The sequence below is a fragment of the Myotis daubentonii genome, chromosome 2 (genome assembly GCF_963259705.1).
Source record: "Myotis daubentonii chromosome 2, mMyoDau2.1, whole genome shotgun sequence".
Classification (NCBI taxonomy): domain Eukaryota; kingdom Metazoa; phylum Chordata; class Mammalia; order Chiroptera; family Vespertilionidae; genus Myotis; species Myotis daubentonii.
The window spans coordinates 188,316,250-189,469,682 of record NC_081841.1 but is presented as its reverse complement, the minus strand read 5'-3'; the positions used below and the strand labels follow the sequence as shown (position 1 = coordinate 189,469,682).

The following is a 1,153,433-nucleotide window of genomic DNA, read 5'->3' as shown; positions in this document are numbered from 1 at the left end:
CAGATAGAAACGGTCCACATTTATATCACAAAATACCAACAAATCAGTTTCAGTTGTGTAGCCAGTCTGAGTTTTGACTTCTCTCTGGAAGTCTCAGAGATGGTGAATACCATCTAGAAGCTATTAATCCATTCACACAGTCCCCCAAAAGTTAAAGAGGAAGGAAAGAATCATTCAATGTCACTCAAGAGGATTTCGGCGAAACAACAAAATTGACAGATTAAACACATTGGAAAACCAAGGCCAGAAGTACCCTCTGACGCTTCAGGGGTACCAAGGAAGGAGAAGTTAGGCCACAACCAGCCCTTCTCACAATCCACCATTAGTGACCAGTCCCAGCTCACTGGTCTACCATCCATTTAACATTTCTTTTTTCCTCCTATCACACCAAGGCCATGCTTTCCAGGTAGCTAGAACTTTTAGCCTTAATTTTTAGGTGATTAGCACTAGTTAAACAATTTTAAACAACAAAGATACATATTTAAGTAAACACATTATCTAGAACCTAGGTTAAACTTAGGCATATCCTGGGTCTCCCAAATACTGAGTTGGCAAGGTAACTGGAGCCCTTTAAGATCAGTATGAAACCACAGTTTCTACCTGAAGGACTTTGACATAACCTTTAATTGTCCTTAGTTTAAGGAAGGCAGTGTTTTCTAGATTTCATTTCTCAATACTTAACCAACAGATTTAATTCTGTCTTCTAGATTTTTCATGAGGCAAATTACTTTTTACTTTCAAGTGGCTCTGGAGAACCACATTCGAGCCTTGCAAGACAGGTTTTTGGCCTCCCTGGTCTTTTCAGATGTAAATTGACCACATTCTTTAAGATTTTGCTGCAGGCAGGAGGCGACTATCTCCTCCCTCCATTAAGAAAAGCTTTCTTAATTAACAAAGGACCAGTTTTTTTTTTTTTTTTTGGAAAAACTGTTCTTTATTATGGATTAGTCTTGGGATTTATCCTGCACTTTTGAAAGGAGACGCTAGCTTAAAACCCTATCCAAAATCGGACGGTGCGCACATTAGTTTTAAGCCAGCTTTTCTCCCCACACGTGCACAGAAATCCCAGACGCATTTACTTGGGGAGGGGGTGACCTGTTTCCACAGACCCTCACTCAGGCGGCCGTGGACTACCACACAAAGGAGGGGGGAGGGCAGTCCCCCTCCCTCCACACTCAGACATTCAAACAATCCATTCAATTCCTAACAACTTCCCAACCCCTGAGGGAGCTCTAAAGTCTCCCCCAGTCTCCTTGAAATGATCAATCACAATACCCAAAGGTGCAGTCTGAGTCCATCCCATAACATCCATCCAGTACAAACACAGAACACTAAACAGGGCCCGAAAATACAGGCTTCCAATTCCATGGAAGCCAAACCCGAAAGCTAGACAATGGCCTTATACCAAACTAGCTAGCAGGAGCGACCTGCTTTCCGCGAGGGGCATATCCATCCCTCTGAGGGGCATATCCATCCCTCCTGGGGTGAGGGGCATATCCATCCCTCCTGGGGAGCGGAACGTCTTCCAACTCTCCCCCGCCTGTGGTCGTTCACGGCGCGTCCGCCTAGACCCCTCAGGCTCAAACAGAACAGAACACACAAGGACACACACCTACCGCGGTCAGTCAGACTCTTCGGACTGGGGGTCCCTCAGTGGTCCTGGGAATCCCGGGAGAGCCCCCAAAATGTTGTGCCCAGATTTCAAAGTTCCCAAGACCCCCAGGGAGCCAGTCAGTCCGATGCAAAAGCAAAGAGTCATCTATTTCAAACCCGGGTTTGGCTCCCCTGCCACACTCACCGATGCAACGGTAAGCTCCAGTGGCCAAGAGAGAGAGAGGCCTGATGGGACAGGGGGTTTTAAAGGGGGGTGGAGTGAGGGCAGGAGAGGGGACTGTGGGCCCCACTGATTGGCCAGGCGCGAGTTGGGTCATCTCTATGGCGCGCACATCCCTTGATTGTCATTGGTTAGTTTAAAGAAATCCTGGGCGTGGCCAGCAGGGGCCTGGGCTTCCGGGAAGAAGGCACTCTCCTGAGCACATGGCGGCCGCCCCAAAAATGGAGGACCCAGGGCAAGATGGAGGGTGCAGTCCTAGCCCCCCCCAGGGCGAGCTGAGCCCGGGCTCCAGGGGCCAGTCCGGTTGCTGGGGGTCCAGTAGATCGACCAGTTCCAGTCCAGGCAGGAAGTCCACGTCCTCCTTCTCGTTCCCGGGGGCGTCAGCGATCGCCTCCTCCTCCATCTCCTCGGGCGAGGGCACGCGCCCCGCCCCGCCGCCGCTGCTGCCGCGTGGGTCCGGTCCGGGGGCGGCGGGCGGGTGGCAGCCTGAGCCGGGCTCCCGCCGTGGGCTGGGGAGTCTGTGCCCGAGGCCGCCAGCAGCGTGGTCAGGCCCCGAGACGACTGGCCCTTTCACAAACCAGCTAGCAGGGGTGGGCAAACTTTTTGACTCGAGGGCCACAATGGGTTCTTAAACTGGACTCAGAAGAAGGAGCTGCGGCCGTGTTTCCCGACGTTGCCACGTTAACACTGCTGCTGGTGAAGGAGCGAAGGAGCGGAGGGGAGAGCAAGAGAACTCTCCGCTCTTTCGGCTCCGCGGGCCGGATAGAACAGCCGAAGGGGCCGGATCCGGCCCGCGGGCCGTAGTTTGCCCATTTCTGAAGGGTGATTGTAAATTGTTTAAAACACATTGTATTAAAATCGTTACATTCCCATATTTAAGAACTTGAGCAAACCAGGCATTTGAAACATTAATTATTAAATAATTTTTAAAAATAAAAAGATAAAAACAAAACACTTTAAATATTAGCATGTTCCTACTACTAGATAAGATATTTCTGGCTTTCTGTTCACTAGAATTTAAACACAGATTTTTAAAGTGTATGTAAAACATTCACACATCAAAGTCTAGCTACTGCAACATAATCAGTTCCTTTTACAGAGACTGATAAGGCTTTTGCTAGATGGGCTGTACTTGCTGTCTTCGGTGAAATATATTTTAGTTTAACACTTGGTAGAAGCTGCAGACAAAACGGGGATTTTATCATAATCTGTCTGGCTATAGCTATTAGTTTTTGTAACCTTGGATCCAGAATTTAGCGTCTATTTTTTCACCTTACCAAAAAAAAAAAAAAAAAAAAGACATGATAAGAAGTAAAAAGAAATGTAAATTTGATGTATTATATAAAAGACAATTATCCTTTTATTTTTATAATGTATTCAAATTCTGCATAGAGAGGAAACTAATTTTAGATAAATTCTTAAAGAAAAGGCCCAGGCATAGCTTTTTAAATGAGTAAAAATCCTGCAAAATACAACTTCCCTCTTTAATCAAGAATCGATTAGATTTTCTTGTGATAATACCAAATGATCCCCTTTGTCAACAGCTGTATACTCTTCTTTTTATATGGTTTTACTCTTTTGTTCTGCTTCCAGTTTTCTCTGAATTAAAAGAAAAAAAATTCTTTAGAGACACAGTGGTCATTTCCGGCTATATTATTTATTCGGGCTAAACACGGGCAATTTCTCCTCATAGGGGAAAGGGGCTTATTCTCATAAAGACAGCACTAGCAGGGCCTGGACAGCCAGCAGTGTTTTCTTCTTGTGTGCGCCAAGGTGCGTCAAGTTCCTGGGGGGAAAGATGCAGAGGTAAAGCCTGCGGGGAAATCTGGAGTTGAAAAGCAAATAAGATGATGCACTTTGCCAAGGATTTGAGGGGGGGGGGGGGGGGCGTGGTGCAGCAGAGGAAGGGGTCACAGGCAGGCAGAGCTGTTCTGCTCTAGACCCAGCCAGGACTGAAGGTGCAGCTGCAGGGGGAGCAGGCGTCTCTCTTTTAACTTGATGTCTTGGCTTTATTTAAAATTTGATAGCAAGGCTCTGTTTTCTCTGCCGCTTTTTTGCATTAGCACTGTGAAGAAGCATATAAACGGAGCCACTGCAAAAGGAAGTCGGAGCTGCCGTCCCAGAGGAATTGTCTTAATAGGTCTCACTCCCCAAACCTGGGAATGTTTGAACTGGGCGAAATAACCTTTGGACGTGTCCAGACTGGCTTTGTATTCCAAAGTGTTGGCAAAGCTAAGAGGAAAACAGACCTTGTGAGGAGACTGAAAATTAAAGGCATTCTTTAGAATTAGCAGCACCATGTATAGCTAGAGAACGACATAGCTTATTGGCACCCATAGAAATTCCTTTCTTCTATTCATGTAATTAATTCCCCTTTCCTTTCTCATAAAAACCCCTTGCCTTCACCCCCTAATCGAACACTATTTGTGTTTCTGCCTGAATCCATGCATCCTGAAGAGCTACTTGTTTGGATCTCAAATAAATTCTTGTTGCCTCCCACTTGGGCCTTTTATTTATTTAGTTTTAAATGTATTTTTATTGATTTCGGAGAGGAAGGGAGAGGGAGAGAGAGAGAGAGAAATGATAAGAGAGAGAGTCATTGATTAGCTGCCTTCCACATGCCTCACACTGGGGATTGAGCCTGCAACCCAGGTGTATACCCTGACTGGGAAATGAGCCATGACCTCTTGGTTCATAGGTTGATGCTCACCTGCTGAACCAAGCTGGACAGGTTGGCCTTTTATTTGTAAGTAAATAGCATTTTCACTGTGGTTCAAATTTGACTTGCCTAAATTTGCTTCCTTTATGTGTCCAAGATAAGTTATTAAAATAGTACATTGTTTTGAGATGTATGAGTCTTTTTTAAAATATATTTTTATTGATTTCAGAGAGGAAGATAGAGGGAGAGAAAGATAGAAACATCAATGATGAGAGAGAATTATTGATCGGCTGCCTCCTGCATGTCCCCTACTGGGGATCAAGACAGCAATCCCAGCATGTGCCCTTGACTAGAATTGAGCCTGGGACCCTTCAGTTCACAGGCCGACACTCTATCCACTGAGCAAACCAGCTAGGGCAGTGGTCGGCAAACTCATTAGTCAACAGAGCCAAATATCAACAGTACAACGATTGAAATTTCTTTTGAGAGCCAAACTTTTTAAACTTAAACTATATAGGTGGGTACATTGTTATTAACTTAATTAGGGTACTCCTAAGGCTTAGGAAGAGCCACACTCAAGGGGCCAAAGAGCCGCATGTGGCTCGCAAGCCTCAGTTTCCCGACCACGGAGCTAGGACAAGAGTACATTGTTTTAGAACTTATTGTAATTTTCTCTTTTCCATTTGAAACAGGGAGCCAGGACTTGTACTCCTATCTAATAAAGAGGGAATATGCAAATTGACCATCACACTGTCACAAAGATGGCTGCGCCCACAGCGGAGACAGGGTTTCCATAACACAACATGGCTGTGCCCACAGCAGTAGGCCAGTTTCCAGAACGAGCCTTAACTAGCAATTAGCAGGGACCTGAGGCTGCGTGGCACTGGGCTGGGGTTGGGGACCTAAGGCTGCACCCCCCCCCCACAGTGCCAGGACGGGGGACCTCAGGCCGTGCCCCCTGCCCCAGCGCCAGGCCAGGGGACCTGAGGCCGTGCCCCCCCCCCTGACCCGACAGGGCTTGACAGGGGACCTCAAGGTGTGCCCCCTGCCCCGGTGCTGGGCTGGGGGACCTCAGGCGGCTCCTTCCACCCTAGGCCGGGGAACCTCAGGCCGCGCTTCCCACCCTGTGGGGCTTCAGGGGCCCTGAGGCTGCACCCCCCACCCTGCAGGGCTTGACAGGAGACTGGAGGCTGTGCCCTCCACCCGGCAGGGCTTGCAAGGATGGGGCAGACCGGGTCTCAATCTCGCTCAATGGAGGTGGGGCCAGCTGGCTCTGGGTTCGTGCGGGGGTGGGCAGGGACTTGACTCTGGGTCCCACAGCACGACCCAGACTCTGACAGGAGGAAGATTTTCATATACATTTTACTAATTTTATTTCATCTCTGACACTTCTATTATAGAAAAAGGGAAAATAGCAATATTAAAATATTTCTTCTAATTAAATCCCTTTTAATGTGCACGAATTTCATGCACTGGGCCACTAGTTCTTTTATAAATCCCTCTTCTGAAGTTTTGGCTGAGATGAAAGGGAAGGCAGTCTGTTTCTCCCCAACCACTGTAAAAGCCTAAAACCATTGGAGGGTTTCGGTTCTAGAGGGTCCCGGGTAGGAGGAAAGCCTTGAGTGACAGACAATGGATGGAGGGAGTCCCCATACACCTGGAAGGGAAGTGAGATCTATGGGGCCTGAGAGCAGGATTTCCTGGCCAGGGGCCCTGCTGCCTCCTCGCCTCCTTGCCTCCTTGTTTGGCATATGATAGCCCTTGCAGGTGGCAAAACTCAGATGGAATTGCATCTGTGTACCTAGGAAGGTGGTAGTGCAGGTCCTCAGCAGCCTAGCATGCCCACTCTACTCACAAGGGCCAGGAAAATGTGAGGGTTGGCATGATTTAGGCAGAATGATTAGTAGACAGCCTTCCCATTACCTTGGTGCTCAGTAAGACACTGGAAATACACACCGCTTCAGACCAGAAAATACTAGTAAATAAAGCTTAATTTTCTATTTTCTGTTTAGTGTCCAGTTTTTTATATATATTATACCACGCTGACCTGATTTTGTAGATTGAGATTCATGTCATAAAAAGGTTTAACTTTTGTTGATTTTAATATTCTACTTATACATATTATTTTACTCCTAGCTTTTGCTGCCTTTTTAAGCCAGACTTTTTTTTCCCCAGGATGAGTTTCTTGAATAGACTTTAATATTCAGTGTTTCTGTCACTGTCTCAGATAACAGAAAGCAGGAGGGACAAGGACCACCAGTGATTTTCATCATTGATCTTGATTAATTTCAAATCACACCAAAAAACCAAATAAAGGAAATTAATTTATTTTAAACTGTTAAGATGACAACTGCAATCAAATTACAAAATGGCATCTACTCTTTTTAAGGGGTAACCACTCTTAACAATGGTGTGTATTTTAAATTTATTTCTTTGCATGGGAGCAAGTATATACTTATGAGCTCACACCATGTTTTTTTTAACCTTCATTGGTGATATTTCATGCCAGTCTACCAGACAATTCTTTTCTTTATTAGATGCTCATTATTTATGATTGTGTAAAATGGTTGTTCTTTATAGTTTATACCCTATTGGTAGGCATTTAGTTATTTCTTTTCCTTGTGTTTTACTTAAAAAAAACCCACTCTTGTTATGTACTAAATTTCCATTTTTAATATTTTTATGTACTTCATTGTCATAGTAACAGAACCTACTTAATTTTTTACTAGAGGCCCAGTGCACAAAATCCGTGCATGGGGGAGGGGGATCCCTCAGCCAGGCCTGCACCTTCTCACAATCCGGGACCCCTCGAGGATGTCCAACTACCGGTTTAGGCCCAATCCCTGGATGACCGACAGTTGGACATCCCTCTCACAATCCAGGACTGCTGGCTCCTTAACCACTCTCCTGCCTGCCTGATCACCCCTAACCACTCTGCCTGCCTGCCTGATCACCCCTAACCACTCTGCCTGCCTGCCTGATCACCCCTAACCACTCTTCTGCCTGCCTGATCACCCCTAACCACTCTCCTGCCTTCCTGATCACCCCTAACCACTCTGCCTGCCTGCCTCATCAACCCAACCACTCGCCTGCCTGCCTCATCACCCCTAATCACTCGACTGCCTGCCTGATCACCCCTAATCACTCGCCTGCCTGCCTCATCAACCCAACCACTCGCCTGCCTGCCTCATCACCCCTAATCACTCGCCTGCCTGCCTCATCACCCCTAACCACTAATCTGTCTGCCTGATCACCCCTAACTGCTCACCTGCCTGCCTGATCTCCCCTAACCACCTCTGCCTCGGCCCCCACCACCGCAGCTTCATCAGGAAGGACATCCGGAATGACGTCCAGAAGGTCTTTCGGCTCTCTGGTCTAATTAGCATATTATGCATTTATTATTATAGATAACAGTGTTTGGAAGTATAATTCACATACATAAAATGTACCCTTTTAGAGTATAAAATCCTGTGGTTTTTAGTATATTCAGAGTTGTGCAAAAAATCACCCAATCTTAGTTCAAAACACCCTCCTAGTTCCCCAAGCTGCCCCCACCACTGGCACAGGGGACAGATTGGAGCACACGGAAACAAAGGTTTACAGCTGTCCTTGCTGCCAGGTTTCTGCCTGTCTGCCTCTTGTGGATATTGTTCACTTTGGTGTCCTACCCCACACAGAATGTGCCACTTGGCCCTATTTTCTGTACATTTGTTTTTAAGGGTTTACAATGCTTCTAACTCTATTGCTAATCATGAGAAGAACTTAATTAGTTTCTCATCAGGTCTTTGAATCACAGGTAAGATGTTGCAATTAATAGATCATCCTACCTTTTCTCGGATGTTACCTGTTTCTTAAAGAGAAGTCAAAAATCTTGATTGAGTAGGTTTTTCCCAACCCTCCAGCACCTACCTCATCATTAGAATTAGTTCCACCCATATTTTATCATTGAGTGGAGAGTCAATCTCAAGTCTCAATGGTGATAAACAGATTTTTATTTTTGTATAAGTATTTACTGGTACATTGGTAGTGGTTACAGACCAAATAAGATTAGAAATGATGAGGTGGCTGTGTGGATGGTGATGATGTTTGTAATATTAATTTTATACTTATTCTGCACCAAGCTCTGTCCTAAATGCTAACATACCTAGAATCTCCTGTGGAATCCGGAGATTTCAATTCCCTCACACATTCATGCATTTAACTTCCTTTTTTAAAAATTTTTATTTATTTCAGAGAGGAAGGGAGATGGAGAGAGTGACAGAAACATCAATGATGACTGAGAATCATTGATCGGCTGCCTCCTGCACACACCCTACTGGGGATTGAACCTGCTACCCGGGCATGTGCCCGTGACCAGAATTGAACCTGGGATCCTTCGGTCCACAGACTGACATTCTATCCACTGAGCCAAACCAGGTAGGGCCATGCATTTAATTTCTTATGCCCGTGATGCCTCGGTTTTATTTTGAGGTACAGAATTTTTCTTACCCTGAAACATTGTTGAATTGGGATCTGGGTATTTTATGCCATTTGGGAATTAAAATAGAAACATGACACTATATTGAGTGATAAATTGTGTCAAGCATTATTCTCTATATTCAAATTAAAGATTTCATTTAATTCATATAACTTATTTGAGAAACCAATATTTTCATTTAATCCAAATAATACCAAAAACATATGGAGTTGCCTTGTTTAGTGCAGGAGACGCAAAAAGAATTTTTCTTTCCTTCAAACCATTTAAATTCCATGTGTGCTTTGAGTGGGAGCTAGATGAGGTCACATATCCTTTAACCATTTTAAGTACAATAATATGACTCTGCAAGACACAGAGCAGAGGGTAAAGGAGTTTTCTCTCTCTTTGGTGGCCAAGGGGCTCCCTAAGAGACATGTCTGTCTCAGGTGTTGAAGTTTGGTTATTCCACTTCAAAATAAGCAAACTGATTCAGAGGAGATTTAAAAAATTGTAAAAGCCACAGAGATATGAAGGGATGATCTTCTACTTATTTTACATTTATTCAGAAGACTTTTTGTTGTTGCTAATCCTCACCCAAGAACATTGTCCCATTGATTTTTAGAGAGATTAGGAGGGAGAGAGAGAGAGAGAGAGAGAAACATCGATGTGAAAAAGACACACCAATTGGTTGCCTCCCACATTTGCCCCAACCAGGCTATGAGTGGAACCTGCAACCCAGGTATTGCCCTTGACTGGGAATCAAACCCATGACCCTTCAGTGTGTGGACCAATGCTCTAACCATTGAGAACGCTGGCCAGCAACCAGAGTCACTTTTTATTTTTGCAATTTGGATAACAATTTCAACACTTTTCACTATTTTAATGACTCTAATTCATTTTAGAATACCAAGCCTTCAAAACTACACCCAGATATTTTGAGTCATTTTGACTACTTTTTCTTTTCACTTGCATGCAAGTGAAAACATGTAGCTCCACTAACAACAATCTTTTCTAATTTTTCAGTTCAGTGACTATTCTAATTATACAAAACTTAGCACCATCTATTTAGTACCCTTCATTGGGTTGGATATAACAGGGGATATGTGTGTGTGTGTGTGTGTGTGTGTGTGTGTGTGTGTGTGTGTGTGTGTTATAGTTTGTACATTTAATAAGTAAGTTCTTATACTACATAGGACACTGTGGAGTCTTGTCAACCAGGCATAGTTTAATGACATATGTATGCCACTCTTCTCAAAATGTATTCATTTTTGCACATAACACTCACCAATCATTTTAAGTCGTTAAGAAATTACTTTTACACAAGTATGAAATATAGTAAATTGTTTTACAATAAGATAAACCCTATAAAGAATTATTTATTATGTTTTAAAAAATATGTTACATTTATATTCATTTTTGATGATTGATTACAATACCTGACATATTAGGTTTATTATGTTTGGCTTTAAATTATATTAAAAACACATATAAAGAATTTCATTAATTTAAATGAAAGCATTATCCTATACAAACTAATTTAAATTGAATTGCTTTTCCTAAAAGCCAAAGTATTCAATTGTAAAATACCTATTTAATGCATGATATAATTCATTCCTAATATCCAAGTTAGAAAAAGAAGAAGAAAGAAACAACTGTGATCTCATATCTTTTCCTGGTATGTGGAAAATATGGTAATGGATTAATATAATGGGGAAATTTTGACTTAATTTGTGTTACTCACTTGCATTGTTCTGATTACCCAATAAAAACTTTACCATAGCTATCTGCTCATCAGAGTTGTTTCTGCTTAAAAAAAAAAAAAGTTTTATGAGGAGAAATCAAACTGCACTTCTTTGTGGTCACCAGACAGGGAGCTTCCTTAGGGAAGTGCTCACCTGGTATGATCACCCATTTTCAGATCTGGTGCTCACTTTTGCAGGATTAGAATTTTGACTGTTAGTGCGCCCAGAGGTTATCCTGTTCTGCTGTATAGGTGAGGGACTCGATCAGACCCTGTCCTGTTGACAGAACTCATTCTCACCAACAACAGCCTTGTGGAACTGAACTGTGTGATCTGGACCATTTGGCATCTCTCAAATCACTGACTTCCATGTTCTAAGAAATCCTGTAACAAATAAGAAGCATTACAGACCATTTATATAATAAAAGCCTAAGTACTGTTACAGCGAAACAACCAGAATGACCAGTCGCTGTGATGCGCACTGACCACCAGGGGGCAGACACTTAATGCAGGAGCTGCCCCATGGCGGTCAATGCACTCCCACAGGGGGAGCGCTACTCAGCCAGAAGCCGGGGTCACGGCTAGCAAGCGTAGCGGTGGTGGCAGGAGCCTCTCCCACCTCCACTGCAGGAGGGCAGTAAGGAGTGAGGGCTCCTGGACTACAAGAGCCCCAGATTGCAAGAGGGATATCCAGTAGTTGGACATCCCCCAAGGGGCCCCAGACTGCAAGAGGGTGCAGGCTGGGCTGAGGGTCCTCCCCTCCACCACCACCACCACCCCCCAGTGCATGAATTTTGTGCACTGGGCCTCTAGTGTAATTTATAAAGTTCCACAAGTCAAGAGTATTAGGTTTCCAGAAGGTGAAACTAAGATTTCAATCCAGATGCTGGTTACCAACTGACACAAACAAAGGTGGCCCGTCTCCAGGGGATATAGAAGGGATCAAGAACCATTGTAAGCATATCACCTATGGCTGAGGTGGAGGGGCTGAAGGGCTTGCTGCAATCCAGTCAGATCCCTGGCAGCTTGGGCCTCACTGATGATAGAGAAGAGGAGATGGAAGGAGACGCAAACACAAATGTGACCTGAGCAATGTGGCCTGAGTATCCACAGGATGGATAACATGTCTACTTGGGACAAGTCCTGCTTTTTGAACACGGAATAATAGTTTTGTTTGTGTCAGAAAAGTGGAGTTCATAAGCATTGTTGAAATGCTTCAAACTGCTGCTGGTCATTTTGTAATACAATTTTTGAAATCTAATTACCTGTTTTCTACAAATAGTAAAAATAAGGGACAGTCACTGTGCTGTGGGGGGGAGGGGGAAAGGAATAATCAGCTCCTTATTCATTTATATGACTTAAGAGTTTAGAATATAAGCTATGTTCTGTATATATATAATATGTTGTCCACTCTTTTTATCAGAATTTTTATGTGAAGCGCAAAATGTTATTTATTTTTCATAAACTTTCATATAATTTTTACAGTAAACAAGAAGCATCCAAAATAGCATAATAAATACTGGGTCACATTTGGGGACATCAATACATTTTAAATTGAGGCTGTCAGTGAAAGCAAGAAGAGGATTCAGGCATTCATAGAACAAATATTTGTTGAGCTTTGTTTTGTCTCAGCTCCTAGAAATACAGAGGTAAATGATGATAGCCTCTGTTAACACAGGACCTACAGTAGGGAGAGAGATAGGAAAAAAAGAACATTTATTTTAAAGCAAAGCATTTGCCTAAGCAGAGGTCTACAGAAATTACTGTACAGCTGCAAATATGAAACGTTTAGGTCAGCTTGTGGCCATGTAGAAAGACTTCAGAGAAAGAGCATGATCTAAGCAGAGATTGGAGGGATAAAAAGTAACTTTTCAAACTGACAAGTTGCAGAGGACCCCAAGCCAAAGGGTGCTTCATCTACGAAGACAAGGAGAGAGAGAATCTGGAAGATTTGGGGATCTATAAGTGGTTCACTGCAGCTGAATGAGCAGAACAATGACAGGATGTGGCAAGAAGTCAAACTGAGCTAGAAGGCAAGAGGCTAGTTCATTAAGGGATTTGAAAATTCTGGAACATATTTTAGAATATTATAAGAAAAGAGGAGGCGCTATTCATTACTTTTACTTTTAATTTTGAGATAATTGTAGGTTCACATTCAGTTTTAAAGACTAACACAGCGGGACTTAATGTATCCTTTACCCTGTTTCTCCCAATGTCACACCTTGCCGATCTGCTTTTATGTTAGGAAAATTGCTCTGTTGCCCATGTAGAGATGAGGAACACAGGATGAGTCAAGGAACCAATTGGGAAGCTCATCCATGACCCAGGAGAGAGAAAATGGGGGCACAGAAGGGGATACCAGTGCAGGTGAAAAGGGGAGAATGGAATTGCAAGGCATCAAGTCACAAGGTTGGGTAATTGACTGGATGCTAAGACTGCAGAAAGAAAGGGGTATAGAAGACTTCCAGCTTCCTATCCCAGAAAGTGTGTGAACAATTTACCAAAATAGAGTATAGAGAAACCGGAGCACATCAGTATCAAATGCCAGTGGGTGGAGCCAAATGATTGATAATTATGATTAAATACATCAGATGAAAGTCAGCAGTGTCCTTAGAAAGAGCATTTGGGGGAGAATGAGTGCCCCAGCTCCCAGACAAGCTTCTGGGGAGAAGACGCTGTTGTATTTATTCACTTTGGCAAGTTCCTTCACTCATTTACCCTTCACTCCACTGCAATCTGGCTTCCTGTTAAGTCATGAATATAGCGTTTAAAAGTTATTAAATAATAATAGATTTATTGACCAGGAATGTGAGAATTCTTTCCTAAGAATCATGTCATCTTTCTGAATGGTTCCCAAAAGAGATACAAATAAAGAAAAATGGAAAATCGAAGTCTTTAACATTAATTCATGATTCTCGGGTCTAGCATACATGAAGCTGATGATATAATTTACTTCTAAGGCCTAAACGGAGCCAATCTGTTCTGTTAAGCCAAATGTCAATTTTGTGACCAGCCCACCACGAAGGTACCAAGGAGTGGAGCACCCCCTGGGGTGGCCCGAAAATCTGCTTTGCTCACAAGCTCTCGGGAGTCAGGGCTGCTGGGATCACACTTTGGGTAACAAGGATCTCAACTCTACATTAGTGGTTCTCAGACTTGGCTGTTCCTTAAACTAGACAAGTGGAAACCATCTTGATTTGCTGGTCCATTGCCAGAGGCTCTGGTTTTAATTGGTTTGGTCTGGTGTGCAGCCTTTGCACTGGGGTGGCCAAAGTTTGGTTTCCTGCTTGTAAACCAGGAACCCCGCCCTTCTCATGATGCTATTGAACCAAGGGCAGGCCCTGGGGCTTGATGACAAGTGCGCCAGTTAAAGATCTGTACCAGACACCAGACATTATAGGAACCTTCCTGCATTGTGCCTAGTGATAGTATATCAAAGCACAGGGGTTCTTCTGGGAAGCTCCTGATTGCTGGACGGGGGAGGGAGGTCTCATCTGAGAGCCAAGCAAACAGCCGGATCAGATCTCTAGAAGAGAGGACCTTTTGCTTCCTAATCATGAACACTGTGATATTTGCTGGGATTGGGAGCTTCAAATCCACACGGGAATAGAAGAGCAAAGGGCTTCCTCACCCTTGACCTGCCTCGGGGTCTTTGAACCTGTGATGGCACTGTCTTCCAGACTGATCCGGACACAGCCATTGACCAGCTTGTAGCATCATAATATCCTACAGGCATAAACTCTGAGCTCTGGTGTTGCTTCATGAGCCACAACAAAATGAATCTTCATGTGTACACGGCCTGGACAGCACTGATGCAGATGCCAGAATATAACAGGTGTCCTCAGAGAAACATGGAATCATAGATGTGTGTTTGTGGTGCTATGGTTGTGGGCCAAGGAGCCTCAGTAGGAGACACCTAACAACTTGAAACATTTATTTTTGTAAATTACAGTAGTTCATATTTGTTGGACTATTCCTGGTTGACAGTGTTCTAAGAATTGTGCATATGTCATCCAAGGTAGCCACACGAGTACACTGTGACAGGTGCTATTTCCTTTTTGTACTAGTATATGTGAATACAAGGCACAAAGAAGTTCCATAGCTTCCCAAGGGCACACGAGTGCCTGCACCAACTCCAGAGGGTGCAATTTTGAGCACCGGGACCTCATGCCTTAAAAGGATAGTTCTGCCTCTCCCTGCAAAAGTCTAACCATCTCTAGAGAATTAAATACATAATCAATTGCTATTAATTGGTTTTCAATGCTGCATAACTGGAAACTGATTGCAACCCTTAATTTCACGTGCTAGTCACTATACCTGGGCTTGGGAGGCAAGCATCAGAGCCGTCTTGGGCTTGTTTTTCCGTAACAGCTGCAGCTCCATATGTTAAGCGAATTTTGGTCGATTGCTCTCATGTGAACACTGAGTGCTAAAAACAGTGTAATTGGAAGCTAGAGTTAATTACTAAGACTTGAAAATTTTTAGAAAGAAATGATGGGGTAGAGGGGAAGTGTGCTTTAAAAAAAGCATTGTTTTATTTTAGTTGGCCTTAACTTACAGAATTCCTGATCAGCACCAGTAAATCATTCCTGGGTGATAATCTAGCTTTGCTTTATAAATAGAATTGTTATAAATGTTTTTCAAGAGCTATAATACTCTGGATTATTATATCCTCACATTTAAGTCATAGGAAGTTAGTGAAATATTCAGATGCTCACAGGCAATCTAATATTATATGTTTATCATGATAAAATTATACATTGCATGAAACCTCAATATTATGTATTCTACCTTCTTTCTTCCAGTCAGGCTAATGATGGTAGAATTGAAAAATGAGCCGCCATTTATTTTATAGATGAAAAAGTCAAGACTAAGAGGCACGGTTGGCTCAAGGTCACACCATATGTCAGTGGCAGAGAGAGAATTAGAATAAGGATGATGCAGAGGTTTGAACACTAGTCCCCACTTGATAAATTAGCAATGAATTGGCTGCCCTGGGGACTGTTTGGTGCAGGACCCTGATCCGAGCCCTCATTGAGGCTAGTGCAGTGATTGATTGGTAATGCCTGCATGTGCTAGGGGTGGAGGAGGGATGACTGGCCAGGTTCCCTAGCCCTACAGTGAGAGAGGCTTGTGGCTTTTTAACATGGCCCAAAGATATTTCACACGTCCATCACACCTCCATGTGCCAAACATAATCAAAATGTAAATTTTGTTTGTTTACACTGATTATAGTACAAAGTCACCTAGAATATTTCCCTGAGTAGGCCTGTGAGTCATGTAGAGCTGGTATAACTGGCTGAGAGCTAAGGGGGCAGAAGCATTGTTAAGCAGAGTGCCAAGAGAGATCCCAGGTTTGTCCTGTTCTCTGGGACATTTCTGAATTTGGCCTGTGGGCATACATGCGAGAGCAATGTGAGGACAGTAAATAGTTATTTTGAGCAGTGGAAACCCAATGGTTTCCAAACTTGCGATTGTGGACCAAACTTTTCCCCCAACTGCTGCAGAAGCACAAGCCCACCCAAGGAAAGGAAGTCAACTCATGCAGGTTAACCCACTAGTAGTCGTTGAGCATCAGCAAAATTCCGGACATATATTTTTGAAAGAGAGTTCTTTGATTCACTGGCATGTGTTCCCTCGCCTGCCTGCCTTGAGTGTGCCCCTTTGATGGGGCAGGGGAGGAATTGGTGGGAAGGTCTTAGCTGCCGTCAACAGGAAATGAGTTGTGGGCCCTTCAGTCCTCCTAGCCAGTAGCAAAATGTGAAACTGTCCTCATTGCTTACCCTTGGCTGCCAAGATTTCTGAAAAACATTGTTTTCTGTCTTTAAGTTGCAGCTCTTGGCTGCTCCTTACGGTTCTCCACTCAATCATAGGGTCATAATTTGCAGTTTTTCAGATTTATGATGGTGGCTATCAATTGTTCCATGATGCACTAGTAGCCCTTTAATGATCTTTATGTCTGTATTTATGCCAGGATAATGTGTGTGTGTGTGTGTGTGTGTGTGTGTGTGTCCAAGACTTCTTTGGCAACCCATGAGGTTGATGGACTCCTTCCCAGAGCAATGTTTTTAAGCACATAAAATGAAATATGACTACAAAGGAAACTATGTTGAAATATAGTTATCAAAAATATTAAAGCCAACTTTGTTAAATAGCAATAGTTTTATATGTGTGTATGTAGTCATATGCGTGCTTCAAATAACACTCCTACAGCCAAATCTAATAAACCCCCATAACTTCAAAATAGTGAAGAGCATAAATTACATTTTGAGGCATTTATAAAAACTGCTACAAGAAGCTGATTTTTATTGCTGACAGAGTAACAAACAGTAACTGCTAGTACTACTCTGGTGATTTCCTACATCCCTAGTTGAAGGAAACTAATTAAGAGGTTCGTAGAAGCCCACTCCCACTAGCAACCAGTGGAGGCAAGGACCTCTCGCCACAGATAGCACTCGGGCATGTGCTTTGTTTTTGTGTTGGTAATCTACAGCCATTGAGGATAATTGCCTGGGGTCACTGGCAAGTCAGTGTGTCTATTACAGTGGTGAAAGTCACCTTTACCAAGGAAGGAGAAAGATGAGTTATGTTTTTAGTAACAAAACCTAGTGTGGACTGTCAACATAATATTTACATTTCTGCTAACAATGATTTCCAAAGAAAGAAGTGACCGTCCTTAGCTGGAGTTTTAATATAATAAATGTTTTATTTTAATGCCCATTTCCCCATACCATTTAATACACAACTGTTAAAAAGAACTGATTAATTTTGTTTATTGTTGAATATCTTTAAGTTGCACTGCAGTGGAGAAGGATTTCTGAAGTTATGAAAACATTTCTCACTACTACTGAATTACGTGAGGTTTATGTGGGAATGAAAATATTAAAATACACTGAGTGGCCAGATTATTATGACCACCTGACGTTTGTAGGCAAATTAGCTATAATTTCATGCTGAAGTTGCTAGAGGGCCAGACCATTATAAATAGAGAAGCAGGTTGTTTGTACCACGACAATAGAAGTGATTTTTTTTGGAAGATATGGGTAAACAACGCGATTTAACAGCCTTTGAACGTGGGACCACATGCCTTTTTTCCAATGCTCGACTTCCAATCCTTGTGTTCCTGTGCAAATTGGAGACGTTTTATCTTGGTAACTGCAGATAGCAAAGGTGTTCGAACAGGCCTTCAGCTTCCATATCCCAAAGGATGCAGTGTATGGCTAATTTGCCTACAAACATCAGGTGGTCCTAATAATCTGGCCACTCAGTGTGTATAATTTCATGGCATTGTTCACAATATTTTACTTGCTAATAAAAATTATGAAACAAATCATACTATTGGCATTTCAGTCATGCCCTTGAATGTTAAGTAGCTCTAGTATGAATGAAAGATTTTCCGTTACTATCTCAAGTGAATAATTCTACTTTCCACTTAAAATCTAACAAAAATCAGTCTAAGTTTACCTAACACACAATGGAAAAGGAAGGAGATAGGTTTGTGGTCACTAGTCTCTTGTAAGAAGATGAACAAAGTAAAACAGAAAAACAGCACAGCATGATTATTAAAGACTTCCTGCTGAGGAACTTTGAAGAATGTAAATGAGTTCAAAGCAACCAAAAGAATAGATTCATTTCCTAACTGAATTGCATAAAATTGCAGCACTGAATATGAAGATGTGTAGTTCTAAAATAAAATGACTTGAGTATTTCCATACAATTCCACAAATAGCTGCTCTAAAACAGTCCGAGTTCAGCATAAAATAGAAATATCCAGCAACCAGAAAAATAAACTTGTCTGTTGCTGAAAAGTAAATATCTTAGAGCAAAATTAAATCACAGAAGTAACTAAAATTTGACACTTATGGCAACACGTGATTTTTATGTAATTCATGTTTCTGAAGAGATATTGGAACAGAAAATTAAATGGCATTGGGATATTTCAATGTATCATCTATAATAATAAAAGCATAATATGTTAATTAGACAGGATGTCCTTCCAGATGACCTTCCAGACCAAGCCAAAGTGCTGGCGGGGGGCGGCGGGGGGGGGGGGGGGGGGTTGGCCAACGCAGAGGCAGCCGCAGGGGCCGAGCCCCTTGTATGAATTTTGTGCATCGGGCCTCTAGTTTAATATAAATGTCAATGCATTTTATATTAATGCATTAAGCTAATTTTAACATAATTTTTTTTGAAACATGATATTTTTCTTTAACAAACCTTGTTTCCAATTTGAAGTCACAAGCTCTGTGCAAACGTAGGTTACAACTCAGTGCTACCATTACCTAACTCAGTCCCAGCTTGCTCCCTACCCCTCAAGGACAACTAGCAATGTCTGGGGATATTGTTGATGGTCATAACTAGTGAGGGAGGGAAGGTGCCACTGGCACCTAATAAGGCAGAGACCAAGGATACTGCTAAACATCCTAGAATGCAAAGGACATCCTCACTACAAGGAATTATTCGATCCAAAATGTAAATGCTTCCGCAGTGGAGAAAACTTGATATAACTTCCTTACACATCTCAGTGGAACTAGGTAAGATCTTTCAAATTCTTAAAATATAAACTAGTTCACAGGATGTCATTTTCACCTCCACTGAGAGGAAAAAAATGATAGTGTCAGTCTATTTGTGATTCTGAAGTCACAAGTGTTTTCATTTAAAAGTGCTGGCCCTGGGAATGTAGGTGATGTTTCTGACCTTTGATTGGCAGGGTCTGTACCGAGAGTCTACTCCACAGTGTGGGTAGATTTGCAGAGCACTGCACATAAATTTCCTTCACTTCTGTTCTCCTTAGTTTCTACGCCTTATAATTTGATTTTTAAATTGTTACTCTTAGGTGTATATTGTGAATCTACAAGAATTAATGGGGCAAGTACTTTGCCCTGTAAAAGCACAGGTCCCCCACCTATAAAATGTGGAAAATAATACACATTCCAGAAAGTGTTGCAGGGATTAAATGAGATCGTGGGCGTGAAAGTACCCTGCAATAGGTGCTCAATAAACATTTGAAAGTCCTCACTTAGGGTACAGTTCAATTCAATAAGGCTGAGTCAGGGTCATCAGCATTTGTGTTTACCATATCTATATCACCCTTTTGTAGATGCAATTTATAAATCTACTAGTACGTAATATTTTTGTCCTGTCTTACTGACTTCATATCTACCCCTACTAGTTTATGCAATTGTGCTGCATATATTTGGCTTTCCATTGTCAATTCTTCTAGTGGCACTCTGTTCAGACACATTATTTATATATTTCACTCTATTATATTATCATGCCATGAGCGTTTTAAAAAATAATCTATATTGCTTGAAAGGCCTAATTCTGTGGCTTTCATTTCAGTTTTTTAAAAGGAAAAGAAAATGTTTGTGGTGGTGGTGATTAACAACTGATACGCAGATGACATTGTTTAAAAGTTTACCCCTGAACAGCTGTGGTTTCTGTAATCTACAACCCAGCTGTCTCAGATGGTATTTTTAGCATCACACTCTCTAAATACACAGGCAGGAGTGAAAATATTGTTAAAGGTGATATCACTAGGGAAATTCTAGGAAGAGAATTGGGTGTCTTCTATTTCTTCTCATTGTTTTAAATTATTGTTTCCTGCAAATAAGTAAGCCCTAATAAAATTGACAAGTGTACCTTTAAGGTAGGATCAATAAGTAACCACCAAGCTACACTTTCAAAAATTGAAATCATGAAATCATGAATGTCTCCAGTAGTCTCTTCTGTACGAGAATACTATAACATTAACCTAAAATTAGGACTGTGATTATTTCTGATAAAAGAAAAATATGATTATAAATTTATCCTTTAAAAGAACATATTTATTGAATGCTTACTAGTGTCTAACTTTCTTATGAATTATACAAAAAAAGATCAGTTCTCTAAAGAAAACAAAAAAACTTTTACTATCTAGTTGGTAATCTAGTAGCAATAAATAAAGCAATTAAGAGAAAAATAAAATGCTCAATTGTGGTGAAAATAAAGAAAATAGGAATTTGAGAGGGGGGAAAGGCAACTGAGGGATGGATTTACCAGGGAAAAATCTGAAATGCTGCTCTGAACATTCCAGGTTGGCTATGCCTCTGCTCCAATCCCTGCCCCTGTGCCTGGCCAGTGTGACTCAGTTGGTTGGGCATAATCACATGCACTGAAAGGTTGCCATTTATTGAGGGCTCCATCCCCAGCTGGGGGCATGCAGGAGGCAACCGATCAAAGTTTAGCTCTCACATCAATGTTTCTCTCTCTCTCTCCCCCTCCTTCCTCTCTCCCTAAAAATTCTTTTTTAAAAATCTTACAGATTCTCAAGTTGATATCATTCAGCTTCATAGGCTTAAATATTACCTTCTTGTTGATGAGTCCCAAATTTATATCTATAGTTCAGACTTTCCCAAACTCCATAAACCACATGTTAGTCTGTCTACTGGTCCCTCTATTTGGAAGCATACTAGCCTAAAATCTTATGTCCAAAAGCAATTTTCTCTATTCACATCAATGTGATCTCTTCCCATTCGTCTTCCCAATCTCAGACAACGGCAATTACATCCTACAAGCCTTCATTCTTGTTGCCACCTCCCCTCACACCCTACATTCCTTCTAGCAGTGCCTCGGGTTGTCTTTTTTCTGCTCTCCTCGTGGCCAGCTCCTGGACAAGGTCACCATTAACCTTGGTTTAACTATTGCTCTAGCTGTCTGACTTCCTTCAGCTTCTCTACGGTATATTCGCCACACAATCGTCAGTGTAAACCTGTTAAAACTGTAAGTCACATCGATGCACAACTCTGGAGATGAGAACAAACTAAAACCCTTTCCATCCTCTAGAGGGCCCTACAGTAACGGGCTCCTCATTGCCCTTGTGACCTCATCTCCTGGTTCTACTCCTCTCATTCTCTTCCCTCCAGGTGCCCAGTTCCCCAAACACTCCAGGCACCTCCCACTTGCTGCTCCCTTCCCACTCTCCCTCCTATTAGCCACATGATCAGCTTTCTCACTTCATTCAGTGTTTTAAATTTTTTTTTTAAATTTTCAATTACAGTTGGCATTCCATATTATTTTGTGTTAATTTCAGGTGTACAGCATAATGGTTAGACAATCATACAGGGTGAAGCAAAGGAGATTTATGATTGTGAGTATGCAAAACAGAGTTGATTCTTGTATTGTTTTTTAAATTATTATATTATTTCCATAAGAACAACTGTAAACCTACTTTGCCCCACCTTATATACTTTACAAAGTGCTCCCCCCAATATTTCCAGGACCCACTTGGCACCACACACAGCTATTACAATACCATTGACTATATTCCCTGTGCTGTACTTTACATCCCCAAGACTATTTTGTAACCACCAATCTGTATTTGTCAATACCTTCCCCTTTTACCCAGACCCCAAACCCCCTCCCCTCTGGCAACCATCAGCCTATTCTCTGTATCTGTGTGTCTGTTTCTGTTTGTTTGTTGGTTTATATTGTTCTTTAGATTCCATTCCGTTTTAATTGAAACGTCACTCTGAGAGGCTTTCTGTGTCCATAGTACCTAAAATGTCAATACTCATGTCTACCTCGAACTGCAACATTTCATCTGTCCACTCCCTCTTTTATACTTTTTCTTAAGCACGTGCTACTGTTATATAGACTGTGCTTTATTTATTCAACTTGCTTATTCTATCTCCCCCACTGGAATGTAGGCTCCCTGAGATTTTTGTCTTGTTCCTTACTACATCTCCCCAAACTAAAACAGGGCTGACACCTAATGAGCTGCCCATTCAAATTTGTTTCACAATCCCATAGGTGGCTTTAAGGATAAGTCTTCAAATAGTATGGTCTAGATAGCAAGGCATAGATAGGAGTGTGTGCCAGGGTTCTTGTTCTAGCATTTGGAAGGGTTCAGCAATCTGGAGAAGGGCTGTGTGTAACTTAAGTAAGAGTCTAGAGATGAAGCATAATTGTGAAAGGCATTTGGGGATCAGAGGAGCCTAGCTAAAGAAACTAAGATCTCCTCATCTCAGGACCCCATGCTTTTTATTAACACAAATTATCCTGAGGAGAGGCAGAGATATACACTTCAAAGGGTCAGGGTTTCCTATACAGAGTCCATTGTCAGAATGGAAGAATTAGCCTAGGGCTGTTCAGGTGTTTGGCTGGTAGGAGGCAATGACATGTAGATTAAGATGCCCTGAGCTGTCTGCAGCAAACAATCAACCCTTTTCAGGTTTGGGGAAATGCCTTTAGCCATTCCCAACAGGTGACAACATATGTGACTCAGCCCTTGCTGAGTCCCCAAGTTCCATCAACCTTTTGATGAAACTCTTGCAATTATGACAGGCTGGAATTGGCTTCCGGCAAGTGTGGCCTTACACATACAACACCAAAACAACAAACCAAAGGAATACATTCAGTTAAATAAATGAACAAAGAAACAAAGTTGACTCATATTTGAATTCACTCATGTGATCAGTTAACTCAATAGCTTATGGATACATAGATAGTGTGTCCTTTTTCATGTCTGAGTTATGATCTACTATGTTTCAAAAACATCTGGAGCGTCCATGAGTTTGACTATTTTAGATATCTCTTGTAAGTGGAGAATAGAGGGGAAATGAGGAGTTGCTGTTCAATGGACATAAAGTTTCAGTTATGCAAGATGAGTTACATTCTAGAAATCTGCTTTAGACAACATTAGGCTTATAGTTAATACTGTATTAAACATAAAATTTTGTTGGTAGTAGATCTCATGTTATCTCTTCTTAACACAATAAAAACCAAAACATTATTTGGAACAAAGAATTGCATAGGTTTGCCTCCTGTGGCTTTAGAATCTCCTTCTTATCGATGAGAGTTCCAAAAAAGTATTTGGTTGGTCAGAGAAGCAAAAACGCCATCTTCCCTCAGATGGAGACTGGACATATGAATGTACAGTGAGCGTTCTTACGACTAAGATAGCATCTCTATAAAATAAAAAGGAATTGCTCACTGCCGAAAGCCCTAAGAGGTAACCATTTCTCAAATGTGTGAGGGAGGTATTTGGTGACCTTCCTCTGAGTATCTTACTTCCTATTGCTCTGGAGATGTGTTAAATACTCACAATGGGCAATTGATCGCTGGAACTAGGGGTCATCAGGCCTTCCTTTGATAAACATTCCCTTCTACATGATCCTTCCTCTGTCTCATCTTTAGCAGAAGAAAAAAATCTTAAAAAAAAAAAAAGATTTTAGAGAGGAAGGGTGAGGGAGGGAAAGAAAGATTGATATGAGAGATTGCCTCCCATATGTGGCCCAACCTAGGATCGAACCCACAACCTGGATATGTGCCCTGACCAGGAATTGAACCTGAGACCCTTCATTGCATGGGGCTATCCTCCAACCAAGCCACACCAATTAGGGCGAAGAACAAAATCGAATATCAACGTGTGGGGGAATCAAATAGAACCACAGGAATCACTCCCTAATTGTTGGTCCATCATAAGGGAGCGCTAGATTAAAATTTAATGAATTCCTAGCAAGCTTATTCTTTGGAGATGGAATCTAGCATGCCCAAAGAGTGATTGTGTACTACTTGAAAACAGGTTCTATGTCTTTATCATTTTGAATACTGTGAGTGGAACATATACCTTGCATGTACTCAACAATAATAGTTGATGGAATCAGACAGAAGTTTTTAGAATAGACTATTGCATCCCAACTTTCTATTTAATATGTTAAATAAAAGCTGATGTGCCCTCAAGCTAAACCCACTGGAACAAAGCAAGTAAGCAGACCTCACCAGTGTATCTGTCAGCCTTACTTACAATTCTTCATCCAAGAGCTATATTGTTAGGTAACCTGTCAATATTATATTGATGAAGAGAGACACTAAATTCATCTTCCTGTCTTTCTTTCTGTTCAGGCTTCAACTCAGTGATTCTTCAATTACCTAGACCCAATGACAGGACATTTTTTACCACCTTATTTCCTGTACATCAAAGTTCAAAATATGCCAGTTCCTTCCAGCAATTTGTCTTTTTTGACATTAGGTAGTTTTGAACATTTATGTTCATCACTTTTGACATAAGTGCCCTCCTCACTCAGCTGAGAGACCCTCAGAGTCACCAACGGAAGGTTAAATGCATCCGTGGCTTTCAATATAATGGCTCTCCGAGGATTGTCTGAGAAAGAGGTACCCTCAACAACGATTTTGACTTTTATTTTCAATCTAACAAATTGCGAAGGAGCGATGACGTCCTTTCTCCTATGGCAGTCATAGAACTCCATATTCTTTGAAACATAGCAGGATAAAACTTGGGCTCTTTAAAAGGAGAACTCTATCACCAAAGGACCAGAGGAAGTGTGGTAGGAGGGCAATGCATGTTGGTCACATTCAGGAGAAATGGAACCTGAGCGCTGCATTCTCTGGATCTTGGCTTGCACCCAACTTTTGGCCTCAGTATTAAAGGTTGCCCTTCATTTTCACTTCAGCCACCTCTTCTCTGCCTCAGATAATCTCTAGTGACTACTAGGTTTATATCAAGCCAAATGGATTAGAAATTATGATTACCATTATGACCTCAAGAGACTAAAATGACAGTATTAAACACTGGTGATATCCAAAGCTTTCTACCAACATGGTTTGTTTAGTGGATTCTTTCTCATTATTTCTTCACATTTTATTGCTAGTTTTTGTATGATGTTATTTCAAAACTGTTTGTCATAACCTCTGCATAACCTTTTGTGCTTGCCCTGTGCTTGCCCTTTCAAACACTTCTTCCCTTCTTTACAGTGTCTAACTCTTTAAATGAATACACACCAAATCTTACCTATTCTCAGCACTTTTTAAATAAACCAACACCAATTCTCTGAGATTTGAGAATGTTGGATGATCTTACAACTTACTGTTTTTTCCTCTCTGTTTAACATAGTACTGAAAGTCCACTATTGTGTATTTCTTGGGGCGGGGGGTGGGAGTTAAATGCCATCCTACCGCAATCATTTTTTAAAATGTAAAGTGCACACTTTTAGGGATCTAAGACCACTGCAGATCTGGGGTTGGCGGGGGGTGGGGGGGTGCGGGGGAGGGTTGTAGAGTATGATAGAAAAAAACTGCAATACCATAAATATGGCATAAAACATGAAGACGTTTATTTTCACTATTGCTTTCATCTTAGTTTATGCTCTGTGTGTTTTACAAAGACCTTTTGCATATAGTGGATATTATTCTCTAGATATGTATACTAGTATATCTATTCTTATTTAATGTTTGGAACAACCCATTCATAGATGAATAACTGAGGTTTAGAAAATTTAGTGACTCCTCCTAGATGTATAAATAATCATCTAATGACTATCAGATTCTAAACCTGGTCAGTAAGGGTATAAGAAAAAATGCTGAAAAACAGTTTCATCTTCATCAGTTTTAGTGCTTACATTGAAGTAATTGGATATTTATCCAATTCAGGTACGAAAGCAATTTGCTTTAAAGACAAAGGACATTACCAAAATGTCTGACTTTTCCAAATTGCAAGTAGTTTGTTGCTTTGGCCTAATTGGGAGGAAATATAACATAGGAAGAGCATGTTCTTTAGAGCCATATACACTTGAGGTAGAATACAAATTTTTCACTTCCTAGCTATATGGCTACAGAAAAGTTACTTAATCTTGCTGATTAAAATAAGGTTTAATAAAATGATCTGAGAATGAAGAATAAAGTGAGAATAAGTAATCCTATTAGAATACCTGGCACAAAGTATTTACTGAATAAACTGATATAATTAATAATAATAATAATAATAATAATAATAATAATAATAATAGAAAGTTTAAGAAGAGAGAATGGGAAGATCTAGAAGCTAGATCTTCCAAGCTTATAGTTATGGTATAGTTTGAATACCATAAATATAGCATAAAACATGAAGACGTTTATTTTCAGTATTGCTTTCATCTTAGTTTATGCTCTGTGTGTTTTACAAAGACCTTTTGCATTATGAAGTTTGAACACACTTGAACTTTAAATCTAATCTAGCCTTTGTTTTGAAAAGGATTTACACCTCAGCCTCCTCCTCAGACAGCTGTGGGTCTGTCGTGTCCCAGTTTGGTTCCACCTGCTGTGTCACACAACCCACAGCTGAACACAAGTTGCAGAGAGAAACACAAGCCCGCCAGCTGGGGCCCAGACTTGACCTAATGCAGTATTTTGATTATATGTGCTCTCTTATGCTTGGGAATACTCTACGTTGGGTTCTGAACCACAAGATCTTCCGTTTCCCTTAAGTGAGTACTTTAGTGGGAGCTTGAAGGTTATAAACCAGTTATAATAAAGAGGATGGGAGGAGATATATATATATATATTTGAAATGGATCTGGCAGGGGGAGGCAAAATGATAAAGGAGCCAAATTTGACTCAGGGGTTTGCCTCCTCGGTTATCAGAGCTCTTCACCAGATTCTTAAAACCCTTTGTCTCTGCACTTCTTGTCTTCCCAAACCCTCTTGTCCTAGACCTCCCACATTTTAATGTTCTCTCCTTCACATTCTGCCAACTTTTCCCTAAAGTGTGCATGTGATTGTTTTTCCTCTGCTTCATAGACAAAAAGTGGTTCCCTGTTTTTCCTGCAAGACTGACTGTCACATCTCGCTTGCCAGCTTTACCCCCTTGTCATTCCCTTTGGCCGCGCACACACATGCACACTCACACACACGCCACTGGTGGGACTCTTCGTTCCTGTGGTCTTAAATGTTCTCTTTCATATGGCTGAACAGTTGTCCCAGCACCATTTGTTAAATACGCCAACCTTTTCCCCCTGAGCTAACAAACCACTAATATTTTATCGCCTGTAAACTGGGCTGTATTGCTGGATTATGTCAGTTAAAATGATTTGGTTTACTATTTGTTTAAACTAATCTATTTATCTATCCCTATGCCAACACCATATTGAGTCGATGCCACTGGCTTTATGGTATTTGCTGACATCTGCTAAGTAGGTTTTAAAATGAGTTTTCTTGGCTAGTCCCAGAGATTTGCATTTTCACATGAATTTTAAGACCATTTTATCCAATTCCAAATTGGATGAATTCTATTTGACTTTTAATTCTAAATTTCCTAAAATGTACATATTAATATTTAGAGAATTGACTTGTGGTATAAATAATACTCTTTATTATGACTGGCTTTTTAAAAATGTCAGATGCATTTTAATTTCTTTATTAAAAGCCTTATTAATTATTTTACAAAAAACACAGAACAAGTCAAAGTAGCCATTTTGGACATCCCAAAGCTATTTTGTCTTTTTATAGCTTTTTTTTTTCTGGGAGCAAGAAAAGAAAGATAAAGGGTAAAGGGAAATATTGGTGGGAAACCTCTGGGTAATTGAGGTACTGGCAGTCATAGTAGGAACAATTTGAGTGACAAAATAAAGAAGTAACGGATTATACCCAAAGTATAAAGTAACCATCCATGAGTCCATACGGTATAAATAATAAGTGAATAAATTAATAAGTATGGGAAAAACAAATCCCCGGTGCAGAAGAATTTCAAGTAATTTACAAATGATTTCATGTAATCTACATGCTCTACCCTCAAAGAGTGAAGCATAACTTTCCAGTCCTTTGATGGGGGGTAAGTATAGTGATCTCCTTCCTTGAATGTTTACAGTGGAGAAATGTGACAAACTCTACCTTAGCCAAGTGAGTAAGGCCAGCATCACCAGTCACAAATTGTGTACACTCAATGTAATGTGGCAAATGGTACTTTTTGATCTTCCTCCCAGAAACCCATAACCCCGCTCTTATCATGAAAAGTACATCTGACAAATCCCAATAGAGAAGCTTCCGAGTTTCCACTGAGGTAATTTTCAGGATTTGTTGCCCGATATGCCCAGGATTTTTGGTTTGGGGGATTTTTTAGGTCCAAGATAGATGAGGTAAGAGGTATATTTTGAAACAACTCATCCAGAGCAAAACATATAACTGCTCATTTGTCTTAAAAGGCTGGCTTCATATGAGGTTGTATCCTAAAAAATGTTCTATTATTGTTGGTGTGTACAAATGTATGAATATTGATGGCCCAGGAGTAATTTAACAATTTAAAAAATAATGGAAGGGGAGGCCATTTTTACTGGAATTTCCTCATGTAATCAATGGCTTATTTTAGAGAAAGACATGAAAATAAAGTGCTCTCCATCTAACTGAATATAAAGAACGCTTGGATTGACAAAACGAAGAGGCACATTTTCATGGTGCTTCGGCCTCATCACTCTCCTTCCCTCCACAGACAAGCTTACTGAATGAAGTAAAATGCACTCAGCGTCCCGTGCCCTTGTCTTCCCTGCATTTCTTCATCTGCTGCAATCAGCCTGATGTTCTTTCAGCATTGAAACTGCTCTCCGCAAAGCCAACAAAGACCCAACTGCTGAAACTTGTTGGAAAATGTTTGTTCTCATCTTAGTCAATCTTGTTAAGGCAGGGTAGCACCTGTGTCCGAAACACAAGAGGTAGTCGGGGCTCAAAGCAGGATGAACATGACAACTTGAATGTGCGGTCGGGTTACTGAGCTCACTGCAAAACCAGTTACCAAGCCACGCAGGGGATATAAACCATGCCCAAGGACTCGGGTGGACACAGTGCCCTCTGGCCTCCTCAGGGCCTGCAGGGAGCTCCAGGGTCAATGCAGTCTGCACGGACCAGAAAAGCACAGAGCTGCAGACGTAAGGCTTTTTTCCATGATAGGCTGGAGGAAGGAATACGATGACTGCACCCCAAGGCTCTTCTCGCTGTGCAGGTGACATGTCTCTCTTAGTCATTTCCGTCCAGCCAGTGGGCCTGCGGGACCTGACCATGGACAATCATTGACATGCACTCTGCCTCCTAAGTGTCTTCTTTGTCTGTCCACCCTTTCCCTTCCTCTCCACAATTGCCCAAGTTCAGGCCCTCCCAACCAATTTTCTTGTTTCCTCTCTCACCCTGACAAACCAAGGTCTGCAGCAGTGCCAACACAATCTTACAAGTAAAACTAACAACATTACCCATTAAAAATAAATTAATTTACTTAATCCCACTGCCTCCAAGATAAACGTTAAACTTCTTAACATGCCATATGAGTACATAATCTATATAAATATCTTACTCTTTCCTGAGCAGATTAACAACAACAAAAAACCCTGTTACTTAATGCCCCCTCTGTTCACCCCAACAGTTAGTCTATTTTAGAAAGTCTCACCACTCTGTACTGTAAATCTCTTTGCCTGTCCATACTAATAAAAGCCTAGGTGGCCCTCACACATGACATCATCACAAGATGGCCGCCACAAGATGGCTGGGTGCACAGCAGAGCCAGGTCCTGGCGGCCGCTCCACACAGTGAGGCCTGGGGGTCCCACAGCTCCACGCGGTGTGGAGGTGGCCAGTCCTGAAGTCTCTGCCACCTCGCACGGAGGAGGGGGGTCCCGGCGGAGGAGGCAGGTTGCGACAGGGGAGGGCAGTTGTGGGCAATCAGGCTGGCAGGAGATTGGTTAGGGGGTGATTAGGCTGGCAGGCAGAAGCGGTTGGGAGCCAGCAGTCCTGGATTGTGCAAGGGTTGTCCAACTGCCGGTTTAGGCCCGATCCATCGGACCTAAACTGGCAGTCAGACATCACCCAAGGGGTCCCAGATTGGAGAGGGTGCAGGCCGGGCTGAGTGACACTCTCCCCCCGTGCATCAATTTCGTGCACCAGGCCTCTACTAGAAATATAAAAATACTAATATTTAGATGTTTAAGTGAGTGTTAGAAGGTGTGTAAATTTAATCTACAAACTATTCAATGAATTGTTAGTTGACTTAATCTGAGATCTCTTGAAAACCATTAGAATCCTAGATATATTGATAAGAATAACCTCAACAATAATAGTTATTAAATAACAACTGTCTAATGCTATGTTGCTCACTGGATTAAGATAGAGAACATAAGACTTCCCACCATCAGATGATCGCAAGAGTCCCTCCTACATATAAATAACTAATTTCAAATCAAAGTAATGAAATAGGTATAATAATAAAAATATCGAATATATATGATAGGCCATGATGAAAGATATTTTACATATTTTATTTCATTTAATCATCATGATTATTTAAGGTCGATATGTTATCAGCCCCATTTTACAGAAGTGGTGTGGGCTTAGGGGTCCTAGGTAAATTTCCCAAGCTATCCTGCTAGGAAATGAAAGATCTGGGATTCAGGCTAAAATTTGGTTGATTACAAAGCCTGCCCTTTGAGAAGAATATGCAGCATACTTTTGGGCATACTTTGTAAATACTGCTAACAGGACACATGTGAGGAAGGAGCACCCATGTACGAAGCTTATTTTCACTGTGAGTAATAAGACGAGGCTGGGTTTTCAGTTCCCATCGCAGGGATATTCCTGCCCACGTCCATGTTCCCCCTGGAATTACAGGGGCTGAATGTCTGAAGACTATTGGCTTGCCAGCAGACATAGATTCCATCACTGAGGGACACTCACTGGAGAGCTGGAGCCGGGCAGCCTGCGGAGCCCGGGGGGTTCCAGCAGCAGCCAATGGACACTGCAGCTTCCACGGACATCCCTGCAAACCCCAGAGCTGGCCCTGCAGGGAGCTGAGATTGCCCGTCATGGGTTTTTCAATTCCTGCCTTTCTTGTCTTCCTGGAGCCAGTGGGCCCTTTCTGTTTCCTCTGCCAGGCATTCTAGCGTTTCATAACGCCAATCCCCTGTACTAAGTCCTTCCAACTTGAAACACTAGTGTGACTTCTGTTTTCCTGACAAAACCCTCCTGATGCTCAGGCCCTGTGTTGGTTTTCTGGGCTGGTGTAGCAGAGCAGCGCAGACTGGGGGCCTTGAAGAGCAGGCATTGATTGTTCCACAGGCCAGGGGGCTGGACGTCGGAGACTGAGGTGTCCGTGGAGAGTGTGGGTTCCCCCTGAGGGCTGTGAGGGAGACTCTGCCCAGAAGGAACAGAAGGGGCAAGTGCAGCAGGACATGGAGGAGAATGGACAGAGAGAAGGGCTAACAGAAGCACAGAACCCGTAAACGCTGAGGTTGGGCCCTGGCCAGTTGGCTAGGGCATCATCCTACTATGCCAAGGTTGTGGGTTCTATCCCTGGTCAGGGAGCAAATGAGAATCAACCAATGAATGTATAAATAAGTGGAACAACAAGTCTCTCTCTCTCTCTCTCTCTCTCTCTCTCTCTCTCTCTCTCTTTCTCTCTCTCTCATCAATAAAATAAAATTTAAAAAGCACAAGGTCGGACTAAATGGAATTTAAATGATTGATTTCTCATTAAAAAATAAATTGTATGAGCATTTCCGTTTACAGTTTATGCAGTTCCTGGGAAGAAAAGCTTTCTATTATTAGCCCCCAAAGTAGTCCAGGAGCAGGCATTATCATTGCACCCCCTCTAGTGGTTATCATTACAGGAAACGAAGCAGCCTTTTGTGTTAAAAATTAAGGACCAGGATTGGATTGAAGCCACATTTTCCCATACCTTTAACTGTTCCCTGTTATAAATTAAGCCTTCTGTCTCTGAATATTTTCATCAAATTTTCAGATCTTTATCAATACTCTCAATTTCTTCTTTTATATTTTTCTAATTAATTTATCTCTATGTTTAATAAGTTAAAGGAGAAAAAGAAAATGATACCCCATCTAAAGAACACAACACAGTATTAACTACCCAGAGATAATTACTATGAAGACTTCACAATTCTCAGTGTGTGGGCATCTGAGGTTTTCTACATTTTTGTTATTGCAGAGAGCAAAGCAGGAATGAAGGAATGTAAATGTTAAAAAGGTAAGTTAGGAAGAAGTAAAGTAGAAATCCCTCCCCCAAGTCCTTAGTAGCACTTAGACATTTTAAGAAATCATCTTAAGAAGCACTATACTCAAAAAACAAACACCCTTGAAAGAATATTCATTTTCATTTTCTGTTGCTCATCTTACTTTCAATCCCATCACACAGTAAGCAAGATTGCTCTGGCTAAATGGCTTTAAGCCTAATCATAAGCTATTTCTTAACACAGTACTCTGTGTAGCTCCTACCAATTAATTGGAGTGATCTTCAAGGGTTCTTTTTCATCAGAGAGATTGTCTTTAGGCATAAATCAATCATTTGCTTGGAGTAAGTTTGAAAGAAAAAAAAAAAGCAGGATTAAGGAAGAGTTATCAAGCTGCAGGATACTCCCAGTATTCTGCTGCTTGTTTAGAAAGTATAAGCCTTTACCAGCACCTAAACAAGCAGTAAACCAGTTAATACAGAGACTAGCAGTAGTAAAATGTTACCCCAAATCTAACTTCCAAAAATAGAAAATTATATCAAAGACATCCTCCACTGAGATGAGGGAAGGGGCTCCATGAAAGGAAAGTGATGATTTATTTAAGCTAATGATGAGCTATAATGACTGAAAATTATTTCTCCTTGTTTTTGCTTTTTTCTGGGACTTTGTGTAGTAAAGACTTAGTCTACTTTAGGAGAGACGAAATAGAGACTTCTGCAAGCTAAGTTCTCCCACTCTCGTTCTACCAGTCAACTCCCATCATTATCTGAAAACTCCAAAGTAGATGATATATGAGCAGAAGAGGGAAGAATAACCCAAGTGCTCATATCCTAAGCTTCTTCATTAAAACAAGCACACAGTTATATTACTTTACCTATTAGCCTTTTTCTATGACATTTGAATCCAAGAACAGAGATAGAAGAAACAATTGTCATTATTAAATTTGTATGATCATATTAGAAAATAAATAACATTTTAAAATTGAAGCTACAATCTCTCACAATCTCTCGCAAAGATTATTTATCCCTAAGGAATAAAAACAACGTCACCTTTACCTCAAATATTTCTTATCTGAATTGTGACTTATCCGGAGTCGGTGAATTATTAGCTTATTGATAAGAAGTGCTACTGAACTGTTGTGTTGACAGTGGGGATTGTGTATGCAGGAAACAAAAGGGACTACTTCAATTCTTTGTGAGCATTTCAGTTCTATTTACTTGAGATGTAAAAAATGTGTTATTTCTCTCAATAAGACTTTACATAATGCATAATGAAAGAGCCCCCATCTTTTTACAAACTGGCACAATATAGAGAAAGAAATTGATATAGGGCAGGAAAGTCAAAATTGCACAGCATTCCATATTTTCTTAAGTTAGGGTTTATGAGAGCTTCATTCCTTTAATAATTCATTTCCTCAATCAAGAAACAAAAGTATATACCTTTTATGAGCAAAACACTGTGCTAAAGCAATGGAGGTAGAATGGTGAGTAGGATAAAGACAGCCTTTGCCCTGATCAGCATCAACAGAGACACACATTGGATGTAGATAATTATCAGACCCACCATGAGTAGGAACTGAACTACATGTTTTATAAACTCATTTCTAATTCTCACATCAACTCTGTACAGATTACTGCCCCTGTTTTACAGATCAAGAGACAGGCTTAGGGAGTCTATTTAGATGTGCTCAAGAATGCATACCTAAAGTTGACACAGTTGGGATTCCAACCAGTTCCATTGGACTCCAGGCCTCCTAACCCTGTCACAATGCCAGCCTGCTTTTCCAGGTAGTGCGATAAGATACATAAAATATGTAAAAATAAGGTTCTGAGTCATTTCAGAAGAAGGCTTAAGCAACTCCAAATGGAGAGAAAGATGCAAAAACTTCATGGCAAAGAATGTGAATTTCTAGATAAATAGACATTCTTATATTCAAATTTTTAATTAAACAGAGAAAAATAGCAGTGATTCCATCCCGACTGCCATTTTAGATACATATGTGAACTGCTCCACAATTATTAGTTCGTAGCTTGTAAATTCAAAGAAGAGAGTGTGGGTGAAGATTTACAGAAGGTTTAGAAGGTTTTTCTCGGAGTAAAATGTGTGTCGTCCCAGAAATATTAAAGATGCCCTGGGTTGTCTTACTGTTTTTATCTGGTGCATTATTTTAATTTAAAAGAAAATTTATAATTTGGAGCTTCAAGATAAATATAAGTAACACAATCACTAAAATTATGATATATCTTAAATATTAGTAACACAGTCATTAAAGTCTAGTCTCTTATGGTATACTAGAGGCTCGGTGCATGAATTCATGCACAGGTGGGGTCCGGCCTGCCGGCCCCCATTGGGGCCAGCTGGCCAGGGGGAGGGGCCATGGTAGGTTGGCTGGCTGGCCCCACCACCAATCAGGGGAGGTCCTATTGGGAGTGGGGCCAGCCAGGGGGAAGGGCTGCCCTTGATTGGGGTGGAGGGATGATTGGGGGCTGAGCCTGTGGGTGGGGGCCATGGGAGGTTGGCAGGCTGGCCTGCCCCCAATCAAGGTGGAGGGCATGGATGGGGGGCCAGGCTGGCCAGGGGAGGGGCTGTAGGAAGTTGGCTGATCAGGCCGGTTAGCCTGCCATAGTGTGCATCATAGCGACAGTTCTTTCCGGTTGTTCTGGTTGTTCTGGTCACTTGGCTTTTATATATAGAGATTTTTAATACAATTCACAATACAGATATTCCTAGTGATGCATGGCTAGTCCAGTTCAAACAAAAGTAAGAGAAATTCAATAAGGCTGCCTCTAGTTCAAGGTCTATTAAACTTAATTCATTATTAAACTCAAAAGCTAATTAGAAATAAAAAGGAAGAGAGACATAGATGCATTCTCTACCATGAATTGAATTCGTTTGGTTCAGGAAACAAATGTGAAGGTTATGACCATTGCAGCCTGAATGGAGCTTCATATCAGGAACTTCAATAGGACCTGCAAGTATTCAATTTAAAGAAAATGTTTTGTCAAAGGGAAGACAATGAGGCTGTGAACAGCCGAGTGCCTCCCAGACTCCTGTGCGGCTCACAGGCAGGGGAGTGAGGGAGCTTGATCTGTGGTGGGGTTGTCAGGGCTGGTGGAGGAAGGACCAACGTGCCCTCCCACAATTTCTACACTCTGAATAGTGCTGTGAATGGTCATTAAATCATTTATTAAAACCACTCTTATTGCCTTTATTAAACTCCTAGTAGCCCTGCGCACAAATCCGTGTGCAAGTAGCTCGCTGCCGCTTGCCTCAGCTGGCCACCCTGCCCACAGCCCCTGGTAGCTCACTGCCCCACCCTCCTGTCGCTCTCTTCCACTTGTAGATGGGTCGTGACGTAATGGCGCCCCAGCTAATTTGCATATTCCTCTGTTATTATGTTAGATTTGAAAATAGAAACACTCAGTCCTTTAACAAAGGGGGTCATTGGGACTCTAAATCTTTACATTGGTTTGATGGGAGAAGATGATTGGAAAAGCAATGGAATCCATAGCCTCCCTCACCTGTGTTGCACGAGGAAGGGTGGAGAGTGACAGTGAAGGGGAAAGAGAAAAGAACCCCTGCCAGCAACAGAAATCAGGTAGTGCCTGGGGCAGGCTGCTGTTAGGCAGCAAAACATATGTGAACACAGGCTGAGGAAAGGACCAAGGAGAATGAGACCCTTTAGCCATGAATGGGGCACACTCTTTGTGTAGTCAGTAAAGTCATCTTTTACCCTACAATGAAAATAAAGCCTCTCAGGCACACTGTTCCTTTCCTCTCTCTTCTTGCCCACCGCATCCTCCATCTTTAGATTATTCTAGCCTGCCATCCGATGAAGGCTATCTAAAGCCATCTCCTTGCATTCATACTGGATCCCACACCTCCCAGGGTCTCCAGTTTCCACCATCACTTGCCTCTTCTTCAAACCAGCCTTTCTCCTACCCAGGGTTTTGGCCTGTGTGCCTGCCCCAGGTTCCCCCTCCAGCTACTGTCCTCCTTCCCTGTCATCACCAAATTGCTTGAAAAACTGTATTTTGTCATTAAACTGCTTACATAATATGTCTTATGGGGATGTAAAAAACATCAAACCTGTAGAGAATTTTTATGAATTTAAGCCAAATTGACAAACAAATGCCACAGCACAAGAGCTCAAATGCTCCCCAGAATAAGTTTGGCAGTTTCTTTTATGTGTTTCAAGTTAAGGAGAGATGTAAGGAAGTACTCGGAGGTGGGGGAAGCCAAATCGGGGGTTGGATTACAGGATGGTTAACAAGATTATGTGTTCTCTTGAGGGAATTTTCACATCTGAGGGGTCTAAAAAGAAACATTTCCAAGGTGTGTTAACCTAGATGCATGGAAACAATAGACAGGGCTTGCCAAAGTTTCCAGGTTTGTAAACCATTTCGTTTAACTCATCAGGCATCAACTTCCATCCATTGGAACAGAGTAGAAATTATGATATTGCAAAAACTTCCTTTAGAAGTTGAATATGGTTTGAAGAAACATTAAAAGGGCCTGATTGGTCTTTTCACATTCTTCTAGTTCCTGGTTTTATCATTTTTAGTATTCCTCTATCCATGTAATTGCATTTCATAGTAGTGTAAAAAAAAAAAAAAAAAAATAGCGCAACCATTCACTTTAGTTGTTCTCGTGCTTCCCTCTAGTGGTTATAGACATGCACAACACCTCGGCAAGGCAAAGGTGGGACATTGATCGCTACATTGTTCAAGCTGAACATTCTGCGTGTTTGCTTCCACATTACTATAGCATGTGCAGTTAAGTAATATAATAGAAAAACATATGGATCGGAAATGCATTAATTGGGAACTTGGAAAAACACAACCAGTTTAGATGATCATGTATCTCTGATTTGATGTGATGAGAAGGGCACTCCGTTTCTTTGGTGTTCTTCCCCAAAGCATAATAACGCCATTCTAGCCATGAGAAAATTATCAGGCAAACCCAGAATGGGGGCATTTTACAAAACCCCTGCTCAGTACTCCTCAGAAATGCCCGGGCCATGGAAACAAGAAACTGTCATAGAAAAGAGGAGGAGGCGTGACAACTAAATGCAATGAAGTAGCCTGAACTGGATCCGAGAAAACAAAAAGTAGTGGGAAATCCTACAAAATCCTAATACGGTGTAGAGTTCAGTTAATAGTACTGTCCCAGTTTTCTTTGTGGGGTTGTGACAATGTAATGTAAGTAACTAACGTAGGATGTTAACAACAGGTGAAGCTGGGTGAGGGGTACACAGAACTCTGATCTTTGTAACCTATTGTAAATCTAAGTCTATTCTAAAATAAAAAGAGCCCTTGAAATATTTTCTCAAAAACAGAGGGCGTTTTTTTCTTCTTTTTCATCTTCCTCTAAGCCTCTTCCCTTCCTTCTTGGGAATATAATTTCAAGTTTCTAAGGTTTTAAATTAAATTCTGTAACTTTCCGCACAAATCTTCAAAATTTATTTTTTTGAAAACATTCAATTTTGCATTTTAAATGGGTAATTCGTACCTTAATAAGGCTGTTAAACAGGAAAAAGAAGAAAATCTGTAAGCTCTATCCATTGATTCTAATTGTATCCTCCAGCATTTTATAGCTCTTTAAATATTGAAAATATTCCCCCCTCCCTTCCTCTCTCCCTTCTTGCCTTCTTCTTCCTCTTCCTCTCTACTGTTAAAATTTATTTGGGGAGGGGGGGGTGTTCTTTCTTTTTTGATTTATTCCTCTTGTATAGAAACTTCTAGTTTCTTTACACTTCATTATTTGACAGTTTCCTTATTTTTCACTCTCAAGTCATGTATTGGGAAACTCAGAGTCTCTCGCCACAGGCGGGTGAACAACCTTTCTTTTCTCCTTCAAATTATAAGAGAAAATTTATTTGGAAAGTTACAGAGTAACTTACTTAGTAGAAGTGAACCAGCTGGGCTGGGTGGGCTCAGGAAATGAGTTACAGAGGCAGAAGGGCCCTTGGAGCTTAGGAAAGAGAAAGGCAAAGGTACCCTGCCTGGGAGGCCATAGAGGGGGCAGGGAAAGGCACCTTAGTGCTCCCAAGAGGGAGAGCCTGCTGCAACCAATCCTTCTTGAGACAGATGTGGACTCCTCATTCCCCGAGTTAACACTCAGGCAACAGCTAGCACTCCGATGACTTATGAGTTTCACAAATGAAAATGAGTTTCCCCAACTCATTCAAATGGCTGGACATAACCTCCTAGTGATGTATCCACTCTGCTAATGTGGGTTAAAAGGAATGTACGCTAAGTGCTAAATTTCCTCTCTTGACACGTGTGAAGACAGATCCCTCAATGCACAGACCACATCCTCACTCCCTACGGACCCAGATTTCAACCCTAAAGCAGCCTATCTTCTCTGGAGGGCTTCCCTCCCAGGCTGGATGGCAGCCTTTCAAGGTGATGGAGGCGATTTCTCAGCAGGCAGGATGCTGTTTAGAAATGTCTAGTTCATTTAAACTGCGGTTTTGGACTCTAATCTGGCAGCCCTGTCAACTCTGAGGTTTACACTTAAGAAAAGAAATTAATCCATTTGTCTTAACATCCAAGGGAGCCAAACTGCCATGTATTATGCAACAGACTTATCTGAAATGCAAGTGAAAATGTGGCTGTGGTTTTGTTCCCAAGTGACTCTACCCACACAGTCCTGTCCATACTGAGTGTGGCTGCCATTCCACTAGGTGATCAGGGACCCCAGCTCTGTGCTCTCTCCCTGTTGAAACTCCTCAGGAGGATCCATTGTTTCTCAGCACTTAGAGGCTGAGCAGAACCCTTCTCTCCTTTAACCCTCCTTGCTCCCAGCTGAGCCCTGCAGGCTGGTCTCATATGGAAACCCCTTGGACCATGAAAGAGTCTTCCCTGTGGACATTTTTTCTCATCAAACTCCGTCTTATGTGGTTCTCTTGCCACTGCCATCTGATCTCCTGAATCTGGTTCCCTCTCACTACTATCTGGTTAAACTTAGCATGACCTTCTGTTCCCATACTGAAGTTTTTGCCCCACCTGTCTCCTACGTCTTGGAAATACTTAGCTTCCAGGGCGGGGTGTAATAAGAGATGTTTGTTTTCTTTTTCATTTGCATTGCTGAGTGGAGGGAAGGACCTGAAGAAGGGCCAGAAATGTTCCTAAACCCAAGGGACCCCTTCCTTCCTTCCTTCCTTCTCCTTCTCCTTCTCCTTCTCCTTCTCCTTCTCCTTCTCCTTCTCCTTCTCCTTCTCCTTCTCCTTCTCCTTCTCCTTCTCCTTCTCCTTCTCCTTCTCCTTCTCCTTCTCCTTCTCCTTCTCCTTCTCCTTCTCCTTCTCCTTCTCCTTCTCCTTCTTCTTCTTCTTCTTCTTCTTCTTCTTCTTCTTCTTCTTCTTCTTCTTCTTCTCTCAATCATTCTCTCTCTCTCTCTCTCTCTCTCTCTCTCTCTCTCTCTCTCTCTCTCCCTCTCCCTCTCTCTCTCTCCCTCTCTCTCTCTCTCTCTCCCTCTCTCTCTCTCTCTCCTGATCTATTCAAGATATCTTAAAACTAAACAACCAAACCAGGTATTCCTGACAATTTACCTTAGCTTAGCTTCCATTTCCTTTGCAAAAATAAAACCAAAGAGTGCATGTCTCTTTCCTTCTTTTGATTTCCAATTCAAATCCCCATTCTTATGTATGTGTCTGAGGATGTGCGTACGCGTGCCTTTTAAGCAAGAGCATTTAGCACTTAGAATGTGCCAGACATTATATCAGTTCATTTATTTCTCATAGCAACTCCATGAGTTTACCAGTACTGTTACCTTCATCCCCCAAATTATAAAACTAGTAAACAACTGAACTGGGATTTGAATTCCAGGGGTGTGGCCCTAGAGATGTGCTCTTAACTACCATTCTCCATGTCTTCTCTCAAATATCTTCAAGCAGGGACACCTCATAATTTGTGCAGCCCAGTGCAAAATAAAAATGCAGGGCCCCTTGTTGGAAAAATATTATGAACTTTTCAATGGCAATAGCGGAGGATTAAAGTAAAAATAGGGCCTTCCAGAGAGTGTGTGGCGCCCTGTGCTGTTGCTTAGATGGCATATCCAAGAGGTCAGTTTTGTCTCCAAATACTCCTTTCTAATAGTGTGTGTGTGTGTGTGTGTGTGTGTGTGTGTGTGTGTGTGGCTATAATGGCTATCAAGGAGAGGGGTGATGGGCAATTATTCACATGCAAGACCACGTTGTATCAAAGATACTGTCCTAATTTTGATTCTAGGTCTGTAAAATGCTAACATGTGGGGAATAAAAGTAAAGGGTATAAGAGATGTCCTTGTACTCCTTCTTCTCTATATTTTTATAAGCTTTAAGTTATTTCAATATGAAAACTCAGAAATTCAAAAACATGTAAAGCAGAGTGAATCGGTCACTTCAATTGGTAAAGAATTCCCTCCTTTCTTTCGTACCGATTTTTTCCTGTTATTTGTCCATTCGTCACCATCATCTAATTTTGAATGATGCCAGTAAACAAGTTGAATCTCTTTTTTGGCCTCTGATATCCAGAGAGTGGGGTCAGGGCCTCGATGTGGGGTCAGGAGGTTGCTGACAGTGAGCTTGCACTCAGTGGCCACATCATGGTCATCACAGAACCTTTTCCAGATGGAATTTTGCCACTTCATAGTCAGCTCCAGGGGCGAATATTTGGCCTGCTATTGGTTTTTACTAATCTTTAAAAACACACACAATAGGATTAGTTTTATAAAAACATTCTCATAAAATATATCTACCATTATCAATACAAGCCTAAAGGTAATGTTGCTACCTACCATAACTAGCTAGCTAATATTAAAAATAGGAAAGGAGCAAAGGGGAGGCCAGACATTATAAGCATGGTCATCAGGGCAGCTTCACCAGGAAGCTGCAACTTCACGCTCCCCAGGGAACCATCAGTCCATTCGCTGCCAATCACTGAGGAAGGGATCTAACAAAGGGGGTGATGGGCACATGCCTAGAGAAGTGGAGTGAGATAGGGAAGGTATTTGCCTGTCAGTCTAACCTGGGAAAAAGATAATTAGCCACAGGGATGGAGCCACTGCAAGCATGTGAAATCCTGAAGGATTTCTTGGATAAGCTCCCACTTAAAATCCCCCAAACAACAAATTCTCTCTCTTTCCACTTGCACTCCAGTTTCTCTTTGCTCCGTGACCTGCACTTGTTGTGTGCCTCCATAGCCATGTAACCCCAGAAGCCATATGGCCCATGGCCATGCAGACTGCAGCTGGGAACATATGAAACAAAAACTCTGGGCAATGGCTTTGATCCTAGCTCTGCTGAAGACAAGATGGGTCTTTTTCCATGGCAGCATGGAGGGAGATGGGACCTTGGAAACTAAGGGGCTTAATTCTACAGAAAGAAAACTTTCCACAGCACCTCATTCTCCCATGGGGGCCTCAGGAAATATTTATTCCCATGACGCCCCAAGAAGCCCACTTCTACCAGCAATAGGTGGGGACACAGAGAGCACTCATCAAAAACAATGATATAACCAATGTTTTCCTCTAAATGGTCTAAAATGGATTTCATTATTTTATTCATTTATTTGTGAAAAAATGCTACTTTTGTGTAGCTGGAAATGTTAAACAAAGAAATTAATCAACTTGCACTGCTGCATACCAGATATATCATTGTTTCTGTATTGTTGACCTCATTTGTTTAGTCCTTGAAAATGACAAAGTAATCAGCCACTGGGTGATCCAAATTGACAGTTCAGTGTCATAACACCATCTCAAACATTTCTTCATCACACAGAGCTACTCACCCAATCTCAGCACATTGGTTCCTATCTTTGTGATTGGTTTTAAATACAGTGCACAGTTGCAGTAGGACCTACAAAAACATACAAGATAAAACTAAAACAAAACAAATGCCCAAAATTGTAGAGAAAAAAGTATCGTATATTCTAAATATATCATTCAAAGTATTGGTAAGGGCCATAAGATTGTGAAATAAATCTAAATAAGCAACAAATCTTTCCTTGTACTGTATTATTAAATATTTCTATAATTTTATTTTATTATCTTTATTTTTAAAGTGATCTTAAATACAATGTCATTAAATTATTTTTTAAATAACAAAAGGCTTAGTAATTTGGATAATGCCAATGGTGAAGATGAGAACATCAAAGACAACCTCAAACCAAGCTTAAAAGAAAATTGCCCTCTCTTCTGATGGTCTGGACATGGTTTCGCAGGGATAGCCCATGTTTGGAGGTGCTGCCTGCCCCATGCCAGCCCTTCATTCCTGTGCGTGGCCAAAAAGAGGAACACGGAGAAGCTACTCCGACGTGAGCAAGGCTAGAGATCTTAGATTCCCTTTCTAATCATAATTAATTTGTAAAACTTAATCAAATTTATTTTATATACTAGAGGCCTGGTGCACAAAATTCGTGCACTGGGGGGGGGGTGTCTAAATTGGCAGTTGGACATCCCTCTCACAATCCAGGACTGCTGGCTCCCAACTGCTCACCTGCCTGCCTGCCTGCCTGATTACCCCCTAACCACTTCCCTGCCAGCCTGATCGATGCCTAACTGCTCCCCTGCTGGCCCGATTGCCCCCAACTGCCCCCCCCCTGCCGGCCTGGTAACCTCCAACTGCCCTCCCCTGCTGGCCTGGTCCCCCCCCAACTGCCCTCCCTCTCCTGCAGGCCCGGTCACCCCCAACTGCCCTCCCCTGCAGGCCTGGTCCCCCCCAACTGCCCTCCCTCCACTGCAGGTCTGGTCACTCCCAACTGTTCTCCCCTGCTGGCCATCTAGTGGTGGCCATCTTGTGACCACATGGGTGTGGCCATCTTTGACCACATAGGGACAGCCATCTTGTGTGAAGGTGTGACAGTCAATTTGCATATTACCTCTTTATTATATAGAATATTTTTTATTGTTGATGGTATTACAGATGTCCCTCGTTTTCACCACTTTATCCCCCTCCACCCAGCCTCTATCCCCATTCCCCAGGCCTTCACCACCCTATTGCCCGTATCCATGGGCTATGCATATGGGTATATAACTTCTTTGGTTTATGTCTTCTCACCCCCCACCCCCACATTGAGGTATGTCAGTTTGTTCCATGCCATGCTTCAGGTTTTATTTTGTTGGTCAATTCATTTTGCTCATTAGATTCCACAAATAAGTGAGATCATGTGATATTTGTCTTTCTCTGATTGGCTTATTTCACTTAGCATAATAGTCTCCAGGTCCATCCATGATGTCCCAAAGAGTAAGAGATCCTTCTTTTTCACAGGTACATAGTATTCCATTGTGTAAATGTACCAAAGCTTTTTTATCCATTCATCTAATGATGGGCACTTGGGCTATTTCCAAATCTTAGTTATTGTAAATAAATAAATAAATAAATTTAAAAAGGGAGAGAGATCCCACCTACCCAATTAATGAGAGTCTGTTAATAAAAACAGATCCTGTGGTGAAACTCTCCTTCTAGTAACAGTTCAAGAAGTGAGAAGTGTTTCATCATTAAAACAGCGCATACTTATTGTAGAACACTCAGAGAAGGCAGAGAAAGGAAATTAAAACTATTCTATCATTCTAAGATAACCCCCTGCACTCAAAGACAATCACCATTGCTTTCGTGTTTGCTTTTCTTTTGTCCTTTATTTTTATGCTGATATTTTTTGTTTTATCAAAAATGGGATCATACTCTACATGCTGTTATAACCTACTTTTCCACTTGACTCTCTTGATCATCTTCCAGGACTTGGAATAGAGTTCTAGGACATAATTTTAATGGCTGCATAGCATTCCATTATGTAGGCATACCTTAATCTACACAGCCAGACACTTATTGAAGTTGTTTCTTTTTTGTTAGGGTGTGAGGGGCTACTCTTAAAATCATGCTGTGACAAATATCCTCAAAGAGGGGGGAAAAAGGAGGTAAATCAAATTTATACAAACTTACAAGATTAATTTTACAAAGTGAATGTGCATGCAGTTAATCTTGAGTAAGCAATATTTTATAACTCCCAGGTTCTTAGCATAGGGCCAGACAGATAACAGGCACTATTTCATAATTCATAATTCAAATTACAAAAGAATTTATGAAATGTTATCAATAAATTGCTGCATCCATAACAAACCACACTGGGAGGACCGTCTCGTACACGATGACTGCGAGTGGAGCTGATTTCTCCAGAGGCCACATGATTTCCCTCTGGGCTCTGTGCTAACTGGCTCAGTTCCCACACAAGTGAACAATTTAATACCCTCAAGTAGTTATTCATCACACTCCTGATTTCAGATTTGGACACGAGTGTCTGGACTGGATCCATACACTTAAACCTTAGAAATGTTCTGTTGTAGGTAATCCTAGTATAACATCTTTTTTTTTCCTAAAATAAGTTGGGGGAAGGGTAGAGCAGTGGGAACTCGGGCAGCTGCTGCTGCGGTGGGAGCCCCATACACACCTGATCTTAATTCTATTTCCTGATATCTAAATAAACTTTCATTTTACCAAAGTCTAATATTTCTCACATTTCATATACAAGGAAGATAGGGTTCACATTTTAACAATGGTTTAAACCGAAAGTAATATAAGATTTAAGAATATTTTATGTGGCTGAATTCTACACCTGCTGACAAAATATGCTAGGTCATTTATAAAGAATAATGGTGCAAGCTGCAGATTTTAATAGCTTAATGTGCAAGCTTATTATAGTGCAGGATTATCTTTTCGAACTTATTCTCCAAGAAATATGTAATTTATATCCTTTCTTTATATAATACTAATGGGTACAAATCCTTTTTTAAATTTAAATATATTTTATTGATTTTTTACAGAGAGGAAGGGAGAGGGATAGTTAGAAACATCGATGAGAGAGAAACACACCTTCTACTGGGGATGTGCCCGCAACCAAGGTACATGCCCTTGACCGGAATCGAACCTGGGACCCTTCAGTCCACAGGCCAACACTCTATACACTGAGCCAAACCAGCTAGGGCTACAAATCCTTTTTGAAACATATAAAATACTAGAGGCCCGGTGCACAAAAATTTGTGCACTCAGGGGGGAGGGGGAGGGTCCCCCAGTCCGGCCTGTGCCCTCTCACAGTCTGGGACCCCTCGGGAGATAACGACCTGCTGGCTTAGGCCTGCTTCCGGGTGGCAGAGGGCAGGCCTAATCCCTAGGTGCAGCCCCTGGTCGGGCTCAGAGCAGGGCGGATTGGGGAGTTGGGGCGCCACCCCCTGTCATGCACAGAGCAGGGTGGATCGGGAGGTTGCGATGCCACCCTCAGTCACGCTCAGGGTAGGGCTGATTGGGGGGTTGGGGCACTGCCCCCTGTCACACTCAAGGCAGGGTCGATGGAGAGGTTGCAGCGCCACCCCCTGTCACGCACAGAGCAGGGCCAATGGGGAGGTTATGGCTCTACCCCGTCACACACAGAGCAGGGCCCGTGGGAAGGGGGGGGGGGGTTGGGGCGCCGCCCTGTATCACCCACAGAGCCGCAGGGCGATCAGGGGGTTGGGGAGATCCCCCCTATAAGGCACAGAGCAGGGCCGATCAGGGGGTTGGGGCGCCTTCCCCTGTCAGGAACAGAGCAGGGCTGATAGGGAGGTTGTGGCCCCGCCCCCTGTCACACACAGAGCCACAGGGAGATCAGGGGGTTTGGGCGCTGCCCCCTGTCACGCTGATCCCGGTGCTGGGAGGCATATTACCCGTTTACTATATAGAATAGAGGCCTGGTGCATGGGTGAGGCTGGCTGGTTTGCCGTGAAGGGTGTCCTGGATCAGGGTGGGGGTCCCCACTGGGGTGCCTGGCCAGTCTGGGTGAGGGGCTGAGGGCTATTTTCAGGCTCGCTGGTGACTGAAGCTCCCAACTGCTCCTTTTTTTCTTTTTTCTTTTTTATTCTGGGCCAGCTTTAGCTCTGGCTCCAGCTCTGAGGCCTCAGCTGCTGAAAGCAGGTATCTGGTTTGTTTCGGTTCTACAATCGAAACTCTGTATCAACTCCAGCTCTGAGATCCCAGCTCCCTGAAAGCTGGTTTCTGGGGTTTTTTTTAGCTTCTATTTGTTACAGTGTTTCTTAAACTGCAGGCTGAGAGGCCAGCAAGGCAGGCGGGGAACGTTGCAGTCCTCGGTCACTGAAGCAAGCAAGCCTCATGTTCAGTGTAAGCTGCCTGGCTGCCGGCCGCCATCTTGGCTGACAGTTAATTTGCATATCGCCCGATTAGCCAATGGGAAGGGTAGCGGTCGTACGCCAATTACCATGTTTCTCTTTTATTAGATAAGGATTCTTGATTTCAAATACCTTATTGTCATGCCCTAACACATGTGACTTTCTAATGTTTTACAAGTATGTACCTAATTTTTAAAGTGGCATTTAGTAGTTAAATGGAAAGAAACTAAAAGAGGAGTGGTGTTAGACAAACTCAATAAAAAATGAGGCGAAAGGCTCGGAGAGTTTTTATTTGGCAATCCAAGTTAGCAGCAACACTAGGAAAATTCCTAACCACCTCCTGGTATCGAAACTCCTACCCTACCTACCCCTTCCTTTTAATGATTATATTGTAAAACAAAATAATTGCAAAATAGATTTTGTTTTAACCAAAAAGTCAAAATTATATTTAAACAAAGGTTAAGTTTATATACAAAAATACAAATCATTCCTTTTGTTTTGAAAATTGTACCTTTACAATTGTTTTCATACAGACTGGGGGAAATTTAGTGCTGACCAGGGTCTATTCTTCCAGCTACTGATTAAACTAATGAAAGAAACTGTTTAATGAAGTGAAAGCTCTTTAAATTGATGACATTTAAAAAACAACAGCAAGCAAAACAAAGGGGAAATAGATGTAATAAATGTCAGTATTATAGCATTCTCAAATGTGGTTCTTAATAAAATGAAAATTAGGTGGTATCTTCTGGCATATGGTAACTTTATAAACAGCATATAGCATATAGCATACTTCAGGATGCCAAGAAATTGAATCAAACCTCACCTTCAGTAAAACTAATAACATGACTGTTTTTGAAGGTTGGGACATGTGAACAGTAGTTTAAAACAGAAAAGGAAATAAAATTTATATTACATTATTACAAATGTATTCATTAATTTCTAGTGAAGGTTTTGTTTTTATATAAGAACAATTATAGTATTTTTTTCAATTAATGGTTATATGCATGAATTAAAATTACCCTACATTAAGTTTCTGAATATTAGCTACAAACAACACACATATGTGCAGACACATGAGTTATTCTCCTTCTATGAAACCTGTTGGGGAGTGTTCCATTGGGTAATGTATAACATCAGAGAGAAAAATTGCAAACTTGAAATAAACCAAAAAGGACTTAAATAGTACTATATCTTCAATTGTTTAATATGATGTTTAAATTTAGGCTTTAATTACTTTTATATGTAGGAAATGCAAAGTTTCTATATATTTTTTCTTTTTACTTTCTCCAACGTTAACTGAAAAGGAGAGGGGTGTATTTTACATAAACAGAGAGGATGAATTCTGAGACTTTCCCCTAATGTCTTACTGTCCTATGGAAATGGGCACTTGTTTCATAGTGAAAAATGGAATACCGTTTTTGAACAAATCATTACGGCCCTTTCGAACCCTGAGCTTCCTCTAAGACAAGAAGCTATGACTAAATTGTTTGACATGGCATTATGGTGAAAAAGTCTAATTCTATCTTTCCTTAAATGAGCTCTACTTCTTGTAATTCACATGACACCCTTTGGCTGTGGTTGTCTGTTAAATTTCCTGTCCGGTCTAGTTTCAGCAAACCAAAACAAATAGCTCACAGAAAAGGCTATGGCAACTACTTTTTTTTCCCCTTTTGGTATTTCCAGTTAAGTGCTTTCTCCTTAGAGATACATTTAAAGGGAGGAAATTAGCCACAAACAAGGTGTAAATAGGTCACAGAAGTTTCAATGCACCAAAAAAAGTGCCATCTCCATCCTGTGAAATTTTAGCATCTCCACGTGGTATCGCAAGTAGAAGTTCATCTCCTTCTTCCAGCTTTGCAATGCCTGGAAAAGAATGGTTTACAAAAACTTTAAGTGGTTGTCCAATGGGGAAGAAAATAAAAAGGAATGTCAAATAAAACAATTTTGTTTTGGAAAAAGGTTAATGTAGGCATTTACACTGCAAATTACAACAGTGGACTTCTAAACCAGTTACTATTCTACTAGCCTAAAGAAAATTAAATGAACAGAAGGAGTTCCAGCAGATGTAAATGTATTTACCACTAACTGCTTATAAAATGAAGAATCTAAACAGGAACCAAATGTTAAAGTTTAAGAAGAAAAAATGTTAAGTGCATCATAGCACATCCATTGATGGAATATTATATAGTTAAAAATGGTTTTGCTTCATTTTATTGACATGATAAACTTTTTATAATAATTTAAAACAAAAATACACAACTATATTTACTTCTAAATGTACATATAAGATGTATAAATCATTAAAAGTATAAAAAATGCTATTCATTAACAAAGAACATCTATTACATAGTTTTTCTCTAGACTAGAGGCAAGATTATGGGATAAGGAGTAATTTGGATTACTTTTTATTAGTCATTATCATAGAGATTAAAGATAATATAATATTTTGGCAAAGGCTATAGATCACAAAGCATTAAGTAATATTAACTCTTAAATAAAATGGGAATTAACCCCTACCAAAACCTGTTTTGTTTTTTATTTTTCTGTAGGAAATTGTCAAAAGTTTTCTAAAGTAGAGAGAATAATATAAACTCCATGTACTCAGTATTTAGTTTCAATGATTGTTAACCCATTCTAAATCTTGTTTCATCTATAATTTGAAGCAAATTCTAGACATCATATCATTTGAATGTTTCTGTGTGCATCTACACAACTTATCCACAAAAACTGACTACTTTTAAGGTAGATTCTATTTAAAATTCCGACACTAAGTTATTGGCTATTTCAATTCTTTGAGCTTATAGCAATCTAAACTTTTCTACAATAAACACATTTAATTTGTAAATGGAATAATGAATAAGATTCTTAGTGTACAAAAGAGGTTCTTTGGAATTATGTTGGGTCCCTCAAAAGGACCAGTTTTAACTTTTTTTTCAGGTTACTATGGAAGCATTTTGGACATTTACATAGTTTTGTATAGTTTTTAATGGTTTTGAACACATGTGCCCTAGAACAGATACAAACCTGAATTTTCCTATAGAATGGTTTTATTTAATACTAAGCTTATTAGCATGGAGAAAAATCTTCAGGGTCAATATTTATTCTTAAAAAGTAAGGCACCCAGGAAATCTGTCAAGAAAGTAAATATGAGAGCAGCAGCTTATTAGAAAATCTGAACGTTTGCTGTAAAGCTATAACTACTAATGGGTATAAATAAATAGCAGGTTGGCATAGCCTCGTTTAATAAAATTTTGCAACACCAAAATACTAGTCACTGCTGGGTGCAGGGAAGCTTTTTTTTAAATGAAAATTAGGGGTTTCCAATGTAACAAATTTCCTCATTGCCCTGTTAAAGCAGTTTATGGCTGCAGACCCAGAATGACATCATCCCTATCATCACATGCTATTTCCCTTTCTTTCTGATTCATTGTGCATTTGTTAATAAAGGCCTTTGAAATATGCCATTTCAAGTTGAGCAGCCAGTCTCCAACCCTGTTTTTCCTACTGCCATGCATGGCGACTGCAACTGAAGACATTCCTTGGGGTTCCAAATGGATTTGTCAAACTCACCATAGAGGAATGAATGAGTTAAGATAAATATTATTTTTTTCTAATACCAGCCTTGATTCATTTGGAATTACCTGCCCCCCAAACAAAATAAAGGCCATGTTGTCAATACAGCCCAAACAGACCTGAAATAAATAAAGCCTACCCTTTTTCTTTTCTCTCCGTATCTTTACTGCCCCTGAGTTGAAATACAGGCTCACTGCCACAATTTCACATCCCCAAGTCACCTGTCTGGGATCCATTGCACCACATGTCACCTGTATGAAAGTGTGAGAAGCCACTGGGCAACTTGACCTGATGCTCACATCAGCCAAGGGGAACGCCTTCCATAGCAAGTAAAGAAGAGTTTCTGGTAGCTCACACTCTGGAATCAACCTGTCTGGTTTAAACCAAGTTCTGGAACTTGGTCATTGTGCAACCTAAGACAACGTGGTTCTTAGATTCCACCTTTCTGAAACAGGAGGGTTAAGTGAACAACCATAAAGCGCAGACTAGGGTGGCTGGCATATGGTAATCATTCTCTTATTCTTCTACTAGAGGCCTAGTACATGAAATTCATGCAAGAGTAGGCCTTCCTTCCCCCGGCTGCCAGTACCGGCTTTCCTCTGGCACCCAGGACCCAGGCTTTCCTCACAGCCCTGGCTTCATCCAGAAGATTCTCCAGTCTAATTATCATATTATGCTTTTATTAATATAGATTATTATCACTGTTGTTATTACAGTGTGAAGATACAGCTTAGAATGGTTCTCAGTGTTGATTGCTATGAAGTTACTGCCCTTTTTATATGTATATTAAATTTATTATGTGCATAAAAATGATAAAACTATTAGTAATGATTTTATCTGCTTCAATTAAAACAGACCAGCTTATCACTCAAGATAATCAAAACCACACAGTATATCGAGGAATGTCTTTTTGTCTATTTACAGAGAACTATTATTTACCAGCTGAATAACAGGAATTATTGGGTAGTGTTTCAGGCATGTTTTGAATACATCTGAACAAAGTCACCAGACTCAATTCATCCCCAAAGACATGGACTTTTTTCCTCTGTATTAGGTGTCCCATGGCAAACGTGCTATCGGTGTATAAAACCTGAGAAACAAACCAAAGAGCTTTGTCAGAGGTGAGCACAAAATAGGAAGCATTATATAGCAACAGCAGAATGAGGGTGGAACCTACCTGACCATATATAAAAAAGTAACCGGTTTCTTTAACTAATATTTTATTTTCTCTTTCTTCTAGGGCTCTTCCTCTTTTAAAGCTGAGAAGCCAGGGAACAAATGTGTAATCTCCTACAATGAAGAGAACAATTTATAAGACAGGAAATTGAGAAAATCAGTTTTTCACCTCTGCCTAATTACTAAACTAAGTCTGAGACATAGAGGAGATTTTATCTTGAAGAAGGTGGAGGAAGAGAAGGAGGAAGAGGAGGAGGAGGAGGAGGAGGAGGAGGAGGAGGAGGAGGAGGAGGAGGAGGAAGAGCAAGAAGAAGAAGAAGAAAAAGAAAAAGAAGAAGAAGAAGAAGGAGGAGGAGGAGGAGGAGGAGGAGGAGGAGGAGGGGAGGGGGAGGGGGAGGAAGGTGAGGGGGGAGGGGAGGGGGAGGAGGAAGAGGAAGAGGAAGAGGAAGAAGAAGACAAATCACAGTACTCCACTGGTTTCTCCACTGTTATTTACATATTAACCCAGACAACTACCAGACATAGGAACTTGAGACCAAACCCTTCATTTGAAATGTCTGGTTTTTCTCTCATTCTTCTGAATTCCAGCAATTCACCTAATAAAGGCTGGATGGGAAAGGCTGAGGCAAAGGGTGTACAAAGTGTCTCCGAATAACACACTAAGAGATTTCTCAGTTTTCCTTCTGTTCCCAGAGCAGACTCAGTGAGTTTGTGAGAATTTAGCAAAGGTTATCAGGAGAAAGCAAACTCCTCTTTTCACTGAAACAACGTTAGATCCACTGTGTAAATGGATTGGTTCCTTTCAAGGTGAAGAATGCAGATGGTCTGGCCACCATGATGAGGAGGAAGTTAAGTCCGTAGATGTCCATGTAGCAATCATGGATCCAGGATGTTTGTTGTTCAACTTTGAGTTGAGTTTAGCAAAAGGTCCGCGACTTAACAGCAGTTCTAAGAACTGAGACACCAGATGTGCACAGGCCCCACCTACTCAGTGGCCTCCCTACTCCATTTTAAGTGACTCTGAGCAATGCTTATTGCATTTTATTTTTCCCATTACCACTTACTGGAAATATTCCTATTAAAGAGAGTACGTGTTTATTTGTTTTTATGTATTGTCTGTGTTTCCCCCCACTGCACACACATGCATATACATCCACATTCACACTCACATACACACATGGATTCTACTCCATAAGGCCAAGGCTATGGTTCTTCTATGGTCATAGCTGTAAACCCAAATGCTAAGAATAAAGCCTAGCACATAGTATGCACTCAGTAATATATGCTGTTGAATAAATATCAAATCCTTAAAGAAAACAAACTAAACAGTAAATTACAAGCTAGAATATACACTTAAGCATAAACATTATAACATGTTTCTACATCTTACAACTTAGATTTTTAGCATGCTAGTTAGACTAAGTGCTGTGATTTAAAGTAAATTTCATCACTGCCTTTATGAAATAATTATGTTGGCATAAAATAAACAAGAGACTTCCACCATCAACATGAGTATGAAAATACACCTCTCCTTCTTTACCTCCTATAAATAATATGAAATAAACAGATCTCTGTTCTACAAAATAACTGCAAATGAGATCACACTGAGAGCTGAGTGTAGAAGTAAAGAGAAAAAGAATAAAAAATGGTGAGAAGGGCTGGGAGTGCAAACCTCACAAAGAACCAACAAAAATCAGCTCCCTAAGGTGAACAACCTCTAACTTACATACAGAAATCTCTTACAGACAGACAATCCAGGAAATTACACTGTCAGCTAAAACACTTGGGAAATTAGAAGGGGGGGCAAAGCTCCTTTAAATGAAGGGGGAAAAAGTTTCTGAAGGGGAAAAAGGTTTTGCATAAAACAAAATAAGATGGAAATAATAAAGGTTAAGAAAAATGCACAACAATAAAATATAGAAAAGAGGTAGGAATTACCAGCATATACTTAAGTGGAACCTTGGAGTTTTGACAAAACAAACAACAAAAAGTCAAGCAAGCTAGAGCTACTACAGACTGAAAGGGAACACCATGTGCCAGGAAAAATTAGTTCCAAATAGTTTTATTAGTTTACTAAAGGCCCAGTGCATGAAATGCATGCACTCGGGGGGTGCCATCAGTCAGACATCCTTAGTGCTGTTCTCTCCAGACATGAGCCCGGCTCAGGGCTTCTGGCAGAGTGGTGCTCCCCCTGTGGGAATGCACTGACCGCCAGGAGGCAGCACCTGCATTGAGTATCTGTCCCCTGGTGGTCAGTGCACGTCATAGCAACCAGTCATTCTGCCGTACAATTGATTTGCATATTACCCTTTTATTATATTGGATTAGTTGCTGCTGTACCAAATTATCACAAATACACTGACAACAACACACATTTATTATCTCACAATTCTAAACATCAGAAGTCTCACTGGGCAAAATCAGGGTGTTGGCAAGTCTATGGGGTTTTTTTCAGGAATTTGGAAAACACATCCTTGCCTTTCCAGCTCTGCAATCTGCCTGTGTTCCTTGGCTCATGGCCTCTTCCATTTTCCCAGGCAGCAAGTACCTCATTCTGAAACCTGCTTTCATTACCATGTTACTTTCTCTGGACTCTGACCCTGCTAATCCCTCTTTTAAAAGGATCTTTGTATTTACACTGGGCCTACGCCAATAAACTAGACTAATCTCTCCTAATTCCTTTTCTTAATCACACTTGCAAAGTTCCCTCTGACCTATAAAGTAATATACTCACAAGTTTTGGGGATTAGGATGTGGATATTTACTCTATCTACCACAATAGGAAATTCTGAGATACATATTAAAATAAGTATTACATTTTTAAGGTAAGTAAATAATTCTTTTAATAACCAAATAAGAAAGTCAAACCACTTATGAGAACAAAAATTTTTCTTACTATAGTTTTCTTCAAAGTACAAAAGACAGTGTAGAAATTTCTACAAGATACTCAAGTAAAGAAAGGGTAAACTGAGAATGTTATATCTAGCCATCTCTCCTAAAAGTGTAAAAACTAAAAAGAAACAGCTTTATCAATGCAAACACTTAATGACCATTGTTCCCATGAGCTCATTTAAAGTAAACTAGAAGAGAATTAAATTCATCAAAGAAGACATGAATGAGGCCACAGCAAAAGCACTTGCAATAAGTATGACTATATTAATTTGTAAAACAAAGACAAAAACACATAAAGAGAACTGTTTGACAAAAAAAGAATAAAATAGTTTAATGTCATGACAATATAGAAATTAAATAATTAACAAATTTAGAGAAGTAGAAGAGGAAAAATATTGGCAGTAAAATTATCAATTGTCTCATTTGTACCAGCTGGGGTTTAAAGAATGTAAATTAAAGTTGACAGATCAAGTAATAAAAATATAAAATTTTAATAGTAAATAGATAAAAATTAAGAAATATAATATTGCTATCCAAAAAAGTATGGTGAACAAGAGGATAGAGAAATAAAGAGGAATCATATTAATTTGATCATAGATGATCAACAAATATTGTCTAAAAATATAATTATAGATGTCAGAATGATGTCATGGAAAATGGCAGAGTAGAAAGCTCAGAAAATAAGTCTCTTCACTGAAGCAGCAAGTAAGCTGGCAAAAACTCATAAAAATCAACATTTTTGGATGTATGAAACATGTAGGTAAAATCTGTATATATGCAAAAAACTTGAGAGTACCAAGGGCCTTCATGAAGAGGCGGGGGGGGGGAAAGCCATTAAGTTTCAGTAAGAAAGTATTATAGTATTTTTTGCTTAGTCATTTACCATCTTCCATCTTGGCAGTAGACATGGAAATAGTGGCCTGAGTCCCTGGTGGCACCTTGCTGGTGCCAGGAAGTGAAATACTTACTTTGTTCTCAAACATTAAGGATATGCATTTTGACCCATCTTGAGGCTCCCTTCAGATGGATGCAGCTCCTCAGGCTGTTGTCAATCAAAAGCTTTGAAGACATATACTACCTGTAGCTACCTGGAGCCAGAGACAGCAGATCGGACAGTCAGCAGACTGACAAAAAGCCTGAGAAGAAACAGGCAAAGGAGGAAGATACTTAAAGGAATAAGGGCTTTCACACCCTATCCCATACGCCGAAGAATATGCAATGCAACACGCATGCCCAGAGCCAGATCCATGCTCAGAAAAGACCTGAAAAAAATCCTAAGCCACCTCTAGTTGATCTTCAGTCTCTACACAAGTGGAAGGGGAAGTCTAAGGCAGAGTTGCTGGCAGCCGGACTAAATGCTAAAGGAGTGCCCCAGCTCAGAGCCAATCTGCTAAGAAAAGGGGACTGTTTTTTATTATTGCTGTTGTTCCTGGCATTTAAGTGAATCTCTGTTAGGATTAGGATTAGAGATTTAAAAAATAAATCTCTGACATATTTCCTTGGGTAAGGAAAACAAAAGAAAAAAAATACACAAATGGGACCACATCACATTAAAATGTTTTTGCACAGCAAGGAAAACCACCAACAAAACGAAAAGACAGCCTACTGAATGGGAGAAGATATTCACTAATGATACATAAGATAAGGGATTAATATCCACAATTTATAAAGAACTCAGACAACTTAACACCAGAAAAACAAACAACCCAATTAAAAATTGGGCAGAAGACATGAACAGACCTTTTCCAAAGAATACACACAGATGGCCAATAGATAAATGGAAAGTTGCTCAAAATCATTAATCATCAGAGAAATTCACATCAAAACCAAAATGAGATGCCACCTCATACTGTCATCAATAAGTCAATAAATCAACGAACAACAGTGTTCATGAGAATGTGGAGAAAGGGAACCCTAGTGCACTATTGATGGGAATGCAGATTGGTGCAACTACTATGGAGATTCTCTAAAAAATTAAAAATGGAACTGCCTTATGATCTAGCAATTCCACTTCTGGGAATATATCTGAAGAAACCCAAAACACTAATTCAAAAGAATATATGCATCCCCATGTTCACTGCAGCATTATTTACAATAGCCAAGATATGGAAGCAACCCTGCTGCCCATCGATAGATGAGCGGATAAAAATGTGGATACATATTCACAATGGAATACTACTTGGCAGTAAAGAAGAATGACATTTTGCAAGACCTAGAAGGTATTGTGCTAAGTGAAATAAGTCAGACAGAGAAAGAAAAATACCATATGATTTCACTTATATGTGGAATCTAATGAACAAAATAAACAAACAAAATAAAAACAGACTCACAGGTACAGAGAACAGACAGATGGCTGAAAGAGGGGAAGTGGGTTGCAGAGCTGGGTGAAAACAGCAAAGGGATTAAGAGGTAGAAATTGATAGTTACAGAATAGTCACAGAGATGTAAATTACATAGGAAATATAGTCAATAAAAGAGTGCTAACTATGCTTAGTATCAAGTGGGTTCTTGAAATATTCAGGGAGCACTCTATAAAGCAAATGATTGTCTAACCACTATGCTGTACATCTAAAATTAATACAGAATAATATTGAATGTAAACTGTAATTGAAAAGTTAAAAAAAATTGTAAAAATTTTATGATTTTAAGTAAACAAAATCAAATAAATGTCATGTTTTTTAACTTAGATACTTCTATATAAATATTTAAAAGAAATATATTGTTTCACTTTTTTTAAATGTTCATATCAGCCCTGGCCAGTATTTACCAGTTGTTAGAGCATTGGCCCATGCACTGAAGGGTTGCAGATTCGATTTCTGGTCAAGGGCATGTACCTCAGTTGCAGGTTCGACCCCTGGCCCTGGTTGGTAATGTCTCTCTCACATTGATGTTTCTCTCTCTCTCTTTCCCTCCCTCCCTCTCCATCCCTCCCACTCTCTCTCTAAAAAAAAAAAAAAAAAAAAAAAAAAAAAGACAAAAAATCCTCAGGTGAGGATTAACAAAAAACACAAACAAAAAAGTGTACATATTACACTAACCTTTTTAAATGTGCTTTTCAATCAACATTAAAATATTAAACTATATGTTGATATATGCCCTAATTAGTCTTTGCTAATAAATAATATTCTATGAAAAAAAATCAGGCTGACCACAGAGCTAACAAAAAAAAACAAAACTTTAGTGACCACACAGAATAAGAAATACAATCTTTGCAAAAATATTTTTGAAAAATCAGTAAACCAATGGACAACTGCAGCCCACAACAATCAACAGCAAACCTGTGGGATGGGAAAACATAATTTCCAAACTTACTACATTATAATATTTAAATTGTTCAATCTTCAGAGAAAAATACAAAACAAATAAACAAACAGAAAATTATGGATCATTCACAGGAAAAAAAAAAAAAAGAAATTGTCAAAAACTATTCCCAAGGAAGCCCAGACATTGAACTTAACAGAAAAAAAAGACTTTACACCTTTTAAATATGCTAAAAGAGCTAAAGGAAATCATGGAAAGGGAACTGAAGAAAACCAGGAGAATTTTGTTTGAATAAATAGACACTTATCAGTAAAAAGATAAAAATTAATTTTGAAAAGGGAACCAAACAGAACTTGTGGAGCTGAAAAGTAAAACAGTTGAGGGGAAAAGTTACTGGAGAGCTTACACAGCAGATAGAGCACACAAAATACAGAATCATCCCTAGCTGGTTTGGCTCAGTGGATAGAGCATCAGCCTGCAGACTGAAGGGTCCTGCATTCAATTCTGATCAAGAGCACATGCCTGGGTTGTGGGCTGGATCCCAGTAGGGGGCGTGCAGGAGGCAGTCTATCAATGATTCTCTCTCATCATTGATGTTTCAATCTCTCCCTCTCCCTTCCTCTCTGAAATCAATAAAAATATATTTAAAAATAAAGACAGAATCAGCAAAAGGGAAGACAGAACAATTGATATTATCCAGTCTGAAGAGCAGAAAGAAAAAGGAAGTAAAGAGAACATAAGAGACCTGTAGGACACCATCAATCACACTAATATATGAATTCAGAGAGTTCCAGAAGGAGAAGAGAAAGGCACACAAAGAATATTTGAAGAAATAATTGCCAAACTGTTTACAACTCTGAAGAAGAATAAATCTATACATCCAAGAAACTCAATGACTTCCAAGATGGATAAACTCAAAAAGATCCATACCAAGACATATTAAAATGAATCAGTTCAAAGACAAAGACAGGATAGTATCTTGAAAGCAGCAAGAGAGAAGCAACTCCTCAAGTACAAGGGATGCCTAATAATAACAGCTGACTTCCCACTTGAAACTATGTAGGCAAAAGGCAGTAGAATCACATATTTAAAGCTCTGAATGAGGGATTATGTCAGCAAGACATGGCAACGTAGAAAGCCTTATAAATTACCCCTCCTCAGAAATAAGGATTTAACAATATTATTGGAACCAAAATACCTTGAAGAGAAATTCAGAATCCAGCTAAGAAGTAGCAGTATCCTAAAGAGCACAAAGTGTACTCACATCAGTCCCTCCCCTAAGTAGGTTTAGCTCAGCACCAAGAAGACTGCTTCAGCCCATGATTCCCCCCTGTGGAGGGGTGGAGAGCCTGCCTTCTGTGGAGGGAGTTTGTCTCATACCAAACACAGATAAAGCAAAAGAGCTCGGTCCCTGATACTGTTAGAAATAAAGAAAAGGGGAGAACATCCTCTCATAGCCAACATTTTTTACATGATTGAAGAAAAGCAGAGAACTGTTGCTTTCCCTTCAGCAGGGAAGAACGGAAGCAAAGGGGGTCTTGTCCCTAGCCTTAGTGTGGCTAATACCAAGCCCTACTAACCAAGAAAATCCCAGTTTCCCAGTCAAAATCAGTCCAGAAAGACTGGAAGAAGTAGCTGCTTCTTCAAATGTAAAGATAACAAAGCAAATCTACAAGGAATATGAAGAATCCAAAAAGCACAACACAATCAAAGAAAGGAAACAAATTTCTGGTAAACAACCTGAAATAAATGGCTGAAATGAGTTGTAAATCACTTTCATTCTAGTGTAAAAGTTAAAAGACAAAGGTATTAAAAAGAACTATGACTACAGTAATTTAAAAGTTACACATTATAAAAAGATGTAAACTATCACATCAATAACATAATGTGTAGGGGAGCGGGAAGTGAAAGTTTAGAGTGGCTGAATGGGTTAAAAAAATCCAACCATGTGCTGCCTACAAGAGACTCACATTAACTTTAAGGACACAAAGAGTCTTCAATGGAAGGGTTAGAAAACAATATTCTATGTAAATAGTAAACAAAAGAGAGAAGTGGCTATTCTTATATCAGACCAAATGGATAGTCAAAAACTGTCACAAGAGACAAAGAAAGTCATTATATGATAATCATCAAGAGGATATAACAAATATATATATCGCACATTGGAGACTCTAAATGTGTAAAGAAAATATTAAGAGCTCTTAAAGAGAAAGTAGACAATAATATAGTAAGAGCACAATTCAATACCCCATTTTAGAAATAGATCATCCAAAAGAAAATTAGTACAGAAATAGAATATTTGAACAACACTACAGACTAAGTAAACGTAACAGATATACAGAATATTCTATTCTACAGTACCAAAATATACAGTTTTCTCAAAGTACACAGGAAAATTCTCCAGGATAGATGAAATGTTAGGGTGCAAACGAAGTCCCAAAAGTTTGAAAAGACTGAAATCATATTAGGTATCTTTTCCAACCACAACAGCATGAAACTAGAAATCAGTAACAGAAGGAAAACTGGAACATTCACAAATACGTGGACGTTAAACAACACGTTCCTGAACAATCAGTGGGTCAAAAACCAAATCAAAAGGTAAATGAATCCCTGGCCAGGTGGCTCAGTCGGTTGGAGCATCATCCATTACACCAAAAGGTAAATGAAGAAATATCTTGTGACAAATAAAAATGGAAATAACATATCAAAATTTATGGGGCACAGTAGAGCAATATTACTGAGACGTACATGCATGCTTACATTTACATACTGTCCAATGCTTGGTGGCGTCACAAAGCCAACCCATGGGTCCAAAGGGCAAAGCACCCAGATGTGCACCCTGGATCAGTGGAGAGCAGCCACCACACCAAGAAAATCATAACACTGAGCCATCCATGCTACAATGGAGTCGCAGCTGTATTTTTCTGTGTAGTTTATAGCATTTATTTTTTTTGGCCAAATGTGCAAAACAAATCTTTTCCAAGTCACATTTCTAAAGATTTTATCTTTGGACCTTAAGGTCTTTTGCTGGCTTAATTTTAATTCTTAGGAAACAGTTTGCTGCCTATTAAAAGTTGAAAACATATGCCTTTGGAAAATGCGAGTCATAAATAATAATATAATTTTAAATAGTTTAATATCTGTGTTATGTTTAAAATAACTAAAATCACATAGAAAAATACACATGCAAGATAGCACTCCTGGGAATCATTACAAAGGGCAGTCCAAATTTGTCATCTGGACTTGTTTCCCCATTCCTGGCTCCAGCTTAATTTCCTGACACTTTTGAACTCCCTTTTATGGGTCACAACCCAAACATTCCCTTGCCCCTTGCTGCTTTATGTTTCTCAATAGCATTTAATTTTATGAATAGCATTTACATCTTATTCATTTCTCCCCCCCCATATAATAAAAGGGTAATATGCAAATTGACCCTAATGGCAGAATGACCTGGAACGACTAGTCGCCATGATGCACACTGACCACCAGCAGTCAAATGCTTAATGCAGGAGCTGCCCCCTGATGGTCAGTGCGTTCCTATAGGGGGTGCTCTGCTAAGCTACAAGCCTCTCCCACCTCCTAGGCAATGCTAAGGATATCCAACTGCAGCTCAGGCCCACTCCCCAGTGGGGCACCAGGCCTAAGCTGTCAGTCAGACATCCCCCAAGGGGTCCTGGGCTGCCAGAGGGATGTCTGACTGTCAGCTTAGGCCTGATCCTGGACTGTGAGAAGGTGCAGGCCAGGCTGAGGGACCCCCTGGGGTGCACAAATTTTCATTCACCGGACCTAATTTTTTAAATAATAAAAAATTGAATTTGCTTTAATATTGATTTTGTGTTATCATATGCTATTTAAAATTTCTAAGTATTAGTGTCTCTAAGATAATTCTGTTTTAAAATATTTATATATCTATTCCCTAATTATTTTGAATAAATTTGTTTATTATTTTACACCTGACTATAAGAAGTTTGAAGTAGAGAGTTGATTTGACCTGAAATTTGAATACAGTCTTTGGACTTGAAACTTACAACTAATTGGACTATACTGAATTCTAAATGGAAAAATTACTGAGACTATTTTATTACCTTTTCGTATAGTAGGCATGTCACTGTCTGCAATCAGTTGCAAGCAGTCTTGAATGACTGAAAAGCAAAAATGTATCATTTTAGTTACTTGAATAGAAATAGTAAGGGAACTAAGATGACTTAGAACATAAAGCTACAAACTCATTCTCCAGTAACACCAAATCTATTATACTTTCTACATAGCTTGTATATTGTTCCTAAAATTACTTTATGAAATTTGTCCACAGTTTTTTGTTTTGTTTTTAAAATATATTTCATTGATTTTTTACAGAGAAGAAGGGAGAGAGATAGAGAGTTAGAAACATCGATCAGCTGCCTCCTGCACATCTCCTACTGGGGATGTGCCCGCAACCCAGGTACATGCCCTTGACCGGAATCGAACCTGGGACCCTTCAGTACGCAGCCTGACGCTCTATCCACTGAGCCAAACCGGTTTTGGCAATGTCCACAGTTTTTTACTATAACTTGTACTTGAAATATAATTTGTCCTTTAAAATTTATGTTTTAGAAAAACTCTACATGTTGTTGAAATACAGTAAGCATATCATCTTTGCTAACATTTATTGAGAAGACACAAATCTCCTAAAAATTATGTGCTGAAAGCTAAGTCTTGTAGAGTGTAAACAACTTGCTCAGGACCTGAGGCGGAAAGCACATCTGTTTCACGATGGAGCCAAAGTCAGTCTTTTGTTAAAATATTTGGACCAAAAAGAGAAGAGCTAGAACATCTTTTAAAAATAAAATGAAAGCATTTCCCTAAGACTGCTTAATCAGTAAAGTTCCTGGGAAGCTTCAATGCATATCACATATTACATGTACAGTAGAATATTGCAGGGAATATTCAAGGGAATAAAAAACTATTCTGTTAAATAAAGACAAAAGCTGTCAGGTAAAAGCAAAATAAGTAGACTGTAGAAAAAGAAATCAAAATAATAAATATATTTGAAATATATAAGCTTAAGTGTGCCTATTTTAAATTAAGAAACTATTAGTTTATATTTTTATTATCTAGCAAGTATTTTACTCAGCATTGAATAGTTTAAAACATGCTTCTCAATGTATAGATTTCAAGAGCTTGACACAAGATTTTCTGCTCCACTTGATTAACTGAAATTTTTATAATATTTAAAGCCTAGAATAACAGATGTAATAATTATATATGATATTCTGAGGCTGTGCAAATGCATTGGCCTAAAAAGAATTCCATTAAAGGGACTTATCACATAAAAAAAATCTGTTAAGAAATTTCCCTTGGCATTTAAAGGTGGAATATAATGTTAAAAACTGCAATTCCTTTATAACCAGGAAACTTTTCTAACACATTTTTATGTTAATCTTATCGATTCGATAGGAATAGCATGTTTGGCCTACTTTGTGATTCTTTCATACATTTGTAAAACAAGGGTAGTCAGGTCTGTGCCTTAAGAAAAATGTGACTCAGCGCAGTTACTAAGGCAGATCCTCTGCCACAAAAATATGTAAAAGCATTGTAACAAGCAGAACAGTTGTAAGGAGGCTTTGAACTTAAGTAACAAAACATCCAAAGCAGCTAAAGTCTGAAAGTCATACCATATCAAAGGCCACACTATATAGCCACATTAAACCTCTTTTAGATGTGTTTCTATTTTTCTAACAAATACTTCTTAAGAAATTACTACTCACAAGGCACCCTGATTACTTTTGTGAGGGAGACAAGGGTCAGGCAGAGCACCTAAAGCTCTACTCTTTCCTCCACAGAGAGAAAAGAAGAGGATGTTGACAGAAGTCGAATTTCCATCTTTTCTTTTGTTGTTTTGTGTACATGCATATTATAAAGATTAAATGAGATAATACACATGAAACATTTAGTATATAAAAATTGCAAAATCACTCTTGGCTAGTAGTAGTAGTAGTAGTAATAGTAGGAGGAGTAGTGTTAGCATTTTTGTTCCTGATACAACATTGGGCCCAACAAACTGGGAACATAATGAAGGACACTATGAGAGCATGAAGACCAAGTGAAGCTGATAAAAAAAAGGACCAAAGAAATACTATAATATATTACTTCCTATTTCAATGAACCCTTTCCCTGTAAGAGAGTTTTACGCAATGAATGATGCCTCCACACTACCAAATTGATATGAAATTTTTAATTTTAACTGAATGTTAATCTCCGAAGCCTAATGAAAACTTGGCTACAACCTACATTTTGAAATACAAGGATCAATTCCATCACGTAGTAGCAGAAATTTACTTTTTAGAAGAAAAGATGCTATGGAGAGAAAAGTTTACTTCAAGAAATACCCTTCAGAAAAGAAAATGGGATCTAAGGATCACAATAAACTGATGAATAAAACAGAACCAGAGGCATGGAAACATGGAACAGACTGAGGAATCTCAGAAGGAAGGGGAGGGGGGTTGGGAAGAGATCAACCAAAGGATTTATATGCAAGTATGCGTTGCCCATGAGCACAGACAACAGGGTGTGGAAGGCCTAAGGTGGGAACCTGGTGGTGGGGGACAATGGAAATTGAAAGGGGGAGACATTCTAATACTTTCAACAATAAAGATAAAAAATAAAAATTAATGTGCAAAAAAAAAAAAAACACAAAAGAAAATGGGATATAAAAGTGACAGTTCAATAGTAGTGTTTGAACCATGCTAGTACTCACTAAAGCTAGTGCTATTCATTATTTTTTATTATTATTATCCCAGAGGAAGTCACTGGGCTTTTCAAGGAGTTTTGTTGAAAAATAAGATTTCCACCCTAGCCAGTTTGGCTCAGTGGAAACAGTGTCGGCCTGCGGACTGAAGGGTCCTAGGTTCGATTCCTAGTCAATGGCACATGCTCCTGTTGTGGGCTTGATCCCCAGTAGGAGGCGTGCAGGAGGCAGCCAATCAATGATTCTCTCTCATCATGGATGTTTCTATCTCTCTCTCCCTCTTCCTTCCTCTGTGAAATCAATAAAAGTATATTTTTTAAAAAAGAAAAGAAAAATAAGATTTCCTCATTAGATGTTGCTCAGGTCCCATCAACCTCATCAGTGTTACCCATCTCTTCGCATTTCAACTCTTCCTTCTTAGGAAATTTGATATCTGTTACCCACTTATCTCCAGGTCAGACTTTTAGGACTCTCTATTTCAACATAGATTTGATCTTAACTATAGATTATTGCTTACAAAATGTGGGCAAAAAAATGAGCATAGTATTTTCTGATATCTCCCAATAGCATAGATATCCAACTACAAAAGTTTTTATTGTAAAACACAATATCAATAACAATTATAATACGTAATTGATTGTGCTTGGCTTTCATAAGTCTTTCATACATCATCTTCTCTAATATAATTGAAGGGAATTATATAAGAATTTGAGAATAGTTTATCATTTTATCTAAGCACGATAATAGCATACATTAAAACTTTTTGTGTCTGATAGGGAAACATATTTCTGAATATATATTTATTATATACATATAATAATGTGGGAAACATAGATAATTATTCTTGTTAAGTACATTTTGACAACATAAGAAAATTTACTTTTGGAAATATTAAACTTTGTGTAAAATATTTCATTTTACACAAAGTTTAATGTTTCTAAAGTAAATATTTCTAAAACAAATTAATACATTGATGACAAAAATAGATTATAAGAGAGAATCCCTAAAATAAGAACTTTCATAACAAAATAATTTGCTGGTCAACATTTGATATGATAAAATCTAACCAATTTCACAAATGAAATAGCATTTAAATATTTTCTATTCAAAAACATTTTGAGTTTGACAGCTACCTTCTTTAGTGTAATATTCAAATAGCATTTAATCAGGGAAAGGGACTTGAAAGTTAATGGGATTGTTAATATTTGTTGTGTTACTTTCTAATTCTTCATCGTTCTTCTCACTCATTGGGCTAGAAAATTTTAATTAGAAGAAATCCCTTAAAGAGCTAAACATGGACCTAATGCTAGACATAGATTTGTGAATAAATTGAAGACAGAATTGCTTTAGGATAAAAATTTCTACTGCAATGGAAACACAACAATTTAGATGGAAAACTGGATTATAAAGTTTTATTTGATCTATGATAAACAGTTTGCTTGGGTGGCTACTTATGAAATCAGTAAGAGTTGAGAGAGTTTTAAAAGAATTTCTAGAGAACTAGATTGAGAAATACATACTTGACCTACTATAAAACAGGAAAAATAATTAGGAATTGTTCATCATGAGAGGAACCAGCCTGATACATGTTGATCATATATGTGTCTATGTATAGAATGAATTGCCATAAAGGGAGACAACAGCATGCCAAGTTTCAGCTGTTGACTGGTAATAAATATATGGGGATCATTTGGTCTAAAATGCAATTGTACAAATGAAGTAGCCAAGATATATTGTGAAAAAAATTAAAAGTTTGTGACTAATGACCATATGTGTTTGAAGGAGAATTAAAAACTATAAAGAAATAAAACTGTTTTTAAAAAAAAAAAAAAAAAAAAGCAAAAACAAACAAAAATATACAAACTTTCAATTCTGGGGAATTCAGAGAGATGGTAGTACTATAATGGCCCTGGGGAAGTAAAAAGGGGAGCTGCTTTTTTGAGGGCTGGAAAGGAGTTGATAAAATAAAACAGAAATAACTACAGCTGATAGGAGTAAAGAAAAATATTTAAATTAAAGATTTTCTATGTGTGTATGTGTAGACAGTTTTAAGCATTAATTAGGCATTGTCATGTACTACTCATAATATAATTATATTCTATGCTTAAGGTAATGTAGGATATGTAAAATGGTAGCTCTTTACATAGCCTCATAGACACTAAGAGTAAAAAAACCCAAAAACAAATATTTTCATCTAATGTTTTCTTTGTTTTACAATTGATCAAATATTTTAATTTGAAATTATTAATTTTATAGTTGAGTCATCATTGCCACAGGTACGTTTTTTCTTTTGACATAACTTCTTTGCATTATTTTAAAATATTTCCCAATTAATGATGTATACTAAGAACTCATTGGATATCAGTAACTTGCCAGTGAAAAACAATATGCAAACTTCTGGATATTTCCGTCTGGATACCATAGTGATTAATCAACTTCGACATGTCCCAAATCTATTTCTTTATCTTCCTCATACACTCAACTCTTACTCCTCTTTTTTTCTCTTAATGGATATATAATTGTCCTCTGAGTTGCCCAAGGTAGAAACTTTATACACGTACCTAATTCCTTCCTCCTCAATCTTGAAATTCAATAAGCACATTTTAATGGTTTGAATTTTTAACTTTTGTTCAATTTAGATTCTATATCTCATTCAATAATTTTACTGAGCACTACATTTACGTCATGTGTTGTGCCAGGGATAGAAACAAAAAAAAAAAAAGGAAAAACAATTCCTACCCCATAAAACAATCTAGTGGGAAGAACAGGCATGAATCAATATGATAAAAACAGAACTAAAGTTGCAATTGTGTGGGTGAGAGAGAATACTAAGACATTTGACCCAATCAGGAAGGCTTCTCTGAATGATGGCACTTTAATTAAAATCAGAATTAAGGGGATAGGATCTTTCCAGATAAAATTAATAATCATGAGTATTGAGAAAGGCTGATTGGTGTTAGAAGGACACAGCAAGTATGTGTAAAGGAGAGAGAGAGAGAGAAAGAGAGAGAGAGAGAGAGAGAGAGAGAGAGAGAGAGAGAGAGAGAGAGAGAATGATGAAAATGGGAAGACCAAGATCAGGTTACCCCATGTTCACATTTTTACTGTTATGGTTCTTACAAATTACATTTGCTTACTAAGTTGTGCCTCTTGTGTTTTGTTTTCTACAAATCCTAATCCACCATTTGTATTTCCTCTAAAATTATCTTTCTAAACCTAAATTTTATTTTGTTCTTCCAATATTTATAATTTTTTCAGTGGCCGCTCTTAAACATAAAAACAAAGTCTGCTTTCACAGCCTCATGAATTATACTCACCTACCCAGATGTACTTAAACACACAGTTTCAGAAAAGGAGGTCATCTTAATGCACCCATGACTGTGTATCTGCCATTCCTCTGCATAAATAGCCCTCAGCTTTTCATCTGGTGAAAGCCCCTTCACCCTTCAAGGCCCAGATCAAATATCAACTCTGTCCCTGATCCCACCACACCGTGAACATACATTTCACTATACATACTAATGGTTTCTTTAACTGTCTCTCTCGCCAGACCATGAGTCACTTGATATTAAGGAACATCATTTACAAATTTGTAATGCCTGGTTTAGAGCAGACTGAAACAGAAATCTGTGAAACAATTTATAAAAGAAAATAGTCATCATAACCTTTCCAAATAATTCCTTAAAAACCCATCCTTACTTCATAATACATTAAATAAATTAGTGCTTTAGGGAAAATAGGTTCTATAAAAAAAACTATCTCCATAATATCTGGACCCTCTAACAATAAATCTTTGGACCCATGTTATATTGAAAACATTTTCCATAACGAATACTTCTCAACAATAAAGTATTTAATCTTCATCTACAGAACTGTAGCATGCGATTATATTTTTAAAGTAAATGGTTGTATACTTTTTGCCTGATTTCTTACTGATTATTTCCCTGACACACTCTATAGCAGCAGTTAGAAGAGAAAAAGGATGAGTTGATGTGTAACTTCAAAACTAATGTCAGAAGCTATGACGAGGCAGTTATTTTCAATTTCCCCTATCTCCAACAGTCCAGCCATAGGAGGGAGGGAGGAGGAGAGAAAAGCCTGAACTTGTAAAAGCACTTCAATCAATCAGCACTTGCAAAAATCTTAAAAATTTAGAAGAGTTAGGGATAATGTCAAGATGTTGGCATGTGTTATGCCTCTTCCACCTACTAACATAAGGCCTCTTTTATACTTTTTCTGTTTCCTGTTTTATTATTGTTCTCATATTCTAGGACACAGTCTTCTCTTGCCCAAATCTACTGAGTCTTCCAAACCCAGCTCAACGCTTCTCCACCAAGAAGTAGGTAATCTTTTAGTCTATAATCATCATTACTAACATTCTATGATTCTATAACTATATGTCTCTCTCACTGTTAATAATATAGCAAAAGTCTGGGTGTCAAAGGACTCAGTAATTTTTCTCAAATTTGGTATCTTATTTGAACAGTAAGCATATAAACCTTGCATAATTGTAAAAACTTAGAATTTATAGTCAATTGATAATGAATTGACTTCTTAAACCAATGAGCTGTTTAATCATGAGACTGACATAATTTTGAAATGTTTTCTTATCTATATAATGAAGACAATATCTATTTCATAGTGTAAGAAACCATTGCAGTCATAATTTACATGTGCTTTATAAAAGCTAAAGAGCTTATCATTTATTATCTTAAATTTTACATTAATTTTGTTTAATTCCACTAAATATTTAGTCTGTTAAGAGGAGGAATTGGGCCTCAATTATATCATCTAAAATAAAGGCAGTAATGACGAACTAACAGGGTTATTGGGAGGGTAAAAGATATCACAGGCCAACAGGGCATAACCCAGAGCTTACACATGGGACAAACCAATAACTTAGTTTCTCTCGTCTCTTTTCTGTATATTCCAGAGTGTCTACCTAAGAGCTTGGCATAGTGGCTGTTCACTCTAATATCAGGAAAATATGTTTCTTCTCTAACTCTTCAGAAATGGGTATATCCTTTCAAAGAAAATCCCACCACAACAAAGGGACAGCTAACAATGTAGTTTTTTAAAGTAGGACTTGACCTATAAAAATCATACTTAAACAGTAAAACTAACACTATCCATTCCTACAGAATTAATAATGAGAACACACCCCTCAGTATTAGGAAATTTATGTGTAAAATACCTTCCCATATCTGAACTTTTTAAAATTGAAAGCATAAAGAATTACTGAGCTTTCAAGAGAAAATAGAAAGACTTACCCTGGCCTCCCCATTTGAAATGGAAACATATCCTCTTTCCCTTTCCTTGCCCTTAACCCTGCCCTAAATTTTTTACTTTTATTAAAAAGAAATTTTTATTGATTTCCGAGAGGAAGGGAGAAGGAGAGAGGGATATAAACATCAATGATAAGAGAGAATCATCGATCAGCTGCCTCCTGCACACCCCACGCTGGGGATCGAGCTTGCAACCCGGGCATGCGCCTTGACCAGGGATCAAACCAGGGCCTCCAGGTTCATAAGTCAATGCTTAACCACTGAGCCACACCAGCCTGGCTAATATTTTCACTTTTTCAATGTATTTGGCATTTTCTAGTGTTATAATTTACTCATTAATTATGTTTATTGATTATTTTCTGTGTTTATCTGCTTTGTTTACCAATCAATACCCAACAACTAGAATAATTCTTGGAAACTAGCAGCCTTGCAGGATATGTGGAAGAGATGCAATATCACTCTTGGCTCCATTGATTTGTTTCCTGGCTCTTCTGTTTCCCAAAACTTTAAACTTGACAAGAGCAAGGTTCAAAGATTTGATTGTCAGATCACTATTTTCATTTCAAATACTTTTTTGAAAATTGAACAGAAGCCTGCTCTTGCAACACTGATAAAAGAGTCTGTCATTACTGAAGCAGGGGGTAAAAAATAACACTCATGGAAGAATCTGGCCAAAGATTACCATGACAGCAGCCAGCTGTTTCTGTTCTAGGAAAGAATACGCCCTTACTGGGCAAGAGGTTCCATTTAGCCTAATTTTGATACAAACTGGATCTTTGAGTTCTACATTTTATGCTTTCAACATGTAAGTTACAGCTGAGCCAGAAATGTCGATGAAACAGATTGGACCTTATAGACCCCTCAGGCTTCCTATCTTTCCTTGAAAAGGAAATGGGACTATGAATTTCAAAAAAGAAGACTCAAAAATAGTATTGGTATTTTTTATTTTAACAATTGAAGATGTTTACCCCAGATTGACAGCTAAATTACAATAATAAATGTTAATTTATATCCAAAACTCTGTTTGAAAATGATAATACAATGTGGTCTCTTGGATGATTCCCGGGACATAAAAAGGATATTAGTGGGAAAACTGGTGAAATTCAAATAAAGTCTGGAGTTTCATTATTAATTAAGTTCCAATGTTGGTTTCTTAGTTGTGACCAAAGTGCTATGGTAATGTAAGATGTTCACATTAGGGGACACTGGAGGAGGGATCTATGTCAACATCCTGTACTATCTTTGCAACTTTTCTACAATTCTAAAATAAGTACAAACTAAAAAAGTTTACTTAAAAATGAAGAAGCCCTGGCTGGTGTGGCTCACTCAGTTGGTTGGAGCGTCATCCTGTATTCTGAAAGGCTGTGGGCTCAATTCCATACCTAGTTTGCGGGTTTGATCCCCAATCTGGGCAGGTACAGAAGGCAACCAATTGATGTTCTCTCTTGCATTGATATTTCTCTCTCTCTTTCTTAAAATCAATAAGCATATCCTCAGGTGAGGATTAAAAAATAAATAAAGAAAGAATAAAAATGAAGAAAAATAACAAAGCAAAATAACAAAGCAGTTTGGTCAAAATCTTACAATAAATATTTAGATGATGAAATATGGGCACTCATGTTTTTATATTTCTTTGATTTGTTCATGTTTTCACAACTATTCATTGTTACAGTTTAGACAAGTACAATAAACATTATAAAAATGTTTGTCTTTCTATAATTTAAAACATACGATTTCTAATAACCATTAAATACCCTATCAAAAGGAGAAAATACAAAGGCCACCTGGTTTTATTTAAAATTAATAAATAATGGGTTCAGTAGAAGCCCATTTAAAGAACTCATTTTCTTGCTAAAGATGCTTATCTTTAGGTTTTTAAAAATTAATAGATTTCTATAAATTTAAATTTATAATCAGTAAGTATAATTAATGATGAAGTGAGGTGAGGGTTCAAAATATGGGTCATCATGATTCCATTTGTGAAGAAATTTTAATGAGTAATATTTTTAAAGGCAATCACTTTAAAAATTAAAATTAGGAATATCTCCAAATACACTTTATGGGGTTTAAAAGTGAATTTTTGGTTAATCTGAGCCATTTGGCAATTCTTTGATCCTGGATTTCCCCACATTTCTGCTGTTATACTATAATCAGAAATTATCTTATGAAACACATGAAACTTAGTAAGACTTTTATTTGAAATACAACATAATTAAGAAAAACAAACTGAAGCCAAAGTAGCAAATTTTAAAATTTAGTAAAAGCAGCACTTACCCCTGGGAGGACTGGAAGTAGTAGCAAGTGGGAGTGAGGGATGATGGTGGTCCCTTCATCTACTGCTGTCAGTTTATAAATACTCATCAAGCTATATTTTTGAAATATGAACCCTTTATCATCTATAATACTAAAAGTATAATATGCTAATTAGACCAGACATCTTTCTGGATGGCTTTCCGGACAACCTTCCCGACGAAGCCGGGGCTGTGAAGGAAGCCCCGGTCCCCGGTGCCTGCCTGCAGCTGGAGGTAAGCCCGGGTCCCGGGTGCCAGAGGGAAGCCAGTGGTGGCAGCCGGGAGAAGGAAGGCCTACTCTTGCACGATTTTCATGCATCAGGCCTCTAGTGTGTAAATAATACCTCAGTAAAAAGGAAAAGAAATTAAATAAAACCATTAATCCATAAAATTTTAGTTAAAGAGGTTGCTGAATATAGGAGCTTCTCCATAAGTTTTCAGTTCAAATGGTGTCTACTTGCTGCACCAAGAAGGTCTGAGGCAAGAGGTTCCCAACTTTCCCATGACTCTAGTCTTGTGGTCAGGCTTATTCTTTGGTTAATTAGTGGCTTTAAATGGAAAGTTTAAAATTTAATAACTTGGTCTCTAAGTGAAACATGGAAAAATCCCACCAGCAAAATAATTCCAAGCCAATCTTTCTCGCTTCAAATTGAGGCCCAAATCCATCAACAAATATTAAAAGAATACCTACAGATACAAGTGCCATGATAAGTATACAGGAGAAGAAAAAGGAGCCAGACTGCATACCTTCCTACTCTTTAGTTGTACAGACAGACATATACAAATGAATAGATGACAGTTTTCCTAGATGATATGTAATTTGTAGCAAGTACTGAGGCAGTACTAGGCTTGCTGGTGCTGGGGAGGTTGGGCTTTCTAGACCAACACACTAAAATTTACTTGTAAGTGGTATATACACACAATAACATTGCGGTGGCTGATGAGATTTATGTTGGATTTATAAAAAAATAAGAATAAGTAACATTCTGGTGTATTAGTTGGCAATATTTAGCTATGAACTTTTTTGACATAGTTAAAAAATAATGGCACATTGTCACTGAGAAGTATATGTAGAAAGCAGAGTTCTAGATAAAAAATAAAAATAATATTATAATTCTGTTAACTATAAATCCATAAATATGTTGCTGTGGTTTACAAACAAGCATGAGATCAAATGCTATATCATTTATTTTAAATGATGTACATTTTTAACAGTTTAACAAGCTATTTGAAAATGCTAAGATTCCAGAACAGCAACAAAACTTTTTTAAATTAACTTGGAAAGAATAGTGAAACCTACACTTAAAAACACATGTCTTATTGGGAAATTAAATTCAGTATTTAATAGAGATATTAAACATTACTGAATATATAAATTAAACAGTGTAAAAATGCATTTGTCTCCTCAGTTTTAAATTCCAAGAAAATGTTAATGATCCCGAAGTGTATATAGAAAAGTAATAAATAAAAACAAAAGTGAACACTTTGAAAGTAAAAGGGACAACCAAAGGTTTTTGAGCCTTCCTGAAAATATATCAGAACTGGAATGGAAACAAAAAAAAATGAGGAAAGCTGCATAGGTTCAATCTGCATAGAATTTTCTCAATCTGCAGAACATTCTACTGAATAACAACAACAAACTCAGAGTTTCAGACAGCATTCTTGGTTATATTCATTCATTTTAGAGCTGTACTAAACAAAAGGACAGTGCCTAGAACAACAGTCCAGCTGATTTCATTGACAAGTAATAGCATATAGTACCTGTCACTAAGCCTCTTATCTTCAAACCTTCCATCTGAGATTATTAATGTTATGAGTATACAGAGAGAGATATAAAGATATATAGAGATATATACTATGTACTATATATAGATGCATGATATATCTATATACATATATACTATATACTACACATATATACTATATACAGAGGTGGGTGAAGTAGGTTTACAGTTGTGAGAACGTGAAACATAGTTTATTATTATTGTATTATTTTCCATACAACAACTGTAAACCTACCTTTGCCCACTCCCATGTACTATATTAAAGGTCTATAAAAATTGGAGACAAAACATGATGACAACAATGATCACATCTGGACTGTGAAAACTGGGTAATTTTTATTCACTTGGTTAGAATTTTCTGCTATTCTCAAAGCTTTGTAAAAAATTGCAAATTATTTGAGGACATTTTTTCATCAGTATATAATTTTTTGTGCCATAAAAACACATATACTATGTAAGAACATGTACATGGAAGGAGTTTTAAAATATTAATAGAGAATATTTTGGGGAGTAAAACTCAAGAGGTTATTGATTTCTTATTCTATTCTTCTTAAGTCTGCTGAGCCTATGTCCTCTTTGCAATGGTAAAGTTAAGGTTTATTTTTAAAACTAATATGTAGAACCAAGGGAATACTAGCACATAAGGTTAAAGATGACTGAGGCATCCTGATCCTACTAGATAGTGAAGCTCATTACATTATACATTTACTTAAAATGTTTTATTTAATACAGATAAACAGATTAGCAAATCAATGAAAATGAGTCTCCAAATGCATTCAACTACATATGAGGAATTTAATACAATAAAGTAAGCTTTCCATCACAAACAAGTTAAAAATATCATCTAATAAATTTGGTTGAGATATTTAGCAGCAGTTTGGAAGGAAAACATAGTAAGAAGGGAAAGTCAAAGCTAGTATGACATATTCTACCAAAGTAAATTCCAAAATTATTAATGAGTTGAATATCAAACTAAAACACTAAGTTATAAAAAAAAGTCAAAACAGCAGAGAATAGAGTAGACTAAGAGGTTGTTAATGAATGTTTTTAGCTTTGATGTATGAGAGAAAATCAAAAGGAAACGTTTATCACATTAAAATATACAAATGCAATATCTCTGTATAAGATTTAAAAAGCAGCACAATATTGTGAAAATATTTACATCAAAATTTTGATACACAATATGTCTAATATAGAGTTTATTCAAAGTTATAAAACATAGAAGAGACAAATGAGATAAGTTATAAATAACATTAGCAAAAGATAAAATTAGAAATTATCAAAATATGTGTAAAAATTTTAATTCTTATTTGTAAGCAAACAACAAATTAAATTTGAGATACTGTTTTACAGGTACTAAACAAGCCAAAATAAGTTTTAAAAAATAAGATGCTGTAAAACTGTGGAGAACTTGTACACTACATTTTAATTGCATTTATAACTCATTTTGAAAACAATATGGCAAAAGGTAGCAAGGGTGATAAAAATGAATATCATCAGACATCCCATCTACAGAATTTATGTTGATCATATAATTCCACATACACAAAAGAGATTAGCACAAAAATTTTGGTGTATTCCATTATAGTAAAAAAAGGGGGGGGAGGAAATGATTATGTTAAATCACTGCATAATGAATAAGTTAACATAGATGTGTGAGAATTACTCAGCAATTGGGAAAATGCTTAATATATAATGATAAGTGAATAAAAAATACCATGTTATGAATGCTGTATTTTTTTCAATTATGTAGAAAATACAAATGATAAAATGCAAAATACGAAAATAATTGATGTGTTAAAGTATAGTATAAATACATTTCCTAGTTTAAAAATATTTAAACCCAATTGTTTCTGATAATTAGCACAAATATATGATAACCAGATAAAAATATGGTTTTATGAAATAAAAATATTTTTTATAAATAAGGCATTTAGTGAAAAACAAATGTACAGTCAAAGCATCGATTGTGGTGTGTGTGTGTGTGTGTGTGTGTGTGAAGAACACCTAGTCTCTATGTCTTTCACACATTTCTCTTCAGAAGTACAAATATGTATAAATAATGACACGTGTTGTTTATCACAGCCACTGTGAAGATGAAAGGAAACAGTAGGTGTGACAATACTTATCCTAGGACCTCCCTGCCTGGCACATTCATTCTAGGTGCTCAAAAAATGTTCCTCAATACGAAGTCAAATAATGCCAAGGGTTTACTAAATTTTGTTATTAGTAAACGCGATGCAAATGTTCTTCATCTTTATGAAGGAACTAAAACTGAGCATTTTAGGAGGCCCCACCAAATCTTAGGTTTCAGGAGTCTTTAAACTTCCATAGAACAAGTGGAACATGAAGAAAGATAGAAACCACAGATATGTACGCATTGCAGAGAAGCTTTAAAATCAGTGTGTCTGTGTGTATAAAATAAACTCTGTTAAGCAGGAAACAAAATAAGCACACACACCTGCTTCGTTTGATTTCACAGCGTGCCCTCGGGAAATGCTTGTCTGACGCTGAAACTCCATGACCCAGGTGGACAAGCGCCAATTCTACGCTAACATGAAGTGCTTTTTTTTCTCTGGAGAGATGGGCAATGCTTCTGACACAGGAGTGAACTATTTGATGAGAAATATGTGCCCCCTGTTCCTCCTCAAATACTTCTATGCACACAGGCTGCTCATTGGAGGACAGAGCCTGCTGTGCAGCCTCTTGAACCTGCCGGTGCTCGGGCTTGCTGGAAAGCCACACCTGGTGGAGACGGTAAAGTTCGCAGTCTCCAGGCTATGTCCACCTCTCGCTCCCCCAAACCAGTGCTACCCTCCACGCCTGTGGGGGCTGGGATCTCTGATCCCTCAAGGCTTCCGTGCCGCAGACATACCTGATTCTTCTGGACCCTGAATGGCACGCTTCCTCCTGATGCTCCGACTGAAGTTGCTTTCTTGTGCCGCTGGTGGTGCCAAGATCCCCTAAGAGCAGAAAACACCCAGGTTATGGCAAAGATGTCTGAGGAAGGAGAGGCAGCACCGTGGGAGAACTGTGCCTCGGCCTCACCCAGCTCGGCTGCTTCGAACTTACTTTCAGTGCTGAGGTGGCAGCTGGAGCTTCCCGCACAGCTGCCCTGGGGGCTGCTGCTCCCGCCCGGGGAGGGCCTGGCAGCCGCTCAGCTTGGTGCTCCAGCAGTTCCTCCCGGAGGCTCTTCAGCTCCGCTTGCAGGGCAGCCACTCTGCAGAAGGACACCACCGTGAGGCAGCAGGACACCAGGGCCAGCAGCAAGGTCAAGGCCAGCAGCGAGCCATCTCTGGAGAGCCGGGCAGAGGGGCTTTCCTTCTGGGGGAGGATGGAGACATACTCCTTCAGTTTCATTTCTTCTCTTCTCTTCAGACCAGGAGAGAGGCGTGCCGGCTTCCCTTCTGTGGAGTCATTCATTTCACTCCTTGGACTTTGAAGGTTTGGGTCTTCAGAATAAGTGACCACGGGGAATGGGTCATTTCCTGTTATCTGTGTTTGTTGATGTCCTACATTGACTACAGCGGCCAGCTTGGCGCTTGCCCTCAGGAGAATTCTCCTGAAATTTCTTCTCCCCACAGGGCTGCATCTCTGCCCCTACGTGCAATAGGTCTTCCTGGCATCCGCACTTCCAGCCGATTGCTCAATCCGTCTTCCTCATTTCACTTTCAGTTTTTGTAAGAATTGTAATGACATCTCCAAACATTCAGACACAAACGAGTCCCTTAAATCTATTGATTCTATGGAACTTAGGGTTTGAGAGAACTTGTAAGCGACATGAGTGTTTAAGGAGCTCCCCCTTTGGCATGATGAGAGAACTGGGTCTGCTGGGGCCATGTGGCTTTGCAGGGGAGGGAGAAAAGAAGACGCAAGTTCCTGCTGGTGTAAGAAAAATAATTAATGGGAAGGTCAGATAAGCGAAGTGCCCTAGCATTGAACTGTACTCAGCTGGAGAGTGATTTATTAACAGCCCTCGAGTAGAAAATAAAATGAAGTATCCTCAAGGGGAGCAAAGGAGTCCGCTGGGGAGCAATCTTTCTATTATTATCTTAGCAAAGTAATAAGAAGGATGTGACTGAAATGTGTACGCCTGTTTAGATTTGAGGAGGGTTCTTTACAGGAGGGGGAATACATTATAAAGGGAAGCCTGCGTCATCTTTTACCTCTGGGACTCACTGCTAGGAAGTCAGTTACCCACAGGACAGCTTGCCCTGAGGAGGTGCCCACCTCTGCTGTTCCCACATCTGGAGCTTCTAGTACCCCTGTCTTGAAGGAGAATTGACCTTACTTCCAGCTCCCAATGCCTCAGTCCCACCATTCGTTGCTCTTTCCCTGTAGCACCGTATGCTCTAGTCCACACTAGGCTGCCTCTGCCCCAGTCTAACAGGTTTACCAAGTGACCTATTCAAACCAGGGTCACTTTAGCTTCAAATCTCTACTGTTAGGCTTGGTGTTGTGGCAAGGACACCCATCCTGAGGTGTGTCTACCTGGACATTCTCTGGTTTCTGGTCGCTTTGTCTCCAGCACCTACATATCCTGTAAGGAGCTCACACTTCAATAACTGAGTTACCAAGCACTTGCCAAGGCCTGGTGAGGCACAACTGGGTGCTAAGACTGCGAAGCATTAGCTCTATCTCACCACACATGTCTACGTCATCTTCAAAAAGACAGTTACAAAAATAATTTCAGTGAAGGTAAGTAAGGGCTCCAGAGTCAGGGTTCAAAAGTGTAACCTCTCTGTTAAGTGGGATGATAACTGTCCCTGGAATTGGTAGTGAGGTTCACCAAAATGTAGAACAAACTACATTTCATATGCTTCCATTTTTCATCCATTTTTACTCATTGCCATTGTCGTGACATGAGATGCTTCTTTCATTCACCCATTCCATGAAATACGTTACATTACGAAGTCCCACAAGAGAGCACTTGTAAACGTCTGCAAGAGTTTCCCAAGCAAACAGCTGCTGAAGAGTAGGCACGTCTTCACCTTTACCGAGTGTCACCGAGCTACCCTCCCATGTTTCCTCATTGTCTCGATAAGTGCGATTTCAGCTGACTTACTCATTTTTACCTGGTGGGATTATCATTGTTCCCTTCGTGTCCACAAGTCCCAAGATCTTTTTCAATGACTTTACAAAAATAATAAATTATTCTAATCATTACCTTGGTCCTCCAAATGTGCTGTTCTCTAATCTCTCAAGTGGAAGTCTTCTATGAGAGACTGCAAACTCTTTTGGTCAGACATCACACAATACAAGTCTTTAGTCACAGCTCTTGTTTCCATGTCAATCAGACAGTGTTTCAATTTTTAAAAAGCATTAGTTTGGGAATTATATTAAAGCCTTCTGACTGAAAGTAACTGAAACTCACTCAAATTATATGTGTGTGTTAATATTACCCGAAAACGTAGAAATAAAAGAATTCAAGGCAGTGCTAGAAATCAGTTGCTCTCTCTCTCTCTTCTTTCACTCAGAGCACCTGCTCATAGCCACTGCGTCTTTCTGGGAGTCAACCTCCTTCCACTGATGACTGGCCATTGGTCTCCATAATTCTGTTGTAAACGTTCTGAAGAGAAAGGGAATAATTAATTGCTTTAGAGAATTCCCTCTGCCTTTGTTGCTCTGTTGGGCAGAGAACATCATTGCCGACCCTCTCAAGAGGGAGCCACTGACCACCCACATGCAGGCCATTTTACAACATGTAGCCCACCTTCGGTCAAGCAGTGGGCAGCTCTGAACACAGCGGGAGCTAGTGTTTCCTCCCCAAAAGGCAGCACGGAGGCCTCCCCTGACCAGACATGGGGCAAGCAGACTGTGCCGTTTGCATGTCCTCCATGATGATCACACAATTTCTCTGAAGACAGGTAGAAAACTAAGAGGCATTCATCTGCTTTTGAATTTCTTATTAGAAGAACAAGAGGGAGTTATTATTCCATAAATTAAAGATCTGTTTCCTGTGGAGGAAATGGTTTGATGGTAATTCAACTGAAATTCTGTTAAACAAATAGCATGTTTATTTACTGAATAATACACCAAACCACAAGTTTATTCATGGGAGGAAAAGCTGCCATACCTGAGCCACAGACTTCTCTGTCAGTATTTTGCTATTTTTTATCCACTTCTTTTTCTCAACTGGAATGTACAGCATTCTCCTGTAACATAGCTATCCCAAATTTAATTAACAAATTGAGATACCATGTTGGTTGTCCCATTCACCCAGGAGTGGGCAGTAAGGAATGTGCGAGGGTACATTTGAAAAGAATTTAAGTTATCCAAGGCACTAAACCTCAGCAAAAAATAAACATCCACTCTTTGAATGCTTGCTTCTTATACTGACAACTTCACCAATATTTAAGAAGTTTAACTTCTGGCTTAATAATACTAGGAAGAACTAGCGGTTTGGGGAAATCCCTTGTAAACCCCTTTCTTTGAGGAAAAGGTTGCCTTTCATAAGAGTTGTATCACTCAAGCACAGAGACAGTTTTTCTAGATAAGCAGAAGAACCTAAAAACAGATCTGGGTAAAAATGGCTTCTAAAGTACTCAGAATATAAAAAATAGTTTCATTTCAGAAAAAAAAAATCATGTTGTTGTCTTCTAGAAATAGATATGCAATCAATGGTTATTATAGTTACAATGAAACTTGATTTTGAAGGCTAAATGCTAACCATTTGTAAACTTAACTGCAAAATAAGCATATGCTTTTAAAATTATACAACTCTGGTCATTTCCTGTACAAAAAATAATGTCAGTGGCAAGGCTGATTTCTTTCTTAATAGACATATTAAAAAGAGAAGTGTGAATGCATTTGCTGGAGCTTAATTTTTGTCATTGTTGGAAAAAAGGCACTTTAGTAAGAACTTCATTTCCATTCATAAATATGTTCTCAATTTGTTGTACAGCTGCTTTCAAATTTAATGCTCTTGAATGTTAGTCTTTATTTAAGTTTATTTTAAATAAATTTCCGTGTAATCAATGCTATTTTCAATTAGTGTGCAATTTATTGTGTCATTCTTTACATTTATAATAATTATATAAGAATATTTTCATTAACATTAAGGTGAATATGTGCCAGTCAATGCGATCATCTACCTATTTTATATACATGAATGAACAGCCTATAGAATACACATTGACACACAAGGACACTCATCCTATATAATAAATAGGTAATATGCAAATTGACTGTCACACCTTCACAAGATGGCTGCCTACAACCAGGCCGGAAGGGGGGGTTAGTGAGGGATGACCAAACGACTGAACAAGCAAGCTGTGTGGGGCGACCAGGCCAGCAGGGGGGGGGGGGGGGCTGTGAGGGTTGACCAGGCCAGCAGGGGGGCATTTGGGGGCGACCAGGCCAGCGAGGGGGGGCAGTTTGGGGTGGCCAGGCTGGCAAGGGGGGGTGGTTGGGGGTCACCAGGCCAGCGGGGGGGAGGCAGTAAGAGGCAACCAGGCCAGCGGTTGGGGGGGGGGGCAGTGAAGGGCAACTAGGCCGGGGGGCACAGTTGGGGGCAACCAGGTCAGCAGAGGGGCAGATAGGGTGACCAGGCTGGCAGGAGGGACAGTTAGAGGCAACTAGGCAGGCAGGCAGGTGAGTGCTTAGGAGCCAGCAGTCCAGAATTGTGAGAGGGATGTCTGACTGCCAGTTTAGGCCCGATCCCATACTTCAATCCTATTCATCGCAGGGATCGGGCCTAAACTGGCAGTGGGACATCTCCCGAGGGGTCCCAGATTGGAGAGGGTGCAGGTTGGACTGAGGGGACCTGACCCTCCCACCCCCTGTGCACGAATTTCGTGCACCTGGCCTCTAGCGCTAGTATAAAACCTGGTTAGATTCGACCACCTCAAAGATGTTGGGAGAAATGATAAAGTAATCCTACCCATGCAGGAAATATTACTTGTGAAATTCTCTTTACCTTTAGAAATTAATAAAGCAGAGTTTAGTTTTGAAACATATTTTTTGGCATTTCCTCTTTTTACTTGAATTTATTGGGGTGACATTGGTTAATAAAATTATGCAAATTTCAGATATGCAATTCTATAATACATCATCTGTATATTATATCATGTGTTTTTAATGATTTATTTGAAATTTCGTTTATTGAATGTAAGTAGTTAGGAGTTAGGAGTTAGGAGTGCAGACTCTGAAGTCAGACATGTCTGTACACCCAATTTTTTGTCACCATCTTAACAGATTATTTCCTGCTCAAGATCTAGAAACTGATTTTGTTTCAATATCCATCTTTGTGTGATGCTGACCAATTGCATACTTCAATCCTATTCATTGCAATGCAGACCTAGTGGCTCCATCCAGTGGCTACTTATAGCTAAGAGTAAACAAATGAGAGGTTTTTAACAATCAGGTATTGTTATTTTTCCTTTTTGAAAAGGGTGGCTGGATTTATTCTGGGTTCACATAGAAAATGCAGGTCCATTAGATACATCAATGTTAAAAGGAGGCTCATGAAAAAGAGTGCATCATTTTTTAAGAGAAACGCAAGAAAAAGACACTCTTCTTGTTCTGTCACATATCTGCATATAACAACCTAGAACAGTGCTGGCTGCCAAACCTACTGCTGTGAAGTCCTGGCTGCCAGTCTGAGGGCAAGAGAGCAAGATCAGAGAAGAAATCTGGGTCTTTAATAGCACCACTGTGCTGTTGTTGACTTAATCATGTTCTCTTATTTGGGGCCAACTTCTTTGTTTTTTTTAATCCTCACCTGAGGATCTGTTTTATTGATTTTAGAGAGAGAGAAACATCAATGTGAGAGAGAAACATCAATTGGTTGCCTCCCATAGGCATCATGACTGGAGGTGGAACCCACAACCTAGGTATATGCCCTGGCCAGGAATCAAACCAGCAACCTTGTGGTGTATGGACAACACTCCAAGCAACCAAGCCACCCAGTCAGGGCCGGGGACTTCTTATACTAAGTAATACTTTTTCCTTATTCTTTAAGCCAAGTTGGTTAATGCACCCAAAGACATCCTAATTCTGCTAGATTGAGAATATTTATATTCCTACAACTAAAGAACTTTGCACACAACAGTTTTGAATGTTCTTTTAGCATTTTTCCAAATGTCCTTTTAAAAACTACAATGTAAAAAGAAAAGGTCAGCATGCATTGCTAGAAAAACTAATTCATTTAAGAAAAGTCTTATTCTCAGTTCTATAGAGTTATTTTTTGATAACTTCAGTTATTTAGTAGTGTTAGGAAACTTAAGAAAACATCTCTAAAAGTGCTATTATGTGGAGATGTAGTTAATGGACCTGCCTTTTCTATGTGGACCCAGATAAATTCAGTCCCTTCTTTCAAAAAGGAAATATGAAATCAGAATTAGGAGTCTCCTTGTAAGGAGTAAATCAAAGAAAAGACAAACCAAGGGAGGACTAGGGTATTTTGAGAAAAATGCAACTTAAGTGAATCTTTCTTCTCCTTCCTACCAACTTTTTAAGCTATCTATCTTTCCTGAGCTAAACTGCAGGGAGCCGAGAGCCTAGAGACTAGCTAGGCTAGATGTTAGTGAGACCTTGGTTCTAATTGGCCCTACACAGAGAAAAATGATGTGAGGCTTTTCCCCCAAAAGTAAGAATTTACAGTATTGTATATGAGACTGGAGTCTGAGTGGATCTTGGAATGAATGGGTAAGCAGAAATATATGAACTCCAGGGGTAGTTATCATGAGCTCCATATGAATTTGCCAAGTTTCCTTGACCTCTGAGAGCCCACAAAGGAACTAGATGGGTAGAGTTCCTCCTTCTGTCCTTCAGACTGGGACAATATAAGGCGAGAAGAGGGAAAGAAAGTCTCCTTTAATGCCTCATCAGTAAACTGCAAGTTTCCCTGCAGGTACAAGCCCTCTGCTGGGGGTTTGTGACTTTGCAATGTGACTGTAGCTCTGCCTATCATAGGACTCCTCTATTTCCTGGTCCACTCTATCTGAGTTGACTTTGAGAGTTGCTTTGACCAGTAAGATATGGCAGATGTGACCCAGTTTCAGCTTTCACTCTCTTGGACTGCGTCCCTGAGACTACCATATAAGAAAGTCTGCCTAGCCTACTTGGGGATGAGAAGACACATGGAGAAGCACCAGAATGTCCCAGCCAAGAGCCAGCATCGTCTGCCAGACATGTGAGCGAGGCCCTCTTGAACCTCCCAGCCCAGCCTGGCTGCCAGAGGCATGTACCACATGAGTGAACTGAGGTGGAACTTATAAAAGAACCACTCAGAAAATCCACAGAATCACAAAAATAATAAAATCATCACAGTTATAAGACACAAAATTAGGGTGGTTTATTACATAGCAACAGATAATTGAAATATCCCACTCACTGATTATAATTTAATAAAAATAGAAATATTTACAAAAGTTGATCAAAGAGTAGATTACTTGATAATGTAAAGATACACAGGTAGCCGAAACCAGTTTGGCTCAGTGGATAGAGCGTCGGCCTGCGGACTGAGAGGTCCCAGGTTCGATTCCGGTCAAGGGCATGTACCTGGGTTGCGGGCATATCCCCAGTAGGAGATGTGCAGGAGGCAGCTGATCGATGATTCTCTCTCATCGATGTTTCTAACTCTCTATCTCTCTCCCTTCCTCTCTGTAAAAAATCAATAAAATATATTTAAAAAAAAAAAAAGATACACAGGTAAAGTTTAAATCAAGGAGGTATGCAAAACTGAAGTTAGAAATAACTACAAAGTGATCAGAATGAAAACAATTTATACTAAAACAGCAAAAGTAATACTCATTCATAAAATTATAGTATTGAAAACAAAGCTATAGTCAAAATACAATGATATTCAAAAGAATCAAATGCTCATGTGAAGAAATTAGAAAAAGAATAAAATAAGCCAAAATAGTACAGAAAATGAAAAAAAGGAAAACTGATGAAGATAAGCATTGATGATTAATTGTTAGTTAGGATGTGAGCACAGGACACATTTTCAAAAATGTAAAATAATAAAGTTGTTTTTAAAAACAATCTGACAATACCTAATAACACTGAAAACATACATACTTCAAATCACCAATCTTACTGCTAAGAATCTATCCATGCTGGAGAAAACAGTAAAAAAGAACATAAAATCTCACTTAAGATTAAATTCCAGTCCAGCTAGCATGGCTCAGTGGTTGAGCATTGACCTATGAACCAGCAGATCATGGTTTGATTCCCAATCAGGGCACATGCTTGGGTTGTGGGCTCAATCCCCAATGTGGGGAGTGTAGGAGGCAGCCAATCAATTATTCTCTCTCATCATTGCTATTTTTATCTCTCCCTCTCTCTTTCTCTCAGAAGTCAATTAAATATATTTTTTAAAAGATTAAATTTTATGTTTAGTCCTCTCTTTAGAACCAGTGAATACTTTATTGTTTTCTGTGCTACTCAAATATAAATCTACTTTCTTGTTTGCAAATTGTTTTATTACCAAGTCTTGTTGCTCAACAGAAATATAATTTTATACAAAAATTTATAAAAGCTGTATTAGATAATTGTGGGAAGTCATAAAACATGTCTCACAGATTAGTAAGAATTCATCAATTATACTTATTGTTAATTACTCCTGAATTTATTTAATTTAAAATGAACTTGCTGACTTTTGTCTATTCCTCTGTTAAACATAAGCCTGTTTGTTCTGCTACTAGTGTTAAAAGAGAGAGAGAGTGATACCCAGAATTTTAAGCAAAGGCATAATCTGTTATCTCACAGCTACAGCTGTTTACATATTTGAAAGTGAATAATGGATTTCAAATGGTTTCAAAAATAAAACACAATCCAGCCCCATGGTGGTGTTTCCACACTCAGCAAAAACAGTCATGATGCAGTGCCCAAAATTCATGTGAAATTTTCATTATTGTTTATCAGTTAACAATTAAGCTAAGATAACATGTCAAATCAAATAGCAGAGGTATAAGATGGCAGCAGAATAGGTAGATAGATCTATTCTGAACTGAACTGGAAATAAAAATTGGGGAACAGTGACCCTGAATTACCAAATGAATATTATCTGAAGAGGAGACTTTTAACCAAGAACTGGCAAAGGAGGCCGCCTCAAGACTGGTTAGAAAGAGCTGAGACTTGAGGGGGGCTAGCCTCAAGGGAGGCAAGCCAAAGAGGCAGGTCTAAGCTTCATGCCTCTTGGGAAACCTCCTGCAACTGAGATATCCCTACATAACCTTAGCATGCCATTTTTCTTGAGAGGTAAAGTGATCCTATACCTGCAAGCTACTGGAAATTATTCAACAACAAAAAAAGAATACATATATGATAGATCTAAGCAATTGACAGAAAGGTGAAGCAAATATGGAGAAAAACAGAAGCAAATTCTGAATCTAAATAACCAAAAATGAATGGTTATCCATTTTATTATTATTTCAACATCTGTGTATGTATAAAAAATTTTGTTAACTCTCCCAAAAGGAATAAAAGATTAATCCCTGTTTTTTCTATTTACAAGTTCTGAGGAAAGTAACTGTTGGAGGTGGCACATCAGTGTTTTATCAATGTACTTGACAACCCTTTTTCTAAAAAGTAAAATGATAACACTAAGTTGGTGTAAAAGAGCAACTTTTTTATTCGGCCATGATTTGTTCTTATATTAATGCATCTGTGTATGAGTTTTTGGTGTGAGAATAACATAGTATATAGAAGCAAAATAAATAACAAAAATAGCATACAGGCAAGAAGGGGAAAACATAAATATAACATAAAAGTTCTTAAATTTTATGTAAGAGGTATAATAATATTTGAAAATAAACTGAAAGTTAAAAAGAATGTTGAGAGAAGTTAAAGAAAGCCTCAAGATATTTTTAAGATATTAATTCAACCCAGATTGATAGTCCATTAATTTCTAGGCTTTTCCAAGAAAGTAGCATTCTGGTTTTGGTACTTGCAGGGAAATCCAACGAATTAGGATAGTCAAAAAAATCTTGAAAAAAAAATGTTGCAAAAATATATAAATAAATGTTACAGATTTACATTAAATGGTTGCAAAACTTTCTGCAAAGCTTCAATAAGTAAGAGGGTGGTATTGAAATGAAGATAGAGAAATCAATGAAACAGAATAATAAGGGCATTGTAAATAGCCTCTCCCTCTATGCTGATACAGTAACAGCAGAGGCAATCCTATCTAATAATAGAGAAACATGGTAATTAACCATAACTTTGCTACCTTTCCCATTGGCTAATCAGCGAGATATGCAAATTAACTACCAAGATGGCAGCCAGCAGCCACGCAGCTGAAGCGAACATGAGGCTTGATTACTCCAGTGACGGTGGAAGCCAAGGTTCACCACCTGTCGCAGCCCAGCTCTGAGCTCCGGATGCAACAATGTTGCAATTATAGAAGCTAAACAAACTCCAGAAACCTGCTTTCAGCCGGCATCAGGCTGAGCTTAGAGCGCCAGTGATGGTAACAGAGTTTCAATTATAGAATCTAAACAAACCCAGATATCTGCTTTCAGCCAGCCACGGCCTCAGAGCTGGAGCTGGCTCTCAGCTCCAGTGACAGCCAGAGAAGGTAAATAAATCCCAGAAGAAGAAAAAAAAGAAGAAGAAAAGAGGCTGGAGGCTTCAGTCACCCGCCAGCCTGAAAACGGCCATCAGCCCGTCATCCAGGCTGGCCAGGCACCCCAGTGGGGGCCCCATTCTGATCCGGGACACCCTTCAGAGCAAGCCAGCCGGCCCCCTCCCATGCACTAGGCCTCTATCCTATATAGTAAAAGGGTAATATGCAAACTGACCCTAACAACAGAAAGACTGTGAATGACTGGTCACTATGACACACAATGACCACCAGGGGCAGACGCTCAATGTAGGAGCTGCCCTCTGGTGGTCAGTGTGCTCTCACTGGGGGAAGCTCTGTTCAGCCACAAACCAGGCTGATGGCTGCCAGTACAGCGGTGGTGGTGGGAGCCTCTCCTGCCTCCTCAGCAGCCCTAAGGATGTCCAACTGCAGCTTAGTCCTGCTCCCCGCCGGCAAGTGGACAACCCCTGAGGGCTGCCAGGCTGCCAGAGGAATGTCTGATTGCCATCTTAGGCCCAATCCCCCAGGGAGCAGGCCTAAGCCAGCAGGTGGTCATCCCCTGAGAGGTCCCAGACTGCAAAAGGGCACAGGCCGGGCTGAGGGACCCCCTACCCTCGAGTGCACAAATTTTTGTGCACCGGGCCTCTAGGCCTATCTATAATAGAGAAACATGGTAGTTAACCGTAACTTCGCTACCCTTCCCATTGGCTAATCAGCAAGATATGCAAATTAACTGCCAACAAAGATGGCAGCTGGCAGCCACGCAGCTGAAGCAAACAGGAGGCTTGCTTGCTCTAGTGATGGAGGAAGCCAAGGTTCCCCACAGCTGTGCTCAGCTCAGAGCTCCAAGCTCCGCATGCAACAATGTTGCAATTATAGAAGCTAAACAATCCCCAGGTACCTGCTTTCAGCCAGTGGGGCCTCAGAGCTTAGACTGACCAGTGATGGCAACAGAGTTTCAATTCTAGAAGCTAAACAAATCCAGATACCTGCTTTCAGCCAACAACGGCCTCAGAGCTGGAGCAGGCTCTCAGCTCAGTGACAGCTATAGAAGGTAAATAAATCCCAGAATAAAAATAAAAAAAAAAAAAAGAGGCTGGGAGCTTCGGTTTCAGGCTTGGCCTGCCTGAAAACAGCCCTCAGCCCCTCATCCAGGCTGGCCAGGCACCCCAGTGGGGACCCCCACACTGAAGGGGGTGTGACCAGCTGGAAACAGCCACCAGCCAGTCATCCAGGCTGGCCAGGCACCCAAGTGGGACCCCCACCCTGATCCGGATCACCCTTGAGGGCAAACCAGCAGGCCTCCACCCATGCACCAGGCCTCTATCCTATATAGTAAAAGGGTAATATGCAAACTGACCCTAACAGCAGAAGGACTGGGAATAACTTGCCACTATGACACACACTGACCACCAGGGGGCAGACGCTCAATGCAGGAGCTGCCCTCTGGTGGTCAGTGTGCTCTCAAAGCGGAGAGCTCTGCTCAGCCACAAGCCAGGCTGATGGCTGCCAGTACAGCAGTGGTGGTGGGAGCCTCTCCCACCTCCTCAGCAGCACTAAGGATGTCTGACTGCAGCTTAGGTCTGCTTCACATTGGCAAATGGACATCCCCCGAGGGCTGCCGGGCTGCCAGAGTGATATCTGATTGCCATCTTAGGCCCAATCCCCTGGGGAGCAGGCCTAAGCCAGCAAGTGGTCACCCCCGAGGGGTCCCAGACTATGAGAGGGCACAGGCCAGGCTGAGGGACCCCCCTACCCCTGAGTGCACAAATTTTTGTGCACTGGGCCTATAGTCCTATCTAATAATAGACAAACATGGTAATTAACCATACCTCCGCTACGCTTCCCATTGGCTAATCAGCAGTATATGCTAATTAACTGCCAACCAAGATGGCGGCCGGCAGCCACGCAGCTGAAGCGAACATGAGGGTTGGTTGCCCCGGCAATGGAAGAAGCCAAGGTTTCCCACCTGCAGCAGCCCAGCTCTGAGCTCCAGATGCAACAATGTTGCAATTATAGAAGCTAAACAAACCCCAGGTACCTGCCTTCAGCCAGCCGGCCTCAGAGCTGGAGCCACAACAAAGTTTCAATTACAGAAGGTAAATAAATCCCAGAATTAAAAAAAAGGAAAAAAAGGAGAGACTGGGAGCTTCAGTTGCAGGCTTGGCCTGCCTGAAAACAGCCATCAGCCCCTCATCCAGGCCGGCCAGGCACCCAAGTGGGACCCCCACCCTGATCTATGACACCATTCAGGGTAAACCAGCCGGCCCCCACCCGTGCACCAGGCCTCTATCCTATAGAGTAAAAGGGTAATATGCAAGTTGACCCTAACAGCAGAAAGACTGGGAATGACTGGTCACTATGACACACACTGACCACCAGGGGGCAGATGCTCAATACAGGAGCTTTCCTCTGGTGGTCAGTGAGCTCCCACATGGAGGAGCTCTGCTCAGCCACAAACCAGGCTGATGGCTGCCAGTACAGTGGTGGTGGTGGGAGCCTCTCCTGCCTCCTCAGCAGCGCTAAGGATGTCTGACTGCAGCTTAGGTCTGCTCCCTGCTGGCAAGTGGACATCCCCCGAAGGCTGCTGGGCTTCCAGAGGAATGTCTGATTGCCATCTTAGGCCCAATCCCCTGGGGAGCAGGCCTCAGCCAGCAGATGGTCATCCCCTGAGGGGTCCCAGACTGTGAGAGGGGCACAGGCTAGGCTAAGGGATTCCCCCCCCCCCCCGCCCCAGTGCACAAATTTTTGTGCACCGAGCCTCTAGTCCTATATAATAAAGAGGTAATGTGCAAATTAACCCTCACAAGATAGTTGCCTACAACCAGGCCGGCAGGGGGGTTAGTGAGGAACGACTAAACAACTGAACAAGCAGGCTGCGTGGGGCGACCAGGCTGGCGGGGGGGCTTAGTGAGGGATGACCAAACAACTGAACATCAGGCTGCATGGGGCAACCAGGCCAGCGGGGGGGCCATGAGGGGCGACCAGGCCAGCGGTGTGGAGGGGGGGGTAGTTGGGGGTGACCAGACTGGTAGGCAGGGGGCAGTAAGAAGCAACCAGGCTGGCGGGGGGGGGGGGGGGGGAGTTAGGGGCGACCAGGCAGGCAGGCAAGTGAATGATTAGGAGCCAGCAGTCCAGGATTGTGAGAGGGATGTCCGACTGCCAGTTTAGGCCCAATCCCTGGGGGTCCCGGATTAAAGAGGGTGTAGGCTGGGCTGAGGGGACACCTCCCCTCCCATGCACCAATTTCATGCACTGGACCTCTAGTACTATAATAAACTGTCTTGGTCTGCTCTTGGCCAATGGGTGGTAATAATTCCCAAATCTACAAATTGCAAAGTAACAGAAATTCTAAATGTGAATACCATCATCTCTTTTTCTTACTCTTTTATCTTTATCATAAATATGTTAGTTTCTGCCACCTCTAAGTGTCCAGCAAAGGAAAAAAAGAAAATGTAAGAATTAACTTTGTCACCATTTTTATTGTCAACCTAGAGGAATTGACATTAAGTAAAAAAAAGGTGTGGTAATACAATGCTTATGAGGATCGTTGATGATGAGCTAAATTCATGAATAAATCGTACATAACAGAGAAGCAATAAATTAAAGTGTATATTGAGAACATGATTATAGGCTAAGATGGTTAATAAAAGTGTTTCAGAAAATGATGCCTTATACTAACTCCATTTTAAACATTTTTAAGAACTGATAGACTTTTTCCAAAGTAGCTACTCCATTTCACATTCCCACCAGCAATGTGTTCAACATTTCTCCACATCCTCACTGATGCTTATTGTTGCCCATATTTTTTAAAAATATTTTTATTGATTTCAGATAGGGAGAGGGAGAAATAGATAGAAATATCAATGATGAGAAAGAATCATTGATTGGCTGCCTCCTGCATGCCCTACACTGGGGATCAAGCCAGCAAACAGGGGCATGTGCCCTGACCATGAATCGAACTGTGACCTCCTGATTTATAGGTCAACGCTCAACCACTGAGCTACACCGGCTGGGCCATGTGTTTTATTATATGCACCCTAGTGGTGTGAATATCTCAATGTAGTTTTGATTTGCATTTCCCTTATTACTAATGGCATTGAGATCTTTTCTATGTGCTTATTGGTCACTTGTATATCTTCTCTGAAGAATGTCTCTTCAAATTCTTGCCCATTTTTTTTTTAACCCTCACCTGAGGATATTTTTCTATTGATTTTTAGAGAGATTGGGAGAGAGAGGGAAAGACAGAGAGAAATATTGATGTGAAACACACCGATTGGTTGCCTTCTGCATGCGCCTAGATCAGGGCCCAGGCCAGGGAGGAGCCTGCAACCAAGGTACATGCCCTTGACTGAATTGAACCCATTACCCTTCGGTCCTCAGGCCTATGTTCTATCCACTGAGCCAAACTGGCTAGGCTTTGCCAATTTTTAAATTGGGTTGTCTTTATATTGTTGAATTGTGTTCTTTTTCTATTCTAGAAATAAGATCCTTATTAGATAAGTGATTTGCAAGTATTTTTTACCATACTGTAGGTTGCCTTTTTATTTTCTTGATAGTGTTCTTTGAGGCACAATTAAAAATACACTTTGGCAAGCACAATTTATTTTTTCTTTTGTCGTTTGTGTTTTTGGTATCACAACTAAGAAATCATTACCTATTCCAAGGTCATAAAGCTATGTTTTGCAGCTATGCCTTCATCTAGGCCTTTGCTCCATTTTGTACTAATTTTTATATTGTGATATAGGAATCCAAATTCATTCATGTGCATGTGGATATTCAGTTGACACATGCCACTTGTTGAAAAGACCATCCTTTCAATAATGAATTGTCTTGTCAACAATCAATTGACTGTAAATAGATAGGTAATATCTGTAACTTCCAAACTAAGCGTAAGCTGAGCAAAGACACAAAAGTGAAAATACTCTTAAAAGAGTCAAGCAAAGAGCACAGAGATCAGATGAGATCATTAGCTTAGCAATAATTAGTTGAACTGGTATAGGGTAAGACAAGAAGAACCAGAATGTCAGAAGGGCACATTAATGGAAGGCCAAAGAACCCCTTGCTGTGGGACATATACTATGGATGATAGTGATTATGTCCCAACTTTTTTTTTTTTAATCCTCACCTGAGTATATTTTTTCCATTGCTTTTTAGAGTGGAACGGAGAGAGAGGGGGAGAGAAACATTGATGTGAGGGGGACACATCAATTGGTTGTCTCCCACATGCACTACTACCAAGCTGGGAAACCAGGTAAGTGTCCTTTACTGGGAATCAAACCCATGACCCTTTCCTGTGTGGGCTGATGCTCTACCACTGAGCAACACAGGCCAGAACTCAATTTCTATTTCTTCATTATATTTTTTTCCATGTGTACCTGTAAGTCCCTTTAAATATATATATATGTCAATATACATATATATATAATCATTATCCTTGTTATTTTTAAACCAATGAGATGTCACAGGCACTTAAGTTAATGTGACTTGTTGGCATTTTCATGACCTTTATTCCCAGGACATACACTTTGAGGTATGTGGAGAGCAGCTATAGCATTTGGACAGGTTCAAGCCTCAGACTGACTTGTAGCAAAGCCACACACAAGTCCCAGCTTATAATAGCCAAATTATAGCCAAAGGCTATGGTTGTAAGCTTGACCTTATAGTCTAGCCATGCAGTCCTAGGTAGCTAAGGAATGTGGGCTGCAGGGGGTATTGCAAGTGCTGCCAAAACAAGGCTTGATAGAGTTCAGAGAATGGCAACAACAGGAAAGAAGCAGATTTGAAATTCACAAGAACATTGTAAACATCTTGCCCTTGTTTTGCTTTGTGTGATCTGACTATAAAATAAAGCTTGGGCTTACAGGCTGTGTCACTGTTTCCTCATCCAGGCACAGTGATCCTACCTGGCCCCACCTGTATTCTCGTGTTTTCTTTAATCCATCACCACCCCTCCTCAGGTTCACCCCTGGCCCTGCTGGACACGGTTCAGAGGTATGAGTTCAAGGCTCCTCTATTGAGATATGCTAAGGTTTAGATCCCCCAATTGGCATATGTCCTGAATAATTATTGCCCTCCCCCCCTTTAATACTGAACAGTAATTTCATCACATGGGTAACTTCTGATCTTTCCACTTTAATCATTGGTTTTGTGTGTGTGTTTAATTACCCTTCCAAGTTTGTTGTTATTCTAGGTCTCCAACTTCAAGAAATACAAAATATTACAGTAATTGCCTTTGTGCACCTTTTTCCTTCTGAAAGAAGGAAATGTTTGAATGAGGGCTTTAATTGGTGGGCCTGTTCTATACAGAAAATATATTTAGCACTATGAGGTGCTTAGCACCATGTCAGGTGCTGTGGGAGAAGAGAACCTTGACAGTCTGCCAGATCTTGGTTTACTGAAGTAGTAAGACACACAAAAGGGAAATAAGACAGTGTGTAATAAGGAATTGAATAGAATATAGTCAAAGATCAAAGAACAAAATGTAGTGAAGGCAATAGGTATTCAGAAAGGGGAGAAACTTGCTGGAGCTACCATGAATTTGGGTCATGGCTCAGGAGTCTAGTGAGGTGAGAGGCTATTCGATTTAGAGGTTAAAGCACCGGGCATGAGTAAACACATACTAGTAGAAGAGGAATGAGTTTGATACATAAAAGAGAAAAAGTAGATACCTTTTATAACAAGTTTAATTTGTGAAGGACCCTATCGACCAAGAAGTCTGATTTTGATCTAATGAGAAATGCAGTTACTAAATGCCCTTCAGTAGGAAAAGGTGTGAAGTTTTTCTGGCAAATTAGAACAGGACAAAGATCAAGGAGTGGGATCAGTGAAGTTAGAAACCAGTTCAGCCTATTCAGTTATCAAGAATGACAAAAAGAAGTCAGAACAATAGTTGGCACATTACAAGCACTCAATAAAAATGTTAGCTATTATAAAATAATTTCAGGGACTGGCATGATAGTAGTACAAAGGTTGGGAAAATAAATCATACTGGAAAAAGAAATAGCAAAATCAGTTCCAAAAGTATGTTTCATTTTATGAGGAAGATGACTCCCAGATGTTTTGAGACTTGGTTATCTATAAAAGGCTAAGGAAAGAGTAGGAGAAGTCCTATTAACTTATAGATTTTCCTACAGGAACATATATTTACTCTGAAAAGAATTAGTTGATTGTGTAATATTCCTAATATTTTTATTCATAGTCCACTTGTTAGGAATGTTCCTGAAGAACTAGTCTACTTTTAATTCAATTTCAACATCTTAAATCTATTACCATATGAATAAGAACTGTCAAACTGTTTGACACAATGAGGCAATGTACACTGAGTGGCCAGATTATTATGACCACCTCTAATTTGCCTAAAAAATGTGCGCACTGGGGGAAGGGGATGTCCCTCAGACCAGCCTGCACCCTCTCCAATCTGGGACCCCTTGGGGGATGTCCGACTGCCGGTTTAGGCCTGATCCTAAATTCCTACATTTTCCTACATGTGGACATTCCTCTCACAATCCGGGACTGCTGGCTCCCAACTGCTCACCTGCATGCCTGCCTGATCACCCCCTAAGCCTCCCCTGCCAGCCTGATCGATGCCTAACTGCTCCCCTGCTGGCCCAATTGCTCCCAACTGCCCTCCCCTGCTGCCCTGGTCGCCCCCAACTGCACTCCCCTGCCGCTCTGGTTGCCCCCAACTGCCCTCCCCTGCCAGCCCGATTGCCCCCAACTATCCTCCCTTGCCAGCCTGGTTGCCCCCAACTGCCCTCCCTTGCCTACAAACGTCAGGTGATCATAATAATCTGGCCACTCAGTGTATATAGAACCAGAGACAGATTCAAATTATGGCTCCATTCCAGGTAATCTTGAGCCTGTTACTGAACCACTTGAAGCCTTCTATAGTAATAAAAGGATAATACGCTAATTAGACCAACATCCTTCTGGACATCCTTCCTGATGAAGCTAGGGCTGGAGGGAAGCAGCCCGGGTCTGGGGTGCCAGAGGGAAGCCAGTGCCAGCAGCCGGGGGAAAGAAGGCCTACTCTTGCACAAATCTTCATGCAGTGGGCCTCTAGTTTTATTATAAAACTAGGGGCCCGGTGCACAAAATTCGTGCACTGGGTGTGTGTGTGGGGAGGGGAGTGTCCCTCAGCCCAGCCTGCCCCCTCTCACATACTGGGAGCCCTCAGGCGTTGACCCCCATCACCCTCCAATCGCAGGATCGGCCCCTTGCCCAGGTCTGACGCCTCCGCCAGAGGTGTCAGGCTTGGACAGGGGACCCCCATGTCCCCCTGATCACTGGCTCTGGCCCCCGCCCAGGCCTGAGGCCTCTGGCCCAGGAATCATGCCTGGGCAGGGGACCCACATCTCCCTCTGATCGCTTGCTCCACCCCCCGCCCAAGCCTGACGCCTCTGACCCAGGCTTCAGGCCTGGGCAAGGGGACCATCATATCCCCCCAATCCCCGGCTCCGCCCCCCACCCAGGCCTGATGCCTCGGCCAGAGGAGTTGACCCTCATCACCCTCCAATCACCAATCACCGGATCGGCCCCTTGACCAGGCCTGAGGCCTCTGGCAGAGGTGTCAGGCCTGGGCAGGGTACCCCCAGCTCCCTGCGGTTGCAGGCTCCGCCCCTGCCCAGGCCTAACGCCTCTGGCCTAGGCGTCCGGCCCGGGCAGCGGGGACCCACAGCTGCAGCAGCCCCGCAATCGTGGGCTCTGCTTTAGGCCCAGGCAAGGGACCCCTAGCTCCCGGGACTGCCAGCTTCGACCATGCCCAGCTCCCATCGCTGGCTTCACCCCTACTTCCTGCTATCACTGGCCAGGGCGGCAAAGGCGCCTGATTCTCCGATCATGGCTGGGGGGCAGGGCAAAGGCGGCCCCAGGGCCGCCTTTGCCCTGCCCCCCAGCTCTTAGCTCCCCCCTGGGTTTCCGATCACTGTCAGTGGCAGGGGGCTTCTTCCTGCTTTCCCTTTCGCCTCCCTGCATTGTGCCTACATATGCAAATTAACCGCCATCTTGTTGGCAGTTAACTGCCAATCTTAGTTGGCAGTTAACTGCCAATCTTAGTTGGCAGTTAATTTGCATATAGCCCTGATTAGCCAATGAAAAGGGTATCGTCGTAAGCCAATTACCATTTTTCTCTTTTATTAGAGAGGATGGGACTGAAAATTACTCACAAGGTTTGTTGTGAGGGCTCACTGACACTACATTCTACACTTGGGACTTACACTTGCAGGTATTAAAAAAAAAAAAAGTATTTTCCCTCCCTTCCCTTAATAAGATAGGAGTTATATTCTCTAACCAGATCCAATTGTTTGTGAACTTTAAGATGTAAGATTGTAAAGCAACAATTGGAGTGAAATAGGAATGTGAAATTATCTTCTGAAAATAAGAAATAGTTCTACAAACTGCTTCATCTTGGGATTTAGGTTGGTGATCTTTCAGGGAAGTACATGAGAGATCCTACTTCCCACCAGATTTACCCATGGAAAGAGGGTCTCCAGGAAATGAATTCTTCACCTCTATTTGCAGGTGGGCTACTTAAAGTTTGTCATACACTTCCTAACATGCCACTATTCACGTACCAGTTTCTTGTTAGGAGAGGAAGCTACAGACTCTATATAGAGAACAGGCTGACAGCTGAAGGGGTGCGGGTGCAGGGGTGGGGAGGGGGTTGCTGGCCTGGGTGAAAAAGGTTAAGGGATTAAGAAGAAAAAAAAAGAAGACTGATACACACACCCACACACAAAGAAAGCAAGGTACAAACCCCTAAACGTTGAAAGAATATCAGGCCTTCTGCAAATCTTCCCAAGCCTTTAACTCAATACTAATGGGGGTGAGGGTGGGATGAAGACCTAAGAATTTCATGAAAAGACATTTGATGAAATCCGAAGGCCACATAACGAAGAACATTTATTCCCTACTAGATTAAGCAAATGTTTTGGGCCTATTCATTCACCAGCAACTCATATGTAGAAAATAATGAATATTAGCTTAAATTAAATGGATGCGAGAGGATAATATGAGAAAAGAGAACATAAACTTCTATTTTCTATCCACACCATCATTAGAATAAAAATTCATTAATTTCAGTATACATTCTGAATTTTATTTAACCATTAAGAAAACTTTAATGCCCTACCATATAACTTAGGTTAATAGAAAATATTTTTAAAAACCGAATACAAACTATTTTAAGACATTAATCAAACTTTTAATGTATAAATTTATTGCATGTCAGTACAGAAAAATAGAAAGTATATTTTAAAAGAAATTTATTGTAAAAAACAAATGTAAATGTTGGCTTGCCATGATTAGCACATAACATTCAAATTTGAGCTAAAAATTTTATTACTTCTTCAAATAAAATATGGCAACAAAAATGATTTACATTATGAAATTGGATTAAATTATTTTATCTTGAGCAGGTTGAAAGCAACTTGAATTTTAAGTATATGCTGTACTGACAAAATATTATAAACTAACTTAATACACACTCCTCCGTTTCATATGAATATATGGTACTTTTTGTTAAAAAAGTGTCTCTTACCGTCTTACTTTTAAACTACATTTTTAAGATACAAAATATAAATGGAAGTATTTTTGTGCCATTTGGTAAAAACATGTTGACTACTATTTGGATGAATGCATTTCTTTTCCAACACAAGTGAATATATTATTTTTAATTAGCTAAGATGACATATATATGGTAATATAAATACACAGGAATACTTTTTCTATCCTATTATTTAAAAAATAAATGTCTGTGCTCTGTCATTTTCAACTTTACCTGAGTGATATGAAAATACATAAATTTAAGTGGATAATCAAAAGCATCTAATTTAAAAAAAATTTTTTTAAATCCATAATTGTTGTCAAACATAATAGGAGAAACAGAGAGGGAGAGGTTAGTGAAGGATTTCAGTATATCTCAACCATGACCTAATTTAAAAAGTGTCTTCTGTGATATCTTTTTAAAAAGTTTATCTATTTACTCCTAACCTCAAGAAAACAAGGAACTAAATAAAAACTACACTTCTACACTTAAACTGAGCTTGCAAAATAACATGTAAAATTGAATATGGCCTTCACTCTTTAATTCCATCAACAAATCTATTCCCACCTCAAACCAAATCTTTCAAACTTAAGAGATGAATATGAAAGCATGAGGTGGTATGAATTCTCATTCAGAAATATTACAACATAATTAATTCAGTGACACATTACCAAAGCTGGAACTTTGGTAATTATCATGTGTCTAGACTAGAGCTTATCATAAAAAGTAAATTTAAGCTGTCCTATTCAGCTACAAAATTCAGAATTGTAGCTCAGCCATGGTGGCTCAGTGGTTGAGCATCAATCCCGGTCAAGGCACATGCCCGGGGTTGCGGGCTCACTCCCATGTGGGGTGTGCAGGAGGCAGCCGATCAATGATTCCCGCTCATCATTGCTGTTTCTCTCTCTCTCCCTCTACCTTCCTCTCTGAAAATCAATAAAAATATATTTTTTAAAAAATCGAAATTGTAATGAAAATATCTACCTTACAATCAGAGTGCTTGCAAAAATATAGGGTAGTGGCAGCATTAGGTGCTCCAGTCACTTGGTTAGAAATGTCTGGTATTTAACTGTTTTGCATTGTTATGTCTCCTTTTCACCAATCTCACCAGTTATTTCCTAGACCTACATTTAACACACAACCTTTCACTTAGTTGCTCTTTCTATTAGTATTCTTTTATCTTCTACAAATTATTTTTCCATATTTTGCAATATCCCTTTTAGGATCCCTTTTGCCATTTCTCCCCAATAATCCCTTTTAAAACAATGGATTTTGATCTAAATAAATTATATCTTGCCATGTTTAAATATTTCCAAATTTACCATAGCTTAATAACTTAAAATTCATTCAGAAACTCCCAGAGCTGCTCTTGGATAAGTGAGCCAGAAATTAATACACAAGACGGACACACTCTATTCCCACTAAACCTATGAATCCAAAATGAAGTGACTCATTCAGAATTCACATTTTATTAACACCAAATGCTTTGGCCAAAAATTAGACACGTTTTGAAGAACTGATTTTGTTTTCTATTTCTCCCTATCTAAAGAAATATTCTCAAAAACAGAAATTAGGTACTACAACCCTAGAAACAGCCTCTTCCCTTTGCTGCAGGAAGAAAGGCTCCTTAACCCAAAGAGAATGAGGGTAGGGATGGGATACATGTACTTTACAACTTTTGAAGTCCTGACTTGAAAAAGAAAAAAAAAAAAAGACTGTTTATAAACATGGAGTATTTTAAAAAGCATAAAACAAAACACTGATGAAGAAAAAGCTTTTAGGCTTCATCAGCATAATATTTACAACTAAATTTGATAAATTCCTTCATAGTGTAGTAGATTAAATGATTACATGAAAACGTACGAAGGTACTTTATAAACTTCAAAGAATGATGAGTCTAAGGTTTTCCATGTAAGCTCATGTCTAAGTACACTAGATCTTGTTGTATTAAATTTTTTCCCTTTAGTACATTACTATTTAAGACAGTCATTCTACATAGCAATGATTGACAAGATGAAAAGTATCCTTTAATTGTCGTGAAATTATACATACAAAATACACTTTCCATGATATGCATTACCAAATTTGTTTTTAAAAGCATGACTTTTTTTACAATAATTTATAGAAAAACATCATATTTGCTGTAATTTAATGTTTTCTAAATATTGACATAAAGTGAATGAGACGAATGTTATTTGGCAAAAGTATTTCTAGCCCTATCTCCATAGAAAGAGTTTTTAAATTAAGGTCAAAACTACTGACCCATTATTTCTGTTCTAGCTGCTTGCACAAAGCCAATAAATATAGCCTAAATATTCAAAATATTACATTTAAAGCTGACATAATGCACAGAGCTCAAATACATCTAATTTTTGAAGATTGCTTGACACAACTTAGTACACTTATGTCTCAAAGCTTATATATATGTGTATATATATATATATATATTTAAGGTAAATCCTGCAATTTTAAGGAGCTTTTTTAAAAATTTTTTTCATACATTTCTATATGACTAAATACTACTTCCCACTGATAGCCATTTAATAGTTAAATGGGGTAATATGTTCTGTGATAAAAAGCTGTAGCATTCCTTCATCCCCACATTCCTACATGTAGAAAATAATACTTCCTAAAATTGTCTTTTGTTGCAGTTCTATTTTATAACTAAAATATTAAACCAAAGAACATAGCTTTTTTGTTTTTGTTGTGTTTATTTTCAGAAAGTCCAATAAATGACACCTTGGCTTTAGTGGGTTAGATATACCTAGATACTGGGACTTAAAAATCAAGAGGGAACTTCTGTAAAACAGTATGTACAATTATGTAATAAGAGTTCCTACTTTAATTCTTAAACAAGTTATCTTCATTATGACTGCCATTGGTGGTTTACCTGTAGACTTATGAAATTGATAAAAAGTAAAATTCTCTTTGCCACCAAAACTACAAATGTAAAAAAGTTCAAAGATGCACATTGAAGCTGCAGTGAAATTCTAAATTTCTATTTTTGCATGCCATGATCCAGACTGTACCTAACAAAACACAGTACATTTTTGTTGGAAAGTGGGGTCCCATTTATTTGTAAGAAAAAGCTGAATCTCAGCATACGCCAGAGCAAAATTCAATAGCAACCTGCACACAGGCCTCAATTTCACTTCTTGCCAAAACCAAAATAGTTTACATAAAAATAGATATAACCCAGGTTACCATATACATTGGTATATGACCAGTGCTATTTACATTAAAAACATTGCATTGCATAATTCAAGAAATAAAATATCATCATGCATTTTAAGGTGAAAAATACAGTTATAGAACTAAGCTTGTATACCATGATTGTCCCAATATTTACTAAAGGAATAATATCCGAAGGTTTCTCGTCTGTATCTCCCCTTCCACACCCAGACATTAACCTTAAGTATCAGATGGAGTGTACCACTTTAGCAACAAGAAACTTTTGAATATATTCTACTGGCATATTAAACTAAAGATACAGACACATAAACACATTGAAAGGTTTGATGAAAATGTATGAAATAATCCCAACAATTATAGTTTTTCCAATGTAAAAAACTATTTGGATCATCTTTAAAGAGCACTAAAGTCCTTTCAACATTTAATGTCACTCTTCAGACAAGTACAGATAGAACACACTTCTAGAAAGGAACATTCTTTATCATTCTGCACAAACTAAAATACAGTGCAATAAAAAAACATTATATAATTGTCACATTAGATGAAGTTTTTGCCATTTCTTCAGGAGAATGACTCTTTATTACTTCTTTGATGAACTGTTCAAGGCTAGTGAAGTAACCTTGGCACTGCCATGTGTCATTATGAGTTCCATCAGGAAAAATGGCTAATCTCTTAGTCCGAGATGGGGAGAGTTCATAAAGCTGCTTCATCATTACTGGTGGAATTAATTGGTCAGAGAGTCCAGAGATGAAAAGAGAAGGCATTCTGCACTGAGAAATTTTTCTGTAGGACAAAAATTTATTTTTGTAGCACCATAAAGGAAGGTAACGCATTGGAAAGAATGAAAATAAAGTCCTGGCCATATGTGGTATGCTTAAAAATGTGTTCTCCACCATAATGGCTGAAATCCTATGTGAATTTTCAGAAGCCAAATGAATAGCCACTGCTCCTCCCAAGGAACGACCAAAAAGAAAAATTTTTGTTTTGTCAAGGTCAGGTCTAGTCATCACATAGTCTAGCACAGCTTCAGAATCTAAGTAGAGTCCTTCTTCACTTGCTTCTCCATCACTTTTCCCATATCCTCGATAATCAACAAGCAAAAGATTAACTTTGAGGTTAACCAACATAAGCAATGCATTTGGTAACCTGTGACCTATGTTGCCTGCATTCCCATGAAAATAAATTATGGTTGGAGAATAGGGTGAATTGTCTCCAGTATATCTTACCAAAATAAGATTCAGACGCACTCCATCTTTGGTTCTGATAAAAATGTTTTCATGTGGAATACCAGTGGGCATGGGAACATAAAGGCGTGAGGAAGATGGCTGTTCTGGAAAATAGAGCAATACATCCTGGAATTTATATAGAATACCTGCTATTGATATGAATATTAACAAAAGTAAGATAATGCCTCCATACAGATGAAAAGTCACTATTAAAGGTAAGAGAGAAATACGGCAGAGCGCCCAAGACCAGGAGGCCAAGGTTATTAGCCATCTTTCAACGAAGTTCCACAGCATCCAGGACTTTTCCATTGTAGCTCTCTGCAAGTGTCCTAAAGAGAAAAACAGAGACATTATCAGTAATCCAACACATCTCTTATTTTAAAGTTAGATCCACGATACATATAAGTCTTGACACTAGATGAATCCTTGGAAGCCTCCATCAGTTCATCCACAAAAATGGTTGCTCTAATTTCCTGTCCCTCCTGTTAACAGTCTCCTTTCTCCCTCCAGTGCTATCACAGGCATCAAACTATATTCATTTTGTGAAATGTGCGTACTAGTATTTACTGGCAGGTACTTTCACTCATGTATTCTCCTTGATTTGATAGAAAATAAGTTGATGCCATGTTCCCAATTTTTTATATGAAGGAACAGGGAGGCACAGGAATAAGTATATGTGAATTGGCTGTATTTTCGTTTTATTTCCAGATAAACAGCCAGAAGTGGAATTGCTGGATCGTATTATCTTTTTATTTTTAATTTTCTGAGGAACCTCCATACTGTTTTCATGGTGGCTGTACCAATTTACATCCCACCAACAGTGAACAATGGTTGCCTTTCTCCACATCCTTACTAATATTTGTTATTTCTTGTCTTTTTTATACTAGCATTTTAACAGGTATGAGGTGATATCTCACTGTTTTGATTTGCATTTTCCTGATGAGTAATGTTTTCATTTCTCATTTGTATATCTTCTTTGGAAAAATGTTTATTCAGACATTCTGCCCTTTTATTTTTTAGCTACCGATTTATATGAGTTCTTTATATATTTTGGATTTTAAACCCTTATCAGATATATGATTTGCAAATATTCTCTCCCCTTCAAAGGTTGTCTTTTCATTTTGTTAATGGTTTCCTTTGTTGTTCAGAAGCTTTTAAATTTGATATAGTTCCATTTGTTTATTTTTGCTTTTGTTGCCTTTGCTTTTAGTGTCAGAGCCAAAAAATCATTACCAAAACTTATATTAAGGAGCTTACCAGTTTTCTTTCTAGGAGTTTGGTGATTTCAGGTCTTACATTGAAGTCTTTACTCCAATTTGAGTTAATTTTTGTGAATGGTAAGATAGTGATCCAGTTTTTCCAGCACCATTTATTGATATTATCCTTTCCCATTATATCCCTGGATTCTTTGTTGTAAATTAATTGACCATATATGTGTGGGTTTATTTCTGGGCTCTATTCTGCTCCACTGATTTATGTGCCAATGCAATACTGTTTTGATTACTACAGTTTTGTAATACAGTTTGAAATCAGGGAGCGTGATGCCTCCCACTTTGTTTTCCTTTCTAAAGATTGCTTTGGCTACTTGGGGTCTTTTGTGGTTCCATAGAAACTTTAGGATATTTTATTCTATTTCTGTGAAAAATGCCATTGGAATTTTGATACAGATTGTATTAAATCTGTAGTTTGCTTTGGGTAGTATAAACATGTTAAGAATATTAATTCTTACAATCTATGAGAATGGAATAGCTTTTCACTTAATTGTATCTTCTTCAATTTCTTTCATTAATGTCTTACAGTTTTCAGTGTACTGGTATTTCACCTCCTTGGTTAAACTGATTCCTAGATATCTTACTCTTTTTGATGGAATTGAAAATAGGATTGTTTTCTTTATTTCTTTATTTCTCTTTCTGATAGTTTATTTAGTGCATAGAAACACAACATATTTTGGAATTCTACAGCATTACTGAGATAGTTAGAGGGCAAACCTGATTAAAGAGGTAGTTAACAGACTCTAACCTATCAAGACCAATCTGACATAATATTGTCAATATTCTTTTTACATTGTAGGAAAAAATATAATTAAACAAACCAGAACAAGAAAAATAAAATATTTTCCTCTCTACCTGGAGGTTTTCACAGCTAAACTTAAAAAATAATTTATTTAAATTAACCATTAGTTTCTAATATTGTATTTTCAGGAAAAATAAGTAATACTTTGTCTTTCCCATATGATTAAAAAGAAATTTCAGATTACTAATATAACAAAATATGTAAAATCTTTTATATAGTCCTTATTGCAATTTCATACCAGTGAGTCAATACCGATTGCTATTCTGTATTGATAAAGCCATAAATACTAGGGGGATAAGTTAAAAGAAACAGAAATTCTCTTTGTGAGCCAGAGAAAAATTAAAAAATGACTTATTAGAGACAAATTTTTTAAAAATATTGCTGAAAAATACAACTGATAAAAATACAGAAAAAAGCTATCAAAAGTCAACTTTTTAATCAAATAAAAAATGTATGCATGCTGTCTTAAAATAGCAAGAGGTAAGGCACATTACACATTTTCTTATATATTTACCAAGTTTAAAAGACATTAAATTCTTTTACTACATAACTATCAGAAAGAAGCCACTCTTACATTTGGTACATAATTGTTAATGACTAATTTTTAAAACTATACTGTAGCCATAAGCTAATAAATGTGGCATTTTAATTCATCATGTTAGGTTTAAACACTACAGAAATATAAAATAAAGTTAGAATGGCTATAAAGATGAGTTAGATGATTTAATAGATTCAATTTTTCACTGTTATTTCAGCATATTTACTATTTTGTTAAACAGATTTTAAATTTGAATTCTTGTTCAAATGACTGCACATAAACCCATAGTATTTTTCTGAAGTTTCTCTGAAATCAATACTGCCACCCAGTTGCAGAAAGTTTTATTACAATGAGCACTATACTAGAGAAAAGCAGGTATGTCAGGTAAACAAAAACCCAAACCTAAAAACTATAGAACCAGTACCTGACCACTAGGTGTCAGAACTAGTTAAAAATCAGACTGAAAGAGTAAGCCAATTACAGGAAATACTAAATCATTGTTCCTGGTCAACAAAAAAAGGCCTTTCACAATCTATGACTGTTATTTTACCAATAGCTTAAAGTAGACAGGGCTACTCTCTATATCCATTTGTTGTTGTGGATAATTCTCAGTAACATATCTGATCACTTAACATTGGGCAAGTATGAAAACACACTGGCATTACCTGTATACATCAAAATAAAAGAATTATATGTAATAATTAGGATTAACAAGGTTTGGGATATAAAATATAAATATACTAGAGCACTGTAATATTTCAAAAATAAATTATTTAATATATTTCTTTAGTGAAAAATTTTACTTTTTTTTTCATAATCAGGCCAATCATTTGTGAGAAGTATCAGAGAGATGGTTAACTCAAACATAGTAGGGGAAAAAGGCACAAAAATTCCATCAGTCTTAAAGGCTATGCCGGGGTGGGCAACCTTTTTGTGAATGCGTGCCAAAACCAGCAAAATCTCTGACTCAAAAATTCCTCTGCGTGCCAACGCTAATTTTTTGAGAACATGTTACGCCTACTTGATATCTCTTAAGGTGTATGTATGTATGTGAAGAACCTTGAAGAAATAAAATTCATTCGAGCGACAAAAACACAGTATATGATGATGAAAAATACATTTATTTTTTAATGTATGCATGTACACTGATAGTCCAAATGAAAACTTTATGACTCCGTTTGATATTATCAGTGGGACTTTTGCTGCTGCACTACTGATGACCTTCAGATATGCACGAGCTACTACTTTCATCCGTCAGGCTACTCCTATTAGGAGACTGAACAAAATTCATCACTGAGAACAAAGATTCACAAGCGTATGTGGATGAAAACATGGAGAGTAACGCTGTTGAAAAGGTTTTTAAACAGAAAAAATTTTCTGGAATGGCATTCCAAGTCCTCAATAGTTCGTTTTCGACACTTCTCTCTGGTACTCCTGTCTCTAATCGCTTTTTTTCAATGTTTTCCAAGTCAACTCTAAGGTCAATAAATTTCTGCTTCCAAAATTGAGCTACTCTGAAATTCAATCAACTGCATTTCAATGTCAGCCATGTCTATCCATGAAAACATTTGTAAGTTTAGTTCCTCCAGTTTCATGCTGTCTGGAAACCTCATGAATTTTGCTGAATCTTCCAGTTCTCTGAATTTCGCAAATCTTGAGAAGAACTGCTCAATAGTTGACTCAATGATGTTTAAAAATAGCTTTTGAAGGCTCTGACAGTCTGTTCTGTCATCTTTTAGGAGGTCTTTGATGTACCTCTTGAGGTTTGGGAAATATCTAAATCTCTCACCATCCACATCCCTCTTAAAGACTTCCAGTTTCTTTTCAAAAGCCTTTATGTAACCAAACATAACATCAAGTGTCTTGCCAGTTCCTTGTAATTTAACATTTAAGTCATTCAAATGTTCACAAAAATTGTAAATGGAAGATTATAAGAGAGGGTTTTGCGTGCCAGCACAAGTTACTGGCGTGCCATGTTTGGCACACATGCCAGGGGTTGCCCACCCCTGGTCTATGCTATCATATACCTATCTGCAGAATAATCTTGGGTTTATCACTTATTTCCAGTCTGAATTCTTTTTTCAATAGAATGAGAACTTAAAAATGCCTACATTATCAAATGAAATTTTAAAAAGCATTTATAAATGCTATAGATCTATTAACTTTATTTGCTTTTATGACCTAGTATTTTTGGCATTCTTAACTGTGTTCTGCTCAAGTTAACATAAAATCAGAATTTACCACACAACTATGAGAAAAAAAAATCTGAAAATTTGAAAAGGACATGATAAAGCATTTCTATAACCCAGATAATCCCCCAGGAGTGAATTGACTCAATTTTCAAATCAAACAAAGTGTATAGCATGACTTAAAAAACCTATTGCAACACTAGACAAAATACAAAACTTCTAATATCTAGACAAGGCATATTTTTAAATTCAAACCACACACACACACACACACACACACACACAATCTATATAGTTAAAATGTTCAATTATTCAAACTGAAAAATAATTGTTTTAAGTAGCTTCTTTAGTTTCTAATTTCAACATACAATATTGAATTTAAATAGACCAGGAACTATGTTTCTCTTTTTCACTACTGTATTCCCTACTAGGTAGTATAACACTTTACATATACTCAAGAGTAAAAATTTTTTAAAAAAACAATCCAATAATATATCTGAATTATCAAACTTCTGCTCAATCCAGATTTCTTTCCACTTCTAAGAAAACATAACTGTATTCTGAGCACCGGGCACATGTTTAAGAGTGGATATCAGAAAAACTGCATATTTGAGTCCATTATTGGTTAGGTAAAATATTCAACTTGCAGTTTTCCACAAAGCATTCCTGAAACATCACTTTTTAACTAAATGACTTTGTGATAAACAAACATAACCTTACAATGGATTTTTAAACGATGAGAGTCAGAATAAAAGCCAATTCATTTTGAGGAACATCTAGTGGAAGTCTATTTTAAGGGCAGGTTAGTAAAAACTGCTCTGGATTGTCTACTTGTCTTTTCTAATATGTTTATGGCACACTAATGGTCTAGAAAGAGACCTCCACTCACTGACTGCCTTATTTTTACATAATCCAATTGCCAATAATTTCTGCTCCCTGGTCTTTATCATAAGGGAACTAGAACAAGCAAAATTAATACAGGAAGAATTTTTTATTTACTAAATTTGCTGAAACTATCCCAGATGTTATGATAGTTGATGTAAATGAACAGTGTCTCTGATACAGTCCACTGTAAGTTCTACAGCAAGCTTTATGCACATTTTCCATTTATTTTGCTAATAAATTGAGTAAAGAGTTAACAAAAACCTTTTCTCTCCATAAAAGAAATTACCTCTGGCTAACCTTCTAGCATGGTTTCCCTGGAAACCTCATAAAGGCAGGATATCAGTTATGTTTCTAAGCAACATTTTGTGTGCTAAACCTGACCACTATTGGTAAGCTAAACCTAGATTGAGCAGACAGGGAGCAGGGCTACACATGCCATGTGAGAAGTAAAAAGAGTGGGCTTTTCTGAATGGTACATAATCTGCAACTGGCCTGTCCCTCGGCTGAATCCTGGACACTATGCCCATGTGCTGTTACAAAAGATATTGTCTGTGGAGCACAAAACAAGTCAGGAGGCACCCACCCACGTGTCATCTTTCCACTAGCCTATTCTGTCACTCAGGAACAATATACCTGATGCTGATATCCTGGGTTTTCTATCTCATTTCTTTCAACAAAGCAGAGAGGCTTGTGCCAGGGATGGTCCATTGGGTCTTGTGAGTGTGAATGCCCAGCTGAACACAAGACCACTGCTGCTGGTCATGAAGCAAACGCAAGGTGATTAGTTACCCTCTAAAGCAGTGGTTCTCAAACTTCCTAATGCCGCGACCCTTAAATACAGTTCCTCATGTGTGGTGACCCCCAACCATAAAATCATTTTCGTTGCTACTTCATAACTGTAATTTTGCTATTGTTATGAATCGTAATGTAAATATCTGATATGCAGGATGTATTTTGTTACAAATTGAACATAATTAAAGCATAGTGACTAATCACAAAAACAATATGTAATTATATATGTGTTTTCCGATGGTCTTAGGTGACCCCTGTGAAAGGGTCGTTCCACCCCCAAAGGGGTCGCGACCCACATGTTGAGAACCGCTGCTCTAAAGTATGTCCTTTGGGGCAAAATATTTATAATATGTGTTGCCAGGAGAGATGGATTATTTGCCAGGTTCTTTTCCATGCTGAAATGCATTTGCTGATATCATCTTAGCATCATAAACAATCAAGAGGAATGCTGAGTTTCATATATTCAAAGTTCAATCAAGCTTAATACTACTTAGAAGGGTGACTTACGGGGAAAAAGGATTAGATCTGTGGAGAAGAGAATCTTAGTCAACCAATAAACTCTCATCTCTCATGCTTCAACATTACTAGAAGCCTGGTGGGGTCTGGCCGCCAACCCCGATCGGGGGCGGGGCCAGCCAGGGGGAGGGGTTGGGGTCGGTGGGCTGGCCCTGCCCCCTGATTGAACTCCCGGTTGAATTCCTGGTTAAGGGGACAATTTGCATATTAGCCTTTTATTATATAGGACTAGAGGCCAAGTGCATGAAATTCCTGCACTGGTGGTAGTGGGGGGGGGGGGTCCTTCAGCCCAGACTGTACCCTCTTACAGTCTGGGAGCTATCAGTCGGACATCCTTAGCGCTGCCATGGAGGTGGGAGAGGCTCCCACCACCGCTGCTGCGCTAGCCAGCCATGAGCACGGCTTCTGGCTGAGTGGTGCTCCCCCTGTGAAAGCACACTGACCACCAGGGGACAGCTCCTGCATTCAGTATCTGCCCCCTAGTGGTCAGTGCATGTCATAGCAACCGGTTGTTCTTCTGTTTGGTTGATTTGCATATTAGCCTTTTATTATATAGATTATGTGTTTAACCTTATGTCTACATCTCAAATAAATGTCTTATTACCATTTCTCACTTCTGCCTTTTGCCATGTTACCACACCAGCTGTCACATGTCAAATGTCTCTAATACCTGTCTGTAAATTTAACCATCCCTGGTAACTCAACTACTTATTATCATGAGAATCTGATGTAGTAGCTCTTACAATGATCCTATATAATAAAGAGGTAATATGCAAATTGACCGTCACGCCTTCACAAGATGGCTGCCTACAACCAGGCCGGCAGGGGGGTTAATGAGAGACGACCAAACGACTAAACTGCAGGTTGCGTGGGGCAACCAGGCCAGCAGGGGGCCTGTGAGGGGCAACCAGGCCGGCAGAGGGCAGTTGGGGGCGACCAGGCCAGCAGGGGGGGCTGTTGGGGGCGACCAGGCTGGTGGGGGGGGCAGATAGGGGCAACCAGGAGGGCAGGGGGGGCAGTTAGGGGCGACCAGGCCAGTGGGGGGGGGGGTGCAGAGTTGGGAGTGACCAGACCATCAAGGTGGGCAGTTGGGGGCGATTAGGCTGGTGGGCGGGGGGGAGTGAGGGGTGACTAGGCCAGCGGAGGAGGGCAGTTGGAGGCAACCAGGCTGGCAGAGGGGGGGTGGCAGTTAGGGGCAACCAGACAGGCAGGCAGGTGAGCAATCAGGAGCCAGCAGTCCAGGATTTTGAGAGGGACGTCCAACTGCCAGTTTAGGCCCGATCCTGGCACGAATTTCGTGCACCGGGCCTCTAGTCACTCATAAAAAGCAAACCTCACTTGCTAATAATTCTAATGTATTTTTCTCAATTCACACTGTAACACCATATCCCTAAGTGGCACCAAACATTAATTCTTTCTCAGCTTCCAGTATATTCAAATTCCTGTGTTTTCCCCCTCTGACCTACTCCAATTTAAGCATTTTCCAAGGTCCTATCTACTTACCTTCTTTCTCCTCAGTGATTTCATTCTTTATCATGGCTCCAACTATCATACTTGTGTATGAAGTATTTCCATTGTCTATGTCTACTCCATCTACATCAATTTATCTGTTCCTTGAGTACCTGATGCTTCATCAACATCTCAAAATTATCCAAAACTACACACTTCTTCCTCACCGAACATTTTGCATGCTATATGTTTTTTAGAAAAAAAGCATGTGTAAACAAATACATATATTTTTTGAGGATTTATTGTAATTTATTGAGAGCCTCTCTCCACCCTGGCACTTTATCCACTTACAGATCTTGTGTGCTAGTCTCAGAAAGATAGCTGGGGGTAGAGGCAAAGAGTACTGCTTGATGAGACCCAGAAGGTGGCTGCAATTGTCTTCCTCATACTACATGAACATAGCCTATAGATTCAGCTCCTCATAGAGTGCCTTTACTTGGGCCACCTTCTCAGCCTTTCTACCCATAATTATCCTGCAGGATCTGGCACTGTTCCAGAGAGGCCCATTGCAGACATTGAACCACCAGCCAGCTGCATTTGTTGTCCTGGGTGTCAGTGCCAATCTTGCCCATCACATTGGAGTCCCCAAAGAAGTCAAAGTAATCATCCTAAATCTCAAAGAGTTCTCCTATCTCCAGCAGGATCTTCCTGGCATTGGCGTGTTCCTTCTCCCCATCAATGCCCACCATACACGTGGCAGCAGCTACAGGAAGAGAGAAGTACAAAGCTATCTTATACTTGACAATAGATTTGTACCTCTTTCCAGTGAATTTGCCAAGATCCATGCTGCCCTGGGAGGCTATGATGAGGTCCAGGGTCTGTTCAACCTCAGTCTGATAGGAACTCTGCAGGAAGAGTTCCATCAGGTTCAGGTAATAGGGATGCTCCCAACAATAGAGCTTCAGCAGTCAGGAGATAAATGCTTCCAGAAGTATAGCATCATTGATGGCATCCAAACCTACACCTGGCTTCTGATACCAGCAGATCTGCCCCCATCAGGTGAGGGATGATTCCCTGTCATCTGACACCAGGAAGAAAGCTTAGAGCAGTTCCACACACCAGCCCACAGTCATGGCCAGTTGGAGACTATCAGCATCCTGCTTTGTTAGTTCCACCAGGTCCTGAAATGTTATCAGCACCGTCATTCCCCGTTAGTACTTCCCTCCAATGACACTGTACTCCAGGACCTCCTTGAGCAGGGCAATAGCATCTTCTGTATCTGGATGCCCCATGTCATCCTCAGTCAGTACCTTGACAATCTGGGAGAAGTGCTCGATGAAATTCTGCTTTTTTTGGACATAAACATCCAACTTTTGGTCTCTATTCATTCTGAGGGAGGAGTAAAATACTCTGTTCCTGAATGCCAGTTTTTCAACGAATATATTTTTTAAAAACATATGTTTGATTCTGAGTGTCAATATATATGATAATCTAAAATTATGTTACAGTATCAAAAATAGGCATATTATTTAACATGCACAGATCTTATATTTGAAGTTTTAAAAGTCAACCTTAAAAATGATGTTGGTGCTTTTTATTTAGATGAAGTAGTTAGAGATGTCATATTGATATTAGTAAATAATTCTCAAGAAATAATCTATTAAAAGCATGATTAATTTTTATAATATATAGACAGGTAGATATATTTCCTTTTAAAAGAATGGTCTTAAAGTATAAGCGACATATCGATGTATTATATAAGCACTTTCATCATATGAATGCAACTTACAGATCTAGTAATGATCTTCTTAAGAATTTTATGGTCCTCATTAACTTACTTAGTTCACATTTAGTGCTCCATGTGCTTCCTGACTTTAAATATTAGCCCATTGTGACTATATAACAGCCAATTTAAGACTAAAAATACAAACAATTTAAAGCTGTAAAGCTCTCAGAACCACCATGTTGACTAGTGTTAGCTGAGCAATAAGTCAACGGAGAGATAGGCACATTCAACTTATCTTAATCATCTCATATATATACTTGGAGGATTGCAAATGGTTTCATTTCTAAGAAAAAATATTTAAATAACTATTCTATAGACTGATGATCTATATATATAAAAGCCTAAGCTACTGGAACAACTGGAACAACCAGTTGTTGTGACACGCATTGACCACTCAATGCAGAAGCTGCCCCCTGGTGGTCAGTGCACTCCCACAGCCAACTTCCCCCCGGCCAGCAAACCTCCCACAGTCCTTCCCCCTGGCCAGGCCCTGGGCTGGGATGGGGAATCGAGGGGTAGGTGGTGGTGGACGTGGCCCTTATCCCACGGGGCCAAGGGCCGGTTCCCTCCTTGGGTCCGGCGGCCAACCTCCCACGGTCACTACCCTGTCCCTTCCAGTGGCTGGCAGGCTCCAATTGGCCTGCCATGTGGCAGGTAGCGAGAGACAGAGGAGGGAAGAAGGCGGCCAACCTCCTGTGGCCCCTCCCCCTGGCCAGCAAACCTCCCGCGGTCCCTCCCCCTGGCCAGTAGGTCCTGTCCTTCCCCCGGCCGGCAGGCCACAGTGGAGGCACGGTGGCGAGGGGAAGAGTGGGGAGGCAGGGAACCATGGGGTGGTCAGGTGCTGATGGTGGCATTGGCATCTGGTGTCTGTTCCTTCTGCACCTGGCCTGGCGACCGTCACCTCCTCTCCCAACCCTGCCCTGATCACCGGCCAGGCCTAGGGACCCCACCCATGCATGAATTTCATGCACCAGGCCTCTAGTTTAAAAATAAAAGAGATCAATACCAAAGTTATGCCCAATACAAGGACAGGTCCCCGAGGAATTCTCAAACCCAGTTCTCACAATACAAGGACAGGTCCCCAAGGAATTCTCAAACCCAGCCTGGACCACTGAAGTGATCCCAAGGTTGGCTTTCAAGCCTCATGAGATTCCACTTCACTTTTCCATACTATTTAAAAATTAAAGACAATGCTATAAATATGTGTGTTTACCTGCTATGTGAATCATAGTGCCTAGGTACTATAAACTATTTCAAAATTATAAAAAACAGTTCTTGTTCTTAAGTAGCTCATGATCTACTCAGGAAACCAGACATAGACATATAGAACTGTACGTGTCTAACAAGCTTATTTAATTACAGATGACACAAAGAAAATCAAAGAAAGGGCCACAGTTGTCCTTAAATATAGGAAAATAAAAATAAAATCTTAAGCATGTGTCCTTTACAATATAGGTTTAGTAATATTTAAATTCCATCATGCTTGATTACTTATAGGAACCCAGTAAAAATGTATGGAAACTTTTTAAGGATTTCATTTACTTTCTATCAAACAGCTGTCTATGACACTCATTTTTATTCATTTAAACACAATTTTTCACAAGAACTGGACGTGTTCAAGCATAATCTAAATAAATACTTGGCATGGACAGTGTAGAGAAAATCAGAGCAGTTGAACTGAATTAATGAACTTTATAAACCTGAGATCTTTCTATGCCAGTGATTCTCAAAGGGTGGTTCCAAGGCTCTGGGGTCACCAAGGCCCTTTCAAGGGATCTTGGAAATCAATTATTATAATTACAAAGATGCTTTTCCATTGTCTGACATTTGCATTAAGGTGAAAAATCAGTGGGAGATAAAACTGCTGGTGCCTTAGCAAGAATGGTATTGGCACCAAAATGTAGAAGCCACTCCTTGTATTCTTTATCACAATGAATTCCAGGAAATGGGATGGCAAAATCAGTTTTATTTAAGAATATCATTGAAGAAGCAGTTAAAATTATTAATTATATTTCACCAAAATGAGTACATAACTTTTAAACACTTTGTGTGACAAATGTTTGACATAAAGCACTAGGTGCTGTGTAATGAAATATGAGTTGTGAGTTGAGTTAGCTGCATTTTTTAGGTGGCAGCATTCTGACTTAAAAAGACAAATAACAAGTGGTTACTCAAACTCAAGTGTTAGGTAGACATTTTCTGGAAAATGAATGAAGTTGGCAATAGCTTCCTATGACTTAAACACTTTTGTGATTAAAGCATCATATTAACAAACTAGGGGCCCAGTGCACGAATCTGAAAGGAACTGTGGGCTGCAAAGCTGCGGTGGACACAGGGATGGGTCTTGGCCCATCCTCCATGCCCATGCCCGGCCCCTCCCACAGTGGCCCCTGGTCCCCTCTGCTGGCAGCCCCACTCCCACCGCTGCCACTCCCAAACGCTAATGACACCAGCCCCACTCGCACCCACAGACAGCGCAGAGCAATTGGGGCCAGCACCACCAGCGGGTGAGAGCGGGGCTGGCACTGTCAGCGCATGCGAGCCGTGGCTGCTGCCCCGATCGCCCCTCAGGAACAGAGGGAAGTGGAGAAGCCCTCAGGGGAGATCAGGGCTGGCAGCCACCGCTTGCACCCGCTGACAGCGCTGAGTGATCAGGGCCGGCGCAGAACGCTGGCAGCTGTGCGTGCGAGCAGGGCCAGTGCCATCAGTGGGTGCGAGCAGCAGCTACGGTGCCAGCAGTGGGTGAGAGTGGGGCTATCGTCGGCAGCGGGTGCGAGAGGCAGCTCCGGTGCCAGCAGTGGATGAGAGTGGGGCCAGCGCCAGCAGTGGGTGCGAGCGGGGCTGGCACCGTCAGCGTGTGCAAGTGGTGGCTGCTGCCCCAATCACCTCTCAGGAGCAGGTGGAGGTGGAGAAACCCTGAGGGGTGATCAGGGCCGGCAGCAGCTGCTCGCAACTGCTGATGGCGCCAAGCGATTGGGGCTGACACTGGGTGCCGCCAGTGGGTGCAAGCAGTGGCTCCAGCGCTGGCAGCGGATGCGAGTGGGGCTGGTGCCGGCAGCAGGTGCGAGTGCCCTGCGGGGCCATGGCATGCGGGAGCAAAGAATTTTCAATAACCACCAGAGGCTCGCCCTAATGATAGCAACTAGCGCCCTGCCTTGGACTGGCACCCCGCTCACCAGCTCCACTATCCCACTGCGGCCAATGCCCGCCATGTTCCGTGCTATGCCGCCTGTTGCCAACACCTGCCATGTTTCGCATGAGCCCCCGAATGGTCAGTGCACATCATAGCGACTGGCTGTCCAGTTGTTTGGTTGTTTCACCGTTCAGTCTATTAGCATATAAGGGTTTTATATATATAGATGAGATTTTGAAAACCTATTAAACATGTCAACATTTGCAAGATCTGCTCAATATGGCAAATTATTATTTTCCAAAGGACTGATGAATGGTGTCACAAAATCAGGCATGGATTAAAAATACAAACAAAAAATCCCATTTACCACTGGACCAAAAAAATTAAGATACCTAGGAATAAACTTAACTAAGGAGGTAAAAGACCTGTACTCAGAAAACTACAGGACACTGAAAAAAGAGATAGAGGAAGACATAAACAGGTAGAAGAACATACTGCTGTTCATGGATTGATAGAATCAACATCATTAAAATGTCCAAATCTCCCAAAGCAATCTATAGATTCAATGCACTCCCCATTAAAATACCAAGAGCATATTTCACAAACCTAGAAAAAACTCTCCAAAAATTCAACTGGAATAAAAAGACTCTGAAAAAAAAAAACCAAGATGGCAGCATAGGTAAACACCGGAGTTTGCTGTCTCGAACAACCACTTCAAAAATACAACTACAAGACGAACGGACATCATCCAGAACCACAGGAAGGCTGGCTGAGTGGAAATTCTACAACTAGAAGGAAAGAGAAAAGCATACCAAGACTCAGAGGAGGCGCAGTGCAGAAGTAAAATACTAAGGTACAAAGGCGCACACAGAGCGGGCTGGTGGCTGAGGGCGAGGCTGTCGTTTTCAATCGGGAGGGAGTCTCAGGCTCTGAGCTCCAGTTCCGGGCAAGTCTCTGGGGACCCAGACTCATACAGGAGAAGCAGGACTGTCTAGCATCGGTCGGAACCCAAGGGCAGCTTTCTTTCAGAGGGGCTTGCAGCGACTGCTGAGACACTGAGAAGCTGGGCCTCTGAGAGCAGCCAAACTGCTAGCCCCGCCCTGTTGATCCCATGGGACCCGCCCTGCCCAAGTCCTGCAGGAAGGCTTTTGCTGGATAGCCTCAGGCAGAGGCTAGATTAGCACCTCCCTAGAGATCCAGGAGCCAGTGTACCAAGAGGTCAGAGTGGGACCATCCAGTTTGCAGTTCCATGGAACCATAAAGGACACACTCAGGGGGCAGACTCAGTGAGCACCAAAGCCCCCTTGAAGCAAGTCTTGCCCCGGGGGGTGTCTCCAGCACAGAAGTTCTCCCACTGCAGATACAGCTGATTCTCACAGCCAATTGGCCTGGAGGTCAATTCCTCCTAGTGATACCTACAACAATCAAGGCTTAACTACAACAAGACTGTGCACAAAGACCACAAGGGGGTGCACCAAGAGTGTCCTCCTCAGGTAATTGGGGAGGCTGAACCACTGGGCCCTAGAGGACACTTAGCACAGAAAACCACTTTATCAACACAGGGAAGCATAAAAAATGCAGAGACAAAGAAAAAGGACACAAATGACAGAAATGGAGGAAAGCAAACTACTGGATTTAAGGTTTTTCAAGAATTTTCTAGAAACTGCTGATAAACTTAATGAGACCTACGAGAAATCTAATGAGACCCTCAAGGTTGTGATAAAGGACCAACTAGAAATTAAGCATACACTGACTGAAATAAAGAATATTATACAGACTCCCAAGAGCAGACTAGATGATCGCAAGAATCAAGTCAAAGATTTGAAATACGAAGAAGCAAAAAACACACAACCAGAAAAGCAAAATGAAAAAAAGAATCCGAAAATATGAAGACAGCGTAAGGAGCCTCTGGGACAGCTTCAAGCGTACCAACATCTAAATTATAGGGGTGCCAGAGGAAGAGAGAGAACAAGATATTGAAAACCTATTTGAAGAAATAATGACAGAAAACTTCCCCCACCTGGTGAAAGAAATAGACTTTCAAGTCCAGGAAGTGCAGAGAACCCCAAACAAAAGGAATCCAAAGACGACCACACCAAGACACATCATAATTAAAATGCCAAGAGCAAAAGACAAAGAGAGAATCTTAAAAGCAGCAAGAGAAACAAAGTCAGTTACCTACAAGGGAGTACCCATACGACTGTCAGCTGATTTCTCAACAGAAACTTTGCAGGCCAGAAGGGAGTGGCAAGAAATATTCAAAGTGATGAATACCAAGAACCTACAACCAAGACTACTTTATCCAGCAAAGCTATCATTCAGAATTGAAGGTCAGATAAAGAGCTTCACAGATAAGGAAAAGCTAAAGGAGTTCATCACCACCAAACCAGTATTAGATAAAATGCTGAAAGGTATCCTTTAAGAAGAGTAAGAAGAAGAAAAAGGTAAAGATACAAATTATGAACAACAAATACACATCTATCAACAAGTGAATCTGAAAACCAAGTGAATAATCTGATGAACAGAATGAACTGGTGATTATAATAGAATCAGGGACATAGAAAGGGAGTGGACTTACTATTCTTGCAGGGGGAAGGGGTGTGGGGGATGCGGGAAGAGACTGGACAAAAATCGTGCACCTATGGATGAGGACAGTGGGTGGGGAGTGAGGGCGGAGGGTGGGGTGGAAACTGGGTGGAGGGGAGTTATTATACAGACTCCCAAGAGCAGACTAGATGATTGCAATAATCAAGTCAAAGATTTGAAATACGAAGAAGCAAAAAACACCCAACCAGAAAAGCAAAATGAAAAAAGAATCCAAAAATACAAAGATAGTGTAAGGAGCCTCTGGGACTGCTTGAAGCGTACCAACATCCAAAGTATAGGGGTGCCAGAAGTTTCCTCAAAAAGCTAAAAATGGAACTCCCATTTGACCCAGTGATCCCACTTCTAGGAATATATCCCAAGAAACTAGAAACACCAATCAGAAAGAATATATGCACCCCTATGTTCATAGCAGCACAATTTACAATAGCTAAGATTTGGAAACAGCCTACGTGCCCATCAGCAGATGAAGTGGATTAGAAAACTGGGTACGTCTACACAATGGAATACTACGCTGCTGTAAAAAGGAAGGAACTCCTAACATTTACAACAGCATGGATGGAACTGGAGAGCATTATGCTAAGCAAAACAACTCAGTCAGAAAAAGATAAATATCAAATGATCTCACTCATTTGTGGAATATAATGAACAATAAACTGATGAACAAAAACAGATCCAGAGACAGAGAAGCATTGATCAGACCGTCAAACCTCAGAGGGAAGGCAGGGGAGGGTGGGGAGAAGGGGGAGAGATCAATCAAAAGACATGTATGCATGCATATAAACCTAACCAATGGACACAGACGTTAGGGGGGGTAATGACATGAGTGGGGGGGAGGGGGTAGAGGGGAGGGAAAGAATGAAGAGATAAGGGCATATATGTAATACCTTAATCAATAAAGAAAAAAACAAAAACCAAAAAACAAACAATAGATTTTATTGTAACAGAGACAAAAAGTTCTTTGATATGCGTTTCAGATTCCACAATGTAAATGACCTTTAAGAAACTACCACCTGTTAAGTATTGTAGTACCAGAGAATATCCACAATAGTGTCCTGGTGCATGGATTCTTGCACATTGAAAGGCAATTAACTGGAAGACATATTTTAATATTGCTATTTGCCATTTCTATATAACAGAAGTGTCCGAGATTAAAGAAAATTAGTAAAATGCATATGAATATGATATATAAATTGATTAACAATAACATGATATAACAACAAAAACATGATATAAAAACAACACAGCTTCAGAATGTCAACAAAAACCACCAAATTCACGATCGACAATGACAGATCAAAACAGAGGTGTGTGATTGGCACTAGGGAGAGCTTTATATGTATCACGCATGCAGGAGTCAATATTTATTTATTTTTAAACTGCCAGTGCACGTCATATGTACCAGCTGGTCAGTCAGAAGGTCAGACAGATGTACAGTCGGTCACTTAGCCTTTTATATATCTAGATTATCTTAAAAGACTATAAAAATACTCCTTTCACAACTATAAATTTGTGTGGGCCTGATTTTTTTCCATATATTTCATCTAAAACAACCTACTGTGTGAGAATGAAACATGAAAATCTGCCTATCTTCTATTAAGCAGACATTAAAGATATTTACAAAAATGTAAAACGATGCCAAAACCAGTTTGGTTCAGTGGATAGAGCGTCGGCTTGCGGACTGAAAGGTCCCAGGTTCGATTCCGGTCAAGGGCATGTACCTGGGTTGCGGGCACATCCCCAGTGGGAGATGTGCAGGAGGCAGCTGATCGATGTGTCTCTCTCATCAATGTTTCTAACTCTCTATCTCTCTCCCTTCCTCTCTGTAAAAAATCAATAAAAAATATATTTAAAAAAAAAATGTAAAACGATGCCACATTCCTTGCTATTTTTTCTAAAGACAATTGTTTTGCCCCCAAAAATGCTACTATGTTAATATGTAATATATTTTTTTACTGTTATTTTGAAACTAGAGGCCCAGTGCACAACATTCATGCACTTGGGGGGCGGGGGGTGTCCCTCAGCCCAGCCTGCGCCCTCTCACAGTCTGGGAGCCCTCAGAGGATGTCTGACTTCTGGCTGAGTGGCACTCCCCTGTAGGAGCACACTGACCACCAGGGAGCAACTCCTGCATTGAGTGTCTGCCCCCTGGCGGTCACTGCGTGTCATTGCAACTGGTCATTCTGCTCTTCAGTCAATTTGTATATTAGGCTTTTATAATTTTGAAATGACAAAGTTTAATTTTATAACCTACCAGTTTTAATTTCTAATACAATAAATATATCTATATTTAGTCCACACATATAAAAACTCTTTGGAATCCTCAATTTTTTTTAAAATGTAAAGAGGATTAGAAAGTGTAAAGGGGTTCTGAGAACAAAGTTTGATAACTACTTTTCTATACTGCCTACCTATATACCCTTATTGCTTTTTTTCCCCTAGAGACTATCTCCTTCAAATTTAGAATGATGTACTACGTTAAAACTTTTGTTCATTTAATATATATTCAGGTTACTAAAGCTTGCAAGATACTAGAAGATAAATATCTTTAGTAAAAACACCTAACATTCTTCAGCTTTCCAAAGATCATAAACATAAGACAGATGAGAAATTTTAGAGAGTACCTTTCAGCCTGGTTTAGGCCCTGAGTGAGGCTTTTATCCAGTTGAGTGCTACATCCTACATTCTCAGATCACTACATAAGTCCACAGTTAAATGTGGTGCCCCATTTTGATCTAAATTTCTACATTTGTAAAAGGAAAAGGTGTTATCTGAATAACCCCTAAGATCTCACAAATTCTATTTTACAGGCCATAGAAAAATAAAAGGTAAAGTTGGAGAAATATGCATTAGATTATAAATAATAGTATCTTTACAAATAGAAGGTTGGTGCCCCTGGTTATGTGATTTTTAATAGTAATTGAAAAGTTACTGAGAGACATTAAGTATGCACCCAAGATTAAAAACAGGTCTCTAGAAATCTCTGATGTGCAAAGATGTAGTGATTTTATATTTCAATTGAGGTTTGTAAAATACTTTATTCATCATACATTTTTAGTCTTCTTCCCAGACCTCCATCATCAAAATAACATATTTTTAAAGATCTCATAGTTAAAATTATAGAATATAACTTTGGCTAAACAATCTTTATGTAGAACAGCATATATAGTATGTTTTAGGAGTGTGTTACTAATGAGAGGAGAGAAAGAAAAACCAGGAAATAAGTATACAAGGAACTGTCATGCGTTGCCATGAACTCGGCAGTGTTTGTTCTGTGCTTTGTTAATAAAACTTAGGTTATTCTCTCCAATAAAAAGTAAATGATGGCAAAACAGTACACTGAAGATTAATTCCAAGTCTAGAGTAACAACCACCCTAAACTTCCTCCTTGCCAAATGATTTTATTGCTCTCCCTCTGACATTGGTAATCTATTCAGATCACTTTACCCAGCAACATTTTATACATAAAATTAAAAAGAATAACAACTTAAATATATCAAGAACTAAAACTCAAACTGCAATGGTACATTTTAATTATTACAGTCCCAATAATTAGCAAAGTAAATCAGACAAATATGTTATTCTTTCAGTTACAGATAAAATTAATTTTAATGAAGATAAAAACTGTCTCACCAAATAAAGGTAAATGCTAATTATTCTAATTACTTGTATTTGCAAAAGTTTACATTGTATTGCACAGTGTATATTGATTTACTGATTTTGCCAATAGTAAAGGGTCTTTGAAAACTACAAAAGATTTTACTTATATGGGAATTTTCTAAGAACCATTTGATTAAAGGTTAACCAATTATAAATAAAAATATCCTAAGTCATTAGTGAACTATTACTTTTAAAGCTCCTTAGAGTCCATCTTAAATTAATAATTTTAGGAATACCTTGTTTAAAGAGAAAAATTGCTCATACATTAAAAAATACCTACAAGTGACAGAACAATGCGTAGGTTCAAGTGAAAACTGTACAAAGTGGAAAGCAAATTCATGTGTCACTGCTGACATCGACATTACAGGGGAAGACTGAGTATGCCATGGTGCTCCGTAAGTACTCTGGGAGAACTCACAGCTTCTCATCACATTTCAGGTAATACAGAACTCAGATCCAGCCTTCCTGCCTGAGTACATCTCCTTTTCTGCTAAGCATGGGGCAGTTAAGAAACCATGCCAGCTGCACAGCTGAAATGGAAACACAAATAGCTGCTCTCAGTCAGTGTGCTGGAGACACCACAGAATAAATCATCTATTTCCCTAATGGTCACCCACATGCCATCAATAATGAAAAAGCGTGTATTAATAGTCCTGTGGGACAAATGAACATAACTGCCTATGAAAATGTTGGATAGTAATTGAACAGTTCAGACAGCATTTTAAACTGGGATTTAAATCTGCTTGAGCAGATATTTCAATTATACTGGGCAGCAACATAATCGTATTTTTGTGCGTTTTCCTTCACTTGAAGTATGGAAGACAGTAAATACAGTAAACTCTTGACAGAAAAAAATGATAGATTATTGTCACTTAGGAAGCCAATCCAATTTATTCAAAGATTATAAATATCCATAAGGAAGAAAATGGTAAAAAAAGAAAATCTACAAGGCTATCAATGCAAAACAGATGTTTGAATTAAGACAAAGAAATTCAGGAAGTTTCCTACTTACAAAGGGGTAATGTTCATTGTTAATGTTTTACTATAAACTGCATGGATGAAACCTGTAATTTATTTTCTTATGAAATCAATGTTACAGAAGAAGTGTCTCAGGCCAGCTCATAAATGCATGAAATCCCAGTTCATGTTCTGGAAATTCTACACCTTCATAATTCCAGTAACACCTATAAGAAGCAGTAACTGAAAATGTACTAATTTAGCAGCAGCCTATCTTATCAGGGAAAAATCTTAATTAGAATAAATTAGAAGAACTAGAACCTTCTTTAGGTGTATTCTAAAATGAGTATAGAAGGGCCTCAGGCATCCCTGAAGTGACTAAATAAGAATTAGAAAAATTTTAGAACCTCTGAGAAATAAATAAGTTCTGAATTAATGAAAAACAGAGATAGAAACACATTTTCCTGAGATAAGTGACAAGAGAGGGGAGATCACAGGAGGGCGTTGGGTTAAAGAGTCCTGTACCCAGCACCAAGCCGTATTGTTAACCCAGGACAGCTTGGTTAGTAAGTCCTCAGAAGGCGAGGGGCGTGAAATGGGCCGAGGAGGCAGGTGGTGTGCCAAGATCTGTTTGTAGAGGTTCACAGGCTGGCTGGCTTTCATCATTTCAAATTAACTATTAATGGGAGGCAGTGTAGTGCAGTGGAGAGTGTCCTGGGGCTTGGTCTGTTAATAGCTAGGTGGCTTCTGCCAACTCTGCCTCTCCAAATACGTTTTCTCGTGCGTTTAAGGGGATGAAACAGGTAAGTGCAAAACTGCTGAGATCAAATGTAAAGCACAGTCTTAGTAAATGTAGTTACTTCTGTGAGGCAAAACTTAAGGTACTGTCAGGGCAGAGTCAGTGAAAGTAAGTACAGCTACAAGTTCTCCTAGGCTTGGATTGACTGAGTACGTGCACACAGGAAGTAATTGGAGCAATGCCTTATTTTACTGCCAAAACCCAGCGCAGGTGGAAGCTGCTTCAGAAAGTCTTCCCTGGACCTCTACTCCCTGTTGCCAATCATGCCACATTCTGCACTTGGTACAAAGGAATGGGGCACGTACTGTTATAGGATAACTCATTTGCTTTCCATAGACTCTGAGTTCCTGATGAGCGTGACTTCGTCTTGTTCAACTCTCAATGTTCAGTAGGTAGCAGTGCCTGGCACATAGTCTCTTATAACGATTACTGAATTGTGCAGTCTATGCCTTAAGTAGGATAATTTATGACATAACTCTGGGACGACTAAATGTTCTAGTTTAGTGGAATAAAATGTAACCTTTTAAAGTAAAAGATAGGTGATTGACCGAAGCCTGTAGACAAATAAGTATTAATCTGTGCCCAAGAATCTAGGAGAGGATCAATGAAAATCAAACATCACCACTTAAAGCCCAGATCCTCTGGTGCATTTCCATTCAGGTAATAGTAAACATATGCAAAAGCTGTGGAATAAAGGACTTGTGCTTGGTCACGAGACCTTGGGTAATAATACTAGTAACGCGACTTGCAGAGAAGAATTGTTCACAAAGATCGACAGCAAAATTGACTTCAATTGCATTGGGGGGGGCGTGCGGGGCGGGGGGGGGGGGAGAGATCTCCTGCTGTTTCTTAAACACCCAAAACTTCCTGCCCTGAAACCCGAAGGTGTAAACCTGTTAGAGACGTGGCTGGGTCCGGGCTACTACAAGCCTCAGACCTCGAAGCTGGGGTTTTTATGTCACTTTTCATCCGTGTGCGGGGGTGGGACGGGATGATTTCCATGTATTGGTTTGCACTCGTTACTAGAAAGACACTGACACGTTTAGGCACCGTCCCAGCAGGGCACCGGGGGCCTAGGTACTGTTTCCACAAAGGGCGGTCCATCTGGGTCGCTACCCGCCGCTGCGGACTCGGCTCCTCCCGGCGCCGCCGCGGCGGGGAGCGGGCGCCGCAAGGCCTGGGCGCGCAGCCCCGCTCTCCCGAGGAGGCAGCTCAGGGCCAGGGCGCCAAAGAGGCGCCCGCCAGCCGCTCCCCCTCCCCCCGCCCCACCCCTCCAACCCGCTCCCCGCGACCTCCCTAGGATGAGCGGACCCCGCGGCTCTCGGGATCCGCACCGCACTTACTTAGACCTGCTCGCGGGCTGCGCAGTCGGCCGCGGACACGCAACCAGATGCCGCGTAGCAGCGTCCCCGCGCGCCGCTTCCGTCGCTCCACATCGTCCTCCTCCCGGCGAGGGGCCGCCGCCGTCGCCTCAGTCTAGCCTAGCTCTAGCCGGAGGTCCTGCGGCGCCCTCTCGACTCCTCCACTTCCGGCCCACACGCGGTGTCGCCAGCAAATACTCCCGGCGGCTTCCACATCACCAGCTCTCCGCCTCGCTCCCTCCGTCTCTGCCAATAGTGGGGAATGCGCATGCGTAGAAATCGAGGCCCGGGGCGTCCCTGAGACGGTGGCCGAGACGGACAAGATACGTCGGCGCCTGGCCGCAGGCATTTTCGAGTTTCCCGTGGGATTGTCTGCGCTGCAGAGGGCTGTCTCGCGACCTCCCCGCCCCAACGCGAAGACTCTGGGGTGAGAGCTCGGAACCCACCAGCTCTCGCTGCTGAAAGCACGTTTTCAGAAGAAAGGGTCTGGCTTAGAGGGCTGTTAGGAGTAGAGGAGTGAGTCCCTGTACTTCAAACCGCTTCCATAACTATTTTTCTCTCTTTGGTTTCTCCCAACCCAGCCCTCTCCTACTTCTGTCCGAGTGGACCATCGGGCAGATTGAGATTTTTGTGGGGCATGAACCTTGCGAGAATTAGGGAGCCCTTTTAAAGAAAAAGAATGCAACATTATCTTATTTTTGCAAATTACTAAAGTACATGACCAAGGGAACATTGCTAGGGCCACTCTCAGGGTCTTGGAAGTGGCCCCACAATTGTGCCCCTGAAACTAGAGCTTTATTAGCTTCACCGTCAACCCCCCTGGACACGTAATTGTACTGGATTGTTTGTTTATTTACAGATGCCTGTGCCCTGTCACTTGGCCATTCCCTATTCTGTGTACACTGTTTTATATTTACAGAATTTGTTCATCTGCTACCAGATCAAGAGCTCCAGGTCAAAAAAAAAAAAAAACTTGATGAAAGTGTGGACAAAAAGGGGCCACATGATAACCTCACTAATTTAGGGAAGGCCTGTGCAGCGGTCTTGCAAGCTCAAAGACCTAAAGTAACAACAAAGGATGGTCTGATATTAAAACTTTTTAAATGAAAAAGCAGTCTATGGTGGGTAGTCATGTCCTACACCAGTATTTTCCCTGACAAAGATCAACTTTGATCTTAAACGAGCCTATTGTGTGTGGGGTTTTGTTTTTTTTTTTGCATATATGATAACATAACTTTGGAATGTCAGGGTAACTTATAACTTCTTTTTCCCTGACCTCTCAGGGCACCAGGGCTGAGACTACAAATTCCCTCATTGTTACTGTTATCGTGTTAATTGTTGACTGCTAACTATGCTGTAACCACTTATATAAAAGAAGCATGTGTCTATCATTTTACTTTTTACCCAAACTCAGGTTTTCCCCACTTTGCTTTCTCCCACCTCCCTAATCCATCACCAATGAATTTCATGTAACCTACTTACATCTCCTCCTTCCATGGTAATTTATAAAAATAGATGAAAAACTGCCATTTTCCAGAGCGTTATCTCAATATGTTTAAATTCTGCTTCCCGGCAATTGTCCAGTTTGGCTCAAATAAACTCACAAAAATTCTTTACAGGTTTGAATGTTTCTTTCTCTTTTTTTTAATTGTCTAAAGTTTTACCTATGTCTCCTTTTTCCCAAATTGACCCCTCCCTCCCAAATGTTTCTTATGTTAAACTAGGGGCCCGGTGCACGAAATTCGTGCATTGGGTGTGTGTGGGGGGGGAGTGTCCCTCAGCCCAGCCTGCCCCCTCTCACATACTGGGAGCCCTCAGACGTTGACCCCAGCCCAGGCCTGACGCCTCTGACAGAGGCGTCAGGCCTGGGCTGGGGGCAGAACCAGTGATGGGGGGAAATGAGGGTCCCCTGCTGGGCGGGAGAGCGGGTTGGGGGTGAGTCGCCCTGCCGGCCCGCATGATCGGGTCCCAGGCGACCACAGCCGCCCTGCCAGCTCGCGTCCGGGTTTGCCGGCTGGATCGGGTCCCGGGCAACCGCTGGCACTCACGCCCCCTAACCGCTCTCGCGGGTTGGGGGCGTGAGTGCGGGCGGACACCGCAGCCGCCTCGCCAGCCCGCGTCTGGGTCTACCAGTGGGATCAGGTCTCGGGCGACTGCTGGCACTCACCCCCAACCCACTCTCTGATGGCGCTGTACCATCCTGCCTGCAATATGCAAATTAGCCGCCATCTTTTTTGGCGGTTAACTGCCATTTTAGTTGGCAGTTAATTTACATATCTTACTGATTAGCCAATGAAAAAGGTATTGGTCGTACGCCAATTACCATTTTTCTCTTTTATTAGTATAGGATTAACTTCCTTTTGTTGAGCACCAAAGTGCTAGGCACTAAGATAGACTGCTTACATAAATAAACTAATAATCACAGCAAAGGTATAAGATGCTTAATGAAAAACCCTTGATTCTCTTTGAACCAACCATAAGAAAGTCTAAAATAATAAAATGTCAGTAAAAATCAATAGCTACTGAAACCTAAGGACTGGGTTTGTTTTCATTCCTCAATCCTGTATACCTAGGGCATTTATTATGTCATAGTAGGTGCTCAATAAAGGTTTGATAATAACTTTATTTTGAATCCTTGAACAGATACTAGAAGAGTCGATAGTTGATTTCTGGGCAGCTGTTTATATGTGTATTATGAGTTATATATCATGTGTCATTATGAATTATGTATTATTTCTGTATTAAGAGACAAGAATGTTACAAGATAGGGGACCTGGCCCTTAGCAGAGCTGCTTAGGGCTGGCCAGTAGTGTGTGGGTTCTTGACTCCATGCAGGACAAATTGTACAACATGTGTACAGGTGAATTTTAGAGGGCGCTTATTAAACCTGGGAACAGTGAAACAAGGAAGGGCCTAGGACAGGGTGGGCAACCTCTTTGTGAGTACGTACCAAAACCAGCAAAATCTCTGACTCAAAAATTCTTCTGCGTGCCAACCCTAATTTTTTGAGAACATGTTACGCCTACTTGATATCTCTTAAGGTGTACATATGTGAAGAAGCTTGAAGAAATAATAAAATACATTTGAGCGACAAAAACACAGTATATGATGATGAAACATACATTTATTTTTTAATGTACACTGATAGTCCGACAGAAAACTTTATGACTCCATTTGATATTATCAGTGGGACTTTTGCTGCTGCATCACTGATGACAGAGATTTTACATCAGGTTTATATTTTGTGACCTCCAGCGATACGCACGAGCTACTACTTTCATCCCTCAGGCTACTCCTATTATGAGACTTAACAAAATTCATCACTGAGAACAAAGATTCGCAAGCGTATGTGGATGAAAACATGGAGAGTAACACTGTTGCAAAGTTTTTTAAACAGAAAAAATTTTCTGGAATGGCATTCCAATTCCTCAATAGTTCGTTTTCGACACTATTGAAATTGCTCTTCCCCTCTCTCTAGTCAATCCATGTCTATGGTCTTTAAGATAACTTATTATGTAAAATTATTTATCTATCTAAGATGCACCTACACTGAATCTATCTGAAAAATAAAAAAGTCGATATTAAGAAAAAAATTGTAAATGGAAGATTATGAGAGGGTTTCGCATGCCATCAAGTTACTGGCGTGCCATGTTTGGCACGCGTGCCAGGGGTTGCCCACCCTGGCCTAGGATAACAGAGGAAGGACTAGTGATGGTGAACCTATGACACGTGTGTCAGAGGTGACACGCAAACTCATTTTTTGATTGATTTTTCTTTCTTAAATGGCATTTAAATATATAAAATAAATATCAAAAATATAAGTCTTTGTTTTACTATGGTTGCAAATATCAAAAAAATTCTATATGTGACACGGCACCAGAGTTAAGTTAGGGTTTTTCAAAATGCTGACACGCCGAGCTCAAAAGGTTCGCCATCACTGGACTAGGTGACGAAATGAGCCTAGGCAGAGCTGTTTCGGATCACTAAGAAGTCAGAGGAAAGGGGGGGGGCCTTGGGGACAGGATGATTTGCCCAGGATGAACTGCCACTGCCCATTGCTGCCCTGATTGCAACCCTCTGGGTCCCTTAGAATTTAGGAGATGGGTGCCTGTGGGGGAAGAACAGGGGAGGGGTGCTTCTAGGAGGGAGAGCACTGCTGAGACCTTAGGTTTGAAGAGTTTTAAAGGCTTGGAGTGTAGGGGTAGTCTTAGGGGAGGATTCAACAGAATATTCATTAGTTTTATGTTGATGTGCCAAAATGAGATTTATTCCCTTCATATCCCCTTGGATATGGCATATGACACCAATTGGATTTCCGCTATTTCCCAGTGTAGAGTGATGTAAGCTATTTATCCTCTGGTTGGGGAGGCGAAGGGCAAACCATTTACTCTTAAATGTGCCTGGTTTAGGGAAGATAGGATTTACTAAGTGGCTGCATACTGCTTGTTTGACTTTCTGTCTCAGTTTCCCTATTCTGCTTGACCTGGCTTACTAGCCTGTCTCAAGAACTCACGTGGAAGTTGTGTCATCATGAAAAACCAATAGGACAGACAGCCTTAGCCAATATTGCAAACGCCAATTTTCCCACTTAAGTAACAGCAGAGGGATTGGGGTGGGTGATATCCTCTTCAACCCACGCTTTCAAAACCAACCAGCCAGATGAGTACTGGTGCCACTGCTTGCAAACAGGAACAGAACCGAGAGGCTGTCACTTTCCGCGGGGCAGGCCAAGCAGAGAAAGGGCTTCATGGTCTCAGAAGGGACCCAGTGCACAAATGCACAAAGTGTTCTTGTGTCTCCCACAGCTACGAAAACAACTCTTATGGGTCAACCTCTTGCAAAAAGCACCCGCTGCGTTGGGAGGCTATTGGAAGCTGTGTGTGTAGTCACGCTGCTACCACAGACCCGGGGTTCTCCGCAGCCTTGCAAGGCGAGTGCTATCCCCAGTACCCTTTCCCAGAGTCCCCCGCCTGCTGCCAACATTCCTATGACGTCATGGCTTTCCCCTAGCCTACCAGTGCGAGCGCGCATGCGCGCAGCATTTCTTTCCCGGCCAGGGCCTCCCCAGCTGCGGGTGGCGACTGAGCCTGCGCGGGAGCACCCGGCGAGCCGGCTGCTCAGTTGCGGCGTCAGGTTTGGCGGCGGCCCCAGAGGCTTCGCGTCAGAGAGGAGTTGTGTGGGGCGGACCCCGCAGTCCACGGAGCGAGCCAGCGGTGGAGTCCGGGCCGGCAGAGGCTGGGCCAGAGTGACCAAAGCAGGAGGGGGCCATCTTGCGTCCAGCAAAGGTTACACATTCATTATTCTTCTTTCTGGGCAAGAAGTTTTCCAGTTCAGCCGCCCCCTGGATGCGTAGGAGAAGTGCGGACCACAGGGCTGACCGCGCTGCGTTGGCAGCGGGTCCACGATCCATGGGAGGGTTTGTAGGGGCAGAGGAGTGGTGTGGACCGCCGCAGGGATCTTGCAGGCGCGTGTCGGTGGAGATGGAAGGAGAGACCGTAGGCTTGGAGGGAATTACCTTGTTTCTCCTCTTACCCTCGGATTTTCATTAACGTACTCGCTTCCGCAGGCTTCTGGCTTTTTCTTCCCACTGATTTCTTTCCGCTGGGGTGCTCCCCACGTGTCACCAAGTGCCGTGGGAACCCGTGGTCTCATAGGGAAACAGCTCCGCTTGTCCGGGATTGCAGAAGGTACCTGAATGGGACCACTTTCTCTCCAATAACATGGCATTGAGTCATCCCCCATAGCCACAAGCTTGCTAGTGTGTTTTGTTGTGACCCCTGGACAACATAGGCAGCAACTGGATGGATGAGTCATTGTGTACTAGTTACTTTATATTCATTCTCTTGAAATCTTTGCTTATTGTCGACAAGTGTTCCCCTTCTTATCTGCTTAGTATTTTTAATACTTGTATTTTAAATATTGTTGGGTCGGGGATTTACCAAATGCTAGGTACTGTGTTAAGCACCTTAAGTGAATTATCTGATGTCATCATCATCTTAATTTCTGCAGTTATTGACCCCATTTTACACTTCAGGAAACTGAATCTTAGAGAAACTAAGTAGTTGCCCCATATCACACAGCCATTAAGTGTTGGAGTCCAAGGTTGAATTCATTTATTGGACTCCAGAGCCTGAGCCCTAATCACAAAACTTGTTTTATTTTATTTTTTTCAAAAATTGAAAACTTAAGCTAAAGTAACCCCAGAATCTGGAAAATAAAATTAGAGCACATGTAAAAAGCAGTGGAAATCCTAACATTATATCAACGTACAGTTTAAATGAGTAAAAATATTTGTCTATTCATTTTATACTGATTTTGGAATTCTTGTTATCTATATAGCAGTCTTACATGTCTGTGTGTCTTCATCTATAACTAGATTTCAAGATTAGTATAAAATAATTTGAGTCTTTGCCTGGGACTTGTTGAGGGAAACTGACTTTGAGACCATAGAGAATCAACAGACCCATTGAAAACTGTATACCAATACTTGAACATTTAAAAAAGTATTTTTTACATACTTAATCTTAACATACATTATCTAAATTATAAAAATAACATTATATACCAAAATATTCTGGCTTGAGGGAGCATGTTGTGAGAGGTAGGACAGTTAACATAACCAGGTGGTGCATTCAGTTATGCAAATGAGACACCGTGAGGGGAAGCAGTTAGTATATTCAAAGATAAAAGAATGTAGTCTCATGGGTTTATCTCTTGATCTAATTACCTCAGTGGAAGTGGGATTTTCTTTGTCAGGAATAGACTGAAAAATGTGTGTGTGTTTTTCTCTAGAGGCCAATAAATGGCTGTTGTGATTCTTTCCCAGTGCAGTCATAGCTGTTGAATATATTTTTTTAATATATTTTATTGATTTTTTACAGAGAAGAAGGGAGAGGAATAGAGAGTTAGAAACATCGATGAGAGAGAAACATCGATCAGCTGCCTCCTGCACACTCCCTTCTGGGGATGTGCCCGCAACCAAGGTACATGCCCCTGACGGGAATGGAACCTGGGATCCTTCAGTCTGCCGGCCTTATGCTCTAGCCACTGGGCCAAACCGGTTAGGGCAGCTGTTAAATATTTTTAACCTGAGTGCCTCCAGCCATGTGCCTGCCTCTCTCTCTCTCTCTCTCTCTCTCTCTCTCCTGGCATTCCCTAGTATGGTTTCCCAGGAACTTAACTGTAGGTATTTGGTATTTAGTAATTCATTAAACAAACAGACCTATGTCTTGCCAATCGCTAGTGGCACAAATTGTAACATGATTTCTGATCTCTGGAGACAGACAGTTTAGTAAGTGTGGTACAGCAGTTAGCCATTCATTTCTTGTGCTGGATAACGTAGCCTTGTACTCATAGTGTATTTGATGGCTTTTGCTTGCAGGAGTGGGGGATTTTGTGGTCTCTGTACTATAGCAATTCATCCCATCCCCTGTGTGACACTGTTCTGGGCTCTCTGGGCTATCTGGAATGTGCCAGCAGGTGTCTGAAACACTAGATAAAAGCAGAAGTCTGTATTTCTGGAGCACACATTTTTACTTAAAGTCTGTTTGAAAAGTGAGTGTTACATAGTTTAAACCATAGATTCTGATACCTTATAGATTCTAATAGAACTTGCATGGATATTAAAAATGTGAAAAATCATTTCACACTTGTCATGACTGCTTTAGGAAATATTCTAGACCTTAGCACAACAAGGTACCTGTTATTTCCTTTCTAACTTTAGAAGCTACTTCAGTGAAAAGCTCTGTGTCATGACACACTGTTGTTTTTATTTTTGTTAAAGCACTTAGCATTTTATAATTAGTTCCCATTTGTCCCTTTTTCTTTACAGGGTGTATGCTCTTTTACGGCAGTGCTATACTGTATTTGCCCATAGCACACTGTGCCTTGTTCATCTGTAGTCAGTGAATTGGTGGGTGGGTGGGCCTAACTGGCAGGGAATATAAACAAAAAAAAGTGTACTAATGAAATCAAATTTATAAAACTGTAAGTAACTATGTTAAAATATAGAACTAAAAGAGACAGGTCAAATGAGGATTTCATGGGGAGGGTATTTTGAGTTAGGTTTTGAATTTCAGAGTCATTAGGCATAGCTAGCAGTGAAGGAGTGGAAATAAACAGCCATAGGCTTTGTTTGTCTGAAAGAAGATACATTTTCTTTCTTCCTTACTTGCTTTTTTCTTTCTTTCTTCTTTTTTTTTTTTTTTTTGAAAAAGAAACTTCCTACAAAGTCAAATTTTAATTCAGTGAGCTAATGATTATTTTAAAACATCTGTTTTAAGAAGTTTGTTTCTGATACTGTGTCTGACAGAGAGAGAGAGATAAGAAGTTCAGAAATATAGTGAATTGAGCCTTATTTGTTACTATCATTATTAGCAATCATCTTTTGCATTATGTGCTAAATATGGAATGGAATAATTTCAATAGAAGCTGTAATTTAGGGAGTAAGAAAATTAAAATAATTAAAGTTAGTATTGTAAATTACAGACAGTGGGATTGCTGATACTTTTGATAATAAATACTAAATAGAATTAAGATAAAATAGTTGGTTGTTATTAAATGTAGAGATTGAAAAGACATTATTTGCAGCATTTATAGCATTGATCCATTTTCACCTGGCAAACATTATGAACTAGGTGTTCTCTTTAAAGAGTTTACATTAAATATTTAGTTGAATTTTATCTTTTACCTAAAGTTACTCTCTTTCTGTTTTATTAGTTGAACCAGAGGATTCACCCATCGCTTCTATGGCTGCCTCACAAACTTCACAAACTGTTGCATCTCACGTTCCTTTTGCAGATTTATGTTCAACTTTAGAACGAATACAGAGAAGTAAAGGACGTGCAGATAAAATCAGACACTTCAGGGAATTTTTAGATTCTTGGAGAAAATTCCATGATGCCCTTCATAAGAACCAGAAAGATGTCACAGACTCTTTTTATCCTGCAATGAGACTTATTCTTCCTCAGCTAGAAAGAGAGAGAATGGCCTATGGAATCAAAGAAACAATGCTTGCTAAGCTTTATATTGAATTGCTCAATTTACCTAAAGATGGAAAAGATGCTCTTAAACTTTTAAATTACAGGACACCTACTGGAACTCGTGGAGATGCCGGAGACTTTGCCATGATTGCATACTTTGTATTGAAACCAAGATGTTTACAGAAAGGAAGCCTAACCATACAGCAAGTAAATGACATTTTGGACTCAGTTGCCACCAATAATTCTGCCAAAAGAAAGGACCTAGTAAAGAAGAGTCTTCTTCAGCTAATAACTCAGAGCTCAGCACTTGAACAAAAGTGGCTAATACGAATGATTGTGAAGGACTTAAAGCTAGGTTTTAGTCAGCAAACTGTATTTTCTCTTTTTCATAATGATGCTGCTGAGTTGCATAATGTCACCACAGATCTGGAGAAAGTCTGTAGGCAACTGCATGACCCTTCAATAGGGCTCAGTGATATCTCTATCACTTTATTCTCTCCCTTTAAACCAATGCTCGCTGCAATAGCAGATATTGGGAGAATTGAGAAGGACATGAAAAACCAGAGTTTCTATATTGAAACCAAGCTAGATGGCGAGCGTATGCAAATGCACAAAGATGGGGATGTATATGAATATTTCTCCCGAAATGGCTATAAATATACAGAACAGTTTGGTGCTTCTCCACATGAAGGTTCTCTTACACCATTCATTCATGATGCATTCAGAACAGATATACAGATTTGTATCCTTGATGGTGAGATGATGGCCTACAATCCTAATACACAAACTTTTATGCAGAAGGGGAATAAGTTTGATATTAAAAGAATGGTAGAAGATTCTGATCTGCAGACTTGTTATTGTGTTTTTGATGTATTAATGGTCAATAATAAAAAGCTAGGACATGAAACCCTGAGAAAGAGATACGAAATTCTTAATAGTATTTTAACACCAGTACCAGGCAGAATAGAAATAGTGGAAAAAACACAAGCTCATACTAATAAAGAAGTAATTGAGGCTCTGAATGAAGCAATAGATAAAAGAGAAGAGGGAATCATGATAAAACATCCTCTATCCATTTATAAGCCGGACAAAAGAGGTGAGGGATGGTTAAAAATTAAACCAGAGTATGTCAATGGCCTCATGGATGAACTGGACATCATAATTGTGGGGGGCTATTGGGGTAAAGGTTCACGGGGTGGAATGATGTCTCATTTTTTGTGTGCTGTCGCAGAGAAGCATGCTTCTGGTGAAAAACCATCTGTGTTTCATACTCTCTGTCGTATTGGCTCAGGTTACACCATGAAAGAACTGTATGATCTAGGTTTGAAACTGGCCAAGCATTGGAAGCCTTTTCATAAAAAAGCTCCACCAAGTAGCATTTTATGTGGAACAGAGAAGCCAGAAGTGTACATTGAGCCTTGTAATTCTGTCATCGTTCAGATAAAAGCATCAGAGATTGTTCCCAGCGACATGTATAAAACTGGCTGCACTTTGCGTTTTCCACGAATTGAAAAGATCAGAGAAGACAAAGAGTGGCATGAGTGCATGACTCTGGATGACTTAGAACAACTTCGAGGGAAAGCATCTGGAAAGCTTGCGTCTAAACACCTTTATGTCGGTGGTGGTGACGAACCCCAAGTAAAAAAGCGGAAAGCTCCCTCCAAAATTAAGAAAGTTATTGGAATTATTGAGCACTTAAAAGCACCTAACCTTTCTAACGTAAACAAAGTTTCCAATATATTTGAAGATGTGGAGTTTTGTGTTATGAGTGGAATAAATGGCCATCCAAAGCCTGACCTGGAGAACAGAATTGCAGAATTTGGTGGTTATATAGTACAAAACCCAGGCCCAGACACATACTGTGTTATTGCAGGGTCTGAGAACATAAGAGTGAAAAATATAATTTCTTCAAATAAACATGATGTTGTCAAGCCCGAGTGGCTGTTAGAATGTTTTAAGACCAAAAGCTGTGTGCCATGGCAGCCTCACTTTATGATTCATATGTGCCCATCAACAAAACAACATTTTGCCCGTGAATATGATTGTTATGGTGATAGTTATTTTGTTGATACAGATTTGAACCAACTGAAGGAAGTATTCTCAGGAATTAAAGATTCTAGCGAACAGACTCCTAAAGAAATGGCCTCTGTGATTGCTGATTTAGAGTATCGATATTCCTGGAACTGCTCTCCCTTGAATATGTTTCGAAATCACACCATTTATTTGGACTTGTATACTGTTATTAATGACTTGACTACCAAAATCGAGGGAACAAGATTAGCTATTACAGCCTTAGAGCTTCGATTTCATGGAGCAGAAGTAGTTTCTTGTTTAGCTAAGGGAGTGTCTCATGTAATCATTGGGGAGGATCATAGTCGTGTTGCAGATTTTAAAGCTTTTCGAAGAACTCTTAAGAGAAAGTTTAAAATTCTGCAAGAAGGTTGGGTAATTGATTCAATAGACAAATGTGAGTTACAGGATGAAAATCAATATTTGGTTTAAAGCTTGTTTTTTTATTTTCTTTATTTTTATTTTATTTTATTTTATTTTATTTTTTAAAGCTTGTTTTTTTTTAGTGAGGAAATCATCTGATTTGGCCAACCCCTAACAGGTGATAATGATAAAATATTAAACTAAATTTTATTTTTATCTCTTAATATCTATGCTTGAATAATATTATTAGATATAGGAAAACAATAATTTTCACTTTTGAAGTAGACAAGACAGTGGCCTGAGGCCAAGAAAGAAGAAATTATTTTAGCAATGTAGTAGTTGATGATTTTTATAATCAAGATGGAAAAAGCTTTAAAAAAAGATTTTTATGTAATATCCCTATAACCATCTAGAAGTTTGACTCAGATATTAATAAAATACATATAGAAAGTTTTAGAGTCAGAATTTTAACCTAAACAGGATTTTCTGAAGTCATAATAGTTTTTATCTAATAAAAGCATTATAAGGAAAAAGCAGAATTGTTATAATTGGACTTGTAAAAATAAGTCTTTTAAACTAAATACTGAATTTTGGGAAAAATATCAAATGTTGTAAACAAGTTTATTTTTTAAGGTTAAGGTCAAGCTCATGAATAAGACCTTGCTAGTGATATCATTAGCTAAATTAGGGGAAGTGGAATGACAATGTCCTAAAAACTTAATTAGATCAATATAAATGATAGTCACAGTGATTTTTTTTTAGATATAGTTCATCTCAAAATGGCATGTGTGTTGTAACTTTCACTACAGAGAAATAAATTGCCTTGACTTTTAATATTACTTACTATCCTTAGGTTAGTTAAAGTCAGTGTGCATTGTATATATTGTGTCTGGATTTCTATGCCAGATTGTGGAATATAGCTTACATATTGTGAAAAATATACTTTGACACTATTGAAATACTTAGAACTTGGTACCTGAGAAATGGTGTGTAGGTTATTTATAAATAATTAGAAATGTTACCCAAACAGTGGAACAAGTGTATGTAATTTTATTACATTTCTTAATTTAAATAAAATATTTATATACTATTGAAATGATTTCTTATGGTATATTTACTTTAAAGTAATAATAGTTATTTCAATCAGATGTTATGGTATCAATGTAAATATTGATTAATTTAAGTCAGGTTCCTATTAAAGGTCATTTGTATTTTATATTCCTTAATGAGTTTTATTTAAAAACTTGAGGCCCGGTGCACGAAATTTGTGACAGGGGGTGGGGGGGTGTTCCTCAGCCCAGCCTGCACCCTCTCCAATCTGGGACCCCTCGAGGGATGTCCGACTGCCCATTTAGGCCCTAAACAGGCAGTCGGACATCCCTCTCACAATCCAGGACTGCTGGCTCCCAACCGCTCACCTGCCTGCCTGCCTGCCTGATTGCCCCTAACTGCTTCTGCCTGCCAGCCTGATCACCCCCTAACCCAGGGATGGGCAAACTTTTTGACTCGAGGTCCACAATGGGTTCTTAAACTGGACCGGAGGGCCGGAACAAAAGCATGGATGGAGTGTTTGTGTGAACTAATATAAATTCAAAGTAAACATCATTATATAAAAGGGTACGGTCTTTTTTTTTTTTTTTAGTTTTATTCAGTTTGCCCACGGCTGCCCTAACCACTGCCCTGCCAGCCTGATCGATGCCTAACTGTTCCCCTGCCGGCCTGGCCGCCTCCAACTGCCCTCCCCTGCCGGCCCGGTTACTCCCAACTGCCCTCCCCTGCCGGCCCGGTTACTCCCAACTGCCCTCCCCTGCAGGCTCGGTTGCCCCCAAACTGCCCTCCTTCGCAGGCTGAGTATCTCCCAAATTGCCCTCCCTTGCAGGCCTGGTACCCCCCAAACTGCCCTCTCATGCAGGCCTGGTCACCCATAACTGCCCTCCCCTGCTGGCCTGATTGCCAACAACTGCTCTCCCCTGCTGGCCTGGTCACCCCCAACTGCCCTCCCCTGCCAGCCCGATCACCCCCAACAGCCCTCTCCTGCTGGCCTGTTCGCCCCCAACGGCCCTCCCCTGCTGGCTTGGTCACCCCTAACTGCCCTCCCCTACAGGCTATCTTGTGGTGGCCATCTTGTGTGTTGGAGTTATGGTTGATTTGCATACTGGTCATGACTAATCAGCATATCAGAGATAATTAGCATATCCCTCTCTTATTGTGTTGAAGTGATGGTCAATTTGCATACTGGTCATGATAATTAGCATATCTGGTCGTGACTGTGAGGGTGTTGTTACCAATTTGCATATTACCCTTTTTTTAGTATAGATTAACCTTGTATATTTTTTATAATATCTACTGAGAAAAATTACAAACTACAGATAAATGAAGTGGGGAAAAGCTATATAATTTTACCATTTACTATTTTAGGTTATTGATGGAAAGATTAGTGCAAAACATTAACATTATAGTGTAAATAAGTATAAAACAAACTAGAATGCTCTAATTGATCAGCTTTTCTCAAATCATTTTGAGTAAATACCAGTGGTTCTCAACCTGTGGGTCTCCAACCTGTGGGTTGCGACCCCTTTGAGGGTTGAACGACCCTTTCACAAGGGTTGCCTAAGACCATAGGAAAACACATATATAATTACATACTGTGTTTGTGATTAATCATTATGCTTTAATTATGTTCAATTTGTAACAATGAAAATACATCCTGCATATCAAATATTTACATTATGATTCATAACAGTAGCAAAATTATAGTTATGAAGTAGCAATGAAAATAATTTTATGGTTGGGGTCACCACAACCTGAGGAACTGTATTATAGGGTCGCGGCATTAGGAAGGTTGAGAACCACTGGTCTATACCTACACCGTTCTTAATTGCTGGACAAGATTCCATTGAATGTAACGTACTGTATCAAGCCAGCCCATTGATTGACTTTCAGGCTATTTTACCATGTTACCTCCCTCCCTTCTCTTTTCCCATTGAGCATTTGTAATAAATCTTTTACATAGTCTATGTACACTAGTCCTATTCATCAACACTAATAAAAGAGAAAAATGGTAATTGGCGTACGACGATACCCTTTTCTTTGGCTAATCAGGGCTATATGCAAATTAACTGCCAACTAAGATTGGCAGTTAACTGCCAACTAAGATTGGCAGTTAATTTGCATATGTAGGCACAATGCAGGGAGGCGAAAGGGAAAGCAGGAAGAAGCCCCCTGCCACTGACAGTGATCGGAAACCCAGGGGGGAGCTAAGAGCTGCCCCCCAGCCATGATCGGAGAATCAGGTGCCTTTTCCGCCCTGGCCAGTGATCGCAGGAAGTAGGGGTGGAGCCAGCGATGGGAGCTGGGCACGGTCGAAGCTGGCAGTCCCAGGAGCTAGGGGTCCCTTGCCTGGGCCTAAAGCGAAGCCCACGATCGCGGGGCCGCTGCAGCTGTGGGTCCCCGCTGCCCGGGCCGGACGCCTCAGCCAGAGGCGTCAGGCCTGGGCAAGGGGCCGATCCTGCGATTGGAGGGTGATGGGGGTTAACGCCTGAGGGCTCCCAGTATGTGAGAGGGGGCAGGCTGGGCTGAGGGACACTCCCCCACACACACACCCAGTGCACGAATTTCATGCACCGGGTCCCTAGTTTCTTATACATTCCTAGAAATGGAATTACTGATTCAAATTTACATATTTTCTAGTGACTTAATACATATTGCAAAATCCTGGCAAAAATGCCTTTCAAGATTTTTCTCATCTCCTAATGTTGGAGAGTTCAGTTACTTAGTGCTGGACCTATTTATTTTTATTCACTCTGTAGGCATTCTCATCCTATGTCATGGCTTTAAATGTGCTGATAACTCCTGTCACTTTTAGCCTGATTTCTTTGCTGAACTCCATGTATATCTAACACCTCCATACGAAGTCTGATGTGTGTTTATAAGCATTCTTTTAAAAGTTTATTATTAAAATATTAATAAGTATTATTACTGAACAATTGTAAATGCAGAAGATAGAATAGTATAATAAACCTGGACATGCATATTATCCTGTCTCAACAATTAGCAATGATTAACCTTTTTTTATATTTACAGAACTAGATTATTTTGAAGTAATTGTAGTCACATAATTTCATCTACAAATATTCCTATAGAAGTCTTGATTTCTCAAACAAACTTATGATCTTTTTCAGTGTTTCCCTCCTCACTAAGCTGTATTCTATTCACCCAGCTGCTTAAGCCAAAAACCGGGGTTCTTCATACTTACAGTGCATAGCAAATCTTGGATAGAGCTTCCACATACATTCAGAATACAACCTCTCACCACTCTTAGAGATAACCAACCATAGTTTCCTCCTCCATTACTCACTGGACTATTCTCATACCCTCACAGTGGGCCTTCCTCCTTGTGCTCTTACTACACTGCTATCTGTTCAACAGAACAAAATTTGTTTAAAGATGCAAATCAGATCATGTTAACATGGTCAAAACCACTAACTCCTCACCATTCATTACCTCTAAAGTCTTTAACATGATCTGTTGGACACGGTCCCACATCATCTGTTAGCTCTCTGCCTTAATTTCCTACCAGTTGCCCCGCATCCCCTGCAGTCACACTGGTTTGTTTGCTTTTCCTTTCAAGATCATTGAGATCTCTTATATTTTCCTCCATCCACATCCCCACTTTATTATAAAATTATTTCCCAGCCCTAGACAATAAGTTCTGTAAATGAAGACATTTGGTTTGTGTTGTGCACTGTTGTACTATTTATAGAATAAATCCTTTGGAGCAGACTGAAAAACCTACTTTGCTCTTATTTTCCAAGGCCATGGTTTCTTGCCACAAAGTAGGATGAGCCATTAGTATTCAAAAACTCCTTCACCCTCTTCTGCATCCCTGATGACTTAGAACTGTCCCAAAAGAATTCATTCATGTCTTCGGACTCACAGTACCTTCTTGGAAAGTCAGGTGGCTGGATTAGGTAATTCTTACTCATGTGCTTGCCTAGGATAGGAATGAACAAGACTGTTTGAATCCTTGAAATCCTCATTTTTGGGGAAATAGTTTGAGTTTAGCTTTAAAACATCTAATATGAAATTCTTTCACCACTAGAGCTATTCCATAAATAACTGCCACCATTTACTTTCAACCAATGTATATTAAGTTCTTACTCTCTTTGATAATCATTTGGGTAAAAGAATGAATAAGGCAGGCTCTGCCCTCAAAGAACTCAGAGTGTACTGAAAGATAAATATAATTAGAATACAAAAGATAAGTGTTATTCTAATTAAAGGAATAGTGGATTGCCCCAAAAGCCATGTTGTACAGAAAAAAAGAGTGCAAGCTTTAGAATCAAGTCTTCCTAGACCTCAATCCCAGTTCTAACCAAGTATCATTTTGAGCAAATCACAAACTCTAAACTTTAGTTTCTAAACTTTCAAACAGAAACAATGCCTGCGTCACTCAGAATGTTTGACAGAACGAAAGCAACCAGCACATAGAAAGCGCTCTCCAGCTTTTTTTTTTTTTTCTCTCTCCAGCTTTTATCTGCTGCTCTTACGTAGGCCTCTCCCATGGGGTTGGTAAGTGAGTGGATTCTGGAAAGATACACATGGAATTTCATCAGTCATGGTGCTATGGAGGGTTTTTCCGGGCAGGGCAAGACAGATTATAAGTAAAACCATGGAGAGTACAAAAGTGTGGGAGGATATATGTAAAGTATTTAAATTTAGGTGTGTGTGGGGGGGTGCGTTATAGGTAAATAGATCAGGATAGATTTTAAATACCACACTACAAAATATGGGTGGTGTCTGAAACTCAAAAAAAGTGTACTGAAGAATTTTAAACAAGGTATTTTAGGGCTAAGGCTAATTTCTTGATTTCCCCCTGACTTCATTCAAGCTGATATAACAAAGATATTACTGACTGGGTGGCTTAAACAATAAACATTTATTTCTCATTGTTCTAGAAGCTAGAAGCCCAAGATCAGGCTGCCAGCGAGGTGGGCTTCTGGTGTGTGTCCTCTTCCTTGTTTACAGATGGCCGCCTTCCTACTGTATCTTCCTGTGGGCGAGAGAGCTCTGGTCTCACTTGATAAGGGCACTACTCCCATCACAGGGGGAGGGGGGGGGGCTCCACGGCCTCATGAACTCACTAATCTACACTAATAAAAGAGAAAAATGGTAATTGGCGTACGACGATACCCTTTTCATTGGCTAATCAGGGCTATATGCAAATTAACTGCCAACTATGATTGTTAGATGTTTTAAAGCCAACAAGATGGCAGTTAATTTGCATATGTAGGCACAATGCAGGGAGGCAAAAGGGAAAGCAGGAAGAAGCCCCCTGCCACTGACAGTGATCGGAAACCCAGGGGGGAGCTAAGAGCTGGGGGGCAGGGCAAAGGCGGCTGCCTTTGCCCTGCCCCCCAGCCATGATCAGAGAATCAGGCGCCTTTGCCGCCCTGGCCAGTGATAGCAGGAAGTAGGGGTGGAGCCAGCGATGGGAGCTGGGCAAGGTCGAAGCTGGCAGTCCCGGGAGCTAGGGGTCCCTTGCCTGGGCCTAAAGTGGAGCCCACGATCGCGGGGCCGCTGCAGCTGCGGGTCCCCGCTGCCCGGGCCGGACGCCTCAGCCAGAGGCGTTAGGCCTTGGCAGGGGTGGAGCCTGCAACCGCGGGGAGCTGGGGGTCCCCTGCTCAGGCCTGACACCTCTGCCAGAGGCCTCAGGCCTGGTCAAGGGGCCGATCCGGTGATTGGTGATCGGAGGGTGATGAGGGTCAACTCCTCTGGCCGAGGCATCAGGCCTGGGCAGGGGGCTGAGCCGGGGATTGGGGGGATATGATGGTCCCCTTGCCCAGGCCTGAAGCCTGGGTCAGAGGCGTCAGGCTTGGGCGGGGGGTGGAGCAAGCGATCAGAGGGAGATGGGGGTCCCCTGCCCAGGCATCATTCCTGGGCCAGAGGCCTCAGGCCTGGGCGGGGGCCAGAGCCAGTGATTGGGGGGAGATGGGGGTCCCCTGTCCAAGCCTGACACCTCTGGCGGAGGCGTCAGGCCTGGGCAAGGGGCCGATCAGGTGATCAGAGGGTGATGGGGGTCTACGCCTCTGGCTGAGGTATCAGGCCTGGGCAAGGGGCAGAGCCAGCAATCGGAGGGGTCTGGGGGTCCCCTGCCCAGGCCTGATGCCTGGGCCAGAGGCATCAGGCCTGGGCTGGGGGAAGAACCAGTGATGGGGGGAAATGAGGGTCCCCTGCCCAGGCCTGACACCTCTGTCAGAGGCGTCAGGCCTGGGCAAGGGGCTGATCCTGCGATTGGAGGGTGATGGGGGTCAACGCCTGAGGGCTCCCAGTATGTGAGAGGGGGCAGGCTGGGCTGAGGGACACTCCCCCCGCCCCACACACACACCCAGTGCACGAATTTCGTGCACCGGGCCCCTAGTCTACACATAATTACTTCCCAAAGACCTGACCTCCAAATATCATCACATGAGGATTAGGGCTTCAGCGTATGAATTGCAGAGGGACACAGACACTCAGTCCATAGCCCCCCACTAGCCTTTTTAAAATGTAATCGTTCACAAATAGGAGAGTCTTGTAAATTGTAAGCACTGTTCTGGCATTTGAGCAAACAGCAATAAACAAAATGGGCAAAAATTCCTGCCTTCATTTGTTTCACATTTCAGTGGGCAGGAGCGAAAGAAGAATACTTAATAATTCCTCCTCTCTCTGGTTTCCTGGTTCTCCCTCTTAGATGCTGTCTCCCTCCACATTTAAACAAGCCGGTGTTTCTTTGCTAATTTTTTTTTTCACATACAGCGTTTTTAAAATATATTTTTATTGATTTCAGAGAGGAAGGAAGAGAGAGAAACATCAATGATGAGAGAGAATCATTGATCAGCTGCCTCCTACACACCCCACACTGAGGATGGAGCCCCCAACCAGGCCTGTGCCCTGACCAGGAATCGAACCTTGACCTCCTGGTTCATAGGTCCACGCTTAACCACTGAGCCATGCTGCCTGGGCCACATACAGCATTTTAAGAGAATTGTCTAAAATGCTAGTTTCATTTCCTGGCTTTTTAATCTTAAAATTACATATATAATTTTTTAAAAAAATAAAATAAAGTGATCTCTCTATTTCTACATCCCATAAATATTAAGAGCTTGTTGGAGATTCTGTTAAGGGAGCACAAATACTTACATAGTTTCCATCAAGAAGAAAAGATAATAATTTTCTGAAGAGATGTACTAAGAACATTGAGCGAAGAGGGTGTGGACGAAAGGGGCCACGTGCTAACTTGACAAACTCAGGGAAGGCCTGCATGGCGGTTGTGCAAACTCAAAGACCTAATAGTGGTTCTCAACCTTCTTAATGCTGCGACCCTTTAATACAGTTCCTCATGTTGTGGTGACCCCCAACCATAAAATTATTTTCGTTGCTACTTCATAACTAATTTTGCTACTGTTATGAATCGTAATGTAAATAGCTGATACGCAGGATGTATTTTCATTGTTCGCAACCCACAGGTTGAGAACCGCTGACTAAAATAACCACAGAAGATGGTCTGAAATTAAACTTTAACTACAAACAGGTCATGGTGGGTAGTCATGTCCTAGGCCAGTATTTTCCCTGACAAAGATCAACTTAGATCTTTACGGAGCCCATTTGTCTTTTTGCCTCTAAGATAACTTAAAGGTGAAATGTCTGGGTAACTTGTAACTTCCCTTTTCTCTGGACCCCTCAGGGCACAACAAATGGCACCAGAACATTCCCTCATTATTATTGTTATCAAATTAATTGTCAACTGTTAATTATGTTAAACTATCCTGTATCCATCTATGTAAAAGAAGCATATGTCCATCATTTCACTTTTTACCCTATCCCAGAGGTTTCCCCACTTTGCTTTATCCTACCTCCTTAATCTATCACCAATGAATTTCATGTAACCCAACTATGTCCCTTTCCTTTGATTGCAATGTATAAATTCATATGTAACCCGTCATTCTCCGGAGCATTATCTCAATTCATTGAGGTTCTGCTTCCTGGCATATGTTGACAGTGTGGCTCAAATAAACTCACAAAAATTCTTTACAGGTTTCAATGGTTTTTTACATTAACAAAGGGAACACCACCTAGTAAGCAAGGTTAACCAAACAAAAGCTGGTGATTCATGGTGAGATGTCATAGGAGGATTGCCTTTAAAGCAGGGGTGGGAAAGTCCAGCCTGAGAAATCATTTGGTCTGGCCCTGCCAATGCATTAATTAAATGTTTGACCAAATATAACTAATCGTTAAGTTGATAATTTTGTATGGCTCTCAAATGATGTTGTAAATATCCAAATAGCCCTTGGCAGAAAAAAGGTTTCCCACCCCTGCTTTAAACGAACAAATAATTAATAGGATATTTGACACTTTTTGGATCATAGAAAAAACATGGTAATCTTCCTAAGTCTTTTTTTTTTTTTTTAGGGTTTCATAACCTCAATACTAATATCTAAAAAATACAGCACAAAATTTGGAACTAGAACTTTCATACATTATTAGTGGTAGTGTGAAATGGTGCCACTCTGAAAAACTAGTAATTTTTAAATGAAGTTCTATACCTACCCTGTGACTCAGCAAATCTATCCTTAGAGATCTACAAAATGGAAGGGGAAAGCTATGTTTAGAAAATGATTTGTTCCACAATGTTCAAAACTTTATTCAGAATAGCCAGTAATGCATATTGTATGATTATATTTATAGGAAGTTCAGGAAAAAACGATACTAGCCTATGTAGATAGGAATCAGAACAGAGTTGACACATGGGCGGGGGCCGGGGGTGGTGAGTTGACTGGAAAGGAGCAAAGGGAGCTTCCTGGAGTGATGGAAATAAGTACTTTGGTTGATGTGTTGGTCACACAGATATATAGATATATATTTGTCAAAGCCTATTGAACTTGTGATTTGCACATTTTATCCTGTGTAAACTATATTTAGATTAATTACTTAAATATTAAAAATAATTGTTGACTACAGTTCTTCTTTTACTCTTGTTCCCTTTAAATTTTTTTAAAAATTAACTTTATTGTAGAAAATATTACAGATGTCCCCCTTTTCCCCCTCCATTGGCCCCTTCCACCCCGCACCATCCCCTCCCAGGCCTTCACCACTATTGTCTGTGTCCATGGGCTACGCATATGTGCATATAAGTTCCCAAGTTAATCACTCTCCATGCCCCCCCCCCACCCCCACCCCCGCTCCTGCCTTCCTTCTGAGGTTCGTTAGTCTGTTACATGCTTCTATGTCTCTGGATCTATTTTGCTCATGAGTTTTTGTTCATTAGATTCCAAATATGAGTGAGATCAAGTGATACTTATCTTTCTCTGACTGGCTTATTTTGCTTAGCATAATACTTTCCAGGTCTCTCCATGCTGTCTCAAATGGTAAAAGATCCTTCTTTTGTTATAGCTGCGAAGTATTCCATGATGTAAATATACCCCAGCTTTTTTATCCACTCATCAACTTGGGCAAATTTTTTTTTAAAGATCAGTGTTCTATTTTCAGCCTTCTTTTTCATGTTACCCTCTCTTGTCTGAGTGATTCATTGGCTCTTACAGCTTCAAGTATAAAAATGCCACAGTTTCTTAGTATGAAACCCATAGACTCTACAGATCCAGGGCATCCCCAAAGATTCTACCTTTATCATGTTTGTTGAATAGCAAGATCTCTGGAGCAATACTGCCTGGGTTTGAATCTCTGCTTTAGGTGGGCAAGGTTCTCCAGTCTTTCATTTGTAAAATAGAGGTACTTTCCCTAGACAGTTATTAGGAGGACTGAATGAGTTAAAATACATTAAACATTTAAAAAAGAGCCTGGCATATGTTAGGCCCTATAAAAATGTTAGCTGTTTCTATTGAATGAGGAGTGTATCCTTTACTTTTATCTCTACCATTGTGACTGTCTTTGTCACAATTCCGATTCAGATGCTAATAAGCTGGAATACTACTGTGGCTTTCTGTCTGCTCTCCCTGAGTCTTATCTTCCACACTGGTAGTGTTAGTGAGGTTCAAGGGAGCTATGTAGAACCAATGAAATCCCTCAATATCCAATGAGTACAACATGGAGAGAGGAGATTTGAGGAGCAGAAAAGAGAAAAGACATGTGCAAGGGATGATGGGTTGAGAAAGTTAAGAGAAACAAAGCAAAGATAAAGAAGTGGAAAAACTGAAGAGAGAAAAAAAGGAGCAGCATGGTAGAGTGGAAATTGTGTTGATTTTGGCAATAAAATCTGCATTCTAATCCCAAATCTGACCCTTTAAAAGGACACATAACCTCCTGCACTTTGTCTAAGTAGGAGGTTATAACCTCTGATATGTCCAAGAGCCTAGAGTCCATCTATTTGTGTGCCTTTATCCTGATGATGAGAAGTTAACCTAATATGAGGATTTGGTTGGCAGATGGGACTGGTGGGCAGCTGGTGGGAAGATACAGAGGAGACACGTGACATTTGATCCAGCAGTGGCTTTTCCATCAGTCTTTTGATTTGAACATGAGATTTCTCCATCTTATGTAAATAAAACTACCTTTCATAGAGTTGACCTTTTTTAAATCTCTAACCTCAAACTACCAGCTAAACAAATGCACAAACTACCAGCTAAACAAATGTACTTCAAGAGAAATCATCTTGCTATTCTTCCAACAATACAAACATGTCTTTCCTATCAAATTGCCTGTTCTAAGCCCCTCTTACTGAGAAATATCCATGTATAAATTCAGAAGCAGCCACTGCAATTCCACCAACTTCTGTCAAAGTCAGCACAGCATCGTGATTCAAAGCCAAACCTTAACATAGTCCTGGCACGGGGTTGTTGCTAAAATAAGAGTAGTGTTGTCTTTATAATAGTGCTAGTGTACTTTTGTTATAAGACAAATAAATTAATCCAAACTCACGAATTTCTTGAGAATCTCAGGCAGTTGAAGTTTTGTTATTCAGTTTAAAATAATGATTATAAAATTGCCAAAGCTCCTGATAGTTGTAATGAATAGCAGTACTGTTTCTTAGAGATTTAAAATTCTTAGAATTTTCTATGTGCTGAAGGGAACTGGCAGCTACTGCTGGCTAGATTTTAGGTATACTTTCAGGAAACAAAAAGTAAACCTAATTCAGCAAATAATACAGGGCTTCAAATTCTTACAAAATATATGTCATAATATTTAAGGGTAAAAATACCATTCAGTACTATGCATTCCTTAAATTTAATGCTTTATGTAACTTAAGTAAGGTACATTCTTTTTCTTATGATGCTAATAATGGTTTTTACAATTATTGGAGCAAGACTTTTTTGAGGGGAGGAATTGAGGGCATGGGTTACTGTTGCAAAAGAAAAGTATGAGTAATTGTGGTAATATTTTCCCTCCACTTCACTCTCTAAATTCCTTCCTTCCTTCCAGAAATTAGGTATTGTTCATAACTGCAAGAGGGTGCTGTGAGTCATGCAATTTAGTCGTAAGTTGAAAGGGCGAGTCGTCTCGGGGCCTGACCACGCTGCTGGCGCCCTCGGGCACCGACTCCCCAGCCCACGGCGGGAGCCTGGCGCAGGCTGCCACCCGCCCGCCGCCCCCGGACCGGACCCACGCGGCAGCAGCGGCGGCGGGGCGGGGCGCGTGCCCTCGCCCGAGGAGATGGAGGAGGAGGCGATCGCCGACGCCCCCGGGAACGAGAAGGAGGACGTGGACTTCCTGCCTGGGCTGGAACTGGTCGATCTACTGGACCCCCAGCAACCGGACTGGCCCCTGGAGCCCGGGCTCAGCTCGCCCTGGGGGGGGCTAGGACTGCGCCCTCCATCTTGCCCTGGGTCCTCCATTTTTGGGGCGGCCGCCATGTGCTCAGGAGAGTGCCTTCTTCCCGGAAGCCCAGGCCTCTGCTGGCCACGCCCAGGATTTCTTTAAACTAACCAATGACAATCAAGGGACGTGCGCGCCATAGAGATGACCCGACTCGCGCCTGGCCAATCGGCGGGGCCCACAGTCCCCTCTCCTGCCCTCACTCCACCCCCCTTTAAAACCCCCTGTCCCATCAGGCCTCTCTCTCTCGGCCACTGGAGCTTACCGTTGCATCGGTGAGTGTGGCAGGGGAGCCAAACCCGGGTTTGAAATAGATGACTCTTTGCTTTTGCATCGGACTGACTGGCTTCCTGGGGGTCTTGGGAACTTTGAAATCTGGGCACAACAAGTGACAACTGGCAATCTGTAGCATGTTTGGGTTTAGGGTAGATCATCGTTTTCAACTGATAATATGAGGACTAACTATCAAGAGTTTACAAAGATGTTTAAGTTACTAATTGTTTCACTGTATTTGGCTTTTCAAATGAATTGATAAATAAGACAGTTAATGAACCTGCAACCCAGGTACATGCCCTTGACTGGAAATCGAACCTGAGACTCTTTGGTGTGTGGGCCGATTCTCTAACCACTGAGAAATGGCTGCCAGGGCTTGAAAGCCTTTGAAAAGAGGTAAAGTGAAAATTAAGCAAGCACTTAAGCTGGACACCTCTTGCTGATGTGGAGGTTAGGGCCTTTATTCAGTTTTGAATTGTTTTTATTCTTAGTCTCATATATAAATTCATTTTTCTTATAATATATCTTTAGTTAAAAGATAAAAATATAAGGCACATTAACTAAAATAAATCATGAAGAACATATAAGTAATATTACACATACATATCAATATGATTATCACCAGACTAATAAATTGTATTCATCTGACACAAATTCCTGTATATCATATTGAGTTACAAAGTTCTAGCCATTCCCAAACAATGTTGAACAAAAGATAAACTATACTGACAATTATATACAATTTCCCTTTATTTATTGGTAATGTAGCACTATTCATAACCACAATGTATTTATTTGTAAAGTAGTGCTTATGAATAATAACTTCAGTTGTTCTCTTTTTCTAATCACTTCAAGAAAAAAAAAAGCCTAACCATTTAAAATGATAATCCACTAAATTTTTAAGTATAATCTGCAAAAACTAATAATCATGAAATGGAAGTATTTTTATATATTCCTGATGCTGAAATAGTTAATTTTAGCATGTATTTTAATATACAATAAGTTCCCAAATTGGATATGGTATGCTATTTTAAAATTCCTGCCAAATAATCATGGTTTACTTTCATTATTCATTTAAAGAAAATTAAAATGAATTTACTTATTAAAAAACAAAAATTGAATTTAGGAATATTGTTCCAGTGACTATTGCTACAGAGTAAGTTAATCCAAACCTGAGTGATATCAAACAACCATTCTCATTCTGCTCAGGTGTTTAGACTGAACACGTGTGCCTTGTCTTGATTCTACTATGTCTGGAGACTCATATGAAACAGTCTCTCTCCCCCTTGATGGCTTTGAAAAAGTGGCCATGGATCCACAACCTCGAGGAGCTGAATATCTGCAATAACGATGAGATTGGGGAAGTGATGGTTCCCCAATGTATCCTTCAGATGAGAAAGTAGCAATAGAAAACTAATACAGACTTTTGGTTCCAGGAGCGGAGTGCTGCTACACAAATACCTAAGAAGTAGCTTTGGCCCAGCCAGCAGGACTCAGTGGTTGAGCATCGGCCTATGAACCAAAGGTCATGGTTCAATTCCTGGTCAGGGCACATACCTGGGTTGTGGGCTGGATCCCCAGTGTGGGGCCTGCAGGGGGTGGATGATCAGTGATTTTCTGTCATTGAGGTTTCTATTTCTCTTTCCCTCTCCCTTCCTCTCTGAAATAAAAAAGAAAATATATACTTTAAACAGTAGCTTTGGGATGGGTAGTGTGCAGAATCTGGAAAAAATTTGACAAGCACATTGGAGAAAGCTGAAATCACCAAGCAGGCTGTTAGTGGAAGTCTCATTTCAAGGATGCAGTCAGTGAGGGGGCTCAAAAGGAAGCGAGGAACATATTCTTGGAAATTGAAGCCAGAGGTATCACTGTTAAATAGTGGCAGAAGCTTAATGAAATTGTCTCTTACAATTATGTAAAAAGAAGAATTTGTAGGTGATGAACTTGGTTGTATAGATAAAGATATTTCTAAAGAAAGTATTAATGATGCAACCTGGTTTCTTGCCACTTATAGTAAAACTAGGAGCCCAGCGTGCAAATTCGCATGGTGCCACCCACCCTCGAGTTGCCTTGGGCTGGTCCCGCCTTCTCCTGCCTCCCCACGTCCCCCTCCCCGCTTCCACCCCCTCTCCCTGCTTCCCTGCTCCGCCTCTCTGCTTCCCCACTTCCACCCCAGAGCAATGCCCAAGGCGTGTGCAGGCAGCCACCTGATGATAGGAGCTAATAAAAAGGTAATATGCTAATGGTCTGGGTGTGATGCGTTATAGCATCCCAGCTAATTTGCATATTATCTCTTTATATGTATAGATACAAAAGGAATTAAACAAAATCTGTTTTTGTCGATTAAAGAGAAAGAAACCACAACTAGATGATTTTGAAAAGTCTCAGCCTCTCCAGATAGTAAAGCTGCTGAAATTAAGAAATTGCTTCAAATGTGTGGCATCTAGAAATAGTTGAATTTATGATTGTGCAAACTTTTGCTCAGAAATACATAAACAACAGATTGTTGAACTTCACGAAGTGTCTTTTCAAGAGATTCACTCAGATTAGAGGGCCTGTAGAAAGGTTAGCTATGTTTGTCTCCGGGCCATCTTAGCAGGAGGTCAAAGAGGAGAAGGTCTTATCTTGCACAGATCTGTTGTGTGATTTTTATCTATTGGAAAGAACCCTACTAAAATCCTCAGGAGACACATAAGATTCTTGAGAAAATTATTTCAGCAGAAGCACTGCCAGCTTGGACTGAGAGTATACAATGAAAAGAGACTGAGGGAAAACCACCAAAATTCTATTGGCAGGAAGCAGTCTCAGAAGACCACTGAGCTGCAAACATATGCCTTCTTTTATGAAAAAAAAGAATGACTCAGAAGGCAGAACCATGAGTTCAGAGATTGGAGTTAAAAGCCACAGAGAATTACTTCCAAGCTTTGACAACGAATCCAGGAACTCTCAACATGTGCTTGGCTGGATTTCAGAGCTTTAATGGTCAGAAACCCCTTTCTACCTTTCACTGAAGAGGAAAGTCTGCAACTGTTGTTTTATCTCTCTTCAGCTATTGCATATTGGGTGTCAGATAATTTGTGCCTTCAGTTTTGCAGGTCCATAGATGGAAAGCTGGACTTACAGTTGATACGAGGAACCTCATCTGATGATGAGTTTTGTTCTTTGCTGATGGGACTCTATCCATTGGGAGGAGGCAAATGTATTTTGCATATGGAAGGGAGGTATATCATTGAGGATTAGAAGTTGAACTGTGGTGAAATTTAAGGTCCTCATGATCTCCACCATCCTTGTAGAACCCCCTCCATTTCAATATAGGCTGGACCTGTGATTTGCTTCTTATTAATAGACTATGACAATGATGATGGATGGCATTCCCCTGATTATATTACATTGTATAAGTCTCCATCCTATTAGCTGACTTGCCCCAGAGTGTCTTCTCCAGCTCCCTCTCCTCCCCTCCCTCTCCGCCTCCCTCCTGTACTCTTCTCTCCCTCTTTCTTCCCTTCCTCTCCCCCCATCCTTGCTAACTTTCATGCAAGTAAGTTGCCATGGACCCTATAACTGCAAGAAAATGAATTCTGTCAATAACCCTGAGAGCAGGGAAGCAGATGCTTTCCCAATTGAGCCTAGAGGTGAAAACATAGCAATTGATAACTGATAACATCTCATCATGCTCTCTTCTTTCTGAAACCTTTCAATGATTAAATAAGGTAATGCATGTCAAAGTGCTCAGCCGTGTTTAGTGCATAAAAGACTCTAAAGAAATACTTCTTCATTTGCTCTGTAAGGCCAACTGGAAAAAATACACATTGATTGTAATCCTATATAATAAAACTCTAATATGCAAATCGGCCGAACAGCAGAACAACCGGCAGAATGACTGGCGGAATGACCAGTCACTATGACACACACTGACCACCGGGGGAGAAGCTCAATGAAGGATCTGCCCCCTGGTGGTCAGTGTGCTCCCACAAGGGGAGTGCCACTCAGCCAGAAGCTGGGCTCACAGCTCCACTGCTGGCAGGTGGTAAGGAGTGAGGGGTCCCAGACTGCAAGAGCCCTGGACTGCAAGAGGGCATAGGTCGGGTTGTGGGGACTCCCCCCTCCCCCACCAGTGCACAAATTTCGTGCACCGGGCCTCTAGTACATTTATAACCTGACATAAAACTAATTTTTCATCTGATCTCTCTCTGCTTAGTTCCAGCCAAACTAACTTACTTCATCCTTTCTACTTCCACGACTCTCCTGTTTCGTCTATCTGAAATACCCTCTCTGAGCACCTACTATGATAACCCTCAGATTTAAAATCCTATCCATCTTTAAAGTCACAGTTCATGTGTCATTTTTATTATATGATCTGCCCCAATTTCCTGGTCATGATGACTCTCCTTCTCCCTGCCACCCAGGGATTTAGAAATTCTGTATTCCTTATAATTTTCTGCCTCATAATCTATTTACCTTATATTATCTTTTGGGTTAGTTCTCTGAGGATCTGAAAAATGCTATGTGAATCTTTGATGCTTCAGAGTCTTATTTTGTTGAGTGACTCATAAATATATTTGGAGTACAACTACATAGAGTTGCCGCACTCCTTTCTTTTTTGAGACTTTATCCTTTTCTTATCCATAGCATCATTGTTGTATTTTAGAGATATTATACCGACAAATGAAATTTACAGTGTCCACTGCTAAAAAAACTTTCTTCTGGAAAATATATATACACTCACATGTATAACTCAGTGGTTAAGAGCATGAAACACTAATTCAAAAGAATATATGCACCCCTATGTTCCTTGCAAAGTTGTTTATAATAACCAAGATTTGGAAGCAGCCCAAGTGTCCATTGCTAGATGAGTGGCTAAAAAAGCTGTGGTACATTTACACAATCAAATACTACTCAGCCATAAAAAGGAATGAAATCTAACCTTTGTAACGGATGAACGGATCTGGAGAACATTATGCTAAGTGAAATAAGCCAGTCAGAGAAAGACAAGTACCATATGATTACACTCTTATGTGTAATCTAATGAACAAAATAAACTAATCAATAACATAAAAGCAGACTCATAGATGGAGAATAGACTGATAGGTGTCAGAGGGGCCATGAAGCTGGGTGAAAAAGGTGAAGGGATTAAGGGAAAAAACTCATGGACACAGACAACAGTATGGGGATTCCAAGAGGGAAAAGGGGTTGAGAAGGTAGAAGAAGGTATAGAGGGTATAAATGGTGATGGAAGGAGGCTTGGCTTTGGGTGGTGAACACACAATCTAATATACAGGTGATGTATTATATAGTTGTACACCTGAAAAATATATAATTTTATTAGCCAATGTCACCACAATAAATTCAATGAAATGGAAAAAAAGAGTACATACTGTGGAACAAAAGTGCCTGTGTTTGAACCCAGACTTCTTTAGTTGGGGGAGTTTTTCTGTGCCTTAGCCTCCTCTTGTATAAAATAGGATACAACGGCACCTATTTTATAGGGTCGTTTTGAGGACTAAATGTGTGTGTGTGTGTGTGTGTGTGTGTGTGTATTAAGACAATGCTTAGAGCACTGCATTGTATTTGTTATTATTTTTGTACATAATGTGGGAAGGAAAAATAATAGCTGCCAAGGTTCTGTGATACATAATAATTATGGAAAGTGAATTGGAGTATAGAACTGCATTTGTAAGGCAAAATCTTGTAACAGGAATTATCAATCTTTTTTTGCCCTTTCTTATAGACAATGTTCACAACTGGGGATAATTTTGCCTCCCAGGAGTTTGGCAACATCCGGAAACTTTTTGATTGTCAAGATTGAGGTGGTGTGACTTCCATTGAGTGGGTAGAGGTCAGGTGTACTGTTAAATATCCTATAATGAAAAGACCTCCACAAGACCAAAATGTCAATAGTGCTTAGGTTGGGAGAACTTATTCCAGAATAATCTGAACTGTAATGGGACAAGATCTTATAGCACTTGTGAGCAACTCCTTCAGACCATGCATAATCATAGCTTTATAACAAGTTAGCTTTTCATTCATAAAATGAATGCTAATTCCTGCCTACTTCCTTTAAAAGGGTTAGTATGTGGGTTAATTAGTGTTTGCAAAGTCCTTTGAAGATGCAAAGCCCTATGTAAATGCTATTTATTATTAATTACCTCTGGAAGACCTATGCTGTGACCACATTTGCTCACTAGGACAGTCAGGCCTCAAAGACCTAAGTGATACTGAATTATTTTTGATAACTTGCAACTTTTATAATGAGAAAGATAGGCATCAGGGACCTTGGCCAATTTTAGATAGTAGGGAGATGACTGTATATAAATTGGCTCATTAAGATCGATATTATAAGTTTTTGCTTTGAGATGAGTATGCTAAGTTGAAGTAAATTTCTTCCAATTTTGCCAAACTATGCAGGGTGTAGCAAAAGCAGGTTTACAATTGTTTATGTAGAAAATAATACAATAATAAATAAATAATAATACAAGAATAAACTCTGTGTTTTGAATACTCAAAACTATAAACCTACTTTTGCCACCCCCTGTCTATAGCAAGGGGGGGGTGGTAGAATCCTTAATATAACTTTCATTGTTATGAGGAAACGAAAATAACTCATAGGAAAAAATTCTATTATTTATACTTATAAACTGTTTTTCTCTGGCCCATGAGTCCCTGTGTAATTTGGACTGTTTGATAAAATGAAGGTAATAAAATGATTTGGAAAAACCTAAAGAAACCAAGACACTCGGTAGAGTACAGTATGCTTTTTTTCTAGATATAAAGTGTATATCATGTCCCATAAATATAATTTATTCTTTGACAGTATAAATGCCCTTAAATTTCAATATGGTGCTTGATCATATACAATGTGACAACTTTCTCTTAGGGCATAGAGTCTGACCTTTGGAGTTATACGATGGTCTTACCTTTACCTCAGCATCGATCTGGGAAAAGTATTTGTTGGTGACATGCTGGAGTGAATCTGGGTTGGCTATCATTGTTGAGGCCTAAGTTCTAGCTGTGGGGTTTGACTTTGTCCAGTTCTGATGGGGCTCATATATGAACTTCAGTCTTTAACAAAGGTGATGTTTCAGTTCAATGGGGGAAACATGGGTTATTTAATAGTTTGGAGGTAACTGTATACTCATCTAGAAAACAGTCAATTTGGAGCCCAGTCTCATTGCTTAAACCAAATATATTTCAGATAAACCAGATACTTAAAAGTAAGAAAACAAAGTCACACACATAATACAAATTTAAAAGAGTGGTGTTTTAAGTATAAAAACAAAAATAGAAACCAGAAAAGAAAATATTGCTAAATTTAATTTATAAAATTTATAAAAATACTTTGCAGTAAACACCATAAATAACTCAAAGGGAGTGACACAGTAAAAAAAATATTTTTAATGAAATAGAGAAAAATGACATTTTCTTTATTATATGAAGAGCTCTTGTAAGAAAGGCTATTGACTAGATAATAAATAACAAGTACAAGTGTATATAAAAATGTTCAAAAACATAAAAAGATGTGTCAGAGAAAACAAATGGCTATTAAATTTATTAAAAAGATATTCACACCCAAGACAAAGACTAAAGTTGCATTTCTTGTTTTGCTATCAAATTTGCAAACCAAACCTTTGACGATATATGTGTTAATAAAAATTATAGAAAATAGATATATTCTCATGCTTTATTGATGCAAGTATCTATATTTATATCATATATATAGTGATTCTCTATAGGGGCAAATGGCAATATGTATTCAAATTTTAAATGCATTTGTACTCTGGCCAAGTTATTTAATTTCCAGGGAATTATCATACAGATGCTGTTACACATATACAAAAGGAGATAATCCCAAAGATACTGTGAAATTATACTATAGTGAATGAGAACAAATAGCTTAAATGTTTAGAAATGTTTAGTTAAATAAATGACAGTATGTCAGCCCATGATAGCATGAAATTATTAGGACAGAGCAATCATTTTCTTTTTTTAAATATATTTTTATTGATTTCATAGAGGAAGGGAGAGGGAGAGAGAGAGAGATAGAAACATCAATGATTAGAGAGATTCATTGATTGGCTGCCTCCTGCATGCCCCTCACTGGGGATTGAGCCCACAACCTAGGCATGTGCCCTTGACCAGAGTTGAACCCGGGACCTTTCAGTCCGCAGGCCAGTGCTCTATCCACTGAGCCACAAAGGCTAGGGAATATCATTTTCATGTTGTTGTGTGTTTTGTTTTTTGGTTTTGTTTTTTTTATATAAAGGAAGCTGCATATGCCAGGCCGATGTGGCTCAGTGGTTGAGCATCGACCTGTGAACCAGGAGGTCATGGTTAGATTCGTGGTCAGGGCACATACCCGGATTGAGGGCTCTGTCCCTGTGTAGGAGGCAGCCAATCAATGATTCTCTCTCATCATTGATGTTTCTATCGCTCTCTTCCTCTCCCTTCCTCTATGAAATCAATAAAAATATATTTTAAAAAATAAAAGTAAAGGAAGCTGCAGAACACTGTGTAGTCTTTAACCATTAGCGTTTGTTTAAAAGGAGATATGTGCTGACATGCTTAATGCAGGCTATCACATCTCTTCAACCCTGCGCAGGAGCTTCTCTTCTGGAAAAGGCAAGTGAGGGTCTAAAGGTAAACAGGGGTGGGGAAGAGATTTTTTCTCTTGTCTTTACACTCATTCGTACCTTCTAGATTTCATACTATGTTTATGTATTATCTATTGAAAACAAGGAAGAACCAACAAATAAAATACCTGTCCACACTAATAAGTATAATCACCAGAGTCCTTAGCTGTTTCCAATATTAATGCATGATGCCATTCAGGAATGTAGGACATATCATTGCCTTGCCTAGTGACTGTGCCGTGACCATCCTTCTGGTGGAAAAAATGGAACATTTTTATATTGATTTTGGCATTGAAAACAATGATATATTTAATTATTTAGTACATAGTAACAAAATATTTTAAAATAAACATGTTTTTGTTTAGTGAAAATAATTCTAACGAACAATGCCATCTTTTTCTCTTTTTTTCTTTATTGATTAAAGTGTTACATTTGTCTCCTTTTTCCCAATGAACAATGCCATCTTAAACATATTTGTTGGAGTTAAGGATGCCGTTTATTTCAAACAGCCTAGATCAAGAAGCCTTGACTATTTTCTTGCACATTTTTGTAAAGATTTCAATTTACCTGGCATTCATGTTTGGCATGAGGGACAACCTAAATTTAAACTATATTTTGTGTTTCTTTTAAAGAATAAGTGCTAATTCGAAGAATCTTGTCTAATCACAACAGACACACAGCTTTCTTTCCTTGTTATCATTGCACTGACAATGAACATACTCGGATATTGGTGCTGTAATGGTAAACATAGATATACAGACAACATCTGGTTGTCCAAAATGGATAAGTTGAAAATTAAATAGCACAGTAATTGCCAAAGGATTTAGTCTTCATTCAGCAGTGTTATCTTTCTCTGACCAAAAATAACAGTGGGATAACTTGGAGAAGACAGCGTTTCCTCATCAATAATATATCTCAAAATGGTTGTTTTCCAGAATATCCTAGTTTTCCTTTACAGTGACTTTAATTGAAGGAGTTTCCTTTTTTGTATAGGAAATCCCAATGTAAATAAAATAAGGTTAAACTTTTTTCAGTAGAGAACTTTGGTGATGTGTATTGTGTGATATTGTCCCTTAGAATAAGTTCATCCTATAAAAGCCTAATATGCTAAGTGTCCGGTCGTCCATTCAACCAGAGCGTAATATGCTATGATGTGCACTGACCACCAGGGGACAGACAGTCAACTGGTTGACCAGTCGCTATAACGTGCACTGACCACCAGGAGGTAGATGCTCCGACCGGTAGGTTAGCTTGCTGGTGGGGTCCGGCCAATTGGGACTGAGCTAGATGGGCCAGACATGCCCTGGAGTCCTCCTATAGTCCCTCCCCGGCTGGGCAACCTCCTGTGTCCCTCCCTGGCCCCGATTGTGCACCAGTGGGGTCTCTCGGCCTGGCCTGCACCCTCTTGCAATCCGGGGCCCCTTAGGGGATATCAGAGAGCCAGTTTTGGCCTGATCCCACAGGCCGGACCAAGGGACCCCACTGATGCATGAATTTGTACACTGGGCCTCTAGTTATTTTAATAAATACTCAAGAAAAGAATATAATAAGTACATCAGAAAAGAATGTAATAAATGCATCAGTATGAACAATTGGCTAATTGTTGGAAAACTAAGTAGGATAAAAAAATTTAAAAAATTAAAAAGCAACATGACATACATTTTCCATATATATTACTCAAATTCTCTAGTGAATAGATAATATAGTCAGTTATTTGCAAATTGTCTTTGGTTATTATACACACCTTAATTGTGATGTTAACGGGATATGGTTCAGCACAATTCCTTTGTGTTTATTTTTAAATAAGCTTTTTTCCCCCTCTCACTTAATATTTGAATATAAAGGAATTATCTTTACATTTGTAAAGATAAAGACAGGCTGGACATGCCCTGGAGCCCTCCCGCAATCCCTCTCCAGCTGGCCAACCTCCCATATCCCTCCCTGACCCCGATCGTGCACTGGTGGTGTCCCTTGGCCTGGCCAATGCCCTCTCACAATCCGGGACCCCTCGGGAGATGTCACAGAGCCAGTTTCAGCCCGATCCCACAGGCCAGGCCAAGGGACCCCACTGGTGCACAAATTCATGCACCGGGACTCTAGTTAGAACATAATCAGCAAAGTACTTTTTCACACAATCTGTTAACATCAGGCACTAATGCTGGCCTTGGTAGCCCCAGCTGTGAGACTCATGATTCAGTGAACAGGACAATAAATTTCAACCTTATTTGATTTTGTTAATTAGTGTAAGTGAGATCACTGTAGGAGCAGTTGCTAATTATCAGTTACCGTCAAATACCTGATGGGAGAGGTGGTGATGATATGCATAATTTTAATCATATTTATTTATTTGAACAGAGTGAGAAGTTACATTTTTCATGATCTAGTTATTGGCTACCATCACTCTTTAAAGTGGCACCCCATGTTGATGGATGACATATGTGCAAGGATGTGGATTACAATATTGTTTGCAATAGAAAAAAATTGGGAAATATCTAAATGGTTAGGTATAATAGAGTACTTCATATAATGGTTGCTAGAATCACTAAATTATTGAAGAAGATTTAATGACATGCAATGTATGAAAAATTATATATATGGTATACAATCTTTAAAAAGCATATTTTAATTTATTTTTTTAAATACATTTTTTAATTGATTTCAGAGAGGAAGGGAGAGGGAGAAAGAGAAAGAAACATCAATGATGAGGGAGAATCATCTATTGGCTGCCTACTGCAAGCTCCCTACTAGGGGTTAAGCCTGCAACCCGGGCATATGTCCTTGACTGGAATCAAGCCCGGACCCTTCAGTCCACAGGCCAACACTCTATCCACTGAGCCAAACCAGCTAGGGAAAAAAGCATATTTTAAATGCATAGAAAAAAAATATGACCTATAAATCATATATCAAAATATGAACATCAATTACCTATAAGTGAAGTAATTATGAGTGCCTTATTTTTTGTGTATCTTTCTGAGTTTTTCTGTCCTTTTGTACTGGAACTTTTGTTCCAGGAAAATGAAGTTAGTATGGACTTAAAAGTGAGACATTGAACACTGAAATTAGATATCTTACTTTTCTCTCTGAGTGGGATTCATAAGATATGTACATCCCCCGCCCCCTTGGCTAATTTAATTTTTAGATGTCTGTTCTTTTCTAATGATTCCTTCATTTATGTCACATATTTTCACTAATGGGAAATAGGAGTTGTTAGGTATAATCTAGTTCGAATTCATTGATGGTCTTGCTGACCCCAAATAGAGACTGGAGACTGGAGTACCATGGACCTGAACTCTAGTCCTTCCTGCTGTGAAGTCTAAGGTGAAAAGGATGGTTGGGCCCAGAATACTGAGTAGAAAAGTATGAGAATGAGCCTTACATACACATTGTTTTCCCCTACTTTCTTTAAATAAAGAGCTGAATTTATATTTATAATACAACATAACAGAATAAAGTAAGATAAGAAGTAAAAATCCCCAGGTGTCCTTTTTGTAAGTGACAGGAACTATAAATTATGAAGGTAACAACATATGTCAAACATTGTAACTGAATCATATGATTCTTGGTTTCTTCAGTCCTCCCTCAGAAACCTCGAGGATGAGCTTAAAGACGAGGCCCAGTTTAGCATTCCTATGTAAATGAAAAAAATCTAGCTCACAGGCTGTACTTATTAAGGACAACAAATGAAAAGCAACTCCCTGCACTAGATAAAAATAATGTCTTGGGACTGAGAAACCACAGAATATTAATTCCAGGTTGTGAAAAATAGCCCCCTATTTCTCAACAATCCCCATCACCCATTCACCATGGCCTCCTCTTCAACACTCAAATCATGCTTCAGTTCCTCAAAATCAACTTTTTTTTTTTTTTTTTTTTTTTTTTTTTTTTTTTTTTAGCCCTGTCTCAAATACAGTCAAATCCTAAGGTACAAAGGGTTAGGGCTTCAGCCTATACATTTTTGGGGGAAGAGTGGGGACACAATTTAGCCATCATAGGTACTTTCCCAATTTGGGGATAAAACCATGTATATTTAAGAATTAGCCTACATATGTGTCAGTCTTACAGCTAAACAGGCATGCATGATGCTTTCTGCAGCTGGAATGTGTGAAAACCTTGGTGGGAGCTTCCAGTCCCTGCTTTTCGTGAGCATCTGCATTTCCTGTCGGGCTCCTGCAGACTCTTGCTGACCTTCGTTGCTCAGCCCCAAATCTTTGTACTCTACTTTCTTCTTTCCTCTTTTGTGGGGCCATCCTCTCCCCACACTTTCCTATTTCGTTGCATATTTTATTCTCAACTGATACCCCACTCCTTGCCTGCATTTAACACATCCGAAGATGTTCATTTCTCCTAATCCCAGCCCTTTTCTTTTTGAGTCTTGAGATACAAATAAGTTCTCCTCCTCCCTTAAAAAAAAATTCAATATGTACTTAAACAGCTAGAAATTTTTGTCATTTTTTTATGATGATGTAAACCTTTTTCCTTTCTATTCTAGGTCTGAATGCCAATCCAAGTATTCACTGTCACCCATCATTAGAGTGGGCTCGAGGTAGTATATGGGTGGATTTTTTTATGCTCTCACTTTTTGGAAATGATAGCTATAAGAGGATGTTTTATAGGAAATATGAAAAGGTCAAAATATTTAAAATAGTTAATAATTTGTACTGAGAAATGTAGTTAAGCTTTAAAATTGTGTCATATAAACAAATTATATGGGCTTGAATGCGCTGCAAGATTTCCCTAAACATCTAAGAGATTTTCAAAGAGGGAGGATGCCTATAATTAAAATGGTAAGTCTTTAAATAAGCAGTACTTAAATTGTGCAGAAGCTCTTGAAGAACTTGCTGGAAATAAAGATGAGGCAGAGAGGGTATAAATAGGTAATTATATGTATGTACACACATATACTTTTTTGTTTAGATTCATATACTTCTGAGACATTAAGTATTAAAAAAAAGCAACTAGAAGTATATTACACATAAGATGATAGATGAAATATTTTCGAATCATGGAGTTTTAAGGAGGCTTAACAATCAGGTAAGTTCTTACTCTCAATAATAAGAAAACTGAGACCAAAAAAGAAAGTATACATTTCTCAAAACTAACATATTTACAAATCTAAATGTGTTCCATCTTATGGGTACAATAGTCAAGTAAAGCAACCAGATGCAAATAAATTTAGTTTGAATATATGACTAATTTTATTGAGAAAAAAAAGTAATATATTTCAGCTCTTTCTACCCCTCCAAACAAATACACAGACATGTCCCGATTCAATAACACTGATTTGTTCCCTGATACTAGCTAACTGTGGGAGATTCAACATGTCCACACTGACCCTCCTTCTGTCCAGAGGTAGGGTCTAGTCCTCCTTCCCTGGGACCTGAGCTGGCCTGTAATAGCTTTGACTAATAGAATATGATGGAAGTGATGCCAGGACAGCTCCATGCCTCTCTCTTTTAAGAGGGTGGCAGCTTCCGGCTGATGTTGAAGCCTGAACCATCAGGCAAGATGCCCAGTTTCCCTGCTGAAGAGGCCATCGAGAGAGGGTCAGAAACCATGGAATGGGAGAGGAGTCCAGATAAGCTCAGCTTTCTCACCACCACTCTGGAGGCACCAGACATATCAATCAAAACACCTTGGACCCTCAATATCTGACCACCTGCAGGGTGAAAACCACTGGTGACCTCAGGCAATGCCTGCCTCCATTCCTGGCCCATAAGATTGTGAGATAGAATGAAATTGTTTGAAGCCACTGAGGTTTTGGGATAGTTAGTTATGCAACAGCGGATAACCAAAATATTATATTTTGGGTTAATCTAGGAAAAGGTATAACATTAACCTCAGGAAATGACTATTTTTACAAAAAAAATATCAACATAATACTCAGCTAAGTGTATTAAGATAAGTCAGAATAAAATTAAGAAATACTCATATCCGTAAGATTCAACCAGTGGCCACCAGATACCTATTAATACGCAGGTCCAGGTTATTCTTGCCCTTAAAATGCTGGATGTAATTGTACTCTAGATCCTTGCAGCTGAAATTGTGGTCCAGCACCGTGAGCCTCACCTGGGAGCTTGTTAGAAATGCAGGATCTCGGGCCACTCCCCAAGCCTCCTGCATCAGAAGCTGCATTTTAATAAGATCCCGGGTGTTTCATATGCACTATAAACGTTGAGAAGCACTGGTCCAACTAGTTTTATTAGAAGGAGTGGGAGGTTATATAAATAAGTGTGGGAGAAACATTCTTTCTTAATTTTATTGCAGAGTGCACCTTCTTCTAGGATGTTTGGACTGTGGTTAAATCTAAAGGGAAAATTGTTCACATTCATTTTCCTCTTCCTTGTTCAATAATAATGGTGTCTAGTTTTGGATAACTTTATCTTTCCCCAATATCTGGTTGTGGTGATAGGCAGAATTTCTTCAAACCACAAATATTCAATAATAGGAAAGTATACTTTCAAATTGGAGCATGTATCATGTATGTATTTGGATTATAGCTTAATTAGATAAGTAAAATATATAAACCCTTTTTATCAGTTTCTTGAAAATAAATATTTTACAAGTTAGGCTAGTGGGAAAATAGATTCAACAGAAATATTGCAAGTAGAATAAGTTCTAGTTTCTGAAAAGGGGTGCAGCAAATTTGAAAGGCATCTAGAGAAGAGTAACTAAATTTATTAATATAATAAGATGACTTCCTCTGGCAAAACTGGTAGCCCAACTGAATGCTCCCAACTAAAGAGTTCCTCATCAGGTCCCAGGAGTCATTCTTTTGCCAGCTTTTCACTGCTGCCACCTACTGGTCAAGAGTGCATTTTCTTCTCCTGGTCTCGATGTTTTAATACTAATTTGTATGTTTGTCTCTCAGTAATTCTGCAAATACAAACTATGGCCTGTTATGTGATAGGTAATAGTGATACAACAATAAAACATTGTGCATGCCTCAAAGAGTTCATAGATTTTCTGAATAAAAAGACAAAATCAGGGCATGCCAACAAAGGGATATGGAGAGACATAGGATGAAATAGAGCACATGGGAGGATCATCTAATCCATTCTTAGAGACCAGGAAAGAATTTTCAAAAAGAAGTACAAATAAATGCTTTAAATTTGGGGTCCTGGAGTCAGAACACATGGGATGAAGTCCTACTTGTTCCTTGGGGGAAATGCTTAGCCTCTTTCTGACTCAACTTTCTCACCCATGAAATAGGAGTATTAGGAATACTCTCCGTAAAGGGCTTTTGGGAGGAGGAAGAACACAAGGGTTTAGAGATGTGCCTGGTCCATAGACAGAAAATGTTACATGTTAGCCTTGCGCAATAGTCTTCTTGGCGCAGGACACAAAATGTCAGCAGTTTAAAAGTATACCCACTAGTTTTGTAGTTTTGCCACACCATGAAGGAATGTGTGAGCACGTTTCATCTACACATTGCCTGTTATAGAACTTGTAGTTCAGAAAACAGTTTTATCATTCTTTATTCCAACTCCTAACTCACGCATTCTCTAAATTGTTTCCCATCTCTTTAGTATTTTATATTCTCTCATCACACTGCAGTTCACCAACTTCACTGAGCAGTATAGACTACAATTTATCTAATACTTGTTAGCCTATTTAATCATTTAGCTTTATTGCTTAGACCCCACCTTGTATTTTATTAGGTTACCAGCGGCCCAGTGCACGAAATTCATGCATGGGTGGGGTCCCTAGGTCTGGCTGGGCGATCAAGGCCGATCAGGGCCTTCTGGCTGCCAGTCAAGACCTTCCTGCTGACTGCTGGCTGGGGCCTGCCAGCTGGGGGGGCATTGGCCAGCCATGGGAGGTTGGCTATGGGAGCGCACTGACCACCCGGGGGCAGCTTCTGCATTGAGCGTCTGCCTCTGGTGGTCAGTGCACATCCTAGTGACCAGTCGTTCCGGTCATTCCGGCATTCTGGTCGCTTAGGCTTTTATATAGAGAGATTATACATTCCTGGATGAACTACTAGTCATAAGGAGCAAATGTTCTTTGTTTTCTTGATTTCCCCCCCAAATACTGGCAGGTAATTAGAGTATGACTAAATATTACTGTTTGCCAAATGTTGTTTCTTTTATTTGGAAACAAGTGTATTGCAACTTTGAGAGTTTCTGTTTATTCAATTTCAGATCATATGGTATTTGTCTTTCTCTGTCAGGGGGTGAGGTCAGAATTGATAGGTGAAGAATTATTAGAAGCCCTGCCTTAAGTTAATTTTCTCTGTGGAGGTCACGTGTAACATCTTTTGATACTGACACAGGCTTTGAAGTCCTAGTCAGGAAGGAACTAGAATAATTGCTTCATCTTCATATCTAGGCACCAACATATATTTTAGCGAGGAGCTTCTGCATCTTGTTTTGTGTGAGTATTTGATGTACTCAGTGGAAAAGAGGACACCAAGCAGAAATAACAGCTGCACCCCAAAGTAAAATCTCTTGAATAGAACAGAAGATAAAAGCCCAGAGCCTCACACAGTGTCCTGGTAGGCAGTAAACTCACCCCAAGGGAGGGTACAGGGAGTTGGATGGACCCTAGCATATCATTTATTTTTCAGTTATGGGGGAATGGTAGGCCCACTGGAGGTCACCCAGTCCCAGGCCACTCAAAACTCTTTATGAGAGAGGACTGCCCAAAAAGAAAAGAGGCCACATTGAGTGGCACCACCAGCAGAGCTGCAAAGCTCTCCACACCCCATGAGAACAGCGTGTGCTGTCCTGTGGGAACAGGGAGCCCCTTACTCTCCTTGTACTACTTCCCCAGCAGCCAGCCTGGTGACTGGCACTAAGATCAATAAATATTTGGGAGGCTGTCTGACTGACAGGAGGCACGGCCTCACAAAATCATAAGACCCTTGAAACCTGGAGCAAGATCACAGCCTAATAGCAGAGTCCAGCTAAAAGCTAGGACAGCAATGGCACCATTGCATATTTCAGATACACAATACGGCGTTATTAACTACAGTCACCAAGCTATACATTATATCCCCACGACTGCTTTATTTTATAGCTGGAAGTTTGTACTTTTTGACCCCCTTCATCCATTTTGCCCTTCCCACCCTTCCCCACTCCTCACTTCTAGCAACCACCACTCTGTTCTCTGTGTCTATGAGTCTGGCATTTTTGTTTGTTTGTTTTAGACTCCACATATAAGTGAGATCATATGGTATTTGTCTTTCTCTGTCAGACATTTCATTCAGCAATAATGCCCTCAGGGTTCATCCATGTTGTCACAAATGGCAATATTTTATTCTTTTTTATGGCTGAATAATATTCCTGAGTGTGTGTGTGTGTGTGTGTGTGTGTGTGTGTGTGTGTAAACCACATCTTCTTATTAAGCACTAACTTTGTATAAGGCATGGTGTGGCAGCTGGGGATTCAATGGTGATCAAGATGATGAGAATGCTTGCCTTTATTGTTCTTACAGACTTAGGGGGAACACGGAAATATAGGCAAGAAATAGTAATAAAGGATGAAAGTATTTGAATTGGGAAACCTAGGCTTGGGAAAAGGGCCCCTGGAGGAAATAGTGATTAATGGGGATGGGATATGGGGGTGGAGAAATACTGTTGAGAATTTCACTTTCACCCCAAGGGCAATGGCAAGTCAATGAAGGATTTTAAATGGGGCGTGGTAGATTCAGTTTGGTTTACTAGAATATTCTATGTGGGGAATGCATTGAAAGGAGTAAGAGTAAAGACAGGGTTATATGTTTGAAGGCTGATTGTTGTTTGTCTTTTAGGAATTAAAATGGAAATGCGCCAGGAGCTGGAAGCCTTGTTGTACGGCATCACCTGTTTTTTAAATAGTGTCTAGTTTCCCTATACAGTAACACTCAGTTTTCTCTCAATTTTATTCCAATAGTTGAACATTTTTTTTCTAACTCTTCGTAAGCCGTTTTTTAAAACTCTTTTTAAATTTGGTTTTAGAGAGGGAGGGAGAGGAAGGGACAGAGAAACATCAACGTGAGAGCAAAACATTGGTCAGTTGCCTCCTGCACACCCCCTACCAGGAATGGAGCCCAATACCCAGGCATGTGTCCTGACTGGGAATCAAACCAGAAACCTTGTGGTGCACAGGGCAACACCCAACCAACTGAGCACGCTGGCCAGGGCTCTTCATAAGCTTTGAATGAAACAATCATATCTAATATTGTTTAAGCCTCACAATGTACAAAGTCCTATGTGTTCTTATTTGATATTCACAACAGTCCTTCAAAGCACGTGATTTGCATGAACAATAAAGTTTGAAAAGCATTGTTCTAAATCTTTCAAAATCCTTATCAGTGATCAAAAAACCTGTGACCCAGCTCTATCACAATCACCTGATATGCTAGTTGAATAAAATGCAGATTCTTAAGCTCCACAAAAAGCGTACTGAGAGAGGAACTCTGGACATAGGACCTAGACGCTATAGTTTGAGAAATTCTCCAATTATTCTGATGCACAGCCACATTTTAACCCCTGATATAGGAAAAGGGAAAACGCCAATGTCTGCCTGAGTTTCTATATTATTATCTGTGTACCAATAAAATTGTCCGACTCACAGAATATGTGGAGTGAAAACGTCATATGATTAGGAACCATTTTATTTCTGAACTAGAGGCCCGGTGCACAAAATCTGTACACTCACGGGGGCCCTCAGCCTGGCCTGCGCCCGCTCGCAGTCTGGGACCCCTCAGGGGATGTCCGACTGACTGTCCAACTGCTGGCTTAGGCCCGCTCCTCCTAAGCCAGCAGTTGGACATCCTTAGCGCTGCTGCGGAGGTGGGAGGCTCCCGCCACCGCTGCTGTGCTCGCCAGCCATGAGCCTGCTTCTGGCTGAACGGTGCTCCCCCTGTGGGAGTACACTGACCACCAGGGGGCAGCTCCTGCATTGTCTGCCCCCTGGTGGACAGTGCACATCATAGCGACCAGTCATTCTGCCATTTGGTCAATTTGCATATTAGCCTTTTATTATATCGGATATTTTAAAGTATGATTTAAATACGATGTTAAGGATCTTTTGCAAGTATGTAAGGACATTCTAAAATTTTCTTCAGAAAAATGTATCACATAGATGTTTTTGTGTAATGAATATCTGTCTTTAGACTGTTTACTGGGGCTTAGAACTTGTAGTTATTTATATAAAAATCAAAAAAAGCTCTCATACCCATTTAATTTCAAAGTTTGCCTGACTTTTGGGTACTTAATCATGAAGTTTCATAATGTACAGATACTAAATTCAAATTGTGGACGCTCAGTGTTTTAAATTGTTTTACTTCTATTCAATCACCACATCTGAGGTTTTTCACATCAAGTGAAAGTAAGTGAAAATTTCACAAGAGCAAATGAAATGTGATCCTGTTTGGTCTTAGCTTCAAAAGTGAATGTTTTCATATGAAACCATTATTCTTTTGTTCTTTATATAATAGTAGAGGACCAGTACATGAAATTCATGCATGGGTAGGGTCTGTAGGCCTGGCCAGCATCAGGACCAATCTGTGGGACTGGTGGGACGATCGGGGGGCCCTGCTGGCACCCACCTTGGCTGGCCTGGTGCCACCCGGTTGCTGGGCCCGCCCCCCACTGCTGCCGCTGGTTGGGGCCTGCAGGCTGGGGACAGCTCCTGTGTTGAACATCTGGCCCCTGGTTGTCAGTGCGCGTCATAGTGACCAGTCATTTTGCCATTCAGTATATTTGCATATTAGGCTTTTATTATATAGGAGAGGAGTATAATATAGGGCAAAATGCTTTTTGATGCCCTGCACTAGGATGTTTGCACACGGGGCTGGTGATAATGTTTCCTAAGGGCCACATTTACCAGTCAGGGTTCACACAGCTACTCACCTCCCACTTACATCACAGAGAATTACATGTTCATTAGAATTGGGCCAAAACTATAATAAAAGAGGTATTTTCTTTGGTATCTGAAATGTCTGTATAGATATTCTAAGCTTTAATATCATATTGTGAGTAGGGTAGTTGTTCATATAGGAACAAAGCAATTCTATCCCAGGGAATTATTTATACAGGAATGATGTTAGGTTTTGTTGTTGTTGTTGTTGTTTTTAATATATTTTATTGATTTTCTACAGAGAGGAAGGGTGAGGGACAGAGAGCTAGAAACATCGATCAGCTGCCTCCTGCTTACCCCCTATTGGGGATGTGCCCACAACCAAGGTACGTGCCCTTGACCGGAATCGAACCTGGGACCCTTGAGTCTGCAGGCTGACGCTCTATCCACTGAGCCAAACCGGTTAGGCCTGATGTTAGGTTTTAATAGCATGTTCACTCTCATGCTCAAGCTATGTCGTGTGGATATCTGGGATGATTCGTACACAGTTTTGAGAATCTAATATTTCAACCAGGATGATTTGATACATAACTGGAAGTCAGCTGCTTATTTTGGAGAATTTCAGAAGGTTTCTGACATTCTCATCACTACCCCTTTCCACCTGCTTAGTCGTAAATCTAATTCCACTTGGAAATTTATATTCAAATTTCAGATAAAAAACAAGACCACCACTAGGTAGGATAAGCAGTGATTTTTAGGAGTCATTTGCAGCTTACCAGAAATGAGCCTCTAAAGTTGAGTTTTCCTTAATGACAAGCATGCACAGTGTGGCAGGAATGGCTAGCAGTACCACAGTTTCTATTCTCCATTCATAACTGACCTCTGTAGCTGGGAGGGAACTGCCTGCCTAGGGTTTAAATTCCCAGCCCGTCAGCATGAACTTTTGGTTCTGCAACTTATTGTCCAGTGGAGTGTAAGTACAAATCGTGTGTGGCATTGCAGAACCAAGACTTCCTCCTCCCTCCCGCTCTCATGAGGAGCCACCGATGAAAGGAGCCTGGGTCCTGAATGAACACAAGGAGGAAAGATGCCTGGGAATGCCCATCTTGCACTGTTTTCGTGTGTGTGTTTTTTGTTTGTTTGTTTTGTTTTTATTGAGAAATAAACTTCTATTGTGTGGAGCCATTATGCTTTTGGGAATATTTATTACCACAGCGCAGGCTCTCTATTAAAATGGAGAGAAAGAATTGGAGAGGTGAATGATATGACTTGGCAGGAAAGGTGAAAGTGGGGATAAGAAAGATGGATGCCCCTTAATCCACACATTTATCTGAGGCAGGTCCTCCCTTTCAGTAAATACTGTAGTGTTTTGTTTTGATATTATCTAAAAAAAAAAATCACATTTCTTGTCTAGAGACTTTGCTTGCAAAAGGGATCAATTTATTTTTAGGTAGGAAATGAGGTGACATTGTGAAGCTATCATTGCCAAGGACTGTGAGTTCCCAAGTAGGGAGGGGTGATTTCTTGATGAGATTAGGGAATGATTCAGTACAAGAGCACAAAGCTTGCTAACCCCCTGAGAAAGCATAATAACATCTCTGTAATAACCCCCAAGTTAGGGCTGATCTAGAAAACCATCAGTTGTTCTGCTTCTTGTCTTCTGTCTTGGAAAAGTGGTGCTATTAATGGTCATGTAACCAATTCAAAGAAGGTTTTGTTAACAGCTAGAAGCTTGTTATTTTTAATCAAAACTTTAAGGACAAGAGGGCCTCAGAACAATACAATGTCAAGCATGCAGGCATGAAGACGCTGGGGATCTCGCAATATTCTTTATTAATTTGTTTTATTTTATTTTTGCTTTATTGTTAAAAGTATTACAGATGTCCCCTTTGTTTCTTTGTGTGTTTTTTCACCCACATGGACCCCCTCCACCCCACACCAGCCCCTCCCAGGCCTTCACCACTATATATTGTCTTATATCCATATAAGTTCCCTGGTTAATCATTCCCCACCCTCACCTTCCCTTTGAAATTCATCAGTCTGTTCCATGCTTCTATGTCTCTGGAATTATTTTATTCATCAGTTTATTTTTTTCATTAGATTCCACATATGAGTGAGATCATGTGATGCTTATTTTTCTCTGACTGGCTTATTTTTGTTTAGCATAATACTCAAAGTCCATTAATTTGAATTTTAAAGTTCTACCACTTTTCATGGATTATACTTCATGAGGCAGGAAAGATAAATATGTGAAGTTATGGTTCTCTTTGGATGTGTAGCCATCATGGCAAAAGACAGAAGACTAGCCACTGAGATCCTTATGTGGGCTCTTTCGTCTCGGGGATGGGGAGGTAATGACTATAGTGAGGAATACCATAAGGAAACGAGAACCGTCTTCACGATCAGAAGCCTGTACTAATGAAATCATTGGAATCATAAATTATTCAGAAATTATAAACCTAAAAATTAGTTATAATATTGTAGTTTCTAAAAACATTGATGATGAGCACAAATGAGTTAGAAAAAGAAATTAAGTCATTTAGCATTTTAGCTGATGTTTTTCCTGAAAATACGTACTAAAACAGGGAAGCAGGCTCAAGGATATGGTGTCTGACAAAAGAACAAATCAATCCAATTTATTGGAAGAAATCACCCTATTTACAGACACATATCTTCTGACAAATTCAAATTAGTTGGCTAATAATATTAGACCTATTCTGCAGTGAAGTTAAAACATTAATGGATAAAAAGAGAACTTGATCCTATTCTCATAAGTTTCAGCAATGCAGCCTTGAGGTTGGCTATAATATGGGGGACTGTTGGTGCCAGACATACTTAGATCACTGGCCTGACTTTGAATAGGTTATTATACTCTCTGAGCCCCAGTTTTCTCATCGGTAATTCTGTTTTCTGTGGGTTGTTGTCAGGTTTTAAATTAAAATGTATGCAAATCTATATAAGTGGCTGATACATTGAAGGTGATCCAATTATTAAAATAAGTTTGGCCCCGTTTGCAATCATTTGTCAGCTGTTCCTCCTGAATGCTCACAATAAATGGCCACTGAGAAGAGCAGCCCCTGCTTGTCCTAGCATTCCTTGACTCTCAGTTCATGCTCCTTCATGATGAGCCAAGTCACCCAGAAATGAACATGGTCTTGAACTTGAATGGCTAAATGCAAGAAAAGCAAAATGCTTTTATATGGTAGAATTTGGGAATCAGGCTCTCACTTTGTGTCTAGAAATAGACCAAAGGGCCATAAGCACATGGGTGCATTGTGGACTCAGTAACAGGAAGTTAGGAGTAAATTGGGGCCACTTCTTGAAGGATCAGAAGGACAAACCATTAGTTGATGACTCAGAACCATTAGTTGAATACCAGAACCATGAATGGACAGACCTACTTCTGACAAATGTGTGTCTTCTGTACTTCAATCACCACTGTCATGCATGGACACAGGTGCCCCCTGCTATGCCTTGGGTGGGTGTTCTCAGGGTTCCTGATGGTGTGAAGAAAGGTCTTTCAGTGTGGGTGCCTACCATTGCAAACCTGCATCTGGAGAACAAAGAAAGTGAAATATGCACAACCATTTTACGTCATGTCATTCTTCCAGCTTCCCAAGTCCAGAGAATTGTGGATTCTCCTCCTCTTATATACTTAACTACAGGGTTCTTCTGGATATATTAAAAAGAGCTTTATTGTAAAGATTATATATGTCTGGTATTCGCTGGCACCCTGCCCCGGGGGCGAAAGGACCCCCTCCCTTTCTTGGGCCGGTGAGAAGCTGACCTGTCCACACTGACGTCTGGAAACCACCCCACCCTGGTGAAAAATTCCTGCCGGACAAACGGCTCCCGGACAATGGCTAAACCGCAGGACAGACCGCAGGTTTCACCTGACCCTGGAAAGCCCCGACTGCCACCAGTTTTGGCCAGCAACAATTGCCTCAGAAAAGTATAAAACCTTGCCCCTGCCCAGGTTGGGCGCGGCTTCTCCGGCTCCCCTCTCTGAGCCGGTGAACCCGTCCGTGTGCTCCCAATAAAGCCTGTTTAATCTGGTCTCTGTTTGGACTCACGGTTTTTCCTTGCGGCGGTGTAAAACCTAAGAATATATACTACTAGAGGCCCAGTTCACAAAATTCTTGCACAGGTGCGGTCCCTAGGCCTGGCTGGTGATCGAAGCCTGAGGTGAGTGTGAAGTGAGTGTCTGGCATGGAAGGGCAGGTCTTAGCTAATGTCTTGGCCCTGGGCAGCACCTGGGCCCCCCAGGCCCCTGCACACCCCACTCTGCCTGAGTCACAGCGCCTGAGTCCCCATGTGGAGATGCGGTGAGCATGGGCCTCTGAGCTGCTCAACGGTGCTGCAGGGAAGCCGGGCAGACAGCGTGCCCCCCCCCCCCCCCCCCGCCAGCCTCGCAGACTGGCTCCTGTGTGAACCCACAGGTAGCCCGACTGCCCCTGTGGTCCCAATGGCTGCAGCCTGGCTCACCAGGAAGAGGCAGTACTGCGGGTGCAGGGTGGGCTCCTTGCAGGTGCCCAGCGCCTGAGCGGGAGGGGGGGCGGTTCCCTGGTGCACCAGCCCTGGCATCCCGGGGGAGGGTAGCAGGGGGAGTGAGCTCGGCAGACACCCCGCATTCTCACTGCACCTCTGTTCCCATCACCCCCGCCCCCAGGTAGCCAGCAAGAGGTCACAGCCCCCCTTCCCCGCCCCCAGCCAGGGGGCCGCAGGAGGTTGGTCACCACCACCCACCCCCAGTTCCCTGTCACATCCTGGGCCTGGCCCCGATTGGGCTATCAGGGCCTGCGGGCCACTGGTAGCCATCCGTGGGGTGATCGGTCAGGGACAGGCCTCCCCGCCCACCTGCCTCAGTGCCTGGGAGCTAGGCAGCAACCCCGGCCCCTGCCACCACTGCTGGTTGCCATCTGTGGGGTGATCAGCAGGGTGATTGGCCCCCCCATGCCCCTGCTTGCACTGCCTTGGCCTGGTGCCACCCGCTCACCTGCTCCACCATCCCGCCACAGTCCTGCTCTTGTCAGGGCCCATCGGGGCCAGCAGCGCTTCCACTGCTGCCCACTGCCAGCGCTGTGTTGCCGACATCCACCATGTTCCACGCTGCCCCCTGGTGGTCAGTGCACGTCATAGTGAGCGGTGGAATTTCTGGTGGAACAATTTGCATAGTAGGCTTTTATTATATAGGATTATGGAGGCTCAGAAGTCCTATATTCTGAAGTCAGCAAGCTAGCAACCCAGGAGAGATGATGGTATAAGTTCCAATCCAAGTCCAAGTCCAAGTCCAAATCCAAAGGAAGTTGAAGACCAATGTCCAGCTTAAAAACACTCAGGCAGAGTGAAGTTCCCTATTACCCAGCCTTTTTGTTCTATTTAAACTTCAAATGGATTGAATGAGGCCCACTCACATTAAGGAGGGCAGTTTGCTTTATTCAGTCTATTGATTCAAATGTTAATCTCATACAGAAACACTCAGGGTGACCAAATAGTGGGGCATCCCGTAGTTCAGTCACATTGACACATACAATTAGCCATCATGACGGCCCAGACTTTACTACTTGGATTAGTGTTGAAGAGTATCTTATATATGATATGGTCATGGAGTTTTTTATAAACTTAAGGGTCCAAGAAAGAAATTCAGGGGTCTGGCAAGTGTGTGTGTGTGTGTGTGTGTGTGTGTGTGTGTGTGTGTGTGTGATGGATATAAAAATTTTTCTGAGAAGAGCTTTATAGCTCTCATAAGACTTACACTTGTGCCCTTGACACTAAACATATTAACGATAATGTGGTACAATACCCATAGGATTTAGGGTCATGAGTGGGGCAGAGGTGTACTCAAATGAGCAGACCTCTTCAGCAGAATAGCTAGGAAGAGAGCTGTCACATTTCCTACACTCGTTTCCTTAGCCCTAATCTGAGTTCCTTGTAGACAGAGAAGCCAGCATTTAATGATTTCCTAGCTATTAAAGGATATGTGCTAATTCAATAGTATTACTAATGTTTAGAAATGTGTCCCAGCATTTCTCTATTACTTGGTAGCTTTGACCTTCCAAGGACAGGTATTTTATTATCTTTAAATCTCATTTGCTCTAAGATTCTTTTGGGTTAAGAACATTTAAGCCATGAGCAATTATGTTTTCTAAGCGTTATTTATGAAATTCTCTCATATTATTTTCTGGGCTTCCATATGGATTTATCTCTTACTTTGGCTCAAAGTTTAGCCATAGCATATAACAAAGATATAGGTCCCATTAAAAGAACCCTAGACTCTGTGAAACAAAAATCTGCCAACTGGTGGAAACTGATAGAAGTCTTTTAAAAATATATTTTACCTTTTACTTAACATCCTGAATAGAGATGATTGATTTTTATCTCAGTGTCTCAGGTTTATTTAATCATTTTCTTCATTTTATACTGAAGTATTTCTAAATAACTAGTAAAAATTTGTTCTGTGATATCAATAATTTAAATTTATTTTAATTTCAAATAAAATCTTTTAAATGTCACATCTCACATTCTGCTTTTCATTACAATAGTCCCGGAAGTGTGTATTTCATAACCGAGAGCCTTTATGACCATTATCATAAATATGAGGATGCCCATAACTACATTGGCTTTTTTTTTTTTTTGCAGACACACAGTCTTTCAGGGCATTTTAAAATCACATTCAGTTATTCTTAGAGTCACCTACTGAGAACAACTGCTCAGATAAGTATTAGTTGAATGCATGCTTTAAGTAATCTATTTTAAGTAAATGTGAAATCATATCAAACAACATGGCAAAGTTCATCACAATCTCACCCGATAGGAACAATCCAGCAGGTGGCAGCATAGAATATCTCAAAAGCTCAGAAGAGCCTCTAAAAAAATCTAAGCACCGCCAGCAGGTTCTCTCTCTATTGAATGTGACTGGCCTGTAATTTTCGTTATTTGTAGTGTTTTTCTCTGGCTTGCAGAGGGATTGAGCAAAAAGGGGAAATATAGAGAAAAATTCATGTGAACAGGCACAACAGTTGTGCTTGCTGAGAGGGAGGTGGAGGAGCGCATGGGTGGGATACTTGGTGATGGAAGAAGACTTGACTTGGGGTGGCGAACACACAATTCAGTGTAAAGATTATGTTTTATGGAATTGTACACGTGAAATCTGTATAATTTTGTTAACCAGTACCATCCCAATAAATTCAATAAAAAGGAAAAAAATGTGACTGGGTTCCCTTCCTTCTCTTTAATTTAAAAGTAACATGTGTATGCTAACAATGGAAATAACTTTTCAGTACGGAGATAGCATATCATACCAGGTCAATAATAATAATAATAGCTAAAATTAACTGAAGGCTAAGTCTCGGCTTTTCACTCTTGTGAGCAGTCAATATGTATCATTTATTTAATACTCACAGCAATCTTTCTGGTGGTATTATTGTGCCCATTTTACCAACAACAAAACTGAAGCAAGAGCTAAATTTTCACAGCTGCTAAGTGGAGGAGGTAGGATTTTAAAGCAGGTAGTCTGGCTGCACTCCCCGGTCTTTTAACCACAATATTATGTCTCTTAATTGTTGTCAATGTAACAACTGAATAAAATTAAAAGTATTAGGGAAAAAATGATGAGTTTTCAGAAAAGAGAACTGAAAACTAAAGAAAATAGTTAAACAGTGGAGAAATTACTAGGTGATGAAGGAGTTCATTAATAATAATAAACAATAAATTAATGAATGAATAAAACTAGAAGTCACTCAAGTAGGAGAAAAACGGATTTCAAGGAGTTAAACGGTGCAAATCAGGGCAGGCTGATGTAAGGCACAGAAAGGTGGCATGCGAGGGCTGAGGAGAGAAGGGAAGTGCGCGTGGGCACACAGATTCTCAAAGGAGAACGCGGGCTGTGGAGAAGGCATGGATCGGGAGCATTATTGAGGGAATCAATCTTTATTGTGTCTCTGTGCTTCCCCAACTGCATCCAATCCCGAGATGATTTTTCAGCCTAGTTGGATCTGTGCTGTAACTAGATTACATAACCCCATGACAGGGGAGGAGGGCAGAGCTTACAGAATATTTGCTTTGTACCCATCCTTTTTTCTTGGTGTGAACATGAGGAAGAATAAGCAGATTTACAGACAGCCTTTGGTTTACTGATTTTACTAAATTTTCACTCACATATCTTCTAATGTGCTCTCTCCCCAAAACCTCACTCTGACGCTTGAGTATGGGCTCTTCTCTGAATACATCCCTCGCTTTTGTTCTGTATTATTTGGTGATCTCCTTTTCTGAAGCCTGGAGAGCCCCTCCCTCCTGGGCCCTTTTCAGTAATGATTATTGGGCTAGTGTAAATATTGACCAAAGAAGTGGCAGAATGTAAAATGTAAGAGAAATGTGAGAGGAAGGAGGTGTGTCAGAGTGGCCGGAACAAATAGCAGCCTGCATTTCAAAATCAATGTGACAGAAAGCCTTCCCTTGGCATTTTTCTACATTATTTCTCCAACTAGACCAGTGGTTCTCAACCTTTCTAATGCCGCGACCCTTTAATACAGTTCCTCATGTTGTGGTGACCCCAACCATAAAATTATTTTCGTTGCTACTTCATAACTGTAATCTTGCTACTGCTATAAATCGTAATGTAAATATCTGATATGCAGGATGTATTTTCATTGTTACAAACTGAACATAATTAAAGCATAGTGATTAATCACAAAAACAATATGTAATTATATATGTGTTTTCCGATGGTCTTAGGCGAACCCTGTGAAAGGGTCGTTCGACCCCCAAAGGTTGAGAACCGCTGAACTAGATTGTAAATTCCTCTGAGAGGAGGGCCACCTTTTATTTAACGTTGAGTCCCTCCCAACCTTATCTACTAATACTTCACACAGTACTTTACGCCCAGCAGGGACTCAGTGACTGATTGCAGAGGGTGAAGTGGTGCAAAGTCCAGATCCTGCTGCACCTGGTTGACCTTGGCTGGACCAGGTTTCTTAGCAGCCTTGGGCAACGCAGAGGCTGGCCAAACTGAAATCAAGCAGAGCTCCTTTTTCTAATTCGAGGGAGAGAATACTAAACAGCTGCACAATATGGCCATGAGGAAAACAGCCAGGTGGCACCAGTCAGTTTACAAAATGAAGACTATGCTCAGGGATACTCTGCAGGTTCCTGTTAAAGTCAGGCGGTGCACCTTTTCATTCACAGACTGTAAGGCAAATGGAAGCATCCCCATGCGTGAGAGATCTGACCAAATATGTAGAGCAGCCTCTGATCCCGGGCTGGCCCAGGAGGCTGAGGTAGGAAGACCAGCATCTTGGAGGAAGAATGCCAGAGAACCCAGCTATGAACTATACCACCGCTTATTACCATCACATTTTGCGTGAGGACCTCGACATAGAAGTTTGCAGAGGCCCTAGCGGGTTTGGCTTGGTGGGTAGAGCATCAGCTTGTGGACTGAGGAGTCCCAGGTTCGATTCCAGTCAAGGGCACATGTCTGGGTTGCAGGCTTGGTCCCCAGTGGGGGGCATGCAGGAGGCAACCGATCAATGATTCTCTCTCATCATTGATGTTTCGATCTCTATCTCCATCTCCCTTCCTCTCTGAAATTAATAAAATATATTAAAAAAAAAAGAAGTTGGCAGGGGACACAAACATTCAGTCTGAAATACTCACTAAGGATAGTACCGCCCATTGGAGAACCACTGCTTTAAATTTGTTTATGTGTCCGGGTTAGACTTGTGGGTATTTGTATTACTCTCCCTGTTAAATGGTGTCTTATTTTATCTTTTTACTCATGAGAGTTCTTGCAGGACAGGCACAGTTTCCCTAACAGCGCATAAATATCCTGACATGAATTTATATGTCCCTTACAACTGAATAAAAATGTGATTATGACTGAAAGTAAAAGCACCACACAAAATGAAGAAAATAGATGCTCACAATATCACCTAAAGATAGCCACAGTGATTATATGTGAGTTATAAAATTTACCATATAGTATATGTCTATGACAAAGTTATTTTTCTTTTTCTTTTTTTCTTTTTTTTTCAGTTGATCAGCAGCCTAGGACAAAGTTATTTTTCATTAAAATTTTTTTTTTGCTGACAACACCTGGGCCTATTGATCAATATACAAGATCATTAAGAGTAGGATAAAAAATTATCTTAATACTCTGAAGTATTTTTGTCAAAAACTTGAATATAATTGTTAACGTAAAAACATTCAAACCTGTAAAGAATTTTTGTGAGTTTATTTGAACCAAACTGTCAATAATTGAGGGGAAGCAGAATCTCAAGGGATTGGGATAATATTCCAGAGAATGGAAGTTTTTCACTTTGTTTTATACATTACAATCAAAAGAGGAGAGTATGTGGGTTACATGAAATCCATTGGTGAGAGATTAGGGAGGTGGGAGGAAGCAAAGGGAGGGGGGAATTGGATAAAAAGTAAAATGATAGACACATACTTCTTTTACTTAGGTGGGTGCAGGATAGTTAACAGTCAACAATTAACATGATAACAATAACAATGAAGGAATTTATGGCCTCTGTGCTGGCACCCAGGCCTCACTTGGTTGTGTCCTGAGGGGTCTGGAGAAAGGGAAGTTACAACTTACCCAGACATTTCATAGGTATGTTATCTTAGATGCAAAAAGACAATAGGTTCAGTTAAGGTAAAATTTGATCTTGTCAGGGAAAATACCAGCCTGGGACATGACTATTCACCATAACTGCTTTTAGTTAAAGTTTTAATTTCAGATCATCCTTTGTGGTTACTTTAGGTCTCTGAGTTTGCAAGACTGCCATGCAGGCCTGCCCTGAGTTTGTCGGGTTAGCATGTGGACTCTTTCCACGTAATCAAACTTCTATATCAAATTTCAATTTACAGAATTCACAAGGATGAGAGGAACAAGTAAAATGACAAGAATGCATTCAGCAAAATTGAGAATATGGGAAATTCTACATAAAAAATAACTACATTTTTATTATAAGTGAAAATGACCTAAAATAGAGGGGAGGTTATTATCCTATATGATGAAAGGCTAATATGCAAAATGACCGGTTGTTATGATGTGCACTGACCACCAGGGGGCAGACACTCAATGCAGAAGCTGCCCCCGGTGGTCAGTGCACGCCCACAGGGGGAGTGGCACTCAGCCAGAAGCCAGACTCACGTCTGGTGAGTGCAGAGGTGGTGGTGGGAGCCTCTCCCGCCTTCTTGGCAGCACTAAGGATGTCCGACTGCCAGCTGTCAGTTGGACATCCCCTGAGGGCTCCTGGACTGAGAAAGGGTGCAGGCCTGGCTGAGGGACCCCCTGAGTGCACAAATTTCGTACACTGGGTCTCTAGTAGATTAAATAAGACAGCAACAAAATGCAATGTTTGTTCCTCATTTGCATGCAAATTCAAGAAATTTTTTTAGACATTTGGGAAGTTTTGAATATAGGCTTGATATTAGATTACATTAAATAATGGTTATTACTTTTATAATAGCAGATTTGTGTTAAATTAAGGAAACATAACATATTTGCTACTAAGACTTATTGAATTATAGACAAAATGATACAGTAACTTTAAAATATTACAGCAAATACGTGCATTTCCAGCTATGGTGGACTAGATTCCAGCAACATACACCTCTGTCCCCCAAAATTAGAAAAGCAACAAGTAGAACAACCCTTTTCACTTGCCTCCCTAACTCCAAAAAACTGTTCAGAGACATCAGAAAGCACCACAGCAGCCAAAATTGGAGGGCTTAAGATCACTGAGAGAAGAGAAAATCATGGAGTTGGACTTGAGCCTGACATTCCATGCTGCACTTCCCCGGAGTCATTTGCTGATATTTAAAGTAATCTGAACTAAGGGCTGGGGAACCACGGAGAAATCTGAGCAGAGACCAGGGACTGTGCAGAGCTTTTTATTTTCCTCATCATGAAAGGGAAAATAAGACTTTGGGGGTGGGAGGGCCCTAGCTATCTGAATCTGTGCCGATAACCTGCATTCTGGTGCTCACTCTTGCTTGCCGATAATTAACTCCATTTTTATCTGTGATGCCTGTCCTGCCTTGCAGAACCTGTTTCCCGGAACACTCCCATTTTACAGAGGCCAGCATAAACCATGAACCATATACAACCCCCAGAGGGCGTTGGCAGTGCTGGCGCCAGACAGGCCAAGCCTCTGAGTGTAATCTCACTTCCCCCATCCCAACTCACAGGGGGCTGCAAAACCCACGAAAAGTCCAGAACCTGATCCATATTCGGGGGACAAAGAAACAGGGTATAAAGGGAAAGCTTTGTCCATATTCATCACTCAGGATTTGGAGGTTGACTCCCCTGAGTCAAGGCACTAGTGCATCTGCAATAAAGGCTACTTTTCTGAATGCCCTCTGAGCCCCTGGCTGATTAATCTCCTGCACCACCTGGCAGATTATCTGCACCATAGCACCACGAGAGTAAAATTGACATTCAGACTACAAACCATTAAGGATTTGGGAGGCCAACTCCTCAGAGACTGAGGAGTGAGCAGGGCTTTTTTTAAGTTTCATCACACTAGACAAATGAATTTGTATTTTGGGGTTGCCAAAGAAGAGGTGCCTTATATGACACCCCAGACTCTTAGTTGGGATGCCTGAAGGGCTGCATCCTAAGAAAAATGTAAACCAGAAATCAACCATGACTTTTTAAAAAGTATATATTTTATTGATTTTAGAGAAGAAGGGAGAGTGAGAGAGAGAAACAATGATGAGAGAGAATCATTGATTAGCTGCATGCCCCCCACTGGGGATCGAGCCCGCAACCTGGGCATGTGCCCTTGACCGGAATCGAACCTGGGACTCTTCAGTCCGCAGGCAGATGCTCTATCCACTGAGCCAAACCGGCTAGGCTTGACCATGACTTTTAAAGTCTGAAATCCAAAACCCACCTCAAAACCACCTCTCTTACAGGAGTAGAGAGAAAACAGAATCACACCCAGGTGGAGGACAAACATGCATATGCTGCAGAACTCAATGCCAGATCGAGTTTGGAAGATCTTTCTCTATTCCAAATGCTTGTCAAAAGCTAAGTGTTCACTCAACAATTATATATTAAACTAGTGCCCCGGTGCACAGATCCGTGCACATTGAAAGAAAATTAATTAGAAGGTTGGCCGGCAGGGCAGGACTGGGCGAGATGGGTCGGACATGCCCTGGAGCCAACCTCTCCAGCCTGCTGTACCTTGGGCACCACCATGGCTCGAAGGTTGTCTGCAGAGTGAGTGGGAGTCCCTCTGGCAGGTGGGGTCCCGCAGCATGGCCTGCGGGGGATTGGGCCAAAACAGTCTCTCCGACATCCTCCGAGGGGTCCGGATTGTGAGAGGGTGGTTCTCGGGTAACATACTCTGGAATCGGGCTCCCTCCTCTCTGGTTCTTGGTGCATCAGCTCAGTAGCTCCTGCATTGAGCGCCTGCCCCCTGCTGGTCATTGCATGTCATAGCCACCAGTCGGATGGTTGGACGGTCACTTAACCTTTTATATATAGATAGATTTCCAACATTTAATCAATGATTAGCAGGTCTGTCAAGAAGCAGATAAAAGAAAAAAAGCAGAACTACAGGTGATCCAAATAATAAAATCACAGTCTTTCAATAATTATGATTGGTAGGTTCCAGAAAATAGATGACATCATGGAGAATTTGAGTGCACTAAAAAGAATATATAGATGATGTATCATAGAATTTTAAACTTGAACCCCATATAATTTTATTAACCAATATCACCCCAATAAATTTGATTTAAAAAAGAATTCAAGGAAAATCTTCAGTTGAAAAATACAGTAACTTAATGCAATGGCTTTAATTGCAGATTACATTCAGCTGTAGGGAAGATCTGTCAGTAGAAATATCCAGATAAAAATGTTATAAAATACAGAAAAGTACAAAAATACATAAAATATGATGAAAATGTCTTTTCATATGTAATTGACATTAGAAAGAGGAGAAAGGATAACGGCATTTCTCAGAAAAACTAACATTGAGATCATTTGTTGCCGATAAACTTTATTTTAAAAATGCTAAGATAAGTTCACTAGCTAAAAGGACAATGATCACATATATAAAAATTGCTCCATACAGAAAAATATGTTAAGGAAAAAATAAAAAATAATGACTTGAGTAAATATATAAGTAAATCTAAATGAATATTGATTATACAAAATAATAGTAGTAGCATCCATGAAATTTAAAACATATGTAAAATTAAAATACAGACAATAATTATACAAATGACAAAAAGAGGAAATACATGGAGTTGAAGTGTTCTAAGGTCTGGGAATTAGTAAAAGTACTCAGTTTTACTAGATTTACTAACTCAAGTGTGTATGTTGTAATTTCGGGAATGATTACTAAGAAAGGAATTTAACACATAGTGCAATAAATGGGGATGCCCAAGGGCCTTGCCAAAGTTCAAATTATTTTAAAACACATTCTAACGTATAGCTATGGTAAAAGTTCTTTATATTTATCCAGAAGTATATTGTCTAGGGGATAATTTACCGAAAACTTAACTGACTTCTTTCTACTCAGAAAGACTTAACTATTTCAGGTAATACGAAATCTAGTTATGTGATCTTAGACTTAGTGCATGCTTCCAGCCAAAAATTTTAAGGGGTTGGGTGTAGCTTTTAACTTCTTAGCTACTCTCATTCTAAAATAGATAAAAGCAATGCTCCTTCGAAAGGCCATGGCTAATATCCGTGTCAAGTCTCTAAAGTAGCATAACATTAATTTATTTTCCATCTCAGCTTCTTTCTTATCTTTGAAAAAAAAATAAAAATAGTAAAATTGAAGTTAATTTAACTATTTTCTTGTTGAGCTTTTCTGGGATTTCTTATTTAAACTCCAAATGAATATCTTTGTTGTTTTCTTCTCAGAAACTACTTTTCAATTGCCAATTTCCCAAGCTGGCTCAATGTGCATTAACAAACAGTGATCAACTGAACCTCTGAGTAATTTAATATCAAGGTGCCAGGCAATTTGAGATGCTAGGCCACCCTACAGAAACAAAATTATTTCCTCTGAGGATTTAATCATTCTCCAACTGGAACGAAGTCTGTATAAGAAGAATTGCCCTTTTCTTGGAAAAATTTGACTTTCTTTGCTATTAATATTCTATGTACCTATATTCAATTGGAGCACAAATATTCTGTCTTGGCTGATCTGAAAACATGTTTGCTAAAAATTACAGGTGGTTTGTATAAAAAAATAAAGTGTATCCATATTTACTCAGTTTTGAGAGATTTTAGGGAGCATGAAAGTCAAGTGTGATAACTTTTACTTACTTTATGTATACTCTGCTTTTTTTTTTTTCCTTTTAGAATCTATGTTCTCTAGGCTAGGTGTGGTGGGCAGGCTAAGATGGGAAGGAGTTTACACAGTTCTTTTCCCAACATTGTGGGCTGTGTGTGCACAAGACCAATGATTATTTCCTATAAAGCTTATTGCAAATTTTAAGTGCCTATCCAAGAGTGTTTACCACTAACAATGTCATTTCAGTTACAATCTCTAAATGTATCCATAAGTGAGCATATTGCTTCAATATCACGCAGCGGGTGTGGTCACAGGCTCAAGTGTCAGAGTGACAGGTCTGAATCTGGGGTGATGCTCATGAGCTGAGTGACTCTAGACAGGTTTGCAAGCCTCTCTGTGCTTATTCCCTTAGTGCCATGATCATATTGCGATGGCTAAGAACAGTTCCTAGAAAACGTTAAGTGCCCCATGTGTTTATTATTCTTTATTTTCTATTCTTTACCCCTCTTCATATTGTTTTTATAATTATTATGTTTCCACGTCTGCTTTATTTATGTTTTAAAAATTCCAAGGAAAACTGTTGCGGTCTTAACCTATATGGAGATATCAAAGAGAAAGTTCCATTTTATGTGGAGGAAACTGCATTTTTGAAGGTTTAGAAGTAATCACCTTTGTTTTTGCCACCACTGCCCTTGCACAGGGCAGTTTGTTTTCTGGAGGAAAAGCATATTGTTTTAGTTTTCTTATCATTTTTGTTGAGCAGCGATACTAGTATTGTGTTCCAGGTTTATTTATGAGATTTTCCCTCTGACAGTTAACTTCCTTTTGGACTCTCATTGACTTGTTTAGGCTAAATAAAATAAGAGACTAAAAGTCTGTTTGGTGTGATGGGAGGATGTTTATTCTGCTCGATAGATACCAAGCATTTGTTGAGAGCACACTGAGGACCTAATACTGGGATAACCTGTAAAAATAAAAAATGGAATAAAGCCGTTTCTTGTCTTCAAGAGGCTCCTAGTCCTAGTGGGTAGAAGGTTGAAACAAGCACAAAATTACCCCATGGCAAATTCTTTGACATAAGAATGCATAAACATCTGTGGGTGAGAGAGAGAATGTTGTTCTTTGGTAAAAGAAGGTGGGCTAAGATAAGCATGAGCATAACCACATGATGAATTTGAGGATGTTGAAGCAAAAGTTGCATCAGGTAAAGGTAGGCAGGCAAGAGAGACTTTATTTAAGACTAGAGGCCCAGTGCACAGCATTTGTGCACGGTGTGTGTGTGTGTGTGTGTGTGTGTGTGTGTGTGTCCCTCAGCTCGACCTGCACCCTGTCCCAGTCCAGGGGATGTCCACCTGCCGCGGAGGTGGGAAAGGCTCCCGCCACTGTGCCTGCGCTTGCCAGCCATGAGCACAGCTTCTGGCTGAGGCTCCACCAGGGGGCAGCTCCTGCATTGAACGTCTGCCCCCTGGTGGTCAGTGTGCGTCATAGCGACCAGTCATTCTGCCATTCAGTTGATTTGCATATTAGGGTTTTATTAGATAGGATTATCACAATAGGGGAGAGAAGCTCAGCCTTTGTCTGAACTTAACTCTGCTGAAACATAGAGTGGGAGGCTATTTAAGCACTATGTGAGAGGAAGAACAGAGGCCATCTATGTTTGCTAATTGGCTTCACCCAAACAGGAGGTAGTTTTATAACTTGGAACAATTACCCACCAAAGTCAGGCTCCTATGCTTCAACAGAAACTGGGAGATGGGGGATGGGGGCTCTATCTACTTGCATGCTTACTCTTCAAAAAATGGCTCCCAAGTCTTTAAGAAAGAGGTTTGAGTTGTAAAATTTGCAAAAAGGCTTTAAAAAGACTTGCATACATCACAAAGAGGCTGAGTAAGAATTTAGACGTTTTCTCAAGTAAATGCTGTAAGGAAAGAGGGGTCAAGGCCTAGAGTAGGAACAAGCCTAATAAAGTTTAGTCAAGCTGAGGGGAACATGTAGGACCTTCAGCGCAAGATCTACACCCAGGAGCACAGGGCTGTAAGGGGTGGCCAAGTGACAGGAAGTGGAAAGGTATTCCAGGGCCAGATTAAGGCTAATCTTGGGAGTCCTGAAATGAAGTTCAGGCTTCATTCTATAATCACTGAAAGAGTTTAAGCATGGCAATGAAATGGTCAAACTCACATATTGAAAAAGTCTGAAAATTTGCATATTTTTAAAAAAATATATTTTATTGATTTTCCACAGAGAGGAAGGGAGAGGGATAGAGAGTTAGAAACATTGATGAGAGAGAAGCATCGATCAGCTGCCTCCTGCACACCCCCTACTGGGGATGTGCCTGCAACCAAGGTACATGCCCTTGACCGGAATCGAACCTGGGACCCTTTAGTCCCCAGGCCGACGCTCTACCCAGTGAGCCAAACTGGCTAGGGCGAAAATTTGCATATTTTTATAAAAGAATTGAAGGGGCTAAGACAAGTTACAGGAAGAATAAAAGAACATAAAAGGAATTATCTTGCTTAGTGCTCAAAACTCTGTGATGTGGATGTTTATCATTCCCACCTCCACATGATAAATTGGAGGCCCAAAGTGTTTAAGACACTTTCCCAAACGTTCTATACTTAGTAAATGTGGGCAGTTTCAAACCCAGTCTGTCTCTCAACAGGCCCACGAGCTTCCCACTCAGCAGTAGGGTTCCTGAACCAGTGACCATCAACCAGAATCTGTGGTGGGTTGGCTTTGTGACATATGAGATGATAAATATGTGAGTAGTGTGTTACAGTAATTCTGGGTTTATGGCACCTGTACAATTATGAAGAACTAAAAAAGTGAATCAATATCAATGTCAGATGGATTGAGATAGACATCAACTCTTTCTAAAAGCATATTCCTGGGATGTTGGCCAACATAAGCTTCTTTTGGTTTCCTAGACTGAATGAGATAATACACATAAAGCAGCTTTACAAACTGTGAAATCCTAAAAAGTTGAAGGCTATTCCTTTCACGTTAGAAGAACATAAATTGTTTATAAGTCAGTTTCCATCTTAAGAGCATTAGGGTGGATATATTCAGTGGAGTCCCATCATGAATTATTTATACAGTGAGGAATTACTTCCTGATGTGTTACTGGGAACTTTTATATTTTGGAGACTGTCTGTGAATGACTTGGAAACCCTGCTTGAAATCCAAAAATTTGCCTTGGAAAATATAAATTTAAAAATGCATCATTTGGAATGTCTTGTATTGTGAGTATGCAAAACCCAACTTGGACTGTTTTAAACAACAAAGTTAATTTGCTGGGTTTGAACTGAAAAATCTGGCATGAAGAGAGCATTTATGTAATAACTTAAAAAACGCACCCAGGACCATGCATGATTCATCGAAACTCTTCCCTCTGCCTCACTTAATGTTAATTTCATTCTCTCTCTGCTGGGATTGCACAATCCTCCACCAGACTCCCTTCTGGTCACTTTTCATGAAACAGCAAAATGGCTTCAAGAGTTCCAGACCTCAATTCTCACATGATATAGTTCAGAAGAGGAGAGAGCATCTCCCCAAACATCTTCTGTGGAAAGAAGAGGGAACTTCTCTTTCCTGGAAGACCTTAGTAAATATCTTCTCACGTCGTACTGTTTTCCTTTGGCTACTGGATTTTCCTTGAACCAACTTCTGAGACCAGGGAATGGGCTTCATTGACTAGTTTAAGGCAATCAGCCCCTCTTCCCTTACCCCTACAGCTACGGTTGGCTCAGTCCTGCCCCAAGTACATAGGCACGGTGGTTGCCAAAGGATGGGTAACTATGCTAGGAAGCTGACGATGGATGTTCCCTAAGATCTCATTGTCAACTACCTTTGTGATGGGCTTGGTGTAGTCTGTGGAAAACATCAGCCTATTGCGCCAAATAGGTCAATCTCCTTTTGTATTTCTTTTTTAATTACTTTGAAGTTTGCTGGATCTTCCCCATCTGATTTATTAAACACTCAAAATTTCTTCAAATTATTCTATAGTTTAATCCATAGCTGAGTGTTTTGTTTAGTTGAGTCTGGGATTTGTCTGAATCTGTTTTGATGGAATGTGAAATGAGGATCCAAGAAGGCTTTTTTTTTTGGGGGGGGGGGTGGATTGTTCTAAGTTCTTACATTCATTATTGAAATGCTTCTCACTTTCTGAACACATTGCTTAAGGCCTTTCTCAGGGCTCGGAAGGGGCCATAAGCAAAAGGAGACTTGAGCTTCATTAGTGTCACATCGGTCCTTCTCTGTGGACCAAATCTTACTGGAACCTTCCATTCCTAATCCCTCCTCCTCTTCACAATATATATTTTTAGATATACCAAATGATTTTCACTGTAATCACTAATTTCAGCCCTATCGAATTTATTTTAGGTTTTGGCTAAATAGGCCAGGCTTTATGGTTCTAACTGAATTTTCTTTTTTTCACTCTTTCCATACCATTGGGAAAAGTCAAATACAGTTCTGACCAGCAACTTCTCTACACTCTTCAAGATGGAATCTGTGACAGCTATTTTTAATTTCTAAACAAACTCTAGGCATTAAAAAGTAACTTTATCAGATAAAATATTATCTTCAGAATAAAAATACATTTAGGAAAATATATATGAGGTGAGATTATTCTAAACAAAAACAAAAGTACCATCATCCTTTCTTGGATAGCAATTAGTTCCTTAAAAAAATGTTATTAACTCAAAATTGTATTTTAATAGCTAGTATATTTTTCCATAATATGCTCTGTTCTGCAAAAATTGTCAGGATGATTATTTGAGCATGATTTAGTTCTTTCTGAATACATATTTAGAGGTGCGGAGGACCGCTTCCGGGGGCGGGCAGCGGAAGTGAGCGCCGTGGAGGCCGGGCGGCCGGCCGTGGTAGGAGGGGCTGTGAGGAAGGGAACTCGTGTTCCGCAAGATGGCCTGATATGAAGGAATCACGCCTCCCCAAGCTGCCCTGTCCTTCAAGTGCAGGAGCCGGTTGAAATGTCGGGAATGGAAGCCGATGCGACCATCCCGATCTGGCAAAATAAACCGCATGGGGCTGCTCGCAGCGTAGTGAGAAGAATTGGGACCAACCTGCCCCTGAAGCCATGTCCCCGGGCGTCCTTTGAGACCCTGCCCAATGTCTCTGATCTGTGTCTGAGGGATGTGCCCCCAGTCCCTACTCTGGCTGATATCGCCTGGATTGCTGCAGATGAAGAGGAGACATACGCCCGGGTCAGGAATGATACACGCCCCCTGAGGCACACTTGGAAGCCCAGCCCTCTGATTGTCATGCAGCGCAATGCCTCAGTGCCCAACCTGCGTGGGTCCGAGGAGAGGCTCCTGGCCTTGAAGAAGCCAGCCCTGCCGGCCCTGAGCCGCACCACAGAGCTGCAGGATGAGCTGAGCCACCTGTGCAGCCAGATTGCTAAGATAGTGGCAGCGGATACAGGAAGTTCAAATGTCTCTTCTCCCTTACCTTGTTTTGGATCCTCATTCCACTCTACAACTTCCTTTGTCATTAGTGACATCACTGAGGAGACCGAGGTAGAGGTCCCCGAGCTTCCATCAGTCCCCCTGCTTTGTTCTGCCAGCCCTGAATGTTGCAAACCAGAACACAAAGCTACCTGCAGCTCATCTGAAGAGGATGACTGTGTCTCTCTGTCCAAGGCCAGCAGCTTTGCTGATATGATGGGGATCCTGAAGGACTTTCACCGGATGAAACAGAGTCAAGATCTGAACCGGAGTTTACTGAAGGAGGAGGACCCTGCTGTCCTTATCTCTGAGGTCCTAAGAAGGAAGTTTGCTCTGAAGGAAGAAGATTTCAGTAGAAAAGGAAACTGACAGCACTCAGCTCTGCACACTCAGTCTCCTGCTCCTGGAATTCCTTCAGTAGCTGCCTTCCTCACCGCAGATGTTTCTGTCTCTCCATCAGAAGTTTTCTGCAACAGTCTTGCCGAAAGCTAGAGCTTGGACTGAAAGAGCTGGATTATATGTTTCCCATCTTCAAACCTTAGCAGAAGCTAAGGCCTGTTGTGAGCTGAGAGACTTGTTACAGGTAAATGTATAGATTGGAATGTTTTGGTCTAAAGGCTGAGCTAGAAGTTTCTGGTTTTTCCTTGCCCCTGTGTGAAAATAGGTCCTGAATGACTTACTTCACTGCATAAGACCCTGTAACTGGTCTTACCGGACACTTTGTGCCCAGCTGTCACTTACTCTTAGCAGCTTTCTTGAAGCAGAGAGAGCTATCAGTGTTTATGTACATGTTCACAGGGCAGGAAAAATCTTATGCTGCACCATCACAAACCAACACCAATGCCCAGCAATCACCCTCTTCCCATGTCTAACAACACCTAGATGTAGAGGTCGGACCTCTGGACCAGCTGACATTTGGGCTGCTTCTGGGAGGCCTGGGCTGTTTTTTTCTTAAATATATTTTGTAATACTGTACAACCAAATATACCCTCCAAGGCCCCACTGACTGAACTCCTGCTCTTCCATGGACTTTAGTTCAAGCCCAGTAGGAAACACAAATGGGGAGGGGAAAGAGAATACCATCTTTCTTTGAGGCCCTTGACTGCTTCTTTGCATTGGGCCAAGGTTTGTATCCACACCATGCATGACTCAGATGCCCTCAGGTCCCTTTCTCTGCAGTATGTATCCCGTGTGTGTTTGGGTTGAAGTACTACCTGACATTAAAGGATTTGGCAAGATACTGCAAAAAAAAAAAAAAATACATATTTAAAAAACTTGAAAACCTCTGATTTAATTGCCTATTGATAGCTTTGGATAGATTAACAAATTTCTGAGGTAAAAGGGGAGTTATACATCAGTCACTTATTCAAAAATTCATACACATCTCATTTGAATGGGAAATTTAGCCAGCAGAAACTACTGTGCATGCATATGGTGTATATGCATAGCACGTATACTCTCGGTATGGATATATCCCTACCATCCTATAATAAGTATGTATAAAACCCACGAAGATTTTCTTCTCAACAAGTTCTTCCTGATTTCTTTACAATACTTAAATTTCCTGTTTTATTACTTATCTTTTGGTGAATATTCATTTTTGACTCTTTCTTGGTATTTATCCACTTTTGCCTGTTTCAAGATCATATCTAGAAGCAGTGAGCCCATTGAGTCAGAAAATTCATTGTAAGTACAGTTAAGAGAAAGCTCTAGCTGAGTGGTGAGGAAAAGGGATGCAATGTACTTGGACATAACGGGGTGGTGGAGGTAAATGGGCAGACAGACCATCCCCTGGAAGGGAACAGCCAGGGGCACCAAGGTGAGAATAGAATAGCCACTGCCCTTACACTTTTTCTTCTTTTCCAGGAAGTAGACTAAAAACCAACAATATAATTGCCTTTTATTTTAACAGTTGGACTTTTAAAATGGCCTGTAGTAACAATAGCCATTTCTGTCCTGAGAAATTCTACAGGTGCAACTTCACCGAATCTTTTCAACGACACTACAAATATTATTATTAGGTCAGTGTAACAGATGAGGGAAGAGCAGCTCAGAGAACGCGAATATACATTCCAGGATTCACACAGCAGCAGAGGATGTGTTCTCATTCAGGTCATCTGACTACAAATCCTATTCTCTTTTTATTTGAGTAGTAGAGCTTTGTAAATTCTAGGAAACCAAGTGAAATTCCTTTTGAATTAGTATGATACATTGATAATAGATTAAGTAAAGGAAGAGTGGAGTTATGTCATGAAGAAACTGATCAACAAAGCGTCATTGGGAAATGTTAGATTAAATGAGCATGAATGCATCTAAAAGATTTATATAGTATACCTACTATTCTCATATTTTAGTTTTATTATTTATCTCACTGGACATATGTGAAATGCTTATGTATATATTAATGTTTTAATTAGCTTCATGTTCGTCCATATACAGGGGTGGGCAAAAGTAGGTTTACAGTAGTTCTTGTGGAAAATAATGCAATAATTCATAAGTAATAATACAAGAATAAACTCTATTTCGCATTCTCACAACTGTAAACCTACTTTTGCCCAGCCCCTTACATGCTTATTCCACGTATTTTCTACAATGTATTCTATTCTGACCTGGCTAACTTGGCTACCGTGTGCTGCTTCTCTTTAACCATATGGGGACCTAACTGTGGGGCTAGTACTGACGTTATATAAAGGAATTTGTCTGGGAAGACAGATATAGAGCACCTAGCTCGGGGCCACACACAGAGAAGTCTTTGAGAGATAATGATAATGGCTTTTGCTAAATTAGCAATTTATAGCCAGCATGCTGGGCACAACGACTTTCTCTTGATTATGGTAATATTTCACACTGACCTACCATAATATATGCAAGTGTCAAAAACTGGGCCCACCTTGATGATGTGTTATAGATATCTGAGAATGATTGTTTTCTTGAGCTAGAAATTACAAATACTAATTGTATAGTGAACTTATACATGCTACTGTCCAAGAATGCTTTGTATCATATAAAGACTATACTGAAATAAAAAAGTAAAAGGCAAAATTATTTCTGAGGTCCAACATATGACCAAATCTTTACCCAAATGCCTTATACTTTTGGCCCTGCAATTTAATAAATGCACTTGTAGAAGAGAAATCAAACAGATGAAGGGTTTTAATAAACTTAAATGCTCAATAATATATTTTTCCTTTGGACAGTATTTCCCTCAATTAGCTTATGTAAGATCTAATGTGAAGTGTTCTTTTGAGTGTGGGGTTTGACATTTGGTAGCTTTGAAGAAATATGAGTCATTGAAGAGCAAAGTGAGTGCAGATTATAGAGTGAGAGATACCAAGGGTGAAAACAATCTCGTGCCTGCTTAATAATATAATTATCACTCTATTCTTGATGAAAGTATATTCTCACCATAGCAGTTTCTCTGCAAATGAATGTTCAAGTCTATAAATTACATTTTATCCACTTACAAGAAAGCAGGTAGTATCCTGTTGTGAGAAATCAAGAAAACATGTTTTGTCATATAGGTCATCTCTTTAATGACTTCGTTCAACGTATTTTGAACATCTGTTATTTTTATGAACTCACTTATCATTTCATCCATGATTATCATTATTTTAGATATTTCTTTTTAAGAGACATAATTTTTTCCTATTTGACTATTTTTTGCCAAGTGTACTGTGTCATTCCTTAACTCAGTTTTATTCCCCTGAACTACATACAAATTTTGTTTAATGTATAGACGCTTTGTAGTTTAACTTAATTTCTCTACAGTATTATACTATTTCAGAGAAGGAATGATGTGTCCCCAAAACTTCAAAGTTGCTTTTATTTATAGCCAATAGGCATCCAACAAATAAACATCAAATAAGTGGGAAATTGAATTTCATATAGCTAACATATTAACTCATAAAGTGACATAGCATTAAAAATAGCAGGCATAATAGATAAACGTTAATGATCATACTTTTCCTGAAATATTAATAGGTCTTTAATCTTGTCATTATCAAGAGCTTTGTGCCCTTTCTAGGGTGAATTAAGCCTTGCTCTTTGTCACAGGATTTGACTAAAACTTTAATTATTGATATAATACAACCCTATTATAACATAGCTCATTATTCAAGTCAGGTCTACTAATATATATTAAGCACCCATTTTCCATTGGAGCTATGCAAGGAGTTTTGGAGACACAAATTAAATGCTAGACAAAATGTTACATTCTTTTTAAAAAAGTATATTGAGATATATAATAGCCCAAAGATTACCCTTTGAAACATATAATCACATGTTGCAAAAATCTGAAATGATAATGAGAGTGCATAACTTAATGGAGGAGACAGATAAACAAACAGGTAATTCTAATATAGTTTAGTTTATTTCTCAGTTGATCACTGAATAGGCAAAAACATGTTTTATAATGTGTTCATCATTGGTCAGAATGCTGTTCTGTTGAATTATATTATGCAACATAAACCTTAGCTGTTATTAGAAAGTGGAGAACTGCCTTTCTCATCTAGGGCTTCTAATGAATTGCTATAAGTGATCATTTTTAAATACTTAATGAATCTTCATGATTTTTTTTTTATTTCTGTTGAACTCAGCTGTAGTTAATGCCAGAATCTCTTACCATGAGTACATAATTGGATTTATTATTTTAAAAGTTGTATTTCCTCTAGGGAATGGGAGATGAGAAGAGTAGGTAGACCCTAACTAACTTTTAAATTATTGAAAATATGTGCCATGTTTTAAATGTTAGCAAATATTAGTTGAGGTAATTTACATGGTTTGGTTATTCAGCTTAAATTTGAACTGGGGCTTGTTTTACACATGCTGCTGATGTACATTGTTTCTAATTGTTTTATATGTTTTAAAAATTCTGCCCTTAAAAGAAATTCATAAAGGGCACACATATTTTGACCTCCTAACCTCCTAAGAAATTTACATTTGTATCAGTATTGAATTTTCGCCAGTGCTCCAATATAAGGAGGTTACTGTTTTGAAATAAAGAAAACGTTTTCCATGGGGGGGGAGGGGGGAAGAAGTTGATTATTGGTTAATTAACATACAAGAAGTTGATTTCGTACTCCAGAAAAGTCTGCTAGATATTGAAGCAAATCACCAGCATTGCTTCAGAATGCAAAACATCACACTGCTATTCCAGGTTTATAACACAAAGAATGGACACCAGAATACAGGACCTTGAAATAGAAATATATTTTCTAAACGAGATTCATTTTGTGGGAAAGCACCTGTCCAAGACACAGATTAAACCCCACACTGGACCAAAAGAGAGGCCAGTTCCCAAGTTTATCGCAAGGGATTATAGTGAGAAGGCTTTTAAACACTCTAATATTCCTCTCCGCCCACTCCACCCCTATTTAGGTAGAGTTACTTAGGGACTTGACATGGATTTTCAGTCAATTTAACTTGAATTTCAAAGGATATCTTGTTTCAATGAGCACAACACTAGATTGAAGGATAGTCTCAGTCAATGTTAGTTTCCCCTTATCACGTATATACATGGTTGGAGGAGAGAACACTAATTAGCTGGCAAACTAAAATGATAGTGACTTCAACGCACAAGCCAGCCTGTGCATTTGATAGTTTAGGTTTTAGGAATGGGTGTAGCAAGTTAGTGCATTACATGCCAGCCTAGAGTTGACCTTTTTTCCTTTTATAGAGGACCGCAACAATTTTTATTCTTAAAATTCACTAAACACCTATTCACACCTAAAATATTATTATCAACTATTTACATATTTCATGATTATGCAATCTTATTTTACTAACATAGTTACTAACCTTGCTTGTAGCTTTCTTAAATCTGTATTGTTTTATATCCATATCTTAGTTGTAATGTAAAGATGCTAATAGCATTCCATAAACCTTTTGATCACAGTGATGATAATATGTCAACAAAAATCTTGTTTTGCCTTATTTATTATTTTAGGTGCTCTACTTGTTTTCCTGTTCATCTTAGACCAGTTTTGGATTATTTTAAGAACTTGTCCTAGAAATTAAGAATATCTGGGGACACATGTGAATTTAGCTTCCGGTCTGTTCTATAAGAGAGTGGGACACAATTCAGTTGTATTTTAATAACACTGTGTGTTAAAAAGATAGTTGTGGGGGAGGGGAGGAGAGAAGAAAAATTGTAGCCAAATCATGAATAGCCCTTAATGAGAACCCTCCTCTGCAGGGTGTTAACATTAGGTAGATGGAATAGACAATGCAAATACAGACCTCGACCTCGTTAGAGAATAAAAGCAAGAGGAAATGATATCAGTGCCACACTGTAGGATTCAGGATGAGAAAGCTCATGAAAATGAAGCTGGAGGGACTATTGAGAAAAAAGGCACACAAGCCAGTTTCCTCAGCAGGACCAGAGTTAACAGAATAAAAAAAAATGCACTTATTTCAGCTACCTCACCAAATGTGATGATTAATTTAATGTCACATCTAATCTGGAGCATTCTTTTTTTAACATTTTTATTTCAGAGAGGAAGAGGAAAGGAGAGAGAGAGAGAGAGAGAGAGAGAGAGAGAGAGAGAGAGAGAGAGAGAGAGAGACATCAAAGATGAGAGAGAATCATTGATCGGCTGCCTCCTGCATACCCCCTATTGGGGATCCAGCCTGCAACCCAGGGATATGCCCTTGACTGAAATCAAACCTGGGACCCTTCCATCTGCAGACTGATGCTCTATCCATTGAGCCCAACCAGCTAAGGCCTGGAGCATTCTTTGACCCACCCAGAGGAAATGAGTAATCTATTCTTCTTATTCATAGGTAGATACATGTCACTATTATAGAACACTAGTTAGCAAAATGTTTTGTCTTCCTGTGAGGTCCATTAGGATAGGAATACTGTTTTGTAGTTATCTTGACTGACTTCCCAGTGGTTAGTATGATGCATAAATAAATTTAGAACTGAAGCAATATGTGAATAATAAAGGTGAGAATGTCAAGTTCTTAAACTCAAAAGGGGAAGGGGGGCCTTAAGTTCAGAGCCACAGTGAAACGTTTTATGTCATTAACTCTGGATTGTCTGCTGATTAGATGGACACATCCTGAGAGGTTCTAATTTAACCCCCTCAGCCTCCTTTTCCTGTGACTGAGAGAAGGGTAACCTAAGTTTAGGCTCAGAAATTCAGATCTTATGTTGGTGGGCAGTGAATAGAGAGATTTTGGGTTGTCCTTAGTTGTGGAGGGAATGGGTTCAGACAGGGAGAAAACGCAGGCTTTAGTTGAATCTGTTCCCTACCAGTCCATTTTCTCAGATGACCCCTTTTGGTTTCCCTGGCCTCTGTTAGGACTGTCTTCATGGTTATGATCATAGCCCAAGGCAGTATGTCATAAAATAGATGTTATTTCCATTATGAATAAAGAATAAGAAACAAAAATAAAAGAAATACAGCAAATGAAATCAAATGTTTTGTAAAACAAAGATTTTTGAGGCATGGATGGGAAAAATTTAAACTATAATTGATAAAATTTCAGTATGTAAGAGAATTTGAACAGCCCTATAGATATTTGTGTAATATAATTTTCCAACGATTTCTCAAACAAGAGCAAAAATAATTTTATAACTGTCCAAATAAACACCTTTGATTTCCTTTGCATTAACATGGATAGTGAATATTTGTATGATCATTAAAAGCTTAAATGAGATTTTGTCAAAACCAACAATGTACTCTAGTCACCATTAGAATTCCTTTATCTCACGAACTTCCAGAGCTGCGGGAAAATTACTATGTAAAGCCAGGTTGTATTTCACATAGCACATTGAAAATATTCACAAAGAAGATATAATTGCTGGGTAAATTGCTCCTTGGTGCAATAAGGTTACCCATTCTATTAAATAAGCCTCAGGAATTTGCACTCATCTGGGTTCTAAATTTAATAAACATTCAAGTATCATTGATGTGATCAGACATATGATTCCATTCATATATCATTCTAGAAAAGGCAAAACTAGTGACTGAAAGCAAAACAGTGGCCTGGATTGGCCTCAAAAGGGACTGAAGGAATTTTTGGATGAGAAGGAAAAGTTCAATATCATGATTATGGTGGTAGTTAAATGACTACATACATTTGGAAAATTCATCAGATTGTGCATTTAAAGTTGGTCATTTTCAGTCAACAGGTATATGAAAAGATGCTCAACTTTACTGACTATTAGGGAAATGAAAATCAAAACTATAATAAAACTAGAGGCCCAGTGCACGAAATTCATGCACAGGGGTGTGTGTGTGTCCCACAGCCCTCTCCAATCTTGGACCCCTCGAGGGATGTCTGACTGCCCATTTAGGGACTGGAGGGCAGTCGGACATCCCTCTCACAATCCAGGACTGCTGGCTCTCAACTGCTTGCCTGCCTACCTGCCTGCCTGATTGCCCTTAACCACTTCTGCCTGCCAGCCTGATCACCCCCTAACCACTCCCCTGCCAGCCTGATCGATGTGTAACTGCTTCCCTGCCAGCCTGATTGCCCCTAACTGCCCTCCCCTGCCAGCTTGGTCACCCCTAACTGCCCTCCCCTGCCAGCTTGGTTGCCCCTAGCTGCCCTCCCCTGCCAGCTTGGCCACCCCCAACTGCCCTCCCCTGCAGGCCTGGTCACTCCCAACTTCCCTCCCTTGCCAGCCTGGTCACCCCTTATTATCCTCCCCTGCCGGCCTGATTGCCCCTAACTGCCATCCCCTGCCAGCCTGGCCGCCCCCAACTACCCTCCCCTGCAGGCCTGGTGGCCCCAACTGCCCTCCCCTGCAGGCCTGGTCTCCCCCAACAGCACTCCTTTGCAGGCTTTGTCCCTCCCAACTGCCCTCGCCTGCTGGCCTGATTGCCCACAACTGCCCTCCCCTACTGGCCATCTTGTGGTGGCCATCTTGTGTGTTGGAGTGATGGTCAATTTGCATATTACCTTTTTATTATATAGGATGCCACCTTACACCTGTTAGCATGGCTATTATCAACAAGACAAGTAACAGCAAGTGTTGGAGAGGTTGTGGAGAAAAAGGAACCCTCATTCACTGCTGGTTGGAATGTAAACAGGTAAAGCCACTATGGAAAACAGCATGGAGGTTCCTCAAAAAATTATGAATAGAATTACCATATGACCCAGCAACCCCTCTTCTAGGTATCTACCCCCAAATTTTGAAAACATTTATTCACAAAGATATATGCACACCTATGTTCACTGCAGCATTATTTATGGTGACCAAGACATGGAAACAACCAAAGAGTCCTTTGTTAGATGATTATATAAAGAAGATTTATGATAACATGCATGGACCTTGAAATTATCATGCTAAGCGAAATATGTCAGACAGAAAAAGTTAAGAACCATATGATTTCACTTACATGTGGGATATAAAACTGAAAGCAACAAATGAACAAACAAGAAAGCAAACAAACAAAACTCATAGACACAGACAACAGTACGGTGGTTACCAGAGAGAAGGAGGTTGGGTCAAATATATGGTGATGGAAGATTATTTGACTTTGGGTGTTGGGCACACAATGCAATATACAGATAGTTATCATAGAAATGTTCACTTGAAACCTATATAATCTTACTAAGCAATGTCACCCTAATAAATTTAATAAAAATAAAGTTGGTAATTTTTATTGTGGGTATATTTTATTTCAATGAATCTAATAAAATGTATTCACCAAGTTGTATTCATTATAACCTATGATCCTTCTAAGTCATCATTGCAGTTTTCTTATATTTGAGAGTTATGTTCTGCAGAAATTTAGAAAATTCAAATGTTTCTCTATTACAGACAATCTTATGGGCTATAATTGGGCTAAAAGAAATCAGTTTATAGACTAAGTAATTGAAGATGGGAGGGTATAGGAGAAATGAAGGGAGTGGGAATTAGTATAATCCCTGACTCATTATCTGGGATGAGTTGATGGTATTAGTACATACCTCTGTGGTTACTGAACTCCAAAGCTTTGTTTATTGTATCAATTACTTTATTCGTAAGTCATGGTGCCTGTGTGTGCATGGATATACATGTGCACACACTCAAGCATTGTGATGTAGTGGGGAAGAAAATCAAAACAAGTTTGAGTTCTATCACTTACTAGCTGCATGACTTCGGACAAATCACTGAGCCTCTTCTGAAAATGGTCATCATGCAAATAATAAAATTCTAACACCCTAACCTTGTGAGAGGTTCAAATGATATTATCACTTTTCTATTAAAAGTGGTAATGAAATGAACCAAATACTGTGAGAGTTTATGGCCTTGACATAGAGGTAGCTGTTGAAGTATTTGCATGTTCATTCTTCCCCAGAGCTCATTAGAACAGGTGGGAGGTATACCCATGTGGTGACATTGATATTGTCTGTCTTATTGTTCTCATAGCTAGTGACACTGATTCAGGTTGTTTTCCTGAGCAGGATGCAAGGGTGATTTCTTTTCCAGGTCCTTGTCCAGATGGATTCAAAGAATGAAGCCATGGACAAAACGTGGTAGATGAAAAGGGTGGAAATTTATTGGAAGCAAATACAAACTCCCACATAGGGAGGGGATTCAAAGGGGGTAACCCACCAAGCTCTTTTTTTCTAAGGTTTATAAAGGCTGTAGTTCTTTGTCTCTTCATGCTCCCTTCTAATTGGTCACTCTTCTTGCAGACTATCAGCTTCAGAACCCAACTCCCACAGAGTGTCTTCCTCTTTCTACCCCCCTTATCCTGTAACATTTCTCTACCCCCTTTATCCTGTAACATTTCTCTTATCTCCTGTGAAAATTTGTTTTCCTCTTTCTCTCATACCCTGTGACTTTTCCTTATCTTCTGCGAATGGATGTCTTCCTCTCCCCTTATCCTGTGGCATCTTTTTTTTCTCTCTCTGTGAATGTATCCTTCTGGCAGCTCCAAGCCCTCACCTATGCATTCCTTTCCCATGGACCCTCTTTATTCCTAAAACGCCCTAAACCTGCCTGTTTTATACCTAAAACTCCTTTCAACACATTTTAATAACCTGTTTAATGACTTCAGGTATTGATCTCCCTAAAGTTATACCTCTATCACTCTGGTTCTCTTCAAATAAACAATTATAATTATAAAAGATTATTAAAGAATGTGCCAGTTTTAAACTCACAAGAACAGAATCACCAAAATAAAAACTCAACTTCTCAGAGGTTAATATTTCAACTTGTACAATAAATATAAGTATAAATATAAAATGTATATATTTTTATTTCTTAATATAATATCACAATACATTTTGATGTTTTGCCCTGTCCTCCTTCCCTTTTAAATGGCCCATATTTCAGGTACTAAAATTACTATTTCTCATTCTTGCCCTTCTTCAGCCTAGAATCTTTTCTCACATAAATTTCTGGTGGATAAAAGTTTATTCAACCTATAAGTTCCAACATTCATGGAACATCTTTCATTAAACTTCTTGTAGTGTGAGTAATCACAGATCCATTTGACTATTTAATGTCATATTCTTATTTATACCTCTATTTATAGTCCTTTTATTATTTACTTGAGTCTTACATTTATTTGTAAACATTGCCTAATCATTGTTAAAATTCATTATAACCTGTTTTTTTGATAGGCACTTTATGTGGCATACTCAATGAGTTCTCTATATAACCCTATGTGGTAGGTAGCAATGTTACCTTAATTTTATAAATAAGGAGTTAGATGTTAAGTATTTTGTAATGTTTCACAGAAGTAAACAGAGAAAAGAAGATTCAAAGGATCAAACTGATAGTCCCTTTAACATGTGATTTGTTTAAATGTCTGTGCCTTTAGGTTTATTTTAATCCCTCAGAGGGCAAAACATACTTCTATTTTATCACTAAACGTTTGATAAGTATTTGTTGAACGTCTAAATGAAAACATATATTTGCAAGTTCTGACAGTCAAAATTTATTATTTTTAGTAAGTGGAGAATATTTACAGCAAGTCAACAGTAGATTATTTAATTAATAAAAAAAGAAAATTTAGAGAAGTGCAATACAAAGTAAATGAAAAATGTTCAGTCTCATCATAAATTAAAAATGCAAATATCAATTTTCATTGTGAACTTACACATCAGAAGTCAGATTATGCTGTGAGATTATCCTCTCACAAATGCCTGGCTTTGTAAACCAAGGTAGCACACCTGTGGTTCAGAACACAGAAGCTGAACTCAGGTTTACCAGTGTTAATTCCCAGCTTTGCAACTTGGTAATGTAACTGGGCCTAAATGTCCTCTTCAGAAAAATGGGGTAGAGATAGTGCTTTCTACAGAGGGTAGTTGTAATAATTAAATGAGTTGATATTTATGAAGCTTTCATAACATCTACTGGCATGAGTATGTTATATAAAGGCTTGTTAAACAAGCAATTCTCATGTGTTTAGAGAAGACAAGCTGGAATCCCATGATTGTTGACTGCCAAATATGTTGTAGATACATCATATGTTTTTGTGTAACCACAAATCAGCAATCCAATTAAGCAATTAAAAAAAGCTATGCATTCTATCTGTTTTAAGGCTGCAGCCGACCTTCTGGTATCTTAAGAGTGAGTAAATAAAATTCTGTGTTATTCTTTCTGGTCTAGCCATTCCACACACTCCCTCCCCCAGTTTAAAAGAAGGCTGTTTCAAGGGAGAAGAGAATGCCTGCCTTGAGCCAGCCATAAAGAATCATTCACTGGTGTCCGCACTAAAATGGCAGATTTGAAGAGAGAGAGATAATGCTGAAACAGGGAGAAAAAACCTTGGGAAGGGACACTGCCTCAGCACCATCACACCCTCTCTTTACTCCTGGGAAAGGTGGATTGCCCACACCCTTCCCACTTTTTGTTCTAATTTCCCCCTTCTTCTTTATAAAAACCTCTGTTTGCACGGAGATCTTTTAAGGTGGGTTTTTGAGGAGTGAGAAAAGTCCGTCACCTTCTTGAGACGCCTGCTCTCGAATAAACTTTTACCAGCACCTGATTCAAGAGTTTGGTTTTCATCGTGGCAGGCAGTAGAATCCCAGATTTTCGTTTACAGATACTTTTCATCTTCATAGCTTTGAGGTATGTATTGCAAGACCTTTTTTTTTTAATAGATGATGAAACCACTGAACAAGAAGCCAATAATTCACCCAGGGCCCATGTTCAATGGATAAACTACTGTGACACATAACTTCATACACTAACACAACACTCTTTCAATTGGCTGTAAGCTTCTTGAAATTAGAAACCTAGATATTTATTTTTTACTTTTACACTACACATCGGATAGTAATTCATGAACTATAATTATTAAAAGTAATTGAAGGGACACATATGGATTGAGTATATAAAATAAACTTCCTTAAGATACTTAAAAATGTATTTGGACAAATATGATATTTCAGGATAAAGCTAATGATATAAATAAATTTGGCATAGATGCCAATTGAATGGGAAGTGCTTTTATGAGTTGAGAGATAATCCCTTGCATGTGTAGTTAATACTTAATAGGTTTCTGTAAAGATAACTTACTTCAGTATCTATTTTCTTCTTTCCATCTCTGAGATACTACAATTTGCTATATGGACTTTCCTTTGTTGTGGTTTCCCAGGATGGTTTTCATTGATTTACAACATTTTCAATGTTTCTTTCTCAGCAAAGATAAAAACAGTACTGATAATACAGCCTTAAGTTCACCACTTTTCTTTTTTTATTTTTTCAACAAATATTCAATGATGTTAGACTCTAGTAGGATATGTGTCACATGGTGTAGGACAGAATTTCCTTTTGTCTTCCAAGTGTTAGAAGATATGTTCAATACTGAGCAATCTGTTATCAACCAGCAGGGGACAACAAGGAGGCAGATTTGATTCTGGTGTGTTAAAGAGAAAACCATAGATCCCAAATGGCAACACTGTGCTAAGAGTCCATGATACCAAACTTAGATTGAATACCTGGCCAAATTACTTTTCAACCTCTCCCAGAAATATAATTTTAATCATCCTGTCTGGATTTTTCTGGTCAACACCATTGAGATTATCTGTCATGAGGGCCCTTTCCATTCCCCACATAGAAAGAAAGAAGAGGCAATCTGCATGATAAAATCCTTTGCTGTTCTTGCTGTTCCCTTCCCCACAAAAGAAGATGTCCTGGTCTGAATATAATCTTTTTTAAAAATATTTTTATGGATTTCAGAGAGAAAGGGAGGAGAGAGAGAGAAGCATCAATGATGAGAAAGAATCATTGATTGGCTGCCTCCTGCACACCCCCTACTGGGGATCGAGCCTGCAACCCAGGCATGTGCCCCTGACCGGAATGGAACCTGGGATCCTTCAGTCTGCAGTCTGATCCTTTAGCCAATAAGCCAAACCAGCCAGGGCTGAAAATAATCTTTTTGTTGTTGTTGTTGTTGTTGTTGTTGTAGTTGTTAATAGCTCCTTTGCTCCACCTTCTTTCTATAAAACCCTTCATTTTTGTACAGCCCTTCAGAGCGTCCCTTCTAGTTGCTAGATAGAATGCTGCCTGGCTCATGAGTTGCTTAATAAGCAGTTAGATCTTCAAATGTGAACAGTCAAAGTTGATAAGTTCTATTTGGACAAACAAAGAAAACAGTGACAGCACCAGTACCTTGTGGCTCCCTGCATGTTAACAAAGGAGACACATTTGTGATTTGTGCAGCAGTTCTCTGGCAGCAATCACCCTCAGACATTGAGGGTGAAGAGGAATGCATGCTCTTGTTGTTAGGGGCAGAAATAGAATATTGGGAACTAGATAACAGTAGTTATAATAAAATAAGAATATCAGTCATGCTCTATTAACCATAGATTGTTTTGTTCTGATTAAAGAATGCACGTTCTAACCTGGCTGGGAGTTGCAAGCAGGACCCGGGAACTCATCTGGAAACTCAGCCCATCCTTCCCATCTGGGAGCTGCCTATTATCATGGAAGGATTAACAGTCTTTTTGCAGAAAGGAAACAATGGAGTCCAGGATGCCCCCTGCCCTTTGCAAATCCCCAGCCCACATCGCCTGTAATCTGTAACAGTTACACCCATTCTTATTCCTTTTGCCCACTTCCCCATGCCTGTAGAACCCATTTTTAGTTTTGCATACCCATATTTATTCCCTTTACCCACTTCCCAATGTAATTTTTGTCCTTGTACCCCAAATAAGCAGCTGGCTTGTGAGGAGGGGGTGTGCAGAACAGATTTTCCTGGATGACCTGCTGCTCTTCCATACTGCCAGCATTATTGGAACAAATTCTCATATAAATGCTCAACCCTGTCTCTGCTGAATCGGCTCAAGTAGTGACAAGCAGCCCAGACCCATTGGTTTTCCGGTTTCACTCTCTTCTTTGCACAAGTATTCCAATGGCAGTACAAGCTCAAGATTTTAGAACCAAAGTGACATCAAAGGTCCTCATTCCTCTGAAGATAAACTGGAGACCCAGAGAAGTAAATGGATATTCTTGAACTCATATAGTTATAATGCCAGATATGGAGCTGAGACTCAAAACAGGGTCTTAATGATTAAAATCATGTATTTATTCTAGGTCTGAACTGGCCCTAGTAAACATTATGCTAAGCATAGAGTTTTTTTTAATGATTCTTTTTCTCTACTTATTGTCCATCTACCTGGTCTGCTGCTCCCCAACCTCCTCCTTCCCACCATCTCCTCCCTTCCCTATCCTCTTCTCCTCTTCCCGTATTGCCATTGATGGAAAAATGGCAGTATGAATTGAGAATTGAGATCCTGGCGGATGAGATAGTACCGAAAATTTAATGTGCTGTTTTAGAGGCTAAAAACTCTCTTGTATGCGATGAATGGAGCTATGATTTGAAATGACAGCGTGTGGGCTTGTTAATTTAGAGCTACAAGGGGCAGGCAGCACTGCTACCTGTGCGAATGTAGAAGGTAGAAAATGTACCTAATTTACTTGGTGATTTAGCTGAGGAGATTTCCGGCCAGGGTGTTGTTGCAAGTGTTCCGTGGTTACTCCTGCTGGCTATTATAAAATGTGAGAGGACAGGAAAACGTAAAGGAAGGACTTTCAACAAAAATAAATCGTGACTTGCTAGTTTGGAAGGCTCCCAGCTTTCCAGATGCCAAACAACGCTAAAATTAAAAATTGGTTTCTGAGCAAATATCTAATCCAGAGCACTGTCAGGAAAGCCTGGTGCAAAGATGAAAATGAGAATGTCACCGTGAAATACTTAATTAAACCTTGGGAAGATCAACCTTCCCTCAAACCAAGGGCCTCCTCAGTCAATGAGGACTGTGCTTCCCAGTCCTCCACATCAGACAGTGGACTTCAGGGAAATGTAAGGGCATTGCCCCTTAGCATTAAGCGGTTTTATTTTTTATGCAATCTGGGTGAAGTGTGGCAGGATTCAGTGACTTGGTTCCCACAAGGGTGTTAGTCAAGTTGTTAAATTGTGCAAGGTGGTGCTGGAATGGGTTTCTCCCTCTCCTAGACTCCAAGCAGAGAAGAAAGAGCCTGAAAAGAATTCTGCAAATGGTCTCCCCATATTTTTCCTGTCGTCCTCCCAGCCGACTCAGGGAAACTCTGCCACTCTGCCCCCTTTAAAAGCCAGCACCTTTCACTTCGTCTTTGTTGTTTTTGAATCTTCTCCATGCCTGGTGTGAAATGGATCTCTATTTTCCCAATGCTTATTGATGCCTGAGAAAAGAAACACAAAGTGCTCCTCATTTGTAAAGATTTCACTGGCAACCTCAAAGAAAGAGGCAGGGAAAACAAACAAATATAACAGCGCAGTTATAAAGGCTCCTAAATTTTACACATTCATAATTTCTATAGGCAGACTCCTTTCAGTGTTTGATACTCCTAAGTCCCTAAGCAGCATGTCTTAAATAATATTCTAGGATTTTAGAAAAACTTTTGTGGACAAGTTCTAAGTTAAAGTTTAAGAGGTTTATTTTTAGTAACACCTTGGAGTTTTATAGGTAAATGTTCATAGTGTATTTTGTATTTTTTTTTACTTTTTAAAAAAGTTAAAATTAGCATGCATATCTAACCTGGTTTGAATATATATCTATATCTATATCTATCTATCTATCTATCTATCTATCTATCTATCTATCTATCTATCTATCATCTATTCAATGTGGCTGGATACTACATCAATGTGTGAAAACCAGTTTTGTTCCCACTCACCAGTAACAGCTCTTTGAATATATAAGTTTAAAAGAGTAATATTCATAGTATTGAAAAAAAGGTAAGGAATCCTAAGATCTAGGACAACTAGGGGAAAATTTTAATTGTTTTTAATAAAAGAATTGATTTTGAAAGATAGATATATCACTGAGTTGATAATTTTAATCTCTTTCTTACTTATACTGAACAAAATATTTCACCAATAAGCATGTTTCATAAAGTATACATTTAGCAGATCATTTTATTTTTGTTTGGGCAACCCTACTACTGAAGAAAAGTGAAAAGGTCTTTGTATTTAGATAGACTATAAATTCTCTTCAACTTCATGAATTCTCGATTTAGTTCACTTCTACATTTAGGTAGTGCTATAATGATTCATATTTTCTCCTTTCTGGCTAAAAATAACCTTGCCTTTACATATCATAGTTTAAGGTTATCTTGAATTCTGACTATTAACCCATTCAGTATGTTCATGCATCTTTTTCCATTTTAACATGCATGCTGAGAACATAACATGACATTCTTGGTGTGCAGTTGGCAGTGCAAATATAGTGTTGATCACCTATTTTACTCTTGATAATACATTTCTATTAATTTACTCTTGTTAATAAAGATTAGAATTAAATAGCTAAAAGTAGCCATGTTTCATCGTTGACCTTGTATTCTATTTTTATCTTCCCTGACCTCACTCTGCTAGAGGATCTAGCTAAAACAGCCAATCATACATTTGAATCACCACTTTCATCTTTGAGAGGAGACTTAATCTCACTGCCTAAGGAGCCTAGCATCTTTCTTGAGTAATTTTCCCTTTTAAAGTCTCTTGTTCCTAGTCCTCTGTTTTCTACTCCCCTATATCTGTAAACACCCAGTAGCTTCAGTATCCCAGACTATAATTTCTCAGTCTAATAACTGATCTCCTTGACCCTAATTTGCATTATTATACCTTGCTGGAGATGAGGCTCCCACTAACTCATTTGGTTGTAGCTCTAATAATCTATCTATTCTCTGCTATTCTCCTTCTCCAAGTAACCTGTACTTCAGACCCTGACAAGGACCCAATTAAGACCACTGGGAGTACATGAAGCTAGGAAGGTTTTACCCGTCTGACTGATACACCTCATCCCTTCAATCTGCCTCCTTTGATGGTGATACTGTCTCAGGAAACATCTGCTGTGGTCTGGTAGGCATTACGATCTTTCTTCCCATTTTGCTTCCCTGTGGAAGAACAAAGCTTCATGGATAGTTCAGTGCCCCCGAGTGAATCACCTTACTTCTGAGCTCTCATCTTTTCTCTGCCCCTAGTTATTTTCTGTTTTGTATACACACCCATTGATATCTTAATTCATTAGAGAATAGCCTGTACAACTACATCTGCTTCTTCAAATAGGTAACGACTTTTTTTTTTCTTAGCAAGGTCTTATATCAATATAGCTTCACAATTTCATAATGAGAGCCTACCATCACTCTTGAGTCATTTTCCCTTTTAAAGTCTCCTGCTGTTGGAACACTTGCTCTTAGAAGTGTAGAGAAACTCTGAATCTTTCAATCCATTTGATTCAACCAAAATTACCATTGATACAAAAATAAATAATACAATGAGCCTTTAAAGACTCATGCCCAGTTAGGTTAGAAAGGCAATGAAAGACAATGCCTTACAACATACATTTGTAAGGGCTCCACTGGATGGTCTCAGCATAAGTGTGAGGGAGCAGAGGAAAGAACGGAACAATCTGCATAGCTTTTTATATGTGGGTAGAAATTTTCCAAATACAGAAAAGTGATGGAGCATTTCTGACAAATGGGGCAGCATACATACATGTACTGTTGCTTGGAAGAGCATATGTATTCAGAGATAAGGGAAGACATTTTTACAGCCAAAAGATGGTGTATAATAGGAAGAACAGACTCACTGAATCACAGGGAGTTGGTGAGCAGTCAAATATGAAATTGCAGAAATGATGAAATATTCTCACATGTTTGTGTCAGGCTGGTATGTGGTGGAGCCCCGAATCTTCCCCCAAACCTGATTATGATATATTCAGTTTTTCCTTCTTGTATATATGATCAGAGATGAGAAGGACTAGCATTTCAGGTGGAAAAATTGTCTAAACTCATGAACTAACTTAAGTTCAAAGACAAGTTGAAAGATTCCAAAAGGTTTTAGAAAAAAGTGATTTCCTACCACTTGTGTTTTCATTCTTTTTGTGTGTGTGTGTGTGTGGGGGGTGGTATTTGATTTGGTATATATCCATATAGCCTATACTTGCCTGAGTAATGGAATGTGTGAGTACTTAATGGTGACTGAGACTATAAAATGAAAGAGCAATGTGTCTGTAAATGAAATATAGCACAGGGCAGAAAGACAGGAAGTATTTACTTGTCACTGACTGTCTCCTTAATATATGAGTCTTATCCATCTTCAAAACAGTTAACATTCTTTGGATTAGAAAACTGTGGTACATCTACACGATGGAATACTATGCTGCTGTAAAAAGGAAGGAACTCTTACCATTTGCAACGGCATGGATGGAACTGGAGAGCATTATGCTAAGTGAAATAAGCCAGTCAATAAAGGAAAAATACCACATGATCTCACTCATTCATGGACAATAGAGACCATTATAAACTTTTGAACAATAATAGATACAGAGACAATCTGCCTCAAACAGATTGTCAAACTGCAGCGGGAAGGCCGGGGAGGGTTGGGGGGCAGGAGGTAGGGGGGTAAGAGATCAACTAAAGGACTTGTATGCATGCATATAAGCAAAACCAATGGACATAAGACACTGGGAGATAGGGGAGGCTAGGGGACTGTCTAGGGCGGGGGGATAAAATGGATACATATGTAATACCCTTTGTAATACTTTAAGCAATAAAACAACAACAACAACAACAAAATAAAAAATAAATAAAATGGGAGTAATAATAACAAAAAAAAACAGTTAACATTCTATCTTTTTCTTTTAGTCATATACTAAGCTTGCATAGCACGGAATATCCACCAAAAGCTATGCTTAGTGTTGAGTGAAATTAGTTTTCTTCCTAAGTGTATGTTTACCTTTTCAAATTTGAGTCACCCAAAGGGCCAGTCATCTTACTTCATCATGATCATCACACATTAATTTTTTGTTTTTGATTGCTACAGAGTAACAGAAAATGTGTAGAGAGTGGAAAAGGCAAGATTCAGTCATTTTTCTGTTAGTGGCTGTAGCATTGTGTCAACTCAAGAGCAATCTCTTCACTTACCTTGTGTAAAAGCTATGAGCAGTCAACATATCTTTCAGAGACTAGTAACTCAGATAAAAGTAGATAATGATATAATTTTACCTCTAGAAAAGCATTTAAAGGATACAAAAGATTGCCTTACGGTAGTGTGAGAAACAAGGTTCAGAGAAGTTACAGTGATACATCCCAAATCATGTGTAGAATTGATATCAAAGTCGAGACAAGAACACAGGCATCTTGTTAATTCAGAGTTCTTTCTGCAATAGTGAGTGCTGGTTAGTGTTAGATGGAGGGTAATGACCTGAAGAACATATGTTTTCTGTGGCATATGCCATCATAGAGTAGTCATTAATCTTGTGATTTCAAGCATTAATAATTATAGGTGCCATTTATTAGGCACTTTTCATATTCAGTTTACTTTATGCTCATATATGACCCAACCTTCCTGGAAACCTTATATTTGATAGATACTATCATCTATATTTTATGAATAAGGATAATGAGGTTTAGGAAGGTGAATACCTTTAATTCTGTCCATGCAACAATTAATCATGGAACTAACACCCTAACCCAAATTTCATCTAATGAAATTTACCATCCCCTTACAAATAAGCTATATTCCCTGAGTCAGGCTTAGTTCTGATATAAAGAGATAAGGTTAGCCTGTGTCTAATGTTCCTTCCTGCTTCAATAATCAACTACTTGACTCCAGATACAATTGCAGAATTTTGCCTTAAAAAACAAGCATCAAGTAACTCTAAATTAAAAATACTGGTATGTGTGTGTGTGTGGGGGGGGCGGAAGTGTCTAATATATGGTGATGGAAGATAACTTGACTTTGGGCGGTGGGCACACAATGCAATACACAGATCATGTATCATAGAAATGTGCACTTGAAATGATCTTCTTAACCAATGTCACTCCAATAAATTTAATTAAAAACACTGTAAGTTAAAAGGTTTACTTACTCTCCCCCATCATAAAGTATAGTAAAGTGATCTCAAAGCTTCTAGGTATAAATCTTTTTAGTTGTCACATGGAAAACAGTGACTGTTTTAACAGGGATGCCCTCACGTTGAACCCCGATCATTTGTCCATTAACATTGTTACCTATTTTTTATTGAAAGGATGATGCGCTTAAAAATTTCCTTTCAAATTGTACAAGTATCTTGCTGACAAACATTGATCTTTTCCAAAATACCAGAAATGCATAGCTTTAAAAAATAATTCATGTTCTTATTATTTTAGAGGGACTGCCAGATCTCTGCGCAGGGGAGCAGGTTAGCCAGTTAGTTCGTTTTCCCTGCCTCTGTCTCCTTCTTGTTCTTTTCTCTTTGAAAATGTTTTGCTCATTAACATCACCATTGCTCACTGAGGAAAGGTGGAAATGAAAGAAGTTATTTTCTCCTGCCTGCTTCAAAGCAGCTGAGTAGATAAATAAGCCAAGTAAAGCAAAAATCTGAGAGAATATCTGATGTTTCTACATATTTATGCTATTTCTCATCCAGATCAATTTTGGAAACCACTAGTTGAAACTTTAGATTTATCTTCTACAGGTTATATTTTCTGTAAGAAAATTGGTGTGCCAACAGATAACAGGATTATTTATAACCTTGATAAAGTATTTAGCTTCTTCCATTAGTTTCCTAGCTTCAAACTTCTCAGTTAAAAAATGCATTCTGAGTATTCAATTAAAAGGATCTTGATATTTTTGTTAGTTATTATGCTCAAAATCCATATGTATATTTAATCCTTACCAGAGGACATGCTTAGAGAGAGGGAGAGATAAAGAAAGAGAGTGAGCGAGAGAGAAACATTGATTGGTTACCTTCCATTAGTGCCTCAACCAGAGATGGAACCCACAACCCAGGTATGTGTCTTGACTGGGAACTGAACTGGCAATCTTTTGGTGCAAAGAATGCACCCTATGAAAGGAGACAGAGATGCTCTGATGAAGAGAAAAATCCATATTTCTTAAACTGATCCAAAATTTCCTACTAGCCCAGGAAACATTCTTAGAAGCTTTGAAGTTTTTCATAATGTGTTTTGACTTTACATTTAATTACACATTTAATATAAGTATATTCTAGATAATGCATTACTGCCTGTAATGGATTCCTAGCTCTTAATTTCTACCCAAATAACTATCTTTGTGTTTAACTTTACTGCAGGTAAAGACTGTATGTAAACATTTGTGGTACACTGTGAGAATGAGGGGTTTGCAATAACACAGAGGCTGGGTAAGTTGAAAACAACCTCTGCCATCATACATTACCACCTTCATATTGTGAGCAGATATATTTGTCAACAAATGATTGTCAATGAAGACTCTTTATGTTCCTGATAGTGGTGGTGATTACAGTATGTAACAGCCAAGTGCAGAATTTGGTAATGCAGCAATGAAAACTTCATTTTCATGTAGACAATAGTACAGAATTGCCTATTGAATTCTAATTAAAATCAGTATAAGAGACCGTCTATGGCTGCTTCATTAAAGTGAAAAGCCTGATAGCTCAAGTAGTCAAGTCTTAGACTTATTAATATTTTATAAAATGTATATTTTTAAAATGTATCAAAGCAAGTAGACATTTTCTATAATATAGTATATTTAAGTCAACATGGAAATAAATATTAAAACATAATTAGACATAGGGAAAATCCTTATTAAATAAATATTCTTTATTATTAAAGTAATCATTTGTAATTTGATGTCAACAAAATAATCTAGTTGAATACTTTTGATTTTTAAAAAATTTACTTTTATAGTTTTGTTTTCGCTTATTGTATACTTTCTTTTGATTTTATAGATGGATAGGACTATTAAGAGTAAGAATTTATACCAGGTTGTACAGATTTAAGTCACTATATAATCAAATTTCCAGAAAATTTTTATTCCCTATGAAAGGAGACTGTGCATTATACAAATCTGAGAATATACTGCCATATACTTTATGAATAGTAACTACCTGGTAGAAATTTTTCAATGTGTTGGAATAACAGAACTAGAAGAGACCTTAGATACCATCTGCTCTAATCTAAGACCACTACTGCAGGCAAGGGTACACTCCTTGAAGATCTGCTCCCAGACATGAGCAGTGAGAGCTGCTTGGCACTCCAGTAGCAGGCAGTGACTCTCAGGGGTCTTGTAACATTGATGCAAATTTGATGTTCACTTAATAAGTTTGCAGAGACAAGAGACAAAGAGAAATCTGTTTTATTACTCTCATCCCTCAGCTTAGAAAGCCATCTCCTTTATTAGTACAGCTGCTGCCTGATTCTACAAGCCTAACGATGCTGTTTGATGCTATTCTGTTTCCTCCATCAGAAGCTTTGGCAAAGAGTCAGGCCTGCAACAACAATGTTATAAAATCTCTGCTTTACTGCTCTTCTACACGTGTGTGCATATGCGTGTGTGTGTGTGTACATGTGTGTACAGATGCTATGGTGGTTGAGGCATAAAGGTTTATTTTTTTGAAAACGACACACTTTAAAGTCACAGATAGTAGCTCACTTTTGCCCCATTTAATGCTTTCGGCCTGAGTTGTGTATGATTTGATGTGAACATTAATTACATTGGGGGCTTTCTTTTCATTTTCATTTGTTCTGTGTGCCTTTGACATCCGCTTAACTTTAAGCCTTTTTCTGTCACCTTGTTTTGTAATAATAGCTATTTTTGTTTATAATAGAGTCTCACATTTATTGCATGTGAGATGACATTTAACCCACTGACATTTTGTATCCTAAGTGATAAAGTTAGTCTAAATCTTTAAGTTGCACTTATACTTAATAATTATTTTATGGTGTTATTTTCTCTTCTTTTGTGATTTTTAAAAATTTTCATGGTTGGATAAATTTTTTCTTTTTTTCCTGTGAAGTTGGAAGTTCCAGGATGCTTTCCAAACCTTCTCCTATTTTATGAGAACATACCAACGTTAAATAATTTTTGCATGCCCCCCCACGTTTACTTGCCATCAACCCCCAGTTCCAAGATGAAATCTTAAGAATAGTTGGAATTTTCCCCTCTTCTCCTTTCTCTAAGAGAGTCTACAATTATTTATTTCCGGAATGTTATTAAACTCACCCTTATTATACATCTCTTTTATTTTAAGGAGCTTAACAAAAAGATAATTTTTCAAATCCTCATTATCATCACTCATTAGTGTTTAACAATGTATTGCAAAATCCATTGTTATATGAATTTAAATGGATTCTTCCACTCTTTCTTCCTCTTAGTGTTCCCTGAGATAGCTGCTCTGTTTCGACAGTTATTTCTCAGAATACTTAGGATATTGGTAGATCGCAAATGCAGACAATGTATCAGGGTCTTGTCAATGAAATAGAGTCCAGGTGAGGTAGTTGAGTAGTGAAAGGCCAATCACAGGAAACTAGAGATGAGGCAGCCCACTGATTAACAATAGCAAGAAACAGCTATTTCAATTAGGGCTGGAGGGATAAGGGATGAGGCAGTATTGCCAGAATTGCGATGGGACTTGGAACCATAGAAGAGATAGTCAGTGTGAGCCAAGGATGCCTGAAGCAGAGAGGAGGAAGAAGAATTATCTTGGTTTCTCTTTTCTCCAACTTGCCAACCTCTTGTCAGGGTCTCCTATTATTAGAAGCTATTCAGAAGCCAGCTGGCGAAGGGGCCTGGGAAGCTTGGTTTGAGGACACAGGCTCTAGGGAAGGAGAGGGCATGAGCTCAGAGCCAACAAGCCAAGACCAGCTCAGGCAGAATGCCTCCTAATCTTTGAAATTCCAAGACTATCTTTATTTTTTCTGAGCAGATGGTTGCTATCTTGTCTTGCCACAGTATTCTTGGTTCCAGTCCTGGTCTCTCCAAAGTTTAGAATATTGTCCCACTGTGACCTATCTATCAGGCTTTTTCATCAATAACTGGATTCCATTTTTTCAAAATATATTTTTATTGATTTTTTACAGAGAGGAAGGGAGAGAGATAGTCAGAAACATCGATGAGAGAGAAACATCGATCAGCCGCCTCCTGCACATCTCCCACCGGGGATGTGCCCGCAACCCAGGTACATGCCCTTGCCCGGAATCGAACCTGGGACCTTTCAGTCTGCAGGCCGACGCTCTATCCACTGAGCCAAACCGGTTTCGGCGGATTCCATTTTTATCCTTTTATTTAACTTGCCCTATCACAAAGTTACACTATATTTTCTTTATTATTGAAATGAGACCTAGACCTGTCAAAAAACTGTCCCAGGCTTTGGGAATGCCTTTTAAATTACCGATCCCAGCTGTTTTTTCACCTCTGACTAATTTTCAATATTATTTGGCCTTTCCCTCCACTATCTAGGATTGTCATTACTCATGAGTTATCTCTCCAGTATCTTTCTTCCAAGTCCTTTTCACCATTTCCCTCACAAGTTTTATTACTAAGTTTTTGGCTTAGAGATTTTTTTCCCCACCTGTTTCTCAAAACAAGTAATAGTGTTTCTAGAGTAGGATTTCTATTAGGTTATGGTTTCTTTATATATTCAAACACAGTGCTCAACTCACAGCAGTTGCTTAATAAATATTAGTGGATAAAAAGAGTATATAAATTAGTTTATCATATAAATAATTTTTTGCTTAGAGATTAGAAAACATATAGACATATGTATAGAAATGTGGGTATATGTGTGGTTGACTTCAAATATAAAAATTATGCTGCACACATAAACATTTGGATTTCTAAGAGTTACTCAGAACACAAACTACATAGGGCTCTTTTTTATAAAGGAAATCAAGGAAAATATACAAATTTAGGCTTTTTGGTCTGTTCTCCAATGTCTTGCTTTTTTATTCAAAACAGGAGGTAATGATATGTATAAATTTCTTGAACATTATATTTATAGAAATATAAATTACAGCAGGACAAAACCTTTTGAGTTCCTTTTTTATTAAGCCAATTAAAATGTTACTCACTTTGTTTTCTCAACTGCAAATGGGTATTATAATGCTATTCTAAGGAACAATTTTTAAATGATATACAGGAGACTAGAATTTTAAAAGAGGATCTATATATTCTAACCATATTAATATTGAAGCCAATTTTATAAAGCACTAGCAACAGTAAATCCACTTAACAGTGAATGAAAAAAATGGAAGTGATTACCTAAATATTGCAGACACATTATTTCATTTATAAGTGCATGTGTGTATGTATGGGATTCTTAATCTTTGATCTACTAACTCGCATTTAGAAATAAAAAATATCAAAAGAAACAAACTACTGTGTGTGTTTTCCTCCTGAGTTTCCTCTTTCATTTTATTGAATGGTAGATTATGATACAGAACAGGATTGAAAGACTGATAATAAATTACATCTTACTATTGCAGACAGTTTGAGTCACCAAAGTTTCTATAAAGTAGTTTATTTATTTATTTAAAATTTATATGTAATAAAATGCACCGATCTTAAGCATTCAGGTAGTTTTGTCTTGAGTAACCATGAGTCAAGATAAGCTGTAGAACGTTTCCATCATCTTTTGATGTTCCCTTAGAGAATCCCCAAATGCTGTCCTCTAGTTACTACTGGATACTGCAGTGGCCTCCTGGGCTCTGATCTGTCCTGCATCCCTTTCTTTGGGAAACAGTCTCTCCCAACCTGAGTGCAGTAAGCGGAACTCTGACCTCATGTGGAGACATTGCCCATGCTAATGCAAAAAGATCCTCTCATCAGGAATCTGAGTTTTGTGTAAAGATCCAGAAGCAGCTAAGGCTGGGGAGAATTTTCACGCTGCTGGCAATGGCAAAAGTGATAGTTCTTACCACTGGCTTCACATTAGAATCACTGAAAGCTTTCAAAAAGACCAACACTCTTGTCTCCACCCAAGCTTCAGACCCCATGCTTTTAAATATTTCATTTAATGAATAATTTTTCCAAGAGTGAAAATAATCAGGCAACAGGTTGCTAGAATGGGAAAAGAAAGGGAAGCAATAATAGCACATTAAAAGTCACTTATGAAAACATTGAAAATGCTCTTTGCACTGTGTCAAACTGTTTAAATACTAGTCACAGACTCATTATTTACCATCTGGTGGAAACAGTTTTTAACTCAGTTCATTCTTGTATGTGCCCTGACAGGGGATCAAATCTGCAATCTTGGTGTACTGGGACAACGTTCTAAATAACTGAGCTACCTGACCAGGGCTATTCTAAGAATTTTTATTTCATTCTCACAGGAAGAAAATTTAATTTGAAGTATTTCTTTATTTTATAAAAAGTTTAGCTTACAAATACACACTTTGAATAATTATTAATTCCAATTGGTTAAATCTGAAAAACAAAAACAAAGAAACATCAATTAAGCTATCAGAAAAAAAGTGTGTATACATTTTTTGGAGTCCTTATACAATTCTTCACAAAATAAAAGTGTAATTAAAAAGCACATTTTATTGACATATTTGAAATCATGGATTACATAGACCGTTTCTCTTTAAATGTATTATATTTCTAAATATAGCCTCCATAAAATAAGCTTGTCTCTAGCAACATAATGCATCATGGAATAATGCATCACTTATACAAATGTAGGTCACTATGTTTAATTTCCAATTATGAATTTCTCTCATTTGCCACATTATCCATAATGTCAATAATCATATTCACAATAACAACAGCAACAAAGCATTGGCTTTCTGTCAGGCACTGTTCTGAGCAAGCCACTCTGAAATCTTAGTCTCTATTATGCACAAACTCCAAAAAAGAAACAGCTGTGTGTGTGTGTGTGTGTGTGTGTGTGTGTGTGTGTTGTTGTTGTTGTTTGAGTTCAATTCTATGAAAATTAGGAAATGAATTTCAGAAGCATACCTGGAGTGTCAGTGTGGGAGCAAAGTGAAATACATGGAATTCCTACATCACTGTCTCTAGATTTTTCTTCCCAGCGGGGGTGGTGAACTGAAGCCATGAAAAGTCTCCATGCGATGATGCAGCACTGATGGCCTCCCAGAAGGCCTACAACAGGCAGGTACCCAGCCCAAAAAGGATGCTGGCCCAATGCATACTTTTTACCATCCCTTGGACCTCAATCCTTGACCCTGGCCCACAGGGCTCCCCATCTTCCCAGTCAATCCTCTTCCTCCCTTGATAGTAAGAGTCTCAAACTTGTACAATCATTGCCTCTTTCTCATTTTCGTTTTATTTTCATATGTTATAAAATTGTATTAACTAGGATACATTTTCCTTAAAAGATGCAGTCTAGTTCTATTAATTCACAAATTTTATTTCCAGAGAGTATCCTAAAGATGATCTACCTCCACCCCAGCTCCCTGCACGTTCACCCAGACATTCTGCTGGGTTTGCTGCTCATTGCACTACACTGCCTCTGAACTGGACTAGATCCAGGAGCAAAGACACATTTCCAAGGTTTCATCTCACTGAGAAGATTTCAATGCGTGTTACTCTGGGAAACATTAACAATGCTTTAGGTTGCCATTAGGAATCAGAAAAATGATAAAAGCTGCCACTGTTGATTTTATTATTCTTCCAAGGAAAGCAGATATGCCATTAAGAGGATTATTGAGTGTTCTGTCACCAGGCTATGGAAGGTCATACCTGACACCCTTTCTCCAGAGTGCCAACCCTGGGCCCAGAGCTAGCATCTAGGAAGATAAAACTGGAGAATATTGCTTTCTCTAAACCAAGGGGGATATTAAATTCTGTAGGGCAGATTCAAATCATTCAGAAGAAAGGCTTTTGTATACAAACACTAAAATGTTGAAAATCAGAGGAGAAACCCGGATCTTTGAATACTGGGTAAACTTTTTCTATTAGGGGGTCTAACTAGGAAGCACTCCACTACTTCAGTTAAAAGCTGTCATATCTGTTTTACAGACAAGAGCACGTAACTATATAGGGGTTCGGTGATTTAGGATAGGACACTTGTCTCAAATGGTGCTATCCTATGTAATAAAAGAGAAACATGCAAATTGACCATACCCCCGAATGCTTCCCATTGGCTAATCAGGGTGATATGCAAATTAACTGCCAACCAAGATGGCGGCCAGCAGCCAGGCAGCTGAAGCGAACAGGAGGCTTGCTTGCTCCAGTGATGGAGGATGCCAAGGTTCCCCGCTTGCCGCTGCCGGCCTATGAGCTGCAGTCTAAGAAACAATGTTGCAATTATAGAAGCTAAACAAACCCCAGAAACCTGCTTGCAGCCAGCCGGCCTCGGAGCCTAGAGCGGCAGTGATGGCAACAGTGTTTCAATTATAGAAGCTAAACAAAGCCCAGATACCTGCTTTCAGCAGCTGAGGCCTCAAGCTGGAGCCAGCCTCAGAGCTAAAGCCGGCTCTCAGTTCCAGTGACAGCCATAGAAAGTAAATAAATCCCAGAATGAAAAAAAGAAAAAGAAAAAAAGGAGAGACTGGGAGCTTCAGTCATCCACCAGCCTGAAAACAGCCCTCAGCCCCTTATCCAGACTGGATAGGCACCCCAGTGGGGACCCCCACCCTGAAGGGGGTGCGGGCAGCCTAAAAACAGCCATCATCCCCTCATCCAGGCTGGCCAGGCACTCCAGTGGGGACCCCCACCCTGATCCGGGACACCCTTCAGGGCAAACCAGCCGGCTCCCACCCATGCACCAGGCCTCTATCCTATATAGTAACAGGGTAATATGCAAACTGACCCTAACAGCAGAACTGGGAATCACTGGTCACTATGACACACATTGACCACCAGGGGGCAGACGCTCAATGCAGGAGCTGCCCTCTGGTGTTCAGGGCTCTCTCACATGGAAGGAGCTCTGCTCAGCCACAAGCCAGGCTGATGGCTGCCAGTACAGCGGTGGTGGTGGGAGCCTCTCCTGCCTCCTCAGCAGCGCTAAGGATGTCCGACTGCAGTTTATGCCTGCTCCCTGCTGGCAAGTGGACATCCCCCGAGGGCTGCCAGGCTGCCAGAGGGATGTCTGATTGCCATCTTAGGTCTAATCCCCCGGGAAGTGGGCCTAAGCCAGCAGGTGGTCATCCCCTGAGGGGTCCCAGACTGTGAGAGGGCACAGGCCGGGCTGAGGGGCCCTCCCTGCCCCCTGAGTGCACAAATTTTTGTGCACCGGGCCTCTAGTTAACAGATAAAAATATTAAAAACAATAAACAATGGAATAGCTGTCAAAACATGTGCATGCAAGGATCTCTGGCCATTCTTGCTCAGGCCCTAAAAAGAGATAAGTAAGATCAGATTGTAAGGCTGGCATGAGAATGACAGAGATTGATAAACAGAATCAGAGCCCATATAAATTGAGAACAGGAGAAGAGATTAGGATCAGGAAGATTAAAAAAAAAAAAAAGGGCCTGCGCATTCAACGTATTTGCCCATTCTTTATGGTCACTATTCCTCTTCCAGGGTCTATGTGAAAGGCTGCGTGCTCCAGCAGTCCTCACAGAGATGAGGTTGTAGTGGCCGGTGGTGACTACAGATATCAGGGAGACCACAGGTTCTACCTTTAGCCAACACCAGGCCCTTTCAGGTTGCAAACCAAGCCTTCTTGTGTAGGACTCACTTCATGGGGATTAAATAGCTCTGACTCCTCTCCTTGTCTTGCACCAAAGCTGGGCATAACTTGAAACTGTTCACAAAAGTCCTCTATCCACCTGGTGTACTGTAATTATCAAATAGATCAGCATTTGACCCAAGAGGGCCTGATCAGAATCCTCCAAAGTCATCTGCTGGAACAATCAGGAGTGATGAGCTTTTGATTTCCCTGGGCTTGTTAGCCAGGAGAATGACGCAAACAGGAACTTCCTGCCTCAATCTTGGTTAGCTCATGAAGGCAGCCTGCCAGAGAAGGAGATTATTGTAACCTCTGGACACAGCAGAGCTCTAGGACTGCCCAGCTGCATGCCCATACATTTCCTTTATTTTGAGTGAGCTAATTTGGCTTGGGTTTATATCACCTGAAACTAAAGAAGTCCTAACATAGTAAATAAGAGCAGCTAACCACAGTAGCTCCAAACCTTGATATACACTTTTACCTCTTCAGTTTTGTGCACCTTTCTCTTCTTAAATTAGTTTGTCATAAATTTGGATCATAGATTTCTATGTACACCTATTGCCTGGTTATGATGTGAACACTAGCTCTACCTTATATTTTGTATCTAATTCTGTATATCAAGTGTTTTCGGTTTTCTTTTTTGGGTTTTAAAAAATTATTTTTCAATTACAGTTGATATTCAATATTATTTTACACTAGTTTCAGGTATGCAGCATAGTGGGTAGATAATCCTATGCTTTACAAAGTGATTCCCACGACATTGCAAGTACCCACCTAGCACCACACATAGTTATTACAATATCATCGACCATATACCCTATGTTGTACTTCATATCCCTGTGACTACCATTTTGTACTTCTTAATCCCTTCACTTTTTGCATGCAGTCCTCCAAACTCTCTCCCCTTCTGATAACCATCATCTGTTCTCTGTATCCATCGTTTGTTTCATTTTTTTGTTGTTCTTTTGATTTCATTCTTTTTTTATGGCTGAGTAATATTCCATTGTATGTAGGTACCAACACTTCTTATTCACTCATCTGCTGATGGGTACTTTAGTTGTTTCCATATCTTGCCTCGTATACAAGTAAATAATGCTGCAATGAACATAGGGGTGCATATATTTTTTTCAAACTTGTGTTTTGTATTCCTTTGGATCTATTCCCAGAAGTGGAATCACTGGGTCATAAAAAGAAATTGAATAATATTTTACAATGCTGATTAATATACTAAAAAAAGAAATCTATATGACCCCTCCCACTCTTAGAAGTGGTCATCCATTCATACCATCACTACCTAGCATCCACATGGCACTTATACTTTTTAGCTCCCTTTTTGCAAGAATGCATAAAAGTATAGTTAATAACATTAACAAGAAGGAGAAACACTTTATAAAAGCACAATGAATTGCAGGAATGTTATGTAAACAAAAAAAATAACAACTTTCCTCAGTTTCAAACCAATGGAAACTTGTTTTAAAATAAAGGAATACAGCCCTCGTTGGTTTGGCTCAGTGAATAGAGCATCAGCCTGCCGATGGAAGGGTCCCGGGTTCGATTCTGGTCAAAGGTACGTACCTTGGTTCCAGGTTCCCTGGCCCTGGTCGGGGTGCATGCAGGAGGCAACCAACTGATGTGTCTCTCTCACATCAATGTATCTCACCCTCTCCCTTCCATTCTCTCTGAAAAATCAATTGAAAAATATCCTTGGGTGAGGATTAACAAAAAAAGAAAAAAAAATCAAAATGAAGGAATACAATAAATATAAGGGCACAAAAATGAAATTTTATATTTTCAAAACATTTAAAAGTAGGGGAAAAGGCAAAATATCTTCAAAGAGATGACTGTAATAATCAAAATATAAGACAATGGGAATACAAGCTTATTTTTCACTTCAGGAGTGGTTAAGTGTTTTTTTTTTTTCATTTTAGAAACATTAAATAATAGATGATGAACAACCTTGTTAGAGATCTGATAAAGTGTAGAACAAAGCTGCCCAATGTCAAAAATAACCTCTTGAAAGAACTAGATGTCAGGAAACTGAATTAACCCACGCCAATTGATGAACCCTGGCTGATGAGCTACACGGCAGCAATTTCCTCTGGCTTATTCTGCCATAGGTTTGCAACAAATCATTTGTCAAACACGATGCCCTTTGCCATAATTAGTCCTCGTCACAAACCCTTGTTCCTCCTATCCAGGACCATTACTGGGCAGAATTCACAGCTCATTGACTTTGGGCGATATTTATGGTGAATCAGTGGCTCCTCAGGGCTTCATTAAGACTCTGTTATGATGAGAGATTTTAGAGTAAGGAAAAGATGTGTCTTTTTGTCTTTGCCTACAAGACTACAAACACAAATGGTCGCTTTGCACGGGCATGGCATTAGCTGCATCATACGAATGTGAACAATAAATAGCTTCTGCTCTGAGACATACGCTCTAAGAAGTGGGTGCTTTGAGACATATGCTCTAAGGCAGACCGACATCATGTATTGCATATATATTCTACCCATTGTTTAAAGACAACCCTGAAGAGCTTTTCAGTATTGCAAGAATTTCCATATAAATCTGGCCTTACAACTTCACTTGACTCCCATTGTAGGGGATGCTCAGTATCAACTCAGAAATTGAGTAGTCAGGAAGCACAGCTCCTCATTCATAGGGTCTTATAGTCCCTACAGTGAAAGCAACTGGGCTTCACTGCATTTCTATGAGGAGTGAAAAGCCTTTAATAATCATTTAAAGGATTTAAATGCTTTCCCAATTAAAGATTATAATCATTTAAAGGATTTAAATGTCTTCCTAATTAAAGATTATGGGACAAAAGCACATCAGGCCTGTTATTGATGCTTTGATTTATTTCAAATTGTTTTCATAGTGTAAGACATACAGTGTTAGACACAAAGAATAAATGTAAAAATATAAGGATCCAAAATATTACCTTGGAATAGTTCAGAGGGTAAATTTATATTATGCACTTTTTGCACCAATTAAATATACATATATATATATATATATATATATATATATATATATATATATATATATACACACACACACACACACACATACAGGGTGGGGCAAAAGTAGGTTTACAATTGTGAGTACATGAAACAGTTTATTCTTGTATTATTATTATTAATTATTGTATTATTTTTCATATGAACAATGTAAACCTTTCACACACATGTATATGATCCTCACATAGGCAATTACACCTGGCAATTATAAAAGTACTAGAGGCCCGGTGCATGAAATTTGTGTACTGGGGTGGGATGTCTATCAGCCCGGCCTGTGCCCTCTTGCAGTCTTGGACCCCTTGCTCCTTACTGCCCACCTGCTTGCTGCTCCTTAGCACTGCAGCGGAGGTGGGAGAGGTTCCCACCACTGCCACTGCACTCACCAGCCATTAGCCCGGCTTCTGGCTGAGCGGCGCTCCCCTTGTGGGAGCACACTGACCACCAGGGGGTAGCACCTGTGTTGAGCGTCTGCCCCCTGGTGGTCAGTGCACATCATAGCGACCGGTCATTCTGCCGGAACAGTCACTTAGGCTTTCATTATATAGATTTGTTTTTAAGTACTGGAACAGTCACTCATAAATAATACAGAAAAAAGGGTTAGGATTAAAGCAACAGACTATTATTTTATGCAGATGATCCTATTGTTCAAATTACCAAGGAGAAATATGCATCAGTGCATAATTGCAACCATATTTCCAGGCTCAATAAAATAACAACGCTAATTGGAGGTGTTAAACTATCATATCCTCTTTAGCATCTATCATTCCACATCACAAAGGAAGCCATGAGACCAGTTAGTTTATCAAGGAACTGATTTATTTTATTTATTTATTTATTTCTCTGACTTAGTATGCCAGTTTATTCATGGCATCTGGATGTCAGGTTTTTCTTTCTTTTTCATTTTTGGTACTTACCTCTTACAGGACACTCTAATAAGCATTTGCAAAAACCCAACTATTTTGAAATTAATTTTCATTAAGGAAATTAACACACCAATTAAAAAGCCCATTTCACTGAATCTTGTCTTTAAATATGCTAACCAGCCCTGTAAAAATGCTTTATGTCTTGAAAAATGCAATATATGCAATGCTAATTTGGCAATTCACTGTCCTGGGATCTTTTAGAAATTCAAGTAATGATTAATCAAAAGTAGTCCTGCCAAGCATAAATCACCACTATACATTAACAATAGTCAATCCACTTTCAAACTGCTTGTCATCAAATTTCTTCTCTGGGGTAGCTGACTTGTTTATGTTCACACTCACTCATGGAAAGAGCAATTTTATTTTGCTCTCAAACAAGTCTTTTTGAGCGGACACTACCATCTTCCTCTTGGTCTTTCCTTTCCTCTCAGTATCTGGGTTTTCTTTAACATTCTCTAGGTAGATGGTTCAGTGGTTGAGCATTGAACTATGAACCAGGAGGTTAAGGTTCGATTCCCAGTCAGGGCACATGCCTGGGTTGTGGGCTTAATCCCCAGGAGGCAGCCTGTCAATGATTCTCTCTCATCATTGTGTTTCATCTCTCTCTCCCTCTCTGAAATCAATAAAGATATATTAAAAATATAAAAAATATTTTTTAAAAATTAAATTCTCTAGCTAGCTTAAGGATTCAGTTTAGATGTTGAACATAAAGTTTGATCTATTGGAGAAAGTTATCTACAGTTTGAAGGTCTTCTGTGCAATATTGTTGAGTGGTGAGTGGATATAGGCATTAAAATTTAAACAATGTTTTGGTGACAATATATAGAAAATGACAAGAGCAAATAATTGGCCTCGTTTGGCTTTTTTTGTTTTTGTAAATAAACTATGGTAGGAGAGTTAAGTTCCGTTTTTGAAATTCTTCTGTAAGAAAATCCCTCCTTACCTGTTTACTTACGTGAATATGAAGTCATGCATAACCTGTACATGCACAAATATCTATAATTATTTCTGCATTTATCTACTTGAATTTACATATTAAATAGACATGCATTTACACTGATGTCTCTGATTCTCATCCAAAACCAGTGTTCATTCTGGCCTTTCCCTCCCTGCTTAGTTGAAACTTCCTTCTCTGACAGTAAGAAAGATGAATCTCATCATCAACATTTTTTTGTTAACCAGTAAAAATTTCATGGATCTTTGAACAATAGTTTTCAATATTAAACTGTTGTTTATCCAAACCCTGCCAATCTTTCTAAAGTGACCCATGACAGAGATACTGGCTATCACATCTTCTCTTTTTAGGGATTAATAGTGCTAGTTTCTTTGACTGTATTTTATATGGTAAAATATACACTTCTTTTTCTAAACACACTGTAATATTAATACTGTCTTGTGCTCTGAACTGGAGGAAAAACACAACTGTGCTTAAAACCTGCTTCACTTTTTTTTCCTGCTTCGCTGTTTTTTTTTTACAGAATTTTTTTCAAGTTTATTTTTTTAATTTTGTTTTATTGCTTAAAGTATTACAGAGTGTTACATATGTCTCCTTCCCCACCCCTCACTTTTTAATGCCTGCTATTACTCTAGCACTCAATGTTCTCATCTATAAAATGGATCTTGTAACAGATATCTCAGAGGAGTTCTTAGAAGGATTACATATAGGATTATGGAAAATACCTAGCACAAAGCCTAGCAGATATCTAACACATAATTGGTTCTCTTTTCTTTCTACTTACAATTATTGACATATTAATGCACAGTAAAGTGATGTCTTTCTTATTACAGATGCTGTTGTTAATTAAAACAAAGATTGCAATAACCAAAAATGTTGATAATTCAGAAATCTTTCATAGACATAGTATCTCTTCATGCTTGCATATTTCTTGCATTTTTATACAGTGAGAAACAATATTCCTATTATTACAGAGGCAAGGTCATTCAGAATTAGAGGCACCTTCTTAATTATCAGGGAAAACTTATCATTATTGGCTATAGACTTATAAAAGTTGTCAACCATTCCAATATTTATAAACTGTGTATAAATTTGTATATAATTAAAAACTTAGAGAAAATCTATATATATAAAAAGCTAAGCGACCGTCTGACCATCCAACCGGTAGCTGTGATGTGCAATGACCACCAGGGGGCAGATGCTCAACACAGGAGCTACTGAGCTGTGGTGACTTGGCAGCAACGGGTGACACACCCCAGAACCAGAGAGGAGGGAGCCCGATTCTGGGGTGCGTGACCCAAGAACCACCCTCTTGCAATCCAGGACCCCTTGGGAGATGTTGGAGAGCCAGTTTCAGTCAATCCACGCAGGCCAGGCCGAGGGACCACCCCCCTGCCGGAGGGACCCCATTCACTCCGCAGACATCCTTCAAGTCATGGCCCAGGTGCAGCTGGCCAGGGAGGGACCACAGGAGGTTGGCTCCAGGGTATGTCTGGCTCATCTCGCCCAGTCCCGCCCTGGCTACCAACTTCTAATTAATTTATTTTCAATGTGCATGACAGGACACTAGTTTATAATAATGGTACAAAGAGCCCTAGCCAGTATGGTTCAGTGAATAGCATGTCATCCCTCAGACTGAAGGGTCACAGGTTCAATTCTAGTCAAGAGCACATACCTTGGTTGCAGGCTCAATCTGCAGTGCTGGTCAGGGCACATGCAGGAGGCAACCAGTCCATGTGTCTTTCTCACATTGATGTTTTTCTTTCTGTCTCTTCCCCTCCCTTCCACTTTCTCTAAAAATCAATGGAAAAAAATATCCTCAGGTGACGATTAATAAAACAAATATATATGTGTGTGTATATATATATATATATATATATATATATACATATATATATACATATATATAAAATATATAAAAGCCTAAGCAACTGGATGACCAGACCAGAAGACCAGACAGACAACTGGCCAACTGGCCAGTAGCTATGATGTACACGAACCACCAGGGGGAAGATGCTCAATGCAGGAGCTGCCCCTTGGTGGTCAGTGCACTCCCACAGTGGGAGCACTGCTCAGCTGACAGACGGGCACCAGATGCTGGGCTGAAGGCTGGCAAGTGCAGCTGAGGCAGTGCAAGCCTCTCCTGCAGACACTCCCTCTGCGTGCATGAACAGCAGCGGTAGGGGCAGTGGGGTGGGATGAGTGGGAGCAGCATGGTGCCCGGCTTGGGCTCGGGCTCCTTCCTGGCCACCTGTTGCTTCATGCACTACTTTGTGCTGTGTGGGATCGATGTAGAGAGTGGGCTGGAGCCCAACAAGCTGGCGGGTAAGGCAGGGCTGTGGTGGTGTGGAGGTCACTGATCCCTGCAGGCCAGGCTGAGGGACCCCACCAATGCACGAATCCATGCACTGGGCCTCTAGTAAATAAATAAATAAAAATAGTACAACGACTTGCTGCATACCCTTTACTCTGAATCCCCCAATATTAACATTACAATGGTTTTATTTTTTTTCTCAGCCATTTCTGAATAAGTTACAGGCATAATACACCTTTTACTCCTAAATTCTTCATTGTATATTTCCTACTAATGGATCACCTCTCATATTCTGTTCTATTTTGTTACTTTTGGTAGAAGAAAGAATACTATGTTTGGAGGCCTATTGAAAAATTGCCTATTGGAACAACTAAAATGGCTGTGACTCTCAACTGGACAAATTACATTATATCTCATAGGTTCAGAACTAAGATGGTCATGGCTATGATGATGGTGATCATGATGGTGATGATAATGAAGAAGTAGTGTTGCAAGGCACAACAACATGGCTTATACTTGGTCACTAAGATCATGAAAATTTTAGTAGCTAATAATTGTACTAGTTAATAGTGAGTCAGTAATCTTTTTGAATAGGAGAGACTTATTATTTTTTTATTATATCAAAATAATGATAATGTTTGCTCTATATACAAATTAAAAGTCGATTGTTTCTATGGTTTGAGTCATTCAACCCGTCAATTACTATTCCTCCTGAGCCATCATATTGTTAATCTCACTTTGATTTTTCTTTCCCATTTTAGTCAAGATTTTTAAAATTTGGGCTTAACACAAATCTTATGTTACTGCTAGACGCCCAGCACGTGGAAATCACATGGCCCCACGAACCCATGCAGCTTTGCTGTGCTCGCAGCCCCGCCCACCCGCACCAGTCTTTGGTCGTTACGGTGTTAGAGCCACGAGATTTTTATATATATAGATTACTATACAGTGGTACATTTGCTTTTCCTGAGTAAGATGCTAAAATATTAATTTTTCTTAATCCTTATCTGAGGATATGTTATTTGGTTTTAGAGAAACAGAGAGAGAGAGGGAGAGAGAGAGAGAGAGAGAGAGAGAGAGAGAGAGACAGAGAGAGAGAAGAAGAGAGGGAGAGAGAGAAGAAGAGAGGGAGAGAGAGAAGAAGAGAGGGAGAGAGAGGGAAAGAAAATCGATTGGTTGCTTAACCTACACGCCTCAATGGGGTATCCAACCTACAACCTAAGTAAGTGCCCTGACCGGGAATCAAACCTGAAACTATTTTAGTGTATAGGATAATGTTCTATCCAACTAAGCATCTGGTCAGGACAATATGAATTTTTATTGTGCTAGTCTTTGGACAGTAGCTCAAGACGTTTTTCTAGAAGTTATTAGCATTCTTAAGCAGAGTTCTTATTAATCATGGCTTTCAAATTATTTTATTTCAAAGAGAGCACAGTCTGTCATTTATAAAAGAACCAGTTAAACATGCATTCTATGCCTGACACTTGAAAAGCTTGGCCTGCTAATTTGTTAAGAGTAATCAGTGGTGGAGGGTTTGGCACTTTTCTATTCCACCCTCAGTTATATTTGGAGGCAAGGGCACTGCTGTTCCTCTTATAAGAAATTTGACAGATTTTATAGGATGGAAAAGTCTGCTCTGTTCTTGCACAGTGAATCCAGGTATAAAAATGTCACTTCTAAATCATAACTTACATTTATAGATTTATTTTGCTCCCTAACTCTGAAATTTCAAGTTTTGGGATTATAAGGGCCTTCAGGTTATTTTTACAAGTATCTCCATTTTGCTTAGGTACCAAAATGTCTAAATATTTTTGGCCTATTAGAAAAGTTGAAAATGTCTAAGAAGTGGTAGAGCAGGAATTTAAATATATTTTATGAGTATGTAGAGATCATACTTGTGCTTTATGGAATTGCTCATCTTTTTGTGATTCTAAAAGCTTTTATCAAATTGCAGATACAATTAATCAAACTTGAGACAGATTATACTTACATAATCAATCAAACTAGATTTGGTATAGAACTTCATTTAGAAGATACACAAATATATATGACAACTATTTGCCTAAAAATATGATTAACTATCCAAGCATCATTTGAGCCATTTGCAAAGGACCTTGCTTATCAATAGAGATTGCGTTGTGTAGTAGTAGAAAGAGTATGAAATTTGGAGCCAAGCAGAAACAAATTCAAATTACCTAGAAGTACATTTTATCACTGTAAAATGGTGATAGCAATATTTACTTGTAAAGGTTAGCCTTAATAAATGTTGAATGCTTAACACATGGATGGTTTGTCATGGTTCTCTAAGGAGCAGATGCCATGATGGAATTAGGTGTGCAAAAAATTTATTAAGGGAAATGTTGGGACAAATAAAGGGGGTTGGGTCAGAAACAGGCAAACAAGCAGGGAAGTCTTCAGATTATGAGTTCTATCAGACCACCATAGAAAGAGATAAAGAATGGATCGGGTAGGGAGACTAAAAGATCACAGCTTCACAGGTCAATGGAGGGCTTCCAGCAAAGGTTACCCATTGGAGGGGTTTATATCAGGTAGGAATGGCTCTGGTACCTCTGCCATGTTCATTCATTAACTGGTAGCAACCCAGAGAAAGTATGGTCTCAGCACAAACCTGGTGCAGACTCAAAGGGTCAATGGCTGGAGCTGACAGTCCATGAGGCTTCCCTCAGCAGGCTTTCTTTTGGGAGACCTGAGGGCAAGCATCTGGCCACCTCAGGGAAGGAGACTCAGTAAAGGGTAGCTAATATTGTTAGGTAGTATTGATTAAGAAAAAAAAAGGATTTTTAGAAAAAATGATTAGCATTAATTAGTAATTTCAGAGTCTATTAAATCGGTGTATTTAAGGAGAGGCATACTGGCTAATAAAGCAATGTAGGGGAAGAAATTGTAGATTGTGTAAATTTTGCAAAAGTGTGTTATAGAATAAATGTCTGTTTCCCACCCAAAATTCAGATGTTGAAGTCTAACCCCTAATGTGATAGTATTTAGAGGTGGGGGTCTTTGGGATTTAATCAGATCATTAGGGTGAAATTTTCATGAATGGGATTAGTGCCCTCATCAAAGAAACTCCAGAGAATCCCTCACTCCTTCTGCAGCATGAAAGTACAGCGAGAAGATGGTCATCTACGGACCAAAAACTGGCCTCCACCAGACACTGAATCTGCTGGCACCTTCAGTTTCCAAAACAGTAAGAAATACATTTATGTTGTTTATAAGCTACTCAGTCTACGGTATGTTTGTTACAGAACCCGGACTAGAACTATGAACATCAGTTAATCCGATGGAACAAAAATATAGTTTAGTTAGATGGCGCTTGGGCTATAACTGTTTGTGAATTGAGACTGTCTTCTCTTTCTTGATAGTAATTTTATTGTGAGATAAGTCATATGCAAATAAAGTACTAGTCCATAGGATAGAGAAAAGCATGTGCACTCTATCACTCTAACTAAGGAGAAGATTGTGTGCTAGGGTTTACAAAATATAATTTTAAATAACCTAAGGCCACCTTTAAGTATTATACTACATCAGGCATAGTGTGAGAAATTCACAGCAGTATACTCCTCATTTCTCCCTCCCATCCCGGGTGCCAATTTTGTCATACATTTTAGTTTTACATATGCTATAATCACACAATACATTGTTAATGCTATAATACTAATCCTTAACAATAATTTATCTTTTAAAGCCATTAAAATATGATAAACGTTTTTTCCTTCATTTGTTTCATTTCCAACACTCTTTACTTCTGTGTTTAGATCCAAGCTTCTGACTTTTTATCACGTTCCTCATGTGTCATGTCTACTGATGAGACCTGTGCAGTGTCTGTGATTATGTTTTTCATTGCTAATGTTTTCATTCAACTATTGTTTTTATTTATATTGTTTTCATTGGGCTGTTAGAGATTGTCTCTGCTGAAATTAACTTCTGATCAACCTTGCATGTTATCTACTTTCCCTACTTATAACCTTTAACATAGTAATCAGATTTATTTTTATATTCCCCATTTAATAGATCAGCATATATTTCATAACTGTTTTGGTTATAATGGTTAATTCTTTAGATTGCATTTTTCTTGCCTTTTGGTATGCCTGGTAATTTTGTGTTAAAAGCTGGACATATTGTATATGACAGTAGATACTGAGGAAGTATTTATTATTTTCCTTCTGCCATGCCTTTAGTATGGGATTTGTTTTCATCTAGTCGGGATTTGAGCTGGATGTAATGTTTGTTGTTGCTCTAGTTACTGGAGTTAAAATTTGTTGTTAACTCTACAGACTTCCATTCCTCTAGTGATATCTTGTTCTTATCTCCCCTGTGCGTGGTATGCCTTCAGCTTGTGTTTCTCCCTTGAGGGAGTTTTCCTTCTGCAGTTCTCCAGCTGTTTCCCTAATTTTTAATAGGAGGCATGCTAGCATGGCTATGAGATGGAGCAGAGCGGGGTGGGTGGGTTCATTAATGTATTCTGATTAGATTGCAGACTTTGAGAAGACCTGGGAACCTGAGTCTTGGGTGTGCGGCCCTCACAAGATTCCCTGCCCTTCCTACAGTTGTAGCACTTCTTCCCTGCCCCTTCTCCTCCACCCCCTGCAGCGTCCTCCTGTTCTGGTTGTGCACCCCTCTTCTGCAGATGAGCTTTTTCCTATTTAGGGACGTTAAGAGGAACAAGTCTGTGCTGATTCTCAGTGCTTGGCTCTGTTCCCTCTTCCATTACAACAGAGTGTCACCAGTGTGCTCCCCTGCAGATTCAGTCTTCTTTTTCTCCAGTGGAGAGAGAAGGGAAGGTTCTGGGTTGATTTTCTCAGTGGGGTGGGGTAGGAGAGGAGAGGATTCTTTCTGATTTTCCTAGAGTGAGCTTAGTGGGTGTCCTGGAACAAAGGCCCATAGGAGTGGGAGAATCTCTCTAGGTCAGTGCCCACTCCCCCACTCTGCCCCTAGGAGCATTATACTCTCACAGTAGCCCACAGTCAGCTTTTAACGTTCCAGTTAAATTTTCTAGCAGATTATATTGCACCCAGATGTGTCTGCTCCTAGGCAAACATTTAGGTCCTGTTTATTTCTTCTCTGATGGGCTCAAAAAAGTCATTAACTTTCAGTTTGTCATGCTTTTTTCTTGTCATAGCATATGACTAACTAGCATCCTTTCTCCCTTCTGTACACCTCTGAGATACCTTCTTATTATTGATGAAATGGTTGGGTTATCTTTTTTTTATATTTTTTATTGATTCTTTTCTTTCTTTCTTTCTTTCTTTCTTTCTTTCTTTCTTTCTTTCTTTCTTTCTTTCTTTCTTCTTTCTTTCTTTCTTTCTTTTTTTTTTTAGAGAGAGAGAGAGAGGAAGGGAGAGGGAGAGAGAGAAACATAGATGAGAAACATTGATCAGCTGCCTCCTGCATGCCCCCTACTGGGGACTGAGCCCACAACCGGGGTACAACCAGTAATCAGACTGGGTACTGTTGATGCATGGGAGGATGCTCAACCAACTGTGCCACCCTGCCCTGACAAGGCTGGGTTTATTTTTAAATGTTTTATTGTCATTTTGATTAAGTAGATTACTGGATGTTTCCTTATAGGCACCCATGGTCCTGTCTTAATCAAATGTAAAAATTTCCTATAACATTTATTTTGACTTTTGCATCCCCAAATTGAATGTTAAATATAGAAAAATCTATATATATAAAAGCCTAAGCGACCGTTACGACCGATCAACAGACTGACCAGTTGACCAGTTGTTATGATGTGCACTGACCAACAGGGGGAAGATGCTCAATGCAGGAGTTGCCCCCGGGTGGTCAGTGCACTCCCACAGCCAACCTCCTGCAATAGGCCAACCTCCTGCAGTCCCCTCCACCCCAGCCGGCCGGCCAACCTCCCACGGTCCCTCCTCACCACTGGCCAGCTCCGATCGGCCCCAAATGGGACTGGGCGAGATGGCCCTGATCGCCAGCCAGGCCAAGGGACCCCATCCATGTACAAATTCGTGAACTGGGCCTCTAGTTATAATATAATTTTCAGGATATCTTTTACATCTAAAAGTAGCTTGAGTTTCTTAGAAGGGTCCTTGATAATCACAAGATTTATCCTTTCATATTATAAAAAGAGAAGTGCTAGAATTAATTAGGTTTATTTAATAGATTATTATTATAATTGCATGGGAAGACTTGTCAAATCAGAAGATATACTGAGCCTTGTACAGAAAAAATGTTATTACTATAAATATTTCAGAAATTATATATTTTATAGGAAGTGCCCAGATATTTATCAATGCCCTCACTGTTCCTAATAGGTTTCTACTTATCAGAATCCTGTTGGTGCTTTGCCTTATGATATTAGGTGACATTCTAGCATGTTATCAGTTATATGATTAGTTATTATTTAAAACTAGGGGCCCGGTGCACGAAATTCGTGCACTGGGTGGGAGGGGGGGAGAGTGTCCCTCAGCCTAGCCTGCCCCCTCTCACATACTGGGAGCCCTCAGGCGTTGACCCCCATCACCCTCCAATCGCAGGATCGGCCCCTTGCCCAGGCCTGACGCCTCTGACAGAGGTGTTAGGCCTGGGCAGGGGACCCTCATTTCCCCGCATCACTGGTTCTGCCCCCAGCCCAGGCCTGATGCCTCGGCCAGAGGCGTAGACCCCCATCACCCTCCAATTGCCTGATCGGCCCCTTGCCCAGGCCTGACGCCTCCGCCAGAGGTGTCAGGCTTGGACAGGGGACCCCCATCTCCCCCCGATCACTGGCTCTGGCCCCCGCCCAGGCCTGAGGCCTCTGGCCCAGGAATCATGCCTGGGCAGGGGACCCCCATCTCCCTCTGATTGCTTGCTCCACCCCTCGCCCAAGCCTGACGCCTCTGACCCAGGCTTCAGGCCTGGGCAAGGGGACCATCATATCCCCCCAATCCCCAGCTCCGCCCCCCACCAAGGCCTGATGCCTCAGCCAGAGGAGTTGACCCTCATCACCCTCCGATCACCAATCACCGGATCGGCCCCTTGACCAGGCCTGAGGCCTCCGGCAGAGGTGTCAGGCCTGGGCAGGGGACCCCCAGCTCCCCGCGGTTGCAGGCTCCACCCCTGCCCAGGCCTAACGCCTCTGGCCTAGGCGTCCGGCCCGGGCAGCGGGGACCCGCAGTGGCAGCGGCCCCGCGATCGTGGGCTTCGCTTTAGGCCCAGGCAAGGGACCCCTAGCTCCCGGGACTGCCAGCTTCGACCGTGCGCAGCTCCCATCGCTGGCTCCACCCCTACTTCCTTCTGTCACTGGCCAGGGCGGAAAAGGCACCTGATTCTCCGATCATGGCTGGGGGGCAGGGCAAAGGCGGCCCTGGGGCCACCTTTGCCCTGCCCCCCAGCTCTTAGCTCCCCCCTGGGTTTCCGATCACTGTCAGTGGCAGGGGGCTTCTTCCTGCTTTCCCTTTTGCCTCCCTGCATTGTGCCTACATATGCAAATTAACCGCCATCTTGTTGGCAGTTAACTGCCAATCTTAGTTGGCAGTTAATTTGCATATAGCCCTGATTAGCCAATGAAAAGGGTAGCTCGTATGCCAATTACCATTTTTCTCTTTTATTAGTGTAGATTCTTACTTGGCCATAACCTTATTTATTTAATTTAAATCTAACATTTTCCAAGTCAGATATTCTCAATTACTGATGCACATTAAACTTACTCATGGATTTTTATAAAAATATCAATGGCGGACCCTGCTCCTGATTTACTGAATCTTTTCACATTATATTCTTGTTATATTTCCACATTATGTATAATACTATTATATTATATATGTATAACAAAATATACATAATATAATTTGTATATTATGTGTCTCAAAATTATTTTATTTTACATATCAATATTATTTCCTCAATAAAATGTATGTTTATATGCTTTCAAAATCAGATGTAAGACTTAAAACCTTTGTTGGAAATTATTGTAATAATTATGCTTATAGATATTTTGTCAATTGTTTTGGTATGGCTTTATTGTTTTATCTGTCACATTATTAAATAACATTTTTTGGAACTAAAATCTGGCTCCCTATAATCCCTACCACTCATTCTACTATGTAATATATTTTTTACATATTTGAAAGCAGTGCTTGTTTTTCTTGTATTACTTTTCTGCCTTTTTGCTCTATTAATAAAATGAGATAATGAATGAGAAAACCTCTCTGCCCAGTGGCTGGCACTTACTCAGTAGTATTTATTAGATCATGTATCATCAAACTATTGGGGGAAATTTGAATGTGCTTATCCATTTTACTGTTTTTTTTATCCCTCATTGAATTACATTCCTCCTTTATGTTTAGAAGTCATTGTCAACTTTTTCTTTCCCTTAATCACAGAGGCAGCCCCATTAGCATTGATTTTAAATAATTCTTGCAAATATGTCTTTCATACCCACCCATAACACATGCAAATACAAACCCACAGGTACAGCCCCACATTTTTCCAAATAGTTATAGATGCTACTCTAACTATAGTAAAAAGTACTTATTTAAAATATTTAAGAGTATAGTTTTATCATTATATGCCTTTTCAACTAGCAAGCACTAAAATATAACTTTTCACTGACATCTGCAAACATTTTGTTAAATTTAGAATGTTTTAATAAAAAACAAGTTTTAATAGGAACTGAGAAGTCAAAAGAGAATTTGTTATCCACAGACAAATGGTCCTCAATTCTGCAGAAGGTTCTTGAATAACTTATCTAAAGGCTGTCTGTGGGAACTTAGATAAAGAAGCCTGGTCACTAGGATCCAACAAAGCCCAGTGGAGAGTTAAGTTTGAGTCAGTTAGCCTTTTTCTGCACTCTTGTAGCAGCTTGCCCATATCTTTACATGATTATTTACCACATTATATTGTACATGTTTTATTATTTATGGATTGTGAGTTCTCCAGAGTAGGCACTGGTTCCTATTTGCTCCTGGGTCTTCAGTGCCTAGAATACATTAGATAATACTGTATTTCCATTTTGAACTAGTTCAGCCACAAGACAATTGCTGAAAACCATATGTAAACCATATAAAAAATGTGATATAATAGTGAGATGCACACACACACACACACACACACACAGAATGTTAAACTTTGCATGAAATCTCTCAACTACTCTCTAGAGCTTTCAAGGATTAAGACAAAAATGCCCTTCCCGCAAGACAGTGTGTATTTGGCTCCTCCTCCCTGGGCCCTGGGCCCCAAGGGGTGTCTGGCATTTGGAAGACAGTGCTGGCCCTCTCTGCCTCTCTAGCTTGACTCCTACCCCCTGACCTTTGATTTCCATGCTGGCCACTGGCGTTTTGTGCTGTTTGCTGTGTCACCAGTGAACCCTCCCTGCCTTGGTATACACCATTTCCTCTGCCCTTCACCCCATCTCCTGTAGCTCCCTCCCATTCATTCTTCCAAATTCTGATTAAGGATCCCTTCTCTGTGAAGACTTTCCTACCTCTCTTGGCCTCTCGCCTAATGCCCCTTCTTTGTCCTGCCATTGCTCTTTGCACATTGTTCTTTGAATCATGATTTACTTGTCTCCCTTCCCCACTAGATACAATTATCTTTGAAAGCAGAGGCTGTGTTTTATTTGACTCTGTGTCACCAGCGCTTATTTTAGTTCCTAGCAGCAATATTTGTAGAATTAATGAATTATTTATGAGTGAATAAAGGCAAGTAAGAAATAAATTTGACTTAGAAATCTCTTGCTCCAGTGTCTGAGAAGATAATAATAAGATTAAGATGGGATAAGTGGGTGTAGAAACAGGCTTTGAGAAGAAAAATGAATTCAGTTCAGACTATGTTGAACATGAGTAAAACTGTGGAATATTCAGGCACATAGTTTATAACATTTAAAAAAATTTTATTCAGAGTCTACAAATTGCCGCGTACAACACTATGCATTATAAGGGGATTCATCTTGCCCAGAGGGTTCTGCCCTCAAGTCCTCTCTCAGGCAACCAGCTACTCAACAACTAAAAGAGGGAGAGGGTCTGAAGGCTAGATCGCTAATAGGATAACACTGAAGAGCAAGTCATGTCCCAGAGCTTCCCTGGAATCAAACTGAAGCCAGTTTACAGGTAAGAATGGATTCTTGCTTAGCTCTTTTAACAAAGGAAGTGAGCTTTCAGGGTTCTTCTGTATAATCCTGAGCACAACTGGAATTGCTATTGGGTTATTTTTTTAATCATGTGTTTTTCTGCATCCAAATTTTACATATAGAACTATCTTAAGAAGGCACTATAAAAAGTTTGCCAAAAAAAAAAAAGCAAAATGCCTATCATTTAGTTTATATTCTAAAGAAACACACACACAGCATAAAAAACAAGTATCATAAAATTCCACAAATTGTTTAAATAATAAAACCTTCACTGTAGCTTGGAAATAGTGAAACATTTGCTAGTATTGAATGGCATAAGTGCTTATGAATGAATATAGAATTAAATATACACATAAGCATCAAAACTATGGGTATATTTAATACTTTAGAGAACTATGGAGACACTCCTCTGAAGGTATTTAAAAATGTAATAAACCAATCAATCAATATTCTCTCCTTCTGCCCTCCCTTCTTCTCTCTTTCTGTTGTATTGGGTTTAGTGAGGAGACATTAGTAGAATGTCTGTACTACTAGAGAGATCAGTGATGGGAAATTCTGTTTTTCTTTAAAGCCAAGACTGAGATGGTTTACTTTATCTCTGAATTTATTTAGCACATTTACAAAAATAAGTTCACATGGGAACATTAGGAATAAAATTCACAAGTTTACAGGAAAAGAAAGAAGATTTTCCCTCCCGCCCCCCCCCCCCCAACCCTCTCTAAAGGTCTTGGTAATTAAATTATTTTTCTCATGTTATTTAGTCTTATTGCTGAATAGTTAAATTTAAAGCATTATTAAGTAGTGGTGATTTGTGCTAATTTAAATATCACTCTTACATATATTATCTCTGTTTTGACTTATACATGTATTAATGGTATCTTAATTTTGTTTTGCTTTTATAGATAGTTTTTATTATGACTATTATAATTTTGATATGAGAGAAAATTAAGAAAAAAGTTACTAATAATTTGATCATTCTTATACAAACATTGCTGATATATTTTTAATTTAGGGCCAAATAGGATCTTTTTTTATTGACTTGGTCTTATGTAAACATTTTGTCTATTGTTATATCATGACTAGAGGCCTGGTGCATAAAACTCATGCACTGGAGGAGTCCCTCAGGCCGGCCTGCATCCTCTCATAGTCCGGGACCCCTCAGGGGATGTCCACCTGAGGCAGACAGTTGAAAATCCCTCTCGTAGTCATGGACTCCTCACTCCTTACCACCTGCCTGCTTTCTGCTCCTTACCACTCGGCTTACTGCTCCTTACCACTGGGCTCGCTGCTCCTTAGTGCTTCCATGGAGGCAGGAGAGGCTCCCAGCACTGCCACTGCACTCGCCAGCCAGGAGCCCTATCTTCCTGTGTAGTTGTCTGTGGGCCAACTGCTCTCTTCTTTCTCATTTAGGGCGAGCAGCATGTGAGGGCAGAGCGTGTTGTCGTGGAACGCAGAGGGCTTCCCAGAGCTGAGGGGAGTGGCCGGGCCCACGGGGTGAGAGGAGGACACAGAGGACGCTATCTCACCCAATTGTGGGGTGGGCTGGCTGGCCTTCATCTGCCTGACCCCACCCAGGGAGGGACCGAGCAGGGTGTCTGCCTCTCTATTCTCCATCCTTCCATCTGTGACACCTGTCACCCTTGCCAGGCCTCCCCCAAAGTGACTTCAGCTCAATCCCTGAATGTAAAAGGGCACCAGTGGGGGGCTCCACTCCAGTGCCCCCTGATTCTCAGCAAGGGGACCTGGTCGACAGGACCTGGTCTCAGGACAGTGGCCACAGCTGCAGAACATAGATCTGTTTCAAGAAAAGTTGGGAATTCAGACTTTCGTATGGCCCCTATTCCAAAAGGTGGCAGTTTATTCACATTGTGGCAAAGACACCTTCACAAGTAACATAAGTGGGTAAAGTCAGGGCCAAACCGGGCCATTTCCTCACCCAATCTCTCTGAGGTGCGTGGACAGAACCAAGTCTCAGCTCTTCGCAGGACACTTCCGGGTTTGTTTGTTTTTTTTAAGCCTAAAGGACAGTAGTCTGTATACATTCTTATTCTAGGGGATTTTTCCATCTTCAGATAAAAGGATATGCTCATTGGGGCAATCCTCTCAAGATACAATATTTCAGTTGCACCTATGTGATGACCACAGTGCCCCTTGGAGGGAGGGAGCCAACAGATGGGGAGCAGGGAATTCTGAAAACCAAAGCAAAGGTTCAGAACACGGTGTTCTGCTGAGAAACTTGGACTCCTTCCTCTGTGGTCACACAACTGTCACAGGCCAGGCAGTCACTCAGAAATATCTTGGCATCAGCCAACTTATGGAATTCTCCCTTTTCTCTGTTCTCCTGAGCTGGGCTTTGTTGACTGCAGCATTCTCTTGGTCATCTTTCTTTTTTCCAAAATGTTATAAAGTTTATATGAATATAACATACAAAGATGCAGCCTCCTTTGTAGGAACAGGGAAAGAAGGGGTTGGTTAAGTAAGGCACACAGAGCTGCAGCAAGCACCAGCTGTGGGGAGGGCCAATGAGGAGAGGAGGTTGGCACTGGGGCCGGCCCTAGAGCAGCCGTGGGCAAACTATGGCCCATTTGAAATGAATAAAACTAAAAAAAAAAAAAAAAGACCGTATCTTTTTATGTAATGATGTTTACTTTGAATTTATATTAGTTCACACAAACACTCCATCCATGCTTTTGTTCCGGCCCTCCGGTCGTTTAAGAACCCACTGTGGCCCTCGAGTCAAAAAGTTTGCCCACCCCTGCCCTAGAGCCATTGCTGGGGAGTAGGTATCCCCTCTGAGTGCCACATTCTGAGGCTGAACTAATTGGTCAAGATGAGGCAGAGGTGGGTGGCCATATCAGCCATCTTTGTTTATCCTTTCCCACCCCAGCTCTGTTGTAAAACCCCAGAGACCTGGATTCGAAAGGCCCCATCCAGAGCAGAGGCCCTGGAAGGGGGTGAGAGGAAGTGAGTAGGGGAAGTTTGAAAGCGGATATGCCTGTGTGCTGAGGGATGGCCAGAGACAGTGGTGAGAGGTAGCAGGGGAAGGGCTCTCATACATACCCTTCTGTGGGGGCCACAGGTGAAGGAGGCCAGGGGAGTAGGGTAGGGATGGGGCACTATGGCTCCAGTGTCTTAGGCATCCCTGTGTGTCCTCTGCAGTGTACATGGAGGAAAGGGGCTGCCTCTGAGGAGGGGCCAAGCCAGGCCAGGTGACCATCTTGAGTTCTGGCTGAGGTGATGGTCCCGCCCTGAGATGCTGTCTAACTGGTGATGGGCCCAGGACTGACTCCCGCCGCCGCCGCTGTCGGGACCCAGGAGGAACCCAGGACTGACTGACTCCCGCCTCCGCCCAGCCGGGACCCAGGACTGACTCCCGCCCGCGTAGCCTGCTGTTCGGTTGTCTGTCCAGTCGTTTAGGTTGTGATGGACCCTGGCTCTTTATATATTAGGATTATATTTTCTTAACCATCTTAACTTTTCAATTATCATTTTAAATCATTTTAAATACCATCTTACTGAATATAAATAATTTTCACATTATTAAACATTTTGTTCTGATTTTTAATTATGTTAAAATGCTATAAAATCCTTCTGCTTTTATGCATTTTTCATATTTAATAATACTGCTTTTGAATTAATTACAGGCTATGGGGTTACTAAACAGCATGAAAATTATATCTCTTAATGAGTATGGTCCTAACATTTTTAATTATCAGAATGACCTTATACCATTTTTTAGCAAAATTTGAAACCATCTGAGTCACTACCGTTTTTAAATGCCTTGTCAATATGCCAAAAGTTTACTTTAAATCAGTTATAATCTACATCTCTTATTAACAAAATGTATCCTTGCTTAGCTCTTTTAACAAACATGTTTTTCCATATCCATGTTTATTATTTTTCTATTTATGTAAGTTGTATCCTCGTGAATTTTACAAATTAATCTTCTGAAGTTATATTAGCATTTCTTATCAATTTAGATAATATTATTATATATTTAAACTTCTAGTTTTCTTCATAGTTGTTATTCCCTTTTACTAGGCCTATATACAACTGTTTCATGTTATATATATTTCTGTATCATATTAATCTCCTTTCTTCCATTGTGGTTTTTTCTAAAGCATCTAAATTTTATAATCTTAGTATACGGGTAAATATAAGATGCACCCCTTTTGTCAACTCTATCCTATATAATAAAAGGCTAATATGCCAATTGTCCCCTCAACCAGGAATTCGACCAGGGTTTCAACTGGGAGTTTGACCAGGGGGCGGGGCTGGCCCACCAATCACCTGCGGCCCCTCCTCCTGGTGGGCCTGGCCCGATTGGCCCTGCTCAGGGTACGCTGGCTGGACTCCACCTGTGCATGAATTCATGCACTGGGCCTCTAGTACTTAATAAGTTTTCAGTTTTATTTTATGTGATTTTTATTTTATTTTATTTTTTAACACATTGTATGCGGGAAACGTATTTATACGTTTTATGTATTTATACGTTCTACCAGTGTAGTAGAGCGCGGGACACGTATTAATACATTTTTTATAGACTAGCGGTAGAATGCGGGTAACGTATAAATACGTAAACTAAAGTTATTGTAATTTTACTGAACGTTGGCATTTGTGCAAAAAATTAGCAAAAATGGCCCGTGCCACCTGTTAGCGCGCGATAAAAACTACCCGCAAACAATGTGTTAATTGCCTCAGGCATGAAACAGCTCTGACCACCGACACAGGCATCAAGCTAGGATGAACTAAGGACTGTACATCTGCTTTGCCCCTGACTGATATAAGAGCAACACCATCAATCAGGTGTCTCCTTGCCCATTGCCAAGGGGTTATTTCATGTAATTTTTAAATGGTGAAACTTTCATACTGACTCATAAAACAATAAATTTTTATTTTGAATTCTAAAAAAATAGAAAAAACTTAATTTAAGAATGTTTAATCATTTCATTAGTATATTATCTTTATCTAAAGGTAGATCAGTGGTCTTTAATTAAAAATCAAAGAACATGGATTTTTTTGGGGGGGGGGCGGGGTTAGGAAATGTTTTCAGTCCTTGACATGAGTAAATGTAAATTGAAGCAAAGATGTCTCAAGGAAAACAAAATGTTCATAAAATATGTGGATTATTTAATAAAAAATTATGTATTCTTAATATAAGTATAAGATTCATATAGTCATTATAATATAGATTTTATGAGGCACATGTTTCCCCAACTGGATAGTTTACTTTAAAGATATTTCCCTTTATTCAGATTTTGTTCTTGTCAATAATGGGATATTAAAGTGAAAGTAAAAAAAGAGAGAGAAGCTTAGAAAAATTCTATATGGAGAGATCAGTTGGCCAAATGTCAATTTATATAATGGAAGAAGAGGAAATATAATCATATATCCTAGAGACAAGAGATCTCTCCTAGGAGATAGAGTGAACATTAACAACTAGAGGCCCAGTGCATGAATTCGTGCACCAGTGGGGTCCCTTGGCTTAGCCTGCAGGATCAGGCTGAAAATGGCTCTCCGACATCCCCCGAGGAGTCCTGGATTGTGAGAGAGCACAGGCCAGGCCAAGGGACCCCACCAATGCATGATAGGGGCTGGAGAGGGATGCGGGAGGTTGGCTAGCCGCGGAGGGACTGTAGGAGGGCTCCAGGGCGTGTCTGGCAAGTCTAGCTCAGTCTGGATCGGCCGGACCCTGGCAGCAAGCTAACCTGCGGGTCAGAGCATCTGCCCCCTTATTGTCAGTGCATGTCATAGCGAGTGGTTGAGCAGCCTTAGCAGATCATTAGCATATTACGCTTTGATTCGTTGAAGGGCCAACCAATCGACTGGACACTTAGCATATTAGGCTTTTATTACATAGAATATTTTCACCTGAGAAGGATTAAGCATGGTAAAAAAACCTAAAAGCAATAGTATTTCTATTCAAGTGTGGTTGATATTTAAATATTAAAAAAACATAAAAAATTCACTTCAGAAATAATTCTTTTAAAAATATTTAACTCACAATAGATTGTTGAATGGCAGTAGCTAGAGTAGACATTCTTACCTTATACTTGACCTTATGGAAAATATGCTTAATATTCCATATTGCACTTTAGTTGTAGTTTTTTGTATATACTTTTAATCAGATTTAGGAAATTCCATTTAATTTGTAGTTTGCTGAGGGTATTTTTAACAATGCTTTATTAGAAAAGGTTGTTTATTTTTGTTCAATGCTCTTTCTGCATCTTTAGGTAACTATCTTCATTGTTCTCTTAATGTGGTGCATTACACGAATATTTAAATATGAAAGCATTGTTGTAGGATTTGTTTCAGCTCTTCATGTAAAGATCTTGGAAATCCTGTTCTTATAATAAAAAGTTAAAAGAGTCCTAGCTAGTTGGGCTCAGTGGATAGAGCAGTGGTTCTCAACCTTCCTAATGCTGCAACCCTTTAATACAGTTCCTCATGTTTCGGTGACCCCCAATTTCATTGTTACAAATTGAACATAATTAAAGCATAGTGATTAATCACAAAAACAATATGTAATTATATATGTGTTTTCCGATGGTCTTAGGCATCCCCTGTGAAAGGGTCGTTCGACCCCTAAAGGGGTCGCGACCCACAGGTTGAGAACCACTGGGATAGAGCATCAAACCCAGGACCCTTCAGAGCCTGTGGACTGAAGGGTCCTGGGTTTGATTCCTGTCAAGGGCACATGCCTGGGTTGTGGGCTTGATCCCCAGTTGGAGGCATGCAGGAGGCAGCCAATCAATGATTCTCTCTCATCATTGATGTTTATACCGCTCTCTACAATAAAAATATACTTTATAAAAAGTTAAAATAAAAGAAAACAATGACTTTTCTTGGGCCCATTAGAGAACTGAGGTCAGAGTGAGAATGGCCACCTCAAAATCTAGACAAATAGGCAAAAACAGAGAATCAGATCTAAGATCAAGCTTAGCTAGAGTAGAACCTGTTGGAGCCATAAACTGGTAAGAAGACTTAAATGGTAACTGACCAAATGCTAGAGGTAAAGAGTGGACTAGCATAAAAGACAGAGACATGTCTCTGAATAGTTAGTTTTACGCACTTTTAATAACATAATTTAATTTAATGGCTCAGAAAGAAATGTCTTTTCTGTCATATTGAAAACTGGGAAGCATTGTGATTATGGAGAAGTATATGATGCAATGATTATTATCTATATTCCATGATATTTTGCATGCAAGTAAAAATTGGTTATTATGGCTTATTTTATGGTCAGAAGTTTAAAGCTGATTTTGGAATAGCTATGAGTTTTAGAAACATTACTAAAAATGTATAGAGTTCAATGTATACTAGAGTTCAATTATGGACTACCTCATAAGGAAAATACAGACTCCTTTTTTCCCCGTTTCTGTGCAACATAAATTCTTTGTATTATTCTGCTTCTCATGTACATGGAACAGTGTGAGGGAGCTGTGAGTATGCCCATTAAATAATTTTTTGAAATTTTACCTAGAATTCTGGTAGGCAATGATAATGGTTAAAAGGTGTTTGGGGCCAACCTAAGTGTCCATTGATAGATGAATGGATAAAGAAAATTATATATATATATATATATATATATATATATATATATATATATATATACACATATATACATGTATATATATATATAATATTACTCAGCAATAAAAAATAAAATATTGACATAACATGGAGGGACCTAGAGGGTATTATGCTAAGCGAAATAAGTCAGACAAAGAAAGATAAATACTGTATGATTTTATTTATATGTGAAATCTAAATGAAACAAAACAAAGGAACAAACAAAACAAAACAGAAATAGACTAATAGATACAGGGTACAAACTGATGGTTCCAGAGTTGAGAGGGAAGGATGGGTGAAAAGTGAAGGGGAATAAGAAGCACAACTTCCAGTTATAAAATCAATAAGCCACAGAATGTAGTGTACAGCACAGGGAATATAGTCAATAAACCTGTAATAACTTTGCACAGTGACAGATGGTTACTAGACTTATTGGGATAATCACATCATAAGGTATATAAATGTCAAATCAATATGCTGTACACCTGAAACTAATATAATATTGTGTGTCAACTATACTTTAATAAAACATTTTTTTTAAAAAAAATGGTATTTGTGGCTTAACCATTTCAGCAAAATCTTGCAATGGAACTTACTTTGCTATATTGGAACTAGAATTCATGATTGCATGTTTCCATTTCAAAAGAAGTAAGTACGAAAGAGGAAATCAATCTCTGGAAACAGGCTTCAGGTTGAGCAGTCTTGAGGCACTATATAAAATTAATGTGCTTTTCACTCACCAGCTCTTCCAAATCCTCCCTGTTCTTCAGAAAATGGAAACATGAAGTACAGAAGTCCCACTGTAATTACTGCAGATAATTGAAAAGGCTTTTTTGACCTGGTTTGTGTGTGTGTGCGTATGTGCATGTGCATATGTGTGTGTGTGGGTCTGTGTGTGTGCTGCTAAAAAAAGCTTGTCTCTAAAATCAATGCAGAAAAAGACCTGCAAAGAGCTTCCCTTGAAAGCAGCACTAATAAAATAAAATAAAAAGAAAGTAACATGGATAATCTCCTTTATCCTTCTAAGTAGCCAGTTATGGACACGGCAATTTTAGTCTCCTGGCCTATGGGATCTAGCTTTTCAGGATGATTCTCTGTTATAGTTTGTGTATTAAAAATAGGGAAAAGTAGCTCTTTCTTGCTGTTATTCTGGTTTTATAGTCAATTTTTTGATATAGCAAGTCGTTTAACCTCTAATTTCTAACATATACTCACAAAGCTTATCATCGATAATACTGTATGAACATAGGACAAAACATATAATTACATGGAAACATCACCTTATTCACAATTAACAAGTTATTATCTATGATTTTTATTTCTCCAAATAATGACACTATGGGAGGCAAAACATATACCTAAGTCCCAATGCGTCTAGAAAGTGTGCAGAAATCTTAAGTAGCTCATTTATAAAAAATTCACTTCATTATCACCCCACATTTTCCTTGGAGACATTTGTTTTTAGTTCATTCAAGACACTGGGTCTCAGAGTAAAGAATCATTCAAGGGAACAATTTAGATAGATGGGTTTATACACGTATTCTATTTATTCAAAACCATATCATTGAAGAAGAATAAACCTAGTAAATATATGGCATAGCTCTTTGCCTGTATGTCCAAACCCATAGCAATTTATAAAGACATGGAAATTTGATTGTTTCCTAGGTTCCAGAACTATTTTCCAAATACTCTCTTCTCACAAAGGATTTATGAAATAAATGGTGTTATTATCCCCTATGCAGAACCATAAGAAAACTGAGGCACAAATTGATTAATTTTTCAAGGACTTGAACACAACTTGCCTACCCCAGTGTACAAACTCCTTATCACCAAGTAATGTTGCTTTCCCACATCGAAGACAATAAGAGTTCAAAACAAGACAGAACAATATAAATTATTTTCAAGTTGTGGTATCTTAAGATGGAAATATGCCAAATATTTTCACCAGGGAGAAGACTAAGGGGAAGTGAAATAAAAGCCAGAATTACTTTTTCTAAAATAGAAAATGTCTGGACAGTTATTTCTTAGTTAAAATCCTATTGTAATTTTTATTTAATTGAACTTGTACTGAACACATAATATTGCCTGCACAAATTCAAGCCAAAGAACCATCTGTTTTCTTCCCTGTAATGACTTTGCGAGCATGTATTGTTTCCAAATTTCTGTAGAATTCCCAAGAGTCTTGTAGAGACATGCTAAGAACTCCATGGTTACAGCTGGCACACCAAATAGTATTTCATTTTCTGATCACTGTGAAGAAAGCAAGAGGCTTTGTTTGTTTATTGAATTTATTGGGGTGGCATCGGTTAATAAAATTATACAGATTTCAGGTATACAATTCTAGAATACATCATCTGTATGTTGTATTGTGTGTTTTCCATCCCAAATCAAGTCTCCTTCCATCACCATTTATCCCCCCTTTATCCTCTTACACCTCCTCCCAGCCCCATTTCCCTCTGGTAATCACCATACTGTTATCTGTGTGTATGAGTATTTTTTTCTTTTTAATTGTGTTACAAGAAAGGAAGAAAAAGGTAAAAATTCAGCATAAGTATTGGGCATCTTATGTAAAGTCAAATCTATTTAAACTGACATGCTCTAAAATTGGCTGCTAATAAAGTCTTGTAATCTTTGGTTTCAACATTAGAAAACATGCAAAGGGACTTGGTATTTTCACTAAGATTTTCTGGGGGAAAACACAATACTCTTGTCAGGTAAGCTGGTTTCTGTGATTTAGTCCATCTTTGACCCACTTCTTATGTTATTCACAAACCAACACTTCTTATTCTCTGAAACATACTTTCTGAAATATGGTACTTTCAAAGTTTATTATAAGAAAATGTTTCTTGATTACTTGTACTAGACCTAATTATAGCTATAGTAGTACTTTCAAAGCTTATTATAAGAAAACTAGAGGGAGACCCAGTGCACGAAATTAGTTCATGGGGGGGGGGGGAGGGAGGCGGTCCCCTCAGCCCAGCCTGCACCCTGCACCCAATCCAATCCCTTGGGGGATGTCCGGTTTAGGCCCAAATCGGCAGTCGGACATCCCTCTCACAATCCTGGACCACTGGCTCCTAATTGCTCACCTGCCTGCCTGCCTGGTCACTCCTAACTGCCCCCCTCCCCCTGCCAGCCTGATCGCCCCTCACTGCTTCTGCGTGCCAGCCTGATTGCCCCTAACTGCCCACCCTGCTGACCTGGTCGCCACCAACTGACCCCCGCCACCCTAGTCGCCCACACTGATCCCCCTGCCAGCCTAATTGCCCCCAACTGCCCCCACTGCTGGCCTGGTTGCCCCCAACTCCCCCCCCTGCTGGCCTGGTCACCCCTAACTGCCCCCCCCCAGCCGGCCTGGTTGCCCCTCACGTCCCCCCTGCTGGCCTGGTCACCCCACACAGCCTGCTGTTCATTTGGTCGTCCCTCACTAACCCAGCAAGATACTTTTAGACATAAGAATGATATGAAAATGTTAGAAAAGAATGATTTGTACAGTTTTTATGTTTTTGTAACCACAACAGGATAGAATTGAGGTGCAGTTTGAAAGAATTCATACTGACAAAAATCCCTGAAATAATGTAGAAATGGTTTGTATGCCAGATAAACAGGAAATAAAGAATATGTATGGGTGGCATGTTTGTACAGATGGCTTGCATCCTTGAAGGGTTTAATTATTTATATATATATACTATAGGCCTGGTGCACAAATTTGTGCATGGGTGGGGGTCCATTGGCCTGGCCTGTGGTCAGTGCGCATCATAGTGATCAGTCGTTCTGGTCATTCTGCTGTAATAGTCACTTAGGCTTTTATTATATACTAGAGGCCTGGTGCACAAAAATTTGTGCACTCGGGAGGGAAGGGGGGGTCCCTCAGCCCGGCCTGTGCCCTCTCGCAGTCTGGGACCCCTCGGGAGATAATGCACTGCTGGCTTAGGCCTGCTCCTGGGTGGCAGAGGGCAGGCCCAATCCCTAGGTGCAGCCCCTGGTCAGGCTCAGAGCAGGGCCGATTAGGGAGTTGGGGTGCCGACCCCTGTCATGCACAGAGCAGGGCCGATTGGGAGGTTGCGATGCCACCTTCAGTCACACTCAGGGTAGGGCTGATTGGGGGGTTGGGGCACCGCCCCCTGTCACACTCAAGGCACGGTCGATGGAGAGGTTGTGGCGCCACCCCCTGTCACGCACAGAGCAGGGCCAATCAGGGGGTTGGAGCGCTGCCCCATGTCACTCACAGAGCAGGGCCCATCAGGGGGGTTGGGAAGCTCCCCCCTGTCATCACAGAGAAGGGCCCATCAGGGGGTTGAGGAGCTCCCCTCTGTCACTCACAGAGTAGGGCTGATAGGGGAGTTGGGGCACCGCCCCCTGTCACACACAGAGCAGGGCCAATCAGGGGGTTGGGGCGCAGCACCTGTCACAAACAGAGCCACAGGGCGATCAGGGGGTTGGGGAGCTGCCCCGTATCAGGCACAGAGCAGGGCTGATCAGGAGGTTGGGGCACCTTCCCCTGTCACAAACACAGCAGGGCGGATAGGGAGGTTGTGGCCCCGCGCCCTGTCACACACAGAGCCGCACGGGCGATCAGGGGGTTTGCGGGCTGCCCCCGTCACGCTGATCCTGGTGCAGGGAGGCCTCTCGGCTCCACTGATCCCGGTGCTGGGAGGCCTCGCAGCTCCGCTGATCCCGGTGCTGGGAGGCATATTACCCTTTTACTATATAGGATAGAGGCCTGTTGCATGGGTGGGGCTGGCTGGTTTGCCCCGAAGAGTGTCCTGGATCAGGGTGGGGGTCCCCACTGGGGTGCCTGGCCAGCCTGGGTGAGGGGATGATGGCTGTTTGCAGCTGGTGACACACCCTTCAGGGTGGGGATCCCCACTGGGGTGCCTGGCCAGTCTGGGTGAGGGCTGAGGGCTGTTTTCAGGATGACTGAAAGCTCCCAACTACTCCTTTTTTTCTTTTTTTTCTTTTTTATTCTGGGCCAGCTTTAGCTCTGAGGCTCAAGCTCTTAGGCCTCCGCTGCTGAAAGTAGGTATCTGGTTTGTTTCGGTTCGAAACAACGTATAACTCCAGCTCTGACTCCAGCTCTGAGATCCCAGCTGGCTGAAAGCTGGTTTCTGGGTTTTTTTTTTAGCTTCTATGTTTGTTACGATGTTTAAACTGCAGGCTTAGAGGCCTGCAAGGCAGGCGGGGAACGTTGGTTTCCTCCGTCACTGAAGCAAGCAAGCCTCATGTTAGTTTCAAGCTGCCTGGCTGCCGGCCGCCATCTTGGCTGGCAGTTAATTTGCATATCTCCATGATTAGCCAATGGGAAGGGTAGCGGTCATACACCAATTACCATGTTTCTCTTTTATTAGTGTAGACTAGAGGCCCGGTGCACAAAAATTTGTGCACTCGGGGGGGGGGGGCCCTCAGCCCGGCCTATGCCCTCTCGCAGTCTGGGACCCCTCAGGGGATGGCCACCTGCTGGCTTAGGCCCACTCCCAGGGCCTAAGATGGGCCTAAGGGATTGGGCCTAAGATGGCAATCAGACATCCCTCTGGCAGCCCGGCAGCCCTCGGGGGATGTCCACTTGCCAGCGGGGAGCAGGCCTAAGCTGCAGTCGGACATCCTTAGCGCTGCTGAGGAGGCAGGAGAGGCTTCCACCACCACCTCTGTACTGGCAGCCATCAGCCTGGCTTGTGGCTGAGCAGAGCTCCTCCCATGTGAGAGCGCCCTGAACACCAGAGGGCAGCTCCTGCATTGAGCATCTGCCCCCTGGTGATCAATGTGTGTCATAGTGACCAGTGATTCCCAGTTCTGCTGTTAGGGTCAGTTTGCATATTACCCTGTTACTATATAGGATAGAGGCCTGGTGCACGGGTGGGGGCTGGCTGGTTTGCCCTGAAGGGTGTCCTGGATCAGGGTGGGGGTCCCACTTGGGTGCCTGGCCAGCCTGGTTGAAGGGCTGATGGCTGTTTTCAGCTTATCACACCCCCTTCAGGGTGGGGGTCCCCCACTGGGGTGCCTGGCCAGTCTGGGTGAGGGGCTGAGGGTCGTTTTCAGGCTGGCAGGTGACTGAAGCGCCCAACCTCTCTTTTTTTTCTTTTTTCTTTTTATTCTGGGATTTATTTACCTTCTGTGGCTGTCACTGGAACTGATAGCCCACTTTAGCTCTGAGGCTCAGCTCCAGCTCTGAGACCTCGGCTGCTGAAAGCAGGCATCTGGGTTTGTTTGGCTTCTATAATTGAAACACTGTTGCAGCTCCAGCTCTGATGGCTGAAAGCAGGTTTCTGGGGTTTGTTTAGCTTCTATAATTGCAACATTGTTTCTTAGAATGCAAGCTCAGAGCCCAGCAGTGGCAGGTGGGGAACCTTGGCTTCCTCCTTTACTGGAGCAAGCAAGCCTCCTGTTCGCTTCAGCTGCCTGGCTGCCGGCCGCCATCTTGGTTGGCAGTTAATTTGCATATCACCCTGACTAGCCAATGGGAAGCGTGTCGGAGGTATGGTTAATTACCATGTTTGTCTATTATTAGATAGGACTAGAGGCTTGGTGGATGAAATTCGTGCACTTGGGGGTGGGTCCCCCAGCCTGGCCTGTGCCCTCTCACAGTGTGGGAGCCCCGTGTTCGATCGCCCCAAAGAGGTAGGTCCCGCCCACCTACCCAGGGCTCCTTGATGGATTGCCCCAAAGAGGTACAAATGCTAGTAAAAGTTATGTAAGAAGAGTATTCTTTAGGAATGTGTGAAGTAGCTGTTTGGATAACCATATCTACTGATTATCAGAACTTGATGATGCTAACTTAAAAGTTGCTGTACAATTTCTATGCAATATTTTTATTTCAAATACATCAGGATTAGCCTGGGTCAAGCCAAATCAAGGCATCATATATCTTTTCCATTCAATGCAGTTACTTCTATATTTTTTATTCTCCAGAATGTGAGACTATAACTTCCTGTTGTTTTAAGTCACCCAGTCAGTATTTTGTGATGGCATCCCTGGAGTACTAACACATTTAGAAATTTAGATTCTTTCCCTCCCCCTATTGCAAATTCTCTGCATGGTGTTTTAATTGTGGTTGATTTTGTGTGTTATTGGAGTGGTGTTTCCTTGATGGGCAGAATTTTCTATTCAAAGATGACCATGTTGAGAATATTAGAAAAAGACACGAGCAGTTGTGATTTTTTGAGCTTTTTTTCTATAATTCAGTTTTTCCTTCTGGTGGCCTACTTATCTTCCCTAATTTTTCTTTCCTTTTTTCTTTTTCTTTCTAGGCCATTATTCATGTCATCTCCATGTGTTCATGTCTCCTCTCACTCTCTCTCCCTCCTCTTCTTTCTCAAACCATTTCCTGCTTCTGACCATCTCCATAGTCAGCTTCCTGCCGTCTCCTTTCTGCTCTGGAGCTCTGTCAGCCTGTATGGTAGTGAAAGGGTTGATGGGGTAATGAAGCACACAAAGAGAGAGCAAGAAATGGCAGGTAGGTGGAGAGCCTGATTCTTCAATGTATCCAACTTGCAACTAAACCCATCCTTTGTGTTTTAAATTTTAGTTACTATATATATTTTTTATTTCAACAGGAAATTTTGTGAATATTTTCAAAATCTGCTTGTTAATTCTTTATAGTTTCTTTGTCCACATATTTTCAAGCTATGTTTTAGCTCATTATACATAAAACCATAGCTATTAGATAGTCTACCTTGACAAATCAAGTGTCTTGTTTATTTAATTTTTCCCCATTAAATCACAAGGCTTTGCTTATGGATGGAGTCTCTTTGCCTTGTGCCTAGTTATTTTTGTGTCTGGGTTGCATACTTTTCTTGACATTTGTTTGTGGGACTATTTGGGGGCCAGGAATGAGAAGGCATTTTTTTAGGGAGGGTCTTCATTTGTGTCTGCCATGCAACTGAGAGATGTGGCAGCCAAGTTCCCTCCCAATAGCATTCTAGGCTCTACTCAGTATGGCTCTGGAATGCCAACTCACAGGAAAACACCTTGTCTTTTTATATTCAGACAGGCAATTTTTCACCTCTGTACAGTTTCAGACAGGTGATTTCCCTTGCACTCCTGGGCTAGTGAAGGGTGGTGTGAGGAATAGCAATTTCTGTTTATGTTTACTCCAAGGAAGTAGCCCTTTTGGGGTCCCAATTTATGGGAGGAGAATCTCCTATTATATGCTTCACCTAATCTGCCCCGGGGTTAATTTGACTCCAGTACACTGTGCATTGCCGCCCCCCCCCCCGTCCCCCCCCTGTTTTGGCAAATGTTTTTAGGGCAAAATCAGATTCTGTGTTCAATTTACTTCTGGTTCACCAAGTTTTCCCCATGCTTGTCTAGTTTTTTGAACTGATAAATTCCACTTTCTTTTCAGGATGAGGGTTCATTCAAGTCCTCAGCCTGCCATGTTATTTGTATCAGACACAGTCTTCTATTGGGCAATGGAGTAGTCTCATAGGTGCAGTCTTTTCTTTGTCTTTTCCTCTGGGAAGAAGGAGAGAGTTGTTTAGTGGTATTAGATAAAATGAACCTCATTAGATCAGAGGATCAGACAGAGTTCAGATTTATCTTGCTTTCCTGCTTTATTGAGGTATAATCCTATATAATAAAAGCCTAATATGCTAAGTGTCTGACCCATTGGTTCCATCATTTGACCAGTCACTATGATGTACACTGACCACCAGGGGGCAAATGCTCCCACTGGTAGGTTAGCTTGCTGCAGGGGTCTGGCCAATCAGACTGGGTAAGACAGGTTGGCCACGCCCTGGAGCCCTCTGAAGTTCCCTTCCTCAGCCCCATCTTCGCAGCCAGGCTGAGGGATCCCACCAGTGCACGAATTGGTGCACTGGGCCTCTAGTTGACAAATAAAGTTGTATATATTTACAGTGTATGATGTGATAATTGAATATACATATACTTTGTGAAATGACTATCACAACCATATTAATTGGGTTAATGCACTCCACATAATTACCTTTATATTTATTGTAGTAAGAATGCTTAAGATCTGTTCTCAGCAAATTTCTAGTATTAGTAACTACTATAGTCACCAGGCCTTCTATTAGATGCCCAGAGGTTACTCATTGGATGACTTGAAGGCTTGTACCCTTTGACCAGCATCTCCCTATATGCTTCACCTCCAGGCCCTGGTAACTACCATTCTACTCTCTGTCTCTTTGAATTCAACATTTTTTTATTTTTTAGATTCCACAAAAAGTGATATCACTCAGCATTTTTTTCTTTTAGCATAATGTCCTTAGGTTTATCCATGTTGTGGCAAATGGGAGGATTTCCTTCTTGTCTGAATAACATTCCATTGTACATATACGTATCTCATCTTCTTGACCCACCCATCTGTGGGCAGAAACTTAGGTTGGTTCTTCATCTTGGGTGTTGTGAATATGTGAATACTGCCGCAATGAACATGGAAGTCAATGTAGCTCTTGGAGAGACTATTTTTAAAAACTTGAATGAGATAGAGATGTAGCTGCAGGAGGCCCCATCCAGGATAACCAGGTTGGAAGTGAGGTATAAATCTTTTTACTGATCCTCCTGAGAAACTTCCCAGCCCATGTGGTAGCCAGCTGGTGTCATTTTTTTTTTCTATCCTCTCAGATACTCCTGCTCTCCATTCTTAAAAGAAATTCTGAAATTCCAATCCTCTTAAAGTTTTCTCTTCTGGGCACTGTGATTTTGTAAGGTTGTGTTTATCCTTATTCAGATGCAAAGTAAAGAACCAAATGCCTTCTTCAATCCTTTCCAGTCCTGTGGTAAAATGTTCCAAAGGATGAAATGCTTGGTGTTCTAACTCATTGTCCCTTAAAGGGGTGTGGTGGTGCAATGTTTTTTTTTGCATCTGTGAAGCCACTAAATGCAAATTGTGTTCCAGAGTCATTGTTGCTAGTAAAACAAAACAAACACAGAACAAAACAAAACAAATGGACACAAAGATTTCCAAATGCCCTTTGGGGTCAATACCATCCCAAGTTAAATTGCTGTGGTAAAATATCAACAATTTAATTTGGAAGTGTTGTTTCCTAATTCAAGGAACGGTTGTTAGAGGTGCATTCATGCCTGGATGTCTGATGAGTGGGTGAAAAGGAAATACTATGAAGATGCAAACTATGAATATGTTCATATTACAGAAAACATACAAATAAGATTTAAAAATTCTTATATCCCTCCCTCTTCTCAAGCTTATATGGGTAAAAGCTCTCTGTACAAGTGTGGAAGAACAAGGTAGGAGTCTAGAGACAGAATATACAAAAGAAGGTAAAACAGCTAACCTGAGGTGTAGGTAGTGATTTTAGAAAGTAGAGGAGTTTTTGAGGTTTGAGACATAACTGTGGATGTGTCAGGAGTAGTTGCTGTCCCTGGTCCCTGGGAAGATGGTGAGCTTGGCTGCAATAAGAGGAGAAGATTTAAATATTTCCCAGCAGTAAGCACATACCATAATTCTCTTTTATAGAGAAATTGAATAAAAGACTGAAATGCTTCATTTTCCTTTTGGTTCATGTGTTCAATTTGATGTAAATATTAGAAAGCGATGGGAGAAAAACTGCACCAAGACTCAGGTACAAGAATGTTTGTTAAAGAATCTATTGTTATTAAGGACACTAATGCTATTTTTATAACGATTTTTGAAAAAATGTCTTTGAAATCCAGAAAACCTCATATTAAAGCCATGACCTTTTTAATTGGATGTCCACTCAAATAAAAACATACTAGAAAACATTTAATTTGAACATTTTCTATACTGACAATCAAATGTATGTTATAGGCAGGATAATTACTATTATTATCGAAACCTATGACTTTAAAGTTAGTTTGACCATTTCAGAAAAATAATTCTTTTAGATCTTAGTACTTTTATTGAATACTTTCTTCTATGTAATATGCCATGAAGAAATATTTCACTTATCCTATATAATAAAAGCATAATATGCTAAGTGTCTGACCCATCGATCCACCATTTGGTTGACCACTCGACCAGTAGCTGATGCACACTGACCACTGGGGGCAGATGCTCCGACCAGTAGGTTAGCTTGCTACTGGGGTCCGGCAGTTCAGGACTGGGCAAGAGGGCCAGACACGCCCTGGTGCCCTCCTGTGGTCCCTCCCCGGCCAGCTGGCCCCCATTGGCCCTGATCAGGACTGGGTGAGACGGCCCCAATCAGCCTCAATCCCTGGCCAGGCTGAGGGACCCGACCCGTGCATGAATTGGTGCACTGGGCCTCTAGTCTAATATAAAATTAAATATTTAAAATTATGATGTGGCAAGGTATAAGCAGACATTGTATTAACATAAAATATTCAGAAATATTGCTTGTGACATGCCTTAGTATTTTATGAATATTAAAATAGTCATTTTATTTTGCATAATTATGTTCTGCTTTTTTGTGTCTCAAGGTATGTACTGTTGTGATTGATTTAGTAATATGCATAGAAATAGCACTAATAATTCCTTCAGTATAACGCAAGGTATAGAATGATGATTAGAATACATTGTATTATATGGCATTTAGAATGGGAATATTTTAGCTCGGATTACATAGAAAATTAAGCTATTAGTTTATAAACTAATTGATATTAACAAGCTCCATCTGTGTTTTGGTTACATTTTTGAAATTTAGTTCAAAATGTATGTATACACTGTAAACTGAGCTTCATCCTCCTTCATCAAAATACACGGACAGGTGCTTTTAGTAACAATTGCACCACTTTTCAAATATTAGGTCAGGACAGTGACTTGAATTTGCATATAAATGTATAGCATGGTAATAAATATATTGGGTTCTAAGGAAGAAGGTGTTTGTTTTTGACTTTGTATAACACGTTTGAGCTCTGTTAGGAGAAAATCAACAGCTTTTCAGAGAGCAATAGCCTCTCCTTGCCAGGTTCACACCATGTCAGAGCAGGTCTGTTAAATCACGGGGCAGGAGCTCTGCAGGAGGAAGTGGCAACACGCACTGTGGTTTCACAACATTGAAATTCTGTCAGTTCTCTACATTTTCATGACAGATTCTAGCAGGGGTGAAGGGGAATGAAGCGAAGTGTTTGTCTACAGCTGTGAAAAGAGCTTAAGGGGAAAATGGCGAACAACTTCAAACTATCATTTCCAGAAAACAGAGAGAGAACATTGGTGCCATCCAACTGCCCACCATCTGCTCACACATGGGCAATTGGGGACCACCTGTGTGCAAAGGGAGAAGCATGTCAGGCAACAAATACTAGTAGTGGAAGCTGGGACCTGTGGAGGGTGCAAAAAACATATTAAATAAAAGAAGCTGCTGGCAGCCCCATGGCTAGTCACCTACTTAAGCAATGAACTAACTTAAGATAATCTTGTGCTTTTACCAGAATACACTTATTGCCATGTTGAAGGTGGAATTCTAAAAGACTGCCTCTGAAAGAAAGAGAATAAACTAGATAATCTGGAAATCTCAAAGCAGTTTCAAATTTGGAACATATATTTTCCTTAAAATTGCTTACTTTTGACAGGTGTGAGATGGTACCGCAATTGTTGTTTTGATTTGCATCTCTCGGATGATCAGTGACTTTGAAATGTTTTCATATGTCTTTTGGTTTTTCTTCTGTCTTCTTTCAAAAAGTATCTATTTAGGTCTGTTGCCCATTTTTTGATTGGGTTGTTTATCTTCCTCTTGTTAAGTTGTATGAGCTCCCAGTAAATGTTGGAGATTAAACCCTTATCGGTGATAACATTTGAAAATATGTTCTCCCATGCAGGAGCCTTTCTTGTTTTTCTTTTTCTTTAATTAAATCTTTATTGTTCAGATTATTACATTTGTTCCTCTTATTTCCCCCCATAACTCCCTTCCTCCCAGTTCCCACCCCACTCTCCGCCCTCACTCCCCACCCACTGTCCTCATCCATAGGTGCACAATTTTTGTCCAGTCTCTTCCCGCATCCTCCACACCCCTTTCCCCCCCGCAAGAATAGTCAGTCCATTCCCTTTCTATGTCCCTGATTCTATTATAATCACCAGTTCATTCTGTTCATCAGATTATTTATTCACTTGATTTTTAGATTCACTTGTTGATAGATGTGTATTTGTTGTTCATAATTTGTATCCTTACCTTTTTCTTCTTCTTCCTCTTCTTTCAGCATTTCATATAATACTGGTTTGGTGGTGATGAACTCCTTTAGCTTTTTCTTATCTGTGAAGCTCTTTATCTGACCTTCAATTCTGAATGATAGCTTTGCTGGATAAAGTAATCTTGGTTGTAGGTTCTTGGTATTCATCGCTTTGAATATTTCTTGCCACTCCCTTCTGGCCTGCAAAGTTTCTGTTGAGAAATCAGCTGACAGTCGTATGGGTATTCCCTTGTAGGTAACTGACTTTCTTTCTCTTGCTCCTTTTAAGATTCTCTCTTTGTCTTTTGCTCTTGGCATTTTAATTATGATGTGTCTTGGTGTGGTCCTCTTTGGATTCCTTTTGTTTGGGGTTCTCTGTGCTTCCTGGACTTGTAAGTCTTTTTCTTTCACCAGGTAGGGGAAGTTTTCTGTCATTATTTCTTCAAATAGGTTTTCAATATCTTGCTCTCTCTCTTCCTCTGGCACCCCTATAATTCAGATGTTGGTACGCTTGAAGCTGTCCCAGAGGCTCCTTACACTATCTTTGTATTTTTGGATTCTTTTTTCATTTTCCTTTTCCGGTTGGGTGTTTTTTGCTTCTTCGTATTTCAAATCTTTGACTTGATTCTTGCAATCCTCTGGTCTGCTGTTGGGGGTCTGTATAATATTATTTTTTTTTTTTTAATTTTTTTTTAATTTTTTTATTTATTTATTTTTTTTTTTTGCTTTCTTTTTTTTTTTTTTCCTTCCATATGTAATTATTTTTATTTATTTTTTTTTTCATTTTTTTTTATTGCTTAAAGTATTACAAAGGGTATTACATATGTATCCATTTTATCCCCCCGCCCTAGACAGTCCCCTAGTCTCCCCTATCACCCAGTGTCTTATGTCCATTGGTTCTGCTTATATGCATGCATACAAGTCCTTTAGTTGATCTCTTACCCCCCTACCTCCTGCCCCCCAACCCTCCCCGGCCTTCCCGCTGCAGCTCGACAATCTGTTTGAGGCAGCTCTGCCTCTGTATCTATTATTGTTCAAAAGTTTATAATGGTCTCTATTGTCCACGAATGAGTGAGATCATGTGGTATTTTTCCTTTATTGACTGGCTTATTTCACTTAGCATAATGCTCTCCAGTTCCATCCATGACGTTGCAAATGGTAAGAGTTCCTTCCTTTTTACAGCAGCATAGTATTCCATCGTGTAGATGTACCACAGTTTTCTAATCCATTCATCTACTGATGGGCACTTAGGCTGTTTCCAGATCTTAGCTATGGTGAATTGTGCTGCTATGAACATAGGGGTGCATATATCCTTTCTGATTGGTGTTTCTGGTTTCTTGGGATATATTCCTAGAAGTGGGATCACAGGGTCAAATGGGAGTTCCATTTTCAGTTTTTTAAGGAAACTCCATACTGTCTTCCATAGTGGCTGCACCAGTCTGCATTCCCACCAGCAGTGCACAAGTGTTCCTTTTTCTCCACATCCTCTCCAGCACTTGTCGTTTGTTGATTTGTTGATGATAGCCAGTCTGACAGGTGTGAGATGGTACCTCATTGCTGTTTTGATTTGCATCTCTCGGATGATTAGTGACTTTGAGCATGTTTTCATATGTCTCTTGGCTTTCTGAATGTCGTCTTTTGAAAGGTGTCTATTTAGGTCCTTTGCCCATTTTTTGATTGGATTGTTTATCTTTCTTTTGTTAAGTTGTATGAGTTCCCTATAAATTTTGGAGATTAGGCCCTTATCAGATGTCATTGGCAAATATGTTTTCCCACACAGTGGGTTTTCTCATTGTTTTGTTGATGGTTTCTTTTGCTGTGCAGAAGCTTTTTATTTTGATGTAGTCCCATTTGTTCATTTTTTCTTTAGTTTCAAGTGCCCTAGGAGCTGTATCAGTGAAGAAATTGCTTCGGCATATGTCTGAGATTTTCTTGCCTTTGGATTCTTCTAGAATTTTTATGGTATCCTGTCGTACATTTAAGTCCTTTATCCATTTTGAGTTTATTTTTGTGTATGGTGTAAGTTGGTGGTCTAGTTTCATTTTCTTGCATATATCTGTCCAATTTTCCCAACACCATTTATTGAAGAGACTATCTTGGCTCCATTGTATGTTCTTGCCTCCTTTGTCAAATATTAATTGAGCATATTGGTTCGGGCCGATTTCTGGGCTCTCTATTCTATTCCATTGATCTATATGCCTATTCTTGTGCCAGTACCAGGCAGTTTTGAGAACAGTGGCTTTGTAATACAACTTGATATCTGGTATTGAGATCCCACCTACTTTGTTCTTTTTCAGGATTGCTGCAGCTATTCGGGGTCTTTTTTTATTCCAGATGAATTTTTGGAAAGTTCGTTCTAGATCTCTGAAGTATGCTGTTGGTACTTTAATGGGAAGTGCGTTGAATTTATAGATTGCTTTGGGTAGTATGGACATTTTGATGATGTTGATTCTACCAATCCATGAACACGGTATGTTCTTCCATCTGTTTATGTCTTCCTCTATGTCTTTTTTCAACGTCCTGTAGTTTTCTGAGTAGAGGTCTTTTACCTCTTTAGTTAAGTTTATTCCTAGGTAGCTTAGTTTTTTTGGTGCAATGGTAAACGGGATTGTTTTTATAATCTCTCTTTCTGAAAGTTCACTATTGGTGTATAGAAATGCCTCAGATTTCTTGGGGTTAATTTTGTATCCTGCTACATTGCCAAATTCATGTATTAAGTCTAGTAGCTTTTTGATGGAATCTCTAGGGTTTTGTATGTATAATATCATGTCGTCTGCAAATAAGGACAGTTTTACTTCCTCTTTTCCAATTTGGATGCCTTTTATTTCTTCTTCTTGCCGAATTGCAATGGCTAACACTTCCAGTACTATGTTGAACAGGAGTGGTGAGAGGGGGCATCCCTGTCTTGTTCCTGTTCTTAGGGGAAATGGTGTTAGTTTTTGTCCGTTGAGTATGATGTTGGCTGTGGGCCTGTCATATATGGCTTTTATTATGTTGAGGTATGATCCTTCTACTCCCACCTTGCTGAGAGTTTTTATCAAAAATGGGTGTTGAATTTTGTCAAATGCTTTTTCTGCATCAATTGATATGACCATGTGGTTTTTTTCTTTCAATTTGTTTATGTGATGTATCACGTTTATTGATTTGCGGATATTGTACCATCCTTGCATCCCTGGGATAAATCCTACTTGGTCATGGTGTATGATCTTTCTGATGTACTGCTGGATCCGATTTGCTAAGATTTTGTTGAGGATTTTGGCATCTATGTTCATGAGGGATATTGGCCTGTAATTCTCTTTCATTGTGTTGTCTTTACCTGGTTTTGGTATTAGGGTGATGCTGGCTTCATAGAATGAGCTTGGAAGTGTTCCTTCCTCTTGAATTTTTTGTAGTAGTCTGAGGAGGATAGGTTTTAGTTCTTCCTTGAATGTTTGGTAAAACTCCCCTGTGAAGCCGTCTGGTCCTGGGCTTTTGTTTGATGGAAGCTTTTTGATGACTGCTTCAATTTCTTCCATAGTTATTGGCCTGTTGAGATTTTTAGATTCTTCCTGATTGAGTTTTGGAATGCTGTATTTTTCTAGGAATTTGTCCATTTCCTCCAGGTTGTCTAGTTTGTTGGAGTAAAGCTGTCCATAGTATTTTTTAACAATCATTTGTATTTCTGTGGGGTCTGTTGTTATTTCGCCTCTATCGTTTCTGATTTTATTTATTTGGGTCCTCTCTCTCTGCTTCTTGGTGAGTCTGGCTAGAGGTTTATCAATCTTGTTTATCCTTTCAAAGAACCAGCTCTTGGTTTCATTGATTTTCTGTATTGTTTTTTTGGTCTCTATGTCATTTATTTCTGCTCTAATCTTTATTATCTCCTTCCTTCTGCTCACTCTGGGGTTTTCTTGTTGCTCTCTTTCTAATTCTTTGAGTTGTAGAGTTAGATGATTTACTACCATTTTTTCTTGTTTTTTGAGATAGGCCTGTAGAGCTATAAACTTCCCTCTCAGGACTGCTTTCAATGTGTCCCATAGGTTTTGGATTGTTGTGTTTTCATTGTCATTAGTTTCCAGGATGTTTTTAATTTCTTCTTTGATCTCATTGGTAACCCAATCAATATTTAATAGCATGCTATTCAGCTTCCAGGTGTTTGAGTATTTTGGGTTGTTTTTATTGTAGTTTATTTCTAATATTATGCCGTCGTGGTCTGCGAAGATGCTTTTTATGATTTCAATCTTCTTGAATTTGGGGATACTTTGCTTGTGACCCAATATGTGGTCTATTTTTGAATATGTCCCATGAGCACCTGAGAAGAACGTATATTCTCTGGCTTTGGGGTGAAGTGTTCTGAAGATGTCTATTAAGTCCATCTGATCTAGTGAGTCATTTAGGATTGCTGTATCTTTTCTGATTGTTTGTCTGTAGGACTTATCCAGTGCTGTCAATGGTGTATTAAAGTCCCCTACTATGATTGTATTGTTGTCGATCTCTCCTTTGATATTTTCCAGGAGTTTTTTTATGAATTTGGGTGCTCCTACATTGGGTGCATATATGTTTACCAGGGTTATATCTTCTTGTTGTATTGATCCCTTTAGTATTATGAAGTGGCCTTCCTTATCTCTTGTTAAGGCCTTCACTTTGAGGTCTATTTTGTCCGATATAAGTATTGCTACCCCAGCTTTCTTTTCCTTTCCATTTGCCTGAAAGATATTTTTCCATCCTTTCACTTTCAGTCTGTGTGAGTCCCTTCTAATGAGGTGGGTTTCTTGTAGACAGCAGATGTATGGGTCATGTTTTTTTATCCATTCAGCCACTCGATGTCTTTTGGTTGGAGCATTTAGTCCGTTTACGTTTAAAGTTATTATTGAAAGGTACTTGTTTGTAGCCATTTCTTTTTGTGTGTGTGTGTGGCTGTTTTCTTTCTGAGCTTTTTATTTCTTCTTTTTATACCAGTCCCTTTAGCATTCCTTGCATTGCTGGCTTGGTGGTGACAAACTCCCTTAGTCTTTTTTTGTCTGTGAAGCTTCTTATTTCCCCTTCAAGTTTGAATGATAGCCTTGCTGGATAGAGTATTCTTGGATTCAGTCCTTTGCTTTGCATCACTTTGTAAATTTCAGTCCATTCTTTTCTGGCCTGATGTGTTTCTGTTGAGAAGTCATTTGACAATCTAATGGGAGATCCCTTGTATGTAACTTTCCGTCTCTCTCTTGCAGCCTGTAAGATTCTCTCTTTGTCCTGAACATTTGCCATGGTGATTATGATGTGTCTTGGTGTGGGTCTTTTCGGGTTCACCTTGTTTGGGACTCTCTGGGCTTGTGTGACTTTTTTCTTCCCCACCTCAGGAAAGTTTTCTGATATTATTTCTTCGAGTAGGTTTTCTAATCCTTGTTCATCTTTCTGTTGTTCTGGTACTCCTATTATTCGTATGTTGTTTCGTTTCATGTTGTCCCAAAGCTCCCTTAGGCTCTCCTCCTGTCTTTTAATTTTTTTCTCCAATTGCAGTACATTTTGGGTGTGTTTTGCTTCCTTGTCTTCTAATTCACTTATTCGGTCCTCCGCTTCTCCTAGTCTACTGTTGATACTTTCAATGGAGTTTTTCATTGCAGCTATATCACTCTTCATTTCTTCTTGGGTCTTACTTAGGTTGTTGATTTTTTCATCTGTTTCTTCTAGCTTCTTCCATATGTTATCGATTTTTTCATCTGTTTCTTCTAGCTTCTTCCATATGTTATCGATTTTTTCATCTGTTTCTTCTAGCTTCTTCCATATGTTATCGATTTTTTCATCTGTTTCTTCTTGCTTCTTGAAGAGGTTGTCGATTTTTTCCTCCATCCGGTTTATGCACTCTAGGATCCTTATTCTGAATTCTTTATCTGTCATGTTGCATGCCTCTGTATTACTTAGCTGCTTTTCTGGAGAGTCCTCCTTCTCTTTCCTTTGGGGGTTTCTTTGTCTACCCATGTTTGATCTCACTGACATATCTAGACGTTGAGTTGTTCAGTGGTTTCTCCCTTGGTGGCAGTGACTCCTTGGTCTGTGGTTGCTCTTCGGGCGGTTGTGGTAGCAGCTGCTCTTCAGTTGGCAGCAGCTCCTCTGGTGGGTGCTGTTCAAAGCTGTGGTGGCTCTTCCGGCTGGTGGGGCGAGGTTTCACGTACAGCTGCTGTTCCTCAACAGAGGATGAGGTGCTCAGGAGGTTGCTGTTGCTTGGATCTGCTGCGTTGATTTAAAGGCACAAAATACAACACAACAAGGCGCCACGTACCATGCCCTTACCAGGGGAGTTCTGCTCTTCCCGGCTGTAAACCCTCTCACCAGCTGAGCAATTTCGCCAATTCGGTGTGAGTGTTACTAGCTTCAGCTGCTCGTTCCATTTGCTCCGGGACACGACCTGGGACACGTCTGCCTATATCGCCGCCATCTTGGTTCTCCCTGTATAATATTCTTTATTTCAGTCAGTGTATGCTTAATTTCTAGTTGGTCCTTTATCACAACATCGAGGGTCTCACTAGATTTCTTGAGGATCTCACTAAGCTTAGCGGTGGTTTCTAGAAAGTTCTTGAAAAACCTTATAAGTGTGGTTTTGAACTCTATATCCAGTCGTTTGCTTTCCTCCATTTCTGTTTTGTGTCCTGTTTCTTTGTCTCGGCATTTTTTATGCTTTGCTGTGTCGATAGAGTGGCTTTCTGTGCTAAGTGTCCTATAGGGCCCGATGGCTCAGCCTCCCCAATTACCTGAGGTGGACACTCTTGGTGCACCCCTTGTGGTCTTTGTGCACAGTCTTGTTGTAGTTAAGCCTTGATTGTTGTAGGTAACACTGGGAGGATTTGACCTCCAGGCCAATTGGCTGTGCGAATCAGCTGTGTCTATTGTGGGAGAATTTCTGTGCTGAAGACTCCCTTATGGGGCAAGACTTGCTTCAGTGGGGCTTTGGTGCTCACTGAGTCTGCCCCCTGAGTGTGTCCCTTATGGATCTGTGGAGTTATAATTGGATGGTCCCACTCTGACCACTGGGTACACTGGGTCTTGGTTCTAAAGAGGTACTAATCTAGCCTCTGCCTGAGGCTACCCTGCAGAAGCCAGCTGTAAAGCAATGCAAGTTGCCCTGGGGCCTTGGGCAGCTGCAGTTTGTTAAGTAATTTTCAGATTACAAAGGGCCGGGCCTTTCATATGCAAAAGTCTCCGTGCAGGGCTTGGGCGGGCAGAGCCCCAGGGGATCAACAGGACAGGTGGAGCGAGCAGTATGGCTGCTCTCAGTCCTGTCCTCAGAGGCCCCAGCAATCGCTGTGTGTGCCTCTGAGAGAAAGCTGCCCTCGAGTTCCGACAGATGCCAGACAGTCCCATTTCTCCCGTATGAGTCTGGGTCCCCAGAGACTCACCTTGAACTGGAGCTCAGAGCCTGAGACTCCCTCCCAATTGAAAAAGACAATTGTGACCTCAGCCGCCAGCCCTTTCTGCATGCACCTCCGCACCTTTGTATTTTACTTCTGCACTGCACCTCCTCTGAGTCTCAGTATGCTTTTCTCTTTCCTTCTAGTTGTAGAATATCCACTCAGCCAGCCTTCCTGTGGTTCTGGATGATGTCCGTTCCGTCTTTTAGTTGTATTTTTGAAGTGGTTGTGCGAGGCAGCAATCTCTGGTGTTTACTTATGCCGCCATCTTCTTGTTGTTTTGTTGATGGTTTTCTTTGCTGTGCAGAATCTTTTTATTTTGATGTAGTCCCATTTGTTTATTTTCTCTTTAGTTTCCATTGCCCTAGGAGTAGTATCAGTGAAGAAATTGCTTCGGCTGAGATTTTGCTGCCTGTGGATTCCTCTAGTATTTTTGTGGTTTCCCATCTTATGTTTAAGTCCTTTATTCATTTTGAGTTTATTTTTGTGTATGGTGTAAGTTGGTGGTCTAGTTTCATTTTTTTTGTATGTATCTGTCCAATTTTCCCAACACCATTTATTAAAGAGGCTGCCTTGACTCCATTGTATGTTCATGCCTCCTTTGTCGAATATTAATTGAGAATAGTGGTTTGGGTCGATTTCTGGGTTCTCTATTCTATTCCACTGATCTATATGTTTGTTCTTTTGCCAATACCAGGCTGTTTTGATAACAGCGGCTTTGTAATACAGCTTAATACCTGGTATTGAGATCCCACCTACTTTGTTCTTCTTTCTCAGAATTGCTGCATCTATTTGGGGTCTTTTTTTATTCCAGATGAATTTTTGGAAAGTTTGTTCTAGGTCTGTGAAATATGTCATTGGTATTTTATTTTCTTTAATATATTTTATTGATTTTTCTAGAGAGGAAGGGAGAGAGATAGAGAGCCAGAAACATCGATCAGCTGCCTCCTGAACATCCCCCACCGGGGACATGCCCGCAACCCAGGCACACGCCCCCAACCGGAACCGAATCCGGGACCCCTCAGTCTGCAGGCCGACACTCCCTCCACCGAGCCAAACCGGCCCCAGCGCCATTGGTATTTTAATGGGGAGTGCATTGAATCTATAGATTGCTTTGGGTAGTATGGACATCTTGATGATGTTGATGCTATCAATCCATGAACGCTGTATGTTCTTCCATCTGTTTATGTCTTCCTCTATCTCCTTTTTCAGTGTCCTGCAGTTTTCTGTGTATAGGTCTTTCAGAATGGCTATCATAAAAAAATCAACAAATGACAAGTGCTGGTGAGGACGTGGAGAAAAAGGAACCCTTGTGCACTGCTGGGGGGAATGCAGACTGGTGCAACCACTGTGGAGAACAGTATGGAGTTTCCTCAAAAAACTAAAAAATGGAACTCCCATTTAACCCAGTGATCCCACTTCTAGGAATATACCTCAAGAAATTAGAAACACCAATTAGAAAGAATATATGCACCCTTATGTTCATAGCAGCACAATTCACCATAGCTAAGATTTGGAAACAGTAGTTTCCAAAGTGCCCATCAGTAGATGAGTGGATTAAAAAACTGTGGTACATCTATACAATGGAATACTACGCTGCAGTAAAAAAGAAGGACTTCTTACCATTTGCAACAGCATGGATGGAACTGGAAAGCATTATGCTAAGTGAAATAAGCCAGTCAGAGAAAGATAAATATCACATGATCTCACTTATTTATGGAATATAATGAATAACATAAACTGATGAACAAAAGCAGGCCCAGAGACAGAGAAACATCAATCAAACCGTCAAATCTCAGAGGGAAGGTAGGGGAGGGTGGTGGTAAGGAGGAGAGATCAATCAAAGGACTTATATGCAAGCATATAGGCCTAACCAATGGACACAGACAACAGGGGGGTGAGGGCATGAGTGGGGGGGGGTAATGTGGGGATAAGGACACATATGTAATAACTAAATCAATAAAAATTTTAAAAAAATTGCTTACTTTTCCACCTTACCTAAATAAATGACTCATAATTTTTCACCTGTTTGAAGTAAACCATCCTAAAAAGTACATGTCATATTCTGAGATACAAATGAAAGACTATCTACAGTTGTAATTTTGAGAAGTAAAATCAATGCTGTATTTATAAGGCCAAAATTACATACTGAATTTGCAGGATAAAGCCATGACTACAATGACTCTTGAGTTCTAGGACTTTTTGTGTATGGAAATATAAAAATATTTTTCCTAGGTTTTATTTCTGTAAAGATTAATCTGATATCGTAAAGGTAATAATAAAACAAATTCTTACAGAATAGTTTCTGTCATTGACAGAAGCATAAAATCCATAGTATTTAATCCAACTACTTCTATTTTACAGATGAGAAAATAGCACTTTATTGATAGAAAGTATAAAAAGAGAGTAGAGGAGAAAGTTTAAGTACATTGCTGGAAGAAAATAAAATAATTAAAATTTTAATAAAAAATAAGAGAGAAAATGGATCAATTGATCATATTGGAACAGGTGATCTAAGAAGTCCCCTGGTGCAAAAATTAATTTTCAAAAAGCCATAAAATCAGCTTCAGAAATGAATCAAAGTTCACATAAATCTGCACATATTCATGCTGAAGAAAATTAGATTGCCAGAGTCTGAAGTGGAATTAGAGATGTATGAACATAGAAGAAAAATAACTTAATCCAGTGTGAAAAAATAGGTAATTGATTCCTTTAAGTACACTAGTTGGTGTTGCTGTTTTATTTATTTGCCAAAACTACTTTTTTTAAAAAAAATAAATCTTTGTTGTTCAGATTATTACAGATGTTCCTCTTTTTTCCCCCATAGGTCCCCTCCACCCAGTTCCCACCCCACACCATGCCCTTAGGCCCCACCACTGTCCTCATCCATAGGTGTAAGATTTTTGTCCAGTCTCTTCCCGCACCCCTCACAATCTCTACCCCCCCGGGAATTGTCAGTCCACTCCCTTTCTATGGCCCTGCTTCTATTATACTCACCGGTTTACTCTGCTCATCAGATTTTTTTTATTGACTTCATTTTTAGATTCACTTGATAGATATGTATTTGTTGTCACTTTGTTGTTCATAATTTTTACCTTTACCTTTTTCTTCTACTTCCTCTTCTTAAAGAATACCCTTCAGCATTTCATATAATGCTGGTTTGGTGGTGATGAACTCCTTTAGCTTTTTTCTTGTCTGTGAAGCTCTTTATCTGACCTTCAATTCTAAATGATAGCTTTGCTGGGTAGAGTAATCTTGGGTGTAGGTTCTTGCTATTCATCACTTTGAATATTTCTTGCCACTCCCTTCTGGCCTGTATAGTTTCTGTTGAGAAATCAGCTCACAGTCATATGGGTACTCCCTTGTAGGTAACTAGTTGTTTTTCTCTTGCTGCTTTTAAGATTCTCTCTGTCTTTTGCCCTTGGCATTTTAATTATGATGTGTCTTGGTGTGATCCTCTTTGGATTCCTCTTATTTGGGGTTCTCTTCACTTTTTGAAGTTGTCCCAGAGGCTTCATATTTTTGGATTCTTTTTTCTTTTCTGGATGGGTGTTTTTTGCTTCCTCATATTTCAAATCTTTGATTTGATTCTTGGGATACTCTAGTCTACTGTTGGATTTCTGTATATTAGTCTTTATTTCAGACAGTGTATGCCTAATTTCTGACTGGTCCTTTTCCATTCTTTAGCATTCTCATTAAGATCCTTGAAGGTCTCACTAAGTTCCTCTGAAGTCTCACTAAGTTTCTTGGAGGTTTGTAGAAGATTCTTGAGTAACTTTATAACTGTGGTTTTGAAGTCTATATCCAGTAGTTTGCTTTCCTCCATTTATTTCATTTGTGGCTTGTTTCTTTGTCTCAACATTTTGGCTGCTTCCCTGTGTTGATAGAGTGGCTTTTTATGGTAGATGTTCTATTGGGCTCAGTGGCTCAACCTCCCCAATCACCTGAGGTGGACACTCTTGGTGCACCCCTTGTGGGCTGGGTGCACAGTCTTGTTGTAGTTAAGCCTTGATTGCTGTTGGTATCCCTGGGAGGATCTGACCTCCAGGCCAATTGGCTGTGAGGACCTCTTTGTCTATAGTGGAAGAACTGCTGTGCTGGAGACACCCTTATGGGGCAGGAGTTGCTTCAGTGGGGCTTTGGTGCTCACTGAGTCTGCCTCTTGAGTGCGTCACTTATGAATGTGAGGAGTTGAAATCTGGTATCTGACCACTGGGTACACTGGCTCCTGGATCTCCAAGGAGGTGCAAAGTCAGCCACTGCCTGAATCCACCTAGCAGGAGCTACAGTGAAATCTGCAGATTTCTCCTCTTTGTTTGGGGTTTGGAAGTTTTGGAGCTCTCTGACCCAGCTGCAGTTGGTTAGGTTAAGCTGTGAAAGGACAGGTGATTCATATGCAAAAGCTGCTGTGCACAGCTTGGGTGGGGTTGTAAATTGGGTAGGGTGGGGTCTCAGGGAATCACCAGGGCAGAGCAAACAGCAATGGCTGTTAGTCAGCCCTCTCCACATCCCCGAGTCAGAGTCCCCCACCCCCACAGTAACAATGATTCCTGAAAGCAGCTCTGTGAGAAAGCCACCGTTGCTTTCCGACCTGATGCCAGACAGTCCAGTTTCTCCCCGTAGGATTCTGGGTCCCCAGCGTCTCGCCGGAAACTGGAGTTCAGAGCAGTTGGGAGCTTGTATCGCCCTTCTAATTGAAAGGAACAGAGCACCCAGTTGCCAGGCCGTTTTGCGCACCTCCATACCTCTGCTCTTGGCACCTCTGCATCTCCTACCCAGTCTTAATGCACTTTTTCTTTTCTTCTAGTTGTAGAACTTCCACTCAGCCAGCTTTCCCGTGGTTCTGGATGACAGCCGTTTTGTCTTTTAGCTGTAGTTTTGTTGTAGTTGTGGGGGGCAACACGTATAAGTGTATATCTTATGCTGCCATCTTGGTTCTCCCACCAAAACTACTTTTTATCAATTATCCCAGTTCCCATGAGCCAGGCTTTGCCCAGGGGCCACCTTTAGTATGAAATTGCTATACTTGTGGTGGGTGTGGTAGTGACCCCTCCTCACTGGGGTGGCTGGTTCAGGAAACCCTAGCACACTGTTGGTGGTATTGTAAATTAGTGCAGTCAGTATGGCAAACAGTATGACGATTCCTCAAAAAATTGAAAATAGAGTTGCCATATGATCTAGCAATTTTCTTCTAGGTATTTATCCAAAGAAAAACATTCAAAAGATATGCATACCCCTATGTTCATTGGTGCATTTTTAGTAATAGCCAAGATATAGAAGCAACCTAGATGTCCATCAATAAATGAGTGAATAAGTAAGATGTGGTATATATATATGCAGCAATAAAAAGAATGAAATTTTACCATTTGGAACAACATGGATAAACCTAGAGCAGTGATGGCGAACCTATGACACGCGTGTCAGAGGTGACATGCAAACTCATTTTTTTTTTGTTAAATAGCATTTAGATATATAAAATAAATATCAAAAATATAAATCTTTGTTTTACTATGGTTGCAAATATTAAAAAATTTCTATATGTGACACGGCACCAGAGTTAAGTTAGGGTTTTTCAAAATGCTGACATCCCAAGCTCAAAAGGTTCACCATCACTGACCTAGAGGGTATTATGCTAAGTGAACTATGTCAGATAGAAAAAGATAAGTACTATATAATCTCTTATATGTAGAATCTAAAAAAAAAATAAATGAATAAACAACCTCATAGATATAGAGAACAAAGTGATGGTTGCCAAAGGGGAAGTGGGTGGGAATAAACAAATTAAAAAAGAAAGAAAGGGTGTTATAGCGCTTCCCTTACATTTTCTATCACCACCATCACCTCCATTTATTAAAGAAAAAAAAGAAACTTGGTGAGGTTGGGAAAGGAACAATTGCTATCATTCAGCTGGACAATTCCCAAAGCCCTGAAGAACCAGAATGAAGAAACTTCTCTGACCACCAGGGTATTCAGCTTTCTTAAGTTCTGCTCTTGATCCAGGCTAGTAAATTCACAACAAAGACTAACTTTCTTTCTCTGAACACATTTCTTGGCAATTATTCAGGAATTTAAGTGTTTTATTATGTCACTTATATTAACCACTCTTCCTTCAAAACAGCTCAATGAATTAGAAACAATTATTATCCCCATTTCACCAACAAGGAAACAAAGGCACAAAAAAGTTGGTACCATGGCTGTTAAAATGAAGCCAGAATTTGTACTCCAATGGGTTGACTGCAAGATCCTCCCTCTCAGCAAAAATTTCTCCCATGCCTTGAAGTAGATATATCAGGGTATTAACAATGACCATTGCAATGGAATAATGTTTTTAAAATTTTTCTATATTTTGTTTATATGCACTTTTAAATGTTTCTAAAGTTGAACAAGTTCTAATTTTGTAATAAGAGAGGTTTATTTTTAGCTCAGAATATAACAATAGTTATGAAGAATGTATATAGGCGTAATTTTTTTAGAAAGCAATTTGGCACTAAGAATCTGGAACAAAAATAAGGCATCCTATCTTAGGTAAAGTTGAATCCCGATTTAAAAAAAGGTGTAGTCTATATAAATTTAAAAACTAATAAGAGGATAGAATTATGAATAATTTTGAGGATTATAATTTTACTTTCTGTGTATTTAATATGTACAAAATAGTATATTAATATTAATTTAACCAAGGAAATTATTGTTTTTAAGGTTACATTACTTAGCTAGTCTACCAGTGACTTAGGAATGTCAACCTGCTTATATAACAACAAAAATTCCAGTTTTCTTTCTTTCTTTCTTTTTTTGCCAACAATTGTATAGTTTATGTTTTGGTGTGAATCTCTCAATATTGGGGAGAATATAAAGACTTCTGGTTCATCATAGAATTTGCTGAAAAATAAAGGATGTGTATATTTTAGTTACTCAGCATAGAGTTTTAGGTAATAATGTTTAATTTTCCAAGAAAAATAAGTCACTAATGTTACCTGGCTTTCAATCAACATAATGAATATGCACAGTTCATATGATGATGTATTTAAATAGAAAAGGGCAGCTGGCATTTTTACCAGTTTTTGGTTATATATCTTCTGCATAGTACATTTTCAAAATTGTTTATAGCATTAGTCTTCAGAAAGGTCATATTTGATTGCTATTTTTTTGAACCTTTATGTTCCAGCTACATTTAGTTTTTTTTTTCTTTTCTCATTTCATTTCAGACAAACTGGTCACTGATTGCTCCCTCCAAAGCTAGAAACACTTGATTAGCAGGCATGCCTATTACTTGAACAAAGATAGAGTAAAAGCAAGTTTTATTTTTAGAATGTTAGAAACAGAAATCATGAAAATCTGAAAATGTTTTGTGTTTGAATTATTTGAGAAAATGAAACAATTAAAACTTTTGTGATTTTGATGGACTATCAGAAGTTCCAAAGATCTCTTCAGGGAACATTTTAATAAGCATTTGTAATTATTTGTGTTCTTGTACACACTGTTAACTAAGATATATATATATATATATATATATATATATATATATATATATATATATATATACATTCTTGAGGTTGCTGTCACACTAATGCAAACTAGCAAATGTTTTACTAGGTAAAGTCTGCAGGTAGGTTTTATAGGTAGTTTGTAAGTAGCATGAATTACCTACTCAATTCCAGTTTTTTTTTTAAAATAATACAAAAGTGATTTCTTTGGGAGTAAAAACCAATACCTTTGTGTCCTTTACAGAATCCTCAATACATAAAGAGTCTCTGATGCCTGGTAGGCTGCCAGTAGGTAGACAGTGAATATAGGAAAATGGCACCACTTTAAAAAAACACAGTTTAGGCTACATCTACTGAACGTTATAATTTCTCAAAATGAGCAGAAAATGGAATTTTCCTGCTTTTATCAAGGCTTTTAGATTTATGAAAAGCCTGCCTAAAATATGTTTCCATGAAATTTCTGGATTTTGATAATTTGAGTTTTCATGTTCTATTTTTATATGTAAATGACAAATAAAAGAAATTTTAAATCATACACCTTTCTGATAGGTTAAATTAACATATAAACATACAACACCTATAGATGAATGGTCTATATTTTTCAAACCAAGAATCAAGATTTAAAAGTAGCTGATCTGACATTTGTATGTTCTTTGTAGGAAAGCAAAGTATTTAAAATGAATTCTACTTCTGAAACCCAGATTTTTTTCTGTCATACTTATAAGTGGTTTCTCTTTTGCATTTGCGTTATTACCTCATGTAAATTTAATGTTTTAGCAGAATAGTTAACAAAGTTTAGTTACGCAATGCCATATATGACATGCAGTTTAGACACCATCAGCTGCTGAGACAATTCAACACTCAGCAGCTGCAAAACAAGAACATCAAAACAAAAAAAAAATTCCAAAGAATTTATTTAAGTTATTTTGGGACTAAATATTTTTAAAGGCAATCAACCAAAGGAGCTAAAAAAAACACCACCACCAAATAGATAATATGTATATGAACATGTTTTTGAGAAATTGAATTTATTAAACTCCCAGGGCCTACCTCTTCTCCAACTTTAGAGCTTGGCTTAAGGTTTTTATTTTATTTTATTTTATTTTATTTTATTTTATTTTATTCATTAAGTGGAAGTAATCTACTGATTTTATACTTTGTATATATGCACCTATGTATCTCAGGTGACCTAGTCCGTTTTATTGTTTGTTTTTGTTTTTAAAAATCTCTGTTCTTCTACTCTGACCTTCATGAATTAACTATTCACTTTATAGTCTGTCTAAGCCATTACAGCCTCTTGCTCTAAATTATTTTTGTTATCTGACCCCACAATGTATAATATGTTATCCATTAACTGCATGTGGCTATTTACATTTACAACGTCTAAAATGAAATAAAAATCAGTTTCACTGTTGCACTAGCCACATTTCAAATGCTCAATAGCCACATGAATGTAGGGCGATTGTATTAGTAATGCAAATACAGCATATTCCATCACCTCAGAAATTTCCTTTGAACAACTCTCCAAGAAATGAGTTGAAGACAGAGTAATGAGCCCGGCTGGTGTGGCTCGGTGGTTGAGCATTGATCTATGAACCAGAAGGTCTTGGTTCGATTTCCCGTCAGGGCATATGCCCTGGTTGTGGGCTTGATCCCCAGTAGGGGTCATGCAGGAGGCAGCCAGTCAAAGATTCTCTCACATCATTGGTGTTTCTCTCTCTCCCTCTCCCTTCCTCTCTGAAAAAAAAAAAAAAAAAAAAAAAAAGACAGAGTGATGAAAGATCAGCCATGTAGAAACTGGGAGAAGGATGAACCCGAAGCAATCCTACTACATTCCTCCCCATCCCAGGGGCACAAGAGAAACAGTAATTTTTATGGTTCTAAAATAGAACTGAGTTAGTCATAGGGAGGTTGATAGAATTCCTGGGTTGCAGTGTGGCATGGAAATAGTAAATCATTCCCCTCTGCTCTGAATCTCCTCTGTGACTCAGAAAGGGTCACAGGTCTTCTAAGATCCTACAGGCAAAGCTGAATGATAAATGACCAAAGACTAAAAGAGGCCAATGGATAGCTCAACAGATGCAAACTGGCCATATGACATCAATATGTCTTGTGTTCGAATACGGTACCACCCTACCATCAGTGTAGATTCAATCTTTAGGGGTAAAAAAATGTTAATTCCCAATGAGAAAGATTACATTTACAACTTTATTTGTAGAACTATGGACTGAATTTTATCACTTTATATGCTTAAGTCATCACTGGATTGAATATTTTATTTACAAATGAAAATTGACATTTTTCTGTGTGTCCTTTTGATTGTCTATATTCAGACTCCATGTTCTTTTAATTCTTCATTTGTTTGTTATCTTTTATCACTTTCAAAGGCATGGAGTCTTTAAAGAAGTGTTTAAATTTATCTTGGAACCATTTTTAGATCTTAAAATATCCTGATTGCTAATGTGATTTCTTGCTCTGTTTAAACAACAGCTGTGCACTTGTGTCCCTAATTTTCCTTTTGTATTTTAATGGTTTGACTATATCCTAAGAAAATTGCCGGGGTCCAACCCCAGCAGGTCCAGGGGTCCCCAAAGGCGTAGACGGAGTCAGCGAAGAAGGAATGACACGGAGACAGCGTTCAGTTGATCAGCAGCTTTGCCAGGATCTCTAGCCCGGATCTCCAGCCAAGTTCTGGTCTGGATCTCCAGAGAGGTTCTGCTTCGGATCTCCAGCGAGGTTCTGTAGCCATGTTCCTCGCTAGGTTCTCCAGCCAGGTTCTGTCCAGGCTCTCCAGTCAGGTTCAGTGTCCAGGTTCCAGTCAGGTTCTCCTGCCAATCTCTGTAGTCAGGTTCAGTCCAGGATCCCTTGCCATGTTCTCCCGCTAGGCTCTGTCTCTAGGCTCCGAGGCCAGTCCCTCTCCAGGATCCTCCGGCATGCTCTCTCCAGCGAAGTTCTTCTGTCTCTAGGCTCCGTGTAGGTTCTGTCTTCTTGATTCTGTTCTGAGTTCTGAGTGTTTCTGTCTTGTTACAACTGTATTTATACCAGTTGATTCAATCCTATCAATCTCTATTACAAAGGTTAGGGCGTTTCTTATCTCCATTCCAGGGAGAAAAGATTATGTAGTTTAAGCATGATTGTTCGTAGTTAAAGGGATTAATTACCCGCCTGGCACTTAGTTGAGGGGTTTTATTCCCTCCCTAACTTCAGGGGAAAATCCCTACCTGGGGATTCAATCTTTCTCGGAGAGGTGACCTTGGTTAAAACACAGCGCCAAGAAGGTGAGCAAACATATTAAGAACCGTATGCCATATATGCCAGGTCCCTTGAAACAGCAAGGATGGACCGGCTCCCGGCAAATTCCCCCTTTTTTATTTTTTAAAAGCAGGCATTAAAAAGAAAAACCTGAAATGCTCTCTTGTATCCATTTTAAGAGTAGGATTGGCGCTTTCTGCTATTACCTGAGTCCTGATCTATCATCCCAGGGAGAGCTTGCCAATCCTGCACTTTCCCAGGGTAGAAAGGCTGCAGTGGGGTTAAGGCTCCTTGGGCCTACCTTCTCCCATGCCATTACATTTACCTTTCCTTCCTCAGAAAAGCATGGACATACTTCTTGTATAAAACGTTCTGTCTGACTGGGAGTAACCTTAATTCCTCTGCTAGCAAGCACATATGTTAAAAGATCAATACAGAGTCTTTTTTCTTTAGACTCAGTATGGCACATCTTCTTAATCTAAAGATCAATACAGAGTCTTCTTTCTTTGGACTCAGTATGGCACATCTTCTCAATCTAAGGATCAATACAGAGTCTTCTTTCTTTGGACTCAGTATGGCACATCTTCTCAATCTAAGTTCTGTACTATCCACCTTCTTACCCTACTTATCCTCTATAGGGGGGTCTGTAGCACCCTGGTGGAGTCCTATCCGTCCCGAGTGTGGGGGTTCTCAATGGGGGGGCTTACCTAAGGGAATCCTGTTCCAGGGGTTCCCAAAGGTGTGGACGGATTCCGCGAAGACTATCCACCCTCTTCCTACGGTGGAGTCTGATCCGTCCCGAGTGTGGGGGTTCTCAATGGGGGAGGGGGACTTACCTAGGGGAATCCTGTTCCAGGGGTTCCCAAAGGTGTGGACGGAGTCGGCGAAGACTATCCACCCTCTTCCTACGGTGGAGTCTGATCCGTCCCGAGTGTGGAGGTTCTCAATGGGGCGGCTTACCTAAGGGAATCCTGTTCCAGGGGTTCCCAAAGGTGTGGACGGAGTCGGCGAAGACTATCCACCCTCTTCCTACGGTGGAGTCCGATCCGTCCCGAGTGTGGGGCGCTTACCTAGGGGTCCCTGTTCGGGCGCCAGATGCCGGGGTCCAACCCCAGCAGGTCCAGGGGTCCCCAAAGGCGTAGACGGAGTCAGCGAAGAAGGAATGACACGGAGACAGCGTTCAGTTGATCAGCAGCTTTGCCAGGATCTCTAGCCCGGATCTCCAGCCAAGTTCTGGTCTGGATCTCCAGAGAGGTTCTGCTTCGGATCTCCAGCGAGGTTCTGTAGCCATGTTCCTCGCTAGGTTCTCCAGCCAGGTTCTGTCCAGGCTCTCCAGTCAGGTTCAGTGTCCAGGTTCCAGTCAGGTTCTCCTGCCAATCTCTGTAGTCAGGTTCAGTCCAGGATCCCTTGCCATGTTCTCCCGCTAGGCTCTGTCTCTAGGCTCCGAGGCCAGTCCCTCTCCAGGATCCTCCGGCATGCTCTCTCCAGCGAAGTTCTTCTGTCTCTAGGCTCCGTGTAGGTTCTGTCTTCTTGATTCTGTTCTGAGTTCTGAGTGTTTCTGTCTTGTTACAACTGTATTTATACCAGTTGATTCAATCCTATCAATCTCTATTACAAAGGTTAGGGCGTTTCTTATCTCCATTCCAGGGAGAAAAGATTATGTAGTTTAAGCATGATTGTTCGTAGTTAAAGGGATTAATTACCCGCCTGGCACTTAGTTGAGGGGTTTTATTCCCTCCCTAACTTCAGGGGAAAATCCCTACCTGGGGATTCAATCTTTCTCGGAGAGGTGACCTTGGTTAAAACACAGCGCCAAGAAGGTGAGCAAACATATTAAGAACCGTATGCCATATATGCCAGGTCCCTTGAAACAGCAAGGATGGACCGGCTCCCGGCAGAAAATGACAGTACTATTATTCCTGGATTAGGTTATTGATAGAAACACTTTTAAATATATATATATTTTTATTGATTTCAGAGAGGAAGGGAGAGGGAGAGATAGAAACATCAATGATGAGAGATAATCATTGATCAGCTGCCTCCTACACGCCCCCCACTGGGGATCGAGCCTGCAACCTATACATGTTCCCTGACTAGGCATCAAACCCATGACCTCCTAGTTCCTAGGTCGATGCGCAAACTGTGAGCCCCACCTGTAAGTCATAGAAACACTTTTAACATGAAGATTTGAAATTGTTAATTTGGCATCAAGGTTTCTATATGCCTAAATATTAAAATTAGCAATTAAATGACCCATGCTACAGCCTCAACTCGTGTAAATAAGTGTACAGAGACAACTCTCCAGAACAAGGAAATACAGACTTTTTTTTTGTTATTATAATTCTTCATGTATGCTTTGTTTTGGAATTATACAATGGATGCAGCTAACTTTTAATAACCCTGCTAATTTCTCTATTTCCAATGGGAGATACCATGAAGGAGCACCTAAAAGATTGCTTTTCACTCATAGGAGCTAAAATGAAGCAGGTTACAATCATAGCTAAAAATAATTGAGGACTTAGTAGTTACTAGATACTGTGAAAAGTATTTTCATGTATCAAAATACTTAGTATTTGCATAAATAATTGTTTTTAATATTCTTTATTAATTCTGTCCTAAATGCACCCAGAAGGGTTTTAGATCATAGAGATTTCTTACTTCACATAGCAACCCACAATGTGGCTCCTCTGTGTCTCCTTGTTCTTATCCCTGAACCATGGTGGCAAAAGCCAGGGCAAATGTCCTACACATACAAAGTCTGTATTGTAATCAAGGAGCAGAGGAAAATAAATGTGAACAGACTAGAATGAGAAAAGAAATCACTGTCTCCCTCTCCTCTTCATACTAAGTCTGCCTTAAAATGTCTTACTCCAACTCTTCAGATGTAAATAAACCCGAGAGAAATGATAAACCTGGAGTCCCCATGATCCTGGGCCTTCCCACCCCAACCCGCCTACCCAGAATGTCAGTGTGTGTGACTCCAGAGTTAGTAAGATTCTGAAGTTCTCAGTTTATTCAGTACCAAATTGATTTCCTGAGGTTTGCTTTTAGCTCTGATCCACGTATCAGTAAAATTTACTTAGAAAGCTTTAACTGTGCAGAAACATAAGCATCTTTTATTGCATAGCTACCCACACCCTGTGTAATTTTTCAAATGAGACAACTCAATTTAGAGAAGTTAACTTGCCCATGGTCAAATAAGTTACCTATAACACCAGGATTTCAACTCCACTTTTCAAGTTCAAACTGTTAAACATTACCTATCTTGCTTATCTCTTCATTGGATAAGTGAACAAATGCATAAAATGGCCACTACTAACTGCCAGAAATCAACTTTTACTTCATATCTGCTTTAAAATATCTCGCATAATTATATAGAAAAGTGGTTAAAATTGGCAAACTAGATGAATATCATTTATTCATTCCTGAGAACAAATTCAGGACTAGGGAGAAAAATGATTGAGGGCACATGGGAATCATTAGAAAGAGGAGAGGATCAAGTACAAAGTTTAGTAAATCTAGATAGGTGCAATATAGATAGAAAAAATGAATTTTCTGATTCTTCAAATGGGATACATAACCAAATAAAGTGACATGCACTGGATGTCGCATAGCATAGGCCTGTAATTATTTATTTATTTATTTTAAAAAGAAAACTAGGACTTATAACATCTAAGCATGTCTTATCTAATAAAAGAGAAACATGCAAATTGACTGTACCTCTGCTACGCCCACAAGCCAATCAGGAGCGAGTATGCAAATAAACCCAACAAAGATGGCAGCAGCCACAGAACTGGAACGAACAGGAGGAGGCTTGGGTTGCCCCTGGTGATGGAGGAAGCCAAGCTTCCTGCCTGCCCTGGCCGGCTGTGGGCTCCGCTCAAGGCTACAAAGATTCAATTATAGAAGATAAATAAATCCCAGATACCTGCTTCCAGCTAATGTGGCCTCTGCTCAAGGAGGGTCTGGGAGCCTGGGATGCCTGGGGCCATGGCCAGCCGGCAAACAGCCCTCAGCCACTCACCCAGGCTTCCAGGCACCCCAGCGGGGACCCCCACCCTGAAGGGGGCGTGGCCAGCCTGCAAACAGCCCTCAGCCCCTCCGCCAGGCTGGCCAGGGAAAGCAGCGGGGACCCCCACCTGCAGGAGATGTGGCCAGTCTGCAAACAGCCATCAGCTCCTCACCCAGGCTGGCCACACCCTCATGGGGTGAGGGTCCCCACTGGAGGCCTTGGCCAGCCTGCAAACAGCCCGTAGCCCCTCACCAAGGCTGGGCAGGCATACCAGCAGGACCCCCCATCCTGAAGGGGGTGTGGCCAGCCTGAACACGGCCCTTAGCCCCTCACCCAGGCTGGCCAGGCACCCAAGCGGGGACCTCACCCTGAAGGGGGTGTGGCCAGCCTGCTAACAGCCTCAGCTCCCCCCTCCCCCCAGGCTGGCCAGGGCTGTTTCCCTTGAGAAAAGGATATTTAAACGTTAAATATATAAGGTATTTACATTTATTATTCAATTTTTAAGCATCAATACTTTTCTTTATCTTAGAATAACTGATATTTAAACTGAACAGTTATTTTAACATCTGGCCATTGGTGACAGGCTGGAATTATTTTTGCCTTTTTCAGTATAATTGTTTTCTGTAGATGTCAAAACATAGTGTGGAAGGAAGGTGAGGGTGAAGGGACTCCCCTCAGAGCCCTCAGTGGCTCATAAGAAAGCACCATTCTCACATCTTGCCACAGTACAATAATTTCTGGACAGGAAAGAGAATTTGTGATTTCAATATAATACTAAAGCTGTTATTACCTGTTATTACTCCTCAAATTTGAACATGAGAGTTTTAACCCAACTAGTAATCATGGATTGCTGTTGAGCACATTCAGCCTTATGGTGTTGGGGTTATATATCAACAGTTCAGGATGGGAAATGATTTGCATTCAATGTCTGCTAGATAAGACATGCATTCAGGCTCTACTAGATCTTAGGAGTAAGCCAGAAACAGTTCCCTTAAAGGAGTATAAGGTATATGCTCAATAGGTGATAATTTTTCTCCAAACATTTAACGGTCTGTGCTGGTATGATCCTGTTGAAGTTTGCTAGAGGCAAGTTCATTTGCCATACACATTTCTGTTATCCTATATAATAAGAGAGGAATATGCTAATTAGCTGTTATGCCCTGAGGTGTAACAACCAAGCGTGTCACAACCAGATCACGGATCAGCAGGAGGGTGGGCCAGCGAGGTACAAGCGGGCTGCAGAGAGCTACAGGAGGGGGCAGGGCAACAAGCTATGAGGGGGGAAAGAAGAGGGGGTCAGGGGAGCTACAGGAAGGCGGGGCATTGGGCAGAGAGCTACAGGAGAGCAGGGCAGTGGGCAGAGAGCTACAGGAGGGCAGCAGCAACCTACTGGCGCATGGATTCGTGCACAGGGCTACTAGTCATTGAATACTTGGGGTTTTTAAGACCTAAATATCAGAGAAGTCACCAGGCTAGGCCTGATGTAGAGCTTCTCCTGTTCTGTGCCTCACTTATAATAGCAAAATAATGGGATACATAGCCAACAGATCAGACCAACACCCTAGATGCTATATGTTACCTCCAAAAATAAAAAGGACCCAGTAGAGCAGTGAGATGTTCTGTAGTGAACATTTTTACAGACTAGATAAGGCTGCTTCAGCAGGTCCTTCTAAAGTAGTAGAAAGATAAAAGTATTTTCAACATCAAAGGAGGGTTAAAGAATCTATATTGATTTGCTATGTTGATTAGAGAATGAGCAATAAAATAAAGCAAAGGAGGTCAGAATATAAGAATGCATAAAGTTAATGAGCTAGAAAATAGGGATTTAGAAAAATAACAAATTAATCTAAAAGTTGAGTTTTTCAAAAATTAATACACAAACATAAATTTCTATCTAACAAAATATGTAAAAAACTCAAATTTTGAAAAAGAATGTAAAAAGAGGTAAAAAGAATGGCAAAAGGAATAATTTAAGAGAATCATAATAGAATAATTTCTTAATCTGTTACTAATATGTTTTAATATGGGTGAAATACTTATTGGAAAAATATAATTTCCTAAAATGGTTCCAGGAATGACAGGAAATATAAACAACCCAATTTGAATAAAACAAAAAGAAGAAACTTTCAATGTTTTACTTAAATACAAAGCCTCAGATTGCAAATGAACAGATGATGTTAAATAGTACTGTGCCAATGTTAAATAGTACACATTTAGTCTTTTCCTGATGTATTTAGTGTTCCTAACTGAATTTGATAATGTTGCTTTTGTTTTTTATTGTATTAAAACCTATCTGTCTATTTCAATTGTATCATTACACATTTTTGCCAAGAACAGATTTTGAATCTTAAAATGCTATTCCAATATTAATGGAGATCTTTTATTTTTCATTTTAGATACATGAATGAGATGACTTATAGTAATACATTTGTTAATTTAAAAAAATCTTGCATTCTTGGATTCACTCCAATTTAGCCAATTTTATTATTCACTTAATGTGTTTATTAATTCTATTATGCTAACATTTAGGATGTTTATTTACTATATGTAAAGAAATTGGTTTGAAAATCTCTTTTTAGACTATTTTTTCATTTTAATTATTTTATTGTTATTTTTCCTCCAATAAGTTCATTTCATTCTCTTACATCTTCTGGAATAAAGCTGTCTACCTCACTTAAGCCTTGCTATATTAAAATACTTTATTGCATTAGGTTCACTCTCATCTAATCTTATTCCTACAAAAAGTTAATGCTATTTCTCCAAATCACATAGCTATTCATAGGATTTTATCTAAAACTTTCAACAAAAATAGTGCACCTAGGATTGTCTACAAGATTTGTAAGACCCAGTGCAAAATAAAATGTGGGCCCTTTGTTAAAAAAGTATTAGAAATTTTAATATGACAACAGCAGGGTATTATACTACACATGGGGTTCTATGAGTACAGGGTCCTGTGTGATTGTCCATGTCACACACACATGAGGCCAGCTCTGGGGACCCTTCACATCTCTTTCAGAAAACCAAGGATGTAGAGTGATAAGGGACTTTGGAATTGTAACCTTCTTTCATAGAAACTTGAAATAAGGAAGTTATCTTAGGTCATATTTTCAAAAAACCTAGCTTTGTGATATTTGGGGGGTGGGTGGGAGGTAGGGGTAGGGGTGATTTACAGCCTTCTACATCCAAGTTTGTTTTTAATTATTTTTCAATTGCAGTTGATATATAACATTATATTCATTTCAGGCATTCAACATTTAGTGATTAAATATTTACATAACTTACAAAGTAATCACCCCAATAAGTCTAATACCCAGCTGACACCATACATAAGTATTATAATGCTACTAGGGGCCCGGTGCACGAAATTCGTGCACTGGGTGTGTGTGTGTGTGTGTGTGTGTGGGAGTGTCCCTCAGCCCAGCCTGCCCCGTCTCACATACTGGGAGCCCTCAGGCGTTGACCCCCATCACCCTCCAATCGCAGGATCGGCCCCTTGCCCAGGTCTGACGCCTCTGACAGAGGAGTCAGGCCTGGGAAGGGGACCCTCATTTACCCCCATCACTGGTTCTGCCCCCAGCCCAGGCCTGATGTCTCTGGCCCAGTAATCATGCCTGGGCAGGGGACCCCCAGACCCCTCCGATTGCTGGCTCTGCCCCTTGCCCGGGCCTGATGCCTCAGCCAGAGGCGTAGACTCCCATCACCCTCTGATCGCCTGATTGGCCCCTTGCCCAGGCCTGACGCCTCCGCCAGAGGTGTCAGGCTTGGAAAGGGGACCCCCATCTCCCCCCGATCACTGGCTCTGGCCCCCGCCCAGGCCTGAGGCCTCTGGCCCAGGAATCATGCCTGGGCAGGGGACCCCCATCTCCCTCTGATCTCTTGCTCCACCCCCCGCCCAAGCCTGACACCTCTGACCCAGGCTTTAGGCCTGGGCAAGGGGACCATCATATCCCCCCAATCCCCGGCTCCGCCCCCTGCCCAGGCCTGATGCCTCGGCCAGAGGAGTTGACCCTCATCACCCTCCGATCACCAATCACCGGATCGGCCCCTTGACCAGGCCTTAGGCCTCCGGCAGAGGTGTCAGGCCTGGGCAGGGGACCCCCAGCTCCCCGCGGTTGCAGGCTCCGCCCCTGCCCAGCCTAATGCCTCTGGCCTAGGCGTCCGGCCCGGGCAGCGGGGACCCACAGCTGCAGTGGCCCCGCGATCGTGGGCTTCGCTTTAGGCCCAGGTAAGGGACCCCTAGCTCCTGGGACTGCCAGCTTCGACCGTGCCCAGCTCCCATCGCTGGCTCCACCCCTACTTCCTGCTATCACTGGCCAGGGCGGAAAAGGCGCCTGATTCTCTGATCATGGCTGGGGGACAGGACAAAGGCAGCCCTGGGGCAACCTTTGCCCTGCCCCCCAGCTCTTAGCTCCCCCCTGGGTTTCCGATCACTGTCAGTGGCAGGGGGCTTCTTCCTGCTTTCCCTTTCGCCTCCCTGCATTGTGCCTACATATGCAAATTAACCGCCATCTTGTTGGCAGTTAACTGCCAATCATAGTTGGCAGTTAATTTGCATATAGCCCTGATTAGCCAATGAAAAGGGTATCGTCGTACGCCAATTACCATTTTTCTCTTTTATTAGTGTAGATTGACTGTATTCCCTATGCTGTACTTTACATCCCTGTGATTATTTTTTATAAGGTTATGAGAAGTAAATTTCCTATAGCTTTCCCCTCCTTTCTGCCCCTGAAAAACCTAATTTTGGTTGCCAAGTATGTCCTCCCCATGTTCAATAGCTACTTTTTAAAAATTTATTTTCATTTTTATTGATTTCAGAGAGGGAGAGAGAGAGAAATATCAATGGTGAGAGAGAATCATTGATCCGCTGCCTCCTGCATGCCCCCTAATGGGGATCGAGCTCACAACCCAGGCATGTGCCCTTGACTGGAATTGAACCTGGGACCCTTCAGTCCACAGGCCAAAGCTTTATCCATTGAGCCAAACCAGCGTGAGCACTACTCTGTTCTTGATGCTGCATTAACTTAGAAGATATTTATATTCTCTTCTTCACTTGTGTTGTGTATACTATTAATCATTAAATTATTTTCATACCATATGGATCTCAGTTTCCATTGGAGAGATTTGTTTAAAAATGATCACATATCTGTTCTGAAGAACTAAGCAGTGTAACAACACCAATTCTGGCCTCTTTGAATTACTGCTACGCACATCAACAGTTAAAGCCAGCAAATGTAAAAAGACAGGTATGAGGGTTTTCAGGGCAAGCTTAATAACAGCTTTTAACTCATGAGCTACAGAATGAAAGCCACTTCACAAATGGCAAAATTAGATTGTTTATTTCAGCAAAAATGGCTGGTCCTGACAGGCATTTTACAAGGAATATGGTGGTTTATTACCAGTGAGCACGTTTTTATTTTATTTTATTAACTAAGTTCTGCTTTCTATTTATTATGCAGAACCAGGACATAAATGTTCACCATTCAGCCTCTGAGGACTGAAAGTCAAGATTTATGTCAGTAAATAACATTTACTTTAAAGCACTTCATTTAACAATTTTACGCCCTCTGAATAAACTAAGCCCTCATTTTGCTTTAAGTGGTGTGAGGACATTTTGTCCTTGATGAATTGTTGTCATGTGGGTTCTAAAATAATTTTAAGGCACTAAACATATGAAACTGCCTATAAGAAATAACTAGCAATTACTCTGTTATTGCAAAGTCTGGAGAATTTTTGGTATAAACCCACTAAATCCTCTCTCTAAATTCAAAATCGAGGACCAATGTTCTAAATTATTACATAGATCTTCTTTTATTCTACAAGAGACATTATCTATGATATTTAAAAGCTTTGTATCAGTTTAGTTTTTGAGTTAACTTTTTTGGACTATATAAGGATCACAAACCACTGTGATAAAATTATCTTTATCCATGGTTACAGAATTCAACTTGGACTAAATAACAGAAATGAATATACATATATTTTTTTCCAAAATAGAGACAACATTTTCAGCTTAGGGTTGTATGAAATTAGTACAAAAACACACATTTCATGTATCTGTAGATGACTGGACTGGTGGAGCTTTAAAGACAAAAACAACCTTCTCCTTTAACGGTGAGGGTCTCATTACTGGTGTGTTGAACTAGGATTGAATCCAGAACCCATGTATTTCACCACTAAGCTCTTTAGCTTGTTAAAAAAAAAACTTTGCAGAAAGGATGGCAAGAAAGGAATCTGGAAACCAGTGAATGCCACAGTCTTGGCTGTATAGGTAGAGGAGATGGGCCAGAGAACTGAGGTTGACACAGGTGTGGCTGAACTCCTTGATATTTCAACTTCCAGTAACTCTTATATTATAACCAATGAGTATATATTGCTCCCCCCCAAAGAAGAGAGAAATACAGGTTTTTATTTTAAAAACATATATGTATATCACATAAGTTCATTTGGATATTAAAAATGCTAATTTTTTTTCTCTTTGAGTGTTTCCTCCTCTTATCCATATATGTAGCCAGGATTTTTGTTCACCATTGTTTCAGGTTTCATACATGCTTATAAGCAATGAGAAATCCAAAAATGAAATTGAGAATAAAGGTCCATTCACACTAGCATTAAAAATAATACTTATGAATAAATTTAATAAGCATAAGTGAAGAGTTACAAAGTAAAAATTACAAAACTTTGTTGAGAGAAATTAAAATATAAACAGATGGAGATACATTCCATGCTCATGGATTGAAATAGTCAATAATATTAAGAAGGCAGTATTCCCCAAATTGATCTGTGGTTTTGATTTAATCACTATCAAAATTACAGTATTTTTTGTTGCAGAAATTAACAAGTTAATTAGAAAATGTACATGAATTTTCAAAACAGATAGACTAGCCAAAACAATTTGTAAAAAGTTGAGGACTTTCATGAACCTATTTCAGAATTTAATATAAAGCTCCAGTTATCAAGATAGTAAATATAGACACATGTACCAATGAAACAGGATTGAGAATCCAGAAAAAAATAATTATACTTATAGTTAGTTTGTTTTTTGACAAAGGTGCCAAGAATATTCACTGGGGGGTGGGGGGGCTGACAGTCTGTTCAACAAATGGTGCAGGAAAAACTGAATATCCATATGCAAAAAGATGAACTTATAACTATTCTTCATTCCACTCACAAAATTAACTCAAAATAGATCATAGACCTAAATGATATAACTAAAACAATGAAACAGGAGGAAAAAATAGGAAAAAGTTATTGAGGCCTTGGGTGAGGCAACTATTACTTAGTTATGACACTAAAAACATAGTTCATAAAAGAAAAAAGAAGTAACTTGGACCTCACCAAAATTCAAAATGCAGAATTTTCATTTCAAATATCACCATTAATACATACCTATTAGAATGTCCAAAATCCAAAACACTGACTATACCAAACACTGTAAAGGGAACGCAAAATGGTACAGCTGCTTTCAAAGACAGTTTGGTGGTTTCTTACAAAAATAAACATATTCATATCATATTATCCAGCAATCACACCCCTTAGTGTTTACCCAAAGTATTTGAAAATTTATGTGCACACAAAAGCCTGCACACAGATATTTATAATAGCTTTATTCATAGTTGTCAAAATTTGGAAGTAACCAAGATGTCCTTCATTGGGTGAGTGTCTAAATAACCTGAGGTATATCCAGACAATGAAATATTATTCAGCACTAAAAAGAAATGAAGTATCAAGCCATGAAAAGATATTAAGGAACCTTAAGTTCATATTAATGAGTGAAAGAAGCCGGTCTGAAAAGGCCACATATTATATGATTCCAATTATATTACTAAGTGAAAGAAGCCATTCTAGAAAAGACAAAGCTATGGGGACAGAAAAAGATGAGTGGTTGCCAGAGGGGCTAAGAGGAAGGGAGGGATACATAAGCAGAGCATGGGAGATATTCCGGAAAATGGAAACAGTCTGTGTGGTAAATATATGTCTTATATATTTGCCCAAACTCACAGAATATATAACACCAACAGTGAACCCTGACATAAACTATGGACTTAGGGTGATTATGATAAGTCAATATAGGTGCATCAAATGTAAAATATATACCACATTGGTAGGTGATGTTAATGTGTGGGAGTAGAAGTAATATAGGATATCTTTATTTTTTAAATTTCTTTATTAAGTTACTAGAGGCCCAGTGCACAAAAATTTGTGCACTTGGGGGGGATGGGGGGGTTCCTCAGCCCAGCCTGTGCCCTCTCGCAGTCTGGGACCCCTCGGGAGATAATGACCTGCTCGCTTAGGCCTGCTCCCGGGTGGCAGAGGGCAGGCCCAATCCCTAGGTGCAGCCCCTGGTCGGGCTCAGAGCAGGGCTGATTGGGGAGTTGGGGCGCTGCCCCGTCATGCACAGAGCAGGGCAGATTGGGAGGTTGTGATGCCACCCTCAGTCACGCTCAGGGTAGGGCCAATTGGGGGGTTGGGGCACCGTCCCCTGTCACACTCAAGGCAGGGTCGATGGGGAGGTTGCGGCGCCACCCCCTGTCACCCACAGAGCAGGGCTGATCAGGGGGTTGGGGTGCCGCCACTCTCACACTCAGGGCAGGGCCGATGGGGAGGTTATGGCTCTACCCCGTCACACACAGAGCAGGGCCCTTGTTGCGGGGGGGGGGGGGGGGGTTGGGGCTCCGCCCCCTGTCACACACAGAGCCGCAGGGTGATCAGGGGGTTTGGGCGCTGCCCCCTGTCACGCTGATCCCGGTGCCGGGAGGCATATTACCCTTTTACTATATAGGGTAGAGGCCTGGTGCATGGGTGGGGCTGGTTTGCCCTGAAGAGTGTCCTGGATCAGGGTGGGGGTCCCCACTGGGGTGCCTGGCCAGTCTGGGTGAGGAGCTGAGGGCTGTTTTCAGGCTGGGGGTGACTGAAGTTCCCAACCGCTCCTTTTTTTCTTTTTCTTTTTTTATTCTGGGCCAGTTTTCCCTTGAGGCTTGGCTCCAGCTCTTAGGCCTCCGGCTGAAAGTAGGTTTCTGGCCTTTGCTTACAATGTTGCGAATCTGCTGGCTGAAGTCCGGCGGTATTTGTTACAATGTTTCTTAAACTGCCTGCTCAGAGGCCTGCAGCCGCAGGCGGGGAACGTTGGTTTCCTCCGTCACTGAGGCAAGCAAGCCTCATGTTAGTTTCAAGCTGCCTGGCTGCCGGCCGCCATCTTGGCTGACAGTTAATTTGCATATCTTGCTTATTAGCCAATGAAAAGGGTAGCGGTCGTACGCCAATTACCATGTTTCTCTTTTATTAGTGTAGATTACATATGTGTCCTTATCCCCACATTATCCCCCACCCCCCTACTCATGCCCTCACCCCCCTGTTGACTGTGACCATTGGTTAGGCCTATATGCTTGCATATAAGTCCTTTGATTGATCTCTCCCCCTTACCACCACCCTCCCCTACCTTCCCTCTGAGGTTTGATGGTGTGATCGATGCTTCTCTGTCTCTGGATCTGTTTTTGTTCATCAGTTTATGTTGTTCATTATATTCCATAAATGAGTGAGATCATGTGATATTTGCTTATTTCACTTAGCATAATGCTTTCCAGTTCCATCCATGCTGTTGCAAATGGTAAGAACTCAATCTTTTTTACCACAGCATAGTATTCCATTGTGTAGATGTACTATAGTTTTTTAATCCACTCATCTACTGATGGGCACTTAGGCTGTTTCCAAATCTTAGCTATGGTGAATTGTGCTGCTATGAACATAGGGGTGCATACATCCTTTCTAATTGGTGTTTCTAGTTTCTTGATAAATCTTATTCTCAAATTTGCTGCGAACCTAAAACTGCCCTAAAAAATTAAGTCATTAAACGTCATCACCATTAAGAAAATGAGAAGATAAGAAACAGACCAGGATAGAATATTTGCAAAACATTTTTATGATAAAGGACTTATAGCCAGAATTTACAAAGAACATTTCATAACTCAGAGAGAAGACAAAGTAACCAAAAAATGCACAGATGCCATTCAGATATTCCTTGGTGACATCACCTCAAGCTCCTGCAACAGTCTTGATGCAGTCATAGGGGTTGTACTACTTCTAGAATTGCATCAGTGTCTTCTTGGTGTCTTCCTCAGTTGCAGCTGTACCCTGGCAAAGGACCTTCTCAGGCAATAAGCCTTAAAAGTTTCCATAACTCCATTATCCATAGGTTTGATCTATGAGTTGGTGTTTGGAGGAAGAAACACACTTTGATACTGGGATGAAGATGACCAATAAAAGGAAGATGTCTGGGCGCATTACCAACAATAAGCCAAATCTTGAGAGGTATGTTATTCTCCAAACAGTGCTTCCCCATTTCACTGGCTTAGCAATCAATGGAAGGCATTTTGTAAGAGGAGCTGGATCATCCATGACTTCTTACTGCCCCTGTAGTACACTAGCAGTGTGCATTTGCTGATATGTTTAAAGGCCCTGAGGTTATTATTGTTCCAAATCACAAAGGGTTTCAATTTTTAGCTTCCAATACTGCCCCCAAGTAAGACTGTTATTAAAAGCTTTGAAACCTGGCATTGACTTGGCTGCCTTATGGATGAAAGTCCTTTCAGGCATCCATTTCCAGAAGAGGGGGTTTTCATTCAGATTGAATATCTCTTCTGGCAAGTAATCTTCCTGTACAATCAGCACATCTAGAGTTTTCAAAAATTCTTTTGCTGCCTTCACATCAACACTCTCAGACTCACCACTCACTTTCACATTATATAAAAAGTAATGATTTTTGAATCATTATTCATATTATCCAGGGCTAGCAGAAATTCAACATTATAGTCAGTCCAGCCTTTTCTTTTAAGATCACAAACAAACTTTTTGCTTTGGCCGTGATTGTCATGGTGTTGAGAGGACTACACTTTGGTGTCTGATCTTTAATCCAGGTCATTAGAAGTTTCTTTATGTGTGATATAGATCCGTCTTGAATTCTGTTACTCTCATCACCTCAACAAAGCAGATGCTTTAGCAGCTTCCATCACTTTGTTCTTGTCCTTCAAGGTTGTAGCTATAGAATTGGACATGCCTGAGTGGATCGCAATAACCATCACTGATTATCCACCTTCCTCATTCTTAATCACGTTTTACTTTCATTTCCAGGTCAATCACTTGATGTGGCCTCTTACCGACAACATTAAAGTGGGTTTTGCAGAGGCCATGATGAACAAAACCACATGAGACTAAATCAAGTATAAGAGAAAATGATGCAATCAAGAGATAGGTTAACAGGAGATGTATGAGGCTGCTGCCAGAGCAAAAGGTCATAGTGTTTTACAGCAACCTTTTTTTATAAGTAGAAAGAATATACTCTAAAACAATGATAAAAAGTACAGTGGAATAAATAAACCAGTAAAATAGTCATTTATTATTATCATCAAGTATTATATACTAGAGGCCTGTTGCACGAAATTCATGCATGGGAGGTGGGTCCCTCAGCCCAGCCTGCACCCTCTCCAATCTGGGACCCCTCAGGGGATGTCCAACTGCCGGACATCAGTCTCGCAATCCGGGACCGCTGGTTCTTAACTGCTCACCTGACTGTCTGCCTGATCACCCCTAACCACTCTGCTTGCCTGCCTGATCACTCCTGAACGCCTCTCCCCTGCCGGCTGATCCCCCCTAACTGCTCTCTCCTGCTGGCCTGATTGCTCTGAGGTCCCCTGGCCTGGCACTGGGGCAGGAGGTGCGGCCTGAGGTCCCCTGTCAAGCCCCACCAGGTGGGGGGCGCAGCCTCAGGTGCCCTGCCTGGCCCAGCGCCATGCAGCCTCAGGTCCCTGCTGATTGCTCGTTAAGGGAACTTGGCCTCCACTGTGGATGCAGCCATCTTGTTATGGTGTGGTGGTCAATTTGCATATTCCCTCTTTATTAAGATAGGATGTCCTATATTTTTATACAATTGACAGTAAAGTAGGTTTGTTTACACCAGTATCACCACAAATAAGAGTAAGACCTGATGCTAGACCTCATTAACCAGCAGGAATTTTTCAGCTCCATTATAATCTTATGGGACAAGTATTGAACATGCAGTGATCACTGACCAAAATGTGTTTATGTGGCACATGTCTGTAATCATTCCATATCTCAATAAAGAAATCAAAGTAAATAGGTTGTGCATGCAACAAATCGGTGTGGTTGGATATCTAGCATCCAATAGTAATGGAGCCCATAATTGCATATCAATCAGCACAAAGCTGATATAATAAAACACATTTCATTTGTAAAATTCTACATCTTTTGTTTTTAGTATTTTTAATAACTGAGGAGATTGTTTCTCTCTTCAGTGATACTGACATCAGAATAGTAAATCACTGAAAAGAAAACATGAAAAATTAAGTCATTTAAGGTTATTTTTGAGCTACTATTTAATAAATTTAAATTACTATATATGAAATATACCTAACATTATGATAATTAATTTTCAAGTGATTTATGGCTTCTTTTCTTTTAACTCAAGGAATTATGAATTTAATTTAGATATTGTTCTTCTAGTAAGAATCTGATAATCTACCAGTAGTAAATAAGTTCAAGACTGTATTAAACATTTATTTTTCTCACTTCCAAGTAAAACTATGAAAAAAGGGAAAAGAGTTTATCTGTCATAAGGTAAAAAGAGAAAAGATCATTGGAAATGCAAATACTAGATTCAATAGTGATGAAGCACACAGAATATGGCAAATCAAGCCATGAAAACAGAGCGGGCTTCTTGGATACAGGGCCTGTCAGTCACACAGGCCTATGTTCAAAAGGCCCACACTTGGTTTAATGCTCTGCTGTTGCATTAATTCTCAATGATTTTTTAGTAAGGGACCCCACCTTTTTATTTTACACTGGGCCCAGAAAATTAGTTAACCAATATTGCATGAGGAAAACAGTATCTGAAGAAGGGTGTCACTTTACCATATTAGTTACTTTAATTGTCCTTATAATTGCAATGTTTCCTCTCTGTATACTTAAAGTTAGAGATTAAAATGTGTGCACCTTTTGGTGGTTCTACTCAAGTAGCAGAAAGAATTCATGCAACTCAGAATCGTCATTTTGTTCATTTACTTATTTCTTCACAGATATGACAATACAGTGACTAGTTTCTTATTAGAAGGCTTAGAACAGGTCAGACTGTGGGATGCACCCAACACATCTGTTTTGCCAGGGAGCTCCCGGGAGTGACACAGTGCCAGTGACTTTCCCGAGCGGGAAGGGAAGAACAGCTGTCCAGAGGTCTCATGGCTGGAGGCTGCTTCACTCACAGTCGCTCTTTGTGATAGAAAAGAGGAAGGAGAGGTGCCAGACAGGATAAATGGTACTTAGTTTGAAACAAAAATCCTTAAATTATGCTATATTAAATGTACTTGTGAAAGCAAGCTGGTGTCATCTGCTAATGAATTAGCTGCTGTTGAATTACATAAAGGCTATCAAAAGATTTTTGTTAATGAATAAAGCATATGAGTTTATGTTTTCTAGAAAGCAAAAATTTTATTTTCTCTCAGCTTCATGTGAAACTATTATCTTTTTCATTTGCTAAGCCATGAAGTGCTTACCCACTCCATCTCTTTCACCCCTTCTGGAGGAATTTAGTTGTAGATTTCCACTTACTAACACACACACACACACACACACACGCACACACACCCCAACCCTGATTAACTGGTAGAAGATGCCTCAGTGCTGAGATGAGGATTCATAGCTGGCCCTTTGTAAGTAGGAAAACAAGTTTTGATTGATTTGCAATGTCTCAACATTGGGGAAGCAATGCTAAGATGATGGGTGTGGTCACACAGGGAAGGGAAGTTATGGGAAGGTGTGTGTTATATATTTGGTAATATTAAAGAAGAATCTGTTCTACTGCTACCAACCAACCAAGTGCCCTAATGTTTGCAATTCCTTTTCATTTCTTTTTCCAGAAACTTGCAATTTGAGAAACATTGACTTGATTAATATGTCCCTTTTAAATTCACTTACAGCTTGTTCAATGTTACAAAGGGTGAAATCTGGAAATAAATTGAAACCTAGACTGAAACCTTGAGTAGCACAGAGCGTGGGACTGAAGCATAAAGTCAGCTGGATGAATATTGAAACTTTCATATTATCTTTTCTTATGCCCACTACCATCCCTCAGGAATGCTCTTGTTCATGGAATAACTGCATTCATTCTTTTAAAAATATATGTATATTCATTGATTATATTGATTTCATAGAGGAAAGGAGAGGGAGAGAGATAGACACATTAATGATGATAGAGAATCATTAACTGGCTGCTTCCTGCACACATTCCACTGGGAATTAATCCTGCAACCCAGGCATGTGCCCTGACTGGGAATTGAACTGTGACCTCCTGGTTCATAGGTTGATGCTCAACCACTGAGCCATGCTGGTCAGGCTTTAAACTTGGCTCAGAAGTTATCTCCTTCAGTAAGATATCTTGCCTTTACGATTCAGGTCACTGCACTCTTTTATTTTCATTTTAGCTTTTCACTGTCAATAACAATGTGCTTATTTTCAAGACTAGTTTCTATCCTAAATGATGGGCCTCATTAAAAGACTTAAAATTCAAGACAACTTACCTTTTCAGAAAACCTGTTAGAAAAGGGCTTATAACTTGGCCTCTCAACCTGAACCCAAAGACTTTTAATGCTGAGTTATAAATAATAGGGCATTAATAAACAGTGTTAAATCATCAATAATATGATGGTTTATATTTTATTTAGCAGGGCATTAATAAGAAGTGGTAAGTCATCAATAATATGTTGCTAAGACTGAGAGAAATATCCAGGCATTTTCAACTTGGTAGGTGTTTACTAAACATTTATGAAGAACCCTGTATTAGTTTCCTAGGGGTGCTGTAACAAAGTACCAAAGACTGAATGGCTTAGCACAACAGAAATGTACTGTCAAACAATTCCAGGAGTTAGAAGTTTACATTCAAGGTGTCAACCCGGCCATGCTTTCTCTGAAGCCTGAAGGGGAGGGTCCTTTCTTTTCTCTTCCTAATCCCTGGTGGTTGGTTTGGGGGCAGTCTTTGACATTCCTTGGCTTGTAGATGCATCATTTTAATCATCCAACTTCACACCACTGGCTTCTTATAAAGGACATGGTGATACTGAATTAGGGGCCCACTGTACTCCAGTTACCTTCATCTTAATGGGATTAATTATATCTGAAAGACCTTATTTCCAAATAAGGTCACATTTTGAAGTATATTTGTGTGTGTTTTTGGGCGGGGGCACAATTTATCTCATAAGTGACTTATTCTTTAGTGATTTTATTTACATTAATCTACACATAATATTTCTAAAATATTTCCCACTTAGAGCAATCAGAATGAATTACATTCCAAATTTAAAATTTTAAAATATTAATTAAAACCTCTAACTTGATCATAAGTTAATTGTAGAAAATTGTAATTTTATTCTCTTCCAGATTTTAAAACATAGCTTGAATTTTCTAAGATTTAAGAAATGTAATATGTATGCTTACAAATTAGAATAATTTAGTGTATGTTTTTAATGATTATATTTTTTAAATTCTGAGTAAAGTCCCTTGTAAATCCAAATATGCTGATGTCACTGGAACATTTAGTTTGGGCAGCATTCAGACATCACATAATGAAGAAAACCATAAAATTTCATAGGGTGTGAATAAACTAATGGATGTTTTGGACAGTTTTAAATCTACTCTAGTGGTATTTCAATCATTTGGTGACAACATTGCATTGCTTTGTCTTTATCTAAATAATGACTTCAGTTTTCTGCTTATTTTGTATACATTTTTGTCTAACAAAATTCTATTAGAAAAAGGTATACTTTAGCAATACTTTCATCATCTTGGCAATGCTTTTAAGCAAAGCATGCTAAAAAGAGCGGCCATCAGCAAAATAGCTGTTATCATATTAGCTTGAATGATTCTGTGATTAATAGCCATATAGCAATCACTGAAGCCTAGATAAGCAAAAATCAACAGAAAGGCTGATTATAGTGCCATTCATTCTGTGACTAAGACAAAAAAAAAAAGAGAGTCAAACTGTCCTATATGGTATAGCCCCTATGAAGTTCTGCTTGCTTCATGTAGGAAAAATTGTGAAAGTTGTAATTTAAGCCTGCAAAACCTGACTCTAATAATGGGAGCAGGTGTGACCCCAGAAAATTTCATTCTTAGACCTGGTACATCCTTTGTGCTTAGCACATTCATTACTAAGGAAACAAAATGGAAAGTGTAATCCAGCCCCAATGTTAATCATGAATCAGGAGAAATTACCATCAATTTCCCAAACAGTACTTCAATTCAGTAGATAAAATTTGCTTAAAGGGTGTTTTTATTAGTAGTATGTTAGTATGCCTTAAAAATTCTTCAGGATTTGAATTGAAAAGGCCTTTAGTAATCATCTTCATCAAAGTTTAATTATGGTGATGAAGATGATAGATAGCACGAAGTGGATTCTAGTGTTAGCAATTTAAGACTAGTTCCTAAAAGTTTCATCACTTTTCCTTCAAATGCTACAATCTGCAATATAACCCTCCTCCTAGATGTTACTATGCTTTGTTTCACATGAACCTGGGCACAGATGGCTGCATGAAAGATAAACCACCTAAGCAAACACAACAGCTATAAGCTAATCATTTCTCTACTAGCTACCCCAGGGAATATGTACTCGATGAGGTACTTAATACTTGATAGAGACTGGTAGTTCCAATCAAAGGTTCATTCCCACAAAGACAATTTCAATTTGGAGGAAATAGAAACACTTGGTAGTTGCCAGAAGACTAGAGCTAATAAAAACAAATACATATGGAGAGTAATGGGCTCAACAGTATGGCAGGACTTGTGTTGCAAACAGGAGACAACTTTTGCTGAGGTGAAAGACATCTTTCTCCCATCATGGGCACACATGAATTGCATCTGGAGAAATTCTGTTTGAGGATTGTTTGTATCTCTATAATGTGATTTCTACCCACTATTTATTCTTCATGTGATCTTAAGATAAATTCCATCCACTGAAGTCACTTCAGTGTGACTCTGGTCTTTAAAATTAATAACAAATGGTACAATTTTTTTAAAAAAATATATTTTATTGATTTTTTACAGAGAGGAAGGGAGAGAGAGAGTCAGAAACATCGATGAAAGAGAAACATCGATCAACTGCCCCCTGCACATCTCCCACTGGGGATGTGCCCGCAACCCAAGTACATGCCCTTGACCGGAATCGAACCCGGGACCCTTCAGTCCGCAGGCCGATGCTCTATCCACTGAGCCAAACCGGTTTCGGCACAAATGGTACAATTTTTAAAAGTTACATCATCTCACACTTATCTCTAACATTGGTTCAGCAAATTCCTTTTGAATATGGAGGAATGAATTCTAATAAGCCTACCGGAATGTATTTTCCCAATTTTCATGTGTGCATTTATCTTTGCCACTACAGTGTTTGTCTTTAAAAGTTCTAACACACATAATAGTAAGAAATAAAAATTAGTAAAAAAAAGTTATATTCTACAAAGAACATGCCCATTTCTAAATAAATATATTTAAATATGAATACAGGGTTAATTGTAAGGAAAATATGTTCAGAATCAATTTGGCAAAGTTTTCCTTCCACTTAAAATTATACTTCATGAAAATATTTTTTTTTTCAAAAATATACATTATCTTTGTCAACTGATGGTTGTTGGCCCCAATTCAATGCCAGTAGAAATCCACAATTTGGGTACAGTGAAGAAGGAAATTTCAGTCAGTGCAAAACAGCTCTATTGTGACTTAGCAAGGCTGTGAGGCAGCTCTGGGGCCAGGCCCCTCTCTGGTTAGACAGCTCTCTTCTGCTCCTTCAAGATCTGCTCTGCTCCTTGCTGGTCTGCTTTAAGCTGCATCTGTCCACCAGTGAGATACAGCCTTCCGTGGGAAGGGAAAGTTTCCTCCTAGAGCCAGGGAGGAGCTGAATTATATGGACAGAAGTGCTAGTGCCTGGTCCCTGATTAGTCTGTCATCATGCAGATAGGACTCCAAATCTTTAGTTTGATTGGTCCAAAAGGCACTGTCCTGATTAGTCGGAATAGAGCTGCTCTGGTTGGTCAGAGCTGTGCAGCTCTGATTGGATGGGGTAAGTAAGCCTCAGTCCTACTGATTGAAACAGGATTCCAAATTCCTTTGTAAGGGCTGGCTCGGATGGCAGAAATACATTGCAGGCAGGCAGTTCAGTACAGAGGCAGGTAGTTCAAGACTGGCTTCTCCCTCTAGTGCAGTTTTTGTGAGAGGCCTGTTTTTAAAAATTTGAGCCCAGTTAGGCACCAGAAGCCCTTATTAGTAGGTATCTTTTTTCTTAGGGTTCACATCTTTATGTATAGAGAGTCTTTGGCTATGTATTTCTTTCTTTCTTTCTTTTTTTTTTTAAAAAAAGAATAGTTCATTGATTTTTAGAGAAAGAGGGAGAGGGAGAGAGAGAGAAATATCGACTGGCTGCTTCCTGTATGCCTCCCTATCAGAGATCAAGCCTGCAACTTGGGCATGTGCCCTTGACTGGGAATCAAACTGGCAACTTCTTGGTGCATAGGACCATGCACAGCCAACTGAGCCACACCAGCCAGGGTGTGGATATATATTTTCTATATGAGATTATTTCAGGTATCCCATCACTAGCATAGGGATTATTTTTCCATCCTATATAATAAAAGGGTAATATGCAAATAGATTGAAATGCAGAACCGAACAACCAATCAAAGCCAAAGCATAATAAGCTAATAATATGCTAAAGCTGCTCAACTGCTCGCTATGACATGCACTGACCACCAGGGGGCAGATGCTCTGATGGGTAGGTTAGCTTGCTGCTGGGGTCCAGCCGGATGGAACTGAGATGGGCTGGACACGCCCTGTAGCCCTCACGTGGTCCTTCCCTGGCCCGATCGTGCACCAGTGGGGTCCTTCAGTCTGGCCTGCACCCTCTAGCAATCTGGAATCCCTTGGGGGGATGTCGGAGAGTAGTTTTCAGCCCGATCCCACAGGCCTCTCCCCTTGGGAGGGCACCAGAGGCAGGGCTCATGGCTGGTGAGCGTTGCTGCAGCAGTGCGAGCCTCTCCCAATCAGGACTGATTGGGTGTGAGCCTATGGCAGGCACAGTGGGGCTGGGATGAGTGGGAGTGGCAGGTAGGAGCTGCAGGTGGCATTGGACTGAGGGTTTTGGCTGGATCCCTGCAGACCCCACCCGTGTACGAATTCGTGCACCAGGCCTCTAGTAAAGTTTATAATGAAAAATGATATTTGACTCACCAAATTCCTAGGTCCCAAACAATTAATGGATCGCCCAATATTTAGGGCATACTATATTGGGGCTGAAAATGTATTTAACAGGTCATAAGACCTGGATTCCAATTTCCCCTCTACCAAAGTTTGTTGAAAGTTTTTGCTTAAGTTATTACATTAAAATAAAGAATCTGAAGCCCCAGCAATGTTAAATAAATTTGATTAGATTATTGCTAAAATTACTAATATTATTTAAAGCCTCTTATTCTATGATATATACTGGTTTATTGTAATATATAAAATAGTGTTATAACTTTCCTTAGTTTACTATTTGACTAGAATTTACTGCTTCATTATACAAGCAAAACAATATTACTCTATCTATAAGAATTTAAGGCAATGAATTTTAAAATGTAATCACAGACTACAAGATGAAGTTTCATCATCATTCTTTAATGCAAGTATCATTTTAATGAGCCTCATAAGATTTTAGAGTCCTCTGTTGTGATGTGAGACATGGTCACCATACATATATTATGGTATCAGTCTTCATGTTTGTTCCTTTAAAATATAATATGTGCAGTTTAGTCTCCATAAAATGTAAGGTATGTAATAGCAGATGAGTTAACAGGATATATCTGTTCAAAAAGTCATGGCATTGTCTTAGTGTTCATTCATTTTAAGTAAAATTAGTGACTTTCTCAAATGCAATTCAAAATCTAGATCTCATTAGTTACATTAACACTCCAACTAACAATGTATATTTCTTATATCGTTATTATGGTGAATGACTGCTCCCCTCCTATTGCTTATATTATTTCTCAAGGAAGCATTTTATAGGATGCATGTAATTTTCCCAATCAGGGAAAGGACATTAATTATACCAAGTCCTTCTTTTGGACAGAAAGTGGTCTGACTTTGGGCAGTGGTCACACAATGCAACATACAGATCATGTATCGTAGAAATGTAGACTTGAAAATTATATGACCTTATTAACCAATGTCACCCCAGTAAATTTAATTGAAAAATAAAATAAATCCTGGCCAATGTTGCTCAGTGGTTGAGCACTGACCCATGAACCAGGAGGTCATAGTTTGATTCCCAGTCAGGGCACATGCCCAGGTTTCTGGCTTGATCCCCAGTAGAGGGCATGCAGGAGGCAGCCAATTAATGATTCTCTCTCATCATTGATGTTTCTATCTCTCCCTCTCCCTTCCTCTCTCTGAAACAGAAACATATTTTAAAAATAAAAAAATAAAAAGAATATAGCTGTCATATCATCAATACTCTACTGCCTACAGTACATTGTGCATATATCATGAAGCCCACTGTATACAAGCAATGATATCTGCATCACTGTTGATAAAAGGATCTACTTGCAAGATGCAGGGAGAAGAATATTATGGATTTAGTATATGAAGAAACAGTCCAAATATTAGGGTAGTACTATGATCACAGATGATGTAAACTTGACCAGATCAAGGTGGGAGAGTGACCAACCCTTGGCAATCCTTGGCACTAACCAAATGACATTTTTCTGGGGGGAACCTGTAACTATTTGGTTCATCTGTACCAGGACTAGACTTCTTGACATTTTGTTGTCTTTAGCCTTCAATTTTAATATGACATATTTATAACTGGGTCTTATCAGAACTGTTTCCTAATATACTGTACTAACTTCCAAAAAGTACACACATCAGAGCTGTTAATTAAAAGGGCCTGCTGGTATAAATAAACACATATGCTGCTGATTAGCCACCCTTTAGGGGTCAACAGTGGGAAATTCCTGCTGGGCTCCTGTTAATTGTTGTCCAAAATCTTAACAGGAAATGTTTAATGATCTCGTATGGCTTTGGCCATCTGGTCCTCTGAGTTCACTTGCCAGTAAATAGCCAACCTTTACAGAAAGGAAAAAGTAACTCCTATAAGAGGAATAGCTTATAGGCTATAACCTAGCCATCCACATGTGTGCATAAGAATTGATTTACCTTAATTCACTAATCAAACCCTATATATCTCATTTAAATTACCCTTTATATTTATTCTGATGCTTTAATACTAGCTACAATATGGGTGTTTTGCTTCTTTTACATAAGCAGCATTAGATGCAATCAGGACTTCCTAGTAATGTATATTATATTAATAGTCATAAACAATGAACAATGCTTCCAATAATTAATATTTCTGAATCATACCTGGCAATGATTAAGTAGTGATGCATATTTTTCTTCTAGTGAGATACTGTGGAACTGATGACCAAGTGCAAAACCTGGTTTATATTCTAAAACTGACTTTAGGATTAGGGTTGGTATTAGCCCTCTAAACATAACAAAGCTTCATAAATAGCTGGTTTTTCACTCCATTACTCCTCTTATTTTTAGCTGAATGTTACATAATAGATTTAATAGATTGAAAGGTGCTAAAAAGGGAAGAATGTCCATTTCTAATAAGACATTATTTTAGAAAACCTGTTTTATTGGTCTCATTTTCAAACAGATGAAAATTTGGATATAGGGGAAGAGTTCTTTCATTTCAAGGTGCATATGTGCATATTTTTCATAGATAATTGTGTGTTGAAGAGAACATAACTGGTTTTATTTGTAAAGATGTAATCTAGTTAAGATGAGTTCTTTATGGTGCGCCCATAACTATTATCACTGGTGTCTTATAAGAGAGGAAGATGGCCATATGGAGACACAGGCACACAGAGAAAATGCTAAGTGACAAGGCAGAGATTGAAGTGCTACAGCTGCCTAGATTGCCAGAAAACCACAAGAAGTTAGAAAGATGCAAGAAAGGATTCTTCCGTAAGGTTTCAGAGGAAGCATAACCCTGATGACAACCTGATTTCGGATTTCTGACCCCTAAATTGAGACCACAAATTTCTTTATTTATCCGGTATATAAATAATACCTACAAAGTACCAGACACTGTCATGATTTGCTTTAACATTTATGTCTTTAACTTCCATGATAAGTACTATGAAAACATAAAAAAGGACATTTCCATTGGATACAAATTATGTCATTTGTGCAGGAAAGTAGGAAAAGAATGAACTAAATTTGTGATGGAGTCAGAGAAATCTTGACAGTAGAGGAAAAATTTTATTTAGGAGTGAAATGTGGAGACATGGTTAACTGCTCACAAGCTATGGGAGAGTTTTAGAAGATGGGATTTGTGCCAAGCCATGGAAAAGTGAAAATGACATGAATTGTTTTGGAAAGCATAAGAGCCCAATATGGTCGGATATTGCTTGAGTTGCGGATGGGAGGATGTATTAGTAATGACCATCAGTTACAAAGGTGGAAACTTGTCTCAACTGAATTTAGGGGGAAATAAAGGGCTATTTGTACTCATATAAATAAAAAAGAATCTGGTTTCGGCAATAGTGTTATCCAGAGATTCAAATCACATTATCTGGACTCTCCTTTTGTTTCCATCCCTTGTGTCTTCTTTTCTCTGTGTTGGCTTCATTCTCAGTGAGCTGACAAAGAGCAACCAAAGCTGACAATTCGCATCTATCATTTTAACTGACCTAGAGGATGAGAATTTTTATTGTTGTCATTGCTGTTTTCCTAATGTTATAGTAAAAGTTCTGGGTAGGAGGTAAATTGGCTCATTTTTGGTCATTATCTTTTTTCTCAACCAATTACATTTTCTAAATGTATGGTATACTCTGACTTACGGTATTTGATTTCACATGCCTCCCTCTAGGGCAGGGCAGAGCAGAGGGTAATGCCAATATCCTTCTAAGCATATAAAATGAATGCAATTATTGCAAAATCATATAGAGGTGATAACCTCCAAAACAGATTACGAGTAGAAAACAAAAATATAACATTAAGAGAAAATAAAAAACCAAACAAACAAATACCAACTGCTGAGGGAGTAGAAAATAAGTGCATAACTTAACTAGACCATGATATGTTCTAAAAAGGAAATTTTCTTTTATCCTGTAGAGAATAATGATGCACTGAAAAAAATGTAAAGGACAGAAACATAATTGCAATTTCATGTTAGAAAAAGAACTCTGAAAATTACGGAAGACACATTAGAGAGGTGTGAATGAGGCACTCTGGCCCCTGTCAAATGATGTGCCTCAAACACAGTTCTTTTCTTCTCTGGTTACATTTTCCTAATAGTTTTAATATTTTTCAGAGGCCTTGGTGCATGCCAGAAAAATACTGAGTCATAATTAGTCCAACTATTCAATTATGATTCAATTGTGAAATACAAATTATATCTGAAATACATTATATATAATATATAATATTGGTTTTTTGAGATACCACATTTTAGAAAAATGCTAATGCCTTGCTTCTGAATTGAATATGTCTCTCTCTAGAACATTATTTTCTGTATACACCCATGTTTTCATGCATACATAATGAAAACTGTACTATTTTGGTATACATACTTTTTATGTAAGCATTGTATATTCTAAAAAAGATATTTTTAACAGCCAAAGCAATGGCTTTCTGAAATAATATGGTTTAGAAAAATAATAAAAGCAACCAGAATAACAGTGAATATTCACTATAATTCAACATGTGCTAATATCATACATCACTTATTAAATTTAATTTCTTGATTATCTTTCCTTCCTTTAGTATATATATCAAACATTAATTAGCCTGCACTGCTGGCTGCTGCTCTTTCCATAATGAAAGATCACCCAGATTCATGCAGGCTCTCAAAAATACTTACATTTATTTTAGATCAGCAATCTATGTGAATTTTGCATAAATCACACCATGGGGGAAAAAAGCTTCCAACACAGATATCTTGTAAGCAGAGTATAAACATGAAGACCAGCACTTTGAAATTCCTTTGTAAACAGAAAGTCTTGTACAACTGAATCACAAAATATGTCGAGAGTGTACTTGCTTATTTACTTTTACATTGCATATTATATTGGGCCTAAGTTTGTATTTGCATAGTGTTAAGCATGCAGAGAAAGGAGTGCATCTATTTGCATTTTTTACATTGGGTATCTTTGGCATAAATGGAGGTAGGCAGTTTGCCTTCATATTCCCTCAATACTTGTCGTGAAAATTCTCCCCAGTGATTCACTAATGTGCTGTGTAGTAAAAGCCAAAATATTACTGAAACAATTTTTATACATCAGCTAAAAATCTAGGCTGTTAGTTAAATCTCCATCTCAAATGTAATTTTTAAAATGCTGTTATCAGATTATCATGAATTTCTTCCTCAGACACTCAGCCACCATTCCCAAACATTCCATGTGTTTGTTGATACAAATGTGTCCCTGATTCAATTATCTGTATCTAACCACAAAGAATGACAACACTTGGAATCTTACAGTAGGTTAATAATACCTTCATTCATTTAAACTAAACTTCCAAGGCATACAGGAGTCTGAATACAAATAAGAGAAACAAACAAATAGCAGTAGTATGCTCTAAAAATTCATATTCCAAACTGGAGATTAAGGTGAAATTCATATAAAGAACAGCGGGCTGAAATGCCAGTTTTGATGCTTATTCATTGGATACATTTTGGTCAATTTCTAACTTATTCACTAATTTTTAACCACAAGTTATTCATTAAAAGTATTTAAAACAGCTTATAGTGAACAAGGAGTTTTATGTTACCACATCTGTCCCATATCTGTTTTTAAGATTGTATTAAAAGTGACATATGTGCCAAAACCGGTTTGGCTCAGTGGATAGAGCGTCGGCCTGCGGACTGAGGGGTCCCGGGTTCGATTCCGGTCAAGGGCATGTGCCTGGGTTGCGGGCACATCCCCAGTGGGGGGCGTGTAGGAGGCAGCTGATTGATGTTTCTCTCTCATCGATGTTTCTAACTCTATCTCTCTCCCTTCCTCTCTGTAAAAAATCAATAAAATATATTTTAAAAAAAAAAAGTGACATATGTGAAGTACTTAGCACATGCATGGGATATTGTGGGGGATTTGATATATATGTATATATATACACATATATATACACACACATATATGTATATATATAATAAATGAATGACAATAGCATTAACTAAAAATGAAAATCATTCTAAAATAAAACAACTTTCTAATATATGAAACAGTATTTTTAGCTAAGAATACATTAGATTGCACAGTGCTCTTTAAAAGCTCAAAGAATACTCTGGTTTCTCTTCAGATCGCATAAATCTTTCGCCTTAAAAGCTCAAAGAGAAATCACACAAAAAAATGTTTGTTATATTCCACCACTCAGTATTTTATTGTGTATACTTTGGTTTCCAAAATAAGTGTGTGTCTCCGTTTACAAGCATTATCACATTATCCAAGCACTCCTTGGACAACTTTAAATAATTTTTTGTTAGTGCATTTGAAACACTGGAAAGCATGGTGCAAACTTGTCAAACCCATCATAGATTAAAGAATTGCAAGATTTCTTAGAATTGAAAGACAATGCACCTCCACTCATGCAAGTTTTTGGTTATTGGCATTGATGACAATTATTCTTTAGCACAGTGGTGGGGAACCTTTTTTCTGCCAAGGGCCATTTGGATATTTATAACTTCATTCGAGGGCCATACAAAATTAGCGTAAAAATTAAACTGCTATGTTTGGTCAAACATTTCATTAACCCACCCTTAATGCCTCAGTAGGGCCAGATCCAAGGATTTTGCGGGCAGACTTATAGGGCCCTCAGGCTGGATGTTCCCCACCCCTGCAGTAGCATGTAGTTTGTTATTTATAAAAATGTCTATGCTGATGCCCACTAAGCAGGGGAAATTCAGAAATTATAACAAATATTTGATTTCAAAAATAGGTTGTAAAATATATTTTTGGGAAATATGTAAAGTTAAATAATAATAAAATGAACCCCATGAATCAATGCCTTTCTAAGGTAATATATTAGTACTTTGGAATGGCATGTGGGCGACTCCCAATCTTTTTCCCAATTCCTCCCTCACAACAGAATCTTTCTTCTTAATTTGGTAATAACCATTTCTTCCTATTTCCTTGTAGATTTATCATAATAGTATATATTGCTGAATAATATGTGTTTTAAATTTTCTTTTTTGTCAGCAAATTGTTAGCTGGTTTTGCTCAATGGATTGAGTGTTGGCCCTTGGACTGAAGGGTCATGGGTTCGATTCTGGTCAAGTGCATGTACCTGGGCTGCAGGCTAATTCTCGGCCATGTTCATGGCATGTTCAGGGGCAACCAATTGATGTGTCTTTCTCACATCAATGTTTCTCTCTCTCTATTCCCCTCCTTTCCACTGTCTCTAAAAGTCAATGGAAAAAATATCATCCGGCGTGAATTAATAATAAAAAAATGGTTTGGTACTGTATTAATTCTTCACCTCTCTCCCTCAGGAAATGTTTAATAAAAACATCTAGAATTTTAGATCTAAGTTAAAAATATACTTTTGTTACTTGTATTTTGTTTTGTGAGAAAACATTAAATTTTACTAAGTTATATAAAACCATTAGTTCCATCAGCTCCTACATCCTCCATGATGCTGCTTTCTTCTTACTCCAACACTTTCCCCAAGAGTGTATATAAATAGATCTTGGTCTGGTAAACCCTCTGATGCTTTCAAAGGCTGAAAAATTCTTTATTTTAATGATTGATCCAGTGATAATTGAGTTGAATATAAAACTACAGTATTAAAATTCTTATATGTCTGAAAATAATATAGTACTTTTTTCTTCCATCAAAATTGCTTTTAAAAATTTAAGGTAGATCTGGTTGGAATTGGTTTTCTGTACATATTTCTTTCCTCTCTAGAGGTTATGAGACATGCTTTTTTCTTTAATTTGCTTAAATTTCACAAAAGTGTTCCTAGATATGATCCTTTGAGTACTCTGAAGCTTTTCAATCTGCTAATATTTTTCTCATATTCTTGGAAATTCTAATGTTCTTTTAAAAATTTGTTTCTGTCCTTGAGCACTCTGTTTATATTGATGTAGTTGCATTTTTTCTGTTCTCAATATTCCTAAACTTTTCTTTTGCACTCTCTCCTTATTTATCTCTTCCTGACACCTTTCAGAAATGTATCACAATCTGAACTTTGAGTTCATTGATTTGTCTTTAGCTACATATACTTCTCCAATCTGTTTAGTTATGTCTCCATATTAATTATTAATTGATAATAAAACAAATCAATTCAATACTGACTCTCATTAAAACTGTTTATATTTCCTTATCTCTGAGAATTCTTAATAAGGCTAATTTAAATTCTTCAATTATGTGTTCTATTAATTTTACTTTGCCTGGTATAAGTGATTCTGTTTATCTTTGTTTTATATAGCCGGGCCAATTCAGTATCAATTTATGTTTTCTCAGTGATATAAGATTATGTGATTTTGTAACTATTAGTATCTCATTTGATTCCCTTGCTCTCATAATCCCTCCCGTTATTCAAATTAAGAAAGCTAAGCCATGGGTCTTACTCAGACTTATATAGCTCATAACAGTGGAATCTCTGTTTTGAAGGCATAATATATGCTCCTGTACTGGGCAGTGTCAAAATTTTTAAAATCAAAGAAACACTGCAAGGTTTGTAAATTACCCACTTTTACAAATGCGGCACCGAAGTTTACAAACAGGACTCAAAAGGCAACATGGCATTCCATGTATATGACACGGGAAAAGGCAAAGGACCTAAAACCAACCAGTGGTTAAAGGAGCAGACTCTACAGACTGGCACCACAAGTGCGCTTTCCGGGTGATGGAGTCTTCTCCAAGGTGATGGTACTTGTGTACTATTTTAACATATAATAGAAACAACTAAAAAGGCCTTGACCCGCGGCTAGGAGAAACCGGAACCCTCCTGAACCTGCATTTTTTGAGGTCCTTCCTAGGAAGACCTGTCAAGACTGGGGCTAGAGGGACAGGGGCCCCCACAGGCCTTTCCCGGAACCGGGCTGACCAGAGACAGCACCCGCAGGGCTACCTCTGAGCTGACACCAGGTTCTGGGGCCGGGTCCCGGGAACGCTGGGGCCGGGTCCTGGGAACGCTGGGGCCTGCATCTCAAAGGAGCCCCTGGAAGCTACTCCCCCACCCCCCAACCTGCGAGCTCTGCCCGGGGTCATCCTCCCCGGCGCAGGTCCTGCGGCCATTTCCCTTCTCAAGCCTACTCGGGCCGCTTGTGGGGAAAGGGTTAACACTGACAGTGTTCCACTTGGGGGATTTCCTCTGCGGCAACCCCAAGTGACTGAGCGGGAGCAGGGGCAGGCGCAGCGCCCATGTCCTGAGTCACAGGCCCCTCCGACACAGTGATGCCCGCCATCAGCACTGCGTCAACAAACAGTTTCACAACAGCTTCAAAGCCACCAATCAAGAGACGCCCTGCCAGGCCGCAGCGTTAGGAGGCCCTCGGCACCCACAGCGCCCACAGCACCCACCCTCCCGGAGCCCGCAGAGCTACACGAGGTTTCTGCCGCGCATGTGCCCACCACGCCTTCCACCCTCGGCAGAGCGGCCTGCGGCCGTCGGGCCGCCCTTTGAGGCTCCGCTCTTTCCTGGAACCAGACTCACCGCGCGGAGTCCTTCTCTCGGTGAGAAATCGTGTTCCCAGCCAGAACCTCCGCCGTCCAGGGCCCTCCGGTCACGTGGCTCCCATAATGCCTCACGGCGCTGTCCCCGAAGGACGGACTTGGCGGGAAAGCTGGGGAGGCTGTTTCCTGCAGAAGCCGGAGGCGCAGGAAGCGGTGCCCTCCGTCCATTGGTTCGCCCACGGCCACGCCCAGTGTTTCCGAAGGGAAGGAGGCGGAACTGGCCGGAGCCACCTGCGGACCTGCAATAGCGTCCAGTGCTTTCCTGGGTCCACAAGGGGACGTCTCCGTGGCTGGAGACCTGGCGTCTGAGGTCCCCAGGCCTCCATCCTCCCCGTCGGTGGACGTTCAGGGGAGCAGCAATCAAGGCCTCACGGAAGAAAACCTCCCCGAGTTCACCGGATTGAGGTCTGCTCACAGGTCGGTGAGAACTCCGGGTGGGGTTGGAGACCACACCTGGAGGTCCTCCCGGGAGGAGAAGGGGGTGGGGAGGGGGAGGAGCAGGAGGTGCTGAGTGAGGATGCGCGAACCCATGTTGACCTAACTGGGTACAGCTGTGCCCTTAAAAGGCCTCTCAGGCCCTAGCCGGTTTGGCTAAATGGATAGAGCGTTGGCCTGAGGATTTTAAAGTCCCAGGTTCGATTCTGGTCAAGGGCACATGCCTGGGCTGCAGGCTTGATCCTCAGTAGGGGGCGTGCAGGAGGCAGCCAATCAATGATTCTCTCTCATCATTGATGTTTCTAGCTTTATCTTCCTCTCCCTTCCTCTCTGAAATCAATAAAAACATATTAAATTAAATAAAATACCTCTCAGGTTCGCCCGGTGAGTTTGCTGGCCATGTGTGCTGCAAAGGGTTTTGCACAATGCTTATGACTACCTTATGCTCTTTGTGATGGATTTAGGGGTTGGGGGCGTGTCTCAAGACAGTAATTCATTGGCAATTATAATATTGCACCTCTGTTCTTCACTGCTATTTTTCAAAGGTGATCTTCCTTGTTGTAATCATCTTGCCTTGGAGGTGTGGAGGGGGACTGAGGGAGGAGATAATGCTGAAATGTGTGCGAGTTAATTTGTTCCGATCAATGCCTTCCCTCCACTCTGCGTGCCACACTGAGATGATGTGGGCAGCGGCCTTGGTCCAGCTACATTGCGGAGAGAAAAGAGCACACCAGAAACCTCTCTCCCTCACGCTTTGTCCCCTCCCTGGTCCTGGCCTCCTTCATTCTGCTCTGAACAAACCATCAAGCCCACAGTTTCCGTGGCCTTGTGCACTTCTCACAGGGCTGTTGGCAAATCTATCAATCTCCCTCTAGCTCTTGGCATGGGTGTGGGAGTCCCTGCTGCTTCATCATTCTCAGAAACATCCAGCCCACTGACTTTGTGTCTTTGACATTCCTTTTTCAGTGACTGATGGATGAAAAGGGGAAGTTAGGTTGGTAATGCTCAGATGCTCTCTTCTCCAGTAACTATTTCTATCTTAAGACAGTAGTAATAAGATGTCTGTCTGCCATTCATTCAGCCTGTTAGACACTCAGACAATTGAGGGAGGAGATGATCTAGTAGCAAAATGGCACTAGATAAAATCCTCCAGAAATAGGGAAATCACTTAAGAACACTACACAGCATTTGCCACCCATTGAGAGACCCAAGATTTGGCCTGAGGTCAACAGGCTTGCATTTGGTAAGGGAAGATATTTTGTTCTAAGAGTAACCAGGTGGATAACTTCAATAGGAGATTTGTAAAAGTATATTATTGAATAAGAGAAAGATAACATTGTCCTGGAAGCTCAGATAAAATAGTTCAAAATTTGCTCTTACAGGAATTTGCTTGAAAACTAGGTGCAAAAAAAAAATGTAATTAAGAATGAGTATGGGAATAAATTGAAAAGATCCTAGAATGGAATGAAGTTCTCAGGTGGACAAATTTGGCTCAAAGGATGTTGCATTTCTAGAGTAGGTGTTCACCCTCAAACTTATTTCACAGCCTTAGGATAGCATCCTAGCATTAAGGAGACCATGACAGTGACCAGAAGCCAGCAATCTTCCAGGCTTTTTGGACTGTGGTACTGCTGACAAAGGACTTGAACCCTAAAAGCTACATTTCTGTTCAGCATCAAGGAGAGAGCTCTGAAGGCACATTTGGCTTGGTTACATAAATTTAAAAAGTGTCACTTTTTAGCCTTTAAATGCCACAGAGAAGTCCAGACCTGATGACATATGTGTGGAGGTGTGTGCACACACATGTATAAATGACCATAAAAATGCTTCCCTTTTATTAGTAGGAATAAGAGAAACAATTACTTTTTTCATGCTTTTATGCTTTTTTCTAATGAACAATTATTATATTTGTGATTAGAAAAATATTAATAGGAAGAACATAAACTAGCCCCAAATAATTCTTTCTGCTTTCCTACAAAGCTGTTGGAAAAAGCCTGACATGACTTCTGCTGAATTTAATATTGTGTCTCTTAATAGGGCTCATGTTCAAAATGAACTATATTGGTATGTGAATGCTAACTTGCAATAAAGGAAAAGATGGGCAATGTTGTGTGTGTGTGAGTGTGTACCACAGTGTAAGGGCAATAAGTTCCTCTTTATCTCTGGTTTTGCTTTCCTTGGTTTCAGTTACCCTTGGTCAACCACAGTCTGAAAATATTAAATGGAAAATTCCAGAAATATACAATTTATGAATTTTATTTTTTTCCATCACAATTTATCTCCTCTATGCCCTCTTCCACCTCCCCCCTCTCCAGCAATCACCACACTGTTGTCCATGTTGTGTGCAGTTTTGAGTATCATGATGAAATCTCACACCTTCCTGCTCTGCCCCACCCTGGATATGAATCATCCTGTTGTCCAGGGTGTCCGCACTGCATGTGCTCCCCTCCTGTTAGTCACTTAGTCATCTAGGTTATCAAATTGACTGTGATGGTATTGCAGTGCTTGTAAACACGTAGCCCTTATTTTACTTAACAATATCACATTCACGTAAGTTTTTTATACTTTATTGTTATTTCTTCTATTATATTATTAGTTATTGTTGATAATATTTTACTGTGTGTAATTGATAAGTTAAACTTTACCATAGCTATGCATGTATAGAAGAAACATAGTGTATATTGGGCTCAGTAGTATCCACAATTTAAGGCATCTACTTATAGTCTTGGAACATATCCCCCATGGATAAGGGGAGACTACTATACATGGTAAGCATTGCCCAGCCTTTGATCTATTTTTTTTTTTTTTTTTTTTTGGCCAATGCTCCAGTATGAAGAAACTGAATTTAACATTTTTTGGCACTTAGTTTAATAGCTTCTGCAGACATGACCCTAAATTTTAAAGGTTCACCATTCTGGCAAAAATTGTGCAACAAAAATGTCTCAGGGCAATTTGCTGCCTAATTTGTTTAAACTGTGAGCAGACAGCCATGAAAAATGAACACCAAGCAATAACAATTAGGTATAACACATGCATAGCTCTTATTCACATTGTCATATAAAAACCAACTTGATAATTCATTCAACAATTGTTAACAATTAATTGTTAATAATTTTATGTGACACAAACTCTTTTAGATGCTGGAACACCAGAAAATGTCCCTGACCTCACAAACCTAATATTCTAAGGACAGGGGCAGACAGCAAGCAAGTGTACAGTAGGCATCCTCAATCATAATTATACAATGACTAGAGGCCCAGTGCATGAAATTTGTGCACCGGGGGTGGTGTCCCTCAGCCCAGCCTGTACCCTCTCCAATCTGGGACCCCTTGAGGGATGTCCGACTGCCCGTTTAGGCCCAATCCCTGGACATCCCTCTCACAATCCAGGACTGCTGGCTCCCAACTGCTTGCTTGCCTGCCAGCCTGATCACCCCCTAACTACTCCTCTGCCAACCTGGTCGACGCCTGACTGTTCCCCTGCCTGCCTGATCGCCCCCAACTGCCCTCCCCTGCCGGCCTGGCCCCCCTCCAACTGCCCTCCCCTGCAGGGCTGGTCGCCCTCAACTGCCCTCCCCTGCAGGACTGGTTGCCCCCAACTGCCCTCCTCTGCCGGTCCGGTCACCCCTAACTGCCCTCCCTGCTGGCTTGATCTCCCACAACTGCCCTCTCCTGCAGGCCATCTTGTAGTAGCCATCTTGTGGCCACATGGGGGTGGCCATCTTTGACCACATGGGGGCGGCCATCTGGTGTGATGGAGTGATGGTCAATTTGCATACTGGTCATGACTAATTAGCATATCTGGCCGTGACTGTGAGGGTGTCGTGACCAATTTGCATATTAGTCTTTTATTTGTATAGACTAGAGGCCTGGTGCATGAAATTCATGCACAGGTAGGGTCCCTAGGCCTGGCCAGCGATCAGGGCTGATCAGGGCCTTCCTTACCCCCAGCTACTGGCCGGGGCCTTCCTTCATTCCGTGATGCCCCCTGGTGGTCAGCACACATTATAGCGAGTGGTTGAACTGGTCTGTTGAACTCCCGAGGGGACAATTTGCATGTTAGCCTTTTATTATATAGGATGTCTTAGGATAGAGGTTCCCCTGAACACATCATGAAGGCTACAACAGAAGTCCAATACATTTCAGCAACCCCAGAATGTTATGTAGATGTGGAAATATTATCACTTTAGCATTATAAGTCTCGTTGGTTTTTTTTACATTTATTTTTCTGTTAAGACTTTGAGTAGAAACTATTCCACCTCCAGGCATATGCAGACATACATAGCCAGGGACAAATGCTCAAGGTGTTTAGCTTTTTTTTATTCTATCTTTTCCATTTTTTTCACAGGTTTTGGTCCTAAGGGCATGTTAATAAACATCGTTCATACTAAACACTCTCACAGATTATGCTTTTCAGGAAACCCAAACCGCAATACACAGGAAATCAGGCTTTAGAAAATAGAATGGTCCTTCATGAGATGGACCAAATGGACAGGCCTTTGTAATTGCCTTTGGATCCAACCTCTGAGGAATGGGCGTGGCCTTGTGTATAGTGTATGCCAGCTGTAGCCAATGGGCTGCTCTCTCCTGGAGGCTGCCCACTAACTCAGGCATCTTTGACCAATGGCTGATATGCTTTTTCTTTTCCTCTTTCCAGGGAGGTAGTGGGCCTAGGATTGAAACTGTACTCTGCAGGAGGGGAATGGGGGGACTCACAGCAAGATGGGTTCAAAGGTTTGGTGAGAGAACACCCCATTAATGTGTGTGGAACTATGAAACCCTCTGGGTTATATACATGGAGGAAAAGAAGGAAGTAAAGAGAAGAGTGCAGTTAAGTTTCATGATACCCATCCTGACCCCATCACTAAATGATTTACAAACATGTTTGCTAGTATGACCTCAGCCATGAAGGGACTTTTGTTCCCTCCCGAAATGATCTATCTTCATCATCTTCATGTAGGAACATTAAAAAAAAAAATTCATTCTACCATTAAAGATTAGGTAAAATCATTAAAGTGGACATTTCACATGCAAGTAAAAATGAGGTTAAGTAAATAACTTAATTATCTAATTCTTCCCTATTTTGAAAATAGGCAGGACATTGGTAACTAAAAGAAAAAAAGAAAAAGAAAAGAAAAGACATGAACTGAAAGTGAGAAGCATGAGATATTAAAAACACAGTTAATTGTGTTTTTATAGCCTATATTTATTTATTTTTGTTCTCACCCCAGGACATGTGCAGACTTTTCTTCCTGTGGGTTCTTGTCCTCATGAACTTTGAAGAATTCAACTCTTGGACAAAAAGGTTTCTTTAATAAAAAATGTAGAAGTTTATTGGAAGCAGATACAAACTCCATCTGGGCAGGGGTGTCCCCAAAGGGGGGCCCATAGGGAGGCCCCCTCCCCCCCCAGTGGGAAAAGCTTCCGCTCAGCCAGAAGCCAGGCTTGCTGCTCCTTAGTGCTGCCTCAGAGGTGGGAGGGGCTCCCGCCACCACTGCTGCGCTCACCAGCCATGAGCCTGCTGGTGAGCCTGGCTTCTGGCTGAGCGGCGTGCCCACTGTGGGAGTGCACTGACCACCAGGGGGCAGCTCCTGCGTTGAGTGTCTGCGCCCTGGGGGTTAGTGCACATCATAGCAAATGGCCATTCCTCCTTTTATTATATAGGATTTTTCAGTTACAAAACTGCCATCCAAGATTATGTACACACCCAAGTAGCAATAATTTGTAAGGGCAAAAGAATGATATAATCAGATGTACAAGTGCTTAGTAGGTGTACCATCCAATCCAGGGTATCATTTTGAAGGAATTGACTAAATAAATCCTCTAAGCAAAAGGAAATGGCATCAAATAAAGGTCAAAAGATAAAAAACATAACATGCAAGCAAAAAAATGCACCCAATGACTTTTATGTTCTTAGCTAAATTTAACTGTATAGAAATTTGCCCCAAGCCATGTTGGAGTGGAAAGGACTAGACTTAACCTACTGTCATAACTAATTTGAAAAATAGGAAACATATATTAAACCACTGTTTTTAGACACTGATAGCAAGTAACTTCTGACTGTGATCTTTGATAAAAAGCAAACAAATAAGGTGAGTTCTATGATTATTATCCAGCTTTTTGTCTGGAGGCAATTTTTGAACCAAGAGCATAGGTGGGGACATGGAGACAATGCCCAGCATTCTCATTGTATTGAGGAGAAGGAGATAGGAAGTTAGAGAGCCTGAGGGGACTGGTCCTTGTGGGAAAGAACTCCAAAAGGAAGTTTCAGAGTGAAAGAGTGCTAGAGATTGGTACAGGAATATCCTGGGGGCATTGCTGAGTACTAGGCCATGCATGTAAATGGCAGACATTAAAAAGGCTCAGTAAAACAACAAACACAAAAACAAAAAACAAAACAAAAACCAAGGGATGGTAAGTTGAGCACTTCCCAATTTCATTCAAGGTAAAAACACATTCAAATTTTGGCCAGACCAATCAGAGAATTCTCAATAGTTCACTGAGGCATTAGGCAGAAACACCAGAAGAGTTATGCCTATAGAAGAGTGGAACTTTCTCAAGTGAAGGCTACTTCATAATCATACTAGCAAAGCATAAAAGTAGACTGCAAAGGAAACACAGAATTTTTTCTACAGCCATTTTACACAGTAAGTGGGTTTTTAAAAAAATTTCCATTTAAGGTCTTTACACAATTTTGGGGGGGAAAATTGAAATTGTCTTTGTAAATTAAAAATATATATCTGGAATTGTATATAATTTATAAATATATACTGACATATTGGGTTTATGCTAAAAATTTTACTAGAAAACCTGTGCAATCTTAAAAGTTGTAGACCAATTGTTCTTAATGTATAAGAGTAGGACTCGGTCTGAAGGTCCAACAATAGTGGGCCACTGAAATAAATTAGGCCTATTTAATAGATTATTATAAAATCATTAAATTAATTATTGAATTACATGGAATAACAACTGTATTTTATAGCAAGTGGAAAAAACAAAGCATGAACAGTATGTGGACCTAGATAATTTGATAAGTATAAAGATCTACTTGATATAATGAATTCTGCATCTTGACAACAGAAATGCTTTTTAAAAATTAAATGACCGTATGCCAAAGCTCAAGGAAACTATAGATTATTGAAGGCATTTTAAACATGACTCTTGTAGCTATCTGGAAAATTGTTCCTTGTCTTGGTTCTCAGACACTAAATTTATGAATTGCCTCAGGCCAGATTGTACAACCTGAGTCTGTAAGTGATGGATGAGGACTTCTTCAGGTCTGAGGGCATTATTGCTCCAAAGTGATAAATTACACAGATATCTCAGTGATTGATGAAGCACACCTGGCCCAGGTGAGATGTTCTCTTGGCATGGATTTAGATTTGACTACAAGTAGGATTTCTAAATCCTGATATACTAAATTGGACATACCAGAAATTCTTAAAATTCAAGAAGTTCTACAGTGACTTTCATTCATTCTCATATCATCAGTCCCCTGCAGCTTTGTTTTGTTCATTGAGGAATTTTAGGACAAAATATTTACCTTCTCTGTAAAAATAATGCTGATATTTTGCTTACCTGCCAATATAGTGCTTATGGATCTCTACATTATAGGTAGTTTAACGCTAGTTGACTTACTTGTACCTTATCTACTATTGACTCTTGTCAACAAAATAACCGTTCATCCTTAAATAGTCACAATAATTGACAAAGAAAACATCAAACCATTCCAAGGAGAAGAAATGAAAGACAGTATTATTTTATCAAAATGCAATATGACTGAATGATGACATATGAGAGAATGACATATCTACTATCTAGAGATTGAATACTTTTCTTTAAAGACATTTGGTTTAAGATGTTTTCATCCCAGATATATTCACCAGCAGAGAGCCATGAAATCAGTGCAGGTAAAATATTTGGATTATTTATTAATATTTTCTAGTGTAGAAATGTAAGGAATTTTGATGAAAAAGCCTTTTTTCTTCCCTAACATATGATTCTGGTCATTCTAAATCTTGCATTCAAAACCTTATCAAAAGTATCAAATAAATTAAAGAGTTGCTAATGAGAGGCAGAAAATCTCCTGTGAATTCTATAAATCAGCGGTTCTCAACCTGTGGGTTGCGACCCCTTTGGGGGTCGAACGACCCTTTCCCATGGGTCGCCTAAGACATCAGAAAACACATATATAATTACATATTGTTTTTGTGATTAATCACTATGCTTTCATTATGTTCAATTTGGAACAATGAAATTGGGGGTCACCACAACATGAGGAACTGTATTAAAGGGTCGCGGCATTAGGAAGGTTGCGAACCACTGCTCTAAAAGAACAGGATTTCTGGGCTAGGATCAAATGAATAGCAGCCAGATCTGCTTTACCTGGGGAATCTCCTAAGTTAGTATGGGGTGACTTCAAAATGCTCTAGAGCAGTGGTTCTCAACCTTCCTAATGCCGCGACCCTTTAACACAGTTCCTCATGTTGTGGTGACCCCCAACCATAAAATTATTTTCGTTGCTATTTCATAACTCTAATTTTGCTACTGTTATGAATCGTAATGTAAATATCTGATGTGCAGGATGTATTTTCATTGTTACAAATTGAACATAATGAAAGCATAGTGATTAATCACAAAAACAATATGTAATTATATATGTGTTTTCTGATGGTCTTAGGCAACCCCTGTGAAAGGGTCGTTTGACCCCCAAAGGGGCTGCGACACACAGGTTGAGAACCGCTGCTCTAGAGGCTGTTTCCTCCTTTCAGTAGTTCTTTAGAATCTGACTCTGCATGTATGAGTTGATTCAATTGAAGAACAGCTCCAGAAACACTTATTTTTAAACAGGGTTGTTTCTTCAACTGGAAACTCCAATCATTATATAGTAGACTGCATGCTTTTTGCTCCCATTTCTCTTTAATGCACAGATTAATTCCCAGGATTGGATCCTTGTCCTGTGCACTTCCTTGGTGTGACCAGCTATGCCCAATACAAGCTGCTTCTGCAGAATGGTGAGGGAATATAAAAATATTGCACGATGTGACTTCTCTACCTCTACTTCTTCTCAGTAACCCTCGTTGCTGTGTGTCTGTGCCTTGGTTGTATAAGGAGGGGAAGACTGCATACCTGCTTGCTTAGGCCAGGAGGTTGCCATGTTAAGGAATCAGCTAACATACCCCTGGCTCATTATAATCTGAGGCAGAACTACAGAGCCAATATCCAGTGATGTGCTGGAGTGGGCTCCCACCCACTCATGACAGATGATTGTTAAAGTTTTAACACAACCTTTGTTACAAATCAAATGATATAAACTCATACTTAAATCATATTAAAACAAAATAAAAAATACCCATTTACTCACTTATGAATTATTTTACTATTATTTTATTCAAGATTGTTTATATCTATTATATATAACCACTACACCATGGTGTACTATGCACATTTTTTCTCAACTCTGTGTTCAGTGACATTGTGTTATCAGTTTGACAGCACACCACTGATACACCTCTCCCATATGGAAGCCATTGTTTGTTGATGACTAGAAGGCAAGAACAGAGAACTAACCATGTGGTTACCAGGTCCTGAAAAATAAGCTCTCAGGAAACTTTCTCCGGCACAGGAAACAAAGCAAACTGTTTTAATACAGAGCTGCAACTTAGCCATTTTTTTCAGTATATGTAATCAAATCTCAGTTATATACATAAATGAGAACTAACAATTAGAAATAAATAAATAAATACATACATAAATAAATAAAATAATTTCAATGAGGCTTTATAAGCCATTACCTAACTTATTTGGCGAGGCCTTTACATTTACCTTTCCAAATATATCTAGTTTAACTCAGTCAGTTATTAATGCCTTGAGCAAATACCCTTTGACAAAGGGCTTTGTCTCCTATCTTGAGAGAAAGAGGAAAATAGCCTGAATAACATGTTTTGCCACAAATGATGCATTCAAGAAAAAGAGTATTCTTGCAATGCCTTTCATGCTAGGAATTCTGAAGTTGTTTTAAGTTAACTAGTCTTTATTTTCTATGTTTTTTATTCTTTCATAAAAATCTTATTTTATTCTTTTATCCAACACATACTTTAAAAGAATGATGGAGGTTCAAGGGTGAAATAAGAGTGGTCTCTGTGCTCCAGGAAATTATAGTTTTTTTGTTGTTTGTTTGTTCGTTTGTTTTTGAAATTATAGTTTAATTGGAGGAGACAGCCAAACAAACAGGAAATATCCTACAACGAAGTGTGTGTAATGATATAAATGAAGGATGGTTCATGGGAGCATATGTGTGTTCAAGTTTATGAACATGAGATAGCCCTTCCTTCCCACCTTCCTTTACTTTCTTATAGACCCTTCAGTGCTCCTGCTAGGTGAATCCATCTGAAATGTATGGTGATATCCCTCATCATCAGTTGCTTCTTGTGGTACTGTAAAAACAAAACCGATTTTAGCATCAAAGGGTATTTTCAAGTATTTTTCTTTACCAGGCAAGCTGTAAGAATCTTCAGCTGTCTTGTTGCCATGGTGAGTGGAGTTGAAGCAATATTTCTAGTCAATACAATCTAGAAAATGAATGCTAATATGAAATAAACTAACAGGCATCATCCTTTAATGCAGTGAAGTTTAAATGTGAGCATTATCCCCTCCTCTCAGACATGCAGAGAAGCATGCAATGGTGCATGAAGACTAGGGGGAAGGGTCACCCATTTTCTCCTCTTTGCAGATTCAGTTTTGAATATATCTAAAGTTAAAAATTGTACTTTATTTCAAGAATTGGCTTAAAATTTGATTGTTGTGAGAAGATAAATTTTTATGGGAACAGAGGAACTAGGTAGGTTTCCAATTAGTCCTCTAGAACTTATTACCTCCTATTTGATGCAGGGAAATTAATAAATTTGCAGGAGCTTAGTTTCTTCACCTAAAAATAAGAAAAAAGAAAATAAGAAAAAGTCAACTATTAACCTGATAACAGTAACAATTAAGGAATTTATGGTTTCAGTTCTGGCACCCAGGTGCATTTGGTTGTACTCTGAGGGGTCCAGACAAAGGGAAGTTACAAGTTACCCTGAGATTTCACTGATATATTATTATAGATGCAAAAAGACAGTAGGCTCAGTTAAGGTAAAGATTGACCTTTGTCAGGGAAAAAACTGGCCTAGGACATGACTACCCACTATAAACTGCTTTTGGTTAAAGTTTTAATTTCAGACCATCCTTTGTGGTTACTTTAGGTCTTTGAGTTTGCAAGACTGCCAGGCAGGCCTCCCCTGAGCTTGTCAGGTAGCCCTTTTTTTTGTCCAAATGTCCAAAAAGATTTATATACACATGCCATTTTATTCATAATAGTACCAAAATGAAAATAATCTAAATGTCCTTCCACAAGTGAATGAATACATACTTTATGATCTATAATAATAAAAGCATAATATGCTAATTAGACTGGACATCCTTCCAGACATCCTTCTGGATGACCTTCTGGGCAACATTCCGGACAAAGCCAGGGCTGCGAGGGAAGCCTGGATCCTGGGTGCCCGCCGGCGGCCTGAGGGAAGTGCGGGTACCCGGTGCCTGCGGCTGAAGGGAAGCCCGGGTCATGGGTGCCAGAGGGAAGCCGGTGCTGGCAGCCAGGGAAAGGAAGGCCTATTCTTAAACGAATTTTGTGCATCGGGCCTCTAGTATACTTATAAAATAGAATAATCCTATATAATAAAAGCCTAATATGCTAAGTGTCCTGTTGTCTGGTCATCCATTCAATCAATCAAAGTGTAATATGCTAATGATATGCTAAGGCCACTCAACTGCTTGCTATGATGTGCACTGACCACCATGGGACAGACAGTCGATTAGTCAATCAGTTGCTATGACGTGCACTGGCCGCCATGGGGCAGATACTCCGACTGGTAGGTTAGTTTGCTGCTGGGGTCCAGCTGATTGGGACTGAGCGAGATGGGCCGGACATGCCCTGGAGCCCTCCCGTAGTCCCTCCCTGGCTGGCCAACCTCCCATGTCTTTCCCGGGCCCCAATCATGCACCAGTGGGGTCCCTTGGCCTGGCCTGCACCCTCTCACAATGTGGGACCCCTCGATGGATGTTGGAGAGCCGGTTTCAGCCCAACGGCGGAACTACCAGTTGCTATGATGTGTACTAACCATCAGGGGCAGATGCTCAAGGCAGGAGCTGCTGCCTGGTGGTCAGTGCGCTCCCACAGGTGGAGCACCGCTCAGCCAGAAGCTGGGCTAACTGCTGGAGAGTGCAGTGGCAGTGGTAGTAGCCTCTCCTGCCTCTGTGGCAGCATTAAGGATGTCTGACTAACATCCCTCGAGGGCTCCCAGAAAGAGGGTTCAGGCTGGGCTGAGGGACCCCCCAAGCACACGAATTTCATGCACCAGGCCTCTAGTACTTATCAATAAAAAGTAATGACAAGTTGGTTTACAAACATTGATGAAACTCAAAAACATCCTATGACATGAAAGAAGCTTGAAACAAAAGAGTACATACTTTATGTTTTGCTTATATGAAGTTATAGAACAGTGAAATTAATATATAATGATATAGATCAGAAACTGTTTGGGTAGGAATTAGTCTGGTATTAAATTCAAAGAGATGCAAAGAACTCTGTGGAATGATAGAAATCTTCTGAATCTTGAATAATGTGGGTATATACATTTGTCAATATTCATTTGATCAGGTAGTTAAAATTTGTCCTTATTCTATAAAGTATAATTTATAAGCTTTGCTTTAAATAATGAAGGTAAAATGAAGAGTTTTTCAGATAAATACAAAGAAAATTTGTTGACACTTGGCCCTACCTTAAGAAATGCTAAGGAAAGTTTTTCAGGCTAAAAGGAAATATTATCAGACAGAAACTCAGATCTCCCTGCAAACTTTTATATTTAGTCTCCATCTTTTAAAGCTGTTTTACTGCAAATAGATGTTTGTGTAATTTTTAGTTTCAACAGTTTAAAGATGTCATTCATTAACTTTGTGTTTCCATTGTTTCTGATGAGACAGCAGCTATCCGTCTTATTGTACTTCCCATGCATGTGAAAAGTGCTTTTCTTCTGTTGCTTTTAAGATTGTTGTCTTGTTTTTAGAGTTTAGCATTTAACTGTGATATACAGAGATGTTATTTTCAATGTATTTATCTTTCTTGGGGTTTACAGAACTTCTTAAGTTTGTGGGTTGATATTGTTTTTTTTATCAGTTTGCCCCATATCTTATAAACTTTGCCCTATATCTTTTCTGGTCTTTTTCTATTTTATTCTTTCTCTCCTTTCCTTCTGGAAATCCAATTTTATAAATGGTAAGTTTGTTTGATTTCTTAAAGGTGTCTAGTATTATGTTTATGTTCTTTTCTTCATTTTAATGTTTTTAAAATTTAAATATTTACTATTTACATTCTTTATGTTCACTGATCACTTCTTATTCTATCTCAAGTATGTTGTTAATGTTACCCAGTAAATACTTTATTTTATATGTTTTAGTTCTCCATTGTCTATGAGTTTTAGTTTTGAGGCTTTGTTTGCTGAAATCCCCATATATTCATATATGCTAACCATCTTTTCCTTTAAATTAATAATCCTTATCTCCATTAGTTCTTTCATTTAGTTATTTAGTCATTAATGATTTTACCTTATTCTTCACTTCTTGCTTCCTAATTCCAAGTTCTAGGACATTCTTTGTTTTGACCCTGTTGGCTATTTTTTTAAAATTCTTTATTGTTGAAAGTTTTACATATGTCTCCCTTGCCTCCCCCGCTTGACCTCTCTCTGTCTGCTTCCACCCCCGCCTCTCCAGCACATTCCTCCACCTCCCTATTGTCTATGTCCATTGGTCATGCTCAATGCATGGATATAAGTCCTTTGGTTGATCTTTTACCCCACCTTTTCACCCTCCCCTGATTTCCTTCTGAGGTTTGACAGTCTGTTTGATGCTTCTATGTCTCTGGATCTATTTTGTTCATCAGTTTATGTTGTTCATGCCCTGTATATTTGCATGTCTCTAATCATTATAGTATGCTAGACATTTTGTATACAGATTCAGCAGAGACTGAAATAGATCATTTTGTTTTGTTTTGATTTTTCTCCCCTGGAAACAGGAGCCTCAGTGAAATGGCGAACACCATGAGCCAAACTGAGCTGATGTTGGACAGCTGCACATTTAAATGTTTTTACTTTATATCTGGTTTCAAATGAAATAGTAGGAAGCATTATTGCCCTTTTCCCCAACCCTCAACTTCTTGCATTGACAGAGGGACTGTTCTCTCTGATCTTTCATGTATTACCTGGAACTGAGTGTTTGTTAGTAGCTTTAGTTATGTTAAGCTTAGTGCTAAGTTTAGCTCCACTGGTTCTCTGTTTTCTAGCTCTACTTTCCCTCAGTTAACTTAGCAGAATTCTAGTGGAGGCTAATTATCAAGTAAAGATACTCATTTTTTTGTGTGTGTTTAATGCTCTTTCAGTTACCAACCAGATTTTCCAAACAACATTAATGAAAGTGTGGCTGGATTCTCCTTTTCTAGAAAGGTTTCCCCAGTTTCAGCAGTCATCTCCTACTTACCCTGTTGTGCCCAGATTTCAAGATTCCCAAGAACCCACAGGGAGCCAGCGAGTCTGATGCAAAAGCAAAGAGTCCTTCATTTCGAACTAGTTCGGCTCCCCGACCACACTCACTGATGCAACGGTAGCCCAGTGGCCGAGAGAGAGCGAGGCCTGATGGGATTGTGGGCTTTATAGTAAGGGCAGGGGAGGGGACTGTGTGCCCCGCCGATTGGCCAGGCACGAGTCGGGTCTTGTTACACAGGATGTGGTCATCTCTATGGCGCGCACGTCCCTTGATTGTCATTGGTTAGTTTAAAGAAATCCTGGGCATGGCCAGCAGGGGCCTGGGCTTCCGGGAAGAAGGCACTCTCCTGAGCACATGGCCGCCGCCCCAAAAATGGAGGACCCAGGGCAAGATGGAGGGCGCAGTCCTTGCCCCCCCGCCCCCAGGGTGAGCTGAGCCTGGGCTCCAGGGGCCAGTCCGGTTCCTGGGGGTTCAGCAGATCGACCAGTGGAACTGGAGCCCAGACAGGAAGTCCACATCCTCTGTCTCATTCCCTGGGGCGCCGGCGATCGCCTCCTCCTCCATCTCCTCAGGCGAGGGCACGCGCCCCGCCCCGCCGCTGCTGCTGCCGCGTGGGTCCGGTCCGGGGGCGGCGGGCGGGTGGCGGCTTGCGCCGGGCTCCCGCAGTGGGCTGGGGAGTCGGTGCCCGAGGCCGCCAGCAGCGTGGTCAGGCTGTGCCTCATGGGGCCCGTTGGCCGGCCCACGTAGGCCCCGCGACGACTCGCCCTTTCAACCCATACCTACTTTGGGCAACTGGCCCACATCTACCAGCAATTGTCTCTCTTTGCCCACTGAAGGGCTTATCCTCTCCAGAGTTTATTTAATTTAGATTTTTTTTGCATCCATTGCTTTTCAATTGTATTAAAGAGAAGCATGCTTTTATTTTACACAGTGTGTTTTCTTCTTTCAATGGGAGCAAGGACATTTCACATGAATGCAATTACTATTTTTATTTTGTAGTTTGCTTTTTCCTTTATCTTTAACTGTGAACATTCCCCATTATCTTCTGAAGTGGATAGCTCTCTAAATTAGTTCATATAATGGCTTCATTATTTCCAGTGGTCGAACAGTATGTCATATTATGACATTACCAAAATGTTTCCAAATTATCTTCATTGTTGATCATTACAACTTCATATAATAATAGAATGAACAACCTTGCACATATAAAATATATATTTATCTTATACCTTTGTGTGATTGTTTGTTTTGGTAAGTTCTTAGGATTGAAATTATTGACTCCAAAGAAATATTAATTTTGCTAGTTACAAATATTGCCTGATTATATTTACAAATAAGTATTATCAATAAATGCTTCAAAATTTTGTGAATGCTACTTTATCAAACCCCTACCCTCTTCACCACTACATATCTCATTCTTTTAAAATTCTGCCAAATTAATTAAGGGCCAGTTTCTTCTATTCTTTTCTTTTAATGTTTTATTTTCTTGTTTACTAATGAATTTTATCTTTACTAGTAACTAGTAGTTAAACTTCATCTTTTAAGGTCATTTAAGTTTGCCCATATGTTTTGCCATCACATCCCTTTTTATCCCCTAATGATTTTGAAGAACTCTTTAGATATTGTGGATATATAAACATTTATTGTTATTTATGTGTTTGTATTCATTACTAGGGTGGAAGCTTCTTGACATTAGGTATAAAATCTTATTAAACTTTTGCTATCCAGGAAAAGTACAGTTACTTGCCTAAAGCAGACATTCAAACATTAATTAACTGAATAAAATTGAAACAGAGTGTTCTATTCCATAATTATTTAATTAATTCATTAAATAATATGTACCCCCATGTCCCATTACATAAGTAATCAACTAATTAAAATTGATTCCAATATATTCTGCCTTCTATTTCAGTAGTTGTAGTTATCAACATGCTTTTAAAAAATTATCTTTATTTTAAAGTATTACAGATGTCTCCCTATTTCCCCCATTGGTCAACATGCTTTTTAATAAGCCCTGTCATTATAACTTTGTTTTAAGTTCCACTTACTCAGTTATTTGGATTACTCAGTGGCTGTAAAAGATTTTCCTATCATTTACTAACCAGAGGCCCAATGCATGAAATTTGTGCAAGAGTAGATCTTTCTTCTCCTGGCTGCCGGTACCGGCTTCCCTTACAGCCCTGGCTTTGTCTGGAAGGATGTCTGGTCTAATTAGCATATTATACTTTTGTTATTGTAGATGCTTCACCATTTTCTAGTGTAGCAGTTCTCAACCTGTGGGTCGCAACCCCTGAAAATACATCCTGCATATCAGATATTTACATTATGATTCACAACAGTAGCAAAATTACAGTTATGAAGTAGCAACGAAAATAATTTTATGGTTGGGGGTCACCACAACATGAGGAACTGTATTAAAGGGTCACGGCATTAGGATGGTTGAGAACCACTGTTCTAGTGCATCAGTTGTTCTTTCTGATTCAGTAATTGATCTTATTTATTATATAGACATGATATAAGAACAATTCAAAACTGAGTTTGATCAAGTCATCGATTCAGAGTTCTGACAATGAAATATGTTTCAGCTTTTTTAACCTAAGTTAAAAGTAAAACCCTCTTAAACAAGTATGTATGTGTGTAGACAAGACCCTAATTTATTTATATGTTTGTCATTAAGAGCTAACCATGAGGCATTTTGATTGGAAAATTTCAGTAAGAAAAGCAGAACATAACAATTGAAGCAGATGTTTTACTAAAAGAGTATCAGGTATTCTGTCATTTCAGAACAGCTTTTCTTAGCAGTCAGGACACTCCTGTGTCTTGATCAGTTATTGAACATGTAGAGAAGATAAAAATTTCAGCATTTAATTTGTGCAAAAGACAAATTGTTTATATTATTAAACTGAATATTTAGAGAACCAGGATGGCGGCAAAAGGTATAGACTTATACGTACTGTCCCCCCACAACCACGCCAAAACTATAACTAAAAGACAAAATGGCTATCATCCAGAACCATGGGAAAGCTAGCTGAGTGGAAGTTCTACAACTAGAAGGAAAGAAAAAAATGCATTGAGACTGAGTAGGAGGTGTGGAGGCCAAGAGCAGAGGTATGGAAGCGCACGAAATGGGCTGGCAACTGGGTGCACTGTTTTTTTCAATTGGAAGGGAGATTCAAGCTCCTGACTGCTCTGAACTCGTTTCTGGTGAGACTCTGGGGACCCAGACGCCTACGGGGAGAACCTGGACTGTCTGGCATTGGGTCAGAAAGCGAGGATGGCTTTCTCGCAGAGTTGCCCGCAGGGATCATTGTTACTGTGGGGGCGCTGGACTCAGGGACGCAGAGACCCGGAGACGCGGAGACAGCTGACTGACAGCCATCACTATTTGCTCCACCCTGGTGATTCCCTGAGACCATGCCCCACCCAATTTACAACCCACCCAAGCTGTGTTCAGTGGCTTTTGCATATGAATTGCCTGTCCTTTCATAGCCTAACCTAACAAACTACAACTGGGTCAGAAAGCTCCAAAACTTCCAAACCCCAAACAAAGAGGAGAAATCTGCAGATCTTGCTGTAGCTCCTGCTGGTTGGACTTAGGCAGTGGCTGACTTTGTACCTCCTTGGAGACCCAGAAGCCAGTGTACCCAGTGGTCAGATACCAGATTTCAAATCCTCACATTCATAAGTGACACACTCAAGAGGCAGACTCAGTGAGCACCAAAGCCCCACTGAAACAAGTCCTGCCCTATAAGGGTGTCTCCAGCACAGCAGTTCTTCCACTACAGACACAGTGGGTCCTCACAGCCAATTGGCCTGGAGGTCAATTCCTCCCAGGGATACCAACAGCAATCAAGGCTTAACTACTGTGCACCCAGCCCACAAAGGGGTGCACCAAGAGTGTCCAACTCAGGTGATTGAGGAGGCTGAGCCACTGGGCCCAATGGGACATCTACCACACAAAGCCACTCTGTTAACGCAGGGAAGCAGCCAAAATTCGGAGACAAAGAAACATGTCACAAATGAAAGAAATGGAGGAAAGCAAACTACTAGATATAGAGTTCAAAACCGCAGTTACGAGGTTACTCAAGAATCTTCTACAAACCTTTGAGAAACTTAGTGAGACCTCTAAGGAACTTAGTGAGACCGTCAAGGATCTTAATGAGAATGCCAAAAAAATGGAAAAGGACCAGTCAGAAATTAAACATACACTGTCTGAAATAAAGACTAATATACAGAAATCCAACAGTAGACTAGAGGATCCCAAGAATCAAATCAAAGATTTGAAATATGAGGAAGCAGAAAACACCCATCCAGAAAAACAAAAAGAAAAAAGAATCCAAAAATATGAAGATAGTGTAAGGAGCCTCTGGGACAACTTCAAATGTACCAACATCCGAATTGGGGGTGCCAGAAGAAGAGACAGAGCAAGATATTGAAAACCTATTAAAAGTAATAATGACAGAAAACTTCCCCTACCTGGTGAAAGAAATAGACTTACAAGTCCAGGAAGCGAAGAAAACCCCAAATAAGAGGAATCCAAAGAGGACCACACCAAGACTCACCATAATTAAAATGCCAAGGGCAAAAAACAAAGAGAGAATCTTAAAAGCAACAAGAGAAAAACAAGGGAGTACCCATATGACTGTGAGCTGATTTCTCAACAGAAACTATGCAGGCCAGAAGGGAGTGGCAAGAAATATTCAAAGTGATGAATAGCAAGAACCTACACCCAAGATTACTCTATCCAGCAAAGCTATCATTTAGAATTGAAGGTCAGATGAAGAGCTTCACAGACAAGAAAAAGCTAAAGGAGTTCATCACCACCAAACCAAGATTATAAGAAATGCTGAAGGGTATTCTTTAAGAAGAGGAAGAAGAAGAAAAAGGTAAAGATAAAAATTATGAACAACAAAGTGACAACAAATACATATCTATCAACAAGTGAATCTAAAAACAAAGTCAATAAAAAATCTGATGAACAGAATAAAGTGGTGAATATAATAGAATCAAAGGCATAGAAAGGGAGTGGACTGACAATTCTCAGGGGTAAGGGGGTGTGAGGGGTGTGGGAAGAAATTGGACAAAAATCTTACACCTATGGATGAGGACAGTGGCAGGTGTTAAGGGCATGGTGTGGGGTGGGAACGGGGTGGAGGGGAGCTATGGGGTGGAAAAAGAGGAACATCTGTAATAATCTGAACAATAAAGATTTATTAAAAAAATTAAAAACACCAAAAACAAACAGTAACCTTAATATTTAGTTCAAAGCTTTTATTCTGCTCAGACAAGAGTACCCTTAATTTTTTCTCCTATATGGCTATGTCCCAATAACTATATTGGGACATAGTCATATAGTTATACACATTGCAAAAATCTGGGGCCAGGGTATGTGTGGAGACCTGGTAGAATATGTTTCTAATTCATTGGTTCATAGATGTTACTGCATATTTCTACCCAAAAGGCTTATGCCTCTTTCCTGTCCTGCTGTAACACCATCCCTATTAATGAGTGAGATATCACTTGTTGTAGGAATGGACACAAAGGAATAGGTTAAAATAGAGGAAGAGAGAAAGGAAAGTGAAAAGAACCTCACTGCTACATATGTGATAATAAGTTCACTGTGGAATACTATGAATTATTTGCTTTTCAGAGAATATATACATTAAAACAAAATTAGTTTTTCATCAAGTAGCATTCTCACTAACTTTCATTTAGAGTTGCTTTTCTGAATTGGAAACAAGTGGTTTGCACAATATAACAGAAACATGTACATTACAAAAATACTGAAATATGTAGTCAGTTACTTTGGAGGAATACTGCTGTTCCTTCAGGATTTCTGGCAAAAAAATGTACAAACTTAGTAAAGTTGGATATAGAAAACTTTGGTATATCATGGAAGTATGTCAGACAAGGGAATATCTTTATTTATGCCTCCAGCAGGAAAAAAAATGCATGAAATGACTTTTTATAGAGCAAAATATAATTGGCATTTCAATGGACAGGTATCAGTTTGCAATAAAACAAAAGAATTAGGAACATATATTAAACTAGACTCATCCAGAAAAAGTTTTCAGGAAATGAATAGACAAAGTAAAATAAAAATGTGTCAGTTGTTTTTCAATTAAATATGTTTGTTTGATCATCTAATCTGTGCATTCATTTTAAAAAATGCATTTAAGGGGATGTAGACATCCAGGAATGGGAGATAAGGACTGTGAATATCTGGCAGCAGTTATTACCAGGAAGCGCAGGACAGTGTCATGTTCTGTGGCAAGAAAAAAAAATGTTGCTGCAAATTTCTACCCAAGAGGCTTATGCCCAAATTTCAAAATCCCATGAGACTGTACTTAACTTGCCAAGACTGCCTTATGTGTGCTTCTTGATTATGCCTTTGGGAAAGTGAGAATCAAGCCTCTTTGATTCCCATAGAGAAGCGGTTCTCTACCTGTGGGTTGCAACCCTTTTGGCGGTGGAACGACCCTTTCACAGGGGTCGCCTAAGACCATCCTGCATATCAGATATTCACATTACGATTCATAACAGTAGCAACATTACAGTTATGAAGTAGCAATGGAAATAATTTTATGCTTGGGTCACAACATGAGGAACTGTATTTAAAGGGCCAGAAGGTTGAGAACCACTGCCATACAGGAAGGCAGCCATTACCTTCTCAAAGTATCCAGGATATTAATAGAAAGGAGACTGGATTCTGGGTATCCAAAATGAAAAATATCTTTTACACAGGATCACAAGGACTATAAACCTTGAGTACACAGCAATACATTGATCAAAATTGATTGTTGTATATGTACACATCATAATGTACACAACCAGTCTCATTTTAGATAATTAGATTATACCTTTCTTTACCTGCTACTATTATTTTAAAAATTGCAAGGAGCATTCTTACACATGACTTTGTCTTCATCTAGTAATATTTTCTTTAGATTATTTCATGGAAAAGACTATTTGAATCACATCTAGTACTCATTGTACATTTTGACCTATATCACCAAACTGGTCTCCAGAAATGTTCTTTAAATTTGTACAACCACCCATAGTGCTTGAGAGAAACCATTTTTATTTGCAGTTGAGAACACTCTAGCAAGAGAGGGTAATGTTTGAAGATTATATGAGAGCAGTAAAAATTCAGGAAGAGAGTGTCATATGTGGCTAGGATTATTACTATTTATTTTGTGGCTCTATATGGAGTGTGGTTCCTCAATGAACCACATTTTCTTCAAAATTTTTTTTAGAAAGATAACAAGGTGAGGCAGGCACCTGAGAGAGCAAAGCAAACAGACACCTTTACTTCTTATGGTTTTAGTCCAGCATAGAGCATAGATGGAAGCTTTGTTAAAACTTATCTGAGATCTTAATTGGAACTTTTGTGACTTGTACATTTTAAGATTTAGTGTTTCAGGTGGAGAGTCAGACCCTGGAGTCCTGTATGAGCTTACTAGAGAAAGGCCAAGAAGTTATATGGCGATAGAAAAATGTGGAAATTGGAGTGTAGCCAAGCTTTGAAAGTGAAAACTTTTATCAAGAAATTGGAGTTGTTTAAACATGGGAAATACATATGTCTGTGGAAGGTGCATGTAGTGTGATAAAAGTCCCTTTCCTTCACTCAGGAGACCCTCGAGGCTGGTTAGCTGTTGTGGGATTGGCTTTCAAGCACAATTCTGAACAACTGATGTTACCTGTATCTAGAAATATTTGTAGGAAATACAGTACCAGGAACAGAAGTGGAGAATTTTGAGTTGGTGTTACAATATATCACTGAAATTTCAGAAAAATGACGGGCCTTAGACAGGAGAAGTGACATACAAATGGAAAGTTTGCAAGGCCTGGCATTAAGAATTGTATTTGTCCACACACCCTCCAATTCTTCTGTTTCTAAGCTGATGCACAGAGCACTTGAACTAGGTAGGGAGTGATATGGAGAGTTCCTAGAATTTTTTTTTAATTTATTTTTTATTTTTTATTTTTTTATTGCTTAAAGTATTACAAAGGGTATTACATATGTATCCATTTTATCCCCCCGCCCTAGACAGTCCCCTAGCCTCCCCTATCACCCAGTGTCTTATGTCCATTGGTTATGCTTATATGCATGCATACAAGTCCTTTAGTTGATCTCTTACCCCCCTACCTCCTGCCCCCCAACCCTCCCCGGCCTTCCCGCTGCAGTTTGACAATCTGTTTGAGGCAGCTCTGCCTCTGTATCTATTATTGTTCAAAAGTTTATAATGGTCTCTATTGTCCATGAATGAGTGAGATCATGTGGTATTTTTCCTTTATTGACTGGCTTATTTCATTTAGCATAATGCTCTCCAGTTCCATCCATGACGTTGCAAATGGTAAGAGTTCCTTCCTTTTTAGAGCAGCATAGTATTCCATCGTGTAGATGTACCACAGTTTTCTAATCCATTCATCTACTGATGGGCACTTAGGCTGTTTCCAGATCTTAGCTATGGTGAATTGTGCTGCTATGAACATAGGGGTGCATATATCCTTTCTGATTGGTGTTTCTGGTTTCCTGGGATATATTCCTAAAAGTGGGATCACAGGGTCAAATGGGAGTTCCATTTTCATTTTTTTAAGGAAACTCCATACTGTCTTCCATAGTGGCTGCACCAGTCTGCATTCCCACCAGCAGTGCACAAGTGTTCCTTTTTCTCCACATCCTCTCCAGCACTTGTCGTTTGTTGATTTGTTGATGATAGCCAGTCTGACAGGTGTGAGATGGTACCTCATTGCTGTTTTGATTTGCATCTCTCGGATGATTAGTGACTTTGAGCATGTTTTCATATGTCTCTTGGCTTTCTGAATGTCCTGTTTTGAAAGGTGTCTATTTAGGTCCTTTGCCCATTTTTTGATTGGATTGTTTATCTTCCTTTTGTTAAGTTGTATGAGTTCCCTATAAATTTTGGAGATTAGGCCCTTATCAGATATGTCATTGGCAAATATGTTTTCCCACACAGTGGGTTTTCTCGTTGTTTTGTTGATGGTTTCTTTTGCTGTGCAGAAGCTTTTTATTTTGATGTAGTCCCATTTGTTCATTTTTTCTTTAGTTTCAAGTGCCCTAGGAGCTGTATCAGTGAAGAAATTGCTTCGGCATATGTCTGAGATTTTCTTGCCTTTGGATTCTTCTAGAATTTTTATGGTATCCTATCGTACATTTAAGTCCTTTATCCATTTTGAGTTTATTTTTGTGTATGGTGTAAGTTGGTGGTCTAGTTTCATTTTCTTGCATATATCTGTCCAATTTTCCCAACACCATTTATTGAAGAGACTATCTTGGCTCCATTGTATGTTCTTGCCTCCTTTGTCAAATATTAATTGAGCATATTGGTTCGGGCCGATTTCTGGGCTCTCTATTCTATTCCATTGATCTATATGCCTATTCTTGTGCCAGTACCAGGCAGTTTTGAGAACAGTGGCTTTGTAATACAACTTGATATCTGGTATTGAGATCCCACCTACTTTGTTCTTTTTCAGGATTGCTGCAGCTATTCGGGGTCTTCTTTTATTCCAGATGAATTTTTGGAAAGTTCGTTCTAGATCTCTGAAGTATGCTGTTGGTATTTTAATGGGAAGTGCGTTGAATTTATAGATTGCTTTGGGTAGTATGGACATTTTAATGATGTTGATTCTACCAATCCATGAACACGGTATGTTCTTCCATCTGTTTATGTCTTCCTCTATGTCTTTTTTCATCGTCCTGTAGTTTTCTGAGTAGAGGTCTTTTACCTCTTTAGTTAAGTTTATTCCTAGGTAGCTTAATTTTTTTTGTGCAATGGTAAACGGGATTGTTTTTATAATCTCTCTTTCTGAAAGTTCACTATTGGTGTATAGAAATGCCTCAGATTTCTTGGGGTTAATTTTGTATCCTGCTACATTGCCAAATTCATGTATTAAGTCTAGTAGCTTTTTGATGGAATCTCTAGGGTTTTGTATGTATAATATCATGTCGTCTGCAAATAAGGACAGTTTTACTTCCTCTTTTCCAATTTGGATGCCTTTTATTTCTTCTTCTTGCCGAATTGCAATGGCTAACACTTCCAGTACTATGTTGAACAGGAGTGGTGAGAGGGGGCATCCCTGTCTTGTTCCTGTTCTTAGGGGAAATGGTGTTAGTTTTTGTCCGTTGAGTATGATGTTGGCTGTGGGCCTGTCATATATGGCTTTTATTATGTTGAGATATGATCCTTCTACTCCCACCTTGCTGAGAGTTTTTATCAAAAATGGGTGTTGAATTTTGTCAAATGCTTTTTCTGCATCAATTGATATGACCATGTGGTTTTTTTCTTTCAATTTGTTTATGTGATGTATCACGTTTATTGATTTGCGGATATTGTACCATCCTTGCATCCCTGGGATAAATCCTACTTGGTCATGGTGTATGATCTTTCTGATGTACTGCTGGATCCGATTTGCTAAGATTTTGTTGAGGATTTTGGCATCTATGTTCATGAGGGATATTGGCCTGTAATTCTCTTTCATTGTGTTGTCTTTACCTGGTTTTGGTATTAGGGTGATGCTGGCTTCATAGAATGAGCTTGGAAGTGTTCCTTCCTTTTGAATTTTTTGTAGTAGTCTGAGGAGGATAGGTTTTAGTTCTTCCTTGAATGTTTGGTAAAACTCCCCTGTGAAGCCGTCTGGTCCTGGGCTTTTGTTTGATGGACGCTTTTTGATGACTGCTTCAATTTCTTCCATAGTTATTGGCCTGTTGAGATTTTTAGATTCTTCCTGATTGAGTTTTGGAATGTTGTATTTTTCTAGGAATTTGTCCATTTCCTCCAGGTTGTCTAGTTTGTTGGAGTAGAGCTGTCCATAGTATTTTTTAACAATCATTTGTATTTCTGTGGGGTCTGTTGTTATTTCGCCTCTATCGTTTCTGATTTTATTTATTTGGGTCCTCTCTCTCTGCTTCTTGGTGAGTCTGGCTAGAGGTTTATCAATCTTGTTTATCCTTTCAAAGAACCAGCTCTTGGTTTCATTGATTTTCTGTATTGTTTTTTTGGTCTCTATGTCATTTATTTCTGCTCTAATCTTTATTATCTCCTTCCTTCTGCTCACTCTGGGGTTTTCTTGTTGCTCTCTTTCTAATTCTTTGAGTTGTAGAGTTAGATGATTTACTACCATTTTTTCTTGTTTTTTGAGATAGGCCTGTAGAGCTATAAACTTCCCTCTCAGGACTGCTTTCATTGTGTCCCATAGGTTTTGGATTGTTGTGTTTTCATTGTCATTAGTTTCCAGGATGTTTTTAATTTCTTCTTTGATCTCATTGGTAACCCAATCAATATTTAATAGCATGCTATTCAGCTTCCAGGTGTTTGAGTATTTTGGGTTGTTTTTATTGTAGTTTATTTCTAATATTATGCCATCGTGGTCTGCGAAGACGCTTTTTATGATTTCAATCTTCTTGAATTTGGGGATACTTTGCTTGTGACCCAATATGTGGTCTATTTTTGAAGATGTCCCATGAGCACCTGAGAAGAACGTATATTCTCTGGCTTTGGGGTGAAGTGTTCTGAAGATGTCTATTAAGTCCATCTGATCTAGTGAGTCATTTAGGATTGCTGTATCTTTGCTGGTTGTTTGTCTATAGGACTTATCCAGTGCTGTCAATGGTGTATTAAAGTCCCCTACTATGATTGTATTGTTGTCGATCTCTCCTTTGATATCTTCCAGGAGTTTTTTTATGAATTTGGGTGCTCCTACATTGGGTGCATATATGTTTACCAGGGTTATATCTTCTTGTTGTATTGATCCCTTTAGTATTATGAAGTGGCCTTCCTTATCTCTTGTTAAGGCCTTCACTTTGAGGTCTATTTTGTCCGATATAAGTATTGCTACCCCAGCTTTCTTTTCCTTTCCATTTGCCTGAAAGATATTTTTCCATCCTTTCACTTTCAGTCTGTGTGAGTCCCTTCTAATGAGGTGGGTTTCTTGTAGACAGCAGATGTATGGGTCATGTTTTTTTATCCATTCAGCCACTCGATGTCTTTTGGTTGGAGCATTTAGTCCGTTTACGTTTAAAGTTATTATTGAAAGGTACTTGTTTGTAGCCATTTCTTTTTTTGTGTGGCTGTTTTCTTTCTGAGCTATTTATTGCTTATTTTTATACCAGTCCCTTTAGCATTCCTTGCATTGCTGGCTTGGTGGTGACAAACTCCCTTAGCCTTTTTTTGTCTGTGAAGCTTCTTATTTCCCCTTCAAGTTTGAATGATAGCCTTGCTGGATAGAGTATTCTTGGATTCAGTCCTTTGTTTTGCATCACTTTGTAAATTTCAGTCCATTCTTTTCTGGCCTGATGTGTTTCTGTTGAGAAATCATTTGACAATCTAATGGGAGATCCCTTGTATGTAACTTTCTGTCTCTCTCTTACAGCCTGTAAGATTCTCTCTTTGTCCTGAACATTTGCCATGGTGATTATGATGTGTCTTGGTGTGGGTCTTTTCGGGTTCACCTTGTTTGGGACTCTCTGGGCTTGTGTGACTTTTTTCTTCCCCACCTCAGGAAAGTTTTCTGATATTATTTCTTTGAGTAGGTTTTCTAATCCTTGTTCATCCTTCTGTTGTTCTGGTACTCCTATTATTCGTATGTTGTTTCGTTTCATGTTGTCCCAAAGCTCCCTTAGGCTCTCCTCCTGTCTTTTAATTTTTTTCTCCAATTGCAGTACATTTTGGGTGTGTTTTGCTTCCTTGTCTTCTAATTCACTAATTCGGTCCTCCGCTTCTCCTAGTCTACTGTTGATACTTTCAATGGAGTTTTTCATTGCAGCTATATCACTCTTCATTTCTTCTTGGGTCTTACTTAGGTTGTTGATTTTTTCATCTGTTTCTTCTAGCTTCTTCCATATGTTATCGATTTTTTCATCTGTTTCTTCTAGCTTCTTCCATATGTTATCGATTTTTTCATCTGTTTCTTCTTGCTTCTTGCAGAGGTTGTCGATTTTTTCCTCCATCCGGTTTATGCACTCTAGGATCCTTATTCTGAATTCTTTATCTGTCATGTTGCATGCCTCTGTATTACTTAGCTGCTTTTCTGGAGAGTCCTCCTTCTCTTTCCTTTGGGGGTTTCTTTGTCTACCCATGTTTGATCTCACTGACATATCTAGACGTTGAGTTGTTCAGTGGTTTCTCCCTTGGTGGCAGTGACTCCTTGGTCTGTGGTTGCTCTTCGGGCGGTTGCGGTAGCAGCTGCTCTTCAGTTGTCAGCAGCTCCTCTGGTGGGTGCTGTTCACAGCTGTGGTGGCTCTTCTGGCTGGTGGGGCGAGTTTTCACGTACAGCTGCTGTTCCTCAGCAGAGGATGTGGTGCTCAGGAGGTTGCTGTTGCTTGGATCTGCTGCGTTGATTTAAAGGCACAAAATACAACACAACAAGGCACCACGTACCAGGCACTATACACAAATATATTCACGATATTAATAACCCCAATTAAAGGTGACCACCTGAATTAAGAGAATTAGGGGATAAGGAAGAAGGAAGAGAAAAAGATAAAAGAGAAAAAGGAAAAGAAAAGTAGGGACCAAAAAAAGGGAGTGCAAAAATGAAATTGGGAAAAAGGAAGGGGGAAAATAAAAGCGAGAAAAGAAAAGAAAAGAAAAGAGCGAAAAGAGAGAATGAAGTGGAAGAGGGGAAGAGACTTTTTATATGAGGAGAATACTCCTATAGAACAGCCATTAATCCCAACAAATTCCAGCAACAGCTCCCTGGATATGAATGCAAACTAGAAACAACCAATAATATAACGATGAAAATAGAATGGTGAACACTAATCCCAAAATAAAATAAAGAAAAAATAAAATGGCACTTTAAAAAATGGTAAAATGGTAGCAGTAATAATACTGGTTAAAAATAAGAAGGTAGTAATTAAAAGGGTAAAATCAGGTGATGGAAAAAGAAGAAAAGAAAAAAAAAAGAACAGAAAAAAAAGAATGAAAAAAATTGGTTTCTTAGTTAAAAAGTGAAAAAAGAAAAAAAATTGCAGTAGTGAAGGTCCTTCGTTTCTTCTGTTCTTCAGTGTGGCTCACCTTAGACCTGCCAGGTATTCAGGAGAGTGTTGAGTTTCCCTGCGATATACTGTTCCTCTGTGTTGTAAACCACAGTCCTTATTTTAAAGCATGCCGCATTTATTTCCCAGACTGCCTTATTTTGTGTTTAACAAAGAGTCAGTTTGTGGGTCAGCCTCTGGGTGGCAGTGTTCTGGGGTTGGCCTCTGAGGCTATAGGGCCTCTCTGTCCAGTGGAAGTTCACTGCCCAGAGCTGACTGCGTAATAGTTAGTTACCAGCGCTATGTTGTTGCTGGGATTGAAAATCCCCCTATAGGCCAGACCCTGTTAACTCCCAGGGACTGATCAGGTTATCTTAATCCTTGATCTCGTACAGGGTGGAATCTGGGTGTGGCTGTGCTCCTTGCCTGGTGGCTGGGGGGAGGAGTCTCACTCTCCGGAGAGGGTGGCTGCCCCAGTCCTGGGCTCAGGGGTGTCTCAGCACTCAATTCACTACCACCTCTCCCGGCTCCCCCTCTTTCCCCAGTCTCTCCCCAGATTCCACTCCTCAGCACACTCTCCCTCTCTTCAGCACAGGTGAGTGTCTGTATCCGAAATGTCCCATGAACAGGATTCAGTGAAAACAAACAAACAAATGCCGGCCGCGGCAACGGGGAAGGCTTGGTTTCTGTAAGCTTCTTCTCTTACCGGGACTGCATGGTCAGGTCAGCTCTTCAGGCTGCCCCCTTTAGGCTCAGTCCTCCATGATCACAGAACCCAGCTCTCAATTTCCCTGGCGGCGCCAGGAATCCCGCGGTTCTCCTTTCCCCCGTCAGGGGCTGTGCCTGTCCCAAGGGACGCGGCTGTCTGCCACGCGGTCTCCCTCCGACTCTCTGGGCTCAGAGGTCTGGCAAACTTTCCTGCCCAAATCCCTGGTTTTTTTTAACCTTTCCAGGGGAGTTCTGCTCTTCCCGGCTGCAAACCCCTCACCAGCTGAGCAATTTCGCCAATTCGGTGTGAGTGTTACTAGCTTCAGCTGCTCGCTCCATTTGCTCCGGGACACGACCTGGGACACGTCTGCCTATATCGCCGCCATCTTGGTTCTTGAATTTTGAAATTTATTTTCTTCTATAGCAAAAACTGCAAAATATACCTTTGCTGTATTGAGGAGTTTAGAAAATAGTCCTGGTTAGATAAAACTTGTGGGAGCAAATTCTCCCTCTTTTGAATAAACCTTCCCCCACCCCTCCCCACTAAAAAAAAAAAAAAAAAAAAAAAGAGTTCCATGAAAGATTAAAGAATATCCTGAAATTCTTGTAATTATTGAAGCTAATTCAGGAGAAACAAGAGTAGGAGGCAGCATTGAATGGTAGAAAACAAGATTCAATGTTTCAGCTTGGGATCCAGAAGTTGGGGTTAAGACAGATGTGACTCAGCCCCAGTGGAAATCCTGGAGGTAATGGAAGGCTCTCTGCTTGCCCTGCTCCAGATTCTGGCAGGAGATCAATGATTTGTTTCAGATGTAGGGAACTAGTACAAAAAGGCAGGCTTGAGCCCATTTGAATGTACTCCTAAAAGTCTTCAGTAACAATGGAATAAATCTTATAAGTAAAAAAGAACTAACCTAGGGAATCCTTTTTTTTTAATAAAAAATATTTTTATTGATTTCAGAGAAGAAGGGAGAGAGAGATAGAAACATCAATGATGAGACAGAAACATTGATTGGCTGTCCACAACCCCAACCAGGAGTTGAACCGTGAACTCAAATCAAACTGTGAACTCAAATTGAACTGTGAACTCTTGATTCATAGGTCGACTCTCAACCACTGAGCCATGCCACCTGGGCTAACTTAGGGAGTCTTATGAAAAGATTCTTTTCCTATACTGCATCTGATTTTTTGTCTCTTAAATTCTGTGCAATGACTTAAAGCTCTGCTCAACATTTTAGTCTGTCATTTGTCATTTTTGACTTAACTAAGTCTCCAATTGCAGATTTTAAATTAGCAATATTCTGATGGGGGAAAATGACACCAAAATACCAAGCTTACTTATTGTACATTTTTCCTTTGTAAAATATATATTTTGGGATATGTCCAACAGGAGGACTCTCCTAAAACCATCTACTACTTTATTGCAGGAAGCCAAACTTCTCTGTCATGTTATTCAGTGGGTACATTTTCCTTATGCTCCAGTTGAGTATTTGCCGTTTTTAAAAAATATGTCTTATTTCCCATTTTTCCCATTTGACTACCTTCATGTGGCTTTTAAAAAATTATAAAATTTGGTAAATTTTGACATATAATACACCATTCTATCTTCAGTCATGATATAAATCATTTACATCAGACGAAGAATTTCCATTTTCACCCCTTTAGTAAATTTTTACCCTCCATAGATAAGCACTGTTTCTATTCCTATAACCATAGATTAGTTGGAAATTGTTGTTAAATTTATATAAATGGAATAACTTTGTGTGTACTCTTTGTGTATGGGTCAGTACAATGTTTTTTAGATTCATCCATGTTGACTATATAAGTAGTTTCATCTTATTGGCAAGAAGCATTTTGCTAAATAAATATGGCATAATTTGTTTATTCATCCTCCAATCTATCCATTCTCTATTTTGTTGTTTCAGTGCTATTTGTTGAAAATATGTTCTTTTCAACTTTGAAATCTTTTTCTCTGGATCTGCTGCTTAATCCTTTCCCTAATACCACACTCTCTTTGATTACTTTAGCTTTATAGTAAGATTCAAAATCAGGTATGTAAACCCCTCAAATAGATTTTCCATCTATTTTTGGCTATTCTAGATGCTTTTCAATTCCTTTTTAAATTTAGAATTAATACTCAGTATATTTTTTAAAAAATCATGGAGATTTTCATTGGGATTGCCTCAAATCTATAGATATATCTGAAATCTTAATAACTTTGAATCTTCTTGTCTATGAATATCTATATCAACTGCTCAGGAATAAATTTAACAAAAGGAATAGACCTGATCATTCAGAACCACAGGAACGCTGGCTGCATGGAAATTCTACAAGTAGAAGGAAAGAGAAAAGCACACTGAGACTCAGAGGAGGTGTGGAAGTAAAGGGCAGAGGTACAGAGGCGCACGTGGAAAGGGCTGGCAACTGAGGACACAGTTGTCTTTTTCAATCAGGAGGGAGTCTCAAGCTCCCAACTGCTCTGAACTCCAGTTCCGGGCAAGTCTCTGGGCTGGCATCGGTCGGAACTCAAGGGCGGCTTTCTCTCAGAGGTGCTTGCAGCAATTACCAGGACACTGAGACGCGGGGCCTCTTAGGGTAGGACTGAGGAGCAGCCATAGCTGCTTGCTCTGCCCTGTTGATCCCCTGAGACCCCGCCCCACCCAAGCTGTGCGCAGAGGCTTTTGGATATGAAAGGCCTGGCTCTTGGCAATCTGAAAATTACCTAACAAACTGCAGCTGGGTCAGAGAGAATCAGAACTTCCAAAGAAAGGCCCAAGGCCCCACAGCAGCTTGCACTGCTTCACAGCTGGGCCTCATCTGGGCACCTCCAAACCCCAAACAAAGAAGAGTAATCTGCAGATCTCTCCATAGCTCCTGCTGGGTATCCTCAGGAAGAGGCTAAATTAGCACCTCCTTAGAAATCCAAGAGCCAGTGTACCCAGTGGGACCATCCAGATTACAACTCCTCAGATCCATAAGGGACATACTGAGGGGACAGACTCAATGAGCACCAAAGCCCCACTGAAGCAAGTCTTGCCCCATAAAGGTGTCTCCAGCACAGAAGTTCTCCCACTATAGACACAGCTGATCCCCACTGCCAATTGGCCTGGAGGTCAATTCCTCCCAGTGATACCTACAACAATCAAGGCTTAACTACAACAAGACTGTGCACAAAACCCACAAAGAGGTGCACCAAGAGTGTCTACTTCAGGTAATTGGGGAGGCTGAGCCACTGGGCCCTATAGGACACCTAGCACAGAAAGCCACTCAATCAACACAGCAAAGCATAAAAAATGTGGAGACAAAGAAACAGGTCACAAATGACAGAAATGGAGGAAAGCAAACTACGGGCTATAGAGTTCAAAACCACACTTATAAGGTTTTTCAAGAATTTTCTAGAAACCGCCGCTAAACTTAGTGAGACCCTCAAGAAATCTAGTGAGACCCTTGAGGTTATGAAAAAGGACCAACTAGAAATTAAGCATACACTGACTGAAATAAAGCATATTATACAGAGTTCCAACAGCAGACTAGAGGATTGCAAGAATCAAGTCAAAGATTTGAAATACGTAGAAGCAAAAAAACACCCAACCGGAAAAACAAAAAAAAAAAATCCAAAAATATGAAGACAGTGTAAGGAGCCTCTGGGACAACTTCAAGCGTACCAACATCTGAATTATTGGGGTGCCAGAAGAAGAGAGAGAGCAAGACATTGAAACCTATTTGAAGAAATAATGACAGAAAACTTCCCCTACCTGGTGAAAGAAATAGATTTACAAGTCCAGGAAGCACAAAGAACCCCAAACAAAAGGAATCCAAAGAAGACCATACCAAGACACATCATAATTAAAATGCCAAGAGCAAAAGACAAAGAGAGAATCTTAAAAGCAGCAAGAGAAAAAAAGTCAGTTACCTACAAGGTAACTGTGAGCTGATTTCTCAACAGAAACTATGCAGGCCAGAAGGGAGCGGCAAGAAATATTCAAAATGATGAATAGCAAGAACCTACAACCAAGATTACTCTACCCCGCAAAGCTATCATTTAGAATTGAAGGTCAGATAAAGAGCTTCACAGACAAGAAAAAGCTAAAGGAGTTCATCACCACCAAACCAGTATTGTATGAAATGCTGAAAGGTATCCTTTAAGAAGAGGAAGAAGAAGAAAAAGGTAAAGATACAAATTATGAACAACAAATACACACCTATCAACAAGTGAATCTAAAAGTCAAGTGAATAAATAATCTGATGAACAGAATAAACTGATGAATATAATAGAATCAGGGGCATAGAAAGGGAGTGGACTGACTATTCTTGGGGGCTGGGGGGAAGGGGTGTGGGGGGTGCAGGAAGAGACTGCACAAAAATCATACACCTATGGCTGAGGACAGTGGGGTGGGGGGGTAAGAGCATGGTGTGGGGTGGGAACCGGGTGGAGGGGAGCTATGGGGGGAAAAAAGAGGAACAACTGTAATAATCTGAACAAAAGATTTAATTAAAGAAAAGAAAAAAAAAGAAAAATGAAACCAAGCGAGTTAACATATAAACTATTTATTTCCATTCCTAAAAAAAAAAAGGAATAGACCTTTTGTACACTTAAAAATCTATGAAACAGTGTTGATATATTTATTTACCAATTATTTGCTGCTAGTATATAGAAATACAATTGCATGCTTTATAATGACCTTGCATCCTATAAGCTTGCTGAATTTACTTTTCCAATTTTTTTGAATTATTGAGTTTTCTACATAATTATGTTGTATGCATATAAAAATAGTTCTAATTATTCTTGCCATTTACTTTGTTGCATTATTGCACTGGTTACAATTTCCAGTTAAAATGCTGAATAGCAGTAGTAATTTCAGGTAACTTCTCATTGTACTTTATCTTAGAGGTAAAGTGTCCAAAACTTCTCTATTAACTCTGATGCTAGTTGTAGGATCTTCATAAATGCTTAGCATTAGTTTCCTATGGCTGCGTTAATATATCACCACACACTGGGTGGCTTAACCAACAGAAAATTATCTCACAAGCAGGATGTCACAAGTCTGAAATCAAGGTTTAGGCAGTGTCATGCTCCTTCTGGAAGGGTAGATTCTGTTCTTTGCTACTTCCTGCTTCTGGTGGCTCCAGGCATTTGCTGGCTGTGGCTGCATCACTCCAATCCCTGTCCCATGGTTGTATTGCCTTCTCCTCTTCTGTGTGTAATAGTTTCTCTTTTTTTGTCTCTTATAATGACATTGCTCCTTGGAAATTTGGACCCATTTTCAGCATCTCAACTGTGAGATAATGAATTTAATCCAGGTTGATCTTTTATTAATTGAAATTATATCTGCAAAGACTCATTTTCTGGATAAGGTGACATTTACAGTTTATGGGGACTAAAAATGCAAATATTGTTGAGGGGTCACCTTTCAGTCTACTACATACCTTGAATCAAGTTGAGGAGATTCCCTTATGTAATAATTTACTGAGATTCTTTACCATGAATGGGTATTGAATTTTGTCAAATGCTTTTTCTGAACTTACTGAAATATTTCTATGCTTTTTATCCTTCATTCTGTTAACATGTTGAATTACATTTATTGATTTTAAGTTGTTAAATGAACCTTACAGTTCAGGGATAAGCCTACTTAGTCATAATAGATTATACTTGAGGTATATTGCTTGATTTTCTAATATTGTATGTTTATGAGGGATTTTGGCCTGCAGCTCTGTTTTGTTTTACTTGTACTATTATTGTCAGGTTTTGGTAATAATTATTTTAGTCTTATAAAATGAGGGCATCAAGTTCCTCCCCTCTACTATAAAAAATTATTTTGAAATATTGGAAGTATTCTTGTCTTAAATGTGTGGTAGAATTCAACAGTGAAACCATCAGAACTAGAGTTTTCTTTGTAGAAAATTGTCTCATTGTGAATTAAATGTATTCAACAGATAGGAAGCTAATCAGACTTTCTATTTCTTATTGTATTAGTTTGGGTATGTTTTATATTCCAAGGGATTTGTCAATTTAATCTAAGTTGTCAGACTTATTATAACATCATCCATAATATCTTTTGAAATATATTTTTATTGCTTTTAAAGAGGAAGGGAGCGGGACAGAAAGAGAAACATCAATGATGAGAGAGAATCATTGATTGGCTGCCTGCTGCACGCACCCCACTGGGGATTGAGCCCACAATGCGGGCATGTGCCCTTGACCAGAATTGAACCCGGGACCCTTCAGTCCGCAGGCCAACGCTCTCTCTACTGAGCCAAATGGGCCAGGGCCATAATATTTCATACTATTCTCTAATGACTGTAGAATTGGTAGTGACAGCCAGTCTTTCATTCTTGATAGTGGTAATGTTGTTTAATTAATAGTTAACATTTAACATTTATTACATGTTACAGGAACTTTCAAAGTATCACTCTCTAATAATAAAAGTAAATAATTCCTGGGCAATTGTTAAGGAGTAAACCTTTTCTAAGCACTCTTTTTGCCTAAATCTTGCAGCAAAACTGTGAAAATGCTGCTATTATTATCCAAATTTTATAGATGAAAACATTGAAGCACCAATCTGCCCAATGTCTCGTGGCTAGTAGAGACATAGCCCTGGTGAGAGCACACACTGACTGGCCCAGAATAGGCACTTTTAAGCCCTTTACTACAAGTTCCTACATATATTTTATTTAGTCTGCACAACTTTATGAACAAATACTGTTATGAACACTAGTTTTATAGATGAGGACATTCTATTTCAATTAACTTGAGTTAATTAACTTGCAGTCACAAACATGGTGACCTATGAAGATAGATTTAAACTGAAGTGCAACGTCAAAATCTTTACTAAATATATGAGGCTTTTGTATGCTATGCTTCAAGGTGGCAAAGTAGGGGAAGATAATGGCAGTGTATGATGAGGCTAGCTAACATGGGTGATAACAGTAACTTGAAACCAGTGTTAAAGGGATAGATGATGTTTAAGGGAAAACAATTGGGGTGAAGGCCCAATTTGCTTCTTGCATTTCAAATATAAACTGTTTGCATTTTAATTAATTGTGTACCACATGCAAGTGTGAGAGATTGTTAGGTGTGTATATTGGAAAATTGTGGGGTGTCACATTTTGATGACCTATGGGACATCAGATCTTTTAGATGCAAGGGACAGAAAAATCAACTGAAACTCTTCTAAGTAAAGAGTCTACTTACTAGCTCAAATAAAAGTCACTTACAGATATAGGTTTTATTTTGACCAGTTCTGATTCAAAAATTGCTATGGTCTCCTGAACACATTTTTCATTTTTAGCAGCACTCTTCTCTTCTTGGGTCTCCTATCACAGTACCTTGGGGATTAAGTTTCAACATATGAATTTTAGGGGGACACAGACCTTCAGTGTATAGCAGTATTATACACATTAAAGCAGATCTTTAAAATCTTCTTTCATTTTCAACATTAAAGTATAGTAAAAGAAGTAAAATAAAAATCTTGGTCACATTATAAAACCACTTGAGGCCTGGTGCACGAATTTGTGCACGGGTGGGGTCCGGCCTGCCAGCCCCTATTCGGCAGATCAGGCTGTCAGGCTAGTGGGAGGAGGATAGGGAGGGGGCAGGGGACATGGGAGGTTGGCCAGCCGGCCCCGCCCCCTGGTCAAACTCCCAGGGGAGGGGACAATTTGCATATTAGCCTTTTACTAATATTATATAGGATTTCTTGCCTACATCTGTTTGTTTTATTCTGTCATTTGTATTTTTCAGAAATAAAGTTTGTTTTTCAATATGATCTTATGATATACAATTTGATATAAAAATTACTGAAATCTCAAAATTTTAAATTTATGATTAATAATTTTATGTTTGTTGAGATCTTTGATTGACTTTCTCTGGAAACCCAAATATTTTTGAGATAATACTCCTTTTCGGTTTTTAGTTACCTAGTAATTTCTGAGCAAATTCTGCTTAGTGGAGGATTTTCTTGTCTCTTTAATAAATATTAAATGTGTAGTAATTTTACCAACATATTTTGTGAGTACTATCTTTTAGTCCTCACTCGAATCATCTTTCTTTGAAAAACATTTATAAGAAAAAATTACTTTAATGCAGTCTATTCTATTTATGATTCTTTTAAATGTTTCACCTAATTTATATGCTGGAAGAAATCATAGGCCTTCTCTGTTTCATTTTGTACCATTCAGAACATAAATTTATCCAATTAAAATAGGAACTTCATCAAAAATTCTTCTCACAATCCAAGATACTCCAAGTCACACTTATAGAAGTTCAAAATTAAATTCTCTACACCATCTGAGCTCTCACTGTTTGATTTGTTCACTTCCTCCCTTGATTTTGTCAGGATAATTTTCAATGTCTTTTTGCTTGCTAGGTCTATTTGCAATAATTGCTGTCCACTAGTTATTCAAAACCTGAAGTTTCTTAGCACTCTATTCACTGAATACTTGGATTAAAAGATTTCCAACCACTTTTAAACAAATTGGGACCAATGTTTTGAAAACCTGTTTATAAAAGAATTCAGTCATATGTTGTAGGTTTGGTTTAGCCAGACCATTTCTCAACTTTGACAGTTTTGATTGGTTATTTCAAAGCTTTGATTTTTTAAAATTCTTCTAGATGAATATAAAATACTAGACCATAGTTCCATCCACTTTGTGCCTACATGTTTCTGGTGTGTTTTCGCTATCTGTCAAAATGTTAATAGGTTTATTTTTTATGTTTCTCCTTGTCATTCTCTGGTGACTTTAATGGATTAGAATATATTCCCTTTGGGCCTTCCATTGTATGAGATGATGAGACAAGGTTGGCTAAGGAAGCTTTCTCCATTTCCCTGCTGACTTGTAGACTTCTCCTCTGTTGTTTTCCTGAAGGATGCAGAACATGGCCTCACCTCTGTTAGGTAGAACTTCCTTGGTCTTTCTAAATCAGGTTTCTCTCAGGATGAGTTTTTTCCCCTCTTACTCGAAGCCCCAGCTCCAGGGCTCAGGGGCCTTTCTGTGCAGGGTCAGGCTCTAAGCCTTAGTTATCCTCTTGCTTCCCACTACTTCTTGGACCTGCTTCTCTGGGACATCTCTCCTTTGGGTCTTTGGAACATTCTCTCACTCTCATCCCCAGTGTTCCTTCTCTGCTCAATTTGCATCCTGTACAGCTGTTCCTCCGAACAAACCAATCCTCACCTGAAGGAGAGTATGTGAGGTATTTCTGAGGCTCACAGGGATTGACTGTCATGCCAGTGTTTGAAGCCCTGCCTTCAGAATTTTTGAGCTTGCCAGCAACCTGGAGGCTTTGAGGGCTTCAGGTGTGTCTGTGGCCCTTTGCCTTCTCAGGCTTTCAAACTCAAAGTTTCATCTTTTCTTTGGGGGCAAGTAGAGGTTGGAAATACATTGGTTTCTGCAGGACTTGTAGGTTGTGCATTCCCACACATCCTACCATTCCTACTCCACAGATACTTATCTGTACTGGTTGGGCTTAACCCAAACATTTCTTAGGGCCTTTAGACACTCTTTGTCATCTAGTTTTATGGAATATGCCATCATTGTTTTTCCTTTCACTATCCTAAATGATTTCTTTATTTTTTCATAAAGAAAATTTTGGATATTCAAAAAATGTGCTGCCAAAGTGATCACATCACTTGCTACCCATGAATTTTAATTAAATAATTCAAAGTAGTTTTTTTAAAAAAATATATTTTATTGATTTTTTACAGAGAGGAAGGGAGAGAGATAGAGAGTTAGAAACATCGATGAGAGAGAAACATCGATCAGCTGCCTCCTGCACATGTCCCACTGGGGATATGCCCGCAACCCAGGCACATGCCCTTGACCAGAATTGAACCCGGGACCCTTCAGTCCGCAGGCTGACGCTCCATCCACTGAGCCAAACCGGCTTCGGCCAAAGTAGTTTTTATTTTGCCTTTTAACCCTGCCCCTCAGAGATAACCACTATTCAGTGTTTATTGGATTTTAAAATATTTTTTATAAATGTAAACTGAAATATACAAGTTTCTATGGACAGAATTGTGTCATCCCCAAATGTATATGTTGAAGCCTTACCCACCAATGTGGTGGTATTAGGAGATGGGGCCTTTGGCAAGTAATTGGTGTGATTTGAGGTCATGAGGGTGGGGTCCTCACAATGAGATTAATGCCCTTATATCAAGAGACACTAGAGTTTGCTTCCTCTATCTTGACATAGGATTACAGAGTGAAAAAGCTACCATCTTCTTGCAAGCCAAGAAGAGAGCCCTCCCAGGTGAACCTGATCTCTGTCGCTACTACCACTGTTGATTTGAAAGTCTGAGAACTAGTGAGAGAAATAAATATAGCAAGCCTACTCTTCTGTGCATGTGTCTGATACTAATTTATGATTAAATCTGTAGCTAGTGTCACAGATATATCTTTGGCTGGTACTGTGGAAACAAGCACCAGCATTATAATATCTGGGAATAACTGCCCAGGTGTGCACTCTGGGATCTGTCCCTCTGGCTTCACCCATATTCTGGCTGGAGATTTTCTGAGTGCTGTGGAGATATGGAGGGGCAGAGGCTGAATCAAATGTTCATGGAATGAATACGTCACCATTTATATCTCCTGCCTGGTGTGCTTTCCTGTTGAGTCCAGTGATGGAGCACCATGAAAGTCAGTTGAAAGTGAGACAGATGTTCCTATGACAACTGCAAAGTGTTGCAGGAACACATTTGGGAAGGCTTCATTCTAGTATCTATTCATGATTCCAGACAGTCTTCATAACTTTTGAGGCTCTACAAAAAATTCACGTTTTATTGAAATTCTATTAAACAAACTATATTTGTGCCTAAATATAAGGCAAACCCAAATATAATATGTCTTAAGACCATCCCTTCTATTTTACTTTATATTTTCTTTATTTTTTATTGGGGTGACACTGGTTAACAAAATTATATAGGTTTCATGTGCACAATTCTATAACACATCACTTGAACACTATATTGTGTGTTCACCATCCCACGTCAAGTCTCCATCCATCACCATTTATCCCTCATATCCTCTACCACCTCCTCCCACCCACTTCTCCCCAGCAATCACCACACTGTTATCCCTGCCCATGAGTTTTTTTTTTCCTTTTTGCTAAATCCCTCCACCATCCCTACCCAGCCCCACCCCTGACAGCTGTCAGCCTGCTCGCTATCTATGAATCTGTATCTATTTTGCTTGTTAGTTCATTTTGTTCATTAGATTCCACATTTGAGTGAAATCATATGGTACTTGTTGTCTTTTTCTGACTGGCTTATTTCCCTTCGCATAGGTATATCCATGCTGTCGCAAAGGGTAAAATGTCCTTATTTTAATAGCCAAGTAGTATTCCATTGTGTAAATGCACCACAGCTTTTTTATCCACTCATCTACTGATGGGTACTTGTGCTGCTTCCAGATCTTGGCTATTGTAAATAATACTGCAATGAACGTAAGGGGCATATAGTCTTTCCAATTAATGTTTTGGGTTTCTTAGGATAAATTCCCAGAAGTGAAATCGCTGGGTCATAAGGCAGTTCCATTTTTAATTTTTTGAAGTAACTCCATACTGCTTTCCACAGTGGCTGGACCAATCTGCCTTCCCATCAATAGTGCATGAGGGTTCCTTTTTTTCCATATCCTAGGAAACACTTGTTATGACAAGTGTAAGGTGGCATCTCATTGTGATTTTAATTTGCATTTCTCTGATGACTGGTGAAATTGACCATCATTTTATATGTCTGTTGGCTATCTGGGTGTCCTCTATGGAGAAGTGTCTATTCAGATCCTTTGCCCATTTTTTATTGGATTGTTTGTTTGTTTTTTGGTGTTGAGTTTTATAAGTTCTTTATAATATCTTTGAATATTAAGCCCTTATTAGATGTATCATTGGTGAATATATTCTCCCATTCAGTGGGTTGTGTTTTCATTTTGTTGATGGTTTCCTTTGCTGTGTAAAACGTGTAAAATCTTTTTAGCTTAATGTAGTCCATTTGTTTATTTTTTTCTCTTGCCTGAGGAGATAAAGACCATCCCTCTTAATGAATCAGAAACTTATCCCAGAAAGGCTTCTTTAAGTTTGTACTTACCAATTTTAAGGATGAAAATGAAATTAAATAAAAAGTGTCTATTTATAACTTATTGAAGTAGCACATGAAATCATATATTAATTTTGAAACAACTTTTTATATTCTCACATGCCAGGAAGCAATAGTATTTAAAATCTTCAAACTGTGTATTTGATATCAGAGCCTTCCTCACCACAAGAGCCACTTTCACCATCAACTTCACTTTCTCTCCAGCACATGGATAGTTCTATGATGATGTGAGTGAGAGCTTTTGCACCACATCAGAGAATCCATTTGTATAACTATTCTTTTCTTTCTAAAGAAACAAAAAATACTCCTGAAAAAATTGAAAATATATCCTTAACAACTGCCACATGAACATCTATTACATTGTGTTCCCCTATGATCCTTATTTAAAATGACATCTAATACTTGCTATTTTGAAATCTTGCTATTGAGCAAGTCCTAGTTCTGCCCAATCAACACAGTCAAAGTCAGTCGAGGTTATAGACAGACTCTGGTACATTTACCATTGTAGGTATTTAATCAGAGCCCTCAGGTATCTTATGGTGCTAATATTGGCTTTTATCTTTAAAGAAAGATTTCTATTAGCAAAATCCTTATTTAAATTACAGCTAATACTTGCTATGGTGGAATAATTACCCCAGAAATAATTACTAAATTTACCTTCTTTAAAAAAAATTAATTTTGCTTGGCCGGTGTGGCTCAGTGGTTGAGCATCGACCCCTGAACCAGGAAGTCATGGTTCAATTCCCTGTCAGGGTACAATGCCAGGGTTTTGGGCTTGATCCCCAGTAGGGGACATGCAGGAGGCAGTCGATCAGTGAGTCTCTCTCATTATTGATGTTTCTATCCTTCTCTTCCTTTCCTTTCCTCTTTCTGAAATAATAAGAAAATTACTTTTTACAGTAACAGCTTCATTAGGTAAACTCTGTAAGTATCTAAACTAATGTTGGTGGAAATTATTTTAGGGAATACTATTATTTCAAAATTCCCCAAAAGAAGTTGAAGTAAAATATAGATCCCCCCCCCCTCCATAATATGAGAGATTTTATAAGGATTAGAACATAAAGTGGCTCCCTCTTTTATGAGGGATCATTTCTTTCAGGAAAAATAATCTCATCTTGTTTTCAATTATATTTAAATAATTTAGGGAGAATTTCCATTTTTATAATAATTATCTTCCTATTTAGATACAGGCAGATTTTTCCTACTGTTTAATTCCTTATATTTCTCAATTACTTCTGTTCATTTCTCCTCAGGGAACTTGCTCTGTGTATCTTGAAGGAAATATGATTTCTTTGTCACTTTTTTACTTGCAAAACTGTGTGTGTGTTTACACACATACACAGAACACTATATGGAAAATACTTATTTCTATGATGATGATCATGTAGATTTTTAATGTGATTTGTGGTGTACTATATTTGCATTCTATGGAAAGTGTTCATGAACTAACTCCATATGTGCTAACTCTCAATCACAAATAATATTTAAGACTACATTATCCCACAAATGAATCTTTTTTTTAAAACATATTTTTATTGATTTCAGAGAGGAAGGGAGAGAGATTGAAACATCAAAGATGAGCCCTAGCAGGTTTGCTTGGTGGATGGAGCACCAGCCTGTGGACTGAAGGTTCCCGGGTTCGGTTCCGGTCGGGGGCATGTGCCTTGGTTGCGGGCACATCCCCAGTGGGGGGTGTGTGGGAGGCAGCTGATAGATGTTTCTCTCTCATTGATGTTTCTGGCTCTCTGTCCCTCTCGCTTCCTCTCTGTAAAAAATCAATAGAATATATTTTAAAAAACAAAACAAAAAAAACAACAAAAAAACACATCAATGATGAGAGAGAACCATTGATCCACTGCTTTCTGCACGCCCCCTACTGAGGATTGAGCCCGCAACCTGGGCATGTGCCCTTGTTTGGAATGGAACCCGGTACCCTTCATTCCACAGGCCAAAGCTCTATCCACTAAGCCAAATCGGTTAGGGCACAAATAAATCTTGATGCTGGTTTAGAATTTAGGACTGTGCCCTCCTTTGACTATCGCTGGCCACTCTATCCAGCAGGGTTATCATGGCGAATAGAAGGATTTATTGATTATACAAAGTTACCAAGAGGAACATCTTATGACTACAGTTTCCTCAGATCTCATCCTATTCCCATTGAAGCAGGTCTCTGGAGAGGGGCCATGTTCGCTAAGCTCCCACTTAATTTTCTGCCCACCAACATTTGGAAACGACTGAGTTAGAGCACATTGCAAATACACAGATAGAGAGCAAGTTTTAGTTCTGACCAATCAACCCAGTCAAGTCAAGGTCAATCGAGGTTGCAGAGAGACTCTGGTACATTTATCATTGTGGGTAATTAATCAGAGCCCTCAGGTACTTGGTAGTGATAGAATCTGTTTCTATTTTTAAAGAAAGGTTTATATTGGCAAACTATAAGGGCTTAAAAACCTAAAGGTTTAATCTTATTTATAGTCTATTCTTAATAAGCTCTTATGCTTAATTTGTTTTTAAAAATATAGATATTCTGGTTAAGAATTTTCATATTTTCTGTGAATTCTAAATGCAAAAATTCCTTTTCTAGATCAATAGGTATCTAGGAACAGAATCTAGTTTCACTTACATGTGGTACATAAACAGTGTATAAGAACAACGAGGATGTGCCTTTTTTTCATCCAGAAGACATTCAAAGTGAAAAAAAAATCTCAGGATTACATACATTTGATTTAGGGAGTGGACATATTCAAGTAGTGTTTTTTGCTAGCAAAAATAGATATTCTCAGTTTGACTTTTCTGTGGTAAAATTAGTTGGCAGATGTTAAATCTAGGGGATGAAAGTAAATATTTAAAAACACAGCAAACATTTTATTATTTATATAATATAAAAACAGTAAAAAACCCTATCTACATTCTAATGCATTAAAAATCATTCTTTTGCCATATCCCTCAACACAATGTATTTGCAACTGTGTACGATTCATCACCCTCCTGAAATGTGCCTGTGCTATTAAACTTCTGTATGCCATTAGTCACAGTGTTAGGTAAAACCTACGTAGGAGTTTCTAGACTCCACAACCTGCTTTTTCTGATAAATGAAACCTACCTCCCAGCCAAACTATTTGCTCTTTTTCCCCACTGTGCTACATTTGAATGGATAAGCTAACAAGAATTAACATTTACTACCCTGGTTAACACCTTTTTCTGATATATGTTCCATTTTGATTTTAGTGAGCACTGGTGTTAATGAAAATGGAACTTTTAACCAAAGTCTAAATTTCCTCGAAGAATCCCAACCACCTTCAGCAGAACCTTCACTTACTATGTGATATCATTTATGTGGAGCCCTAGCCTTTCTATTTTCTTTTTGTAGATTCCCCATGTACCTCCCTCCCCCAACACACACACTCCAGCACAGCCCACTCACCCATAGGTCCTCTATGCCTTGGGCTCCTCCAAGCATCAGAGTCCTTGAAAATTGGTGGTCTTCTTCAAGGATTCTTCCTAATGTTACTCATTGCTTAGTACCTTACTATCTGGTCCCTCTCAAAATTAGATGAGAACTCTCCCTCCTCATCTGAAGTTTCCCAAATTGCTAACTGTTGAGTATTTTTCATTGCGTTACGGTTGCTGGCCTAATTATCTCTTCCCCTTAATTAAGCTTCAAGAGCCAAGGCATGCTCTTTCATCTCAGCCTTCCCATGTTCATTCTAGAATCAAGAGAGCAAGCAGACTTGGGATTGGTTGTCATTGACAATTTGCTTTCAGAGGGCCTGCACCCTTAAATCTGTCTCATTTTAAAACATACTGACTCATGGGAACTATTAGAAGAAGGCAAGGTCCAGATTACTTTAAAACTAATACTTAAATATAGTCTATTATAGAGAGTATTATTATCCTAATTATTTTAAAAATCATATGAAACACTATTGTTTTAATGCAATATATCAGATTTTTGCTAAACATCATTGCAATATTTTGTGAGATATAATTTGACTAGATATGCATACTAATAAGATAAAAGTAACAGCTCAGTTTTGCTTCTTCACCTTGGTTGAGAGGAATAGATCTTTAATTTTATATATTGTTCATTTCTTTATTTTCCCCATTCCCAGTCCTCTTTCTGATTTAATCACATGTTTGAAGAAAGAGATATAATGCTCTGATACACCATTAGATTTTGTGTGCCTGATTAAAATGAATAAAGCAGTAGTAAAGGAAAACTTGCATTATTATTTAATAAACATGGATATATCATACTTCCTATGTGAATCCCAAATGTTACAAAATGGGGATTTATAATATAACGTAAATGTTAGAGAGATACTACAAAAGAGAAATAGTGACTATATCTGGATGTTGGAATTATTTATGACTTTTTAAATTGCTTATTTGTTTTTTTGTAATTTTCTACAATGTCATACAGAACTTCTAGATTTACATATACATGAGCAGATGTATATATTTAGTTTAGTTTATGATATATTATATTTGAGGGTCCACATAAAAAGTACAAATAGCCCTAGCTGGCATGAATCACTTGTTTGAGCATCATCCATTAAAAGGCTGCAGGTTAAATTCCTGATCAGGGCACATGCCCTGGTTTTGGGCTTGATCCTCAGTAGAGGACATACAGAAGGCAGCTACAGATGTTTCACTCTCTCCCTTTCTCTTCCTCTCTCTCTAAAAATCAATAAGAAGTATTTTTTTAAAAATACAACAATCTGGTTAATAAATTAGTCTGAGTTATGGAGAAAAATTCCGACATTAATCAGATTTAAATGGTAATTGTCAGTTATCCCCTTAACTTTGTATAGGCAAGAGAGGTTAAGGGAATTTCAAAATTTTATAGTCTTTAAAAATTATTCTATGACATACTATATGATGAGGTGATGATTCTAGGTCAGCCGTGGACAAACTACGGCCCGCTCCGGCCCGTTTGAAATGAGTAAAACTATTGAAAAAAAAGACCGTACCCTTTTATGTAATGATGTTTACTTTGCATTTATATTAGTTCACACAAACACTCCATCCATGCTTTTGTTCCGGCCCTCCGGTTCAGTTTAAGAACGCATTGTGGCCCTCGAGTCAAAAAAGTTTGCCCACCCCTGTTCTAGGTGAAGATTTCTTAGCTTATAAATAAACTGTATTAGAGAAAAAGGCATAGCTTTATTTTTGATGCCAGACCTCCCATGCAGATATGGATTAGGTAACCACTACTACTTTGAGATGTTTCTAAAGCAGTGGTTCTTACTTGGGAGAAAGTTTGCTTCCAGGGGACATTTGGCAATACTTGGTGACAGTTTTGGTTGTCAAAACTGGGGAGAAGGCATTGTGTTACTGGTGTGTTGTGAGTTGAGGCTAGGAAGGCTGCTGAACCTCATACAAAGTATAGGATAGCCATCCACAACAAAGAAGTATCGACCCCAAATGTCAATAGAGGCTGTACTGAGAAACACTGGCAAGGGAAATTGTAATTAGCTTGATATCAGTAGCTCTGGTGGTTTTTAGCTTTAAACCACCCCCTGGGGGTCAAAATGAATCTATCTGCCAATAGCAACAGCACTCAACAGCGAGCACAACTCTAGACTAGTGGTCATGGAATGTGAAGAAGAGTAAAAACTTGAAGTAGTGGGGTTGGGGAAGGGTGTTAGTAAAAAACTAGACTTGGGAGAAAGAATATATATTTTAAGAACAAATGTGATAGTTCATTTCAGCAGAACTTTTGCTACTTTTTATTCTTGGAAGAGGAACTTATTCATCACTGTGAATAGGAACAGGTTTGACTTGAGCTGAAAGTTTATATTGCCTGGGTTGGAGGCACATGGCATGCAAAGGAAGCCAGGCTGGGAGATGGTGGGGTGGTGCACACGTAGGAAGTGGTCACTTATTTAGGTATTCAGTTACTTTGCTCACCTTTCTCCCTTTGGGCTAACAGAAGTATTCTGGTGTATTTTTCCTTTTTATATTAAAACTAGGGGCCCGGTGCACGAAATTCGTGCACTGGGTGTGTGTGTGTGTGTGTGGGGGGGGAGTGTCCCTCAGCCCAGCCTGCCCTCTCTCACATACTGGGAGCCCTCAGGCATTGACCCCCATCACCCTCCAATCGCAGGATCGGCCCCTTGCCCAGGCCTGACGCCTCCGCCAGAGGTGTCAGGCTTGGACAGGGGACCCCTATCTCCCCCCGATCACTGGCTCTGGCCCCCGCCCAGGCCTGAGGCCTCTGGTCCAGGAATCATGCCTGGGCAGGGGACCCCCATCTCCCTCTGATCGCTTGCTCCACCCCCCGCCCAAGCCTGACGCCTCTGACCCAGGCTTCAGGCCTGGGCAAGGGGACCATCATATCCCCCCAATCCCCGGCTCCGCCCCCCACCCAGGCCTGATGCCTCGGCCAGAGGAGTTGAACCTCATCACCACCCTCCGATCACCAATCACTGGATCGGCCCCTTGACCAGGCCTGAGGCCTCCGGCAGAGGTGTCAGGCCTGGACAGGGGACCCCCAGCTCCCCGCGGTTGCAGGCTCCGCCCCTGCCCAGGCCTAACGCCTCTGGCTGAGGCGTCCGGCTCGGGCAGCGGGGACCCGCAGCTGCAGCGGCCCCGCGATCGTGGGCTCTGCTTTAGGCCCAGGCAAGGGACCCCTAGCTCCCGGGACTGCCAGCTTCGACCGTGTCCAGCTCCCATCGCTGGCTCCACCCCTACTTCCTGCTATCACTGGCCAGGGCGGCAAAGGCACCTGATTCTCCGATCATGGCTGGGGGTCCCTGGGGCCGCCTTTGCCCTGCCCCCCAGCTCTTAGCTCCCCCCTGGGTTTCTGATCTCTGTCAGTGGCAGGGGGCTTCTTCCTGCTTTCCCTTTCGCCTCCCTGCATTGTGCCTACATATGCAAATTAACCGCCATCTTGTTGGCAGTTAACTGCCAATCTTAGTTGGCAGTTAATTTGCATATAGCCCTGATTAGCCAATGAAAATTCTCTTTTATTAGTGTTGATTCTACCTGTTCTAAGATCATCTTTGTGTTATATATTGTTCATTTCTTTATTTTCCCCATTCCCAGTCTGCTTTCTGATTTAATCACTCTAGACTGCCTAGGAGCTTTCTCCGTGAGAATCCCAGCTCAGGGATATCTTGTAGACTTCCCTAGCTAAGGATTTTTCTGAGCTTTCTGTCTTATGCAGGAGAGATCAAGCGAAATACAAACCTGTCCAGACAGCATCTTTAAATGAGGAAGAAACAGGGTGAAAAAAAATGAAGGGGCAGATAAGAGAAATAAGTATGAAATTAAACCCTGTAATATAGGTATTAAATAACAATCAAGATAGAGCTAAAGATAGAAAGATAGGAAACAGAGATAAGAAAGAAAAATTCCTTAATAATTTTTTTTAAGATTAAAAAAATCCCCACCCTGAGTTTATAAGAAGAAAGGCTTTGGGTTATTACATTTCATCTATACTTTATAACAAAGGTTCAACAGGTTCAAAACAAAAGGGAGAAAGAATAATTTTAGGATTTAAAATACAATATGCTCATTTTTATGTACTGCAAAATTTACAAAGTAGAAATGCAGACTTTTGATATTATCTTCTACATGTATTTATTTATACAATGGAAAATGCCAGACCTTATACTCACTTATGTCTGCAAGCAGACTTTATGTTGCATATAAATCTGATTTGGTTGAAGAAGTTGAAGTTTTAAATTTAAGAAAATTGTAATCACAAGAAGAGGGTAGAAGAAAAAAACAATGTTTTCCAAAATTTTAATAGATTTTCTTCAAAGGATATCTTTATCCACATCACTGTTTGAGAAAAGAGCATTTTACTCAATGTCAAAATAATTTAAACTATCAAAACCTTTTGAGGCAGCATGGAAAGACATGGATAGTATTATCCTAAGTGAAATAAGCCAGTCAGAGAAAGACAAGTATCACATGATCTCACTTATATGTAGAATCTAATGAACAAAATAAACTGATGAACAACATAGATCCAGAGACATTGAAGCATGCAACAAACTGAGATATTTTAGAATGAAGAGGGGGGCGGGAAGAGACTAAACAAAGACCTTATATACATATATGTATAACCCATGGACACAGACAGTAGGGTGGTGAAGGCCTGGACTGGGAGCAGGACCAGAGTAGAGCGGCTCATTGGGGGAAAAAAGGGGACATCTGTAATACTTTCAACAATAAAATTAAGAAAAAGAAAAAAAATTGAAAGACTATCTCCTCAGCTTAATTACTGAAAATATTTTTTAAAAAAATTTCAGCAAAACCTCAATTTTTGCTTACTTAAAGATGCTTTAATGTAAGGATGAACTTGTCATAGAAAGCTTATCTGTAAATGTTGGGATCTTTTATGTAGTTAAAAAAAAAAAGCAGCACAATGAAATCCAAAGAGTCAGAATGATATAGGTACACAAATGTTCTTTCTAAGACATTACCTGACAGATCAATCAATGGTCAACTGCACCACGCTTTAATCTTCACTGCATATAGTTTTTAGGAACTTAGAATTTACCTGGGTAAAATATAGTATACACCTTATTATGCTGAGGACAGAACTAGTTGGTTGAATCCTGCCCATTACATTTTGAATGTTGACATTTTAAAAATTCTCATTTCTCAGGCATCTAACACCTATAGCATCTCTAGAAAATGAATATCATGATCCATTCCTTTGGTTTCTCAATATACCTATTTAGAACACTGGCACCCTAATACTGCCCATGTGAATGTGCACCCAACAGAGTATGAGGGTCATTAGAAAGCAGGGACGGGATACGGTGAATATGAGATAGAATAAACGGCTTTCCTTGATCATCAACAACAGAGAGGACTCTGGACAAGGCGGTGCGGAGGGTCCAGGCACAGGCGCAGCCTCCTGCTCCCACAGCTCCGGTGGGAGTGAGGGATAGAGTGGGCAGGGTTCCCAGATAAAGCCAGACTAATGTTTGCTCAGAGCATCAACCTGCATGAACTGGGAGCATGGGACCCCTTTCCCAGAGCGTCTGTTGCTCTCTTGGAACTCCAAGAACCAACGCTAAGGGGCACCAGAGGCTTGGACTCAGCGGCTGCCACCCAGGCAGCCGATGGCCAGCTGCTGCGGAAGTCTTGGGCGACAGCAAAGCCTAACTCGGTGGGGAATGGGGTTAAGGAAGCTTTTCATGCTCCAGATCCGAGGAGGAATCCTCCGAAATCAAGACGTTGAAATCCAAGCCAAGGGCTAGGCGGTGACCCCTGATAGCCCAGGTTTTACTGTATTTTCCTGACTATATGAGGCCATTTCTAACCTGTACTTTCGAATATGAAACACGTCGCTGTAGCATATACAGCGGCATATATAGTTGTAGATGCGCACACCATCCGTTCCATATAAAGCACTAAACTCACTTGACAAAACGTAACTCACTGGTAGTTGTTGATCTCTAGTTTGTTTTAGGGATCCCGAGGTCCATACAAAGAAACCAGATGTCACCTCCTCTCTCCTCTAGCCTGTTCGTGTTTACTTCCCTACCCCCCACCCCCACCCTTTCCTTTGAAGTCTATCATCACTTAGTTAAGAGAGCACTACCCTGACCCTCTCCCCATGAGAAACCTGGAACCGACCGCTTGCAACTCGGACTTTTTCCAGAGGCAGAGAGGCAGTGGGAGGCGGGAAGAAATGAGCTAGCATCCTCAGTCATGCATCTGCATTCTGACTTTTGTCAGTGCTAACAGAAAGAAAAAGCCAAAAGGTGAGGACAGGGGACGGAAAGGAAGGAGCAAGCACTGGAGCTCAGAAGCCCAGGCGGGGCCAGTGGCACAGCCGCACCATCCCCTCCCCCGGCCCCGTGCGTCCTCGCCCTCCTCCGCCGCCCGGCCGAAGCGGTGCCAATGCGCCAGGATGGAGAGATCTCTGCGCGGGAGGAGATGACGCAAAAGCCAGCGCTCCCCCCCAAAAAAGTGTTTCTCCAGGACGAAGATGGCGGCAACTTAGCTGGGGACTGAAGATGACTGTGGCTCTTGGGAGGCCCAGCCCAGGCGATTCGGCCCCAAGGTCCGGGGGAGGCGGCGTCAGCAGTCGGAGCCCGGTGGCGGAGGCGCCCTCGGGCAGACCTGCAACAGCAGCGGCGGCAGCAGCAGTTCGAGCGCGGGGTGGGGGGTGGGGGGGAGGGAGAGCCCTGTCTGCGGTGGCTGCCCAGGCTCCGGACTCGGGGAGAGACTGCGAGAAGTAGGAGCAGGAGGAGGAGGAGAGAAAGGAGAAGGAAAGGAAGGAGGAGGAAGAGGAGGAGAAGCGAAGGGGAAGGAGGAGGAGAGCCACTGGGGAGGCGCACTGGTCGCTGTCTGCGGGCAGCGAAGACGCGGCATGCCCCTGACTGGGAAGAGCGGGCCGTCCTCAGTAGGACCATGGGGACCCGCGCGCTGACAATGCCTGGGTGAGAAGAGCAGCGCAGAGCCACCCCGCCACCTCCACCATCACCTCCTGCACTCAGCTCGCCACCGGCCACCAGCCCAGCCACCTCCGACTGCATCTCTCTCTCTCTCTCTCTCTCTCTCTCTCTCTCTCTCTCTCTCTCTCTCCACTATTGTTTCCTACTCTACAGAGGATGGGGTCTGCTGATGATTAGGTCGGAAGCAAGTCAGATCTTCCTCCAAAGCCTAGTAATATTTATGTAGGCAAAAAGAGAGAGAGAAAAAAAGAGAGGGAGAGAGAGGGAGAGGGGGAAAGGGAGAGGAAGAGAGAGAAGAAACGGGAGGAGGGGATAAGGAAATTAAACCCTTTAAGTCAATGCATATTGTGGTGACACCGGCACAGGAGCCCTCACGGTGGAGTCGGCCCGGGCTGTGCGTTCCCAAAATATGACCAGGGGTGCTTGGATGTGTCGGCAGTATGACGACGGCTTAAAAATCTGGTTGGCAGCACCCCGGGAGAACGAGAAACCGTTCATCGATTCAGAGAGGGCTCAGAAATGGCGACTGTCTCTGGCATCTCTCTTGTTTTTCACAGTCCTGCTCTCTGATCACTTGTGGTTCTGCGCCGAAGCCAAGCTGACCCGGACCCGGGACAAGGAGCAGCATCAACATCAGCAGCAACAGCAGCAGCAGCGGCAGCAGCAACAGCGGCAGCGGCAGCAGCAGCAACAGCAGCGGACGCGGCAGCAGGAGCCCTCCTGGCCCGCGCTCCTGGCGAGCATGGGGGAGTCCTCGCCCGCTGCCCAGGCACTCAGACTGCTCTCCGCCTCCTCATCCCCCACCCTCCCCCCCTCCCCGGGCGACGGCCGTGGCGGCGGCAAGGGCAGCGGGGGCAAAAACAACCGGAGCAAGGCTCTTTTTCTAGGAAACTCTGCCAAACCCGTGTGGCGCCTGGAGACTTGTTACCCCCAAGGCGCCTCCTCGGGCCAGTGCTTTACCGTGGAGAGCGCGGACGCGGTGTGCGCCAGGAACTGGAGTCAGGGGGTGGCGGCCAGGGGGGAGGAGCAGCAGGTGAGAGGGACACATCCAACTCCACTCTGGAACTTGTCGGATTTTTACCTTTCGTTTTGTAATTCCTACACACTTTGGGAGTTGTTCTCGGGGTTGTCAAGTCCCAACACTTTGAACTGTAGTCTGGATGTGGTGCTCAAGGAGGGCGGCGAGATGACCACCTGCAGGCAATGCATTGAGGCTTACCAAGACTACGACCACCACGCTCAGGAGAAATACGAAGAGTTTGAAAGTGTGCTCCATAAATATTTACAATCGCACGAGTACTCGGTGAAATCCTGTCCTGAGGACTGTAAGGTAGGATCAGTGGATTTTCTTTTTCTTCTGCCCTTGTTGCGCTTTTCCATCTGTTTTATTTTGTTGGAATGTTTTCTAGAGTTTTAAAAGTTTTTTTATTTTTTTTGTGGCTCTGGTTTTGTTACTTCAGTCGTCATTATTGTGGTTATAAGAGCTTGACTTGGTGCTTGAGTTGGGAATACCTCGTGGATTAGTGGTAGACTGGTGCCTTCATTCTGGGAATCCCTGAAAAATCAGGGAACACCCTGGTTTTCTGAGATAATAAAGCTAGGGCTTAAATTACCTCTTACAGATAAGCGATTGGTTCAAACTCTGTTACCTTATTTAAAAAATGGAATTTGAATATGGCTTGTTAAGAAGACATGATGGGACTGCATACTAATGATCCTAGCCCAAATCAGAAGAGTCAGAGACAGGCACGTGTGATTTGGCTTATGGACCTGCACACGTGAATTTTCAGAGAGTGACGTCATTAAGTTGGTTGACCAGAAGGTAAAGAGAAAGTGTTTGTAGGTGTTTATGTAGGAAGAAGCAAAACACGTTTTACCTGTTTTACAGAGATAGTTCTGGTTGTTTGGAAAGTCTGGAGGCCTACCTAAGCATACTGAATCACAATACATTTTCTGTTTTCTCTTAGAAATTTGAATAATTATTGACCTCAGACTCAATATGAGTGGAAAGTTTCAATTAACTATCTCGTGATCAATAATTAGGTTTTATCAGATACCTTATGTAATTAGCTTGTATTTTCAGCATGTTCTCCAAAAATATTAAATGGCAAATGCATGGTGCTAGGGATAAAAAATACTAAACTCCTTAATAATGTGTATCATATTCAGTCTATTTCTGTTTAATATAGTAAGGGCTGTAATACTTGCTGATTGACAAAAAAGAAGTGTATGCAAGTTTCTTAAGAAATGGCCAATGGCATGGGTGGTGCACTTCCTAGTAGAGGTGTCACTGTCCGTGGTGCTGAAATGAGATTCCCCAAGAGCTCTGTTGATTATGAAGATACTGCAGTAAGTGACATTTTAGTAGGGAAGAAATGATGACAGAATCTTAGTAAGCCTTAATGTTTTGTTTCAAGGCTAATTTATTAAATAACACAATAAAATGGTATTGCTTTTAAAAAGGAATAATATACTACACTCTCTCTTTTCCTTTCTCTTCACTACTCCCTCAACACCACACAGGAAAAGAAAAATTGTCTCTCTTCTGCTTCACTTGCTTTGTACTGGACAAGTGCAATCAAGGGCAATATTGATAAAAAATGCATTGTGATTCTATGACATGAGAACTGGTCTCAGGAATCTATTTAAAATGAACATAGTTCAAGGGCTGTACCTTACTTTGGATTGATTAGTTGTGCTTTTGACAATTAAACTAAACTCAAACTAAACTTGCTTTTCAACGTTTTTTAAGATCAGAAACAGATCTTCTTTGGAAAGACTAATATTGAGTTTACAATATTAATTTAGAATGCCACTTCACAAGATAAATGGATTTAAATTTTCCTACATACTTTTCTTAACCATATCACTATAACTAATGCCTGGGGATTAAACTTATTCTTAATGGCAGCTGTTAATAACTTATTGCATGGTTATTTATTATGACCAAATATGTTTCATTGGAATTATAAAAATAAGGAAAATGGTGTGTCTGCTAATTTTGCTACTCATAAAAAGGTTATAAGCATTTCAGTATATTATTTATGTTTAAAGGTGGTATCTTGTAATAATATAAATTTGCTTGCTTTTCTGAATGTAATTCTCATAGAAATTTCTATCAATTCCAACTTGCATAGGTTCAGTATTTAAAAGATAGTCATTGTTAATAGATTGCAGCATATTTTCAAATAAGCTTTTCAAATATATCTTTGCTCAAATATCCAAATTTTAAATATAAATAAGTATATTTTCCTCTTGACCTGAAACATTTCTCAACTTTATATTTGTCATCAAAGTTGTAAGGTATAATGTAGGTGAAATTAATTTGTAATTTCATGAACTACTTCTGGATTGTGCTTTTATATAAAGTGGTAATTGTTAACTGTATATACAAAAGCACATTATAAAAGTCTTAACTTCTTAGGAACATTTCTTCACATTGAAAAGTAAGCACAGCCATTTGAGTTTCTCATCACCACACACATGATTTATTACTTGTGATATCTTGTAGCTATTTTCTTGGTTGTGTGATTTTTGTTTTTTTGTCCATTTGAAACATTTTTTCCCATAATAATTGTTTTTAAAAATTAGAGTTCCACATTTAAGTTTCAAGTGTTCTTGGTTGATAACTTAAAAATTGATTGGTTATTTTCTTAATTTAATATATAATTTCTTATGATTCTGAAAAAGCCACAAAGACATCCACATACAAATTATATTACATGCCTTAAAATGCTACTTGTAAACTTTGAATAATGTGCCTGAGTTTCTTTCTAAACAGTTTTACTCATTTCAAATATAACTATAATTATGAAATTGTGACTGTCATCAAGGACTTTGCTCAAGATATATATTCTATGAAAAATTTTCCATATTTTAAGATAGCCACCAAGCCCGAGGCTATGTTAAAAGCAAATGCATTATATTTCTTGAATTGGTAATATATTCATGAAAGATATAATTTAATAGTGTATAAATATATTTGTAAGTATAGATAGAATATACTTAGTCATATTAGTTACACAATTTATATACAAGTTTATATTTTAGGAGAAATATAATTAAATTATTAATGCAGTAATTTCTAAAATTTAAAACTTAAGGACATATTACCTTCTAATTTTATATTCTCCTCCATTTACAAAAAAGCCACATTCCATATATAAAATAGAATTGATTACATTTAATTTAACTTGTTTTGAAGGGCTTTTGACGCCTTATGCTGAGAAAGCAAACAAACCTTAATATTGATCTAATACAATCATAGTGCCTTGAGTCCATAGTAATTGGAGATTAAATGCAGCTCGAATTTATTTTAGTGAACATTTGTATTGAACACATAATAAAAATCATTTGTACCCAAGAATATTTTTTAATATTCTGAGAAATAGCTGGCTTAATTTTAAAAGAGTAAATATGCACATTTATCTGAGAGGAAATTTATGGAAAAATAAAGAACATTCAAGGTGCTATCTTACATAAGTCAAGTAGCAAAAATGATGACAGTAATTCTCTATAGTTTTCACTGTTTTTCAAAATAATCTTTAATATATAATAAGAGTAACAAAGCTGTAATAATCTTCAAGTTGGTTGCTAATATTTAAATATGCAGTATTCTAAGCTACAAAATTACATATGTATATTATTAAAAGGCTTGTTTTTTTAAAGTTAAATAAATATTTTCTCTTGTCCTTTAGCTCCGAAGCATATGTGAAGATATATATTATTAAATTGGGATATTTAAGGAATACAAATAACTTTGTTACTGGTAAACTTTTGTTATTGATAGCTTTATGTCCTTACTAGTACTATACCTTAACTTAAGCCAGATGATCAGTGAAAGCAGATTTGAGATTAGATTATAACATAGATATTGCATCATCTGTATTTTAGTTTTCTCATAATAGATACTAATCTTCATACTCTCAAGAACATATGCATCCATATTTTTATTTTTATAATCTCATGTTAAAGCAGATTCTATTGCTTATTTTTAATTTAACAGATACTGGCCGAAAGGATGCTCTGCCAATGTAAGGCATATATAATAATCGTGATACCTGAGGCCTTCTGTATTGTTTGCAGAAACCGCTCACAAACATTAACCAGTTTGAGCACATATAATTTGGATTACATAATGTACAGTTTGAACCTTTCTTAAATTCTTAATTCATTTTGGTGTCATGCGCTCTAGATTCTTGAAAGAATATATTTAAAATCAAATCAAATATCTAACAATTATTTTTATTAAAAAATATTGTTTTGCTGTTGATTAAGTGCTGTTGTAAAAAGTGTGACATTGTCCAGGAATGTGGAATGCATATGCAAATAGATATTTTTTGTATACTATCTCTTGATTATTTTCAAATCTTCTCTCTATTGCTGAATTGCTTTTCTACAAAGTCAAATAACCTAATCATGCAGATAATCATTTTAACCATTATTAAGGCCATTTTTAGGTCAAAACCATTATCATAACAAGTTTTATGACCCTGATTTTTGTTTTTCCTATTTTTTGTTTTATATATGACCACTAATTTTATGAATTGTATTTTATTTTTATAGGAAAACAACAAAAATTTTATCTTAATATTAGGTGCCTATTGTTTTTATAGGCTAAAGAATGATTGTTTTTACTTTGAACTTGTAACTGTGTCAAATTAGTAACTATATAGGGCTCAAACTTTTAATAAATGCTATTACACATTGGTTTTAATTGCTTTAATTGTATGATGTCAGTGTCTGCATGTGCAAGGTGAATTAAAGTATGAAGCAAAGGAAATCAATAATGCTCCTAGTCTCATGCCCCCCCCCACATATAAATTATAATCCCTTAAGTTTTTCATGCTAGATTGAGTACACAAGAACAAGTATACATATAACTATTTCAAATAAAATAATATTTTAATTTGAATTATTTGACATATTGCTTTAATTTCAATCCCATTTCCTTTTAAATTTTTATTTTCAATGTTGACCTCACATTGACTAGGCATAAACATTTTGCTTTTTACTTTATATTGATTTACATTGCAAAGATGTTTCTTCAATATCAGTGAATTGATACCGTAGATCAGTGATCCTTTGACTATCCTGGGGAATCTTTGAAAAAATGTCCCCACCTCTGAGATACTGATTTCATTCACCTGGCTTGTGTCATGAGCTTGGGACCTTCCACTTTCCCTGATGATGTGTGGCCAAGGTTGAGAACAACTCTTCTAGTTGACATTGACAACTAATGTGATAAGACCTTTTGGCTCCTGTGTCTCAGTATAATCTAATTTGTTAAACTGATGAGAATGGAACTCAGACATATATTTTTTAAAGTGGTAAAGGCAATAGGACAGAGCTAGAGGTCAGGGAGCAAATATGTTGTGAGTTGGGCTGAGGAAATAGATGAGAAGTGACTCGACTGGGTGAAAGGGTTAAGGGATGCTCCAGAAGAGCACATGGAGAGAAGGTGATGGATGCACAAAAGACCAGAGTTTGAAGTGTGTAAGGGTGGGCCTATTGGCTGTCAATATTCTGTCTTTTAGCCCAGACTGAGTCATTAAGCTGGTGTTCAATAATGGGCTGAGCACATGAACAAAGAAATGGAATGATTGTCTGTAAGACTGCTCAACTATTTGATTAGAGGAACCTGGCCTTATTTCTGTCTCAAATTTTAAGCTATATAAATTGCTGGAACTTTTTCTAAAGTATATGGTTTATTTTAAAAAACAACAACACACACACATGTTGGCTCTTCATAGTATTTTACATCAATCAGATTTATTCTTTTTAAAAAATATACGTATTTTCTTGATTTTATAGAGAGGAGGGGAAAGGGATAGAGAGATAGAAACATCCATGAGAGAGAAACATTAATCAGCTGCCTTCTACATGCTTCCCTCCCCTGAGGATTGAGCCCATAACCGGAGCATGTGCCCAGACCAGGAATCAACTGTGACCTCCTGGTTCATGGTCCAATGCTCAACCACTGAGCAACACCAGCTGGGCAGATTTATTCTTTTTTTAAAAAAATCTATTCACTTTTTTAAACTTCGGAAACTACTAATTATTTTTATTTCTTTATTGTGATATTTTATTTTTTACTTCTTTTTGTAATACTGAAATAACTAGATAACATTTATGTAGTTTTTTGAAGACATAAACTGCTAAGTAATCACAGATTATTACTAACCTTAATTTTTGGAATTAGTTTTAAAATTATCTGGTTGCTCTGTTCTGAAGGGATTGTAATATCCGTCGTTTTATTTTTTAACATTTTATATTACAAGATGTTGTGAAACACTAAAGCTAAGTTTTACTTAATAATAAATTCAATATTATTGCAATCTAAATAATGAAATTTCCTCATGAAATGTTCTAATTCTGATTTCGTAATACTGGAAATAAGAGAAATAACATTGCTTTTTTTGCTAATAAATAGTTAATGATTTGTACTATGTGTTGTACTGGTATGCATGAAAACATTTAATCCTTGGCTGTGTGAAGTGTTAAAAGGTAACAGTTACTTATCTTCCCCCTACCCCTGTAGTCTGTTTCTGCATTCAGTCATTTATAAACAAAATGCTGTAGAAGATACCACAGATGGCAAGAAAAATCCTGCAAAAAATAGATGTTTATTATCCGTTTAAATACTGTTGTTGATTTTAGCAGTAGCAGTAGGATAGCCACACATGCGTGATAGGTGAATGCAATAATCATGTCTATGGAAATGCATGGGGATTTTGTTTATCAGCTTCTCCACCTTGCACAAGAAGGAAAATGGGCTCTAGTCAAAACAGAATTCTTCACCTTCCTTCCTCTGTGTGCTTTCTTGCTATCATCTTGCTGTGTCCTCTGCTGGCATGTTGAAGATGCATATTCAGGGGCTGAATCCCATGAGAAATCCAAAGTTGAGAAATCTTTTTTCTCTGTATCTCTACTCCCATAAAAAATGACCTGTCTATTTCTTACTGAACTATTACTGATTTTGTTTATTTGAAAGAAAATCAAACTAAGAGGTAAATGGGATATCATGACAATGCATTAGCTCTTGCAGAAAATTATTTGTATCACTCAGAAATTTAAGTATTAAAACAAGCTTCAATAATAAGCTAACATGCTTTAGAAGTCAGAAACTAGTCTAATTCATTTCTTCTTCATGTCCTCTTTATGAGGTATTATCATAGATTTTACATATGCGTAAATTGAGGACATAAGTTTACTATTCCAAGGTCAAACTGATGGCAGTGTTAAAGATAAAGTACACCATTGTTTGAATGTATATTCTTTTTCTCTTTCATTATTAGTATTACAAACATACCAAAGAATGAGGAGATTAATATAATAAACCTACATATACCTGTAACATAGATTTAACAACTGTTAGGAATCTTACCATATTTATTTCTTTTTATTTTAATTTATCATTAAAAACATTTTACAGGTGATAAACAAGCCAAGATGACAGAAATTTAGGAGTCCTGGACAGCTGAGATGAATGGTCAGAAATTCCAGGTTCATCATTTCAAAGGCTTAGGGAGGAGATATGAAAATGAATAAATTCATCAGAACACCTATGGCTAGAATTGAGCAGGTAAAATGATGCATATAAAATTTTAGTGCGAGGAAGTAAACTTAGGATGCCTGTGATTGTTCTTGTGCTGAATTTACAAGTTAAATAAGATACATCCACTTTATGATTTTTAATCAATGTCCTATTTTTAACTTATTGCATTAAAAGATGTTTGAGTGTATTAAGAATGTCTCTGTATTGTCTAGCATCTGTAATACTTAGGCATTTTAATTTTTATCTAAATTTTATTAGCTCCTTTTAGGCCCTGTCTTCAAATACAGTCACACTGGGGGGTCTGGGTTTCAACATATGAATTTGGGGGATACAAATCCATCCATAACACTGAGTAAGGTATGTTTCAAGAGCTGTTGGAAATACCTCTGGGAAAATGTTAGTGCTCAATTCTGAAGGATCATGTATCCTGTTCTAAGGCCTTTGAATTTCATTCCTTATATGATAAAATATCAGAGAGGAATTTTAATCAAGGAATCACCTGGGATGATTTGTTTTTCTCAAAAATGAGCTCTGACAGCTATGTGATCATAGGTTGGAATAGGGTGAACTTATGCCAGGGAGACCAATTCAGAATTGGCTCTCTTCCTTGGGAATTATAGGGTGACTCCAAATCAGCACTCTCCAACAGAACTTTCCATGGTGATCCACTCTTTCCAATATACTAGCCACTAGCAATATGTGGCAATTGAGCACTTGAAATGTGGTTAGGGTGAGTTAAGAACTGAATTTTAAATTATATTTAATCTTAATTAATTTATGTTTAAATAGCCCCAAGTGGCTCTTGGCTACCATGTTGGGCAGAACATTCTAAATTACTGCAGGAGTTAGGAAAGTAACACAAGAAGAAACATAAGAAGATTCAGGAGACTTTTCTGAGTTCAAATTTACAAATTGCTCTGTAGAGGAGGGATATGATTCAAGCTTTATTAAAGGTTAGGCTGTGAATTTTGATACCATTTAATGAGAGAGACAATATAAGAGGAATAACAAGTTGGGATTGAGAGTGGTCAAAGAAACAAGAAGTTCATTTTTGGAGATAATGATATCAGGATGTCCAGTAGATAGTAGCAGATACCACATGAGAAGGGAGTTTAGGTGTGAAGTTTACTATCTACCTGTTGGTTTCATTGAAGAAGTATGGATAGAGATTAGATAACTTCACAAAAATATTATATGGAGAGAATACCAAAGATGAATCTTAAGAAAGAACAACAGTTAAGGGTTTGTGTAGAAAAGGTACCAGGGAAAGATATTGAGAAGAAACAATAAGAAGGAGAATGAAAATAAGGGGGGAGGGGAGAGGAGGAGGAGGAGGAGGAGGAAGAGGAAAGGAGAGAGAGAAAGAGAGAACAAAATAGTGGAGGGAGAGGGAGAAGTAGAGACAGAGGCAAAGATGAGAATCATGAGAATGCAATGATTTGAAAGGCATAGGGAAGGATTTGTAGAAAGAACATGTAGGATGAAACCTAGAAATCAGCCATTGAATTTGTCCGTTATATTTGTTGACTTTACAAGAGTAGTTTCAATAGAATGATAAGAAAAAACGTCAAATTGTGATGAATTAAGGAATGTGTTGAAGTTGAGGTAATAAGGACTAGTCCAAACTACTCTTCATTAATTAGGCAGTGAAAAGAAAAGAAAAATGGAGTAGGTGGGAAGATGTGAGTTTAAAGAAATAAATATTTTATGGTGAAATAAACTTTAGAATATTTGTAGCTTTTAATCTAGAACCAAGATGAGAGTATAAATTTGAAAGTATCAGACTCAGAAAAATTAACGATGGCTCTGTATGCCAAAGAAGGGGTGATGGGCTCCCATCTATTACTAGCTCCCATCTGTTACTAGTACAGATATTACTAATACTTTAAAAGTAGAAATTAGTTGTTACCTTACTAAAGAAGTATGGTTAAAGGAATAGTTGAGCATAGATTGGGTTTAACTCCCAACATTAATCACCATTTATTATTTATATGACATTGTCCAAGTTACTTAAAATAAGGATTCTAGTATCCCTTTCACAGGATGTTTATGTGGGGAGAAATTGAGATTCCTTGGCATATAAAAGTACTTAAGCTATGGCTTGATGATGCCCAATAAATTGTAGCAATTCATTAAAACCCATGGAGAAAAAGCCATGGGAAACATCAGTAAAATTAATATAGTCTTCACTTGAGATCTCATAAATTTTCTGGTAAATAACACTCATTTACAACAGGTTATAAGCAGACTTTGCATTTTGCATGGTAAAATTGTCTGCTTTATTACACCTACATTCATCCGTTTCTCTAAATTATTGACCAACACTGGAATAAAATGAAAAAAAAAAGTTCAGCTGGAGTAAAAATGTTTTATTCCTAGTGCTTGAATATTTTCTTTGTTATTTCAGATTAAAATGGACATGTGCTGGGTTTTAAACTGAGTAGATACTCTTAAATTAGTCTAAGCTGGCTTGAGAACTTTTGTTCACAAACCTCTCAGAGGTTTAAGTGAAAAAATCATTGTAATGGTTTTCCATATCCTAGAAACTGATGGGTAAAAATAATCTTGAGGAAAGTTGTGTGTTATATAGTTTGTTAGTCATCGCAGAGTCATGTGCCCCAAATTCTATATTAAAAGGTGGAGCCCTTTGTCCTGCATTCTAGCTACTTAACTTTGTATTTTGTTTTCCTGGTTATTTTCTGCTCCACCCACATTTACCCTCTCTGCTATACTTAGTATTTTTATTGATTGGGGAGGGAGAAGAAGTAAGGTCAAAGATTGCCTTGAACGAGAGCTGGCAGACAAAGAAAACATAGTAGGTGCCAATATACAGAAGTCTGAGTTGGGTAAGCTGTACTCCATGCATGGGAGCATGATTGCCCTGAGAAAGAGAAGACACAGGGAGTCACAGTAAGGCTCTTTACCTTGATATGAATCGTATGTGTGAGTGGAGTCTTACTATTCAGTACTTCCTATGGCTGTAGAGGTGAAAAAGGGGCTGTATTTAGGTGTTTTAGGAATATCTGTACTCTATACAGGGAAGAGTGTTTTATTAAAGGATATAATGGAAAATATTGGTTGCCTGAGAACTTCAGAGCCCTTTGCTATGGAGATGTGCAAATGGGTTGGGAGCTATCTGCCAAAGGCATCTTGCCTATGTGCTGCAAGTTGACCAGATGATTTTATTTTATTTATTTATTTATTTTTTAAAATATATTTTTATTGATGTTTTACAGAGAGGAAGGGAGAGAGATAGAGAGTTAGAAACATCGATGAGAGAGAAACATCGATCAGCTGCCTCCTGCACACTTCCCACTGGGGATGTGCCCGCAACCCAGGTACATGCCCTTGACCGGAATCGAACCCGGGACCCCTCAGTCCGCAGGCCGACGCTCTATCCGCTGAGCCAAACCGGTTTTGGCTAATTTTAAATATTCCATCCAACATCCTTTGACATCTCATGAGGCACCCAGAAATGATAACTTTGCATTGTGAAATGGTACTTATTGCCAATTCCATCAAAGAGATAACACCTTGCTCTTAGTAATAGCACTTTGGTTTTAAAAAGTAAAGTCTTGAACACTTTAAATTACTTGTCTAATTCCTATTGATATCAGTTTGAATAATTTTGGAAAAGAATGAATCAACTACATGAGCTTACCCTGAAGATAGATAGGAACTGAGTTAGAGTAATTTATAGTAAATTTTTGTTATTACTAATATTAAAAAATAGATATTCTTCCTATAATAAACACACCAATCACTATTATAAAATCTCAAATAGTTATTTTGAGCAAAGCAGGACTCAACAACATGGTCAGACTGGGAAAGACATGGTGCATAAGACCTTTCTCCATTGGTTTCACAGCACTTCTTTCACATATATCAATTCATTCCCACATCCAGTTCTTTGGGGATATTATCATTGTAAAAATTCCATTCTCTCATGGAATTGTACCCATCTATTACATTTTTATAATAAAAAAGTCCTAAATTGATAACTTCAGCATGTTTCTCTTTTTTTTATAATTGCTTAAAGTATTACAAAGAGTATTACATATGTCTCCTTTTTTCCCCCCGCCCTTGACAATCCCCTGGCCTTCCCTACCCCCCCAGTGTCTTATGTCCATTGACTATGCTTATATGCATGCATACAAGTCCTTTGGTTGATCTCTTACCCACCCCCCTCCTGCCTTCCCACCCTCCCCAGCCTTCCTGCTGTAGTTTGGCAGTCTGTTCGAGGCAGCTCTGCCTCTGTATCTATTTTTGTTCATAAGTTTATAATGGTCTTTATTATCCAGAAATGAGTGAGATCATGTGGTATTTTTCCCTCATTGACTGGCTTATTTCACTTAGCATAATGCTCTCCAGTTCCATCCATGCCATTGCAAATGGTAAGAGTTCCTTCTTTTTTACAGCAGCATAGTATTCCATCGTGTAGATGTACCACAGTTTTCTAATCCATTCATCTACAGATGGGCACTTAGGCTGTTTCCAGATCTTAGCTATGGTGAATTGTGCTGTTATGAACATAGGGGTGCATATATCCTTTCTGATTGGTGTTTCTGGTTTCCTGGGATATATTCCTAGAAGTGGGATCACAGGGTCAAATGGGAGTTCCATTTCAAGTTTTTTGAGGAAACTCCATACTGTCTTCCATAGTGGCTGCACCAGTCTGCATTCCCACCAGCAGTGCACAAGTGTTCCTTTTTCTCCACATCCTCTCCAGCACTTGTTGTTTGTTGATTTGTTGATGATAGCCAGTCTAACAGGTGTGAGATGGTACCTCATTGTTGTTTTGATTTGCATCTCTCGGATGATTAGTGACTTTGAGCATGTTTTCATATGTCTCTTGGCTTTCTGAATGTCGTCTTTTGAAAGGTGTCTATTTAGATCCTTTGCCCAATTTTTGATTGGATTGTTTATCTTCCTTTTGTTAAGTTGTATGAGTTCCCTATAAATTTTGGAGATTAGGCCCTTATCAGATATGACACTGGCAAATACGTTTTCCCACACAGTGGGTTTTCTTGTTGTTTTGTTGATGGTTTCTTTTGCTGTTTAGAAGCTTTTTATTTTGATGTAGTCCCATTTGTTTATTTTCTCTTTAGTTTCCAATGCCCTAGGAGCTGTATCAGTGAAGAAATTGCTTCGGCATATATCTGAGATTTTGTTGCCTTTGGATTCTTCTAGTATCAGCATGTTTCTCTTATTCATTCTCCACAACAATCCAATATTATAGGCAAGATTAGCTTTCTTCAACATATGGGGTGACTGACTAAGGCTAAAAGTTAAGGAATGTGCCCAGGTGGTCACAGGTAAGTGTGGCATAACCTGAATTCAAACCCAGTAATATCTGGCTCTTAATTTTGTGGGCTTGACTTAACTATAATATATTTTCCACTCTGTCACAAATAATTGTTCATGTCTAGTGTTTGTGTTTTCTTTTGTTTTGAGGGGAGAGAATGTGGGTGGATGACAGGAGTGAATATAAAGTTCGTTGGGAATATAAACTTCGTCCAAATTTTTTTTCTTGTTGTAATATTTTGGTATAAAGAATGAGCCTTGCCTGACAAGTTAGAAAGGCCTAGTTTCAAATAGTTTTTCCATCAATTCCTGTAAAATGGGGATACTTATATCCTGTCTAAGGAGTCCCCGAGAGAAGGAACAGAACAATGTGTAATAAAAGGTAGCTGGCAAGTAGTGGTTCCCACAATTCAAGGTACTCTGAGAAGAGAGAGTCACTTTACAGTTCAAGGCAGCAAGACTGTACTCTCTTATCTGTTTAGAAACTGAGCTGGTAGAACACCTTGACAAATTTGTCCTCCTGACCCAATAATTGGTTTCTAATCAAAGCTGTCCTAGCATAGATCAACAACCTGACAGAGATTTTCCACTTAGTTTCCACTGAGGCATTTGAAAAAAGACATCGATGATATACTTACCCTCAAGAATCACAATGATCCTAGATAAAAGCTGTTTAAAAACATGATTTTTCCTTTCCCATAGTGAAAGCTGGACTTGCTGTTATGGGCCATTAGGCAAGAAGTGGTGGGGCACCTGTGCTTCCTGAGGCAATGACTTCATGTCAAAGTCCATGTGAAATAGTGGGAAATGAAAGACCACATGGAAATGCAAATGATCTTGCTGTCAATGGAATCTATGTCTGATCTGCTTTGTGGAAGTTAGGCAAGTTTGACAAGTTTCATATATTCTATTTGTACCATGAAATTTATAAAAATGTATTGAAATTATGGAAATCACTTATAAAAAGTAAATCCTTTTATATTATTTCAGTTTAGACTTTTTAAAACTTCATTTCTATTCAATTTAAGTGAAAATTCAAGTAAAGAGGAGGGGATTTAAATCTGAGTGAACAAAGTTCTTGTTGGCTTTGTTTGGCTTCATTGATGTATATAAATTATTTGGTTTTTCAGTTGTCATAATTGTCAGCTGCATAGCTATGGATTTGATTTTCCCATTCAACTAATTGGCTTTCAAGCAGTATTAAAATAATTGATCCAATCTTTAGTTATTTTGATATTTTTGTTCTTAGGAATAAGCCAAACATGTGCAGGGTGTGGCAAAAGTAAGTTTACAGTTGTGAGTATGCGAAACACAGAGTTTATTCTTGTTTATTACTTATTAATCATTCTATTATTTTCCATACAAACAACTGTAAACCTACTTTGTCCACCCTATATATGCATTTTACCTACAAAGAGTCAAAGAAGCTATTTGTTTTTGACAAAAGTAAACATACTAAGAATATGTAAATTCTTCTTTTTAAAGTTGTATATTTTGTCTTTGACAAATCTCTCATTTTCAAATGACGTCAAAATATGGGTAAATTTAATAACATTAATTGATATTTATAATTCTCAAATTATCAGTTTTACATTTTATATATGATATTAAGAAATTTAACTTTATAATCATCGAAAATGTTTTCTTAAGGCTATGGGGGATTAATTTTTTATATTCCTCAATTATTTCATAAAGGGCCTAATGCAGGAGTAATGCTTAACCTCCACAAAGGGAGGTCAGGCGTTGCCCTAGTCATGCTGTCAAGACGGGCAGCACCACAACGAGTTGGCTAGAGAGTTCACTGTCATTAGCTTCCACTGCTCTTGAATGTCTATCGACTTTTTCTAACTCCCATTTTGGCTGTGTCCACACAGAGAAAGAAAAGTAAGAGCAATAAACAACTATAATTGAGACAAATATAAATTTGCAAAGAATTGAAACACTGTCTTGTTATTATTTATTTATTTATTTATTTATTTATTTATTTATTTATTTATTTATTGGCTAATTGTCTTTGTCTTAAATATGGTGCAGCCTATTAAGGAAGTAGTGCTCACTTCTCCAATATCAAGTTTTTTTAAACTTTATTTTTGTTGTTGACACTATTACAGATGTCCTTTCTCCTCCTTGCCCACCTCTGACATCTCTTGTAGCAAGGGAAACAAAGGGAAAAAATAAATGGTACTATGTCAAACTAAAAAGCTTTTGCATAGTAAAAGAAACTAACAAAATGAAAAGGAGACCACTGTGTGGAAGAATATATTTGCCAATGGTACATCTGATAATGGGGTTAATGTCTATATATAACAAACTTAAACAACTCAACACCAGGAAGACAAAAAACACATACAAAACAATGGAAAAAAAATGGTCAAAGGAACTGAATAAACATTTCTCCACAGAGGACATACAGATAGCCAAAAGGCATATGAAAAAATTTTCAATGCCACTAATCATCAGAGAGATGCAAAATAAAATCACAATGCAATATCTCTCACACCTATCAGAATGGCTATAATGAGACGAGATCGGGCGCTTTCAGGGTGGTATGGCTGTAGACCAGAATGGCTATAATCAATAAATCAACAAACAAGTGCTGGTAAGGATAGGGATAAGACTGGTGCAGCCACTGTAAAAAACAGTATGGAGTTTCCTCAAAGAAAAGAACTTTCTTTTGACCCAGTGATCCTGCTTCTGGGAATATATCCTAAGAATCCTGAAATACCAATTTGAAAGAATAAATGCACCCCTATTTTCATAGCAGCATTATTTACAATAGCCAAGATCTGAAAACAGCCCAAGTGCCCATCAGTAGTAGATGAGTGGATTAAAAAAGCTGTGGTACATTTACACAATGGAATACTATGCTGTCCAGTATTACTTTAATTGGATGGATGTTTAATATTCTCACATTAGTCCCTATAAACAGATAAATGCAAAAGCTAAGCAGTGAAAATTTGCATTTTTTAACAACTTGATTATATAATAGTACTAAAATAACGTGGTGAAATGCACGATTCAGCTCTCAACAATTTCCTTTTTTCCTCCAAGTCAAGGCTAGAGTTGATGAAGTAGAAAGTTAACTCATGATAGATATGTTTAGGGGAAAAATAATATTTCACCCAAATATAATAATTTATTTTAATAGCCTAATAGTTGAAATAAATGGAAAAGATTAAATGGCTGAATAGCTGAACTGATGCTGCAAATAGAGCATGGAAAACACACAATATTTGAGAGTTTCCATTTCCTACCTTTGACTGATTATAATAATTTACTTTTGTTCATTTAATGCTGTGTCCATTCTGGGTATTTTGTATGGCTCTGAGCCTGTTCTTACTGGTTTTTTTTTTTTGTTAAATATCATAACAATCTATATGATAAATTATTAAAGAGAATTTCCTATGGGGCTATTTCATCCAAGTTCCTCTGACTTCTCCAAGTAATGGCTGCCACTGTTTGTTGTGGAATGAGCCTTGAACCAGATGGGCCAAAGAAGTATTAGCACTGAAGAGAATCATGTATTTTCTCAGAATTGTCACAGTGATTATTTGCAAAGGATATGATAATTGCAGTCCAGATGCATTAAAGGTTGCTATATAAAGAATACTTGAATAACTTAATTTGTAATAATTTCCTCTGGCAATGCATATTTTTATGTACTATCCTATATAATAAAGAGGTAATATGCAAATTGATCATCACTCCAACACACAAGATGGCTGCCTCCATGTGGACACAAGATGGCCACCACAAGATGGCCAGCAAGGGAGGACAGTTGTGGGCAATCAGGCCTACAGGGGAGGACAGTTGGGGGGGACCCAGGCCTGCAGGGGAGGGCAGTTAGGGGTGACTGGGCCTGCAGGGGAGAGCAGTTAGGGGCAACCAGGCTGGCAGGGGAGGGAAGTTAGGGGCAACTAGGCCAGCAGGGGAGGGCAGTTGGGGGTAACCAGGCCTGCAGGGGAGGGCAGTTAGGGGCAACCTGGCCTGCAGGGGAGGGCAGTTAGGGGTGACCAGTCTGGCAGGGGAGTGCAATTAGGGGCAATCGGGCCTGCAGGGGAGCAGTTAGGCATCAATCAGGCTGGCAGGGGATTGGTAGGGGCTGATCAGGCTGGCAGGCAGAAGCGGTTAGGGGTAATCAGGCAAGCAGGCAGGCGAGCAGTTGAGAGCCAGCATTCCTGGATTGTGAGAGGGATCCCAGATTGGAGAAGGTGCAGGCTGGGCTGAGGGACACCGTCCCCCCCGCCCCCCCCCCACCACTGCACAAATTTTGTGCAACAGGCCTCTAGTATAGGATAAAAACATACTATAGAGACAAGTGAATATTACTTTCAAAAAATAGATTTTTAGTGGAAACTGTTCTTAGATAACCTACTTGAGCACTATTATTATATGACAATAGTTATTTAGTCACTGAGGTATAAGATATCCCATAGTGAACCTAGTTAAAAAAAGAATAAATAATTAGACCTTTCATCATGTGTGACTCATATATGGACATGAAAAATACGAAAAAAATTTATATATGAGCAGGATGATTGTTAAAGCAAGGGAATATGAGGGAGAGCCCAGAATAATATTTTCTTTTTCAAGATGCATGTTAATGAGAGTAAGATTAAAAGACACATAAATAAATCTCTTGATCCAAAAGCTGTTGTGCTTGTAATCTGTTACTGAAAGAAAAAAAAAATCTTGGTAACAAATTTTCCTTTTCAAATGGTCATGCTTTCAACCTATAAGAAAAAATTGGATTTTGCTCAGAGCCTTGGCATCAGGATAGTGCTTCACTTTCAACTCTAACTTGTTTATGAAAGTTCATTGTTTCCCTCTTAAACTACAGTGGGCTCTGAATAACATAATTACAAAATATCAATGTTATAAAATATGTTGTTTGATATCTTTGTTGCTGAACATCAGATCTTTTTATATGGAAACATAAACATACTTCTTTATGGGTAATTATGGGTATGAAAAGTAATAAACAGCAGTGCAATTATGCCATAGCTTGTGGTGGGGATGTGTTTTCTTAATCTGGCCACTTAAGAAAGATGTAACTATTCATCACTGAACCTTTCCCGATAAGCATTTCTTTAAGCCAATATCATTTTCCAAATTTAGAAGTCTTTAGAAAAATATATCATTGTTTGCTTCTTCTGATTAGTTGATGAATTTTAAGAAACTGGAAAGCTACCATAACTTTATTATGATAATAAAATCTAGAAGAGATTGAAGCAAGTTTCCACTTTACAGGAAAAAGCAAGATAAACTATTTGACAGCATGATAGAAACTTTTCGATTAATCCAACCATTGGAATACAAAGTATAGATATATTTTTTTCTTTACTATTCTGGTAACTAGCTAGGATGTTTAGAGCAGCAAAATCATTATATCATCTGAGAAATTAACCAGGACAGTTCAAATGGTTTCTAAAATTCAAATAACTCATAGACAAATGTTTTAAGCTATCACTTTTTAAACATTTCCTGTATTATATTGCATTGTGGAATGAACTAGAGTGTTAGTGACGAAACAAGGAAGAAGCTGAATCCTTTTGTGGAAAATCTGTTACTCATACAAATCAGTATTTTGACTCTTCGGTCACTTGAAGAAAGTTTGACCTCAGTAAACAATCCTAGTATAGGAAAAAGAATTGATGTAAATCTGTATCTCTGTCTTTATAAATTTAAGTGATTTAGATAAATTTTCTTATGAACTTTAATTTTATTCATGGATATCCAGCAAAGTTATGCCCAAAGCTGGAGGGCTATTTTCTTCTCTGTTAAGATAATGATAGTTAACAATTAGAACCTAGTGTTGGTACCAGACTATTAATTTAACCCTATGAAGTATGTCTGGTAATTATCCCCATTTTGTAGATAAGTGAACAAAGGCCTAGGGCACAGGTTTACTAACTAAAGCTTTTAACAACTATTATATATTCATTTTCTATCAGATTGCTATGGTGTATAGAAGCAATCCTAGCTGTCGGAGATTACTGATTATTGAAAAGGAAGAAAATAAGAAATCACTGAAAATATTAGTTTGAAGTCATTGTCTAGGAACATGTGGCCTGTTTACATGATACATCTATAAAATGAAATTTGTATATTCCAGGGGGAGGGGGGGCAAAAGTAGGTTTACAGTTGTGAGTAATCAAAACACAGTTTATTCTTGCATTATTATTTATTAACTAGAGGCCTGGTGTATGAAATTTGTGTGTGGTTATGGTCCCTAGGCCTGGCCTGTGATCAGAGCCATCTTCCCTGGCTGCCTGCAGCTGGCTCCGTTCCTACTGCCACCCACCCCCGGTTTCCCATTCACCATCGGGTGATCGGAGCCTGACGGCCATTCCCACCTGGCCCAGCCCCCACTACAGGTTGCCCTTTGTGTGTGGGGTGACTGGTGGGATGGGGGCTTTGGCCTGGCACCACCCGTGTCCCCCACCACCCACCCTGGTTCCCTGTTCACCATAGTGTGTTCGCAGCCTGCTGGCCAGGGAAAGGGACCGAGAGGTGGTCAGTGTGCCTCATAGTGACTGGTCAAGCGGTCATCTGATCATTCCACCATTAGGGTAAATTTGCATATTACCCTTTTATTATATAGGATAGAGGCCTGGTGCATGGGTGGGGGCCTGCCGGCCTGCCCTGATGGGGGCCTGGGATCAGGGTGGTGGTCCCGCTGGGAGGTGGGGCCAGCTGGGCCGAGGGGCTGCAGGCTGTTTGCAGGCTGGCCATGCCCCTGATCAGAGTGGGTATCACCACTGGGGGGGCGGGGCCCGCAGGGGTGAGAGGCCGTGGGGGGGTTTGCAGGCTATCCATGCCCCCGATTGGGGTGTGGGTCCCGCTGGGGGGCAGAGCTGGCTGGGGCGAGGGGACACGGGTGGTTTGTAGGCTGTCCATGCCCTGATTGGGGTGGGGGTCCTCCCTGGGGGCGGGGCCAGCTGGGGTGAGGGGCCACAGTGGTTCTGGTCTCTGGTTGTTCTGGACATTCTGCTGTTTAGGCCGCTGGGCTTTTATTATATAGGATTATTGTATTATTTTTTATATTAACAACTATAAGCCTACTTTTATTCCACCCTGTATATATACTAGTCTAGTTGTTTCTTCTGTTGGATTTTGATAATACTGTTATAACCAGGAGATCTGTCTTGGTTATTCTTGTCTAATATTTGTAAAGAAGAAAAGAAAGAAAATTAGGTAATGAGCTTGTGATGGTTATAAAACATGGAAGCAGATTCTTTGACATTCCTCCTACTGAGAAGTGCAAGCATGCCCTCCCTTTGAATCTGGACATGTGTGTGACTGCTTCATTCAAAAGATTAGGGTATATGTGATGCTCTGTGACTACTAAGATCTATACCAGTGATGGCGAACCTATGACACGCGTGTCAGAGGTGACATGCGAACTCATTTTTTTGGTTTATTTTTCTTTGTTAAATGGCATTTAAATATATAAAATAAATATCAAAAATATAAGTTTTTGTTTTACTATGGTTGTATATATAAAAAAATTTCTATATGTGACACGGCACCAGAATTAAGTTAGGGTTTTTCAAAATGCTGACACGCCGAGCTCAAAAGGTTCGCCATCACTGATCTATACTAATAAAAGCCTATGTGGTCGTCACACCCTCACGCCTTCACCAGGAGGCTGCATGCACAGCGGATGGGTGGGGCTGCGTGTGTGGCAAGGTGTGCATGGGTGGGAGGGAACTTGATATTGCGTGCATGGCGTGGAAGCAGGTCCTGGCGGGTCCTGGCCTACCTCTTTGGGGCACTCCATCGAGGAGTCCTGGATGGGTGGGCAGGGCCTACCTCTTTGGGGAGATTGATTGCAGGGCTCCCTCACTCTGAGAGGGCACAGGCTAGGCTGGGGAACCACCCCCACAAAGTGCACAAATTTTGTGCACTAGGCCTCTAGTAGGTGATAATAGGCCATGCAATTTGCTGGCATATGTATTCTTGAATCTTGAGCTGTCAAGTAAAATGCTCAGTTAAACCAGGAACACCATACTGTAAGGAAGCCCAAGTCACATAAAGAGGCCAAGGGCAGGCTTTCTGGTAGACAGTGTCAGTCGAGCCCAGCCTTTGACCTGACAGGTGCCAGGTATGTGATTGACTCTTCCAGATGAGTCTACCCATTTAAGTGATCCTGAACCCTTTAAATCTTCTCAAAACAGTAGATACTTTTTTGGGGAAGAAGAACTACCCCCATTATATAATATCTGACTTAACCAATCCACAGAATTCTAGACTGTAATAAAATGGTTGTTGATTTAAATTATTTTGGGGTAATGTATTATGTAGCAACTAGAGGCCCAATGCACAAAAATTCATGCAAGAGTAGGCCTTCCTTCCCCTGGCTGCCAGCACCAGCTTCCCTCTGGCACCCAGATCCCGGGCTTCCCTCCTGCACCTGGGTCTCAGGCTTCCCCCTGGCTGTCAGCAGGCACTCGGGACCTGGGCAGCCATGTCTTCATCTGGAAGGCCATCCTTCTGGACGTCTGGTCTAATTAACATATTATGCTTTTATTATTATAGATATTTAACTAGGATAGTATTCAGTAATAGTTTGTAGAATGCTTCTTTCTTATGTGAGAAGTTCCACTGAATAAAACTATTGAAAATTAAAATACAGGAAACCTATGTGACCTCATATGTTTTATTGAATTATTTTCCTCTCTGGTTAGTAATGTTGGTAAGTAGTTTCTTGAAGCTGTAATTATCACATTTCACCCTGCCAGTCATTTTAATTCATTTACAGCAAATATTCATGTATTGACTCTTGTGCACAATTTATCATCTGAGGAAGTATGAGATATGATGGTAAGAGACCATGCCTATGAACAGGCTGTGTGCAATATAACTGAAAATATACCATTTGAAGTTGCATATACACAGTGCCATGAAGGAGAGAGCACACTGCTCTGGGAGTTTAGGAGAGACCATTTTCTTACTTCTTTCATTGGATTATACTAACATGTTACAGTATGTGCCATTTGTGGCAAATATGATGTAAATCAATGTAATTGCTCAAACAATTAAAGCAACATCATATTTCTGCTGAAAATTTTAAAAGTGATTTTAAGGCTTCATTAGCTGGGATATTCAGTTGAAATCCTCATGTTTTTAATTTAATTTAAATTAAGAAACCATAGTGAATTAGTCCTCTTGAAATTGAATCCTTTACTTTGAATTTATACCGAGCATTTTCAAGTGGGCAATTATCATGCTATTCTGTCTTAGCTACCCAGTTCTACTGATCTTTAGGAGAAAGTAGTTACACTTTCACACACAAAGTAAAAACACCAGTTCTTTGAAAATATACCTACTAGCACATTGTAAACAGCATTTGCACAAATTGCATATTCAGTTCATCTGAAATATTTTGAGAAGAATTAAAAACTAATATTTAGAGAAGTCACAAAAGAAACTGGTTTGATACAGTCAGGAGCAAGCAACATTACCTAACTGCTGGGGAGAATACAAAGAAGTGAATGATCATCATGAAGGAAAATGCCAACCAGTTTTCTGAGTGATTTTTCTAGACTTTTTATTCAACAGAGTAGTCACTATTTTTCTTTTCTTTTTAAAAATATATTTTATTGATTTTTTACAGAGAGGAAGGGAGAGGAACAGAGAATCAGAAACATCGATGAGAGAGAAACATCAATCAGCTGCCTCCTGCACATCTCCCTCTGGGGATGTGCCCGCAACCAACGCACACGCCCCTGACCAGAATCGAGCCTGGGACCCTTGAGTCTGATGCTCTATCCACTGAGCCAAACCGGTTAGGGCGAGTAGTCACTATTTTTCATGGGTTATTTCAAAAGTGGGGTAAGATTACATTTGACTTGTTTTTGAAGTTTAGATCAAAGTGAAGCAGCTTTAGTTTATTTTCTTGCTTTGCAAAGAAAAACATGTAGAAATTCCATTGTATTCATTATCTATTGCTTAGTACAAACTTAGAGATTTAAAACAATGCAGGGATAGTATCGCACAATTATATGTGGGTCAGAAGTCTGGTTGTGGCTTTGATATGTCCTCAGCAAGGTTATAGTAAAGGTGTGGGCCAGGCTAGGGTCTCATCTCAAACTCTACTAGGGAAACATCAGATTCCAAGCTGATGTGGTATTGGTGGAATTTGTGCCTTGCAGACTGTGGAACTGAGGACCACAAATACTTGCTGCCCATTGGCCGGAAAATGTCCTTGCTTCTTTGCCATGTGGCCCTCTCTGGAGTAGCTCATAACCTGGCAGCTTCCTTCTTTAAAGCCAGCAAGGGAGAAGGTTTCTCAACAAGACAAATGTTCTAATCTTATGTTATGACATCATGAAAATGATGCCCCTCACTTTTGCTCTGTTCTGCTTTGGAAGCAAGTCCTGACCACCTTTCAAGGAGAGGAGGCTATACAAGGATGTAAAGACCAGAAAGGGGAATCGTGGAGCCACCTTAGAGATTATTTACATACCCATTCCTTTTAAGGATCCCTCAAGAACATTATTCTTTAGATAATTGGAGACAATTTCACATATTTTTAATTGTCTCAGACAAAATACGTGTTTATTTTTGTTTTATGTTTGACTAAATCAAGAAATATTTGATAAATATTTAAAAATACCAGTAGAAGAACATCAGAACTGTTAAATACAAATGCTTTTTATTGTGGGAACATAGGTAAGTAAACAATTTATTAGGTATGATACTGCATGAGGAAAAGAGAATTTTAATCAAAGAAATTGGAAATGCTCATTTTCCAGCCTTCTCATTTCTTCCAAAATTGTTTCTGTATGAAATTAAATTTTATAGTTTACCTTGAACTATTTTTTAAAAATTTAAAAATGTACACTAATTATGGAATGATAAATAGCTCATAATTGCTTTAGACAAATGCAGTCTGTTTTTTAAAATGCATTTTAGGGTAAATTATTGAACCTTTAGAACCTGTAGTTTCTAAATGGTGACTTATAATTCTTATAATAAGATTGACTTATTTAGACCAATGCAGTAATCACATAGGCCTGTTTAGTCATCCATATATAATCTCATTTGTCTGGGATGCTGCCCATAATGCTAAATTCAGATTAAAGGTTTCAGCAGTGGGATTTGAAATAAACATGAAGGCATGCTAGAGCAATTGCCTTTATTAACAGAGATATGGAAACTCTATTTCTTCAACTATTTTGACCCCATTAGAAGAATTTTACCCCCCACCAATCCCAGAACACCAGATATTCTCCAGGAGCTATGTACACCTTTTATCTCTAGCCCATGATCTTTATTAAAGTACTTGCTTAGTATTAAAACCCCAATTATTGGAGATAATGTTCTGTTTATGGATTTATACTCATTGAGGAGCTGTCATGGTTTTGCATGAAGAAGTAGTAAGTTATATTAGTGTGTTAAGCAAACAGGGTAAGACTAAAGTATGCTGCCTACCTCAATTTCCACCTATTCCTTGTCATCAGGTAATTCTATTCCACAGCACAGACTAGACCTTCCAATTGTTTAAAGAAGTGGAAATGGGAGAGGGTTGGGAGACATCTGTAATACTGTCAACAATAAAAAAATGTTTGACAATAAAGAAGAAGAAATGGATCACTGCAATGTATCATTACTATTTGAAAAATGATTCTAAGCATATTCTACTTGATAGCATCATCTTGGTATTTAACAGAAAAAATGGAATTAGCAATCCTGCATCTGGACTTGGGTCATGATCATGATCATGATTATCATCATCTAGTGCAAATTAAGAGTTAAAAAATGTTTCTGGATTTACCCTTTTGCTATTAATGTATTCATCTTCCTGGACATTCTGAAATGAATATTAAACTATGTGTATGTTTTTATTTTTCCCTATGCATAATTAGTGGCTTAGAATTAATGTGCTATATAAAATTAACTCCAAGACTCATTATTTATTCTTGCCTTACACTTAGAACATAATTGTTCACTAAATATTTTTTAATAGATAGTATTCATTTGGAGAAAATCTAGTTTTAATTCCATAAACATAAAAAATGGTATTAAGCTGAGTAGCCAAATCTGTGGTGACTCCCAGAAACACTTAACTTTAGGCTATATTCTTGAGGAAATCAGGCACAATTCAGCTATGATCTTTTTCTGCATGGTTTTTAGATGAAGTCATGCTGAATAACAATGTGAAAATCTTATTTGAATTAGGGAAAAAGAAGTTAAACAAACCCATCTCTTCATTTCAAACTATATTCATTCCATTGTCAAATTATAAGTAGTTGTTGGATTTTTTCAAATCAAAGCATGATTCATATAATTACTGTATTATGACTAGCTTTATTAAAGGTCTGAAGATATTTTAATGCAAAAAAGTATGAAGAACTAGTCTGCAGTAAGAACTGTTGAATATTGAATTCAGTTATAGTTATTATTGAATTTTCTTTTAATAAGATTGAATCCAGAGGCAAAACATTTTGTTTTTTTAAAACCCCATTGAAATATATTTTAAGAGTGACCTACATAATAGTGAATTTTCAAATTTTTACTAACATCCTGAAAAAACAAACAAAATATAACCAACCTGACATAATGACTTTGCTTTTGGTTTAAATTCATGCTTATTATCAGCTTTCTTCTGGTCATTTCATAAGTTTCTCTCATATAGTTATTGATTTTCTAGATTTTCTTTCAATCTATATTTAATTAGTAGTGAGTTACAACTTGCTGCTCAACACTTTGTACTTACTTATTTCCAGTCATAAATATTAGTATCTAACAGATGCTTCCTATTTAATTTTTGTTGTCAAACAAAAGAGACTGGGATATTTTAATTAAAAATAAAGTAAAAAGAGCATTACAAAAGCACAAAACAGACACAATCTTCCTAAATTCAGCCATATTTTTTTCTTACAATTCAGTCATGCTTATTGGTTGTCTACTGCAAAGATACTTGTTTGCTTGAAGTTATTTATACTGTATCTTTTATAAATCCATTCAGTTTGCTTTTGGTGTAAAGTTACCTTTCATAAAACCAGTTTTCATTTCTTAAATCCATCCAGTACCTTTGAATTTTAAGTCATATATTCAAGGATACTATTTTTTATCAGACTCATTAGGACGTTTGTATGTAATGCGTGATCTATCAAAAGTGAATTAAATAGAGAAACACGCACATAGTAATGAAGAAAGTAAATTCAGTATGCTATGAGAGCCATAGTTCAGAATCTGTTTTAAAAGTTACTGAGCTTTACTTCTCAACTTCAGCCTGCTGGGCATTTTGTTTTGGATTAGTTCATTTAAAAATATTCTACACATTTAGCATATGGGATAGGAAACAATTTTTTGGCATGATGTTTAAGAAATACATCTTACTTGACTTTGACATATGACTTATTCTCTCCATTATTTGAAATGTTAATTATTATCATAATTTAGGAATATCTCAATGTCAGAAGCCTCATTTGATTAAATAAAATTTGTTAGGCTCTATTGAGTTGTTTGGATAAAAGTCCTCATTTTAGATGAGGAGTCTCCCCAGTAGTCAGATTTAGACTGAGCAATTGTTCATTTGGCATGACAATAATTTAGAAGACCATAATGTATCTGGTATTTTTTCATTTTTAATTTAAGGTTTGCTATAATGGTTTGAAGTATTTTAAGATCATTGAACATAATGTGCTTTATTTATAATATAGAAATCTGACAGATGAGGAGTCATGAGTCTGATAAATTACTGGGCCAGCCCATGATACCTAGTGAGACCTTTTGACTTGTACTTAAAGTAGCTTTCATTCCTAGTAATAGAAATTCAGCAATGTGAAAATATAAATAGGTTGTCAAGATAGTTGATTTCTTGTATGCCTTCTGTAGATACAAGAAAGGTATATGGAAACAAATCCACTCACCTGTGGGTTTGCTACCTTTCTATCTTTAGGCATATCAGCACAGAAATTATTTATACTCCCTATACTTCTATATAAGCATGTTAATGTGGGACTTAAAGTGTGACTTGTACAAGAAATATAGCCACCAGTCCTTACCTATCCTGTGCTTTGGCCTAGATGATTTCTATTTTCATCTACTCTGAACTTTCCATGAGCAGTCCTGGCCACAGCTTACTGTTTGTATAGTTTTAATTTTATGTATGGAGGAGATGTCTAATACAATTTAGAGCAATAATGGGAGAAAAGGAGAGTGAAATCCATCAAATGAGGCTCAGAATAATGGTTACAAAATTAGAAAATTACATGCATCTGTATACTTATTCAGGCATTTAAAAATCAAGTAGAAGTTGTAAAAATATCAAAGCTTTCATTTTGTATAAAGTTTCAGAATTTAAATAATTTTATAAAATTGCCACTTTTATAATCTTAAAGTATTATTATACTTTTATCTTAAATGTAAAATAGTCTTTCAAAAGCTACGTGACAAACAACAAGATTTTTTTTTAGTTATGTGAGGTTACCCGGTTGTTTATTTTGCAGAGGATGTTACAGGTGCTTAACCTTATTTTACCTGAGGTGATTCAAGTGCAGTTCTGTTCAATAGAACCTTCAATGATAGAAATGCTGAGCAATACAGTAGCCATTACCTACATGTGTCTATTGAGCATTTACAATATGACTAGTGAAACTGAGGAACTGAATCTTTAGTTTTATCTAAATTTAATTAGTTTACAATTTAATGTAAATATCCACATGTGGCTAGCCAAAATATTGAACAGCACAATTCTAGAGAATAGTAGCACTTTTATAAATACCTGTTTATTGAATGGCTGTTTATGTCTCTATAGAAATCCTAGGGTTACTTGTATATACCCTGTACTCAGTTATTAATAAAGTGAGGAGTAATTAAAATTAACTTTTAATACCACCAACCCTTACTAATTGTTTTTATTCATATGAAAATCAGAATATATACTCTTCAGTTCAAGAACCTCTCAACTGATTGTCAGTTCTTTGATAAAGTTGAATAAGTTTGTGCCAATACTTTTAAGATCAATATTATAAGATCCACAATTATGTGATTGTGCTGCATACCATGAGTAGAAAACTTCATCATCAGTAAGGTAAGGTTTGAGGAGCTCATGTCATTTGACAATATCTCATTTGGTAGAGCAACAGATCATAGGGATAATTCTCTAAGTGGTGCCTGACCTTCATGGTTAGATATCTAGATTCAAATATTGTGTCAGCAATTTTGTTTTTAAATTTTATTTTTAGATTACAGTTTTAAATTCAGTATTATTTTGTATTAGTTTCAGGTGTACAGCATAGTGGTCAGATAATCATATACTTTACAAGGTGTTTCCCTCTGATATTTCCAGTATACACCTGGCACCATGCATAGTTATTTTAATATTATTAACTACTAGAGGCCCGGTGCATGAAATTCGTGCACTTGAGGGGGCCCTCAGCCCAGCCTGTGCCCTCTCGCAGTCCGGGAGCCCTCGGGGATGTCTGACTGATGGCTTAGGCCTGCGGGGAGCCAGACATTCTTAGTGCTGCTGTGGAGGCGGGAGAGGCTCACACCACCACTGCTGCGCTCACCAGCCATGAGCCCGGCTGAGCAGTGCTCCCCCTATGGAAGCCCACTGACAACCAGGGGCAGCTCCTGCATTGAGTGTCTGCCCTTGGTGGTCAGTGCGCATCATAGCGACCAGTTGTTCCACTGTTTGGTTGATTTGCATATTAGTCTTTTATTATATAGGATTCCCTATGCTGTACCTATATCCCTATGACTATGTTGTAGCTACCAATTTGTAATTTTAATAAATTCCTTTATCTTTTTCACCCAGTTCCCCACCCCGCTGCCCCTTGGGCAACCATCAGCCTGTTCTCTGTGACTATGAGTCTGTTTCAATTTAGTTTATTTATTATATTCTTTAGATTTCACATATAAGTGAAGTCATATGGTATTGGTATTTCTCTGACTTATTTTACTTTGCATAATATACATTAGGTCCATCCATGCTGTCACAATGGTAAGATTTTATTATATTTTATGGGTGAGTAATATTCCTTGGCATATATATATACCACTTTTTAAAAAAAAACCTCACAAGAGGGTATTTTTCTCCATTGATTTTTTTTTTTTTAAGAAAGAATGGGAGCGGGGGTAGAGAGAGACACACACACACATAAATTGGTTGCCTCCTATGCATGCCTTGACTGGGGCTGGGGGTTGAGCTATAACCGAGGTAAACACACTTGACTGAGAATTGTACCCATAACCCTTTGATCCAAGGGCCAATGCTCTAACCACTGTGCAAAACTGGGCTGTACCACCATGTATTTTTATCCACTTGTCTATTGGTGGACACTTGGGTTGCTTCCATATCCTGACTATTGTGCATATGTGCAATGAACATAAAGGTGCATATATTCTTTTTAAATAGTGCTTTCTTCAGATATATACTCAGAAGTAGAATTGCTGGTTCATAAGACAGTTCCATTTTTAATTTTTTGAGGACCCTCCATAGGGCTGCACAAATCTGCATTCCTACCAACAGTGTGTGAGAACTTCCTTTTCTCCACATTCTCACCAATACTCCTTGTTTGTTCATTTATTGATGACTAGGGGCCCGGTGCACGAAATTCGTGCACTGGGTGTGTGTGTGGGGGGAGTGTCCCTCAGCCCAGCCTGCCTCCTCTCACATACTGGGAGCCCTCAGGCGTTGACCCCCTTCACCCTCCAATCACAGGATCGGCCCCTTGCCCAGGCCTGACGCCTCTGGCCTAGGCGTCCGGCCCGGGCAGCGGGGACCTGCAGTGGCAGCGGGGGGCGCCGCGATCGTGCGGGCTCCGCCCCTGCCCCTGCAGGACACCTCTGGCTGAGGCGTCCGGCCCGGGCAGCGGGGACCCACAGCTGCAGCGGCCCTGTGATCGTGGGCTTCGCTTTAGGCCCAGGCAAGGGGCCCCTAGCTCCCGGGACTGCCAGCTTCGACCATGCCCAGCTCCCATCGCTGGCTCCACCCCTACTTCCTGCTATCACTGGCCAGGGCAGAAAAGGCACCTGATTCTCAGATCATGGCTGGGGGGCAGGGCAAAGGCGGCCCCAGGGCCGCCTTTGCCCTGCCCCCCAGCTCTTAGCTCCCCCCTGGGTTTCCGATCACTGTCAGTGGCAGGGGGCTTCTTCCTGCTTTCCCTTTCGCCTCCCTGCATTGTGCCTACATATGCAAATTAACCGCCATCTTGTTGGCAGTTAACTGCCAATCTTAGTTGGCAGTTAATTTGCATATAGCCCTGATTAGCCAATGAAAAGGGTATCGTCGTACGCCAATTACCATTTTTCTCTTTTATTATATAGGATAGCCATTTTGATAGGTGTGAGGTGATACCTCATTGTGGTTTTAATTTGCATCTCTCTGATGATTAGTGATATTGGGCATCTTTTCCTATGTCTGTCGACTATTGTATGTCCTCTTTGGGGAAGTGTTTTTTCAGGTCCTCTGCTCACTTTTTAATTGGCTTATTTATTTTTATTTTTTTGGTGCTGAGTTGTATGTAAATTTTGGATATCAACCCCTTATCAGACATATTATTGGTGAATACCCTTTTCTGTCCAGTAGCTTGTCTTTTTGTTTTGTTGATGATTTCCTTTGCTTGTGCAAACAATTTTGGTTTGATATAGTACATTTGTTTATTTTTCCTTTTGTTTCCCTTGCTTGATGATGTATATCAGAAAAAATATTGCTAAAGGAAATGTCAGAGATTTTACTGCCATTGTTTTCTTCCAGAAATTTTATGGTTTTGAGTTTTACATTTAAGTCTTTAATCTGTTTTGAGATTATTCTTGTGTATGATGTATAGCCTCACTTCTTTGCATGCATCCAACCAATTTTCTCAACATTTATTGAATAGACAGTCTTTACCTATTGAATGTTCTTGCCTTCACTGTTAAATACTAATTGACCATATAGAGGTGGGCTCAGCTCTGGGTTTTCCAGTCTGTTCCATTGATTTATATGTATATTTTTTATGCCAATGTCATGCTGTTCTGATTACTATGGCCCTGTAGTATAGTTTGCTATCATGTCTTTGCAATTTTGAAATGCTCTAACTATTGGTCGTTTGCTTAACTTCTCTGACTCAGTTTCTTTAGCTGTAAGAAGGGGTTGTTTATAGCAACCTAATTCCTGGAGTTGTTATAAAGATTATGTAAGTCTAGATTAGTAAAACACTTAGAATAATGGCAGGCACATTACACATTTTTAGTGCCATAGAAGTATTTGTTAGACAAATAAAACATACTTGGCATGTAAAAGAAAGCAGGCCGCCATCAGTTACCATTGGTGGTCTGCTAAACGTCATTAAATGCTAAATTTATTTCTACTACCTAGGTAAGTATCAGTGGCCTGGATACAATGCACATGGCACATCCTTAGTTTGTCCAAGAATATCTGGATGATTCTTTTATTGGAGAGAACGCACAAAAGCTCACTGGGGTGTTGGGGGAGTGTCCTAGTGATATCTAAATTAAAAGCTGGGAATAAATATCACACTGGCAGATGTCCTTTTCCTAAAGACTTGCCAAGATTATATTAAATCACTGTCAAATTTTTCCAAAGAGTGTTCTGGGGAATGACTAATTACATAGGAGGTTAAGAGATATTGAAAGATAAAGAATTTTGTGCTCAAGTATATCTGCGATTTGATAGCTTTAAAAATGTTAATTATACTTTTATAGTAGGTATACTTAGAGTTTTCCATATATCTCTGTGCTTTGTGAATCTCTGAATTTGTTTAGTCATGAAACTCTTTTTTTAAGAGACATTGGTGAGGGACTTATGTCCAGTATAATTTGAGATACTAAAATAAATCAAACAAAACTAAAGAGAATTTAAATAAATATTATTCTTTCTTGGGAAATGTACAAATGTCTACCTTTAATCTTTATATGTAATATACTTTTAATATACACATTTGATTTGGAAAGAAATTATAATATTTGCATCATAATAATTGTCACCACTTGGTGAATTTTTAAAAGGACATATACCAAATATCTATAGTAGACACTATTTCTTTGTGACCCTGCACAAGTAATTTGATCTTCCTAATTTTGATTTTCTTATATTAAACTAGGCTTACCTCATTTGCACACAATAATGGACTATATCACTTTTAATATTTTTTTAAAAAATTATGATATTTATGAGTTTTTGAATTTTGGATCATGTTTACTTTAATGATATATCAGGTATTTTAAAGAAAAATGGTTTTTTATTGTTTATCTTACCTTACTGTATATAGTCAAATTGTTTAAAATGTTTCAAAATGAGATCAGAATATTTCAATAGTTCAATAATTATGTGTATATGAAAAGAATATATTTCACCTTTATAAATAAGAAAGATTTTATAAATATAAGTAGAAAGAAAAACATTTGCTTTCTTAATATAAAACTATCTTATATAATGAAAGCCTAATATGCTATGTGTCCGGTCATCTTGTTGGCCATTCAACCAATCAAAGCGTAATATGCTAATGATATGCTAAGGCCGCACAACCGCTTGCTATGACGTGCACTGACCACTAGGGAGCAGTTGACCAGTCGACCAGTTGATATGACTTGCCCTGACCACCAGGGGGCAGACACTCCGACCCGTAGGTCAGCTTGCTGGGGTCTGGCCGATTGGGACTGAGCAAGACGGGCTGGACATGCTCTGGAGCCCTCCTGCGGTCCCTTCCCGGCTGGCTAACCTCCTGCTTCTTTCCCCAGCCCCGATCGTGCACGGTGGGTTCCCTTGGCCTGGCCTGCACTCTCTTGCAATCTGGGACCCCTCAGGGGATGTCAGAGAGCTGATTTCAGCCCTAAGTAGGAATGACTGGTCTCAACCAATAGGAGCTGCCCCCTGGTGGTCAGTGTGCTCCCACAGGGGGAGCGCCGCTCAGCCAGGAAGTCTCTCCTGCCTCCGTGGCAGCAATAAGGATATCTGATGGCTCCCGGACTATGAGAGGGTGCAGGCCGGGCTGAGGGGACCCCCCCCCCACCCCGCGAGTGCATGAATTTCATGCACCAGGCCTCTATTTCATTAATATTTTATCTACATGTGTTTTAAAATGATAGAAAATTAAGAATAGATGCACATTTTTACATATGTTTTGTGAAAAGCATTCTTTTGCAAAAATATTTGAGATTTCAGCATGGAGGAAATATTATAAAAAGTAAAACAAGTAAAGTATGCAATCGACTTTTCTCCCAGCACTGATTCAAACAATAGCTTTCCCCATGGCAGTGTGAAGCAGTCTTTGTGAAATTTGGTGTGCAAAAACAAAATAAAACAAAGCAAAGTTAAACAACAACAAAAATGAAAACATTTTCATGTTTTCTAGTTTGAGCTTTAAAAAAATAAGTTTAGCAGAAATTACGGCTTGTCTTTTGCATTTTTGTTTTGTGTGGTCAATAAAAGCCCCGAGTCATTCTCACAGAGAAGAACCAAGGACTAGAACAAGAAAGAACATCTATGACCTATGATGCTTTTATAGGTTATTTGAATGCTGGGGATTTCCTGTTATTTTCCCCTTAAGCATTTTATTACTATTGTTTCTACTTAAATGAAAACATTCCTGTAATGGCATCAGTTGTGCTAAATGGTGGTCTCTGACCAGCTCTTTCCCCTTTTAAATGGCACCTGAAGGTGGATAGAGTCAGGACTTTTGCTCCATGGCCAGCTCCTTGGACAGTAGTTTTGGCAGGAACAGATGGAGGCACAGACATGCCCAGATTACCACAATCCCTATTGGGTTGTAAAGCCTTAAGTGCTGTTAAAATTTTATTATTTGAAACTTGCTTACATGCAGTTGCAGAATTTAAAAATATTTATTTTTTCTATATAAAAAATATGGGGGGACATCATTCCATTCTTGTTTGTTGAATCCCTGGATAGATAAATGCACTGATGATTTCTGCCACCAAATAGCATATCATTCAATGGGAGAAACATAATTGCTTAAAACTATCAGGATGTTGTGAATCAGTAGGAAAAGGTCAAATTCAACAAAGGAATTAGAAAAGATTTTGTTTAGTGAGTGCATTTTAAATTGAACTATAAGGTTGGGTAGGATCTTGAATTACAGAGTAGTTATTCTCTCTTTACTGTTTCTTGAAAGAATCCTGATATCCTGAACTCATGCAGTTATGTAGGGCCACATGACCAAGTACTAGCCAATAAAATGTATGCGGTACTTCAGGGCTGTTCTTAAGAGGGGTTATGTTGAAGGGAAAAGGCAATACTTTTTTTGGTATCTCTCCATTTTGCAACCTGGGATGCAAGTGTGATGTTCTCCAGCACCAGCAGGTATCTTGAACTTTGATGAGGGAAGTCTGTATCCCAAGGATAGTGCAATTTAGCCAGGGGACCTGATGAGTATTTGGAACCACTAAATCGATGTGCATTACCTAGTGCTAAACTTTCTCCTTTTCAAAGTGTGCAATAAACTACCAGCTTGAAACCATTATTATTTGGGATTTACTGTTAAATGAAGCATGTGTGAATAAGTGACTTAAAAAAATGGTGACATTGCTAAAGAGTTTCATCATCTGTGCTCATTTATTTTAATTTCTTTATATTTAGATTTTAGGATATTTATAGGATCAATTGTAGATCTCTTTTATCTATGGCAAGACCATAGGACATTCATAGCATATGTGCATTTGTGGAGTATCCATTTATAAAATCACAAACATTTTAAATCGGAAGTGGAAGCATATTAGATGAGGAAACTGGGATTTAAGTAGGTTAAGAGATTAGAACCTGGAAGATAAAGTGAATTTGTTAGATCACCACTTAAATAACAGATAAGCTCTTACACATGGTGACTAAAACAAGAACAGGAAGATCGTTTTCATCTTCATGGCATACAGATTGTTCAAAGCACTAAGCTAGTTAGGCCAACTAAATATCAACATTTTACTCACAGTCTTACTACAAGTCAGGTATTTTTCTCCTATGAGGATGGCAGTTATTAACTTATTTTGGGGTGGTGGAGAAGGCAATTATGAATCCTTGTTCTTTGGGAGGGTAAGAGCCAGACTCAAACACAGAGCTGGAATCTGAATTTCGTAGCTAAAGATAAGGTACCTGCAGATTGGTGTGGGGAGCCATCTGCTGTGCTCTCTTTCTGTAAGGTTAATTCTTCACCGGCTATAATGTAATAATTACCAATAAAATGAGATAGAATATGCTTTCATGTATGACTTTCATATTATGACTTTAATATGTTATAAAGCATTCCCAAACTCCTTGCAGACCAGTGATTAAAGAGCTCCGTGTTACCCTCTCACCTGCTCAGGAATAACTGGAACCTCTAACAGCACGTATTTTTTTAAGCTAAGCGAGATCACAAGGATGGGGGAGGGACTAGAGAGGTGGTGTATTTGGCAAGAATTTAAATCATAGCCTGAATAAAAAAGACCTCTAAAGCACTTTTTACATTCTGCTGTCTTCATTGTTTCTGCTAAGATCTTTCTAATCTATGATATAGCTAGATGCATATTCATGCAAGCATGCTTCCCATCAGTTAGCTTTTATGTGCAACACAACTTGAAATGTCTTTAAGAAATGTGTCCCTGAGTCTCCTTTGAATAGGAAAAACAAAATGATTTCCAAATATAGGGTGGTATGTAAGGTATAAACATTACAAAAATAAATAAATGCCAGAGTTGAAAAGGACTCACAAAAACATTCATTGACATTTTACTCTACTGCTTTAGGAAAAAGTACTTTGTGATGGTGCTTGTCACTGTATCCTATATGCAAATCTCCTGGGGACCCTGTTAAAATGCAGATTTTGATTTGTTCGTGGGGTAGGGTCTGAGTGTGTATTTCTCACAAGCTCTCAGATGATGCTGATGGATGCTGGTTTTTTGGTTGCACTCATGGCTTGATGGCATGATTCCCTGGCAGATGTGAAAAATGGTCAAAGACAAGCTCTTTAGAACCCCACTCTTTCATGAGTGGTTCTCATGTTCAGCTTCCAGCATTTGGAAGTTCAATCTAAACGGAAGCCGTAGCCACTCCTATTCACATTCTGATCGCCTAATATGAATACCAAACCACAGCACATTTCTGAAGAATAAAGTGTCTAACATTAGTTTTGGGACCTATGTTTTTTTGTTGTTTTTTTTTTTAATCTGGATAATCTAATGATGGAGACTCCCTTGTAAGTTACTTATGACTGGTTTTTCACAGAGGAACCGCAGTGAAATGATCTTTGAGGTTTTCAAGCTATCCTTCTTTGCAAAAATATCATTTACATTTTTCATTTTCACCAAATGTCTTTTCTGAAACTGGTTGACACTATATCTAGTAAGTGATAGCATATATCATGCGACTCCAGGGAAAGTCTATGTAACTGGTGAGGCATTCAGAGCCTGGAATGCTCCCCAGCCTGTTTCAGGTCATCTGTAGCATTCAAGCTTTGGCATCTCTCTGCATCCTCAGCATCTTCCCACTAACTTCAGGACCCATTATATGCAGCAGCCTCTGTGCATACAGAACTCACAGCAAACCCTTCAGAAAGGTAGATGCCTGAAGAAACTTGTGGAGGTGCATTTGACAGGGGGAGGACTAAGCTCTTTATTGCTACAAACAATTGCCTTTGCCCCAACACACTTCATTCAGAACTGGCAACTTTGAGACTGCTGCTCTTCCTCTTACCCTGTCTCAGTACCAGCCCCCTGCGTTTATCCCTCGTAGATGCTCTTTGAGATTGATGAGTTTATAAAAAGGGTTGTGAATAACATCTCCCAATGCTAGTAACATTTCTAGGGTGCTTTCCATTTACAAAGCTTTTCACATAAATTGTTTCAACAACAAAAGTAGGGCAACTCGCCCTGGGGTCACTTGTCTAGTGGGGATTTAAAGGCGTTCTGAAGCTAGGTCAGGACTTCCATCGCTGGAAAAAATGCAGTTAAATACCCTTCAAATATAGAGTAATATTTAACACAGAATATTATGGAATTCTGATTTTCTTATTTTTATGTTATGATGCTACCATTTTTCTAATTAAAACTATTATATTTTGAAATTTAAAATATTCCATCTCATGATCCAATGGGTTAATGTTTCTCAGAAACTTCTCACTCTTGATGGTATCCTAACTGGTATATTTAACAAAAAAATAACAGTATATAAATGTTAATGTTCAACTACCTTTATTTCAAGGTATGTTATACCCTTGTAAGTGCTTCTTGTATGAAACACAAATAATGCAAGGCAGTTTTGAAAGCAAAATATTTTCTGAAATTTGCATAAAATTGCTTCTGAATTGTTCTTAAAGTTAGGCTGGCTCTCTGTGTCACTGCCTGTGTTTGAATTTTTGTTTTAATGATAAAAATAAGAATGTGAAGCAACACAGCCTTATAGAGAGTAAGCATGGGTGAGTCAATATTGTCATTTCACCTATTTTATCCACAGATTGTTTATATACTTACAAAATGCCTTTAAGACCAAGATAAGTTCTCACTGTTTGGCCTATTGAACTTGTTCCTGCTTTTAAGTTAGCTTGAATGGCTCACTGTGTAGTTTTGTGCTTTCCATTGCTTCAAAATCAGTGTCATAAAAGTCCCCAGTTTCTTCTTTCTCAGGGAAGATTCAGCTGAAGGAAGAGACAGTCCCAAAGTTAGGCTTTATTCCTCCTGACTTTGGGAGGCATGAAAGGGTGGATAATATGGCCTTTTTTCTTTAAGGTAAAATATGCTCATTTGTATCAGCTTTCACAGTGCAGGAAGTTAGGAGGAGAAATGTGAAGTCAGTCTGCCTTTCCACCTTTGAGGGGGAAAGTATACTGATGACATATGTATAAACCTTTGAAGGCTTTTAATTTTTTGTGTACCCAAGAATAGAAAACTATTTCTATGTGCCATTTTATATGTGAACTTGTACTCTTATGTGTTTCCATGACCTTCATTTTAACTTGACATTATATCTGGACAACCATCTTGTAATTTCATACTACATTGAAGGAAAACATAAGTAATTAGTAATTGACCCAAAAGCAGACAGCAGACATTATGTATGATATATGATCATATGTTTTCATGTAAGAACGAAACAGCAGAAAAAGGAATGTGCTAACTTAGGTATCATCGCTGTGTTGAAGGCTATCATATATAGTGTATCTATGGAAATTCTCTTCCCTTTCTGCCAGGGTGCCATTTGCTGTCATATTAAACCTGGAATTAGTTTGCCTTTCTTGTTTCATTTTTTTTAGAAACCTTACTGAGTGATTTGTTATACAGGATATTATAATCCCGCAATAAGGGAAGTAGCTTTACAGATGAATAATGTTTTGACAGAATTTCAAAATTAAATTGCATACCATACCTTAGCAGAGTTGAAATATCATAATGTATATGTTTCTGAGAGAGTTATCTTTATCATCCAAATAGGGTATACAAGAATGAAAAATGATTCAATTTTTCTTAACAAAAATTGGAGAGTAAGCTTTTCTCCAGGCAAATGATCCAGCTGTCTGGGGTACCATTTAGACATAAGATTCAGAATCTCTTTAATTATACCCATTAATTGTTTACTCAGTTAGTGCAGCATTAATTGCCACCCTTGTTGGGCCAGTACCCTGATGACTACCATCTCACAGCTTGGCTGATAAGTAGGGGATGATTCATTGCATCTCCCCCGCCCCCCCCTTGACATCAGTGCTTTATGGTTATTTAAAAATGTAAAAAAAATCAATCTCATGTTCTCCGGCTCATATATAAAACAAAATGGTCTAATTTAATATTATGTTTGAAATTTATTCCTCAAAGTTGCCAGAGTTAATATGTATATTAATAAATGGTATTATTAAAAGTAAAATGTTATCTTAACTATGCAAAATACTGAAAATTAAAATGTTACGAGAAGAAAGTATAATGGTGTCATGAAATAGTATCTTTTCATGGGAAGCATTATGGAGGATTAGATAGCTAGGGGGTCATAATCTTCTATTTATTATGGTAAGAACACAACATGATATCTATCCTCCTAAAATTTTTTGGCCTCGCCGGTAGGGCTCGGTTGGTTGAGTGTCCTCCCATGAACCCAGAGGTCACAGTTATATTCTTGGTCATGGCACATTCCTGTGTTGTGAGCTCTATCCCCAGTAGGGGGCGTGATATAAAATTGTATATATATAATACTCATTTGTATTAAAAACATATCTGTCTTCCTAAGGTCAAAAATGTCAAATTCATAGAGACAGAAAGAATGGTGGTTGCTGGCAGCTAGAGGGAAGGTGGAATGGGGGCTTTTTAATTAATGGGTACAGAGTTTTAGTTTGGAAAGATAGATATTTTGGTTTGCACAATCTAAACTATTCATCTTATCAATTTTTAGACCACACGCTGAATCAGATTGCTTTGAATATACAAGATGAAGTAAAAAGAAAAATGCGCCATGGACAGTTGGATCAAAGTGGTGTCAATGTAGTTTTCTTACTTATTAGGTGAGGGTTCCCAAGGGTAGTGATGGCATTCTTGGAATCATATAAATGGAGTCCTCTGGGTGGTATAGGTAGTCAAACTATCATGTTATTTCTCCTTGCTAAGCCTTACCATGACTTCATGTCATTCTCAACAGTGACACTAAAAATATTTTTATCTTAAATTGTATTATAATGTCAAAATGCAAAAAGGAGGTTCTGTTGATAACATGACCCCCCAAATGTCAATGCTTTTGTCTGAAAGCCTCTGAAGGCCTGGTTTTATGCAATAGCTGAAAGAAAACAAATGACTTGAATTCTAAACTTATTTCCTTTCTATTGTGGGTACATATTATATCAACATTAAAATGTCAGGTTCACCTCTCTGTTTTTGGTCTAGCAAATTTGTGAAATATGCATGTGATTTCTGTGGTAAATGTGGTGTACTTTATCGAGCCCCAGGCTTTGACTAACCAAGGCTAGTAGAAGCAGATTGTTTCCTAGCTATAGTGTGGCGCAAATAAGAAAGCTGGGTGTAGGGATAGGTATTTTTATTTCACTCCCATGTCATCCTGAGATCCCCCAAAGATCTCTTTGCTTTGAATAAATAATAATGGCATAGTTAATAATAGAAAAATCTTGATTGTATCTATACCTTGCATTCTCAGATTTTCCTCTGCAGTTTCGTTTATTTGTTCAACAAGTCTTACCTACAAAACAAAGAGTGGTCATCTTCATACTCCAACCTTCTTTGAAAACTCTTCTAAGTTGAGACAGTGGGTACAGATTGTATTGAACTTTGGGCCAGGAAAAAAACCAAACCAAACATAATATAACTACTTAGAGAAATGTCTTTGTCCAAGTAATGATACACACATAACTGAAATGGTGAAATTGATGCTATCCCTCCAAACTGGTATGAAGCTGCATCCCTAGTCAATATATATTGAGTTGCTAGTTATGAAGTGAAATATGAATTTACATCAGTCTTAGGTTTTGAATAGGTGACTAATTGTTAAGTCATTATTCTTTTATCTGCTTCTCTAAGCAGAAATAAATCATCTCTGAAAAGAGATATTGGATGGGAATACACCAGAAATGGAAATCATGTTTGTTGTTAGGGGAGATTTTATATGCTCGCATGTTCACAAGTGTGTGTATTCTGATTGAATTTAATGTGAGTCACTATGTATTCTGAATTTCCTCATGGTATTCTTCTCTTTGGGGAAAAAAGATCTCTGTGATTCAACTTTCAAAAATTACTTTCTGAATAATTTGACTTCATAAAATAAAATGTGATGAGTTATAGAAAAATGTTTGTCCCGCTCTGATGTATGGATGCAGTTACTACCCAGAACCTGACCAGAGGTCTTTTCACTTCCTGTGCTCACTACAATGACTGAAGATTAGAACCACACACGACATGAATAAGGGCCATATATTAATAACAAAATTTGAAATGCAAACCATACTTAAGGGGAACCTTAACTCTAATTACTCATAAAAGTCTTTTATAAAAGGAAGAAGATAAGATTGTGTAGTTTAATACAAGTGCTATCAGCATTTTAAAACGAAGCTGAAAATTACCCAAATGAGAAATCATGTGGAATCCAATTCACAGATCCCTTTGATTTGCTGGGACACTGTAAAAATCTCTATCATCTGCTCAGTGCCTAGCACTATGAATACACATTGGCGTGGCAAGCTAAATGGCAGCAAGGAGACTCTCATTGAGGCACAAAATATTTCCTCTTCTCGTCTGCTGCAGTTTTGTTCAAATACTAATAAATCTACCTACATGGATATTCCTAGAATTTATCTTTTTTGTGCTAAAATATGTATTTTTAATGGCCCTTTCCAAAATTTACCCAAGTTCCATTTTTTAAAATTTTTCGAAAAAATATTTTTATTGATTTCATAGAGGAAGGGAGGGGGAGAGAAAGAGAGAAAAACATCAATGATGACAGAGATTCATTGATTGGCTGCCTCCTGTACACCCCTTACTGGGGATCTAGCCTGAAACCCAGGCATGTGCCCTGACTGGGAATTGAACCATGACCTCCTGGTTCATAGGTCGATGCTCAGCCACTGAGCCGCACTGACTGGGCTACATTTATTTATTTTTTTATTGTAGTTGACATTCTGTATTATATTAGTTGCAAGTGTACAACATAGTGATTAGACATTTATGTACCTTACGAAATGATTACCACGATGTCTAGTATCCATCTGGCAACATAAATTTCAGAGAGTTATTACATATTATTGATACCCCCATGACTAACTTAATAACTGGAAGTTTGTACTTTTTAGTCCCCTTAACTTCTTTCACCCATCCCTCACCTGCTTTCATCTGGCAACCGATCAGTTTGTTCTCGGTATCTATGAATTCATTTTTGTTTCTTCCTTACTTTGTTTTTTTAGAATCCACATATAAGTGAAATCATATGTTATTTTTCTTTCTCTATCTGACTACTTTAGTTAGTATAATACCCTCTAGATCAGCCGTGGGCAAACTACGGCCCGCGGGCCGGATCCGGCCCGTTTGAAATGAGTAAAACTAAAAAAAAAAAGACCGTACCCTTTTATGTAATGATGTTTACTTTGAATTTATATTAGTTCACACAAACACTCCATCCATGCTTTTGTTCCGGCCCTCCGGTCCAGTTTAAGAACCCATTGTGGCCCTTGAGTCAAAAAGTTTGCCCACCCCTGCTAGATCTATCCATGTTGTTGCAAATGGTAAAATTTCACTCTTTTTATGGCTGAGTAATATTCCATTCTATCTATCTATCTATCTATCTATCTATCTATCTATCTATCTATCTATCTATCTATCTATGTATCTATCTATCTATCTATCTATCTATCTATCTATCTATCTATCTATCTATCTATGTATCTATCTATCTATCTATCCATCCATCCATCCATCTACCACATCCTCTCTGTTTGTATATCACTGGACATTTAAATTGCTTCCATATCTTGGCTATTGTAAACAATGCTGCAATGAATATAGCAGTACATGTATCTTTTCAAATTAGAGTTTTTGATTTTTTTTAAATACCCCAAAGTGTGATTGCTGAGTAATATGGTAATTCTGTTTTTAATTTTTTGAGGAATCTTCATACTGTTTTCCATAGTGGCTGTACCAGTTTACAATCCCACCAACACTACACGAGGGTTCTTTTTTCTCCACATACTATGCAACACTTATTCTTTGTTATTTTTTTTGACAATAGCCATTCTGACATCTAGTTTTGATCTGCATTTTTCTAATTGGTACTGATATTGAGCATCTATCTTTTTATGTGTTTGTTCGCCATCTCTATATCCTCTTTGGAGAAATGTCTGTCAGGTCTTCTGCACATTTTAAAATCATGTTGTTTATTTTTTATATTGAATTGTATGAATTCTTTATATATATTTTGAATATTAACCCCTTATTGAATACTAGGGGCCCAGTGCATGAATTCTTGCACCTTGAATGGAACTGTGGGCTGTGAGGCTGCACTGGGCACAGGGGCCGGGTCTTGGCCCATCCTCCACGTTCTTGCCCAGCCTCTCCCACTGCGGCCCCTGGTTCCCTGTCTGCCAGCAGCCCCGCTCCCGCTGCCGGCACTCCCACGCACAGATAGCTCTGGCCCCACTTGCACCCGCTGACGGGGTGGAGTGATTGGGGCTGGCGCCAGCAGCAGGTGTGAGTGGTGGCTGCTGCCCCGATCACCTCTCAGGAGCAGGGGGAGATGGAGAAGCCCTCAGGGGCGATTGGGACCAGAGCCAGGCATTGGCAGAGGGTGCAAGTGTCGGCTCCGGCACTGGCAGCAGGTGTGAGCAGGGCTGGCACCAGCAGCAAGTGCAAGTGCCAGCAGGACCATGGTGTGTGGGAGCAAAGAATTTTCAGTAACCACCAGAGGCTCACTCCGATGACAGCGACTGGCATCCCGCCTTGGTCTGGCACCCCAACTCACCTGCTCCACCATCCCGCCACGTCCAATGCCCACCATGTTCCATGCGCGGCCCCTGGTGGGGGCATGTCATAGTGTCCAGTTGTTCCAAAGTATGGTCTATTTGCATATTAGCCTTTTATTATATAAGAAGATATCACTTGAAAATATTTTCTCCCAGTCAGTAGGTTGTAGGTTGCCTTTTCCTTTTGTTGATGGGTTCCTTTGCTGTGCTTTTTAGCTTAATGGGGTCCCATTTTCTTTTCTTTTGTTGTCTTTGCCCTAGGAGTCACATCCAAAAACTATTCCTAAGGCTGATGTTAAATAATTTATTGCATCTGTTTTCTTCTGACAGCTTTATGGTTTCAGGTCTTATATTTAAGTCTTTAATCCATTTTGAGTTTATTTTTTTATTTTTTTAAGTTTTATTGCTTAAAGTATTACAAAGGGTATTACATATGTGTCCTTTTTTCCCCCCCCCGCCCTTGACAATCCCCCATCCTCCCCTACCCCCCAGTGTCTTATGTCCATTGGTTATGCTTATATACATGCATACAAGTCCTTTGGTTGATCTCTTACCCACTCCCTCCTGCCCCCCAACCTTGAGTTTATTTTTGTGTATGGTGTAAGAAAGTTGTATAGCTTTGATTTTTGTTGTTATTGTTTTTTGCATGTATCTGTCCAGTTTTCCCAACACCATTTATTGAAAAGTTTGTCTTTAACTCATTGTATATTCTTAACTCCTTTGTCATAGGTCAATTGACCAATAACCATGGTTTTTTTTTCCTGGGCTCTTTATTCTGTTCTATTGATCAATGTGTCTGTTTTTGTGCAAGTACCAACCTGTTTTTAAAAAGATATATATTTTTATTGATTTCAGAGAAGGAGGGAGAGAGAGAGATAGAAACATCAATGATGATAGAGATTGGCTGCCTTCTGCAGGCTCGCTACTGGGGATCGAGACCATAACCCTGGCATGTACCCTTTACTGGACATTAGGTCCACAGGCCAATGCTCTATCCAATGAGCCAAACTGGCTAGAGCCAACACCAACCTGTTTTGATTACTATAGCTTTGTAGTATGGTTTGAAATCAGTTGGTGTGATACCTCCAACTTTGTTCTTCTTTCTGCAGTTTAAATTTTTAAAGCTGTAATAATTAATTATAGTATTTTTCAATTAACTACTATACAGACAAAGAAAGAAACATTTTATTTATGTATTTTTGTGTTTGTGGAAAATAAAGCAGAGTATTTATAAATACAACGTTTTTTTGTTGAATAAGACCAGACTATTGATTCAGGGTGTCATAAACTGAATGTTTGTGTTTCTCCAAAATTCATATTTTAAAACCTAATCCCCAAAGGTGATTATATTGAAAGGTGGGTGGGGCCTTTGAGAGGTTACTATGATATTAATAACCTTATAAAAGAGACTCCAGAAAGCTCTTTTGGCCCTAATGTTGTGTGAACCAGGAAGCAGGCTCTCACCAGACCTACCAGCCTTCAGAACTGTGAGCAATAAATTTCTGTTGTTTTATAAGACAATCTATGGTAGTTTTTATAGCATCCTGAATGGACTATAACACAGACAAAGATTATAGCAGCAAATAACCATAAAAACACACAAAAAATGTTGGACAGTAGTTAATTAAAAGCAAATGGAATAAATTGGCCTAGGGATGGCATAATGTTAGCTGGCCTGTGAAAGTGGGTTTTGGCGGTTGATTCTAATGCTTCCTTATGATCGGGAACCCTTGTGGGAAGACACTGGGTTTATTTCCTAAGAATAGGTGTGTTCAATGATTCTGCAGCAAGCTCTATGTCTCTGACAAATGTTGTTCCTGGGTTCCTGCAGCTGAGGCTGGGAGAGTGAAGAGTGTTTACCCAAGGTCACATATATATTAAGATAGATGAGAGTTTTAATTGGAATATTTCTGAATTCAAAGGTGATTTCATGTCTAGAGGGAAAGGTCCTCTTCTCTGTGAGCTGACTGTAGTCTCTTTACCAGTTGGAATGCTAAAAGGACTTTCCTACCCTCACAGAAAAGTGTTTACAAGCTGTCTTCTCTGTTTTTTTCTGCTTTACACTTTCAGCCTGGAGTCCCCTTGGCATCTATTTTAGATGATGCTTTTTTCTGCTCTTTCTAGGGCATGCTCTTCTGTTTTAAGCATGCAAATATTATTCTTGCTTTCTCTATTGGGCATGGTCCTCATGCTGTGGTTGACAGCTTTTCGTCTGCTGGCATTCCCTGAGGCACGCCCTCTCAGGTTGTGTTGTTGGTTGAGTGACTTTGAAATATGGTAAGAGCTACATATGCATGCACACACACATATGCACGCACAAACACATGCACACAGGAGCAACCTGGCACCTACTTAGGAATGGACTGGTTCAGAAAGGCCACTTTTCAAGGACTTCAAATGAACCACAGCTTGCTTGCTCACTCTCTCTTTCTCTTTCTCTCTCATTTTCTCAATCTAAAATTTCCTACTCCAGGCTCCAGAAAAGCACTAATAGGTTATGCTACATGCAGTCAAAATACAGAGGCATCATTGGGCTTTGATGGAATGGTAACTGCTCCTTTAATAAGGTTATGGATTCTCTTTTTATAGTTTTGCAGGGATGAAGAGCTGCTTACATGAGGGAAATGTGAAGTCAATTATTTTCTACAAGTATGTGAATTTATTTACTTTTAATTATCCTTTTGGCTTTGGTTATTAAATATTTTCAGGAGTTAATTAATGCTCTTTGCAAGTTGTATTTTTAACATAGTACATAAGGATTAAGGCCTAATTATGGGTTGAGATAAGAGTTCAAATGAAGGAAAGAGGATTCTGATGAAAGATAATGTATCTCAATTAAAAAAAAAAATACATTTCATTGACTTTCCACAGAGAGGAAGAGAGAGGGACAGAGAGCCGGAAACATCGATGAGAGAGAAACATCGATTAGCTGCCTTTTGCACACCTCCTGTTGGGGATGTGCCCGCAACCAAGGCACATGCCCTTGGCCGGAATCGAACCTGGGACCCTTATGTCCGCAGGCCGATGCTCTATCCACTGAGCCAAACCGGTCAGGGCATCTCAATTTTTTTAAATTAAGGAGCATCAACATTTTTTAAAGTGTTATATGGCAATTGATACTTAAAAAATGGCATTTCAGTGATTAAATAGCATGCTTCTTTTAGATTAGGTTAGAGACCCTAAATTATGTATAGATCAGAAATTATACTTATAAAGCCTTTTAATCATTGGTGATCATCCACAAACCAATATCATTATATTATAACTGAGGGAATATCATAAGGTAGATTTTAGGTTACTTATCACAAAACAACAAAGCTAGTTAGTAACATAGGCCAGAAATCCTAACTCTGCCCTGCCCTGCCCAGAAATATATCCCCTATTCCCTAGAAACTGCCAATTGCATTTTAATTCTGAGAATGCTGAGTTTATTATTCTCAATATTGCCTTTCCTTTGTAAATATCCAAAATACTATTGGAATCTAAAAAACAAGAAAATAAATAACAACAATAGCATAACTGCTCAATTTGTTGTTTGGGCTCATGTCCTAGTATTCAGGAGAGGTGGAAAGCAATTTATTACTTTATCTCCTACTTTCACATTTCTGACACCAGCCATTGAAGTGGCAAACTGCAATTCATAAGGGCAGTGTTGCAAAGTAAGTGCGATCATGACTACATAACGATGGAAAGGTCCGATATACATATGCCAGAAAGCATGTGCACTCACACTTCTCAGGACTCTCATCAGAAATGAACTGCAGTTATGGTTGTGACTTCCTCTCCTTCAACTCTGTGATTTCCGTACATTTATGTATGAAGAATGGAGGAATCAGTACATAGAAAATGGAGCTGAGAGACAAGCAACCTTGTATTTGAATAAGTTATTTTAATCCTTTAATCTGGACTAGTGTAGGTCAGAATTTCCTGTGTAGAATATCAGACCCATGGGCTTCTATTCTTCCCTTTATCTTACTTGTGTTCTCAAATCTGAGGAATGTTTCCCTAGGCTTTGTATTAATGGAGAATGAATTCCATTGTAGCCTTTTCAATCCCATGGAGTTACCCAGAGGCAAGTAGTTAAGGAAATTATGGGGGGAAAATGGCTGTAAAGCAATTAATCTGTTTACACTTTATTTTCATTTATTTCCTAAGTTGGTCATTCATTCCATAAGATAAATATTTACTATATATGTGGCACTGTTAGGTACAAGAGTCAAAGCAGATGACTTTGATATGCTCCCTACTATTATCAGCCAGACAATTTAGTGGAAAAACACAATTATGTTTAATTATTTTAATATGAACTAAATATAATAATAGAAATAGTCATTTCTTTATACTATAAACATTTATTGACAGCCAGTTATGTACCAAGGCGAGAAAATAGAAGTCATTCTTGCCTTTAAGGAGCATGTAGCCTGATGGGGGATAATAATAAGAGCAACAATTATCCCAGTACTAGCAGCATTTCCTAGATACCAGCCATACAAGAAACCATTTAAATGCGTTAACTCACTGATTCCTCACAGTCACCTTATGAAACAAGCATTATTATTATTCCTAGTTTATAGATGAGAGCTCTGAGAACAGGGTGGTTAAATAAGTTGTCCCATATTACACAGCTAGTAAGGAACATAACCAACATTTAACTTAAGGTTTTATCACTTTAAAATCTATATGCTTATTATATAAGCACTAGGGTCCCTCTGGGTGGCCTGCAGAGATCGGGCTGAAACCCACAGTCCAACACCTCCTGCAGCTCCTACCTGCTGCTCCTGCTCATCCTGGCCCCGCTGGGGGCTCCTGCCCAATCAGACCCAATGGATCAAGACAGGCTTGTGCTGCAGCAGCAGCGCTCTCCAGCCATGAGCCCTGCATCTGGCGCCCTCCCAAGGGGAGTGGCCTGCGGGATCCAGCTGTATGTAACTGGCTCTCCAACATTTCCCAAGGGATCTCGGATTGTGAGAGAGCGCAGGCCAGGCTGAGGGACCCCACTGGTGCACGATTGGGCTGGGGAGGGACCGTGAGAGGGCTCCAAGGCGTGTCCGGACCATCTAGCTCTGTCCTGATCAGCCAGACTGCAGCAGCAAGCTAACCTGCAGGTCGGAGCATTTGCCCCCTGGTGGTCAGTGTACTGTCATAGCGACTGGTCCACCAGTCGACTGTCTGCCCCCTGGTGGTCAGTGCACATCATAGCGAGGTGTTGAGCAGCCGTAGCGTATTATTAGCATATTACACTTTGATTGGTTGTTCAGTTGTTCTGCTGTTTGGTCTACCTGCATATTACCCTTTTATTACATAGGAGGATATGTAAAGTTACAAAGAAGAAGAGCACAGAATGGTCTCTGGAAGGTCATGAAAGGCTTCTGTAAATACTAATCCTTTGCTCAATTGTTTACTATTGTGCATTTATTAGCACTGAGCATTAGTAATTATCCCTGTAGTTAAATATCACAGGCATAAATCTAAATGTAGATGATGCGGTGATGACAGGTTTATATCATGCACCCTCTGATATGATGTGATGAGGCATTTATTCTCTGTGGTATTCTTTCCAAAGGCTTACAACCCCAGTCTAATCTTGGAAAAAATAGATAGACAAATCTTGCTTGAGGGCATTCTTCAAGGTACCTGGCCAGTACTCTTCAGACTGCCAAGGTCAAAAAGATAAAGACATATTGAGAAACTGTCACAGACCAGAGGAGACTGGGGAGACATGAGAACTAAATGCAATGTGGTAGGTTAGATTAGCTTTTATCCTGGAACAGGAAGAAGACATTAATTGGGTAACTGGTGAAACCCAAATAAAGTCATATCATTAACCAACGTTAATAAAAATGTAAATAAGTTTTAAACCAATCAGTAATTGAATAGTAGGGTGTAATCCATCAGCAAATTGCGAAGAAAATTCTCTTCCTTATAAATATTCCTATAATAAACTAAAAGTTCACAAATTATCTTAACAAGTAAACAAATAAAAAAAATCATACTTAGGCACAGAGATATTTTTAGTCCTTACACATTTGTTTTTAGTTCCAGAAACATATTTTACATTAAAGGAAGTAGGCAGTGATGCACATGTACATATGATTGTAGTTTGTATTTCATATTCCTATTTTTTGATGAAATGCTATGGGGAGGGAGTGTACAAAATAAATAGTATGCATCTTATCCATGTACATGAGAGTGCAAGTAACACAGGATAATTTTTCCAGTACCTGGAATAAATATATGGCAGGGGTGTTTTGCTGCCAGGCTTCTAACATTGATTATGAACTACATCATGAAATAATGTCATATTTTGCCAAATCAGTGTCTTCTGTGGTTATTAAGCTACAGACTAGAAGTGGAAAATCTCTGTAAGCAGCAAGTACTGTGACAGAAATATCAATGTAGTTAGTGCTGGGAAACATGCATTTTCTATTAAAATGTGAAGCCTTAAGCAGGAAGAGAAAGATTTATATAGTAGATAAGGGGAAATAGATGAACTCTCCCAACATTCATTTGGAAATTGTCATTTAGGCTTTCAGACTCTATAACTGCCATAAACTTCTGCCTGCCAAGTTTTGAAAAAATATGTTTGTGTGTCAGCACCTTGACAAGGCAGATAGGGAGCTGCAGGTAAAAAGGCTGAGGGCAATTTTAGCCTGCTTGTGTGATGCACGAGGAAGAGTCTGGGATAATCCATTCAAAGTAAATGTCAGATCTGTGTGTGCATTCAATTTTAAAAATGTGAGTGTGATTCAGGCCATTAGACTCATTCATACGCATGAAAATATATAGTTAACAATGAGTCCAGTTGACTATAAAATTTCTTTGGTAGAATAGAAAGTCTTGCATTCACAAAACATTAACCCATCCATCATTCATGAAATATGTATTTATTGAACTCTTATGTTGTGCAAAACACTGTATGGCATAGATGATGCAAATGATATGTGAGATAACGAATCTACTCCCAAGAAGTGTATGAGCAAGAACATAGATGTTTGCATATCTTTTCAGACCAAAAAGGGAGCATAGGGTTCTACCAAGTTGGGTTCCGTGAAACAGGGCAAGGCGAGGAAATGGAAAGCATTGACTCTGAAATCTGAGTAGTTCTGTAATCTGCATTGCAGGATTTAGAAGAATTCTAGATTTCCTGTGAATGAATCTACTGTTGCTAATGAAACTGAAAATAAGCTAGAACCAGTTTAGGCAACTATATAAACAAATACTTCAAATCAGAAACACTACGAAATAGAGGTGGCAAGGATCACAAGAAGATATAGATTATGAAATATGTTTGAGAGAAGGAGGGTAAAGGAAGAACAAAGAGAGAGAGAGAGAGAGAGAGAGAGAGAGAGAGAGAGAGAGAGAGAGGTATTGAGGACAGAATACCTCTTGAAGTGGAGACTTTGAATTCATTTCATGGGAATGTAGTGCCAGAAAACAAGTAATATCCCCATAAAATAATTGAAGTCTAAATCTTACTAAGTGGTCAATGGGAAGTGATTAATATTTATAAGTTGTGAAGGGACATAAACACAAGCAGTACATGGAAAAGATGATGATGTCCCAAGCTTGGGAAAAAAGAGCACACAAATGCAAGAAACACTGTTGAGGTAGGACTGAAGAATTATAACTACTTATAGAATCATTCATGTTTAAAGGTTTTTATTGAGTGCCTGTTCTATTTGTGACAGTCACTGGGTTAACACTGGAAATTCAGAGTGAACAAGGTAGATATGGTCCCTTATCTCATATACTTATAGTTATACTTTAGTGGGAAATGGAGACTTAGCCAATGAAGTGATTACAAATCATTTATCTATTTATTCAATAGATATTTATTGAGAATCTACTATTTGTGCTCAGGAGACAGAGCAATAAACCATGAAATTATTGTCAGTGTTATAAAACTAACTGGGTGAAGTGGGAGTATGCATGAATGAGAGTGTACCCAGTGTAAAGAAAATAGAAGGAAAGTAATTGATTGTGACTTTCAGGAGGCAAGTTATCATTACAGTTCCTCAGCAGTCTCTTCCTGCAAGAACATGGCTGAATGTTTTTACCCTTACACTAAAAGTCTCACAGAAGTCTCAGACTTGTTCAATTGAATTTCCAGGATCAATCCTAATCTCAAGTGGAAGACATGGCAACTCTAACTCTACAATCTCCAGTTCAGCACTAAATAATCTATGCTGCCTGATGAGGGACTCTCTGTTACTGGGACCCATGATCCACACACCCACTTCCAGCAGGAAAAGCTGTGCCTGTACCCTATATACCTCAATGTTGCCAGGGTCCTCATTCACAAAGCCAAAATATACTGAGTGCTTGCTATTCCCAGCAACCCATGGGAACAGGTAATCCCAAACTAAGATTACTTGACATGCAAACTCAAAGTGCTTTTCTTTCTCTCCCCACTTTCATGTCCCTTCTTCTAGATCACTATCCCACAATGTGTCCATTTGAACAAAAGCAAGCTTATTTCTTCCCATATTTACCCCAGGAAATTAATGCACCCCTGACTCTGACCAGGGAATGCTTATTGATGTTTCTTAGACCATCATATATTAGAGAAGATAGATTTATAAAAAGATAGCACTGATCACCACATGACTTATAAGGAGAATTCAAGGAGTATAGGAATTGCTCTTTTATTGCTTGTCTGTCTACCACCAAACAACTTCTTTAAAGTAAATATTTGATTCATATATCCTTATTTTCATACTACTTAAATGAGCATCTGATAATCAACAAATATTTGTCAGATGGATGGATAAATAGATGAATGAATAGATGGATATAGAAATCTTAAAGTCTGTGTGTGCTGCTATACTACAAACAACGCTTAATTATGAGGGGTTCTTTTTGAGAAGGAGTAGGAATCACAAAGACAGTGCCCTTCCAAAAAGTTTGTCATTGATATCAAGAGGGACAGTGTAGAATAGAAGCACAGTGGTGATAAAGGACTGAGAGAAGTCCTTTAGTTGTTAGGAGACTTGGGAATGACTGTAGACTGATGGGATGTCCTCTATAATTGGTGAGAGATTGAAAACAAATTTAAAAATTAGGAGGAATGGCACAGGTGGGTGAATTACCATATAAAGAAAAAAAGGCTTCTTTAATAGGACAGAACTGGGAGAGTAGATAGAAGAAATTTATAGGGATAAAAATCCCTATAATCCTGATGGTGAATGTTTTAAGAACATTTTTGAAGAGATCATTGTATGTTTTTTAAATAGCTATGGTTGGGTGTCATTAACCTGTTTGTACTTTTTTGTTTTTGTTTTTTTTAGTTTTTCTCTATGACTTTTATTTTTTATTTTATTTATTTATTTTTTTATTGCTTAAAGTATTACAAAGGGTACTACATATGTGTCCTTTTTTTCCCCCCTGCCCTTGACAATCCCCTGGCCTCCCCTACCCCTCAGTGTCTTAGGTCCATTGGTTATGCTTATATGCATGCATACAAGTCCTTCGGTTGATCTCTTACCCCCCTCCCTCCTGCCTCCCAACCCTCCTGGTCTTCCTACTGCAGTTTGACAATCTGTTTGAGGCAGCTCTGCCTCTGTATCTATTATTGTTCAAAAGTTTATAATGGTCTCTATTATCCATGAATGAGTGAGATCATGTGGTATTTTTCCTTCATTGACTGGCTTATTTCACTTAGCACAATGCTCTCCAGTTCCATCCATGCCATTGCAAATGGTAAGAGTTCCTTCTTTTTTACAGCAGCATAGTATTCCATCGTGTAGATGTACCACAGTTTTCTAATCCATTCATCTACTGATGGGCACTTAGGCAGTTTCCAGTTCTTAGCTATGGTGAATTGTGCTGCTATGAACATAGGGGTGCATATATCCTTTCTGATTGGTGTTTCTGGTTTCTTGGGATATATTCCTAGAAGTGGGATCACAGGGTCAAATGGGAGTTCCATTTTCAGTTTTTTGAGAAAAATCCATACTGTCTTCCATAGTGGCTGCACCTGTCTGCATTCCCACCAGCAGTGCGCCAGTGTTCCTTTTTCTCCGCATCCTCTCCAGCACTTGTTGTTTGTTGATTTGTTGATGATAGCCAGTCTGACAGGTGTGAGATGGTACCTCATTGTTGTTTTGATTTGCATCTCTCGGATGATTAGTGACTTTGAGCATGTTTTCATATGTCTCTTGGCTTTCTGAATGTCCTCTTTTGAAAGGTGTCTATTTAGGTCCTTTGCCCATTTTTTATTGGATTGTTTATCTTCCTTTTGTTAAGTTGTATGTTTGTACTTTTAACATCACAGATTTTTGTTTGTCTACAAATAGTTTTAGAAACATCATTCTAAATAACATTATAAAGATTCCACAGTTGTTATACATTGTTGTTTTCATATCTCTAATGTGTCATTTTGCACAAATCCCAGTGCATTCCAAAACAATATATTAAATGATAAGTTTATTTTATGTTATTTTTAGTCCTGAGATGTCTTTTAAATGATCTTGTATGTACTAGTACCTTAATATTTATGCACCTATTTATATACATTTTAGGCATATATTTACATTTTAATTTTTGGTTTTGGAATTCAGATAAAGCTATCTGTTTCTCTTTCTCCATCCAACCTAAGAATAGTTAAGTCCTAAAGAAATTACAAAATTATAAAAATAATGATATTAAGTTCCCCAAAGAGAATTTCATAGTATAACAGAAGGAAAAAGAGGTGATATAATAAAAATGAGACTGGAAATGCCACTCATTGTATTTGCTGACCCATATTTTTTTTTGCTTTTAAAAGGTCCTGGCTACTTATGTATTAGTTAGAAAAAACATTAATTCGGTGAATTAGGTGGACACACTCTTAATAAAAATATGATTTAACATAATTCTATTTGTTTAATTTAAACTATTTTTATTTAACATTACAAAGGTCAACAAGCCTTGTCATATTAACAATCACATATGCTTTGTTGTCAGTAAAAATTTCACATATCATACAATTTACCCTTTTAAAATGTACCTTCAGTGGTGAATACTATATTTACAATGTGGTATAACCATCATCACAGTAAGTTTTAGAATATAGTCCTCCCAAAAGAAATGCTGTATATATTAGCAGGCACTCCCGATTTCTCCATACTACCTTCAGCCCAAGTCAACTACTAATCTGCAGTCTCTACAGACTTGCCTATTTTGAAATTTTATATAAAGGAAATCCTGCAAGATGTAGTATTTTGTGAGTGCAGTGGTTCACTTAGCATGGTATGTTTTCAAAGTCCATCATGTTGCAGTTTGTATCAATACTACATTCATTTTCATTGCCCAATAATGTTCCATAGTATAAATATATCACATATTTATCATCCGTCCACCCACTGATGAGCATTTAAGTTGTTTATACAACAATAGATTAAGACATAAACAAATAAATAAACTATGTATTATATGTGATAATCTTATACTAATAAAAAGATAATATGCTAATTAGGCCGGACATCTTCCAGATATCTTCCGGATGTCCTTTGGACAAAGCCATGGTGGCAGGGGCCAAGCAGAGGCAGTTAGGGGTGATCAAGCTGGCAGAGGAGAGCAATTAGGGGGTGATGAGGCTGACAGAGGGGACAGTTAGAGGGCAATCAGGCCGGCAGGGAAGGGCAGTTAGGAGGCGATCAGGCTGGCAAGGGAGGGCAGTTAGGGGTGATCAGGCTGACAGGTAGAGGCGGTTAGGGGCCATCAGGCTGGTAGGGGAGCTGTTATGGGCATCAGGCCGGCAGGTAGAGATGGTTTGGGGTGATCAGGCTGGCAGGCAGAGGTAGTTAGGGGCGATCAAGCTGGTAGGGGAGCAGTTAGGGGCATCAGGCCAGCAGGCAGAGGTGGTTAGGGGCAATCAGGCAGGCAGGCAGGCGAGAGGTTAAGAGCCAGCGGTCCCGGATTGTGAGAGGGATGTCCGACTGCCCACAGGGATAGGGCCTAAAACAGCAGTCGGACATCCCCCAAGGGGTCCTGCATTGATGGGTGTGCAGGCTGGGCCCCCCACCCCCCCATGCATGGATTTCGTGCACTGGGCCTCTAATCCTATATAATAAAAGCCTAATATGCTAAGTGTCTGGTCATCTGGTCGTCTGTTCAACCAATCAAAGCATAATATGCTAATTATATGCTAAGGCTGCTCAACCGTTCGCTATGATGTGCACTGACCACCAGGGGGCAGATGCTCTGACTGGTAGGTTAGCTTGCTGCTGGGATCCAGCCTATCGGGACTGAATGAGATGGGCTGGACACACCCTTGAGCCCTCCCACAGTCCCTCCCCGGCTGCCCAACCTTCCGTATCCTTCCCTGACCTCAATCCTGCACTGTTGGGGTCCCTCGACCTGGCCTGCGCCCTCTTGAAATCTGGGACCCCTTGGGGGATGTCAGAGAGCAGGTTTCAGCCTGATCCCACAGTCCAGGCCGAGGGACCCCCACTGATGCATGAATTCATGCACCGGGCCTCTAGTAATATATAATAAAATTTGCCTTTTATAGCCAACTTTATAAGAAACTGTAAAATCACACAAGCAAAAACATTAAAACAAATTTGAGTTTCCCAAAATATATATCATGAGCTTTTCAAAATGATGTTATTATAGGAAGAATTAAAAAAAATTGGTTTTCTCTAGGTATATTCATATGTTTCGTGCATTATTTATTTAGATAGTAAGCTTGTTTCTAAACCAGCCACTTTTAAGACCTATAATGCTTTTTCAAAATATAATAATCATTTTTTATCAACTTAATTATAGCTTTGGTTTCTTTGTTCATTGTGCTAATTTTCTGTGGACAAATGACACATACAAATAAACATATTTATTTAAAGCTTACAAATCACAGTTTATGAAAATTTGCTCATGTCTGTGCAAAAATGATTATTTATGAAGAAACATGTTAATCTTATCCCAATAAGGCCAAGCTTTCTAAAATCTCATAATATTATGGACAGAAATAATGTAGCATTATTTAGACATTTACATAATATCATACTCCTTGAAAACAGAAATTTTGGCTTGGGAAATATATATTAATTATATACAATCTTGAGAAGTTTTACATGTCAAATATTAACTGTGCTGTATAAAGTTCTAGATGGATCCATGTATGATAAATAAACATAAGTAGATGTTTGAATATTAATATTATAACACCAACTTTGTAGCCCTTATTAGAAATGCTGTTTCATTGGCATGATTAAAAATCACATGGTTTGTTAGACCTAGTCAGTGTCCCATATTTGCTATACCTTAGTCAAGTGAACCCATTTCCTTTGGTCTTCTTCATTATTCTAAATGAACAAACCATCTCCAGATATCTTCTTGGTGTTCACTGGAAAGTAAGCAAACACTGTTATAATAGAAATATTTAATTATTTAAAGTAGGTTAACAGTACTTATGCTGGAAAAATTCAGTTTGTAGTTATATTTACTTAATGTTAATGAAAATAAAACTGCATTTGTACTGGGTATTATAACATCTGTTGTACATGCAGGCTTTTTATTAATATATAGCTAGCTGAAATGAGTGAAATTTTATTCTTTTCTGGGATTTAAGATTTAATCAGTTGTAAAATCTGGCTATTAATAATTATCTTTAAATATTAAACACTATATAGTATTCAAAATGAAAATATTTTTCCTATCTTAAAATCAATTTCTTATGCCTTATGAAAATGTTTAATAAAGAAAATTTTCAACTTTTATGATGAATTTTTCAGTGAAAACAGTGTGAGGTGTAAAGATGAGGAAAAAACATATTTTAGACTTTAGGAAGCTAAAAAGTTTAATAAGATGCAGTTCTGTTTACTGTGAAATAATTTAATAAAGGGAATACATAGAGGTCAATCAACATTAAATATAAAAAGTGTAACAGAGAATAAAAGCTCTGTAATCCAAGTGAAAGGAACAATTATTACTGATATAGGAATTGTCACATTTATATTGGTGTTAGATGGGTTAGTAGAATTTTTTAAGTGGACATAAGGGAAATAGCATTCCTCTTGAGGAAGCAGAATGAGTAAAAGCAAGTGTAAAATTGCACACAATGTTTCAGTAGCAATTAATTTTCTAGTGGGCCTGAAGCTTAGGTCATGTTCACTGGAGCAGTATGCATTGGTTTAAGAAAATGGACAGTCTGAAAAGCTCATCTAATAGAAGGCCTGCATTTCATAAGGAGGATTTTAATAAAGTAAAAGGTGTAATGTGTCACCGTGCATTGCAGAATGTATTTGCTCATCGATTTATGTGTTATATTACACATACATTATATGTGGATAATATATGGTTACACAGAAAGGCTATATATGGAGAACTATATAGAAGTTAATCTGGTTGCATTGTAGATAGAATGGAGAGACACTGAAGATACACATTGCAGAACAATACTCAGATGCAAAACAAAAAAGAGGATGGGAGAGATTTCAAACTAAGAATTGACAGGAATTGGTGCCTGGAAGAGCAATGAATATAGAAGAGAAAGAAACCTTAGATCATCATAAGAGTTCCACTCAAATTATGAAAAGAATGGTCATAGCAATGAGCTGGTTAATGATTGAAAAAGTTGTTGTTTTTGAAAAATTATAAATTTGTTTAATCTCTCTGCAACTTGAGATATTAACAAGACAGCCATGAATAAATGTACAAGAAGCTATTGAAAAGTGAATATGCAATTCAGTAGAGATGATGACAAAATATGGACTTGGGTATCATCTATACAGAGGTGATTAAATTAAATTATAGGAATCTATATAATAAAGAGCCAGGGTCATTATGACCGAAGGCTCTACCAGACCGGAAGTCAGTGCTGGGTTGCCATGGTGACCCAGCACTGACTGGGGCCACTGTGGGCACCCCGACCCAGCATTGACTGCCTAGGGTGCTGTGGATCAGGCCCAGAGAGAGTCCTGCAGAGAGAGAGGCAGGGTCTGATCCATAGCCTCTGTGGCAGCCGTTGATCAGAATTTGCCTCTCTTTCTCTCCCGGCCTGGCCAACAGCTGCACCTCCATTTCTCTCCAGGCCTCCACCAGAGTTGCTGATCAGCCCTGCCTTTTTGATCAGGCCCCGTTGATAGTCCCAGAGATGCTGACTGGCATAGAAACTGACCAATCAGAACCAAATCTGGGTCAACTGTGAGGAGCCAATGGCTGCCTAGGAGGCAGAGTTTTTGACACTGACTGGCATAGAAACTGACCAATCAGAACCAAATTGTCCTGCAGGGGAGGGCAGTTGGGAGTAAGATCAGGCTGGCAGAGGAAGGCAGTTAGGGGTGATCAGGCAGGCAGGCAGGTGAGTGGTTAGGAGCCAGTGGTCACAGATTGTGAGAGGGGTGTCCCATAGGGATCGGGCCTAAACTGGTGGTCAGACTTCCCCTGAAGGGGTCCCCAGTTGGAGTGGGTGCAGGATGGGCTAAGGGAACCCCCCCTCTGTGCACGAATTTCGTGCACTGGGCCTCTAGTCTATATATATAAAAGCCTAAGTAACTGTTGTGACCAGTCACTATGACAACACACTGACCACCAGGGGCAGACGCTCAATGCAGGAGCTGCTCCCTGGTGTTCAGTGTGCTCCCACAGCCAACTTCCTGCAGCCAGCCAACCTCTGCAGTCCCTCACCCGTTCTGGCTGGGTGGTCAGTGCGCTCCCACAGCCAACCTCCCATGGTCCCTCTGCCGTGTCGCTCCAATAGGCCCTGATTGCTGGCCAGGCCAAGGGACCCCACCTATGCACGAATTCGTGTACCAGGCCTCTAGTGAATATATAAAGCATGGAAAGAATGGAAATGATGTTAGTGATCTAGGAGAGATTATCTTTAGTATGGCTGACCATAGAATGAAGAATGAAGAGACTGTGAGATGAATTATCATTGACAGAGAAGGAAAAGCAATACTGAATCATCATAAAAGAACAAGGAGAGATATGATTCCAGGATTGGTCAAAAGTGTCAAATACTGTGGACATACTGAGTCATGTGCAGACTATGGTTTCACTATTGGGAGGTGGGTGTTGATCTTGGGGAAAGCCATTTCTGCAGAAATGGAGAAAAAGAAAAGAAACCAGTTTGAGCACATTTAGGACAGAGAAAATGGTAAAGTGGAGGTAATGTAAATTGCTTTCTAGAAAACCTTAGCAAGTAAGAGGATTAGATGGAGTCATAATATGTCATGGACCTATGAGATGGAGGAAACGTGAACATGCTTAACAAGGGGAGGGCCAATAAGATGTGAGGGAAAATGATGGACAGGAGAAGACTAAAAATACAAGAAAGCTATTTTCCTAAAAAAGGAATAGTAGGCTTTCTTCCTTAAGACAGAATGGAGATGATAAATAAGGATGAAAGAAAAAATTAAGGCATAACTGAGAAATTTGGTAGACATTTACATTAATATGAATTCTGTGTCATACAGAATTGTACAGGTGGACAGAGACTGAGGGCCAGTGGCACCAACGTGGGGTTTTTACATTTGGGGAGTGAAAGTCCTGCTTGAGAAATTCAATGTGAGGGTATCAGTAGGGGGTGGTATTCAAATCCAGTATGAGACAGGTGACTACAGCAAAAGCAAGTCTTTGAAAAATTGAGGTTTATTTTTAAGAAGGTAAAGTCCACCAGCCAAAGACCACCAAGGACAGAGTTAACTCTTCATTTGCTGTAGAAAGGGGAGGACACCCCATATGAGCTTTCGGTGACTCAGTTAGAAGCCGAGGAGACTTTTTTAGGGTTTGAATTTTTCCTGAGTAAATGCAAGAATGTTGTCAGTAAAGCCAGGGGGAGTGACTTCAAATGGCATATTGTCATGAGCCAGAGTCCATTGCTGACCTCGGTAATTTTGCAGGAGGTGGGGGAGCTGAGAGGGGCAGAAGTAACTTTGGAAAGAAAGCAGTTACTGCACAAGAAGAGATGTGTGGCTTCAGAAAAAAAAATTATTTATGTGGTCTTGCCCATTTCTAGATAAAAACATCATTTTCTATTCTGTTAGGAAAATCATGGTCTAATTAACAGTAGTATTAAGAAGTGGATTTGAGATTAGAGTTCTGTTTCTTTGCAATATATATGATTTAAAAAATTGTGGAATGTTGACTCCAAAAGCTCCCAATTTGAGGCTCTTCTGCATCTTATTTTGACATCAAGGCTGCATTGTTGTCAGGGGAGAGATTCCTCCAGTAGTAGATTGTTTCTCACTGGTCTTTTACAGCAAATTTTGCATGATCCATGATTTTGGAAAAGAAGGATTTTTAGACCTGTTCTTGATGTTAATCAATGAAATTAGACTTACCATTTCACAGACTGATTAGTCACCTCTTTCCTGCTCTGGGAGTCAGTCCTGAATTGGACAACCCGGTTACAAAGCACTTTGATTTGGATTTGCCTTATCAGATTTTTTTGACCTTATTCCCAGTTATGTTTTATATTGTGAGTAGAAACTAGGAAGTACATTTTGAGAGATTTCAGGAAATTACATTCCAAAATGCCTTTTCTTTTACTAAACAGTTTTCTACATTTTTCTCAATAATCTATCCAAGGAGTATTTTTTATCTGTATAATGGGAATTCTGTCACAACTAGAAGTGACATGGAAATGGGAAAGATCAGTTCCTCTATCAGCTAAACTTTTTTTTCTCCTTGTGCATCATCTGTGTTTCTCTAAATCTTTGTTTATGGCTGATGTTAATAGCAAGGAGGCCCGTTAAAGCTAACACAATGCTGTTGTACAGGAAGTCAGGAGAAAGAGAAAGACACACTTAAACAAGCCAAAGGTAGGGATAATCTTGGAAGAAATTTCCAAAAACTAAGAGAAGTTTGTATTTTCCAGGAAAAAAAAAACTGGATGGGGAGAGCTTCCTTTAATATGGAAAAATCTAAATAAGTATTATAAGCATTATATTGTAAATATTGTTTGGTGGAATCATTTATGTGTTAATCCTTATAAGGTATTCCCTGTGGGGTATATATCTAGGCTGCAAAAGCATTGGGTCCTGTAATACCCTTGCAAATTAGGTGATCATTGTGGCCCCCTTTGATAAATAAACTAAATGAGGCCTAAAGAGGAAAAAAGTAACTTCTCTAAATCAGACAGCCTGTTAATGAGGAAGGTCTAGAACTTACTAGAAAAAATTTGCATTCTTCATAAATTATAGTTTGTAGAAAGAACCACATTGGAGTCTTGTGAGTTCAATTATCATTGATACATTTCCTCTTTTATCAAAATATGTAGGTAATGCAGTGTAGAAAGAATAATATAAAGTCTGGGAGTGCTGCTTTGGTGGAAACAATGTACTGGCTCTGAATCATTTTTTCTTTTGGAGAAAAATCAATGCTCATCAGTTTTGGAAATTTTCATTTCTTTGTGTGGCATTTTAGATGTTCATAGACCGTTTATTTGAAGTGTTAAGCTTTTTGTTTTTACTTATTTGATTTTATCAGCCTTTGCAGAATTGGCCAGGAATAGTAAGGTTATTCAATAATGTATCATAATGTATTGCATTGTGATAGTTTGTATTTCAGGTGCACATAGTATACATTAGATGTTGAGGATAATATTTTGTCATAATACGAAGTGTTTTATGAAGCTGAGTAAACAGGCCCTCACATCAATAATATCTTACTTACACATTGAATATTTTATCACTCGATATACAAAGAAGTCATGAGGGGATTAATAATAATAAAAAATAAATACACTGCTATGTTCTTTTGCAAGTACATGTCAGTATTAAGTATTCTACTGGCTCGATAATCTGAGTTTTAAATGCATATTTCTTTGAATTAGATAGGAACTAAGAGGAATTTACCAAAAATAGTTTAACTTTGAAAAGGAATTATAGGGTGTCTCCTAGCAGAGTAATATAATTTGTAAGAATGTGAAAAAAAGAAAGAAATAAAACATAACATGTATGAGTCAGGAGTATTTAAATATGTGTTATTGATTTCTTGCACTTAATATGTTTGGGATTTGAATAAAGAGGTTATTGAAAAGTCTTTGTTTTTAATTAATTGTTTCTATTTGGAGATATACCCAAAGTAAAATACAGATAGTTTAGTTTAGTTATAAAATATAATAATGGTAGGTAAGAGATTAAAAAGTTGACTTTTGTAAGAAATATTCCCAAAAATAAATTTCAGCTTTTCTCATCTACTTGGTATACTAACGTTTTTGCTTTTCTGACAAGATGCCACATTTTACAGCATCTTTAATGATAAATGAATAATCTGACACTTTATAAAAATCATAAAGTTATATATTGTTACTATTTGAAATTTTATGAAATGATATGGAGAGGGACACAATATATAACTGACTTTAAAAATAATTTGTGTGCCTCAAGGTTCATTCCATTTTACAGTCTCTTCTGAGATAATTTCTTTAATTTGATCTAGAATGTTTTAACATTTCAATGTTTTACTATTTCTATAACTGATAAAACACAATATATTCTATTTCATCCTCCCCCACATAAAAAGGTCAGTGTGAACCCACATCATCAGAGACTGCATTAAGGAAACGCCTGAGGGTGTAGGGAATTTTAAAGCTGTTAGTAACAGAACCTGGAGCACAGTGGAATATTTAGTGTAGAAACTAGGTCATCTCTGAACAAATGCGTGCACTCTCCTTTTCTCTCCAGGTCACTTTGAGGTTTGTATGCTTAGTTCAAAATACTTGCAGTCTGAAACTGTTACAGAACAGGCGAGGTTTCTGAATATTTCTCCATGGTTTTTGCTCTATAATTCTATAAAATCTATTCATAACATTGAATACCAGAATAAAAGCAATCAGTATGTTTTCACTTTATTTCTCAAAACCTGTAGGTGCTTGGACTGGTCCTTTAATTTGGTGCATGAAACTTTTCCTATGGTTTTATGATCAGCTGCCCTGTCTACTTCGGGATCTGGGCCAGAAGAAGCCACAGGCATTAGTTAAACAGGACTTTGAGAATACATTGAGAATATACTTGCAAAATGCTTATCTAAGACTTCCAAGACTATTGAAAATGCTTTATTTGTATATAAATTGAATCTTGTGTTCACTAATCTTAAGGATTAAGTGTACATAGGATTAAATAAAGTATGCCATTTCTCCACTAATTGTGTATTTACTCATGGAGTATAATTTAGAAATTTTGCAACCATGAAATTTCTTTTCCTACATGGAAATAAAGAAAGGGTCAGGCCCTTTGGCTCAGTGGTTAGAGTGTCAGCCTGTGCACCAAAGGGTTGCTAGTTCCATTCCCAGTCAAGGGCACATAGCTGGGTTGCAGGTTCGCTCCCCTCCTGCAGGAGGCCACCAATCGATGTGTTTCTCTCACAGTGATGTTTCTCTTCCTCTCACTCTCCCATTCTCTGAAAATCAATGGAAAAAAATATCCTCAAGTGAGGATTAATGCCGGGGTCCAACCCCAGCGGGTCCAGGGGTCCCCAAAGGTGTGGACGGAGTCGGCGAAGAAGGAATGACACGGAGATAGTGTTCAGTTGATCATCATAGCCGGGTTCGCTTGTCAGGGTCTCCAGCCAGGTTCTGTACAGGTACTCCAGTCAGGTTCAGTGTCCAGGTTCCAGTCAGGTTCTCCTGCCAATCTCTGTAGTCAGGTTCAGTCCAGGATCCCTTGCCATGTTCTCCCGCTAGGCTCTGTCTCTAGGCTCCGAGGCCAGTCCCTCTCCAGGATCCTCCGGCATGCTCTCTCCAGCGAAGTTCTTCTGTCTCCAGGCTCCGTGTAGGTTCTGTCTTCTGAATTCTCTTCTAAGCTCTGAGTGTTTCTGTCTTGTTACAACTGTATTTATACCAGTTGATTCAATCCTATCAATCTCTATTACAAAGGTTAGGGCGTTTCTTATCTCCATTCCAGGGAGAAAAGATTATGTAGTTTAAGCATGATTGTTCGTAGTTAAAGGGATTAATTACCCGCCTGGCACTTAGTTGAGGGGTTTTATTCCCTCCCTAACTTCAGGGGAAAATCCCTACCTGGGGAAAACAACCTTTCTCAGAGACCTTGGTTAAAACACATAGTGCCAAGAAGGTGAGCAAACATATTAAGAACAGTATGCCATATATGCCAGGTTCCTTGAAACAGCAAGCATGGACCGGCTCCCGGCAAATTCCCCCTTTTTTATTTTTTAAAAGCAGGCATTAAAAAGAAAAACCTCAAACGCTCTCTTGTATCCATTTTAAGAGTAGGATTGGCGCTTTCTGCTATTACCTGAGTCCTGATCTATCACCCCAGGGAGAGCGTGCCAATCCTGCACTTTCCCGGGGTGGAAAGGCTGCAGTGGGGTTAAGGATAAGGCTCCTTGGGCCTACCTTCTCCCATGCCATTACATTTACCTTTCCTTCCTCAGAAAAGCATGGACATACTTCTTGAATAAAACGTTCTGTCTGACTGGGAGTAACCTTAATTCCTCTGCTAGCAAGCATATGTGTTAAAAGATCAATACAGAGTCTTATTTCTTTAGACTCAGTATGGCACATCTCAATCTAAGAATCAATACAGAGTCTTCTTTCTTTGGACTCAGCATGGCACATCTTCTCAATCTAAGTTCTGTACTATCCACCTTCTTACCCTACTTATCCTCTGTAGGGGGGTTTGCAGCACCCTGGTGGAGTCCTATCCGTCCCGAATGTGGGGGTTCTCAATGGGGGGGGCTTACCTAAGGGAATCCTGTTCCAGGGGTTCCCAAAGGTGTGGACGGATTCGGCGAAGACTATCCACCCTCTTCCTACGGTGGAGTCTGATCCGTCCCGAGTGTGGGGGTTCTCAATGGGGGAGGGGGGCTTACCTAGGGGAATCCTGTTCCAGGGGTTCCCAAAGGTGTGGACGGATTCGGCGAAGACTATCCACCCTCTTCCTACCGTGGAGTCTGATCCGTCCCGAGTGTGGAGGTTCTCAATGGGGCGGCTTACCTAAGGGAATCCTGTTCCAGGGGTTCCCAAAGGTGTGGACGGAGTCGGCGAAGACTATCCACCCTCTTCCTACCGTGGAGTCCGATCCGTCCCGAGTGTGGGGCGCTTACCTAGGGGTCCCTGTTCGGGCGCCATATGCCGGGGTCCAACCCCAGCGGGTCCAGGGGTCCCCAAAGGTGTAAACGGAGTCGGCGATGAAGGAATGACACGGAGATAGCGTTCAGTTGATCAGCAGCCTAGCCAGGATCTCTAGCCCGGATCTCCAGCCAAGTTCTGGTCTGGATCTCCAGAGAGGTTCTGCTTAGGCTCTCCAGAGAGGTTCTGTCCAGGCTCTCCAGTCAGGTTCAGTCCGGTTCTCTTGCCAATTTCTGTAGTCTTCCAAGCCCCTGTGTTCTTGATTCTGTGTTCTGAGTTCTGTCTGTTTCTGTCTTGTTACAACTGTATTTATACCAGTTGATTCAATCCTATCAATCTCTATTACAAAGGTTAGGGCGTTTCTTATCTCCATTCCAGGGAGAAAAGATTATGTAGTTTAAGCATGATTGTTCGTAGTTAAAGGGATTAATTACCCGCCTGGCACTTAGTTGAGGGGTTTTATTCCCTCCCTAACTTCAGGGGAAAATCCCTACCTGAGGAAACAACCTTTCTCGGAGAGGTGACTTTGGTTAAAACACAGCGCCAAGAAGGTGAGCAAACATATTAAGAAAAGTATGCCATATATGCCAGGTCCCTTGAAACAGCAAGGATGGACCGGCTCCCGGCAAATTCCCCCTTTTTTATTTTTTAAAAGCAGGCATTAAAAAGAAAAACCTCAAATGCTCTCTTATATCCATTTTAAGAGTAGGATTGGCGCTTTCTGCTATTACCTGAGTCCTGATCTATCACCCCAGGGAGAGCTTGCCAATCCTGCACTTTCCCGGGGTGGAAAGGCTGCAGTGGGGTTAAGGATAAGGCTCCTTGGGCCTACCTTCTCCCATGCCTCTACATTTACCTTTCCGGCACCTTTCCTTCCTCAGAAAAGCATGGACGTATTTCTTGTATAAAATGTTCTGTCTGACTGGGAGTAACCTTAATTCCTCTGCTAACAAGCATATATGTTAAAAGATCAATACGGAGTCTTTTTTCTTTAGACTCAGTATGGCACATCTTCTTAATCTAAAGATCAATACAGAGTCTTCTTTCTTTGGACTCAGTATGGCACATCTTCTCAATCTAAGAATCAATACAGAGTCTTCTTTCTTTGGACTCAGTATGGCACATCTTCTCAATCTAAGTTCTGTACTATCCACCTTCTTACCCTACTTATCCTCTATAGGGGGGTCTGTAGCACCCTGGTGGAGTCCTATCCGTCCCGAGTGTGGGGTTCTCAATGGGGGGGGGGGCTTACCTAAGGGAATCCTGTTCCAGGGGTTCCCAAAGGTGTGGACGGATTCGGCGAAGACTATCCACCCTCTTCCTACGGTGGAGTCTGATCCGTCCCGAGTGTGGGGGTTCTCAATGGGGGAGGGGGGCTTACCTAGGGGAATCCTGTTCCAGGGGTTCCCAAAGGTGTGGACGGAGTCAGCGAAGACTATCCACCCTCTTCCTACGGTGGAGTCTGATCCGTCCCGAGTGCGGGGCGCTTACCTAGGGGTCCCTGTTCGGGCGCCATATGCTGGGGTCCAACCCCAGCGGGTCCAGGGGTTCCCAAAGGTGTGGACGGAGTCGGCGAAGAAGGAATGACACAGGGACAGCGTTCAGTTGATCAGCATGGTTGGGTTCTCTTGCCTGGTTCTATTGCCAGGTTCTGTAGGTTCTCCAGCCAGGTTCAGTCCGGTTCTCTTGCCAATTTCTGTAGTCTTCCAAGCCCCTGTGTTCTTGATTCTGTGTTCTGAGTTCTGTCTGTTTCTGTCTTGTTACAACTGTATTTATACCAGTTGATTCAATCCTATCAATCTCTATTACAAAGGTTAGGGCGTTTCTTATCTCCATTCCAGGGAGAAAAGATTATGTAGTTTAAGCATGATTGTTCGTAGTTAAAGGGATTAATTACCCGCCTGGCACTTAGTTGAGGGGTTTTATTCCCTCCCTAACTTCAGGGGAAAATCCCTACCTGAGGAAACAACCTTTCTCGGAGAGGTGACTTTGGTTAAAACACAGCGCCAAGAAGGTGAGCAAACATATTAAGAAAAGTATGCCATATATGCCAGGTCCCTTGAAACAGCAAGGATGGACCGGCTCCCGGCAGATTAATGAAAGAAAAAAAAAGGGGGGTTAGAAAGTGGATAGACTCTGCAGTCTATTAGAGCTTCTCCCATCTCCCTTCCCTGTGTAAGAATAAAAAAGCTCCCTATGAGGGGTGGAGAATAAATGAGTTTATTTCATAATCATTAAAGAGTAGATGTTGCATATCCTAAAACATTATCCATACCTATGGCCTAAAGCATGCAAGTGAAACACTGCAAAGAGAAGTTTGGTGAAAGTGGCAGTGCTGATGATACTGGTAAAGTTGACTTACTTGAGGGGGTAATTGATGGTGATATACACATATATATAAGAGTATGCTCTTAGAAATCTTTAAAATATGGCTCAATGACCTATAGAATTTACTTACACTCTGATGTAGTTACTGCTATCTCAAATGTGAGATGATTGAGCTCATAAAAACATAAACCAAGAATAATTACACTCCTCTAAACATATTTCAATTACTGTTGTTAGCTGCCTGACTCAAGGATGATTTGATGCCAAGTGTCTGGGGTTACCCATCTAGACAGTGATATACTCAGTGATTTAAATTATGTTATGTTTATGGAACATAAATTATGATATAACATTTGCTCTTTCATGTCATCATACTTAATTCCTTAAGTCCTTGAAATTTAATTTGAAGCAAAATAATTATGATTAAATATATAAGGCACACAATCATATTTGACTTCATAAAGTTGTTACTTACTTTTGAACTTTGAACAAGCTCTCATTAATATTTACTAGAAATAACTAGGATTCTAAGAGAAATATTGACCAAATAGTGTCAATTTAAAAAATGTTAAGTTTAGATATTTGATGTCACTAAGTTATAATTTTTCCTTGAATTCATATAAATGTAATTTGCAAATCAAATCCAGTCCCCTCTGGTTTTATGATCCGTTCATTTGCTTATTTCAAATAATAGGCACAATTCTTATGCCTTTTTCTAATTTGAGAGGATATGGTCCATTTTTTTCATGTCTGCTAGGATTATTCCATAGTACAGCCCAATGCGCAAGGGCTTAGTAAATATTTTTAAAGAACTGAATGCATGATTGAATGACACTGAATTGGTTATTCTTCCATTCAGCTTTTTCTCTTACTCCATGTGAGAGACCTTTCCATTTCTATGTGAAGGGTGCTGATGGAGGCTTGAATATCTAGTGCAATTGAGTTTATTCCTCATTAAATAGCTCTTCATTTGAACCCAACTTTCCACTGTTTTGTTACTTTTGCTTTATCAAGCAAATGATCAATCTTTTATATAAATCTTTTCTTTATCTATGAGAGAAACATCTTGATAATAGAGCTAAACATATTTCCAGTGAAGAGTTTTTCCTATTGAGGTGTTTGTATAAGACATAGTTCATGCAAATTTCCATTTAAAAGAATTCCTACATCATATTCCCACCTAAAAATATGGGCAAACAAGATGGCTCCTCAAACTACTGATATAGACTACAGCTAATGAAATGTGCAAAAGGCAGAGAGTGCTAGTAATTCACAATCATTTTATTCAACCAGCATAATGAAGGGTGTGGGATGAAGAAAGAGAAAAAACCCAGGCAAATAGAAGGGCTAAGTTTATGCATTTATTCACAGCCAATTTATAGAGCTGACTGAATAGACTTGGTTCATCCTTGTAAAACATTTTCAAAGTTGCTCTCTATCAGTGGTAATTAGGACATGAAATTAAAATCTGTTCACATTCACTGAATATTATGTCAGCAATATAAGGCACATAGTTAGTTGGCCCCTGACAGGATTTTAATTTTCTGCAGTCAGTTTCTAGAAGACCTTGTAAGGAATGGAATGTACTGAATTTTATTTTCTATTGACAGCTGCCAAGGTCCAACCAGAATCATTTTTCTTATAAGTACTACTTTATACTGTATTTCCTTGGAACTTCCAATATGTAAGAGAAGGATAGTACCAGAGTATTACCTGTGACTGCATTATAATTGCACCCAGGCCTCTTATAACTGCCCATCTATTCAGAACATTTCTTGGAAATATTTTTAAACAAATTGACATCATCCTAGTATACCAGTTAATCTACTCATCTGTAATACCGGGAGGTGTCTTACTGCTATGTTTTGTATGCCTGGGCACCTAAGAAAGAAAATTAGCTATGGAGGCAGTGGGGAATAGTTTAATGAAATAATTACATGTAGTCATCTAGAATCACTAGATTTTTTGTGATACTGTTATAGTTTGAAAGGCTTTTAAACAAATACCTTAACATTATGTCATGTAGTATACCTTTGAATTTTGTATTAATCTGTAGAAAAGACTACAGGACTAGTCAAAGCAAATGAGAACGTGCATTATTGAAGGGCATTTAAATAGTTTACTGACAAAATTTATAGAACCTGTAACAAGATAAATTATGCAACCCAGTATCCTTGAAATATGATGGAGGAACTGGAGTTGGTATAAGATAGTTTGTTGATATCACTGATGTTCTACTGTTGGATGAAAGATAATTCTAGAGCAACCATCAAGATTTTCCTTCAAGTACAGATAGTTTATTATTTTAGAAAAGAAACAATATTCTAACTCAATCCAAGTGATGCTGAGAGGAAGAGTTGAATGTTATTTCATTTGTACTTTAGAAATTACTTTGACTACTTTTTATTTAACTGCATAAATTCAAGCCATGAGAGAGCTTCTGAAAAAACACACACACACGAATTCAAAATAATTTTTTACAAATTTTCAAATTTGAAAGTTAAGTATCTGAAACCTTCTAAATCACTCGAGCATTAATTTTCTTGCCCACAAAATTCAGGCAATATGTAACTCTGAGTGATACCTAAGAGAAAACTTTAGACTCTACTACCTTTAAAAAATCTTTTTTTTCTCTCTCTTTCTTATTTCTATACTTCAATCAACCAACAAATAGTATGCTCTTCAAGTGTGGGGATTTCAAAAGAAGTGTTAGGCATAGTTTGGTTCTTCAAAAACAATTGTTAAGCATTTCTTTCTTTCCCCCCCTATATTTCTCCCTTTCTTTTCTTCCTTTCTCCCTTTCATTTCCTCTCTTCTGATATTTTTATTTTTTCTGACATCTGAAATTTTCCTTGCTTTCTCCTATCTCTAATAAGTAGTTTAAAAAGACGTAACTAAGGTCCCAGAAGTTACTTACCTGTTGTTGTTTCTCCTTGTTGTATGGAGTAAAGAGAATCTGAGCAACAGTTGGACCTCATCCTTGCTGTTTTGCTTGTATGTGCTGACCTAATCATAATAGTTTTCAGAGTTTCAGCATTCTCTTGATGCTCTTTTGCATAAAACATATTAATGTCCATTAATTCTGATTTCCAAAGTACCTAAGAATCAATCTATAGATCCTTCTACCCTAAGATTTATTACTATTAGCAAACCAAGCCCACAAGTTCTGTTAATTGTCAGAGTAAATAGTGAGTCCAAACTTCCAGCCTTTACCAGAGATAGTGGTTGTGTTGTAGAAAAGTCAATAAACTTAAACTCTTTACATCGTTTCCATCATCCCCCTGTTTGCATATGCCAGGGAAAGGCAGGCGAAAAGTAGGTTTAGGAAAACCAGTATTTACAGAGTGTATAGCATGGCCCTGGCACTGTGTTGAGCACTGTGCATACATTAACTCATTTAGAAGCATGCCCCATTCATATCAGCACCAAACAGGATCCTCTGCTGAGCCAACCCATGATAGAGGCTGTAAGTAGGACATAGTAAGAGGATGCTGGTGGCGGCTTACTCTAATTGGCTAATGATTTTGCAGTGCATGCTTTCATACCCCAACAGAAGGTGTTTTGATAATTGTAAACGTCTAAGGTAATGATCATGTTTACAAGGCTTCCATGATGTGGTTTGTGAGGATTATGCACGAAGTAAAAAGTGTAGATATCATGGTAAGGAACATAGACTTTAGGGATAAGGAAGAATGTGGGGTTCTAAATTTTGCCATTTTCTGGTTGCGGGATTTTAAATGCATATGGCTTTTGGCAGCTGGCTTTTTCTGTAAATGAGACTAGTTATGGGAGAGTCACTGTGAGCTTAAAAGAGACAACAGAAAGTCCTTGGCATAGATAAATGCTCAAAAGGCCACAATTTATGTTTTTACTATTATTAGTGATTTGTAAAACATAGTATTTTTTAAAAAAATACATTCTATTGATTTTTTACAGAAGGAAGGGAGAGGGATAGAGAGTTAGAAACATCGATGATAGAAAAACATCGATCAGCTGCCTCCTGCACACTCCCTACTGGGTATGTGCCCACAGCCAAGGTACATGCCCTTGGCTGGAATCGAACCTGGGACCCTTGAGTCCACAGGCCGATGCTCTATCCACTGAGCCAAACCAGTTAGGGCTAAAACATTGTATTTTGTTCCACAACAATTTAGGGCACATTGTTTGTCTTTATTGCCATAACTTTATGGACTATGGGCTGCACTCAAAGTAAGATTAGCCAGAAAGACTTAGCTTGGAAAAGAGATATCATTTTATCTTGCATTGCAAACTCTTTTTAGAAATACTTAAAATGGAACCATAAAAGCACTCCAAAGTAAAAGAATTTCCACTTTGGATATATTTCTTTTAATAATTTAAGCTGCACTATCACTTGGCTCATCTGTCTCTTGAGTATATTTCAAAATTTAAAAGAAAAGACAGGAAGTACATAAATGAAAGAAATGAAGGGAAAAAGGAAAAATAAGAGAAGGAAGAAACTGATAATACTGATAATGGTATTCTCTCAAAAGACTACTATAGAATTTTGAAGCTATAGTTTCAGAAATTTATGTTTTTCTGTTAGGAAAATTGTGTTATTAATTTAAATAATAGTGGTATCTCAATTCTGAATGGAAATATCATAATCTCTAGAGACAAGAATTTAGCATATTCAACTTGCAACATATATTTAATGTGGGTCTTATTTTATTAGTGTGGCCTCTTAAATACAATTTTGCATCCAAAGGACAAGAAAACACACAAAGCTAAAACTGACTGCCGTCAACAATTGCTGATCTTCACTGATTGTTAGTGAATGGACAGGCGCTATTGCATCCCATATTCATAAGGGTAAAAGCAGAAAGCATAAATCATGGGGAAACTGATATACTTTCTTAGTCATCCACTTGTCTCTGTGGTCAAGAATATTGTTTTCCAAAGTGCAGTGATATGCCTTGTTTTTGAAGGACTTCCGTAGCGTCTGCTATATCCCAAGTTAAGAAAAAGTGGATATGCTCTTTAAATTGCTTCAAGAGCAATTTAGAAATTGCTCTTACTCGTTAAATATAGAAACTTGTTAAATATAGAAAAAGATAGCCATCTTGGTTGGTTTTTATTAACATGCATTTCTTTTGGCCTGTTAATGCTTTTTATGTGCACACAATAGGAAAAGAATGTAGGACGTATGGTGAACCATCATGAAGGAAGAGAATGCATGTGTCAGAGGTTTATATTTTCTGCGAAGGAATTTTCCTTTATTCTCTAATTAGAGAGGTGTCATTGACAAGTTAGAGAAGAAAAAGGTCCTTTAATTAGAGGATGTTACAATCAATGGAATATTGTAAATGTATGCTAAATTCTCACTCATTATTAACTTATGATATTTGGGGTTAACTAATTGCAAGCGCTATATGAACCATAATATTATTATGTGTACAATGTGATTTGTTGAAATCATAAAAGAGAGCCTTCTACCTTATGAACATGGATTGTATGAGGATGGCTTCATACAGAAAAACATAAAGGCCCTTTCTTCCAGCATTTTAAACCTGCTGAAAGGTAGAGAAAGATATGTGGCACTAGAAGAAAACCTTAGACTAGAGAGGGATGGGCTAGTTCTTTAGGGAGACTTGACTTGTTGATCCATGGCTTCTACAAAAGGATGCCTAACTACTAGTAGGTATGATGAGCATGGTTGAAGCTTTTCTCTTCTCTAGATCAGTGGGGTTTCGTTTCCCTCCTCACAAAATGTGTACTGATTTTTTTTTAAACCTGAGAATGAGTAAATTAGATTGACCTAAATATTACTTGACTGTAGACTATCTTGTCCAGAAGCACAGGCATGGTTTGTAATTATCCCCGAGTTCTGAATAAAAATTGCAAATGCAGAACACTAACACTACCTTAGATAATTTTTGCCTGATGCGTGTTCTTTTATTCTCAATTATTTTTGTATGCAAATAAACACCTTGTGAAATTAATGTGAATGTTCAGTTTCCCTCTTTTATTTTCTTTTCATTGTTATACTCTCAGTCAGTAAGACTACTGGGAATAAATTATTTCAAAGATATATTTTTTGTCTCTTCAATGCTAAAAGAACTTGTTCAGACAGATATTTTTTCTCTATTGTTTAAGGACTTAAACCAATTACGTGGTTTAAACATAGCTTTAGGCATGAGTATATTGTACAAACATTCAAAATATAACTCAAAGAGCATAAGTAAAATAATTATTCAGTGCTTTCTTTGTGGTAGAAGTTTGCCTTATAGTATTTTAAATTCTTACAATTATTTTGTAATGGAGTCCCCCATTACTCCCAATGTCCCACAGGTAGACAATAGGGATAGTTAGTCCCCCCCCCCCCCCCCCAGTTATGTAGATTGAAAGAATACTTGGAAACTGGCAACACATGTCAAATTTTAGTAGGAATTTTGTTGTTGTTGGATGAAGAAATTTATGAAAAAAAATGTTTTTATAATATATTGGCATATTTTGTTTTAAGCACTTAACATTTAGCAATAAAAAAACACACAACTCCATGCTACTCTGATTAGAGGACAAAGCAAAGACTTTCCCATTATAATCAGCATTATGAAATCCTGTGCATCTCTATCCAGTTCAGGAGTCTAACAGTTAAAATAGAACTGGGAAAAGACAGACAGAAATTATTCAATAGGAGAGAGGTTACAAGTTCACAGGAAAACAACCATGGTTTAGATTGAGGGGTGGGGAGGCCAAAAGAATAACATAAGCATAAGCTTTCAGATTGAATGAAAGGGTGACAGGCTTGTTCTTCATTTCAAGGGGCATAGAACTAGAAATAAGGGGTATGCTTCAGTGCATGGATTTAGGTTAACGATAAATTGGCTGTTGGTTAAATATAAAATGGCTGTGGGAAAAACTTAAAGAAGATATCTAACTCTTTTTCCTGATATGTGGGTGTCCCCCTAAAAAAATGTGTATATACTTTAACAGCTGATAGCTCAATTTTGAAAATCAAACGTATTTTAATAAACTCTGCCTTTATAATTATTAACAGTGTGTGTGCCCATTTTTTTGGACATCCTATATTTAAAAACAGTGAATATTCTCTCACCTATTTGGAATGTTTTAATTATTAGTCACTATGCTTAAAATTAAGAATGAATAGGATGAGTTAATGAATTTCATATTGAAGTTCATCTTTTTTTTTCCAGACGATTTCCAGCAAATTTTAAAGACTTAAATTAAGAAAAAATCTGTAATGATTCATTGCCAATTTAAAGACTAAATAAAGTAATTAAGCCGAAGTGGGTTTATTTGTGTCTGGATACCAGAATTCATTATAGGTTATGTAGGTGGGAGAGACTTTATAACCTAAAATTACAGTAGAAATTGACTCAGAATAACTAAGCCTGACTCAAACTTGTGACTCATTAGTGGCAGAAACTTTGAAGATGAGATTTAAAAATACTAATACTAAAATTTTGACATAAACTAACTTCTTAATAAAAGCAGGATGGGTTATTACTTGCTACATGTCAACATACTTTGGGAAAATTACAGAAATAGATTAAATAGTAAGATATTCGGGATAGCATATTACATGATATTGGGTAGAGCTATTTTATTTGATAGATATGTTGAGATGACATTGACTAACTTTAAATTTATTATCAACTTATAGGATAGAACAATTCTTATATCATACTCAGTCTAGGGTTGACAGTATAAATTTCCACTGACATTGTACAATGTAAACACACACACACACACACACACACACAATTTTTTTTCCTTTTATTTCACTGTTTCCTAAGTTTTATTTCTACTTTTGGTTCAGTTCAGATGAGGCTTTGATCTACTTTATTGACAACCCAAGGGAGCAGTTAAGTTGGACCAGGGCCTCCTTTGTCACCCCTGACAGTTTCCTCTCTCCAGTTAGAATATCATTCGTGGCAGACACTCAGGTTTCTCTTTAATCTAATAAGGTTTCATTAATCTAACTAGGCTACACATGCTTGCTTTTTGTTATGATCAACCTCCAGGCCAGCATTTTAAATAATTAATCATATATTTCTGCATTTTATGTTGTTATCCTTATCCGAGGATATTTTTTCCATTGATTTTTTTTAGAGAGAGTGGAAAGGATTGATGGGGGAAGGGAGAGGGAGAGGGATAGGGAGAGAGAGGAAGGGAAGGGAGAGAAGGGGAGGGGAAGGGAGGGGAAGGGAGGGGAGGGGAGGGGAGGGAAAGGACACATCAATTGGATGCATCCTGTATGCATCCTGACCATGGCTGGAGATCAAACCTGCAACCCAGGTATGTGCCCTTGGCTGGGAATCAAACCCACCATGGGTTCCTTGCTAGGACCAATGCTCTAAACACTGAGCATGCCAGCCAGGGCTGCATTTTTATTTACAAAAAATTCCAACTATCCCTCTTCATCAACTTGACAAAAGACTCCCCTTAGAGGAGAAACAAAAAAGAAAAAAGAAAAAAAGAAACAGGAAATGAAACTGCATTCATTGATTGGCAGATATGTCCCAGTCACTAAATTAGAAGCTGTGTCACTAAGATAAGCAGATAAGCCCCTGTTCTCTGGAGTTTGCCTGGTTGTAGGTGATACTGCCCAGTGGACCAGGGCTGAGTAAGAACTGTTTCCATATGGAACTGTACTCCAAGTATGTGGAATCATATGGAGGGAACAATGGACACAGCCCGGGCAGTCACAGAAAGCTCGATGTAAGAGGACAGAACTAGAGTGAATGTGGAAGAGGTTGCCATGTATAGAAAGAAGAGGAGGATATTTTGGGAAGAAAGATAATGGTTATAACACATTCAGAGAAGAACCTTCTTTCTATAAGACTCACCCTATAGTCATCAGTGGAGGGAAAACAGAGAGAGAGGGAAGTGGTCATGAATGGCCCAAGTAGAAGGATTAAAAATGGAAAATTTCATGATTAAGTTGGCAGTTAAGCACTGGCCTTCAGGCCCAAGTATGGGCAATAGATTGATAAGGCCAAAATTACCTGAGATCATAATTAGGAGACTTTTGCAATGATCCAGCTGAGAAGCAATGAAGGTCAGCGAAGACAGTGATGATGGGATGGAGGAAAACAGAAAAGTAAAAAGGTAGAATTGACAGGATTCACATGTGGAGGGCAGAGAAGATTTAGGTGCTAAGAATGGCATTCAAAGTTCAGATTTACACCACTGTTTAAATAGTGATTGCACTGGGCAAAGTAAACAAGTAGAGAAGTAGATTCATGGAAATAATAGCTTTGAGATGTCCATGGGATAATTAGAGAGCACAGCTGATTGGTAGACACCTATATAATCTGGAGATATCAATGAATTAAAGTTTCATGAGTCACAGTAATGGATGGAACCACCATGGTCTAAAATAATGAATTATGTCATATGGAAAGATTTGATTAGCAGATACACATTAAAAACTTAAGTCAAACTATAGAGTGTAAGAAAAGAGTGTTTTTATTACCTAATCCATGAGCTACATAACGTATATTAGTTTGCAAGAGGGTTCAGATTGGCATTAATCTATTTCTAAAGAAACAACTTTGCAAATACTTTATTTTATATACTAACTTACTAGAATAAATGATACACTACTTATAGGAAGATAGCTAGAGTCAGGTTAGCTCTGAGTCCCAGTCCCTAAAACTCATAAGAAGACATAAACACTGGCAATAGCTTTTAATTCTTTTAACGTCAGCCACATGATATATGTATGGTGTCATTTTTGGGGGTAAAATTAAACACAAACTGAATCATAAAGAGAAAAAAAGGCATATTAGGGAGTCAATTCATGTGAATTTTCAATGCCTTTGGGCCTTTAATGAGGTTTGTTTCTGTGAATAAACCCACATACAGAGACATTCCCATCCATAAAATTGTGATGATATTTTCTGCCATATGCAGCTATTATTATACAAATTTAAAACTGGAGTTTTAGAATGGTCAAAATAATTGGTTGCATGCATATGTATGGATTTCTCATCAGCATAAAAATATTTTCTATTATGACTAGATGAATGAATTACTTAAAACAGTTTTTTAATCCTCAGGAATAAATAGTGACAACAGTTTAATATAATACTAAAGAAATAATATTATATTACATAATAGTTTAATAGTAGATTTTAAGTGCAGATAAATAGTAAGCATAGAATGGGAGACAGAATAATTGTATAAAATATTATATTAAGGTTTCAGGATGTCTCTCTCCTAAGTAGGCTTATTAACCTCTCTGGAGTTCTGTGTTCTTATCTCTCAAATAGAGATGGCAGATACACCAGACATTGATTTGTCCCAACACATCCACTCTCTACCATTTTGTTCACTCTGCTGTGGGAGGTGGACCCATGATATCTACTCTAAGCTTTATCTCAGTGAGGCTCCTGACAATTGGGGTAAGGTAAGCAGTTCCCTCAGGAAAAAATGAGAGGAGGGATGGAGGCTGTGGTTAGGGTATTCCCATGGTTCCCTTCCTGTGGTGTTGATTATTCTGGTTGGATCCTCAAGTGGCCTCGATCTTCCAAAAGAAACCCCTCTAGAACTTTCCCTTATTTTTTCTTTCTCTCTCCTTGTCTTTTGGGGTGTTGGTTGTGGAGAAACTAGCTATTCTCTGGCTTTTACACTACCCCTTACGGTATTTTTACATCTTGCCCACAATTGTCCTTTCGTAAATAAAGTTTTCTCACATTATTTTAATTTGAGTGCCATCTGTGTTCTGTCAGATGCTGAGATACTATAGTCTCTAGAATTACATCCAGGATAAGTATTCTTCATTGCTGCATGTCTTGGAAACCAGTGTCATCAGAGTACAACATTTGCAAGTCTGTCCAGGGGCACTGGCACTTCTTTGTATCTCAATGTCAATTTCAGCTTAAATATTGATCAAAGAAGGCCTTGAACTGGTTCATCTGTGACACTTTTAGACAATATTTGACACTTCTGCTATGTTCATTTCCATTCTATATAAAGGAAGAAAAAGAGTCAATGACAACTAGGAAAACTCTTCCTGAACTGAGACATAGAAGCAGCTATTCTGGTATTATGCATGCTTTTGTATAACAGCACAGGACAGTTGTTGCTTCAGTGGCTACTAGCAGCGTGCACTTTCCCTATCTCCTCCTCCTGTTTTGGTTGCTCAAAACACAATTTCTATTTGAGACTCATCATTCAGGGCAATAGTTATTTAGGCCATGTCTTCATGGTAATCTATTTATCTAAAACAAACAAATATATGTAGGCCCTAAGTATGTAAATTTCCTGATATCTCATACACTATCTGCAGCTGCTGATACATGCTTACGACTCTTGGGAAGGGAGTTTACCTTGATCGAAGGGAGCAGTAGCATGGAATTGGTTTTTCTGTAACCCAGACAGGACTTCCTGGCCTCCTAGGAGCTCAGCTCTGTTGTGCTGCATAGGAAAGAGAGTGAGTTCACCTCTAACAGTGAAAAGGTTTTCATATGATTTTCTTATAAAATTGGCCTCCAGAATTGTAACTTGGCTTTCTTTACTATTTTTTAACACATACTATGGAGTTAGAAAAAGTAAAAAAACACAATAACACAGTTTAACTCATAAGTCAGTTTTGTGTAAAAATCAGAAATATTGACTATAGAATAGTCTGTTGGTACACTTATTCATTCAACAGCTGTTACTGAGCTGTAGGCAATGAGGATATTATAATCATTAAAACATATATACTTACAATCCACATAATGATTATAGTAAATGCAGGCAACATTCAATTAAATAAATAATTAAAATAAAACAATAGAACTTTTAGAGGCATAAAATAGAGGCATCTAACTCAAAATTGTATTCCCAGATGAAGTGCTCTAAAGAAGAGCTGAAGGATGGGTTTTGCTTCTGACGTGGTCTGGTTGTCTGGAAAATGTGTGCCTCTATCAATTAAAGGGAGTTGCTGATACATTTTAAGTGATCTGACCGAAAACATCACCCTCTTAAAAACAGTTCAAACATGTAATATTATTAGTGAGGGATGAACAGATGTGGATAGACTCAAGTAGCACCTGGAGTTAGAAAAAGAACAGAGTTTACATGTGAAGGGTTGGGATGAGCTGATAAAAGTTTTGTGCAGATCCAAACTCTAGGTCAGATTTTAGAAAGTCAACAAATTACCCAGGCTGTTTCTTCACTTGGATGTTGATTTAAATCTCTAAAATCTCTTAAGCCATGTGTGATACAGCCTCTTCTCCAAGTAGATATACGGTCTTTCATATAACACCTTGTTTTGCTTTAGACTGATTAATTTGGGGGAAAGTCATTGAATGTAGAGCTGGTCAAAAAATGTACAAATAAAATTAGATCTTTTGCATAATACTATTTATATAGATTATTTTGGTTATTTTCCCCTTGCATAAGAGATCTGCTGTATTATTACAAGTAAAAAGTGAACTACAAAGCCATCATAGATTTGATAAATATTTGACATTTCTGCTATCTTCCACATGAAATACTTAGCAGATATTTATTAATTCCATAAGTACGCATCTAAATTGTGAGGGACAGTACACTGTTAGAGGGGCAGTATAAATGTTAGAAACATAAATATGACTAAAACCTTGGTCTCCTATCTCCAAAAGCTAACTTTCTATTTTTTCTTTTAAAAGCATTACAAAAGTTTGTGTGTTTTTTTAAGCTAGCTTTGTTGAGAGATAATCTCTTTATATAAAAGCCTAGGCAACCCTATGACCGGTTGACTGGTCACTATGATGCACACTGACCACCAGGAGGCAGTCGCTCAATGCAGGAGCTGCCCCCTGGTGGTCAGTGTGCTTCCACAGTGGGAGCCCCTCACGCTCAGCTCAGCTAACCAAAGGGTCCCAGACGTGGGGCTCATGGTTGGGGAATGCAGAGGTGCGAGCCTCTCCTGCCTCCAACGCAGCGCTACCTAGCAGTGGCAGGCGCAGTGGGGCTGGGATGACCTGGAGCAGCACTGTGCCCAGCCAGGGTTCCGGCTCTTCCCTGGCTGCTTCACCTCATACCCTGAGGTGTCCTGGATTGTGAGAGGGCACAGGCCAGGCTCAGGGACCCCACTGGTGCATGAATATGTGCACTGGGCCTCTAGTTTAACATATAACATTGTGTAAGTTTAAGGTGTACAATGTGATAATTTTATGCAGATATATATTGCAAAATGATTACTGCTGTAAGATTCGCTAACATCCTTAAATTCATATAATTGGCATTTTTTTTTTGTAACAGTGAGAAACTTTAAGATCTACTCTCTTAGCAATGCTCAAGTATGCAATAAAGTATTAATAATAGTCACCATGCTATATAATAGCTTTCCAGTATTCATTTTATAACTGGAAATTTGTATCCTTTAACCAACATATTTTTTCTCCTATCCCCTAGCCTTTGGAAATCACTGATCTAATTTCTGTTTCTATGAATTTGGCTTTTCAGATTCCACATATAAATGAGGTCATACAGTATTTGTCCTTTTTTGTTTGACACATACAGTTAGCACAATATCCTCAAGATTCATTAATGACACAAATGACAGGATTTCCTTCTTTCTTATTGGTGTATATATACCACATTTTCTTGATCTATTTATCTGTCAATGGACACAGGTTATTTCTACATCTTGACTATTTTGAATAATATGCAGTGATCATGGGATGTATATATATTTATGAGATAATGATTTAATTTATTTCAGACAAATACACAGAAGTAGGATTGTTATATACTGTTTTCCATAATGGCTATACCAATTTACATACCAATAGTGCCCAACATTTACTCAACATTTTCACCAGCATTTGTTATCTCTTGTTTTTTTTATATATATATATTTTATTGATTTTTTTACAGAGAGGAAGGAAGAGGGATAGAGAGTTAGAAACATTGATGAGAGAGAAACATCGATCAGCTGCCTCCTGCACACCCCTTACTGGGGATGTGCCTGCAACCAAGGTACATGCCCTTGACCGGAATCGAACCTGGGACCCTTCATTCCCCAGGCCAACACTCTATCCACTGAGCCAAACCGGTTATAGCGCTTGTGTTTTTGTTTTTTTGTTTTTTTTTTTATAATGGTCACTCTAAAAGATATATCTCATCATGGTTTTGATTTGCATTTTCTTAGTGATTAGTGATGTTGAGTACCTTTTCATATACTTGTTGGCCATTTGTATGTCTTCTTTTGGGAAATGTTTATTCATGTCCTTTGCCTATGGAGAAATTAGATTAATTAATTAATTGCTATTGAGTTGCATGAGTTTTTTACATATTTTGGGTGTTAATCCCTTATCAGATATATGGTTTGCAAATAATTTCATTCTGTAGATTGATTTTTAATTCTGTTAACTGCTTCTTTTGCTGTGCAGAGCTTTTTAGTTTGATGTAGTGCCAATTGCTAATTTTCACTTTTGTTGCTTATATTTCTATGTTTTCATCTAAGAATTTTATATCTAACATTTAAGTTCCTATTGAGTTTATTTTGTGACTGGTGTAAGATAGGGGCTCAGTTTTATTCTTTTGCATGTGAGTCTAATTTTCCTAGAACCATTTATTGAAGAGATTATTTTTCCACATTGATTTTTCTTGGCTCCCTTGTCAAATATTAGTTGAATATATATATATATATATATATATATATATATATATATATATATATATATATATATATATATATATATATATATGAATTTATTTCTGGGCTTTTAATTCTTTTCCACTGATCTATGTGTTTTGTTATATGCCAGTGCCATACTGTTTTGATTATTATAACTTTGCAAGATAGTTAGAATTCAGGAATTCAGGTGATGCCTCAAGCTTGACATTCCTCAGGCATGCTTTGACTATTTGAGATCTTTTGTGGTTTTATACAAATGTAGGATTGCATTTGTTCTGTTTCTGTGAAAAAATGGCATTCGAATTTTGGTACGGGTTGCACTGAATCTAGAGATGGCTTGGGGTAATATGGACATTTTTAATATTAACTCTTTCATTCTATTAACACAGTATATCTTTCTGCCAAAGGATTTTCATGTCAGTTTAGGACCATTAAAACGGTTACATAGTAATAACTATTATTGCAAAGCACTTTGCATAGAACTTTTATTCAATTGCATTAGCTTATTTGATACTTTCAATACTTCTGATGATAACTATCATTTTTATCATTCTCATACTATGGATAAGGTAGTTGAAATTTAATGGAGTCAGAACTTCTTTATATGGTAGGGAAAAATTGTGGTAGATGTTGGATGTAAGCAAAAACTTTAAATAAGAGAAGAAACTTGAATAAAAGTTAAAATCTATATAAAAGCCTAAGTGACCATTGCACTGAACGGATGATCGAACAGGCTGCGTGGGGTGACCATGCTGGCAGGGGGGTTAGTGAAGGGCGACCAAACGACTGATCAGCAAGCTGCATGGGGCGACCAGGCTGGCTGGGGGTGCAGTTGGGGGCAACCAGGATGGTGGGGGGGGGGTGGTGATCAGGCCAGCAGGCAAAGGCAGTTAGGGGTGATCAGGCTGGCAGGCAGGTGAGCGGTTAGGAGCCAGTGGTCCAGGATTGTGAGAGGGATGTCTGACTGCCTAAACCGGCAGTCGAACATCCCTTGAGGGGTCCCAGATTGGAGAAGGGACTCTCCCCCCCCATGCATGAATTTCGTGCACTGGTCCTCTAGTATTTAAATAAGTGGTGAGTACAAGATATGGAAATTAAGAGAATAAAATGAAGTAATGAAGGAAAAATAAAGTAGTTAAAAGATTACAAATATAAGTTGTAAGCAAAGACTGATTTCAGCTAATTGCCAGGAGTTTTCAGAATAAAAATTTGCATAGAGGATCACCTATAATAGACTGTTGCTCCAGTAACAACAGCAGCAACAGCAACAAAAACAATTATAAATTCAGATTTTATATAAAAAACATAATCTATGCTAGCTTTTATGGTAACAACTTGGTTTTCCAAAGGGCTTAAGACCATGGATCAAGCTTTAAATTTTATAACAGAGGGTGTTCAACTTGAACATCTCAAGATAAAATGGTGAAGAATTGCTAATATCTACTTCATAGATAAAAGGAAATTAACTAAGGATTTAGGACCAAGTGGAAAGAGGAGTAAGAGAAGGAATTTAAAAGGCAGCTTGGAAGGATTAATTAAATAAAGTGTGGAGAAATATCAGCTTATTCCATGCAAATGTCAATGTAAAACTTATTACAAAAGGCAGAATAAGAAATAACTAGTTCTTAGGGTTCTAGGAATAAATATGTTTTTGCCAGCTATGAATATTTGTCTAAGAGGGGAATATGAAAATGGAAGAGCATTTCAAGAGAAGAATTAGGTCTACATACCTTCACTCTAACTCATTATATGCAGAAAGGCACATAGAGTAATGTTACTGTTTGAAAGTCACTGGATGTGATTTGGAAATAATATCACCACATGTGTGAATCAGAGATCATGAAGTATCTGATTCTCTTACTGTATGTTCCCTCAATGAAATATGGAAAGAAAAATTACTTAAAATACAATAAATATGGTAAAGAAGGTGGAATCAGAGATGGACTTTTCTCTTTCTGAGTAAACACTGGTAAAGTTGAAATAGCCAAAGAGGAAACACAAACTCAGATATTTGAATGAATGTTATAACGATGCATGTGTGAAGATATTCATTCTTAGTTAGATCAATAAGATAAGATGATGGAATATACAAAGAATAATGAAAGAGGGCCATAAGATTTATGTATGAAAAAGCATGAAGTTGAGAAAATATTGCACCTCTCTGCAGTAATTCAGCCAGAATATTTAAAATATGAAATAATATGGTTCTTAAAAATCTTATTGACCTAAGTAAAAGAAAGAAGAAATTGATGATATATTGGCTATAGAAAATGTAACATTAGGAACAATTAAATAGCAATCATTTTTTTTTTAATAGCAATCATTTTTTAAGTAAAAAATAATTGCTACTAGAAAAGTGTACACGTTTGTGGCTAAAAATATATAAATTTAGGAGGTAATATTTGAATAGTGAGGACTGAAGCTTTGTGAGCCGTTGGCTGTTTAACAAAATAAACACAATAGAAACAGACTCATAGATACAACTGTTGGGGGGGGGGGGTGCTGGGTGAAATAGGGGGAGGGGTTAAGCAAAACAAACAAACAAAAAACAACAAACCAGCAAATAAAAACAAACAAAAACTTGTAGACACAGACAATAGTATGGTGATTACCAGGGGGAAAGGGATAGGGGGGGATGGATAAATATTAATGAAAGACTTGATTTGGGTGTTGAACACACAATACAATATGCAGATAATGCAGGATTGTACACCTAAAACCTATATAATTTTATTAACCAATGTCACTCTAATAAAATAATAAATAAATAGATCCTATATAATAAAAGAGAAACATGTAAATTGACTGTCCCTTCACTACACTCACCAGCCAATCAGGAGTGAGTATGCAAATTAACCCAGCAAATATAGAGGGTTAATTTGCATACACAGGCACCAGGTGGAGAGAAGCAGGAGAGCCAGAAGCTTGGGGGAATGTGGCTCCCTCGGTTGCTCCTTCGGCCGCTCCCTTGGAGGGACATGGCTCCCTTGGTCGCCGGGCGGAGCGCAGAGCAGGAGAGCCAGAGGTTTGGGGGACCATGGCTCCCTCAGTTGCTCCCAGTGCGGGGAGCACCAGGAATTCTGGGAATAATAGTTCTGATGGCAGCCCCAGAACTGGAAGCGGAAACCCAGGAATGCTGAGAATCGTAGTTCTGGTGGCAGATGGATCTCCATAGACCAGTGATGGCGAACCTATGACATGCGTGTCAGAGGTGACACGCGAACTCATTTTTTTGGTTGATTTTTCTTTGTTAAATGACATTTCAACACTAATAAAAGAGAAAAATGGTAATTGGCATACGAGCTACCCTTTTCATTGGCTAATCAGGGCTATATGCAAATTAACTGCCAACCAAGATTGGCAGTTAACTGCCAACAAGATGGCGGTTAATTTGCATATGTAGGCACAATGCAGGGAGGCGAAAGGGAAAGCAGGAAGAAGCCCCCTGCCACTGACAGTGATCAGAAACCCAGGGGGGAGCTAAGAGCTGGGGGGGAGCTAAGAGCCGCCTTTGCCCTGCCCCCCAGCCATGATCGGAGAATCAGGTGCCTTTTCTGCCCTGGCCAGTGAGAGCAGGAAGTAGGGGTGGAGCCAGCGATGGGAGCTGGGCATGGTCGAAGCTGGCAGTCCCAGGAGCTAGGGGTCCCTTGCCTGGGCCTAAAGCGAAGCCCCGCAGCTAAAACGGGGACCCACTAAAACGTCACATTCCCATCTTAACCCTGTCCTGAAATCTGCCTTCATCAAACATCAATATTCATCAAAAGCCGCTCCAGTTTCCATTCCTCTTCTACAATCATAATTTTAACATGTGAATTTTACAGTGGTACCCCTCCCTCTTTAGGTATTCAGTCCAACAGGTATAATATTCCCAGTTCCTTTAATCACTCCTCACAGGGTATCACTTTAACTTTCCACTGTCCTGATTTTCCTCCTCTGAGCACACCCTAATTAAGTTTCTTCTTAAAAGGTGGTGCCCAGATTTAAACATGATGTTCTAAATACATTCCACACACCAGGAAATAAAGGAGACAGATATTTCCTTTGTTCTGAATCCTGTGTTTCTGTTCATGCAGCCCAAGTTTGCAGCGGCATTTTTGCAGCCAAGCCTCTCTGTGCACGCCTATTAAATATGCAGTCACCCTAAAAAAGCCCTGGGTGTTTTTCAACAAGCTCTTTCATTTGCTCAGGTGTCCTTCTTCTGGGCATTTGGAGTCAATTCTTTAAGGCATAAAATGTGCCCTTTAAATCTATTAAATAATTTGTAAGCAAATAAGTCAGACAATTTAAACAAGACAGAAAGTTAGCATGTCATTAACAGTCTCAAGGGAGAACATTTTCTGGGAACATTTTGTAAGAATAGTTTCCAAATTTATTAAACATATACATTCCATAAAATATATATAACGTTAAGAACCATCAAAGTTTATTTTCTCCAAATTTTAAAACCTCTCTCGTGCTTCCTTTCCTATAACTTATATCAAATTAGATTTCTGTCCTAGAAAGGCATTGGTGGTGTGTCTTTCTTTCACTGCAGCTTTTCCCCAGAGAGCAATGGAGCTCATGCGGCAAACTTGTGGCTGCTTCAATTGTTAGTTACATGTCTATGGCAAATATTAAATTTTCTCTTAACCTTAATTTTCTTACCTTAAAATGAGGACAGTAATAATGTTTTCCTCATGAGGATGCTGTGACAATCATGTCAGACACCACATGTCAGACAAATTACCCGACATAAGAAGGCATTAGCAGACATTAGCTATTTTTTATTAGGCCATCATTGAACTGAGAAAATTTCTATGTTTTTTTTTAACATCAAAGTACATTTCAAGGGTATTTCAAGTTTTTGTTTACATTTTTGTTCATTCTAGAATCTGTCGCATCTTTCAGGGAACTGTTTCCAAGTCAGTTTTGTATTCATAAGTTCTGTCATGTTTCCTGGCACACAGTAGGTGCTCAATAAATGCTTGTGAAAATAATGTAATAAATGAATTAATAAGTTAAGAGATAATGCAGTCTAAGAGCTCATGAGTCTATTGTTTAGTGATAGTGCTCATTACAACATAATGCAGTATACACCCATGCCCTATTCTTCATGTGTTAATGACTATAATGCTATTATTACTGAAAGCTTACCATATGTCAGAACTGTTTATGTACTGTTTCTCATTTAATCTGCACTACAACCCTGTGATATAGGTTCAATCACTAGCCTCTTTTTGCAGATGAGGAAATTGAGGAGCAGAGAGGATAAGACTATTATCCAATATCACTTAGCTGATGAGTGATGGAGTTGGGATTAGAACCCAGGCTGTCTGACTTCAGAACTGAGACAACTCATCACTTTCTTATATTGCTTCCCACCCTGCTGGGTTTCTCAAGTTCAATATTTCTAATGTGGATAATAATAATAGTAATAATAATAATAATAATAATAATAATAATAATAACAAAAAAGGACTTTGATCCAGATTTAGGTCAACTTGCTAATGTTTTTTCCTCCCCTGATGGCTTCATGAAGCTATAGCTGATGAACCATGACTCTTCTTTCTTCCCTTTGGCTGACAAGGCTAACAAGTTGTATAGTTGACATGTGAGAAAATCAAGGGCAACTGCTTTTAGGATAATTTAGGATAATTTACTATGTCAGTGTTAATCGGATATCACTATTGGGCTATCATAGGCCAGGTGCATAAGAGCCAACTTGTTATGGCAGCCTAGCTGTCATTTCCTAGCTAATCCCAGAGGCCTGATTCAACCTCTCCAAATTTCAGTTCCCTTGTATTTGAAATGGTGGGTATGATACTTTATCATATTGTTGTAAAGAATAAATGAAATAACGTGTGTGAGAGCTTAAAATATTGCCTAGCTTAGAGTAGAGCTTTGTGTTTCTCACCCAAATGAAATTGGCAAGTCAATGGGGAGACATGGGAATTTATATCAATAACTGAAGTATGATACAGCCTCTGAGATGTATTGTACTAGCTATATACATATAGAGAGATATTATGTCATAACAAATATTCCTCTTGACTCTGAAAAGAGGAAGAAATGTCTATAAAAATTGTGATTTCTGGCTGTTCCTTGGAGAAAAACTTTAACTCCAGCAGAGCATGGCTATTTTTATAGTGATCCATGCGGGCAAAGGCAAGAACTGTTTTCCTAAAACTCCAGCCAACCTGCCTCGCAGCAAAGGCTTACATATAAGAGGAACTTGACAAATACCTGTTGGATGAATTAGTAAATAATAGAGCATGTGAAAACCAAAATGACATTCTGAGTGTTAAGTCAGAAGTATTTTTAACTTTATTTCACTGATGAAAAATCTAGGCTGAGAAAGGTTGTTATTTGGCCAAAATAGTTAATCTAGTCAGGATTTTAAAAAAAGGAACATAGAATTTCTGACTGTAAAATTGGTGACTGTAGTTTCTTAGGGGAATCAAATGAAATGTTGAAGTTTCTTTTGGAATCCAGTGGTGATTGCATGTGGACTTTATTTTCCTAGCATATTTAAAAGTAGATTGGGTCTGATGAGAGTCCCCAGTAAGGACAAGAGCTTTCGCTAATATTTACAAACCATTCAACAAAATGAATGGCATGACATACAAAATTGGAGCTCTATAACACATGTATGCACATACACACATATAAATTGAATCTTAATTACTTCTTAAATACATTGGAAATGTCAAGACAAATAAATGATGGAAATGAATTACTGCTCATTTTGCATTCATTAAGAGGAAGAATATTCAAGCTCACTATTGTAGCATAGTAAACACTCATTTAATGGTTGATGAATGCAAGCATAACAGGATGACTTCATTAAGTAATTAATTTAATAATGAATTATTTAAAGTACTTGGAATTGGTCATTTAAGGGGAAAAATGTTTTAGCTGGACTGAAAACATAAAATAATCTTTAGAATCTAGTTGATTTTAAGCTAGTACAAAATAGTGACACATTATTTTGAACTGATAAGGAAAAGACAGAGCTTAAAACACAAATATGCTTTTATTAAATACAACATAAATTTTTGAAAGTTAACTTTTTTTTTTTCCAGAAAATTTGTTGAGAAATGGAGGGGTATAGTTAGGACAAGAACAAAAATTCAAGAAAATATATCTGTAAAAAAACATCAAGCCCCTGAAATATTAAAATACAATTCTTAGTTATCCCCATGATAAAGTAATAACATAGTTATTTTGCTATTAACTTCAAGATACAGCCATATAGTAGCTTTAAACAAAGATATTAGGCCACATTCAACATTATTTTTAAGCTAGCTTATTATATGAGTATGATTTATAATGCTGAACTATGATTTATGATGCATATCAAGATAGTTTCACATTTTCTGGTGCTATCTTTGTTCTAGCTCCTGTTTTTGATGAGAAAATTGAAAATAAACCATCAGGAATATGAACAAGCTGGCTGTGTCAAAGATGTGAATAAAATATATATCACAAGTTAAATAGCTTTTGTAGACATATGGCCAATATACTGTTAACTTTAATTAAGAACTAGTACTTTTTTTTTATCTTTGGATGAAATTGAGCTCTTTAAAATATGAACTGTGACTTATTCATTCTAAATTTTTTAGGTCTATCTGCAATGCACATTTTAGATACTCATTTAATGTTCATTCAATAAGATGTAAGAAAACTTTTTTAATGAAATAGGTAATAAAGTATATCCTGAAATTTTCCATTCTATAAATTTAAATATTTTTTAACCAAGAACAATCACAAATGGTAGTGATTTTGTATATAAATTTTAAGTGTCACATTTTTTAAAAGAGTATTTAATGGAAAGAACACTGCTTTCAGAGGTTATTATCAGGTGTTTCTCTCATACAAGGCCCATGTTCTCAGAGATTTTATTGTAATAGGTCAGTATCCAAGGTCATGGCCCAATAATCGAGATTTAATCAGGAAGCACATGGCTATTTCACCACAGAATTTCTTTTGTCATTGAATATATTTTGGGAAAGGCTGTTTAAATGATACTGCAAATTTCAGATTAATTTATCCTTTGCTGATGTATTTCCTACATTGTTAATAAGGAATTTTTTTCACATTAACATTTCATGTGACACCTCCAAGGTCTCACTGAAATTATGTTTCAGATTGAATTTATCTCAAAAATATGGGGACATACTGACTATATTATTTGTGCTAGGAAAAATGGGGACATACTAACTATATTACTTGTGATAATTATTCCATACTAGAGGCCCAGTGCATGAAAGTCATGCATGGCAGGGAGGTGTCCCTCAGTCCAGCCTGCAGCCTCTCCAATCTGGGGCCTGTAGGGGGATGTCGGACTGCCGGTTTAAGGCTGATCCTGGATCGGGCCTAAACCGGCAGTCGGACATCCCTCTCACAAACCGGGACTGCTGGCTTCTAACTGCTTACCTGCCTGCCTGCCTGCCTGATTGCCCGCTAACCACTCCCCTGCCAGCCTGATTGACGCCTAACTGCTCCCCTGATGACATGATCGTCCCCAACTGCCCTCCCTTGCTGGCCCGATCACTTCCAACTGCCCTCCCCTGCCATCCCTATTGCCCCCAACTGCCTTCTCCTGCAGGGCTGAAGAAGGGACTGGGGGACTGAGACTGGATGAAGCGGATGCTGTGGGTACTGGGTGAGGCAGGGCTGAGGGGCCTGGGAGACTGAGACTGGATGAGGCGGATGCTGTGGGGACTGGGTGAGGCAGGGCTGAGGGGACTGGGGGACTGAGGCTGGATGAGAAGGTGCTGAGGGGACTGGGTGCCGCCATCTTGTGGGTGTGGGCACCGCCATATTGTAAGGGTGTGGCAGTCAATTAGCATATCCCCTCTTTATTAGATAGGATATTATCAACTATGGAAACTCTCCAGAATGCATAAATGGATCAGCCAAATAGTCCACCTACCACAATATTCATTCACAGTGCTTACTAATATATAGTAATATGTTATATATATGTTGTTCAGTAACAAAAATTCAACAAAGTATCTTTTAAAGACCTACTTGACTTGGTTGAACAATTCATGAATTGGGCAGCATCTCTTCTAGCAAGTAGAAAGGGACTCCTAAAGGCGACAGAAAGGGAAATGATTTTAGAGGTTGCACAAGGAAGTTACAAACAAATAAGGATACAAACAAAATATCATTGTTTCAGTCAGGGTCATAGCCGTTTGGGAGAGAAAGGGATCAATTTTAGGAGGATTATCTCATCTTCCTTTGGGGGATGGAAATGCCTATGGTGTAATTACCTCATAGGTGCTAACCAGAAAATTCCAGACTGAGCAGTTAAGACTGCTTTCCTGGGGGTGGATGTAATGCAGTTAAATTAGGTATCAAGTCTTGGTGGGCTTAGAATATGATCCCATTTTGAGCCTGCCATTTCTGTGTGTATGTGTGTGTGTGTGTGTGTAATGGCCTCCAGTATACTTGATAGCCATTGTATATGTTATATATTAATTATAATCATAATTATAAACCTTCTAAAATATATTTACATGTTTCTTCAAAATCCAAGTATTTATAATATACTAAAACAACTTTATATAAAAACTAGAGGCCTGTTGCATGAAAAGATTCATGCAATAGGCCTTCCCTTCCCCTGGCTGCCAGCACTGGTTTTCCTCCGGCACCCTGGACCCAAGCCTTCGCTCCGGCCGGAGCCACCTTCAGTCTTTGCTCTGCCGCTTCGCGCCTATGTATGCAAATTAACCGCCATCTTTGTTGGCGGTTAATTTGCATATCTCGCTGATTAGCCAATGGGATGCGTAGCGAAGGTATGGTCAATTACCATGTTTGTCTATTATTAGATAGGATATGTTCTCAAACCAATCTAAAATTTGGGGTTTGAAAATATTTATAATAATAACAGGGTAATATGCTAATTAGACCGGGTCAACCAGACATTTGAACTTTTATCACTAATGCAATGCAAATCTAAATTGCAAGGTACAATATTACATGTTTTATAAGTACATTGTCAAATGAAATTGTTTCATGTCCTTTTAAAAAGAAAGTATACACATCAAGTGATTTTTAGTAAGGTGCTAACCCAAGCTCCCTGAGTCCTCACAAGGAAGAAGACAGATGACTGCAAGGACTGCCAAAAGTCAAGTAAGTTTAGGGCAAAACCAAGAATGCAGCCAAAGAATTTTCAGAAGCAAAGAAGACACGGTGAAAAAGGAAATCAGCAAGTTCTTTAAACAGTGAGGAGAAAAATTAAAGGTTAGGTCATTAAAGATTTAATTGACTAGTCAAAGTCAGAGAGAACAGAGCCATCAAAGAAGTTTTACAATGCTCCCATTGAGATTTCACCCAGGCCGTTAACATATCCTCCTAATTACACAAGGCAACTTTCAGGCAGGCTGTTGGTAAACCCTGCACTTTTAAGACACATAATTGGATAATGTCTTGAAAGGGATAGAAGGATCATTGGGTAAGAGAGTCTGTATTATTTACTTGTGAAACCCTGGTACTTTGAAGTCTATATCAGAAATTGAAGCCCAGTGTCTCTCTCATTATGCATGCCTCCCCACTCTTTAAACATACCTCCTTATAAAGAAGCATGAAAATGAGAAAACACTCTATAAAGATTTACCAGTGCCTTAAAGTATTTGCTAGAGCAGGACATGCTATCATATGTAAACAGAAAAATTCTATTATAAATGGCATTACGGAGTTATACCTACATGCATACAAATGTATGTATGTATTGACATGATTTGCATGAGATGACCTTTAGCAGCACCCATATAACTCACACTGTTTTACATGAAAGCACACAATACAGTTGATATTCTCCCTAACTTGAAGGTACTAATGCAATTCTAGGATAGTTCTCAGGAGGAATGCACTTGTCCCTTAATTTATATGTAGATATGTGATCTTCTGTAATATTCTAGATGTGGACCATGAAACTAAATCTTGTAAGGCGTTATAGAGGATTTAAGGACACCGGGATAGCATTTAATAACCAGTTATTGCTACAAAACAACAATGCAGGGGTAGACTCCGCCTCTGCTGCCCAATTACACTTGGATGGATGGCAGGGAGAGGGAATCCTGGGCCCTTGACTGCATTTCATCCAGCCCCGGGGGCAAGTCACAGGAAATGCCAAGCCATATTTACTCATCCAATCACATTGTGTCTTTAACTTTAGAAAAACTACCATCAAGGTTACACGGTGTGGAAGTCCGTTTTGTTACTTTTTGTATCTGTTTCTGCACCCATAATATTCATTTCATTTCTGAGGAAAACACACCATGGGGTACTTCTGTATCATTTTCACCATGTGAATCTTTCTTTATCTGTATTTTTCTCCTTTTCTGTTGCATTTCCCCTCGGACTCTTACTCTTTTGTTCCCTTCCCCCCACATTTCTAATTCTTTTTGTTGTCAGTTTTCTGCTTCCTTTAGCCATAATATAATATAAAATAAAATAACACCGAGTCAGTTTGGGGCCTGTTCTGTAATATGAAAATAAAAATTAATTTGCTTATACTTCTTTGCTTTTAATTGATTATTTTTATGGACCAGATGCTATTACAACAAAGAATGGGGCACAAATCTCTTTCTCTGCCTTTAAATGAACTGTTTCTAAGTGATTACATGAAGTAACTAAATGTTAATTTGCAATTTATTTTGTTACATAACATTTATTTTAGTAAAATTGGCCTTATATTTTAAATTGAATCAGCACTCTTTGAATGTTGCGTTAACTGGTGGCTCAGTTGGTTGGAATATCATCCCGCACATCAATACCTTGGTTTCAATTCAGCTCAGGGCACATACCTAGGTTGTGAATTTGATCCCTGGTCAGGTAGCATTCAGGAGGCAACTGATCAATATTTCTTTCTGACATCAATGATTCTCTCTCTCTCTCCCTCTCTTTCTCTTCCTCTCTAGTCTTCTCTCTAAAAATCAGTACACATATCTTTGGGTGAGAATTAAAATAATAATAATAATAATTATCACAAAGGTATCAATATCTTCATATTATGAAAGACTTTTCTTTTGTTTTCCATATATAGCTGTATATCCTTTCATATATATCCTTTCATATAAAAGACAGTGTTGCCCTAACTGGTTTGGCTCAGTGGATAGAGCATTGGCCTGCGGACTAAAGGGTCCTGGGTTCAATTCTGTTCAAGGGCACATATCTGGGTTGCAAGCTCGACCCATAGTAGGGGGTGTGCAGGAGGCAGCTGATTGATGATTTTCTCTCATCATTGATGTTTCTCTCTCTCTCTCTCTCTCTCTCTCTCTCTCTCTCTTCTCTGAAATCAATAAAAAAAATAGTGTTTGACACTCGACCCATCTATTTAAATATGTATTGATTAAACATATTAATCCAAATAGTAGCCGAGACAGCAAATTAACTGAGATTTCAATACTTATTTCTCCTATCATTATTAATGCTAATAGGCCTGCATTTTTGTTTTGTAATAAAATTTCACTTTAAAGAAAATTAATTTTTAATGACCTGAGCATGCATTTTCTTTGTCTGATTTTCACTTTATTTCAAAAGGAAATGTTTGATGAGCACATTGTTACCTAAGACTTACTCATTTGTAAAGCAGCATTTCTAACACATCTGCTAAGTCATTGTTTGCTTAGTATGAAAGATGCCTCTTTTATTGACTTGGTCGCTAGGGATGATGCAGATTCATCTTTCTAACACTGCCCTCAGTGAGATTTACTAAGGTGCTCTGGTGGCCATTAGCCACAGTCGCCTCCAGTAGAAAGGGAATGGGACTGCAGAAAGGCTCATTATAGCTGCACCTATATCACATATCCAATTACACCACCTCCTAATATCCAATTACACTCACCTCCTAACTCAACATGAAGGATAATCATCAAATGTAAGCAGTGGTAGCCTCTGATGAAGCTTTTATGGATGGTCATTCTCTTCTTTTTTATTTTTACAATGAGCTAAGAAAAACGAGAGAGAGAGAGAGAGAGAGAGAGAGAGAGAGAGAGAGAGAGACATTAATTTGTTGTTTCACTTATTGATGCATTCATTGATGCTTCATGTGTGCAACGTGAATGGAGATTGAGACCACCTTGGAATCTCAGGACGATGCTCTAACCAATTGAGCTACCTGGCAAGGGATAAAGTATATCTCTGTTTTTTAAAAGGACAGTAATGTGACCTAGATAAAGAGGAATTTGAATCAGCTTGTTGGTTAGACCCCTAAAGGATGTGAGTTGTCATAAACATGTTTCTCAAATATTTATGAAGGTTTAATAATATGTATTCTCTAAATATTTCGTTCTTTTTAATGCTTCCAAATCTAAGTAATGTTTATTAGTTTAAATATTAATACCTTAGTAGGATTAAATAAACTAAAGTGATATTTCAGGACCATTCATTAAAACCAGGTTTTATAAGTGATACAATCAAGGCCTCTATTTTTCATTTATTATGAATATAAAGAGTGAGTGGGCAGGAATTCTATTTATTAATGGTCTCATGAGAGACCATTCAATATAAGTTTTAAATCTGTCTGCATTATTAAAACCATTTTTATTTCAAAAATCTATCCTTAGTGTTACTTTGTCTGTGTATATATACACACACAGACATGCACATTTATATACATACACACATAATTGCAACTGATTATTAAATGGGTTTGTGCATTTCTATGCTAAGCTCTAATAACTAATCAAGATAAGATGACAGTTTAGTATGCTATTATTTATATAACAAACTATACTGTCCAATCCACATCAACCTGATATACTGATCCTTGGAATTTTGTTGTTAGATAGATGTTTTTAGGAGAAATTTAGAAACCCCATTGGACTGGGTTTATTCAGAACAGATTCTGGTGATACCCAGCTCTTTGAAAATGGGTATTTATGGCTTGTGGAACATTTGTGGAACAAGGAAAAATCTGTAACTTGCAATTAGCACAACAAAGCTGAAAAATGAAGTTGTGATATTTCCGTGCATGTGGTGGTGGGGATTTCTGTGGTATTCTAATCCTAGAAACATATTTTCTTTTCATTCAGTTGTAACTCTCATTTAGAGAAGTTGCAAATATGTCTACTAGATATCGCTCAGTGGGTGAAGAGTACTCTTGTTTTAGAGAGTTATCAAGGATGCAGTAATCTGTACTGACTTAAAGCAGGGACTAGATGTCCTCCATGAATAAACTAGTCCTGAGTGGTAAGATAAATGACTTTATAATTGGTATTCTTTCAATACAAACCTAGCTCTACAAAGGGCTAGACTTGAAAATATACAGTTGATCTCAACACAGAATATTTAGCTTGAGGAATTGTAAACTTTACTAAAGTATGTCCTAACCTAATCCATCACTGAGCTGAGTATTTTGCACTGTTTCCATTGATTTTACAGATCTTGGTCATTTGATGAATATCCTTGTGATAGAAGAGATTTCTTAGTATTAGTTATTATGCTTTACACTTGACAACACAGAATAGCCCATTTTTATATAAACAGTAATTTTTAGAAGCTTGTTATAAGAAGTGAAATGTACTTGATTTTTCTTTCTTATGTAACTGTCACCTAGATGAGACCAAGTCCCTTCATTAGAATTCTATACCAGACATTCATGTCAAGGACTCTAGATCTTTTTGTTCTCTCTCTCTCTCTCTCTCTCTCTCTCTCTCTCTCTCTCTCTCTCTCTTTCAGATAGATAGGTAGGTAGGTAGATGGATAGATGATAAATAGATGATAGATGGATGGATGGATAGACATAGATATAGGCATATTTATAGACTATACACACACACACACACACACACAATAATCCTATATAATAAAAGCCTAATATGCTAAGTGTCAGACTGTTTGACCATTCGACCAATTGCTATAATGTGCACTGACCACCAGGGGGCAGAAACTCTGACGGGTAGGTTAGCTTGCTGCTGGGGTCCAGCTGATTGGGACTGGGCGAGACTGGCCAGACACGCCCTGGAGCTCTCCCATGGTCCCTCCATGGCCCCGGTCATGCACCAGTGGGGTCCCTGGGCCTGACTTGCACCCTCTCACAATCCGGGACCCCTTGGGGGATGTCAGAGAGCCAGTTTTGGCCCAATCCCCACAGGCCAGGCCGAGGGACCCCATGGTGCATGAATCCGTGCACCGGACCTCTAGTCTATAATAATAAAAGCATAATATGCTAATTAGACTGGACTGCCAAACGACCTCCGGTCATCATTCCGGACGTCATTCCAGACCAAGTGCGGTGGCAGGGGCAGAGGCAGAGGTGGTTAGGGGTGATCGGGCAGTCAGGCAGGCAAGCATTTAGGGGCATCAGGCAGGCAGGTGAGCAGTTAGGGGCATCAGACAGGCAGGCAGAGTGGTTAAGGCTGATCAGGCAGGCAGGCAGAGATGGTTAGGGGCAATCAGGCAGGCAGGCAGAGGGGTTAGGGGCGATCAGGCAGGTAGGCAGGCAGAGTGCTTAGAGGTAATCAGACAGGCAGGCAAGTGGTTAGGGGTGATCAGACAGGCATGCGAGCATTTAAGAGCCAGCGGTCCCATCGGATTGGGCCTAAACCAGCAGTCGGACATCCCCTGAGGGTTCCTGGATTGTGAGAGGGTGCAGGCCAGGCTGAGGGACAACCCCCTTCCCCCGTGCACAAATTTTGTGCACCAGGCCTCTAGTATATATATAATAAAGCTTAGCCTCATGATTTTGCAGTATTTTTGCCATCTAGCTCCTCTCATAACATGCCCATTTCCATAATATTTCCATTTCAGCTGAAAGAAGTGGGAAATAAAACAAAGGTGTCACCATAGTGGGAAAATTTTCTTGATGTTATTATGGTACTTCATCGTAAGCTTCCTGACAGGCTTTCCCAGAGTTCATGGAATAGAAAGACATGAAGACCAAACTGAAAAGATGAAGAACAAACTGCCAAGATTATGATATCAATTAAATATATACTGCCAAACAGGAGGAAGAAGGTGGTAGATATCACTCTTAGGGTAGGGTGCCAGAGGGAAGGGCCGCTGATGATGGAGTGAGGTACACCTTTGGCCTGTGCTGGGAAAACTCATTCAGATGGCTGGATACCTCACTACTTTGATGATACAAAATAGTAAGTATTTTACTAGTAGAATGTGTTTATTATAAATCCTGGTAATACCACTGTAATCATAAGTACACATGTCAATGACAAAAATCAGTTTCTAAGTTTTTAAAAAATGTTTTCTTTATTTTCTAGCAATATCTATTTGATGCTCTTTTATAAATGGTGTTTGACAAGTAGAAACAGGTCCCAGAGCTTTAAGAAATATTTTTGAAGGACATTTAAAATGGAAGCAATCTTATCTACTATTTTTCTTCTTAATGAATTGGAAAGGCCTGCTTTTTTTTTTTTTTCTTTTAATTTTGTGGGGCTGACCAGCAACCCTTGACCTACGGATGAACAGATTACTCAGACACAGTTTGACTGTGAAAGAGAGAGGGCTAAGGCGGCTTGCCCAGCTCTAGTGGCCAGAGCAGCCTCTATCGCCTGCCTCCTTAGGCCTTTATTGGAATTTTTATCTTTAGATACAATCAGTAGGGTGAGTAATCTTGGGAGGACACATGTGTTTACATTGTCTTCTAGGCAGGGACATCCACGGATTAAGCATAAGGATTCCAGTAAACACTCCAGGGTCTGCATATGCACACAGACTTATTTGAAAGGTCAAGGAATAATTAGGGGCACCGCCTTCTACACTCCCCTAAGTCTCCCTAAGTCAGGATTCCGATAAACAGGGCAGGCGGCCTTCCACACACTTCCCTTTTCTCAGAATGTCCTCCTTACAACTTTCCACCAAGTCTCTTGTGCTCCCCAACATAATTTCAGTATGGAAAACTTCAGTATAGATCTCAGGTGTTCTGAAAGTACATTATGTGAGAACCAGTGATTTAGTGTGGAGGAAATAATAACAGTACAACTAAATAATGGTTTAAGGCTATAAGTGGACATTGTATAGAGGAGGGCATCTAGTGATACTTAATTTACTGGAATTGTTATTTTTATCCATTGAGGTCTAATTGGTGACTGATTCTTGGGGGAGGAGGAGGAGGAGGTTAAGAGCAGTTTAACTGGGTATCTCTTATTTGTATAGAATATTGATTTTCACAGTTTTCCATTTCTGTTGTGTTAATGTTTCAAAGATTTTACAAAATATATGAAAATGGTTTCAATGATTTATTGGATGCCAGAAAAAGTATCAAAACATGTGTGCTCATTGTTATTCTTTGCAGTATCTGCAAAGGCTGATATCCAGTGTGTTGGAAAAATCTGTAATTACTTTTCTTGCCTCAATTTCCTTTCTAAAAACCTTGTGATGGAAAGAGACCTGACTTGGTGTAGTGAACACACAATGCAATATACAGATGATGTATTATAGAATTGTACACCTGAAACCTACATAATTTTATTAACCCATGTCACCTCAATAAATTTATTAAAATACACCTTGCAGTAGTTTCTTATTGACCTTCAGATATAATTGTATCTTTAAGAAAATGTAAAAGACTCTTCAGAAATAAGTGTTTTATTTTTAATTGTGGTAAAATTTACCTTCTTAGCCATTTTTAAGTGTACAGTTCAATAGTGTCAAGTATATTCACATTGTTGCACAACAGATCTACAGAACTTTTAAAAAAATCCTTCTACATTGAAACTGTGTCCCCATTAGACAACTTCTCCTTCTCTCTGTCCCCCAGCCTCTGGCAAACACCACTCTGCAAGACTTTTGTGATATGGCTCCTGCCCATGCTGTTTGATTTTTCTCTAACTCATCTTGAAACCTGCTCTGCAGGCACACACACAGTCTTTCCCTTCCCCATTCATATTTTCACTTCCACATTGTTTCCATTGGTTGGGACAATTGTCCCCCCACCCCTTATATGGTTAACTTCCAACTCAACTTTTAGATACAAACTTATAAGACTCCTAGATTGGGAGATGTACACCTACTATGTGCTCTTGTAGAGGGTGGGACAAAAGTGGGTTTATAGTGGTTGGTATGGAAAATATTAGTAATACAATAATTAATAATACAAAAGCAAACTGTGTTTAGTGTACTCATAGCTGTAAACTTACTTTGCCCCACCCTGTACTTCCAGCTATCATAATAATTAGCTTTACTTTTTTTTTTTCTGATAGAACCCTTTGAAACTAAAATCACTAGCTACATCAATAAGAACATCCAGTCTTGAAAAGCAGGGACTAGATGTCCTCCATGCATTAACTACTTTTGAGTTATAGTCATTTTATAATCTGTACTAGTTCTTTCAGTCCAATGGCTGGAAAATTAATAGTCAAATATAACTCTCTAAAGGGTTTGACAACACAGAATGGCCATTTTGGCACAATCACCGTAATTTTGGGGTGCTGGTTGTAAGAAGTTAAATGTACTTGATTTTCTCTTTATTTTTCTTACATTACTGTCACCTAGATGAGATGAAGTCCCTTCATTAGAATTCTGTACTAGAACTTTGAAGTTAAGGTCTCTAGGTCTTTCTGCCTCTTTATCTCTATGATAGATAAATACATACATACTTAGATACATAGATATAGGCATATTTGTAGATTTTATATATAATATAAAGGTTGATCTCATTTTATTACTGGTACCATTGGACACACTAAATAAATAGCTGTTGTTTGAATAAATGGGTCAGTGCTCAAAACACCTAAATTTGAATTACACTTTACACTTACTGGTTGTGTGCCCTTGGATATATAATAATAATGCTGTTTACAATAATAATAATTACAGCAGTAATGACAGGGGTAGCATGCTGCCGTCACTGACATTTACAGAGCATTTATTATGTACTAGGGATTTTTCAGCCTATATATTAAATGAGTGTTCCTTATACCTCATGTGGTAGATTTTTGATAATGACTATTGTACAGATGAGTAAATAGCACAGAGATGTTAAGTGATTTGTCCAAGTCCACATAGCTCAAAAGAATAGAAATGTCCCTGGAATCAGGCATTTTGAAACTGATGTCATATACAGAGATATATTACTTGATGTATTGGACCCCACTTCCTTATTTATAATAAGGATTATTATAACCATTTCCAATATGGATGGTGAGCATTAAATGTTCTAATCTATGCAAGCTTCTTAGTATATAGTGAAAATCTAATAAATGACAATAATTACTGTCATAATATATGTCAGGTACCTGGCTTAGTGCTTATAATGATGTAGGCTTTCAGTAAATATTAGCTCCTTTCTTCTCTCTCTTCCTTAATTGGAGCAAATCACAGGCAATTACTAGTGCAAAATAATTAGGTCAGGAGCATATTGCAATGGCCACAAAAAATACAAGTTACAATTGGTATAATCTGTAAAAGAAGACCAAGATTTAAGAAGAAAACAGTATCCTGTAGCTGGAGTGCTAATATTTTGCTTCAATTGTGATAAAAATGTCTGGCGTTTGAATCATATTTATAACTTTGAAAGCATGTTCACCTTTTTCATGTCATTTTTATTTTATAGCTGACCTTGAGAGAAAGACTAGGACATCACACTTCACATTTTATAAAGTCACTTGCCGAAGATAAGAATAGTTAGGGTACAAAGAATTACTGGAAATTGTATTTTTAGATTATTTGTTCTGTAAAAATATAATTCATTATGAAACCAGAACATTTTTGAGAATGGAGGGGGAAATTTCACAAGCTCATACAACAGGCATAAACTGGGACTATCCAGGACCAACCAAGAGGTAAAGTGCCCTTCCTTTATGCACATTCTTCCTTCATTTGTTCACCCTTTCTATTCTCTTGTCCAACAAGCATCACACTGACTTGAAAATTCCTTCCTTCCTTCCTTCCTTCCTTCCTTCCTTCCTTCCTTCCTTCCTTCCTTCCTTCCTTCCTTCCTTCTCTTTCTCTTTCCCTCCCTCCCTCCCTCCCTCCCTCCCTCCCTCCCTCCCTCCCTCCCTCCCTCCCTTCTTTCCTTCCTTCCTTCCTTCCTTCCTTTCTTCCTTCCTTCTTTCCTTCCATTCTTCTTTCTATCTCACCTGAGGATATTTTTTTTCTACTGATTTTTATAAAGAGTGGAAGGGAGGGGGAGAGAAAGAGAAACATGTATGTGACAGAGACGCATGTATTGGTTGCCTCCTGCCAGAGCCCCAGACTGGGGCCAGGAATGGAACCTGCAACCCAGGTACGTGCCCTTGACCGGGAATTGAACCTGTGACCCTTTGGTCTGCAGGCTGACACTCTAACCACTGAGATAACCAGCCAGGGCAAATATTCCTTTCTCGATCTCCAGAGGACTAGTTTTTCCTCCTCCTCAGGGCTTCTATAGTTCAGTATGTTATGCACACATATATGTGCAAATATCAAATGTATGTAATCGGAAAAAAAGAGATTTACTACTAGGGCTGACCAGCAGCCCCGAACGACAGATGAACAGATTACTCTGACGCAGTTTCACTGTGAAAGAACTGGCTAAGGCAGGGGTGGACAAACTTTTTGAATCGAGGGCCACAATGGGTTCTTAAACTGGACCGGAGGGCCGGAACAAAAGCATGGATGGAGTGTTTATGTGAACTAATATAAATTCAAAGTAAACATCATTACATAAAAGGGTACGGTCTTTTTTTTTCAATAGTTTCATTCATTTCAAATGGGCCGGATCCGGCGGGCCGTAGTTTGCCCACGGCTGGGCTAAGGGGTTGCCTGGCTCAAGGGACCAAGCAGCCTCGATTGCCTGCTGCGTTAGCCTTTTATTGTAACAGCAGTTTGAGATAAATTTTATCTTTAGATACAATCAGTAGGGTGAGCGAACTTGGGAGGACACATGTGTTTGCATTGTCCTCAAGGCAAGGGCATCCAAAGATTAGGCATAAGGATACCAGTAAACACCTGGGGGTCTTCATGTGCACAGACCTGTTTGGAAAGGTCAAGGAATAATTAGGGGCACCTGTCTCCCCTAAGTCCAAATTCTGATAAATGGGGCAAGTGGCCTTCCACACTTCCCTTTTCTTAGAATGTCCCCCTTACAAACTTTCCAATCAAGTCTCACATGCTCCCCAACAATTTACCTTTGGGCAGTGACTATATACACACATATGTATATGTAAGCATATGTATACTTATATGTGTACTAATAGCCCTGTGCATGAATTTGTGTGAGAGTAGCTTGCTGTCACTTGCCTCAGCTGGCCACCCTGCCCACCGCCGCTGGTAGCTCTCCGCCACTCATAGCTCACTGTCCTGCCTTCCTTAACTCTCCACCTCTTGTAGCTTGCTGCTCCGCCCTCCTGTAGCTCTCCCTGCTATTAGCTCGCTGCCCTGCCCTCCTGTAGCTCTCTGCTACTTGTAGATCAGTTGTGACTTTATGGCATCCCAGCTAATTTACATATTCCTCTATTATTATACTAGAGGCCTGGTGCACGAAATTTGTGCAGGGGGGTGTCCCTCAGCTCAGCCTGCACCCTCTCCAATCTGGGACCCCTTGAGGGATATCCATCTGCCCTCTCACAATCGAGGACTGCTGGCTCCCAACCGCTTACCTGCCTGCCTGCCTGCTTGCCCCTAACTGCTTCTGCTTGCCAGCCTGATCACCCCCTAACCACTCCCCTGCCAGCCTAGTCCCCCCCCAACTGCCCTTCCATGCAGGCCTGGTCCCCCCCACAACTGCCCTCCCCTGCTGGCCCAGTCACCCCTAACTTCCTTCTCTTGCCAGCCCGGTCCCCCTAACTGCCCTCCCCTGCTGGCCCAATTGCCCCCAACTGCCCTCCCCTGCTGGACTGGTCACCCTTAACTGCCCTCCCTTGCCAGCCTGGTTGCCATTAACTGCCCTCCACTGCCAGCTTGGCCACCCCCAACTGCCCTCCCCTGCAGGCCTGGTCCCCCACAGCTGCCCTCCCCTGCAGGCCTGATTCCCCAAACTGCCCGCCCCTGCAGGCCTGGTCGCCCCCAACTGTCCTCCCCTGCAGGGCTGGTCCACCCCAACTATTCTCCTCTGCAGGCCTGGTCCCCCCAACTGCCCTCACCTGCAGGGCTGGTCCCCCACAATTGCCCTCCCCTGCTGGCCATCTTGTGTGTTGGAGTGATGGTCAATTTGCATATTCTTCTTCTATTAGATAGGATTAGATTTGGGGTAAAGGCTGAAAAGCCTGACATACTTGTGGTTTGCTTCTGTGACTGAACTATATGTTTCTCTGTTGAACCTCCTTTATTAACTGTATTGAATAATATAGCAGTCTCCTAATGCTGCTGTAACAAAGTATCACAAGGTGGGTAGCTTAAAACAACAGAGTGTATGTATTCTTTCACAGTCCTGAAAGAGTAGAAGTCCCAAATCAAGTTGTGTGCAGAGGGGATTCTTTCTGAGGACTCTGAATAGTCTGTTCAGTCTCTCTTCCAGCTCTGGTAGTGCTGTCTGTTCTTTGCCTTGCAGATTGATCCATCACTCCAAGCCTCTGCCTGCACATGGCATTCCCCTGTGGGTCTGTGTCTTTACATGGCCATCTTTGATGGTCATGCTGGATCAGGGATTAACCCTACTCCAGAACGAGCTCATCATGACATTACATTTGCGATGACCCTATTTCCAAATAAGCTCATCTTTTGAGGTACTTGGGATTAGAAATTAAACATATTTTGGGGATAAGGGGGTGACATTTTAACCCAAAATAGTAATAACAATCAACCAAATCAGATTATAGAAGGATTTGCCCATGTTGCACAATCTGTGTTGAGCTATCTGTTGTGTTACTTTGTTTTAGTAAAGCAAGAAAATATAGAATTAATTGTGTCTGTTGAAAATACAACCTCATATTGACCCTTCCTTTTCATTGCATGGAAGATGGTGATGGGCTTTAATTTTATAGATAGGAATTATAAACAGAGCTACTACAAGATGAACATTTTGCTTACATATTTGTGTGAAAATCAAATGTTTTCTCTACTTGTCATGTTTAAAAGGTATGAAAATTACCTCCCAAGTTTACAAAAATTATATTAGTGTTTTATAGATAATTTTGTGTTGATTGTATTCATATTATATTTCTATTTTAGTTGTGAATAGTTGTTGATTTGTATGGGAAATAATTTGGCATTTTAGCAGAATTATAGACTATTATGTTGGATATAACAAAGAAGCTATTATTGTGACTTGCTCTGGTTTCACATAAAAATAAACAGCATAGTGGTATCTGGATAGATTCCTCATTCCCAGCAGAACACAGCTGAAGGAAAGGGCCGATAGGATTGAGGAAAAATATTCTGGAAAGAATGACAGACCCTCTGGCAAGAGATCAGCATTTCCAAACAATTATGTCCCAAAGAGAGGGGCCAAAGCACCCCACAAAAACACACACCACAAAACACACAAATAAACAAACAAACAAAAATGCCATTTGAAGGTAGCTAATTAGCCTTCCAAACCAAGAGGATAAGTAGAGATGTGAGCAGGTAGGGTGGATAAAAACACAGGTGGAATGCAGGCTGATGGATTCTGTGAAAGCTGAAGGACTGAGATTAGCACCTAATCTGGCAGGCAGCAGTTAAACCAGGAACTTGGGTTAGCTGAACTCATAAGAACCAGATTCATGTGCAAGAAATCAGAGGCACACATGAACCTATTTCCTCTACACATTTCTACCAAAATAAAGGGGTATTCTTGGTGTTTGCCTTTTCTTCTTAAGCCATTGACTCCTCCACAAGAGGACAGTCTATTTCAAAACCTACAAGTACCTTTCATACCGCTGCTCTCCACTAGGCAACCAATGGGGAACCTATCATTTGTATATAGGTCATCCTCACCTTTTTTTCAGACTAGATAATTTACTGTGACTTCATAGAGTCTTGCAATTTGGACATCTGGATGTTGAGTTTTGGGTTTTGTGGTTCTTTGGAAATCTGCATTGAGACCCTGAATAAAAAAATTCCATACCTAAAAATTGTTTTCATTATGCATAAGAAATTATTTTAAGCATGCATTTTGGGAAAAGCCAAAAGTATGGCAAAGATAACCTGCTTTGTATTGATCTAATAAATGAGCTGGCAATGATAAAGTGAATGTGCTTTTATATAAAACTTAAAATAACTGAATTGTTTAATAGCTTTGATAGTTTGGATTTATGAAAAGGTGATGTCCATACATCATTGGGAAATTATTTATCCTGGAAACTTATAGTTTTGTCAGTATAAAACCCACACCAATTCATTAATAGTAGTGTCGGAAGGAATGACACAGATAGAAGGCCCACTTGAAATGAAAATCCTGTTGGATTACTTTTGACCTTTTTAACCCATTTCTCAGTTAGTTGTTTTGCTTGCATTGCCTCAATAACACAAAAGAGGGGCTGGAATTTGATGCTACTTCCTTTTGTCATTTTTTTAGAGTGATGATGGGGAAACACCATTGTTAATTGAATGTATAAATAAAATAGCCAAGTAAAGAGATAAATAATATATCAGGCTTGTCAGTCCCCAAACAAACAATGCTATTCAGTGTTCAAAATAAGAGGTTATTCATGTGCCATTATTATTAAGAATGGCATCCAAAACTTAAGATGATCTTACAAAATTTTTCAAATTGATTAAATCATTCAAGCATCCAGTTTGAAAAAAAAAATAGTCAAGTGATTCATTTGACAGATGCTCAATTTTACTGATCAATAAATAGCACTCCTAACAATTTATATTTAGGTCTTAGACCCTGTCTATCCTTCAATGACACAGCCAACATTTAATCAATTACATAAGGGAAATATATGTGTGTGTGTAAACATCTATTCACCTTTTTCAAAACATTGAAAGCGATACTTTGGGAATAGTGATATGCACAACTCCTTGTATCCACAATGACTCCATTCTATTTGTTAGACAAAATTAAAATTTTTCAAAAGTAGGGCCTACATTTTTACAGATCCCTAGGTCCTTATTGTTCAGATAGACTTATTTAAAAATTGATCTTTATTGTTGAAATTATTACAGATGTCCCCCCTTTTTCCCCCTGTTGGCCCTCTCTACCCCAGTCCCACCCCCCCTCCTCGTCTTCACCACACCATTGTCTGTGTCCATGGGTTATGATATATGCATATAAGTTCTTTAGTTAATCTCTTTCAATAGTATATGTTGAAAGAACAAAAACCAAGGCTAATGTTAACAGGAATGTGGAGTTGTGCTCCTAATGTTCCTCCTCATTTCCCTCAAATGAAGCCCTGTAAGTTATGCCCACCCTCCCCACCAATCTCCCACCCTTCTTCCCAACATGGAATGTCTTCGTTACTGCTAGAATAGAGGTGACCTCACGTTATGAACTGGATGTTGCAGGTTTCATAGTACTTTCCTGTATTTATCTCTCACTCCTCCACGCCAGCACACACTGCCTCACAGCAGCCTTGTTCCTTGTTTAAAGTTATGGACCATGTCTTGCAACACCTCAAAGCTTATGGAGGGCAAGGATTTTGTGTTAACTTATCTTTAGTCCATAGTCACATCTGCACATAATTTTTTCCTTTGCAAAATATCTTTGAATATTTTTAATGAGGGGCAACTGGAAGTTAAGATGTACATGTCAATTTGTAGCCTATAATATGAATTTATTAACTAAAACTCATGACAACGCATCGAAGAATTTATGAGACTAATTGTGAAGATTTGCGTGACAAGTATATCTAATGTCATTACAACAAAATCAGATCTTTAAACATTTGTATGTGAACAAACAATTTCACAATGCAGTGAGTCTTCTGCCCTAGGTTATTGTGTGAAAGAGGAAATGTGGGTCTTCTTTCTGGGATTAATTGTTTCTTTTACTGCTCACAAACCTTCTTTTCCTGCACCCTTTTAGGATTGCCCCTGACCCATGACGTACTTGTGAAAATTGATATTCACGGTTTATGAGCCACAAGGAATAATTTAAATGGCGACAAATCCCTGGAGGTGTTCAGTACAGTTAAGCATGAATATTGAATAAAGGATAAAATTTCTATAATGACAGTTGTGAGGATACAAAAGCTGTGTCAGACCTGCTTAGGCTAAAATTTATTTTAGTTTATGTTACAATGTGAAGCCTCCATCATGAATTTGTACTTATGTTTTCTATGCATTGATAATGAACGATTTAATATTTAGTTATGAATGATTCAAATACTAGTCTTACTGAAAATGCAGATTTCAGGTGCCACCGAAACAACTAAGTCAAACTTCAGTTTTAACAAGAAGCTCAATTTGATGTTGTTTATGCACACTGAAGTTCATGTGCTGTTCTTCATCTCTGTGAAGTGTTCACTCTCTGCAGAAGTTAATCAGTATTTTGTTTTGAAACAATGCCACTAATTTTGAAAAGTTAGGGCCCCTGGGAAAAAAAATAATGTTTTTCATAACAAAGGTCTTCTCTTCTAGCTTCTACCTGGAAAGTAGAGATTTTACTTGGGAGCCACACAAATGAAATATTAGAAGGAAACATTAACATAGTATTGTTAGTAACTTAAAAAACAAGATTTCATTAGACATTCTGTATATGATGAGCCAAATAATCAATGAAAGCAGGTTCTTTCTCATTAGTGATCCATTTATTCTTAGTTGTCACAACTGTATTTCATGTAGAAATCTATAGGATTGTCATAGAATTGTATATAAAATAAAATTTTGGCCAGATGAATTTGTTGGATATGATTTCTATTGTTCCTTAAGTAACAACTCCTGGTTGTAATGCTCAAGATTTTATGCTCTGAAACAAATATACCAGCTAAAACTTGGGAACCATTCTAAGTCGACAGTACCCTGTAACTTTCCCTTACATACACACATTCAGGTATATTTAGAATTAATTCTGAGCAGCTCTCACAGTTTTGACTATCAACCTAAGTTCATTATTGGAGCTATAGCAGTTACATAGATAAGTAGAGAATAATTCTGCTCCCTGGGCATTTTTAATCTAGTATACAAAATAAATTGAACAGAAATCACTTCAGTATGGAATGCCACAAAAGACCTCCTGATTACTTTTGGATGGGGTAGTCAAAAAGACATTTTTGATGAAATAGCGTTTAATTGAATCTTGAAAGATTTGTGGCACTCCAACATGTAGAAAAAGGCAAGAACATTTTAACTGGAAATAATAGTATGAGCAAAAATAAAATAACAAATGATGAGGTGTGGAGAGAAATTGAAAATAATCCCAGAAAAAAAAAATGAAAAAAGTTAAAAAGTACTACTATCAAAAATTGAAGAGAACCGTACTTGCCACTACTTTGCAATATGTATACCTTCTCACCTACGTAACAGATGAGGTATGTAAGTGCATTATTCTTGTTAATATTGGTAGCTGAAAAATCAGGTGAATTTAGAAGACAAATGTGAAAAAATACTTCTTAAAGTCTCTCTCTCTCTCTAAAAGTCTAAGCCACCATCCATCCAGCCAGTAACTATTATGTACACTGACCAAAAGGGCGCAGACGCTCAAAGCAGGAACTGCCGAGCTGTGGTGACTTAACAGCAGTGGTTCTCCGGTGACACACCTGGAACCAGAGAGGAGGGAGCCCGATTCCAGGGTGTGGCACCCGAGAACTGCCCTCTTGTAATCCGGGACTCCTCGGGGGATGTCAGAGAGTCGGTTTTGGCCCGATCCCCCCAGGCCAGGCCGAGGGACCCCACTGGTGCACGAATCCGTCCACCGGGCCTCTAGTAGTTAACTAAAAAATCACGGTCTCAGAATGAAAACCTCATTATGAGCCATCTTTTCTAACTTTCACGTAAAGGACAGAAATTCCTTTTATCTCATTTCTCATTTCCATTAAGGTTTGTTTAAATTCACTTTTTGACAGGCTTCTTCACTGACATTTTCAACACAGCTTTGGTAAGTTCTTTTTTTCTTCAGTTGATTAGAAATCAAAGGAAAACCATTCATTGTTCTACTTGTTTGTCCATCCTTGACCCCAAATTAAGAAATTGGGAGCACATTCTTTCCTTCTGCTTAGATGTTTGATACTTTTCTAAGTTAAATACTTAGATTCTCAAATGTACTATATATAAATTATATATATATATATATATACATATATATACATATATGTGTATATATATATATAAATTTATAAATACACACAGTATGTCTTTATATATCTCTGTGTGTATGTGTGTGTAAAATTTTTAAACTACTCCGGTTTCCCTTTTTTAGACTAGTTCTAAGTCTTTTGTATCTAATGGACCAATAAATTCAAATCACATCAAAGGCTTGTCAAATAATTAGATTTAAAAAATCACTATCATATATCTAATCTCACTTTTATTGTGTAAGTAAAAATATAAATTTCATTTAAATATAGGGAAAAATAATCACAGACTAAAACAATACCTCTCTGACAACAACTTAATTTTATCGTATATAGCAATACTATGCATAGTAAGTATAGTCTCTTATCTTTCCACTTTTTTTTGTTTTTTTACAAAGACTGGAGAAAATCTATTTATGGTTAGCAGATCAGTATTTTGAAAGCATTCATCTGTGTGATCTCTATTTTGTCAATATATGTATTTTTAAATGTCAGATCAGAATTGAACACCCTACCTTCAAAGGTACTTCTGTTTGGGCATGCTCCAGGTATAAGTGCAGTTGATATTTTTGTCAGTGTTAATATTCTGTTTGCTCATCTTGGACGCTTAAGTATTGTCTCATACCTGTTACTCCACATCTTTATTTATTCAATAAACTTTTGAACCTAAAAGCAACATTTTGTATTCATCTTTGTTCAACTGTATATCTTGCTGGTTTGAGGCCAGTATTGCATTCTGTTCTGACATTAAAAATAATGCTGATGGCCGAAACCGGTTTGGCTCAGTGGATAGAGCATTGGCCTGCGGACTGAAAGGTCCCAGGTTCGATTCCGGTCAAGGGCATGTACCTGGGTTGCGGGCACATCCCCAGTAGGAGATGTGCAGGAGGCAGCTGATCGATGTTTCTCTCTCATCGATGTTTCTAACTCTCTATCTCTCTCCCTTCCTCTCTGTAAAAAGAATCAATAAAATATATTAAAAAAAATAATGCTGATGTATCTCTATAAAATGTATTTTTTAGTGTCTTCAAGCTGTCAAAAACACGAGCAGGAAAATACATTGAATTAGTTTTATGTGCTTTAAAAATATTCTGCCAGGTTGAAGTTTTGTAAAACATAGTTTTGTATTTCATCATCTGTTTAACATTTTTATAATGAATTTTTTAAAACAAATTATATATATTTATGGCTTACAACATGATTTTATATATTTATAGTGAAATGATTACTACATTAATATATTTCACAGTAACAATTTTTTGGTGTGTGATGAGTATATCTGGAATCTATTCTCTAAGCATATTTCCAGTGTTCAGTACAGTATTAAGTAGACTTTTCATGCCTGTACTTTAGTCACCTAGACATTCATCCTACATAAGTGCATATTTTTATCCTTTGGCCAACATCTCCTCATTCCCACACCACCTGCCCTAACCCCTCACAAACACTGTTTTACTCTCTGCTTCTATGAGTTTGACTTTTTAAAACAAATATATACTAATAAAAGGGTAATATGTTAATTAGACTGGGTCAGCTGAACGTCTTACGGGTGTCCAGCTTCCTTCTGAACAGTTAGGGGGTGACCAGGCTGGCAGGGGGGCAATTAGAGAGTGACCAGACCAGAAGGGGGGCAGTTAGGGGGTTACCAGGCCAGAAGGGGGGCAGTTAGGGGGCGGCCAGGCCAGCAGAGGGGAAGTTAGGGGGTGACCAAGCTGGCAGGGGAGTAGTTAGGGGACAGCCAGGCCGGCAGTGGGGCAGCTAGGGGGCGGCCAGGCTGGCAGAGGAGCAGTTAGGGGATGACCAGGCCTACAGGGGACCAGTTAGGTGGCAATGAGGCCAGCAAGCAGAGGCAGTTGGGGGTAATCGGGCTGGCAGGTAGAGTGGTTAGGGGCAATTAGGTAGGCAGTCAGGCGAGTGGTTAGGAGCCAGAGGTCCCAGATTGTGAGAGAGATGTCTGACTGCCAGTTTAGGCCCCAACCCAGATGGAGCCTAAACTGGCAGTCGGACACCCCCTGAAAAGTCATGGATTGGAAAAGGTTCAGACCGGGCTGAGGGACCGCCCCACCCCCCACACAAATTTCATGCACCAGGCCTCTAGTTACATATAAATGAGATCATATAGTATTTCTCTTTTTCTGGCTGACCTATTTAACTTAGCAGACATCTGTGTTGTCTCAAATAGCAGGATTTCCTTCTGTCTTGTGGATGAATAATATTCCATTGTGTATATATCTTCTTCATCCATTCATCTATTGATGGACATATATTTAGATTGCTTTCATATCTTGGCTATTATGAATAGTACTGTGGTGGTAATGGGCATATAAATATTTCCTTGAGATACTGATTTTGTTTCCTTTGGATATCTATACAAAAGTGGGGTTGCTGATTCATATCTAGTTCTATTTTTAATTTTTTGAGGAATCTCCGTACTGTTTTTCATAATGGATGTAGTTACATTTTCACCAATAGTGCATGAAGGTTTCCTTTTGTCTCCAACATTTGTTAGCTTTGTGTTTTCCATAATAGCCATCCTAACAGGTATGAGGCGATATCTCATTGTGGCTTTGATTTGCATTTTCCTGATAATTATTAATGTTGAGTACCTTTTCACACATCTGGTGGCTATATGTACGTCTTTTGAGAAATGTCTTTTAGTGTCCTTTGCCCATTTTAATTGGGTTGTTTTCTTGCTATTGAGTTAAGTTCCTTATAAATTTTGGATATTAATCCCTTGTAAGATATATAGTTTGCAAATATTGTCTCATCACTCTTTTATTTTTTTGCTATGCCGAAGTATTTTAATTTGATGCTATAGCATTTGTTTATTTTTGTTTTGTTGCTTATGCTTTTGGAATCACATCTAAAAAGTCATTGCCTAGACTGATGTCAAGAAGATTTTCCCTGTTGTTGTTTTTTCCTAGTAGTTTTATTGTTTCAGGTTTTACATTTAAATCTTGAATCTATTTTGACTTGATTTTTGTATATGGAGTGAGATGAGTCCTATTTAATTCTTCTCTATGTAGAAAACCACTTATTAAAGAGACTGTCCTTTTCCCATTGTATATCCTTGACATCTTTGTTGAAGATCAATTGACCATAAAACTATGAATTTTAAAGTTTTGAAAACACAGCTTTGTATTTTTCTATTTGTTCAACATTTTTGAGGAATGGCTGAATTGTTTTTATCATTTTGTCATGTTGTTCAAATTAAAACTACAACAAGAAATAAGATGTATTGTTTTGTTGCTAAAAACTTTAACAACTAATTTAGGGCCAGGAATTTAGTCATGGGCTAAAATTCATTGGTAATTTCAGAAAATCTGAATGGGTTGCGCCCTCTTGCAAAATGAATGAAAGAGCATTATGTATAAACCAGTTAAAAACAAGTAAAATGGCTAAAACTACTTAGAAAAGTAATGACTTAAAGAAGTTATAAATGTGTCAAGATACTAGCAAAGTTCTTGGATAATAAGACAAATATCCAAAGCAAAGGCAGATTGCTAAAGAAAGACCTAGGGCTAAAAGGAGCATTACAGAAAAAAAGCAGTTTTCTTCTTGTGTTGACTATTTATTTAAAATGTGATGACTTATCGATGAACAGAGTGTTAAGATTAAGAAACATCTTCAGAGGAATTTACAACATAAACTGATTGACTGTAAAAAGCAAATGGGAATCTCATAAAAGTCTGCTTTTATATTATTATAAACCATAATATTATGTTATGACCAAAGTCTAAATAGTGGCTAACACAGTGTTGAAAAATAATTAGAAGATTAATAGGTTGGTAATCTATTATAGAAGAAAGGAAGTATATAGTGCTGTATAATTTGTGAAATGGATATAGCATTGCACACGTAGTCAAAACTTCTGACACCTCTTTATTAAATTTAATTTGAAATGTTTTATTGTGTATCAAATAACAGTGATTGAGTCTTTTCTACGTATTAGTGCTTTTTGAAAATTGAAAAAATAAAATAAAAATTTGACATTGGTAAAAGAATAAAAGTGAATATACTTTGCAAAATTTAAAATTTATATTTTTATTCTTTGCAAAAATTTAAAGTGCCTTGATTAAATGAATTTTATTTGATAATAATTTAAATAATAAATAGGACATAGAAATATTTTATATATGAATAATGTGCTTATAGTAAATAATATATCATTGATTAAGTCTGGAATTTGTTTAAGTTTGTTTTGGAGTGGGCAGCCATTTGTAGAATATAATATCTTTGAATTTCTGCATTATATTTCTCATCATGATTTACCATTGGTGATACAGCTATATTATAGAGCAGTTCCTTAACAGGGTTTGAATTTGTACATATTCAATACCATTCAGGAGGTGATATATACAGTAGAAAAGTCAGTAAAATTTAATTAGGTCTCTTTTAAAGAATAATTACTGTTGATGCTTGAAAAACACAGGTTTGAACTGCCTGGGTTCCCTTATGCATAGATTTTTTTCAATAAATATCAGACATCCATATCCCCAGGTTTTACATCCATGGATTCAATCAACTGTGGATTGAAAACAGTATTTTTGATCCATGCTTAGGAATCTGTGACTGGAGAGGGACAGCTGTATGCATCACCCCACGCCATTTTATGGAAGGGACTTGTGCACTCTTGGATTTGGTATCCATGGGAGTCCTGGAACCAATCCTCTGAGGATACTGAGGAGGTCTAGTTAAGTTTTGGAGGAATCAAAAGTTATAGTTTTTTGACTATGTGGGGGAGTTGGCACCCCTAACTCAAGCATTGTTCATAAGTCAACTGAATTTATTTTATTTCAGTAAACTATGCATGTATGAGATGAGTTGATCATACTTTGTAATTGATAAATCTAAATGTATTATTTTAAAGAAAAATAGTTAATCTAGTAAGTGTTTTGTGTTTAATCCAAGGACAAGTTGTTGGGGACTGCATAGCTATTATTGTTACTATTTTTTTTATCTAGGTAATTTTCTCCAATGTTTTACAAAAACAGAGATTTTCTTCAAGGTCAGTTTCCCATTATATTTAACCGGAAAGAAGGCCTCCATAGACACAAATGAACTTCTTTTCCCTGTAAGTTGAACAAACCAATGTGAAATATTATTGGATCATACTCTGCTTTTTTACTATGAGCCTTACAATAATTTACACACTCCAGAAAGGTTAAGACATGTCATCCAGCTGAAACCTCCTAAGTCTACAAAATAGATTAATTTATGGTAAAGCAGCTTTCCTTTCTAAGTATGCTTTGCCCTGGAGGAAATGAAGTTGCTGCTTATGAATGCTTAATAGCACATCCCACTCAGCGTTGTAGCTCACAGAGATAAATCAATTTCTGCTCTGTTTTATCACTCACTCAAGAGGCTACCAAATTAAAGTTTCCACCTGTTAGACTGTCACCTATGCACTCTAGGATATAGTCTTTACTGGAGGTTTTCTATGTTGCTTTTTTGGCTGTCCTGTATGATGGAAAGATATAAAATTAGTCAGTTATTAAAAATGTAACACCATTCAGCTTCCTAAATTAAAAATAAAGAAGCTGATTTTCATATTTTTTATATTTTATAACATTTTAGTGTAGTGGATTTCCATGGTAACATTTGAAATAAAAATCACTTAGGATCTGTGATTCTCTACTGGAATTGTCAAATAAGTGAGTAAAATATAATTATTATTTTAGTGGAAAGCTAATATCTACAGGTAAAGTATTTTACCTGTTACTAATAACATCACTGTTTGTGAGTTTGGTTTATTGCTTATCTTTGTTTTTCCTTTCTTTTTTTTCTGAACCCGCCCCCACCTATCCTCCACACCTTCACCACTCTACTGCCTGTGTCCAGGGGTTATGCATAAGTGCCTAGCTTTGTTTTCTTTATGTTAATGAAATAGAAAATAATGTTGTGGTGGGTAGGTATTTGCTCCAAAGAATCATTTTATTCTTTTTTTTCCTTTTCATAAAAGTAGTGATTCATGTTATCTATTTTCATTCTAAAACACATCTACATATAAAATTTCAAATTGGTTAAATTTATGATGAGACTTTTAAAAAAGTGTTGTGGCTAAATTTAGTGTGAGTTAAACATTGGCTAAATAATTTTCTCTTACTTGAGAAATTAGATTCTTGTGGTTACTTTATGAAAGACCTAGATCCTCATGTTGGAAAGCTTGAAGGTCTTGTTGCATTTTCTAGTCTTGATGGATGACGTCATTGTCATGAGCTGGCTCTATTTTTGGGCAGATAATGTGCTGAGGCTCTAAGCCTATGCTCTCCAATGTGGCAGCCCTTGGCCACATATTGGCATCCAGCACTTAAAATGGAGTCAGTGAGATGGAAGGATTGCTTTTATGCAAGTTTATTTAATTTTAATCAATTCAACTTTAAAAACGGATACAGTGTAAAATAAATTTACATTAAGCATATCTTTGTTTTGATAGAACTGTATTTGACCTTTGAAATGTTAGCATCTAAGATATGCTGCATATATAAAATACAAGATTTTTGAAGATATCAAATGGAAAAAGGGGAGTAGAATTTGCAGGAATAACTTTTAGTTTGATTACATGATGAAATGATAAGATTTTAGATATGTGAAACAAAATGTATTATTAAAATGAATTTCACTTGTGTATTTTGTATGGTTTTTAATGTGGCCACCTAGGTGGTTTACATTATATTTATACTGTACAGCTCTGGCAGTTCAGGTAGAGGGAGAGAGAGCTCTCTACATAGAGGTGAACTTGGTAGGAAGTTCCCACAAAACATTTTCTACATCATTGCAGATTCTTTCATTTTAAATTTATTAAGATACAGTAATCTTAAAACAGATTTCCAAAAATATGTTGACAATGTTAAAAAGATTTCTTAGGGTTTAATATGCCATTTGCCATAGATAATAATCATTATACCACAAAGCATTTCCCAATTGACTTTGTAATGAGCATCTCTCAAAAATAGCATGCTATGGGCCAAATGATCAGATGTTGGGAAGTATAATAACAGTTATGCAGGTCATTATTTTGCTCATCTTTTATTCTAATGTCACAAATCTCAGTGCCTCGTATAGCATTCCACATGCATATTACATACATATACGTATAATGTTATTTGACACTTTCCCTATGGATAAATGATATTTTCCTGCTATCTAACTTTTTGTTGTTCTTAATCCTCACCCGAGGACATTTTTTCCATTGATTTTTAGAGAGAGTGAGTGGCAGGGAGGAGGAAAGACAGAGAGAGAAATCCCGATGTGCAGGAATCAAGCCTGCAACCCATCAGTCCTCAGGCTGATGCTCTAATCACTGAGCAAACTTGCTAGGGCCAGCTTTATAACTTTAGATTCCTTACATAGCTTCACTCATTCTTTCCCTCATCCTCAAACTCATTCTTTGTGGATAAAAGAACAAATACCATATGTAAATCAAACCTTGTGTGTGAAATCCTTACCCAGTGGATATAACTTTAGATTCCTTACATAGCTTCACTCATTCTTTCCCTCCTCAGACTTATTCTTTGTAGATAAAAGAACAAATAGCGTATGTAAATCAAACCTTGTGTGTGAAATCCCTACCCGGTGTTTAGCACATATTTTCACATGCTAAATTATTTCTAATTTTTATCACTAGCTTCAATTAAATATTTAAGACATTAAGTTAAATATCAGAAGACTTTCAATGCTCTCATTACAGTTATTCATGACTAATGAGTATTAATTAATATTCAGGTCAGTTCACAAATATTTATTGAGAGCCTTCATATGCAAGAAACTGTGCTATGGACCCTAGCTGGTTTTTCTCAATGGATAGAGCGTCAGCTTGCGGACTGAAGGGTCCCAGGTTTGATTCTGGCCAAGGGCACATGCCTGGGTTGCAGGCTCATCCCTAGTAGGGGGCGTGCAAGATGCAGCCAATCAATGATTCTCTCTAATCATTGATGTTTCTATCTCTCTCTCCCTCTCTAAAATCAATAAAATATATTTTTTTAAAAAAAGAAACTGTGCTATGGACACTGGAGATTCAGCAGGAATGCACATGAATGAAATTTAATAATCTGACCTCACAGAGAATAACTGTATTAGTAAGTAATTGTCACCTATTTAGCAAAAATAGCCAATGGTGGTATAGTTTAAAGACTTGTTCATTTGTTATTTTGTGAAATCCCCTTTTTGCTTATGTTAAACAAGATATCTTATGTGGAATATTTTTATATGTTTTAAGTTAATACATATAAAATTATCTACTGAAAAAGCAGATGGAACATTACATAATAAAATCTTACCTTTCATTTTCTCATGTTTTTCTCTCTTTTCAGTGTGATTTAACACTTAACATAACAATTGATCCCTGAAAAGAATAGGAAAACTGGGAGTGTTTTCACCATTCCAACGAAGAGCAGTTAAATTATTGTAGTTGAGATTCAACTTCATCATTTTGTTAAAATTGAAACCATTACTTACAGAAACAACATGGCTTCTTTCAATTGATAACTGGTTCACTTAAGATGTTCCTCAATAATAACAACAGGGAAAGTATTTGGTGAGACATAACATCATTCTATGAAATGCACCACTGATTGTATGCAAGAAATATTAATTAAATTAATAATGAAACATTTTACCTTAAGGCTTTAAAACTCTTGAAAACGTTTTACCGTCTCAGTACAAAGTCAAGTATACATTTTAACTGTGATCTTTAGATTAAAAAATAAAGTCCCAACTTTTCTTGAAGCAACACAATTATATTCTGAAAGGTTGTTTTAATAAAAAAGAGGCCACTATTATGGGGCAAAATTTTAGTTATCTGTATCTACCAAAAGTGAACAACATAACTACTGTGAATTATAGAATATGGGCATATAAGACACTCCAGTAGTTCCCAAGACTGCCATTCAGATATTAGATTTACACCAGAATTGGGCCATCTTGCAGAAGTGTAAGCCCATTGGAGGAAAAGATGTATTGAGCTAGGTGTTTGAGGCAATAAAGCAGGGGTGAGGAACATCCAATCCACAGGCCTCAGAAGGCCTACAAAATCATTTGGTCTGGCCCTGCTAAGGCATTAGGAGTTAGTTAATTACAGATTGACCAGATATAGCAGGTTAATTTTTAAGTTGATAATTTCATATGACCTGAGAATGATGTTATAAATATCCAAATGGCCTTACCCAGAAAAAAGGCTCCCTACCCCTTCAATAGAGTGGATAGAATTTGGAGCTATATTGGTTTAGATAGAGGCAAGTTGTGTGACCCTGAAGCCAGCTTTCTTTGAGATCAAAATTCTGGTGAAATTCAGGTAGTCCAGGAAACTACTTCGCATAAAAACATTTTATTCTCAATTTTTAAAGCCATTTAAAAGTATGAAGTTTATTGAGATTATTAAATAGAAAAATTATTTATTGAACCATTTGATTCAAAATGTTAAATGGCCTTGGGAAGTTTAAGTGGGGATTCCTTTACACTTCAGACAGAATATGTTTAACAAATTTCTTCTTCCCATTTGAGTTTACTGTAATTCACCAGAAAGATTTAATAATTCTAGAATTGTATGCAATTAACAAAAAAGATTAAAGTGTTAACACTGCAAAATTGATAGAACTACAGAACTGTACTGTCATAATGAGAGATTTTAATATATTTTCAGTTATGTCAAGGAAGTGAATAATAAGCAAATATGAGGAAGATTGGAACAACCTAGTGGAAAACTCTGATTCATTAAGACTTGTAGAGAAAAATCAAGAAAAAATATTTAATTTAAAAATTATATGTTGTTCATTAATTTTAAAAAATCATCTACAAAACCATACATAAACTAAGTCCCAACAACTTTTAATTTTCAAGATTTCATATCACACAATGATTCATGAGGCAGTAGGGTTTACTGGTTAAGAGTGTGGGTTCCTGGGTTCTTCATATACTAAAGACTTTGGGAACATTTATATATTTATTACATTTTCTACCTTAGTTACCTCAACTATAAAAAGAGATAATAATAGTACTGTTTATTTAGAGTTATTGTGAGTATTTAATAAATCAATATATGGAAAGTACTTGGCAAAGTATTTGGAACATAGTACGATGATCTAAGAATTTGAGATTTTAGGAAACAATAGTTTTGTATAGTACAGAAACAATGGGGAAGGAAATAGTCTTTCAGAGCAAGGTGAGATTTCTCCAGCTGTTTCGTTAGAAATCCAGAATGGGGGGCAGAGGATGGAAGAGAATGTGTAATATAAAGAGCAAAAGCGAGCCCAGTAATTGAGAGAAGGAGAGAGGGGTTGGGAAAGTGAGTATGAAAAAAAAGCAAAATCTCCTGTTTTGTGTTGAGCATATTGGGTAACAGTAATGATTACCAGACACTGGCTAAGGCACATTTTTGGCCCTGGCAGCTCTAGAAATATCTCTACAAATCTTAGGTGTTGGTGCTTTGAGGGGTACCAGTATGGGCATCTCATTAGCACCCCCTTCTTAACATCTTTGTCATGCCATAGGTTGTGAGCCTGAGCTTTACACTGTGGTGTGGACATTCTTATAGACACTGGAACAGAGTACCAGCTATGGAGCTTGTATGCCTTGCACATTATTAAACACAGCCTGATATTGCATACTAGAGGCCCGATGCACGAAATTCATGCAAAAGTAGGCCTTTCTTCCCCCAGCTGCTGGAACTGGCTTCGCTCTGGCACCTGGGACCCAGGCTTCCCTCTGGCACCCAGAATCCGGGCTTCCCTCTGGCCACCGGCATGCAACCAGGACCTGGGCTTCCCTTTCAGCCCCAGCTTCATCTGGAAAGTTGTCCGGAAGGACATTCAGAAGGATGTCTGGTCAAATTAGCATATTATGCTTTTATTGTCATAGATTCTTAAGCAATTTAAATTTCATTGCTGATTTTCAGTAAAGGCCCAAAATTGGGCCTTGGGTTTGAATCATGGTATATATGTTCATAAATGTTTTGATAGAAAGTAGAAGCCATGGTATTCTTTTAGCTACATTTATTACAATAGAAACTTGTTCCATCTCTGAATGATAGCCAAATGCCTGCCTAAAGAATAGAATTTAATCTTCAACCTTATTAGTGGAATATATATATATATGAATGCTTGCTTGAAAGGTCCTGTTTAAAAAGTTTTTACATCGAATGTTTCTTTCTAGTTAACATTAAGAAGAAGCTTCAAAATGTTAGAGCATCTGCAGCAAAGATGTAGAAATAATAATTAAGAATACAGTATTTTATAGTAAACTTTTTAAGTAAGTAGAGAATAACTGCTAATTTTCAGTCATGGATGAATTAAAAAGCAATTGGTCTCTAAAAGTCTATGCCAGAACAAAGTGCTAAACAGTGAAAAATCAAGTTCTGTAACTAAATGTTTCCCATAATGTCTTGAAAGGAAATTTGATTTTCTTTTCCAACAGGTTATCTATTTCCTTTAGACACACATTGAGGCATCAATATTTATTAGGCACCGTGAAGTGAGCTCAGGATCTGAGTTATTGTTCTGCCTTGCTGGCTATAATAAATAATAAATGTCGATGCTGTGTTTGAAAACAGGAATTCCCTGATTTGAAGGTGTTTTGAATCAGAAAGAATAGACACAGGTCATGATAAATATTTTATTATTTTTTATTGGTTATCTATGTGAAACCCTTTATGAAATAAATATGAAGTGAGAATTAGGATTGGATCTATGTTGGCTCAGGAGCAATAGCAGTTTAGGGAGGATTTTAGAACTTTAAGAGACTTTTATAATGATCTAATCCAACATTCTCATGAACATTTATTGAAACTGAGTGCTAGTGAGCATCAGCAGTTTGGCTAATACACACAGCTAGTGTATGACACGCATATAGTAACCTTTCCTGTCTTTAACCTTTTACATTTTAATTATGATACGTCTTTTGTTTGGGATTCTCTGTGCTTCCTGAATTTGTAGCTCTATTTCCTTTACCAGGTAAGGAAAATTTTCATCATTATTTTTTCACAAGTATAGATTTTTCTACTGGTTTCTTCCCTCTTAATCAGTGTTCTCATTGTATCAGGAAAAACCTTACCTTTTGTCTTATTCTGTGTAACTTTCTATAGGTGGGAAGAAAACCTTGCTTCAGAAATTATTTTGAAAAAGAATAAAATCATGTGTTATCTTGTTTCTGTTTTATTTGTGTTTTAGTCACAATGAAAAGCCAATGTTTGTATTCCTTTGACTCTAGGTACTTTATGCTGAAAACCTTTCCCAAGATGGATTGGAATACTGTTATTGTTGGTTTGTTAAGAGACTTTTATTGAAGTTGATAATGGACCCAACTTACTTGTTGCAGCTGATTATTAGTAGAAATGAAATAGAATAAAAAAGGCTGTACAGTGGAATCATTTATTCAGGAGTATAGAGGGCCACCATGTGCCAGGCACTGTGAGAGGAAAGAAATATACAAATAAACATACTTCTTGCTAAATTCTTCTCAGCCTAGAATTTGATCTTAAGATTTGTATTCTTAGAAACTTGAATTTGTCTTTGTATGTGGGTGTGTGTGGGTTTGTTAAATAGGTAATATTTCTTTCTAAAAACTTATTTTTATATTTTTTCAATTGCAGTTGACATACAATACAGACTAATGATTAGAAATTATATAACTTACTAAGTGACCACCCCGATAAATCTAGTATCCATCTGACACCATACATAGTTATTATAATATTATTGACTATATTGTCTATGCTGTCCTTTAGATCCTATGACTACTGTAACTATCAATTTATACTTATTAATCCCTTCATCCCTTTCATCCCTCCCCAATCCCTCTCCCATCTGGTAACTATTAAATTGTTCTCTGTATCTATGAATCTGCTTTTGTTCTGCTCATTTGTTTATTTTGTTTTTTAGGTTTCCAAATGAAATCATATGGCATTTCTGTCTAACTTATTTCACTCAGCACATTACCCTCTAGATCTATCTATGTTGTTGAAGATGGCAAGTTCATCATTTAAAGTAACTGTTGATAGATATGTATTATTGCTATTTTATTATTCATATCTTTTAGCTTTTTCTTCTTTTCTTCTTAAAGAAGACCCTTTAATATTTCTGTAATACTGGTTTGGAGATGATGAATTCTTTTAGCTTTTTCTTATCTGGGAACCTCTTTATTTGTTCATTGATTTGAAATGCTACCTTTGCTGGGAAGAGTAATCTTGGTTGTAGGTCCTTGCTTTTCATCACTTTGAATATTTCTTGCCAATCACACTGACCTTCAAAATTTCTGTTGAGAAATCAGCTGACAGTCTTATGGGAGCTCCCTTGTAGATAACTAACTGTTTTTCTCTTGTTTCTTTTAAAATCCCCCTTTGTCTTTTACCTTTTGCATTTTAATTATGATGTGTCTTGATGTGAGCCTCTTTGGTTTCACCTTGTTTGGGACTCTGTGCTTCCTGAATTTGCAGGTCTATTTCTTTACCAGGTAAGGAAAATGTTCATTATTATTTTCTCACACAAGTTTTTCAGTATTTGCTTTCTCTTTTCTCCTTCTGGCACTCACATGAAGAATACATTGGCACCCTTTAAGTTGGGTTAATATTCTGAGATACTGAGATTCAGTTCTATGGGAATCTGTAAGACCTTATTGTTTGTCCCTGCTAGGGAGGAGGGAGCTGGGGTGTTTATTTACTAAATCCCCTTGGTACTAGTTGAGGATCATACTCAGATAAAGTAAATCCTCCAAGCCTCACCAGCTCAGATTGAGTCAATCTAGCAGCCAGAGAAAACAAGCATGATGGTCCTGGAAATTGAGTGTGCTGAAGGAAACTTGTATGGGTAGGGCTGACTATGTCCATTCTATGCCTCCAAGGCAAAACCTTGTGGATTTATCAGTACAGTGATCCTTGAATAACAAGGGTTTGAACTGCATCAGCCCACTTAAATGTGGATTCCCCCACCCCCCACCAATAAATACCTGTTCTGTTTTATATCTAAAGTTGAGAATTTGCAGATACAAAGGACCAACTGTATGCATTGATATGTGCCATTTTATATAGTACTAGAGGCCCAGTGCACAACATTCATGCACGGGGGAGGGGAGGTCCCTCAGCCCAGTTTGTGCCCTCTCGCAGTCCAGGACCCCCTTGGGGGATGTCCGCCAAGGAGCAGACCTAAGCTGGGAGTCGGACATCCCCCGAAAAATCCTTAGCGCTGCTGCAGAGGCAGGAGAGGCTCATGCCACCACTGCTGTGCTCACCAGCCATGAGCCGAGCTTCTGGCTGAGTGGTGCTCCCCCTGTGAGAGTGCACTGACCACCAGGGGGCAGCTCCTGCATTGAGCATCTGCCCCCTGGTGGTCAGTGAGCATCATAGTGACCAGTAGATCTGCTGTTCAGTTGATTTTCATATTAGGATACGGAATTTGAATATCTGCAGGATTTGGTATTTCAGGGAGTTTCTGGAACCAATCCCGTGCAGATACTCAGTGACAACTTAAGTGTCAGGTGAGTCAAAAGTTATACTAGATTTTTAACTGTGTGTGGGGTTGGTGCTCCTAGTCCCCATGTTGTTCAGTAGTCAACTGCACTTAGAAATCAATTAAATCTAATTTATACTGAGTGTTTGAAATTACATAGCATCCATCATTGGGTCATTATTCACTATTAATCTTTCATATTCATGTCAAAGTATAATAAAATCAATACATATAATTATAAAGCTAAAATTGTTTGAATATCAGTTTCATCTATTTTTCCATGAATCAAATTGCTAGAAACTCCCAGATATTAGTGAATGTACTCACTTTGCCTAGATGATAATTTTATAAATAGTCAACATTTTCATGCATCACTGATCCAAGAATAGTTTGCCACATGGATAGAATATAGTACCAATTCCTGCCAGTTTTTTTGGGGATCAGAAAAGCAAACTCACACTGGACTCTTCAGAGTGAGGGCTAAAGAGTATCCTTTGGAATAGAGATAAGAGAAAGTAAACTATTTCTGTGGCTTAGAGATGAGGGTGTGTGGCTGGAGATGAAAATAATGGAGAACATCTTCAATTTTCATTAAGTTCAAGAGGTGGAGTGGCAGTGTCCATGATGTTCATTCATTCATTCAATACACATTTAATGTGTTTCTACTATATGCTAGGCATAACATTGTTTCTCCTGTCTGATATGAGTGGTGTTTTGTTAGTTATAATGCAGCAAAATCAAACTGATATTAAGATAATACATTTGTGACAATATATAGGGTGTCACAAAAAATATACACACACTTTGAATAATTACAAAGGCCATGTTTATTAAAATAAATAAAAGCTTCCAGCAAACAAAAGCATGGGGCCAGGGGAGTTTTACCAAACATTCAAGGAAGAACTAAAACCTATCCTCCTCTTACTATTCCAAAAAATTCAAGAGGAAGGAACACTTCCAAGCTAATTCTATGAAGCCAGCATAACCCTAATACCAAAACCAGATAAAGAAAATACATTGAAAGAGAATTACATGCCAATATCCCTCATAAACATAGATGCCAAAATCCTCAACAAAATCCTAGCAAATGTGATCCAGCAGTACATCAGAAAGATCATACACCATGACCAAGTAGGATTTATCCCAGGGATGCAAGGATGGTACAATATCCGCAAATCAATAAACATGATACATCACATAAACAAATTGAGAGAAAAAAACCACATAGTCATATCAATTGATGCAGAAAAAGCATTTGACAAAATTCAACACCCATTTTTGATAAAAACTCTCAGCAAGGTGGGAATAGAAGGATCATACCTCAACATAATAAAAGCCATATATGACAAACCCACAGCCAACATCATACTCAATGGGCAAAAACTAAAACCGTTTTTCCTAAGAACAGGAACAAGACAGGGATGCCTACTCTCATCACTCCTGTTTGACATAGTACTGGAAGTATTAGCCATTATGATTAGACAAGAAGAAGAAATAAAAGGAATCCAAATTGGAAAAGAAGAAGTAAAACTGTCCTTATTCGCAGGTGACATGATATTGTACATAAAAAACCCTAAAGACTCCATCAAAAACTATTAGACTTAATAAATGAATTCGGCAATGTAGCGGGATACAAAATTAACGCCAAGAAATCTATGGCATTTCTATACACCAATAGTGAACTTACAGAAAGAGAGACTAAAAAAGCAATCCCATTTACCATCAAACCAAAAAAAACAAACTAAGATACCTAGGAATAAACTTAACTAAAGAGGTGAAAGACTTCTACTCAGAAAACTAAAGGACATTGAAAAAAGAGATAGAAGAAGACATAAACAGATGGAAGAACATACCATGTTCATGGATTGGTAGAATCAACATCATTAAAATGTCCATACTACCCAAAGCAATCTATAAGTTCAACACACTCCCCATTAAAATACCAATGGCATATTTCACAGACCTAGAACGAACTTCCAAAAATTTATCTGAAATAAAAAAAGACCCCGAATAGCTGCAGCGATCGTGAGAAAGAAGAACAAAGTAGGTGGGATCTCAATACCAGATATCAAGTTGTACTACAAAGCCACTGTTCTCAAAGCAGCCTGGTACTGGTATAAGAACAGACATATTGATCAATGGAATAGAATAGAGAACCCAGAAATCGACCCAAACCAATATGCTCAATTAATATTTGATAAAGGAAGCAAGAACATACAATGGAGTCAAGACAGTCTCTTCAATAAATGGTGTTCGGAAAATTGAACAGATACGTGCAAAAAAATGAAACTAGACCACCAACTTACACCATACACAAAAATAAACTCAAAATGGATAAAGGACTTAAATGTAAGATAGGAAACCATAAAAATACTAGAAGAATCCAAAGGCAACAAAATCTCAGACATATGCCGAAGCAATTTCTTCACCGATACAGCTCCTAGGGCATTGGAAACTAAAGAGAAAATAAACAAATGGGACTACATCAAAATAAAAAGCTTCTGCACAGCAAAAGAAACCATCAACAAAACAACAAGAAAGCCAACTGCATGGGAGAACATATTTGCCAATGTTATCATCAATAAGTGTTTAATCTCCAACATTTATAGGGAACTCATAAAACTTAACAAAAGAAAGATAAACAATCCAATCAAAAAAATGGGCAAAGGACCTAAATAGACACTTTATAAAGGAGGACATTCAGAAAGCCAAGAGACATATGAAAACACGCTCAAAGTCACTAATCATCAGAGAGATGCAAATCAAAACAACAATGAAGTACCATCTCACACCTGTCAGAATTGCTATCATCAATAAATCAACAAATGACAATTGCTGAAGAGGATGTGGAGAAAAAGGAACACTCATGCACTGCTGGTGGGAATGCAGACTGGTTCAGCCACTATGGAAGACAGTATGGAGTTTCCTCAAAAAGTTCAAAATGGAACTCCCATTTGACCCTGTGATCCCACTTCTAGGAATATATCCCAAGAAACCAGAAACACCAATCAGAAAGAATATATGCATCCCTATGTTCATAGCAGCACAATTCACCATAGCTAAGATTTGGAAACAGCCTAAGTGCCCATCAGCAGATGAATGGATTAGAAAACTGTGGTTCATCTACAGAATGGAATACTATGCTGCTGTAAAAAAAGAAGGAATTCTTACCATTTGCAACAGCGTGGATGGAACTGGAGAGCATTATGCTAAGTGAAATAAGCCAGTCAATTAAAGAAAAATACCACATGACCTCACTCATTTATGGATAATAAAGACCATTATAAACTTATGAACAAAAATAGATACAGAGGCAGAGCAGCATTTAACAGACTGTCAAACTACAGTGAAAAGGCCGGGGAGGGTTGGAGATCAACCGAAGGACCTGTAGGCATGCATATAAGCATAACCAATGGACACAAGACACAGGGGAGGCTGGGGGAAGGTCAAGGGGGAAAAAAAAGAGACATATGTAATACTCTTTGTAATATTTAAGCAATAAAAAATAAAATAAAATAAAAAATAAATTTCATTTCAAAATTGAGCCATCAGCTGTTAAAGTATGTATAAGTGTTTTAGGGATACCCTGTATATGGACTTACCAATGGTATAGTTGATATGCAATTCTAAGATTATTATTTGTATTAGATTCTTGTGCTCATTGGATTCTAGAATTCCACTGACTATTGTGATTTTTCTCTGAGTATTGGTTTCCCAAATAACAAATATGACAAAGAATATTTCTATCTATTTCACAGGAAAATCTTAATAAATAGTAATTACACATTGAAAAATAATTTAACCTTTCTTAGGAAAATATTTTCAGAAGCATAAATTGATCAAGGAAAGATCAGTTTATTATTAATTTAAGCATTGTTTTGTTGATACAATAAAGACAAAAAAGATAAATGTCTTTTCTTTATTAATAAGAAATAGCTATTTAGCACCTATTTTAACTGCTTTTATACAGTCTTTTTGAGAGGAAATTTTATTGAAATCATATAGCTAAAGCATTATATGATAATTGAAAAAGTGCTTTAAGCAAACAAGAGGATATATATATACATATATATATACACATATGTACATAAATTTACTTATAAATTTAATACTTATATATTTAATCATGTTCACCAGCACCTTTCTCCATCCTAAAGCAGTACTCCCTGGATTTTTAAGAAATGCTCTTGGTGTAGTTTTTGCTTCTTTAACCAAGCTGGGGGCAAACAAAATGTTGCTTGCAGGTGTTCCTTAAGCAGTGTGCATGGAAGCTATCTCCCTGTTTACTTCCTTCCTTGTTTCCTGATTCTTTCTCACATGCGTAAACTCTGTGAGAGCAGCACTGATATCTACCTTGTTTGTGTATATATCCACAATCCCTAGCACAGAACCTGGCATCTAACAGACACTAGATAGACAGTTTTAAACGTATGAGCAAATGAATGAATGGCACCATGCTAAGAATTATGCACACTATGAAGAATGTAAGTTGACCCTTGAACAATGTGGGGATTTGGGAACAGTGAAAAATCTGCGTATAACTTTTGACTCCTCCAAAATTAAGTTGGTTCCAGGCCCCCGCTTTAATACCAAAATTTGTGGATGTTCAAGTGTCCTATACAGAATGGCCTATATCATTGCATATACCCCACCCTCCTTATCCCAGACTCCCAACTGCAGATCAAAAGCAGTTCAGGTATTTAATGAAAAAAAAAATCTATGTAAGTGGACCCATGCAGTTCAAACCCAGGCTATTCAAGGGTCAACTGACTGTACTATTTCTCCCAAACCAAAAATAATAATTTGAAACCTCCATTCTATAATCTTCAAAATAAAGAGGGCAGATATAGTATTATCAACAGATACCTCATGGCTTGTATCTGTCTTGATTCTATTCTCTGGTTTTGTTTTTATTCTTAACAGGATATTCTCATTCTGCTTCATTCTGCAGTTTTTATTTCTAACAGGAAAGTGCATAATTTTCTATATTCTCAGATATTATTATTTACCTGGGAATTATGAAAATATTATTTCTGGAATATAAATTGTGCAATGCATATATTAAGTCATATTGATTTGCATGCATGTTGGAGTTCAGTTCCTCTGGGTCCTAATGAATACCAGAGTTTACCTTGTACAGTCAGTATGGCATTAGTCCAATAATACATTAGATATATATTTGTCACCATATGTTCCTGATGATTCAGTGGGGTCAGTATCACCAGGTGAGCGTTTGTCCAATGTATGATCAGAAAACCCCTGCAGTCAGATTTTTTAGCAAACATGGTTTTTGAGTGCAAAATGTAGCTTTAGTTTTCTCCTCGAAAATTGTACACAGTTCTTTTGAAATGATTTTACTTCACTTCTAACTGCCTTTTTAATTTACCCATTCTAAAGTTATAGGGGCAAGCTCTTAACCATCTATTGTTATTGAGTGAAGTGGTTTTGTTGTTTCCTTGTGTATACTCAAGTTACTAATTATTTGACACAAGTTGATTGTTAGAAGGATGAAAAAAGTTTGTAAACAAGGAAATGTATAGAAGTAGGGAGATTGGGCAAAGTGTGTGCCCATGATTAGAAATGATGTAAGACACATAGTTACTGTGCATTTGGTCAAATGTCCATAAAGGTCTTGAGTTTATAAAATGGATAAAAGCCAATCAGAGGAGAAAATGATGACCTCTTATCCAGAGCACACCTCTCATATACATCAGATAACCGATATCCTCATGCAAATGAAAGAAGTCTACAAATAATTAGGATTTTTTTTTCTACTGTAGTTCTTTCAGCTCCTCGAAGTCATTTATGCAGGATTTTACAGCAAAACTAAATAACATTTAGTGTTTGATTTTGACTCCTAGTCCCAGAAACCAGCTATTATTTTTAGGTTTAAGAAAAATAGTGATTGTAATATAGGAAATGTAAATGGCAGTAAACACAGAAAAGGGATACCTATCATTATTGAAGATGTATAGATTTTGAAAATAGCAATCTTCCAATTTTCCCCATCAATAGTTTAAAAAATAATTAGTTTTAAAATGAAAATCTCTGATACTATTTAGGATTCAGTGAATGGGAATTCTGCATTGCACTGGAATGTCAATAAAACCTACTATTTCAAAAATAATTTGGCTCAGTAAACTTATAAATATTCATCACTTTTGACCTAGGAATTTCATTTATTGTTAGCTATAGAAGCAACAACAACAAACTTCTGAGAAGTGGGTTCATGAAATCATTAATACTGTAATAATCATGAAATCTGGAAATTACATAATGGCTAATGAAGAGGTTACTTGTGCTTCTGTATGACATACTCTTATTCAGCTATTAACAATGCTGTTTATAAAGATTTAATAATAGTCTTTTAATGTTTAGAATAAAGGAAGAGCTCAGAGCTCAAAAGAGTTGATGTGATTCTCAGCTGGCTTCCAAACTAGTTGAACAGATAAAACATGCTGTAATTTATGGAAATATGTGTAATTAGAAATGCAGAGCTGCCCTGGTGGCTGGCAGGCCATTAGTATTTCTTCACTGCTTGGGAATCCCCTGCCAAATTAGTGTAGGAAGATATTAATGTGGAGGAGTGGCTTTTGTTTTGTTTTACATTGTGAAGAAGGGTGTTGCTGGCCTCTACTCAGGCACTTCTTAGCCTTTATTTTTCTCATTTATCAGTGCCTCTTCATGCTTGAAATTAGCTACCAGTCTGATTCACTCTGGATTATTCATAAATTTTAAACTAAAAGCAGTAAATTAAATGACTAGGATTTATAGGCAGCAGGATTGAGCTGAAAAAAAAAAAGAAAAGATAATTTAAAACCCCTAACATTTGAATGGTAATCTAACATCCAAGTTGAACTTGGGGCTATGCTCTATACCTGGGAGTTCTTTAGAGAAATAAAGTAGGTGCATTTTAAAGAGATTCATAACTAAGTGTAAAGGAGCGAGTAGGTTTGCTGTTTATTTGTACAGATTTATTCCCGCCTGTGAATTTCAGCATCTTATTTTCAGGGAAGCCTACTGACAGCAGCAGTAGCAGGGGTGTAATCAACCTGCATGAACAATCCAACAAGTGAACTCCAACAGGGAAACGTTACATGATCTAACAAATGCTGCTGCCACAGCTGCTGCTCCACTAATGAAAGTCTCCAAATTTTTCTCACAACAGAGGGCAACTGGTTAGATATAGCTTATTAGGTGTGTGTGTGTGTGTGTGTGTGTGTGTGTGTGTGTGTGTGTGTGTGTGTGGTGTGTCTTGGTGTGATTTTCAGAGAAGCCATAAAATATCATGTTTGTTCTTTTATTTCCTATTGGGTTATAACTCACATCATATAAGCAGACAGCACAGGGCTATTGTCAGTATGCTGGGATTGTTTCCGCCCTTAGGATCTTTATAGTCTAGTAGGGAAAATAACATTAACAACCCAGCCAGCATGGCTCAGTGGTTGAATGTCTACCTATTACCCAGGAGGTCATGGTTTGATTCCTGGTCAGGGCACATACCTGGATTGCAGGCTTGCTCCCAGTGTGGGGCGTGCAAGGAGGCAGCCGATCAATGATTCTCTCTCATCATTGATGTTTCTATTTCTCCCTCTACCTTCCTCTCTGAAATCAATAAAATATATTAAAAAAAGAAATGAACATAAAAATGACTTAAAAAGGGCTTAAAACCATTAAAAAGGACTAGGAGTTCAAGAATACACATTACCTGTTCGCTGCAATGATGCAGTTTTCAGATTCCAGGGCTTACTGTGTTTCTACGTTATCCTCATACCGTGAACAGTTTGCTGTTAAGAGGCTGCTGGAAGAGAAGCCTGTCTTCTTTTGAAAATAATCTGTTCATTATGTGAATTCAAATCTAGAAAGCCTCAACTCTTTGTATACTATCTACTTTTACTAATAAGATTAGATATTCTAGTTAAAAAATTATTTCATGATCATGGCTTCTAAAGGGGTCTATTTGAGGCAGTGCAGGTAATCCATTATTTCTTTCCTACTTTGCCACTTACCCCTCTCCCAACTTAATCGAAGAGTAAAGAAAAATTAAACATGTGTGTCTTCAGATGGGGAATTTGGAGAGGTGAGCTTTCTGATTTCATAATGTCTTCCTGACTAAAGTGGGCTAGTCAGGAGAAAAGGCAAGCTGCCAACACTCATGTCAGCTGAAAACATTTGGCCATTCTCTGCAAATTATTTTATTCATCCAAGCATGTAATATTCCTGATCATTTGTTATCTAGAAATGCCCATTACTTAGTCTGCCACAAAGACATATTGGCTTTGGTATGCCTTTATTGCATAGGTTTAGATATATGCGGAACTAAAATTTAATAAAATCAAATTGGGTTATTATAATCCTCTTTCTCAGGGGCATTCTGATGAGGATAGGTGGCCTCAGTTACAATTTTTCATCGGGGATTCATGCTACTGGATCAAGTCTTTACCCATGTTTCTGAGCTGTCAGCCCACCAGATTTCCTGGTGGAAAATTGGTTTCATGATGGGCAGGGAGGCTCTCCCACCTGCAGCTGTAGTTTTTGCTCCCAGGACTGATGATAGCTTTTGATCCCACAGATACCCAGATGGGGTTTAGTTTACCAGTCAGCTACTTTTTCACTTCCCCTAAAGAAGGGGATTGGGAATAATGTCTACCCTTTGGTCTCTAATAGTTCCTGGAGTGTATTTGCAGGAGGGGAAACAGAAGGAAATTCACTTTGGAGAATCTAATGTAATATAATGTTATACAAACCACTACCATACAGTGAGAGTACTGTGAGTTGTAGTTCTTGCCATCATTATTAGTAACGTGAACACATCACATATCTTACTTTATTTCATCCTATTAATATTCTTATGTGATAAGCATTGTCATCCATGTTATAGGTAGTATCTTATTCAAGTCACCAATCTTTTGGCAGGAAGAGCTAAAATTGCATCTTTCTGATTCCAAAGCTTGTTTTCATTAGGCCACAAATGTTACTATGCAATACAGTTTAAAGAATTATAAGGATTTATATGACCAGTGGTTTGACAGCAGAAAATAAAATAAATTTTTCACTGCCCTATATCTAGCTATTGGCTCCTTCCTTAATTCCATTGTAATTCATTTTAAAGCACAGAAAAGATCCATGAGTTTTCTCTTGCCTCACAGTGCAACATCATAGATGTTCTCTAACTATGACCTTTTTCAAATTTATATTGTAGGAGTCATCATTGGCTGGTACTACTAGCATAATTAAGTAAAGTGTGGCAAGCCCAAACTCCTCTGTATACATCTTCTATTCGTTTGTCTTCCTCTTCTGGGAGGTAGATATAGCTATGTGTATCCTAGAAACAACTTTAGATGTCACATGAGATCTAAAAGCAATTATGTATGTAAATTAAGCTTTACTAATTACCCTGGTGGCTTTTAATGTCATGATATTTCTAGTTTTTGTCATTGCTCTCTTTACATTATGGATTAGGAATTAGTAAAACTGCTTTTCTTGGTTTGAATCTAATACAGACATATCCCTATTTTAGGTCGATACTAACATATTCTTTTGCTTTTTTAAAAAAAGTAGTAGAGCTAAGATGCATCACTGTCTATTTGTGTAATTTTAATACTTAAAGATACAGCTAGGTATACAAAAATATACAGTGTAATTTATTGAAATCTTCCATGTGACCAAAATTCTGTGCTTATCTTGGAAATTCAACAAGAAAACAAAATAATATTTAAGCCATTCTGAATAAACAGAAGCCTTCAAAGTTGTTATAGTATAAATTTACTCTCTTGAATACAGTGATACAGGAACATCTGCAGTAAAACATAAGTGTGTTCTGGGAGGTGGATGATGGTAAAGTGGTGTGCAACCTGCTTCTGCACCTTCTGGGTCATTTAGGCTGATGGGGACTAGATGGTGGTTTAATTTTTAAAATGAGACATAAGGCATGAATGACTATTGGATTGATCTGCCAGGCATTTTTTATCCCAATGGAATAATTTATGAACCCACAGAAATGCCCAATGTTTCTAGAGAATTTGAGTGAAGGTGCTTTTGATCCAGGAGCCCTTCCTGTTCTGCAGGGTGCTGCCTCACTTCATGGTTTTCTATATTATTCCATTAAGTTACCACAATGTATTTTGAAGCAATGGTGTACTCACTCCTTGCCTGTGTACATCTTTATGGAGGAAGGAGGAAAGATGAAGGGAAGAGTCAGTGGTTAGTTTACCTGTTTTCTGTAATAGACTTACACATTACTTTGCATATCTGTTTATCATGACAACAAATGTTTGGCAAAAGGTGAGGGAAAGCCACAAACCTCACTATTGAGAAAAATAGTTTAGCATAAATGAGTACCAGGAGGCAAAGAGTCTCCTCCTTCTCTAGTCCTGTATAATACTTAAGTGGAGCTGCGTGCACTTTTATTGAAGGCATGTCCCAGATACGTGGGTGGAGAATCACATGGCAGTCTGCTGAGGCAGTGAGGGCAGAGACCTATTCAGTAGCAGTTGGCGCATCGTCCTTGCTCTCACACAGAAGAAAAGGAGGCAGGGATGCCAATTCTAAACCCAGTTCAACATGACTTCCTGTGCAGCTGGCCGAGCCTCTGGATGCTTTGACTTTTAGGTAGTTAATAAATCTTTTCAAGTGCCCACTGTGTTCAAAGCCCTCCAGCAAATGAAAAACTTACGGTGTGCACTGCACACAGTACAGACATAAAATCAAATGGAATTGAAATCAGTACAAACTATCTATGTCTACGTATTTATACATATGATGTATATAATATATACATATATGCTGTGGGTATACTACTAGTGTGCAGAGTGGTGCAAAAGTAAGTTTACAGTTGTTTATATATAAAATAATACAATAATAAATAATATAAGAATAAATTCTGTGTTTTGCATACTCACAGCTGTAAACCTCCTTTGCCTACCCTTATATGTATTCATATTTATACAGTGTACAAAATCAAGTTAAAACAACCCAGAAAAGATTTTTGTAGAAGGATAAATGAAAATTGTCCTCAGCTAGCTAAGAAAAGAGTCAAGAATCACTAGAAAAGGAGGAATAAGATGTGAGAAGTTAACCTATGAGGAATATGTCAGTTCAAGCAGTCCCCATGTTCCTAATCCCCATGTTCCTTTGTTTGTTTTTCCTTTTCATAAAGATTTCTTCAGTAACGAATAGCCCTATGGAAAATTATGTAGAGCAAAGGAAGAAAGAGCCAAAGGTTTTAAGGAATCTTTCAATTTAGTATTGCATAAATTAACATGTGGATCCCCACGTACACTTTTCTCAACTATTACCCCCAAAGTGTTACATTATATTGAGAATTGACATATGCTATAAAGGCTGTTTTTTTTTATTGCTTACAGTATTACAAAGGGTATTACATATGTGTCCATTTTTTCCCCCCGCCCTAGACAGTCCCCTAGCCTCCCCTATCCCCCAGTGTCTTATGTCCATTGGTTATGCTTATATGCATGCATACAAGTCCTTTGGTTGATCTCTTACCCCCCTACCTCCTGCACCCCCACCCTCCCCGGCCTTCCCGCTGCAGTTTGACAATTTGTTTCAGGCAGCTCTGCCTCTGTATCTATTAAAGGCTGTTGTTGAGAGTGAATCATGCTATTCTTGTTGATTAATTTTAGGGATAAATTTTTCATACAGTATGGAGGGATATAATTCAAATCACCTCCTGCAAAGATACAGGATGCCTTCTACCCCTTGGTGCAAAAATTCCTTCCACAATGTGTCTTTTGGAAAGCTAGTCAGCATGCTAACTTCCTAGGAAAGACTTCAGTAAAAATAATATCAAGAAAATTTGTAATAATGCTCATTTAGTAATTTATACTATAGGGATAGCTCTCCTGCTCTCCTAACATGTTTGACATGCAGGTCCTGCTCTTAGATGGTTATCTATTAACATACAGGTGGTGTGTGGTGCTAAGCACTTCATCACTGCTCCGAGGCTGAAAACCCACAGGTAATTCAGTTTTTATATGCTATGGTGTCTCTAATTGTTCATAGACTCTGACACTAACCATTTGAGCTCATGTTAGCCTACCCAGAGGAATGTTGCTTGGTTCCTACAGTATCACTGGCACCCAGTTTAGATTATATTACTTAATTGCTGATTTACAATAAAAGGTAAATAGATGGTGGCAAGCCTTCTGAGATGGTCATCTGATTTTATTTAATACTAGAGGCCTGGTGCATGAAATTTGTGCATGGGTGGGGTCCCTAGGCCTGGCTGGCAATCAGGGCCGATCAGGTTCCCTGCCTCCCCACCTCCTCACCTCACCCTCTCCTCACCTCCCCCACTCCAACTTCCCTCCCCACCCACGTCTGTTGCCACCCACCCCCGGTTCCCTGTTCCAGCCCAGGGCTTGGCCCTGATCAGGTGATTGGGACCTGCTGGCCAGGGGGAGGGACTGGGAAGTTGGTTGGCAAACCCTGAATGGATGATCAGGCCTGGTGGCCAGGGGGAGGGGCCAACCGCCACATGGCAGGTGGGCAGGGGGCCAATTGGGGCCTGCTGGCCAGGGGGAAGAACAGAAGGAGGGACCTGGGAGATTAGCTGCAGGCCCCAGGGAGGGAGCTGACCCTCAGTCCCCCTGGGAAAGGGGCCACATCTGCCGCCACCCATCCCTGGTTCCCCATCCCAGTCCAGGGGCCTAGCCACCATCAGGTGATCAGGGCCTGCAGTCTAGGGGTGGGACTGGGAGGTTGGCCGGTAGGCCCCATCGGTGATTGGAGCCTGCAGGCTGGGGGAGCTCCTGCGTTGAGCGTCTGCCCCCTGGTGGTCGGTGCACATCATAGTGACCGTTGTTCTGGTTGTTCCGTCGTAATGGTCACTTAGGCTTTTATATATATGTAATTTTGTACCCCAAAACATTAAAGAAATGTGACACTTTTATTGAAAAATATATTGCAAATGATTTCCACATGACATTTTTAAAATTGTTTCTGAAATATATATTAATCCAAGGTAATATTGAATGTTTTTTAAGGAATATAAGTATTAGATCAGAACACTAGGAATTATTAGGAACTCATTTCCACTCCAACCAGTGAATTAACTCAATGAACAGAGAAGTGCTGGGAAAATACTAAATCTGATTTAAGTCCCAAGTTGACTTCATGTCATGGCTAAAGTTAAAAAAAACAAAAAACAAAATAAAAACATACCCAACTCAGCAGCTAATGTCAGTCACAAAAAAAAAACACAAAAAACAAATTTAGGAACCAGAGTCCTGTTTAATTTTCATGTTATGGAGGATATGGCTCAGTTATTACATAGGAGAGTTGGTTGACCCTGAATCTCTGTGATATGCAAAATGTGTGGAAAGTATTTGTGTATCAGCAAAATTTTCAGTAACCCATTTGTTCTGAGTTTTGTGAAGAAAAATCACTTAAAGAAAAACAATAAGAAGATTCTTGACTGCAAATTTGTGTGTATCAGTAGAAGCCTATTTTATAAATGTGCTCTTGAATTTTTCCCAGAATAGACAGATGTTTGATCTTTCCTGTACCAATTTTAGTAGCAGACTTAGAAAATAGGTACTATAGAGATCACATTACTGATAATCAATAGAAATGTCGTTTGTTAGATTGACCAAGAGTTTTATAGATCTAGGAAATTTGACTACGCTGCATGGAGTAGAAAGTCAATACATGCTTGCACTTGATTGAGTCAGTTCTAGGCATAAACCCCGAGGTCCATCAATTATACTTGGCCAAAGGGAGTTGCACAGTTCTAGCAGTTTGATTTATTTTAAACTCACTTACAAAATTGAAAATAAATTAATACCTAACATCTTAAGAGCATCATTATACATTACATTTCCTCATTTATTTTATTTCTCAGTAACAATGTAACGTATCATAAGTAGCATTTGTTAAGGATGAGACACAAAAAGAGATTTAAGATAGGTCAAATAATGGCTTAGCTCAGGGATTGGCAGCCTTTTTTGTAAAGGGCAGGATCGTAAATGTTTTAGGCCTTAGGGTTTGCAGTCAATATACAGTTTCTATCACATATTCTTCTTTGTATTATTTTTTAAACACCTATTCAGAAATTTAAAAATTTTCTTTGATCATCACAATACAAAACTGATGCATTTGTATGTTGGGCTCTGATTTACAAACTTAGCCAAATTCAGTGTGTAGTTGGTGGCCCAGAGAGTAAACGCCCTCCTTCTCCCCAGAGTTCTGAAACCCTCAGCCTCTAGATCACTCATGAAAGTGCCACAAGATCCAGAATAATGTTTCATGGCAAACTTTTGGAGCAACCCATGCAAAGTCAACTAGAGATAGAGAAATAATGCATCTACTGGTAATAGTTTTTATCTCTTCAGGTAAATATTTTACAAGATTATTTTGTTTATGTATATTATCACTTTTTTTTTTCATGGCAAGTTGTGCCTCTGTATGTCATTTTAGTAAAAAACGCACTGGCCTCAAGTCTGTACCTCAACAAATGCCATTTTCTTTACTATTATGAACAGTCTCATGTGTGTGTATTTCTTTTTGACAATTTTCTGTTCTTCCATGCTGAAATTTTAGAAATGTATAGTTTTACCATGAGGCAGTCATGAATCCCAAACTTGGAAAAATAAAAATAAATAATTGATAAAAGCATAAAATGCCAAGAAGATAATAACAGCTAAGACAATAATATCTCTTAGAAAAAGAAAATCAAGGCAGAACTCTTTGGAAATTGGGGGTCCAAAATAGTCTTGGATTTCTCTTAAAAAGAGATACATGTAACAGATCTCACCCTCTCCTCTTTAATTTTCTGTGTTTTCTTTGTAAATAATATGTTTTTGCAAATTAATTTGCAAACATCTATTTTCCTATGAAAAAAGAATCTCTTATTTTTCAACTTCAGTTATTTAGGTTAGCATTTAACTTTGAATACATCTTTATCAATATAAAATTCTAATGGGCATATAAAGAATATTAATAAATACAGCATATATGAACTTCTTGAGTCTTCATACAGATTTTCATATTAAAGTTAGATAAAATAGTAAAGTTGCTACTAGAAAACATGTATCAAAGATAGAATATTAAAATGAACACAGATTTCTAGTTCAGATAACAAATATCTTTGCTTTTCTGAAGCACAATAAAATTGGAGTTTGCTGAGGGAAACCAAAGGAAAATCACAAGTTAGATGTGGGTCCACTTTAAAAACCTTCTGTGAAGCCCAGTTGGATAGTTGGAGTTGTTTTATAAATAATTCAATAAATCAGCCACTAAACTAATCCCACTTAATGCTTAATTGCTTCAGGAGGAATTTTTCTCCTGAAATTACATAATTGACATTCTTTTCAGTTTCACTCTGCTAGCTTAACAACCTTCTTAGCTATGTTGGACCATTTTTTCCCCTTACTTCTCCACAAGTCTACTCTGTTTGCAGTGAGCCTCAAGGGACCATTTTAAAAAATTACATTTAGCCGTATTGATTTTGAAATTTGAAAGTATTTACCCTCCGAGCATTTATGGGAACTATATAACTAAAACATGAATTTATTGTAGAAGTAAAAACTCAACTTTTGGACAATCCATAAGAAATTATCAAGGGACATTACACACACACACACACACACACACACACACACACACACTCACTCACACACACACATATATATATAAGTATGGTATATTATATGTATATTTTTACATATAATCTGTATTTGTATTAATGTTTATAAACTACAGCCATGTGTCATATATATCATATCTCATAAACATTATTTTAACATATTTGACTATAGTAATTTTAATTAGTAAAATTTTATTTAATTATATAAATAAGTACTAATTATTTAGTTTAAATTTTAAAAAGTTATGCACTGAACTCCAATGGGCCAGTGTATCTCTGCAGACTTCAGAGTTGATATGTGTAAAATTTAATTTTCAAATCATCTCTAGATTTGTAAGCTTCCCTAGATTTGTTCAAGAAAACCCTATAAAGTAGACATTATATATCTTTGGTACCATCTATTCTTGCTTTCCCACTGCTGTCTCATCCACATCTCTTTTTTGATCATTAATTCAGTGTTATTTTGCAAAAGTTGTCTGAAAAGGGTTAATACCAGGGTAGTTCTATACCAGTGAAGAACTCTTCACTTCCACAGAAATTAAACAGATAGGAGCAAGACTATGTCATTTCTGGACAGATGGACACATCCCATTCTCTAACAGGTCATTGTCAAATGTGGATATTGACTCCATCTCATAGACATGTTTTTACAGTCAGAGATAAGGGACATCAAAGGCAGTGTATTTAAATCTTACATATGTTAAAAAAGTAAGACTTCAATGAATTGATAATTTAATTATTCCCAAGCAACAAATAGATGAATTTTTAATATGAGCTGCTTTTATGGAAGATAGTTTACTTTGATATAAATGCAAGTTAGATATAATTTTTGTCTGTGGTTTTAGTTTTAAAAATATATGAAGCCTTATGTGTACCATTATATTTTCTATAATTTAACTATACCAAATCAGGACTTGTTTAAAAAAAGTAAAATAAGACCAAGTCCTCTCCATCTCCCAAATTCACGCAGGATGCCTGTAGCATATAACTATGGGGATTGAATCAAGTTACCTGCAACATGATTATGTACATAATGGTCTAGCCTGCATTATAAGAGAAATTTTACTCTGCTTTGAATATGTAACATCAAACTTTAATATATAAATAAAATTTTAATTGCTTCTTTCTCTAATGACTAAGCCATGCATTATATCAGAAATATATTGACATTACACAATCTAAAGTGAATTTTGTGGAGGTGGGAAGAGAGAGACAATGTAGTTTTAGCATCATTGCATATATCTTTTTTTTTTAGTGGACATTATCATTCAGTAGGAACACTGATTAATCGAGAGGAATTTTTTTGGTTTTGCATTTAATGAGTCAGTGGTATGGAGCTAAGAATTATACGTCTTCATTGTAGAGCCCTAAGTTTAGATGATCAGAAGAATAACGCAGGCCAGACAATCTATTGCTTTAGGTGGTATGCTACTAGAAATGTCATTCTCTTTTTGAAATAATATTTTTGTAAGTGTATGGCTTCTGAATCTGATTAGGCCTACCTCTAGCCTAAATATAGGAAGTAATTCTATAATTTTCCAGTGTTTAGGGTGGTTAGGGTTTACCCAATTCCTTACAAAGTAGAAATTTCCACTATCAAAATTTGGGGAGAAAGCATTTTGATAAAGGAAGATTGCCCTGAATGGTAAAATTTTACTTCCAAAACAAATGATGCTTATTACTTTTTCATTAATTAATCAATCAATTAGCTCTTTCTGATATGTGCAAAAGCTGTTGGGTGGAGACAGTTGGAGAGGCATTTCATGACAGAACCCAACAAAGTGATTAAAGATGGATGCTTGAATTTAGAAATGTTCTTCACAGTTGAGATCTCAGGCTTGATAGCTAAATGCCTTTTTCTTTTTGTGGAGTAAGAGAGTTGAAATATTTTGCAGGATTCAAAATGTAGCAGGCACCATGCTTAATGGATAGCAATATGAATCTTTAACCTTTGGATGTGATTTTCTTCTATGCTTCCATTAGGGATATTTCACTTTCAGTTTACATCCATTCTATAATGCTGACTGGCATTTCTAGAGAAAATTCTATAGTTTTCCATTTCCCAAATCAAAATTGTGCCCTTTATGTCTATTGTTCATTCAATAACTCAAGGAAGTGCATTTCCTGCCTCATATGTTTACATGTTCAGTCCATCTTTTATTGGGCATTAAGACCTGGCATGCTCAAAGGTTGATCAACCCAGTCTAGTTTATGTTATTGTAATATGCTCATGTAACCCTTTATTCTTATACACGCAGTTCAATGAGGACAGACTGTGTCTTCTACCTGTTACATATTAGGCATTCAATAACTATTTGCTGAATGAATGAATGAAAGCACACACTATTTAAAGATTGTTTTAAACCAAGTATAAGAGATTACCAGACTGAACTTTGGGGGCTAAAGAGGAAGATAAAAAACAGAAACTCATTAAGAGATAATGTCAGTGTCAAAGGTATAGTATACGATAAAGAAGAAGTAGTTGAATGTTGCTACAGATAATAAGGGATATGACACTGGCATAGTTGGGAGGAGTTTTATTTTAAACAACATCATCTGAGGAGTTTTGAAAGTGTGTAAGTTCTCTTGCTGTTATATAAAACTCCAAGAAGAAACAGTACTTGTTACAATTCAAAATTGTTTTTCTTGGAGGTTTAAGTTGATCGTATCTTTTATCCTGCCTCCAGGATATCATTTGTTTTGATTTATATATGATCCACACTCAGAAGGGTTTCACAGCAGGTCATTGGATATTAGTTGCATAGAACAGGGAGGGTGTTCTTGTGCCTCCCTCACAGCTGCCAAGAAAACCCCTTGCACAGAGCTGATACACAAGATCTATTAAGTTTTGTGTTTCTATCTTTCAGAATTTTTCAGCTATAGTCATTCCAGCTTTAAGGTCAAGTCTAAGAAATTTAATTTTATATGTTATATATGTGTATATTCATTGTATATATTATGAAAATGAATTTTTTGAACTAGTACACTAGACTGTGAATTTTTAGGGTCTGGTAGATACCTAAATATCTAGCAATAGTAATTGCAGGACAAAAGATGCATAGTCAGAGATCACAAAACTTGGCCATGTGAACTGGGGCATTCATAAAGGAGTAACCCAGGAATCACTTCATATTTGTTATCTTCATAATTGAACTCAACGAATGGGTTCAATTTTATGAACGAATGCAATAATTAATCAGGATTATTGTGCAAGGAATTCCAGCTTTGGGTGTGGCTTCTAACTAGATTGCTTGTAAGGTTTTTAAAATATTGAAAATCTGTGACAAATAAATGCATTGGAAATCCTAACTTGTGTGACTAGTATAATAGCCATCCTTTAGGGTTTGCCTCAGACATGCGCTCAGAGCTGGGCTGGAAGCTAAATTTAATATTTGAGATTGTCATAGCAACCCTTAAAATGGGATTTTCTTACTTAAATTTTAGGGAGGTTTAGTGACCTGCTTGGTGGATAGGGCTAGATATACCTGGGCTTGATCTCAGGTCTGTCTGGATGCAAAGCCTTCCTCCCTCACTCGGCTGCTAGAGCTATAGGCAGACATTTGAAGGAGGGAAGTAGCAGTGTTGTAAGGGGAACTGTAGGAAGGCACCACAGGAAATCACTCTTGAATCTAATGGCACTGCTTCTGCCCCTTTGGTTTTGGAACATTCAAGTCAGGCAGCCAGACAAGAAAGGATGTGGCTGAGCTTATGCCTCAGTTTCTACTACATGAACCACCAAATTTTCCAGTTTCAGAGCCTATTTCTTTGTTTTTGTCAGTCTAGGCTCTCTGAATATAGAAAGGATATGGGCACCACGTTCATTTTATAAAATCATGTAATGAATTCTTTTTTCCCAAAAAATATGTTTTTATTGGTATTAGAGAGAGGGGAAGAGAGAAGGATAGAGAGGTAGAAATCCATGAGAGCACATGAGTAGGATCCCTCATGTACGCACCCTACGGGGTCAAGCCTGTATCTGAGCATGTGCTCTGATTGGGAATAAAACCAGCAACCTCGACACTCAACCACTGGGGCACCCCGGCCGGGCTAATAATTCTTTAATGTTCTCTTTCTCTTTCTCCCTCCCCCCCTTCTTTCTCCCTTCCTTTCTCTGTCTGTCTGTCTGTCTGTCTCTCTGTTTAGGTCATGGTGTACATATAATTTCACCAGAATGTATTTATTTCTTAACCTGCTGAATGTTTCATTTTGACTTTATAATGGCCTTAAACTCAAAGGCTGAAATAAAAAGCACTCACTGATGACTTCTGTAATTTATCATTCACTAGAGCGTGTGGATAAGCAGAGCATGGCAGAAGCTTAATGGATGCATATGTAGTTCGAGAAAGTTTAAAAATATTCATGAAACGACGGCAGGATGTATATGAGAGATCCACAGTCTCCAGAACGGCTCTCCCTCGGAGGTTTCCTCTCTCCCAGGGGAGACCAGGGAGGATATTATATATTCTGTTTGCCACTACGCTAGGCAGTAAGATTAATATAATGAGAAGCAAAAATGCAGATTGAGATTATCCCTGGAGCCCATCATTCCCCAGGAGTTAGGTGTTTGGATTCTGCCAGAGAAGCCCTCATTGGACATTGTGGGCAGAGCTCAGAAGTGGGTGAACCTACTGTAATTTCCTGCAGCACAGGGCCATGGCAGGGAGGGACTAGGCCATGGTTTCTCCCATTTGTATGCAGAGAGAAAGATGAATTTGCATCTCACTAGAAAGAGCTGTATTCTGCATATTTTTTTCAGGAACACAAAAGAACTTGAAATATTAAACCTGCTCTATTTGAAATGCCATGTAGCATTGAAAATGACAAAGCTTGTAGGTATGGACTCGACCTGCTTGCACTGCTGTCTTCTCTAAATGTGCAACAGTTTGTTTTCGCTGCACTGCCCAAGTCCTGGCAGGGCCTCTGGACGGTAGAGGGCTGTGTTATCCTTCAGTCGTGGGTGCTGCCAGAAGAAAATGAGGGACCAGAGGGCAGGCAGAAATAGAAGCGGCAGCCAAGTCACCTTAGTTGACTTCATTTACAGTGTCCCCTCAGAAGCTACATTATTTTCTCTTGTTAACTTTATTTCCTAGAGTTTGGTGCATGATATCCAGAGCATTTACAATCCTGTCCTTGCTGAAATGAAAGGATAATTGCTATATGTATATGTATATGTATATGTATATGTATATGTATATGTATACATACTAGAGGCCCGGTGCACGAAATTTGTGCACTTGGGGTGCAGTCTCTCAGCCCAACCTGTGCCTTCTTGTAGTCCGGGAGCCCTGCGATCCCTCATCTCGCAGAGGGAAGCCCCGCCCACCTGCTGCAGTTCTGCCAGCCAGGTAGCCGGGGCCTCCCTCTTTGGGGCGATCGATTGCAGAGCCCCCCTCACCCATTGATAACCCCGCAGTGGGTGGCCTGGGCCTCCCTCTGTGGGGGTGATTTTGGGGCGATGGCAGGGGCCCCCTGACCAATCGCATCGTACCCGCCTTGGCTGGCCTGGCGCCAGTGCATGTCATAGCATGGTCTTCTGGATGGTCATCAGGACGGTCGTTCTGCTGTTCGATCATTCAGTCGATTTGCGTATTATGCTTTTATTATTATAGATATGTTGAAATTCAATGGCAAACTGGTTTTAAAATAATACAAGGTAAGCATTCACATTTATACACATGATGAAATGCCCATGAGGAGTACTACCATTTATATAGATATGAATTGATTTATCTCAGAGTTCAGTTCAGATTTGCTTATAGACAAATGGAGCTGCAGTAGGTAGTCTCCCTGTATGAAAAAAAGAAGAAGCATGTATGTAACCTCTGGTGTAAACAGATATGTTTCAACCTGTGTTTATCCAGGAGTGGGGCGGAATCAGTACCCTGAGCCCAGCATGATTGTGCTCTAGAACTGCAGCACAGGCAGATGGGTGCTGCTGGAGAAAATAACAAACCCTCTGGTTCCCCAGACATATTTCTTCCATCATTTGATTTGGCTAATTTGCTGCTACAATCTTTTAGGTGGTCAAATGCAGAACTTAAAAATTCAATTCAACAGGCATTGCTGGACTCTTAAAACTTATAAGTATGATGCTTGGAGTTGTGGCTGCTACAAAATTGAGCAGAGGACAATTGTCTTCAAGGAGATTGAATAATGCAGGTAAACCATGTGCAGGCCCAGTGAGTGGCTAGCTTATAGGGTGGAGGGCACCAGTGTGCTATGGGATAAAAAGTATGTCCAGCTGAAAGTAAGCAGGAAGGGATCCATGGAGTGGGTGACAAATGAGAGAAGCCACAAAGGTGGGATGAGTTTGGAGTGGGGGCATAGTCCGTGGGGATGGGGAATGCATTCCAAACAAAGAGACCTGAATGAAGGGAGTGAATAGATCAGTGGGGAGCAGGAGAGAAGTCATGCAGCCATATTTGCAATGAATTTGGGTAAGAGAGGCCCCAGAACATGCCCCCCCCCCAAAAAAAAAAACAAAAAAACATTTTATTAGTCTGGGTTGGAGGTGATAAAGGGCTAAATGTGGCAGAAGCATATGAGTAAATTTTGGGGAATGGAGAAAAAAAGAATAAAATATGACTATGGCCTTTCAACCCTGAACCCCAAGAAAACATTCTATTACCAGCAATGAATCTTTCAGGCACAAAAATCGAGAATTTAGTTGGAGGTGAGAGAAGATGAGGAGCTAGATTTTAATTACGTTATTTTGTGTGTATTTTCTGGAACACCTAGTGCAGATGTCCAGTAGGCCAGTAGAAGTGCAGATTTGGAGCTGAGAAAAAATGATCAGAATAGAATAAATACATTTTGGAAATAATTTTTAAAAAGCAGTGAATGTTCCAAGTGGTAAGCATGATCATTATCATAGAAAAAGAGGGAGTTAGGAAAGGATGGTGAATATTTACATTTATGGGAGACAGTGAAAAAGAGACTCTAGACATATTTGCAAGGACAATTTTGGAAGTAGTGTGCAAACAGGACAAATCTGTGTTGAAATAGCTATGAGAGTATTTCACAGAGAAGAAAGGGCTCAACAGGATTAAATTTTGGAAAATTCAAGGAACTCTGATAATTTGAAAACTAAGAGGTTATTGGTAACATCTGTAGACAGTCATCAGATTTTAAGTAGTTACAGAGAGTAGGTATGAGGAAATAGAAATAATAGCTCTCTCAAAATGTTTTTGAAGAAGAACAAAAGGAAAACTAGTAACCTGAAATGAGATCATGATAATGCCATTTACTGAGTACCTACTAGGGGTTAGCATCATGTGTAATTTGTCTCATTTAATGCAGACATAAGCAATCACGATTTCAGATTTAGAGAAAAAGAAGATGAAGTCATGGAGGGTATCACTTCACCCTCCCCTTGTTTCAGCAATTTGAAAGATGAAAAAGGCAGAAGATAAAATCTTATTTTCTTGTTGGACTGATTCTCAAATCAGTCCTTGTCTGTCTGGTTCAGTCTACTCCTCCTTGCCTCTTCTTGCTTATTACCACAGTGCTCTGGGTACTGGACAACATCCCCCAGCTACTTTGGCGAGCATAATCTGCTCCCTCCTGATTTCACACCTCACAGGTTTCCTAGTTTCTCTTCTCCTTCCTTTTAAGAATTTTCTAGCTCAGTTCTCAAACCTCAGTGTGCATCATAATACCCAGAGTTCATTAAACAAGTGCTTGCTCGCTTCCAGCTCAGAGTTTCTGACTCAGTAGGTTTATGGTGAGACGTGAGATTTTCATTTCTGTAAGTTCCAAAGTAATGCTTGTACTGTTGGTGCACATACTGTACTGGGGCATTTTGTAGATTATGAATATCTTGGATTGACTCTGGAGAGCATGACTGACTGATTCAAGTATCTATATAGTCGTCAGTTAGAAGAGGGATTCTGTTGATGTGTAGTCCCAGTGGATACACCTATAATTAATGAGTGGAGGGTACAAGAAATTCTTTCTGGCACACAGAGGAAGAACTGAGCTCAACCAGAAAGGTGCACCGATGTGAGCCACGTGAGTGAGCTTTGAGGACCACTGCTGAGGATGCTGTAGCAGGTTCCAGCACAGATAAGCAGTTGGAACAGATTATTATTTTTGTTGTTGTTAATCCTCACACAAGGATATTTTTCCTTTTTTTTTTAAAGAGAGTGGAAAGGTGGGATGGAAGGGGAAGAAGGCGAGAGAGAGAGAGAGACAAAGAGGAAGGGAGAGGGAGGAAGGGAGGGAGAGACATGCATTGGTTGCCTCCCTCCCAGGCCCTGACTGAGGCCCAAGATCCAACTTGCAACTGAGGTATGTGCCCTTGATGGGGAATCAAACCAATGACCTAGTGGTGGACGGGCCAACACTCTAACTACTGAGCACACCAGCCAGGGCCCAAGTTCAATGGTAATCCTGAGCCTTCTTCCCTTTCCAAAACCCACTTTCCCATTAAAACAAGTAATCAAAATTTGTGAGTTTCTCTTTACAACTCCACTCGTACCCACCACTATCTGAACTTTCTTCCTATCAAACTTAACATTCATCATACTTTCTGATGAGGCATATGACCCATGTGAGGTCTTATTAGCCATTCAAGAAATTTCACCTGGAAACAAATCCGTGTTCAAATACAGTCACCTTTCCTGTGCCCAGCTAAGCTGGCCACTGCATAGCCACTTCGGGGAAGGAGGCATTTCCAGCATAATGTCCTGTAAAGATTTCAAAATATGTCCCCTGACTACACAGTAAGTGAAGAGAAAGTGGATTTTTCAAATAATTTGTCTGTACCTTAAGTGCGGAGTTCCTGTTCCATATCGAGCTGTGACCTGGATGTACTGAGAATGAGATCAGGAGGAAAAAGCAATCAAGCTCTTCTCGCTCCTGTACTCAGCCTTGAACATTGATAAAGCCTTTGCAGTGAGGAGGGAGGAGGAAAATACAGTGCAGTGAAATATAATATGCTGTGACTTTTCCCCCTGGGTGAATTTTACACCTGGCTGAAATCAGGGAGCACTGTTTGGAGTGATTGAAAGTTTTCTTTTCCAAATGCAAGGACTCCAGTGGGTGAATTTTGAACCTTTCAGCGCTCTCTTATCCTTGGTAATAACTCCGGCGAAGAAGTGTAAATGTGTCTGATGCCTTTGAGAACATCTGAATGGTCTTGATGGAAGCATTGATAGACTGAACTTGGATACTAATGTTGCCTGAAGGGTTTGACATAAATGGGTTTGAATTACTGCCTGAGAGATGGACACCTAATTTTTACAGGTACCATCAGCCTGTAGCTTCCCCAAATTAGCTGTGTTCCATGCATTGAACTTGACAAACTTTGGTAAAGCAAAGTCAGAAAAAAACAACAAAAAAACAAATCTAGCATGACATATTCTTTACACATCCATTTATTTTATTTTATTTTTTGGTACTGATTCTTCACTTTCAGAAAGCCCTGCATCTCAACTTTTTGAGCTTTTGTTTTCATTTAAAAATGTCGAAGTCATTCACTGCTAATTACACAAACTGTGGACAACCACAGTGGTGAGCAGAAGACACTCGGGGCTTCTATGCCAGAATTGCATGCTATAGAGCAGTGCTCTGCAAACTATCTCTGCTGAAGCACTCACTCTTTCCTCTTGCATCATAGCCCATGGTAGTCTCCTGTACATGACCATGTAGAGGTCATGCCACACGCAGCTCATCACTGAGTCTCAAAACAAACACACCAAGTAGGAGGTGCTCTGTGCAACAATGTGACTCTCCTAATCTATAAAAATGTTTCAAAACCCTATCAGTTTCTATACTTACCTTGCTTGGAGCAGCTCTGCTTTTGGTAGAAGAACCTGGTTAATTTTTGAGACATTTTGTGATATGAAACTCTTTCAGGCGCCAAAACCGTAGGCATAGAATGTTGCCCTTGATTCTTGGAATTTAAGGTTAGAAGTAAAACAGATACATCTATATCAAATTCATAGGAAGCAAACTCAGAACATCAAAGCAGAAAAAATGAATACACAAAATTGGTAGATGATCTGTTCAGATTAATTAACTGCCCAAATTGTGAGGAAAAAATAATTGAGGGCAATTTCAGGGTGTCTGCTGCCATCATGTGAAGAAGCTAGGAGAAGGTTGAAAAGAAAGATTTGGAATTTGTTGATTCCAAACTTTTTATGTTTGTTTTAATCATCATACCTTATGATCAATGAGAAATGCAATATTGGCCATGAAATGGATTTTTCACATTAAAATTTATAATCGCCAAATTAAAAGCTGCAAAAGGCTTTAGTGATAATCTGTTCCTTATATGAAGACAACGTAAATCCATAGAGTTGAAGTAACTTGTGCCAGGCCCCACTGGTAGTAAATGCTTAGGTAGGGCCCTTGTCTAGGGCTTCCAAAGTCAAATATGAGATCTCTTCCTGTATCCTCTCCTGTCTCTCTCCATCTTGATTTTCATTCATATCACTTAATTATTAAAAACACTTCTCTCCTTTTATCTACACAGTATACTGCCCATTAGGCAATTCTTGTTTTCTTTAAATTCAATGATCTTGTTTCTTACCATGCAAGACTCAACTTATACATTAGGAAAGGTTGAGGTATTGGGTCATGCAGTCCTTTGACCCTTTCTTTAAAAATGCTGATGCAGAAAAATTTCTGATAAGTATAGAATATACATAATGTATATGCTGGCCGTTTAAACTCTCCATCTTATAATGCTCTTGCTTCCATACTATGTTATTTGCTAAGTATTCAGGACTAAGCTGCCAAACTGGGGTAAGATTATGATAGCGCATTGATTGTTACACCAGTTCATACAACCCACTCTTAAATCTACTTGTGTGATTTCAGATGATGTAGTTAATCCCTTTAGCCCTCTGTCGCCTTATATATAGGATGTAGGTAATAACAGTTTCTACCATACAATCCCATGGTAAACATTATATGTGTACATTTATTAATGCACTCAGCACATGACTAACATGCTGTATGCAAGCAATAAACATCACATTTGTCATTATAATTTTATATGATTATGTTGAGTAGAAAACTATCAGAGTCCTTAAAAAAGGAAAATATCGTGTCATGAATTAAGAAAGGAACAATGAACAGTTATACTGTCGTGCTCCGAGAGTAAAATCCATTTATGGCACTCATTTCCCTCAAAGGACAATCAGTATTTGAAATGCTCTGCTTTCTGAAGAAACAGAGAAATTAGAAGAATATAATTCAATTAGAAAATAAATTCAAGACTGCCATTCTTGGTAACATTAGATGCTGCCTGGCAGTGGCTGTCCCTCATGTGGCCACGGTCTGACCAACAGATTTGGGTCAGGAGGGCCTTGCTGCACCTGCAGGGACACTGTAGCTCTTAATGACTTGCTCGGGAGACAAGGGCTCACACCGCAGCGCCAGGATAACACACTGGCCAGGTCCATCTCCAGATGGAAGTGAAGCCTGGGTGGACCTCGGGACACACTGTTTGGTTAGTGGGTTAGCAAGTCAGCTTCCATCTTTGATAGCACGCAAGAGGAAAGCTTTTGAATTTAAGGAATCAAACCACTGCAGCTGTTTTGAGGAAACAATTTGAAAAGCTTTTGTAATCTGTCTGCTGAAAGACTGCTCTGGACCTTTTCATGCAAGCCTTTAACACTGCGTGACATTTTCAGTGCTTTCATTTTTTTTTTTTTATCCTTCTAGGACATGCCACTGTAAAATTACAAGTATAGCAGTCCTCCATCTGGCAAGATTCATTCTCCTCCAAACAAAGCTGGGGCTGTGGAAGGGGCTTTGTAGTTTGCATTTCTGCTTCTCGACATCTGTATCACTCTGCGTTATCTTTTCTAATTGTTAATCAAATCTTGGAACAGAACCTTCAAAATTAATTTCTATGGCTCTCAAAGCCTCAGTCATCCTGGATCTCAGCTTAATCCAGGACCTCTGAACTTAGTTTGCGTTTATGGCTTACATCTAACATATTTTTTAGTCTGGGTGTTGCCCTAGTCTCTGTTTTATTGCTGTTATTTCCATTTGTTTGTTTAGGGTTCATTCTTCCTGTTTGTTTGTTTTTAAATTATTTTTGGGAATGTCACTGCTTAATATCTCTTCCAAGGGAGAGCCATAAAAGAAAGAATTATAGGTATCGAAAGTTCTCCAAATGCCAATGTAACATCTGAGTTTAATAGAGTCACTGATTTGAGCATATTTTTTAGATCCTATTATCAAATTGAAGCATAATTTGTAGCATGTGTGCATTGTAAGATTAAAAGATATTATGTATAGATTAAGATTATTTAATTAAGGTGAAAGTTCAAAGGACTTTTTTGTTTTTTGACATGAAGGGATTGATATAATTAGGGTCTTATTTGTGTATTCTGGCTGGGGACTTTTGCATGACTTTAGGTAGTCCATATAAAAATCTGGTTCTCTTGCTATAAAAATTATCTAAATTGTCTCATATCATTATCTTTTTATTAAGAATCTCATGCTCTACCAAAGGGAAGAAACTGATTGGAAAGAACAGAAATAAAAGACTTCTTTGAATATACCTTGTTTTGTAGATTGAAGGAACCATCTATTACTTTATACTAGAGGCTGGGTGCATGAATTCATGCATGGGTGGGGTCCTTCTGGGTGGCCTGCAGGGATTGGGCTGAAACCTACAGTCCAACACCTCCTGCAGCTCCTACCTGCTGCTCTTGCTCATCCTGGCCCCACTGTGCCTGCCACTGGCTCGCACCCAAACAGTCCATATCCGGAGAGGCTTGTGCTGCCTCAGCAGCACTCACCAGCCATGAGCCTTGCATCTGGCGCCCTGCATCTGGCGCCCTCCCAGGGGAGTGGCCAGTGGGATCTGATCAGGCTGAAAACATCTCCCCGACACCCCCTGAGGGGTCCCAGATTGCGAGAGGGTGCAGGACAGGCTGAGGGACTCCACTGGTGCACAGTTGGCCCAGGGAGGGCTCCATGGCATGTCCAGCCCATCTCGCTCAGTCCCAATTGGCCAGACCCCAGCAGCAAGCTAACCTACTGGTTGGAGCATCTGCCCCCTGGTGGTCAGTTCACGTCATAGTGACTGGTTGACTGTCTGCCCCCTGGTGGCCAGTGCATGTCATAGCGAGTGGTTGAGCATGAGCAGCCTTAGCATATCATTAGCATATTACACTTTGATTGGTTGTTCTGCTGTTAGGTCTATTTGCATATTACCCTTTTATTTTATAGGAGAATTATAAAAATAAAATTAAAAGATAAAGCAATATCTAATACTGAAAGCAAAATAAAAAAGGAAAAAAGTTAACTATATCTAATTGTCAAAGAGCTGACAAATCAAATTGTGAAAAACTGAGACCAAAATAACAGCAGTCTTTGGGCACTATTAGAGGATACTAGAGAATCTACTCATTATTTTGAAAACTAGTAAATGAAAGGAAATCAGCATTAATCAAACCATTTCTATATAAACAATAGATAACCACATAATTGATTATTTCGACTATTAAAAGAAGAAATGGGAAAATTATAATATGATCATTTTATAGCTTTTAATGAATTACTGGGTCTAGGCAGTGATCATCAACGGTTGAAAGTTTGTAAAAAAGAAAGCCAGCCAGATACTGTGTGCCCCTGATGGAGGTACCTCTGAAGGAGGCTTACAAAAAACCTGCATCTGAATAGAATCAGGTAGCTTACATGGGAGCAGGCTGGGGAGGTGGGTTGAAAAGGGAAAGGGGATAAAGAAGTACAAACTTCCAATTATAAAATAAGCCACAGAGATGTGACATACAGTATGGAGAATTACACAGGGGTGGGCAAAAGTAGGATTACAATTGTGAGTATGTGAAACAGTTTATTCTTGTATTATTTGTTAATTATTGTATTATTTATCTGTATTACAACTGTAAACCTACTTTTTACCCATCCCTGTGTTGTAATAATTAGAAGGAGTATTTAGAAGTACTCTTGAGAATGTTGTTTCAAATTCTTGCTGAACAACCTGGGGTTTGTCATAGATTAATAAGATATTTCTTCTTTTTACAAAAGTTGCCTTACAAACCCTCATGGAACACAGATATCCCCAGGATGAAAAGAAAAGCTTTGATAACATATTCATGAACATTTTCCTGGGTACTTATACAACCGACTGCTTTTTTCTTCCTGAATACATATACTTTATGCTAGGTTAAAGGGAACACTATAAAAGAAGAATTGTAAGTTTGTTGTAGTGTGAGAATGTAATACAAAATTTAATTCCATAAATACTTCTGTAATATATACTGAGGGAAGGGCATTCTTTTAGTTCCTGCAGGTAATATGCTGCGGTGCAAGACACAGCCTTTTCTCTCAAGTTGCTTTTAATGTAGTCTGGAAATGAGGTAAATATAACTGCTATAAAATATAGGTGTGAGTGGTAAATTCCTGAAAATTTCAGGAGAAGGAGAAATCCCATTATTTAGAGGTATTAAAGAAAAAGAATAAATAAGTGTTACTTGAGGTGGTCTTTAATACAAGAATTACTAACAGGTAGATTTAATTATTTCCAAGCAAATAAGACCCATGGAAATGTAATAATTAATATAAGCTTTTATATCAGGCATAAGTCAGAGGGAAGTATCCATGCTGGTTTTTACAGAACTACATTGATGCCATAAATCTTAAATGTATATCAAAAGAATGAAATGTGGTTGTCTGTAAACATCTTGGGATAACTGACGTCTTACCCATTTTGCCATTGGATGCCTATGTCAGCCAAATTTGATGAAATTACTGAATCTCAATGAAGCTACCATCACAAAAGCAGACATCAAATTAATAATGAAGACTGTCTATGCAGTTATAAATGTCATATATATATAAAACAAAATAGAATTAATAAGAAATAACTCACTCTCTATTTCTGATAATAACATTTTGTTTCATCATGAAAATAAAATTTATAAAATAGCCATATTGTTTGTATACTAAATAACAAATGTTGAAAGAGTGGAAAAGTAATATAGTGAAAAATATTTTTGACCCTCTCTAAAGTTACATTCTTAACAATAGTGCACTAAACCTACCTTGTGCCGTACAACAGCCAGTATCCATGTTTTGCTATTTAAAATTAAATTCAAATTAATTAGAATTAAAGAAAGTAAAAATTCCTTTTCTCAGTCCTGCTAGCCACATTTCAAGCACTCAAGAACTGCATGTGTGTAGTAGCTTCTGTATTGGACAGTTCTGATATACGACATTTCCATCATTGCACAAAGTTCTCTTGGATAGCACTGTATGTAAGTTCCTTTGAGGGCAGAGCCATAATTTTTCATTGCTTAAGAGATTAAAAAATATTTTGAATAATTAATTGAAAGAACCCTAATTTAGAACTTTTGGTCTCCAGGGGATTCCTTTTGGGTTTTGAAAATCCCTGTCTTTGGTTAAATGTAAATGCTAAAATATAACAGTGGTGGTGGTGGCGATGATGGTGATAATGATCAAAAGATAATGATGATGATCATCAAATAAGAATGTTTATCAAGAATGAGCCAATCTAGAGGATTTAAATTTTTGTCAATTATATAATGAGCAATTGTTGTCAACTCTCGGAAATGGGAATGGATATCTAGAGGTTTGGTATGTCTGTGATGAGGACATAGGTGCTGTTACTTAAATCCAGTCCTTTTTAACCATATTTGACATCTCATAAAATTCCTATTAGAGATGTTCTGTATTGTGACTGAGTGCTATGGAATAGGCCTGGAATGTGTTGAAATGTGCCATTGTGAACCACCAGTACTTGATTGGGATCATCATATGTTGTAACTATTTTAAATGGTGTAGGGAAGAGTTCTTGAGTGTTTATTCTTAGTTGCTTAAAAGGTGAAATGGCCCAGAAGAGTTTCTAAACTCCGTATGCATGTTAAAACTATTGACCCATTTCTAGCTGCTGACTATTGAAAACCAATTTCACAGGAGACTGATGAATAAACCAGAATTTTTCAAAAGGATTTTACTCTATTGGAGACATTTTCTCAGAAACTACAGTGACACATTTGCAACCTAGATCTTTTTCCAGGATAAGTTACACACAAGAAGCACATTTGTGGTCAGCTAGCTGCCTGGTTGGCATGCATTCAGAGATGAAGAATTTCAGACTCTGATCCAGAGCCTAACAGAGAATGTCATAAATCATCCCCATTCTCACTGCAGAGCACATCTCACCTGATAACCTGAAAGACACTTGGCAGTTACCTCTTTTGAGATAATTAAAGCATGTCTTTTATTAATGTTATTTAATACTAAGCCTACCCTTGAAGACAAAGACTGTGACTTAGTTGTCTTTGCTTTCTTTCAACAGTTTACATGATGTCTGGTATAGCAGTGCTCTTGACTGTGCAGATGTCAGGGATAGAGACTATTTCAGGAGATCAGGTTAAAGTAACTGAAATAGACTTTCAGCCAAAAGAAAGAGTGACTTTAAGGGGTAGTTGTAGTCTCAAACAAGAATTGCTCCTTTCTCCCAGCAAGAATATCTTGCTTACAGATATAATGGAGAAAAATGAAAGCAATATATTTCTACCTAGAAGCAAATGTTATTATGACTTTTAAAGGTCCCCATCATTTTCTTGATATAAAAATTTCTATGAGCATTTTCTAGATGGCAGCTAATGGACTCTATTCATCTTTTCTTTGCTGCCATCCAGAATACAATTTGGGGGAGGTTATAATTATTTGTATTAGAATAACATGCACTTCCAAAATCAGGGGTCATTGTGTCTTCTTGCTCTAGAAGTTCCCAAGCTGAAAATTAGAGCAAACAGTAAAACTAGAGTATGCATAAGAGTTCTTATTGGCAAGCAACAGACATCAGCCAATTATGAGTCTAATTTAAACATTAAGTAAATTGCATTTAAAGCTATTGGGTAGCTAAGGGAAACTCTAGGAAAGCCTGCTAACCTCCGTGGAAGGCTATATAGCAATGGACAATACAATCCACCCCCCAAATCTAGCCAGATAAAAATGTCACCATAACCATCCGTGGGACAGTGAATGCTGTGGCTGTTGCAAACCCTCACCAGAACCTGTTCTGTGCATTTCTTCTCTCTTTGCGTCATTAGCTTCCTGTTCAGAGTGGGGTGCTTGTGGTTGGCAGAGCCAGAGTCCTATGCCTGTGTCTTTGCTGTGTAGCAGAAGGGAAAGTGAGTGTCTGGAATTTTCAATTTGGTAGTGAGAGTGAGTTCTGGCTGAAAAGGTGGAGAATGTCTCAAATGTTGAAAGGGGATTTTGAAATGAGGCAACCACAAATGAGGAAAAAGCCCTATTATACATAAAATCTAGTTACATTTTTTATCACTGATATCAGATGCATCATTTTTATGACTCAAGAAAGCAAGGAAATGAAATGTTGCCAGATGATGAGGCTCACTTCAGCTTACCTGACTGTCCAAGTGACAGAGTACTCCTATGATGCACTTAATTTAAAAACTGCAGGATAGAATTATCTTCCCATGTCTGTTAAAAAATTAAGCAGTTGCACTAACTACTACTTAAATTAAAACTAGTAAGGGAGAAACATTTCTTGTTGATGTTCTAGGTTAGAAGATGGGAGTTTAAAGTGAAAGAATTGAAGACCCGCAGTATATCTAGTCATTGAACCAGCCCCCTGTGAGTGGTGACTGGAGTTATGTTCTCTCCTTTAAAAAATTCCATGCTTGTTTTTCTGGATGATGCTGTTTTGCTCAGGACTAATCCTGCTTTCAAGTTGCCAAATAAAATAGACTGCATTAAATACTAAGTACAAATTTGCATTAAGGAAAGCTCTTCGAGGGGCAGTAGGCATAAAAAAACCCAAATATGACAACAGAATATTTTCAAGATAAAATGCATCTGCTTCAAAAGAATGCCTGTGAGGAATCTAAGTATAGTAGGAAACCTTATTAAGCTTAATGAAGTAACTGTCAATACAATCTGTCTAGCAGGTCCTCCTGTCCTTGTACATCATGTATTTATAGAAAAAGAAATATAGGATGAAAGAGGAAATTTATAATATCTGCAAGTGAGCAGAGTTCTGGCCACATTGCTGGCTTATAATTTGACTTTCCCTACTGTGTAGTGTGTAGGCAGAAAGCGTTTTGTTTGTTTGTTTGTTTTTTTAGGCATTTAATTGCCACTAAACACTGAGTCCTGTTGTCTCAGAATACTGCAGACCTCCGGCTTTCTCTTTCTCTGCAGTTTAGCAGGATGTTAAGCCTGTGCCCTTAAACTGAATAATTTGTCATTTATCCAGATGTCTGTTATAGTCATTGGTGTCACTGGAGTTAAAACTCAGACTCCCTGCTGAGTTAAGCTCCTGACAGCTCCTCAGTGTTTCAGCCACTGCAGCACTAAACAGCTCCCCCATCTTTTCCCTCCCTCCCTTATGTATCCGCAGTATGTGTCAGCTGGAGCGATAACTAGCCACCTCCTGTTTCCCCACTGCAAATCTATGACCAAATAAATAAATTAAGCAACCGCAAAAAAATAAAAGGTCTCAGTGGAAATAATAATAATAATAATAATGATAATAATAAATGCCTCGCAAATTTTGTACAAAAGTTCTCACTAAAGCATCTGTTTGTTTTCTTATGCTGAAAGGCATTGCTGTTTCTATCTGTCCTCAGCAGAGGTTGGTAGCTAATTCAACCATTTTTTTCTTTAATGGTAGAGCCTTGCCTTTGGAGTAAATTATACGGACAATTATATTACTTTCTCACTTTGTTTTTCTTTCTAAGTCAATGTTTTGCTTCTGTTTGATACCACTTCTGTTGTTCAGTGCCAGACTCTGCGAGGTTTTATACTTATGCAACATAATCCCATTTGGATTTCAAATGTAAATAAATGTGTATATATACACACATGTACCTAGTATACATGTATATATGTGTATACATACACACACTGCTATCATTTTGTAGACTTGGCACATGAACTTTCTGCAACTGACTGCCTTAGGCTACATAATCTGCCAATATTGCAAAAGTGAGTGCATTCTCCTGTGTTGCACACCCATCTCACAAGCACCCTCCTGAGCTTAGTGCGGTGGGTTTGGATTTATTTAAATTCAGGTTTCTTTTAGAAACAAAACAATGCCCTAGCCGATTGGCTCAGAAGATAGAGAGCACAGGCCCGTGGACTGAAGGGTTCAGGTCTGATTCCTGGACAAGAGCACCTACCTTGGTTACAGGGTCGATCCCCATCCCTGGTCAGGGTCTGTGCAGGAGGCAACCAAGCGATATGTCTTTCTGACATCCACGTTTCTCTCTTTCTGTCTCTTCCCCTCTCTCTCTCCCTAAAAATCAATGGAAAAAATATCCTCAGGTGAGGATTAACAACAACAAAAACAGTAACAAAAAATCTAGCAGCAATGTCCACAACATACATAGGATGCCCATCATGATATCTTTGTGAGGGAGGTAGTATTATCCACATAGCAGATAAAAGCATAAACTTCCTAGTTGGACAAAGCTGGGTTTGGGTCTTGCCACCACCATTTTATATTGTCTTTGCCTTGGGAATACCTTTTTTTTCTTGTCTAAAAAGGGAAGTAATATGTGTACCTGTTTCAGATAATTGATATAAACTTTAAATGAGAGAATGTCTTTCAAAGCTGGGCACATAACACAGACAAGGAGGTCAGAACATGGAAGAACCAATTTCCTTGAATTATATAGGCCATACTTGAGACTGATAATAGGAGGAGTGGTTGAAAGTCTGTTTGCACATTCATTAGCCCCACAGATACAGACATAAACAGCCAGGGAGCATTCTCTCTCCTCTGTTTCCTTGTCCTCTCTGTTTAGTCTCTATAGTAAATGAGCCAGAGAAGTTAAGGTTCAGGGCATCTCAATTCTAGAGTAAAGTTTATAAATAAAAGCACAATGAGTGTACCATATTCTGTACTGAATGGTGTGGTTCCTGTCTTCTTAACATTTTCCCTGAGAATGCCTGCAGCCATGTAATATTTCCCAATGCTGGAGAAAATGAAGTTGGCCTTGGGGTAACCTCATAATCCCAAAGAAAAGACAGTGACACTCGAATCTGGGAGCCCACAACAAGTACAACTGGCTCAGGATAAATATACTTGCATTCTGAGATAAGAGCAGGATAGTATGTAAAATACATTGTCAGCACGGAAAAAGAGTTCTTGGAAATTAGAAATATAAGCGCTAAAAATAATTGACAGATGAATTCTAATCTAACGTTGAAGGTATTTTCCCAAAAAGTACATTGAAAAGGAAAGGGATAGACAATAGTATAGAAAATATTAGTAAATGAGATAAGATAATTCAAGAATTTTCATATCTCACTATTTTGAATCCTGAAAGGGACAACAAAGGGAAATAAATAGGATATTATTAAAGAAAGAAGTATTTCTTTAATATATTCCATAATCAGAGAGCATAGATCTTCAGATAAAAAAAAAACCATGCAAACAGAATAATGGTACACTAGCTAAGGCACACAATCATACTATTTCAGGCTGCCAAACATAAAATTAAGAACCAACAATGTCTAAAAAGGGAAAAGGTCTCATGCAAATGCATCCAATTTAATGAAATATCTTAAGAACCACATTGGAAGCTAGAAGACAGAACAATCAATGCCTTTCAATTTCTGAAAGAAAAAAAAATATTTTTCCTTAATGATATAGCCAGCCCAAACTATCAATAAGAGAGAAAAATAAAGACATTTTTGAGCATGTAAAATTCTAAAAAAAAATTTTTTACCTTCCTTTCAATATTTGTCAGAAAGCTAGAGAGGCTATGCTTGATCCAAATAATGGAGTAAATCGTGGAAAAGAAAAGCATGAGATCTAAGAAACAGGAGATTTAATAGAGAAGAGAGGAAAGAAATGCCCCCTATGGGATAGGACTAGAAAAGCTCTAGCATGAAGGATTCCAGATAAAAGAACATGAAAGAAAATAGAATTGATAGGTTATCTGGTGAAATTGAAAATAAGTGGATTATATTGATAAAGCTTTTATAGGTATCTTTGGGAAATTTTCACAATGGATATGTAAAAAAAATAAGCAAGTGAAGAGATACAAATCATTTTTTAACTCTAAGAAAAGCAAACTTTGTGTAAAAAATACATACATATTATAATGTTTGGGTCCAGAAGGGAACAATATGTAAATAGTTATATAATATATAAGCTAATTAATAATTTAACTAAAATATTGCTTTAGACTGCAGAATATCTATCCACCATAATGGAAAATGAGTAGAAAATTTCTAAAATGTATAATTTAAGAATTAATATTTAATAGCCATTTTTTTAGAAGTATAACTTTAACTACTAAAAGAAACAACTAAAACAGGTAATAGTGGTTGTTTCTGAGAAGCAAGCCTGGTGAGTCAGAAGAGATGGATAGGGGACACTTGTCATAATAAGCTTTGTATAGAAAATGACATTTTCAAATTTCTGTTGCCTGCATTAATTATAGTAGCTGCTACTCACATCATTACTTTCATAGAGTGAAACTAAAAGTCAAGAAAATTGAGTTCGTTTGCTAATGTCATTCAGATAGTAAGTGAAAGTGCCATAATTTAAATAGTTTCTGCCTGAATCCAAAACTCCACCATGAACAGTGTCATCAACAATTCCATATACATATGAATATACTTAGCTCTTTTTCTGCTTCAGTGAAGAGTGCAGTGTGCTTTGCTTTCAAACAAACATTTGACTAGTTGAGTTGGTCACTGTGTGCCTTTAATTATAGTTCATAGTCAGTTGTGATTTCCTTATCTGTTTGCTTCAGGTGGCTGCATAGTTTTAGGAACCCACCAATTTCTATCCAAGGGAGCCCATTGTAATGAGCATACTTTGCCACCTATTTTAATAAGAAAATAATTATTTTTCCTAATGTGCTCTCATCCTGTTTTTCCTCCCCTTGCAACAGGACAAGATACATGTTCATGAGAGTTCTTGCTTAGCATGACTGTGGCTGGAGAGGACCATGACCTTTCAGTTGCCTGTTTAGAAATGATTTGAACAGAAAATATTCAGAGAAATTCAGAATAATTGTTTCATACTGTGGAACACCCATCCCCTAATCAAGGTTCAGGACTCTGTAGTGATTTCTCTCCCCTCCATCAAAACAATCCAGTCCACAGCAATGCACTTCCTCCAAGTAGCTTCTTTTTTTGGTCCTGAGTATAGTGACAGATTCATTCAAGGGGGTTTCAATTATTACTGGCTCAGCAAGACAAACATCAGTAATACCCCAAACCTGAAAGGTCACATTAACATTACTTCCATAAAATATTTATCATAATTCTTGACTTCCTAATTGAATGAAACATTGGTTGGCTCTGCATATGTTTAAGAATGAATATTCACTATAAAATATGTTCAGTTATGAATTACAGAGACTTGAAATGGCAGACTCCTTAAACAAAATAGAATTATTTTTTATGTCTGTTGTCAAATTCCAAACTATTAAGGCAGCACTGCTCCATGAGGTTATGAGGATCCTAGGCTTGCTCTGCCTTGTTGCTCTGCCATTCAAAATCCTCATGGTCCTAGATGTTCACCATCACTGTGTTAACATTGCAGTTAGCGGGAAGGAAAAGGACAGGCATATCATCCTCCCTTTGCAGCCAAGCCCCAGAAGTTGGCTACAGTTGGCTCATACCTCATTAGACTCAAGGCCAGACCAAATCTATAAAGAGGGCTGAGAAATGTAGTCCTCATTCTGCAGACCCCTTTGTATAACCAAAAATTGTAATCACTATGGATGAGGGCAGACAACTTGTGGTCTTGAGCTCAGAGAATGGTATTTTACAATTTTTAATATTTTTGGAGAAATTTTAATCATAAAGCAAATAAGTAAACATTTAGTAGGGAGTATATCCTGTAAATATATATTTGGGGTATTGTACTGATTTACTGGGAGTAGGTAGGAGACAGCTGTGGTTACAGGATACAGCCTCTGACAAACAGAAAAGTGATGCTAGTTGGTACTATGGTGGGCAGTTAGAGAATTTTCCCTGGCTGAACCAGGGAGGGCAAGATAGGAAGTAGAGGAAAGGAGAATAGGTCGTAATTGCTGTTGGATGTGTAAATTAGCACAACCCTTTTGGAGGGTAATTTGGCAGTATCTTATGAATTTATATAGTGTCCAACAATTTGGACATACGAACACATTTGAGAAATTATATATGTCCAAGAATATTCATTACATCACTATTTTTGTAATAAGGAAAAATAGGAAACCACATAAAATTCTATCATCAGGAGACTGATTAAATACATTATTGATACATTTATATAATGGACTAGTAATTAATTGCTATTTAAAAAAAGAATGAGGATGGTCTTTATGAATTGACTTGTAGAGATTTCCAAATGAAATTGTTAAGAACGACAAGTAAAATAGAAATAGAGGCATGAATACTTGGAACAGATTGACTGCTGTCCGAGGGGAGGTGTTGGGGGAACTGGATGAAAAAATGTGAAGCAATTAGCCAAAGGACATATATGCATAACCCATAGATATAGATAACAGTGTGGTGATTGCTGGGGGTGGCGGGGTACTGGGTGGAGGTGGGCAAAAGGGAAGGATGGGGACAGCTGTAATAGTGTCAAAAATAAAGTTAAAGAATTCCTCTCCACACAATGGATAGCCCACACTAACGGTAATGAAAACATGAATACAGTCATAGCAAAAAAAGAAAACAAAGAAACCAAACAAAACAATAAAATGCACAACAGTCTGTATGCTGTTGACACTATTTGTATCAAAAGGATGGAGATTTTATATATATACAGTTGGTTTATATATGTATTACACACTGGAAACTAGGAAAATGGGTGGATGGAATCAGAATGGAGAGGACTTTTCCCCACATATTTTTATATTTTGAGATTTTGAATCTGCTACTATGAGAAAAATAGAGAAGAGTTGTTGTTAAGAGAAGGTTTAAATGGTGTAAATCACAAAGTGTTAAGGAATGAAATGCAAGGAAAACAGGTTTTCATTTCAAATGCTACTTCAGTTTTTCATTTAAACAGTAAATTAGTGTCTTCACATAAGCTATTCCTAACAAACCCAGTATTATTAATAATTATTTTGTAGCCTCAGATAAAACATACCAGAAGGCTCTTTATAAATATTTGTCCTAGAGATAGTCATTCTATTGAAGTATTAGGTTCTGGATAAATTAGTTTATATTCCCAATTTTAATTTCCATAGCCTTAATGTGTAGCTTTAGTCGGGTAACTTACCTTCTATGTAATCATTATTATTATACATTCTCCAAAACTCACCAAAATTGCCTCAATATACCAAATTCTTTATCCTTTATTATTGATCATTATACATATTAACTTCATGTTCATGGAAAGAAAGAAAATAAAAAGCTAATGTGGAGGGGAAATATAAGATAGAGAAAGAATGTACATGAAAATGTAGAAAAGTAAAAGTAGTATACAGGCAGAAATACAATATATAAAATACAAGATCCAGGTCAATTATGAAATTAAAACCAAAATATAGAAGTAATTCCCAATATAAATACCATGTAAATTAGAAAAATTAAGTAATAGCTACTATTTATTGAGCATTTTGTATAACAAACACTATGGGTATTTTATGTAATCATATAACTTAAATTCCCAAACATTTCTATGATATATTATTAATTCTGATATCTTGGTTACATATTATATAAATATATATATATACACACACACACACACAAATATGCATATATATAACAGAAATACATTATATATGCATATACACACATTTTATGTACACACATATAATCATATACATACAAAACTACATGCGCGCGCGCGCACACACACACACACACACACACACACACGCTTGAAGTCCTGGAGATGTGAACTACTTTACCCACATATACTTAGTACTAAGTAGGTAGTAGAGCTGGTACTTTAATTGAATGTGTCTGACTCCCCAGTCCATTATATTACCCTCTTTGTCAGTGTTCCTTCTGCTCTCCATTTGTGTGAAGTTCTTAGCTGTGAAATGGAAATCAGATTTTGAACCACCCATTATCAAATGGATGTTCACCATAATTAACATTTGCAAGTTGTTGGAAGTTTTGAAATGTAAATTATACGTAGCATAACTTTTACCAGCACCACTCTGGTGCCTTCTACTGTGTTAAGTCTCACAAATTCAAGGATGACTAATAAAGGCTTGCGCTAAAAGTCACTTGTAGAAGAGCAAATGTACAGCATATTTCCCACCATAAATGGCACTAATTTATTCAACAAAAGCTTGTTGAATTAGGAAGTGTATTGAAAATTGCATCTTATTTTGTAATTAAGCTTTTTCTCTATCTTTTATCTTTCTATATGTCAAAACCACCAGTTGAATGATTTAAAATATTATGAATTACCTATAAACCTCAACGTCTCTACTTGTATCTTTTTATGTAAAAAATTCTGCCTAATATTGTAGTGCTCAATTGTTCATAAGTTTTTATTTTCCTTCATTTGTTTACTTTGCATACTTGAGAAACATTATATATGTACTATGTGCTAAAAACTATGCTTGTAGATGAAGATAAAATAAATAGATACGACATTGTTCTGTCCTCAATTTATCCACAAAATAATGGAGGGGTGAGGGTATTGTGGTTAAATGTTTTTAACAGAAATAGACTTTAACCAAATATGGTTCACTCTCTTTGACTATGTTTGCTTCATACATATACCATTTTTATTTTTTCACATTTGTAGAATATATCACAAATCATCCAACAAAGCATACCATTCATATGCAATATTTGAGAATATATAGTACAGTATACATGGATTTTAGATACTTACCTTTTCAATATTCCATTGTTAATTTGTTACTGCATTGTTTGCCTTTGAAAAAACAAAACAAAACATGCTATTATGAAAAATGGAACTCTGATTCAGGCTAGACAGAAGATGAGCTCTTCATGTTACTTTGGTTCTGACCTCAAATGCAAAGTGTGTGTGGGTCATGCCTTTATGATCTGATGCACTTTATATAGAAAGAAAAGGTTGAGAAATGATTCCTGGGATGCTTTATTAGTCCGCTAGGGCAGCCACAAACAAGATGCCACAAACTGGGAAGCTTAACAGCAGAAACTGTCATAATTCTGGAGCCTAGCAGTCCTTCAGGGTGTGGGCAGGTTTGGTCCTTCTGAGGGCTGTGAGCTAGAATTGGTTCCAGGCTTCTCCCCCAGTTTCCAGAGGTTTCTGACAATCTTTGGCATTCCCTGGCTTCTGCTGCATCACCCCAGTCTTTGCTTTTATCTTTCCATGGCATTCTCCCTGTGTATGCATTTGTGCCCAAATTTCCCCTTTCTAGAAGGACATCAGTCAGGTTAGATTAAGGGCCCACCCTAATTATCTCATCTTAACTGATTAATTGCATTTGCAATGACCCTGTTTTCACAAATGGGTACATATTTTTTTTAGGTACTTGCGATTAGGACTGCACCACATGAATTTTGAGGGAACACAATTTAACTCCTAACAGAGAATGAATTCTTGGCTCAGATTTCCATAAAACTGAATGGATTTTCCAAATCTCTGCAAGGGTACATGCATGATCTGTATTCTTACCATCATCTTGTTTGTGGGACTTCTTCATGACTGGTAGAAACTCTTCACAAGTTTTTATAGCATGAATGGTTAAATTTCTACCTCTTATTGTTTCTTTTTTCCTTTCAAAGGCAGCATTTGGTTCTTGGGTTGAGGGGCTATTCTGAATAGTATCAATCACCCATCCTCCCTCAAACTGTTTTTTCTGACCATATGTAATGGACTGGTGCAAAACAGTCCCCTCACCCCCTTCACCCCACCCCACACTCCACTAATCTATTCTTCTTTGAAGTTGTAAGACGAGAACACTCAGTGTAAACAGTTTATCTGTTCCACTTAATCAAAACATCTTTAATTTTGAATATTTTCTTTAGATTAAATCACTCACTAATTCCCCAGGAGACAATGCAAAAACCACTTTAGCTTATCAGAAAAACACACTTAAAACCTGTCATTTCAAGTGTCCTACATTGAATTCTCCCCAGGGAAATCAAGTCCTGGAAACTTTTAAATGCTGTTGAACCTGTGAACTGCATATTAAGAATATGAAGGTCCTAATTTGTATCCTTTCCCTCTTGGTGAAGGACTGTACATCTTTGCTTGTATTGTGAGCATTCTCATTTGACTCTTTGATTGCATTAACCCTTCAAGCATTATAGAAAGGACCAAGCAGGGACTTGGGACCACAGCACAACTGAATTTGAATCTCAGTTCAGTTTTTTCTTTGTTTTTACCTCTGAAATAATTTCTTAAACTCCCCTATGCTCACATTATTTATCTGTAAACTTGGGAGAGTAAGTCTTCCTTTCTTTTCTTAATATATATACTAGAGGCCCGATGCACGAAATTCGTGCAAGGGGCTCAGCCCTTGCAGCCGCTGCAGCTTGCCTTGGACCTTACAGCTGAGGCAGCTGCCTCGGACCTCGCAGCCCCGGTTTAGTCCGGAAGGTCATTCAGCTGTCTGGTCTAATTAGCATATTATGCTTTCATTATATATATATATATATATATATATATATATATATATATATATATATATATATATATATTTTCTTTCTTTCTTACTTTCTTTCTAGAGAGGAAGGGAGAGGGAGAGAGAAAGAAACACTGATCAGCTTCTTCTTTCGAACCCCTTACTGGGGATCGAGCCCGAAACCCAGGCATGTGCTCTGACCAGAATTGAACCAGCAACAATTCAGTGCAGGGGATGATGCCCAACCGACTTAGCCACACTGGCCAGGATAAGACTTACTTTTAAGATTTGCTATGAGTACTGAATCAGCTAACACAGCAGCAAGAGGCAATTAATAGGGTTAGTTCCTTTCTTCAGCGTTCCTTTGCATATTTTTTCATTTTAAATATGCAAATGCTAAATTTAATAATTGCTTTCAAAAGGGTGCACGTAAAGATTTAGTTATACCTACTGGGAGTTATAGTGTTTGGTTATTTAAATGATAAAATATATACCATTCAACATAAACTGATGAACAAAAAGTAGAACCAGAGACATAGAAGCATTGAATGGACTGTCCAACCAATGAGGGAAGGCGGAGGGTGAGGGGCTAAGAGACCAACCAAAGGACTTGTATGCATGCATATGAGCATAACCAATGGACACAGACAGTAGTGGGGTGAGGGCATGTGCTGGGTAGTGGGTGCGGCATGGGAGAGGTCAATGGGGGAAAAAGGAGACTCATGTAATACTTTAAACCAGCGGTTCTCAACCTGTGGGTCGCGACCCCTTTGGGGGTGGAACGACCCTTTCACAGGGATCGCCTAAATACATCCTGCATATCAGATATTTACATTACGATTCATAACAGTAGCAAAATTACAGTTATGAAGTAGCAATGAAAATAATTTTATGGTTGGGGGTCAGCACAACATGAGGAACTATATTAAAGGGTCACAGCATTAGGAAGGTTGAGAACCACTGCTTTAAACAATAAAGAATTTATATATATTCTAGATTTGACCTTTGATGGTGTCTTCAATTTGCAAAGGGAATGGAGCTAAATAAATAATACTAAATTGAAAGGCAGACTTAGAATGTTTTCAGAGTTGTCATAACTTATTCACTTATCCATATCAAAAATTTGAAGACTTTTTCTAGAAAAAACTATTGTCCTTTTCACTACGTTTTGCATTCCCAGATTTGTAGGGAAAATTCTAAATCCAACCCCACCCCCAAGTCAATTTTTAAAAATATCTGCTATGACTCTCTGATGTCTAATTCTTTATTAAATTGAATGTTTCAATATTATTTTCAGAGTTTCAGTTTAGGCTCATCTCTGGAAATTCTGTTTTGGGACCGGTCTATAAAACCAAAGTATATTCTTTTAAATTGTCAACCTAGCACCAAGGTAGTTTCCATTTCACTTATTAGGAAATTGCTGCAAAATTCAACTCCAGTGTGATTCTATATTTACTGGGACCTTAAAACAAAGAAACTTGAATTGTTTTATATCAGTTATAAAAAAAGAGATGTCTCCATAAAAAGTAGTAGTACTGAGTAAGACAGAGGAAGGAAGAGAAAGGAGAATGAGAAGGCAAGGTAGCTGGAGAGCAAGGGCAGATCAAGGGCAGATCAAGAGATAAGAGGGAAGAGGTGAGACAGCATGACTGGGGTTGGAGGTGGGGTTGTGAATTGAAAGTCTGCCTCCTGGAGAGCACAGGCAGGTGTCCCACATCACTGTGAATCTTGGCAGGGTGACTTCTCTCTGGATGTTTTCAACAGGACTAGAGAGAAATTATCCCCAGGGAAGCAAGCTGTCTGATCAACCTTCCTGCTCAATCCAATGACAGAACGAAGTCTAGGCTTTTCCGGCTGGGTCTTTTTGTTCTGTGTCATTATGTCCTTCTACTTCATTTAAAAGGTGCCTTCCTGCTTCTCCTATTACCATCATCCTCACCTATGACCTCAATTTAGAGATTCTTATCTGCCTCACTTTGGTGACATTTTCATTAGGTAATGTAGTTATGTCACCAGACCCAGGAGCCACATTCTGCCAACCTTGGCCTCTGACCTCGGAATTCTCTGAGCAGATTCCTCCCAGTTCTTGGGTTGCAGGTCCATGGCCTTTGGCCCTGGGGCTGCCTAGGCAAGAGCTGTGCAGTGAGCAGCATAGAGAAATGCTGCCTTTGACTCCGCCGCTGGGTTTTTCCCTGGAAGATCTTAGTCAGAAAACAAACAAACATCTGGTTATATTTTATTTGAATAGCCCCTTAGAATTATTTTCATTTTTTCTTTTAAACTCTAAAAACAATTGACTAGAGCTTTGCTATGGATACCTAAGGCATTGCATACTAATACATATATGGTAAATCTGGGATTACCTACCACTCATCTAAGTTAACAGAAATAGCATTTAATGTAAATTTACTAATGTTAAGCTCAAGGATATTTGGGGTAAAATCCTACCTTATGTCCTTGTGAAAGGTAAACTCACCACAATGTAGGTGAGAAGAGAGGATTGGTTGTAGACAGGAGTCTGGTGTTAGGACCTACGCTGTGATGCCACTGCTTCGGATCTGAATAGCCTTGAGGAAGCGAAGGAACTGCTGCAAGCCAGTCCCACAGACATGAGATGCACTGTTACTGTAGCTGTGCCTGTATCACTAGATTTTAATCAAAACGATATGAGAATACATTTAACAGAGCATCTGCCACATAGAAAGCAATTCAAAATTGTCAGCTGTTATTGTTAGTAGCAGTGTCTGGAATTGTCATATCAGAATATTATATCTTATTTTAAAATGTTAAAATGCTGCATCAGAGGTCTTAGAAGGAGGTTGTTATTTTTAAAGTTTCTTACTTCCTAATTGGTTTGGGGATTGCAGGTCTTCTTCCCAGTGCTCTCCGGTAGACCTCTCCATAATCTTGGCACTGTCCAAGGCCTACTGAACCATGTGCTGCTTAGGGTTATTGAGCACTTGGCATATGGCTAGTGCAGTTGACAATTGGAATTTCCAGTCATATTTAATTTTAAATAGTTTTAATTTTAATAGCCTAGGATGGTCAGCTTTAGCAGATAAAAATTATAGAATATGCAGTTCAAACAACAGACAAACAACAAATACATTTCCATATAACTATTTCCCAAATATTTCATGTGACTTGCTTATACCAAGTATTTGATCTGCAAATATAAAATAGCTACATGTTACTAGTGCTTATAGTATTGGGTAGTGTGGCTCTACCCAAACTTATTTTTTAAGTAGATTAAATTACCATACTTTTCTAACAAGAACATATATTATTAATTCCCCACTGCATTTTGTGACCAATTATCTAAAATCAAAATACATAGTTTCTTATGATATTAAGGGGAGATTCAGGGACTTTATATGAAGCTAAGTTGAGCCTTAGCTCTTTATAATTTATTATAAGTGAGAAGCCAAACAAATAAAACAGTTGGTAACTTCAAGAAATTAGTTCTTGGAATTAAGTAGCATAAATATGGGCCTTAAATAGCATGTGGGGTAATGTGGAGGACAGGGTGACAGGAAGATCTGGGCCATGGGATAGAGACTGAACAAGCAAGGGTTACATCTTTAAATATAGTATTATTAGTTTCTTATTTATCTGCATATCATAGTCCCAAGCATTAGGACTTTGAGATACAAACAAACTTTGCTCCCAATAGAGATAGCAATAGTGATTTGAAATAAAAGTAAAGGAAAAAAAGAGTTGTGTATTCTTTATCACTCTTCTCTGTAGAATATCTTTTGTAATTTCTCAATCTTTTGAAAAAGTCATTGAGTATTCATGATTATCATTATCAAATGCATAATTACTTGAAGTCTAGTAACATTTTCTATTCTGAGAATACAAAATTAGTCAAAATGATTTTTCCTATAAATTTTTAAAACTATCTTTAACACAGGGAAGTTTGCATGATCATGGAACAGGTAAGCTGAAGGGATGACAGAAAAAGGGGAAAATAAAACCGACCTCATAGAATGATCATGGAGACTAAAGAAGTAGGTGTATTTTATAAACATTCAAACCTTATACAGATGTAAGATGGGTCAAGGAGGCAGGTGGGAGTCCCATCCTGTAGAGGAAGGACATCACAGTTGCTAGCTGTTGTTTTGCTTCTTAAAATACATTTTTTAAATTAAAAAAATTTAAATATATTTTTATTGATTTCAGTGAGGAAAGGAGAGGGAGAGTTAGAAACATCAATGATGAGAAGAATCACCGATCAGCTGCCTCCTGCATGCCCTCTATTGGGGATCAGGCCCACAACCCAGGCATGTGCCCCTGACTGGAATCGAACCTAGGACCCTTCAGTGCGCAGGCCGATGCTCTATCCACTGAGCCAAACCAGCTAGGGCTTAAAAATACATTTTACTACTGTCTTCCCTTTTAGCTTCAACATGGAGATAGTAACATTATCTCCATCACAGAATTGCTAGGGGGTTAAAGAATAAATGCATACATGTAGAAGAGGTTGTGCAAGGCTAGCACTTGACAGAGGCTTGTTAGATGTCAGTCAAATCTGAGTTTATATGGAGTTTTTGAAAGTTTGGGATGAGCATTGGCAAACCCTATAATATATTCTGAAATTGACTTTTTTTTTCAGTTGGTTTCAGATCATTGTTTAGCCATGTCTGTCTGTGAAATGCCCAGGCAGTCTTCGGGGTGCTCCGTGATAGTAGGGTTTTAACAACAGCTCAGGATGCACATACTCCAAGACAGTGATGATGGCAGGGAACTTGGGAGCTCTCTTGGTGGTCCTGGAGAGAACTGAATCAGGCCACAGTATCATTTCTACTCCTTTCTTGCTGCTTCCCAGGCACCTGTATCTATAAATAATCAAGGCTTCTGGAACAAGCAGGTTCAGGTCCGAGAACAGAAGAAGAGTGGGGGATTTGCAGCACTTTGGGCTCCCCATAGGCACCACAGTGTAGTGCAGGGTCCAGATGGCAACATTAAGTGTCACAAGATTGCACCAGCCTGTGGAGTTATGGACAATTTGTTCCTGCATCTCCTCTGGCTCAGCCTACCCTGCTCACTGCAGAGGCCAACCTGGCTCTCCTTCCTTTCTTCAGAATGGTATTCGGTAATCGGTTTTAGAGAATAACTGGGCACAGAGGTTGTGTAAAATAGTGATTAATTTTTCCAAACTTTTTTCCCTGGAAACATAGGGTTCCTGAATGTAACCCAGGGCCTTTTAGGGAGCAGTGGGTTAGATATGACAGCCTGTCCCCAGTCCCAGGCTCAACCAAATCAGTATCCCTTTTATCTCATTCATATATTAGACTTGAAGATGAATTTCTGTTGAAGTCAGTATGGTCAATTTCATACATACATACATCCAATGGCTGCTGGGGAGACCATTCAGATGTACCACATCCCCCTAAGTGAGGGAATTGCGCTTCCTCCTCAAAGTAAGGGAGCAAAGCAGAGGAGAGAACTATGTGTTCTTGCTTCTCAGAAATGGAACTGAATATAGTCACCGGCTTCAAATACACCCTAGTGCAGAGTATTCAGGCTTTGCTTAAGAAATCTAATTCTTAGTTACATTGAGGTGCTCTGCAAATTCCACTCACAGTCAGCTGGGTGTAGCTTCATTGTGAAGATTCATTGTTTCCAGTGAGAGGTTCTTTGGTGTTATAAAAATTCGCTGAAACCAGGTGAAACTAGGACAGTTGAGGGTCCAGAGCCATTTGGTTCCTGGGGCCATGGAATGCTGTGGTGATATAATCAAGGAAGGACTGTGAGAGTCTCTGAAGAGGTGGGTGCACACATTCTGTCAGGACACAGATGCCCCTTCATGGCCTTCTGCCCCCCTCCACCCATTGGGGTCATTGGCTCTCAAAAGTTACATTCTATAATCCTAACCAACTTGCACCTTCATAACACATTAAAGTAAAGGTGAAAGTTAGCTGCACAATGCCTGTAACTGCCCCTTCTCCTACCCAGTCCCAGGTTCTATCCCTCAGCAGAGCACAGACTTTTATTCCTTCAACAAATACTTATTGAGCAGTTATTATATGCTAAGCATTAGGTACACCTAAAAGGGAATTAATAAAGAAAATAAAAAGCATTAGGGTTCTATCCTAGGACCATTTGTAGTTAAAGATGACTTTAGTTTCCAATAAAACTTAAGAAAATAGTCTGAAAAGGTATATCTTTCTACTATAAATTTATTTATGTGAAAAAACTAAGATAACAACCACCTATTAAGTTGTTGACCTAATAAATTACCCTTTTTGAACATTTTTTTAAACCTATAGGAAGTTGAGACTATCATAGAATATATAAAATGTATGGGCCCAGAGATTAAAGTCACATACATGGTGTGTGAGTGAAAACTACAGCACACAATCATCATTAAAGATATTCCCAGTAAAGGAACAATCATGTATCAAACACCAATTATTTGCCAAATACTTTACGGATTGCCTTGTGAGGTACAACAGATGAAGCCAATGTACAAAGAGGATGGTGACCTGCTTGCAGGCACAGAGATTTGGCTTTGTCGAGGACAGTCTAGGACAGGGTGCTATTTTAGGAAACTTCCCTGGCCACTTCTCAGGAGCCATGGAAACATTTATCTAAAGTGAATGGATCATTCTAGAATATTGTTGAATTGGAGATCTGGAGATTTTCTCCCCACATCTCCTCTCTCTCCCCTGTACTCACCACACCTTCCCACCTTCCCATCAGCTGACCTCGGGGCACACAGTTAATCCCCAGCATTAAGAATGTCCTCTGGTGCATCAAGTTCCTTGGCAGGAAAGAGAAAGCTGTTTAAAGTGTAAACTGAATGTGTAAACCCTTGGCTGTGCAAGTGCTTCCAAAAAGGTCACTGGCTTCAAAAACAGTCTACGTAGGAATATTTTTCATCTTGACACACACACAAAAGGGACTGTGACTTCTGTAATTGTTTGTCGTGGTTATTAAGAAATCCAAGAAGTCAGGATTCTACTGAAAATATAGTCAGACCATTGCTGTGTACAGACATTTTCCACAACTTCCTGTGGTGGAAGCACACCTAAAAGGTTTAAAAAATGAGAAGTGGTCTCCCTAAACACAGGTATGAGAAATGTTCTAGAAAATTCAGCTTAAACCTCTGTAAGGCATCTGAATCAAAGGTCTCTACTGTTTTGTTTTGTTTGCTTGATTGTATCTGCTTCCATTATCTCACATTTTCATTCTTTACCATATAATCAGAGCTGGATGTGTTGACTGAATAATGTGATTAAAATCAGTAAGTTAATAACATGATTAAAAGCCTTTTAAGCAATACCTATATATATAAAAAGCCAGTGACTGGAATGTCGTAGCTACTGAACAATGGTTGCTTTGACACCCACTGCAGCCAGGGAACCCCCTGATCACGGGTGGGGCCAGCCGGCCAACCTCCCGAGGCCCTGCCCCACAGCCTACCCCACTCCTGATCAGACTCTCCCACCCCGATCAAGGGTGGGGCAGCAGGCCAACCACCCCACAGCACTTCCCCCTGGCTGGCCCCACCCTTGATCAGCCTACAGCCCCTCCCTCACAGCTGGCCCTGCCCCTGATCGTCCCCCCTACCCCAATAGGGGGTCGGGCCAGCTGGCCAACCTCCTGCAGCTCCTCCCCCTGGCCGTTCTCATCCCCAATGGGCCTCCACCATCCCAATCGGCCTATGGCTCCTTCCCCCAGCCAGCTCTGCCCCCGATTGGCCCCCCTCCACACCAATTGGGTGGGCTGGCTGGCCAACCTCCCATGGCCCCTCGCCCAGCCACTGACCCCCAATAGGCTCCCCCACCCCATTCGGGGGCAGGGTCAGCTGGCCCACCGCCATAGCCCCTCCCCATGACCTGCCCCATCGCCAATGTCCCCCCACCCCAATCAGGGGCAGTGCCTACAAATTGTCCCTGGCCCCACCCTGCAGCCAGCCTCCTGCTATCTCCTCCTGACAGGCCGGTCGGTCCCAATCCACCCCGATTGGGGCCCGGCTGGCCGGACCCCACCCCTGCACAAATTTGTGTTCTGGGCCTCTAGTTTAGATCATAATATTGTTGTTTTGTGACTTGCATTTTTCACTTAACAATTTGTTATATCTTTTTCTTTAAGAAATAGTTTTTTCTATATAATATTCCTTTATATGAATTTGCCATGAAATATTTTACTGTTCCTGTTGTCGAACAATGAATTTCATTTTCATTTTCATTTTTAAATCCTATAAATAATACCCTTGTTAACATGATTGATTATGCATCTTTGTATCCAATTCTGATTATTTCCTATATCACATTTTTAGGAGAGGAATTACAAAAGTGATATTTAACCCTTTAAAGAATCTTGATAAAAATTGTATTTTCCTCTATAATGTTTATACCAGTTTGCACATCCTGGGCATCAGATATGCAGTTTATTTTAGTCATATATGATTCGGACCCCCAAATTCAGGCAGTGTCTTATCATCTTTAGATTTTCAGAACTAGATATTTAAATTCCATAGGAATTTTAAAATTTTCTGGTATTTTATTCCTCTCAACCATTTTTTGCTTTATTGATTTACATGATTTTAAAAGTCTAATAACTTTATAATCTTATAAAAAATTTTATGTTTATATTGCACATTTGTCTGTGATTATATATATATATATATATATATATACACACACACACACACACACACACACACACACACACACACATTTGGCATCTATATTAGTATAATATATATATATCTATTTTTGGTGTATATTCAAATATAAATCTTTTCCCTTTAAGTTCCTCTAAGTGGTGGGGAACCTTTTTTCTGCCAAGGGCTATTTGGATATTATTAACATCATTCATGGGCCATACAAAATTATCAGCTTAAAAACTGACTGCCCTGCTATATTTTGTCAGACATTTAATTAACTCTCCCCTAATGCATTGGCAAGGCCCAGACATTCCCCATCCCTGCTCTAAATTGTAGCTGAAATCGTGTTTCTAAGAGATAATCGTATAACTCCCCTCATTTAAAAATGCTGTTGTAACTACATCTTGAGGACACAACAGAAACTGGGGTCTTAAACATGGCATCACAGCCCTGTAAGCAAGCCCAGTCCACCTGGTCAGCCCTGATCTTTTTACATTTCTCTAATATCCCACATGTTTTTGTCTTGTCTACTATGCTCAAAGTAAGCATGCCCTGGATTTTTTCTTTCCACTCTTCTGCAGTTAAATATCTAAGACTATCCAAAGGTTGATTCTTCAAGCAAGAATTTCCAGAAAACTGCCCATTTCTAGACACTGGATCCTGCTAAGTCTCTATGCCTCTGTGGGTTGGAAAAGTGGTATTTTTAATGCACATATACTTGGAAGGTTGTAAGGTCCAGAATGGTCATTTGACTTCAGCATGGATTTATTTGATTTGATTACATTTTCCAGAGCGGGAAGGAACAAACCTGGGCACCTGTGTCAGTAGGTGACATTCCATGAAGGCCTTGGTGACTTTGGGATGGTGCGCTTGTAGCTCTGAAGTTCTACCTGCATCTAAAAGTTTCTCATTAGATCTAGAAATCTGATAGAGAGTTCCCCATTCTGAGAAGGAAAGTCCCGACTTTCCTCTATACCAGGCTGCCTGCAATTAGTGGCAAGAAGAGGGTGAAGAAAGTTTTTAAACTCCTGTATATGAATGACATTCCTGGCTTCATCTGGAATTGGCTTCATAAAAGTGACCTTTGGTAATACTTGTTTCCTTGTCATAGTAACTAACATGAAACAATGCAAGGACAAGATACTGCACACATCTTCCAGGCAATGTTGCAACAGTTTTAATGAACTAAGTCCTGTGTTTGTCATGAGCAAATTGCTTGGCATATTCATCTGATTGAACTATTTTGATATTAAATATACAGCAACTAATAAACTTTCAGAATATGTTCAGCTCAATGAGCTGAATCGTGACTATCAAAGACAAGGGCCTGATGTTCTATTTGTGTGATATTGTGTGCATGAGGGGTGGTAGAGAGAATTACACAATACAATTTGAAATTACATCCACAGAAGCGACCTTGTCATTCCTAGTGGGGCCAGGGAGGGCTTTCCTGAGAAGAGCGCCTGTGTTAGATTCATCAAGGTGGTCACCAGTGCAGACAGTGTGGATACTCAGCCTGGGTTGTGGTCCTCACTTGCCCCTCCATTCTTGGGAAACAGCTTAAATCTCTGAATCCTGTCTTCTTTGTAAGAAGGGAATAGAACCTACTTGCTTGGATTGGTGAGGATTAAATGAGAGCATGGTTGTGTTTGCCACAAAAACAAGGGCTCAAAAGATATACCATATTATTTTGTTTAATCAGTAGGAGTTATCTATTGTGGAGAATAAGATGCTCATTCCAGGTTGAAAAACCTGGTACTGCTCATATCTCTACCTTCTGAGTGAGGTGGTGAAAAAAATAAGGTGAGAGATGAGAAGAGACTGGGAGAGGTAAGGCCTGGTAGTAGGTAGTTAGGAGAAATTAAATTACAGTTGATTTATGAAGGCATGAAAGTAGGTGTGATGATCCAGGGGTGTGGAAAGAATGACATACAATGGAAATAGAAACTTGAATCCTGGGAAAATACTAATATTTAAAAGGATGGTAATAGAACAGTAAAAGAGCTATAAAAACGAGAGATTTTTTTTTGATACAGTAGACTCATTATATCTAATGCCCCTGTGACAGCAAATAAACCATGTAATGATACAAAATATTAATTAAGAAATGTTTGTATTGTTCAGACAATGCCAGTCTAGAATTTAATTAACATTAAATGCCCAAATAATAACAATTGATGTATTTTATTTTTGCAAACCAACGGATTGCTCTAAAGTCATCAAGGGCATTTTTTTTTTTTTATGTACATGCAGTTTCTTTTAAAAACATTTCCTAATGTAATATTGAACATTGCATTATTTTAGCTTTAAAACCTACATTATTTTTTTGTTTCTTTTCCCTAGAAGGATTTACACCAATGACCATAGGTAGATCAAGATGACCCTTTCTATTTGTTATGTAGTGAATGATTATATTTTTACTAATAAGAATTCGGATACTGGACAGATAGCTAACTCAAATTCTTCTGTAAGGTAGATTTGTGGCTATAAAATAACACAGATAAGAGGTCTGGCTCAGTGAGACATGCTCTGCCCCACTGTGTTGTTTACAGAAAGGGAGTCCTAAGGATGTCCTCGTCCCTCTGGGAAGTTGGTAGTGCCATTTCCCAGGTCATAGGCCTTGCTGTCAGGGAGTTTGTCTTTCTAATGGTCTCTGGGTTGCATAATTGATGGTGACATGGAACTTCTGTGTGGGCCACTAGCATGTGTGCATGAATTACACAGTGCCATGCATTGTCTCTAGCCTGGACATAAACAATTTGCTCAGAATAGAGATCCTGTCCTTAAACACATTACACTTTCTGGATGAACTGATTATTTGGTTAGACCACTTGTTATCTAGGGTTAGCTTTTGAGGGAGAATGAAGGTAAGGATTTTGCATATACAGATATAATGTGATTACTAATATTGTTGGAACCATTTTTTCAGTTTGAGAAAAAATTCTTTAGTGTTTAACTTTGAAAGTATTTCTTGGCTTGGTCAGAATGCTGTAGTCAACACTTATTTTAGGACTTTATATATGTAAAAGGTTAAGTGACCATCCATCCATCTGACCAACCGGCCAGCCAGTACATATGAAGCTCTCACTGGCACCAATCACATGCATGTTTTAATTTTATACTATATTATATATACTATTTTGACATGTAATTTTTTGAAGTAACGTAATTACTGCATGAATCTTTCTTCTAATTAATTTCCTTTCAATGTGCACGAATCCATGCACTGGGCCACTAGTATAATTAAATGATACACTTTCATATTTCTAGGTTCCCCGAGAAGGAAACAAAGGATGAAAGAGGTGTAATGCAAGATGAGTTTAGAATTTTTACACATACCTGAAAAGAATATATTTTCCCCATAAAAAAAAGCCATGAGAACAACTCTGATTACTTTTATTCAACAAGTGTCTGTAGGGTGATGGTGCTGTCTATGAACAGGTGCTATAGGGGCTTGGGGATGGAGGAGCCTCTCTTCCCGTGGGGAGAGCTATAATGTGCAGGGACCAACATCAGAGCAGAAGGAGAAGTGCATTGCCATGGAGATAGTGCATTGAATGTCAGTTTTCTTCTGGAAGGGAAGATTTGATGTGAAAGGTGATATTAAGAAAGAGCAAAAATGTCTCTCCAGTCCCAATTTCCCCAGCCCTTTGTCTGGGGCTGGTGTGTGTCTCTCTTGCCCAGATACTGCAGAGGACCTGTCCCCGGCCTCCATCAGGACCGGCCTCGGCACTTTGACACAAAATTCGTCAAACAGCCAGGTTACCTTGTGCTCAACTTCTCAGACTGGTTAAACATAGTCCTCAGAATTGAGCTCCAAGCTTCCACTCACATCTTCTTTTTGAGTAGCTGGGGAGGGAGGGAGGGGAGGTAGCAAGGTAAACTGTTACTTGAACAACATTCTCTTCCATCACTTGACCTTCTCTTCCAGCTACCATGAGCTAAACCTGGACCCTAAATCCCGAAAGCCATTCAGTCTCCTATACTTTGGAAAATCTCTTTTTATGGTCTTACTATATTTAGAGCAAAGTTTTTCATTGTCCCTTCTGGCCTCTGACTTACTTGTTTACACATGCATTGTAAGACATATGGTAAAATTGTAATTGTTTTTTTTATCAGTCTCTCTCCAGTCTCCAGCTTTAGCCCTTGAGGAGGGAAGCACAGGTCCACCACATTGCATAATATGTAGACGGCACCAAATTAATGCAATTTGGGAAAAAATAAGAATGCATGAATAAGTGCTGATTATTCTAAAAGAAATAAATTGGAAACAAAGGATAGAATTAAAAGGAAACAGTGTGAACAGAAGCTTCTAGTTATGAAAGGACAATATAAGTAATAATATGTGGTCTAGGGTGAAATGGAAAATGGGACTGGTATATTTGCATCATAGAAGGTGGTTATAAAAAGAGAATTTGCCATAATGCAGATTTTGGAAAAGGAAAGTGGCCTGCCCTCTTCTGTTTGTAGATCATGTTCAGATTGCATTGCAGGCTGGTGACATAGCAGTGAGTGGAGGCGATGACTCTGTGCAGGTTTTTGGCTCTTGTTCTTTGTTTTTGAATCTTTCCATGGGTCACACCAGGACTGAAGAGCATTCGATGCCAGGAAACCAGATTAGACACTGAGCTCCATGTTGCAACTAAAAGTGAAAATTAAGTGATGGATTGGTGTTGCCTCTTGTCCCTGTAGATACACTTTGGATGACATTTAATAGCTGCTGCCCATTTTATGGTACTGGCCCCCTATGTGAGGAGAGCACATGTTGTCCCCAGGCTTCCTACCTCTGCACATGGATTAGCACCAGTAGGTACACCTAAATGACTTCTGCTGTGGCTGCCATCTCATTTTCTCCATATATATATATATATATATATATATATATATATATATATATATATATGTATTATTTTAGTTGATAAACACTGGGATCTTGTGCCCACAGATCCCTTTCCCCAGCTTGGCAGAGGGATTCTAAATCTTGATCCTGAGAGGAAAGGATCTGCATAGCGTGGTTAGGCTCAGCAGAATCACTATACTTCTGTGGTTTACCCCTCTGGCTTCTAGAGGATGGAATAGGATAGGTTCTAGGGACAAGTCCCACCTCTGGCTACAAGAGGGTCCAGGTGAAATGGGCTATTTTTTATATATTTTTTCCTACTAATTTTGTTAAAAAATTTCCCAGAGAAATTTCCCTCACGTTGTCTGAATGTTAAGTAACAACAGAGAAGGAGAAGAGAGGAGAAGGTGAAGAGGGAAAATGAAGCCTAATAATGATACTGTTGAAGTCTCTAGCATATTCGAGAAAAGGCCAAATATGCAGCAGCACTGCTGGAAAAGGAGAAGGAAGCTTTAATGGCATTTTGGGGGTAGATGCCAGTCATCTTTGAGGTCAAGTCTGGATATGTAGCTGCTATTAGCATTATTGGATTAGAAGTGACAATCTCGATTTGTGAAATAAAGAGATCCCCACATGAAGGTACACAAGAGGACCTTGTGAATGAAAAGTGGGGGGTGAAGGGCAGAGAGAGGAAAGGGGATGATGAGGTGTTGGGAGATGTCAGACATTGTGAGCAAGCATTGGGAGGAGAGCAGTCTACCATTGGCAGGTCAATGATGACCTTGGAAAATGTTTTCAATGGATAATTTTAAATCAGCCTGAGCTCATCAGGGTTTAGCTAGCGAGTTTATGAAGAAGGAGTGCAAGTATTGATGCAACTACAGTTCTGACATCACTGGCAATGGATATACAAAAAAAGTAGAGATTTTTGAAGTAATGAGACAGAGGATGATATGAAAGAACCATAGATTTCCTAGCTGGTGTGGCTCAGTGGTTGAACATTAGTCCATGAACCAAGAGGTCACTGGTTCAATTTCCAGTCAGAGCAAATGCCTGGGTTACAGTAAGGGGTGTGCAGGAGGCAGCCAGTCAGTATATTTCTCTCTCATCGATGTTTCTATCTATCTCTCTCCATTCCTCTCTAAAAATCAATACAAACATATTTTTTTTAAAGTATCATAGATTTTTAAAAGGCAATAATTTCTAATTCACATTTAAGCAAGTGTCCCAGCAGGGCAACCTTGGCTCTCTTCTTGACCTGTATCCTCTCTCTGCTTATCTGTTTTATTTTTGACAAAATGGTATTAAAAATAATCTCTAATCTATACTAAGTACCTATTCTATGCCATGCCCTATGCTGAATATAACCCCTGAACTGGAGTCCCAACTTTTAGGATAAGGCATGTCATGTTACTTTCTAAGAGGTAAAAGGCTGGACAAATATGTAAACAGCATTTTTAGATTGAAAACATAATAACTATGTTAATAAATCTTTCTCAATTTTAGCAAACTATCTGGGAAGGTCTCATGATCCCCTTCTGGACATATTAGAGAAAGGCCTAGATGGTGTACTAGTATTTACTGATGATTCACAGCTGGATAGCAGTCTCAAGATTGTTCTTTGATGAATACATGGCCAGTGGAGACTGGAACATACGGGAGGGAGGGAGAATATCTCACGTTGTTTGAATGTCTACTCTGCCAGGTGCCAGGTTTGGTGTTTCACAGGGTTGATTTGATTTGAATTCTTAGAAACCTATGAGGTCTGTATCTTCAATGTAGTTTTACTGATTTTTTCAAAAATTAAAGTTCAGAAAACTATAAGAAAAAACACAAAACATTTCCCATCACAAAATAATAAATACTATTTAATATTTTTGTGTATATCCTTCTAGGTATATGACTATCTCCTGTACAGGAAATATTGCATCATAATAACTTCTATTCTTTGATTATTGAAGAGTTTGGTCACATTTTTCATGTCATTATTGGTCATTGGTTGTTTACTTTTGTGGATTTTTCTTAATAAATTTAAGACCATCTGAAGATGATTAGCTGGTTTGTACAACGTAAATCTATTATCTAGAAAGATGAACTGAGACAAACAACAACATGGTGAATTTAAATACAATTCTGAAACACACCTAAAGAGAGCATGGTCTTAGTGACTAGGAAATAGTCATATCCCTCAAAGAATAACAAAACAGCAAGGTTATATAACTAGTCACCATTAGAAGCTCCTATTTTGTGGCAGAAGCAATACTAGGCATTTTATGTACATTAGGTCATTTAATATATAAAGAGCCCCACAGGAAAGAAATCATTGCCCTATTTTAGATGATAAAACAGCTTCAAACAGGTTGACTTGCAGCCCCATCCATCTTTCTTAGAGAACTTACTTAAGTCGTTATCTCATGTTCACTCATAGTTATCTTGAAAATGTCAGGATAAATGAGAGACGATTCTTCCTATGTTCTTGTGAGTGTGTGTAGGAGAATATTTTTAACAGTATGACTACTTGACTAGTCACCAAGACCATGTTTTCTTTAGGTACAGTTTAAAATTTTATTTAAATTCGTATTGTTTTTGTCTGTCTCGGCCCATCCTTCTATATCATGGATTCACCTTTATGCACACCAGCTAATTATCTTCAGATGGTCTTAGATTTACTAAACTTGATGACTAATTTTAATAAGTGACTCTAAACTGGTAGCATAAACTTATCACTGTGCACCAACATCTGGTGAAGTCCAAATGATTCATTTCCTAAAGGAGGATTTAAAAGCAACTATTTTCTCGAAATCATTAAAAATCATAGAATGAGACCAAATAATTCCAAACATTATTTGAGTCAAGCTTTCATCACTGAGAATTTGAAGCCTCATTATCCGCACAATTTCATGACCTAGAGAGAATAATAAAGCTGTGCAGAGCCAGCAGGTGGGAGGATGGATGCTGAAAAGGCACTCCAGGATTGTCCTTGTATTTGTTCTCACTTGCATTATATCCCAAAACACTTCTGCTTTTCCTCACCAGCTTTTCTCCAAAAAAGAACCAATAATTGCTCTTGTAGCTTTTGGATCCTACATTGAGTGCACCAACGTTAGCAGAAAACTCTGTTGAAATGAGGGCCACAAATATGCCACTGTGCAGTTCACCTCTAAAAAACATAGTTGTGTTGGTAAACCTTTGTGATGAGCTCACACAAGCTCTGCTTGTAAATCTGTTGTAAATAACAGATGTTTGATTGTTCACGTGGCAGCTCTGTGCTCTTTCAGGGAATCTGATACTTTCAGCAGCTCCTGCAACTCACTCACCTGGTATTGAATTATTGGATTTGTTTGCTCCATTAATGCCCTACTCTCCCGTCCTATGTCTCTGTATTTATTTGGATGGAAGTTTGGACTCAGGTAAAAATATCTAAAGCCGTTTTAGTGTAGCATTCAAAATCTGACACTTTATAATTTTTAAGCATTTTCTGCATTATAACCTTTTCTGCACAATCTTTTCAACAGTGACTAATATTACTGATTAGTACCCAAAAATTAGTAAGTAAATGCAAATTAAAGTGCAAAAACTATGCATAAGCAAAACTATCACTGACATTTCCTATTATCCGGAGCATCTCCTGAAAACCAGAGTCAGGTCTTTCTCCTTTCTTTCTCCTGGACCTCAGGTTTAGGGGAGTGCTCATATATAACAGGGTCTCACAAAGTGTTTATTGATTGTGTAAATGAATATACAATTACAAACTTAAGAAAAATACAAACTTAACATCAATGCCATATAGTTAAGTTTTCCAAAAGAGTATTTTGATTTATAAATAATGAAAATTGTAAAAACAAGGATTTTAGAGTATGGTTTAGTATTTCTAATTTTGAAGCTGTTTGAGCTTTTACTTTTGTATTTTTAAAAATTGTTATCTGAAAGTGAAAACTCTGGAGATCATTCTAGTATTTAGAGCACTATTTATTGGATGTCTGTCTCCCAAGAAGCTCATAGTATCCTCTAGACTCAATCTCATTAAATTCCATACTATTCCACTGAGGTAGGTGATGAGCCATGGCCAAATTATAAATGAAAAGCTGCTAAGATTTATAATAAAGTATTTCATGCATGGAGTCTCAAAGGGCAGAGAGGCCTGGACTCTACATGAGCACAACTCAGATGTCACAGACAGAGTTGCTTCTGATTCCAGTGTCAGTAGTGTGAGTCCTAAAGTGGGGAAGAGAGGAATAATTGCTGTCATTAACTCAGGAACCCCCACCAAATGTAATTACTCCTCCTGAATGTTGCAACCATGGAAACAAACCAACAAAGCTCGATTTAGTTACCTAGGTATCAGATACACAGAACTAAGTAGCTTTGGGGGTGGGGGAGTTTCCTAGGGAAGTTGGAAGTTGGGTCTCCACCTCATAGCAATCCATGCTCCTCTGCACCTCCTACCCCATATTTTTCTTTATGTATTCTCCATATTAAAAATTATTTAAGGAGATTTTAAAACACAGACAACATGTTAAGGTGAGCTTAAATACAAATAAGTATTAAAATAATGTAGGAGAGCACAGTTTCCACCAGTAACAGTACGGTACTACGCTGTAGGTTACACTTAGTTCTCAGAGTTGGAAAAGGGAGAGGGAAATTTGTTTTCTGAAGAATTAGAAGCCATGAATTACTTGATGCTTGCTAGAAATGATCCACAAATTTGTCTTTCAAGATTCATTGCAGCCAAAGCTGATATGGAAACATGTCAGTTACAATATTTATCCTGCCCATATAGTGAAAAACAAAAGTTTTGCTCAAGACAACGAACTATTGAAATGTGGGGTTCGGAGGCAGACTTCTTCTTGTGGGTTCTTGTCCGACAAAGATGAAGAATAAATTTGTGGATTAATAGATTTCTTTAATAAAAGTGTAGAAGTTTATTGGAAGCATATAAAAACTCCATCTGAGCAGGGGTGCCCCCACAGGGGACCCCATGGGAAGTGGCCCCCAAATGGGAAGTCTGTTCTTTCTCTCTCTCTCTTGAAAAAAATCTAAATCCAAAAATTTAAAAACGAAAAATCTGTCTTGTTTCCCTTTGTCTCTAGTTCATATATGCTGTAGTTCTTTGTTTGAACCTAACACTTTCTAATTGGACCTTTCTTCATTTAGGAACCCTGTGCTTTCCTCATTGGTTGCTCTGCTACATAGTATCAGATTCTAAGCTCAAAGCCCATATGGTAGCTCCCCCCCTTATCTCCCCCTTATCTTTCTGGTTGAAGTTGCTTTTGATCTCCCAGCTGCTCAGGCCAGAGATACCTCTGCCCTTGGTTTATGGTTGTTTTAATCGCTCAGGCCAGAAATGTTTCCATCTGCCGGAACCCCCTACCCCCCCTCTATTTTCTTGTGGCATTTCTCTATCCTCTGTACAAGTAAGATAAACATTTTGGTGTCTTCAAACCCCCATCTATGCATTCTTCTCCCATGGGCCTTCTTTATCTCTAAGACTCCCCAAACCAGACCTGTTTTGTCTCTAAAATTCCTTTCTCTATCATAATAGTAATAGCATATGTCTTCAGTTATCTCTCTTTAGAAATATCCTTCCTGGTCTTGGAGTAAACACAATGATAAGTCTCACTGGTTGCTTGTTGTGAACATTCCCTTTTTATATGTGTATAAAATCAGTGTTATGTATGGGGGCATAACTTGGAGTACAGATGTCTCTTTTCACTTCCTGTTTCACTTGTCCGCTGTTGTTCCACTTGGTGAAACCAAAGTGTCAATTCGTGGTGTGAAGAAGGGGGACAAATCGCTTGGTCAGATAGACTTCAAATTCAAGATACCCTTGGGAAACTGCAGAAGTGCTTATAGAAAAAGATGCTAGGGTCAAATTAAATAAAGATGAATGCAGAAAATCACACTGGATTAAAAGAGTATAGTGCAGATTCCTAATGTATGGTGCCAGGTGGGCACTTGAATTACCAGGGCAATCACTTTGTAAGTTATATAATCATCTAACCACTATGCTGTACACCTGAAACTAATATAAAATAATATTGAGTAGCAGCTATAATAGAAAAAATTCAAATGAAATAAAAGAATACAGTGCAGAAAATTAAGGGCTATGGGTGCCATAGCAAAATGAAATAAAAGAATACAGTGCAGAAAATTAAGGGCTGTGGATGCCACATCTCATATATTCAGGGGAACCATTTTCTTGTGTTTGTATTTGTAGTAAAGCGTATAATATCAGACATGAATTAGAGATTCGTGAAGAAGGGAAGAAGTTGGTTCAGTGAAGAAGAGTAACAGGAGAGAAGTTCATAGATTTGGGGTTGGGGAGTGTTGTGGAATACAGATCAGCTAAGGCCTTGCAGATGATCATTATGGTGTTGGCTTTTTCTCTGAATGAATTGAGAAACAACTGAGGGTTTTGTTCAGAAGGGGGCTGTGAGCTGATTTATATTGACTACTGTGATGACAGTAGACTTTGAGGAGGTTGGCAAGTGTGCAAGAGAAGATTAGTTAGGCTAATGTGATAACCCAATTGAGACAAGAGAAGGGCTCAGAGAAGTTGGCGATGGGATGAGAAGTGGTTGGGTTGTGAGTATAATTGGAATGTAGGAAGAACATAGCAGATATGTGGATAGATTGGATAGGTGTGAGAGAAAGGAGAAGAATGGAAATCTGAAAACTGGAAGAATGAACTCCCTTCTAACTTCAACAAATAAGACTTCTCAGGTCAGGACTCAGTCATGGATGTGCCTTTCTGAGATGTATATTAGACATGAAGTAGGCAGTTAATATATGGGTTTAGGCTTCAGCAGAGATTTCTGAGCTAGAGATAAGTATTGGGAGTAATCAGCATACACATTCAAAGTGATGGGATTGGGTGGGTCAGAAAAGAATGAATGTAGAGAAAGAAGAGGTCCAAGGATAGAACCCTGGACCACTACAACAGGAAGAAGTTTGGGAGTTGAGAAGAAACCAGAAATGGAGAAGAATAGGAGTGCTCTACAGTGTGGTGTCTGAGAGTCCAAATGAAGAAAATGTTTAGGGAAAGGAAGGTTCAGTTGTGGAAATGTTGAGAGCTCCTAGTAAGATAATTGAGAATTTATTATTAAATTTGATGAGAAGGTTATTGATGCCATTGTCAAGAATAGTGTTGTTGTTTTTTATAAAAAGATGAGGGCATAAGGCTGACTGAATGCCTTACACAATGGATTATATATATTTAAATCTCTTTGATTTCTATAATAAGGCATTGTAACTTTTTTTCTAAATATTTGAAACAAAATATAATGTATTTCCCAAGGTAATGATACTGAAAATTGAACATGTGTAACTGTAGTTAAACTGTGGTATAAGGTGTCAAGTTCTACATTTAAAAAGGAGACTACTATCTTGATAGTTAGGTTTTCTAGAGTTTTCTGCTTTAAAGATCATTAAAGATCACCTAAGTTCTCATTTGCTGAAGATAGCTTAATTGCGTGTTTTCCTTCAGCGGTGGTATCTACTACATACCTTTTGAAGGTCATTTTTGGCTTTAGGATAAAAGAATTTCACATCATATATTTGTACAGAGAAAGAAAAATATGTTTCTTAAGGAACTGATGAATGAATTTTATGTGCTCAGGTATACAAAGAAATCACTAAATTTATCATCTCCAAACACAGTTGGATATTCTTGTTCAAGTATGAAAAGCCACAATACATTTTAGTCTAAGGGCTTATTACTCTGAGACTGAGATGATTCCTATATAAAACCAGCATAATTTGTTTTTTAGTGACAAGGATTCACTCAAACTGAATACTTAGTGTCACAGTAAGTGGGAGAGGAATATATACCTTGTTAATTTAGATGAATTAATTATTTAAACTTTCATATTTAGGCATATTAAAGTGAATAATGTAAAAATAACCAAAATTTAAAAAATCAAATTGAATTCTGAATTAATTGTATATGACTAATTTAATTTTAATTTTTAAAATTTAAAATATACTTACTCTAAAAATTCACAGACTTAGTTTAGTTGAACTAAATCTGCTTTCAATTTTATATGTAGTCATTGAGCTCCTGAAAATTGAGATTGCCTTTTTATAACTAATAATAGTATTCATTATCATTTAATTAGAATATGTTCATAAATGCAGATTTTCTTTTATTTCTTAAAAAATATTGCATAATAATATTTTACATAATTTCTTAATAATTTACACTATTAGAATCTTTAAGATCACAGAGTTTGATGAAAAAGAATTGACATTAATTCTATTTTCAAATTATTTTAATGGACATGGTGATTGAGAACTTCATGAAATACATTTGTAGGAAATAATATTATGATGGCTAAAATCAAACCCAATTTTTGAAAAAGATTATTCTCATATATTTCCTATGGTGTTTTAAAAATGATTGTTGAGTTTCATATTAAAATACTACTTATGCTTTCCATAATTTAAAAAAATTGCTAAATAAAATATGGAGGCTACCAATATATCTTAGGGCAAGGGAAATAAAGGAAAAATAAACAAATGGAACTACATCAAACTAAAAAGCTTCTTCACAGCAAAAGAAACCATCAACAAAATGAAAAGGGAGCCCACTCTGTGGGAAAACATATTTGCCAATGAGACATCTAATCAGGTGTTAACTCCCAAAATATATAAAGAACTTATACAACTCAACACTAGGAAGATAAACAATCCAATTAAAAAATGGGCAAAGGGCCTGAATAGACCCTTTTCCAAAGGGGACATACAGATAACCAATATACATATGGAAAAAATGTTCATTGTCACTAATCATCAGAGAGATGCAAATTAAAACGACACTGAAATATTGCCTCATACCTCCCAGAATAATCAACAAACAGCAAGGTCTAGCAGGGATGTGGAGAAAAGGGAACCCTGTTGGTGGGAATGTAGACTGGTGCAGCCACTGTGGAAAACAGTATGGAGGTTCCTCAAAAAATTAAAATGGCGCTGTCTTTTGACCCAGTGATCCCACTTCTGGGAATATGTCTTAAGGATCCCAAAACACCAATTCAAAAGAATATATGCACCCCTCTGTTCATAGCAGTAGATCTGGAAACAGCCCAAGTCCCCATCAGTAAATGAGTGAATAAAAAGGTTGTGTTACACATTGGAATACTATACAACCATATAAAAGGAGCTCTTACCTTTGGGACAGCATGATGGACATGGAGATTATTATTCTAAGTGAAGTAAATCAATCAGAGAAAGACAAATATTATATTATCTCACTTATATGTGGAATCTAATGAAAAAAGGAAACAAAACAGAAACAGAGGCAAGGATACATGGAACAGACTGACAGCTGTCAGAGGGGAGAGAGGAGGGGGTACTAGATGAAAGAAGGTGAGGTGATTAGCCAAAGAACATATATGTAGAACCAACTCATAGACACAGAAAACGGTGTGGTATTGGCCCAGCAGTGGTTCTTAACCTTCCTAATCTTGCGACCCTTTAATACAGTTCCCCATGTTGTGTTGACCCCCAACCATAAAATTATTTTCGTTGCTACTTCATAACTGTAACGTTGCTACTGTTATGAATCGTAATGCAAATATCTGATATGCAGGATGTATTTTCATTGTTCGCGACCCACAGGTTGAGAACCGCTGGGTTAGAGGGAGGGGGGAGAGATGGAGGTGGAGGTAGGCAAAGGTGGGGGAACATTAGGACATCTGTAATAGTGTAAGCAATTTTTTTTTAAGTAAAAAAAATATGGAGGTTTAGTAAATGATTCATTTTATTTGTTCTTCTAGTCTGTCACAGAGACATATCCTGGAAGTATTTTCACTGCCAACTGGTCAAATTTAGTGCCCAGTATACCATATGTATGTTTTCTGGTATAACTTGCAACTATGGTTACTTTTCAGCATGTTCATCACCAACCCTGGCCAGGCTATCATGACAAGACCGCGGGACATAAAGAGAATGAAAAGAGTGGTTGCCAATGTAGGAGAGGAGAGAAAACATGAGTCAGAAGACTTCCATGCCCCAAAATACCAGGAGGAAGGATTAGATTTTAATGAAATGATAGAAGCTTTGTTCTATAACCCCACAGCCATGCCTTTTCTACCTAAAGGGGATTTTTGCATTTAGCCCACTTGGAACAAATGTAAATACTAATAATTTCTTCATACAGTTTTTAAAAAAGATTATAGCCATAGAAATATCCAAAATCATAAAATTATAGATAAGGTTGAAGGATTGAGAAAATTATTTTTTTTTCCTTCTGGATAAGACTTTAACAAGTTTAAGTATCAGACCTAAATTATGTATAAAATTAATGTAGAATATATTTATTTCTTGACATTTCTTATTAGCTAAGCATAATTACCTCAATGTGACTTGGCCTGGGGAACCCATGATTTTCCTAGTGATGATAGATGACAGGATGTTATCTCAAACTGTGAGATGGGAGGTAATTCAGTTTTCACAGAGCATTTATGTAATGCTAATTGAATTAAATCTTGAGTTATGTGGCATGCCTTATTTAAGGTATTGGATAACTACTGCTTTTATTTGTTAGAAAGCTTCTTCATCATGTATTTCATACTTAGTTATCTGTAGTCCTAGTTTAACAGGTCTGTTGCAGAAGACATGGCTGCAATTTGGTTGTTGGGCATCATTCCTTAAATATGTCATGAATACACATCCAAAAGTAAAAACAAATTCTAAACCTGCTTTCTCAAGCTAACAAAAGTATATACTTTACAGATAAAATTGAAGAGTAAGTGCTATAGGAGAGAGGAGACAGAGAGGGTTTCTAAGAATAAATTAAATGTTGATAGTTTGAGGGATAAGAAGGATGATCTTTTAAGGTATTCATTCATTTGACTTTGTTTTTAATGCCAACAGACACTCCACAGGGTACGAAAGACAGGAAGACAAAAGACACTTTTGATAAGGAACCAGCAGTCTAGCTGGGGAAAAGATAAATACAATAGATTACATGCAAATTATATGGTAGCAGCATAAATGGGATGGTATGCAACACAAAGAATTGACTCTTGCCTGACCAGTGTGGCTCAGTGGTTTAGCATCGACCTATGAACTAGGAGGTCACAGTTCAATTACTGGTCAGGGCACATGCCTGGGTTGCAGGATCTCCAGTGTAGGGCATGCAGGAAGCAGCTAGTCAATGATTCTCTTTAATCATTGATGTTTCTTTCTCTCTTTCCCTCTCCCTTCCTCTCTAAAATCAATAAAAAAATCCTATATAATAAAAGGGAAATATGCAAATTAACCCTAACAGCAGAGCGACTGGGAATGACTGGTCACTATGACACACACTGACCACCAGGGAGCAGATGCTCAATGCAGGAGCTGCCCCCTGGTGGTCAGTGTGCTCCCACAGGGGGAGCACTGCTCAGCCACAAGCCAGGCTGATGGCTGCCAGTACAGCGGTGGTGGTGGGAGCCTCTCCCGACTCCTCAGCAGTGATAAGGATGTCCGACTGCAGCTTAGGCCTGCTCCCCGCTGGCAAGTGGACATCCCCCGAGGGTTCTCGGGCTGCCAGAGGGATGTATGACTGCCAGCTTAGGTCCAATCCCCCCGGGGAGTGGGCCTAAGCCAGCAGGTGGTCATTCCCCAAGGGGCCCCAGACTGCAAGAGGGCACAAGCCAGGCTGAGGGACCCTCCCGAGTGCACAAAAATTTGTGCACTGGGCCTCTAGTCTATATATATAAAAGCCTAAGCGACCATTATGACCAGTTTCTATGATGTGCACTGACCACCAGGGGGCAGACGCTCAACACAGGAGCTGCCCTCTGGTGGTCAGTGTGCTCCCATAGCCAACCTCCCATGGTACCTCCCCTGGCCAGCCCCGATCAGCCCTGATCAGGACGGCAAGACATCCCAGATGGGCCCCGATCACTGGCCAGGCCAAGGGACCCCACCCATGCACGAATACGTACATTGGGCCTCTAGTATATTTATAAAACCCCACAAAAGAACTGACTCTTGGTTCAACCTGGGAGGTGTGGTTGGCTTTCCAGTAGCACAACAGTGAATTCTTAAATGATGAATAGTTTTAATTAGGAGGAAAAGTGTGTGTGTGTGTGTGTGTGTGTGTGTGTGTGTGTGTGTATGCATGTAGGTGCACATGCACACATGTATGCACATGCTGACGTGGTTAGTTGAGGAGGCTATCCCAAATAGAATGCTTAATATGAAAGGATATAGAGAAATGGGAAAAAATAATGGTGCATGCTGATAACTTATAAAGTTTAGTTGGCACACCTGGAGCATTATGGAGCACATGGACAAGAAGAGCTGGAGATGTAGTCCAGTTTTAGACTGTTAAGGACCACCTTTCATTTAATGATGAAGTAATTGTTTTTTAAAATTTATTTTAAAATGTGTTTTTATTGGTTTTAGAGAGAAAGGAAGGGAGAGAAACATTGATGAGACAAAAATAACTATCAACTGCCTCCTGCATGCCATGCTCCCCACCACCCCCCCAATTAGGTATCAAGCCTGCAACCCTGACATGTGCCCTGACCAGAAGTACAAATGCTGGCCTCTTGGTGTATGGAATGGCATTCAACCAATTGAGCAACACCAGCCAGGGCAGGTAATTGTTTATTGAATAAACAATTTGAGGAGGGAATGCCAATCACATTTTGGTTACTGAGATATAATTCTAGTAGTAGTAAGGGAGAGGGACCAGAAATGAGGACTTACTTAGGTAAGGCAGATTGTTTTAATAATAGTGGTATGAAATGATAAATGTGGGTGAGGTAAGGAAGCTGCCATGAGGTTGAAGGACTGTTGGGGGCAGGATGAGAATTTTGAGTTTGATTTTTCAGAAATAAAACAGTCTTAAGTGATAAGAATCAGGGTTTGAAAAAGACAGTAGGGTTTTGAAAAGTCCTAGTGATTGAGGTAAAGGGGCCAGTCCTTTTTGTTTAGAGGTTAAGATATAAGTTTAGTATTTAATGTGAAGTACAATGGGAGGAACAAGGTTTTGACCTAAGAATAGTAGATACTCTTAAGGAAGATGATAGAGGGTCATAAAGATTGAAAAGCAAACAAAGAGATGAAGAATGTGAAAAAAAAATCAAGAAGCATGGATAGTAGGCAGATAAGGCCCTTGCATAAGATAATGAAAATTGCTCAACAGAGAGGAGATTATTGGCAGGAGACAAAATTCAAAGATAGGTGAGAATTTTGCAGAATCAGTAAACCCCACCAATCTTCATATTTAGTAGGCTCATCAAATCCCAACAATGGCAAGCAAAAAAGATATTCACACCTAGATACATCATAATGAAACTGCAAAATAATGAGAAAAGGAGAAAGAGAAAGAGGAGAGAGATGCTATTTCGTTTCCAGACTAATGTTGTATGCTCATTTTTTACTTTGAGTTGAGAAAGGATAGTATGCTGCTTTCTGAGTTATGAATGAAATAAGAAATTTCTGAGGACCGTGTTGATATATTGTTCCATCCCCACCTTTGTCACCTAGGGATTGATTTTTCTTGTTCATTTGGGATCCCTAAGCACCTCTCCTTGTCTGAAGTGACTACGTATTGGTCACTGTGCAGTCCCTGGTATTTGTCAGTCCATGATCTTCAATTTCTTTTCACACTTTGAAATACATAGGCAGAGTCTAGGTCAAGGCACAGGATACCTATCAGGAGTGACCTACATAACTTCAGGTGGGTGGAATTACATTATTTTCCGGCTGTCTTGTCCTGGGACTGCCCTTCCTGCTTCCACAGACAGGTGACTCAACTAGTTAGCTGCTGTCTGCAGGCCAGTCACAGTATATCCAGTATCCTGAGGGGGAAAGAGACTCTCACTTTCTGATCTTCCTCACTTTCAGATGCCACAGCACGGAGGATTTGGGCTCACATTAAAATGGCACTCATATTTTCACTTGCTTGAATTTTATTTTTTATTTACAATTTCCCTCCTCAATGTATATGAGCATGCATGTGAGTAGTGGGTAATAAAAGGCGAGTAAGTTTGACCTTGAAAATCCCTCAATGCGATTATTGTTTCCAGTTGAGCAATTGTGGCGGTCTCTAGGAATCTAGATTTTGGAGGTTATTTTTAATTGATTCCTGTTCCTATGTGTACTATGGGTAGAGTAGAGAGAATATATTTTACTTGAGGATGGTCTATCTATATGAAAAGCTCAAAAAGCATTGGAAGTAACAAATGAAGCTAATGATTTAGTCAATAGATTCCAACATTTCTACACCTTAATATGTAACAACAAAAAAAGAAAATTACTTTATGCTAAGAACAAAAATGGTGTGGTTACATTTATTAGTGTTAGATGACTAGGGACTAAAATAAATGATGCCTCAATGTAAAATTAAGTAGATAATTTCTCCTATAACCTAATTCACTTAATTTTCTGTTTGAACAGGCTTCCCAATTGGGTAATTCACAATTAGCTTCTCCCCCTATAAAAAATATGTGGAAAAGATGGTTTATGAGTTACATAATAGGCTAACAATTCAATAAACAAAATTTATACATTTAATTTAAATGTGATAAAATAAAACAGTATAGATTATTTTTCTTGAAATGCCATGTTCTTAAATAATACTCTGTTAATCTTACAGCAGACATTTGCTACTTAAATCCATGACATTTTTTTTGTGATCAAAAATTCATTTTCTATAATGCAAACTCCCTAATTTATCCTTTCCCCCATATATCTGACTTATTTGATCTATTCATGCATCCTTTCAAAAATGGTGATTGAGGCTTGGCTGTGTGCAATTGCTATTCTAGGAGTTGGGAATACATTAGTTAGTAGTGGATATAGTCTTTCCCTCACCACTGGTTTGTCTACTGGCAAAGTAAATCATTAAATAAGCAATAATGTAAGAACAATATGTGCTATGGTAGTCGAAACCTTCGCAATGTTGACTGTCTTATTTTGCTTCATGCTTAGGGAATATGTGTATGCACGCCTGTCCTTAATTTGATAGCATATGGAAAAGTTTAAGTTGAATAATATAAGCAATAGGTATATTATAAAATCGAAAAGGGAAGATATTTTAGGGTGCTTAATTTCTGTTAGCTAAAGTGTATCTACTGATATCTGTTTAAATTTTAATATTTTCTTAAAAGAGTGAATACATATTATATATAAATAAACTGTCATCATAAAATAATAATAAATATTATTGTTTATGTATAGCAATAGTTATTTTTTTAAAAGTGTATTTACTAACTCCAACATCTATGTGTCTCCAAATATCACATTGCCACTAGCATCCTGCTCATGTTTGTGGAAAAAGTGGAAAGGAAAATAGAAAACTATAGGTTGCTGTGTATATATATATATATATATATATATATATATATGCAATAATTTTGCAATTTAAATAAATTTGATTTGTGTAATCTAAGATACTGTGCAAATGAGATGCTATTTTGGAATAACATCAGTACTCTGAGTAGATACTCAAATTGCACAGCATATCTAAGTAAGCTTCGTTTAATTAAAAGGCTTATGCAAAATTCTCTGGATTTTCAAATTACTATGTTTCAAAAAAATTAATGGTGGACATTAAGACATTCTGATGGAGGAATGTAATAAGTGCAATAAGAACATATTGTACTTAATGTTTTAGGGCTCTTTCTTTTTTATGTTACTGATTATGCTTCTATATTGAGTTTAGTGCTATGACTTTTGCAAGTTATGTTTAAATCATAGTAAATACCTGATTTTTCCTTTATAATATTATAAAAATTAGCCTTGACCAAACAGTGACATTTTATTCACACTAAAAGGTATTTGCTTTCAGCAATCTTCTTTGTTCTTATTTTCATTTTATTACATCTATCTTATTCCCTTTGGTAGCATATCTTTTTTATAGCATTTGAGGTTAGAGATTGCTTTTCAGTAATTTAACTACTGAATCTTTGTTGAAGTATTTACAGAGATGAATATTGCATTTATTTTTCATAACCTGTACCATTCATTGTCTTTCCACTTTGATCCCTACCACACTTCAGACTTCCACACATGTATACACAAATAACACAGAAGAAATGAACATCAAGCCTATGCCAAGAGTGCTTTGAAATAAATGCAAAGTTTTCTCTACATTAAAAAATTACTTACTTTACCTGGAAGTCTGATTTTCAGAGAGATAGTAGCTGAAAATTAGAGAGACAAAAGTTATCAAAATTATATGGTGCCAGGATTAAACTCAAAGAAGTACTGAATTTTTCTTTTTATCTTATTTAGCAAAATCAGGTATATAAACACATAATGTCTTACATTAGCTTCAGGAGAAAAAATTACAGAATGAAACTGATAAAAATTTTAAAAAGATAAATTACTCTGATTTCTACTAACTTCTTATAATTCATGTGATTGGTTGGCTGATGAAAATATATTGGCTGCGAGTATTAGGTGTTTAGATGGTGATGATGAAATTGAGGCTAGTGAAGGCTACGCATACCACTCAATAAATCCTTAGTGTTGTATATTAACCTATTTTCTCCTAAATAATAGAGTGTGTTTTATTATTATTAAGGGTAAATGAAATTTTCGGATGCCATTTTTTTTTTAAAAGGAAAGGCCTTTTTTTTTAAAGATATTGAATTTCATGCAGCATTTTTATATTATATCATACAAAATTATCATTATCAATGTTGAAAAAATCACAGTAAAGGAATATCTAAGTATGAAGAAAAATGTTATGGAGAAGTTTTCACCAGCATATGAAACTGAGCTTTAAGGTTTTCCTGACAAGATTTAAGGTGTTTTTTTTCTCTAGAATAAAGTAAAGGGTTACCAAGGTTGACTGCTTTATTTTAATGTTCATTTTCTCACTTTGAAATCGTCATAGTTGAAATTTTTTTCTTCCTCTTTACTTAAAATTTCCACATTAACAATGATATCTAAGAGTCAGATGGGAACATACAACCATAAACATGGCCAAAAAATTCTTTACCCATTCTAATTATTTATTTTTGAGCTTCTACAATACAAAGAGATGTAATACACTGATTCTGTTGAATAATGTCCTGGGGGCCTACTGTAGAGGTGAAGTTAAATCTCAAAGCTAGAAATGCTACTATCAGAAAGGTTTGCATGCCCCCCCTCCCCCAAATGCTTTTGCTTTGAAGCTTTATCTCCTGACAAGTAGGGGGCAGTGGAATGTCACAGTTATTCCCAGTTCGCAATCTTTAGAGAATAAAGTTTCCTTCAACCTGCATTTATCTCTGTTAAAACATAGTTTGCAGAAGTCATGGAGAAAAAGGAAAGTGAACTTAGTGGATATAGCACAAGCTGTGGATAAATTGAGGGTGATGACCTGAGGCACTAAATGGTATAGTGCTTCTAATCATTGGTGTTTTCCTTATTGTAAAAAAGGAATAATCGGTAAATTTATTCCAAGAGTAAGGTCCTTTATTGACAGTTCAAGGATGATACATTTATCAAGGTTAGGACAGGCAGAAAAAATGGAAGCAGAATAATACTCCTGGAATGTTCCAAGGGCTATGACCTCAGAATTTCAACACTTTAAAAAATGACAAAAAGGGGGAAAATGTCTTTGTGAGCATTAGGTTCCCTACACTCACATATGCTTGATGAGGAGAGTTTAAAAATCCCAAATGCATTTATCATTTTAACTATATGAAAAAATAAGACCATTATTTTTCTATTTGATACCTTGTTTCTTATTAATTTGTCATATTTTTATTCTTATCTGTTCAATAGCATCAGGTGGCAAAATGCTTTAAACTCAAGTAACAGCTTGATTTGACCACTGGATTTCCCAGACTGAAAATAAGTTAAAAAAAAATACAGTATTTTAGTGTTCTGCATACTGTATTTCAAAAAAGTGAAATAAACTCTATTTATAGAGTTGATCATACCTATATCTATAAATGTATGTTTTAAAATCACATCTTTTTCTTATTTAAATTTCTCACTCATTAAAATGGAACACTTGCATGATTAAAATTAGGTTTGATGTACTCACAGGGCAATCCTGATAGCCCTGTTTGAACATCCATGGAAAGTTGGATCCTTCTACCTTCCTTGCCTTCATTCATTCTACCCCGAATCTTACTTCAATTAAACTAGATCTTAGTACTTGAAAATTAGTCATCTCCAAGTGTATAGTATTGAAAACACAACACTGTGAGACAATTCTTTAGGAAGTTCTTATAGTAAGCTGAGGCTTCAGATGTGTTACGAGACTGTTAAAAGTGCTGGAAGATAGAGGTGTGGGTAGGACTTGTGTTTTCTTCCCTGAGCAAGCTGAAATGTCTTCTCCATTTCATGCTGCTCCATTGAGCATGGTATTTTTTTTTCAAATATTTTATTGATTTCAGAGAGGAAGGGGGAGGGAAGGAGAGATAGAAACATCAATGATGAGAGAGAATCATTGATCAGCCACTTCCTGCATGCCCCCCACTGGGGAACGAGCCAGCAACCCAGGCATGTGCCCTGACCAGGAATCAAACCATGACCACCTGGTTCATAGGTTGATGCTCAACCACTGAGCTATGCTGGCTGGGCTAGTTTTTAGAGGTAGGTTAATACTATGTCCATCAAGTTTTTCATTATTGTTATTGCAGGTACAATTTCAATATTTTAATATGTAGGTTTTGCCTGTTTTAGGGATATCCCTCACCCCGCCAGTGCACACACAGAAATCAATCAAGTCTCTAAGATAGCAATTATCAACATTTTTCATCTCATGGCACACATAAATTAATTACTAAAATTCTGTAACACACCAAAAAATATATATATTTTCCCCAATCTGACAAAAAATAGGTATAATTTTGATTTATTCACACTGAATGGCTATTGTTCTGTTTGCTGCTGTCATTTTTTTTATTTGACAATCTAAGGGAAAAGATGTTTTAAAAATTCTTGTGGCACGCTGTGTATCTGTTGTGTCACACTAGCTGAAAATCCCTGCTCTAAGACATCAAAACATTTATGAAATCTGAGATACTCATCCAAGTGAGATAATAGAAAAAATGATATAGATGACTCATCATTTTGGCATTGAAGAGTTACAATAGTGAAATCTTTTAAAGCATCCCTGACATGATCTGTCTCCATTGCTTTCCAATTATTGCTTTGTGCAAATAAAGATTGAGAATGATAGGACCCATATGTAGTGTATTATGTGACCCTGGGCAAGTCCCTTACTCTGTCGCCACATATAAAATAGGATTAATAACTCACTTCCCTCCTCTCTCATAAGTTTTTAGGATCAAATAAGGTAATGGATTTGAATTAATTCCATAAGCAGATATTACTATTCAAATTCAGTATTTGCCAAGAATCTTTTGATTTTCTTAGAGGAGACTCTAAACTGCTACCTCTATGTCGTGTAAACTCATTGCACTCTCCCACAGGGCCCGTTCTCGACTGCCAGGCAGTTGGTCCTTTCCCGTGGGAGAATTTGCTAACTCCAGAAACTGGAGTGATCTCCTTTGCATATGTCATTATAAACTTGGGAGGCATCTGTATCTGCTTCATGTTACCAGATAAAGAGTGTATTATTAATAATCGTGCAAGATGTGCCCCATGTAGCACAAACTCCTCCAATGTAGACTTATTAACCAACTTTTAAAGTACTCATTTTAAATATGGAGGGATCATAATGCTCTCCATGTCTATCCATGCTGTTGTGAATGGTAAGAATACCTTTCTTACAGCAGCATAGTATTCCATAGTGTAGATGTACCACAGTTTTTTAACCCACTCATCTGATGATGGGCATTTAGGTTGTTGTAAAATCGTAGCTATTGTAAATTGTGCTGCTATGAACATAGGGGTTAAATTCTTCTGAACATAGGGGTGCATATGTCCTTTCTGATTGGTGTTTCTAATTTCTTGGGATATATTCCTAGAAGTGGGATTACTAGGTCAAATGGGAGTTCCATTTTCAGTTCTTTGATGAAACTCCATACTGTTTTCCACAGTGGCTGCAACAGTCTGCATTCCCACCAGCAGTGCACGGGGGTTCCTTTTTCTCCACATCCTTGCCAGCACTTGTCATTTGTCGATTTGTTGATGATAGCCATTCTGACAGGTGTGAGATGGTATTTCATTGTCATTTTGATTTGTGTCTCTCAGATGATTAGCATGTTTTCATATGTCTCTTGGCCTTCTATATGTCCACTTTTGAAAAGTGTATAAGTTCAGCATTATGCTAAGCAAAATAAGCCAGTTGGAGAAAGATAAATATCACATGATCTCACTCATTTGTGGAATATAATGAACAACATAAACTGATGTACAAATATAGATCCAGAGACAGAGGAGCATCAAACAGACCATCAAACTTCAGAGGGAAGTCAGGGGATACAGGGGGAGGTTAGAGATCAACCAAAGGACTTGTATGCATGCATATAAGCATAATCAATGGACACAGACACTAGGGGGTAAAGGCATGTGCTAGGGGTGGGGTGGCTGGGGATAGGTCAATGAGGAAAAAATAAGACATATGTAATACTGTATATGTACATATATTTTTAAACAATAAATAATTTTTAAATGGCTAAGGGAAGCTTTCTTTAAAAAATAAAATAAAAATGTAGGGGTCAGCAGAGCAAATGTAATCTTTTTAAAATTTAGATCAATCCCTAACCAGTTTGGCTCAGGAGATAGAGCGTCAGCCTGTGGACTGAAAGGTCCCAGGTTCAATTCCGGTCAAGGGCATGTACCTTGGTTGCAGGTACATCTCCAATAGGGGGTGTACAAGAGGCAGCTGATCAATGTTTCTCTCTCATTGATGGTTCTAACTCTCTATCCCTCTCCCTTCCTCTCTGTAAAAAATCAATAAAATATATTTTAAAAAATTTTAGATCACATTACCAAATATGCTTTTTAATCTATTGTTCTTCTTTTAAATTCTGTACTTTAATGGACAATAGATTAAAAAGCATATTTGGTAATGTGATCTAAATTTTTTTAAATATATTTTATTGATGTTTTTACAGAGAGGAAGGGAGAGGGATAGAGAGTTAGAACCATCAATGAGAGAGAAACATTGGTCAGCTGCCTCTTGTACACCCCCTATTGGAGATGTACCTGCAACCAAGGTTACATAAGTAACTCACAACGTAGAATTACATTTTTAAATGATGAGGTGATTTTTAGGAGCCAGGACCTGACCGGTGTCTGTACCATTGTGCTGAGGATCATCTTCTTAGTTTGGACTCGAGGACATAGCAAACCACAAAATACAAATTTTATTAAAAAGTCTGTTTTACAAAAGTTGAATCTTTTGTGCTATCTCAGCTATATTATAGCTTTCCTTTTAGCTACTGTCTAACATAGCATGCCTTTTTTTTCAATAATTCTCCAGGATATTTTTTTCCCTGTGGCTGATCAACTTCTTATGTGAAAAATCTTATTTGCACTTAAAGCGAATTGAATAAAGGTAAATATGCACGTTATTCAATAAATATGCCTCATGGGGAAAGTAATGTGTAGGAAATAACACTATAACCCAGGACTCAAATGTTAATGCTTGGCAAAGGAAACATCTGATTTAATCATTTTAAATAAAAATATAACTTTGGGGACAAAACACACAATTATCGCACCGTCAGTACTCTAAAAAAACTAGTTATGGAAATTTTATTGTATAACATAAAACACCAAAGAGTAATTTTTAAGAATGTTTTTGGTGTAAACACAACACAACACTATATATCTGTGTTTCTTGATTTAATCTCAAGATTCAAGAAATCCAAGCCCCTGTATGAGAATCTGAATATCTATGTAAACAATTAAAATGGAAAGTTTCCATGTAGTGTGATGAAAAGGAAAGCAACAAATTAATCCATAGCATAACTTTTTAATATGATTTTTTAACATTTTAAAACAGTGCTGTTTAGAGAAAGAAAAAAGAAGCCATAGACTGGGATAGGTAAATATTTACAAAATATATATAACTTTAACTATATATATATAACTTTATATATAACTTTTATATAACTATAAAAGACTTGTATTGAAAATATATAAAGAATTCTAAGTCAACAAACAGCCTAATCAAAGAATGGACAAAATCATCTGAGCAGGCTTCTCAGCAAAGATATTCAGAGGGCAAATGGGCATTTGAAAAGATGTTCAACATTATATGTCATTAGAGAATCATAAAATAGAACAAGATACCTCTATATACCCCTTAGAATGGCTAAAATTCCAAACACTGACAACAACAAACGCTGGCAAGGATGTGAAAAACAGGAGCTCTCATTCATTGCTGGTAGGGATGCAAACAGGCATAGCTACTTTGGAAGACAATGAACAGTTTTACAAAACTAAACCTGCATCAACCATATGATTTAGCAATCAATCTCCTTGGTGTTTACCTAAATATATTGAAAATATACCCACACAAAAACCGGCACAAGAATGTTTATAGTAAGTAGACATATTCGTAATTGCAAAAACTTGGAAGCAACTCAAATGTCCTACAATAGGGCAATGGATAAGCAAACTTGGGTCATGCATACAATGGGATATTATTTAGTGCTAAAAAGAAATGAGCTATCAAGCCACAAAAAGACATGGAATAGCATTAATTACCTATTGCTAATTGAAAGAAACAGGACTGAAAAGGCTACACACTCTCTGATTCCAACCATATGACATTCGGGAAAAGGCAATATTATGGAGACAGGAAAAAGATCAGTGGTTGCCAAGGTTTTTTTGTTGTTCTTGTTGTTTTGTAGGCGGAGTATAGGAGTTGCTTAGGGCAGTGAAATTATTCTGTATGATACTGTAAAGGTGGATACATGTCATTAAACATTTATAAAAACCCAGACAATAAAAAGTGAACCTTAATGTAAATGTCACACTTTAACCATAAAGTAGCATGTTGGTTTATCAATTGCAACAAATAAACTAAGGCAATATTTTAACAATAAGGGATACTTTGGAGGGAGAGGCATGGGACTCTACCAAGTATTCTACCAAGTATTCAGTAAACCTAAAATTGCTCTAAACAGTAGTCTATTAATTTCTTAAAAACAATGCTAATTATTTTATTATCAATAGCTTGACATAATGCACATACTTTAGGAAATAAGTTATTGTATTTTATAAACATGAAGTAAATTTCACAGTAGGTCTTTTTAAGTTGCTAAGCTTTTTGAAAATAATCCTTAGATAAGTTTTAAAATAGCATTTTTCCATTTTAAGTTGTGATGAAGTTTAAAATTTGGAAAATGTAATATTTAATGCCACTACATTCTATAACACTAACTACCTCTCCATAATATAAATATTCCTAGGTCATATTTAAAGCAATGTGATTTTTTTGCATTTTCCCCCTTTATTGAATAAGATATTACAGATGTGTCCTTATCCCCCCAATGTCCCCTCATACCCCTAATCCTGCCCTTACCCTCACCCCCTGTTGTTCACATCCATCACTTATGCTTATATGCATGCATACAAGTCCTTTGGTTGATCTTTCTCCCTCACCCCCGCACTCCCCTGCTTTCCCACTGAGTTTTGAGCATTTGATCAATGCTTCTCTGTCTCTACATCTGTTTTTGTTCATCAGTTTACATTGTTCATTATAATCCAAAAATGAGTGAGATCATATGATATCTATCTTTCTCTGACTGACTTATTTTACTTAGCATAATGCTCTCCAGCTCCATCCATGCTGTTGCAAATGGTAGGAGATCCTTCCTTTTTACAGCAGCATAGTATTTCATTGTGTAGATGTGCCAAAGCAATGTGATTTTTATATATTTTCTCTCTAACTTATTTCTGACTAATTTAATTCAGAGTCAGCTGTGAGTTGCTCAGGGCAGATAGGATTATCACGAGTGGACTTCTGACCCTGAAGCCCATGTTTCTGCTGTAATAAAACATAGTTTGTTTTAAGTAGTATCTCACTCACATTAAGTTATTAAGGCTTTTATAAGGAGTGTGTTAAGATTGTGATTCTGCTTTTGTAGAAGCAATCTATAAGAATTTTAAAAATGTCATAGAACACTATGCATCACTTTAAAAGGAATGAACTAGTGTTGCATGTGTTTTATTATAATTGAGTAGAACATTTTTATTAAAACGAAAACATGCTACACAAAATAGTATTGAAGAACACATAATAAAAAGTTAGTCTGTCTCTTTTAACTTGGGAGCTGGGTGGCAGAGATTTGTTCAGTTTCTTATATACTTTTCTGGGTGGCACCCCAATCTTTTCATTCCTTTCCTTTTATTTGTCTTCATTTACTAATATGTTTTAAAGATTGTTTATATTATCACATATCAAATTATCCCAATCTTCACACTGAATCACTGAATATGTTTAACATAATTTTACCAGTTCAAGTTAACATGTGTTAAGATATTTCCAAACTTTTGACTTATAAAAAAGTTATAATAATCACTCTAGTATATACATTTTTGTCCACAGGAACAAATATATTTGCAGAGTAAATTTCTATAAATGAAATTACTTGATCAACATTTGAGTCCATTTACATTTTTATTAGTAATATTGCCAAATCTTTAAAGAGATTATATAAATCCTTATCATTGGTTTTAGAAGAATAAAGTTAATATACTTTTTTTTTTTTTTACCACTGAGGCCATTAAGATGCACCCTAATGAATTCATGAATGAACATTAAAATTTTACTGACAAACGTTCAAAGATAGCTGCTAATGTAAAAAGATTTATATTATACTTATGTCATGGTTAAATAAAGCTAAATGTAGGAATCTCATCAAATTGATTTATATGTAGTATTACTTAATTTTTATTGGAAATCAAATATACGTTAATAGAGAAATAATTCACATAAAAGGCAAAAATTACTCAGTAATTAAGTCTAAGGAATAATCTAGGTCATCTGATCAACAAATCACTGGGCATTTTAACTGTGGAGAATAAAGTACAAGATGAAAGCCATAGGAAAGAGAGATAAAGATGACCTTCAAAGAATTTATTTATTTTTTATTTTTATTTTTTTAAATACATTTTTTTGATTTTTTACAGGTCGGGGGAGGGAGAAGAATAGCGAGTTTGAAACATCGTTGAGAGAGAAACATTGATCAGCTGTCTCCTGCACACCCCCTACTGGGGATGTGTCCACAACCAAGGTACATGCTCTTGACCGGAATCTAACCTGGGACCCTTCAGTCCGCAGGCCGATGCTCTATCCACTGAGCCAAACCGGTTAGGGCCAAAGAATTTATTTTAGGGGAGTAGCTTCTCTATGGTGGGAGAGACCATGATGTTAGGAAAATACTCTTGCTAATACTGTTCTTACCCATCTACATCTTTTCTGTTTCTTTGTTTTATCCTAAATATCTGACAGTTATCCAGGGAGTATGTGTGGAAGAGAACAAGGGAGGGAATGTTTTCTCTTTATAAAATTCTCCCCCAGTTGTGATAGATTAGCTTGTAGTTGACCAATGCTCTTTTGGAGAACAAGTAGAAAAGTCAGATCACATTTATAAAAAGTGTTTGAGAGTACCAGACAGCTGCCGAAGCAGTCACAACTAGAAGGGCCAACACATTCTGTTTTCAGGTAGGGGTTATCTGCTGACCACTGATGCAGGGCAAGTGACTGAGAACTTAGGTGAGATTAGCCACTGAGAGGCAGAGAAAGCACTAGTGCTTTCTGCCACCTCTTGCAGCTTAGGAGACGAACTTGGCATTGCATTTTGCCATGAGACCCAGGAAAGAGGAACCCAAAAGGAGGAGAGGCACTAAATTAGCCCAATTGCGTTTTGAGTTACTCACTAATTAAGCTACTCAGGGCAACTTAAGTAAAAACATATCGATACTCTAAATACTAAATATCTTTTCATACACTTTTGTTTTTTTATGGCCTATGGTGCTAAAGGAATTGAGTATTCCTTCAGTAAGCTCCATGTAGGGTGGTTGAATGGAAAAGACACATGCTTTAAAGTTAATTAGACATGGTTTCAAGTTCAGTGTCTGACATTTACTGGCCATTTAGCATTTGACAACAATTTTTTACTTTGGTTTCTAAGTATATAAACAGAGGGAAATAAAATGAAACCCGATGGGCTATTTGGAAAATAGTAGAAGCTCAGCTCTGAGTATGTAGCAGCACTCTATGGATTAGCAGAAGCTAGTATACAGTTGTGGAACCTGTCATTAAAACGTCATCTGGAATTCAGTGGCAGGAGTAGTTTCTATCTCCTGACTATGGACTTCTCTCTCTTTCTCAACGCAAAATCCAGCTGCCAGGCAGGCCAGGGGCCCCTGCCTCTACAGCTTGGCTCCCCCCCTCCCCCACTACACAAGAAGTGAATTATCAGAAGGCTCAGGGTTGCTGAGTGAGCAGGGAAGGCAACAATGGGATTTAGTTATAATTCAAAGATTTTGTGGCATCAGGCACAATACTACTTTCCCTATGGTTCAAAAACCCTCTTTCCTTGTAGAATTGCAAATGTATTTTTTATCATAAAAGATAGTATATTAAATTTTGAGACTTGAAAATAAAGAAAATCATAGAGAATAAAATAAAATTACTCATTTTTCTGTCTGCCTTTATTGATTGGTTATTTCCTCAAATAACCTTTTCTAATTTTTCTCAGATTTATTGAGGTATAATTGACACATATAGATTGAATATATTAAAGGTGTACAACCTGATGATTTGATATACATATGCACTGTGAAATGATTACCACAATCATGCTAATTAATATATCTATCACCTCACATAGTTTTATCTCTTTTGCCTGTGTGGTGAGAACACTTAAGATCTAGTTTCTTAGCACATTGCAAGTATACAAGTGTAGTCACCATATTTTAAACTCTATTCTCTTCCTTCCATTCTCGCCCCCCCCCCACTATATATATATATATATATATATATATATATATGTATATATATATATATATATATATATATATATATATATATATATATATAGGAATTTCTATATCCCGAGTTTTTCTTATCTCATTTCATTGGAAGCCTTTCTTATAACTTACATATTCTTTGAAAACATAGCTATGAATAACTATATCATATTCATTTTGAATGGGAATAGTTTATTAAACCACAACTCTTTGGTGTGTTAACCCTGCTTTATGCCTTTGTTTTTAGTTATGCTAATACTACTTTTATCTTTTAGTTATGCCAATTCATTAATTAAAATGAATAAAACCAAATAAAGCTTTCATCTCTAGTACCATTCAGTTGGCCATCCTACCCCTGGTAATATCACCTGAGTAGAAACATTTATTATTCATGTTTTGTATATTATATTTAACTAGAGGCCCGGTGCACGGATTTGTGCACATTGAAAGGAAATTAATTAGAAGGTGGCTGGCAGGGCGGGACTGGGCGAGATGGGTCGGACACGCTCTGGAGTCAACCTCCCAAGGTCCGTCCCTGGCCAGCCGCACCTGGGGTGGCACCAGGGCTCGAAGGGCATCTGTGGAGTGAGTGGGGTCCCTTAGGCAGGTGGAGTCCCTTGGCCTGGCTTGTGGGGATCGGGCCGAAACTGGCAGTCCAACATCCTCTGAGGCAGTGGTTCTCAACCTTCCTAATGCCGCAACCCTTTAATACAGTTCCTCATGTTGTGGTGACCCCCAATTTCATTGTTACAAATTGAACATAATTAAAGCATAGTGATTAATCACAAAAACAATATGTATTATGTATGTGTTTTCCGATTGTCTTAGGTGACCCCTGTGAAAGGGTCGTTCGACCCCCAAAGGGGTTGCGACCCACAGGTTGAGAACCGCTGCTCTGAGGGGTCCTGGAATGAAAGAGGACACTCTGCAAAGTTGCTGTCACTTGACAGCTTCTGCGTTGAGCATCTGCTCCCTGGTGGTCTGTGTGTGTCATACCTACTTGGGCTCTTATATATAGAGATGGGACTGTTTTTTGAGGATTGGCACCAGTCCATAAAACACCTTCATGGGAATTGAAACAGGTAACCCCTTCTTTATGGCAGACCACACCCATGCCAGGGCTCAAGGTTTGATAGGTGAATGCAGCCCCTCCCATCCCTTTGACTGAATGCCTGAGCAGAGAACAAACTGGAAAACTCAGTGACATAATAGTATTCTTGATCCAATAGCCTGCCGTGTTATTTTGCCATCTGCTGACTTATGCTTTGAGATATACACTCTGATTCTACATGCTTTGATTCTCATACATGTGACATTGTGACAAGACAGACACTCCAATGAAAGTTCTCCACATAAGCTCATTTTCCTGAGGCACCTGTAATTCAAAAGCAGAACACATAGCTATATTTAAGTACTGGTAAAGGCTTCTGAGTTAAATAAGTAAAATATAATGAGAATGAGTTACTACGGCATCCATTAGTGATAAATTACATGGTATAGCTGTGTTACATGTTAGGCACTGACTCGTATATCTTCAACTATCTCATGTCCCCTTTGCAGCAGCATCTTCTAACTTGGCCTTTGTCATCTATTCACCAACAAATTCCTCCTTAATGTACTGGTATGTCCTTCCACAGGAAGTGTACACATTTCAGATACAAATAAAAATGGGTTTATCTAGGACAAATCTCATTCATATTTTCAGGAGATGAATGCTAATATTTGTAGGTAAATATGTGGTGGAAAAAATAGGTGAATTTCATCTCAACAACATGCAATGTGCATCATGATCACTATCTTATTTCCTAGGCATATAAAATAGATATTTTATTTATTGGAAACTGAAAATCTACCATGTCTGATACAGTGCCAGACACACAGCATTGACTTCATAAATATGTGCTGATAAATGCTGACTTTAAAGCAGATCATTTTTATTGTGCAAACAAGGCTGATGTTTTAGCTTGAGTAACTGAATCACAGAGAAATAAACAAGTGATACATTTACTTTTAGTGTAACTATAACTCCGTGAGTTATGGCCTTCAATTCCTACCAGTCCAGATATGTGTGTAAAGCAGGATATGTGTCAGTAAAGCTTCTCAGCATTCACTGTGCATAAACATCACCTGGGGATGCTTTAAAGATACTGATCCAATAGTTCTGAGGGGTTTCTGCATTTCTAACAAGCTGCTAGGCAATGTTGGTGCTGCTGGTCTCAGGACTCCCATTGGTCTCAGCACTGTGTTTTTCATACTTGGTTGCACACTGGGATCACCTGGGAAGCCATTACAGCTACTGATGCCGAATCCCACACCCACGGTATTTGGATTGCACTCGTGTACTATAAGAACTGGGTATTGAGGTTTAAAATGTCCCCTAGGTGATTGTAACATACAGACTGTGTGTGGAGGGAACCAGTTGTAAACCTGCCCTAGATTGTTTATCCCCCTTAGCCCTGCTAAGTTCGACCCCAGCCAAGTCCAGTATGTAATGTCTGATGAAGTACTGTCATCCAGGAACTTGTCAAATTGGGGCTGTGCCACTCTGGTGATCGCCTAACACTGAATGGAGAGCAAAGTCAATCTGGACTGTGGCTATTTTCTGACATTTGAGAAATAGAAGCATCAGTCTGCACAGAGATTGAAAAATGAAGCCAAACTCAATAAGAATTGAGGGGATCTTGGTGCTCTGGGTTTTGGTTCCTGTCTTTTGAGATTCAGCTGCATTTACTGCCTTTAGCCTCCATGAACTATTTCTGCATCTTGGAAAGAAACTCCCTTTTGTGGGTTAGCTATCTGAGATCACATGATAATTAACTCAGATAATAACTGATCAATTTAAGCAACAGATTTTCAAAGTCCCAATCATAAGCAAATTATAAATGAGTATATATGCTTACATATTCTTCATAGACACATACTGACAAAATAGCACCATTGCTAAAAAAGTAGGGGAGTGAATGTATGTAGAAGGAAAGATGCTAAGAAAAGGGGCAGCAATATCTTTCTCAATGACACCTGACCATTTTTATCTTACCACTGCAGTGGATTCTCAGCTTTTGTTGAAACCTCACCAAAGGCAGACTACAAGTGCAGGTAAAAGTTATATGAAGAACAAAGGAGAGATTTATAAAACCCATACTTCACCTTCATTTGGTTCACTTTGTTCTCATGCAAGAGGGGGAAATTATATGACCAGATTTCCCTAAAGAAGTACCAGTATGTTCATGCCAAAGTAGCTGGGGATACCTCAACTTATGCATGAGATTTGTTGTTATGAACTAATTAAATAATTACACACTTATTATATTCTTAGCACTATGGTATATAATTTTCAGAAGCAAAAATATTATATAGCCATGGTCCCTACCTTTGAGGAACTTCCAATACAGTTTTCCTTTATCCCTGCATCATTTTACAGGTGCTGATATAGTGGACAATAATTAATTATAGCTCTGCCACTTTCTGTTGTGCAATCCCGGGCATCCATTTCTGCATATACAAAACAGGGGTAATAAAGATTTCACCTCCATAGATGTTGACAGGATTAAATGATTAAATGATTTTAAATCAAATAGTTGAGAATAGTACCTTAGATATAGTGGTATATTTTAGCCATTTACTAACATGGCTCTCACTAATATTTTATCCCCTATTCTATATTTCTTTCCCCCAACTATACTGCAGAGTCTTTAAAGATAGGTTGTTACTCCTTTTAATCATTCACATCTTAACACAGGGCCTTATATTGATCTCAAGATCCAGAGGTAGCATAATTAATGTTAGCTTTTTGGAGGATCTTTCATTAGGCCTCACCCAGAATGGTGTAATACGTATGCCAAATGCATTTCTTTCACTGAAGCATTATTCTTATAAAATATTTATGAAAATGAAACCTTTGGAGGGAAAATTTCTTTTAGAAATATTTTCATAAATACATTTTTCTTGCCGAAAATTGTTCCATGAAATGATGGATCAAAGTGAACTCTGAACAATACCTGGCCCAAAAATTGTTGTTTCAGTTTCATATTTATAAATCCCAAATCTCATAAAGAAAACTGATGTGAAATTAAAGGTAATGAGAATGCTGCCAGGAGAGCTGGCTAAAATAGTTTAATGCACTCTTACTTTATCATAAAAAATACTTTATCAAAAGTATCATATTAAAATGAATAAAATCCAATAAGCAGACCTATCCAGGAATATCTATCTCATTTTAAATTATATTCTAAAATTCCATGTTTTGTTTTTAAATCCTAAATTTATTTGCACAACTGCATAAACAAGCCATGTTCTCATCAGTTCACCTGTAGGCTACATTATCTAGGGCAGCTTATAATTTTTATTTTGTTTCTCTTTCTAATTCTGTGATACTTAGTGGTTAAGACAGAATTTGTTTATAATCTTCAATATTGTATAAACTTGTTTTTTTCTTCTTTGGCAGAATAATCTTCTGATTATAATTTTAAATAATTTCCTTTGCATTCATGACAGCAATGCCATAATAATAATACAAGGTAAACCATGAATATTTAAACTATTAAATGATTTAATCCTTTGAATATAGGATTTTTCATTATCTTATCATGTATTTGCTTATATGATGTTTGGTTATAAAGATTGGTTGAAAACAGCATAAAATAAGTTGACTGATACTGTCAAATATTTATATATTCAGCAAACATTAAGTACCAACTACCTTTCTCAGGTATTGGGAATACCAACATACGTAGAGCATAGCCCCATTCATCTTTATAGGTTACTACATGTATGAAAATAAAAGGATACCATGAGCACAACGAGGATATGAAGCTGAGCATGTTTATTTCCACTTGGGATATGAGACATAATATCAAAGAGTAGATAACCTATGACCTGAGTCAAGATAGTTCATCTACTTTTAACTATTATATGAATACCTACTCTAGAATTTGTTCCTAGGTGCTAGGGATATAAAGACATACTAGTACTAGTATATGCTCAAAACCTGTATCTTGAGGAAGTCTGTGATCTGGTGAAGGGAACCAACATTCCTAAACAAACAATAGTGTTTAAAAATATGCACAGGCTACAATGAGTATATGGTGAGGAGTGGGAGGGAAGGGAGGCAATTAGTACAGGCTGGGCAGTTTCTTAGATGAATTGTTGCCTAAGCTGATTTTTTTAAAGCATGCCTTGGAGCAATAGGATAAGGACACTCCAGGTAGAGGAAATACGATGAGCAAATGCAGAGATGACATGTAGTGTCTGCGGAATTGTACATTTATTTTTCTGCACCATTGGAAGAGAAAGGAAGGTGACCTTGTTGATAAATACATTTGAAGAATTAGTCAAGGGTCAGATCGTGGAAGGTCTTGTGTTCCAGATCCAGGCAGTCATGCTGTGTTCTATGGAAGATCAGACTTGCCTTGTTAGTCAGTCTGGCTGCCATAGAGGATGGATTAGAAGTAATCCACTTGGCCTCCAGCAAAATAAATAGCTTATATTAGGTAAATTATCTCTTCCATAGGACAGCTATCTTTTTCATTATTTCTCTCAGGAGAACAATTGGTTTTTACTAGGTATGCACTATAATCAATCAGCTATTCTAACAATAATCAATTAGCAACTGCTCGCTGAGCTCCTGGTAATGAAAAGCATTTCACATGTCATATGTGTATATAGAAGCCGGATGTTAGCCAATGGTTGTCCCTAATCACTGTGGGGTTTGACCTCTCTCTCTTAAATGTGTGATTTCATCACTGATCTCTTTCCCTATAGCTCATGCTTCTGCAGTCTCACCAGCTTCTGCAGTGCTTCTATCAAATCAGTCTCCATCATGCCCCAAGGTCCTTGCCCATTCCCTCTGCCTGGAGAGCTCTCCTTCAAAGTCTTCAAGTGACTGTCTTCTCATTTATTTAGGGTCTAGCTCTTCAGACTGGTTTCCTGACTATGCCATAGAAACTCCCTTACTTTATTACGCTCTTTTCTTTCATTTAATACTTTTGCTATTCTTTGAAATTGTCTTATTCTATGATGATTTCATTTTATTATTACCTAGCACCCTCGTCTCCCTCTGCCCTATTCCAGGTTTTAGACTCATTAAAGCAGGGACCACTTCTGACTCTCTCACTGTGGTATCTCCAGCCCTTTAAACAGTTTTGCACATAGTAAGCATTCAGTAAACATTTGATGAATGAATGAGAATGAGGGAATTCTCATGAGAATACAACAAAATCAATGAATCAACCTTACCTTATACCAGTATATTATATATTTATGAGAAACAGTGGGAATTGTGAATACCGGGAAGTATTAAGAAATACTGAAATATTGAAAATAACTGGAATATTGAACAAAAGACACAGAGAGACTAATAATTAAGTGAATTATAAAATGAAGACTGTTTTAAAGACTGCTATAATTTTATATTTTAAAACATATTTCCCCTTACCGTACAAAATTATTTAAGAGTAATAAAAAAGCCACCATTATTTCAAAACACAAAACAAAATGATGCATGATAAAAAGTGCACACATACTAAACTATCACTGAGTCATGAAGGCATTTTATTCTGTTAGAGTTAGAAATAAAGAAAAGGGTTTTCCCTTTACTATTTTTCCTGAAAATAATTAAATGTATAGTCAGTCTTTTTAACAAATCTATATATTGAGCAACCACAATTCAATCTTTTATTTTTTATTTTATTTTTTTGACTTTTAATTTCTTTATTGATTAAGGTATTACATATGCGTCCTTATTCCCCCATTCCCCCCCCCCCACTCATGCCCCCACCTCCCTGTTGTCTGTGTCCATTGGTTAAGCTTATATGCATGCATATAAGTCCTTTGGTTGATCTCTCCCCCTTATCCCTACCCTTCCCTACCTTCCCTCTGAGGTTTGAAGTTCTGATCAATGATTCTGTGTAAAACAACAATCAGAAAAGATATACTCACCTCTATGTTCATAGCAGCACAATTCACCATAGCTAAGATTTGGAAACAGCCTAAGTTTCTATCAGCAGATGAGTGGATTAAAAAACTGTGGTACATCTACACAATGGAATACTATGCTGCTGTAAAAATGAAGACTTCTTACCATTTGCAACAGCAGGGATGTAACTGGAGAGCATTATTTTGCTAAGTGAAATAAGCCAGTCAGAGAAAGATAAATATCACATGATCTCATTTTTGGAACATAATGAACAACATAAACTGATGAAGAAACACAGATCCACAATTCAATCTTTTAAATAACATGCAGTGAAGCAATGTTTTGGTTTTATCTTTCAAGTTCTATAGAATTGACACCAGGCCATTTCAAACAATTGTTTGTTTTAAAACTTTTAAAATTCATACATATTTTATTTCAGTTTATTTCTTATTTGTCAGCTATGATTTTTGGATCAACTTATGCTGCTTAATGTATTAAGTAATTCAACTCTTTCATGTAGTGACAGTTTGTGCTTCTCAGACATGGAAGAGGAACTCAATTGACCGGCTTTATGCTTCCTTTGGTGCAGACTCAAACTGCACTCATTAGGGTGTTCATTCTTCAAACCTGTAGAGTCTCCCACTTATTTTCCCTTCCATACCTTACAAAAATGTCTTCATTTACATCTCATTTGTATGGTTTTTCTTCCTGAACATCTCCCAGTCAGACTGAGGTTTACAAGCTTGATAACTGAGTATGGGAGAGGGGGAGCACAAGTCATATTTGTAAATTTGAGGATAAGCTTTTATCTCCTATTCAAGCCAATCATTTAACTGTTTAATTAGTAAGTTTTTCTTTGATTTGGGCTGCTACTAATAATTACAATTAACATTAGGTAATAATCATGTGGCATTCACAGGGTTAAGTCTTCTCTAAGCACTGTTATATTCAATTTTTCAAACAAATGCACCAATTTATTAAAGTTATTGCCATTCCCATTTTATGGATAGCTGAATTAAAATTTAGCATGGCTAATTGAATTGTCCAAGGATAAGCAGCCAGCAAGTAGTGGACGGAAGGCAGAGGATGCTTTAAGAGACTTGCATTAGACTCAAATGGTAATCATTAAGACATGAAGGAAATCGAGGTTGCAGATGTGTGAAAGTCAACAGCCCCACACTTTGTGAAAGGGATTCTAGTTGTTAAGATGTTCATATACTCATATTTGGTCAAACATTTTAATTATTGTTTGTATGAATTAATAATTGTAATTTAGTTAAATATAAAATTCTATATAATAAAAGGCTAGTATGCAAATTGTCCCCTAGACCAGGAGTTCAACTGGGAGTTCAACCAGGGGGCGGGGCCAACCGGCCAACCACCATGGCCCTGTCCCCAATCACCCCCCTACCCTGATGAGGATTGGGGCTGGCCCACCAACTGCCCGCAGCCCCTCCCCCTGGCCAGCCAAGCCCTATCAGGACTGATCAGTGTGGGCCAGCTGGATCCTACCCATGCATGAATTTGTGTACCGGGCCTCTAGTAGAGAATAAAAGTTAATTTACAAACAATACTCTTTATTTGGATAACCATAGCCTTACACTGCTTATAGGGCTTGTTCCCAGAATGTTCCTGAAACAGTGCTTTTTGTAGTTAACTCTCTTGCTCTACCTCAGGTCCATCATTAACATTTTTCCCTTCAGTGCTGCAGTAGCATTTGATAGATACTGTAAGACACTGAATATCATCCTTTGGTCTGTCTTCTGCCTTGATGTGAATCATTGACTTTCTTGATTCTCTCAAGATTTTTCACTTTGATTTCCCCGTGATCTTTACCATACTTCTCTCCCCAAGGAAGAAAGGGAGGGAGGAAGGAAGGATGGATAGAAGAGAGGGGAAGGAAGGACATATTGTCTCTGGGTCTCTTTTCATTTTTCCACCTCTGTGTTTTATTTTTTTCTTCTTTGTTTATCTAAATCTTTCACAATTTAGCTGAAGTCCCACTTCCAAAAATAAATCTTCTATATCACTCCAAGCTCTACAGTTTTCTTCTCTCTCTAAACTTCTGATGCAACACCACATGTTTTAGAGAAAAAAATGTTCTCTGATTTGTTCACATGTATTAATGACATTTTCCCAGGTGAGATATAAATATGTATAAGCAAAGGGAAAGTAAATCAACATTTTAGTTATTCATTGTCTCTCTGCCATCCTTAACCATCTTCCCAGAGGTTATTTACTAAAAATACCTTGGATAAATAGTAAATGTTTGTTAATTAACCAATCATAGTCCCTTGTTTGGAGTCAGTCCTGTAATTCTACATAATTTCATAAAGACCTAGTACTTAGTACATCTTGATTTTTAAAATATATTGTTAAAACTCATATAATTATCTGAGCATTATATCTAGATAGATATAGTTATAGATATGGACATAGCTATAACTTTAGATAAAGATATAGTTATAAAACTTTGGGAAAATTTTCTGGATTTGTTTTTATATTATTCAATGTTTAAGAAGGAAGAAAAATATAAGAAAAGAGGCTTAACAAGGTAGAAATGTGACATTTATGAGATTTCGGTCATAAAGTATCACAAAAATCAGGGGAGTGTCAAATTCAAAAGCAAAACCCAGCTATTTTACTAGCAAAATTAGTTTATTTGTGAATAGCAGAGAATTGCAATTTGGAATAAGCAAGCTATGGTGATACATAAACAAGTCCTAAGAGACAAGGAAGGTTAGCTTTCATTAAGTTTTAGGAGGAAATTGGGGAGGGTTGTTTTGAACAAGAGTTTATTGGAGAAGAAGAGTTTTAGGTTGTGGTGTTTTCTCATTGGTTATAATTGGTCTTTAGTGTATTGTTGCTGGCACAGAGAGGGATTTTCCTTCTTTTTATTCAAAGCAGGAGATAAAATTCTTATGGGGGGAAAATGTCTTCCCTTGTCAAAACAATTAGTTATGTAGGATGCAAGAAGTGTGTGAGAGGTCCCCTTTCAGAGTTTCCTGACCTCCTTTTAAATGAGATTTCCTGTATTTCTTTTCACAGGAGGGAATGAATGGATTGGATGAAATAATGTTAGTGACAAGCCAATGTTTCAGCATTAACAATATAGAATGATCATTTCACAATGATGAGTTATAAAATAATGCATTGTGATAGAATGAAGGAACTTGAAATAACCTCAGAAATTACCTGTTTCCACCATTCATATTCTAGATATGATTACTGAAGAGTAAAGGGTTATGCGATTTGTTGAGTGTCAGCATAGATCTTATGAGTTCGTAAGTGTCCTGACCTAATTTTTTTTTTACATTTGACATTATTGTTTTCATAATTCCTTATATCTATATTTTATATGTGTGTTTTATGTATATGGAAGTCTCTAAACATTTATTTTTGAAATGTCACTAACTTTGAAAATTGTCTGCCTTTATGTCAAACTATACATGTCTGTACATCAGAATACGCTACTCAAACATCTTTGCTTTATAAGTAAACCCTATTCACCTCCACCCCCATTTTTTTAAAATAAGTTATGATTTTAAAATCACCAGATTTCCCTTTCTAAATATACATGCTTACCTTATTCTGCATGCCAGTTCTCACTAAAGACAGGTGCTAATTTTAAAAAGAGCTGCACTAATTGAAATCTGTCAATGGTATCTTACACACCTGCACTTTCATGTTTTTTCATGAGGCTTGTCAAAAGTTTTTGCCTTTATTTTCATTTTTCTATAGAGAGAAGATGATATAATATTCATATTCCATGTGTCCTTATTTATTTTGAATATAAGGTTTATGCTCAGTATGTCTTAAAGTAAATATAAATTGATATCAAATTTAGCCTTTAAGACTTCTGGATGGAAGCAGCTAAGAGTGAAAATTTTTTCACCCTCTATTATTGGGTTCGGTGAGGAAATTAGGGGCAAGTGACATCAGCCTGGAGAGGCAGTTGAAGATTTGGTGTAGAAGATGTCATTAAAAGACACAAACAATTGTGCAATGAAGGCTTGGGCATGCGGGTTACTGGGGGTCAATGCGGGAAAAGCGGGACATCTATAATACTTTCAACAATAAACATAAATTAAACAAACATATGGAAGACAAAGCCCTGGCCTGTGTAGCTCAGTTGCTTGGAACATTATTCCATGCACCAAAGGGTCATGGGTTCAATTCCTGGTCAGGGCACATACCCAGGTTACAGGTTCAATCCCCAGTAAGGGTGCATACTGGAGACAACCATTTGATGCTTCTTTCTGTTTCCCTCTCCCTTCCTTTCTCTCTAAAAATTAATGAAAAGCATAACCTCAGGTGAGAATTTAAAAAAAAAAGAAGACGACAAAGATAAAGTAAGAGAGGATCAATGATCTTGGAGTATGCCCACGTGTGAAAAATTACATAAGTTTAAGTGTTATTAGGAAAGTAGGTTCGTAGGGAAGGGAAGAGATGATGACAGAGGATAGTGGGGAAGACTCAGAAAAGGATCTTCTGCAGATATTAGCCAAGGCTAGACTTTCCACCACCCCTTCACTTATACTTCCTCCCTCAGGGACAGAATCTAGAAGGGCCATACAGAGGTGTGAATAACACAACAAGGTAAAGATGGAGATAAACCAGTCAAATGTGTGTGTGTGTGTGTGTGTGCGTGCGCGCGTGCACACATGTATACACAGATGCAGGTGAATGGCTAGATGGAGACAGATAAATACATAGAGGCATGGAAAAAGATTCAGAGATACAAGATAAATACAAAGAGAGATATAACATTAGTCACCAGAGCATTGATAATGTGTACCATCCTGTCACTGACAGTGATAATACCCCAGTGTGGTACATTAGACTCAGTTTAAATTAAATAGCATTTGCAAAGCTGTCTTGGTAACCGCACATTTATGCAAATGATAGCTATCTTTTATTGTTATTAATATAATATATCAATTTGGAGAACTAAGACATGGGTCATTCTCATTTCTGATGGAGTAGATCCATCTTTTCTAAACCTTTAAATGGAAAATTGAAGGGGACAAAGAGGAAACATGAGAGAGAGAGGTGAGGATGTTATGTGACTGAACTGATGTTTTCTTGCATTGCCTTTGAAAAATAAAAGGGAGCTCATGTGGAATTTTTAAAATATGTTTGTCTTTGTATAATCTGAGTCAGATAAGATAAGTTGTCTCTTGATTTGATGTCAGCAAGAATATGTGGGGCCTTATCATAAAGAAAACAAATCATTTGTTACTCCAGATCCTCGGAAGTCTTGACTGAAGTCAGTGCAGTCCTCCCTCGGCGTGACCTGTAGGCTTGAGTCCCGCTATGCATTCTGCTTGCTCAAAGCCCGCCTCCTGGAAGAGAGGACTCTGAAGATGGCCTCCAGTCTAAATGCTGGTTGTCTGGCTACCTCAGTGGCATTGTTTCTGTTAGGTTTGCCAAATAGCGAAAGTAATTTTCTCATATTTGAACTAACTAAAAATCAACATTATGATGATTATTCAGTTACTTTCTTAAAAGACAGTACATTTCTCTCTTTAGCGATGCTGTTTCCATTATGAAAATATTATATGTTCAGATTCTGGTCCACATTTGTAAAATGACGAAGCAAGACCTAAATGGAACAAGTGGGGAGCAGGCAAGCATAAACACCCAACACAGGAGAACACAAAGTAGATACTAAGTGTGGCAGGTTTTATTATGACATACTTATTAAAGAATATTTGAAAGTACAGCATAAAAAGTAAGCCATTTTAAACATTCAGGTCTATAGATTCAAAAGCTGCAAGTGTTGAGTTGAGTTACCAAGGTAATTGCCTCAGCTTCCTGTTGGATGAGCATGAATCCTCATCTTTTCTGTCTCTTAATTGATCAATCACCTCATAGATAGGAATTTTAAAAATATGTCATAACATAACTAGCCATCCATGTTTTAGAAACCATTATCTCAGAACTCTTTTCTGTCCCTTTTTATGCCAGACTTAGGTAATACCTGTATATGCAAAATGAAATCTAAACCAGCTATTAATAAGTAGAACAAAAAATAAATTTTCTCCTAATTATTCATTGAGAGCTTACTCTTTGACAGGGACAGCAGGTAGAGAGATGATAAAAACAGTATCCCTACCTTTAGGGGCTCTAGTGGATGAAAATGATACAGTAATTTTGTGCACTGATGGCTTTCTAGTACTCTGAGAAAGGACTGCATCTTAATGCTATTTTGGGGTCAGAGGATGATATTTGAGATTTTTTCCACTCATATCTGGATGTTGAAGGAATTTAGGAAGAAAAAATGATCTAAAGAAAAGGCCCTAAAGTCAGAGAATTCATGATGTACAGAGTGATGTATAGAGTATAGGTGATGAATGAACCAGGATGACTGCCTGAGGTTGTGCAATTAACTAAAAGGTATGGGGGATGGAAAGAGGGTAGAATGGACAGACAGCATAACAAACTTAAAGAATGTCTTGTGTAAGAAAATGGCTTAACTCAATTAGGAAAGGGCACTCATCAAAGGCATTGATAAATAGATATGTACAAATATAGATCATAGATACATATATACATAAATAATCTATTTAGTGCATGGCTGTGTGTACATGTATTCATTCTCATATATTTTTCAAGAAAAATCACAACATTACTTTCTGGATTACTTTAACAGCTTCCTAACTAGTATCTTTGTTTCTCACTTCCACTAGTCAATATACCTTTTCTAAAATATCTATCTCTCTATCTCTCTATCATCTATCTCTCTTTCTGAAATAGAAGTTATAGAAGTTGGTGACCAGGTGAAAATGAATACAGTAGGAAAACAGTTATTGAGAATGATTTCAATGTTTGTAGCTTAGTAACATGATGAATGATGTCATTATCAATCAAGATGGAGAGACAGAGCAACTGGGAGAATGAGGAGGAAACATGTCTGTTAGGCAAGAGATGATATGATATCCAGTAGACAATAAAAAAAAAGAAATATGGCCCTGGCTGGTTTGGCTCAGTGGATAGAGCATTGGCCTGCAGACCAAAGGGTCCCAGGTTCGATTCCAGTCAAGGGCACATGCCTGGGTTGCGGGCTCGACCCCCAGCAGGGGGTATGCAGGAGGCAGCCTATCAATGATTCTCTCTCATCATTGATGTTTCTATCTCTCTCTTTCCCTCTCCCTTCCTCTCTGAAATCAATTAAAAAATATTTTAAAAAATATGGATGTGAAACTCAAGAGGAAAGTGAGAATTGAAGCCTGATGTAGATATGTGAATTAAAAGGGGTATTTTAAATGGATTACATAATTGCCCAAAACCTCAAGCACATTTTGGGACTGCAGTATATTAATCGTATAAAAGAAACAAATGTTCTTACTGGTAAAAAACCAAAACAAAACAAAAAACAAACAAACAAAAAACCTCAAGCACAATTTTCAGTGAAATGATTTCATGATTTAGAACACAATATTATAAATCCCTTACATATAATTATAAAAACTTATTTTAAATATTGTGGGAAGCACGGGACTTGTTTGGAAAAGTCAAGGTAGGGGCTACCACCTTCAGCAAGGTTCCCCCACAGGTGCCCGGCCTTTCAGAGAATCCTCTTTACAGACTTTCCAACCAAGTCCCGTGCTCCCCACAAAATATTTTTATGTTGATCTGAATAAATATATGTATAATGGGTGAGAGTAGGATGATATATTAATGATAACAATTAATTATATCATTATTGTTTTAAAAAAAAATAGCATCCTAAAGTCAAAGGTCAAGTAAACAAGTCACTTCTGACTATTGATGAAAAAATGAGAATTTCATAAAGTTGACTTGGCCTTTGATTATATATCTAGAAACATTTTTAAAAAAATATTTTTATTGACTTCAGGGAGGAAGGGAGAGAGAGAGAGAGAGAGAGAGAGAGAGAGAGAGAGAGAGAGAGAGAGAGAGAGAGAGAGAGAAAGAAAGAGAAAGAGAAAGAGAAAGAGAAACATCAATGATGAGAGAGAATCACTTATCAGCTGCCTCCTGAATGCCCCGACTGGGGATCAAGCACAAATCCTGGGCAAGTTCCCTGATCAGGAATGGAACTGTGGCCTCCTGATTCATAGGTTGATGCTCAACTACTGAGTTACACCAGCTGGGCTATCTAGAAACATTTATTCTTTAGTGCACATTGAACTTAAGGAATTTAATTCAGCTCCATGTGGGGTTCATGAGAGATAGAAAAGAGAGTAGAAAATACTAAATCTCTCAAGTAAATTCTTAGTAGAGAGCAGACTATAAATACAACTGTTACTTATAATAACAGGTAAAAGAGGAATGTCCTAAGACATATGAACTTTAATTGGAAAAAATTACAGAGAAAGAGCACAGTAACCTCACTTCTTAACCCCAGGTTAAATATGGTTGCATAGTAGCACTTTGATGTCTCAGTGTCCTGATCATTGAAAACTGCCCAAGTGTTTAATACAATATTTTGTAGTAAAATATCAATAATAATTTTTAAACATGAATGCCATTTGGCATTCCATATAAAAACTAGTCAGGCTTTGTTTGTTTAGTTTTTCTTAAGTAACATTTTTACAAATTGGCAGTATCACTTTAGACAATGGCTGCTTTCTTGAATAAGACAAAATAATTGTGACTGAAAAAATGTTCAAGATATTACTTAAAACTCTGATAGTCTCTTATTTTAAAAGACATTAAGAATTACCTCAAGCATTTGAAGCCCTAGCTGGCTTGGCTCCGTGGATAGAGCGTCAGCCTGCAGACTGAAGAGTCCCCCAAGGGCACATGCCTGAGTTGCAGGCTCGATCCCCAGTGGAGGGCGTGCAGGAGGCAACCAATCAGTGATTCTCTCTCATCATTGATGTTTCTAACTCTCTCTCCTTCTCCCTTCCTCTCTGAAATCAATAAAAGTATATTTTTTTTAAAAAATAATTACCTCAAGCAATTGAAGAACGATGTTACATTTTCATATGCAAAATGATTGAACAAACTTCTTTAAGCTAATTATGTATTCCATTTGCTATATAGTTGTGAGTATATTGGATCAATACACCTTTTAATAATGTGAAACATATTTTATGAAATGTTAAAATGGTAAAGCACTTCTCAGACATTTGTGTGACACAAAAGTAGGTGAAGTAAAGCCTAGGCTGCCTCGAATGGAATGTGTTAACTCTAACAATTTTGCCAGTGGCCTCGGTTTTTAACTGTGGTCCACAAAACAGCAAGAGATCAATTAATATACTCACTGGACATTCTGCTTGAAAAGAATAATGCTATAAAGGGGTACCCTAGTGAAAGAAAAGTGGGGCTTGGGATGTATAATGTCCATTTCATGGAAAGGGCTTTGGGCTTTGCCTTAAATCAGCTACAATGCACTGCAAAAATGCAAGTGAAGCAGACTATCTGTTGATTTATAACATCAAATGATCAGAGCATGCTCTTGGCTGTCTTTTTAAATGAAATGCCTTGCTTTGGGAAGATGTCAAGTGTCTATTACAAGGGTAGTAGACCTTCATGAGGGTTTATTCAAAACACACAAACAAGCATAAATGATCAATTATATGGCTGAAGCAACATAAATCTGATTTGTGTGACAGCTTGTACATTTTCAGAAATATGAGTGAATCGTTTTACCCTCATAACATTTATACATTCCATATAGATATTACTGAGAAATGAAAGAATTATACTCATTGGTTATATATATTTTACTTTTCTACTTTCAATGCAGATAAAAACCTTTACAATTACATTCCTATTTTCCACATGAGCTGGATTTCAGAAAAAATTCTAGATGATAACTACTCATAAGTTTAAGGAAAATTAAGCCAATCTGTGGAAGGTATTCATTCATATGGAATGCATGTTTCCTTTGGAAAGCATGATGTTGTTAGAACGAAGCTGAGAATCAAAAATAATAATGAAAGGTGGAAAGAAAACATGATAATGCAAAGTGGGAAGAGTCTGTTGAGGAAGAAAATTTTATCTTCTACCTACCTAGGTTCTTTTTTGACTGGTCTAATTAAATTGACCTGAGACAGATTCACAGGAAAAAATCCAATTTAATTTCATACATACATGGGCTCCATAAGACTATGAAGTCCACAGATAGGTAATTGAGGCTTTCATGCTCTTCTGAGCCAAGAAAGAAGGACTTAGGAGTCTGGGACATCAAAGAGGAGGAAAACCATCTATAGGAAGATGGGAAAACAAAGGTTTGTCATTCCATGCAGAGATAGCGAGATACAGAAAAGATTTCAAACAAAAAAAGACTTTGCTAAGTTTCTCCCCGTCTACTACACCTTGCTCTTACTCTTTGTAGTTTTCTCTGGTGAGACATCTCTTCCTGGGCCAGGCTGGCTATCTAAATCCTTTCAATCAGGTCGAGGAGGTAAAAGCTCTTCCTGAATCTTTGGGGCTTCAGTTGTCTTCAGCTTCAATAAACCACATGCCAAAGTGGCACATTCTGGACAGACTTGTTCTGAACCCCTACAAGCCCATAGTTACAGTTCTTTCTCAATCGTGAAATTTTATTTGCTTCTTTGTTCCAAGCTGATTTCTAAGTGGCATTTTTTCTTTAACCCTTGTGTGTAGGTTTTAAAATGTAAGTTAGGCAATTGCAGTCCTAGGCTTCTAGGGAAGAGTGTGTCCTGGTTGCTGACATTCAGGCAGTTTTCATGTAGAGAAAATATAAATGCAAAAGAAACAACTTCATTTAAGTGTCACTGGCACCTATTGAAAGACCCATGGCAAATGTCACTGAAAGGAATGTGATTTTCTGTTAAGTCATGGGCTCCATTATAGGCTTTTCTCAGAATAATCAGAAGGAGAAAAAGCCTCAAGAAATCTGTGCATTTTCATAATACAGGGTCTAATCAATTAGGAATCAAGCTGGTGAGGTGCTTAAGTTCACAAAGTACTCATTTTCTTTAATAAGTTTTTGGAGACTACTCTCTAATTCCCATATCCCAGGACAAACAATAACTTATCTTCTTGGTAACTAAAACTTTCCCAAGTTCACTGGTACAGAGAACAACTAAATTAGTTGAATTAAAAATATTTAAACAGGGAGCAAAAATCACCTTCTCTAACTTTTGATTCCTTTTTGTGTGTGCCATACTATCTTGAAATTGACTCAACTTTTAGAATTGCTCCATGTAGGATCTTGGGGGGATACATGAGAAACTCTATGTCACTCTGAAATTGACTCAACTTTTGGAATTCATCCTTGGAGTATGTGTCAGAGAATGAGAAATAGAATGTGCCTCATTTATTTAACCACTTTCTTGTTGTAGAGATTTTTATTGTTTCCACTTTTTAGTTACAAATAATAATTTAAGGAGCACCATTGCATATAACTCCTTTACAGTGTCGGTGATTGTGATAGATTTGTAAAAGTGGGAGCACAGTGTATTTTTGACATATCTTTTATCTCATTAGTTATTACTGAAATCTACTAAATGTCCATTGCCATTATTTTCCAATTTCATGTACTGCATAAGATTAACAAGTTTTTAAAAAGCCTTTTACAATCTACATAGTGGAAACTTTTACAATAGTAGTTATTGAACCAAGTAAATACTGTCTATTGAACCACTGTACAATTTTTCTGCTTTGAATATGGAACCCCTCATGTGTCATTTATGCACTAAATTGACTACATTCGTGTCTACATTGCAAAAACAACCTGTCAGTTCAGAGAAAATAATCAGTCAAAATAGTTATTTGATGTCAGGTAAGAATGAATTTTCTCTTTCAACAGGTTTTGTTGGTGCTGGAGCTCAGACTAGAAAGCACATTTATTCCAGAAATATACTTTCTTGGAAAGGATAATATTCCCCTGGCCTGGACGACAGATGAAAGACCGTATTAGGGAATGATGAAGAGGAAATGAACATTGGGCTTAAATGGAGCAAAAGAGTACTAGTCATCTTTTTTTCAGCCTGTCATTTATAAACTTTGAATTCTTAGAAAAAAAAATTGTGTATAGACAACCGATGCCTCACATTCAATGCAGCACTGACCTGTGGGAAGGAAAGAGGGGAAATGATGGTGTTGTGCAATATCCATAAGACACGTTTTAACATGTTCTGTTAGACAAAACTTTAAATAATAACTTTTACTTAAGTAAATTGTTAAATCAATTAAGATGTAGCTAATTATTAGGAGTTGATGATTCATATCTGTGTGCCATTTTCTGCTAAATGTGGGAGTCGACATCTTTTCTGAATCATTAAGATGCTCTCCTTTCAGCCCTTTTTATCAAAAACATTTGAACCATGTTTTCTTTTTTTTTTCAAGTTACATTGCCTCTGGGTTAAGATGAATCTAAATTCTGGATGTCATACAGCTGCAAGTAGCGATAGGTTAGGAACAAATGATCAGATCCTACTGGAAATTTATCCTCAAAGGCAAGAAAAAGTGATACTCAATGTGGGAGTTCTGTGCCTGCTCCGTAATTGTTGGTAATTCTTCAGCATAAATGGCTCTGGATCCTAACAGGCAAATAAAATCATATGCATATATGATTAATGCTTGATGGGAAAGCCAGGGATTATACAGAAGAACCTACATGTTAAAAATAGAAATTTGTAAAGGTCTATGGTTTACTGAAATTGAGTGTGTTATTTTAACCGTGGCCTGAAAATATAACCTAACATTTACCTTTAAAATGTGGAACTTGAGAATCCTTTTCTCATCCTGCCTCCCTCTCACCTCCTCCTTTACTGAGAAGTCAAGAAGGATAGTGGCGCCCTAGCTGGTTTGGCTTATTGGACAGAGCATAGGCCTGCGGACTGAAGTGTCCTGTGTTTGATTCCAGTCGGGGGCATGCAGGAGGCAGCTCATCAATGATTGTCTCTCATCATTGATGTTTCTAACTCTCTCTCTCCCCCTCTCCCTTCTCCTCTGAAATCAATAAAAATATTTTTTAGATAAAAGGATAGTGGTAATACCAGCAAAGAGCATGGTGATGAATAGAGAAATTGAGGGAGGGTTGGTAGCTAAAGGTCAAAGATCCCAGATAGGGGTAATTTTAACTTTACAATTTAACTATGTCTATTCTACAATTCACTATTTAAATTTTTACAACAAAGACTAGGAAGAACCTGAGCACCCGTCTATAAACATCCACTATTGACATACTCTGCAGCTATTTTTAAAAAAGGACATTGATCGTATTGATTATAAAATATCTCAGGATAGGTTAATTTTAAAACAGTGCATGATGATGTGTCTAGTATGCTACCTTTTGTGTAATAAAGAGGGAAGTTAAAATGTGTATGTGCATGTTTGTGTATATGTCTGTCTGTGTTTGTGTGTGTGCATGGGCATGTGTGCTTGTGTGTATGAAACAGTCTGAAGGGATACACACTATGAGGTGAGAAGTGGTGGGTGTGAAGATTGGAGATAACAGACATCAGAATAAGAGCAATAATTTTATTCTATAATTTATTGAATTATTTTGCTTTCTAAGTGATTGTGAATAAATTGTTATTCAAAATAATAAATTCACTTTAAAAAAGACAAGATTTATACCATCCTTAAAATTATTTCAAATTAAATCGTAGCTTGCCTGTAGAAAATATTACACAGATGACATTCTGTGTATTTCCCCCCCAGAACTACAGATTAAGGAGTGCCTACTATCTTAAGAATTTTTACTAAGAATCTCTAGTATATTATGGGAGACAAGAGTTATAGCAAATAATTTATATTTTCAGAGCTTTAATAATTGTCTCCTATATTTTTTCCCAATCCTTGTTTGCCAATAGCCACATATAATATGTTCTTACATTTTATAAACCACACAATGGCTTAGTACAAGAGCATTACATAATAAATAAGATGAAATTTTCATACTACCTCTGTCACTTTCTTGTATCTTTAGATAATTTACCAGCATTTCTGAATCTTTATTTCTTGGTTTGTAAAATGAGGATGCTTATTCCGCTATCACTGAGTTATTTTTCATCAAGGAGTTAATCCTATAACATTAAAATATTTTACAGATATTAAAGTACTATGCAAATGGAATGGATGATATTTGGTTATTTGGTTATACAACTGGATGGTAGTTATGCTTCAGTCAACCAAGTCTATCTGTTGACATGGTAGTCACATTCCTATATATGTTTTCATATATTGTCTTGCCTTAAAATGCTTTTGCATGTCATTTTCTCTCTTTCTAAATACTTTCTTATTTTTTGGCTCAAACCAATTTCCTTTTTTCTATTTCTTGATTATTATCTAATCCAAAAAGTTTTTCCTAATTAATATTGCCTTCTATATGTAGCCATTTTATTAGCTTAATTATTGAATAGATATTTATGATCATTTAATCTGTTTTAGAATTCTCAAGAGATGTTTGGGAACACAGAGAATAACCCCACCTCATTCTCCATGGGAAGCTTGCCTTAGCTCTGCATTTTTGTTGAGGTTTTGTGTAGTTGACTCAAACTATGCATACAACAAAAAGAAACAAGGGTGCAGATGCTACATTTACTTATGTTTAATTTAAGACTGGAATATTTTTGCCTTTGATATTCTTAAGCATTCAAAACATTTCCAATAGTAACTTTAGAGATATGGCTCAAGGGGAATTAAAGTATTTTCTGATTTATTTACCCTTGAAAATGTTTTCTTTCTGAGTAATATAGACCTTCAACCTAAACATGTGATTGTGTATAAAAATATTTTTCTAAAAATGCATATAAAGAAATATTACTATGTATGTGTTTCTTTGAATATAGCCTAGAAAAGAAGCCATGATATGAGATATTAGAGCAAAGATTTATAAACTCTCTCACTTATGTTAATAGGAACTTGAAAGACTAATCCTAGATAATGCAGAGTTGACTCTCTCTCTCTCTCTCTCTCTCTCTCTCTCTCTCTCTCTCTCTCTCTCTCTCTCTCTGATAATTTATGGTATCTGTGCACTCTCATGAGGAAGCTACAGGTCCTGGTGACTCAAGTCACCTGATCAAGCTTGGAGCAGACTCATTGCATTCTTAGAAGCCTGTCCTTGGCAGCAGTGGCAACCTACTACAGAGGTTGTGTGTGTGTGTGTGTGTGTGTGTGTGTGTGTTTCACTTAAAAATAATTTATTCAAATTTTTCCCATCTCTATTGAGATACAACTGACATAATATTGTTTACATGTAAGGTTTATAATGTGTTGATGTGATACACTTAACTATTGCAACATAATTACCACCATAATGTTAGCTAACATCTCCATCATAATTACCATTTCTTTTTCAAGGGAAGAACATTTAACATATATTATCCTAGCAACATTCAAGTATCCATACTAATAAAAGGGTAATATGCTAATTAGACTAGACATCTTCTGGACATCCTTCTGGACAAAGCCATGGTGGCGAGGCCAAGGCAGAGGCGGTTAGGGGTGATCAGGCCTGCAGGGGAGAGCAGATAGGGGGATCAGGCCTGCAGGAGAGAGCAGTTAGGATGATCAGGCCGGCAGGGGAGCAGTTGAAGGCATCAGGAAGGTAGGCAGAGTGGTTAGGGGTGATCAGGAAGGCAGGCAGGTGAGCAGTTAGGAGCCAGTTGTCCCGGATTGCAAGAGGGATGTTGGACTGCCAGCAGGGGTCCCGGATTGGAGAGAGTGCAGGCCGGGCTGAGGGATATCCCCCCATGCACAAATTTCATGCACCAGGCCTCTAGTATAAATAACTAGTGGCCCAGTGCACAGATTCATGCACATTAAAAAAAATTAATTAGAAGAAATATTTTAATATTGCTGTTCGCCCTTTCTCTATAATAAAAGTGTCAACTAAATTCACGATCAACAATGACAGATGGAAACACATGCATGCAATTGGCGTTAGCAAGAGCTTTATATATAGATAAGTTTGTTTAATTAGACCTGCTTTCTGATTTAGCTAAACTTTTCCCAGCCCAGTGAAGCACCCCAACTTATCTTTCAGGTAACTGTCAGCAACACAGTAGTAAATATCAACACAAAACAGATTATTATTTAGATCACACAGGGAGAACAAAGGGTAAAATATTTAACTGCAGCAGTGTTTGACTGTATTCTGCGCAGTGAGAAAATCTGAAGTCATTTTCAAGGTCCACTATTTCTTACTTCTTTTCAGTTGGGTCAAGTTTCTAAGATTTCTAAATCTTCGTTTTCCTGCTAATGAAAAGAAAATAAGATTCCACCAAGTCTCCTATCTACCTACTCCAGGACTTCTGTGAGGATCAAATGAGATGTGGCACGGGAAAACCCTTCACAGACATTTGGTTAAAGTGTAAAATGTTTCCACCTGGCTGTAAAGCAAGTCGTGTTACTGGTATAAGAAACTCCAAGGAAGCTAGTCGTCGCTAGGGAGAGGAAGCCTGGCATTGCTATGTGGTGTCATTACTTGGTGCCCACAGCCACTGAGCCGCATTTTGTGCCATGGGGTCTCAGCAGTGTCAGCTGTGATTTGGTGGGCTGTCGCTCTGGGGTGCTTATGGGGCTTGTGTCCCACTTGGGGGGAAGCTGAGTATTGCTTTGTTGGCATCAGGTCTGTGCGGCCGTTTCTCTGTAAATGGCAAGTGTGCAGTCACAACAGTTCCTGTGTTGAGTGTCTGCCCCCTGGTTGTCAGTGCACATCATAGCGATTAGTCAGACGGTGGGAGGGACAATTAACATATTAGCCTTTTATATATATAGATATTATTAACTATAATCCCTATGCTGTACATTAGATCCTCAGAACATCTCTCTTATAACTGGGAGCTTGTACCCTTTGACCAACATCTCTCTATTTCTCCCACTCTGGCAACCACCATTCTATTTTCTATTTCTATTTTGCTTCCACATATAAGTATTATCACACAGTTTTTGTCTTTTGGCATACTGTACATTTTTCTTGTCAATTCAGGTTTATTTATGATCTCTACCATTTTGCATGATGCAGTGAGTCTAATTTTAGTTTATACATAGTCTCATATCAATGTGTTTTTCTCATTTTCATAGAAAACCACTGGAGGTGGCATCAATCACTCTCCATTTCACTGCTATGGCTAGTTTCTGAAAACCATTCCCTATAGGTACACTGTCTTAAAGGAGGAAAAAATAAAAAGTAATACGTTAACCTGAGTTGACAAAAATAAAAACTAATAAGTTAACCTTAATTGGATCAGAAATAGAATGATTTTTGCTGGTGAATAGGGAGGTGTTCATTGACTAATCATTGATATTCCACCTGGTCAGATTTATTTTTGAATTCTTGAGGCTAAAGCAGCCCTAGAGTTTTATATAGTATATTTTTTCTCTTTTCTGTAGCTTACTCTGAGGTAAGCAGGAGAAATTCATCAGAGACAGAGGATCAGTGGAATCGAGTCCTATTCTTGGACAAATTCTCTCATGGGCATATTTCAGATATCATTCCATGAATCACAGCATCATCTCCTAGGCAGAAGGCAATTTTATTCCTAGTTACACACGACAGAACTGATTCTTGGAGCAAAGAGGGAGACAGAGGCTTAGGGGACTCAGTTCTTCAGGATAACACTTGGATCAGAACCCCAGGGATTGGACTCCAGCGTGGTTTCTGCTTAGGAGGTCAGAGCCTGGTCGAGGCCTTCATTATAGGCAGCCTCATTGGAGTAACGTGCCTCAGTTTTTCTCCTGGATTTTGAGTGTTCAGTATGTGAGTAGGGGTGACAGGTTAGATTGCCATACATTACATTCAGGAATATCTGGGTTGTTTTTATTTTTTTTGGTTGTTCTTTTTCCCAAGGTTCCTTTATATATATATAATTGATTTTTTACAAGGAAGAAGGGAGAGGGATAGACAGTTAGAGACATTGATGAGAGAGAAACATCGATCAGTTGCATCCTGCACACCTCCTACTGGGGATGTGCCCGCAACCAAGGTACATGCCCTTGACCGGAATTGAACCTGGGACCCTTCAGTCCGCAGGCCGACGCTCTATCCACTGAGCCAAACTGGTTAGGGCAGGAATGTCTGGGTTTTTAATGTGTAATGTTCTTGAGGAGCAAGAATTCCCAAAGCAGAAATTAATGTCCTAACAACTATAAGAAAGGAAAAACAATGCAACCATTTGAAAGTGAGAGCCTGCTAGCAGTGGCACAGAATGGTGACAGCAGGCATGGAAAACATGATTATCCTCTGGTAGGCCCGTGCTTCTGATGACTCAGCAATTCTCCCTCTAATTTTATGTCTAATTTAGTTTAAAAGTTCACTAAACAGGATTCTTATACTGTCTTGTTTCTCATGGTTCACAGCTTCTTAGTAGAGATTAGAAAGTTCAGCATTGTCACTAAGTAAAGATATATACTTTCATGTTTCTATAATCATTTTAACCTTAAGAATATTAATAAAACTAGATAAATAATGTCTATCAAATAAGAAATTAAAAAAAGAACATATTCTTACTGACCTTGAAATATGCAAACTACCTCATAGTGGACTGATGTGTGAACACTGTAATTTAGGACAAGAATTTCATGAAATTGCAGGGACAGTTCAGACAGCCAGATGTCAAGATCAACTAGAACACCACATGCCTTCCATGATAGCATGGGTCTGCTGCAAAACCTTCAAGATCATGATTTGGTCTGATCTTAATTACATTTTACTTGGCAGAATCATGTTCTTTGGGACTCTCAGTGAGGGGTACATTGTATTTAAGCCATCGGTAAGCTGGGTACTATGCAAGCTATGAAGGGGTGGATGGCATGAGTCCTTTCTACTGATGTTAGAGAGAGATAAAGAGATGATAGATAGGAGAGAGAGGATGAGCCTGGGATAGACAGGATTACTTCCAGTACTGAGGACTAAATTTTCTCCTCAAAAAAATCAAAGACATTTTAGAAAACTTTGAAACACAAGAATGGTGACTGATTGGCCAAGGGGAAGCTTTGAGTTAGAATAGGCAAATGCCCATCATGCCTTCCCTGCGCAGAAAGTTCCATATTTCTCTACTCTGTAGTCCTATGGGAATGGAATATCAAAGGAAAAATATGCTTGAGTAGAAATTACACTCAATGTTTAGGAACCTACATATTTGGTAATATTTGGTGGTTTGGTGTTATCAGGTACAAAATATATACACCAGTTGTCTCTTTATATACCTTCAATTGGCCAAAGAGCAGAGACAGAAAAGAAGTCACTTGTACCTGGTTCTAACTGCTGTGACAAAGCCATTTTGTGCAATAGTATCAGAAACCTCTGCCCATCTCCCAGGGAATACGCGGATGTGGAAGACATCCTGTGATTTATAAAGGTGAGAAATGTGGCAGATAAAGGGTCAACCTGGAAAAGAATCCTGTTCAAGATTTGTAAACATTCAGTTATAGGATTGCAAGCCTGGAGCCTTTTCTGATCCTCTTAGAATTTCCAGAATTACAATTAGAGATGATCCTGTCTCATTCAAGCAATAGCACATTGCTCCCTACATAGACTATCTCTATTAGTGTCTGGTGGCTCTTTGTGGCTCAGGTATTGATAGATAGCTTTGAATATCAAGGGTATTTCCCAGTTGATTAAATCATCACCATGCATTTGAAATCCCTTTTCTGGCTCACCATCAAATTGTGGGACCAATGTGTACTTTGGACTTCAGTGATAAGCTTCTTGGCTAAGGATTGGTGACTTTTTTGTTGTTGTTCTGGAAGGTTTTTTGGAACAGATTTCAAACATCACAATTAGGGATTATTCACTTTTTAAAGCCCTGAAAAGCCAACTGGAAAATGCCAGGAAAAAAAAAGTGTTCAGCTTATCTGTGCCAGATTACTTAATAATGAACACATAGAAAGAAGGATACCTGTGTCTTTCCAACCCTCTATTTATATACGGACACTAACAGGAAAACAGAATGTCCCCCAGGCACTAGAGACTCTGAAATTTTTATATTGGCCGCCTCTGGAAAAAAATAATTTTGGCTACTGTTATTGTGGTTAAATTTTATCATGGTTACAGTAGAAGTCTACATGATACGCACTAAGAATAAGAACTTCATTCTTGTCCCAGTTCTGCCATTAGCGAGCTGTTTACCTTGAGGCAAGCCACTTAGCGAGTCACTCATTCACATAAGTCAGATGGCAGGACTCAATGATCCTTGGGTGCCCAGGTCAAACCATCTGTGATTTTCTATAATACTGGAATTCATTAGATTGGAATTCTAATATTCATTAGAATATTTTTTTATCTTTACAGATTTGAATGTACTAAAATGTTGTATATTTGGTCATGATCTAATAAATAAAAGTGCAATGTGCAAAAGATTTTGCCTTTTGAGGCAACGCAGGTTAAGTTTTCTGTCATAAATCAACATTCCTTCCAAAATCCCCATTGATTACCATATTTCATTAGGAGCATTGTTTTGATGTGAACTAAGAAGATACTCAATGATGGAGTACCACTCTTGGAGTCCTTCCAGGAATCAGATGAAGAGCATCTTCTGGATAAATTGCTATTCAATACTAGGGACAAAAAGGAAGGGACAGATGTAACAAGTATTTAGAAAGAAATCAGTAAGCCTTTGCCATTGTTGCCACATCTTAGCCCATGTCCAAACTGCCAATGGTGTTTCCTTCCCAACCCATACACTCTGATCTTCACACGTATTCCCCATAACTCTGACACCTGTGAAGTCCACCAGCCAGTCCTGAAAAATGAATCTCAAATCCAGCGACTCCTCTCTCCCTACTGCCAGCATCCTGGGCCTCCCACCATCTTATCTCTCACTTGGAGAACTCCAGAGGCATTCAGAGTGGGCTCTCATCTTTCACACTTGTCTGGACTCCAATTCATTTTCCACATAATGGCCAAATGATCTTTTTTAACGTATAAGTTAGAATATGTCACACTTCCATTTAAAACTCAAGGGGCTTTCAGAGGAAAGACTCTTATGACAAAAACACTTATGACAACACCTGGCCCAATCACTCCCCATGACCCAGTGGCCCACAATACTCCAGCCCCTATGCCTTCTCAGATAATGTTTGGCCCACACTGTGAATGTCTGGTTTCTTCTGGCTTCATCTGATCTTAGCTGAAATCTTTCTTCAAAGAGGCTTTTCCTGATTGTTTTACTTTAGACCCTTCTGTATTTCCTATCTCAGCACCCTGTTTATATGCTCTGTAGCACTTTTCACAACTATAAGTAGCTTTTAATATATTTGTGTTATTTTTAATTACTTTCTTGATGAGAACAAGGATCATGCTTGTCATAATCACTGTGGAATATCCCCAAAAAATGTGTTGAGGAGAAACCAAGATGGCGGCATAGGTTAACACCGGAGATTGCTGCCCTCGAACAACCACTTCAGAGATATAACTAAAGGACAGAACAGACATCATCCAGAACCACAGGAAGGCTGGCTGAGTGGAAATTCTACAACTAGGAGGAAAGAGAATATCATACCCAGACTCAGAGGAGGCGCAGTGCTGAAGTGAAATACTCAGGTGCGGAGTGCGCGCACGGAGTGGGCTGGCGGCGGAGGCTGCGATTGTTGTTTTCAATCAGGAGGGAGTTTCAGACTCTGAGCTCCAGATCCGGGCGAGTCTCTGGGGACCCAGACTCAAACGGGAGAAGCAGGACTGTCTGGCTTCAGTTGGAACTCGAAGGCAGCTCTCTCTCCAAGGTTTGCAGCCATTGCTGGGACTCTGAGAGGCAGAGCCCCTGGGGAAGGAACTGAGAGCAGCCATAACTGCTTGCTCCGCCTGCCCTGCACAGAACCATTTGCTGGATAGCCTCAGGCAAACGCTAGATTAGCACCGCCCTAGAGATCCAGCACAGAAGCCCTCCCACTGCAGACACAGCTGACTCTCATAGCCAGTTAGCCTGGAGGTCAAATCACCCCCGGTACTGCCGACATCAATCAAGGCTTAAAGGCAACAAGACTGCGCACAAAGACCACTAGGGGGTGTGCCAAGAAAGCATAAAAAATGCGGAGACAAAGAAACAGGACAAAACTGTCAATGGAGGATATTGAGTTCAGAACCACACTTTTAAGGTCTCTTAAGAACTGTCTAGAAGCTGCCGATAAACTTAGTAAGGCCCTCGAAAAGATTGGTGAGACCGCCGATAAATGTAGTGAGATCCTCAAGAAATCTAATGAGACCCTCGATGTTGTGATAAAGAACCAACTAGAAATTAAGCATACACTGACTGAAATAAAGAATATTATACAGACACCCAACAGCAGACCAGAGGAGCGCAAGAATCAAGTCAAAGATTCGAAATGCGGAGAAGCAAAAATGTGTTGAATGAATGAATGAATGAATGAATGCATAAATGAACAAAATTCATTCATCAGTTTAGTTTAGTTACCTGCACCAAGCACTTCTAAGAATGAGATACAGCAAAATTTTGGCAAGGGAAGGTCATCACAAAAATCTTGTACGTTATTCATAGGTTCAAGTTACAGGCAATGGGAGAGCATAAAAACACCAGGATCCAGCTAACTGTGGGAATGCTAAAGAGAAAAATGAAAGGGAAAAGGGAAAAATGAGAGCAATAGAAGAACACCTAAAACAAGTAACTATATCCCCCCCCCCCCATAGTTTTGCTTTTTCAGTGAACTTCTTTCCATTCGTCATTCTCGTGCTGTTTTATCTACCAGGTTTTCCTGCTTTGCCTTATTTTTTAATCAATTGGTGGCTCTTTCCTTATTTTTTGCCTTCTCTCACTCAGGAAGGTCCCCATGTGCTTTCTTTGTGGCTCCTCTTTATTGGAACTCTTTTTGACAGGCCAATTACCACCCACTGCAGTGATGGTTTGACTATTACTTGGATATTGTTTTTTCCTTATCTCTCATACAGGTAAATATAACCAAAATGTTCATTCAGCTTCTGCTGAGTTGCTATTCAAACAACTTGTCATGGGAGCCATTATGTTGTTTCTTATGGATACAAACAGGAAAACTATAGAATCCTTTTGCAGAATGACTGTAACTAATGGTTCTCTGGTAAGAGAGTCCAGTGCAAGCAATGGATTGTAAAATAAGTGATTCCTGTTATCAGGCATTTCAAAAAGAGCTCCATATCATAGAGAATACCTGGATTGCTTCTTCAAATGGAAGCTTGGTCTTTAATTTTTTTCATGGTTAAATTTAGAAGGACCTTTAAAAAAATTCAGAGGGACATAAATAGGTTCAAATGTAAAGAAGCAAGATTTTAGATATAAAATGCGTAATATTTTTATTTGGATTATTAAATCCCATGACAAAATGAATGTACTGGTCATGACTTTTCCTTGCTAAGTGTGCACTTCTTTATAGGTACTAGAGAAATCTTATTTTGTATATAAGGGGTGTCATTTCTATATTAAGATAATTTTAAAAAATGATTAAGTTGGATGCTATACATATAAAAACAATAATGGCTGTAGAAGAGTTTTCACTTTTCCATACCTTGGTGTTTTATTTCTGTATTTTTATCTGCGGGTGGCACCTGACTGCAAATCCAGCTTTATTGCAGTCCAGGAAGAAGTGAATACAGCCAAGCGCTTTTGGAATTGTTTTTGCGGGCCATGCTCAGTCGCTGTGGTGGGGAGCTCTTGGCAGCAAGGCACTGGCTTGTCCTTTTGCTTCTCTCACTATTCCTGAGGACCCAGAGCACTGTACATCTTCTCATATGTCAGCTTGTCTGGCATTTGTTCTACAAAGGAGGGATGAAATAGCAGCTTACTGACATTTGCTTTAGACTAAAGGAAGAAAGAGTAAGCATCTGGTTATATGAGCTCAGGTAGGTTTTCAGAAGGCTTCCCCAAATTCTGTTTCAAAACCAAATTTGTATTTTCTTTTTAGTTTTAACATTTTTCATCAAAAAAAGAGAAGGAGATCGATGGCTTTGAAAGAGAGATTTAAAAAACAACAACTGATTACACCATATATGACATCAAAAAGTTTAGCACTTGTTGAGCTAAAACTCGCAAATCACTTTTGGGTTATTACTAAGTGAGATGATTTCTCACAAAGAACAGGCCAATTGGTAGGCATGTTTGAAGAAATCAGTTTCTAAAAAGCAGGTGCCCACTTTAAACTGAAGCATGTGTGTGTGTTTTAGAACTTTAGGCCTTTTCTTTTAAAAATAGATATTAATTTTCCAAAACATTTATATTTTTCTAATGCAGGAATTAACTTTCACAACACTCTTATTGAGCAGCTGCACTGTGACAGGCACTTGAGATTCATTTGCTTCATACTCACGACAGTTCTTTGCAGTCTGCGTCTGTGTGTCCACTTTACAGATTAGGCCTTTACAAAGTAGGCGTTATAAATTCCATGGACCGTAGAGCTGTAAAATGGCATGGCAGAGCTGGGATTATAAACGGAGACCATGAGTGTTTTCTAGAAATGCCCCAGTAGCTGTAGACAAAATGTAAGACTAATTAGTAGCAGAGTAGGGAATTACCTTCAGTTACAAATGGACTGAGGCAGAGCACAGTTCAACTACAATCCTTTTTTAACTGAGCCAAGTTAGATTGCTGTGAAATAAAAACAAATCATGCCTAATAATTTTTTTATACTTTGCAGGACAGATAAAATTTATTTTAAAGGAATATAAATCACTGCTCAGAGAAAGATCTTAGCTAAGAAAATATGGAACCAACCAACCAACTATTCAACTTGGAAACAAGATTTCGGTTAATAAGTGAACCGTTTTAACTTGTATTTTGTTTTTAGGTATCACTAAATAAACTTTAAATGTTTCTTCTCAAGAGATGTGAAGAAATACAAAATTGACAGGAAGATAGAGACTGTTTCCTTGGGGAGTAGTTGATCCCCACTGACTGCTTAATTTTGGTCATTGTGAACATTTAGGACATTGTTGTAAGTGTGGCAAGGTTTGAAAAATGCTTATTTAGGGGCTTTTTAATGTGCATGTGAGTTTAAACAGTAGAAATCATGTTTTTCTCAAATTGGGCATTTTGTCCGCAGTATAGATATGAATGGAGAATGATGTTCTTTAGGGTATGTCAGGAAATCTGTTGAAGATTTGACTGTTGAGTAGTGAAATCCAAACATCCCCAGGTTGTGTCCCATCAAGGATTATGATTTGAATGATACCGCCTGGCTAGGTCTACATGTGTTTTTGGAAGGAATTAGCTGGTACTTAAGAGGTGAGACATTAGCTTCTCAGCAAGGGACAAGTTGTCTGCTAAAAATATTTCGATGAGTATTTTCTTCAACAGTGTGGACAGGCTATTTCCCAGCAGCAATAATTCCATCCAATTTGCTTAATCAGCAACATCCCCTACCTAGCTCTCTAGAAACACACAAATGTGAGCATAAGATATCTTTTCTAGCTTGTACAACATTGCGGTGTCGTATGCACAGGATGGAAATTTTCAAGAAAAGACCAAGTTAGTATTCTTCCCTTCGTAGTAAGAGTCCTATTTTCTTAACAAATTATTTTTTATGAAACCCATAATAAAAAGTGCCCATAGCAAAAGCTAAAATGGTTGGAAATATCAAAAACAAAAGCATGATAACACACAGTTAAGGAATAAGCCTTATAATGAGGTTATCCTTGAATCTGTTACAAATCTTCACAGCTGAGTCCTGAATAAGTTAACAGGGAGGTTGAAGAATGTCTTTACTTCTTTTAGGAACAGTTGGCTATGATGCCCAGTTAAGTTGGAAAGGGAGCAGGAAGATGTGTCACATACTTAATGCCGTGAACATTAAAGTGTTTTGCTAGAAGAAAAGCACATCAAGTTCTTAGAATTTTGATTTAAGGAAAACACAGGATGCTTTTAGATGTGACTATATGAAATTAAGACCTTTTCACAAATGAAAGTCATTCTTTGACTAACACTTTCTTTAAAATGTTCTTTAGAGGGTAGCAGGGCAAAGCAGCTTATAGTCCATCTCTAGAGACAACTGTAAATAACTCCACTTTCTGAAAATTATGAAACCTCAGTTTTCTCATCCGTAGACAGAAACAATACTGTATCTACTTTGGAGTATACTTTTTAAAAAGAGAGACTGCATTTAAAGTGCTTATCATAGAGTCTGGCACATAGTGAGCATTCAGGAAGGGAAAGTCATTCTATCTGTAAAATATTAATAACCTGATAGGCATTGAAAAGTTAACATTGCCTTTCCTTGCTTGTTATCTGTTGCATATCTATGGGTGTTGTATATGAGACTAACATCACATTATGTAGAAAAACTTAAATTTGATTGCTGGGTACCTTTCTTATAAATGTCATTGTAACATAATCTTCAGCCTTGAATTTCATGGTGATTTTCTTATCTATAATATTTCCTAGAGAGGTGAGTTTCCTACAGCTTCTTAACCAAAGATGAGAATTTGATTTGTTATGATTACCCATCAAGTGATAAGCCACTGAGACACTGGTCTACAATTTTTGTGATTATATTTCATAAGATATGATTATCTCATTTGAATAATAGTAAAGTATTATGTTGGAGTTAGGCTCTATAATGGGAAAACCTTGGAAGATATTTAAATTTTCTTACTTATGTAAAATTAGGTATTTTTATAATCTACCTAATTATCCAAGGGCTTAACCTGCCTGCAGGTATCCTATATAATAAAAGGCTAATATGCAGATTGTCCCCTCAGGAGTTCGACCAACTGGGAGTTCCACTGCTCACTATGACATGCGCTGACCACCAGGGGGCGGTGTGGAATGAAGGAAGACCCCGGCCAACAGCCGGTAGCCAGCAGCCAGAGGAAAGAAGGCCTGATTGGCCCTGATTGCCAGCCAGGCGTAGAGACCCTACCTGTGCACGAATTTTGTGCACTGGGCCCCTAGTATAGATATAATTACCCTAACTTGCACTATACAGTTATTTAGATAAAGACACCAAGTCATATTTCTTTGTTAGAGTTATCCTATATAATAAAAGGATAATATGCAATTTGACCCTAACAGCAGAATGATTGGGAATGGCTGGTCAATATGACACACACTGACCACCAGAGGGCATATGCTCAATGCAGGAGCTGTCCCCTGCTGGTCAGTGCACTCCCACAGGGGGAGCTCTGTTCAGCCACAAGCCAGGCTGATGGCTGCCAGCACAGTGGTGGTGGCGGGAGCCTCTCCCGCCTCCTCAGCAGCACTAAGGATGTCTGACTGCAGCTTAGGCCTGCTCCCTACTGGTAAGTGGACATCCCCTGAGGGATACCGGGCTGCCAGAGGGATGTCTGACTGCCAGCTTGGGCCCAATCCCCCAGGGAGCAGGCCTAAGCCAGCAGGTGGACATCTTCCAAGGGGTCCCAGACTGCAAGAGGGCATAGGTCAAGCTGAGAGACCCCACCAAGTGCACAAATTTTTGTGCACTGAGCCTCTAGTTTTTAATAAGTAGCATTTGTTAGCTTCTTATCTCATTGTACTGGTTAAAACTGACATGCAAAGACTGGATAGGAAAAAAACACAAGAGCACATAAAATGCTCAACCTTATTAATTTTTGAATTAATTTAAAAATAAGTAATAACATGGTAGTATATATTCATCATATTTACAAAATTTAAATGTCTGCAGTGACAGGTATTGGCTAGGATGTGGAAAAATGGGAAGTCAGACTGCTGAAGGAGGTGAAAAATTTTGTACTTTCGGGGGATTTTTGACATTATTTTAAAAATATGACACCAGTCGCCCAGCTGGAATGGCTCAGTGGTTGAGTGACAACCTATGAACCAGGAAGTCACATGCCTCGGTTGCAGGGTCAATCTCCAGTAGAGGAGTGCAGGGAGGTAGCCTATTAATGATTCTCTCTCATCATTGACGTTTCTATCTCTCTCTCCCTCTCCCCCTCGTCGTTCCTCTCTGAAATCAATAAAATATACTTAAAAAAATATGACACCAGATACACCACAATCTAATACAGTGATGTCTAGGTATGAGCAAGAGATGCTGTCTCACACATGCTCAGAATCAAGCCTAACAATGTTCTTTGAAACTTTTTTGATGTGAAAATATATATCCAACACAAACATTTATCAGGAAAATAAACTGATAAAGTCATACTGTATATCATAAAGAACATAAAATGATTTGATTACTTAATTTGAAAATTAATTATTTTGCATTATTTACTTTTCTAGTCTTTGAGGAAATAGCAGCCAAAAACAAACAGAAAGTACTAAATACCACTTGGCTTTGCAATCAGGGAAGACAAATTATGTCAGATCAAAAGTTAGAAGAAAAATAAGCTACAGTAAGCAAGCAATGATACTGGAAAGGAAGGCTGCTCTCTCAGGATGGTCAAGCAGAGCCTTTTTATACTGTGAGATTGATTTGAAACCTGAGTTAAGGAGGGAGTAAACTCTGCAGTAGTGTGGGGAAGAAGATCCTATGTAGAAGGACCAGCAAATACATTCCAATGCATGTATGTCAGAGGAGTCAGTGTTTGCAATTTCTGAACAGAGAAAGTGGAATAGGAGAATTTCTGTTTTGCTTCCAGGGTGGGGAACCTTTTTTCTGCCAAGGGCCATGGGGATGTTTATAACATCATTTGAAGGCCATGCAAAATTATCAACTTAAAAATTACTCTGCAATATTTGGTCAAACTTTTAATTAACTCACCCAAAATGCCTTGCCAGGGCCAGACCAAATGACTGTGAGAGCATTTAAGGCCCTCCGCCAAATTTAACCACACTCCGCTATGGACAAGATTGAGCAAGGAACATTCTGGAGATAAGAAGGATTAATTAATTAATTAATTTATTTATTTATTTATTTTGTCATCCAGGAAATGATGTTGTCTGGGCAATTGTCTATATGAAGCTGGCGTTCAAGGGAAATGTTCAGGACTAAAAGTATACAGTTCGGAAACTTCTGTCTTTAAATTGATTTAAAACTGTGGGACTGGCTGTGATTACCTAAAACGTGAGAATATACTTTTGAGGACTGAGCCTTGGGAGACTTAATATTTAGAGATTGGCGGATAAGAGGATTAAGCAGAAAGATAATAGAAAATTCTTTTAAAGATGAAGGTAGAGATCAAAGAGTTATTTGTGCACATAACATAAAAATAAGTAAAAAGGAAATTTCACATCAATGAATTATTGTGTATTTGTCCATAAAACATTATATGAACACATTAGTATCACCATCTAGGTCAGCGGTTCTCAACCTATCGGTCGTGACCCCTTTGGGGGTCGAATGACCCTTTCACAGGGGTATCCTAAGAGCATCGGAAAACACATATATAATTACATATTGTTTTTGTGATTAATCACTATGCTTTAATTATGTTCAATTTGTAACAATGAAAATACATCCTGCATATCAGGTATTTACATTACGATTCATAACAGTAGCAAAATTACAGTTATGAAGTAGCAACGAAAATAATTTTATGGTTGGGGGTTACCACAACATGAGGAACTGTGTTAAAGGGTCGCGGCATTAGGAAGGTTGAGAACCACTGGTCTAGGTGATAGGACATTGGATTCTAGATATATTTTACTTTTTTATTTTTTACTATATTGGTTGACTTTTAAAAATAATTATGTCTATTGTTTACAATGAACATCAAAAGCTCTTTTTATTTAAAAAAAATCAGACATATTTTTCAGTCTTAGGATACATTTTTTAACTGTAATTTTTTACTTACATTTTTATTGATTTCAGAGAGGAAGGAAGAGGGACAGAGAGAGAAAGAAACATCAATGATAAGAGAGAATCATTGATTGGCTGTCTCCTGAACGCTCCACATTGGGAATAGAACCGTAACCTACTGGTTCATGGGTTGATGCTCAACCACTGAGCCATTCAGGCCAGGCTCAGGATACATTTCTGCTCTCATTTGCCATTGTATTGAACTACCTAAATTTGACTATTTTTCTTTTGTTAGCTTTTGTGATGTGTTTTTTTCCTAGAAGTAAGCCATTGGCACAATTCAGTACCTTTTATGTTACCTCTATTATTTATAAGAACAAAAGCCCTGGAAAGAAAGCATTTTCTTGGGTATGAGATTGATAATCTCAGCTGGACTTTAAATGTACAAACTAAAATTAAAGTATTTTCACTGTCTTTATTCTGTGAAAGTTTTGGAATAAATGGTGTGGGGGATGGGATGCTAGATAGGAGAATTTACTGTAGAAGTTTCCTAAATCTTGTACCAAAAGCATAATTTAAACCATATTTGCCTTAATTCACCTTGTCTACTTGTGCAGGAATGCCATGTGTATTTGTAAATGTGCGTGTGTGTGCGTGTGTGTGTGTGTGTGTGTGTGTGTGCGTGCGCACAAGTCACAAGGCATTAAAGCTATTACATGCTGCTTTTTGTTTAGTATCTTTCATAATAGGTAGACTTTTTCAAAGATAGTCTTAAGAATCTGTTCACTTTATCTAAAAGAGCACTTCTGACAATCTCAGAGAGCAAATATGAAAAGTAGCCCCCTCAATATATGCAAAATATCATTTGCATTTATCTCAATTTAAATATAGATCAAAATATCTCAAGCAAATGCCAGATTGAAACAGGGCAATAGAGTCACATACCTAGAAGAACAAATCATTCCTGTTACTTTAAGTGACAGGTGATAACTTCAGAACGTTCAGCCTCTTAAAAGGACAGGCACAATGTCTTTCCTTGAGATAAGTATAACATTGAACATAAAGAATATTGCCTTTTCCTATGAGGAGGCACTTAAATTTCTTCAGAGGATTTGGCATAGCATGGTTATTATCCAGATGTGAGATTGACAGAGACCTTAATATTGCAAGACATCTGCGACCTTATATTTATCTAGATGTTTTTTCTCTTAAATTACTCCTCCTCCATGAAGATTTCTTCTCTTATTGCTTTCAGAACCTGATCTTTCTCTCTCTCTCTCTCTCTCTCTCTCTCTCTCTCTCTCTCTCTCTCTCTCTCTCTCTCTCTCCCTCTCTCTCTACCACACCATAGCACACCGCAACACATCCATATGTGCATAGGCTGCCTTTTAGCAATTTTCATCCTACAGTCTTTAACATTACTCTTTTTATTACAGTCTTTAACATTATTCTTTTTATTTATCATTTCAGTAGCTAGTAACCAAATATGTAAACTGAAGCCACAGAAATATCCAAAAATTAGCAGAAAATCCAGATGGTGCACTATACAATTAATAAGTAGAAGATTTCAGAAAAAGGAGGCAGGCAGGTCACCTGATCATCTGTAGAGTAGGGCTTTCTTACTCTGTGTTCAAATATGTCAGGTTCTTCAAGACTTATGTTTTCACTTTTTTGGAATTGTTCTGCATTTTTTGTCACACATCACTCATGGTCAGGGATGACAAATGCAATAGCTATCTCAGACTGCACATGTTAACCAGAGTTTTGCATTCAACTTTGTAAGAAATATCATCTGGTAGATCTGGCAATTAGAAAGCATGCATTGGAAATACGTCTATTTTTCTTACATAAAAATATAATAGACCGTGGTACTACACTTATTTACTACCAACTATTTTGGGTTGTCATGAGTTAGTGAAGGTGGTGGGCTATGGAAAGCATAACTATCCAGGAAGGCAGTTTAGGAAACTTTCCTCAGCACTCTCTGCCATGGCCATTTCTAATGCATTCAATAAAAAATCTGAGACACTGCCTTCTAAAATTTTTAATATACTGAAGATTGTGAACAACAGAGGAGAGATGACCTGGATTTGTTCTTATTGTTTAGAATGTTTTGTACAAGAATAATTTTTCTTAGGGCCACATTATGTTCTCATTATGTCCTAGATTCAAAGTACTCCAATTACAAGGAAACATTTTGCCCTGGTTATTAGCAATGTGGTGATTTTAAAATGACTACATTGCAGTTTTCTATATAAAAGCTGAAGGAGTTCTGTTCTCTTTACTATGACACTAAAACACCTTAGGATCATGAGTGGTGATCTTGGTGGCTCATGTGCCTGGAATGGTTTCTAAATCGTGTGTGTGTGTGTGTGTGTGTGTGTGTGTGTGTGTGTGTGTGTGTAAGTTTTAAAATGATAATAGGTTAATTAGTTTCTGGAATATCTAACATTTGAAATTATATAGTTATAAAATATGATAAGCTAGTGCTCTGAAAGCCTACAAAAAGTTCAATGCCTACTTTTTCTTTTTGCCAAGATTTTTCTAACTTTTAACAGAGTTGCTATTGGGAAAGCACCATTTCAACACATTCTTTAAAAGAGAAAACAACACTATTAACTGTATTTTTATTTTGCAAGTTATAGAGATAATTGTCATAGTTGAATATTGAATCTCTCAACTATTATTGTGTTTTTGTGCTTTAAATATAAACATATGAATATATGTAATTACTTTGGTTATGATTTTCATTTCTACTCTCATATATTAAACTCTAATAGATAGAATTTTTAGGATTACTTTAATGGCAGTAAAAGTAAGATTCTTTCGTAATATGCCAAACTGATTAATTTAGGAAAAAACACAGGGACACACACAGAAAAAGAAGGGGGAGGAGGGCCTGGAAGCAGAAGGAGAGAGATGGATTGTATTAAAGCCACAAATGATTGGTTTTAAACTTGGTCACTCAAATGAAAATTGTTACTCATATGTCATTTACCCAAGCTCTGAGAAAGAAGAGGTCTCTGGAATATTTCCATCCATACCCCACTTCATATGCAATTCTTATCCAGTTCCTTTACATATTCTGTGCAAAGTATAACTTTATTAGAATGTCTATCTATATATATAAAAGCCTAAGTGACCATTATGATCAGTCACTATGATGCACTGACCACCAGGGGGCAGACGCTCAACTCAGGAGCTGCCCCCTGGTGGTCAGTGTGCTCTCACAGGTGGAGCATCGCTCAGCTAGAAGCTGGGCTCACAGCTGGCGAGCGCAGCGGCAGTGCTGGGAGCCTCTCCCACCTCTGCTGTAGGCAGGCGGTAAGGAGCGAAAGGTCCTGGACTGCAAGAGCCCTGGACTGCGAGAGGGATGTCTGACTGCCAGCTAAGTCAGCATGCAGACATCCCCTGAGGGGTCCCAGTCTGCGAGAGGGGGCAGGCCGGGCTGAGGGACACCCCTCTACCCCCAGTGCACAAATGTATGCAGCAGGCCTCTAGTGTAAATATATTTTGGTTATATAAAAATGCTGGCGAACCACTGAAATATTGAGTTCCCCTGATGGGATCTGTTGTTATTTTCATTCTTATTAGTTAACCGGAGGCCTGGTGCACAAAAATTTGTGCACTTGGGGGGGGACCCTCAGCCCAGCCTGTGCCCTCTTGAAGTCTGGGACCCCTCGGGGGATGTCCACTGCTGGCTTAGACCTGCTCCCCAGGGGATTGGGCCTAAGCTGGCAGTCAGACATCACTCTGGCAGCCGGGAGCCCTCGGGGGATGTCCACTTGCCAGTAGGGAGCAGTCCTAAGCTGCAGTTGGACATCCTTAGCGCTGCTGAGGAGGCAGGAGAGGCTCCCGCCACCACTGCGGTGCTGGCAGCCATCAGCCTGGCTTGTGGCTGAGCAGAGCTCCCCTTGTGGGAGAGTACTGACCACCAGGAGGCAGCTCCTGCATTGAGCGTCTGCCCCCTGGTTGTCAGTGTGTGTCATAGTGACCAGTCATTCCCAGTCCTTCTGCTGTTAGGGTCAATTTACATATTATCCTTTTATTATATAGGATAGAGGCCTGGTACACTGGTGGGGGCCGGCTGGTTTGCCCTGAAGGGTGTCCCGGATCAGGGTGGGGGTCCCCTGGGGTGCCTGGCCAGCCTGAGTGAGGGGCTGAGTGCCGTTTTCAGGCTGTCTACACCCCTTTCAGGGTGAGGGTCCCCACTGGGGTGCCTGGCCAGCCTGGGTGAAGGGCTGATGGCTGTTTGCAGGCTGGTCAAGCCCCCCAGTGGGGACCCTCACCACACGGGGGTGTGGCCAGCCTGGGTGAGGGGCTAAGGTCTGTTTTCAGGCTGGCCACACCCCCTTCAGGGTGGGGGTCCCCACTGGGGTGCCTGGCCAGCCTAGGTGAGGGGCTGAGGGCTGTTTGCAGTCTGGTCAAGCCCCCCCTATGGGGACCCTTACCCCATAGGGGTGTGGCCAGCCTGGGTGAGGGGCTGATGGCTATTTTCAGGCTGGCCACACCCACTTCAGAGTGGGGGTCCCTACTGGGGTGCCTGGCCAGCCTGGGTGAGGGGCTAATGGCCATTTTCAAGCTGGCCACGCCACCTGGCGACCCAAGCCCCAGCCTCTCCTTTTTTCTTTTTTTCCTTTTATTCCCTGGGATTTATTTATCTTCTATAATTGAAACTTTGTAGCCTTGAGCGGAGTCCATTGCCAGCCAGGGCAGGTGGGAAGCTTGGCTTCCTCCATCGCTGGGGCAATCTAAGCCTCCTGCTTGCTCCAACTTCATGGCCATTGCCATCTTTGTGACGGAGTGACAGTTAATTTGCATAATACTCTGTTATTAGATAGTATTAGGCATTTGGCCCACTGGTTTGTCTGTTTCCTCTAGCTGCCTCTCAGTTTCACATTTATACATTATTTCTGTCAAGTTTTGTTAGAGTCTTTATAAACTCTACAATAGAGTGTATAACAGTTTGATAATTTTAAGGTTAGATAATAGTCACACAATCCCTATGATATCATAGTTTATTAGTCAACTCAAGGTAATATACCAGGGTTTCCAGGTGTCTGTATGGTAAAAGCCTATTACAGAACGTAGCAGTGAAAGGTTGGGGACTGTGATGGAGCAGGAGATTTACAAAACTGCACATGAAGAAAGCACTGGGTTCACTTACATAATCAATGTGATAAGACAAACATAGCCTAAATCAGTACTCATATGCCAATTTAAAATATTGTCCATGAAATTCTACCGAAAGACAGAAATTCACCACTGATAGATGTCTAAATGGTAAAAGAAAGGTGTTAGGGATGGTTGAGGCTTGTTCCTAACTTCTGGGAAGGACTCTACCTATTTTATTTTACTTTACTAGAGGCCCGGTGCATGAAATTCGTGCACTGGGAAGGGAGTCCCTCAGTCCAGCCTGCCCCCTCTCATAGTCCAGGAACCCTCAGGGGATGTCCTACTGACACCTTAGGCCTGTTCCCCGTGGGGAGCGGGCCTAAGCCACAGTCTGGCCTCCCTCTGCAGGAGGCAACTGGGCTGATCAGGGGAAGGCACCACCCCCATCACCCCGCTTTTGTTGACACTGCTGGCTGCCATAGCCACCAAGGTGTTTTTATCAACACAGACTCCAGTCCCTTCACCACAAAAAAATGACAACTTTTTTTAGGCATTTTCAAGATGTCTCTTCCATACGATATGACATTTCTTTCTTTCTTTTTTTTTTATCCTCACCTGAGGATATTTTTCCATTGATTTTTAGGGAGTGTGGATGAGAGAGGGAAAGACAGAGAGAGACATCAGTGTGAGAGGGACACTGGGATTGGTTGCCTCCTGCAAGAGCCCTGACCTGGACCCCAGTCAGGGAGGAGCCTGCAACCTAGGTACATGCCCTTGATCAGAATTAATCCAGACCCTGCAGTCCACAGGCCTAGGCTCTATCCACTGAGCCAAACCATCTAGGGCAGTACATGACATTTCTTAGCTCCTCCAGCAGCAGACCTTCATTTTCTCCTCCAGGAGAGAGGTGTAAAAACCCTAGATTACCTTCTTGGATTCTTATTACCCAAGTTACCAAGAACACTGTGAGTTGCCTGCCGGGAGCTTAGCTAATCAGTGGTCAAAACGGTGTTTCCTCTGCAGCTCACGTGCAGAGGCAGGACTGCTGGCACGCGACGGCTTGGGCAGGCCCCCCTGTCTCCACTCTGGGCCTGCTCAGGACGCCATGGCATCCATGGCTTGCCTCACTTCGCATGCAGTCCCCTCCCGCCCACCTGCACGCACAGCATCCTCCTGAGCGGTCGTGATGTTATGGTGTCCCAGACAATTTGCATATTACCTCGTTATATATAGATTATTTATTTAATTATTTATTTTAATATTGTTTTTATTGATTTCAGAGAGAGGAAGGGAAAGGGACAGAAACATCAATGATGAGAGAGAATCATTGATTGGCTGCCTCCTGCAAGGCCCCCATTGAGGATGGAGCCTGCAACCCAGTGCCCTATCCCCTGACCAGGAATCAAACCCTGACCTCCTGTTTCATGGATAGATGCTCAACCACTGATCCACACCAGCGGGGTGACTCCACCTATTTCAAATAACAACTTTTTCTTTCTTCAAAATATTTATTTGATGTCACCAAATATACAAAATATTTGTGTTGTGTGTTGTTGTAAATCAGAAAAACATTTTTTGTTCTTTTGAATACTATAAGCATGGTTTATTCATTTTACAATTAATAGTCTATAGTTCAAGAAACTTTATTTTGTTTCAACCAATGAACAGACAATTTAATACATGATATTTAAGCGATTAAAGGTCATTCAGTACAATATTTATCCTGAAGATCATACATGACATTGTTTTTCCTAAACAACTCTGAGATATTTTAGAAATCAAGAGGTTATTGAAGTCATTTCTGTCCCTTAAAAGAAGAAATCTGCCAAAACCGGTTTGGCTCAGTGGATAGAGCGTCGGCCTGCGGACTGAAAGGTCCCAGGTTCGATTCCGGTGAAGGGCATGTGCCTTGGTTGCGGGCACATCCCCAGTAGGAGGTGTGCAGGAGGCAGCTGATCGATGTTTCTCTCTCATCAATGTTTCTAACTCTCTATCTCCCTCCCTTCCTCTCTGTAAAAAAATCAATAAAATATATTTAAAAAAAAAAGAAGAAGAAATCTTACAAATAGATTTCTCATCTTAAAAGCCAGATGTTGATGTTTTAATTGCTGTGGAAATGTTACCATTTAAATTTTTTGTATATTTTCATATATCTTTACATTACAAATATCAGATATTTCCTATCTATATAATGGTTAGTATTTTTTATGATAATATTTGTCAAAACAGTGCTTAACAGCTTTAGTAATTACAATCTTGAGGCATGTCTAGTGTCTTTTATGCCAACAGTAATCAAAAATAGAAAGCACAATTAATTCCATTCAAGTAAAAACTAAATGTTAGCCTATAGAAATAGAAGTGCCTATTTGCCTCCCTCTACCTGCTTTCAGCTGTGATGTCAATGACCCAGGTAGTCTAGATTGAAACTGGTTTGGCCATCCTGACTGATGTTACAAGTTTTAGTAAATATTGTGAGCCCAATCACAGCATGTGATCACTGCCTCCGGGGAATTTTCAAAACTCAGGCAATCAAAGCAGAAACTAGTTTACTAGATAATCTACTTTCTTAATCAGTATCTAATTATACATGAATTGTTGTTTTGGAAATATTGTACTTTAATGTTTCATTTCACAATTGCAGCCTAATTACACAGAATTTAGAGAAGTTTATATTAGATGTTATAAAACTAAGGGATAATAATGTCAATTTAATTTTTAGGGTTAAATACAAGTTATTCTCTATCTCACAGGAAAAAGAAAATTTTAGAGAGGTCATTTACCCCCAATCCATTGATAATTGCTTGACTATTAAAGCAAATTTTTAAAACAAAATTTTAACCTAACTAAATATGCCATTTATTTAATGCACTTGTAAAAGTACACAATGTTCAGGAATTATTTCCTTAAATGAATTTATTACAATAGAAAGTATTTTAATTGACATTTATTAAAAAAAAAAAACACCAAAGTTCAGACAGTTGGAATTTGCTTTTGGCTTCTCTTATAACCAAGAAAAGTCACCAAAAGTTGAATACTGAGAAATATATGTAGTACATGTAAATTTGACTTCATCTTGATTTTTCTCACCACTGCTAGTGAACCAGTATTTATCAAAATGTGGAAAGGCAGGAAAAGGAAAACTTACAGATAAACAACAATTTGGATAATTCACAAATTAACATTTGATTCTTGACTTCTTGATAATTAATTATATGCTACCACATTATACACTACCACACGAATATTAGAAAACCAATAAGCAAAAATACTGGTCCAAAATATCTTGGCAGTAACCTGTTTGCTATTTTCTGTCCTGAATATTTTAGACAAATTTTCAATTGAAATTGATTGTAATTAAATTATTTTGGACAGAAATGAACCTTGTCCTTTGATTAAGTGGATAATTTTAGCATTTTTAAATGCTTAATCAATTTTTTTCAAATGACACCAAGTTATGATATTGCCATTTATGGAGGGTTACATGCTCTGAATGCATTTAAAGATTTGGCTCTCTTTCTCTTTTTTTCATTACTCTTGGAAAATATGATTGATTCAGTTTTATACACATGCAGAATGTCATCAACATGGTGCCAAGTATACCCCATTCAGAATAAAAAATTTAAAGGGCATTTCTTTTTCTGTGACAGCCAAAATTATGCAGATGTAGAAATTAAAAATCCTAAGATTACACGCCAGAAATTGTTCAAGGGAAATATACTTATGTTGTTTTCCCTTTTCCATTCACAAATAACAGATTTATAAATACCAAATGGCCTTCATCAAAACAATGTAATGAGCAAAGTGGTTCTTTAATGACTCCACTCTTTCTTCCATTTGTGCCCAAACCATCATATCTTGGGTCCCTTTTTCATGCCCAATTAGGGCTCATCTTGTTTTTTCAGATGGGCTTAATTGGTTCAGTTATCAAGGGCTTTCCTTATGGCCTCCAGACATCTAAGGCTGTCATGGCCATGCTTCTCAAATCACTCTTTCCAGATCCTGTTACTATCCTATGTCAAATTGCATCTAGTCAGAGACTCCAAATTGCCTGAAGTGATATGGGCCATTAACTTATTTGATAAATTAAATTCTGTTAAGCCTCTTTGGACCTTTATTCTCAGCCAAATTATGTGTGTGTCAAAAGTAGCCAACCACTGATACTCCACTTCTTAAAGCTATTGGATGATATCACCATGAAAATAAAGGTTGTTTATGAAGTACCCACTTCATGTGGGCATTGTAGCAATAGCCCTTGATGGGTGGACTATGGTAGCTTCCAATATAATAAAAGCCTAATATGCTAAGTGTCCGACCAATCATTCGACTGTTCAACCAGTCACTATGATGTGCACTGATCACCAGTGGCAGACACTCCGACCGGTAGGTTAGCTTGCTGCTGGGGTTCAGGCTGATCGGTGAGATAGGCTGGGCACACCCTGGAACCCTTCCATGGTCCCTCCCTGGCCCCGATCGTGCACCTGTGGTGTCCCTTGGCCTGGCCTGTGCCCTTTCACAATCCGGGACCCCTCGGAGGATGTTGGAGAGCTGGTTTCGGCCCGATCCCCACAGGCCAGGCTGAGGGACCCCACTGGTGCACGAATCCGTGCACTGGGACTCTAGTAATTAAATAAGTCTCTAGGAAGAAGACTCTTATTAAAGCAAGAGCACCTGTACTGACAGAAATCCTTAAGTACCATGTCTATTTGACTCAACACCAACCCAGTTGAAAGTAAAATCAAGCACAATAGTGCTAATGGCTAGCAGCTCTACACATACCTCCCATTCATTTTTAGGCAAAGCTGTGACATAATCTGAATCTCAGACAGTAATTTTATATACTTTTTATCACCTTGACAGTCCCTTTCCCTTCATATCAGATGGGAGTACATTACTTTTTCAGATCCACATATAAAACTGCTTTTATCCGTTCTTACTCTCTCATTTCTTCTTATCCCTCTTCTGCCAGATGCAATAATCACATTGAACTTTTGGTAACAATTACCTTCTCAAAAATGATAGTGACATTTGAGATTTTATTTTCTTTACAGATAAATGATTAAAAAACAAAACACAATTGAAATAGGAACAGGTTACCCTGAAAGATACAGATCAGAAGTATGAATATTTTGTAAGTTAGTAAACTTATCTTCCTAAGAGAGTGATACCTGACCTTTGCACTGTGTTGTGTTTGACACCTTTGCTTCCAAAACATCCACACGCAGCGGAGAAAAGCACATCAATCCCTGCAAGTCATAGTTAGAAATATTTATCCATCTTATTGAATGTCCGTGTCTCCATCACACTTCTCTTGCTCTCCTGAACCTCAAAATCACGGGGGAAGCATGTTAACTTTCAGGAGCTTTGATTATCCACACACTATATAACACGTTGGGGGTAGCTCTGGATAGGAGCAAGAAGCAGATACTCCTGAGCACAGGTCCCCAAACCAGTGACATGTTTAAGACTTCTCTTTCAAGTGACGAGTTTCATGAGATGTATCCATTCTACCATTAATTCATGGTTTTGTAAAAGTGTCTTAGGATAATAGATGATTCGTGGCAAATATAAGAAGTGTAATGTTTCTCTTTTTAACAGGACTCGTTAGTTCTTTCTGTTTCGTTATTACCCATGTTTTTCTATGTGCATAAATCTTAGAAGCCAAAGGTAATGGAGGTAGATTGTTGAAAATAGTTGAATGCAACAGTGGTAGCATTTTGGTAGTGAAACACTGTTTGCTCAAATACATTTGAAAAACTTATTCCTAGCAAAAATCAGCTTAGGAGAACTGTGACTAAAGGCATGATCTCTGAATGATTGCTTTCTGAAAGTATAATCCTAAACACAAGTTAAAAATAACTTACATCCCATGGGTAGATAAATTCAATTTTTTAATTTAAATAACCAGTAAAATGATTAAATGGACCCACACCACACTGGTATTCTAGGAACATGTTGGAGCGATTGCTTTCAGTGTTTGAAGCCACTAGAAAGTGAAGTTCCCTCTGACACTCAAACTTTAGATGCATACATGTTCAAGTCACATGGACCACTGGGATTCTCTTTATTAATGGATAATAAAACTACATCTTTTATTGCTTTACTCTCTTCATTACCACTCTGTATAGTAGGTAAGATGGTTATGGAGCCACTTTATAAATGAGGAAACTGAGGTTAAGACTCCATGGAGCTTGCTAATTAGCACTAGCTCTGTTCTCAGAATAACACAATATCACCAGGTGCCTTGAACTTCCTTCTTTTTTAAAATCATTTTTTCAATTACAGTTGACATACATTATTATATTAGTTTCAGGGGTACACCCCAGTGATTAGACATTACATAGCTTAATAAGTGATTATCCTGATAAATCTCACACCAATCTGACACCATACATAGACTGTATTAACTATATTTTCCATGCTGTACTTTACATCCCCTTGACTATTCCTTTCTTGTCCTTTCTTTCTTTCATACACAGCCTTCTATACTCAGTAAGTGTAAAATGATTTTATTGCTTGACAACATTTTGTCACCTGCTGAGGTGACAAGCATTCTTCCAGAGCTTGAGCTTAAGTTTTCACAGTAAATGTCTTACAGTAGTGATTTTCAACCTGTGTGCCCCAAGAGGCACACTGATGTACTGCAAAACTTCTTAAAACATGTAGTACCTGACTATTTAGTCAGGGGCGCTGACTTCTTTTCCCTTAGATTATCAAATAAAAAGTGACAACAACCAACACAACAATAGGTGTGAATAAATCAAAATTATATCTTTTTTTGTCAGATCAGCAAAAAGTTATTTTGGTGTGCTGCAGATTTTGTAATTAGTTTATGGTATGTGTCATAAGATGAAAAATGTTGAAAATTGCTGTCTTTAGAGTACTAACTTTGAATTCTATCTCTGTCCTATACAAATGTTTCAGTGCTAAACATATGGCCAACAGTAATTAAATACAGACTTTGTGTGAATTTTCAGAGAATTGATACTTTTCCCCAATAGAAAAAATGTTGTGAAACTAGCGATTGAATTAATGAAATACCATACAGTGTGTTTATGATGTTGGTATGTGGTAATGGGGGCGGGGGGTAAACACCAAGAGCATTACTTTGTTGTTCTGAAATATTTATTGTTCCTGACTGTGATCCAAGAACAGATGGCAGAGGCTGTCAGCTGGGTTGTGAGGCCCCAATCAGCAGGAAGTAGGTGATGATAAATGATTGGTAATTTCCTATAGTGGAACAACTATACAGAATGCTCTGCTGAAATGAATAGATGCTGGGCTAAAGCATCATCTGTGGAATCTTGTCCAATACTTATTTTTTTTTCCCTGTAAGAAAAGAAAATTCAGAAGTCTTGTCTTTGCCTTTTGTAATCTTCTTTAGACAACTGACAGTAATTTCTTTGCTCCTGAAATAAAATTCTTGGCCTTATCTAAGAGGTAAAACCTCATGTCTCTTGCAGTTGGGTTTTTCTTTACCTCTCTAAGCTGTTTGGTTTACCAGATACTTCTTGTTTGTTCATCTTTACCAGGCCAGTCATGATTGGTTTGTCTCATTAGCTAAAATATCCATCTAGAACTTTCCAAATTTATTTGTATTGATTTTCAGGGGAAAGAACGGAAGAGATTCTCTATTTGATTTGTTTAAACAATTGATTATTAAAAATATGTTTTTTCAGGGAGATTAATGCCTAATATAATAGGAAAGTTAAGGCTCTGAAATCAGAATGAGTCTGAATTGCAATTTTATCACATTCTACCTTTGTGCTTACAGTCAATAACTTTATCTTTCTGGGTCTCTGTTAATCATCTTCAAAATGAAATAAAAATCGCTTCCAAGGCTACTGTGAGGATAAATTATTTTTAATTATTTGAGGAAGCCAGCACTGTATAGTACCTAATAGGCATCTCAGAATGGTAGCCTGATATTAAGTACTAATGATAACTATACTACTACTACTAATAATAATAATATTGAAAACACAATGAACTGGGATAAAGAATCAGCAAAGCAGGAGGAATGTGAGAACCACCTAGTCTGTAGGCTTCAAATGGAGCAATGCCTGTCACAGAGACTTTCCATCTGACCAGCTACCAAAATGAGAGTGAGACCCACCTGCTATCAGAAATGAACCTGTTCATTTATCATAAATGAAAGGACAAACCAACTAAAAGCATGTGGCAGTTCAGTTAATATTTCTGTTTTGTTTAATATTATTTACTTCAGTGATAAAAAATGAGAGCCATTTTGATACTTGACATTCCCTCAGGAAGCAATAATTTAAAGGCCTCTTCTAACTGTTGTTCTTGACATATTGATCACTGCTGCTTTGAGGCTGAATTTATGATGTTAACCTACAGGTATGAACTGATAAATGAATGCAGAAAACAATGAGTTCTTCACAGCCAAGATTTAGAAGAAAATAGCTTATTTTCTTAAACAGCCATGCATTAAAATATTTTCAATCATCCTGCTTTGTGTTTTGCTTATAAGTGGTAGCTTCAGACTATCTGACACTTCAAGGCATAGTTTCTATTAAAACTCTTAAATAACTCTGATATATGTCTACTTTTCTTATGTATGTGATGCATATTAATCTTGCGTTCATTTTAATAGATCACTCTTACTATAGTTTATTATCCTGGGCCACACACCAATAGACAGAAAATATTTATTTATTTATTTTTTCTCTTTTTATTATATGAATACTAAGGTCATGAAAGTTTGATCAATTTAAACTTTATAATTTATAATTGATCTGACGTAAATTATTTTAGGAAAAAATTTCTTATTTCATGATATAAAACATGTTAATAAAATTACTTGAAAATGTATTAATTTCTTAAGACATAGATTGAAAAATACATCACAAAAGTGATTCTTGCAAAAATACGTATACATTATGATTCTGAAAATGAATCAATTTCTTTGGTGTTCATGCTATATTAATTTTAAGACACCATTCAATCAATAAAAATTTTCTTTTCCATTACTTATTTAATATTTTGTATGTAATACTAATGATTTACACCATGTCCAGAGTTGTGTGTTAAGCACCCAATGACATAGGAGACATCAATGGCAATGTAGAATAAAATGTAAAAATTGGTGGAAGAAAGCCTATAATTATATAGCAAATGAATCATATGAGGAGTAAGTTCCCAATGGGATCTGATGAGGAAATAATCCCCAGGGGATGGAATTGTTAGGAGCAAGAACAGTTATCATTATTATGGATTTATATAAGATGATGGGGAAAATAATCACAGAAAGTAGGATACTATTTAATGTGAATTACTGAGTGTCTGAATTGGTGTGGGAGTAGAAAATGCAATTTGCTTGTAAAGGAAGAGTCAACAGGGCTCAAGAATGTACTTGCAAGGTTACATCTATTATCTAGAGATTATTGGAATATACTTTCATTGTGTCTCATTAAACTTTGCTCCAAATACAACTAGAACTATCTGTTTACTTTTATTCATAATTCAGTTACCTCTCCTTATACAATTTTCTTGTACTACACAGATCTTATGTGTTAGTTTTTATTAAATTAGCAAGACCATTGATTTCAAAAGTGCATTACTATCTTCTGGTTGCTTTACTCTAGATGGAATAAATAGACATTATGTTAAACTTTTACATTAAATATATAGTAATTAAGATAAATGCTAAGTAGGAAATACTAAAGGTTTAGGTCAGAAACAAGTTATAGTACACCAAGTTACAGAGCTTTGCTCTGTTAATCCTGCTCTCTTCTCTTTGGCCCAAAATGGGGTTACTTTTTATATATGAAAAAAGAGCACATGTTCCAGTTCAAGTAATACCAAGAAGAAACAATAATACAGCATTTGCTCAGCCTTTGACAAATGCTGTTCTGAATCAGTGGTTAGCTTGCTGTAGCCTAATCGAAATGCCTCCAAGGAACAAACAATGCAAACAAAACAGAAATAACTCTATTTTCTTGAAAAAAATAATTTCCAGTTCTTCGTTTTTACTGCCAGAGCCTTTTACTTACTTAGCCCTTACCTGGGTTTACCGTATTTTGACCATTTTTCTCTGGTCTCAGTCTCATTCAATGCCTCTTGAGTGCTGTTCAGGTGGGCACAGTGAGGATCAGTGACTTTCTCTTTCCTTTTATTCTTCAGCTGGTTTTTCTTTGGCTTCTGAATCTCCACCAAGCCTCATCCTCATTGGGCAGAAGCTGGCACCCTTTCCCTCTGCTGTTAAAGTATTTAGTTGTGATTCAGAAAGAGGTAAAAATCTGTGCATTAAACCTGACTCCCCAGAGTTTTCAGCTTCTTTCTTCAAACTCAGAAAGAATATATGCTTACAGTTTTATGTATTAGGGAAACATTAATTGATTTCCTTCTATGTGGTAGGCACAGTTACAGAATAAAGAAACAGAAAAAGTTTCTTCTGTCATCAAACATATTCTTAAAGGAAGACACATAAAAATGGAACAAATAAAAAACGATATAATTTGAGTAGCATGTAATGAAGAGCATCTAAGGCAGTGCTGCTTTGGAACAATTGGCCAGGGCAGACCTCCCAGATAGGTGTCATTAGAGATGAGACATGAATGATAGGAAGGCCCCAGCTATACACAGAATGGTGGCAGAGCATTATACACAATGAATGAACAGATGGAAAATCTCTTGGGTAGGAACCAGGCAAAAGTGTTAGGGGTGCAAAGAGAGGACATATTGGAGCATGGTATTCTAAAATAAAATACTTAATAGATATTGATTAGAAAAATGAATATCCAAATAGAAATCTGACAGGATATGGATTATAAGGTTCACAGCATGGAAGCTTAACGACCAATTTTAGGTTATGGTAGTCATTCAGACAAGATATACAAATGACTTTGATCACATTGATAGAAATTAAGAAGGAATGCAATAAAAGTAACGGTACTCGCTAATGAATTAGATGTAGAAGATGGGAGAAAGGGAAAAAGTCAAACATTAGACTAGTTTTTGGCTTGAGGCTCTAACTTGTAAAAACGTAGACCTTTATATAGGTGACCCATATGCATGAACTTGTACATAGTCTTACTATAGCATATCACATTGTGTGCTAATTGTCTTTTTACAACAGCCTCTTTCACTAGACTAGCAAGTCCTTGTTGAGTAGGTATCATGACTTTTTTGCCTTTGTCCCCTCCTCACCTGTTAGAGTTTCTAACACACAAAAGGCTTCAAACTTAGTCCAAGCAAACAATTCTCAGGAGAATAGAGAAAGAAAAATTTTCTCCCTTTTGGGGTAATAATTATTTTACTCTTGGGAATTTTAGACCCAAAGAGGTTGTTAATGAATATGTATAAATTAATAATTCTACAGTTATTATCCGAAATGAACTTTTTAGTGCATTTAAATCTGGTCTAATAGGCGCTGAATCGTTATCTACAATAAGACCTGTCAGAGAGATTCCCTTTCATCATTAAATTAAAAGTTGAATAGGACAGTAGATTGTACTCTCATTTCCTGATTCTTGTAGGACAGAGAAATTAATCAGGTCTGATCCTGTCACTGTTTTATTTATGCCCTTACTCTTGATCAGGAATCAGGCACTAAATGTGCTAAACTTTTACACACACACACACACACACACACACACACACACACACACACACACACCCCTTCCCAAATATGCATGCAGGTACTTTATTTTATACCTAACCTATGCTCCATGTCAATCTTGAGCTGGAGTTCAGAGTCTAAAGCTTATATTACTGAAGGAAAACAAGAGCACCTTAAATGCTATGATTTTGTTAACACTGAAAAATCTGACATTTTTGCAAATATTGTTTCACCACAAGTGGATGAAAGTGACAGTCAAGTGTCCATCTTTAACCAGGAAAGAAAGAAAAGTGACCAAAAGGGGGCAGAAGAAATAGTTCATATAGGGAAAATGGAATAATGTGGATGATAACAGCAGATCCTTTATATCAAGAAATATAAACCACTTCTTGTCATTTCCCAGCATGTCAGCCATGCTCATGGACCCTTGCTGTTCTTTGGCCTTAGCATTTTGAGGAGGTTTTGCTCTCCTGGTAGTTTGGAGGAATCCGGGCGGAGCCTTAGGGAATCCATGTTGAACTTACTTACATAGTAGATATAATGGAGCTTCTGAGATGGTGCCAGAAAAAGGTGGATCATCTTGGACTAAGCTGATTGACAATGAATTCCTCCCTCCATCTCTTTGCTCCTCAATCTTTTCAAATGCGAAATGAATTAATGTATTCCACCAGATGACTTTGAAGTCGCTTTGAATCAAAGATTTTGTTCTTTTATTCCCCAGACTCTACTAAATTTTGTTAATCAGAAAAAAGTCCGCAAAATCCCATGGTTCCAATCTATGGCAAATCACTTTCTATTTCCTAATAATTTTCTATTGCTAATAGAAAATAGCTTTGTCACAGCCTTGCCCACTTAGGTCTCAAGTTTTCCCTTACTCATAAGCAAAAAGGGTTTGATCCCCTTTCTCAGTCCCAAGAAAAATGTTATGCCATGCACCATGTGTTTTGTTAGCTGAGGATAGTATTCAAAAATTATATGTGCAAAATACTTCAAATGTATTGGAAGGCTAACTTTTGGTTACTCTACCACCTGAGTTGTCAAGAACTTCTCCAGTACTTACTGTAGGTCATTTACTGGCTTTTTTCTCCAGCCTTATCTTCTACTTGGAGTGCCAGTTTCTATTTGTAATTCAAAGTAACATCTTTGCCTAAGCAGGGCTGTTCATGCAGATTGAAGAGTCAGTGTGTCCTATAGGAGTTTTAAGCTATAGAATCAAGTACAGGCCTGCAGAATAACAGGGCCATTGAGCCTTTTACATTATGAGACTTTGATCAGCTACCAACCAGTCACTAAGTTTTATCTATGAATCTCACTTCTTATGAAACAGCAAAGCATGATCTCCAGTAAGTGATTCTAATTTAGGAATATAGTCTTGGTCTCAAAAGTCTTTGTATATTCATAGCACAGATCAATTATAGAAAAGGAGTGATTCATTGTATTTTGAAATTCACTCTCATATTCAACAAATATTTATTGAGTGCTTGGTTTTGTAGGTGCTGGAATAGACCAGTCCTCAAGAAAGAGCCTCATCTCATGGAATTTGTATTCTAGTTGTGGCGAGGAGGGAAGAAAGAGACAACAAACAAACAATAAATGATAAAGATATCATGTCAGGGGATGATAAGTGATAGAAGAAAATGGTATATGTAGGATGAGAGAACAGAGATGATGGGGCAGTGGAAAAGACTCGGTTTGCTAATTATATCTGTCTAGTTGATCAAATCTCTGAGCACTGTATCAGTTAGGATCATGTGTTGATGCATAAAATGGAACTCCAAAATAACACTGGCTTACACAGGACCAAAATTTGTTTCTCTTTAATGCAGTAGGAGTCCAGAGATAGACTGTTCAGAGCTATTATATCAGGGACCTAAGTGACTTATATATTTACTAGAGGCCTGTTGCACGAAGAGATTCGTGCAATAGGCCTTCTCTTCTCCTGGCTGCCCGCACTGGTTTTCCTCCGGCACCCAGGACCCAGGCCTTTGCTCCAGCCAGAGCCGCCTTCCCGTCCTCCGTCTTCGCGGCCTGGCCAGAGCTGTCTTCCATCTTCGCGGCTCTGGCTCACCTTCAGTCTTCGCTCCGCTTCTTGGAGCCTACATATGCAAATTAACCGCCATCTTTGTTGGTGGTTAATTTGCATATCACGCTGATTAGCCAATGGGAGGCATAGGGAAGGTAGGTCAATTACCCTGTTTTTCTATTATTACATAGGATGTTCTTCTATCTTTATGGTCCTAACAAGTAACTTCTATCCTCAACATCATCTAATGGATATGGAAGCTCAAGTCATCCTATCCACATTTCAGGCAACATGAAACAACAAAGACTCGCTAAATGCTCTCTGAGTAACCTTCCTAGACTTTACCTACAAGTTATTTCTGTACCCTAGTTATCAGAACTTATTCACATTCCCACACTTAGATGCCAGAGTGACTTGACTGGGAACAGTAGTCTTTCAGCTGAGGACACTGACAAAAAGAAGAAGAGTATATTGGGGGCAAAAAGTTCCTGTCTCAGACACCACTATGTGCTAAGCACTGTAGATGTTCTGATTACCCAGGTCAGTTATTTCTCTTACTTTACACTTTGCCAGATAAGAATAGACCCCAACAGCACTGGGGGACTTAGACTATCTCATCTCAGCTTAAACTCTAGAGGCCTTTCACCTCAGAAATTGCTCTCAGTATGGTCATGAAAGTTCAGAAAGGCTTGGCTGTGACTACAGACTTCCTCACCTCTGTTTCTGTAATGGAGCATATTTATGTTCATATTTGTTATTGCACAAATTTGCAGAGTGTGTGAAATGCTGCAAGTACACCTCATTTCTAATTGAACATGCTCTGCTCAAGCCTTCTGCAAAACCCTTTCTTGCCTGTAAACTTGTGAATGTCTTTTATGAAATGCCTCTCATAAGATCCTCTATTGTGATGAATAGGATGGATGCTTTTATAAGAATTCTTGACTTTAGGTGAGAAAAGAATATCTTCTTAGCTCAATGTTGCTGAGAAAAAATTTCCTATCACTTAGAAATTCTTCCTATAACAATTGCCTCTCAATAAGAAAGCCTATATCAAAGTAAATTATAATTTATGTATGTTGCAATGTATTTGTTTCCTTTATCTAGAAAAAGAGAAAAATTATATTTTACTGAAAAGTTAGGCCTTAGTTATATGTTAAGAGATTAGTTAACTTTTGAGATTGAGAAATATTGTTTCTATCTTAGAAAGTAATTTAAATATTTGAAAATGTTTCCTGTAAGAAGTTACTACTAGAAGTCGCTAGTGAAATCAATTGCAAAATATTATAGGGAAATTCAAAATTCTCCCTGGGCAAAGTATTATAGGCTCATCAATTTCAAGAACAATCAGATTCAGGAAAAAAGTCCAACTATACTCATTTTGGAAGACATAGAAGCCTTAAGAAGTTATAAAGTATGAAAAATAAGAGAGAGGAATGGGTGTTATATTATCAGAGAATTGCATGGATTTTTTTCCTTTTTCTTTGCTAATAGAAGTGGGGTTCTTAGGGTGCCACATTTCCGGAGGCCCTCACAGGAAGATGTGATATGGTAGAAAACTGTACTTGCATGGAATTACATCCCTCAGGTTGCAAATTCAGTTCTGGAAGAGGTGCAGCTGGGAATTCAGCAGAGCTAGAAGCAAAGCCAGTGTCTAGAGAGTTCATAAGTTATATAAATGTCTAATCACTATGTTGTACACCTGAAACTGATATATTGTTTGTCAACTGTAATAGAAAATTAAAAAAAAATAAATGAAGGTATTTCACACTTCATAAAAAGGGAAGAAAATAGTACATATCCCAATCCTGATATATACACATACACACAATGCATACATATGTACACACATGCATGCACACACATGCATATTATTTAGCATCATGATAACTATTTTGTTTTACAAATGAGGAAATCAAAGTCTATGGGGAATAATAATTTGCTTGAGTCACAGATTCTTTCAAATTTAGGCCCAACTTGCAAGAATGCTTTCTTTTCAAAATATCCTCGTGCCTCTTCTCTAGTCCTTTTAACTAGAGTTCTGTTTTTATTTGATCTTTACTTCCTTCTTGGCATATTTTACCACATTTCTAGAGTTCCTTTGTTTCAATAATTTCTTTTTTAAATGTATTGTTATTGTTGAAAGTATTACAGGTATTCACCCCTTTTCCCCCCAGTAACCCCCTCCACCCTGTGCTTGCCCCTCCCAGCCTTTACCACACTATCGTCTGTGTCCAGGGCCTAGCATATATGAATGTAGATTCCCCAGTTAATCTCTCCCCTCCCCACCCCTCCATCCATCTTTCCTCTGAGATTCCTCAGTCTGTCCCATGTTTCTATGATTCTGAATCTATTTTGTTCATCAGTTTATTTTTTTTAATTAGATTCCACATATGAGTGAGATCATGTGATAGTTATCTTTATCTGACTGGCTTATTTCATTTAGCTTAATACTCTCCAGGTCCCTCCATGCATCTCAGAGAGTAAGAGATCCTTTTTTCATATAGCTACATAGTATCCCACTGTGTAAATATACCACAGCTTTTATATCCACTCACCTACTGATCAGCACTTGGGCTGTTTTCATATCTTAGCAATTGTAAATTGTGCTGCTATGAACATAGGGGTACATACATTCTTTCTGATTCGTGTTTTGTATTTCTTAGAATATATTCCTAGAAGTGGGATTACTGGGTCAAATGGCAGTTCCATATTTAATTTTTTGAAGAAACTCCATACGGTTTTCCACAGAGCCTGCACCAATCTGCATTCCACCAGCAGTGTACTAGGATTTCCTTTTCTCCACATCCTCACCAGCACTTGTCATTTGTTGATTTATTGATGGTAGCCATTCTGACAGATGCGAGGTGATACCTCATTGCCATTTTAGTTTGCAACTCTCTGATGATTAGTGACTTGTAGCATGTTTTCATATGTCTCTTGGCCATCTGTATGTCCACTTTGGATAAGTCTCTCTTTAGGCCTTGCCCATTTTTTGATTGTCTTGTTTGTCTTCCTTTGTTAAGTTGTATTAGTTCCTGTTATATTGGGCCATTATTCTGTTTCTTCTGGTAATCTCTGGATTTTTATGTCTTCTTCTTGTTTGACACGATTTGTTTTCACTTTATATTGGCTTCTTGTCTTTGATTTTCATTTCCCTTTGTAGTATGCTAGTTTTCCCTCAGTTATTACCCTTTGTTTTCCTACATTTCCACATTTATTCATCATCCTTTGTTCCTACCTTTACCTCTCTCCTGCCCATATTTCAAGTCACCATGATTCACCTGTATCTTTTTCTTGGTTCTATTTTATTCTATTTCATTTAGAATTGCTGTTTCATTGCTGATTTTTTTGTCTAGAGGATTTATCCAGTGATGTCAGTGGGCTATTAAAGTACCCTACTATGATTGTATTGTTGTCTATCTCTCCCTTGATATCTTCCAGAAGTTTTTTTATGTATTTGGGTGCTCCTGCATTGGGTGCATATATGTTTACCAGAGTTATATCCTCTTGTTGTATCGATCTCTTTAGTATTATGAAGTGGCCTTCCTTATCTCTTGTTATGGCCTTCACTTTGAGGTCTATTTTATCAGATATAAGTATTCCTTACCCCAGCTTTTTTTAATTTTCCATTTGCCTGAAAGATATTTTTTCATCCCTTCACTTTCAGTCTGTGTGAGTCCCTTGTCAAAAATAAGTTAGAATTATTGAATGTTGGAGCTAATAAGCCTTTACAATGGATTAGTTGCATATTTAAATTTGAGAGATGCGCCTTTGAGGTACAGAAATAGAGAAGGCCTCGTCCCCCCTTTAGGGTGGGGCATTATCTCCTTTCTTTTGGTAGCTCCTTCTTTCCCAGTACATCCATATATTCCAAATCATGCTAAGAACGGGGAAGTTTAGAAAATATTGTCTTGATGAACAATAATGGGTCAAATATGAGACATATAATAGATGTTTAGAGATCTTTGGAAAGGTAAGGTTATCAAGTATTTGTAAATAACATTTAATTCTCTCATATTTTAAAATGGTTATCTGCCTGACATATTCATAGTGGATTAATTTATGCTTTTTATTTGGCCCCGGATGGATAAACTAAATAGAATTAGAATTATACAAGTAAATGTTATTTCAAACCCTCCAGTAGCAGGAAATAGCTTTATAACAAAATTACATAACAGCTGGTGCTGCTGCCAGTGACCGGAATGGTAATGTTTTCCTTTGATTCCCTTGCAACTGCACAGGGTTATTTAGCTGCACTGTCTTCAGAGACTTTCAGCCAAGGGGCAGAGCTAAGGGACACTGGGCTTTATAGGAATAAATAAATATTATGTTGTAGTATAAAGTGCCTTTTCCTCCTGTGAAATCAACTTTGCAGGTTGATGTCACCATTTTAAATGTGGGCATTTAAAATATGGACATATGTAGGTACATAAAATATGGGCATTGCTTCTCAAACATGGATATATTCAAATCACCTAAGAAACGTGCTTCAATGCAGGTTCTGATTCCCAGTTCTGGGTTGGTCCTGAGATGCTACTTTTTTAACCAGCTCTGATTTTGATGGCCCTCTACCTGCTCTTTCAGAAGCAGGCATCCTCACCACTGATTATCTTTGTCAAAAGTGATCGGTGCTGTCTGGCCTGTCCTTAAGCTTACAGATCTGGCCAATTGTTGATCTGGGGGCTTGTGATTTTAATCAGCAGCTGAAGTTCACGTACAGTTGTCCTCTTCCTCAGTCCACTATCCCGCTCCAGGCAAGGACTGTGTTGCATTCAGTGTTTTTACTGCTCAAATCCTGGGAAACGTGCCTTAAACTAACCTCTTGTTCAGTTAATGCTTTTTTAAAATCAGGTTTCAATAAACACCTATAAAAACTCATTAAAAACATTTCACTCACATTAACTTGTTTGTTTGAAGAAGACTTTCAAAAAATCTGAGTTCCAAAATGCCAGCCCATCTGAGTTCTCCATAGAACTAACTCCAAAATTTCAGAAGTCGGAATCAGCAGTTATGAGGTGGAACAGAAAGGAAACTAGACAGGGGAAATGGGTGGGCTCTAGTTGGCTGGGAGGTAAAACTTTTTAAAATGATAAAGAGAATTCACACCGCCCACTCCTGTTCCATCAGGTCACTGCACAATTCCCCTTCAGGGAAGAGACCAACTTAGCCTCCTTTAGCCTGGAGTGCCATGGAAGGTCAAGAATGTCTCTTTGGCCCTAACCGGTTTGGCTCAATGGATAGAGCATCGGCCTGTGGACTGAAAGTTCTCAGGTTTGATTCTGGCCAAGGGCATGTACCTTGGTTGCGGGCACATCCCCAGTTGGAGGTATGCAGGAGGCAGCTGATCGATGTTTCTCTCTCATTGATGTTTCTAACTATCCCTCTCCCTTCCTCTTCGTAAAAACAATCAATAAAATATATATATATATTTTAAAAAGAACCTCTCTTTGGAAATAAATGGCATTAAGATTCTGAGCTTCACATTTGTAGGCTGATACCTGGAGACTCTACAAAGGAGATTATGATTTTAAAGACCACTAGATGCCTAGCACTTAACCAGTTTTCTCAGAACAAAATAAACTGGAAACGTTTGTATTTATCTCAGATATCTTCACAGAGCCCATGCTGCAGCTGCTGTGGGTCGCTTACAGAGCAGAAGAGGCACAGCAGGGGTGGAATCTGTGCAACACAACAGCTCCAAGTTTACAGTCTCCCAGCTTCCAGAATAGTCATGCAGTGAGGAACGGAGTGGCAGATCAAGATGGAATACACAAATTACACATACAGCTTCTGACTATCATTTCTTTTAGAAATAAAGCTGCACAGATGCTAGCATAAGACTTATTCAAAATAGCATGTGTTGCAGAATGACAATGAAAGTTAAATGTATGCCAAGATATACTAGTTTCAGAGGTTTCATACTGTTCTGAGAAAGTGTATCCATGTGTTCAAGTCATGCAATGCAGTGGGCCCAGAGGTAGAAGACAACTTTTTTTAAATTTATTTTCAAGATCTCAAGGTAAAGCCAAAATAGCAAAATCTCTTTTTTATTATCTGACTAGAGGCCAGGTGCATGAAAATTCGTGCACTCAGGGGGTTTGCCTCAGCCCAACCTACACCCTCTCACAAACCAGGAGCCCTCAAGGGATGTCTGAGGGCTTAGGCCTGCGAGGGGAGCAGTCTGTGAGCAGCTGGCCACACCCCCTGATCACCCCTCTGCCACCGTTGGTCGCCGCCACCCCCCAATATCTGTCCCCTGATCGCCGGCCCCTCCCTCTGCTCACTGGCACCTGCCTTGGCTGGCCTGGTGCCACCGCTTGCCAGCCCCGTCCCCATGCTGACTGGTTGTCCTGCTGTTTGGTTGATTTGCGTATTAGGCTTTTATTATATAGGACGGTCTATTAGGCAGTTATTAGACTTTATTAAATAGGCTTAAATTCAAGGATTTATAAAATGGCCCTCCATTTTGCATCTTATTTTATAATGTAACATGGAAAACCTTGGAGGGTTTCTTTCAATAAAATATAAGTTCCTTAATAATAGTGTAACTAATTCACAAGCTGAGAAATAAGTGCTGCCCCTGCCTTTGAAAAGTTGATAAAGGGAGCAGACAACTACGTACCCAGGAACTTACAAAGGGTAATGTAGACGGGCATGCACAGGCTCTGCTGGCAGCACAGAAGGAAAAGCAATTAGCTGTGCTCTGGGACTGGTGAAAATTGTCTCCACAAAGATGGTAATCTTAAAAAGTAATAGGGAGGAATTCAAAAATTAAAATCTGTCAGGAAGCAGAGTATTTATATGTTCTCCAAATTTATCCCTACAGATAGCTTATTAGTTCAAAGGAAAAGTGGTAAGTGAAGTGAAAATATTAGACACCTCTTGACCGAGAATTTAAGATTAACATCAACAGGGACAGTAGACAGACATTGAGTGTCTTCATAGTTGATACCCCGAGAATCACAGTTATATATTATTCTGGTGATGCTACATCAGACAAAGAAACATTCTATAAAATAATTTGCCTTTGGTCTTAAAATATCAATATCATTAAAAGGAGACTTAAAAAACATGGCAACTAAATATAGTATGTAATCCTAGGCTGAATTCTATCTCAGAGCAGGGACATGTTATAAATAAAGTCCATCATTTTGTTTGTCAAAATTGCAACATGGGATGAATATTAGATGAAACTATGGCATCACTATGACATTAAGTAACTCTAAGAGCTGTGTTATTAATATCCTATATAATAAAAGCCCAGCGACCATAACAGTGTAACTACCAGAGCGACTGCTTGACCAGTCGTTATGAGGTGCATTGACCACCTCTTAGTCCCTCCCCCAGGCCTGCAGGCTCTGATCGCTGGATGGCAAATGGGGAACTGGGGTAGGTGGTAGTGGGGTGGGAATGGGGACTGGTTATCGAGTGGAAGGCAGACCTCTTGGTCCTTCCCCCCGGCCCGCAGGCTCCCATTGATCGCTAGATGGCGAACAGGGAACCACGATGGTTGGCGGTGGGGTGAGACTGGGAACTAGCGAGTGGGTAGAAGGCAGACCTCTTGCTCCCTTCCCCCAGCCTGCAGGCTCCAATCGATCTCCGGATGGTGAACGGGGAACCAAGGTGGGTGGTGGAGGGGTGGGACTAGGGACTTGCAAGCAGGCAGAAGGCAGACCTCTTGGTCCTTCCCCCCAGACTGCAGGCTCCAATCGCTCTCTGGATGGCGAACAGGGAACCACAGGAAACTGGGGTGGTTGATAGTGGGGCGGGACTGGGGACTGGTGAGCAGGCAGAGGCAGACTTCTTGGTCCCTCCCCTGGCCCACAGGCTCCAATTGATCTCTGGATGGTGAATGGGGAACCACTGGGAAACCAGGGTGGGTGCCAGCAGGTCGGGCCTGGGACTGGCGAGTGGGTGGAAGGCAGACCTCTTGGTCCCTTTCCTGGCCTGCAGGCTCCAATTGCCAGATGGCAAACAGGTAACCATGAGAAACCAGGGTGAGTGACAGTGGTGGGGCAGGACTGGGGACTGGTGAGTGGGCGGAAGATGGCCCTGATCGCAGGCTAGGCCTAGGGACCCTACCCGCACATGATTTCGTGTGCTGGGCCTCTAGTATAAGAGAAGATCCTTGTTCTTAGGGAAAAACAAAAACATAAATGAGTTTATTGCTCTTAAATGATGCAGGAAAAAAAACTGGCAAGGCCATTCAACACTTAGAGCACATATGTAATGACACAAAATAATGAACTTACATAAAGTATTAAAAAAATAAATGCTATTCTCAAAATGTGTGTTTAGTGGTGGGTGGCGTTAGGAAATAAGCCTCAAAAAAGGTATGTTGAGAACAAGTAATTAACTACATGCTTTCAACTGTAATGGGAGTTTATACTGTATACATATGTTTGCAGTGAAGACTTTCAAATTGTATTTTTAAGAAAGTTGTTTTTGTGCCTTACCAAATATAAAGATATGAACACTTTAAAATGATTGGAGTTGCTGAGCAACAGTAGATTACAAAGAGCACAGAGTGCAGGCGTGTGTGTGTGTGTGTGTGTGTGTGTGTGTGTGTGTGTGTGTGAATTTACTATATTATGAAGACACTAGAGGCCTGGTGCATGAATTCATGCCCAGTTGAGGTCCCTCAGCCTGGTCAGTGATCAGGGCCAATTGGGCCATCTTGCCCAGTCCCGATTGAGGCCAATAGGGGCCGGCCGGCTGGGGAGGGACCCCAATCAGGGTGATTGGGGCGGCCAGGGAGGGACCACAGGATGACTTCAGGGCATGTCCAACCATCTCACTAGTCCTAATTGGCCAGACCCCAGCTGCAAGTGAACCTACCAGTTGGAGCATCTGCCCCCTGGTGGTTAGTGTGAGTCATAGCAACTTGTCAAGGAGTCAACCAAAAGGTCAACCAATAGGTCAGACACTTAGCATATTACACTTTCATTATGTAAGACTAGAGGCCTGGTGCACAAAAATTTGTGCACTTGGCGGGGAGGGGGGCATCCCTCAACCCGGCCTGTGCCCTCTCGCAGTCTGGGACCCCTCAGAGGATGACCACCTGCTGGCTTAGGCCCACTCCCCGGGGGATTGGGCCTAAGATGGCAATCAGACATCCCTCTGGCAGCCCAGCAGCCCTCGGGGGATGTCCACTTGCCAGCGGGGAGCAGGCCTAAACTGCAGTTGGACATCCTTAGCACTGCTGAGGAGGCAGGAGAGGCTCCCACCAATACCCCTGTACTTGCAGCCATCAGCCTGGCTTTGGCTGAGCAGAGCTCCTCCCATGTGAGAGCGACCTGACCACCAGAGGGCAGCTCCTGCATTGAGAGTCTGCCCCCTGGTGGTCAGTGTGTGTCATAGTGACCAGTCATTCCCAGTCTTTCTGCTGTTAGGGTCAGTTTGCATATTACCCTTTTACTATATAGGATAGAGGCCTGGTGCACTGGTGGGGGCCGACTGGTTTACCCTGAAGGGTGTCCTGGATCAGGGTGGGGGTCCCTCTTGGGTGCCTGGCCAGCCTGGATGAGGGGATGATGGCTGTTTGAGGCTGGTCACACACCCTTCAGGGTGGGGGTCCCCACTGGGGTGCCTGGCCAGTCTGGGTGAGGGGCTGAGGGCCGTTTTCAGGCAGGCGGTGACTGAAGCTCCCAACCTCTCCTTTTTTTCTTTTTTTTTTTATTCTGGGATTTATTTACCAGTCTATGGCTGTCACTGGAGCTGAGAGCCAGCTTTAGCTCTGAGGCTCAGCTCCAACTCTGAGGCCTCGGCTGCTGAAAGCAGGTATCTGGGTTTGTTTGGGTTCTATAATTGTAACACTGTTGCGGTCCTGCTTGCTCCAGCTCTGACAGCTGAAAGCAGGTTTCTGGGGTTTGTTTAGGTTCTATAATTGCAACATTGTTTCTTAGAGTGCAAGCTCAGAGGCCGGCAGCGGCAGGCGGGAAACCTTGGCTTCCTCCATCACTGGAGCAAGCAAGCCTCCTGTTTGCTTCAGCTTCCTGGCTGCCGGCCGCCATCTTGGCTGGCAGTTAATTTGCATATCTTGCTGATTAGCCAATGGGAAGGGTAGTGAAGTTACGGTTAATTACCATGTTTCTCTATTATTAGATAGGATAAGCAGAAAGAATGTGCTAATTAATAATCACGCAATTTTGGGAAATTCCTCTTCATTTAAAATATAAATGCTAACCCTAGTGTATATCATATTCAAAAATACATTTAAAGACTAAATTAAACAGTAAAAAGTACTGAAAGAAAATATTAAATATATTTAATCTTGGAGCGAAGGCCTTTCCACATAATACATAGTGTCATGTCATATCTATTTTGCTTTTTTGTTTGCAGTGTCCTTGAAAAAAGTCATTAGACAGTATTAGCTTGAGTATTAGCTCTCTTCAGAGGTCTCTCTTTCCTTTTTCCAGATCCCTAAATCTTCCCCCTAATACCCCTCCAGACCCACTTTGTCTACCCTGCAACAGGCCCCTTCTCTTCTCCTTTCCTACCTGGAGTTTTGTTTTGTTTTGCTTTGTTTTGTGTTGTTTTTATTATCCTTTCCAGTACATTCCTTTGCCAATTTTCAAAAGCATGGTTCAGAAGCCCACAGATTTGATTGAGACTGCTTGAAAATTCTTTTGGCTTTTCAAACTGAACATGTCCAAACCAACTCTTTCCTCCATTCTCTACTTGCCACAATTCCAAGAAAGGAGGTCATGTCACTGGTCTTGCTTAATGGGATCTCATTGTTACAGAGGGAAACCTTGTAATGATCTGACTTCAAGCCTTCCTCAGCCAATTCCATATCCATTACCATGGATTCCATCCCAGCAGTGTCTCCCCTTTTCCTCTCTTTTTCTCTCACCAATATTTATTTATTTCAAATTATTATTATTCTTTCTCCTTTATATAAAAGTATTTATGTTAATTGTAGTTTTTAACTTAAAATGTTATCATTAGTGAACATTGACAAATGATACAACTACCAGGCCTATAGATTCTGTTCTTTTTTGCATAGATCTAATACTGAATATATGGTTCTTTGCATGATCTTTACACCCCCTAAATAGAGAGTCTCCATCTTCATGGGTAGCCATTCCTCCCCTGAACAACTTAACAATGCATATAGACAGTGTATATCACCTCTACAGACACTATGATTTCCAATTCTGATAAGGTTTTCATCCTGATTTTGGATCTAGGAAACTCAAATAAAAACAAATTGTGTATTTTTGGATATTTACTTTTCTCTTGATTTCATCTGACTTCTCCTGTACATATAATTTCCTGTTCCCACTGTTTCTTCATTTATTTTTACTTTTTATTGTACTCTTTGTATCTTTTTCAGGTACCTTCATCTGTTTGTTTATTTTATTTTTATTTTTTTAAATATATTTTATTGATTTTCTACAGAGAGGAAGGGAGAGTGATAGAGAGTTAGAAACATTAATGAGAGAGAAACATCGATCAGCTGCCTCCTGCACACTCCCTACTGGGTATGTGCCTGCAACCAAGGTACATGTCCTTGACCGGAATGAAACCTGGGACCCTTCAGTTCATAGGCCGACACTCTATCCACTGAGCCAAACCAGCTAGGGCTGTTTGTTTATTTTTTTAATCCTCACCCAAGGGTATTTCTCCATTGATTTTTAGAGAAGGTGGAACAGAGGGTAATACAGAAAGAAATATCGATGTGAGAGAAACACATTGACTGGTTGCCTCCTGCACGAGCCCCACCAAGGCTCGGGCCAGGGAGGAGCCTGAAACTTTGGCATGTGCCTTTGACAGGAATTGAACCCCAGACTCTTCTGTCTGCAGGTGGACGCTCTATCCACTGAGCAAAACCGGCTAGGGCATCTGTTTTGTTTTTCTGAGGTGAAATCCTTAAGCAATCAAAGAATTAGTCCTTAGCTAAAATAAACTGTTCTCTCTGTCTGGTCCCATTCATACTATGCAAGTTCTGGGGGTCACTCACCAAAGCCTTTTGTATCACCCTTTCTTCAACTACACAGACTATTCCTTGAAAACAATTTATCCTCTCTGCTTCTCTGTATTTGTTTCTGCAGTTTGGGATGCCTCTTTCACATAGAATATCTCCACCTTCCAAAATCAAATTCCAGTTCAAGCCATATTTTAACCAATGTCAAGAGTAGGGAATGAGTTGGTTATGCTCTTACTGTGAAAATAAGCATAAACAGCCACACTTGTTCTTAGTATTTTGTTTATGTGGTCATATTAGTATTTTCTTTTGAGATATGTAGAATGCTATATTCAGTTACAGTTAGTATATTGGAATGCTCCACTAGGAAAGGAGAGACCCAAGTTTTATTCACAGACATATCACAAATTTTCTACTATATTTGAAAGTGATTAATTTTTCCTTCCTCATAAAATTTCAATACTTTTTTTTATTGGAAGATTCTCAGGAGAAGCTGAAGAATTATTGGGCCAGTGGCCTGAGTGCATCCATGCGGATATAGTTTGGGTATGGGTTCTGTTTTATCTCTACCGTCCTTCTGAGTGCAGCGCCTTTCCAATCTGAATGACCATTGTGACAAAGACACATCCCACACAATCATGAATCCACAGATTCAATGTTGACAGCAGGTACTTTTGATAAAATTATTTTTTTAATAAAGGAAATTAGAGTTACTCTGGAGCCTCTTTTCTATTCATTAAGTGTAGGTGTTTCAGTTGTTTGGTTTTTGTTTGCATTTTCTTTAAGTGTGATATGGTAGAAAGCATATTGAAATTGAATTTGGTATCCAAAGATTTTGTTTCTTATGAAAAACACCCAAATTTTCTGTGCCTAAATGTTCTGTTCTACAAAATGTGTTTTCTTCCATCTCAAAAATGGCTGCATTTCTGAGAAATCAAAATAATTAAAGGAAGAATAACATCATCTATTTTCCAGGGCAGCTGTGACATTAGAGCCAGGAAGGGCCCCATCATTTGGGCAGGCAACACAGTGTCTAGAATCCCTTATGGTGTCAGGAGTATTCTGTTAGTTGTGTCATGCATTTGGGCACTATTTAGATGTGATTTGGGCCATATTGCATCCCATTTCAGGATTCTGTTCCTCAAGAGTTTTAGGCAATTTCAAAAACATTTATTTTATGCTATAATCAGCCCAAACCCATTTCTGTTGCTTTAAAAGTAGGAACTCTGCCTTATGCAGTCAACTTATATGGTCCACAGTCTATAGAAAAGATTTATAAGAAAATTAGAAAAAGTATGATTGAACCTCTAATGTTGGAAGTTGAATCAAATCTCAGTGTCCATAGATAATAATAATAATAATGATATTACTATTGCTAATAAAAAATAGCCTTATTGAGAATTCACTATATGTTAAGAGCTGTATTAAACCTTTCTGTTCCTTATTTCTTTAACTCATGGAAGATATATGAATTCAAATTTAGGGGAAAAGAGGCAGGTAGAAAGATATGGCCTGCAATTTAGGGCATGATGATGGTGATGATGATGAATGAAGAGAATCACAGTTAGACTCAAAGCCCATACATTTTTGAATTTGAAGTGTCCCAAGTCCTATTAACTCTATTGGCAATAACCCCAACTCCAAGTAAATTTCTTTCATATTCAAAATGAAAGAAATATTTATACAAGTGTTGATTGTAGTGATAACTTCTATGTCTTCTGAAATTAGTAACAATTTAGTGGTAAGCATGCCCTTTGGCAAATTCTTAAATTTTTCAGTTCTATTAAATTTATCTGTGAAGTGGTTAATCTCTACTAATGGTTGATGTCCAGGTCAAAGGAACCATTTGAACAAGGGCAGTAGTAGCTCAGTCCGAGCACACCAGCATGATCTTTGTGGCTTTACCTACTGGGAGGAATGGCATCGTGCATGGTCACATTTTGGAACAAAGAGTATCTGGCCAACTAGCCTAATTTCAATAAGTTCTCTTTGCTATTAAAAATAGTTTAATTTAATAAATTGCTAAAATGAGTAAACAATAATGTACAATTAAATGTAATCAAAGTAAGGTACCAAATAAAAATTTAAGTAAATTAAGCTAACAACCTATTAAGGTCCTTTGTCAGAATTAAAGACATTAAAAGGTCTCATGATTAAAGGAATTAAAATATTCCTGGTTAAGCTTGAAGTGGGGAAATGTTAGTTAGGCAATTGTTTATTGTCCAGAGTGGGGTTATTAGGATGAGATATAACTGGCAAATAGCAGGCAGGCTCTTCCTCTTCTATCAGCAGCATGGAAATCTTAACCACCACTCTTCTCACATAGTCTTCCCAAAGTTTCCACCTTATCTCGAATTTGAGTTGGCTATGTGAAATTATCCCTACACTCTCCAGTGCATCTCTGGAGGAGTTAAATAAAAACTTTGTATAGACTGTGCTTATGCATGTGATTATTGTGTTTGCAGCGGTAGCCCCTGTTTAGAAGAGGTCCAAGGCATATTCAGCACTCAATTTAGGTGAAAGAATGAGAAAGTGAATGAATGTATGAATGTTCTTTTAAAAAACAAAACAATATTCTTATTAAGAAGTAAGCTTCTTGCCCTAGGGGGTTTGAATAGAATGTTGGCCTGTGGACTGAAGGGTCCCAGGTTCGATTCTGGTCAAGGGCACATGCCTGGGTTGTGGACTCGATCCCCAGTAAGGGAGCGTGCAGGAGGCAGCCGATCGATGATTCTCATCACTGATATTTCTCTCTCTTTCTCTTCCTTCCTCTCTGAAATCAATAAAATATATATATATATATACTAGGGGCCCGGTGCACGAAATTCGTGCACTGGGTGTGTGTGTCGGGGGGAGTGTCCCTCAGCCCAGCCTGCCCCCTCTCACATACTGGGAGCCCTCAGGCGTTGACCCCCATCACCCTCCAATCGCAGGATCGGCCCCTTGCCCAGGCCTGATGCCTCTGGCCTAGGCGTTCGGCCCGGGCAGCGGGGACCCGCAGCTGCAGCGGCCCCACGATCGTGGGCTTCGCTTTAGGCCCAGGCAAGGGACCCCTAGCTCCTGGGACTGCCAGCTTCGACCTTGCCCAGCTCCCATCGCTGGCTCCACCCCTACTTCCTGCTATCACTGGCCAGGGCGGAAAAGGCACCTGATTCTCCGATCATGGCTGGGGGGCAGGGCAAAGGCGGCCCCAGGGCCGCCTTTGCCCTGCCCCCCAGCTCTTAGCTCCCCCCTGGGTTTCTGATCACTGTCAGTGGCAGGGGGCTTCTTCCTGCTTTCCCTTTCGCCTCCCTGCATTGTGCCTACATATGCAAATTAACTGCCATCTTGTTGGCAGTTAACTGCCATCTCAGTTGGCAGTTAATTTGCATATAGCCCTGATTAGCCAATGAAAAGGGTAGCTCGTACGCCAATTACCATTTTTCTCTTTTATTAGTGTTGATATATATATATATATATATATGTATATATATATATATATATGTTAAAAAGTAAACTTCTGGCCATAGAAATAGATTAAAGAACAGATATTGCTTTATTTGCAGTGTTTTAAAATCTGATTAAACCATTTCCCTATCTTGGGGAGGTAAACTGTTATACCCTAACCGATACATCTGGCATGTCAGAGGCTGGGAACTTGCATCATGGAAACAGTATAGTATTGACTGTATTTGCTTATCTTCTGTGTGCTAGCAGAGTATTCCTTATCTCTCCTGCTCATCCTTCTCTCTGGTTTTATATTTAAGTTTTGTTTATATTTAAGCAAAACTTAAAATATAAAACCAGAATAACCTTCAAGAGAAGAATGAATCCTACTTTTTTGAAGATATAACGTACTCTTAGACTAATCTTTTAAAAAAGTTTATTGATTTAGAGTTTGAGAATATTCAATAATAATTTGTGTAAAAAAGTTATTTTTTAATATTCCCAAATTAGATTATTTTAGGTAACATTGAAACATTTCTTTTGATTTCAACAATATTCTCAACATATATAATTTTTACTCAGTCATTAAAAGAGACATGGATAATTATTGGCGGGAATGTAAAGCAATACAGCCACTATGGAAAATAATATAGAAATTCTTCAAAAAATTAAAAGTAGAACTACCATACCATCCAACAATCCAATTTCTGGGTATATATTCATAGGAATTAAAATAAAGATCTTAGTGATATCTGCACTTCCATGTTCACTGAAGCATTATTCACAATAGCCAAAATACTTAAGCAAACTTAGTGTCCATTGACAGATAAGTGGATAAAGAAAATTGGTATATATATTTACCCTTAAAAAGGAAGGAAATCCTGACATATGCTACACTGCAGATGAACTCTGAGGACATTATTGGAAGGGAAATAAGCCAATCACAAGAGGACAAATACTGCATAATCTCACCACTTGTATGAGGTATCAAAGTGGTCAATCCCATTGAAGCAGAAAGTAGAATGGTGTTTGCCAGGGTTTGGGGATATAGGGAGTTGTTCAATGGTTATAAAATTTCTGTCACGCAAGATGTTTAAGTTCCAGAGATCTGTTGCACAACATCGTGCCCATAGTTAACAATGCTGTGTGTACACTTAAATTTGTTAAGCTGGCCAGTTTGGGTCAGTGGTTGAGCATTGACTCATGAACCAAGAGGTCACCAATTCGGTTCCTGGTCAGGGCACATGTCCAGATTTCTGGCTCAATCCCAAGTAGGGGGCATGCAGGAGGCATCCCATTGATGATGTTTCTCTCATGGATGTTTCTGTTTCTCTCTATCCCTCAACCTTTCACTCTCTCTAAAAATCAACATGTACATATTTTTAAAAAATTGTTAGATTTAAAAAATAGGTAGACCTCATGTTACATGATTTTTGCACAATAAAACAAACACAAAGAAAAAGATCTATATCAATTGCATTTGATAATATATTTTGCTACCTGATGAATGATGCACTAAAAAAACATGAAGGCAATTTGAATAAGCAGAGAAAAGTTAATGATTGTTGTTCAAAGTGAATTTGGTTTTCTAGAGAGCTTCCCAAATTTGTTTTACTACAATTGAATATTTTCTCCTCTCACTAAGAACTTGGAATGATAACTTGCATGAAGAAATTTGTATTATCCTGTTCCAGAGTCCTATTCTAATGGTTAGGGGTTGTGAATCACAATATAATTAAGCAGCCTGTTAAATGATGGATTGGATTATTGTGGTTGCTGCCAACTGGAATAATTAGAGAGTTGCAATAATTGCTCAAGTGAGAATGATTGTTTTACAGCACAACCTAATCTTTTTCACCTGAGATATTTAGGAGAGAGCAGACATCTTTCAGTGGCAGCCTCCCTGGGTAGTTTGGGCTGACAGCCTTTTCTGCGCTGTTGTTGGGTCCAGTACTTGCAGGGCTCACTGCAGAGTTAGCAAGCTCCTTGGCATTTCTCCCACCTACATGTCAGTTCCTCCCTACTTGGGCATTCTCCACAGTCCTCCCTCAGCATGCTGGCGTCCCTTCCCCATGAGCCAGCCTGATTGTGCATTTGCAGAGGGAAAGACCTTCCCTCCACTGAAGGAATGGCAATATTTATCTTTATGCCTCAATGGCAGCTGGAGAAGGAGAATTACACAGACACAATGCAAAACCAAGGCCAGTGGGTGTGAATGGTGAGCCACTACCAGAAGCTATTAGAAAGGAAGAAACTCTGAAGTCAAAACATGTGCAAATAATGTGTCCAATGTGATGGGGGAGGGGGGTCTACTTTGACAACTCCCCACAGGCTCTCACATCTCGCTACTGCTCCCTGGGAGTGTTCCTGGGCCTCACTGCCACTGCCACGGGGCACTGCCTGAGGGGTGTCATCTCTGCCAAGGGGCAGCCCCCCCTGTGTCCCCAGCCTGCAAAGGTTTCTAGTGACTAATTGCACTGCTTTCCCTCAGGCCTCTCTTGGCTGGAGGCACTTGACCTTCAGGGCAGGAATGCTCAGCTCTGCTGTGGCTTTCTTCACCACCTCTTTGAAGCCACAAGCCATCTGACTCAGGACTCACAAAATCCATCCCCAAGTCTTTTTCCCAGGATCTCTGGCTAAGACCACGGAACCCGACAGAAGAACAGACATAGTTCTATCCTCTCAGTTAATCTACAGAAAACTGAATATAGAGCTTCCTGCAAAGAGAAGCCCGCACCTTCCACTAGCTGCACCTTCTGCCACAGCCTGCCTGGCCTGGGCTCAGAATTGCACTCAGACTCGCTGCCATACATCAGGAGACCCTGCCTGGTTGCAGGTGCTTTCCACATCGCCCAGCCACCGGCATGGTTTTTACAAAGATTAGAATATGCATGTACAGGGTCTCTTATAATTCCTGGATCCTAATAAATAGTGTATAAATATTTGCTTAAAAATGTAGTTACATTCTAAGTACAGTGCAACTCCCAACACACCTACCATCAAGAATAGCAGGTTAGGGTTAGGGTGCTGTGGGCATGTCACAGGATATGATTATTGATAATTGCCCTAGGCCTACTAACTGAAATGTTATTATTTTGAAAAGTAAAGTACATTAGTTACAATGGTTTTTTTTACGTTTTAAAACAGTTTTATACAAAGATTTGGTAATGAGGCCCTAGCTTTTAGAGGTCATGAAACACATCTTTTGTTTAAACATTGGATAGAGTTTTCTCTCAGAACCATTTCTGTCCTTTTACTTGGTCTGTGTTGCTTCCCATTTACTACATATTGATGTGGTTGGAAATCCATTTGTTTGTATTTATGAGAAATGAGACTCTCAACATTTTACAATTAAATGAGGACCACTAAATATTTAGTTTTAATTCATTGGTTTACTAGAGAACAATTCAGAGTTTTTATCCAATGGCGTATATGTTTTATGCTCTATTTAATATTAGTGTGCACTAATATTTTGATATTATATAGTGCAAGTAAATCACTGGCAAAGCATATATCTTTAAAATCCCAAACATGTGATATAACTCTATAAACATTCTAAATACCCTAACATTAAAGTGCGATATGAAAACTTGAACTGCTTAATGCAAAACTATAACATAATCATCCATCTTTTTTGTATATGCTTTCCTTGTGTAGGGCAACCAGAATCAATACAGATGTACATGTTACAGTCTCTTTAATGTTTGACAGCAGAGAAGGGCTGAAACTTAGAAAGACTGACCTGCGGGAGTTTTTGTGGTACCTGTAAGAGATGTTGCCAAAATCCTCTGTTTATGAGATAGCAATATGCACAAATGAGCCCAGTTAATGTCTGTAGCTTCATGATTCCTGTAAAAGGCTTTAAAATCACTAAATTCTTCCTGCAAAGGAAGAGATTCTATCAAATTGTATGTTTTCCTGATATAAAGTAGTTTGTTAATGCATGATTTGCCCAGTGCATGAATTTAATTTAATTTAATAACTAGGCGCTTTTTGAGTCTCACAAGCATCATTAGTCTTACAGCACACTTAGTGGCACTGCTAGTGTGTTATGGAACTAAAAGAGGAACAGGGGTGGGGTACAGAGAAGCCGGAGGAGTGTTAGAAGACACCAGTAAGGGACTGTGGATTGTGGAGGAGGAAGAAGCATTATGTCAGCCACTGAGATGGGGGCAGGGTTTCTAGACAGTGCTCACAATGGTCAGGATGGGCGATCTACTGTTTCTTCTTTCCTAATAGGACGCTTATAGTCTATCATCACTTGTCTTCTGTCCTGCTGCAGGTGGTCTTGCAGACACAGCTCTTCTATCTAGATTTTTAAATTTTTGTTTCTGTTTTACTAATGGCTTTTAGGCTAAATCAATAATTTCAATTTAATACAAGTATGCATTTACCACTCTGTTAAACTCTGTTAGCTTTAGATGAAATTGCTCTCACGTGGGCCCCAGTGTTGAACACTTAGGATGATCAGAGGGGTGGATAGTGTATGTAAGTCAGAAACATAGGCTCTGGAGCCACTAGCCTCACTTTAAAACTGGCTCTGCCATTTGCTCTCTGTGTCACACTGGCAGGTCATGTCTCAGTGACCTCATCTGTAAACTGGGGATAATGATACTTGCCACCTTAGAGAGCTATAGTGAGGTTTAATTAAGTGAATCTATGTAAAGTACTTTTTATAGTACCCGGCCAAAGGTAAACACACAATAATCCTTAACTATGATGTTATTCAACAACTGCTAACAAATTAACTTGGTAACTATGGGTGGTATTTACTACAGGCTGTCTTAAATTCCAAAATAGTTGAAATTTATTTCATTCTAGTCAGAATTATAAAATGAAAGGAACTGGGATCCCATACCAGAATTCAGCTTTTCTGGATTTCCGTTTCAATAGAACATTTCTCTTTAGGGAAAACACAACCCCTTCAACAGCTTTCCCCTCCACGTGTCATAAATATATTAAAAACCATAGTATTATACATCTGAGTTACTTTTCTAATGCCATTAAAGTATGACTTACAATGTAATTCTGTTAATAAAATATGACTATTATTAATAACTGCCATTTATTGGAGATTCTCCAAGTGTCAGGCACTGAGCAAGGAGCTCTATAAATACGTTATCATTTAATTTTCTTTACAAAACTATGAGGCAGGTATTATTATCCCCACCTGCCAATGAGGAGCCTAAGGTGATAAGAAAGATTAAGTGATTTAGTAACTCTCACACAGCTAATTTTGGAGTTGGAATTAGAAAATCCTGCTTGCCAGTGTTTTTATGCAAATCCTTTTTACCATGTTTCCTCCCTATACAATAGAATAGATTATTCTAAACAAACTTCCTCCCTCTTCAATAACATGGCAAATATGATATTAGTTACCCAATTACACTGAGTGCTGCAGAAAATGCTACTTGGGTATATAAAGCAATATAAATAGGTATAGCTATAGCTATATATAATTGTGTATTCCTACATATGCCATTTTATGTATGTATATTATATAGATATATATATATATTATACATTTATCTTGGATATCACATTTCTATTTTTTCTTATAGTGGTAGTAATATATCTGACAACATTTTTACTCTTTACTAAAATAGATTTTTATATATTTTCTATATCAGTGGGATTTTATCTGTTTTTTTTAAAATTTACTTAATATTGGTCTTAAGAGTTTTACTTAGTTACAGCAAGACTAGTGTGTAGAAAGCTAGCCAACAGAAAGAGAAAGAAAGAAACAACAAAGTAAACTTGCCTCACAGTGAAGTATTATTGATTTGTATTTGCGGGGCTTCAGGTTACAGCTAGAGCTCTTTTGCCCCCTGGAAGTGCAAATAAAAAGGTCAGTGTACAACATGAATCTACAAATTAATGCAGTATTTAGGAGAGCTGAACCTAGTTTAAAATGAAATAATTTGGGCTGTTATACTCTGGACACTTATCACCCATGGTGTCAATTAAGAAGAAATATGTAAGAGATTTTCTGGGCAAACCTGTGGTAGGAGAGACTAAAAAAACCATAGCACAGTATGTTTGTGCTTTCTATTTGATTCCTTTTGCCTTGTGGACAAACACAGTAGGTATCTGTTAAGAGCAATAAGTTCAAGTGGCACTTTTCCTCTTGTCATAGGCCTGCCTGCCGAGCAGCAGAAGGGATAAATCACAATGGCCTTCGCAGGCACAGGGGCCCCAGGACGCCGGAGGCCAAGTGGGAGATTACAAGTATTACTGGGCTGTTGGCTGTAACTCCTCAGGAAGGAGGAAGGCCCAGCAGCTTCAGACTTCCCCAGGGGAACTCTGGGGAAAGATAAAGATATTCTCAGGCCCTGACCTGGAGACCATGAACACCTAGTCAAAGACACTCCTGTTTTTATTTGCCTGCAAAAAAAGCAGTGTTATTTTTTTTTTCTCTAGAAAGATGTTTGCTATCGGAAAGAAGCCATATTATTGGAGGAAAAACTAGTTATTAGGGATACTTGTATGTCCTATGATCTATTCCAGGGTATTAGAAATCAAAGGAGATAGTTGTGTGTTGAATCTGTCTCCTGCTTAGATGTGTGATAATGGGTTTCTTTCCCATTAGGTCCATGAGGCCTTTACGATCCTGCCCTTCCTACCTCATTACCCATGCTCACTCCATTGTCTCCAGGCATAGTCCTCTTTGCAGTAGGAATGCATTAGACATCTTGCTTCCTTAGGCCTTCACACCATGCTAGTCCCTGCCTGGAAATACACCATATTTATCCTTCACTCAATTAGTTGACCCTGCTCATCCTTCAGATCTCAAACTCCAACTTCACTTCTTCAGGGAACTCTTTCCTGGCCTCCTAACTACCTCTTGTGATAAGCTCAGGCATTTCTGCTATCCTCTTTCATAGTGTATTAGTTTCCTGCTGCTGCTGAAATAAAATACCACAAACGGGATTATTTAAAACAGCAGAAATTTATTCTCTACTTCTGGAGGGTAGAAGTCAGAAATCATGGTATTGGCAGGGCCATATTCTCTCTGAAGGCTCCAGGGGAAAATCTGTTCCTTGCTTCTCTCTTTGCTTCCAGTGTTGCTGGCAATTTTTGGCATTACTTGGCTTGTAGATGCATCACTTCTATCTCTTCATCTGTCATCACAGAGCATTCTCCTCATGTCTCTTCACATCTTCTTCCCTCCATGCAAATTGGCTTCTGCAGTTATTGTCTTACTAGAGGCCTGATGCACAAAAATTTGTGCACTTGGGATCGGGGGGAGGTGTCCCTCAGCCCGGCCTGTGCCCTCTCGCAGTCTGGGACCCCTTGGGAGATGTCCACCTGCTGGCTTAGGCCCACTCCCCGAAGGACCGGGCCTAAGCTGGCAGTCAGACATCCCTCTGGAAGCCCAGGAGCCCTTGGGGGATGTCCACTTGCCAACGGGGACCAGACATAAGCTGCAGTCGGACATCCTTAGTGCTGCTGAGGAGGCGGGAGAGGGTCCTGCCATCACCGCTGTGCTGGCAGCCATTAGCCTGGCTTGTGGCTGAGCAGAGTTCCCCCTGTGGGAATGCACTGACCACCAGGCAGCAGCTCCTGTATTGAGCGTCTTCCTCCTGGTGGTCAGTGTGTGTCATAGTGACCAGTCATTCCCAGTCATTCTCTGTTAGGATCAATTTGCATATTACCCTTTTATTATATAGGATAGAGGCCTGGTGCATGGGTGGAGGCCAGCTGGTTTGCCCTGAAGGGTGTCCTGGATCAGGGTGGGGGTCCCCTGGGGTGCCTGGCCAGCCTGGGTGAGGGGTAGATGACTGTTTGCAGGCTGGCCACAGCCCCTTCAGGGCGGGGGTCTCCTTGGGTGCCTGGCCAGCCTGGGTGAGGGGCAGATGACTGTTTGCAGGCTGGCCACACCCCCTTCAGGGTGGGGGGCCCCCTGGGGTGCCTGGCCAGCCAGGGTGAGGGGCTGATAGCTGTTTACAGGCTGGCCACAGTCCCAGCCACCCAAGCTCCCAGTGGAGGCTGGCTGGAAGCAGGTATCTGGGATTTATTTATCTTCTATAATTGAAACTTTGTTGCTTTCAGTGGAGGCCACAGCCGGCCAGCACAGGTGGGAAGCTTGGCTTCCTCCATCGCCTCCTGCTTGCTCCAACTCCGTGGCTGCCGGCCACCATCTGGGTTGGGTTAATTTGCATATAGTCGCTCTGATTGGCCGGTGGGCGTGGCTTGGGGCATAGCAAAGTTACTGTCAATTTGCATATTTGTCTTTTATTAGATTAGATTACCAGGATACCAACCATATTGGATTAGAGTCTACCCTAATGACTTCATCTCACCTTGACTGCATGTGCAAAGATCCTATTTCCAAATAAGGTTACACTTAAGGTACTAGGAGGAAAGGACTTCAAGATAATTTTGAGGGAGACACAATTCAACCCATAGCATATAGCAACCTGAACTTTTCACTTAGAGCATCCAGTACAATCTGTGATTGTACATGTATTGTGTGATTGTTAGTTGTTTCAAGTTTGTCTTCTACAGTGGACTGTGGCATGAATTTTTTCACCTCTAGCTTCATCCAGCTCTTTATACAATGGTTGGTGCACGGTTGATCCTCAAAATTTCTACGAATTAATCTCTTCTCTTCGCCTCATGTAAAAAATATTCTTCATTTCTTTCTCCCCAAGGCAGGTGTCATTAATAGGTTCCCTGAATTTGAGAGGAAAAAGCTTCCACACAGAGGTGATTATTGAGGCAGAGGTTATGTAGTGGCCATTGATGGTAAGTGCAGATGTTGGCATTGTGGCCTGTTTGACAAAAATACATATTGTTAAACTAAGTTTAGCAGTAAAATCGATTAAAACAGACTGGAATTCTGACTTTGGAAATTGCTCATGCTTCTATTTTGCCTTTGAGACATTTTTGTTTATTGTAGTGGGGAAAGATTGTTGTTTTTCTTCATTTGGGATAGTTAAGACATCTGTTATCAATTATAGCTAGACTCATTTGAAGTAAGGACGTCTGTGAACTGGGAATATAGAGCATATTAAAATAATATCATGAATGATGAAACTTTTTAACTAAGGATTTGGTAAAGTCAAAATGTTATTCTCTTTTGATGCCACAGAGGTCACTAATCTAAAAGCATGCACCAGCCAGTCACTGCCTTTATGTTAGCAAATTATTATTAGTTCTCTTAGAATGATTTTTCATAATTTAACTTGTTCTGCATTAACTTGCTATTATCATGTCTGCATACTTCAATTGTCTGACTAATTGTAGCAGAAGGGTACATTCTGATATATTTGGGTTTCAAGATATTTTGGATTTATTTTGACTTTTAAAAAAAGTTTTTTTTTTCCTAACTGGAAATACCACTTACTGTTAGATTTACAAAAACGCATCCTTGGCCATATCTATTGACAATTAATATATTTTTATCATTCATAGATAGTTTGCTATTTTAGATTTCCAATGTAGTTCCACTATTTTCATTCTAGTTTTATTTGCAACTCTGAAGTGCTATTAAGTTTGAGAACTAAAATTCACCATAAAAAATCTTTCTTTAGGAAGATACCCTGTAAATGATGATCTCTGATGATTGGCTGAATTATATCTGCCTTTTCATGTATAAAGCCATGAGCATACTTGGGTCATTTCCCCCACAAGTAGGCCTGTATAACACCTTAGTTATTAGACTTGAATTCATGATATGTGATTTTTGTTTTTTGGTTGTTGATGTTTTAAATAAAGTGAGCTGAAATCAAATCATAACGTATCATGAAACATTTGTTTCACATTTTAATGCTAAAGATACCTTGAGTTACATTTATTCAGTTTGGTATCTGTTACAAGAACAATTTTATTTTTAATTTAAGAACAGAATTTGTCCTGAAAAATAACAATGTTATGTGTTGCAAAGTAAATAAGCTTAGTAATAACCCTGTTAAATGTCAATGCTATAGCTGCACAATAATTAAATATATTTTTAGTGTGTAATTCACTTTTCCAAAAGACAATAGTTTCACTTCAGCAAGTCTGTTAAATATGTTTTGATCAGAGTACATTTGGGGTAATTTCAACTGATAGCAAAACTGGGTGAGTTATGGTTCTTTGAAAAATAGAGATGAGAAACTTAATAATGTTTACCAAGGTAATAGCTAGAACAGTGATCACTTCAAATTGTGAGGAGAAAAGGGGTTAAATAGATAATGGGGTTAAGAAAGTTTATATAAATTATCAAGGGATATAAACTATCTGAATGCCATGGCTTCTAATGGTTTCAAAACATAAATTAAAATGATAAATGATAGCATCACTTAATAGTCTAAGTGGATAATATTTTAGCATAATATCTAATAAAAATTTGAAGGTAATAATTTAACTTTTATTTTTAATCCTTTGAAAAGCCCTATAGCAACAATATGTACAGAATAATTATATTTTGCTTTACTTTTATTTTCATACATGGTATATTGAACATCTCTTGCCTTTGACTTCATACTATACTACATGTAAACTAAATATATTAAATAGAGTGAAAATATTAATACTTATGTGTGTTTTTTAAACTAAATACTATTGGGCAAATAGAATTTATTTATTAAAGAAAACAGATTTATAGAGATATAATTCACATACTATACAATTCACCCATTTAAAGTGTACAATTCAGTGTTATTTAGGGTGTCCATAGATATGTGCAGTCATCACCACAGTTAATTTTAGAAGATTTTTATCAACATAAAGAGAAAGCTGTACCCTTTAGTTACTAACCCTTTGTGCCACCATTTCCAACCAGCCCCCACCCCTGAGCAGTTACTCAGTTACTTTCTGTGTCTATAGATTGGTCTGTTCTAAATATTTTTAGAAAACTGAACCATAAAGGATATGATCTTTTGTGACTGGCTTCTTTTACTTAGCATAATGTTTTCAAGGTTCACTCATATTATTGTATTTGTCAGCACCATATTCCTTTTCATCATTGAATAATGTTTCATAATATGGATAAAGGGCATTTTTTTTTCATTCATCTTTTGATGGGCTTTGTTTTCACCTTTCAGGTATTATAAATAGTGTTGCTATGAATATTTGTGTACAAGTTTTTGTTTGCACAGGTTTTAAATTATTTGGCATATATAACCAAGAGAAGAATTGCTAGCTCATGTGGAACTCTGTGTTTAAACAATTGAGGAACTGCCAAACTATTTTCCAAAGTAGTTGTGTCATTTTACAATCCCAACCAACTGTGCATGTTCTGATTTCTCCCCATCCTCAGCAATAGTTATTATCTGACTTCTCAATTCTAGTCATTACCATGGTGTGTGAAGTGGTATCTCATTATGTATTTGATTTGCATTTCCCTGGTGACTAATAATGCCATCCATCTTTTTAATGTATTTATTGGCCATTTGTATATATTCCTTGGAGCAATATCTATTCAGATCATTTGCACATTTATTAATTGGGTTCATTCATCTTATTATTTTTTTTAAAATATATTTTATTGATTTTTTATAGAGAGGAAGGGAGAGAGATAGAGAGTTAGAAACATCGATGAGAGAGAAACATCGATCAGCTGCCTCCTGCACATCTCCTACTGGGGATATGCCCGCAACCCAGGTACATGCCCTTGACCGGAATCGAACCTGGGACCTTTCAGTCTGCAGGCCGACGCTCTATCCACTGAGCCAAACCGGTTTCGGCCATTCATCTTATTTTTAATCTTGGTGATTTAAACTCTTGCTCAAGACTTCAAATCTTAATAGCAAGATTTTTATCAAAGAAATCAAGGAAAACTCTCCTTCATCTCAAATCTCCTTCTTGCTCTCTCCTTTCTTTCACAGCCCCCACATATACACCTCTGTTCATATGTCCCAGGTCTCAGTTGAATGTCACTTCCTCTGATTCTTTTAAATGGGGCCGGTAGCCCTATCATGTGCTCCCATGGAAGGGTGTGCTTGTGTTTGCAGTACAACATTTATTCAATACTGCCTGTCAGATATAACTCCAACTATTCTGCATGCACTTTCATATTCAACCTTTATATGACTGCAAGGCTAAATAACTTGTCCAAGAACTCACATCTATTGACTGCATGATCTAGGATTCAAGCTCTAATATCAGATTCCAGAGCTCAAGCTCTTAATATCTACCAGTTTGTTTTGCTCATTTTTACTATGTTTAATTACTATAAGTAACCAACTTAATGTAACATGGACACTGGAGACACACAAAGGTAAATACCAAGTCTCTGCTCCCCACAGTATCCTTAACCCTTGTCACAGGGTAGGTGTTGGTTATGTCTTTTGCCCAAGACTGAATAATTCCCTTCACCTCTCAGTTCCTTTGCTTAACTTACCTTTGTTTATCTTTCAAAACACAGATAAGACATAATCTCCTCTGGAGGTTGACCCTCTGAGAGCAGATCACGTGCCCATATATGTGTGGGGGAAAGCATCTACTTTTCCCTAAACCATAGTATTTACTACACTATAATTTAACTCTTGCTTTGCCTGACTCTCATAATAAAATGGGAGCTTTGGGGGAGCAGACAGTGCAGAGAGAAATAATATCCCACAGTGCATTTTGTTGAACGAATGGACCTCTCTGGACTCTGCATATCTCAGTCATGGCATAGCTGTGTACCCACTAATATCTGTAATTGCACTCAAGTAAATATTTGCATTTTAGCTGCATAAAATTAATAAACCAATATGAAGAATTTTCTAAAAAGTCAGGCTCTTTGCGTTTTGAATATACCAGCTACTAATGCAGTAGTGTTTCATCCCCATGTTGGCAAAATTCCATTCATTGCAACCATAAAGGTTATAGGTAAGACTTTCTTCTCATGCTCATGGGAAGAGGAACTGAGTTCATGCTAGTTTATGCTGCTTAGGCCCGAAAAGTTTGGTGAATGCCAGGCTTGGTGACATAAGGCAATCTCTGAACTCTGGCTTCACATTAATTCAAATATTTTTTCCTGCTTCTTCATTCAAAAATAAATATGAGCTAAGTATTAAAAAGCACATGGTATGTAGAAATTTATTTTATACTTTTCTGGAGTGTCTCTATTCATATTTATTGAGGGAGTCTTATGATTTCTTGCTAAAATATAAGTAACACAGCAGGGTGGTGACACACTTAAGTTAGTTCTTTGAGCTGCCTTCAAACGTCATTGAGGCAAAACAGTCATCCAGGGATAGAGGTTAAGTGAATGAATATAGTAGAGTTTACTGCTTCTCTTCATCCTGGGAAAACATTTAAAAAGTTCCCTTTATTTATCTTTTGTTCCATACTTATATTGGAAGGCTGTCATGTTACTACTAGTAAAGGCGGTTGGCTGAAATTTAAAGATACAACCCATCTGAAGAACTCTTTACTGTCAAGCCACTCATTTAATAAGATTGCCTTTGTCCTACCTAGTCTTTTATCTGTAACGTTCACATCTATTGCTTAAAATTTTGTATACATACTTCTGAAATAAAAAAAAATGAAGTGCATAGCGGAGATTTAAACTATGTATAATTTAAGTGTTGGGGTGTAGTGTGGTCCACAGGGGACATAAATCTTATTCTCTCTAAATTCCAAGCGATTGGTCATTTAGAAGTCTTGAGTTTAGAATTAAAACTATTCTTTTCTTCGGCTTAAATGCTTCTTTTGATCTAGACAGTGAAGGAGGAGAAAGGATACTTCTGCAGATGCACACATTCTACATTAATACCCTGAAGCCGTAAGAGAGTTCTATCACAAATACCATCTGAGCTATAACAGCCTCTTCAAAAGCAGCTGGAACAGCACTCCAGTAACCAGCCTCATCTTTGAAATGACAGGGCCTTCTTCAAAAATGCCTATAATAATCCTAGCTTTCCATTCTATGACAATTGAATAATTAATTACAATACATTTGAAAGATTATTAAAAGCTTTGAATTGGGTGGAGAAAAGTAGGAAGCATAAATTTTGCTTTTAATTTTTGTTTATTACAAGTAGTTGTCAGCGTTGTTTTTAATTCATTTAATATTCTCCTTAATAACAAGTCTAATTAAGAAATCCTCTAGGAGTCTATAAAGTTAATTTAACAGGTGGAAATCCTTATGGGGTGTTATTGAAATTGTCTTTTTTTAAATTAAATTTATTGTTGTGGTATTGGTTAATAACATTACAGAGGCTTCAAGTGTAAATTTCTATGATACATGATTTGTATATTACATTGTGTGCCCACTAAAGTCAAATCATCATCCCGCACCATATTTTTGGCCCTTTTACCCTTTACAACTCCCCTACCCCTTTCTTCTGGCAACCAGTATGCTGTTGTCTGTGTCTATGAGTTTCAGTTTTATATCCCACATATGAGTGAAACCATATGGTTCTTAGCATTTTCTAATTGACTTATTTCGCTTAGCATGCATAGTATTATCAAGGTCCATTCATGTTGTCCCAAATGTCAGTATTTTATCCTTTCTTATGGCTCAGTAGCCGACATATTTTTTTTATCCAGTACTCTAGTGAAGGACACTTTGGTTGTCTCCATGTCTTGGTCACCATGAATGAGACTACAATGAACATAAGGGTACTCATATCATTGCAAATAAATGTTTTCGAGTTTTTCAGCTAGATACCCAGAAGAGAGATTGTTGGTTCATATGGAAACTCTACTCTTGATATTTTGAGGAACTACTATACTATTTTCCATAGTGACTGTACCAGTTTACATTCCCACCAGCAGTGAATAAGAGTTCCTTTTTCTGGACACCTTCTCCAACACTTGCTATTACTTGTCTTGTTGATAACAGCCATTCTAACAGCTATTAGGTGGTATCTCATTGGAGTTTTGATGTGCATTTCCCTAATAGCTAGTGAAGTTGAGCATCTTTTCATATATCTGTTGGCTGTTTGTATTTCTTCTTGGTAGAAGTGCCTGTTCAGGTCCTCTGCTAATTTTTTTATTTGAATTGTTTGTTTGTTTTTTGGTGTTGGATTGTATGAGTTCCTTTTATATTTTGCATATCAACCCCTTGTAAGAGCTGTTTCTAATGTTATCTCCTATTTGGTTGGTTGCCTTTACATTTTGTTGTTGGTTTCTTCTGCTGTGCAGAAACTTTTTAGTTTGATATAGTCCCATTCATTTATTTTTGTCTTTACTTCCCTTGTCTTTGGGGTCAAATTCGTAAAATGTTTTCTAGAACCAAGGTCCATAAATTTAGTACCTGTGTTTTCTTCTATGTGGTTTATTGTTTCAGACCTTTTATGTAGGTCTGTGATCCATTTTGAATTAATTTTTGTACATGTGGGCAAACTGAAACCCAGTTACATTATTTTGCATGTGGCTTTCCAAGTTTCCCCCCAACATTTATTGAAGAGCCTTTCTTTTCTCCATTTTGTGTTTTTGGCTCCTTTGTCAAAAATTATTTGTTCATAAACATATGATTTTATTAAGTGACTTTTACCCCTAATGAATTCGACATTTGAAAATTCAGTGGCCAGCCCCTACTGTGGAAACTGACAACAAGCTTTTAACTAATCCTGCTTTACAAAAGCAAATTGTTCACTTTTCTCAAAGACATTTTCTACCTTTTGGTCAGCATATATACACAAATATAATATATTTATTTAAGAATGCAACTTTAGAACACATGATGTTATTTTTTGATCATGATAGATGTTATTTATGTAGTACATAAAGCAGTCAAATGAGGATTCAGAGGCAATCTTTTTAGGTTTATCAAATTTAACAATACTTTTTATATGTTCATTTCTACCTTTAGTAAAGGCTGAAGGATTTGGAGTTATATTCCTTTTCAGTGGGTTAGAGCCTTAGGGTAAGACCAAAAGTCCATGTAAAATCCAGTCTCTGCTATACTTAAGGAGAATGCCATTCACACCTTCATTAAGGTCTGAAGAGCATTCCTTAATTGTGGCAAGGAATGACTTAGCAGTGTTATTCTGCTGGGAGTTGCCTACAACATCATAATGATTTTAGAAATTGCCTTGCAGATGATTATTACTCCATAACTTAAGAGCACTTTAATTCTCATTGGGCTAACAAAAGCTGATGGCTATCTGTTTTTGTCTTCTTTATTTGTTGATGTTTTTAAAGGTATTTTAAAAAACTATTCATTAACTACAACTACTCTTAAAATTATGCTATCAATAAAAACTTAAAAAACCTAGACTTTGTAAGTTTATATATCTCGGTAATATAAGGCAAGGCCAATGCCTCACGGTAAATAAGAATATCTGCTTTGGAATCAGATAACTGGGTGTGAGTCTCAGCTTCACCATTTATGATGTAGACACAAAATCATAGCATCTACAGTTAGGAACATATATGTACGCCATGTAATTTAGAACATTTAAAAGAGCCATATGAAAGAAATATACTACAAAAAGAAAGTCTTTGTAGTAATTGGAAGATAAGTCATTCAGATGTGGAAAGCAGATAGATTGTGAGGCAGTTGTAGTCCCAACACATATTTGTAACTCTCACATTCATTCACATTGGCTGGCTGGTCCTGGGCACTCTTAAGCTGGTCATTCTGATGTAGGACAGCAATAATACCCTCTTAAACATGAGTATATAAAATACTGTTGAGATGGCAGAGTGGAAAATAATCCCAGATATTGTAGAAATCAGATGTTAAATGAATGCCAGTTCCATTAAAATGCTCAAGTGGCATGATGAAAAATGTGCCCCAGTCACTAAGTAAACAAGTTATAATAATGAAGTCAGAGAATAATCAAATGTCACATCTCAGTTATGACACAGATCACACATGTGGAAGGGGAATACATGTTCAAGTTATCTTCCAAATTGGGTTAGCTAATTACATGCAGAGTACTTGTATAAAAAGCTCATTTGGATGTCTGAAGGCCCTGAGGTAAATAATCAGAAGGTGAGGCAGAAATTCTGAAGTGAACACATTTGTGGTTCTCAAAATTGAGTGTGCATCAAAACCATCAGGAGGGCTTGTAAAAACACAGATGCCTGGGCCCCTCCACAGAGCTTCCGATATTGTAGGCCTGGGAAGGGCCTGAGAACATATATTTCTCCCAAGTTTCCAAGCTTACAAAGAACGCTGGTCCAAGGGCCACACTTTCAGAACCATTACTTGAGATTTGCTTCTCACATTCTATCCCCCCAACCCTTTCATTCCCTCTCCATTGTGCAAAGGATTCCTTCTTGCAGCCCTTTGTCTAGTAGCGTATTTAGTCCCTTGGTTCTCCATTCAACATTAGACCTCTGTATTCCTTCTCTCCCTGTCCAATAAAATTAACTCATTAGGTTATCAGACAGTTTGAAGACCTGATTTTACCTCTTGTTATCCAATGACATATGAAGACTCTCCCTTAGAGGTATTAAGCTCTTATTAAGTCCTTAACTGAAGTCATGATCTCTGACTGTCCCCTTCCAGGTACCATAGAGCCTCGTGCAACACAGGCAGGATTTGGGAGGATGGGGGTGTTTTAGTTGGTGAGCTTGTTTTGTTTTATATTTCACAGAAAGGCCTTTCTAATACTATTTCAGATTCTAATTCAAAAATATATCTGAACATGCATTTAAGAAACTGCTATAATCATAAATGCACCTTGTGCATTTCAAATGTGTGAATGTCTATAAAGATTTCTGTCACTTTACAAACAATAAAAATATAGAAAAGAAAAGAAAGGAGATTGACAAAGCTGAATCTCTTTAAAAGTTATATAGTTACAGCCCTGGCCAGTGGTGTACAGTGGTTAGAGTGCCGGACCCACACATGGAAGGGTCATGGGTTCGATTCCTGGTGAAGGAATGGCATGTACCTGGATTGCGAGTTTGATCCCCAGCCCTGGAGGCAACTGATAGATGTGTCTCTCTCACATGAATGTCTCTCTGACTTCTCTCTCTCTGTCTCCCTCCTTCCCCCCCTTTCCACTCTCTCTAAAAAGTCTTAGGAAAAATATTCTCGGGTGAGGAAAGAAAAAAACACACAAAAAAATGTTATGGTTACAACTGTATATTTCAGTGGGAATATATATGTCTGGGTAAAATGACTTAAAATTTTAATTCAGAGGGAAGGCAACAAATAATTGAATTTTGTCAAAGCAATCCAGTATCTAAAATGTTAAGTTTCAGCTTAGTATTTATAGTTAATTGGCTTTCATATAATTTTTAATATTTTATAGGTATTGTTTTTATGTTGTTTTTCTAGTAGTTTTGCCACTAAAGCTAAAGTAAATTATGAGGCCTATCTAGGGGCCAACATTTCGTCTTTGGTCAATATAATTGTAATTTTTTAAAAAGAAACCAGCACAAAACTATGATTATATTTCTAAATTAATTTATAAACTACTGTCGTTTTAGAGATTTATATTTTCTCTAAGTTAAAGTTCTTGAGGGTTTTTAAAATCCAAGGCTAATCAAATAAGTAGATGAGGCATATGAGATGGAAAATCTATGCTGTAATTATATGATAATCAAACATTTTTGATAACTCATAAAAATATGGGTACATAAAACTTCATGTAGTGCATATTTGATTAGCTTTCTAGTAGTTTCTGAAGTGTGAATTTGAACTATATCACACAAAAATCTGATGTTTTATAGAACCCAAACTCTCAATATTTAATATGACAAAACTCATGTTTACTGATGAGAATGCACATATCACTAGAATAAGCACTTGCTGGAAAAAGATTGTAACCAAGAGAAAATACTAACAGTGGTTTGCTTTTGCTGTTTGTTTTTGTTTATTTATTATTTGTTATTGAGGTTTTTTTGGGGTGACATTGGTACAATGGTTTTTACTCACTAAGAAAATATGTAACAAAATAGTTCATGATGATAGCTTGTCTATAGAAAATGAAAATAATTGAAAAGTCTTAATGGATTCCTTAAGACATACTTGAATAGGAATCTATCTCATATTTGGGGAAATTCATCATATTTCAAGAGACCTGATGAAGCTTTAAATTAAAAATGTGTTCTTGAAAACCTGTAGTTTTTCAGATTCTACTTCTGTTGAATTTATCCTATTTTGCTTTCATTGTGTACTTGGTTGACTATAAGAAATTTTATGCAGACCCAAGCACTTAAAAGGGTTTAGTGGCCTGTAAATTAGTTAGGAAATAAAGCATTTTCAACAAATGCTTCTTAGACAACTAGCTAACTGAAAGAAAAAACAATGTTTGATCAGTATACTAAATCAGCTGTATTAAAGACTGGATTATGAAAAAATATGCTTTAATCCCCTAGAAAACAAATATTAAATTGCAAAATGACAGAGAACTTTGTAAGCATAACTGTAATGAAAAACATCAGAGGAGAATATCAAGTGTTTATAAAACACAAAATTTTGTCATGTCCAAAACCACCATAAAATTACAATGTAAATGAGAACATTATATATAGATATATATATAGATATATAGATATATATATATATATATATATATATATATATATATCTGCAAAATTCAAACCAAGGTGAACATGACAATAGAAAAATGGAAAAAATACATATGAACAGGGAAATTATAACAGAAGAAAATACAAATGATTAATGTAAACTTTAACAAAAATGTCTTTCTAGGGGGCCATATTAAAAAATTATGTATATATACATCAATTTTTGATTCAGTAATTCCTCTTACAAGAATGTACCTTAATATAATATTTCAGATGCAAGACAAGTATTTCTTAATAAGAATGTTCGGCAGAGATTTATTTATGAGTGCAGAGGACAGAGTTCTATCTATTATTAATTGATTTTAGAGAGAAAGGAAGAGGGAGGGGGAGAGAAAAAGAGAGTGAGAGAGAGAGAAAAACATAGATTTGTTATGCCACTTATTTGTACATTCATTGGTTGATTCTTTGTGTGTCCTGACCAGAGAACAAACCTACAATTTTGGTGTATTGGGACAATGCTCTAACCAACTGAGCTACCTAACCAGGACCAGAGTTCTATCTGTTTAGGAGATTTCACACAACTAAAATTTCTTCACTAGCCCGACCAGTGTGGCTCAGTTGTTGAGCATCGACCTATGAACCAGGAGGTCATGGGTCCATTCCAGATCATGGTACATGCCCTGGTTATGGACTTGATCCCAAGTAAGGGCATGAGGAGGCAGCTGATCAATGATTCTCTCTCATCATTGATACTTCTACCTCTCTCCCTCTCCTTTTCTCTCTTAAATCAATAAAAACATTAAAAAAGAATAAAATTTCTTCACTAAAAATTTGCAATAAAAATTGGGAGTAATTTTTGCACAGGGCCAGACACTCATCTGAGTTCAATAATTACATAGGATAAAAAGAAAGAAAGGTTTCAGGGACTCAGGTAGTGAATCCCTGTTTAATTAGACAATTTTAATTATAAAAGCTATGATTCCACTAAAGATTATAAGTAACTGATATGTCACTTTTTTTAGAGACTTAGAACATCTGTTGATTTATTTTTTACATAAGGCAACTCAAATGAAAAGGTGATTAAAAATACATCTCTACCACATTGCTATCTGCAAAACATCAGATATTATGGATGTTAGAGTGCATGTCAATATTAAACCTTCACTGATAGATGTACTTAGGTAAATCATGAGAACTCTATAAATACAAAGTGAATTGTGGACAGAAAATGATCATGCCACTTGGATAACGGCACCAGGCAGCACTTACATAATAACTAATGACAACCACACATGGCTAGTGATATATAAAATAAAATTTTCTTTGCAGAAAAAAAAAAATCCCAAGAACCTTTCATTGGTACAGGCCCATTTGGCCTAGTTGAGTGTGAGGATAAAGCGTAATGAAAGCATACCCTCACACCTGGTTGCCATTGACTCTTCCTTTGGAATTCTCTACTACTATGCTCAGTTAATATTTGACAAAGAAGGCAAGAACATACAATGGAGTCAAGATAGTCTCTTTAATTTGACCCAGTGATCCCACTACTAGGAATATATCCCAAGAAACCAGAAACGCCAATTAGAAAGGATATATGCACCCCTATGTTCATAGCAGCACAATTCACCATAGCTAAGATTTGGAAACAGCCTAAGTGCCCATCAGCAGATGAGTGGATTAGAAAACTGTGGTACATATACACAATGGAATACTATGCTGCGGTAAAAAAAAAGGAACTCTTGCCTTTTGCAACAGCATGGATGGAACTGGAGAGCATTATGCTAAGTGAAATAAGCCAGTCAGAGAAAGATAAATACCACATGATCTCACTCATTTGTGGATTATAGAGAACAACATAGACTGATGAAAAGGGACAGACCCAAAGACTGAGAAACAGCAATCAGGCTATGAATCCCCAGAAGGAAAGTAGAGGAGGGCGGGGGTAAGGGGAAGAGATCAACAGAAGGACGTATATAAGCCAAACCAATGGACATGGACAACGGGGGGATGGGAGCACGAGTTTGTGTGTGTGGGGGAGGTTGGGGGTTAATGGGGGGGGATGAGGACACATTTGTAATACCTTAACTAATAAAAAAAAAAAGTCAAAAAAAAAAAGATAGTCTCTTTAATAAATGGTGTTGGGAACATTGGACAGATACATGCAAAAAAAATGAAACTAAACACCACCTTACACCATACACAAAAATAAACTCAAAATGGATGAAGGACTTAAATATAAGATGGGAACCCATAAAAATATTAGAGGAATTCACAGGCAGCCAAATCTCAGACATATGCCGAAGCAATATTTTTACCAATACAGCTCCTAGGGCAATGGAAACTAAGGAGAAAATAAACAAATGGGACTACATCAAAATAAAAAGCTTCTGCACAGCAAAAGAAAACAACAAGAAAGCCCACTGCATGGGAGTACATATTTGCCAATGTTATCACTGATAAGGGTTTAATCTCCAACATTTACAGAGAACTTGTATAATTTAACAAAAGAAACATAAACAACTGAATAAAAAAATGGGCAATGAACCGAAATAGATACTTTTCAAAAGACGACATAAGGAAGGCCAAGAGATATATGAAAACATGCTCAAAGTCACTAATCATCCGAGAGATGCAAATCAAAACAACAATGAGGTACCATCTCACACCTGTCAGAATGGCTATCATCAACAAGTGCTGGCGAGGATGTGAAAAAAAGGAACCCTCCTGCACTGCTGATGGGAATGCAGACTGGGTGCAGCCACTGTGGAGAACAGTATGGAGTTTCCTCAAAAAACTAAATGGAATTCCCATTTGACCCAGTGATCCCACTTCTAGTAATATATCCCAAGAAACCAGAAACACCAATCAGAAAGGATATATGTACCCCTATGTTCATAGCAGCATAATTTACCATAGCTAAGATTTGGAAACAGCCTAAGTGCTCATCAGCAGATGAGTGGATTAAAAAACAGATATGTCACATTTTAGACTATATCTATATACATTTTCTTAAGTAGAGTATATAGTTTTACTTATTTTTAATGTGAAATAAATGTAAAATTTCTGTATACTTTATTATGTAGATGAGCAAATTGGCCTCACTGTGAAAACTATTCTAATTAGTCAAACATGATCATGTTTTTAATTGCTCTTACAAACCTGCAGATTATGTATTATTGTCTAGATTAATTAAATTAGGGAGAATATTTTTAAGCTATCTTCCTCACATAATTTGCCATTTAGAACTAGTTATATTCATATCCACTTGCATTTTTTCAACTAGTAGATGGTCTTTCAATTATATTAGTAATGACCACATTCATTTTAAAGGATCAGTTATGTTTATATTAATGTGTAGTAAACTAAATACTTTCAAAATATAGTAAATCTTATTTTTTTAAAGGAGAAAAATCAAGACAAGTTTAAACTTCCCAGAGTTTTTCAAATTGTGGCAAAAAATTCTATAGTTTATTATCAATCAGAAAAAACATGCATGTGTGTGCGTATTTCAAATAACTGAAAATTAAAGATTTATTCTTCTAAAATGGAACATATCTCTGTGAGTTCTCAGAATATTTTTTTTGTTTTGTTTTGCTTTGTTTTGTTTTTGATCATCAAATTTTCCCTGTTCATGTTCCCACAGATGCCCTCTGAACTGTTTGCAAATGTTAACAATTTATCACAAAGGAGCCAAGTTGAGCATGGAGGTGTATTAGCACAAATCTGTCCATCTTTCTACACTTCAAAGTGATTCCCCGTGACAATGGGTCAGCAGCTGCAATTCCCCAAGTAAAGATCAGTACATCATTGTCCTACCTGACACTTTTTTATTCTTACCACTTAAGGCAATAGAAAAATCATGTTTGAAATTTCACTGGGGTTAATTAGAAAACTCCAAAAGACACACTGCAAGTATGTGGCTTAGACATATCCTGCCTGTCCTCATTTTTAAGTGCTGTTCTTCAAGAGTCTCGGTGGATCTCCTGCAGATCAATTGGGTCATAACTAGGTTAGGCTAAACTTGTTCTCAATTTAATTTCATCTTGTCACTTAATAGACAAACACCTCCCAAGCTGTCTTGTGTCTGAAAGTGTTTTCTTGACTCCCTTTTGTTTCTGAGCAGCAGAAATATAAAAGTTGGATAGATTTCTGTTGATTTTGAATGTCTTGAGTTCAATGCTCTCTAGACACAGAGGCAGAAGCTACATTTCTTCATAGGGTTCATCCCATGCCTGCAATTTCAGATTTCTGTTTGTTTTGACCTTTAAATCATATCAATTATAGTGATAACATAACAATTCCTATCACACTTTTAGACTCCCCTTGCTAAACAATATTTTTTTTTTTACTGTTCATCCTACTACAATAAACTTATTTGTAGTTAGAATACAACTCCAGTGCTCAAAAATCGTCAGACTTGCCATATTGCCTTGGAAAATAATGCATGAGATGAATTATGAATATTAAATTATTCACACAAATAACCACGCTGTGCAAGGACTCTCCATTTTCTCTGCTAGGCGATAAGCAGATAACATAAAACAATCAATTGAAACAGGGTTAAGAGATAAGGGTGTCAGTAAACAGAATGTTAGTTGCTGCCAGGAAAAGCTTTTAGTAGATGAATACTCACAGGAGGGCTGAGCTCAGAGCCACTCTTTTAGCTAAAAGGCCAAATTATCCTAATATCATACTTCAGTTTACCTAAACACATAGATGCTCAAGAAGAAACATGGGTCACAGAAAAAGTTCCTTTAGAGGGAAATTTAAATGTAAATTAACATGATAAAAAAGGAACGATTTTAATAAAGCCTTTGCTTTGTGAATAAAAGTTGAAGAGTGAAAAGAGACTACAAACTGGGTAGAGGGGTAATATTTGCAAAGTGGAACTTTTATAGAAAGTATACAAAGAACACTTTAAACCAATAGTATAAAAAGCAAATGACTCAATTAAAAATTGGGAAGAAAACATGGAAAGACAGGTTGCCAAAGAGGACATATGGATTGTACTTAAAAACATGACAAGATGTTAAAACTTATTAGCCGTTACAGAAATGCAAACTAAAACTGCCGGGAGCCAGTCCATGCTTGCTGTTTCAAGGGACCTGGCATATATGGCATACTGTTCTTAATATGTTTGCTCACCTTCTTGGCACTATGTGTTTTAACCAAGGTCTCTGAGAAAGGTTGTTTCCCCAGGTAGGGATTTTCCCCTGAAGTTAGGGAGAGAATAAAACCTTGTAACTAAGTGCCAGGCGGGTAATTAATCACTTTAACTACGAACAATCATGCTTAAGCTACATAATCTTTACTCCCTGGAATGGAGATAAGAAACGCCCTAACCTTTGGAATAGAGATTGATAGGATTGGAATCAACTGGTATAAATACAGATGTAACAAGACAGAACTGAGAAGACAGAACCTACACAGAACTTAGAAGACAGAACCAAGAGGCACAGAACCTAGACCAGAACCTACACAGAACCTAGAGACAGAACATGGCAAAAGATCCTGGACAGAAACTGGCCTCAGAACCTAGCGAGAGAACATGGCAAAAGATCCTGGACTGAACCTGACTACAGAAATTGGCAAGAGAACCTGACTAGAACCTGGTGACTGAACCTGGCTGGAGAACCTGGACAGAACCTGGCTGGAGATCCTAACCAGAACTTCGCTGGAGATCCAGACCAGAACTTGGCTGGAGATCCTGGCTAGAGATCCTGGCTAGGCTGCTGATCAACTGAACGCTGTCTCCGTGTCATTCCTTCTTCGCTGACTCCGTCCACACCTTTGGGGACCCCTGGACCCGCTGGAGTTGGACCCCGGCATAAAACCACATAAAATACCACAACCTGTTATTATAACTAACATTAAATATACATACACACATATATAGTCTTTATATATAAATATGAGAGAGAGAGAGAGAATATCAAGACGTGCCAGTGAGGATGCAGAGCCTCTTACACATCGATGAAGCAAAATCTTGTAAAAGTATAAAATGGTAGAGACACTCTGGAAAACACCTTGTTCATTTTTTATAAAATTAAATATTTACTTACTACATGACCCCAGAATCTCATTCCTTTCTTTTGAACTAATTGTGGGTATTTATGCAGGCAAATATATAAACCTATATTCAAACAGTTTGTACATAAATGTTTATTGAGACTATTCATAATGATCTCAGAAAGTTACATACTATATGATTCCATTGATATTACATTCTGGAAAAGCAAAAGCTCTATGCAGATCAAAAGCAAAGTAGCACTTGCTGGAGGCTAGGAGTAAGGGGGTTGTGTGACTTTAAAGGAAGACAGTACAAAGGGAGTCTGGGGATGGAAGAGACTATTCTGTAATCTCATTATGGTGGGTATTACAGAAATGTGCACGTGTTAAAGTTCATAGAACTGTACACACACAAAAATCTATTTTACATTAATTTAAAATTTAAAACTCTTCTCCAAGGGGGATTCACATACTAGTAACCTCTTGAAATGTTCAAGATTCGCTGACTCAACTGTAGGTTAAGCTCTCCAAAGCCCCATGTGGAAAATGAAGTCAGAAATGGTGGGTTGAACTTTCGGCGCTTGGCAACTCTCTGTGTCTCCTGGGGTTTCTGTTTTCTGAGAACAAGTTCCTCAGCTGTTATACTGAAATGTTTAAATTCACAGCTTTTAAACTGCAGCTGCTGAACTATGGCTCTGGAAATCATCTGAAACTGAGAATCTGTAAATATTATATATACAGTAATTTATAAGAGAGTCAACATTTCCTCCCTTAACACAAGGTTTTCAGTTCCTGAAACTGCCAAAGTTGAGTAAACTCTTAAGCCATCCATCTTATTTCATTTTATCCAAGTTTTCCTATTGAGTGACTCTCTCCATACCAAGGGTATTCTAAAATTCTTATGATTAGCCTGCGAAGTGCTTTGAGGCTTTGAGTGCTAATTATTTTTATGTTATAGTCTTAAAAAAATAACACAACTCTCTACCTTGCCTTCTGTTATACTGCCCTCCCTTATTTTCAGTTACTTTGCTGCCCTCTTGTTATTTTCCTGCTATATTGCTGATCTCCCATTCTAACTTTTTTTTATAGATCTCCTTTTTCTCACCCTTCAAATGTAGACATTTTTAAAAGAAATTTGGATTTATGAATTCTTTCCCCTTACACACTTTTTTTCTTTGAAAAATTACATTAACTGTTTTGGCTTCTTCTAACAAATAATCGTGGAAATAGCTTCCAGACTTTTATTATCTTTGGTCTCCTTACAGAACTCCAGGCATTCAGTTCTAGTCAATTGCAGCTTCTCTGCTTGACTTTTCTGACAGATCTTAAACTTTCTATATTTAAAAATAAATCCCATCATTGCTGAGGGTTGGAATAGAAATTCTCTGTATTATTGATGAAATTTAAAACTATGAGAAATTTTGTTATGCAAGTTATTAAAAGGTATCTAACATTTCTATTGCATGCCCTTTCATCCGGAAGTACCACTTTTGGAATAAAACACATGTGTATCATCAAGGCTCAACATCATTTAAAGTAAATAAATTGAAAATAACGTCATATGCATCAGTTGGGAACTGTCTAAATAACGAAAGGCAGTTTCATGCAATGCACTTCTGTACATCATTACATGTTCTGATATAAAATACACCCACATTATTTTAATAAATGAAACTATGAGGTTATAACTAAGGTTATTATTTAATAGTTTTAATATTGATTTTTCTTAGCTTAATTATTTTTATAATCAGAAAAAACCTGCTTTCATTTTAGGAACAAATTTTAAAAAATAATTTAGCTTTATCTTAAAAGTATTAATTGTTCTGATTTGCCTTATTTCCATTGAGAGGAACCACCCATCATCCTGATACAGACTTGAAAGCTAAAAGCAGTGACCCTAAGAATGCAATCTATTCTGCTCTAGCTTTCACACCATTGACAAGTCTTGACACCTGGGACTGTCTCTGCAACATGATTGTCAAGAAAGATTGGGGAAGGATCTGTACTAGTATATAAAAACTCCGCAGCGGCACTTTTGCAATGCAGATTCAGAAATATCTGTGAACTGCTCACCTGTGCCTCTTGTGAATCATTCTGCACATTGAAGGCTATAACTGACAGCAGTGTTTTGCCACCTGTGAATGATCCACAACAATAATAAATGTTGAGAATTACAGCTCTAAATTCCATCCCTTCTTCATAATTCCTGCTCAGTTCCACTGCCTGGATAATTCTAAGAATAATGTCATTGGCTTTTCTCCGCCCCCTTTTTTTCCTTCTGATATCCACACCCCCCGCCCCCACTTCATTCAACTTATTCATTTCTCTGTGATCAGTGTTACCAAACCATAGTTTGAGATGGGGAAACAAATGATGCATTCCGTTTTTGACATGCTAAGCTTATGACTCCATATTCCTAATTTTTTACAACTTGTCATCTTTCCAGAATTTCTTTTGAAAATCTTCTAGTGAAATGAGCAGCATTCAGGGCTCTCTCAACAAGCAGATATGAACCGAAAGTGAAAGTTTATGTAAAACTAAACCTAGTAGGTGCTCTAAAGAACACCAAATAAAATTCTGTAAATAAGTAAATAAATATTTTAAAAGATAAAAGATAAACAATTATCACTGAAGCCTTAAAAATAGGTAAATCCTTTAAAGGGTAGAAGTAGAGAGAGAAGATAAGAGAGCTAGGCTAGCCCTGCCGAGGTAGCTCAGTTTGTTAGAGCATTGTCCCAATACGCCAAGGTTGCTGGTTTGATCTCAGACCAGAGAACATACAAGAATCAACCAATGAATGCATAAATAAGTGGAACAACAAATAGGTGTTTCTCTCTCTTTCTCTTTTTCCTTCCTCTCTGTCTAAAATCAATAAATAAATATTTTAAAAAGAGAGAACTAGGCTAGAGTGAAGAGACAATGGCCTTAAGAGGTAGTCTAAGATGAGGATGATTTGTTGCTGGCTGATAAATCTATTATTTTCACCTTGAATTATAAAAGGATTTGTGATGCAATCAGAGGAGGATTGCATTCTCCTCACCTATACCAGTATCGCTAATTGTTGTTTTTTTTTTCTCTTGTTCTCTGTAAGGCTGTATCTATCCCTGGAGAATGGCAAACAGTAAGATTCAGGATGTGTAAGAGATATGCCCTTTTTGTGTGTGTATTAAGTGGAAGACAAATAATTGTGAAAAGAGGGATGGAAAGGAGAATCAGGCTCTTTGTCTCTGTCCAAGTTCTTCCAGATAGATTTCAGGATGGTGCAGAATTACAAGTGATTTATGCCTTTGTAAACTACAAGAAATTGGAATTAAGTGCCCAAAGAAGTTTTCATCTCTTTTTGAGAATCTCAAATACAAAAATTCTTATTGGAGACCAATATGAATAATAATTATACTTTATCTGTAACTTATGATTGGTTATGAACAAACATTGTAAGCCATCCTATATAATAAAACCCTAATATGCAAATTGACTAAACAGCGGAATGACCAGTCGCTATGACGCACACTGACAACCAGGGGGCAGCTCCTGCACTGAGCATCTGCCCCCGAGAGGGAGGTGACTGGCGGCGGTAATCGGGGGGTGGGCCTGGCCAGTGGATGGCGCCAAGCCGCCAACAAAGGTGGGTGCCAGCAGGGACACCCAATTGCCCTGCCCATCAGTCACCCCACAGATGGCCCTGATCGCCAGCCAGGCCTAGGGACCCTACCCTATATACTGGGAACAATCTCTTAGATTTAAAAATTAAAACCTGGCAAGGCTACTCTAACAGTGAAAAACAAGATGATGCAGTGATGACATCCATGGACTCTGGCTTGCATAAATTGTGGTCAGCCCTGATTCTGACACTTATAACTATGTGACAAAGCCAATTACTTAACTTCTCTCTGCTTCAGTTTTTCCACCCATAAGATGGGGAAAATGGTGCTACTGCCTCCGAGGATCATGTTATGTACTACTTTTTATAATCAGGAGAAAAAAAAATGTAGCTGCTCATACAACAGCAAGATGCCTTTCACCTATATGGGCACTGGTGCATGCAGCATCCCAGATTGTGAGAGGGATGTCCGATTGCCAGTTTAGATCCAACGTCACCTGAGGGGTCCCGGATTGCTAGAGGATTCAGGCCGGGCTGAGGAATCCCCTCCCCCGCCTCCACTGTGCACAAATTTCATGCACCGGGCCTCTAGTTACCTAATGATTCTTATTGGCCAAAGTTCTCCAGAGCCACATTGTAAATTCACAATACTGAAATTTAGAAGCTTTGGAATCTGATGTCTATCAAAGACCATGTCCGTTTTTGTAAATTGACAAAACACAAATTTAAATATTTATTTTGGAAAATATCATTGAATGTCCTAATATTTTTTTTTTACCAAATGCCTAGTATTTCTCTTTTTTTATTGCTTAAAGTATTACAAAGAGTATTACATATGTCTCCTTCCCCCCCCCCCCCCGCCCTTGACAATCCCCTGGCCTCCCCTACGCCCCAGTGTCTTATGTCCATTGGTTATGCTTATATGCATGCATACAAGTCCTTCGGTTGATCTCTTACCCACCCCTCCTGCCCCTCCCCACCCTCCCCAGCCTTCCTGCTGTAGTTTGACAGGAATGTCCTAATATTTATTAAAACGAGTCCTGTGTGGTGTGCATTTAAAGAATGGGAATGGGACTGTGCTGATCATTTCTACTTGCTAAATTCATTATTTTTTAAATAATGGGAGACCATGAAAGAGTAGCCACCACCATGGAAAAGTCTTTTTCTTCTTTAAACGAGATTGCTAGCCACTATAAGATTATTTAAATTATATTTAGTATTTTACACATAGTTGGAGGATTCACAATAAGTTGTGAAAGAAGTGTATATTAATAAAACTGAGAGAACCTAACTTAGTTATAAAATTAAATAAAATCCCTTTGTTTATATTGTGGCATTTGCTTGTGTTTAAAGACAGTTCCTCTACACTTAACAAAATGGTTATTTTTTTAAAATGGTGTTTTTAATGGTGATGGAACAGCAAGAAAATAACCTACCCTCTTCTTTCACACACTGTTTTCTGCCACATTCCTGGATTAGCTCATATTGTTCTAAAATCTGCTGGAGTTTTTCTCTCCACTTATAGACCTCAAACACAGACTCTGCTCATTGTCATCTTTGTCTTCTGTCATTTTAGAAAGCTGGATGGGAACTTTTTATTTCTTGTGGATCAAGTGTCAGCTTTTTTCTTCTTCAGACCATGGAGGTCATGCCCAATTGCTTCAACTCACAGAATAAATGTTTACAGAAGCACAAGTAGGCTGTCCTGGATATGTGTCCCACTCTTCCCAAGTTCCATTTTGCTCAGAACAATTAGTTCCTCCTTCACTTTTGGAGGGCTTCTCAGTTCCTTTTACACCGTAGTCAATACTGGTGGGGGGAACCTTTTTACTGCCACTGGCTATTTGGATATAGTATTTATAACATCATTCAAGGGCCACACAAAATTGTCAACTTAAAAAGTAGCTTGCTATCGTTGGTCAAATATTTAATTAATTCACCCCAATGTCTTGGCAGGGCCAACCGAATGATTTTGGAGGCCTTAAAAGGCCCACAGGCTGGTCTTCCCTCACCTCTGTTCTGGATCAATGGTGCTTCCTGTTTTCCACTAAGGCCAGAAATTATTCCTTCTTCCTTAAATCTGCCTTAACACAGTGGGAAGATAGTGTCATTTCCACTTCAATTCAACTCCAGAAATGAGTTTGACGAAGGAGCTATCCCAGGGCCTGGGAAGTGGGCAGCATGCTGTCCAAAGGCTATGAAGGGGATGAGGAGAACGTGGAATAAATATCTCAAACTCACAGTTTAAAGGGTTGTGCTACAGCATACTTATCTGTGATCAGTACCTGGTTATTGTTAGTACTGAATATGAATATGGGCTCTATTCATGGACAGGAAATAACTGGTTTTCAAACCTAGCATTTATTATGAAACTGTCTGATTTGAGACAATTCTCTCTGGTTTACTAAAAATGTTTCCTTTCCTGTTTCAAGGGAATGATGGCAATTCCTACCATGGAAGGTTGTTATAAGGCTACCATGGCTTAACTGATGCAAAGAGCTTTGCATGGTAAACATTCAGTATACTGATATTTAATACTCAATATACTATAAGCCTGAATTTTTAAGAAAAAAAAATATGATCTTTAATCTTTCTCTCTTTCTACCAAACCATCTCTCACCCTAACCTTCTTATTCTTAATGTCAACACAAAAGTTCAGGTACCAAGTACCATTCAACTGTTTGTACAGATCATACCATCATTTTGGAGCAGTTTCTATAATAATTGCAGTGCACTTTTACAAGGGCATGCCTTTTATCCTCAAAACTTCCTTTCAGAGGGTACACCTATTTCTCACATTCTGTAAATGAACAAACTGTTGCTCAGAGGAGCGAAGTAACCTGCTTATGGAGCTCTCTGAGAACAGGGTACATTCCTATTTATTATAAGAATTACATGATAAATAGCTGTTTCATAAATAAAGGTCATATCTGACCACACTGTCCATTGCCTACCAGTGCACTACAATTCCTTAGTCTGACTACTTCTCTAATCTTGTTACCTATCCAATGATACAGTCAAATGGAGTGAACAGCCCAGTGGGGAGATTTGGGGCTTTAGATCAGACAGACCCCATGTTCAAGTATAGGTTTAACCATTCACTTGGTCTGTGACCTTGAGCAAATCTCTGAGAGCTCTCTGAACAAAGAAAGGTAGTATTCAGTAAATAAAAATAATGTATACTACTTTATTCCACACTGCCACATGGAAGGTGTAAATCTTTCTGAAACAACTCTTGTATGCAAGAAAAGTTAGCTTACATTTATTTAAATCAAACCTGAGCCATAAGTTTCATCTTCAACTTTACAGCTGGCCCAGGGGTTCCCCAACCCTGAGGTCATTCAAAGAACTCAAGGTTTTTATGCTGAACAAAAATATAGAAGCAGCCTCTCAAACTATAGGTCCAATAGTCACTAAAAAAGCCATTGTCTATTGAATTGTGGCACATAAAACTGATGTTCTGGGTCTTCCAACTGCCTTGGGGCCAATTCTCTTTCTGGTTTAGCATCTCTTGGTGGACCTTTAGTCGTTCCCCAGCTAACCTACCACCTCCAGGAGGACTCTGGGGCAATGTGAGGAAAAGTACCTGCGATCTTTGGTATCCATGCATCTCCACCGTTTACCTAGGCTTCAGGCGATACCTTTACTTTCTACCATCATCATTCAAAGGCACTTCTCTCCTCCATTATAACAGCAATAACCTTTTAATTAGTTCAGATATCAGAGGAAAAAAACCAGGCTCCTCTGGTCTCACACAACTGCTGCTTGTTTCCCCACAATGCAAACCTCCTCTAAGGCAGAGAAATACATGTATTTCTCAAAGGGCTTGAAATGGGAGAATTCCAGATATTCATAGCCTAAGAACACCCAAAATATCATGTAGGCAACTTTTTTTATAGTTCTGAATTTTTTTTTCAGAATAAAAAAGTAGACCAAAATGACTTAGTTTTTATCTTAACCAAATTAATACTTTCATAAATTAGTTTTCCACAGAGCACCTAGAAAAGTGGTAGATGGTGTGTAGTAATCAGCAACTACCTTGTATACCCAAATATCAGGGAAAGCTTGACTTCTCCTAAACAGTATTCCTCAAAAAAGTTGGTGTTGTCTTATATTTGAGTCCTTATGGAGTCCTTTATACCATGCTGTGTTATCTTAAATACTTATTTTGAAATTGCTGTTACGGGAAGACATGTTGGCTTGAAATAAACTCAAGCAAAGATGTTTTGATGCCTATTATAATAGGTCACCAAATGATATTTACAAATCAAAGACATTTAATATAGGCCTAATATTTACTCCTCCTCAGGGGTATGTTCCTACAGTGGTAAGCTTTAGATATTGAAGTAAACAAGCTTTTTCTAAAGATTATTTTGGAAAGCAATGCAGTATGTGGTTCAGATAAGTAACCCCAGAGGATATGAGAACAACAAGTACTAACATTGTAGGGATGTTTGTGTGATTTGGCGTTTGACTTTCAGGAAAGTCATCAAGGAGATGACTGCCTCTCAGATATTTGGAATGTGAAGGAGATGTGCTTTGGGTAATTACTTTTAGGTACTCAGAAAACTATTCAACATGAAGGCAGTAGATCAGGTAGAGATGAATGACTGTTTCTGCAATACTTTTCAAATGACTATCATTTTATCCAATTTCCATGTTGTGGAACAGAGTTAACAAATCTTGTAAGTACATGTGCAATTATTTTGTCTATAGTCCTAAAATGTGCATCCTGGCTTGGTCATTTACCAGCTGCATAAACCATTTGCCAAGATGTTTACTTGGTACCTTAATTTCTCCATTTGTAAAATCTGAGTAAAATCTGACTCGTGGTGATATTATGAGAAACATGTTAATCCATGTAAGGCACATAGACTGTGCTCACTGTCATAGACTTGTTAATTCATCCTTTTGTTGGAGTTTGTCAGAATTTGGACATTTTTGGCATTATTTTAACATTTCTTACTCATTCCCGCCTCTGCACATTGTTGGATGAATTTTATTTGCCAACTCCTCCCACCCTCTCTATGTGATTTTTGTGTGTGTCCTTCAGTTGTCTGTAAATCTATATTTGAGATTCTCATGACTCCAATAGCATGCCATATGTTGTAAGTTATATAAAATTAACTTGGGCTGCAATGATGTAGGCACAACAAAATGCAGATAATAGAAGACAAGAGTTTAACACCTGAAAAAAAAAGAAAGTTAAAAAAAAAGAGTTTAAAATCTGCTTCCGTTCATTAAAAGATTTATCATCTGATGAAGACACTTAAAGTGATTTCACTCATATCTGGAATATAAACAAAAAAAAGCATCAAATAAACTAAGAAATTTATAGATATAGACTACAGAATGGTGGTTACTAGAGGGAAAAGGAGTGAGGTAAGGACAAGTTGTGTAAAGTGGGTTATGTATGGTAAGTAAAGGTGAGCACACAATAGTGTATACAAATATCAAAATACTAGAGGCCCAGTGCATGAATTTATGCACAGGTGGGGTCTGGCTGGCCTGGCCCCGATTGGGGCCCAATCAGGGCCAGGGGGAGGGTGCATGGGCTATTGGCTGGCAGGCCCCGCCCCTGATTGGGGTTGGAGGCCAATCAGGGGCAGGGACCTAGGGGAGGAGCCACAGGGGGTGTTGGCCAGTTGCCCCACTCTTGATGGGGTGTGAGAGGCCAATTGGGAGCAGGGCTGGCCTGGGAGAGGGGTCACGGGAGGTTGGCTGGCCAGCCCCACCCCAGATCAGGCTGGTTTGCTGGCTGCATTGGGCATCATAGCGACCAGTTGTTCCAGTCATTGCCACATTCTGGTTGCTGGCTTTTTATATATATAGATAATATATATACATCTGAAATTCATATAATGTTATTTTTAAAAAAATATATTTTATTCATTTTTTCCAGAGAGGAAGGGAGAGGGAGAGGGATAGTTAGAAACATCGATGAGAGGAATATTGATCTGCTGCCTCCTGCACACCCCCCCACTGGGGATGTGCCTGCACCAAGGTACATGCCTTTGACCAGAATCGAACCTGGGACCCTTCAGTCTGCAGGCCAATGCTCTATCTGCTGAGCCAAACCGTTTAGGGCCATATAATGTTATTAAGCAATATTACCTTAAATTTAAAAAAATTAAAAAAACAAACTTCCTGAGTTTTACTATGTCAATGCCCACCATCATTAGAGGCATTGAATATCACCAGAAACATACCTATAGTTAAAGAAGTTGGAATATCTGTTATTGTAGGGCGGAGAAGACACCATGGGGAATCATGAGGCAATAATAAAGCTTACCTAGGAGAAAGGAAAACCAGAGTGAGACAGTCACTTGTGTTAGGATAGGGGGGTATTTGACCGTCTGTGGTTTGCACAGTGGCCATGTTTTGTCTGCGTTCAGACAGAATTACCGAGTGCCCTTCATCGGTCATGGTCACAGAGTGGCCTATCTGTTGTTGATGATCTGTCAGAGAGTTTTGTGTTCACCAGCAGAATGCCAAGGCCTGGCTGTGAGTGATGGGCAAATTCTAGGATGCCAGAGATGACTTCTGTTTCTCACCTATTTTGCCATTTATAAATTGCGCATGATGATATTAATGTTGCAGGATTACAGTTAGTACTAAATTAAATAGGTTTTTGAGTATTTAATATAGCGTCTGAAAAATATTAAGCACTTGAGGAAGGTTATTTTTATTTCAGTGTTATTTTGGAAATCTCCAGGACACAGAGCGTGATCGACCTCTGTTGTGATTCTGTCTTTGATTTTCCTTGATATTTCATTGAAAAGCAATGAAACAAAATAGTCTGTTGTAGGCTCAAATGGGAAAACATTCCTCTTCTATTCTGCTCACAACCTTTATTGTGCAGTGCCCTTGAGAATCATGGTGCAAGACAGGTTTTTTTTTTAATGCTTCTTTTTATTGAATTCATTAGGATGACATTAGCTAATAAAATTATATAAGACAGGTTTAATTGCTGATGCTCTTCCAGTTAATAAGAGGAGGCCATGGGCGTTAGGTGTGAAAACATCAGTGAAACTGAATGTTATCATGTAAATAACACTGTCAAAATCACAAACATAGTTAAACTTTGATTAGGTATTATCCAGGATGTAAATTTTATTAAGGGACAACAATAGCAAGCTTAAATTTTAGTTAAATAATTTTTTTAAAGAATTTCAATGGAGACTACATTTAAATCAAGTTTCATTTAATGGTTATAAGGAAAACTTATGAAGTGGCTAATGGTTATTATTGCTAATTTACTTCTTAATGCATTACTTTCTGATAAATTGCAACGATGAGATTAATGTACATCTAACAGAAATGTTGAAGTTTTGGAAAAAAAGGAAGTAACAACGTGTAAATGACATTGTGCAAAGTTCATAGGTTTCAAGGACAGCCTGACAACTATTGTGTCTTTGAAGCATGAATATTCCAACATTGCAATTCCCCATTGTTCTAATCCCCATATGTCAATATTAAATTTATTTCTCAAAAATTCTTTCCTACTGTAATCTTTGTCATGAGACTTTGGTTATAGTAAACTTAGTCAACAATTACCTAATTATTAATTTGCTTCTTAATCATTATTTAATTTCCTGGAGTTAAAGCACTAAAATAGTAAAAAGTACAACAGTTAATTGAATCTGATAAATGTGTAATAAGATTCCTAAAAGTGTCTGGTATGTTTGTGTATGAATATGTGTACCTATATGTACAATATTGTAAGACACAATATAAATTATACACATAATGCTACTAAATATAAGTATATACACTAAGAGTATAATCTGACAAATCAGTTCTGCGACAGGCAAAATTTGTATATTTTCTACAAATTTCTGTTAGAAACAGAATCTGATAAATAATAAAAATTGTATATGTATAATTTTTATTTTTAACATAAATGTATTTATATATCTCAAAATTTTAGCTGCATTATTAACTGTTGGAGCTTTCAAATATAATTTATAAATAATCATTTTTCTGATGTTAGACTTATTTTCATGTTAATGCACTCTAACAAAAGACAAAAATTCCTGAAATCCTAATTTTAAACCCAGTAAGCATGCAGAGTGTCTTATTTTCTTGCTTGCTTGTTTATTTGCTTTTTTAAAAAATATATTTTATTGATTTTTTACAGAGAGGAAGGGAGAGAGATAGAGAGTTAGAAACATCGATGAGAGAGAAAAATCAATCAGCTGCCTCCTGCACATCCCCCACTGGGGAAGTGCCCGCAACCCAGGTACATGCCCTTGACCGGAATCGAACCCGGGACCCTTCAGTCCACAGGCCGACGCTCTATTCACTGAGCCAAACCGGTTTCGGCTGTTTATTTGCTTTTTAACAAGTAAAAGATTTGTTTAGCTTTGCTTTCCATTTATGAGGGTGATTTGGTTGGCTATTTCTTTCTGATTCTGTATCAGTTATGGTGTGGGGGTTGTCTATGTGTAATTGAAACCTGTGATAATGCACAGCTGGGCTTTCCCTTCAGAAGTTTAGTTTTGGTGTTGCTTTTCAGCAACCTGCTCAAGAAAAAAAAAAAATCAGAATGCGTCTGAAAGATGATGGTGAAGTCAGATTCCATAGAACTGCATTTTATTGTCCACATTTGAAAGTTAATTTATCCCTCTTTGTATTACAGATGAAAATGCGAAGTTTAAGGGAGATTAAGTGACTTGCTCAAGAGTCACACCTGTTTAGTTATAATGCTTCTACCAGGCAAGGAGTCCGGCTCTCATTTTGCTATCAAATTTCCTTATTTTCACTAGTACTAATCATCAGTGATTACGATAACCATATATTGACCCAATATATGTCACATATAGTTAGTATCATCAACTATATAACATAGTACCATGTAATATTAATTCAATTAATATATCTATATATAAATATATTAATATATTAGTAAACATCTTATGTTACTTATTTTATTAAAGCACTTATGACTAACCTGAGAAATCCAAATATTTGTACTAAGACAAAGATTGAATCAGTGTTTTTAAGATTTTATGACTCAAGCAGAATTTCCACAAATGTTTACCACCTTGAACATTATAAAACAACAATCATGAATAGTTATTTTCATACTTATATTAAGAGCTAAATATTCCTACAAATATTTCCAATTTTCAGACATCATGATAGATAAATTTTTATAAAGGATGGTCCAGTATAATGTATTACTATTTTTTCTAATTAATGAGCCTAATCTGTTTTTATGCAGGTTGAATTCAGAGGAGAGTGGGCCAGCAAGAATATGTGGGTGAGAGAAAGCAGTCCACCCATCCCATTCTGGGAGCACCCAGTTAACTCAGCAATATTTGGTCTACTGACAGCCTTTTTTTTTTCTTTTAACTTAAACTTTTTTTTTTAACTTAACACAGTGACCCCCCCCCTTTTTTTAACTTAGACTTTTCATTTGGCTCTTTAAATATCCATGCAACCATGAGTGCTAGTGATTTCCTACTCTTTTGTAAATACAGCTTTTATGGGTTGAAGGAATCCCAATATCAAGAAGGTAAAACAGTTTTAGAAACCTAGAACTAAAACTCCTGATTTCCAAGCAACTTCACCACACTAGGTCAAGGGGCTGCCTGAGAGCTACCGGGAACTTCACTGTTTCTGCTCTTCCTTTCTTTCTGGAGGATGGAAAACTAGGACATATTGAGACAACTTTAAAATTAAAAAAATAAATAAAAAAGGTGACTTGGACTTTTAAACATGCATAAGCAGGTTTGTTAACCCTTGGTTGCCTTAATTGCTTTTTGTCTCATGTAACTCATTTTTTTTCTTCAGTCACTTAAAAATGCCAGCATATGAAATACATGAATATTCTTTGGGGCCACTTACAAACAAATGTCCTACATTCTAAGTTAATGAAGGCAAGTAAATTTGAAGAAAAACCTAGCTTCTTGTTACATTTTGTTGCCATTTTCATAGTTAAAAATCTGCAATTACCTCAAAACCCGCTGACTAGGAAATCCCTAATATAATGCTTAAACTAGGTCAGCTTAACATAAAATTCTATTTATGAAGCTCTATTGCAATCCGAATAATGATTTCCTCCTTGGGAAATGACTTAGTATTTTCATGTGTATCCATTCAATGTTGAATGAGCATTACATGGATTTTGTATGTGTTCCATGAGAGAACTCCCAAGTCAATTAGAAATTATCAATATTCTAGAGAGTCAGTATTTTTTCTTTTATAGTTTACCAATAAAAATTATGTTTTTTTGACAAATTCAAGTTTTTGAATTGTATAATAGTTTAAAATAGATTTTTAGAAAGCTACTATTACCCACAATTATACTCTTAGTTATATCCTCTAGAAAAATGGAAACATATATCCACTCAAAATATTGTACTAGTACATGAATGCTCATAGCAGTTTTGTTCTGAATACCACAAAAGGGAAAACAACCCAATTGTTCATCAAATGATTAATGGATAAAAGGTGGTTAAACATAGAATTACATTTTATTCAATACAAAATAATGAAGTTCTCATAACAGTGTACATATTTTGTTATTCCATTTATATGAGATTTCCAAAATAGGAAATATGGAAAAACAAAAAAGTAGAATAGTGGTTACCTTGAGTTGGCATGGTTGACTGCTAACAGTTACAGGTTTTCTTTTGGGGGTGACAAGCATGTTCTAAAATTAGATTGTGGTTGTGGTTGCACAATCCTGTGATTGTACGAAATCATTAAATCGGTGAATAAATGGGTGCACTGTATTGTATGTGAATTATATCTTAATAACGCTGTTTAATGCTATTTTATTTTTAAATCTAGTATATTTTAAAATCAATTCAATTGAAGCATGATTGTTATGTAAAAAATCTGTACATATTTAATAGATACAGCTTACAGGTCCATCAAGGCCATAGACATATCCATCATCTCCCAAAGTTCCCTCTCAACCTATTATTATTAAAACTAGAGGCCCAATGCACGAAATTCGTGCAAGAGTAGGCCTTCTTTCTCCTAGCTGCCAGCACGGCTTCCCTCTGGCATCCGGGATCCAGTCTTCCCTCCAGCACCCAGGACCCAGGCTTCCCTCTCACCCTCTCAGCCCCGGCTTTGTCTGGAAGGTCGTCTGGTCTAATTAGCATATTATGCTTTAATTATTATAGATTATTATTATTTGGTATGTGTGTGTGTGTGTGTGTGTGTGTGTTAAGAACACTTAACATAATATTTACCCTCTTAGCAAATTTTAAATATATAATAAAGTGTAGTTAGCTATAAGCACTGTGTTGTATAGATCTCCAGAACTTATTTGGGTATCTTTATATTGCTCCTGGTCTTAGAGGAAAAGCTTTCAGTTTTTTACTAATGAATATGATGCTAGCTGTGGGCTTGTTCTATATGGCCTTTTAATATTGAGATAAAATCTAGTGTATTGTTTTAAATGTTATTGCAGTAAACAAGTAGGCATAGATATGGAATGGTTTGACTTCAGGAAGAAATAATTAAATTTGACTTCATGTCCTTAAATTAATGTTTTTTAAGGGCCTTTCTGTCATAAATGGAATCTTTAATTTCCCACCTATTTTGATATCATAAATTAACATAATAATAACAAAATGTACCTTCATATTTGAAAAGTGTCATGGTAAGATGTTGTATATCATAACTGTTAATAAATAATGTCAATATAAAACATCTAACAAGCTTGAAAGAATTCAGAATTGGTTTTATGAACAAAATTCACAATGCGTCAAACCACTTACATTTTAAATGTTATTTTCATTAGTGTAGCCAATAGCCATTGAACTTAACTATCAGATTGCAATTATATGAAAACCACTCAGAAGATGTTCTCTCTTCAATAACTTTTTATTTTATGGAAAGTAAACAAATCTTCCGTATGTAATTAAGATACTAAGACTAAAAATTTCTCACAGTAATATGGATGCATCAAATCTAATAAATCCCAATTTTATATGCCCAGCTCTGGAAATTCAAGATTTTCACACATTTAATGATGTAATAAAAATTTCCGTTGGCAATCACCATTTGGATGCATCATACATACCCAATAGTCGTCTTACTCTCTACTGCCCACCAAACTCACTCTTCTGCCAGTATTCTCTGATTCTTCTCTATTCCTAGTTGTCATGTTTCACACATGAATGTCATATGTGACTAACTCTTTCTTTTCCTCCTCATATCCAGTCTAGTCCATTAGCCAGTCTGGCATCCTACCTTCCACATACACCAGATATTGACCAGCTCCTCCTTTTCTCCCAGCTGCTTTCACCTCTACCTGGACCATGGCCAGAAGTCATCTCTGAGCTCCCTGTTCCTTCTGAGAGCCTCCTATCTAGCACAGGGAAGGATGCTTTTGAAAAATGAATTAGATCATGCCATTTCTTGTTCAACCCTCCTCACCTTTCCTTCACACTTGGAACAAAATCCACTCTTCTTTGCATGGGCCCTGAAGGCTGCCTCCCATGACTCATTGTAGTTGTGCTTCACCAATGCCCACGACATTTCTCACAAATGCTTTATTTTCTCTGCAGTTTTTGATCTTGCTGTACTGTCTGCTTGTAACACTCATCTACATATTCAGGTGTCACTGACTTCACCCCAAGTTTTCTTCTGCTCCCCTCCTGTCACCTGTGTAGAGCTCTTTCTGAGTTCCAGTCACTCTCTATGCCCGTACCCATGTAATTCCTTGCATAGTCCTTAGAGCTTCCTACAGGTACACCAAATACATATAGGTTTATCTATGCGTTGTCTGTTTCCCCTGCCTAGTGCATAAACTCTCTGAAGCAGGAACCTTTGTCTGCTTTGTTCGACACTGTATTTCCAGGGCTGAAAGCAGGGTCCTAGCATATGTAACATTCACTAAATATTTGTTGAGTAAACAGATGTGTAAGGATGGAATGACTAGGCCTGAGAACTCAAAGTGACTTTACCCAATATAATCTCTTTTCCTAGACATGAAGAATGACAGAAGAGGGACAGTTAGAATGGTGCCAGATGTAATGATAGTAACTGAAGGCAAAACAGGGAGAATGGTCCAAGTGAAAAGATATGCTGTACTCAAGGAAAATATGAGTGTTGGGGATGATGGTAGTGCATAGTATAAAATAAAATAAAAAACTATGCTGAGGTCAGATTTTGGAGAGGTGTTCAATATTAGGATCAAGAACTTTGCACTTTAGGTTATAAACAGTTTTAAATCTATTAAGCAATGTGAAACTGAATAGTGATATAATTGGGGCATTTTGATTAAAAAATTAGTTGTCTTTTAAAAAATTTACAATGAACAATAATAGCTACTGGAGGGTCTATTAAAAAGTTGTTCTGTTCTTTCTTATTACATCTGCCTTCTGTTAAAGTCCACAATTTTTAATGCCTCTAAGGGTGGACTACAGAGCAAAGTTAAATGGAAGAGCTGGCCTGGCTGGAAGGCTCCCTCTGGAAGAGGCTGAGAGAGGGTTTTCTTCAGCTAAAGACATTATATGCAATTTTGTATTTTGAACTTGAAGTCTGACCTTACCAGTGTGCTGGTAGAATTCAGCCTGAGGGCTCTGAGCCTGCAACAATATTCTCCACACTGAAATCAACTAACCCATGGGCATCCCCTGGGGCTGGATGCACCTTCAGAGCAAGGGGCTGTATTCAGTCAACCCTTAAATGGTTATTTTCACAAATAAATGAGCGAGCTATATCTTCACTTTTATAAATCGTTTTTTAAAACAAACAAATTCACATTAAATAACAATATCAACATTAATTTAGCTACACTTTCTGAAAGCTTTTAGGAAGTCAAATATCACAAAGCACAAATGTAAAAGGAAAGGGCTAAACTTAACCATCTATCTACTTTCACTTTTATCTCATTGTCAGCAAACATTTCCAGCATTCTAGAGTTTATTGTTTAAATGGTTATAAGAAGCATAATATCTAACAGATAGATTTTAAAATGAGGAATAGCCCAGCCAGCATGGCTCCATGGTTGAGCATCAACCAGTGAATCAGGAGGTCATGGTTCAATCCTGGTCAGGACACATGCCCAGGTTGCCAGCTGGATCCCCAGTTAGGGGTATATAGGAAGCAGCCCATTAATGATTTTCTCTCATCATTGATGTTTCCTCTCCCTTCCTCTCTGAAATCAATAATTTTTTTTAAAGGAAATAAAGGAGGGGTATACCCTAAGTCTCAGGTGTGAGATAAGGAGGTCTGGGCCTTTGGGAGGGGACTGGTAGTGATGCAATCAGGTGAATTCCCATTAAGATGGGTTCTCATCAAGACCATTGAATTTCTCATTTGTTTTATTATCTTAGATGAATATCGCTTATGTAGCTTGCTGTTCTAAATTAATAACATCTGAGCTGTACAATATGTATGTCTTTAAATAAAAATATCCCAAGGGATTTAACTCAGAAAACTATACTGGGGATTTACACTGTATTGAATAAAGAATGGGTTGCTGGAGGGATGAAGGGAGGCTGGAATGCTCAAACATCTCTTAAAGGTCTTTTCTGAAAACCAAAAATTGATATTAATTGTATTTTTCTAATTTTCACACTATGAAGCAGTCTCAAAGGTTCTTCTCATATTTATATTTTCACAAGAATCTCCACAGTATTAAAAATGAGGGAAGCCTTATTTATCATTCAAGATTATGCATTCTTTGCATACTTGACCTTATGAAGCAGGCACTCAGTAGTAGAAACAGATTGTTCTGCTAACAGAAATAATCTGTCTTCTTCTAGGATATTAAATACTAGGTATAGTCTGCAAATGACAAGAGATTTATTCAGTCATTTTTAATTCGAGGGGATTCCTCCAAAAGAAAGCTCTGAACTAAAACTTTTTTTTGCATTTGTTCATGTGAAAAGCAATGAAATGGCATTTAAAAGTTTCATCTTTTAAGTTGGATAAATTGTTAGTTGTTCCTGTTATACATCAAAAATTCTTATTCACATTAAAAGGAATGCCTGATGTTATATACTTCATAAGATGAAAGGATGCAAAAAAATTTCTTCTCTCTTATTTTTTATTAAATCACTATTTCATTTACCCTTTTTAAACTACCACATTCAACAGAAAGTAGAATGCTGTTCCCATTAGTGGCCACCTTAAACAATTAACAAACCTATATTTAAAATTGTATGAGAAAATCTACCCTGGCCGATTGGCTCAGTTGGTAGGAGTGTCATCCCATATATCAAAAGGTTGAGGGTTCCATTCTCAGTTAGGGAACATACCTAGGTCGTGGGTTTGATCCCTGGGAGGCAATTGATCAATTGATCAATGTTTCTCCCTCTCTCTCTCTCTCTCTCTCTCTCTCCCTCTCCCGCCTCCCTCCCTCCCTCTTCCTCCCTCCTAGTCCCTCCTACCAGTGTTAGCAAAGTGATGTTGAACATAAAGTGATATCTTAAGACATATTTTCATAGCCAGAAAAACAAAATGGTGTGGTATTTTCCTGTATTCCTAATTAATATATGTTAGAGTCTAACATATATTAGGTGGGCAACCGCTGGCACGCATGCCAAACATGGCACGCCAGTAAGTTTTGCTGGCACGCGAAACCCTCTCTTATAATCTTCCGTTTACAAGTTTTTTCTTAATATCGACTTTTTTATTTTTCAGATAAATTCAGTGTAGGTGCATCTTAGATAAATAAATAATTTCACATAACAAGTTATCTTAAAGACCATAGACATGGATTGACGAGAGAGGGGAAAAGCAATTTCAAAAGTGTCGAAAACGAACTATTGAGGACTTGGAATGCCATTCCAGACAATTTTTTCTGTTTAAAAAACTTTGCAACAGCATTACTCTCCATGTTTTCATCCACATACGCTTGTGAATCTTTGTTCTCAGTGATGAATTTTAAGTCTTGTAATAGGAGTAACCTGACGGATGAAAGTAGTAGCTCGTGCATATCTCTGAAGGTCACGAAATATAAACCTGTTGTAAAATCTCTGTCATCAGCGATGCAGCAGCAAAAGTCCCACTGATAATATCTAATGGAGTCATAAAGTTTTCTGTCGGACTATCAGTGTACATGTATACATTAAAAAATAAACGTATTTTTCATCATCATATACTGTGTTTTTGTCGCTTGAATGAATTTTATTATTTCTTCAAGGTTCTTCACGTACGTACACCTTAAGAGATATCAAGTAGGCGTAACATGTTCTCAAAAAAATTAGGGCACGCAGAAGAATTTTGAGTCAGAGATTTTGCTGGTTTTGGCACGCACTCACATAAAGGTTGCCCACCCGTGTTAGACTGTCAAGCCTTCCCATACTCTTGCTAAAAAGCTCAATTGAAACTTTTAACCTCATGCATCATAATTGATACAGGTGATCTATAAATCATGTGTGATCTGTTTTGATAGTATATATAATTTTGATTCTATTTTTATATCTGACCTTTTTCAATGGAATCTTAAGATGAGTTTTAAATATAATGAGTTGTCTCAGAGAAACAAGAGTTATCTATCATCATATTATATAAAACATAAGTAAAAATTAAACTAGACAATGTGTATATAATGTAAATAAAAGTCCTAAAGTCACTTATAGCTCAAGGAAAATAAAAAATATTGCATATAAAAGAAATATAGAATAATTAGAAAATAATATGTCAAATTAGGGATAGCAGGAAAGGCAAACCAAAAGCATAAGGAAATCATTGTTTTATTTTTTTCTTTGGCCTCTAATCTTAGTCTTCTTTTCACTGTCCTCAATTTTCAGAATTATACTATAAAAATAACACATTATTAAGATGGTATCAAATGGTGACTTAATCAAGGTCATGCATGTGACATGTAACCTAGAATTTCCAAGTAAAGAGTAGGATTACCATTGCTTCTGAGATAAAGGGACTTAAAATACTTTATTGTGCATAACTAGTGGATATGAAATAGTGATTAAACTCTAATAGTTTGTGAATTCTGTGCATCTATTATTCTCAAAATGTTTAGGAGAAATCCTTTTAGTATTTGAAGAATTGCTCTTCATGTAGTCTCTATTAATAAATTTGTTAAGTGACTGTATATGAGGTGCTTTTCCTTCTGGCATCCATTTATTGACTGAAATAATTAATTTAATTAAAATGAGGCATAAAAAAATAAAAATAAAAAAATAAAAATGACGCATAATCTCAGTTTTATTCACATGTTTGTTGATCTTGTCGCTTTGCTGAAGTATAGTTGTCATTAGGGCTGCATCACAGGTGTGTGTGTTTCTAGGCTTTTATGATGGAACCCTAATAACATTTTAAAAATTCATTACCATTACTCTTTCTCCATATATTTATTCTCATTCAATTGTTCTTAATGAAAACTGCTTCTAACTATTCTCCCAATGATATTTTTAATTAACCTAAAAGAATCTCTTCTAGCCTCTTGCTGTGTGACAATCATCAGGACTGGTGTTTTTATTTTTCTGGTTGAAGAAACTTGTACTTGTTAAAATTCTAAAAGCAACAAGAATAACAAACAAATTTATGTTTATTTTTTTCATATTCTGTGTGTACTCATTCATTTTCTTTCCCTTTATAATTGAGGTAGTCTCATTTTCAAGGCATCTCCTGGGTCTGAAATCACTTAATTCCTCATTGTTCTCATGTCTTCTTCCCACCATTTTCTCTTTTTAAAATTGCAGCAGTAAATCTTACCCTTTGATCACTAGTCATCATCTTCCCATATCTTTTTCTGCACAAAACTTGCTTACTTCTGAAATCACTGCCCCAATTCAGTTGACTTAAGAAACCTGAAGCCATTTTTAACAATGATCAGGAAGCAGACCTCTCCAGGGCTTTCTTATTTCTCCAACGTAAGTTTTCTGTTCTCCCACAGCTCTCTCCCAAGACCATCAAATTCTTTTGTAGTTATCCTGTCATGCATTCAACAATAGGAATTTTTCTTTGAGCTTTCTACAGCCTGACATATTTTATCTGCTTGGCTCCTTTGCCATGTCATTAATATTTTCTCAGCCTCTCTTTAAATATAGAATAAGTCCATCATCAGCTATAACTTTCTTCATTCTTTTTTGGTGTTTAAACATAGATTCTAAGGCCAGGATTGTTTTATGTGATATCTCTTTAATTACGAAATACATATCCCATCACTCTAACGTCAAACTAATAAAATAAAATATAAAATCTTATCAATTTTTTGGAATAACAGGCAGAACTTGGGGAAGGCAATCAAACAAGCTGGTTGTACTTCATAAAACAGTATTCTGTTCTTACAAAGGCAATGATGCTGGTGATCAGGAAACAGATAAAATTTATAATTATTGACTATATCTTCATGCATGTTGTAGACCAGCTGATTTGTGATTTAGTTGTTTCTTTCTATTGTCAAATGCAACAAAGACATTTAATCCTCATTAGTTAAAGGACTGGACCTAGGAGAGGGGCTGTAAGCATGTGAAGATACTTGAAGCCAAGTATCTGATCTTGGAATGTCTACATTTGATGAGGAAGATTTGCATGCACACAAATATCTATAATATCAATCAATTATTATAAGCTATATGCAAAGTGCTGTGGGGAAAATAAGAGTTATTAATTTTAAGTGCTTTGATTCCAAAGGCTTTTATTGATAGACTAGCATTGGATATGGATCTTAAATTATCTAGAAAAAAGGTGTGCATCATGTTGAAGGAGTGACTTGCTCTGAGAACAGCAGGTGACCCTGCTGATCAGAGTGGCCACTTGGGTAGGGAGACCACTTAGGATACAGCTATACCAGATGAGACAGAAACAAAACAGCATTCTATATCATCAGTGATTCTACACATATGTTGTTGCTTTAACAAAATTGTAAAATATTGATATTTTCTTGGAGTGAGATGTTATTTTGTATTATTCAATTTTCTGTTATATAAATGCTATTCTTTAAATAAAAATAGAGCTAGTTAGCAGTGTCAATTAATAGTAATTAAATAGTAAGAATAATCAATCAAATATGTATGATAAATAGATTACAATATTTTTATAACATTTCTTTCTGCTCCTACAACAGTAATTCATTTTAACTTTTGTTAAACTAGTGGATGTTTAAAATTTGTAGGCTATATTAGGCTATATATTATTACTCTTAACATTAATAAATGTGAGGATTTTATAAAGGAAAGTAAATAAAAATAGGACTAATTAGATATTGTTTATATTTAATAAAAACCATACTAACTCATTGCTTTCTGGTCCATAGTACACTAGGGTATTTTCACTTTTAGTTTCCCTATCCAGCACCTTTCTGGACTTCCTGCAGCCTTGCGGACATCCTTCTTTTGTGTGGTGGTAAAATTGAATACAGTCAAACATAAATTGTATTTGGACTCACAGTCCTGCTCTTTTCAGACCTGCGTGACACTTATTCCTCATGTGTCAGTCCTCTGTGATGGCATCAAGCTGAATATTCTTTCCACAAAGGCATTGGAGCGTGGGATACTTAGCATTTTACTTTTTAAAAAAATTCTTTATTGTTTAAATTATTACATATGTCTCCTTTTCCCCCCATTGACCTCTCCCCGGCCAACCCCACCCCACAGCACATTCCTTCACCCCCATAGGGTCTATGTCCATTGCTTAGGCTTATATGCATGCATACAAGTCCCTTGGTTGATCTCTTACCACCCCCTCTCCCTTGGCCTTCCCTCTGAGATTTGACAGTCTGTTCCATGCTTCTCTGTCTCTGTATCTATTTTTGTTCATCAGTTTATATTGTTCATTATATTCCACAAATGGCTGAGATCATGTGATATTTATCTTTCTCTGACTGATTTATTTCACTTAACATAATGCTCTCCTTGTCCATCCATGCTGTTGCGAATGGCAAGAGCGCTTTCTTTTTTACAGCAGCGTAGTATTCCATTGTGTAGATGTACCACAGTTTTTTAGTCCACTCATCTGTTGATGGGCACTTAGACTTTTTACTTTCTAGCAACAGCATGTTTTAGACTTGTAGGATCAACTTCTAAAAATGAACATCCACTTTGCACCTATAAGCTTGTGTTGGTAGACCAGATGTTTTTCAATTAGGTCCTTTGTGTCTGTACATTCATCATACCAGCTATCTGTGACTAAACTGCCTGGCATTTTAAATGCTCTAAAGGACATTGGATGTATTCATAAGAGAACCTTCTCTTTCTTGGGGAACATGTTTTTAAAGCAAAAGGTAATTTGAACTTGTGAAATCAAAGTTGGTTTCCAAATAAGTTACAATATTAGTAAATAAATTGAGAAAGATCTTAAATTTGTTTGTCCTTTTCTGGTAATGTTTTTTCAAAAAGTTTTAAGTAATCCCATTTCAAAAAAAAAATGAGATGTTTTCTTTTTGGTTGCTGTGTGTTGTTTTCATTTGTTTCGTTTTTGTTTGTTTTTTTTCCTTGCTGTTGAGTTTTTGTCATAGCTTACTCATAGTGTTGAACAACTCAGGCATAGTCAGTTTATCCCTTCCTAGGTGATTTCTGGCCTCCTCAAAGATCATTTGTTTTGGAGGAGCAGCATATGTATTTTTGTTTTATTGTATTCTTTTTCTCCATTCTCATCCTCAGTGTGCTTCTAAATTAGTGAACTAATTCCCCCACACACTTTGAAAGTATAATTGTACATCAGGTCAACATTTTAACATCTTTTTCTATGGCTGAGAACAATAATAACCATCTTGTCTGTAGGTGCTATCTCCTTCTATAACTCTGCATTTTAAAAAATCTCATTAAGTGCTTTTGTATGTTTTGAGGCAACTGAAAACTGACCAAAACTCTTTATGATGAAAGTCTCACAGTCACAGGGAGGCAAATCACCCCATTTCGCATTGTTGTATACGAGGCATACAGGGCTTTTATTTGGAAGGTAATTTATTGTGGCTGGGTAAGGGTAGGAGTGTAGAGTTTATAAGTCTGACTGGAATTTACCAAAATTTGTATTTGTGCTTTCTGCCACATATGCAGATACATAAGCAAAGTCTAGTTCCATTTAGACAAGGTATCAAGAACCAACAATTCTTGTTTGTGTTTTCGGTGCTTTCATTAAAATTTTCAAGAAATCAAGATGACAGTGTAAATCTCAAATATTTAGAGCAAAATATTTAAGAGCTAGGAAGACTTTTTAATATTTTTATTGCTGTGTTTGGACACATTAACTGATATATTATTATAGAAAGCATGCTTGTTAGTAAAATCTGACAAAATCAGTTTTATGCTGTAGAGTCAACACATCTGTTGTCAAAATTCTCCCTTTGTTCACCAATAGAACATTTCAGTTGCAACCTCTGATTCAGGAAAAGTTACTCTACTTGGTTTCATTGAGCCATCAAGAGAAGAATGGTATGATAACATGGGTTTGAATGATAGGTTAATGTTTGTTTTTGCTCCTTGATACTGTGTGTTAATTTATGAAGTACACACTAAACAATTCAGTAGCTGCTATGTTTCACTGAGTATTTGTGTTTGGGGTGGGACGGGGGAGAGACATAATCTTTTGAATGACTTAGAACTACATGTTTGTCTTACGCTGACTTGGGAGATTCAGTCTTCATATGCGCTTGCAAGTCCCATTCTCCACCATGCCCAAAGCAAATTCTATTGTGAAATATGCTCTCTTTTGGTTATTTACCTCCATGACCCAGTTTTTTTAATATTCTATCTAATAAAAGAGAAACATGGTAATTAGCGTACGACCGCTACCCTTCCCATTGGCGAATCAGGGTGATATGCAAATTAATTGCCAGCCAAGATGGCGGCCAGCAGCCAGGCAGCTTAAACTGAACATGAGGCTTGCTTGCTTCAGTGACAGAGGAAACCAACGTTCCCCGCCTGCCTTGCCGGCCTCTGAGCTTGCACTTTGAGAAACATTGTAACAAATATAGAAGCTAAGCAAAACCCCAGCAACCAGCTTTCAGCGAGCCGGGATCTCAGAGCTGGATTTGATACAGAGTTTCGATTATAGAACCGAAACAAACCAGATACCTTCTTTCAGCAGATGAGGCCTCAGAGCTGGAGCCAAACCTCAGAGCTAAAGCTGGCCCAGAATAAAAAAGGAAAAAAAGGAGCATTTGGGAGCTTCAGTCTGCCTGAAAACAGCCCTCAGCCCCTCACCCAGACTGGCCAGGCATCCCAGTGTGGACCCCCACCCTGAAGGGTGTGTGACCAGCTGCAAACAGCCATCATCCCCTCACCCAAGCTGGCCAGGCACCTAAGTGGGGACCCTCACCCTGATCCAGGACACCCTTCAGGGCAAACCAGCCGGCCCCACCCATGCACCAAGCCTCAATCCTATATAGTAAAAGGGTAATATGCCTCCCGGCACCGGGATCAGTGTGACAGGGGGCAGCGCCCAAACCCCCTGATCGCCCTGCGACTCTGTGTGTGACAGGGGGTGGGGCCACAACCTCCCTATTGGCCCTGCTCTGTTCATGACAGGGGAAGGCGCCCCAACCTCCTGATCAGCCCTGCTCTGTGACTGATATGGGGGAGCTCCCAAACCCCCTGATCGCCCTGCGGCTCTGTGTGTGACAGGGTGTGGCGCCCCAACCCCCCTCCCCCCCCACGGGCCCTGCTCTGTGTGTGACGAGGTAGAGCCATAACCTCCCCATGGGCCCTGCCTTGAGTGTGACACTCGCGGCGCCCCAACCCCCTGATTGGCCCTGCTCTGTGGGTGATACAGGGCGGTGCCCCAACCCTCCCCCCCCAACCACGGGCCCTGCTCTGTGTGTGATGGGGTAGAGCCATAACCTCCCCATCGGCCCTGCCCTGAGTGTGACAGTGGCGGCGCCCCAACTCCCCTATCGGCCCTGCTCTGTGCGTGACAGGGGGGAGCTCCCCAACCCCCTGATGGGCCCTGCTCTGTGCGTGACAGGGGGGAGCTCCCCAACCCCCTGATCGACCCTGCTCTGTGGATGACAGGGGGTGGTGCCGCAACCTCCCCATTGACCCTGCCTTGAGTGTGACAGGACGGTGCCCCAACCCCCTGATTGGCCCTGCTCTGTGTGTGCCAGGGGGCGGTGCCCCAGCCCCCCAATCGGCCCTACCCTGAGCGTGACTGAGGTTGGCATCGCAACCTCCCGATCCGCCCTGCTCTGTGTATGACAGGGGATGGTGACCCAACCCCTTAATCGGCCCTGCTCTGAGCCCGACCAGGGGCTGCACCTAGGGATTGGGCCTGCCCTCTGCCACCCGGGAGTAGGCCTAAGCCAGCAGGTCGTTATCTCCCGAGGGGTCCCAGACTGCGAGAGGGCACAGGCCGGGCTGAGGGACCCCCCGCCCCCAGTGCACAAATTTTTGTGCACCGGGCCTCTAGTATATATATAAATTTCAGAGAGGAAGAGAGAAGAAGAGAGAAATAGAAAGAACATCACTGATGAGAGAATCATTGATCAGCTGCCTCCTTTGGTGGAGATTGAGTCAGCAATCCAGGCATGTGCCTTGACGGGGAATTGAACCATGACCTCCTCGGGTTCATAGGTTGATGCTCAATCACTGACCCATGCTGGCTGGGCATCCATGATCCAGTTTTATGTGTTCTTCCATCTTGCATTAAAATAACACTATCATTTAGCTTTCTTTTTTCAGTAATGACTGGGTCATGTTGCCTTGGGAGTAATCATTCTTGTTTTCACTATGTGGACTGTTAGGAAATGTGGTCACAATATTAATCATATTATAGGTAAACTAGCATTATTTTGTTACAGTGCACAATGATCAAGCCATTGAAAATCATGAGACTGTGAAGACTCATGATTACCATATACTTTCGTTGCATAATTAGGAGTGCAGCTATGGATGTTCCAACACTGCATACTACAGACATGGTTGCCGACATCAGTTGCTGGTGGAAATTCAGCAACAGCGACCATGGATGCTGAATCATTGACACTCTACACATTTGAAACTTAAAAGAACACTGCTTTCAGCTCTTCCAGCTCCTATTTTGGTGGCTGACATTGGAGTTCTGTACTTTCCCTCAGCCAACATTACTCAATGACAAAGGTTGACTTTTTGAGCTTCGCATCCTGGAGGTATTTCCTAGGATATGGGGCTGCCCAGGTAGAGCAGTAAGCTTGGCTTGGTCAACCTAACAATTTGAATATTTTGACTATTTGGGGGGTGAAAAGGTACACTAACAGTTGAAATACCACAAATAAATGTTTCTTATTTTAGCTTCACTATTTTTTCTCTGCTAAAATGCAAATATTACAAAAAGATAAAAATATGAGGATTACTAGTTGTTCACCCTTATTGTAAATGAGGTCGCCAGAGAATGAAGCATGAGATTGCAGAAGCTCTTTGATGGCCTGGTTTATGATGTGAATTGAGAAAATCACCCAGCCCTCTACAAGGGGCTATGGTAATATGATAAACAAATCTCCCTACCTCAAAATGTTGCCTATGGTTCCTTTCCTTCTAAGGGTCCTTAATGTTGTCTTTGTTCCTCTTTTTTTTTTTTTTAGAAGAAAATTTTTGCATAAAGAAAGAAATGTTGACTCTACTGCAAAGAGCAGCTGGCTTTAGGAATAGAGATGAAGTTTTTTTAAAGTTAATTCAATTAGAAGATTAGAACAAATTTGAGCTTCCGTACTTGTCAGGGAAGTCCAAAGTTAAGATCTGGTTGTTCTCCTCATAAAGCTTACAGTCCACTATGGGGATGCAAGTATTATTCAAAGAACTATACACAGAACACTAAACATCCCAGCTGAAATAGTGTTGCAGGGAAGAAGTTCATTGTTTTGTGAGAATGTGGTAAGAGGCAATTGATATGGTCAGGGAGATCAAGGAAATCTTATCTGGAAAGAAGACAACTGAGCTGGTATCTGCAGAAAGGAGCTACTTAGACCAGAGAATGCAATTTAGGCATCAGGAAGCACATGTACAGAAACCCTGAGGTGAGAAGCAGTATACTATTTTACAGGAATTGAAGAAAGTAAATGTGGTTTTAGTCATAGAGAAAGTGGGCATGGTGGCTACGCAGAGGTTAGGTCTCTGTGCTTAGTGGAAATTTTGGGTGTGTTCTTTCATTCTTGTATTTCCTCCTTTAGAAAGAAGGTCAAGAGGCTGTTCTTTACAGGGAGAGAGTAAAAATACCACTGACCCTCTGCCTACCTACCTGTTGAACCTAGCTACCCTACTCTACTGTCAAAACCAGATTATTTTATCTATCCAGATTCTTGGGGTCACTTTCTTCCATCACTTCAAACATGGCAAGGGGTAAATGCTGGTTCTGTATTAATACTCTTTTGATTATGAGTCACATTTACCTCTTTTTGTCAGTATTTAAAAAATTAAATCTCAAATCATATCAATTTTTAGAACCACAATTATTAGACCTGTTTATAGACAAGCCAAGTAATTAAATGCTGATGGAACCAACAATAAATCTTCTGCAGAGTCCACAGTTTCCTTTAATATTTTTGTTTTATTTTCATGTGCTGTTTATCCCTAACCTCTTGAAAAACTTGTATTTCCAGACATTCCTTACTGTGCATTTTGCTGCAGTCAGTATTTGTGCAGGTGAAATAAAAGTACCAGTTCCTTCAGTAAAAACAAGATGATGCACTTGCATCCAAACAAATTCCACCCAATTCAAATACTCTAAGGTAGCAGCAGACCTAAAGAGCCCAAATTACCTATTTCTAAGACTGGTGTTGGTAAAACACTCAAAATCAATTTTACTTTGCATCATTTCTTTCCAGGATTATTTCCTCTGTGCAGATTTTCCCAGAGAATGCCTTTTCTGGCCATTCCCTGCCATTTTTATTTATCCAACAGCATTGAGCTTTATCTCAGGAGAACCTTTTTACCACTGATAGATTATATACATAATGTTTTTTCTTTATTGATTAAGGTATTACATATGTGTCCTTATTGCCCCATTGCCCCCCACACTCATTCTCTTACCCCCTTGGTGTCTGTGTCCACTGGTTAGGCCTATATGCTTGCATACAAGTCCTTTGGTTGAGCTCTCCATTTTACCCCCACCCTCTCCTACCTTCCCTCTGAGGTTTGATGGTCTGATTGATGCTTCTCTGTTTTTGTACATGAGTTTATGTTGTTTGTTATATTCCACAAATGAGTGAGATCATGTGATATTTATCTTTCTCTGACTGGCTTATTTCACTTAGCATAATGCTCTCCAGTTCCATCCATGCTGTTGCAAATGACAAGAATTTCTTCTTTTTTAGCACAATGTAGTATTCCATTGTGTAGATGTACCACAGTTTTTTAATCCAATCATCTGCTGATGGGCACTTAGGCTATTTCCAAATCTTAGCTATGGTAAATTGTGCCACCATGAACATAGGGGTGCATATATCCTTCCTGGTTGATGTTTCTAGTTTCTTTGGATATATATTAGAGTCTAATACATATAATTTCTTTGATAAATTCTAATTCATCAGTTTTTATAATAGATTGCTCAATTTTTCATAATTATTCTACACATGAATATCATTGTGAAGACATTTCAACAGCTGTCTTTTCTTGGTTAGAGATGTATTATCCTCAAAGAAAATAAAATTGTGTATTTCCCCCCACCCCTTGGAGTTTTGATTGAACCAGTTTTGAATCTAAATAACTGCAGAAATAGCTTTTGTTGCTTATTTGTAACGTACATCCATTAGCCAAATCTTACAAGTTAATCTTTTCAACACACTTTATTCCTTTGGTATCTAAGAAAACACCCTACTTGCAGACAGTGAGGAACTGATAGGAAAGTAGGAGAGAGACAAATAAACAGCCAATTATAAAAATTCTGTAGAATTGCAGTTGTAGAGTTACAGGTGAGAATATAACAAGCCATTGGGGAGCCAGTGAAGCCTTCTTTGAGGAGGTGACCCATGAAGTGAGGTTTTATAGGAGAAATTTAAGGAGGCAGTGGTGCAAGAGAAGGCACAAGAAAACCTAGGGAGGCAAGACTAGGTAATTGACTTTTTAAGCCATCAGTCTGGTATTGTTTCTGGTGCCGTCAATCCTCTGTGTCAGGGTAAGTTTAAAACAGACCAGTGAAAATAAGGCAAAAATACATTTGCAGCCTGCCAGAGTGCCTTAAATGGTATAAGTTCTTAGACCTCATTTACCAGTATAAAAATAATGGCAATGATCTTATATAATAATAGAAGAATATGCAAATTAGCCAGGGCACTGTAATGTCAGGACCGATCTACAAGTGGAAGCGAGCTAGGAGCGGGGAGAGCTACAAGAAGGTGGGCGGGGCAGCAAGCTACCAGCTGTGGTGTGCTGGGTGGCCAGCTGAGGCAAGTGGCTGTAAGCTACTGGTGCATGGATTCGTGCACAGGGCTACTAGTAATTATTATAATTATTATCATTTAAAATAACCTATCCTACCATTTCTTTGGCACATTTTATCTTTGTCTTCTGCTTTTTCTCTTTTTTTCATTTTATAATTTTCTCATTTTATCTTTGTCTTCTGCTTTTTCTCTTTTTTTCCTTTCTACAGTAATCTTTATGAGAATGAATCAAATGTGCACCACAATTTTCATACTGTTTCATGTTTACTAAAACATAATTATTGAGTGTTCTAAAAGAGAGAGTGTGTGTGTGTGTAGGGGGTGAGAGTAAGTGAGGATGTTAAATAGGGGGTAAACTAGAAACAAATGAATGTATTAGCAATGGTTTCTCATGTGGTTATTTTGATGACTTGCACATTCCAGTTATTGTTTCTGCCTTCTACAGTTGCATTCTTAATCTTTGGAGGGGTAGAGGATAGGGCCAACCTAACTCACCTGGCACCTTTTGGCACCTGGATCAAGGACCCTCTTTTAGTGGACTCAGCCCCACGTGGCTGGTCCTCATCTCCCTCCTGCTGTCTTGGTAGGGCAACCTGGACCCTGTATCAACTCTAAATGCAGCATTATATCCTCCTCTGGAAACCATACCTTCTCTGCAGACATCATTCCACTTTTCCCTTTTCTTTCTCAGACCTCAAGTCATTCACCTAGAAGGATTTCTTGCAACATCTGTCACTTATAACTGACAAAGTCATTTGTATGTGACCCTCCAGAGGGAGACAGAAATTCTTCAAGCCTGTATAAATGTGAATTACAACTTGCCATTTGCTGCCTCCATTCCACAAAATGTCCTCATGGTTAGTTCCCATTCGATTGGGTGGTCCACTGTGCAATGCATCAACTCAGGACATTTTCTCTTCCCCAATTTTGGTTTTTATTTCTTCTTAAAACAGACATCTTCAGCTGTAACCCACTGTCTTTTCAGACCCATAGGCATTTGTTACATATGACTTTGAGGTAGAGAGGTATGCTGCCTTTTTAAGTTGAGTCTGTAAGATACTTGGCTTAATTTTGCTGAGGTAAAACAGTAAGTTGGGGTAAGGGTATGGGTGTCCTTGTTTCTGAACATGTTAGTGTCTTGTCAACACTTTGTTTCTTTCCAGAATAACTAGGAGTTCTTTGAATTGATTAAACACTTTTACTAGTCTCTCAAGTACCTTATGTTACCGTTTTGTTATGCTGCGATATGTTTCTACATAATAAATGTGAAGAGAAAACCCCAAGAGGGTGATACTGATATTGATAATGGTACCTTTTTAAAAATGAGACATTTTGTGGGGAAATAATAAAATGTTATACAGAGTTTAGCATCAAGTGGATATACATTTCTAACACCATGGTTCCACCGTGTGGCTTAAATGCGTGCTGAACTAATAAAATTGTTCCTTTAGTATGCAAAGTTTCCTTACTGTCGGTCATAATCCCCTACTTTTTCATAGAGGCCCCTGTTTATTTGTAGGGACCTTATCAGCAATATATTCACTGTCCAGGCATACCCAGATATCTGGAAACTTACTTTCCAAGTCTATGGAATTATCTGCGAAAATTACAAGTGGTTTGTTCACTTTTTAGTATTCCCAGATAATTCTCCATTATCATCATTTAGAATTGAAAGTCTATGCATTAAATAGTAAGCCCCCCCCCCTTTTTTTGAATTGCAACATACATATTAGGGAGTGTATGGGGGGGTGATGGTAGGTAGTAGATGATACTCTTCATCCAAGGGTGATTTCAGACTAATCAAATACTGTTGAGAATAGTCTTCATGGTGTCCAGCTTGCCCCCTAGTCTCAGAGATATGGGAATCCAGGAAATGGGAAAATTTTGGTCATTGCTTCATAAAAATGCTGCTTCCTCCTAGATTCTTGTGTCTGCATTCTTCTACTGAGGGCTCTTCCTATAATCTTGCCCCCAGTAATTACTCTATATTCCTATTATCTTTAATCTGTGTGTTAACAACTAAAAACTAAACATTTTCTCATATCAATTTCTAATTATTAGTTAAGTCTACTAACTAGTACATCAGATCAAAGCTTAAAGAAAAGGCTTATTTGTCCAATAAATTGAGCTCCTTTACAATCCATGGGGGCAGAGGTTCACTCTGCATATGTGTTTTGGCCTTTTCACAATGATAAATATTTTGTGCACTCAACTTTATGCCTGACACGATGCTAAATTCTGAGATAAGCTGGGATTAAAAACATTGGAGCTGCGGGATTTGGTTGGGTGGGTGTAAAGGAGGAGATATACATAGGACAGGCAATGATTTCACAAATTTATGGGTGACTATACTGTTTTAAGTGCTATGAGAGCATATAACAGAGAATCCTGTTATGGTCTAGGGATTTGAACATCTTCCCTTAAGGATTCAATTATCTTGAAATAACTATAAGAGGTGATGGGGAGGCAGGGTGAGATAATTTATTTTGCAAAGCTCCCCCACATACTTTGCAAGAGAGCATGGTGTTCTGGGAACTGAGAAAAGGCAAGGCCCCATACCCAAAGATCCTGAATGTATGTTAATATTTTTTCACTTCAGTTAAATTTTAGGTAAACATCATATGAAATGGCTTATAGGAGTTGTGTACAGGTGCATTGATATTACGATTAAAGCAATTATTCATTTGTGCACTCAGTGAATAGTTGCTGAAAATTCTTTGCATACGTGTTGGTCTACTGGGTACCAAGAATACAGAAGTGTCTGAGACAGAACCTCTGCCTGATTTCAGGCAGTTCAGTCTCTAAAGTATTTACAATTTTGTCTTTTATAAAAGTTTAATTTTTTTCAAGTACAGTTAATGTTAAATATTATTTTTGTATTAGTTTCAGGTGTACAGCATAGAGGTTAAAACATCATATACTTTACAAAGTATTTTCTCTGAGAGTTTCAGAACCCACCTGGCACCATGAATAGTTACTACAATGTCATTGACTATTTCCTTTGCTGTGCTTTACAGTCCCATGACTGTTTTGTAACTACCAATCTGTACTTCTCAAACCCATCACCTTTTTACCAATTTTGTCTGTGAATGTCTGAGTGTAAATGAGATGCAGGAAATATATACAGGTAAGAGAGAGGAAAGTAGACTACTTGTTTAAAAAGCAGTGTGTTTGCCCTTCAATCAACTGCTTTGCACTGGTGGGTCAGCCTTTACAAAAGAAGAGGGCTGATGTTATTGCAGATGTCTGGAGCTTTAGAATGCTGGGAAATGCAAAAGGAACTAATGGAATCCAAGTAGTGAGCTTGCTGAAGCTCCAGCAGAAGGGCAAGTAAAGAGTCTAATTAATTTTTACTCATTGACAACCACTGAAAGAGGCAGCAGTGAACTGCACTGCTTTCATCTCCAAAAAGAACACAGACACACACAGTACAACTGGAAAAGCCTTCATTTTTGGGGAAAGTGGCAATTACCCATGAAAACCTACTCAATAACACTTACACCATAGCTACACATTTAGGAGATTTGCTGAAACATAAGATGCTTTTTAAGACCTATGTGAGTGTTTATGAGGTCAGCAAGTCCCGTGAGGGTATAAACAGAAGCAGAATTTGATATTCCATCATGCCCCACTAGTCAGGTGCTTTGATCATTGGAAACACCCTAAAGACAAATACTCTGCAAGGTGATTCCTCTGAGCTCTCTGAGACGCTTTCAAACTAAAGATGAATTATTATGGCTGTGAATTCCGGTTTCTCTAGAGACTATCTCTGTTTATATGTCCATAGAGTTCTGATATGAAATATAATGAGTGTCTTCTACTGCTCTTAAGAAAGCTGCTCCTAGGACTTCATCACACCCTCTTCTACCTCTGAGAACTTTGTATAGACATCTTCTGATGCATGTCAATAGAAGATGCTTTCTCCATCTTTTCCTGCCTGCTACTGAAGCATGCTGCATTGCATGCAGGAGGTTAAGGAGAGCTATGAATGGATTAGAAACATTTATTAAAGGGGCATTCACTCAACAAATATCTATTGTCTGGCATGGGAAATCCTTAAATGGGCATTAGAAAGCCCTTGCAGAGCTTTGCTTGTTCTTCATTTAACCTTGATAAGGGAAAAGGGAAAAGACAAGAAAGTCCTTCTTAGTCCAAAGCATCTACTCTCCCCCTGCCAAACCAATGGTTCTCCTTGCCAAGGTCTTATGGGGATTTTGAAGTACTAAAGAATAATTTAACTTTCAGACATCTAATGTGTTCCTGTGATTGAAAATATGACTGTTCCCCAAAGTAATTTTCCAGAAAGTGTTTATAAAGCCAGAGAGTCACAAATGGACACGAAATGAGCTCAATTCAATAGTGAATATAGAATATATAGGAAAAAGCAGATACTTCATTTTTTCTAGAAGTACTATAATATATAAGCATATTGTACACATATTTGTTTCAATTATTTATCTAGTGTCTGTGAACTATAATGCATGACGAATTTCTCATGTCTTTTTGGCATTCTTCAACATGCTGTAGTGGTTAGGGGAAAAGAATGAGATTTTAGAGTTTGGAAATTTGCATTTAATGTTGAGTTTTCCATTTACTTGCTGTGAGACTGTAGATAAAACATTTAACCTAAAAATGTGAGAAAAGAGATTACCACAATAATAACAATAATAACAGTAATAATAGCAGTAATATATATTCTTATGAGACTCTTAAGATTTTATATATACATGTGTGTGAGAATATGTATGTGTACATTCTTTTAAAAACCTTTTTAACGCTAAAGGTTTCTAGCTATATTATTTATGCAAAACATTTATAGTTATTAAATTGCTGTCCTTTATAATAACTTATAGTGTAATGTCACAAGTGTGAGAGTTTAAAAATTAGGTTCCAAGTTGAAGCTCCAATTCTTTTCTGTGTAATCTCATTCTGATCTAATTCTATATAATAAAAGCCTAATTAATATGCTAAGTGTCCGGTTTTCTAGTCACCATTCAACCAATCAAAGCATAATATGCTAGTGATATGCTAAGGCTGCTCAACCAATTGCTATGACTTGCACTGACCACCAGGGGGCAGACAGTCAACCAGTCAACCAGTTGCTATGACGTACACTGACCACCAGGGGGCAGACACTCCGACCAGTAGGTTAGCTGGCTGCTGGGGTCCGGCTGATGGGGACTGAGCAAGACGGGCTGGACCAGGGGTGGGCAAACTTTTTGACTCGAGGGCCACAATGGGTTCTTAAACTGGACCGGAGGGCTGGAACAAAAGCATGGATGGAGTGTTTGTGTGAACTAATATAAATTCAAAGTAAACATCATTACATAAAAGGGTACGGTCTTTTTTTTTTTTTTTTTTAGTTTTATTCATTTCAAATGGGCCGGATCCAGCCCGCGGGCCATAGTTTGCCCACGGCTGGGCTGGACACATCCTGGAGCTCTCCCGCAGTCCCTCCCTGGCAGGCCAACATCCCACATCCCTCCCTGACCCCAATTATGCTCTGGTGGGGTCCCTCGGCCGGGCCTGCACCCTCTCACAATCCAGAGTCTGTCAGGGGATGTTGGAGAGCCTGCGGGACCTCACTGGTGCATGAATTCATGTACTGGGCTTCTAGTGTAATAATAATTTGTTCAAAGTTCAATCAACAAAAATGGCATGGTTTACAGTTCTAAAATGATCTGATCTATTTTATCTAGTGATTCCTATGAAGTCCAATATTTGTGTCTGTAGATAAAAAAAGTAAGAAATACTCTGAAAAATTACTGCTTTAGTTGCCTTAATAAATCAGATCTCTATATGTTACAGGAGAAAATCTGATTAAATGAAGACCAAATATACTTTGCATTTCTTCAAATCCAATATACTGCCAATTATAAGAGTAAGAAAAAACAAAGATAATTAAAATATGACAAGTTATTGATTTTATTACATGACTACATTTCAAAAATGTTATGACACGATGGGTAAAGTTGTCTTAGAATCAAAGAAATTTTGAATGTGGAACTTTATCTAGATTAGCTAAAGCATTCATTATGCTGATTATACAACATTCATTCATTACTTGATAGATATTGATTATGCTTGCTAGGCACTATGAGGCGAGGTAAATAAAATGAGATGCAATGAATGTGCGATATTGTACAGGGGAGCTCACACACTATTTGGGAGGTAGCCACCAATCGATAATTTCACTAATAAATTTAAATCCATGACATTCCATACCTATTTACTAGGGGATGGCATTTCCTAGGTGTTACCCTCAGCATGAATTGGGGAAGGCCTCTCTGGGAGATTTATGTGGCATTGAGGCCAGGAGAATGACAGAATATTAATTGGGAAGGGGTAAAAGGAGATGGCAATTTACATTTTCAAATTACTAGTCACAATGAACTTTAACACTGTAGCTAGGAAAGTGCTTTGGGACTGATTTTGTTCATATTCTTCCTCTTCAAGTCTAAGTCTCACAGTTAATCTTCCATGTAGGACTACTATCCATTCCCCACGATGATCTTGACCAAAATACATCTCTGTTTTCCAAGGACAATTATTGTAGATCACTTCCTAAGGTCTTGTTGAAAGTTCATTTAAAGTTTATTTTTATTAATTATTCTATTTAAAAGACTTGTTTCTCATATGTTCTGCAAAATATGGGTGCCCACTTTACTTAAAAAACTCAATTCAGTTTCTCTGTCTTTATCCATTCCCTTTTTCTTATTCCAATGCTCAGTATATTTAAGTACTCTGCTACAATCATAGAAGGATATCATAAAACTTATTTTATTAAAAAATAACTTCTTCATTAGGGTTCCTGGGTGTAGTAATCAGGGTTCTCTAGAAAAAGAGAATTAATTGTGTGTGTGTGTGCGTGCATGTGTGTAGATGGATAGATAGACAAATAGAAAGAGCAAGAGATTAATTTTAAGAAATTAGCTCATACAATTGTAGGGCAAGTACAAAATTTGCTGGAGACCATGGAAGTGTTGATGTTGCAATCTTGAGTCCAAACACAGTCTGCAGGTAGAATTCCTCTTCCTTGGAGTACTCAGCCTTTTTCTCTTAAGACATTCAACTAATTTGATAAACACACATTATAGAGAGTCATCTCCTTTGCCCAAAGGCTACTAATTCAAAGATTAATGTCATGTAACAAATGCCTTCATAACAACATCTAGAATGATGTTTGACCAAATATCTGAGCATAATAGCCTGCCCAAGCTGACACATACAATTTACCACACTGGGATCATCCATTCTATGCAGATGGCAGAATTTAGGATAATTGAATACTTTCTGCATGCCCTAAGTCAACATCCTCTACTTCCATGAAAACTCATGGTACTTTAATTACTTGATTTGGGAGGACCACTTAAAATCACAATGTTATGAAGCATAGGGTCCCTTTCTGTCTCCTGACCCTCCGGGGCCCCTATCAAATATCACCTTTGCCAAGAAGTGTTGCTTATGCTGTTAATTACACCCATCTAGTCCTTCTTTTAACACCTCCCCGCCGCCTCAATAGCACTTTGCACATCCTTTCCTTGGATTTTCACTCATACTGCTTCACTGAAAACTCTTAGACTGAAGGCAATATGTCTTTTTTCTCCTAGAGTGCTATCTTTTTATCTAATAGATGCTTAATAGATTATTTTAATTTAATTAAAAGTCAAATTTAGTATATCTGTTTAGGTGTTTTAGAGAGAAATAACATAAACAATGGTTAGTTCAGTATGATTGCTTTTATATGACAATAACCTATGTTTAATAGAAAAGAAAATATCACTACGTTTTTATTGTTTGTTTTATTCTGTTCTGTTAGAGTTTGAAAGGACAGTATGAAAGAAATACTTTAAGACTATTAAATCATTGTGAGAAAGATTTATGTGTAACAACCATTTCAAGATAGTCTTTCATTTATTAGGAATTTTTGGTATGGCCAATTTTCATTCTTGGAGAGAAGTTTTATGGTATAAAATCCATTCAATTATGCATGGAATGAACACTTTTCTTCAGTAGTTTTCTCTTAGTCTCAATAGAATAATAATGCAATTACTCTCTAACATGTAACTCAAATTCTTAGCAATCAATCCAGTAGTTGTATGTTTGTCAGATAAGTTTAATTGTAATCAGTATAAGAAAAATTTTCAGCCTCAAAGAATCAGATGGTGCTACAGAACTTTTCTGATGGTCAAAAGAACTAACATATTTAGATTTTCATCTTCAGTAACATCAAGGGGTTCTTCAGTATCAAATGATCAAAGCTTCCCCCCTTGTTTGTTTTACTTTGTAATGTTTATAAAGATTATAGTAGAACTAGGGGCCCGGTGCACGAAATTCGTGCACTGGGTGTGTGTTGGGGGGAAGTGTCCCTCAGCCCAGCCTGCCCCCTCTCACATACTGGGAGCCCTCAGGCGTTGACCCCCATCACCCTCCAATCGCAGGATCGGCCCCTTGCCCAGGCCTGACGCCTCTGACAGAGGCGTCAGGCCTGGGCAGGGGACCCTCATTTCCCCCTATCACTGGTTCTGCCCCCAGCCCAGGCCTGATGCCTCGGCCAGAGGCATAGACCCCCATCACCCTCCAATCGCCTGATCGGCCCCTTGCCCAGGCCTGATGCCTCCGCCAGAGGTGTCAGGCTTAGACAGGGGACCCCCATCTCCTCCTGATCACTGGCTTTGGCCCCCCACCCAGGCCTGAGGCCTCTGGCCCAGGAATCATGCCTGGGCAGGGGACCCCCATCTCCCTCTGATCGCTGGCTCCACCCCGCGCCCAAGCCTGACGCCTCTGACCCAGGCTTCAGGCCTAGGCAAGGGGACCATCATATCCCCCCAATCCCTGGCTCAGCCCCCCGCCCAGGCCTGATGCCTCGGCCAGAGGAGTTGACCCTCATCACCCTCCGATCACCAATCACCGGATCGGCCCCTTGACCAGGCCTGAGGCCTCCGGCAGAGGTGTCAGGCCTGGGCAGGGCACCCCCAGCTCCCCGGGTTGCAGGCTCCGCCCCTGCCCAGGCCTAACGCCTCTGGCCTAGGCGTCCGGCCCGGGCAGCAGGGACCCGCAGCTGCAGCGGCCCCGCGATCGTGGGCTCCGCTTTAGGCCCAGGCAAGGGACCCCTAGCTCCTGGGACTGCCAGCTTCGACCGTGCCCAGCTCCCATCGCTGGCTCCACCCCTACTTCCTGCTATCACTGGCCAGGGCGGCAAAGGCCCCTGATTCTCCGATCATGGCTGGGGGACAGGGCAAAGGCGGCTCCAGGGCCGCCTTTGCCCTGCCCCCCAGCTCTTAGCTCCCCCCTGGGTTTCTGATCACTGTCAGTGGCAGGGGGCTTCTTCCTGCTTTCCCTTTCGCCTCCCTGCATTGTGCCTACATATGCAAATTAGCCGCCATCTTGTTGGCAGTTAACTGCCAATCTTAGTTGGCAGTTAATTTGCATATAGCCCTGATTAGCCAATGAAAAGGGTATCGTCGTACGCCAATTACCATTTTTCTCTTTTATTAGATAGGATTAGTAGATATATTAACCAGAAGATATAAGAATGCCATCATCAGTATATTCTGTTTAAAATTAGATTTAATAGCAATCCCATTTTTACTGAATACTTAGGGCTGTAGAATTTACTTTATCTCATATAATCTCTATTGAAGTTCTAATATACTTCATTTTGGACCAGAATACAAAACACAGTAGGCCTTTAGTATAAAGAGATTTAACTATGCTATAAAGACCCCAAAGACACATTATATAGCATTTTGGAATTTTACTGAAGAACAAATTTGAGTGAAAACACTGCAAGGCAGATATGCTAGAACGATTTAGCTAATAATTGACGTACCAAATGAGTTACTTATCAAATGAATTATTTAGCTAATGAGTAAGCTTTACCTCCACAGAGGCAAAATTAGTGTTGTTATTAAAAGAGGGTCTGTGAAGTCACCATCCCTGGTTTCAAGTTCAGCTCCTGTACTCACAAGCAATGTGCTCCTGGCCCATCTACCTAGCCTCACTGAGCTCCATTGTCCTCCACTGTAAAGTGGAAATATGCCAAGAGAAATTCTGCTAAAAGAAGCTAGCTTTCAATAGCTCAATTTAGCTTCGAAGTTTGGTTATAAGTAAAATAACCCCCTACACTGATTAGTGTATTTGATTCTTTATGAAAATCAAACACTTTGAAAAAAAATTTTCTCTGCCTTATATCAAGACAGAAATTCTTTAAATTGCTCATGTTCCTGAGCTTCAAACTCATACTTAGTGTTGCAAAACTTTTCATGAAGGAAATTTAGAGAAAGAGAAAGGGGAAGAGAAAAAAAGGGGGGGAAGGAGAAGTTGAATGGAGATAACTGTGCATGATTATAAAGAAATTATTTATTCTTTCCACAATATTAATTGCCTCCAAAGTTCTTGAAAAATAATCCACTTTGACTTTTAAAAGTTACCAGCAGGTTTCAAATACATTTCATGTTTCTCAATGTTTTTCAATAGACTAAGACTGTAGAAGCATAACATTCTCTTTGAGGATCAGGATATTAATGAATGATGAGTGTAATTAAAAAGGAAGTATTAGTTACTTCATTTCCCTATTTTTGGACGATATCTCACTTAAAACCTCATCTAACACTTCAATTCTGTTTAGAAAGTAACTATTTAGCAATTTTAATCACCAAAGTCCTAATGAAACTGAAATGTGGGGTATTGAGTCCCAAATTCGTTGTCTCCCAAAATTGATGAAGTCTCAGTCAAAAACAGTTAGTGGAACCGAAGTTTATCGAGAGAAGCCAGTCCTGGAAAAGGTGCAACTAGAGTTTTAGGAACAGGCCAGTGTCCAGAGCTTCCTTTCCATGTTACAGTAGTTTAGTATCCAAGCTAATTAAAGTCTAATAGTCCATGGTTTATGGCCATGTGGGCACAGGGGAGCCTATTTCCTGCCATCAACCTAAGAACCTAGCATGCTATGGGAGAGGAAGAGGGAGAGGAAGCTTGTTAGTTCCAGATTGGTCCTTTCAAAGAATTTTGCCTTAGCAACATCCTTGGGATTGGTTTTTGTGCTTACTACCTTGGTTATCTGCCCACTGCCTGTCATTTTACTTGGATTTGTTCCTTGATTCAGTTTCCCTGACTACAAATGTTGTTAATAAATCTCTAAGCACCACATAGAAATATTTTTAAGGTCACATTAACATGACTTATATTTTGAAAAGAATTACTGTCCATTCATTCAAAAAGACTACTCTCCTAAATTGTTTGTTGACTTAAAAATTAATTGATACCTGAGTTTCTAAATACCTCTTGGCTCATTAGAGGAACACTTGTGTTAATTGACCCTGCAGAGGGTCTCTGTGGTTGTCTCTGCTGCCAAAGAATTTCTACCAGGTGAATTCATTTATGGATTCCAACATAAGTCTGTCATCATAGTCTGATGAGATTAAATGCAGACCTCCCAACTCCACTTGCCTAAATTGAGGTGTACCTATAAACAGAATTAATAAAATGACCAAATGTTAGCTATACTTTATATGAAAGAGTGTTTTGGATGGCTTGATACTCTCTAAATATCAAAGAAATACGTTAGAGTTCTAACTCTTAGAATGATCTCCACTTTGCTTGCAATATATTAAAATTAGATTAATTTAATATTCTCACTATATTTCAAAGGCAGATTATATAGTTTTGCAAACAAAATGTAATTTAACTTAATATACATGTTATTCATGAGAAAAAATATATTCTGAAATGGTCAGATAGTTGGTGATCGAAATTAGAAATTCTAAACCTGTGTATCATAGATCTTTATACTATACAGCTTGCAAACCAAAATATCTCATTTTATAATCACTGTCTTTGATAAGTGGTTTATATTTCAAAGTTCAGAGAACATGGCAGGTAATTTGTGTCCATAAAATGTCAAATCAGACATAAAGTGGCCTGCAAGCATCGGATGTTGTTTGTAACTCTGTGCCACTCCTAAAAGTAATGACATTAATCCTAGAAGCTTTCATTTTTGAAATATATATTTCTGTCATAAACTCAATGTGTAAACTCAGTACTGATTCATTTCCCAAAAGAATGTGGTTGTCTGCAGACCTAGAATCTTCTCAATAAATGTGTCTCCAGAGGCATCCTGTCCCAGCGATTTATAGGAAAAATTGTATTTTTGTGTTGGGTGAAGGCTGTTGGTATGAGTTTCCCTGTATGTGAGAGCATCAGGCATTTGATCATTTTATGGTAATTAAAACCTTCTGTGTGAAAACACAATATTATATGTGGCACCCTACAGAGAAGTAGCTTCCCCATATATTCAATGAGTGATAGCTGAATTTGAATGTAAGTTCCATTGAGTTGTGACCTATTACTTTGTTTGCCTCTCAGTTTCAGCTCTTCTAGCATCCTCTCTAAAAATCTAGTGCCCCACCTGAGTTCTCTAATGAGAACTTTTGTTCCATTTTTCTGGATGGTACCAATTTCAAATATTGTACCTAGATACCCATGGGTTTGTCTTTGAGCATCCCCAAACAGGATGACTAGCTTTATCAGCAAGGTTTAGATAAGAGTGGCTTAACTCAAATGACATATTCAAAGACTTTATGTTTAGCTCAGATTGGAAAATAACAAATTCACTAGAAAGTAAAATATCTTGTGGAAGAGGAGGAACTTAGAAGATATTTTTCATCACTATGATTTTTAAAAATATAATATATTTTAATCTCATTTATAAATAAACATAAAAACAAAAAACTGGCTATATCTGTGGAAGTAAGACCTCAGTGAGTTTGGCTAAATCAAAGTACATATTTTCTGGTAAAAAAAAAAAAAAAGGCACTTGCTGTAAGTTACATGCAAACATAAAGTGTCTGGTCAAACTACTGACATCTGTGGGAAGAGCCTAAGGGCTAACCAAACACTGTGATCAGGCAGGATCCTCTAAGGGCTGAGAAGTTATACCCCAGGAGCCAGTTAAGGGCCATCCTCCTGAGACAGGCCTTTTTTGGGATGTGCAGGACTTGTACCACTAAGACCTGCTGAAGGAACCCTTCATTGCACACCATGTTTTATTACAATCATTCCACATGCCTCATTCTTCTACATTCTCAGAACTTACCATTTTCAACTCAGTATTTCTTGAGTGTGTGTAAAAATACATAAATGCATTTCTGAAGCTGCTAACATGACCTAACATTCTTTACATATGTGCAATACCCATTATGTATTTATAGGTTCATAATAAATAATAATAATTAAGACACAAGTTTATTTTACATTTCCTTTTATTTTAAGGAACCAGCTTAAATATAAACTTTATATTTGTTCACACTTCAAATTTTGCATTCATATTTCTTTGGATTATCAGAGAGCCTTTCAAAGATTTTGGTAGCTTGCAATTACAGTTATAAAGCAAAGAAACTCAACATTGATCTTTCCTTTAACTTGGAGTATATAAAATGACAAAGTGTTTGGGTAAACAGAGAAAATCTTCCTTGGAAGGGTTCAACTTCAATTCAACAGAAATACTGGAAATGTGGAAATGTGAGGGTCAAATCCAGTGTTTAAATCCAAGGGAAACGTCTAAATAGTAACTGACTGCCCAAAGATATGAATGAGACTAACCTTCCCCCCTCCCTCACCCAAGGATATGTTTCTTATTGATTTTAGAGAGGCTATAAGTTTATCAAAAAAATAATTTTATTAGATCTAATCTCTTACAAAGAATATAAATTATTTAAACATTTAAAAAAAGTTGATAAATCTTAGGCTTCGGGGCCTAATCCATAGCTTTGAGCTTTATTTTGCCTTCAGGTTTTCGTAGTATGGACCTTCCTGCCACCCCCAAAAAAAATGTTCTTTAGGTGGTCAGTTAAAATCAGGGCAGTATGCTCTGATTTTATACTCTATATTTTGTTAGGTGGTTTTTAAGTTCCACATCAAATATTAAAAGATGTGCTCTGATATGCCAACTGAGTCCTTTTTATAAAATAGGATTATGCTGAAGAAAACCTTCTAATACCCATGATTAGATTATAGTACCATTAGTCAAAGTTGTTCTTGCATTTAAAGGCTAAATTTGATATAGTCTGTAAAGAATTTTCAGAAGAAAAATAATTTGTAGAATAATTTTGCCTGAGAAATATGAGTTGGGACAAAAGCAAAATTACATTAAGAAAAGCTATGACTGCCCTAACTGGTTTGGCTCAGTGGATAAAGCATCAGCCTGTGGACTGAAGGGTCCCAGATTCCATTCTGGCCAAGGCCACATGCCTGGGTTGTGGGCTTGATTCCCATTAGGGGACATGCAGGAGGCAGCCAATCAATGATTCTCTCTCATCATTGATGTTTCTTTTTTTATTTTATTTTATTGATTTTTTTACAGGGAGGAAGGGAGAGGGACAGAGAGCTAGAAACATTGATGAGAGAGCAACATCAATCAGCTGCCTCCTGCACACCCCCTACTGGGTGTACCGAAACCAAGGTAGATGCCCTTGACCGGAATCGAACCCGGGACCCTTCAGTCCACAGGCCGACGCTCTAGCCACTGAGCCAAACCGGTTAGGGCTCATCATTGATGTTTCTATCTCTCTTTCCCTCTCCCTTCCTCTCTGAAATCAATAAAAATATTTTTTTTAAAAAGAAAAGTTATGGCAAATTTTTATTATCATTATACACAGTCTGGTGTATAGAATACCAGATACAACTATAATATGTGTAAAGTTGTAGACCTATATTATGTGCCACCCTCATATCAAAATCTATCGTGAGATTTGTAAGGTACAGAATAGATCAGTGCTTTGCTTCACCATATAATTCCATGCACCTTCTGCAGAAATTGAATTTGATGCCCAGGAACATTTTCTATAGAACAAACAGACTAGGAAAAAAGTAAGTATATTGGAACCAAGCCCACCTACTCCTTACACAGAATAATACTCTGAATATCAGTTGTTAGTTAATAATATTAGAGGTAGGTGCCAACTCTCTGAGTTTTGAGATGTGTTTAAATTAGAAAAATAATTGGGTGTTATGTAAAGTGTCAATAACCCTGGTTGCTGCACTCCCATCTAAGGTCCCTCTGGTGCAGAGTCTGGCTAGGGGGATGCATAGCTGCACTTCCTGGGGATAAACGTGGAGGCTGTGAATCTCTGGGGATGTCTGGGCTTTTTAATTTATCATCTTGTCACCTCCCACTCTTGCCTCCTTGGGGTTGAGATGAAAGAAGTGAGATATAAAGGAATATTCATTTCACTTTTTAATTAAACATTTGGTTTGGTTCCAAAATACAAGACTTCAGTTCACAGGCACAGAAAAAATGTCATAAAAAATGTGAAAATGTGAAGCCTTGAAAGGATAGTCTGACACACAAGGGACTTGTACTTGCTCTTCAGCAGAGCTCTGCTTTCAGAGCTGAGGCTTTCATGGATGGCCGGTTGGAGTGAGACTATTCCTTGAACTCTGTCAGTGAAAATAAGTGCTGTGTACCATAAAAATATGCAATTTCATAAGATCTCTGATGAAAAATGTTTGTTGTTTTTACATTTATGCAGTACAATTTATCAATCTCTTGCTTTATTGTGTCTTCTTTTATGTTTAGGTTTAGAACAGCTTTTCTCATTGCATGTTAACAAAAATACTTATTTTTATATATTTACTTTAAAACCTTTTTATCAATTTATGAAGTGAAAGGATATCTGTAGAAAGAATTTATGCTTATTTCATCTGTATATTTTCTTTGGTAAAGTGTTCAGATCTTTGCCCATTTTTTAAATTGGGTTCCTTGTTTCTTTTGTTGAGTTTTATGAGTTCTTTGGATACCTTTTTCAGATATGTTTTTTGGAAATATTTCCTTCCAGTCTGTGGCTTGTCTGATGATTCTCTTAACAGTGTCTGCAGCGAGCAGAAGTTTTTAATGTTAATAAAATCCAACTTAGTTTTTTCTTCCTGGACCATGCCTTTGTTATTTTATCTAAATTGCTTTTAAAAATAGTTTCTTAATTTTTTAAATGTATTTTATTGACTTCAGAGAGGAAGGGAAAGGGAGGGAGAGAGAGAAACATCAATGATGAGAGAGAATTATTGACTGGATGCCTCCTGGGGAATCAAGCCTATAACCCAGGCATGTGCCCTGAGGGGCAATCGAACCATGACTCCGACCACTGAGCAACACCGGCCAGGCGACTGGTCACTTATTTATCTTCTGACATAGGATATACTTTTTCTTTGTTTTCCTAATATTGTGTCTAGTATGAAATCGGCATTAAGAAGATGCTTTGAACAAAAAAATAAATGGACAAATGCATAAATGCAGAACGTTTTCCCTGTATAATTCTCTTCCTGCTGCTGTAATTTTTGCGAGCTGTAAAAGTAAAGAGATAGAGCATGAGAAATTACCATAGTGCTGCAGAGTATTGTTCAGTTAAACAATGTGGTATGAACAACATAAAAAATAATTAACAAAAAAAAAATAGACTAGGTGTCAACAACATTTCTGTTTGCATTTGGGAATGTCTCTTAAGAGTACTATAGTTCGATGTTGTACTAGTGGAAAAATAAATGTGAACAAAGTTGCTAAAAATAAATTTAAAAATAAAGCCATAGAAACATGCTTTCAAAGTGTTTACTTGTTTGGCTTTCTTAACCCAAACAAACGTTATGGCATTTCTTTTAAAAGACTGGTTTAGATTTCTGTTCACATCTCTTCTTATTATCCTCAATTGGCCATTTAGCTTTGAGCAATAAATAAATTGCAGAGTGTTCAAAAACATGTACATCTTTTTATTTTACCTTAGCCTAGAAAGATGTAGTTACCAGGAAGACAAATGGAATATTCTCTGAGTCTAAACCACAGTTTTATTCTAGTAATTATTCAAGTTAAAGAATAGAATCCCTGTCTGCTTCTCTCCTGCCTGCCACACATTCCTGGGCTCAGCACGTGTTTGCAGATTAACACAGTATCTCATGATTTAAGTCAATGACAATATTCATGTGACCTCAGAACCCTCCATGTTCTTTCACTCTCTCCTGATGTTACATGCGGTATATCTCACAGGCCCAGTGAGGAGTACTTGTTTTGGTCTGGGTCATAACTGTTTAATGGGGTGACCCTGGGTAAACCATTGCAGGTTTTAGCTTTTCACTAGTAAAATTAGGCATTTAGATAAAATGTTTGGAATGTCCCTCCTGAAGCTAATCGTTGGATATCTTAAATGTGTCATTGCCTCATGGAGAGGTTTTACTTTAAATCATACCATCAAATTGTTGGGATATAAACTTCTTTATCATTAAAGCAGGATTTATTCAACTTTAGTGGAAAAACTAAGTATGAAAACACTCATTCTAGGGCAGGGGTAGGCAAACTTTTTGACTCGAGGGCCACAATGGGTTCTTAAACTGGACCGGAGGGCCGGAACAAAAGCATGGATGGAGTGTTTGTGTGAACTAATATAAATTCAAAGTAAACATCATTACATAAAAGGGTACGGTCTTTTTTTTTTTAGTTTTATTCATTTCAAATGGGCCGGATCCAGCCCGCAGGCCGTAGTTTGCCCACGGCTGTTCTAGTGATTTGAGCACTGACTTTTCTCCATGTCTCCTTCTTTCTGATAGTGGCCTTATGCTCTCACATGATGCCATGTAAAGCTTAACATTTAAACTCCTAGATTAAATAAAGACATTAATTTATACAGCTTCTCAATGGGGTAGGGAACCTATATAATCTTATTTTATGACATTTTTTGAGAAGATTTATATCTCTCAGATCTTATCTTTTTAATGAGATGATACCTTTTCCTAGAACTTATCGTGATTTTAATATCATTTTTTTAAAATATCAGCATGAGAGGAGACTTCTCACATGTCATCTATGTAAGAGGTAACAACGTCTGAGTACAGAGATGTTTTGTTTCATCTTGCTGAAATAAAACTGGTAAGAAATCTGAGACTGTGATAGATGATCAAATCTCACAAGACATTGTATATAATCAGTGGAAAAAGCAAACAAACAAAACCCTCCTACTGTGAAACCACAAATGGTAGGTAGTTTTTCCCCATTTGTACACTAGGTAAGGAGAGTCTGATGAAGAGCCAGGAAATATTGTTTAGAATCCCTAAATATTTTATTAAACTGACTGGGCTAGGAAGAGAGTTCCATGTAGATGTTGTATGATTTATTTAGGTGATTCCTATTGGCCAGAAGTAATGATTTCTTAAGTGGTTAGATTATTTAGATAACAAATAAATTCTGAAAAAGTAATGATAAATGTCATAGGTGACATAAATCTGGGTGATTCTGTGTTCTAAATGTTCACCATTGCTTTCACTTTTATGTGTTTCACCTTAGCTGGAAAATATAATGTTTGTTTTAGTTTTTACAGTAAACAGGGACTGTGGTGTTAGGTGAGAGAGAGCCCTAACTCGACAAATTTCAATTCCAGACTGCCCTTTCACCCTTTGACATGGCTTTTTCCCCCCTGCCTGTGGCAATGAAGAAGTTCCCCACAGGTTCCCTAACCCAGTGTCATGCCTTTCAACAATCCTGCCTTCAAAAAGAGAGCACTGAAGAAACAAGGTGAGCCATTCCAGTAGTTGTGCTCTTAGGTATTTACCCAAATGAGATGAAAACTTTGTCTACTCAAAAAGCTATGTGCGGATGTTTATAGAAACTTTACTTACAATTGCCAAAACTTGGAAGCAACCAAGATGTCCTTCAGTGGGTGAGTGGGTAATTAAACATCCAGGCAATTGAACATTATTCAGAGCTAAAAAGAAATAAGCTATGAAGCTATGAAAAGACAGGGAGAGATCTTAAATTCGTATTATTAGATGAAGAAGTCACTCTGAAAAGACTGTGTTATTCTGACTTTGTGATATTCTGGAAAAGCCAAAACTATGGAGAAAGAAAGGATCAGTGGTTGCTAGGGGCTAGAAGGGAGGGAGAGATGCACAGGTGGAGTACAGAGGCTTTTTAGGGTTGAAACTATTCTGTATGATACCATAATAGTGGACAGATGCCATTATACATTTGTAGAAACCCCAAGAGTGTGTAACACCAAGAGTGAACCCTAGTGTAAATATGATTATGATGTGGCAATGAAGGTTCATCAGTTGTAACAAATGCATCGCTCGGTGGGGAATATTGATAAGGATGCGTGTGTGGGCTCAGAGGGTATGTGGGAAACCTCTGTACTTCCCACTCAATTTTGTTGTAAACCTAAAACTCTTCTAAAAATAGGTCTATTTTTTAAAAATAAGGCAATAGTTGTTCAGGTATAGGATTTTTGAGGTGTCTCACTTTATTTATGATTTAATAAACATTAACATTTAAGCACTTAATATATAACTAAGAGACAGTAAGTTATATTTCTGGATAAACAAAAATGGATTATTAAAAACATTTCCATTTCACTTTAGTTTGATTTAATAAAATTTTTCGCTAGCTAGACCTAACATATCACAGGTAATGCATGAGTATCTTTCATTCCGTTACTGACAAAAAGATTTAACTCCTGGCTAACAACACTAACAACAGTGGTCACGAGGAAGGGTCTGTGGGCCCAGGAAAGTGGTCTGAATGGTAGACAGCCTCCAGGAGGGAGCTCTGGAGTGAGCCGTGGAGATCAGGTTCCATCCAGCAAAACGCTGTGCAGCTGGTTGGCAGGTAGATAGATTCCCAGGCTTTCCACGTTTTCAGTAGAAGTCAATGTACAAAACCTCCCCATTCAAACATCATGCCCTGGTGTGACGTGAAGCTTGGCAGGCCAAACAAGTGCAACTGAAGACCAATGTGGCCTGTGGGCCACTGCTGTTCTACCTCCTAGAGCAGAGGTCGCCAACCTTGCCGACCTGATGGACCACCAGTGCTCCGTCAGGTCGCTAACCACTGGTGAGCGACCGCTGCTCCAAACGTTTCATTAAGCCAGAGGTCGCACACCTTTCGGACCTCACGGAACACCATGAGTCTAGAGCCGTGGTCGGCAAACTGCGGCTCGCGAGCCACATGCGGCTCTTTGGCCTCTTGAGTTAGCTCTTCCTAAGCCTTAGGAGTACCCTAATTAAGTTAATAACAATGTACCTACCTATATAGTTTAAGTTGAAAAAATTTGGTTCTCAAAAAAATTTCAGTTGTTGTACTGTTGATATTTGGCTCTGTTGACTAATGAGTTTGCCGACCACTGAATTCTAGAGCATGAGAAATAGGTATGAAAAAGAGACTAATGAGGAGTCCTGGGCAAGGAGCAAAGAGCTGAGTCAGGAAACATGGGAGAAGGAAGAGGAGAAGGCAGCAAGGAGGTCAATGAAATAAAATGCATTTATGCATGATAGAAAGATAGATATGGCCATGATGCTGGAGGGGGTGAGGTCCAGTGGAGATTCAAGTCCCAAGCTGAGAGGGCTCTTGGCTTTGCTCAAGAATTCAAGCCATAATTCAAACAAGAAGCTAAAGCGGAAAAGCAGGTTTTATTGAGCAGGGAGGACAAGCAGGAAACGCCACTCCATAGATAGAGTGGCAGGCTTTCTTCACAGAGAAGGAAGGGAGACCCAACCATCTCTAGAGATTGAGCTAATATCAGTTTGTAGTTTCTCTAGAACATTGTGGATACGGGGAAATGCAGAGCAGAAAAATGTTGGGATTAACTTTAACTCTTACAAAGTATATTTTGGGGGCTTGTGTTTTTCTTTTATGGTATGGGTAACGATAAGGTACAGGTGAGTAGCTATTACTCAATCTTTGCAGGAATTTTCTTGGTCTGGAGGATCTTCATGGTCTGCTTTGTCTCTCTGGTCCCCTGAGTTCCATGTCAGGCAGCAGGTAGCAGGCACCTGATTTAACTTTTGTTGGACTGTAGCTGATATGAATATTTTTCATGCCCCTCTTTTATATTAGCAGGGGATAGAGGAAGGAGAGAGAGAGAGAGAGAGAGAGAGAGAGAGAGAGAGAGAGAGAGATCAGGGAAACCAATAAAGTAGAAAACAAGCAAGCAAGCAGGATGGGTGAAATTCGTATCCTGTCTCTGCAATTAGCACACTAAATGAAAGCTGAAGACTGTTCACTCTGTTGTACAAGTAAGTTTACTTTTAACTTTGGCACTATATTTGTTGAGCATTAGGATTCCATTTAAGTAATGGGGAATATAAAGATAAAGGAAAATTAGAAGGAATCGTGCACAACTTATTTAAGAAAGAAAGTGATCAGAAACCAGGGAGATCAATTATGTCAATAGAGAAATGATTTTTCTGGGTAAGAGAGGTCTGTTCAGGTGTAAAGCAGCGTGAGAAAAACAGGGAGGAGGACAGCGAATAAAAATGCTGGAGGAAAGAGAAAATGGGCTAAAATATCCATATATCAAATATGCTCCTTGTCGCACCTACTTTTAAAATGACACTATTTCCTGTCATTTTGTAAAGCCCACATAGCTCGCTCTCTCTCTCTCTCTCTCTCTCTCTCTCTCTCTCTCTCGGCTTAATAAGTGCTGTTGGTTCTGAGGATTACAGCCCCTCAGTGATCAAGTCACAATATGATATTATAAATCTTTAAATTCACCTAATCCAGCCTGTGTGCTTCAAAAGAAGAAATCTTTACACACCCATAGTATGACCAATAGCAGGGGCGATCGGGAGAACCTAATTATCTCACCGCCGTCCCAGACCTGCTCCCCAAACCAATGAGTCTTCAGGGTTATATAAACCTCACGCAGGGGTCCTCACATCTGGCCTCTGCATCTGGCAGAAGAAGAAGACAGACATTCCCACCTGTTGGCGCTGGCAGGATCCTGCCATCTCTGGTGTTCTGCCACAGAGCTCGGACACAGCCTGCATTCCTTGCTCACCGTCGGCTCAGCAGAGCACAGTTGTCCTAATTGCCTCCCTTTGGGTTTTTATTTTATCTACAGGGCAACTGGTTTCAGAAGGTCCACATCCTCTGTGTAAGCAAAATAATGTGAAATCCAGTGTCATTTCCTGTGCTGTGACTCACACCCCATCTGGTACAGCCAGGAATTGAAACATCTTCTCCAGGGCACAAAGTAGTTAAAATTTAGCTCATCGCTTGAGGTTTTCACAGTCAATTCAAAGCCTATATTTTCCATTAGTTAAATATTTAGTATTGGCAACATGAATTTGGATTCTTTCATCTTCTTGCAAATTATGTTTATAACTATTAGTGATGCCTAATGAGACTGGCAACAAATGGGGTTCCTCGGCAGTGCCTAGTCCCGCTTCAATTATCAATTTTAAGCTAATTCAGGCCACAGAGCCTGAGGAATTGACCTATGGCATCTCTACGATGCCTTACATATGGCCTTTTTGACTTCTATACCCCTCTCCCTGCGTTAAAAATACTGTGTCGCCTCATCAACCCCACACTCCAGATTGCTCTGGGAAGCAGTTTAAACTGAATGCTTCCTTCATCTCATCTTACTCCTGTATTTCATGCCCTTGAAGTTGGGTTTTCTGAATCACTGCAGAAAGGGCTCTATTAAAATCTGGGTACAAATCAAATCTTTCAAATGTCTATGTGCAGTTCTCTTATTGGTCCTCACCACATCCCCCGCCCCCTTTCTTCTCACGCAAACACTGACCAGAGTTCCCTTTTCCTCCTGGGTTTTCTCAGTCTCTGGGCTTTGTGATTAGCCCTGTCTTTTTTTCCCTCACATCCTTTCTAATTATTCCTCCTCTGTCTTTCTCATTTGCTTTGCTCTCACCAGTCCTAAAAAATGTAGATGTTCTTAAAGATTTATCTTCCGGCTATACTGTCTTCTTAATAATATCATCTATCATGTTGCACCTGAGAATGAAGCCTTAGATGTAGATCCTATTTAGAATGTTGCTAACTAGAATGCAGCAACTGGGCTTGGAGTCCAGTGAGGGCAGATGGGAGGAAGTATGCCATTTTATGTCATCTTTTAATCTCTTACTTTATTTACATCACCCTGCAATCACTATCTCTCAACCCCACCTCCTCCTGGACAAACATTCTGAAGAAAACTGTTGGTGCCAAAGTGGCCAAGGTACCATAGTGAATGAGAGAGTGGCCATAGGAGGCAGTCTGCTCTGCCTACTTACTAGCTGTGCAATTCTAGGCAAGGCATCTAGCCTCTATGTGCCTCTGTTTATGTGTATGTAAAATTTGGAATATAATGAGATCTACCACATAGGTTGTTGTGATGATAAGAGTAGTTACTATGTTTAAAGGACTGAGAATAGGCTCTGACACATAGTAAGAGCTGTATAGATGTTGGCTATTATTATTATTACACACAGCTTTGCTCGTTAACCTACATTTCTAGAACTCATCTCTCTTTTGAGCTGCGCAGCCAGATTGATGTCCTGACCTCATGTTCCCCCAGCACCTGACAACAGGTTGAAAATCAAGTTTCTTTTTTCTACTTCTGCAAACCTCCTTGGGCATTACCTTCCTAGACTTTTTTTTAAAGTGTCTTTGTTATATGTTACTCATCTTCTTGCTTGAAACTCCTCAGTCACTTTAAATTCCTTTATCGCTTTCGCCCTTTAATACACCCTTGACAATGTCACCTCTTCCTTTCTCATCCATTTTGTTCTTTATACTTCATTGTCAATAATCTAGGTCAGGCTTTCTTCCCTAATTTAGACAATAAGGAAATTTCCCAACCAGTTCTTGTTCCAGTTTCACCTGCTGCCCAACCCGTCCTCCGGATCCTGCCACTACCCCTGTGATGTTCTGAGGGTACAGTTCTGCTCTGCAGATAGTTAGGTGAAATTCAGAGGACAGCCAGGAACAGCCCTGCAGCTCCTATCACAATGCTTATGTGAACCACAAGTAGGACATGATAATATTATTTATTTGGGACTCTAACATGGAAGTCCACTGTGGCACTTTTAGACACTTAATTTTCAAAAACAATTCCAGGGCATTTTATATACACACATGAGAGTCCATTATAGAGTCTTAAATTCCTTGTCACCTAAAACAACTCATTGTATGTTCCTACAGTGATTGAATGAATCTGTAATGCATATGAAAGTACATAAAGAAAATGCAAATGTGTGCACATGGGTATGACCATCAATCTACTGCATGATCCATCTTGGACACATTCTCCCATGTAAATATTATATAAGTATTCTATTTCACCACTTCCATAGACAATGCCAAATCTATGCTGAGGTAGAGTAAAATGATCCAAGATGCCAATTGTCAAAAATTGTCTCTTCTAACTTCCAGGTCATGTGACTAGAATTCCTGAAACTGGTATTTTTCCTTAGGTTAAATTACTGGAAAGAGAACACTGTTAAAAACTAACATTTCCTCTTTAATATATCTGCATGATATTTTTTTATCAACTTAGTTTCAATTGTTGTCACATAGTGAATGGACATTGGTTGACAGATACATGGCCACATGACAAGATGGAGCTGGTGATGTGTAAGGTGGGGCCAAGACACAAAGTAACCGTCGAACTCAGGGAAAAATAGGAAGGCTGACTGGGGGTTAGGAGATGGGCTAATAAATACTGTATGAGAAAGGTAGGGAGCAATTTCAAGCCCAGGGGGACTGGCAGGAGGTAAGCAGAAGGCAGAGGGTCAAAATCGCCCCATATTTCAAAGAGCAGTCCATAGTTCCTCAGAACTAAAAGATTTATAAGAAGCCTTTTAAATGCTGCTGGCTGTAACAGAAGCATACCAACATCTCTGAAGTGCAGCAAGGCAAGGTCAAATGCAGGGAGCCCGAGGCATTTGAACAATGGCTACACTTGTCAGGTCCTGATGCTGCAGGCTCTGTGGCTACAAGAACTTAGTGGCTGTGGGCTTTGACACTAGATGGATAATGTTCTTTGGACTCTACTTATTCCCTAGTCAGAAAAATTACAGAACATGAAATTGTCTTTTTTAAATTAAATGACCTCTCAGTTGACAGCCATTAAAACATTTTCACATAATGTGAAATAAAATATGTTGTTTGACATCCTATTTACCAAATTGGTTGTTTTTACTTGCCATTTTTCTAGAATGTAAATGAAGTTTATTGGGTTTTTATTAAATATCTGCATGGCAAACACATTTATTGTAACATCTAGTCCTCATAACCACCTGGGAATTGGGTATGATCCTTCCTTTCTAGGTGAGAAAACTGAGTTTTAGAGTTGCCATATAGCTAGTAAGCTGCACTGATAAGAACCAATGCTTGTGAGAGTCTAAGATTATCCCACATTGATACACAGTTGAGTATCATGAACTAACGTAGATTTGGGAAAGATTATTGCTTAGGTGAACATATATTGATGCCTTAATTTCAAAATAAAAAGTTGGAGTGAGATTATTAAGTGGCCTCGGGGATCTTATGGTTAAGAAATGGTTGGGCCCTAACCAGTTTGGCTCAGTGGATAGAGCATTGGCCTGCAGACTGGAGGGTCCCAGGTTCGATTCTGGTAAGGGGCATGTACCTTGATTGCGGGCACATCCTCATGGGAGGTGTGCAGGAGGCAACTGTTCGATGTTTCTCTCCCATCGTTGTTTCTAACTCTCTATCCCTCTCCCTTCCTTTCTGTAAAAAATCAATAAAATACATATATATTTTTAAAAAATGCTTGGGGTCGCAGGAGGAGAAAGGTGATGAGGGAAGGAGGAAGGTTTCTATGTTGGCAATATCAACAGGATTTGACCATTGATTTCTTCTAGTTCTCAAAAAAAAAAAAAAAAAGGAGATAGAATGGATATCATGGGTGAGGACTCTTTACTTAACATATATATTTCTGCTCTCTTCATTTCTGCTTTCAAATTTTCAAATTAAATGTGCCTTGTGCTATAGCAGCTGACCTGTGGTTCTTGTACAGGCTGCAACCATGGCTCTTAGAGTAGCAAAAATTGACTCACAGGGACATTTGTATCTTTCCTAAGGATTGGGCCCCAACCCTACACTGGTTTCCCCATTTGCTGAGTCAAGATGCACTTCTCTCATTCTTGTATGACATTGTTTGTGTTAAGCAATTTGTATAAGAGACAAGGAAGGATACATTAAAACTTGGTTAATGATGTTTTGTGCCCGTTAGCTTTTATTTATTTTTTAAGCTCAAAATAGCTTTTTTATTACATATTTCTCAATCAGTATTTCTTGAAAACTACAATTATAATCATTCAAGTAATTTATTATTTTTTACTGTAAAAAGTTTTTTTTATATTCAACAAGGTTGAGAAACAATGCCCTGAGCCAATTTTCTAATCCATTTTTTTTTCTTAATGCAGATAAAGAAACTATGGTTGAATGAACTGGTTCAATTTCTACTTCTAGTTAGTGAATGAATAGGGACTTAAACCCAGGTCTCCTGACTCCTAGCCTGGCTGATAGTTTTACTGCTGTACAATTAAAGAAAGTGTGCCCTTTAGGTTTTAGAATCGCCCAATGCAGATGAAACTTCCTCAAGCCAGATAAATATAGAACAAACCTCGAACACAGAAAGCATTTACCCAATTCTTATTTAGGCAGAACCTCACATACAACAACATTTCCATATACATACATGTATATCACAGAAACATGTTTTTAATCACTAGTTTTTGAATGTCTGATTGGTTGAGTTTTTCCTATAAATAAATCTTAAACTGAAGCCCAACAATTAAAACAGATGTAAATCAGACCTGATGATTTAGATGTAAATGAAACTGTATTAAGAACAATAATTTTATTTTATTTTTATTTATTTTTTTAATATATATTTTATTGATTTTTTACAGAGAGGAAGGGAGAGAGATAGAGAGTCAGAAACATCGATGAGAGAGAAACATCCATCAGCCGCCTCCTGCACATCCCCCACTGGGGATGTGCCCGCAACCCAGATACATGCCCTTGACCGGAATCGAACCTGGGACCCCTCAGTCCGCAGGCCGACACTCTATCCACTGAGCCAAACCGGTTTCAGCAATAACAATAATTTTAAACACCAAAAAGTGTTAAGTAGATGAAAAGATGGGTTTCCTCGAACCAAGAACTGTCCCCAAATTACTCAGACCAGCCCATTATTACTTCTTCCTGAGAACCTGAAAACATAGCTCCCCAGTAATAGGTAAACTATAGAGAACATAGGCATATAATTAGAGCAGAGAGTTTCAAAATTGCCTCTAAAAAAGTCTTCCAGGCCAATAAGACTTTATAACACTTTTACCAAATTGAAATATTTTTAAAGTTAAATTGTTAATTAGAAGAAAGATTGGTGAGCCAGAAAACTTAGTAAAATGAGAATCACATGAACACACACACACACACACACACACACACACACACACACACACACACACACACACTGGAAGTATCCATCAGAATAAGCCAAGACAGAAGCTGATCAGAATTGTAAATCTATAGTAATATCACTAGTAATGAGAATAAGAACAGCCAATATATTTCTATACCAGATTTTGTACTAGATACTACACCTATTTTATTGAATCCTCCTGATAACCCTATGAAGTAGATTATCATACCTACTTCACATGTGAGAAATCTGAGAGAAGTTAAGTAAGTTATTCAAGGTCACACAGTAGTGGAGCCAAAATTTCAAAACAGGCAATCTTATCCACCGTCTGTGCTCTGCCTAAGCTAAGATGAACTCACCAGGCTATGTCACCTGGTGCCATAAATATCCTCATCCTTGCATACGACTTTATTCATTCTATGTTCACAATGCAAGATTCTAATTATGATAAACCTTACCATATAGTTCTGCCTGCAGAAGTCATGTCCAATTTATGAATAACTTTCTTTCTAACTAGAGGCTTGGTGCACAAAATTTGTGCACTGAGGGGGTGGGTCCCTCAGCCCGGCCTGTGCCCTCTCTCAGTCAGGGACCCCTCGAGGGATGTCCGCTAAGCTGGCAGTCAGACATTCCTCTCGCAGTCTGGGGCTCTCGCAGCCCAGGACCCCTCGCTTCTTACCGCCTGCCTGCAGCAGAGGTGGGAGAGGCTCCCGCCACTGCTGCTGTGCTTGCCAGCTGTGAGCCCAGCTTCTGGCTGAGCAGCGCTCCCCCTGTGGGAGCGCACTGACCACTAGGGGGCAGCTCCTGCACTTAGCGTCTGCCCCCTGGTGGTCAGTGTGCATCATAGCAACCGGTCATTCGCTGGTCTTTCCACTGTTTGCTTGATTTGCATATTAGGGTTTTATTATGTAGGATGATAAAATATTAAATCAGCATTTTGGTTGTAATCATCAATATTTCCTAATGGAATCTAAAACAGAATTTGTAGACCTAAAAAGCTAAAATCCAAGTCTGAGTTATGGTCCAACCCATCATCTGCAACTCATGGAAATCAGCTCCTGGACTGGAAAGGAAAGGAAATAAAGCAGGCCTATAGGGAATGCAGCTGAGAATACAGACTCAGATCAAGTTGCAAAGTGAGCAGGAAATGCTGTGACTCCCAAGGTCTTGGCAGTGGCTAAAGGTTGCCATAACAACCCCTACTTTCCCATCAATAAAACCCCGTACCCACTTGGCTCTTTTCATCCATTACTGGTGTATACAACTGTTGAACATGCCCACGTGACTCTTTTCTTCTATTACTGGTGTACACAACTATGGAGCTGTCCTCGCTCCATGGTGTCACCCAGTCCCTAGTCAATCCTGCCCCTCCCAGTTCTGACTCAGCAGCAGCAACCAATCCAGAACTGATCTTAATTCCCTTAAATTCTCTACTGAGTCCTTCTTCTTCACCTTCACCTCAAGTCTGGACATTACAAAAGATAAGATTCTTTCTGCCTCATTCTCATGGAGTGGCATTCCATGGTTATGGAGTGTCCTCCTTCTTTATATCAAGCCAGTACATCTGATTTCATCAAAAGGCAGGCTCATACTTGGTGGTCTGTGGGATTTATTTGTTTCTAGTCCATGGTGTCTGTCTAGAACACCTGGCTTCTGAGGCTCCTGTACTGGGTTCAGTTCCCAGAGCCTCAACTCACTACTCTTTAAACCAGTCTGTGTTTTCTGATCTTCAAGGTGTGATTATCCAGCTCATCTGCCAAATCACCAGTCCTTTCTGTTTAATTGAATTCCCATTTTTTGAGAAAGGCCATAAATACTATGTAGAGAAAGGGATTAGTATTCATGCAAGTCTTATTATAGGATGTCCTATGTGAGATTGGATATATTACTTATAAAAAAAAATGTGGGGGTCTCCGTTTCCTCACTGGTACAATGAGGATAAAATCTACCTCATCTAGTGATGTTGTAAGGATTAAATAATGAAATTGTAAAATGTGTCTTAGAAATAATAGTTTTAAAAATTCTTTATTCCTTTCCATGATACCACTTACTCTTCTGACTCCAAACTACTAACTCCAATTGCTGCCCAATTCCAACCACAGTCTCACTCATTCCAGTGTTGGACTTGTTTCTATAACATGAAAAAAAATTAAACTGATACATCAAGAGAAAAAAACCTGATTAAAAAAAGTGATGATTTGTTTTGGGAATATGTTATAAGGGAAATAACTTAAATATTTATATTTGAAAATTTAAAGTCATTTATGCTTTTAAAATATTAGCTGTATTTTGATTGCTCTAAAGAAAATAAATAAATATTTCCAAATTACCCCAAAGAATTCTCTTAAGAAGATCAGCACATTTTGAAGAAAAATGAATAACTTATAGATAGGATCAAAGGCATAACCAGGAAAAGATTTGACTCTCTTGTTTAATTTATACAATTATTTAGAATGAAACTTGTAACAAAGATTCACTCAGTTTACTTCAAGCTAAATCTGAAATAGCTAGGGTACTCCACTGGTATTGAATAAGGGTAGAGTTTTAATGCAAAAACATATAAAGATAGAAATTAGTCAACACTTTTAGAGCTTCAAAATATACTTCTGAAACCTCCTCTATAACCAGAGGATGTTGATCTAGAAACCTCTTGGATCTCCTCTTCTGTGGTTATCTGGTTATGCATAAACTGCAGTGATCTATACATTTCCTTAATTTACCTCCGGTTAAATTTCTTTCTAGATCTAACCTAATTGTACAATTTCATAATAAATGACTTATTTACTTCAGGAAAATTATGTCACCTCTGACTATCTCATCTTCTGATGATTGAATTGATAATGAAACACATCAATATTGTCAGATATCAAAATTTCTGTCTCTGACAGAAATGATCCAAGGAGCAACAGACTCATATTTTTTAATAGAATGAGTTTCCTGGGATTTGGTTAAAATGGAAAATTATACAAAACTAAGTACTTGAAGGAAGTCATAACAGACTCTCCTACACAATTTTTAAAACATTGATTTGGGTGTTGGCAAGGGACCTTTTAGGTAACATCTATCTGAAGTCAGATGACATGTTACAATTTGGTGACTTGGTTGCAGACAATGGCAATTGTTTATTTTATTATAACTGAAAATTATAACTGAAAAGCTTGTCTGACACTGAGATGAAGTTGTGTCTGAAGGAGGTCTCTAAACAACAACAGAGTTCAAGGATTATAGAACAAGTTTTGTATAATGGCAGAAATTGGCTTCAATACCTAGATTTTAAATTTATTGAATTTCGTTAACTCACTAAAATTCATTTTCAACCAAGATTCTGTGCTATCTTCCTCATAAATAAAAAACAAATTGCAATAAATATGCAGATTAAACAAATGCTTGATTTCCTGCTTGGTGTCCCAGTGTTTACCCCTCCTTCACACATGTGCTTCAGCAGTAGAATTACTGGTAGTTCAGTTGTTTACTGTTATCGTTGGTATACCTTTCTGTCTAAGATAAAGTTTTGATGTAGTTTGGTTTTAGGAAGATGATCCTCCTAATGAGGTGAACCTATGACCCAGTTTTGTTGTGATAAAAATTCCAGTGACTCTGATGTGTTCGGCTGAGTTCTACAGCACAAACTGCTGGTAGGGATCTCAGTGAGGAAACTCTGCTTTAGGTCGAATAGGGAGGCTGTGGTAGGTCTTCCTGGGAACGATAGTGCCCTGTACTCTCAATAATCAAAGCTCTCAGAAAAGAAAGGGCCATTTTCCCATCAGATTCTTGTGCTGTTTATACGGTATAATCTGTGTGTGTGTGTGTGTGTGTGTGTGTCTTTCTCTTTTTCATTCTCTCCCTCTCCCTTTCTCTCTGCTCTCTTCACCACCCCCCACTCTTGTTCTCATTCCTTCTCACTCTCTTTCTTCAATTACATTGTGAAGGTGTGACTATTTATCAAAGGCTCCCATAGTGCAGGCATCAGCTTGTTACCCATTTCACTGAATTATTTTTCATCTTCAGCAACACTATATCATCTCTTGTTTGAATAGAGTAAAAGCTCATGTACTTTGGAGTTTTCCTCAGGTAAACAATGGCTGGGTTATTAGCTGTGTTAAAATTGCTTTATTTGTCAGAAAGTTAACACAAGATGTAACCATTTTATGAATGGGAAATAAACCTTTGTATCCCTATGTAATCATGCAGGAGAGATTTAAGGAACTCTTAGATTGGTCACTTAGAAAAGTGAGTAAAACTGTGGCATGCTTTTATTAATTTAATAAAACACCTAAATGGGTCTGCTAACATCATTTTGAGCTAACTTGACTTTTGTTTTGTTTTTATCTCTCTCTAATCAATCTCTAAGGTTATTATATTTTTAATATTTTCTCAACTCTCCTGCAGGTGGGAAAAATTTTCAGAAATCCACAGAGCAGCTTGATGATGTTTCAGAGGCAGGATTAGGGAGTTGTGCCCATTTTGTTGTTCTCCAGTGGCTGGAATCTTTAGTTTTGGGGCTTTTTGTCCATATATTTATAAATGGTAATGGGTTATCAAAGTTACCCCCACAAATCTTGCTAATTTCTTCATGAAACTGAAGGAAGAGCCTTATAAAGAAAAAGATCTTTGAAATATACCCAATGTCTCTAGAAATCTCTGGTTATTTGTTGACTGTCACCATTTTGAGGGCGGCTTGGAGATAAGTTTGATGCCACAGAAAAAAATGGGTATGAGTGTGCAGTGTGGTTATGCTTCTCCCTATGTGTCTTCCTGTGAAGCTTGATGAAAGTAATTACATTGACTGAGCACTCCCTACATTTTGGGCCCTCTGCTATCCTATCAAATCCCTACAATGATTCTTTGATATGTAATATTCTCCATATTCACAAAACAAGAAAAATGTGTCTAGGAGAGGATATTCTAGTTGCTGGAAGTCACCGCTAGAAAGTGGCAGAGCTATAATATAAAGTAAGGTTGTCTGACTCCAACTCTGTGTTCTCAAACACTGAATGCTGCCTTCCTGAGTAGCTATACTCCTAGGAGTTAGGTCTGGTGATGCAAGTTGCATTATATCTGTGAGTTTTATTATTGTTTATTTTTGGAAATGTGTAACATTTTGGGATTCCAGAACTAATTCACAGAAAGTTGCAGGAGGGCTGGGTTGGCATAATGAGCAGAAAGAAAAATCTAACCAAATAGCCTCATGTGAATTATGCAGAATTCTTTACAAATCTGATTAGTGTGAATTTTATCATCTTTATGATGATGGATCTTTACAAATAGGTTGAGAAATTACATTTCTCTTTACCTACTTAGAAAGGAGTAAAATGCACATTAACTTTAAGTGGTAATGAAAAATCATCCTATAGTAAATTGGTATAAAGTTTCTAATTTCATATACAAATCAAAACCATGGCGTTCATTGACTACTCTAAGTTATCTTTGCATGATAATAAAGTAACCTTCAAATGCAATATAGAATGGGATAATCTGACATTAAAACCAGACCTCTTGCCTGGCTGGTATGGCTCAGTGGTTGAACATAGACCTATGAACCAGGAGGTCATGGTTCAATTCCGTCAGGACACATGCCCAGGTTGCAGCTCAATCCCCAGTGCAGGGCATGCAGGAGGCAGCCAATCAATGATTCTGTCTCATCATTGATGTTTCTATCTATAACTCTCACTTCCTCTCAGAAATCAATAAAAAATATATTTAAAAAACAACAACAGATCTCTTATTCAGAAAATGGCTATATAGTTCTGAAATTCTAAATTTGGAGATGCAGCCCAGCTGGCATGGCTCAGTGATTGAGCGTTGACCTATGAACCAGGAGGTTAGGGCTCGATTCCTGATCAGGGCACATGCCCAGGTTACTGGCTCGATCCCCGGTTTGGGATATGCAGGAGGAAGCAGATTCATGATTCTCTTTCATCACTGATGTTTCTATCTCTCTCCCTCTTCCTTACTCCCTGAAATCAATAAAAATATATATTAAAAATAAATAAAATAAAATTGGATATGCAATTGATCAATTTACTTTGATTTTATTTTTTTATTTTTATTTTTAAAAAATATTTTATTGACTTTTTACAGAGAGGAAGGGAGAGAGATAGAGAGTTAGAAACATCGATCAGCTGCCTCCTGCACATCTCCTACTGGGGATGTGCCCGCAACCAAGGTACATGCCCTTAACCGGAATTGAACCTGGGACCTTTCAGTCCGCAGGCGGACACCCTATCCACTGAGCCAAACCTGTTTTGGCTACTTTGATTTTAGTAGGGCAGGGATATTAGGCTCCTGTTTCTCCCTTGACATTTTCAGCCCATCCTCCTCATTCAACAGACAACTAATTTGCTCCTATTTTCTAGTTTTAAGTGGACAAGGCTAGTTGGCCATGAGCTCACATGTCCTCCTGGCATGCATAGAGCTCCGCCAGCTCCCCAGTGTTTATCTCACGTCAGCTGGCACATCTTCTGCTTGTGTGTTTCTTGAGATGTGTCTATTTCAGCAGAGCATCTGGGAGTCTATTTAACCTTATACAGTAAATGGAAAATGATCTCTAGGGAAATCTTTCCCTTTTACTCCTCTAAGAATTTTTGATGGTACATAATCAGTGATCATAGTGCTTCTATCTTGACATGAAATGAACCATTTTTAACTGAAGAAATGGGAAGTGTTCTTCCAGGAAGAAAGAGAACTAATTACCTCTTTAAATCTTCTTTCCATAATGTGTAACACTAGCAGCAGACTAATTTGGGATAGAACAGGCAAATTACCCTCAAAACACAGTCTGTGACCAGTTAAGAAGATGTGAATCAGACAATTAAAGATAATTGTATTTGCAGAAGAAATAGTTAATCTAACCTCAGAATATTATTAGCATCTGGTCTTTTTTTATTATTATGTGTTATATATTATGTAAAAAACTGGTCATTTTTCTAGCCTCAAGTTAGTATATTGCATGATAATAAAATAAATTTATTCTTGCCCTAACCGGTTTGGCTCAGTGGATAAAGCATCGGCCTGTGGACTGAAAGGTTCGATTCTGGTCAAGGCCATGTACCTTGGTTGCAGGCACATCCCTAGTAGGAGGTGTGCAGGAGGCAGCTGATCGATGTTTCTCTCTCATCGATGTTTCTAATTCTCTATCCCTCTCCCTTCCTCTCTGTAAAAAATCAATAAAATATATTTTAAAAATAAATTTATTCTTTTTTCATTTATTTAGTAATTATAAAAAGGGAGCGTTTTATTATATTAACTACTAGTACCAGAATTCTTCATAGGATCAGTCTGTTTCTGAGACAATATCTGCCAGGAGCCGGTCCATCCTTGCTGTTTCAAGGGACCTGGCATATATGGCATACGGTTCTTAATATGTTTGCTCACCTTCTTGGCGCTGTGTTTTAACCAAGGTCACCTCTCCGAGAAAGGTTGAATCCCCAGGTAGGGATTTTCCCCTGAAGTTAGGGAGGGAATAAAACCCCTCAACTAAGTGCCAGGCGGGTAATTAATCCCTTTAACTATGAACAATCAATCATGCTTAAACTACATAATCTTTTCTCCCTGGAATGGAGATAAGAAACGCCCTAACCTTTGTAATAGAGATTGATAGGATTGAATCAACTGGTATAAATACAGATGTAACAAGACAGAGAGAGACAGAACTTAGAACAGAATTCAGAAGACAGAACCTACATGGAGCCTGGAGACAGAAGAATTTCGCTGGAGAGAGCATGCTGGAGGATCCTGGACAGGGACTGGCCTCGGAGCCTGGAGACAGAGCCTGGCGAGAGAGCATGGCAGGGGATCCTGGACTGAACCTGACTGCGGAGATTTGCAGGAGAGCCTGACTAGAACCTGGTGACTGAACCTGACTGGAGAACCTGGACAGAACCTCTCTGGAGATCCAGACCAGAACTTGGCTGGAGATCCTGGCTAGAGATCCTGGCTAGGCTGCTGATCAACTGAACACTGTTCCCGTGCCATTCCTTCTTCGCCGACTCCGTCCACACCTTTGGGGACCCCTGGACCCGCTGGGGTTGGACCCCGGCAAATATCTCCATAATTTGCTTAAAAGTGAAGGTAAGCATTAGGAAATGGCTGTCTACTTGTGGCAAGATTTCTCTGTAAGGTCAAGCATGACTTTATCTTGAGATCGAAATGAAAGACCAAGAGGTGAGTGAGGGAGTTAGGGGAGTGTAAGAAGGTGTAAACTTGAGGGCTCCATGGGATGAGATGCAGCATCTTGGTGAGAATATTTTAGGAGATGAATATCTAATTTGTGATCATTAGGTATTTGCATCCATAAATATAAATTTCTCCTCCATTGCCAAAAATAATAATTAGAACCAATCATAATCTGAATTTATTGGAATGGGCAAATCATTGATATCCCAAGGAAAAACTGAAAACAGCTCAGTAGATGACAGAGCCTGGGGGCAGAGGTGACCATGAGCACATAAGACCCAAAGGAAGTTGAAGAATCTTGTTGAAGGTTTGAATTTTGGGTGCATGCCCATCTATTTAGTGGTATAAGATTGGGTGCCTCTGACAACTGGCTTCCCCACACACTTGTTTATTCACAGAAGCAGTTCTCAACCGTGACTGCATATTGAAATATCCTTGTGCTACCGGAGGGGTACATCAGTGGGAACCTTCCATTGTTTGTGGGGTTCTTGGGGTGCCACTGAAATAAGAATTTTCAGGAGCCCCCATGTGAGGATGAGAGGTGGTAAAAGATTTTATTGGCATGGAGTTACATTCCTCAGTTTCCAATGTCCCATTTCCCTCAAGCCAGTCCTGATAGAGGGACAGCTGGGAGGTCAAAAGAGCCAGAAACAAGGCCAGTGTCCAGAGCTTCCATTCCATGTGCAGCTAATTAAAGTCTGTTAGTCCATGTGTGGAGCCCAACATGGCCATGAGCCATGTGGCCACAGGGGAACGTGCTCCTGCAATAGGAGTCCCAAGAGGGCCCGGCAGATATATGTTGTGGTGTGTGTGTGTGATGTGTGTGTGTGTGTGTGTGTGTGTGAGAGAGAGAGAGAGAGAGAGAGAGAGAGAGAGAGAGAGAGAGAGAGAGAGATTCCATTGTTTGGAAGTTTAAATATTCAGGTTTCTCACACTTGCAGTGGCCACACCCATCTTGGCCACTGACTTGATTTTAGGTGTGATTGATGGGTGAGCAGGTAGGCACCATCCCACCTCACTCAGACCTTACTAGGTGTGAGTCTAAACTGCCTTTGTCTAGTCCCTTCTTCCATCTATCAGTGGGGAACAAACTGGGAAAGTTTTAAAGGCAGCTTTTTCCCAAGGCTGTATAAATGGCATGCCTTTATTACTTTGTCTCCCCTTTCCCTCCTTCCCTGTTAAATAATAATCAGGTTATTACAATGGTATCACTTGGACAGCTTTTAACACCTGCTAATGCTTGGCCCCCCTCTCCAGAAAGATTGATTTTTAGGATGTAACTTGCACATCATTATTATTTTCAAGCTCCTCAAGCTACTTCTAGCACAGGGGTGGGCAAACTTTTTGACTCAAGGGCCACAATGGGTTCTTAAATGGGACCGGAGGGCCGGAACAAAAGCATGGATGGAGTGTTTGTGTGAACTAATATAAATTCAAAGTAAACATCATTACATAAAAGGGTACGGTCTTTTTTTTTTTTTTTTTAGTTTTATTCATTTCAAACAGGCCGGATCCGGCCCGCGGGCCGTAGTTTGCCCACGGCTGTTAGCATGTAGTCAAGATAGAGAAGCCCTGAACTTTTTGACAATAGAGAATATAATGCTGAAAATGTCATGTAACCAAGAAATTCGGAATGAGGTTCCTCATTTGAACTATAGAACATGCAAAATTATTTTGGTAACTACTGTTTTTTAGATCCTTCAGGATTCATGTAACTGCTGCTCTCCTAAATGCATATGGTTGTCTTAGAGCCTGGGGGCTCAATTTTCTCACTGAACCTGAGTTAAGGAAATCTTGTAGACAGAACAGGTGGTTGGGGAATTACAGGGAATGAAACTGCATGTATAGAGGCATACAGATTTTGGGGTACATAACATGGCCTTGAGATAGTCACTGCTGTGCCTATTAAGGGCATGACTATGTATTCATTGCACTCTTAGAAGCTGAGCCAAGCCTACTTAACATTTTTGCCTATTAGCAGCAAAAAGTCCAAACAGTTTTAGTTATGCATAGAAACCTAGTGGCATCATGGTGCTAGTCAAAGTGACCAAATTATTTATTGTCTAACCTGGAACAGTGTGTGCATGTGTGTGTTTTTGGAGGCACTGTTTATGGTTAAACTTACACATCAGACATCAACGGGGACCTCCTCAAGCACATCTGGAAGCCCATTGATCCTAGTGCTGGACAACGAGGAGTGTGATTAGGAGGGAAATTCACTTGGCCAACATGAAGAGGACCACATTATGAAGAGCAAAGTAGTAGAGTGACTAAATGATGTGCTTTGGAGTCAGACAGAACTGTGTTTGATTAGGAACTTAAGCATCCATTAGCTCCATAACCTTTTTATGTCCAGTTCTCGTTATTTGAATCATCTGTCTTGATCAATGTCATGATATTCCAATGTCATATCATGTGATAACTTTTTTGTTCTTGTTACCCGATCAACTTTTTAAAATTAAATTTATTGGGATGACATTGGCTAATAAAACTATATGTGTCAAGTATGTAATTCTGTGATACATCATCTGTATATTGCATTGTGTGCCTACCACCTAAAGTCAAATCTCCCATAACCATATATTTGACCCCTTTTCTACCTTCCCACTCCCCTTCACTTTGGTAACCACCATACTGTTGTCTTGTCTCTGAGTTTTTGTTTGTTTTTTTTGTTTGTTCATTTGTTGCTTTCAGTTTTATATCTCACATATGAGAGAAATCTTATGGTTCTTGACTTTTTCTGTCTGACTTATTTTGCTTACCATGATATTCTCAAGACCCATCCATGTTATCACAAATGGCAGTATTTCAACTTCTTATGGTTGAGCAGTATTCCATTGTATATATGTACCACGTCTTCATCCAATCATCTACTGAAGGACACTTAGTGGTTTCCATGTCTAGGAATCTGTGAATAATGTTACAATAAACATAGGGGTACATATGTCTTTGTGAATAAATATTTTCCATTTTTTTCAGGTAGATACCCAGAAGAAGGGTTGCTGGGTCGCATGGTAATAGCTTTGCTATAAGTATATTTGAATGTGTGGACAAGTGAATGAATACATATATTCCAAAATCTGTCATTTGATTTGCCCTGCTGTGAATGTATTCTGTAGAAATTGATGTCTCAATATTAGGGCTCAAAACTGAACACCTAAATCCAAATGTGACCACTCAGCTTTTATATAGGAAAGTTAAGCAATCTAATACTTTATGTGTTTGTTTAACAGCTTTATCAAGTGTTGTTCTTATTTAGCTGGAATATAGGAAATCCCTCAAGTTGGACATCAAGTTGTTTTAACAATGCCTTCAAAACTGTACATGTGTATTTGATAGATTGAATTTAGGATTTTTACACTTACCCCTGTTAAATTTAACTCAGGTATTTTAGTTCTATGTTTTTCCAAAATTTGATTGCTTTAAATTGTGATTCTATCTTTATATCTATTGTTCTTAGCAGCTTGTAAGCACTGCAAATTAATAAGGAGCCTTAAGTCATTGATAACAATATTGCATAAGAAGAGGAGAAGGGATGAACACAATGCACTTCACTGTAGACGCTTCTCTTTTTTTACATTAGTTAGTTTAGGAACACTAGTGAATGTGGTTCTCCAGTTGGCAACAACCCAATATTACTATCACTCCACAGTGATTTTGCCATGTTATCTAAACAGAATGTTACGATAGCACTAGGTGGCCTCTGCATTCTCCTTCATTTTAGCAATTGGTACTCTACCTAGAAATGTTATTAATGTATACTTAGCAAGTAAGCATCATACACACATGAACAACATGTTGACTACTTTATAATCCCTTTGTTTTAAATATCTGAACAATCCAGACTACAAGCATTTCAAAGACTAAGCTATATGATTAAAACCCTATAAAACACCTGGTTCACATTAAGCACTCAATAACCATGCTGAAGAATTTATCTTTAAATGTCTAATGATTTCCTTATACCCTTGTATGGAGAGTTATTTAAATAGTGAAAAGGTTATAGGATTGTTATTAGCAGAATTGATGTTAAGTTGCAAAAAGCACATAGTTTGTTAAAATAAGATACCAAGAGAGCACCATGAACAATTACCAATGAAATATTTAGCTTGAAACTTCCTTAAAAGCCTTAAAGATTGGATAGAAGTAAGGATGTTTTTAAAAAATATTTGCTTCGAACTTTGAGAATCTAAAATTTAACAACATACCACTGTGTCACTCTCTATTCTCATAGTTCCCATTACGTTGCTGTTCAGCACCTTTTTCTTGGGCTTTTTCCTGATTCTGGAAGGCTCTGTTCTCAGATTTTTAGAACTGGAAAGAGCATAAAAGTAATCCAGTCTCAAATACCTCTCAAATTTTAGGTGATAAAAATGAGATCTAGAAATTGTTTTGACATGAAGCTGCCAGTAACCCACATTTTCTGATTTCCAGAACGGTAGGCAGCATAGAGTAGTGGTGAAAATCCCAGATGGGTTCATATTGTCCGAGTTCTGATTATGGTTAGGCCGTTTATAGAAGGTGTGTTGTGATCTCCACTAAATTACTTATAACTTCTGAACCTCAGTTTCCTCATCTTTAAAAGGAGATAATACTCTCATTAACCTCATTGGGCTGTAACAAGAATTAGCCTGAGTTAATAGATATGAAAGACTAGACAAGGGCCCAGCTCATGGGGAGTGCTGTATCTTAGCTAGAGTCAGCTGTACTTATTAGTACTCTACCATACGCCAGAGATCAGCTCAGGCACCCCCTCTTCAAAGAAATATTTCCAACCTATTTCATCTCTTTCTTCCCCAGTAATTCTGCTTCGTCAATTACTTTATTCTGCTTTAGATAGCTGGATGTTTTTCTCCCTAAGCGAGGTTCTTTGTCCTATAAAACTAATGGAATATTTCCAACTAAATACATGCTTGTTGACTTGAAGTCCATTTTCCTTTTGGATACTGAACTTTAGAGAGAGCTTTATCTTCTTCCCCATCTTTAATAGTGTTTAGATGGAGAATTGGTATTCCTGGAACAGAGCTCTCAGCCAGGTTATGAGCAAACCTTTTGAGGCCACTCCAAAGAGGAAGCTCATAATTGGATCTGAGAAGGAAACTGTTCCCTGTGTCTAATTGCTCCAGCTTTGAGCATGCCCAAGAGGAAGCACAAGACAGGCGTTTTGCTTTATTTATTTAATTAAAGAGAGCAAGGATGTCACCAAACTTTCTTCAAATCTCCCCTTTCCGTCTCTTTTTGCTACCGTCATCTTTCTTCTTTCTTTCCATCCAGACGTGACTCATTTGAAGTATTATTTAAGAACTTATTATCTAAAGATGACAACTCAGCTCTAGTTTCATGAATATTCATCCTGTTCCTTAAGAATTTTATCTTTTAAGAAGTGAAATTCAAAGAAATGTGTGTATTTTTATACTTCAGGTAGTATATCTCTTGGTAAAAACATAATTCCCCAAACAGTCAAAAATGACTATGATAATCCCTTACCAAATTATGTCAGACTGCTTTTTAAAAGTTCTCCTTGTTACAGTCTGGAGCTAAAAATATTTTGGAGAAAATGCAGTAAGAGTATAAAAAAAGTGAACAAAACCCACAAGTATTGTAAGATATAAGGTTTTTCTAAAAAAACAAAAAAAATGAGAATATAGTGTATATAGTGTAAATGAAATATACAAAATAATTATTTAATGATAATTTTAAATTACCTCAATTTTGGGTACCTATTTTAAATGTCAATATCCTTAGTTTTTAAATTATAAAAAATTACCTATTAACACAAAATCCTGACATTGAAAAGTTTTAGTTTTGCTTATTAATTTCTTTTACATGTAAACTTAGAATATACTAGTATAATAGTTGAAGTAAGTGGTTAACATTATTTAGGTTATATAATTTAGGTGATTATTTCACATAATACAAGAGATATCCTACTTTATAGTCTTTATAATGCTTAGTTTTAATGATTGTATTACATTTTATTCCATTATATCAAGAGCCTAAAATCTGAATTATTTTATGACTCAAAGTTGCATGATATCATTGAGCAAGCTTTTCCAAGAAGCAAGCTGCTGAGGGGTAAAGAAATAGAAACCATGATTCTAGAAGCACTCTGATGAAAACCACTGGTATATGTGTTTGAAGGCTTATTTGGTTGGAAAAATGTGGAAATTCTAAAGCTGCATTATCACTTCAAGGATAGAACTTTGTTGTAGAGAGGCAGTTATAACAGCCAAACTCTCATTCCTCTCAAGAGCAAATGTGATTGGACCTTTTACGTGTTCCTCATGTATATTCAACGATTCACTGCAAAAATATGAGAAAAAAATTATCCCAAACACACTTAAGGCATTTCAAAGATGGTGGAGGAACACTGGTCAGTGTTGCTCAGTGTATAGAGCATAGGCCTGCTCACCAAAGGGTTGTGGATTTGATACCTGGTTGAGGGCACATACCTGGGTTGCAGGTTTTATCTCTCCTGTGTGGGAGACAAGCAATAGATGTGTCTCTTTCACATCAATCTGTCTCTCTCTTGTTCTCTTAATCTCCTTTGCCCTCCCTCCCTGCCTTCTACCCTCTCTAAAAATCAATGGGAAAAAAATATCCTCAGATGAGGATTAACAAAAAAAACACACACAAGAAAAAGCACAAAGATGGTGGAGGAGCTTGAGCTTCAAAAGTGATGAACATCCCATAGGCCCTAATGTTGGTCAGGTGAAGATTCAGGTATCTGTTCTGTCTGTAGGTTGCTAAAATGCTGAAGCACATTTATTCATTTTTTCAACAATTCCTGTTCTCTTGGAGCTTACCGCAGAGCATGCCTCTTCCAAGAAGAAGAGTAGGCTGAGTGGTGACAGGATTGAGCAAGCAATTGAGTTGGAAAATATCTAACATTTTCTGGTACAGAGCTATTCAATATGCTATTTTCACAAGTAATAAATAAATAAAAATCTGAGTTAGTAGGAAGTCAAACTTTTTCTAATAACTTACTCCTAACTTTGCCATTCTCTTTTATTTTCCTTTTATACTACTTGTTAGTGGCCTGGTGCACAAAATCCATGCATGGTTGGGGGTCCCTAGGCCTGGCTGGTAATCAGGGCCAATCAAGTTTCCCGTCTCCCCGCCTCCTACTTCCCTCACCACTCGCATCCACCACCACCCACTCCCAGTTCCCTGTTCCAACCTGGGGCCCAGCCCTGATCAGGTGATTGGGACCTGCCGGCTAGGAGGAGGGACCGGGAGGTTGTCTGGCAGGCCCTGTCAGCCAGTGGGGAGAGGCCAACCACCAGTATGGCTGGTGGGCAGTCGGCCAATCAGGGCCTGCTAGGTGGAGGAAGGGACGGGGGAGGGACCCAGGAGGTTGGCTACCAGCCCCAAGGAGGGAGCTGGCCCTCAGCCCCCCTGGGAAAGGGGCCACATTGGCCACCACTCACCCCCGGTTCCCCAGCCCAGCCCGGTGGCTTGGCCCCAATCAGGCGATCAGGGCCTGCCGGTCAGTGGGAGGGACCAGTAAGTTGGCCTGCAGGCCCCATCAGTGATTGGGGCCTGAGGTCTGGAGGCAGCTTCTGCTTTGATCGTCTGCCACCTAGTGGTCAGTGCATATCATAGCAACCAGTTGTTCTGGTCATTCTGGTCATTCCATTGTAAAGGTTGCTTAGGCTTTTATATGGAGAGATGTTAAATATATGCATTCTCTATGATATTTTGTAAATGCTTTTATTATATTTTAAACTTGATTCACTGATGAGATTTTTCTCTTTTGAAATTTATGTCAAATTACTGACCAACAGGAAGAATGTATCTAAATCTTCACCCACATTTGATTGTGGTTGGGCTTATTGCTTCAACCAGTGTTGCTTTAAAGTAAATGCCTTTGATAAAAACATTCTTTAAGTTTATTTTGGCTGGCAATTTGGACCTTGATCTAATCAAATTCCTTACTGTTGCTAGTAGGGAAAATTAGGAGCAAAATAAAACTTTGATTTTCTAGAGAAGGTTTGGTTTGTCTAACAGGCAAGTTTCTGAGAGCAGGTATTCCTTTCTCACTGAACAGGAAGAATGAGGAACTTAGTAACTGACAAGTCAAAGGATGTGTTTTTTTGTGTCCCATTCATAAGAAAATACTAAAGAATTGAGAGATGTATAGCCAGCAGTCTCATTTCTTCATGTAGAATACCAAAGCACTTGTAAACGAACATTTTAGTGACCTGCTAATAACTAATTACTTGGGAAATCTTAAAATTCCTTGAAAAATCAAGTGAACTTGAACAAAAGTCACAGAAATTGAGATCAATAGGAATTGAACAGAACAATAGCATATTATCAATGTGACATTTCCAAGTGAAATCTGAAATGTTTTAAAATTTCTTCCCGCGCCGAAACCAGTTTGGCTCAGTGAATAGAGCATCGGCCTGTGGACCGAAAGGTCCCAGGTTCAATTCCAGTCAGGGGCATGTACCTGGGTTGCAGGCACATCCCCAGTGGGGGATGTGCAGGAGGCGGCTGATCGATGTTTCTCTCTCATCAATGTTTCTGACTCTCCGTCTCTCTTCCTTCCTCTCTGTAGAGAATCAATAAAAAATATATTAAAAAAATTTTCTTCCCAACAATGACATTGATTCTTTACCCAACTATTTTGTTCAAGTGGGATGAGATAAATTGGCTTTTATAGAGTCATTGATAATCCCTTAAATTAAAATAGTATTCTGTTAACGGTACTCAACAGCAGTCTACTGGCACCTGGCATGTCAGAACTGCTTTTGTGTACACGAGAAGACAGCTTATTTCCAGATGGAGGAAGGAATCTCAGATTACTTTGGAGGGTTCTCCAAGAGTCAGCTGTACCAGTTCATATGATGTGTAGCTAGTACTGAATGAAATCTGATAAGAACACAAGCATTCAAAGAAATTGAAATGTGAAGCAGTTAAAGAATTCCATTAGAAGTAGAAACACTATTTCTCAAGATCTAGATAAATGCTGACAGATATAAATAACTCTGTTGCGTTAATAATTTGATGTTCTTTAAAAGTAACTTGCTAAATTACATGATGTATACTCATTCATCTAGGATTGGTAGCCTCGGGAAATTGTCAAATAAAAGAAGTTTGCCCTGAGCTTCTGGAGGCATAGGCATATTTACGTTGGCTCCATGGTTACTGAGGTAGTCCAATTCTGGTTCTGGAATCAGTGAAGATCAAGTATCTCCCTCTCTAACATATTAATCCTTTGTTTCTGTTAACCCTGATAAACCTTTAAAGAAAATGCTTATTACTCAGTGTCGCAAAATGATTATAAACAAAATTTAGAATAAGTAAGTCTGGAACCAAGTCCTGGCTTGACAACATAAATATAACACAGCATATCTGCAAAGTGAAGATAATCTTAGTAACCCTTCAATAGTTGGATATGAATATTCAGTGCTTGCACAGAGTCTGTTATTGAATACTGCTCAATAAATAGTTAAGTGCTGTTTTGATGAGCAGAAAAGAAGATGTGAGACAATACTTTTTATCCCTTTTATGATATTTTTAACATTCTTTATATGTATAAAATTGTTCTTAAATATTTAATGATAATACTTGAAACCTACAGGGATTGTTTCCCCTTGGTTGGCATTCTCAACAGGGAAGTGGTATGGACAGTGTACAGAGCTGAGTTGTATGAAGTCAGGTTGCTTTGACTCTCATGAACAATGAGAGATTTATTTTTGCCTTGCCATCCTTGTCTTTATAGCAGGAGCAGTATGTCCCTATCTCGTACTATGGTTGGAAGGTTTAAATGAAATTCTGTGTGTACAGCCATGAGAGTATCCATATAGTGAGCATATGGTGAGCACCGGATACATGTGAGCTGTTATTACCTACAATGAAAAGCATCTGTTAGACAAGAGAGAAAAGGCCACCAGCCTACTGCTTATTTAGTGGGGGTGGAGATGGGTGAATACTAATAGCCCAGCAATATAAGCCTGTGGGAGGGGGGTGTCTCAATTCAGGGGAAAGCAGTGTTTTCAAATTTGTTTTTCCCTTTAAGGGAAGATTTTTTCATTTGTTTACATGTAGTGAAAGACAAAGAAGTTAATCTGTGCTAATAGTTTGTATCTGAAGCATTAAGAAAGGTTCATAGGAAGTTGATGGAAAGGAGGTGGATAGATTGAGGGATGGTAAATAAATAGGACCAATGATACTGCATGGACCAGATAATAAGTCCCAAATAGCTTTCCAGTGCTTGTTTGAAGTTAGCCAGGATTTTCAAGTAGAAAATTGGAATTTGTTCATTTTCTAAGCATTGCTGCTGCTCTCCATCTTACTCTTCTTCTTCTCTTTTTCTTTCCTGTCCTCCATCTTTATCATCTTCTATCGTCTGTTCTTATGTGTGTTGTCCTCATGGTTTATAACAGCAGAAGGATGTATACATCTGTCTACTATATTTGGAAGTAGAAATTCCAGTATCCCCACGACATCATACAGGGATTTTATTGGCTGTGTCTTCATTACAGTAAAATTATAGTTAATACATACAGAAGGGGTGATTGAAATCGAAAATTGCCATTTAGCAAACAACCCAGTAATAATTATTTCAGACAATTAGCATCAGTGGGTACTAAATTAAGTAGCTTACAGTATAATGAGAAAACAGATTTTTTGCATAGTTTCATAAGATATTTATTAATTGCAAAAGAGAAAATAATAACTACAATGGAGAAACCTGACAGATATCACATTAATCATGTAATCAAAGTGAACATCACCAGTAATGAGACATGTCAGCATCCTGCATCTCCTGATATGATGTGAAGAGCGGGGCATAGCACCATTTCTGTGGTATTGTTGCCCCAAAAAAAGCATACTCTGAATTTAATCATGATGAAACATTAGACAAACCCAAATTGAGAGTCATTCTAAAAGTAAAAATAATTGTTCTAGTGACTACTTAAACAAATTGTCTAAAGCATATAATACAATCTTGCTTTGAGGTAAAAACCTATTAATTTGAAGAATTATATTCAGCATATGAAATTATTCTAAAGCTTTTGGCAGATACACCAGGATTGTCCACATGTCTTAACTAAATTCATAATAATAACTTCTTGCCTTCCCAGAGCAATTTCAAAGCTAGAAATGTTACTAGGTCTCCAAGATTTATTTTGGATTTCATGTGAGCTGAAAATATTCATTATGAGAATATTACAGGATTTGTAATCAAAAGTAACAGTGAGGTATGCCAGGAAAGCTTAATGCAGGAATTATTTGTACATTTTCTCTCATTTTTCCCTTTTCTGTCATTTGAGAAGAAAATAAGGAAAAATGTATTTTCTTCAAGATGTTTGTCCTCTTTTTGAAATAATTTTTGCTGTGTGAAAAAGGCTTCTCTTTCGAAGTGCTGGTTTTCCCACCAGTGAACATGGAATAGTCTACGGAAAATGACCAGTGCAACACCTGGATTGCGGAACATGAACTGACAAGCACCTCTACACAGAGTCACTTTCCTGGTTCTGACTCATTGTTCCACTAACTGCATCTTGAACTTTTTAGACTTAGGAACTTATTCTCCAAATTATCTGCCTCTGTGTATCTGTCCTACTTCTCCTGAGCTTTGCTATTCAGAATCCACTCTCAAATAACTATATTATTAATTCCAAATTGACTTTCCCTTTTCAAGTGAATAGTGAAAAGAAATCCATCAGCATATTGCTGTCTCCCAAGGCAGGAGTGGACATGTTCATATCCACATATGAACACAGCTGATGTATTTCTGAGTGCATTATCACTGTATTAGTTTCCTATCACTGCTGGAACAAATGATCTCTAATTTAGTGGCTTAAAACAACACAACTCTCATCGTACAGTTCTGGAGGCCAAAAGACCAAAATTGCCTTCCCTGACCTAAAATCAACATGTCAACAGGATTGCATTTCTTTTGGAGGTCCAAGGGAAGTATTGATTTCCTTCCCTCTCCGCATTCCTTGGCTCCTGGTCTCCAGGCAGAAATCACATCACTCTGACCTCAGCTTACATAGTCACATCTTTCTCTAACACCTGCCTCTGTCTTTGCCTTATAAGGACTCTTGTGATTATGTTGGGTCAACTACATAGTCCAGAATAACTTCTCCATCTCAAGGTCCCTAATTTACTCCTGTTTGCCACGTTTCCTTTGCTATGTTATTTATACACACACACACACACACACACACACACACACACACACACACAGTGTTCCAAAAAATGTATAGGTGTACACAATTTATCAGCTGATAGCTGTTAAATGAATATGAAATGTATTTTAATAAACACTTCTTTTATAATTATTCAAAGTGTTCATATAAATATAATTATACAAGTATATACATGTATTTTGTATATATACTACTATACTAGTACATAAATGTGTGTGTATATATATTTATATATACACACACATACATATATATCCTATATAATAAAAGACTAATATGCAAATCAACCAAATATTGGAACAACTGGTAGCTATGACGTGCACTGACCACCAGGAGGCAGACACTCAATGCAGGAGCTGCCCCCTGGTGGTCAGTGCGCTCCCACATGGGGAGGGCCACTCAGCCAGAAGCCAGGCTCACAGCTGGTGAGCGCAGGGGCGGTGGCGGCGGGAGCCTCTTCCACCTCTGTGGCAGCGCTAAGGATGTCCAGCTGCCAGTTGGACATCTCCTGAGGACTCCTGGACTGTGAGAGGGTGCAGGCTGGGCTGAGGGACTCCCCCCTCCCCACAAGTGCATGAATTTATATATATTAGAGGTTCTAGAGATTAGGAAGTGGGCAGCTGGGCTATTGGGAGAGTGGGCTTCTCAGACTATTATACTCAACTTGCCATCATAATGTATTAAAGACAATATAAAGCAGGCATTTGAACAATTTACCCTAGAAGGCCCATTAATGTATTGAATGTGATTATTATTATTCATGCAGGAGTTTTTAAGCTTTATTAAGGTGTCATGGAATACTTCCCTAGTTTAAAATAAAATATGGTTAGTGGGTAGTTTGATGCTTAAGCTCTTCTTCCTTGTATTCATGTACTAAGGTAAAATGCATGTCAACAGTTGAGATCCTAAGGCTTAAATACAATACAGAGTATATCTTGATATCAGTCTCATCAGTATTGAATAGTAAATGCCTAATAATGAGGATAATGAGTTTAATATTCTGGTATGACACCTAGCTAGACATGTATAGAGAGCAATTTGATAAATGTTTTCATAAGCATGACTGTAACTGTGATGATGAATGTGAACAGTACTACTTCCCTTAAGAAGTGATCTATAAATTACATGGAATGCATTTCAGGGATAAGTTTCTAAAAGTGACATGGAAGGAGCCGTTACCTCCCAAGGAATAGAATGCCTAGGGGGAATTTCATGCCTTTTTGACTGCCCCCTTCGGAAAACACAAATCGTGTTGTTCTGCTTCCAAATCCTCAATATTGTCAGTTTGCCTTTCTCCAAAGTTGTCTATTAGTGCTTTGGTGAAGATTGGGCTGAAAACCAGCAACACAGTGACCTTTTATGCCACCCAGCACTATTCATTCAATGTGTACAGAAAAGGGAGAATGCAGAATGAACATGGAAGCTTGTGGTGATGCTCCTGACAGTTTCTCAGCTCTCTCTCCACGTCTGCTGATGTGGCATCATGGAGTCCACCCTTCTGCATGTGTGACATCTCTCAGGGTAATAGAGCTCCAGGGAGTAGCACTATAACAACAGGGCATAATTACCTTCATGTCTATCTTTCTGGCTTATTATGTTTATAGAATGAAATAAGATGTATTTGGCACACTTTGCTTTCTCTTTCATTTATAATTAATTGCTTTCTGAATTCAAATTGCAATGCCCTCTTTTATTAAGTAGGCATTTTACATCCCTAAATAGCACAGCATATCCCCGGTAAGCAAATGTACAATTATGGCTATCTGGAAAGTAACAGGTAGTTAAAATTCTCCTTTTAAATCATTTTCGGGATATAAATGAAGGGGGAACACCAAAGAAAATGCAGCACAAATCTGTGATTAGGAAGTTTAAAGATCATCAGAGCTCAAGAGGACTGTGTAAGATTACAGCACAGGTCATGGAGCTGGGTGAAATTGTTTCCTTTTCCTTGCTTCAATTAAGTATGCATTGCTGAAAAGTGGGTATTTTGGTATAAAAGTGGTATTTCCTTCCATGTTTTTATTTTTTAAATTTTGATCTATTGACTTTAGAGAAAGAAAGAGAACATCAATTTGTTGTTCTACTCATCCACTCACTCATTGGCTGCCTCTTGTATGTGCCCTGACCTGGGATGGAACCTGAAAGCTTGGTGTATTGGGATAATGCTCCAACCAGGTGAGCTACCCAGCCAGTGCTCCTTCCATGTTTAAAGCCACTTCAGTGTTGTATGTTGATGAAATGAAAAAACAATTACAACTTCCCTTTATTACCTTTTTTGTTGTTGTTGTTGTTTAGAAAAGTAGTTAAGGAAACCCCTAAAATAAAAATAATAAAGAAACAACAACAGGGGGATACTGAATGGAATGCCTAGAGAAATGCAGAAATACACACACACACACACACACACACACACACACAAAACCACCAAGTAGGATGTTATAAAATGGTTCCTAGATAAATAAGGCCCATAAAAATGCAAATATATCCATATGTGCCTGTGTGGTGTGTGGCTGACTTTTCCTATGTATTGAATGGATTCCATTAGAAACCCTAAGGAGACAATATCATTTCTGAAATGAAAGCCATACATGTGGCTATCATCACTTTTAGATGATTGCCTGTATGCTCTCATTTTACAGCTGTAACTTCTCAACAAAGGTACATGAGCTCCAACAAAATTAATTATTCTCAGCTAGAAATAGATACTGGCAATAAAAAGTAAAAAATCAATAAAATATATTTTTTAAAAAAAGAAAAAGAAAATAGGACTTCTCAATGTAGTTAGGAATAGGAAAACCTACTTAGGTGCCAGGTCGCATTGGAATACATAATTTGGGTATGTCTATCAAAAAAATCTTACAAATGATTTTAAATGAAAAGTAAAATGAAAAATTGAATAACTAATTTTTTTCTGCATTTACAGTTAGAGGAAAGCTAAACCATAATACTACAGGATGTGATCAAGCAATTTAATTTTCCACATATTCAGAGTGAACTGCCTGTTACAGCAACAATAATTAATTTGGGTGAAATGTCATAAATATCATTTTTCGATTGCTTCAGAAAGTTTCAAGGCCTTTTTTTCCTCTTCAGAATAATGAAATCTGCTATGTTGTCAGCAAGATTCATACGAAGGAAAACTTGCCAGTTTTCGCCCACCACTAATCCTAAATCTGTTTCAATCTAGGTAGTACAGTATGTACTGTTGTTTCCAAGCAGAAGAGACTGTTTTGTGCACAGAAAAAAAGTCTCTCATTTTGGTCCTCATTACTTTCTTTATGATGTTGGATGTTTAGAAGTGGATGTAAAATCCAATAAAATTTTACTTCTCAGGGTTAATATATTCTTTGAATAATCCTTTTACTCTTTTAATTCACTGGTCCTTCACCCTCATAATAAAAAAAAAAAATGAAGACAGCTGTTTATGAAGATAGGATATGTAATAAGCAGAGAGAATTTCATAGATATATTTTCTATATCCAAATATGTAGTAAAATCAGTTTACTTTTTGTCTCAGTTTACCAATATGTTATAAAAATAAACTTATAAAATTTAAAAATATATATTTTTATATTCAGATATTAAATATATAGTATTTTATAGATCTCAGTTACTGAGAAAAATGTCCTACAAATTTAATTTAAAAACAAAATCAGGAAAAACCAAGATGGCAGCATAAGTAAACACCGGAAAGTGCTGCCTCCCACAACAACTTCAAAAATACAACAAAAAGACAAAACGGACATCATCCAGAACTACAGGAAGGCTGGCTGAGTGGAAATTCTACAACTAGAAGGAAAGAGAAAAGCACACTGAGACTCAGAGGAGCTGCAGAAATAAAGTGCAGAGGTACAGAAGCTCGAGCGCGCGCGGAAAGGCCTGACACCTGAGGACACGGCTGTCTTTTTGAATCGGGAGGGAATCACAAGCTCCTGACTGCTCTGAACTTCCAGTTCCAGGAAGTCTCTGGGGACCCAGGACTCATACGGGAAGAAACTGGACTGTCTGGCAGCGGGCAGAACTCATAACTTGAGGGTAGCTTTCCCTCAGAGGTGCTTGCAGCAATTACTGGGACACTGAGACGCAGGGCCCCTTAGGGCAGGGCTGAGGATCAGCCATAGCTGCTTGCTCCACCCTGTTGATTCTGAGACCCCGCCCCACCCAGGCTGTGGCAGAAGCTTTTGCATATGAATGCCCTGGCCCTTTGCAATCTTAAAATTACCTAACAAATTGCAGCTGTGCCAGACAGACCCAGAACTTCCAAGAGAAGGCCCAAGGCCCCACAGCAGCTTGCATTGCTTCACAGATGGGCCTCATCTGGGCACCTCCAAACCCCCCAAAAAGGAAAGGGAATCTGCAGATCTCTTCATAGCTCCTGCTGGGTAGCCTCAGGCAGAGGCTAAATTAGCACCTCCTTAGATTCAAGAGCCAGTGTACCCAGTGCTCAGAGTGGGACCATCCAGATTACACCTCCTCAGATCCATAAGGGACACACTCAGGGGGCAGATTCAGTGAGCACCAAAGCCCCACTGAAGCAAGTCTTGCCCCAGAAAGGTGTCTTCAGCACAGAAGTTCTCCCACTGTAGACACAGCTAATTCTCACAGCCAATTGGCCTGGAGGTCAATTCCTCCCAGTGATAACTACAACAATCAAGGCTTAACTACAACAAGACTAAAACAAGACTGTGCACAAAGCCCACAAAGGGGTGCACCAAGAGTGTCCACCTCAGGTAATTGGGGAGGCTGAGTCACTGGGCCCTATAGGACACCTAGCACACAAAGCCACTCTATAAACACAGGGAAGCATAAAAAATGCAAAGACAAAGAAACAGGTCACAAATGACAGAAATGGAGGAAAGCAAAAGACTGGATATAGAGTTCAAAACCACGGTTATAAGGTTTTTCAAGAATTCTTTGGAAACCGCTGATAAATTTAGTGAGACCCTGGAGGATATGAAAAAAGACCAACTAGAAATTAAGCATACACTGACTGAAATAAAGAATAATATACTGAGATCCAACAGCAGACAAGAGGATCCCAAGAATCAAGTCAAAGATTTGAAATACGAAGAAACAAAAAAAATACCCAACCGGAAAAGCAAAAAGACAAAAGAATCCAAAAATATGAAAATAGTGTAAGGAGCCTCTGGGACAACTTCAAGCGTACCAACATCAGAATTATAGGGGTGCCAGAAGATGAGAGACGGCAAGATATTGAAAACCTATTTGAAGAAATAATGACAGAAAACTTCCCCTACCTGGTGAAAGAAATAGACTTACAAGTCCAGGAAGCTCAGAGCAGAGAACCCCAAACAAAAGGAACCCAAAGAGGACCACACCAAGACACATCATAATTAAAATGCCAAGAGCAAAAGACAAAGAGAGAATCTTAAAAGCAGCAAGAGAAAGAAACTCAGTTACCTACAAGGGAGTACCCATATGACTGTCAGCTGATTTCTCAACAGAAACCATTCAAGCCAGAAGAGAGTGGCAAGAAATATTCAAAGTGATGAATGCCAAGAACCTACAACCAAGATTACTTTATCCAGCAAAGCTATCATTCAAAATTGAAGGTCAGATAAAAAGCTTCACAGATAAGAAAAAGCGAAAGGAGTTCATCACCACCAAACCAGCATTATATGAAATGCTGAAAGGTATTCTTTAAGAAGAGGAAGAAGAAAAAGGTAAAGATAAAAATTATGAACAGCAAATACATATCTATCAACAATGAATCTAAAAATCAAGTGAATAAAAAATCTGATGAACGGAGTAAACTGGTGAATATAATAGAAACAGGGGCATGGAAAGGGAGTGGACTGACAATTCTTGTGGGGAAAGGGGTGGGGGGGCGCAGGAAGAGAGTGGACAAAAATCGTACACCTATGGATGAGGACAGTGGTAGGGGTAAGGTTAGAGGGTGGGGTGGGAACTGGGTGGAGGAGAGCTATGAGGGGGGGAAAAGAGGAACAACTGTAATAATCTGAACAATAAAGATTTAATTAAAAAATTAAAAAAATAAAATAAAAAAATCAGCCAGCCAGGATGGCTTAGTGGTTGAGCATTGACCTATGAACCTGGAGGTCAAGTGTTCGATTCCTGGTCAGGGTACATGCCTGGGTTTTGATCCCCAGTAGGGGGCGTGCAGGAGGCAGCTGATCAATGATTCTCTCATCATTGATATTTCTATCTCTCACTCCCTCTCACTTCCTCTCTGAATTCAATAAAAATATTTTCAAAACAAAACAAAATCAGTTACTCAAAATGTATAGGTATACATTTAACAAGAATACCAAGATCTATTAAAGGAAACCTATAGACTATTGGCAAACAAAAGGGGAAAATGCAAAAAAAAATTTACCTTCTTGATATTAATTCCAATGCTACAAAAACATCAATCTTAAGTCTAATACTTAAATTAAATTTAAACTCAGTCTGAATCTACAAGTCCTTTTAATTTTTAACTCCAGAAAATAACTCTGAATTGTATGTCTGAATAAATATTAGAAAATGATCAGAAGAGTAAAGGTTGTAGGAAGGAATTGATTCAGTGGCATTTATTGGGGAAATATAATTAACAGCAAAAACTCCCAAACCAGAAAACCTTTCCACAAAGGTTGCAGAGAAAGAAAATACTTTTATTATCAATAAACGTTAAACCAGGAAGCAGGCAGGTTGAAGAGCAGAGAGGAGAGGAGTTTGAGAAAAGAAAGCTGCAAAGGATCTTCTATAGACCCAGTGTCTGGGTCATGGATCCACAGAGCTCTCTTAGGCCCCCTATCTGAGAAATACAGTTTTAGTAAATTGGTCAATTAAGTGAATTGGACCTTTAGCAAATGTATCTTTCAGGGAGTTGGCTCTTGGCAGTGTTGTCTTTAGCAAGCCATCTAGAGTGATAGTGATATTGGCACATGGAACAGGCAGGCAGGTCATGGAACAGAATGGAGAGCTCATAACAAAGAACCATGTTATTAGTGGAATTACAGATAAAGAAAGAAATATCAATTGCTTAATAATAAATACAGTTGGGATGATGGGATAGCTGTTTGAAATAAAATTCAAAGAAAGTGGGAGAAAAGGGGAATGAAAAAAGGATGGAAGGAAGAAAACTGGATTATACTTCCCACTTTCTATGAAATTAATGTTAATGTTAAAAAGTGGCATAAAATACAGTAAGTATACATGTAAGGTTTTTTTTTTAAAAAAATAATGTTCAGTAAGGTAAGGCTTTTCAAATAATAGGAAATTATTTTAATACTAGAGACCCGGTGCACAAATTTGTGCACAGGTGGGTTCCCTCAGCCTGGCCAGCAATCAGGCTGATTGGGGCCATCTCTCCTAGTCACAATCAGGGCCGATCAGGGCTGCCCAGCCAGCGGGAGTTTACCATGGGAGGTTGGCCAGCCGGGGGGAGGGACTGTGGGAGAGTGACCAGCTGCAGTGGTTGCCTGTGAGAGCACCCTGACCACCCAGCGGCAGCTCCTGTGTTGAGCATCTGCCCCTGGGTGGTCAGTGTGTGTCATAGCGACCGGTTGATCGGTCATTTGGTCACTTAGGTGTGTGTGTGTGTGTGTGTGTGTGTGTGTATATATATATATATATATATATATATATATATATATATATATATTTATGACTACATAAAAATTTTAAAACATTATTAAAGATAATTCTGTATGACAAAATGAAGGTTGAATGAAGGTTGAATAAAAACCTGAGAAGTTTTTGCAATATATATGACAAAGTCTTTCTATTCTTTATATATACTCTTAATATGTGATCAATGCGATGTAAAAAATAGCTTCAAAGTAGAAAACTGAGTAAAATACAGAGATGATTCACAAAAGGAGAAAAATAAGCAATAAACAGATGAGGTATTTTTCTTTTTATGTAATTTTACTTCAATTAACTAGGATCCACGATTTAATTATACCAATCCTATTTTAAATGTATATAATCTAAAAAAAATGTACAGAGATTATTTAAGAAGGTTAATAAAGTTTGCTTTTGCCAGTTTCCTCTTATTATTTGGCTATAATATGCAGAGGTTTTGAATGGATGAGATTTAAATGTAAAAATTATGTTTCTTGTACTCAAAATATAACTTAAGACTGTTATTACTTAACCTTCATATCATTGCAAATAACATTTTCTTAGAATTATGTGGTAATTAAATATTCCTTTCAAGTTTATTTATTTAGAGCCACTTGCTCAAATATGATATTAATGCATACATTGTACAATAATGAATGTTAAATATTTCCCATAAAATCTAAAGCCTTTTTTTCAGCTTGGCAGATAGAAAAGGGATTATTCTTTATTTACATTGTATTCTTCCGTAACTGGTTCCTCCTTTTAGCAAAAAGACTACTATTAATACATTTAAAAAATCCAGGTTAAGCTTATAAAAATCTACATGGCTTTCATGTGTCACACGATGAGAAATTCTTCTCATAATATTTCCCTAATGAGAAAAATGGGTGTTCTTTGTTGTGTGTCTGTGTGTGTGTATATGTGTGTGTGTTTAATTCTCACCTGAGGATATGTTTATTGATTTTTAGAGAGAGAGAGGAAGGAAGAGAGAGAGAGACTGAGAGATATGGATATGAGGGAAAGATTGATTGGTTGCCTCCCTTACTTGCCTCTCACATGGGATCGAACCTGCAACCTAGGCATGTGTCCTGACCTGGAAATGAACCCTCAACATTTTTGGTGTCCAGCACTACGCTCCAACCAACTGAGTCACCGGGCCAGAGCAAAATGGGTGTTTTTGCTAGAAAACACCTTTGTACAAGCATATTTCTTTTACTGTTAAAAATGAAGACTCCACTTGTTCATATAGTATAAAACCCATTTTTCCTTTTTACGATGATTTCATTATGCCAGAAGCTCTCTTGTGGTAAAGCCGTAACTAGAGTCATAACATTGTGCTGCATTGGTTAATGTGTTAATGGATGATTGCATTCTCTTTATATTATAGTTCTGCAAATATTCTCAAGGCAGCATCTGACTGGATAATTGTCTTATGCTATGTTGCAGACATAACATTATGTGACAGTGATATGCAAAACACATTAAATGCAATATGAACTCAGCAATTATGAAACTGTGACTTGCTGCAGGGGACACAAACATAGCAAGCAATATGCTGCTATTCTCCTTTATGAAAATGCATGGTGCTGGTGAAGATAGTATATCTGGCAGTCTATGAGGTTAATAATAATGGCAGCAACAAGTCAACATTATAATATGGAATGATCAAAGCAATGGCTTCCCTGGAGGCAGCAGATGCCATGCATACCAAAACAGGATGATCATTTACTAATCTTTTTCAATCTGGGCAAGTTTTTTAAAATATCAGTAATATTCAAGTTTTTATCCATTAACTGAAAATAATAATAGTATCTCTTCCATAGCATTGTGCTAAAGATTAAATGGATGATTTCTGGGCCATATTCATCAAGGTGCTTGGTATAAATAAATCTTTAATAAGTGTTAGCCACTGTTGTTATTGCTGTTATTTCAGAGAAAACTGACTTTTGACTGGGAAGCTATCATTTAATTGTGTGGAAATCTGAAGCTTATGGTATTTCTGTCCCTGTCACTTAGAGTCACAGCTCATTTAGCTGGGAAATTGTGAGTTGAACAGACCCTAATAATTTGTGGATTGTCAGGTTTTTAAAATACACATCAGATGATGTCAGCAGCTTCCCGTGTTTCTTAGGGGAAAAAAACAGAAAATAGAGGAAGACCTTTGAAAAGCCACTTGGTCTTAAGTCCAGCTGCTCCCTTTTCCACACCACCATCCTCCCCAGCATGTGTACACCCCACACCTCCCTCCCCACACCCTTCTTCCTCTGCGTCTGCACAGGTGTTTCAAATGAACTTCTCGCTGGCATTCTATTGTGTTTTGCCTGGACCTTCTCTCATGCTGTCTTCTCTTCCTGGAATGGCCCTCTATTTCAGTCCCATTAACTGCCCAGCTGTTCTCATCTTTTTAAAGTGACTTCTTCGGGGCAGTTACCCCTGATGCCCTCCCCACGTTAGTGCAGCAGTGTGGTACCTGAAGGGGCAAGTGGGGCTGTGTGCGCATAGCTCATTGTAATGGCTCAGTAAATGTAGCTGTCCTTTCTTTTTTTCCCATCCCCTAATATTTTCTGCTCCTTTTGATGATGCTCATTGTCCATGTTGTCACTTGTCCAATATCTGACTTCCTTGCTGCAGAGAAACACAATGAAGTATGGGCCAGCGCTGCTTTCCATGCTGCATCTGCAGTGCTTAGCACAGCACTTGGCCTGCAGTAAGAGCTAAACACCTGAATGTCTAAATGAAGAATAACTTCTTGATTGCAAGTCTACCTCAGATTTTATATTTTACATTCTGCCTGTGGGGAGGATTGCAACAAAGCATTCCCAGAATAAATAAATGCCATGAGCCCTGCAACAAAGGAAAATCCACAATCTTCCTTAAATGTCTACGTTTCTTTGAGTTTCACATTACTTTCCATCAATCCCTTGTTCACAAGACTTTGTTCAAACCATCCCTAGGGTCTTAATAGTTTAAATGTAACTTTGATATTAAAGGAAATGTATTTCTTGCACATTTCAAAACACAGCCTAAAGTAATTCAATGCTCAGCTCCAAGCATTTCTGTTGGGTGGAATTTAAGGTTACTTTTATTATGACAATGATATACTTTCATGTTTGTGTCTTGTAGAAATATCTGGGAACAAACTTTTATAGTTTTCAATATTTTATTTATTGCACCCCGATAAAATCCAGATAAAAACAACTGTTCACACTGATGAATCTATAGCCTCACTTTTATGTTACCGAATTCAAAAGATTATGGTGCAAAAGTAATTCTTCCCCTTTATTCCTTTTTTACAGATCAAAACTATCATCTGACCACCTTTAATATAAAGTAAATATAAGATTCTGTTAGTTCAGATAAAAAAATTAAAAAATAACTTTAAAAGCATATAATTTCAATCGTAAATACAGGGTGTGCCGAAAGTAGGTTTACAGTTGTTCGTATGGAAAATAATACAATAATTAATAAATATAATACACAAATAAATTCTGTGTTTTGCATATTCACAACTGTAAACCTAATTTTACTCCTCCCTCTATAATGTTCTAAAAGCGGTGAGTCATTGCTTTTCTTTGATCTTTTTGGGGAAAAATATTGGATTTCCTCATGAAGAACTTGCCTTCAGTGCTTAGCATTTATTAAAGCCAGTGAACATTCTTTTTACTGCTTTGCAGGATTGACTTAGCAACTTGCTTAAGTATTACATTGGGCATGCCATATACGATATGAAAAAGGCATTCTTTTTCATCTTTAGAGCACATTTTAAATGTTGCATTATGCATGTTAAAGACCAAATAAACAGAAACTGCTAGGGATTAACATTTAGGGCAATAGGTTGTGCTGAAAATAATGAATCATTATGGCAGAATGGCAGAGTGGCCAGAAATAAGGAAAATATCTTAAAATTCACGGATTATATTTTTTAGAATTTTAATAGTAATGATTTTATATAACCTGTTTAGTGAACACACAGTCACTTCATATACTTCCTAAAATTTTCTCTCTGAAGTAAGAATAATATCACCCCTTTTAGAGGTGAGAAACCTGAAGCCACAAGAATTTAAATTCTTTGCATAAACACACAGATTTGACATTCAGCTCTGTTTGACTGCAAAGTCTTTACCTTTTGTGTCTTTCAATGAAAATGTGGTTGTAACATGATAACTATAGTTGAAATATTTATGAGCAAGCCATCAATAACTTATATAATCCAAATAAAACCAGGGTATATTGTCAGGTATTGTATTAGTTGTCTATTCCTGTTCAACAAATTATGACAATTTAGTGCCTTAAAACAACACTCACTTATTTTCTCACGTTATTAATGGATCAGACGGCCAGGCAGAGCTTAGCTGGCTTCTGTGTTCTGAGTACCTCCAGGACTGCATTCAAAGTGCCAGGCAGGGCTGGGGCCTCATCTGAAGCCTTGACTGTGGAAGGATCTATTTCCAAGCTCCTGTGGTTGTTGGGAGGATTCAGGTTCTGAGGGTTGTTGAACTAAGCATCTCAGTTCCCTACTGGTTGCAGGCCCTGCTCAGTTGCAGAATACAGGGGCCTCTCCAGCTGGGTTGCTTGCTTCAGCAGAGCCAGCAAAGGAGTGAGTGTGTTAGTAAGGGTGAAATTTCTGCCTTAGGAAATGTTGGCATGGAAGGGACATCCCATCAGCTCTGTAGGCCAGCCCCCATTCAGGGGGAGATGATTACCCATGGATATGAATACTAGGACAGTGGGGATCACTGGGAGTTATCTGAGAGTCTTCCTTCAACAAGTATGGAGATTAAAATGCCTTTTTATAAGAAATGATAAAATGAATAAATGAGAAATTAAATTAATCAAAAAATAATTAAAAGTCAAATTGTTTGTGTAGAGTCCCTGATCACTCCAAGCTGTTCAGTGTGAGTGTGATTATGCCTTTACCCTGTCCTAAAGGTATTGTGCAATCATTTACCTCCAGTCAAGTGCCAGTAGAACTGATTGGCAATTATTACAACAGAAATAGAAGCTCGACATTGTTTTTAAAAGTGACAATTCTTTCAGTTGAGTGATGATACTTTTAAAATGCTCTGTTTATTTTAGTGATGCACAATATTTTTCCCTTTGACATGGAAATGAGCAACTCTAGAGAAAAGCCTGTCATACAAAAAGCAGTTGACAAAATAAATAATTTGCTTTAATTTATCTGCAGTATTTGTTGTGATAGAGATATTTCAAATATTATTTTAAAAGAAACTGCATAGTCATTAGTGAACTACTGAACAGGAAAATGAAATTCTTTTAGCTTCCCAGGTTTAACCTTAGGTTTTCTGTGTTCAACCAGGATTTACACGTTGGCCTAATCAGTCTATACATATAATTAAGACTTTATTTCCTCTGAAGCGTTCTTATAGCCCATCTCAGGGGGATTGAGTTAATCAGGTATCTAAATAATTTCACTGGGGAAGGAGTATCTACATGGGGTCTTATCAAAATTGGCCCAGTCATTTACTTGTGAGTCCAGTGATATATCAAGGTTTGTTTTTATAAACTATGTCACTACAAAAGACTGTAAGACATTTCTAAGGATAAAAAGTAAAATTGATTGTTTTAAGGCCAGTTAATAAAAACAGATTTAAATGTATATTATATTTTTACTAGAGTTCTAAGATAGGACAATTCAGAAAGGTGATAACATTTTAGAAAAATTAAAGAGAGGTATAGTGAAATTAGAGGTATTGTGTACTATTAAAAAATACTTAGCTTTATGTAGAATAATCCATACTTCAATTTGCATAACTAATTGATAATAAGCTAAACTCATATATGTTAATATGCCTAATTATGTTTGAAAAGCTAGAAAATTAGATGATTTGTGAATCACTTATTAAACAATTAACATGTATGAGACATAGTATGCAATCCTGAGGTACAGATATAAAATAAATGTGGTATTAAGTGAATGTCATTACCCACAATTAGCAAAATATAAATTCTAGTGTCATTTTTATTGTACATTATGGTCTGTAAAATTCTTTTAAGTGAAACATTATGATTTTAAAAGAAGTATCATTATGCAATAACTTTAGTTGACATCATTTAATATAAATAATTCACCTATGCAGCAATAGCTACACAAAATGATATAATTATGTTAACTTAATGTTCTTTTGAGCTTTCAAATTTGTTTTTGTTTGGTCATTTTTATCATATGTTCATGAAAAAAGAATCAAAGAAGTTACATCAACATTCTAATAAAAAGCAAAGCTCGGGTTTAGGGCATTCCACGGTTTTTTCCTCTTGGTAATGCATCTCAAGATTTCCCCATTACTTGAAACTCTGAGGGCATTAGTGGAATGTGAAGATCTGAGTTCTTCTACTAAGTGAGAAGCCAGGGACTTTGGATTAACCAGGGTTCTGCAGGTAAAGGACACAGTGAGGATACATTATCATGATGACACAGCCAGAACCATGGCATTTTTGAGAAGCACTGGGGCTGAGCAGATAGGTGAGGAGCACCTTTCTCGTTCACCAACTGGACAAATTTCTTTTCTCTTAAGCATTTTGTGCATATGTGTGTTTTGTTTTGATTTTGAGTTATTTATTTTAGGGAAGTACAGTGCAGGCTGGATAATTATGAATGTTGAACATCCAATTTAATAAAGAGGGAATATGCTAATTGACCCTCACACTGTCAAAAAGATGGTGGCGCCCACAGCCAATAAGGAGGGAATATGCTAATTGACTGCCCTGCCCTCAAAGATGGCAATGCCCACAGCCACAAGATGGCGGCACCCAGCCCCCTCAGCCCCACCAGGGCAGCAGACGTGGCAAGGCCAGGCCCGCCCCGCGCAGCTGCCTCCAGAGTCCCCCAGTCCCCTAGGTCCCCAGCCGCCCAGGGCCTGCCCAAGGCACAGGCAAGCCTCGGATGGTGGCTGCCCAGCTGGCCAGGGCCACGTCAGGCTCAGGTAACCAGGGCCAGCTGAGGCTTGTGCTCCTGGCAGTGGCAGTGGCAGCAGCAGAGGTGTGATTGGGCATCGCCTTCCCCTGATCGCCAAGTCACCTCCCAACCCTGAGGGCTCCTGGACTGTGAGAGGGGGCAGGCCGGGCTGAGGGACACCAGTGCATTTTCATGTACTGGGCCTCTAGTTTCACTATATTGTGGGTGTTCTGTCGTATATGCCAAAGTAAATGCTCATTTATTTGAACACATACATTCATGCACTCACACATCTGTATGTTCTCAACTATGTGCTCAGGGACATATCAGTGATCAAGACACTTGTAGGTATCAAAGTATTTAATCTGTATTAACATGTCAAATTAGCATATCATCAATAACATATTTGGACATAATTTGTATCATGGAAAGTAATAGAGAAACGTGAATAGATTCCCAATGAAGGAAAACTAGCTATAATATATATTTATTCCACACACACACAATACAGTAAGAAACACCATTTCAAAATGCTTCCACTTAGTTTCAAGAAGTATCCATTAGCATGGCTGACATGGCTCAGCGGTTCAGTGTCGACCTATGAACCAGGAGGTCACAGTTTGATTCCCAGCCAGAGCACATGCCCAGGTTGCGGGCTCTTTCCCCAGTTTGGGGTATGCAGATGGTAGCCAATCAATGATTCTTTCTCATCATTGATGTTTGTATTGCTCTCTCCCTCTCCCTTCCTCTTTGAAATCAATAAAAATATATTTTAAAAAAATATCCATTAGTTGATATGCATGCTATTAAACATTAGAATTCACATTGTTCATATATTCTCTATTACTTGGGATTTTTTGGCTGTTTGTTTATGCTTTCAAATTTGTTTTTTCTTTCAAATTTCTCACACTGCCAACATTTAAAATTCCATGTTTGTTTTTTTCTGAGTTAAGGATGAAATCTCCCTTCTCTGAATCCATTGGATAACCAGAAGAAATCTGAATCTTACCAATTTTAAGCTTTTGTGGTCATTGATTTGGATAGCTGAAATAATAAGAAAATATGTAAAAAGGTATCATTCTACAAGGAGATGCACCCTCGTTCCTTCAAAATGGATATTTAAAGGTGAGAATTGTAACCTTAACCATGGAGTTTAGAGAAAAAATACCAAATTCTTTTGTTGAAGACCACAAGCAAGGTGAAACATGAATTGCCCATTATTTCTGTACTTCTAGAACCTTGTCAAGCTGGTGGAGGAGAATGAATAAATATCAGTCAAATTCATCTATAACAGGATCAATTATGTAACAGTGTCTTTTAGTCACTCCAATTTTAACCACTTTTCCTGACGGCCATCATTTATATCATAAGCCTTATATGCCAATCCCTAGGTTATTTTTAGGATGTTGGAATTGTCTATATATAGGAAGATATTAATATTAAACACCAAAGTAACTTTTTGATACCCCCCTTTTCCATGACCACTAATAGATTCCAGCCAGAGATTAGGTTCCAAGGCCTAAAGTTGGAAACTGTGATAGGCTATTCTACTTGACAAATATGAGGCAAAGTGATGAGTCTAAGGCTCTGTCTTTGGAGCTCAAAGGAGCTCTGAAAATCCAAGTGTTGGAAGCCAATTGTAAATACAAAGTATTGTTTAAGTACAGACTGAAACTCAGGCAGGCTGGAGAATAGCTTACATACAATGAGATTAGAACCCTGTGTGATTGATTCTAATGACATAGGCGTGCCTGGGAATTCTTTTTGCTGTTGACTTGTCCATGTAATTAGTAATTAACATGCATACCAGTCTAAGTTAGACATACAGGGTCAGTGCAATGAGTTTGCAAAGCGTTCCCAAGTTCTCATCAAGGTTGTTTGTCATTCCTCATACCTTAACACCTTTTGTACTGCTCAGGAGTTTTCTCGTGTTTCGCGCGCCATCTGTTAAGGACCGCTCACGAGTGTTCTCGTTTTTCACGCCCATGGAAAAAGGAGTGAATCTAGTAGATACTTATGTCAATTTTGTTTAGTCCCTCTTCATAGAGGAAAATGTTTTACGCAGTACCATACGTTAAAAAAGTACTAGGAACTTTAATTATTTAATTGTTTTTGTAAATAAAAATGTTATAATTATTGAAAAACAACACCTAAAGCGCATTATGATGATTTAAATAACAGTTTGCCCAAAAACGTGTGGTCCCTGGTGTATGTCTTAGAGATTTCTATGCGGTACACAATGTGTTAATATCAGGAATACACAGAACAAAGGGAGGGCCTAGGACAGTGATGGTGAACCTATGACACGCGTGTCAGAGGTGACGCGCGAACTCATTTTTTTGGTTGATTTTTCTTTGTTAAATGGCATTTAATTATATAAAATAAATATCAAAAATATAAGTCTTTGTTTTACTATGGTTGCAAATATCAAAAAATTTCTATATGTGACACGGCACCAGAGTTAAGTTACACTTTTTCAAAATGCTGACATGCCGAGCTTAAAAGGTTCGCCATCACTGGCCTAGGATCATCTCTAATTAAGTTTTCCTCCTCTCATCAACTGTCAGGATAGAGAATAGAAAAATAAAGGTCAGGAAGAAAGCAATCAGCTATGGACACTGTGTGGTGTTAGCACCAGAAGTGGGCGCCTGTGGATGGACTCTGGAGAAGCAGAGTTTGGGAGTGGTCCCCAAGACAGTCCTAAAGTAATTTTCCTACTGGGATGACTGGCCCAGTGTTTAGAGCCGGCCAACAGATGTGTGTTGTGTGTGGGGCAAACAAGAACCTTGACCTGTAGTCCCAGGTGTCAGAACTTACACAAAGGGTAGTGTTCTATCCTTTAGATATGCCCCTGGGGTAACATTGCTTCCTTTAGTGACCAGTGGTTCTCAACCTGTGGGTCGAGACCATTGGAAAACACATATAGCATATTAGATATTTACATTATGATTCATAACAGTAGCAAAATTACAGTTATGAAGTAGCAACGAAAATAATTTTATGGTTGGGGTTCACCACAACATGAGGAACTGTATTAAAGGGTCGCGGCATTAGGAAGGTTGAGAACCACTGCTTTAGTCTCTGCCATTATCTTAAGTGATTTTATCTATATTTATGTGGTCACAGACTCACACACACACAGTCTGATTAATATCAATCAATTAATACTTATATCTTACTTTATGATTTTCTGTAAGTCATTTCTCTCTCTCTCTCTCTCTCTCTCTCTCTCTCTCTCTCTCTCTCTCTCTCTCTCCCTTGTAAGCAGGATACACTCTGATGAGAACCGCTTCTCCACCATAGTGTAAGAGACCTGTACTAACTCTTCTGATATGTAACTTAAAAGAAGGATGGCACTAGAGCATTTTATTCTAAAAATCTCATTAAGTGTTAGTGATGGGATTTTTTAAGAATGTTTTCCATGAGTGCCCAATGTTATTATTACCTAGGCCTTACCTGTGAAGCTTGTCTCTATGACACCTTGCAGTCTGTTTATTGCCATAATGGTCATTTTCTGTCATTCTTTCCTGATGGTCAGTCATAGAATCTCAGTCTTCTTAAACGCTTTAAGCATTGGAATGGGATATTGAAATGTCTCCTGCTTGAAAAACAACAACAACAAAAAACACACTAACCTTGTACATGCTATTCTTGGTAGCACATCTGTGCCTACTGGAGCACCAATTTTGGGGAGCTTCCCTGAGTATTTTTTCTTGCACTCCTCCAAAACCAAAGGTAGAAATGGCCATAGGAGGGTTCTTTTAATAGCAGAATATTGCCATTATGGGTTAAACTGTGCACCCCACCAACTTGTATGGTCAAGTCTACTATGGATGAAATTGTGTACCCCAAAATTCATGTATTGAAGCCCTAACTCTCAATATGACTATATTTGGAGCTATGACCTCTGAGATGACAAAGGTTAAATGAGGTCAAAAGAATGGAGACCTAATCTGATAGGGCTGGTGAACTTTTAAGAAAAGGAAGAGCTACTTGCTATATATGCCATGTGAGGGCACAGGAAGACAGCATTTACAACCTAAAGAGAGAGTTCTTACCAGACACCAAATGGACTGGCACCTTGATCTTGGACTTTTAGTCTCCAGAACTATAAGCAAATCAATTTCTATTGTTTAAGCCACCCATTCTGAAGTATTTTTTATGGAAACTGAGCTCACTAAAACAGTATTAACCCCCAAATACCTCAGAATGTGACTGCATTTGGAGATAGGATCTTTAACGAGGTAATTAAATTAAAATGAGGTCATTAGGGTGGGTCCTGATCCAATCTGCTCATTGTGTTCTTGTAAGAAGAGGAAATTTGGGAATGGACACAGAGGAAAGACCATGTGAAGACACAGAGAGAGGGTGGCCATCCACATACCTGGGAGAGAGGCCACAGAAGAAACCAACTCGATTTCTAGGCTCCAGAACTGTGAGACATTAAATTTCTGTAATTTAAGCCATCCTCTCGAGTACTTCCTTATGACATCCCTAGCAAGCTAATACAGTTTCAGAGAAAACTACAAACTTGCCGTCCAACAGACACATCATAAAAAGGGATAAATCTCAAAGACATGCCTGTGGGTTCATGGTGATAAATCTCAGACCTGTAGTCCTTGGACCTCAAAGGGAAGTAAGAGGAGGTGCGGATTTACTTGCACCTCCCAAGAAAGCTCTGAGTAGTTACTGGGAGGTTTACTGTGACCTTCAGTCTATGTCCTTCAGTGAGGCTGCTATTGACTTCAGTGTTGCTAAGGTCTTGTCTTCCTAGTGTCACTCCAGGGCTGACCAAGTGAGCATGGCCATCAGTCAACTCAATCACCACCACAGAGTGTGAAAGTGTACCCAGTGGAATTTACTCTGTTAGTGTGGCGGATAAGATTATCTCAGTTTTTTTCAATGTCTTTTCAACTGACTGCTGCTATGAGCACAAAGGCAATCAACTTGACTAATTAGATTAGTTTTCTTGTCATGTAAGAGTTGGTGTTTGAAAACACTAACATTCTCATTTCTCATGTAGCTGCTCCTCAGCAGCCTATTAATTTCTTTAGTGGGTGGGGGGATCTATACCTTATATTTTTGTATCACCTTTAGCATCCAACTATGAACCAGAAAGTCACAGTTCAATTCATGGTCAGGGTACATCCCAGGTTGTAGGCTCGATCCCCAGTGTGGGGCATGTAGGAGGAAGCCAATCAATGATTCTCTCTTATTATTGATGTTTCTATCTCTCTCTCCCTCTCCCTTTCTCTCTGAAATCAATAAATATATATTAAAAATAGTAATATTAAATTGACAGCTAATAAGGAAAAAGGTGTTGCAACTTATTATAATTCTGTAAAGCATCTTGGGTGTTGAAGTTATTTGTATGTTACTTTAGTAGCAGGTTTTCTCCAGGCCTGGCTGCAATGACTCACTTCCTAGACATTTTAATGCTATTTTGTCATCTATCAATCTCTCCATTTATTATGTAGCATTTTACTTTTTATTGTTTTTATTTATATATCTTAGAAAGTGCCTCTTCTTCATTTCTTTGTCATCTGTGATACATAAAATTCTAATGGAGGCATATTTTGTTAAGTCAGGTTTTTTTTCCATTTCTATCAACTTTGAATTAAAATTCACATAGTTATGTACAGATAAGGTTTTACATTGAAAAACTAAAAACCCCAAACCTCCCAAGTCATTTGGGCTGAATTCCATTGTTGAATATTTTAAGATGCCTGGCAGAGAATTATATTCTTACACTTAATTTAATCATCACTAACTTTTTGCTGGCTGATATAAACATAATCCCTATTTTTAAGCTATTTTATTTAATCATCTCTGTTCTTTCTCTCCCAGAGGAAGCCATGGGCCCATTAGGCCAGAAAGTTATTGAAAATGACATAGCATCTCCTTCCCCAGAAGGAAAAGGGTTCCTACAAAGGGCCGACATTTGCTTTGTGTCACGTAGCAATTAATTGTTCCAGCTTCACGGCAAAGACCTTTGCAGGCCCACTGCTTCCAGCAAGTATTGATAAGTTTGAAAAGTTTATAAAGTCTGGGTAAATTGCCATGGAGCCAAATAGTTAAATCAGGGACTTCATCTCCTTGTCTACCTCCTCTGACACCTCCTCTTCTTTCTCCTTAACAAAATGACTCATACTGAAAAATCTAGAATTTTTTTAAGCGGCATAAGATATAAATCAAAGTTAAGGGATCCTCTGCATTCCCATATAACTCTTTATGCTCACTAAAACATCAGAGTAACTTTAAATCTCTTTAATGAATTGTTAACATGAATAACAATTTTACTATGTGCTTTCTTTCCCCCCCTCTCTTCATTTCTTCCTCTGGACTTTGCTATACTCAGCTGCACACTGACATTCTTTCAGTTCCTAAAATGAGCCATTATTTGTCCCCCTAAGTACTGCCTTCCATCTCCCCCACCGCCCTCCCCAGGACCATAACTCCTCCATGGACTGTTTGTCTGCCCTCTCTGGCTAGAATCCTTATTGCCATCTTGGTATAATAGGATGTTAATATGGAACTGTTTCACTTTTAATTCTTCCAAGGCCCAAGATAATAGATGCTACCTTTTAAACGAGACTGTAGACCACACACACATACAGACATAGAAACACATGTCTCCTTTATCCTTGGAGTCCAGCCATTTCTAGAAATAGTGAAGAAAAATTGATACATGATGCGATTGTCTCAGTGTGATATCTGTTCTGTAGAATATCAGAATATGACAGAAAAAGGGATTCATGAGAGTTCAGCATGGGGCTTGTACAGGAGACAGCAACCTAGAGATTGCTTTCAATCCTGTAGAGCAGCAGAAGAGACAAAGGGTGTAGTGCAAAGAAGCCCGAGGTGCTGCCAGGTGGGTGGGCAAGGGGAACCTGCATTTCTTGCTGCACAGTTCTCGAGATGTCTGCTCTTGTGAATTGGGATGATCTTGCTATGCTGGCACTATGGATTCCCTGACTCTAGCAATTGATGGGCTCTGATGCTGGACCTCTTTCTTTCCTCCACAGCATGTGATGTGCACTATGACAGAGGGGTGGAGAAGCAGGCCCCGTTCCCTCGTCATCCATTTTACTTGATGAAGAGACTGAATTTAAAAACATTTCATTGTAAAACCTGCACTTTCTCTACCCAGGGTGAGAGTTTCTCCCTAATGTTGCAAACTACATCTGATTTGCTTGCGTGACACCTAGGTCTTATTTATTACTAGAGGCCCAGTGCACGAATTCATGCATGGGTGGGGTGTGTAGGCCTGGCTGGCGATCAGAGCCAATCAGGGCCGGGCCTATCCAGGCAGGCTGATGGGGTCTGGGCCAATCAGAGCCTGCCGGCGGCGGGGAGAAATGGAGGAAGACCCCAGGAGGTTGGTCACAGGCCCCAAGGAGGGAGTTGGCCCTCAGCCCCCCTGGGAAAGGGGTTGTGCCCACTGCCACCCACCTCTGGTCCCCTGTCCCAGCCCAGGGTCCAAAGGCCCTGGTGGGGTCTGGAGAGGAGGCGGTGGTCGCAGGGCCTGGTGCAGAAGGAACGGATGTTGAAAACGCTGCCACTGCTGTGAGCACCCCGCCACCGCATGGCTTCCCGCCTCCTGCCCTCTTCCTTCCCTCACACTGCCACCACCGCAGTGGGCAGATGGCCCCCTGGGAAGGGATAGAAGGGGAGCAAGACAAACCCTTGCGTCAAGGGCTGACTTTCAATAGAACACAGCGAGGGAGCCAGCCAGGGGGAGGGACCATGGTGGTCGGCTGGCCGCAGATTGGCTGTGGGAGCGCACTGACCACCAGGGGCAGCTCCTGCATTGAGCGTCTGCCCCCTGGTGGTCAGTGCATGTCATAGTGACTGGTCGACCGGTCATTCCAGTCATTTGGTCATAATGGTCACTTAGGCTTTTATATATAGATGAAGTGATTACGGTCTCATTCTTTCCAATTTCTTAAATACTTGAACACAGGTGGTGTTAGGGCAGACATCTGTATAAGAATAGTGTGCAAATTTATGTGTGGGCATAGAAGCTTAGTCCTCTGTAATTTTACAGATTTCCAAGTATTTGAGAATAGAGACTTTAGTACAGAGCCTTTATGCTTTTCTATCTTGGTAAAATAGCTTGGTCAATAGACATAAAGTATTCTGGGTAATAAAATATGACTTTTTTTTCTGTTGCATGAGATCAGAGTTGAAAAAAATCTATTTCTGTCAAATTCAAATGCTGAATATTATAAATGATTAAGCACTATAAGAGAGATTTGGGAACATTATATCATACCTCCTATTCTTTAATTACTAGACCAAAGATCATCACTCTTATTTCTAAGAGTCAGTGGCTAGAGGAAAGGGGGGTAGGTGAGGACAGAGGCTGGTGCTTCTAACAATGCTACAGGCATTAGCAGAAGGAAGGAGACAGCAAGAGAAAGTCTGCAGGGAAAGGTGCACAATGGATGTGCAACACATGCTTTCTAAATGAGTGCAAATGAAGAGAGCAAGAGAAAAAAACAAAAGAGAGGCACACTTTGATGAGAAGACCCATGGCAACACCTCTACCATGAGTTAGGGGCACCAAGACTTATGCATTAATCAGGCTGAAGAATGAATTAGCTTTTTTAAAAAGTGCAAATAAATACCTATGAATTTCAGCCAATTTTATGCATAATGTGGGCTCTGCTCATCCAATTGTCAACTTCATAGACTTGAAAATGTGGAACCATTTGTCCTGTACACAATCTGAATCTAGAGTTCAGCTGACAGTTTTGGGGAAAGCATAACCTCTCATGACACAAGTTATATAAACCTCATCTCGGATCAGGATTTATCTTTGAAATTGTATCCCATTCAGGGGGATTCAGTTTTCCTGACGCTGAGTAGATCTTGTGTGCGATCCCAGAAATTTTCCTTTTAATCTAGCAGTGTGCTTTCAATTGAACAAGACAGCAGTAGACAGGCAAGCAGTGAACCCCAATCAGTGGGGCTGACACTAACCCATTACAGGTGTGAAGATAAGTCATGTCTTGTTCTGGAGACTGCAAGCTTTGTGAAGCAGTGAAGGGACCTGCTGCTCAGCGTTTCCTGATGGGGGTGGAACCAGGGACAGAAACTCTCTGTCTAACATCATCCCACCTCTGGTCACACAACTAGACAAATCAATTCAGACAAGCAGTAATACAGATTTCTGAAATGCCTCTGAGTTTCAAAAGTTCACATTTGGATCACTTCCAGAAAATAACTTAATTTCTGTCAGATTTGTCCAAATCTCTAAGACATTTTAAATGCCTGAAATGCCCTTTATCAACTAGTTTTATTCTCTCTCCCAGGATGTGTCTATCATTGTATTACTTGTTTGAAGTAGCTAAGGATGCTGACACTAAAGGTGGTTTTGTGTGTGTGTGTGTGTTCATTTTTTTTTTTTCCGGGTGTGCGGGGAGAGGAAGGAATGGAATCTTACCTCATAATAGACAAAGATTTAAATTGACCGTACCTTCGCTAAGCCCACCATTGGCTAATCAGAGCGATATGCAAATTAACTTCCAACAAAGATGGTGGTTAATTTGCATACGTAGGCTCCAAGCAGTGGAGCAAAGTCTGATGGCCTGGGGGCTGGAGCAGCAAAGGCCCCGAGGCCGGCGGAGCAGCAAAAGCCTCACGGCTCCGGAGCCAGCTCTGGCCAGAGCCCAGACAGAGGGAAGGCCTGGGTCCCGGGTGCCGGAGGAAAATCAGTGCCAGCAGTCAGGGGAAAGGAAGGCCTATTGCACGAATCTCTTCCTGCAACAGGCCTCTAGTCTAATACGTAAAGTGAAGTATTTCTAGACTGAGAAAATGTATCAATCTTTAATCTGTGGTGCCAATTACTACATGAAAAACCTGTGTGCAGCTCTCTTTTTAACGTGTCACTTTTACTTAAAAGGTAACTTTGTCTTTATCACTTCCCTGGAATACCCATCATCTTATATTATTTTCCTTTGACCTCTAAGCTCTCTGCATAAAAACTTGAGTGATACCTGAGTACAGATGAGAACAGGTGGAATAGCTCAGATAACTTTAGGGATTGGCCAAGGAAAAAATCTGTGGCCCTATTTACAATAGAGTCATAATTTCATTAGAATATTAAAAATTTGAGGCCGCCGAAACCGGTTTGGCTCAGTGGATAGAGCGTCGGCCTGCGGACTGAAAGGTCCCGGGTTCGATTCTGGTCAAGGGCATGTACCTGGTTTGCGGGCACATCCCCAGTAGGAGATGTGCAGGAAGCAGCTGATCAACGTTTCTCTCTCATCGATGTTTCTAACTCTCTATCTCTCTCCCTTCCTCTCTGTAAAAAAATCAATAAAATATATTTTAAAAAAAATTTGAGGCCATCGAGTCATTTTCCTCATTTTCTAGAATTCTTAATTGTAAAGGATCATGCAGTTAAATATTGTGAAATAAGGACCGAAGCTCTTATCTCAAAATCAAGAGTTATTTGGACTTAGGAATCCAGGAAAATATTTCCAAAGCAGGTGACAATCCCATGTGGCATTATAGAGAATGACTAGTTAGAAGAGTATTATGGGTTGAAGGTTTGTGTCTCCCCCCAAATTCGGATGTTGAAATCCTAACCCCCCAATGTGAGAACATCAGGAGAGTGGAGCCCTGATGATGGGATTAGTGGCCTTATAACAGGGGCCTCTTAAAATCTCCTGCCCCCTTCAGCCCTGGGGGGTTACAGTGAGAAGTCAGCCTTCTGCAACCAGGAATAGGACCCTCCCCTCACCACACTCAGATTATGCTGGCACCTGATCTTGAACTTGCATCCTCCAGAACTGTGAGAAATAAGTTTCTGTTGTTTATAAACCACCCAGTCTATGGTACATTGGTATAAAAACCCAAATGGACTAAGACAAAGAGGCTATATGGAGAAACTTTCCAAGTAGTGGGAACAGTTGTATAAAAGCCTAGTTAGGAGAGAGAGTGCACATTGCTTACAAATTAAGAAGAAATATCACTCGCACAATTTTTTCACTCTTAGAACAGAAGTGGCTGAACATTATTCAAGGTATATCCATTTGACTTAGAGCCAACCCAAGAGGCTTTTGTCTATAAACATTGCCTTTACACACCTTTTTTGTAATTAATCTAAAAATTACATTAATTTTTGAAGAAAGGGTATTTTGAATGAATATTTCTATCTTTGAATTGTAATTTATCAGCTGGCCTCAATACCAAGCTTAATAAGCCAATTCTCACTGAGAAGATTGAACATATAAAGAAACCATCATCTCATGTTCAGTAGCATTTATAAAAAGTGTGATTTTTATGTTATTTAAAGGTGAAAGTTGTTCTCTATTTTAATACTAAAATTGGCAAGTGTCTGGTTTTAGAATGTAAGGCAGTTTCATCCATTTCAGGGCCCCATGTTGGAACATATTGTTTTAATTTTACAGTTGTGACCTGATGGACTATTCATATTCTAATAGGTACTATTTCTTCCTAATTCTGTATCTGGATTGAACTAAGAAAGGTCCTTTCTGCTCAACTTAAATATCATTAATGCGTGAGAACAAAATGTTAAAATATACTATGAAATAGCACTTTCTATAAATGGAACTAGAATATGGAAATAAGGAATTTGTTCCTTTAACACTATGTGCTAAAGATTGGCATATACAGTTTTCAAACTATTAAATAAAATAAAATCTTGTCCTCCACATAGCATACAAACCTGTTACTTTAAGATACTCTCAGTGCAATTAAGAACGTTGGCTTTACTTCTCCTCATTATAGACATGCTTTTGAGTTTAATAAAGGAATTTCTTATTTAGAAAGAAAAAAAATGAGGTGGAAATTTTTTCCAACTGAACATGAAAAAAAGGGCTTTTTTGTTAATTTTAGAGATTTTTTTTTGAGATAATAAAAATGGGAATAATAGCTAACATTTAATTATCCCTTAATATGTGCCAGGACTATGTGAACCTCTTTGCTTCCATTAGGTAATTTAATATTTGTAACTATATAAAATAGGTATGGATATTATCATCTGCGTTCTGCAGATGGAGAAACAGACTTACAGGTACTAATTTGCATGCCTGAAGTCCCACAGCAGAATGTAGAACTGAGATTCAAACCCAGGGAGTCTGACTCCCAATTCTAAAGACTTCCAATTCTAAAGGCATAATCATTAGGAAGTAAACTACTTGTTACATCAGGCCTTTGAAAGCAAAATTACCATATTTTCCATATGGAATCTTTATCAGCTTATTTGTGTGTGTGTTTTTATTTTTAATCATATAGATGAAGTTGGTCTTACCTAACCTTTTCTTTCATCAGCCTGATTCAGCTTGTTTTGCATTTAATATAATTACCTTCAGAGGGAGAGAAGTTAATTGGAAAAAATCAATAGAGGAAGCTCACAAACAAAGATTCATATATTATCTGTGCAACTAAAAATATATGCCTTGTTGGTTTCACTTACTTAGATTATAATTGATTCACTTAAAATTTGGGAGAAATATTTTACTTTAGTCATTATAAAAATATAAATTATAGAGAAAAAATAACAAATTCTTCCCACTTCAAATAGAAATTCACATGAATGACTTGCTATCTCAAAAATATAATAATTATTAATAGCTCTGGTACTAAATTTCCAGACTTTCTAAAAAATAAAGTGAGAAGCCAAATCCAGTCTTCTGTAGAGGAGCATGGACATGCGAAGTGTAAATATACTGCTTTTATAAAGTGTTTTAATTTTTAAGTTGCATTCAATGTTAATTAATAAGGCAAATAATACCTACTTGTACTATGAGAGTGCATTAAAAATGAACCAAGAGTCCATCTGGTGTGGCTCAGTGGTTGAGTGTCAACCTATGAAGCAGGAGGTCACAGTAAAATATCCCCAAATATTTTAGCACCCCAAATATTTTTAAGCATAACAAGGGGATAAACGTCAGTTATTACCCACAGAGAAAAAGATAATTTTTTAAACATGTAGAGCTTTGGAGCATTCAACTTCAAAGTTGATTGCTTTAGGATAATTTTTTTAAAAAAGATAAAATGTAAATTAATTTTACATGTTAAAAGCAAAGAGACTGATATTTATGTACATTGAATTAGTATGTTAAATTATAACCACTTTAGTAGAACACCAGCAGATGGAGTGTTTGTTTGCAAATGAGGTGAAATCATATAATAGTTAAATATTAATAGGTTAAATTTGACTAGCTCAATTGTAGGTGAATAAAAGCAAAGACCATTTTCAGAAGAAAAGGTTCACAAAATTATTTTGCTACTTTAATACTAAAGTTGTGTGTTAAATAGCAGGAATCATATAATACCCCAAGAAGAGTGGCTTATTTCTGTGGTAGATTTATTTGCATCAACCTATGAAGCAGGAGGTCATGGTTTGATTCTTGGTCAGGGCACGTGCCCAGGTTGCAGGCTTGATCCCCAGTGTGGGACATGCATGAGGCAGCCGGTCAATGATTCTCTCATCATTGATGTTTCTATCTCTCTCTCCCTCTCCCTTCCTCTCTGAAATCAATCAATATATATATTCCTATACACACACACACACACACACACACACACACACACACACACACACATATCCTTAATGTAATGAGGACATGAAATTTTCAAAATGTACCCAACTAATAAGTTGTAGTACTTAAACATTTAGTATATTGCTAAAAACTTAGGTTTCTATATATCAATCCTAATATTACATTTCTCCTCTCCCTGGTGGCTGCAGCTAGGAGCTTTGGGGCTGTGATCTCTGGGTATCTTGTAATCACTTCACACTGTCCGAGCTCTCTGCTGTCTGTTTCACACTTATGTTTACGCACTAAAGCAGAGATAACAGAAGCCAACTAGCCAAGAGCTGATGCATCATGTAAGAGCAGCAGAGTTCAGGGGGTGGGGGTAAAATATTGAACTCAATATCAGATGACACTCTTCTTAGTGCCCACTGTCAAACTGAGGGAAATTCTGCAAAACAACTGACCATTACTCTCCCAAAGTGTCAAGGACATGAAGACAAGGAAAGAGGGGAATGGTCACAGATTGGTGGACCCTAAGGAGGCAGGACAACTAAGGCAACGTGGAATCTTGAATTCATTCCTGACATAAAAAGGACATTTGAGGGGGAAAAGAATTGTTCTTTAATTAAGAGCGAGTGTTATATTGATTTTAATTTCTTAGTTCTGATCATTATACCATCATTACATAATATGTTAACTAACATTAAGAGAGCCTAGGTGAAGGATATACAGGAATTCCATGTACTATTTATTTGAAACTCTTCTATAAGTCTAAAATTATTTCAAAATAAAAAGTGAAAAAAATTAAGAAGTAAAACACATGAAAGAAGATAGGGTTATATGATTCCAGAATATTAATAAGTGCTGTAGACTTAATGTGTATCCTCAAAATTCATCTGTTGAAATTTAACCTCCAAGTTGATGGTTTTGGGAAATGGAGCCTTCGGATGTGCGTAGATCATGAGGGCGGAGCTCTAGTGAATGGGATTAATCCTATATAATAAAAGGCTAATATGCAAATTGACTGAATGGCAGAATGACTGGTTGCTATGATGCACACTGACTATGAGGGGGCAGACACTCAATGCAGAAGCTACCCCCTGGTGGTCAGTGCACTCCCACAGGGGAGCGCCACTCAGCAAGAAGCCCTGAGCTGGACTCACGGCTGGCGAGCGCAGTGGTGGTGGCACCAAGGATGTCCGACTGCTGGCTTGGACATCCCCCGAGGGCTCCTGTACTGTGAGAGGGCGCAGGCTGAGCTTAGGCACCTCCCCCCGGCCCCCAACCTCTGAGTGCATGAATTTCTTGCACCAGGCCTCTAGTACTTACATAAAAGAGACCCCAGCAAGCTTTCTGATCCCTTCTGGCCTGTGAGGACACAGGAAAAGACTATAAACCAGCAAGGGGCGGGGACACCAGATTTGCCTGTACCTTGATCTCGTACTTCCCAGCCTCCAGAACTTTAAGAAATCAAACTTCTGTTGTTTATAAGTCATCTAGACTATGGTATTCTATTAAAGCAACCCAAATGGACTAGGAGAAAAAGAATATTTGGCCAGATCCCTTTTAGTGCTGGGTTGTTAATACAACTATTCAAACATATATGATGGCTTAAAGGTAAAATTTATCTACCACCATACAGTATCATGCTGTGTACATATCATGTACATACTATGTACATATCACAATAAATATATCATGTATATAACAACTGGGTCATCATTGTAAAATGGCTTCACACTTATGCACTTCAAGTGTTAAAAATTTGAAAATCATTTTTAGTAAATAGCACATTTCAAGTCCATAAGCCTCTTCCTTTCCCTGGGAACATGTAGCTATAAAATCTTATAGAGTCACCCAGGTATAACAATAATTCTGAGTTTATCTAGCATGCCTAATGAATAGCTCATATTTATACCATTAGCTAATGATTTTAAGAACCCAAGATTATAAATCATTAATTGCAAATTATAGGAAGTGACAATATTAATATTGTTAAGTGAATATTTTAGTGGCGTGAAGTAAAATTGGGTATTATTATTTCATAACTAACACAGATTCACTAATTTTTTAGCCAAGAAAATTCTCATAAAAACAATTGTTAAGTTACAGTTTTATTCATTAAATTAATTTTCTCAAATTATTGGAAAATTTCAATTGTGTAATTCATTTGAGTGAGTTCCACTTCTCTTAACCTCTAATGATTCAGATAGACTCTGAGTTAAGATTAGCTATTTGTATGATCATTCAATTTATTTTCCTGTTATAGATAGCAATTGGCCAGATAGAAATTGTTTCTCATGGTGTTAGAGGGAGGAGAATCAGAGGCCCCCACACGTGTCTAGAGACACTATACTGTTATTTTTATTCATTTGTACAACAGCTATTTGTGGCACTCCTACTTTATTCCAGGCACTGTTCTAGACTCTGAGAATGCACTTGGAGAACAGATAAGGTTCCTGCCCTTATAGATTTAATATTCTAATAAGAGAGCTGGAAATTAATAATTAAATAAATATCTAATGCAATTTCAAAACGTAATAAGATCTATGAAATAAATAAAGTAGGGTGAAAAGTTAACTGTGAAGAGGGGCAGGCCATTTTAAGTACAGTTATCCAAGAATGCCTTTTAAATAAATGACCTTTGCATAAAGATGAAAATGTAGCCCAGCCAGTGTTGCTCAGTGGTTGAGCATGGACCTATGAACCAAGAGGTCATGGTTCTATTCCAGGTTAGGACACATGCCTGAGTTGCAGTCTCAGTCCTCAATAGAGGGTGTGCAGGAGGAAACTGATCAATGATTCTCTTTCATTAATGTTTCTATCTCTCTATCCCTATCCCCCCTCTCTAAAACCAGTTAAAATATTTTTAAAAGGATGAAAATGTAAAAATAATTTTAGGTGGTAAGAAAGACAAGTGCAATGGTCTTGAGAAAGGAGGAAATGAGTTGGTGTGATTTAGAACCAACAGAAAGGCCAAGGTGGCTACAGGGGAATGGACATGGCAGAGAGAAATTGGAAAAGACGTTGAAGAATCAGGAAGGGTCTAGACGACTAGGGCCTTGTCATCATTCTGAGGAGCTTGCATTTAACTCTGAATGCAGAGCAAGCCACTGGAGGGTATTAGAACGGAGTATACCATGAACTGATTAATGTAGGTTTGGGGCAGGTCATTCAGGCTGCTTTGAGAAGAAAATACTCCTGCTGGAATAGGGTGGACACAGGGAATTTGGTGAGGAGACTATTACAAAAGCTCAGTAAGAGATGATAATGGCTAGAGCAGGATCATTGTGAGAAGCCAAAATCATTTAATAGATTAGGTGAGAGATAGAAGAAAATAAAGAAAGCCCAGATGACTCCTGTGTGTTTTTTTGTTTGTTTCCTTTTGTTTTTGGTGTGTGGGGGGGGAGGGGTAAATTTTTATTTGTTTTTTGGGTTTTCCTACACAACAGGGTGAGTTATGGTTGCCATTTTCTGAGAGGGAAGATATTAGGGGAGGAACAACTGCCAGCAGTGCGTAGTGGAGGTGAAGTTGGGAGTGCAATTCCAATAGTAAGTGACAATGGAGATTGGGGAGGAGTTCAAGGATGGGGATCTAAAGGATACTTGTCCACCAGGGGTAGCTATTGGATATTGATGCAGAGTGGAGCACAGACACCAAAAAAAACGAAAGATCTAGGAAGAGAACAGTGACCTTTCTCCTGTGCCTGCTGGATCAGGTTTTAGCAGCAGTAACTTGTCTGGGAAATAGCCTATGATGGGCCCTTCCTCTTACATATCCCATGAACTATTTATGGGTCCCAATATCTATCATGCCCAGCCCTTCCACTTAGAACTTAGTCTTAGAGAGGCAGAAAGGACTGGGATTCCCTTTTTTCTTTCTTCATCTTTTTTTCTTTTTCAGGTTTCACTCTTCTCTTTAATAAAACCTTAAAAACACAATATACAGGAAATGAAAGCAAACCACTTCTACTAAAACATATCCACTTTTTAATCTCCATCTTTTGACAAAATCGTTTCTTTTTCATTCAGAGATAGAATATTCTCTGTTTTCTTTGTCTGTTTTTAGAAAATACTCCCTCAACTAAATAACAACCTGTCTCCTGTGCTGAAAGAGGCAGGAGGGAAATTTCAAGGGAGGAGGAGATCAGAATGGCACATCTAGTTGAAGTCTCAGCACTGCCTCAGATTAATACTTGTATGTCTCCTTGCCACGCAAATATGCACCCAAGTTTTGCATTTCTTTGGTTAATACCATGAAGTACTCTATCCTCATATAAGATTTCCTCCTTAAGACGATTTGTTTTACTAGTTTTATATTTTATTTTTGTAATCATTGTCACAGAAATAAATAACCAGAGGGGTGTGTGTGTGTGTGTGTGTGTGTGTGTGTGTGTGTGCATGTTTAAGAAAAATAGAACCATAAAGGAAACAGTTTTCAAGTATGCAAAAACTTGGCAAAGGCTGGGAAATTTGGAATTCCTTTGGCTGCGTTTATTTAAATTGCAAAAGTAAAAACATTCAAAATATGAATGCTTTTTTAAATTTTTATTATAGTTGGTATATTCAATTCATGACTGTAAATGATGATACAAATGAGTACTGCATGTACTGATATAACTACAAAAGATTATATTACTTTCTCAGTGTCATAAAGAAAAAAAAGCCAATCTACCATTAAAAAAATCTTGGCATGTGTGTAATTTTGTTTTCTTGAAACTTAAAAGGTGTTCATAATGAATTTAGAGGGGAGTGTGGGTCTTTAGAATAGAGCATTTATTCACCTCTGTCTTGGAGTTTTGGCATGTCTGTGTCCTATTGATTTAAGAGACTTCTATCTTAGCCTTGAGTATAAACCTTGTATGATCTAGTCAGGTGATCATTTCCCTAGAAATAGAATTGTATTCTATTACATGTCTGAAAGCATATCATCTATCTGAAGCTTAATTAGTTTGAATAAAGGACTCGGGCTGAAGTGCAGTGAATCAGACAAGTTTTCTTGGATGAGGGGTCGTGGAAAGGAAAGAGAATTCTTAGTGAAAATGATTGGCAGATGGCAAGGCTGAGCTGGTGGTGGGAACACTCCTATGAAGGGTAGAAGTTTCCTGGTGACCCCAGTTTGGGTACCAAGCTTCACACTCTCTGTTTTAGACCCTTTACTTTTCCCCAAAGTGCTTCTCCGACTTGCACTTCTCCCATGAACTCTGAAACAGAGTGGGGAAACATCATATTCGTAAATTATCATTTTGACTTTATGGAAACACAGAAATTTTAGACCATTTTGAGAAACAAATGGAGAGTTACTATAGCAAGAACCAAATCAGGCCTAGGTTGGGACTAGGACATTTGAAGTCACTGTGATTTGTTTTGGGCCATGTTCCTTGGTAATAAGAGAAGCTATAATTAATTAACAGCCTACTACAATGGTTATTTCTGGGTTATCACTGAACAGAACATAAAGTGCTTTTTTGAGCTACTTAAGAAATGGAACCTTCCAAACCTATTTAAAATAATTGGTAACATGCAAGGTGGTCTATAAAGATAAAATAATTTTGTTGGAAGAGGCCCTATGAATCACCTAGCACAATAATTACTTTTTCAAGATACAATAAGGAGTTGTATTAGCAGAGACTTATCAATCCACATGGTGATCATTACTTTGGTCAAAATGCTACAAAGAATAAAAGCATCCTAAACTAATGTGTTCTTAATTTTATTTTTCATTTAATATATTAAGCCCTGACTTTCCTGTGTTTCATGATAATCAACATACCGTTTGTTTTTCTATCAGACAACTGCTATTTTTAAAAAAAAGGGGAGTGGGGGGTAAATGCCTGTATATCTTATGTTTCAACATAATATTAAAAATTTTGGAAAGTATTACCTAGGATTTCCTGCAGGGTTAATTGTATATACGTATATATATTTTTTAGCTATGTTTTTCAATGAGAGCACTGTCAATAAGTCAAATGAAATTCCATGTTTTTAAATACTCAGCTAAATATTCTTAGCACTTTGAGCCAGAATTTGTGCTAATGTCTCAGAGTGTTTATGGCCAGAAAGAAGTGAAACAATCTTCAGAGAAAGTTTATTCTCAGAATAAGCATAGAAATGGATTTTCACAATGTTTAAAAGCACTTGGAGAGGTATATCTTTGCATGTTTAATCTGATGGTGTAGTTACCAATCAAAATTGACCATATTAAAATATGTCTACATATATTTATAGATTTAAAAATTATTAACCTGGGAAGGAGCCATTGCAAAGTAATAACCACCATTCACTGCTCATATACAGCATATCTCAAGTATAGAAATCCAGCAGTTCTTGGCATTATTCAAATTTGTAAGAACCTCTTATTTACTCTTGGGAGAAAATCGTTTTTATTGGGCGGTTTTTCCTAGCATTGTAGAGAATGTAACAGAAACTGTTATAACTTTGAACTTTCAGACAACTCCTGGGCACTCATAATTTATTGTCTGTTACATTTTAAGTTGCAACTCTGTTTAGACTCTGAGGCCACAAAAGAGAAGCCGAAAGAGTGAGGGGATGGCTTTTAAGCAAATAAATCATATCTGATTAAAGCTAAGACAGAGAGGAGAAAGAAGAAAAGGTTGTTTTGGGAAATGAATATTGGCATAAATAGATTGTGTCCAGTAGATGCATTCAGTCCTCACTTAAATTTAGAGTCAGAAGTGATTTATTATCAAGATTATTTTGAAAATAAATTGATGCCTATCTCTCAGGTCATTTTATGCTTTGTCATACAAATTTGAGAAATAACAGAATTAAGGGCATGGCCCAGGCCTTGAATCTGGGAAAAGATGTTGGCTTTCTCCCAGTTTCTTTCTTGTCTCCTTTCTCTTCTTTGTGAACCTCTGAAATTCCTTTTATTTCTATAACCCACTGCTGACAACCGTGTGAAGTGAAGAAGTGAAGTGCATGACTTCAGTTTCTCCACCACTTCCCTTTTTGGGTGCAGGCACAGGGCTGAGGGACATTGTGACTCAGAGGAAAAGGTGGTGACTGAGCCTCTCCTACGTGCCAGACACAGAGCTGTCTCCTTGTCATATTTGAATCCAACAAGTCCCCATCCATCCCTGGCTCCAGGGTTCATCTAATCCTTCTATTAGGAGGAAGGACACACCTGATGACTGGTAACAGGTCCAGCCCAGGTCCTAAGAAGGTAGGAAGAGGATGGATATTGTGCCAGGCAGGGCTGCTTTCTTATCAGAAGAGTAGGACAACAAGTGAGCTTACTAGAGGGTGAATGAGTTGCCTTACATAGTTTCTGTCTTCTTTGCTGAATAGGAGGCAACATCACCTAATAGACTGGGAGGGAAGACAGGGAGATCAGCTGGTGTTAAGTGGCTGGGAGGGTAAAGGAGGCTTCACAGCCATCATTGTGCTGAAGCAGGCGAGGGCGGGGGGTGGTGGTGGCGGGGGGGGGGGGGGGGAGTTGACAAGAGAAACACAGAACAATCGCTGAGCACTTGGGGAACCTGACTGAGGCCAGTGACCATGTATTTGCAGTGCAATCAATCTTCTTGATTCTGCAATTGTCTTCACTTTTGTAGACCGTATGTGAAAAAGTAGGTAAATTTTCATCATCCTTTCCTGCCGTGGCAGGTATGCATTACAGCTTTATCATTGGCAAATGGGATGTCTTTTTCTGTGTTTTAAAACATTTGGTGTATTTATATAGCGCACCTTATTATGTAGATCAGAGCTAAAGTATTTCTGAGATATTGAACACAATTTACAGACTCTGTTACATTACATTGTCCAGCAACTCCCTGAAGAGAGAACATGTTCGATTATATTTTCAGGGTCTTCTGGTCATTTTCATGTATCACCAGCTGCAGACTTTTAATTGAAAATGATTACTCACTGAGTTTCTTTAACAAACATTTATTAAAAGCCTATTATGTGTCAGGTACTTTTCCAAGCATGGGGGTACAGAGGTAAATAAGATGGGCAGAGTAGTTGCTTTTGTGATGCTTACATGAATACATGCTAATTATCTAAAATGAAAGGAGGAAATATTTAGAAAAGAAAAATGAAAGTTATTCTGTGTGTGTGTGTGTGTGTGTGTGTGTGTGTGTGTGTGTGTGTGTGTATGTAGCGGGGAGTGCCCGGAAGCGTGTGACTATCATTGGGGTCATCTTAAGCTCAGCTATCACACCATTTCCCACCTTCCCAGTTCTACTCCCTAACCTAGTTTGGTTGGTATATCCTTTCTAAACTTTCTCTAGAATTTTGTTTGTTTTTATTGTGAATGTTTATCAGGATAAGAGAGTAGTGATCTGTGTTGATCCTTTTCTAAAACTTGGAGCTACTTCTTTGTTCTAGTCTTTCTTTTCTTTATGAGTTCTTATATTATTTAAAGTATTAAAATATTAAATTATTAAAAATTCTAAATGGAAGCTTTCAGTAATTTACTTATTACTCTTGTTCTGTAATATTTTGTCAATTGATGATGGAAAATGTACAACATGAAGCTGTTAAGCACTGAAATTGGTCAAAATACAAAGATGAGTTACTTTCTAATTATCTACATGATAGATATTTCCAAGACATATGCTTTTTCTTCTTTCATACGCATTTTCATAAGTAATGATATTTTTGTGAAATGTGACCAAGCATTTCCCAGAGTCACTCTATGAGAACATAAGATGCACTAAAAGAATGTCCAACTTCGTTGGCTTGGTCAGGCAGAAAATGGCAAGTGTAACTTTCACATAAAAATGTATTTTTGAAACTACATGCTTGAAAGCTAAACATGTACACGCACAAATACATACATGTGATATCACAACTCTTCCCATTTATTCATTTTTATGCTTAGAATCATAATTATTACAATTCAAAATGTGCTATATTTATTCTATCAAAATTAATGCAACTGGATTTATGCGCATACTTTTTTCCTGTAGAACCTGAGAATACATAATTGAGTCATTTATGTAATTAGAAGCTATATGAAGTTGAATTTTTTAAATTCCACCTTTACATGGAGCACATCATTTTAACTTACAAAATTGTATGTCTTTGCCAAGCTTATGTAAAAATACTCAAGAGAACATTTCTCGTCCTATCAAAATGAGTTGTCAGTCAAATGACCTCAGAGAAAAAATCACACAAAAAAACTTTAGACAATGAATTCTCTTTTTCTGTTTACATTGCCCTTGTGAGATTAGGTCAGAGCCTCCAGCTTCTCTGTCCAGACGATCAGGTAAATTGTAGTGTCTTGCTCAGTATTTCCTCAAGCTATTCTATGATGATTACAACATACTTTTCTCAAGTGAAAGCTGCTTAATGATATTTAAATTGTCATTTTTAAATACTGCTGAGCCTGTAATATAAAATCCAAAACATTAAAAAATAAATTATATTCCAGAATTTGATAGGCAGTCTACTTTTTAATCTCTTATTGGATTGAAAGCTAGCCCAGTGAAGCTGGTCTGATGCAGTCATGTGCTGGATTCGAGTGGCTGAATTCTCCCTGAAACAGTCCCATGTTCTTTACAGTGAATTGTTCCACACAATGTATTTTTCCATGGAGGGGCAAATCCAGAAGACATACGTTGAGGAAACTTGATGTGATCATGGGAAGATAACAGTTTCAGAAATAACATGGGAAGCATGCTATTCAAAGAAACACTGGAAAGGTCAATGTTTTAATATTAATACTTTTCCTTGAGAAGAAAACATCCTAAATGTCGTTTTTTTAGGTGGTGAAAGGAAGAACAATGTTTCCTTTTAAGGAATATTAAGTATGATGTTAAAACTATTGATCATCTACAATCTATTTTTCATAAATATTTTAAATGAATGAAAACTTATATAAATAAAATAGATTGTTTTGACTGATAACAAATTGAAAGTATGAATTTTACATGGTGAATCAGACTAAATCTCGTGTTTGAAAAATATTTAAGAAGATGATAGTGTTGCCCTCTTGTGGCTGTTTCAAAGAGCAGGTTTAAAAGGCCTGATGCTTTAAAAGGCCTGAGATGAGAAGTATCTTTCACAGTTAGATGAGTTATCCCTGGAAATTTGAACAGCCTTTTTTATTTGGTCTGGTTTAGGAAAGCTACTGGACAGTGAGTATGACTCGGTTGAGGATCCATGTTTCAGTAGCTATAGGAGCTTGAGTATAATCCAAAGTGAGTAGGGGGTTTGGGATCCCAGCGCTCACTGTAATCTTGCTTGAGTCACTAAATCCATGGTTCCCAATGTGGGGACATGCCCCAGAGGGGATCAATTTGATTTTTAAGGGGGGCAATTCGGGAATGAGTTATTAACAATGAATTTTTTGCATTTCTTACAGTTCTAGGGGCCTCATATATAGTATATAAATCTATATTGTGACATTTATGCATTTCAGTTCTCTATTATGTTTTGAAACTTCATTTGCTGTTTTTTCATATCACTTCATATTATTTTTTTTTTAACAAATTCTTCCTCAGTAATTCAACTGTCCTTTCACTCTTTTATTTTTCTCTTTCATGGTAACTTGTTTAAACCAAGTTAATGGCCTTTTAGGCTTCTTCCACATGAATAGAAGTTCAATTTTTGAATAATATGAATTATATGTCACTGGGGGCATCAGGATTTTAGAGATGCTTAGTTGGGGTGTGGCCAAAAAAGTTTAGGAACCACTGCACTAAACTGTCTCATAAATAATGGCCCTTAAAATTGGAATTTAAACTTATTGGCATAGCTATATTCCATTTTGGACTTCCATCTGTGCTGGGGTCTACTTCCCTGCCCAAGGTCCCCATCACCTGTTCCTCAAAGTAAAATCGACTGTGCTCTCTTTCCCAAGAACCCAGAGCCAGCCGCCAAAAGTACTGGGTACTATTAGTTTCAGGTCTGCATTTCAGGTGTGATCCTTAAAAAGTCACTTTCTTGGTAGGTCTTATTCCTCTTTAATAAAGAATAAAAGGCAAAGGAAAGGGGAACCCACATGTGTTGAGCTCCTAGCAAGAACCTTGCCCTCCATTAGGTGTTCTATATGCCTGATACAAATGCATTCTTATTATTCATGTAATGGTTATGTAACTCAGAAGTTACAGGAGCTAACCCTTAAGAAATCAGGGTATGCCTTGTTATCTCCAGTTTACAGGTAAAGAAATTGGGGCTCAGAGAAATGAAATGACCTCATGGAGCCAACAGTGGCTAACAGTGGAGGAATTAGGATCCAATCCAGATATATTTGATACTTAAGTTGTAAATATTACAGAGAGTGAGCAAATTATATTAGTAATTATTCCTGTTTGAGAAATGCGGAGGGAAACAACATGGAGCAGATTTTCTTCAGAGTTTCTTGTGGCCTTGGGTATCTAAACACCACAGCGATGCACTCTTGCATCTTTCCAAACAAATCTGATCACAGATTAGCGCTCTGAGGGGCACATTGAAGCACTGATATATGCCCACAGGCTGTTTTCCAGAATCTCACCTAATCGAAGATCTTCCCTAATTAATTACTGCACCTGTCAGAGCTTTTGTTTTCATTCATGTTTTTTGCCTTTAATGATACGTATTGTATGATTTATTTTAGTGTTGTAATGTCACTAAATATTTTTTCTCTGCTAAATTTCAAATTCCTAGATGGCAGAAATTAGCTTAGAGATAAGTAATATAACTTTCAATGAATAGTTGTGGCATATGAGAATAAAATGATGTGGTTATGCAAATTACAAGTTATATTAAAGTTTGCCGGAGGTGTTCATGGCTGCCATGTCACATGTCCCTGTCAAGTTATTATTGTTTCAACAGAGGCATCATGTACCTTACCCCGAAGGAAGGGTGTCAGAAATAGAAATCGCAGGCATGGTGGCACTGTCAGGGAAGGATCTGATCGAAAGGAGATTTCGCAGCCTTTAAATCACATGCACATTGTTAAAACTTTAGCATTAGAAGGGATTATATGAGTCTGAAAGATGAAAGAAAGAGAGACTTGAGTTCATCTGAAATAATTTATTTTTCCAGCATCTCACCTACTCTTGTTGCATTTGCAGCTGAGACATCCCTGAGCTTTGCCGAGTTGAAACAGGAGTTCACTCAACAGGCCCCTTTGGAGCTTGGAGAATAAATACTAGCACACAGTCACAGAATTTCCAGACTGGAAGAGCTCTTAGAGGTCATGTTGACAGGTTATTTTCAAACTCTGTAGGAAATGGACGGGGAACGTCTGGGAAAGTTGGATTAAATTTCTATTTCAAATGCTATGTTTAAATATTTCTAAAACTTGATACAGTGTTCACACATCAGATGCCATTTATCCTTTGACCAGTGCTGCAAGTCTTTAACTTCCACCATTTCTGCCTGGTTAAAGATATCCTGAATTGGAAGGCTAATTACTAATTTTTTATCACAATTTCACAGGGTAAATACGATCACATGAATGTAAACTGATAGTAAGACCTGTATAAAACCAAAACCCTCAATCATAAATGCTAATTTCAAAAAGACATCTTTGCTCTGGCTAAATGGACTTTCTCAGAATTAAAGATTTAAGGACAATCAATATCACGACATATGCTTATTCTAATAAAGTACCACCTTTGCTGTTTTACATTTGGGAGTTTTCCTGTGATGGTGTCTTAAAACTCTTGTTTCAGAACTTTCACCTAGGTTTCCCGTGGAGGAAACTCAGGCCCAGAGAATAAGGACTTACTCAAATCAGGCTCTCTCAACACCAAGTGCTGTTTTGCTTTCCAATACACTGCATGGAGTGGTGCCTGAGGAGGAAGTTGTTAAATAGGTGAAAAATTAAAACTTATGAAGCCTTTATGTTTTCTTTACATGAAATCACTTTTAGATCTATTCAAAGAACAACCTAAATCCGATTGGTTAAAGTCTATGTTGATCTGAGTCCATTGTGACCACTAAGGGTAGACTTTGGCTCACCAGTGGTCCACCATCTACTGATTTGGCCTTTGTAGTCTTCAAGTTTACTCATTTTGAGAACCCAAGGTAATAGACAGACCTTTGCAAGAAGGTGTTAGAATTCTCCTTAGGAACTCCGGAATATCGAGTTTCTTCCAGAGTGAAGCCAGAAGCAAATTATTGTGGGGATATATGCCTTCCAGCAATGCTGATTCACCTCACTGCATGTGGTATACACCCGGTATGGATTCCTCAGTGATCACTCCCAGACAGGTAGTCGCAGGAAAGCTAACCTTTCCCCAAACTACAATTTGGAAGGCTGAAAATGAAACTGAAGTTTCATTTTTATTCTGTGAAGTTCACAGACTTGCGCTTTCTGTGCCTCCAGTTAATAGAGATTTAACTTTTGAAAGTAAATTTGTATGTTTCAGAAGAATGGCATTCTATCTACAAGATTTCCATGATCACTTTTCTCCTTCGGGGCAATTCCTGTTAATTTTAATTCATAAAAAATAAAAGTGCCCTAGCTGGTTTGGCTCAGTGGATAGAGCACTGGCCTGTGGACCAAAGGGTCCCAGGTTCAATTTCAGTCAAGGGTACTTACGTTGGTTGCAGGCTGTTCCCAGGCTCAGGCCGTGGTCAGGGCACATGCAGGAAGCAACCAATTCATGTGCTTCTCTCACATTGACGTTTCTCTCTGTCTTCCCCTATGTCTTCCACTTTCTCTAAAAAATCAATGGAAAAATAACCTGAGGTGAGGATTAACAAATAAATATATAAATAAAATAAAAGTCATGCCCTAGCCAGTTTGGCTCAGTGGATAGAGCATAAGCCTGTGGACTGAAGGGTCCCAATTCGATTCTGGTCAAGGGCACATACATCAGTTACAGGCTCCATACCGGGCCCTCATTGGGGCCTGTGTGGGAGGCAACCAATAGATGTATCTCCCTCACATTGATGTTTCTCTCTCTGCGTCTTGCTTCCTCTCTCAAAAAATCAATAGGAAAATATCCTCTGTTAAGAATTAACACCCCCCCCAAAAAAAGAAAGCCATGATAGTTTGCTTATTTCCTCTCCTCCTTTAGTCTAATAAATAAATGAAAGAGACATTTTAGTAAGATGAATTATCTTCGCATATTTATCCCAAGACCATCTTTGGAAAGGCACCATAGTTAAGAGTGTGGAGATAAAAATACCAACTATCTTTTATTATTCTATATAACAAAAGCCCAGCGACTGAACACGGAATGACCAGAACAACCAGTCAACCAGTCCCTATCATGCGCACTGACCACCAGGGGCAGACACTTAACGTAGGAGCTTCCCCCTGGTAGTCAGTGTGCTACCACAGTGGGGGTGCAGCTCAGCTGACGGGGATGCAATTGTCACCCCCTCACCCCAGGTTCCTCCTCCTCACTCCCTGCTGCCTACTCCGCAGTGGTGCCGCTGGACTTGCAGAGCTGACCCCGGAGGCTGGGAGGCGGATTATGGCTGCCATAGGACTGAGGCCTACTCTGCCCCCTCTCAGTGCTATTGACCCTGGGCCCAGCCCCAACCGGGTCCCCTGGAGAGGCGAGTGGTCCAGCTCCATAGGAAGATACCAGACCAGGGAGCAACCACTCAGAGGGCAACCACTCAGCTGACCAGGATGAGGGGTGTTCCCACAGCCGCCGATCCCCACAGGCCACGCCCCGCACCGGTGCTCGAATCCCATGTACCAGGCCTCTGTTATCTTAGAATATCATAAAGAAGAGATACTTTCAAGAATAAACCAGTTTCATAATATCCACTATCCAGAAGAATTTCTTCTACTTCTATTCCAAAAATCTGTATAAATTTGGATATAGTTAAACTCTTTTTCATAAAATCTTAAAAATGACTAGAGAAACCCAAGCAGAGGCTCATATTTAGGCCAAATTAATGACTTTTCCAAACCTTTTATTCTGTGACTATATTAGTTCTCTTTAGAAGGTAGTTTTTTTTCATCAATTCATTAATCCATCCAGTAAATACCTCTCAAGTATATACTATGTTTCAGCAGGACAACATGTGTACAAAAGGATTTTATTTTAGTGCCTACTAGTATATATACACACAATGAAAAATATATCAGTATTGGAAAGATATACACCAATTAAATATTTCTTGTGTTTTATATACTAATGGTAGAGTTACAGGCAATTCTAATTTTTTTGTCATGCTTATGTAAATAATCTAAATGTCGTTATAATAAGAAAAGGTTTTTGAAAAATATTATGGAGCACCTAGGAAAAACTATCATATTCCAGATATTGAAACACAAATACAAAGACGAATCTTGGCATTCTGTGGTGGACGAACCACAGTCAGATGAGGGAATTTGTTTAAAAATATATTAGAATGCATCATGTTAAGCACTCTAATATAATTGTGCATTAAGTGGCAGGGTATTTCTGAGGAAGAGCACCAAATGTCCCCTTGAAGAAAGCACATGGAGGCAATCATTGGGAATTTGGGGCAGATGAAAAGCAGGAGATCACAAGTCTGACAAGAAAGAGAACTATGCCACAGCTTGTTGTTTTATTATCTCTGTTGTTATATCTCATGCAGAGGGAATAGAATGTGCAAATGCATGAAGCCATGTGAAAAAGTGACACTATTTGAGAAGGGTAAGCCAATAGGTCGGGATGTAATGCATTGGGGGACATTGCAGGAAATGAAGTTAAAATATGCCCCCAAGAGAAACACCATAAAGTGTGTCATGGGAAAAACAGTGCCCTTCCCCCCTAAAAATATATTCATGTCCTAATCCCTGGAACCTGTTAATATTATCTTATTTGTTAAAAGGACCTGAGTAAATATAACTAAGGAACTTGAGATAAAGAAATCATTCTAGATTACCTGGATGAGCCCTAAATCCAATCACAAGTGCCCTTATAGGAGACACATACACAGAAGAGAAGACACAGAAGGCCATGTGAAAACAGGTGAAGTGACCACAAGCCATGGAATGCCTAGGATTGCCTTCAACCACAAAAAGAGGCAGATAACAGAATCTCTCCTAGAACCTTTGGAGGAATGGTGGCCCTACCAACACCTCAGTTTTAGACTTCTTGCCTCCAGAACTGTGACAGTTGTTTTTAAGCAACCAAGTTTGTGGTACTTTGTTACAGCAGCCACAGGTAACTAATACAAAGGGTACTGTATGTCATATAATGAAGAACTGTATATGGACTTTGGGAGTGAAGCCACTATATTTGTATTACAACTCTAAGTATGGGAAAATGTCCCTAGGGACCTAGATGCAAGGACTCATGAGTTTTTCCTAAGAATTAAAATGAAGCATAAAAAACCAATTATGTCTGTTTATGAATATACCTCTAATATACAGAACCACATGTTTTATATACATAAAATTAAATGCTCAGTAATTTAGTACTTTATATAGGGAACCAAGTACTCAGTATAATGGTTGCATTGAAATAAAAGATAACATCTTTAGAAAGACATCCCCTTTAAAACAAAGATTTTATATATATATATATATATATATATATATATATATATATATATATACACTTTTTTTAACAGTGACATAGTCTCCTTGAGATCTTTAAGCCCAGTCCTGTTTTGAGCAATTTTTTAGCCTATCCTAATGTTTGCCTAGTAGTTTATCACTAGATAATGATATTTCTCCCCTTTGCCTCTCATGATAGTTTTGAATATAAAAATGAAATACTTTAGTATTTCATTATTTTGCACAAGGAGATGTGAATCTGGATGTGAGAATGTGTGTCTGTAGGTAAACTCCTGACCATGATAAGGATGTGATGTTAGGGAAATGTGCTAGATAGCTTGTCCGTGGGCCAGTGAGTCTCCTAATGAAGCCACAAGCTTTATGAGTCCTTTAGGTGGAGCAAAATTCAGACCACAGTTGTAATTAATTCCTCTTCAAGTTTGGTTTTCTTCCGCCAGCCAGAAGAGATGCTAATCAAATAGGAAATTCATACTCAATATATACAGACAGGAAATGAGGACAAGACTTTGTCCTTCAGCTTCTCCACCTGAAATAAGACTTCAGGACAGTGTGAATTCTGGAAAAATATTCAGGTCAGTCTAATTCAGGGCTGAGCAACCTGTATACCCTTAATCAGCATCAACTGATGGGGCATAGGCCTGCAATGGGGCAGAGAGCGATCCATGGCTCAGTCTTTTATTATCATAATTCATTCCTGAATTGCATTTTTATGAGGAAGATGGAGTGTGTGGTAAGGAGTCACTCCCAGTGTTTTTAAAATTAATTTCTAAACATAAAAACATGTAGCTTAGTTGTAATGTTTCTTTTCTTGCCTAAACTTAATTTTTTTATTAAATTAAATTTATTGTGATGACATTGGTTAATATGTTATATAAATTTGAAGTGTACAATTCTTTTTTATTCTTTTTTTTATTATCTCTGTTGTTGAATGTATTACAGATGCCCCCTTTTTTCCCCCATTGAACCCCTTCTCTCCACCCCTTCCCCAGGCCTTCACTGCACTATTATTTATGTCCAAGGGTTATGCATATCTATATATATAAAAGGCTAATATGCTAAGTGTCCTTCCCACTGTCCAACTGGTCGCTATGAAGCGCACTGACCACCAGGGAGCATATGCTTAACGCAGAGCTGCCAGGAGCACACAGAGAAATGGCACCACAGACCTGGCTCTGACAAAGCAACATTTGGCTTCCCCCAAGTGGGACACAGGCACCACCATCACCCCAGAGTGACAGTCCACCAAATCACAGCCAAAGCTGCCATGGCACAAAATGCGGCCCACACCCTAGCCCAGCCTAGCCCACAAAAGGTGGCTGTGGGTGTAGAGTAATGACATCACGTTTTTGTTGACATTTCGAAGCCTAAATTGTTGACAGAATATGTCTGAAGACCAACTATTGCCACAACATACCTCTGAAGCTGAAAGAAAGCAATGTCATCGAGAGAATATCTCTGAAGAACAGTCATTGACAAGTACTACCACTACTGGTAAGAACTGCCTTCGTAGCGAAAATGAAAATGAGGTAAATAAGGATGCAATTATCGAACACAGTTGTGGTGGAATGACTGTTACATGTCAATTTTGCCTATCCCTAAATTTCTCCAATGAAAAACCATCTGATGGAAAATTTACTCGATGTTGTAGCAAAGGCAAAGTTTGTCCAAATGATATAAATTTTCCAGAATGCCTGGCATATTTTTTAAAAAATAATGATAAATGAAGATTCTGACAGTAAAAAATTCATGGAATTTTCATTGTTATGTTATTGTTTTTTATTAATCTATTTATATATTATTTTCATGTACATTTTACTAATTTTCTTTCATCTCTGACACTTCTATTATAGAGAAAGGGCGAGTAGTGATATTAAAATATTTCTTCTAATTAATTTCCTTTCAGTGTGTACCGGGCCACTAGTACGCATATAAATTTTAGGTTAATCACTTCCTACCCACTCCCCTTCCCCCTGAGATTAGCATTTGCATATTATATTGTGTGCTCACCACCCAAAGTCTAATCACCTTTCATCATCATATATTTAGCCCCTTTTGCCTTGGTTATCTTAACTTTCAGTTTCTATCTCTTGCCTTTTCACTTTTACTCTTTTGAGTATGAAACTAATTGTCTCCAGCATTCCTTCCTCTCTCCCCAGGAGGTTAGCCATGCCCCTAGGCACTCAGAATAAAGACCTCACTTCCCATGTAACAAAGCCCTTGCCAGTGAGCTCTTCATAAAAGAGATTTACAGAACATCCAGGAAGTATCTGAAAGGGAGGTCCTTGTTTCTGCCATGTCTTCCTTTCTGGAGACTTCAGTATGGATGTGATGCCTTGATGTGGAAACTGTATATTGAGGGCGACAGATCCACAGGGGAGAGAGAAAGGGCTGTGATTCACTGGCAGAGATATAAACTTCTGCATTGCTTAAGCCACTGTTATTTTGCATTTCTTTATGCCACAGCTTAATTTTTCTTCCAAAGCAGAAGTCATTTGAAAGAGTTAATGGTATGGTCCACATTATCTGCATTGACAATGTGTCATTGGAGAAATAAAATAAAGGGAAAATAATGGCTACCATAAGAACCGCTTGCCTCAAAAATAAATTGGCCTGAGAACTTTGTACATTCATATGAACTTACTCATCCCACATGTGCAGACCTTTTTTTGATTGCAGCCGCAGAGCAAGCTTTGTTTTGCATTAGGGAACTTAATAGCGGGCAGAGACCAAAAGGGGACAGAAGGGGAATAAAACAGAAAGTCCAATAATTATAATTTCTCCTTCAAGCTTAGATATTTGAAATAATTTCCCCTCTTAAGGAGAGATCAACCTCTGTGTATAACCTAACGAATTGTGTGCATTAAAATCATAGCACATTTTCTGCTTCACACTTCCCATGTACGCGAATCCAGATTTTATAGAAACCATTAGTCATAGAGAAGGTCTTCCTGAGTGAAGCTGTTACACCAGCTCTCTTTCTGGATTGAGCATCTGCGCATGCTAACAATGACTTTGTTGATTCTATCAAAATAACCTGTGAATGAGTATCACTCTATGTGTCTCTGTGTACTTTAGGGTGATATCTATATTTGTTGTGTAACTTGTTTTAATGCATTCAGCACACAGGAAAATGTAGAACAGAGCCACAGTAGGTTTTATAATCCCATTATTGCTTGCTAATTGACTGTCCAGTTTTATGACACTGTAACCAAATAGCAAGGTGCTTGATATGTAGGGAGCTCAGACATAGTCTAGGGCAGTGATGGCGAACCTATGACACACGTGTCAGAGGTGACACGCGAACTCATTTTTTTTTTGGTTATTTTTCTTTGTTAAATGGCATTTAAATATATAAAATAAATATCAAAAATATAAGTCTTTGTTTTACTATGGTTGCAAAAAATTTCTATATGTGACACGGCACCAGAGTTAAGTTAGGGTTTTTCAAAATGCTGACACGCCGAGCTCAAAAGGTTCGCCATCACTGGTCTCAGGAAAGGGGTTGGGGGTCACTGGTAATGCTGAATAATGAACCAGAGTAGAGAAAAATAGATAACTTCATAGTTTGAAGCGTAACTTGGTAATTCGAAGAGGCTGTAGCTCAGGAGAGCTATTAAATTAGTGATGTTTGGAATTAAACAAGCCCGTTTACTGTCTGACTTGGGCTATGCACAAATGAGGCTAGATTTCATTCTCTCTGTTAATCAGAATGCCTCTGTAGGAGGAAGGCAACCTTTCCAGCAACTTGATTACAGCCCTGGCATCAATAAGCACCATCAGAACAGAAAAGGGCCCTAAGTGTGGCATTCATGCATCTATCGTTTATTTCTGCTTCTCCACTTCTTGCCACATTTCCTCAGCTCCAAAACTCTAGAGGGAAAGCTGAAAAGTAGAGGAAGACGATTGAAGTGAGAGCTGTATGCCTGTGGTTTGAAGTTCCTTTGTACAGGTGCCAGACGAAAACGTTAGAACAATGAGAGCTCGGAGAGAATAATGTGGAACTTTGGAAAATAATGACGGTCTTTGGCAAATGGAAAGCAGCAAACTGTCATCTCACATTTGCCCTAACACCTGCTAACATACACCTAGCTTATAGTGAATAATTTGTTTGCAGCTATATTTTTCTGTGCCTTTTCAAATTTCGTCTGACCACTTTTATTTTTTTATTTATTTTTTAATCCTCACCTGAGGATATTTTTCCATTGATTTTTAGAGAGAAACACCAATGTGAGAGAGACACATCGATTGGTTACCTCTTGCATGCCCCCAACTATGGCTGGGAGCCTGCAACTGAGGTATGTGCCCTTGACCAGAATCGAACCCAGGACCCTTCAGTCTGCAGGCTGATGCTCTATCCACCGAGCCAAACCGGGTAGGGCGGGTCTGACCACTTTTACAACAGCAAGTCCATCATGATATATGGTGAGTGTTTTCAAGTAAACATTCAACTTGTCTCTTTTTGAGGCAAGATAGGGAGAAAAAGTAAGCTTTCACAAAAAATAGCCCTAGATCTGAATGATGAAAAGTATCATCTCTTTGTCTCACTGTCAACACCACATTGTCCTGGGTGAGCCTGTCAGGCTATTAGAAACAACTGTTGATGAACTTGTGACCTCTGCTTGTGTCCAACCATGTTTCCACTTTGTGTTTAGATCCTCACTACCTTTAGATGAAATAGAAAGAAAATGTTGACTTTTTTAAAACCTAATTTCAATTTATCTTTATTGTTGAAAGTATTACAGATGTTCCCTTTTCTTCCCACTGACCCCCTCTATCCCACTCTTTCCCCCTGCCCAGGCCTTCCCTGCACTATTGTCGGTCCATGGGCTATGCATATATGCATATAAATTCATTGGTTAATCTCTTCCCACTCCCACCCCCAGCCCTTTCCTCTGAAATATATCAGTCTGTTGCATGCTACCATGTCTCTGGATCTTTTTTGTTCATAAGTTTATTTTGTTCATTAGACTCCACATATTAGTGAGATCGTGTGAAACCTGTCTTTCTTTGACTGGCTTATTTCACTTAGCATAATAAAATCCAGGTCCCTCCATGCTATCAGCAGTGTCTTTTTTTTACTGCTGCATAGTATTCCATTGTATAAATGTACCACAGTTTTTTAATCCATTCATCTACTGATGGGAACTTGGGCTGTTTCCAGATATTAGCTATTGTAAATAATGCTGTTATGAACACAAGAATGCATATATTCTTTCTGATTGGTGTTTCTGGCTTTTTGGGATATATTCCTAGAAGTGGGATCACAGGGTCAAATGGCAGGTCCATTTTTAATTTTTTGAGGAAACGCCATACTGTTTTCCATAGTTGCTGCACCAGTCTGCATTCCCACCAACAGCGTATTTGGGTTCCCTTTTCTCCACATCTTTGGCAGCACTTGTCATTTGTTCATTTGTTAATGGTAGCCATTCTGATTTGAACAAACTATTACAAATTAGGGAATAATACAAAAAATTTATTTACATTAAGGCATTATTTTAAAATTTGGTATGATAATTAATGATACTGAGGTTAAATCTTAAAAATATATTTTAAGTATTTTTTTAAGTAAAATATGTTAATATAATGTTTGATATTTACTTCATAATAATGTAGAGTATGAAAAAGTGGCTGAGGATATAGATCAATTATAACCTGTTATGAGATGAAGCTTAATGATGGCATGTGAGGGTTCATTTATTATTCTTTTTCTATATGGGTAAAAATTTCATAATAAAAAAAGATTAGCTGATGTTGGTAAAAAAAAAAAAATAGAAATAACTAAGCCTCCACCAATGTAAAAAGGGTGAGATATCTCATTAGCAGTTTATCTCCAAATGGATTTGATTGATTCCAACAGGTTTCTGATATAGAAGTGAGGAGGAAAAACAGTTTGGGGCCTGAATTCTTTGGGGACCTGAGAACCATAGTTTAGTGGTAATTGTGTTACAATTCAAATCAAGTTTGAGTTGTAATACACTATGGAGTCAAAAATAACTAGCAATATTACATAAATTTCTTTCAGTTCTGATTTACTATTTCCAATGCAATTTGTTGACTTGAGAATGCATACAAGTGCCTACTTTTATTGTCTATTATTGGCATAGCAGCCAGATACTATCAGAGTAATTATTTTTATTGTCATGCATTTAATTTTAACTGGTCTCTTGCATGTTGCTACAAGTCATTTGCAAATTCTCACATCTATGCAATAGCATAACCACATGTGTGGTTGTCAACTTTAAAAATCAATTTCTCCCGTGTGCCCATAGTGAAAATGATTACAGGTTATACAAATGCAAGTTTTATCATGACAGTGGAGCAGAACTGATGTGGCATGCTAATTTATTCATTAAAGTGCAGATGAACAAATTATAATCATAGGTGGTGGCATAGTCTCCTTCTGCCACTGTTATCTGGAAACACAGGCTCCATCCAGATGGGAGACTAACAATTGGAGCCCTAAAGAGCACTTTGATTTTGATGCACTAAAAAGTGTTTAAAATGCCACATTCTAGGGGCAGCAACATTTTTTATTTGGGTCCTAAAGTGGAGATATGTTGCCATTGAGGAAAAATGGAAGGAAGGGAGAAAAAAGGGAAGGGAAGGGAAGGGAAGGCAAGGGAAGAAAAGGAAGGGAAGGGAAGGGAAGAAAAGGAAGGGAAGGGAAGGGAAGGGAAGGGAAGGGAAGGGAAGGGAAGGGAAGGGAAGGGAAGGGAAGGGAAGGGAAGGGGAGGGGAGGGGAGGGGAGGGGAGGGGAGGGGAGGGGAGGGAAGGGAAGGGAAGGGAAGGGGAGGGGAGGGGGGGAGGGGAGGGAATGAATATTTTAGAAAGTAGAACTTCATAATTTTTATCAACAAGGCATTCAATGTTTTGTTAATATTTATTAAATTGGCCATTTTTAAAGGGATATTCTGTGTATTTTATGAAATGACATTACAGCAGTTAATCAATAACTCTTTTTTGTTATAAAAATCTAGTTAGTTATAAATCTAACTAGATAACACATTCTTCCATTTTTAACACTGAAGCATGGGAAGGCAAAGTCTGTACTAATTCAGATCTTTGAAGTCTAGTAAAAGAGACAGGGCAATCACAAAATACATCAATTATCAACACACAGCAAATCAATGGAACAGTATAATTATGCTGCAAATCAATGGAATAGTTTAATTATGTTAAGATGAGGATGTTCACTGTGGGTTAGAGTATCCAGAGAGAAATCCCTGTAAGAAAGAGGGGCCTGAGAAAGAAAAATGGGAATCATTTTGAGAGTAGAGAGAAGAGACTTGAACAATGAGAGAACAGTGAACACAATTTCAGGGAAGGGATTGTTCAGAGCATATTTTAAGGGATTTTAGTCTGGCTAGAACAGAGAAGGTAAAATTAAAGTGAGACTAGGCAAAATTGTTCAGGGTCTTCAACAGGACATGAAGCAGCTTTTAAAACCAGGTATTAACACAAAGTTAATTTTAAGAACTTTTAGAGCTGTGTGCTCTTGTGGTTGAAATGCTGATAAAATTTTGAGCTGCAATATGAGTATTCTTTCCATGCTGCTTTGTCTTTTCACCAGGTTCCAAAAAAAAACCTGTGTGTAAATAGAAAAAAACACAGTACTCCTCAAAATCAACATTTCAATTATGTATGTTGTCATGGTTTTCAAGCTTGTACATGAGCATAAATCCCACTTCGGGGATGTTAACTAAATTCTCTTGCATAACAGAGTGTGTTCAATGGTGCAGGGGCCCCACATATGGTTTATTCTCCTGGTGATGGCAGAAGACATTGTGTTCTTAATTTCAGACACTGTGTTTCTTTGGATATTTAAAAAAGACATGCTCTGGGAGTTTCTTCTTCAGGACTCCTTAAAGAAGGAGACCTAGTCCTCGAGTCTAATTAGCTTTCTATATTTCTTAGAATGTGGTTGAGTTGACTACGTAAGCTATAACTGGGTTCATATTTGGGGGGATATCCTGATTCCTAGCACTTACTAAATCCATGCACTGCAAAGTGCTTCTCATCTTTATCTCACTAAAGCTCAAATGATTTGTATGATAATTACCATTATTCTCCTCTTTTGGCAGTTGAGAACACTAAGACTCAGAAAAGTTAGATAATTTTCTAAAGGTAACATAGCTTACAAACAATGAAGCCAGGAATCAAATCCTAGTTTCTACTCCAGAGCCTGCACTCATAACAACTATTATATATATATTATATAATATAATGATGATATTCTATTTTATATATAATATATAATCATAGTAATATAACTATAGCATACATATATACACATACATAATACTATTGCATTGTTAATAAATTTAATACTATAATACGAAGTATAAAAACTAGGTGGATAGGAAAACACATATGTGTATATGTATATATATATACAGAAACATTTATATGTATACATTTATATTCACATGCATTATATATATAATTCATCTATTTTTGTTCACTGTGATTATATAATTATGTTATTTAAAGTTAAATTTATTTTTCTTTCTTTCTTATTACAAATGCATGTTTTTGTGTAAGCCCAAATAGCCTGCTGAATACTATATCCAATTAAACTCAGTGATACTGTCTATGCAGATAACAGCCCATGGAGAGCCCACAGTGACCCCTAATACATCAGTGATCTGTGTTGTTTATTTGAAAGCTCCTTAAGAAATAACCCATTAAACTAAGTTCTCTAATTTTATGCTCATATGTTACTGCATTGCTCTGCAAGAAAAACATGGAATTATTCCCCATTATTATTTTCAGATTATGTCTCAGCCCTTTGGTGGTAACACTTAGATTTTGTCAGAGTGAATGCAGTACTGTGGGGAAAATAACAGGGGCCCTCCCCTTGAAATGCCTCTCTTCTTCATTCACCTGTGCAAATTCTTCAAAGCTACTACTTTTGTGACATTTCCCTTGGTCTTTCAACCAGAAATCATCTCTCTCTCTCAAAGGCATGCCATCACATTTTATATAAATATATATAGTTTCTACATTGTATTATAGTTATTCCTGTACATCTCTTATTTCTCCATTAGGTTTCATGCTTTATGTTTGATTCATCTCCCTGTCTCTCACTGTATATTTATGAATAAGGCACTATGATTCACCAAACATTTGTTTAAACAGTAGGATTGTAACGTAGAAAAGGCTCAAGTAAAGCAGAATCAATGAATTTTGCTTGGTTGGCATCATTTCCCCCCAATTTTTATATATTAATTTGAGAAAGGGAGAGAGAGAGAGAGAGAGAGAGAGAGAGAGAGAGAGAGAGAGACATCAATTTGTTGTTCCACTTATTTTTGCATTCATTGGTTGCTTCTTGTATGTGTCCTGACCAGAGATGGAACCCACAACTTTGGCATATCAGGTTGACACTCTAACCAACTGAGCTACCCAACCAGGGCTGACATATGTTTTCTAAACTCTTGTTTGAAGATAAAATAAAATTTCTCATGGAAATTTGACAATCTAATTTGTTGGCCCTTATTGATTTGACCACAGAATATGTTCCTATCCAGTGTTGCTAACAAGAGAAATGTATTTTAAAAAGAGTTTTATTTATTTTTGATTGATCATGAACTTTTAAAAAACATAGATGCCAGTTATAACAGGAAATCATTTTATTTCTAAAACTTTGCCCCAGTGGAATGATTTGCATGATCTTATTATTTATATCATCTTTCCTGATCCTGAGTTCTAACCATTGAGGATAGGGAAAGAGAGGAGATGTCAGCAGGCTACAGAACAAATGCACACTAGAAGAAAAGGATAAATTATGTTAATTTTGAAGTAATAAAGATGACCCAAATTGTAATTTTGCTTTTCAGACAACTTAAGGTCCCTTAGTAGATATATAATCAACACTAATAAAAGAGAAAAATGGTAATTGGCGTACGACGATACCCTTTTCATTGGCTAATCAGGGCTATATGCAAATTAACTGCCAAGATTGGCAGTTAACTGCCAACAAGATGGCAGTTAATTTGCATATGTAGGCACAATGCAGGGAGGTGAAAGGGAAAGCAGGAAGAAGCCCCCTGCCACTGACAGTGATCGGAAACCCAGGGGGGAGCTAAGAGCTGGGGGGCAGGGCAAAGGCAGCCCTGGGGCCGCCTTTGCCCTGCCCCCCAGCCATGATCGGAGAATCAGGGGCCTTTGCCGCCCTGGCCAGTGATAGCAGGAAGTAGGGGTGGAGCCAGCGATGGGAGCTGGGCACGGTCGAAGCTGGCAGTCCCAGGAGCTAGGGGCCCCTTGCCTGGGCCTAAAGCGAAGCCCACGATCGCGGGGCCGCTGCAGCTGTGGGTCCCCGCTGCCCGGGCCGGAACCCTCAGCCAGAGGCATCCTGCAGGGGCAGGGGCGGAGCCCGTGCGATCGCGGCGCCCCCCGCTGCCACTGCAGGTCCCCGCTGCCCGGGCCGGACGCCTAGGCCAGAGGCGTCAGGCCTGGGCAAGGGGCCAATCCTGCGATTGGAGGGTGATGGGGGTCAACGCCTGAGGGCTCCCAGTATGTGAGAGGGGGCAGGCTGGGCTGAGGGACACTACCCTCCCCCCCCCCACACCCAGTGCACGAATTTCGTGCACGGGGCCCCTAGTAATTTATAAGAATTTAAGTTAGGAGAGCCTTAAATTCCTGTTTTGTTGTACACCCTTGACATTTTGAAAGTTTAATTAACTGAACATCCCCATAGTGTAATAGACTTTATATTTTCATTAAACCTTCCTCTGCCTAAAATATCTAAAAAAGATTATCTTTGGGAACACCTAGTAAGTTGAAAACATGAATCAGTACTAAAATATAGTTAGGTATTTAGAGCTTTGCTGAAAATCTATGACGTATCTGAGGTTTTGAGCTATGCTAACTGCACCTGTGTTAGGAGTACTGCATCTGCTTGTGTTTGTTAAAGGGTGGGTATCCAGAACCCCATATCACAGGCTTTCTGAAAGACAGTAATTTGTCACAGTATAGGGGCCTTTAGTTAGATAGAGGGTGTGTAGCCACCAATCCTACATTTTCATTGAATTTATTAGGTGCCAGAAACCTTAATGATTAAATGCACTCACATACCTTGCCTAAGAAACGGGTGCCGTATCATATTAAAATCTTTAATTTTTAATTTTTTTTCAAATTCTAGTCAGCATTTTTTGCACATCTCCTTCAAAAAAATATGAAATATACATATTTGGCAAAATCATATATATACATATATATGTATACACACACACACACACACATATATATATATATGTGTGTATATATATATATATATATATATATATATATATATATATGCATATATATAATTATGCCAAAATTACGGTTGCCAAAACCAATATGTCTCAAACTGATAAAAGAGGCTGATTCCCATACATAGCCTTACTTGAAACACCTTGTAACTTAATTCACTCCCCTCTTCCTGTTCTTTTCTCTTCTGTTTCAAAACTCATTGTGCTTAATTACTCTTTGTCCCTTACTGATAAGTTTTAGTTTCAAATCTAGTTAAGTGGGAACTATTTTTTTGCTATCTCATTTGGCAAGGAAAAGCAAAAACACTCTCAAAGAAGGGTTGGGGTCTCATCCAGGCATCTTTGTCTCTACTGCTCACAAAGGAAGAGTTATCGTCTGAAACACAGAGGGGTTTAATAAGAAGTAAATGGAAATGAGTAAGACATGAAGGGTGTATTGTAGCAGATTTCATTGATTTTTATCCATATGTGTTTAAATGACCCCAAAACATCATCCCACATATATTTTTTTTAAAAATCATTAAAATAATAAATGTCTGCTTCCTCTAAAATATAAGAGTTGTCACCAAATGAAATAAGTGGACACATTTCTTGATACCTGTTGAAGGGTTAAAGTTGCTCCTGAGTAAACTTACCCTTTAGTGTCAATGAAATGCTTCTTTAAAAAGTCTGATAATTCATAATTTATATGTATTAAATTAACTTATTTGATCCATAAATTGCACAAGTAATTAATTTTCTTCTGAAAATGACAAATCATTCAATGAAATATTGAGAATCTCTTTTATGTTTTCTCAAGAAGTTAAACGCAATAAGCAACATTCAAAGCTGGTTCCAGACAGTGTAAAAACAGTTGAGAAATGTTTCTAGATAATTAAGTTTAATCAATAGAATAACTGCAATACTCTAAAATGGTATCTCAGGAAGAATGTCAGTGGCGTTGACACTTTTTAGAACCAGAAGGGTGGCGATGCTTTTCCTCCTTATGCTGGGAGGTACAAACAAACAAGACCAAATCCAGCCCCATGTGGAGTAACTGCTGGTTTGGGGAGTGTACTCTCTGCAGCATTTGCGTCATAATGACCATGCATCTTAAAAGCTTGGAACACTTCATGGACAACCAACAATTCATTCCCATCCTTGTAACATGCTCAGCAGACACTGAAGTTTAAGTTTTATACATTGTTATTAGCAGCCGCTTACTGAGATATGGTTGATAATTACAAAGTCGCTTTGTTTTCATTTGACTCATACGCAGACTTTTCTATTTGCACTCTGTATTATTAACCAGGAGCCCAGAAATAAGGACAGACTCTTCACTTCAGGGTCAGGCATTTTAAGCTCATCATTATTTGACTTGGCTAGATAGTCTGCCAGTGAAGGAGAAGGTGATAGGATTTTAAAGTAGATTGTGTTGTAGCTGCATAAGTGGAGCTTGGCATAGGCTCATAATAATTACATGGACTATTTTGTGTACCTTCACAACTCAAAATGTGTGTTTGCTCATCTGGGTATCCAGAGTTCAGATTTTGTGTCCATTTGAAATTTCAGGTGCCAAGCGATGCTTGATTTCTCAGGTAGAATGAGCTATAGAAAGGAAAGGGCATTCGATGGTTGGTGGTCCCCTAGGCAAGCAGGAAGTGATGGGGGGTGACTCCACAGGCAGGTAGGTCGAGGCAGAGCCACAGCCAGCCATCAGTAGAGGCTCCGTGGGTACAAGTCTGGTAAAACTAAAGAAAGGTGTTCATTCTGAGGTTCACATTATGGCTTTTGTAATCTCCTTCCTTCATAAACAAAAGTGAAAATTATACTTTACTAGAGGCCCGATGCATGAAATTCATGCATGGGTGTGTTCCCTAGGCCTGCCTGCGATCGAAGCCTGAGCATCTGGCATGGGAGGGCAGGTCCCAACTGACCTCTGGGCCCTGGGCAGAACCTGGGCCCCTGGGCCCCCACGCACCCCCCTCCGCCTGAGTCATGGTGGCCCAGTCCCCACACGGCGATGCGGTGAGCACAGCCGATGCTGCGGACTGGGGTGCATTGCGGGCGTCTGGGCCACCCAGCGGCACCACAAAGAAGCCAGGTGGACAGCACGCTCTCTCCTGGCCGGCCTCGCAGACCAGCTCCTGCACAAATCAATGGGGAGCCCGACCAGCCCCTGTGATCCCAGTGGCTATGGCCCCGCTCACCCAGAAGAGACCACATAGGTGTGGGACAGGCTCCTCACAGATGCCTGGCACCTGAGCGCAAGGGCTTCCCCAGCATGCAAGCCCTGGTGTGTCAGGGGAGGGTAGCTGGGGGGGGGTAAGAGTGAGCTCGGTGGACACCCCACATTCTCACTGTACCTCCATCCCATCACTCCTGCCCCCCAGTAGCCAGCGAGAGGTCCCAGCACATCGCAGATGCCCACCATGTTCCACACCACCCCCTGGTGTTCAGCACACATCACAGTGAGCAAACTCTGGGTCTCCCAGTTGAATGACTGCCCGAGGGGGCAATTTGCATATTAGACTTTTATTATATAGGATCACTGCATTAGTATAAAAATGAATGAAATCCAGAGTGGATTAAATTTACCTTTTTTTCCCCTCCCTGGTTTTTTAAAAAAAATTGTGTGCCCCTAATTAAAAAGAATTTAAGAAAACAATTGACCTAATCCTGAGTTCCTAATATAAGTATAGTTTGAAAGACCCCATCGGTAAAATTGCAATTTTGCCTCCCCACATTCTCATCAGAAAGAAAAATAAGCAGTTCTCCCAAAGTACATAATCCTGATAATGGAGTTGGACGCATTGCTTCTCAATTTATCACAGTCCTAAATCTGTGACAATGCAAAAATTAAAAAAACCTTTCTCAAGATTAACAATTTCTGAGAAAAACTATCAACGTTAGACATTTGGTACATGCCCCAATATACCAATTTTTGACAACTTCCTTTCAGTACAGTTTGTTTCTTCACAAGCATTTAAAGATTATTGCAAAAATAAGAATAGCCCTTTCCATTTCCTTTTCAGTTGTAAAGCCCAAGTACTGCATGCCATTTATGTTTTATTTAGCAAACACATAGTATGCTTCTATGGCAACATCTTTGCCTACGCCTTTTATAAATGTCAGGACTCATTTAATCTTTACACCATTCATTCTGGGTTGAATTGTATCGCCCCAAAGAGATATTTTGAAGTCCTAACCCCTGGAACCTGTGAATGTGACCTTTTTGGAAATCAGGTCTTTGTAGATATAATCAAATTAAGATAAAGTCACACAGGAGAAGCGTGGGTCCTAAGTCTAATAATGCTGGTGTCCTTATAAAAATAAATTATGTTATGTGTTTTTTAACCACAATAAAATACAACCCTCATATATGTGCTAGCAGTTAAGGAGATGGATTTATTACCCACAGTCCCATGAGAAAAATCTAAGTTAATACTTTATAGTTAAACAACAAACAAGAATTTGAAAAGTATAGAATGGCACATTCCAATAAAAGGCTTCATAGAAATTGGGCTATAATAGCTTCATAAAATTGAGACATCAAGAGCAGTGGCTGGGGGAAGACCATCTTTCAAAGTGAGCAATTAATTCCTGTGGACAAATTCTTCTTGTGTAGAATCATGCCCTGTCAACCCAGCCTGCTCCAAGGGGAGCTATTTCTTCTGGATGGTGCATTCTCAGCAAAAATTTTGAACTGTGAAGAGAAGGACTTACAAGTATCTATCTATTGCAATGTCTGAAGATGGCTTTCAGCCAGATCTTAACAGGAAAACAAAACTTTACTTGAAAAATGACAAAATTCACAATCTTAAGAGAAAAATACTTCACCGTGCATCATTCATATAAGCAGCAAAGCAGAGTTGTCCAAAGCATGGACTCAGAAGCATTTGAGTTCCAGCTCTTTCCTTCACCACTTGTGGGTCCTTGCAAAGGTCGCCTCCCTCTCCATGCCCTAGTTTCCTCTGTGGAAGAGAGAATTACACCTACCTCACAGGTGGCGTATTAGTTTCCTAGGGCTGCCGCAATAAAGAATCACAACTGGGCCTTAAAACAACACAAATGTACACTCTCAATAGTGCAGGAGCCAAAGTATAAAAGCAGGATTGGTTCCTTCTCAGGGGCTCAGAGGAAGAATCTGTCCTTACTTGTGGTGGTTGCTTGTAACCATTGGCACTTACTGGCTTGAAGTTGCATCACTCCAGTCTCTGCTTACATTGTCATATGGATGTCTTCTTGCTGTGATTTTGTCTTTGCACTCTCTATATAGAGAGAGTACAAAACGAGGGAAATAATAGTGCCCATGGATTGTGGTGAGGATTATAGAGGTAATATGTAATATATAAACTTAAGTGGTGGCTTGTTTCCCCTATCTATCTATCTATCTATCTATCTATCTATCTATCTATCTATCTATCATCTATCTATCTATCTATCTATCTATCATATATGTATTTAGGTCACTTTTCATAAGCTAACTGTGTTTCTCATATCACTCCATTGTATCATACATTATCGAGTACACCCACAGAGAAAGGCACCCTTCTGTATAGGAACCCTGCTCCAAATATTTAACAGTTTATACAAAGGCAGGCTCCTGGGAAGTGTCTTATCGGGTCCCAAACTTGTTCAGTTTTTATTATTGCTGTGGTCTAGGCCTTGTTATCCTTAGCATCAAGTCTCAGAAATCACTGCTGTTATCCAGCATGTTGACAGAAAGGGTATGTGGGTGTTCGAGGAAAAAAAGAATCAGGAGACAGGAAAATTGGATAGTAACTGAACTCTACTTTTTCTGAATCTTTTCAACTAACTTTTATTCTATAAAATCTACTGGCATTCTGCAGAGCAAAAACCTGTCTCTAAAGTTCCTTTCCTGAGCTGCAGGACTGTGATCTGGTGACTTGGCCACGTAAATGTGATGGTTCAGGAGCTGCCCCATTGCAGTCAGTATGAGGCCGACACTATTTGTTTAAAATAACATGTTCTGTTTAAATTGAATTCATGAGGAAATCGATCAGAAATACAAAGAAAATATTAAGCCCTGGCCAGGTAGCTCAGTTGGTTAGAGCATCGTCCTGATATGCTAAAGTTGCAGGTTCGATCCCCCGTCAGGGCACATAACAAGAATCAACCAATGGATGGATGAATAAGTGGAACAACGAATCCATGTTTCTCTCTTTTTCTCTAACATCAATCAATAGGATTTTTTAAAAAGGAAGTAACATTATAGCACTGAGACTGAAAGTGGACCACCAGTAGACTTCCCATGGCCACAGTAGGAAGGAAAAGGAGACAACTAAGTTGTATGTGGCCGCGTGGCCCTTGGTACCCTTCAAGCATAATGAGTCTATTTGTATTCTGCTTTCAGTGAAGTACAAAGTAATTCCTACTTTTCCACAAATGCTCTCTTCCTTTCACACTTTAGTTTCTAACTAAATAAAATTTCCAAAAGGAAGCATTTAAAGGAATGCATATGACAAGACAAAAATGTAAGAGGGAGTACCATATTGGCATGGTAATGGCTAACCTGAGCCAGATCTCTGAGGAAGTTCTGATGTCTTTGAAATAGAGAGGTCAAGGGTGACTTTCTCTCAGGACTTTTTACATGGTAAATCGAGAACTGTGTTTTAATGTTTTCTAGCCTCAAACAGCAAGCAGAACTATCCAAGAATAGGAAATACAGTAAAAGAATTAAAAAGGAAAGTGTTTTTTAAAAATATATATTTATGGATTTTTTTTTTTTTACAGAGAGGAAGGGAGAGGGATAGAGAGTCAGACACACCGATGAGAGAGAAACATAGATCAGCTGCCTCCTGCACATCCCCTACTGGGAATGTGCCTGCAACCAAGGTACATGCCCTTGACCTGAATCAAACCTGGGACCCTTCAGTCCGCAGGCCGACGCTCAATCCACTGAGCCAAACCGGTTAGGGCGGGAAGTGGTTTTTTTAAGAGAAAAATTATAGTGGAACATATTAGGAAATGTGTGTATGTTCATATGAATCAATATGTGTGTGTATGCACACGAACACACACACACACACACACACACTGAACAAGAGGATAAGAATCTATTCTTTTAACAAAACCTCTAAGCAACTTGCATTCTCATTAAACTTGAGAGACACTGTCAATGGATGTAAATATGATTATTTGATAGACTAGCGTCTTTGCCCTAAGTGCCTGCTGGGATTTTATTTAAAATGCTCTCACATTTTAAATAAACACAATACATAAATCTCTTAAGTCAACAAAATAAACAAAAATAGTAGGAAAAAATGGATGGAAAATAAAATGTAAATTTTAAAGTTATAGTTTAAATTTAAGATAGGGCTCTGTTTATAGTCTGTTTTATATATGCATCTTTAGGAAAGACACAGGGTAAAAAGGCCCCTCACTGCATAGCAGCAGATATTTCTAAACAAAGTTTCCTTTAAACTTCACAGTTGTATTAGATGATAGCTAATCTTAACCAGTGCTTAGTAGATGACAGGAACTTTTCTAGGAGCTTTACAAATATTAACTTATCTAATTCTCAGAACATACTCAGGGTATATTGATCAATTATTAGCTCCATTTTACAGATGGGAAAATAGAGTCACAAGGATAGGTCAGTGGCCAAGGCCATACATGTAGTAAGTAACAAAGCAAGTAATCCAAGGTGGGTAACCTAGCTATAGACTGAGTGTCTTAACTACTAAATATGATGACTTTTATTGTGAATATATATTTATGTTCTTTTACTGGTAAGAAAGGTAAAAGGTTAAATATTTTCTTAATTAGCAACTCAGTTCTGTCTTCCTTCCTAAACTAGTACTGGATCTCCTATTCTAACTCCTTCCCTAAGTACCAACTATTTAAATGGACTTGCCCTGGCCAGTGTGGCTCAGTTGTTTGGAGCATCTCCCTGTGCACCAAGAGATGGTGGGTTTGATTCCTGGTCATGGCACATACCCAGGTTATGGGTTTGATCCCTGGTTGGGGTGTGGAGCAGGAGACAATTGATCAGAGTTTCTCTTTCTTTCTTTCTTTCTTTCTTTCTTTCTTTCTTTCTTTCTTTCTTTCTTTCTTTCTTTCTTTCTTTCTTTCTTTCTCTCTCTCTCTCTCTCTCTCTCTCTCTCTCTCTCTCTCTCTCTCTCTCTCTCTCTCTCTCTCTCCCTCCCTTCCTTCCTTCCTTCCTTCCTTCCTTCCTCCCTCCCTCCCTCCCTCCCTCCTTTCCTTCCTTCCTTCCTTCCTTCCTTCCTTCCTTCCTTCCTTCCTTCCTTCCTTCCTTCCTTCCTTCCTTCCTTCCTCTCTCTCTCTCTCTCTCTCTCTCTCTCTCTCTCTCTCTCTCTCTCTCATCAACACAAAAAAAGAACTTAACCTCTTATAGAAAGGAACTCTGCCCCATGAGGGTTGTTGTAAGAATTAGGCCAAATAATCAATGCGAAGAGCTTAGTGCTCAGCACATAGTAAGAGCTCAAATTTAGCAAAGATTTTTTTTTCATTATTCTATAACTATATAAAATACTTTATTTCATAGAATTTAAGAAGTTGTTTTTAGCTAAGAAACCTCCTATATCAGAGATGTTAAAATGTGGACATACATGCATCTTTTAATGGATAAAAATATGACACTCTATACATATTAGGTTTTCAATCAGTGATGAATGTCAGATTGTCCCAGAATGTCATAACTGTTACAAAATTTTACATTGTTACTATGTGCATGATGTATATTTATTTTTATACAGCACGTATATTTATTTTTAATTTTCTCAGCAATCTTCTATGGTATTATTTTTCATTGTGCTCATAAGACAATTGAGATTTAGAGATATTAAGCAATTCATTCAAAATCAAACCATTAAGTGGCAGAGTCCAGAGGGATATTCAGTTCCTTGGATCCCAAAGTCTTCAACCATATCGCACTATGTTGCATCCACAATTCCGAATCCCTGGATACTTTCTTTAACTTTTTTCTCTATGCAAGTATTTCTGCTCTTTTATTTTGACTATTTCATAGAGGAAATTGCAGTGACAATGACCTCACAGGGCCTACCCAGGACAAAAAGAGAAAAAGGACATGGCATTGAGAGATGGCGTAGCATAGCAGACATGATGCAAAGACAAAACTATTTCTCTCCTTGTCTTTCTCAGTACTAATTTCTCAGGAAATACATTATACACATCAACAGACTTTAGCATCTCTAAGTGAGGTACCCCAAAATTCCTCTCAATTCTCTCAAGAATTCAAAGATACACAATAAATTATAAAGAAAGAGGTTACATTTGAAAGCCATACAGATATAGCACTGGATTTTAGTGTGTAAATATTGATACAGTAAGTTTTGTCTGCTGCAAAGCAATCACACTATCAGTAAAATTAAAAAAAATAGAATTATGATTTCCATATTTCACTGATGTCCAAGATAGGTACATCAATACCTGGCATTTTGAAGGATCGGTCGTAGGCTTTCTCTCTAACCACCACCCAGATACTTGTATTTTCCAAGGTATTGTCCACACTGTGATAGGTATCATGCCCAGAATAGGCCCTTTTCTTCTAACTTATTTTTATAGCTGACAAACATAAAAACTTTCTTCTCAGGACAACCTCCTGTCTAAGATAAAAGAAGAATAACACTGGTCACTTTTCCTGTTATTGATCATTATGCATGAATGCATTAATATTGATTAGAAACAGACACTCCAATGGTGTTCTTAATTTTCTGTCTGGATCCTATTGTCTCTGCAAAATAGAATAACAGGGAAAAATGATTTGGAGATTCTTCAAATCAAGCTAAATGATAAACCTGAAATTATTGTTTTCCATTCAGAAGAGTCTTGCTTGAATTAGACTGTTGGGGGGAAATGTAAAGCTGTTCAGCAATAGATTATTTTCAGGGTTGTTTCATAATAAGAGAAGAAAAAACAACTACTGCTACAGATAATGGGCTTCACTCACAGTTTCAGGCTGCATGGGATTACCATTCATGTACATTAACACAGAAAAAAAAATGAAACCTTGTAGGTTCATAGTGTGTGATGAGTGGTTACAATTTGTCTTCCTGACAATGTTAGAAAACAGATTGAGTTCTTCTCTATATGATTTCAGCAAGTGTGTGTCTGTTGCATGAGTAGCAACCCACAAATTAAATATATAATAATTCAGTTATTTTTGTTTCTACTGTGAAGGCTCTAGGATATAATTTTCCAGCTCATTAATTTATTAGTCGATTTTTAATACTAATAAGATACTAATTTTACAAGAAAGAGGAAGACTACAAAAAAATTCTTCACCACTCCCAAAACACCCATCTTTTCTGCAGTTCTCTGCTATACTACACTAATTTACTAATTTAATTTTTAAAAAATGCATTTTTTAAACTGAATGATGCAATTAAAACAACTGAAAAAAAAGAAATAGTTAAAATTTGGAATTTATATCTTTATTAATTAAGTAAAATAAAGTATAGTTGGTTGGAGGTGTAAAAAAATCTACTTCTCAATAACTACTGATTTTGAGGTGGCCATGAAGATGTCACAAGCATGCCTCATGGTTGGGATTTTAAAATTACTTTTAAAGTGGCTGAAAATTAAAAGGAGATGTTTAATTGCAGATGAAAGAAAGGAAAAGGTCATTGCTCTGTGAGATTTAATTGGAGGTTTTCCATGTGCTTCCCCGAGCACTTTCTGAGGCCTGGTGAAGACTGCTTATAGCTACAAAATACTTGGTCAGGTTTTTTTAAATTTCTTTGTTGATTAAGGTATTACATATGTGTCCTTATTTCCTCATTGCCCCTCTGAACCCCTCACTCATGCCCTCACCCCCCTGTTGTCTGTGTCCATTGGTTAGGCCTATATGCATGCATACTTAGTCAGTTTTATTTGCAGTATATGTAATGCTCTATATTCAGGAGCTGTTGTTTTAGTAACTGTCCAACAGTCAGGTATCATTTAATGCAAAGTCCTGGGGAATTTAATGTTCTCATCTAGCCAAAGCCACCAATTTTAATTTCCAGGAGATTTAAGATGGAAGTTACTTAGTTCCAACTTATTTTCTCTCTTTAGTGGAAGATAGTCTTTTTGGCTCCCAGCAACCCACATTCCTCCTCCCCACTGCCCCCCCCCCCACCACCATATTTGTGCTGGCTTTGAGACAGGCAGGGTGGGGACAGTGTTCTCTCCAAATCCACTCATCTAAACCTCAGCCTGACTGTGCCACTGAGGAGATCTGCAAAGACTCGGGAATGTGAGCCCTTTAGATTTCCCCACCTTTTCCTTTCCTTTGACAGCAACTCTCAAAATCCCAAAAACAAAATAACAAAAACACCACCACCAATAATAAGCAGTAATATAAGTCTCCATCACAATTCTGCCTGTGCCTAGAATATTGCTTTTGTTTCTCCCAGGAAAACAAAACATCACAAAACCGATAGGCTCAACACCTTAGTAAACAAACCTCACATTTTGTTCCTCATTCCTGTATTTAGATACTTCATTATTTCCCCAAAATAGGAAGGTAATTGCTTTCAATTTATGTAAAGAGCCATTTAAGAAGCTTAACACACACACACACACACACACACACACAAAATAAAACCAGAGCCCTAAGTGGAGCCCTAGAAAAGCTCCATTTCTAGTACGAATTGCAAATTCTAAATACAACTTTTTCCGCTGCTTTCATTTTTTAAGATTATAAAACATCTTGCCTCTGGTGAATTCCTGAAATGTTTCACTAAGGAGGTGACAGAGCTTTCTGGAAGAATGTGTAACCAAAGAAGATTTAAAGAAACATTCCACAGAATCAGAGCTCACTTGGCAGGGTGCCTATGAGGGAGACATTGGAAAAGCCTCTAAATACAGGAGTGAGGGTCAAGCTGAGGAGTTGAAGCTTGCTTGTTGACCTGATGGGTCACATGTTCTTAACTGAACAATCAAATCAGATGATCAGATTCTTCAATAAAACATTTTTTCAAAATATTCATATTCTGGGGTTTCTATTTGGGGAAAATCTGCCTAGGGAATAATGATAGCCCTCTATGCAAACCTTAAAATATCAGTACTACATTAGATAAAGATTTGTTGAATATTGATTTCCTTAAATTTGATCTGCCATCACATGAATTAAGATATAACAAGAATATTTAATTAATGTTCAGCTTCCTTTACAATGTGGATTTTTTAAATTTGCTGAAGCATTTCTTAACTTATAAACATAGCTTCATGAATGAAACACTGACATGAATGAACGAATTCATTCCCTTTGTTTAAGGGGAATTCAGAAGACAATAAATACACAAAAATAAAGATACACCCTTTTCTCTCAATTATTCATCAGTGAGGAATTCTGAAACTTGCAAATTACAATAAGTTTTTGAATAACAAGGAAAATACAACCCAAAGCAACCATCAGAAGCAATCCCTTCTACAGATTGGAAGCATTCACTCTGCTCCTGGGGAAAGAAGGGGGGAACAGCTCATTGGTTCCATGTTGAGTTCACTTGCTCTGCATTCTAGCACACTGATTATCGAGCAACCTGTTTAGAAGATCTCAAGTATTTGAATATTTGATGTCGCTTTTTAAGTCCTGCCTCATAGTTCTTCATTGATACTGTATTTTCAAACTCAACTACTCTTTAAAATTTATTTGTAACATTCCCCCCCGCAATCCATATGAGGGTACTTCCATGGTCATTCAGGGACATGCTCAAAGCAATGAAAAACTGGAATTGCCCAAGGGGCACATTCCCAGCTGAGGTCACCCAAGGCAATGCTCTGCTTCTTGTTTCAGCTCTTTTTGTGATCTATGGAGTACCATGTTTTTTACATTTTTAAATAGTCTTTGTTGGGGATTTTGCTGTTTAAAATGCCTCCCGAGCATAATGCTAAAGTGCTGTCTAGTGTTCCTCGGAGCATTAGAAGGCTGTGACGTGCCACATGGGAAAAATGCATCTGTTGGAGAAGAGTCATTCAGCCACAAGTTACAGTGCTGTTGGTCATGAGTTCACAGTTATTGAATCAACGATATATATTAAATAAGCTGCCTTTAAACAGAAACACACATAAAACAAATGTGTGCATTGATTGGTTGATGAAAACGTCCTGTGCGGAAGCTCGCAGGAGCCCAGCCCTGTGTTCGCCCAGGACCAATGGCACAGTCTTCACCAACTCAGCATTCGTTGCATCTGAATAGGACATAGCTGCCATGAGTGACAAATTCACTGTAAATATTTTACAATTTATTTTAACATTTTATCAGGTGTAGAATTGTATTACTCTTTTACTATTTTAAAATTGTTTTTGCATACTGATAGGAATTTAGTTCCAGCAGTGGGCTTTCATAGAAATAGGCGAATTTAGCTGTTCCTCGGTTCGATCATGAGGGGAAACATCAGCGTTGTATTCTGGGAATCTGACCCTGCACCTCTGGTGATGAAAGGGGCTCCCTTTGCTCCTCCATGTAGCTCTGAGAAAGGCCATCTGTTGAGGTCGGTGAAAGGGGTGCCCTCTGGTTGTGTTTTTCTACTCCCGTTGCTCCTCTGCAGAATATCTTTTTCACTGTTTAAACAGTTTTGATTTAATTCTCTCCCATGTTTAAATTCTCTATCTGTGTGCCAGGTGGCACTGTGGTTAAATGTGTTTTTGTTCCTTCTGCTAAGTACATAATTTATACAGGGCAGGAAGGGTCATTCCAGTGTTGTTATAGAACTAATGAATTTTTTTCAAAGTAGGCTGTTTATTGTTATTTTAACAGAATCTATGTATTCAAAAGCAGATTGGTTTATACACAGAATGTGGTTATTTGCAAAGGGCACAATTCCAGGTTCTAAAGATTAATATCCATATCTAGAAATTACTCTTTTATTGGAATTTAATTTAAATTTACTGTCATTTTTCTTTGGAAAGGAAATAGTTTACAAATAATTTTTTGAAATAAAGAATAGAAATAGGATGCTTAATGAGTCTTATCCCTGTTTTCTCATTGGCTATTTTTATATCCTTTGAAACATTTCCCTCATCCCTGAGAGTCAAAATTCACAATGTACAAAATTGAATGTCTTATGAAAAAATGTATATGCACTTTGACTTTCTTTTCTAAATGCCTGACCCTTTCTGAGTATTTCAAATATGCACAATAATATCCTCTACTAATTGAAAGTTGTACATATTATATAAAAATCGCATCATGTTCTAATGAATAGTTATCTAAAAGTTACTATAATATTACGATAAAGTATAGAAAGAGCCTGGGATATCTGTCAGGAGAACAAGATTTTAATACTGACTCTGCTACTACTTCATTATATAAACTTCTATAAGTTACTTGAATTTGGGGGGCCTTGCTTTTCCAAGTTGTGAAATGAAGTCTTGAAACTAAGTTTCTTCTCTGGTTCATGTCATCTGGGGAAAATGTGATGGGGTGCACCTGGTAAACATTCATGATGCCACTAGAACTTTGTCCTTATATCTTATGTCATTTTTATTAGTTGTGAGCCAATTGTTCTTCAGTCTTCACAAAAAATTGAACAATTGTTCTATATCTTCAAAATATTAGTTTACTGAGAAAGATATAAGGAAAAAAGTCAGGCTCGAAATTCCTCTAAATGCTAACAAAATAAAATTAATATATAGACATTTTTGTTCAATTTTATAAAACAAAAATTGATTTCAAACACTTTAGAAAAAGTAAACATTTAAAACTGTTAGTATCTATAGCTCTCTCACCACCCTATTCTATATCATTGTAATTATTACATATTTTATATAAGTTCTGGACCATCTTACATTTCTCTATTTCATGATACAGGTTATAGTCAGGCATTGAAAAGATTCATTATATAGTTAGAGAATGTACAGATGTTGATGTAGAAAAGGTTATGGTACAAGGGGGTAAGTTGATATAATTATTTTCATGTATTTTAAAGAATTATGTTATCATAAGTCTTCATATTTATTCTTCTTTGGAACATTCTATGGTGTTCTTCATGACAGAGTTTGAGTTTAGACTGATCACATTTGAAATTGAAAGATGCAGTTCAGATGTTAGTACACAAATATGAAACAATTATTGCTGGAAGCACATTTATCCAGTATCCCTGTGTAACCATGGTGACACAGCCCCATGGCTTGAAAAATTTCACAGAACCTGCATGTATGAAAAACCCTCATGCTGTAATTCTGGATTTGAGAGATCAGTTGAGAGAAGAGGGTGAAAACAAATATACTTAAACCCCAGAATATGCGGCACTGTTTTTTTTCCCTTTATCATTTGGGGTTATAAACATAAACTGTCCCTGTCATAATAACCTCCATGTATTTGTTAAATTAAAGGAGGACTAGTTTAATTCAGGGTGTTATTGTCTTAAATTTCATCTATTTCATCATAATAACAAATATATAGATCAAAATTAAAATACTGTATTGACATTAATAGATAGTGAATATCAGGCATCGTGGAGTCATATGTCTTATGTATTTGTCAGCATCTTTTCCCCTTTGCCATCAAGTAGACAAAGTCTCACATTCTTCATCATCAGAGCCAGAATAACCAGATCTCCTCCTTACTTCTGGGGCTGCAAGTCTACTGGGTTTGTGATGCATATTTAAGTCAGATATACTATAGTTTTGACAAGAGCTACTGCCTTGAAATGCCTGACTAGGATTTTGCTCAATGTAGTATTCAATGCAGCCAACCTTAAGCTTCCCTCACTCTTCCCTCTAGAAACCCTGAGGCTAGAGACCAAAAGTCTCTAGGCTGGGCAAAAGTACCTGGACACTTCTCAATGAGCTTCCTGTCTTTGAGTTCATCAGAATCAAGGATGCTGATGCCTCTCAAGCAAAAAGCAAATGTCTCATGTCCAAACTGCACTTCTCCAAGTCCTAGGACCTTGTCTTAATCAGTTTAGGCTGCTATAAAAAAAGAAGAAGAAGAAAAAAAAACACCACAGAATGGGTAGCTTAAACAGCAGACATTTGTTCCTTACAGTTCTGGAGGCTGGAAGTCTTTGATCAGGGTATGTATGTGTTTGAATTCTAGTGAGGACTCTCTTCCAGATTTCAGACAACTGTCTTCTTGCTTTACCCTCACATGGCAGGGGAAGAGGGAGAGAAAGCTCTCTGTTATAAGGGCACTAATCCCATCATGAGGATCCCACCCTTGTGACCTAATCTAATCACTCCCAAAGGCCCCACCTCCTAATACTATAACTTTGAAAGTTAAGGTTTCAACATATGAATGGGAGAGGAGGGACACAAACATTTAGTACAATAGACCCAAAATAAAAGGGGAAAGGAAAGAAATCATCTAAAGTGTTAAAAGGTGAAGTTAGGCAATAAAACCTGTGGGGACAACTTCTTTTTCTCAAAAAGTAAATTAAAGAGTCAAGCTAGATTTTCTTAGGAAGGTAGCTATTAGATATTTGAAAACTACGTTTTTTGGAAAACACTTACCTAGGTCAAGACATGATGTTTCCTGGATTCTTGACAACAGACTTCGTTTACTAAGGTGAAGGCTCCTTTCCACATCATTTGGTTATTAAATCGCTAAATGGATTTCCAGGAAAATGTTGCAAACTTCCTTGCATTGAAAACTCAATCTCTTTTATCAAAGCCAACTTTAATGTCTACTAAGATTTTGTTTTGACATTGTGCTTTACTAAATTTCATAAGGCACATTTTTAGTTCCTAAGAAAACCTGATATTTAAAACAATATTTTAAGGATACTTAGTATTTATGGTGCACTTTTAGTCTTGAATATTACATATCGCGTGATCCTGATAATCTAGTCTTATTGAGAAACTCTATCTCATTTATAAAAGCTAATATGTTAAATGTCATGCTAGTTAAAAATCTCTAATTTAAAACCTAGTTAATATTTTTGGAGATATATTGGCTTAAACTGTTTGTCCCGGAAAGTCCTTTTGATTAGCACTGGAATTGCAATTCCTTGGGATACTGTGAAAGTGGTAAATGTCTGATGGCTAAGACAACCACTGTGTGGATGAGCCCAGTAAGCCTCAGTGCCTCCCATTTATTCCCTACTGTGCATGCACAGGCTTAGGCTGTGGATGGCAAGTGTATTCCTCCATTTTCTTCCTTTAAAGAATGAAATGGGGAAATTGTTTTCCCAGAATGTGGATAAAATGATTTAGGAGGCATTATGCTGTTCATTTAGAAATATGCTTTGTTCCTGTAAACACTTGTGTATTGGTGGACCTAAAAGGGGAGATTAGAGAAACTACAGGTTGTGTAAAGTCCCTTCCTTTAAAGTGCACTGTAATTGACAGAAGGAAAATGCTCTATGTGAAGACTTCTGATATCAGGTTGGATTCCTGAGTTTAAGTTGAAACAAATTAGATAATTATAAAAAAAATAGTGTGTACAAAATTCAAGAAAAGTTCGATTTAAACTTTTAAAGTATGACAGGCACTGGGAGTAGAGTGTGACAAGTCTAGGGTGGGGAATTACAAGTTCCTATGAGAGACTGTAACAGTGAGAGCTGAACCAAAGTGTGTCTGTGTGTGTGTGTGTGTGTGTGTGTGTGTGCGCGCGCGCGCACGTGCATGCACGTGAAATTGAAAGAAGGAGAAGGGTTATTACGAAAGAGAAAATTACATTAGGCAAAGATAGCCTGTAATTGGGTGGAAACTACCAAGATGGAATGACAGGGGCAAAGATATGTACCTAGTAACCTGTACCATCGCTGGTCGTATAAAATTAATCATCACACCACTAATATCTGATGGTTGTTGAAACTAATTACCAAGAAGGTATTATTAGCCATTTGTGGGCTGGCATTGCAATCTCTGATGATACCTAAGGAGTAGAGAAAGTGAGACGGTCACCCACAGTGACATACCTTTGAAGCTTGGTGGTTCGAGTCAGTGAAAGTTTTGAAAAGTATTGCTATTATCATGTTTCATCAACCTGAAATTATTCACAAGCTTGATATATTACTATATCCAGGACACTCAGTGACATTTGATTAAGTGGTAATTATACCAAAGCCCAATAATAGGAAAGAATGTATTAAAGTATATGAATGACAACCTATTAGAATATTACCCATTATAGAATAGTTCAGACATGATGATCTCATCCATATTGCATTTGTTTTATAAAATGATTTCTCTTGAAATGAGTATAGTTCGACAGAGCTTTGAGTTGAACACAGAACAGGATCCAACACCACCCCTCTTATGAGTTAGCAGACCAGGCCTTCCAGATAGTATTTCTACTACCACAAATTTAAAAATATTGTTTGAAATGTGCATATTTTTCTTTTCTGATGACTTTATGCTAGTGAAATGATCAGATAACAAATAGGATTATTTTCTTAATCTAGCAGTTACTATAGAATAAAATGTTAGAAGTCAAAGGAAATTTACTTTAAAGATGTTTTTTGCTCTTAGTTCTGAAACTGACAGATTATGAACAAGTTATTATTTTCCATGAATTTATTTTCATTAGTCAAATCAGGACTGTAAAATATGTCACACAGGATTTTCCAGAGGATTAACTAAAAATAAAAGTGAAGGAATTTAGGGGTAAAAAACATAAACACCTCAAAAGGTATCTCATTATTATGCATTATACTCTTCGCCATTATATTACAGCCTTTGACTTATTTTATTTTAATTTATATTGTACTAGAGGCCTGATGGATGAAATTTGTGCAAGAGTAGGCCTCCCTTCCCCTGGCTGCCTGCACCAGCTTCCCTCTGGCACCCGGGACCCAGGCTTCGCTCTAGCCCCAGCTTTGTCTGGAATGACATCTGGTCTAATTAGCATATAACCCTTTTATTATTATAGGTTATATTATGCCATTTTGTATAATAATATGCACATATACTTTTCACATTATATAGTACTTGTTAAGTACCATGAAAATGTTAGAACATGGAAAATAAATCATATTGTTAACAGAGTATTTCTATATCTATAAAGAAGCCACTGACAATTTCAAGATAGTATTTGATTGAAGAGACTATCTTTGGCAGGATGGAGTGATTGCAATAGTCATCTTTAGAATTGATTCAATTGCTTCAGCAAATTCATTTTGTGGCAATAAACATAAATCATTTAAGATTGTCAGAGTGAGCAAATTGGATCTTCCAGGTTTTGTTAATATCATAGTTGAAAAACTGTCTATGTAGCATTTAATAATATATGTTGAGTAGACAGTATTTATTTTTGCATAGCTGTTCTGTATCAATACATTTAGCTTCACTTCTGCTGTGAATAACGATTTCTTTAAAATTATTGAAAAATGGAAAAGAATTCAAGAGAATTTGGCTCTGTTTCATGGGATTACACATATATCTATTGCATACTCTCTATCTCTACCACACACACACACACACACACACACACACACACACACACACACACACCAAACTCATATGCAATATACCAAGAGCTAATCCATAAATATGGTGAAAAAGTGGACTGCTTTAACCAACACTTACACCTTTATGCAATGTTATCATTGAGCATAAGATACTTCCTTAGAATTTAGGAAACTTCTTATAGAAATGTGCCCCTAAATATGCACAGATGCCCTGAATACTGTTTAAAACATTTTTTGTTTGTTTGCTTCTTTGCATTTTAAAAATATAATACTTTAATCTGTTACTAGTACATTCACTACAAGGTGAATCACTTTAAAATTGACACAGAAATGCAAATTTGAAATTGTATCTAGTGAATGTAGATAAGTAGATTAAACCTAAAGGGGAAAAAAGGTTAATATGGGTTTTAAAAAGCTTTTCATGGTTAAAAAGCAAAATGTTTTAAAATGTAGTCATTTTGAGATAAACTTTGATTTAAACTATAAGATACTATGAATTAGAGAAATAATAGCCAATCTTGGGAAATATTTATCAAAATGTTGGAACAATAATAAAAATGAACCTTCTTTAAAGCCACTTTTGTCTCTCCTACTGGTAAAAACATTTATACAATATATAAAGGACATGTACATCCTACTTGTCTTTCAGTGTAAGTTCAAATTTAAAATTAAAAATCTATACTAATAAAAGGGTAATATGCTAATTAGACCCAATAGACCAGACATCTTCCAGACATCCTTCCTGACAAAGCCGGGGGCGTGGCCAGCCTGCAAACCCCAGGGCCCCTTGCCCTGGCCAGCCCCACCCCCCAGTGGGGACTCCAACCCTGATCCAGGGCCCCCTTCAGGGAAGCTCCCAGCCAGTCCCCCAACCAGCCCCCACCCTGCACCAGGCCTTTATCCTATATAATAAAAGGGTAATATGCAAATTGACCCTAGTGGCAGAACAACCACTGGGCCAGTCACTATGAGGTGCCCTGACCACCTCTTGGTCCCTTTTCCTGGCCAACAAACTCCGATCGCCTGATGGCCACCTGAGGTGGGGGCGGGGCCAGCGAGCAGGCAGGAACAGCTGACCTCTTGGTCCCTTCCCCCGGCCGTCAGGCACCGATCACCTGATGATGAACGGGGTGGGTGGCAGCAGAGGGTAAAGCCGGCTGCGGGCAGCTGGGGAAGATAGTCCAGATCACAGGCGAGGCCTAGGGACCATATCCGTGCAGGATTTCATGTGTCGGGCCTCTAGTTATATATAATATGCCAGAGGCTCCTTGTAAATGTCCTTAGGCTGCCTCTTCCCTTTCTATCTTCATAAAAGAGTAAAATTTGACCCAACATATTAACTCACCCTTTGTACCTCTACAGAAATTCTTTTATCCGGAGATTTCAAAGTATTTTTACAAATGTAAATTAACAAGCCTCATCATTATTTCTCCCCATAGAGGTGGTCCATTTAAGTAACAGAAATCTACCTAAGTGACCTACTCAAGTTCACCTGATAAGTCCTTTGTGTAATCTGGAAATGGATTGCCGAAGTGTGCAAATACCTTGCAGTCTCATTGCAGATTCACATTCACTGCATCCCTTGGCAAGTACCACTGGCGGAAGGAACAGTCTTCTTTAGTAGCAGGCTCCTACCAGTTGGCCTTTCCTCAGCCTCACCAAGCACCCACATCTGGAATCCCAGAATTCAGCCTTTTTCTCCCCTATCTTATCTCAAGATCTGAGTGAGGATAGAACATGACTGGTGTGTGTGTGTGTTTTAATTTTTTTAATTAAATTTATTGGGGTGCCGGAACCGGTTTGGCTCAGTGGATGGAGCGTCGGCCTGCGGACTGAGGGGTCCCAGGTTCGATTCCGGTCAAGGGCATGTACCTGGGTTGCGGACACATCCCCGGTGGGAGATGTGCAGGAGGCAGCTGATCGATGTTTCTCTCTCATCGATGTTTCTAACTCTCTATCTCTCTCCCTTCCTCTCTGTAAAAAATCAATAAAATATATAAAAAAAAAATTTATTGGGGTGGCATTGGTTAATAAGATCATATAGGTTTCAAATGCACATTTCTATGATACATGATCTGTATATTGCATTGTGTGCCCACCACCACCACCCACAGTTAAATCATCTTCTGTCTGTCAACATATATTTGGTCCACTTTACCCTTTCCTTTCTCCCCAACCCCTTCCCTCTGGTAATCACCATACTGTTGTCTGTATCTATGAGTTTTGGTTTTATATTCCATATATGAGTGAAATCATATGATTTTTAGCTTTTTCTTTCTGGCTTATTTCACTTAGCATGATATTCTCAAGGTCTATCCCTGCTAGAACATGACTATTTTTTTTAAGATTTTTTATGAATCATTTTGATTAAATAACTAGTTGGCCATATCTTCTTTTGTTCTCAAACCTCTTCTTTTAATGCAGCCAACAAATATTTATTAAACACTTATTTTGTTGATACTCACTGTACTAGACATAGGGAACACTACAGTCATATGCTCCTACCTTTATGGGAAGGATAGACAGTAAACAAGAATCATATACACAGTAGTCAGTGGTATGAAGCTGACAAACATAATGAGCTGGGTGAGCTAGGTAGCAGTGGATGCATCAGGGAGGCCCTCTCTAAGCAGGTAATAAATATTTTTTAATAAATTAATTTTTTAAAATCCTCACCTGAAGATATTTTTCCATTGATTTTTTAAAGAAAATGGGAGAGAGAGGGAAAGACAGAGAGAAATATTGATGTGAGAGAAACATATCGATTGGTTGCCACCTGCGTGTGGCCTGACCAGGGCCTGGGCCAGAGAGGAGCCTGCAACCGGGGTACCTGCATTTGACTGAAATTGAACCAGGGATCCTTCAGTCCATAAGCCAATGCTCTAGCCACTGAGCCAGACTGACTAGGGCTAAGCAGGTGATATTTAAACTGAGGCCTGGAGCATGAGAATAAGCCAGATTTTTCTTTTTCTCTTTTTTGTTTTACAGATTTTTATTGCTAATAACATAATTATCAATCTGTAATATCGCCCATAATCAAACAAACAAAAAAAAAACTCTTTGGGGACCTTTTCCCCCAGAGTAAAAGGGTCTTAAACCACAGGTGAGAAAACACCGTGATGTATTACCAGCCATGATTGGTCCATTTCTTGCTCTGACCCCGTAAGGTGCCGTTGTGATGGAAGTACAAACTGTTCCCATGTAAGGCCCTGGCTAGGCTAAGGTTTTTGTGCTTTGTAGCTCAGGAAGCTGATTTGTGGTGACCTGTTGGACTTGGACTAGTTAGCTTGTTTTCTTTTTAAACATTTCTTTACCTTTTGTTCCTTTTTCTTATTTTTCCCTTTCTCATATTTTTTTCTCACTTTTCTAAAAGATTTTTTATTAATTTTTTAGAGAGAGAGGAAGAGGAACGTAGAGAGAGAGAAATATTGATGTGTGAGGGAAACATCAATAGGCTGCCTCCAACACGCCCCCTACTGGGGATGGAATGATCAACCCAAGTATGTGCCTCGACCTGGGCATCAAACAAGCGACCTTTCAGGGCACAGGATGGCGCCCAACCAGCTAAGCCACATTGGCCAGGGCTAAATTTACATTTTAAAGTGATATCTTCAAAGACAAAGTAGAGAAATAATTGGGAAGGGCAAACTCAGACCCTAATAAAACAACCCCGAATACCCTGCTCCTCTCACCCCCCAGAAAAGAGCAAAAGGGATATAATGCTGAATATTTGGAACAATGGGATGAATTTTCTCAAAAATTTTAAAATGGTGATCTGAAGATTAGAACCTCAAATAGAGCAAGATTGTTAAGTGTTCTAAAATGAGAGTGGAGCTTTAAAAGCTGCTCAGTGGATCCTGGGAATTTATAGGTATAATATTCTTTAATTGAACTATTTTAAAGCTAATCAGAAGTTGTGTAGCATGAAGGCACTTGCAATTTTGTTGGGAGATAGATCTAAATCCTGCTCCTGGAAGTCTGGAAAGGGAGCAATGGCAAAACAGCAACACTGTGTCCTTGCTTGCCTGGTGTATTGGACAAAACTTTCTTCATGAAAATACAAGGCCCCTGGAAAACAGAGAAGCAGCTCATTTGAATTTTATTGGAAAAAAGCAAGTGAAATCAGTGGTGGTAAAATAAAGCTTGGCATTCATGCAGAAACCAGGGATTATCTGGGAGGCACCAGAAAATTTCAGACAATATTTTTTTTCTAAACTTCAAAGGAAGACAAAAAGAAATTAGGTAACAGGTAGCATAATAGATCCGTAGTTGCTTTCTCATATCCAGTGACTGGCTTGTGTTTGCTTGAAAAACAAGAAGTCATCATAAGAATCCAAAATCAGTTAAATCTAATCTCAGGCCAAAGATTATTTATTTTCTAGGGATTCTTTATTGTTTTCATTGAAGTATTTAACAAAATGTCTTATGACAGCCTTTTAGATGAGATATAGATAAATAGGTTTATTCATAGGTATCATAGTGAGATGATAGCTGTTTGAAGTTGTTTCTGGAGAATGTGAAGAAGAAAATACCAGTCTGAGAAGAGAAAGTACTACAGGCTTTAAACAAAGGAAGGTGGGAATAGCATGGCCAACCAATTGAAACAATGATCATTCTAGGGGTCAATATGGAGGTGGTGACTAGGTTCAAATAAAATCTTCGCAGAGACAAAGATGGGTGGTTTAACAAAAACTCTATATTCAGTATAAACCAAAAGGGTGGGTGGTGTGGCTACTAAAAGATAATAATAATAAGGCGTTAGGCTCCATTAATACAGAAAAGTCATCTGAATTGACTATGTCAGAAATATATATTTTAGGCTTTAGAAGTCAGGGATATTGAAAAAATTAAAATCAGAAAAGTGTTAACCGGTAGGAAGTCTGTAGAAAGACCTGAAAGGGTGGCTTTAAAGAAATCATAGACAAAGTCTATGTACTTCTAGATGCAGGCCCAGGAACAACCCACAGAAATTACTGAAAACCAGAGTTCATTTCCAGAGGAGCACAACCTTTTTACCACTCAGATTTGCCTAAAAACCAAATGGGCTGCTTTTCCAGAGAGAAAAAGTTGACGCAAGTCCTGATCCTCAGAAAGTCATCTCACTAATTATTCCTGAAATTAGGAATTAAACACTTGGAAGAAACTTGCTAAGTGTAGCTTTTTCGTCAATTCACAAAGAAAATTTAATATTTCCAGTGAAGTTCGAGATGTTCTTCTACAAGTGAAAATTGCACAAATTACAGGGAATATGATTAATGCTCATTATCAATCACTGGCAATGTTCTCATATTTTAGTCTCAATATTCAGAAAAATAAAATCGCTTGTTCTGTTCTTTTAGCCCGCCTGTTCCCTTCCACTCATTAATTTATCTCGGAAACTACACTTTTCAAATTTAAAGGCCCCTAATTAAAATGTTTAATATTGATGGGAAAAGTAAAATGAATATATTACCAGCGAAAATAAAAATACTTGTCATCCACTTGAATGTGTCTTCTAGATTTCACCCATTCTAAGTTTTGGTATTTATTTTAAAATACAGTGTGAAATAATATTGTAAACTTCTCCATGTTTTGAACATCTTTGACTTACAAGGTCACAAAAAAACTATTTTTATAAATATTGATAGGATATAAGATTCTTAAAAATGCAGTAGCTCTTTTTGAGACTATGTCATCATTAATTATTCATAGAGATTCACAGCCAGGAGGAATATCAGAGATCTTACAATCTATCCTATCAGCATAAGATAAAGACTTGCAATCAACTGAGGCGACATGAGTAGACTTGTCCTGTCACTGATCATTTGCCCAGGATAAAGAACTCAGTAAATGTTCATTAAGCCTCAGTTCCTTACTGAAAGAAACTTTGATTCTTGCAATATTAAACAATTACTTATCAATAACGGAAGGCTTGTAGAAATAATCCCTGATTGTTTCCAGATTTGTTCCCCTGTACTGCTATTTTATTATCCCTTCCAGACTCTGCATGGCTGTCAATCTAACTCTGTTTCAGCTCCTTGACTTCATTCTGTGCAACTAAGGAGTCAATATGGGGAAGTAGGAAGGTGCCTTAAAGGTCTGGAAGAGAGGTTTCACTGACTAGCAGCAGGGTGGATCAAGAAAAGGTGGTTTTCTTTGTGGTTTTGTTTTTCTGGAGTGAGAAGACCTAAGGAAAAAAGTACCAAAGGAAAGATTACAGAAGGGGTGTTTTTCTTTTTTTCTTTTTACCTTAATAGTATGCTGTTTTATGAATAAACTAAAGGCCCAGTGCACAAAATTCATGCACAGGGGGTGGTCCCCTCAGCTCAACCTGCACCCTCTCCAATCCGGGACCCCCCAGGGGATGTCTGACTGCTGGTTTAGGCCTGGGATTGGGCCTAAACCGGCAGGAGGACATCCCTCTCACAATCCTAGACCACTGGCTCCTAACTGTTCACCTGCCTGCCTGCCTGGTTGCCTCTAACTGCCCCGCCCCCCACTGGCCTGATCACCCCTCACTGCCTCTGTGTGCCGACCTGGTTGGCCCTAACTGCCCTCTGCTGCTGGCAGGTCGCCCCCAACTTCCCCCCTCTGCCAGTCTGGTTGCCCCTACTGCCCCCCCCCCCCCCGCCCCACTGGCCTGGTCGCTCCTCATGCCCTCCCCCCCCCCCCACCGCCAGACTGGTAACCGCACGCAGCCTGCTGTTAAGTTGTTTAGTCATCCCTCACTAAAACCCTATTGGCCTGGTTGCCCCATGCAACCTGCTGTTCAGTCATTTGGTTGTTGCTCACTAGCCCCCCTGCTGGCCTGGTCACCCCACACAGCCTGCTTGTTCAGTTGTTTGGTTGTCCCTCAATAACCCCCCTGCTGGCCTGGTCGCCCCACACAGCCTGCTGTTCAGTTGTTTGGTTGTCCCTCACTAACCCCCCTGCCGGTCTGGTCGCCCCACACAGCCTGCTGTTCAGTTGTTTGGTTGTCCCTCACTAACCCCCCTGCTAGCCTGGTCGCCCCACACAGCCTGCTGTTCAGTTGTTTGGTTGTCCCTCACTAACCCCCCTGCCGGTCTGGTCGCCCCACACAGCCTGCTGTTCAGTTGTTTGGTTGTCCCTCACTAACCCCCCTGCTAGCCTGGTCACCCCACACAGCCTGCTGTTCAGTTGTTTGGTTGTCCCTCACTAACCCCCCTGCTAGCCTGGTCGCCCCACACAGCCTGCTGTTCAGTTGTTTGGTTGTCCCTCACTAACCCCCCTGCTAGCCTGGTCGCCCCACACAGCCTGCTGTTCAGTTGTTTGGTTGTCCCTCACTAACCCCCCTGCCGGTCTGGTCGCCCCACACAGCCTGCTGTTCAGTTGTTTGGTTGTCCCTCACTAACCCCCCTGCTAGCCTGGTCGCCCCACACAGCCTGCTGTTCAGTTGTTTGTTTGTCCCTCACTAACCCCCCTGCTAGCCTGGTCTCCCCATGCAGCCTGCTGTTCAGTTGTTTGGTTGTCCCTCACTAACCCCCCTGCTGGCCTGGTCTCCCCATGCAGCCTGCTGTTCAGTTGTTTGGTTGTCCCTCACTAACCCCCCTGCTGGCCTGGTCGCCCCACACAGCCTGCTGTTCAGTTGTTTGGTTGTCCCTCACTAACCCCCCTGCTGGCCTGGTCGCCCCACACAGCCTGCTGTTCAGTTGTTTGGTTGTCCCTCACTAACCCCCCTGCTGGCCTGGTCGCCCCACACAGCCTGCTGTTCAGTTGTTTGTTTGTCCCTCACTAACCCCCCTGCTAGCCTGGTCTCCCCATGCAGCCTGCTGTTCAGTTGTTTGGTTGTCCCTCACTAACCCCCCCAGCCAGCCTGATCGTAGGCAGCCATCTTGTGAGGATGTGAGGGTTAATTTGCATATTACCTCTTTATTATATAGGATCTTTTTAAAATCTTTATTGTGTAAAGTATCACAGATGTTCCCTTCTCTTCCCCTCTCCCCCGCATTGCCCTCCTCCACATGGTTTTCTAGAGAAATCTATATGCATAACATTACACAGGACAAACCAGAAGTCATGGGATCCCCTTTTTGAGGAAATCACTTAGATGCCTGTAGTTTCATGTACAGTCGATATCCACCAAGGCTGGATGTCTGTAACCAGAGTCCTTTTCTCTAAGCTCCTGCTAAATGTCTCAAATGTATGTATCACATATATTTCAGATTTAAACTCTAAGTTGGTGTCTGGGTTTCACCTTTCAATCGAGCTTCTCCTGCATTTCCAATACCAGATTAGTGGTAGCTCTTTTCACCCATGTAGCCATATTGTGACCTTGGCATCATCTTAATCTTCCCATCTTTGTTCTTTACCTTGAAACCTTCCTTTATGTTTCTGGCAGTGATCTCCCAATATATAAATGGAATCACCATAGCATTCTGTTCAATATTTATCACTTTAATATTTTGTGACTCATTGTTTTAACATCTAAACCCCCTCCCTTATCTATTTATTTTTTATGAGCCCACTCATGAATAGTCTGTCTGCCAGTTTGTCCAGCCTTATCTTGTGGCACTTCCTTTTTCACATATTGATCAATATCTTGTATCTGTCCTCTAACATCTTTTTAAGCTCTTAGGACTGGATAATTTAGAAAGTTAAGTTCCCTTTACTATGCTGCTTCATCTATGTAGGAATATGTGTGTGTGTGTGTGTGTGTGTGTGTGTGTGTGTATATGTTTTATCATGGTAAACAAGAATTACTTTACTATAACATATTTCTGGTCATAGAAACATCACTGAACTTCTAAATAAAGACTTTAAAAAACTTAAAATGTTAAACATTGAAATAAATTTAGAAAGATTAATAAAAACAAGTAATAAACCTGCTTATTCCAGTTCAGGGTCAAGGGTATCCAGAGCCTATCTAGGCAGCTTAGGGCGCAAGGCAGGACCCATCCTGGCAGGATGTCCTTCCATTCCAGGGCACACTCACACCTAGCCCCCTACTGACTCAGACTAGGACAATTCAGACACATCCATTCACCTCACCTAACATGCACATCTTCGGGATGTGGGAGGAAACCAGAGTACGTAGAGGAAACCCACACAGGCTAGGGAGAATGTGCAAACTTCAACATGATGTTGAATGAAACTCATTATTTGAGGAACTGCTATATTTAAATAGGCAAGTGTTCCTGTCTCAATGAATATTATACACCAGCTTACTAAATCAAGAAAATAGTTATTATCTTGACTATTAGCTTACCTGAAAACAACCATACTGTACTTTCAAATAATCTTTTATTTTGCTGAATAAATTTCATCATAGTTGATTTTAAAAATTAAACATAACCCTAAGAATTATTCTGATTGCAAAATCAGAGTTATAGTTTTGGCTACTAATGTTTCTACAATAATGTTAGAGACGTTTCGTATCTACAAAGGAGCAACCTGTTTTTCCCTTTCTAGAAAATATCTTTCTTTTACATTACTAAAGATAAAATTAAAACTAAAGTGTTTACTTTTATAGATGTTTCAGCACTTTCCACTTGTTCTGTGTTGTGATAGTTACAATGATGGCTTACTGAAATATTTAAGTGTTATTTTAAGACTCTTTAAAGTTTAACTTCATTTATTATTTTTACTGGGTAAAGAATATGATCATTTTTACTACTTTGGGAAGAGGAAGCCAAAAGTAAAAATTTCAAGCAAAGAAATATGCTGTAGACTTTTTTTAAAGTCCACTAAACAAAAATAGAGACTGAAGCTGTATGTGGAAAAGAGCTTTAAGTTTTCATAGGTAATGGTTGGTGAGTTTGGAAGATCTGCTAGAATTTAATTTCAAAGATAGAAAACACTTCAGCAGTAAATCTGGGGGGAAAAAAGAAACAAAGAACAGTGAACATTGCATTTACTCAATGCCATTATGAAATTGCCTGTAATGTTTTATTTCAGACTAGAGGCCTGGTACACGGATTCGTGCACCAGTGGGTTCCCTCAGCCTGGCCTACGCCCTCTCACAATCCTGGACCCCTCGGGGGATTTAGTAGTGCTTGAAGCAGGAGGCACTGGGGAGGAGCCTGAGCCCAGGCCTGACACCATGCTGCTCCCGCTCATCCCGGCCCCACTGCACCTGCCGCTGGCTCGTGCCCAGTCAGTACCAATCAGAAGAGGCTTGTGCCACTGCAGCGGCACTCACCAGCCATGAGCCCAGCATCTGGCACCCGTTGGTTAGCTGAGTGGTGTTCCCACTGTGGGAGCGCACTGACCATCAGGGGGCAGCACCTGCATTGAGCGTCTACTCCCTGGTGGTCAGTGCACATCATAGCAACCGGTCGACTGGTCCTTCGGTCGTTCGGTCGACCAGCCGCTTAGGCTTTTATATGACAAAGTAAGCAACCAAGACAAGGCAGTCAAAGAAAGATTATTGAAGGCTTTTTAATTTAGACAGAGAAGCTTCCATGCAGCAGGGATACAGTAACTCATAAGTACAAAAAATTCTCAATGAGAAACTGTGAATTTGTCAGTAACATTCATGTATGTGAAGCAGTCACATAGCTAACACTGCAGTTCGTGAAGCTGGGTGAATCTGAGAGATATTTGTAAGAAAACATGAAAAATTTAGTACTAAGTGTCTATACAAACAACAGAAAAGAATTCCTGAATTCTTTCACATTTTCTGTTATGATACACAAAAATGGTACAGAGAAAAGAGCCAATCTGAAGGAAAAGGTCACATTTTTCATTTTATTCTAGTTGGACTTAAGGTGAGGGCAAGAAATTCTTATGAAAACATCCAATTACTTGTTGAAGAATGTGTGGCAATCCACAGGATAACCAAAAATGTTTGAGTTGACATTATTATGGAAAAATGAAGGAACAACACAAAGTATTTTCAGACTAGTTATCTTACTCTACCAGTTGGCGATTATTTTGCTTTGATTCCATTATTTGAATTTTATGAGCTCTTTTTCATTTGCTTGTTTCTTTTTAAAAATATATGTATAGTTGTTTTTTTATTTCAAAGAGGGAGAGGGAGAGAGATAGAAACATCAATGATGAGAATCATTGATCGGTTGCCTTCTGCAGTGCCCCACACTGGGGATTGAGCATGTAACCCAGGCATGTGTCCTTACCGGGAATCTATCTGTGACCTCCTGGTTCAATAGGTCCTCAACCACTGAGCAACACTGGCCGGGTGTTTGTTTCTTAATTCAGCTAATATTTTAAGTATTAATGAACCATTTTTCATTGTGTAACTTTCTAGGTGTATACTTTCAAGGTCCTGTTCTCCACTGGATTGGTTGGTTCCAGGGCAGAAGGTCATGAGTCATCAAAGCTGGTCCGAATGTCAGCCACGGTGTTGCCCTCCCCCCACCCTGACCCCCCAACCTCTCTGCCTTTCTGGGCCTGGAGCTGAAATACAACTGAGGCCTAGAAGTTGTCTCTAGTTTAACCCAAACTCTGCCTCTGTGGTCAACAGACCCAAAGCTTTATTCCTAAGATTATTTTATGTGGATTAGAACCTCATTATCCAGAGGGCTTAATGCTGAAAGGAGTGGTCGAGCAAGGGCTTGTATGGGAGTCATATGAAACTATTCTCTGACGCCTTTGTTCTTCTTGGCATGACTAGTGACATGCCAGGGGAGGAAATGTCAGGGAAGGGTCTGAATCGCATGACCAGCAATATGAAAGCTTAGGGGGTCTAAACTGCATGACCAGCAATATGCTGGGGAAGGAAAGGTCACCCTGTGGGTGATGTCCCATCTTATAATTCTCTTTTGCTAGGCACCCAAGACTTCCCACCACGGTGACATTCCATACCAGGCCTGTCACTCCTACTTTGCTCATGCCTGTCTAACTATCTACTACAACTCAGAGGAGATAAATGGAGTTTAGAGAGTGGTGCAAAAATAAAGCAAAAAGGGCTAAATCGGGGCACAGCATGCAGAGTCTCTTTAAGGAAATAGTACACTATCCTAAGGCAATGAGGAGATGAAAGGACTTGCATTTGTGGAGGATTATTCAGACTATCTGGTGGAAAGTAGATTCCAGGAGGCTAGCTGGAGACCAAAAGCTAATTTGAAGGCAATCAAAGTGTTCTAGGAAAGGAATGATGATGGCCCTTATTGGGGTAATGGGAGTGAGGCTCAAGAGAAAATGAGTAGATTTGAGAGTTATTTAGAAGATGGCCAAACTTAGTAAATTATACATAGTGAATTGCTGTTTTGCCTTTTTTTTTTTTCCATTGTCCAAGTTTTCTTTAAGTTAATTGAGGTTATGGTTATGATTAGTCTTTTTTTAAATTTTATTTTATTGATTTTAGAGAGAAAACAAGAAACGTTAATTTGTTAGTACACTTATTTATGCTTTCATTGGTTGCTTCTTGTATGTACCCAACCAGGAATCAAACCTGTAATCTTGGCATCTATATACATAAAAGCCTAAACTATGATGCATACTGACCACCAAAGGGCCCTCCCACAGCCAACCTCCCCGGCTGGCCAACCTCCCACAGTCCCTCCCCCTGGCTGGCAGGCCCTGATCGGCCCTGATGGATGGCCAGGCCAGGGGCCCCACCTGTGCACAAATTTTGTGCACCGGATCTCTAGTATTGGTATAATGCTCTAACCAAAAAAGCTACCCACCCAGGGCACAATTAGTCTTTTCAATCTGGAGACACATGCCTTAAGTCCTGGAAAATACATTTATATTGCTTTATTTTAAAAAATCCTGTCCCTTATTATCTACATTCTATATTTTGGAACGTTTTCATTGATTACTTATTTATGCCTGTTCTTGATCCTACACTTGGCCGTTTTCATAATTCCCTTCTTTTGTGTTTTCTTTGTTACTTCCTAACAAAGATTTCCTCATTTTATCTTTCAAATTTTATATTTATTTAATTCCAGCTATAATAATTTACATTTTCAAGAGGTCTGTTTTCTTCCCTAGTTTTTTTTTTTTTTTTCATAGTACTTAGTTTGTATGTCATGGATGCAGCTTTTCTTCTCTTATTTCTGTGAAAAATAACAATAGTTGTAATATCAGCATTTTCTTCTGCCCTTTTTTCTAATTTCACACTGTGACAGTTTTTCCATATTTTCTCTTTAGGCTTGTTTTGGTTTCAATGGTAAGTAAGGAACTTTCTCAACTATTTTGTGAAATTTAATTGTTGTGTTTGTGTATTAGAAGTGAGACACTTAAAAAGCTTAGTGCCTAATCTCTCCTTGGTGGTGGGAATTTTGGAATTATTGCAGTTTTCTGTGCTAACCACTTCTCTGTTTGCTTTCATAATTTTTTAAAAATAAATTGCAATTCTGAGTTTTACATGTCCCTGAGTTTCATAAAAATTGTGTTTCTGCTCTGATTCTCCTTAATTTTATATTTATGACTTCTAAGTGCAGAAAGCAGGTTTTAAAATGTCTGAATTTTGTCATCTTAAAACAAGAAGTCTGCCATTTAATTCTGTTTAGGTTTTTATTGAGCTGTTTTTAGGAAACTGGATTGTGTTGACTTTGCTTTGAGATTATTGTATGACTTAATGAACAATTACATATAGTTCAGTCGTAAGAAAACTCTTTTTTTAATAATGTGCTACAGTGTTCACTTCTAAGCCAGTAAGCCTAATAAGTACCAAATAAATAGATGTTTTATTAATTAGAAAATTATTTGTAGATGATAAGATATATGTTTTAAGATCTGATGGTTTTCAGATTAAATAGGTAACATTAACCCTTTTGCTTTTCTGATGACTCTTTTGAAATTAACATACACTTTCAATTATAGTTTAAACTTGGATGGTAAACATGTTTATCTTTAAAAGAAGCATGCTGGAAGGTAACAGGAACTAGCTTCCTGAACTAGACTTCTTCACTGCTCTTTTTTTCATTGGGGCTATAGATAAGATACCTTCAAGAAAAAATAATATAAACTGTACTGATAGTGGAGATGGGAACAGCTGAAGAACTATCTTATTCCATAGGGGAGGCAGAGGGATGTGTTATAACGCCATTCAGGATATTTGGCTGGCTCTGAGTTGTTTTCTTATCAGATTGATGCCTTATTTTTTTAATCCCTTGGGCCACGTTTTCTAATTTCACACTAGTCTTTTCAACAGTATATGGTCTTTAATAATCACAGATAATTTCATTGTATTTTATGATAAGGTGGTTGATATATTTACATAACTCAATATAAAAAGAAAATCAGGTTTGTGTTGTCCTTCAGTTTTCTTTTCATGTTAGGAGAGCTACCTTTCTCCTTTATATTTTATTAAATGAAATTCATGGTGATACTTTCACATAAAGAAACATCACTGCTGAGAGGCAACAAAAATGTATTTCCTTTTTCAATATTTTAGTAGAAATCACATTTTTAAACCTGAAGTACCAAGATATTAAAAGCAAACAAACACAAACACATACAAAAAACCAAAATCCCACAAAAAACCTAGCCCTGCTTTTGCATCCCAACTTGCTGGCACCTCATGAATCAAAATGCCATATAGAACTGATATCTGGGATGTTTAATATCATCTGCCAGGGTACTCTGCTCTTCAATTGAAGAAATACAATGGCTGTAAGCCTTTACTTAAGAGAAGGCTTCTCTACTGTAGAACTCAGGGAATGAGTATAATTGTAAAAGAGGATTTCTATACAACAATGAATGTAAGGTTGAAATTTGAACCACATGATAACCAAATCCATTACAAATCCAAAAGCAATGTGCTTTTAAGAGGAATTGGCTATATGTTCCAACTATATGATAGTCAGTGCCTCCTGAGCAAAATGTTAACTGAGACTTAGAATTGGGATTGATCACACAAATTCTTTCTACCAAGCACCAACCTCCATGTTAAGTCTAACATTGCCTCATAATTGAATATGTTCTCCAGATTTACCTTGTGGGCACCTTGCTATAGACTTGTGTGTTGATCTCTTATCAGGTTGATGCCAGTTTATTAAATGTCAGCTCTTGCTTTCCTGATTCAAATAAACTCTGCCTTTTCTTGTCAATATCTGAGTCATATTTGACTTGATATTTCTCGTAGAATTTTGAGAAACATAAAATGATAGTGATCATGCTCTTTGGTATTTAGAAGCAGGAATATTTCTGGGTGCAATTCAAGTGGTCAAGAACTCCGGATGCCACTGAATCTGAGATGAAAATTAGAAGGGCTGGAGGACATTGTTCTGGAAACCACTATGTTTATGTCTGTTGTTTCTAACCTTTTGTGTACACAGAGAAAGCATTTCATCAAACAAAAGCAAGTTCCGTTTGCTCATCATGGTATTGTTTATTCACACATCAGCATTTTGATGAAACTACAAAGTTTCAGCAAATATGAAAATGAATGAGACAATGTCCATACCATTAATGAACTCCCTGATTAGTTAAAACATTTAAATTAATAGACACATTTCTATTGGAATGTTGCTCTTATAAAAGATAGACACAAAGCCCAGCAGGAGTGGCTCAGAGGTTGAGCATTGACCCATGAACCAAGAGGTTACTGGTTTGGTTCCAGGTCAGGGTACATGCCCAGGTTGCAGGCTTGATCCCCAGTAGGGGGGAGTGCAGGAAGCAGCTGATCAATGTTTCTCTCATCAATGTTTCTATCTTTCTATCCCTTTCCCTTCCTCTCTCTCTAAAAAAAAAATCAATTTAAAAAGAAACATTAAAATATTTGTTCATCCCCACCAAAAAAGGAGATACACATGCAGACAAGACACATTTGGTCTGAAGCCTACAATGCCTTTAATTGAATTAGAAGTCAAATAAATTAAGCACCTCAAAAATTTATAGGGATTTTAAAAATGGACAGAATTCAAGTCTGAAGAGGCTGGTAGCTAATGTCAAGAGAAGAAAGAGTGTATGGGTATTGGGTTGAAAAAAGAATAGCCTATGGGGTCATCCCTGTGCTAGCATGCCACTTTTTTTTTTGCTGATATAAGTGATTTTATTATAAATATGTTGATTAATAAATAATTTCACATTTAAGATAGATTTCCTAGGAGAGACTTTCAAAGTAGAATTAGTGGATCAAAGGTATGAGCATTAAAAATTCCTTAATATGTATTGCAAACTGCTTTCCTAAAGAGTATGCCAGTTTACAGCTCTAACATCCGCAGTACCTGAGAGTGCTGGTTTCCCCAGTACCATGATAGAATTTATGTATTTAGCTTTATAACTTTTTGTAGGGATAAAGATAAACGTGGATTTGATTTAAAAGCAGTTGAGGAGGTCTGTTATCTTGTTACAGCATGCATATTTATTGCAAGTACTCTGGTTAAATATTGAAAAGTTATATGCTGTAGGTTAGCATTCGCCTTTGTAATTTATGGGAGGTAATGCAAAATATAAACTTTTGTTTCATTTTGCAAAAGAGAGAGAGTAAAGAGAGGAGTTGGAGGCAGGCTATATTAAAAACCACTGCACAGATTTCTTATAAGTGGAACAAAGAAGGCTGCTGGAGCAGGAATGATTTGTAAGACTTCACATATTAAATAGGCCTATCAATCCCATGGAGACCCATGTTCAGTCACCGCTATTTACAGTTCCTAGAGTTTGGGGATATCACATGCAGTCTTTGACTTTGAGTCTTCTCATCTATAATGTGGGGGTGGTAATGGACACCTTGGGGTGGTTACATGGGTGAGCACAGACGGTGTGCTACCTGGGTGACTCAGGTATGAGTATCAATAAAATACCATTAGAAGTGATTTAGAGACAATTAAGTATAGCAGTCGTAGTAATATTTGTTATTGTTATATTAAAGATAAAATTATATAAATGAAATTTACTATTTTGATGGTGTATAGAGAGAAGGCGCTGGGGAAAAAACTAGATAAAAGCAACTGAGGAATATTTTCTCAGCCATTAGATGGGTTGTTAGTAAGGGGAAAGGCAACAGCACAACAGAAGCTCTAAGCTGCTGGTTCTCCAACTTGGCTGCATATTGAGATAATCTGGGAGTTTATCCAACCCCAGGGATTCTGATTTAATAGGGTGCAGCTTGGACACTGGGAGTTCTTAGCTCCCCTGGTGATTCTAATGGAGTAAAAGCTGAGAACAAGTGGTCTGAGGTACCACACCTCATCACAGGTGTGCATCCTGTCAATTAAAGTGACTAAGACCCACACATGTAGCAGGGCTTTCACAGGGGAGTGGTCGCACATATCTAGGAGGAAATAGACATAAATATGGAAAAATTATTCAGGAAAAAAAAATGTCATGGCAGGACTTTCTGGTGATAATTAACATTGTAAAGATGGGATGTTTTTAAAATAAAAGTTGCTCCTCATTCTTATGGTAAAAATATTAGGTAAGATGGTTTTTCCAGTCACTTCTTGATTAAAAATAAAATGTTTGTCCTTGTGGTAGTGATGGTGGTGGTTGCTTTTTGTGTGTGGCAGATCTGGATCAGAACCTGTTCTTTTAGTCCCCCAAATTGTAAATGATTATCCATTCAATGTTGTGTTTGCAAATCATTGAAATTCCAGATTTCATAATTGAAACTAATCTCCATTAATACTAAATGATAACAAAATCATTGGCCAAAATCATACATAAACATGAGTGTGAAACATGGTAGTGAACTCTGACTTTGATTCCACAGTTGCTATATTACCCACAAGTATGCATGTCTGCTACACATGGGAATTGGAGAGCACCTGAGTGGTTCAGTTCTACACCCATGATGTAATGTTGATCTTATGTCAATGTGAGAGATCAAACCCTGGATTTTTTTGTTCGTTCGTTTGTTTGTTTGTTTATATTTGGTCCGTCTAAGAGCCATTCTTTATTTTTAAAGAAGCTAATCAGAAAAAAACATTTTTAGATACAATGAATAATTACTTTGGGATAATTTTTAAATTTAAGTTTTTATTTATATAAATACTTTTATCTTTTAATTTGTAATTTTAAAAATTTATAATTTCGGAAAACACTAAACATGTACAAAGGAAAAGGAACTAATGAATCCCCACATACATGTCATCTAACTTCAACAGTTCTGCCATTCTTATTTCATTAACACTTCCACCCTCTCTCTAACTCCCACACATTTTAAGGTAAAAATTACAGACATTGAAATGCATACACCTCAGCAGTACAATTTTGACAAATGGATATACATGTGTAATCTACGTCTTTTCACAGTATGAACCATTTTCTCTTCCCAAACTGTTTCCTTCTTATTACCTACCAGTCAGTTCCCAACCTGCCGAGGCAGCCACTGTTCCAGGTATTTGATTATTTTGGCTTTCGCTAAAATTTCAGCTATAAGGAAACATGCAGTATACATTCTTTTGTGCATGGCTTCTTTTGCTCAACAAAGTCTATAAGGTATTCATTGTTTCTCCAACTATCAGTTTTCCATTCCTTTTCATGGCTGTGTGATATTCAATGGGACATATGGTTGGTTTGGCAAGTCAGTGATGTCATTAAGGATCCAGGCTCCTTTCTGCCAACCTCACTATATCAGAGTTATAATTTCCCATGGATACAAACTTGTCCTCTCATGACATCTAAAGCATGTGAAGGAGCCCTAACCGGTTTGGCTCAGCAGATAGAGCGTCGGCCTGCGGACTCAAGGGTCCCAGGTTCGATTCCAGTCAAGGGCATGTACCTTGGTTGTGGGCACATCCCCAGTGGGGAGTGTGCAGGAGGCAGCTGATCGATGTTTCTCTCTCATCGATGTTTCTAACTCTCTATCCCTCTCCCTTTCTCTCTGTAAAAATCAATAAAATATATTTAAAAAAATAAATAAAGAATGTGAAGGAGATTAGTTTAAAAGACTTTGATGTTTTTAAACTTAACCCAAATAAAGTTAACACTTGGATAAATAAATGAAGGATGTGAATATTATTATGCCATGTGTTTTAGAAATCCCACTAGCCTATAAGCAACCCCCTTTAAAATTTTATGTTTATACCAAAATAACTGATACTTTGAAGTACTTCCCAGATAAGGAACAGATAAATATGAGATTTTATGAGTTATTAAGTTGTTGTTTTTAGTACAAATAACCTAAAGTCAGCCAAGAAATTCTTATGCCTCCTTTTGAGCTCTAAAGCAAAGTCCTGATCACATTGTAGAGACCCAATAAGTATTTTTCACTTGGCAATGGGAAATAGTATGATTTGTTGACTTATGACCAGCTAATTGACGAGCATAGAGCAGTGGTTCCCAACCTTTTTATGGCCATGCTCCACCTAAGTATCTCTAAAATCCTGATGCTCCCCCTGCGACATGTAATTCTCATTATTCAAAAAGTGGACTCCTATTCACATGGAGGAAGCTTAAAAAGTTTGGTCTAAACAAGCTTCCAAAGAACATGGCATCCATAAAAGAGAAAAATAAAAGAACAAAAGAACAGTTGAAGTACTGAGGAAGAAATCACTAAGAAATTGTTTAAAAAAATAATAATATGACATGAAAAATAGCAAATAAAGTTTCAAAACACATAATAGAGAACTGAAATGCATAAATATGTCACAATATATATTATATACTGTATATGAGGCCCCTAGAACCATAAGAAATGCCAAAAACTCACTGTTAATAACTCATTCTCCAAATTGCCCCCTTAAAAAATCAAATTGCCCCCCTGTGGGGTGTGTGCCCCATGTTGGGAACCACTGGCATAGACCATGACTTGGAAGAGTGGGCATAGAGTTGAGTGGTAGTGTTGATTTTGTTCAATAGACTGTTTGTTTTGAAACTACTGGCTGCATTTCTTTAAATAGCTTATCATCACTGTGCATGAAGGATCTCATTTGCGTTCCTATTATTTTGTATTCAGAAAAGAGCTCCAATAAGACCTTGGAAGACTTCTGCATTTATTTTCCAGGAGTTAGCCTGTGTTCATAATTACCTAATGGTCTTTAGTGCATTCATGGAATAATAACAACAGTGATAAATATGAGATAATATTTGCATAGGGCTACAAGTTGACCAAGACCTGACCTCTTTGCAGCAACTGACATTCTTATCACCACCATCTCATTGGCACTGGGTCCTCTCTCACTCCACTCTGTCTCCTTTAATTGGATTTCCCTCCTAGTCTGAAGTATAATTTTTCAAGGTTCTTAAGGAGCAGTAGACAAAGAATGAGGAATTAAAAATTCTAGTCTTGGACCCACATTTTAAACATTTAGAGTGGTCCAACCCTCTGAATGCTTAAATTTCTTTAAAATGCATTGCAATTCGGATGGTGTGGCTCAGTGGACCTATGAACCAGGAGGTCATGATTCAATTCCAGGTCAGGGCACATGCCCCAGGTTGCTGGATAGGTCCGTAGTGGGGGGCATGCAGGAGGCAGCCGATCGGTGATTCTCTCTCATCATTGATGTCCATCTTTCTCTCCCTTTCCCTTCCTCTCTGAAATATATAAAATATATATTTTATAAGAATACAATACAAACTTAAGGCACTTTCATTACTGTGCTCTCTGTATAGCCTCAGTAAATTTATCTCTTTCCACAACTCTATCTCTCAGGGATTTGTTGAGTCCCAAATTCAAAACCGTATTCTTCTATTTTGGGCCTAAATTTTAATTACTTATTTCTAAAAGTCACAGTACCTCAAACTCAATATTGAGGAATCAGTTATACTAGTAAAAACAAATAAGTGTGGCCAAATATGAAAATGTCTAACATGAGAAGAGTGATGCTCCTCTGAGTATGTATCTGCAATGTTAACCATGATTTTTAAATTTATAATCACTCATTTCTCTCTCTTCTGAATCATATGGAATATAATTATATGGTAAAAAATGACATGGTCATAAGAAATTGTGAATATATTTCCAGTTTTTTGTAAATCTTGGGTGAAACTAAACCCAGAGGAAGAAATTTTGTTTTGATTTATTTTTCAAAAGGATTCTGATCATGAAAATTAAAATAAAGAAATACATTAAGATATAGTTACTAAAATATAGACTTAGACTATTTAACTATATGAATATCTCCTGGAAAAAATCTCAATCTGCTAAAAGATAATATGTATTCTATTTTTTAGTTTCCTTTTTCCAAATTCAATTGTTTGGGAGGAAAAATAATTATTGAAGAGAACAGCTAATACTTCATGAATTTTGAACATCAAGACATAATTAGTGTAGTAATGGGTTATGTAATTGTGTAGCAAAAATGGAAATTTTAGAAAAAGAAACTACATTACTTCATGTTTGTATTAGCTAAGAGAGAGAATGATGCCAAGTCCAAGAGTTTCATGGCTTTTAGGAACTTGAGAAATTTGGTTTAAACAATTCAGATTTTTTTTTATTCTATATCTATAATAACAAGCATCTCAAATAGGAAGAAAATGGGAAATCAAGATAAATCCACATTTAAGGCACAAATATGTGAAAATTTTAAATGTATTAACCTATTTATTTTTAATTGAGCTATAATATATATGCAGAAAAGTGCATAAAACCTAGATGTGTAGTTTGATGAGTTTTCTCTCTTGATTTTTGTTGTTTTGATCTTGTCAAGCTATTTTTGTCTGAATTTTATTATAGGAATTTACTATCCACAAAGTAGAAAAAAAATCTCCTATAACACAACAACAAAAAGACAAACAAAAATGGGCAAGAGACTTCATTAGACATTTCTCCAAAGAAAATATATAAATGTCTAATGGAAAAAATGTTTATCATACATCATAACGGAAATAGGGGAATCAAAACCACAATGAAGTCTTACTTCAATTTCCACTTGATGGCTATAACAAAATGAACAACAACAACTACCAAAAGCAAGTGGTCAAGAATGTAGAGAATATTATGCATGTTTAATTCATGAAGAAAAAGAAAGAAGATTATTTGAGGTTCTAGATCAGAAGAGTCTGCAGCCCAAATCTGGCCCAAAGCACAACTTTTGTCAAGTATGGTCAATTATTTATCCCTGATACACCACAGTTTATGTCAGCATATGCTTCAAGCAAAAATGAACAAGAAAACTTTTAAATATAAGGTCCACCTCTGTGTCACCCATCTTTTTAAGATTGTGGGTTCACACATCTTTGGTAACTCTCTAATAATGCAAATAGATTTTCACCTTAGCTTTTTCAGTTCTTCTTGCTTATAGGGTTATCTTTTTTTATGAGCTAGTCAAAGGCTAATAGAATGTGAAGCCCCATGTTCCCTTTTGTTCTTATATTTATCCTTTATTTTTATTGTGCAAAGTATGTTAGAATAATTAAATATAGACTATAAGAATTGTCACCAAAAAAAGTTATTCTATGAATGAGCTAGAGAACAAAAGTGCTATTCAATAACTTGTAGGAAATAACTTCATTCTAAGTAGTTATATAGAACTAGTGGCCCAGGGCATGAAATTCATGCACAGGGATTGGGCCTAAACCGGCAGTCGGACATTCCTCTCACAATCTGGGACCGCTGGCTCCTAACCGCTCACCTGCCTGCTTGCCTAATTGCCCCTAACTGCCTCTGCCTGCCTGCCTGCTTACCCCTAACCTCTCTGCCTGCCTGCCTGATCACCCCTAAGTGCCTTTGCCTGCCTGCCTGATCACCCCTAACCTCTCTGCCTGCCTGCCTGATTGCCCCTTAACTGACTCTGCCTGCCTGATCACCCCTAACTGCCCTCTCCTGCTGGCCTGATCTCACCCCCAACTGCCCTCCCCTGCCAGCCTGATCATCCCTAATTGCTTCTGCCTCAGCCCCCACCACAATGGCTTTGTCAGGAAGGAAGTTGGACATCCGAAAGATGGCCGGTTGACCCATTCTAATTAGCATATTACCCTTTTATTAGTATAGATAAGTATATAATGATAATTTCATATAAACATAATATCATATAGTATTCTAATTTTTAGATGAGGAAAATGAAGGTGAGAAGTAAATGACCCTTTCAAATTCACATAATATGTAATATCAGAGGTAAATCCACAGCAAAAGTGATTTGTAGTGCTTATTTGGGGCTGTGTGTGGAGATTGCTATTGATGCTACTGACTATGTCATATTTCAGTAATTTTTACCTTTGTTTTATATATCCTACTAGATTGGAAGCATTGCCTTATATATATTTTTTAATTTTTCACTTTTTAATTTTTCACATCACAATGGTCCTCTGTTTTGCTCAATGAATTTGTGAATAAACATGTGACCAAATGCATGGATGGATGTTGAATAGCAAGGGAGCAGCAAAACCACTGTCCACAACATTAAATTTAGGAATTAGGATGGATAAGTAAACCTAGCAGCCTCTGTTAAATGTTATACATTATAAAATTACTATGTATATAGTAATTTACAACACACGTATAATAATAATATACAGCAATATGTATAAAAAAGGAGAAAAATACAGGGAAGTCCCAAACTCTGAATGCTGTCATTCCATTTTATAATAGTTTAACCTGATACATTTAAAAATATATAAGACTAAAGTTTGTTGGAAGGAAAAATAAATAAAAAAAGTCTCGGTGTGTGTGTGTGTGTGTGTGTGTGTGTGTGTGTGTGTGTTTATTAACTCATTGTAATCCAAACCTAATCTATTAAATTTGCTCAGACATCAGTGTATAATATAGAAAAATTTTGGCTACAGTTTGAGACATATTTTGAGTGAAACTGAACCTTACCCTACATAACTTGAGTGGATGGCCAGTGGCTTCTATAGTAATAAGTGCTCCCTCTAATTGTTCAAGAATTCCTCAGAGAATTGGATAACATTATTTGACTTGTGTTGATTCATGGAGATATTTATAAATGTGCCCTGTTTCTCATTTTGCTTTTAATGTATGCACAGTTCACATCCATGTGGCTATAATCTATTCAGCATTAATTCATTAAGTCTGCTCCATGTTACCATCTGTTAAATAACTTCAAAACTGATTGTTAAAACATAAAAATAAGCTGTATTATTAAAGTATGAAATTATGCAGTAAGTGAGTTTTACTCAAGTTTGAATTATATCTGCCAGGTTGCACCTGCTTTCAAGTTTTTCATAAGTTATTCTGATAGTCATTATCTTCCTCCAGAAGTTCCAATATCCTTTGATTTTTCTCCCTTTCTTCTTATGAGTTACATTTTTCAAAATCTAGCCCTTTGGAAAAAACTGGCTGCCTTCTTGTGTAAAATATAAAGATAAAGGTGCCCTTTCCTTTTAATATACGAAGGTCAGATATCCTATTCTCCTCTCTTAGACATAGAAGTTATTTCATGGATACAGCTGATTTGAGGGAGGGAGGGCGGGAGGGAGAAAGAGAGAGAGAGAGAGAGAGAGAGAGAGAGAGAGAGAGAGAGGTGAGACTCAGATAGGTAGATGAATTGTATAAGATCTCAATGATTTCACTGGTAATTTGAGAAAAAAAAATGTTTTCATTATCAAAGTAGTCACTAAAACATCCAGGGAGCAACTTCTTTTGTGTGCCTATGTCCTCTGAAGGTAAATACAATTCAGGGATAACTTTTCCCCCCACAGAGCTTTTCATTTAGTGAGAAAGGTGGGAGTATGTGTCGGGGGGAGGGGGGACGGGGGGCGGGAATCAACAACTAAAATATAGCTCAGATGGAGAGTCATAATAAAGTCCCAGAGAAGAGACCCCTTATGCAGACTGCGAGGGTGAGGGATACTCAACATGAATGTCATTTGTATTTTCTATTATAGCTCTATTAATCAATGAAAAAGATATGTACTGTGGTCTATGTGGGTCTGAGTCGTGATTAATAATGTGGCATTAATTTTCTACGTTTTCCAGACACCTTTGCCTGGGTTTTAAGATGACATCTGCTCCCAGTTATCTGTGTGAGTGGCTCCACCTTGACATTGGCTGGAGCAGAGCTGTGACTCTCAGGGCATCATTCTTCCTTAGAACCTAATCTGCAAACACTTTAAATCACATTACTTCGTTTTAATCAGCTCTTGCCACTCTCCAAGGTTATATTTTTATTCACTTCTTACCTGGTAATTTTCTGTCTCGTCCATAAGGATTTTGACATTAGTACACTGCTGTGACCTAGAAGATTGACTGATGAGTCGCTCCTTGTAAAATATGTGTTAAAAGAATGAAATCTAGGGTCAGCTGATACCCACTGCTTGTCAATGTAAAGCCAGATGGTTTCTCTTAAAAAGTTCCTCAGTGAAAAACACACAGACAGTTGTTAGAGGGGAGGGAGATTGAGAGGCTGGGTGAAAAAGATGAATGGATTAAGCAGAAAAAGAAAACACAACACCACACACAAAAACACCTAATAGACACAGACAACAGTATGGTGATTGCTAGAAGGAAAGGGGATTGGGCACAGGTAGAAGAGGATAAATGGTGATGTGAGGAACTTGACTTGGGATGGGGAACACACAATACAATATACAGATGATGAATTATAGAATTGTATACTTGAAACATATATAATTCTATTAACCAATGTCACCCCAACAAATTCAACAAAAAAGAAAAAAATTAAAATTAATTGAAATTAAAAAAATAAGTTTCTCAGTGTAGCTAAAACTAACAAGGTGAAGTAAGAGCTTTAATGAAATGACTTATTTTATTTTGGGGGGGGGGCGCGGGAGGGGGCGGAGAGACAATGCTTGCTCCCAAGTTAGCAACTAAAGCTTCCTTCATCTCTGTGCTAGCTCCCTCCTAGTCATCCTGTAGGCTGCATATACTTTCATAGGATTTTGGTTTCACTGATGAATATTAACTAGATCTTCCTTAAAAAGGTAGCCAACCTCACAGAAATAAGCTAGAAACAAATGTAATTGATTTTTATTAGTGTTATGTTAGCGTATATTCTCATTATTCTTCCGATACATTTACAGAAAATTTAAAAAATAAACATTATAATGGATGATTACAACTGAAAATTCAGTTGGATGCAATACAATTATTCATTGGCAGTGTTTGCTTTGGGCAGAGGAAATGCAGTTTGGGGCACTGCTATTATTTGATAGTACTGTGCAAATTCTCATTTTCATTAATTTTTCTTATTAAATTAGATACGGAAATGCACATAAAATTGGAAATTAAGCCTAATTGGAAATGGGCTTTTTAAAAAAAATGTTTTGAATGTTTCTTGTATTTTTCTTTTTTTAAGTTCTTTAAACTTTTGAAGGTTAAATGAATTCAGTCAGAAATTGTTTCAGAATTTGCATGGACAGTTCACAATATCAACTTGCAAGAGAACTGAGATAGTAGTTTCTATGAGTGCTTTTGAGAAACTTTTAAAACAGTGTTTCTTTAAATAATCAGTTTTTGACAGATGAAGGTAAATTTTATCCCCATAGGGTTTAGTTCTAAAATAAAATAATAAAATATGATTTTAAAAAAATCAATAGTTTAGTTCAAAATCAAAGTAATTCGATACTTCTAGTTTGAAGCTAATCAGTAGTCTTCCTGCTTCTTGCTTTCCTACTGCCCTGTCATCTTCTCTTCCCCCTCCTCCCTCTCTATCCTCCTCTCTTCCCCTCTCCCTTCTTTTCCCGCTGCTCTCCTTCCTTCCTCTTCACCTCTCTTCCCCCTGCTCTCCCTCCTGTTTTAATAATTTGGGAGTGGCTTTAAAGCATAGAGAGCCCCAGAACTATGACAGCATTGAGAAGGAACCTCAGTTGAATCTTACTGAGGGTGAAAAAGATGGTGGGCTGTATTGTGAGGAAGGATGCTGAGCAGGGATGGTACCTGAGCCACTGACTTCCAAGAGGTGGGAGAATCTGAGATGTCACTGGAAGAAATGCAGTGCAGGGGATGGCAACCATCAAGGCTCTCACATTCCAGAAGCGAAGAAAAAGGCCTGCTCTGAGTACTCTTCAGGAAATGGTGCATTGTCTCCTTTTAATCCTCACATTAGCCTGCAAGCCTAGTATTATACTCACACCCTTAACTTAAAAGAAGCTTGGTACACTGAGAAGCAGTATACAGAAATGCTTAGGAACTTGGGCATGGCAGATGGAATGCTCAGCTCTGTCTCTTCCCAGCTTTCTGACCTTAGATTTCGTGACTTCTTGTTGCCTCACTTTCCACATCTTTAAGATGGGCATGAGTAATAGCACCACCTGGATGGCATTGTTGTGGATTATATGAGTTAAGACACAGAAGAGTATCCAGCACCTGTGAGGCACAAATAAATTTGTGAAATGAATGAATTTTTCAATAAATGTTAGCTGCTATTTTTCCTGTTGTTATTGTTATCATTAAGTAGTTTCTCCAAAGTTTCATAGCTAGTTCATGGTAGAGATCTGAGTTTGAATGTTAGATCTGATATTTTGTAATTATGTGACCATGAACAAGTTATGTAGGGTAAGGTTCAGTTTCACTATAATGCATGGAAAAAAGAGCACTACCCTTCTGAGATTATAAGGATTAAATAAAATAATGAATGTGGACAGGAAGAAACAGTGCCTGGGATTCAACTAGTTTTCCTAGTTGAATGACTTTTTTCCTTTGCTGATTTCTTCCCTATGTTCTGTGACTGGATGGTCCCAAAAAGGGTGAGGTTGGCAGTAGCAATTTCTTGGATTAGTTGGACAGCCACACAATTAGTAGCCATCTGCAGACACTGCTTTTCAACCCTACCTGCAAAGTTTACTTCACAGTGAAAGAAAGCCTCGCAGCATCAGGAATGTAACTAAAGTGGTAGCAGAGGAGCTTAAATCGTTTTATTTTTGTTTGTTTGTTTGTTTTAAATGTATGCTTTGCCCTGGCTGTTTTGGCTCAATGGATAGAGTGTTGGCCTGCCAATCGAAGGGTCCCGGGTTCAATTCCTGTCAAGGGCACTTACCATGGTTGTAGGCTCCTTCTTGGCCTGGGCCCTGGTCAGGGCTCATGCAGGAGGCAACCAATCGATGTGTTTCTCTCACATCAATGTCTCTCTGTCATTCCCTCCCTCTAAAAATCAATTGAAAAATAATCCTGGGATGAGGATTAAAAAAAAAAAAATCCGGGGAGAAACCAAGATGGCGGCATAGGTTAACGCCAGAGATTGCTGCCTCGAACAACCAATTCAAATTACACCTAAAAGACGGAACGGACATCATCCAGAACCACAGGAAGGCTGGCTGAGTGGAAATTCTACAACTAGGAGGAAAGAGAATATCATACCCAGACTCAGAGGAGGCGCAGTGCTGAAGTGAAATACTCAGGTGCAGAGTGCGCGTGGAGCGGGCTGGTGGCGGAGGGCGCAGTTGTTGTTTTCAATCCGGAGGGAGCTTCAGACTCTGAGCTCCAGAGCCGGGGGAGTCTCTAGGGACCCAGACTCAAACGGGAGAAGCGGGACTGTCTGGCTTCGGTCGGAACTCAAAGGCAGCTTTCTCTCCAAGGTTTGCAGTGGTCGCTGGGACTTGGTGAGGCAGTGCACCTAGGGACAGAACTGAGAGCAGCCATAACTGCTCCCTCCACCCACCCTGTAGATCCCCTGGGACCCGCCCCACCCAAGCCCTGCACAGAGGCATTGCCGAATAGCCTCAGGCAAAGGCTAGATTAGCACCACCCTAGAGATCCAGCACAGAAGTTCTCCCACTGCAGACACAGCTGATTCTCATAGCCACTTGGCCTGGAGGTCAAATCCCTGCCAGTATTACCTACAATAACCAAGGCTTAACTACAACAAGACTGCGCACAAAGACCACAAGGGGGTGCACCAAGAAAGCATAAAAAATGCGGAGACAAAGAAACATGACAGAAATGGAGGATACAGAGCTCAAAACCACACTTTTAAGGTCTTTCAATAAGTTTCTAGAAACTGCCGATAAACTTAATGAGATCTACAAGAAATCTAATGAGACCCTCAATGATGTGATAAAGAACCAACTAGAAATTAAGCATACACTGACTGAAATAAAGAATATTATACAGACACCCAACAGCAGACCAGAGGAGCACAAGAATCAAGTCAAAGATTCGAAATGCGAAGAAGCAAAAAACACCCAACTGGAAAAGCAAAATGAAAAAAGAATCCGAAAATACGAAGATAGTATAAGGAGCCTCTGGGACAGCTTCAAGCATACCAACATCAGAATTATAGGGGTGCCAGAAGATGAGAGAGAGCAAGATATTGAAAACCTATTTAAAGAAATAATGACAGAAAACTTCCCCCACCTGGTGAAAGAAATAGACCTACAGGTCCAGGAAGCGCAAAGAACCCCAAACAAAAGGAATCCAAAGAGGACCACACCAAGACACATCATAATTAAAATGCCAAGAGCAAAAGACAAAGAGAGAATCTTAAGAGCAGCAAGAGAAACAAACGCAGTTACTTACAAGGGAATACCCATATGACTGTCAGCTGATTTCTCAACAGAAACTTTGAAGGCCAGAAGGGAATGGCAAGAAATATTCAAAGTGATGAATACCAAGAACCTACAACCAAGATTACTTTATCCAGCAAAGCTATCATTCAGAATTGAAGGTCAGATAAAGAGCTTCACAGATAAGGAAAAGCTAAAGGAGTTCATCACCAACAAACCAGTATTATATGAAATGCTGAAAGGTATCCTATCTAATAAAAGAGAAAAATGGTAATTGGCGTACGACGATACCCTTTTCATTGGCTAATCAGGGCTATATGCAAATTAACTGCCAACTATGATTGGCAGTTAACTGCCAACTATGATTGGCAGTTAACTGCCAACAAGATGGCGGTTAATTTGCATATGTAGGCACAATGCAGGGAGGCGAAAGGGAAAGCAGGAAGAAGCCCCCTGCCACTGACAGTGATCGGAAACCCAGGGGGGAGCTAAGAGCTGGGGGGCAGGGCAAAGGGCCCTGGGGCCGCCTTTGCCCTGCCCCCCAGCCATGATCAGAGAATCAGGCGCCTTTGCCGCCCTGGCCAGTGATAGCAGGAAGTAGGGGTGGAGCCAGCGATGGGAGCTGGGCACGGTCGAAGCTGGCAGTCCGGGAGCTAGGGGTCCCTTGCCTGGGCCTAAAGCAGAGCCCACGATCGCGGGGCCGCTGCAGCTGCGGGTCCCTGCTGCCCGGGCCGGACGCCTCAGCCAGAGGCGTTAGGCGTGGGCAGGGGCGGAGCCTGCAACCGCGGGGAGCTGGGGGTCCCCTGCCTAGGCCTGACACCTCTGCCAGAGGCCTCAGGCATGGTCAAGGGGCCGATCCGGTGATTGGTGATCGGAGGGTGATGAGGGTCAACTCCTCTGGCCGAGGCATCAGGCCTGGGTGGGGGGCTGAGCCGGGGATTGGGGGGATATGATGGTCCCCTTGCCCAGGCCTGAAGCCTGGGTCAGAGGCATCAGGCTTGGGCAGGGGGTGGAGCAAGCGATCAGAGGGAGATGGGGGTCCCCTGCCCAGGCATGATTCCTGGGCCAGAGGCCTCAGGCCTGAGCGGGGGCCAGAGCCAGTGATCAGGGGGAGGTGGGGGTCCCCTGTTCAAGCCTGACACCTCTGGCGGAGGCGTCAGGCCTGGGCAAGGGGCCGATCAGACGATCGGAGGGTGATGGGGGTCTACGCCTCTGGCCGAGGCATCAGGCCTGGACAAGGGGCCAATCCTGCGATTGGAGAGTGATGGGTGTCAACGCCTGAGGGCTCCCAGTATGTGAGAGGGGGCAGGCTGGGCTGAGGGACACTCCCCTCCCCACACACACCCAGTGCACGAATTTCGTGCACCGGGCCCCTAGTCCTTTAAGAAGAGGAAGAAGAAGAAAAAGGTAAAGATACAAATTATAAACAACAAACATGTATCTATCAACAAGTGAATCTAAGATCAAGTGAATAAATAATCTGGTGATCATAATAGAATCAGGGACATAGAAACGGAATCGACTGACTATTCTTGGGGGGGAAAGGGGTGTGGGAGATGCGGAAAGAGACTGGACAAAAATCGTGCACCTATGGATGAGGACAGTGGGTGGGTTGTGAGGGGGGAGGGTGGGGCAGGAACTGGGAGGAGGGTAGTTATGGGGGGGGGGGGAAAGAGGAACAAATGTAATAATCTGAACAATAAAGATTTAATTAAAAAAAAATCCTCAGATGAGGATTAATAAAAATCCTTCAAACTGAACATTTTAGATCTGTGCATTTTTTAAAAAATGTGTGCTTAACTTCTTATGCATAAAATATCTGTGTTGTTTACATATAAAATAGTAAGGCTTTGTTGTCCAAGTCTTTAAATACAATTGCCTTTCCAACTAGGTGCTTTGTAGTTTCTGGATTTGTTGAGATTTGTTTCCCTGAAGCCTGTTTCTCTTAATAACCTTGAGTACTTCTTACAAAATGCATGTTGCTGGGCTCCTCTCCAGCAATTCTGCACACCAGGCCATGGAATTTGCATTTTTCACAAGGTTCCAAGGGAATACCAATTGGGCCCTCTGTGAGAATGACTCAGTATCAGTTACCACTATATGCATAAATTGTGTTTTTTTCTTCCAGAAGTCTTTTGCTGGCTGCTAGGATGGAGGTCAAATTTCAGTGAGTGAGAAGTAGGGAAATGACAGCTGTAAATACTGAAGGCCTTGAGTTTATGGTGGAATAAACCATATATAGCATTTTCTGTTTTCAGGGCAAATTCTAGAAAATAATAAAGCTGATGCACACTTTTCAAAGAATTATACTCTAATAGGTGCAGAATAACTAGCTATGGTGAGATATTAGGTTTCATTTATATATTTATTTATATATTTCTGTGTTCTTTTGTTTTTAAATATATGTTTTATTGATTTCAGAGAGGAAAGGAGAGGGAGAAAGAGATAGAATCATCAGTGATGAGAGAGAATCATTGATGGGCTGCCTCCTGCATGCTCCCCACTGGGGATCAAGCCTGCAACCCAGACATGTGCCCTTGACCAGAATTGAACCTGGGACCTTTCAGTCCACAGGCTGACGCTCTATCCACTGAGCAAAGTAAGTATTCTTACTTATTAAATATAAGAAGTTTAAATTCTTCATGACTGTTTGAAAATTAAATCGATTTAGGATATGTACTAATAGTTCAAGTAAAATATATGAAATATTTTCAGATAAAATATTTATTTGAAAAATATTTTTGTTACTTTTCTTTAAAAATACTTTCTGGATACTGATCCAGAGATGAGTTGTTGGGGTCCAACCCCAGCAGGTCCAAGGGTCCCCAAAGGTTTGGATGGGGTTGGCAAAGAAGGAATGACATGGAGACAGCGTTCAGTTGATCAGCAGGCTAGCCAGGATCTCTAGCCAGGATCTCCAGCCAAGTTCTGGTGTTTATTGTCTTGTTACATCTGTATTTATACCAGTTGATTTTAATTCTGTCAATTTCTATTGCAAAGGTTAGGGCATTTCTTATCTCCATTCCAGGGAGTAAAGATTATGTAGCTTAAGCGTGATTGTTTGTAGTTAAAGTGATTAACTACCAGCCTGGCACTTAGTTAAGGGGTTTTATCCCCTCCCGAACTTCAGGGAAAAATCCCTACCTGGAGAAACAACCTTTCTTGGAGAGGTGACCTTGGTTAAGACACATAGCACTAAGGGGAGCAAACATATTAAGAACAGTATGCCATATACACCAGGTCCCTTGAAACATATGCTGTGCAGATGTTTTTTTCCTGCAGCGACTGTGTCAAGCAGCAAGGATGGACTGGCTTCCGGCAATGAGTAAGTTTAAATCTTTGGTTTGGAGATAATTTCAGGTTATCCTTTATCAATAAAGACCAAATAAGGGAGAACTTTTATTTCTTATTATCACTTAGTGATTGAGATCATGAACTAGAGCACACTAAATCAGGGCATAATTTGTCATTGTTGTTCATATCAACATAGCTAACGGGTAGTGAAATAGCTTCCAGAATAAATATATACGTTAGGGAAGAATGTTTTACATACATGACTATATATTTGAAGTAGTTATTAAGGATCACCAAATTTCAAAATATGTCACATTAGTATAGAGTGCCTAAGGAGAGACGATGATAAAAGTACAGTGTAGTTCATTAAGGGCAAGCTTTAGCCAACTAGGAGCAAGCAAAAGCTTTTGTTTCCTGGAATTTTCTTCACAATCTCAAGTGAGATCTATAGGACATACTACACCTTCAATTAATCACTGTTTCCAAATGTGTCTGTTAAACATGGCACTATATTTCCTTTTACTCAATTACTTGGAAATTAGAAGATAAACTCAGCAATTTATGCCAGCCTATAAAAAACTATAGACGATATGAACATAAAAATATCTATGTATACATGTATACATATAGTACACTAGAGGCTCAGTGCACAAAATTCATGCATGGGTAGGGTCCCTAGCGGCTGCTGGCCAGGGCCTCCCTTCCCTGGCTGCTGGCTGCCAGCCGGGGCCTTCCTTTGTTCTGAGCTACCACCTGGTGGTCAGTGCACACCATAGTGTGTGATCAAACTCCTGGTTGGTCGAACTCCTGAGGGGACACTTTGCATATTAGGCTTTTATATATACAGATGTACATATGTGGCACATAGAGGCATGCCTCAATAACAATTAATTACTTAATAAGAAGTAATTTCATTTAAAAAATACTGATACAAGCAATACATTTTTCTTTTATCATTTTTTAAGGGTTGAGGGAATTATACTGGTTATTTACATCACTAAAAAAAAGTTTTCTGACATGAAATCATCCACCATAATTTGTAGCAAAAAGTATTTTAGTTTCCTCTTGAAAGAAGGGCAAGGTTGGGAGGTTTCTGAGATAGGGGATACTTAGAATTTCTAAAGCTTGACAAAGGAATTTTGCCAGTGAAGTCTATTGAAGTCCAAGTGAACTCCAAATATAGGACAATTCTGCCATTTTCCTATCAGAAGATGGAAATGTCAACATCCTGTTACCTGATATCCTTGTTCTCCTGAAAGTTCCTCAACAAACTCATAGTGAACACTTGCCCACATTTGAACAAGGTCTTTACTGTGACTGCTGGTCCTAGGAAATGGCTTGTCTTTAAATTCATTTATTCTTCAATACTGACTCACTTGCATTTTTTGACTCACAGGGATGACCATATTTTTTAACAATCCTTTAGTCATTGAAACATCTATATTCCAAGCTATTCTGGTAGAGTGTTGGTGATGAATTCATCCAGGAAATAGCTTGTTTTAGCCACAAAGGGCTCTCAGCTGGATGACTGTAAACGGAGATGATGGATTTGATTGTGTACACTCAGATGTCTACACTCCCTGGAAGGATCAGAAAATTTGGATCTGATTATCTTCTAGTTCAATGGTCTCCAAACCATCAGTAAACAGTTTTGAAGACTTCTCCCCAGTAGGTGTCTGTGTGTCTATGTGTGCATACAAATATATAGTATGTCATATCCTAATATATATATATACACACATACATATATATACATATATATATATACACACACATACATATATGTGTATATATACATATATGTATATATTAGTGTGTATATATAGTATGTTGTATAATATAAATATGTACATAAAATATATGTAAAATATATGGAGGTTGGATAAAGATAAACATAATTTATTTTTTAATAGTAAATGAGACACTGTTAAAGAGAATGAGGGCATACCTTCTTTTCCCATAGTCTTTTTAATATTTTTTAATTTTTTGAGCGGTTTGTCCTATTTTGTGGGTTTTTTGTTATTTTAACTCTAAAATGTAGCTAACAGAGAACTTGTACTAGGGATAAGAGTGTATAACCTATCAACCATTTTCTTTATCTACACATAAAAGAATATTTTCTATATTTTCTACCAAGACATAAAGCTGGTCTGCTATTAAATATGGTTTCAAATCTTTTAAAAAACAGCTGTGAATTTTGACTAAACAGGACTTTATGATAAAAGCATAGAGTTAGTTATTAAAATTTTATATTTGGTATTTTGTTATCCTTTATTAATAGAGAAAGACCTAAAAGGCAAAGATCAAGTCTTTTGAAGTGTCTGTATGTCACAGTGAAAATACAGACCCAGAAACACACAGGATCTTAAATTCATTAATAATGGCCTCAAACTTTAAGCAAATTTCAGATCATTTAGGATACAAATCTCATCTTTGGTAATCAGAATTCCATGTAATGTAATAAGCCTCTCTTCTGAAAAAGCTCTGTGAATTCTGGAAGAAATCTGAATTGCTTACTGCTTATCTGACCTGTTTAGGGTATCAGAGGATCAAACAAAATAAAAACAACCCACACTTTTAAGACAACAATCAAGAATTGTAGTAACACACCAGCTTACATTATCTATGATTTGGGTATGTCACTGCAGAAAGAGAAAGTCTGAACTTTCTAAAACACACTCATAAATAAAGGGGACCCAATTGATTACTATATGGTATTGTGTTTGCTGTAAAGTTTCAATGACAAAGACTGAATCTATCTGTACCAGAACAGTTCTCCAAAGAGTGTATGTTGAGGCATGGTAGTAGAGATGGAGTGAAAACTATAGTTACCATATGTATTCAGTCACTAACAGCTCTTATCAATTCTCCAGTAAGGTAATATTGCATTCCTTTCTGGAAATATGGCTCATGAGTCTATATCTATTTTAAAAATAATTCATTGAAGTAAAATTCACATAACATAAAATTAACCAATTTAAATCAAACAATTACTTCATTGACATTTAGCGTATTTACAATGCTGTACAAACACCACCTCTACCTAGTTCTAAAATAGTTTCGTCATTCCAAAGTAACAGTCCTCACATTAATCAAAATTTCCCTGATTTCCTCCCCCCCCTACACCCTGGGAATCATCAGTCTAAGTTCTGTCTCTATGGATGTGCCTATTGTGGGTATTTTGTATAAATGGAATCATACAGTATTCAATCTTATGTATCTGACTTCTTTCCCTTAGCATGTTTTCAAAGTTCACGTATGCTATAACATGTAATAGTACTTCATTCTTTTCATGACTGAGTAATATTCCATTGTATACATATTTGCATAAATAAATTGTGATATATAGATACACACACACACACACACACACTAACATACTAGTAGCCCAGTGCATAAAATTCATGCACATTAAAAGGGAATTAATTGCCCTAACCGGTTTGGCTCAGTGGATAGAGCATCGGCCTTCAGACTCAAGGGTCCCAGGTTCGATTCCGGTCAAGGGCATGTACCTTGGTTGTGGGCACATCCCCGGTGGGGAGTGTGCAGGAGACAGCTGATCGATGTTTCTCTCTCATTGATGTTTCTAACTCTTTATCCCTCTCCCTTCCTCTCTGTAAAAAATCAATAAAATATATTTTTTTAAAAAAGGAAATTAATTAGCAGAGATATTTTAATAGTGCTATTTGCCCTTTCTCTATTATTGAAGTGTGAGAGATGAAAGGAAATTAGTAAAATGTATATGAAAATAATATATAAATTTATTAATAAATAAACAGTAACAAAAAGATATAACAACAACAAAGGCATGATATAAAAATGACAAAAACATGATATGAAAACAACAAAAACATGATATAAAATCAACAGTGATGCAAACAATGTCTGATAAAGTGATTAAACTTATTCTAATATCTTCCTGTACACCACATTAAGAGTGAAAACACTTTCAGAATGCTTGAGTAATTTGTGATGAAGTACTTAGAACTTTAACTGTAACATCACATGCTCTTCAAACTCGAGAGAAAGCAACATTTAACTGACCATGTGCAAAAATGGGTTCAGGTAGGAACATGCCTACTCTGTCTAGAGTTTGTCCTTGTGATTTATTAATAGTCATCACAAATGCTGGCATCGCGGGAAACCGTCATCGAATCAATTTGAATGGGAGGCCAGTGTCAGATGGGGACAAATTAATTCTTGGAATCAGAACAGCCTCTCCCTTGCAGATCCTGTTAATACTTCAGCTTCAATAATGTTAGTTCGTAATCTTTTGATAATAAATCTGGTACCATTACAAAGACCCCATTTCCTATTGAGATTTCCCAATAGCATGATGATTGCACCCACTTTCAATTTTAATTTATTTTTTTAATATATTTTATTGATTTTTTAGAGAGAGGAAGGGAAAGGGATAGTTGCCAAGACAACCCCTGTAGGACTGACTTCCTTCTGCTCAGTCGCTGTTCCTCTGTATTTGACGAACACTACCCATGGTTTTTATATAAATATATATATATATATACACACACACACACACACTAGAGGCCCAGTGCACAAAATTCGTGCACAGGTAGGGTCCCTAGGCCTGGCTAGGAATCAGGGCCTATCGGGGTTTTCTGGTTGCCAGCTGGGGCCTTCCCTCCACTGCCAGTCAGGGCCTCCCTTCCCCAGCTGCTGGCTGCTGGCTGGGGCCTCCCTTTTCTGGCTGCCAGCTGCCAGCCAGGGCCTTCCTTCATTCCACACCACCCCCTGATGGCCAGCACACATCATAGTGAGTGGTTGAACTCCTGGTCTCTTGGTCGAACAACGACTGGAGGGGACAATTTGCATATTGGGCTTTTATTATATAGGAGATATATATATATATATACATATATATATATATGTATATATATATGTATATATATATATAATATATATACATACACATACATACAGTGATTTTGCTATTGTCAATAGTACTATGAATGTATGCATACATATATCATGTATTTGGAGTACCTGTTTCGCTGTTTTGTTGTGGTGTCATATAGTAATTATATGTTTACATTTTAGAGGAACTTCCAAACTGTTTTGCACAGCAACTGAACCATTTTATATTCCTGTCAGTAATGTATAAGATTCTCTATTTTTCTTTGGCTTTCAACACTTTGATTGCAAAGTGTCACAATGTGGATCTCTTTGCATTTATCCTACTTGGAAATCTTTGACGTTCTTGAATTCATGCATTTATTTAATGTCAACAAATTTAGGAAGTGTTTTTTTTCTTTCATTTGTTTTTCTCTTTTCTCTCAGAGACTCCCATCATTTACACGTTGGTTAATTTGATAGTTTCCATAAATTCCTTAGGATTTTGTCCACTTTTCTTCACTTTTTTCTTTCCACTCTTCATACTGGATACTTTCAATTGTTTGGTCTTCAGATTTGCTGGTATTTCTTCTGTCTCCTCTAATCTGCATTTGAAGCTATCTAATATTTCCTTTATTTCAGTTATTGTACTTTTCAGCTCCACAATTTCTATTGGATTTCTATATTAGTTAACTGGGATGCCATAACAAAATACCATAGACTGAGTAGCTTAAATTTATTTCTGGCAATTTTGGAGGCTGTAAATCCAGTATCAAGGTGTAAAAACAGTTCTCTTGGCTTGTAGATGGTTCCTTCTCTCTGAGGCTAATAAGATCTCTTCTTTAATTATCCAGAGAGTGAAAAAAGAGATAATGCTCTATGGTTTCTCTTATTATAAGGCCACTAATCCCACCAAGAGGCCAGAATCACTAGGGGCAAACTTGGAACTGGCTACCCCACCAACTATTTGATGAGTCAACAAGTTCACCAATTCTATGTCTCCCTCATCCTCTCTGTCCATTCTCTCTGTTATAACCTTAACCCAGGCCTTACTTAAGTGAAAGCATTATATATTTTAGTTAAAGCACCTAGCACAGAAGCTGATGGCATTGGTGATTATTCATTCCATTGTTTGCCATATGACTTAAGCCTGACCTCAAAAGGCTTTGTCTGGGACGGAATATTAGTGTTAATGATGGTAAATGGGAGTTGAGACGGAGTTGCTCAAATCAGCAGTGTGAGATTTATATTACACTAAATAAGGTTACAGCTGAGAAAGAGAGTCTGCACTCCTAATTCTTCCCTCTTCTTTCACTGAGGTGTTTCTGCTCAGTGGGCAAAACAGTCAGTACAGACTGAAAGCCTCCTGGGTCAGGTTCAAGGAAGTCAGGACTGTGGACCCACTGCCTTCATAGGCCAAAAGAGATACCTCATCACCACTCAAGTGTTTAATTGCTACCACTTTTGGTAATTCTTTCCCTGTATCTGTGTTCTGTTTCTACCATAACTAGGAACCTAGACACTCTGAAATGACCTCTTTGCTTCTTTTCATTTTGTTTCCTTTAATTGAAATATTCTCCCCGAATGTCCAAATTATACCAATTGTTAAAGGATCAGCTCAAATTCCACATTTCTATGATGCCTTTCTTGTTCCTTCCTACTGTGAAAAGAACCTCATTATTTCAAGACCTCCCATGGCATTTCATCTGTAATGCTCTTGTGGGACATATCACTCTCAACCCTTAATCAGAGCTATTTGTGTATATTTCTTGTATTCTCTATTATATTGAGAGTCCCTTAAGAGCAGGATTTTTGTCTAATTTATTTTTATATTTCCAAAACACCTGAAGTATTTTGCATGCAGCAGGTACTCAATAGGTAATTTTGGAATAAATTAAAGTGTTAACTAATGAATATTTGTACGGGTACAATCCTTACATATAGATCTTTGTATTTACATTATACAGGGATATAAAAAGATGGACATGCATCATAAAGCATTTAATAGAAAATGTTAAATTAATTAAGCAAATATAAAGCTCTGTTATAACAAACTGTTAATGCAAAGGCTGCAATATTCCATTTTGATCACAAGCATTCTCTTAGTTGCTTAGAAAAACTAGAGACATAGTTTCTGATTGTGAAACATTCCAGTTTGGCACACAAGTTCATATTTTCATAGTTTCCATAAACAAGTGGTACAAAAGACAGACTACAAATTACTCTTTTATTATTATTATTATTAATGTTTGCCCTTTAGTTTGAGCTGACTAACCACAATTTGCCTAAAGGTGACAATTTAGAGAATAAGTCTCTTAAGATTCTTCAGTTTACATTAAAATAAAGATGCGCAACTTTGTTTGAACAAATTTTATCTTAAGAATAGTTTGCTTTCAAGCAATAAAGGCATTTAAATTATAGGTTACTTTCTGTTTGTACATCATGTGATTATATTTTGGAAGTTAATCAATTAACAAGTCTTTGCATTTATCATTCAGTCAATCAGCAACTTCTTTGTGGTTAAACATGGGACACTCTTGGGTGTTTGATGGGACCTCAATTATCATAATGTTGATGCAACATAATGTTGATATATAGCTTACTGGCCCTCATGCAGTTCACTATATAAGTAAGAGAGATGCAGCATTTATACTACTAATTCATAGCATAATTGAAGTTTTTTAAGAGAGTAAAACTGAGACTTGAAATTTCACAGTTAGTGACGGATCGTTTTCATCAAATAAAAGCATTTGATCTTTACATGGTAAAGAGGGAAATGGAACAGTTGGAAAATGTCAGTGGGAGAACTCCAAGATTCAGAGGCACAAAGTGCAGTATTGATCATGTAACAAGGCAGTCCGTCTGGAGAATGCAAAAAGTGTAGGTGGATAAACTAGTTTAGGTACTGTAGAAGACAGAAGAGAAAGAATTGAGAAAATGCCATCTTAGTTGGCCTTTACAAAGTAACTGCTGGCCTTGGGAAGCAGTAGTTGCAAGTCATTATTGATCAAGTGGAGAGGAAATGAAAGTAGCAAGTAGAGATTGTGGGGAGTGATGATAAGAAAAAAAAAGAGGAAAGAGATAAGACTGTTTGTTGCAAAGATGCAGAATTGAAGGTAAGATTTTTAGAACAAGGAAGTATTATGTAGGCAGAGTTGGGTAGGTGGGGATGGAAAGATTAAAGACAAAGACATAATGAGATAATTGATGGTCCAAGCCTGGGAAGAGGAGATTTCAAGAGCATCTCTGGATGATTTTATTAGAAAGAATTGAAGAAAGGGGAAGCTATTTCTTCCTGTGTCTGGGGGAAATAAAGAGTAGATGAGTGTTTTGAGGAAAATTCAGAAAGCTCAAATTATGATGGCCTTTATCTCAGTCCAGTCAGAGTTCAATGTAGAAATTGTGGGGGTTAAGAGAGGGCAGATGATTTGAAAAAAAAAAAAAAGAAGAAGAAGAAGTCCTGCAAAAAACAAATAGGCAGATGGACAGTTGAGAGCAAATGACATTCATTTACCTTGAATTTAATCAGTGTTATTACCTGACTTTCTCCAGTAATCCTGCTGCAATGTGGAAAGGGAAACTTTGTATAACACGGAAAGTTTAGCAGAAGATTTAAGCACATAACAAATTTCAGTGTACTCTGGAAAACTGTATTTAAAATGTTCAAAGGCTAATAGTCTTTTTTTTTTTCTTCTTTTTTTTTTAGTAACTCTGCTTCATAGCCAGTCATTTGTAGGTAAATAAGATTAGGTAAAAGTACTATTATTACCAAGACTCCCTCCTCCCACCCCAGAAAAAAAAAAAAACCAAACAACTCAAGTCTTGTAATTAGTTGGTAAGTGGTTTTATTTTACATAAACTACTATTAGCATCCAAATTTAGCTAATGTGTTCAGACTATATGGCATTCTTCTCTTGCTCCAGGATTTTAGATTATGAGAAATATGCTAGACTCATTCACTCACTCACTTTTCATTAATTCACTTATTCATCATATCAGTGGTACTACTCAGTGTTAAGAAATATTATAGAAGTACTATAAATAAAGAGGAGGAAAAAACCCACAATCCCTAATTCCAGGGAGCTTATTGTCTGATGTTTTATTCTATCTATCTATCCACCTACCTATCTATCCTGCATGAACAAATATCAAATAAAATTAACTTATTAAAGTGATTCTTAAATTTTTGAAATACCTGCTTTGGTAGAAAAAGATCAAAATTGAGTCCAGATTGATTTTGAGAATGATTGGTATCAAAATGCATAAAACAATCTAGCTAGAACCAATTCTTCCCTCTACTAATATTTTCAGAACAAAAAAATGTGCTGAATGGTGAGTTGATCATTAATGTGACCTATGATTAACTCGGTAACCCATATTTTGTGACACATTTTTAAACATCTTGCAACAACTATGTTCTTACCCATAAATCATGGTGTAAAATGGAAACATGTTGGCTGTTTCCGACCAATTCCCCCCCCCCCCCAATTATTAAATCAGCAATGTCAAAGGCATAGGGAGAATAATAATATATAGTAAAAGCTTTACACTGTAAATGGGACAAACTACACTTAATGAAAAGGCCGCATGGGAGGGTTCAATGACGTTGGTATGGGACAGAATATGTAAAACACTTATAGTGCCCATGACATCAATTTCATTAGTTAAACTCTCACTATTTTATTTTAAAGTAACTTTAGTTTGATGTTACAGTTAAAAATCAATTCCATAAACTTTCTCACTGATGCTTTGTGAAATAGCAGGTGAGCAGAAGGAATGCTAGGAATTGGTTGATAATGTGGACCGGGAAGGTGGCAAAGTAGAAGCTGGGGATATGGAGGAAAGAGCCAGAAATAGGAAACATATTTACATCTTTTAATGACTGGCTTTAAAAGCCAATTTTTATAGTAGGATGAGTGATTTCAAGTAGCCTTTTTCCAGCGCAATGCTAATGAGAACCTGGCAGCCAAGAACTAAATTTAGATACTGATAATGGCTCTCCCTGGATGTAGGTAACTTATAACAGCTAAGTTTGGACCTAGAGGAGGAATAGACATTTTCTTTCTGGGTAGTTGAGTTTTTAGAGGAATGTGCCTAGAGTAGAAATGAATATATCATGATTCCTTTCCTGAGAGAAAAAAATGAGGCGAAGTTAAGAATAATACCTATTATCTAAATCTTAAAGTTGGATGGTGTTTGCTAATTGGACCCCCAACAGGGTAATTTATTCTGCAGCAATACATTATCTAGTTTTTAATGGGCCTATTTCTTTAGGATAAAACATGGTTTCTTACTTTGGAGATGGGAGAGATATAAAATTTAAATTTAAACACTTGATTGAAACACAACTTCTGAGATATGACTTTCATATCCTCTTTGGAGTAATGTTTGCAAAAATACAGAGATACTTTTGAACTTTTAATTTTTAAAATAATCCATCTCTTTCAGAAAACTGTGGCAATCAGAAATTAGTAGAATGATGCTTGGAGAGGATTTGTTGGAACTAGCCACTTCAAAGCAAAAAAAAAAAGTTTTTTCTACAACTTTTGAAACTGTGCATAGTTTATACATAGGATCCCACCAATCCATCAAAAACACGGGTTCATCAGGAAAGCAACATTTTTGAATTGTCTCCCTTTATATCTAACCATCACTTAGTACTGTTATGCCATTCTTTGCAACATTTCTCAAATTCTTCCCTCCTCTCTCCTCATTTTTAAATTCCAGCCAGATAAGGTCTTTATCAGTTCTACCTGTTCCACTACCATAGCCTTCAAATTGATCTCCCTGCCGATGTTCTCTTACATCCCAGCACAACTCCACATGCCAGTGTCTGTCTTTCTGAAACATTATAACCATCATGCTACTTCCACACTCTAAAAGCTTTGCTTGCTTTCCGTAACCAAGAGAATGGGTGGCACATATTTTGAAGTAGAAGTAATGTCTTCTGAAAATGTGGCTGTAAATCTAGTTTGTTCTGTTTTGCCACACTGTATGCTTCCATTGTGTTGGTATTACCAAATCATTTGCAATACACTGGTTGCTAGATGTTCCACAGAAGAAAATAGCTCTGTTGTTACCTAAGTGTGTGAAATGTAGCATATCTTCCACTCATTTGCATAATCACCAGGTGCAGAAGCAAGGGCAGATACAGTCTGTGTGGGCATCTATGTAAAAATGCAAATTCACCAGTACAAAATTTTGTATGAAAGTAGGAAAAAATAAGTAAAACAGAGCACTCACCCTATGAAGATTCAGGTCCTTTTTAACTTTTTTAATATCATAGACTCCTTGAGAAACTATTAGCATGGTAATTCCTCTCCCTAGCAAAATGCAGGGCTCCACACCCATACAAATTTGCAGTTGAGGGTCTTCTTAATTCTGCACTCCACTGCACCTCTCTGATCCTGGGAGGCTACATGGATGCCTGCTCAGCATCTTGCTTTGGGAATTGCCCAGTTCTCTGGCAGGGAGGCCAACCTGCACTGTACTAAGTAGCCCAGCTAAAACGAGGTTCTTTCCACAGGAAATCTGTTTGCCATTCTTTTTCATAATTTTTGGTTCTTTACAGTATTTTTGTTTCTTCTGTCAATCTGCACCCCAAAAGACAGAAAATATGATGTCCCAACTCAATATTTGCAGCTCTCCTCTAACCAAGTTAAGTTTTGATCCTAATGGTATTACATGTTAATTTCAGTTAAATTTTACATAATTTTTCATTATATGGTCAGTTTCAAAAGTTTATATTTGTATAGTGTGGGAATAAATCTTTCCTAGATTTATTTGCCTAGATTTGTCTGCCCTGGATGGACAGATAAATGTGTCAGTGGTTTTTTTTTGTTTTGTTTTCTGTCTTGTCTAGTGAGTAAAAATATGGAGACAGAGAACAGTGTTCAATGTAATTTTAATTTTGTGTGGTGCTGTATGAATGATGTATTGATCCAAATTTCACAGTAAATCTAATAACTTGAGCTGCATAAATAAAAAACATTTTAAATCTATTGAAAATAAGGATATTACATTTATTTACAAAGTTATTTACACTCAATGTTTTCAGTACATCAGTGTTAGCAGGTGCTGCTCTTCTATTAATTTGAAGTTTGGTTGGCTGCAAGTTAAAAAGACCTATTCCATAGTGCATTGAGCAAAATAGGAGTTTATGACTCTCAGTTCAATTAAGTGGGCACAGCAATTGGGACTTTATGCTATCAGAGACCGCGGCTCCCCCACATGTGGCTTTCCATGATGGGCATGTTCCCAGATGGCTCGGTCCAGCTGTTATATCCACCTGCAAAGCATCTGGACGAAGGTGAAGTCAAAGAAGGCACACCTTATTCCTACGGGGACATTTCCACTTTCCTGACTATCTCTCATTGGGAATACCTTAAATCTGTGGTATATCAAGCTGCAAGAAATGACAGGGAATATGATCTTTGAGCTGGAAGAAATGTACCCAGTTAAAATTTTATGATATCATGTATATGAGTATGGTGACTATTTAATGTCTGTCTTAAGGTTAATTTCATTATAGATGTTTTAGAGATATTTTATGACTGAGGAAAAGAGATGCAGCTGAAGCAATGAAAAACATACTGAGATACTCCTAATATGTGTCTGTGTTTGACAAATTCATAAATATTATTCAAAAGAAACACTGCTTAGTCAATAAATGGTTTGGTAAAAATCAAAGGGATGCAATATGGCCAGAAGCTTACCAAACAATATAATAGCTCTGGCTGCAAGTGGCCACGCATACAATATTTCAAATCAATACTGAGTCCACCATAATTAAATTTAATTGTTAGTTAATGTACAGTTAGGATGTATTTCCCATTTACAAGAAAAACAAGTTTTTAGAAAAGGCACATGTTTTACACACTGATTCTATGAAATCCTAAAGTGAAGCTTTTATTCAGAATGCCCAAGTACAATTTATTAACACCACACTCAGTTAAGAAAACATCTGGTGCCTAATATATAACAAAGTTAAATTAATACCAGCCAAATAAGTAAGCACTTTCTGTTCCATGGTACAATAAATTGAAAATTGGTCAAAACTTTGGATATAATTTGTTTAGAAGAATTAAGAGATGACTATACTTTTAAAATCCTGGTAAGACAGAAATTTTCATTTTGTTATCTACCAAATCAATTAGTGAAAAGAAAAAATGAAAGGCTCCTCTAAAATGTCACGACCTTACTAAACCAAGGCTGTCTTTGTGGCTCAATTATTTTCAGATACTTCAGACTATATGGGTAGTTGTGTTTAAGTGACACTGTTGTGTGTTTGCAAAGTGAGCTCGCTGAAGCACTGCCGTCTGAAGGAATTGTGATAGGCCGGAATAACTCTGTGTTGTGCTGTGCTGTGTTGTAAAAGCTTAAGACTATTTTCTGGCTATGGCTATACTAGTAAGTATTGTTGGCAGAGATTGCTGCTGCTTTCATTTTGCCACATTTGTTTCATGGGATGCTGAATGTCCTTTTCAATACAGTATTCCATTTCTGATGACTGCATATCAATTAGTTCTGTAAAATGCAGAATGCAGTATTTCTCTGTCTCTCATTGTACTAATATGTTTTCAACCCACTTTGTGTACAGACACATTTCTCACAATGTAAACATGGCTCCTTCTAAGTTCTGTGTAGTGTCTGGTATATAATATTTCTCTCATCCATCTACCTCTTTGTTACATATGCTATAGGTGATTCTATTAAAAATGGCCATTCAATCATCAGGAACAATAAGGAAAACACCTTCTAAGAACCTCTTCTGGGGTAGGTTCTTGTGATGATCTGATTCTTGGCATGGTTTCTGATAATGCTTGGCCATCATTTAAGAAAAGTTAATTTTGAGAATAATATTAATAAAATAGTTATAAACAGTGGTCTGTGAAAACAATCCAAAGCTTATTGAGAAAACATGACATGATATCATGAACTTTACATGCTGTGTTAAAGCATGCTTGTGCCATATATTTTCTCACTGATAAAAGCATATATATATATATATATATATACCTCCTTTATTCTTATTTCTATATCGTAGCTATAATCAGTGTGTATTACTTAGTTATTTTAGTGTTAATATTCATCTCTGAAATGATAACACTCTTTCTTTATTGGCTATAACAGGATTTCCTTAGTTTAGGAACTCACAACTTCAGCTTTTCTTAGTTTTAATAGTACTATAAACATGTTGGCATTTCAAAGCAACCTGTGATTTATAGAATTTTTTTTCCTTGTTTGAAAGTTCTCTCAATGGCTTTTAATGGTTTTGATAGTCTATTAAATGGGTAAAACTCTTGAAGGACTAGTAAAAATCTACTCTAATACTGATTTATAGCTTCCTGATGAGCCTTCAAAATCATTGCATGAGCTATATTATACAAGACAAGAATTATTAAACAAACTAACTTCCTTACAGCTGTTAAAATGTGTACAGAATTGTGTAGGGCAAGCATGTCAAACTCGTGGCCAGCGGGCTGCATGCCTTGCAGCAAGTTTGGCATGCTTGGAGGGAATCTTCAAATGTGACTGAACAAACATCCATCCAAAACACTGACAAAGAATTTCTTCTTTTGGGGGGAATTTTTGGGCTCTGCTCATTGGTCAGCAAACATATTAATTTTATTGCCGGGGTCCAACCCCAGCAGGTCCAGGGGTCCCCAAAGGTGTGGACGGAGTCGGCGAAGAAGGAATGACACGGAGACAGCGTTCAGTTGATCAGCAGCCTTGCCAGGATCTCTAGCCACAATCTCCAGCCAAGTTCTGGTCTGGATCTCCAGAGAGGTTCTGCTCAGGTTCTCCAGTCAGGTTCAGTCACCAGGTTCTAGTCAGGCTCTCCTGCCAATCTCCGCAGTCAGGTTCAGTCCAGGATCCCCTGCCATGCTCTCTCGCCAGGCTCCGCCTCCAGGCTCTGAGGCCAGTCCCTGTCCAGGATCCTCCGGCATGCTCTCGCCAGCGAAGTTCTTCTGTCCCTAGAGAACGTTCTGTGTAGGTTCTGTGCCTAGGCTCTGTCTCTCTTGGTCCTGTCTTCCAAGCCCTGTGTTCTCAGTTCTGTGTCTTTCTGTCTTCTGAATTCTGTCTCTCTCTGTCTGGTTACATCTGTATTTATACCAGTTGATTCAATCCTATCAATCTCTATTACAAAGGTTAGGACGTTTCTTATCTCCATTCCAGGGAGTAAAGATTATGTAGCTTAAGCATGATTGTTCATAGTTAAAGTGATTAATTACCCGCCTGGCACTTAGTTGAGGGGTTTTATTCCCTCCCTAACTTCAGGGGAAAATCCCTACCTGGGGATTCAACCTTTCTCGGAGAGGTGACGTTGGTTAAAACACAGGGCCAAGAAGGTGAGCAAACATATTAAGAACCGTATGACATATATGCCAGGTCCCTTGAAACAGCAAGGATGGACCGGCTCCCGGCATTTTATGTGCATTTATTTGGGTACGTATATATTATATATATGTGTGTATATGAATGTTATATTATCTTATATAATAAAAGGGTAATATGCAAATTGACCCTAACAGCAGAATGACTGGGAATGACTAGTCAGTAGGACACACACTGACCTCCAGGGGGCAGACGCTCAATGCAGGAGATGCCCCCTGGTGGTCAGTGCACTCCCACAGGGGGAGCTCTGCTCAGCCACAAGCCAGGCTGATGGCTGCCAGTATAGCGGTGGTGGCGGGAGCCTCTCCTGCCTCCTCAGCAGCGCTAAGGATGTCCGACTGCAGCTTAGGCCTGCTCCCCGCTGGCAAATGGACATCCCCCAAGGGCTCCCGGGCTGCCAGAGGGATGTCTGTCTGCCAGCTTAGGCCCGCTTCCCCAAGGAGCGGGCCTAAGCCAGCAGGTGGACATTCCCCGAGGGGTCCCAGACTGTGAGAGGGCACAGGCCAGGCTAAGGACCCCCCCTCCCGACTGCACAGATTTTTTTGCACTGGGCCTCTACTGTTGACGTATTTTTGTTGCAACTATGATTAATGTGCTATTATCTCCTTAAAGCACTACATATATATATATATATATATATATATATATATATATATATATATATATATATATATATTTTTTAAAAAGGACCCTCAATTTTTATGTTTCAAAACATGACTCTAAGAACTATGGAATGATTTGCTACACAGGAATTTACTTACAGAAATAAAAAATTAAATCAAACTTACATGCAGACCCATTTAAAATACTATGGGCATCCTTTCCAAAAATCGATCTTACTATCTAACCCCTTGACCCCAGCCTTTTTCCAGGTGTTTCTGGCTTTACTAAATGACATAGATTTATCTAATCAATTACCCAGTCCATTTCTTTACTTCCTAAATAAAGCCTGAGTCCATCTATTTTCTCCATCCATATTGACGTCAATTTGCTTGGTACTTGTATTTTTTTCATTATTGCTATAGCTTCTCAAGTACTCTCTTCCCACTTACTATTTCCCCATTTCTAATTCAATCTGCACTCCACAGCCAGAGTGATAATAGAAAAACACTCATCTAATCATATTACTCTTCTCCTTAAAACAGATTACCCTTGGAAAAAAGTAAAAAACAAAGCAAGAAGAATACTTATTATGACTTCAGTGTCCCCCAAAATCTGACTTCTTGCTCACTCTTGAGACTCACATTGAGACAGCCTTTCTTGCTCCCTGTGCTTTAACCAGACTAATCTTTTCTTAGTGTCTACAACTAGTCAGGCTTTCCTGGCTCAAGGCCTTTGAATATGCTACTTTTTTTTTTCTGAAACACCATCCCCCTAACTCCCACTTCTCCTCATCCACCTAACTCATCTTCTGGTCTTAGTTTAAACATGACTTCTTTAAGAAGATTGTCTGATTCACCGGTCTATATTAGTAAACCGTTCCCTCCCATTTTTATTGAACTTATAAATGAGATCATTGTAGGTTCACTTGCAGTTGTTGAAGTAATTCTACAGAGAGATTCCATGTACCTTTTACCCATAGTGGTATTATCTTACAACACTATAGTCCAATATCACCATCAGGATATTAATAATGATACAATCAATCAATCAATCAATCAATCCTATTCATGTTTTCCAGGTTTACTTGTATTTATTTGTGTGAGCATGTGTGTATTTATTTGTATATAATTTGATTAGTTGTGAGCTTGAGTATGCACAACCATAGACAAAATACAATCTGATCTACAAAAATCCCTCCTATGACTTTTTATAGCCATTCCCACCTCCCACCTACCCCTCCTGAATCCCTTGCAGCCACTCATCTGATCTGCAGTTTCCCTTTTTCTTCCCTCATTTATCAATTTGTGCTTCTGGCATCACTTTGCATGGCTGTATCTTAATGGTTAACTTTTATTTGGTATCTAAGCTACAGTCTCAGCTAGACTAAACTCCATGTCGACCTTTATTTTCAGCTTCTGTCATGTTGCTTGGTACAAAATAGGTGATCAATAAGTATTTATTGACTGACTGATGGATCCTAACAGGAAATACAATACAATATGGTGGAAAGAGCCTTGGCCGGAAAACAAGTGATTTCGGGGAAACCTCGATTCTAGGACTGGCCCAGGCTTGAAGCAGCACTTGCTCTGTAAACATCATGGTGCAGGAAGAGGACTTGGTTTGGCTCTGGGTCGCTCACTACCAGCTGGGCTGTTCTGCACACACCATGTCAGAAATGAAGGCGCTCAGTGTTGTGGCCATGCGTTTTTCAGGGCCACGCTGTTCAGTTTAACCATGGTGCTACAATCTAACCCAATGGAAAAACAAAACAAAGTGCTAGCATTGGGCAATAAAAGGGCATTTTGTTAATGACTCGCATAGCTGATTTTGAACATAATCATGTTTCATGATCTTTTATCTTTTTTTTTTTTTTCTTTAGAATAGTTAGAAACTACATTCTGATGTGCTGTGACTTTGGTCAATGTTTGTGATGTGTTTTTCCCATCACACTATACTTCTGTATTCATAGTTTAAAAATAGGTATATTAAATCACAGGTATCGAATTTTCCTGCAGATGAAGGCCACACACAGGGTGGGAAACTTAGGGCAATGGGAGTAATAAGCTGAGTGAGAAGAAATCAATGCCAACAAAGAAAACAGATGTTTGTCCATGGTGTGAAATCTTGTTAATCAGCAATAGAGGTAGCCATATATTTGCCAGAATCTGTGGACGCAAAGCACTGTGTTAACGTGCAATGAACAACCTTGTGTCTTTCTTCACAAGGATAATTTATTTAATTTTAGGAGCACAAATAATAGTGACAGTTTTTCAGTTAAACTTTAAAAATCACAAAACTTGCCTGAGTGTTTATACCCATGACAAAGTCACCCTGGGACTAACCAGGTGGCTAAAAATCTGTCAGTGTGATAGGAAAGAGTACCTTGAATGGAAAAAGGAAAATTTATACCGCAATTTAGCTTGTGTAGAGAATTTATAGGTTACCTTGCATGGGTCACTGAAACTTTATATTTGCTGGATTGTTTTGCAAGGCCATTTGACCTTTCTTTGTCTCACTTGCTGGAAATAGATTATAACACTTGACTTCCAGGAAGAGGATAAATCAGAGAGAACCTGAGATAATTATCTCTCAACACCTTAGAGAAAACCCAAATATTTGCTTCTATATTTTTATAATTCCTGACGCTGAAGCTACACTGCTGATTTCTTTATTAAGATATACTTCAGAAATAGTCATATTATTTAGTCTATGCTGATACCATTTTCTTGTGAAAAAATGACAAGATTTCCAAGATATTAATTACATGGAAAAATAGTCATATTCATAAACCAAAGTAATTGTTTCATTTTAGAAAACATAACTTCTCTGGCACTCCTTAAAATCAATGCTTAAAAATGTTTTTGACATTTCAAAGTTGAATTAATGTTCTAAAACACTCAATGAACTAAGGAGAATCCAGTCATATATTAACCTATATATATAAAACCTAAGCCACTGTCTGACTGTTCGACCATTTGACCGGTAGCTATGACATGCACGGACCACCAGGGAGCAGACGCTCAACTCACAGGCATTGAAACATGGAACAGACTGATAAATCTCAGAGGGAAGGGGAAAGAGGGATGGAGAAGGGTGGGAAGAGATTAATCAAAGATCTTATATGCATATTAGTGGCCAGGTACATGGATTTGTGCACCAGTGGTGTCCCTTTGCCTGGCCTGTGGAGATCGAGCCGAAACCAGCCGTCTGACATCCCCCAAGGGGTCCCGGATTGCGAGAGGGCACAGGCCAGGCCAAGGAACCCCACTGGTGCACGAATTCATGCACCAGGTCTCTAGTATTAATAATAACCAAATTTAGTATTGTGTCTAGATGAGAAAATATAGAAATAAATTTAACAAATCAATGAGGGAGAAACAAGCAACTCAATAGAAAGTTTGGAAAAGTATAGGCAGTTCATGGGAAAAATAATTTGTCAAAACATAAGATATTTCATCTTACTATAATCAGAAAAAGTATATTATAGCCAGATAAAACACTTTATTAAATCAAGCAATTGTCAAAATAAAAAAGTGGATGACATGTAGCTCTTCTTACAAGGTGTGTTTGACAATACTTCTTAAAAGGTAACATGCCTTCTCACCTGCTAGGTAATCTTTAAGAAATTGTTCTTGTAAAAGTACTTCTTGTACATAAAAGTATATGTGCAAGCCTATTTTGTGCAACAGTGTTTGAAAGAGTGTAAGATTAGAAAGTACTCACATGCCCAGAGATCAGGATATGGTTAATTAAAGTGCAATGCACACATACAGCCATTAAAATGAACATTATATAATCACATTAATATATAAGACAGCATTAATGAAAAAATCAAATTGAATAATAGAATAGTAACATATAATGTTATTCTATTTACTAGAGGCCCGATGCACGAAATTCATGCAAGAGTAGGCCTTTGCAGCTGCAGCGGCTGCCTGGATCCCTCCCTCGCAGCCATGGCTGCAGCCCTAGCTTTGTCCTGAAGGACATCCAGTCTAATTAGCATATTATGCTTTTATTATTATAGATATATTTAAAATTATAATCGCAAAATATTTCAGCAGCCACACAGATACATACAAATATAAATGCATAGAAAAACAATGGAAAAAATAATCATCAAAGTAGTCACAGTTGTTTCTTTTAGAGCAGGGTGTGGGAATTGATGTTGGGTTGGGGTAGAGTTTGCTGCAAAGGATATTTTTATTCCTTTTAAAAAATCATATATATACTTTCATATTTCCAAAAATATTTTAAACTGAAGATGGCATCATGTACTATTTTTATAATTAACGAATAAAGGTACGTTGGTCCAAGGGTCCCAGGTTCGATTCTGGTCAAGGGCATGTACCTTGGTTGCAGGCACATCCCCAGTAGGAGGTATGCAGGAGGCAGCTGATCGATGTTTCTCTCTCATCAATGTTTCTAACTCTCTATCCCTCTCCCTTTCTCTCTGTAAAAAAATTAATAAAATATATTTTTTAAAAAATGAGATGAGAAACAAGTCATTTGTGTATATAAACTAATGATTATAAACCATTTTTTTGGCAACAGTTGATAAAAAACTTAATATTAATTTACCACAACTGAAAAAAATGTCCATTAAGCATTATAGAAAATAAAGATTATAACATAAAAACAACAGCATGTTCCTTGCATTTTGGAATTTGAATATAATGAATGGAGAAAAACAAAAGTAAATGCACATTTTCTCTTAAATCAATTTTGTATCTGAATCTGCCAAAAATACTCTTTATATTAATCAACTTAAAATCTGGACACCATTTTCCAAAGAATGGTCAACCACATCCCTAACTCAGCCAAAGAATTTGTGTCAGCTATTGCTGTGAGTTGGCTGTGAATACCAATTAGGTATAAAAGGAAGTTATAAGCCCTGACCACTTGGTTCCAATCCAAATAAAGGCCTAGAATAATTTTCACAGTAGGAAGATATAATAAAATGGATTCTATGGACCATTAAAAAATAAATGGATTACAGCAGCCATGAAAATATTTGGTAGTCTGCATACTCAGGAACTACAATGAAGTCAAGATGGACTTGTAATAATCAAGCAAAGAATCATAGACACATATGTGAGTCCATTGATACATACGTGTGTGTGTCTGTGTGTGTATAAATAAGTATACAATTGACTTAAAAACACAGGTTTGAACTACTCAGATTTTTTTCAATAAATACATTTGGCCCTCCATATTCAAGAGTTTCCCATCTGCAGATATTTTGATAAAAAATTTCATGACTTAATTTTTACAATATCCTGTTATATATAATTATTAATAACAATGTTTGCTAATGACTGATTACTATAATCGTGTTGCATTCATTTCCCTTACGCGCCTTACCCGCAGGCGCACCATTTCTCTCCACTAATACTAGCAGCGAATATTTTAGCAGGCTATTGCCACGTCATTAGTCTTGTACTGACTTGTTTGGTGTGTGCAACAGGAAATATTTCACTTTTGGAGAACAGGAAAAATGGGTTTATTTGCATTATGCTTATTAATTTGTGCAGTTATTCAGTGTCTGGTAAGTGAATGTTAAAGAAAAATATTAATTTTTATTAAAATGTCCTATTATGTTATGTTAACGATTACTCATTTATTTCAGCCCTTTGTATTCGGCAAGTCTCTATCAAAATAAACCTACATTTCTATGAAAATTGAAGCTTTTGTTTTTTTGCAGCCCACATACACTTAAACCTTGTTTTTTTGGCCTGCGTTAGACTTTCATTTTGACATGCTTGTTCTACACCATTATATGTAAGGGACTTGGTGGACCTTGGTATCTGTGGACTTTGGTATCTGTTGGAGGTCCTAGAACCAGTCCTCCATGAGTAGTTAAGTTTGGGGGGAGTCAAATACTATACGTGGATTTTTTTTTCCACAAGAGGTTAGTGCCTCTAAACCATCCATTTTTCATGTCAACTGTATATGTACACACATATGGTTATGTATGTATGTGTGTGTGTATGCAATTATTGTCATTTTGGGGAGTTTGGGAGTCTGTATTTCTACTTGTCAAATATAGAGTTTAGCTTCTAGATTAAGAGTCCTCTGAGAGTGACCAACCAACCGGGCCTGCCAGGACTGTTTCTTTCAGATGGGGGACTTTGCTGAAGATCCTGGCAAACCAGTATGGTTAGTAACCCTACTCCTCCCTGGTCTTTCTACACTTTTGCTAACCATTTAAGTTCATTGCTCCTGCTATTAAACATTTGATGGAGGAGTCTTGCATCTTCCCCATGTGAGCATCAAGTTTGTAATTCTCTTTATCTTGCCCAAATACTCATACACTGGGCGCCACATGCAGACAGTACAATTATGGAAGATGTTGTCAAGGAGCTTAACATTTTTATTTTCACAATGTCTTGAGGTCACCCATGTACAATGAAGTGATCTTGCCCAAGAGTGAGAGAGTGAGCCAAAGGTTATGCAAATTAGTAGAGTCCCTTGGTATATTTTTTTCCTAATAATATTGGAAATATTTCAGAGTCAGGAGCATTCATCCAGTCAGGTAGCCTAAGTGATATCTATATACATAAAAGCCTCAGTGACCATCCAACCATCCGACTGATAGCTATGATGCTCAGTGACCACCAGGGGGCAGACGCTCAACACAGGAGCTGCCGGCTGTGGCTGTGGTAACTTGGCAGCTGTGGTTCTCAGGTGAAGCACCTGGAACCAGAGAGGAGAGAGCCCAATTCTGGGGTGTGTCACCTAAGAGCTGCCCTCTTGCAACCCAGGACCCCTCAAGGGATATTGGAGAGCCGGTTTCAGCCCAATCCCTGCAGGCTGAGCTGAGTGACCCCACCGGTGCACTAATCCATGCACCGGGCCTCTAGTACTTTTGTAAGGAGTAGTTATTCAAATTGTAATGTAAAATTTCAGCATGTGAAAGAATCTTTTTCTGGGGTAGTAGTTGTTTTCTGTGCCTATGTCAAATGCCTTTTGGAAGTATTTGCATTCTTGGGGCAAATAGATCCCATGGAAGGGACTGTTGTGTTGGTTTGATGTACAGTGTAAGCGTTATCTAAAAGAAATATGGTATCTTTCATATGTTCCTCGTGAGAGCTGTATTTGTTATAATAATAGGTAGAAGATTGCTCACTTCATTTGTTTATTCCTTAATGTGAGTGCTAGTGTGTGAGCACATTAGGAAATAACAACTAAATTAATAAATATGATTTGTTAAGTCACATTAAAAGTGCATTGAAATAAACAAATATTACTTTTTGTTTTACTTGAAAATTATCTTATAAAATGCAAAGTCTGCCACACTGAGTATAAAATGAGTTAAGTGAGATATAATGTTGAACTCTCAGGAGCATTAATCTAGGTATCAGAAGTGAATGATCTAGCTGTGGACAAATGACCCCAGAACTGCTTTGGAAAGATACATGTTGCCTAGGTAGATTTCATTACCTTGATATTTTGTAGAAATTAAGGTTTTTTGGGTTTTTTTTGTTAAAGGAAATATATTATGCCTATAAAACTGTGCTTTGAAATTTCTAATTTTAAACTGAGATATTTTTCCTCTGATGTATTTACTACCTTTTTGTTAAGAAGGAATTTATTTTACTCAAGTGACTGGAATTCTAGAGGTAGTTCAGTCTCTGAAGTTAACTTAATCCAATGGCTCACACCTCATTCTCTGTATTATCTGACATTTCCTTGGCTATTACCTCCATATGTGTTGGCTCAGGGACTTCTTGTTGCTTTCCTTTAATTCTGGATTCCCTCTTCTTATGTCCTTGGACCTTCTAGCTCAGGTTCTCAACAGTGACTTATAATATCTGACAACATTTGTTTCTTTGCCCTCTTCTCCCACTTTTTATTTTTGTTGTTATTTGTTGTGCAAATTTCTTTTTGTGGCTTCCTGACCTCAACTTTTGCACAACCTGGGTTTGGACCCAATTTCCTTGCTATGATGATCTCTGTGTCTTGACATGTGAGTAGGATTTTACAAAATTTCAGACTTAATATTTGGAAAGAGACTAAATGCTTTCTATTCCAAGTCTTGAGGCTCTAACTGCCTCTACAAAAATGATTATGTGTAGGAGAACCAAGATGGCGGCATAGGTTAACGCCGGAGTTTGCTGCTTTGAACAACTACTTCAAAAGTGAAACTAAAACACGGAACGGACATCACCCAGAACCACAGGAACACTGGCTGAGTGGAAGTCCTACAACTAGGAGAAAAGAGAAACGCACACGGACACTCAGAGGAGGCGCAGTGCTGAAGTCAAATTCTGAGGTGCGGAGTGCGCGCGGAGCGGGCTGGCGGCGGAGGGCGCGGTTGGCGTTTTCAATCGGGAGGGAGTCGCAGACTCTGAGCTCCAGATCCGGGCGAGTCTTTAGGGACCCAGACTCAAACGGGAGAAGCGGGATTGTCTGGCTTCGGTCAGAGCGAGTGCAGCTTTCTCTCCGAGCTTTGCAGTGGGTGCTGGGACTCAGAGAGGCAGAGCCCCTGGGGACAGGACTGAGAGCCGCCATAACTGCTCTCTCCGGCCCACCCTGTTGATCCTGTGCGACCCGCCCCGCCCAAGCCCTGCACACAGGCATTTGCCGGATAGCCTCAGGCAAAGGCTAGATTAGCACCTCCCTAGAGGACAGAAGTTCTCTCACTGCTGACACAGCTGATTCTCATAGCCACTTGGCCTGGAGGTCAAACCCTCCCTGGAATTAGCTACAACAATCAAGATTTAACTATAAGACTGCGAACAAAGACCACTAGGGGGTACACCAAGGAAGCATAACAAAATGCGGAGACAAAGAAACAGGACAAAATTGTCAATGGAAGATATAGAGTTCAGAACCACACTTTTAAGGTCTCTCAAGAACTGTTTAGAAGCTGTCGATAAACTTAATGAGATCTACACGAAAACTAATAAGACCCTCGATCTTATATTGGGGAACCAACGAGAAATTAAGCATACACGGACTGAAATAACGAATATTATACAGACGCCCGACAGCAGACCAGAGGAGCGCAAGAATCAAGTCAAAGATTTGAAATGCGAGGAAGCAAAAAACATCCAACTGGAAAAGCAAAATGAAAAAAGAATCCAAAAATGGGAGGATAGTGTAAGGAGCCTCTGGGACAGCTTCAAGCGTACCAACATCAGAATTATAGGGGTGCCAGAAGATGAGAGAGAGCAAGATATTGAAAACCTATTTGAAGAAATAATGACAGAAAACTTCCCCCACCTGGTGAAAGAAATGGACTTACAGGTCCAAGAAGCGCGGAGAACCCCAAACAAAAGGAATCCAAAGAGGACCACACCAAGACACATCATAATTAAAATGCCAAGAGCAAAAGACAAAGAGAGAATCTTAAAAGCAGCAAGAGAAAGAAACTCAGTTACCTACAAGGGAATACCCATACGACTGTCAGCTGATTTCTCAACAGAAACTTTGCAGGCCAGAAGGGAGTGGCAAGAAATATTCAAAGTGATGAATACCAAGAACCTACAACCAAGATTACTTTATCCAGCAAAGCTATCATTCAGAATTGAAGGTCAGATAAAGAGCTTCACAGATAAGGAAAAGCTAAAGGAGTTCATCACCACCAAACCAGGATTATATGAAATGCTGAAAGGTATCCTTTAAGAAGAGGAAGAGGAAGAAAAAGGTAAAGATACACATTATGAACAACAAATATGCATCTATCAACAAGTGAATCTAAGAATCAAGTGAATTAATAATCTGATGAACAGAATGAACTGTTGATTATAATAGAATCAGGGACATAGAAAGGGAATGGACTGACTATTCTTGGGGGGGAAAGGGGTGTGGGAGATATGGGAAGAGACTGGACAAAAATCGTGCACCTATGGATGAGGACAGTGGGTGGGGAGTGAGGGCGGAGGGTGGGGCGGGAACTAGGAGGAGGGGAGTTATGGGGGGGAAAAAAAAGAGGAACAAATGTAATAATCTGAACAATAAAGATTTAATTAAAAAAAATGATTATGTAGTTTCTGCCTAAATCCTTTTAAAGCTGGAGAGCTCAGAGCCAAATGTAGCAACCCTTTCTACTTCAGAGAGCTTTCCCATGAGTTCTCCTTTCACTTTTGTTTTATATTTTTATTGATTTCAGAGAGAAAGGAAGAGGGAAAGAGAGAGCTAGAAATATCAATGATGAGAGAGAATCATTGATAGGCTGCCTCCTGCACGCCCCTCCACTGGGGATTGAGCCCCCAACCCGGGCATGTGCCCTTGACCAGAATCGAACCTGGGACCCTTCAGTCCACAGGCCGATGCTCTATCCACCCAGCCAAACCAGCTAGGGCTCTCCTTTCACTTTTAAGCTAAAAATTAACTCTATGAGTCTGATTGGAGTGGCTCAGTGGTTGAGTGTCAACCTATGAACTAGGAGGTCTTGGTTCAATTCCCGGGCAGGGCATATGCCGGGGTTGCGGGCTCAATCCCCATTGTGGAACGTGCAGGAGGCAGTCGATCAATGATTCTCTCTCATCATTGATGTTTCTATCTATCTCTCCCTCTCCCTTCCTCTCAAATCAATAAAAAAATATATTTTTAAGAAGTGACTCTGAAAGTAGCACCTGGTCATTTAAATTTTGTATTGTGGAGCCACACATCCTGATTCACCATGAATGTCCTTCAAATATTGAAAAGCAGCTTATACTTCTTTCTGTCTCTGCCCATGAAAACATTCTTCATTCTGTAAGCTAGTCATAAATATATGTATTTATTTTTATAGACCATTTGTCATTCTGGTCCTCCTGCTTGTGGCAGCTTTTCACTTTGTCAATATAGCAAAAAAATTGAACCTAACACTCTTTGTGTGGTATCGCTAGTGCAAAATAAATATATACTGATATCTGGTAATGTGCCCTTCTCCAAGAACTCCTAGATCAAACTGGCATATTGCTGTCCATATCATTCCTGATGGATCATATCAAACTTATGCAATTAGCTGCAGATAAATCACACCTCAAGTACTTACTCAGTTAGGTTTCAGACTTGGGTAAGGACTTTGAATTTATCCGAATTAAATTTCACCATTTTAGATTTGACCAATCTATCAAGCTAATTATGATCATTTGACTCTAGGCTGTATATTGACTCTCTCTGTTGTTAGAAGAATGAAACATAGCAACATAAAACATTTTGTTTTATGGATTTTAAATATTTGGGGAGGCAGTGGTGTGGGCGTCTGCACTATTAAAAGCAAAACAAACAGGAACAATGTTTGTTATGCCTAAAGTACTTATTAAGCAAACTAAAATTAAAATAGAAAGCAGTGGCTGGTGCTCCATGGTTAGAGCATTGGCCGCAGACTGAAAGATTGTGGGTTCCATTCCCAGTCAGGGGCACGGACCTGGGTTCCAAGTTTAATTAATCCTAGCCCAGTCAGGGCACACGTGGGAGGCAACCAATAGATGTGTCTCTCACATCAATGTTTCTCTCTTCTCTCTCCCTCCCTCTCTAAAAAAAATCAATAGAAAAATATCTTCAGGGAGGATAAATGAATGAATAAATACAATTTTTAAAAATCCTAAAATAAAAAATAATGCTCACATTTATTATGTTATTAAATTATTTAATTTCTATACATTTTACTTAAGATAAGAACCAAACTTTCTTTGCAGTCTTTTGCTGTTACCAAATATGCCAGGTTGTTTCACAAACATATTTGTATGGGAAACAAATCATCTTTCTAAAAACTACTCTATGAGCTACACTCGAGTTATTTACATATATATATTCTTCACTGTTTATTGATTGCTGTAGAAGTATATTTCCCTTTGAAAAGGAGCTCTGTGACTTGCTAAATGTTTCCAACATTTAGAGCCACATTCTCCCTTCTATTTCAGTCCTGGTAGGAAAAAGACTTGCAGAGGCCATAGAGAGGGCTCAGGAGCTCTTCACAGTGTTGCTCTTTATCCCTCATCCATTCTCAATAGCCCTGCAACACCCCCCAACCTCCCTCGCCAGCCCCAGCCCCAGCCCAAGTCAGTCTTGATGCAAGTCATGTGTCTCCGCTGCAAAGGCTCTGTCTGCGGAGGTGGCTGCCCATGCCTCTGGACACCTCAGGGCATCAAGTAGTGGGAAATAGGTCACTGGCTTCTTCACAGATGGAGAGTTCCCTGTTGCCATTTCTCAAGATCAAAGAGAAAAACCCATTTCCGTGATGCTCTGGGCTCTTTATAAATATCCCAGTGATTTCTGCTAGAGCCTGTAAGAGATTAAATCTAAATCAAGAAAAAAATTGAAAAGAATGATTGTCAATTCTCATGAGTATTCATGATAGCTCTTTTACACACTGATATTTTAAGTATATGTCAGATGCATCAAGTATTTTAAATTTCCTGTCATAAGGTGAACAATTCTATGTTCCATGAGAGCTGAGATCATGGCTGTCTTACTGCCATACTGGTAACTGGTCAACAGCAGATGCAAAGGTGTATGATAGGCATATGTACACTAAGCTTATTATACATTTTACTGATATAGTGGATGTGGAGCACACACATAATTTACAAAAAATATATACACTACTCTTTGTTATAAATTCTATATAGCCAAATGATGCTTACAGAATATTCTGCTGATATTTGCACACTTTTGTATGTGCAGGCAAACTTTGGTTATAACTGACAAATTATTATAATCCCAACATGAATGTTGGTTGATATTTTTGGTCAGATTAACTAGTAAGAAGAAAGTGATACAGTGATGACATAAATTAAAACTTCACTCATCTGTCATGCGGTGATGTGAGAGCAACTTCTTTGCTGGTTTGGATGGTGGCTTTTTGAACCCTAGAAAAATATTTCTTAATTATATGCTATTCACAATGTGACATTTATGCATGAAGCACTTTTAAGCTTTATATGATTTATTAACATTTTCTCCATCATGTTCTTAAGACTAGCCAATCAACAAAACAATAAATCAGGCCAGCTGTAATTTATATTGTTTGCCTATTTCTGTGGTGTAAATACTTACATGTGGACGATCTCAAGCTATCAATGTGACATCCCTGAATGTGGAGCTGAGAAGAGACATACAGTAGCCCTCCATTAACAGCATTTTCACCATCCAAATACACTCAATGCAAATAACCTCAAGAACACAGGTAATAATAATAGTAAAATGTTGTAAAACAATTAAGAAGTGATGCATTTTGAGTATTTTTCCCAAATTTAGTTAATTGTAAAGTTATATAATTTAATTTTTAATAATATCTATTTTGATAACTAGTTTGCAAAATTCCTAAAAATTTAACATTGGGCTTTCCCAAGCTGGCACAAACTGGGCCCATAGACCACTTGAATATACCTATCATCTAATAAGCATATTTTGGCACTAAGCATACACTGTCAAGTAATGTTGGTCATTATTGCCTGTGCCAATATCTGATTTATCAAATTTCTTAAGATATTGATAATACCTTCCTATATTAGGTGGCCAGCAAATGTACTGATCAGTTGACAAGATTTTAGCTCTTTATTTGAACAGTAAAAAAAGTGATTAAAGAGATGGCTTCAGAGACCAATTAAGTTTAAACCTCGGATCTGTCACTTACTAGAAGTGCAGAAAAAAAGAAATGGCCCATGTCGCTTTAAATTATAAAATGGTGATAATAGCAATAACAGCATTTCTGGATTTGTATTAAGCATAAGACATTGTATATAATACATGTGCTTGACGTATATTAAGAACTTGAAAAATGTTACTTGCTGTAGATTTTTTATTAGGTCTCCCACTATCTTTAAATAGCAGTTAAATTTGTGTATCTATAAAATAGAGTTAATTATTCCTGCCTTTCCAAGGATGTCAGCCCATGACTCCATAAGGCTGTGAATATTACTCTGTTACTCGGAGAGTGAGGAGCCATCTATACATTTAATCCTTATGTTGTGTAGTACACATGGTTGCTACAGAGGAGTCGAATACCAACCCACACTCTGACTTAAATGTTACTTCACTAGAAAATAGTAAAACATAAAGGAATGAACAGAAAAATGAAAGATCTTTTTTGGTAAGAATGAAGAACAACAAAAACATTCAATCAATAAAACAGCAAAAATGTAGAAAAGGATGAAAGAGTTCATTGTGTTTTCTGCTAGTACTCCACCATTTAGGGACAGAATATGCAGCCTTTGAGAGATTTGTCCATTTTTTCCTGCTTTAAAATAGGAATCGCAGCCGTAGCCGGTTTTGCTCAGTGGATAGAGTGTCAGCCTGCGGACTGAAAGGTCCCAGGTTCGATTCCGGTCAGGGGCATGTACCTTAGTTGTGGGCATATCCCCAGTGAGGGGTGTGCAGGAGGCAGGGGATCGATGTTTCTCTCTCATCAATGTTTCTGACTCTCTGTCCCTCTCCCTTCCTCTCTATGGAAAATCAATGGAATATATTTAAAAAATAAAATAAAATAAAATAAAATAAAATAAAATAAAATAAAATAAAATAGGAATTGCAGCTCTATGAATGAAATAGGCAGATGTTTCCCAAGCACTGCTACTTCTAAAGGCTATTTGTGAAATGTTTGTGATGAGAAAATTAAGATAAATTGAATGTGTCCTGAGCTTAGCAATCATGTATCTTTTAAGAAACAAAATAAATTAATTTTGAAAAGATTAAGTAAATATGGATTTCCATAGGTTCAATTATATTTAATAACTACTACTGTGTGTGTTTTCCTTGAGTTAATGTACTTAAATCGGATATTTGAAGGTTATAAACCAATATGCTAATAACAATAACATGGTTTTTGTTATTGATTTTCTCAAAATATGATTTTCTCAAAATTCTAGTTACATTGGGGAGATTGAAATCAGTAATGAGGAAAATAAAAGTCTGGTAGTGATGACTATAATCTAAAAGAAAATTTCTCCTATGCAGGTTATGTCATATTCTGGTGCCTTAATTACTTTAGGACTAGTCTTTTATAAATGGTAGTGGTGGCTACAGATAAAACAGTTCCCTACTTTGGTAATGTTTTAGAATACAGTGTTAGAAACTTTCGCTAAGCCTTTTCCACTACCTTTCTGCCCCCCATTTATCCCCATCCCTGTCTTGTAATATGCACAACTCTCCTCCAGCTCCAGGTCTAATTTCTACTTACTACTCAGCACTCAGCGTAAGTCTTATTTCTCATGTGATGCCTTTTGGTATAGGGTAAGGCTAAAAGTATGAGCTTTCAAAGGGATGACCTGAGTTCAAATTCCAACATCATTCACCTCTAGCTGTGTTCCCTTCACACACTAATGTGTTCCATCTCTATTTCATAAAATGAAAATGAGAACAACCTCTCCCTCAATAAACTATTGTGGAGATTAAATAGTTGGAACACATGAAGTGTGTACACTTGGCATTCAGTGACTGTTAACTCATCTTATTCTTACCAAGCTCCTGGGTGCTTACAGTTTAAGCAAACACATCTAATATATACTGATTAAACATCTGCGGTATGCAGATATTATTTGAGGCACTGGGAATACAGTGGTGAATAGAAAAAAAAATCCTTGTTACCACAAAGTATATATTTTTATAGGAAAGACACACAATAAACAAGTAAACACAAGAATATAATATGAAGGCAGGTGTATAAGCCAGGAAGGATATAGAGACAGAGTGGGGCACTGTGCGGGAAGGCTCTTCTGAAGAGCTATCATTTAAGCAGAAAATTGACTGACATTTGGAGATTTGGGACAGAGAATGATGAGGGGAAGGGAGTTGATGCACCAAAGGTGTTGAGTCAGGAATGTGCCGAAGGACCTGTGTGACTGGAGAGAGGTAATCAAGATAGTGACAGGAGATTAGGTTATAGGAATAGGTGAGAGCTGTGCTAAGGAGTTGGTGTTTCATAAGCCAGTTTAGAATTAGTATTTTAGAATATGACCTGATTACATCATGTAAACAAGTGTTAGAGATGCCGAGAACACAAACTCAGTTGAAAAGGGGGAGGATGAAGCGACATCCTGCCAGCTCAGGCTGGAATCCAGGAACTTGCTGAAGGGAGTAAGCTATCTCCCTGCTGCTGTGCCTGGCATCCTGAGGAGACCTGTGCCTCTGAGAACAGTCCCAGGTCTGCCTGCCATCGAAGGAGCACCAGCCGTCAGTCACTTAGTGTCTCTTTTAATTTATTAGCAAATGGATTTAGAAACAACCTGCTGGGTGTCTAACCTGTTGCTAAGCAGACATGCTTCAGGGCTCCCAAAACAAAGCTTTCACTTGATAAATGGGAATAAAGAATTCTGAAAGTAGATAAGAAAAACATCAAGCCAGGGGAAAAGGAATTGCCACCAAAAGAGAACAAAATGCATTATTTCAAAGGTCTTAGCAAATATGAATTAATTTAAAAATTGTATGTACTGGTTTTAGAAAATCATACAATACAAGTACAGGAAACCAAATCTGACACATTCAAAGCACCATTCTTTAATAGACTCACACAATCTTTGTTCTCTCAAAATTCAACTATGTAACTCCCAAACATATGGGAGTAGAGAAAGTCCCTCTTAGTAGCAGAATACAAATAAATCGATCTATACCCCCAACACATTTTGTCTTACATTGCTTCCATTACCCTATCTTTGGCTTTACTATAATTAAATTCCTTGGCTCTCCTATCTGCAGTTTACAGTGTTCTTGTTTTTGAAGACACATCAAAGTCCAGAGTGTTCCTGAGGTCACTGCCCATTGGCTGTGCTGATCTCTAATGAGAGCACTTAGCATATTTGGGGAAGGTTGCAAGTCTGCAGAAGCAAAATGTTCTGTTCCGCTTTTACAAAATGTATACTGAGGCGTAATGGATATCAGTGTCTTATTTTATTGTTCTAATTCCATGATTTTTTCTGATCACCCAGAGATATTTCTTGGACTTTCTGGGTTTGCTGCTTTCTGAATGTACTATATGTTTCATCAGTGGGGTGTCCTCTGCGTCCTCATCTGTGACTGGTGGCAGTGGGGTTCTTGGGATGCCGTGGGAACAAGAAACTCCTGAGGCACTGAAAGGAGGATGAGGCATCATGGAAAGCTTTGTTGATGAAGTTACATAAGGGAATCACCTCCAAGGTCCCATCTCCCACAGCTCACCATGGAAAAGGTCTTCCATAGAGCCAGGATTAAAGTCACTGCCCAGAGTTTCTGCTCCATACTAAAGCGCAGTCCAGTCCAGTGTCTGGATGGCTTAGCATGTGTTCCTAGCTGCAGTCCATTGTGTGTGGGGTCCATATGGCCCTGAGCCATGCAGCTGCTTAAGGCCACATGGCTATGGAGGGACACGATGGGTGAGTGTGGGTCACAGAGTAGGCGAGGAACAGGAGTGCAAGAGTAGGCAAGCAAGAATGAGAGCCAGAACTCCTTTGTCTTGGGCTTATAACGAGGAGCTTAACCAATTATGACTTCAGGATTTCCTGCCCTTGCAGTGGCTCCACTCCCTTAGCCAATTATCTTTGTTTCCCAGGCTATACTGACAGGCAAGTAAGTACCTTCCTTATGTCAGGTCATCCCGCCCTCACTGTACATGTGCCCATTATCCCCCTTGTTGGATCCCTTCCCCCAGTGATTTGCAGGGAATAGACCAGTGGTTCTCTGTGGGACATGAAGCTGCAGTTTTCTGGTGAAGCTGCCCAGGTACCTATGCTTATAATGCCTGGCCTCCCCTTTGTTCTCTTCCTGTTATTAATATTAACTCGCTAATTATGATGGTGACATATGAAGTTAAAATGCAGACATTTGTTGGAGAACAAGTTCAGCTGCACAATGTGCCCAAACTAGTGAAAAATGGTATTTTGCATTTTCTTATCCTCTCTGAAAATTATAGCACAAAGATACTAGTGAAATTATTTCCATCACACCGACTGAGTCTAATGTTACTACCGTACAAAATGGGGAAAATTAAATTTAAAAATAATAACAACATATAAGTCATGATCATCCTGTTCTTTTGGCATTCCCTTGTCTGGCTCCATAGTTTTTTGTTTGTTTGTTTGTTTAAGTATTTTAAAATTCTTTTTACTATTGCTGAGGCTCATATTTGAAATTCTTTTTTTGTGTGTGATATGAATACACTAAATAGCTTTTTTGGTTAATAACAGTAAATAGAGTTTAGATCATTTCAGTTATGTAAATATACTTTTCCTCTGTGTTATGATGTCTCTTAAATAAATCGATTATTTTTTATGATGTATAACCAGAATTGCACCTAATTCTAACTTAGGGTCCCAGTAATAGTAAAGAATTTATCTCATCCATACTCCTCAACCTTAGCTGCACAGTAATATTAACCAAGGGGCTTGAAAAAAAATAATCAGTGCCATAGTTAATCCTTACAGGATCTATTATAATTGTTCTGATTAGGAGACAAATCATGTTCTATATTAAAACTTCCCCGAGTGATACTAATGAGCAACCAGGGGTGAGAACCAGTGATTTATAATTGAGGGAATGCCCCTGAAAACCAGGTGTGTGTTTATAAAGTGATTAATTGATCTGAATTTCGTTTGCCCATATGAAAAAGCAAACATAAGATTAACACATGTAATTCCAAAAACAAAACTTTTATAAAACAAAAATTTTTAGACAAAAACTAAAGGACAACATGATTTTATATATATGTGTGTGTGTGTGTTTTTAAATGTAGATGATGGAAGGAAGGAAGGAAGGAAGGAAGGAAGGAAGGAAGGAAGGAAGGAAGGAAGGAAAGGAGGGAAGGAAGGAAGAGAAGTAGAGAGAGAAGGGGGGAAATGAGAAAAGAAAGGGAAAGAGGAAAATGAGTAAAATACAAAATAAGAATCTCATTTATCTGTGGCATATTAAAATTCTGGTTTTGGCCATGTGCCTATATCTATAATCAAAATCGATATAGTTTGCCTCTTTTGAATCTTATAAGTAAGAACAAAGCATTTACTAGTATACGTGAATAGCTGTTTAAGGAGTTTGGCTACTTTTCAGGTTGTGTCATAAGTATCTGACTACATTTTCTACAAAACTACCTAGCCTACAGTTACTAAATATCTTTTGGCTCTCCAAAGTTGGTGTTTCCATTAGAATGAAAGCATTAATTGGAGTTGGCTCAGTTTCCTAGCATCCTTCTTGTGCAATTTTATTTGTCTGAATTTTATAGTCCATTTGGGATGTGATGGTTTTAAAATAATATTTTGTGTGTGTGTGTGTGTGTGTATGTGTGTGTGTTCCTCTAGCTATATTCCTCAATGAGAAAATAAGATTCTTAATTAACTATTTAAGCTAGATTTCCTTGCCATAAATTATCACAATATCTTACTGTTGTTCTGTGACTGAATATAAAACTATCTCCCATCATATCTTTGTCATCAAAATCTCAAAAGATAAATTTGCTTTGATAGCATCTGAGTAGTTATCTGGCTTTTTGTACAAATATTAAATATTTTTGTGTTACATATGGCAGACATCATACTCTGAATAGATGGAAGACTAGATGGAAGGATGCAAATTCTGGAATTAGAAAATTTTCTGAGATATTTTTTTTAACATGATCAACTTGAAACATTCCATTGTTGTTTTAAAAATACATATTTTCGCCCAGCCGGCATGGCTCAGTGGTTGAGCATCGACCTATGAACCAGGAAGTCATGGTTTGATTCCCAGTCAGGGCAGCCTGATTCTCTCTCATCATTCATGTTTCTATCTTTCTCTCCCTTTCTAAAATAATAAAAATATAAAAATAAATCTATCTAGATCTAACCAGTTTGGCTCAGTGGATAGAGCACAAGCCTGCAGACTGAAGGGTCCCAGATCCGATTCCAGTCAAGGGCATGTACCTTGGTTGTGGGCACATCCCCAGTAGGAAGTGTGCAGGAGGCAGCTGATGGATGTTTCTCTCTCATTAATGCTTCTAACTCTCTATCCTTTTCCCTTCCTCTCTGTAAAAAATCAATAAAATATATTTAAAAAAATAAAAAATTAAATCTGTCCATATAAAACCCTAATATGCAAATCGACCGAACAGAGAAACAACCGCAGAACGACTGGCTGCTATGACAAGCACTGAACACCAGGGGGTAGATACTCAATGCAGGAGCTGCCCCAGCTCGCAGGCCCCAACCAGCAGTAGTGGCAGGAGGCGGGGCCGGCGAGCAGCCAGCGCTGGGTCAGCAAGGCGAATGTGAGTGGGGGGCCCCCCTATCACCCTGCTGGTAGGCCTGCAGATTGGCCCAGGCCTAGGGACCCTACCTGTGCACGAATTTCATGCATCAGACCTCAAGTAAATAAATAAAAATACATGTTTTGCTTGGAAAACGTATGTTTACATGTCATGTAAACAAATCACATTTCTGTGTTATATATTTGTCTTCTTAAATCAGTCTTCCAGAAAAAGTTTTAATTTTTTTTGTATTTATTAGAATGTAGTTATCCAAATCTATCAATTTGTCACTTAGAAACTGCTTAGTTCTGCACTCTATATTGTGAAGATAAAAGACTGTACATTACTCTGTACAGTCAAAGTTCTCATATTATAAACATGTTCTAGTAAACTCTAGACCAATACTTGTCCATTAGAACTTCCTGCAAGGATGGGAGATGTTCTATATCAATACTGTCCCATAGGAGCACATGCGGCTATCAAGAACTTGAAATGTGACTAGTCCAACTGAAAAACTGGACTGTAAATTTTATTTTATTTTTAATTAATTCAAATTTAATTTTAAAAGCCACATGTGGTGGTGGCTACCATGTTGGAAAGTGTAGCTCCAAAAAAAATAAAATAAAATAGGAAAGTTAGATTTTATTAACTTCAGTTTTACTGTTAGCTTTTCCTTTGGCTACAGGGAATTTTGAAAGTCTTGACTTGCCAAATTTTTGCAAGAATTTAAGTCAGTGAATGGATTATTTTCAGTGGTTGTCTACAAAACCTCAGAGTAAGCCATAATCCGTTGGATAACTAAGCTAGCAAGACCTCAGCAGTAAATGATAGGTTGTATCCTGAATGCTAAGTGTAGCATTCTTGCTAAAGAGAGCACCTGGGCATTTATTGTACAATAAAAGCTTTTGCATAAAATTTCGTTCCTGATTTTGCTGAATACTTGCATCTTTCCCCCCTCCCCCGCCTTCTAATTCATGTTCTTTTGCTTTGTGGCAGTCCCATTCCCTTGTGAAGAGCTTACATTCTTCTGTCTTTATGCCCCTTTTTTATCTTTACCTTTCTAAACAATTTTCTTCACCCACTCACTGTGGTAACAGCAAAGTGGTAGTAGTGTTAATAATGTTAATATACTTGGTAGGGGGCCTTTTCATCTGAAGTGCTTAAAGCTTTCCTGTCAATGTGAATTTTCCCTGAGATGCTTGATAATGGTCCGAGATCTTTTCTATTCCTTTACACCTGTCACTAAGCTATAGTGATGTGCTAGACTGGAACAGAATGCTCAGGTGTGACCTGCTCAGTGGCACACTGATTCATATCCAGCACGTTTCTATCACAGAAGTCAGGCAGACTGAGCCAATGGACGGTTTTGTTATTTGTTTCTGGCTAGACAAATTCAAAATCCCACAGTCATTTCTTATGATTCATGCTTTCACTTCTTGATTCTAACCTGATTCCATCATTGTTCCTTTTTGTTTTCTACATCAAATTCATTAAATTCCATTTCAATCAAAATAACAGTTATTCCCAGGTCTCCCTTGAGTGGTGGAGTGCTGTCAAGTATATGTGATCCTATCATACATTTAACTTGCGATCTAAGTGTATAATATTATTTTTGTTCCTAAAATCTGAGGCAGTTCTTTCATTTATTTTCCATTAAGCATCTTTTCACAAAGGATTCCTAAAAGTTGCTTTATATCAGAATTTATTTAAAAATAAGCAAATCATATTCCTTTTTTCTTATTTGCTTTGAGTGCTTATGCAAATCAAATTCATGAAGAACATTGATTATCCTTGTCTGTTAAGATAAAAGAAGTAGATTTTGTCTGTCATCATCATGACAGGTATTTTATTTCAAAAGATGGCACTAGATAAAATTTGAAAAATAAATAAAATCATCATTCTTTATTCTTAAAATTTGCCCTGTCAATATCAAAGAAGAAGAAACCACAGGTTTAGGAGTGCCTTATAATATTTTGCTATTATGTGTTTCAAACAACAGGTTATTGGTAGCATTAATCTAGATTCCCTGTAGCATTTCCAAAGGTTTCCTTTTCCTCCTTCATGTTAATTCAAGGAGATAAAAAGGCCAAACTTATTAAAAATTAAATTGGGTAAGAAGAATTTATTCCCTGGCTAGGAAATGTTCATTTGCAACTCTGAGTAAATTTTTACAGATGAGAAGTAAATCCTTGCAAATAACTTTTGTAATGGAAACACTAAAATTCTTAAATGAAAGTAATCCAGTGGAAACTTTCATAAATCTGTGCAACAACTGACATAGAAATGTTCTTTTAATCCAGAAAGTTATCATTTCATTAGTTGTTTATTATAATTTTGGGAAATGCCACTGGAAGGTGAAACTTTCTTCTTTCCTACCTCCCAGCATAAGCATGATGTTTAGATGTTTGGTAACATCATTAAGAATAGTCTCTAAAGTAGCATTTTCTTCCAGAGCAAATATAACCACATTTTTTAAAAAATAGTCTTGTTTGGGTTTCATATTTTCTGTCTCAAAAACCCTCTGCCAAAACCATCCTGAATGGAGAAATGTTTTTGTTGTTGTTGCTTTTATCAGATACTATCATCTTCAGCAGATACTCATGAGGGATCAACATATATAAATACGTCTGAACGATCTTTTTGAAAGCCATACATTTTACTCCAGAGAGTTCTGTCACTTCTCACCATGTTCTGAAAAACAAAACAGGTATTTTAAGGGAAAATAATTGATTTTTGAAAGAGAAAGCAAAGAAGATGAAAGGATAAAAAACATCCTACATTTTCTAATAGGATTTCAAGCTTTAGTTTTGATATTGAAGCAGGATTCTAACGCTGCCTGCTTTGTTCTCTTTAAAAAAATTGTTAAATATAATAAAATCACAACTTAATGTATAATGTAAAAGAAATAGTTTTAAGATAATGGACTGAGATATGCTGGGATAGAACTGGACCTTCAAGTGTGAAAAAGATGATTTTTGTCTTTGTTGTAAGAATACTTACACCTGCAAGTAAAATATTTAATACGGCTTGAAGCATGTACAATTAATTTTTAAAAAGCAACGACGAAGAGTGTACAAAATGCTCTGGGTTTCAGAGAAGCAGGCTATTGCTGTTTGTGCAGAATGAGATGAAGCATGTGGCTGGAGTGAGGGAGGTCACTCTAGGTACCAGCAAAATTAGCAGAGCCAGAGGGAAGGAAATGCTGGTTTGAGAAGGAAGGCGGTGGATTTGATTTTAGATGTGCTGAGCTCAAGTTTGAGGTGATATTCGCTCCTCCCAGAGGAAATGCCTATGCTCCATTCAGAATGTGGGGCTAAACCTCACAAAAAAAGTGGTTTTAGGCCAAGAGGTATGGATTTGAGAGTCATCTTTATTGAAGCGACAAATCCCTAATGGGAGGCAGAAACTTGCTTTGGGCTGAATGTCCCAGAAATAATTCCCTTACTTTAAGATTTTTGAGAGAAAATTATTTTGGAAAAAATATCAAAATATTACTATTTTTTTCCTTCCCATTTGACGAGATTTGAGCCTCTCTCTTACGGCAAACATTTCTAGGTAAAAAGATACAAAGGAGAAAATCAGGAAAAATAATATACAAGCCATCAGTACATAAAGTGGTTAAAATTACTTTCTTAGGATTTATTTCACAGAAGGATACGATAAAACGTATTGTCTTAGAAATCAGTTATTTCTTGGTGAGATGTGGCTCTATTAGTTACAGGATGTGTAAATATGATCCAGGGCACAATAATTTCTTGTGTGTAACTTTTAAAAAACTTGATGAAATAAAACTTTAATATGATTTCACTCTGTACTAGAAACACTGAAAAGTAAATTTTAAAATTTCAACCAATTCACAACTTGCTACAAATCAACATGAAAACTGTGTTTTTCTTTATATAAGAAACTCAGGTGAAAAAATAGCTATTTTTCATTTAACAGATGCTTGTTACTATGACTCCAATTTTAGAAATATACTTTTAATGTCACAAAGCCATAATGAAGAGCAACGTTATCCCATGCTGCCATATTCAACATATCTCTTTGATGCTAGTATCTCCAAATTAGTTAAGTCTGGATCTTATAATAGCTGCTTTATAAATTAAAATTAGTGCTAAATTGCAAAATAATCATATTTTTGTTCATCTAACACACTATGAAGTGCAAACGGCCCTTGGTGAGGCATTGATTCTTAGTTTAAATAAATAGTAAGAAAGACAGACTTAATCTGTTTGCTATCTGCTGATTATCAGGATCGGATGATAACTTAGCAGCTACTGAAACTAAACAAAATTGGTAAGCAAAGATTGAACTTTTTCATCACAACACTATGAGGTACGAATAAATATATTCTTTTTCTCCACGAGGACTACTAAAAGGACTGCTCAGACCAAATGAAAGGAGAAATTAAGCTAAAAAAATGTGTAAGGGCCAGATCATGTATGTTCCCAAAACACTGGGAGTATTTGACCATTGATATGAAGAATCCATGTCAGAGGAATAAACACATCTACACACGAAGGGAAACAAATCAGTCTTCTTCTTAAGACTAACATTCATATTCACCTTCCCTTTTCTTTCAGAAAGAAAGGGAATCTAATCCCAAAAGATGCTAGATCACTATGATAAAGCTCAGATAGCATTTAAATAATAAATAGTGGCATGAATACACAACTATAGAGACAGTGCATACTGACAAGTGGGCTGCAGGGAGCAGATCTCCCCCTTAGGGGTTCTTATCTCACAAAGTTTGAAGAATAAAATTCACAGACTAAAAGGACCTGTTAGTAAAAGGGTAGAAATTTACCGGAAGCAAATAAAGACTCCTACACAGGGAAGGAGTTCCCAAGGGGGTTACCCACTAAGCCCCTTTGAGGTTTATAAAGGCTGTAGTTTTTTGTCTCTACATGCTCTTTTCTAATTGGACACTTCCCTATGTTATGACTCTGTGCTTTTCTAATTGGTCACTCTTTTTGCAGAATATCAGCTTCAAAGCCCAAAACCCACATGGTATCCCATCTTTCCCTCCCTCTTATCTTGTAACATTCTTCTATCTCCTGTGAACATATGTTTCCCTTTTTCCAGCATTTGTCAGCCTTTACCCTCTGTGATAGTGTATTTCCTTTCTCCCCCTATACTCTGTCACGTTTCCTTATTTCTGTGAATGTATACCGTCCTCTCCCCTTATCCGGCGGCACCTTTCTATTCTCTGTGAATGTGTGCCTTCTGGCAACTCCCAGCCCTCACCTATGCATTCCTCCGCCATGGACCCTCTTTGTTCCTAAGACTCCCTAAGCCTGCCTATTTTATCCCTAAAATTCCTTTCAATACTATATTGATAGTATACTTCTTTGATGACCAGAAAGTGCAATAAACATCTTTTCCCAACCAAAATCACCGCAGCAATTAGTATTTATTTTATCAACATCATTGTTCTGGCTCAGGTTTTGTTTGTTTGTTTGTTTGTTACAGTGTTATTGCACAGAGTCAATATGAACAATGGAATAATTTGTCGCAGGATTTGAAATGACTCCTGCTGAGGGAAAATTATAGCAAATTTTGACACAAAATGGTGGTACAAATTGTTTCAAAGTCCTTGAAAAGGCTTTTAATTGATGAGTTCAATACAAAAGTCAACTTTCTTGTAGGTCAGGAGGCCAACCTGATATTTGTGACTTCAGAAGCCTTGGCATGCTTTATGCAGTATTTTCCCTCAGTGATTGGATTAGGGAGGAAGGGAAGGAGACAAATGGGAAACACCCTTCAACCACACAGCAGTTTTTAGCAGAACTTAATGCCTCACAGAACGCACAGCATGGAAGTCAAATGGGGATATCTCTCCTCTTTCTCTCATTTCCAGCTGCCTCCTGGAGCCACAACGGAGGGTATTTTTCAGTTTACTGATGCTTGACTGTCAGCCCTGCTTACATGTACAGACAGCATTGTTCATCAAATACTGTGGGTAAAAGAAATAAAAATACAGCTTTAAAACAAATAAGGGTACTGAAAGGGACGGTAGCATTAAATATCTGAAGGCCCTTCTCTAGATCTTTCTCCACACAGATGTACAGCTCACTTGTTTGTCCATTCATTGCTTTTAAAATACTTAGTGAATTTCTACCACATTCCAATCATACTGTTCAATGCTGGGCAACAAATGAGACCCATGCGGTTCTAGAAGGCTTGGGATTTGGATGGAGACACACGGTAATCAAGTACAGGAAGACATAACTGTACACATGATGATAAGTTCCATAGAGGAAACCACTAGAACAGGGAACAATGGGATTGAGAATTGGGGCCAAATTCAAATCAGTTGAATGGTGGGAGTTCTCTCTGAGGATGTGGCATTTACTGAAATCAGAAAAAAAAGAAGAAAAAGAAAGAGAAGAGGGCCAGGGCAAGTGGCATTCCAGCATATAAAATGCATAAGATGCAGAGAGAGCTGAACCTGTTTGAAGATATGAAATAACTACAAGTAGCAGACTCTTAAGAAAATGTCAGAAAGCTGGACAGTGGTCAGATCAGGCAAAGTCTTAGGCATGAAATATTTGGTATAATTATTTCCCAGTGCAATGAGAGGGCAACAAAGGCTTGGGATCAGGGAGTAATGAAGTTTGGGTTACACTCCCTGCCCACTGTGTGATGGATTGTGTTGGAGCCAGAATGTAATTGGGTGGCTAAGACAGAGGGTGGCTTGGCTTAGGGAGGGAAGGGACAACTTAGATGTATTCTAGAGATTCTTCAGAGGTATGATTGATGCCAGGTAAGAATATTAGTGTTTTTGCTAACAGAGAAAAATTTGAAAGATAGTTGAAAGATTATCTTTCCAAGAAATTCAATTTATTTTTAGTGTTTTTTTATCGATAGTATAGAGAGAGGGAGAGTTAGAGAGAGACATTGATATGAGAGAGAAACATCAATCGGTTGCCTTGTGTACATGCCCCAACCAGGGACTGAACCCACAATCTGGGTATATGATATGCCCTGACTAGAAATCAAACCAGCAACTTTTCGGTGCACACAATGACAACCGAGACATATTGGCTAGGGCCAAATTCAATTTATATAGGGGAAGACCCAGGGATTTTATATAAACTACTTATATCAATAGAGTAGCAGATTCTATAAACCCTGTCTTTTCACTGTGGTATTATTTCCGTATGCCATACTGCAAAATCAATCTTTACATAAACAGAGAGACATAAATAATGTGCACACAGCCATACATTTAAATTATTTATGAATTCTGTGTTAATTAATGTTGATCAATTAATTAAAATAAATGTTAATTCATTCAAAACACATTATCCACAACTTGTTCAAATATTATGAAAGAAAAGTAATTTACCAATGGCAAAATACAACATGTTACTTTATTCTGTAAAAGAATTAAAAGAAAGCTCCTGTGCCCAGCATGTTTAGCTGTTCTTCCATATTTCTCTTTCATTCCTCCTTGCTGTCAGAGCCTGACAGCTCCTGCTGGGCGCTCACCTGGAGCAGGTCATGGAAGAGGAAGATGGAAGGACCTCCTCAGCAGGGGTCCTCCTTGCCCTCCACAGTTTCTGTCACCACCACAGTGAGGACAGGGAGCTGCTTGTAGGAATATGTGGAGAAGGAAAGGCAGAAAAGCCAATTCCAGGCTTAGAGCCAGAAAGTCTTTGATCAGGACCATTCCCTGGTCGTACAAGACCCTCTTTGAAGGTATCTTTACATACTTTTATGAGCTGGCAATATAAGTAGGGGTGAGTGACTAAGTGTTCTGTTCATCCAAGGGTTTAAGAAGTTGGAGGCGTTTCAACAGCAAGAGCAGTGCTAATTGGAAAATAAGATTTCTGAAGACCTTGCAGAGTCAGCAGGCCCTCCCCCATGTACCAGCCAAGGTACTTTTTTGATATGCTTTACTGCCTCTTTCAAGACCTTTGGAAAAATTACATGTGCTGAACCTTCTGGGAAAAAGAAGGGAACTGCTTTTTGCCAACTCTCTGCTAATCACTGTTTGATTGCACTTCACATTTATGATTTTCATATTACCAATCTCAATAAAACCTGTGAAATACATTCCCATTCTGCAGACAAACTGAGTGTTAGAATAATGAAATGACTTACTGGATCATGCATACAGTAGCAGAACATGGATCTGTGTAAGCTTTCCAAGCAACATAAAAAAGATACCTATTGTATGCCAACCACTTTCAATGACTTTTCTTCTATTAATCATTCTATCCTCATAACAACTAATGATCTGAGTATCACTCATAGCCCATTTTCACACATAGAAAGAAAGTAAGGCATAGAGGGGCTCAGATATATGCTCATGATTATGGTTAATGAGTGACTGAAAAGAATTCATGTCTTTATCAAGTAGACTTCACTATATTTATTAGAATGTCAGGCAATTATTTTGAATAGATATCAAGCATTCCACCTCCCTTTGTTATTTTACCTCAAATCGTTGGAGATGCTGTAACTGGGTAGTGATCAGCCAGGACACCAATGGCACTTTTCAGTCCAGCTGGCCTTCACTTCTTATATTAAAGACATTGAGAATTAATATGGTTTATGATAACTGTGCTTTTAGCTCTGCTGATGGCACATTTTATTCAGCTATAGAATATCTCAAGACACCACTGGCTCAAGAACATGTGGTTTGGACCCACACACTACAGCAAAAAAACAATGATGGCCTCTGCTAAATTTTATTCTCTTTTTTATTCTTTTCATTTTACTTGGAAAACCCTATGATGAAATCATCTAAAATGAAAAATGAGATAGTGCTGAAAGATGAGAATCCCAGGTCAGACAGCATTCAAATTGTTCTGGGGCAGAGCAGAGAACAAGTATGCATAGCATGGTTGTCAATAATGCAACTTGACCAAAGCTGGAAGGGAATTTGGTGCCCCATGTGCACACACGTGAAAGGAAAGGATGATGCTATACCTCACATATAATTGGAACATGGAACACAAGAAGCATAAACTAAGGTACACTGGAGACTGTAGAGCAAGAAATGGAACATCCAATAGTTAAAGTGCTTGGTGTTATTGAACTAAAATAACTGAGGTGGGATGTTTCTTGTCAGGCAACTACAAAGTATTCTATTCTGGAAATGACAAACTCAGAAAAAGCAGAGTGGCTTTAATATTGAGGCAAGATGTAGCACAGGCAGTTTGGTGATATCATACAAGGTCTGACTTCTAGGAAAACATTAACATAGCCATCATTCAAGTCTATGCTACAGAGGCTGAAAAAGATAAAGTTGAAAGGTTTTACATATATCTAAGAAGAAATTGATCAGACACCAAAACAAGACATGCTAGTGATTATAGGTGATTGAAATGCAAAAGCAGGAAATAAAACTGAGCCAAATGTCCTTGGAGAATTTGGACATCAGGAATGAAGCAGAAGATTGGCTCATGGATTTCTGTGAAGCCAACAACTTGTCCATCACAAACACATGCATCCAACAACCAAAGAGTTGACTGTATACATGTGCATCACCAGAAAGCCAATACAGAAATCAAATAGACTATATGACTGTAAGCAGGATATGGAAAAGCTGTATTCTCTTTGTCAAAACAAGACCAGGAGCAGATTGTGGTACTGACCATGAACTGTTAGTATCAAACATGAGAGCAAAGCTGAAGAAGAGAACCACCAAGAGAAGCAGGGTGCCGAAATATAATGTAGATAACACCCCTGATGAATTTAAGGTCTACATGAAAAAAAAGAGTTGCCCCCTTAAACTTAATTGACCAGGAACCAAGAGAACTGTGGGATAAAACTAGCACTATAGTTAGGGAAGAAAAGGAAACAACAATGCTGGAAACGAAAAAGGAAAGACAAATCAGATGGATGACAGAAGAAACATTGAAGGTAGTTAAAGACAGATGAAATACAAAAGTAAAAGGTGACAAAAGCAGGATTAGAATCCTGAATGCAGTTTTTCAATGACTATAACCTAGAGGTAGACAACTGTGACACAGTCAATGTAAGAAGAAAATAAAGGGAGGGTGGAAACAGTATACTGAAAATCCATACAGGGGAGACAGAAGGATTGCAGACCCCTCAGAACAAGATACCTCTGGGAAGAACCTGTAATTCTAGAAAGTGAAGTGTGCTACCTTGAAAATATTGGGAAAAAATCACAAGGGGCAGATGGGATAACAATAGAATTATTTTACACCACAGAGACCAAATCTGTCAAAATCCTAACAAGAGCATAGCAACAAATATGGAAAACAAAACAATGGCGTACAGACTGGAAGTATTTAATATACTCTGTGTGTGTGTGTGTGTGTGTGTGTGTGTGTGTGTGTGTCTAAAATCTTCCATAGAAGACACATAAACATAATGAACAAATTTATTACCTCAAATCTGGACAGTTACAAAAAGTATAGATAACAGTGTAAAATAAGGCTCCTTTTCCAGGATGGAACTAAACATGTACAAGAGGGGCCCTACCTGTTCGGTAGATATAATTTGTTGCAAGGGATCATAATCATAATAAAATGGAGAGCCAGCAAGGCACAGAATGATACCTCTAGGATTTGAAATCACGGCTTATCAAACACATAGCCTAAAAAAGTCATTTAACTCTTAAAACCTCCATCTTCCTCTCTGAATTAGATGAAAGGTATGGGGGCCATGGCTTTTTTCTAAAAGGAATGGCTAGCATATTTGCAAGTAAGAAAGCCGTTCAGGTAAGCACAGTTTCATTGAGCACCTCCAGCTCAGAAGGCACTCTGCTGGTTGAGGATGGCTTCTGCCATAAAAGAGTTCTCAACCCACGGGGTGTACAACCAGAAGAGTTATTTCCATCTAAAATGCTGCGGGAGCACATATGGCTAGGTGTAGGCAAAATCAAGGTGTCTTTATGAGCTAAATCTGGGATGATGAGTAGGTATTGGTCCAGTAAATCAAAAAGGGACTTCCAGACAAATGGTACACGAGCAACACCAAATAATGTGCCAGGCCAGCACAGCCAAGGGTTTGGTGAGCCTGATGAGGGTGGTGAAGGATTAAAGAAAAGACAGACAAAATTAGCTGGGTCTGGGTGGATCTCCTATGCCTGGCAGAGGCCACGGAGAGGGATCCAGAGGGCAAGCTGAGTCTTTATTTTATAGCCAGAATTAAACAAAGTAGTGGTCACCATAGTTACAGTGTTCTTGTGAGTTTCACTTGTTTTGGCAGCACTTGCTGCACCTCCCACAGCCCATTAGCTACCCAGATAAGATCTAAGAAGGTCATAAGGAGGTCTTATGCTAAGAGGACTGTGCCCTCTAAAATGGGACTTTTTTTGTGGCTTTGCCAACAGGTCAGTCTGAGGCTTAACCCTTTAGCTGCTCCCTACAAAATAGGAGTTGTGGACAATTGGTTTTTGTGTAGGCAAAACATCAAGCAATTTTGCTATTCTTGTAAATTGCAGGGCAGGCAATGGGTTCCATGAAAACCAGCAATCAATCATGGAAATAGGCCTTATAAGTCATTCCAAAACACTTGGATTTTATCATGTAGCTGAAGATAAGCTACAGAACAATACATGATTTTTAAAAAGGTGGAGCCTTATACAGGATTGTTTTAGTGCATTTTAGCAGTTGTGTGAAGGAGGAGTTATAATGGAACAAGATTATAGAAAGAGAAAAATAACATGTAACATTCAGAAAGAGAAATAATGAAGGCCTGAACTAGGGTAATGGTATAAGAATGGAAAGAGGAAGATGGTTTAGGGAATTTGCAGAACAAAACACAGGACAAATGTGATTGAATGTGGGAAATAAAAGAAAAGGAAAGGAATTTCAGATTCAGTATTGCACCCATTTCCTAATGCTGTTGTAACAAAGTTCCACATTCTGGGTGGTTTAAAAAACAACAGGGATTTATGCTTTCACCCTTTAGGAGACTGAAGTCCAAAATCAAGGTGTTGACAGAGTCCTGCTGTTTTGAGGGCTCTAGGGGAATCTTCTATGCCTCTCTCCTATCTTCTAGTGTCACTGGCTGCAAATCACTCATGGCCTTCTCCCTGCATCTCTGTGTCCTCAAGTGGCACTTGCTGTTCTTATAAGGACACTGGTCATATTGAATTAGGATACACTCCAGTGATTTCATCTTAACTTGATTTTATCCACAAAGACCCTGTTTCCAATAAAAGGTCACATTCACAAGTACTTAGAACTTCAACATGTGTTTTGGGGCAATACAAGTCAACCCATAACAAGCATCAGATTTTTAGCTTACATAAGTTAGTGCCATTTATTGTAAGACACTATTAGAGCATAGTTTTGGAAAGAAGGAGATGAGTTTACCAGGTTATTTGGGGTGAAAAAAGCTAATGTGAGGTTGGATACACTGTTTAGAGCTCAGGAGAGACTGGGTTTAAAATATAAACCTGGGAGCCACGAAAACACACAAATATATGCATTTCCCCTGGAGCCACGGAGGGAAAGAACAGTAACATAGGCCTTTGGGAAGTAAGTGCTTATGAAGCAGGAAGAAAAATACCTGATGGGAAATGGTCATGAGAAGACAACCATGTGGAAGGCATCATGAAAGCCAAAGGAGTCTGGAGATTTCTAAGTTTGTGAATTTGAGAGTTCTCTTAAGGCAAATCTGTTAAGAAAGTTAATTTCTGTTTCTAAAAAATATAACTTAGAAGTCACTCTAGGTCAAAATGGAGGGTTAATTGTGACAATGCTGTAAGGGTGTGAATTGTATCTCCCCAAAGTTTCTATTTGGGTTAAAACCCTGACCCCTAGTACCTCAGAATGTGACTATATTTGGAAATAGGGCCTTCAAAATGGTGATTAAATGAAAAGGAGGCCAATAGGGTAGGCCCTAATCTATTATGATTGGTGTCCTTATGAGATAGAGAATTAGAACACAGACAGGGGTAGAAGGAAGACCATGTGAGGACATAAGCTAAAGAGGGCCAACTGTAAACCAAAATGAGAGGCCTCAGATGAGACTAAGCCTGCTGACACCTTAACCTTGGACTTCTAGTCTCTAGAATTGTGAGAAAATAAGTTTCTGTTGTATAAGTCACCCAGTCTGTGGTCCTTTGTTATGGTACCCCTATTGAACCAATACAAGTGGTTTCTTCAATAATAATAATAATAATAATAATAATAATAATAATGCCTGTGGTTGGTGGAAATCAAACAATAAATTAAAAGAACAATTTCAAGATAATGAAACTACCATTCATTCATGCAATAATTACTTCCTACTATGTGCTACATAGTAGGGGGATATAACTTCGTGAAGTTGATAGTAAAACAGAAAAATAGGCATTAAGCAAGTGTCATAATTGTTTAAAATATTTGGATAAACAGTTATATAACCTGGTAATGTGTCCAGGTCCATTTCTGGGTGTTTTCCATGCATTGTTTTATTTCACCTTCCTCATACAAAGAGGCTGTATGGTATATCGTGCTTAAGAGGGCCTGACCTCCTGAGTTCTAGACCAGCTGTGCTTCGCACTATGTATATGACCTTTGACAGGTTATTTTCTTTATCTCAATCTCAGTTTCTTAAGCTATAAAACAGGGATAACAATAATAATTGTGGGATTGTTAGATTTACAGGAGTTCATGCCTTTAGAGAATGCATTTAGTAAGTGCCTATCTACAGGGTGGGAAGTAGGTTTACACCTACTGTAGTTGTGAATGTGGCCTTATTTGGAAATAGGTCTTTATAGATAAAAGAGTGGGTCTTAATCCAATATGACCAGTATCTTTACAGAACAGGCAAGTGCCATGTGAGGACTCAGAGATACAGGTGGAAAGCCATGAGTGATGTGTAGCCAGCAACACCAGAATCATATAGATATGATTTAGAGGACATAATTGAGATTATTATAACAAAGTTAGGGCACTGAGTATTTCTAAATATTTTTATGTTTTCTTCATACTTAAAATCCTAATGTTCTACATACTTATATTCTAAATGTGTTTTAGAACTCACTACTGAGTGTTTAACTTTCTTCATACCTATCTTCAACCTTTCTTTTGGAATAAACATTCCCATTTCTATGATTAACTAACTAGCTAATCTAAATTATTTATAATGGATAAATGTGTGTGTTTGTTATAAGATCACATAAAATAATTGAGGACAGGAAAATAAAAAAGGGGGACATATAGTGTGTATAATGTATACCAGGTACCAGGAATATAATTATACTGGTCAAATATAATTTAACTACGAAATGGAGAGATGAGACTTACCGTTTTTATGTGTCACTAATCTGATGTGTGGCATTGAGAACACACCACTCTGTATCTGTGTTCCATTTTACGATGAAGATAAGAGTCCTGGGAGCTCTCCTAACCTGGGAGTTTATAGTTCTACTATCTCTGGGCTGTTCCAGGGAAATCAGCCAGGCTTTCCTTCTCCTCTATCTTGACCACAGCCTTGCACGTTATCAGAAGAGACTGGCTTCTGACTGAATACAGCTACCCGGGACCATTTTAAACGTTCTATAGAGGCTGCCGGCTTTGTCAACCGGAGGAGTTCTGATACTTCGCTGGACCTTTATTTCCATACCAGACCCTTTCTCTGTGTCTGCTTGTAGACAGCATGTCCAAGACCAGACAGAATGCTGTGACCTGGTACAAACTCCAGCACGAAGCAGAGAGCGCCACAGTGGCGGGCTGTGGAGATGTCAGTCTTCCCACCTTTCCTGCCATCTTCAGCAGATGGCACTGGGGCCGGGGTCAGAGGAGAAAGAGGCAGCAGACACGGGCACCTGCTGCAAATTGCTCTCCAGCACTGTTAGGAGATAGCAAGCATTTACATTTATATATGAGATGTCCTTTTCTTTTGGAGTGTTTTCTCTGTAAATGGCATCAGTTGTCATGATAGTACTGACAAGTGAAGAAGCACTTGGAAGATAATAATATTAACTAATGCTTTTCATGTAGTAAACCTACACTAAGTATTAATTGAACTGACTAGAATAATATCAACTGCTACCTTTCATTTCATATAATCCTGTCATAATCCTTTGAAAAACATGTGATTTATCATGTTCTTGAAAATGGTATTCTTTGAAACAAAAACAAATTATTTTGCATTGAACACAATATATGTGGGGTTTTTTAAAATTCTGTTCACAAACTTGTATTATTTTTATGTTACTGTTTAGGTAGCACAACACTTTAGTAGGGTGGAATTATTCATAAATATATAGTAACTAACTACTTTCAGGGGTTATTTGAACAATAGGAAGGCATTGTATTTTTATAATATCACTTGTTTTATTGATTTCTAGTGAGATTTCTAATAGGTTGTAAAATTATTAGTGCTATCATGGTGCATTAATCAATTAAAGTCATTGAAGACAGAATTATACAAAGAATGTGAAAAATAAAACATGAATGTTACGGAGATTTTCAGGTTTCCACAGTCAGAGGAAGAATATGCGGGGATTCATTTGATATGAAAATCATTAGGATGAAGGAAGTGTAGAGGCGGGGAGGGGGATGGGGGGACTTGGGAGCTGCACTGTGGCTCATTAGCATTCAAGAAAGCAGAGTATGAGGATTATCATGTCAAGTCTGTCTGAAGTCTGAGGAAGGGATTCTGGGTGTCAATCAGTCAAACTGTAATTACCCAAAATAGATATGTCATAGACCATTTCTTAGGAATAACCATGTTGGAAGGCGTTTTAAAATTTAAAGCAAATGAGTTAAAAATTAACTTAATGTCTTCTTCTTCTTTCTTTCTTTTTTTTTTAATGAGCTTGTGCCTAGATACAGTAGTAAGGACTGGGGGTAGTCACTTGCAGTTGCTCTCAGCAAGGCCAAATAGCTAGGTGAAGGAGAACGGATGATCTTGGAGGAGAATACTCTGCTACTTTCCCACATGACCCAAGCCGCTGCCCAGCACAGGGCTGGCTGACAGAAACCCTCTGTCTGCCTTGCCAGCCTGGCTGTCCAGCCTGTCTTTGATGTTTATAAAAGCAGCATCCTCATTAAAGCAGAAAACTCAAAATGTTGCCACCTCAAGGACACTCCCCCGTGTGAAAGGGTAATCAGGTCGCCCTTGGCACCTGCTGTGCAGGTGGCTCTGTCTTGTGCCTGAAGACACAGGCACGGTCCCCAGGTTCCCTTAGTGAGAGGGGCTCACCAAAGCTCGGGGAGTCTCCTTTTCCCTTTGATTTCAAATTTGTTTAATTTAATAATACATGGAGGAGAGATAGAGAGCATTTGGGAGAGCACGCCAATTTACCTGTCTTTAAATATGGAGCATACAGTCCTAACTGGTTGGGCTCAGTGGATAGACTGAAGGGTCCCGGGCTTGATTCTGCTCAAGGGCATTTAACTTGGTTGTGGGCTCAGTCTCCGGTAGGGGGTGTGCAGGAGGCAGCTGATCGCTGTTTCTCTCTATCCATCTTCCTTCCTCTCTGTAAAATCAGTTAAATATATATATATATTTCTAAAAATGGAGCATACAAAAATCCCCAGTTAAGTGTGCTGGATCCATGTAAAATATAACATTGGCCCTAATGTGTACTTTTTCATTTGAGACTCTGAATACTAGAATTAATACTTCGTCCATACCCCTGGAAAATTAAAGACTTTTCAGCAGTATATTCTTTATTTCTGTTTGTCATATAATTTGTACAGTAATGTGATAATTCAAATAATGTAATAAAAGGAATGTAGTAATAGAATAAGCTCATGTGGTACAACAAGATAATAGTATTATATCATCTAGAACTCTTATTCTTTGCCATTTTACAAATAGACTGTAGATTCTTAATCATGGTATCTTTTTTTCATTTAATTTGAGAATGAATAAGAACTTTTAAAAGTGGTTTGTTAGTTGTCTTGTGAATATTTTATGAATTATACTCTTAAATTATGATTATTTTACTCATTGTTGCATTTTGAAATACCTATACAGTTAATTTCCCCTTGGCATTAGAAAAGTATTCATTTTTAAATGACATAATATTTAGACAAAGAAAAGACAGACAGAAGAAATTATTCTTTCCTTTGGTCAATGGTTGGATGCAAAATAGATTTGGAAATGAACAGTATGATTCTATAATTACATTTCAATAATAAAATATTTTTAAATATAAGGGAATAAAATTATTCTTCATTTTATTATTTGACCATATATATTAGGAATAATACAGTTGTATGTGTGTTATTTTAAGCTTTCCCTCTCCCCCCCCACTTTTCTCTCTTTCTTTGCATGTGGCCTTGTGCGGTGCATGTAGTTGTTCAGGCACTAAATTCAATTTAGCAAGTATCGATTGTTGCTCTGCTCTTCCTGCCTAAGATCTGCTTATGTAACACGGAGCAGAGCCAGACAGAAACACGCCTTCGGAACTCTGGAAGCAAACCACTCCTGGGTATTTTTGTCCTTTTTCATGCCCCCAAAGTTTGGCTGCAGTTGTCTGTTGGGAATGTATTCCACTCAGATATCTGTTTCAATGCCCACCAAGGTCCTTTAATTCAAGGCCTCACGAAGTCTAAATGGAGGGAGGATTAGTGGGCTCTCACTGTGGAATGTGAATTCCGCACCTTTATACCTTCTTCTAAATGGCCTGTTGTTTTCAGATGTAGCAAACCCCAAGTCTTCTATTTTAACTTGTCATCTTTTCTCACTAGAAAAAGATACTGCCAATACCCGTAGGTGACTATGAGAGCCTCCTGCATGGTCTTTTCATTGCGTCCTGCCTTTGTCATTGTGTTTCACCTTCCCTCTGTGCCTGTTTCCAGGTTCCTTCCCAGCCTACCTCATCTTCCTGATGTGAGGTTTCACAATGTAACACGGAGAGGAGTCTGTCTTTACATTTGCTCTTGTTTAAAATTCAGAATCAAAGCAGATCCCTTTTCAACTTAACTATTTTAGTTATTTTATGCCAATTCTTAATGGCACAGAACCAAAAAAGCGTCCCTTTTAACTTAAAACACTCTCTAAAATACAAGCTGTCTATCAGAGCAGAGAAGAACATGGGTTCTGAAGTTAGTCTGTTTCCGTTCAAAGTCTTGTTCCAACACCAACTACCTGGGTGGTCCTAGGCAAGTTACTTAACTTCTGGGAGACTCAGTTTCTTTATCTGTAAAGATGGGGATACAGTAGCACCTACTGCATGGCATGATTTAGAGGATAAACATGAGTCACGGCGTATAAAGTAGAACAATAACTAGAAAAAGAGTAAGTGCTCAAAAAATGTAGGCTCTCTTGACTGCCTGTGTTACTGGTTTTCCAGGAGCTATGCACAAAATCCTTTTGCATGGGGCTTTAGCTCTCTGCCTGAGTACTCTGTGTCCAGCCCGAGTAAATGCCTTTGTCATCTCAGCCTAGATCTCTGATGAAGTGAGAAACATTATTAAAACAATGCAGTTTCCTGAATTTTAAGCATACATCTAGCGACGTGATCTTATCAAGTGGGTAGGTACTGTGAAGAAGAGTGCCTCTGTGACTCTCTCTCAAGCAAGCACTGGGCAAGATCCATTGTGGACAGAATGATGTATTTGATTGATTTCTAGATATGTTTCTTGTGCGAAATAGCATAGAATCCTAGAAATAAAAGGAGTTTGTAAGTTGCGTCGTTGTTTCCCTCTTCTCCCATATTTCAGATCTCTAGTACTCTCTATAACATGGAAGGTGATATCTAGCCACCAAGATGATTGCAATCTGAGACTGTCTTTTTTCCATTATCAGAGAGCCTTACTGATTAGCTCCATTGTTTCCCTTATTTTGAACTTGCCACTTGTTCGTCCTCTCAAGTCAATGCCAGGCACTATGGTAGGAATAAAAGGGCACACCCTTACCCACCTAATGGCCTTGGCTTTATTTCCAAGTGCTTACGTAAATGGTGACTGCAAAGGAGGAAATGGCCATGATTTATAAGACTGACTTACGTATCTCTTCATTCTTTCCAGACGTTATTTGCAAATGCTTAAATTTAGATCAGAGTACTAGATCAAGCTTGCTTAATATTAAGTGCCTTAACTTTCACAGTTGTCTCGACATACTTCTTAACGCCCACCCATTTTGAACTCTATTATTAGGAAATAAAAAGAAGTAGATTTAAAATGTTAGACTGCTTTCACATGAGAGGAAACATCAAAACTTGTCTGCTGCCAGAGATGCCGTCTGCAGTCATCAGTTAAGAAGACAGTTTAAAAGATTTTTTAAAGGTATTAATATTTTTAGTTCTTCCTCCCTTTACCTTGATGCCATCTCATATGGTTCTAGGTTATGCTTTTAAATGCACAAATCAGGATTGGTTCTCAAAATCACAGACTCATGCACACGCACACACACACACAAACACACACACAATTAACAGCTCTCTCTAGAGGAAAAATAACTTTTTGCACCACTCAAAAACTACTTTATTTGTGTTTTATAGCCAGAAGGTCATAAAAAAGAGCAACCTGTAAGACCAAAATGTAGCTGGTTGATAACAATGATGAGAAGCAAAGAGGTAAAAAATATGGGGCACCAATTTCTTATGTGGAACTTCTCTATGTAAAGGCAGGTTTATTTTAGTCTAAAATTAATGTAACTTCCAATATGTATAATTATTCACAGCACAGGGAGAAAGAAAATACTGATCATACAAACCATTAAGCCACGACCTGGGAAACTTTGCTCTCCAATAAACTATACCTTTGTAATGTTTTGAATCATTAATAATGTACAAGATATTTGACACCACAATATGCAAAGAACTGAAAAATATGAAGGTTTTTATATAAAGATTTTTTGTGTCATGTGGACTGTCAGATCTCATATTCATTCTGCTTTACCTTAACCTGGGCAAATATTTTTACAAAAACTATATTGGCCAATTTTCCATTTCAAAATGCATGCTCCTTAGCTTTCCTTTGGTAAATTGCAAACTCTTGAATCTAGAACCACCCCTGCTATCACTGGGTTTTCAATATCCAAGGTACCCTCAATGGTTCACTTTCTCTACTGCGTAGCCTGGCTGACTGCTTTTCTCTTTTATTTCTTCTTATCTAGGTCTTTTGGTGGTTCGCTTCCATTTTTCCTCATCATGTCATCTTTGTATTCCTCACAATACCTCCTAGGCAAGCAATAAATATTATCTTGAAGTTTGTAATTTTCCTATTTGATTTCCACTGTTCCTTACATATTGAAGGGCAAAGAAAAAATATCAAAGACTAGATGCATGAACATATTGAAATAAATGCAATAATGACAATACGTTTAACACAAAAAAAGGCTTAAAGGCTTTTTCACCCCAAAGGCAACCAGAGATAAAGTGGCTGACATTTTGTGCTTCTAGTCCACATGCCCAGATATAGATATTCTTTGGAAATTCAAGGGTGTATAGAGATGGAGAAAAAATAAGGTCTTCCTAAATTTTGTGAGTATATTTTTTATTCTTGTATAAAATCTAGAGTTTCTTGTGTATTCAATTGAATCATACAAAATTGCCATTTTTTAATGGATGAAAATGGTTGAAGATCAGGAATTTCATATGGCTCAACCTAATAAAATGAGTATACTCATGAGATAATAATTTTAATTCAAAAGGGTTTCTATCCATAAAGGCTGTGTCTCCACGACAAGTTAACTGCTGGCATTTAGCAGCAACTAACATATTATTTCACCATAATTCTAATTATCTTCCTTCTCAAGGGCAAAGTCCCATGAAGAAGGACTTCTCTGCAATGTGCAAATCTTCCATCACAGAATGAAACGGGGTGTTTTTCTGTGTGTTTTTTGTTTTGTTTTCTTGCCTATGCTTGAAGCCTAGTCTGAAATCTGTGGCAAGAAAAAGAGTTTTGCTGAGGCAGCAATAGGAAGATAAGCAAACCTGGAAAACCCCTACCTGCCAAATGAGCTTTCTTGAGTCCAGGGAGACTTTAATTAATGTTAATGGAGAAACCTCCTTCAAAACCCAATTAAGCACTTAAATGTGTTCTTAATGATCTCTGCTCCCAGAGTCAGGGTGCAGAGAGGGGAATTGATTTAGCACCAAGAATGAAACTATAAACGCTCATGGGTCCAAACCACTGCGTCTCCCGTGGAAGCTTTGCTTGCTCTCTCGGTAAACAAGCTTCCCTCCAGATTTCTCACGCTCTCTGCATCTCCTGTGAACTCCTTGACCTGCTCTCTTGAACTATGCTGTGAAAAAGCGGCTGAGCCAGAAGCATCCCTTGATGCATAATAACAGTTATATAAAGCACTTTTGAAATACAAACAGGTTCTGAGTGCCTAATTATGCTGCAGGTGTTGCCGTCCCCCAGCATGAGAAATGATCCCGACACTCTCTTTATTATTGCGGGGCTGACATAATGAAAATACCCTGTCCTCAGAGAGGGAATGCCTTTCTCCAGCAGCCCTTGGCCCCCATCATCATGATTGGTATTGATTTTAGATGAGCATGTATTTCCCATGATATATTTCCTTATTAAAAATTTTAAATGAAATCCAAAATGAATATGCTCATCTAAGTTGACTGTTGCCTACTTCACAATAGCGGAGTACATGCATCTAAAATATGGTTCATATTTTATCTGAGTGAGCTCTGGTCCAAAGGGTATTATGCTGGGAGGTAAAGGCAAACCAATATTGGAAAATACTATAAAACATTCGCATGACATAGCATCTGTGAAGCTGGAAAGAGAATCTTAATAATTGAAATGGAGGGTTTTTCATGCTGACAAGCAGAAGCATCATCAACCAAGAATCTCCAAAACCCTTCAAATTGTATATTATTCTCTGTGTTTGATGTCGTTCCAAAGAACAATATCAGCATCTCAAAAGGACTGAACGTTTTTGGCATCTATTTGAAATAAATGTGACAACAGAGCGTAAGTGGTTTATGTCATAGCACCCCCCAGCCTGCTCCCCCAAAGAGAGGTATACCTTTAACTTTTAGGCTTCTTTTCCCTGTGACGATGGAAAAAGCAGCATTTCTTGCCTGCTTTTTCTTATTCCCTTCTTTCCTAACAATTATTTTTACCCTTCTACCTCTTTGGTATGTAGGATCTTCTAAGATCATAAAAGACATGTTTGATGGCCTGATTTCACTGAATTAGATTGTCATCTTGGCAATAAGGAGACCATTTCTGTAAAATGATAGGAGGTATGCTTATAATTCCATAATAGCACATTACCTTTTATTATATACTAGAGGCCCGGTGAACAAAAATTTGTGCACTCAGGGGGGTCCCTCAGCCCGGCCTATGCCCTCTTGCAGTCTGGAACCCCTTGGAGGATGTCCACTTGCTGGCTTAGGCCCGATCCCTGGGGGATCAGGCCCAAGCTGGCAGTCAGACATCCCTCTGGCAGCCTGGGAGCCCTCGGGGGATATCCACTTGCCAGCAGGAAGCAGACCTAAGCTGCAGTCGGACATCCTTAGTGCTGCTGAGGAGGCAGGAGAGGCTCCCACTACCACCGCTGTGCTGGCAGCCATCAGCCTGGCTTGTGGCTGAGCAGAGCTCCCCCTGTGGGAGCACACTGACCACCAGGGACAGCTCCTGCATTGAGCATCTGCCCCCTGGTGGTCAGTGTGTGTCATAGTGACCAGTCATCCCCAGTCTTTCTGCTGTTAGGGTAAATTTGCATATTACCCTATTATTGTATAGAATAGAGTCCTGGTGCATGGGCAGGGGCCAACTCGTTTGCCCTGAAGGGTGTCCTGGATCAGGGTGGGGGTCTCACTGGGGTGCCTGGCCAGCTTGGGTGAGGGGCTGAGGGCCGTTTTCAGGCTACCCACACCCCCTTCAGGGTGGAGGTCCCCACTGGGGTGTCTGGCCAGCCTGGGTGAAGGGCTGATGGCTGTTTTCAGACTGACCAAGCCTCCTGGCGACCGAAGCTCCCAGCCTTTCCTTGTGTTTTTTTTTTATTTGCTCCAGCCATGGCAACTAGAAGCAGGTGTCTGAGGTTTATTTACCTTCTATAATTGAAACTTTGTTGCCTTGAGAGGAGGCAGCAGCCGGCCGGGAAGCCTGGCTTCCTCCATCATTGGGGCAACCAAGCCTCCTGCTTGCTCCAGCTCCGTGGCTGCCAACCACCATCTTGGTTGGGTTAATTTGCATATAGTTGCTCTGATTGGCTGATGGGCGTGGTAAAGATATGTAGTAGTTCCCCCACTTATCTGTGAGGGATATGTTCCAAGACACCCAATGGATGCCTGAAACCACAGATAATAACAAACCCTACATATACTATGATTTTCCCTATACATTTATATCTATGAGAAAGCTTAATTTATAAATTATTCACATTAAAAGATAAACAATCCTATATAATAAAAGCCTAATATGCAAATTGTCCCCTCAGGTGGGAGTTAGAGCTACTGGGAGTTCGACTACTTGCTATGACGTGCACTGATGACCAGGGAGGGAATGGCATGGAACATGGAGGGTATCTGTGATGCAGCGTTGGCAGAGGGCGGCATTGGAAACACTGCAGTCCCCGATGGGCTCTGACAAGAGCGGGACCACAGCAGGATGGTGGAGCAGGTGAACGGGCGGCACCATGCCAAGGCCTGTGCAAACAGGGGCCCTGATCCCCACGCCAATCACCCTGCAGATGGCGACTGCTTATGGCAGTGGGGGGTGGGACTGGCAAGCTGGCAGTGTCAGGCCAAGGCAGAGTGCCAGGCCAAGGCAGGGTGCCAGGTGGGGCTGCGAGGCTGGGGATGCGAGCTCAGGCTGATCTCTGTAGGCCATTCTGAAGAACCCTACCTGTGCAAGAATTTCATGCACCTGGCCTCTATTAGCATAATAAAATAGAACAATATCTATCTATATAAAAGCCTAAGTGACCATCGCAACCGAACGGACTACTGAACAGGCTGTGTGAGGCGACCAGGCAGGCAGGGGGTTTAGTGAGGGGGTGACCAAACGACCAAGCAGCAGGCTGTGTGTGGTGACCAGGCCGGCCTGGGGTGCAGTTGGGGGCAACCAGACTGGCGGGGAGGGGCCATTGGGGGCAATCAGGCCGGCAGGCAGAGGCAGTTAGGGGCAATCAGGAAGGCAGGCAGGTGAGCAGTTAGGAACCAGCAGTCCAGGATTGTGAGAGGGATATCTGACTACTGGTTTAGGCCCTATCCCTGGCATCGGGCCTAAACTGCCAGTGGGACATCCCTTGAGGGGTCCTGGATTGGAGAGGGTGCAGAGTGTGCTGAGGGGACCCTCCCCCACCCATGCACAAATTTCCTGCAGAGGGCCTCTAGTCAACACTAATAAAAGAGAAAAATGGTAATTGGCGTACGAGCTACCCTTTTCATTGGCTAATCAGGGCTATATGCAAATTAACTGCCAACTAAGATTGGCAGTTAACTGCCAACAAGATGGCGGTTAATTTGCATATGTAGGCACAATGCAGGGAGGCGAAAGGGAAAGCAGGAAGAAGCCCCCTGCCACTGACAGTGATCGGAAACCCAGGGGGGAGCTAAGAGCTGGGGGGCAGGGCAAAGGCTGCCCCCCAGCCATGATCAGAGAATCAGGTGCCTTTTCCGCTCTGGCCAGTGATAGCAGGAAGTAGGGGTGGAGCCAGCGATGGGAGCTGGGCACGGTCGAAGCTGGCAGTCCCGGGAGCTAGGGGTCCCTTGCCTGGGCCTAAAGCGAAGCCCACAATCGCGGGGCCGCTGCAGCTGCGGGTCCCTGCTGCCCGGGCTGGACGCCTCAGCCAGAGGCGTCCTGCAGGGGCAGGGGCGGAGCCCGCGCGATTGCGGCGCCCCCCGCTGCCACTGCAGGTCCCCGCTGCCCGGGCTGGACGCCTAGGCCAGAGGCGTCAGGCCTGGGCAAGGGGCCGATCCTGCGATTGGAGGGTGATGGGGGTCAACGCCTGAGGGCTCCCAGTATGTGAGAGGGGGCAGGCTGGGCTGAGGGACACTCCCCCCCCACACACACCCAGTGCACGAATTTCGTGCACCGGGCCCCTAGTATTATAATAAAAGTTATGTGAATCTAGCATTGTTAAGTAAAATAAGGGTTACTTGAACACAAGCCATGACAATCTATCTGATAACTGGATGGCTACTGAGTGACGATGACTGGACAGGGAGTGCATATAGCATGGATCCATTGGACAAAGGGACAATTCACATCTGGGGTAGGATGGAGAAGGATAGTGTGAGATTTAAAACTTATGAATTGTTTATTCCTGAAATTTCCCATTTAATATTTTGAGGCCTTAGTTGACCACGGGTAACTAAAACCCTGGAAAGTGCAACTGCAGATAAGGGTGACTACTATGATAGATTGTAGCTGCTATTAACCTTCTTTGAGATTAACCTGCATTGATATCACTTTATGTAAATTAACTCCAAAATGGATGGGGATCAATATTGGTACCATTTCTTTTACCAATGTATCTGGCAGGTGCTCTTCACATGATAGGAACTTAGTAAATGTTGGTGAAATGAGTAAGTTAATGAAAGGCAATTTATTAGTTCTACCACTATGTGTTGCACATAAAGAATTCACATTTTGAAATGTGGGTCTTTGCCAACACCTACCATTAGCAAAGTCTTATTAGACTTAATTTTATTTTTCTTCACATATATATGGTCATTTTTATCTTCCATTTTCACTAACTAAACGACAAATAAATAAGCTAAGTGCAAAGAAATGCACTTCTTTAACACATTACCAGTAATAAATGGCTTCCCAGGGATCTTTCTCACTTGAAGGACTCTTATGCCACCATTATGTACTCTTTTCCATTTTATTGTCAATTTCATCATGTAAAACTGGCATGTATCAAGAGGATTTTGATTGTTTTTAGCCATACCTACTTTTTTGTCTATCAAGACATGAAAATCACTGGTATTATGCAATCTTGGATTACTTAGTGGAGAAGATATTTCAGAAAAGCAGTTTGCTAGAATTTTAACTTAAAGTAATTACCAAGACTATTTGATCAGAAGGTTTGAATTCATTCTTAATCACTGTTTTGATGTTTAAAGGCCCTCGACACACATGGTGTTTACCATTTTCCTTAGAAGGAGTTTGACACACCTTGTGTCTTGAACATCTTGAGCAGCTGGCAATAATCAAACCCATTCAACAACTCTTCGTACATCAAGGCACAGAGCCAGACATGGTAGACTCTCTAGAATATCAAAGTGTTGTCCTCATGAAGAGTCTAGTGGGTGATAAAGTGTTTTAACACCTCCATTTTCAAAGGAGAAATCAAGGCAACCAATAAACAGATATCAGATGGTTCACAACCAGTCAGAACTGCAGGATTTAGAGGCATTTGTAATGCTTGCCTGAGGGTAAGTAAAGACGGTCATACTCTTTGTTCACAAAAATTATTGGGAAAATTTTTACACAGTTAAAGTCTGTGAAGATGTATACAGCACCTATGTTTTATAAAATGAAAGATGTGTAGAGAGGGATTGGAGCTTTGAGTTAAATAGGAAGAGAGCACAACCTCAAAGAATTTTCTATGCTGCTCCAATGGTGTCTTGAGTTGCTCAACACTTTTAATCTATTTGGCCTAAGTAAATCTTCTGAAATAATATAACTCAAGAATATCTACATACAACATATATAGTGAAAAAAGTGGACTACATACTTTCATGAATGTAAAATGTATGGGATCAGAAAACAGATAGCCTGGGTTTTAAATTCTGCCTCCTCAGCTTAGCTTGGTTAGGGATTTAAAGTTTCTGGGCCTCATTTTTCACATTCATAAAAAAGAAGAAATACTACTATCTACCTTATAGAATCAAATTAGCTACTAATGTGATAATTTTATCCACACTAGTAAGTGTTATGTAAGTATTAGTGGTTGTCTTTTGCTTTCGCTCAACATGTTGCATTTTTAAGATCTTAAATCACCTATTTTCTGTAATCGTTATTATAATGCTTCAGATTGCTAGTGACGAAGAACAGTCAGGAAACTGAGGTTAAAATCCCTTAGACTGTAGCTTTATGAAATTTAACACCAGGATCTTATTTTGTTATTTACCTTTTTGAATGACCTCTTACATGTGTACTATGTGCAAGAAATAGGTTATTGAGTGATGTTTTTCATTTTAAAAGAAACCATTTCCATTCTAAAGGTTTACACATTCCAATGACATGCAACTAACATTGTTTTACCCTTGTAATAGAAATATAAAAGACATTTTGTGACTGAAACTGATTTCAAATAATGGAGAGCATCTTAAATTCTAAAGAATAAATCCAAACTGTATTTTTGCCAAGATTTTTTTTATCTTTTTACTTGATATCATACAAATAGTACCCCTTTCTGATCTCTCTCACCCAGAGTTTTCCCTCCAGTCTGTGCTTTGGCTGCTCTGTTACTTCTGCAGCCGTGTGTGTTTAAACTCAGCCGCTCGCCATGGCCAATCATTCTCCTTTCAGCTCACTGACCTTCAAGAAAACAACCTTTATCAAGGGGACTAACTTCTGTAAAGACTATCGGAGTCACGGTTCTATCCAGAAAAAAAAAAAAAAAAAGCTATGAGGAATGTTCATAAATCTGGAAAGTAGTAAGGTGTTTTTATTTTTAACTCATACGACATAGCTCAGTTCCAGTGTGAGCGGAACAGGCAGGGGGGGTTTTTTCCTTTATATGATAATGGGATTCGACCAACTGTAAAGAAAGTGTGAGTGTGTGTGTGTGTGTGTGTGTGTGTGTGTGTGTGTCTGTAGTGAGAGTATGGAAGAAATGATGGTTCTTTGATTTGTGCCTGCAGTCTCTCTATGATAACTTCACTTCGTTATTTGGGTTTCAAAAGAGGTCCTTTTAATTCCATTCCATTTACACACATGATTGCCTCTCCCCCCCCCCCCCCCACCCAGAGATTGGTCAATGTTACCTAAATCTTCCCATTTTGATGTGAAAGTGCTGTTTGTTTTATTTTCATTTATTTTTTATGTTGCAGTTTTTCAGTGAGAAATCATATAGAATATCACTTTATCAGTTACAGATTCTTTTCTATTGACATAGTGGTAAACTTTTAATAGCTAATGTCTTATTTGGTTTTTAAACCCAAACTTAATTTGGAGATTGTGTATTAAAAACACATTTCTTTTTTCACAATCAGTACTAAACCACAAAAGTTCCTTATTGCTGTTGGTTTAAAATAATCATTAAACCTTATTATTTGAAATTGAGCAAACAAAAATAATTTATTAAGGTGCTTATTTCAGAGACTATGGCAGTCAGGACAGCAACACACACTATATGGTAGCAAATTGTTAGTTTTAAATTTTAAGGCATTACGATGGATACAAACCTTACATGTTACCAATCAGCATTGTTTTGGGCTGTGTTTTACCAATCAACATTGTTTTGGGCTGCTAATACTGCTCTGATATTTTAAAATGGAAGGATTATTTGTACATGCAATGATTTATGTTTTAATTATGCCTATAAACATGCATTATCAACATAGAAAATTATTAACATTAAATATCCAAATGTTCTGATATGTTTTACTTAATGACATAAAGAAGTGCTTTCTTAATTTAATGTTAGCATATTTAGTACAGTTATGCACTTTCTGTCAGGTTTTATTCTGAGTGCCAAACTAAATACTGTCCTCTTCATCCTGAACAATATATAAAAACAAAATCTCTTTGGGTTCATCTTGTTTGGGACTCTCTGCATTTCTTGGACCTGTATTCTATTTCCTTCACCAGGTTAGTGAAGTTTTCTGTCATTTTTTCAAATAGGTTTTCAATTTCTGGCTCTCTCTCTTTTCCTTCCAGCATCTACATAATGTGGGTGCTGGTAAGCTTGACGTTGTCCCAGAGGCTCCTTATACTACCTTCTTATTTGGGGATTTTAAAAAATTATCTTTTTGCTGTTCTGATTGGGTGTTTTTTGCTTCCTTATATTCCAAATCGCTGATATGATTCTTGGTGTCATCTACCCCACTGTCGATTCCCTGTAATTTATTTTATTTAGGTTACTGTATTCTTCATTCCTGACTGGATCTTTTTTATGCTTCTTATGTCCTTTGTCATGCTGTTGAAGTTATCACCAAGTTCCTTCAGCATCCGTATAACAATTGTTTTGAACTCTGTATCTGGTAGATTGCTTGCCTCCATTTCATTTAGTTTTTTTTTTTTTCTGGATACTTCTGCTGTTCTTTTATTTGGGAACTATTTCTTTGTTTCTGCATTTTGGCTGCTTCCCTATGTTTGTTTCTGTGAATTAGATAGACCTGCTACGTCTCCTGGACTTGGTAGAGTGGCCTGGTGCAGCAGGCGTCCTGTAAAGCCCAGTGGAACAGCCTCCCCAGTCACCTGAGCTGGGAGCTCCACATGTGCTTTTGTGTGGGCTGTGTGCCCTGTTGTAGTTGAGCCTAGACAGCTTTTGGTGTCTCTGGGAGGGATTAACCCCCCCCCCCCCGCCCACCACCACCACCCAGGCCAATTGGCTGCAAGGACCAGTTGCAACTACAGTGGAGGATTAGCTGCACAGGAGTAAATCCATGAAGCAGGACTTGCTTCAGTGGGGCTTTGGTGCTCACCAAGTCCACCCCTTGCATGTATCACTTCTGAAGGTGGTAGCGATGTAACCTGGTATGGTCTGAAGCTGTGTACCAGGTGCAATATCTCTAGAACCTCTCAATTGGTGCAAAGTCAGCCACCTGCCTGTGGACACCCAGAAAGACCTACAAAGCAATAACCAGATGACCGCTATTGGTATTGGGCTGGGAGATGCCTGGGAGAGGCCATGCTGTGAACCAAGGTGGGCTGCTGCTATTGCCAGGGCATGGGGCCACTTAGCAAGAGGTAGGGGGTTGAAGAGGCCAGATGCTGCTTGTTTGAGGGATGTTAGGAAAGTCTGAAGCATAAGGCAAGAGAGGCCAGTTGTATGAAAAAAAAAATCACTGAAAAGGCTTGGATGGACTTGCAAATTGGGTGAGGCAAGGTCTCAGGGAATTACCAGGGCAGGGCAAGCAGTGTGAGCCCAGGTGATGGAGACTCAGACATGGTATCCCCTGCTGGCTCTGTGGGGAGGTCTCAGAAAAGGAACGATGGACTCTGACAGCACTTTTGTCTGGAAGAAAGCTGCCCAGACCCCAACTTTCATCCTGATGCCAGTCAATTCAGTTCCTACTCATATGCCCCTGGTACTTTTCAACCTGCCTCCCCAGCACTGGAGCTCAGATGGAGTGAGTGTAAGTCTGCGTGGATCTTTTAAGATAAACTGCCTAGGACTCCAGTAGTCCTCTGTCTCACTCAGACACAATCCCTGATGGTTTTTACAGCCAGAAGTCCCCGGGGACTTGTCTTCCTGACACTGGAACCCTGAACTTGGGTGTCTGATATAGTTTTGAGACCCCTCACTCCATAATTAGAACCTCCACAGCCAAGATATCCCTCTTGATTTTCATCTGCCACATATGGGAGCCCATTCTGCGTCTCCACCCCTCCTACCAGTCTCAGTGTGACTTCTATATATCCATAGCTGTAGGACTTCCATTCAGCTAGATTTCAGGTGGTTCTGAATGATGGTTGTTCTGTAGTTTAATTGCATTTTTTTTAATCATTGTGGGAGGATCTAAGTACTGTGTTTACCGATGCCACCATCTTGACCAGAAGTTCAACAATGTATCTTGATTGAATTCAACAAATGGTTTAATTTTCTTTAGTTTCACAAGATGCCTGTAAATTTAGTATTAGCAGTTACATATTTAAATTTTACCTGCTAAGTCATACTAACCAGAACAAAGAAAGAGTAGCTTTAATACTGTCATCGCTAGTAAAAGTCAACACCAAAATTGTACTTATTAGCCCAACTGCTATTGCTTGCCTTTAAAAAAAATTCATCAAAGTATATGGATGCCCTTAGTTTCTAGATTTTAAAAAATAAAATAATAATAATAAATTGATCAAGAAAATAATCCAGCTAAATAGAACAGGAGGGATTTGCAAAAGTCTGCTTCACTGGCTGTGGCCATTTATATTCATCCTAAGCTTGTATATATTCACACTCATTCATTTGTGCAAGAAATAATAACTGAGTCCTTCCAGAGGCCAGATCCTCCCACTGGTGGAGTATTAATTGGAAAGATATACCAGGTTTTTACCCTTATTCTGATTTTTGTCTAGTTGATTAGATAAAATTTATTAAAATTTGCTTGCATAATTCAAGCAAATGCTCCGTTTTCAATGTCTGTGCAACACAAATTCACAATTTACACATATTTTCAGCTCTTAAAAAGTTTATAATTTATTTTTAACTTCTCAGGCTTCTCATAAATGGGGTATGCACACCCAGGATGATCCATTGGAGTATGACAAGAAAATATTAAAATTCTGTCTACAGTTATTATTTATCCTACTCTTTGTAATTACTTACATTTTGTGTATATTTTAAAATGCACATATGATATAATAATCCATGTGTTTGCTTTTAAAGAAGTCTTGACGTAAGGGAAATATGCTAAAATGTTAAATGGATGGAGTGAAAATTATTTAGCAAGTACAGCCTAGAAGATATATACAACTGAGTGTCAGTTCTGTATAATTTAATAGTTGAATAAATGTTTATGTGAGAAATAATCAGTCAGACTAAGGGAGAAAGAGAAAAAGAGAAGTGGAGAGGAGAGGCGGAGAGGGGAAAGGAGGGTAGGGTAGAGGAGAGGGAGAGGGAGAGGGAGAGGGAGAGAGAGAGAGAGAGGCAATTTCAGACCTAGACTAAAAACAGGTGCTTCCTAATTAGAGAGATGGCTGTTAGTTCTAGTGTTAGGCAATTTTTTTCAGACATAATTCTGGTTCTTTTCACATTAACAATAGTATTACTCGTGTCACTGATGCTTGGAGTTTTAAGCAGGTGTTAATAAGATAACAAACGTTGTGATCCTTTGCTGAATTTAAAATATTTCACTATAGTGTCAAAGGCATAGCAGTTGCTGAAACATCTTATTGAGAAATGAAACAAATTATGAAGCTTATTCCTAAAAGAGATACTTCTTGCAAACCAGTAACAACTCCATGTAAACTATCAGGAGCTAGTGTTGGTTGACACTAGACTGTCTATGGTGAGCGATAAGCCACATTCAGGTAAAGTGACCTGAATTAGCCTGGCTCTGCTATGTTCTGCTGTGTGACTTGCTGGAGTTCTCTGAGTCTTAGTTTTCATATCTGTAAAATAGGAATAGTCACAGTCACCTCACATGGATGATGCATTGAAGATACCTAGTGGAAAGAATGAGTAGAGTAGATATTGAATTATCTGCTTCCTTCTTCCCTGGTGTTCTCACACCTATTGCCCCACCCTCTTTCTTTCCTGTATCACAGGCCCACTAACTTCCACTCTAGTCCTCTCTTTGGCATGCCATGTCACTCTTTTTCAAGGACTGCTCTCTTCTCTTCTCCAGAAACCGCCTCCACCCTCAGTCAGCACTGCTTTCTGCTTTCTCCAAGCTGAAGTGCCCCGACAGTAACACACCTCTGAGCACATCTCACCTTGTCTCCTTTAATTTGAAGATACTATTTCTGATGCCAGGAAAAATATCTTATAATGAAATGTTTAACTTGCCCTCCATTCCTGCTCTCAAGAGTACTTATCTACTGTCAGGCCCAGAGCTGGCTCTTAATAAATAATTTTGGATTAACAGATAGATTGAATGATATCTTTGAAGCCAATGTTCATAGAAATCAATTAGCTTCTTCTGTTTCATGATAACAGGCGATAGCTCTGTATTCTAAATAGAATTTTGAAGCATTCACTCTGTGACTTTTCAAAGCTATAAATTCTACACAGACCAAATTTAAATAAATAGCACGTTTCCAGAGCCATGTGCCCTGCCCTACTGCTGCCTTCCCAAGGTGCTGGCTTGCTATCACCGTATCCTGTTCCTGCTCTTTGCAAGCAGGACATGTTAGGATAAAGCAGAAAGCTGTAATGATAGCATTGTATTAGCCACTAGCTGTTGAGCATTGACTCCATGATGACAAAATCAGAAATACTCACCTCCATGGGAAAAATAAAGAATGCAAAGAGCCTACTCAACCAAGGGGCGGCAACATCTTCTTTGAGCAAAAATAGATTGTTATTGTTTTAATTGAAAACTCTTGCAAATCTGATATTGGTAAAGTAGGGTTGTTATTATGCATTATTAGTATAGAAATTCCCCAAAGGTATTGCAAAGAGGTAGAAAATTTAGATATATACCCAAAGCATTTTATATTCTAGTTCTATAAGGCATATGGCTATATAAAATTATTGGACTGTTAGGTAACTGATTTTAATTTATTTCATTTTTTCCATATTTTACTTGGTATTTTATGGCAAAACTATGAATTAACTTTCTTTAGACCTTTTTGTGTTTATGAAGTGAAACATATATAGTAAGTCTAATTCTATTTAGTTTTATGAGAAAATGAATACATCTCCAGTTTTTAGTGAATTTACTGATTTCTTATTATAGTTCTATTGAATGCATTGGCATTTTCTTTTTTTTTAAATATATTTTATTGATTTTTCACAGAGAGGAAGGGAGAGAGATAGAGAGTTAGAAACATCGATGACAGAGAAACATCAATCAGCTGCCTCCTGCACACCTCCCACTGGGGATGTGCCCGCAACCCAGATACATGCCCTTGACCGGAATCGAACCTGGGACCTTTCAGTCCGCAGGCCGACGCTCTATCCACTGAGCCAAACCGGTTTCAGCAGAATGCATTGGCACTTTCTAAATCTATTCTAGATTATGGATTACAATACTCATTTATTTATTAATTAAGTGGTCCAGGATCTCTGTATGAATACTACAAAATAAGGAAAGCCTCATATATTCACTCTTCTCATTTCCTTAGTGAATATACTATTCCTTCATATGCTTAATACTAGTTTCAGATTGCTCATCTACAGACTCTCACTTCCCTTTCTTCGCTGATTTCCTACCTTTTAAATCCTTTTCAATATTCTCAACTTGCTTAAGGTATGGAGCTCAAAAGTGAATTTATATTGACGTCTTCACATGCTACCTTTTAAAAGCTATAAATTATAATAGGATCACTGGAACTTGTGTGATAGTTGACACAGGCCAGGTTAAACATGTAACGTGTTTAGAGGACCATGTGACATGTAATACTGCTGCATTTAAAAGTATTGATTGGCTGATTGTCTACAAACGGAGCTTTCATTTATTCCTGTCCTTTTTCTACTTTAGGAAAAGCTATTGAGACACAGCAGTTATGTCCACCCGTGGCCCACACTCAGAAGTGGTCTCCATGGAAGACTTCTCTTCTTTTCCTATGCCCACTAGCGGAGCTCCTGCCACCTTTGCCCTTAACATGATAACCCAGTGAAGGCCGCTCATTAAAACACATCTTTCTTGACACCAAAAGAAATGGTCATTTACTAACTGTGACCTTAATTCACCTATTACTATTATTTTAACATTTACATTTCTGTATATACAATAGAATTCTTTGGGCAAGGTATGAGTTAGTGTGATCTGTCTGCCAGACACCTTTTGCCATAATCTCAGCCCAAGAAATTTGTTCATTTCAAATAACAAATTCAGAATAAATTCTGTCCTCTGAAGCTCTGTGCCTTAAAGCACACTTTGTCTCCTCTTTGCAGAAAATTTTCTCTGCTTGCAACCAAACCCCTATTATGTCTCAGGACCTAAGCCATGATATCCGTTTGTAAAGAGAGGTTCAATTCATGAAGTAGGTTATAAAGTTTTTATTTCTAAATAAAAAATAAAAATCCTAAAGGACTTATTTGGCCTCCAATAAAAGTTAGCTTATCATTAAAAAAAAATTCATAGCACCTAAGATCTTGGAAGCTCTTCCAGGTTCATAGTTTTGAGTCTCTACTCTGTGCAGGATCTCAGAGCCAGGTGGATTGGCTCACACTAACCAAATCACAAGACAGTGCTGTGCAAGCCGGAAAGCCATCGTACAAATTTCAAAGGACAATCCCATGGAAGACGTATTTCTCCCAGGTACACCCAGGGTGCTGGGGACACAAAAGTGCACAAGACCCGTTTTGGGGCGCCTGGAAGGGGAGGCAGGTGAAGGAGTGTTGCACTTAGTGTAAGTCCATAGGAAGAGTCCATTTCAGAGTCTTGAGCATGGTGCTTGTCAAGGAAGGCTTACAGATGAAGTCACACCAGGAGTCAACAAGGCTGAGGGATTTGTGAAGGAGGTGGAGAGAAGAGCATGGGTGCATGGCACATTTAGCGACCCTGTGCTTCACTCTACATGGCCAGAGAGCACAGTGTCAGGGTAGGAGTGGAGAGAAATGAGGCTGCTATGCTAGGAAGGGCAAGGTCACAAAGCTCTGAGTTGGTTAAGGAGTTTGAATTTTTCATGATTGTGTGGAGAGGTCCTGAGTGATTTAAGTGAAGTAGTGACATATCAAGTTAATTTTACAAATACCACACCAATGGCAGTTTAGGGAATAACATGAAGGAAGGTTTCTTGACTGAAGACACCAAGATGGGTCCATGGATACATCCATGAAGTCATCTAGATGAGCAATGATAATGGCTGTAATTATGATAGAATGTCAATAGAAATCAAGAGATTTGAACAGATATTAAAGATACTGCAGAGGTATGTTCACAGGACCTGGTGATGAAATAGTTGTGGGGGGGGGCGGGCAGGAGGAGATATCAAGGTTGACTCCCAGATTTATTGCATCTTGCTTCTTCCTGAAGAGAAGACGCTGAACTCTGCTCTGGACATGTAGAGACTGAGATGAGAAAGCTATTAAAGAGAGATATCTGGGCGATAGTTTACAGATAGGTCAGATGAGAGAGAGAGAGGGAGAGAGGGAGAGAGAGAGAGAGAGAGAGAGAGAGAGAGAGAGAGAGAGAGAGAGATATGATATGAATTGAAAGTAAAGATTTAGGCTTCACGATATCAAAGATGACAGTTGAATCATGAGAGTAGATGATTGCCCTGAAACAATGTGTAGAAGAAAGTTTAAAACAGAAGCCTAAGGAATATCAACATTTTGGGAAATAGCAGAGGAAACAAACAAATGACAATAGCTACAAATGAAGACAGAGATGAATGGCTGAAAAGTAAGAGGAAAACCAGGATAAATGGCATTCCATAATCAGAGGTACTACCATTTCAAGAAGGAGTTTCATCAATAGTGTTCAATGCTCCCAGGAGGCCAAATAAGAAAATAACCAATTGTAGCAGCTGGGCTTATCATTAGAGAGACCTGGTGGCATAGAAAGAACAGCTTCTGTGGAACAAACAGTTCAGGCTAACTACAGCTCATAGTGATATGGGGAGGGAAAGGGAGATGAAACAAAGAAGGCATTGAGCACATAAAATACAAGATGTACATTAATGAGGCAAAGAGAGAAAGAAGAAGCTAAGCTGGCTTTGTATTAGTTGGATAGCGCTGGAGACATACTGATAAATTTATCCAGTTTCCCTATTCATGAGAGCTCAGTAGAATTGATTTATTTTCTGTCATCTTTACTATCATATGTCTGTAGACCTCCAGGATGCCACATCGGACTAGCAGGTGGGCCTGATTGGCCCTGACTCTTTACAGACCAATCCCCTCTCCTATGTAGATGGAGCCTAGGGCTATACCACTGTATTGAGAATGGTTTAGGTCAGTGGTTCTCAACCTTCTGGCCCTTTAAATACAGTTCCTCATGTTGTGACCCAACCATAAAATTATTTTTGTTGCTACTTCATAACTGTAATTTTGCTACTGTTATGAATCGTAATTTAAATATCTGATATGCAGGATGGTCTTAGGCGACCCCTGTGAAAGGGTCGTTCGACCACCAAAGGGGTCGCGACCCACAGGTTGAGAACCACTGGTTTAGGTGGACTTGAAAATGTAGGGTGGCTCCAAGAATATAGGGGAGTTCCAAAGTTCAGGAGAATAGACCAAGTGTTATAACAGGACCCAAAAAGTGGGTCATCAACAGAAAATAGGAAGACCTGTGCATTTTATTTAGGAAATGAAGCCAAGACATAGCCCTGAAGGACAAGGTGTGCTGGCATCATAAGTCTTTGGTGGATCAAGGAGCCTGGTTCTCAGAATACTGTTCATCCCTTAATATCCTTTCACAGGTGACTTAGCACATCCTTAGGCAGGAATTTTATTTTCTTGCTTTTGTCTTAGAATACATTAGTATTTCCAATTTCTGGGTGCAATGTGCTTTAACCAGACACTGACACATATAGAAGAAAGAAGACATTCAGATGTATGAATGTGAGAATTTATTTTGACTTTCACCTCCACTTACAATTGTAACATGTGTTATGCATCAAAAAGCCTTAGCCCGAGGCAGTTGCTATAGCAGACTACTGCTTACATAACCAATTATTTCACCCACGCACTCAAAACTCAGGCCACTCACACATTAGAGTTGACAGAAAAGGATCTCATAAAATGTATCAACACATATTATAATTGTAAAAGGAGTCAGCCTTTACCAATACTTGGGGGAAAAGGGGAATTCAACCTTCTAATGTGATGATGACAGCCATTTTCCCTACCTGCCATTTTTCTTAATAATAAAAATTTGTAACCAACATGATTTTTGTCAGTAGGCTAACATATATTTGAAACAAAAATATTCTACCTAGCTCTAAGCCAAAGATATAAATGCTGAGGAGGGAGGCAATATATTTAAAAGAAATGAGAACCTGAGCCTCTATTGGAAAAATATCAATCTCAGGCATTTTGTGAAAGGCTATCCACAGCATTAACCTCAGTCATATGGAACGTCCAGAGCCAAGGGAGGTCACGAGAACCTGACACAGAATATAGTGAAGGCCACTTATAAGGGTAATTCTTGCAACCATGATGATTCAGGGCACTGGGAAACTTCTAATGAACAAAATGGTGACTATTTCAGGTTCATCCTATATCCACCTAAAGCATTCCCTTCCAGAGCCAGCCCCGCCGTTTAACATCACTTCCCTTAGTCAGAGGCAGGCAAAGAACCCTCCCTCTGTCTATCTCCCGAAATTTTCAACTCAACCATGTTTGTGCTATTACAACCAACACTTTGCTGAACCCTGAAAATTATCTTTAAAAAACAAACAAACAAACAAACAAAAAAAACAGTCTTCATCAAGAGTCTGGAAATGAAGTCAGGAGACCGCAGGGCCCTTGGATTGCCCCTCCTCTCCTCGCGCTCTGCTCCCCTCACCCACATCTTCCAGCAGGCCTTTGTCACCCGGGGAATACAGGCCCAGGGCCAAGTGGGGGTGGTGGCGCATTGCTGCCCACTGTGCATAATTGCCAGGGAAAGTTTCCAAAGAGCAGCCTGAAATGAAGTGACTTGCAGGAATAAAAAATTGAAAAAAGGATATGTTAGGAACGGATAATACTCAGATGGTACCTTCCAAACGCCGTGGTGCATTGTTAAAACAGTGGCCTGTGTGTCAGGGATGCGGGGGTGCCGTCACTCGTAGTCCTTCCAGCTCCCAATTCCCACTGTGACATGAGACTCGGGTGGGCAGTCTCCAGGGCCTTCGCACTCCGGAACATCATGCCTCGGTGCCTCCAGAGGCCCAGACTTCTTTCTACAGTCAGCACTTTCTATATCCTCTCAGAGGAGCTCCAGTCACACGAGTTCCCAATGACAATAGGGCTCATACACTGGATTCTGTTTGTTTGCTACTGTAATTTCTCTGTGACTGTTTTTCTTTTTCTCTCCTAAAATATTTATCAAACCCATCTCAAGGATTTTATGAAGAAAAATAACAAATGATAAAATGCTTTGAGAGAAAAGGGAAAATTGTTACCCAAGTCTTAAGCAAAATTAATGTTCTCAGTTAGGCCATTTTTACAATTTAGTCTGTTCCTTTCCTTAACTGTAACTGAAGAATAGTCCCTATTACTGAAAGATGGACAGCTCTCCAAGCACATTTTTTATATAGTCCATAGTCATTTCCAAGCACAGAGATGAGGGTGTGGGTGAATGGTACATTTGAAGTGCCCTGGCAAACATAACTACTTCTACAGGTAGAACATGGTACAAACCCTTAATGAGGGGTGTGGGTGGATGTTGTTTGCCCATTACCTTATACACATTTTTGTTCCTTTCCAAAAAAATTGTTAAGCATCTTATAATCATTTACACCGTTCAGTGACACCTAGAAAGCGAGTGCCTAATGTACTTACGATAGGATAAGGCTAAACCATTATAAAACAGACTTCTGACCTTCTTTGTTAGTTTAGAGTTCTTATGAATTAAGACTACTATATTTGCCTCTTACCATGTTTGTTTTTAATTTGAAAATTCCTTAGTACTTTTAAAAACTAATTATTTTGTTTCTTTAGCTTTCTGCCAATTCAAAACATTTTCTCAGCCTCCCTCTCTCAAACCTCTTGCAAAAGGGCATTAGAAATTATATCAGAACCATTTAGTTCTCTCACCCTCCTAACACGAGTCTTTTTCACAGCATATTGAAAAGAGTTTTCTAAACTCTATTAGACTTTTTCCAGTTATAGAGAACTCAGGACCTCACAAGTCAGCCCGTTTCATTTTTGTACCACTGGCAAGAAAGCTCTTCTTCATACCAATATTCACCTGTCTATTTTGTCTCTTGTCTTTATCGTCTAATTTCACATTTGAAAGCTATCAACATCAGCACACAGCAACAATTCCCTCAGCTATTGAAGCAACAATGAGCACCTCACTTTTCTTTTTCTGTCCACAAAGTTTTCCCTGGTTGCTTTCAGACATATTGCATCCCTGGAATTAAACTTTTAGAAAATATTTAAGACTAAAATGAGGAATATTCTATTGCATTTCAAAAGTCTAGGATTTTGATCAAAAGAATTGATAATGTAATGAAACCTGGCCAGAGAGGTTGCTATGGGAGATCCAGAATTCTGTTGGTGGCTCTGCAAATCATAATCGCTTTCTTTATGACTACAACATGACATTTATAAAAACTGATTTGATGACTTGTTTAAGCCAAAAATCTGCAAAGGAAATATAGCTGACATAGCATTTAAGGATCCAGAATAAAAATGGATCTCTTCCCATCAGACAATGCTAAGGAGACTGAATAAAAAGAGGATGTGTATATATCCCGAGAGATTTCAATATGAGATACCCCATCACCTATGAGAGAGGAGACATTGTTTCTTAAGATAGAGTTTACAGGTGACTTCATAGTCATAAGCCATTTTAATTAGAACAATTTTGCAAAATTGAACTGGGAGAACAAATGGAGAGCAGTCTGGCCCATAAAAAATACGTACATGTAATTTTCTGGAATTACACAGGGCCATTCCCTAAGAGAAAAGAGATGACTCTAATCTTTAGAATCTAAATGAGCAGAATGTAAGCTTTCTTTGTAATGGGATTGTACTGTTGCTAGAACTGTATACATAAACATAGTCAACTTCCTCTAGTATCTAAAAAAGGAAGTCTAAACCAGGGCTCGCAAAACAGACACCTACCATTCTTGGATGACAGCTCAGTTTGTATCGTAAATGTCATCTATCACATTCCATATTATGTCATATTGAACAAATACTAATGGTATTTTGAAAAAATATCTCCAACTTCCTCAAAGTACAGTTAGGAAACCATGGCATTTTTTTCCCCTCTATCCTGAGGCTGATGGTGTTAGCCTCTCTCTGAGGGCATGGCACCACAGCACAGCCACCTCATGTCCCTCACCCACACACTCCACCCCACTTCCCAGTTGAAATTTAAGAAATCTTAGGGGCTTCCTCAGCTACAGTAGTATTATTTCTAATGCAGTTTCCAATGTGTATTTTTATGGTAAGATCTGTTCAAAAAACCTATTAAAATACTGATTATTGTATATGTTTCCATCAGGTTATATGGTGATTATGAACCAATGGCGACAGCAAATAAAATTAGTTTTAGGTATCTAAAGTTATAGCTGAATTCATACACATCCCATTTTATCGCCACTGAGAATCCTTTGATCAAATAATAAAGCTTTATTTTGATCAAATCAATAAAAAATTATAAATAAAAATTGAATACAATCTTTCTTAGACCAAGGGACTCTGACTGGGTACATGCAATTCAGTGCTGATTTCAGATTAATCTGCAAGATCAATCTCTTGCGATTTCTTAAATTCTTTTGAAAAACCATTCCTAATTAAACATAATTATGAAGAGTGCAGAATTTGGAATCCTACAGAATATGGGTTTGAATTCTGAATCTTCTGCTTACTTCCATTACTAATTATTATTTGTATGAAAAATGTGACTAATAGTTACCTTCTGTGTGTGTACTGAGAATTGCATGTGGAAAAATGTATATAACTTTCTTAGAGCAGAGTATAAAATTGCTAAATACTAGCTATCATTCTTACTGTTATTGTCAAGTATTTGTAATCCGTTAGTGTGCATTAAACTGTAAAACATTCACTTGTCTGGTGTACATAACTGACAGAAATCTCACCGGAATATTATTAACCCTAGAAACAGGTACACAGAAGCCACTGGTGCCAAGAGTCTGGGAAATCCCCGAAACACCGAGATCTCTGCTGTAGATGGTTACTTTTGCCATTATTTTATTTGAGTTTATGTTCAGCTTACTTCCTTATATTAGAAAAATACATTTTTTTCAACATCTATTTTCCTAAATATCAACAAAAATAAAGAGATAAATGAAGCCGTAATCATTTCACATTTTATGAAATTAAATAAATAAGAAGAAATGTTCATGTGGATCACACAGTATCTCAAAGGTCCAATTTGTGGTTCTGATGAGTTTCCTTCCTGTAGCATCACAGCATGCTATGGCTGACCTAGGCTGGGTGTTTCCGGGCTTTCGGAGGATGAGATATTTAATGCATTTGGTGTGAGTCATAAATGTAAATATTCTCTGCTACTAGTTCTGTGCTTCTGGATCTGCGGGGCTGTCGTCGAGGACTCAGCGCCATCTAGTGTCCTTTAGAAACATAGCCGGGGGAATGCATGCTGGGAGAGCGGAGTCACCAGGCACACTGCAGTAAATAACCATGTATGGGCACTGCCCGTGATTTCCTTCACTTTCTATATCACTGGATTTGGAAAACTTCAGGTCCTGCTCACCTCCACTGTTTTTCAAATGAGTTACATCACATCCAACGTCATATTACTTTTGTGTTCTCTTAAGGGGTTAAGCAAATACTGTTTCGCTCTATTGCAGACTTGTGTTGCTACGTTTTTATCACTTGCAGCTGATATTGGGTAAATATGTTGGTTCGAAATGAGAGTTTTCTTACGGTCCACTTAAACCACAGCATGTTCTTCATTAGAGGCAGACTGTTGTCATTCCTCCCTATTTTTGATTCTTCTCTTCTCTCTCTCTATTTTTCCAGATTGTCTACAAAGCCTGGCTGTGTTCCCAGTACTTTGAAGTCTCACAGTTAAACTGCAGAAAGACAATTCCTTGCAAGCAATACTGTTTGGAGGTTCAGACGAGGTGTCCGTTTATATTGCCCGACAATGATGAAGTCATCTACGGGGGACTCTCCAGTTTCATCTGTACAGGTACAGCGCGCGGCAGGCTTCTGTGCCCAGCCTCTCCTGGTGGTTTTGCTTCCTTACGTAATGTTGGTTTGCTTTGTTGCTTCTTTCCACTGATGTAACCTTGAAGATATGGCTGGTAGTTTTCCACGCTTCCTTCACAGAAGCCCTGCAGGGCCTTGGTTTGGAGAGGCCACATTCATCTACAGTCTACCTGTGACCACAACCATTAGCTTTGTCAAAGGATAATTCTGAGGGCAAAGTGTCAGCAATCATTAGATATGCTCCAATTTCATTTAGACTAGGTTGGGTTCTTCCTACATTGCCTTTATATTACCTAAGAACAGCTGACGTGATAAGGCTAATAAAATCATGTTTCTTCAAACTGATAACAAGTCTATATCCCAAGTCTGTTTTCTGAGAAGTGTTACCTTAAATAAATATCAAGAACATACAACAGTGTCCACCTCAGTTATCCGTGTGTCTGTGTGTGTGTGTGTGTGTGTGTATCAGAGCCACACAATAATGGCCAGATATAATTTTATCTTATATTTCCCATGACCAGTGTTTACTTCTTTAAGCAAATGATTCAGACTGGGAGAAACACCTATATCAGCATTTGATTTCTGGATACTTTATAAGAATTGCATAACGTAGACAGAATAAGATGCCAAGGATAAGCGTAATCGCTGTGTTCTGAAATCAGTGGTGAGGGACAGGGGAGAACAAGACAGCCTGCCTGGTGTGTGACTTGTAGAGCTTTGCCCTGGGTCCTCTTAGTCAGACGGTGCTGGGCATCATCCTTGTAACTAGATGGTTAGATTGCAGCTTGCTTCGTTTTCAAGTTTTAGGAATAAAACACACTATCATAGGTATCGAGAAACATGAAATCCCTCTTTTTACACCAGACTTTATGTAACCCCTCTAAGACAGAGCAACAAATTGAAATGCTCAACATGATAACTTATTTCTATATCAATATTTATGTGCCTATCTATTAACCGTGCTAAGTGATAAGCCATCAAAAAATAGTTCACCCAAGTTCTCCAGTTAGAACCTGCTTAAACACTGGATGAGTATGTCTTATGCCACCCCATGTTGTGGGAAGAGCATGTGCGGAAAGGTTAGGAGACATGCACTTTTGACCTATTTCTGCTGTGCACTCTCTCTGAGCCACCATCTCCTCTTTAGAAAATTAGTAATAATAACAGTCTTGATGCATGTTTGCTATAAAAATTACAGATAAGGGAGAAACACAAGGTATGTTGTCAATAGGCCATAGCTATTGTACCTGAGAAAGTGATTTGTGAAATGTAAAATGATTTGCCAGAATTGTTGTTCTACTGATTTGACACTGAGATCATCTTTCATGCAGCTCCTCTCTGATGGAAGACAAAGGGAAAGCAAGGGGGGTGGGGAGAAAGAGAGAGAGAGAGAGAGAGAGAGAGAGAGAGAGAGAGAGAGAAAGGGGAAGGAGGGAGGGAGGGAAGGAGGGAGGGAGGGAGGGAGGGAGGATATTTGTATCTTCTTTCTTTGAATCTGAGCCAAAATTCACTAGGCACAGGGTGTGAATTCATTTACTTTTCCCATAAAAATTTCAATAAAGGCTCATTAAGTTAAGGCCTTCAATTCAATGATAATTTTAGGACTTTGGAGAAACTCATGGAATTTTATGTAAAGGTTGTAGGTTTGCTTATTCACGTGCAAATAGATTTTTTCCTAGTGAAGGCCAGGAGCTTTCACCAGGTTCTCAAAATAGGGTAAGGCTACAAATGAAGGCTTTGTCATCTCCTGTTTCCTGATCTTTTGTCTGTTTGTGTGAATCTGAAATGCAGGTTTGAATGTTCACTGCCTTTCCTTGTGTGCTTTCAAGGACACCAGGAAGCCAGAGAGAGATTTAATCTCTTTCTGCACAACATGAGCAGAAAGTCCACCTTATATTTTAATTGTTTTTGGATTTTGTAAAATCACCTTTCCTAGCCATAGCTACATCCCATCTTTTTTCCAAGACAGGAAAAGAGGTTTGCCATTGGGTCCAGAAGGAAATGCCATTGACATGAAAAGCTCTCAGGGAGCATCTCCTCACTGAATATGTCAGACTCTAACTCTTCTTCCACTGCAGTCAGTTGGGCTCATGTTCCTTTTGTTACTAAACTTCTCAAAAATTTACAGTGGGGCCTTGACTTACGAGTTTAATTCGTTCCGTGACGGAGCTCATAACTCAAATTACTCGTATGTCAAATCAATTTGAGACACATGATGCTGGGCTGATGTTGTGGTGTTCACTGTGACGTTCGCTGCGCCAACTAGCGGTGGGGTATCTGAAGCTGGCTCGTAACCTGAATTTTAACTTGCAACTCGTATCTCGAAAAACTCGTTAGTCGGGACACTCGTAGGTCAAGGCCCCACTGTATTTTGATAACTAGCAGCAATCACTTTCAGCCTTAGGTCTCAGGGTGAGAGTCCCCCAAACAGGACCCAGAATAGGCCCTGTCTGGGAAGAAGTTTCCCAGAGAACGTTCCCAGAGACCACTGGCTAAACCTATGAAGCCAAGTGACTGGTCACATTTCTAGGGAAACTAGTGAGGCTTTTATATTTGTTCCCAAACATTATCCCACCAGTTTTACAGATGGATACGAAGATCCAGATAACTCGCCTTTTAGATGAGTTTGGAGTGATTGTGAGTCATCTCAGATGACTTTATGCATTTTGAATGAAATGTCTTCTGTGCTCAGGAATAGTAGACAAAATATAGTAGAGAAATAAGAGTATTTTTTCCTAGTTTCCCAGTTGGCTGCACACAATCTAACGCCACCTGGGATGGTAGGCTCATAGCAAATTTTCATGTTCACAAGTAATAGCAGATGTCGGACTTCTTTCTCATTGCAAAAAGGTATAGACAGTCATTAATCACATTCTATTAAAAGGAATTCACCAAGTAGGTTGGTCTTAATCTTGCCTCCAACAATCCCTCCTTTAAAGAATTAATAAATGGTGTTATTTCCATTCTATATGATAAAAAATATAATCATTGATCACCAAGAGTTGAAATAATAGTTTCTTTCAGATTCAACATGTTTAATTATACTGATTTTCCTATCATGTGCTGGAAATTCATCCAATTCACAGCTTCCAGAAGGATAACGAACTCCTCTAAGAATCTACCTCAAGAAAGCATTCAGTAAGCATATAACTCCATACGGCTTGTTGCCAGATTTTGTCCAAGTGAGGGTCAGTTTTGCTCAAGGCGCTTCTCCAAGATGACAAATGAGTGGTGTGGTGATGACTTTTCTTAGAGGCCTCAGCCTTTTAGAGATGTGGGATTACAGGGCGCCCAGCTCTTCCGCTCCTATTGGCTTTTACTAGACACATACTGATGCTTAGGGATCTTAGCATACACAGGAGAAGTGCATCGCAACCCTGTGCATCAGTGAGCCAATTAGAAGATTCAGAGCAGACAAAGTTTCTTTAAATAACCCGGAGTTGGTTATAATTTTGGTAACAGTTATCGGATCCAATATTTAGTACATCTCTTCTTTACAATGCTTACATAACTTACCCACACCCTAAACTTGAACATTTTAAGTGTTTATGTTTTGATCATCGGCTACTTCATGTGTCTATGATCCTGTCACTCCACAACGAATGGAAAAACCTGAAGTACCTGAGAATGCATGTCTATTGCTATACAATGCCTTTGACTGAGGATGTTACAGAAGGTCATGACCAAATGTTCTACCCACAAGCCTAGATGATAAGAAGAGCCCCTTTTTGTATGTTTAACTCTGCTCTCGTTTTAAGAGAAAAAGGAAAGACGCTTTGCCTGCGATCTCTCTTGGATTTTCTTTTAAAGAATAAAGCTGACACATTGCCGAAGGAGTGTTTTAGGAATTAATTAGGGAGGAACTCTGAGGCGCTGTCAAGGGGAAACTGTCACTTACTGTCAGTCATTATTGAGCTGAGGTTTTCCAAGGTGGGCTGTGTTCGCAAACTCGGTTCGCATAATGCACTCCTAGTTTAAAAACTCGGTTCCTTATCTTTAAAGTGAGGGGGTGGAGTCGTCGGTGGATTCTGTGTTGTCAACCCATCACTGAGGTGATTATTCGGGTTCCCCTTTACACACTCCTTTCCTTGTTCTCCAGTCCCCTGGAGGAATCCTTGATTGGTTACCTGCAATAGGACCCCAACTCACTCATTCGTGGACAATAGAGACCATTATAAACTTTTGAACAATAATAGATACAGAGGCAGAGCTGCCTCAAACAGATTGTCGAGCTGCAGCGGGAAGGCCGGGGAGGGTTGGGGGGCAGGAGGTAGGGGGGTAAGAGATCAACTAAAGGACTTGTATGCATGCATATAAGCATAACCAATGGACATAAGACACTGGGTGATAGGGGAGGCTAGGGGACTGTCTAGGGCGGGGGGATAAAATGGATACATATGTAATATCCTTTGTAATACTTTAAGCAATAAAAAAAAAAAAAAAAAAAAAAAAAAAAAAAAAAAAAAAAAAAAAAAAAAGAAAGCAGAAGTGGCAGAATATCACAGGCTGTGGGTGCTATGGTAACACACATTATGAAAATTACCATTTGATTGATAGGTACAATGGAATTGGCATGATTTGCTGCTATATTTTTCATAGAAAAATTATTGAAAGAGTAAAACTTGGTCTGCTGGGGGTTACTGAAAATTGAGATAAAACATATTTTTATAATTTTATGTAAATTCGGCATTTCATTTTTTTAGCTGTGACAAGAATAAGGTTATGTTTCTGCATCTTGGGAAAATACTGTGGGCTGTATTTTACTGACAGGCCTGGTAATGATGTGCTGGAGGACGCACGCCCCCTGGTGGCTCAATATGCGCTACTGCAGAGGACCGTAAGGAGATTATTGCCTATAGGCAAGAGAAATAAGTAATCCTTTGAGAAAAAAAAAAGAGAAAATAATTTGACATGCATATTAATCAGATTAGAAAGGAAGATTTTAATGTTTGATGTCGAATAATTAACATGAGAGAGTTCACCACTATGAAAGAACATTTCCAGAATCCATCACTAGGGAGTCATGATAAATAATTTTAAAAGATAGCATAAAAGATTTTCTCACTAAAGGGGTATTTTAATAGAAAAAAACTGTTACTTGTAGATTTAAATTTGTACATCTATGCTATTTTTAATCTCTGTGTTTCCTCAGTGTGTGACTATGTTTTATTATTTTCGGAAATGAGGGGTGTTCTGCAAAAAGGTATGTGTGCTGTAACTGAAGTGTCATTTGCTGAAATGACACTTCAGCTATAGTACAATTTGAAGTCATACAAAATACTTTCATAAATAAATTAAAATTTTAATCCAAAAGAAAAATGTGAAGGGAGATAGTATGATCAGAATAAAATAAAGAGATATTTAAAGAGGTTATTTTAAAAAGTAGAATGTAGTAATTTCAAGTGTTTGGGACATCTTCACCCATTAAAATACTGAGGTTTATTCAACTTCATATATTTAGACCTGATTTCAGCCCATTCATACTCAAGATTGTCTTTCCTGATTCCATCTGCGAATGCATTCCGAACAGCTCAAGTTATGTCAGGGACATAACACAGGAGAAGAGCTCTGGGGAACAAATTAAGTTGTCTGGACGCTGCCAATAGCTATGAATTTTGGAGAAGTCACACCCAGTCGGGTTTCATTTCCTTGTCTCTACAAGTGGCTAACAGTGCTGAGCCTCTGGAATACTCAGTCCTCTAGGTTGTTGGGAGCAGAACCCTCGGTGCAATGTGAGTTTCTCTGGTCCAGCAGGCGGTGCTCGTGGAAGGACGGAGTGCCGTAGCTCCAGGGGAGAATGCAGACGCCATGCTTGCCTGTGTTGTGGTAGGAAGCCATCTGGCTTTAAGTCATCCTGAATGATCTTTGCTGCAGAGCCAGGAAGAATATGTGGCTGTTTACAAGTAATAGCAGATGTCGGACTTACCTACCCCCAGGGTTGCTGATAATGTGGACCATACCCTTCCAAGCCTGTTCACCTGGACAAACCTTGGGGGAAATCTTAACATAATTCAAGTTTTCCTTCTTCCTTTCATCTCTATACCCAATCTAGAGGAGAAATGAAAGGGATTAGACTAGGGAGAGTTGAGACAACCTGCCCGGGGCAGTTGCATGGCCTGGAGTGGGTTCAGCTCTGAAAAAATGTTTGGTGAGCTTGCTCTTTGTTCCATGGGGCCATGAAGGTCTGAGCCTGCGGCCATTTCCTGACCTGTCACCAGGAAAGTGAGCACAGAGGTAGACTGAAAAGGAAGCTGTCCTCTTTGATGCCGTCTAAGGAGGATCCTAATAACATGGGCCCACAATTGCCTGTTAACTTGCCACAGAAGCTACACTGAACTTTGTGTGAAGCACATCCCAGTGAACTGTCTAGGAATGAATGACAGCACCCTTAGCTCCAGCCAGAACTACTGAATGCTACCGGAACAGAGGAGCAATGCAGGGCACCTGGATCATGAGTTGGTTAGTCTATGCTTAGGTGGAAATTGAATCAAAATTTAGAGATCTTCTCTAGAGCAAGGGTAGGGATGAGACACACATCATGACGTCATTACGCCATTACGTCATTACGTTATTGCATAGGTTCCCCAGAACTCTACCTGCCCAGTAAGACTCAGAAGTGCTTTCAAGGGGCCTGATAGCAGTTGAAATAATAAGCCAAAGGAAGAGCTCTCATTCTGGAATGTCAATTTAAGAAGGATAAATTAGGCAAAGAGGGATTTCCAAGAACAGGTGAAAACTTATTCAATAAAGACATTTACCTACTTTTTCTACAATTAATCACTTCTGTAAAGCATTGATCCCCACCTTGTAGCTGTTTTGAACTGCTTTGGACATGGCAATTATCTCACATGGTCATAGAGTGAGTCAATTTCAGAACAAGCCCAAAGTGCAGGCCATCTAGTCTGATGTTGCTTTTATGTAGGATTAAACAGAGCCCGGTCCCCACCCACAACCTGTTAATAGATCCCCATTTCCTGGCTATTAGTCCAGTGTTTTGAATCACCAGTGGAACAGGAAATGACCAGTCAGTCCATCCTGAAATTAACCTGTAAGCAAATGTTTCCAGACTGCGGGACAGCTGGAGAAAGTCCATCAGTTGGTGAACGAGATCGACCCATAGCCTGCAGTCTGTGCAAGGCTGTTTTCAACGGTTTAACACCATGGCCTGGGGTCAGGACATCACACTGAAAATGAAAGTGACAAGTATTTTCTACCTAGAACATCTTTTTCTGGTTAAAGAAAGAAGAACTGTCTGGCTCACTATTGTCTGGAAAATGTGCTTAGCTGGCTAAATTTTTCAGTCAGCTCAGTGAATAAGTCGTTAAGATTGCATACTTACAAACATATTAGCGTGAAGGTAAGGACAAAGCACCACAGTTTCTAAATGTTCCTGTAAATAATATCTGTGAACTTAAATGACCTTCTAACTTGTGTTCAGCTATAAATGCATGTTTGTGTCCCGTGGGCAAATAATTTATGTGGCATTTTTTGATGGTTTGGCTTGAAATTACCCAAAGAGATCGTTGTTGGTACTCGTCATTTCTAATTTATCAGATAATCATAATGTCTGCTTTTTACAGGAAGAATATTAGCACATCTTCCGTGTACAGTTTTCTTCAAATTAGTAAAATTTAGAAACTCAGGTTTTATACCTGTGATGCAGTCACTGTTCAAAATAATTTTTGAAATTTCTTTAGAAATCATTTTCATATTCTACAGTATTCTCTTTGTGCTTTGGAGACATACAGCCATATATACTATATCACATATAGTTAATTTATATGTAAGCACACATAATAATTTATATACTAGAGGCCCAGTGCACGAAATTCATGTCTAAATCAGCAGTCGGACATTCCTCTCACAATCCTGGACCACAGGCTTCTAATTGCTTACCTGCCTGCCTGCCTGGTTGCCCCTAACTGCCCCCCCTTGCCGACCTGGTCACCCCTAACTGCCCCCCGCAGTCAGCCAGGTTGCCCCAACTGCCTCCCTCTGCAGGCCTGGGCACCCCTAAATGCCCCCCCTGCTGGCCTGGTTGCCCCCAACTGTACCCCCCTGCTGGCCAGGTCACCCCCAACTGCACCCCTCTGCTGGCTTGGTCACCCTTAACAGCCCCCCCTGCTGGCCTCGTTGCCCCCAGCTGTCCCCTCTGCTGGCCTGGTCGCCCCATGCAGCCTGCTCATTCAGTCATTTGATCGTCCTTCACTAACCACCCTGCCAGCCTGGTTGTAGGCAGCCATCTTGTGAGGGTGTGAGGTTTAATTTGCATATTACCTCTTTATTATATAGGATCATCAATGCAGTTGAATTTCACAAGTATTGTAGGTAATTATAACAGGACATATTTTAGATTTAAAAATTGAAAATCAGTTTTTTTTGTGTGTGATTTTTTTATGTATTTTTTATTGATTTCAGAGAGGAAGAGAGAGGGAGAGATAGAAACATCAATGATGAGAGAGAATTATTGATCAGCTGCCTCCTGCATGCCCCACACTGGGGATTGAGCCCACAACCCGGGCATGTGTCCTGACCTGGAATTGAACTGTGACCTCCTGGTTCATAGGTCAACACTCACTCACTGAGCCACACCCACTGGGCTGAAAATCAGTTTTTAAGTGTGGCTTTAAAATTAATAAAGACAGTTCAAAAAAAAAAAAAGCACAAGAAAAACAGGAGGGAATCCAATTTAAGAAGAGCAGCATAGATGGAATAAATGAGTAACCACCCCAAATGAAAGCTTGGAATTACAAAGCCCGGTTATATGAAAGTTCTAGGATGCTATTTTAAGACAACATTTTTATGCCTTTATTACCTTTTGGGTTGCATTACCTTCCAAATGTGATACATTATCCCTTCAGCGACCAATTTGTGCTGTCAAAAGGATGATCAAATCAGGCAGGGAGTCTGAGCACGCTGGCTTCACCACAGGCTCTGATTCCTCCTGGTAAGGCAGGGTCCTGGTAACCGCACTGTCAGCCCCTCCTTTGCCCAACGTGTCACTATCAGAGGGGGAAAAGCTTTATTGGGGCTGACTGGGAGCATTTGTCATGAGTCAGCCTTTCTTTGTGTATGTGGGCTTGGAAAGCCCCAGGAAGTCCAACTTCCTCCTTCCAACTTTGGAAACAAACATTGCAAAGGAAATGAAAGTAACTCCAACCACAAGGGAAATAATTGTTCTGAGATAGGATCTGTTTCTTATTGCATCATGGACTCTTCTTACGGAGATCATGCAAAAATATAGAGTCTCTTTTTGAACTATGAAGAGCCAAAGGCTGTTATCTCTGATCTCTTCTAAAGTCTGATATATGTGCATGTAAGGCAATAAATCAACATTTCTACCAACAAAATTGTATTTTAAAGGCCAGTATTTAGGAACTGGATACAAAGCCAATATAGTTCTTAATAGCTGTCTTTTCTCTTGCATGTAATGCCTGCCAATATGTTTAATAGACCTTTTAGTGACCTTTGAGCATTTATTTTAACTGTGCCCCTAACTCCCCCTCCCCTTCCCTGCTTTTCGATTTTTTAGTTTGGAAATAGAGTTGCCACCTCCATGAATAGGAGCTAAGTCATATGACACACCAATATCACTGGAACTTAAGTAACTGGTATTAATACCCTTGAAATAAATTGGATTTACTTATTTTTGAAAATCTTTTGTAATCTAATTTGGCAATACATGCACATGTCACAGAATTTGAAAGATACTAAAGAGTGAAAATGAAGCCAACTCTTTCCCCTCTCCAGCAGGCAGTTATTAGTTGGAGACTTATCACAATTTAATCAGCTCCTAACTGATGGCTGTTTTGGTGATTTCTTATCTTCAGTTATTAAATTCAGTTCGGCAGAGGTTATTTCCTACGCTCATGATGTTTTCTGGAGGATAAACAGGATATCAAGAAGTGGAAGTGGACTAGCTGGAAGAGATTTACCATGCAGCCCATTCTGGGCACGAAGAGCGTCTTTCTCTCAAAGTCCTAATGTCCTCAGGAGGGTCCCTAAGCTCCTTCATGAGGCTGGATCTGCCCCTTGTTGCTCCACCATCCCCCACCAGCCTCACCATTTCCCTTTTGGAATCCAGCACTTCAAATGCCAGCCAATGTGTTAGTTCCCTCTGCCTGGCACATGCTCCTCCCTCAAGTCTTCACCTGGCGAATCCTTCAGCACCTGGCATTCCATTAGGAAGCCTTCCCTTCCCGGATGCCCCAGCTCTGGGCTGGGAGCATCTAAGACACAGCATCCAGTGCTTCCAGCTGCTTAGCACCTGCTGTGCTGCACAGCACGTATTTACAAGGCAGCTGGCCTGTGTCCTCCATCTCACAGGGAGTTGGATTAGGGTGAGCTCTCTGCAGCTGATGGCTGCATCCTCAGTGCCCACAGAAGTGTCTGACACATAGTGCTCAATAAACAAATACGGAATGAATTAATTCATGGGTGACAGCCCAAATGAATGTGGCGGTCCTTGTTATAAGTGAGAAGCGGCCCTCCAAGGAGGCGAAGTCCAGGGAAGGCAGGGTGCAGGTGATGCCCTGCAGGGCCAACAGGTGCCTTCTGCCTGATTCCATCAGCCAGAGATATTAGTATTCACGCAAAAAAAGGTTGACAGTTAGATGCACTGTAACAAAACATCTCCCCTTTGGAGTCAATAAGAATATCAATATTGCATTTTAAAGCCATTTGTCCCTCACATTCCATCCTCCTGTCACATGAATTATATTGACTCGTGTTGAATCGAGTTCAGACCATCCTTCTGTGCCTTGCTTACTCACCTGGAATGCTGGGACTTACAAAAAAGCCCAATAAATGATGTGATATCTTACCTTATGGAATTTACATTTTAAATGGGTATCCCAAATTGAGTGTCATGGGTCGAGTGTGATCCCTATCCCCCAAATTCATACACTGACATCCTAACCCCCAGTACTCAGAATGTAATCTAATTTGAAAATTGGGTCTTTATGGAGGCAATTAAGTTAAAATGAGGTCATTAGGGTGGGTCCCAATCCAATACTGATTAATGTATATATTGATTTGCTAGGCTGCCATGACAAGATACCACGGATTGGGTGGTTTAAACAACATAAATTACTGTCTCCCAGTTCTGGAGGCCTGAAGACCAAGATTAAAGTGTTGGTAGAGTTATTTATCTGGAGGTTTCTCTCCTGTGCCTCCTTCTTGCTGTGTCTCACATGGTCTTCCCTTTGTGTGTGTGTGCCTCTGGTATCTACATGTTTGCCCAAATTTCGTCTTTCTATGTGGGCACCAATCAGATTGGACTAGGTCCACTCTAAAGACCTCATTTTCCCTCTGTTTATATGGACACCAATCAGATCGAATGAGGATCTACCCTAAATACCTCATTTTAATTTAACCATTTCTTTAAAGGCCCTCTCTCTAAATATGGTCACATTTTGAGGTACTTTAAGGAAGTTAGGGCTTCAATATATCAATTTTTTAAAAATGTATTTCTTTATTGATTTCAGAGAGGAAGGGAGAAGGAGAGAGAGATAGAAACATCAATGATGAGAGAGAATCACTGATTGGCTGCCTCCTGCACACCCCCCTCCCCTGGGGTTCGAGCCCGCAACCCAGGCATGTGCCCTTGGCCATAATAGAACCCGGGACCCTTCAGTCCACAGGCCAACGCTCTATCCACTGAGCCAAACCGGCAAGGGCTCAATATATCAATTTTAGGGCACACAATTTATCCTCCAACAATGTATTTATAAGAAGGGGAAATTTGGGCATGCAGGCACACACAGAGGGAAGATAATGTGAAGAGACACAGGGAAAAAAAAATGGCTGTTCATGAACCAACCTCACCAATGCCCTGATCTTGGACTTCCAGCCTCCAGACCATAATATCATAAATTTCTGTTGTTTAAACCACCCAGTCTGTTGTACTTTGTTACAGCAGCTCTTAGCAATGCCTAACAATTTTGGACTAAATATATTCTATTTGTGTGTTTAAGAATAGAATAATGTCTAACTCTTCTATGAAGACAAATTTCCCATACTTCAAAAGTTTTAGAGGATTAGAGGAGAGGGAGCAATAAAAAGGAATTATAAGGGCAACAAGAGAGCTCAGCCAAGAGGATTTAGACAGGATAATAATTATGTATAGTAATAATGAAGAAGAGAGCATTAACCCATACAGATCATTTTAAATTATAAAATTATTTTTCTTAATTTGATGACTCTCCTTTTGAAGACATTTAGAACCACAATCAATTTGCAATGCTGTTTTGTGTGCTGTGTCCAAGTTTGCATGGTTTAATAATTAGAAGATTTTAAAACTGAGTTGGAAAACCCTTCATCTCAGGAAACTTCAGTTAGTGAATTTTTATTTGGGAAAATCTAACCACTCTTTGTACTTTCTGCTCAATATTGCTGTGAACTTAAAACTGCTCTAAAAAAATCAAGTCTATTGAAGGGAGAGAAAGAGGTTTTTAAAAAAATCAAGCCAAAAAAGCTATATCCAGATAAATTGTCTTTTATTTGGGAATGTGTTTATCTTAATCATTTCTAGCCTACTCTTGTGGTATTAGGAGGATATACAGCCTAATAGTTTTATGAAATATGTGGATAGCTTTCAAATTCCAAGTTTTAATCCTTATAAAAGAATGCTTTATTTCTCTGTTCATTTCTATTACTTTTTTTCCACAAAGAGATAACTTTTAAAAGCATGGAGAAACTTGTATCGATAAAAACATCAGATTTATTAAACATCATGAGCTCCATCAATTAGCACTAAAAGAAGCAAATGTGAGCAGATAATGAGGAGAAACTCCATATGTAAAGTCAGGGAGTTTTAGAGCCGAAAGGGCACACATTGTTATCCAGCTCTTGTCAGCGGGCTTCACGTTGGCTCCATGGACTATTGGGCCTGGACTGCTGAGGAGAATTGGGATCTCTTGGACTGGTTCATTGGGGATGATAGATATGGTGACCACTGAAAAACTGTCTGTAGGAATGAAGTAGCAGGCGGGGCTTTCTTGACTCATATTTTTCCAACAGGATACTTAACGATTACATCTAATACATAAGAAAACTAAAGATTAGAGAAATTAGGTAGCTTCACCAAGTTCACATGAAGGCCAGCAGTAGAAGCCAACATACATCAGACTTCCGACCTAGCATAGCTTATTGGTCTTCTGTACTCTTCACAAGATTTTTTTTGTAACTGGAGTAGCCCACCTCCTCTTGTGACTTTTTCATTTCTCAAGCTTGACTCCAGAGGGTTGTAAATTCTTCCTGACTTCATTATAAAATGCCTCTATACTACAGAGAAAAGTCTAAGAATACAGATGGAGGATGTATTTAAAATTTATGTTCTGTATTCTTTCTCCTAAGTATTTTCTCTTGCATGTCCACTCACATTCAACAAAAAGTTGCTGAAGACCCCTTGCATTAGTTTTCTATTGCTGCCTGAATACATTGCCACACACTTAGTGGCTTAAAACAATACAAATGTGTGACTCACAGTTCTGTAGGCCATCGGTGGGACATGGATATCAATGGGCTGATATCAAAGTGCCCACCAGCCGTGTCCCTTCTGGAGGCTCCAGGAGAAGATCTGGTTCCTGGTCACCCAGATTGTGGGCAGAGTTATTTCTAGCCTACTCTTGTGGTATTAGAAGGATATGCAGCCTAATCGTTTTATGTAACAGTTTTATGAAATTTGTGGGTAGCTTTCAAATTCCAAGGACCTTGTTTCCTTGCTGTCCACCAAGGATATCCCCAGCTTCTGGAAGCCACACACAGTCCTTGGCTTGTGGTTGTCTTCCCCCATGTTCAAAGTCAGCAATAGAGGAACAAGTCGTTTGCTCATCACATCTCTCTTACCCAGGATTTGGCCTTCTTCTTCACTTTTTAAAAGCTCATGTGACTAGATTAGTCCCATTTCCAAAATCCAAAGTTATCTTATTATAAGTTCAGCTAATAAGCAACCTTATTTCCATCTGCATCCTTAATTCTTGTTTGTCATGATACAAGATATTCACATGCTCTGGGGATGAGAATGTGGACATCTTGGGGCCTGTCACTTTGCCTATAATATCTATTATGTGTGAGGCATTGTGCTAGATTATGGTGGTTGACACAAGATTAACCGACGTGGTTGATAACCTAAGAAACACATGTTAATCTGCAGAAATAAGTAAATGCGCGGCTGGAGGCATTGCATGTCAAGTGACAAATATAGAGGAGGAAGGACATAAATTACTATATCTTCATAAATTTTCTGGGATGTAAGTATGGAGAGTGTTGTTATTATCAGAAATCTACAGGGGTGAAAATGGAATACAGAGAAAGTATATTTTCCCAGGTTTAAACAGATTATTTTCTAAACAAAGATAAACTCCATGATGAAGATTTAATAGCCTCCAGACTACTTACTGTGTATATATGTCATGACCATTATTATTATAACTACTCCCAGCATTATTACTGGCTAGTAATTGTGAGCGATTAGTATGCACAAGACATTCAACCAAGCACTTAAGTTACATGATCTCATTAGATCTTCACAGTGTCTCTGTGAGGAGAGTGGATGAATTGGTGATGTCTCTTGCAAGTGGAAGAAACCTAACTAAAACGGACTTAAGCAAAAGAGAATTCATTGGTTCATATACAGTAATTGAAGTGTTCAGAGATAATTATCAGGATGTATTATTCATTAGAGATAGATAGATGATAGATAGATGACAGATAGATAGATAGATATGTTGACATATGTAGATATATTGACACATAGGAATACATGAGAATATTAGCTATATATATGGAACTATCTCTTTCTAATTCTAGCTCCAGCTCTAGCTTTAGCTCTTTTTCTCCTCTGAGCTCTACTTCTCTCTTTGTTAGTTGATTTTACTAGCAGCTAAATATATATATAACCTCTCAGTTTAGAGATCACCTCATTCCTAATAATTTTCATGGAAGTCTTGCCTTACAGCTGCACAGTCTTGAGCAATCCCTGTAGGAGGGGAATGGAATGTCCTGGTCGATCAGTTAGTCAGGGCCCTTCTGCATATGGAGCTGTGACACCAGCCCCACCTGCACTGCATCCAACAAGTGGGGAAGGACTATTCTCCCAAATAAAATATGGATGCTGTTCCTAAAAGGGACAATAGATGTTCCCTAAACTAATAACAGCTACCCACTATACTACTGCCCCTGTCTCCAAGGAGACCAAGTAAGCCCAAGTGAATTTCCCAGCAGGACTCTGCTGGTAAATGCCCGGTGACAGCTCAAGCAGTCTCATCTTAAATATTGGGCTTACTGTTCCTATGCCACCCAATATTTAAAGAAAAGATGCATGTCTTTGACAATCTAACCATTTTGGTCAAATACAGTAAAAACCCACAGCATGATTTCTGCTAAGTAATATTTATTGTAATTTTATATTGGTAAATATATGCTTAATCATTTTAAAAACATTTAGTATGTGCATATAAGCAAAAATAAAATAATAAGAAAAACCACAATCTACTACCAAGGGGAAATCATTTTATACCATGAGTAGTGCTTTAAATTGTTAAATATGCATCTATAGAACAATTTAATGTTTTTGTAATAATACAGCAAATAAGTATAATGTAAATTACATGTCTTACTATTTGTAAAATTTTTCATTTATATTTTTGCTATATAAAAATGTTGTATGATCTTATATGCATATTTATTTACATTCACTTCTGATTTATTTCCTTAAACTCATGGATTGGACTTAGAAGGTAAAAGGCCACATAAAACCTTTAGGCTTTTGATATTTATTGTCCAAAACTCAGAAAGTTTATAATAACAGAGATTCTCCCCAACAGTGTATTACACCACTCATTTCTCATTCCTTTCTGGACACGGGGTATTATAATGAGTATTTCTCTCTCTCTCTCTTTTTAATCTTCACCCCAGGATATGCTTATTGATTTTTAGAGAGAGGGAGAGAAAGAAACATCATGTGAAAAACATTGACCAATTGCCTCCCCTACACTCCCAGACCAGGAAATGAACCCACAACCCACTTATATGCCCTGAACCAGAATCAAACCTGCAACTTTTTGGTGCATGGAATGATGCTCCAACCAACTGAGCCACCTGGCCAAGGCTATAATGAATATTTCTCTTTCTTATAAGTAAAATATTACACATCCTTATTTTTTTCAATTCTTTAAGTACTATAGTATTAGAGCTCTTTTACATTGGTCCTTTTATTTCTCTTTTATTTACCTCTTATTGTCTAATTTTTAAATTTTTTTAAAAATATGTTTTTATTGATTTCAGAGAGGAAGGGAGAAGGAGAGAGAGGTAGAAACATCAATGATGAGATAGAATCATTGATCGGCTGCCTTTTGCACACCCACTACTGGGGATCGAGCCCATAACCAGGCATGTGCCCTTGACCAGAGTCAAACCTGGGACCATTCAGTCCACAGGCTGATACTCTATCCACTGAGCCAAACCAGCTAGGGCTAATTTTTAATTAATACATAATCTTTTCTTCCTTCCTTTCTTTCTCTCTCTGTCATTACCCATGAGCATTTTCCTTTCCCAGCATCTTTGTTTATTGTAGGAAACAGAATTTTAAAGAATGCAGTTTTACTTACATAGAGTAGAATGGTTGACATATCAAACACTGTAAATGTCAAGTGGAGGGGAGCAAGGAGCCCAACTTCTCATTCAACACATTGCTTTATATTGATTTTATTGCCTCTGGGAGACAAATATAATAAATTCTTTTATTATTCTTCATACATATTTTCTCAGTTTAATAGGTATTGCTAAATACACACACATATAAATGTAATCAGTGGAAGACAGTAGAGATCTAAACTATTGAAGGAATGACCATATTTGTCATTATAAAGAACAGATACTAGGTCACTCAAATGAGAGTTGTAACTGAGTGTTAAATTCTGTTATTTGTCCAAAAAAGAGAGAGACTAATTTCCTTGTATTTTATCTCTATCACTTTAAACTTATTCTTTGACAAATTAGCAACCATTGTTAGACTCCTTTCATTGTGTGAATACTTGAGTCTTGTTTTTTCGAAGTCACATGTAAACCAATGATACCAGAGAGCAACAGTCAGGAAGAAACACATATAAATAGCTTAAGGTGCCATTGGATAAAGCGAATCATAATTATGCCGCTCTGCTTGGTCTTGAAACTAGGAGAATAAACAATTAATATGCTGCTGCCTGAGATATTTCCTTTGGCAACTGATGTGCCAGAATCTCACTCTGTGGAAAATATGTGTGACTATAAGATACAACTTTGTTTGTAATGGAAGTATGCATTCTAATGAGTGATATATTCTTCAATAGACCTACATTCCATCCCTCAAACATCTACCTGCCAGCCATTAATGTCATTGCTTCCAATGTTTTTTCTAATTTCTTTTTTTTATATTACTTTATTTTCACTTGAATGTCCTAATTCAAATGTCAAAACTATTGGAAATCAGTTCAATTCAAATCTGACAAATAAAGGTGGCTAATCATTCTAGTTAATATTCTCTTTGTTAGATTTAATATTGACTTTAAAATATTAAGACTGACTTTCTTATCTGGTTCACAAACTGTTCTAGAATATTTTTCTTTTCATTAGAGTCAGTGTATTGCCAACTTAAGTTCTGGCATTTGTTTTGAGTAAAAACATTTTGATTCAAATCACAACTGTTTTTGTTCCCATTTAGTGTTTCAAAAACTGGTGCATCAAATTAGGAAAATGATTTTCCCTTAACTCATTGAAAAGAAAGCATATTTCTGAAGTCAGGGTCTATTTATGAGGTGTTTACATGCCTTGAAGCCATTAACATGTGTCTACATATGCATGAGTATACACAGACGTTGGGATAATTTTGTATGTATTCTGTGATTACACGGAAAGTCTGGTTTTCTCTTTAGAAAGAAAAGCAGGAAATGTTGTTTGTACTCTAAATACATTGATGGATCAAAGCATTAGCAAAACTGTCTCTTCAATCACAACTCATGGTTTGAGATACTACAGCCACAGAATTATTTACACAGTTTCCTGTTTTCAAGGATATTTCCTTTACAGACTCATAGTTACCAAGAATTTCTTAATTTAAAAAAAGACTGGGATATATACTAACCAATGACACTGATTTATGATATGTGAACCCCACTGAGCCATTTCCAGAGAAAAATAACAAAAATAAAGAGAAATAGAACATAATAGGTACTGTTCTTAACAAGGAACATAGTTTTCTTCACATGGCTTCTTAAGCGATGATGCTGAACTCACTATATGGCTCAACAGGAAGTCACAGAAACATCCCAGGAGAGAGATCCAATTTTTTCACATCCTCCTGTAATATAGATTCATATGACACACTTTCACAAATTTCTGTGAATTCTTGAATGTACTTTGTGAAATTCCTTTAAATACTATTCCTCCTTATGAGAGGAATCCAACCGGAAAAGTGAAAGCATCTTGTAACAACACTTTGTTCCTAGTGATGGAAGAGAAGGAGTTGAGCTTTTTTTATTCCTTTTGCATGTAACTTTCACCAGATCCACTTGGAGCTCCTGGTACGTGGTAGCTTATCAGAGCAGGAAGAAGGATGAGTCTTTCTGTACACCAGTACCCAGTGCTTGAACCTTGCATTGTTTTGATGCTTGGTGCAGATGCACGCAGCTGCACTCCAGTGCCTAACCTCTCTTCCAGTAATCTGTATGGCTTTCCTCCACACCACCCTATAAAGTCTTCATGAAGGCAACCACTAAAGGATTCATTAGGGAAAATTAAATGATATATTTGGTGAGTGTATATTTTCTTTGTTCGTTAACTGTTTTCTAGTTTCTTACAATACATTTTTCATAATAAAAAAAATCACTGTAAGCATTTAGGGTAAAACAACAATGTGAAATATGATATTTAACAGAATTTGCTAGTTTTCTGTTTAAACTGTATTTTCTCTGGCTGCAGACAGTCTTTGTTCCAGTAAAATCCTGGAAAACTTTAGGACCCTTTGTTGAGGAAATTCTCTGCTTAGCTTTAAGATATTTCAAATGCCCAATGTATTAATCAACTTAGTGTAGGTTTTAAAGAATGAGTGAACTCTCTGTAGAATATCTCTGCCATTTTCACGTGGGCCTTTGATGTTAAGTTTAATTAGTATCATTTTCAGTTTTTAGAGCAATCTATAGTCTATATAATGTATAGTTAGCGTTCAGCCTTTATGCAGCCACGTATTTATTTGTATGGCCTGTTCTTGAGCGTCTGTGTCACTTTTCTCTGTGATATGTGTACTTATAGTTTACCATTAGGTTAAATTGATTTGCTTTGTTATCTAATGTATTCAATCGAAACATTCTCTTATAACTCGAGGTGTTAATGGATGCATTATTCCTTTGTTCCTTCCCCTCATTAAGCAAATACTTACGTTCTTTTGGAGATAAGCAGCCTGCATGGAGTGAATAAATGACCCTTACTCTCAACAATGTCAACTAGAAGAAAAACAATATATTGTTATTAATATTAGTTAGATGTAAAAGTAATGCCAGACTTTATTCATCATATCTGATATACCTGCTCCTACACCCCTAAGGAAAAAATGAACCCTTTAAAATATATACATTAATTACTTAAAATTTTCCCTTGCTTAAAAATAATACTCTATAAATATATAAACATTCATAAGCCTAATTCTTTTTGCAGATGGTCACTATGATTTGGAAATTGTTTTCTAGTTGTTGTTTTTTTCACTTGACCTCTAATTTTATATTGTTTTACCAGCTCAATCATAAAATAACTCTAGAAAATTAGCAAATTCTCTAGAGATCACTATTTTATTATCTTTACCTTTAAAAAATAGTGAACACAATTTGGATGCCAGTGCTAATTTTGTATTTCTGTAAGTTATTTCTAAATAAATCCTAAGTTATAATTATGTGAAATCACTATTGTAGCAAATATAAAATGAAAAAAAATATTAAAGTTGAAACACTAATTTCAAAAACTGTTTCTGCAACGCTAATAATTTACAGCAAAAGAAAAATTGTCTTGATACTGAGTATGAGTGTGGCTTCTAGATCAAATCGGCAAGCTGAAACCAAAATTTTACTTCTGAACTATCTCTAAACCTATGGAAATTGAAGTAAAAACTACAAAATAAGATACATTCAAGAGGTAATGAAACCTAGAAAATGAGATGTTATTAAAACAGGCTTAAATTATATATTTAAGAAAAGGTAGATGCACCATTTAGAATACTGCCAGAATTGGCAGGAGTGGGAGAGCCTTCAGAGCAGGCTCTAAAACAGACCTCAGCAGAGGTGGGAACTGTTCTTCCAATAGGATCCTTTGATGATCTTGGTTTTGTTTATGGAGAGTTCAGAGAGAAGCAGAATGAAAACACCAGAAATTCCCAGAGGATGAAAGATTATTGGCAGAAATATGGTCATCCTCATTCCTGTATATGTAATGGTGGTGTTTGCCTACAAATACCATGATCTGCTTTCTAAAGACATTGAATGAGCTATTGAGATGGATGTGAGCGAGCCTTAATACTTTTGAGAGTCAGGGGAAGGAGCTGCAATTTGTCTAATTAAGCTCCATGCACTTATTCTAAGAAGAATTTTGCCTCCTGGTCAAACTTGAAATTGAATGTGACAAGAGTGTAAAATGTTATGTGGAAGGATCAGTATCCACTGCCTGTAAACCTGATGGGGAAAAAACAAAAAAGGAAAACAAAAGTGGAAGTGGAGGAAATGATAAACTATCAAAGCATTCCTTGAAGGAATTTCTCCAACGTGGAGGAAAACCATGGTTTCAAATTGGAAGGGTCTAGCAAAAGAAGCTACGTATAGACATATCTTTTTGAAGTTTTAGAGTACAACAGATATATGGAGTATCCAAAGAGGTTTCATAGAGGATAAAAAACGTAAGCCCTCATGAAATGAGGAGAATATGAACATCAGTGAGGTAGGCAGGATTTTGACCCCCATGCTCTCCCTTGATGTTATGCCTATAAATCTGCTACATTACATGGCAAAGGGGACTTTGCACATGGGACTAAGTTATGAATCAGCTTACCTTAAAACAGGGAGGTTATCCTGGGTCATCCAAGTGGACCCCGTATAATCACAGAACACAGAAGGGTTGGCCACGAAGATGAAGCAGATCCGAGAAATAGAATCATGGGAAGAATTCTCCCACTGTGGCTAGATTTTAAGATGGAGAAAAGGGCCATGAGCCAGGGAATTCAGGTAGCCTCTAAGAATCTCCGGTTAACAGCCAGCAAGAAAACAGAAATCTCACTTCCACAATCACATGAAACTGTATGCTGTTATTCATTATCAGCTTTAATAATCAAAGCCAATACCCTCATTTCAGCCTCAGGACACAGAGCAGAGAAACCAGTTGAACCAACCCAGGCTTCTGACCTACAGAACTTTGAGATTATTAATGGGTGCCATTTTAAGCCACTGTGTCTGTGACAATTTTTTACAGCAGCTAAAGAAAATGGATATAGATTTTGGTACTAGAAGTTGAGTGCGCTATAACAATTGTCTAGAAATATAGAAGTGCTGTGCTAGTAGGCAGTGGGGGAAGATGGAAGAATTTTGAGAGGCATGATAGAAAAAGCCCAGATTGCCTTGCATAGGATGCCAGAGGCTGTGGCTAAGGGCTCAGAAAGAAATGAGAAATGTGTTCATAGAAATTGGAAACATGATATATAGTATGAGAAAGCTTAGCAGGATTGTGTCCTGCAGTTACATGGAAAGCAGAAGTGGTTCAGTGGTGAAGTTGGCTCTATAAGCTGAGGGGATTTCCCAGCGAAATGTTTAAGGTGTTACCTGGTTTCTTCTTACTGCCTATACTAAAACACAAAAAGAGAAAGATAAATTCAGAAAACTGAAACAATAAGAATCCATGATTTGATGATTTGGAAAATTTAGTCTACCAAGGGAGCGAGAGAATTTAAAACATTGCTGCCAGGAAGGCTCGTTCTAGAGAAAACAAAACAAAACACTCAGGGTGTGGCTTTACAACCATTCTGACACCTCCGAAAGCTTGCAAGGTCAGAGTGTTCAGTTACACAAAAGGCTTCTTAGAAGATTAAAGATCCCCTCAGCCATCTGAGCAACAGCCAAAAATAGAGAAACTATTATCTAGGAAAGATCCGTGGAGGAGCTTCTTATCTAATGGAGTGAATCCCTGTGACATAGATAAGACTCTCACAAAGTTGTTGAGAATTTTAGACCAGCAACAATACTGCCAGCTTGGACTGAAAGGGACAGAGACGGGGTGAAATGAAGAAATGCTGGCTATTGGACGTCTTCCTCCCAAATGATCTGTCAAGAAACATGCCGATGAAACTACTCAGCTGCAAACATATACTACTGTTCAAAAAAAAAAAAAGAAGAAGAAGAAGAGGAAGGGTAAATCAGAGGGGGCAAAGCTTGGAGCCCAGAGGGCGGAGCTGAGAACCACAGAAAATTTTTCCCAGGGCTGGAAACCTAGTGGAGTTAGTGCAGGTGGATTTCAAATTTGATTTGGGCCCATTTTTTCTTCCATTTTTCTCCCTTTTTGAAGCAGAATATCTGTAATTATTAGTTTACACCTGTCTCACCACTGTATGTTGGGAACATAACTTGCTTTCTAGTTTCACAGATGGAAAGAAATTTTATCCCTGGATGGATTATGCCCAGATCACATCCATGCCTAATTTAGATGATTTAGATAATGAGATTTGGGGGGGATTTAAAACTGATGAGATTTAGAGATTTCTGCACTTTGAGTTGATGCTGCATTGGGGGGAGACTTTGGGGACATTGGATATGGTGAATGTGTTTTGCATGTGGCATGAATGTGAATCTTTGGGGGCCAGAGGGACTGAATAATGCCCCCTTCAAAAGATGGCCCTAGCCCAGTGATGGTGAACCTTTTGAGCTTGGTGTGTCAGCATTTTGAAAAACCCTAACTTAACTCTGGTGCCCTGTCACATATAGAAATTTTTTGATATTTGCAACCATAGTAAAACAAAGACTTATATTTTTGATATTTATTTTATATATTTAAATGCCATTTAACAAAGAAAAATCAACCAAAAAAATGAGTTCGCGTGTCACCTCTGACACGTGTGTCATAGGTTCGCCATCACTGCCCTAGCCTAATCCCCAGAACTGGTGAATGTATTACATAGCAAAAGGGGCTTTGTAGATATGATTAAGATTATAGACCTCAAGATGGGGAAATTATCTTGGATTATCTACCTTGGCCCAATCTAAATGTATGGGCCCTGAAAAACACAGAATGCAGACGAGTTAATCAGAGAGATGCCATATAAGAGACAGGAAAGATATGGCAGAAGGAGAGTTTGGAGAGACTGGAAGAATGAGGAAGATTCCATGTGTCATTGCTGCCTTTGAAGGTAGAGAAAGGGCCCATATCTAAGGAGTGGGGACAGACGAGTTCTAGAAGTAGAGAACAAACCCAGCCGACAGCATGCAAGGGAATTGGAACCTCAGTCCTACACACACAGAGAACCAAATTCTGCTAACAAACTGAGCTTTGAAGCAAATCTTCCTTATAAGCTCTAGAAAAGAACTCAGCCCTGCCAATATTGATTTTGGACTTCTGAACACAGAGCAGAGAAACCAGTCAACCCTTCTAACTTTTGGTATACAGAACGGTGATTAAATAATTTCATGTTGTTTTAAGCTGCTAAATTTGTAGTAATTTCTTACAACATCAATAAGAATTTCACACACAACACTGAATACTAAGCCACAGTGAAGTTGTGTTGCCAACGTTTTTAGAAGAAAAAGATTATGAATGTAGGATGTGATGCGGAGGAGAAATATCTTTCAAACAGAATAAAGTTTGTTGAAATTAAAGATATATACTTTGAAAGTTTACCTTCCATATATCACATCTGAAAAAACTGAACTTTTACTATAGAACAAAAAAGTAACTGAAAGAGGATAATATAGTCTTCATGTTGATGATACAGTAACAATAAATTATAAGATAACTAGTGGCCCAGTGCATGAAATTCATGCACAATTCAAATATAAAGCTACCAACATTTTCATAAATTTTATGAAAATTTAATTAGAAGAAATATTTTAATATTGCTATTTGCCCTTTCTCTATAATAGAAGTGTCAGAGATGAAAGAAAATTAGTAAAATGTATATGAAAATAATATATAAATTTATTAATAAACAATCACAAGATATAACAACAACAAAGATATGCTATAAAAACAACAAAAACATGATGTAAAAACAACACTGATACAAACAATGACTGATAAATTGATTAAGCTTATTCTAATATCTCCCTGTATACCACATTAAGAGTGAAAACATTTTCAGAGTGCTTGACTAATTTCCCTTGTGATGAAGTATTTACAACTTTAACTTTAACATCACACGCTCTTCGAACTTGAGAGAAAGCAACATATAACTGACTATGTGCGAAAACGGGTTCAGGTAGGAATATTCCTACTCTGTCTAGAGTTTGTCCTTGTGATTTATTAATAGTCATCGCAAATGCTGGCATCATGGGAAACTATCTTCAAATTAATTTAAATGGGAAGCCAGTGTCAGATGGGGACAAATCAATTCTTGGAATCAGAACAACCTCTCCTTCTGCAAGGAATGGGGTTCCCTCCTTCCTCCTGTCAGGGTCCTGGGTGCAGGTGAATGGGATTCCTGGCTGGCAGGCTGCTGACAGCAAGCTGTCCGATGGCTGATTCTGTGAGGAATGGGGCTCCCTCCTCCCTCCTATCAGGGTCCAGTTTGAAGGCTGGCCACGCCCCTGATTGTGTGAGACCCAGAGTTCCACCGCGCCCTGGCCGGGGCCCAGGTCGGGGCCCAGGTCGGGGCCTGGCGGGAGCTCCCTCCTGCCAGCAGCCTGCTGTTTGGTCGTCCATCCAGTTGTTTAGGTCACGAAGGCCCCTGGCTTTTTATATATTAGGATATCTGTGCAACAAAAGTAATCAGTTCATATTACAACATTGGACTTGGTATAATTATAAACTGGATAACTTAGTGATATAAGGATGAAAGTATCATATTTTTTCTGATTACTTGAAAAATAGAAGATAATTCAAATATAAAGCTATGAAAATTTTCATAAATTTTATGAACTGGTAAGTATAAAAAGTGATCATCTATTTTGCCTAATACAGGGGTGGGTAAAAGTAGGTTTTTGGTTGTATGTGAAACAGTTTCTATTCTGTGTTGTTACTTATTAACCAGTGTTTTATTTTCCATACAAACAGCTGTAAACCTACTTTTCCCCATGCCTGTATTTAAAATACTTTGAATAACATTGTAATTAAATGGGACTAAATTAACTCTAAGGACTTTAATTTTGTTTTTACTCTCAATTTTTAAATTTAACATATAGAACATAAAAAATCCCAGGAAAATGTAAATGTGGTTTTAGAAAAAAAGCAATAACTGGCCAACTTTGGGGATTAATAGGGTAAAACAGAATTATAGTGACATGAATTTACTCAGCTATTTCAGTTGAGAATAATTAGCTATGATCTAAAAATCACTGGGATAAGAAATAGTTGCATGAATATATTGTTTAGAACTATGAAGGTAATCACTCCCAGCATAAAAACAAACAAACAAGAAGCAAAAACAAAAAAGGTCCAAAGGTCATATTAGATTATGGCCCCAAAATTACCTCAACTTAACTTGATTAAGTCATTTAAGACTATTTCCAAATAAGGTCACCTTCTGTGGTACTAGGACTTAGGTTTTTAACAATTCTTTTGGGGGACTTGATTCAGCCTTTAACACACATAAATGAAATATGGAGCCTAATAAAATGTACTGTACATAAAAAAAGGGAGACAGATTTTGAGAGGCAGAATAGCATACACTTGAAAAAAGTTACTACAAGGATAAATTTATCATCATATCCTCTCAGTAAAATTCAGTATATGAGGACCTTTTAAAACATGGAGAGAAGAATGAATGGGAATTTGGCTGGGAAGTAGGAAAACATAATGGATTTCGATTAAATAAAATATTTCAGGAAAACAAAAACTGCAAATCTGTATACATGTACAATATCAACCATAGAGAAGTTTGAAAAAGCAAAGTGGCAGATAAACTTGAAGACTGCAAAGGCAAAGTTCAAGGTGGAGACGAAGAATATGAAAATGATGACAGGGGATGTGGTAAATTGAAAACATACAAAACATGAAACTGAAGAAAGGAAGAATCAAAGATATATGAGGAAATATCTCTTATTGACAGACAAAGGTGGTTCTCCTCATTCTGCCAAAATTAAGGAAATTATATCAAATTGAAAACATTCTTAAATTTTGAAAATGAAGAAAATATCCTGCAAATTGCAAGGGGGAAAATATCACATTTGACTTGAAAGAAAAATACTGAGGTCACACTTTTCTGTCAAAGAGAAATATTTGCAGCTTTGTTTGCTATATGGGAATCTCTCTTGAGGGCATCTGGTTGGACAAGAAAAATAAATCAAGTAGACCTGCTTCCCTAGAAGTGTGTCATTGGAACCCAGCAGTCCTGACCAAGAGAGAAAAGCAATGGAGTCATATATGCACATGTACATGAAAAAGCAGCAAAGATGTGCCTGCAAGGGGCCTGAGGGTGTGCAGTAGGCAACAGATTGATTACTATGTGCTATTAATTAGTGCCACTCAGGTGAAGCACACCCAATTCCATGTTATTCTATAATGCTGTTCTTTAATTGCCTGGCATGCTGTTGGTCTTGTATTTCAATAAATAGGCTGGAATTTTTCTAATATTCTTCCCACCACCTGTTTTTTATTGTTTTTCACATAACTTAGCTCCAGTGGGTTTCTGTTAATTGCAACTAAATAATCCCTGAGTTAAGTATAAAACAATATGCAAATATTTTTAATAATCACTGGAAGACATAAAATGATAGTAATTTGATAATCCTATCTAATAAAAGAGTAATATGCAAATTGACCATCACCCACACACACAAGATGGCCACCCCCATGTGGACACAAGATGGCCGGCAGGGGAGGGCTGTTGGGAGGGACCAGGCCTGGAGGGGAGGGCAGTTAGGGGCGAACAGGCCTGCAGGGGAGGGCAGTTGGGGGCGAACAGGCCTGCAGGGGAGGGCAGTTGGGAGGGACCAGGCCTACAGGGGAGGGCAGTTAGGGGCAAACAGGCTGGTAGGGGAGGGTAGTTAGGGGTGACTGAGCCAGCAAGGAAGAGCAGTTGGGGGTGACCAGGCCAGCAGGGGAAGGCAGTTAGGGGCAATTGGGCCAGCATGGGAGGGCAGTTAGGTGCGACCAGGCAGGCAAGGGAGGACAGTTGGGGGCAACCAGGACAGCAGGGGAGGGCAGTTAGGAGTGACCAGGATGGCAAGGGAGGGCAGTTAGGGGTGACCAGGCTGTCAAAGAAAGGGCAGTTATGGGTGACTGGGCCAGAAGGGGAGGGCATTTGGGGGTGACCAGGCCTGCAGAGGAGGACAGTTAGGCATCTATCAGGCTGGCAGGGGAGTAGTTAGGGGGTGATCAGGCTGGCAGGCAGAAGCAGTTAGGGGCAATCAGGCAGGCAGGCAGGCAGGCGAGTGGTTGGGAGCCAGCAGTCCCAGATTGGAGAGTATGCAGGCTGGGCTGAGGGGACACCACCGCCCGCCCCTGCCCCCGTGTACGAATTTCATGCACCAGGCCTCTAGTAAATAAGCATAAAACATCTGATGAAAGCCAAAAGAGGTTGTGGGATAAGGAGTTAAAGGAAGTACATTTTTTAATTTCCTTATCAATAATCCTGATAATTAGGTACATATAGGTTCAAATGGATGTAATTTTTAAAAATATAAGTTCTAATAAAATTAATAGCATACATTTAACAAATTATGAAAATATGAATCTAAATATGCTCACACAGTATATGATGGAAAACAAAGGAAATGATAAACTTTTTTGAACGTTTGGAAATGTTATTATCTGCTGAAAGCAAGACCAACTACTACAAATCCAAAATAAATGTAAATTGATTAAAATCTCCTTTTCAATCATTGTGAAACTCATAGATGTAGAACATGATAGACAGAAAAGTATAAAGAGACCAATAAAGATTAAAACAATAAAACTTGAGAAAAAGAAATGAAAAATTCATTTTGCAATGGCAACAGAAGAATAAAATACCTAGGAATAAGCTTAACAAAAAAAATGAAGGACCTATATACTGAAAATGACAAAGCAATATTAAAAGAGATTGAAAAATGCACCACAAAACAGAATGATAGCTCATATTTATGGATTGGAAGAACCAACATAGTTAAAATGGCCATAGTATCTAAAGCAATATACAGATTTTATGCAATCCCCATCAAAGTCCCAATGTCATTTTTAATTAAATAGAACAAAAAAATCATCAGATTTTTGTGGAACCACAAAAGATCCCAAATGGACAAAACAATCCTGAGAAAAAAGAAGCCCAAGTTACCACTCAACCTGACTTCAAATTATACTACAGAGCTACGACAATCAAAACAACAAGGTATTGGCAGAAAAACAGACACACAGACCAATGAAACAGAATTGAGAGCCCAGAAATAAAACCAAGGATATATGTGCAAATGCATTTTCACAAAGGAGCCAAAAATATACAGTGGAAAAAATAAAGCCTCTTCAATAAATGGTGCAGGGAAAACTGGAAAGTCACTTGCAAAAGGATGAAACTAGATTACAGTTTGTCCCCATATAAAAAAAAAACAACAATAATTCAAAATCTATATATCATATGCATATGGTATGCATGTGTATATGTATGTTTGCATTATCCTTTTAAATGGTGAAAATAAATTCCAGTTCTTTTTTTTTTAATCCTAACAAATTCACATTTGGAGTGATTTTCCTCCTCTTTTTACTTCACTATTTTCTAAACTTTTGGATTCAAAAATATATTAAAGTATGTTACTAGTTCAAATATTCGAAAAATTAGTGTCGTAACTCGTTGGATTTAAAGATGATAAAAGGTAAATTGCTGGACTAATGAAAGATTATATTTAAATAATATCATGTGTTTATTCTAAGGATTTCCTGAAAATATTTGACTTCCTTGTACTTAACTTGTATTTATAATGACTATAGTAGAATAGAGTAATTGTGTTGAGTGGTGAAAAATAAGGTGTTTCTGTGAGTGGGTTAGAGTAATTAAAATCAGCAAAAGAAATTTAATTATATGTATTTTAACCACCTTCCTAATTTATAATGGGAATAATTAAAATATTATGTGATATTTTACTATCCTCCAGGTACTATTCTAAATAAATTATATGTATTATTTAATCCTCAAAAAAACTCCACGAGGTTGATATTATAAGATTGAGCAATAATTTCTATAATTATTCTTATTCAATGACAAATAGCAGGTAATGATTCATTATATATTGCAAATAGAACATTTTGTAAGCAAAATACTATATCAGAGCAACATTTCATGAGCTGAAAATGTGCTTTTCTTTTCTAACCCAAATCAGTTAGATATTTGTGCAATGTGATTATAGCTTAAGAAATTATTTTTATTTGGAAATATGTTCTTATAGTTCCTTTGAGTGATGAGAAGAGTTAGCCACTATAGGTAGGCTTCCCCGGGAAGCACGTCTGTGTGCAAATGGTTTACTGGGGTGGACACTGGGAACTATACTGTTCTGTGAGGAAGTCTGGGAAGGAGGTTTCAGAAGAGGGAAAAGGTCTGAGACTGGGATGGCCTTCACAGATTCCCTGATTCTCAAAGGCAGCTGCCCAGGGTCCCAGAAACTTTAGGTAAGGCTCATCCATGGGTGGTTTCTGGGGAGACACTGAGGTGGGATCTAATTGCCTACAGCATTCCCAGATGGAAGGGTAAGTGGCCATGTCCAGGGGGACCTCTGGGTGATGCACCCCACCGTCCATCACATAAAGCAAGAAACGCTGGGCTTAGCAAGCTGTGTGTCCTGTTTATTCATAAATGTATCTAACAGAGAAGCAGACATCTGTCAGAGTTCATGACAGAGCGGAATGATATAGAGAAAAAAGCAGTACCATTTTCTAGGCAAACCCTAAAGAAAAGAAATTGTTTTGAGGCATAAATCCAAAAGAATAGATGAATAGATAAGAAGACAGTAACCAAAAACCTCTTAGACACAAGAAAGAACATAGATGCGGCTCAAGGATTTGCTGAGGGCAGGCCGCAGCAGAGAGGAAACCAAGCATCAACCAGATTTATAGACTGCACATCTGTAATCCCAGACTCCCTCCAGGCACAAGAGTTGACAGTGGAAGATGTTTGGAGGAGGCAACAAAATATGTTTAAGAAGCTGTTATATCTCCATAGCCCATGCCGACCTCTCCAACATAGCAGTTCCCCCTTCCTCACCTTAGAGGAAAGACTTGGAATATTTGCGTGTGGGATGGGATCTATATTTTCAGAGATGACTGCAGAACATTATTGTCCTGGGTGCCCCCAGGAGGAGTTAAGGTAGGGGCCCAAAATGAGGATGAAGTGAGTGCAGCATACACACCAAAGGTTGAGATTCTCCCCCAGCCCCTACCCCATCCCAGCGCCTTCTCCCATCTATCTCAGGAAACTGGCTCCCCAGCTTTTACACTCCTGAGCAGATATTGGATATTTCCTGGGTAACCCAAACAACCTAAGGAAATCATTTAAAAAATGTCTCCATCAAAACAGTTGAGGCAGGTCATCCTACAGTGTAGCTCACAGCTCACAATCCTCTTTAGGTGCCGAGATCCCAATACTTTTTCATGTAAGCAGACAATCTAGAGTGTGCAGACTTCCCATGTAAAAATAAGAGACAAACAACAACAACAACAAAAAAAAACAACAATGTGATTTGGAGAAAACAGAGCCTATGCAGAGAGGAAATAAAACATGACAAATAAAGTAGCTGCAAATATCTGAGAGCAATAAAAGAATAGATTGCAACTATGAAATGAGAACACTTAAAAAATAAAACCTAACATTGAGAATACATAAAAGTGCTCGTGGAAATTAAAATGTGGTAGAAAAAAAAAGAGAGAAAAACTCAATAAAATTATTACATGATAAAGCTCACCAAATCCTCTAGAATACAGAGCAAGGGATGAAGTGATATCAAATAGGAGAGATGAGATAAGAAAATTAAAGGACAGGTCCCAGAGGTCCAACAACTTAATGTGGGAGTGATGCTCAAGCAGATATGAAGGATACAATTTTCTAAATCAGAATCCTATACTCAGCCAAACAATCAATTAAATATGCAGCAAAATAAACACATTTTTAGGCATACAGCATCTTAGAAATTTACTCCCATGAGCTTTTCCATATGAAGATACTAGATGACATGGTCCACCAAATTGAAAAAGGAGGCAGAGGATACAGAAAATAGGGAATCCAGAGGAGAGAGGTAGCAAGCATCCCAAAATGATGCTTCATTAGGGTTTTCAGGCTGGTAGCTATGTACCAGGCATAAAAAAACAACCAGTCCAGATGGTAGGCTCCAGGATATATTTCTTCAGGAAGATAAAACCGATAGAATATCTGACTCAATTGAAATAACTGGTAAAATATTTGGGATTGAATTAATAAGTACATAGAAAACTGTAAGATATTAACTCTAGGAAAACATTGGTTTAATAATGGGAAACTAAAGTTTACTACTTGGCTAAATTAGCATTGTTTTTACAACATCCTAATAAAGCAAAGAATGAACACTGAACTCACTACCAGGGCGGAATAGGGATGGTGGCGGTATGGTGGGGATCATATAAGCTGGAGGAAACAGGAGAATGAATGTTTTATCCTCACATACAAAATGAAAACTCAAGGAAAGCACAAAGTAGGCTATTTACAATATGGTGTTAAATACAGAAACGCTAAAAGAGTGGCAGTTGCCTCTAAGAAGATAGAATTCAGGATGGGGGGGGGGAATATTTTTATTATTTTGTAAGAAGTCTTATGGAATTATTTGGTTGTTAAAACACAGGCATGTATAACTCTGAATAAAAATTCAAATTACAAGATGCACAGGGGAAATAGAGTATTCACTTTGTCAGTCAAAAAGAGAAGTACATATATTTGTTTGAACATCTTTATCTTTTCTGAAATGACTTTACTGATAATTGTAAATCAGCAATCTAGCTATTGAGCTAACTTGGAAGACCTTCTTATTGGGGTGACATTATTAAACATTTTCTGACTATGAACATTCTAAAACATTGACCTAAATGACCTTTAGATTTCTATTCTTATCATCTTAACTGTAAACTCTTTTCTGTATAGAATATAATTTTGGAAAACTTATACTTCAATAAATGATTAGTCTTACCAGTAGTTATATGATATAAGAAAATATCATACAATGAAAATGTCGCAGCTGCAGACCTCATTAATTCAGTTTTTTTTCCATATTCTATCTAGGCGAAGGTGAAGTTTACCTTTGAATGCCTAAGAAGAAATGAATATTGTAAGCATCATTATAAGGATATATTGGTCATTTATTTCAAAGAAACTGAAGATTGCAGTGTATATACTGAGTTTATTCATATAATAAATGCTCATCGAGTATCTGTTTTGCTCAGGTCTTCTGCAACCCATTGGGAATGCAAAGCTGAAAATATATAGTTCTTGCTTTTAAGTTGACAGATGAGTAAGGAAATTGACATGAAAATGAGCAATCGGGAGTAAAAGAACTAATAATAATTGCTCTATTGAAGTTACACAAAATGCATTCACAGCCCAGGCATGTGTGTGCAGGCTTCACACAGGGGATTTCCTGTGAGCTGAACTTGAAGAAAAAAATGAGAATAGGTATATGAGTTGATGGAGAATATACCAGCAACTTGGACAATGATACAGATTTGGGTGAAAGTACCACGTGTTCTGAAAAGAACCGGGAGGAGTTCAGGGTAGCTGGAACAGTGAGCAATGAGTATGGAGAGAGAGGAAAGGATATTTTAGATTTATTATTTATGTGGTATCATGAGACACTATTAATTGCTATTATTATTAACTAGAGGCCCGATGCATGAAATTCGTGCACTGGGGGGGGGGTCCCTCAGACCAGCCTACACCCTCGCTAATCTGGGACCCCTCGGGAGATGTCCGACTGCCTATCCCACAGGGATTGGGCCTAAACCGGCAGTTGACATCCCTCTCACAATCCGGGACTGCTGGCTCTCAACTGCTCGCCTGCCTGCCTGCCTGATCACCTCCTAACCACTCCCCTGCCATCCTGATCAATGCCTAACTGCTCCCCTGCTGGCCCGATTGCTCCCAACTGCCCTCCCCTGCCGACCCGGTCGCCCCCAACTGTCCTCCCTGGAGGCCTGGTCCCCCGCAACTGCCCTCCCCTGCAGGCCTAATTGTCCCAACTTCCCTCCCCTGCTGGCCATCTTGTGCCCACATGGGGGCTGCCATCTTGTGTGAGGACATGACAGTCAATTTGCATATTACCTCTTTATTATATAGGATGGTAGCCAATTTTTAAAGCATATTTATGTGATAGGCACTGAGCCAAGAACTTTACATTCAAAATCTAATTTAATCCTTCCAATTGCTCTATCCTTATTTTTCAGTTTTTCAAGCTTGAGTGTAATATAATAAAATTTGTGTAGAAACTTCATTCTATCAGTTTGAGACAATGTTTCAGTCCAGTGAAAAAATGGCTTATGCAACTACATAAAACATGCCATATGTATAATATAGCAAGAAACAATGTTGAAAGGTAATGAGTAGCCAGTTATTTTATTCTTTCTTTTTTTTAATCCTCACCTGAGGTTATGTTTTATCGATTTTAGAGAGAGAGAGAGAAACATTGATGTGAGAGAAACATTGATCAGTTGCCTCCCGTAGGCACCCTACCTGGGGATGGAACCCACAACCTAGGTGTGCCCTGACCGGGAGTCAAACACACAACCATTTTCTAATGTATAAAATGCTGCTCCAACCAACTGAGCCACTGGCTAGGGCACCAGTTGTTTTTACTCTTTTCACCACTTTGAAAGTTTCAGAACTACCCATCTATCAATTGTAAAATAAGAACAATGTGTAATTTTAAAAGAAGAAGGAAAAGGGGAAGGGAGCAAGAGAAGATGCTCTCCAGGAGGGAATAAACAAGAGAGAAAGAGTGAGAGAGTGAGGGTGTGAGATGGACAGGTATTCACTGAAAGGCAATGCTGAGGGAGGATAGTTTTTGGAAGTGGAGAAAATCAAAATCAGAGAGTGTCCTCCTGTAGTGGTCCAGGTGAAAGATACATTTATAATATTTATTTCATTTAAGCCTCAACTGGTCCCATTAGGCAGTCACCAATAGAATAGCATATGGAAGAATAAAAGAAACATTTAGAAAATAAATCAAAATGAAATGGTCACCCATTGGATGTATAGATAGTTATGCCATTCTCTATCTGCCCCCCAAGACAGGGGGATAGAAGACATAGTGACGTTTAAGAGAGGAAGCAATTAGGAAACATGGTTCCTATAGCTATGATATTTTGATTGGTTACTTATTTCATTTAGCACAACTAGTTGATGTTACTTTAGGAATTGCATTAATTAGTCATGTTCCTGTTAAAGAAAAAGGATGGTTGCATGTCCCTGGTCATCAAGTTGATCCAGAACCTCAGGTTCTGATTTTGATCTAATAACATCTTTCATTCTATATTCATCACAACCCAGAACTTTCATGGTATGACCACCAGGAATATACAAAGAACACAATGAGGAACTTAAAAGTGCTGATTTGAGAGAATGGTTGGCTATTTATCCAGACTGTCTTGACCTTCCTTCCCTTTATAAAATGTTGCATTGCTTGTATGATTTTTGTGGATCAGAACACTGACGTAACAGCTTCTCTCTACTATGAGCTCCTTCCCACGTCTTCCTTTCCTGTTAACCGTCCACTGTCTTCATCCTGCAGGGCTCTACGAGACCTTTCTAACCAATGATGAACCAGAATGCTGTGACGTCAGGAGACAGGAGCAAAAAAACAACCCATCCAAAGGAACGGTGGACAACAGTGGCTCCTGTCACAGGACGTCGCTCACAGTTTCCTCAGCAACAAGACTGTGCAACAGCAGACTCAGACTGTGTGTTCTGGTACTGATTCTCTTACATACAGTGCTCACAGCCTCAGCAGCACAGAACACCACGGCACTGAGCTTTGGAGGCATCAACACGCTGGAAGAAAGCTCAGCCAATGAGGAGTAACAGTGGAAGGACAGAGTGTCACCACGAAGTGTCACCAGAGCAGCCCTGGCCCACCGTGAAAGCGCAACTGGTCAGATGTCGCAGGGACTGGGTGCTTTTACCCTCCAATCACTTCTTGCAGGGCCTGTAGGGTAACATTGAAAAAGATGGGCCTGAATCCAAACAAGGACACAAACACAGCTTTTTATTGACTGAAAGGCTGCCAAGTGACTTCTATTTCTCACACCATTTTATACACTGTGTTTTAATGTTTGGACGTTTAATTTGCTTTGGTTTTGGTTTGGGTTGATTTCGTTTGTTTGTTTTTTGCACTTGTTAATACAGGATTTATTTTGGGGGATGCTTTCTCAGAGGTAAACTAAGTCTTTTCACTGTCTTTCTCTCTCTAATATATATATATATATTTCTAGTCATTGTGTATGTTCATCAGATAGTTCTGTCCCTATGTCCTGTCAGTTTCTATTAGAGGAATGATTGCTATGACTTTGTGGTATAGCAAAAAATAAACAAACAAAAAAATCATAAAAAAGACAAAAAGACAAAAAAAAAGAAAAAAAAAATTAAAAGAATTTCCTAACTCTCCCTCCTGCCTTGGGAACCTGCACCCTCCCCGGCCTTTCCTCCCCTGGCCCCCCTCTCTCCCCTCAGCAGACAACATCCGCTTGCTTCTGTCTGTGTGGCCGTGGTGAATGGGCGTGCACGCTCTGGTGGGCCTCTGAGCCGCTGTTGCACAAACCCACAACGGAGCAGACAAGGGGATTAGCTGAAAAAAACAAGTGTTCCCCATGATAGGTGGAATCAGACAGTTGAACACATTTTTATGTTGAAAACAAAATAAACGCAAAGAAAATTACCATGAACTATTTCGCTCCCACTCCCGTTCCCCAAGGCCCCGGTCCTTTCTCACTGATCAGGTGGCTCCGAGTGGCCACCTCGCATCAGGGTGAGAAGAGGCAGAGAGTCCTTCGGAAGGTGGACTTTCACTGTGACTTCAGTTCTGTTGCAGTAACCTGGGAGCCCATTTTGGCCCTTGTAATGGGGACAAAGAGGCCAAGAACACATATCTGGATTTCTTTTGCCTCCTTTATTGTTGACAAAGGAGATAGTAGAGATGCTCAAACACCTGCAGTATAGAGAATATACACAATTTTACTCCAGTGTTTCCCCAACATATGGTTTTAAATTATTCCAGGTATAAAGTGTATGCAATTCTGCATTATCACAAAAAAAACTTTTTTTTTTTTAAAAAAAGAATAGGTTAGCCATTTTCATTCAAGTGCAAAAACTGTATCACTCTAACATGCTCTAGATAGTTGAAGAAAAGAGGAGAAATCTGATTGCTCTGTTTGTACTTTTTTCTTTTTGTGGGAACATTTCACCTGCTGAATGTCTATGAATTTGCTTTATATATAAAAAAAGGCTTTTATGAGTTTACAGTAGAATCAGTGGAAGGAAGAGTTAATAAGGGCTGTTTTTAAAAAACCAAACAAACAAAACAAATAATTAAAAAAAAGATACTTTACATTCCTTCCTATTCTCTAACTACACTTGGGAAGTGCACTTCAGATATGTTTGCTGTGTAGCTGGGAGATGAAGGAAAACCATAGAAAAGGTCCTCTTAGCGAACAAAATTTAGTTATTGACTTTATAGCTATGAAATTCCCCCAGGCATTTGTTTTTGTTCAAACAAACTTTAATCTCTGCATCATACTTAACCCTGCGACATGCGTACAGTATGCATATTTTGTTTTGAATAAAAAAATGTTTTGTTCCAGTCTGTTAAGAATATTCAAAAATAATAAAGGTATTGCTTAATAAAATTGCTAGAATTGTTTAGCAGAACATGCACAAATATTTTACTAGATTCTTTGTTTTAATAGTGTTTTGTTGAGACTGCAAATCCTAAAATGGTCTGCGCAAATACAAAAAAACAAAACAAAACACCACCAAAATGCAAAATTCTCTACTTTTTGTTCCTTTTTAAAAGAATGTCCTTTTCATACAAATGCAAACACATCCACGCGTGCACACACATTCACATGTGCACACACATAGACAGTAGTTTTGATTTACAGAAATGTGCTATTTCTAGGGACACATGGGTGGGAAGTGGCTGGGGATGGGCTTTGAATTGTTGCAAATTTTAAACACTTACAGAAATGAGCATTTTTAAAAGCCTAACTAGTGGTGGAATGTAGATTTAGTGGAGCTAGGGAATGAGAAAAGTAAGGGGGTCAATGAATGGAGGGTGAGGGCGTGAGGGATGACTCATGAGGAAGAACTTAGTCAGTGAGCTCTCATTCAACTGACATCTTCAGGACTTTGAGTCATATGGCCCAGGAAAAGTTTGTTATGACCTTTGTCTACCTCTGCTGTGCAAAAGCCACTCCATAGTTTCTCAGTGCCACTTATGCTTCTGTTCATGCCAGAGGCAGTTCTATTTTTTTTTTTTTTTCAGAAAAAAATGACCCATCAACATAAATACAAGTCCCACCAACAAGACACTGGGCAAAACAATGAAAAGCTGTATTCCTTAACAAGTAGGGTTTTGCTTCCCATAGTATCTTTTGCAACTGTTTCAAGTTCTTTTCCAATAGAAGAGGCCTGGAAGATTCCACTTAGCTTTAGTTTGGGGAGAATGGCAGCCAAAAGAGGGATAACAAAAACCACCACTACTTTATATGAGAGTTAAGTCATCCAAAAGACAATGTCAAGAACTGAGAGAAACAATGCAGTATTAATTGTAAGTAAACTCTAAGTTGGGTGAAGAATGGATGTAAGGAAAGAAGGGGCGTGACTTCTTTCTCTCCCACAAGTCAGTTAAGGTTGGAATAGTCTGTAGGATTTTTCCTTGCCATGCACATGTATCTTCTTATGTGAGAATGATATCAGTGCCTAGTATTTATTAGCAAACGTGTGTGACCACTCCCCTATATTTCCACTGACACACTGAACTGAAACAGCTTTTCCTGGGGTCAGGTAAAGGATCCAGATAGGCAATGACTCCTTTACAAAGTCAAGAACAGCCATTGAAAATGCTAATCTCACTACACCTACTGATCCTTGCAGTCCTTTTTCTATTTGACACGTGCTTGATGTTGTGCACACATTAATTCTGACAGGAAAAAAAAATAAGATCCTGCACCTTTGTAACCACCATCTTGATCCATTTTTCTCTTAGTGGATAATCATTGAATACTGGATAATGAATTATGATATTAAAACAGCTATTTTTGGAAGCAAGTTGAAAACTAAGAAAATATTTTTTCCACAAGTGTATAGAAGAGATTTCCCCAAGTTCATGATTGACTTTTTCTCTACACTAGAAAAATTCCAGAATGTGGAATATATTGATACTGAAAAGTCAAATGTCAAATAACATAAGTGGAATTACAGTAGACCATTGGTATCTGTGGGTTTCACATTGCAGATTCATATGTCACATGAATATATATATAGATATAGATGTAGCTACATTGCTTATAAGTAAAGCTTTAACCACAAAATTATTCAACCCATAACAATACACTTATAACATATGATGAATGATTTCTATTTTTTGCTAAAGTTTGAGCAGCATGCCCAGTCAAAATCTTTGTCTTTAGTGTGGAAAACAGGCTCTCAAACTGTCTCCATTAAGGAAGGATTAATAATTTTGAAATAGCCAGAATCTTGTCCCTCTTCCAAAAATGTATGATGCATATTAAATATTGAATATGGCATGAAGATAGTTGGTGATGGTGAATGACAAAGTTTTAAGTAAGAGGAAGGAAGGAAACGGAGTGACACTTAAAGCCCTATCTCCATAACATTTACAGGAATGACCTAACTGCTTCAAATTCCAGAAATACTCTAAATAATGATAATATTCTCTGCCTTAGAATAAAACTTAAGACATGAAAGATGTTCTTTGGTTTGAAGATACTTCAAGGCTATGTTCACATGACACAACATGCAGATTAAAGTTAAAAATAATTGATCTCGCTATTTTATCCAGGGCCACACCACACAGGTAGGCAACACAAAGGTGGAACTCAAACCACATCTATTTGCAAATTTCAAAATCTGGCTCTGGATCACAGTAAGATTTTTGGGTTCCAAACATACTTTGGGAGTAGAATTTACTTTCTCCAAACTCTCACATACTTATGATATCACTAAGTTTTAATTAAAAATTATAACTTACAAAAGAAGCTATCCAATATCTTTGGACAGACACCTTTGCACATATTTCATTCTGTGGTACTATTCAATGTTTTGGAAGTAAAGGTGAAGGGGGGCCAATGGGAACACCTTGATGAAGCACCTAGCAAAGAAGTGGTTGGTTTAAGGGGTTTTAATTTCTTTTTTTTTAACATAGATAAGAAGCATGGGATCTTATGGGTAAAGCCATGGTTTGGGTACCATCTTTGGCACCCTTGATCATGTGACCCAAGGAGGTCAATTATGTATTGGAACAGGACACCTCATGAAGTGAAAATATCTCATGGGATGATTTGGGGCTTAAATGAAATAAATAAATGTTTCTGGATATAATGGGTCCTCAGCAATAGTTTATTATAATGATACTACTCATGAAGTGAGTCTATCTGCTTGTTTATAGAGACTGCTCCTGGAAGTCTTTCAGAGTTGCTGAATTGCATTGATTTATCTCTCAGTTCTTTTAGAAACACTTCCCATCTTTAATTTAGCAAACTGATCATCAATGAGTTTTTGGTCACAATTTGAAAGAGTTTGCATAAGTTATAGAATTTAATGTGCTCTATAAACAGGGTTTGTTTCTTTATATCCCACCCTCCCCCGCCCCTCCCACCCCCGCAAAATCAAACAAACCTGTTGAGTAAAAGCAAAAGTTAAAGAAGCCCATAACAATTGAGAGGTCCTATCATGCACAAGTGTAACTTGATCTGAAGTAGTATTGGAAATAAGGATGCAATCTCAAAAGGTTTTTAAGTACCCATGGATTTTTTTTTTAAAGTGTAAATCTTTGATGCCTGGATTCCTTAAGCAAAAAAAAACCCCCAAAAAACAAAAAACAAAAAAGAAAAAGAAAAAGAACACCAAGCCTACATTATATTGAACCCTTTTCAGCATATATATATATATAATGAACTGACATCTCGTCTGTAAATAATACTCTCGTTTTCATGAAATAAAATCACACTGAAAAATTTTAGGAGAAAACTGAGAAGTTTTGATAAAGTCAAAGTAAACGAATTAAGCTGGGATCTTGATTAACATTACTCATTTACTCATTCTTATCTCTCTTCCCATTCCATCCACCTCTCACCCAAAGGGTGAGATGCTGGTAGCTAGAGAAATGCATTATTTCTTAAATTAAAAATGGAAAGAGAGATAAGAATGAGTAAAATGAGAAATGTTAATCAAGATCCCTGCTTAATCCATTCACATGCTATATAATAAAACCCTAATATGCAAATTGACCGAACGGCAGAACGACCAGTCACTATGATGTGCATTGACCACCAGGGAGCAGGCACTCAACACAGGAGCTGTCCCTTGGTGGTCAGTGCACTCCCACAGGGGGAGCGCCGCTTAGCCAGAAGCCAGGCTCAAAGCTGGGGAGATGTAGGAACGAGGGGTCCCGGACTGCAAGAGGGTCGTGTGACTGCTGGCTTATGCCCACTCCCCCTGAGGAGTGGGCCTAAGCAGGCAGTTGGTCATCCCCCAAGGGGTCCTGGACTGTGAGAGGGCCCAGGCCGGGCTGGGGGGCACCCCTTCCCCCCCCCTGCACGAAATTTTGTGCACCAGGCTTCTAGTTGGATTATATTTAGCCCACTACATATTTCTGTCTATAACTAACATCTTCAAATGCTTTCACTTTTACAACTTTAGTTGAAAGCCAGATGATGGACATTGATCTATGAATATAGGCTATTGATCTGTGGATATAGAAACAGGGAGTGTTCCTCCTAAAACTGCCAGCTCACTGCAACACTGGCTGCTCCAAGATTCCAATTGTCTGAGTGCTATCTAACTAGAGGGTCATTTGTTTTGAAAAGAACATTTCAACTATGTTCATTTCTCATGTTCATTATGATTATTTCACTGCACTATAGATAACATACAGGAAGAAAAAAGTAAGGCAAAAGTTAAAGTTCTATGTACACATTAGAAAAAGTTTGAATTGAAGATTATTATTCCCCTTTTACATTCTCTCTTTATTTTTCTTCCTTTTCCTCCATATAACTTTTATTTCCATTCCATGGTAAGCATCTTCATGTTTGCACCAAAATTTAATGAGCCATATTTCCCATTTTTCTGAGTTTTCTTGATAATGTGATATATTAAAAATAGAGACAAGACTATAAACATCTAATTTTTAAATTCTTTTTATGAATTCACTCAAATCTAAATTTTTTACGTGAATAGAAACATGAAACAAAAATACTAATATCACACAATTCTGAGATCAAGAATGATGCGAGAAAAAGCAAATTTCATTACACGATTATATAGCATGCTAGTAGCTAGAGAAATCCTTTATTTCTTAAATTATAAATTCTAAAATCATTAAAATATTAAATACTTAAAAGTTAAAAAGCTATAGAAGCCCTGCTAAAGTTCATCAATGTCTTGTTTCTTTGGATGGCTAGGTTACTCATTTTAGATTTTCTTTTTTTCTCACTATCATTATGTTTCTGACCCAATTGTGTTTTTTTCAAAATAGAACTAGACAAACTTCCTTATGCAAATATGTGTATTAGGTTTGATCCTTTTGCTGATTGGGCTTCCAAAATATTACCTATCTAATTGTAATAGTTTAAGTCTTTTAACTTCTTTCTCTTTTGTGTCTTAATTATTCTCAGCTACATTTACATGTGATTATGAAAAAATGGAACAGCACAGTTGAGGTAGTAGTTTCTGCCAACTTTATTAATCTGTCAAAAAGACCAGTGTACCACTGCTAAGGCGTGAAGGCAACTTTAATCACTTGGATTAGTCCTGCTGCCGTCTTGGCTCACAAACACAACATCTACCTTCATGATGTTTCTAGTTACAACAGGTGATGGGTTGGTGATATAATCATGGCTATTGCTAAGGGACTGTACAAGGATTTCACTATTTAGAAACACCAAAGGATAGCAGCTACCCTCTTCTTATGATAGCAGAGATATAAGAGGGTAAGCCCATTGTTCAAGCATGTGCCTAATATCATCCCATTGGCTAAACCAAATGACAAGGCCAACCCCAAAGTTAGAAAGTGAGAAGTTTCACTGTACTTCTTGTGGAAGAAAGGGCAAATGGTATGGATACAGAGGGAAGTAAAAAATGAGAACAAAATTATTCATCTACCTTGGGCATACACATTATATTTAAAATCATGAACCTGGATGAGATCCAAAATGATGATGAACTTAGATGAGATCCAAAATAATGAATCAATTTACTCCCTCACAAACTGTATATGAAAAACAAAAAAAAAAACCCACCAGAAATCATATATCTATTTTTCCTTCTCCTTTACCTAAAGGGCATGCAAAAGTTATCAGCAAATGAAATCTCATAGAAACAAAGTTAGTTTCTAAGCCTTTAATAGTGATTCAGATTTGATGAAAATCTTGGAGAAACATTTGTTACCTCTATACACAAACATCATGTTGAGCCAAAGCATTTTGATTTAAGGTAATTTCCTTTTTCTGAAATATGATACAGTGAAATAAGTTTTTGAATATGCAAAATGCACAGCATTATGAAAAAGAAATAAAACATGTAAGATATTTTCAGGTATTTTTACAAAAATTAGAATGTAAAGTTTGGCAGTTTTCTTTTTATTGCAGCTTTTCTTTCCCTTTAAGGTAGCATACCTTTTTATTTAATTCCTATGGGTTTTCAGAAGCTGTCTTTTTATAGCTTTCTAAATCTCAACTTCAGGATCATTTGAAATGAGCTACACTAGGGTGAATGTTGTTGTTTAACCATGTAGAATTTTCCATGAAATGAAAGAGAATTAAATGATGATATCAAAAAAATAGTATTAACAGTGGTAAAATGTTGCATTATTAGAATAAGTTTAATTGGGCAGTCACAACCCTTTAATTTTCTAGAAAAAAGTTTTTGATGCAGTACTATTACAATGACTCACAAAGAAATACTCTTTTCTAAATGACATAGGAAAACAGATTGTGAATACTCTCATAAGAATAAATTTAACAATTCAAATTATGACTGGCTTTGTAGAGTTAGAAGTTTGTATTTACTTTCAAAATTTTATATTTAATAGGTCATGCATTTCCACTGAAATGAAAAATTAACCTCCACAGAACTAGAATTTTATTGAACATATATTGTTAAAGAATTGTTGAGAATTTTTATTTTATATTTTTATGGAGTAATAGCATCTTCATAAGTCCCCAACTCTCCCAAAACACCCCACAAAACTACTGATTTTGTATTTGTCTGAATACTTTGAAAACTATACAGTCATAGCACTATTGCTTTAAATGTGCAGACATATTTTGAAAGACATAAGGCTAAAGAAAATGCATTCTTTAACCTATCTTGAATTTTATATACCTGTGCAATTACAAATAGCTAAATCCTGCAAAATATATATTTACCATGTCAGATCAGCATGGGAATTCATTCATAGAACAGATAAACATCAGTTTCCTCCTTCTTTTCCCTGTGAAGTTGGCCAATCAATTAATCTAGTTATCCCCAAGCCTCTCTTAAAGGTGAGTATAAAGTGAAAATTTATTTTTCTGTGACAGTAGAGGGAAAAAGATGACGCTTGGGTACAATATGATTTGTATCCCTGTCACAACGTCCCTGGTACGCTCAGCGTTCATCATGTGGGAAGGCAACACGCCACCCGCAACACTCCATCTCTTAGGCGGCCTGCACCCTGCAACACTCAGCCTGCAACACTCCATCTTCTAGGCAGAGTGCACCCTGATCGCTGAAGCTCTTCCCTGGAGAGGAGGGAGCATCATGCGGAAGCTGCAATCAAGCTCCACTCAGAACAAAACGTGGGGGAGCAGAATGGCGTTTCTCTTTTCCATCACAGGCTGAATACCAATAAAATTTCTGCGTAATAAAAATGTGTCTTATGGTAGTCAAAGGTATCATTATATAGACTTCTTTTCTTCTGTTTTATTTTATTGAAGTTTCCAGAAAACAGGAGGGGAAAAAACCCTGAAGCTTAAAATCAAGCCCTAATGCTTTTCATTTGAGAAGAGTATGTATATCTCACATTTCCATTATTAGTTTATATGAGATGGATAAACTGCTCAAATTCATGAGTTTAATTCATTTATTAGAGGCCCAGTGCACGAAATTAGTGCATGGTTAGGGTCCCTGGCATCCGCTGACTGTTGTCTGGGACCTCCCTTCCCACGGTTGGCCGGCGAGCCGTGCCCCCTGGTCTTACTCCCTGTCAAACTCCTGGTTGAGGGGAAAATTCACATATTAGGCTTTTATTATAGGAATTGGAAAAAAAATTACTGAGAAACCTCCATGTCACTGGAACTAAGCTAGACTTAGGAGGAATATCCAAAAGAAGTATTTCTGGTCTTTCAGAAGTTCCTAGATCACTGTGGACACACCAGTATAATGCAGAGAGATAAGTCAAGAGCCTGGGAAACTTAGAGTACTCTGAAGCATTTAACTCTGATTGGCAGGAGTTAACGTTTCACAGCTAAAGTGACATCTTAATCACATAGGACTTCTGCAAACAAAGACAGACAGAAATCGTGGCCATGTGCAAAGACACAGAAGTCAAAGGGATCTTCGTGCAGGGCACAGAGAATCACCGAGAGCCTCAGGGCTGCAGAGAGAGGAGGCTGGTCCCCTAACCCAGCCTAGAAGTTTGGATTTGACCCTCAAAGTTAAATAAAGACATTAGACCTTAAAAAAAATAATACTGCATAATGAACTTTATGCATTTAAAATTTTTCCCTGGGCAGCAGTATAGAGCACACGCTGAAGGAAGGAAGGCACTAAAGGACTGCCATATTGGTGAGAAATAATGAAAATCTGGATAAATGCAGCAGCAAATGAGACAGAGAAAAGGGGTGAATTTGAGCAATATTACGATGTAAAATTAACGGGGCTTGAAATCTTTCTGAATATGAGTGATAAAGACAAGGAAAGGAAAAAAAATACATAAAAGGGAACCTTAGTTTTCCAGTGTGGCCATTCATCAAATCAAGAATCCAGGAAGAACAGAATTGGGACCGTGGACAACCTGTGCACCTTTAGAAATATGAGCAGCATCCTGGGGAACTGTGTCAAGGCAACATGATATATTCTTTTAGTTAGGACAGCACTTGCTGCTCGGAAGAGAAGACAACAAAATGTCAGCAGCTTAGCACAGCAGATGTTTACTTGTTGCTCCCTTTTACATCCTGTGGGTACCTCTCCTGAGGTTAATTCAAAGGCCCAGGCTTTTCAGTCTTGTCCTCTGCCACACCCTAGGTGTCTGTATCAGTGCAGATGAAGGGGAGAGAAGGGTACATCAACTTTCTAAACATGACAATGATTAAAGCTGTGGAAAATAGGACCTCTGGTGGGAAGTGAGTAATGCCGGGGCCACGTTGGTTAGAACAGAGAAGGCCAAAGAAAGACATCACTTTTCTTTAAGCATCTGTCAGTGTCAGACACTTCTAATAATTCATTTCTGGTTCTTTCGACAAACCTGCATAAAAACCATTTTTAATGCTAAATTTTTGGAGGAGCTGCAAGACTCAGAGAGAGTGTGATCAACTCTGATTGGCAGGTGTTCAAGTTTCACAGATAAAGTGACATCTTAATAATCAAATAGGAGTTTAGCAAGCAAAGGACATACAGGAATTGTGGCCATGTGCAAAGGCACAGGGGCCAAAGGGGTCTTTGTGCAGGGCACAGAGAACTGGAGAGAGCCCCAGGGCTGCAGCAAGAAGAGGCAAGTTCACACAAGTAGCGAACTCCTTTGTTTAGACACAGTGAGATTTTTCTAAGGCCCAGCCCTTCTTCTCCCCCTTACAGAAAATTTAATATAATCCTGCTTGCCTGAATCTTGGTAGAAGCCAGAATAAATAAAATTATTTAAAATTCAATTTTAGCCTTACATAATAGAAAGAAATTGCATTTTTAATTGGCAAAAATATAACAGAAATGCAGTAAAATCAGGTGGTGAAAGGAGTTCCCATTTTTCCATTCTTGCCTTTTTGGTCCTCAAGGTTAATGATTTTATAAAGTGTTCTATCCACAGACTTATAGTTACCAAACCTCTTAGAATAAAAGTTTGGGTTCAACCCGACCAGTGTGGCTCATTGGTTGAGCATCAACCTGTGAACCAGGAGATCATGGTCCGATTCTCAGTCAGGGCACATGCCCATGTAGTAGGCTCGATCCCCACTAGGGGTCGTGCAGGAGACAGCTGATCAATGATTCTCTCACATCATTGATGTTTCTATCTCTTTCTCCCTCTCACTGCCTCTCTTAAATCAATAAAAATACATTTTTAAAAAAGTTTGGGTTCAATATTGAATAAGTATGATCATATCACACAGCTATGGCATTCCTGAGAAAATCAGTTGACATGAATTGAAATAAACCACCATGGTAGTCAAGATGAAAAAGAGGTTTTATATTCTATTTTGAGAAGGTTATACTTGGTGGAAGTTATGTCATATGGCTTAAAGAGAATTAGCTTTATAATCCTTCAGTCTATAGGCCGTTGCTCTATCCACTGAGCCAAACCAGCTAGGGCATAGCTTTATAATCCTTTATAGTCCTTTGTTGCTCTTGAGTAATGACATTTTCTTTGTGTCCAATAATTTTTGTGGTTGGGACTCATTCTCTCAAAATTGATAGAAAAATTACTGTTTCTCAGGGAAATATATGAAAAGAGAGAACATAAGTAATATTATAAAAAACATGTAAGTTTAAGGAATGTTTCATTATAAACCCAACATTACATACAGCTCAGGATCAATAATCATAAAGGAGGTTAGACATTCTCCATAGAATCTGCAGTTTCTGGGACGCTCAGAAAAATTTCTATAATTTTATAAAAATCTACTTGCAAAAAATCTAGATTTCCTATGACCCTTTACTTTGTATTTTCATGGATTTTTCAGAACTAAATATAGCAAGATATATAATTTTTAAACATGTATTGAGTTTTATTTTTTATATATTTATTAAATTGATTAGGGTGACATTGGTCAACATGAACTTATAGGTTTCGGGTGTGGGTTTCTATGTTACAAGATCAGTATATTGTACCATGTGCCCACCACCCAAAGTCAAATCTCCTCCTGTCACCTTATATTAGAACCCCTTCTTCCCCACTCTCTTCCCCTCTGGCAATTACCACACTGCTGTTTGTGTTCATGAGTTTCAGTTTTATATCCCCCCTATGAGTGAAATCATACAGTTCTTAGTGTTTTCTGACTGACTTATTTCACTTAGCATAATGCTCTCAAGGTCCATCCATGTGGTTGCAAATGGCACTATATTTCAAAATAATATATAAGGAGCAGGTTACTGGTAGTGGGTTTAACCAATTGATAAGGGATGACATGTGCATTGTACTCAACTTCAGTAGGATGAAAAAATAATATAAGAGCAGCTATTGCTATGAACTAAATTTTTGTGTCCCCCCAAAATTCATATGTTGAAACATTAATCCCCCATGTGATGGTTTTTGGAGATGGAGCTTTTGAAAGGTAATTAGGCCATGAAAGCCAAACATCCATGATGGAGTTAGTGCCTTATAAGAAGAGACATGAGGGAGCCCATCTTTCTCCCTGCCTGGAAGGTAGCCATCTGTAAACTAGAAACAGGGCCCTGAATAGACATTGAATTTGCTGTCACCTGGATCTTGCATTTCCCAGTCTCCAGAACTGTGAGAAATAAGTGTTTTTTGTTTAAGCCACTCATTCCGTAATAGTCTGTTATATCAACCCAAACTGACACAGACAGAAATCAACAAAATTGTAAAATAAAAATAGAGAAGAGTAGCAAAGTCAAAAGCTTGCTTTTTGAAATGATCAGTGTTGACAATGCCCTAGAGTTAGACTCGTCTTGAGAAAGAGAGAACACACATCACCAATATAAGAAATAACAGGTTATTACTACAGATGCTACAGACATCGAAAGGATACTATGATAATATTACAAACAACTTTTTATCAATAATTTCAAGTTAGATAAAATTTTAAAGTTCTCTCAAAGATCTCACAAACTACAAAAGTTCATTCAAGAAAAAGTAGGTCACTCAAATAGCTCTGTATGTATTAATGAAAATTGAATTCACAGTCCAAACCTTTAAAAAAAGGAAGCTCCACTACAAGATGGCTTCATTAGTGAATCTAGCAAACGTTTAAAGAAAAAACACAATCCAATAAAAACTCTCTCAGAAAATGTAATAGGAGGGAATATACCCCAACTCACTTTATGACACCAGCATTACCCTTCTATAAAAATAAGTATGTCTTTCATGAACATAGCTGAAAAATCTATGGGTCCTGACAGTGAAAGTTGTTGAATGCTTTCTAGTAATTCAGCATACGATTTCCAGCTCCTTTCCTATGTAAAGTCTAACAAGTGGATGTCAACATACCCAACAACATACCCAAGGGAATATAATCTCTTTTATTTTTTTAATTGATTCCCCCCCTCAAAATTTGAAGTTCTACTGAGATAGTCAATACAAATGTACAATTTATAAATTGAGTTACATTCTCATGAGATTTTTATGTGTGTTGAGATAGCAGAACATGAAATAAAAATTATAAGGTTTTTACCATGTTAATGAATACCATATTCACCCAAATTCTCCAAAGACATCAAAAATGAAGGGCAACTATACCAACAATTTTTTTCAACCTATGTAAATAATGGCTGGATAGATTAATATTTATTAATATGTCCTTATTTGAACCTCTAAAAAAAGACCAAATAAACAAAAAGGAATAATCATTATTTTATGTGGATATACATGTATGATTTATGTTTAATGAGTAAAGTAGCCAGATTATATTAAATCTGTGTAAAGAGCATTTAAATATTTATGTATACTACTTTTTTATTTCCTATGCAATTTCACAAGGTATAAATAGACTTTCTAACTATAAACACTGATTTATATTGTTTCTTTGGCAAATAGTGCTACTAATTATGGTACAATATATATATATTATAGTTACATATTATATATATCATGAACATATGTATAAAAAAATTTATAAATTTTTAAAACAGAATTTCCTAGAGATGCAAATGAATCTGAAATTATTTGGATTAAATACTATGTTGACTTGAAAATAAGCTTAACATTTTAATTTGTTTCAATACTTTTCAAAGTAAAATAATATGCATGCGATTAATTTTTAAAATAAGAATTCTAATTGATCCTTCCATTTTTACCCTAGATTGTGGTGCTTGTAAGTTTTTTTGTTTTGTATTGTAGTTATTTGGACATATAGACATATTCTCAGGAATAAGACATCAATAATAATAAGTGCTCAATAAGGTTTTGGGGTTTTTGTTGTTGTTGTTTTGCGTTGCTGTTTTTTTGTTTTTGTATTGCAAGCGAGGAAAGAATCTGTTCAGTAAGTTGAGCAATTAAGGCAGATGCCCAGAAGATGGCGCTGTATGACCCCCACATAGTGTGTTCAGTTCAAACTTCAAACACGAAAGAATATCTGAACTATTTCATTCCATAATTTTGATGATTATTTTCCAGGAGTGGAAATCCCCTCCACCTCTACCCTCGCACCAAAAATTTCTCACACGAATAAATCTGCGTTAGTTTCCTAGGGCTGCCGAAACAAAGTACCACAGACTGGATGGTTTAAAACAACAGACGTGTATTTTTTCACAGTTCAGGAGGCTAGAAGTCCAAAATCAAGGTGTGGACAGGGCCATACTCCCCCTGAAACTGCTAAGTGAGGTTACTTCCTTGCCTCTTCGAGCTTCTGGTAGCCCCAGGAGTTCCTTGGCCTATGGCTGCATTCCTCCAATCGCTGCCTCTGTCTTCGCATGGTCATCTTCCTCCCTTGTGTCTCTGCGTCTTCACCTGGGGTTCTCTCTGTGTCTCTCCTCTACTTTTGGATTAGGGTCCATCCTCATGACCCCTTCTGAACCCGAGTATATCTGCAAAGACCCAATTGCCACGTAAGGTACTATTCATAGGTCCTGGGGGCTGAAATGTCAACATATCTTTTTGGGATACACAGTTCAACCCATAACAAATAATAGTATTTGCCTGCAGCATCAACACTGATGACTATAAGTGGATCAAACACTTGGTTTAATTTTCTAGTAAAAGAATTTGGGTTTGCACTATTTCCTCTCTCATTCTCCTGTGCAAATTTGTGAATTGTCTGATTGGTCTCTGAGACTTAATCTATAGACCTAACTATAGATTAGAATTCAACAAAGAACCATTGTTCATATATAGGAATAATATCTGCACACTAGCTCTTATTAGCAATGTAATTTAATACTGACTTGATCAGTTAACTATTCAAATATTCAATATCACATACTTAGTATGGTTAGGCCATGCAAAAGAACAGGTGTTCATATTCACTAACAAAATAAGTCAATATCATTCTGAGTCATGGGGTGACTGCTTTATACATAAATATGATTACCCTATAAATATGTTTATCTTATCAGCCAAAACTGAAGAGAATATTACCTAATATTATGGCCCATTTTTAAGGACTATACTCTTAAACTCATATTATGTCCATTAATATTTGGCTACAGTTGGACCTCATGTCTTCTGAGCTACATAATGAGTTGTTAGATAATGAAGTGTTATTTTTTAAAAATGAAGTTGTTATAATATACACAAATTGGCATTGCTACTAGTAGTCTCAAATAACAAACAGGAAATAATACCAAAATTTAAGCATTACTATAGCAAATTACAACTTTAAAAATATTTCATAAAAATTAAATAAAAATTAAACATTGTAAGGATATTGTGAAATCATAGAGACTTATTTTAGAGTCTGAATCCAAAACATCAGCAAATCATGAGCTGGAAAGTGAACAACTCACTCAAGCTATTAAGTGAGTTGTTTCTGTGATATGAATGATATTTCACCTAGCCCTAACTGGTTTGGCTCAGTGGATAGAGCGTCAGCCTGCGGACTGAAGGGTTGGATTCTGGTCAAGGACACCTGCCCGAGTTGCCAGCTTGATCCTCAGTACAGGGCATACAGGAGGCAGCCGATCAATGATTTTCTCTAATCATTGATGTTTCTCTTTCTCTCTCTCCCTCTCTCTTCCTCTCTGAAAACAATAAAAAGTATAACACACACACACACACACACACACACACACACACACATTTTACCTAACTTAAAAGCTGACAAATACTAGAAACTAAATTTTTGGTTCTTCATAAAAACTATTTTTCTATATGAAATTCAAATTTTAGTTTCCATAAAGTTTTTTTTATACATACTCTTTATGTATTGTCTGTGACTGCTTCCACATTAAAATGTCAGCTTTGAGTGTTTGCAACCTAGATGGATGGTTGACCAAGCCTAAAGTATGTACTATCTGCATCTTTATGGAAAAAGTTTGCTGACCTACAGAAGAGATAAAACACAGAAATTTAGGGAACAAGTGAAACAATGAAAAATTGATGAGGTAGGCAGGAGGCTGTCAATAAGTTGTTGCTGTTATTATGTTATAAATCTAATTGCAATTCATATCATTTCATTTATGGGGAAATGCATTAAATATTCAACAACTTTAATATAAACTTTTGGATCATAACCAATTCTTTTTACAAAAATTTAAGACTTTCTTTATTTAAAAATAGTTATAGTTAAAAAACAAATTTACAAAAAAATAATAAACATCTCTTTATGTTTCTTGTTTTACCTGGAGAATAATTAGCTCCCCAGGCTGAATAGAGATGGTGTTATTAGCAAATGCTGGCACAGCGATTTTTCTACTCTAAATGTAAAGTCAATTGTACTGCTATGTGATGGGGTTATGAGCCAAAACAAATACTAGATTCAGCCAAATAGACCACTTTGTTTCAGGTTTCTCAAATTGGAGGGACACATCTTGGAAACAAAAAAAAAGCAAATTAGTTAAGAGGATATTTTCAAAATAGGGAACACCATAATCACTATTGAATATTATGAGTTCAGCAGTTATTTTTTCATACCAATGCTGCTTTGAAATTACAATCAACTGTTAGTTATCCATGCTAATGGGGGGAAAGGAAGTAGAGGTGTTGAAAAAGCATGGGTAACCCCAAGTGGTTTTGGATGGCTTTGGTCTGTACTCCATGGAGTTTGGGCACCTGATTCATCTGAACAATTTTAACTGCTTAATATTAAAAATAGTACTTCCTGTACACTAACAAATTATGGCAGGGAAATGTCACATAAAACAGCTTGAGAGAAGCTTTTCTTGAAGTTTGAAAATGTTCTGTACATAATAGTGTTTCAGAGCAGATCCCAGGAAATGTTTTTAAAGCAAACTATTGATAGCTGCCAATATTTGTCACATGCAAAGGGCATGAGCTTGGCCACAAAGGGAAGTCATCTGAATTCCAGTGGAGAATTCCTCCTGCTGAGCACCACAAAATTTCATGTGGCCTAAATTTCCCCATGGCCTCTCCAGGTCCCAATTCTTAACTCATGTGCTGGTTTCCATGCCTTCCTAGGATCGTTATGCACCTGAAGCTGAATCGGGGACTTTCTTGACAGTAGAGAGATATAATGGGACATAGCATCAAACAAAGCTAAGAAAACCTAGTCTGCTGAGTTGGCTATGCTAGAGTAACATTTCATTGTATTCTTCTTTAAAGGGACCAAGTAACAGAACCTGGCAATCTGGCCCATGGAATATATAAATAAACCTAACCATGTCCCCCTAAATGAGAAACAACACACCATTCAAAAAAAGAAAGTGTAGCAGGAATACTCTTAAGACAGCCATATGTGATCCTGTTTCCTTTTTCACTGGTTTGGATCATCTTCTCCCTTGAATATATATGGGGGCAGGAGGGGGTCTGTAACTTGCTTCCCTTTCTTGAATAAGGAAAGGTGATGGATCTAGGTGTTTATGTACATGTAACTGCATAATTGTGTCTTGTAAGATGGCAGTGACATCCTCCCATGCTGGCTTTGAAGAGTCAAGCTCCAGGTTGAGGGTAGCGTATGTTGGGACGCCCACATGGCAAGGACCTGAAGGTGGTCTCTAGGAGCTGAGGGTGGCCTTTGACTAACAGTTAGCAAAACACAAGCAAACTTACTAACAAAACAAAGAAGCCACCAATCTTACAATCCCAAGGAACTGAGTTATGCAAAGTCTCCGATGATGCTGAAGTTCTGAGAGACTCAATTGAGAGCATTTGAGAACCTGAGAGTAAACCTAGCTAAGGCATTGATGGACTCCTGACCTACAGAAACTGAGAAAAATTCATGTGGATCTTTTAAAGAAGTTAAGTTTATGATCAAATATTACACAGCAATAGAAAAATAATACAGGAAAATCGAAAGAATTTAATCCAGGTAATTCAGGTACATTGAAAGGGACAAGCCAAGACACTAAGATTTAACATAGTATTTTTTAAAATATATTTTATTGATTTTTTACAGAGAGGAAGGGAGAGAGATAGAGAGTTAGAAACATCAATGAGAGAGAAACATCGATCAGCTGCCTCCTGCACACCCCCCACTGGGGATGTGCCCACAACCCAGGTACATGCCCTTGACCTGAATCGAACCTGGGACCCTTCAGTCCACAGGCTGATGCTCTATCCACTGAGCCAAACTGGTCAGGGCAGCATAGTATTTTCTAAGTATGTCCGGAGGAACACTCACTACTTCAATGAGATTGTCTGGGGGAAAAGATTCTTTATATACATTACAATTTACTTTTTAAAAAGATGCATTTTCATTGATTTTAGAGAGAGAGAGGGAGAGGGATAGAAAGATAGAAACGTGGATGAGAGAGACATATTGATTGGCTGCCTCCTGCCCATCTCCAACGAGGGACTGAGCCCACAACCTGGGCATGTGCCCTGACAAAGAACCAAATCAGCAACTTCTTGGCTCATGGGTCAATTGCTCAACCACAATGACCGGGCAAGAACTTTTGCAGTGAAGAAATCTGGTTAACATTTGAAGTTAGAAGATCCCAAATGTATTTATTAAAGGCAACTTGTGTGTATTAATTTACCAAGTGACATTTTTACCTATGGTTGTTTGGGATGATGTGTTGGTGAAAAGAAAGGTATTGGTATATAAAGTACGTGTTGCATCTGAATGTCACAATATGTATGCATCTGTGATGAGCACAAGTACTATGGGCTGGAATTTCTATTTCTGACTACAAAGATCATAAAGAAAGAAAAGGCTGTGACAGGGCTGTAGGCTCCCAACTCAATTTACAGTCAAAGAACTAGTGGCTTTAAAAATGACTTGTTTCTGATAGCCACAGAGTAGGTTAGCTAAACACTCCAACCAAATATGAAATTATTCAGCTTGCATATTTATGAAGCAAGTTGAATTCACACCATTGCCAAATTTCTTAAATGAGGCTAGGGAAAGGATTAGAAAGGAGTGGGACCCAGAGATTTTGGAGTAAGATAAACATAAGAATCTTGAATGCCAAACTCTGTTGAGCCACCTCTTGCCTGCAGATGTACCCCTCTTCCCTGTCTGAGAGAGGACTCTGATTACGTAAAGCTGGTGTGAAATTTCATCTGAATCAGTTCTATTACAAGGGCTTACCACCAACACTTTTTCCTGCAGACTCGAAAATGCAATCTTCTTCCAGCATATTTTGAATGGGAATATTATAAAGTTTTATTTTGGAAGACACAACTTGTACACACAAATCATTGCTACATTGTGCCAATTTATATTGGCAGAAAAGTAGCATATATGTGTGGGAATGAAATTTAAGATTATTAGGCCAATAAGACCACTATAATGTTGGGTCAGACTAAATTTATTGTTTGGGGTATACTTTCCTGAGAATCTAAATTTAATGTGTTAGTTTAAGCAGCTGACATGGATGAAGCAGTTTGCTTTGGTGACTGCAGCATAGATTGAATGATGTACTGAATTTAATGTGGCTGAAATTCCAGAACTGACATCATGTAGAGAAAGGAATCAAAAGGCTTAGGGGAATTGGCAATATTGGGGTAGATTATTATATGCAAATAGTTCACCTACTCCTTTACTATGTCAGAAGACAATCATTTGCTAAAATGTTAGAAATTGCACAGCTAAGGGAAATGTTAGAAAGCTCTTGGGTAACATCACTGGGAGGAGAGTGAGTGGTGCATCCTCTGAAATGGGCATCTTGATTTCAGTAGAAGTGATAAGCTCTGAGAGACAGAGGCCATATGGAAGTTTTTAAATGCTAGACACAAAGGGTGAAATTATAGAAATGGGAAGCAGGAGTGTAGTGTCATTCAGTGTTTTGCTCCAAAGCCACCAGTGGAGGTAGCTAATGGGTCATATTCGGCCTAAGAATTAAATAGATGGGCAGTGTACTAAGGTATTAATTGATTTGTTTAACTCCCAAGTCTCTCAAAACCTGATATGAATCCCTGCAATGGGAATTTATGTCATCACCCCAAGTTGACAGAGTCAACCCTGTTCACAGATACAGTTCTTCTTGGATGAATGTAAGGTGTCTTTGAGGAAGTTTCCTCTAACATAGCCGCAATGAATATCATATTTTATAAATCTTTCTCCTTGGCCCTTTTGTAGTTGTTAGAATAGAGAAAGGAAAACATGCAGACTTCGGGAGAATATTTGACACTAGTTCTGAGTAACCCCACTTATGGTTCTTTGTTACAGCAGCTACAGGAAACTAATACAGGCTGGGAACACAAGAGTCTGGATTCTGGATCCCCTGTTGCCTTGTGAGACTCTGGCTATGAGCCTCATCTGTCTCCTAGCTTCTTCCTTCGCTCTGTCTTTATGTTCAAAATCTTTCTTCCTCTTCCCTTCCCCAGGTAGGTTAATCCTGACAAAAGCTAAGTTTTCCTACAGAACACAGAAAATCTGTTGAATTCAAGTTACTCTTGTTTTTCTTGAGAAAGTGCATTGCAAAGCTTGGGCCATCAGCCTGAAATGAAAGAAAAAGGGAAAGTATAAGAGATTAACCTTTTTACCATTTGAATAAATTATTCTGCCACACATTCTAAGTCTACATAGACCTTAATAAAGAAAAAAATGCACTTTGACAAGTGTACAAATATCAAAATAATGTAAATTTGCATTCAGTAGATATAATAAATGGATTAACTACCAATGAAGGATATTCATGGAGTGAGGAAGAAAAGTTCTGTGGTGTGACAGGAGATAAATTGGAGGGCAGTAGAGAGGAAAAAAGAAGACCCTTCAGCCCTCAGCAGTACTGCATCCTGAAGCATGTTGCAGCTGGTGGCAAGGAAAAGATAGAACCTCCTTCGAATTTAGCATTGTGATTATCAACTGAGAATGACGGTTTTAAACACTTCAAAGCTGTCTTTAGATTATGGAGTGGCTATAGGATTCTCTATTGAGTGAGAAAAAAAAAAAAAAGCAGGGGCATGCAAGAGTTTTCACCCAGGGGCAGGAAAATATTATACTCTATAAAATGAACAGAGATTGGGAAGCAGAAAGTTAAATTTGTGATCAAATTTTTCAACTGTTAAGCACTTTTTTTTTTTGGCATACCAGTTACACATGTTTTTTCACTTCAGTGGGACCTGCCCTCAGGGAGGGACTTCAAGTCCAGGCACATCCGTGTCAGGCCCACCTTGAACTCATTACCTTCCTTACCCAGTTTAAATTCCATGACCCATCACATTAACCATTATGATTTATGTGTTGTCTACACCCTTAACTCAGATTCTCTCCATTACACTTCCCAGTCACAACCCCATCCATAATGAATGTTCCCCCACATTTTACCCAGGATGCTGAGAGCACCTGAAGAAAAAATGTACAGTAAGGCTGCTTGGTGCCCCTACAAATACAGAATGTCTGACCATGACAGCAAACACTCCTACTGTGCTAACTGCGCTTGCTCTCTCCTGTTCTCTGCAGTGGTTATTTCAAATAGTCCTTTCCCTTCTCAGACCATTGACTTTCCCAGTACCCACTGAATTTCAGCAAATGACCTCATCTTCCAGTTCTCAGAGAAAAGATAAGCTATCACAGAAGAGATTTCCACTTTCTGTCACTTACTGTGACCATCCACTTGTACCCAAACACATATGTCACATACTGGCCATGGGAGTTCCCTCTATCTGTACTCAAGTCACTGTCTCCTCCTGACATCTCCAGGGACTTCTCTCTCCTAATAACTTTTTCTGTATCTTTAGCTTCCCCCTGCCCCCCGATTAGATTCTTGTAAGCACTACTTAAACATTCTTTACCCTCCATCTTAAAATAAACACTTGACCCCACCAGCTACAGCTTTTTCCTCCACTTTGACTTTGTCAAAGACTTGTTTATACTTGCTATCTCTGCCTCTTCACCTTCCTGTCCTTTATTAACCCCTAAAATCTACATCTACCCCTTTGCTTCAGTGTGAGGCCTCTCATTGAGGCCATCAATGATTTCCTGGTCAATAAAGTCAGTGGACACTTTTAGCTTTATCTTTCTTGACCTTCTGCAGCTCTTGTTCACTGTCGGCTTCTTGATCTGTTTCCTCTCATTGCTTCCATGACTTCGGATACTGCTAATTGCTCTCTGGCCTTTCTTACTCAGTCCCCCTCCTTCTTTCCTGGTTCCTCCATCTCCTCAGCCCACCTCAGATTTCCGTCCTAATCCCTCCCCTCTGTCACTGTGTCCCTGGGTGAGCACAGCCTCTCCATGACTTCAGTTATAAACAACAAGCTGGTAACATTTAGTCTTATTTAAATCCAACCTGGATTTCTCCGTTGTGCCTCATATTCATGTAACCACCAAATCCCAACAAAAGTTGTTTCGAGATATCCTTTTAGTTTCTCAAAATCAAAACGTCCACAGTTGAAAACATATTCTTACCTAAGGTTCTCCGTGTCTATCCTGATGGATGGTTCCAACCTCCAGTTACATTATTCAAAAAGTTGAGACTCTTCACTGACTCCTTCTTTGTTCCAATCAAACCTAGAGTCCTGCTGATTCTACCACTTAAGTGTGTCTCCTATCTGTTTTTCATTCCCACACTCCCCTAGTTTGACACTAACGTTTCTAGTAAATTGTTAGAAGTCTTCTATAGGATCTCTGTGCTCCAGTCTTGTTTGTCCTCAATCCCTTATCCATAGTGGCACCAGGACTTTTTAAAAAGGCACAGATCTGATTATCTTTTCTTTTGGTGCTATATTCTCTTTATATGTTCAGGTCACACATAAGTGAAAAATCTAAACCCAATAGGATCTTATCAAATCCTCTAGTTCACTGACTGGACAATGTTTTCCGGTCCATTAGACTCCTCTTTTTTTTTTACTTATGACTATTCCTTTAAAATCACAAGATTAAGCATTGCATTTGGAAGAACGGTCACACAGGGGTTTCCAACACAGCCTCCGATGCGTACTACCACGTTTTGATCCCTGGCTCTGCCTCTTACTGGTTGTGACCTTACACGTGTTATTTAACCTCCTTGTATCTTAGTTTCCTCACCTATAAAATGGGGGTGCCAGTCATAGTAACACCTACCTCACAGTATCATCGCAAGTGCTGAATAGGTAAATTTATGCAGATTGTTCTAAAACAAAGCTTAGCATATAGTAAGTGCTCTGAAAGTGTGGCAATTATTTCCTTGCAATTAATCTGACTCCCTTGATGTTTATCTTAATATCTTTGCTGGGAAAACCTTAATGCAGGAAAAAATTCAAACATATACATCTCTGACCTGGCCCATATAGGAAATACTGTAGTTGCTAGATCTCTCTAGCATGCAAATAGTCTCCAATGATCCTGCAACACTGTCCAACAACCTGATAAGTTTTCCGCTGAGATACATTTTTTGCCCATTTGCAAAAATTATTTGATAACTTCTTTCAATTCACAAATCTCTAGTAACCTCCTTTCCACAAATCCTCTGATGAGTTTGCTTCATGTTCAATTGAGAGACTAGGAAACTTCAGACTCAAACGCTGTGATCTTTTCATCTCAAGTCTAAAACCCCACCTGAACCAGCTCCCACTTCTTCCTGCCCTTTCAAAGAAAGGAGCAACCCGTCTCCTATCAGAGAACAAGGCGCACACGAGTCCAAGGTCACTTCCCCCTGTACCTTCTTCAGGATCTGCTCCTCCACTTTGCACTCTGTGGATTACTGCTCTCAGATGTCAGGAGGAGACAGGGACTTGAGTGCAGATAGAGGGATTGCTCTTTCCACTTTGCACCCAGCGGATTATTCTCATCAACATCCCCAATTTTCTTCCCAACACATCTCTTATCTACATGTCTGCCTACAACTATGACCCTTTTTCTCTGCTCCCTCCCTGACAGCCAGACGTCTCAACATTTTCTCTACCAGGTCTTTCTGCTGCTTCTTATTCCACTCACTCCCAAAAGAACTCTGCACACGAGAAAGTTTTAGATTTACCTTATTTCGCTCATACTTTCCTTTTTATGTTCACCCAAAGGTTATATATAATTAAAAAAATCTTTGACAAAATGTGTCTAGAATAATATCTTCTGATAAGTATAAATAGAGATTCTAATTAAAGGGGAGCTTTGGGTTATAGCTTAATTAGCAACCTTTTTTTTAGTGGAGCATATAATATCAATGTACCTTATAATCAGGGCATCTGAGATGTGATAAAATCCAGCACCAGACCCTCAGAGGCCTTCATGATCTCTCGATAATTCCCTGTTATTCTCTCTCAACAGGAATCCTCTTTTCTTCTCCTCCAGGTGCTTATTCCAGTCATAAATTGGTCTCTTGATCTGCTATATAACTATTTCCACGACTGGGGTGTTTAAAGGTAAAGCCACATCTATTGGGCTCACTCCAGTATATACTCTGCCAACGGAGTGGCTAGTTCCCAATGGGATTTCACCACATAGTTCTGGGTTTCCTGAATCAGTGGATGGAAACCTCCTTTGGGAGCTCGCTGTGTGTGAGTAACAGAATGTTGGTTGCTATGGGCTACCATGAGGTAAAAGACAGTCCACTTTGATTTTCACCCTAGACTTCTGTTATTAAGTCCTAAAACAAACTTGCTATGAAACACTTTAACATGAGAACACTCTAGGGCTTTATAAACTCAGACACATAAAAAGCAATTGGTTTTTATTTAGCAGTACAATTAGGATAAGGCTTTAAGATTTGGTCTCTGCACTACTCAGCTGAACCCTGGGAAGTATTATTAATGAAATGGCCCAAATGTGCAGGCAGGAATATCCTTCTGCAAGCATCATTGCAGACCCTAAAAATGTGAAGTTTTTCAGAAGACAGAAGAAAATAAAATAAACATAAACAAGACCCTGAAAATTTCTTACACAAATACAAAGCGAATAGTTCCCATCTGTATTTTCTTTCGTGCAACCACAGATAGAAACCAGAGTGTAGCCATCATTCTGTAATCCCTCGGGTCCTTAAGCAAAGGATAAATGTATTTTTCTCTTCTGGATACGAAAATAAGAAATAAAGTTTTATTTGGAGCAGAGGGGGTCAATGCTTAAGTGGATCAAAAATTATGATTAAATATAAACGATGCCTTATCTCACCTTTTGATCTAAGACTTTCATTTTAAAGACCAGTTGGAATGGTGGAAATCCCTCACCAGATTAGGTTTCATTGGAAAATGTGTAGCTGTCCCTTTGGTTCTGGGTGGGGATCAGTATCATTCCTAGAGACCTTATCATTTATTTACACATATTTAGGCACTGTCTTTTGCTGGTATTGTAGGATGAAAAGCATAACTGAATCACAAAAGCATGCAAATTGGATGTCTCCACTTGCATTTGAAAAATCAATTATAAACTGAAACAACAGACCTAGGAAGTTGAACAAATAAAATGTAATGATGTGCTTCCTCCTGGGGATAATGTGAGACTAAATGAGAAAACATGTATTAAGTGCTCTTTGAAAATGTCTTATGAATGCATGATATTAACAGCCATTATTATTTTTCCTACATTTTCTGGCTCATTAATTTATATCTGGATTTCAAAAGATTTATACACCACTTTTAATTTTTTAAAAATCACATAAAATAATTATTTTAAAATAGATTAGGTATAAATTCATAAGGAAAAATGCTCATTTCTAGTGTGTAAAATGATTTTTTAAATTGTCATTTTGTTAAAATCCTTTCTAGAAATGTTATATCAAAATGTACCAGAGGAGGGCAATAATGCTTCATATTTTAACATTCTGTTATTAGATTTGACAGAAAGAGTCATTTCAATTTTTCATTTCAAATCAAAGCATAATTATAAGCTAATGTCCTATCATGCCACCAGCCTCAAAGGTCATTGGAGTATATTCTATAAATGAAAAGAAATTGTTAGTTCTAATTACATGTAAAATTATAATTGTATGTTCTGAAAGTGCTTGTTTCTTAGTTTTACTTTTCATCTTTAAATTAATAAGATATCATAGGAGAGACAAAGAATAGCTACCAATATCCTTCATGGGTTAAATTCTGTGCATTGTAGTTTAATTCAAACATGTGATTTATTATCCCAATAATTTAAATCACTTCAAATTAAATTACTGTGTTTTTTGTACCTTCTGAATTTCTCACCAGACACTTACATTTACTTAAATAAAATAAACCAACAAAACAATAAAATTTAAGTGTTTTTTGTTGTTTTGTTTGTTTGTTGTTCTGAAAACTAGATACTTTCCTTACAGTTTTATGCTTCTAAGAAAACTAAATTCTCAAGTAGGCAATGAGTTTGAGGCGCTCTGATCCATTTGGCCACCAACACCCTTACTTAGTTCAAGTCAAATTCAAGTAGATTTCAATCAACACAGATATGGGTTTTATAACAATTAGAACCACTGAATGAAATAATGATTTCCATGAGAAATGAAATTCGTGTGAGCTCCAAACAGGGCATAAACAAACATAAAAATTGAAGTAATTTTGAAGTTTGCTCAAGTGGTCTTCAAAATGAGTTTGCTAATCCAGAATGATATAAAGTGAACACTTTAGAGCAACACTAAGTATACTTTGCTTGCTGCCTCTGTGGACCCCCTAGTGCCTTCCTCATGCCCCAAATTCTACTTTGGTGCCATTCTAGAGCCAATGTTTGAAGAGATAATCAATGGGCTTTCCCTTTTCTTTTCACACTTTAAACCGGCCCATAGTTCTGAACACTCTGCTGGGTTGGGAATTTCACAGGTAAGAGTATGTTATAACAAAGGAAAGTGCAGACTATGTTGCTCTTTATCTCATTTTCTCAGATGAGTCAGTGTCACCAGAAGTTGAATGAAGATGCTAAACTGCCGGGAGCCGGTCCATGCTTGCTGTTTCAAGGGACCTGGCATATATGGCATACTGTTCTTAATATGTTTGCTCACCTTCTTGGCACTATGTGTTTTAACCAAGGTCTCTGAGAAAGGTAGGGATTTCCCCCTGAAGTTAGGGAGGGAATAAAACCTCTTAACTAAGTGCCAGGCGGGTAATTAATCACTTTAACTACGAACAATCATGCTTAAGCTACATAATCTTTCCTCCCTGGAATGGAGATAAGAAACGCCCTAACCTTTGGAATAGAGATTGATAGGATTGGAATCAACTGGTATAAATACAGATGTAACAAGACAGAACTTAGAAGACAGAATCTACATAGAACCTAGAGACAGAAGAACTTCGCTGGAGAGAACATGGCAAAAGATCCTGGACAGAAACTGGCAACAGAACCTAGAGACAGAACCTAGCGAGAGAACATGGCAAAAGATCCTGGACTGAACCTGACTATAGAACATGGCAAGAGAACCTGACTAGAACCTGGTGAGAGAACCTGGCTGAAGAACCCAGAGACAGAACCTGGGTACAGAACCTGGGTAGAACATGGCAAGAGAACCTGAACAGAACCTGGCGACCGAACCTGGCTGGAGAACCTGTACAGAACCTGGCTGGAGAACCTAGCGAGGGAACATGGCTACAGAACCTGGCTGGAGAACCTGGAGAACCTAGCAAGAGAACATGGACACAGAACCTGGCTGGAGAACCTGGACAGAACTTCACTGGAGATCCAGACCAGAACTTGGCTGGAAGTCCTGGCTAGAGATCCTGGCTAGGCTGCTGATCAACTGAACGCTGTCTCCATGTCATTCCTTCTTCGCTGACTCCATCCACACCTTTGGGGACCCCTGGACCTGCTGGGGTTGGACCCCAGCACTAAACAGCAAATTAAAGTCTCCTCATGCTGAACCCCATCTAAATGTCCAACCCATTTTCAAATTCCCCGCAGCTCTGCTGTATAGTGCCCTTTCCCTGAAATGTGCACATCTATTTTCAATACCCGTGAGCTCCTCATTGTGAGGGAGAAACACCAGACTTGCCTTTTGCCAACTGCCTCCTGTTGGAGGCACAGGAGTGGAGCCTCTCTTCATCTCATCTCTTCTGTGCCACTTGATCCCCCACTCAGTTTGTTTCCTAAAGTTACTTCTCTGTGTTTGTCAGTGCCTATTGTGTTTCCCATCTTGAGATTCCACTGTCTTTGAGGGTATTCAGTGGTTTTATTTTAGTCCCTGTTTCCATCAATTTGGGGCACAGGCCAGACCCCTACAGCACTTTCCAAATAGCCTTTTAGACACCCTCCTGGTGGCTATTTGGCAGCCACTATGTAACGTAGTAAATACCTGATACATGCCAGGTCTCCAGGTAAAGGTTTAAGTAGGCTATTTCATTTAATAGTCACAACAACCCTTTGAAGTCAAGTATGAGAATTAATTCGTGATCATATGAGGAAGCCTAACCAATAAAGTTGGCCTGGGAACAAAGTCTGACACATCCCATACCAATTTGGTTGGACAATTACAAATGGAAAGCAAATATTGTGTTTATCAGACAAAATGTTTAGTAGCTAGTAAATCAGCCTAGACTTAATTGAAGGAAAACTAAAAAGTCAGCAGAACCCAAGCTTGATCCAAACAAATATTGCAATTGATTTTATTCCCCTGATTTAGTTTAAAAATGCAGATAAAAATATTTTTATTTTACCACTCTTACTACTGTTGCTCTGTATAGTTATATGAAATGCTTGCAGCTGAGAAATAACCCTTTCTTTAATCATAAAATGGAATAAAAATATTGTCTACATTATAAGAATAGTTTCTAAATTATATAAGATTATCATAGCACTAGCACATAGCAAATGTTCAATAAATGTAAGTTATTTTTATGATTTGTAATATCACCAAAATGTCTTTCCAAAGGACAGGCATTTGTGTCTCTTGTTCATTCTTCTGTCTTTGCATCCTAAAATCGATGCCTAGAACAGCATATATACTCCAGAAATAGCTCCTGACCTGTATCTTATGTAATAAAAGTCTAATATGCTGTGTCCAACCGGCCGTTCTACCATTTGACCAGTTGCTATGATGCGCACTGACTACCAGGGGGCAGATGTTCCAACGAGTAGGTCCAGCCAATCAGGCAGGACTGGGCGAGATGGGCTGGACATGCCCTGGAGCCCTCCCTGGCCCCAATTGTGCACTGGTAGGGTCCCTGGGCCTGGCCTGCACCTTCTCACAATCCAGGACCCCTTGGGGGGATGTTGGAGAGTTGGTTCCGGCCCAATCCCCTCAGGCCAGGCCAAGGGACCCCACCGATACATGAATCTGTGCAAGGGGCCTCTGGCCTGGTATACTGATAGAGTATGGGCTATGACATCAAACTGTTCAAACAGACCTGAGGCAAGTACTCAACCTCCCTTTACCTTTGCTGCTTCATTTGTAAATGAAGGTAATCACAATACTAATCTATAAGAGTTATTATGAGGATTTAGTGTGCAAGTACTTATAAAATGCTTAGAAAAGCCCTTGGAATATATTCAGTGGCAAATAACTATTAATTACAATGATTATATCATCTTTGTAATGTGGAAAAAAATAAAGATTTGGGGTACAATATCTCTGCCAATAAATTCAGGTCTACGTTGTTATCAATCACTGTAGGAACTTTACTAATGAGAAAATCAGGTCTCAAAAAGCTATGTCAGTTTTCCAAGGTAAACTTATAAAGCTCTGGAAGTCACCACACTAGCTTTCAAAACTACTGTTCACATTCTTCAGCATTGAGCCACATTATACCTGGTCTTATACAGGTTGTTTTAAAATAAATACAATTACCTTACACAATTGGTTTATGATTAAGTGGTAGTTGGCAGTCTTCTGAGCTGACTGGGAATTTAAGATTTGGCCAATTTTTATATTCTTTTTTTAAATCCTTACCTGAGGACATGCTTACTGGTTTTAGAGAGAAAGGAAAGGAAAGGAAAGGAAAGGAAAAAGGAAAGGAAAGGAAAGGAAAGGAAAGGAAAGGAAAGGAAAGGAAAGGAAAGGAAAGGAAAGGAAAGGAAAGGAAAGGAAAGGAAAGAGAGAGAGAGAGAGAGAGAGAGAGAGAGAGAGAGAGAGAGAGATTGGTTGCCTCCTGTACATGTCCCTACCACCGAGAATCAAACCCACAACCTTTTGGTCTACAGGATGACACTTCAACCAACTGAGACACCAGCTTGGCAATTTTCATATTTTTAAGAGGTGTAACAAGGGGTCATTGATGTGCATTTTGTCCTTTCATTGTACTGTGGATCTTTGAGGACTCCCTATCTCTTTCACAGCAAGGATGCAGGAGCATGGTGACTCTCTTAGGGGAAGGATAGTCAATCTGCCATTTTAAAAGACCACCTATGTAAGATCTTTTCAAATATAAATTAATAAAGTAATTGTTTAACTATTAACTTAAGTTTTTTGTTCTTCCTTGAGAATTAGAGGTCAAAGTTGGTGGTGGCAAAGCAAATAGGTAATTGTTACCTAAGCTCAACCTCCAAAGCATTTCACTGTATCATAGGGAGAATTGATTTTTCTCATATCTTCGGTTGTGCATGTATAGCTATGAAAGAATTGTCTGTGTTGGACTGAAAGTCCACAGTATGGTCACAACATATTGTTACTAGAATTGCCTGGTTAATGCTTAATTTTGTAAAGAGTAAAGAGAGAGAAGGTTTTCTTATTAACCAGGCTTAAACAAGTTCATAAAAACTTTGAAGTATTAATAATTACTGATATTACAGTGCATTAATTTTTTGACAACTATGTTCTATATACTTTTTTTCTGATGTTCTAAATGCAATATTAGCCGGCATTTAGATGTCAGCTCTAACTGAAGAATAAAAACTACAGTTTCCCAGAGAATAGATTGGGTATATTTTGTCTACCACCGACTCATTATGTACATTTTGGAAACTTCCCACCATTTCCACCTCCACCTCAACATGTAAGAATTCCAGATTTGTTAAGTCCTAACTGAGAGTTAAATTTTGCAATCTAAGAGAATGAATGTAAAATCTTTTTATTTAAAAAAATTAAATTGGAGTGTATATGGTTTTACTGGGAACACTTACAGTCTTGCCAATAAAATTTAAACTGTCATTTTGTTTATCCCCCTGAACACTTATAAATTTCCTAGTTAATTGTTTAATATACTACTAAAATCTACCAAGTTATTTCACAGAAGCTTTTTCAGAACAGAATGGCTGCATTGAAGTGTGCTGGTTCTTCCCAGCCTTTTCTGTCTCAGACATTCCCTTGTCAACCTTTCAGTGGAGTTAAGACTTAGGGTAACTAACGTTCATTGTCTACTAGAGGCCCGCTGCACGAAATTCATGCAAGAGTAGGCCTTCCTTCTCCCAGCTGCTGGCACTGGTTTTTCTCTGGCACCCAGGACCCGGGCTTCCCTCCAGCCGCTGGCAGGCACCCGGGACCAGGCTTCCCTCACAGCCCCAACTTTGTCCGGAAGGTCGTCTGGAAGGATGTCCAGTCTAATTAGCATATTATGCTTTTATTATTATAGATGATTTCCCAGACACTCTGTTAAGTATTTGTGTTTGCTAATTCTCATAGTGCCCTGAGAAGTAAGGACTGTTACTATCTCTAGTGTAAAGGTGTAAAGATTGAGGAAAATATATGAAACAGCTGGTAAATAGCAGATGCGAGATTTTCAGCCTGAGCCTTCACCTCCGAAGTTTCACTAAGCATTTTGCCTGTGTACTAGGAATATAAAATTAATTTCCTGCTGCGTATAAAAAGTTAGCAGGTCACCTATAAACAAAAAAATTAATGGAATTAGTTTCAAAAAACTATTGCTAAGTGTTATAAGAGTCAAAGAGGGAGGGTTTCACTTGCAGTAAGTACCTATTGTATGTCACCCACCATTCTGGCACTTGGCATATAGTATCTCATTTAATGATTAACTTAAAATGTCCAGGCAGCTATTATCTTCCCATTCAGCACTACAGGGAGACAATCAGCCTCAGGAGCAGCGGCAGGGGATGCATAGCCAGGGAACAGATTTCTGCTCCGTGAGATCTGAGCTTAACTGATGCTTAGCACTTCAGGGCCTGGCCCTTACAAGCTTCTGTCTACTCTTTCTTTCCCCCCCTCTTCTGCCAGTTGGAAGCAGAGCACCTCCACAGTGAACTCGAAGCCTCGGGGACAGTGGAGCCACCATATGGAAGAAGCCCTGGTCTCTGACCAATGGCAGGAAGAACAAATAATCGAGCGAGCATGGTGCGAGGCCACTGAGAGTTGGAGATGGTTGCTGCAGCAAGCTACCCTAAGCACATTGGGTGCGGGTTTGGTTTTAGAGAGGGAGGCGGTATGTGTTTCAAACATGACTGAGGTGTTCACTGTTTGACAGGAACTGACACTTGTGACAAATTGTGGGGAGAAATCATGAAAGTTCTGATGTTCTTCAAACTTCACCAGCAAATTTTAGTTTCTGCCATTTTGGAACGACTTGCCAATGCTTGTTGAAACAATTTCTAACTCTCCCGTAAGAACCAATGAATAGACCAAATAGGACCTTTGAATATTCTTGTAGGACACCAGCTCTCAAATTTAGTGTGTAGAATAATCAATCACCCGGGAAAAAATTCACAAGGTTTGGAGATGGATCGTTTCCCCTTCTAATAATCTTCCAATTGATCCTGACACAGATGGTCAAGGGCAAACCCCATTTTGAGAAAAAGCTACCTAAGTTCTAATCTATTGAGGAAACCCAGACTTTTATAAAAATATATTTTATCGATTTTTTTACAGAGAAGTAGGGAGAGGGATAGAGAGTAGAAACATCGATGAGAGAGAAACATCGATCAGCTGCCTCCTGCACATCCCCGGGAATGTGCCTGCAACCCAGGTACATGCCCTTGACCGGAATCGAACCTGGGACCCTTGGGTCTGCAGGCTGACGCTCTATCCACTGAGCCAAACAAGTTAGGGCAAGGAAGCCCAGACTTTATGAGACTACATATGAGAATATGAAGTATCTCCATTCGACATGCCCTGTAAAGGACTAAGCAGAACCTATGAAAATGACCTCTTAAGTGCGGTGCCAAGAGGATGTGACTCAGTGGCAGGTTGCAAACTAACCCCTAACTCCCCGTTGATTACACAGCAGAGTTTTTTCGTTTGCCTTCTGGCATTACAGCTGCCCAAAGAAATAGAAAGTCCAGCACATGGGACTCAGCTGCTTCTCCAGTCCACATATTCCTGATTATCTATTGTCTGGACCAATAGGATGTAAATGATTTATATGGTGCCGCACGTACAATACATATTAGAATTTGTTTCTGAAACCAAGATTCCATTACAGGAGACAAAAGTCACTTTGAATACATGGGAGTTACCTTTGGATGTTTGTCGTTGCAGACTGACCAGCTGGAAACTTACAACATAAATCTACGCACTTGCTCTTGATCCTTCATGAACTTATTCATATAGAGATGATGGCATTTCTTCCCGACAGGCGCACCATTGTGCATTCCTCTCCTCTCTCCCCTTTGAGGTGATGGGACGGAGCAGGTTCCATTACATTCCATCTCAGCTTAATCCCTCGCTGTTACGAGAAGTGGAAAATGCAATTAAATGCACTTCTGAAACCTTCCCCCAGAGCGCTGTTTACAATATTGCCTGCATTAAACAGGCTGAGCACGGGGATGCGGCCTCTCTTCTTTGCATCTGGTGGCTTTACGAAGCTTTGGGAAACCCGTTTGTAAATTAAAGCGTTCAATCAGCAGCTCTAAGAATAAATCCCAGTTTGTTACAAAAGAATATCGTTTAAATAAACACTCTTTGTGAGTTGTATTTGGTATCGGCTTTCAGAGTGAGAGGACTAGCAGGAGATGCCATGGGACTGAAGATAGGCTCCATTTTGTTCCCAAAATGCCAGTGGAATCTCAACATTAACAGATCTTAAAATTACTTTAAAATGGGATTCTAAGCCAAGCAGGACTTTTTCTTTCTCACCTTAACTGTTAGCGTATTACTTAGATAAGCAGAAGCCACCATGAAAGCTACCTGTTTCTTTAAGTAAAAGATACTATGTGTTTTGTTTTTATCTCTTTCTGTTTTTGTTTGTTTGTTTGTTTGTTTTTCTGATCTGTTTCATTTGCTTCTCTCATAAGAAAGACTGTTAAGTGGCCAGGAGTCAAAATAAGATGAAACATGTTATTGGATCCACCTAGGACTTGGTGGGTGGCTATAATCGGGGCATCTAGCCTTTCCCAGTGATGTCATTTGCCTATCTAAATAGATGTCATGGGCTTGGAGAGGTAGGCACACTTTTCTCAAATTGAGCAAGCATTTTTTCAGCATTGTGGTCAATTTCCATGCCACCACCTCCTTCTGAATATACTTTCTCCCCCTTAAAACAAACAAACAAACAAACAAACAAACAAACAAACAAACAAACTGTTTTCCCTTTCCATCAATCAATCATCATATTCCTAGGGATCCACCATGGAAGGGCCAGGCCTGTTCTGGAGATGAATGAATAATAGTTTCTGACCTTGGACAATCTTATACTGTCTTCTTCCCATGTCCTTTATTCTCTTCCTTTCTTTCATGTTTACTGTCACCATGTCTGCCTTTGCAGAATAATGAAGAGCTGCATCTCTGCCAAACATACTCACCCTAATGTAAGCAGTTTTAAGGGACTGACATTTCACACCCATCTTTATCTGTGGCTTCATCTCCGTTCCCCCTCTACCTCCTTGCCCTCCATGCCATTTCTCTGCTGTAAGAGCATTAAGTAAACACAAGATGACTTGCGATTCTCTTCAGTAGCAGCAGCAAATGTGTTGAGAGGCTAATATAAGTAAAATACAGTGATCAGTGCTTGGGATCAAAAGAGGCTTCATAGAAGGACATTAGTCCCTATATTTCCCAGACCCTCATATCAGTTAGGTTTCTCAGCTCCAACAAATAGGTTTAGCCCCATTGATTCACAAGCCCAAACTGACCAACACAGCTTATGCATCGATCTTCTCAGACCACCAGCCCATAGGGACTAGCAGTTCCAGGAGAACTAACAACCCATGTGCTCACAAAATCATAAGACTCTCCACATCCTTGCCACACTGGATTGGTCTTTGTAAATAGATTTTGGGTTCTGTTTTCAGTCCAGTATTCTTTTTTCTTGTTGGTATTAAGGTCTTACATGACCCAAGCCCCCAGAGTTAATGTCCTGCCATCATATCCATATCTTATCAGCTCCACTTTCTATGTTTGAACTTGAACTGCCTCCTAAAGCAAGGTGTTCTGCTGACCTGGATAGTCTGCATATGCAGTGTCTATGGGGAAGCTCTCATCCAAAATGGAAACTGTGTGGACAAGCACCTCCCCGAAGGAAACTGGAGCGGACTTCTGGTCACCCTTGCCAAGGGCATTCTCTCATGGGGGCTTTGCTGTTCCCCATCCTCAGTCTTTAGGCCTGGCTTCTTCCTCCGTATCCCACCAGTGCATCGTGCTCCTAGGTTCTGGCATGTTCCACAACTCATTCCACCTCATTCCTAACAACGGAGCTCCCACCCAGAGAAGTTAGGGTTATAATACACTTAGAAAGACACATGAAATATTTGGCAAAATAAAAATAACAATGAGTCAATTGTGTGTATAATATTGTTACAAAAAATAAATCTCAGAAGAGAACATGAGAAAGTACAAAAACTCATAAAAGATTCATAGAGGAAAAGGTTTTGAGGTGGCCTATTGAATAATGCAAAGTAGAAAGAGGGGACAGTATTTAGGAACAAAGACTAAAATTAAAATGTAAAGATGGGAAGTAGAAACATTTTCCAGAACTATAGGTTCATTTAGGTCAGTAATAGGAGATCTTTAGAGACTCCACTGAGGTCAGACAGCTGTGTATGAGAGGCTAAATAGTAAAAATCAATCAATAAGTAGAGATTTGTATTAATAGCCAAGATACTTTCTGCTGTGGCCAGGATATATAATTTTAGGCTATTTATCCTTTAATGACCTTACTTAATTCATGTGTTAGCTGTTAAGCCATGTGTGGACTGGTGATCACTGAAGCTCTTTGTGATGAAAGATTACTAATAAGGTGAATCTGTGACATGATCTAATGAGTGTCTCCTCAGAAGCTCTGAAGGAACTGTGGAGTTAGGAAAATTAATAAGTGCATCATATGATGAGCAAGAGGGCGAAAATGTAAAAGTGGGGAAATTAGTTGAAGGATAATTATAACGTGAACTAGTGGAATGAGTATGAGAAGAGAGGAAAATGGGGTGTGAGAGACTTTAAAAAGAAATAAATGTATGGAATGTCCTGTGATTAGAAATGGAAGAAGTGAAAGAATCATGATGACATCTAGCTTTTAACTGAGTTACAGCAAGAACATTAGTGCTATCACTCAAAATAAAGAAATTTGGAATAGGAGTAAGATTTGGGATTGGCAAACTTTTTCTGTAAAAGGCCAGATAATAAATATTGTTTATGGCCATATTGTCTCTGTTAGAGCTACTTAATTCTGTTGTTATAGCACAAAAGTAGCCATAAGCAATAAGAAAACAGATAGTCATGGCTGAGTTCCATAAAAACATTATTTATAAAAGCAGGCAGCATGCCAGATTTAGCCCATGGACAGGAGTTTGCTGACCCCTACACTAGATGAGTTGACATTTGCAAAGTTGATTTTTGATAGATCACAAACTTAACTGCCTTCAGTGTCTACCAGTTGACATAACTGTTAAATATAAATAATAGAGTGGTGGAGTCTTCAGCAAAATTAAAAGTGCATGTTATATATAATGAGACAAAATTCAAAAATTTCAGAAAATCAAACCAGCTAATTAAAACAAACAGCAGACATAAGAAGAGGACATCCAATGAGATATTCTGAAGTGAATATATTACAAGTTGATGACATGGAGTTATCTACACAAATTTGATGACTGATTCTATGAGGTTGAATTGTCAAGGGAGAAACTGAAAGGAAAAAGAACAAATTTCATTGTTAGGTCCTGGAACATGCCCACTGTAGGGAACAGAGAATGTGGAAGTCACAAAAGGGGTGGCCCAAGAAACAAGAAGATAATAAAATAGAAAATAGTTTGTTAGTTGCTAAAAACAGAGGCGTTGGAAGAAGAAACAGTCTAGTCAATAGGATGCCAGGCTACTCAGCCATCACAGAAACAAAAACTGATAGGAGACCAATTGGTCTGGAGTTTGTGGGGCGTTGGTGTCCTTGGAGAAGGCTGCTTCAATGAAGAAGTGTGAGCAGAAATGTTGGGATTACATTGTGTGACTAAGAAATGAGTAGCTGGGGAAGAAACAGTAGCAGCATAATGCTGTAGACACAAAATTGGATGTAGCAACAGATAGGCCTGGGTTCAACTCTCTACTCTGATACTTCCTGGCTATTTAGGTAATCTTGTTATAGTTATTTAATCTCTTTGAGATTTAAGTCTGTCATTTGTAAAGTGAGGAAATTATCCATCTTCAGGATTGGGATAAAAATGGAAATGAGACTGATTTATGTACAAAGTGGTGCAGTACCTGGCATGCATTAGCCTCTCAAACATTCATTCTCTTCTCCTCACATCTCCTAAACCCCTCAGGATGCAGATTTCAGTTTTATGAACTATGGTGGTAAACTCTTTATTATATCCTGGCCTACATCAAGCACAATTTCTTGTCCATGTGACAAATTAAAGGGTCAAGTTGAAGCCATGAAATGGTCCATTTCCTCATGTGAAGGAATATACCAGCAAGAACAAGAGCTTAAGTATATGTCTAGTCAACCAGATGTGAATGTTGTTTTCATTCTAGGTATTTTTATGCTAAGGAGGAAGAAAGCAGAACAAATTTTAAATGTTAAATAATTGTATTACTATTGTATAAAGAAAAGTACTTTTTTAAAATTAATAAGAAATAAAAAGGATCCTACCATATGATTAAATCAATAGGAATAGAAGACCACTGTGAATTATTTTTCCTAATTGTGTAGCACTTAAATTAAAATTCTAGTCTTGGAAAATTAATGGTAAAAATTATTCCAATTGGTCTAATATCATTTTACCCTACACTCACCATTTTTAAGGTTTTTTTTTAATAAAAATATTTTGGATCCCATATTTCATATAATTTGTAATAAGATGAATGCATGTTTTAGACTCCTTGGTAGAGTTTTGATACCATTAGCCTAATCTGAATAGCATGTCACAGCAATTTTGCTCAATACTTTATTAAATATCAGCCCCAAAACTTTCAAGATAAACTTTATAATATTTATATTTCAGATGATAAGATTGATTTTACAAAGGTAACACAAAGTTCTCAGTTTTTTTCTACACACTCTCTTCTCTGCTTCTCTTTGCATGGGAGAAGTATCCACTTCTTTAAAAAGCCCTTTAAAGCTTAAAAACTATTGTGGAAACTCTGGTTTGCCTCATCCTCATTTGAGGCAAATTCAGATCCAAGAATAATTATCTGTGGTCCCTAAACTAAAAGGCTGTAATGGTTAGAAAATAGGAATAAACCAAACAGGGTCAGGGTCAGTGGCATAGAATGCGGGCCCAAGGTGAGTGAACAACAGTCCAAATAACAATTTCCCAAGTTATAAAATAAATTTCAGTCTGTGTTTCCTCTTATATATGAGAAGACTGATCTGTTAGACGGGCATCATAGGAGGAATCTTAATTGTAAGATTTCCAGGAGATTTAGTACCTTTGCAATGGGAAACAGGGAGTTAGCAAAGATGACTCTTCTGAGAAAGGTGACTGTCAAGAGAAGTATACAATGGAAGTAGGGTCCTTAATTGGGGGGTTTGGGGAGGTTAATTCATTCTTTCTCTCATTTACCTGATAGTCATATTCTCTGTAGTGGATGAAATGCTAGGCATGGGGAAGACAACAATGAACAAGACACAATCATACTTCAACAAGATCCTTTCTCCAGACACAACGTTGTGGTTTGAAGCAGTGAGTGGCTGGGGAGATGGGCAACAATCCAGTCCCTGAGGAGAAGGGCTTGGCCAGCAAACCCAAGGCAGCTGGAATCCAGGGCAGAATTTTTCATTCTCAGAAGGGAATAATGGTGCAAGACAGGAAACCGAGACAAACACTCAGCCCCAGACTAAACAAGCAGTGGAGTAGAGGGGCGAGACGATCACTGGATGAACAGGGAGTGTGCAGGGCTCTGCTCAGGCTCCAGGAAGAGCAGCCATGAGAGACTCACTTTAGACCCCACCCACTGAGGAATGGACCTGCAGGCTAAAGAGCATCTCTAGCTGGGTGGAACTTAGCCCAGATGAAACGACATTTAGCCTTTTTTACAGGACAGACATCCTACGGTGTCGCCACAACGGTCCATTTTAGTGTGTGTTTTCAAAAATTAGCTTCATTTCTAAAATTTTCACATTTCCTCTGTCCAAAAATTAAATTACCTTGAATGTTACAAAAGAAGTCCAGGTTGTTTACATCTCCCAACAAAGTAAAAATAATGATTTTGTTTTTAGTATATTCACTTCATTGAATAAACATCCCCAGTATGATCCTCTCAGATGTAAAAGAGTGTTTAAACTTTATCGGAAGTTTGTAAGCTTAAAATTAGAATTTGGCCATGTCTATATGATACCCAAATATATAATCAAGTGTATCAAACATTCAGGAGATTTAAAGTGAAATCTTTCAAACTATTTGTTGATTTGTGGCAAAAATAGTTCACAAATTAAAATTTTTAGATTGAGCATCAGAATAATACCATTTTCTGAGTAGTTCCAAGTGTTTTCTAATTGTCATGATTTTTATAGTATAAGTCACCAAAGCAATCCATATTTTTCAAGAGATTATATAAAGGCCATTACCTGCAGGTGTCACTGGCAAAGATGATGGCATTAGTTCTCTTGAGCGCCATGTACAGCTTAGGCTGGAAATACAGAGAAGCCAAACTCAAAAGCTCTAACCTCAAGAAGCTCCCTTTTATGGGGAAGAGAGAAAACAAACACGGAATCATAAATGATCACCCTCCCTAATTGAGAACTATAGCTATATTCGGTGGCCAGCAGCAATCAAATAGCTAGCATATATTTAAGGAGTTAAAGCCCAGCAACAATCTTAGAAATTAACACAAATACCTTCCTTTAAAATATTTTGCAATCATTAGATTCCACTTCATTCATTCATTCATTCATTCATTCATTCATTCATTCATATATCAAATTGCCTGTTGAGTGCCTAGTTTGAGACATTCTGCTAGATGCTATGATCACAGAGATTAACTTGAGAAATGTGTGCTTTTGAGGAATGAGGCATGTAAACAAGCATTACTGAATGTGCTAAGACACATACATCACTACAGGGGTTCACTAGAAGGAGTGCTCAATTTTGTTTACAGGATGTAGGAAAGGCTTCAAAGAAGAAAATATGTTTCCTTGGAATTGAGCAGAAATTCGTTAAGCAATGACCCTATGGGAGCTCTCACAGGTACAGGGGCAGCTAGGATAAAGGCACAGATGTTTTGGACATAGTAAGTTAAGTGGATGAGTAAACAAATTTTGGCAACAGCCTGAATATGGCTCCACAGCAATGGGAAGAAAGGTAGGTTGTAGGACACTCAAACATATTCAAGTAGGTAGTAAAAGGCTCTGCAGATTTTGTGTTATTTAAATAGCATGCTTCCTTTGATAGGGTCATCCAATTATCTGCATGTAAGTACCAGAAATCCTATCTCTATGTTTCCCTACATTTATCCTCATACAATTTCAAGTGTGGAGAAAATAACCATGTACATAACCTTAGGAGATACTTATTTATTACTATAGTATAATTGGCATAGAGTGGTTATTAGCAGTTACTCTTCTCAGCCATTAAAGATCATTAATAAGGTGAAGGATCTAGATCTATAGTGAGGGGGATTTGTTTCATGGTTTTATCTCAATGATGAAGAATACAATATAAATAATATTTTAGTGAGGATGAACTGTTCAGTAGCAACTCTAAGTGTCATATATCACAAAGAGGATGTTGTCAAAGATCGTATTTCATTTGACTGGCACAAAACTATAAACCTCTCAGACACAGTCTCAGCCTGGCAACATAAATTTGGTGTCAATTTTACTGCCATTTTATTAATGGATTAAATGCATTGCAATGAAGCTGTGAAATAAATAGTATTCCACATGCCTTTGGTCTTAAAGAAACAGGGTGGAATTAATAATATTCAGATGCTGAGCTGTGTGTGTGGGGGGGGGGGGCGGGGGGGTGGGGGGGGGCAGGGAGGAAGCGAAAGGCCAAGAGCCTGTGAAAGTAATCTAATGTATGTTTTCTACCTTTCTTCATTTCAAATTTAGTTTTCCTGGGAATTTATGTTGTGATAAGTCTATGGGAACTTCTTAAGACAAGATTGTTTGATTGATTGAATTTTTTTAATGGCATTGAGTATGGTGAACTAAAGCTAATACTTTGTTTGATTGGTTTTACAATGACACACAGAAGAGGAAAGGGAGTCAAATAATGATCCCTGCCCTATGAGATGCATGAAGTTGCAAGCTAAGTGACACTCCAGAATGGCAATGCACCCAGCTAGTTTTGATCAGCAAACAACTCTGTGTCAGGCATTGTGCTGATAAATTGCCTCATCCCAAATTGTCTCATTAAATTTTTGCCCAGGCCTTCAACATAATTTCTACCTTTTCCCCAGTCCATTCTCTATGGAATTACTGATATTAAGAAGGTGACCAATATGGTAGACCTTAGGAGAAACAAATAAGACCAGGAAGAGCCCAAGCTCAGCCAGATTTCTGAGTTTACAGAGGATTAGATAAGTATTTTATTTGATAAGTACTTTACACTTATCAATTGAGATCAAGTCAGTTTCAGAAATGTGAGTAAAACAAAACAAAACCTGTGACAGACATTTGGATCAATAACGGGACTTTAAACAACCATTATAGCCAGAACCTCCTAAGGATTAGTACAATATGAGATTGAAAATGATGTTTTATATAAATCGTATTTTGACTTAAAGAAAACGGAAATATATGTAAACGGAGTAACTGCATTTGATAGAGGCTAAGGCTCACGTTTCTCTAGCTCTGAGTCTATTCTAGTATTGAATGAATCAGTTCTCAGCTTATCTAACTGTTGCAGAAGCAATGAGATCAGCTCATCAGATTCTGGCCTAGAATTCTTCTTTATAAAGGTAGAGAAAATTATGCCTACTAAGAATTCCATTTCAGTTCAATTTACTCTCAACTATATAGAGACTCTGAAGTGGGAGCAATACATAGGCATCAGGAGGACTTTAAGAATGAAAGAGAATTGGGTGTGCTCAGGTGGGCGCACTGAAGTGCTTCACACTAAGTAGAATGTTTTTGCTGTGTGAATGTTGTTGTTTCTTAATAGCAAGCAAACCAATAACATTTGCTTATTTTCTTCTATTTAAATCTGTGTATCATCTATTTTCTCAATATTTTTCCCCACCACAAAAGTAAAATAGAAAGGTTTTATGTTTGAAGATTTATATGTGGGAATAAGACTCTGAAAGAACTTTATTTTTCCAGACAAGTATCATTGAGAAAAGACTTGGAGCTAGCAATGGGCTGGCTCCTACGTGCCCTCCCATGATACACATTAATTCAAAGGATCTGTTAATAATGAAACTGATTATTGTATAGGGTGTCCCGAAATTCACGCAAGAAGTAATTTTGATAGAAAACACAGGTTTATAATTAAAAATTGTAACTTTTTTTATTGATTCATAAAGTATACAGTATAGGGTTATGTATGGAATAGCACATCGGATAAATGGCCTCCACGGCTTTGCTGGCACATACGCAAAGCCATGGTCTTCATTGATCTTCATTGTCCCTGCTCCTGGGCCATAATTGGTACTTGGTAATGCTTATCAAATTGAAGGGATTGAAATCAAAGGGCAACAGATATTAGAATCTGATTCAATAAACCAAGTAAAATTAGGCTTTTATTTGTTGTTGTTGTTTTGTTAATGCTCACGCAAAATTCAAATCTATATATAGAAACAAAAAGAAACATTCTAAAGAACTATTGAAAACTTTTAATTATTAATTAAATTGATAATAAATATAAAAGACAGGGTAACTTCCCCGCAACTATAAAACAAAAACATTATTTATATATTTAAACCACTTTCCCAGCATGAATTTCGATTGCTATAGAAATTGGACAATGCTGAGATGGGTTTCAAGCCTTTGCATTCAAAACATTCCCAGCAGTTTGCTATTTATTATGTGGGTCTCCATCTTTTACAACCGTGCTGCCTGGGACATTAAACTCCACATAAATATTTGTAATTCATTTTCTTTCTATCTTGCTGAAAAAAGATCAAAAGGTTTTATGATTTATGTTAACTTGGCAAAGAGCTAGCCCGATGTCTACCTGCAAGGGTGAGCAATAAAGATCTCTTCTTATCTCCTTTACTGCATGCTTGGAACAGTAGAAGTCTAAAAGCTCATAATACTTATCAAAAGGTATTTTCGGAGCAGGATTTATTATTAGTGAATACTATTCTGTCTTTGGTCACCTTACAATTTATTTTATTAATAACAAAGATATAGCCAAAGAATAAAACACATGCTGCTTATTCAAAGGCCCCACCGTATCCCTTATCCTTATCTGTATCTGTGCGTATCATCCAGATCTCCTTCCTGATCATGATGTGTGCATTGACTAATTTCCTTGATGCTCCTGCTCTCAAAATCAGTCTCCCCCAATTGGAAGGGATTGTCTTCCTACGTCTGCAGTAACTCTAGAGTAAACATTATCCTCGATTCTGTTATGCTTTAAGTGCATGCTAAACTCTGCTTTCACGAATGAGCTGGAGCTTTTGTTCTTTTATATCATCTACACACAGGCACCAAGAGGTCTCTTTGCTGAAGTAGGTTCCTCGGGCCGCGGGTTTCGTTGTGATAACCTAACCATTCAAGGCTTTGCCCTTTAGATAGCCCCTTCAGAGTGTTTAATGAAGTGAAGAGCTGGAAAAGGACTTTGTTCTCTCCACGCCTTTTCCACCCCTTTAAAACCACATTGCTTTCCAACACATCAATGGGACATTTTTTAATAAGATTCATCTACAGTGAGTGCATTTTAAGAAATTTGCATAATAATTGGGAGAACAAGATAATCAGAGATACAAGGAGAAATGTTTCAATGATTGAATTTCAAGAGTAGATCAAAGCAACATGTCCAATTTCCAAATATCAGATTTCAATATTCACATGAAAAAAGGCCATGACAGATTTAACAAAAATGTTTCACTTTCAAACTAATAAGGCACTTTCTGGTAGGGGGAAAGGATTCCCCTTCATTTAGCTAGGTGGTTCTGCGGGTCCTGAGGGATGCATTGGAAAACACTGAGATCCCAGGTGAAGAAAAACTTGATAAATACAAAGTACTATTATTATCTTGACAGTTTGAGATATTCTTAACTGCAATCATTTAAAGGAACATTTTAACAACAAAACTATTACAAAATTAACCTTTTGGAGACCTGCAAGGCAGTTATATAATATTTGGAATGAAGAACAATTTAAGGGAGCTTTCAGAAGCTCTATATTCTCATCAGAATGAAGTTGATGAAGGTTGTGTGCCTAAGGTGGGAACAGAATACTAAATTCCACCATCCTTAAAGCATTCTTTCTGTTCCCCAGGAAGCAGACATTCCAGAGAATGGAGCCTGTGATTTGTCTTCGCCAGGGGCAGTGGGACTTCTTTTCATGCCTACATGTACACATCTTAGTGCACATGCCAGGGGGCTTAATACAGGTGGGTAGAGGACAACTCCTTTTAGAACATATCAAACCCGGCTTAGAAACTGCAAAATATTTTTAGGAGTTAGTTGTCAGTAGCAATTAACACATCTTATCAAATAATACACAATTTTATTGCCTAATATGACCTAATTGACAAAGAGAGGTAAGAATACTTTATTGTGCTTAAGAAGACCTGGATTCATCTCCCAAGTCTTCCCATACCTAGTTGTGGCTCTGAGTTAAATTATTGAACATTAGCAGGCTGTTTGTCAGCTGTCATATGGAAGATATTGGGCAAGATAATCACTAAAGTCAATTGTGAAGACTCCATGTTTAAGATTTAGCTCAATATATCTACTATTTTTGGCATCCTTTCAGTTTATAAAAAAAACCCTCTGGGTAAGATTCCTATAACAATGGAAAAGTGGAAATAATGCAAATAGGTATTAATAGATATTGAGGAAATCACGACTTTGTTAGCATTTTCAAAGTCACAACCTGAAAATAAAAACATTGGATATAAAGACTAGAAAACAAAAATGTAAATTTAAAAAAATGTGGTCAATGTCTCAGGCAAGAGGATAGATACATTGTGCCAGGCATTGGCCTGGGGACTGGCAGAATACACCTGGTCTAACCTCCATGCTCAGTCTAGGTGGAAAGGCATGCAAATAAATTCAGCGTGATCAATATCATGACAAAAGTTTCTTCCTAATATTTCTGTATTTGTTTTCAGGGCCACAAAACACGGCTCTCCATTTGCTGAGCTGAAAGTCCATGCTATGACTAACACTGACACAAGGTCGTAAGTTTTAGTAACAACTTTCTGTTAAAAAACTTAACTTTTTATGGGCCTCATTGGCTCTCACTTTTAGGCCTGTGTCTAGAATCATCCTTCTTTGGCCTCAAGGTTTACCTGCCCCCATTACCCTAGCTTAACCCCAGACATTCTTAAGGGTGGCTTCCAGGTGAGTTTCCATTGCTACTGGCCATTACCTCATCCTAGCACGCTCTATTGCTGTCATTCTCAAAGTGTGGTTCCTTGGGCAGTATTGTCACCTGTCAATTGTCAGAAGGCAAATTCTCTGGCTTCACCCAAGACCTCCTGAGTCGGCAGCTCTGGGAGTGGGACCCAGCTATATGGATGACCAAGCCCTCCAGGTACATCAAATTCTGCCAATTCTTAAGAACTACTGCTACACTGCAATTTAATTGCCCGCCCCTGTAGACTAAGATCTGTATGTCCAGAAACCACACCTCCAATCACCCTCCTAGCCTCATGGTTAGAGCATATTGGTTGGTCAATAAATATTTTTTGAATAAAGAAAAAATTAAATAAAATTGTTTCCTAAAAGACATTTCTTCCATCACTAAATTCCTTTTAAACCACCCATTTTAAATATGCTAAAATATCATATAAATAGATAGGTTATAAAGTTTAAATAAAACATCCATCCTGCTATAATGACAGGTTAATCTTCCTTAAAGCCCTCATCATGTGCTTCCTTTTGTAATAATTCCCAGAGAGCTACCTATTTAGTTAGATCAGAGGTTGTCTCACTATTGAGATGCTTTTGTTCCCCAAGAGACATGTGGTGATATCTGGACACATTTTTTGGTTTTGAAAATTTGGGCAGGGGGTGCTTCTTGCATTTAGTGAATAGAGACCAGGGATGCTGCTAAAGATCCTACAATGTCAGGGTAGCCTACCACTATAAAGAATTACCTGGCCCCAAATGTCAATATTGTCAAGGTTGAGAAATCCTGGTCTATATAAGTGATTCTAAAATCTTCCAGCATTCATAGCCCTCCATCAAGTACTAAACACTCCTTCAAAGTTTTTCAAAAATTGTTCCTAATTTCCTCATCACACATTCTCTCTTGCCAATGCAATTTTAACAATTTGTAAGGCCTGAATTCAACATGATAGAAATTTATGAGGCATAAAATCTTTCTTCTCTTAAATACTCCTTAAAACTCAGGCCCAGGTCTTTATAATGACAGAGTATCTAAAACAGAGACGCTGGACTTCCAGATCCAGCAGAATTCCCTGTAAGGAGTGATGCTTTTATTTTTTATAGTGAAGAAGATAATGAAAGCTCCCCTGTCCCCATATTTAGGGCATCAATGACTCTTTTTTTCTTCCTAGGATGATTCATTGTGAAGAAGTAAAGGATAATACAGGCAATTTTTTTCTTTAAATCTCAATCTCCCCAATTATTAAGTAAGAGGTTTGGAGAAGATTAGGAGTGGCCTACATTTGGGAGATATTTTAAGAAGTGGCTTTTACACACATGGCTGACATGATGAATTAACAGGGTACTTTCTACCACTGAGTCTAGACAGAATTTCATACTTTTTAAAAAACAATACATAGCATCAACTATTGGGTTGGTGGCTATGATCAATCATTTAGAAATGGCCTGGGAGTTGAAGCCTGTTTGTCATTCCCTGAGAAAATCTCATAGGTCCATCCATACTAGTCTTTAAATGCCTCTGGGTCCTTCATTGATCTCTGAGCAATGTGTTTACCTTAATCTGACAAACTACCTAACTCACGAAGTGTTAACTCCAAAAGAAGCATCAGGAGCACCCAGTTGGTAGGCTACAAACAGCGGCTTCCCGGAATGGAACAAAACAGGTATCCCTGCCGCTGTAGTGGCAGCAACATATTCAGCCATTAATTCTGTAGATGTGTGGGGGTGACCACTCACCACGAACTACATAAGACAGATGACAGCAGAGTGACTTATGGTGACTGTGATACCAGTGACCACTTCAGGAGACTTGTCCAAAGGCTTGGAGAGCCAGCCACACTTCAGAGTTCCTAGGATTACCTTCCCAGGTGCATGATTTCCTCAGCTCTCTATGGAATGGGACTACAGAAAAGACTTACCTGTCTTTGCAATGACATAGGTTTCTAGAAAATGTGCAAAACCCCAAGTCCTACTCCAGGAAATGTGGATGTACAAAAGGCATTCTAATCCCAGGTAGTATGCACATTCAACTTTATTTTTAATCCTGGGATCCAGAAATTATATGGTGCAGATATTTAATTAGGTGTTGGTAATAATGGCTTCAGAGCAAAAATGTAAGTGCTGATGTAGTTAAGACAAAGAGGACAGTTATTGGCTGTCTATTAGGTTAAGACTTCACTGGTTGTAAAGGATTTAGTGGGATCGCTGTGTAAAAGGGTTGGACTCTCAGATTACATGTCTAGAAGGTTGATTTTTTGTCATATACGTTGACATGTAGAAGTTTGGAGGATTAATTTACACTGACAACTTATAATAGATCAATGTATAAACCAGCATTTCAAGTTATAATATGTAAAGGGAGAAGTATGTTTTACAGAGATCTATGAAAGTACTATGTAGAATTTACAGTTTTATCATGCAGTTTTCAGGGAAGCCAAGGACAGATAGAAATCAGAGCGATAGTTCAATAATGTTAATAAATAATTTCCCCAGATAATGTAAAAACTTAGTGAGCTCTCTAGGTTTTGAAATTGAGCACACTGCTCAGGTGATCAGGTGTCTCTCTTTAAATGCATACTATAATTTTGTGTTTTCTGACTTTTGCTTTGCTGAACTCTCTACACATTTACCTTCTTTGGTTGATACTGACCCTTTTCATATGGTCAATACCTTAATTATATCACAGAAAACCCACAAACGATCATTATAGCATTAGATTTCCATCTTCTGCTTTTCTGATTTTCACTGAAACATGATGTCATCTCTCCCTCCCTATAAGTTAACTTTGACTAGATTATTTAAGAAGGATTTAATTTACTTGTAATTTCTAGGATTATATTGCTATAAATCATTATTCATGAACTCAAATCAGATAATGCCATTATCTCTGCTGACTCATGCTCTGTGTAACATCTAGTTCAGTAGTAAGCTTTAAGCAACTTAACAGAAAATTGTTAACATAGTTAAATAAAGTGACTCCTGAAGATATTAATATATTTTTGGTGTACCCAATGCTCCGTGTCAAGTCTTATTTACTTTTTTTTCCTCATAGAGTTAACTAGTTTGAGTAAATTTTCTAAAACACATTGAAATACACTATTGTTCAAAAAATAATTTCTGTTCCTTACACATTAAATAACTCTTAAAATTTTCTTTATGAAATTGATTCTTTGAATCATTGAGCACTTCTTCCCTTATACTTGTGATAAGCATGGAGTGCAAACTTCTGAGAAGTTGGGGATCAGCCATTGACAGTCATGGACTATCTCTTCACATCGCACTCTGAATCCAAGCATTCTCATTTTCCTCTTGAAAACATTCGTGTTTTTTTTTTTCTTTTCTACAACCACATGCTCTGAAAACAATCTTCTAGAACAGTGATTTTCAACATTTTCCATCTCATGGCACACAAAAACTAATTACTCAAATTCTGTGGCACACCAAACAATATGTTTTTTGCTGATCTGACAGGAAAATAGGTATAATTTTGACTCACTCACACTGGGCTGCTATTGTTGTGTTGGATGTTGTCATCTCTTTTTATTTGACAATCTAAGGGAAAAGAGGTCAGTGCACCTGACTACATAGTCAGGGATTGCATGTCTTAAAAATTCTTGCAGCACATGGGTTGAAAAGCACTGTTCTAAAAGATAGAGGAGTACAAAGCCAATTCAGAGAAACCACCACCACCAAGCAATTATTCGGTGGCCCTAGCATTCAGCATCTTGCCAAAAGTCAAGTCTTGGAAAGAAAAACAGCAGTTAAAGAAGAGGTAAGAGGTGCACCTAGTTTCATTCTTTCTGGTTTACGGCTGCTGTCATTAAGCAGATATTTGGGGATATTTCAATGTTTTTTCTACTTTATTAGAAATCTCCACATGTCCCTTAATGGGCTGCCTTTCAGGTGAACAAAGACAGTGTGGGCATCCTAAATGCAGCAGGCTAGGTCTATATGGTGAAGCTGTGGTAGGCAGTTAGACAGGAGCAGAGCAAGGACCATGGGCCAGTTACAGAAGTTCATCAGGACAGAATGTCCCGTACACCTAACAATGGGAAAAAACTGGTAGAGCAAGTATTTAAGATAAGTATTGTTAATCAGGACCTCACCCCGTAGAACCCCTAACCCCTCTCCATCCTAGAATGCCTCTGGTCATGCATGTTGCATTCTCCTGACCTTACCTTCCCTGGCACATGGTTAAAACCATCTGGTAGATCCCCACCTTTCTAGAGAACAAGAGGGCTGGAGGAAAGCCCCATCTAACTTCCATACAGAAGATGACTGGACAAATCCTGATAGATCAGTTTGAAGAAGAAAGCAGTTAAAGTCAGTCCTCCCCCCACCCCCTTCCCCCCCCCCCCCCCACACACACACACACTGAGAGGTTAGAAGGAATCTTAGCTCACTCCCCAGGGCAGCTCTTTGAGCCACTCTCAAAATTTCTCTTCCATTGTACTTTCTCTTTGCTTGCCCAAATAAATCTTCCTTAGGAGTTTGAGTCTTGGATTTGAATTCTTTCCTCGCCAGAACTCAAGTACCGAGGTTGCTGAACTCAGGTCCAATCTGACCCCACTGATCAGACACCTTGGGTCGTTCCCGCCACCTACCACAAAACTACAGCAAAATGATGCTGAGAGGCCCTACACACTCTGATTACCCTCTCCATATTATAAGTGGCCCATTTGGGGGAAAAGCGGAATTTTGTCTGCTTGCAAAACCTCAGTTATGCTATCGAAAACTGAGGGAATGCTGATGGTTTAGAGTTTCCTACAAACTTTAATTTGAAAGACACACAAACCATAAATCTACTGAAGGTGAATGGATTGCATCAATGTCACCAACTAGTGAATGTTGCATTGAATGTGGCAATAGAATAAATAATACGCTTTTTAAAGTGTCTTAGTCCTTTGTTTTTGAAAACAGATAAGAGTAGCTACAATGACCTATTCCAGTTCTGTGACTTTCTGAAAGTCAATGCTGGTGGTGATAATTTTAGACAAATAAAACCTTCATTGATCCTAAGAACTTGAACGTTATTCTTTCCTAAGAATTATTCCCCCACTACAGCAAATTGTGTGATTTAGCATCTTTTCTTACCAGGATTTCATCTTCCTTCTTCCTTGACAGCATACAAAATGTTATACTTAAATCTTTCTGTAATTCTAAAGTGTGTAATGAATGTCTTAAAATCTAACCAAAATGGGTAAAAAATGTATTTGTGCTATTCTAATATAAATTATATCTATGAGAAAGAAAATATGTTAAATATCTAGAAATATTGTTTATAAGTGAAATAAAAGTGACACATTTGATACTAGACACCTGAAAATTGCTTCTTTTGATATTCATTCATGAACTTAATTATTACTATATCTCACTTTCTTGCTGTTTTCCTTAGCATAAAATAAATATTTAAAAAATTTGAGTGATGTTGGGGCTGACTGGGATATCGTGCCAATAAATTTTTAAAAACCAGCTAACAGCAGAGTACTGAGAAATGCAATGTTACTTCATCATTGCAGAAAGAAAAATACGTGTTCAATTTTTCATGTCTTTTAACCATCCTTTCCTGAACTCAATGAATCTAAAATATATAGCTTGACAAAAGTAATTATAGTGTGGACATTTTGAGTTATTTTGATATTTGAAATGAGAGCTTGTCTACTGTACCATTCCTCAGCCATCAAACTTATTTCTTTTTAACTTGAAGGGACCTTAAAGTTACTTAGACATAGTAACCTTGAAGGCCAGTCCTGAAACTCTGATAAGCAGCCTTCTTTATTTCAGCAAGATTTCCTTGACAGGTAAAATAAGATCTCAGATTCATTCATTTCTACTGGAAACTGAGGATATTGAGAGAGTTCTGAGCTTTGCACAAAAGCAGCATGTCCTTAAAGGCAGTTCTTTTATGGGTCATATAGATATAACCAGGCAGTTGCCTAATTGCTGATTCCAGAAACATTTCAGTAAATAGGCCCCAAAAGCTATGTTGTTATTGAATAATATACATGACCTTAACTCATGAGAACCTTGATGAGAAGTGGTACATCAGGTACCCTCATGACATGTCCATGTATATCTATAATACCTATCTTCTTCCAAGTTGCTAGTCTGAAAGATATTCCAATAGCAACAACACTACACAAACTATTTTGATTGCTGAATTATTGACATAATGTCAATTTTGTGCAAAATGCAATGCTTCAAGGATGTAGAACATGCTTATAATTGCACATATATGGATCTTACCTTCCAATATTAAAGAACTGAGTTTACTTTCTTCTACAGCAGTGGTTCTCAAACTGTGGTCTCCAGATCATCATCAGCAGCAGCACCTGGGAATTTCTAGAAATCCTTGTGGTGGGGCCCAACAATTTGCATTTTAATAAGCCCTGTAAGTGATTTTGATGCAAACTAATCTTTGAAAACTACAGTTCTATAGCAGCCATTCTCAGAGTATGGCTGCAGACCCCAGGGATCCTGGAGACCTTTTCCGGTGTAAAGATCAACTACTCTTAAAATTACACTAAGGTATTACTTGCCTTCTATGCTGTATTAACATTTGCCCTCTTGATATTAAAGCAAGGATAATGATATTGCTGATCAAGTAGTCAATTTGTTGGCAGCTGCTGGAATGGCACCAGGTGTTAGGCCGGGAGGTCAGACCAGACCTGTGTTCAGCAACCTTTGTACTTGAGTTTTGGCTAAGAAAGAATTAAAAGCCAAGACCCAAACTATAAGGAAAAAAAAAAAAATATATATATATATATATATATATATATAGCTAATATGCAAAGTGTCCCCTCAGGAATTCTACCAGAAGACCTGGAATTTGATTGTTCACTATGACGTGTGCTGACCACTAGGGGGCAGCACGGAATGAAGGAAGGCCCTGGCTGGCAGCCGGGATGCCCTGATCAGCCTTTATTGCCAGCCAGGCCTAGGGACTCTACCCATGCAAGAATTTCGTGCACTGGGCCTCTAGTTTATTTATAAAATCACAGAGGTGGAAGAAGTAATTTGTAGAAAAAAATGGGCTTTGGAAACAAGTTCTAGAGACAAAAAGAAAGGGCCCTTGGAGCTTAGAAGTGAGAAAGGTACAGGTGAGGTGCCTGCGGGGAGGGGGAGGGAAAGGAGGAGGGGAAAGGTGAGCTCATGCTTCTGGGAGGAAGAACCTACTGAGTTCTCTGTCCTAATGGTTTTAAGGATGGAGATTTTAGGGGAGGTCCCAGGGGAAGATCTCAATAGAATATTCAGCAGCTTTCCAGGTGTGTTCTTTTAGGATTGTGGTCTCCACTGATTGGTTGGCACTAGGGCAGGGGGTCATTATTCAATGCAGCTGATCCTGAGGTCAGGCATGGTGTTGCTTGTCTGGTTTTGCTGCTTTTCTGGGCTTGGAGCTAAAATACAACTGAGGCCTAGAAGTTCTCTCTAGGGAAGAAAGGTCAGGGGGTTCAAACCTCATGACCAGCATAATGCTAGGGGAGGAAAACTCACCCTGGGAAGCAGGTCCCACCTTATATTGTCTTTTGCTAGACACCTGGGGCTTTTTGCCCTGGTGACCTCTGTACCTGGCCCATTGTCTATGCTCTGCTCAGGTCTGTCTAAATGCCTACCACAAATACATTTTTTTTTTTTTAGCACAACAGGCATGGAAATTTTTTGAAAGGCTAATTTTATTTAAATATGTTCTTGATTGCACATTTAATTTTTTAAATTAAAACTTGACCCTTAAGTAGGTACTTTTATTATTCTGAGTGATGGAATGAGAAATATGCATGAAGTACTTTTGCTGAAAATCAAAACAGGATGATCGAGGAAAAATACTAATGATACTGAGTTGTGAGCTGAACTAATAGCTAGTGTTTTTTCAGGAAACAATATTTTTACTTGAAAGAACAACTGACAGACAAACTATGGCTATTTAGATGTGGGTATCTGGCAAATATTTTCCCCAGAATGAATAAAGTGAGTTCATCATCTCTCTCTCTCTCTCACACACACACACAATTGACAGTATTTGTTGCCAAATGTGAGTTTAGGGCAAATTAGAACTTTGGACATAGTATTTGCCATTGTGAACTTTAGTTTTCTAAAAATTAAAGTTTTCTGATTAGATCAGTGGTGATAATAACAAATATGATTGTTAAAATATTGCATATGAATATGTGTTAACTGCATAATTTCCCAAATTATGCACCAGTAAAATATCTAACCAAAGTGCAAGCTAGACCAATGACTTTTAAAGTAATAGCACATGGGGAGTGCAATGACGTGATTTCAGGCACCACGTTCACCTGACCTTTCCAAAACAACCTGTGTTGAATTGTGCTTAAGTGCTAAAGAAGAACATTGAGAACTTTCTGAAAAGACTATTACAGTATTCCTCTCTTCTAAAACCTCGTATCTATGTGAGGCCAGATTTCCCTCCCTCTACTTAAGCCAAAACAATAGATCACAATAGCGTGAATACAAAAGCAGATATGCGAACCCAGCTGTCTTTCATTAAGCTACACATTAAAGAGATTTGCAAAATGTCTTTAATGTCACGATTCTCACATTTTTATGTGTTGGAAAATATGGTTGTTTTCACCCATATATGTTGTTTATCTTAACATATAATGATTTCATTATTGTTACTCTTTAAAGAATTAATAAGTGAATATATTAACAAATTTTCCCTTTGTAAGTCTAATCTTATAAATATTCATAGTTGTAACCCACATAAACAAAAGTTCTTTGGGCTCCCCAGTAAATTTCACTTTCTTCCAAAAAGTGCTCTCCTTCAGAGTGATACCATTGGTGACATCAGTTTCATCACACTCCCTAGTTTGCCACCTAGAAAAGTCTCTAATAATTTTCAAGGCCCAGCCACAAGGTCATTCTCTCTGGAAAAAAAGACTGCCTTCTCCTAATTCCCCTGCCCAAATGGTGCAGATCCTTCTTAAGGCTTCTGCTACAAAAGAACAGACCCCTATTCGTTTAGGCCAGTGGTTCTCAACCTTCCTAATGCTGTGACCCTTTAATACAGTTCCTCATGCTGTGGTCACCCTCAATGTCATTGTTACAAATTGAACATAATTAAAGCATAGTGGTTAATCACAAAAACAATATGTAATTATATATGTGTTTTTCCGATGGTCTTAGGTGACCCCTGTGAAAGGGTCGTTCAACCCCCAAAGGGGTCACAACCCACAGGTTGAGAACCGCAGGTTTAGGCCATCTATATATATAAAAGACGAAGTGACCGACCGTCTGTCCATCCGGCTGTCTGACCATCTGAACAACCAACTGGCTGGTACATATGATGCACACTGGCAATTTAAAAATAAACGTTGACTCATACATGCACAATACATATGAAGCTCTCGCTGGTGCCAACGCACGTGTGTTTTAATTTTATAATGCTATATTATATATACTATTTTGACATGTAATTTTTTGCAGTAACATAATTACCCCAGGGATCTTTCTTCTAATTAATTTCCTTTCAATGTGCACGAATCCTTGCACTGGGCCACTAGTTATTAATAAAACTTGCTGGCCTTGAAATGAAAATCCTTCTTTGCCACAACCTTTGCAGTGGGGGTTCAAGATCTGAAGGAGGGGCCGCTACAGAAATGGAAATGCTATACAAGAGATAAGAATTTAGAAGGCATTGGGGGCCAGGTGGAGCCTCTTTCTTAAAGAGACACACCGACTTCTGGCCTGGTCCACCCTTATTTATTTGAATACACATTTGCCATTTGGCCATGCATACAGGCATACCAAAGGTAAAGTCTGGTAAACAGTAAAAGATTATCAGGCTAGGGAATTGCCTTGAGCCACCACTATCTCAACAGGAACAATTGGTGCTTAGTGTCAGCCTGCTAATGCCCAAGGTCCATCTGCCTTCTGAGGTCCTTGGTGCAGTCTCGTGACAGTATCGGCAAGTGGTGGCTTCCCACACTTTACTAGCAAATAGTTTATTTTTCTTCTACACAAGAGGAACAGAATCTGTGGCCCAGGGTGGGCAGCTGCACATGGTGTCACAGGGACATAGCATCCTTCCTCTGTCTTCTTCCAGGTCCTCGGCTTTCATACTCAGGAACATGAGGAGGCCTCTGCAACTTCCAGGCGTCGCATAAATATCCCAGGAAGCAGGAGGGAAAAGGTAGTGGACTTTGTCCTACAAGATTTGCCCTCCTCTTTGGAAAGGGATGTCTTCTCCAGGGATTTCTGTTTGCCTCTTGCTGGTCAGAACTGGGCTAGGTGACTAACCCTGGCTACACTGAAGGCTCCAATATTAAGAATGTTACCTTCCCAGACATTTCAGGAAAGGAAAGTAAAAGGGAAAGGGTTGAACTGGTTTTCAGAAAGCAAATTCACCGTCTGATATAGGTACCTGCTAGCACACCAATCATACTCTCTTACACTTCTTCCACATTGCCCCTTGTCCCTCTGCGCAAGAAAGGGGTGTGTAACTTTTCATCTTTATCCCTGTGCCGAGCTCAGTGCCTGGCTACATTGTCTTAGGGAGTCTCTCCGCGAATCCCCTGTTTCATTACTCTTTTTTTTCCATCCGAGACCATATTGTATTTCCCCACCTATTATTATTATTACCTATCACGGAATGGTGGTGTAGATGCCTGTAACAACATGGTCCAGCCCCTGTAGCTGCCTCTCCAGATAGTGGCTGGCTCTGGTATAGTAGTTGCCTAATGTTATAACCCGGCCAGGTAGTTGCCTGTTGCAATATTGTCCTCCCAACAGTTGCCAATCATGTTATTGAAAAAAAAATTTAAATTTATACCATTATTATTTCCACCTTTGGCCCTTCTTCTTGCTTAATATTTTTTCAATGCTTAACAACATTTAATATACTCTAAATATGCATATGCACACACAAAGAGAGGGGAGAGTTCATTCTCTCTCTACACCCACTATAATAACATCTCAGTGATGCACTAGAAATGTTTTCTCTTTGATTTACTGCCATATCCTCAGCACCTAGCACAATACAATGTACAACATGCAATAGGAGTTCCATAAATAAGTGAATACATGGCTGCTATTAGTGTTTGTCGAAGGCAGGAAACAAATGAAGGAAAGAAAGAAAGCAGCTTTATAGAAACCTATCACTTTTTTCCAACCCAATATTTTGTAGACAATTATTGATGGAAACTAATTTAATAGGGGATAGGAAATGGGAATCTACCTTCAACTTATTGTCAACTTGTGAAATACCTGTGAATTTCTTTGTATTGCTGAATTTTGGAATACAATATCCCACTAACTTTCAGAGATTTTACAACTAAATGAGGTTATATGACTCAATATGTATTCTTCAGAATAAATGTAAGTTCAAGATGTTATCATTACAATTATTTTATTTTGCTTACATTACTTTTAATCATGCTATGCAGGCAATTGGCACTTAGTAGTGACTAATCACAAAGCAATAACCATCTTTTGAAATCTAAACAACATGTTTTCTCAAAAATATACATTTCTGGGGGAAAATTTATAATAGGAATATTACATTTCTTTCTTTGGAAAGTGCCCTTTGAAATTTTGAAAACTGACAGAGACCTCACACAGGCTCGATTTGCTATATTTTATAGAATAAAACCTTCTGAGAGTATGATAGCTGCTCTCAGGATGAAGAATAATTATATAATACTTCATGTTTACAACAGAGAATTGCTGTTTTGTCATTTAGACACGCAACACTGCTATTCTACACAATGCAATGCATCAGAAAAGATGTACTAATCAGTTCTTAAATAATATTAATTGTGACTGACAATAGACTGTAGGGTGTGACTGTTGAAAAAATTCCAAGATGTCATAGTTTTAATTCTACACTATACTAAATAACTAAAATACATAAGACTGCTCAATAGTTAGAATGAACCTTATATACAAAATTCCAAATGCCATGGAAATGTTCCTTCATTAATCATTATAACCGGGTGGTAGACAGATAATCTTATTTCACTGCTCAAGATGAGAAAACGAAAAGACAAAGACCTTCAAATAGGAGCCAGTAATGGAGGAGTAATGATGTCACCTGGTGCTTACATGTCAACTTCTATTTTGAAAATAACTTTACACAATTTAATTAGAATGGTTCTGCCTTTTCAAATCATTATTATCAATATTTATTTTTACAAACTTCTAAAGTAGTCATCATTCCATGCCACTCAAAGATTTGGCCCTAAAATGCCCAAAAAGATTTTGGACTCAGCATAGGAAACAAACTAATTTGCTTTTAGTTTTATGGTTCTGTGAAATCTTAAAAATAAAAGTTCACACTGATCTTTTATTCTACTTTTAAAAAATGGAATGCTTAATTTATAATCTTTCCCATTTCTATTCATGTTTGGTAAAATGTGAGGCAACAAGTAGTCATAATGGGCCCTCTAGGACATTGGGACTTAATTGTGTGTGTTATCTCAATCAACAAACAAATGGGGGAGCCAGGTGACAACATTTATATGAGAAGCTCAGTTTTTTATTTTTAAAAAGTTTCCAGGACTGACTGTGGCATAAATATTTATGTATAACCCAGGACCATTATCAATAATATGTTTGAGGAGAAGAACGTCATTTCCTATAGGGGTAAAAGCTGGGAAAGAGATTGAGCCAAAGAAAGAATTCATTTGAATAGTCTCCCAAGTCTCTACATTAAAGTCAACAGGAGGATTTTGTTACAACACCGGAAAAGGCACCAACTTCACTTGAGCTGGCTGCTGTAATCACGTGGGAGGGTAAGGGCAGCAAGAAACCGCCTGTTTCCATGCATAATTTATTTAACTCATGGGCTGACATAGACCTGAGGAAGCCCTAATGATTTGCTATTCAAACACAGAGGAATGGAAGAGGGACGTGCTGGTGCTAAGGTTTCCTTCGAGGCTTTGAAAGCTGGAATGAGGCAATCTCCTGCAGAGACCCTCTGATCTCTGATATCCTGGAACATGTGTGGGTCCTGATTTCCAACCTGGCCTGGCTTTCACTGAATGTTGAACACAGGCCAGTGTGACTGCTGGGTGTCCAAGTGGTGTGAGCAGCTCACGGCCTCTTGAATTCAGCTGTAATGTAGAGACAAGAGGCCGGAGGCCCGCAGGCATTACTGCCAGCGCCCTGGGCATGTTCTATCTGAATCCTGGTGCCAATAGGAGAATGCAGATGCCTCGCTGTGGACACTCAGAGCTTCTACTGTTCATTGTCAAACGGTGAAGAAAGCTTTATGAATGTTCCACTATAATACCCGCACTCCACGGGAGAGGGCCCGTGGCTGTATTCTAATGTATCATCCCAACTGGCGTGTTATTTCCAGTACTGGTAAGTATTTATTGCATACGCATGAGAATAGGGGCACATGCTATTAAAAGTAGGGCTTCCTTTAATTAGAAATTTTTATACTTGAGCCTCCCAGTTTATGAACTCTTGTGATAGATGTAACTTCTTTTAGATAATTGCTTGGAATGAGTGAATACCCAGTATTTATTTAGCAAGGATGTCCATGAATTATGAATGGAAGCAAATAGTTCCATCAGGCAAGCACTCTAATCAATAAAGCCAGTGTCCCATGGCTTCTTGTATGCCAGGGCAGTGCCCGCCAGTGCTCTGCAGCAATGTAACTGATGCACCCAGCAGATGGTAGAGGTTTTCCTAGAAAAAAGAACAAGGCACGGACTCCGGAACAACCCTTTTATCCTCCGAAAGTCTTTCTCCTTCCCCACCATAAAGACCTGGACCAGATCAATTCATTTGCACAAAAAATCCTTTCCCCGAGATCTGACAGTTTTGTTTCTAGCATTCACGGACTACCTCTCCTGGGAATCTTCTTGAGAAGTACATATTAAACTACAAACAGGACCCGTCCACAGCTAGGATGCACTTGTTGCCTACCAATTGAGAAAATATCCAAACATCTCCATACTTGGCAAATAGCAACTGCTCATAAGGCCTCAATTATGGAACCTCATCACTATCCTGTAACTGAAGAGTTCATGCCTGGCCCCACAGAGAGCCTTCTAGATCCAGCTCCAGATATCAGACCGGTCTGTGTTTTTATTAGAAATGTCTTGTGCCTTACTGGTTGTTAAATATTTGGTGTGTGACTTCTGGGTGCCCCACTCCAACCCCAGAACTTGCTTAAAGTTTCCCCACAGCAATACAGACTGGCGTGCTATTTGTGGGCTGCAGAAATGCTGTGCCACCTTCTGATCGCAAATAGGCATCCATATATTTGGGCAGTCCTGAGAAGGGAACAGTTCAAGGCAGGGTACCATTGTGGCCTTGACTATATTAAGTTTTGGTGCAGCAGGAATATGAAGCAATACTAACCCCTCAGTAGGTTCAGTGTTTTTGTTTTCAGTAAGTCATACTAGCGCATGACCATGCTGCTAAATGCGTTGATAAGTGCTTGCTTTATGCCATCTAATCCTGAAAGCACTCACATGAGTTAAGGAATTATAACGTCCATTTCACAGATGTGTGCAATAGTTTTACTTCTTAAATGGAACACAAGATGTCATCTCTCTTCTAAGATGGCTCCAAGATTCCTGCCCCCTCGTGTACACACCATATGTATTCTGATTCCTTTGAGCATGGGCTAGACCTGTGAATATAATGAAATATCACTCTGATGTTATTATATTACATTTTATTATAAAGAGAAGAGATTTGCACATATTATCAAGTCCCCTAATATGTTGACTTTAATCAAAAGAGAGAGTACTGTGAATGTGCCTGAGTAATCAGGTAAGCACTTCAAAAGAGAATCTAGAGGTGAGAGTCTGAAGAAGTCAGAGAGACTGAAAGCAGCAGCCATCAGCCTCCTCCTGGCCTTGAAGGAGGTGAGGCCCTACCAGTGTGGTGAGGGCCACATGGTAGAGAATGGCAGGAAGCCGCTAGGAGCTGAGGACCACAGTCCCATGACCACAAATAACCAAATTCTGTCAACTGGTGAACTTGGACAAGGACCTGGTGCCTCAGATGAGACAGGCTCATGATTCTCCCCCTGGTGAGAACTAGAGATGGGGAAGAAGAAACCTTCTCCAAACTACAAAAAATAAGTGTGTGCTGCTTGAAGTGCTAAATTTGTGGCCATTTGTTATGTGGTAGTGGTAGATAATTAGGCCTCTGGACATCTCAGAGGTTATCCACATGAGGATTATACATGCGTACTAAAAGGCAGCTCATAGGCTATGCATGAGGTAATCATTAACCTTCCTGATGGTAGAAAATGTATATTAGCCCAAAGTTCAATACATACTAGATGTTAATAGGCTAATGCACACCAACATTTAACCTAAATTTTTATCAGAAGAAGCTCAGCCTTAAATCAATCTGCAAATATTTGATGTCTACTACATGTTAATCACTGACATCCTAGACCCCGACCCACAGTGACTGCCCTACATGTATATCACCAGCATTGTGCTCCCCATCCCACATAGTCCCCTCATCTCAGCCAGTGACCTTTCCTCCCACTCACAGGAGTGTAGAGTCCCACCTGGAATCCACCCTCAGTGTCCATTCCTTCTATTAGAATAAAAAAAATATTCAGGATGAAACCTTATGCCTTTCCTCTGGTCAGGAAAGAAAGTACCACTTTTCCTAGAGTAACCTCTCTTTATTCATTTTTCCAACAGATACCTGTTGATCTTCACTGTCCTAGGCAGAATCAATACAAAAATACCTCTGCATGGAGGGAATTTAGAGCACTTTGGAAAAGACAAACTGCAAAAAAGATACAATTGCCCTAGCTGGTTTGTCTCAGTGGATAGAGCATCAGCCCATGGACTGAAGGGTCCAGGGTTTGATTCCAGTCAAGGGCACATGCCGGGATTGTGGGTTCAATCTCCAGTAGGGGGCGTGCAGGAGGCAGCCGATCAACGATTGTCTCTCATCATTGATGTTTCTATCTCTCCTTCTCCCTTCTTCTCTGAAATAAATAAAAATGTATTTTAAAAAAATATATGATGCAAATGGGCAAAACTAAAACCATTTCACCTAAGAACAGGAACAAGACAGGGATGCTCACTCTCACCACTCCTGTTCGACATAGTACTGGAAGTGCTAGCCATAGTGATTAAACAAGAAGAAGAAATAAAAGGAATCCAAATTAGAAAAGAAGAACCAAAACTGTCATTATTCACAGATGACATGATACTGTACATAGAAACTCTGAAGACTCCATCAAAAAAATTATTAGACAATAAATGAATTCAGCAATGTAGCAGTATACAAAATTAACACCCAGAAATCTATGGCATCTTTATACACAAATAGTGAACTTACACAGAGAGAGATTAAAAAAAAATCCCATTTGCCATTGCAACAAAAAATTAAGATACCTAAAAATAAACTTAACTAAGGAGGTAAAAGACCTCTACTCGGAAAACTGCAGGATGTTGAAAAAAAAAATAGAGGAAGACATTAACAAATGGAAGAACATACCGTGTTCATGGATTGTAGAATCAACGTCATTAAAATGTCCATACTACCTAAAGCAATCTATAGATTCAATGCACTCCCCATTAAAATACCAACGTCATATTTCACAGACCTAGAACAAAATCTCCCAAAATTCATATGGTATAAAAAAAAAAAAGACCCCAAATAACTGTAGCAATCCTGAGAAAGAAGAACAAAGTAGGAGGGATCTCAATACCAGATATCAAGCTGTATTACAAAGCCACTGTTCTCAAAACTGCCTGGTACTGGCACAAGAACAGACATATAGACCAATGGAACAGAACAGAGAACCCAGAAATCGATCCAAGCCACTATGCTCAATTAATATTTGACAAAGGAGACAAGAGCATACAATGGTCAAGACAGTCTCTTCAATAAATGGTGTTGAGAAAATTGGACAGATATATGCAGAAAAATGAAACTAAACCACCAACTTACACCATACAAAAAATAAACTCAAAATGGATAAAGGAATTAAATATAAGAAGGGAAACCATAAAAATACTAGAGGAATCCACAGGCAACAAAACATCAGACATATGTCCGAGCAATATCTTTACTGGCACAGCTCCTAGGGCAATGGAAACTAAGGCAAAAATAAATAAATGGGACTACATCAAAATAAAAAGCTTCTTGGGGGGATGGAGGGACAATGGGGGAATCAGGACACATTTGTAATACCTTAATCAATAAAGGAAAAAAAAACAGTTAAACAAACAAATTACAACTGGACATAGCATACAAAATGTCTAAAAATATAAAATAAAATAAAAAAACCTTAAAAGTAGTCCTAGGAAAACCAGACTACCTTCAAAGAATCAACAGTAAGACCCAAGAGCTCATTCAACAGAAAAAGGTGGAAGCCAGAAGACAATGGGATATCTTCAAAGTACTGAAAGAAAAGGACTGCCAAGTAGAATTCTATACTCAGTAAATTATCCTTCAAAGAAGAGAAATAAAGGCATTTCCAGACCAAAAAGAAAAAAAAAAAAGCTTCTGCACAGCAAAAGAAACCATCAACAAAACAAGAAAGCTCACTGCATGGGAGAACATATTTGCCAATGTTATCTCCAATAAGAGTTTAATCTCCAAAATTTATAGGGAACTCATATAGCTTAACAAAAGGAAGATAAACAACCCGATAAAAAAATGCGCAAAGGATCTAAATATAGTAGACACGTTTTGAAAGAGGACATACAGAAGGCCAAGAGACATGAAAACATGCTCAAAGTCACTAATCATCTGAGAGATGCAAATCAAAACAACAATGCGGTACCATCTCACACCTGTCAGACTGGCTATCATCAACAAATGAACAAAGGACAAGTGCTGGCGAGGATGCAGAGAAAAAGGAACACTTGTGCACTGCTGGTGGGAATGCAGACTGGTGCAGCCACTGTGGAAGACAGTATGGACTTTCCTCAAAAAATTAAAAATGGAACTCCCATTTGACCCAATAATCCCACTTCTAGGACTATATCCCAAGAAACCAGAAATACCAATCAGAAAGGATATATGCACCCCTATGTTCATAGAAGCACAATTTACCATAGCTAAGATTTGGAAACAGCCTAAGTGCCCATCAGCAGATGAGTGGATTAAAAAATTGTGATACTTCTACACAATGAAATACTATGCTGCGGTAAAAAAAGAAGGAACTCCTACCATTCACAACAGCATGGATGGAACTGGGAGAGCATTATACTAAGTGAATAAGCCAGTCAGAGAAAGATAAATATCACATGATCTCATTCATTTGTGGAATATAATGAACAACATAAACTGATGAACAAAAATAAATTTTAAAAAATAGATCCAGAGACAGAGAAGCCTTGAACAGATTGTCAAACCTCAGAGGGAAGGAGGAGAGGGTGGGGGGAGGGGGTAGAGATCAACTAAAGGACTTGTATGCATGCATATAAGCATAACCAATGGACACAGACACTCGTGGGGGGAGGGCATGTGGTGGGGGTGGGGCATGAGGGGAAAAGGAGAAATATGTAATACCTTAATCAATAAAGAATAGAGATGTAAGTCCTGTGATGGGTTTAAATGCAGAATACAATAGGAGCATTTCTTCCCTACACCTAAAATATTATTTTTAATCAAATGACCTAGAACCTCTCCTCCCTTGTGTCCTCTCAGCCACACCATTGATTATTTCCATTTTCTCTTTGATGCATTTCATTTTATGATTTTACTTAATTATTCTCTCATTAAAAACTTGATGCATACTTATTATTTTAGAATATATAAATAAGAAAACTATCCCAGCTTCATAGCTTAACCCATGTGTTTTACATTTTGGTGTGTATCCTGCCAGCCTGCCTCTAGGGGTAGATAAATATTTTTAATGGAACCATACAACCCACTCAGTCTTAAAACCTTTTTCTTTTGCCTAATAGCATATCTTTTATGTCATTATATAAATTTCCCTCACACATTGTACATGCACATTAAATTATTTAATCTTATTGTTATATAGTTAGTTGTTTTTCAGATTTTTGCTAATGGAAACAACACTGATGAATATCTATCCGCATATGCAAATTTTCACATCCCTGATTATTTCCTTTGGAATTTCTGGATTCATATGTACAAGTAGTCTTAATTATCATAACTCATATGGCTAAATATCCATGCAAAAACTTTTAGCAATTCATTCTCTCACGAGCATTTGAAAGATTATTCTCTTTTAATTGAAAGGAAACTGTTTAATTTATTAAGTACTAGGCAGGGGGTGAGAGTGTTATAAAGATACCCAGGAAAGCAAGCCTAGAGAAAGCAAAATCATTAGAGAACAGAAAGAACAAGGACCATAGAGAGACCATTCTCAATGACCCTAAAAATTAAAATCAGAAGTTTGTACCTGTTCCTGGATTTTCATTATAATTCCCCACCAAGGCTATGATTATAGTATTCTCTGCATGCTCTTTTCTAAGAACCCTGTGGCCGCAGTGTGGGGAAAAGCAGCTGTGTGTGAAATGAGGTGGGAGAATTAGCCACGTGGCAGATCCTAGCTGGTGGGGCTACGGATGAAAATGGGGCAGACCCAGATTTCATCACGTGTTTGCTGTGTGCCTCTGCTCTAGAATATCAGCTTTGTGAGAACAGAAATCCATATTCCCAGAGTGGAATTGCGCAGTGCTCTATAAATACTCATTGAATGACTGATGGAATGAGTGACCTTGGACATGACAGGATTCCCAGAGCTGTTTCAATGTTTGAAAGATAAGACGACTCTTAGAAATTCAGTGGTGATAATAAGATCTAACGTGTACCAAGTATAACAGATCCTTGAATAACATCTTTTTGTCCAATATTATTTCATTATATTGAATGAGATGCCCTAAGAGCTTAACTATTATTTCTATCAATTAGCCTATTTTAACACTGGTTTTGTCCTACCTCATTTCACTTAAAGTCACAGCACCTATCAACAATGTTAAGTGAGGAATTACTCTACTTATTATGGACCACACATGTTTAAGCATTTTACATATATCAACTCATTTAATCTTCTTAACACAGCAGAGGTAGGTATTGTTATAATCCCAATTAACAAGCAGGAAGCTGAGGCAGAGTGAGTAACTTCTGCAGTAGCAGATGGCATTGGTGAGGGGAGAGCTCAGCTAATCCTAACTCATCTCTGTTGCTGCCATTTCTCAAATGGCTGTGTTAACAGCTGGGTATACAAGCCTAGACCTCAGGATTGAGTTTGGGACCCAGAGAGGTCAACACAGAAATGCTGGCCAACCCAAGGGTCCAATTTGGTAGTCAGTGCAACATGTAGAAAAGGACCCTCCAGCTCCACCAACTTGGTTATGAAAGTACCTTACATCTCATTTAATCCACAAGCAACTGTGAGATAGTGACTTAATGCATCTCTATAGATGAAAAAAAAATGGGTTCAGAAAGCCGAAATAACCTGACCAAAGCCAGATGGCTAGGGAATTCAAACCTTGGGGGTGGGGGGGTGGGGGGGTTGGGGGGGTCTTATGCCTAGTAGATCTGAACAAACCAAAATGGTTTATTATTCAGTGGAAATTAGAGACGTGAGAAACATCCTCCCCCCGCCCCCCCCCCCTCCACTCCCCCCACCCTGCCCCGTCCCCCGCCAAGAGTCCTGGTGAGTGTCCCAGGTTTTCCTGTGATAACAATAACAGGATCTTTGGCTCAGTCCCCCCAGTAGAGAATTAATAGATTGTCAAATTTCCTAAGACACTCTTGAAATTTACAGAGACTTGGGGTTTATTATGGTGTCACATGAGGTGCCCCCCGCCACCATGGTGGGGTTTCTCCTCCCCATGAAAATCACCTGGGTCTTTGGTGGCAGCTTCATCTCTGTGGCCAAATTCCAGAAACAGGCTGGAGGTTCAGCCTTCTGCTGCCGGTGCTGACTGTACCGCCCCCTGCTCCCCATGCTCTCCTCTGTACCACCGTGTGCAGCCAACTCCTTATGAGTGATGGGGATTGTGATGATGGTGGTGGGGATTGTGACGATGGAGGTACCATCTTTCAGTTCTGCTCCATTTTGTCCACAGGACAAAAGGCAGTGTGCTTCTCCGTGCTGTGGTATCTTTCAGAGATTTTACACATGCACATCTTTTCTCTTTGCTCGCTCTCTAAAATGTCTTTCTCACCCTAGGATGCTGGTGTGGGTCCAAAGGTCCTAGGTAGGAAATCAATCTGATGACACATAGTTCCTTAAAATAACCTCTCTGCTTTTATTTAAAAAAATACTGATTTGAGGGGAGAGAAGGAAGAGAGAAAGGGAAACATCAATGTGAGAGCAGAACCTCAATGGGTTGCCTCCTGCATGCCCCTTACTGGGGATCAAACTGGCAACCCAGGCATGTGCCCTGACGGAGAATCAACCAGCAACCTTTTGATTCATGGGGCAACTTCCAACCAACTGAGCCACAATGGCCAGGGCCCTCCCTACTTCTCTCCTTCTTTCTAACCACAACGCATAACCCTGGGCCCCGCTCATCAACCTCCTCTTCACTTTGGCGAGAAGCTTCTAATAAGGCAAGTAGGCTCTGGCCCTTCATAATTACGTAGATGTGTCTGAATTCACATTGTCAGCAGAGTTTAGACTCCCATGCAAAGACTTCTATAACCAATTCTTGAAGGGGAAAGAAAGCAAAAATGGATATGGTTTCAGTTAGCTATTTATATTTTGAGTACATAAGTGCCTATTTATGTTACTTCCTTTTTATTTGCTCATTCCCATATCTAAGTGGTGTTTATAACTTAAGAAGACATATCTGAAAGTGCGCAGCTAAGAGAAAGGGCACAAAAAATAGAGAATAAAAATATATTCCCAAGGTTGTGGCCATTAAATTCTCTCCAAATCTTCAGAGACTTTTATAAATTGGGATAAGAAGGGTCCAATTGACCAATAGGGCATTTTGAATTCTCCAGTGATTGAGTAGCTAGAAAGGCATACTCAATATTATCATTGATTTTTTTGTTGTTGTTGAGCTTATAAACATATGACTTTTAAATGATATTAAAGAAGTATTTACTATGTTTCTAAAAAGTAAGTAAGTTTTTAAAAAGTAAAAACAAAAGCAAGCAAACATAAAACTCTGCTCTGGTGTCCCTGGTGACAGGGACCTTATGCCCTGGAGAGTCTGAACCAATAATACACAGTTTTTGCAAGTCTAGATCATATAAATAACAAGGCTTTCACACTTGAAAGAATTGAGATAAATCACCTCACTAACCAAGGGCATTTATCTGTTCAACATTGTTTAGGTAAATCCAGAGTGTACTCTGGGATACATCTTATAAACCACTCACCTTATAAATTTCCCCTCCCCACCCCCGAAATAAATAACCTTTTCTTTCTTCGAGTCCCCTCCCTTGGAAATTACCATGCAATAATTTCCGATGGAGAAGGCAATCCTTTTCCCTTGAGGAAAACATTATCTCTCCCTCCGCCCCCCAGAACACCTCACTCCCTACTCTTATTAAAATAGATATCTGCAAAGCCTGCAATAAGAAGTGAGATCCGTAATTACATGTCTTCAAAATAATAGCTTGCTATAAATGACAGATTTGGCCACTCCACGCTGTTGTTTTGTCTACATGACACCCAACAGCCTTGTTGGCTAATATTTTCACTGAGTTAATTGGTCACACCTGCTACAAAATGTCAGGCGCACCTTGGGTTTGCAATATTCCATTCCATGCAGCCTTGAAGAGGAACATGGGGGGCGGGGCGGGGGGCAGGCTGCTCTCCTTTAAAGTTATCTCCTCAGAAGGGCTATGATGTCCCTCAGTTCCTCAGTGCTGCTGCTCAGTGACTGGTAACAGATTAGAATATTTTCTTCCACCCTCACGTTAAAGTGCAGGGAACTATTTTCCTGCAGCATGAGGTAAAACTAAAGACAACAGGCCCTTCTTCCCGACTCTCCCCCTCCTCCAAATTCTCTCCAAACCCCCAAATCCACTTAATTCCCAGCTTTTCCAGAACATCCCTTACAAAATATGTCTTCATTGATCTCTTTCTTCCTTCATATTTCTTGCCCTATTTTTAAAATTGCTTCTCGTGCCAATACTCAAATCTGCCTAGTGTTAACAGTTTTATGTATATTATTCTTCTCAATAATATCTTTGATTATAGAAATAATAATTTAGACTTTACTGGGGTCACTGTCCTCTCTTCCTATCTTGTCTTACCCCATACCGTCCCTCAAATAGTAAATATTCAATAAATAATTGCATTACATTATGGCTCTTTAAATTGATAACTTGCAGTTTGTCCTTGCGTTGTATAATTACTAAAGGATATGTGTCTTTCATTAACATGTGACTTCTCTCCATTTTCTATAATTCCTGAAATTCATCAAACTGATGGATTCTCTTCTTCAAGATCTTACCTCTAAACTGTTTCTGGAATTTCTGCAAAGTGTAAACTTAAGAATCTTCAAGGTCCAGTGCACTATGTTTATTTTCCTTAACTCTGTGTGCATTGCAACTTCATCACATAATTCTGCTCTTCTTGAAATATATACATTCTACATGAATTACATTATTGTGACCTTTGGCTCACCTTTGATGAAAAGTTGTTTTAGAAAACTCTTTTTATGTTAACCACATCTGCACCCCATACTTTTGGAACTATGGATATAATAACATTTATTAAAACATTTCATTGACTTTTCATCTTATTTGTATTTATTTTTATGTGTATTTACCATTAAGGTTTTTATGCTTAAATTTCTCAAAATTCTTCATTGATGAGTCTCCACTATGTCCATTTGCAAGAAGTCTCAGGTATTACAAATATTTGTGGTCTGGCTAATGGCTTTCACTGGGTTCAGTCCTTAGTCCTAGCTAAAAATCCTACCATGTCTCTTCTTAACATCAGTTGACTTACCATTTGTTCAGTTTGACTCTCAGCACAAGTTCAGCTATTAACTAACTCTAAAAATATGGATTTGATTTCGAATAGTGATTCTTGACCCAATATCTTTATATTTCCTAGAAGTTGTAAACAGAATTCTGTACAAGTGTATATGTTATTTTTCTGGTTGAGGGATCATGCCCAAAAGGTCTACTAGTATGACTCTAAAAGTATGGTAAATAATGTAGAAATAGATGCTGAACCAAGAACAGAAACAAGAAAAGCCCCAAGATTTTTGGAATTTTTATTGATATTTTCAACTTCTGCATTGATAAATGAGGCCTACTTTAGGTGAGAATATATAATTATCTGATTTTTTAAGTGAGCACATACATGGTTATTTCAGAGGGTTTAGGGAGACAATCAACTTTGATCCCTCATGGTTTATGTTATGTTGGGGGTACAGAGGAATAGAAAGAGAGAAGGTTGGACTTAAATATGGATAGTGATCAAAATCAGAAATCTGGACCACTTCCAATAAGTTTGCATTCTAACATTAGGATGACCTTAGGGCTATAGATTCATTCGATAACACCGTGAATTTCTCAGATATCATTTATTCATGCATAAAATCCAAAAATAAAGATGTAAATCATCTTCAACTTAGCCGCCTCTCCCACCCCAATATCAAGTGTAATTAAGAGTTGACTCTCAAAGAACAGACAAAACAAACAAAAAATATTGAAAGCCCTTGAGGAAGAAAGTAAAGAGAAACACCAAATTATCCTCCTTAAAATCTTTTAACCTCACTGGGACTTAGACCCACATTTTATCCCAGAAGAGAGGATTACGTTAAATGTTCTCTACGGTCCCTTTCAACTCTAAAATCCTTGGGTTTCTGTGATCTTGTGGTTTCATTATTTTTATTTCCAGTTTCAATAAGCAATTTCATCCTCAGCCTGCTGAAAAATCCTAAGCCTGCGTTCCTCTGCCATAACACCCTGGGGCCTGTGTACCGTGAAGACAGTCCCCCGAGGGACACTTCACCCTTTGCGAGCTCAGACCCACCAGTGGGTAAACTTCATGAATAGGATTTGCAAACACACACACACACACACACACACACACACACACACACACACGCCTCCTTGTGACATGGCTAAGAGGCTGCAGGTGTCAGTCTACCCCCACCTCCCAGTCTAGGTGGTTAAAACCAGCAGGAGTGGAGTATGAGGTTTAACACAGTGATTGGAAAATGAAAGGCATGCACAAGTGCCCGTCTTGGCAATAACGTGATTCTGGAGCGGCTGAGAATTGTCTAGCAACCTGACATGACAAGACATGTAAGTGCAGCCTGGAGATCCATGCTTGCCAATTAAGTCGGCAATTACTGAAGTTGTTTTCTCCTGGCTGGATATGAAGTGATCACAAGAGACACATACAGGGTGAAAGTGGAAAAGCTTGCTCAAAAACACAGGTTTAATTTGGGGAAATCAGACAAGCATTTTAGAAAGTATCCCTTTGTCCTACAGTGATGCAAAAATAAATGAACATAAAGCAAATGCCCTCCCCTTCCCAATGGCTATGGTTTCCCTTGGAATTCACAGAATACTTAATGCCTGTATTTCAAAGATAGTCCCAGCCCTTCTAAGGTTATTAGTGTTGCTGGAGAAATAGTGGTTGATACATGGTTTGTATCAAGAAAAAAAAGTGCCTGGATTCCATTTCCTCTCAATCCTCTTATCATGTTAGAGGAGGGAAGACAAATATTTATGGGAAAAGCATTGGTTTTCTTATGTAATAAGAAACTACAAAGTGGCGGGTGGCAGAGTCCACCCACTTCCCAAGAGAAATAAACTAATTTGCAACAATAAAAGGCAATGCATTGCTCTCCCTCTGCCTAAACTAGCTTGAACCTCACCAAGTCATTTACCTTCCTTCTGGCTCTGCTCCTTTTCACATAAAATGGGAGTAATAATGTTGGCCACTCCTTAATTTTTTATAGGAGTGTTATGAAAAAATATAAATTATACAACAACTACAAAGGTATTTAATATTCACAAGTGGCTATCCCCTTTGGGATATTGATGAGAGTGGCTCTACCATCCCAGGGAGAATACTAATGAGGAACCACAGCCTAGTGCAGTGTCTCCTGGAACCGGACACCTTGAGTGAAGGCACAAGCTAACTAAACTTGTTTCCCACTCAGATAAAGGAGAATGTTCTCCCATAATCAGTCCTCTCACCTCCAACCTCAGCTTTCTGGACATGGGTAGAGTCGATTCTTTCTATACCTGTAGGCTAAGAAAGGAGTGTGGTTGGCAGATATATAATAAGTATTGGGGTATAATTATATGTTTTAAGTGTGATTATACTATACTAGAGGCCCAGTGCACAAATTCATGCACAGGTGGGGTCTCTCTGGGTGGCCTGTAGGGATCAGGCGAAACCTGCAGTCCAACGCCGCCTGCAGCTCCTACCTGCCACTCCCGCTCATCCTGGCCCCACTGTGTCTGCCACGGGCTCACACCCAAACAGTCCTGCCCAATCAGTCCCGATCAGGTGGGGCCCATGCTACCGCAGCAGTGCTCTCCAGCCATGAGCCCTGCAACTGGCACTCTTCCAAGGGGAGTGGCCTACGAGATCAGGCTGGAACCAGCTCTCTAACATCCCCCAAGGGGTTCTGGATTGCAAGAGGGCGCAGGCCAGGCTGAGGGATCCCACCAGTGCACAATTGGATTGGGGAGGGACCACTGGAGGGCTCCAGGGCATGTCCGGTTCATCTCGCTCAGTCCAGATCAGCCGGACCCCAGCAGCAAGCTAACATACTGGTTGGAGCATCTGCCCCCTGGTGGTCAGTGCATGTCACAGCGAGTGGTTGAGCAGCCTTAGCATACCATTAGCATATAATGCTTTGATTGGTTGATCAGTTGTTCTGCCGTTGGTCTATTTGCATATTACCCTTTTATTATATAGGATGTCTTCAGAGTTGATCTTTTGACATTTGTAGTAGCCACTTGCACTGATGATAATAAACTTGTTTCAGTTCCCTTGTAACCATACAATTAATTGTCAGTGCTTCCTGAGACACTGTGTTGGGGAGGATTCTGAGTCTGCATGACTTCTGAAATCCTACCCATTTAATTCTGCTGAGCCAGGCAAATTCTGAGAGACATTTTCACCCAGGTCAACTCAGTGAATCAATTATATAAGGTGAAGATCAATGAAAGAGGCAACCATAAGAAGCACTTCACCTATCCTACAGATCAGGGAGTCGTATCAACTTCAAATGCTGAAGTATAAGACTAGAAAACTCTTTAAAACAACACTTGTTAAAAGTTCAACTTAGTTATTATTTTAAAGCTTCCCTTTACTATCAAGAATGACTCATCATTCTTTTTGAAGGCCTTGAGCCTAGTGCGCCTCAATAATATTAACTGACCATTTAGACTTTCATTTAACACATCTCTCAGATGCTCATTAGCATTTACAACCATGAAATAAATTTAATTCATATTTTTCCACAAGAAAGAGTGTATAATTTAAAGGTTTGTTTTGCTACTAAAATAATTATCTACCAATTACCAGTTGGGGGTGGGAGCAGGTTGGGGGAGAAAGGAAAAGACAAACGATGCATTCCATTTAGGAGTTAATTATCTTGCCAGAAGTCGCCATCCATTGGTACGCAATGCCCCTGTCAACATGAATTTGTGTACCAGAGTATGACATGCCCTCATCCATTTCACAGCATACGAAAACCACATACCACAGAATGGGCTCTTTTTACAAACCACTTGATCTAAAGGAAATAGTTATACTAGAAATCTGCAGTCTTCAATGCTCCCAGATGAGTGTCAAACATACTGTTTATCTCAGACCCATTTTTCTCCGTATGCAACTTTTAAAAAACTAAAACCTATAGACTATTATTATTGTGCATAGTTTATTCTCATATGAAAAATTCCATTTCATTGTTTGTGGACATTTTTAAAAGAAGTCATTTAAGGCACATGGGTGAGGCCTTGGAGGCCTCTCCCTCCCTAGCTCGGAACAGCTGCTATCTTTTTAAGATTGAGTCTGTTTTATTTTTTTTAACAACTATATTGAAATTTAATCAACATACTATCAACTGTGCATATGTAAAATGTAGAGATTGATAAAATTTCACTATGTATACAGTCATGACAGGATCGCTACAATCAGGAGAATCAGCATATTCATAACCTCCAATTTCCTGCTGGCTCTTTTGTAATCTTCCCTCTGTTACTTCTTATGATGGTTAACACTATGTATCAACCTGTCTGGGGGCCCTGGTGCCCTGATATTTGGTCAAACATTATTCTGGATACTTCTGTGAAGGTGTTTTATTGGATGAGTGATATTTAAATCAGTAGACATTGAGTAAAGCAGATTGCCCACTATAATGTGGGCGGGCCTCATCCAGCCAGTTGAAGGCATTAAGATAAAAGTCTAATACCCTTTTAGTAATAAAAATGCTGCCATCAGAGGGCTCTTCCCTACAGATTTTAGACTTGTACCTCCACAATCATGTGAGACAATTCCTTAAATTAAATCTATCTCTCTATCTTTATCTCTATATATGCTGTGGGTTCATTTTCTCTAGAGCAGTGATTTTCAACCTTTTTCCTATCATGGCACATATAAACTACTTACTAAAATTCTGCAGCTCACCAAAAATATATATTTTTTTGCTGATCTGACAAAAATAATAGGTATCATTTGATTTATTCTCACTGGATGACTATTGTATTGGCTATTGTCATTTTTTTTTTATTTGACAATCTAAGGGAAAAGAGGTCAGTGCCCCTGACTAAATAATAAGGTATTGCACATTTTAAAATCTTTTACTACATGCCAGAGTGTCTGCTGCGGTACACCAGTTGAAAACCATTGGTCTAGAGAACAATGACTACCATATATCCCAATCCCCCACTGGCCCCATCCCACCCAAGCCCCAGGTAAACACTTGATCTGCTTTTTGTCATTATATGAGTTTGGATTTTGGGAAACTTTTTACAAAAGAAATAATACCATATGTATTCTTTTATTGTCTGACTTCTTTCATTCATTTAATTCACTTGAGATTCATCAGTATCATTGCATGTATCCATAATTGGTCTTTCTATTGATGAATTGTGTAGCATAGTATATATGTGCCAAAATTTTTTGTAACCATTCATGGACATTGAAGTAGCTTTCAGTTTTTGGCTATTACAAATAAATATCCTATGAATACTTGTTTATGAAACTATGCTTTCATTTCTCTTGGTTAAATGCCTAGGAGTAGAATGGCTGTGGAGGCAATATGCTAGGTATATGTTGCTAATAGGATTGTAACTCTGTGCTGTTCTTTATTATACAATAGAGAGGTCAGAAGCCCAATTTATCATTCTCCTACAAATTCTAGCTATGAAATGTGATTTATTTCACCCTTAGAGTTCAGCTCCCATGTTTTGAATGACTATTTACAGGTGTGTCTTTGAACGTCTAAGAGAAATAAATCTGAACTTTTAAGTTCTAAAAACTAAATTCATTTTAGTTAAAAACAAGATTGCTTTACATCCTTTACATTTAACTCTAGTCTAGTCAATGAAGAATATAATTCAAATTAAACAAAGAATATAATTCTGAGCTTTTGTAGGTGTCAAACATTTTAAATATATGCCTCAGTCTAGAAAATAAATGTAGTTATTTTCCCCCATTATAGAGTAGTCTGTAGTTCAATGTAGGATTTGGTGTAGCAGACCAAACCGGTATTTATTGAGAAAAATACCAAGCTCTTATCATTGAAATAGAGCTGCATGGACCTGAAGCAAATTACCTCGAAACTGATAATTAGACAGACTTGCTGACTAACTAAATTATACCAAACTCTTTGTCTTTCTGCTTTTCTTAGATTCAGATTTGTTTGCTTCCATCTGTATCAGGGGAATTTGTCACCAAGTAACGTTTTCACCACCAGTAAGTTTATTGTTCAGAATCTTCCTTGTTGGCAAATGTAGTGACTCTGATGGAAAAATATATTAAGTTCTGGGACACTGAGGGAAACATTATTTGAAGTGGTATTATCATTGCTCTATAAGTGAATTCTTGGCTTATCTCTAGCATCAGAAAGATAATTTTAAAATAAATAAAGTCAATTGGTTATTGAGCCCTAAGGCACCATCAGATAGGAATAGTAATAAATCAGGCTGATAGCCTTAAAACAGTGCCTGATTTTTCTTACTAATCAAATGAGATCAGAACCTAGCCATCACTGCAGGAGAAAAGCCAAATTTAATTAGCTTATCCAACAGTGTCATTTAGTAAATCAAAAGCCTTTGAAAGGTCAATGAATCTTGCCCTTATCATGTCATTATCTTCTATCACTAACGAGGTATCATTAAGCAGCCCCACAGCAACAGTTATTTTAGTGTCATGCAATAGCTTGCTATAGTTAGTGACACTTTGCTACTTCAAACATGGCAGCGTGGGGAAAAATCTATCTCTTACTTCTGGTTCTGTTTTAACACTTCGAATTCCCCATGACTGTGATGGAAATAGTATTTTTCCTCCTTTACATAATATATTTTAATAAGTAAAGATGCCATAAAATCCACCAATATTGATACTCCAAACACAGTAACTTAAGTAAAACCTTACTACTAATTATTTTACCTCCTCAGTAATTATTGAGCACCTACTATGTTCCAGGCATTCTATGAGGCACCCATAACATCCATGTGTCTTCTTAAGGGACTAACTCATTCTTAGTTTTTTACTTTGGCAAGAGGAATAAGCTACATTAAAATGATGCATTGAACACAGAGTATTTGAGTGTCTACTCAGTATGCTTAGGATTTACTGGTTCTCTGAGACTGCTGCTGAGTAGAACATTGGGTCATATAAGCAAGGACTAGCCTTCTACCGTGCTTAAATTTTTTAAAAATATATTTTTATTGATTTCAGAGAAAAAGGGGAGGGAGAGAGAGAGATAGAAACATCAATGACAGGTGGGTAGATGAAGGAGTTGGCCCAAGTGTGTTAGGAGAGGACACTTCAGAGGAAGTTAGCACATGAGCAAAGGCACAGATGCAGGAATATGTGTAATGGCTTTCAGAGCGCAAGACTACAAACCAACATTGCTGCTACTCAGCAGCATGGTCCTCAACATGTTTTGAACACAGACTCCTTTAAGCCTATAATGATATGATCATGATAATAGTAACCCTACTAACAATACTAGTAGTAATATACACAGTAACACACATAATTTCAATGTGCCATGCATTATTTTTCATATAAGTGCTTTTTACTAATTAATTTAATCCTCACAACTCTTGAGGTCTCCTGGTCAAAATCTCCATTTACCTGATGACAAAACTGACATGCAAATGATTTAAAGGTCAGTCAGTAAGAATGGGTGACCTGGAACTTGGGCTCAACACCATCCTCTCTCTCCAAGTGATGTGCTCTTTTTCTAGAAAAAGATGCAATCTATATTTCCCACACTATTTCAGAGGGGTTCATGGACTTCGTGGGTTCCCACAACTTCAAGTTAAATAGTTTACTCTAAGGAGTAGCTGGCAAAAGCGTTGGATTCACTTTGGTAAATAACCTCTAATGCCAGGATAAGGTGCTTTCTATGGGAAACAAGGAATACTGAGTATTTCTAAGCTGGGAATGATATAGAAAAGCAGTTTATTGCCCAGCCGGTGTGGCTAAATGGTTGGGTGCTGACCTATGAACCAGGAGGTCATGGTTTGACTCCTGGTCAGGGCACATGCCTGGGTTGCTGGCTAGATTCCTAGTGTGGGTCATGCAGGAGGCAGCCAATCAATGAATCTCTCTCATCACTGATGTTTCTATCTCTCTCCCTCTCCCTTCCTCTCTGAAATCAATAAATATATATATTTAAAAAAAAAGAAAAACAAAAAGAAAAGCAGTTTACTTTAAGAAGTCTGATGAGAAAGTAAGAGCTGTTTATTGATAGTATTATGCCTTTTAACCCTCCCAATAGTGTTGTCTTTTTATGTAACCCCACCTACACATACACATTTTTTCTTACAGGTTAGGAATATGGTCTTCTGAGAGTGTAATTTTGCCAAGGTCAGCACAGCAGGCAGAGTTTGTGCTCACCAACCCCTCTGCAGTTAACATAGTATCTGTCCTTCCCCCAACTTCTGTGAACTGCCCACTAATGGCTCACATCAGCCACCTTCAGAGACTGATTTGGCCACGTGGTTCACTGCCCAACTGGTAAAGAGCCAGAAATCCCCTCGATCACCACCACCACCACCAGCAGCAGCAGCTTCAGGCCAATGCCTAGCGTGGAAGTAGAAACACCTAGTACTTGGACTGAGTCTGGACACCCTCTCCAGAGCCCCTGCGGAATCCCATGGAGTCCAGATCTTCATCTGAAATCTCACCTTTGCCCAGCTTCGCCCGTCTCTGCACTGCTTCACCTGCCCTGGGAGAAAGAACATTCTAATAGATTCCTTACACTCAGATGCTTGTTTCCTTAGAGAACCCAAACTTAGAAGGTCATATTCTCAGTAAGACTGAAAACTAAAAGATTACCAATCCTAGATTTGATCTTGTTTTTCTGGCTTCATTACCTCACAATAGCCAATAGCTACAGATTTAGAGTTATAATAGCTTTCATATAATATCAGCTTCTAGAAATTAATTATTTATGTGTAGTCTCATTCTGACAAGCTAATTCTATGAACTGTTAGAAATTGTAATTTTGTTACAAACATTTAAAGGTAAAATTAAGAGCATAAATTATTATACACTATTTTCAATACAATTTCTAATGACTTGCTTTATATATGTGTGGATTACAAATATGTGGATTACATAGATCATTACTAAAGCAAGTTGCATACACTCCCAAAGGCTTTTCACACAAGCCTAAAGGTTAGAGCTCTTGAGTAAACTTTAATATTATGAATGAGGGCAACTCTGAAGGAACTATGATAGGCAACTGTACCAATGCTGCACGATTAACAAGCCCTATAGCTGGCTTCATAGGATGTAGATTTTGGAAGGTATATGTCTCCTCATCCTGTCCTGATCCATGGATGGTGACCTCCTCACTACACACCTTTGCCCCATATGCCTATGATGTGTCCTCATGTTAGTGATCAATGGACTGTGGTGTCCCCAGATGTGAGGAATGTCGCCAACTGGTGGTAATAACATTGTGGTACAGTTCCAGAGATGTATTCCCATGGACCATGGTCCTGTACATTTAATTTTTTTTTAATCCTCAGCCCAAGATATTTTTCCATTGATTTTTAGGGAGAGTGGGAGAGGGAAAGACAGAGAGAAATATCAATGTGAGAGAAATACATTGATTGGTTGCCTCCTGCACACGCCCTGACCAGGGCCCAGGCCGGGGAGGAGCCTGCAACGGAGGTACATGCTCTTGACCTGAATCAAACCAGGGACCCCTCGGTCTGCAGGCCAACGCTCTATCCACTGAGTCAAACTGGTTTGGGCTAATATTTTTTAAAGAAAAAAGTACTTAAATTCAATTTAAGTTACATAAAACACAGGGTTTGATGAAAGCAACATGTTGCCCACCATAATTTAATATGTGGCAGTTTTTCCTTCAATAAATCATGGATATGAGTTTATTTTAAATATTTTTTTCTAGCACACTCACTGAGACAAAGATATTCAGACTTTTGAAAAGATATTTTTCTTTCCCTTTGGAAAACCTCTGTTCAACATGATTTTATTTTTTTTACCATTTATCTTGGGGAAAGTTATTTCCTTAGTAGTAGACAAGAACAAAATAAATAGGACTTTACTCTTAAGTAGAACTTTTTACATTTTTATGTCAACATACCATATAGCCTTTTAAATTATGTACTGTATTTCTCCATTAGGTACATATAATGGATTTTAAAATGCTTTTTATATTTGTGAAACATAAAATCTCTCAGAATAAGAATTCAGTGTAACAGAAAAAAACACAGAGAGCAGAGAATCCAGGATCTGGATGAAGCCATCAGATGAGGAGTGCCTCTCTGGATACCACTGCTTCCTTTCCAACTAAAGAAGTTCTTTCCAATCACAGGCCATTCTGCAGTGAGACTGTAATTCATGGCTTTAGCCAAAAGACATGGGACTTTTTTACACAAATAATCAGATGGAGAATCCCAGTTGAAAAAAGAACAATCTTCTTGAGACATACACAGTAGCAGGAAGAGGGAGAAGCTGTAAGAAAGCATATGTGCCTCTTAGAACATGCACTTTTTAAAAGAAGCAATGAATCTTTTCCTAAAGCATTCGTAAAGCAGCTATCCCTAATTTGTTTCTTTGTGATGTATTAACCATTTCTGGTTTCATCATTAGCTTTTTTGGAGTTTGTTTGACCTGAATCTGTGGAAATGTACTTGTATGAACTGTCAAGTGCCTGAATGACAGTGTGAAAGAATGTTTGGAGATAGAGAAAATCAGGGCATATGGGACTGAGTGACAACTTCTTAAGGGAAACCTACAAAGAAGGTTTCTAGCCAAAATGATTAATTACGGCCTAATCAAGACAGGCCAAGCCATCTGCTGGCTGGAATCTTGTCCCCACTGTTGGGGAGTGCCTGGTGATTGGTTGGCCATGTGTGAGAGAGCCATCTCTTACTGACATCTGTCATCTGTCAGCACCCCAACTGTAATGATGAGCAAAGTTGCTTTCTGCTGTCAATGGGCCATATGGACTGGGGAGCAAACAAACAGACTGCAGCCACATCCCACAGAGTCAGGGTGTTTAAACAGGCAACCCAGCATGCCACTCACTAGCCACTTCAGCCTGGATTGGAGCCTTAGAATACATTCTGCAAAGGAAGGTGAAAGCAGTGGGGTCAAGGCATGCATTAGAAGTCATTTTGTCTTACATCTCTACTGGAAACTTGAATGGAAAAAATAAGTAAATCTATATATATAAAAGCCTAAACGACCATTACCGGAATGACCGGTCGACCAGTCGCTAGGACGCACACTGACCACTGGGGGCAGATGCTCAACCCAGGGGCTGCCCCCTGGTGGTCAGTGTGCTCCCACAGCCAACCTTCTGTGGCTGGCCAACCTTCCGCAGCCCCTCCCTCTCCCAGGCCCTCCCCACAGCCGGCCAACCTCCTTCGGCCCCGATTGGGACTGGGTGAGTTGCCCCATTCAGCTCTGATCACCAGCCAGGCCGAAGGACCCCATCCATGCACTAGTTCATGAACCGGCCCTCTAGTAAGTTTATAAATCAATCAATCAATTATTCAATGCATATTTGCAAGGGTAGAACAATAGTAAATCTACACACAGAGATCTGCTAATGTCATAGAGATTAGCCCCTGGGGGATCATGAATAGGAAAACATCTGTCTTGGTTAGTTTGAAAATGAAGGCATAAACAGCTTCAATACTATCTCCGTTTTTGGGAGCCTCATGTAGACAAGCAAATCACTGAGGAAGAACATTTTGGTATAAGTATATATAAAGTGCACTTGGATACTTGTTAAGCAATGACATGTTCAATAACATTAGACTTCCCCAGCAGCCTTGTACAGGTGTCCTGTGTTATTCCAAGATTTATTCAAGAGGGCTTATTATGCTGAGTTACCTAACTTAAAGAGCCATCTCATAGCCTTTAAACGGTGGAATGCGTTCAGAGTACCTAAATTAAATTAGAACTTGATATGGAACCCAAGACAGTAATCATTTCTAGAACTAGAGTCCAGAGCAAGTGGGTGGTAGCATCTTTTTTATACCTAACGAGTCAATTTGCAATCCCCAATTTTTAAACTCCGTTTATTTGTGGACATAATGAAATTCAATCAGGAATTCTTTATCCTGTCTGCACATTCCATCAATTAAATTTTTCTTATCAAATCTTGATAAATTTTATTTAAAATTTTGAAATTCAATTTTTTCTTCAAATAAAAATAAATTTTGAATTAAACATTGATACTAATTAAATTAATCAGAAGTAATAAAACTCTAAGTTCAAAGTAAATAGGCTATTTGACTTGTTAAATTAAAAAGTGAAAGAATAGTCCTAACCGGTTTGGCTCAGTGGATAGAGCGTCTGCCTGTGGACTGAAAGGTCCCAGGTTCGATTCCAGTCAAGGGCATGTACCTTGGTTGCGGGCACATCCCCAGTAGGAGGTGTGCAGGAGGCAGCTGATTGATGTTTCTAACTCTCTATCCCTCTCCCTTCCTCTCAGTAAAAAATCAATAAAATATATTTTTAAAAGTGAAAGAATAAAAGCACAATAGACTGAAACACTACTTCTTGTCTCTTTAAGTTTGAGCACGCTCTGGTATTGGGTTACAATACTCTAAATGAAAGCATTCAAGATATTTATTTTATACTTTTAATACAATTATTTACTATAAATGATACAATATATTTTTGTTTTAAAAATAGTACAGGCTTTTACTATAAAGTTTGGAAAAGTAGAGAATAGAATAATCATGAGAAAACAACTGTTACTATTTAAACTAAAATATTATATTTAATACTTTATGACTCAGCAATTCTATTTCTGAGTATTTATCTGAAGAAATCCAAAGCACTAATATAAGAAGACACATGCACCCCTATGTTCATTGCAGCTTTATTTATTTGTTTGTTTATTTATTTATTGTTTTTAATCCTCACCTAAGGATACTTTTCCATTGATTTTTAGAGCTAGTGGAAGAGAGAGGGAAAGAAGGAGAGAAACATCGATGTGAGAGAAACACATCAATTGATTACCTCCTGCAAATGTACTGACCATAGCCTGGGCCGGGGAGGAGCCTGCAACCCAGATACTTGCCCTTGACTGGAATGGACCCTTCAGTCCTCAGGCCAATGCTCTATCCACTGAGCCAAACTGGCTAGGGCTGCAGCATTATTTAGAATAACCAAGATATTAAAGCAACTCAAGTGCCCATCTATACACAATTGAGTAAAGAAGAAGTGGTTCACATATACAATTGGAATATATCTTGGCCATAAAAAAGAATAAAATTTACCATTTGTGACAACATGGATGGACCGGAAGAGTATTGTGCTAAGAGAAATACAGTTCGACTGGGAAAGACAAACACCATCTGATTTCACTCACATGTGGAATCTAAAGAACAAAATAGATGAACAAACAAAACAGATTCATATGCAAATAACAAAGTAATGGATGCCAGATGGGAGGGGATTGAGGGAACGGGATGAAAAAGGTGAAAGAATTAAGTAGGACACATTGGCAGTTACAAAATAATCATGGGCATATGAAGCACAGCAGAGGGAATGTAGCCAGTAATATTGTAGTAACTATATATGGTGCCAGGTGGGTACTCGTCCTATCAGGGGATCACTGTGTAAATTATATAAATGTTTAACCACTGAAACTAATATAAAATAATATTGAATGTCAACTGTAATTGAAAAATTTTAAAAATAAAAATAATAAAAAGGAACTTAAATAATCATTAAAATATTATAATTAGTTTTACTCAAGTTTATTGGACATAAAAATAATGAAGAACTTGATGAACTTAAAAAGTTTCTCGCAATGATGTGTACACATTCTTAGATTCCTATAAAGTTTAATTTTTTTCAAAAACTTTAGAAAGCTGGTCTTTATATAAAAAGTGATAAATCACTGACTAGAAAAGAAAATCATGGTAAAGTAATTATGGCTTCTGATTCTACCTGAATTGAAAATATCAGTCAGCCTTCCTTTTTCCTATGAATCACCTTAGTAATATTTGTTTGATTTTGTTATTTAAAAACTTCATCAACTGCTAAAAAATAATGTCAATATTTCATTTGGGGACTATGGTTTCATTTCATCTTGTTTTCTTAACCTCACTTTGTAATTGCCTTTCTTTCTGTCAGTAAAGATATCACTCATTTTGTATGACACTGTCTATTTTCTGCATGAAGACCATTTCGTGTACCCCTCAGACTTAACGTTCTGGAAGGATTATTTCTTTGCCAGCAGTAAAGGAGCTGCTCTGAGATTTATCTTTTCTTCCTGGTCATAAGTCAGTGCCACCTTTCTTAAAACTCATATCCTCCTCTTCCTCAGATATCCTTTTGAATTTTTTATTGCTTTTTTTTTAACTGCTAATGCAATTTCTCTCATATTGTTATTGCTCCATTTGATGTCAAACATTAGATTTTGCTAATGCAAAGTCTAGTGTTTGTTTAACACGTGTTGCTCTTTAAAAAAGATGGTTTAGAATCTTTCTCTTTCTATGGAGTTCTGAAATGCCCACTAGTCTATACCTATCTGCAAGTGGTTCTACTTTTCAGAAATTCCTCAAGGTTTTAGTTTGCTAATAATCCCTTTCCTTTTTACTGTCAGTTCCATTTTTGTTATTATTAATGTTAAGGAATGTGTTAGTGCTCCATCTTGAACTAGCATTTCATACTTGTTCTCTCTTTTGGCACTAACTACTCTATGAAGCAAACATTGGTAAAACAGCCCTTTTTATCCACAAGGATATAAAACATGCAAACAAATAATTGCAATACGAGGCATTTAGGGTGCTTACTGTTAAGTGCCTTGTATTGTAATTCTTAAGTGATATGACATCTGAGAGAGAAAAAAAACACCCTTCCAATTGAATAATCAAGACAGGCTGAATAAAGAAAAAAATGGCATTTGAGTAGAATGGGTAGGAACTGAAATGGTAGAAGAGAATGCAGTCTGGATGGCAGTGATGGGAGGAAGAGAGAATGATGGGGAGGAGTGAGTAGATGGGGCCACTACAGTACTTATTCCTAGGGCAGAGACCAGACTAATTCAGTGGAATGGAAATGCTTGTATAAGGAATTGGTGGGAAAAATACATTGGGAGGGGACTTTCAGTTACTCACTACATGCCTGAGCCTGTATGACAAAGCAGTCAGCAAGCAAGCCCAGAGGAAGCAGGTGAGAAGTGCTCTCTGAGTGCCAAACCTCTGCGGAGTTCAGCGAATTGAAATTTAATATATGTGTAACAAGGTTATAAGGTGACACACATCTGTATGTATACATATGCAAAATGTATCACCTTTATGTAATATATAATGCTAAGCATACATATTTATATCTATCTTTACATAAAATATGACATGGGGCATAAAAGGAGTGATTTTTCTGTGGAAGTGGGTCAGGACTTGGGGCTAGGTTGTAGAATCTCATCCTTCATTCTGAAGCTATAAAAATGGTGGACCTGGCTCAGTAGGAAATGGATGTCATTGAAGCCTTTGATTCTGGGGAAGATGGTATAAAACATGGTGTAGAAACCTAAAATGGATGGTAGTTTGTGGAATATGACAAAGAAGAAAAAATATCAAGACCACCGAGGTAATGAAGATGTTCCTACAGAGGTCCATTTGAGAAATCCATGAGTAAATGGGAAAAAAAGGAAGAGGCAAATGCAAAAGTTAGGTGAGCAGAAGAGCAGGCAGATATTGGCACCTGACAATAAGGTAGCAAGGAGTTGGGGAGGAGGGCATAGGGCAGTGATGGCGAACCTTTTGAGCTCGGCGTGTCAGCATTTTGAAAAACCCTAACTTAACTCTGGTGCTGTGTCACATATAGAAATTTTTTGATATTTGCAACCATAGTAAAACAAAGATTTATATTTTTGATATTTATTTTATATATTTAAATGCCATTTAGCAAAGAAAACTCAACCAAAATAATGAGTTTGCGTGTCACCTCTGACACGCGTCATAGGTTCGTCATCACTGACATAGGGAGTGAGTGTGGTTACAAAAATAGAGATTTTTAATCTTTGATACTGGAGGATACTAAAGGTACTTTGAGAAAAAAAATCAAATGTCATGATAGGGAGGAAAGCACAAGGGCTTTGCACATGGCAGGTTTAAATCAAGTCACCTGCCTGCCTCTGTTATACAAATTTGGTGAGACCCTACAGTTCTCTAGGTCTCATTTTCTTTATCAATAAAATGGGTTTTCAGTAGGATATATATTTTTCAATTTTCAGATTAAAATTATAGTTTTACTTAGTATATACATCAGTTTTGTGTCATTTCTTCAGTATCTTTATTCCACATATTCGCAAGCAGCACAAATTCTACCGTAGATGAGCAATGATGCTAATCTCCTACCTGCTCATCTTACCTTTGGAAAGGTTATTTTTTAAACATCCCTTCAAATTCCAGAGCAGAAGATCAAGTAGAAGAATTTTAATGTGAATTTCAGTTTCATATATAAATCATCCTGTCATTTTTAGCACTGCAGCTGAGTTGCCTCATATTAGCTGGAGAAGATCATGAATAAATTTGCAGCATGCTGCACAGGGGATTATGTGTACATGAAATAATTCTTATTGGCAATTGCTTTTACAATTCACTGCACAGAAAATTTAACACGGGGGCACAGAATCCCATTTCTCACACTAGAGAGGAGCTGAGAACCACAAACACAGATGTTGAAGAATAGTAGCTATCCTGATGAACCTATCATTTCTGCAAACCTGTCCAGTTAACCTAAGCTAACACCAGAAGTGCACTGCAATCTCTGTTGACCATGACCTTCCAGTGACATCCCTTAGCTCTCACACAAAATCATGATCCTTCAGTCTGGTAATTGCGACCTGCCACACTCTGACTCTGATTCATTCCAGAACCTTATCACTAATTTGGAATTTCCTGTGAAGGGATGATGAACATGCAATGCATGCATTGACCTCTGTCCCATGCCCATGGAAGGCACCATCACTTGATTATGGCATTTTCCCCTGCTGAGTAGTAACATCACCAATCTTCTCAGTATATGCTCCAGGCAGCAGCGAACAATGGATCAGAGTAGACATACAATTTTAAATATATCTGCTGTTCTGGGTGTCTTTCTCCCCCCCTTATTTTCCAATCCTCATGGCTAGAAACAATTTCCACCTCCAGTTCAACTCAAACTAAGGGCTGAGGCCACCCTTTTCAGTCAAGATAAAAGTTTAAGGAACATCGCGTAGTACTTTTGAGGTTCAAAAGCAAGGGAGCCTCTTTATTGGTGCCACTCTGACCTTATATTTTAGTTCTATTCGCTGAGCTTTTAACCTGTTTCTTGGGATCCTTTGTATGTGGTGCCAGATCTAAGTTTATATCTTGGTCACCTGCTGAAGATATATCATTTCTTTGGGACTTAGGTGTTCCCTTGCTTTTAGTAGTCTCTCTGGGGGGCCTGAGTCCTTTCCCTTGATGCCAACTACTTGCATAACTGCCTATTTCCCAGAAAATTAAATATTTCTCTTAGTTCACTGTTTCTACTGGGACATGCTTGGCTGACCTTGGACTTGGGCATTATCTCCTGCAAGACTTCCTCATATTTCACTTGCTGATTTAAGGCTCTTGGTGAAAATAAAATAATACTTGATACTTGTACCGTATTTCTCAATTGACAGAAATCTCTTCTCCCATCAATTGTATCACACTGTAATTCACTGAGCCCAGTTTTTATTACAATTCTACATGAAGCTTAGCTTTAGTCAAATTGATCTCTGAATGTGTGATGATTTTTCCCTCCGCCTCTGCAGATTTCCTCAGAACATTCTCCCAACCCTGAATATCCTTCCAAGTCCTCCACAAATATTTCCCTCCCTTATTCACCCAGAGCTACCTTAAGCCCTCCCATCTTTATTGAAATTTGCTTCTTACAGCCAGTACCAAAATTAGCTCTATAGCTTAATAATTCTTGAAACTTTGTCTTACAAAATAAAATGTTCCCAGGGTTTGGAGGGATGCTAAAGGCCAAGTATTTAACATACCAACTTGCACCCTGGCCAGTGTTTCTCAGCGGTTAGAGCATCAGCCTGCACACCAAAGGGCCTCAGGTTTGATTCCTAGTCAAGGGTATGTACCTGGGTTGCAGGTTCGATCTCCGGTCCGAGTTGGGGCCTATGCAGGAAGCAACCAATTGATGTGTCTCACATTGATGTTCTCTCTCTCTCTCTCTCTCTCTCTCTCTCTCTCTCCCTCCCATGAGGATTAACAAAAAAAAAAATACCAACTTGCCATGGCATATGAGCTTCCTCCACTAACCCCATGTGTAAACCTAGGCCATGTTTGACCATGCCAAGGACAAAGAACTCACCACCTCTTCCATCTTTGTCAATATTTAACCATCAAATAATCTGCTCAGTTACTTTAAGTTTAGTCTCTTAGTCTTAACTTTACTCAAGGTGGAAACAATAACTTCACCTCAAAACTGTCGTCCCTTGAGTATTGAGGATGACTCTGTGTTCTTCAGCACATGCACGGGTAGTTGTTTATTCCTAGTTGTAATGCCTCTTCTAGAACAGCCTCTGCTCCTGGGCCAGTTCTTCACACTCAGATAGCTTCCTTTTATGTCGTTTTCCTTGTCAGCATCTTCCCTCAATGCTTTCCCCTGCCCACAGGTGTCTGGGGACTACCTGCTGGCCTGTCCCTGATAGTCACACTGGCCTCCCTACAGAGCCTGCTATTCTAAAGCAAGGCCTTCCTCTGGAGAGAACTGACCTAAGGGGAGGTTTTAAATTAGTGTAACTGATATGTTGGCCGCCAGTGAATAACTTCTCTATGGGAATTTAGCAAATAGGAACCTGGGAGGCTACCTCTTGCAAAGCACCGATAGCCCTGAACAAGGAAGAACAGTCCCAACTCCCTCGTGTCTTCCCAGCTCCCACAAGACATTCATGTAGAGAACAAAACCTAGTTGATAATTATTTGTTCCTAAAAACAAATTGTGAATGAAGATTATTTTGGGGACAATTTTAATATAAATAGTCTTTTCCAACAATACAGTTGCATATAAATTGAGGGAAGAACTTATTTTCCCCTTGTAGTTTCCAAAAATTAGTCACAGTGTTAGCAAATCCCATGATGTTGTTCATGGTATTGACATCGCCATCATGAAACATCTTAGTCAGTCTGAATTTGTATCAACTGTATTCATGGAGAGTCTACACAAAGGGGCGAGGGTCCATTTCACTTTTTACAGTAGTGTTCCTGAGTCAAGGCTTTACTCTCTAAAATGTGAATTACTTTATTTTAAGTTACTTTACTTTTGATTCTGTTTATAATAAGGGCATTTAAAAAATTTAAGTATCTAATTTTAGGTTATATGACCTGTGATTTCATTTCAAGATAATAAAAGGAGCATTGCAAAGCTATTTATAGTTTTAAAAGGGGGGGATGGGTCTGAGAGTACTGAGGCATTGCTCCTCACATTCCTATGTCCCCAGCTGGATTAATTACACTAAAAGCCCAGAAAAGAGCAAAAGATTACATTAATCCAACTGAAGATTTCAATACCTGAAGCTGTTCATATTTGTTTTTATTTTATTGATAGTAATCTAGGTCTTGGACATCTGGGATGTCCAAGCATCACATTGCATTTCATGTATTACCTCATTTAATCGCTGCCATAAACCCAGTGATAGGTACCATCACCTCCCTTTTACAGAAGAGTTCAGTGAGCCTGTACATTATATAGTGGAGTCTGGATTGAGGCCAAGTTCATTCGACTCCAAGCCCCTATCTTTCTGTCACATGACCTCCTCTTCTTTTCAAAGCATAGCATATCAGCTGAATAGATGTCTGCTTGGCAAAATTCCTTGCAGCAGCACACAGTGAAATGACACACTTTATGCAATGTGAGAGAAATATTTGGGAGTAGGATGCATCACAGTACTGTAGCAATGGATTCTGAGAAAACTCTCTACTTCCTGATGACTTTGCTAATTGATTACATGAACCTCAAGTGACATTTGCCACCCTTCTGTCACATGGCCGAGCTGGGCCAGGCCAGAGGGGGTCTCTGTGGAAAGCCCTATAGGAGCTGAGAGGCTCACCTCCTTTATTCAAGAGGAAATAAAGGAGTTAAATTCTCCTCTCAAAAATAAGAACTGCTTATTACTTGAGGAAGAGAATGAGAATCCAATTATTATAATTAGTGCTTCAGAGAACTCCAAACATCTCATTAGAATCACAGAAATTTTTCCATTTAAAAATTCTGCTTGTGTTTTTGTTTTTTTTTAAGATAGTGAGTGGATGCACACAGAAAATCTTTAGTATATCTTGATGGTGTCAGTACTGAGAAGTGGAAAAATTAGTACATAAACCTTCAATGTCAGTATGAAGTGGCACAATTACATAAACAAAGCACGAAGTCATAATCTTCACTTTTGCCAACACAGAGCACAGGTTGCACGCAGCCACAAATTCCTACTTTGTTGTGTTATGAAACATTATCTAAAGTTTGTGCCAAATATATCTTCTTTTGCACTTTTTAACATCTTTTCACTCCCATTTTGGGCTATCGGCTTTAAAATAAGAATGTTTTTGACCATCAGTGATTTAAAATCTATGCTTGTGTTTGATTCATAAACTTATCTGGGCATTGCAATACACTGAATATTCAGATGACTAGCTAGATTGCAAGACTATTTATATGAGCATTATATCATTTATACAAATTCGATTTTAATTCAGCACTGGTTAATGGGCCATAAAAATAAAGGGCGAGTCAACAGCAAAAGGAATATGGTTTATTGCCTGAAAGAATGCCTTGGGATTGTGGTTGCTTGATAAGTTAATAATAGCAAAACATTAACTTTTCCCAAGGCCTTTGTCAGTTTGTACGGTAGTCATTTATAAAAGTACACTTAAAATGTATAGTTTAAAGAAGAGAAAATATGCAATGCAGGGAAATTGGGTGATTCCCTGCCTGAACAATGAAGCTGGAAGCTCAGGTGTGCTGACCTGAAGAAGCTTCTCTCGCCAGCCGCCTGGCAATGGTTCCTCTCCATTTCCACCTGATGGAAAATACTGGCTGGAGATGGATTTTTGTTCAGAAGTATTGGCCATAAAATATAAGGAAAAGACAGTAAAATATGTTCCAGGCTGTGGTCAAAAACACTATAACCACACTTGTAATCAATCTAGTTTAATTGTCTGTTTTTAAAAAAACACAGACCATTATCTCCCAAAGGTTACCATCACAACGGGAACATTGCTAAATGTATCTACTCAGTCCTCCTATTGAACTGACCCTGCAGGTACCGGTGCAGATCAAAAAGATGGGTGGCATGGGAGTTTCTCCTCTTCCTCCAAAATAGGTAACAATGAAAAATGTGTCTTCTGATTGGGGCCAAAGGATTTTCCCTAAAATTTTATCCTTAAAGGCAGGAGATTTTAGAATAATGAGCAGAGAAACAAAATAAAAATGCTACTTTTAAAAATTTCTGGCAATATTATTGAAGTGGCATTTGACTGAGACCAGAGACAAAGAATGCTGTCGCAGCAAGTGGAAATTTTGGGTGAAAGTATTTCCAAAATCCAGACATTTGAGGATGAATCATTAGATGTAGCATTCAACACAAAGCTACAAACATGGGTGAAAGTGAATGCATACAATTTATGTGTGGAAATTATTTAAAAAGAGAAAAAGATTCTTTTGCAATTGAAATTGTACCTAAAAATCTTCTTTGAATATACTAATATAAGATTCCCTGTAAAATATTTGTATTTCACAGAGGTTGATTTTTGTATATAAGATAGTGGGAATAGCCCCATGACTGTACCATTGTTATGGAATAATATTCCCATCATGCAGATGTAGAAACTAAAAGATAAAAATTCACTTTTCAATGCAATTATTCAATAGATAAAAACAGCTTCTAGTACCATTACTAACCTGGAGATTTTTGTGATGGGTCTTTTTGGTTCAAAGTTATATGCAATTATTTTCAATATGATTATCATCCAGCATAAAGCAATGGCCCTAAGAACAGTTTATATGCAATAGTCCAACGCATCAACCCGTTACCGCTCTGCTATTTGATTGTGAGGAGGGTAACCCACATAATGGGGTGGAGGGGCCAGCCTCCCACAGGAACTCAAACACGGCGAGGGTACCTGGTAGGAGAGCAGCGCAGTGCAGGGACCTGAGACCATGGGGAGACAGGATAGCACTCACCTGAGGAAATAAGGAAGTCCACGGTGAGTGTGGAAGCTCAGGCAATGTGAGGAGGACTCCCGTGTGTCAGTTGGCCTAGCAGGAGTGTCACAGCCTGAGTGGAGAAGGGATGTTGACAACAGAAGACTAGCTACAAAAAGGGGAATTAACATATAAGTAAATAAAGGTTTCATAAGATCAGTTCCTCACTGTTGGAAGAGAAGAATTACAAATATGAAAAAAAGGAAAACTAGAAAGACTGCTGTGCAGTTGCATTAGGGATGAGATATAAAGGTAAAAGCATCATTTTTAATATAAAGAAAATGATATGAAATGATTTAGATGCAAATGTATATATACAGTTACATTTTTCTTCTCCCAATAGTGAGGAAATTATCTCATATCTTTCTTACTTTACTGACCTACTTCTGTCCACTAACAGGGGACTAAGATTAGTGACTCCACAGAAACAACCAGCACAACTTGTCCCCAGGTCTTGGCTTCCAGTACTATTCTTCTGTATATGGAGCCAGAGCTTCTGGAAGAAATGCTTGATTCCAAGACCAGGGCAAGGAGAGTACACAGTGAGAGCCTCTAACATCTTGTGCCAGAAAGTGAAGACATGCCCTTAAAAAATTGTGGGAACATATCAGAATGACACAAAAGTCATCTTAAAGAGGCTCCCAGTGGCCACATATGGGACAATTTGGGCATTAAAATAATAATAATAGCCCTGGCTGGTATTGCCCAGTGCTTAAATGATTCCCAGTCAAGAGCAAATACCTGGGTTGCAGATTCAATCCCTGCCCAGTCGGGCGCATGTGGGAGGCAACCAATCAATGTGTCTCTCTTACATCAATGTCTCTCTCTCTCTCTCTCTCTCTCTCCCTCCCTCCCTCCCTCCCTCCCTCGCTCTCTAAAAATCAATGGAAAAATAATGATAATAACTGATTCTTACCCATTGAATAAAAGGAATCTATGAGTTCATACTGTATCATGTATATACTAGAGGCCTGGTGCATGAAATTCGTGCACTCAGATAGGGGTCCCTCAGCCCGGCCTGAGCCCTCTTGGGCATCCTTAGCGCTGCCACAGAGGTGGAAGAGGCTCCTGCCACTGCTACTGTGCTCACCAGCCATGAGCCAGACTTCTGACTGAGCAGTGCTCCCCCTATGGGCTGACCACCAGGGGGCAGCTCCTGCATTGAGCATCTTCCCCCTGGTGGTCAGTGTGCATCATAGCAACCGGTCATTTCGCAGTTCGGTCGATTTGCATATTAGCTTTTTATGCCTGCAGGATCGGGCCAGAACCAGCTCTCCAACATCCCCCGAGGGGTCCTGGATTGTGAGAGGGCACAGGCCAGGCCGAGGGACCCCACCAGTGCACAATTGGGGCTAAGGAGGGATGCGGGAGGTTGACCAGCCGAGGGGTGGGGACCACAGGAGGGCTCCAGAGCATGTCCAGCCCCTCTCGCTCAGCCCCAATAGGCTGGGCCCCAGCAGCAAGCTAACCTACCAGTTGGAGTGTCTGCCCTGGTCAGTGCACATCATAGCAACAGGTCAAACAGTTGACTGTCTGCCTCCTGGTGGTCAGTGAACGTCATAGCAAGCGCTTGAGCAGCCTTAGCATATCATTAGCATATTACACTTTGATTGGTTGAACGGATGACCTAACGACTAGACACTTAGCATATTAGGCTTTTATTATATAGGATGAATACATTGATAGTTTGATGAGGAATAAGATTTTCATATAATCTCACGCCCCTCCCTGATATACGCACACACAATAACTATCAATTGTCAAAGGGAAAATAACTTTTCTGAGCAGAGAAGTTTCATAGAATACAATGTGCTCTGAGCTATTCTTGCCAAATACATATAACCTGAATTCAATCATGAGGAAACCTCAGGCAAGCCCATTTTTTTAGAGTATTAGCTAACAATCATGAGGAATGTTCTACAAAATAAATGATCTGTAATCTTCAAAACTTTCAAGATCTTGAAAGTCAAGGAAGGACTGGGGAACCTTCCAGAGTCAATGAGCTGAAAGATCATAACAACTAAATGCTTGGGCGATTCTGAAATGAAATATTTTGCTCCACAAGAACAATTTTTGAGCAATTGGAAGGAACTTGAATGGAGTCTGAGGATTGGATAGTGGTGCGGCATGATAGTATTTTCTTCATTTTGATGTCTGCATTGTGACTATATAGGGGTGCCTTTGTTTATAGGAAATACAAGCTAAAGTATGAAGGAACAATGGGGCATCTTATTGGCATCATGCGCTCAAATAGTTCAGGGGACAAAATGTTTTTATGATCTATATTTGCAACTTTCTCAAAGAAAAGATTGTTTCTTCAAAATTAAAAAATTAAAGAAAAGTCATAGAAGAGAAATTCAATTGTGTGGTATTTTCTCTTTCACTTAGCTCAAAACCCAACAATCTGTAGAATTTGATTTGGGGAGGGGGAGAGGAAACCCAAACACTTCACAGTTTGTGATTTCATGGCTTTTACAGTATGACTGCATTACCCTTAAAAATTATGTTTTATGATCTCCCTTAGCTATTGTCAGGAACACATTGGTGCTTCTTATAATTTATGATGGTCAAATCTCAGCATCAGTTTGAATCACTTTATCTTTTTAGGATTTCCAGTGGGAATTAAGATTACTGTATGAATTAAATAATTAAAGAAATTAGTTATTACTATATTTATATTTGTACATATTCAAGGGCATTATTCAAACTTTGGGATCAATTCAGCCTGTTCCTAGGAAGTGTTGTCCTACAGTGAGGGGTCTTTTTCAAGCCTGAAACTCCATTTTTAGGGGAAAAAATTATTTGGGTCAAAGCATTCAGTCTCCAGTATTCCTTCCTTTAGGTAGGTGCTGTTTATTCTCCACTGTCCCCCTATCCCAAGATCAAACTCCTTCCTGCGCTACTCTATGTCTCAGGAGACTGACCTGTAAACCCATGGGGCTCACTGGTCCTCTGCCTCCTTGTGGGTTTGATCTAATCAGAGCCTCCTCCATAGTTTTAGTTCCCATAGTGGCTGAATTATTTACCGTTTCCATCGAGGTCCCAGAAATATGGTTCATACCTTTAGCACCTTCCCATGGTACTCAGCACCTCATAGCTTCATCTCCTTCACAGGTTCTCTTAACCCTGTCTCAACTTCTGCCAAAAGCTGCTTTATTAAACTCGTCTCAATGAAACCCTTTGAGGGAGCCATCTGTCTCTTTCAGAGCCCTGACTAAATCATTATATGTAAAACTAGAGGCCCAGTGCACAAAATTCATGCACAGGTAGGGTCCCTAAAGGCTGCTGGCTGCCAGCCGGGGCCTCCCTTCCCCAGCTCCCGGATGCCAGCTGGGGCCTTCCTTCATTCCTCGCTGCCCCCGGTGGTCAGTGCATGTCATAGTGAGTGATTGAATTCCAGGTCGAACTCCAGAGGGGACACTTTGCATATTAGGCTTTTATATATAGAGAGACAATATTTTTAATTATTTTTCCTTAGAGTATCAGCTAACAAAATGTGAAATTTTGAGATTAGGAACTGAGGGAATGGTTCATAAGATGGAAGATTTCCTGTAGCATTACGTGTGATTGGGAGCAGAGGTATATTCCAGATGGTAGAGTAGGGCTGAGCATGCAATGCAAGGTCATGGTGAATTGTTTCCTTAGGGCAGAAAAATAGGGGGTGAGAGAAAAAGACTATGTATATGCATATAAAAGATGAAAATGAAAATCAATTTGGTGTACCAACAGCATAGGTAGAAATGAACATGGAAGGGTAGCCAGTGGTTTCATTTCAGCATCAGCTCGGGTAGTAAACATACTTCATTAACATATGTGTCCACTCACCATACATTGAAACCAGAGAACTGAAGCATCTCTAAGAATTTGTTTGCTTAAAACTGTTCGCATTGTGTTGAAAATGACCTTCAGTTAGGGCAAATCAAGTGAGAGTATGGAACATAACTGCTGACCTCCTTCAAAAGTTTTCATAGCCCTTCTCTTTGCTAATATAAAAGTATTATATGCCAAGAACGGAAAGTTAAAATCGTGTTGTTTCTATGTGTATTTTAAAGTTGTACCTATAGATGTTGCCTCTTTTTGAACTGTCTAGGGATGGATTTGCTGCTTTTGATAACAGTGAACAGCCTATAATAGTTTTTTTTTAGAACTGCACTAGAAGATTTGTAAAGAGGGAAAAAAAATGCGAGAGAGACATCATCTATTGAAACAACCACCTTTTTTGATTTGGAAATTAAGATGTGGGTCAGAACTTCCAAGAGGAAGGTCATGTAAAATTGAGCCCAAAAGTCAACAAGCTACCAGGGATTTCTCTTAAAACCTTTTTAGGAAATAGCCCTTAGATTGGGTTCAGGTAGGAAAAATGAAGACAAATGAGTAAGTATGCTACTTTATGTCTTCTATGATACTATGGTATTTCAGAATTACTAACTTTTAGTACTAAGATGAATAAGCTAAACCTTTGAAATAAACATAATTTAAAATATATATATATATTTTATCGATTTTTTTACAGAGAGGAAGGGAGAAGGATAGAGAGTTAGAAACATCGATGAGAGAGAAACATCAATCAGCTGCCTCCTGCACACCTCCTACTGGGGATGTGCCCGCAACCAAGGTACACCCTTGACCAGAATTGAACCTGGGACCTTTCAGTCCACAGGCTGACGCTCTATCCACTGAACCAAACTGGTTAGGGCGAAATAAACATAATTTTAAAAACAGCTTTAACCTGTATATTATTTGCCTGGACTCAGTATTTACAATAATAAAGACATAAACAGGAATAATTTGATAAATGAGCGTAATTTTTTATACAAAATTATTGGGTGACTTTGCTGTAGGCATGTTTGGCTCCTCCACCCTAACTTTTTAGAAAGAAGGAGCTTGGTGCTTTGGGAGGTCGGGTGCTTTGCCAAGAATGCAGTTTGCTGGTGGATAAGCGTGGATTGGAGAGTGTGGCCAGATCTGCCTGCCATGCCTGGGCCGCGGCCCTGATGTCACCATGGGAGTGGCTTGGTCTTAGTTCACATCAAGGCCCTCAAACTTCCCTGCATTCACTTCCTCTTCTGTAAAACAGATTTAGAATAATCCTTCATATGGTTATTGTGAACATTAAATCGGTAGCGTATGTGGAGGCACTTTCAAAACCACAAAATGCTTTACCAATTAGGTGAATATTTTTAAGCATAATATTGCATAATGTTCTCCATTAACAATCACCTGGGAGGTGATTCCAGAACCGGGTTCCCATTTCAAGATATGTGCTTTCCAATCTGCTGAGAGTTCACATTCTTGTCTTTCTGAGAAGCAGAGTGAGTTGTTTTTCCTTTTATATTTGATGACTATTACCTGGCTCATTTCTCCTAAGCCTACTACCCCTATTGTAACTCCTTTCTGAGTCCTGCAGCATGTGTTCCACTCATAGACAGTAAACCCTAAAAATATTTTTCTTTCTAATTCCTGCAGTATTCGAATGTTGTTTCTAAATTTGTCAGCTTCCTCTCCATGATATCCCTACCAAAGCTTTGCTGTAGCACGAGGCAAACCTAGACAGCAGGATTGGGCAAACGAATTTACACAGTGTCCAGAAGAGCTTCGCCCACAGAGAGAGGTGTTCAAAGGTTTCGTGATGCTAGCCGTGATTGTAATGGCCATAAAGATGGCCTCACATCTGCAGATCTTAATGTAGTCCACGAAGTGTCATAATATTAAAAAAAATCTTATCAATACCTAAATAGCAATAGAATAATGGAAGTGTTTTCAACAATCATAAATATTATGTGTCAACTAGCATGGTTAATTGGATATAACTCCCCAAACATGCCTTTATTCAATGTCCCAGATAATCCAAAATAAGTTATAGGCATCACAGTGTGTACACTACAGTATAGTAAATACTCCTCAAATATATTTGCCCACATAAAGTAGATTTGCCTGTGTTTCTTGCCTTTTTTTTTAGTTACTAATAAGCATGGTGAGAAAACCAGATCTAAGGACATGGGCATGTTAACTTCAGAACTCCATAGTGCCCTCAGATAATTAAACAGCAGAGGGAATCCCAATGATGTGAGTCTGATAATCCCAAATATCTTCTGTTCCTTCAACATTTCCATATCACAGGCATGCGGATGCAAGAGTAACCATCAAGTGCATCAGGTATATATGAAACATGTGCCTAATAATCCTAATGAAAAATTTTAAATGGTTCTCATCTGGCACAACATGTTTTTTGTAAACCCACTATCATCACTTTCTTTTCTAAATACTCACAGACAATCCACTGAAAAGAGTTTATTGTATATTTTGGCTAATAGTCTATAGTTTCTGAACATTCCAGAAGATTTGCAATGTATGCTATTCTTCCATCAAAATCAAACAAGCCAAAAAAAAAACACAAAAAACCCCCCCCACAATAACAACAACAAAAAACCCTTAAAGTTTTTCTGAGACTACACAAGTTATTTAACATATTCACTTATAATTTTCATATACGTAACACTTTAAATTGATTTAACTGGTGTTGTTTTAAATATTCCTACCCTTTATAGTTTGGGACCTTTCTCAGTTGAAGACACTAAAGTGAAATGAAAGTTGCACAGTTTTGCCTTTGGCCACCATTACATCATATTTCCCAAAAGCCTATGCCTTTTTTGTTCTTGTAGCTTCAAACAAACAAAAAAAATGACTCTATTTTTTTGTCTAGCATTTTTCATGGACTTCATTTGTCATAGATTTGAGCCTTTCCTGACATTGTTCTCGTTTTATGCCCTCCTCCTGTTTCCATTTCATTGTGCATGTATACATCCTACTTACAGAGGATACTCATGTTTCATGTGATTCATCAGAAGCTTAGTCATAGATGGGTAAGATCAAGTGAGCACAGTAGAAGTGAAAATTGTTCCATGATTGGTACATCTGAAAACCAACGCACAAACTTTCCAGAACCCCATTTCCTAATGTTTACCACTTCCTCCTTCTTGCTCGATTCAGTCCTCAGGAAAGCCTTCCTGGGAAAGTTCCTGGCAGTGGCTCCACTCACTCTGGTCTGGGAAGCCCCTAGAATCCCCTGGAGCCTCCCCAACATCACCCCTTTTCGCTGTTGGAGTGTGTAAGAAACGTCCATTGTTTCACAGAGGAAGTAGTATGGAATGGGCCTTCATTTATGTGTTCATTCACTTATTCAACAAATATTTATTGAGTGCTTGTTTGTTCTGTGCAGGGCATCGTTCTAGGTGCTTGGGCTACCTCAGGGAACAACAAAAACCCCTGCCCCTTGCAGCTTGACATTGCAGACTCTCATCAGTCTTGAAGAATGAAAAGACAGAGAAAAGACATTTCAGCAGAAGCAAGAGCACTTGCTAAAGCTGAGTCAGAGAACAGCCTCACAGGTTACAGGAAATAGCTGCAGACCCTTCTGAAATGCTGTCACATAATGCACAAGGTGGGGAGCAGCTGGGAGTCGGCAGAGATGGGGACGGTCCTGTCAAGAAGGCTCTGGGCGTTCCTGAGTCTGCCAAGGTTCCTACATATAATGATCAAGTATTTGTTGAGATGAAGTACAAAAGCTATGGCATGTTCAAAATGTTATTGTGCGCAATACAGTCGTTTTTTATAAAAAGTATGAGTATATGGGAATTGGATAGGTTTTTGATAAATAAATAAAGAAGGGAAGGAATGAGTAACATGAGGACATAGAACAGTCAGAGTTGCATCTTGGAAAGAGAATTATTGTGTCAGTTTAGACAGTAGATTTAGATGGAAAAAAAAGCCAGAAAGAAGGTGACCGGATTGAAAAGTAGCAAGAGCCCCAGGAAGGAATGGTAACGATGAGGATCAGGGCCCCAGCACTGCTCCTGGGGCTCCCTCGAGGGTCTCCAAGGGAAGCTGCATTCACTGGAGCACATACCAATGCTGCCCCGTGGAGGGGTGCAGTGGACCAGCCTTGCATGAACTTTGGCAAGGACAATGGGAATGAAAAGTCGGCATGATAAAAGAGATTTGGGTAATAAAAGAGATTTGGACTTGCGGACTGCTTGGATTTTTCAAGTTGATGGCTAAAGTAATCATTAGAAGTCCTTGCCCTAACCGGTTTGGCTCAGTGAATAGAGTGTTGGCCTGTGGACTGAAGGGTCCCAGGTTTGATTTCAGTCAAGGGCATTGCCTTGGTTGAGGGCACATCTCCAGTAGGGGTTGTGCAGGAAGTGGCTGATCAATGTTTCTCTCTCATCGATGTTTCTAACTCTCTATCCCTCTCCCTTCCACTCTGTAAAAGAATCAATAAATATATTTTTTTAAAAAAAGAAGTCCTGAAAATTACTTTGTTTTTCCTTAAATTTTATCTGAGTGACTACAGTGTTCATTCTTTTTTTAAAAAAAATACATTTTTTATTTATTTCAGAGAGGAAGGGAGAGGGAGAGAGAGAGAGAGAAACATCAATGATGAGAGAGAATCATTGATTGGCTGCCTCCTGCACACCCCCACTGGGGATCGAGCCCACAACCTGGGCATGTGCCCTGACCAGGAATTGAACCCTGAGCTTCTGATTCATAGGTTGATGCTCAACCACTGAGCCATGCTGACCAGGCTATAGTGTTCATTCTTAGGTTAACATTAATAAACCATAGAATACAGATAAAAATTTTGAAAAATTAAAAAAAGCATTTTTCACTTGTTATTTACTGACAGCCTAATAAATAGGACGTTTGCTACTCTATCGATATATGCCAGTTGAATCCATTGCACACTTGATTTTCTTCATGAAAATTTTTCATTTCCCATGATATCCCCCAGGCTGCCCGCATGTCCTTTCTTCACCTACGCATCTGCCGCAGTCAAACACTTCAACGTACTAGCATGTTGACCAGTTTAATACTTGACCCTCTATTGCTTCCTACTTATTTCTTTCTTGCTACTATAAAGTTCGTGATACTTATAATTGCCATGAGGGAAAATTCTTCAAAAGTTGGAGGTTGGCAAGTGTGATATGGGGCAATGGAATGAATATAATGTGATTAAATCTCATCATTCTAAGTTTTGCAAAAGCAAAGCCTCCCTCCTAAGAAAAATCTTTAATGTTTTAAATTTAATATTTTCAGTCGAGTGACTTTTGAAATGTCTTCATATAAAAATTAATGTGTTAGAAAAGATAGCAAATGTCTTGCCATCTCAGCATTAGAATGATTAAAAGTCACCGTTCTGTTTTTTTTGGGGGGCATTTAATTTTTTTTCATCTCAGAAGTTTATTGCTATTTCGTGAGATTTCATGTTTCTCGGTTTCTATTTCCAATGTGTGGATGTTATTTCTATATTTGTTAAAAATGTGCCTGCATTTTGCACATTTCTAAGATGATCTTCAGGTGTGAAGTTTCTGTTCAGTTTTTTAAGTAACTTGGTTTTTAAAATCTTATCTTTACATTAGACGCTCTAATGTGCTGGGAGCTGATTTATTATTCAGAAGACAGGCTTGATTATTAATGGCTCACTTATTTTAAAAGGAAATTAAAATTGTTTATAAAAAGCCTTGGTAATAAAAATTTGTTGCTGTTCTTCTGGTCATGATTTGGGACCTTTAGCAAGATGAGGAGACTATAAACCAGGTGGCACAATAAATTTGGTTGGGAATAAAAGAGGATTGTTTATTTTCCAACCATCACTGGGAGTTCTTGGAGGAATAATTTTGGAGCAGGCAGGGATACGATTTGACGTAAATTGACTCTACACTTGAACTCTGTTACTTTAGATGTAGGTTTCATCAGTGAGTCCCAGACAACAAGCAAAAAGCCCTCTTCAATGGGATCATCACAGGTCAAGGTTAGATCATGGACTTAATAGAGATCATCTGACTGCAACATCTGTCACACCAGAGTCAGTGCAGTTCACCTCCTGTTAAGCAAGGTCTTCCTTCCTTACTACCCTGCCTGTGCTCTCCTGAAACTGAGTGTACAATGAACACACACAGACCAAAACAATTTGGTCAAGAATATTTAAGTAGCCCTGCAACTCCACTAGACTAAGTCCGAGGCAGACTTATACACAAATTTTGATTTCATGCCCAGAATCACTCAGTTAACTGCATTGAAAAGATAAAGCAGAGGCAGAAACCAAGACAGCAGGAAAGAAACTGGGAGTTAGATAATACATCTCAGTTTAGCCTCCGTCATGTTGACTTATGGTATTGACCTTTCTGATCTCTGCTTCCTTATCCTGAAAACTGGCCAGCCACTAACGTTCAGGAAAGAGTTCAAGACCAAAAATCATTGGCAAGTGTTCATAATCTATTTATAAGAAATCTAAAGGCCACTTCATGAACTTCACCTTTAATGAGCTTCTTTGTATTGCTGGGGATTCTCTTACTTGATGTTGAACTCCTTAAGGACATATCTCCTGGCTCTATTGTAATCATCCATAAAACCTGCATTTTTGCCTCACATGTAGAATAATAATATCACAGAACCTCACAAAGACCCCAACACTGTCAATCACGCATCAGATTCTTGAAATCTTACTACGTTTCTGTCTAATGATCATTGTAGTGGTTAATTTAATGTGTCAATTCAGCTAGGTTTTGGTACCAAGATTTTGGTCAAACACTAGTCTGTTACTGTTACTGTGAAACTGTTGCAGTGAAGGTATTTTTTAGATAAAATTAACATTTAAATCAGTGGCCTTTGAGTAAAGCAGATTACTCTCTAATGTTGAAGGAATGAAAAGACTGAGATCCCCTGAGGAAGAGGGAATTCTACCTCCAGATTGTCTTCAGACTCTAATTGTAGCATCAACTCATTCCTGGGTCTCCAGCTTGCCTGCCTGCTCTATAGAGTTTGTTTTTGCCAGCCCCCATAATTTTGTAAGTCAATTCCTTTACATTTCTTTTTTTGGTCTCTCTCTCTCTCTAGACATGAATATGTTTATCTCTATATGTAGATCTATATACAGGCATCTATATCTATATCTGCATCTCTATCTCTATAGATATGGATGTAGATGTAGATGTAGATGTAGATGTAGATGTAGATGTAAATGCATATAGAAAGAGATTATGGAGAGAGAACATATATACAGGGGTGGGCCAAAATAGCTTCACAGTTGCATTGTGACATTCTTTTGAGTTAATAAAGCTATTGTAGTCATTATAGCCTGCATGTCTTTTTCCATACAAACAATTGTAAATGTACTTTTGCCTACCCCAGTATATATACTCTCTATTGGCTCTGTTTCTGAGGAAAACCCTGCCTAATATAACTAGCCATTTCTCAAGTATTTCCAAGTTATCAGGACTGTTTTTGAGATTGGCCTCTATAAAAATACAACCTTGGGATTGAATCCTACCTCAAAAAGTTACTGTGATTTTGAGCAAGTTACTTAGACCTTTCTGACCCTATCTCCTCATCTGAGAAATAGGTATAATGCCAACTAGTTAGAATGTGTTGGGAATTCTAGGTGGTATGTATAAAGCACCTATAACATACCTAGTTCTTGGTAAGTGCTAGTCGACATTTTTCTTTGATGAACCAAATCTGGATAAATCCAGCTATCAACAGCACCAGTAACTAATGGCATAGCTAGTTTGAACTCAAATGAATTCATCTTTCTTGGCTATAAATTGACTATATACTCCATTTTTTAGGGTTATCTTTTGTTGCAATGTTGTCATGCAGGTTTCAAAGAGATACCTCTAGAATTGAGTCAGTTTCATTTTCTCTGAGTCAGTGAAAGGGAGACTGCTCAGTGGATAGCTCTCCGTGGCTAGTAAGAGCAATGCCTGATTAGCAGAACCACTACTGCTTTTCCAAGAAATTGAGAGATAATTGTTTGAACTGCTGATAAATCAATGGAACTTGACTTAAAAACTAAAGATTATCAAAGGAGAGTCTTTCTAAGCACAGGTTCATCAACATTAATCACCTTCCCAAATGAATCAGATTTTTAAAAAGTAATAATTACTAGCCTTAATGTGTATTGATGGTATAATTTTTTTATATGTGAGGGCTCATATTTTTTCTAAAGACGATAACTATTGAGTAAGTAATTGTTTTCAAAATATAAGCATTGGGGTTTCAAAAGCATATCAGCATTATGGCTGACATTTTGGATATGAAGTCATAATAAGTTATTAAAGGTATTTATTTATTTATTTATTTATTTCCTCACCCAAGTATGTTTCCATTGATTTTAGATAAAGAGAGGAAGGGGGTGGGGCAGGCTAGAATAGAGACAGAGAAAGAGACAGAGAGAGAGAGAGACAGAGAGACGTGAGAGAAAATCATCAATCTGCCACCTCTCACATGCACCCTGATTAGGAATTGATCCTAAAAACTGGATATGTGCCCTGACCTGGATTTGAACCCACCCCCTTTTGTTGTACAGGAGGATGCTCCAACCAACTGAGCCACCTGGCCAGAGCTAAAGATGTTTTTAAAAAGAAAAAAACGGAATCTGTGTTAAGAATTTGAATGCTTACATTTTATATTCAATTTGATGTCCTGATGTTTTAGAAATCCAGTGTTACCTCACTGAGTTCCTGCTGTAACAGCTTTTACAATATTTTTTTCAGTTCTAGGTCTCAAACTACATCAGACAGAACAATTGGACTTTTCATTTATTAGTCAGTATCTAAATCCATTATGTTCAACAACAGACTCAAGAATAGCTTTTAAGGAATATTTTGTCACCTCTTCTGAAAACACATTTCAATTTGTGCTGTATGCCATGCCATGTTATCAATTTGAAATGTGTTTTAGATTGTCTAACCACTATGCTGCACACCTGAAACTAATACAAAATAATACTGAATGTAAACTGTAATTGAAAACAATTTTTTAAATTTCCAAAAAAAAAAAAAAATCAAAATAGGCAGACATAACTTTAAAATGAGAGTCAAAAAGCACAAAACGTCTTATTGAAGGATAATTTGGTTACATAATGTGGACATAACCAGAAAGTTACTTACTAAGCTGTATTAAAAATTATTACAATGAGAACCTATTAGATGTGTAGCTTTTTGCCAGGTGTCATTCCTCGGGCAGCAGAAGCTGGTTGCATTAGTTCTTAGGCCATAGCCTGTGGCAGATTAAATACTCAAACAAGAGTAGAAGTCACCAGAGAGTCTCAGTCCAAACCTACAATGTTTTTTTTTTTTTAAAATATATTTTATTGATTTTTTACAGAGAGGAAGGGAGAGAGATAGAGAGTTAGAAACATCGATGAGAGAGAAACATCGATCAGCTGCCTCCTGCACATCTCCTACTGGGGATATGCCCGCAACCCAGATACATGCCCTTGACCGGAATCGAACCTGGGACCTTTCAGTCCGCAGGCCGACGCTCTATCCACTGAGCCAAACCGGTTCCGGCCAAACCTACAATGTTGACTGCAGCACCAGTGACAAGATGCTTGCTGAAATGAAGAAACAAGCATAGGAACCCCAGCTGGGCATGTCAGGGAGGAGACCCATCTATGTTTCTCTCTCATATGGATCTCTCTCTCTCTCTCTCTCTCTCTCTCTCTCTCTCTCATCATCATCATCATCTTTAAAAAACCATATACTTGGGTGAGGATTAAAAAAAACACAAGCAGAGAAGGATCAATCAGAACTTGTCTGAAGTGCTCTGGAAACAATAAGTGAGGGGTATAATTTAGGGAATTTTAATATATTTTCTTTGGGGACAAAAAGAAAATGCTGATAAAAGCTTATATTTAGCTATTATAGGTATTTCTTAAGTCTGTCACTTACTTCTGAGGGGAAATTGTAAGAAACTATATCACATTTTTTTTTGGCCTTTGAAAATAACTAGAAACTTTTCCATAAATGATTTTAACATCCATCACTGGGAGAGATTTATTCAACATTAACATTTATCATTTTAACTCCTTCCTGTTTATTTTGTCATTTAGCATTAGTTCTGTAGGGACTTTCTTTTTTTGATTTGTCAACAACATTTTATCCTCTGTGACCCTGTGAGAAAGTTCATAGGATCAGGATATAGATATGTAGCCACCGAATAAAAACCTTGATTTTTATATTGACCGTAAGCAACCAACTGAATATTGTTTCTTTCTATGACCTTATGATTATTCAGGAACAAAATTATCTTTCTTTGCTTAAATTTGTAAAAGGCATTTGATGTGTTGTCTTTGCTCTTTCTGTCATTTGAATCCCATGTTATCAGCCTATTCGTGGGAGCTGTCTTAGCAGTTAGCTCTCATTTTAGGGAATAAGAGAGAAATTGTGCAGTAATATTTCATTTTGTCATCACAGATAACAGATCATGAAACAGTTGTAGCTTCATAATGTCCTAAAAGAGAATAGTTCTTAAGGATGCTCATTTAAAGATAATGCTGCAAAGAGAAAGGCACTGCCCTAGCCAGATAGAATGTTGGCCTACGGACTGAAGGGTTCCCAATTCGATTCCAGTCAAGGGGACATGCCTGGGTTGAGGGCTCGATGCCCAGTGCAGGAGGCAGCCAATCAATGATTCCCTCTCATCATTGATGTTCCTATCTCTCTCTCCTTCTCCCTTCCTCTCTGAAATCAATAAAAATATATTTAGAAAATATAAAGGCAAGCTCTCTTAATTAGTGATTTTGAGAATTACTAGCTTTACTATATGAGCTTAGAAAAATTATATTCTGTCAAATAAATATTTTATATCTGAATTCTAGACAGTCTTTAATTTTTTAAAAAATTCACAATATATAAGAAGTTAGACTCACATTTTTAAAATTTCACTTTCATAGCCTGTGCTCTGTTTCATTATGCTCTATGAGGGGCATTCCTAAATCTAAACGTGCTTCCCGGATCTGCTGTTCATTCTGTGAACACACTTGATTTGAAAGCCCCTCCTCATGTTCCTTGTGTTCTAGTTTCTACTTGGCAAAATAGGAGGATGAACAACACATTTACCCACAAGAGTGTTAATGAGATGAACACAGATCACTGCAGAATGCTTAAAGGGGGTTTTTATATTTGAGAGCAGTATAGTGAGATGTCTAAAAATAAGGATTTTGGACGATAATTAGAACCGTGTTTGTGACTGAATTCTGCCAAATATGAAGAAAATGGCCTTGAGGAAATTGTAACTTAGCCTCTCCCAAACTAATTATCTATAAAATTAGGATAGCCACCGTACCTCCGCTAAGAGTGGTCGTGACGGGTATATGAAAGAGGAGGCGGCATTTACCACATCCTGGATCTCAGGGCTCAACAGGCATTGATGACCATTTATTATTGCATGAATAACAGCTGATGAATCTATTTTCATTAATTCAAACTATTTTCTTTAAGCTGAAAAGAAGGACTGATTCTCGTTTCAGTCATGTTTCTTAGAATTAGGTGGTGTATCTGGTGGGCAGCTGCAAATGAATGCAGTTTGGTATCTTTGGTGATGAATCTTAGCTAGACATCGCTTTTAGAGTCATCAGTCATTGTGTAGTAATTGAAGTTACACATATGGATGAAATCACCTAGTAAAATGCAGAGAGATAACACATATAGTAAAGGTCAAGAAGAAAATATTTTTTCTCCTGAAATAAGAGGGATGGAACTATGGATTGGGTATAGATACATGTTTACTAATCACTGCTTTCTCTGATGAAGATTTTGAGATAGATATTTGGAAATAAGGAAAGAACAGCAGAATGGGCAGTCAATGAACGGGTTTCAATGATGAATATAATTAAATATAATTCATATGAAAATAAAAGACAAGGTTAGGAAGAGACATGTGGCCTTTCAGAAAGGACCTTAGCTGTTAGAATAATATTTATCTTTCTTCACTGAGGGAAATGACAAGATTAGAACAAAAGTTTTGGAATCTTAAATTGATTGTAGAGTGCAGGATAAACCAGATGGGAAGAAACTGAAGTCATGGAAACCAGTTGACAGCCTACTGGAATAGTGTGGTGTGGGGCTAGTTGTTGAGTGGGTTATAATCCAAATGGTCTGACCCTTCTGGTCTTTCCTCAGCCACTCCACCACCTTAGACCCCATCAATTATCCCCTTCATCACATGGCTAGAAAATCTTTATCCTTCAATTTTCAACTGAAGTATTATCATTTCTGGGTAGCTCTCCTTACACTTGGTCTGATTTTAATGTTTCCCCTCAATATTTCCAGAGCATCCTATCAAGAACCCGTCACACAGGTTCATTTATTTGTCTTTCTCCCCCCCACTAAACTGCAACCTTCCTAAAGGTAGAACCCATGTCTTTTTTATGAGATTAAATGATTTTTAAAAAATGTATTTTATTGTTGAGAGTATTATAGATGTCCTTTATTTCCCCCCCTTTGCTTCCCTCCACCCATCTCCCATCCCACCCCAGGCCTTCACCTGCCTATTGTCTGTGTCCATGGGCTATGCATAGATGCATATAATTTTTTTTTATTATGTCTTCTTTTTACCTGTCATTTAGCCCATAACCTGGAACACTGTCAAAATTCAATGACAGTGAATGAATGAATGAATGAACACATGTATACAGTAGCTAACTAAATATTATTAACATAAGTAACAAAATCATAAATGAAATATGGACATAGCATATTTAATAGTAAACTATGTGAAAATTGGTCTTTTAAGAAAGCAAAGGGTAATTTTTTTTCAGTGAAGGTCAATAAATTCTTGTTAAGCCATTCTAGCCATGATTTGCATTCAAATAATAAGTGTGCTCCTCACACTTGCTTCCAAGTTATTCTGTGAAGCACTTAACAGATGCGTTAAGCCTTTCCCTGTCAGCTGGGAGCCAAGGGGTGAGAAAGTAATGAACATGCTTTCCTTTTAATGTGTTCTTGAACAGGCTTTTCTGTTACAGAACTGAATTAGTCTGACCTTCCCTGAAACTAGTGATGTTTTACAGTATAAAAAAAAATAACCACCACACAAAAAGCAGTGCTTTTTCTATAGTGAGGCTATGCCTGCAGTCACACCACATCAATGATTTGACAAAACTGGCCTGCTAATAACTTGTCAGAGCTTAGTTATGGTCTGCCAAAGATGATTAGGCAGGAAACTCTTGTTCCTTTTCTCTAAGCCTAGAAAAAATTATATCTTCTAACTCTAAAAGTGTAATTTATTTTAGCATTCTTCTACATCTGGTTTTCAAACCTTTTTAACAAGTACCCATGTGATCAGGACATAGTCACTGTACATATATGTGTATCCACAGTTTCATGGATTTTCTCCCTTCACTTCTTCACTGTTCTTCTATTAAATTTTTAAAGTCCACTCGAACCCATAAATAGATTTTTTTTTTTAAGCATTGATGGGTATTAGTCACAGCTTGAGGAACACTGTTTTGACTGTCACCCCCTGCTCCAACATGGTAAGAGTAAAATTATAGTCTGCAGGGTAAACTCTGCTGTTTCTTCATGACATGATTTTATTTTCCCTAACTTATTTAATCTAGTGGATCAATTCAGTCAAATTTCAGACATGTTTTATCTGTGAATAAATTTTATCTGTCAACTTTGTGTGTGTGGTTTTGTGTGTGTGTTGGGAAGGGTGATGAAGAGATAAGAAGAACCCTAGAATCTGTGAGCTTTGTCTTAGGATAAGAGGTAAATCTGGGGATGGAAACAGGTAAATGAGACTTTTTTGGTAAATAAGACTTTTTTTTTTTGTTTTTTACTTTAATCACAAGTTAAACACTTTATTTACAATTAAAGTCTTGTAACCTATTACATGGAGAGAACCACAGTGACTCTCATTAAATCTCTAATCATTATTAACTATTAACAAATGTCTCACTTGGTTTTCAATTTACAAGCACACTTAGGGGATTAAGAATAAACAACTACATAGCTGCTTCCCAATAAAGCGTTTAGAATTCTTCAAGGTCCACATGATTACTTCTTTCTTTACAAGGCTTATTACAAAGTAAATATTTTAAAACTTTTGTGATGTGTTTTTGTTGATTTCTAAGAGGGGAAAGGAGAGGGAGAGAGGGATAGAAACATCGATGAGAATCATTGATAGGGTGCCTCCTGCACACCTGCCACTGGGGATCAAGCCAGCAACCTGGACATGTGCCCCAACTGGAAATCAAACCCATGACTCAACCACTGAGCAACACAGGTCAGGCACAAAGTAAATTTTAACTTGCATTTCTATAAATAGGATTGGTAAATAATTGTCTCTCTATCTTATATTGAATATTTTCTATGTCTCTTTCATACAGTATGCCTCCAGTGGGGAACGGTTGGGGGTGGTGGAAAAGACCTAGCTAGACCAAAAAAAAAGGAAGTCTTGAAATTTACCCTTATAAAGGCCTTTTAAATCAGTAGGTTAGATCAATTCTCTAAACATTTATGTTCCTATTGTGTCTAAGACAGTGATAATATAAATGGGATAGGAGCTTCCAGCACATCAGGGAAGTAATATGGAAAAGTAGTTTTGGAGCAAATTTGCCCTGGGTGAAGAATTTAATGGAGGCATTCATGATTTCAAAAAATCCCGCAGGTAAAAGCTAGAGTTGTGCCTGGTACTTCCTTATAAAAACAGAACCTACAATAGGATCTATAGTGAAAACTTCACACAAAGCTGCTTAAGTTTATGTAGAGCTTAAATTAGCAAACTGAATTTTGTATAATACCTAGTATTGTCTTAGGCCATAAAATGTATTTCCTCTAACATAGCAACAGCTAAAATTTATTAAGCAATTACCATGTGCCAGGATCTGTTCCAAATGCACTGTATTATGACAACAATCCAAAGAGGTAGGTGCTACTGCTATCCCCATTTTACAGATCAGGTAACTGACACAAAGAAGTTAAATCTTTTCCCAAGGTTGTACGGAGTGTAAAAGTGGTAGAGCCAAGATCTGAAGCTCAGCAGTGCGATTGCAAACACTGTGGTCTTAATCATTACTCCTGAGTTTTATAAGATAAAAGCCCTGGAGATGATCACTTTGGCTTTATCGGTTGGTATCTCACAGAATGGCTCTCCCAGAGTTGTGCTCTGTGCTTTAAATACATGTTACTCTTTCATTATTGTATGTATTTCCATTTCTCTCCAAACATGTCAGTGTCCCTCCACTTCTTTGATCCTAGATTAGGGGTTCCATTCCAGGTTGGGGTATGCGAGGCAACTGATGGATGTTTCACATCTATGTCTCTACGTTGGGTTAAGAGAACAGACCAGTAAATAAGACTTAAATGTCATCTAGCTTAACATTCTTCTAACTTACTTTACCATGATTTTTGACTCATTCATGCATCCATTCCACAAATATTTTGTAGCCCTTACTATCTGTCAGGTTCTATGCTTGGCAACTGGAGATTCAAAGATGAAATATAGGATTCTGTCATAAGTATGTTTATAATCAAGGACGAAGAGAGATGTGGGGAGAATTATGAAGTAATTATTTAAAAAAATCAACCTATTATGTAGGTCTCAGTGTCCCCATCTGAGTTAAACTGATGTCTCACTTTAATCAACTATTATTAAAAACATTGTAGTGATACTTAAATTCTACTTGATAGAAAAATAAGTAGGTAGGCCTAGTAGTTGTACTACTGGGCAGAAAGTTGATTTGAACTTAAATTATTCCCTTTCCTGAACTAGTCAAGGCTGCCTCCAAACCACCCTGATTTCAGGCTCTCACCTCTTTAGAAAGACCACTAGAGATTCTTCTTAGTAGCACTCTGTGCATGTGAGATGCAATCTTATATCAAATCCATTCTGCTAAGCTTAGTGCATATACTACTATACACTTGGACTAGGACTTATTTCATTTTTTCATTGTAAAGCAATAGTAGTGAGTATAAGGCTTAAGAAAGCTAATGTATAGATAACTTTAAGTGAAATTCAGTACATATATGCTTTCCTCCTGTGGATAGCTGGAGAAGATTATTTTGAATCGGATACCATTTGCTAATCTACACTAATAAAAGAGAAACATGTAAATTGGTGTCACTCTGCTATGCCCACCAGCCAATCAGATGAATATGCAAATTAACCCAACAAAGATGACAGTTAATTTGCATACACAGTCATGGAGCGAAGACTGAAGGTTCTGGCCCGAGTGAAGACTGAAGACTGAAGACTGAAGACTGAAGAGGCTTGGCTTCTCTGCTAAGGCTGCAGCGGAGAAGCCAAGCCTCGCTGGGGCTGCAGTGGAGAAGCCAAGCAGCCACAGAGCTGGAGGCTTGGGTTGCCCCCGGTGATGGAGGAAGCCAAGCTTCCTGCCCATCCTGGCTGCTCAAGGGAGAGAACAACACACAGGTGCGGCCAGGAGCCTGAGAGATCAACACAGAGGGGCGCCTGCTCCAAGCCTCCACAGTGTGGCTGGAGGCAGGCCCCCAGTGGACACACACACACATGGGGTGCCTGCTCCGAGCCCCCAATGCAGCTGGGGGAAGACCCCCAGCAGACACACACACAAACACACACACATGGGGTGCCTGCTTGAGTCTCCGATGCGGCTAGGGGCAGGCCCCCAGTGGGGACACACACACTCACACACACACACACACACACACACCCACACACACTTGGTGCCTGCTTGAGTCTCTGATGCGGCTAGGGGCAGGCCCCCAGAGGGGACACACACACACACACACACACACACACACACACACACACACGGCACCTGCTCCGAGCCTCTGCTGTCAGACTGTGGCTTAGACCCACTCCCCACAGTAGGACATCCACTGAGGGCTCCCAGACTGTGAGAGAGGGCAGGCTGGGCTGAGGGATCCCTAACCCCCAGTGCACAAATTTCGTGCACGGGGCCTTTAGTAGTGATATAAAAGTGCACATTGGAAGAGAGAAATCCAGAAGCATGAATAGCCCTTAATTATTTTCACACACAAAAAAAATGTTTAAATAGACCTCTTGCTGGGGAAAGATTTACACTTTACCTTATAAGTCATTTTAATGACTCATGTTTGAACTGAAATATGAGATATCTAAACTAGTGACTAAAAATACACAGAAAGTTCCTACCAGAACAGGAAAATTAACAGGGAAAAGAACAGGCAGTAAGAACAGAAATAAAGCATGGCCTGATTTTTACTTGCTTTTGAATTCAAAACTGGCCAAACCAACTAACTACATGGAGATTCTCAATGACAGTTGTCCACTTGGTGTTCAGTTTCTGATATCTACCCCTTGGGCCTCTGCTCTGAGACGGCTATGCCCAAAGAGATGGAAAACTGTACGTGGTTGTACTGTCCTTAGATCCTCAACAGGCCACACTATCTTTCTCATGCCCAGGTTCCTCCTCCACTGGGTCTGAGGTTTTAAAGCTTATCTCACGAGATTATATTGATGATTACATGAGATCATGTAAATCCTGGTGTGTAGTATAAACTAAAATGGTAGTTGCATTAAATTTAATCTGAATCTGTGCTTTCTGTTCTCTCTTCATTAAATATATCATCCAACCTCAAGACTTCACCTATTGTCTTTATACAAAAGATTATAAAATCTTTTCTCTACAGCCCCAAATTCTCTCTTCACTTGCATTGTTTGCTGAATATTTTCTCTTGGGTAGAATGCCCTCACTTCTAACTCAGCATGTTTAAATTATTATTTTGCCGCCAAACCAGCTTCTGAATGAGGGAATTCTCTTTTTCAGTTGCCTAAGGTCAAAACATTGGTGTTACTTTCAATTTCATTCTTCCATTCATTCATCCCACAGCTCCTTACTTTCTACACGGTGTCAGGCCTTGTGTTAGCACTAAGACACACAGTGGTCAACAACCCATACTTTCAGACTCCTCAGACTGTTATTGGTAAAAGTAAGGCATCATCTTCCCCACTGGATGAGGTATTATTGTGATATCTCAAGAAAAATAATTTTCTGAGAATCCCACAGGTGGATGAGTGATTTTTACTTGTGTGGAATTACATTCCTGGGTTTCCAAAGTCCCATTCTAGTCATAGAAGAAGTGTAGCTGGGGTTTCAGTAGAGCTAGAAGCAAAGCCAGTGTCCAGAGTTACTGTTCCATGTTGCAGCCGGGTCCAGTTCAGCATTAGGCTAGTTACAGTCCATAGTCCATTGTGTGGGGGCGAATGCCAGGAAGTAGGGCCGAGAGAACCCCACAATCCAGGAGTCGAGTGCAACATGCCAAGAGCCAAGAGCACAAGAGAGCAAACTCCTTCGTTTAAGGAATTAAATATCCCGAAATTTGTGCCTTTGCAGTGACCACATCCACGCTGGCCAATGATTTGTTCGGGGGTGTGACTGATAAACGAGTACCTTCTCAATGTCACCCTTACTTTACTGGCATGTGTCTATTCTCCTCCTTGTCCAGTCCCTTCCCCAAGTAATCGGCAGGGAATAGACCAGTGGCTCCCTGGGGAGTGTAAAGCTTTAGCTTCCTGGTGAAGCTGCCCAAGTGACGTGTTATGATATTTGGCCTTCCCTTTGCTCCTTTTCTGTTCTTAATAACTAGTTAATTGCAATGGTATCAAAACCACATCTTCCTCATTGTTTTCCTCTGCTGTGCTTCTATCAGCTCAACCTTCTTTTCACCTTGCACTTCCATCACATAGTTCAAGCCCTAAAGGGAAGTCGTAGCTAAAATAAGCCTTTCCATACTTCAGTGCATCTGCACACTCTGCCAGACACGTTCATCTAAGCCACATCCTTCCACAAGACTTTCGAATGTTTCCTCTTGCCTCTAGCAGTGAGCATGAACTCCTTTACCCTCTATACTGGGGCTTTTTATTTATTTGCTTTGCTTCAAATCTCTTTCTTTGAGCCTTAAGCAGAGAAGAACTTTCTTTTCTTCACTCTTGGAGACTTAGTCCATCTTTAAGATAAGCTCTATTATTATTTCTTCCCCGAAGCTGAGGAGACCAGGGTCCTAGTTCTCACTCGTTCTGACCTATGATTTCTTTTATGTGAAAAAAATATCTTGGGATTTTCTTCCTTATCAATTAGCACTTTTTAAAGTTCAAAGTCCATTTTTTCTTAGCTTTATTGCAAATTTTTGGATAGACTGTCCAGTGTTCCTTACTGTTCATCTCTGTCTCCATATATATGTGTAAATATATATATATATACATATATATATATATACACATATATATATTACATATACTAATATATAAATACATATCGATATTTTATATATGTATTGATTAGTTGATCAATAGATAGAATTCATCCTGCTTCTTTAAAAACCCAATATAGTTTGGAAATTTCATATCATGCATTATGTTTGCATGGAAATGATTACTTGTAAAATACAATTAGAAATGTTTTGCCTCCATAACCTTCGACAATATACTGCCAAGATAGCTGAGATATGCAGACAACAGGTGGACTCTAAAGAAATCTGTAATTCTTGAATAAAGATGGTCTTGGGTCTTGGCAGTAGATAGCTCAGTTCTGAAATTCACTGAAATTTCTTACTGAATAATTTTTCTTTTCTGTAGCTAGTTTGTGAGTGACTTTTCTTAACACAAACAGCAGTAGATTAGGGAATTAATTAAGGGAAACCTAAACTGTCTTCTCCTTCACTTCACTTCACTTACAATGCCTGCTGGGCAGGTGGAGGCAGCCCTGGTAAAGAGGTTATTTATCCTCAATGTGTGTAGAATAGAAGAAATCTTGTAATTAATAGGCCTAGGGGGGTTATATTGAGAAAAGGCTCAGTTATTACCTAACAACTAAAGAGTATTCAAAGAAATCAATTGCAGTTAATCCTTCTCACTGGTAAAAAACTATATGTCCCAATTTTTTAAAAAACCTAAAATAATTTAAAAAGATAAAGAACGATGCTAAATATAGTCTGCAAAATGATGTCATAAAACTAACACATTTAGAGATGCAAATTTATAATTTTACATGAGGTAAGTTGCCCTCTGACACAAACATTTCTTTAAAGTAGATTTGTTCCTGAAAAAGTTTGCATTGCAAATATTTGTAAATTTAAATATATTTTAAAATGCCCTGAGGCACTGGTAGAGGGTTGTTTTGGTGGGGAGAGATATTTAAAAGTAATGCTCTTTCTTTAATATTTACATGGTGTACCTTAATATATGTGGTATATATGTTTATAGTGACTCCTTCCTGTTGCTTAGAAACAAAAAAGTATTTGCTTTTAAAAATATTAAAGTGTTTTAAATTGCTTTTTAAAAGTTATTAAATACAAGTTCTAAAACCTCTTCCCTAATTACACCCTTCCCTTCTCTTCAGCCATTAAATGTGCTGCCCATCATTTCTGCCCATCTCAAGTCTCTCCCCTACTCAATGCATTATAATCTCAATTGCTGGCTTACTTCCCATGCAAAATAATTTATGACTTGATTAATATCTGATTCTATAATCACATAGCTTATTTTAGGTGTGTGGATCATGTTGCCCAACCATGAGGGTCAAGTTCATATCTATGTTTACAATCAAAGTCTGAAGTTCATGAAAGAGGGGGAAAGGTAAAAGCGAAAAAAGTTTTCTCTTTCTTTCAGATTAAAGCACCCTAAAGTACTTCCTTACATTAGCTAAAGTCTAGTTAAAAGTAGTATTAAAGAAATATCAAAACAAAGCTTTTTAAAGATGTTTTTAAAGGCACTTTATGATCTGACGTCTGTTTCTTTCTCACCAGACTCTCTGAAATATGCCTCTCCCACACCTGACTTCCCCATCACCAAAAATATGCCAAGTCCTCTCTCCATTTGTGCTTTTTGAGTGTGCTTTTCATTTTGTTTCAAACTATTTTCAGTATTTTTTCATCTTTTTTATTCATCCGGAGGGGTCATTCCATTTGTCATCTCCCACAGAATGTGGTTAAGGACCCTCCCCACCTAATGTCCTCAATACCCTCAAGATTCTACTGAATTTTTTAAAAAAAATTCACTGGAGGATATGCTTTTTGTTAAATTTTCTTTATTGATTAAGGTATTACATATATGTCCTTATAACCCCAAAACCTCCTCCCCTGCTCATGCCCTCATCCCCCTGGTGTCTGTGTCCATTGGTTATGCTTATATGCATGCATACAAGTCCTTTGGTTGATCTTTTCCCCTTATATGCATGCATACAAGTCCTTTGGTTGATCTTTTCCCCTTATGTTTTTATTGATTTTAGAGAGAGAGAGAAAGAGGGAGAGAGAGGGAAAAGGGATGAATGTGAGAAACATCAATCGGTTGCCTTCCAAACGGGCCCTGACCTGGAATCAAACCCACAAACTTTTGGTGTATAGGACAACGCTCTAACCAACTGAGCCACCTGGCCAGGGCTCTACTGTATTTTAATTGTCTATTTAATTCAATGGTTCTCAACCTTCTGGCCCTTTAAATACGGTTCCTCATGTTGTGACCCAACCATAAAATTACTTTCGTTGCTACTTCATAACTGTAATGTTGCTACTGTTATGAATCGTAATGTAAATATCTGATATGCAGGATGGTCTTAGGTGACTCCTGTGAAAGGGACGTTCCACCGCCAAAGCTTATCCCATGGCTTCCCCACAGCCCTCTGCACAAGAGGTTCTTCATATCTCAGTGTCAACGTATCACTTTCAAAATCCGTGACCTCATAAAGAATGAAGGTGTTCAAGGATTTTGTTGAACTCTTTAAATAGTGAGGGAACCAGGAATATAGTAAAATTGGATCCAAGAATAGTAGAGGAAGAGAAATTTGGATATATCCTCAGAAAATGCATTTTAAAATGCAGGATATTAGAATGAGATATGGGTCAGTTAAATATAAAACTGATTTATGTCCTATAGGGCATCCTATAAAATGTCTGATCTTTCCTTCTCAAAATTGTCAAGGATATCAAAAACAAGTCTAAGAAAGTAGCCACCAGGAGCCTAAAGACACATGGTGGTTAAGTGTACTGTGGCCTCCTGGATGGGAACCTGGAATAGAAGGACATTAGGTAAAAACCAAGGCAAATCTACATAAGCTATGGACTTCAGTTAATAACAACATATTAATATTGGTTCATTTATTGGAACAAAAATGCCATACTAATGAATATATTTATAACAGAGGAAACTGGATGAGGGGGTACATAGGAACTTTCTTTTAAGTTTTTCTGTTATTCTAAAACAGTTAAAAAATAAAGTTGATTTTAAAAAATAAAATAAAGGCACATATTTTCCCTTTTGTCTTGGGCTCCCATATGGCTCATCTATCACTGGCTCAATCCCCAACTTATTTGACTGGAAAGTCCTAATATCCTGTGTATACATTTGAAGATTGTAGATGTCTTTCTACTAAATTTGTGTTAGGATTTCTCCCCAGAAACAATCCTAAATTTGTAAAAAAATAACATCATTCTATAATTTTGAGTGGTCAAACCCCTCACTCAATAAATGGATACTTTGTTTTAAAAAATCATCATCATCTACAAAGAAGAAACACTTTCAAATTTAATAACCATAAAATGATACTTTTAAAAAAACCACTGCTGAGCTCAGTTGGCTTGGTTCAGTGGTTGAGTGTAGACTCATAAACCAGGAGGTCACAGTTGGATGCCTGGTCAGAGCACATGCCTGGGTTGGGGCTCAATCCCCAGTAGGGGGTATGTAAGAGGCAGCGGATCAATAATTCTCTCTCATCACCGATGTTTCTATCTCTTTTTCCCTCCTCTTTCCTCTCTCTGAACTCAATAAAAAACATACTTAAAAAATAGACTGCCAAACATTTTATTTTAAAAATTAAAATAATTATACTATATTGAAAAAAATGTCTTAAGAAAAACATCAACAACACAATATCTTCACAGGTTTTTTTTCCTCTCCTTCCTGCAAATGACTTCTACTGAATTTACTCTTCATTCTAAAGATCACATTTAGTAAGAGGGCACTAATTTTCCTCATATAGAAATTTTGTATATTTTGTGTATACTTTCAGGAAAAAACACACAACTTGTACATTTACCTAATATCTAATATTAGAGGCCCAGTGCACCAGTGGGGTCCCTCGGGCTGGCCTGTGGGATCAGGCCAAAACCAGCTCTCCAACATCCCCTGAGGGGTCCCAGATTGCGAGAGGGTGCAGGCCAGTCAGAGGGACCCCACCGGTGCACAGTCAGGGCTGGGGAGGGGTGCAGGAAGATGGCCAGCCAGGGAGGGACTGCTGGAGGGCTCCAGGGCATGTCCGGCTCATCTCACTCAGTCCCAATCACCGGACCCAGCAGCAAGCTAACCTACAGGTCGGAGCATCTGCCCCCTGGTGGTCAGTGCATGTCATAGTGAGCAGTTGAGTGTCCTTAGCATATCATTAGCATGATTGGTTGAACAGATGACGGACCGGATGCCCAGACACTTAGCATAGTAGGCTTTTATTATATAGGATGATGGATACTCAATAAATACTTTGCATTCATTTTATTTCCTATTAATTAATCTTTTTTTGGATATTACCTTTTCACTCTCCAAATTCCATATTCCCATTTCTAATTCTTTTTTCACATTTAGATATACAAGTATTTCAGCCCGAGTATTTTTCACAGGCATTTCCCTTATACCTCTATTTAAAGTAGTTGTTTTTAGCCAATATTTTGTCACTAAATGCTGTTGTTTCTTCTTTCTAAATATTGTATATGTACATACAACTCATTCTTGTACTTGTTCTCACATCTCACTCTGGATAGTATTCTTTTGAAAATTTAGAAAATATTCTTCCACCTTAACATAATTTAAAATTTGTTCATCTTTCTAACCAGTGAACTTTACCTCACAATATAACAGACTTCAGCAAAAGTGATTATAAGAGGAACCGAAATTTTACCAAAACATATTGGAAGAATGTTGCAACAATAAAACGGAGGTTAATAAAATGATGCTTGCTACATGTGGCTGAACCTCAAAAACACTATGCTAATTGAGGGGAATCAGATTCAAAAGACCACATATTGTATAATTCCATTTATATAAAGTGTCCCTAAATGCAGATGTATGTATAAGACAGATCAGTGATGCCTGGGTCTACAAGGTGAAAAAAAGGTTTGACTGTGCAAAGTGCAGGGGATCTTTGTGGAATGATGAAATTGTTCTAAATCTGGGTTCTGGTAATGTTTTCATAACTGTAAATTTACTAAAATTCATTGAATTCTTAATTAAAATGGTGACGTTTATGGTATGTAAATCATACTTCAATAAAGCTGGTTTTTAAACTGATGCTTGTCAGCAAGGCTGTGCAGGAAGCTCAACTCAGCCCGTGTGCCAACATGGAGATGAATTTCTGAGCTTGGGGATTATTACAGTCACTTTGCTTCTGAATCTGCTCAGAGGCAGCACTGAACTTCACAGGAGGAACACTGCCATCCCAGTTGGAGGAACAAATGTGTTCGGGCCCCTAATCCATGATAGAAACTGTGCAAAGCACTTCACAATGAATCAGCTCTGCAGAGAATTTAAGAAATCAATTATTCTGGATCTTATAATTACTTTCTTTTATTCAGCCATTACCCCTTCACTTCTATCATTTCTGTTTGACAACTTTGAAAAAAAATAACCCCTTATCTTTCTTCTTTTTATAGTTTAATGTCAGCTAGAATTGAAGATGCCCCTTTTCATTAATGCAAAGTTCCTTTCTTTTTTGTACATGAAACTACCAAGTTCAAGCAATTAATTGTAGAAAAAGCTATGAAAATTTTTTAGGTTTCCAACTGAACTGAAGCTCTTAACCTGTGAATAAATACATGTCAGTGATAGGTAAGAAATTAAAAATGAAAAACCACAAGGAAAGGCTTTGTTGCAAGAACAGGCACTCTTTAGCAACCCTTAATTTCTGGATATTTATGGGAAGCATTCATGAGTTGAAGCAAGGGCATTATTCGCTTCTTTGAATGATTAGAGAAAAGGAGCAGAAATGGGACAGTTAATAAAAACAAATTAAAAGTCCAGTGGTGATAAATTGAACATATCAAGCTTGAAATTGTGTTAATTTGATAATTAAAGACTCTTAGTTCAAATGCAGATCCTGGATACTTAACAAAATGGTGACAAAATAATAAGGAGTGAAAGCACATAATACACACGTTAATGGGCGAAACGAAAAAAGTGGAAAGCTCCCTTCAAGAGAATGCTTTTGAACAGCACGGAGAACTTATGCATAAACCTTATATTATTTCATCATTCACAGAGGATCTGGGAGGAAAAGCAAGCCTTTCTAGTCCAGTGGCATTCCGAAGGGCACAATAAGAAACAGAGGAGGAGTGGGAAGTGAAAGGGGCGAAGCGAGGGGTGCGGGAACCGGCCAATGAAGAGCGATGAGCACACCATCCTGCGTCTTGCTGGGCCCCTTTCTCTCCCTCTTAATTTTCTCATCCTCTTGGCTGTTGCTCTCTCCCCTCACCTTGATTGTTTCACATTTTCATCCCCTTTTAAGATTTTTCTCTAGCCCCTTTATATACTTCATCTTCATTCTTTTCTTCTCAGAAAAACATTCATTAAGTCAAGAAAACTCTTGAGAAAAATGAAAATGAATGGTTTAATGTTTGTAGCGAATTCAAGAGGTGGAAGTGAGGAAAGGAAACCATGCATCATTTCTTTATAGCTCAGACGGGATGGCAACCTTAGGAGAAAATAGCAAACCAGGGGATAGGAACAGAGGGCTTTCATGAAAAAAGGTAATTCATTACAATGCCCATTGTTCTGAGGCTGCCTGTGTGTGTGGACTGATATTCCTCCAGCTGCAGCTGGGTAATTGGGTTCCCTTGCTCCGCCTCTTTCCCTTGCGGAACTTAAATTGTTCCTTTTGTAACTCTAATACAAAGGTGAGCCAGTGGCCCCGTTTTTGAAAAAGTAGATTTTTTAAAAAAACATAGTTTACAGTATAGTTAGAAGTGAAGTGGCTCCGATTCGTGCCAGGGTCTCCTCTTGTGCATGAAGCATCCGGGGGAATGCCTTTAACCCCTAGTTTTGCACCACGGGGGAGAAAGGCTGTGCGCTCTAATGTTATATCACACATCAAAATAGCACTTATAAGTCGTTTTATGTGATCAAAACAGTCGTTCCACTTATTGTCCTACAGCAATTCCTGTTATTCACTATTAGTATTTATAATTAATATTATGGTATGTATCATTTCTACTTTTATTACTATTTAGTGTATAAAGCCATTCAAGTTAAAGGATTTTTGTTGGGTCATTCATATTCTATTTAGACCTAAAATGATCAATTCTTTCATCAAACAAATGAGGAATGGAGGTGCAGGGAAATTGAGCACCTCACTTAAGTTACATTGCTAATTGGGAACAAACTTACAAGCAGCACTCAGGCCTCCTATAGTTCGCGGGATACTGGATCAGGCTACCGTTTATTAATAACCCCACAATGATCCACCAGCCGGGAAATAAGGATATTTTACATGTTTGCCTTCTTCTCAACGTGATCAGGAAGCAGGGAACTCTTGTATACAAACTTTTGGGTGGCCTTGGCTAATATCAGAGACATCATAAGATTATAAAGTTAAGGAGGAAGTGGTAATTCAAGGCCAACCCTAGGCCAAGCAAAAGCACCCCCAGGATTTCAGGAATGCTGAAAATGTGTCATGACAGCAAGAGATACTAGGTAAGAAATCTCAAAGCATGTCCCATCACTCCTGCCTCTTTCAGAGAAATTGCTGAATATAACTAGTACTTGCTTCTTCATTTAATCTTCTCAGTCCCTTTTAGAATTCAGATTCATTTCCAAGCAGCAGGGACTCAAGAATTCCTCTTTATAGTTTTGAAAAAGGTAAGGTTATGTTCTCATACACTGCCCCAGGAGTAACACTTAGACTTTGAGGCAGACAGTGGGCATTTGTCTAACTCCTTTTTCATTGCCATGCCTGGATGTGAACGAAAATCACCAATGTGGCCACCAAAATAAAAAGAGCAAATTCTTATTAACATATTTATAATAAATCTTCATATTCAGAAGTGTTTTATTTCTGTGATGCTTCCCACACAAAACTTATGATCCATTGTATAAGGTTGATTTTCTAAGAAAAGTGTTTATTACTTCCCTCTGGTGGCTTCAGGCAAGGGCTCTACCTCTCTGTGCCTCAGTTTCCTTTTCTATAAAATGAGGCTAACAATAGTGCCTACTCCAAAGGCTGGTTGTGAGGATTCGATGAGTCTACATCCAAAACCCTTAAAGTAGGACTAGTGCATAATCAGTCCCCTAAAGTGGTAGATTATCATATGGCCTTTAGATTACCTTTTAGAATAATTTTACCTGGTGATCCAGGGGCAATGGACAAACAACAGAGAACAGTCTGCATTGATCATAAGAAGTCAGACAGCCTTCCACACCCCCAGTGTGCTAAATGCTAATTTCAGTCTTGTATGCACAGGACTTCATCGCCAATAATGGAGGTATTTGAACTCAGATCTTGCCCTTTTAATCTCAGCGTTCAATCTGAAACTCTAGGGGATTTGTGGCTTTAATGTTTAAACCAACGTTCCTTGGAAATACTTAACATTTCAAGGGTTACCTTTATTATGGAAATTAATACTCTCACTGTTTTATTCATTAATATTTTAATATGTTTATGATGAGACTCAACCTAAGCCAATTTCCAAATCAAATCTGTCCCTCAGTAATTTGATTTGTCAGAACAGAGAACAAAAGCATTACCAACAGGCTACTTGGAATGAAGTTATAATTAATTAGGCATATGAATGCACTAACTTAATTTTGGATGAGTAATTAGATGACTAATTATATTGAAAATAGAACTGTGTGCTTAATGAGATGACTATGGCCAATTCTACCCACAGAGAATTTTTTCTGTTAGTTAAACTTTTGATTGTTTTTGATAATCCAGGGTCACCTGTTGCACACAGAAAAGGTATGTAGAGGTGTGATCTGAGCCTGTTTTCACTTGTAATTTCCATTATACACCCACAATTAAGGCCCCTTTCCAAAACATATGTTCCATGACTATACTTTGCAGCTTTATTGATACTCCATCTCTTTCCTTTCACACCCTTCACACACACACACACACACACACACACACACACACACACACACACACACCTTCCCACCACCACCTAAATCCTAAGATAATTGCTTGAAGTTACTAAATATAGCTATAATTTATTATTTCTGCTTAAGTTTTGGATTTACACAGTGATAAATTAAACAAGAAGAGAAATAACACATCGATTGGGTTATAGATAAATCTTAATCCATCCTAGAGAAATATCGGAGCTGGCAGTTTCTCCTTTGAAAAGGCTCTGCCTGAGACCCGCTCAGATCATAGGCAACCTTGAAGCATTCAGCAGTTCCGCTTCAGGCAGCTGGTTCTAACTAGCACCTATTTGGCAGAAAGCTGCACTCAGGATTTCTGGTTTTAAGTTTAAACCAATATTTCATAGCAATTGTGTTGTCAGAATTCAGGTCAGGAAGATGGCAGATGTTAATTTAAACCAAAGGAGCAAAACAAACTCTTTTCACTTTTTCTTTTTTTATCATCGAATTGGCAGCTCTGCAGAAATTACGGACGTAAAACAAACCGCCAGTGGGTTAGAGACACGCAGAGTGGAGGGGGCTTTCTTTAGGTATTTTTGGCATCTGGTACATACCAAAGAGGTTCTGAAACCAGACGAATCATATAATGGTGGGGAAAGTGACCCTCCTGGTCACAATCCAAATAGCATTGCTGATTTTCTTTATTCTAAAGAGCAAACTGAAAATCATAATGATATTCATTTTTATTAACGTGCTTTCCCTTGCTCATATTATCCAAGAAGGCAGACTGTAAGATCGGTCCCCAGAGAAAAGACATTCACTTCACCATGGTCTCTTCCTTTTCCCCTAGACTTAAAAAAGACTCCCTTTTCAGAAAATGTCCCACCTGCAAGAAAATGCATAGTACCTGGAAGCTACTCTCCGGTTACAATTCCTTATACTTTGTGGTAAATACAAAATTGAGGAAAAAGCCTATGAATCTGCTTAACCTATCTGTATATGACACTTGGATATGTGTAAATAGTTTACTTTTGCTCTTCCTGTCCATCTCTTTTTTCACAGTTTCATAAGGCAGAGAAAGACCTAAATATATTCCTGATAAAGATATCTATCTTAAAAGAGAATTATCCATCGGCCATAAAATCATTTTGAATTACCAATTCATAATTCTCCATATACTTCAGGGTACTATATACTGAAATGGTGATCTCTTTTTCACACCACAGCAATCATTAAACAATTACCTGTTATATTCTTTAAATCAGTCAGCAGTTAGTTGGCCAGTGTTGAAGATTATCAAGTGGAATTACCTCTCTGATCAATATTTTGTTTCCATGATACCAATAAACTAAGCGCCCCCTCTCCCCCCATTCCTTTTATGGCTCACTTGTTGACCGAACATTTTCATAGAGATAGATCATCACCACTGAGTAGCTCTTTTGTCTGTTATGTGATAATCTTATCTGGTTTGCTGTTTTATTTTGGTTCTTTGTGCTGACCTTTACCTCGCCCAAGAAAGCTTTCAGGAATGTGGGTGTTCTATCTGAAGATATGAAAACATTATTTACCTTAGAGCAGGCACTTTGGAAGGTCTTGCTTAAGGGGACATCATGCTTCCACACCCTGCTGGGAAGGAGCGCTTCGATGCCACAGGTCGCACAATACGTGTTTCCAGGCAGCTCGTGTTACACTTCAGGAAAAGAGAGACCCCTTTCTTCTGCCAGTTTAACCCAAAGAGCAAAAAATAGAAGCCATCTTCATAGTCTGTTTATTCCTCAATGCAAAAAAAAAGGGGGGGGGAAGCTTTAAAGGGTACCAGAGGGCCTATAAAGGTCTTTATGTAACAATGTAGTCAAATTTAGAAAATCACACAACAAAATCTAAAAATTGTTTTAGCTTCTCCTTTTCTCCTAACTTTTCCCCAGGTTCAGTAACACGGTGCACTCTCCTTTAGTTGTGAGGATCACTAACAATTCCACCCACTTCCAGAAGGCTCGGCGTTGTTTCCTTTGTGAATTGGAAACTTATTAGAAAAGCTGATACTGTGTCAGAAAAGCTGAAAAAATATGAACACACAAAGGCATTCAAACACAGTCATTTATGTTTGTTTTTTAAAGTTGTAACTTTAGGAGCCACCAGTTGGCACACTTGAACAAGTTTAGAATATTCTGCTCACTGTCCCCGCGTCTATGTAAGTGTTGCACATACTATGGGAGAGAATTTGACACTGAAAGTTTTTGACTGAGTTCAGTTTACTACCACCAATTTAAATGGCTTTCCATAAACCAAGGCGTCTGTACATAGTCCTGAACTCATCCAATTCAATTAAGTTAACAAACATTGAGAGTCCCTAATATGTGTTGAGCATATGCTTGGTCCTGTGAAACAAAAAAATACCAGCAATTCAGAGGAACAAATAGAGTTTGCAATTTATTATTTACCAAGAGTTAATTTAATACTAACATATGTTGGTCTGTAACTATGCTGTGTGTATATGTGTGTTTATGTGTGTGCACAGGTGTATGTGTGCACATTTGTGAATATTTGAGTGTATGTGTGCCCTTGTTTGCTGAAAGCATATACTTTTTAAAATACGTATAATTGAGTTTGGTGTCCTTTGTCAAATCTAAAGCCGAAATACTTCTTTTGAATTCTTATGCCTGGTTTGATTCTTTCTATATCTGACTTCATGTGTTGCTAATTATAGAGTTCTACTCGGTACTATCATTTGAATTGAGAAATCTATTTCCCTAGCTTTTTGGTATGATGCAGTACATATTTTTGCCAATGTACATGTATCAAACACATAGAACAGACTTAAATTTTGGCCTTAACTAACTGGGATGGCTATATTTGTTTGACTTTGTTAATATCTACTTTTTGCTCTTTTGTAGAAAAGACATAAATAAATATTTATTGGCCACAGGAATTAGTGTTCCGATAGAGTTACTTCTGTACAGAGCATTCCATGATTTGGAATGCAAAAATCCGTCTTCACTGCAGTTGATTTATAGGGACATCCCCTGAAGTCAGTGTTCTAACGACAATGGAATTCCTTCGGCAAGTTACATACTTTCATGGACGAGGTAAGCATTGAAAAAAATGAATTGAAAGAAGTCAAGATAAGGATATTACATTTTGTTCTTTACCAAAGTCTTCAGACATAGTTGGCTGGTGAATTCTACCATTTCTAAAATTATTTTTAAAAGATTAGAATGACTTTATTATGTTTTATTGCTTTATAGTTTGTGGGGATATGATAAAAAGGCCATTAAAACTATAAATGGGTAGATTCCTTCTCATAACTTATTAACTACTCTCCAGTTAAGCTGACACGGAACTGTGACGTAGGAAACAGCTGTTAGGTCACTTTTATCCTGAATAAACCCAGAGTTGTCACGGAGGTGCTTAATGGTACTCAGAGGCGGATGCTACCCAAAACAAAGATGTCATGGCTAAATTAAAATTTCAGTACGTGGCTACAGCATTCATGAATTGAAATATGTAAGGCTCCATGGGCAATTCTAAACTCATTATGAAGAAATAGAGACTACAATGTCAGACTGGTTGCTGCTTTCCATTCTTGGTTTCGTACAGACCTTGACAAGGCACATCCTTTCACATTGTGTGTAACAGAGGAAGATTAGCATCATCACCGCAATTTTGTTTGAGCATACCCCATCTCTGTCCATGCATGAGAGCCTTTAAGAAGGACTTGGTCCAAGGTCAAGTGTAAATTCAGCTGCGGAGCTTCTTCCAAGAAGGTAAAATGATGATTACTTCAAGATGGCTTAAGCTCCCTCATTAGCCGAGGCTGAAAGCTCATGCAGCTGTGTCACAGCTGGGAAAGCACCTGGCTCCCCACCATCTAGAGCTGAGCCCACACAGCACTCTGGAGCCCCCTACCCTTCCTCGTGGGTGAGCTGGAGAGGAAAGCTAGGAACAAATTTCAGAAGTTGAACTCTTCCCTCCACACCAGGTGGCTACAGAGCAGATACCATCCTACGTAGATCTAAAGTATTCATTTTTCAACAGGAATTCTTCAAAGCAGCCGTGGGTCAGGCTGTTTCCAAAGTTTAAAAATTCCATATATTGCATTTAAAATAGTTAAAAATTATTGATTTATGAAAGTGAAATCTTACTCATTATCTTTGTCAGTGGAAATGCAGAGTTAAATCCTCTATTGTAAATAACAATTTTCTTATGTTTTGTAAAAGCAGCAACAGTAATAGTAAACAACTTAAAGATTTATTTCTTAACCTGTATGCACTTAGCCAAGAATCTGAAAGAATCTGAAGTACCAGGGCTACAGTGTGGATCAGAAACGAGGCCATTGGATGACTTTATTTTTTTTATTGTTGATCAACGTGAAAATGGAAGGAATTAAGTAAATTCTGAAAAGATAAATCAAGGAAAAGTTGGAGATCAATCTATTCCAGTCCTGGAAATAAATAGCATAGATGCAAATTAGAAATGAGCATCCTGGGAACACTTGGAATGGTAAAAAATAGGTAGTTCCATTCCTCAAATTAGCAAACACTCTAAGAAGGAAAATGCTAAGGTACATAAGTAATATAATAAATAGAGAGGAGATGGTATTCAGAAAAGTGTTGTTTGAGCTGAGGATAATAGTGTTTGTGTTACTAATAATGAATAACTATATTAAATGATAGTTAATAATTCAAATTGGAATACTTGCATGTGTTTTTAATACTCTACGTATGTCTTTCTTTAAAAATACAACCATATCGCTGCCTTTGGCACTGGTGTCCTTTATTGAATTGTGTGAAAATTCTACCACAACCCAACTGTGAGAACACAGAACAGCTATAACTGTCCCAACTTACAAGTAAAGGTATGAAGAACCATAGAGCATGGCAGCTGTACTGCATAAGTCCAGGAGGGACCATTCCTACTGTAGTTGTCATGTGACTTCCTGCAGACCCCAGAGACAGTGAATGACAGTTGAATCTTTTTGCCAAAGTTTCAGAACATGGGCATTAGAGTCACATGGGCATTTTTACCAGTTGAGTGGCCTTGGTGCCCATGTTTATTATCATTATCATCATTTATTTTCTTTATACCTTGGTTTCCTAATCTTCCAAATGGGATAGTAGTATTTGTTTTACACATGTGTTGGGAGGATTAATGAGGTATATATGCAAAACACTTAGTACAAAATAGACATTCAATAAACAGTTGCAGATACATAGAAGTTATTATCTAAGAACCAATGTCTTGATTTCTAGGTGAGAGCTCATTCTTATTTTTTTAACATAGACTGATTCCGTATAGTTTTATCATTTAAACATCAAACTTCTAATTTTTTTTAATGTAGACTGATTCCATATAGTTTTATCATTTAAACAAATATTTTTTTGTGTAAACACACATAGATTCACACCCACATAATAAACACATTATACTTAACAATCTCTAATATACATAACCTTAAAAAAAGAACTATGAGTTTGCCCAGGTGGAATTTGCATAGTAATTTTTACTGAATAACAAAAACTTTGCTGTTGTAATAGCTTAAATATTATTTCATTTTTTGAAGTAGTCTAATTATGGGTTATATAACTTACTTTTATCAAATTACATTTAAACTAAAATTTGTAACAAGCATCTGAATTAGTAGGTAAAAAAATATTTCCTTTCAGAACTATATGACAATGGTTTTAGCTTTGTTTTGAAAATTTCTTCAAGTTTAATTTACTTAAATTAGAGATAATAACATAAAAAGTCATAAAAATGTTAACTTCCAAAAAGAATCATTGTTGGAGCAGGGGGAAAAAGGAAGTTTCATCTTTAAAATGTGACTCTTAGCTTTGATATTATAAGTTTTCAATAAATAATCTTTTCCAAAAGAAGTTCAATCAGATGAAAAAGAACCCAAGATGTGTATGATTAAAAAGTATCAGCAGCCTAATCCATCAATGTGTATTCAGGATATTTCTAATACACTCATATGTAAATTCTTTCCAGATTTTCCACACTCTTCCTATTGGCTAAGGAGCACAGAATTTTTTCATTATTTTGTTTTCCCCTTTATTTATGTCTTGGTTTAGTCAGTCAACAAATATTTATTGAGCAAATAGTAATAACCATATACACCAGGGACTGGGAAAGATATGTCTTGGCTTTGGAGGATTTTCATATATGTGTAAGCTAAGATACATAAATATGCAAGACACAAGGCACAACATGGTATCAATAAGTTTTGGGAAGAGGGAAAGAACTTCCAGCAGATGTCATCTAGAAAGCTTGATGGAGAAGGAGCAGCTGCACTGAGTGGGACCAGCAAAGATGGGTGAGAGGGTATGCCAGGTGCAGGAGACCTTAAGTCAAATGAACAGAACCATGCTGTGGGGAATGGAAAATAACATCATAAAAGTCTTTGAGAATGGAATTTAGAGCTATTTGTAATAAATCATTCAATTTGTCAATATTTGGGGGTTCCATATATGTGCCAGGCATTGTTCTCTGCACTGACAGTACAACCCTACATAAAACACAAATTTCTGCCTTCATAGAATTTACATTCTATGATAGTGGAGAGGGGTCATAGACAACAAAATAAATACATAATATTTATTATATGTGTATATAGTGTGTTTTATGAGGATTGAACATTTTAAATAAGGTGCCAGGGGTGGGATCACTAAAGTGATATTTGAATAACAACCAACCAGCAAGAAGTGAGGTAGCAAGTGCTACTGGTAGATGAGGAAGGAACATCCTAGGTGAAAAGAACAAGTGCAAAGACCCTGAGCTGGGAACATGCCTGGAGTGTTGGGAGAACAGCAAGGGGGCTGGCATAGCTGGAGAGGAGTGAGCAAGAGCCAGATGAGGAGGAGAGGGGTCAGGAATGTGGAGGAATTGGCACCAGAGCTTGAAGAGGCAGACTATTTTTGAGGATCTGGCTTTAACTTTAATTGGTATGGGGAATCTCAGAGGATTGTGCTGAGGAGACCTCATCTGTCTGGACAATAGACATTATCATCATCATCTGTCTCATCTATAGAGTGTGCATTCCAGGGGGCAAGGGTGAAAGCCAGGCCTAGAGCCAGGAGTCTATCAGGTTGTCCAGCAGGTGATCATGGTGGCTGGGGCCAGAGTAGTATGAATGGAGGTACCTGCATACTTTGAAAGTACAGTTCACAAGATCTGCCAATGTGGTGTGAGACAAATAGAGACATAAAGATGACTCCAGGATGTTTGACTGAAGCAATTGAAAATAAGTTGTCATCAATTGGAATGGGAGGACTGTAGAAGAGGCAGATCTTAAAAGGGGGTGGGTGGTCAGAAATATAACTGTTTATTGCCTAGTTGATTTGATTTCGTGGTTCGGTTTTTCAGAATTATTTGTTAATTCCGCTTAATAATTATGCCTTTATATTGGGAGAGAGTCTTACTCACACCTATAAAATAAGACTGCTTTATAAACTGATAGTTAAGAGCTTTACTTCTTCAAAGAACCTAATGTTGTGAGTGTTAACTATTGTATTTTATGTTGGTTGTTTTCTTTTTAGCATGGCATAGAAGAGACTAAAAAAGTTGGGTAACAAAGATGGGTATATACATAAAGGTAAGCTATTTAGGCAAAGAAGTCTAAGGGAATTCTATGATGCCAAAGAAATTAGAAGAGTTCCCACCAGTCTCATCAAAATGCCCCTTCAAACTCTTATATATCCAGTTATCCTAAACTGAAGAAAGAGAAAGAAGAATGACTTTAAATGAGAAAAATAAATTATCCATTCCACTCCACCCACACCTAAGAATATCTTAAGTATCAATTCTGATTCCAGTATTTCAAATTAAGGCAATACTAGAGGCCCAGTGCACAAAAATTTGTGTACTCAGGGGGGTCCCTCAGCCCGACCTATGCCCTCTTGCAGTCTGGGACTCCTCAGAGGATGTCCACCTGCTGGCTTAGGCCCGCTCCCTGGGGGATCGGGCCCAAGCTGGCAATCAGACATCCCTCTGGCAGCCCGGCAGCCCTCGGGGGATGTCCACTTACCAGCAGGGAGCAGACCTAAGCTGCAGTCGGACATCCTTAGTGCTGCTGAGGAGGCAGGAGAGGCTCCCGCCACCACCACTGTGCTGGCAGCCATCAGCCTGGCTTATGGCTGAGCAGAGCTTCCCCTGTGGGAGCGCACTGACCACCAGGGGGCAGTTCCTGCATTGAGCATCTGCTCTCTGGTGGTCAGTGTGTGTCATAGTGACCAGTCATTCCCAGTCGTTCTTCTGTTAGGGTCAATTTGCATATTACTCTTTTATCATATAGAATAGAGGCCTGGTGCACAGGCGGGGGCCTGCTGGTTTGCCCTGAAGGGTGACGTGGATCAGGGTGGGGGTCCCGCTGGAGTGCCTGACCAGCCTGGGTGAGGGGCTGATGGGTGTTTGCAGGCTGGTCAAGCCCCCCAGTGGGGACCCTCACCCCATGGGGTTTGGCCAGCCTGGGTGAAGGGCTGAGGGCCGTTTTCAGACTGCCCAAACCCTCTTCAGGGTGGGGGTCCCCACTGGGGTGCCTGGCCAGCCTGGGTGAGGGAACAATGGCTGTTTTCAGGCTGCCCGCACCCTCTTCAGGGTGGGGGTCCTCACTGGGGTGTCTGGCCAGCCTGGGTGAGGGGCTGATGGCTGTTTTCAGACTGACCAAGCCCCCCGGCAACCGAAGCTCCCAGCCTTTTCTTTTTTAGTTTTTTTCTTATTAGCTCCAGCTCCATGGCCATTGTGACTGGAAGCAGGTATCTGGGGTTTATTTACCTTCTATACTTGAAACTTTGTTGCCTTGAGAGGAGGCAGCAGCCGGCTGGGAAGTTTGGCTTCCTCCATCATTGGGGCAACCAAGCCTCCTGCTTGCTCCATCTCCATGGCTGCCGGCCGCCATCTTGGTTGGGTTAATTTGCATACAGTCGCTCTGATTGGCTGGTGGGTGTGGCTTAAGGTGTAGCAAAGGTACAGTCAATTTTCATCTTTGTCCTTTATTAGTGTAGTAAGTTAGGAAGGGTGGCCCTGAAATTTCATGACATACCAACCTATCTAATAAAAGAGAAAAATGGTAATTGGCGTACGACGATACCCTTTTCATTGGCTAATCAGGGCTATATGCAAATTAACTGCCAACTAAGATTGGCAGTTAACCGCCAAGTAAGATTGGCAGTTAACTGCCAACAAGATGGCGGTTAATTTGCATATGTAGGCACAATGCAGGGAGGCAAAAGGGAAAGCAGGAAGAAGCCCCCTGCCACTGACAGTGATCAGAAACCCAGGGGGGAGCTAAGAGCTGGGGGGCAGGGCAAAGGCGGCCCTGGGGCCGCCTTTGCCCTGCCCCCCAGCCATGATCGGAGAATCAGGCGCCTTTGCCGCCCTGGCCAGTGATAGCAGGAAGTAGGGGTGGAGCCAGCGATGGGAGCTGGGCACGGTCGAAGCTGGCAGTCCCAGGAGCTAGGGGCCCCTTGCCTGGGCCTAAAGCGGAGCCCACGATCGCCGGGCCGCTGCAGCTGCGGGTCCCTGCTGCCCGGGCTGGACGCCTCAGCCAGAGGCATCCTGCAGGGGCAGGGGCGGAGCCCGTGCGATCACAGCACCCCCTGCTGCCACTGCAGGTCCCCGCTGCCCGGGCCGGACGCCTAGGCCAGAGGTGTTAGGCCTGGGCAGGGGCGGAGCCTGCAACCACGGGAGCTGGGGGTCCCCTGCCCAGGCCTGACACCTCTGCCGGAGGCCTCAGGCCTGGTCAAGGGGCCGATCCGGTGATTGGTGATCGGAGGGTGATGAGGGTCAACTCCTCTGGCCGAGGCATCAGGCCTGGGTGGGGGGCGGAGCCGGGGATTGGGGGGATATGATGGTCCCCTTGCCCAGGCCTGAAGCCTGGGTCAGAGGCGTCAGGCTTGGGCGGGGGTTGGAGCAAGCGATCAGCGGGAGATGGGGGTCCCCTGCCCAGGCATGATTCCTGGGCCAGAGGCCTCAGGCCTGGGCGGGGGCCAGAGCCAGTGATCAGGGGGAGATGGGGGTCCCTTGTCCAAGCCTGACGCCTCTGGCGGAGGCGTCAGGCCTGGGCAAGGGGCCGATCAGGCGATTGGAGGGTGATGGGAGTCAAGCCTGAGGGCTCCCAGTATGTGAGAGGGGGCAGGCTGGGCTGAGGGACACTCCCCTACACACACACACACACACACACACACACACACACACACACCCAGTGCACGAATTTCGTGCACCGGGCCCCTAGTATTATAATAAAGAGCTGTTCCATTAATATCAACAACTGAGAAAAATGGAAGATACCTGCCAAGAACATGAGAATCTAAAGGGTGAGATGTCATATCATACTTTCTGTGCTAATCTATAGTAAATGATTTTAAATGCCTCTTTTTCTGTTTTATAAGTGGCCAAGCATTTAATTAATGGTCTACTTTTTAACCAATATTGAACTTGCATAAAGAAATGTGTGCTTCTAGAAAAAATGTGTGCTTCTGAATATGATGATCAATTTTTTTAAGAGTGCAACTAAAACTTTCATTTTGGATAGTTAAATTATTAGTGTTACAGTAACTATTATCACTTACGTCTCATGTAGCCTCTGGTTTGTTCTATTACATATCTAAAGCAACACTATTTAAAATATTATATACACTCTTTTTTAATTTAAGATGCTTAATTATTTTATTCCTTAAACTTTCATCTTTTAATAGGAAATAATTATTTAATTCAGATTCAATGTCCTGCATATAGGGCTTTTCTAAATGAAGAATAGAAACTTACAAATTAAGCTAAGGTTGGATGAAGGGATGCGTAAAGCCCATTTGCCTTTAATGGGTTTGACCTCTGGAAAAACAAAAACCAAACAGCTTTTAGTCCATTAATTGCAAATTGATGATGCCAGCAGCAGTTTAACTTTACAAAGTTGTTTCAGACGGAAAGAAAAAAGGAAAAGAGAGGTAATAAAGGAATAAGGGGGGAGATAGGGAGTAGGGGAAGAAGGAGCAAGCAAAGAAAGAAAACTGGAGAGAGAAAAATGGAAATATATCTAATAGAATTATTTTTAAATCAAAACGGAGTGATGCCATGGATGAACAGATAGTCCCAAGTTCAGGAGTGCCTTCCATTCTTGCTTTTGGTTTCCACCGCCCCAATCCATATGCTGAAGACCTAACCCCCAAAATGATAGCAATAAGAGATGGGGAAGTAATTATGTTTAGATGAGGTCATGAGGGTGGGGCCCCTGTGGTGAGAGTAGTGCCCTTGGAAGAAGAGGAAGATAGACCCAAGATCTTTCTCTCCACCAGGTGAACACACAGTGAGGGGTCGCTATCTACAAACCTGGAAGAAGACCCTCATCAGAGCCCAGCCACGCTGGCACCATGGTCTCAGACTTCAGGCTGCTGGAATTATGAGAAATAATTGTCTGCTGTTTAAGCCCCTCCCAATCTATGGTCTTTTGTTACAACAAACAGCCTAAGTTGACTAAGATACTTTTCTTATCTCACCACTAAGCATCATATCTAAAGGCCCACTCCACTGTGTCTGCCCAGTGTTTGCTGTGCTGTGTGTGGAGTTTAGAAGGGCTGCATTCTGACCTCAGAGCATGCAGACCAGACATTGAGAGGAGTGAGTTTTATTTACTCTTGCTGGTACATCTGCTCCTATAGCACAGAAAAGTATGCCCAAATAAAGCCTCAGAAGCAAAGCAAGAAGGCCAAAGAAAGCGATTTCATCCAACATCCTTCCTGCAAATGTCAAACAAAAGGTGGTTAGTTTACCAATCTTTAGAGTGTTCTCCTGAAATAAACCATAAAATGAACATTCTTCACATTCTGCATTGCTGCTTGGAATGTGTATTAATTGTTTCTACCAAACAAAACTTGACATTCATTCTTAATTTTCACCATGAATTCTGATATGTGAGCATGCAACTCTGAGCATTAACTTCCAAGTGTGTTCTTAAATGAAGTATTTCACACCTTTATCCTCCAATGTTTTGCTGCCAACCCAGGGCAGCTTTAATTTTGGAAATTTGTATTTAAAACTACAGTAGTCGCAATCCAAACATATTGATTGTGTTAGGCTAAATAACAGTAATAGCAGAAAATAGACACATTCCTCTCCTGAAAGTTGGATGAATGTTATTACTTTATTTACACAATCTTGACACCATGAGAGTGACATTATAGGACAGTTGTATTTATCTGGCAGTTCTTATTATCTAAAACATATGCTGCTTTTTTTTTTAATTTGACATTTTAAAAGAGTTAATTGAATAGAACTAAATTTACACTGTATTATATATAACAAAAGTATATTTACTAGTAACAGTTTCTTTAAATGTAAACAAATGTATCCATCAATTTCTTTCACACAAGTAATGATAAACATAAAGGGATGTATCAGGTTTGTATAGCCTGAAACTTAACAAATTTTTATACTTTCCTTAATAAAAAAATACAAAATGATGAATATCACATTGCTAGGGCCCTTGCAGTGCCTTGAATGGGGGGTGCCATGCAAGTTACACAAGCTGAAGCATGATCATTAGCTATACAGTGTTTTGCACACCTCTGATATAGGTGACAGTCAAGAAAATGTAAATGGCATGGTTGGGATCCATTTTTATTCAGTGTCAGCCTTCCCTTCCCATTGTCCACTCACACATCTCACACCAACAAAGGAGAGACTGGTTAACTGCTGACTTCGATGCTATACCCTCACTGCACATACCTTAGTCTCTCCTTGCAGTGCTCCAAGCTCAGTCACTGCTGTTGAATTTGCTTTTCTATTCCTAACTGCGATGGCATATCCATGCAAGCCTGTCCCATGGACATGTGACAGTTACAGTCCTGTGGACCACTCCACCACATACACGTGGTTGATGACTAGCCCTTGGAGGCTGCCTGTTCTCTGTGTTTCCCCATCCTCCTGAATTTTCACATATTTCTTTATCCTTTGCTGGTGTAATTTCCTCAATTAGTGCATTTTAAAGGCATGATCAGGTTTTACCCCATGACTTATTCAAACTCCCTGACCAACTTTCCACCCAGACCTGTCTTCTGAGTTCTAGACCCAACTATATAATTGGAACATTTTGCTTATGTCACAGGTTTCTCAAGCTTGATGTGTCCAAATTTGAACTCCCAACCCCCTCCTTAAAATCTATTGAATGGCACTTCCATTGATGCATTTGCTTAAATCAGACCCTGAGGAATCAATTCAACAATCTGTCTCCACTGTCTCCTTTTCCAATCACCACGTGCATACTGGGGATTCTCTTGAATTCATTCACATCTCTGCTTCCTCATCACCTCACACTAGTCTTAAGTTCTGATTATCATGTAGGCTGATTCTTTAAAATACTGTCTTGTTTTTTTTACTTTATCAAATGCCTTTTGGCTTTTACTTAAATTTTAATAGAAATGGAAGGCTTTTCAAGTTCAAACGCTATCTCTTACATTCTTCTCTATTACTCAAATATATTTCCCAGTATAATTAGTTTTGAACTCTCAACAGATGACTTTACAGTCTTCCAAACAGGAAATGATGCTATTAAGGAAGACATGAACACTTTCAACAACCAAGGACAAAGCCGTAAACTTATTGGCCTCTGAACCCATTTTTAGTTTTTCATTTTGTTACATTAGAAGTTAAAACCTCCTCTGAACCAGGACTCCTCCTGTGATCTGGATTCCATTCCTTCCTTTTTTTAATATCTAAAACATATGCTGCATTTTTAATTTGATAATTTTAAAAGAGTTAACTGAATAGAACTAAATTTACACTATATTATATATAACAAAGTTATGCTTAACAGTTGGTGCAATTGTCGGTGTAATTTCTGGCACTTTTATTGATTGTTCAGCATCTCCAACTCTACCAACCCTTTCCCATCAAAGGTTCAGCATAATTGTCTTTTCCACCATTAACACATTCTCCTTTGCTGAATCTCTTTATGACTTCAGCTTTAAATTTCCTCTAACTAGTGGAGCTTGTCACTTGAATATCTGCCAGCAAGTCTAACTCCAATGTCCCTAAATAAGCTCATCCCCTTTCTTTTCTCTTGATCCCAAATTTTGATGACAGGCACCACCATCTATGAAGATGCTTGAGCAAGATTCCGTTCTAATCAAATCCCCATCAATTATACCACCTAAATTTTTTGAGCTTTTCTTTTATCCCCATGTCCACTTGGACATTGAAAGTGTTCATCTGCCCTAATGTTCATTATCACCTCCCAACAGTATTCCTGCAACTCTTCCAAATTGTTCTCTCTAGGCCTAGTATTTCTTTCTTTTAATACATTCTCCATATTGCAATAGGATCATTTTTCAATGCAAATTTGATCATGCCATTCTTCTGCTTAAAACCCTACAATGGAAAAAACAAACAAAACCCTTACAATGGCTCCCATTGGTCTTAGAGTAAAATGCAAACTACTTAACTTGTCTAATGAGGCCAGTAAAGTCTGGTTCCTGCCACCTCTCCAGCCTCACCTCCCAGCATTCTTGCCTTATTTTGTGTGTTGCAGCCATGCTGACCTCTTTACATACCTAGATACTCCAGGTCATTCTCTCTGATGCACAGCCCCTCCTCATGAGCTCTTCCTTATCCTCAAGGCTCAGATTCCCAGTAAACTGTGATTAATTCTGAGTTAGTTATGCCTCTTCATAGCATCTTTCACAACCTCTATTGGTGCTTACTATCATAGTGCGCTATATTCCCTGTTTGTTTATTTGTAAGCTATATATGCCTTAAGGATGGGACTAAAGATTGCATTGTTTCATTTACATTCTTAGTGCTGAGTTCAGTGTCTATCCCCTATCATATGGGCAAGTTATTTATTACATCCATGAATTCTGAAATTGGAATAATGTTGGTACCTACCTCCTTCAGTGTCATGAGAATTGAGTAAACTGTTCCCTATAAAGCACTTGGAATAGCACCTAGCACATCATACATGCTCAATAAATGTTAGTGGTTGTGATTTCATGAATGAGCAAGTAATTGCACTGACTAAAGGAACTTCTTGCTCTGGGACTCAATTTTGCTCAATATTTCCTGTAAGAAAAAAAAACCTATAAATATTGAGTATTCATATTTTTAACTGAACTAATATTAAATCGTGTAGACTTATATGAGAGGTGAGAACTACTAGTAGACAAATTAGAGGGTGGAGGATGAGCAGCACAATGTCCAAGACCTCAACACATTTCATACACTCACTCTAATATAATGTAGGAATGCCAAGGATAAAAATAACGATATAGATTGTTATGGAAATCTGTGGGAGGTAATGCTTTTAGAAAAGGTCAGGTCAGATATTAGTGAATGTATCAAAATTTTAAATTTGAAAGAAAAACATTACAATCAAAATGTATTTCACCCAGAAAAGATAAAAGTACATCAAGCTACTTTATAAATTCATTGGGATAATTGATTTCTATGTTAAAAAAATTTTTCCATAAAAATCATACATTACTATAGGGGCTACCTAAGGCCCAAGGCATATTGAGGCCAATAGAAAAGTCATACCATATGAAATTTGAGAATTCATTGGTAAATTTATATTTAAAAAAAGATGCAGTAGAGTTTTATGCAAAGCTTTCTCTCTCTGAAATTGCAATTAGTGTTACCCAACTAAAAGGATTATGGCTTAAATCAACTTGAATAATTTCAGTCATAATATCTATAGTCCACATCCTGGAAACCAGCACTTGAGAGTCACATCTGGGTTCATAAATTTGCTTGTGTGGGTTTAACTGTGAATCTAACTTAAAGAACTTCTGACAGTCTCTTAGCTCTTCATTTTAAACACTTCAGTGTGAAATACAGGGATAAATATGTTTGTATTTCCTATTGTGTTTTTTCCTCAATATACTCCACACTCCACTGATCAGTGTGCTTCAGACCATAAATACCTGAGAAAAATATCCAAATCCCAACTCTTATGTACAGCAATGCACACAGAAGAGCACTTAATTGATATTGTTGATAATAATAATGGTTAAAAACAGGGGTTTTCAACTCACCATCATTGACATTTTGGATAGTCCTTTGTTGTGGGAGTCTGTCCTGTGCATTGTAGACTGTTTACAGTATCCCTGGCCTCTATCCTCTAGATTCCAGTTGCACCCCCTCCCAGTTTTGGCAACCAAAAATATCTTTGGACATTGCCAAATGTCTCCATGGGGGAGTTGGGGGAATCATCCCCCAGTTGAGAACTACTGCTCTGAATAAATGCAGCTTGTTATAAAATCAACCACAGCAAGGAAAGGATGTAGGCCCACATCACATTTCATATAATCTTGGTGTGCCAGGACAGTGAGATATACACAAGCCATAGATTCTGCCTAAAATTTGAAAAAATGACTCACGGGATTCAAAATTATTAGACAGCCTTCTATTTTCAAAACTCCTACAAGGAGGCAATTGAGAATTCATGTCCCAGTGCTACTAGACATAAAAGAGGCTGGTGAGGTCATAGGTAGATTAAGCTTTTTATAAATCAACAGTATTTTGATACTGACTGCCAAACCGAAGCCAATGTGATCTTCAGCTGAATTGGGTTGCATAATTTATTACATGATGGATTTAATTGTCTGTATTTTAAGATCATTTTTGGAATATCCTGAGACTACGTTTTAAGAATATCTAGGTACGTATTGGGAAAGGCTCCTGGACTTGTAAACGATCAGAGAAATCTTTTATTTCAATTCAGAATAAATTGTCTTTGGAGGTTTGAGATGCTTCAATCAGTAATACTGAAACTCAAACATATACCTTAAGACCATTGATAAGGGTATTATAGAAAACCTTAAATTTTCCATGAACATTAAACTTGAATATTGATGCTTCTTCTAATCCTGAGGGTTGTGATTCCTTAAACTAATAATACACTTTTTTTTTCTCTCTTGCCCATTTACGATCAGGATGTAAAAGTTGAGGAGGACGGGTATCCTTAGCCTCCAGTGGAAAATGAACCATAATTGCACTTTGTATTTAGGTTTCATATGCATATAGATGACTCACTACTCCTTTACAAACTTCTGCTCATGAATATCAAGTCCCTTGGTTTACACAACTTGGCTTCTGTAGATATGAAGAATGTGTTTCTAACCAAATAAATTATTAACTATTCTGCTCTAATACCACAGAATTTATCTTTTCTAAATAGCTTTAATCTTTGTTACTAGTACACCATTATTTGTACAGCTTGGGTCTATCCATGAGAAGGTCATCACTGAGAGTGTGACTGGACAGAATTGAAGTTTCCCATCAATAAAGCTGTTCTAATTTGAGTGACTTGTGAAGAAACCCTCAATAAGAAATTTCAGAATTATCTCCTAGCACTTGCATGCCTTATTTCTAGAGTCAACTTATGCATAAACAGGGCTTTCTTATTCATTGATATCTCAAGCATTAGGTTTAATGCCCTTGTGATCTCAAAGTGGCTCAGTGCCATCGAGTTAGTGGGTCCTTACTGAATGAAATAATTTCAGGGTATGATGTTAAAAATGTAACTTTTTATTTGTTTCTGATTCAATCTGGAGATGGCTAACAAGTACAAGTCAACACTTCTCTCAGAAAACACACAACTTACCAAATCTTTGGAATTCCCTTTTATTTAAATACCACCCTTGCTCTTTTGCAGAATCCCAACCTTTACATTCTGAAACAGGTTATTTCTCTACCACACAAAATACCAAGTTTCCTCTCACTCCAAAGCCAAACACAATCTGAGGACAAAAATATTCCATAAATAAAATTTCCTGAGATAAGCCTGCCACAAAGGGGCCTCACCAGTTTTATTAGGTGGTCCCATTATTGTGACAATTTTCATTGATCCTTCTCAAGAAGTTCCTTCAGTTTGTCTTATCTAAAAGGATTTGCTTGCTTGACTCAGTACTTCTGCTGAATTTGGTAGATAGTGTTGAAGTTGTAAATTGAGATTTTTGTTTCTATTATCACCACTAACTGTGAATCCTTTCATATCTATCTCAGATGTTTCCTTCCTGTAAAATGAGCTCTTTGGTCCAAGAGAGGATACAAGTAAGATCAGTAAATACACATCTAAAGAGTTTTCAGAGATACTAGACAAATAGTGACACAATTATATTGCTTTCACAACTTAACATGAAGCCCTAGAAATCAGATGCTTATGGATGCAGGAGCTAATAAGGGCCTGTGAAAATATATAAAAAAGGAAGCATGACCTTTTTAATTCTTTGAGGCAGTGGGAAAATGTCTTATTATTCCTTCCTATATCTAGAATGCATGCATATGCAGTTGTAAATCTGCTCATATGTCTGCAATTTTTTTAAGCTATGACTCTCTGAAGAGGTTACTATCAGCCTGGTGGGAGGAAGAGATCCAGGAAATGTGTCCCTCAATGTTCATAGGCTATTAGCGGAATGTGATTCATTCATCCACTCACAACGTTCTCCAAGGTTCTCATTCATTCTTGTCAGTCTTCAGTTCATTCAACAAGTACTTACTGAGGATTAATTAGACACCACTGTACCCACCACATCACCTCTGTTCAACTCTGGCTTCAGCTGCATCTGGATGGGCAGATGGCTCTTTGCTGACAGCTTCCTACCCCAGCTGGCCCTGTATGACACTCAGCTTTTTTGTCTTTGGGCTTTCCAAAGTATGGAAGCTCACCCCAGCCTGGGCAGTGGTACAGAACTATTTCAGGATAACCATTATGAATGGGTAGAGAGATGGGTAGGTAGACATTCCAGCCTTTCTTCCTGCATAGGAGAGTTCTGAGCTACATGCCATCCAGTTTCTCAGAGAGTCTCAGGAGGACTTGAACCCCAATTGTTCTCAGTGATAAACCAGTTCAATAATTCACCCTTTATTGGTGTTTGTCCTTCCATACTTCATTCCCCCATGCCCTTACTCCTGGAATCATCTTCCAAAGAAACCATCTGCCCTCAGGGCCTTTGACAAGGTTCTCTTGGTGGTTGAACTCAAACTAACCCAATCTGCCAGATTGTTTCAGTTAGGTACACTTTTATTGGCTAATAATTCTATGCTGAGAGATGTGCTAGGTTTTAATGATAAGCAACACAATTACAAATTCTCCTGAATTCAAGGAGTAATAGCTATTAACATTTTTTTGAGCAAGCAAGACAAATAGACACACCAGTAGAATATTATAGCTACTATAAAAATAGCATGCCCAAAGGTGTTGGGGTCCAACCCCAGCAGGTCCAGGGGTTCCCAAAGGTGTGGATGGAGTTGGCGAAGAAGGAATGACACGGAGGCAGCATTCAGTTGATCAGCAGCCTAGCCACTCTCTCCAGCCAGGTTCGAGCCAGGATCTCCAGCCAGGTTCTGTGTTTTATTGTCTTGTTACATCTGTATTTATACCAGTTGATTTTAATCCTATCAATTTTTATTCCAAAGGTTAGGGCATTTCTTATCTCCATTCCAGGGAGTAAAGATTATGTAGCTTAAGCATGATTGTTCATAGTTAAAGTGATTAACTACCTGCCTGGCACTTAGTTAAGGGGTTTTATTCCCTCCCTAACTTCAGGGAAAAATCCCCACCTGGGGAAACAACCTTTCTCGGAAAGGTGACCTTGTTTAAAACACATAGCGCCAAGAAGGGGAGCAAACATATTAAGAACAGTATGCCACATATGCCAGGTCCCTTGAAACATATGCTGTGCAGATGTTTCTTCCCTGCAGCGACTGTGTCAAGCAGCAAGGAAGGACTGGCTTCCGGCACAAAGGTTTATGAGAACTCAGGGGAGGGAACAACAAATTCTTTGTGGGGTGGGAGCGGTGGAAAGGGAACCTGAAGCTTCCAGAAGAGATGTTTAAACTGATGTCAGTTGTATCAAACAATAGTGTGCTACATGAAAACCAAAGGAAAATAAGAAGTAATCTGAACACAGATTAAACGTGTGAAATAGCCCTGGCCGGTGCAGCTCAGTGGGTTGGAGCATCGTCCTGTATACTGTGTTCAATTCCTGGTCAGGGCACATATCTAGGTTTTGGGGTTGATCCCGGGTGGGCATGTATGGGAGACAACGGATCTCTCTCTCTCTCTCTCTCTCTCTCTCTCTCTCTCTCTCTCTCGTCAATAAACATATCCTTGGGTGAGGATTTAAAGAAAGAAACAGTTGATAGATAGATAGATAGATAGATAGATAGATAGATAGATAGAATAAAAGCATGAAATATTTATATTTATTCCTTTGGCATGAGGCACAGAGCATTTGCTACATACCATGTCTCCTGCTCAGCACTGGGAACATGTCAATGAAGAAACAGCTTTTTGTAGGAAATGTCAGGGCATACCACTCTACAGGACCACAAGCACTCTATTGACTGTCCACAGTGCTGTGAACATTCTGACAATAGGGACTACATTTCGTTGTGTGTTTTCTTTAATTTTATGCAGAATTTATGAAAACCTTCTATTTCTAAAGTTTCACTCTATGTATACATCATTCTTTAAGCAGCCTTATTTCTTGAGCCAGTTTGAGGAGTGATTTCACGAAGAGATGAAGGAACTCACAATGACGCGTCTGAGGAGCTTAATGTATTTTGGGCTTCTGGGCCTCACATTTATAAAATAAACTGAAAATGTTGGGGTCCAAAGCTTCCCCTCCGCTTCTCAACCCATACTTCTCTAAGCCTTGAAACGAGAGAGTGTGTTAACCACTGGGCTGAATGAGCACTTTACCCGGTGATGATCACTCAGGAAATTTTGGTCTGTAAACCTGACCTGGAGTCGTTTAGGAAACCAGCTATGAGACCTTCGTCTGGAAAACTCTGTCCCTGTGATGGAATCAAAAGTGGGAACTAAGGTGCAAAGGGGCACCACAGGCTCCCAACTTAATGAAATACACAGCCAACTATGTCTGCAGGGGCAGATTTATTTCCTGCTAAAACATTATTTCCTGTCTCATAAACACAACTCGAATACACCTTTTCAAACCCCCAAGGAGAGACAAAGGCAATGGGGTGGGGTGGCACCGGCAGGACTAACTCACACTGGGCTTTTTCATCCATGGAAGGTCACGTTTCTCTCTCTAAATTTAGCATCTACCTACCTCACTCACAGCCCAGCTCCCAGTCTCTATTTTTAAATGATGATCCCGTTTTCTTAGCTCGGTAAACTGCCTTGTTTAAATATTCTTCTCATCTATTTTTTTCCTCCTCTGGGGAGCAAAGTATTTCCTGACATCTGTTTTGCATTTGTTTTTCTTTTAATTTCTGTGTATGCCTCTTTTTCCTATCATCTGCACTAAATTGAAAATAGCATGTTGGGCTGAAGGGGGTTTGGCCATTTTAGAATAATATTATCTTTTGCCTCAGGAAACTGCAAAAGGGCATTTGTGCTACCTGTGCATGGGTCATGTGGCCATTGTAATGCAGCCACCTCTGTGTAGAGGACAGATGGATACAAAGCTGTGTGTGCCTAAAACTCTCCCACCAAGCCATCTATAAGCCTGGAACACTTACTGAAATTGAACTACTCATGCCCTTTGCTATGGACTGAACATTTGTGTCCCCTGTAAATTCATATGTAAAGCCCTAACCCCCATGTATTTGGAGATGGGGTCTTAGAGAGGCAACTAAGGGTCAGTGAAGTCAGAGGATAGAGTCCAGCTCTCTCTCTCTCTCTCTCTCTCTCTCTCTCTCTCTCTCTCTCTCTCTCATTTCCCCCTCTCTCCTTCCTCTCCTATTGTGAGGACACAGCAATAAGACAGCTGTCTATAAGCCAGGAAGAGAGCTCACACCAGAACCTGCCTGTGCTGGAACCTCAAATCTCCTACTTCCAGTCTCCAGGAAATCTGAGAAAATCAATTTTGGTTGTTTAAGCCACACAATGTACATGCCATAAACCTTTCCTAGGGTTATGGATACCTATATTGATAGATTCATATGGATTTTCTATGTTCTGGCATCTCATGACTAGCAAAAACTCTGTCTTTGCCATATGCAATAATGTTATTTGGGGCATATTTTTAGCATCTCCATTGTAGACTTTTTGGAGAATAAATAGAAATTAAATTATCTATAAGTCTACCATCTTAAGATAAATAATAAATATGTGTTGCTAAGATTATTTCCAGTCTTTTTTTGTATCCATATCTATGCTTAAACTGAAGCATATATATTCTATTGTTTGCAGATGTGCATATATGCATGTATCCTTATATATTCATGTGTATTATATATGAATATATCTAGTGAATATGTATGCATATGTATGTATACACTCTGAGTGATCTTATATCTGTATATATATATATATATATATATATATATATATATATATATACATTATATCAATAATCCTATGATACCAACAAATACTAGTAATCCTGCCAACCTACATACTTTACGATTGAGCATCTGGAGGATGGTAAGTAAACAATTGGAAGTGGAGAAAAGAATTTCTTGAGAAGTGTTGCTAAAAGTTAGGAAATGAATTCCCTTCAGTGTTACTTGAAAAATGAAGGTAAAAATTAGAATTACTTTTTATTTGCTGCTTGGCAGCTGAGCTCCTTTTTTTGAAAGCCATTCCATTCAAAGCCTATGCCATGTCGCTCCCTGCCTTATAGTTAAGGTAATATAAAAATGTCAGCAAACAGGGCCGGTCAGTTCCATCCAGCATGTGTCATTTTCCAAAGGACATCACAGTCCCCTCACTGATCTCCTCTTTACACAAAGTATTTTATGAATAGGCACTTTTGAAACAGTAAAGAAATATGTAAATATGAAATGTTGCTCTTAGTAATTGAACACTCAGAAGTCAAAGTAAAAAGTAGATGAGCCCTCACCGGTTTGGCTCAGTGGATAGAGCATCGGCCTGCGGACTGAAAGGTCCCAGATTTGATTCCAGTCAAGGGCATGTATCTTGGTTGCGGGCACATCCCCAGTAGGAGGTGTGCAGGAGGTGGCTGATCGATGTTTCTCTCTCATCAATGTTTCTAACTCTCTATCTCTCTTCCTTCCTCTCTGTAAAAAATCAATTAAATATTTTTTTTTAAAGTAGATGAAAGAGGAAAAGTGATGAAGATTTAGCTCTTCCTGTTGCCTAATACAATGAGAACTGCACTAAAAAAGTGAACAGAAAGGCCACTATGTTCATAAAAGTCTCACCAGCAGCTCCAAGGGCAGCTGAGCTGTGAGTCAGAGGGTGGCTCTGCCCTCCCTGAGTGACCACTGGGAGTCCCTTCACATTCTCCTGTCTACTGGCTGCTTGCCATCTGCATTTTGAGATGTCCACAGAAGAATGGGAAAATATTTTCTTCTCATTTCCAGCAGGAAATAATTTCGGTAAGTGACTGACTACTCTAAACAGTCCTCATTCTAGAATTTACATTTACTTAGATGGGCATCTCCTTTTATAAAATAGAATATCTGGTTAGACTGTCCCACAGTTCAATTCTCATGATCTTCCATGACCTTGGAAAGGAAAGAACGGGATCAGAGTGTCTTGTTGGGATATGGTGTTCCTGGACTGTCCATTTTGAACTGCTAAACTGACTGAGGTAGAGAACATCTTGGAATCTTTCCTAAAGGTACTAGAGTTTCATTAAACTCTGTCCTTTTCAAAGTTCGATATGTGGCATTATGATGAAATGTTAAGACATAAATAATGATTTTTAAACATCAATGAGAGATTTTTTCCCCCCAAATTACATGATTACATGGTTCTTTCTTTTTAAATGCACACAGGTATTAGGTTTCTTTACAAATTACCTGAAAAATGACTTCTTGAAGCTGACCAAGTATACTGCTCCTTACTATGTTGCATCAACTCGAAAGGAGGTGGGGCCTCCAGATTGGGTGAGGAAGGGGGAAAAAAGCATGAGAATATGAGATCAAAGCAGGTACACTAAAGGAGAAAATGCTTTTTCTCTGTGGCTTTGAAAATCTCTTTTTAAAGAGATCCCCTCCCCACCTACTTTGGGGTTTGGCATATGGTGTGTGGTACAGATGGATGCACAGTAATACAGCTGTTAAGTATCTGGCACCCTTGCTCTGCTTGTGTTCCTTGCCAGCTGGCCAGCAGCAGCCTGGGCTTGTGGAATGAACTGATTCCTCCCAGCTGTTATGCAAGAGAAAGTAGGGAAATGTTGTTGTTCACCAATTTTCCTTCCAAGCCATTTTAGCTTAAGCTAAACAACAACAACGAGCAAGCTTCATCCACGTTACACACACATGATTGTGCCCCTGAGATTCCCTTGAATAAGGTTAAGAGATGGCAGAAGCACTCATTGCAGCAACCTGCGAGCAGTGCATGAAAGGAGAAATGTGAGTCCAGGGCAGGGGGACGTGTGGGGCATTCACAGTGCTGCCCGAGTACCACCAGCACCCGGCTCAGCCCATGTAGACAAGTGGCCAGGAAATTCACCTCACTTGTAGACATGAAGTCCCAACATGAGGAGATCACTTGACTCGGTAGCTTGTTTCTGGCAATAAAAAAATTTTAAAAAGCACAAAATAGTATTTACAGTAATAGTTTTAAAGGCTGGAGGTATTAGGAGAGTCAATCCTATCTGGAAAGCTCGTGATGCAGGGAAAGGGTGTGTGGCAAAGGCTTCCAGGGGAGTCCTCAGCCCATTCCCTTCCAAAGTGCACAGGTCACACCGCTTTTTAAAAATATGAGACAACATTTTATATTTTCTCCATGGAGATGACTGCATCTTGTCTGTAAACATTTTTTTAATGTTTTGAATCCACATTTTTCTATTGAAGGATGATTTGTTATCTAACTCTGAATGTGACACCGGAAGAGAAAATGGTCTGCTGTGGGACCCCTCCCCGACCTACCCAGAAACTTACCTCATACCCTTTCTCACTGCAGCCCCAAATCATTCCTCATGGAATACTGGCCCTTCTGCCTTGCGGACCCTGGCCGTTCTATGAGGTGGGGAGGAAAATAGTTGACCGGAAAATGGGATGTTTGCAAGATTCTCAGGGACATGCTGGGGTGCTGCCAGGGCTGGTAGATGAACTGACTCCTTGGCTTCCGGGCAGGAGAAAAGAGGTAAACACGGGGTTACATGGACATAGTGCCTTTCCCAGAAAGGCACAGGCCAACAAGAAATCCTCTCTTTTGCTCCCTATAATTGTTTTCTGAGATATATGCCATTTAAGCTCCCAAACTCAACATGCATGGAAAAAAAACCCAAAATCATTGAGTCTTGAGCAAGTCCCCCTGAGAAAAGCATAAGGCAATGTGGGGAGACCTGCCATTACTAGAGAACTCAACGGGATTCCAATGGTATATTGTGTTTCGTTAGCTCTCAGTTTCTTGAGATTTGACAGGCCCCTTTATCTTTCCCCAAGTACAACAAGAAGCTATCATAAAAGTTATATATGCTGCCCATGCCTGTGGTGAAGGCAGTGCTACCAGTGGCATAATTATTATAGAACCTGAAATGAAAAACAGATAAGAAACAAATAGGTAATTTGCAAACATCAGGAGCTAGTTGTTGAAAGAAAAAAAAAGAGTAAATGAATAAATGCTGATTTCCCTCTTAATATCTTAACTGTGAAAGTTTTCATTAAACAGAGTTGGAGGCAAGTTAATGAATATTTTTAAAGAATATTTTTCTAAAACATCAAGGTGAAATTAAGGAACAGAATTTTTCATGTAATACACACTGTATTTCTGCAATTCATCTAGGACCCATGGATAAAACATGTTCAGACACTCTCTTTATCTCCCCTGGCTGCCAATTTTATCACAAGTGAAAGCAGTGCTTTAGGAAATAACAGCACATTGGCTAATAAACACTGTCTGATTCAGTGATTTATTTTCTTCAGAAGTCATAGCCATGTTCAAAATGATACCCAGTGAAGTGTCAGACATTAATTTAAAACAATTTCAACAGGAAAATTTATCTGTGAACTTTGTGAAGCGACCACATTTTTTTTCCTTTTTATTTTTTCGCTTCTATTGGCAGCAGCAATAGCAACAACATACCTCACAAATACTCAACTAAACCCATATGTGTTAACTACATATGTGCTTATAGTACTGTAGAAGGCAATATGGCAGGGTAGGGATGGTGAGGGTGGGGCATAAGACAGAGAAGGAAAAGAAAAATCAATTTTAAGGAGCAGAGTCTCCTATGATCATTTCAGAGCGAAATGCTTTCAATGCTCAAAGAACCAATGATTGAAGTAAAGCTTTGGTGGCGGGGTGGGGATGAGCGAGGAGAGAAACTTCCATTAAGTCTTTCAGACTAGACAGACTTAGATGAAGCAGAATAAAGAAGGTAGAAAGATGGGTTAAAGTGAGTTATTCTAGTTATGCCTCATGGCTAGTAAATTCATTAAAACATTGGAAGAAATAGGCCTGTCTTATTATTTTAGTGATAAGAAGAGACTCATGGATATTCCCAAAGAAAGATTTTAAAAATTGAGTTACTTCGCTTAAGATATTATTTCTCATATAATGGTCAAATGTATATAGGCAATTGGACCAGATTGTATTATTCCTACGACCTTGAAGGATTTGAAGATTATCATAGACCATCAATTAATCCCCTGCCTTCACAGGCACAATGCGCCCTCCCTAAAGATATGTTTTGGTGACTTCTATGTCTCTACTGCCAGGACCCAGGAACAACTTGCCATGCTCTTACTCAAGAATAGTGGTCATAGAAATAAGCTTTATATGTAGGAGACCTTGGGAAAATAATAGAAGAGACACCTAAATAATCTCCCGGGCAGAAGGGAATTATGAGATGCTGACATAGCCTTTCACACATGCTTTCTTTCCAAACTTAAACTTACTTACTTTGAAAAACAAATTCCTAGTGCTTACCAAAACTAATCACTATTTGCCAAACTCATTGCAAACATCTCTCAATCCAAGAGTCCCTCTTTAAAAATACCTTAAGTGCTCTTTGAACTGACTATCATATATTACAAGAAAGTTGAGATTACTGGAACACTATGATGAAGCATATTAAGCAGTATTACTAAAGAATAAATATACGTGAAACAAGCCATAAGAAATGAGCAGCCACTAATGAAATCCACAGTTTTAAGAATGCCTTTCCTCCTGTTTTGATTCACTATTAGTTCTCAGTAGTCTGTGAGTTGGCCAAATTCCTTAGCCAGGGTGGATGTGTTAATTGCAGATGGCACTCAGTCTGTTTTCCATCTCAAAGTTGTCTTTAAATTATTGATTTCACCTACTGGATTTTTGTCATTTCAGCACTTTCGCCTCCTAATTGCTATTTCACATATCCTTTATGTGCCAGGGGGAAAAAAAACCTTCCCTAATATTAATGCTCTCCAAAAAAAATATTTGTTGTAAAAAGATGGTGAAAAATATGTGAGAGAGCCCTGGCCAGTGTGACTCAGTTGGATGAAGCATCCTCTAGTGTACCCAAAGGGTCTCAAGTTTGATTCTCCTTCAGGGCACATATCCAAATTTCAGGTACCATACCTGGTCAGGGCAAATACAGAAAGTGGCAGGTCAGTGCTTCTATCTCACATCAGTGTTTCTCTCTCTCTCTCCCTCCCTCTCCCTTCTTCTTTCTCTAAAATCAATAGAAAGTATATCTTAGGGTAAGGATTAAAATGAGAGAGAGAGAGAGAGAGAGAGAGAGAGAGAGAGAGAGAGAGAGAGAGAGAGAGAGAGTTTTATAGAATTCTCTGACTTGGGCAAAGACAGAATAATTCCTGGGTGGAGTATTAATTGAAAAGATTCTCTAATCAAAGTCTTTCATACTATGATTATTATGATTGTTTTCTCCATCCATCCCAGCTCTAACAATTCTTTTCTTCCACCACAATACCTGTGGTTAAAAGAGAGGATTTTGCTTCTTCACTGGAATTTGTCTATGAATTTAACTATGCAAATTTCACCTAAATTTAATAAAGGCTATCTTTAATATCATTTATGTTCATTAATTCATTTTTTAAACAAACATTTATTTGGCAACCACTCTGTATCAGGCACTGTCCCTCATCTAGTGAGATAGCAGTGTTCAAAACAGACAAAAATCTCTGCTCTGATAGAACTTTATTTGACTGGAGAGAGGACAGCAATAAGATGGAAAGTAATTGAATGATATTTAGCCACTCCTAAGTGCTAAGGAGTAAAAGTGAATATGAGATAACATGATGGGGATTGAGATGACATTTTAGATAGGATGGCCTAAGGAATAAGAACAGAGAAAATGGGTAGTCAAGGATGACACTGGTATTTGGCCTGAGCAACTAAAAGAAGAGAGTTCATTACCTGAAAGTTGGGTTGGCAGTGGGATCAAATATCAAAATACATCAGGAAGTTTTAGACTTACTACCTATTTTCAGAATGAAAGTTAAGTAGGAATGTCAAAAAGTTGGCCTGGCCAGTGTGGTTCAGTGGTTGAGTGCGAATTATGAACCAGGAGGTCATGGTTTGATTCCTGGTCAGGGCACATACCTGGGTTGTAGGCTTGATCCCCAGTGGGTGGGGGTACAAGAGGCAGCCAATCAAGGATTCTCTCTCATCATTGATGCTTCTATCTCTCTCGCCCTCTCCCTTTCTATCTGAAATCAATAAAAATATATTTGAAAAATAAAATCTAGTTGGACACTTGAGTCTGGAGGGAGAAGTCTTGATTAGAGAGATAAGTCTGGCAAACAACCTCTATATCAGTGGTTCTCAACCTTCCTAATGCTTCTACCCTTTAATACAGTTCCGCATGTTGTGGTGACCCCCAACCATAAAATTATTTTCGTTGCTACTTCATAACTGTAATTTTGCTACTGTTATGAATCGTAATGTAAATATCTGATATGCAGGATGTATTTTCATTGTTACAAATTGAAGATAATTAAAGCATAGTGATTAATCACAAAAACAATATGTAATTATATATATGTTTTCCAATGGTCTTAGGCGACCCCTGTGAAAGGGTCATTCTACCCCCAAAGGGGTCACGACCTACAGATTGAGAACCCCTGCTCTATATGATAGTTAGTCTTTAGTCTGGATAAGATTACCCAGGGCATGACCAGGAAGAAGAGTACAAGGTCTGAGCCTTGTAGTGGAGAGAGAGAGAGAGAGAGAGAGAGAGAGAGAGAGAGAGAGAGAGAGAAATTTTCAGAGGAGCCTGAGGAGGAGAAGCTGGGACGTTGGGAGGAAACGGAGGCAATAATGCATCCTGAAAACCAAGACAAGAAAATGTCTCGAGGCAGGGTATCATCTCTATCAAATGCTACTGAGGGAAAAGTAACACAAGGAGTCAGGAATGGCCACTGGATTTGCAACATGGAAGTCAGTGATGCCTTGAGGTGGATGGCAGTGGTAAGAAACCAAACTGCAGTGAACTCAGGGTAAAGGGAAGAAATACATTGGCTTCTTAAGTACCAGGCATTTTCCTGCAAGTCTTTTTTATTGTGGGTTAGCAATAAAAACTCTTTTTTTTTTTTTTTTTACCAAAGAAATAAATGAGTTGTTTTCTTGCAAGAATTTTTTTTAAAGACACAGGGACACTTGTTTAGCTGAGGTGTTACTTTGAGCAGCTTGGCAAATGTTGACTCATTTATATCAAAACTATGGCAAAGTTCCTTCAATCGGGATGTTCCAAAACAACACTCACATTAGCTTTCAATCCAAAAAGCTTGAGGCTTTTTTTTTCTTGAAAATTGTAGTCTAGAGTATGATTACTAAGAAATACTGGAAAGCTGGCTTATTTTTTTAAAAGGAATAATCTCCTAAAAGCTTTCTCTTGTGTATAAGTACCAAAATATCAAAGGCAACGTTATTGTATTTATTTATATAATTAGTTAGTTAGCTAGTTTACATAGCCCTTCATGGAAAATATTTCTCAACCTTGGAGCAACTCAAATTTGTACTCTGGAAAAATAAAAGCTACATAATCCTCAAGCACTACAGAGGGAAAAGTTAGAAAACATATTTTTAAAGTAATAGATATTAGCTCAATTATTAGCTTTTGTGCCAAAAGAAAGATAACATACCCTGAGCTCTATATCTGCCAAGGGGACTCGCATCTTTGCCCTGTCATACAATTAAAGGAGTGATATTGCATTAAATATATTAATACAATCTCACTAGTGATGGCCACGACTGAGTTTCTGATAATAACTCATTCCCTTTCCAATGAATAAGAAGCACATGGGAGCATGCCAAACTGCACTGCAATCAATTTCAGACTGCTAGAAAGGTTCTTTTGCATGGGAAGGAAGATGAAAACATGAGCTTTGCTGTAGAATTTTGATACATTTAAGAAATCATAGATCTGATGCTGGTTAACTCCTGAAATGCCAACCAATGTTATTAGAAGTTATGCATCAATGTATGAAACAGGGTCCTCTATTCAATCATCATTTGAAATCCACATGGGCAACACCTTTGTAACTTGGATTGTCATCCATCAGCTCGACTGTGATCAAGGAGCCCCAATTCAACATGGAGTTTCTGAAGTCTAATATTTACCAAATGTTCAGCCTTGATCCCTGGCAATCCTCTTTACAAGTTAGAAAATGGAGACCATTGGCTTCCTCAAAGTCCTGAAGTGACGAGGGATTACAGCTAAACACATCTCCAAGTCTCCACAGTGGCCATTGATTTTCTTGTTCTATAAAGCTGCATCATGTTCCAAACCCCTTCAAGCGAAGCTAAGTCAGTTTGTTCATTTAATACTGTAGCACTTGCCTTAATTTGGGGGGAACCATTTTTTAAAAATATATTTTTTATTGATTTCAGAGAGGAAGGGAAAGAGAGAGAGAGAGATAGAAACATCAATGATAAGAAAGAATCATTGATTGGCTGCCTCCTGCACGCCCAACACTGGGGATCTAGCCTATAACCAGGGCATGTGCCGTGACTGGGAATCGAACCGTGACCTGTGGTTCGTAGGTTGACGCTCAACCACTGAGGCATGCCAGCTGGGCAGGGAGGGGTGGGGGGAGGATGAACCACTTTTAAAGGCATTTTACGATTAAAATTGACCTCATAATTAACTAAAAGTGATCATCTCAAATTTGCAACATTATTTAAAATACAAAATTACCTCAAATTTTATTTACACTTTCAGAAATCTTAGAAGCTTTAACATAGCCATAGACACTACATATTTTTTCCGTTAAAATGATAATTTGCTTAAAGGAAAAGATTACACTTTAGGGCAGAACAAATAATCTATGAACTAACTTTTCATGACTCAATGTAGGGTTTCGAAAGTTAGCAAATTTACCCATGTGATATGCTTATATTGAAAAGCTTTTCGCTGTTTATCTGAAAGTCAAATTTCACTGGGTGTTCTGTCACTTCTCTGGCAACCCAGAACAGCATCACAAAAACAAACAAAATACATGAACAGCATTTATGTGATTCCTCTCTGGAATAGCAAATGGAAAAACCCTTCCTTTCAGACAGCACTGCTGCTTTTAAAACATGACAAAACCCTTTCCAAGCTGCACTTAGAAGCAGCCGTTATCTAGAGCAGAGGTGCCCACCTGTGGCCTGGGATCACAGCATGTGTCACCCGCACATTGTTAGAAATGCATACTCTCAGGTCCCCCGGAAACACTGAATCAGAAATCCTGGGGTGGGGCCAGCAATCCGTGTTTCACCAACACCCACCCCACCCTCCAATTCTGATGCAGGTTCTCCTTTGAGATCCACTGTGTAGGGGACTGTTTTTACTTCCCTTCACATCTAAAATCAACCAGAGAACACTTCTAAACTCAAGGAACTAGGTTTTGATTGGTGTTGGTTTGGGTTTTGGTTGTTTGTTTTTTATGATAGATTTAGAGACCTTGCATCCTCTCTTAATTAAATAATGAGGATATAGACATGGGGAAGGAGGAGGGGCAAAGAGAAAGTAAGGATTTGACATCTTATTTTGTATAGCCCTTCATTGAAGAGTTGGTCTAAGATAGTGTCCTTGGCACCAAGATATTTATTGAGTACAACCTAAAGCCATTTAATCAAAGCAACTCCATTGGAAGGTCAATTTTACAGATAACAGAGCCACCTTATCTAAACAATGCTTGGTAATGGTTCCTAAGTAATATCAGGTAATGAACATTTGGAGACTGCCGGTGAAGTGTGGGATATAATGCTTTCGCTTTTCACACAGAAGTCTGGACCCAAGATGTAAACCAAGAGAGGTTGCAACAAAGTCCTTCTAAAGTGTCGAATGATCTATGAACTATAGTTCTACGCTTCAGCACATTTCACTTTGGGAGAGTTTAGTTGGATTCCATGTTATCTTAATTACACTAACAGGGAATCAGACATTCATGGGCTCAATGTATATATTTCATGTATTCTAATGAAATTAAATTAGAGTTATATTACCTGATAACAAAAAGCTATCATCTAGCTGGTATCAATGATTTTTTAAATATTTTATTTACTATAAGTTTTGTCTTGGTCTAAGGCTTTTGATTAAATGAGCATATATTTTATTTGTTTTTATAAATAAACCAATGAGTATAAGTTAGCTTTGATGTCATTAATCTTGATCCTTTTTGAGTTTTCTCTCTTAGATTCTAAATGGATACAATAATTAGTTCATATATGATGTAATTGTCATCCTTTCCAATATAACATATCTTTATTCAAAGAGAGTTGATTAAATGTTTAATTAAATATTTATAATTTTAAAGAGGCATCTGTATATATAAAAGGCTAATATGCAAATTGTCCCCACAGGAGTTCAACCAGGAGACCAGGAGTTCAATAGCTCACTATGATGTGCGCTGACCACCAGGGTGTGGTGTGGAATGAAGGAAGGCCCTGGCCAGCAGCCGGAAGGGAAGGCCCCAATTGGCCCTGATCACCGGCCAGGCCTAGGGACCCTACCCTTGCAAGAATTTTGTGCACTGGACCTCTAGTAATATATAAAAAAGACAAATACAGATGTGTATAACTATATTTATAATATATATGTTTAAATATATTCTATAAATACCATATCTGTCAACATTTAAATAAGTTTATAATCATCTAGATGATGTTGTAGTTCCTTACCCTATGTACACAATGTCCATATGAGCTATTCCATAAAAATATTAGCTGCCAATACAGAAAGTTTTAAGAAAATGGTGTCATGGAAGCTTACTTACAAGATCCTGATGACAAACATACTGAAGGATGAGTAATTCACACACAATGAAAAATTTTCCTAAAGCCTAGTATTACAAACATTAACCCAGACACTATTTGACTCGATAACTAATACACACTCTTGAGCTAAACCCAAAGGGTATGGTATTTAACTTTGACCAGTGGGTAACTGCATGAATTAGAAAATTGTTCTCCCACAATTTGTAAATTTCTCCAGCAGAAACCCAGTTCTAATAAAAATGTTGCAAATCTTATCTGGCCCAGTGCCTTTAAGAATGTGAGTACATAATGAAACTTGGTTAATAGGACAGATGAGTCAATTATCAAGGCCTCAAATAAGCTAACCAGGTGCTGATGCATTTGCATTAAGAGGAGTTTGGGTTAATCTTATTGTGAAGCTTGAAAAGTTTAAAACATAGAATGGTGGCTACTGTACATAAACCTATTAATTTCACTCAGAAGAAAAAAGAAAGAAAACCAAACACTTCCGTTTAGTTATACACTGACTTTTGCTTAAAATAACATGGAAAGTAATAAACTGTATCTGTTTGAAAATACAATTTCCTAATTCTATCATTCCCCAAAGCAGAAACAGCTGTGACAAATAATTATCTTTGTGCTAGTCAAGTATGAAGAGCTCAACATTGTTTTGAAAACTTACCAGTATTCCAGCTAACCTCAAGGAGAGTTCCCCAAATTCCCTTGATTCTGAATACGTTGCTCTTCTAAAGCAGAGGAGGAGAAAGTATTCTAGAAAACTCAAGTCATATTTGTTTCTTACAACTAGTTTCTTCGTGTCCAAATATTTCATCTATATGACAAATCAATTTATTAGTATTTTTTTATGGCCCAACAAGTCAAGACATGCTTTTGTAGGTAATATTAAAGCAAAAGAACTTGATTTATTTTATTAAATAAATGCTTCAGTATTGCAAAAATTTGTTAGACCTAAAAATGCTTCCACTGAACAAATAAAACTAATATAAAAAGTTTTATAGAGAACCATGAAAAATGAAATCATTCCATATTAACTCTAATGTTTGATTCATGTTTAAGAAGTTCTTCAGTTGAAATGTTCAGATTATGTAAATTGCTATTTCTTGGTAAATTGAACTGAAAAGCACACATTGCATTTCTTTGATGACATAGGGTTTCTTTAGGTTTTCTTGTAGTTCTATTTGTGTAACCAGTGTTCACAGGCTACTGTGATAATTTGACTAAAAATGCTCACTTGCCTTAATTCTTCTATTTTACATGGCTAAGTACATTTTGAATGGTGAGCCATTTTATTTTTGTTCAAGAGAAAATAGTTTGAATATGAAGACTGAGCAGAAAATTGAATCTCAAGTTGCAAAATGTAGCATGAAATGCTATGAAGTTAAGATGTAAAATCAACTCATCACAGCTTTTATAAGAAATTGGAAGGAAAATGGTTCAATTGGACTGAGCTTCTTTCTTCTTAAAGTTGATATTCCTGTGTATCAAGAAAGAGATATATGTACAAGAGGAATAGCAATGTTTCTATGAGGAGGAAATCTGAGTCCAGAAGACAGTGGGCCTGAGCATTCCTAGAACCAAATTTACATTCCTGAAAACTCTGGTTCCCTTCAATTCACTAAACCTGCTTTCAAGCCGCCACTCTGGGCAGGCAAATGTCCCCGGTATGGCAAAAATTACAAAAAGGAAGAAAATGCTCTGGGATCTTGCAGCCTGTTAGCGGTCATAAACATATGAGACTTTATGCCCAGGGTATTCAAGTGAGGAAGGCATAGTGTCCAGTGGAAGAGAAGGTAGCAAGTAAGATGAGCTCTACAGTAAGAATATGGAAATGGAAATGTGTATTAAAACAAAAATAGGAAGAATATGAGCAATGACCTTTCTCATAGGCTGCCTGTAGAAAAGGGGGAGAAATAAGCCAGAGAAAGTCATTTGGGTTTTAGTGTGGATGATGACAAAAGCCATTCGGAGGAATGTTAGGTATTATTAATATCTGGACTGTCAAAATCTTGCTTCTCAAATATAAGAATCACCTGGAGATCTTGTCACAATGTGTTCAACCTGGGGTCTGGACTGAGATGCTGCATTTTTAAAGCTCCCAGGAGATATTGACGATGCTAACGGTTCACAGAGCACACCTTGAGCACTGAAATATTAAAATACTTTTAAAAATACTATTTTTTGTATTATGTATCACAGGCAAAGTGATTGGGAATGGGGCAGAAATAGATGCAATGTGCATAAACGTGATCCTATATAATAAAGATGTAATATGCAAATTGTCGTTACGCTGTGAAGTGTAAAGACTGACTGCATAACGACCGGATTGTGGATCAGCAGGAGGGTGGGGCAGGGAGCTACAAGCGCTACAAGCAGGCAGGGAGGAGCTACAGGAGGGGGCAGGGAAGCAAGCTATGGGGGGAGGGGACAGGAGGGGTGGAGGGAGCTACAGGAGAGCGGAGCAGCGTGTGGAGAGCTACTGGAGGGCAGCAGCAAGCTATAAGCAAACCACTGGCGCACAGATTCATGTGCAGGACTACTAGTGATAATAATAATGCCTTATATTTATTTTTTGTGTTATAGGATAACGCTTATGCTGAATGAAAGAAGTAAGTCATTAAAGACCACATGTTATATGATTAATTTATGGAAATAGCCAGAATAGGCAGAATAGGCAAATTTTAATAAAGATGAAACAAAGTGGTGTTTATTTATAGAAATCAACCTAAAAAACCTATGAATATATCACTGAGTGGTTAAGAAGACAGTTTTTGTAATCAGATAGACTTGTTCAAGTCTTGTTTTGTCATTATTTGCTGAATGACCATACATAAGTGTGCCGGGGTGTATGTTTCATCTATAAGTAGGAAATATGAATGTGTACATATCAGGATAGTCATAGGATTGTATGTAATAATGACTATAAAATGGAAAGCAAGACAAAATACTACTCAATGAATAGTAATTATAGGTATTACGTTTCAAATTAATAAATGGTTATTTCCTGCATTCTATAATTTTAAACATCTCTTACATTTTTTTTATTTTTAAAAAATTTCCTAAACTGAATCAACTTAAACTTGTAATGATCCTAACTTGGAGAAAATCCAGGTATACTAAATCTAGCTATGTCATCCAGGCATGACAAATATCCTATCCTATTGAGTGCTTCCCATATTCTCCTTAAACCCTAAGTTAAGATTCCAAGAGTTTTACCTAGAATTTCTCAGTTCCTTTTTCCTCCACCACCCCACCCCAGTAGCTCATTTTCATGTAGGTATAAAGATACACATGTAAACTACAAATAATTATCTGTATGTTGACATAATGGCATTTGTATCGATAGAAACTTTTTCTTATGTATTGAGTCTCTCTCTCTCTCTCTCTCTCTCTCTCTCTCTCTCTCTCTCTCTCTCTCTCTCTCCAAAGCACTGGATCCTCAAAAACAGGAAGTGTATATATCTAATTCCATGAAACTTCTTTCATGAGAGTAGACACTTTTGCATGAGAAGATTTATTGCTGCCCAACTGACTAGTTTGGAGTGAAGGCAACGTCCCCAGACATGTTGGAAGAGTCTGGCCAGGCAAACGTTGATGTACATGTCCCACTAAAATAAGAGACTCTTGGACTCCACTCTAGACCAATACAACTGCACACTCAACTCATGTCCATGTGTCTAGCCATTTTCAATTTTTTCCTTTCCTCCACGTAATTATACACACACACAAATATAAACTCTATTTTTTTATTTATCATTTCCTGGTTCCCAAGAGTAAATTAATGCATACACTATAACAAAATAAAGTTAATATAGGTAATAAAAATAATCTAAAGGTAGCATGAAAGGTTGAAAGGTAAAAGCGAACCTGGAGTAAAGTTAGATTCACAATGAGGCCACAGGTTCCTCTGCACCTTGCAGGAATTAAATAGCAAACCTAGATTAAAGTGTTTTAGTATCATAAAGAGAGGAAGAAATGATCAGATTTGGAGCTACAGTGTTTTTAAGTTATAAAAAAAGCAGGTGCTAAAAATATCTCACAACTCTTCCAAATACTAAAAGCAGAAAGCAAGTCCTCCTGTGGGTTTCATGTGATGAAGGTAATTCTATGAGTAACACAATGAATTAAACAGGATGACATTATATCAAAACTGGTCCTCATGAACTCATTTGAGAAATATACCAGCATGTTCCAATAAAGGCAATGGTCTGAGGGAAAACAAGCATTCATGTACCTATATGGTCTCCTTCTTTTCTAGTATAAGTTATTTGCCTCTTCGACAATGTACATGATAGCTTATGATATATGAATGAAAGATATCTTAAGTGCAGAAATAAATGCAGTTGAATTATATTGTCACATGCTACATCCTTGCATTCTCTTTTTTGTTATATCAAAAAAGGTGTTTTTTTCAAGCACTTAATCTTAATTTTGGTTTTCTTTAAAAACATTTTATCCATCAGTAGATATGATTTTTAAAACATCTTCCATTAAGGAAAGATTGCAATGATTTTTCTCCTGTAACATACAAAAATACCATCAAGCTGACCTAATGCATGTCGTACTGGATTATGGAAGTACAATAAAAAAGGAATTCAGGGAACAGAATCTAAATTAATTGGCAATTTGAACTTTGAATGATCATTGCTTTGTGCCTGTTTGAGAAACATGATTGCTGGATTTAGAGATCGATCAAGACAAACTGCTCTGCTCTGACGAACCATTCTTCTGAGAAAATTGAACTGTTCTTTTTCCAACGGGGTAATGATACCTAGGCCATCGAGATGTAAAAACTCTATAAAAAGGCCTCTTTACAGAGCACTTCGGTCAGCCGGTTAAAGAAAGTGAGCATGGTTCTTAATGGAAGATAAATGGTTGCCCTATAGGGTTTTATCTGTCATACTAATCTCAAAAAGCATCTCATATAAAACTAGAGTTAAAAAGACTGTCAAGGCAGGCTGTACCACTCCGTAAACGAAAACCCGGTGCTTAGTGCCCAAGCCCTGCACACGTGAATTGTTTAAAATATTTGGAAGAAAGCTTTGCCCTCCACATTAGTCTAGGCATACTCAGTGAACCCGATGTGAGATAATCCAAAACAATTCAGGTTCAACAAAGGTTGGGAAAATATTGTAGTAGACATAAAGCTTTGATGGAGAACTGCTTTGATCTGAAGATTATAAAATACACAGTTTCTAATCTGACAAATTTTGAGCTGCAAAGCATAGTATCTAAACATTCCTCTTTTGTCATAACAGTTTAATCCCTTAAGAATGTGATTTAAACCACTGGGGAGCAAAGGTCACCATGCGATTTGTATGAAAGAGGAAAACTGCCTCAGACACCTTGATAGAAGTATGTGAGGGTCATTCAATTACAAAACAGAATGCTGCTTACTATTGGCCCTGCCAGGTCACCTTCAGTTCAGGGCATGCCAAGTGCCCATTTCTTTTCAAAGCAATTACGTGTAAGATGAAACAAGCCTCTCTCTCTCTCTCTCTCTCTCTCTCTCTCTCTCTCTCTCTCTCTCTCTCTCTCTCTCTCCCTTCCTTCTTTTACCTTTATCTCTACTCTTCCATTTCTTTGTGTGTGTTTTTAGTGGAAGATTTAAATTTCCTCGATGGTACAAAACTAGTGCCTGTAGATTCCCCAAACTACAACTAAACTCTTAATAAAAATGCTACAGAGTTGTAATTGCAGGATTTTCATATATAATACGTTTAACCAAAAATGCCTATATATTTTAATCAGTATTGCCCCAAATTAAACACAGGAATGGCCATCAGTAATGACAAAACAGAAACATTTGTTTTTTCATGTAGGGCCAAATGAAATTTAAAATACTTGGTGTTGCCAAATATACTTGCTCATTTCCTCTAATAGAAGGAGCTTTAAACCTGTAAATACATGAAGACAAAAGCATATTAACCATAGTTACCTAACTCTCTCAAACTACTAAGCCATTTAGAACTGTGCTCCAAGTATGCTAAATATGTGACTATCTGCTCATTGATCACTAGGAACTTGGGTATAAGTGATGCATCCCTATGTGATAAATGCTCCTTTGATATTTTAATAGAAATAGATTATCAATAATGTGCTCATTAGGGCAGAAGGAACATGATAGAAGTACTGTTTGGTATTTAAACTTAATGACATATGTTATACCTCTCCTCTACCTATCGCTTTTGCTACAAAAATGGGGTGTGGGAGTGGAAAAGGTTGGCTTCAGCAGAAAGATTTGGAACTTCATTCAGTAAATGTTGTTTCCCCATCCCCTCAACTCCAGATGGTTTGGAAAGCCTAGAAAACATGCATTCTATTTCTCCCAGAAATGTAGAGTTGGGAGGAAGTTGCATACATAAATCTGCTCCAAGTAGCCAGATTTATGTATGTAGATGTCTATATGCTTCAGGAAACAGATATTCTTTTCTTAAATATTTTATAAGTGAATTAACCTATAAACTGAGCTTGCCAGATGACTAGTTCAGCATCTATTTTTCAGGAATAGTGCCAGAAAACACTAATATATATATATTAGAGGCCCGGTGCATAAAAATTCATGCACTGGAGGGGGGTCTCTCAGGCCGGGCTGCCCCCTTTCTTAGTCTGGGAGCCCTCAGGGGTGGGAGGCAAGCCAGCAATTAGGGGAAGACGATGCTCCCTCACACCTCTGCTGCTTTGGCTGGTCCTGGTTTCCTGAGCCTTGGTGGCTCTGCACCTCAGGCTGGCCCTGGGCAGCTGGGGGGCTGAAGGGACTTGGAGTCTCCGGAGGCAGGCACTTGGGGTGGCTGGGCCCACCTGGGGGTGGGCCCGGCCTTGCTGCATGCCTGCTGCCCAGGCGGGGCTCAGGGGACTGGACACTGCCATCTTGTGGTTGTGGGCACCGCCATCTTTGAGGGTGTGGCAGTAAATTAGCATATTCCCACCTTATTGGCTGTGGGTGCTACCATCTTTGTGATGGTGTGAGGGTCAATTAGCATATTCCCTCTTTATTAGATAGGATGTATTGAATCTGAAGGCCCTGTGGTTGCAAATCACCTTGAAGTTTCATGTAGATTCCCAGGCCTCACTGAAGGTCCTAGCCCTTCATTAGGAAGAACGGGAGAGGTTCAAGGGTTCATGAAAATCTAAAAAGAGTTCTGTACTGAATTCCATCTTCACAGTGAGTCTGAACACAGGGTTGATTTCAAGGCAGAACATCTGAGAGCCTCATAACAAAAGTTGGAAAGAACCTACACCTCCCAGAGGGTAAGGTAAGGCCTGAGGGTCACCTGGGCCAACCCCAAGCAGAACTGACTTCCCATACCATGCAATTGCTTCATTCACCACTGATTAAATGTTCCGGGGCTCTTGCAGAAACACAGTCTCTGCCCTTACAGATCCCATGGTCTCTTTCAGTAGCCCTACTTGTCAGTTCTAGTCCTGGTGGGCTGAGCCAATTCTTGCCCAGGGCCTGGTCTTCTCTATGGGTCACATGTATTTGCAATTCTGGTTGAAATTTTGGCAGGAGTGACAAGTGCTGTTCATTTTTTGCATTCATCATGGGAGTGAGCGTGAAATTGGGATGCCACTATTTGAGTATGATGTAGTGTTTATGTAAGAAAGAATAAAAATAGCCTTAGTGGAACTTGCCTGTCACAACTTGGTTGGTGTTCTCTTCTCTTATCGGAACCAAATAGGCTCCTATAAGTAAATGTTTTTCAATCTTTATCCTATTAGTTGTCTTCTTGTGTTATTCTACTTAAAAAAGAAGCATTTTGAAAGAATAGATTTGTTTAAATGCATGGAACTAGAAGATTAATATGTCAGAAGACTTGGCTGAAATATTCATCAGGTAACCAACTATTATTTTAAGAATTCGAGGAGGACACTGGCAAAGCGCTGGAGGACTTAAAAAGGGCAAATGCAGTGTCTATATTTAAAAATGGGATGAGCAATGATCCTGGAACTACAAGCGTCAGCTTATTTTTCTTACCTGGAAAAACCAGAACAAATCATCCAAAAATCAATTTGCAAGCTCTGAGGAAAGCACATAGAGCTAGATAATAATTCACATACTGTTGTGAAGCAAAATGTTGTCAAAGTTTTATAATTTCTTCCTATGATGATGGCCTGGTAAATTAGAGGGCTGATATGGCATCATCTTTCTTCACTAATAAAGTTTTATTGTCTCCTATCACATTTCCATGTAATCTGAGTCAACATGAACTAGGACTGGAGGTCATAATAAAGGCACATGGGCACAGACATAATTGTGGTGTTTCAATGAAATATTAATCAATGAATAATTACATCTCCATTTTATAACTTAATAAAATGTGATTTTGTAAGCACCCCACTTGTGATCTGGTATGATTTAATATTTTCAACTTTACAACATAGATAATAGAGTATAGACTTATTCAACAAACCAATAATAATCTAAGAGATATAATTATCACTTTTAGCAATAGTATTTCAAAATAACATTGAAATAATAAACACAGTAAAGTTTAGCAGCAAACGAGAAGGTACAAGGATATATATATTTTTTTGCTTGCTGAACATCAAGAAAAGAAATCTACAAAGACAGGACAACAGTGGAATTTCCAAGTATAAATAAAAATATATTTAAAAGATCTAAGATTTGAACTGGAATACATGTGGATAATTATTCAATAAAATAATCATTATAGAAACAGATTTGGGGGCCAAAAGCATTTTTAAGTGGTCAGATTTGTTATTTAACTTTAAAAATAATTATGGAACTAAAAAATCTTCCAACAACATTACAGAGGGTTGGAGTTACCTGGCACCTGATTCAGCAGGAATTCAGCATCAGACTGTGAGCCCTCATGGATGGGAAGTGGCTCTTACTCATTGTGACGGCTTCCCCAGGAAACAGCATGTTGTTCTTGCCTGGCAGAGCCTCCGTGAACATGACAGGGTTGGACCCAAGGCCTCCCAGCTCAGAGAGTTTGTACATATAAACCATGCTTCTCAGTGCTAAGGTGCCAGTCCAAAACCACTACCTGTCTTTGACTAGACAGGTACTAAAATTGAAAGTAACCATTTAGAAATGTTTAGAACACGTTGAAAGAGTGATTTTATGTCTTCAAATCCAGCAATAAAAAAGTGAGGCTTGTATTTTATATACTTTAAAAAAGTATTTCTAGTACTTTACTTCTTTCGTATTTTACAAATATAAGGTTTCATCATGAGTTGAAAATTTGCAAATCTGGCTTCTCACCACAAATAGTGTGAGAAAATTTTATATAGGGCACATAGAAAGATTCAAAGTTATGAATATGGTTCATACATAAGAAATATAAGACCAGTAAATCTATGACCATAAAAATATCTCTTTAAATATCTTTGTTTTGTGATACAAGCTTTCTAATTCTTCAGGGGCCTTTTTCAAGTATCCTCTTCCCTTCTAAAACACTTAAAGCAAACATATCTATTTTAGTGTTAATGGTCATGTTAATACGACCATTGGCTTTTCAAACTCCTCATTTTAATAGATCATTTATTAAACTATCAAGCAATTCTGGTCCGGTATTGTTTACTTCTAAGGTCAGTGCAGAATCAGTTGCTAGGTGCTATCTGTGATCAAAAGCCTTAAGTCCACACAGATTGCCTATTTGTTTCCCCTTATCTATAGCCCTATCACTCCATCACAGAACACAGTTAAAATGGACTGACAGAGGAACGGGGGTGATCCTTCACACCTTATTTCTCTAGGCCTGATTGGCACCCTCTTTTATCTATCAAGGGGGCACTTTTCATCAAAATTCACATCTTCTACATGTCACTTTACAGTAATACATAATGAAAGGTTTTCCACATGCTAGAGATAATGAAAGAACTATATTTAAAAAACACACGAAGGTTAATAGCCCGATGGACAAAAGTTCAGCTCATCTTTTCCTTCTACCATTTTCCTAACACTCTGTCCTTTGACATTCTCAGAGGATGACAAGGGGACACATAACAATAGTGAGTTAACATGAAAATTATATTGGTTTTGTTAATTGAAATATACACACACCAACCTAAATGAACCACATGGATGGCCAAACATTTGTCAGTGGGACACTGTTTATAACACTGTTTTATAGACTTTGTTGAGGTGGAACCCTTCTTCTCTGTTAAGACCAGTCCTGATGAGTTTTTCAGTGACCACCCACAGAACCATCCTGTAGGTCCCGCTATCTAAAGAACAGAACACTGTCCTAATCAAGAAGCCAGGACCTCATACACCTCTAACTCCTGTCTGACTACTTCAGAGTGGACCATTTGGTTCTCTCTCAAAGGCTCAAGACCAGAAGACTTACCTAATACCTGCAGCCTGATATTCAAGGGCCTTGACATTGTATAACCATAGCATTCAGGTGTCTCCCTTCAGTTCACCCAAATACCTAAAAACCGATGTGTCCAACCTCCTGGAATGCCTTTGGCTCTAACACCATTATCAGCCTTCACCATCCATCATGAAATCCTACCCATCCATCAAGGCTCACCAACCTCATGTCTTCTATGAAGCATTCCTGGTGAAAGCCAGGGCAAGTCAAAGTCCCTTGTACACACGCCCACAATGTTGTGCTTACATATTTCTGTAGTGTTGTTCACTTCTTGTTTACCTCCGAGACCCCACAACAAACTCAGCTCCTCCACAAGCTAGAGCAGTGATTTTCAACCCATGTGCCTCAAGAATTTTTAAAACATGCAATACCTGATTATTTAGTCAGGGCACTAATCTCTTTTCCCTTAGATTTTCAAATAGAAAAATACAAAAGCCAACACAACAATAGCTGTCTAATGAGAATGTTTTGTCTTGTACCATAAATATAAAGGCCATATAATAGAGTCTCATCTTATTGATCACATCGCATAACAAGTTTGCGTTTGATTGGTCAATTCTTGGTATCAGAAATTCTTATATACAAGTACAGGCACCTGATATTTTAGAAGTCACTTTGGAGCAAAAAGAGTAGATAATTACTATCATTACTTTCATTGTAAATTAATTGAAATTATTCCTATTTTTTGCCAGATTGGCAAAAAAACACACATATTTTGGTGTGCAGCAGAATTTTAGTAATTAGTTTATATGTGTCATGGGAAGCAAAAGGCTGAAAATTGTGGGGCTAGAACTATGTCCCTTGTCTTTGTCTTCACAGTGACTGGCACTCACAAATGCTGATGAGGGCATGTGCCTTCACTCCCTTTGACCACAATCTCCTTAGTTTCTGGCCATGTTCACATCAGATAAAGTTGCCTGTGAGTCATCAACCTCTATAAAGGAATTCCTTCGGAACCTGAGGGACAACCAACTCTTCCTTGTCCCATGTTCTTACCGTCCTTTCCTATTTGCCACAATGTAACTGTCACTACTCATTAGTTCTCTCCTGAGACAGCCACTTAAACTGTCACTCTTCAATTCTCTGTGATTTCTCTTTGCTGCTATCCTCTCACAGATGCCCTCCCTTCCCAGAGTTCCTATTGCCTCCTTTAGAATAATTCCCTGCATCATCTTCCTGGCCATCTCCAGAAACAGCATCTCTCTCATAGCCCATCAAAGAATGAAGCAATGAGGTAAATGTTTTATCTGATATTACCCTTATACTCTGTCTCTTTTTCTTATCATGTAATATTTCTGTTCACACAAATGTCTTGACATGCCTCCATGTTAGAGCCATCTCCAAAGCTCCTGATTGTCTATCCAGGCATTGATGGTTTTGTCATAAGGGCGACAGTGTTACGCTATACCCTAATTTCCACCAGCATCATGAAGCTCTTTGATATCCATGTGGAGCTTCCTACATGGTCACTTACAATGACCTTCATTTCCTTTCGGACTCATTCATCATCACCCACAACCAATGTTTGCAACATCTTATCACCCAGAACCTCTTTACATCATATTCTCAACTCTGATGTTTTCAATCTCTGACCAACAGCCTCCTGGTCTATCAATTTTCACTCCCTTATAACCACTCTATTTTCTTCTGAGCCTCCATGCTCTGCATACCTTCATTTTCTTGTCATTTATTGGATTCTCTCACCTGCGCCTACTCCTCCACCTGGCTTAACCTCTGTACATGATCTCCTGAACTACCTTCTCACCAGAAGCCTTAGTTTTCTTGACCCTCCACTTCTATCCACATAGCCTTCCAACAAAATCAAAATTCTAGTTCATCCAGATTCCTACAGCAAAGCACCTCGAGCCAAATGGTCCATGCTTTGAGAAACAAAAGTAAACATTTTAATAAGGTCCCACCGATATGACATCAGAAGTCCACCAAGCATGTGCCAGCAATCTATTTTGTGTGGAATTCTGAGCAATGCAGGGCACACCCACTGCTTCTCATTAACCCTTTCATGTCCTTTTCTGGGCCTTTATTTCCTCAGAAAGATTACGTGGGGATTAAAATACATGAGTCTTTTTAAATATATTATTTCTGTGCATCTCCTTTTTCCAATACAGCTCTTATTTTTAAATGAAATCTTATTGAGTAACCCCCAAGTATAAAAACATAGATGAAAGTGATAAAATGGGAACTTTGGGTAGATACATTTTAATTGTTTGGCAAAAATAAATGTTTAATGTTCATTGCCCCAGAAGCACCTGTGTGTAGCCCAGGGTTGTATAAGGCTCACTTCGAAAACTAGTGTGCTACACCTTTTGGGTACAGCTTCATTATAAAATAAAAATGAAAATTTTACAGGAGTATATTTAATATCTCTCTCTCTCTATATATATATATATATATACACACATATATACATATATAGATGCAAACACATATATGTATGAACACATATATATGTGCATATACACAGATATATTCTTGAATAAATGTATAGCATATTTTAGGAGGAACAGATATAAAACTTAACATTGATGTCCACCAAAGACTGAGAATAGTATACGAAGAAGAAAGCTTATTCTTCAATACAATTAAATTCATCTTTTTACCATACATATGTGTTATTTTCATCATTTTAAATAAAAGGAAATCACCAGACAAAGTATTATAAAGTACCTTTCAGCCCTAAGGTTCTGTGATTTTGCTTCCTGTAACCCATGAGTCAATCTCCCTTCTTTCCAAGTAGCTGCACATATCAAATATTACTTGTGAAAAGGACTGCTCTAAATATCAACAGTTTTTTTCTAGAAAGGAATTCTCCATCAGAACTTGTTATGGTTGAACTGTGTCCCCCTTGAAAAGACATGTTGAAGTCCTATGTCCCAGTACCTCAGAAAGTACCTGATTTGGAATTAATGTCATTGCAGTTTTAGTTATCTTAAGGTGAGGTCCTACTGCAGTAGGGTGGTCCCTAATCCAATATGACTGGTGTTCTTATAAGAAAAAGAGAAGGACACAGAGAAAAACTGGCCATGTCAGGACACAGAGGTCCAGGGAGAACACCATGAGAGAACAGAGGAGAGATTAGGTGATGCAGCTACAAGCCAGGAATGTCAAAGATTGGTGGCCATTACCAGAAGCTGAGGAGAGGCAAGGAAGGATTCTACTCAGAACCCTTAGAAGGAGCCAACTCTGCCAAGATTTTGATTTGGAGGGAGCCTCTAGAAGTCTAAGAAAATAAGTTCCTGTTGTTTTAATCCACCCAGTGTGTGATACTTCGTTACTGCAACTCTAGGAATCCAATATACAATCCTACTCTATCAATACCATAGCTCCATATCTTTAATATTTCCCACTTGGCTGCCCACTCTAACCACATGCTGAACAGTTATCATAAAACGTATAAAGAAGACATAGTAAGCAGTCTTCTGTTTTCAGTGACCCTTAGATTCAAATTCAAGAGGAAAGGTTAAACTTGAGAATCAAATACGTTTAAGTCTGGTATTGAACCATGTGATATATGACAACAGAGTAACTACAAGTGGAATTATATTCATCACATCGCTTTATTGAAAATAAAACTGAATCTATAGTGAGTTATTGATTTGATTTTCCCTTAACTCTCAGTAAAGAAGGGACATAAACCATGAATATTTTACATCAAGAACAATCCAATTCAGAAAGACCCTCCAAAACCAGGAAACTGGAATCCTTCCTCTAAGACAAAATACATTAGATTTATTTTAATTTTAAACTTTTGTCCATATAATTCTTAGGCAGCATTATTCTCCCACTAAAATATATTTCTAGTATTAGATTATATTCTATTCCAATTCATCACTGAGAATAAAATAACACTTCAATGAGAGAATGTTAAGGGTAGCTTCATGTGCAGTATGCCACTCACACACTGGCCTAGAAACATCTCTAAAGTTGTTACAATAGCTGTCTTTGAAGTTAGCCAAAGAAAAACTTATGATTTCCTGTCAAAAAGAAAAAAATCTCAGCTTGGTTTCTGTATCCTATAATTAGTTTTTAGATTTAATCTTATGTGTTAGAAGTTTCTCTTTCTAGGAAAATTTCAAACTTCTGGTGAAAAGCATTTGAAGTGTGAAACGACCTCCAACCCAAGCAAAGGTACTCACAATTAATGTATTTAATGAGCTCATACTGTATACAAAACAAGTTTATCTTTGTGGTTTAAAATACAAAAGAAAAATAAATATAGTCCATTATTTTATCAAAGTTTACCAATTATACAGATACAACCAAAATAAATATATCAACTCCTATCCTAGCTTTAGGCCCATCCCTGAGATCCCAATGAACTGTTCATACATGGATTCAACTCTACCTCTGGAACTATTAACTAGTTAGCTATCAGTTGTACATCAATCACACTTAATAACTGGTGTGCTTCAATCTTGCCTGATGTGGGTGAAGGTGCCAATCACCCCCATGTTAATAAACTGCATCACCCTCCAACCCCCACATTTAAAACCTTCATTTACTTTAGTCACCTTCTCTTCTCCACGTGTGCACACACACACACACCCACATGCACACATACTGTCATTTGGATTAAGACTTTTAATACAAAATAAATTTTAAAAATTTAGAAGAAAATATAAAATATAAGTTATTGTTGTTGAGCAGCTTTTCTTAAGTAAAGCTTATACTAGTATACGCACCAAAAAAAATGAAAAATTAAAGATTGATAAATTTGGTAAAATTAAAAATTTAAAGAAACTACTGTTAGCAAACAAAAATAAAGTTAAAACAACAAAAAATTGGAAGAAAGTATTTGTAATCTCTATATTCCATCTACCTTTAAGAGATTGGGATGTGTCACAAGTTAATGAAAAAATTCAGAAACAATTCAGTACTTGAGTGAGAAAAGTTGTAAATATTCTGCCATCTATAGAAAAGAAAATGAGAATAGCCAATAAGCATGCATATATTCCTACAACATCATTAAGAATCAGGGAATTGCAAATTAAACCATTGATGAAATTCTATTTCAATTTAAAGATTGGAAAAAGTCTATGGGTGACAATGAGGAGGGAGAACTGCCATCATGCTACTGGGTGCACAACTCAATAATTCCTAGTAAAGCTAAAGAGGTGTATTACTGAAATGTAGGAGTTCCACTTTTACATAACCCTGTCTCTGTGCTCGAGATGTGAAGTCAGCCACATGTGCACAAGAATATTCACAAGGAATTTTGTTTCTAACAGTGAAATAATGATAAAACTGGGACATCACTGTCCCTCTGGAGGGGAATATATAAATAAATGAGTTTGTTCAAATACTGGAATCCCATACGAAGATTTATTAAATGAACTATATCAACATGTATCAGCACATATGTTGACAATAAAATGTCAGGTGCAAAAGGGTAAATATTTTGTGATACAATTTAAATAACAATTTAAACAACAATAAAATAAATTGCTTATCAGTATAAACACGCATAGGATACAAACATATGCAGAATGATACACAAACCTTCAGCCTCTAGAAAGGCAGGGAAGGGGTATGGATGGACGCCCAGCTTCAGTTATTTTTTTTTCTTTAAAACAAAAAAGAGAACTCTGAAGCCAGCATAGCAAAATGTTAACAGCTGTTAAATCTGGGTGGTCCGTACATGGATTTCTGTTATGTTATTTTCATTGATTTTTGGTATGTTTGAATTATTTCATATAAAAATAAAAATGTTTAAAGTCAAAATTGCTAATTTATTTATTTTTCCAGTTAAATGATATTTTTTAAATCTTCAAATAGCTGATTGCATTATTTCATGGTTTTAAAACATTTTAATGACTATCACACCCCAAAAAGCAGCAGTGCTGTATTTGTTTTATTTCTGCGTACAGTTGTGGGGCGGGAGGGTGAATATCTGGCTATGTCCATGTGAGTGTGTTGTGTATGTGAAAGCCACAGCACATGAAAGATTGAGAACTTTGGGCAGAAAAAGTAATTCTTATACTAGAACCCAGTTGGAAAGAAATAGAGACTGGAAGCAAAGAGATAGTTGCAATAGGCCCAATGAAATTATCAAGTCCTAGTAGTAGAGAGAGTATAAACTTGAAGTTTAAAAAATAGAGTTTAATAGCAAGTTCAACAAGATCTGACAATTAAATTAATGTAAAGGGAAGTATAAAACATCACCTTGAGGTGACATAAGAAAGGAGAAATATAGCACTTTTAGATGGAGAAGATGGTGAGTCCTGCTTTGGGCCTGCTGAATTTCTTTTGACATTATTGTTTTTTATTATTATTATTATTATTATTATTATTATTATTATTTAAATTTATCTTTATTATTGAAAGAATTACAGATGTCCCCTTTGTTGTTTTTCCCCACTGACCCCCTCTACCCAACACTCGCCCCTCCCAGGCCTTCTCCACTCGATTGTCTTGTGACTTATGTAAAAGCACAAAATGATCTTCTAATGTGATTATGTGTCACCATAAGGGTCTGGAATTTAGGTTGATAGTGGGTCATAAATATGCGACCTCCCATAGGAAGCTGTGGTGGCAGTTAAGAGACACAGAGGTCAGAATAGTGAGCGGGTGCATGGGCTCCCCTAGAGGGCCTTTTACTTGATTTCTCCCCTCCCTTCCCATTTATTTTCTTCTTTGTCCACGTCCTTTCCTCCCCCAATTACGGAATATATAACATATTTCTAATATTGGCTATTTCATAAGAGTGCAATGGTACTTCTTATATTTTTATAAAAAGTGAACCAAACTATATCTTTTTTTACTTTGAAATACACTATACACAGTATGAAATGACATTTCTGGGGATTGTTTTGCTTGAGGGGGTCATAGTTGATCACTTTTCTGGCATTGATTTCCATTAAAGAGTAACGGAAGCTTCCCTAAGTGTTTCTATACCATCACCAAAACAAGGATTGCCTATCCCTGAGTCTAAGGATGCAGGAACCATTGGCATACACAGCCCACCCAGCTTTAGCCTTCCCAAATATCCATATTCGATAAAAGAAATTCTCCAGATCTGATCTAGGATGGAACATTCCAATCTACAGAATTTCAATTTTCTTATGACATTCTGTTCTTTGTCAAGAATATACAGAACATCCCTATAAATCTCTTTTATAACACACACGCTGTAATGCAGATAAGTTTTATTTCTTCTAGCATTCTAGCTTAAAGTTTTTCTTACCTGTGTGCAATTCTTAACAAGAATGTGGGAACATGATTTTGGTTCAAAATTATTTACACAAGTAGTAATGCTAGGCAAAAAAAGCTAGACATTAGGGCATATTAATACATTTTAAAAGATCAAAACCTTGTGCCCTCATAGAATGTATACTTTTTGGAGCATAGTGTATTAACAACATTTAAGTAAAATATTGAGTTAATAACTAAAATAAAGCAAGAAAAGAGAATAGGTATTCAGGAGGGTTTACAGTTTTAAATGGGGTCTTTCAGGGAAGGACTCACTAAGAACATATAATTAAGCAAAGGCCTCTGAGCATGTAGGGGGTTTACATAAAGCTAATTAGAAGATGAGTGTTTCAAGACGAAAGCACAGCACATGCAAGGGCCCTGAGGCAGGCTTCCGGAGGGATGGTGGGACAGCAGAGAGTCCATGTAGCTATCCAGCAGGGTGGCCAGAGAGCCTTTAGTACTTTGTCTCCTTTGTGGCCAGAGGTAAAGAATGGCCTCCTCGCTCTTTCCTGCTGTTGTTCAGTGACTCTCCTCATCTTCTCTAATTATCTCCTACACAGAAAGTACACGTACACCTGCATGAGTACACACACACACACACACACACACACACACACACACACCTACCTTATCCCCAGGACAAACAACAATTTTTAAAAGACAGTAGGACCCATCTCCATTTGTAAGAAATATAGCATTCTTCTAAATGCAGGCGGTAAGAACTGCAAGACAATTTATATTTTAAAAAAGAGAACACTTAGAGTATTTGTCTAAAGCAAATCCCCCCAGTACCTCTGAGTAGGTCCATGTTTCACATCTTCTGGTTTCCAAAGCTCACTAAGAGTCTCCTCACAGAATAAAGGGTGAGCACCCCAAGCAAGTTCCTGCTCACATCTCAGAATGCAGAAAGTGTTTACTGTTATACTAATTAAAAAGGCAGTTTTCCATCCTGGCTGATGTGACTCAGTGGTAGAGTGTCAGCCCATGAATGAATGGTGGTCTCGCGTTCCATTTCTGGTCAAGGGTATGTGCTTGGGTTGCAGGTTTGATCCCCTGCTCCAGTGGGGATTCATGCAGCCAACAGATTTGTCTCTCTCACCTCTCTCTCTCTCTTTCTACTTCTACTTTCTCTAAAAATCAATGGAAAAAATATCCTCAGGTAAGGATTAACAAAAATGGCAGTTTTCCACCTTAACCAGTTTTAAGTTTTATTCTACATCAAATACTCTTTATGTTAACAATAATGACTAAAGAGATTTTTCAAAACACAAGCAAATTACTTTATTCAATAAAATAATTTAAAGCTAATACTAATTGGGCCTTGACATAGGTGGAAGCTGAGATTGCATTTGGATACTGAAAGAGAACTACCCTGAAATTCAAACACTGAAATGAACTTGAAGGTTATTATTCCAAACCTTGTCTGTAAGAGAGATTTAAAGAGTTTCATTCAAGATTTCTGCCTCCTTGAAATTCTGCTCACCTTCTTGCTGCTGTTGGTCTCTTCTGGGGACTCCCAGCCTCTTTTCCCTTCCTGCTTTCCTTATTTTTTGAGGTAAAATACAAGGGCAGAGCTCCATACCTCTCTATTCCTAGTAATACTTTTTGGTTCTAATGTATTAATTTATTTTCTAATGCTACCTTTAAGTTCTTTTAAACAGATAATGAGTATAAAGGCTTTTAAATCTTCTATACAACTAGATGCCCAGTGCATGAAATTCACGCACTTGGGAGAGGGGGGCTCTCAGCCCACCATGCACCCTCTCGCAGTTCGGGAGTCCTTGGGGGATGTCCTACTGTTGGGGAGCAGGCCTAAGCAATCAGTCAGACATCCTTAGCACTGCCGGCTCAGGGCTTCTGGCTGAGCGGTGCTCCCCCTGTGGGAGCGCACTGACCACCAGGGAGTAGCTCCTGCTTCGAGCACTTGCCCCTGGTGGTCAGTGTGCATCATAGCAACTGGTTGTTTTGCCATTCAGTCAATTTGCATATTAGCCTCTTATTATATGGGATAAGGACCTCTGTTGTTTCTCTGTACTTTTCTATTTTTGGTGGAGAGAAGTAGGGGAGTATGTCTGCTGAAAAGACTTCCCCTATCCTCTGGCTTGAGGGAGGTCAGTCTTTTCACTTCTTCAACAGATTGGATGAGGTCCACCCACATTATGGAGAGTAATATCCATTGGTTTAAATGCTTAATCTCACTAAAAAACACCCTGATGGAAACATCCAGAATAATGTTCAACCACATGGCTGGGCATAGTGGCACATAAAATTTTTGACACATAAAATTAGCCATCATGAAAGGAAAGATAAAAATTAAGGATATAGAAGAGGGTAGCATGTATCTAGTATGTAGAAGTTGTGTCCCATTGTTGAGTGTGAGTGAGGCCTGGAAGTCTTAGGACACACATAAAGCATGATCATTATGCTAAAAGAAATCAATAAAGCATAGCGTTAATTTAAGCTTTAAATTAGCTTGAAGGTTGAGGCAAAAGTAAACTTTCTCCCTACCTGAACCTCTCTAAATGCTCTAGAAATGTACTATTGGTAAATTAACTTTCCACAGTATTTCCACAGAGAAATACTTTTGTTGTTTTTTTTTTCAGAATACGCATTCTTTCTATCTTATGTCTATACAAAATAAAATATTTTTGTTATCTTAACAGATCATTAAAATTTCCATGGGAAGGTTTCAGCTATGATAACCAGCCAGGCCTTGCTCCAGTACCCAGTCATATACTGGCATGGCCCATGTGGCTTTAAAACACTCTTTAAGCTATATTTAGAGCTTCTCAGAATATAAAAATTTGATCATACATTCCTTTTATTTTTACGCTTAATTTTCCACTTCATCCCCTCTCACTTTCCACTTCAACTAATACCTCCTGTCAGATGTCTGTGTACCTAAAGCTTTTTGCCCTTACCCTTCAGGGCGGTGAGGTTCCTCCCATTAAAATCCACCTTAAACCATTTTTCTTTCTTCACATCAGGTTGACTGACCCATAAGAACTCAAGTTCCTACAAAGAGGAGGACAGTTCAGGCCTTAGTTTTATAATTCCTATTCCCTAGGAACTTCCCAGAATCAAGGAGATGACTGAAAGGTGAACCAAATGCCCACATTTTCACAGAATCAAGGGAACAATTTGGAATTTTTTCAAAAGAAAATTGGGAAAGTAATCATTTATGTGGGAAAGTTTCCTATATGCAGATTGAGTCTTTATTAGGATGGGATGTCTAAAAGTAGTCCAGGTAGGAGTCTTTTGGAATTGGAAACAGGAAGCTATTTATGATGAGAAGTTAAATGAGGTTGCTTCCCATAGCTCCAGTCATAAAGGGCTTATCAACGTGATTAGGTGATTAGGACAATATTCGACCTTTGGAAAGATCAATAGTCCAGTGTTCTTAATTTGCTTAAAAAAAAAAAAAAAACTCAGGAGAAGATTTCACTTTTCCTTGATTCAAGATTAGCAGGAAAGATGGAAGTGAAATGAAACTGTATAAAGAGGTTTTCACAAAGGCTAAGAAAAAAGAGAAAAAAGAGGCTGCATGAATATAGATAACTGCTAGACCGATGAAGAATGAGACTGACTCAATTACTTAAGTAACATCTTTTCTAACTGATGAGAAAGGGCATTCTGCCAATTTCTACTTGAGACTTTAGGGGAAAATGATCTTTCTTATTCAATATAATAATTTTCAAGATTCCTTGAGGAGGAGGAAAAGTTTCAGAAAGATTAAAATAAAAGTAGAGACCTTTTAAAAATATATAAAATATGAGTTGATAGCTGAATTGCTCCTCCTTCATTGTTCTGGGAAGCAGTGCTAAAAATGTGAAGGTGAAGAATCTATCTATTGGGAAAAATGCCAAGAAATTGCTATCAAAATCGTGAAATTTTAATTTAAGAAAGAATTAAGGGTTTATAAACTGTCTTGATTGTCCTGTCATTGGTGTCATAGATTCAGCTTGCCTCCTTTAAGTGGAATTATATGTACATTATTAAGATTCCGAATATTTCTTGCTAGATTCACAAAAGTCAAATAAGTCATCAAAACTCATGACATCTGACCCCATGATGATTGTGGAACCAATATCAAATGATCATTAGATAAAGAAATTAAACAAATGAATGGCCATGAATAATAATTTTCCTGCGATAGATTTGCCCCAGTACTGCCAAGGAGAGCAGCACATAGTTACAGAGCCATGCTTGCAGGATCCCCAGGGTTTTTCTCCATCATTTGATTTATCCAGTCAAGGTTAGTCACAGTTTCCTTTGCATTTATTCTTTGGCTTCTTTTATGGATGGTCTGGGATTAATAGTTGCATCATCTTTATCTTCATTTATCTCCGAATTGCTCAACTGGAGGAAAAACAGGTTCTCTTAATTGCATCAAGGAATTGCAGTCAATCCTACTGGCAAAAAAGTGATGTAGAAATAATTTTTGCAAACTTCAATAGATTGTTTCTGCTAATGATCAAATCAATGCAAGAGCCTCTCTCTCTCTCTCTCTCTCTCTCTCTCTCTCTCTCTCTCTCTCTCTCTCTCTCTCTCTCTCTCCTCTCCCCTGTTCCTTTCCCCCATTTATTCATGTATTCAGTAAATAGTTGGCTCAGTCTTAGACCTGATGCAGGAAAGAAATCACTTCTCAGCTAATAAATAGCTATTGGCAGCAATTTCCCTTCATGAGAGGAAAAGTTCTCTTAAACCAATAGCAGAGGGGAAAATGTAACTTAGCATTTTAATTACCTGACTTCCTCTGATGGTCTCTTTTTGGCATATATCCATGTATCACAAATTCTTTTCTAAATTCATAGCTCAGCTCCTATTTTCTCATTTTATGTAGCTAATATCTTCACATTATCTCAAGTACTCTTCACTCCCTCAGTCACTTCCAAGGGGAAAAAGGAGGAAATTATGGTAAAAAAGAGAGTATTCTTTAAGGAAACTAATCAGTTAGACAGTGAAGAGATTTAAAAGCAAATTTAAAGACTCAGAAAGTAATGGAAAAGAAGAAATCTTTAGAAATAGGTATTGCATTGTAATAATGTTCTTTTAAAGTGCTTAAATCGAATTAAGGAAATAGATTAATCAGTAGAGTGCATTAAACAGAACCAACTAGCATGTTTTCTCATCTGAGGATAAATTAAAAATAAAAGCTGCAAGGCCAATCTTTATTTGTTTGGAGAGTTTCAAACTAAGAAGGGACAACTGTAAAAACATCTGCAGTCAGCTGGAACTACACTTCCATCACCACAGGGCAGCTGACATCCATCCAACCATCTCTTCCAGGACATCAAAAAAAAGATGAGCCTAATCGCTTTAGCCTTGGCTGGTTAAATAGTTAAGTGCAGGCCTGTGTCTTACTGTGTGTGATGGAAAATAAATGATCTTGTGATGAGATTGAAGAATAGCATCGTGATAGGACTTCCTTTTCCAACCCTTCCTGGCTGTGCAGCATGAAAGAGGGTCAACAAGATATTCCCACTTTCTCTCCTCAGTCTCACAGCAAGAAGCAGAGACTCTTATGAACTGTGAAGAGGAAACTTATTTTTCTCAATAGGAAGACTAGCCCTTCTGGGGGGGGGGGGGGATGAAGCTTCTAGATTGAAGCGGGGAAGTATTTTTTGAATCAAAACTGAACAAAGTACCATCTCATGAGACAAACTAGCTCCATCGTAAATGTAAAATTGACTGATATCCCTTATTTTGCTAGAAATGTGTCCCTACTACCTCATTGACCTTTTCTATTCCATTTTTTCTTCCTCCCTGTTTTCATAGATGTAATTATAGTTGTGGCCATAGAGCGCACACTTTCTTATTCCTCTCGGTTTTCTAATATGATGCCCCTCCCTGATTCATTTCCTAATACAATGGCCCATTTTGAAGAGGTAACTATATGACTATATGTCAGAAATTTGGAATAGACATGACCATTGAAGAAAAAATGCTTTATCTCATCACATCCATTTCCTCAAACCTGTTAATCCCTCCCAAGGCATTATTTCACATTTTTATAGTGCTATTAAATTATCCCTTTATAAAATTCAGCATTGTATTTACTATGTGATTTGGAAGTTTCTACCTGCCTCAGTATAATTACCCTGATGATAAAGAAATGATGATAAGTTCAAGTATAAAGGCTGCTGGTATGAATTACCCATGAAAATGTTGCCAGAGTCCTATTTGTATGACTTCCTGAGACAAGCAGAGAAGACTCTCTGAAGGTGACATATCCCAGAACTATGGAAGTTTAAAACTCTAGTCTAATAAACTGAGAGTAGAACAAAGCTTTCATAAAACTCTACAGAAGACAAGAGAAGGAAGGTTATATGGACATACGGACTGCTCCCACGTGGATAATGAGCCAGGAGATATTTGAGATGGCTGGACCCTCCTTGGATATTGATTCTGTGTGTTCTAAAAACACATGCTGGTTGTACTCTAACTCTTTTTATTCAATCCCATGAGAATTTTTTCTAAGTTCTTTAGGAAATCTGTGGATTGTAAGAAAAGGACTTGCGACAAACATTAGAAGGACCATGTTAACCATGTAGTGATTTGATAATCTATACTGTAATGTAAAATATGTTGGGAGAAAAGCTTTCCCCTCTTGCCAATGAAATAGGGGGAGAAGGAGTACAAAGAAAAAAAAAAGATAGGGCGGGAATGCAATGGCAAGATTCCTTTCTGGGCTTGAAATAACTGAAAGTAAAGCAAGTTACATTGAGACCCCAGGTGGCAGAATAAAGTATGATCTCCACAGTAAAATGTCTTGTAGGAAAAATAAGAGAGTAAAGTATTAAGTAAGGAAAGGGGCCAAATATTTTCTGGGTGGAATTCAGAGCCTAACATAGTAAGCCTCACATTTTTTCTTATTACTTTGACTATGGCCTGAGCAAATAAGGATTAAAAATGAAGATAGAGGGAGGGACATATGGATGGATATATAATCCTGCTGGGCAAAATGTGCACTTATATAAACTCATATTTTCACTTACTTACATGTATATAAACACTAATAAATAAGCAATTACATTTATGACTAGTCCAATTTCTAATTCAAATTTATAGAACATATGCTGTGAATGAAGAAACTTGTTGATGGTAACTGGAGGCTACAAATGTATTTGCATAGCTTCTCAAAAAGGAAATTTGTCTGGCCTTTACATACAACAAACAGAAGACACAGCAGAGAAAGGATTTTGAACAGAGACACACTGGACTTAACTAAGGTGAAAAAAAGTTTTGTCCATACAGAATATTCCTATGAGTAGTGGTTTCCATAGGTATCATTTAGATCAGGTGACATGCTAGGGTGGCGCATTCATTGTCTGATGAATTCAATGTAATGACATTTTCATGCTGTAAGTGCTCCATGAAACTGATTATTTCCCTGGGCCCTTAGGTAGAGCTGGGTCCCAGAGTCATGCACCATGGACACACGTTTGAAATTAGTGTATTGTTTGTGACAAAGCCCAAGTTTTTACTTACTACAGTACTTGAAAAGATTATACTTGAGAGAAAATATATTATAGTTAAGAGAGGAAATATTACTAATTCATTGTGGATAACAGTGTGATAGATAACCTAATAAACCATAAAAATAATTAGGTTTCCCATTAGGACTAAATGTTGTTTTTCAAAATGCATTACTTAGATAAAATAATAATGATAGTGTCTATACTAATAAAGGGTGATATGCTAATTAGACAAGATGTCTTCCGAACATCCTTCTGGATGTCCTTCTGGACAAAGCCACGGTGGCGGGAGCTGAGGCAGAGGTAGTTAGGAGCGATCAGGCCAGCAAGGGAGAGCAGATAGGGGCGATCAGGCAGGCAGAGTGGTTAGGGGCGATCAAGCAGGTAGGCAGGTGAGCGGTTAGGAGCCAGCGGTCCTGGATTGCGAGAGGGATGTCCGACTGGGATCGGGCCTAAACTGGCAGTCGGACATCCCTGGAGGGGTCCAGATTGGAGACAGTGCAGGCCAGGCTGAGGGACAAACCACCCCCATGCACGAATTTCATGCACTGGACCTCTAGTTCTCAAATAAGAGCAATCTGATTTCTAGTTTTTAGTTTTAGTTTAAATTCTTAAAGTCTAATGCTGATTATTTGTCACCTCACAAAGTCTAGTTAGTATGAAAAACACCCTTAAGCTGCAAATAGCCTGATTGTGTCTAATACACTCCTCTAGGGGTTCATCATGTTGGCTGTGCATTATTAACCATTTGCTCTACATCTCTCTTAAACACCAAATAGTGACTGGGAGATCTTAATATTCAGGGTGAAGGAAATAGGATGGCAACATCTGGATATTTGGGTAGAAATGACAGTCAAATCAGCTTGTTTGAAAGGTGACAGGTTATGGTTCAATGGCTCAGGTGGTTGGAGCATTGTCCCATACACCAAAAGGCAGTGGGTTCAATTCCCACTCAGGAGACATGAGTAGATTGCAGATTCTATTCCCAGTCAGGGTGCTTATGGGAGACACCCTATCAATGTTTCTCTCTTTCTCTGTGTTTCTCTTTCCCTTCCTCTCTCTCTCTAAAATAAAAACAAAAACAAAAACATATCCTTAGATGAGGATTTAAAAAAAAGTGACAGGTTTATGAAATCACTGTCATATAAATTATAGCAAGTTAGCATGAAGGGCTGACTACTTCAATCTCTCTACCTTATACATTCAGAGTTAGAAACTCCTAATTATAACCTTAATTCTTAAATTTTTAACAAATACCCAACACAGTGCCAAATTATTTTTCTTTTAGCAATTAAGCTATTGGTCTTTAGGATTCACCACATTTTTAGTTTGGTTTTGGTTTCATCACATAGTATAACAATTCTGCCATTGGTATTCTTAGGCCCCCCAAATTAAGGCTCGATAGTTTGGTCTGATATTTTATTTGTCTAGATAACACTATCTGGAACAGGGCTACATTAACCATGGAAGGATGTTATCTGTATATATAAAACCCTAATATGCAAATAGACCGAACGGCAGAACAACCGAACAACCAGTCGCTATGATGTGTGCTGACCACCAGGGGGTGTGTGCGGAACATGGCAGGCATTGGCTGCGGTGGGATGGTGGAACAGGTGAGAGGGGGCACCAGACCAAGGTGGGGCATTGTTTGCTGTCATTGGAGCAAGCCTTTGGTGGTTACTGAAAATTCTTTGCACCCATATGCCACAGTCCCCCCGGCACTTGCACCTGCTGCCAGTGCCGGCCCCTCTCGCACCCACTGCTGGCACCAGAGCTGCTGCTCACACCCACTGCCAGTGCCTGGTGACAGCCCTGATCACCCCTCAGAGCTTCTCCACTGCCCCTGCTCCTGAGGAGCGATCAGGGCCAGCAGCTACCTCTTGTACCCACTGCTGGCAACAGCCTCACTCGCAACTCGCTGCTGGTGCCATAGCCACTGCTCGCACCTGCTGCCAGCGCTGGAGCCACCACTCGCACCTGCTGCTGGTGCCCGGCACCAGTCCCAATCTCTCGGCACTATAAGTGGGTGAGAGCAGCGGTTTCCAGCCCAGATCACCACTGAGGGCTTCTCCACTTCCCCCTGCTCCTAAGGGGCAATTGAGGCAGCAGCTGCTGCTTGCACCTGCTGAGGGCACCAATCCTGCTCACACCTGCTGCTGGTGCTGGCCCCAATTGCTCTGCGCTGTCAGCGGGTGCAAGCAGGACCGGTGCCATCAGCATGTGGGAGCGGCAGCAGCGGGAGCAGGGTTGCCTGCAGACAGGGGATGGGAGCTGTGGCAGGAGGGGCCGGGTTGAGGCACGGAGGATGCACCAAGACCTACCCCTGTGCCCACCTTGGCCTACAGTTCCTTACAAGGTGCATGAATTCATGCACTGGGCCACTTGTTTGTATTATATTAAGTTTAATGAGGAGATAACATTTTTTACAGAGTTCAGTAGTGAGTACAACTTGACCTTTGCTCCTGTGAAGGTTTTATAATATGCCTGAGAAGACAGACATGAAAATAGATAATTCTATGGCTGCAAAGGACTGTCCTGGAGTTCTATGTTCACAGGAAAATAAATAGAAAACAAGGTAGAAAAGGAGAACATAGAAAGCAAGTATGGACCAGGCTAACTGCTTGAAGACATTTGGGAGAGCTTGATCGAAGAGTTAGCATTTAGACTGAATCTTGAAAAGAGAGGAATGTTTCCCTGGTAGAAATGTGGGAAAACATAAAACAGTCACCAAGAAAAAAAGTGTGGATATATGTAATAATTATAACTAAAACTTGAACATTTATTCTGAACTAGACCCTATTCTAAGGATTTTAAATATTTCTTTATTTAATCCTCTCAACAATCCATTAAGGTAAACACTATTTACCCCACTTTACAGATACGAAAACTGGAAGAAATATAAAGTAACTTGTCTAAGTTTACAAAACTTATAAGTAGCAAATGAGAAATTTGACCTATGTTGACACTCTCCGGGGCCCATACAATGTGCTTAATGAGCGATACGTTGGCATGACCAGAAATTAGATATATATATATAAAGAAAGGGGATGACCAGCTTCATAAAGAGACTTGTATGATATGCCTTGTCTCATCTTCCAAGCTAAGGATATTGGAGTTGATCCAAATGCGGTTGATGAAGAGCTATTAAATAATTTTAAATGAAGGGAATTAAATGTGTTTAAAAAAATTGCACTGGCAACATATGCAGATTGGGAGGGTGAGAAATTAGAGGGCAATTGCAATGAAGAAGTCAAGAGGGCACAAGTCCAAAAAAAAATCCCCTAAAATTCATCAAGTCCAATTATCTCCTTAGTACAGTGACTGAGGACCAAGGACCCATAGCTTCAGGAAGGGACATCCTGTGGTTGTGCCATTTAGAACTCGGATGAGATATCTGGCCTGGAGACAGAGCAGGCACAGAGGGTTGGTGATTGTGTTGATTAAAAATCGAAAAGTGAGAAGAGAAAAGTGCTTCTCTCTCTCTCTCCTCTCAACTTCTAAGCATCCTCATTTATTTCCCAAAATTAAAAAAAAAAAATCATCGTTTACTAGCTCCCACCCTTTTAGCTTTCTTTTTCTTCTCAACCAAGTTTCTTGAAAATGATAAAAGTGATACATTCATTCCCTTCCTCCCCGTCCTCACCTCCCGTGCATTTTGCTACCAACTGCCATCTGCTCTCTGCCTCCAGGACTCCACAGAAATGACTCTGGCAAAGGGTAGCAAAGATGTCTTTCTCACCAGAGCTCCAAGACACTTTTCAGCCTTTATCTTCCTGGATCTCTCTGATCACTCAGTATTTTAGAAGCTCCCTTGGCCAAATATCAAGGGGGAGCCCTTCTCCTTTCCAAAGTACACATGTATTAGTTTGTTTGTTTTTAATTAAGGCAGTGATGGATGGACTCTAAAGCTGCAAAGAGAGATCTCAAACAGAAAAGTTGTGTTCATTTGTTTTTTAGCCAATTCCATGGAAATACTTATACGCTTACAGTTTTCTCGGCCTTTTGCTGATGATATAGCTGTCCTTGAACTAATTCATAATTTAGATGGGGGGAAAAAGCAACTCAAGAAATTTATCCACAGTCAATCTCCATAACATAGGCCTAATGAATGCTCTCCCTTCATGAGGCCACCAGCCTCTCTCTTTCATTTTTGAGGTTACTCACAATGCTGTGATGGCATTGCAACCTTTTTTGTGTTTTCTGAGGTCCTGAGAGGGGGGGTTCCTCTATACTTTAACAAAATAGTACGAAGAACAAGCATGCAAAAAATTCTCAAGGCTAGACCAACAGACACAGAATGAAGAACATCCCTACGTTTGGAGTTCCTTCTTACTGTTCAATTGATATAAATTGTCTGTGCAGAATATAATAGATCAGGCCCCATACCCCCACATTCCTCTAGCCAGTTTATCAATTCCTGATGAAGTTTCAGTTAAAGACACATTGTTCCATGTACTCTCTCCCTGAGTCAAGATTATACAAGGAGTCACTGAAACAATTTCTATGACACTATTCTCTTATGATTCTACATTCCACCCCCCTCATCTCTCCTCTCCATACACTTAAAATTGGTTCTCCTTGTGGTGTTTTCCTTGACCCAATGGTCTCCTTTCTCTCATATCCTTGAAGGTATCTCATTTTTTATTCCTAATATTCACTATAAAATAATTCTCCCCCACCCCAACCCCCACCAGAAAAAAAAAAAAGAGAGAGAGAACAGTATAACTGAACAATTTGGGATAGCAGAAAGATGAGTTCCAAATGACTTGTTCCAGATATATAAATAAGGTTTAATTGAATACATGATATCTGTGGATTTCAGTTTCCAAACCAGTAAAATAGAAATGTGTATGTCTGTTACTTTCTGGTCTGAGTCCCTATTTGTGATTTGGCTAATTCCACTAAGTTTAAACATTTGAAATGATTTAATGAAACTCAAACACCATGAGCACTGCCCATTGTTGATGCAAAAGAACAGAATTTAGTTTTTAACTGACCAAAATCATTAATTCACTCATTAGATCTATAAATCAGTCATCAATTTTCCCAGGGGGAAATGACTCACACTGTGTAATTACAACTCTGAAATAGAAATTGAGTTTCGCCCCATAGATTCATCTCTTTTGACAAGTCTGACTGAGTTCCCTTGGTAAAGTCTCCATAAATTTACATCTTTCTCTCTGTGACCTCTGAAATCTTCTAAGCTGAAGAAAAAGAAAAGAACCCCAGAGCCCAAAGTGTCTTTCACACCTCAATGCCTCCATGGGCTTGTGGCTGTGGTTGAGGGACTGGCTTCATCTGTCAACTACTTACTGCGGGAGGCTTTCGAATTGATAATGAGCTCCTTGGGGGAACATGATTTCAGAGTGTAAATTAATAATCATTTTTCCAAGGGCAGCACCTGATTTTTAATAAGTTATCTACTACATTGTGCGTTCTATGTCCCAATAAAGCAATCCTGAAAAGGCAAATTTACAAAAAGGAAAAAAACAACAAAAAACTTTGAGTTTGATGGTACACATGGAAGAAAACCAACAATGGTGCTGACATACTTTTCTAAAACACAAAACGCCCGTATGTGTTTTCTAAGACAGCTTGCTGAACTTAAAAGTATTTCGAACTGAGGGCTGAGTTTATGTAGGGCAGGTGTGTCTTAAACCCTAGCTCATTGGGGGATGTGCTGACTTTGCTTAGAAGAGCTTAAGAGAGTGTTTGGTGAAACTCAAAATAGTAACATAAACGTTGACTTTTTTAAAAAACAGCTTTTTAGGTCTTCTGATACATCTTAAATGAGTTCTCAGT

General features: G+C 38.6%; 5 protein-coding genes and 3 pseudogenes across 9 annotated transcripts; 4 read left to right on the top strand and 4 right to left on the bottom strand.

Moving 5' to 3' along the window:
• The first annotated feature begins 8,942 nt into the window (after positions 1–8,942).
• Positions 8,943–11,779, top strand: LOC132226779 (U2 small nuclear ribonucleoprotein A'-like; annotated as a pseudogene).
• A 35,212-nt stretch (positions 11,780–46,991) lies between these two features.
• Positions 46,992–124,896, bottom strand: TNFSF13B (TNF superfamily member 13b). 3 transcript variants are annotated; one of them, XM_059685097.1, is made up of 7 exons: positions 124,783–124,896; positions 76,636–77,445; positions 76,439–76,526; positions 61,562–61,618; positions 51,325–51,437; positions 51,087–51,237; positions 46,992–48,437 (listed from the first exon to the last, which is right to left on the bottom strand). In XM_059685097.1, exons 2-7 carry the CDS (start codon positions 76,984–76,986, stop codon positions 48,325–48,327), a joined length of 873 nt encoding a protein of 290 aa, XP_059541080.1. In that variant the 5' UTR covers positions 76,987–77,445; positions 124,783–124,896; the 3' UTR covers positions 46,992–48,324. The 3 variants fall into 3 exon arrangements, with proteins under 3 accessions (XP_059541080.1, XP_059541081.1, XP_059541082.1); XM_059685098.1 differs by lacking the exon at positions 124,783–124,896 and adding an exon at positions 102,059–102,184; XM_059685099.1 differs by lacking the exon at positions 61,562–61,618.
• On the bottom strand, positions 97,934–124,914 carry ABHD13 (abhydrolase domain containing 13). Of its 2 annotated transcripts, none has more exons than XM_059685094.1 (2): positions 124,783–124,914; positions 97,934–102,387 (listed from the first exon to the last, which is right to left on the bottom strand). In XM_059685094.1, the coding sequence occupies exon 2, from the start codon at positions 102,365–102,367 to the stop codon at positions 101,354–101,356; it is 1,014 nt and encodes a 337-aa protein (XP_059541077.1). In that variant the 5' UTR covers positions 102,368–102,387; positions 124,783–124,914; the 3' UTR covers positions 97,934–101,353. The 2 variants fall into 2 exon arrangements, with proteins under 2 accessions (XP_059541077.1, XP_059541078.1); XM_059685095.1 differs by lacking the exon at positions 124,783–124,914 and adding an exon at positions 111,317–111,806.
• LOC132226778 (farnesyl pyrophosphate synthase-like) lies at positions 111,169–111,888 on the bottom strand (annotated as a pseudogene).
• A 4,945-nt stretch (positions 124,915–129,859) lies between the features above and the next one.
• Positions 129,860–137,430, top strand: LIG4 (DNA ligase 4). The gene is made up of 2 exons (XM_059685093.1): positions 129,860–130,085; positions 133,519–137,430. Exon 2 carries the CDS (start codon positions 133,548–133,550, stop codon positions 136,281–136,283), a length of 2,736 nt encoding a protein of 911 aa, XP_059541076.1. The 5' UTR covers positions 129,860–130,085; positions 133,519–133,547; the 3' UTR covers positions 136,284–137,430.
• Positions 137,431–189,805: 52,375 nt separating this feature from the next.
• LOC132228531 (mitochondrial fission regulator 1-like) lies at positions 189,806–191,685 on the top strand. Its single transcript, XM_059685092.1, has one exon. The coding sequence runs from the start codon at positions 189,953–189,955 to the stop codon at positions 190,793–190,795; it is 843 nt and encodes a 280-aa protein (XP_059541075.1). The 5' UTR covers positions 189,806–189,952; the 3' UTR covers positions 190,796–191,685.
• A 51,565-nt stretch (positions 191,686–243,250) lies between these two features.
• On the bottom strand, positions 243,251–243,395 carry LOC132229041 (small nucleolar RNA SNORA48; annotated as a pseudogene).
• A 118,618-nt stretch (positions 243,396–362,013) lies between these two features.
• On the top strand, positions 362,014–967,542 carry NALF1 (NALCN channel auxiliary factor 1). 2 transcript variants are annotated; one of them, XM_059685091.1, is made up of 4 exons: positions 362,014–363,635; positions 930,284–930,455; positions 962,895–962,940; positions 965,395–965,482. In XM_059685091.1, the coding sequence occupies exons 1-3, from the start codon at positions 362,715–362,717 to the stop codon at positions 962,915–962,917; spliced, it is 1,116 nt and encodes a 371-aa protein (XP_059541074.1). In that variant the 5' UTR covers positions 362,014–362,714; the 3' UTR covers positions 962,918–962,940; positions 965,395–965,482. The 2 variants fall into 2 exon arrangements, with proteins under 2 accessions (XP_059541074.1, XP_059541073.1); XM_059685090.1 differs by lacking the exon at positions 962,895–962,940 and having other exon boundaries at positions 362,016–363,635; positions 965,395–967,542.
• The last annotated feature ends 185,891 nt before the right edge of the window (positions 967,543–1,153,433 follow it).

What these genes read in the sequence shown, in the direction of transcription:
- TNFSF13B (XM_059685097.1), bottom strand. Translation starts at nt 76,986, where the DNA reads ATGAATGACTCCACAGAAGGGAAGCCGGCACGCCTCTCTCCTGGTCTG. An exon ending in ACTTTTTTATATATGGTCAG is followed by an intron (nt 51,238 to 51,324) that starts GTAGGTTCCACC and finishes TTTGTTTCTCAG; the next exon opens with GTTTTATACACCGATAGCAC. An exon ending in TAATTCCTGTTATTCAGCTG is followed by an intron (nt 48,438 to 51,086) that starts GTAAATAATAGT and finishes ATTCTTTTCCAG; the next exon opens with GCATTGCAAAGCTGGAAGAA.
- ABHD13 (XM_059685094.1), bottom strand. Translation starts at nt 102,367, where the DNA reads ATGGAAAAGTCCTGGATGCTGTGGAACTTCGTTGAAAGATGGCTAATA.
- LIG4 (XM_059685093.1), top strand. Translation starts at nt 133,548, where the DNA reads ATGGCTGCCTCACAAACTTCACAAACTGTTGCATCTCACGTTCCTTTT.
- LOC132228531 (XM_059685092.1), top strand. Translation starts at nt 189,953, where the DNA reads ATGTCGGGAATGGAAGCCGATGCGACCATCCCGATCTGGCAAAATAAA.
- NALF1 (XM_059685090.1), top strand. Translation starts at nt 362,715, where the DNA reads ATGACCAGGGGTGCTTGGATGTGTCGGCAGTATGACGACGGCTTAAAA. An exon ending in CCTGTCCTGAGGACTGTAAG is followed by an intron (nt 363,636 to 930,283) that starts GTAGGATCAGTG and finishes CTATTTTTCCAG; the next exon opens with ATTGTCTACAAAGCCTGGCT. An exon ending in CTCCAGTTTCATCTGTACAG is followed by an intron (nt 930,456 to 965,394) that starts GTACAGCGCGCG and finishes TTCATCCTGCAG; the next exon opens with GGCTCTACGAGACCTTTCTA.